Source organism: Eretmochelys imbricata, chromosome 1 (assembly GCF_965152235.1).
Source record: "Eretmochelys imbricata isolate rEreImb1 chromosome 1, rEreImb1.hap1, whole genome shotgun sequence".
Taxonomy (NCBI): Eukaryota; Metazoa; Chordata; order Testudines; family Cheloniidae; genus Eretmochelys; species Eretmochelys imbricata.
Window position 1 is genome coordinate 248334131 of NC_135572.1, and position 924101 is coordinate 249258231.

Sequence of the window (924101 nt, forward strand, 5' to 3'; positions counted from 1 at the left end):
GGGGAGAGAGGGAGGTCAGAGGGGGATCATGTGGGAGGACTAGTCCTTATTGCTAATCCCCAGTGTTCAAAAATCAGGAATCTTTCTTCAGAAGAAATCATGACTTTAACAAATCTGGGAAGCGAGGGAGAGTCTCTACTTTGCCTTCTGGGTGTTGAGCTTTTAGGGTGCATTTCAGTTCATGTTTTCAGGCTTTCTTTGCCACCAGAAAGGCTGTGGGTGAGCCATAGTTCTCGTCTAGTAAACCTAGATATGCCACCTAAATCCCCATGCCATCTTGCATCATTCTTTTGCTTCACTAATGTTGCCCTGTAAATAATGTAACCCCCCATTTTAACTAATTATCTTCAAGCTAGTGCTTGGGTGCATCAGCAGTATCTGAGAGACAAGTCTGACTTGGTACACTGGAGAAAAAAAAACATTTTCTAATATTTTAATATTAAGCAAAAGATAGGCCAGGTGGCAATTCAGTCTTTTCACCTTCCCAGTGCAATGAGCCACATCAAGGAGATTGCTTGCTCTCTCTGCTACTGGGTGAGCTTGAGCAAGTCACTTCACCTCTCTGCACCTCGGTTTTCCCCCTTTCTAAAATGGAAATAATTTTCTTGACCTCCTTTGTAAAGTGTTTTGAGACTTACTGATGAAAAGCACCATAAAACACCTAGATGTAATGGCTACCTGTTCTGAGGCCTAAGTTAAAAACAGTAGTTGCACCAGCTTAACTAAAGGGATGATGCATGCAATATATCAGTTTAAACCTGGTTTACATCAGTTTACAGTGCCAGGTTCAACAGATGTAAGCCACATAGTGTTGACACACACAGTTGCATGGATTTAAGCATCATAGTTTTAGTTGAACTGGTGCAATGACTGTGTTATACAAGCTCTTTGGCTGGCTTACCTTCCCCCCCCCCTTCCTACTCACACCTGGTTCTGGACATTTATAAAATTTCACTATCTCCCCTTTTCCTTTATTTTGTTCAGTTTCTTGTCTCTGACCTTGTCTTCCCCATGTACCTTACTGGATCTTGCCAATTCCTGTATTGTCTTTAACTGGCTGCTCCTTCTCCTCTTCCCTTCCCATTTCCCCTCCTCTTCTGGACTGCTGCCACTGGCTGTCATGGAATCTTTGGGTTCCAACTTTCCACCTCTCCTCTGCTACATATGGTGTTAACCAAAAGCTGCTGTTTGAATAGCAGCAGAGAGCAAGTGACTATCGCTGTACATGTACCTCCTCATGTTTGTATGGTCTAAAGTGCGTAAATGTGTGAGGGCGCATTAGAAATACCTAGGGTCAAAATGGAGAGGGAAAAGGTATTGGTATTCCTTCAAGTCTTACCTACTTCACACCAAAATAAGACAATGCTGTCAGTAGATTGTGCAGCAGATCAAAATATGACCACACATGTCTGTAGGCTCTTTGGGTTTGGCTTTGCTCCCCTTCAGTGGGGTTTAAATACACCCACTACCTCCATGGCATTCCTCAGGGTTGGCTTCCTCTTGGTGGCTCTCAGATATCCTGCTGGGTTCAGCACCTTGATTTGGGGAGGGAGGAGAAAGGGAGACTAGTGGCATCATTCAGTCAATGGTATCGTCATTGGCAAGTGAGATAAATAGGACAGTTCACACCTTACAGGCCTGCTATTTGAGACCCTCTGCAAACTCAAGCAGATGTCACCCTGTCATTTTGCATTCTGTTCAAGTTTTCAAGATTTTCTTTGCAACCATAATAGCTAGATACCTAATCTTTGTTTTACAATGAAAGCTGGGACGTTGGAGAAAAAGAAGGCAGCTTGAGAGATATGCTGGTACACTGTACCACTGCATATTTGGCCCAAGTGAAGCCTCAGAAATACCTTAGAGAAGACAGAGGCTGTTTAGTTCAGAGAGGAGGCAAATAAGGGGACATGGTAGAGCTGAGATTTTTAAACTGTGGAGTGCACCCCCCCATATGGAACATTGTGGGGAGGGGGGCAAGCAGAAACACCAGGCAGCTTGTGCCAATCCTGCATGATGGGGGCTGGGACAGCCCCCATGGGGGCCAGGGAAGGAGTGCTACCTCCATCCTCTGACTCACCGGCGTCAACATCTGCCATGGCCGTGCCGATTTCTGCTCCCGACAGCCTCTGTGCCTAGTGCTGGCTCCACCCCAAGAGACCATCGCACACTCCTTCCCCTACCCTGAAAACCCGATGTGGGAGGGGCAGGTATTGGCTCTGCCCTAATGGTGCAACCTTGCTGCAAAGTAGAAGCAGCCCATTGCTGTGGAAGCCTTGGCTGTGCCATTGGTAAGTATCTGTGTATTTGAAAGTAACAGGTGTAGGTAATTTCATTAAAGTTGTATTAAGGGTCTCTGTTAGGTTTATGTAAGCTATCAAGCATACTTTTACATGTGTGTTTTTCTCTGGGTGGGGGTGCAACCAGAATTGTAACGGGGGGGCAGGGGCTCAGCTCAAAAAGTTTGAAAACCTCTGTGGCAGAGCTGTATAAAATAATGAATGGTCTAGAGAAGGTAAACTGTGAGCTCCTGTTTATCCTTTTTCATACTAGATCATCAAGGAACATCCAATGAAACTGAAAGGTAGCAAATTTAAAATGACAAAAGGAAATAGTTTACACTATGCATAATTAACATATGGCATTTATTACCATAAGGTATCATTGGGGCAAAGAGATTAGTAGGATTTCAAAAAGGATTAGACATTTATATGGATATTGTGAACATTTATGGTTACTTTAGACAGGATAAAAATAAATTTTAGAAGGGATGTAAACCCTTAAGCTTCAGGGCATAAAATGACCACTAAACTAATGGTTGTGGATTAGGGAGAAAGGTCCCTCATGCAGGGTATTCTATAATTGTCCAGGGTTTCTTGCACCTCCCTTTGAAGGATCAGGTAGTGGCAACTGTCCAGAGAGGATACTGGATTAGAGGGACCACTGGTCTGATCTGGTATGCTAATTCCTATGTATTTATGTGGATAAGGGCTATGAATGTCACTACTGAAATGGGGCAGTGATGTGGATAAATGGTGTTACATGTTTTACAGTGTTACAAGAGCCAGCATCAGGCATTCCTCAGACACAGACCTCATTCTTATTTCTTGTAAATTTCACACCCGCTGCAGAGATTTCCCAGGCACTCTTTTGCTCCCTACCTTGCCAAGATGCCTGCCTAAATACATACTGTTTCTCCGTTTATTATTTACCTTTCTAAGTTACAGTCTTTGTTTATTCTCCCCAGAACTGTACATGAGTTACTTTAAAAAAAAACTGTCCTTAGACAGGCAATCTATTATTTACATGAGACTAAAATGTTGGCGGCAGGATCATTTCAGGCTCTTTCAAGAAGCAAGGACTCTGTACTGAGCAGGGAGGCTGCTGCTCTCTTGTGTATTGTATCTGCCTGTGCTGGATTAATCCAGCTCCAGCTATCCTAGGGTCAGTGCAGAGGGAGGAGGTTGCAGGCTTGCAGCCTAGCAAATAGCATTTTAACAACACACGAGCAGTGCAAAATACAATAACTTTGTGTGAGAAATTTCAGGGTAACAAGGCCTCTATGAACCCTGTAATATTATTTGTCTTCTAAATTAGGTCTGATTTCTTCTTAGAACTCTTTCGTGATCCTGTTGCCGCATAGGGTAGTTTATTTTGTATGTACATTTCCCTCTGTACTGACATTCCTCCTTGAATTCCTGTAGTGTCCGGCTGTGGCTTATCTCATTGTCGCATCTCCCCTTGTTCTTGACACTAGGTCAAACAGCTTTGTACCATCCCAGCTCTCTATCCCATTAAGAATTTTGTGAATCTTAATGAAGTCTCCTAATCTCTCCTTTTCAAAAGAGCTACAGTCCTAATTTCTCTTAACATTTTTGGATTAATTTGGCTCCCTCTATCGTCCCTGTTACTTATGATGAACCCATTCTGTTGCTATAATGTTATTTTTATATGAAGGTGCCTGGAACTGCCCACAGCAGTGTATGTACTGACAGACTCTCAAGCTGTTCTTGAATCACTTTTTTAAATGTGTTATATTTGACACACATGCCTGTGCTCTTGCAGATTTGATTTGCCTTTTTCCTGCTGTTGTGCACAGTGCAAAAACGGCAGTTCCTCTTTGTCCTTGTCTACCCCCTACGTGCGCACACACCTCATCTGTGTTTTCCTGCAAATATTCTGTGTTCCAATCTCACAAGAAAAGCATGTTATGCCCAATGTCTCTTCCTTACTACGTTCAACCATCTTCTCCTGCTTGTTGTTTTTCTGTGCCACCTCAAATGCACCACTTGCTCAGTGTTTTTTCTCCCCCTTGTCTTCTTTCTCCCCCTACACTTCTTCTGTTTATTGTTCCCACATACCCTTGCCCCCTACACCTTTTTTCTGCATACTCTTTCTTCCTACCCCAAATCCTCTAGCAGCTGAGTTGTTTGTACTATGTAAAACTGTATTGAGAGGGAACTCTGAGTTGATGGAACAAAGGAGACCCCCACATCTTTGCTCAAGATCAACACTCGGTTTCCAGATCTTGTTTCCTGAAGAAGTCTACCAAATTCCAAGTACCAATAATAAAACAAATGTTTCCAGGTGACTTAGGGACTGAAAAGTCCCAGCTCCTGTGCGAAGGAATCAATTGGCTAGAGGTGAGGGAAAGGGAGGAATATTTTCCTTTTCCCTGGAAAGGCTTGAGATATTTGGCATAAATTAAATGCAGCATTAGTTTAATGTCAGCTATGTCTTCTGCCTGTATCCTGCCCTTGGACAAGGATGGATTGTGACTGAACAGACCTGTTCCATCTCTAGCTACTGTGGTGCTATAATCAATAAGGGTCTCTAATTTTTATTGCTTCCTTCCCTTTACATCCAGGGTTTCTGGTTTTAGGTTAAACCCTACTGAACAAAATGTGAGAAGAGATTTTTTTAAATATCTATATAGAAATCCCTGCAGTCTGCCATATTTGGAGTGCTGTTTGCGCCGCAGAGGGGCCAGCCAAACCTGAAGTGCCCTGTTCTCGTGAGGGGCTCATTCCCAGGAGCATGGGGCTTAAGAGAGGTCCAATTTTTCATAGAAATCAAGGAAAACAATGTTTTAAACATAGACTAAAACCAGTTTATTCAAAACAGCCATAACTTGTCGAACTCTTAACACCCAAACCACTGTCTTACATTCTCCATGTGAATTGCTTCAGCTCACTACTCTAGCTACAGTTCTGAATTTTATTGCTCCCTGGTTTGTATTGAGTTCCCTCAATAGTTTATCGTCAGCAAACTTTGATACACGCTCCTTCGTTTAACTCACTGACACATAAAATAGAAGATCATTCCAATCTAGTCACGTTCCTACATCCCAAGATGCTTCTACTCTCTAGGGATCTGTCTCAGATGTCCCAACCAATTCCATATGTCCTCAAGTTTCTCATTCCCTCTCTCCTGCCTCCTGCGCGCATAGATTTGGTGGTGAACATGATGCTGTTCAAAAGCCTTCTTTAACACAGGACATCTTGTAGCTGAAAGCAGAGGACTTGGAGACAGGGTGCCTGAGTTCTGTTCCCTGGATCTGCCATAGACTTCTTTGTGACCTTGGTCAAGTTATCTGATCTGTCAATGCGTTGGTTTCCGTATCTGTAATGTGATGAGAATGATCATTTCTTAGAGGTGTGTTTTGAAGCTTAGGCATAAAACACTTATCCTTAGCTGACAGGTTTCAGAGTAGCAGCCATGTTAGTCTGTATTCGCAAAAAGAAAAGGAGTACTTGTGGCACCTTAGAGACTAACCAATTTATTTGAGGATAAGCTTTTGTGAGCTACAGCTTACTTCATCGGATGCATTATACATTATGCATCCGATGAAGTGAGCTGTAGCTCACGAAAGCTTATGCTCAAATAAATTGGTTAGTCTCTAAGGTGCCACAAGTACTCCTTTCCCTTAGCTGACAGACAGTATTAAAGTATTAGCTATTGTTTCTATTGTGGATGTGCCCAGAGGCCCCAATCTGGATGAGGCCCTTATAGTGCAAGGTACTGTAAAACATGTAGATAGAGTCCCTGCCTCAAAGTGTTTAGTATCTTGTCCAAAATGAAATTATAGTGTGTGAGACCAAAAAAAAAAAAGGTGGGAGGGAAGACAAGGTTAATGACAAGGTAATGTGGTTACACAAGTTAGAGCTGAGGTTTTCAAACTCTTTTATCGTGTGGACCACATTTTAGTAGATAATCTGAGGGGCCTCCTCTTGACTAGTCAGCTGGCTGCAGGCCCAGCACACTCTCTGCCAAACACAGTTTGGGAGCCACTAACTTACATACTGCATGTCTTCTTGACAGTTCCAAAACACATGAAATAAATTAAATCAGCTATACCTGACTCCCACACGAAGAAACAATCATTGGTTGGCTGATTTCTTGGAGGCATCACTGCAGAAGTGGTCATGAGGAGAGGGTAGTGGCTTTGCCAATTAATTTGGAAAGGATGCTCCGTCCATAAGAGATCAGAGCAGGGGGCTAAGGACAGAGTCCTGTGGGACACTCATGGAGAGTGGGTGTGGAGAGGAGGAAGATCCACCAAGAAAGATGCCAACAGAATGGCAGTGAGGTAGAAGGAGAACAAGGAGAGTATCACAAAAGGAGGAGAAGATTTCAAGAAGGGGAGAATATGACTGATAGTGTCAAAAGCAGCAAGCGGAGATGATGAAACTGGGGCAGAGGTTTGGAGAGATTGTCGGAGACCCTGGTGAGAGCAAATTCAGTGGCGTGAAGAGGGCTGAAGCTTGATTAGAGAAGGATAGAGCTAAAGGAAAGGAACATGAGGCAGCAGTTGTAGATATCCTGCTCTGTGAGTTAAAGGAGAAGGAGAAGAAGAAGAAGAAGCAGCTTGTGTGGAAGAGAGGGTGGCAATGACAGGAGGAGGATGTGAAAGGAGATGATTGGAGTCCCGGAAGAGGGACTTTACCTTTGTTTAGTAAAGACGAGGTCAAGCAGATGGCTATTTTGGGGAGCAGGAGAGTTAATGCAGCTCTTAGGGGGGTGGAACAAGTGGGTGAAATCAGGAAGATGTGAAATGAGAGGTTTGGACAGTAAATCAGTGTGAAAGTTGAGGTCATCAAGGATAAGGGTGGGAGAGTGTGGTGAAAGGGAGAGCCGGATGTTAGAGTCAAAGAAGGTGGGCAGGAAGGGCTGGGTGGACACAGATGATAACTATATGAAGGCAGAGAAGAGAACAGGGCTTGATCGAGTGTCACTGTAATAAGGAGTGGGGAAGAGGAGTTGGAAGCCAGAGTAGCATGAGAGGAGAAGTCTGACATCCCCACCCAGAACGCTTAGGGCCAGTCTACACTAGAAGCACTACAGATGCGGCTGCATGGCTGGTAAAAATGCTCTATGCTGACAGGAGAGAGCTCTCTCGTTGGCATAATAAAACCACCTCTGTGGGAGGTGGTAGCTGTGCTGGCGAGAGAAGCTCTCCCACCGACATAGTGCTGTACACACCAGCACTTAGGTTGGTGTAACTTACATCACTCAGGAGGTTATTCACACCCTGAGTGATGTAAGTTGTACCGACATAACCTGTAGTGTAGTCAAGCCCTTAGTTTGTAGCTGTGGGGCAGTCAACCAGAGGCACACCTTCTCTTGTTGAATGAGGGTATGTCTACGGTTACATCTTTAGCTATGTTTTTACATATGTATGATTGCAAATTCTGGCTTGGACAGGACACAAATCATTTGTTCCTAGTTGTATTTAACACTAGGATGCAGGAGATCATACACCAGTCCTGCAGCCTAGAGTTAAACGTGATTAGTACCAAACATTTGTATCCTATCCACATTAGAATTTGCAGTCATGTTAGCACATGTTCATCAACATGTTAAAACATGACTAAAAATTAAAATGTAGACATACCCTAATTGTTACACTTTTAAAAATCCAGTTGCAAAAGTGAAGTTCCATAGTTATTCTGCTTCCAAGATTTCTATATCCAATCTGCTCAGTTTATAAATTAAAATATGATTTGTCAATCACAAGACAGGGACTGTTGCTTCTACAAGTCTGACCTACTATCTGAAAGGCTATACCGATGCTCTTTCTGCCTCTTATGATGTCACAATATTTAAGATTTTGCAGTTAGAACTTAGCCGAAAATGTTGCTGATGCACTGCAAGGCAAACCACAGTATTCAGGAATAACTTTACCTGCTACTGAATTGCAGCCACCTCTGGGATGAAACAGCAGAAGCTTAACAGCACTTACATCCCTGCACTTTACGAGAGAAAGTTAGGAATACCATAGCCAATTTAAACTAAATGGGGCATTTTAGGCAGTCAGAAAGTAATTACCCAGTGGGAATGTGGCTAGGATAGATATGGTAAAGCCTCCTGTCCACTATAGCTCCTCCGCTGTGTGTTTTACTAAAGTACATATCAAGCTAGGAGATCTAAACCTTAGGTCTCAACAGATTTTCTGCTCCTAATCCACTGAGTCTGAAAACCACAGGTTGTAACTTGATGTTTTGTCCCCTGGAGAGCAATCATCAGGCTAACAAAAATCTGTGGCAATGGATTTTTAGCTCTGGAATCTGGATCTTTCAGGATTCTGGAAGATCAAAGAGCTGAACTAAAATGAGCCCAATGTGTTCTTTTGTGGTCAGCCATAGGCACAGCTGAGGCGGAGAGTGGCTGCTAAGCACTGATAGGTAGATCTGTCAGGGAAGTGAGAAACATGCTGGCTTGAACAGCCACAAACAACTGACAAGTCTCTCAGGTGCCACAAGTCCTCCTTTTTTTTTTGCGAATACAGACTAACACGGCTCCTGCTCTGAAACCTGACAAAAGATGGGAGCTAGCAGTCTGGTTTGAAATCCTCCACAAGAAGCAGAGTGGCGAGACATGCATATCCAAATGCTTTCAAGTCTCTCCAGGTCTGTTGTCGCCACTTCTACTGTCCTCTGCCATTCAACAGGCAGCACTGGCACAGCATAAATAGAGGCTTTAGTTGTTTCCAGTCCATTGGGCAGCTATTGTACAGGTTGCACTGATACAGAGGAATGGGGTACCACCCGCTTTGCTGCCAGGGTTCCTAGACAATGTCAGAACCCCAAGTGAAAGAGTCATGGGGGTTCACTGTTGGAACTTCAGTTTGTTCTGCTGTAAAGGTGTCAAGAGCTGCGGAGGCAAGACATTCAAAGCAATGAGAACAGCCTCAGAATGAACTGAAGAGGACATTTCTCAGTATGGAAGAACTCTGTGCACAGAGCAATACCCTGTCAGTCTCTATAGGGGGAATATAATATTTTCCTTAGGGGGAGTTAAAATAATGTTTTGATTGCAACCTATTAGGTTCTCAAATATAACACCCCCTTGGACAGGACTACTCTGATACCTTAATTCCCAACTGCATATAAGCTCCTCTTAGAACTCCCTTTGTTCTAACAATCCCTCCATAATTTTGATTTCCAAGACACAATGTGAGAGGGGTCTTGGGTTACCCCAGACCACTGATCGAATGGGGGCTACTGCAAGTTTTGCACAGCAACTTTCTGCTCTGGACAATAGGGTTCACATTCAAACCTGGTGTAAGCAGATGTGACCTCCATGGAAAACTCTGGGCCAGATTCAGTGTTGGTGTAAATGGTGGAGTAAGTTATGTTGGGTGTAATTAATAGAGCAGTGTGACATCCATTGATTTGACAGTAAGTGGGTGTGCAGATTTACACACCGAGAGGGCTAGAAAAGCAACTACTAGGAAGGTGTAAGATCAAACAGATTCTTTCTTCCCCACTTCATTTGACACCTGCCTGGTAGTTGCTTTTCCTGCTCCACTACTTCCTTACTTACAACTGCTGAGTGCCAAATTGGTGCAAGTTAAACTACTTTACCAACATGCATTGTTTACTCTACTTATATCCCTGTTTGTCTCTGCTGAATTTGGCTAAACAAATGTAGGATCCACCTCCAGCACAGCAGCCTATGTAGAATTTAAGAGTAGTCTATTTTTAAACCCTGCATAAAGCTATAAAACTGAGTGTATATTTAAAGAAGCAGAGAGGCTATGCAAGCCCACTCAGATCTCTGGGTAATTACCCAGACAGTTGGCCCATTCTGCTATGTCTTTGCTGTGATCAGTACCCCAGCTGGATAGACCAAAGATCTACAGATGGTGCAAATACGAACTGCATATGCAGTGTCACTATGGCCTTAGAAATGGGACGCTAGATCAGACTGGTGCATAGTCTGGAAAACAGACAGTACAGTATAGGGGAACGAGAATCCAGCTGGCAATCAAGTAGCCCAGAGTTCTAATCCCAGCTCTGCCACTGAATCATTGTGTGCCCTTGAGGAAGTCAATTCTCTATGCCTATTTCCCCAGCAATGAAATGGAATAGTCTTAACTACCTCAGGGAAGATGTGAGGCCTAATTAGCTAATGCTGGTTTCTAGCCAGGTGGTATAAAAGCCCACGCACCCAAATCACTGCAGTACCTGACTGTTCATTCATTGCTTTGAAATTGTAAAGTGCTATCTAAATGCTAAATATCATTATTATTCCAGGTGAAAGGAAGACACTTAATCCAGTTTCTCCATAAGCACCATACACAGGGGGGCTGACTATCCTGTCAATGACATTGGTCTAAGGCACCTTGCCCTGGTGTGTCATAAAGCTGATTAAGATGCTGATTTAAATCCCTAATACAGGATGCTCGTAAGCCAGTTTAAGTAGCATTTCTACTGGTTCAGCTTAATTCAATAAATGTAGTTAAGCTAAACCAGTGTAAACGCAATTTAAACTGGTTTAAATGCACATACATTAGGATTCGATACCAGTGTAATTAAATCAGTTTGAACAGCTTCCACCACTGTAACTAATATAGAAAAACCTAAATCAGGATGAGCTCCATTCAAGTCCTTTAAAGATTGTGTGGACATAAAGCTAGTATGAGAGGATGGAGTGTAGGTTGTTCTGGGCAGCATATTGCATGTTACAGCTGCCTGACTCATAGAGAGAGGGGATTTTAATTGGTACAGTGACAAAGGGAAAGGTGACTAATCCATTTAGTCATCTCCAGACTCTTCCCAGAATAGTCTCTTGTAACTAGTGAATTATAGGATGTCTGGGCCCTACTCAGCCAGCCTAGTAAAGATAATCTTGAAAATATGCAGGAGCCCATTTTTGAAATCAGTGGGCATTTCCATTAGTTTCTTTCAGTGGCATTGGATCAGACCCAAAATGCTGATAGCTTGTGGGCTGGGTGCCGGGAGCCTTTTCTCCACTCCTTTTCTCTACCCTCTCAAATACCTGTTCATGAAGCAGCTGTAGGACCAACAGTGCTCCATGGAGCTAGACTGTTTGGTCTGATGACATTCATCATGCCAAGGACAAACATCTCCAACATACATTTACGGGTGCTTGGAAGTAGGCTTGTATTTTGCATGTGTCAGCAAGGGGGCATGAGGATAGTCACTCGGTGCACTTTTTCAGGGTACCTGCCGCATATTTCAGGCACCTACTCCACGCAAGTACCATGTTCTGAGCATTACTGTGCAGGCCCTCATCCACTATACTCCAACTGTCACTCCCGGAATTTGACCCCTCGGTTTATTACACGGTACAGACATCATCACCACCTCACCTTCCCCTCTCCCCCCTCCCAGAGCTTTTGCTACACTTTTGATACTTTTTTTATTATTATTTTTGCAGTGCTGGTGAAAGGTGCTGGTTCTGACAGCCCTGGAGATGAAGTCCTCATTTTGAACAGGTACAACATGGGCAGCAGTAGTGCAAGCTTCCTCTATGCCGGCCCAGCAAAGTGCCTCTGCCTGGTTTTGGAGTGACCACACCTAGGCGTGCCTAATTGTAATCCTTGAGTTCTCTGCAGCAAACCTCTTTCAAGAGTGATCTCTGTCTACCACGGCCTGAACTGAGACCACCAAACTTATTGTACATAGGACATAAAACTGTCATTGAATGGTTACCAATTTTGGTCACTGGTCTGGTATAAACTGGCAGTATGTAGATGAAAGACTATGCTATCTGCTCTCCCAGGTTTTTCACTTTTCCTTCTGGTTCACCATGAAACTTGAAGCTAAGTCCCTTGCTTCCAACCCAATCAGATTTCGGTACAGTAGGCAAGTAAATGGGTGTGGTGAACTATAAATGTGCGAGCTGCAAGTACTCATTATAGCTAGGCATAGAGTGGGACAGTGAAAGGTTAGTTCACAAACTAAGCTCTACCTGTACATCTCAATCCTGATCTGAGAATCACCTGTTGTTCTAGTCCTTGGTCCCCAAGCAACTCTCTCAGTGCACTTCAAGCCTAACCTGAAGTCCTCTGTGCTAAATTTATGGTATCAGGTAAAGCATCCTGATAATAAAACTTATTAAGTTGTGGAATAGTCCAGTCACCCTAAGGATGTGGTGGATGGCCCATTGCCTGGGATATTTTTTAATTACTTGACAGAACATTAGTGAATATGCAATAGGGAAGAACCCTGCATTGGTAGGGTGATGAGTTACATGACATAATGTCTCCTCTGTTTCTAGTACGATTTCAAGTCATGAGCTTCCACTACAGCCTTCCCATTCACCCCAGTCTGACCTACAGCAAGGCCGGTTTTCCGGTCCTGGTCTCTCACACAGATCTGCTTCTGCACCTCAGCTTCTGATACACAGTACACCCCACTGTTCCAGACTGCTAGGCCAAGATTTTCAAAAGTAAGGGCCTGAAGCTAGGTTCCTAAGTCCATATTTAGGCACCTAAATAAGAAGCCTGATTTTCAAAAGTGCTCAGCACGCAGCAGCTCCTGCTGATTTTCCCAGTTACCCTCTTTCCCCTTCTTGTTCCTTTGTCAACTCTTTCATTCCAGCACAGGGGCTGCAGATCCTGATCTCAGTTACACTAGCATACAACCAGAGAAACTCCACTGATTTATCAGGGTAGCTCCACCTCTGTGCTGATGTCGGAGAGATTAGAATGTGCCCCCAAAGGAAGAGGCAAAGCTTTAATGCTATAGACCTAGGTATAGACATACACACAAATCTCTCGAGTGACCTTTCATTATATTCAAATAAAAATGTTGTGCATTGCAATTAGAGAGGGAGACAGGCTAGAGGGTTAAAATGTGAATTTGTCAAGCTATTAACCTTTTAATTTAGAAGCAATGGTCACTAAATTATGGAGCATGTCTCCTTCCTTCTCCTCTGAGGAATGGCCCTTTGAAGATGATACTAGAGCGTTATGTGGACAAGCAATAAAGCAAAATTAATCCTGCTCTGAAAATATGATCAAACACTGTCAGTGAGTCACAGCTCAGCCCGAGGGGGTTTAGAGACTTAAATCAGAGAGCTCGAGTGTCAGACAAACAGAAAATCCTAACCTCGCACTCTCTCACCCCCTACATAAAGCTAGGGCTTGTCTTTTCTGTCACATTAACCATGCCATCGTGAGATGGCACTCAGATACCATAGTGATGAGCATGGTATAAAAGCTTGGTTAGCTGTTATCTTGTTAGCTTTCATAAGATAGGCTGGGTCAATATGAGAGGCCTCCAAGGAAAACCCAAGATAGCACAGGACAGGAAGTGATTCAATAGACAGCAGTCTTCTCTCTGAATCAGTGCTGAGTCAATCTAACAGCACAATGCTAGGGCGTACTGTGCATCTAGAGGTCCCATCTTTCAGGTGAGATGTAATATCTGGGTCCTGACATTTGTGGTAGCTAAAAATCCCATGGAGAAGGGTGTAAGCCCCAGTTTCTGGCCAAATTGCAACCTGAGCAATTACATCCTGCTAGTCTAAAACACTTCTAGGCAGTTTCCGTGGGGGGAGTTATCCCTCCCTTTCTCTACTAAAAAGGTCTGAAGTTCCTATGTGCTACTGCACGGTTCCATCCCAGAGTTGGCTGAATTGATATGAGAAGGGGAAATACTACAATACCCAGAGAAAGCTGTCGGATTCTTGGATGAAAGGCATTGCATATATTAAAAGTATTGTTATCAGCCCATGTGGCTATACCTGAAGGAATTAGATGGGAGAAGAGTAAAGCCAACATGGACGTGAAGTAGAGAGCTGCAGCCTAGTCGGTGACAGCAGTAGCAGCAAATTGTTCTGCTGTTGCCTGAAATATTTGTAGTTGAAAGTGATTATGTGAAGTTTTCCAGCAACTGGACATAGCAGGAAAATGAGACTCCTCTGGGCAGAAAGTGCAGTTCACCATAACCATGGGATTAGCTCCAGAGTACTGAGCAGTGCTCATAAAAGATTTGGCAGGTGCACTGCCTCTGAAATATAAAATGAACACCATAACCCTAGCAGTAGCTGCAGATGGAAAGTGAAGAGGCCAGGGAAGAGAAACAAACCTGATCGCCTTTAAAATAATTATAATCTGCTGAGACATGTCCATGCAGTTCTAGATACATTTATTTTTATATCTACTGCTCCTTGATCTGGTAGGCTGAGGAGACAGGAGCTGAGGCGATGCTGGAAGGAGTTGGGGATTCCTTGCCAAGGCCCTTTAACTTTGGCCCCTCTTTTCTCCATTTCCCACTATTTCCTGCCAAGCACTTACTAGTCTTAGGGCTTGTCTACATTACTCGCAGGATCGACAGGCAGCGATCGATCCAGCGGGGATCGATTTATCACATCTAGTCTAGACGCGATAAATCGACCACTAGGCGCTCTCCCGTCGACTCTGGTACTCCACCGGAGCGAGAGGCACGGGCAGAGTCGAGGGGGGAGCATCAGCTGTCGACTCACCACAGTGAAGGCACCGCGGCGAGTAGATCAAAGTACGTCGACTTCAGCCAGGTTATTCACATAGTACTTTTGGACGCTTCGCTCTCCATGGCCTTCGAGAAGGGCTATGCCAGGGCCAGCACCTGTTCAGGTGTCTCACCGGTTGGAGATGCAGAGCTTAATTTACTATTGCCCTATGTCCATATCCTACACCAAGGAATTCCTCTAGCACAGGGATATCCCTGGATGGATCCTTGGAGTAAGGACATCTCTGGATTGCTGCTGTGCTTCTCTATTCTTGGATCCCAGAATGGTGAACAAGTACAACAGCCTCCAAGCCTCTCAAACTTATTGGGGGTGAAACAGGCCCCTGGATGACTCCTAACCATGGGGAGGCACAAATGTAGTGCCCTTTGGTGCCCCTTCCCCCCCCGCATTTCTGCATCAAGCATAGTTCAGCCAGAACAGAAGCTGTTGGGCTTCAGGTTCATAACATGTTAGTGTGGATTTAAGGGCAAGCTTCCTAAGAGTTTGAAATGTCCTACAGGCTGTGATCAGAATTCTAAAGTGTGTCCACTGGTTGCTTATTAGTTACCTGTGGTGGATTCTCCAAATTCTTAAGGTGCAAGTATCATGGAGGGTGAAAAAGTCAAATGATATTTTACTCACCTGTCCAAAACAAAACATCATAAAACCCATCACTTGTTGTCCCAGGCAAATGGGGAATAGAATTTTGTGTAGCTGGTCGAAGATCTTGTTGATATATGAAAGACTGTATATAATTTTGTAGGTCCTACAGTTGTCATTTTCTGGTTTAAGTTTACCCTTTCCTCAAAGGTTTTTAGGTTGAAGTAGCTTACCTAACCTCTCTTTCAGCTGTAAATAGCATTTCTAAACCACTATCATAATTGCACCCCACTAGGGAACCTTTTTCTCTGGAGTGAGTCCTGCTTTCAATTAATCTTCTGCACTGTGGGGGACAGACTAGCTACCGTTCTTTAAAGGGACAGGTGGTTTAGGCCCAAAATAAAATAAAACAAAATAGATTCTCCAAAGCATAATGATACAAATGCTTCAATGAAGTTAAAAATACAATGAAGTGACAGTTGTTCTTTGGTTTGGGTTGAAATATTTCCCTATTGTCTTAACAACCCAAACATTGCAGGAGTATGCTAGAGAATAAGAGCCAAAAAGTGAAATTGACTTTAAATACTAGGGAAAATTGCCACAGTACAAACGTAGAGAAATACAAAGAAGTAATCAAGCAGCATAAACAGTGAAAAGTAAGTGAGGTTTTTTAAATGCTCTCAGTTCTAGTGGTCAAAGGTGGTGTTAGTAACAGTGATCTTTGTATCTGTTTCCTTACCTGTAAAATGGAGATAATGCATAGCTATTGTTAGCGAGTTGTGCAGCTTAATTAATTGATGTTTGTTAAATGCTCTGAGATACTTGGATGAAAGGTGCTACAGAAATGCAAATGATTATAATTAACTGCCTGATGTGCCTGCTCCCTGCTGGATGGAATCAAAGCTGCATAACTATGTGTCACAATCTCTATACTGCTAACATCCAAGAGAGATTACCCTTTAGTTTAAGTGTCAGGTGCCTGTGCCATAAGACAGAAGATCTGAGTTCTATCCCTCCTCTCACCTTAAGGTTCTGTGTGATTAATGCATCCGATGAAGTGAGCTGTAGCTCACGAAAGCTTATACTTAAATAAATTTGTGAGGCTCTAAGGTGCCACAAGTCCTCCTTTTCTTTGTGTGATCATGGTGTGCAATAAAGTGGCAACTGCAAAGTCATAGGTGACCCTGGATTATTTTTTATTATGATTTATTTGAAGTTGTACAAATATACTTAACTAGACAGTGTTCTTTTAACCTTTCAGGTTAGCAAGTTGCATTGAAAATGCCAAACACCTGAACAGAGATGTCTCCACATGCCCAAAGGTCTTCATCTTAAATGCTGTGGGAAAGGCCAAGGTTTGTGAGGGGACTGTTTCAGCTGCTGCTAGAAGGCTGCCAAGTAAGGTTAGGACGGTTGCTTTCAATTTGCCAGCCCTCCCCTCTTTTCATCACAGCCTTTAGGATCAGGGCCGGAGCGGAGTCGGTGGCCAAAGGGAATGGTTGAGTGCTGCTTTGAGGGGCTTCCTTGGAATCTCAGGTTATTTGCTGTCTTGAAGGACTCTGCTCCAGTATTATCACCAATTTTTCACTTATCTTACCCTAGTGAACTGTATTGCCCTCCCTTACTCTGGCCCTGGCTTTTGGGGATGAATGGAGGGAGGGGCAGGATGTGAATGGGGTGCTTTTGGTGTATTTAGTATAATTCCTGGTCCTATAATGATTGCCTGTTGGCACAAATGGTCAGGTCCTAACCAGGACCCCATGGCCTCCCCTCTACCCTACATGAGGTCTATAAAAAGGTTTCAGACCCCCTATCTCCCCCAACTCACTAGCTGTGTTCAGGGGATGGGTGTGGTATGTCAGGAGTCCAGGACACGCCTGCACTCCCAATCTCCATCTAGCCTGCAGATATTATCAGGTTCACTGAATTTTTGAAACTCTCAGTCTTTGTTTTTCTTCTCTGCCATTGGCTGTTGTTTCTCTCCTGCCAGTGCTACTTCTTGGTAGCCAGGCACAGAGAGAGATTGAATAGCCATATTCCTAACACCCTTCCAGCTCCTGCTCCCATCAGTTTTCTCCATCTCCTGCATACCTGTCCTCTTCGACAGTCTCCTCCTTCCCAGCCATTCTCTTTCCAAGCTTTAGCCCCAATTTCCTTATAGATTAATATTTTTAAAATATACGATTTTAGTGATATGCTCAACTATGCAAGGATCTTGTTTACCCATCCCATATCCACTCTTTCTTGTTTTTTGATACTACCCTGGTGTGTCTTAGTCTTTACTTATAGATTGTAAGCTCCTTAGAGCAGAGATTGTGTCTTCTTATCTGTTTGCACAGCACGTAGTACAGTGGGGCCCTGATCTAGACTGAGACCCTGAGAGGCTACTACAATCCAAATAATCCCTTGAGAGAAACTGTGGTGTACTGGGAGAGAAGTTCTGGTGTGAGGGTATCAAGAAGAGCTTTGGTTCCCATTAACTCTGTGGGTGCCAACCTCTCTCTACTTGCCAAGTATCAGCGTTGGAGAAAACGTACCCAAGATTTTATAATGGGAGTAGGGGGGAATGGTGGGGTCCCTCAGAGAACTGGTGACATGGTTTTGTTTACTGTGTGAGACTGAAGTAGGAATAAGGACCTCTTTTAGTCATGCTGTTGCCACTTGGGTCCAGATCCACAAAGGGAGGGAGGTGCTGAAAACCTTTGAGGGTCTGGGCCTTGGTGCCTACCTGAGAGTACAGGCAACTGAGGGTAGTTCTCTTAGTCACCTATTTTTCTGGAGCCACATGGCCATTTGGGGGTTAATACTCTTCTTTCCAAGTAGCTGAGTGACTCAGGTGGGGCTAATGAGCACTGCCTTGCCTAGCTAATTAGAAGAGCCGAAAGCAGCAGTCTGCAGTTCTGGAGGTGGGGAGATTTTTGCAGAGGGAATAGAGAGAGCGTGGGTTTTATTTCCAGGATTTTTCATCAAATAAAACCTCGGGCAGGAGCAGTACAGTTCAGCTGGGGAAGGGCAATGAGATGAGGCTTCTCAGTTACCAGATCTGCCTTATTCTAGGGCTTCAACATGAAGTCCAGGGGGATGCAGGAGTGAGAGAGCAGGAAGTCTGGGCCATGTGCTCCCCGCCATATCTGGATTTGTAGTGTTTAAGGCAAATTGATGTGTAGAAAAACAAGGCTTATGGGATCCGACATAATTTCTCCACAACATTCACCCTGAGTTTATCCATTGTACAGCAAAATGCACTTTCCCTGTTGTATCAAGGTAGAGTGCTACAGATGCTGTATGCATCCGATGAAGTGAGCTGTAGCTCACGAAAGCTCATGCTCAAATAAATTGGTTAGTCTCTAAGGTGCCCCAAGTCCTCCTTTTCTTTTTGCGAATACAGACTAACGCGGCTGCTACTCTGAAACCAGTGTTACTATGGAAGGTCTGCATCAAAGCAGCACTCTGCATGGCTAAAGGTGGCACCTTCTGGTGCTCCTCCCCACAAACGCAAGTATTTGCCTGAGAAGGTTACTGCGGAACAACATGAAGTGTTCTTTCCACATAGGACCCTTATGGACTCCAGAGCGCTTCACGCTTTTACAGAGAAATAATGTCACCCAGCACTGAAGTGCAGCTACCTCTTAGTTGAATGTGGCAGCTGTTTAACAGTGCAGGACAAGAAGTAATAGCTAGTGGAAACTGGAAGAAATTTAGGAGGCCATAATATAACTGCCATTAGTGCTAGATGTAATGCTAAGAGCGCTAGCTGAGATTGGGAACCCATTGTACTGGGTGCTGTAGATGCAAAAGACAGCCCTTACCCCCAGAGAGTTCACAGCCTAAGTAGTCAAGACACAAAACGAGTGGGAAAACAGATACACAAGAGAGTGAAGTGACTGGCCTAAGGTCACACTGCAGGTCAGTAGTAGAGCCAGGGACAGACCGCAGGTCTCCTGAGTCCTAACCCAGTGCCTTCTCTCCTAGATCATGCTGCCTCTCTGCTAGTTCTTCTAGAATTGGAATATACTCAGGACACTGAAGTGAATACTCCCCATTTTAGGGGGAGAAAAGTGCTATTGGATCATAAGCAATTTCCTCTGAAAGAGCACACCTTCAGCAGCAAGCAGCTAGCATCACGCAGGAACATTGGTTCACACTTAGAGGAAAGACTGCCACCTACTGAGTATGTCTTCACTGCAGTTGACTTGAAGTATCACACTCAAGTTACTCCTCTTGAGTTAACCTAGCTCAAGTGAGAGCAGCTCCATTGCCAAATAACATTGAAGTTGCTGTGTCCGCACTAGCACTGCACTCACTTTTGTGTAGCTCTAAAACTTCTAGGGATGTATCTCATGGGTCTTTTCACTGCAGTAAGATGAGCCACTCTGTGAATTCTTTCCCAGCGGACTGTGGGAGAAAGTCCTGTCTCAGCACACAGGGCGGGGAAATTGTGGGAAGGCACTGGAGGACTATCAGCACTTGAGTGAAGCGAGCCCACTGTGTTCAGCAATCATTCTAGGCCCAAGGTGCTTGAAAAAGATCCTCTTCATTCAGTGACACAGTTTTGAATACCTCTGCATGCCAGAATATGGCCTTCTGCAGCACCCATAGCAACTGACGAGTTGTGCTAACTCACATATTTGCCTGTACGCCCTGGCAGGCCCTGAGCCAACTTGAGTCAAACGTGCCGTCACACTTGAGGTAAGAGTTGTATGTGGGCAAGACTTGAATTAGGGGCGACACTCAGATTGTAACTTGAGTTAATTTTGCAATGAAGACATATCCTGAATCACCAACACCACTTCTGACAGCCCTTGGTATGATGATATGATAGTGAACTTTAAGCATGGGAAGCAAGTGATGTCCAAAAGGGATCTGGATTTTATTAGACTATCATATTTATTGGAACAAAACCAAAGAACGCCATAACTATTTTTAACACCAGCCTCCTGTTAGATGTTTTTCAGCTCAGTGGCTTGGTCCTCAAAAAGTTGAGAATTCAAGCTTCTTTTTCTCTCCCTGCTTAGCCATCTCTTAAATCTGTAGTGTGTAGCCTTTCCTGGCATGCCTGCCTTGTTGGCCTTTTAAATACAAAACTAGAGACAAAACCCAGCAGTCATTTTGCTTCTGACTGTTGAAGGCTGCACTTCCCTTGCTTCTTGTTGCTGGTATTTAGTTCCTCTGATGATGTTTTTCCTTTGCTTTTTCTTTGTCTCATTCCTAAGGCTTTTCCTAGAGCGCTCCTGTCTTAGGTCATTACTTGGTTTGTGAGATCCAACAAGATCACTATTTGTACAGCCATAAGATCTATGAAAAAGCAGCTCATCAATTCAGAAAATCATCTGGGTGGTAACCCTACTGTCAGCCTATTTTCTTCCCTTCCACTTAGACATCAAACTGGCTGAAGAGGGCTCTGGGGAACAAGGCAGGCACCGAGAGCTGCTCCTCAGCAGACCCATCTGTGTCTTTCATCAGCTGAGCTCAGGGAATACCACTAACTGGTGAGGGAAAAATCTCTTCGGAGCTGATAGGCTAGCCATTTCCATTCTCCCATACTGAGGAGAGACAACCCAGTGGGGAGGTGATAATTTTAGAAGTGGCTAATGCAGTACATTGTTTTGCATTATATATGGGGTGGGGCAGAAGACATGACAAAATAAACAGTAAATAGGCATAGGTAAAGTAAATTCACATTAGTAAACAGGGAAGAGTTGCAAAAATAACTAATGATGGTTATGTGGTGGGGCAACTGGGAATAGTATCTCTGCATGTATAATATCACTTTCCCCTATTTTTTGTCTTTGTAGACTGGGCAAGGGTTGTGTCTTTCTATAAGTACTAAAGTACCTACCACATTTTAGATGTTACTATAATATTAATTAGATGTATAGATGCACTGAACTCTACACTGCAACTTCATGGTGCCAAAACCCCTAGAAGAACATCAGTCACATCTGAAAACCACTGTGTATTGTGCTGGTTATCTCTTTGGAGCCTGTGGGTATATACACACATGGCATCCTACACGTGGATTTGGCTGGCAGTCTGGAAAATGTCAGGGTTATAAAAGCTAAGCTCCCTTTGCTTTCCACAATTCTGGGTGATTTATTTGTCATTTTAAAGTATTGTTCAGTCTGAAAAGTGTGTCTGTAAAAACGGTGTCATAGGATTCTGTGTATGTCTCTCAGTTGTTCCAGGGCAAATTTCCTCAGTTTACTATAAAGAGAATATTTTTGTACTTTGCAGCCCTGCAAACTCAGCGTGAGATCTGAGGGTTCAGCGGGTTCTTTCCTCCTCATGCATCATCATTAATATATAAGATCCTGCAAGCTAAATTCTTCACTTGCTTTCATCTGTGCAACCTTATCGTCTTCATTAGGGTTGTACAGCACAACTGAGGACGGAATTTGCTCTGCAGTTAAAGCTTGGCCAACAATTCTGTGGAAGATGCAGAAACTACACTAGAAGACAGCTTCAGTTCCTATATCTGTACTTGCTCTGCAGGGGTATAAAACAATGAAAACTTATTCTTACCACTAGATGAAATAATTCTCATTTTGAATACACGCAGGGAGCAGAATTGTTCAGTAAAGCAGGGCCATTTTCCCCACAGTCACATTTGAATCAAACTGGACCTGTGCAATTTCCCCCCCTCAATTAGTTTGATAAAAGCATACAGAAATATTAGTGGTATAAAATAGATGGATCAGGAAGTTCTATTCACCCTATCTCATAGCATGAGAACAGAGGGACATTCAATGACATTGAAAGGTGACAAGTTCAGAACCAATACAAGGAAATACTTTCTCACACAATTCCCAATTAGCCAGTGGAACTTGCTGCCACAAGATATAATTGAGACCAAGAGTTTAGCTGGATTCAAAAAGGGTTAAAACAGTAAATCTTGCAAAATACGCAAGAATTGTGGGAACAATGTAAGGCCCCATACTTCAGGGCTAAATCCAACCTCTGATATTTGGGGTTATGGAGTAATTTTCCCAGGGACCAGGTTAAACCTATTCCTGTCTACTGTGAGATCTTACACCTTGCCTGAAGAATCTGGTGCTGGTTACTGTCAGTGACAGGATATTGGATCACTGGTCCGATCCTAACTTCCTAGGCAAAATGTCAAGTCATACTGTATGTGCCCAAACCTATCCCTCATTGCACTCCTGTGGGTGCTTCACACACACAGGAATTGCCAGGCTGGATCAGACCTGAGGTCCATCTAGTTCAGTATCTTGTCTCCACCACCTGGTGCTTCAGAAGAAGGAGTAAGAACCCTTCAGTAGGCAGATGTGGGACCATCTGCCCTGAACATGGGCCTCAGCCTGAGTTCTAGAAGTCAGCGATGGGCCCAAACCCTGAAGTAGGAGGTTTAACATTTTTGTTGTCATTCGTTATGATCACACTGGATTTCCAGGTACATGTTCAATCAGTTTGAAATCTTATTAAGTTCTTGGTCTCAATGACTTCCTGTGGCAGTGAGTTCCACAGTGTAATCACACATTGTGTGAAAAAGTATTTCCTTTTTTCAATTTCCCACCTTTTAATTTAATTGACTGTCCCCTTTTTCTGGTGGTATGAGACACAGAGAACAGAAGTTCCTTGTTTACCTTCTCTAGACCATTCATTATTTTATATACTTCACTCAATGCAACAGAATGATTTATCTGCCTCAGAAATAAGGAGGAAGCTGAAAGAGGCTGATGGGCATTGAGGATGGTTCATTCCATTATTTTAATTAATGTTTAGGAGCCTTTTATGGTAGTAATAATAATTAATACTTGCTACTTTTCAGCACTTTTCAGTGGACAGTCTCAAAGTGGTTTACAATATTGATTAAGGATTATTGTTCCCATTTTACAGACAGGGACTCTGAGGTACCACCCAGTTTACTATTGTGCCTGGCCTCCGTTTCCCTTGATCTTCCTTCCATGCTCACTATTTAACTTCTCCTGCCTTCTCTGCCCTGTTGCACAGGTGGAAGGGGAGTAGGGTGAGGCTGTTCAGAATCTGAATATGCTATGGCATTGCAAAGACAGAGGGTGGGATTTCTTGTCTGTCTTAGTTTGGATGAAGGCTAAATTGTTATTTCAAGGTGTCATTTTGTTTGCAATGAGAACAGACAGCTCTATCGCTTTCTTCACAATGTGTCCCTCCTTTAGCTAAAGGGGAGGGCATGCAGCAGCGGCTGCTGTGTTGCTGCAGGGGACTGCGCCTTAAGGGAGGAGAATACAACCACAGGAACAGACCTTTGGAGGAGGAGGTGGAGACATATCCGATTTAGAGGGGCGGGGTTGGAGGTGGGAGCAGGTGGCAAGTTGTTTATCTGCTCAGCTGTTGTGTGGCTTGAGAGAGACAGAAGCAGCTGGGAGAAGGAAGGAAGGAGCTCAAGGTCTATCAGTTTTTCTGCCTTACAGGTTTGTAACCGTTGCAAAACAACTAGAGAACAATTCACTTGGGACACAGGCCCCAGCCTTGGCAGTGCCCATTGAGGCATTCACCAGTATATTTTCCTGTAGGGGCCCTGGCAGAACCTTCCACCTCCCCCCCGCCCCCCGAGACATGTCTGTGCCCATGTAGGATCTGTGGTATATGTATAGGGGGGCAGTGGCACTTGAGTCAGGCACTGGTATATGACTGTGCAAGTCCCCTGGAAACATCCACTATGTGCCAGCAGGGGCCTTGGCAATGGTTTCTGGGGCATATATTGGTATCTCTTCATGCAAATACCCTGGAAATGTCTCCTGGAGTAGGACAGCTGGGCTCCTGGCAGTGTTTTTGACAGCATGCTTTATATGCCCATGTAAGTACCCTGGCATTATCTTTTGGGGCTTGCCAGCAGGGTCCCTTGTAGGTGCCTTCTTATTGGCTGAAGCCATGCCAATTGAAGCTTTCCAGCAGCAAAGCTTTCTTCTTCCAATAACAAAGAGCCAACGTGGGTATTATTATTGATCTGTGTCATGTCTTAATGCTTTTAACAGTGAAGAAAAATACCATTATGAGGCTTAATTTGTTCAAATGGTTTCAGACAGGGTTAATATAACTCATCAATAAATGCCAGTTTTTATTATGTTTTAATTACAATGTAATTTCAACAGGCTAGGCTTGTTCTGGCTGCTCGGTGTATCTAGTGGTTTGTTGTTTTCTTTTAAGTGTATTTCCTGGAGCTTCAGTGATTAACAGGCATAGCAACTGATATATTGCCAGAGAGCCTGATTGGCTCAGTGTACACAGGGATGTATCCCTGTTCCCTACAATCACTGTGCATAGCCATCAGGGGTTTACATCCGTGAAATAAATGGTAACTAATGCTAGGGTGGCTAAAACATGCCTTCAGGCCAAATTGCACTCACTGGAATTTCACTATGTTGTCCAAAGCTGCACTCTTCCTTCAGGAATTGGTGTGGCTCAGGGAGCCTGCAGTTTCCAACGTGCTATGGTCCAACTTCACCCAAGTAGCCTTGGGGCTGCTCTTGATTTGTTTTAGGCGAATTAGCTACACCCCTCATTTTCCTAGCAAGTTTCCAATGTGTCCCTCATTTGGGCAGAATCTGAATGTTCCTAGACTGAAGTCTTTGAACCTAATATGTCAGCCAGCTAGCTTGCCTGCTGCCCCTTATCAAAAAACCTTGAAAAATGTTCACCTTGATGCTGTGAAGGAGAAAAGGAGAGTCTAGCAAGGCTATTGGTGGATGTTAGTCATCTCTCCTGAGCAAGGAATCCCAAAGACTCCAACAATCATTGGTCACTTGATCCTCCTTGTCTTGTCACCCTTCAGCATCCACGAGTGAGGTCTGAATGTACTTTACAAGATGCTCCTAAGAGTTTGTTTCTGGTCCCTTTATGAACTTGCCCTGGCTACCCTAACTTTCCACATCACCTTTCATTGCTTCTTTCCAGCAGTGAATCTTCACAAAAGAAAGGAGGGAAAGCAGCAACAAACGGCTGTCTTTCTTTAACACCACAAAAAATCTCTCTCCTCCAGCTCCCTGCACCTATCTGCATCAAGCATCCAGCCTTTCTCTCTCCCAGAGGGTAAATAGTACAGAGGAGTGGGAGAACTAGTTTATAAACTTCAGGCAAAAACAGGTATAAGTTCTGAGGAGGAATTGCATCCAGCTGTTTAAGGTAGCTTTTGCTGTGGAATCAAATATAGGATGATAACAGACTGAAGAGAGAAGTCCCTGTGTAAAGTATAGCTACTGCCCTGTTGGCAGACCCAGTTATTTCTTGGTTGTGCCACAGTTGTTTTGGTGTTACCTTCAGCCCCAGCTATACAGTCTACTATGCCATACTGGTTATAACATAGGCTGGTCACACCTATGCAGCTGAAACCAAACACTTGTCTGCTTGGACTATTTTTCTTATCAGTGGTAGGAATTTTTATTGCCAGTGCTAGTGGTGGGAGCACTAGTGTGGGCCTGGGGTCCTAACTACTGTCATCTCTTCCTGTTTTGAGCAGGATTAGCCAATTCCACGATTTTAGTAGGAAATGGGGCAGATCTGAGTTGGGTTAGGTCCTGTCTACACAACAAGATGAAAGATCCACCAACATAGTTAATTTTATAGTATTGTTTGGACCTAAGTCTCTTCCTCTGTTCTCTGCCTCATGCCCAGGAGCAGGTTGCAGCTAATAGTAGGTAGAATTAAGGAAGAGAACTCTCCGACCTGTGCAGATATTTGGGGGGCAACAGTATGTCTAGCATAAGCTCTCGAGAGGATAAGTGGATGGGTTTTTTTGGGGTGTGTGTGAAGGTTAGACAGTGGGGGCAGGCACTGATGTGAAATGACTAATGGAAAAAATCCCCACATTGACAGAAGCTCACTGGGTTTTCTCCTTCCTCTAAAGTGAGAGAGTGAACCAGACGGGGATTCTTGGTAAGCCTGAGAGCAGGAGGTACAACATGCAGTCTGTTACCCAGTTTGCTTTCTTTTTTTACTGCCCAAGATTGGAGAGAGACGAGAGATTGGGAAGGGGGAAACAAATACTTGACTTGGGGCCCTGCTAATCTTTTCTAGGTGCCTTGCACAGAAACCTTGGAAACAGCCTGGAACCTGGTCCTGTGCGGTGCGGAGCCCCTACTCTGAAGGGTGACATCAATTCCTGACAATTGAGGGCACTCAGGACCTTGCAGCACTGGTCCTTAGTGACTTGGTGTTACCATACAAAGGTTTTCTTTGCTTTGTCCTTTCAGTAACTGTAGCTACAAGCCTGGGGTTATGGAAGCAAAGAACAGTTCTGGGGGGCTGGGGGGAGATGACACAGTTCTTACTTAGGGTTACTTGAAAATGAAACCTCAGCTCAGCAGCCACACAGTGACAGAGAGCAGGGTTATTCAGACTGCTGCTGGCTAGCACCACTGACTCCTCTTGCTGATAAGCGGCTGAGCTCACAGAGCTAAGAGACTTGCTCTGCGACTGATTTGAATTTTAGCAAGTGCACTGGGAATAGCCCAAAGCTCCTTGTCTCAGACGGTGGTCACAGGAATTCACAGCTATTATATTTGGGAGCCAGGCAATGATTACAAATCAGTGGCTTCATTCCTTGTGTGATTAATTGTTAACCTGGGAGTATAGCTTTTTCCCTGGCTCTGCATTACCAGATTCCAATTCTTGTAACTGGGATTCTCTTTTTAAATGTCATCAGGTGGGTGTAGACGCAGCTCAGGATGGATGAAAAGGCAGCCTGAGGGTGAGTTTATGTGCATAGATGGAGCAAGTTGTAGGTGAATTTGCTGGGTCACAGGCTCAGATGCTCAGCTGCAAGCACAGGCCACAGCAGACATGCCTCTTCCTCCCTGCAGATCTCCCACTAACCACCTCATTTGTCCAGCCAGACAAAAGTATAGGTTATTTATCAGGCCGGTGGGGATGTTTTAGTCATTCCAAGTGTTGTGAGACAGTCAGTCCTTAATAACTGATAATACTTACATCCTTTGCATGTTCTGTGTGCTTTACACACAGTAACTAATCTTAGATCATAAGTTTTTTGGGGCAGGGACTTTTTGTTTTGTGTCTGTATAGTGCCTACCACAATGGGGTCCTGGTCCATGACTGCAGCTGATAGGTACTATGGTTATACAAATAAATAATCCTCATTTTCACAGTGCCCTGGTGAAGCAGCTGGGGAAAGATCACCCCCATTTTACAGATAAGGAAACTGGAGCGGTCAGGTTAAGTAACTTGCCCAAGGTCACACAGCGTGTCAGTGGCAGAGCCAGAACTAAACACCAATCTTCCAACTCTCAAACCACTATTCAGGGAGCATCTTTCCACTTTCATTGTGGATTAGCAAAACTGCTTTTAAAAATGGGTTAGTAGGAACACGTTACACAGACACGATTTGTGATGCTTTGCCTTGATTTTCACATTGACCTGCAAACCATCAAAGTGTCCTAACATTTCTTTGGGGCTAGTGCAATTATATTGTGTTGCAACATTGTCATGCTGAGCTGTGGCACAATGGGTTGATCCTGAAAGCAGAAGCTGGAGAAGAAAGATGAACTTTGCAGAATGGATTAATAAAATGAAAACTGGCTCTGTTGGGTTGGTGTGTGGGAATGAAATTGCATGAAGGGTACTTCACTAAGAATACCTGCCTGCTGCTAAAAGAACTGAAAGCTTTGTAAAAGTCCTCTTTCTCACTGTGCAACAGTGCACAAATGTGCCTTTAAAGTTGTATTATGTAGCCACAAACCATGTTATCCACTGGTAATGTGGACTGGACTTTAGTTTTCTCCAGTGGGTCTTGGTTGAATGAGAGAAGTGAGGGAGTGGCAGAATTGGGGTTAGAGGTGGTTGTTTATGGAAAAGACCTCTTAGTTAATCTGTATTGATCCTCTGTATTGTACAAGTTTCCTTGTGTCATGCCTGGTTTTCCAAGGAGGCCTAAAATTAAGGCCCTGACATTAAAGAAACCATGATATTCAGAAGGATAGGGCTGTTAACTGTGGTGGCTGGCCAAATTCCAACTTCAGTCATTACATTTTACCTCACTAAATTCCCCTCTGCTTTCCATCTTGTTCATTGCTGTGGGCTTAAAATGGCTGTCATGTTTCTCTCCAGAGAGGGCTATGTTTTAGTAGCAAGTGGAGTGACTTCTATATGGATAGTTGGTACAGCTTGGTTAATAAAGTGCTTTGGGATCCTTTTACATATGATATAAATGCAATCTCATTGTCCTTATTCCTGCTGGTGCAGGACTCTCAAACTTTTTCATAGTATGGACCACATTTTAATAGAGAGGATTTTGATGAGCACCTGTCCTCCCATTTATGATCTCACAGATCACCTCCCCTGGCATTTACATACAGTCCTCGTGGCAACTACTGCAATTGCTTACCTAGAAAAGTCTTGTTAGGGAAGTGTTTTATGCATTTTTAGCTTAAATGAAATTTAGCAGATGGGATGTAAGGATGAGCAAATGCTGTGTGAGCAGTTGGCTGTCTGAGAACCACCAGTCAGTGCTCTGTGGACTACTGTTTCCCCGTACATGTGTCTTGTCTAATTCCTTAGCTATCTGCACTGATGATGTCTCAACACTCTTCTCTTGGAGTCTGTCTCTAGTGCCCTATTTTTCTGTAAAGACATTTTTCTTAATGCCTTACCTGAATTTGGTTTTATGGTTCTAGCTGTAGGCTGTTGCTCTCTGCTTTACTGCTTTCAGATAATTGGAGTAATTCCCTTCCTTCATCTATATTGTTCCCTTGAAGGTATTTATAGACAGAGCTCTTGTCCCTGCTGAACTTTCTTTTCTAGTCTACATGCATTTCTCTTCCCTCCCCTCTCTCCGCATACACTCTATGCTCTGATCCTTGTATTGTTTTTAGGGAACTAATAGTTGCTATGGAGCACTGTGTGTCTCTTGTATTCAGTGAAGGTGGTTATACTCTCCAGTCTCTTGAAACTGCCCCAGAGGAGAGACCATCTTAGTCTGTCCACACTAAAAAACATTCTTCCATGTTTAAGTTGGCCATCAAGCATGGATCCCTGATGCCCTCCATATATGCTCCCTCAGCTGGAGTTGAAAACAAAGGTCAGTCAAGGTTAACAGTTGTTGCAAGACAGTGCGGTAGATCCATGATAGAACTACAGATAGGCCACCCCTTCATACCGCATGTGTTGAACCTGTGCGCACCTATGAAAAACCATGTCACATTCGGCTGAGTGGAGTCAGAGAGGGAAGAGACAGGTCTGGCACCTGTTGTTGAATACAGTTGGAATTTTCAGAGGACGGCCACACTAATAGGGGTTTAAGCCCCAAGAACCTGATTCTGATCATGCTTAGTACCAATTAGTGCTGGCTGAAATCTTGCAATGTAAAGCATTATTAAAAAATGACATGTTTGGAGATTGTTTTTCATTTTCAAGAACTGTTGATTTTTTTTTCATTTTTGGTGACATTTGTAATTTAAATAATTATCTAGATTGTTATTCTTTTTATGTACTGAAAACAGTCTTTGATAAACACCATTTCTAACATTTTTTTATTTAAAATGTTTACCCCCCACCCCCGGGGTCCATTTTGAACCATGCGAAGTGGAAACACCCTCAAAATTACAGTAATTGTCATGATTTCTTGTTAGTGTGACCAGCTCTGATGCTAGTGTACCTCAGAGTTACTCCTGATTTACATCTAGTTTGAGAGCAGAATTGGCCCTGTGTGCCAAATTCAGCTCTAGTAAAAATGGAATTATCTCAGGGATGACTTTGGCCCAGTTTGCTTATAGTCAATGTTGATTGGACAAAAACCATTAAAAGTGTGTTTAAATATGACTAGCTGATTTCTTGTCAAAAAAAGGTCTTTTAAATGGTGTTCGCAATGTAGTTGTTCCTGGTCTTCAATAGCCAGGCAAAACTGTGTTTAAACTGGCTTACCCTGAACTGCATTACACATCTGCTGAGCTATTTTATTTCTGTGGCAGTTTGGGTGGGGCCTCACAGTAGGAAGCAGTGCAGTTTGTAAAATAGCCTGCACCCAAGCCTCTGCTGAGAGTACATTTGTCATCTATGTAAAGCTGTCAGATTATGAGTGGGTGGCAGTTACACAGAGATTACAATGACTGCTCACGTGAGGGCAGTGAAGAGGTTAAAATTTAGCAGATGGGACAGAAGGATGAGGAAATGCTATGTGACCAGCTGGCTATCTGAGAACCCCCAGAGGTTAAAATCCTAGAACACCCCTTTCCCCGACCATATCCTGTGTGGAGGATGTGTCGGAATGTTTCTGCTGCTCCCAGTCTCCATTTCCCATTCTCCATGCAGCTCTGGAATGTCCTCCTGCTAGCTCAGCCTGTTGTTACCTCAGCCCTCTTCACGTGGCTTTCTGCTCCTTACATTCCTTTAGTTTCTTTTTCTCATAACCTTTCCTGCCCCCCTTCCCTCCTTTTTTAAAAAAACATATTCACAAAGTCCCTCGACGAGCCACAAGAATAGAAGTGAAACTGAAACAAGGAATTGGAACTATCTGTGTTGGCTTGGTTGATTTGTTCCTTGTTTTAATAGCTGCTTTGCTTTGTACCTATTTGTCTGAAGGAGCGGTGACTAGGACCTGCTATCTCGGTTGCAGTTGGATGATCTCTGGACGCAAGGAAGAGAAAACTGACAGTAAGAATAAGTGGGTTTGTCTCACTGAGGCTGTTGTGTCTTTTTAAGATGCTTTTGCTATGCTGGGATCAGAACTGGCTGGCTCTAAAGCTGTATCTAACCCCTTCATTCCTGAGCTAAATTGTATAGGATATTCCATCTTGCTGCCAGCTATAGTGTGGGAGGGGAGTGTGATGGGGCAGCTGGCAGAAGGGGGGGAGTTGCAGCAATGCGGTAGCTGGGAAGAGAACTGACACAGGAAATGTGTATGGGGACATAGTTCCCTATGGTTCATGTATTATCTTGCAGCCCTGAGTCCTTCTCAAGCCTGGGTTGGTGTGATATGATAAGGGACCCTCCAGACTGGTGCCCATTGCTGGAAGATTGTATTCCAACAATGCTCTTTGGGGAGGGAGAGTCATTTTGCATGGGTCTGTCTTCTCTGACCTATGTGTTCCTATCACTCACCACGTTCTCTCCCCTCTCTCTTTCCTGCCAGTTCTTATGGTGCCAGTAGTTGTGGCACATGCTGTGGCCTATGGCATCCGGGCACTGGAGATGCCTGACTCCTGGTGTGAAGGGAGTGTTAGTGCACTGAGAGCTTGATGGGAAGTCCCCAGAACTATCCCTTTTAACAGCGAGAACGCATTTTGCTGTGGGATCAGCATGATCTCTCCTGGACTGTTGAGTAACAGAACCTGAATGGTTCTGAAGTTCAGCGTACTCTGTATGACAACAGACCTGTCTCCTTATCCCCCTCCGCCCACCCATACATACTCTGACCTACAGGCTGGTTCAGGAGCATGGTGCCCTGTCTTTGGTTGTCCCTTAGTCAGTCCATTAGGCATAGGGCTGGCTCAGAAGCATAATGTCCTGACCTCACACATCTCTGCTTCCAGGGCCAGTCCTTTGCCACAGACCCCCTTCCTATAGCACTGAGTAAGCTGGACAGTGTGATGTACTGTCATCCTGATCCAACAGTGATACACCCTCTCCTCGCAGGATCTTACTGCCTACTTGAATGGTTATGAGTTGAATGCGTTTCAAAACTGATTGATTCCTTTGAATACTTGGGAGTGAGGTATTTCTCCTGATTCATCTCAGATTCTCCTACCCCGTCTGCAAGGGCCATTCGCCAGGATGGCCTAGTATACATAATCCTGCCACTTTTTTGTTAAAGAGCCAATGCACCACCTTTGAGATGTCACCTTTTGACCTGCACTTACAGTTCTGATTGTTTTTTCCCCAGGTGTGTCCATGACATGAAGCCTCAGGCTGGTTGGCTTGTATTCCTTGTCCTAAGTCTGGTTCCTCTTTGCCTTCCCATCCCTTTGCGGGACTCCCTGATGGAGCAGGAGAATGTCCGCCGGACCGGCGGCAACCTGGTGCTGGGGAAGTGGGAAGAGCAGATCAATGAGTATCTAATAAGCCTCAAGGAGACGGAAGTGGCCGAGGCCCAGAAGACTGGATATTTCCCACCAAGCATGCACTTTTTCAGGGCCAAAGGCTTCATTGATCAAAGTGCAGTGTTCAGCATCTTGAAACGTATGCCAAAAGGTAGGGATTCTGGCCTGAGAGTTCTTGGTTGTCCCAATGCTTTCTGTGATAAAACAGGGACCAGGAAGGGAGCAAGAATCTGTCAGTGTGAAACCCCTGCTGCACCCAAACTAAAGGGACCTTATAACAGGTGCTGAGTAGAGCAACTTCAGATCCCAGAAGGAGCTCTATTCGGGCTGGCTCTTTTGGGCTGGGGGAAAGAAGGAATTACACTGGCCAGAGAGGATTTCCAAACATGTGGGTATCCTGTATAACTGTACAGCATGGACCCCCATTTACCTCACTTGGGAGGAGAAAGAAGACAAAATAAAATAATATGGGAAAAGACCCTGACCTCTGTGTAGCACACTCCAGCGCTAGGGGTGCTCATCCTTCTAATGTTTCCCAGGCCTGCGACTGACCTTGTATAACCAAACATGCTGCCGTGTGGTGGTGTTCACGTGTCCTTATACAAGTAGCTGTTTACAGCATAGATTTATTAATGCATTGGAGACTGTGTGTTTGTATGATCTATAGAATGTCTATATGAAAATAGAATTTCTGTTAGGGCCTTTCAGCTGAGACCTTAAAAACTGAGTTCTGATCCACACAGATGAGAAAGATTTCTGTTTGTAAGAGCAGGAATTTGCCCTATGGTCCTTGGCCGAAACTTCTCTTCCCTCCACTGTTGTGCAGCATGCTGTGTACAAGCTGGCTACTGCCTTTCACCTCAGAGGTGGCTGCATTACACCGTGTGGTGCATACATGGTGTGTAAAGTGCTTTGGGATGATTTAGGATGAAAGACACTACATGAGTGTATAATACATGCACAATGTCATCCTAAGCATTTGTTTTGCTAGCAGTCAGGAACATGTCAGCATTCTAAGAATTAGTCCTTAATAACTATAATATACTGAGTGGTTGGGAGAATATTTTTGACCATCTGAAATCTAAGCCATCCAGTCTAACCAGCAGGGAGTTAGCTATTGCTGACTCTCCGAATTGCTGTGACCTTGACAGTTCCATGTGGGAAGCAAGGAGTTAATGCATTTGTACATCTGAAGGCCTTGACTCTCAGCTGAGTGACTTCTCTCTACTGTTCCACTTCTCTCTCTGATTCAGTGAAAAGTATTTTAATTAGGCTTCCTTTTCTAGGTGAAGACAGAAGGCTTTCACTGTGAAACCTGAGAATACACGTCCCTCTTGTGCAATGCATTCTCCTTTCAGACTGGTCTGTTCTAGGTACCAGATCCCAGATTGGAACTTTCTTAGTCTGGCTATTGGGGTGAAAGGCAGAGCCTTGCTCTGGGGAAAATTTGTGGAGAGAACATTTATACAAAAAGTCAACTGCTTTGCTCCCACCATTCTGAATTGGTCTGTTTGTTTCTGTCTGAATAAGAGCTATCTCCCTAATCTGCTAGCTTGTCCCTGTGGTGATGTCAGACTCTGGGGTTTATGCCATCATGATTGGTTACCACAGAAATAACTGAGATGTCGAACTCACCATTATCCCTTCACTGCTGAATCAAATAGCAGGGAATTTGCGGTTTAAAAATATAAGTATCGTAGCTTTTTGAAAAAATGGTAAGGACAATGTTTAACTCTTTTTGCTTTTACATCCCTTCCTCCAAAGGATCTTAAATCACTTCCCAAGCATTAGTGAATCTCCTGTAGTTTCTTTACAGTATTTATAGTAAGTCCTTTGTGAAAGGGATTATTTCTCTATATTTGTACAGTGCCTAGCACACTGGGGCCCCAATCAAGAGTGGGGGGCCTCTGACCATTATGGTAATACAAATATTAAATTGTAATATTAACCCCAGACTGCGTATAGGAGACTGACGCACAGAAAGTGTCTAAATTTTGGGGACCCAACTTTAGATTGCTGAGGCCTGCTTTTTCAAAGGTGCTAATAGTTCTATTTAAGTCAGGAACTTTGGTTGCTCAGCACCTTGAAAGTCAGGCCATTTAAAATTGGACATGCAAAATCAGAGCGTGCTTTTGAAACTTTGGCCTTACGTGACTTGTCCAAAGTCACACACAAAAACATGTAGCAGAGCCTAGGATAGATCCCAGATCTCCTGACCTGCAGTCTCGCATTCTAACAACTAAGTCATGTTTTCTTTATGTCAAATACTCTAATAATGTAACTATTGTGTTTATAAAGTGCCTCTTGACATGCAAGGAGTTCATGGTAATCCACAGTCAATTAAACTGCTGTGATATGCAAATTAATATATCAAAAAAGTCCAGATCCCACAGCATCTTTTAAAAAAGGAGGTTTTACACAAGAGCTAACATTTTCAAAAATCTCGAGAAAAGGAGAGTTCTAGGATGATATTTGACAATGCAGAGGGATGGTCTGAACTGTGTGTGTGAGAAGAATGAGTTTCGCACTCCATGGACTGTCGCAGTAAAAGCTCTGTCAGCTGCCAATCTACTGCAGGATAGTGGTGCATCTCAAGGCAGGTGGTGATGGCCAGCAGCAGATAAGGTGTAAATTTTAGTCAGGGTAATTAGCCATTGGAACAATTTACTAAGGATCTTGGTGGATTTTCCATCACTGACCATCTTTAAATCAGGATTGAATGTTTTTCTAAAAGATCTGCTCTAGGAATTCGTTTTGGGGAAGTTCTATGGCCTGTGTTGTACAGGAGGTCAGACTAGATTATCACAGTGGTTGCTTCTGGCCTTGAAATCTATGAATACAAGACAGAAGTGTGTGTGTGTGTGTGTGTGTGTGTTTGATTAAGTAGTAGAGATGAATAGAGCTCTGTGTTCTGACCTCAGAATTCCCCAACATGTCAGTATCTGAGGTTTTGTTCTGGCCCACTGTAACAATAGGGGCTAGATGAAAAAAATCACATCTGGAGCCAAACTGCTTAGATCTAGGGATTTGGTTCAGGTCTGTCTGTTAAACAGTATGTGTTGTAAAGTGCTGCTTAGTGTGAAAGTTCCTCTTTAAATCAGTGGGGTGTGAGCCAGCTCTCTCATGGTGAAGTGTGTCTGAAAGACCTTTAATAACTCAGTGGATTTTCCATCCCAGTGGAGAAGTAGAGCGTAGAACTCCCTATTGATTCCCCCCTCCCCTCAAACTGAGCCATCATGCTCTGCTTGCCCTGTGTTTGATGTGGAATGTGCCATCTGTATCTCACATTGGGGGAGGCAGGGCAGGTTTGCAGTCTTGCTGCTGTGGGGGCTGCTCATGACTGTATCTATGAGACCCTCCAGGCATGCCTGCATGGATGGATTTAATTGTCGTCATGTTGACCTTCCTTCCCCTTCACTTCAGCAGCCCTTTCTTGTTATGTTTGCCCTTTCCCCCACAGGTGCTGTCTTACACCTGCATGACTATGCAATATTGAGCGTGGACTGGTTGGTGCACAATGCCACCTACCTACCTGACTGCTACATCTGCTTCACCCATGTGGGTACTGTTCAGTTTAGATTTTCCAAGCCTCACCCTCCCAGCCCAGTGCCGCCGGACTGCTCAGAGTGGGTGTTGCTAGAGACTTACCGGAAGCAGCTGCGCAACATCAGTGAGTTTGATAACAGGTGTGTGAGCAATGGTCTGAGGCACTCTGGAGTTTTATAGCACTATTATTCATTGCTTGCTGGTTATTTGCTAACAGGACACATGTCTTGCAAGGTCACTCTGGCCCATCGTCCTCGTGGGGTGGCTGCTCTGGAAACTGGACTCTCAATTTAAAATCGCATCACACACACACACACACTGTAACAAGCATGTTATGGTTGCAAAGTCAAACATGCACAAGTTAGGGAATGCACTGTCTATCCTACGTACTGAATGAGGCAGGTTTCCTGTGGAAAAAATAGTATGTGATCCTCTAATGAAAGACTTTCCCATAATGCATGTGCACAGGCAACCTTAATTCTGGCTTTTCCTAACTTTTGAGTGCTTGACTGTCCAATCTTAATGGTCTTTCAATGTAGGGTTTTTCAAAATGTAATATACACAAATATTTAAACAGAGACTGTTTGCTCCTTAGGGCACTGATCACTTATCAGCTGGAAGATACCTTGGAATGGAGCATTAATGATTTGCGAGACCGTTCAGATTGAGGAGCTACCAAGCATTGAAGTGCCAGTTAGTGCAGCTCCCCTTCCTTTGCTAAAAGCAGAGAGAGAGTTCTGCCTTCTGTTGGGCTGGAGAGTGCTGGTTCCCCAGAGCATTCCCCTCCTCCTCAGCGGGTGAGGTGAGAAGTCAGCAGCCTGAGGAAATCGGAAATGGGGTCAGAAGGAGAAGCTGGCGCCTGTGGCTGAGGAGTTTCTAGGGCTCCCAGCCTTGCTTGTCAGTAGGCTGAGAAGCAGCAGCACCTCATGGGAGAAGCAGATGTTTGCCGGCAGCAAGTCCCGTCTCCATCAGCTTCTTCTAGAGGAAAGACTGTTCCCCTGCTGGCTTCCCACCCCTTCCAAGGGAGAGTGGGGAAAAGGGAGACCATGACACCAGCTCCCTTCTGCCTCTCCAGAAGAGAGGGAGAGAAATAATAGATAAGAGGGATTTTGCATCAAATCTCCTTTTGAAATATCTCAACAAAGGCGGTTGCCCTGGATGTTTCAGGGTGTTCTGAGGAACATCCCTCAAGCCCCCCATTCTGTTTTATTTTACAGAATACAGCCTCTCCCTCCTGGCCTAATCAAGAGAACAAGGGAGAGAATAAGGGAATAAGGGTGGGAGAGCATGAGGGAAGCGTCTCTGCAGAGGACCCCACACCGCATGCTTGGCTGTGCTGGCTAGCGGCCTGCTTGAGACATGAACTTATTTCAGACACAGTTCTTATCACCATTCAGTGTCCCTTTATCTTTTATTTTACAGTAATACCTACAGGCCCGAACTGAGTTAAGGGACCCGTTGTGTTAGGTAATGTACAGACTCATAGCCCTGGTCTACACTAGGAATTTACATTGGTGTAGCTTCATCTCTCAGGGGTGGGAAAAATCCAGGCCCCTGAGAGATGTAGCCTTACTGACCTAATCCCTGGCGTAAACAGCACTGGGTCAACAGAAGAATTCTTCCATTGACCTAGCTACTGTCTCTCAGGGAGGTGGATTTCCTACTTGACAGGAGAACCCCTCCTGTCAGTGTAGGCAGTGTCTACACTGGAGCGCTGCAGCTGTAGTATTTTAAGTGTAGACAAGCCCATAATAAGAGACAGTCCCTGCCCCAAAGAAGCAATCTAAATACACAAGAGAAAAGGGGTTGAGGGGATGGAAACAGGCATAGGGAGGTGAGGTGACTTGTGCAGTTCTCCCAGCAGCAGAGGCAGGAATAGAAGCTGAAACTCAGCACCCAGGTTTATCCACTGGACTGTGTTGCCTCTCACTGCATTTAACGTGTCCATCACCACGAGATGATGTAATGCAATGTCCCCACATAAAGTCCAGGCACATGATCACAACCACCATACTGAGGAGCTCCTCCTCCTATTTTGATCTCTTCCCTGGGTGCTAATCTGGGGGTTGGGGAGGGGTTCTGGCAAGGGAGGAGTTGGTCTCTTGCCAGAAATGAGCCCTAATCTGCTATGCCTCTCAGTTTCTGGAAACACTCCCAGTCCCTTGAATATGTGCCCCACAAGTAACCTCCCTTCCTTCTGTTTGCCCCTGATCATCGACAGGCTGAGGGAAAGAAGATGTTGGGGTGGGTGGGAACTGATGGTTAGTTGGGTGCTTGCAAGTATGTGTCAAGGGCATCTGGCATCTGGGGAAGGTCCAGGCTCTCTTATGTACAGAATGGGGAGGATCAGCAAGCGTGAGGGGAAGGGTGAAAGTGTTTTCCAGGGGCTGTACCCGCTTCCACTAGTTTTCAATGTGGAAATGGAATGAAGGACTGGAAACAGACAAACCAAACAATCCCTACAATCAAACTGTTTATTTTCAAGTTTAAAAGAGGTGTGGGGAAGTTCGGTTACTACAACAGCCTTCCTTCCAAAAAATACAGTGTGGTTATGAAGATATGACCACTTCCTAAAGGTAGGGACATCATTTGCTATGGGAGAAGAAAGGCAGTTGTCCCCACACCAACTTTTCATAGGTGTACATCCTATACACCTCTCCCTCCACCATTACAGGATATGATATAGTCACATATAATGTTCTGTATGCTGACACACAACTTTGCCTCCCCCTCCAGACTATTTCTGAAATGATGCCCCTGCTTAAGAGTGATCTGCAAAGTAAAAGGGACCCGTCTTTATATTTTTTTGCTGCTTTATAATGTAGAGAGGCCCTGGAACAGTGTGTGTTATTTCCCGTCCCCCGTTCTTTTTTCTTTTTGTTTTTCATATTAGAAATTCAGGTCTTGTCTGACCTGACCCTAGAGTACTCTGTGGGGGCTGGAGAGCTAGTGAAGTGGTGATATGCAAGAGACTGAATGCCGAGCAGCAGAGGGGGGAAGAGATTCGTGGTCAAGGAGTTTAAAAACATTTTAAAAAATCCTCCGCTATTTAATTCCAATGATTAACACTTTGGAAGGACTTTTTTGTTAAATATTCAATACCTCTGACGCTGCGTGAGTGCTCACAATAAACATGCTCGGAGACACTCAAGAAAGCAAAGTTGACATTGCTGATATTCATAAGGTGAAAGAGCTCTGAGGCCAGAGCCCAGGATATCTAAAAGATTGGCTAAAGCTCCAAGATGTAGACTCCACTCTTTGAGCACAATGGAACTTTCTGCCATAAGGGTAAAGTTTATCAGTGTAGGAGATATAGCTTTCTTGGGTGCTCATCTCAGGCAATGGAACAAATTTCCATGGAATCAAGGACCATCACAAACCTCACCGCCTTCTGCTCCAGGTGCAGGGTGCACTTCTTCAGCCTACTTTCTTTAACAGAAGCTCAGAGCAGAGTGTATGTTACCAAACCAAAACTCCATTGCACTTGCAGTTCTCCCCTTAGAAAGAGGATGAGAGAGAAAATGAACCACATGTGATAGATGTCAGTCATGTTGCTTAATACATCACTGGAAGGTGCTCAGATACTATGGTGATGAATGCAGTGTAGGGACCCATATAGAATAGAAAACAAGCAAACAAACCTTTCAGGCCTTCATTCTATACCAAAAGAAGCAAAGTAGACTCCTGTAATTTTGCCCCCTTGTGCCTACCATTGCAATAGCTTTGTTCTGTACATGGTCACACACGATCCAAGCAGGGTCTTTCTAGCTCAATCCAACCACTGACTTGCGCTTTCTTCCCTAGAGAATCAGCAAACCCCAGATTTGTCTGTGTAGGTTATTCGTGGCAAAGAGTTTGATCCCTTAAAGGAGTAGCATGTTAACAAGGATGCATTGCTATATCCTCACAGTTATACATATGAATAATTAGTCTTAAGGGAAGGGGGATTTGTAAGAAATGTAGCAATTAATTTTTTTAGGAGGGGTATTGGTGGCTTATTACTAGTTCTAACACAAGAGCACAGGCTACGTAGACACAACAGGTTATATATAAAAGAATCTGTGTAAGGGGCCACTCTTTCTCCCCTATATACATGGGAAAAAGAGCACTACATATATTTATTGAAGAAGTCTTTGTACCAGGAAAATCTATGGAAAAATTACTTTGATAAATAACTGCTTATTGGTCCTTATCTAGAGGTAAACTATGCATGGTCACATGAATAGACTCACATGGTCCTTTGACCCATCCTGAGGTTCTCCTTCAGTGTTCTACACCTGATAGGGACAAACTCCAGGCTCACCCTCCAGGCAGGTGTTCTCAGCTGACCTTCTGCAGTTTGAGAATAACTTCCCTTGAGCCAGTATCTGGGGGAGTTTGCTTAAACTGGAACTCTGCATCAGTTTTCCTAGGGGCTTGCTATGCAGTCCAGGTTCTTCCCACACAAAATCTTTCCATCCTCCCCCGCTGAGCAGGAGCACGCCCTCTCTACTTAAGGCCAGTCTCCAGCTGAACTCAGTCAGATAAGCTTGTGAAAAGATCCCTCTGGTGCTTGCATTCCTGGTTTCTAGGGTGATGCTCCACTGTCACCACTCAGTGCTCCCCAGAACGTGGCTGACATGCGGAATGCCATTGCATGCAGTAATACGGAATATTTCCTATATTCCTCCCCGGTTAAGGTGCAGTTCCTTTCCATTTATTTTCTTGTTTTCTGAACAGGATCTTGTGTTTCCTGATGTTGTGTATTAATGGAACAAAGGCCCTGTTGTCCAAGAGGACAGAGCTAAAGTTGTTGTGGAAACCTTAACTCTGAATTTCCTGACTCTTGTGCATTTAAAATCTCATCCTTAAGGTGGCACGAATGTCACCTGTATATAATTTTACTTTAAAAAATAAAAACAACCCCCCACATGAATAAAAGTGAGGAAGAAGTGCAACCAGAACCACAAGAAGGGTGCTCCTTAAGTGACTAAAAAAGCAGCCAGTGAACAAGATGCCTGGTGAACAGATTCCACTTTATGGTCACCCCTTTGAAGTTTCCTGTTCCACCTTCTGACCAGGCCCAGCACTGCTTGTTTATGAGGTTAGACAAGATCACATCTTATAGCAATAGGACAGTAACTTTTAATTCTAGACACTGACGCCTCTTGGAACAAGATAATAAGAGCGTGAATCATATCTAACTCTTCTATATAACATAGCAGAGCACTATCGCTAAGCCACCAGGGAAGACATCATACATTAAATAGCATTAAAGAGCAGTCACAGTTATCAAAGAGAGGCAACAAGCCATGAAAGTATTCTCCGGTGATCTTCCATCCAAATACTAGCCAGGCTCAAACCTGTTTAGCTTCTAATATTAGATAAAATCAGACCTACTCAGACTGATAAGACTGTCAGCTTTTAAGCATCCAGCTATTTCCCCCTTGGTTGCAACTAACTGTAACTCCTACAATTTTTCCATCCCCAATGAACCTGTTCACCAGTTGTATTGCTATTTTGATTTTACACCTCCAGCTTGAACATTTGATACACTAATTTTCAGGTGGCAAGCTTGAAAAGTTAAGAGAGTTATTGCCATTGGAAAAGTGACCACCCTGAGTCCAGGATTGGAGCTGTTTAGAGGATAAATATTACCGCAGTGTAAATTCAAACAGAATTGCCTGCAGCTGCTCATGGTAATCGCAAGATAATCAAGTTCTTTCTATTTCCACCAAACTCCCCTTGTCACTACTACTTGGTGCCCTCTATGCTTTGGTGAGGAAATGTATGTTAAGGCAAGTTCTGTAAAGTTAACAGAATACCATCCCAGTAAGAAACATGCAGGAACTGAGTCATGCCAGTTGGTTCCCAGGTGGCAAATCTGAAAAATCGAATCCATTGCTGAAGTTGGCAAATTATGAGTTTTGGATTGGTATAATGGAGTAGCCAGATTGGTTCAGTAGAACTAAAGGTGTTTTTTTTTTTTTTTTTTTTTTTTTTGGATAGATAACCGTTTATTCAGTAGATTCCTTAATGTCAGAAAGGCACTAAAGTGTGACTTTTTGAAAGTAACCTGCTTAGTAAGGGTGTGATATTGAAACAATGCTGCCGCCTAGTGACTAGAGGGTGTTACCCTCTTGGAGGTGGTAAAGAGTCCCAGTCATTGTAATTAAGGTGATGGGGATGGTTACATTTGCAAGATTAGGTTGTTAACCCTATGTCAGCCACATTCTAATTTGGGAGGCAGAAGGCAATTACTTTAAAATAATCCCCTATGTAGTTTAAATTGGAAAGTATTTGTATTGTGATAATGCCTAGAGGCTCCAGTCAGGAAGTGGGCCCCCATTGGGTGAGACGCTATTCTTCATGTTCCTTCCTTTCCCTTCCCCTCCAGTATGTGACCTAAAACACACTAGGTAGTGCTGCTGATGCAGAAAAGCTCCCCCACTCCACCCCTGAGGTGGCTGTGGATGGCGGATCCCCATATGCATACAGCTTGGCCTTTGGTGGGAAGGCCCATATCTAAATAGAAGTGATTATATTGTTCTTCTGTCCCATATCTAAATAGAAGTGATTATATTGTTCTGTGACTCCTGGTTACAGAACTGCCAGCTCATCTTGTGTACACTCCGAAATCCAGCTGTCCTGTTTCTCTTTCTGTAGTTTGCTGAAGAACATGACCCTGGTGACTGACAACCCTGAGCTGACATACCCAACACAGGCTTTCATTTGGAGAAGATTTGAAAATGTCTTTTTCACTGCTTCTGGCCTTGTCTGCTATGCACCTGTGTTCAAGGCCTATTTCTATCAAGGGCTGTTGGAGCTCTATGAGGATAACATACAGTATGTCGAGATAAGAGCTATACTGCCACCGGTACGCACTTTATGGCTTCTCTGATATTATTTTAAAACCTTGTTTCTCTAACTTTTCTCCAGCCCTGTCGTGTATTTAGATTCAGACCCTTGCACAGCTGACCATATGGGGGTGGAAAAATCTGCTTCTATTTGAAAGCTCTTTGCTGGGAATTTGGTATGACAGTCTCCTCAGGGAACCCAGAACCGTAAACCACTGTGTCACCCTTTGGCTCAGTAAGTGAGACCTTGGCTGCTGCTAAAATGTGTGGTCAGCTCCCTGACACTCCAGTCTATTTGCTGTGCCAGCAAATTCCTTGAGACTCGCCAGTCAAAACGTTGCCTTGCAGGTAACAACCAATGAACCCCAGTTCCCGAGTTCCCCCAGAGACGTCTCTTTGCAGTGTCCAGTCTTTCTCCCTGGACACTCACAGAAGGTATTATGGTTGCTGCCTCCAAAGAGAGGGAGCACACACCCAGCCTGGTAGATTAGCAGAAGACTCATGATTTACTTCAATACAACAGCAAAAACGCAGTCTATAGTAAAACTAAGGATAAGTTTAGTAACAAAGATCAGAGATTTAAGTGGCACCAGGCAGAAGAAAAGAGATGGAAAAGGGTTACAAACAAAACAAAAATAACATGCTTTCTAGTGCCTAAAACTTAATTCTAACAAGCTATATCTTTGCCTAAAACAGTTCCTTGCTTACAGCTAGCCACCAGCAGCTCCTGCCTCCCTCACCAAGAGGATCCACCATTCACAGGCTCAGAGTTTGCTGTTCCCTATGTCTCCTAAGTGATAGATCACTAGAATGTCCCTTTTTGCTCCCTTTATAGCTCCCAAAGTCTATTGTCTTCATCTTAAGAACCACGAAGACTTCCTGGGGGTGCAGACTCTGTCCCCCGGTGTGTTTACTAAGCTGTTTCCTGTGCTGCTTGTTAGCTTGATTGCTTTATTTATCTTATATGTAAATGTACTTTAATGTCTATGGCTTACAAAGCTTGGCCCAGACAAGTAAATCCACATTCCTTTGTCTAAGGCAGGCTTGTTTATCAAGGCTATCCTCAAAATATATTTTAGGAACATTCTTTCCAGCATAGATACATAGCTCTTTGTACACCACCCCTGCAAACATCACACAATGATCTGACTAGTGTATAACCAGCTTTCATAAAAGACCTTACTCAATGCACTTTTATAGTACAATGAATCAACTGATTGTATATACTATTAATCACTTACTCTTTGAGGTTCAGACCCCTGTTCAGACCCTGGGGTATCTGGACTGTGATTGTCACACTTGGTTGTTCAGGGGAATGAAATGGATGATGCTCTGTGTATTCTGCAGTTGGAGGGCCATGGAATTTGCTGTGGTTTCCATCCCTTGCTGCAGAACTGTGCTCCAAAATCTGACCTGTTTGTTTTTTTGTTTCTAGTCTTCATTGCTGTGACGATAAGCTTAGGAACACAAACTGATGCAGTGTTCTCTCCAGAATGTATAGACAGCCTGAAACAATAGCTCTGAAAGTTGTGAACGTCTCCTTTCTTTTCAATTAACACTGGAACCTAAGGATAATAATGTTGATATTTAAACTATCATTTTTTTTCACTGATTATCACCTATAACCAGTGTAATTGTCCCATAATCCCAAACTGCCTTGGATGCCTTCCCAGGTGCCAAAAGCCCTGACTGCCCCCTGCTCAGCTGATGAAATCTTCAGCTTCACCTTGACAACTTTGCAGTGTGGCCACATGTTGTGAATACTGTAATCTGCACCACATTGAAAACATGGGAACATTGTGAAACAAATACAATTTAATATCGAAATAAATAACAGAAGCAACCATTCCTTGTCACATTTAATACAATAAAAACCTCCACTTAAAAAAGAAAAGTTAATGAAACTGCTGCGTAATTTCCAATTGGTCGCATCAGAAGGACAGAGAATCCAGGGGCCTTGCAACAGAATGTAGGCACAGCTTGCCCCTGAATACATAGAGCCTTGTGAATGGGCTAACCTTTTTTAGCATGTAGGTTTCTAGTCTCACTCCAGACTACATTGGCATTGACTATAAATCATTGCTATCTAATGGACTACATGAAATGGGTGGTGGTCTCAGTTCAGCTCGAACAGTAGGTGTCTGTATCACACACACCATGACTGCAATTGGTTTTAAGGAATGTCCTCAGTGGCATCTGCTTTAGTAGTGAGGCAGGTGCTGTTGTGAATACAGAGACTGAGCCACCTTCTCACTTGTCCCAGCTCAGCCACAGCATCCCCAGAGCGGACATTCTGGCACTTTCTGCCAGCACTAACATTTGAATGGGGGGGAAAATGGTGTTTCTTGCTTTGTGGAGGATGGTGATTGGCCAATTTTGCTTGACTTACCGGTCCCAAATGTCTGTTGTTGTGGCAGCTGGGAAGAGAAAACAGTTGCAATGTCAAAATGCTTTTGTCCTTTAGCCGTGTCAATGTTGAAATGGACCCAGTGAGCCAAGGTAGTCTAGCCAAAGATGTCTGGGATGCTAAAAGCCTTCATTTACCAGACAGCCAATGAGCCCAGATGGAAAATGTGTACTTGGGAGGAGAATGGAGGAAAGCTCTTTACTGGAAAGAGGCCAGCGTTTGTAGCATAGCTTTCTGGCCCATCTCTACCTATCATACCCAACTAAACTCTACAATAAAGGTGGACTGGGTGCAAAGGCACAGGCTGACACCTCTGTTGCAAGAGACTCATTTGTAGGACTTGGGCAACAGTGTTTGTAAAGCCAGACGTAGAAAATCTTGATTCCCTATGGTCGTGGAAAATGTCCTTTTGATAATCTGCAAAATCCCACTTGGCTGCTTGTGTCTGTGAAGGTGGTGATTACAATGCAAGAGGGTCCCAGAGTGGTTAGGAGCAGACGGGGGAGAACGAGATATAGTTAGGAGCAGACAGGGGAGAATGAGATGAATATAAGGGAGAGAGGGCAGGGGAATGAAGAGAAAGGTGAGTAGAGCCAAATTAGGGATGGAGGGGAAGAGGGGCAGGGAGATGAAGAGATGGAAGGAGAGCGAAGGAAAGGAGAAGGTGAGAGTGGGGGATGGAGCTGGTGATAAAATCCACCTGTGATAAAGTTTGGACAGTGCCCCTGCTGCTTATTATTATTAATATTATGGTACTGTCTACTGGGCCCAACCAAAACTGGGGTCCCATTGTGCAAGGCACTGTACGTAGTCCCTGTGCTGAAGAGCTTGCAAACTAAATAGATGAGACAAATGAAGCAATATTCTCCCCATTTTACAGATAGGGAGCTGGAGGTACAGAGAGATTAACTGACTTGCCCACAGTCACTGAGGAAATCTTTGGCAGAGATGAGAATTGAACCCCAATATCCTGAATTCCAGTCTAGTACCTTAACTGTAAAACCAACCCTTTCTTTATTCTTGCCATGCTCCTGCTATCGTTGACGGACATGGTATTTGTGAGCAACCAAACATGCAGATGCAGTGTCTCAGTAATTGAGGTGCTCTGTAGCAAGCTCTCGTGTTCTTTCCGAGACCCCCTGAACTCCAGGGCACTTGGTTACCATGTATGTGTGTTAAGAAGTCAGGTTATTGTATGATATACTGTGAAAGCAAAGTGTTCTCCGGTGCTTGCTGGTTAATCAGGCACCAAGAAAAGGTATCCCGAACAATTTAACTACTGAGTCTTTTTTTTCTTCCTGGCACTGGACACAGTTTGGATTTCTGGCCTTATACACCTGCCATTTTTAATTTGAGCCACAGACTACTTCAGAATTGTTCCATCTTTCCTTCAAAGTTTAGCAGTGTCACTTCTTTCTCCTCACTAATCACAGACCATCCTCTGCTCTTTCTTTTTTTTTTTTTTTTTTTTTGCATGTGTTTATTCTTTCCACAGGTGTATGAACTGGATGGGACCCAATACAATGAATCCTGGTCTGTGGCAACGTATCAGGAGGTGACGAGGCAGTTTGTTAAGGATCACCCTGATTTTATTGGAGCAAAAATTATATTTACAACACACAGGTAGAGGCTGCTTGCATGGGGCGAGTTTGGAAGTGTTCTATGTGTAAATGGTCATGTTGTCGTGCAGGCAGGATCAATTGAGTGGCACAAGTGGTTACAACAGCGAGACCCTGGAAGTGATCCAGATTGCATTGCTTCCAGTGTAGTGAGGCCTAGAGCATTAACTCCTGAAGTGCTTTCCAGCATATAAACATCTGCAGGTGGAAATGACTGAGGGTGAATGTGTGCAGTTGTTCATAGAAGTGAGAATGTGTACATGTAAGATGATTGGGGTTTGTTAGCAATGATGGTGTGTATGGAAAAGTGATTACTCTTGAGCTGAAAGGAGCGGCAATGAGTGAGCAGGAGGCTGTTTCTATGTGTGTGCACATGAGAAGTGAGTGTGTTTTCTCAAAGCCTTATGTGTTCTCTCTCTGAATCTTGATGCATCATCTATTTCTGTGGAAGCAGGAGCAACAGCAGAACAGCTGGAGGGTTGGTACTGTATATTTCAAAGCTCCTTCAGGGACCCTGCAAATGCTGCCTTCCCAGAAACCTTTATACACATTTGAATCCAACAGACTCCTATGGCCTCTAGTGGGTTAATTTTAAAACACAATTAAAATGCAAAAACTCCTGCAAAATAATACACAGAGCATGTTTAAAATATTACCTATACAGTTGTTCTGGTTCTGCCCCGTCATTGGCTTATTGATACAGGGGAGATTGGCCAATTAGTCCCAAACAGTGTGCATGATGCTGGTTAACTCTAGTCATTTGGGCTTTTCTTAGGCATTTATGCGTTTTTTTTTTTAAATTGGGTATTCCCTTAAGGCTCCTGATCATAATACAGTCAGAACCTGAGAAACTGGTTCCATGGAAATGAGCATCAGCACCTTTCTCTGTCTCTTGGTTTTCAGAAAGCAGAATGTTACTGAGATTAAAAAAGCTGTCTATAAGGCCATGGACCTCCGAGCCACGTTTCCGAACACTCTGGCGGGATTTGACCTGGTATCTTTGTATTATTTCTTACTTGGTTTTGTATTTAATATTACAAGGGCTGAGTTGTGATTATTGGTACAAAGAGATTTCAGAAGGGAAAAACAGCAAAGCAAGCTGTTGAAATGCTGCCCCATTGTCTTTCGTCCTGCAGGATCCCAAATAACTTTGTTTGCATAGGCATCAGCCACTACAGTGCAGCCACCTCTGGGGAGAAGTAGCTATAGAATGCCTCACAGCCATACTTTATAACTGCATTTGGGAAGTGAAGTAAAAAATAATTTATTTCATTTAAACTGCAGATGAAATTGAGGTGGGCAGGATGTAATTTGTGGAGTTGGAATTTGGCCAGGAAACTGCCAAATCTTGTAGAAAATGCAGTGGGATTTTCAGTGACCACAAGTGGTCCTGATCTCTGTTCTAATCAGCACTTCAGCACAGTGTCTCCTGAGATTCTGCAGGTATGTTACTAAGTCTTTACTCAGAGGAAAGAATGCCACCTACTTAGTCATGAGCAGCTGTTTCTACAGCACAAGACTTATGCTGGCCATTATAATTCAGGACTGAGACAGAGGAAGAGTACCTAATGAAACTACCGCAGGAAAATGGGATATAAGTTATCTTTCTTCTTGACACCAAACCCAGCGTCTAAAACCTGACTGTCTGTCAAGGGGAAAAGCAAGGGAGCAGCAACCAGTATCCCAGACTTTCTGCAAAGTCATTCTGAGGCTGCTTTTGTGTTAGTTGCTATCTCAAGAATAAGAGCTTTGGTGGGGATTGGGAATGTGTATGTGGGCGTGAGTGCGGAAATGTAGGGAATTCTGTTATTGGTGGAGATGCAATGGCAGCGACATGCACTAGCATCCTTACCAGCTGCACTATTCCCTTCTTAAAAACATGTGTATGACCTATCTTTTACAGAGAGGGCCTGTTCCTGGTTGTTGCAAACCAGGATAACTCTGTGGAAGTCAATGGAACTATGCTAGTTTTCACCCCTGGAGGAGCTCTTTAACAAAAAATAGGAATACAGTACTGGAATTTCAGATGGCAACGTAGGGCAGTTTCAAGCCAAAAGACTAATGATCACCAGGAGCGTGTTCAGAAACATCTTTATTCTTCTCCCCAGGTTGGGTATGAGGATGAAGGACACTCTCTGTGGAGCTTGAAGGATGCCCTGACCATTCCATACTCCCTAGGAGTCACTTTGCCTTACTTTTTCCATGCTGGTGAGACTGGTAAGCATGAGAACACAGGCCATGTGGGGGAGTGGATACTTGGATACTGAGAAGGAGAGCTGGTGGTTGTATCATGGGAAGTGGTTTGGTATAGTCTGTTTCCCACCATTCTTCTACGTCAGCAGAAGATCAGCTCACTGCCATAGCATACTGGATGGTTCCTCCCATTTTCAGGTTCCACATCCCCTACCTGCTCCCTACTTTCTCCCATTGTCTTCATGTCCCTCACCATCACCACCATCTCTGTCTGTGTCTGATACTCATTGTCACCTTCACCTGTCTTCTGCATTGAACACTCACATTTCCTCATCTTGGGCTGTTCCTGGGCCTGTTCTTCTGGAGTCAGGCAACAGGAGGTGTCACTGGTGTTGCATAGCTATCCCCTTACCAGAGCAGTGTGTTCAGTTGTCTCCTCTCCCACACTCACCAGCACCAGAGAGGGAATTTTTGAGGCCATCACCAGCCAGAGTCATGTTTTTAAGCCCATTTGCTAATGAATGTCACTGAGTCAGCTACATATCTTAGCTTAAATATGTTTGTTCAAATAATTAAATATACCCTTTGTCCTTTATTGCTGGAATAACATGTTTACATGCAATATATTATTCACCCACCAGATGACGTGCGGTGCTATAGAGAGTTTTAAGCTGGGTGTAGTCCTTGGTAGACAAAGGAGACAAGCCATGAGGAAGCCTATTAGTTTGTATTTGAGGCATTTATTTAAAAAAATAAAATTAATTAATTTCCTGTTTGAGAAGATCTGTTTCCAAAAACAGGGAAGTGATTTGGAACCATCTTTCTCTCCTCAGACTGGCAGGGCACCTCTGTAGACAACAATGTGCTCGATGCTTTGCTGTTCAATACCAGTCGGATTGGCCATGGATTCGCTCTCATTAAACATTTAGTAGCCAAGAATTTGTCCCTTAAGATGGATGTTCCTATAGAACTCTGCCCAATCTCCAACCAGGTAGGACCTACCTGAGTGACCTTAGGTCTCAAGTCAAGAGCTGGGACCAGAAATTTAGAATTTGATAAATGACCTGCAGCAGGGTGTTGCTCAACATATACTGGCCTTTGTGTAGATAACGGTTAAGGGTGTGGGGCAGGATGTATCTGTGGTTATCCTTTACCACTCTCCAGGTGCTCTTTGTCCTGCTCCATGACTCCCTCTCATGTCTCATTGGCCATAGAAGGTCATTCTGAGAGGGAGACATATTATGTAGAAGATATTTGCATTTTTGGAAGGTGAGTGAGAAACAGATGCATTTTTCTATGTGGGAGATTCTAAAGAACGATTTGTGGGGAGGGGGACAGAGGACTACTCTGGAGACTGAGTCCCTGTCCTTTAACTCAACCATTATGGAGACATTCTTTGCTTGGTTTAATTGCCACACTTATTGGAAATTACATATGGTCTCTTCTTTCTCTTTCACCTATTCCCTTGTTATGGTCTCTTTGCTGTTTTTTTCCCCTTCAGAGCATAACATTAGGAATATGTATACGAACTATTATAATGATTATTTACTTGTATCGTGATAGTGCCTAGAGGCCTGTAACAAGAAGCTGGTCCTTTGAGTATGTGTGCAGTCCAGCATGCCTGTTACAGGGAGGTAGCTCCTTTAAGACAAGAGTTTTGGGACTTTTAGATGAAGCACATGTCTAAGGGATCATGTGACCTGGGATCATGTGTCTGTCTATGAGAATATATAAAGCAAAACTCCTGGTTCACTCTGTGAAGCCTTCTCTAGATTAGGATTTGTAAGGTGTTAACAAACACCTAGTGTAGTGTAGTCTGGTGTAGACAATGCAATGCACATTTAACACGTGCCAAACAGAGTTAAAGCCTTGACTAGTTTAACACATGTTAAAGGCACACTGCTTTGTTTACACTAGGCTGTTAACATGTGATAGCTAATACCTTACAAATTCTACTCTACAGAAGGCTAGGGAGACTGGGGCGAGGAGAAGATAGCTCTCCATTGTGGAGGCTGGAGGCCTGAGACTAGAGACAAGGAGGGGCTTAGCCTGAAGAGGCCTGAAACAAGTGACTGTGAAGCCTCGAGGGAAGGGCCAGAAAGGAGTTGGAAAGCCTGGGTAATAAGGGTGCAGGGTGAGTTCTTTCTGTGTAGGGTAGATATTTTTTGTTTCATAGTATTAATTAACCAGACTCCACATCCGTTGTGTGGTGTGCAAGTACCCCAGAGGCGCAGTAGTAGGGAAAACTAAGATAGGAGGGTCTGGGGAAGGAAATGCTGTTACAGGCTCCAGTCCCACTGTGCTAGGTGCTGTACAAACATATGATAGAAAGACAATCTCTGCCCCAAAGAGCTTCCAAACAAAGTATAAATATATACTGCAAATAGCTGTAAGAATAACCCATCCTTGCTTCTTCCTCTTCCTCCCCCTCATCCCAAGGTCCTGCTGTTAGTATCGGATTTGAGGAACCATCCTGCTGCTGAGCTGATGGCAGAGGGACACCCCATGGTGATTAGTCCAGACGATCCATCTGTCTTTGGATCAAAGGGTGTGTCGTATGACTTCTATGAGGTGTTCATGGGCATCGGCGGGATGCACGCTGACCTGAGAACCTTAAAACAACTGGCCCTAAACTCTCTAAAGTAAGCACACACTCTCGCACTAGGAGTGACACTTGGGGAGATATATGCCTGCTCTGCAGATAGCCACCTTATTCTGTTTTCAGCCCCAGAGTCTCCTCTGTCACTCGGGCTGGGGTTCTGCTGACCCAAAGTCCTCCCCATGTCTCTCATACTGCAGGATTTGAGGGGCTTGTGCTATCCCAGAGTCTATGCTGTCCACTGTCAATACAGCATCTCTTGGTGTGTCTCTTTCCTCCCCTCCCCACCTCCAGTGCCAATTTACCTATGGAGCCTAGCCTTGGGCAGGAGAGAGAGAGATGATTTTTTTCAAATCACTTTTCATTTGTTTGAATTTTACTTAGTTGTATGTTTTGCAGAGACCCATTATGCATCCTCTGATGGCTTGGCCATTGTGCCCAAAGCATTCTGGCCTGCACCTGAATCTTTGTCTATTTTCTCAAAGCTGATGCCCAGGCCTATATCAATCCTAGGCATCCTTCAGCGGTTTGGAGGACAAATCTGTTACTTCCCGCCATTAGGAACAGGTGACAGACACAACATTTTTAATCTTTATCTGAGGCAACACAAAGGGTTAATCTTTCCCAGCTTCTTGCCTTTTCATTTTGGACTCAGATCCTGAAATAGTTTCCCCTCCCCAGCCATCCCAATCCCGTGTCTGATCCTTGCTCTCTTTCATCCCACAGATACAGCTCCTTGCTGCCAGAGGAGAAAGCCCATGCCAAACAGGTCTGGCAGAAAAAATGGGACCAGTTTATAGCTGACCTCTCCAATGCTTTTCGAAAGGAGCAGTAGTGGGGAGGAGGCTCCTCTCTGAGAGACTGTCTGTACGGCGGAGGGAACCGGGACTACTGCTAATACAGAGAGAATTCTTTTTCTATGTCACTTGAACAAACAGCGCTCAAGCTGTGGCCTGGAGCCAGGTGATTTTGGCCAATTATAGTTCATAGCAATCGCCCACACCTCTATACATTAAAGTCTTTGAGTGCAGGTGAAGCAGAGCAGTGAGCCTTTAAAACAGAAGCAAAAAGTGCTGCAAATGACCAAAGTAACTAAAGTCAAAATACCATTAAAATCCTGATGTGCTTACTCACTTTTTAACTATTGTGAATGGGAGTTTTCCCTGAACAAGGACTTCATGATTTTGCCTCACATCATTATAAAACAAATATCTCCTCGGGAAACGGCTAGTACAAACATCCCACCATCTGAGCCCATTGACTTTCAGGAGGGCAAGGATTGAAAGCAGTTGTTGTCTGAGATCTGTGACTGGTTATGTTTGACCCTGGGCCCGGTGCCAAAATAGTACTGCGAGACTGAGGAACCAGGTCTAAGCTTCTGACATCTCAAGATGTAAGGGCTAGAAACAAGCCGACGGACCTGTACAAATGCTTTTAAGACTTGTATACTTTGTAAAGCAGTGATCAAGAAAGAATGCAAGCGCTGATTGCTGAAAGATATGCACTTCACTCTGGAACCCACCATTGTAGGGATTCCAATACAATGAAAAGAACCCCTGATTTCAAGAGGTATCTCTCAGATCCATATTAAATAAAGCACCGATCCTGCACTGGAATCTACTAGTGCAGGCCTCTGCACCCATGTGAAGTCCTTTTGATTTCAATGGAATTCAACATGTACTGGCAGATCCCACTGCAGGATCTGGGCCCAGTACCTGAGTCCATAGCAATCAGATCTCCGATGTATCAAAGAATTAGTCCCTCAATGTGGCTTCAGTACAGTGCCAGTGTCATTCCCAGCTACTAGCTCTGCAGAAGAAAGACAAAGCAGCAACAGCACAATTGAAATAGTAACTAGTTAGAGTCCTTTGAAATAACCGTGACAAAAACTGCAGACAGAATTTCAGATGGCAACGTAGGGCAGTTTCAAGCCAAAAGGCTAATGATCACCAGAAGCATGTTCAGAAACATCTTTATTCTTCTCCCCAGGTTGGGTTTGAGGATGAAGGACACTCTCTGTGGAATTGTCTGTCTGTTCTTCTGCGGAGAGATGGACAGGGTAGCAGTTATGCTGTAAGAAGCTTGGGCCAGGTATGAAAAATCATCAGTATCATACCTAGAAACTACTCATTTAAAACCCCAGATATGTAAGTAGATCAGAAAATGTCTATGAAGATGCAATTAGGTTTATCCCTTTTATTTCATTATGGCTTGTGGGTTCCTCTGTGCTAACCCCAGATGCTTTTGTTTAGCTTGTAACCTTTAAGCTGGACCTCAAGAAAGCTATTATTGATGCTTAATCCTTGTAGTTGCTCTTTTAAAATCTGGCAATAGCCTGAGTTCCCACATGTATTTTCTTTCTTTCTTTTATTAATAAAGTTTACCTTTTCTAAGAACAGAATTGGATTTTTGTGTTTTAAGAAGTTTGTGCACATGTTGTTTAATTAGCTGGTGGCAACAGCTGATTTCCTTTTTTTCTTTCTTTCTCAGTTCTTCCCCGGGGGGGAAGGGGGAGTGAAAGGGCTTGAGGGTACCCCACAGGAAGGAATTCCCAAGTGCGCCTTCCTAGGCTCTCAGAGGGGTTCTGCACTTGGGTGGTGGCAGCATCTACCAATCCAAGGTCAGAGAAAAGCTGTAACCTTGGAAGTTTAATACAAGCCTGGAGTGGCCAGTGTTAATTTTTAGAATCCTTGCGGCCCCCCACCTTCTGCACTCCAAGTGCCAAAGTGAGGAATTAGCCTTGACATGGGGTGAAGATGATAATATTTCTATATAACTGTGAAAAGAGCAATGAGCTGTTTAACAGGCTCACCAGTATCCCCTCCATTTCCACCTCGGCAAAAAGCCTTTAGTAATGGCAATGGTGGCACACACACTCCATGCTTATCTTCTCCTGCAGGCTTGAATCTTTGATGGCCTTTAGGCCCGCAACATTGCTCTAGCCATCACCTGCAAGCATTCTCTGCAATGTCTGCTCTACTGTTGCCAGCTCTGGCAATCAATGTGCTCCCACCTTCCTATGAAGTATCCAGTCAAATGTCTGGCATGAGTCATGTTGTAAGTGTTCAGGGACTCTTATTTTTTGACAGTCAGTGTCGTGCAAGGCTCCCAGTGCCTGGAACCTTTCAGTGGATGGTACTCTTCATAACTATAGGAAGGTTTATACTGTGCAGATCTGATAGGATTTGAAATTATCCAGCTAGTTAACTCAAATAAATGGAGTGTTGCCCTAAATGGCTCATCTTTGGACCAGTGACCAGTCCAGCGATTGCCCTGCCAACTGAGGTATCCCAGTTTGGGTTAGGTCTGGTTGTAGACACTTCCCCATCACCATCCCAATCAGATTTTGTTTTTAACGTAGTAAGTCTGAATTGAATGGAGGGCCCTAACTTCTCTGTATGTGAATTTCCACTATGTTCCTCCTTGCATCTCTCTTTGAACAGGAGCTGTACTCCATTTCAAGACCAGGTCTTTCAGAGACCTTTATAGCATGAATTTCACCTCAAGAAGGTCCTACAGCCAGTTCTCTTGAGTGACAGAGGGAAGGGAGAATGGCCTGGACTGCCTCCCTGCTGGAGAACAGTTCTCTCCTTTAGTTTGCCTTATATTAGAGATGGGCCACAAAGTCTGGCTCTGGATCCAAACCTCCCCAACTCCAGGTGTGTTAACATCCAGGGATTTGGGTTGACTCCTTATAAAGAAAGAGTCAGGCATATTCAGGTTAGGATTCAAATGTCCTCAGAGTTTGGCAGCAGTTTGGATGTGGGGTTTGCTTTAGAGTGACCCATCATTTATTATTTGTTATACTGCCTAAAGAATCCTGACCCCCCCCATTATACTCAGGGCTCTACAGACATATAATAAATTTAATGAGTTTTTAAATCTGTTTCCATGGGTCTGTTTCTGTCTCTCACTCTTTAAAAAAAATCTTTTGACTTCAGACTTAATCCTGAGAGGTACAATAGGAGTTGAAGGTGCATAATGCTTTTCAAAATCATGCCCCTAAATCTCAATTTTGTTCAATGTGTGTGCCAAATCTCAGTACAGAGCTTGTCTCATGAACACCTCCTGTCCCATTCACAATTGTCGGGACCATCTCACCTCCCACATGTGATCACATAAGATTCCTGTGACAGCTACAGCAATTGCCTAAGTGGGAAAGTAAAAGGAATGATAGAATAACAATAATAATATTTAGCTCTTTTATACAGAGCTTCTTGTCAGTAGATCTCACAGCTCTTTACAAAGGAGTAAATGTTTCATCATTATATCTCTTACTCTGTATACATCAGTATTTTAATTATTATTATTAGCAGTATTTTTAGCTTCTTTTAACACAATTTAGCAGCTGGAATCAAAGTAAAGAGCAGGCACCATGTGACCAGCTCAGCAAGTTTGAGGACCTCTGCCCTAAGCAATAATGATCAATGGGGACAGCATTTCCTGTCAGCGAATGAAAAGCTGGAAGAACTGAGGGTCTGAGATGAATCCTCAGGAGGCGTTCAGATATTGTAGAATAGAAAACCCATGGGGCCTTAATCTGCCACTTCCTTCAAATGGGTTTTATTATGACTTCAGCAGGCCCTACACTTATTACCTTTCCCCATCACTCTCTCAATATTTTGTAATATTTTCCCTTTGGTTTATTTGTTTGAATGGTACGTGGGTAGCTCTTCATTATAAATGTATTGTATTGTGATCATATTTGTATGGCGTTGCACAGTGGCCTGAGGGCCTTGGCTACGAGGTACCCTAATAAATTAAATGTTTATGTCCTGATCACTAATAGCCAGGAAATGCCTGACACATTTGTGGTTGTTAGGCAGGCCATTCGTCTGGTTTTAACAAGCTGGACAGTCCTGGTTTTGTCTGGTTTGTCCCCGTCCAGTGCTGATGTAAAATCAGACATGGTTTTGTCCTGCAGCATGCACGGAGGAGGCCATTTTGTAGAGTACCCTGCTCCACCTCTGCCAGTAGGATTTCACATGCATGCTTTGTGTGAGGTCACGCTGGCAGTGGTGGGGTCATGCAGATGGGGACAGGGACAATGATGGTCCACGTCCTGTATTCTGGGCATGCATCATAGGGTGACCATCTTTGCAGGTTGGAAATAAGGGAAAACCACAAGGGAAAAATACTTTATTTTAAGGGACATTTTAGTGAAACACCATTTCCCTTAGCATATCATGTATTTTCTCTCAAGTGTGCATTTCTACTGTCCTCAAGTTTACAATGCAACTAAGTACCACTTTAAACATTAAATTAAAGTTTATCAGTTTTAATATGTTTCAATACATCTTAAATTAAGGGACAGGTGATCACCCTAAGGGACAAATCAATGAAATAAGGGATGGTCTCTGAAAATAAGGTACACATGGTCACCTTACCATTGATGTCACAAATCATGCAAATATAAACATTAAGAGAAGGGAAATAAAATAGCTGCTTTTTAAATGGTTGAAACTAGAGTTGAGCCCTTAAATCTAAACATCCTGTCAGCTACAATTTCAACAATGGTACTGAGTAAATTCCAGCTCCAAGTTTTTGTGACTGGCCTTTAGAGTACAGCCCCACCTCTAACCATCACACCTGAACTCATAATGCTATTGAGATGTGGCCCAATCAGCAACCACCACTCAGCCTGTCTCAATACATGAACAAACCTTTCTTGCCTTGGTCACTGTATCAGTTTCTCACTGCTAGGAAAAGACCAGTTTTTTGAAGAGAACCTCATAGTCATGTGAACAAGCAGCAAACAGGCCCTGTGATGTCTAATCAGGTAATTATTTCTCTCTCTCTCTCTCTCTCTCTTTTTTTTTTTTTAAAAAGAACTTTGTGTTTTCAGGGGTTACTGAAATACTGCAATACTGACAAGAGGGTCAAGCATCTTCTGTCTATTAAGACAATGGGTGTGGGCCCTCACCTATTCTGGCTGGTCACTAGTTTCTGGTAGTGCCCTCCCCATTGGTCATTACAGTATATGAAATACGTTTTAGTATATTTTTCTTTCCCTTTGACTTCCCATCACTAGATGAGCATGGTGCAGGCTGAGCAGCTATGCAGGGCTGTGCAGAGGAGGAGAGGCAGAAGGCAGCTGGCTGTCCTACCACTGGTAGGGACTCATGTCATTAGAGCCAGTGTGTGGGAGGAGACAATCAGGCTGTAAATGCTGGCTCTTCTGAAGCTGATGCCAGAAGGCTAACAGGGCACGGTGGTCACAGATGTAGATCTACAGGTGGGTATTACTATGCCTACTGCTTCTGCTATAGGACAATCACTTGGGTTGCAGACCCTACATAGCCCCAAAAATAGGGGTCCAAGCAACTGGTTGCTTTGTCTGTTGTTGAAGCCAGCCCTGGGAAGAGAAATCTGGGTTTAAACACTGGTGCTGAGAGTGAAGAAGGGAAAATGGGATCAGTGCGCTGGTGGCAATGTGGTGATGGGTGGAGCAGGAAGAGAAAGGTCTGGTGCTCCAGTGGGGTGGTGGAAGTGAGAGGACTCTGAAGGTAGCGGTGATGGGGTGCTATGGAGTGGGAGCTTGAATTTGGCAGCTGTATTGTGTGGGGAAGGAGGATAAAGGGCCAAAGTTGCCCTACAGGAAAAAAACCCCTCTCATTGGAGTTATGCTACCCTGTGAAGGGGAATTGATCCAGAAGGAATTTAGTGCAGAGATGAGAGAATCAAGGTATGGCAGTTGCTGGTGCTGGAATTATCAGGATTCAGCAGCCAATGGATGGAGTGTGTTGAGGGGCAGATGTTTGTTTGGCAGCCATGCTGTAGTAAATTATTGTGACTGGCATGCAAACTTCAGCCTGTTGGATAATCTTATTAATAAAAATAGGTAAAGTCTCCTTTCCCACCTTTACAGGAACGTTTGCTATAACTGGCTGGAGGGCAAACATTATTTGTGGGAGCCTGTCCAAATGCAATAACTCTGTAGTGAGCAATGCTTCTCCCCTCCACCCCCCCCATCACAGCCCCAACCCCATTGCACAAAAGGCTGATCTCTGCATTAGTCACATGGAGTAATGAGCATAAAGACATCTGCCCCTAGAACATGGTTCCAGCACTCGCCCTTCTGTGCTGAACATAAGGCCCTAGTTCACTTCAGCATTTAGAAGCTTCAAGAAAGTGTTACCCAATACCAGCCACTTTCACTGACCTGATTCCTGGGTCTAGAATATATGTACGCAATCAAATGTTTCTTTAACAAAATGGAAAATATTAATATATCTTGGGAGGAAATGGCCCTTTCAACCTGGGGTTACTGAACCTGTAACTTTATCGGGGACCATATCTGTCTCCAATAGAAAATTAAAGATTCTGAGGCCATCCTCTCGGCTGACTTGAAAAACTGACAGCAAGAAAATTTCAATTTTTGTTATAAACTATTAAAAATATATCCCTGTCTTAAATGTAAGCACTTTGGGCTTCTTTCTACTACCCCTTCCAGAGAGATGGCCTTTTGCTAAGATCACTTATATAAATTTAACATTCAGTATGTTCTGGTGACTTGCAGTGGGTATGGACTTAGTTAATGGGTGGGCATTTTCTGTTGTTTGTTGAGTGCCAACAGTATGCTAATTTCTCTAACTGTGATCTCCAACTTCTATTACCTTATTAATGCATCAGTGATTGTATTCTTGTGGTACAAAGTGACACCTGCTGGCCAGTTAAAATAACATTGTGTTTGAATTCCTGGCATGAATGAAATGCAGGGTGATCTCTGCAGGTGGTGGGGAGACATCTGGTGTGGGGTATCAGAACTCCTAACTGGCCTGCCCTTAGAACATGGTGTACAATGGGTCCCAAAATAAGCAGTGTTCTCAACCTGCTTTTTACCATGGATGTGCCGGGATCTGCAAAGCAACTTTTTATACTAGATTTTCAAAATTATCATGAAAAATTACCATCCCGGACACAATCTACTTGCTGCCCTTTGCCCTGGGCATGGTGATGGAGAATGAAATTATTCACTAGTTGAGGGTTGCACATTTTGTTGCCTCTGTCGGCTGAGCTTATTGCACATACCTGTGGTTACTTGCAGTATTCCTCACAAGCTCCCTGGGTGCCATCCTCCCACCCCTCTCAATTGCAGGGACTCCCTGCAACCCCCACTTCTTCCACAGGCTCTGTGTGCCCCCCACGTCCGCTCCCTCTCTGCCATGGGCTCTGTGTGCCCCCAGTTCCCGCTGCCTCCCCCGCTCCTCAGACTAGGCTCTCTCCCATTCTCCCCACCGCCTGCGGTTCTGTGTGCCCCCAATGCCAGGCGCTCAGGGCGCACCCCCAACACACCTTCCCCCCCCGTCATTGTCTGTGTTTCTATCTCGGCCAACAATGGTGACGAGGCTGCTCGGGGCGCCCTGACCACGGAGGTCCAGCCCGGATAGGCCAGCCCCGCCAGGCCGCGCTGCCCTGTGACGCCATGAGGGTCTGGGCCGGGGAGACGTCACCACACCGCATTGTGACGTAAGAGGCTTTGTGCCACCCACGCTGCGGGGGTGGGGCTCTTTAGCCTCTGCAGGCCTCGCAGCCGCCCCCAGGGCGCAGTCGCGAGAGCCAGCTGGGGGCAGCCGCGGGCGCGCGCCCCGCGCAGCCAGGCCAATGACCTCTGCGGCAGGCTCCAGCGCTGGTTTGAGGCGAAGCTATTGTACAAAAACTGCAGTACCCATCATGCCCCGGGACGGAAACCCCCTTTTCCGCAGGCGCTGAGCAGGAGCTTTGCATTCTGGGCGATGGAGTCCTGGAGCGCTTGGCCGGAGGTGGAAATAGAACGGCCACTTGCCGTGATACCTTGCGCCCGGAGCCAGCGAACCGGCGCCGCCTTCTGTGAGGCATGCTGGGAGCTGTAGTTTTCCCCCCCCCGACCTCCCGCGAGGGAGTCTGACTCCCTGACTGGGGCCCCCCGGTCTTCTGATTCGCGGCCGGGGGAGGGGGCGGGGAAGGGCTGCTCGCGGCGGCGGCGGGGGATGGGTCTGGGCAGCCTGCGCAGCGCGAGCACCGCTGCTGTGAGGCGATGGCGGCGCGGGGTCCCTTGGGCGCCGCCCCCGCGCCCCCGCAGGGGCCTGGGCGGGGTGGCCGCCGGGGTGAGTGAGGTAAGAGCCCCGCTGGGCGCGCGCTGGGGGTTGCAGCCTGCGGGGGCAGATAACGGAGCGGGGGGATACGGATCGTGCTGGCTCTGTCTGGTTCGAGGGCAAGAGCTGGGCTGGCTTCGTTGTTTGGTGGGGCTCGGCCGGTGGGTGAGGCCAAGGGGGTGAGGACCCCCCCCCAGGGATGGGGCGGGGGGTCCTAGTGGCCTGCGCAGGGAGTGGGACTCCTCGGCTGACTTCCTGACCGTGCCACACACACTCCCCATGTGTGTGCCTCGGCTTCTCTAGCTGTGTCACAGGGGCCTCCGAAACCTCCCCCGCTGGTGCAGGTTTGTGAAGTGCTTTACCGTGTGACCGGCTCCATACATACCGGTACAGTCTTTCCTACGAAGCCACCAGAAGCTCCAGTTATGGCAACGGGTAGGAGTAGAGCGCGAGATTTTTCTCTCCTGGTCCTGGGACGAGCAGAAATAGTTCATCGGTTTATTTGTATTTTTAAAATTGTCACAAAAGGCTCCTCTAATTGTTGACTAAAAAATACACTAGATGAATATGTCCACAAAAACATAAGAATGGCCATACCAAAGGTCCATCTAGCTCAGCGTCCTGCCTTCTGACAGTGGCCAATGCCAGGTGCCCCAGAGGGAATGAACAGGTAATCATCAAGTCAGGGGTCGGCAGCCTTTCAGAAGTGGTGTGCCAAGTCTTCATTTATTCACTTTCATTTAAGGTTTCGCGTGCCAGTAATACATTTTAACATGTTTCAGAAGGTCTCTCTCTATAAGTCTGTATATGATGTAGCAAACTATTGTGGTATGTAAAGTAAACAAGGTTTTCAAAATGTTTAAGAAGCTTCATTTAAATTAAATTAAAATGCTGATCTTACGCCGCCAGCTGGCTCAGCCCGCTGCCAGCCTGGGGTTCTGTTCACCCAGGCCGGCAGTGGGCTGAGCGGGACCGGTGGCCGGGACCCCAGGCCGGCAGTGGGCTGAGCGGCTCAGCCTGCTGCCACTCAGCCCGCTGCTGGTCTGGGGTTTCGTCTGCTGGCTCCTGCCAGCCAGGGTCCCGGCTGCTGGCCCTGCTCTGCCCACTGCCGGTCTGGGATCCCGGCCCTGCCCACATAGAGTGGGTGCCTACATTCTTTCTCCCTGGTTCTAGCCCATTCTCTTCCTCTCTCTCTGCACTGAGCTGAGGGTGGGAGTGCACTGAGCACAGGGCTGGAGGTGAAGGAGCAGGCTGGGGGTTGCGGTGTAGGGTCTGGCCAGGAGCTAGAATGAGGGAGGGGGCTCAGGGTTGGGGCAGGAGGTTTGGGTGTGGAGTGCTTACCTGGGCAGCTCCCATTTGGTGCGAGGGGTGCAGGTAGGAATGGGAGTGGTGGTGCAGGAGCTCCCATTTGGTGCTCAGGGTGGGGGTGAGAATGTGAGGGGTGCAAGAGTCAGGGCATGGGGTGTGGGGGGACTGGGTATGCGTGTGGGGGGGCTGGAGTCAAGGCTGGGGTCAATGGAGGTGCAGGGGTCAGGACAGAGGGCTGAGTGTGTGTGAGGGGGCTGCTGGGGTCAGGGCAGAGGGCTGGGGGTGTGTACTAGGGTTGTGGGGGTGCTCCCAGCACCCTGCCCAGAGTGGCTCATGGCAGGGGGCTGGAGGGGATATTCCCTGATTCCACCCATCTTCCCCAAGGCTCGGAAGCGCTCTACGGCTCTGCCCCTCCCTCACAAGGGTCATCAGCTGATCAGTGGCAGGGAGGGAGAGGAGGAGGGGCAGGAACCCAGCATGCTGGAGGAAGAGGTGGGGGAGGGGGGACCTTGCCTGCTGGACCAAGCTTCTTCACCCTGCCCCCGCTGGGGGTGGAGGGGTGGGGTGGAGAAGAGCTGGTCAGGGCGGGCAGGATTTTTAATGGCACGCTGCTGCCTGCTGGGGTCCCAGCCTGGTTCGGCAGTGGGCTGAGCGGGGTCGGCGGCTGGGACCCAGCAGGTAGCCGTGTGCCATTAAAAATCTGCTCGCTTGCCGTCTTTGGCATGTGTTCCATAGGTTGCCGATCCCTGCATCAAATGATCCATCCCGTTGCCCATTCCCAGCTTCTGGCAAACAGAGGCTAGGGACACCATCCCTGCCCAGCCTGGCTAATAGCCATTGATAGACCTATCCTCCATGAACTTTTCTACTTCTTTTTTGAACCCTGTTATGGTCTTGGCCTTCACAACATCTTCTGGCAAAGAGTTCCACAGGTTGACTGCATTTGTGTGAAGAAATATTTCCTTTTGTTTGTTTGACTCGTAGCTTGTGCCAGGAGGAGAGGGAGGCAGGTCACAAGTCATGGGGGGCAGTGGCTCCTGTCCTGATCCTGTTTTGTAGAGCAGAATTCTAACAGGAATGCTGGAACGCATTCACTCACTGTCTGCCCCTTAAGGAACATATAGATGTTAATGAAGGGCGCTCTTTAAAATGCCTCTCAGTGCTCTGCTGTGGTTGCTGGGCTGTTCTAATGCAATCTGATGGCTGCTTCTATGCAGCCCCTAGTGCAACCTGAACTGTGCACTAAATAGTGGATGGGCACTGGTGCCACTGTCATGTGTCATGCATTCAGACACATTAACAGCTGTGAACTGTCCATAGAACTGGGCTGAAGGTAACTGTAGCTCGCTCTGCTTTTATTTTCTCACCTTTCTGACCGAATCAATGCCCCATTGACAGAACTTATGCTGGATTGCAGGAAGCCCCAAATAGCCACCTACTTTGCATGTTCCTAAAGCTGGCTCTGGGCAAGATGCTCTGGGTGAGGGGCAGCCAGACTCCTGGGTAGTCAACTGGATATAGGGTAAACATGGCAGCTTGTTTTCTGAAGGAGCTTTTGATCTGGGACTGGCAAGTATAATGTAGTCATGCTTCTGGACCATTTCATCTCTATTCTCGTTGATTTCTGTAAGAGCAGAGCATGGTGCAATCCAAATCAGTTTGCATCACTCTGCCATAATAAGGAAAAGCCAGTGATGGGTTGGAACCACAGAGATGGGATCTATTCACTTAGCCCCTAATTGGGAGATATGGACCTGGTGGTGTTGGGGTGCAGACTCATTTCTGTTAATAACACATGCAACCCTTTATATAGGCTTCTCATCCACAGATCTCAAAGTGCTCACAAAGGTAAGTATCATTAGCCCTATTTGACAAATACGGAAGTTGAGGCACAGAGGTCAGATGATGGCCAGCCTCACACAGTAGATCAGTGGCAGAGTCAGGAATGAAGCCAGGACTCCTGACTTCCAGAAACTGGACTACGTTGCCTCCCTTTAATTACATGTGTTGGCATTCTCTTTCTAAAGGGGGGAGAGGGGTAGCCTGTTCTGGCATGTGAGATAGGTTGGGAATAATACTCCTTAGCCTTCATTTTTTTTTCCACCATTGGATTTTTTAGGAGCAGCTGGTCACTTTATTTAAAAAAAGAACAAAAAAACCCAAACCTTTGTTCTTCCTTTTTCTCTCTTTTTTTTTTTTTTTTTTTTCCCCAGTGCTGTGGTAATTGCTATAAATTTGTTTATGTTGCAGAGTCCTCCGACCTTTGGGTTCCTGTTTGACATTGATGGAGTGCTTGTTCGGGGCCGCTATGTGATTCCTGCTGCCCAGAAGGCCTTCCGGAAACTGATAGGCTCTAATGGACAGCTCCGGGTGCCAGTAGTCTTCGTGACAAATGCTGGGAATTGCTTACAGCATGTCAAGGCCCAGGAACTCTCCGATGCTCTGGGCTTGGAGGTAACAAGAGAATCAACCTCCTCTGTCCTGGGGTATTGGGTGGAGGCCTTGGGTTTTAAATTGAAATTACACAGGTAAAAAGACGCTGAGTACATGTGCGGGAGATTCTTCATTTGGACAGCAGAAATCCTGTGTCCCCCTAGCAGGAGCTCAGTGAGAATTCATTGTCATCAGTCATTCACTTTTATATAACGTTCTTCAGCACTATAGGATTGGAAAACCAAAGCTAAAGAAGAACCCAAGTTTAGTCAAAACTAAATGCTAAATTAGAAACTAAGCATTTAAATAGCAAGAGAGCCAGTTAGAGGCCCTGGGGAGATGAGTTCTTGTGCAATGTATAGCTGGTCACTTGAAACTAGTCTGAGATCACATTTCATACGCACTGGCAAACAGCCATCACCTGGGGACAGTGTGCTGACTAGTTGTCAAAAGACTTCGTGTCCCAACTTCACTTCCCTTAGCTGGCCAGTCACCTATCCCAGTGTCTGTAACTGAAAATATTCATGTCTGAGCTGGAGGAAGGGGATATTATACTGCTACAAAACAAGTCCAAATGGTATGTAGCTGCACAGCTGACATCAGCACTGCCCTGCTGCCAGTTCTGTCCTTACCATTGAGCTAATTCATCCACATGTTTTTTGTATAGGAGTAGCAGGTAAGACCCAGTGGAGCAAGGTAGCCAGGCATACTCTCCAACTTAGAATTCTGGCGCAATCGAATCAGCCCATTGAGTCCAAAGATTTAAAGGTGTTCAATCCAGACTAGTTCTCAAAGTTGTGTTTTAATTCACCAGGCTCAGAAGGATAGTGGCTGAATATTTAGACTAAGCGCCTCTGGGCAGGCCCTATGTGTTCAGTCCCTACACTGCCAAGCATCCCAGTGTTTCTATCTAAATGATGATGGTCCCTAGTTCATTAGACATCTGGGTCTGGTAAGAAGGCCATCAAAAGATGGTGCTGGATTGGTTCTAGGCCAGGATATTCAGTGGGATGGAACATGTGGCGGCCTTGCTCTCAGAGGTCTAGCTCCACTTCAGAATCTGCTCCTAGTGCTATGGTGAATAGCATACAGTGGAGAAGAGAGTATTATCTGTATGCATGTTGGTTTGGGTGGTGGTTGTGGATGCAGAGTTCTTCTCTGTGTTGGCTTAACCAGCTGGAACTTGGCCTGGGGCTGTGGGTTTCCCTGATCATCCACCTCAGTGTGGGCTGGTGTTTTCATTTTTTTCCTACAAATGAAATGAGGGGAAAGTGGGTGACAGCTGAATGCTGTGTGGAGAATGGAAAGAGCTTCCATCCTGTTGACCCTGTGGTCTCTTCTTCTTCCTGCAGGTGTCTCCAGAACAAGTGATCCTCTCCCACAGCCCCCTGCGTCTCTTCCGTCAGTTCCATGAGAAGTGTATGCTGGTGTCTGGGCAGGGTCCGGTGGAGGAGAATGCCAGGAAGTATCCTTTGCAGTTCTGAGGCTGTGGACCCTGCTTGTCCCATCAGAGCTTCACAACTGTGCTGTGCTGGCCGTTCCTGGGGAGCAGTGATATCTGGATACGTACTGGGATACTCGTGTGGCCATCCTGCGGGAGGTGGGGGAGCGGAAAAAGGTCTTTTGATTTATTCTGAGCATCTTATGGGGAGGGGACACTTTGGACTATGTTGCAGTCTGTCTTCTGGATGCACCCTTGTGGTCTGTTTTGCTTCTTGCATTGACTGGGTTAGTTACAGCCCATGCTTCGTGCCTCCCTTTTACTGTGATTGGTGCAAGACTCCTAGCTTCTGTAATCTTTTATAATGCAGTCCATGCCAGGCAGCAGTCGGGCATATTATAGGCAAGTGCTGTGCAATCTTTTCTTATGCAATTTTGTCAGTGTACTCTTCTCCTCTCTCCCTGGCTCCCCCAACTCTGCTGATGCGTCTGATCTCTAACGCCCTGTGCTGCTCCAAATCTAGAACCCACCCACAAAAGCTTGGCCAAAATATATCTGTTCTATTCTGACCAATAGCTACCAGTGCTGTTTAACAGGTCAGAGAATTTCCCTGTGTTATGCAGGGTCATACTAGATGATGACAATGGTTGCTGGTCTTAAAATCTATGAATCTATTCCACCTCTGCTGCACCTATCTGGTTACCAGAGACTATTGATGGGTAAGCTTCTTTCATAGATCCCAAGGTCGGAATGGATCATTGTGATATAGCCCAGGGAAGGGCAAACTTTTTGGCCTGAGGACCACGTCAGGTTTCAGAAATTGTGTGGCTGTGCCTCCCCAAAAAGCCAGGCATGGCCCAACCCTCCCTGTTCCCTGACTGCCCCATCCAACCCCTCCTCTCATTCCTGACTGCCCCCCCAGGACCCCTGCTTCATCCAACCACCCTTCTCCCTCCCCACCCCTGCCCCTGGGACCCCTACCCCCATTCAACCCGACCCCTATCCAAACCTCCCCGCCCTTACCGCGCTGCCTGGAGCACGGTGGCTGGCAGCGCAACAGCCGCGCCACCCGGCTGGAACCAGCCACGCCACTGCACAGCATAGAGCACCGGGTCAGGCCAGGCTCTGCAGCTGCACTGCGCCAGGAGCTCACAGCCCCGCCGCCCAGAGCTTTGCGCCGGCAGCGCGGTGAGTTGAGGCTGTGAGGAAGGGGGAACAGCAGGGGAAGGGCCGGGGCGAGCCTCCTGGGCCAGGAACTCAGGGGCTGGGCAGGACGGTCCCGCGGGCTGGATGTGGCCCGCAGGCCGTAGTTTGCCCACCTCTGATCTAGCCTGACCTGTATAACGCAGGCCATGGAACTTCCCCAAAATAATTCTTAGAACATTTTTTTTTTTTTTTTTTAAAGCAAAAGATCCAATCTTGATTTATAAATTGTCAGTGACGGAGACTCCTCCATGCGTTCTCTTGCACGAGTTTATCCACAGGCTTTTTCTTTTTAACCTTTAGACCTACTAGGCCACACTGCGTTGATGTAGGCACATGCTATTCCACTAAAGTCAGTGAATTTGCACCCACTTACCAGGTCTAAATCTGCAGCCCTCCTATTCTAGTGTTTCTGAGAGTCACTGTCCTGCTGTGCTTTGGAGACTTGAGACTTCCGAAGTTGCTGTGAATGGATTTGTTCTGAATTGTCATCTCTGGTGCTGTGGGATGGTCTTCCAGTAATGTCCTGAATCAATATTGGACTTCAAGCAGACTCTGTAGGGGAAGGAAATCACCCAGCTCTTATAGGGTAATGGGATTTCCAACTTTGGGGTGAGCTGTTCAAAATCATCTACATGACTTCGGAGCAGAAGTCCTACTGAAAGTCACTGAGACTTGTGCTTCTACATTCCTTTATGGGCTGATTTACAAAAGCACCTAATCTATAAAGAGCAGGCTTTATTTCCTTCCTTAACTGTCTGAAATAGTATGGGGTTCCGGAATGTGGTTACCATACAGGATGTGAGGAAGGCATTTCCCCTGCTGGACATGGTTGATCAAAGCCGTAGACCAAAGGAGCTGGTAAATATCAACCTGTCTGTGAGACTGAGTGACCTGGGATTATAGCATTTGTATGTTATGGCCTTTGATAGAATAGCTGCGAGATCATCTATTTACGCCATTCATTAGAGTGACTCTTGCTGGGGGAGGTTGGGATTGTTACTGAGCTCCCTGGAGGTCTGCATTCTCACACAGCTCTCTGCAATGGCCTCTGCTGGAAGAGGCTAGAGCTGCAGTAGCTTTGACATACCCACTTCCCCACAGTATTTCTTCACTGTTCCCTAGTGTTTACAACCAAGATTCATTTTTTTCAAGAATGATTAGTGATTTTTTTCTTTTGGTGGGGTGGATGTGGGGTGACCAATTTAAGACTTCTTAAAGGGGCCCGACTTTCAGCAAGTATTGAGCACCCATCTGAAAAATCAGACCCTTGAAGGCTTCTAAATGTGGGTTTCCAAAATGAGTAGTCATTCCGGAAATTCTTGGCTCTCATCTTTACTAACACATTATGTCAATGCCAAATGTGTTTAGTTTTGTATTATTAACCCAGCCTTGCTTGTTTTTTCTGGCAGCCTCCTCTGACCACTGACTTCCCTACCATAGAGGGTAAGTGCTATGCTTTCTCCATGTGTGTACTATTATCCTGCTTGCTGTTCAGCCAAGCCAGCTGGATAGCCGTTTAGTGACAGGACACCTGACGGAATGACTGATTCAGATGCTGTAGTACACACAGTTTATCTGTCCCCTTCCAGAAGAGGTATATTGTAGTGGACCGAGTGCTTTTTATTTTATTTTATTGAATGGGTGGCTGTTCTGAACTTCCATGTACAGTATCTCTTAAATGTTTCAGGGATAATTCTGTTTGGGGAGCCGGTCCGGTGGGAGACGAGCCTGCAGCTGATTATCGATGTCCTCTTGAGCAACGGGAACCCTGGGGCAGAGCTGGCAGCAGTGCCATATCCCCATATACCTGTCCTTGCCTGCAACATGGATCTTTTGTGGATGGCAGAAGCCAAGATGCCAAGGTGAAAAACATATTTGTTAAGGTCACTTTTTGCCTAGTTTATTTAGCTACCCTGTTGATGATCTCTGCTTGAGACCTAATCTACATCATCTCTGTAATGTGGCTAGGAGACCTTTTAGTGGGGTTACAGTATATATTTGTTTCTCTAATGTTGTCTGAAAGGGTGGCACTATTTGGAGAGACCTCGAAGTTACATTGGGAACTTGGCCCAATTTTGAAAATATTGGTCCTTTTTAAATTTAGTTGCTTAAGTCCGAGTAGATACTCGGGTACTGCTAAACCCAACCACCTTCATACTTAGCAAGGATGGCTTTCTGCATCAAGGACTATGATTACGGTGACTTCACAGTTCTGAAGGTCAACCGTTTTTGGGTTGTTGAGACAACAGAAAAATGTGCACTTTTTATTTAAGTGCAAAAAGCCTCTTCTCTTCTTTCCTTTTTGCATAAACTGGGCCATCTGGTTGAATTCATTTCACATCTTTCCAAAAGATCCACCACCCTGGAGTCAAGCCTAAGCACCAGACATCTCATCCCAAATGGAAAATTTAATAATAATAATAATAATAATAATAAAAGCAGAACTTGGCCCAGTATGCAACTTGGATACATGTCTGCAGCTGCTGGTGTCTCTAAGCCATTCATATGTCTGAGGGTAGATTTTTATTCCAATGTCTAGTAGTTAGTAAGATGGTCTCAAACAATGAGGAACACATGAGATAAGCATGAGAATCAACATGTCATGCACACTTTTTGGAGGGGCTTCTGTATTGGGGGGGGGGGGGGGGATGGGTAGGTTCTCTGCAAGTTTAATATCCAAGTAAATTAAAAAGAATGGATGTTTCACAGGTGTAAGGTTAAGGGAATGGCAAGGTGGGGACTTCTGTTCTTCTGTCTTCAAGTTGTTTGCATGTAGGTATGGATCAGGGTTTCATCTCTCTTGGGAGATAATCATAGCCGTAAGATGGATAATGGCTTCTGTGCAAATGCCAAAGGGCCAGGGGGCACTGACACTTTTTTCTGGGGCAGATTTGGCCATGGCACCTTTCTTGTCTGCTTGGAGAACATCTACAAAAAAGTGACTGGCAGGGAGCTGAAGTATGAGGCCCTGATCGGCAAACCCAGCATTGTCACTTACCAATACGCAGAGTATCTGATCAAACAGCAGGTGGAAAGACGAGGGTGGCCATCTTCCATCTGCAGGCTCTATGCTGTTGGGTAAGATACCTCTTCCTGTGTGTTTCCTTAGGGGCCTTCAGCCCTATTTTTTGTGGCAGAGTTCTATGAGGAATTACTTAAAAAACAAGGGAAGGGTTTTGTATGTCTCATTGGAGAGTTGCAAGTCAATTCTGGTCTGCACTGGGGTCTACAGTCATCACGGAGATGTGCCTACTGACCCACATGAGAGCGTGACGGAGACTGTGTTCCACGGGCACCGGGACTTCCACTTTGACCCTAGCCTAGTGGAAGCATCTTATGTGGTGGAGGATGTGAATGAAGCTGTGGAGCTAGTCTTTAAGAAGGAGAATTGGAGCCAGGAGTGAAATGGGAGTGGCAAAATTTAGTCATCAAGGTTCAGGAGGGGAGGGGAGGATTGGGATCTCCAAGCCTAACTTGTCCTAAAGTGGGGGAAAAAATTCCCAGTGCATTTTGGGGTCTGATGTTAAACGTCCCTTGTCTTAATATCAGTTGGTCAGTCTATTGTTGTTACTAGCAGGGTATCAATCTTAATCTGGCCAGGTCCATGTTTACACACTGCTGTTGCTCCTGTGCATTAAACTGTAATGGGGACAGGATGGTATAGATCATCCTTGTCACCTCTGCCCCCATGTTTTTGTGAAGCTCTGGTCAACTAGAATCCTTTTCTCTTTCAAACCCCCTCAGTGCTTGAGAGGCTTATCCCTGTTACACAGGGTGGGGGGAGGTGGAGGGAAGCATCACAGACCCATGCATCAGTTCTGTCCTATACAAACCTTTAAGTAGGATGTAAGTGGAGCCTGGCCTCTGTACTGACCCTCTGCCTGGGGTGAAATTGATAATGAAGGGTTAATGTCTCTTCCAAATGTGCTTTGATGCCCTGGCCTGCTAACTACCCCTGTTTGTCTGGGGATTGAGAGTGCACATAGTGTTGTCTTGATATAGCACCTGCGTTCTCACTGGCCTTGTGCTGGATCAGAAACTTTGCCTCTTGCATCCTCGCCTCTCTTTCGTGGCTCCCTAGCAACATAAGCTGTGGTAGTTTAGCTCATAGGAAAGCCTAGGCAGCCCTAGCAACTTGGTGCAGTGCCAAAGGTGGAATTAAAATCATCTCGTAACTTAAACACGTTCTCTGATTGCCAACAGCCCTCTCCCACTTCCTAAGGGGGAGCACAAGGAGCCTTGCTCCAAAGATGCCTAGGAATTAACCTGGGATTATAAACTACCAGAGGCAAGGAAGCAGCACTTTGCAGCAGCACTAAGTTGTGAAGCCCTAATAGGGTCAGTGGGGATACCAAAATGGACCCTTGCACCATCTATAAGAGTGATGAAACCTCCCCTACTGTGCCCCCCTCCCCCCTTGGCTCTGCTTCCAGGGAGCGTCCCTGGGAACTAGGTCAGTAGCTCAAGCCCGCCCTGCATTGCTGGATGCTGTGGTAGGTCACCCATTTACTTAGAGCTGTTAAATTGCCCTTTGGGAGAGGAGCCATAAACATCAGCCAAAGCTAGGGCCTCTGGCCATTCCTAGTTTTGGTCTCTGGGCTTTTTAAATGCAGAACTTTTTTTCCTAGATGTAGCTCCTCAGGGATGCCTGTAAACTCTAATTCTCTTTCCCTTTCCTTCCTCTCCCCAAATTGCAGAGAAGTGCTCTCCAAAGTTGTCACTGCTACTCCTGGATTGGCTAGCAGCTTAATGCTGCTGCTGCAGCAGTGCCTGACCCTGCTTTAACTTTGCTTCCAGTTTCTTAGCCCTTGTTATTATGGGAGAGTTTGAGGCCTGTCTGTTCATTAAAAATCCTTAAGAATATCTGTGAAAATTTCTCAAGATGAAACTCAATATGAATACTTAGTCCTGCCATGAGTGCAGGGGCCTGGACTAGATGACATTCTAGTCCTATGATTTTATGGAAGATGTCAGCTCAGAAACAGGTTAATTGTAATCCTTGAAAAAATTCATGTGATCCACCCTGGCACCACCACAAATGATTCTTGATATCAAGTGGAGAGGCCTGACTGATGTCTCTAGTTTTTGTGCACTTCTGTTGATATCACTGGAGTTACTGACTCACACCACTAAATGAGATCAGCATTCAGGGCCAGTGTCTGTTTGCAAACATACCCATTTTAAGCAGCCACTCCTGCAGAGCATAAGCTGTGATCTTTTTATAAGTATATTTTGTTCTCAATTAAAATATCGGAGTTCAGGTTTGTTGATTTCCTATGAGCACCTTTTTTTCCATAGCTCCTCTTTGGTAACACTGGATTAGCCTAGTAGGATTGTACAGGGTACCGGGCTCCTTCCTTCTACTTGAAACACTAATTTAGGGGGCTGTAGTCTCTGAAGCAAGCTGTGTATTCTGTCAGTGACCCTACAAAGAGGTAGTGTGTGTGTCTCTTCTTCCCTACTCCCCTTGGTTACTGTGATACTTTGGGGTATAATACAGACCAGTGAGGAGCTGTGTCACCACTTGACTAGTAACTTGGGGTGCCTCACAATGCTTTGCTGCTGTAGCTTCTCACCTGAGGTCCTCACAAACAGCATGCAGGTCACACCCTGAGTGCCCATGTATAGCCACAGCCCTGGTCCAGCAGCTCTGACCCCAGCAGCCTGCCAGCGACATCGGCTTCCACCAGCTTTAGTCACTACTTGTAGGGCGATCCCAACACACTCCCAGTCCTAGATTTCCCCCCAAAAAACATGTTCTGCACTGTCCAGCCCTCTCCTGGACAGTCCAAATATTTTATGTCAGTTACCCCTTTAAGGTGATCAACATCCAACAGTCTGCTACTTTCAATGAAGTTACCCAAACAATTCACAACACTGGATTAGTTTTAAAGAATAAAACAAGTTTACTTACAATGAGATTGAGTACAAGTAATGAGGCATTAAAGTTAGAAACGGTTACAAGAAAAAATAAAGATACAATGTTTTCTAAACTTCACCTTGAACCAACTCTGGTTTGTTAAATCCTTTCAGTACACTCTCACCAAACTCAGGCCAGGATCTGGTCACAGAAATCCAATGGCTGTATCTTTTGTTGTCTTAGGTGATGAAAGAGATGGATGTGTTACCCAAAATCAGACCTAAAGCACTGCTGTAATGGCCCGTCTTTATCAGTAAATAGTCAGTTTTGTCTGGTTTAGTAGATAACAGGAGATAGCCCAGAAATCGCCAGGATTTTACCAGGGGGCTTCTACTCAACCTGTGAGGAACTCCCCAGAACAGTCAGTTAACCTTTGGGAGGACACAGATACAGCCTTCTGCTTGAAGGATTGACACTTAAGCAGTAATTCTTCAAAAACAAAAAATCTTTATTTTAACACAATATTTCCTAATACAATAACTCTAAACACATAATGAAAACACAGCAGATCTAAAATATAGGTCAAAGAAATAAACCACCCCCTTTAACAAAGGCATAAAATTCTGTTAGCACAGATGCATATTGAAGTACCCAAAATTGCAATATCCTGCAAATGGAAAACACCTCTAAATGGTTATGTTCTATTTGTGATAGCCAAATGCTGACCGTGAGTTCTTGAACGTTAAAACTATACATATAACAATAAAACACATACACAATCATCCAGCTTTATTATTCTATACATACACCTTTATACATTACATAGAATATGTCCTTATGTTTACTTCTTTAATGTTTCTTCATTTCAACGGGTCTTTCTGCTCTATCAAAATAGCATTAATATTAATTAAAGGTACTTTTCTGTTGCTTGCTTCTTAGTAATTTAGCTCTTTTAGTAGTCTTCCTTCTTTCCTGGTTCTAGCTACTCCAATACCATCTTCCCACACACACACCAGTACCTTTTCTCTCACACAACAAGCTAAAGCCTGTCAGCTTAGCTCCCTGCCTTATATTACATATTTTGACCTGTTCTGATTGGTTGTTTCTTTAATCCCTATCATTATCAGCCAATCAGCTTCAAGCTCTTTCTCTGTCAATTAGACTGGACCTGTTTGAAGACCTGTGTTCTGCCTAACCCCTCCTCTCAGGTTTTGGAGCAACCTTTGTATCGCCTCAGCCTGCCTGTTTGCTATTAGTTGACCAGACCTCCATTTTGGATTTCTCTGACTGTGACTGCTTACAACACCATTTTGTTTTCCCTCTCTCTAACTGCTTAAAACCATCTTTATTAACCATTTACATTCTTATAACTATCAAACAAATTATATACTTATATGCACCTTAACATTATGTTTCACTGTCACCACTCCAATTTACTAATTCAAACAAGACCAAATCTCAATCGCTTCCAACTTCAGCTAATGGGTGACAGAAGTGGGATTGGGCTCCCAATATGTAGAAACCTTCACCTTGTAATAGTCAAGGAGCAGTTTGGGTCTGTTTCATCTATTCAACACCCTCCCACTCCTTCCACCAAAAGAGACTGTTCTATTCAGCATCTATGTGCAAAGCCCATGGGTCCTCTGGCAGCTGGCTCCCATTGAGCAAAAGAAGTATTGCTTCAGAATGTTGGGCAATCCTGATGGTTGATTGGCTGAGGTAGTCACATGCTTTTAAGCATAAACTGGCATCTTCTATCTGGCCTCCTTATTGAATGCTTAACCTAAGCATGAAGTTCATCTTTTTCCCCCTGGTAGTAGTGATCTAGGTTATGCTGTGGAAGCTGGTGGAAGTACTACTAGAAGTCACTACTGAAGCAATTAAATGACAGAAAACTGGATGCCTCAGAAGACTGACAATAATGGGATGCAGAATCTTTCAGCTCTAGCTGAATGGTTCAAATCAGCCTACGTCAGTGGTTCTCAAACTTTAACAACCCGCGAACCCCTTTCACGAAAATATCAACTCTCACGAAACCCCCTCCTAAAAATGAATATTTCCAGGGATTTTCTCCCTTACCTGAGCATAAATTATAGAAGCAGTGATCCTGGAAATAATTTGGGTTTTTCATGACAAGCTTATTACACACTATTATTATATTATTATTTATCATTACAGTATTAATTTTATTACATTATGAAAATGGCAACACTCTTCCAAGATTTCACTTTTGTTGCTCATATCACTTCAATTGAGCCTACATGTTTCATCAAGGAGTACCAGACATGAAACAGCATGAAGGTATTTAAGAAGCCAATTCAAATAAAGAGTTCCTCCCACAAGCATTTGGGTCTTGAGCTGTCCAAGCAAACAACACACAACTACAATAAAGCTTAAACTTGTTCTGCTAGTAAGTCATGGTCACGGGGCTCCGGCTGCCGGCCCCCACGCTCCGCAGGGCTCAGGCTGCCAGCGCCTGGGGTCCTCAGGAACAACTCTGTCCACCATTACAAAATTTTTTTCTGAGAACCCCCTGACACATGTTGTGAACCCCTAAGGGAACCACTGGCCTATATCGACAGTGACTGCAAGTGGTTAATTGCAGAAGCCTGTTCAATGGCCTTTATTAAATGAGTCTTGTCCTAGTGCACAAGAATATTATCACTAAAAACAACGTCTCTGCTGACAGTAAGCAACCTCCTGTGAGACCCGCAACAAAAAGAGCATGAACGTGAAGCCTGAACTTGTCTCTCATCCCTAGAAGCAGGCCTCCTGCGTCTGAGTTGAGGCACGTTGGCAAGGCAGTGGAGGAAACTTCCAGAAAGGGCAGCTGTAGTGCATCTGTTACATAGCTAAAGAGAGGACTTTAGTGTTATGCCCCTATCTTTCACAAGCAATACATTAATCTAATAAAACAAAGACTAGTAAGAGAAAAAAAAATTCCCGCTTGTTAACTAGAATAGATAAAATGAGATAGCTGGCCTTTTTAACTTTCATTTTTTTGCCTCGGCCTAGGCTCAATTCTAAAACATGCCAGGCTTGTTATGACCTGTTTTATTCATAAATAAGTGCACACACTAATTTAAAAAAAGTCTGGAGCATGATCATGGCATTTCACATTTTCATTAAAGGCCGTAATCATTTCAGTTTAACTTGGTAACAAATTGCTACATGTATGTACTGTCTATAGCAAAAATGACTGTACCCATGACTTTACAGTACAGAATGAGCACTTTGGTGACATATTTTCAGTGTTTGAAATAAATCAATTGAAATATCTCTGTATTTTATTACTGACCTGGTGAAAATTGTTATACCTAAGCCTATAGGCTTCCATCCTGCACATTTGAATTGATCAGATAACTACAGTGTCAAATGTGCATCACAGAATCATTGTTCAGTGTTCTCATCCCACGCTTGCTGCATTTTAAATGTGATTCCTCTAATTCAAACTCTCAGAATTCAGTGTAGCCTCTTCCATTTTTCCCTCCTCAAGCTCCCAATTTTTGAGAGCCCTTGAGAGACATAATTAGGATTTTAGTACCTCGTCTTTACTTTCTGCATGTTTTATCTCATTTCCCAGAAGTAAAACAGCTGGTTTGTTTCCTCTTGAATTTTGCCAGAAACAACTGCCCCTTGCTAAAGCCAGGCCCTCCCACTAAAGAGGGATGGGAGAGAGGGAGAGGGCTTTTGGGGCCCTTTGCTTCCTACTTCCTACATAATTGTGAAGCCTGAACATGGTAATTTTTAGGCAGTTGCAATATCTATTTTATTAAAACCTGCTTGCAGCTGTTGGCTTCCGTTGGGTTTGGTATCAGTTTTAATCAGACACCCTAGCCATAATTTGAAATTTGCTAAAAATGGAAGAGATAGGCATGGAGGTTATTTAAAATTTAGTCTATGTGCTTCATGCTACTGTTGCTTGCTGTTAAAGAACTGTTACCACCTCCATGTGCTGCACTAGGAATTTTGTGATATACTGGATCACCAGAGAAACAGTTAGCTTATTGTATTTCACCCTGCAGTGCTCAAGGATTAGACCACAGACGTATTTTGCTTTTTGAGATTGAGAATGTCATTTCTATTTTTCCCATGTATAAGCAGGGGATTTGTCCCACCATAGTAGAGGAATTTCTCTATGTACGCAGTACCCTGGATGAACTGAGTAACAGAAGGATCTGAGTCCCTGGCCCAATTCCCTTCACCCCGGTACCTGCACACCTTGACTTTCCCTCCTGGCCCCATGTGAACAGGACTCTGACCACATAGGGAGAACTGAGTCCAGGGGTTTCCTGGGCATTTACCTCAGTCCCTCTGTGGTCAAGGATGTGGACGACCCTAATCCAGGATACTTCTAACTCCCTTGTTACCTTTTCAACCTGCAGTCACTGCAGTTCATTTGAACAGACATACAATTGATTTACAGTTACACCAAAACTTTCTTTTGGGATTAAAGAGCATTTTGCAGCATCAGCACTGTGAGGAAATGGCCTGGGTAAGGGTCAGTGCAGCAGTCTCGAAAGTGCAATAAACTTTACAGTAACAACAGCGTGCAGTGTCTTCTTCCTGGACCTGAATGTGCTGCTGTGATGGCAGTGCCCCAGGATGAGTTTGGGCTCTATGTGACAGACCCCATTCTCCACCGTCGGTTCTGGCCTCCCGTCAGGCCACATCCAACTCTGGCTCTGCACTTAATGCTTTCTGACAGATGCTGGCAAAGGAGCCTATCTCCTCCTCTCTCCCTACACCAGTGCACCAGACCCTCTGAAAGTGCTGGAGACTCACCCCAATGCTGCTCTGACCCCGGCTGTTGCACTCTCCCTGGCTCCTCTGGCTCTGGGCTGTTGCACTTGCCCAGGCTGAGCTCTGGGCTGCTGCACCCATCTTGGCTCTACCTTGCCCTGCTAGGGAAGTCCCAGCTCACAGAAGGACAGGCCGTTGATTTCCTCATTGGCCTACCTGTAGTGTCAATCCTACTGACTAGGAGTGCTGTCTTCTCCCCATTGGCCCTGACTCGTCTTTGGCCCTGCCCTTTTCTGCTGGTATTGGGAGAGGACCAACCAAAACACCCCCTCGAAGTTTCAGTAAGGGGCCAACAGCCCCCTTGCACAAGGGATTTCACTAGGTCCCTTATTAGTACCACCTTTTTAGTCTTCCTGTTCGCTTACCCCCAGAATGGTAATTGGAGCGTTCCTCATCGTAGCCAAGTGTATGGGACAGATGCTCTGACCAATAGCAGACCACAAGTCCCAAAAGCTTTGGGAAACAAAACTCCAATCAAAAGGCAAAAACGATCCATCCACTGAAGGCAATACCTTCAGGGCAGCTAAATGAATATAGCCAACGCATGGTACCCATAGCACAGCTAAGTGCATTGCTAAGAACATCCAGATGCCTTTGGTGCAGCCATCAAGACAAAGCAATTATCTCAAGCAACACTAACGGTACATGGGGTAACCCTTCAATAAACTAGACTATTGCAAGGTGGGTGAGGACTGGTGGACTGAGCTTTTCAGAGTGGCAGCTGAATTCACAACCCATGCAACTGGTAGAACTAAAACACAGGTCTCACTGTTCAAAGTATAATAGCTAGCAACATTAAAAGCAATAGAGATTTACTGGGTCAAAAGCTCTCACTTTTCAATAGGGCCCAGTAGCCATCTGAAGAATCATCATCAAGCCTGTCAGCGAAACAAAAGTCAGGGTGTCAGCCTGACAAAATTCATGCTCAGGTGGGTACACTTACCCTAATCTGAAGACAAAGCGCCAGTATATTAGAAAGCGGTGCTAACATTATATCTAAGTTGTTTGAAAACAATGCTGCCAAGAATAGTTATAGTTAGTGACAAAACCTTGGCTCCATCCCGTCTGATCTGCAGGTCTCCTGAACTAACAGTATCGGAGGGAATGTACAGAGGATCTCCTGATTCCAGTCAAAGTACGCCACTCTGTCACGTTTGCTCTCAGAACTGGAGGCAATTGTGAGACCCAGGTGAGATTTATGCCTCTTACAGCACACATAATGCCCAACTGAGTGCTAACTAAGACATTTGTGTCATTGTACAAAACTCTGTTCAAAGAATCTGCCTGGACATTGTTCGCTAGCCTTTTCAAGGTTTGTGGACTCTGTAGAATAAACTAAGTGAACAGCCCAAGTCCACTATCTGGAAATATTACCTTAGATTTAAGGGAGGTGAGAAGGGAATTCCATGATAAGCACGTGTTACTTTTGCCTTTTACATCTTGAATGACCAGAACCATAAGTAGCTCATGTAAAGTAATATCATAATCAGGCTTATGGTGGCCACAGACACAACCTGACTAAAAGTTATTACCCAGTTACACTGTTATGGAATCTGTTTATGGACCAAAGTTCAGCTGCAACATGAATACAGCTACATGCATGACTATGCTAACAGTTGAGGTACAGGAGGTCAGGATAGCAGGATTTGCCCTCTTTTAAGTTGCTGCTAATAGATGGATCCTTGTAACTAGTTGGCCTGATATAACAGAGTTTGTCCCATTAACATAAGTGATTGAGGCCAATGTCACCTTATAGGCAGTAATTTTTCACCGGCTGAGGAAAAGCACTACCAGTAATCCCAGCTACTGATGTCCTTATCTCAGTTGAGAATCCCAAACATTCCGGGACTGAAAACCACTTTTACTGGTGCTGGACACTTCAGGCAAGTGATATACTGGTCACTAATGCCAAAAACCTTGTCATAAATATAAAGGGAAGGGTAAACCCCTTTAAAATCCCTCCTGGCCAGAGGAAAAATCCTCTCACCTGTAAAGGGTTAAGAAGCTAAAGGTAACCTCGCTGGCACCTGACCAAAATGACCAATGAGGAGACAAGATACTTTCAAAAGCTGGGAGGAGGGAGAGAAACAAAGGGTCTGTGTCTGTCTGTCTGTATGCTGCTTTTGCCGGGGACAGAACAGGAATGGAGTCTTAGAACTTTTAGTAAGTAATCTAGCTAGGTATGTGTTAAATTATGATTTCTTTAAATGGTCTTTAAATGGTTCTGAGAAAAGAACTGTGCTGAATAGAATGACTATTCCTGTCTGTGTACCTTTTTTGTAACTTAAGGTTTTGCCTAGAGGGATTCTCTATGTTTTGAATCTAATTACCCTGTAAGGTATCTATCATCCTGATTTTACAGAGGTGATTCCTTTACTTCTATTAAGTCTTCTTGTAAGAAAACTGAATGCTTTTTCATTGTTCTCAGATCCAAGGGTTTGGGTCTGTGGTCACCTATGCAAATTGGTGAGGATTTTTACCAAACCTTCCCCAGGAAGTGGGGTGCAAGGGTTGGGAGGATTTTGGGGGGAAAGACGTGTCCAAACTACGTTTCCCAGTAAACCCAGTTAAAGTTTGGTGGTGGCAGTGGAAATCCAGGGTCAAAGGATAAAATTAATTTGTACCTTGGGGAAGTTTTAACTTAGGCTGGTGAAAGTAAGCTTAGGAGGTTTTCATGCAGGTCCCCACATCTGTACCCTAGAGTTCAGAGTGGGGAAGGAACCTTGACATAGTGACAAAGTGGTGGGATTAACCTGAAATCATTTTGAGATCAATTTGAGATTTTTTTGGAACCAGAAAAACAGATTTTTAAAAAAGAAATATTTTTTTTTCCTTTGGGGCTGCTGGAAAGGAGGTCCAACTGAAAGCAGCTAATTTTTTTTCTGCTTTGGGGCCAGAGCAGGGACAAAAGGGGATTATCTTTGTGAATTGCAGGTTTTCTTTGCCTGGAGACAGGGTACTTAACCTCCTGCAGGGAAATTCAGTCTTTGCAAACCAGAAGCTTTTTTTTTCCCCTAAAAGTAAATAGGGGGGTGTTTTACCCATTTGCCTGGAGACAAAAGTGGCAGGGGTTTGTGGGGTTTTTTAAGGATTTTGATTTGTTTTTGTTTTTGTTTTACAAGGAGCACAGGTGTGAAAAGGAATTTTTTTCCTTTGGGCTGCTGGTAAGCCGGTTTCCAAGTAGTTGGAGGTTTTTTGCTTTGATTTGGGGCCAGAGCAGAGACAAAGGGAATTGTCTTTTTCTGTAGGCTGACAATCACTATCAGAGAATAGGTATCCTATTCCAGCACAGCAAAAATTTTACAGCCAAGTTTTGTTGGTTTATTTCTAAACCTCGGGTGTAAAGTTAGTTAAAAACAGAGCAGTTAGGATGACAGAATCCACGGCACAACAAAAGATGGAATTAGCCAGATTTCAGGCTGAAGAAAAACAAAAGGAACATGAAAGACAGATAGAACTCATGCAGCTAGAGAAGGAGGTACAGGAGGCTGCCCACAGGAGGGAAATGGAGGCAAGGAAGCATGTGGAGGAGGAGAAGGAAAAAGAGGAAGCATGCACTGGAGATGGAGAAGGTAAAGGCTCAGCAGAATATACCAACAAACCCTAGCAATCCTTCTCCAGGTACCATTCCCCATCCCAGAAAGTCCCCCACCTACAAGGCAGGCAATGATACTGAGGCCTTCTTAGAAAACTTTGAAAGGACCTGCCTTAGGTACAGCATCTCTACCGACCAATACATGGTAGAGCTGAGGCCACAGCTCAGTGGACCCTAAGCTGAGGTGGCGGCTGAAATGCCTAAAGAACACATGAACAAGTACGAACTGTTTAAATTCAAGGCAAGAGTCAGAATGGGGATAACACCTGAGCATTCTCGTCGGCGGTTCAGAGCCCTAAGGTGGAAACCAGACGTGTCATTTACCCGACATGCCTACCACATTGTGAAACATTGGGATGCCTGGATATCAGGAGCAAGTGTTGAATCTTCAGTAAATTTGCCCTTCCTAATGCAAATGGAACAATTCTTAGAGGGTGTTCCTGAGGAAATAAAAAGATACATCCTAGATGGGAAGCCCAAAACTGTAATTGAGGCAGGAGAGATTGGAGCCAGATGGGTGGAGGTGGCAGAGAAGAAGAAAACTGGTCGCAGTTGGAGCGGAGACCAGAAGGGACAACCCCAGACCACACCCTATTACTGGGGGCTGCCCAAAGCCCCACCTACCTCCCAAAGAACCCTCCAGACCCCTTATTGTCCCACCACCCCGTTCTCCAGCAACCCACCTCGCCCCAGTGACCCGTCAGCTGGACGATGTTTTAAATGTAACGAGCTGGGGCATGTAAAGGCCAACTGCCCCAAGAACCCCAACAGATTACAGTTCATTGCACTGGAATCACACCAGAGGTCCGCAGGCCCAGATACCCTTGGAGCGGAGGGAAACTGTGAGTGTGGGCGGGAAGAAGGTCACCGCGTGGAGGGACACCAGAGCACAAGTGTCAGCTATTCATGCTTCCTTAGTGGACCCCAATTTAATCAACCCAGAGATCCAAGTGACGATTCAACCCTTCAAGTCCAACTCTTTCGATTTGCCTACAGCCAAGTTGCCTGTTCAGTACGAGGGCTGGTCAGGAACATGGACTTTTGCAGTCTATGATGATTATCCCATCCCCATGCTGTTGGGGGAAGACTTGGCCAATCATGTGAAGAGGGCCAAGAGGGTGGGAATGGTCACCCGCAGCCAGGCTAAACAAGCTGTGAGGCCTAGCTCTGTTCTGGAAACTTCTATCAGGACCCGGTCAGAGGTGATGGACCCGGATCCCAGGCCAATGTCTGCAACAGCAGTAGTGGATCCAGTCCCGGAGACCCAGAACCGGAACCAGCGGAACAACCAGCACCAGACCCATTGCCAACACTGAATCCAGTATTTGCAACCTCAACACGAGAGGGCCCCACCGAACCTGAACCAGCAGCAGCCCATAACCCTACACAAGAGGCTCAGCCGGAGCCTGAACCCCAACATAGTGTCCCAGCGGAGAGTGGTTCACGGTCAACGGAAACAGCCCCATCCCCTACATCGTTTCCAGAGGGACCAAGCATAGGTCCACAATCCAATGAGGAACTGATGTCTCCAGCATCAAGGGAACAGTTCCAGACCGAACAGGAAGCAGATGAAAGCCTCCAGAGAGCTTGGATGGCGGCACGGAGCAACCCACCGCCTCTCAGCTCTTCTAATCGATCCAGGTTTGTTGTAGAAAGAGGACTTTTATACAAGGAAACTCTTTCTGGTGGACACCAGGAAGGCTGGCATCCTCAGAAACAGTTGGTAGTTCCAACTAAATACCGGGCCAAGCTCTTGAGCTTAGCCCACGATCACCTTAGTGGCCATGCTGGGGTGAACAGGACCAAAGACCGTTGGGGGGGGTCATTCCACTGGGAGGGAACGGGCAAGGATGTTTCTACCTATGTCTGATCTTGTGAAGTATGCCAAAGAGTGGGAAAACCCCAAGACCAGGTCAAAGCCCCTCTCCAGCCACGCCCCATCATTAAAGTTCCATTTCAGTTAGTAGCTGTGGATATTCTGGGTCCTTTTCTAAAAAAGACACCCAGAGGCAAGCAGTACATACTGACTTTAATGGATTTTGCCACCCGATGGCCGGAAGCAGTAGCTCTAAGCAACACCAGGGCTAAAAGTGTGTGCCAGGCACTAGCAGACATTTTTGTCAGGGTAGGTTGGCCCTCCGACATCCTCACAGATGCAGGAACTAATTTCCTGGCAGGAACTATGGAAAACCTCTGGGAAGCTCATGGGGTAAATCACTTGGTTGCCACTCCTTACCACCATCAAACAAATGGCATGGTGGAGAAGTTTAATGGAACTTTGGGGGCCATGATACGTAAATTCGTAAATGAGCACTCCAATGATTGGGACCTAGTATTGCAGCAGTTGCTCTTTGCCTACAGAGCTGTACCACATCCCAGTTTAGGGTTTTCCCCATGTGAACTTGTATATGGCTGTGAGGTTAAGGGGCCATTACAGTTGGTGAAGCAGCAATGGGAGGGATTTACACCTTCTCCAGGAACTAACATTCTGAACTTTGTAACCAACCTACAAAACACCCTCCGAACCTCTTTAGCCCTTGGTAAAGAAAATTTACAGGATGCTCAAAAAGAGCAAAAAGCCTGGTATGATAAACATGCCAGAGAGCGTTCCTTCAAAGTAGGGGACCAGGTCATGGTCTTAAAGGCGCTCCAGGCCCATAAAATGGAAGCATCGTGGGAAGGGCCATTCATGGTCCAGGAGCGCCTGGGAGCTGTTAATTATCTCATAGCATTCCCTACCTCCAACCGAAAGCCTAAGGTGTACCATATTAATTCTCTAAAGCCCTTTTATTCCAGAGAATTAAAGGTTTGTCAGTTTACAGCCCAGGGAGGTGAGGACGCTGAGTGGCCTGAAGGTGTCTACTACGAAGGGAAAAGTGCTGGTGGTGTGGAAGAGGTGAACCTCTCCATGACCCTTGGGTGTATGCAGCGACAGCAGATCAAGGAGCTGTGCACTAGGTACGCGCCAACGTTCTCAGCCACCTTAGGACTGACTGAACGGGCATACCACTCCATTGACACAGGTAATGCTCACCCAATTAAAGTCCAACCTTACCGGGTGTCTCCTCAAGCTAAAACTGCTATAGACCGGGAGATCCAGGATATGTTACAGATGGGTGTAATCCGCCCCTCTGGAAGTTAATGGGCATCTCCAGTGGTTCTAGTTCCCAAACCAGATGGGGAGATATGTTTTTGCGTGGACTACTGTAAGCTAAATGCTGTAACTCGTCCAGGCAACTATCCAATGCCACGCACAGATGAACTATTAGAGAAACTGGGACGAGCCCAGTTCATCTCTACCTTGGACTTAACCAAGGGGTACTGGCAGGTACCGCTAGATGAATCTGCCAAGGAAAAGTCAGCCTTCACCACACATCTCAGGCTGTATGAATTTAGTGTACTCCCTTTCGGGCTGTGAAATGCACCCGCCACCTTCCAAAGACTTGTTGATGGTCTCCTAGCAGGATTAGGAGAATATGCAGTCGCCTACCTTGATGATGTGGCCATATTTTCAGATTCCTGGGCAGAACACCTGGAACATCTAAAAAAAGTCCTTGTGCGCATAAGGGAGGGAGGACTAACTGTTAAGGATAAGAAGTGTCAAATAGGCCTAAACAGAGTGACTTACCTTGGACACGAGGTGGGTCAAGGAACTATCAGCGTACAGGCCAAAGTGGATGCTATCCAAAAGTGGCTTGTCCCAAAGTCAAAGAAACAGGTTCAATCCTTCTTAGGCTTGGCTGGTTATTACAGACTATTTGTACCGCAATACAGCCAAATCGCCGCCCCACCGACAGACCTAACCAAAAAGAAACAGCCAAATGCCGTTCAGTGGACCGAAACATGTCAGAAGGTCTTTAACAAGCTTAAAGCGACACTCATGTCTGATCCTGTACTAAGGGCCCCAGACTTTGACAAACCGTTCCTAGTAACCACAGATGCGTCCAAGCGTGGTGTGGGAGCAGTTTTAATGCAGAAAGGACCTGATCAAGAATTCCACCTTTCTCCGCAAAAAACTGTCTGAGGGAAAGCAATTGGTCAGTCAGTGAAAAAGAACGTTACGCCATTGTCTACGCCCTGGAAAAGCTACGCCCATATGTTTGGGGACGGTGTTTCCACCTGCAAACTGACCATGCAGCGCTACAGTGGCTTCATGCCGCCACGGGAAATAACAAAAAACTTCTTCAGTGGAGTTTAGCTCTCCAAGATTTTGATTTTGACATCCAACACATCTCAGGAGCTTCTAACAAAGTGGCTGATGCACTCTCCCGTGAAAGTTTCCCAGAATCAACTGGTTAAAATCGTCCTTGAGATGTGGAAAATATTGTTAGTCTTTATGTACTTGGTAGTATATTTAGAGGTGCATGTGTCTTATTAACTCTGTTTTCCTAAAGCTCCAGGAAGAAATCCCAGCCAGCGTTTCACCCTAGCTGAGATTTGGGGGGGGCGTGTCAGAAATATAAAGGGAAGGGTAAACCCCTTTAAAAATCCCTCCTGGTCAGAGGAAAAATCCTCTCACCTGTAAAGGGTTAAGAAGCTAAAGGTAACCTTGCTGGCACCTGACCAAAATGACCAATGAGGAGACAAGATACTTTCAAAAGCTGGGAGGAGGGAGAGAAACAAAGGGTCTGTGTCTGTCTATATGCTGCTTTTGCCAGGGACAGAACAGGAATGGAGTCTTAGAACTTTTAGTAAGTAATCTAGCTAGGTATGTGTTAGATTATGATTTCTTTAAATGGCTGAGAAAAGAACTGTGCTGAATAGAATGACTATTCCTGTCTGTGTACCTTTTTTGTAACTTAAGGTTTTGCCTAGAGGGATTCTCTGTGTTTTGAATCTAATTACCCTGTAAGGTATCTACCATCCTGATTTTACAGAGGTGATTCCTTTACTTCTATTAAGTCTTCTTGTAAGAAAACTGAATGCTTTTTCATTGTTCTCAGATCCAAGGGTTTGGGTCTGTGGTCACCTATGCAAATTGGTGAGGATTTTTACCAAACCTTCCCAGGAAGTGGGGTGCGAAGGTTGGGAGGATTTTTGGGGGGAAAGACATGTCTAAATTACATTTCCCAGTAAACCCAGTTAAAGTTTGGTGGTGGCAGTGGAAATCCAGGGTCAAAGGATAAAATTAATTTGTACCTTGGGGAAGTTTTAACTTAGGCTGGTGAAAGTAAGCTTAGGAGGTTTTCATGCAGGTCCCCACATCTGTACCCTAGAGTTCAGAATGGGGAAGGAACCCTGACAAACCTTGACTCAAAGTCCCCAGAACTATTTCAGTATGCTGTATATAATGGGCAGCAAACCACTTCATCAAGTGGTTCACCAGAGAGCATGGTGCCAGCTCTGGACTCAGGTTGGATGGATCTGGGGCCCTTAGTGACACTCATGGTGGGCACCGAATGACTTCACTAGAGTCAGAACCTTGGCACTAGCTTGGATAGAGCTGGATACTTTGCTGCCATGTCTTTGGTACAGGCACCTTGGCACCAAGCTACGATGGCTTAGAGGAATCTGGGGACCTTGGGGCTGTATTGACTGTGCCAGAATCTCAGTGCTAGGTTCAGTCAGCTGGATAAAATCCAGGGACCAGGCCACTGCTTAAACCAAGCACACAGCCACTTAAGCTAGTAGAGCTCTAAAGTCTATGCTAGACTTACACATTGCCAGAATTAGTTGAATGGGCCTGGGGAGCCTCCCTCAACCATTGCGGTTTGTGAGATGGTCCTCTTGCATCTGTGGGTCCAGATGAGTCTCATGCTGGCTAAGTAGCATTTCCTCTTTGTTCGTCTAGATAAAGACATTCGTAGTACTATACTTGCCAGTCTAACGGGACCAAAAATAGCCCTGCGAGGACAGACGAAAAGGAAGACAGAAAACTGATGAAGAGTATCAGCTCACTGCACCTTCAGAGGTTACAGAGAAACTGAGCGGTGCTTGGGGACACTCCCCACCCCCTTTACCCTGGGCAGCCTCGTGGAGGGGTGAGGGGCCCAATGACCACTGCAGGCCAGAAGATTCCACAGGAGGAGGCATCAATCCCCATAAGTGTGACTATGCAGTGACTACTCAAAGAAAATGCATACATTTTAGCCTAATCAGCTCAAAACAGAGCATGGTGGGAGGGGCAAAATGTGGTGTGCATGACCTGCTCACTTTCTGAGCAGAAAAAGTGAGTTTGGCCCTCATTTAAGGAAGCTTGAGCTGGGTGAAATCCTTTTATTGTGTGTCTTCAAACGAAATGTTGCAGCTGTCGTGTAGGGAGGAGAAACTAGGGTAACCCCACTACTTACTTGAGAAATAGGGCGTGTACTTGACTCACTTCTTTCTGTAACCACTACACCACTGCCTGGCAGCTCTAAGGTGCCCTCTTTTTCCCTTCACCTATGAGAAAAAGCTGCTGGAGTGGGTCCTTGCTCCGGACAGATTTCAATGTGCTTGTGGGCTATACAAGTAATTTAAGACAAGCTTGTCATGTGGTTGCCCTGACAGTTATACCAATATTTGCAGTGATATGTTCAAGGCGCCAATCCTTTGTACAGCAGAACAGGGCTGGGGACCAGGTCATATCCCTGCTTCAACCCAGCCCTAGTGTCAAACCTAAACCAAAGCTCAACAATTGGTTCAAGCTCTTTTACTGACATGGCTGATGTTGCGTTACCATCTTTGGTCACAACACAAATTATCTCAAAGCACTAGAAAGCTTCCAGCATAAGGCAGCTGCCCTTGGGCTAAGGGTTTCTTGGGCAAAAACAAAAATGCAGAATGTTGGTGCAAAAGTTGTGATCGAAAGCATCTGTGCTCCTAGAAAAACTGTGGCAATAGTAGATGGACTTCATCCATCGGACGTGAACTATCATCAAATGAGCACAGCTACCTTAAGGAGACTTGGTTTAACAGCCTCAGCCAGGAAGGATCTGCATTGGGTCTGGCACCAAAAGAAGGCGAAATGATTTACAAAAGCATAGATTTATCAATCCTGTGTACTTCCGACCCTCTTACATGGATCTGAAACATGGATGTTGCTTAAACAATATAGCAGGAGGTATTTCATATGCATTGCCAGCAGTGACTACTGGCTATAAGGTGGTTTGACTTTCTTTATCAGTAATAGGGATGTAGCATTGAGCACTGGCCTCGAGAGGCTTGAAGTCCTGCTTAGCCACCACCAGCTGGCCCTTTTTGGTCAGTTGCCCGCCTTGGACCAAGGGGAGAAATGTGCAGCGTTTGTGGTCCCAGCAAGCCCGGTGGGGGGGTTCCTCTCCCCGGGGGCTCAGGCACTGACCCTGGGCTCAGCACACACTTCTGGTCCGGGGGGCCGGGCCCAGGCTCCCGGCTGTACAGCCTCTCTCCGCACCAGCCCACCCCCCCGAGCTGCCGGAGAGGCTCAGTCTTGCTTCAGCTTCCCCGCCACTCACTCGGGGAGTCTCCTCGTTCCACCTCTCCCCGCCCCCCGCGTGCCCCCTGGCAGCTCCCCGCCTCTCTCGCGCGTGGAGCCGCCGCCGCCGCCGCCGCCGCGTTCTCCGGAGTCCGCTTCTCGCCCGTGGAGCCGCTCCGGGACTGCGGCGGATCCAGGCCGGGTCTCCGCTCTCGCTGTCCCCCGTCAGCCGCTGTCCCCAACCCTCGGTGCCGCCGGCCGGGGCTGGGCGCGGCCGGGGCCCGGGCCCCTAGCTCTGGGGCCGGGGAGGACAATGCACCGAGCTGTCTCCAACCAGCGCTCGGGTTCCTCCTCCTCCTCCTCCTCCGGCTCCTTCCAGCCGCCGCCGCCCCCTGCTCACCCCGCCGCCGACCTGCAGCCCCTCTTCCTGGGCGGCCGCAGCCGGCGCGTGTCGGGCTCCAGCTCGGGCTCTGCCCGGGCCCGCAGCAGCAGCAGCAGCAGCGGGGGCGAGGAGGAGGAGGAGAGCATCAGCAAACCCCTGGTGCCGGCCCCGGCCGCGCCGGCCCCCGCCGCCTCCTCCCCGGCCTCCAGCAGCAGCAGCTCGGGCTGCAGCATGACGGCGGGGGAGCTGTACGGGGGCGCGGGCCCGGCCGGGGGGGCGGCGGCGGCCACCGCCGGAGGGCTGCTGTGGCCGGGCGGGGGCTCCGGCGGGTCGCGCTGGGGCTACAAGGCGCTGTCCCTGGTGCTGCTGCTGGGGCAGGGCGCGCTGCTAGACCTTTACCTGATCGCCGTCACCGACCTCTACTGGTGCAGCTGGATCGCCACCGACCTGGTGCTGGCCGCCGGCTGGGGCATCTTCTTCTGCCGCAACAGCCGGGCCCGGCGCCGGGAGCGCCCCCCGCCGGGTCACCCTCCGCCCCCGCCGCTGCACCCGCTGCTGCTGCACCCCCCGCACGGCGGCCGGGGCGCGGGCCGGGCTGGGGGCCCCCTGCGGGGCGGGGACTTCGCCTACGCGCACCTGGCCTGGCTGATCTACTCCATCGCCTTCACCCCCAAGGCGGCGCTGATCCTGGGCACCTCCATCCTGGAGCTGATCGAGCTGCGCCTGCCGCTGGGCATCACCGGCTTCCGCGTCACCCTGGCGCTCTCCGCCCCGCTGCTCTACTGCCTGCTGCGGGCCATCGGCCCCGACGGCGCCGGCCAGCTGCTGCTGCCGGCCCAGCCCCCACCCCAGCACCGCGCCGCCGCCGCCTTCCTGGCCACCTGCCTCGACCTGCTGGACAGCTTCACCCTGCTGGAGCTGGTGCTGCAGCCCGGCCGCCCGGCCCCGCTGCCCGGCCCGCTGCGCTACCTGCTCATCGCCGTCTACTTCCTCTGCCTGGCCTCGCCCGTGCTCTGGCTCTACGAGCTCAGCGCCGCCCGGCCGCCCGGCGCCGCCCGCCTGGCCCTGCACCTGCTGCTGCCCGCCGGGCTGCTGGACGCGCCGCTGCTCGCCCTGCGCTGCCTCCTGCTGCTGCGCTACCAGCAGCCGCTCTCCGTCTTCATGCTCAAGAACCTCTTCTTCCTGGCCTGCCGCGGCCTCGAGGCCATGGAGACCTGCTGCCTGCTCCGCCCCGCCGCCGGGGGCGCCAAGTACAGCGCGGCCCCTGGCCCGGGGCCCGGCGTCGCCCAGCTCAGCCACTGCATCTCCGAGAACGACGTGGGGCCCCACGGCTACGTCAACACCCTGGCGGTCAGCGCCCAGAACTGAACCGGGGCGCGGGGCGGGGAGGCGGTATAGCCCTCCGACTCCTGCGCCGCCCCCGGCCAGGAACCCGGCCCCCTCTGCCCTCCCCGGCCAGGAACCCGGCCCCCTCCTCACCTGCCCCCAGTAGCCCTGCCCCTCCACTAGCCCCCCCCCCCCCCAGGAACCCTGCCCCCTCATCCCACCCCTCTATTCACCTGCCCCCTCCGACCCCACTTTGCCATCTACTCACACCTGACCCTAAGCAATAGGGATGGATAGAGGGCTTAATCTTACCAGACCATAACTCCATCCCTTGCCCTTCATACCCGTACCCCAAGCCCTCTCTTCTACATAACCAGCACTGACCTCTGCACTTACTACCAACCTCCTTGTTTCTGTACCAGTATTATGGGCTGGCCACATAGTGTTGCGGGGAAAGGTTCCCCCCATACCTATCCTTGCCCCCTAAACTCTACCCCTTTCCTAATCTTGGGAGCTCTTTGAGCATTGGCCTGCTAAACCCAGGGTTGTGAGGTCAATCCTTGAGGGGGCCATTTAGGGATCTGGGGCAAAAATTGGGGATTGGTCCTGCTTTGAGCAGGGGGTTGGACTAGATGACCTCCTGAGGTCCCTTCCAACCCTGATATTCTACGAAAGCTCGACTTTCCAGAATGGAGGAGAGAGGGAAATTACACAGCTAAACCTGCCCCCCTGGCTGCCCTCATGAATTCAACCTCCTTGCACAGACAAGGGAGATCCACACGCCTCTGCCTCCTCCCCAGCCTTGGGAGCTGATCTCTTTACTGTTCCCCTGTCTCTGCGAGGCCTCCTAACACCACTGCCTATGGGGACTGGGGAATAAAGAGGGGGATACCCACCTCCCAGAGATCACAGGGTAGAGGGAGGTTCCCCAACCATCCCCTGCCTTATCTACCTACTACTAAACTGGTCAGCTTTTCCGTACCAGTCCTTTGCTCCTGGCCGACAAAGCTGCTCCCCATGCAGCTGAGAGTCACCGAGCAATACTGCCATTACACTAGGGGAAGTTATTCATCTCCCTGGCAGAACTGCTCTGCCTGCTGCTCAGGGTCCCCATATCACTGACACTGCAATTAAGAGCAGGGGAGGGACACTGGTTTTTTTAGTTTAACACTCATTTCTCTTTCCCTTTTCCCTGAACAAATCCATCAGTGGAGTCTACCCAGAGATCATACTTCCTATCCCTGGGGAATAACGCAGAAGCTTTTCCCAGGAAACTACGCTTGTCCTTGCAAGCCTCTGCACCTTTTGTGGTGTCTATTTCCTCCTTTGTGTGCCATATCATGTTTGCATCATGTCCTTCAGTGGCAACGTGGGTTTCATTGTTTCTTCATTATTCCTCAGCACCTAAGCAATGGAGACCAGTGGATTGTTTTCACAGCTCCTGATGATCATGATGGGAGACTTTAGCAGAGACTAAGTGGTGATGACACCTCCTTGCATGCACGTGACCACAAAGAGGAGGTTTGCTTTTAAGCTTGTATCCTGCAAAGGTACCACCTCTGTTTTCCACCCACTGAGGTGAAATGAGGAAGAGACTTGGAACCCCCAATTGGGGGAGTTTCTCTGACTAGGGTGGTGACCAGCAAATTTCAAGGGGAGCCATCCTGGGAGCCACCCTTCCCCTTGTTGAAAATGTCTACCTCTGTGCTTGAATCTTGTTGCATCTTGTGCTGACTTTATGTGCTAAAGAGACAAGTGAGTCTGAAACGGACATGACTCAGGTCCTAAAGCCCCTCCAGATTGAGATGTTTATTTCCGGTGAGAACAGGGTCGCCTGCTTGTTCAAGCAGCATTTGTGTGTTGGGGGGTCTTGTTTTTCTGTGGATATGCATGTTTTAAGGATCAGTGTTTATTTCTTATGTGGACAGTAAGGGCTCCCTCCATTGAGATTAGACAGGCTGGGAAGACTAGCTGTAGGTACATGGACACTCTACCCCTAGAGCTGAGGATGAAGCCTGTGAACTGTTCCCCTCTACCCCAGCAGGGGAACCTCGGTGCTCCTTGGATTGGGCTAGGTGCTGCACTTCATTTAATGTCCAGACATGGAAAGTGAAGTGCTACAATGAGCCCCCTGTGAAAGGGTCCTAGGGTGTATCTCACACACTTTGGTGCAACCTACCATATCACAACAGTGTTCTCCATGTGTGCGAGGGTAGAGGGGTCAACTGTAAAGCACTTGGTCTTGTTGAAATGCAGCTGTCCTTAATTTTTAAAGTTCCATGAACCAGTTTGGCCCAGTTTAGGGCAAGACCTGTTACCTATCTGTAGCTGCCTTTGGAACCAGGGGAACTGAAGTAAGACCAGCCAGGGTTTGAAGGGTAACTTTTCCTCCTCAGAGCTGCTCTTTGATAGGACTGCACTCATGGAGGAAGGGTTAGAATTCCCTGTCCTGCCCAGTTAGAAGAGGGAACAACCACTATCCAAAGCCTATGCCAGACCTATACACCGCCCTTGGGACTTTCCCCATACGTGTACATACATTCCTCCCTTCGACCCTTGGGCTTCAGTGGAAGTCATGGCCCTAGCACCAGAACTTCTGCCAGTACCTCCCTGCTCTCAGAGCAGGGTGGATGTCCTGCTCGCTGAGGCACTGCTATTATACAATGTTTACAGGCTGAGGACTTTTCCCTTTGCTTCCCATGGGTGGAACTGTGTAGTTGCCATTAGGCTCTTCTGTCCCTAGCACCATGGCAGTCCCCAGCTCTGGCTCAGGAAGGGCAGGTCTAAAGTGCTCATCTGTTAGAGCTGCAGCTGCTAGGGGTAATTGGCTTGGGAAGAACAGACAATGGGAGATGTAGCTGCAAAGAACTAGGCTTAATTTTCCCACCAGTGCTTTATTTTTATCTGAGCCCTGAACAGAATGCTTGTTAAGGGCAATGGTGTTAATTCTGGCCCATAGCCTTCTCTTCAGTAACTTTTTATTTGTCTGGACAATCTTGGTGCTGTGAGTGACTGTGATTGTAAAACTAAGTACTGTGGACTTTTCCTCCGTGACCTGAGATATGTCAAGGGGATGCTAGCTTCCTGGCCAAAAGGAAGAATTGGCAGGTGTGCCTGCATGCATGTCGGGACTCCCCCAACAAAATAGGCAATATTAAACAGAAAACTAATATACGCAAAGAACAAACCAACATACCATTCAAACAATAATGAATCAGTACCCTAAACTAAGAGTACTCCACTCCCTGTTGTCAAACAGCCACGTTGTAGAGTAGGCCAACTTACCAAAAAGAGGTGGAGAGAAAAGCTGCCTTACCCAGAACTAAACCTTGCTGTTCTTAAACTTGCATACAAAACTCAAAGAATTTGGCCCCTCTGAGTCACTGGCACATATTCATTCAGCTCAGACAGTAGAAGTCACAGCAGAATTGTTAATATAACCCTGACTTTGATACTACTTCACCTTAGATATCAATTGCAATGGAACTGCTGTTTCAATAGCAAGTGCCTTCCCTCATCTAACAGACACTGGTGTGAAAATGGCATATGGGACATTTAACTAGTCAGTTGACAGGTTTTTTTAAATCTAGTATCAACATGACAAGATTTCATAAGCAGTGCATAACTCTTAAGGTTACATTTGTTCTCTGCTTCACAGTAGAGTTGAGCATACTGAAGAGGTCCAGAATATATATATTTTGCTATAGATGGCTCTGTAGAAGTTTTATTCTCTTTAGTATATGGAGTTGTTCATAGTACCTGCCATTGTGTCCTGATCTCCTCCCACCGCCAATCTAATTAGCAGCAGTTTGGCTAACATGCAGGTTTGGTAGTATATCTGACTTGACGGAAGCACCTTGAAGTCAAAATTGGCAGCTGTATTACCACTTATGAAACAAGACCTAAATATTAAAGCTCTTAAATTTCTTTTCTGTTTACAAGCCTGCCATAGCTTTCTGCAACTCCCCTCTTTTTAAATCCCCCCCACCTTGGTCTGCTGAATGGGTATATTCACAATTTGAAAATTATGCTCCCACCCCACCTTATATGCAGGCCCCCTTCTTTGCCCACATCTAGCCACCCTACTCTAAGTATTGGCTTAAGTGAATAATTTTGCTAAACCACAATCTGCCGTATGAAGATAAAGGCCTCTAAGCATCCACTCTGTCATACACTAGTGAGCAAATTACCCCTGCACCAGAATTCAGCTGGTTAGGAGAGGAGTTGTTCTGTCCAGGCCACTCATTTAAGAGGCTAGCAAACAGTAAGAGGTGACTTAAGAGGGGAAAATGAAAGTAGAGAAAACATATAGCCTGGGGCACTAGGAGGCTTGGCATCCCCACTAACATCAATCTGAGTTTGTATTTTTTAATAAATGAGATTGTTCTTAAAATAAAATTAGACATTTGTGACCAAGTGTGTGTGTTTCCCTTTGAGTTTCTTATCAGTGTAGTGATTTGGGTATTGCAGGGCACGTTCACAAACTAAATGCCAACAGTTTACATTAGAATGTTCAAACTATTTGCCCTCCCTGATTACTTAAAAGCAACAATGGATTTTCTTCAACCTTCACTTCCTCACTCAGAAACAAATAAGAAATTTCAAGCCAAAAGGACAACTACTTGAGAAGGGTATAAGCAAGTCAAGAACCCAGTTCAGGCAGCACTTCTATTCTGAGCTCAGCACATTAAGATATTACTTGAAAAGGACTTACCAAAACAAACAAAAACTAGACAGGTAATTGTGAAATCTTCACAGGCTTACAACGAAACAAAAGCATTAAAAAAGGCACCTCTGGCACCTTACTTTCCGCATCTCTAAGAGCGGTAACACTTATTTCCCCCTCAGTGGTCATAGGGATAAATGATCGTAGAGCATGTTGAGCTCAGTACTATTTATTTGTTTAGCCCCAACCCACACGTTTGGTCCTATACACAACATAAAATGAAGATCGCTCCTGGTCCTGAACATGGTTATTTGCAGGAATTTTTCTCTTTGCTGCTTTGTGGCTGTACAGGCACAGATGGACAGTATAGGATGCTGATGGTCCTACATTCAGCCAACCAAATCCCACAGACAGATTTTGACTGCTGCAGGCAAGTATTTTTGTGAGGAAGGCAACTTTCAAGGAGGGGTTTCCCTCCCTCTCCTTCCTCCCAGGTGGCACCCCTTTTCCTAAACATTTTAGCATTTCATGACTGGCTCAATTTCATACTTCAGTGCTTTGGTTTGAGTTCTAGGGGGAAGTGTCCTGCATAGGTGAAAATCAAATGAAGGGAGGACATTCTAGATCCTTTAATCATTTCAGTGTAAATCTTCTGAAAGTATATTATTCCTTTAATTAAAAAAGAAAATTAGAAAAAAACTAGATACAATCAGTTATAAAAATATATCGTCGCATTGGTTGCATAGTCAGAAGTGGCAATGTGGAGTAATAGCTACTCAAAACTTTCATTTGAAAAGCCAGTGTATAAAGCATATAAAAAGAAAATACTTGAAGTTGTTCAGATATAATAAGCATAGGCTGAAGAAAATCAGTTTGCCATCTCAGGAATGGAAAAATGCTTCACGTAGATGCAAGACCTAAGATTACATCTTGTTGTCCGACACATGTGCAATTAGCAAGGTGGAAAGGCAGCAGTCTTGTATGATCCCAAAAGGGGAGAGGAAAAAAGGCAGTTTGGGTTGGGGGCTTTTACTCCTCAAAAAGGCATTCCCTGGTTGCCTGAGTTAAACAAGCTGCCACAGTGCCTGGGGTAATCTCCAGCTTTATAAATTAGAAAAGTAAACCATCTAGCCCATCCCACAAGGGACAATGCTGGATTGTTCGCTGCACAGTGTTCTCCTAGTTGGTTAAAACCAGTTTTGAAATCTCTCAATTGAGGGAGTTTCCAGCACAACTTGTGGGAGATGACTCCGCAGTCTGCACTACTCGCAAATGTTTCCCAATGTTTAGACTGAATTTCCTTTGTTCAAATTTACGTTAATAGTAGTTACATCTCCAGGGATCATCTTACATTGGTTTCACTCCAGCATCCTTCACTTGTTGGTTATATTCCCCACCCTTGGGCAACGTATGGTCAAGCTATGCTTACTACCAGGGCTGTCAAGTGATTAAAAACATTAACTGAGATTAACTGCAGTTTAAAATCACACTATTAAACAATATCAGAATGCCATTTATGTAAATATTTTTGGGGTTTTAGTATATTTTCAAATATAGGATCAGGGCTGGGGGCTCTGGGCTTCTGTCCTGCTCGGTGCTTCAGCCCCCCTTGCATGGGCAGCACGTGTACCACTGGCTGGGCAAGACTAGCTCTCAGCCCCACCCCTTCTGCCTGAGGCCCCCCTGCCTTTTGCCCTCCTGCCGGAGCTGAGCATTACCCCCCACACCCCCCGCAGCCATCAGCCCAGTCCTGCCCCAGGCTAGCCCACCAGCGCGGGCGGCCACAGCCCCACCCCAGAGCGCCAGGAAGGCAGGTGGAGCATGGCCCCAGCCCACCCAGAGCCAGAGCACGGGTGGCCACACCTCCCTCCAGCCCCAGAGCGCGGGAAGGTGGGCGGCCCCAGCTGGAGCACTGGGGGCTGGAGCTGCATGCAGGGAGCAATGGTAAGCAGAGGGTAGGGCCATGCCTGGCTGTTTGGGGAGGCACAGCCTCCCCCCGCCTATGCAACCCACTGCCCATGCCCCCTCAGGGTGCAGGGCTCCAGCCCTCTTGCTGCCTGGGAAGCTGTGGGCTTGGATTTCTTCAACCCCTCCCCGACTGCCCAGGAAGCTGCAGTCTGGGACTTCTTTAATCCCTCCCCTGTTGCCCATGGAGCTGCAGGCTGACGCTTCTTCAGCTTCCCTGCTATGGGCTTAACGTGTTAATTTTGTTTTCAGTTAATCACAGGCATTACATGTGATTGACAGCCCTGTTTACTACCACATTTTTCTTCCAAACAGTCTTTCAGACCCTTAATTGTGTTTATTGCTTTTCTCACCATCTCTCCAATTTGAAAATCTTCCTGATATTGAGATGCCCAGAAACGAACACAATATCCTGGCTGGTACTATCAGTGCACCAGAAAAAACCCATTTCCTTCCGGATCTATGCGGTGAAGACCGTATGCAGCCCTAAACCCCATTCTTTTTCCTGCTGTAATTGTACTGCAAGCTCCTAGTCCATTTTCTGACCACCAAGCTTACGTTTCTTTTGGTGTCGCTGCTTTTCAAGTGCCTTCCACTCATCATGGGTTGAGGGGAAAGTACCAAAGAGATAAAACTACCCACTTAAAAACGTTCATCCCAATTACTGCTCAGCATCCTGCTACACTGCTTAATGGCCAGGCAGGTATGGCGATGCCAACGTGTGTAATACATTAGAAAATCCCAGCACCCAGGTGGGTCTACTGGGATCTGTCATCACTAGGACCCTATCAGTTTCACGTCTGTGAAAAACATGTCACGGACCGTGAAATCCGCCCTTCCCCGTGAAATCCGATGTTCCCTTGTTCCTAGGAGCGCCCCAGCAAAGGGGGCTCTTCGCTCCAGCTGGGCAGGGGAGGAACAGGACATGTCCATCTCCTCCTGCACAGCTGCTCTGGGGCGAGGGGATGGGAGGAGACTTGTGGAGTTATGTCCACAAGTCTCAGCTGGAGGAGGTTTATGGAGTTGTGTCCGATCTGCCGTGTGCTGTTGGGAGCACCCCAGCAAAGAAGGCTCCTACCTCTGACTGGGCAGAGGACGGACAGTCCAGCTCTGAAGGCAGCACAGAAGTGAGGGTGACAATCCCATGATCTCCCCTACTACAGGTTTGCAACACGGCCCCCTCCCCACTTCCCCCCAAGCCCCTTTTGGGTCGGGACCCCCACAGTTACAACACTGTGAAATTTCAGATTTAAACATCTGAAAATGTGAAATTTACCAATCTTCAAATCCTATGGCCGTGAAATTGACCATAATGGACAGTGAATTTGGTAGGGCCCTAGTCATCACTGGTTGTGATCTGAGGCATAAATTACTTACTACAGCATTTACAATAAAGCTTAGCTAATAAACTCCGATATCAGAATCAGAGTCTTTACCCTCTCCTCCATAACTGTGACTTTAGTCCTCTACAATAAGCTGGAATGATGGTGTGACAGGCATCCTGAGAGATGCAGCCTGATAGACCACAATAATTTGCCTGTAATTAGTTCACAGTGGATTCTACACACAGTAGATTTCTTATGGAGTAACAGATTTAGTACCAATTCCTCCACAGCACATGCAGGGGACTAACATTGCTGTCATCTTCCTCCAATCAGAGACAGATTGGGAGGTAACAGTTGTGCTCTAAGAGGTATAGGTAGGTGGACCATACTGTATGCACTTGGCAAGTCTGCCTCTGGGTAATATGCATCAGTGAGAGATTTCCTACTGATTAGAACCTATGACACTTGTTTTACAAGGATGAGGAGACTGCTTGAAGAAGAGTGCTGAAATTATACACACTACCACCCTGCAGCCCCATTTTTCAAATGGGATGGTCCTGGACAGAGAGTCTAAGAGTCCTCTGCAGAACGACGTGTGTCCATCTCACCCATGTGCTCCCAGACAGATTTCTGCTGAATTTCCTGGAAAAGCAGCTTTTGTTGGAGGCTCTTTAGACTGTCCAAGACCTCTGGAGAGAGATACTGAGGGGGCATCTTGTTTTCCTGTTCTTGGTCCTCCTCTTCCTCTTCCACCACCAGATCATCAGGAGGCAAAGGGGAACATCTGGAGATGTAGCCCTGGTCTGATTGCACTGACTGTCTCTGATCTTTGCATGGGTTATTGAAAACCACCTGCTGCTGCTGCTGCTCTTCAGCATCCTCTTGACAGAGAGATGGCTCAGAAGGAATGACACTTTGCTGGAAAAGAGAGAACATTAACCCCTCCAGCTGCTGCCTCACTTCATTTGGGAGGTGGTTTGCAGATCTCTGGTTGTCTGATGATGGGACATCAAAATCATCATGAAGGATGATGCTGTTCCTCATTGGGACACTAGTCTCCAGCAGAGGGATTCCTTCCATCCAATCCATGTTGGTCAGCACTTGATGACTAGTTGCATTTTTACCTCCTGTAACAGAAATTGGTTCCACTATCTGAACTGGAGGTGCCTCATCCACGGGAATCATCAGGGTCTGGAAAGTTGGATCCCCCTGGGGATTAAGCTGAGGCTGCAGTTTAAAACTTTCACCCTCATCTTCATTCACATGGAGGATAACTGTGCAACAGCCATTGGGATCAGGCTCTTGAACATGCAGCTGCTGTTTCATAATTACCTGTTCATTACCCAGCATTAATTCCTCTGGTATTTCCCTATCCAGAGACTGCAGGTCCTCCTCATCTTCTGAGCATGTGGTCTCTCTCTCAAACCAATCAGGGTGCTTTGTCTGCCATTCCTGGAATGTCTGTACTGCCTCCTTCAACTTCCAGCCATTGGAATTTTCAGCGTAGTTTTCAGCAGTGATCTCCCGGATTTGATGGATCCGCCCTGGTTCGAACTTCTCCATATCCTGGATCAGGAAATAAATGTCCTCAAACCTGTCCATCAGCTGGTACTTGGATGTGACATTGAATGGGTCAGGAATATCCTTATCCTCACTGATGCCCTCAAAATAGCAAACTATATACATGCCAAAACAAGCCGGCTTCTTGAAGTCTGGCAGGATCAAATTCAAGGCTGGCGTGAACATGTCTCCAGTAGGCTGCCATTGATCTTGCTTGAGACACACAGCTGTTCCCTCCTTCCCAAGCATAGCCTGCCATTTGGCCCGGGTGCCCCGAGAACACAAAATGATGATCTTTGAAGATAGTTCTTCCATTTCCTTTTTCTGTCGAGTAAGCCAGGGTAAGGCCCCAATCTCTGAAATCTGATGCTTTTCCAGCAAATCCAGGACTACCTCAGTACCACAGACTGTGATCAAGAACTGGGCAAACTTCAGCACCACATCTACATAGAGTGGGTGGTCAGCAGAGTACACAATCCAAACCTTCCGGGGCCTCAGGGATGGTGGAGTCAGCTGTGGAGGTAACAGCTCTGAAAAAAGGTGAAAAAGTACAATTGTTCATTCCAATAACATTTGCTGAAGCAGTAACAATACAACATGGCAAGATCCAACCTCCATAAAGCCAGAGAGATGGCCCTTTGACATGGCCCCTCCTCCCTCTCCAGATGTTCTACCACAAGCAAAAAAAAAAAAAAAAAAATCAAGCTTAGCTTTAGGACACACAGATGGACAAACGCAGTCACAGCCCATTCTCATTTCATGTGCAGATCCATAGTTTCTAAAGGATTTCATTAGATAAAGCAGCAGCCCCCTGGGGGAAGGCAAAAGCTTCACACCTGGGTTGTTCTCTGTCCAAGGCCACTAGTGCCCCATAAGTCCCTTTTGGTTAAAGAGAACAGCTTTATAGCTGCAGAGCAATATTTTGGTATCAAGAAACATCAATAGCAAATTAATCCTAGTATGGACTCCAAAGGGCAGTTAAGGCAGGTTCCTAGAACGTGCAGCATGAAGGGATTCTCCTACAGCAGGAGTAGGCAAGCTATGGCACGCGAGCTGATTTTCAGCGGCACTCACGCTGCCCGGGTCCTGCCCACTGGTCCAGGGGGCTCTACACTTTAAATGAAGCTTCTTAAACATTTTAAAAATCTTATTTACTTTACATACAATAGTTTAGTTATATATTATAGACTTACAGAAACAGGCCTTCTAAAAACGTTAAAATGTATTACTGGCACGCGAAACCTTAAATTAAAGTGAATAAATGAAGACTCAGCACACCACTTCTGAAAGGTTGCCAACCCCTGTCCTACAGCATTGAAAGTATCTCTTACCATGGCTGCTGTATTTCCTATGCTGGTGGCCTGAAAGAAAAAAAATACATGGTCAAATCTAAAGAAATTTAAATTATGTTTTTAGATTGTGCCCTTCAAAGACCAGAAAGCAAACACCTTACAGTGGGGGATCTCTGATAGCAAACCTAGTGAAAATCAGTGTGTGAAGATTAAGGACTCCACTCCCAAAGTCTCTTCGATAGCCAGCTACACAGTCTGCCTCACTGCATCTCTCCCCTAGAGAGGAGAGGGGCTGCACCTAAAGTCAATCCTCTTCTCCTCTCTGACCCATCAAATTCTCTGCCTAGAGAAGAACATATTTGCCAAACCAGCTCAGACAAAAATGATCATCACAGAGAGTTGTGTTATATCATTGTGACAATTGCCAGAAAACCTGGGTTCTAGTCCCAGCTCTGCCACTTGCTCAGTGTGTCACGTTGGACAAGTCACAATCTTTGTGCCTCACTCTCTCTTTGTAAACTACTCTGATGAAGTGCTACATAAATGCAAAATATTTCAGCAGAACTTGTTTCTACAGACACCTTGAGATCTAGTATCATCAGTAGTTTGGCTAAATAGGAAGTTTCTGTTCTGCAGGGCTCTCACATTTCACAGAACTGGAGAAGCAGATCTGTAGAAACTTAGCTTCAGTCCTATGGGAACACAGAAAATACACAGAATGGAACAGTGAAGCCCCATTTCTTTGGTGTTAGATTCGCCAAGAGTGGAACCCCAGGAGACATAAGAGACTTTCAGTTAACTGGGTGTCTGGAAAAAGTTTGCGTTGCTTTGCATTAGGATGCTGCATGAGCCCTGGAACCCAGGCTGAAGGAAAAGTTAATACTGGCAGTTCCCTGATGGCAGAGCATCACACAAGGATTCAGGGAAGTAAATGAAGAGAAATGAGAGAGCATCACAAGCGTGTCTGAGTCTCACTCCGCAGCTGACATCATCCTTACCTACTTTTCTTCGGGTCATGCAAATAGCACCGGCTATGACTGATCCCACCAGTAAAATGCAGATGCCAGTGATACACCAGTATAGCCACATAATCGGATCATCTGTGGCACAAGAAGAGCAGAATAAGACAAATTTACATGGCCAAGGAGGCTCACCCAGCAACAGAATGCTGCACTGAACACCAGAAGTCAGCTGAACAGCGGCATCCTGTCCCCAAGAGTACTGGGAAGTAGCAGGAAGCAGGAACCCATTAATTCCTCCTTGTAGCACCAAAGTAGCAACACAGCAGTTATGGCTGAGAACGCTTAAACTCCTGTTTTCAGATGCTTAACTTTCTCTCGCTCTTTTGTTTTTTTTTAAACTATTTTGGGATGAAATGTCTCGTGTTTGTTCAGCCCAGAGGCAAATTCTTTTGGAAATTTGGGAAAGATTCCGTTTAGCTGCTTGAGCTATCACTACCTGATAAGAGGGTTTTAAACACTAGAAAAAACAAGCCAAACTGTACACACATATATAAAAATATATGACAAGCTGTGACAGAATGTACCCATGTCCACACCCTACACATGACTAATAATTTTTGTACAAGGCATGTTTAGTAAGGTATCATGTGAAAATTCATAGTTTGCTGATCAGTATTGTCCTGATAAATCATATGTGGCAACAGTCTATGTGATTTTATAAGATTCCATTGTGTGGTGTTAACACCACATGCTCCAGGCAGAAGTTGGCAAATAGGTCTGTCTTGAACAAAGGAATGTGTGCTTTGCTTAATATGCATTTAAGCTGCAAACAGTCATCAAGCAGGAAGGGAAACAAAAGAATCTCCAGCAGGTGAGGAAAAAGCAGCATGAAAACATCCTTTCCCATACACCTTTTGTCTCCTGGTATCCAGCTGGAAATGTTTTTCAAGAGGGGGACTGAAACTATAAAAAGGAAGGACAAACATGTCTCCTGCCCATTCCCAGCACCTGAAGCAACAAAGGAAGCATTTACTAGATTCTGGAAGAAGAGGACCTGACCCAAGAAGTTTGGTCAGTAAGACTGCTGAATGCATGTAGTGAGAAAACTTTGCTTTGAATCTAACATAGTTTGTTAAATTAGGCATCAGTTGCATTTTGTCTTTATTTTTCTTGTAAACATTTTGACTTTTATGCCTCATTACTTGTGCTCATTTAAAATCTCTTCGTAGTGAATAAACTTGTTTTATTGTTTTATCTAATGCAGTGTGTTTTAATTGAATTGTCTGGAAAACTCCATTTGGGGTGGCAAGTTGTGTGCAAATTATTACTTTTAAAGAGATAAGGGACTTTAAATATAACTAATGTCCAGGAGAGGCCTGGGCTCTACAGGACATACATTTCTGGGGGGAAAACCTAAGACTGGGGTGTGTGCTGGGGTCACCATGCAGAATAACCAAGTCTAGTGAGAGGCAGAGTGTAACCCAAGTGTGGCTGGTAGGCTGCAGTTACACACAGACACTCAGTGTGGCTTGTGTGCTGGAAGACTGTGACCTACTTCATCAAGGCATTGTAAGGCACCCAGTGTTGCTGGTCAGGGATGACACAGCTGCTAACTAGTCTGCATTGTGCCCTCGTATGTCACACGCACCTTTTACTGTGTAAATTCAAACTGCCAAGCAAAACAGAAAGTCAGTCATGCTCCCCTGCCCACCCATTGCTTTTCTTTTAAGTGACACACTTCTAAACAAGTAGAAAAGATGCACAGTGTATATATCATATACGAGCTTTCTCTTTTAATACAAAATAAGGCAGCTCTGTTAGATTTCTGCATTCTGGAGTGAACATACCTAAAGCCTGTGTGAGGCAGGGTGACTACTTAGAATAATCCCACACCTTGCATGTACTGTCTCACATGCAAACAAAGTTAGTTTATTATCTGTATTACATATAGAGGAAAATAACCACAAAGGAAGATTTTAAGAGGAATGAGTTATTGTCTTACCTGCAGGATATGTAGCTGCAAAGGAATCAAACATAGATCAGAAAGTTAGATCAAGGCTCAGCTATCACCAATAAAATAATGTAAATCTAATGTAGAGGAAAGGAGTCCTCACTTGGAGCAACTGAGGGACACGGGATGACAGCAGAATGTCTCAGACAGTCAGTGCCACAAATGGTAAAGAATGGTTGAATCTGGAGTTGAAACAAATCAGGAAATCAGAAAACAGTACTGGATGTAACAATAACTTGCTTTACCCTGTCCCCCATTGCAAATTTCGAGACAAAGATTACAATCCAATTTTCTCTCCAAGATGTTAAAGGATTAAGGATTCTGGGACTACTCCATATACACAGACAGGAACTGGCCATTAGGGGTTCCTACAGCTATGTCAGTCCGAGTCTCTCTCAGGAGTGATTAGTATTGTGAAAATGATGTAAGGACGAACCACTGTCAATAGAGAATTCATTTATGTGTATGATATTCTTTCAGAAGTATACATAATTTTTCCTGGGGATTAGTCATGGACAGAGCTCCATGTTGTACAAACAACCGAATATTCAGAGATTGTTCACTGTTTCCCCTCTCCTCCCTTGAGTGAAAAGAATTGAGATCCTACCTGTATTTTGTATCTGCAACAGGCTTTTAAGTTTTTCTCGATTTTGACAGTGACATTCACACGGTTCTGCTGTCCACTCTGCAGAGACTAACAGACAAAAGGATTACAAGGGAAGGCAGAAGAAAATGGCATAAAGATCTGAAGAAGGGAGGGAAAATGAGGATGAGAACAGTGGGAGTATGTGGGTCACAAGAGCTTATGGTGATAGGCACAGGGAGAGTTTATAATAGACTTTAATAGGAGCTGATAGCAGCCCTACAGAATAATAATATAGTGAGGGTCCCACAGCAACAAGCAGTGGGACATACATGTTATAATTAAGGCTACGATTTAGTCACGGAGGTCACAGAATCTGTAACTTCCAAAGACCTCTGTGACTTCAGCACCGTCGGCTGGGAGCTGCAAGGTCCTGCAGCCTCCCACAGCAGCAGGGAGCTATGAGATACCCCTGCCACCTGAGGAAGTAGTGCCCCCAAGCTCCCAGCTGCTGTTGGCAGGGAGGGACCCCTGCAGCTCTCTGGCAGCAGGTGGGGTGGGGGCCGCTCTGGAATTCACAGCCACCTGGCGTCTGTCCAGCCCCTTCCCATTTTATCATGGATATTTTTAGCAGAAGTCAGGTACAGGTCATGGGGTTCCATGAATTTTTCTTTATTGCCCATAATATCTTTATTACTAAATATATCTGTGACAAAATCTTAGCCTTAGTTATAATACTCTCTTAATTGAATACATGTATTAAGTAGAGATGGGAAAACAGACATTTTGGTTTGCTGGCAATTCTGAAAAAAATGGTTTCAAGTCAAACAAAACATTCTATTTTGATTTGAGCATTTTTAATGTTTATTTTAAAATAAAATTAAAGGACGTTTTAAAATAAACTCATTTTGAACAAAAAACTTAAAGCATTTTGTTTAGAAAGCGTCAAAACAAAATGTTTTGATTTTTTGGACTTCTGTTTTTTTTTTAAACCTGAAACAATTCAAAATTGACACAAATTTGCAAAATGTTTTGGTATCTCCAAGTTCTCATTTTTTACTAAAATTTGTTTAGTCAAAAAGTTTTGCCAGCTCTGGTCTTAAGACTGCATGGTTAAGCACCTAAGTCAGAGACTTCCGAAGTGAAGGTCGTACTAAACAATCTTAATGTGTTTACTAAGGTTATTTAATAAGCAAAGATTAAACATTTAATGTGCAAACTTTTGTTTAGTTCAAACTCAATACAGTGGTCTTTGCACTGCTACTTGGGTCATCAGAACAGGCAAGTGATTGACATCTATGGACTACGGAATACAACTGATATCCTCGGGACAATATTCCTTATGACTAAGGCTAAGATTCAATCATAAAGTATTTTTAGTAGACGTCATGGACAGATCATGGGGCTGTGATTTTTTTTGTTTTTTGCTTGTGACCTGTCCCTGTCCATGACTTTTACTAAAAATACACTTGACTGAATCTTGGAGCAGGGGGCGCTCTGGGGGAAAAGCCAGGGACCTGCTATGGCCCTGGCCCCTGCCAAGGGGTAGAGAGCCCCTGGGGGCCTGCCGCCAGAATGGGAGGAAACTCCAGGGTCCACCACACTGGCAGCTGCTCAGGTGGTTCCCGGGCCCAGTTGCCTGGGGCTGCCAGAACAGCGGCTGGTGTGGCTGGCTGTGAGACCGCCCAAGGGGCTAGCTGCAGAGCCGTTCTAGCAGCAGCCGGTGTGGCTGTCCCCAGGGCTGCCTGAGCAGCTGGCTCTGGGCCCAGGTGGCTGGGCGGCCCGAGGGTCAGCTACACCGGCTGCTGCAGAAGTCATGGAGGTCACAGGAAGTCATGGAATCCGTGACTTCCGCGACCTCTGTGACAGACACGGAGCCCTACTTATGACAACTGGCAGGGCCTTTTTGTTTCTAAGTTGGGCCTTATACCTCTGCCAGTTATCTTTAGCTGTACATGCCACATTATTGATCCTAATATGCATCAATACACAGAGAGTAAGAAGGATGCTGGGAATGGAAGGAATGGGACAGATTGGCCCGTCTATTCATACACAATTGTTAGCTACATCCTTGCCATGGGGATGGGAAATAGTGTCAATTTTCAGGAGTTTTTTCCCCCCACAAGTTCTCCAGGATAGGCAGACCCCAACACTGATATTTGGGGTTCTTCTTTTGAGAGTCAAACTTCATAGATTATAAGGCCAGAAGGGTCTACTGATCATCTAGTCTCCCCTTCTGTGTAAAAGGCAACAGAACTTCTCTGAATTAATTCCAATTTGAACTAAAGCATATCTGTTAGAAAAAACATACAACCTTGATGTAAATAACTGCCAGTGATGGAGAATCCACCACAACCCTTGGTAAATTGTTCCAGTGGTTAATTACCCTCATTGTTAAAAGTGTGGAACTTATTTCTAGTTTGCATTTGTCTAGTCTCAACTTCCAACCATTGGATCTTTGTCTGCTAGACTGAAGAGCCCTGTTATTCTTTTATTCCCCATATTGGTACTTCTAGACCAGGGATCTCAAACTCAAATGACCACGAAGGACACATAAGGACTAGGACATTGGCCCAAGGGATACATCACTGACACCCCCCAACCGCTGCCCCTGCCCCCACCCCACCCCTTCCATGAGGCCCTGCCCCTGTTCTTCCAACCCCTTCCCCACCCCTATTCCAACCCCTTCCCCTAAGTCCCCACCCCAACTCCGCCCCCTCCCAGGCCCTATTTCAACCCCTTCCCCAAATCCCCGCCCCTGCCCTGCCTCTTCTCCGCCTCCTCCCCTGAGCATGTGGCTCCCCTGTAAAGCGCTAAGCGCTGCCAAACAGCTGTTTGGCAGTGGGAAGCACCTGGAGGTAGGTAGAGGAGTGGGGACACAGCGCGCTGGTGGGAGGGGGGGGCAGGTGAGGGGAGCTTGGCAGCTGCAGGAAATAACTCAGCGGGGGGGGCGCAGGGAGCTTGGTGGGCTGCAGCAAATAACTCCATGGGCCGCGTGTTTGAGACACCTGTTCTAGACTGATCAAATCACCCCGCAATCTCTTTTGCTAAACTGAACAGGTTGAGCTACTTGAGTCCCTCAATATAAGGCATATTTTCTAATCCTTTAATTTTTCTTGTAGCTCTTCTCTGAAACTTGATCCTTCACTCCCCAGACCCCTAGGAGTAAAATTCCCCAAGCAAATTCAAAATAAATTCACAAAAATAGCTCTTAGGAAATAACTGCTCAGTTGTATTCATGAACTCTCCCTGGATTGGGGTTCATGCTGATTGTTGAGCGAATGTGGAAAAGGGGTTTCAGTTTTGGTTTGTGTCAGCAGAAATGTGAGAGGAAAGATGGTTACCTCATAAATATCATGTGTGGTCTCCTTACATTGCTTTTCCTCATCTGGGAAACTGGTCACATGGATCCGGTATTGAGCTGACTCCATCCCTGGGTTAAAACTCACCAACAGAGAACTGTCATCTAGACTTTTGCCATCAATACTGGGCTCCCACAGGCTGCCTGGAAGTAGTATAAAATATCCCAGAATTACAAAAACTTTCAGAAGCACTCAAAACGGGCCACCTCTCAACTCCCACAGCTCTGACAGACTGAGACAGACCCGCTTTACCTGTCCGCATACATGGCATGGTTCTTTTCATCACAGGGTCCCTGCAATCTGCAGCAAAAAGACAGTCTGTTAGGTCTTTGCACAGAAATGTTACACTTAAATTCAGAATGTTGAATACACATTTTCTCATTAGAAGTCAGATAATTTTTAGTCTGCTTTAGAAAGGTGGAGCCCTTTGTTTCAGTGCAGCCATCACCAAAGTAATTAGTCACTAAACACAATAATTAAAAGCAGTACATCACTGCTGTCCAAGTGTGGACCATCTTCTCTACTCAGGTCATGCTTTTATGGACCATTCCAGGACAAAGCTTTCTAGTGGCAAAGGACTATTCTGTAGCCTTTGCTGAGGGAAGGTGAGTGCAAAGAGGGAGGTGTGTACTAAGCTCTAAAGAGGTGAGTTATGATTTCATACTGATCTCGGGAAGTAGAGAGGTTCACAGCCACAGATCCCTCCCCTCCACCAAAGATGTCCTGCCATCATCTCCAGTGAGTTCATCCTGGGGTTCCATTCGCTGGAATAGTCTTGTTGACTGATGTTCTTCTGCAGTTACCTTGTTTCTCTCTGAGCTTGACTTGGCAGTTTGGATTGTTGAGTTTGTAGAAGATCAACAAGCAGGCTGGCCCAGCCTCAAACATATACGAGCCAACTGACTATTTGGGCTCTACAACTCTCAACCCAGTCTCATCTTCTTCTGGAGGGGTGGGGGGAAGGAGAGGAAGGAAGAACTCACTGCCCACTCTATCCTTCAGCAGAGAGAAAGCTCCTTATAACCTGAACCTCTTGACTTTCATTTGCAGTTTGGGGTCCCACAAATCATAAGCCAAGCCCCAATCAACAGGGAGCTCTGCTGCTCAGTTCCACCTCAAAATAGAAGATTTATGGGAACAAAGGAGGACAGAAGTAGGAGGCACCATTTCCAACTGGTAAGAGTCCAGCATAAATCTGAAAACCTAGAGCCTACCCTGCTTTCCCAACTGCACACTCAGGGTCCTGTGAGTTTCGTGATTTCACACCTGCAGATTTGCTACCAAATTCATCCTTTGCAGCAGAACTGCGTTCAGAATTTAAACTCCTATTAAAATAAATTATGGGCAAATTTTCAAGCCTACGTGCCTAAATTAAGCTCCTAAATCAAATTTTAGGAGCCTAAATAAAGTGGCCAGTGTAGTCAGTGGAGTTCCTGTGAAAAATCTTTTTAGGGGGAAATTTTCAAAAGCACAAAGGGATGTTAGGTACCTAACTAACCCTACTGAGCCACCAGGAGTTGACTGCCTATCTCCAATTTTGCCTTTGACAATCTTCCCCTAAATATGACTTTAGAAGCCTAATTGTAGGCACTCTGGTTTGAAAACTTTGGCTTATGTTTTTAGCCCTCATGGTTATGAAGATAACTGACAAAGTGAAACGCATGCAGTGCTGTTTCTAGTTTGTAGAGAGCCTGAAAGATTAGCTCACAGGTGTGAACTGCCTCATTCACCTCAACAGGGGTCACTTCACTTATTTCACTGCTGAGCATTTTAGCAAAAACACCCAACAAATGCATTTACTCCAGAATCCACACTGTTGCCCAGATTGGCTACTGTATTGGCCATTATTTTTCATATTTAATTCTGAATCTCAATTTTTAAAACACTTTATCTGAAACTGCTTCAGAATTTCCAGTTTACCACACTGGAACCCTGCAGAATCCAGGAACCAGACCAAAGAATTTCAGCCCAGCTTTTCATGGAACACATAATGACTTGTGCACGTCTCCCTCCACAGCAGCCACTGTTATCTAGAGTGAAAGTTTATTCTCTGCACTCTACTCTCCAAGCAGAGCCTTATATTTCTGGGGTCTGCGACACTAACTATATAGGCTTCTGAAAGCCTGAATGTGAAGGGTATAGTGTGCTGCAGCACAGGACCTGGTGTACGTACTTTGTGGAGGAACCACAGTAGCACTGTGAAAGCATGGACTGAACGTTTACTTTTTGCAGTAGGAGAAGAGAGCAGGTCTGACAATTCTATCAGCAATCTGGCTCCCTAACTATGCTTGTTCATGAGTCATATTCCAGTTTGTTTGATCTGGTCTGGCCTGGAAATGAGCCTGTTCTCAGTACTGGCAAACCAATGTTTCCATCTGAAGGCTTAATAAAAGGCATTAGAGGACCCCCTACCAGGCACCGTGTAAGATGTGGATTTGCAGTTGTGGTCTCCACGGGTGCCCAGTTTGGGCAGATGATGGACAGTCACTTGGTACATCTGGCCAGGCTCCACCTCAAAGCGGTTGAAAGTGAAGTTCCACTGAAACAGACAATGAGGATAGGGTCTTTATCAGACAACTGATCTGTCAAGACACTGAAATTAATAACTGATCCTGTTCTGTCCCCCCATTCTTCATCTTTTTTGGCAACTAGGGTGAGAAATGGACTCCAACTAATTAAACCTGTCCAGAATTCCCCTGTCCCCATCTCCATGTGCCTGTTCAGAATGGGAAGGGTGTGGTTACTTTTGGGGAGGTCTAAGTCACTATATGGAAACTCTGGGCTGAAATGGGGGAATCACAACCCAGAAATCACTTAATTGTCTGGACAGATTTCAGTTATGTTCCAGGTTGAGGAGAGGTTAAGTAATAATGGGGAAGTTAAGGGAAAAAAGTATTTATACCCACCAATACAGTATGTATGAGTCAAATTGTGCAAACCAGAATAAATTCTGCAGTGCTCTGTAAGTGTACATATTCATATGGATAGCTAATTGCTTTGACTTGGTGTTTCTCACTTCTATATCATTACCCACAATGCTCTTTACATCAGTGAAGATGTCAAAATTCTAGGGAAAGTCACTATGCTCCTGTAGGCCAGAGTTTTTCTCCACAGTGTGCTTAGTGATCTTAAGAGGTACTGTGCACCTGCAAATACTATTATCCTCAGTAGAAATTGTGGGTACTCAGCTTCTCTCTGAATAAAGACCTTAATGAATGATAAGGGGTGGGGAAAGACTTTGATCCCTCTTATCCCAGTGCTTTCTTCCACGGTGTGGTAAAAAAGAAAAAAAAGAAAAAAGAGGATTTGGGGCATAAGGAAAGAGTGAATTAAAATTATGCTATAAATGCCATGACTACCATAGATGAAGCAATGATTGCTAAGATTATTTGTATTACAGTAGCATCCAGAAGCTCCACTCTGCTAGACAGTGTACACATACATAGGGCTTGTCTACACTGGCAATTTACAGCACTGTAACTTTCTCGCTCAGGGATGTGAAAAAACACTCCCCGAGCGCAGCAAGTTTCAGCGCTGTAAAGCACCAGTGTAGACAGTGCCCCAGTGCTGGGAGCCGCGCTGGGAGCTACGCCCCTCGTGCAGGTGGGATTTTTAGAGCGCCGGGAGAGCTCACTCCCAGCGCTGCACCGCGACCACACAAGGCAGTTAAAGGGCTGCCGCAGCAGCACTTTAGTATTGTATTACTAAGGGCTAGTCTGCACTGGCATAGTCCCAGTTGCCCAGGAGGGCAGGTATAATCCAAAGTACAGAAGTGTGGGAAAAGCGAGCACCGATATTGTCCCCATTTTACAGATAGGGAACTGAGGCACTGAATACATGATTTGCCCGAGGGCAGAGCTGGAAACTGAATCCAGGCTTCCCGAGTCCTAAGTTCACTGCCTTAATCACAAGGCCATCCTTCCTGTTTAAGCATTCTGTGCTATTCACAGGCAGCTTTGCTATTTGACTGAGTGGACAGGAAACAAAGCTGTGGGTTAGAAAACCATTTGTCGGAGCCCTCTTTACTCACCCGGCCTCCATCTGGACGGACCTGAAGTAACAGGCTGTTCTGAAAGTCAAACTGGGCACAGATTTGTCGATTATTATTCACTTGTAGCACAGCCAGCTCCACTCCCTGGAGATACTGAATGCTTGCTGGTGGGAAGGATAGTGAAGGGGAGAGGTTAAAGTCTTGTTCTAGCAATTCCAAATCTAAAGATTTTACCTCACCCCAGCCCCAGAGATTGCCAGCATGCCCGGGATAGGTCACAAGTCCACTCCCATTCATTCTATCCCATCTGATAAAGCAGATTTACTAAATCCTTTGCTGTCAGCTACCTTCACATGACAAGAGCAGCTCATAACTGCTGCGTCAGTTTGTGGGGCACTTAAATGAAGTGCCATGGGAACTGGCACGAAAGATTCTGGAGTGGGATCTTAAGGAGACTAGCTGCAAGTAGGTGAATGTGGGGTCATGATATCAGAGGCTGAGAAGTTCCGTTTTATTTATAATGCAAAATGCACTTGTGCTGCATGAACAGGGAGCAGAAAGTACGTCTAGTAGATAAATCCAACCCTCTAACTTCACCTCAGAGTATCTCAGTGCTATAATCAGCTCCCCCCTGTCCTCCAGCCTTGCATCTCAGGGTGGGTCTACACAGTTTTTGTACCATTATAACTATCATTTTAGAAATAAGCATAGTTAAAGCAGTATCACCCTCTAGTAGGGACACAGTTATAAAAGGTACTTGTATTAGAATAGCTTATTTCTGTAAATGTATAGAAATAAGTTATACTAATGTCAGCAGATTTATACCTGAATCCAAACTAAAACAGTACGACCCTCTAACTATATCTGTTTCTAAACTGATGTAAAAAAAGGCATTTGTTTTATTTTTGTGGCTACAGACTAACAGGGCTACCCCTATGATAAACTGATGTAGTTATAGTGGTACAAAAATGTGTTTGGACCAGTGCTCAGACAACTCTGGAGTGCACCACTTGACTCAGCAGACACCCAGTATTGTTCACCCTGACTCCAGCAACAGTCAGTTTAGGCTGACTAGTGTGTGCAAAGGGGATTTCCCAAGTCTGTGAAAATCAAATATGCTTGAAGAGTGAAGGGAGAAAGCTGGAGGGCAAAACCTGCAATGGTCCCACACACTAACCCTTATTGTCACTGGCATGAATTTCACAAGGTGCGCAGCTACAGAGCATCTGGTGAGAACCAAGACACACATACATGTAGGAAGTCTGGATTACAAGAACTGGATTTGATTTTCCAAATGGAAGAAACTTGCACTGGATTCAAGACAGCTGCACACAAGTGACTTATATTTATTCTGCCTGGACAGACTCCTAACCTGTACTATTCATAGTACAAGAAGGAATATAAAGCTATGAATACTACACGTTAGGAGTCTGTCCAGGCAGAGTAAATATAAGTCTACTCCTTCCCTCACTTCTCCTTCCCTCACTTCTCCTTTCCATTGGGCCTTCCCCAACTTCTGGTTTTGTAGACATGTCTTTTTACTATTATGAGCCCTTCAACCCTTAAACAATTCTCAGCTTCTAGTAAACAGAATGTTTTCTAGCTAGTTCCTCTTGCCATCAGTCTGTGCACATTTGTAAACCTAGTTTGTAAGATCCATCTGCACATTCAGGATCAGTTTGGAGTAAACCTCACTCAATACTGTAGTTGAGATTTTCAAAGTATCATCTATGAAATATAAACTTGATTAAAAAAACAGACTATCATGATCCCAGTTTAGGGCTTTGGACTGCAGGTCTTTATCAGACACCGACTGCACTGGGAGCCCACCCTCAGCTTGGTAAAATTAAGCACCACTGTTGTGCTTTATTTTTTCCACATTAACTGCTGCCCTTCCATTCTAACAACACCATTTGATCTCTGTTGAAGACTAAGTAATAAGGGAGGGAGAACTGCACTAACATTTACTCACTTCATGTCCTTTGACCCAGTAGACAAGCTGTCCAAAACCCATCTCAAAGCTCGACTTCCACAGCTGGACCAGTGAATGACCGCAAATACTACCATCCAATCACTCTCTTTCAGAGATTCCATAATTTCTCTAAGGACCTTCCCTTCCAGGTCTATGTTAAGTGATGGCTTACCATCAGTAGCCAGCTTCCACTCTATCCGCAGCACAGGAAGCCGTTTTCCCTCATCATGGAAAACATCAGAGTGGACATCAAGAACACTGGGAGCGGAGGGCGTCCACGTGGAAATCTGTAACCAGCTTTGGTCCATGCAGGTACCTGTCAGTCAAATCAAAGAGGTTTCTTAAGCTTATTTCCATTCCCTGTGGTAATGTATTAGAGTGGCTGGTGTTTATGTCCACCATGGCTCACTGCTGGATGACATAAGGCCTGCATAAGTGCATGCAACCATGCCCTCCACTAGTGCAGTGGTCCTCAAACTTTTTCATTTGCGGACCCCTAAAAAAATTCAAGTGGAGACATGGACCCCTTTGGAAACCTTAGTCTGTGGACCACCAGGGGTCCGTAGACCACAGGTTGAAAAATACTGTTCTATGGTAACAACAACCTTTCGCAGATCCCTTAGACAGTCTGCTGGTCCACAGACCACAGGCTGAAAACCAATAAACTCTGCTGGCAAGGTCACTGACATTTTCTTTCATAGTTCTTGTAGTGGAAAGCTGTTCTAAGAGCAGATAGACGCAGTCGTGCTGTGTGAACTATGAATATTATAATCTTGATGTGTCTTTTGGGGAAAATATTTTTCTTTGTAGATTTTTGAGGCAAAAAGGGAACATTATGATCATCTAGTCTGATCTCCTGGTCAAAACAGGCCATATTATTTTGCTCAGTAATTCCTGCATCAAGTCCATAACTTCTTGTTGAACTAGCTCATATCTTTTAAAAAGAAGTCTAATCTTGATTTAAAAACTTCATCTTGATGGAGATTCCATATCCCCATGGCAATTTGTTCCAATGGTTAATTACTCTAATTGTTAAAAAATTCTGCCTTATTTCTAGTCTGAGTATTACATCTTCAGCTTTCAGCCATTGGCTCTTATGTTTTGCTAAATTAATGAGCCTTCTGGATGGGAATATAATCAACGTGGCTTTATGGGAAAAGAGTCATGTCAAAACCTGATTTCATTTTATGATGAGATTACATGTTTGATTAATAAAGGTGACTGCATAGATGTTAAATACCTATTTACCACCACACAACATTCGGATTAAAAATAGCACTATACAGCATCAATAAGCTACACATTGAGTGACTTAAGTAGTGGCTGACTGGCAGATCTCAAAAAACAGTTCTCAATGGGGAATCATCATTGAAAGGGGGTGTTCCTAGTGGAGTTCTGCGGGGATCTGTGCTAGGCCCAATGCTCTTCAGTATTTTTATCAATGATCTGGAAGTAAATATAAAAACATTGCTGATAAAATTTGTGGATGACCGGCAGAGAGGTAAATAATGAAGCGTTCAGGACAGTCATACACAGAGACCTGAATCACTTTGTAAACTGGACCAATTCAGCAAAATAAATTTGAATACAAAATATTCAAACATAATGTCATATATCTAATATCAATGAATACACATCATATCTACAGAATGGGGGGCTGTATTCCAGAAAGCAGTGAGTCTGAAAAGGATTTAGGGGTTATAGTAGACAAACAAGAGCTCCCAATGTGATGCTATAGCAAAAAGGGCTAATGCAATCCCTGGACGTATAAACAGAGGGGGAATAAGCTGGGAGGTGATTTTATGTTTGTATGTGGCATTGCTAAGATTGATGTGGAAATATTGCAGCTAGTTCTGGTGTCCACATTTTAAAAAAGGGATGTTAAAAATTGGAGAGGGTGCAGACAAGATCCATAAAAATATCTGAGGGCAGGAAAAATGCCTTACAGTGAGCTCTATCTGTTTAGCATATCTATAAATAGATCAAGAAGTGACTTGATTATGGTGTATAAGTACCCTCACAGGAAGACACCACTAGGCACTTAACGGCTCTCTACTGTAGAAGACACAGGCATAACAAGAATAAATATCTGGAAGCTGAAGCCAGACAAATTCAAATTAGAAATAAGGCACACAATTTTATTAGTGTGGGTAATTAATTACTGGAACAAAATACCATGGGAAACAATAGATTCTCCATCTCATGAAGTCTTAAAATCAGGATTGGATTTCTCTCTGGAAGATATACTTTAATCTAACACAAATTATTTATCTTAATACAGAATAACTGGATTAAATTCCATGGCCTGTGTTATACAGGAGATCAGACTAGATGGTTTAATAGTGCCTTCTGGTCTTTAGAAACAAATAATTATGAACCTACCATCAGCAATGTTATTCCCATTTAGGTACTTCTACACTGCTCAGGTTCTCTTAACTTTCTCAGACAAAACCAAACAGATTGAGTTTATTTAGTCTTTCACGGTAAGGCAGGTTTTCCAGATGCTGACTCATTCTTGTGGCTCTTTTCTGAACCCTTCTGGTTTGTCAACATCCTTTCTGAAGTCCCAAAACAGTCTCACTGATGCTATATATACTGGTAATAACACCTCCCTATTTCTACTCAATATTCCCCATTTTATACAAACAACGATTTCATTTGCTCTTTTAGTCGCCCATTGCACTGGGAGCTCACATTAGTTGGTGACTTCTATTAGTATGTCATTTGCAAACTTTACAAGTAATGATTTTACATCTTCTTCCAGATCATTAATAAAAGTATTGAATAGCATTGGGCCAAGAATGATTCTTGTGAGAGCATACCAGAAACACACCCTGTGGATGATGATTCCCCATTTACAATTACTTTTGCAGATCTAACAGTTAGTTAATGGATTTAAAAATCTAGCTACGTATCATATCAATTACATATAATGCTAATTTTAAGTGCCATAAGGTATTAAGACAATGCTTTACATAAGTCTAAGTATATTACGTCAGTTACCTTTGTCAACCAAACTTGTAATGTCATCAAAAACAGTATCAAGTCTGACCAGACCTATTTTCCAGAAAACTATGCAAATTGGAATGAATTATACTACCAGCCTTTAATTCTTTACTTATTGCACCCCCCACCAGCCTTTCCATGCTTTTGCCCAGGACAGATGTTAAGCAAATTGGCCTATCCAGAGCATCCCTTTTAACCCCTTTTTAAATATTGGTTCATTAGCCTTTTTCTCTGGCACTTCCTCAATACTGTACTTCAAGATTGCTTAAACACTCAGTGAATTAAATATTCAGTTCACTTAATGGCTCATAGAGCTGCTTAGCCAATTCTTTAAAAACCTCTGAGGGTATGCTATCCATTCCTGCAGATTAAAAGATGTTTAACTTTGGAAGTTGTTTAATATCCTTCCTAGTTACCATTGGAATAGGAAGTATTTAATTTTCCATTGTAAGACACAAATACAACACCCAGTTTCTTTCCAAGTATAGAATATAGCTATTGAATACTTCTGCCTTTTCTGCATCATTCCTGATAATTTTAACATACATATCTAGTAATGGACCTATACCAATGCTAAGCTTTATTTTGTTTCCATTTTGTATCAATTTGCTGAAGATCATGCCTGCTAACTTACAGTCACTGCTATCAACTTTTTCATTGTTTTATTGTTTTTTTAGCAGCACTAAGTTTACATCTAATTTTACCTGCTGACTTAGTGAACATAGTGTGGGATGGATATGTATTACATACTACAAACTTACCCTAAAATCTCACCATAATTTTTTTTTTAATTGACTCAGTTTTGAACAGAAGTGAAAAAATTATGGATTTGCTCTTTTCAAGAACTCTGGCCTGAAAATAGGTCTGAAAAGAGACCTGAACTCCTATTTCCCTGTTGGAAAGAGCTGGTTTTGGATTAGGCAGGCAGATGATAGTTCATAATGCTGGTTAACAGGATAATGCTTAACTTTGCCACCTCTCAGTGGCTTAAACAGAGGCACTCACCATCTGACTTCAGTTACAAAAAAGTGAGAGGAGGGAATATACCAGAAAGAAGAAAAACTGACTTACTATTTCTTACGAGGCAGTTTAGATCCTGTGGAGAAAACAAGAAAGTTATTGAGAGAATAGAAGTTGTTTTCTCATTTATTCATCCTGATCTGGTGACAGAGGGGCACAGAGAAGAGCAACAAGTATGGCCTGGAAAAACTGACTTACCAGGAAATGGTAGCATATAGCTTGGCTAAATTACAGCTCAGGGGTAGGCATGATAAGTATCTACAAGTACTTGAATAGAGCATTTAGGGTGACATTATTGCTAGGAGTAATGGACAAAATTAAAAAGAAAATGTAGGTTGAATATCAGAAAAAGCTGCCTGAAATGAAGTCCAGTTAGATTGTAGAATAGTCTTGCAAGAAAGGTGGTGAAAGTCCCATAGCTCGAATCAGATAGGTCTGTCTTTGCCATGATGGCTACAAATTACTACCATCCAGCACTGGTCATGCTGGCAGTCACCTACAACTTCTCAGATCATTTTGACCTACACTGTGAACTCTCGGGGGCAGAGCCTGTCACTGTGGTATTTGTTCGTACAGTGCCTAGTACAATGAAGCCCTCTTCTGTATTTGAGGTCCTTAAGTGCTAGAACAGAATCGAACAGAAATAAATATGGTCACTTTACAAACTGGATTGGACAAATCACTGGAGAGAAACTGTAGAGAACAATCCTGCATTGCCTCAAGGGAGATGGACTGCATGAACTAATCGTTGTTTTCCACCTTTAATTTCTATGATGCTCTTCAGAACCAAGGCACAGAAAGTGGTTTAGCATCTTTAATAAGTACCAGTCCTCTAAAAGGAGAGTCTGTTTTTATCCTGTTGAGAACCACTTTTAAAGCTGAACTACAAAGAGGGAAAAAAATGAGTTACTGCCTTTTTATACTTTATGAAGAATCAAGATGGCCTGAAAAGAAATAAAAAGGCAGAGGGAACGTGATTCTACTTCTTTTTCCACGTCTGGTCTACCTTGGAAAACTATGGTCTTGTCTTCACTAGGAAACTGGTGCATTCTTAACCTGAGAGTCAGCAAACATGAGGTAAAAATCCTAGCGAAGACAAAGCCATTTGTAGTTTCCACATGATTTATAGACTCCTGCACAATTTCTGGCTTCACTATAAAAAAAAGCGTGCTTTAACAGAAAGAACTTCAAAAAAATCCTTCAGCAAACCATGGAAAACCAGATTTGACATTACAGATGTTTTTAAGGTAACAAAATAAAAATTAAAAGCCTCTTCCAGGCCCTTGTTACATACACCACAAAGCAGGGGTGGGGAAACCTTTTGGCCCAAGGGCCACATCTGGGTGGGGAAATTGTATGCAGGGCCATGAATGTAGGGCTGGGGCAGGAGATCGGGGTGCAGGAGGGAGTGTGGTGTGTGGGAGGGGATGTGGTGTGCAGGAAGGGGCTCAGGGCAAGGGCTTGGGGTGGAGGAGGGGATTGGGGGCTCAGGGCAGGGGTGCGGGAGGGGTACAGGGGCCAAGCTCCAGCCTGGTGCAGCTTACCTCGAGTGGCTCTAGGGTGGCAGTGGCATGCAGTGCGACTAAGGCAGGGTGCTCTGGCCCCGCGCTGCTCCCAGAAGTGGCCAGCATGTCCAGCAGTGGCTCCTAGCGATGGGGTGGGGCAGGCGGCTCCGCCGCATGCTGCCCTCACCTGCGGGTACCACCATCCTCCCTCAGGGGCCGCAGGAATGCAGTACCGGCCGCTTCCAGGAGTGGCACGGGGCCAGGGCAGGCAGAGAGTCTGTCTTAGCCCCACTGCCTTAGCCCCACAGGGCTGGCAAACCCGCGGGCCAGATTGAAAGCCTTGATGGTCCATATCTGGCCCCCGGGCCGTAGTTTGCCCTCCCCTGCCATAAAGTATAAAAGGGTACAAATCTAATTTTAACAATAGTACTTTTGCAGGTAAACATATCTGCATGTCTCGTAAGTAATGTCCACAGAAGTACTTGAGGAACAGGTACTCAATTCACTACAAAATTCAGGTCACATCAAAGGTCATCATGTCAGAGAACTTATTACAAATCTGGAAAATACTGTTCCAATGGCATGCAGCAGGCTGTTCAAGTTGTACCAATCCAAGAGGAGGTAAGGTCCGACTAATCTGGCCATTCTAAATTTGTGAATTATACAGAGACTTATGTAAGAATTTACCTGAGAACTAAAATAAACCTGGTGAAGAATGTTTTCATTTACAAGGGACATTGTCATGTAGCTTATGTTCAACATTTAGGTTTTGAAAAACAAAGAGTTTCACTAGAACTGGCAGTGCCTATACTCACTCCTATCCTCCAAACACAGAATTAGGGTTAAGGTAGGAAAACACTCTCTCAAATTCAGAGAGAAGCAGAACCTCCAGCTATTACTCAATAGGAGAGAAGAAACACCAAACCCCACAAAACCAGCAGCTCATCAGTGGGAATGACCACTGTGCCCACCTCACCTGGACCCCTTACTTCTAGTCCCCAAGTAACTTATTGGGTTGGAAACCAGACTTCCAGCCTCATTACTAGATTCTAGCACTAAGGCCCCTGATTCTGCAAGCACTTAAGCATGTGCCAAAGTCCCACTGAAATCAGTGTTTCATCTTCAGCTTTACTGAACTGGGGCCTAAGCACTGGCACCACTAGAAACTCTGATTAACTGTGCCCTCCAGTGGGTAGAAGGACCATCATGATCAGAGCAATACTGAGATTACACTTAGCTTCAAGTTTAATATTAATGGAAAAAATACTTGGCAGGCCAGGCCTCTGTCTTTAAAGCTCTTAACACACTAAAATTAGTCGGTCAGTCAACTAAAGTTGATATTTTGAACCATGGCACTCAAACTAATTTAAGAGTGCCTTTGCATCAATTAAGTTAAATTGATGCAACTTCTATGTTTAGACAATTCCTAAATTGGATTTTTACATTCTATCAGAGTTATTAAAGTGTCTGTAAACACAAGTGTGGACATTTTCTCACCACCTTTATATCTTCAAATGAGAACAGTTTGCTTGGATTGAAACATTCCCATGTAGCATCTGCAACCCAAACTCTGTTGTACTTTGCCAGTGAATGAGAAGTAGAAAGTGATTAGATATTGGGTAAACCAACGTGAAGTCAGCGAATCTATTTTTACTGTTCAAATGGAGAGAAATACAATTAAAGGAACATAATAAATGTTGAAAAATTTAATTATCACAATAGCGTAAGCGTTAGTAACAGAATTAAAGGACACATAAGGGTACGTTGTTTACTGAAAATGTCCCTTTAATCAATAAATTTAAAGAAAGTAATGGGCCCCAGATTATGAAAATTTGATTTAAAAAAAACAAAAACATTCAAGATACAAAAGGACAAGTCTGACAAACAATTACTTTCCTTTAGATAAAACCAATCACCTAAATTAAATCATTCCATATTTGGACAATTTTAGATTCCCAGTAAATTGTACTTCATTATAAAGTCTTTGCATAAACGGTGATAAGTTATTTACACAAAAGGCAAAGCCATCTGCTTTCATTTAAGTGTTGGTTTTTCTTATCAGCAGATAAGTCATGGGTGCCTGGAAGCACAGCTGTTGTTCCAACATTTCTTGGTTTGGCACCCACTGGGAAACATTTGACAACTGCAGGCCCAATGAGAGTATAGTCACACAAGAAGCGGGTTCTTGGGTGGAGAATTTGGAAGCAGCAGCCAGGAGTTCTGCCTTCGCAGAGAAGCAATGGTTACTCACCCTGTGCAGAAACTGTGGTTCTTTGAGATGTGTCCCCCTATGTGCGCTCCACTCTAGGTGCACTTGCACCCCCTATACCTTCAATTGGAGATTTCTCATAGCACAGGCCAAACGGGCACTGCATGTGTGTTACTCAGCCTCACGGCATTGTTATATAGCACTGCGTGGGCTAACCATCCTCAGTTCCTTCTCTACTGCAAAGCCTGCCCCATGACAGGGAACTCTGAAGCAGAGGGGAAGGAGGGCAGGTAGTGGAACAGTTATAGGGACACACATCTCAAAGAATCACAGTTACTGCACATGGTGAACAACCATTTATTCTTCTTCAAGTAGCATCTCCATGGGTGCTCTACTCTAGGTGACTACTGAGCAGTCCCCCTTTAAGGAGGAGTGAGCTTCAGTCCAGTGCAGAAGTGCAGCTGAGCCAAACACAGGATCAGAAGCAGAGTTACAAATTACTGCATAGAAGCCCAAGTTGTGGCTTTACATATTTCAATGATAGGAACTTTTCTTAAGAAAGACTGTGGAGATGGAAATGGATCTCAGCGTGAGCTCGTATGTCAGTGGGTGCTTCGAGATTATGAGACTAGTAGCAGCTACGAATACAGTCAGTTCTCCACCTAGAGAGCCTCTGTTTAGAGATTTTTAGCTCCTTTTGTTCTGTCGGTGATCAAGACAATCTGAAAGTCTGCTTGAAATGTTTAGTCCTATCAAGGTAGAAGGCCAAGGCTTCCCTGACATCAAGTGTGTGGAACAACACCTCCCCCTTATCCCAGTGAGGTTCAGAGTGGAAGATCGGGAGGTGAATAGGGTGATTAATATGGCAAAAACTTGAGGTACAGTCATGTGACCTTGTCTCTGAAAAATATTGTGAATGGGGGGGTATGCCATAAAAGCCCCTATTTCCCCCCCATACTCATCAAGCTGATGTGATAGCACCCAGAAATGTCGTTTTCATCAATTAATGGAGGAGTGCACAGGCAGCCTCAGGTTCAAACAGTGGTCTTGTAAATCATTTAAGAACCAAACTGATGTCCCAAACTGAAGTAGGGCATTTAACTGGCAGAAAAAGGTTGCAGAGGCCTTTGAGAAACCTCATTGTCATTGGGCAGGTAGAGTACCCCTCTACTGGAAAATGGAAGGCCCTGATGGCTGCCAGATGAACTCTAGTGGAGCTCAGCAATAGCCCTCAGCTCTTTAGTTCTAGAATGCAGGCCAGTATGTCTGGCAGCAAAGAAGTTGCTGGTTCAATGTGTTTGACATCATACCAGCATGCAAATCTTGTCCATTTTTGTAAGTGCAGTGTGCAGACTCTTTTCTGCTGTGTAGTAACGTTCTTTTTACTTGCTGTGAACAGGCCATTTCCATGCCTGAGAACCATTGACAAGCCATGCTTTAAGGTGAAGGATTCTGAGGTGGGGTGAAGGATCTTCCCACTCTCCTGGGAAAGGTGACGAGGAGTGGCATGGAGAGTGATCAGTGAGAACATGGCTAGCTGTATCAGGTAAGGAAACCATGTTTGTCTGGGCCATGTCAGAACAATAACACTGGCCCAGTCCTTTCTTAATTTGAGTAGAATTTTGGATATCAGAGGAGTTGCGGGGGGAACTCCTACAGAAGACCCATTGACAACTGGAGGTAAAAGGCATCCCCCAGGGATCAGTGACCGGCCGGGCTCTAGAGCAAAACTGGGTGCATTTCCTGTATATCATCTTGATCAAAAGGTCTATCTGAAAAGTGCCCCATTGTCAAAATATGTGGTGAAGTATGGTGGAATCTATCTCCCACTTGCGGTCTTGAGAGAAGTGTCTGCTGAGCATGTCCATGGTCATGTTCTGAACTCTGAGAAGGTAAACTGTAGTGATGACAATCTGATGGCGCATACTCCAATTTCAAACCTTATAGCCTCAGCATGTGGGGAGTGGGGGGAATCTTGCTCTCCCATGCTGGTTTATATGAAATATGCATAATATGTTGTATGATCTTTATGTGTTTGCCTCTGATTAGTGGCAGAAACTGGATACAGGTGTATCTGAATGATTTGAGTTCCAGGAAGTTGATGTGCAGAGTGGTTTCCTGGGGCATCCACCTGCCCTGAGCTGTATGGGTAGGGCCCTACCGAATTCTTAGTCCATTTTTGTAAATTTCATGGTCATAGCATTTTAAAAAAACTTGAATTTCATGGTTTCAGATATTTAAACCTTAAATTTCATGGTGTTGTAACAAACATGAATATGTATTTTTAAAACAGCAAAATATAAATATGTAAAGTCCTTAAGACTCAGTGTTTCTCAAACTGGGGGTCCAGACCAAAAAGAGTTTACAAAGCTATTGTAGCGGGGGGGGGGGGTGGGTTTGGTGGTAGAGTCTCAGTATTGCCACTCTTACTTCTGCACTGCCTTCAGAGCTGGGCAGCAAGAGAGTGGTGACTGCTGGCCAGCACCCAGCTCTGAAGACTTCCCCACCAGCAGCAGCGCAGAGGTAAGGGTAGCATATATAAGAGGTATAGTGGCAACAGTATTGCTACCCTTACCTCTGCGCTGCTGCTGGCGATAGCTCTGCCGTTAGAGCTGGGTGCCTGGCAAGCAGCCACTGCTCTCCAGCCGCCCAGCTCTGAAGCACAGGGTAAAAGTACACAAAAGACCAGATTTCACAGGGGGAGCCCAAATTTCACTGTGTGAGACGCTTTTTCATGGCCATGAATTTAGTAGGGCCCTATGTATCAGTGTCTAGATGCATGCGCTCCTAATCCCAACAGGGAAGCAACTGTTATTATGACAACCACTGAGGAAGGGTGAGTGAATGGGACTCCAGCACACACATTATGGGGTCTTTCCACCAATGAGACATTCCTTTACAGAAGACGGCATGGAAAGCAGTGTGTTTAAATTGTGTCTGGTCATCCTGCCCAACCTGGAAGGCATTGCATGAGCAGTTGGCATGGTCTAGAACGCAAGTGCCAGCCACCATATTCCCCCGTAGCTAAAGACAGTTCCTGATCAGGGTTTGAAGGCTGATCTGAATTGTATTAACTAAGTTGGATACAGACATAAATCTGTGCATTGGGAGGAAGACTTGCTACTAATGCATCAAGATAAGCCCTTTTGAATTCCAGCTTTTGAACAGGGGTCAAGGTGGACTTCTGAATGTTCAACTGCAGGCCTAGTTTGAGGAAGAGTTTTATGGGCTCGTACATTGCCTATAAAGTTACTTCCAAGGAGCGTCCTTTTAGAAGCCAATCATCTAGGCAAGGGAACACCAAAATTCCATTCCTGTGTAAGTGTGCTGCTACTACTGACATCTACTACTACTGAAAAGATCCTTGGGTGGATGATAGGCCAAAAGGGAGCACTCTGTACTGAGAATGGTCCTGGCGTACTGTAAAGCATAGGAATTGTTTGTGGGATGGGTGGATCGCAATGTGGATAGACGTGTCCTGAAGGTCAAGGGCCAAGAACCAATCCCCTTGGTCCAGTGATGAGATTATCGCTGCAAGTGTCACATTCTGAATTTTTGTGCCTTCACAAGGGTGTTGAGTAGTCTTAAATCTAGGATGGCTCTCAAACCACCGCTCTTTTGTTTGGAACCAGGAAATACCTGGAATAAAGCCCCTTCCCTCTGTGGGAACTGCTGCTATAGCATGTAGGTGCAGAAGAGTCTATTTTCTGCAACAGCAGGTTCTCGTAGAAGGTGTCCCTGAAGAGGGATGGGGAAGGAGGTTTGGGGGGATGGAAGCGAATTGAAGTAGATGAGTACCCTTGGAAATGATCTCCAAAATCCACTTGTCCATGGGCAATGAGCTCCCAAGCCTACCAGAAGTGGTAAAGGCAGTTATGAAAGGGAGGAAAGGCAGGTAAAACATTGCAGCTGGTAAGAAAGAGGATGGCAGCTCAGGACCTTGATCATCCCATCAAAAATTGATGCTTCGAGGTGGAAGGTTGTGAAGTTTGAAGGCCAGGAGTTGAGTAGTTTTCTCTGGAACCTCTGCCTCTTGTGGTGAGGTTCTGCCTCATCTGTGAGCTTAGGAACTGGGCAGAATAGGATCTCTGTACTACCTGAGACCTGCGAAATTGTCTCTTCTGGGCAGGTATGTAGATCCCCAGAGATTGTAAAGTGGCTCCGAAATCTTTTAATGTATGCAGAGATTCATCCATGTTGTCAGTGAATAACTTAGTGCGGTCAAAAGGAACGTGGTCTATTGTATTCTGGACCTCCTCAGGGAATCCTGAGCACTGAAGCCAGGATGTACTCCTCATAACTACTGCCACAGAAATTGAATGAGCAACAGAAATGTTGAGAGAAGTCTGCAGAGATGTCCTGGCAAGGAGCTGGTTTTTGGCAAGAATTGTCTGGAACCACTCTCTGTGTTCTGTTGACAGATGTTCAATAAAGGAGATCAGCTTGGTATAATTTGTGTGGTTGAACTTCGCCATTAAGGCCTGGTAGTTGGTGATTACAAACTGTAAAGTAGCTGAAGAATAATACTTATGATTTTTACTATAGGGCATAGATTTAGTGTGGTGTTGCCTTCCACATTCATTAACAGCCTAAACCATCACAGAGTTAGGAGATGGGTGAGAAAATAAAAATTCTGACTCCTTAGTGGGAACATAATATTTTTTGTCTGCCCTCTTGCACATGGGAGGAATTGAAGCCAGAGTATGCAAGATGAATTTTGCAGGATCCAGCAGTGCCTTGTTGACTAACCGAGCAATGCAGGAAGTGGAGGATGTATGCAGGACGTTGAGCAGCAGATGCTGTTCTTCAGTTTCCCCAAGGAGGATCTGTAAAGAATCCATGACCCTCTTGATGAGATGGTGAAACTGCTTAAAATAGTCAGCCAGGGATGGTAATGATGGCATGACAGCTTCATCCGGGGATGAAGAGGAAATGTTTGCAGTTGGAGAAACCTCCTCGTCAGCCCTGTCCTCCTGTTCCTCAGAGGTCTCTTCCTGAGGCTCCGGTCTCCTAGAAAGGGAGGGCGAGGAGGGTTGTTTATCTCTATGAAGGGCAGAGATTGAGGCCCTACAGAATTGATGGCAATAAGCTGCCCAGGGGTCCCAGAATGGCCAAGGGAGTGGCACATATTGCACGGGTGGCGGAGTCCATGAGTGCTTGTCCCAGTGGGATGGTAGTTGTGGATGTCTGTCACAAGTAAGCTCAGGCAACTCAGGACCTCAGGAAAAGAACCTTCACAGGGTTCATAGTGGAGAACCTTGCCCAGATATTTGGGAGGCTGAGGCAAAAATCTTCATCAGAATCCTCCTCCTCAAAGTCATTCAGTAATGGGGGGGCAACAGAAGAAGCTTGAGGTACCACTATTAGTACCAGAGGGGTGTCCGGAGAACTGGAAGTTCTCAGTACTGAGAAGACATTGGAGCTGAGCGATAGTGAATCAGGTGTCTCTGATATCGTGAGGTCTCAGGGAAGCCAGAATTCTTGCGGTACCAAGAGCGCTGTCCAGGGCTTGAGCTGAAGTAATGGTAGTGAAGGAGTTGATGGTACCACAAGTTTTGAATGCTCTGGAAGGAACCTGGACAGAGCCTGAATGGTCTTTTCCGGTACTGTGGTAGAGCTCTTCTTGCCACCCTGGTGTCCTGGAGCCTGATATTTTAGGGTCTCTTTGCTTAGTTGTGCTCTTGGTATCAGAGGAACCAGCAGCCTCAGGGTACCATGTCAGAGACCACTGGAATCTGGGGCAGCTGACAACTTCAAGATAAATCCTCTACCTGGAAACTCAGGGCAAGGTCTTTGGAAGACTTATGAAAATAATCTTGGGTCTTCCTCTTAGATGCCCTTGAGGAGTGTGGCTCAGATACAGAAGAGGCAGGCGACTTACTTGGAGACTGGCATATGCGGGAGGGGAGGCTCCTGGCCTGGGTCAAAGGCTGGATGCAGCAAGCTCTCCATCATAAGGAGTTGAAGTTTTATCTCCTTGTTCTTTCTGGCTCTAGATTTTAATGCCAGACAGAAGTTGCTCTTTTGGGAAATATGAGATTTCCTAAGGCAACAGAGGCCATGAGAGTGTCTATCACTGGGATTGCCTCCTGGGACAACAGGCAATGCTTGAATCCAGGAGAATCAGACATACCTTTGAAAGGGGCAAAACCTCACCAGGGTGGGGGGAAATCTATCTAAAAGCTATATGTGTGGAATCCTTTTTTTGGTTTTAAAAAAACTAACACAACTAACTATTACTAAGTACTAACTACTATAATACACTCACTACAAAAGCTAAGAGAACATAGTTGAGGAAAAACAATGTGGACAACTAGCTAAGGCTGTCTCTCAAGCTGGGGAAGTTGAAAAGGAACTGAGGATGGTTAGCCCATGCAGTACTATATAGCAACGGTATGGGCCACGAGGCTGAGTCACACGCATGCATGGGCCAAATGAACATTGTTGTGAGAAATCTCACATCAAAGGCGCAGGGGGCGCAAACGCAACTGGAGTGGAACACTCATAGGGACACTACTCAAAGAAGCAGCTGACTCAACATGGTAAGGAGATGCCAGTAGAGGCAGGAGGAGGAAGTGTTGCAACTAAGTTTCTCAATCTACATTACCACTTTAAAAACTGAACAACACAGTGCCGATTTAATCAGAGTCTCCTCCCCCAAAACCAAATGTTCTAGGCCAGTGTTTCTCAACCAAGGGTATACGTACCACTGAGGGCATGCAGAGGCCTTCTGGGGGTATGTAAACTCATCTAAATATTTGCCTAGGTTTACAACTGGCTACATAAAAAGCACTAGCAAAGTCAGTACAAACTAAAATTTCATACAGACAATGACTTGGTTAGAACGGCTCTATATACTACACACTGAAATGTAAGTATAATATTTATATTTCAATTGATTTATTTTATAATTATATGGTAAAAATGATAAAGTAAGCAATTTTTCCAGTAACAGCATGCTGTGACACTTTTGTATGTTTGTCTGATTTTGTAAACAAGTAGTTTTTAAGTGAGGTGAAACTTGGGGTATGTAAGACAAATCAGACTCCTGAAAGGGGTACAGTAATCTGGAAAGGCTGAGAGCCACTGTTCTAGGCAAAGCCATTTGGAGAGATTCTCCACTGACATCCCCCCTACACCATTCTTTTTTATGTCCATACAGAACGGGCAACAGTATTCAGGTTCATACAGAAACATTGATTGGTTGATGGGGATTGTGACAAAAGAAATGTGTTCCCACTGAAATTAAGATATTTGAGATTAACTCCGGTCCTGAGCACTCAGTAAGATTTCTGTTGGGCTTTCTGTCTTGCTGGACCCCTTCATTACATCTGGAATGTTTTTGTTTTTTTTTAATAGCAACCACATCTGTAGATTAAATGATCATCTATAGATACTCACAAGCCTCTGTAGTCCCCAGATAAAGAGGGTAATCCATCAATAATAGACAGTCTATTTATAATGCCAGGGTATACTAACTAGATCATGAACCAGACTGAAATCCTACAAGCAGAAGCAGCAGTAGATAGGCCTCCTACTTAATCAAGGTCCCCATTCCACCCTCCTCCAGACTCTCAACTGACTTGTTTCCCAACTTCTTCCTACCCCATACTGGCCTCTCCAACTATTGGGCAAAAAGCCTTTGTTCACACATATCTGGGCTCATTTAAAAATTAGAAGTTGTGTCTAGTCAGGCAAAAATTCAGGTTATTTACTAGTCAGGCTGAGATGCCTTCAGTACCTAAGCATCCTAAGGTCGTGTAAGGTATTTGCCTCCTTAAAGAAAAGTTTATGTGCCACAGAGTCCGAGAATTACTTCCTGTCTATAAGACAAGAGAGGAAAACACAGTACAAAACTGAATCATAAACCCAGGCAGGGAAATAAGAATTGGGGAGAAGATTTCTGGAAAGCTGGTTCCACAACTATACTGCCAAGGAAACTATAGCATATCTGTATCAGGCCTCCAGGAAAATACCAATGATTCTCTTCTCCTTTACTGCTCTCTAGACTAGACTTGACCAACTTAGATAGCTAAACATCTAACTACTCCTTGCTAGACCCCAATAATTGCCATAGACTACAGATCTGTATGACAAAAAAAGTGACACAACATCATGCCTCTCACATTATCACTAGCTACTACAGGTTCCCTCCCGCTCCTAGCTACATACAACCCCCTCCCAACACCGTAGAGGAAAAAGCATAATTCTCAGCAAAGAAAGGATTAAAATTTTAGCAAACAGGAATGCTCTGATCCCATTGCTTGGTCATTTAAACAAATAGCTACACATCACAGAACCAAGATGACTTTTTATATGATGTTGCTCATTACTGGTTTTTGGAAAACCTTGAATAGAATACTACATTAACATACATATTTGAATAACTATAGTATCTCCTTCACCCTCCCATCCCAGGATATATATCAAAGAGGGTACTGCCTCAATTCTCCAAAGTAGACAGAGCAACTAATTTCAATTCCAAGTGCAACAGCAGATTTTAAATCTAATGACATTTTGCATTGTAACTTCTATCTAAGCTCTCAGAATATAAAATCTTCAGGGGAAAGGACCATCTTTTTGTTGTGTGAACAAGATGCTAAAACAACAAGCCTCCGCTATGGGCCTCACAGTAGTACTGCAATACAAATACATTGTAAACACTGCAACAACTACCACCCCTCTAATACTGCATTTAAAAATCTAGAAAATAGAGGGACAGTGTTTAAGGCTCCCCATCATGTGTAAAATAAGCAGGGTTTGGACGGGAGGTTACCACCTTGAGGTGAAGGAGAACTGAAATTATATCCATTGGGCCAGTTGCTAACCTAGGTTCACAGAACTATTGCTGGTTTTCCAATCTGTTAAGAGGATTCCATTAATATTATCAGATGGTTTACACATTCTGCAGATTTGCATACATAAGTACGTTACAATTGCCTATCAACTAGAGCAGGGGTCTCAAACTCAATTTACCTTAGGGCCAGTGCCAGTCCCCAAATCCTCCCAGCGGGCCAATAATGTCACTGAAGATGGTGTTCAGAAAAGGAAACGTTTATATTGTATTTTTTATTTTGAATTTCTTTGAAATAATAAAACTGTCATACAACTTTATACAATTCTTCGCCTGCCAGACACCTGGCAATGCTTCAGTTCTGTCAGTTTGTTGATGTTTGGCCTCAGTGACTGAGCAGTTGAAACCTTCAGGATTGCAGCAAGGTGGGCATCAGATAGTTGTGTTCAGTATTTTGACTTGTTTATATTCTTTGTGGAAAAAAGTGATGCTGCCTCCATGGCTGACTCTGCCTGGCAACTAGTGATGGTATCTCTGTCCCTATACCCCAGCCAATGGGAGCTGCAGGGGGCGGCGCCCGCTGCAGACATTGCCAGCAGCATGGCTGCATGCGGCTCTCCTCCGCGGGCCACAGTGGGGAGGTTCTTGGGCCGCAGTTGGCCTGCGGGCCTGGACTTTGAGACCCCTGAACTAGAGGAAGAATTCTGCTGTATGACGTGCTCCAAGTTATGCTGATACCATGTGAAATTTTCATTTTACTTTTAACAATCTACATTTTCGGCACTCTTCCAAGCTGTTTGCAAAGTATGGATAAAGCTATTAGCTTATTGGGGGCCACAGTATTGTGTGTAGGATCATGATATGCGGTGAAGAACAGCCTGAAAGGTTGAAAAATTGACTAATTTGGGTAATGCAGCATTCTGGCATTCTTCAAATTATACAAAAGTTATCAATTAGACTAATTCCAACTGTTGGGATCTATTTAGATCAATGCTGGTACTCTTAAAGGAAGACTGTTATCTGGAACTGAAGAAAAATGCACATGTAAGGGCTCTGTGTAGTAGGGTGCAATACACAGGAGTGCTGGTAAGAGATTTGGCTTTATTCGTCAGTGCCAGACACTAGACACGGAACAGGTTTGCAAAGCTTAATGCCCTTCTCGCATTAGAGTGGTCAGTATCCACTGACTCCAGTAGCTACTATTACACTCTGGAGTTTGACAATTTTACTTAACCAAGAGGGTGTTCATGGAAGACAAACTACTTCGGTCATCAAGCATGACTCCTAACTTTTGTTCTGATCTACTTTCTGGATCCTCATTTCCAATGCAGCTATCCTGAAATATTTTAACCTTCAGTCAGAGCAGGAATTACAATTCAATCAGAAGACTACAACCAGCTGAAGCGGGGGAGGCAATAACTAAAGCAAACCTGACAGGCTACATCAGACTTTGACCTCCTAGAATTTCTTGCATAACAAAAGGGGACTATAATCAAATAAGCATACACAAGTACTGCTGTTTAGTTACAGAACTTCTCCTCTAAATGGCATACTTACAGTTTGCATACAAAAAGTCAGCTAAAAACCTAATGACATAAACAATGTGGGCATACTGAATAAGTCACACAACCACATATATGATAACAAGCAGTGATAAATCATCACTCTTGAATTATGTCACCTCTAATTTGTGCAAATAGTTTTTACCACACTGCATGTTCTCCCTCCCCCTGCCAACTTCTACTATTTCACAAACCATAGTATTGAGTATGTTTCAAACCATCTAAGGCTCTATCCAGAATCAGAAGCTGCAGCTCATTTGTCCTGCCAGGAGCACATGATACTAGCACACCAGATCCACACCGGCTACTTGCTAGGTACTAGGTAGAACACACGGTGTTGGTTTTGACTTAGAGAGTCCTAAATCACCTGGCAACTACTTAGCTGAAATACCACCTCCCTTCACAAGCCACATTGTCACAGTTGTGGTCAGCAGGAGTACCTAAGCTGAGGGTCGGCTCTAGGCACCAGCTAAGCAATCTGGTGCGCGGGGTGGTGCTGCTAAAGAGGCGGCACTCCTGCTGTTCTGGGGGCAGCAGCCCCGGCGGCAATTCGGCGTTAGCTCCTCTCCGTTGTTTCCCGCGGTGGCAATTCAGTGGCGACTCTTCCGGCTCAGGTCTCACTGTTGGTGGCAGCTCCCCCTGATGTACCTGTTCTCTCTGCCAGCGGCGTATTCGTCAGGTTTTTTGGTTTTTTTGCTGCTTGGGGCAGCAAAAAACGTAGAGCCGGATCTGCCTAAGCTGGATCCCTACTTGTGTAGGGAGAGACAGGTGGCTGGTGGGATGTTCTCTGGGAGAACCATTCATCTATAGGTGAGAGGTTTTTCGCAGGAGTGGGTGGGTGAGATTCTGTGGTCTGCGTTGTGAAGGAGGTTGGAATAGATGATCATAATGGTCCCTTCTGACCTTAGTATCTATGAATCTTAACAAGACAGAGTACCACTTATTTCCATAAAGCTAAAAATATGCAAGAGTTTCCATAGTAACAGACTGATGGAAGGTAGGGGTTAAGATGAGGAAATAATAAAGGGAACAGTTTAACATAAAAGCAGAAGACAGCTCACCACTTTAATGCCACACAGTAATGTTTGTAGGCATCATTACAGAGATAAGTTTAAGAAGGGATTTAAAAGATAAGGCAGAAACCTTATCAATTTTGATGGGAAATTTTTCCCATGCATAAAAAAGGCAACGTGGAAGACAACATGGAGGTGCCTGAAGCTACATCCAAGCAAATCATGGATTTTTAGGTTCACTGGCAATTTTGAAAAGTTAAAAACTGTTCCATGTTGACTTTCACTTTTTTTTAAATAAGTAATTAAATAGTCATTTGAGCAGCGACTTGCACTTGGGTCTCCCAAATGCTAGGTCAGTTCCCCAACCAGTAGGCTAGTGTCATTCCCACTCTCCTTCTCTGGCCCAATGACCATCCATTGTTGTTTATAGTGACAATTCAGTTATTCATGATGACAATGGATAGCCATTGGGCCAAAATGATAACAAGAATAACTACAACATGGTAGTTAGGGCACTCACCTGGGAAGTGGGAGACGCAAGTTTAAGTCCCTGTGGAATGTCTTCAAGAGGAGAGACTGAGAAAGCCCACACCAGATTATCCCAAAGCCCAGTGGCCAGGACACGCTCCTATAATGGAGGAGACCCAAGTTCAAATCCCTACTCTACATTATGCGGGGCGGGGGGATCGAATCGAGGTCTCCCACATCCCAGGTGAGTGCCTAACTACTGGACAAAAACTATTTATCCAAAAATTTTGCCAAGCTCTATTTGAGGCTAGCTTCAGTGGCAGAATGAAGATGTGGGTTAGTGGCTTTATAAATTAATGTTTATATCTGATTATTTATTAACCATATTTCCTTTCTGTATTTTTTATTCTTGTTGTTGATGCTTTAAAAAAAAAATCACAGTGCTGGGAAACATGGGAATGGGAAACGTCACAAATCTGGAAAATTGGATACTGGTCCATCAGCACTGAGTCATAATAGTTCAGTCATACAATTAATAGGAGGTCAACATTTCCCAGCAGGATTCTGTGGGAACCCAAAGGCACCTGCATTAGGCTGGGAAGGGCTCCCTGCTGTCCCTTAAAAGATGGCTGCAGCCAGATAGGAAGAGTTCCAAGCTTGCAGAGTTTACCTCTCATCTGAGCATGAGTACGTATAATGTTTTTGGTGAGCTGCCTCTCAAGTGCCTGGCTGCTGCAGCCCGACCTACTTATGATCTACTGCCACTTCCTTTTTCTGATCCCTTATCTTGCAAGAACAGATTAGTTAGGCTCTGTGTACACTATACAAATAACAATTCCTAAACAAATGTGTGTTTAGAACTGGTAAAAACAAAAGTCAATTTTCCGCAGGAAATTTTGAATTTTAATTGACAAAAACAAAATTTAATTTTTCTGCTTTCTAAAGCTGTTCAGTAAAAATGTTCTATTTTTTGAAAGCCCAAAACTTAAAAACGTAACTGAAAAATTCCAGTTTTTAGTTTATTTGTTAAAAAAAAATGTAAAATTTTGATCCATTTTGGTTAAAAAGACATTTTTTGATGAAAAGCATGTTGAGAATATTTTGACTAGCTGTAGTTGTGGATACTGTTTGTTCTGGCTAGCAGCAATAATCTACAGCCAAAAAAAAAAAAAAAGTTAGCAGAAAAGGGAAAAAAGGGAACACATACTGTGGCCCAGATAAAAATACATTTTCTCTAGTTCCTCTCTGCAGAGACTCCGTCTCCTATCCATCAGCATCACTTTCATGAAGTGTAAAAGTTTCTATGAGTGTTCCTTCTGTGAGGTCTTTTGTGGGTCCTTGTCCTTTTTCCAAGTTAAAACTGCTGATCTGAACTCAAACAGAGATCCAGGTTCTCAGCACATTCTGTATGTCTTTCCAACAATTTATTAAAATTGGCAGGGGCTATGAAACATTGTATCCCACCGGGCTTCAAAAAACAGGCCTTTTTATAAAACAGTTACAGAAGCAATGACAAAGGTGTTGGTCAAGAGCTGCAATCCAACTGGTTGAAGAGGCTTTTATCCTATGTGATTATGTTTAAATGAGCACATTTGGAGGATAGAACCTTGCCTCCAACCAGATTATACCACATTCAGACATCTCTTACTAAAAGGTTCTTGGTTTGCCACTGCAAAACGGGAGTACCAGTGATGAATCAGTCCCACAAAATTGAAATCTAAATGTATTTTTAAGAAATTACTCCTCATTTCCCTCTCCATCCCATGGAAACAGTTCAGCATTACCTTTGTGATCATCACAGGTATCTGTTGATATGGCACTTCATTCTCTGCCCCTTCTCCTGAATCGGAGCAACCAGATCAGGGCTTTCAAGAACATAAATTACTGCTGCTTGTCCCAACCTGCTCAAATTATCATCATTAGCAGAATTTTGATTAGGATTACAAAAGGGAAGTGCGTATCACCAACCTTGCTTAGCAACAGTTTCCTTTTTAAAAACCCACTACAGTGGCTGCTGCTGACTGGGAAGGGTGTTGATGGTATGCTCTCTGAAGTCAGGCTCAGACTAATGCTGCCCAGGGAAAAGGGAGATTTGGAGGCTTTTCAAATGCAAAAGTTTAAAATAGACAACTTTTGTGTATTTATATCTACAATTTTACAGGTATACCTAAAAGAGCACTTTTGTTATTTACTACTATTACTCCTCTTACATGTTTTAAAATATTATTAGATTTTCTTGGACAGATTATAAAACTTATATAAATTTATGGAACATTAAAGTTAGAAGAAAATTCAAAATCTAGTAAAGTAACAACATATGCACCTACTCCATAAATGCACATCCAGTGTATGTAGAGACATTTGACTGCATTTAGCCAATGCACATCTCATCATATTACTGCTCATTTACACTAAATTGCTATGCGGCTTGGTATGCATAAAAGACAACCAGAATCCAAGCAACTAATCGAAAGGTGTCCAGGGATTAGTATAAATTATTTTGCAGTGTTATTCTCAACAAACTGTACAAATAGGCTAACGGAGTTCTGATCTGTGTGGTTACATCAGACAACCAATCAGGCAATGTCCTTTTTCTTGGACAGATTTCATTGCATAGCGTATATTAAGCCTTTAGAAGTTGACTGTTCGCTTGGGGTATTTTTAATAAGAGCAGTTAAAAGTTATAGAACCTATTGAGCCCGTACAGGGAAAGTGATTCAGCTGTTATTGAATGTTCACAGGAATTAGGGAGGGAGACAGCAGTTTGCAGCTGGGACAAGGAGAGGGAAGAGGGAGGAGCCAGGTTGAGAAGAACAGAAGAGTAATAGAGACGAAGGCTGGGTCTCTTGAAAAGAAGGACAGAAGGGACTGGGAATTGACATATTTGCGTGCTCAGCACTTCAGTATTCTAAGGGTTAAATCAATCTGCATAAAGAAAGAGAATAATCTCCTGGCCACTTCATCTTGAGTAGGGAACTGCACTACTGAGTCTACTGGGGAAAGGTGTGCACTGGGGGAGTACGTGTTTTCAAAGGTTTCAGAAAATATCTTCCACTGTAAAGGTTCTTTTAGTTAACCCTAGATTAATGGTTTCCAAATTGTATTGATTCACATTCCTACCTTAAGAACATAAGAATGGCTATACTGGGTCAGACCAAAGGTCCATCTAGCTCAGTAGCCTATCTTCCAACAGTAGCCAGTACCAAATGCTTCAGAGGAAATGAACAGAACAGAGCAATTATTGAGTGATCCATTCTCTATCATCCACGTCCAGCTTCTGGCAGTTAATAGGCTTAGGGACACCCACAGCATGTGGTTGTGTCCAACCATCCTGGCTAATAGCCACTGATGGACCTATCATCCATGAATTTATCTATTCTTTTTTTAACCCAGTTACACTTTTGGCCTTCACAACATCCCTCCTCGTATGGCAGCTGTTCCATACCCCTAATCATTTTTGTTGCCCTTCTCTGTAATTTTTCAAATTTTAATTTTTTTTTAATGCTGATTCTCATCTCAACCCCGGCTTCTGTACTTGGACTCTGTCTCTGCATCCTAGCTTCAGTCTGGGACTCTGACTGTGGCTTTTGACCCCGGTTTTGGTACTGGTGCTCTGATTTCAGCTTTGACCCCGGCTTTGGAAATTGAACTCTGGCTCCGTTCCTGCCCCGTGGGATCAGTACGTGGACCCTGACCGCAGCCCCGAATTCAGGCTACTGCCCTTAGTCTCTGACCCTCATTCTGACCTCTGGACTCTGGCATCGACCCTGACCACCAGGCCTGACTGCCCAAGCCCTGGTAGTGACCCAGAGAGAAAGGGGACCCTAGACCCACGTTTGCAAAAATCCAAGAATGTATGCATTTGAAATTCTTACAAATATTCCAGCAGAAGAGCCACCTAATTTTCACCTCAGATTTCCAGCCTTGCTCTGCTCTGCAGAAGTAACAGAGTAAAAGTTTCAGAGTAGCAGCCGCGTTAGTCTGTATTCACAAAAAGAAAAGGAGTACTTGTGGCACCTTAGAGACTAACCAATTTATTTGAGCATAAGCTTTCGTGAGCTACAGCTCACTTCATCGGATGCATTCAGACAAGTTACCCAACCGGAGTAACTTGTCCAGCACATCCCCACATCCTGCCAGGAACTCCACGCAGCTTGGCAAATCTTAGCGCCAGCCAGGGCCCCTCACTCGTTTCAAACATGCCAGTGACACGCTTAATTCCAAACACCGGTCACCTGACCAGGCAAGTTCTGCAATATTTATATTTTAGCTTAACATTAAGATAAGTCGTTTTGTCAAGTGTAGATCACATCAATCACAGTCAGCTTCCAAAGCTACAGAAACACCCAAATACAAGCAATATTGTGTGACAAGTAGTGCATTTCCAGGCGATCCCATTATATCTTGGCAATGGGACTTTAACCACCATGGAAATACATAATCTGGATAGTGGTATGGCTGTTATATATAGAAAACAGAAAAATGCACTGAAGACCATTTACAATAGGGAATATGAAAAGGAGTACTTGTGGCACCTTAGAGACTAACAAATTTATTTGAGCATAAGCTTTCGTGAGCTACAGCTCACTTCATCGGATACATTCAATGGAAAATATGTTTCAAAGTATCCCTATGCAATTTCCATTAAAAGAGTGGTGCTCAAAACTGATCTGTGCAGCTCCTTCTGTCTCAATGAAGAATTCCAAATTTGAACAGAGTCACCTCCCACTAATTTAGTCCCAAACCAGGCTTCCCTTAGAGCTTCCAGAGGCTAACTAGCTAAATACAAGAAACCCTAGTTGCTTGCCATACTAAGAGTGGTTCTTCAAGAGGATTTGCAAGATGGGCAAGGAGTCTGGATTAGCGTGACCAGATGTCCTGATATTATTGGGACCATCCTGATATTAGGGGCTTTGTCTTATATATGTAGTATACCTCAAAAAAAAAAAAAAAGTGTTCCGATTTTTCGCACTTGCTATCTGGTCACCCTAGGGTTGATCCATATGAGTGAGTTATTCTTCTTCTCACAATGACTAATGTGAATCCTTCTTTTTAGCTGATTAACAAGCACTAGTGACCCTCCATAGCTGCTGTTTACTAGAGGTATCTGGGAGCATTCTTTTCTCAGAAAGGGGACAATTTCAAAGAAGAGCTCGTGTTTTCCAGCACACAAGAATGCTGATTCAAGATCACAAAATGACATGGAGAAATTAAAGTGGTTTGCAGGGAAAGTTTTGGTACTAATATACAGCTAGGGCTTCTCATAGCTTTCCCATGCAGTTAATTTTCACTACCACCCACAGAATTCTGTACAGGATCAGTGAAAATAACCAAAAATTTCCCAAGTTTCATTCTGCTGCTGCTTGGGAAAGTTATGAGCAGCAGTTGCCTGACATTTATATTTACAACGCTCCTTACAACTGTAAAGGCTAGAGACATTTTAAAATTAAACAGCAGACAGAAGGAAACCAGGCATCCTCACTTACAGAATTAAAGCAAGCTTATTTTGATCCTGTATCTTCAATAATGTCTTTATGTTACTTCTTCATGTAAAGAAACATTACGCAGTTGCTGCAGGGAATGGGAGGTGAGATATCTGGAAAGAGTCTGGGATTGGAAGTGTTTCCGAGAGGCCCTCTTTTAAGAGGTAGCCTACAATGCAGACATGTTTGAAAATCATTTAAAAACACCTGTAGCGGGCCCTTGGAAGATGGTTAAAAAAAGCCCCAAACCCCACTTTGTACACAGATCCAATTCTAATACAATAGGACTTTTCATCAACAGAGTCACAGGTCCTGACAAAAATTTCAAATATTATTCAACTTTCACAGATGGGATAACTGAGGCAGAATTTCAGACCAAAATTTTAAAGAGCGGTCAGTGGTTTTGGGTGCCTAAACCTGGGGGCACTTTATGCCTGATTTTCAGAGGCACTACAGTGAACGCTAGCAGCGCCCCAAAGGGGCAACTGGGGGGTGATCAACCCCTCTGAAAACCAGGGCCTGCAGGCATTAAAACCCCCCAAAACAAACAAAAACGGGGTGCCGGCGACAGTGACACAGCCCGGGCCTCGCCCCTCACGAGGGGCCCTTTCACCTCAGCGGCCGAGCCCCCAGCCCGTGTCCCCGCCCGCCGGGCCGCGCCGCCCAGGGCAGGCGGAGGGTGCGGGGCTCCCCACCGCGGCCCGGACTGACCCGCCCCGCCCTCCGCGGTCGCTGCCCCCCCCCCCCCGGCCCGGGCGGCTCTTACCGGCTGCGAGCAGTTGAAGGGCGGCGCGGCGCTGAGGAGTAGCCGCAGCCCCAGGGCCCGGGACCCCAGCAGCAGGAGGAGGAGGAGGAGACGGGGGAGCGCCGCGGCCACCCGCCCCATGGCCCCAGCGCAGCGCAGCGGCCGCCCAGCACCACGGACCGGCTCCGGCTTCCGGAGGGGGCGGGGCCGGCACTCACCTGAGGAGGAGCAGGGGGCGGGGCCTCGGGGCGAGAGGGGGGCAGCACCTAGTAGGGGCGGGGCACCCGAGAGGGGGCGGGGCCTCTTGGCGAGGGGCGGGGCCCGAATTGACGAGTGAGGCGCCCAGCGGGAGCTGTGCATAAGGAAGGGGAGGTGGCTTAGAGGAAAGCAGGGGGCGGGGCTTGTAGAGCTCGGGCTGTGACCGGCCCCTCTGGATGCCTGGGCTGCGCTGGGGGCCGGGCGGGGCACAGCGACTAGAAGTGTCTGTAGGGCCGTGCTGTGCCTGTCTCTCTGTGGGGGGGGGGGCCGTGCTGTGCCTGTCTCTCTGTGGGGGGGCCGTGCTGTGCCTGTCTCTGTGTGTGTGTGTGTGTGTGTGTGTGGGGGGGGGGGGGCTGTGCTGTGCCTGTCTCTGTGTGTGTGTGGGGGGGGCCGTGCTGTGCCTGTCTCTGTGGGTGTGTGGGGGGGGCTGTGCTGTGCCTGTCTGTGTGTGTGTGGGGGGGGGGGGGCTGTGCTGTGCCTGTCTCTCTGTGTGTGTGTGTGGGGGGGCCGTGCTGTGCCTGTCTCTGTGTGTGTGTGGGGGGGGAGCTGTGCTGTGCCTGTCTCTGTGTGTGTGTGTGTGGGGGGGGGGGGCCGTGCTGTGCCTGTCTCTGTGTGTGTGTGTGGGGGGCCGTGCTGTGCCTGTCTCTATGTGTGTGTGGGGCTCTGTGCTGTGCCTGTCTCTGTGTGTGTGTGGGGGGGGAGCTGTGCTGTGCCTGTCTCTGTGTGTGTGTGTGGGGGGGGAGCTGTGCTGTGCCTGTCTCTGTGTGTGTGTGTGGGGGGGGGGCTGTGCTGTGCCTGTCTCTGTGTGTGTGTGTGGGGGGGGCTGTGCTGTGCCTGTCTCTGTGTGTGGGGGGGCTGTGCTGTGCCTGTCTCTGTGTGTGTGTGTGGGGGGGGGGCTGTGCTGTGCCTGTCTCTGTGTGTGTGTGGGGGGGGAGCTGTGCTGTGCCTGTCTCTGTGTGTGTGTGTGGGGGGGGAGCTGTGCTGTGCCTGTCTCTGTGTGTGTGTGTGGGGGGGGAGCTGTGCTGTGCCTGTCTCTGTGTGTGTGTGTGGGGGGGGGGCTGTGCTGTGCCTGTCTCTGTGTGTGTGTGTGGGGGGGTGGCTGTGCTGTGCCTGTCTCTGTGTGTGTGTGGGGGGGGGGCTGTGCTGTGCCTGTCTCTGTGTGTGGGGGGGCTGTGCTGTGCCTGTCTCTGTGTGTGTGTGTGTGTGGGGGGGGCTGTGCTGTGCCTGTCTCTGTGTGTGTGTGGGGGGGGGCTGTGCTGTGCCTGTCTCTGTGTGTGTGTGGGGGGGCTGTGCTCTGCCTGTCTCTGTGGGGGGGGCGGTGCATTTGCGTGCCTCTCTGTCAGTGTGAGTCTAGGCGGGGGACGCAGAGCTGAAGGGGGGCACCGCGGCGACAGCTCCAGGGAGCTGCGGTGGGCGGGGAAGCGCAGTGGCTGGAGGCGATGGGGAAGGCGAGGCCTTTGCGGCACGCGCGCAGGGTTGACCGCTGCGGTTTGAAGAGCGCACCACGTGCCATCCAGCGCCGGCCTTGTCCTGTCAGGGACGTCGGAGCCGGCCCCTTCCCCACCATATCCCGGGCGGGGGCGGTGACGCCCTCACGCCATGTGCGCGGGGACTACGCATCGCGGGGGTGCGGCGGTCGCTGCAGGGGGGATCCGAAGGAGGGCGGGAGTCGCCGCGTGCTCGTCTCTACCCTCGATGCGCCCACACAGGAGCAGCCCGAATCGGTCTTGCCGGGGTCCCAGAGTCCGAGATCTGTTCCAGACTCGGAATTTGTTTCTGGGAAGGTGTCATTTTAAAACCTGTCACTGCCTCCACTGAGACAGGCTCCTCCCTGCTTTCTGCTCCTGGAACGGGCACTCTTCCTGACTCCCTCTCGCCCCCCAAAAACATGTTTGAGTAAGAAAGTGTTGGAGCCAGCATGTTTGGAAAATTACCTTGTGTTTCAGCAGCAATGTGGACTCCAATCAAAGTTTTCTGGTGTCTGAGCCTCCTGAGTATTCACTGACCATACACCTCTAACAGGTAAACAATGAGCTAGTGACCTGGTCTTGTTCCAACAGTTCATTATTGGTCTCTGGGGAAGGGCAAAATTCTGGAGGCCCTGACTGAGTCCTGTAAGATCCTAAAGGTAGGTTATGTTCAGTTGTACAGAGAAAAATACAAAGTAAACAATTTCCTTTGTGGGTTCATGGTGTATTGATGTGACGAAAGGAAACTTGGCTAATGAGTGGCAACCATTGCTGTCACAGTAAGCATAAAGATAGCCTTCAACCAAAATGCTGGATCGAACACTGCTGAACTTTGGGGATGACTAAAACCCAATTCTGACATCGGAGCCAAATTCTCCAAATAGCCCTCCTATTTATGAGCCAAATGAAAACCCCAGATTTGAACTCCTTAAACTCAATCCAGAGCTGAATTTAGGGCCTGATTCTCCATTGCACCCCGGGTAGTCAATTATACTTGTGCAAAGTTGGGTGTAAGATGCTACCATTTGGATTGTGTAGCATTTTAAACTTTGTGCAGATATAAGTGACCACACAAAATGAAAGGCAATGGAGAATAAAGCCTTTTACATCTTGAACCTACCCAAGCAAAGTATACACAAGCTGAAATTCTCACCAGCCAACTATTGTTTGGTCTGTATTGCCCACAGTCAAAATGAAACTTTTGTATTATTCAGTTTATTTATTAAAGTGAATTTATTGCTTGTGGTAAGTGCTGTCCTGACAGTGCTGGAGACTGACGTTCTCTAGCTACAAAGCATCAAAGAAAACTTTGCTACACTGAATTAATGTACATTAACTCTCACATGTGGTTGCGTGTGTGTGTTCTCTTTGTGTGCTGTCCCAGCTTTGCAGACAGTTGGCACAGCAGACCTCGAGCAAACTGCCCAATGACCACAAGATCCGTTAAGATATGAAGGCACCCAGCGAGGTTTGTTGTTGACGAAGCACAGTGATAGCACCTGGCAGACTCTATGAGGATACTAAGACATGTATGCCTTTGAAAATGGACGCAGCTCAGTCAGTGGCGGGACTTTCCACTGCCCGCTAGGCTGGCCAAAGATACTCCCTCTGAATACATCATTATACCCCTATATAAACAAGTTACGTACTGTCATTCTGACCTTATCTTTTAGGAGGGGTAAGTGTGTTTCTGTTATCCTTGGGGAATGTTTTTGTATCATCCTTGATATTAGGATGTGAGTGCTCTGTGCTTAGCACTTCTTAGGCATGTGTATTTCTGCAATATCAGCCCTGTTCTTGCCAGATTCTGTGAGCAGGTCCTGCCTCATACCAGGCCTCTGATACAAGGGCTTATGTCTCAGGCTCTCTTCCTACTACATTATGGAAGGGCCCACCTTAGGGGTGAGAACAAATTAATCTCTATTCATTTAGTCCTCGGCCTTTCTATGGCAGTTGCAAGTAAAAGTGCCAGTTTCTGGCTGTGTTGTAGATGCAACTTTGCTGAGACCACAATTCATAGAGTCATCAGATAGTAACCACTTCCTATCACTGCTGATCCAAGCCAACCTGAATTTAGAGATGAAAGGCTTTAGATCCCATTATAACTCCTTAGGCTTGTTGTGTTTCATTTACAGTGTTTATTATTTTCCCATTTTTATGTCTTCCCTTCATGCATGTTTGAAAACCCATTGTTTGTTGAGCAGATTTTAAAAAAAACAAAAGACCAACAAGTGTCCTGTAGTCAGTGCCTCTCAGAACTCTTGGCTTTGTTGTTTCCTTCGTAAATTGCCATTGAAACACAGACAGAAAGAGCAAGCCAGAGCACTTCCATGTTGTCAAAGGCTGGAGTGCTCAGGGGAAAGCTCCATTAACACACAGCGTTATGCAGACTTCAAATTGGCCATCCTGTGACAGGCTAGCCAGAGGTGGACTCTAGTTTTCACTTCTTACCTCAGCATTTGCTGTGAACTGTGAATTAGTTATATATTACATGCCCATTATTGCTAAAAGAAGGATAGTCTTGTGGCTAAATCATGGGGCTGAAAAGTCATAGAGCTGGTTTCTGTTCTTGGATTTGTCACTGACTTCAGGTGTATCCTGGGGAAGTCACAATCTCTGGGCCCATTTTCCCCATCAGTAAACTGGGGATATAACAACCTTCTTGAGGTGGTGTGAATTTTAATTAATAAACATTGGATTCAAGTGGTTTGAGGTCCTCAAGTGGAAGGTGTTATGAAAGTGCATAGTATTATATCTCCGTATGGTAGGGAGTAACTTTCAGTGCTTTTGGTTCACAAGAGCTTGTGCAGACCTTTTAGCTGATGTACATAGAGTTCCTCTTTCCACTACCACAGGTTTCACTTTGAGTTTCAGGTCTGAACACATCCTCAACCTGAAATTCAAATACATTCTAAACCTTGGAGTTTCATCTGATTTTGCGTTGGAACCACACACTCCACATGGTTTCAACACAAAACCATAACCTGGCTCACCTGATCCTGGAGTGGGTCGCAGATAAGTGAACTTTTCAACAAACCTGAGCTGAATGTTCAGGTTGTAATGGAATTTGAGACCAAGCCAGTTTCTCATGGTTTTGTGGTGAATGTTTCTAACTGAAGGCCAAATTTAGTCCTTGGATAAGAAAATGCCACTCCCTAGATTTCAATGACATTAGATCAGCTTATGCCAATGGTGAGTTTGGCTTGTGTCTGTTCCTCCTCATAGCCTCATGCTGCAATGAAAGGCTTCTGGTGATTATGGTCTGCACTGGAAGACACCCCCCCACCCCCCATTGCAACATTTCATTACCAAGCTCAGAGGCTATTTATAAACAGTTTAAGAAGAATCGCTGATTTTTTTTTTTTTTAAAGAAGAATTTTCTGAATCACTTTGCAATACAGTGGCTGTAAATACCTGTGGTTTATTATACTGTGTTGTGTTGTTCCACTGGAATTATAAAAGAAAATTGCAGGATAGTTATGCCACAAATTCATATAATCAGTAAGCTAAATAGGTGACTGAATTACTTATTAATGCCCTGTTAGTTTCATGCTTAAGGTATTAATTTAATTGTAATTATGCTGAAATTATACAGTTTGACATATATGTAGCACAAAATCCTATAGCCAGGAGGTTAACTGCATTGGTTACATTTTATAGTCAGACATTAGGGAGTAACTACAATGTAATTAGGGTAATTCTACTATAGAATGTAACTGAATTTTCTAGGGTGATATTTATCATGATAGTTTGTCAGTACCAGGGTCCCAGTTCTGCAAAGTCTTAAATCACATGAGTAATCCCATTAACTTCAGTGTGACTATTCAAGTGAATAAGGGTTTGCAGGCAGTTGGCTTGTTTTTAGACACTGTTGAGAGAAGGGGATGGATGTGTAAAAAGTTAGGATAAAATTTACAGATACTGAACCAATCTAGGCATTGTTTAGAAATTTATTAGCAATTTTTTAAAATAACATCATTCCTTAGATAAAAATGCAATCTTACAGGAATATACATTTGTCCCACACAGAGATGACCCTATCGCTCACTTGTGGGCCATTCGCTCTAACTTTTCGTCATTGATTTTTAAAACGTGCGAGAGGGCAAGCCGGACTCTGGCACCGATGACAGGCGTACACTTACAGTTACAAACTGTACAGCATTATTTACAAAAGCATTTCTGTGGTTTCATGAAACCTGGGTATAAAATTGTGGGATGTGGTAAAGAACTAGTATTGGGAAGGGCTTCAGTGAAGATGGTAGGGACATCTGGGGTGGAGAGAAATGTGGGAGAGGAGACTTACATCTGGGGTGGCATACACCTAGGACAGTTCATTTAACAGCACTGGGCAATTAAAATGAAGGCAAAACACTTCACATTTGTCAACATTTATAGCTGATGGTCTGAGCAGGAAATGATGAAGTGCTGAACCTGAGAGATGCTGAGCAACCAAATCTTCCGTGGAAGCAAATGGGAAATACATATGCTTAGCACCTTGCAGGATCAGTTCCCAAATTAATCAGATGCAGGCAAGAAAATACCCACCTCTGCCTTGTAAAGTCCTGATCTTGCAGTCTTTAATCAATGAAGTCAAGGGGAATGTATCCTGAGTAAGTACTACAGGATCAGGCCCTAAACTATGTTTTCACCTCTGGAACTGAGCTGGATTCCAGCCACTTCCAGCCAGATTTCACCCCCAAAATGGCTTTTCCCTTGTTGCCGTGTGTCACTCATTTGGAGGGAGTCTCCCTCCAACATTTTGAATTCATTTGTTAAGGCAGTTTTAAAAGCATCTCTCTTGAGTGATGAAGCAGTTTGTAATGTGATATTCAAAATCTCACTTTTAGTTATTTGAGATCTTCCCCCATTCAAATGGTCATAGCTGGACTGGACACCCCTGCATCTGTCAATTCCATGAGCGGTCATGGCATAAGAGGTTTTAAGGAGTACTGAAAACTAGTCTAACTGACTGAGCCAGGAGCAAACTGGCCCCGGATTCTCTCTGGGAAATAGATTACATTTTGCCTGGCTGGACAACAATTCAGGACATCCATCATATGGATGAGAAGACTAGTGGCAGGTAGGCTCTGTACTAAGTAGGGGAAGATGGTTGGGAAGGTTACTGCATAGGAAGGAGGTTGTTTGAAGGTTGGGGGAGCATCTGCTCTAGGAAGGAAGCATGTCTGTGTGTGTAGCATAGCATTTGGCCTATGACCCAGCCAGTTTGCTCCTGGACCAAGTGAAAGCAGTGATGTGATGTGTTGGACTTCAATGAAAGCAGGTTGTCTGAGTGAGATGGAATAAAGAAACAACAGTTTGAGAATGTGATGAGATTGTGAGCTATTGATTTTTGCCTCCTGTGAAGTCATTCATAATGCTGAAGTAGATAAATGCCTACAGCAGTTTGCTTATTGAAGATGCGTTTTTGGGGTAGCCCTTTAGACAGTACTGCTCACTTCTAAAGAGGGGCTGTTCTTTATGCTCGTCTTAAGCAAAGTCTCTACAAGGTGGGGAGAATAGGGGCTTTGAACAGGACGCTGATTTTAATATCAGGAGAGACTTTAATCCCAGTGTGATACCACAGACCTCTTTATATTAAGTTAGAGAACTGTCTGGTTTTAACGCTGCACCACGCACTTCATTGCTCTGCGGCCCTTCTCACCGGCCCCCATGTCAGGCCCGCTGGAGCAGGGAGGCCACATGGCTCTTACTGTGAGACCCTCAGAAACAAAGCAGCAGCAGAGGGTCTCTCTTGGGACTGAACTTCTGATAAGAACCGTTTTGATCCCTGGGCTGCTTAATTAAAAATGGGAATTAATTTATCTGACGAAGCCAACTAAAATCAGATATTAAAATAAAAATGAAAAATCTAGACAGCTCTGGTTTATGCAAAATTTATAGTCGGGCTCCTTCAGGGAAGAAAATAAAGGAAGGAAAAAATAAATTTTCTGGGCCTGATTCTGATTTCACACCGCGGTGATATCAGTATTGCCTCATTAGCTTCAAATGAATTATACTTGGTTTAGACTGGCATTAGTGAGAAGTGATTTAGATCTTTTGCCTGGACTTTCTTTATATTTTCTTTATATGCACTACAATCTTGATTATCTGAACCTATCAAAATGCACAACTATCTGAAGTAGATGCAGGTTCTCTGGTAGATGTTAATTACTTTAAAATCCCTTGATTTCCAAACTTCTTACTCAGTGTCCCACATGACACTTGGACAGTCAAGGCTGTATTGTGGATATATATTATATTATTCAGTTCTGTCCAAATGTGGCTGCTTCATTCATTCTGTGGTTTGCTGATTAGTTTTTTCATCTGTATGTAAGAAGCAAGAGGCCTCCAACTGCATGTAAAAAGCATGTTAGCAACCTGACTGGCTTGTGAGTCTATCACCTTGTGGGATTGTGTCTGTGTGCAAACATGCATACATTTCACACAGCAATCTGAAACTAGCAGTCAGAAAAGACACAGGAGCCTGGCTGAGACCCATTCAACTGTTATATTGGCATCAGTCTAAAGAAAGCAATGATACATTGCTTTGAAAATTATCAAGAAATGTAAAAAAAATGCATTTGCCCTTTTTTTGTTGTTGTTGTTGTAGTCATCGAGGGGGCAGGGTTTTGAGTCAGAAAACAAAGCAGAAATAGATGTGATTCTGTACATGGCGCTCCTTCAGCTGTCCCTCCAGACTGGGGTGCGGTCAGGCAGGGGAATCAAACAGTTGAACCCCTCACAGTAGCAGCAGCATCTACATCATCATCATCATTCATATGTCCAGCTGAAGAGGCAGATGATGCAGAAAAGGTCCGTGGATAAGGAAACTCCAGCTCTGGATCATCAGTCCCACTTTTTCCATCCTGTCAGCCACACAGAATAAGGAAGAAAAAAGAAATGCATCCAGTGTGACTGGCCTGGTGCTGCCTGGAGTAATGACCAGGGGTGATAAGAGAGCAGTTTTTTTGTTTTTTCAAGAAATGTCTTTAGTCTGCAGTGTACTGTTAACAAGCTGCAGATCAACCACACGCAAATGATGAAGACTATTTCCTCCTTTCTTTTTCCTTACACAAAACTCCTCAATCATTCACTTCTTCAGTGTTTCCACTCACAGTGCAGTGATTGTACCTGACACTAGCTCCAATACACAGGGAAAGGAAAGACACTCCAGGGAACTAAACCTGCTCTCTCCTCCTCACCATGGCCCAGACCCTGCTCCACTTGATGGAGGCAGTAGCTCTTTGCTCAGACCTATTGCACTCTGTATGTCAGAAAGTACCTAAATGAAATGCCATCTTCCAAAGAGAGTGAAATTAGCACAGCTGGCATCAGCAAGTTCTGATTTTAGTACCACTCTCCAATTATAAATATCATCTTCATCTGCATTGTCCTCTCTGTACAAGGATTTAAATCAGTAGGATGTAGAGGACTGTTCAGTAGAGAGATGGGGGTTTCTCCAGCCCTCTGCAGAATGTGATCACTGAGGGAATAGCAGTTTTCACAGAAGGATGTAGATGATGTAAGCTTCTTCCTCTAGCCTGAGGCCAAATCTGAAGAGGAAATGAGCACTTGCTGAGCACCCAGAGCTCCCACTGACTTCAGTAAAGACTACTACAGATTAGTAGCTTGTTTTTCAGAGGTGATGAGCACCAACAACTCGCACTAAATTTGCATCAAAGGAACTATTCAGTAAAAAAGAATGAGTTAGGGAGATGCTACCACCTGACTCCCTCTCAGAAATAGGTGACTAGAAGTGGGGATACTTCATTTTCAATAGCACTGAACCTATGCATCACAGCACTAAAAATGGAGAACCTTCAAAAGGTTTGGAGGTTTGATTTGGATCAGATAAGTAAAATCCCGAATCCACATGCAAGTCATAGGCAAAACTCCATGAGCGTTTGTCTCAGTAAAGAACCAGTAAAAATGCTCCGCACTGGGCTAATTGATGTCTATGCATAATTTTGCCTAGGTAAGTCTTGAGTAAGGATTTCAAGACTTTGACACCCCCCCCATGTGTAGCTAAACTGCTGCAAGCTTCTTTGGTTCAATAACTAGGCTGAAAATCTTGTGAGAAGAGGCTTTGTCTTGTAAAATATCCAGGACATATTGAAGTGCTGTTAGCCACTTTATAATACCACTGGGAATACAATACCACCAAATATATCCCTTTGTTATTTCTCCTTTAGGCCCCATTCAAAAGCAGGAAAGTACAGAGGTGCATGAAACTATAAACAATATACATAATAAACTTAACATTTTCAGATCTCAGAATAAGCTCAAGTTTTAGATGAAAGTTTGGTTCTGATTTTCCTGAGTCAGATCAGTCTTCTTTATTCAGTACTGATCTGCAACTCTGGGATCCATCTGGAAAATGGAGCAAACCTTGTGAGTTTTAGATAAAGACAGCCAAGATTCCAAATGAAGACTTCATTTCCAAGGAAAACCCAGCAAATTGCATAAGATCTACAATTCTCTTCTGGTTTGTCACTAGTAAGAGCCGAGTGCCAGGCAGAGGAGGGAGAAGAGGAAGTTCAGAGTGAATAAAAAGACTGGGCAGGAGACATAGTGCCATTGACTTCAGTGGAGTTATGCCAGATTTAAAGCAGTATGACTGAGGCCCAGAACCTGGCCCATAAACTCAGGTATGAAGAGAATGATGAGATTGCACACTGGAGTGCAAAATATGGGCTCATGTCACTAACCCTCAGTGTCTCCAGCTGAGAGCAGTACCAGAGCAATTCTCTTGAGTAACAACTCAGAACTCTTCACCTCACTTACCCTGGAATATCAGTTAAGGGCAGAGCTAGATTATTTTCCCTAGCTAATAACTGTGCCTCTCGCATTTGCCTGTCATGTACCCCAGGAAACTCTATTACTGATGAGAGTTAGAGATTCAGTGAAAGAAATATGAAATTACCTATTACAATTCCATCCCCCCAGAGTTGCTGGTGCCAGCTGAGTTCCTAGAAATCTTATCCGATCTGCTTGGCATATGGATTTTGCCACCCTAGTGAGAAGAAATATTGAGAGAATCTGAGCACAGGAAAGAGGATGAAGACTGGATAAAATGTCCTGGTTTCAGGAAGCAAGATACTCTATTCAGAAATTAATTGTGCATGTTTAAGGGAGTGAGGAAAAAGGAAAGTGAACACAAGATATGCAAAATCAGTAACGTTCAACCTGTCAGTGGATTGCAGACTAGTTACTTACACTAGGTACACTTTGTTCATTGTACAAATTAAAAAATGAAAAAAAATATTTAGTACCCATTTCCCCAACCACACGTAGAAAAGCACTTAAAAGTTCAAAGGTAAAGCTTGGCACACTCCAAATACGAAATGATTTACTTTACATGCAGCAAAATATACAAGAAGTGATCTTTTAAAACAAACTTAATTCAATTCATTATATTCGCTTGGCACAATTGCAATTCATTTTAAAAAAATATTTGAAAAATACTGAAACTGACCTGAATTCAAGTATTACGGTTTCTTCAACAGAAACATTATCAATGCAATAAAACATCACACGGAATATATCGAAGCATAACTCCTTCTCACTTTTGTTTGTTTTTCCCCTTAATTTTGTTTCTATACAGTTTTAATGCCAACACAACTCACAATTGTATTTTAAAATTAATATTATTGCATTGTTTTTGCATATCTTGTGGAACAGAAAATGCAAAGAGTTACTGATTCCCCTTTCAAAAGCAGAGACAGTGGTTTGTTTTCGCATTCAAATGGCCCCAGATACAGATCTCCTGAAGGTAAAACCAGGAAGTGGAGAACTGTATGCACTCATACGCACACACGCTCACTCAGGGCCGCTCACATACTCACAAAAATACCTAGCACTAAAAAGAATCCAAATCAATCACTCAAATGTGCAAGACTATATCAAGTGCATTGCCTACTATCTTTAAATTATAAAACAACAACAAAAAAAGGAGATTTCAATTACTATCAAATTAAATTACAAATTCTTGGTGTACATAATGGTTGATAAAACTCTTCTATCATTATAGCTTCTATCGAATTTCAATGGAGAAAAAATAGTTTAAATAATACAATGTAACCAAACCAATTTAACATTTGCAAAGGTGAAGACAAAACAAAACAAAAAGGGTGGTTACAAAACTTTGTAAACGCTCCTTTCTCCCCTCTCCCTCCAAAACAAAACAAAAATATTCAAAATAAAAATTGGAACATGCTTTCAAGAAAATATCAAACTGCAAAAATAAGGAGAGATCTACATAAGCCCATCACCACCTCACTTAGAAAAGGGCAGGTTGCCTCAGCTCTGCTTGACAGAGCTTGCTACCTGCTCTCTGACTGGTTGGCACAGCTGGCTGTCTGAGCTCTGATTGGTTGGCAGACATGGCTACCTGAGCTCTGATTGGTTGGCAGAGACCACTGCCTGGGAGTCTCTGCATTTTCTGTCAACAAGCCTTCCTGCAGTGTTGCCATTTGCCTCTCATGTCCCCTAAGGCTTCTTCTGCTTCCTCCTCCCCAACAAGGTACTGGAATCCACAGGAGAAGAAGTCCATCATTCTATTCCAAATCAAAAGGGCCTTGGTTTTATGGACGGTGAGGCTCATACAGAATATGTGCAAAATGATTTTACAAGCAAAGTTGAAAGACACCCGTTTGATGCAGGGTCCTTTTGGCGAGGGCCATCCACAGGAAGCTGAGGTTCTCCTTTGCATTCAGGAAGCAGCCGTCGTTCCTTGTGCAGCAACTGAGAACAAGCAGGGGCTGGCTCTCCTCTGCCACCTCTTCCTCCTCCTCATGGACACATGCTGGGGTTGTATTCGCTCCTGAAAAGCTCTCTTACACCACCCAACTCTGCGGCTCGTCCCAACAGAAATGAATGAAGAACGCTGTTCCGGTTACTCCAGGTCACGAGAACAGTGAGGCACTTCTGAAACAAACCCATTAGGAACATTGAAACAAATAAAAAACCAGCATCGCTTCAGCCCTGGCAACTACAGGCTGCTGACATAAATCCTGCTGTCCTGGAGCTCCTCCTGACTTTTTCTACAATCCGGGTTCTGCACCTCTTCCTCTTCCTCTCCTGCACTGTCCTGCCCTGGGTCCCTGCAGTTAACAAAAGGCAAGAGGTTGCCATTGGGGCTCTGCTTGCTGTTACCGTTGAGTATGTTGTCTGCTGCATTTTCCATCTCTTCTATTGTCATGTCACAGGCATCTGCTAGCTCTTGGGTTGTGACCTCAATGAACTTTGGATCTTGAGCAAACTGCATCAGTCCTTCTGAAATCAAGACCTTCAAAAGCAAGCGGGAAACCAGAGACAGAACACAAAGATAAAAATTAGCACTAGCATCATCAGTCCCATCACCCTTCCATCCACCATCCCAGCTCCTGTCTGGCCATTCCCTTTTCCCAACCAAACCTCTCTCTCCTCCTACTCACGCCACCAAGCACTGACTGGAAATGGCTACCAAAGCCCAGCACTGCTGTCTGCACTACTAATACCTATCCTCTTACAGCAGCCCTAAAGATGACTCATTTCTAGTTGCTGCTGCAGTCATTCCCAGGCCTCTGTGACTTTGTCGACTTACCGCTTCGACAAGGCTGCCAGCGCTGCCGTGGAACTGCCTGCTGCTCCCCCCAGTCTGGCTGGGGACGGTGAGGGAGACTGGCCTGGCTCTCCGAGGGCTTCTGCAGCTGGTGCTGTCAGAGTACCAGGAGCTGCAGTGTATTGATGGGAAGCTACTGTTGAGTTTCTCACCGGACTCCACTCCATCAAGCCGTAAAGTCGGGATGGTCTTCTGTGGCCAGCCACGGCTACAGGGCACGGCAGGGGGCGTGGCACACAACCGGGGGGAGAACGTTGTTGGGGAATGGCTTCTCTGGAGCAGGGGACTCAGCCCTGCCACTGCTAGTGCCTTCAGACAGAGAGAGAAAGAATGCAGTACTAGCCAGCTCTTAGAAGCATGACTCGAATGACTAGGCAGTGAGGGACGAGTACAAGGATGGCTTGAATGGGTTTATGCTAATTGGGAACTTAGATGGATTGACGTCTATGAAACACAGCTGTGGGTAATAAAACACTGTTCTGTTTTCTGCTGACCCATTTTGTAATTATTACCAAGATTCCGTTAAAAATGGCTTATTTTGTTCTGGTGAAATGTGCCAGATCAAAAGCTCTAAAGACTGACATCCTCTGTCCATGGAACAGGTACAATATAGCTAGCAGCAGTGCAAACTTCCCCCACGCAACCCTGCCAGAATGCCTTCATTCTTGTACCGGAGGGACCACCACTTCTGACGTAGGGTGACAGGGTAGTTCATTTTCCACATCCTTCAAATCTTTGACCCTTCTTCTGATGCCACTAACAACATCATGTACTGCTAATTGTGGTGATATGTTTTGGTGATATCTATTCTAGAAACTGGACTGAGACTATCAACTCATTTTATTTAGGTCTCCAGTGACACTAAGGCCATGTCTGGACTTACAAGCTTACAGTGGCACAGCGGTACCGATACAGCCGTGTTACTGTAAGAGCGCTCGTGTGGCCGCGTTATGCCGATGGGAGAGAGCTCTCCCATAATAAAACCAGCTCAATGAGCAGCGGTAGCTATGTTGGCGAGAGAGCGTCTCTCATCAGCATAGCACTGTGCACGTAAGTGCTTATACCGGCAACAATTATGTTGCTCGGGGTGGTGTGGGGTGTGTTTTTTCACACCTCTGAGCAGCAAAAGTTTTGCTGACATAAGTTCTAGTAAAGACCCAGCCTTAGTTGGTAATAACGTTCAGTTAGTACCAGCCTGCACTGGATTTTATGTAGTGATCTATTTGTGAAAAGATCAATATCCATTACTAGTCCCCTGAGCCACCCAGTCCCTCAAAAGAATTAAATACATAATTGATGAGTCATGTAGTACCTTTTAACTAAATAAGTGATTCAATGAAATCCCTCTTTCCATAGGGCCAGAGTCTGATACTTTTACTCACCTTGAATGGTACCTTATTCCACAAGTCAATAGGACAACTCATAGAGTAAGGTACTACTCCGTGTGAGTAAGGGAATCAGAAGCCAGCTGATAGAAAATAAAGGATTTTGTATTATCTGTAAGCAGAAAGTTCCCTCATTAACTTTCCAGCCCTCCTCCCATTGAAATCAATGGCAACTGACTTTAACACAAACAGGAATGGTTTCTAAATATGCCATGCTGATGATTTCAGACAAAGAAATGGGATAACAGAAGACTCTTCTATTAGTGCCATGGGTCAGTTACCCAAACATTTTTCATAAAGGGAGAGATTTTTAAAGGCACAAAAGGCAGCTCCTATTGCCCAGCTCCTATTAATTCTCAGTATAAAATGGGCACCTAACTGGCCTTTGGGCCTTTTGAATATCTCCCCCTAAAGGCCTGAACCTGCAGTCTCTGTCTCATAAGCAGCACCATTACATTGAACAGGCTGCAGGATGGGCCCTACATTGGTTAGAAGCACAACTGAACTGATTCTTCAGCCTGTTGTAGAAATATAATTAGGGATCATACACTGATATATGCAGCAAACTGTGTTTCCAACCAGTACAATACTGACAATGTTCCAGGAGTGTCTGAAGGGCCATAGCAAGTTAGATATTGATATGTGAAGGATATACACATATATGTGAGCCTTTCCTATGAATAACTCTTCAAGTATTCACAATGAGAAGACATCCTACACTGTTTAATATCTAAAGGGAAATTAACAGATTGTTTACAATGGACAGTGCAAATCTTAATTTCACCCACTGAAAGGGAGCAGCAATCAATATTACCAAACCCAGAAGACCATATTCTGATAGTGTAGTGGAGCTTTCTTGTAGTATTAACATTTTTTACACTAGAGGGAATGTTGATGGGGTGGAACACTGGACGGTTTTTCTGTCGCAGCACCATGAGTTCCTGACAGTGAAAGACATGAAGGACATGCTTCCCCAATACAGTCTTCCACAAGGCCTTCTTGCATTGAACTGTTGATCTGTGTACTGTATTGAGTGAATCAGACTGAAAGCTCCTTGAAGCAGGGACCTTACCCTCTTATGTGCTTTTTAAGAATCATGTATACTAATACCAATCTACAGATAATAAGAGCACCCCAGAAATGTGCAGTTAATTAAGGGAACATCAAGTGTTCCAAGGCTGGTAGTGCCATATGAAAACTGTTTCTGCAACAGTTTATAATATTATAGCAGGGGGCGGCAACCTTTGAGAAGTGGCATGCCAAGTCTTCATTAGTTTAAGGTTTCGTGTGCCAGTAATAAATTTTACATTTACAGGGCCCCCCCGACGGAACCCCAGACTGGCAGCGGGCTGAGCGGGCCGACAGCCAGGACCCTGGCTAGCAGGGGGCCGGGCGGTTGGAACCCCAGACCAATAGCGAGGTGAGAGGGGCTGGCGACTGGTATCCCAGGCTGGCAGCAGGCTCAGCGGGGCCGATGGCTGGGACCCCCGCTGGCAAGGGGCCGGCAGCCGGAACCCCAGACCGTCAGCAGGCTGAATGGGGTGGCGGACAGAACCACAGACCAGCAGCGGCTCACCTGCTGCCAGTCTGGGGTTCCGCCGGTTCCTGCCAGCCGGCCACCGGCCCCACTCAGCCCACTGCCGGCCTGGGGTTCCGTTCACCCAGGAAGGCAGTGGGCTGAGTGGGGCCGGTGGCCGGGACCCCAGTTGGCAGCAGCGTGCTAATAAAAATCGGCTTGCATGCCGCCTTTGGCATATGTGCCGCAGGTTGCCCCTGTATTATAGTGTCAGCCAAGGAAAGACAGTTTAGCATCAAACAAAGGACAGGTGTTCACTTCTGACTTGACAGCTGATTAATCATCCAGATATGTCCAAGTAGAAAGCACTAAGTTGATGTATGTCTCTGTCATGGTTTTTAAGAAACTGACTAGTTTCATGTAATCAGTTTACTTTTCAAAAATAATCAGCGTAACTGATTATTTTTGTACTAAAGTGGAGGTGGTCCCTCTCCATCTACTCATGTTAATAGTTCCATCAAAGTCAATGGAGTTACAGTAGGGATGGATTTGGCTAACTATTTGTACCATGAAATGTTAGCTAGGTTTTTGTTTTTTCCCCTTCGTGTAAGTCAGGTATTGATTGATATTGCCAACTTTGAAGAGCATATTCCTGCAGCTTTGTTCCGGGAGTTATGAAAATCCTGAAACTAGAAGCTGACAGGAGCAAAAAAACAATTTCTAACAACAGCATCTTTGATATTTGCAGAAAACAGTCCTAAATGGTCTCAGAAAGGTTGGCTAGTGGTGCCATTGGTAAGCACTGCAAACGTTAAATGTCCAGCTGGGTTGGTGGGCCGCAGCTTAGTAATTAAATCTTACCTGATGGTGTACCAGATGCAACGGCAGAACTGTCTTCTGTGTGACATCTACACCTTGGTTTTTCTGTCTCTTCAGACACTCTAAGTGAAAAGATGCTCTTCGACCTGCAATGCCAATGGCACAGAACTGTGATCATCATTTACACCACATTACAGAGACTCTCTGACCTGAGCTTGAGATCAGTGTAATACCTCTGGAGGTGTAGAGGAAAAATCCCCATTATAGGCCCTGTCCACTTTACCTTGATACCTTGCTAGAGCAACTGTATTTGAAAAATTTCAGAGTAACAGCCGTGTTAGTCTGTATTCGCAAAAAGAAAAGGAGTACTTGTGGCACCTTAGAGACTAACCAATTTATTTGAGCATGAGCTTTCGTGAGCTACAGCTCACTTCATCGGATGCATATGAAAAAGTTTGTCAAGCACCATAAAGTCTGACCAACAGCTGTGTTCCGAGACAGCTGAAAACTAGCATGTATTCTGGACAGGGATTATTTTTTTTAACAATAGTGCTAGTAGAAACTGTGCTACTGATGATCCTCCTAGGTATGCTAGAAGAAGATTTCTGAATGATGTGGCAAAATGAGTTGTAACGATGTTAGATGAGGAAATGAACCATGTTACAACAATGTAAAGATTCACTGATGTGAAGGGGCTGGTACCTCTGTGAAACTGCATGGTCAGAGGAGCGCTCTTGACTTTAGTCTGCAAATCCTAACACTTGAAAAGTTTCAATTAAAGCAGACACCAGATTCTCAGTGTATTTGCTTGTACTGAAATTCATCATTTTTTCTTTTGCAAGAGAGGAAAGAAGAACATTTTCTTTCTCCCTGTTCAATATTTAAAGAAAATACCACCACATACTAATTCACTCCATCTGCTGGCTCTATGAGGAGGTTCTTTTGGGCCCAAAGAGCTCTGATAAGTTCCTCTAGTTCACATGCAGACTTAATCAACCAGTTCACATAGATGCATGCCGTCCAGAGAACCATAGACTTATACACTGACTGAGCTGTATATAAGCAATGGAGATGCCTGCTGGTAAAACATGTGCATTGTCAAGATCTTATCCTGCACTCTGTGTCTCATGTTCTTCCTGGGAACCAAAGTGCACATCAAAACCTGAGGTCACACATGACAGGATTCTCCAGCAAGATGTGAGAAATCAGTCCAGGCATCAGAAAGCACAGCTTGTACATCCTGCTGGAATATTACCCAGTGACGAAGAGCGAAGAAATCCACTCTTTGGAGACAGCTTGGAGCCCTCCCCTTTGTTGTTTTCAGGTGGAGTCAGTTGTCTGTTTTCATCATCTTGGTATGACAGCCTGGAATGAAAAACAGAGAGGTTGGAGCCATCACTTGAGCAGGGTATCATGCTGGATGAGATATCCCTTCTACTAGGGAAAGGCCGCACTATTTGGCAGGAGATGAGGAAAAGGGGAAGAGGAAGGACACTCTGTTCACGAAGAAGGTATGTAGCTAACTTGTTAGTTTGCTAGATCTAAATGCTCCAGAGACAGCATCCAAGACTGGGACAGAGAAAGCTCAGGTGATAAAATCTGGGAACTTTAGACATTAGAAATGGATGGTGAAGGGGCCTGGAGGTAGCACTGCCAGTGGTACCACTGGGAGGAAAGGGACTTCAAGAAATCATAGAAAAAATTCCTTTCCCAATATTATTTGCCTGGGCTTAAGCACACTTTTTCATCCTTTGCTATCTGGATTGGCGCAGTGTTCCATCTGCGAACCTGTTTCTTCTTACTAGCCTTCCCCTAGTTCCATTCCCTCGGCTGAACTTATGAAGGGTCTTTAAAGAAAGATATCACACAGCACCCCAACCAGAAAACCCCAAACAGCTTGGCCACTGTATTGCAAAGCTCACATTTCAGTAGAGATCAGGCTTGGTTCGCTACAGTACTCTACGTCTTCATTCAAATTCTCATCATAAGTCTCATCCTGAGACACTTCTTCTTGGCAAACGATTGCCAGCTGGCTGTCTCTGGAACTGGAGCTAATGAGCAAAAAAGGCAAGTCAAAATTTGGATATGGTAAAGAAAAGCTGCTACCGAGACAAAAGTGACAGGGCTCCATCTGTCTGCGTTTATTGTTATGGCCCAGTGCCGAGCCATCACACAAAAATCGATGATCAAAGACAGAAGCACAGTTCATAAATACAAGTGACCTTTTGTTTTGTCCCCACTTACTTGGAGCTCCTTAATCAAAGCATGAAGAGTCAGTAGTGATGTACATACTATGAATGTAATTGATCATGCCTGCACTGCATGAGCATTCACAGGGCACTGACTAAATTCCTAAAGTCCTGTCCCATGGGGCTCAGTATAAAACCTGAGATGGATTCCCTGAGGGAGAGCGGGGTGGATTTTCTTCTATGGCTGTCACAAAGTACCGGTAAGGAATTTCAAAGGCTGCCTCCTTGACATTATACCACCCCTCTGGGCTGTGATGCTTATGGTCTCTTTTTCCTGTGTTCCACTCTCTGAGCCATTTCTCTCCCTCTGCTCTCTTTCATCGTCTCTCTCCCCTTGTCTTTCTCATCCTTGTTCCTTATTTTCTAATCACAGAATATGAGTAATTTCAATTGAGTTCAATGGGTGCTTTTCAAATTCTGTGGTAGGTGGAGCACCTTGAATTCCATCTCTACCTCCTCTTCCCTCCATTTCCTGTGCTGGGCTTCCTGGTATTAGGCTACAGTTTGATTGTGCAAGCAGCTGAACAGAACCTGGATCTCTGAAATGCCAGCATGGAGAGCTTCAGAAATCTGAAGTCCAGTCACTTTCACTCTGTTACCTGTGCTGTCAGCAGGGAGCAATGTGGCAGAGAAGCAACATGTGGGAATAGGAGGAGAAGTGGGGACACATGGTTGTTTGGTCACTGGTTCACACCACTTGGTGGAGTGGAGGGAAATGAGTATACTTATGCTGCTTTGCGTCAGTTGAAAAAAAAATCCAAGGAAGAGTGCTTGAGTGATCAGACAGGGGATGATTGGCAATCATCGCTGTATGGGTGAAGAAAAGGTCCTGAATAACAGTGTCATTCCCTCATCAGCCCACATGGCAAAGCTCTAGTCAAACCCTGCCCTATTTTGGTAAGAACAGGCTAAACCAGACTTTATTCTGCAATGATCAGAGAATGACAAGGGTCAGGTCTGAAATCATGTGGAGATTGAGGTGAAAATTCCACGAGTCCACCAGGTAATCCAGCTACCAGAGTCCACACAGTTGTCTGCATTATGGCTAGAGGAACCTAACTGGTGAATGTCTCCTGAAGATACCATACTACTATTACCATAGAACCTCAGAATTACGAACACCAGAGTTACAAACTGACCAGTCAACCACACACCTCATTTAGAACCCAAAGTACATAATCAAGCAGCAGCAGAGACACACACACACACACAAAAAGCAAACACAGTACAGTAGTGTGTTAAACGTAAATTACTACAAAAATAAAGGGAAAGCAGCATTCTTCTTTTGCATAGTAAAGGTTCAAAGCTGTATTAAGTCCATGTTCAGTTGTAAATTTTTGAAAGAACAACCATAACATTTTGTTCAGTTATGAACTTTTGAGAATTACAAACAACCTCCGTTCTCGAGGTGTTTGTAACTCTGAGGCTCTACTGTACTTCTTTTAACCCTCCTGACACTGAAAGGAAGGGCTTAAGTGAAACAATAATGGGGATTTGGACATTAACTTCAACAGGAGCAACTCTGGAGACCATTATAGCATGAGAGGAAACACCTACCGTCCCAATGTTTCATAGTAATGTGTCCTAGTTCACCAAGGAAGCAAGGGGGAAAAAGAAGACTATGTCAGGAACATAAACACAAGTAAGGAGGAGGAGGAGTATGGAAGTATGTGAAATGTCTATAGCTTCCAAAAGGAAGGCTGGGAAATGGAAAAGCTACGGGATTCTTTATTCAAGCAAACTCATACACCTCTGGCATCCTCGTCTTGTTAGTCTCTTCTCTTCTTCTCTAGAACATTTGGTCTCAACCTTTTCAGGCTGGCTATCCTTTATTTGAAGTCAGAAATATTCATGACCCTTTTACATTTATTATAACCAAGTAAAACATGTATGAAAGATAACAGTGATAAACCTATGATATAATTCATTCATGTGTGTTTTGACAGGTTAACAGTGAATACCTGACTTTGAAGGGTAAGGCTGTATGGAGGGATTGGGAAAATTTCCTTTGCTTTAGATTATAGTACATTTCTGAATGCCTCGCATCCCTCCTGATTGCATTTTATTAGCTCCCTGGGAGTTGTCACCTGCTGATTGAGAAATACTGGTCTAGAGTCTTTCCTCTAATGTTTTCAAGTATGAATTGCATTTCCCCATTCCTTCTCTATTTAATTTGCCTTAGGTAAAACACCTCCCTACAACCTAGGATGCAGCTCCCTTCAGATACCAATTTTATAGCCTGGGAGATGGAGGGTGTTGATCAGTGGTGGTGCTAAGCAGTCCTTCTTCCCAGAGGCTGAATGTGGTGCTTCTGCAGCATTGCTGGTCTAGGCAGCAAGTGATGAACCGGAGAGCTCACCTCAAATCCCATGCACGACAGCACCTTGTCCTGCCTCTAGCCTGTTGTAGCATGACTTTAACTAGGCAATATCATTTTTTAAAAATTGTACATATACGTTGGTTTCATTAGCCCATTGCTTCTTTGGAGCTTACCTTTTGGAAGTGAGTTTCCAAGGGGCCTCTTGCACTCGTATGGTGGGTGACAAGGGTGTGCCATGCCCCTCCACCGTGCTGACAGTACTTGGGTAGCTGGGTGGGCTGGGGAAGCGGGACAAGGCAGTATTGTTGGCATTATTGATGTTGGCATTGGAACCCGAAGACGAGTAGCTGCTGGGAGTGAAGGTGGAATCCACTAGCTTCTCGTGTGACGGGGACTCCGTATCTCCCTGGTTGTTGCCAGATTTATTGATGTGCAAAGGGCGCTGGGTGGTGAATGTCTGGGGAAATGAGCTCCTGCCATCACTTTGGTAGTAGCTGACATGGTTTCCGAACAGGCCACCAGCCCTCTGTCAGCAAAACAGAAAACATTTTCTCTTGGTGAGTGAGACTATGTGCAAATGAGGACACTAAACCTTAAAGCAATGTTTGGAGAAAGAAAATTTGGGGACCAATTTGGCATTGTGATATGGCCCTGTACAAGCAGAATGTCTCCCTACCAGGAAATAACCCTAGAATATGGGCATCTCTGTCAGAGGGGCTGTGATGGGACCGGGAGGGGTTCGTTATAGATGAGCTCTAATGTCGTGCTCTGATAGATGACAAGAGCCAGCTCCAGAATACAGAGACGCCTACAAGTGGTGAAGAGCCATCTTTGCACCTCCCCTCCATTCCTGTGTTGAGTGGAGTTTGGGTGGGATGGAGAATCTGGGCTATTGTGTTCAATTCTGCATACCACAGTAGCAGAAAGAGATCCACTCACTAGAAGGAATTCAGAGAACAGCAACAAAAATAATTAACCAGCAGGAGGGACTAGTGAGGAAAGGTTTAAAGAGCCTGTTACATAGAGCTTGACTAAGCCATAATGAAGGGGAGATAGAGTAACTTTCTGTAAGTATTTGAAGGGTAGAGGCACCAACGAGGGAGAGGGAATGTTGAGGGTTGCCCAAAGGGCGTAACTAAAGAAAAGAAAATTTAGGTTGATTATTCAGAAAAAAATTCTCCATGGTGAGATGTATGAGGGGTGGGACTGTCTCCCAGGGAAGTGCTGGAAGACCCATTGCTTGGGTTGCTTAAAAGTGGAGTAAACGAAGCACTAGAGAATGTAGTGGATCAGTAATGCGTAGGATGGAACATGGACGTGATGACCTGATTTGTTTTTTCAATTTCTGTGGGTCAAACCCTGACATTCTCACTCGGACCGTATTTAGTCTTTACTCAGGCAAAACTCCCACTGAGGAAAAATGGAGTGAAAACTACAGGCCATGAGGCCCTCAGGATTTGGCCATCTGATTCTATTTGACTTATAGCTTTATATTTTCCATTTCTGTTCTCTAAAACAGCCTGGGAAACTGAGAGAGAGAAACTGAAATGTATCATATAGCACTCCCCAATCTAATGTATTGGGCTCAGAATGTAGCCTCATTCAAGAGGCAAAGAAGGATTACAGCAGTAGCACCTACCCTGAAGATATCATCTTCAGAGGCAGCAGAAACAGCTTCTTTCATGGCCTTGTCTAGCTCCTCTTCGGCTGTCAGGTCTCCGGAGATTGCCCGTCGGATCTCTGGCCCAATGTCATGCAATGTGCGCAACCCGGCCTGGAAAACAGTACCATGTAACACTGTCTTCATGTAGTTAGGTGAGCAATAAAAACAGTATCACTTTACACTGCACATCATCTGTTGCCAAGCACTTTATGAACATTGATTAATTTAACCTCACCACCTCCCTGTAAGGTCAGCAGGTACTGTTACCCCATTCCCATTTTAGAGGTGGCGAGACCAACTCACAAAGAGGGTAAGTTGCTAAAGGCTGCATAGCAAATTTCTGGCAGAATTGGAAATAGAACCCAGGACTCTTCACTACCAGGTGCTTCTTTTAACAAGTACAGCACATGTGCATAAACATACAAGCCCAAATGAGCAAGCATGGGTGCTTTAGAGTTTGGCTCCTAAATCCATATTCAGGCACACAAATAAAAGAGCTGAACACCTACACTTCAGCTGAAGTCAATGGGAGTTCAGCATCTTTGAAAATCAGGCCAATTTTATTCAGGTACTTAAATATGGAATGGAGAGCTGAATTTTTGGCACCCAGATTTGGAAATTTTAGCCAGAAACTATATGCAGCATTTACCAAACCTTATTAATTGGAACGTGTCTCAATTAGTGTTGTTCTAGGAAACAGTTAAGGTGTCCTATGCTGATGCTGTGTACGTATCAGCCTATTTCTCACATGGCAGATTATTTGCTTGGAGTCCAGTATTATCTCTCTTTCTTACTGTAACAGTTTCAGTAGTCTATGGAGCTGGGGCTTGCCCTGAGTTCTGCAGCTGTAATCAATGCAAAATTCTTTTTTCAGAAATGCAGCGGAAGCTTCTGACATGCAATCTAGCAGTCCACATAGTGAATGAGTGGCAGAACTGAGACTAGATCCCAGGACTCATAGTCCCATGCCCTATCCACTGGACTATGATGCCTCTTGAATCCAGACATCTGCCTTGTTTTTTTTTAACTGCCAGATACCGTCCCTTACTTATCCATAATGACTCCCTCCTCAGAGGGGTTTAGGATGAAACATGACAACAGTAACAATCTTACATTTATTTAGTACCAGCTATCCAAATGGAACCCAAAGCACTTCCCAAACATTACCAATGGATTAATCAACTATAAACATAATTCACCCCAGCATCCTGCCAGCATAAGGAAGGGTGCATGGCCTTTGACAGATGTACGTCTATCTGGAGGGGTTGACGTGGCAGCTCAAGGTGCCTCCAATGTTCCCTCTAATGGGGTGTGGGGGCTGTCCGTTGCTCAATACAGTCCCCAAAGTGCATGGCACTTGCTGGGAAGGAGGCATGGCCAAGTCTCCTTGACTGTAACAAGGTTAAGGAGGTGTAAAAACATATTAAACCTCCAGCTCTATGTCCTTTTTTCATTCCTGTGTCACTCAGGCCCATATCTGCCCATGACTCACCTGCAAGGAGAGAGCATTCCGCTGTGAGGGTTTGCCCACGAGGCCTTGTTCTTTACGTTTCTTGAATTTCCGGAAATACTCTTGGATCAGGAAAGTGGCATAAAACTTCCCAACTGTCACCTCATCATCTGTATGGGGGATATTTCCAAAAGCAAGCAAGCAGCTGATTTTAAAGAGTGAATTCACCAGTACAAGCTGCAAAGCTTTGCCATTTACAGAAGAAATACCAGGAACCAAAGAAAGGCAAAGACATTTGTTTTGAGGGTACAAGTACAGCAGGTTAGAGGGCACATTTACTCCAGAGCTATAGCTGTTTGCAGAGGCTCTGTGGGGCTCAGAGATGGCTTACATCTATGGGCATAGGTTAGCTATACTGGTATAGAATGCCTCTAACTGCAGGGCCACCTGATGGGTACATTTGCTATACAGACATGGCTCCTGACCATTTCAGTCGCTTGTACTAATTTCCCAGATAAGACCTCAACGTCCTACTGTGAGTTAGTACCTGCTATAACCCAAAAGGGAACTTGGATTGCTTCAAACCAAGGGACAAATCCTGCAGTCCTTGCTCTCCCTTTACTCAGCCAAAACTCTCATTGATGTCAATGGGTCAAATCTAACTCAGTTTTTATTTAGGCAAAACTCACCTGGAGTCAATGGAAGTTTTGTGGGACATTGACTTCTGTGAGGACATGGACTGAGCAAAGACTTCAGGATCTGACCTTAACTATAGACGATCCCCAAGGTGCGATTCTGAGTGACAGCCTGAATGGGGGGTCAGGAATAATGCAGCGCTGCTGCGCCTCCCCAGCCCAGCATGAAGGCTCATTATTAAGGTACAAGAGGGGAGACCAGACACCCCGTATCTGGAAACCACCAGTGTCAATCATGCTCCTGCCTAGGATGAGCTGTCAGGAGATGGATGGACCAGAAAAGAAGGGGGTCATTGTTCTGATGCTGTGAGGGGGTCAGGAGTTGGGGGAGGATGGGCTAAGAGGAGGGGCTGTGGGAGAGTAAAGAGGGAGGGATAAAGGGGCTGTGGGAAAGAGAAAAATGGGACAGAGGGTGAGAGGGGAGAGTGAGACAGAAAGTAGGTAGCAGAAAAGGAAGGGAGGGGGAAGGGGACAGAAAGCATGCCTCAGATAAAATCCTGGTGCATACTCCCCAAATCTACCTCAATAACATACTGGGCCAGATGTGGATCTATTCCAATTTACACCAGCTGAGAATCTGGCCCCCTGTGTCCATATGGATCTGACAGGAGTACAAAGCACAGGCCTAGGAACCCAGGAGAAGAGGCCATAGCCTTAGCTCAAGATTGAAGGTTTATTTTTGACACACTGATAAAAGTGATGTTACTCTGCTCTTATATGCCCTGCCTACGGCTACTAAATGTTGCTTCTCTCCCTGGCATCAAATAGTTACTGACAAGGCAAACAAATAGAACACCCTGTACCAGGGATCACATTAGTGTTATGCAATACTGATAAGCATCTAGCCCTCCAGAGAAAGGCCATGGGCAATGTAAGGCAAAATCCTGTTGTCCTTGGCTCACTGGGAGTGTGTAGAGAACTGTAAACATCACTCCATTTAGATCTGGTGTATGCATCTGAGAATATTGTTTTCTCTCCCACCCTGACATCTCCACCTCCTCCCAAAAGTTGCCCATTTAGAGGGTTACATTGGTACAGGCATGATCTGCACTCAATCTGCTATAATGTCCAGTCTGACAGATACCATCCTGTAGAGGAAAGCATGCCTCCCATATCCTACCCAGAACCACAAAAGTGACAGGATTATGGAAAGACAAACAGCAGGTAGAGAAAGGGGTGACAAGACAGACAGACAAGGAAAGGCTAGTTTGCTCACCACCTGCCGGGGGCACAACCTGATCCAGCAGCTTCATGCTGGTGCGCTTCCAGATTTTCTTAATGATTGCTCGCAGCTCCTCATTGGCTTGCTCCAGGTTACCTGCCAGGGGAATCAGTGAACAGAGGAATTAAGCCAACTCCAGCAGAGGAGAAAATTTCACACCTATGCTCCGGCATCCCAAAAGGAAAAGAGTGGCTCAAAAGTCTGCCGAATGCACTCTCTTACAGCAGGAGAACACTTCAAGAGTAGCAGAGGGCAATTGGATGTGGGCAATGGGAATGTCTGACCATGGCTTACTCCCTCATGCTCACAGCAGGCAGTCTCATTCGGAAATGTGCAGAGAGTCAGGAACTGCTCACACCTCCCGTGGAGAGATGGAAAGGTGGGAGTGCACATTCTGATTCTGGGTGTGGTTGGACGTCTGCTCTGGATGGGCATTGCCTGAGCAGCCTGGCCGAGGGAGACAGAAAACTGTAGCACCGTTTTATGCTATAAATGACCACATGCATGATCTGATACAGCACTTCCCGCCTTTCCGGAGGTCCAGTGAAGTCAGAGCCGTGACAGGAAAGGGCCTGTGGAGGGGAAATATTTCCAAAGGAAGAACCATCTTGTAGTAACAGCACAGCTAGGAGTCAGGAGACCTGGATTCTACTCCCAGCTCTTCCCCGCTCTGTGCCACAATTTCCCCATCTGCAAAGCATAGATACTACCCACCTCACGGGGAAGTTGAGAGTCTGAATTTGGTGGTGTATGAAGTGCTACAGGGAAGGTACTAGAGACATGCAAAGCATTCTGATGAACTAATACAAAGGGTATTTTAAAGGTATTCTTGCTCATTTTATGAGGAAGGGCTTTGATAGCTTAATAGGTTCCACCTTGGAGGTACATAAGTATGGTACAAAAGTACTTGAGGGGACCATACCAGGGACTAGGATATTGCATATTGCATCCAAGGAACTCTAACCCCTTAACAGACATTACTGAATCAAGCAACACAACACCTCTGGGAGTGAGTAAATATTAGTATCTCCATTGTCTGTGATCCCCTTCCACCTTACAGCCCCTTTGGTTTATTTTTCTGACTCTCGTGTATGCCCCTTCTTCCATGCAGTCTCTTATGCATGGAATTCCCTTCCTTCTGGTGGATCAAACTACCACCCTCTCCTCCCCAAGTGCACTTGCCTCACGGAGTCTATCATTGTTACCCTAAGTGAACTCCCAGGCCCTTACAACCAGATCAATATTGCCTTCTGCACCCCTTGCAGGTTCCACCCCCATCTGGTGCTTTCCAAGCCCCTAATGTTCTGTCAGACTAATGAGGGGCCCAGTTTTGTAAGCCCCCTGTGGACTTACAGTAGGAGTCCCCTCCCACTCCTGCCACAGTGAGCTTGCAGGATTGGACCTAACACCAGAAGCTCCTTTGGGAACTCCCTCCTCCCCAATGTTCTGCACAGCACTGTGCACACCATCAGCTCTTAATGAATGATCACGTTAAGTGACTTGCTCAGGATTACACAGCAAGTCAGTGTCAAAGTCAGGAATTAGAACTCGTGCGTTCTGATTCCCAGTCTCCTGCTTTAACCACGAAGACCACACTTACCTCGTTTGAAGCCAAGGCCACGTCTACACCACAAACTTTGGTCGACGCAAGTTACATTGGCATAAAGCTACCGCAGTTAGTATATTCCTTGTGCAGGTGTGTGTACTTGGCTCCTTGCGCCAGCGCTGCGTGTACTCAGCAGGAGTGCTTGTATCGATGCCCAGTGTGGTGCACCATGGGTAGGTATCCCGGTATGCAACCTGCCACCATCCAGGGTCCACTGCCTTTTGGGAAGTTTGAGCAATGCACAGTGGAGCCAAAACGAATCACCCAGGGGTGACTGGGCGCAAGAGGTCAACTTCCCAGTTTTCAACTGTCTCCATCCCATATTGTTATCTATAGCCCATAATTTTTGCACTTTTTAAAAAAAATCCCACGAACCCACACTGCTGCCTCATTCTCCACCATCTCTGACAGAAGCACGGAGCCTGCACAGCTCTGCACTATTGTCATAAGCGTTGAAAGCACAGGACGGACTATCCTCTGATAACTGCAGAGCTGTAAAAAGACCCAAGTCAGTGGGAAACATGATGATTTCACGGAGGACAGACTGCAGTGGAACACAGTGAGAACCAATGCACAGTTGTCGGTGGCATTCACGGAGCATCTGCAGACAGCGGAGCGTCACTTTTGGGCCCGAGAAACGAGCATTGATGGATGGGACCGCATCGTAACGCACGAGTGGGACAATGAGCAGCAGCTGCAGAATTTTCAGACGGCTCAAGGACACGTTCCTGGATCTGCCTGCTGAGCTTGCCCCAGCCCTCCAGTGCAGGTCACCAGAATGAGAGCTGCATGGACAGCGGAGAAGTGAGTGGCGCTTGCACTGTGGAAACGTCAGTGGGAAACAATTTTGGAACGGGAAAATCCACTGCGGAGGCTACTGTCATACAGGGCCATCAGTCGTCCCCTGCTATGCAGTACTTTGACTCAGCAATGTGCAGGCCACAGTGGATGGATTTGCAGCAACGGGGTTCCCAAATTGTGATGAGGCAATAAATGGCACAAATATCTCTATTTTGGCCCCATCACACCTTGCCACAGAGTGCATCAACAGAAAGGGCAACTTTTCTATGGTTATGTAAGTGTTGGTGGATCACTGGGGACACTTCACTGATATCAGCCTTGGCTACTCAGGTTACGTGCATGACGCTCACATCTTTAAGTAAACACAGGACTGTTCAGAAAGCTGCAAGCAGAAACTTTCTTTCCTGACTAGAGGATTACCACTGGGGATGATGAGATGGTAACTGGAGGACCCAGCCTACCCCTTGCTCCCAAAGCCGTATATCTCGACCGCACCAAGGAAAGATTCAACTACCAGCTCAGCAGGTGCAGAATGACAGCTGACTGTGCTTTTGGTAGAGTGAAGGGAGGCTGGCATAGTTTACTGACAAGACAGGCGCTCAGTGGAAAAAAAATTATTACAGCTGCCTGCTGTGTTCTGCGTAACATCTGTGAGGCAAAGGGGGAAAAGCTGCCGCCAGGCTGGATGGCAGAGGTGGAGTGGCTTTCTGCTGAGTTTGAACAGCCCGACATAAGGGCTATAAGAAAAGGCCTTGTGTGGAGCTATCCGGCCCAGGAAGGCTTTGAAAGAGCACTTTTACAGCAAGCCGCAAGTAATGTGCTGTGGTGTTCTGTGCACTGCCTGTCTCTGCAGTTTTGCAGCCTGCTAGGAGTTATGTGAGGTTGGGGTACATCTATGAATATAACACTGTCAATGCACCTATTCGTTTTGTGTTGCTCGTGGTACATTGATGATTATTACATTGTGCCTGTCACTGGATCTATGAGTTGTGTCACACTGTACGATAACAAGTAAGAGGAGGTTACTCACCTGTGCAGTAACTGACGTTCTTCAAGATGAGTGTCCCTGTGGGTGCTCCACTCCAGGTGTTGCTGCACCCCGTGCCTTCGCTCGGAGATTTTTACAGCAGTACTTGCACGGGCCGCACACTTGTGGTGCCTCCCTCACGTGCCAAATGTGCCTCAATAATATGCGCACGTGGTCTGGGCCCTTCAGTTCCTTCTCTACACCAGAGACAGCTCCAAACTCCGAAGTAGAGGGGAGGAGGGTGGGTAGTGGAGCACCCACAGGGACACTCATCTCGAAGAATGTCAGTTACTGCACAGGTGAGTAACCTCCTCTTCGAGAGAGAGATGTCCCTGTGGTGCTCCACTCCAGGTGACTGAAAAGCAGTATCTCTTAAGGAGGTAGGGACTTCGGATTTGGTAAGAAAGCTGTAGACAGGACAGCTCGGCCCATTCGAATGTCGGTCGGGGTCCTGAGTAAGAGCATAATGTTTAGCAAAGGTATGCTCTGAAGCCCAGATGGCAGCGTTGGAAATATCTGTGGGGGGAACGTTACGTAAGAATGCCACAGACGTTGACACAGATCTGGTGGAGTGTGCTCTAACAGAAGTTGGAGGATTCATCTTCTTTAGTTGGTAGCATAGGCGGATGCAGTCTGCTATCCAACTGGATATTCTCTGGGTAGAGATGGATTTGCCTGTGGATCGTTCTGCGATTGAAATGAAAAGTTTAGGGGAAGCCCTAAAGGGCTTAGTCCTATCCAAATAAAAGGACAATACTCTGCACACATCGAGCATGTGCATTGCTGATTTGAAAGTGTTCACATGCGGTTTAGGAAAGAAGGTTGGTGGATGGATAGGTTCATTGAGGTGGAAGGAGGAATGCACCTTCGGAAGAAATTTAGGATGTGTTCAGAGCGTGACTTTGTCTTTAAAAAATATAGTGTACTGTGGGTCAACATAAGCGCTCCAAGTTCTCCTACACATCTGGAAGATGTAATGGCAACTAAAAACGCAGTTTTCATGGATAGATGTGGGAGTGAGCATGTTGCAAGTGGCTCAAATGGATGGCGCATCAAGCATGTGAGGACGAAGTGTAGGTCCCAGGGTTGAGTGGGTGGTCTAATGTCCGGGGATAGGGTCTGGAGGCCCTTGAGGAACCGCTTTGTGATGGGGGGGCGAAGATAGTAGCGTTTCCCGTCTTATTGTGGAAAGCCATAATTGCTGTTAAATGTACCTTTACGGAGCTAAAGGAGAGCCCAGATAGCTTAAGTTCTAAAAGAAAGTCTAGTATTAGTGAAAGAGGGGTGGAAGCAGGAGCGGTTTGCTTGGCGGAGCACCAGTGAGTGAACCTAGTTCATTTATGGAGATAGGTGGTATGTGTGAACTGTGTTCTGCTATGAAATAGTACTCTTTGTACCTGTTCAGAGCAATTTAGTTCCTCATTAGAGAACCATTGATGAGCCATGCTTTGACGTCCAGCCATTGTTATGTTGGCGTGATTTAGTTTACCCTTGCGTTGTGATAATAGGTTCAGAAGGGGGTGGGGAAGTGGAATCGGCGGGCAAACTGACATCCTCGTTAAAAATTAGTACCATGCTTGTCTGGGCCACGTAGGGGCTATTAGTATGACTCTGGCCCTCTCCTCTCGCATTTTTGTAACACCCTGTGAAGAAGTGGTATCGGGGGGAATGTGAATAGGAAATCATCACTCCATTTGATGATGAATGTGTCTCCCATCGAGTGCTTTCCTAGGCCCACTCTGGAACAGAATTTCGGGCATTTTTTTTTGGTCACGGTTGCAAAAAGATCCAGTCATGGATACCCCATATTTTGAATATGTTGTATAGGATGGTATTATTTATCTCCCATTTGTGATCTAGGGGAAAAGATCTGCTGAGCTTGTTCGCAGTGGTGTTTAGTGAACCAGCTAGGTAGGAGGCTGAAATTTGGATATTGTGTTGGAGGCACCAATTCTAAAGTTTCATAGGCTCCGTGCAGAACGAGTGGGATCAAGCTCCTCCTTGTCTCTTTATATAAAACATGCAGGTGATGTTGTCAGTCATGATCCTGATGTGTTGGTTCTGGATGTGTGGGAGAAATTGGAGGCAGGTGTTGCGGACCGCTCGAAGCTCTAAAAGATTTATGTGTAATGAAGCTTCTGTAGGGGACTATAGTCCCTGAATGGTATGGTGTGCCATGTGAGCCCCCCAAACTGTGAGGGGAGCATCTGTGGTAATTATAACAGAGGGGGACTCCTGCTCAAATGGGACTCTGAAGCAGAGGTTGTGTGGAAGAGTCCACCATGTGAGTGAGTCCTTGACTTTGGTAGATATGGATAGAAATCTGTTTAGGCCATGCACATTCGGTCTGTAGTCAGTGGTCATTCAACCCTTCAGGCATCACATGTAGAGGCGTGCATTCTTGACCAGAAAAGTGCAAGAGGCCCTATGGCCAAGAAGTTGCAGACAGTTCCGGACAGTGCCCTGCAGGCTGTTTTGCAACTTGGCGACAAGATTCTTTATGGTGTTGAGTCTGTCAGATGGGAGAGATGCAAGTCTGGTTATGGAATCAAGGTGAGCTCCTATGAACTCTAGTAATTGAGTAGGAGTTAATGTGGATTTGTTTTTGTTTATTTGTATGCCCAGACCCTGGAAGCAGTTGAGAGCTTGGATGGCCTCCCTGAGAGTCTGTGCATTGAGCAGGCAATCGTCCAGGTAGGGAAAAATTATGACTCCTTTTTTCGTAGGTGTGCCGTTGCCACCACGAGAATGCAGGGTGCTGTTGAGAGGCCAAAGTGCAGAACCTGTATCGGTAGTGGTTTGAGCCTGTAACAAATCTGAGAAAACGCCTGTGGGCAGGGTGTATAGATACATGAAAATAAGTATCCTGCAGGTCGAGGGCTGAAAACCAATCTTGCTGCTCCTGCACTGGAATTATGGCTGTGAGGGTAACCATTCTGAATTTTAGCTTTTTGACGAATTTGTTGAGTCTCCCGAGGTCAAGGATGGGTTCCCATCTCCCACTTTTATTTTCTGTCAAAAAGTAGTGGGAATAAAAACCCTTTCCCCTGTGCTGATTGGGCACTGTCTCGACTGCTCCTATTTGTAGAAGATGTTGCACCTCTTGTTGGAGCAAGTGGTCGTGAGAGAGGACCCTGAAGAGGGACGGGGGGCGCGGGGGCAGGTGAGGGTGTATGGACAGGAAAGGGATGGAATAGCCCAATCGGATGACCTCTAGGGCCCATCTATCCATAGTGATGGCTCCCCAGTTGTGGTAGAATGGGAGTAAATGGTGACCAAAAAGTTGGATGCAAAGTATAAGCGCTGGAGTAAGTGGGAGGTCTTGTATATCCTCAGCTAAGGCTTCAAATCTGCTTATGAGATGGAGGGGTTTGCAATGGTGCTGATGTGGTGGGGCGTCGTCGCTGATGCCTGGGTCTCTGGCAGTGTTGCTGCTGGTGGTCGTATGACCTCTGTTGTTGTGTGTAGGCCGGGTATCGTGGGCGTTGGTAAGGCTGATACCTGTATTGTCTTCTTCTAGGTGTTGGTGCCTAGGGATCCAAGCATCGCTCTGGAATCCTTCATTGTGTGCAGCACCTCATTGGTTTTTGCTGCAAATAACTTCTCGCTATCAAAGGGAAGATCCTCCATGGTGTTTTGAATCTCACGTGGGAAAGAAGAAGAGGTAAACCATGAAGCTCGATGCATCATTATGACCATCGTGGTGGACCTGGCAGCTGTGTCTGCAGCATCGAGGGCAGCCTGCAATGCCGTGTGGGAAATAATCTGCCCTTTAGAGACTATTGCTTTGAATTGTTGTCTCTTGTCCTCTGGGATGTCATTAATAAAGTCCATGAGTTTCCCGTAATTTCTGTGATCATATTTGGCCAGTAGGGCCACGTAGTTTGCCACTCTAAATTGTAGTGTGGATGATGCATAAACTTTGTGGCCGAGTAGGTCGATTCTTTTGCTGTCCCTGTCAGAGGGAGTGGACTGGAAATGCTGCTGTTTGTTCAATTGGTTAGCTGATTCTACTAACAGTGAATTTGTTGCTGGATGCGTGAAAAGGAATTCTGAGCCCCTGAAGCGGATATAGTATTTCCGGTCTGCCCTTTTGCAGGTAGGGGATATGGTGGCTGGGGTTTGCCAGATATTCTTGGCAGGGTCCATAATGGCTCCATTAATGGGTAGAGTGATCTTGGAGGAGATCAAAGGTTGTAATATGTCGGTCAGCTCATGCTGAGTTTCCGACACCTCCTCCAGAGTGATCTTGAGCTCATTGGCCACTCTTTTGAAGAGGTCCTGAAAATGAGTAAAATCATCTGCTGTTGTTGGGGGTGGGGGCATAATAGCCTCTTCCGATGAGGTGGATTAATTATTATTATTTTGGGAGGGTTCAGGGCCTCCTCATCTGCATGCACCGTTGCAGGAAGCTCCTGTCTGTCTGTCGCAGAACTGTGGATGGGTATAGAAGGAGATCTAATGTCACCTCTGCGTGGGCTATATCGGCTACCGTGATGCCTGCTGTAGGACCCCCATGGGTTCCAGTAATGCCATTGTCAGGGGAAGGGCATGGGTGCTCCCATCCACCAGTGTCCATACCAGGGTGGTAAGTCCCTGGGTCTTCTTGGTCCCATGCTAGTCGGGGTGTGAAGGGGGGAGGAATGGTATGGTGAAAAAACTCCCTCCACTTTGTCGTCCCCATTACTAGAAAAGTGAGAGGGAATAGGGGATAGCTGTCGGTGCTGTGCTGACGGTCCCGGTGAGAGATCGGTACCAAGTAATGGAGAATGTGGAGTTGGTGAGATTAGCAAATCGCTGGAATGAATAAATTGTGGTGCCATGGTAGAAGGATCCAGAATATATAGCGCTGAGTGTGGCGGGGGTGCCAAAGGGTCGGCCGGTGCCGATTGTTGCAGCACTGTATGCATAGTCATAAGTGGCTGAGATGTCGGTGCCGGGACAGCAACCATACTTGTGCGCATCACAGGCATGCTCAGCTGAGTAGGCACTGAGTCCTTTGCGGTATTGTGTGGTGCTGTATTAGAACAGGCAGGAAACTTTAAGCCCTGTTGCCTTGGCACCGGAGTGGTGTGTACCGGCAGCAGCTGGGGTACAGACAGTGCCGGAAGTGCCCAGAGCGTTGTATGTGTTGAGCCACAGAGCGGTCGGCACCGACGAGACAGACCTGTTCGGAGACCATTTGGATGCTGGCTGGTCTCTGTGAGGTGATGAAGCTGGCTGTTTTTCTGTTTTTTTCTTCTCCTTCGTGGACTTAGGAGGGCTCTGTCTCAAGTAGGACTCCTGACCTGGGTCAGAGGCAGGTCTGTGGGACTTCTCCATTAGGATTAACTTGAGTCTCTGTCCTTTTGTGCCCTACCCTTCAGTTTATTGCAGTGGACACATTTTTGCGGGACGTGGGATTCTCCCAAACAGCGAACACATTGAGAATTGCCATCAGAGATAGTGATGGCTTCTCTGCACGTCGTGCATCTCTTAAAACCTGGCAAGCCAGGCATAGTATAAACTGTCTCGCTGACAGAAAAAGAATGGGAAGGAAATTTTTTTTTTAAGAGAAGGGGGAAATGAAACTTATTTGACTAGAAAAGACTACATAAACTGTATAAACAACTAATAATCTATCTAAAGCAAGAACTAATTGAGCGAGATTGCTGAGCTTCGTCTCAGGCTGGGGATGATAGAAAAGGAACTGAGGAGCCCGGGCCGTGTGTGCGTGTTATTGAGGCACATTCAGCGCATGAGGCAGGCAGTGCACGTGTGAGTACTGGTGTAAAAATTTCCAAGCGAAGGCGCAAAGGCGCACCAACACCTGGAGTGGAGCACCCACAGGGACAGCTCTTGAAGAAGAAGTAGTGGTTTCAGAACTGCTATGGACTTTGCATCGTATGTTGTGAACTAGTAAAGATGAATTATTTTCCAAATAATAGAATTTTATTCAGTAACAAAAGCTGTGCAAAGAGAAATCTGTGCAATTTAAAAGCAAATATATTAAAAAATGAATACATGACTGGAATAGAACTTAACAAGGGATGTTCATTTTACCTACACATACAGCAACCGTGGCTTTCACAGCTCAGCATAGGTGAAGCTGTGGTTGTCTTTAATGTCCCTCACAGTGGAGTGGTAGGGGTAGGGATGCGGGCCTTGATGCTGCAGGGAATATTGAGGGAGCTGTAGGGAGATGTTGCTTGGAGTTACCCAGGAACTGCAAAGGGAGGTACCCCAGGATTGTTGAACCTGTAGGTCCACAAGAGAGTCTTCAGCATCTGTGTTTGCTACTGGAGAAGCCTCACTATGTCTGGTGCATCTCCCTCTCCACTTCCTGCTGGGAGTCCTGGGCCTTTCTCCTGTCTGCTCTTTCCTTCTCCAGGGTCTCTGCAACATTCACCCTTCAGGCTCTGTGCTCACAGTCTGATGCAACATTGACTTGCAGGATCTCACTGCACTTGTCATCCTGAGTCCTCTTCTTTCTCCTCCTTATCTGGCTCAGGCATGCCAGGTGTGTGTCGGGGGAGCCCCCTCAGGGCTGCAATGGCAGCAGCTGCAACAAATCATGGAGTTACCGCTGTCAGTACAGTCACAATGGAAAGTGAAGATTCAGAACTCCCTTCCCTGGCTCCCCATAAGATTTAAACAAGACATGCTTACTGTCACTTCCGCTTCGAAGTGCTTGTGCACCGTGCCACTCAAAGCACCAGTCACGCTGAGAGTGGCCTGCCTGGGTGACAGAAGTGAAAAGGGAATTTCTTGGCTGCATGAAACTATGAGTATAGGGCTATGGCACTGAATACTGGCACCACTGTCTACAGGCAGTGGTGATTTTAGGTGATATCTCCCTCCTGAGGGTATCAAGGGCACAGAGAGCACAGCTGTTGCTGGCATCCTGAAGTCGCTTTGGCCCATATGCTCCTAGCCTATGTACTGCAATGGTGCCAGCCTAAGTTATCGCTGACTGGTGTGGGAAAGCGTCCTATGGCAGAGGAAGAAATAAAACTGCCATCCCTAGAAACCTTTGGCAGGGGATTGCAGATACTGCCAGGAAAATTCCATTGAGATTTCTCAGGAGGATTCAAGGGACACCTCTGTGTTCCCAAACAAACCGCTCCACATGCTCTGCCTGCCTAACTCTCCAGGGGAATGAAAAGTAGATAAAAATGCTCTCTCTCTTTCATGTACCGCTACCTGTTCTAGCACAAGTCAATTAATGAAAAGTTGATAGCTACATCCTGTTGGATTGGGGGCCCCATCAGTACATCATTTCAATGGGAAATACAATTACACACTTACCCGAGCTTTCTTCCCCTGCATGGGCTCGCCTGTGCCTGACTGCTGGGACTGACTGGACTGCGGTGGAGACAAAAACAGGTCCTGGCTCACGGCATAGCAGGACCCCCGGTCAAATGTTCCTCTTCCTTCTCCTCCTCCTCCTTGCTGTTCATGCAAGGTGCTGGTGACTTAAGCTCCTTGGAGGTCTCTACAGTGGTCTGTGGGGTGGAGGTAGGCTCTCTCTCAAGTAAGGCATGCAGCTCTTTGTAAAAGCAGTAGGTCCGCAGCTCAGCAGCAGATTGACATTCTGATATTCTTGATGCCGTTCCTTCACTTTCATGCAGCACTGCCACTGATCCCTGCATACCCCTTCTCCTGTGTCCCCTGTGTAATCTGCTCAAAGATGTCCACATTTCTACAGCTGGTCCATATCTGTGCTTGCACAGCCTCTTCTCCCCATAAAACCAGGAGATCCAATATCTCCTGTCTACGCCAAGCTGGAGCACATCTGGAGTGGGTAGCTGGCATGGGCAGCTGGACAGTTGCACGCAACAATAGAGAGCTGCTAGGTGTGCTCGCCAAGCTGGACAGCCAGGAGAAGACATTTCAAAAATTCATAGTGCTTTAAAGGTAGGGTTGCCTTCTGGTCTCCACTGACCCCTGGGCAGTGGTGTTCACAATTGTGACCTGAGTGGTTCGTGTCGGGCACTGTGGGACAGCTGCTGAAGGACTGGTAGGGTCAACATAAGTAATGCAGTGTCTACACTCACACTTTGCCAACCTCAGTACATAGACCCTGGCGCAAAGCTGTTCTGGGAGGGGATGTTACTGCAACGCTGGAATGGGGCACGTACATTGGTGGGAGACAAATGTAAGTGTAGACACGTGCACAACTAGGTCAATGCAAGTGACTTATTTGCCAGTTAACCTGACATTGTAGTGTAGACCAAGCTTAAGGAAGCAAAGTAGCATTTTTCCCCAGGAGATGATTAACCCATAGAACAGTCCGCAGAACGAAACAGTACAAGGAGGAAGCACAAAAGAGTTTGAGGCTAGGACAGATGTGAACGTCAAATCCTGTTTTTGGTTCTATGTGCTCTAAAATGGGAGATGGATTAGGGGACCCGAAGGTTGGTTTTTACCTGAGAAATGCCTCTGTTTATGGCCAAGATCCTTGGTCAAGCTGTCTTAGCACAGGCTCCAAGGACTTAAAGCCACCTTTGTAGCTGATCCCCTGAGCCTGAGGGTAAGAAGGGGCTGACTCAGCCCCCAGCGTAATTTAGAACAGGATAGGTTACAGTTCTATTGGCCCAGGATTGCAAGGCACTCTCAGCCATGTCCTCTATTACCTCCGACAGCTAGGGAGGCCAGTACTGGGTGGTGCTTATATGGCCAGACCAACTCCATGCTACGTTTGGACTCCCTTACACAAGGGATCTCCTCAGCTGTCCTTTATGGCAGTTCTCCTCCTGCAAAGGTGACAGAGTGGGGGCTAAGGATCTAGCCCTCTGGACTGGCCAGTGATTGTTCTTTGGCAGCATCTTTTCTCGATCCTAGAGTGGTCAGTAATTTTAGGCTGCTACCCCAGAGCCTATTTGCTGCCCTCTGAAGGTGCAGATTTACAGCTTTGGCACATATGCCACATTTCCCCCTCTTTTCCTGACTGTTATCTGAGCATTCAGTAGGGCTGCAGCTTTAGTTGCAAGATCATCTAAGAGGGAATTCTAGGAAAATTACTAATAATCAGAAATGATACTACAAAGGTACCAGTTGCCTGGATGACGCTTAGCTAGAAACATTGTACTGTCACTCTGAGGTGTTATTCCTTTCTACACATTTACATTTGCTTCCCATGCCAAACACTCAAAGTGAATAGCTGGAATCATTTTATGCATGTGATCTCCATATGTCATTTTCAGACCTAGTAAATTTCAGCATAGGTGTCATCCATCTACACTCCCAGTCACATGCATGAAATAAAACCACATGCGTCGTACACATTTTTTGAGATTAGGAGGTGCAGCCTGAACAGGTTACCTTCAGTTTTGATCCTCAGTGCTGTTCTGACCAACGCAAAGAGGGTGGCATTAAACATGACAGTCCCATCACTGTTCAGTGGCATATTCATAGAGACTAGGCGCTAAGGGGTAGGGAGAAGAAACAGAACAATCATGCAGTCAACACACACTACTCAGCAACACGTTTTTTCTCATGCCCCCACACCACCCTCCTGACTTATCACCCCTCCCACCAATGCGGGCACAGTCCATGTGCTTGGTTACCCAGATAGGAAAGGATGCTTCATATCATCATAACAGTAGAATGTGTTTGCCCAGAGGCATATACTATAGTACCTTAATGTGGATAACCCTTTCTAGGCCAGGACATACTTCATCTCTCCACTTTCCCCAGAAGCAAGTGGGCATGTACCCACAATGCATCTACGCAGACTGGTATTTATTACAGTAAAAGCAACATTTTACATTTATATGGCATCTTTAATTCCTAATGACTGTGAAGTGCTTTGCAATCTATAAGGAATCACTTTGCCCACCACTGAAATGTAGCTACCTCTGGTGCAGAGCTGTTTAATAGATCACAGAAACTCTCCACCACCTTTTAGGACATGAAGTTAATACCATATCCTACTGCAACTGCATGGAGAATTTTAGTGAGGCAGACTATAGCTGTCTAAATCAGAATGTGGATGATAAACTCTAATTAACATCCTTCCCCTTGTGCCAGATGATCTATAATGACACAAAAGCCTTGATTTTACATTTTATCCTAAAGGTGGGACTTTCACAAACACTTTGCCCCCAACACCTCCACACTGGGCATGGTTCAGTGCTGACTTGGAGGGAAAAATGCCAGCTGCTGACTCCCCAGCTCCACTTTCTGCAGTTACTGGGTTTCAGTGATTCAACCAGACCCTGCTTAGCAAGAAAGATCTGGTAAAATAACAGGCTGAAGTGATCTGGTTGCAGCCACGAAAAGTAATGTATTTCTGCCCAAAGCTTTGTTATATTCTAAGACTGATAATAACCAGCTACAAGAGGAACATGTCAACTTTATAAGACTCTGAAGAAGGACAAATCTGTCCATAGATGAGAAAGGAAACACTAAGGCTAGAAACAGATCTGTCACAAGGGAAAATCCTTTCTGATGACTGGAAGCTTTTAACTAAGGAACTGAGGAGGAAATTTTCACACAAAGATTCTCCTCCTCTCCCATCTCCTCTTATTTCAATATGTAGGTAATACTGCTGTTTAGTCTGTAGACATTATTTAAGGAATGATAACTCATCCCAGGTGCATTATTAGGTACAAGGAAAAATCTAAAAGCTATTTCCCCTCCCCTGTTATTTCTGTCTATCCTTCAGAGACCATATATAGTGTATCTATTTATCTGTCTCTACTGCATGCATACATCATTGATATTTGAGGACTACAGTTATCCAAGAGCCTTATTAGTGATATGGCTAATGGATTCCCACCAGGGCACTGAATTCAACTAGAAACTGCCTGCCATCTCTCAGCAGAAGAGCCCTGGGGGAGGTTACTCCCATCTGAAACAGGCAGGAGATAGGATTACAGAATACTGGGTTATCGGAGTAAACACATACTATTCCTGGCTTCCCCATTAGGGGGCAGCAGACTTCCTCAGATGGGTCTTTATAGCCTACATGACTCTGTTTCCCCAGATAATATGTCTCTAGCATCTACCACTATGTATACCTGATCATTCCTGTGCCAGGGATTCTGCAAACTCTAGCAAGGAGTCTATAATGTAGGCTAACAAATGGCCTGACTAGAAGCTAAGACAGCAGCAAGCAGTGTTTACCAGATAATTCGCGAGAACCTACGCTCTAGATTATCAGTAAATGAAGCTGTAATTTGTTACATCTGTGCTTCCTCTGAGATGTTCTTCCCTCCTCCAACCTCCCCCCAACTGCACTGTCTTACTTTGCAAGCCACTCGATGAGGACAGAGCTTCCCAAAGCCCAGCGGAGGCTGAATCCGCCGGAGCAGCGTCACCACGTCCAGGTGTTTGATCCGTCCCCTGGGGAAGAAAATACAATATCAATGATATAAGGGCCTGCCAATCCATCTGGAGAGGGCCTGAGAGCAGATGCTGTTAGAAACATATATAGGAGGTCTCCATCCCAAGATTGCCAGAACCATTCTGTGTTAACGTGACATAGCAGGTGGCTTTATACGGTGCCTCTCATACTAAGTGTATCTCTCCAGGCTTGCACAGCCATGAGTTAGCTCCTACTAGTTTGACTGTGTAAGAAAACACAACAATCATTATACACTTAGGCCAATATTGCAAAATTGGCCATGGATTTCAGTGCCCCAGTTTCTATGTGCCCAACCTGACACTGTGGGCACCCAAAATATTGAATCAGCCAAAATCAGTGGTCACCTTTGAAAACATAGGCCTTAGTAAACAGCATTGCAGACAGGGCTGGCCTTGTGACCCATGCACGAGGTTTCTCTTTTCCTTGTGCTCTGTTTCAGACACAACCCTGATCCACCACCCCGTCAATTCTTGTTTATGCTCCTATCTGTCTCTGCGGCCAGCGGGCAATGCAAAGAATCCAGTCCCTTAATGCCTCCATACACCCATTTTGAAAGCTGCAATTTGGCTTTCCAAACTTTGTAAATGGGTCACCAAAAGTGAAAAACTCAAACGGGGAAGGGATGGGAGTTGCCACAACCAGAGTTGGAATCTCAGGCAGGCGGGGGTGGCATGGACATACTAATAGGATTGAGAAAAAGAGACCATTCACAGGTGGATCGTTACAGGTGATATTTGTCATATGACTCCAGCAACCTTATGGCTAACCCTGTTTACAAACATCCTGGGGTTGTTTACACATGAGAATTAATCTGGAATAAAGAAGGATGTGAATTTCAAATAGGTTAACTATTCCCGATTAACTCCATGTGTGGATGCTCTTATTCTGGAAATAAGAGTGCCTTATTCTGAATTATCTTAAACCAAGTGGATTAAGCTAATTTGGAATAAAGCATTCTTATTCAGGAATAAAACCATCCACACATGGGGTTAGTCAGGGATAGCGCCTCAGGAATGGCTATTCTGAAATAACTTCCCATGTCAACATGCCTTGGATATTAGGCCTGTTTTATTAACAAGTGGAATGTTTATTTCAGCACGGAGGTTATCCCTTATCTTTATCGAAAATTGCTCTGGACAGCCACCAGCGATGGCCAAAAGGGACCTCTGTTTAAATGTCACTTCCAACAATGTGACACAGCCCCAAATGCTGCACAGCCAGAATTAGCTATGAATCCAATGAGTCTTGAACTCATGATCTCTTTGCCAGAGCCAAGTAATTTACACCCACGTTAAGGCCGCTTTACAATGTCAGAGTGGCTTAAAGAGGTCTTGTGTAAATGAGCATCAGGCCCAAGAGTGTTTCCGACTGAGCCATATTGGTGCCTGTGGGTCAAATTCTCCTGTCAGTTGCACTTGTGCAAACTTATTAACGTCAGTGGAGTTGCAGGGGTGGAACAGAGGGGAGAATTTGGCCCTCCACATGCAATGCATATTTGCAGTGATGCAGGCTGTGGTGGGCACAACCACATAGCGGCTGGCTGGAATGACACATGGAAACACAAAGAATGAACGCTGCAGCTTTGGTGTGAGCTAAATATGGGATGCAGAGCAGAAGGCATAAAAGTTACAGAATCCAGGTCTTATAAGGGCTCAAAGACCTGTTTCTATGGCTACCCAAGAAGGGTCAGACTGGCCAGGTCTCAGGCCAGTACTACAGCAAGTGATCCAGTGTACCAATCCACTCAACAAGCCTCCTTCTTAATGCACATCCCCCACTGGCCTGTTTATTAATCTGATAAATGGCCTATATTTTTCCAAGCTGTGCACAATTTAAAATTACGTGCAGCTGGGAAAAAAATGCAGACCATTTACTAGACTTTCTACTGCTCACATATCCTGGAAGAGCTGCTTCTGTATCTGATTCACATGTGGAGAGATGGGGGAGGTTTCAGCTTCTGCTTCCCTTTTTGAGTTTTCACAGAGATATACATATACTGTATTCTTGCCGGATTTGCTTCCTGCCATGAGAAGGTGCCACCCTATTGCATTGGGTCTGGGATGCCAGACTTTTCAGAGAATAGAGACCGTGCATCAGAAGTTAGCATTTTCTAAAGTTCAGGTCCGGTCACTTACTTGGCTTCAGGGTCATACTCTGCCCAGATCCTTTTAAACTCGTCAAGGTGATGTGGCCCCAGAATGGACCAGTCCCGCGTCAAGTAGTCAAAGTTATCCATAATAACAGCTACAAAAAGATTGATAATCTGCAAAGACAGAGGTGATGTGAAGGAGGAGGCATGTAACATCAGACTTTCCTTGGCTTCCAGTTTGCGTCCAAAGGCTGGATTTTGAATTATACGGTCCTGTGTGGTTTGACTGTCTCTCTTCTCATGAGTGACACCATGTCAAGTGAGATAAGCAGAGGCTCTTGATTTAAATGGGAAGGTGTTGGAGGCAAGATGTTCTCAGCAAGGACCCCTCAAATCTTGCCCCCCACAACTGATTGATGAAGCCCATGTTTGCTGAGCTTTTGGGTATGCTGCAAGGCCTACCTATTTATATAGGCTTTTTCCTGGGAGGGGCCTGGTTTTTTTTCCCCTTGGGGGCAGAGTTGGAGTCATTTACTGGCATAGAGCCAAATGGTTTAAAAATATTGTAGACATCCTAGGAGGGTGTTTGGAGCTCTAATGGCCAGCTGCACAGTGTGTGCTGCAGTACTGCGTAATAGCAGGAGAACTGTACTGCCAGGACGGAACAGATGCCAGTGGGATATGCCGTTTTCACAGTAATAGCAACAGTGGATAAAAAACAGATTGAAGGTAGGAGGGAAGGTGGGAGTGAGGCACTGGTGGCCTCACTTCAGACCTCAGGCCACTAATGTGTTCTTCTGATGGGGGGTATCCTTGTTTATGTTGTGACTGGCTATTGAGCTTGCTCTAGAGGGAGGCGCCTGAGCATGAACTGTGGGGATCAATTATCACTGTCATGTGAGGCCATTGTGGATAATGTGTATCAGATTTTCCATGTATGAGTTCACTTTTCTGCTACACAGTGTCAGTGCCCAGGGAAGTCAGGGGTTACTGGGCAGTCACAGGCCAGTACCATTTGTGCTGCCAATGCCGACTCACCAAAAAGGCACAGAGCATGTAGAAGCTGATGAAATAAAAGATGGAAAAGCTGCTCCCACAGGAATGGTCGCCTTCAGTAGAGTTGGTTGGCTCTGACTCGGGATCGCACTTCTTGTCTGGCAGACACGCAAGCATGATGTCCTGCCAGCCTTCACCAGTGGCACACCTGGGGATAAAGGGATACTTGAGAATGGGGAAGTGAAGTCAACAGCGACCACTTCAAAAGGGAAGCAGCAGTTAGCACATGAAGAGCCTTCTCCTGCTCTCATTGAAGTCATGGCCTACGTATAATGGGTGATGGGACAGGTTTAACATGAACTGGCATGTCCCTCTCCTTCTACCTTTGTTGCTATCATAATGTTATCCATTACTGGAGCACCTGCTTTTGTATACTCTGGATACGGGGCTGCCATGTTCTGACCAGATGCTTGAGGAGATTTTTGTGGGGCTGGAAAGAGAGTGTACAGGGCTGGAAGGAGATCAGCATTTTGCTTCTCCCATTTTGCATTCCCTCATCCTTTTCTTCCCTGTCCTCTCCTGAGCTGCCCATTTCCCTTGTCCTCATTCCCTGTAAACCCGCAAGCAATGTAAGAGTGCTGTACCCCTGCAAACTCTTTCCTTCAGTACGTCCAGTCCTCAGCACTCGCTGCCCTGCCTGACACAGATAGTCGGAGCTGGGTGCCAAACACCAGTTAGGGGAGGGATGATGTGTCAAACTGAGCAAGGAACAGTGCCCTGACTGGTGTTTGGCATCCTGAGTACATACTCCAAAAGGGAGTGTCTCAGCTGGGGTGATCAGATTTGATGCTTCAGTGTGTAACTGGTCACCTCAGGGAGAAAGAAATAATTCCCCTCCCCCACACGTAGTCCACTGAACAACTGGATATATGAATTTGTGGGTGGGGGTATTGCCTTACTCTGATATGTCAAGTATTGGCCATTGCTGGAGGTACGAGATCAGGCCAGGCGGACCAATGGTCTTCCCCAAAATAGCAAATCCTAGGTTCTGGATTTGGGACATTGTATTTCTAATCAACTCATGATCAAGATATGGTAAAAATGGAGAAGACATGTCCAGATGCACCCTCACAGACGCACCTAGTCCAAAGCTCCGAGACACGCACCTGAAGAGTAGCAGCACTGCTTGAGGGAACGTCTGAAAGTTGTTGTTGCGGTTGATATCCGTGGTATCATTCAGAGCAATTTTACCAAACACCTAGCAGAAAGCAGAAGTCTTGTCAACTTAGCCATGTAGCCCCCAAAACACTCTTATCAGCTGTAATTCCTTGCATCTTAGTGATTATGAGCACTCAAGCCTGCCCCCTTCCTACAAGATGTTTCCTGCTGGTTTCCAATATTTGCTTCTGCTCCTCCTGTTTGTGCTATATCACTGGAAAAGCACCCACACAGAAACAAGAGGCACATTCTAATATACCATTAACATAACTATTCATTCATTATTGCATGTGCCATGAATAGGTGACATGGGGATCTCATTTCAATGTGCACTCACACTGGATGATTTCAGTGTAAAGAAAAATAATGAGAGAGGAGAGGCTGCAATTTTTCTTCCCTTCGCTGGCTTTCCAGAGGCTCGGTCTGCACTAGGAGGAAAAGCATTGCAATAGACCACTGTCTGGACTGCCGTAAGTTCCCAGTGTCTGTAAGATGCCTTGCATCTGTACACAACAGCTGTGCCCTAGTACAGTGGAGTGCCTCACATTTGGAATTTACCCCAAAGGTTTATAGTGACAGTGCTTGGTGCTAGGAGATAGGTGTTTCAGGAGTCCCAGAATGTACTGGTGCAACCATGTCAGCCAGGTGTCCTGGGTGTGGTTGCTTCAAAACAGTTCTGACCCAAACCAGCACTGCTGCATGGACACTGGAACAGGGGCAAGAATTAAAAAAAACTATGGGCTGAATCCTGCAGTCCTTACTTGGGGCTAAACTCCCACTGAAGTCAATGAGAAGTATGATTAAGGACAGCACAAGGACATACAGGACTTGGTGCTTGACCCTGATCAAAAATGAAGGCAATGGGAGTCTTTCCATTGATTTCAAGGAGTTCCGGATCAGACTTTTTCTGAGTAATACTTGCAGTGCTAGTGAATCCTGCAATGGCTAACCAGGAGTGCCTCAGGCAGTGAATAGGGAGAAAAGAAAGAGCAGAACTGCTATCCAGAGAGAGGGCAGGGGAAAGAGAGAGAGCATAGCATGTGAAGAGGGTGTGGCAGGATGAGGAAAAGGAGAAATCAGAAGACAAGGAGGGTGGGGGGAGGAGGAGAGGGCAAAGCATGCAGAGCAACAGTTACTGAGAGAGAAGACCTATCAGAAGTCTTGAAATTTCATTTAAAGCAGAGGTTCTTCAATTCTGATCTGTGGAGCTCAGCTGCTCCGTGAAGTTACTGCCATCCAAGAGGCGAAGCTTTCATCATTGAAACAATATGAGGTCCCAATAGGAAGTTTTAATGGCTTCTTTGGATGCCTGCCAGAACTCCCTTGTATGCATGTGTTTGGGCTGCTATACAGACAGGGAAACCTATTAACAAGTCTCTTTCTATGTGTGTTTTTGTTTGATTGGGACTTTTTGGGTGTAAAATTCAACTTAATCAAATCTGCTGACAACACTGAAGCCAGGGAGGAAGTAAACACAGAGAGGCAAACTGCAGAGCGACCTATAGAGATTCGAGTCAGGGCTGTAAGCAATGCAGACAAATGCAGCACTAGTAAGCACAAAGTCCTACATGTAAGGAGGAGAAATAAACAGCATAAGTATACAAGGGGGAAAGGTAACTAAGCAGCTAGCCCCATCATACCAAACTGACTTCATTTCTATCTTCTTTCCCAAACACATTACTGTCCTAATGGTACTTTTTAGGAATTCAGTCACTCTAGTTCCTGCAGGGAAGATGTGGGAGTAGGTTGAGGAAGGCAGGTGTCCACCAGAGAATTGCTGTCTTAAGGATCAAGTAGTGGTCTGTGATACAAGCACAGAAAGGTTTAAGAGCCACTGATTAAAAACTTGGAAAAAAACCAAAGGTGCATCCTCATTCACGTCAATGGAGTTAGATCAGGGATGAATCTGGGCACTAAGCAGCCCACTTATTAAAGGGCATCCTCCTCAGTGAATGCACCTGTACTTGAATTTTGGTATTTATCAGAGCTGAGGGAAACTCTGCAATTTTGCTTTGCTAGGGCTTGTGCAAACATTTTCTTCAGTTGCAGTCCATGTGGATTCATCCGCCCCTATCCCTTATGCTGCTTCGAGTTACAAAGGGAGCAGACTGGCTGTGGGTCAGCCTTAGGATTAAAGGAGACTGGCATTAGGTCCCCAAAACTGGAGGAGCATAAAGGTGGGTTAAAGCTATCTTGGATCCCCACCAACTCCACCAGTTTTGCACCAAGCTCAGCTTAGTCAGATCACAGAATCTAGCCCACAATCCTCAGCGAATCTTAGATGAGCAGGGTCTGAGTTTTGAGTTTGTAATGAAACCCAAAGGCAGGGGAGTTTCAGACGGTTTCAGGCTTCCTTGAAAGCATCTTGTACAGGTTTAGTTTTTATAGCCACCACTGCAAAGAGCTGAGGAAGCCTTGCCAGGCCAGAAAGTTCTCTTAGAACTTCATCTACTCAGGGCTCTTTATTCCCCATCTGACATCACCATGATGCCTATTTCATGGACAGAGTGTAGTAACCTCATAGCCAGAATGAACAGCAAGAACCGAGCGCCTCTGGAGGAACAAAGAGCCTCTTTGCATGCAAATATCCTCTGTAATTAAAAAATAAATAGAAGGAGAGAAGTACAGGGAGAATTACAGGAAAACAGTTCCATCTTAGAAGGGCCATCTTTAAATAGAATGCTCTTCAAGAGCCCTTTGGGCTTCTCCTGGTTCAGATCCCCCCTCTCTCTGGTGGGCATGACAGCCCCAGCTGCACTGAGGAGGCGCTGGGAGTAACTGTCGTGGGAGGACAGCTCAAATACTCAGAGGCAGCTTGAGTTGAGGCAGCCCATATTTTTCCTTTCAGCAGACAGTACATGAGGGAGTTTCCCTGTTGGAAGAGTCTGATTGTCCTTTTAACTACCCAGCTTCAACTCATACAAGGCACTGGCAGTGTTACTACAGGCTTGCTACACTACTCAGCGGTGAAACGGAGCATGAGGGAAGAGCTGCAAGTAGAAGAAGATACAGGAGGAGGTTCCTCCCTCTTGTCCTTTCTAGACAGTGCCTCTTGGGCTATCATCAGATTGGTAGCTTCATCCATCAGCATCAATTTGTATTTTTCCACTTGTGCATGTGAGGTAGTGAGGCTTGAATATTGTTACACTTCATGTCAGGGAGGTAGCTAAGATGAACTGATAGGTCTCCTTTATATAGGAAATTCTTATGTCATTGTCAAAGTATTGTCATGCTTATGACATTGTCATCTAGGCTTTCAAGTGAGCTGCTCAACAGTGAGATACTGAAGGCTTTCTTCAAGAACTCTGCTTAAACAGGCTCAAGACAGCACACAAACCGGGGGTCATAAGTGCGAACTAACTACCTGTAATTACATTATTGCCTTTGGCACTGTATAGGTCAACAAACATTATAACGGGTCTGAAGAATCTAAGTGATGAGGAACAATCAAAGACTTGGGCTTCTCACTGGAAAAGCAGAGACTAGAAGGTGACCTAGCAGAGATCTTTGGAATTTGGAAAGGGATCGACACAACTGATAGACATCTGGTTTTTCCACTCGTTAAAAACAGGAGATTTCTCACAAAAGATAATAGAATTATTGGATCATGCACCTAGATATTACAGTAACAGGCTCATTCGAGATACTATAGACAGATAGGCACACAGAGGTCATCATTAAATGGTAGTAGTAGCAGCTAGGTAAGTATAAGTAAGAAGTATTCCCAAATTGTTCCCTATACTATATAGGAAATACTAGGAAGATCTTGGTAACATTAGCTAGTTAGATTAATAAAGGCAAAACTGGAAAGTTTTAAAAGGTGACCACTCTAATTGGAGAGCTAAATAGACAGAGTTATTGAGGATCCAACAGAGACAGTCTAAATTAATTCAAGAGATAGCAAGCTTTGTTTCTTGAGAAAGAGGAGACTAGAGTAGAGAGTGAAAAGGTAATAAATTTGGATTATGATAAAAATAATTTAAAAAAATGAGACATAGCGAATCAGATGAATTTTGCCTAACCTTTCTTACGTTCTTTCTAACAATTTCTGGCTCCATTGTGAAGAATACGAACTGTGGGATGGTGAAAGACCTTTGGAAGTAATATACCATGCCTTTCTTTTTTTTGGTCTCTAACCTCTGATGGTCTGGTGGTTGATCTGAGACTTTTGATTAACTAAGAAATGGAAAGTAAAGCTTAGTATGAAAAACCATCACCAGTAAGTGAGGCAGGAATGCAACGTATAGCTGGGACAGTCACATACTATGCACACATCAATAGCTTTTTCCACTTGTCTCTATACAGTATAAGTCATTTGCATAGATTAATGCTCATGCTGGTTCCAAATTTGTTTTCGTAAGCGGAATACAATATAGTACTGATGCAGCTTCATGAGGAATTGACACAAGTAAAGAGTTGAGATGTTGGGTCTGAGCATATCTTTACTTACACCTGTGTAAATCACGAGTAACTCTGTTGAAGTCAATGGAGTTACGCCAGTGTGAAAGTGGGGTGAGAGAATAATCAGGCCCGATCACCACCATGACCAGGAGCCATTTGAACTGGTTGCTGTGTGAAAACGAGCAAGCCAGTAAACCACCTTTGATACGGCTGTAGGGATATTCCTTTGGGAGGTGCTGTGAGGTTCTTTTTAATGCTACACAGTGTTTTTGTTTGGTTTGGCTGATGTGGCTGTCAAGTCCTATTGGCAGCGTAAACCCAGTCAATGTTTTTTGAATTGACTCAGGTTTATTGTCTGAGCTCAACTTCATAAATGCCTGATTATATGGCTAGGAGAGGAGCTACGTGTAGGACCAGAAAATGATCTGGTGACTTCTTGTGCAACTATCCTCCCCAGAATTTCATGTGTGAAAGATAACATAGCTCTTGAGAATCACCTACCTGCATTCCAATCACTGCATAGATGAAGAATAACATCACTATTAAAAGAGCCACATAGGGGAGAGCCTGGAGGAAAAAAAATAACAGAACAGAACACATTGTATCAATTAATCAGATAACTTGGCATGCTGGAGCCAGGCTTATTTTACTGGGGCCCTGCTTTATCAAGATGGCCTGAGGAGAACAGTGCCAGTCCAGAATCAATTAAGGTCTGCAATTTATCCATTTGACCACTAGATGCCTCTAGTGATCCACATCTGATTTCACCAAGGTGCCTCAAATACAGCCATTGTATCACCCAAAACAAGATAGGCCCAATTATGCTTCCACTTACACTCCACAGACTTCAATGGAATCACTCTGTTGTACACCAATGAGAGTAAGACCAGAATTAGGTCCAATATCTGCTCGTCTTCCAAATGTAGAAATCTTATAATTAGCATCGCCCTGATATTAGCAGCAAGTGATGCTCTTTAGTGTGACATTCTGCAGCTACTTTGGTGAAATGAGAAGTGCGTAAAGTGCTAAGACCAAAGTTCAAGGCTTCTCCTGCTATGGCTGATGATATCACAAGCACCGAAAGCAGTATGAGCTATATTCCCTGCTCTGAGTTAGGTATCTATGATGGTTTTAGAGATGCGTTAGGTGTCTGTGATCAGCTGTTGAAAAGGAAAATGCAAAGTCCTGATAGCTGGTGCTGGCTTGTAAGTAGGAGATCTGCTCTGTGAGAGGCTGCGTGTCCTCAGCTTCCACTACCTTTAACAGGAATCCAGGGCACTCAGCACATCACAGGGTCCTGTCGTAACAAAATTTTGTTTGTATTTTGTATAATGTAAAATAAAAAATAATAATGTAGCATGTATTAAATGTATTAATGTATGATTTGAGCATATCCTGCCAGCCACCCTTTTTGAATAGCGAAAAGGAATGGCCTAATATGCCATTGGTAAAAATCCATCAGCCAGAATTTCTTTGTATCTGGACTGATTTCAAGGCAGTAACAGACCTTTGAGGGTCACCATTTTGTGGTAGGTTTAGCATTTTAAAATAAGTAAAAGAATGCCATGATTGTTTGCTTTTGCATTGCAGCTTGATGTTCCTGTTCAAAATGTTCTGTGTAAATTAATTCTGTTTTGTGTGTGAATGATGAATGTATGTATTAAAAAATAAGTGTGAAGGCCATCGCTAAACCAGACGGTCTAGGGAGGAACTGGAGACAAACCCAAGGGCGCCAGGAGGTTGCAACATGCCCCTATTAAAATGTCAAAAAAGGGCAAATTAACAACTCTAAAAATAAAACAGGCACCTATCAATAAAAACAAAATAGCTGTAATCAAAACCAGAATAAAATAATTCCCTAAAAAGCTTAATAAAAAACCAAAATAAAAAATAATAATAAAAAAAACAATAAAAAAACCAAGCACTCATCAAACAACAATTAATTACAGCATAATGGTGCAAAACTCATTAGTCCCAACAAAAAAAAATCACTATAGAAACAGGGTTCCTTGCCATAAAACTTTGGGCTTGTCCTGCCAAGACTTCTCCAGAGCATCGTGTCGTGACCAACAAAACCCGGCTCCTCCCTACCTGTGATCAACCTAGCTTGCCACTAGATTGATCCGGACTCTGGACTAGTAACTATAACATCGACTGGTGGAACAGTGCATGTGTGTATGTGTGTGATATGATTGAATGCATATGCTAATTGTTGTATCTTCAATAAAGGCGGAGTATTGCCTTTTCTCCTAAAAAAAATCCCGTGTGCTTATAAGCATAACAGTCCGGCTCTAAAAGAGAAACTGACTTTCCACCTTCTTGTTTTTTAAAGATATTTAGCAGAGATGGGCTCAAGCCACGGAATTCAGATCTCCATCCTGAGTCTGAACACCTCAAAGTTTGAGGGTGTTGCGATCTGAGATTTTGGTTTGGTCCATTTTACAGATCTTAGAGCCATCTGCAAAATTTGGATACTGACCCTGATTTGGGTGCTGAACACCTTCTCTTTTGGGAGTGTCTGGTCCAGAATTTTGTATTGTTATTTGAATTTCATTTGTAGATTTTAAGTTTACCCCTACGTTTCATTAGGGCCCAATCCTGCAGTCCTTATTCAGACAGAGCTGATTTCCATAAGTGTTTTGATAAAGTAAGGACTGTCGGATTTGTCCATGAGTGAACTAGAATCTTAAAACAGGATTTAAACCTTAGATCTATTGCATTTAACTTTAAACAATCCATTTAAATAATCAAAATGGAACACAAGGCAGGGAAATCTTCGGTGTTCTACTAATCCTAATGGGCAAATTAATCCCTGTGGTAATTCCAGGCTGCAGTAGAGGTAAACCAAACTGGAATTTGGGTCTGTAAATTTGGAGACAGCCCTTATGGGTCAAATCAAGGTTATGAACTTGGGGATAGCTGAGACCCCAAAAGTGGTCCAGGCAGCGTCCAGACAACGACCCAACAGGCCAAGCTCCTAGAAGCTCTTATAACTTTAGAAGAGGCACTAGAGGGCTGCCTTCCCTACCCTACTCTCTCAATCTGTTCTACTCCTCTCCTTTTGTTTTCCAACTTCATCCCCCTCTCTTGTTCTGTTTTCCTTTTCCTCTCTCCCTTATCCTCCAGGATTCCCTCACTTCCTTCTGGTCCCACTCTCCTGGGTTACTCCCCTTCAGCTCTGCCTCTGCTTGGTTTCACTGCTCTTTCCTCTTGGTTCTCACTCCCTTACTTTGCTCTCAACACCCCTATGATTTTCTTCTACCCAGATTATCCATTCTGGTCTGTGTTGATGCCTCACAATGTGGAAGCTTTGCTGACTCATTTCCCAGAAGACCACTCCTCTGATCAACATGCAGCTCCACCAGTAGAGCACTAATCACAGCAATGGCCGGGGCGGGGCAGATCTGAACTTCCACAACATGGGGCAGCTGATGAATATCAGGCTGTCCTGGATGAGTTAGGACATTTCTTGGGCATATTCTGAGACACAGAAAAATGCACAATCCCAGGGAAAAAAATCATCAAAATTCAGATTTGATAGTGGGACTGGCTGAACAGAGAGCTCTTAGCTATTTTTAGTCCTCGCACTCTGCCCTCTCCACTGACTTCCTCCCATCACCCTTCAGCCCTGCCTCACAGTGACTCTGCAGCCAAGAAGACCTCAGAGAGGCCACTCCCTTTCCCACCAGGGTATGTCTACACTGTAGCTGGAGGTGTGACTGCAGCTTGGTTAAATATGTTAGTTTTAATCTAGCTATCACAGCTAAAAATAGGTGAAGATGCGGAGGCCTGGGGTTCTGCGTGGGCTGTTCCAGACTGCCTGGGACCCCAGATACAGATGCATGTTGCTAGCCCATGCTGAAGCCTGTGCCGCTGCAATGTCACAGTTATTTTTAGCTGCGCTGACTAGATTAAAGCTAGTGTGGGTCTGGTTACCCATGCTGCAAACACATCTCCCTCATTCTCATCCCTTCTGGCCTGGGGAGGGGAGAGCTGATCTCAGAACTGAAAGGAGCTGTTCCTAAGCCGGTGTGGCAGCCAGAATTTGAAAACTTCATTGTGATTCCTGGGTTAGTGATGACTGGGCTGTGTCAATGAATCTGCTTCCTACCTATCTTGCCAAAATAGTTCCCACTGGAGCTGCTCACACAGCAAACCAAAGTTAGCGGTGATGGAAGTGGTGGGGTAGATTACGGGTATGAGTTGGTCAGAAAAATGGGTGAAAGCCACTTGTACCGATTTGGCATTCAGTGAGTGGACAAAATGAGTCATTTACACCAACTTGGCGGTGTTATTTTACAGTACCCAGGAGTTGTATTGTGAAGGGACCAAACTCAAATCCCTGATATAGGAAAGCGTTACTCCACTGAAGTCAATGGGCATTGTGGCCACTTACAGCAGGGCTTAATTCGGCCCCAGAAAAGGGGGAAGATGGTGCAGAGTAGGTTTAAAAGTGTGGACCAGCTCCCATTCCCATTTAAGTCAGTGGAAATTTTGTCATTGCCTTCACTGGGAGCAGAATTGGAGCCTGTGTGTGGGTTTAGGGAAATATGCTTTCTCTTTCAGCTTCTTGTGAATTGTTTGGCTTGTGTGTTACACTCATTTGCACACTCGCTGAATCACACATTGGTACATGCTACTTTTTTACCTACTTAGACTACATTGTCTGCCCACCTTACACTTGATATTTTATTTAGACCACCATTTACATCACTCCTATACTTGGCCCAGACTCTTTCTCAGAAGCTGAACCTGCTAGTATCAGGTTGTGTTGGCCCAATAAGTCCATGTCAAACACCTGTGAAATGCAGAAATATGCTGGGCTTCATTAGTAACTGTAACTTAGCTAACCTCAGCAACTCTTTGAAACCATTATTTCAAATGGGTGGATGTCTCCTTGTTTGTTACTCTCAGAGATGATCATTCTTATGCTTCATGGTCCCCCTCTCCTCACCCACTCTGTTTACTCCCATACCTTAGATTGCAGATCTGGCTAAGTTTGGAGTGTCTGCTTCACTTCCTGCTGTGGTGCAATAGGTTAATAACCATACCACCTTACCTTTATATCTCATCTCTCACTCTGAATTATCTCAAAGTGCTTTACAAACCCTAGACCACTTTTCCTCCCACTGAAATGCAGTTAGCTCTGGGGTGAAAAAGGCAGTTATTTAACAGGTTACAGCTACATTACACCCAGGGGGTGAAAGTAACTTAAAGTACTTACCGGTACGCAGGGTGGCTGGGCTCCTGGGCAAGGTGGGGGTGGGGTGGCTCTGGGCCCCCGGAAGGGTAGGGCCTCGGGCAGAAGGGGCAGGGCTGGGGCCAGACTCCCCCACCAACCCTTCAGCACTGCCCAGCCTGAACCGCCCAGGGCTCCAGCAGCGATTTAAAGGGCCTGGGGCTCTGGCGGTGATTTAAAGGGCCCGGGGCTCCAGTCACTGCCAGGAGCCCTGCACCCTTTTAAATTGCTGGGCCCCAGAGCAGCTGCCCCTCCCCCCCCACCCCGGTGTCAGCGGCCCTGCCAGTATGGTGCTTAAAGTGCTGCTAATGATTATAAAGCAACCAGGGCAGCGTTTTCATGTCTGAATTGCCTTTCACTTTGGTTTGAAGCAGAGACCAGCGTGTCCCATGAGATGCCAAGTGTGTATAGGACCCAAGGAGTTACCTAGGCTGTCTCGGTAGAACTCACCACTGTGCAGAAGGCCAACATGAGGCCTTTGCACCACTGAAGTCCCACTTAAACAATGTGCTGGCCTGCTGCATAGGAGAAAATTTTGCCCTTTGTGCGTAAGGCCCATCCTGCCAGCATGAAAATCTCTCTTTGAAAGGCAAAAAAGAGCATAAATACCTCTTTCCAGGCGTGTCTGCTTAGTGATAAGTGAAGGAATACCTGGAAGGATTTGATGAAGGTCCAAAGCAATGTCCGGATGCCCTCCCCACGGCTCAGGAGCTTCACGAGACGCATCACACGGAAGAGTCGGAAAAAGGTGATTGAGATGCGCGAGTTTTCCTCTGCATTCTGGAACCCATTGGCACAGAGGCAGTAGTTATAACAGCAGATGAGGAACAAAGATCCTGGGTCACAGACAACACTACGTAGGAAAAGCTCACTGCACTGTTCCCTTTCATTGTTAAAGCTCTCTGGCATTGCAGTAGCCCCAGCAGCTCAGATGGATTGATGCAGGTTTCTATCCCTGCATCTAACCTGCCTTCTATCCAAGGCTGTGGTGCCATCCTAAAAGTTCTCTGGATTTCAGTATTCCCCAGTGGAGCTGTGCAACCTCTCATCAAAACCTTCCTTTGGGTTTCTTACTGAGGGTGCCTGAACTCATGATTAGGGTCTTAAAGGTAATGGAATAGTTTTCCTGACAGTATCTTCTTAAGGAGCCCTCAGTTCCCCTCTGTAATTACAGTGGCCAAGAAGTCACAATTAGACAGTGGGGGAAAAAGACAGTTTTCTTTTGGAGTTGTCTCTGAAGCTACTACATAATGTGCATCATCCAGCTGTCCTGGTTAATCTGGCACTAAGTATCCATGACGCACTTAGCCTGCTCTGCCTGGGGAATTCGGGCAGGTCCCAAGTCTGCTTTGAAGCTTAGAGGTCCCACATGAGCATAGCATGTGCTGCCACTGAGCCAAGCTCTTAGCATTGCTTGAGCCTCGGAATCAGCCTTCCCATCTCCGCAGTGGCATGGCTGTGGTTTTTGAGCTCTGCACTGTGCACTCACAGTCCTGAGCTCTGGGCCCTTCGTCTTTCTCATGACCCCTCTGTATTTCCCACAGCCTATGCACTGCGCAGTATTATTTTTAATTTTGGCTTGACAGCTCGCGCTCAGGCCGGGAGCATTTTTAAATAGTCTCTCTCCTGGCCTCTGCTTTTCTTACTGCTTCAGCCTTGTCCCTAAGCATTTCCCCCAGGGCCTGCAACCAGCTTTGACATTCTTCATGCTTCACGTGTGCTTGGGCAATAGCTTCCCAAACAAAAAGGAGTCAGTTGCCTTGCCTTAGCTTGTGTAAGGAACCCTGCTGCCTAGCTCAAGGTGAGACAATCACTCTGCTTGGGGGAATTGTGCAGAACAGTTACAGGGTCCCCAGTTCATTTTGCCCCCTACTCCCCTGAAAATATTGTGCTAAATATATGTAGGCAGTAGTTTCCATCGGAAATGCTGTGGGAACATAACCCTGTGCTATATAGGGAGATAATCTTGTCATCCTCCTACTCACTCTGCCAGAGAAGCACATAGACACCACCTCCCTTCCCTGCTGCAAAGCCAAGAGCTTGATGCCAAGCACTGTAACATTCAGGACTCAGAAACAGTGCAGATCACCCCTTCTTAACTAGTCACCACTGTATAAACCAGGAGAGAACAGAGCTTTTGGATTTCCTATTATAGCTCAAAATAAGCAGCATCTGCTTGCATTTCTATTCCTCATGAAATCCAAGCTGTAGAAACTACTTGGATTTATATTTCTGAGATCACTAGAAAAAATTCTAGTTTCATTCAACCACTTCACAGCTGACCCTCTGTTCCAGCATGTGAGTTGCAATGGTGTGTGGCTACTTATACTTCAAGCTAGAATCACAGAAAAACATTGTGCCGTGTTTAGTAGATTAGAGCTGCGCTGGAGGTGCAGTTTTGCCTGATATACCAAGCATTTTAATCATCAGTGAAACCTCTGAGAGCAAGTGTCTTCCTCCAGCCTACAGTGTGGGATTCTGGGGACCAGTAAACCTGTGCCAATGCGAGGTAGGGGGTTCCCCATTTGTTGGCAAGGCACAGAATTCAACGTGAGGTTGTGTGGCCTCTTGCAGGCTGAGCACACTGATTAGTGAAGGAGAGATTGAGGGGACACACAACCTCCAGGAACAAACCTCAACAAGTATCCCCCCAATCTTAACATCTGCCTGCCCTCCTCCCACTTTAACACCACGAATAGTCTGTAAGCCAAATTCTCCTCTCATTTACATCAGCACAACTTCACTAAAGTCAATGGTGTGTAAATAAGAGAAGAATTTGGCTGTGAGCATTTAAATAGACATGACACTTGCCTGTCTACATCCAGGATTACTATTCAAGAAGACAACTACAAAGCTTGTGCACCACTCCCATCCCATGTAAGCCCTCTGGCTCAATTTCCTCTAATAAACTAAATTCAAAGGAGAGTTAAGGCCAATTATTTAAAATTTTACTCCCATATGGGTAGGGTGTAATTGCACCTACTATGGCGGTGCATAAATTAGGGAATTTTTGCTTACATCTTCCATATTTGTTATGTTTACTTGGGGAGCTGGACAGTATAAGATCAGGTGACAACTACTTGGCCAGTCTGAACAGATTCCTCCTTGCTTGCTATACTCTCATTTTCCAGCAGCTCTCTGATGTGCGTATCTCTGACAGAGCAAAGAAGTTCTGCATGGCTGCACACAGAGAATGGGTTTAATACACCCCTGATGGTATGATGTTTTAAAATGTAGCCCTCAAAGGTTGTGTAGTTTTTGATTATTATTGCTTATCCTCTTCTTACACAAAAGGTGAATTTAAACTTCACTATTCTATCCATCTCAGCTCATCTGAGATTCAGAGCCCAAACCTTTATAGTAAAATTGGATTTGAAATCACATTGCAAGTCAATCCAATGTCAAATTGATATGGAAAGTTAGCTGCTAACAAGAAATCTTAACAGTTCTTGTTCTCTCTTGGTAATTCATTAGAAAGTAGGCAACAATTAATTTGACCAAAGGAAAACTCAGGATGCATGAGAAATACACATATGTAGCATATTCAGAGCTCATGTGAACACCAGACTCACACAAATACACAACACAGCAGCTTCATGCAGAGATAACTAGGCTGGGCTTGGAGAAAAAACCCATGATCAGGGGAAGAGAGTAAAGGAGTGTGAGAGGATGACTGTCACAGAAGCTGTCAGGGCGGTCTGTATTTTTGGTCTTACCATAGAGGAAGAGCATTGGGTATGTTCAGCTGGCTTTAAAGAAAGGGAGACAGAAATAAGCTGTAATAAGTCTCCAGTAAGAGGCCCGGGCTAACACAGGAGCAACAAAATGGCAGAAGAGGGCAAAATATGCGGAAAAGAATGCAAAAGTAGACTGGGCTGATTCCCTAAGGATGCAGTGGACCAAATTCAGCCCTGGCAAACGTGGATGCAACTCCCGATGAGAACTGCACCCGCTGACAGTAGATCTGAATTTGGCCCAGTGTTTTCTGGGTTTCTAGGCATCCTGAACCCTCTAGGGAGTAGAGGACAGAATGCTGCTAATACATTTCTGCTATCCCAACCCTCCGACTCTAACTAGAACTCAGAAGGGCCAACATCTCCCAGTACAGCCACTAACTGAGCTCCCCATCTCAACTTTAGGCCACTTCTGCATAAGAAGCAGCCATCTCCTAATATTTCAGTCTGATCTGCAAACCCATTTAATCCACAATAGCCCAAATCTATGACATTTTCTATTTATATGTCCCCATGTCCTAGCATACAGTTCTCAGTGATTACATCGCGGTTATTAAAACAATAGGCTGAGATAATGTAATCACTCGCTTGGCAACCCTACAATAGCCATTGCCAGCTGTAGAAAGTGGGATGGTAAAGCTGTCAATTAGCCCTCTCCATGATCTATCCTCACCCACCCCCACAAGAAAAGAAACTCCAGGGAAGTGATGGATGAGCCAATGGAGTCTGGTAGCAGCCAAGTTCCAGCTACCCCTAGAAAAACCTAATCACTCGAACACTGTACATGACCCTCTTTCTTTATTAGTCTTTGAGGCCATTTTCAGTGTGGAGATTAGTTCTGAAAAACTAATGACAGTAGCTAGTGCTCCAGGTTGTACCAGAGAGTACAAGAGAATCCAAAAATGAATGAAAACTTTATGTAGGCTCCCTCAGCTTAATCTGTAGTGACCAGCCTACGGCACAGGCGGACTGATGGAAGCATCTCTGAAGCTATTCTCTGTGGCTGCACTAGTGAGGATGGAACTCGTGCACTGCTTCTTCCCTTGCAGATGACCTCGGCCACCATGAGACTTGGGACCCGAGCAAGATGCTTACGTGCATTCTGCCAATGGGAACACACTCAGGACATTGAACAAACCAAATTAGCTTTGTATTTTGTTTTTATGTAAAGTGAGGCTGTATTTTTAGATGCCCTGAACATCCAGTGACACGGGCAAATGAGGGCAATAAAAAACGAAAGCTATCCCGAGCTCCCTGGTGCTCTTTTTGGTTAACTCATTGCTTTTGCACTCTAGGGTCTCTTTGCTTTTACCCTCCTCTTTCAAGGGTCTTGCTCTTGTGTTTTCTTTTCAAGTATTAAACAAGGAAAATTTGGCTGGAATACTGAAGATGGAAATTTGCCCATACAGACATTTTTCTTACAGGCCAGATAAAGATTTTGTTTTAATGCTGCTCCGCAAATTCTTCCTTTCTGACAATGGATATTTTTTTTCTTTTGGTCTGTCTTGCAAAACATTATTTTGAACTTGAGTTTTTGCTCACAGGAGAGGCCCAATCCTACCAGGTGCTGAGCTCCTGCTAGGAGGTGCGGAGCCCCGCAGGTTCCATTGAAGTCAACAGGAATCCAGGGCATTCAACGCTTCTCAGGTTGCTGTGGGAATCTTTCAGGATTACCAATATGACCAGGCTGATAACATCAGAAATAGAGTTTTCCTGTGACTGGCTGTCTCAAGAAGCCTTGTAAGTGCTGTAAAGTTACTGTTCCTTACTCATAGTTCTGATATCATCAGTATTTGACCAGAATGCGAGGATAATAATAATGTAACAGTGAAAACAATTCTATATGAAAAGATATTTAAGAAGCTATGAATGCACCAAAATAGTTAGCATGTGGTCGCTAATACTGAGCAATCAGTAATCTGTTAGGTAACTATGAATCAGAGACTGTCTACTTGGTATGACTGAAGAAGCAAAGTGTATCTTGGGTAATCCCTCTCCCACTCCTTGAGTAGCTGGCCTGAATTTTCAGAAAGCATCAAATATAATTTAAATGTTGATATTTCCTACAAAAAGGGCTTATAACCCAATGGAAATATTTGTTAACATCAATAGATGTCCCACCTAGTAGTCTCTAGTTAATAAAGTCTTGCTCTCTTGAAATTGTGGACACATAGTTCTCTGTGTGTGTGTGGGTGGGTGGGTGGGTGGATGGGTGTGGGTATGAGATGAGGGGATGGTGAACTGAACCTTCTAAAAGTCTGGTCTTCCATGTTGCTTGCTGAAAATATTCTCCGATACTTCAAAAATGTTGTGAGAACTTCCATGTCCCACCATTTTTTCCACCACTGCTGGTGGATTGGTATGCAAGGACCTTGCCTTGTGAGTGTCAGTCCTTTACAGATCCATGAGTATCTGTTTCATCACGAGCATCCCTAGCTATGTGTGGAATGTGACCTTTTTAAACGAACTCTGTCAACTAGTGCTGGGAGGTGACTTTTTATTCCTGGCTAGTGGAATGTGGCAGTAAAACAGCAAAACTCTTTCTACTGTCACCATGAGGGACAGCCTCTAAACCAAGCAGCATGGAGCACACCCATGCCAACCGTCGCTGCTGCAGGCATGTCGTTCAAATGAGACTGCCTTTGGCTGCCGCCGCCATCTTGCTGTATAGATTTCAGTCCAACTGCAGTTTCTGGAGCAAGAATCTCACAAGCTGAAACCACAGACACTGCCAAAATGTTTTCCTAATTCCACTGAGGCAAGGCCCTGCGGACTGGAGCAGAGACATCTGAGGACATGCTGCTGGTGCATAAGAGTGAACACAGCTAACTATGTCACAGAGATAGCTATTTGTAGTTTCCCTGCCAGTCCTATGCATTGTGAAGCACCACTGGTTTTGGAGTGGGATTAGGAAAGATTCAGGGCATCTAGTACCCGAGCTGCTTGTCCTAGAAGAGTGGAGGAACACTGAAGTCACACAGGCTCACAGTGGTTTAAGCAGTGCCGGTAGGTACTTGGAAACGAAGTTTAAATATCAGTATATAAATTCCATATGAATGGACAATAAAGTTCCCTTAAAATAAACAGAGGCTCATTTATAAGAAGCCTAGGAACTATGTACAAAAGCAGATTCTTAAAGAAGAGTTTTGGGCATGTGTACCAATTTACCAATAAGACCTTGGCTTTACCATCTGTTATCTGCTGCCTCCCGTTCATGTGCACATACTCTAACCTGCTTTGGCTGCCCCAAACCAGGCTTGTCATCTCAAGACTGGGATCTGAGGCCAGGCAGGCTTTGGTGCAGAGTAATGTGCACATAACTGAATGACGGATGGGCAGCAGTGGCATTTTGGGGTCCACTCCAGAGGCTGTGCCCTGAGCCAACTAGTATTGTAGAGAGAAAGAACCTAGAGGATGTCACAGAAACCTGCACAGCCAGTCCTGAGACAGTTAAAAGTGGGTGGGAACCTCTGTGTTAAGTATTTATTAACTGATTGATCAGACACTATAAGTTGCACTTGCAACTACAAAGGAAGGAGACACCCAGGGCAGGCTTCTTGCATAAAGAAGAAGCCATACATTTGAAGAAGTGGGTCATAGCCCACGAAAGCTTATGCTCTAATAAATTTGTTTGTCTTTAAGGTGCCATAAGACTCCTCGTTGTTCTTGCATTACGACATTCATTAAGTCAAACATAATGTAAGTTGTAAATGATTGGCCTATATGTTGTTGTTGTTTTTTACATTACCGCATTTATAAGAGGTAGACAGACTGGGAGCAGGAGCAGAGGAGAAACAGAGGGCTCCTGTGGTGTTAGAGGCTGGAAAAGGACTCAGTAGAATGAAGGCTGAGGGAGAGCTGGAGCATACCTGGAAATGAATGGTTACTTACCTTACAGTAATTGTGGTTCTTCAAGATGATATTGTCTGTGGATCCCATTGTAGGTGTGCATGTACCCCATGTGTGGAAGATATGAATCTTTTGAATAGCAGGGTCTATCAAGGCCACCAATATGCCATGGTGTCTTTGTGCCCTGCCCCAAAGCACATGGTAGAGCAGTCACAACTGGCCCCCAATTCCCTTGCTAATATAGAATCCCAAATAAGGAGGACTCTGAAAAAGTGGGGATGGAAGGCGGGATGTGGAATCCATGCAGACGGCAACATCTCAAAGAACCACAGTTGCTATAAGGTAAGTAACTGTTCTCTTCTTCGAGTATGTGTCTGTGGGGATCACACTCTAGGTGACTGATAAGCAATGACCCATCTGGAAAGTAGGACTGATGAGCCCTGACTGTCACTAACTGAACAACAATTGTAACACTTTCCTACTGAATTGGGCATTTGATCTTGCAGCCAGGTCAAGGGCATCGTGTTTAACAAAAGTAAGACTATTACACCAGATAGCTGCCTTGCAAATTCTGGATTCAGGGATGTTCCTGATGCAAGCAGATAATGCGGCTGGTGCTCCACTGGAGTGAGTGTTAACATTTGGAGGGAGAGGCTTATCAGTCATATGATAGCAGCTTTATATACACTGCATAATCCATTTGAAAATTCTCTGAGAGGAGATAGCTTGATTCTTGGAAGCACCAGGGAAGACAATAAAAGGATCGGGAGACAGTCTGTTCTGTCAAGATAGTATCACAAGGCCCTTGAAACAAGGTGTGGCGTTTCTTATCTCCTGTCTGATTTTACACATCACGCTTGGAATCTAGGGAATCAAAGGAAATGCACTAGACATTGATCCCACAATATAAGGAAGGTGTCATGTAATGATCCCAGTCTCATGTCTCCCCTGGAACAAAAGGTTGGATGTTTCATGTGATCTTTTGTGGCAAAGAAGCCAATAATGGGATTTCCCCAGAGGTGAAATATTGGTTTGATGATGGAGCTCTTCAGAGACCACTTGTGATTGGTAGTGGATTGTCTGCTCAAGAAGCCTGCTAGGTTGTTGCTGACTCCTAGAAGATGAAGAGAAACTGTGATTAATGGTTATCCTGTATTGTTGAAACTATGTCCATTAACATGACAGCCTCCTAACATTGGGGTGATGATGGGGCACTTCCCTGCTTTATAGTACATTGTAGATGTGTCATCTGTGAGAATTTGCACCATGGAATTCTGTGGAACAGGCTGGAATGCTTTGCAAGATCATCTGATCACTCAGAATTCTAGGACATTAACATAAAGAGTCATATCCTTTTGAGACCAAGTCTTTTGTATCTGGAGGTGCTCCAGGTGTGCTCCCCAACCAGTTCTGATACATAAGTGATAAATATCTTTGTTGGAAGAGAAGTGGAGAAGGGAACTCTCTTCTGAACATTTTTTCGGCCTAACCACCAGTTCAGTGCTGACAGGATGTGTGCAGGGACCACAATTCAGATGCTCATTTGATGTCCTGTAGGGTAGATGATATACCAACATTAACCAGCCTTGTAATGGATACACATGAAGTCTGCGTAGTGGCATCATGTATACAAACTGTCATGTGGCCTAGGAGTTTGAGGCAGTTTCTTACTGTAGTTGGCTGATTTGATTTGATACTGGTGATTATCATTTGAAGGGAAAGAAATCTGTTACTGGGAAGATATGCTTTTGCTTATTTGGAGTCGATTAGGGCTCCTACAAATTCTGTCCTCTGTGCAGGAATGAGACACTATTTATCGTAATTCACCATGAAACCCAGTTGCCTGAATAGTTCACGGCTTTGGCAACTTCTTGATGAGATCTTCCTTTGATAATCCAATTGTCTCCATATTGATATATGCGAATACCTCATCTGCCACTACTGCTAGGCATTTTGTGAAGACCTTCTGGTACTGTGGAGATGGCAAATGGAAGCATTTTGTACTGATAATGACTGGGCCCCATTGCGAATTGCAGGTATGTCCTGTGGGGCTGGGTGGCTGGCAATAGGGAAGTATGAGTTTTGTGGGTCGAGAGCCTCAAACCGGTTTTGAGCCTGAAGGGAAGGGATGATGGAGGCAAGTATTACCATACTGAATGTGGAACAGTGAATCCATTTGTTCACTCTTCCCTGGGTGTAGGATAGAAAGAAAGCCCCTTTTTTCTTCAGGATAAGGAAATACTGAGGACAAAAGTCACTTCCCCTGTACTCCAGAGGCATTCCTCTATGACTCCTAGACAAAACAGGGAAGCTCTTTCTTCTTTCAGGTGATTTTCATGACAATGGTCCCTGAAGAGGGACAAGGAAGGGGATGAATGTGGTTAGTGGCTAAAAGTGGATGCGGTAGTCGTGGCTGATAACTTCCAGCACACATTTGTTTGTTGTTATCAGAAACAATGACGCTTGATGGAAGAAACCAAGTCAGCATTCAAGAGGAAGGTTATGGGATGGTTACTAGTGGTCTGAGTTGGCTCTTGACGCTTGTATCAAACGTGTTGCCTGGAAACTGAGGTAGAGTGACTAACAGTCGAGGAAGATGATGGTCTCCTCTAAGAAAATCTTGGCTTCCTCCTGGGTAGGTATTCAGAAGATCTGTGTTGGGGGTAGGTAGGTGTCTTCTGACACAATTGCTACTGGGTACCTAAAGAGCTTATAGTTTGGGGCTAAGGTGTAGATGCCCAAGGAACAGAACATGGCCCTGGAATCCTTGAGAGAGTGCAGTGCATTGTCCGAATGAGTGCCGAACAATTCTTTGCTTTCAAAGAGAAAATTCTCAGTTATGTGTTTCACTTTTTTTTACAAATGCCAGAGGCTTGCAGCCAGGACACTTTATGTGTGGTCACAGAAGTGGCCATGGCTCTAGCTGCTGTATCAGATGCATCCATGGCTGCCTGTAGTGGTGTTTTTGCTTCTAGCTGGCCCTCCACAAGAATGCTTTTTGACTCCTCTGTGGAATCTTGTGGAAGATACCCTACCCCAATGAGATAGCTGTTTTCCCACAAATAAGTCCCGATAATCAGCAATTCATAGCTGCAGTGATACTGATGAATAGACCTTTCTTCTACATAAGTCTAATTTTTTGTGTGTGGGGTCTTTGTCTTTAGGAATGCTATTAGTCTGCTTTGTTGTCTGTTCATTAACCTCAGAAACCATCAAGAAACTCAGAGTTGGATGTGTGTCAAACTGTTCAAACCCCTTTTGGGGAACCTGGGATCTTTTTTCTGCTGTCTTAGCCATAGGTGGTAGTACAGCTGCTGTCTGTCACAGGGTCTTGGCTAGGTCTCAGATGTCCTCTCATTGACAGGTAGAGCTATCCCACCAGGGGAACACAACTGCAAAATATGAGAACGTTTGGGAGCTTTTTCTTTAATGACAGATTTTGCGATATCAAGAGTTTCAGTAATGCACACAAGTAGCTCCTAAAATGCTTTAAAGTAATCAGGGGTCAGTACTGGAGCCAAAGAGACAGCTTTGTCTGGGGAGGATGATGATGAGTCTCTGGTGGATGAAGGGTGTTGTTCTGGGGGGTTCCAATGCCTTTTCCTCCTCTGCCAGTTGCTCTTGTTTTTCCCTCTCTGTAGACAGGGATCTGGTCATGGATGCAGAGGGAGAATGAGATCTATGCTTCCCAGACTGACAGAAGGGAGACCAGCTCCTGGATGCCCTGGGAAGTGGTCCCTAGTATTTGGCCAGGGTGGTGCACTGTATTGGTAAGGCTGGTTCAGATGGTGTTGACATGATCATTGTCATGCTGTAGGTGGATGAGTTGGAGCTCTACACTGAGATTCCTAGTCTGTAGAGAGAGACCATCTCATGGCTTGAGGGGAGGCAGCTTCCTAGTGGATGGAGAAGAAAAGGCATCTTTCAGTGATGGAGATGAAGAACAGACATCATCCAGAGGTGGTGCACCAACCTCTGAGGTGACTTCAATACCAAGATGCCAGAAATATGCACCTGTGCCAAGCATAGAGACACTGGTGCTGGGGACATTCTTACCTCCTCCGACAGAGACTCATTAGGTACCAGCAGGGATTCTGCTGATGGTACCAATGTTGATGTTGTTACTGGTGTCGAAGCTGGTGCTGCTTTCTGCCAGTTACAGGTATTTTCAGATATGGGCACTAAATGTGCCTTGTGCTTCTTTAATGATGAGCTGGTGACTGAAGGTTTGGGTTCCACCTTATGGAAAGAAAGGGACTGGTGTTGGGAATCATGCATATCCCAGTGTTCAGGTCTCCCTTGCCTCACTGAGGTGATGGGACTGGTCTTTGGTGCCAGGGTGGCAGTCTGAGCTTTGGTGATCTTCCACACTGGATCCTTGCCTGATGGTGCTGAGGGTCTTTTGCTGGTACTGACCTTGGGAGTTGTGTGCTGGCTGGCAGGAACACTGACAAAGATAAAGACTTGGAAAGATCAGATCCATCTTGGAAGTCAATCCTCTCTCTTTGGGAGTTTACATTCCCCCCCAGATGCTTTGAGGAGGTAAAACTTCAGATGGGTGGCCCCAAACTTTCTTGTTCTTGTTAAGACAACTGACGAATGCAGCAGTGATCTGACACATGGTTCTCATGAGACAGAAAGACAGTGGCTATGGCCATCAGTGTGTAACCATTTAGGACAGACACAGTTAGAGGTCTGAGGGCTTTGAATCCATCATTTTGGCACAGGTAAAGGTGTCAAACGAGAATTTTTTGTTGTTGGCTATGACTGGATAATAAAATAAAATAACAAAGGGGCATGAGGACATGCATTATGTAGGCATGGCTCCACAGACATTGTGATTCAAAGACTTTGAGCTCATGCATATGGGGTGCATGTGCATCTAGAGTGGGAGCCACATGGATGTATATTCAAAGAAAAATCAGAGGTTAACAGAATATATATAAAAGACATTGGAGCCAAATTATCACTTCTCCAATGGCTCTAATAAAACTACTAGATTTTCCGTTGCGTTTCTAGTCTGAACAGACTAAAGAGACATCACTGTCAGATGACGAGAACAGCACAAGTCCTCCAGAGGCAACTGGATGCCCAGAAGTCCAGAGCATTAAAACTATCTTAAGCCCTGGCAGTAATTACTCAGTCATTACTCTACGGGTTATCACAAAACCTGAGTAATCTGTCTGTCATTGCTCTGGGGGGTTTTTAATCACAAGACCTCTGGAGGTAATCCATTTGCCACTGATGTTTGTAAATGTAACAATACTCCAGGCAGAAATCAGTCTGCCATTCCTCTAAGAGATGAATTGAGGGAGTGCTATGGGATTATGGAGGAAATAATTCTCAACACATACAACCAGTGGTGAGCTGAAGCCGGTTCACTAGAACCGGTCGTTAAATTTAGAAGCCCTTTTAGAACCGGTTGTTCCACGAGAGACAACAGGTTCTAAAAGGGCTTCTAAATTTAACAACTGGCCAAAAGTGGCACCTTAGGCACCGACTCTGTGGGTGCTCCGGGGCTGGAGCACTCATAGGGAAAATTTGGTGGGTGCAGAGCACCCACCGGCAGCTCCCCGCCCTGCACCCGGCCCCAGCTCACCTCTGCTCCGTCTCTTCCCCTGAATGCGCCGCCCCGCTCTGCTTTCTCTGCCCCCTCACCCCCGGCTTCCCGCGAATCAGCTGTTCAAGCGGGAAGCCTGGGAGGGCTGAGAAGCAAGCGGTGGCTTCGCACTCAGGCCCAGGGAGACGGAGGCGGAGCAGAGGTTAGCTGGGGTGGGCGGGGGGGTGCGAGGAGGGCTGCCGGTGCCTCAGCAGGTAACCCTAGGGGCGCAGGGGAACCGCTCCCCGCTCCAGCTTGCCTCTGCCTCCCTGGGCCTGAGGGTGAAGCCGCCGCTTGCTTTTCAGCCCTCCCAGGCTTCCTGCGCGAACAGCTGATTCGTGGGAAGCTGGGGGCGGAGAAGCAGAGTGGGGCGGCGCATTCAAGGGAGGAGGCGGAGCGGAGGTGAGCTGGGGCTGGGCGCGGGGAGGGGCGGGGAGCTGCCGGTGGGGGCTCTGCACCCACCAAATTTTCCCTGTGGGTACTCCTGCTCCGGAGCACCCATGGAGTCAGTCCCTAAGGTGCCACTTTTGATGTGATCAGTGGGGGGAGTGGCTGCTCCCCCTGCTCCCCACCTAGCTATGCTCCCCCGCCCCTAGGAGCCAGAGGGACCTGCCGGATGCTTCCTGGGAGCCGCCCCAGGTAAGCAATGCCAGGATTCCCCACCTCGCCCCCCGGCAGGTCCCTCTAGCTCTTAGGGGCAGGGTGGGCACCCACTATGGTGGCCCATGAGATCCTCCTGCCCGGTTCTGGGGGCAGACAGGGGAGGGGGATGGATGGGGCAGGGGTTTCGGGGGGGGGGCGTCAAGGAACGCGGGGGGTTGGATGGGGCAGGAGTCCCGGTGGGCCACGACCCTCTCGTGGGATGAGAAGGGAACCGGTTGTTAAGATTTTGGCAGCTCATCACTGCATACCACCCTACAATGAAACGAATGGATTCACCAGCTATTACAAAAAGACAGTCATGTAGGCATTTAAGACTCCCTACTCTCCACTAGGAATCCAGTACCTTTGATTATTACTGGAAACATTTTGAGTGCAGTAGTTTTGATCACATCCATAAAACACAGATAATTTGCTTAGTTTGGGTTTAGTGGGTGCTTGAGAAGGGCACACCTGTTTCACATAGATGGTGAATCAAAGGACCTGATCCTATCTTCATGGAAGTAAATGGCAAAATTCCCACCAACTTCAATGGGAACAGCACGGTGCCTAAGTGGTTCCAGTGGGATCTATCTCAGGCTAAACTTCTGATTGCTGTACAGAGGCGACTAATATAATGTCATCTCTTTTAATGTAGAGACTGAGTTTCATCTGGTGCAAAATGGAGCTTCACACACCTATTGGGACAGGTGTTGTGATGCCTGAGATGATGTTTGTCATAACACTTATGTTATTCCCTGCTAATGTGGATCACTGTACCATTATAGTAAGTGTCAGCTCATACAAATTTAACATCCATGTTTCATATGCAGTCTATCCAACTTCAGATCTGCAAAAGGCATATTTATTTGCCTATCCACATATACAACTTAGTCCTATTTTCAATATGGTTCATGATGTTTAAAAGAAATATATATACCAAGTGAGGCTTAAAGTAGTCAATTCTATCTTCGTTTCCTATGAATTCTAGGATTTTTAAATTCAGGGAGCTGCACTACTAATTAGCTTCATGTGTATATGCAAATCATGCCAGTTTGAATAACTTATTAAATATCTGCCATATATGTCCATGAAGTTTTCAGAGACAGTAATCTTATGGTTCCAGGTGATTAAAGGTAAATATAAAGAAAGTCACTTGCTTTAATTTGGCTATGCAAATGACCCCAGATTGAAAGTCATTGGACAATTAAATGAAAGATTCACTTTCCATACAGCTGTGAGCTACTTTATTAAAAACTTGAGTTTCAGAGGAAAAGTACAACAACTGGGAAAACATGTACATGCAAATTATTCTTAATTTTCAGGATGTGTTAATAATGCTTCTAATTAAACCTGGGTAAATGATGAGTTCAAGCTTTATGATAATCAAGCCCCAGGGTTCCTGAGAAATAAGATATAGAGCACAGCTAGCATTATATAGTATCAGAGATGGTATTCATCTCCACAATGGTATAGCTGCTAGTTCTGGTCCTGACTAAGCAAAGCAGGTGAAAGTTCACCTGTGATTATATTCTTTGATTTCTGTGGAATGGGTACATGAAGAAAGTCCCATCCAGACAAGAAGAAACTGAAGAAAGACTGAGGCGGGGACACAGACATTGAAAGCTCAGCTGGAGCAGAGGGTGGTTATAGCATTTTTAGGACAGGCTCTCTGAATTGTGTGGAGTGTAATGAGGATTATGGAGGGTCATTCCCTAATATATGAACCTCATATTTAATGTCATTTTTAATATGACTGCAATCAAATGTCAGCCCTTACAAAGTGACTAGTATTAAGGTGCTAGTCCAGAAATGGAGAGTTTATTGCTTCAAGGAGGCCTGGCAATTTGGGACTTGTGACTAGAGTGAATACTGACCTGTGCCCCAATGCCAGAAACCAGGAGTCCCAGCAGGGGCTCCATGTAGGACTTGTCTCTTCACTGTTAGTTCTTGATTCTGCTGTTGGGCAGGGATCCTGAAGAAGGAAGTCCAGGCTCAGGAGCATGTCAGTAGAGACAGGCAAGGAATGATCCATGAGTCAGAGCAGGGCTGATTGGGATGGTGGTCAGGCAGGTGGAGAGAAGGAAGGAATTAGGCACCAGGTTCAGACTGGGGCACTGGGTAAGGGGTCAGATTTATTGTGTGGAGGTAGCTGAGGTGCCAAGGAACTGTGTCCTCAGCTTTCACTAGAAGACAGTAAGACTGAGCAGGACTTATGTAGTTCTCTGTTTTTTAAAGCACTGTACCAATATCAGCTAATTAACCTTCACAGCACCCTCATCCATTATTAATGTCACCCCCACTTTAAAAGGAAGAAAGTGAGACTCAAATAGCTGAGCAGGGACACAAAGTGAGTCAGAGGCAGAACCTGGGTCAGAACTCCAAGATCCAGGCTCCCAGTTTTCTTCTCAATTTACTAGGCCACATTCTTTGTCTGCTTCACTCCATGACCCTGGGATCCGAGACCCACACCCCTTGCTGGGTTTCAGAGCCCAGGCTCCAGCCCAAGTGGGAATGTCTACACTGCTAATTTTTGCCCCATAATGAAACTCTCGCAAGCCTGAGTCAGTTGACCTGGACTCAGACTCGCTGCCGCAGGATTTTTTTAAATTGCAGTTTAGACATACCCACAATCTTTCTCTTATTCCCATTAATAAGGCATCTATCACCATAACTTCTAAGTGCAGAACACAACAATAGGGCCAGCAATACAATCTAAAGGGTGATCATCTCTCTCCACCTCTTCAGGATTGAAGATTTTCATCCTTTCTTCGTCTCTCCTTTCTCTTCCCTCTTTCTCCATTTTCTTCTTAAGTTTCCTCATCCCTATGAGATAGGAGGGAATGATGCTTTGTGGGAAAAGTGGGGCTGGCATTTTGACCTGAGTGCAATCTGGCTGTGGCTCAGTCAGATTCCTATCAGCAGGGAGTTCCACAGCCAGGGATCTGTCTGTCATCAGGAAAGTCCTGCCTCCATCATTTTAATTTATTAGTTATGATGGGTATACCTGTGAAACCACAGTTGCCTTGGTGGGCAATAGATGAGGAGATGGTCTCTGAGATAGTCAGGTGTGAAGCAGTTAAGGTTCTTGTATGTTAAAATGGAGTCATGGGGTTCACTAACCAGAGTGACGCCCCCTGCTGCTAATATGGGGGATTAGCTCACTCAGCTGGCATGCCCTCTCCTGCTGGTGCCTCACCCGCTGTCATCACCACCTGCAGACCCTCCTCAGTTCAAGTACTGCAGTGCCCTCTTCATGACTTGGCCCTCCGGCTGCGTCACTCTTCACATTTCCCCCCTTCCAGAGTGGGGGTTGTATCTCCTTCTGTAGTCTAGTCACTTCCCCAGGGGTGAGTGGGGGGACCTGGGCCTGCCCAATACTCTGGGGCCCACCCTAGGGACCCTGTGTATTGCAGCCTCCTGCTGCGCCTCAAATTCCTCTCACTGCTGCTATGTCTTCCTGAGCCCCTTCCCCATGGCCCTAGCACCTTCTTCGCCCTTCCTCAGGACATGCAACTACCCAGTCCCAGCAGCCAGGTAGGAACTCCTCTTGCTCCCCTGGTCTCTGCCAGTGATTGCTTTGTCTAAGGTGCCGCAGGTCTCTCAGCCTACCACAGACACAGTCTTTACTCCTTGAGCTCCCAGCAGAAACTGACCCTGCTCTGCTCTGTGTCTCTTTTTATATGGGCCTCCTGGACCCTGATTAGCTGCTCTGTTCAGCCTCTCTCTGGTTGGCTGCTCCTTGCACAGCCTCCCTAGGCTGCTTTTAACCCCTTCCTTGCCAGTGTCGGGTGAATACCCCATCACAAATTGACCCTGAATTTGGTCCAGAAGTGAAAAGGGAGCCAGCCTTTGTTACTTACGAGACAGGCTGCTGTGTGCTGTACAAGTTGTAGCCCTCAAGAGGTATTCACTTTCAACCCCAAGTAGGATGACTGGCAGTAGTCTAATCTGGAAGTGACAAAATATGGATCAGGATGGCAAGGTCCTCCTCTGAGAGGAAAGGGCACTGTCTCCTAGGCAGTCACAGGCAGAAGAAGACTCCCTCTACTGCATTCCTAGTGTCCAGCAGTAGTGAAGAGCCAAGCTTCATCTCCAGGCTTAGTACTCCCTTGACAACAGATGATCAGATTGAAGGTGATGTCACAGTATCAGCAAGCAAGCTCCTTGAAGCATTTCCCTCTTTCTGTCATCATCACTTCTGTCCTCCCTGGGTTGAGAGTTTGAGCCATTTGCTCTTCATCCACGTGGTAACGGCTTACAGTCATTGGGACATCTTAGTGAGGCCTGGGTTTGCATAGGCTGAGAAGGAGACTGCAACTGGGTGCCATCCATGTGTTTGTAACACTGGAGTCTACGGTGTCTCTGGATCTGTCTGAGCAGTCTCACATATATATGTTAAAAAGGAGGGCTGAGAATATCAGACTCTGCAGGCCTCCATCCATGAGGAGTAGCAATAGCCCATTATGACGTTCCGGGATTTGACTGAGAGGAATGAGAGGATCCAGGACAGTGCCCTCAGCTACATACATGCAACTCCTATTGAACTGATGGGAAACGAGGGCAGAAACAGACCCATGATCTGCAGCCTGGCTATTTATGTGGCTTACAGATATAGGCTTCCTTGACCAGTTACCCACAGCTTAGTGCAGTGACTTCCCTGGGAGCTAACGGGTTTAGCATGAGTCTATATCAGAAGCAGATTTTTCCAGATAGCCAGATATGTACTGGGCCAGCCCAAAGATGCTGCAATGATGCTAGGATGATGCCTGTAGCCAGCCCAAAGGCAGCGTGAAGACACCTGGTGAGCAGTCTTAAATTTTGAAGGAGATGCTGGAAGACATTACTTATTTGGTTGAAGCCAGGAAAAAACTTTTATCTGAATGCAACTGGAATGTACAGCCCAACAGACTGTGAATGCAAGCAAATTAGCAGTCCCTGATGAGAATTATTCTAGCACATCAAGTCTCTGCCCAAGGGAGCCTGTCCAGACACATCAATAGCCCAAGGAGAGAGTTTGTTAAGGATCGTTTTCATTTGAAATCTGGAGCAATTAGTATTAATTCACAGGCTGTGTCTTTTCATTGCCTTTTTAATTAGGAGGCTGTTTAATGTAGAGGCTGACGTTTCTTTAAAAGGAAATGCTTATGGAGGTAGATTGGGCTGGTGAATATTAATATAGGATACAATAAAGTCTATGAGCCATATTGGGATTGGAAATGTTAATTATAGGCATTACTTGAGTGTGTTATGGAGACCATGGCCTGCTGTTGTAAAGCAATGCGCAACATGGTTTTGTTCCAGGGATATCGCCCTGAGAATAACTGGTGACTGCTTTGGTGAGTTCAGTAATGTAGTGGGATGGGATGTGTGAAACATAATGCTCATTGTTAACATGAGTTTGTAGGCGGAACTGGGCCCAGAGCAGACAATGAGCTTGGAATCAAAATCCCTAATTTTAGGAAGCTGAATTCGGCATATCCCAATATCTGTTTTTATGCTCTCAATTAGCAGATGTTTCTTTGGAGCAGAGGCACCTTGGCCATTATGTCAGTTCCGTTTAGGAAGTGATGTCATGTGTTACATGCAGCAAATTCTCTCCCACTCACTTGGATAAGCCAATGTGTAGGGCTAGCAGATTGCATACACAATTGATACATCTCGATTTAAAAGTGGGTGGATGAGGTGAAGATTGACGTGGGGCAGGGGCATATAACATGTTGTTCCCTGCCCTAGTCAAGTTTACATTTGGTTAAAGTCAGACCTGCATTTCCAGCTGTAAATCTGCAGAGCATCAGAACCAGTCCAAACCCTAGAGCCAGATCAGCTGGACTCAGGTGTGACTGTGCTCCATTTATCAGACTTTTAAGAAGATATGTGAGGCAGAAGCTGCTCTCAGCACTCTGTGTTCTTCTCAGCCAATCCCCATGAGAAGCAGCCCATCCAGGTTTACTGCAGGAAGGCAAGGCACAGTGACTTTGACAGCCCACATTCTATCTGGCCTTGGGAAGGAGCCACACAAGTGTGTCCTGCTGGTCCACTGGATTTATTTAATGGGAACATCAGGAGTCACATATAACAGGCAGAGGGGATCCACTGTCTGTCCATCTAGGTTTTTAAAATGGTGCCCATCACCATGATATCCTGATGTCTAGTGCACAGACCTGGTGAAGAAGGAATGCACAAAAGAGAAGAGGGGATTAATCTTCCCCATCTGCTGGTAGTCAGGCATTCAGGTGAAGAGAGAGGATGCACATCACTATGATATCATAGCACTACCTCAAAAGTTAGATGATAACAAAACCAGAAGGAAATTCAAATACTGATCAGAAAACCTAATGTATCTTTTTAAACATGCTTTTTATGCTATATGTGTGTCTCACTACTGAACAGATTCAGGGTCAAAGTTTGCATTGCTTACTCAATCAAAGCTTGCACTAATATTATTATTAATATAGCACCAACAATGGGGTATGCAATTTACAGGCAAGAATGAACACAAGGTTTTTGCTCTGAAGATCTTACAAATTAATGAAAATTTTGACTGAGTAAGGAGTGCAGAAATTGGCCATCAGTCAATCCAATACCTGCTGAAGTCATTGTGAATGTTTCCATGAATTTCAATGGGAGCTGGATAAGGCTCCAAGGGACCTGGAATGATGGTGTATTGTTGGGTCACAAAATTTGTGCTGTGGCAACATGATTTTGTGGAAATGTGATGCTCTGGAGAATGCTCTGAAGTGAAGGATACAAATCTGTAATGTACTGACCTGTCAATCTACCACTGTCCCACCATTTTAATCAGTGTCCGAAATGTTTTAATTTAGAACAGTGATACTCAGACCTCAGTGGTTCAGAAGCAAAATTAGCGACTGACATTATTCAAAAGAGTCACAGTAGTGTGAATTCATTGTTTCATTTACTCTATCTATCTATCCTCACAGCAAAATGACTGACCAAGTATGATTATTTTATCAACGAAATTGGTTAATAACATTGTAGAGGCATCGTGACCGGTTAATAATTTAGATTGGTTAATAATTAAATCACTCAGTGTTTTAATATCATGCTGCAAAGAGATCTCCAAAGAGAGGAGATACATTAAAGAACCACTCGTGGCTTGCGAGTCTCAGTCTGAGTATCACTGATTTAGAAGGATGCCAGATAAGAAAACCTGTGCGTTGGGTCCCTGAATCTACAGATGAGTTTATACCATCTTCTATACCACCATACTTCTTCCCTATGATTTCACTGCTGTTAACATCATATGGTTATATGGAAAATTTGTCACAGGCACTGTATTGTCTGTTTCTCAGATTATAATTGGTTTAACACACCCACAACTAGTGGTCAATGTATTTTTATCCTGCTTTTAAATCTCCTCTGCAATAAAATGTGTCCTGGATCTGGAGCAATGACTGAGTCCAAACATGCAGTTTTGTGGAAATCACATATTTCAGCATTTTCCATAAAACTGGGGAATACATGCTTTTTTGATGCATTTCCCCCTGCCCCCAGGCATCCCACGGTTTTCTGTTGTGGTGGTGAATTGCTATTAGCATTAGGTGCTGGCAATGGCTCAAGTGCCTGGGTGGATGTGGGGGGTTGAGGGGGAGGAGAGCAGGAGTCATTGGTATTCACTGCCTCCATTTCTGCAAAAAACATGTTCTTTTCTGACAGCCCACATTCCGTAAAGACTGTAAGTGTGAGCACTCCTCTGGAATGGGCAAGTTGTATGATGCAGTCTGGAAAATCTGAATACAAATATTTGTTAAGACAAAAACAAAAAAAGGCTCCGTCTACATTACAAAAACAACCCCATTCACACATGGGTATGGTCACACAGTTTTAGTACGTTCTTCTAGTTTTTGTGGGCAGAAAAATGTGCTACAAACTCATGTTTTAACAGTGGTAGATGGCTAAGTTAAAACAGGGTTATAACATGGTTTGGGTTTTTTTTTTGCTGTCCACAAAGAGAAGACTGCACCATGCTATCCCATGCTTTGCCACAGCCATGTTTCTACATGGGTATTATTGTAATGAAGGGGGGGCCACAGTGGTGCGTTAACTTCTTACTGTTACAGAAATAAAAACACCATGAATGATTTAAAAAAAATTCTAAACAAACCAACCCTCCCGTCATCGGTTTTATCAGCAGCTTTACAAAAATAAAATGAGTTCCGATATCTGCACGTGTACACACACGCACACACACATATATGTATGTATCAAACTATGCACAACTTTTAGGATGGCAACAAGAAGGGTGTCGACACAGGATGTCAAAAGAAGCTGCTGTGCTTCAACAGCCCTTTGCTACGTATTTTGGAAAACTCTGCTCCCCAAATGGCATTTGGAAGGCTGAGTGACATGTAAATACCACCCCTCCCTGAGACCCTTTGAGCAAGCGCTCAGAATTACGGAGATTTGTTTCGAATGTCGCCCGATGGCCAAAATCTGAGAGCAAAGGGCTTGGAAGCTGAGAGGACCAGCCAGGCACAGCTACAGAAAGAGAGAGACAGATGGACAGATGCAGCGACAGAGATGGATGCAAGTCCCAACTGAAGTGCAGGCTAGATGTGTGCCGTCCTTCCACCAATCCTTGCTCCCATTGCAGGGGTGAGGCTTATACAGAATTTAGTTGGATAGGGCCCAGTGCTGCAATTCTTACTCAGATAAAGTGCCTAGTGGGAGTTTTGCCTGAGTAAGGACTGCAGGATTTGAGCCACTGGTTCTCTGCCTTCAGACTCTTGATTGGGGGTGAAAATAATCTTGTGAGGTTTGGTCTGGCTGGAGACAAAGTAGAGGGGAGCAAGAGGGAAAGGAAGGGGCGGTGTAAATAGAGAGGGTTCAGGAGAGAAGGTAAGAGGGAGACTTGAGTATGTGCTGTTTCATAAATATTCCAGAGAATGGGAGCAGGAGTTCATGACAATCATATGAAATCTACTGGAGTCAAAAGCAGGATGATTCTAAAGGGAGGCTTTTTTACTTACTACCAAGGGACTAAAGAAGAAATCACTGCACTGGTCTCCAGATAACCCTAGAATCTGAAGGCTTGGGTGTCTCTGTCCATACTGTACCTGATCTCATAAATTCTTTAAAGCCAGAACCAACAAAGCTATATCCCTGATGAACCCCTACAAACTCCTCTATAACACCACCTACTTTTCAGACCCATATCAAGATGTAAATAAATTCAGCCTTCCTAAATATCAGGCAGAGAAACAAAGTGTTTGTGTGACTAGAGGAGGACTGGTGGTATTGTGTGTTGGATCTGGGTGAAATTTGCTTGTGGAAGGCATGTAATTGGCTGGCTTTCTCTATACTTCCTCATGCGATGTCATTTACCAGAGCTCTTTGGTCCAGAGGCCACCAGCTCTATAAACTGCAGAACTGGTTAGCAAGTGAAAACATACTTCACCATTCTCTCTTTCCTCTGCCCCTCCCAGTTAGAAAACATTTCCATCAGCTCTAGGACTCAACACACTGCTCACTCCTTGACAAAAATGGACTTCTACAAAGGGAGGGCAATCTACATGTGGAGATTTCCCTTTTTATTCACACAACCACTCAAATTGCTTACACCCCTCATCATCTTGTCTCGTACCCACAACATTTCAGGGGACGACTCGCTGAGCTCTTTATACCATGATCTTCTGGCTATTAGTCTCACTGCTGCTTAATAGTCTGTAGCTCCCATTCTGTACTACTTTCTTTGCGTGTGCTTCAGCATACAAAGACACACTCATACATGCTAATATTTTCATGGTCACTGATGGGCACAGGCAGGTGGATATAAACGCAGACACTCTTTCCCAGTAACAACTACACGCCCTCAGACACCATGTCACTTTGACATACACAGGAACAACCATACATTCCAACATGGCCTAGATCACTGACAAAGACTTGTGGCTGGACATAAATAAATATAAATCCACCCACCCTACACTCTTTCAAGGTACGCAGACACAGCCAAATATAATGATGGTCACAGATACCCACACCTGTCCATGATAAATGGATATACTCAAATCTGTGCATGCCAATGCAATGTATATGTGCAAACTGCCCAGTGTGTTCAAAGAATTGAACAAAGTCTTAGTTGGCTAAGGGCAGCAGCTCTGCCAGAGGAGCCCAGGCAGGTAAGCATGTCCTGCTGCGAGACTGGCTTCTGCAGCAAATGAAGATTCAGCTGCAACAGAAAGCTGTCTGACACTGAAGGGGAACAGAACAAAGGAAGAAGGACCCTAAGGACCAAAGATGTGTCAGCTGCTTTCTCTGAATAAAATCTGAGGGGGAGGACATTATGTGAGCAGCTTTCTCAGTGACTCAGGCCTGGCTGTCTTTTTCCATCACTCTGGGCACAGTAACACAGTGCACAAATCAAACTTGATTTCTCTCTCCAATACTACACAGTAACATGTAACGAGAAACTTCTTTCACCCAGGGAAGTGGCTAGCAGGTTGTCAGGAAGCTCCAGTAAGAACAAAAAGCAACGAATACTGTACAGTATCTGCTGATCTGGAAAGTAAGGACATCTAAAACTGTCCCTGTGACTGCTTCTTGGACAATGTATTCCAAAATCCCTGGCTTCTGTTCTGTTCTGTTCAACTCCTGTACCATTTCCTTTCCTATAATGCAGAGATTCATGACCTTATTATTATTATCAATATTCATCATTTTTACTTCCATAATGCTTTTCTTCTGAGATCGCAAGATGTTTTGTAAAAGGTAACTCACAGGACAGCACTCCTGTAAGTTAGGTAAATATTGCTATCTCTATTTTACAGATGGGGAAATTGAGGCATAGAGCCATTAAATCCAAGGTCACACAATAAGCCAGAGCAGGGAATAAAATCCACAAGTCCTGACTTCTAGCCCCAGCCATTAGAGCATCATGAATTCTATTCTCAGGAGCTAGGTCTTGGCGTTCACTGATGGCTGAAATTTGGCAGACCTGGCTTCTGCTTTGGAATTAATTTTTTAAATGCCAGAATTTAAAGGTAAGTAAGTAAATAAATAAATAAGTTTAGCTGCTTCTTAGGAGTGGCCAAAAATATACACTCAGCCATGAAAGGCAACTGAAATAATCAAATGCTTAGGGTTACATTTTTAAAGCATTTTGTGGGAGAGAATTTAGCTGTGCAACATTTGTTAAAATTGAGAGACAAAGTTTTGAAAATGTAGTTACACAATGGGCTTGAAAATAAGCCATGTAAAAGTGAATCTGGCAGAACTTGTGTCACTACCTGAGGTTTTCTCATATGCGAGATCTTAAACTAACTCTGTGTCTGCTGTGAGTGGTGTGAGACCTGTCACTGTATCTCTGAAAGGTACAGTTGAGAGAGTCGTTACTGAAATGCATTCTAAACCTCAACTTAGAAGTAGGCCCGAGCTTGGGGCAATGTGCACTAGTGGTGAATTCACTTCAATGCCACTGAGATGGCTTCATTGGGGGGTTGCCTGTGTAAGGACTGAGAAAAACTGAGGAGAACCTCAGGATCTGACCCATCTGCAAACCTTCTAATTAGAATGCTGAACACAGAGGCATGCGAACAAACATGCACACACGCTGAGATGTACATGCATGTGTACAGTCACCCAAAAGCATGCAGATAAACATGTCTATGTACTTATGCTCTCAGATATTTTCAGCCGCCCAAACGCACTCCAGCAGATGTGCAGGTTTAAGATATACACATACACTCAGATACCGTGTTCATATATTCAGCCATATACAAAACACCCACCCACACACCTACTCCAAGGCGCACACAACTCCATCAACAACTATGCATACCCATGTGTGCGCGTGACCACCTCCCTCTTGGCCGACACATCTGGGATTGAACCGGGGACCTCGAGAGCTAAAAGCATGAGCTACTACATCTTGAGAGAAAAAGCCAAGCCCCTCTAGCTGGGGGCTGTAACAAATCATATCCCGTAAGGACTGGCACTGAGGGAGACCTGTAACACACCCTCACCAATGGGTTACCTGTGCACACAAATACATACATGCATACACACTGATTCAGATCTAAAGAGATGCACACTCTCAGGTAGATCTGTAGCCCTACACATAGCTATCCAAACACATTCAGGAACATATACTACAACCAAAGGAATACACTCACAAAAGCCTCTGCCCCCCACATCCGAATGAAGTTTTTGATCTGGGAATTTCTCTTTTAACAATTTAAAAAACTTGTCACGGGGAAACCCAGTACATGCAGTATTGCACAAACAGATGTGAGCGTAAAGCTACACACAAACCGAGGCACCTATTGATCTATCTTAGGGTTTTCCATAGCACCTATTGCTGTAGTGCATAAGTGCTTCCCAGGTAATCTGATCTGCATGGGAAGGTCTCTGGTAGAATTCATGGAGTCTTCCTACATATCCACACATCTACAATTTCTTATGATAAAGGAAGCTGAGCCAGATAGGTTCACTTTCAAGAAATGATTACATGGAATGCTACCAGCACCTTCTGAGACCCTATCTCAAACTAAGCTTCGTCAATTGCTAATCAGGTGGGCAGAAGCACCTTAATTGATCCTGAGGGGTGTAAAGCTCTTCATCTAGTGGAGTGTGTGTGTGTGTGTGTTTTCTCGCTTTTTCAGACTCCAAGTCTTTTGGAACAAGACAAGACAGTATGCAGACAAACAAGGCAGGTTTGCTCAGACCCACAAACAGTGAGCAAGCAACAAGCTCCTTAAGAGAAGGGGAGGGATGCATCGATAAACTACATCACACTTATTGGGAAGATGACAACTGTCCGTTTGATGTGGGCTGCTATTTCCAATGCCCATCTGCTAAAGCTGTAGTATACCAAGTGCTGATAGCAGGAAGGGAATCTGAGAGGACACACCAACATACAACACATTCTCTTATTCAATAGTGTTATAAGTTCAAGGGGATTTCAAACATTTCAGAACAAACTCCATCCTTAGCTGCTGCTCATTTATCAGTGCATCAAAAGATTGCGTAACAATGATTCATTTTTTTAGTAACAAATGTTAGGAACTTAGAGCAAAGGACTTGCCTAGATAAAGAGAGAAGATTTAAACATGCCAGGTAACAAAAGACATGTGCAGAAATCTGTGGGAACTGTATAGTAGGAGGGAATTCTTTAGAGGGGACACAGGGACCATCACTAAGTGTCATTTGTACTTTCTATTCAGGGAATAGGGCTGCCCCTGCCTGCATTCTCAGCTGAGAAAGACAATTGTTTATTTGGACAGATATGGTCTTATAGAGGTATGCCATTTATCATACTTTTCTATGTATTTTGAAATACAAAGCTGACAGATTTAGGAGCTAGACTGAAAACAAATGCTTTTGAATTCAGACAGGGGTGGAAAAGAGAGGGGGCCGTGTTTGGTCTATTCTTCCCTTTTTTCATGTACAAATTCCATGGTAATGAAGCATATCATATTGACCGCCCTGAAGACTTCTGTTTATCCATACAGCAGGTACAGCATGAGCAGCAATAGCATGAGCTTCCCTACAACACCCTGACAAGGTGCCTCAAACCTTCTACATGGGAAGAAATCATGGGAATTACACTGAAAAGATGTTTCAGAGTAGCAGCCCCATGTTAGTCTGTATTCGCAAAAAGAAAAGGAGTACTTGTGGCACCTTAGAGACTAACCCATTTATTTGAGCATAAGCTTTCGTGAGCTACAGCTCACTTCATCGGATTCATTCAGTGGAAAATACAGTGGGGAGATGTTATGCTCAAATAAATTTGTTAGTCTCTAAGATGCCACAAGTCCTCCTTTTCTTTTTACTGAAAAGATGGACTCAGTTATCAAATGTGTCTCCCCACCAGAGCAGGGTTGTTCCCTATAGTATATATTCAGGCTTTAAATGTTCCTAATGAATGGACTTCCATCATTTTACTTGGAAGATTATTCCATAGATTAATCTCTCAGTCAGGAGAAATATTTAGCATAATTTGTACTTCATTACTTCTAATTATTATACCCCTTTCCTCACCCTATATGATGGGCACTGGAGGATTTTAAAAGTGGGAGGGCCAAGCCACCAAAATTGGCCAAATTTGAGTGGCACTGCAACCCTGTGCACCAGGTTGCAATGCTACTCATTCACATTTGGCCCATGGTGCAGGGGCAGCCATCATGAAAAAAGTGTGTGCAGGGAGGAATGGCCCTTTGGCTCCTGTCTCCCATGCCTATGCTATATGATGCCTCTCCATCTTTGAGGTTTGCACCCTTTCAGTGTTTGTAGACTATTTCAAGGCTGCCCTCTTAGGGCTTGTCTACATGGTGCTTTAGTGCAAACTAGCTGGGGAGCAAATTCTAATGCTCACCAGTATGTCGCGCACCAACTGAACTGTGTGGCCATTTGTGTGCACTAGAAGTTCCCTAATGTTTGAAACAGGACTACATTAACGAGCACTAGGGAACTTCTAGTGCTCACCAGTAGTGGCCACGCAGGGCAGTTAGCATGCTCCACACTGGGGTGCACCATGTAGACAAGTCCTTAGTTGTCTCTTCTACAAGCAATATATATGGAGAACTCTTCAGTTTTCCACAGACAAATCACTCTCCCCACTCCCTAAATCATTTTAACTGCCCTTCTTTGAACTCCCTCCAATTTGTCAATATCTTTCTGGTAATGGGGTGCCCAAAACCTAATGCAGCATCCCAGGTAAAGTTACAGCAGGGCACTATTACTTCTCTGCTACATGATATGATACCTTTACTGTACATATACAACTCAAAACTGCACTGGCCTTTTCTGCTGCCACATCACATTGCAAATTTATGTCTAATTTGCTATCCATTAACACCTTTTTGCAGTATTTCTACTTCTCAGGTTTCTCTAAACTAAATTTCTTTGTTACTTTATTGTCCATGTTTCTAAACTCTTTAAGTCCCTTTGTATTATATTTCTGTCCTGTTTTTTTTAACTCACTCTCATATAGTGTAGTTGCACATTTCATCAATGTATTACTCCCTCTTCCAGATCATTGATGAAGACATTAAATAAGGGTAAACCTGTGGTACGCTGAGAGCCCTCCTCCCAACTTCATACACCAGGCTATTTTTATGGTCTTTTAGCCAGATTTCAATCCCCATGATTGTGCTTCTGTCCAAGTCATTTTGATTTAAGTTTCCAAATATGATTTATTGAGATTCTTGTTCCACTGATGTCTATGGGAGTTTTGCACTGCTTTCAGTAAAAGATGGCCTAAAGTATCAAATGCTTAACTCAAATCTAAATGTAACGTACTATAGCTCCTATGTTTCCTTCATCCACTTATTCTGTAATTCTATCCTGTCCCATCAAAAAAACAATGACGTTTGCGGGTAAAATATATTCTTTATAAACCTTATGCTACTCACTTCAGTCTCCAGGGGCCATTCAATCCTTGGCCTGCCTGCTGAGATAACCAGAAGTGGTGCTAATTAGTGCCAATTGTGCTGGTGGATTTTGTGATGTGTAAATGTGTCCAGTGGGAAATCAAATGAGACATGGCCATGTACATTTTCTATGGATTTTTTTGGAGTGGTGGGGAACCAAGGCATAGGGGGGAAACTACCCTGTAAAATAATAGACTTTTTTTTTACCCAGTTTACCTGATCTCAAATGAAAATGGAAAAGTAGGGACAGGTTTCTCGGTGGCTACTGGGATGCTGGGATTTTTTTGGAGGAAGACCAAGGGGCATCTACACAAAAGATTCTAGGTTTGGTTCCCACAGTTCCACCTCGAAAGAGTTGCCTTTAGACCTCTGTGGAGTGGAAAGTATCACAATGCCATGGAGAGTCCTGGACTGGGACTACTCCTGCAACTTCCCATGGCACAAATCTCACTCTCACTTACACTCCACATTTCCCATTGATTTTCCTGCTATACAGTTTTACTCATGCCAGGCTGATTATGAGGGAAAGAAAATGATGCAACAGTCAAAAAGTTCTCTAAGTCGTTCCAAAAGTCAAAACAAAAGAAAACAAAAAATAAAAGAAATTTTCAAAACAACAAAATCAATCCTTAAAAGGAGGAGTGGGGGGAAGAAACAAAAAGAAAACCGGGAAAGACAAATGAATGTTAGAGCAGGCACGATCATGGACAGACGCCAGCTACTTACGTTCACCTCGGTGATTGCTATATCAACAATGCTACCCACAACAATCAAGGCGTCAAATGTATTCCATGCATCACAGAAATAGTGCTGCATGTGGCAGAGAAGCCGAGAAAAGAGAGAGAGAGAGAAAGAGAGAGAGAGAGAGAGAAAGAAAGGAAAAAAGGTAAAAAAATATTAAAACAAAAATAAAACAAAAACAAAAAAAAGCATGAAAGAGGGAGAGAAGAGAAAAAAATAAGAAAAGAAAGAGGTTACGTGGGCATATTAAATAGTCTCTTACCACTTTATAGTACTGGCTGCTCAAACCTCTGTAAAGTTTCACATGATGGAGGGTATCAACAAAAGCCTGGTTAGTCAGAAAGTTACACTCAAGCATGTCTACCCTTTGGAGGGAAAAAAAGCACACACACCCCAAACTCTGTGCGCTTTCACCAGTCACAGCCGGGGGTGTGCTATGACAAGTGAAAAAGAAGGAGGCGGTTCCCCCTCCTTTTTTTTTCCCTGGGAGAAGGAGAAGGACGACGGCAAGTTCAATAAAAGCATGACTAGAGGGGGGAAAAAAACCAGAAAAAAGAGAGAGAGAAGGAAACAGAGGAGGAGGAGGAGGAGGTGGTGGTGGTGGTGGTATCCTGGGGAGGGTAGAGTAATACTCACATTAGTTTCACTGAGAATGACGTCTATAATGCTGCCAATTACGATGAGGAAGTCAAAAACATTCCAAGGATCACTAAAGTAACCCTACATAAGGAAGGGGCAGGCAGGATGGGGATTAAAAAGGAATGTTAGACAGACAAAAACAGTTCAAAATTACCATTAGAATTATTGCCTTGATACCTCAAGCAGTTTTGCTCTTAAATCTGCGCACTGGTTTAGAGACCAAAGACCAGTTCTTGCATCTCTTATGCGAGCCGCCTTTTCTCCAGCCAATGTAAGCATTGAAGCCAGTTGGACTCCCTGCTTGAGTAAGGACTGCTCTGTGAGTAGGTGTTGCAGGACTGAGTCCTTCAGGTGTCAGAGCCACCTTTCTCCAAGTAACCTAACACCTTCCGCTATTCTGGTTTTCCTGGGTTGCGTAATTTTTGGGGGAGGGGTAAAGGAATGGTGACCCTTGGTTCTCGCCACTATTCACTCCCATGCTGCAAATGAGAAATGGCCACTGGGTCCACATTCAGGCTGTAATGGACTGTGCTGGGGCTATGAAAGACCAGGTGTCTCTTAAGAAAAGAGAAAGAGGGGCCTGATAAAATCAGGAGATGGGTTAGAAGGAGCTTTTACAACTCATTGGTTATCATGTTTGGTTCTCTGCCCAAACACCCTTTGTGGATTTGCAAGGCACCACGAGCTTCTACTGATTGTGCCTTAGCTCTTCTCTTCAAGGCATTGAGGCAGACTGGTGCTCTTAGCAAGAGAGATGCAAAATCATGCTCTTAAGTGTCCCGAGCGTCTGTTTGCCCAAAGCTGGGAATGGGTGATAGAGGATGGATCACTTGATGATTACCTGTTCTGTTCATTCCCTCTGGGGCACCTGGCATTGGCCACTGTTGGAAGACAGGATACTGGGCTAGATGGACCATTGGTCTGACCCAGTATGGCCGCTCTTATGGTCTTATGTTAGTGTTATACTCCAGGCTCTTTATGAGATCCTGCCTGTTGCCTCCCTACACCCAAGTGGAGGGTCCTCAGCTCTCGCTGCTTTAAGTCAAGTACATTATGATATTTTACCCACTCTGTGAATTGATGCTGAGGGCAACTTTATGTGTCCAATTTGCCTACCAACCTTCAGGTGGCACCAGCCTCCACTGCCTACCATCCACCCCAATGATCCTGGGCAGTAAGGGGAGCTAGGATCCAGCATCCTTTTCAGAAAGGCCTTATTCAGTCTGGCTGCTGAGCTTCTGGTTGTCTGTCTCTTTTTCACATTAATATCTTGAGCAAAGTTTTACAGTTACTCTTAAGAGAATTCATCAAGATTTGCAAAATACTTTGCCAAGAGCTCCCCTTTCGTATATGATCCCCCTTTTCTTCAATTTTAGGAACAAACAAACAGGAACTCCTGTACTCCTGTTACGTATTTTGGTTGCAGAAGGATGGACTAATCTGACTTCCCTGATTCCCAGCTGTGTCTTGTTTCCAGCGATATTGAACCTAAGTTGCACTACGCTTGCTATTCTTAGTGCTGGAAAGTCAGGTCATGGGTAAAGTGTGAGCCTGAGTTCCCAGACAGTATTGCAGAAAGAAAAGAGGGGAGAAAAAATAATCCCACCACTGGCACTGCAAAAGCCAGGCTTGGGAACCTGAGATTGTTGTGGGCACAACCAATATCTGGGTCAGACACTGGCTAGGAGTTCCCTTCTGAACTCTGGAAGACAGCCCAGATGGATTCTTCTGGACTAGAGAACTCTCACATTTATGGGCCACGCCTTGGGCAGAACAAACAAACATGCAAACCCCACTTTCTGACTGAGTACACACCGGACAGTTGCTGTGAGGGGAATTGTTAGAATGGATTTTGAAAAGAGAAACAAGAAAAGAAAACCCATTCTGAAAAACACAGCGGACATTTTTGTGTGCAAACATGAAACAGGTTTGTTCAAAACCTGAACTCCTAAAAAAAATTTGCCCAGTGAGTGCAAATTTCCCACTTCATATCCCATATTACACAGTCTGCTACTTGGGGAGAGGAAACAGGAGCAAAAGCAAATTTAGGGAATATTATTATTCAGCATCCAGCCTAGAAAATACACAGCAAACATTAGCATGAGCACAGCAGTGATCTCCAGCATTTCTAGCAACCAGATGGACCTGGAATAAAAGTGTAATTAGAGTTCACCAAGGGGAAGGGGAGGGAGAGAATGGCAGATTAAACTGTAAAGGCACTCACATTTTGAATAAATAAAGAACATATACAGATCACACGGAGCTCCAAGAACTTGCCTTTGTGACCTGACATGACCTCAGCCCTGAGGGCACTTGAAGAATCAAGAGAATAAAGCAGAAGACAGTGGGCCCAATCTCACAGCCTTTCTTCATGAGTACAGTCCCACTGAGGTAGTGGCAGAGCTCACATATTGAAGATCTGTAGGATCAGACCCAGTAACATGTCTACCTTCCATTTCCTTCTCTGTGTTCATCTACCAGTCCCATGAAGGATTTCAGTGGGATTCCAGACAGCTCTTGAAATAGGAACTCTGAGTTTGCTTTTATGCAGCAACAGGGGTAAAGTTCATACCTGTTTGGTTGTTTGGGACTGTGCCCACCAAAATGGTAGCTGTTTACTTTTAAATCCATGGATACTTTGTATGGTTTAAACAGCTTTTAAGCAAGCACGGGAGATGCCACCATCAGATTATACCAACTTTACAGCAGATCATAGTTTGGGCCTAACCAAGTTGGCCATTTGCTTTTAATGAATATCTGGACTCCCAGCCCAACAGCCAATTTTCACAATTGGTGTAACATCAGGGTGACCACTGGGGCCAAATTTTGTCTTCAGATGAACATGGAAGCCAGTGGATCCAATTCTGTCAGTTACAGTAACATAACATCACTGAAGTCAACCGCACTGCACTGACATAACCAAGCAGTATGTGGCCCAAAGGGAGCTGTGTATCTAGATCCCAAGGCAAAATCGGGCCCTCAGAGCAGAGGTTCCTTTTTTCATCAGAATTTAATAGGCATGATTCTGCTGTCAGTTACACCAAAAATAAATCTGGAGTCACTTCATTTACTTCCATGGAGTTACTGGGGTTTACAGTGGAATTACTGATGTCAGAAAATGGGCCCATGTTTTGAACCATGGCTTCCCTCAAATGGCAGCTCTGCTGATCCCAGTCAGCCATTGGCTCATTCTGAAAGTCATGAGTCATGGTCTTGTCACCTTAGTCTCCATAGGAGTCACACCCGGTAATGACCCACTGTTGCCCATGTGTGAGGTACACTCAAAGAAGTCTTCCTCACACACTGGGTTGTTTGATAAAGAGGAACCACTGATACTCTTCCAGTTTTATTCATCCCCACACCCAACAGTTCAATGTTTTAAGAACTGAATTCAAAAATATGATTTTAAAATCATTTCCCTACTCCTCTCCTGACCCCTCTCTACAGCAAAAAGGGGGGCTTGAATCAAGAATATATTATTCATAGTCATACAGTCTAAAGAAATCATAGAGCGCTGCTGCTTATAGTCTTCAAATAAGGTGCAAGGAATATTTTGTTTGGTGGAAATTAATTAAATCCTTTCTTAAAAGCCAATCCTTCTTAGAGACATCATCTGAAAACTGCCCATGTGATTGCTTGATTTTGGATTACAGTTTGTAATCTTGTCAAGAGTTACAAGCACATATTGAGAGTGAATTAGACCCCTTTGGGATTTGCTTGTTATGACCTCGAAGTACCTCTCAAAGCCAGATTCCTTGTTGGAGAGAATCAGGGTGGATGATGAAAGGCAAGCTGACTAAGGAAGGAGCTTTCAGTCAAATAAAGAGGTAGCAGTTCCAAACTATTTTTCCCACCAGAAAGTTTTGATTTTTTTCCCCCAGGGAAGGAGGGGGAAGTGAACTGAAGGCACTGTTTATTTTTGCAATAGAGGAATTTAGAGTGCAATACCATAATTTACCCTTAAAGGGAGACGCTCACCCTGTCTTCAGCCATAGAGTTACATACCACTGTGCTGAACTCTCCTGGGATTTACTGAGGAATTGCAGTCACCCCCTTGTGGGAATTTTTTGGAGTACATAGTATCTATGGAGCTTGTGTGGGGGGAGGCCAGATTGGTTACTCATGAGCATGAAGTACCCATCATTACAATAAAACACATACATTTTCTGCCCCTCTCTGCACTCCCCCCAAAAAGGAACTGATAGCAAATCACCCCAGGATCAATTAAGTAATGACAAGTTGATCATACATATGCAGTGACTGACTGGAGCGGAATCTCATTTGTGCAGGGGAGCAGACACTGTATCACTTCAGAATGAATATGCCAATCATCTTTAGATTTCTTGGCTGTTGAGTTCAGCTAACAAGATACTGCGGTTTGTTTCAATACTAATGGAGCCACTGTGATCTCTGCAGACCATGGCTTTTACATTCTGTGAAAATACTCCTAAGTACAGTAGTTGGGAAGTCTTGTTAACAGCAGAGAAATTTGCCCACGAGAGCCTGTCTGAAGGTCTGAGCTCATAGTCACTTGGCACTCAAAATAAGGAACTGTGCGGGACAGTTCTAGCACAAACCAGGCTATCCCATGCACAGAATTCCTGAGGGGAAAAGGGGGTGGGGTGCTGAATAGTGATCTCAGCTGGGTTAGGAGTACAGGGTCATCTCTGTGCTAACTGATGTGCAGATATTTCTTTGCTTAGCCACAGGTGCTCAATGCACTCTTACTACAAGGTTTGCAAAAATTAACTAGTCTCTTCCACTGTAAAACATATGTAGCTAAAGGGTGCAGCAAAGCCTCAGTGTTTCTATTGGGTGGGATCTGAATGTAGGTCGGATGGTCCCCAATGGAAGAAGCTGCTACAATACTGCAGAAAAATGGGAAAGATATAAAAAGGGAGGGGGAAAGAGAGAGAGAGAGAAGATGGGGGAACTAACAGGAAAGAATACTGACAGGATGACCTGGTCTCAGAGTACCTGAAATAAATCTGCACGTCTAGACAATGGAAAGAAACATTAGTCTTAAGCCAGGTGTCTGTTGGAAGAGGGAGTTTATGGGAGGGAGGGATAGGGGCTGGTTCAAGGATGACTTCCTGATAAGGAATGTGGTTTCTTAGGAGAGCAAAAGTTGTTTGATTGGAATGGACAGCAACTCAGACTTTGCTGATGATCTGCAAAGCCACAATCTGGTACTAGCACAGTACCTTCATGTTCAACATGGGAATACATTTTTGAAACTCTTGCAGGCCACTTGGAGTTGTGTGGTTCACCTCTGGGCTTTTACTGAAAGAGCCTTCTCTGGAAAGTGGCAAGGCAAGGGGGCATCTCTTTATGAAGAAATTTAAACTGAATCATATATTCCATCATTTGAATCTTGGCACACAGTCTCACCGGCATATCTGAGAGAATCACATGTATTCTGCAGAATATTACAAAGCTACAGTAACAACTGGAGATAATGCAAATTATGTTAAGATGCCATTTAGCCATAACAGCAATCATGGAAATTAGCAGTGCCTAGAAGAGAAGAAATAAACTGGAGGATGCAGCTGCTTGCAGATCATGACAGACTATAAGAAAACAGCACCTATTTGCATACTATCAGCTCTCACTCATTGATGGATTAATTTTGAGAGACAGAGTCATTGCAATTCACCTACTGCTTGTCGTAATGAGTCATTCCTGCAGGGAACCACACAAATCCTGTACTCCATCAAAGCTATAAACAGTCAAAGGAGACAAGTTCTTCAACTTCTGAGTCAGTTCCAAAAATCCAATTGTTTTTAAAGGAACATGGTGCTGTTCTTTGCTTATTTAACAAGAAAGCAGCCCCTTCATTTTAGGGTAGGACTCATTTTTAATAACCTGGATATCTTTATTTTACACTTCAGCCTCACTTCTGATTCATGAGCTCTCATATTTCCCACATTAGGAAGCTACCGAAAGCAGATGGGTGGTTTTCTCCTGGGATTTAATGGACTGCCCAGACATATTGTCCTTAGCATGTCAGAATCAAAGATGTTGCAGGGGCTGGATGGCTCTGTGATTGGTAATAGAACACAGATACGTTCATTTCTAGGTCTCTGGCTGAATCTGGCTCAGATTATCAGTGACCAAAAATTATTATCCTCTGATTACTGTTTGACAAGGTGCAGTATCTAAAATGGGTTACTGGTCTCTGTTTTGTTCCTAGTGGACAAGAGTCCCCATCTCTCTCTTATGCACACACATGGAAAATCTTCACCCCAACTGGCACTAACTGGCCTCCTGGCTGGCAGTCTTAGAAGAAAGAAAATACTTATAGAATCTGAACTACTCTTTTTCCTTAGAGGAGGTGTCTCCAGATCAGGAGTAAGGGCAATGTTGAGGATGCCTGCCCTGCAACAGTCTGTATTGTATATGTTTTGTGGCTAAAGGACTTCCATTTCCAGATCTTACACTCCAGTTCATATTGCCCAGCACTATGTTCGCTTGCAAATAATCAGATAGGTCCTTTCCCACCTGGATGATAGTGCAGTTGGTTTCATATCTTTAGTTTCTTCATTTTTCTAGGTAGCTGTCATTGTGGTATATAAGCACTCAGTCATGTGTGAGGTCTGAAATTCAATGTGTGACCTCAGGGTGCCTGTGCCATAGATCAGGTTAGAAGCACGGCAGAGGCGATTCCCTGTATCTCTGGAGGTGGCACCCAGCAGCGAAAGCGCCTCCTAGTAGAGGCAGGAATATCTTTCAGGCTGCACAGTGGGAAGGGATGGAAAATAATGACTCTGAAAAATGACTGTCACTAGATGAAACCCTCCTGGAAAACTGTTGTTGCTGTTGGCTTGGATTCTTCTTAGTTTTGTGGGAAAGGAGGATAAGGAATGGCAAGAGCCTGCACGCACCTATGTTTCAGGCCTCCCTGACATAAAAACATGAACACAAGAATAGGAATGGAATGCTCCCCTATCTCCATTGCTGGTACCCTGGAACAATGAAATCAGCTTCTTGACCTTCATTCAGGTGGAACCCTTTCGATCCAGTGAAGCTCTGTAAAGAGCCATGGGCTCTTTCCAAGAATAACATCATCATGAATACCCCGTGGTCATAGTAGGAGGATGTAACCCACAGGAAACCTTACACTCCAGTTAGAACACTGACTTGATGGAAAGACTGAAAAATGGCTGTGATGGCTAGCTATGCCTGAACATATCACATTCTGTATATTGATAACCATGTGCAATTTGCTATCATGTCGCATTAGGGAGAAAGTACAGGTTTCTACATTGGTGGACTCCCCAAAGGCTACAATTAACAGGTTCTGTCATGATCCGGCAAATAAGTATGAGAGAGAATGCACCAAGACACCAGCACAGGAGGAGGAAAGAACAAAAAGCTGGACTTTGCTATAAGAACATAAGAGAACATAAGAATGGCCATACTGGGTCAGACCACAGGTCCATCTAGCCCAGTATCCTGTCTTCCGACAGTGGCCAATGCCAGATGCCCCAGAGGGAATGAACAGAACAGGTAATCATCAAGTGATCCATCCCCTGTTGCCCATTCTCAGCTTCTGGCAAACAGAGGCTAGGGACACCATCCCTGCCCATCCTAGCAAAGAGCCATTGATGGACCTATCTTCCATGAATTTATCTAGTTCTTTTTTGAACCCTGTTATAGTCTTGGCCTTCACAACATCCTCTGGCAAAAGAGGATATAAAAGAAGTTCCCTCTTTTTAGGGAAGGGAGCATGACCCAAAGGAAGCTGTCCCCTGCAAAAAACAACTATGAGCAGATACATTTCTAGCAACAGGTAAGGACACAGCGACCAATCATTGACCTTTACAACTGATGCTTCCAGGACTCTAGTAGTCCAGCTTTCCATAGCCACTTGTACCTGACAACAGGAGCAAATGCTTTGCTTTAAAAAAAAAATCAGCTTCACTTCCCTCTTTCTGAAACAGATCCCATGTTCTTTAAATACAATGACAAGTGGGATGCAATGGTGGATTTGTGAGTGGAGGCTTCTGCCTGCACATCTCTGGAAATGAAGAATTTTTTATCCTTATTTTGGTGGAGGATGAATTAGGAAGTGGTAACAGACTGGAAAGCATCCAGAATCAGTGAGAGATGTCTTAGGAGGGGATACAGACTCTGTTCATGTAGGTGCCATGAGATGGAGCTGGACATCTTGTTTGGCATGGCTGGTACAGAGGTAAGGTGGCCCACTGGAACAACTCTACACTCAAGTGACAGTCCTGAGAGATACATCATATGTTTTTAGACTGTTTGGTTTACTGTAGTTTTCTCTCTGTATTTTTCAAAAAGGCCCTCATTTTACAGAGAGTATAGTTTTTCCATCTATAGAATAAGACCATCACCAATACTCGCTCTTATGCATCGATCTCAAAGTGTATTATAAAGGAGGGTCAGCATCACTATGCCCATTTTACACTTGGGGAAACTGAAAAGCACAGAGCAGTAAAGAATCTGCACAATCTGGCCAGTGGCGGAGTGGGGGATAGAAATCAGGTCTCTTGGCCATCAGGTCTCGTGCCTTATTCCTAGGCAACACAGCCTCTGACATATCATTTCCTAACGGGATATAAAGTACTGTAGATGGGGCCTTGCTTTACCCTGTTATTTGGCGTTGTTGCTAAATGAAGAGAACCTGTGAGAACTTTTGACCATTTTGTATGAGCCTGTCTGAGGTGACAGAAGTTTGGGATTTCCCTTCTGTGGGTGAGAACAAGTTACTTTTCCCTGATATTGTTCCTTTTCAGTGCAGCTGCTGTTGCTGCAGGCACCATTGTGAATGAGACCCCAGTGCACCATCCCACTGTGCTTTTAACACAGCGTTAATAATTTTCTATATTAATAAAGAGTAATAGCTAATACTGTGCTTCCCACACCGCTGCATTGTGTAGTTATATCATTATTTTTGATCACTCATAATGACATTAAAACCCTCAAGTGCCAGACTGGAAATAAATCTGTCATAATGTTGCAGAAATATGCAAATTCCCTGGGTACGTCTACTGTGAAGGAAAAGGTCCCTCCTTAACGAAGCTCCTATTCAGCATCTTTGTATTTATCTTGCCTACCAGATTACCTATCAGTCCTCCAGGAGGTTGGCTAATCACACTGCACAGCCCTTGCTGGAGAAAATTAGAACAGTTACATATGATTAATAATAAAGAGTACAGGATACATTTTGTGTTGTTGAAAGGTGTTGGACTGTCAATCCCAGAAGGAGGATGTCCTCTATCCTATAAGCACCGGGGCAGTGGCAGAGCAAACATCCTCCGTATCTCTCACCAGTGTGCTTCCACCATGACAAAGTGGGGAACACTTCTAAGGGCAAAGGGAGTTCATTCTCCATGTTCATTCAATTCTTGGTCTCTCCACTGGGACTGCCAACAAAGAGAGCAATTGGGACCAATTGTGCTGCTTTTTTATGTGACATGGACCCCATCCACTAGGAAAATAGCTCATTTCATACAGGATGTCGACTAGTGTTCAGAGTAAAGAATTTTGATCCCGGCTGACCAGGGCTCAATTGGAACCAATGACCTAGAAATCTGTGTAAGGCTTTGTGTCCTGTTATCAATCCAATTCCCTCTATTTCATTTATCCGATGAATACTTTTCACATTGCACAATTTGTTTGGCTGCGGTAGCTGCCTCCTATATCTGTGAAATGTAACTACATTGCCTGCTTTCCTCTCCTTTAAATTTCTGCTAATGATCAGTGTCCCACAACTGGTACAGTAGGTTCAACAACAAATGGGATTTATGGTTTGCAGATCATACAGTCATCTTTGACTTAAAAACTCATTGAAATCTAAAGGAAGCACCAATGAAGATTCCTTTGATGTTTGCATAAGGGACTAGATCCACTATTTGCTGTGTTGAGGCCTGTAGTCTGAAAGATGTTAGCAGAGCAATCCTGTTCCTGAGTCCCCTGCTGTGTAGTTTGTTACATTACTCTGTATTGGAGAGTTTGTTGTTCAGTGGGCTTTTGTCTATTTCAAATGTATTTTTCAACCTAATGAGCCTGCACTCTAAATAAAAGGAATGCGGTTTCCCTTTCTTCAGATGACCCCTTCATCTAATAGGCTTTATGGAACAGAGTCACAATGGTATCTGTCTGAGGGCCCATAATAAACAACAACAGCCACCTTGGTGCTTGTCCTGCAACAAACCCTTTCACATGTGCTCTGTGCATGAATGGCATTTAGCCACTGACTCATGTTTGGGGTGGGGTGGATCCACACCAACCTGGCGGAACTGTGGGGAATACTGTTATAGGAGGCACAATCCCTCCCTAATCCCATTTCTGCTTTCTTCCTCCACCTGGACTCCATCTTTCCAAGGCTCCCCAGGCATGCAGGGTGAAACCTGCTGCCCATCTAATCAACTTCTCAGGCCAGTGAGGAGGGGACATGGGCTCATGGCCTCTCCTCCCTGCCCTTCTATGCCCCTCCTCGCAGACGTGCATGGAGGAAGCAGTCCTAATGTTTTGCTAAGCACAGGAATGTTTAATTACCTTTGTCCCCTACCAGCCGGAGGCAGATGTAATTAATGACTACGTGTAGGGGGTGCAATGGACAGAGCAAGTCTATTGAAGGGCCCTCTACCCCATGTACCTGATTCTTTATATCTGATCCTTTATGTATAGATCTAATTATTAATTACTTACTTATTTACATTACGGTAGCAGCCCAGATGTGCTAGGTACTGTTCAGACATACAGGAAGACACACGTTAGTATTCAATTCTGCATAACTGAACTAGAAAAGAGGGTCATTCCCCCTGCCACACCAGTGGCTACATATTCAAATACCCTCACAACATCTCTGCATTGCACTTCTAATCCCTGGCAAACAGGTAATTGCAAATGCAAAGTCTATTGTAAAAGGGAAAGACAGTCTTATGGCTAAAGCCCAGGAATGGCTATTGGGAGATTCAGGTTTTTTGCTTGCCTTTGCCACAGATGTGCTATGTGACCTTGGGCTAATCACTTAGGCCTGATTCATCAAAGTACTTAAGCACATGCATAATTTTACACTCATGAAAAAGCCCATTGCTGTCAATGGGGTTAGGCATATATTTAAATTGCCCTTGTATTTAACCACCTTACTGACTTTGGCTTTAACCTCTCTGTGCCTCAGCTTCCCCTCTTTGCAATGAGGATAATGGTAATTTATCTATCACAGATTCACTCCTCTCACCCAGGGCCGACATGCCTATAGGCCTCCCACCTCCAAACTGCCCTCAAGCTGATGTGCAGGTCAGTTTTGTGGTGTGCAGGGGGTGTATGTGTCTCTTCTGTATGGCTCACATGGTGATGAGGATTTTGCATCAAACCCCTGCACCATGGGTGAGTTTCACCTCTAATCCTCACAAAAAGAGGTGAAATGCATCGAGTATTAATTATTCACCCAGTTCCAATCCCCACAGAACAGCACCTCAGGAGACTTTGTGAATGAGAAACCAATGCCCTTCTGACACAGGAGGTGCAACCCCTGCCAGGGAACTTCAGTAACATGTAGAAGCATAAATAAAATAGGATTTATTACCCTAAAAGTTATATGCCTCCTTCCTTGGTTTTTATTTCCATTTCCCTCTGTTTTTCTTTCCCTTCTTTATTTTTCTCTTTCCATCTCACTCTTTCATTCTACCCCACTCTGTACTTCTCTCTCTTTTCCTTTCCACTTTTCTGGTTAGTCGTCTCCTTGTCCATTTTGTTAATGTTTTCCTCTTTCTGTGTCTTGTATTTTCTCTTCCTTTAAAAATTCTCTCTCCTCGCCCCTGCCCATTGTTTATACACAGTATTTCCTCTCCAGCTTTTGTTTCTTTCCCTTTCCCTGAAACCCAATTCTCTGTTGTTATTCCTCTCCTTCCCCTCATACACGGTCTCTCTGTTCTCTCACTTTCTTTGGTCCTCACATCCCATTGTTTGGTCCTTCCTTGCTCTCCTCATGTTCCAGTGTCTCTTGTCCAACTTTCATCCTCAAAGGAAGTTCATTATCTTTTCCCTCTCCTTATGGCCCCTCATATCTTTTTTTTTCTTACCCCTCCTCCCTCTCTTTCCCTTTTCAGGCCCCTGCTCCCAATCACTAAGATATTAAAGGAAGGGGGCAGAATGCCCTTTCTGTTGCAGCTGAGTGGGTGAGCCAGTTAGCCAATACCTCTTTTAGCTCAGTGTCCTCTAGTTTGTTGTCTCCTGCACAGCAGAAAGGATGAAACAGAGGCTGATGAGAGGAATCAGCCTGATGTCTATCCTGGCTGCCTCAAGTCCAGTGCAGAAAGAAATCACAGCGTTTGAGCCTTTTAACAACCAGAACAGCCTAGGCAAAGTCTTTGGGTAGCCTGCACTCAGGAGTCTCATGGTATCTGGATGCTCTATTCCTGAATCTCACGGATAATCCAGCCCTGAGCTAATACCCCCTCTATGCTATAAATCCATGGCACTGCATCTCAAGGAACCTGGTTACAACAAATATATGGTTCCTAGTTATTGTGTGTGGGTTGGACCTTAACTGTGTTTAACAACTGGTTAAATCCTTGGACCACAGCTGAAATCCAGTCTACATTACAAATTGGAACAATATTTGTAACTGGGCTGGAGACAGCCTGGTTGCAGCCAGGTTTCCTGACATGGCTGCATTAGTGTAGAAAGGTCCTTAATCTGATCCTCCCACGTGTGCCAGAGTCCTTGATATGCCAGAGGGGCTCAAATCTTCTGGTGTTTGATGCCTGTTCAACAGCCTATGATAGATATTTCTAAGACGACAAGAATGCAGCAATACAAAGAATGATAGATTTCAAAAATTAAGAAACTGCATGAGAATGGTGCAATGGGATGGTGTAGCATGAACAAAGGCTGGAGCATGCTAAAATATGTCATAACCAAGGCACAACAGATTGTGATCTCTCTGAAAAAGTAGAATGCAAGGAATAAGAAGCAGCCAATGTGGCTTAGCAAAAGACACTCCAAAAAGCTGAGTGTAAAAAAAGGAATTGAAATGGAGTAGTCAGGAGGGAACCAAAACAGATGAGTCAGTTTGCAGGCGTGAAAGGAAATATAAGAGCATCAAATGTATGATTAATGCTAAGTGAAGGGCTTAAAGGTGGAATAAAGATAGCCAAATATACCCAGAGAAAAAGAGATACTAGAGAGAAAGTAGATCTATTAATAAATGTGGAAGCATGCATCAATTAGGGCTGAGAATGGGAGGGTTCTCTAGTGAATTGAGGGATGGACTGGTAGTCAGGACTCCTTTGTGTAGAGAAAGTCACAATCCTTCCTGGAACTGCCTGTGGAGTGGACATCCTGCACCGAATGCAAAACTCATTTACTGTAATGCATACAGTTCTGGACACCTCTATACCAAAAAGATGTCAACAAAGGGAGGGAACTCAGAGAAAAGCAGCAATGGGCCTGACATAATGACCTTAGAAGGAAAAAATTAGAATATCCAAATATGCCTGCCTTGGCTATATGAGGATTTATGGGGGACATGACAGTCACCTACTTGTAACCATCAAGGAGAGAGAAGTTTTGGCTGCTACACTGGACAGCAAGGGGAATGGACTGTATGATCATTTACATCTCTAATATCTATGATTCCTTGAGACAAATCCCCAGTATTCCCCTTCTTCACATGGGCCAAGATTCAGCAAGGTACTTAAACATATGCCTCGCTTTATTCATGTGAGTAGTTCCATTGAAGTACCACCTGATTTAGTGCCAGGAAGAGAGTGGTAGTAGAAATTCAGTTTTCTAGGATCCTATTTCTGACTCAACAAATGGTTCTGGGAGGGTATAATGAACATTTTCTGAGAAGACAAGCACAGTATGAAAGGCTCAGCAATTAAAGAAACCATTTCCCGATGGCTCTGAACAGTTACAGGATTCACGGGGGAAAATTCATCCCTGTATTCATTCCCTGAAATGCTAATGAAGCCAACAGAGTTAAAGCAGAGACTAATTTGACTCTTTATCCTTTTTCTCTACCTGTATGAGTTATAAAAAATGTGTTCTTTTCATGAAACAGGGAGAGAAGACAGCTCCAGTAAATGAACCTTCCTCTCTGGAAAGGAGAGTACTCCTGTTCTTGAGAGTCCAGTCTTAATGTTGAAACGCCAAAATAACAAACCGTCCACCAGTACCATTGTTTAGCAGTGATGATATCTTCTGGCATAAGGTTATGAAACAAGTAGGAGCTTCAACAATGAGGGTGATGTGCAGCTGATGCACCCCATGACTGTGGCTTAGGACATGAGTGTAGGGGAACATATGGATGTATGGATTTTTACTTCTCCAAGGGACAACATTTCTAACGAGTGGCAGATTTGTTTGGTTGTTTATCAGGCTTTTTACTCATACAATTCTACTGTAGACTAGAGACAGGTTAGAGCTGGAAAGTTTGTTTCCAGAGTCCCGTTTTCCCAAAGTTCATGAATATGTGCATGTTCGCATTCAGGCCTTCAGTTTTGCCCATTATAGAGCCAATGATCCATCTCTGAGTTTCTAGCTGGATCTGAACTGCCACAAAGCTTTGGGGTGTTTGCATTTGGGGATCTGACTCAAGCCCATCTCAGTTCTGGATTTCTCTAGCTAAAGACACCTATTGGGCTACTGATCATGGCTAATATCATTGGTGGCATAAGTAGGAAAAAGTCCACTGAAGTTACTACTAGTCTCTTTATAGAAGACAATGTGGCCTAGTGGTGGGAGCACGGACTAAAATTCAGGACACCTAGGTTCAATTCCCTGCTCTGCTTTTATCCTGCTGGATAACCTTGAGCCAGTCACTTCACCTCTCTGGGCCTCAGTTGCCCCATCTGTAAAATGGAGACCATGATACTGATCTCCTTTGTAAAGCACTTTGAGATCTACTGGTGTAAAGGGCGAAAGAACTAGTTTATGTCCCTGACTGCACTAGCAATTAAATTGTTCCCTTGTATTTCATGCCATGTCTGCCCAGGCAGATTATGGGTGTGTTGTGGGCAGGGGGCACAAATGTGTGTACAAATTTCAGACTGGACTCTGAGTTCTAAAGAGAAAACCCTGGAAGCACCATCACAAAAAGCTCAGCAGAGTGACTGGAGCTTTTTAAAAATTAGAAACACAAACACCAGAACCCCCTGTTTCCCAAGCCTCAAGAACATCTCTTTAAACTGCCTGCCTGTTCAGAGTAACTAATCTTGAATCAGTTTATGGGACTTGGCCATTACAAACACTCAAGGTCCATTTGGGAGTCTTATTTCAGAGCAGCAGGTTAATACTCTGCACGGAGATGCAAGGACCACAGTGGATGTGTTCCTTATCAGCAGCCCTAATCATCCCAAATCTCTTTCTGATTATTAGCAAATTCTTTACTTCTCATTCCCTCTCTATGCCTGGAGTAGGTTAGTTGCTGATGGGCTGTTTGCCTTACACTGATAAAACCTGAGAGATCTGTGCCTCTCCTCCAGAAAAACATTGCAAGCCTAAAGACATGGGCTTGAGACAGTATTGCTCCTACTAAGTGGTGTCAGCTAAAAGACTGCACTGTCCCCACCACTGGGCATAAATGACAGAGACTGCCCTGCCCTCACAGAGGCTAACTAAAGAGATAGCGCTGCTCACAGAAGGGCGACGTACAGATTCGCTGCAAAGGCCAAGCATTCCCAGTGCCAGGGCTGTGTTTAGTTATGAAACCTCTTGTTTTTCTACCACCTTCAAATACTGTTTACAGAGCATGGAATAGTACTCGGAGGAGGACCCAGATCCTGGACTAAATGTAGTTCCCCAGCCCAGAGAATAGCCTCTTGATTACTGAATCCTTACTCTAATGCAAGAAGTAGCTCCAGCACTGGATTATACAAGTAAATTCCCAATGCCAGGGTGAGCCTGTGCTCACAATTAGTGCTTATGGAACTGATTCCTTCTTGGGTTTTTTTCCTTTCCATTATGCTATCAAGAGAGCTGAATGAGCAGGGCACATTGCCTCAAGAAAACAGGGGCCAAGAGATAAATAATGCTAGAGGTCTGTGGACATAATGAAAAATACATACAGAATCAGAAAGAGCCATGATATGTCTTTCATTATTATTCACAGAAATGCCAGCGAGAAACAGCTGTGATAGGAGTAGCTGTAAACTCCCCTCAGCCAGCACTACTACCCCATTGCCTATGGTACTCATGCTGGGAGAGACTGGGATTGCATTAGCTCTATACTTCTCCATGGCCACTTGTGCACACTCCCTACAGTGACTCCTGCAGGGAGACGCTGGGACCACAGTGATGGTGAGCTCCCTGATGGCCACAGCACCTATCTCATTCTCTTCAGTTATTCTTTTGTGAAAAGGCATGAGCAGCTGTGTGATCCACACAGTAACTGCTCCTTCAACAGTTCCTGCTGGGACCCCTCCTGGGAGATACTGCGATTAGCTATAACTACTGGGAGATACTGGGGCCATTCCTTTCCAACTATCCTTTAGGGAGTGGCTGGGAGAGGAGTAGGTATGTGACAACTTCCCAACATCCAGCAGTAGTTACATTACCTATATGGTGCCTCTTGCTGGGTTCAGAAATACCAGCAGCTGTAGAAAGTGGTGTGCTCCCTAGAGCAAACTCCCTAGCTTTAGTTCTGTGACAGGCCTGCTGCTGCTTCTCTCACATTCACTTCTCCTGCATTGTCCTCTCCTAAAAGCCTTTCCTGTTGTTGCTCAGGTGAGAGCATGATACCTTCAGGTCCTCATCTACGTCTCCTGCTCCTCTGCAGTCAGTCATAAAGGAGTGACTGCTCCATCACTTTCAGAAACTCCTCAGCCTGAAAAGACTGGGCTTTAGGCATAACATCAAAACAGCTTAATCAAAGATTGGTTTGGGCTTTACTGCTCTGGAAACGGCAGCCAATTACATCTACAACAGAGACCCCATAAGCATTTAAGCTAGTCATTCATACTTGGGAAAACTTAATGGCACTTAAAATCCCCTCTTTAGCTTCTGCTGGGGAACTTGGGATGTTTCAGTGGGAGAGGCGGGTGACTGTATCTTAAAGCTCTCCATCTCTCAGATTGTTCAGATAACTTAGGGATAACTACCCATTTGCAGTCCATTTTTTATACCATTCATGGTAGTGGGTGCCCAGCCCCCACGTAGCTGAGGGCTGCACCACCATCTTTCTCACAGCTGGAAGTCTGTGCCCAATTTACATAGATAAAATAGAGCAGCACAGTATAGCTGTAATGCATGGCCCATAGAGATAGTGACTTCAGATCCCATCATGCAGTGGTCCACCTTGATCCAAGAGGCCTTCCAGAAGTAGGTGGTATCCTTCTTTGGCAGGCAGTTTGAATCAAGATGGAGCAGTGCATGATGGCACTTCTACATGCTTGAAGGTCACACCTTTGTGATAAGGAGGGCAACTGGGAGTTACATTGCAGAACACATTTGATGTTCCAAGATTTACAAAATCACTGCACTTGTACAGAATATAAATCAGCATTAATATGCTGCTTAAGGCAGGCTTTTAGCTGTATTAGCAATTTCCATAGATTCATTCTCCCCACCCTCATTTTTTGGGGACAAATGCCCTGTTTTACTGTTTTTTCCCCTTTGAAGATATTAGTTCATCGATTTCAAGGCCAGAAGGGACCACTGTGATTGTCTAGTCTGACCTCCTCTAAAATTAAATGAAGTGTTGGGGCTATTTTTGGCGCTCAGGCATTTTTAGTTTCTATCTTTAATATGGTGTATTCCTGTAGCTGGCTGTTCTTTCAGCATGGGTAGGGGCAGAGTTATGGTTGATGCTGGGACCTTAACTGAGAATGTCCTGGCTTTCAAGACTCTTTATTAAAACCCTGATGTTCTAGTATGTGTTAAAGAGTGTTAAAAAGATATGCCATATAGTCTCATCTTTAATTAGGTCACAGGGAAGTTTTAGTTCAGAAATATTCTCAGGTTATTTTTAAACTCACAGTGATCAGAGCCCATAGCAAAGCTTGAAGAGTGTAACAAAGCAGGATCTAAGCAGAAGAATGCTACTAAATGCATGATGTATGTTCCTACACATATAATATGTATATAAGGTTTTTACAAAGTGTTGGACTTAGAAGAATTTCTACGGTAGCATATGTGGCAAAGTCACAAACTTGTAAGCCTACTGCCTACTGAAAGTTACAAGCTCTGCTGGTACAGCCAGTGATGCTTGTAATTTTCACAAGCACTACATTTGAGATCTCTCAAAAGTACCAAGATTTTGAACATAACCCATGAAACTTGTGACCTTCATGAGTGCTACCTATAAGAGGATGATGGGAGAAGGGAGAGAGATTCTGGGCTGGCTGAGGGCAGAGACTGTGACTTTCCTCATTCCCTACCTTTTAAAAGGCCTTATAGAAAAAGGTAAGAGAGGGGCTAGAGGTGCTGGGGTAGGAAGGAGAAGAACCAACATAGAGATGATGCTGGAAAGAGATATTGGTTTGAGTGGAGTTTAAGCAGAAAGTTAGTGCACTGCTGAGGGGAAGAAGGATGACAGGTTGGTGAAAGGTGGTGCTTTAACTTTCAATATAATAGACAAGCTTGGTTGTTGGACATGGAGGAGACTGTCACCTTTGTTAATGCCATATTGAGACTTCATGAAATGTAGCTGAAGCTACACTAAAAAGATGAAGGCCTCAGTTAATTTAAGAGCTGTGTGTTGGGTTAGCTGGAAGAGCTTGTAAATTACAACTTTGTTTCTGGTATAATTATGTTAGTGGAATGTGTAGCTCCTGTGAACGTAATAATCCCTGGAGACAGGAACTGATGGGGTTTCCAACATTGACAATAAATTATTAAATTATCCAAACCAGCTCTGTGCTGTAATCCTCACAAAGCACTAGGGTACAAGCCCAATTTGCCAGCCATTTTGATGAGCAGACTGATAACTGACCTGTGAGTAGATCAATTAGAATATTTTTTCCAAAACCCAAAGAAAAATTTCCAAGTACCATAAATCAAAATGAATCATATTTGATTAACTTCACTTTTCTTTTGTGGCCTGGGGACTAATCAGGAGATGTTTCAGGCTATAAAATTTGTTTTGGGAAAGTTAGAGAGAGCATTAGACCAGCATTCAATATGGAAATCAGGCAGTAGCCTTAACTGTAGAGTAACTACCATGACTTCATAATAACGAAGGAGCAGGATCTTCCTCTCCTAAAAGACACTGCTCTTTTTACGTGTCTACTCTCTACCTGAGAAAAGCTCTTCCAAACACAGGGTGAGACTCCAATCCAGAGAGTAACTGCCCAGTTTAGCTACTGGGTGGTGACTGCGGGGGTGGGGTAGGGTTATTACATATTTTCTCTTCACTTCCACCACACACAGGAAGAGAAATTCCCAATCTACAACACCTACCTTGGGTTTGAAGGCAATTAGTTTCAGAACCATCTCGACGGTGAAGAGGCCCGTGAAGAGCATGTTGAGGATATTCATGGCTTGTTTGAAGGGACAGCTCTGACCATAGTGCTGAAAAAAAAGCATCCCAGAAGCATTGTGAAGAATGGGTTGTTTGGATATATAGGTTTTCATCCCCCACTTAAAGAGGACTGTCTATATTTTTACAGGTTTATGCCTCCTCTCTCCTTAAATTCATTCACAGCAATAACTTTCCTTCAGTCGAGGAAGACTGGATATGGATCTCTTTAGGATTAGTTCGTGTCTGTAACACAGGAATTGTCATACTAGACCAAACCAGCAGTCCATATGGTCTAGTAGTCTGTTCCTGACAATTGCCAATATGAGAAGCTTCACAGGAACTTGACAGAAATGGCATAATAGGCAATTATGAAAGAACCTGCTCATACAGGAAGGTTCTTCTTAACTCTGGTCCCAGTTCAACAAAATACTTATGCATGTACTTAAATGCTTTGCTGACTAGGGATGGATTTAAGGATATGTTCAAATGCTTTGCTAAATTGGGGCTCCACACGTTAATGATTGGCTTATGCTTTGAAGCATGAGGATTTAAATTCCTAATTTTTTAATTCCTATCTAATGTACTTATGGATACATATAAGCATCCGATCATTTTTTAACCTTACTTACCTCTTTGTTCCAATGACACCTTGTGAATTCCACAGGTAAATTATATGTTGGCTAAAAACAGTATTTCCTTTGATCAGTTTTAAATTTGTTGCATTTCGTTTCATTAAATGTGCCCTTGTTCTTGTATTCTGAGGAAGTGTAAATAGGAGCACCCAGTTTACCTTCTCAAGACCATTCATTATTGTGCACCCCTCTAGCATGTCCCCTCTCTATAGCAATCGGTCTCAATCGCAACAATCTGCCCTCACATGCAAGTATTTCTATACACCTAATAATTTCTGTCATCTGTCTCTGGACATCTTCTTTTTTGAGATGGGGGTTAGCAGAACTGAACACAGTATTCCAGTAGAGAATGCATTATTGATTTACATAAGGACATAATTACATTTGCAATATTATTTCCTACCCCAGTCTTTCCTAACATCTTGTTTACTTTTTTGACTGCTGCTGCATACTTCACAGCAGTTTCATTAAACTGTCCACAATGATGCCAAGTCTTGCTCCTGAGTAATTACCGTTAATTCAGAATCCAACAATCTACATAAGTAGTTCAAATTATTCTTTCCAATGTGCATTACCTTGCATTTGTCAACTATGAATTATATCTGAACTCATGTTGCCCATTCATTTAGCTTTATTAGGATCCTATGAAGTTACTCCCAGTCTTCTCTAGTCTTGAATAACCCACATAATGTGTCTACTGCAAAATTTTCCATCTCACTGTTCATCCTCTTTACCAGATCATTAAAGGTGGGGCTAGTCCTAAGTGGAGCACAGAATCTGGTCCAAGAGGTGAATATAGCTGGACTGCTTGGTAATAGTGACCATAATATAATTAAATTTAATATCCCTGTGGCAGGAAAAAGACCACAGAGGCCCAAAACTGTAGAATTTAATTTCAAAAAGGGGAACTACACAAAAATGAGGAGGTTAGTTAAACAGAAATTAAAGGATACGGTGCCAAAAGTGAAATCTCTGCAAGCTGCATGGAAACTTTTTAAAGACAACATAATAGAGGCTCAACTTAAATGTATACCCCAAATTTAAAAACATAGTAAGAGAACCAAAAAAGAGCCATTGTGGCTAAACAACGAAGTAAAAGAAGCAGTGAGAGGCAAAAAGGCATCCTTTAAAAAGTGGAAGTTAAATCCTAGTGAGGAAAATAGAAAGGAGCATAAACACTGGCAAATGAAATGTAAAAATACAGTTAGGAAGGCCAAAAAAGAATTTGAGGAACAGTTAGCCAAAGACTCAAAAAATAATGGCAATTTTTTTTTACAGTACATCACAAGCAGGAAGCCTGCTAAACAACCAGTGGGGCCACTGGACGATCGAGGTGCTAAAGGAGCACTCAAGGATGATAAAGCCATTGCGGAGAAACTAAATGAATTCTTTGCATCGGTCTTCATGGCTGAGGATGTGAAAGAGATTCCCAAACCTGAGCCATTCTTTTCAGGTGACGGATCTGAGGAACTGTCCCAGATTGAGGTATCATTAGAGGAGGTTTTGGAACAAATTGATAAATTAAACAGCAATAAGTCACCAGGACCAAATGGTATTTACCCAAGAGTTCTGATGGAACTCGAATGTGAAATTGCAGAACTGCTAACTGTAGTCTGTAACCTATCATTTAAAGCAGCTTCTGTACCAGATGACTGGAGGATAGTTAATGTGACGCCAATTTTTAAAAAGGGCTCCAGAGTTGATCCTGGCAATTACAGGCCTGTAAACCTGACTTCAGTACCTGGCAAACTGGTTGAAACTTTTATAAAGAAGGTTTCAGAGTAGCAATATTGTCAGACATATAGATGAACATAATTTGTTGAGGAAGAGTCAGCATGGTTTTAGTAAAGGGTATTATGCCTCACCCATCTACTAGAATTCTTTGAGGGGGTCAACAAGCATGCGGACTAAGGGGATCCAGTGGATCTAGTGCAATTAGATTTTCAGAAAGCCTTTGACAAGGTCCCTCACCAAAGGCTCTTATGCAAAGTAAGCTGCCATGGGATAAGAGAGAAGGTGCTCTCATGGATTGGTAACTGGTTAAAAGATAGGAAACAAAGGGTAGGTATAAATGGTCAGTTTTCAGAATGGAGAGAGGTAAATAGTGGTGTCCCCCAGGGGTCTGTTCTGGGATCAGTCCTATTCAACATATTAATAAATGATCTGGAAAAAGAGGTAAACAGTGAGGTGGCAAAATTTGCCGATGATACAAAATTACTAAAGATAGTTAAGACTCAGGCAGACTGCAAAGAGCTACAAAAAGATCTCTCAAAATTGGGTGACTGGGCAACAAAATGGCAGATGAAATTTAATGTTGATAAATGCAAAGTAATGCATATAGAAAAGCATAATCCCAACTATACATATAAAATGATGGGGTCTAAATTACCTGTTACCACTCAAGAAAGAGATCTTGCAGTCATTGTGGATAGTTCACTGAAAACATCCACTTAATGTGCAGCAGCAGTCAAAAAAGCAAACAGAATGCTGGGAAAAATTAAGAAAGGGATAGATAATCGGACAGAAAATATCATGTTACCTCTATATAAATCCATGGTATGCCCACATCTTGAATACTGTGTGCAGATGTGGTCGCCCCATCTCAAAAAAGATATATTGGAATAGGAAAAGGTTCAGAAAAGGGCAACAAAAATGATTAGGGGTATGGAACGGCTTCCGTATGAGCAGAGATTAATAAGACTGGGACTTTTTAGCTTGGAAAAAAAACAGCTAAGGGGAGATATGATTGAGGTCTATAAAATCATGACTGGTATAGAGAAAGTAGATAAGGAAGTGTTGTTTACTACTTCTTATAACACAAGAACTAGGGGTCACCAAATGAAATTAATAGGCAGCAGGGTTTAAAACAAATAAAAGGAAGTATTTCTTCACACAACCTGTGGAACTTCTTGCCAGAGGATGTTGTGAAGGCCAAGATCATAACAGGGTTCAAAAAATAACTAAATTCATGGAGGATAGGTTCATCAATGGCTACTAGCCAGGGTGGGTAGGAATGATGTCCCTAGCCTCTGTTTGCCAGAAGCTGGGAATAAGCGACAGGGGATGAATCACTTGATGATTACCTGTTCTGTTCATTCCCTCTGGGGCACCTGGCACTGGCCACTGTTGGAAGACAGGATACTGGGCTAGATGGATCTTTGGTCTGACCCAGTAGGACCATTCTTATGTTCTTAGTAGTGCTGCCTATTGTTAAGGTTGCTGACACGTCCCATTATAAGACCCTGTTTTCAGTTGCTTATAAGACTTGGCTAAACTTTAACCATTTGGGCTGAAACTTTCCACGCTGGGTATCTGGCTCAGGCTGAATTATTTGGAAATTTTTTAGTCCAAAACAGTTCAGCTCATCTGAGACCAAGACTAGAGAAAATATGCTGTTCTACCCATTAAAAAAAATACTGGTGACCTTTTATTTGAAAAGCTCTAGTATCTCTCCCTGCTTTGGGGAAGGGACTTGCAATTTTTGTGGGGGGAGGGGTGTCTGTGTGTGGCTTTCATCAAAGATGTGCCTTTTGGTGTCCCTGTGAAAATCTGCCCAAATTTGGCTAAGCTATAAGTCTTTGAAAAATTGCAGTTTGCACATGCTCAGCAGAGATTTCTTTGATTTTTAGCATCTAGAATGTCAAAGATTTCATCCTCAGTTAAGATGCTCCATCTCTTCGTCACCTAGTGCTGACCAGACTGTTCATGCACCATCCAAACAGAGCAACTAAACATGCTCCAACTCAGGGCTGGGGAGAGGGAGAGTGAAACTGGACTCTGGTTACGTCTACACAGCAAAGAAAAACCCATGGCTGGCCTGTGTCAGCCGACTTGGGTTCGTGCTGTGGGGCTGTTCCATTGCTCTGTAGACTTCTGGGCTTGGACTGCAGCCTTGAACTCTGGGACCCTCTCATCCCACAGTGTCCTAGAGCCCAGGCTCCAGCCCGAGCTCGGAAGTCTACACAGCAATACAACAGCTCCACAACCCGAACCCCCTGAGCCTGAATCGGCTGGCATGGGCCAGCCGTGGGAGTCTATTTGCTGTGTAGACATAACCTCTGTGTGACTGCTGATCCCAGCCCTTCTGGGCTGGGGTGGGGCTGTGCTGAGAGCAGGAAGTCTATCTATTCTGTGCTCTCAGTGATTCCCCTGCCGGCACCCAGGCAGCATGGAGGAGGAAACTGTCTGATTTGAATGCACACAGACGACAGATCAGAGGGGAGGAAAAGGAATAGATTGGGACAAGGAGTCTGGTGAGCCCGGGACTGGGGGCGAGAAGAGAAACTGGAACTGGTTGGATACGGAGAATGGGACTAGGAACAAATATGGGGGGTGGGAACAGTGCAGCAGGGAGAGAGATCTAACAAGGAGCTGTGGTGCAGGGGAGGAACTTGGACTGGCTAGGCAAAAGGACTGGGACAAGGAACTAGGGTCTAGGGAGAGGGAGACAGAGGCAGGCAACTGGGGAGAGGATGGGGAGACTGAGATTTGATGAGGGGACTGGGACATGGAGCCTGGGAGCCTGTGGAAAAAATCATATGTGATCATGTAATTAAATACTGTACCATAATTAAGGCAGCGAGTCTGTCACGGAGGTCACAGATTCCGTGACTTTCTGTGACCTCCGTGACTTCTACATCGGCAGCAGTTTGAATGTGTGGGAGGGGGCTCAGGGCTAGGGGCAAGGGACTGCGGGGGGGTGCTTACCTTGGGTTGTGGGGCTCCCCGGCTCCCCCTGGCATGGCCTTGCAGCTCCTAGGCGGAGGAGGGGGCAGGGGGCTCCGCCCCCACAGGCCCCACCCCCACAGCTCCCATTGGCTGTGGTTCCTGGCCAATGGGGGCTTTGCAGCCAGGGCTTGTGCTGGGAGCAGCGCATGGAGCCCCCTGACCCCTCCTAGGAGCTGCAGGGTAACGCGGAGCCGAGTAGGGAGCCCCTCCCAGCCCCCTCCCGCCCCCCAGCACCAGCAGGGTCCTGGGCCACATGCAGTTGCCTGCCCCCGCCCTCCTCCAGCACCCACGGTGCCCCCGGACTGTCCCCTGCAGAGCTCCCCAGCCCCCTGCCCAAGTTTTAGCTAGGGGTGTATAGTAAAAGTCATGGACAGGACTTCCCTGACTTTTATTAAAAATACCCGTGACTAAAATGTAGGCTTAATCATAATGCATACACACAAGGGGGCCCAATTACAGTTGAACAGACAACCTTAATTCTGCCACTTCCTAATACAGAGTGCTTGACTTTGCAACCTTAATAATGCTCTTTTAATGTAGATTTTGTGTGTGTGTAGTTGATGAACATATTAAGCAACAATGGTCCTAGTATGGAACCTGAGGGTATCATACTCATCTTGTCTACACTGGTGGCTGCATGTGTAGCTACACACTACAGTGAAAATGTGATATATCTTGATTTTAGTAAGGCTTTTGTCACTGTCCCACATGACATTCTCAGAGGCAAACTAGGATCTAGATGAAATCACTATAGGGTGGGTGCAAAACTGGTTGAAAAATAGTACTCAAAGAGTAGTTATCAATAGTTCGATCTCAAATTGGGAGGGTGTATCTAGTGGGGTTCCACAGGGGTCAGTCCTGGGTCTGCTACTAGTCAATATTTTCATTAATGACTTGGATAATGGAGTGGAGAGTATGTTTATAAAGTCTGGAGATGACACCAAGCTGGGAAGGGTTGCAACAGCTTTGGAGGATGGGATTAGAATTCAAAATGACCTTGACAATTTGGAGAATTGATCTGAAATCAACAAGATGAAATTCAATAAAGACAAGCGCAAAGTACCTCACTTAGGAAGGAAAAAGCAAAGGCACAACTATAAAATGGGGAATAACTGGGTAGGCAGTAGTATTTCTGAAAAAAATATGGGGCTTATAGTGGATTATACATTGAACGAGAGTCAACAATATGATGCAGTTGCAGAAAAGGTTAATATCATTCTGGGATGTATTAACAGGAGTGTTGTAGGTAAGACATGGGAGGTAATTATCCCACTCTACTTGGCACTGGTGGGGCCTCACTTCTGGGCACTACACTTTAGAACAGACGTGGACAAACTGGATAGAGTCCAGAGGAGAGCAACAAAAATGATGGAAGGTTTAGAAAACCTGACCTAGGAGGAAAGATGAAAAAACTGGGTATGTTTAGTTTTGAGAAAAGAAGACTGTGGGAGGTCCTGATAACAATCTTCAAATGTGTTTAGGGCTGTTATAAAAAGGACTGATCAGTTGTTCTCCGTGTCCACTGAAAGTAGGACAAGAAGTAATGGGCTTAATCTGCAGCAAGGGAGATTTAGGTTAGATATAAGAAAAAACTTTCTCACTGTAAGGGTAGTTAAGCTCTGGAATAGGCTTCCAAGCGGGATGGTGGAATCTTCATCATTGGAGATTTTTAAGAACAGATTGGACGAACATCTGTTAGGGGGATGGTCTAGGCTTACTTGGTCCTGCCTCGGTGCAGGGAGCTGGACTTGATGACTTTTCAAGGTTCTTTCCAGCCCAGCAATTCTATGATTCTATGAAAACTAGTCTGTATCCACACTATGGTGTGTAGCTACAGGTGGCAGTGAAAGGCTCTGGTAGCATGGAGGCAGCAGGGAAGGGCTCTGCCAACACTGCTAAAAATAGCAACATAGATGTGGGAGGCACTGCTTGGGGGGTGTCAAGAGCTGGGTAGGGTATGTATCCTAAGGTTCTGGCATGTCTTTACTCCACTCACCTAAGCAGTGCCTCACTGTCTACACTGTTATTTCTACCCATGCTAGGGAGGTGGCTGATGTATGTACTCTATACACAATTGACCATTTATTCCTGGTCTTTGTTTTCTGTCTCTTAGTTAGTTACTGATCCATGACAGTATTATATCTCTCACTACATCACTAATTAGTTTCCTTGTCTGGCATTGCTTCCAGAAGCTTTGCTTCTGAACACAGCAAGTCTCCAGGAAGGAAAGGAAGCAGTCCTAATAGGCTGCAGGTCTGCTACAACACTTCATTCTTTGAGACAAATTCAGCCCTTAATTGTATGTGCCTGACTCTCATTGCCATAAATACACATCAAAGGATAGAATTTGAACCTATTGGCTGAGTTTTCAAATGCATCCTCTGCAAATATAAGCACTTAATTACCTGACCTGCACGAACAAATGCAAGTTTGCACACAACGTGTAGTTGACAAAATGGGCAATAACTGAGTTGTGAAGTAGCATAGGTGCAAAACCTAAAACTGCACCCATGATGTAGAAGACTGGGATGAAGCTCCTTTGAATATGTGGCCATCAATGTAGTATTTGGTGTGTTCTCATGGTGAATTCAAATGACCTAGTCTTCATTCAGCAATATAAGAACAGATACAGAGTAAAGATGATACTAGCGATTTTTTCCCTTCCATTTCCACCCCTCTTTCTTTTCTTCCCCAGATATTTGTCCTCTCTTTCCAATCAGGAAAGGGGTGAGATGCAAAGTTCAGATCTTGGTGCTGGCCCTTCCTGGAGTTATAGGGGGTATTTATATCTGAGGTATTGGTTCAGGCCTACTTCTGCTTCTACTTTTGTCCATGGCTTGTGAATTCATTTGTTCTTTGGATTGCCATTTAATTGGACTGTGACTTCGCTGTGTTTTCTTTTTTAATTGAGGATAAACAGAATTAAGTTATTGGTGCTGTGACAAAGCTCTGTCCTTGTCTCCGTGGGTCCCGTGTTTCCTGGTGGATTTCGCTAGCCTCAGAGGCTCATTGTGACCCTCCACGTAGCCCTTCTCTCTCTAGAGGCAAGGGTCACAGCCTACTGAGCCACTTTCATCATAAGCCAGCAAGGGAGGTGAGGAGAAGCTACCCTCCCTTGCACAGTCTCTATTGTCTCCCAGTCTTAGTGATTAACTGAGGGGCAAAGGGTGGAGCCCAGGCCCACCCTCTACTCCGGGCTCCAGCTCAGGGACCCTAATAGTATCAGCTATGGTAGCTGACTTTTTAGAAACAGGACACGTACAATTCCCTGGGCCACTTCCCCACAGCAGCCCCCACTTCCTCAAGATCTACTTCACCCTTACCTCAGGGCCTCTTTCCTTGTGACTGATATGGTTTGTACTGGTCAGTCTCTCCAATAGCATGACTTCCTCCTACAGCTCCTGACATTTGCGCCCACCTGACTAACTGGGAGGCTTTTAACTAGTTTTGGCCTGATTGGCTTCAGGTGTCCCAATTAACCCAGCTGTCCTCCCTGCCTTCTGGAAAGATCTTAATTGGCCCCAGGTGTCTTAACTGACCTGGAGCAGCGGCCATTTGCTTATCCTGGTAACAGGGATTGTTTAGCCTGTGGCTAATGTATCTGTCTCCCATTACTTTACTATAGCCATCTGGCCTTCCCCCGTCACAGTGCCCTCTTGGAAAGAGGAGGAGAGCCAGATTCATGGTTTCAGTGTTTTTTCACCAGGAATGAATTTGGCCCAATGTCGTTAACAAACAAGAGAATCAGGTCTCTTCTTCTCACCCCAGAGGAGTTATAGGTTGGGGAGCAACTTAAAGCCCTGCCAGACTCCCACATCCTCCCAGCTGAAGGGCTGCCCACCCACACACCTATGGTGCTTTCTGATCTCTGACTTACCTGCATGGCCAGGCAGATGGTGTTCAGCAGGATGAGAACGAACATCAGGTACTCAAAATAGGTGGAATTCACCACATACCACACTTTGTATTGGTATTGGTTCTTAGGGATGTACCTCCGCAGGGGGCGGGCCTTCAGGGCATACTCAACACATTGGCGCTATTAAAGAGAAAGGAGAGATTAAAAAAATAAGCAAAAATAACAAGGAGTCCTTGTGGCACCTTAGAGACTAACAAATTTATTTGTGCATAAGCTTCCATGGGTTAGAATCCACTTCATCAGATGCATGGAGTGAAAATACAGGAGCAGGTATAAATACATGAAAGGATGGGGGTTGCTTTATCAAGTGTGAGGTCAGTCTAATGACCTAAATCAATTAACAGCAGGATACCAAGGGAGGAAAAATAACTTTTGAAGTGGTAAGTGAGTGGCCTATTACAGACAGTTGACAAGAAGGTGTGAGTAACAGTAGGGAGAAATTAGTATTGGGGAAATTAAGTTTATCAACTGTCTGTAATTGGCCACTCTCTTACCACTTCAGAAGTTACTTTCCCTCCCTTGGTATCCTGCTGTTAATTGATTTAGCTTGTTAGACTGACCTCACACTTAGTAAAGCAACCCCCATCCTTTCATGTATATATACCTGCTCCTGTATTTTCACTCCATGCATCTGATAGGTGGGTTGCCTCAGGTGTAAAACATTAACACATTTCAATGACAATTTTTTTTGGTATGGAATTTCTTTTAGATCACAATGTAAATAAATAAATTCTACTTACTGGAGCCTCCATCTGTACTTCCTGTGGGCCAAATTCTGCCCTCAATTAGACTCATGCAACCCCAATGAAGTCAGTGTAGTTGCACGGGTGTTACAGCAGAATTTGGCTCTATGTATGGGCCTTTAAGAAGAAATTCTTTTACCTGGTTCTTGAATGATGACAAATAGAGACAGCACAGTGCTTTATCCCTTTGATAGCCCTCATATGTTCCACTCTGGCCGTATTTTTAGCCCTTGAGTATTTCCTTTGGGTAGTATTTCATGCCTTTGGTTGCACTATGCAGCCATAAGTTACCTGGTTCTTGTCCAGCTCACAGTTCTTGTATTCCTGCTCTCCTTGTTCCTGAAACGTGACAATGACGAAACCAACGAAGATGTTCATCATGAAGAAAGCAATGATGATGATATAGATAATGAAGAAAATGGAGATCTCCACCCTGTGGTTATAGATGGGTCCCACGTCCTCCATGTGAGAATCAATGGATTTGTACAGTAGCCTAAAAGTGAAGAGAAACCCAATGCAGACACTTAGAAAAATTCCAGCATAATTGTCTCATAACACCCCATTGGGCTATGTAAGTAAGATGGTGGGAGTCTAAGTTTTAGCTATTTTCTTCTAATTTTATCAATATCGAAAAATGACTTAGTTTTATACAGGGACAAGACACACACTAAACCTCCTGATCTGACTCCCAAACTTTTGTGAAAGTTCAGATCTAGATCTTAATTTATCTGTTCAACTCCGCTGTGGGTTCAGGGCTTTCTGTACTTTAGTCCTTTAAAAGGTTAAAATAGAAGATCTGTCCCTTCATTTAATATAGTTCAGATAAAGAAGGAACAGTCCAATTTGTTGGGAACTTGGTCCTAGTTTGGGGCTGTTCACAGGAGTTCTGAAAGGAAGCATGATCTTGGCACTTTAAACTATTTGAAGTCATGCTGGCACCAACAAGAGGAAGCTCTTGAGCCTGGCTAGCATGGACAGGGTAAGGTCATGAGACAGCTCATGCCTGAGTCACCCTGATGGAATGGTACTGAGGGAGATGCCGGGCCCCCCTGGCACAGACAGGATGGCACTGTGAGACATCTCGTGTCTCACCAGCATGGACAGGCCTGTGCTGTTGCATTTCACACCAGCCTGGCAATGGTGGCATGGCCCTGTGAAAAAGCTCACCATTTTCCGTAACTATTGATAACGTGCCTCACATGCAGTTCACATCACAGATAAAGTATGGCATGGCCGGGAGCTATTATACACATAGTATTCTACAATACCAAGCATTTGGTACTGGACATCTAACTGGAACTGTCAAAATGGGAACAACTGCTTTCACTTGGTTGAAAGAATAATAATGTTAATATTAATCAGTAGTAATCAAAATATTAATATTGCTTCTACTACTCATCAGTATTTGCTGAAAACTGAAAGTGTGAAAGGGGCAATAGGCCTGGCACCAAGGAGCTTACAATCTTCATATACAGAAATACTAATGCTGCTACGACTTCTCCTCTGCACTTTTCTATCGCCTTCCTTTAAAGATACCAAAACACTTTACAAACACTAATTAAGCCTCATAACTCTGCTGAATGGATGATAAGGGATATTATAGAAATCACTTCACCCACCTCTGAAATGTAGCCACCTCTGGGCTGGGGTGTGGCAGCTGTTAAGCAACACTGCACGAAAATTTAGACGAGGGAAGATTAATGGTTAGATTTAGATTTTCCCTAAAAAGAAATGAATGGGGAAGTTGCACTGCTCCCCATCATCAAGCCTTTTGACCCCCTGATCAGCTGTGCACTCACTCTGGCCAGCCCTCAAAGGTTGAAACAGTGAAGAGTGCCATCATGGCAGTCAAGACGTTGTCAAAGTCAAACTTGCTGTTCTCCCAATTGCGGGGCTGGATCATTGGGTGTGTGACCTCTCCGTCTTTGTACGAAATGTAATGCCCCCTGTTGTTGGACGGCAGAAGGAAAACAAGAGAGATTTTCAGTTTCCAAGTTAGATCCAGTTAGAGCAGAGCTGAGAAATGCAGCTGCCTGGGAAAGGCCAGACTTACCTGCATTCTGCTTCTGTTTGCTTGGAGCTATCGCTGCAGCTATACAGTTTGCCCTAGGGGAGAATGAGAGAAGAAGAGTAAAGTCTCCCTTCATTATGGTTGATCGGTGTAGCAAGGAGACTGCACTTTCTCTTTGCTTAACTGACTATGAGTCTCCATGAAGAGCTGAGTAACAACTGGTGTCAGGAGGATGGAGTATAAAAGGAGAAACCATAGGGAGAGGACAGAAGGAACATTCAGCATTCATCTGGAGTACAAGACATGGATGTGGACATTCCCCGAGAAAAGCCGCACTGCTATTGATGTTATGCCACAAACTTATGGGAGAGGGTGGCAAAGTGCTGCTTCTGGTGCTTATGACCTGAGGTTTAATGAGTCACCTTTGTGACACGCCTGGTCTTGTGTCCTCGGAACTTGGCTAATGGGAGCCTGGGAGATTACTGCTTAACCCAGGCCTCCTATCTGACAGTACTGAGGATGGTTTCTGCTCCATTTCCCCTTCCCCTACACTGCTCCACGGTACTCCCCCCGCTGCCAGAGAAGATGATTCAGTGGGATGGATAAATGAATGGACTCAATGGTTTTACCTTGAACAACTGAACTCCAATGCAGGCAAACATGAACTGCAGCAAAGTGGTGACGATCACAATATTTCCGATGGTTCTGATGGCTACAAATACACACTGGACCACGTGCTGAAAAGGAAAGACAGGGGCAAGAGTAACTGGAGGGACCATCCCGAGCTGCTGTTGCTATGAGAGAAGCCCAAGGATTCAGCAAAAATATAAGAAACCCAGTTTACAAGCTTCATAAAGTGGTGTCTCAGGAAAGGAAGAAAAGACTCCCTGGACTGTGAGATGTAGTCTTGTGAGCAGGCAGAAAAGTGTAGAAAAGATCAGAACTCAGCTATATGAATACCCTTCCTGGTCAGGTGAAGGGACCTGGCTGATAGAGAGAAGGCAAGAAACACAGCCCACCTATCTGCAAACCAACCTAAAGCTAGTGCATTAGGCCCTCCAACCTTGTCAGTGATCCTTTAAACACTACTCGAGCAGTGTGAAAAGGCTGGTACTTCTTGACTGAAGTAACCTGGGTTTCTAGCCTTGAGAACAACAATGCTGGGGATCAGGATTTCTCTAACCTTTAGTCCCTTGGCTCTGTTGATGGCCCTCAGCGGTCTGAGCACTCGCAGGACACGTAAGATCTTCACTACATTGATGGCACTGGACCTGGAAGAGAGTAGTAGTACATTAGCTTTTACAGTAACAATAGGAAGTGACCTACCTGAGGGGACAGATGGATTCTGGAGTTTCACCAACAATTTCCCATTTGTAAATACTGTAAGAAATCCAGGGCCGCCGAAAACTTCAGAGTCATCCCTTTGCTGCATGCCATGCCACTGAAAGCATCAAGGTGGCAACAGGGGTAGAATTTGGTACCTTCTGCGTCAAAGGCATAGGCTACTTCAATTTTGGCTAAAGAAGAATCTCCATTAGCTGTTGGTAGCACAGGGTTCAGGACAGATTATCATAGTGTGATTTAGTATACTAGAGGGCAGTGGTGCACGTGCGCACACACACAAGCAAGTTCCTTACACATCATTTCATTTGAACCGCGTCCTTGCTTTGAATAAATATATAATTCAGAGACATCAAGAATGGTAGATACTCTCCTCAGAATACGTCTAGTTTTTTAAAATGTAACTTTAGCCACGTTTCAGAACTTTCTGGGAAAGGAAGGAGCTTTTAGGAGGCACTTCAGAAAGCACTGAGATAGGTTGGGAAGCTACCCTACTGATGGGCCCTGCCTCTTGATCAGAGTCCAAGGGTACATCCCACTAGCGTTAGCTATATCCATTGTATTCACAAAACGATCAGAACACAGGGAGGGCTCTCTCGAACAGGACAAGCTGCCAAATACACGACGGATGTGCAATGGAAAACGGTGCCAAGATGCAATCACCGCAAGACATTTTAAGATGAGGGCACAAAGAAGCACACCACTGAAATTCTAACAGAAGAAAGGAGCACATCAGTTAATTCCTGGTGTCTCATGAATTTAAAGGTTCCTCATCCAACCTGGGGCTCGACTTGGCAAGGTGCTGAGCATTTGGGTTCTGATCCAGCAAAACATTTAAGCATGAACTAACCTTTAAGCAGATGAATTGCCCCTTGAATTCAGTGGGACTACTCATGTGCTTAACTTTAAGCGTGTGGATGAGTGCTCTGCTACATCTAGGGCAGAGTGCTGAGTCAGCACCATGCAGGAGTGAGCTCCTCATGAAGAATCCCTCCTGCAGTTGTATGGTGTAAGGCCCCTGCCTACAGCTTTTGGGAACATTCTCCTTTTGCTAGCATATGAAGAGCCTGAACAAGCTCTTCAAGGGCTGCGGATAATCACCAAAATGAGCACTGCATAGTTATTAAGAAGCTGATAGAAAACCCACTGAAGTCAAAGGGAATGTTTCTGTCGACTTCAATGGGCTTTGGATCAGGCCCTAAGGAAGCTGTTATTCGCATAATAGGAACAAGGAAGAGTTGCTTCAGGATCAGCTGGGTTCTTGTTATATAGGAATTACCCTGGCTTCTAACAGAACCAAGTGGTTCCATACGCTTGGTAACGTTTATGGAAGGAGTGTTTGGGTAACAACAACAACTTTATAATTTTTTTGCAGGATTCTCCCTAGGCTCTCAAAGTGCCCAGCAAGCATTCCTTAAGGAAGAACACCTCTGTGAAGTAGATCTATATTACCCCATTTTACAGAAGGAGTCACTGAGTCACTGAGGGTGGTATATGTGAGAGCCCAAGAGTTTCATGACTCCCAGTTCCTTATCTTAACCACTGGATTACACTCTTCTCTTTCATTTGCTATCTCCGATATCTCCTGCTCCAGGTCATTACCGACAGACAGCATGACCCAATTCATATTGAGCCTTATATGTTAGTATACGCTACTTGCTGAATGAGTCTGGAAAACAATTCCGAGGCTTCAAGAAGACTGTAGTTGTTCAGGGGAGTGTAAAAAATAAAAAAATCTTGTACAGACAAGCCAACATAACCCATCTAGTACCTCCCCTCCCCCTCCCGCCCTCCCAACAGACCAGTAAAATATCTCAGTCAAGAATGGCTCACTCACTGGATCCCAAAGGAGATGAGAGACACGCTGACCACCAGCAAGTCTAGGATATTGAAGTAGTTCCTGCAGAAGGAGCCTTTGTGGAGGAAAGCTCCATATGCGGTCATCTGCGAGGAGGCACATGGAGACACAAACAAACTTTGCCATTAGCAGCTATTCGGGGACCATCTCTCAGACCAAGTCCAACTTGTGGTGCTCAAGGTGTATATATTAAGGAAGGGCAATATTTTTAATGCAGCAGTCATTTTACCTCTAAACCCCAGTGGACAGGTTGGGTCCCAGTGGAAAGAAAATGAAGTGGGAGACAGGGTAAAATAACTATCATGAGAATATATGAGGAAAAGTTTCAAGCCAGTGTCCAGCCCATCTGGGGAGCGAGTGCTCATTTGGGGCCATCAGTAATTCTTCCTTAGAATTAGAGCATACAGAGAACATAAAGTTCACTTAGAAATAGCAAAGCAACACAGTGAATATTTGCAAAAACAACTCTTTGCAACCAAATGCCTTCCCCTTTATCTTTAATAGCAAGGCACTTATGACTAAGATGCCTGCATTTTATAAAGGTTTCCAGGACTAGGCTGAATAAAAATATTACATAAAAAGGGACTGTTCTTGGGATATTTTCCCGGGCAATACCATCTGGAGTGGACAGCTGAGACCTCCTCCCTCTGAGTGAGAACAACAACTGAATCACTTGGGGATTTTATGATTTAGGCCAGGGCTGAAACAATAGGCAGAATTCCCTTTTTATTTGATTCATTCCCTAGATTCAGAAACTCAATCCCGTGTCCTCTCTACTTGCTTTCCTTCAAGTTCAGCCCCAGTTTGGTCCCTGTAATTTTGTTCAAGAAATGAAACATGTATATTTCCCCTCTCTTCCCTCTGTTCCTTTCTCACAAATCCTAAGGAAAGATTCCATGGGACAATGTGACTAAAGCTTCTGAAGTGGGAGAACAGTCAGCAGGAGCACCTTCCACTCTTGGAACATTAAAATTCCACTTCTGGTATGAGGGATTCCCTGCTCCAGAAGGTGTATTCTATTGAATAACAATGAGATTCTGAGAAAAAAAAGTTCCCTTTCTGTGGGACAGGTGGAATTTTCCAGCTTTGGAATTGTATTTATTGAGTGTAAATACAGATGGGTCTGAACAAAACTCCAGGCCTAAAAACCTCTGAACTTTGGGATGTCCAGAAGTTTTTAGACCTGGAGTTTTGGTTCAGACCCATCTCTCTCTATTTACATTGTCAATAAATAGTTCTGGAGCCTTAGAATTCCCTCTGTCCCACAGAAAGGGAGCATCCTTTTGGGAAAGTTCAGACCCTGATTTGAATTTTATGGGCAAGACCCATCTCAAAACACAACTAGATGAAACTAGCATTGCAGTTTCTGAAAGTGATTAGCTTTAACCAGGCTGCTCAAAGCAGGAGAAGAACAATCAGAGGCTAAGTCCAGTTGGATTGTGAAGGATACACAAACTTATATGGATTCTCTGGTTCCTGCTATTAGTCCAGATAGTGTACTTCCTGGCAGTTTCCAGCCCTGGCTATCCATGGCAATTCCAGTCAAAGGAGTGCTGAAGACAGCATGATATAGTGAATGACTTTATTTACCAAACATCCATGGCATTAGGAACTGCCTACCAATCAATCAGTCAGACAGAACTCAGAAGGGAAGGAAGTATAAACTCTGGCCTCAATTTAGAATTTATACTTATGGACACATTTGACTGGGGGAAGGGAGGGTTCTTGCCATGACAAAGGTGGTAAAGATGCCCTTTACTGCTTGTATTTTGTATGGCAATCTTGAAAGAAAGAAGACACCATTGAAATCAGGGTGGGACGCTCTGCTGGGTTTCAGTACTGTATGAACAGTGGTTCTTTACCGCCTGTTGGAAGATTTCACTATATTCAGGGAAGATACTTAAAGAGTGTATAATCCAGGGTCTGCTTTCCACCTGTAGCACTGACCAAAACAACTGCAATACCATTTTAAAGAAGAATTATAGTCTTTGCTTATACAGCACTTTATATGTTCAAAACATTGTACAGACATTAATTAATTAATGGTCATCACAACACTGTGAGGTAGGGAAGTGTTATCGGCCCCATATTACAAATTCTCCACTGTCTTGAGCTTTGTACGGTCATTTGTGCTTGTCCAGTCAAGGCAACTCTTTACACCTACTTGGTGCTCATGTAAAAGACTGTACAAGATGCAAGACAGTGGAGAAACAGGCCCTGAGAGATTAAGTGACTTGTCTTAAAGTCAAACTACGGGACACTAGCAGAGACAGGATTAGAACTCAGGATTTTCTAACTCCTAACCCTGTGCTCAGTCCCTGCTCGCCTATCAGTTACACCTGGAAAAAGCCCAGGGTTGAAATCCTGGTTCCACTGAATTTAACAAGAGTTTTGCCATTGACTTCAATGGAACCAGGATTGAATCCCAGAAATAGTTACTAGAAGGTTTACTCCTCCAGGGGAAAACAGACCACTCTGCTAGTTTTGTTAGATAAAACGTTGGGACTTGATCCCACTCCCACTGAAGTCAATTAAAGCTTTGCCATTCATATCAGTGGGAGCGGGACTGGGCCATTGGTGGTATACTACCATCAAGTCAAATGCTCTTCTACAGAGAGCTAAAGATTGGACTAAACTTATATTTAATGTTGCTGCTTTCCTTTTTAACATGTTATTTTTTGTGGGTGATAGATTTAATGGGCACACACACTGCATGCAGCAGCACAACAAAAAGTGTGAGCCTCTTTGGACAGCACTGTGGTTTTGGTGCTTTGAAGCCAAACAGACAAGCCCAGTTCCTAACATTCAGGGAGCATCCTGCCCTTCCAGTGTTCATTTGGATATTGTATTAGCTGTCTGAATTATGAGATCTCAGCAGCTCCAAGGAGAACGCTGCCATCCGCCAGCGCTTAAAACCAGTTCACTGAGTAAAAAGCAAGCTGCCAACTGAACCCTGCATCTAGAGAGCCAGGACATTGCTTGATTACTGTCATTTAAAATATTAGTTTTTGGGAAAATGAGAATTAAGACAGAGGCAACAGATTTTTATTTTCTTCATTGCCAAACTATTCTCCTGTTCCATTTCCTTGTGGCCAGGGTGTTCCCCTGAAAAATCAGAAGGGGGTATTGAGCCAGGCAGCTTCAGTCTCTGGATCAGAGATTTTCAACTACCAGTACCCGTCCCAGTTATGGGCCTTCATTCTTTAGTGACTGGTATTCTAAGCTCCTCCTCCAGACCTTAACAATGAGCTTCTCTGCTGGGCCCCTATGGAATTCTGTTGTTTGTCTCCCATTGAGCCACAAGGGACTTCTGGCTGCTACAAACTTCAGTCTCATGATGGTGTAGAATTCAGAGTTTCACTTTAGGTTTTGGCATGCCAAACTGTGTGAGGGAGGAAGGGCACTGGTTCACACAGTGCTGTTCTGCAGTGTGAGTTCCACATGTGAGAGGTTTGCATGCTCATGGTTCTTAGTATGGTACACATGTACTGTTGTCCTGAAAAGATTGGCAACTGCTGGGGTAAATTTTTGGCCTTTTTGCCCTTTTCTTGTCCCTGTCTAATATTTCCGGAGAGAATCATCCCTTCATATTGACTCCCCAATGCAGCATCATGCTGACACTGGCCTTAAATAACTAATGTCATTTGAATATCAAAATTGGACAAAAAATCTGTTTAGAAGCTTAGACAACTACTAATAAGCTAAAAAACAAAAGAAAATCCTGTCTGTGGAGATAACAACGGGATTTAAAGTGATACAAAGACAGAGAGAGCGAGAGAGAAAGAGAGAGAAGTGTATTGCTCAGATTGGTTACCTTAAGAATAATTTCTAATGTAAAGATACTAGTGAAGACATAGTCTGCATTGCCTAGGATCTGAAAAATAAGCACAATCGGGTTAGTGGTACTGAGCGTGACCCAATACAAACAGGCATGTGTGTTAGCAACAGATAGTGGCAGAGAACTAGTAGGCTTATAAGTGACAGATAATAATGGAAGAGAAGATGGGGACTTTACCTTCAGAGCAATTTCAATGGTGAAAATGACAGTAAAAACTATATCAAAATAAAAGAGAATCTGTAAAACAAAAGGGAATAGGGGTGGAGGGGTAGATCAGTGAGGGATCACTGGAATGAGAAATCACCATTCAGAATCAAAATGCACAAGTCTTTTAATAGGAGGGCAGGAAGGAATAGATGGGAAATGGTTTGGTGAGAACATCCTGTTGAATACAATGAAGTTCTTGGTACAGGATATAGGCAGCATATTAATGAAATCTTTGCTGTGAGTTACAATCCCATGTGGCTTCAGAGGCAAAATAATATTTTTTTAATTGAATTTAATTTTATAAAGAATTCAAGGGTTTCCCAAAGACATTTCCAAATGGAGAGTACAAGGATATCTGGTCTCTCTGTGGAAAACATGTGATTTCTTTTTATTAACTTCCATTCACGTTTTTCGGCATCCTTTACAATGGAGGGGGAAAAGGCTCCAAATTGCTGTTCGGGGCAGCTATTGCTCTTTTTTTTTTCTATGCTGATTTGTCACGAATTGGGGGAATAACAAACATATACATCTGCAAGTTAAATATAATCATAGCTTTTTGTCTAGAATGACACAAGAGAGATTGGCAGGTCCCGAGGTGTAAAGTGACACCCAAAGCAGGACCAGAATTTGACCCTATATATTTGAGTCGAAGGAGAATATCCATGTCAGAGTCAAATCTCCTGCACTCTCCCAACCCTTTTCTTTCAACTGCACTATTAGCCATGCAAATTGTGAATGTCTTCTCTTTGGCTTACTCTCTTGCTAGTTTGATTAAGCTTTACATTTAATAGTCTCCCAAGAGAAGTGGTAGAAGCCTTATCTCTTGGCAAGTGTAAAGCCGGACTGGACAAAGAAATAGTAAACATAATCTTTCAATGGCAGGGAGATGGACTGCATCGCACAGTAAATCTTTCCTGTTTCTAGATTTTATGGTCAAATCTAGACATGGTGTAAATGTAGCAGAATTTATGATGATTGGCTAGATTCCAGTTTATTATTGTACCATGTAACTATAGAGTAACTATTGCATCCAGTGGAGTCACACTGGATTATACAATGTAAATAAGACCAGAGTCCAGCCCATTCGTCAAACAGGGGCAAGTTACACTACCTAGCAACTTACACTCAGAATGTAATAATCCACTATGAGTCACAGCTGAATTTGAACCAGAGAATTCCACGGAAGTCAGGCTGGGTTTGACCATGTGTGTCTTGGTAACTTGAAAATGAAAAGGACCATTTCAAGAATGCTCAGGCCCCAAATACAACCTCCATTAATTTTGGTATATTATAACTGGAAATGTCCTCCTTATTCCAGTCTGCTGGGGTTTTGACAGTTGATTATTATATCAGTAGAATAATTTTATAATCAATGGGCCAGATTCACTGGTACCCTCTGGCTTCTTTGCATCACTCCGGTGCTACAAAGCAGATATAAACTTGATTAAACTGGTTGATTAAGCTGGGTTTGCAGATGTTTTGCCTCACCAGAGCTGTACAAGGCAGCTGGAGCACACTGGCAAATCTGGCCCAAAAGCAGCATCTAGCACAGGTTTCACATATAAACAAAGTTGTGCCTGAAGGAAGTAACTGCAGGTTACCTCTGTATGCAGCTTTTATTTACTGGCAGGTCTTATACCAGCTGGTGTGTTTATTATTATTTAAAGGTATTCTATCCAGGGACAAATTAAAGTCAAAACAATCCTGCTGGGCTGGAATGACTTCTCACTTCAAGTATATAATTATATAGGGCTCAATTGGGCCTTGAAGGCACAGGCTGGTTGGTGCTGGGGTTGGTGTGGAGGTGCAGCTCCTAGAGCAGAGGAGGGGCAAACAACGGCCCGCGGGCCACATCTGGTCCGCATGACCCTTCCCTCTGGCCCCCCGAGCTCCTGCCAGGGAGCGGGGTCAGGACAGGCTTGCAGAGAAGCCAGCCCAACTCCCCGGCAGCGTGGTGAGTGGGGCGGAGGATAGCCCCTGGCCCCTCCCCTTCTGCTACCCTCCCTTCCTCGCAGTCACAGTTCCCTTAGCACCTGGGCAGCATGGCTGTAGCTCCGGCCGGGAGGCATGGCTATAGCACGGCCAGACCTGGTCCTCCAGGGCGGCGCGGTCAGGGGGAGTTCCGGGGAGGAGGCGAGGAGTAGGGGGGGAGGGGAGTTTCAGGGGGGCGGTCAAGGGGACTGGGCCCTGCTGCCAGGGACAGGGGAAGAGCAACCCGGGGCCCCCTCCTCCATCTCCAGCATGCTTGGCCCCTGTCCCCAGCAGCCAAGCCCAGACAAGGAGTGAGCCCTGCCCGACTGCCAGGGAGAGCAGCCAAATGAGCAGGGGAAACACACAGGAAAAGGACTGAGCCCCCCTTTCCCCCACCCCACAGGTAACGTGGGGTGGGGAGAGCAGGGAGGGTTGGATAGGGGGCGGTCAGGGGGTGGGGAGCAGGGGAGATTGTATGGGGGTGGGGTCCCAGGGGTGGTCAGGGGGTGGGGAGCAGGGGGGATTGGATAGGGGACGGGTGTCCCGGTGGGATGGTCAGGGGGCAGAGAGCAGGGGTGTTTGGATAGGATGCAGGGGTCCTGGGGGGCAGTCAGGGGTGGGGAGCATGGGGGTTGGATGGGGATGGGAGTTCCGGGGGGCTGGAATGGGGGTGGGGGCCAGGTCATGCCTCGCTGTTTGGGGAAGCATAGCCTCCCCCAGCCTTCCCTACCCAGCCCTCCATACAATTTCTGTACCCGATGTGGCCCTAGGGCCAAAAAATTTGCCCACCCTGTCCTAGAGGCATGGGCCTGAATGCACAAAGGGAGTTAGGCGTTGTGACACTCAGCGTTGTGACATAATGCTTAACTTTTAGACGCTTATGAAATCACTGCAATTCACAAAGCCTGAGTCAGGCACCTACGTTCCTAAAATGAACAGGGAGAAGTTGGCACCTTTGCCTGTGATTCACAAAAGCCAGTATGCTAGGCAGGCCTCAGCTAGCCAATGGGAGATGCCGATGACAGGGGTGTGTCCATCCCTGTCTCAGAGATAGGAACATAAGTCCCGGCTGCAGGGAAGCACCTATCTCTGTTAACGATTCTCAGCTGTGAACCCTGTCTTGGCATTAGGTGCCTATGCTCTTTTACCAAGAAGCTGAGGATGTGTGTGTTGGGGGGAAAGGAGCTCTCTCATAATTATTTGGCCCAGTGGTTAGGGTTCTCACTTGGTATGTGGGAGATTCTTGGTTTAAGTTCCCCCTTAAGTTGCCTGAGGGGGAAAGGGATCTTAACAGGGATCTGTCACCTCTTAGGTGAGTGATCTAACTGTTGGGCTCTGGGATATTCTGATGTGGGGCTTCTCAGTCTCTCCTGTTGAACTCTGGGTAAATAATGAATCATTGGAGCTGGGGGACTGGATCCTGGGTCTCCCACGTGAGTGCTCTAACCTCTGGGCTATCAGGTCACTGTTGTGCTAGTATGTTCTCTGTCTGTCTCAAAGAGTCATATGAGGGAGGTCCTAGTCCTCCCCGCCTCCTGGCTGTTTTGTAGGAATTTACCAGAGGGGGATGCCTATTGGATTGGGCCCAGCCCATGACTTAGGCAGCTGAATGCCTGTCTTACCATTTGTGAATTGCTTTAGGGCTTAGGTGGGAGAAAGGCACCCAGATGCCTAGAGGGAGGCAGCAGTACGCATGCTCAGAAACAGAAATTTGGGTGTGTAGAGAAGTTTTACTGCAAAAACTTAGGTGCCGAGTGAGTTTAGGCACCTCCATGGTTCAGCAGGACTTCTGTGCATTGCAACGGTCCCAAAATTGGGAATTAGGCACCAAATTTCTTTTGTGCATTCAGGGCACAAGCCCTTGGGAACACAGGGAGAACACAGCAACTGCTCCACCCTAGGATGGCAAGTATGGTCCATTCCACTGGCCAGTGCAGAGACAGGGTCTCCCTACTCTCCTTCGCCCACTTTGGAGAGTTGCCAAGAGCGGCAATAGCCCTGCAGAGTTCTGGTGCACAGGATAGTGCATGGACCAGAATGTGTTGTCCCTGTGTGGATGCAGAAAGGGAGTTAGGCTGCTTGCAATTTCACCTTGTGCAGGGCAGGGTACAATCTTACTGTCATACTGTAAAGGCAGGTCACTTTCGCAACCCTAACATCTTGCCAGTGTCCCCTTATATGATGCATTTTAAAAACTTGTACCTGCAAAAATTAAGCAGAGATTTTCATACAACATTACTGGGTTCAAATACGCAAGACAAGATTTTGCCCCAAACCTCCAGCTCTTCATCCAGTAGTAACTGTTGGATTCCCTTTAGCTACAGCTCTCTGCTAGAGCTTCTGTGGAAATACTGCCCCAGGTATGTCAATTGCAGAGCCAACATATATTGACATGCATTTAGGCCTCCATAGTAAGTACATTCAGCAATGCACCAATGGGCAATCAATCACATAGGTCAGATTATATTTTTCAGTGCTCTCCTTAAAGGTGAAATGCAAAACTATGATAAAAGCTGAGATAAACCCAGGAACATGTACTATGCCTCCACTAACTAGACTTTGTGTTGTGCGTGTGTGTGTTTTTGAGGGACAGTTGAACATTCAGCATTAAATTAAGCTTTAACAAGCTTTACAAAACATTTAGCTACTGTCAAAGTCTTCCAAGCTCTTCCAGAACTAGACTAGAAAGGCTCCAAAATGCTGTCTCACATACAAAAGCTCCAAGAAGTTGTCTCACACACAACTGCTGACTTTTCTGGGTTCTGTGCCAACCCAGAATAATCGAGGCAAACTCAGGAAAGCAGTGAACGTCTATGAGGGCTAATAAGAGCTTTTAGAATGTTAGATTAGAATGCATTTCTGGGCTGAGTGACCCCCACAGCCCGGTCAGTAGAGGCATTTAACACACTTATGGGGGTTATCTCCAGTTTGATTTTAGCTTTACAGCCTGCACTCAAATGCCGATGGCCCGATTCTAATCTCAGTAGTCCTCAAAACAGTGTGACTGCACTGACCTGAAGATCATTACTTTTGATTTATGCCAGTATAAGCAAGGTCAGAATTAGGCCCAGAGTTTCTCAAGTGAAAGGCAGGTACATGGCAGGAGAGCTGAAGTTCCAAAAGGGCTTGAAAAATGAAGGATTATTTGAAATCCAACATATGCTTCTATATCCTAGTCTTATTGTAACCTGCCCTACCCAAAATCCCAATAGAAAACATTTTGTCTCCCTACGCTCTTGACCCCTTTCCCCAGCAGACGCTTGTGATATTGATCTGAGGCCAAATTCTGCCCTGGCTTGCCTTCTCTGCAAGCCCATTGATTTCCCTTGGCCTACTCAAGCCAGCCCCAGAAGTCTTCTATACAGCCCTCTCTGCACTGCCATTAGTTTATTCTGGCATGGGTTCATGATCTGGTTGAATCATACTCTTAACATGTTGTGAGGGAAGGAGGAAGGATGGGAGGCATACTTGGTTCCTAAAGGAGTAGTGTCGGACAGGGTCCTCAGCTGCCAGGGAGATGCTGCTGAGCAAGATGAAAAAGAGGATCAGGTTGGTGAAAATGTTATCATTAACGATTCGATGGCAGTGGAGACGAAACCTGCAAGAGAGAGGAAAGACACAACCTTATCCATCAGAACCAGCTGCAGAGAGAGCTAAGGGGTGGGACTCCTCCTCCTTTGCTGCTGGGTCTGTACCTGTAAGAGTATTCTGCATAAGCCCCTCTGACCCAGGAGTGGGGGAAAAAGCTAGGCCAGGCAATTGTACCTGATCCTGCAAGGTGCTGAGTGTCCTCAGCTCCCACTGAGCCATGCAGGGAGACATAGGACATGCGTAACACCTTGCAGGACTGAGCCCTTGGTGCTTCAATGAAGGAAAGAGAGGATGGCAGCCATTCTGTTTACATATGTTTGGGTCCCTATTCAGATTTAGTTGTGTTCTAAAATAAAGGACCTTCTGTTGGTTCACCCTGAAATTACACCACTTGCCTCAATTAAAGGGAACTAAACAAGATAGAAACGCAGTTAAGAGATTAGCTACTTCAGAGGTTCTTTTAGCTTCTTTTCCATACATGTTTTTCATTTACCACGGATCCAGAGATGGAACTGGAATTTCTCTGGAGAGGTGCTAGAGGAAATCCAGTCACTACCCTTGCCTCAGACAATAACAGGAAATCAGGCACAAGTTGGGGCTTCTAGGGGCATAATATCATGCCAGGCAGTGTCTCGTTGCTGAAGCTCAGCCTAATACAAAGCAATTCTTACCCTTAGCAGGAACCTAGCAGGCAAGAAATAAAACAGACTCCAGTCAAATGGAAAAGTGCCCTCCCCCAGTTTACTATGCACCTCTGTAGCTCCCTCTATGCAGAGATCTCAGAGCCCTTTACAAAGAATGAGGACTAAAGCATCATTATCTTATTTCGGTCCCTTTTTTGTTTATAACACCCCCAACGCCTAGTAGATCAACTTTCCAGAGAGGTGCAGAGGTTACATTACTTGCCCAAGAAATCACAGTGAGTCAGCAGCAGAGCTAGAATTAGAATCCAAGAGTCCTGACTGCTGTTAACCCACTGCCTGCTATATACACACACACACCTTTATGACACAGCCTCATGTTGGGACTGTGCTCCTACACAATGCCCCGGTGGAAGTTCTGGGAGGCCTTGTGCATCAGGCAAGCACGCTGAAGGACTCAGCATGCTTTCCCTTCTGTGACAGCCATGGTCTCCCACTCCCTTTGGAGAAGCTAATGCCACCAATGGCACTAGCCTCATATGGTACTATATTCAGGAGAGCACAAGGACCCCCTGCACTGGGGCACAAGAGAGATGAGGTTTCTTGTGCCCTTTCCCCTTTGCACTCCCATGCAGGGCTTGGCACAATCATGCCACATGTCTTTAGTTAGGTGTGTCTGACATAACTAAGCACCCCCACCCAAAGAAAGCACCACATGTACTCCTTGGTGCCAGATGGACCTGGTTTTTGCACCGATGTTATTTGTGCATCAATATGGTATATCAGGAAACCCATCTGTTAATTAGACTCCAAAGTCCTAGCACTGTCCCAGGGCGTGAGGATGATATTTTTTAACATAAATGGAAGAATACTGATGGATGCAATTACTGAAATTTCCAACCAAAGGGGAATAGGGCAGAGAAGAGAGGACTTGAGGGAACTGTTAACGATACAAGTAGCTTTTCCTAATTCACCAACTCAACACAGGAGGCCAAATCTTACTCTTACTGAAATCAGTGAGAATTTTGTCATTGACTTCAATGGGAGCCGGTCCCTAATGACTGGCAATCATTGGCATTTGATGGCTTTACAGCCATCTATATAAAATAGGTTTGTGGTAGTAGGAGCCTAATCTGATCATCAACTTATTCTACACATGACTGACCACCAAGCAGCTTTCAAATGGTAATGCCCTTCAGTGGCTGTTGATCACAAATGATCTGAACTGGTGACAAACAGATGTAAGGCTGTAGATGCTGTACCAATTCCTCAACCTTTCCGGACCCCCTATTTTATGTATTTTATTTCTAATGCCCAGGTTTCTTTTCAACTTTGGTGGAGGTCACCCCAGAGCCCCTGTGCTGATCAGACTGGTACTGATCTCCTGTGGGCTAGAATGTGGCTCAGAGCACCACAGCCCTATGTAGTAGGGGGCAGTGAGTACCCACACCTCCCCAGAATGGACACCAGTGAGATTGTGCTGGTGCTGAATGCTCCCCAACAGGCCAGCCCTGCTCTGTGGAGCCATGAGCACCCCTCCTCCATCCACTTTTCAGTATCCTGTTCCCTGTGGGGCAGGAAGTGGGCTGAACTTAGACTGACCCAGCTGGAGAGCCGGGGTCAGAGGACTAAACGACAGGCGAAGAGTCTCCAGGGGTCACTGCTCCATCCCAGAGTAGGAACCTTCACATGTAAGCTGGCCAACTAGGGTACTGAGATAGACTCTGTTGGTCAGACTGAGGACTGAGCCTGTGGAGGGCTGCAGAGATACAACTAACTGAGGGTACTGTGATGGGCCCTGTTGGACTGTCAAAGGACTGAGCTGGGAAGAGCTGCAGTACATTACTGAGTGCTTTGAGATAGGCCTGGTTGGAAAACCCACCTGATGAGCACAGCAGCTGACAGGGGGTACTGTGAGTGGAGGAAATGGAGAAAAACTGCACACACTCAACTGGGGGTGGCAGGGAGGGGGACTCGTAAGAGCAGGGTGACATCCCTTTACACAAAGTATTCATGACCTGCCTCTTCTACAAACTTTCTAGGTGCCCTGAACTCCCCTTAGGCAGCGATACTGGCATAGAGCTCCCTAGAGCAGAGTTTTCCAGCTGGGATTCCAAGCAGGGGGTTCTGCAGGACTGACTGGGTCACTGAAGCCAGGAAGCTCTGCACAGCGTGTTCTTGGGAGTCCAATACAAACGGGAGACCTGACCTGCCTTTCATGGTTGGAACGCTGCAGCACAGCAACTTATCAAGTACCTGTTGGTAGGGCTGAAGATGAAAAAAGCACTGGCATCCGGCATGGGCACAGCCTTCTCTTTGAGGTGCAGTTCAGACATTGGGCGTGGCCGAGGGCCGACAGGCATTTCAGGCTCCTCCTCCTCTTCCTCTGCTGGAAGGAACAGTTGGGTTTTTTAATGCTATGGAGTAGCAGTAACTGGTTCACTTGAGTGCAGAGAACTTTATGTACCCAGAAGTTTCAGTTACTTCTCTGGGTTGAACTACAGCTAGAAACTTCTTCTCTTGCATTATATGAGCCCTGCACAGAGCCAACACCTTGCCTGAGGTTGTGTCAAGATGAGTGAGTGTGCCACGGAGAAAACACTAGGGATGGGCACTTTGTCGAACACCAGTCAGAAGTTCTCAGAATTGTTATTTTTTAGAATTCAAGAGAGAGAAGAATCGAAAGGCTGGAGACAAAGGTAAAACTCTTGAACCAAGTTCCTACGAAGCAGAGCTGCAGGCAGTGCACAGATCAGTGACTAACCCACAAGGAAGAAATGCAGAGATGAGGCCTTGGGGCCTTATGGGGAAGGTTTGAAAGAGAACTTTTACCCTTTGAGGATTTCAAGTTCCTGCTGAAGTCAGACGTTGCTTTGTGCATGGTGCAATAGCATTTCCTTTCATTTAGTTAGTAAGATGGGTAGAAATGCTGAAAGATGGGAGGGATTACTGGCTACACACAATAACATTCATCTTCCGGACAACACCTATGAGGCACTTCTACTTTAATAAAATAGTTTCTTTGGCCCACACAAAATGAGATAAATTCTGGGTAGACTCTAGCACCACATCCTGCTTTCTTTCTCCTTCCCTTAGGGCCAGTCACTGTGCTTGGCTGGGCTTTCAACACATTAGAAAATGCAGATGAATCAGCTCATACCCTAATCTTGGTGCATAGCTACTGGGGATGGGAGAAAAGCAGCCGTTAGCAGGAATTCATCTCAGAGGGTTTTGGATAAATGTTTGCGTTCGGTACACAGAGCATGTACCTTTTTAAACAAGTTTATTTCTGTAACAGCTCATGTTTCTATTGTATTGTATCTTGTAATACACTGGAAGTTTATACTTTTCACAAGCTTTATGGGTTTAAGAAACATTCTTTCATGTGTGCTTTTCTGTACAGGAAAGGAAAGTAAGTGGTGAGGTTAATGACTGTAATAATACTGTAATTGTAACACTTGGCACGTTTTTGTGCTTTTCATCTGAGGATTTCAAAGTTATTGACAAATATTAATGAACTTACTCTCACAAATTTCCTATGAGGTAGATAAGTAGATGACCTTGTTTGAAAGATGGGGAAATTGAGGAAGAGGTTAAGCAACTTGACCAAGATCTCACAGGATGTCTGAGAGTTAGGATTTGAATTTTTTCTGTAGCTGAACGACATTGGAAAATTTGCACCATTTTACCTTGAAGAATCACTCATCATCATCATAATCTTTCTACTATATGTAAACTCATTGATTGTGCTGATCTGTTTTGGAGACTCAGCAGAGGAAGGGGGCAGAGTGGTGAGTTGCATAATAAGTGCTCTGAGGACCAGCGGTGATGAGGTTTGATGCTGGATTGTGTAGTAGATATTGTAAAAGGAAGTTAGTGGGAGTGAGGCAGGGGAAGCTGATGGACGATTGAGTGGGGAGGTTTTAAGAATAAAGGTACAGCTAGCAGGGAAACACATGGGATGACCATTTCAAATAATTTTCAGGCACTGGGTGAGCATGAGTGATTTTAGAGGCTGGGATGATGGAATCTGTGAGAGTATCACTGGAATTAAGAGATTAAGCCACGGATTGATAGTTGGTAGAAACAGCTGATTGCAGATGAGAAAAGATAACATCTAGGAAAATTGGAGTAATGCAGTCTAGGCACAGCTAAAGTACATCCACATGCAGGCAGTGGGCAAAAAGAGGTCTGAGATCCAGTGTTGTCTCAGATGGATAGGATATGGACACATGGCCCCTCATGTAGCACAACAGGCTTGGTTAGTTAAGAGGACGATAAGATTTAACTGGGAATTGGTCCTGCTTCGAGCAGGCGGTTGGACTAGATGACCTTCAGGGGTCCCTTCCAACCCTGATATTCTATGATTCTATTATTCTATGACGAGGAGCCCATAATGTCCAGTGGCACAAGGAAGCTGATAAATGGGAGAGAGAAATACAAGTGATTGGAATAAATATTTCCTAATAGGCAGGGGAAGCCCTGGACCAGAGTTTCTGAGAACCAATTGTCCTAGGCAGTTGCTGCATGGAGTGGCAGCACAAATGGGTTCTGTGGGGTCAGAGTTTCACACAACAGAATGAGAAAACCATATAGATTAGAATGTCATAGATTATTATATGCAGTGTTGTTGTAGCTATGTTGGTCCCAGGATAATAGAGAAACAAAGTGGGTGAGGTAACATCTTATTGGACCAACTTCTGTTGGTGAAAGAGACAAGCTAGCTTGTCTCTTTCATAAACAGAAATTGGTACAATAAAAGATATCACCTCACCAACTTTGTCTCTCTAATAGATTATGATAGTAAATTTGGTCTAATAATAGATAACAGATTCCTAAAAATATACCTGAACATATGAAAAATTTCAAATCACCCGACCTTTCTGATTTGCTTTTTGATTTGATGGACCCAAGAGAAGCAGCCAGGAAATTGCAGGGCTAATAGCTACCATTTTCACAAATCACTACAATCAGGAGTGGTACCAAGGACTGAAGAAGAGCAAATGTAATCTTCAAAAAGGGTGAGAAGAACAATTCTGGGAACTACCATACAATTCACTTCACTTCAATAAAGTGTACAATACAACAGCAAATAACCATGCACCTGATCTGTTAGCATTTCCCTGATAACACCACCAGCAACAATTGGCAGCATGAGTTTTTGGAAAACTGATCATGTCAGGAAAATCTGTATTCTTCACTCATATTTAGGGCTAGCTTTGCTGGCATACCAAAGAGTGTGAGGGGAGAAGTGTTTTTACTTCACTTTTTTTGCCCCCCCAATCCTGGGGGCTGCTGAGACCACATCAGCCATTGACACAAATTTGAGGTACCTCAGAACTTGGATAATTATATTAATAAAAATAATTTGAATCAATGTCATCAAACTGTTATTACTTTAGGAACTAGATCCTCTCCTTCATGGATCAGTGGTAAGGAAAAGGGGATGGGATGTACCTGGAGCTTCTGTAGTAGGATATGGGTTCTTCTCTTCATTTTCATTGGGCTGATAATCATCCACATTGATCTGACAAAAACAGAGGAGACAGAGACAAAGCCCTGGTCAGACAGTGCCCTGACTTTTTGTTCCCTCAGAAATCTGAACTGCTCATAGCACATTGGGTGGTAAGAGACCTTGGTAGTAGGTGGGGACTCTCCATCAGCAGTGATCGATTTCAGCTCAATTTTCTCCTCCTTTGTTTCCTCCTCCATAGCTGGTTTCTCAATCTCCTTTTTCTTTTCAGGACTAGCGGTCCTAACAATTCAACAGGATAAAAAGCAAACATTTACAAAGGGGAAAAGGGGTTTCCTTTTCAGAAATTTAGTGTAGTGCAGTACAAAACATGGCAATAATCAGCTGGCATCTCCATTCTGTATCCGGCATATATGCAAGCAGGCTCCTCCTTTCTATTGGCTGGAAAGGCAACATCAATGACAGTATCTGCAGAGCTTCTTAGTGATGTATATGTGTGTGTGTGTATGTACATTTGACCACAGGCCTAGGGATTTGACCACAGGCCTTCTCTTCACTCCCCCAACTCCCACCAATCACATATACTGTATGAATAGTTTTCAACCCCTAGGCTATGATCCTGAGTTATGCTGCCTGCAGATTTTCTTTAATATGGCTCCCAGCAGTTTGATGGTCTTTGCCGGTTATATGTGCTCTGCTTGCTATGCCTGCTCTTAGGCAGGGCAAATAGAGCCCTGACCATAGGAATACTCTGCCAGCTGCAAAGGTGTCCTGCAGAATGATCAGCTTATCAGAGCAGCTCCCCTCTCCAGGCAACCAGGAAGAAGATAGGGGAACAGGGAGAAGTAACAGGTGGTGACAGAACATCAAGCTTCCCTGCTGCCAACAGCCAGGAGGAAAGGAGAAAGTCTGAGTGAAGCTTCACCCTTACCAGGAGTCCTTAGAAGCACCACAGGAACTGGGAGGAGGAATGGGGGATGTGGCATCACAGGTGAAAAAGTGGCTGAATGTTTGGTCTTGGGAAGTAATGGCTGAGACTGTCCCTAATAAATATCAACCATTGAGGGTGGGGTGGGGATCAGAAAATATTAGGGTAGCTCAAATGGGGTCACTGTGTTGTTACCACTTCCTACTTCTTCTCCTCCTCCAACACCATGTTTACTGCACAAGCCCCATCGCCCTGCATGCCTCCTCTCTGGTTACACTGTCCCAGCCACAGGAGCTAGTGACCTGCTTTAAACTGTACGCCTCAGGGTATTAACGGGGCAGCCTCCTTCACTGAGCATCAGCTACACAATGCTCCCAGCCCAGGTAGTTCAAGGAATAGTGAGCTCAGGGTCCCCCTAATAGCTGGATTTCCCCACACAGCAATGCAGCACAGTAACGCTAAAGCCTTCCTTTTGCTCCCTCATTTCAACCACTTAAGTTTTGAAAATGATAGCTATAGATGGGTTTACCTAGCTAGTTTTTTCCTTTCTTTTTCCTCTTCCTCTTCTTTCTGAGCAGATGTCAAACTCTCTGCATCGGCAAGATTGTCCACAGCGATGGCCAAAAATACATTTAGCAGGATATCTGTTTGTGTATTTCCGTAAAGAAAATGGGCTTGGAAAACTGTAGACCAGGACAGCGAGAACCCTGATCACCTGAAATGCCAATTTGCTCCAATGAGCAAGCTGCAATCAGATCTCACACAAATGGTTAGGCCACACACACACATATACATACCCCTCTCCCTGCCCTCCCAAGGCTAACACAATACACTGTGTTTTCAAAACATTCAAACCGGCCTTCCTGAAGTTAGGCATCTAAATCCATATGTAGGCATCTAATTCAAAGTGGCCTGTTTTTCAAAAGAGCTGAGCAACCCCAAGTCCCACTGAAGATAATGGAAACTGCACACAGGTTCAACCTTTGAAAAAGCAGGCCACTTTTCTTTAAGAGCCTAAATACGTATTCAAGATCCTCGTAACATTAGGCACCTGCCTGTGAAAATTTTGGCCTATGTACTTGAAGTGAACAACCTCATTAAAGGTCTCCCCACAGACTTGATTGGCCATAATTGACATTACAGATAGCACTGTCATTAGCAGTGTATCTCTAAGGGGATCAAAGTGAAATTCATTATAGCTGAGTGCTGAGGGAATCATTTGGCAGCTCTGTCAAGTCCCAACGTAAGCCCATGCATGTAAGGTATTCAGTACAAAGCAATCACGCTCAAATAACTTGAGGGGCCTGGATGGACAAGCTAGGAAATTTGGAGCTGGAGTTGTAGCTCCATCCTTTCCCTTGTGTCTAGGTCAATCACTGTTCAGAGACCCCCTATACCACAAAGTTGAATTTGAGCTTCTCTTATGAATTCCTTTGTGTGGGTTCTTATTATAGCATAATCCTATTTAAGTAAATTCCAGTTAAAGGCTTGTATTGTAAATATACAGAACCCTCCTCCTGGACTCTCACTGTGCTGTGGGGTCAAGGGCCCAAAATGCAGCCTTCCAAAGCCAGCTGGCTTGCAAAGCTGGCTGATGTTTTCCTTTTCACTGTTTACAGTGGGACCTGAATTGCAACCTTTTCTAAGATGACAGACTGCCTCCCTCGACCTTCAGATAAATGGGATTGCACTATCTCACTTTGAAGAGAGGGCAGCACAGGGCAACAGAGATGTCAGACACCAGGGTCTGAGAGATCTAAATTATGAAGAAAGGTCAAAGGAGTTGGGCTGAGTCTACAAGGTGATCACGTAGAAGAATCAGCAGGAAAAATGTATCATCTCTGGGGAGGGGATCATCCATTAGGGGAACACAAACTAAACCAGAAGGAACTAGTAGCAGACAGGGATTTGGGACAGATCTACAGTCCTGTACTTCATGCAAACTCAAGTGGAAAGAACAGCTGTTTCATATACACAGGGCCCTCTGTGCAATGTGCTGAATAACTCCTGGAGTGTACACAGTGCCTTTAATCCCCCCTGAAGTCAATGGGTACTGAGGGTGCTCAGCACCAGCTCAGACCCATAGATAACAGGGTATACATTTTTTATATCTGTTATACAAGTAGACTGTAATAAATGAAAGGATCTCTCTATCATATTGATGTATAAATGAGTTAATGCAGGATCTCACATAAAATGTAATCTGTAAAACATGCTACTTTTATAGCATTTGTATACCATATACTGTAAACTATACATATATTTGTTCCACATGGCGTGTATAAAAATAATAATGGAATAAATTAAAGCAAAAAATACACTGCAATTTCAGTAAGTAGGTACATAGATTAGTTTCTGGACAAGGTAGGGACTAAGGTCTGGTGAACAAAAGGATGACGGAATTAAACCAAAATGATATTTGGCATAGTGGCTCAGCCTTATCCTCCTCTGACAACTGTTATATTTTAAAGCCTTAGTATCAGTTAAAATTCATTAGATGGCATTGATTTTTAGCTGTCAGAAGCCAAAATGCAGACCCAGGTAAACCATAAATGTGACACTCATGAAATTCATATTCCCCTGACACAATAAGGTAGTAAAACATGGTTTTAAATGCAGCCCTGCATGGAGAAAAGGTCGCATCAAAGGATACAGTTTCCGCAGATGAAGAGGATGATGAAGTAAATACAGACCAACATTCCTGGAAAAGAGGGGCCGCCATAAGCCATGATCCCATCATACATCACCGAATTCCAGTCCTCCCCAGTCAGGATCTAAATGACACATTCCCGCCAATAAGGGACACAGTGTTAGACCACACAGCAAACCCGAAAACCCCATGATAACAAAGAAACCCCACCCTCTCCTAGAGAAACTCCCTGGGGTACTCGGACTGGTGGATGTATCCAACAAAAAGGAGCTGAGAGGGCCTGTGCTCTGAATGTCCAGATGTCTCCATGAGGGCTGACCGCTAAAGCCAGGCAGCTATCCAAGCCAGCTCTGTTCAGGTTTCGTGGCCATTTCCATCTGATGCCATGGTGTGGCTGTCTGCATCAGTCAGACTGGTGAACTGAGTGCGGGAACAGAAAGCTCAGCACAGGAATGCAGCACAGCGGAGTAAGTCACCACTATGTATACCTCTGTATAGCAGGTGATTTTCACTTCCCCTCACCATGGACACAAGCTAGCTATACATCTGCTCTTATATGAACACTTGCAAAGCTGTACTCAGAATACAGATACTAGATTCCCATTCTGGTTTTCTTGTATCTCTTCCTCTCAGACCCAGCAGTACTTCACTAGGGCAGAGAACTAATGCAGGGCTCCCCAGCAATTTGCTAGCCTTTGACAGGGCAGTGCCTATCCTCTGGCCCCACCAAGTTAGGAACATGAAGCTTGTCCTCTGCTATAGACTGGAAATCAGCTCAGCTCCTAACCTTGGCCACCGTCTCAGCAGCTGCAGAACTTGCTGTCATTGATCACCTTCTGCAGCAGACTAATTTAATTTCCAGTCTCACTGAATACCAGTCTGCACAGGAATGATCCAGGACCATCTTACCCCAACAGGGGACACACACGAGCAGACTGTCAATTCCTTGCTGGAACTGTTGTGACCCGTACCTGAAACACAGTGAGGAGGGACTGGGGGAAGTTATCGAACGTGCTCCTCCTGGTTTGCATCTCATCAAAGTTAAACTTGCCCCCAAAGAGCTGCATTCCCAGGAGCGAGAAGATGATGATGAAGAGGAACAGAAGCAGCAAAAGGGAAGCGATGGAGCGGACTGAGTTCAGCAGTGAAGCCACTAGGTTACTCAAGGAGTTCCAATACCTAAGGGAGCCAAAGAGAGGCAGTTAAGATTCCTTTCCCAGGGCAGGTGCTCACGGACTGCATCAGATATTGTTTCAGGCTGCCTACTGCATATAAACAAGCATTTCCAAACACCCTGTTAAGCAGTGAATCATCCATGTGCTTCCCTGAGATAATGAGACCTGCTGCAGTAAATGAGTAATTTTACTACCACACGTGTACATACACAATTCCCCCCCGCCCCCTGCCACACACACAGACAGAAGATTACTGCAGTGCTCTCAGACTAAGGCGCTGCAAATCTCTCATCAATATACAGTGATTAGTTCTTGCTGCTTCAGTGAGTTACATTCTAACCAACCTCATTACAACACTCACAGCTGGTACAGCAGCCAGAATACCTGACTCCAGAGAGTGGCTCTGTAATAATGGACAAGAACAGATGGGGAAACTATTTGGATGCAAATACAGACTTGTCCAAAATCTGGTGTATGCATGTGTGTGCGCATATGCTTAATCTTGGATGGAGGCCGCTGAGCTTTCTGGTGTTTGGAAGACTGGGGTAGATATTCAGGGCCGTCTCCTCCTCTCACACTGGTTTTCAATGGTGTAACTCCATTGCCCTCAGTGGAGATACTTCGGACATGCATCGGTGTGATATCATATTCAGGCCCTCAGCAATCCCTTTCCTTTTTGCTTCCGCAAACTACACTGTTCTTTATGCATGAAACTCATTACATTGCCTCAGTACATCTTTAAAATGCTCCTAACTAGTTCCAGCTTGACATTTTCTAGTATCACCCTGGTACCTTGATGCCAGTTGGATCCCGATGTTAAAAATCAACAGGACATTTTTAAAGGTTTTGAGACTGGCATACATTTCATGGACATTACTAAGATGAAGCCCACTTATTGCAATTACTGACAGAAGAATAAACTGTTTGTGACAGTCTATGTTCCAAACCCTTTTATATAATGATATACAATGTTGACTGCAGCTATTAAAACAACTAGTGTTAAATCGATAGGATTGGTAACTCTCCTCCCCAACTGTATTCATATATCAGCGATGGGGTCAGAGTGAGGACGTTGCAAAGTGCCTTCTCATTGTGTGCCCATTCAGGAGAGCACCCAAACTGCCTGGGGTCTCACAGTGCTCCAAAGGGAACAGGGAGAAGACAGGCTGTGGCTGTACTTTGCATTCCCTCTGCACCAAACTACAGAACGGCACTGGTGTGAAAACAGGCTGCATTATGGGACACAAAGTGTCAGCTCTGAAGCAGCTTCAATGCTGCCCTCTTGGCTGCTGGACACCTCCCACTCCACTTCAAGCTCTGCGGTGGCCCCTTTTCCAATACCAGTGTCACCCCCACAGCACCAGTTATGGGTCTGACAGCAGAGCTGACCTGAAACCTGTTATCCTTTAATCACTCCCTCTAATCACACACACAGTTGGGTCTCAACAAGTTGCACATCCTCCATAGCGTCCAGTCATGATCTGTCAATTTGCCTTCCATCTACAGATCCTCATCCCTTGTTACTCTACTAATAAGTGACTCCCCCTCTGTATCCTTTCACCCAGAAGTTCAACTCTGGCCAATACTGTCCATTCCACAGAAGCTACTGTGGACTCAAGTCTCGTTCTGAATTTCCAGTCGTATCTTCTACATAGGGATAGATGGAAGGGGAGCAGGCATTAGCAGCTCTATATCTCCTGTCTTATGATGAGGGAGTCCATTCCTTCTGCTTATGCATGTGGCATCAGAAGAGCATTAATTCCCATGTGAGTGGCCTAGAACATTCTCTGAGCATGACTCTTTAGATTTTTAGGTCACTGTGCATCCCTTGGATGAGCTTTCATTTGAGCTTCTCTAACTGTAGGAGTGCACAGCAGAACAGTTCTGCATTGTTGGAATGCTAATTCTAACCACACACAAATAGAGAAATATTACATTCATTAGCCCCTCCCCTCAGCTTTAAAGCATTGAAAAAAGGTTTAAACCACACAAATGCCAACCATCTGTACTCAGGTGCCTACCATCTTGGTTGATGGTCCAGGGCACTCGGCTAGGAATTGATAGTCCTGAGTTCAATTGGCTGCTCTACTGCAGACTTTCAGTGTAACCTTGGGCAAGCTACTTAGTGTCTCTGCCTCAGTTCCTTTTCTGTAAAATGGGCATAACAGCACTTCCCTACCTCAGAGGGGCATTATGGGATAAATACAATAAAGACTCTGAGGCAACCAAGATACTATGGTAGCAGGGGGCGGGGGGCATTTAAGTACCTTAGGTAGACTGGGATGTAAGAACATATTAATCTCTGGTTTAACCCCACTGAATCCAATTGGAGTCATATGGTGAAAACCTCACGCACCTCTGAATTACACCTAAAAGGCACTAACAGGGAGGTTCTTCCAGTATCCACCTATCACTTGTTTCACATAAACATTCCAAGAAAGCAGGTGATATTTTCTATTTCTACATTAGTCAAGGAAGAAGGTGAGCTAACAGTTGTTTTTAATCTCTAAACTCTATACTTTAGTAAATTTCACATATGATCATTAACCGTGAAACTGACACCTATGTAGAGGGCCAGCACAAAGCCTGTACACCACTCAAGTCCCATTAACCACTTATCATAGGGTTTAAGTGGCATTTAAATGGTGCACAGACCTTGTGTTGGCCCTCTGCATAGGAATGACTTTCACCCCAAATGAACATGGTGCCTTCCCTTTAATTACATCAAACAGAGCGGAATCAGATGCCATTAACCAAGTGTTCGAAGAAAACAAGGCAAAAGGAGCTGCTTTCCTTTTTCATGGTAGAGGGAAAGCTTGGTGGTCAGGTCTGAAGGGGGATGTGGATCTTTCCTCTGAAGTTTAGCAACCAGCTCATCTCAAGGAGGCCAGGCTGCTTTAAAGTTTAACTGAAATTCGAAAGATGGGCAATGCAAAACTGAAGTAGTAAGGTAAATCTACTGAAGCTGTGGGCTCAACATCACCAGACTTCCTCAGTGGATGCGCAATTAACAGCTCTTCCCATCTCTGTTCACACTTACAGCTCACATACTTTTACGCTTTGGGAAGAAGAGCAAGTGAAATAAAAAGAGGCCAAAGTCACCCCTAGTGTAACTCCATTAACTTCAGTGGAGTTACACCAGAGATTAAGCAGTTCCAGAGTATCTCCCTGACATCAAACTCCTCCAGTTCGGATAATTTCAGCTAAGGCACAACTCCTTTAGTTCTCAATACAGCAAAGCCCCTAATGCATGTGTAACTTAAAGCATGTGAATAGTCTCATTGACTGGCTTAAAATTACACAGGTGCTTAAATGTATTGCTGGACCCGGGCCCAACTGCTTAGCCATTTATCTGGTCAACATTTCTTTATAATTCTTATAGCTGTGTCAGCACTCCAGATTCATTTTCTTATGGGACATTAAAACTCCAAAGTAATTAACTGAGATGATAGTGATGTCTTACCTGCACTCCTGTGAGGATTTAAACCCAAGTATGACATCAGCACAAAACTAAACCAGCCATTCAGAAAACAGGTTTGCATAGTGAGGGTTTGTCTTGACCAGGAGCAGGGTTCAAGTTTAAATTAGCCTTAGCTATTGTGTGCCAGCTAAACCTGACCTAAACTCAACCTTTTCCCTCGTGTACATCCAGAGTAACCCCTTATAGCTTGACTTTCGCTGGTTCAGGAACAAACCCAAACCATGAGGGTCAAAGCCATCCTTGGAGTAACTCAGCTAGCTCAGTGGAGTCACCCAGGAACGAATTTGGCCTGGAGTGTTCAAACATATTGCAATGGATTTTGAAAAAGGGCCCTCATCCCCCATTTTCTCTTCTTCTATCATCATACAGCAAAAAAAACCAAAAACCAAAAAAACCTATTCCTGTGACATCACAATCATTTTCATGGCAATGTCATACATACAAATATTTGAATTCCTTTCAGCAACAAGCAGCAGAAACTGAGCTGTAAAGGCGAAAACCATTGTTGCTCTCGCTATCAGGACTAAGAAATTAATTGTGACAGTTTGTACTTCTATAGCATCTCCCACTTGAGGATCTCAAAGCAGTTTATAGATGTTAATGAACTAAGCCTCGCAAAACCCCTGTGAGGTAGGCCAGTACTGTTATTATCCCCGGTTTTCAATTGGAGGAATTAAGGCACAGAGAGGTGGCTTGCCCAAGACCACACACAGAATCCACTGAAGAGCTTGGACTAAAATCAGGAGTCTGGATTCCCAGTATTGTGCTCTAAAAGTCCTAAGATTCTTCTTCCCTGTCTTTATACGCCTTCCACTATGGCTTTTGTGATACCTGCAGTCTCAAAGATACTGTTCTTAAAATGGTGGTAATGATGGTGGGCTGTTTACATAGTGCTTCCAACATTGTTCACCCAACACAGACACCTCCTTGGAGGTATAAGAACCCCCACTGACTTAATAGAAAAACAACCATGGACATCCAGTGGCAGGACTTAGCTTTAAAATATGAATCTAAGTTTATAGTTAGGAATAAATGGATTACTTTTCAGTTTATATAAAGGAATAAATATAGGGTTTTTTTAAGCCGTCTAGATTAGCTCATGAAGAGACAGTCATTTGACTTCTCTCAGCACAGGAAGATATTCTGCACAACACTGTAAAAATTAGAGAGGACAAAACAAATAGATTATACTGCTGCTTCTTAATTTATTTCATGAAATAATTCTGATGATTATTTATAATCTTCCAAGTAATGTTTGCTCTTGAAATTCTAACAGTGGTTCCCAAAACTATGGGATATTCATTCATCTGTGTTTTTATTTGCTCTATGATATTATGGAGTAGTAGTCATGCTTTTCATATATGTACATATTTTTGATGCACTGAGAGTTTGTCTACACTTGATATTTATCATGGAAAATTCACATAAATATATGAAGATTAATTTGTCTAAGATATACCTTTGCCGTCATATTTTCCATGATTTGTGCCTCCTTTTATCTTCTTGATTATCACTATTTCTATGTCCCATATGTCTGCATGTCAGTCAGAAATATATATTTGACATAAAGCATTACACTGTCATCTTTTCTGCTCTTCTGCCCTTTCTGGGATGGTATCTTACTTTATTATCATTCCATGCATGTGGCTTATTCCACCAGTGTCTATAATGGTAATGACACTAAATCATCACTGTGTTTAGAGCTGAGTGAAGAATGGGAAAACTGGCAGCTGTACTAGAAAGAACACTCACAAGAAGCAGGGTTTTGGCATATTTCAATCCAGGAAGTTTTTGGAAAGTGTAGGGGACAATTTTCTGGTTCAAGTGCTGGAGGAACCAACTATGGGTAGAGCTCTTCTTGACCTGCTGCTCGCAAACCAAGAAGAATTAGTAGGGGAAGCAAAAGCGGATGGGCACCTGGGAGGCAGTGACCATGAGATGGTCGAGTTTAGGATCCTGACACAAGGTAGAAAGGAGAGCAGCAGAATACGGACCCTGGACTTCAGAAAAGTGCACTTTGACTCCCTCAGGGAACTGATGGGCAGGATCCCCTGGGAGAATAACATGAAGGGGAAAGGAGTCCAGGAGAGCTGGCTGTATTTTAAAGAATCCTTATTGAGGTTGCAGGAACAAACCATCCCGATGTGTAGAAAGAATAGTAAACATGGCAGGCGACCAGCTTGGCTTAACAGTGAAATACTTGTTGATCTTAAACACAAAAAAGAAGCTTACAAGAAGTGGAAGATTGGACAAATGACCAGGGAGGAGTATAAAAATATTGTTCAGGCATGCAGGAGTGAAATCAGGAAGGCCAAATCACACTTGGAGTTGCAGCTAGCAAGAGATGTTAAGAATAACAAGAAGGGTTTCCTCAGGTATGTTAGCAACAAGAAGAAAGCCAAGGAAAGTGTGAGCCCCTTACTGAATGAGGGAGGCAACCTAGTGACAGAGGGTGTGGAAAAAGCTAATGTACTCAATGCTTTTTTTGCGTCTGTCTTCATGAACAAGGTCAGCTCCCAGACTGCTGCACTGGGCAGCACAGCATGGGGAGGAGGTGACCAGCCCTCTGTGGAGAAAGAAGTGGTTCGGGACTATTTAGAAAAGCTGGACGAGCACAAGACCATGGGACCAGATGTGCTGCATCTGAGGGTGATAAAGGAGTTGGCGGATGTGATTGCAGAGCCATTGGCCATTATTTTTGAAAACTCGTGGCGATCGGGGGAGGTCCCGGAAGACTGGAAAAAGGCTAATGTAGTGCCCATCTTTAAAAAACGGAAGAAGGAGGATCTGGGGAACTACAGGCCAGTCAGCCTCACCTCAGTCCCTTGAAAAATCATGGAGCAGGTCTTCAAGGAATCAATTCTGAAGCACTTAGAGGAGAGGAAAGTGATCAGGAACAGTCAGAATGGATTCACCCAGTTAGTATAATCATGCCTGATTATACTAACTGCCTTCTATGATGAGATAACTGGCTCTGTGGATGAGGGGAAAGCAGTGGATGTGTTATTCCTTGACTTTAGCAAAGCTTTTGATATGGTCTCCCAGAGTATTCTTGCCAGCAAGTTAAAGAAGTATGGGCTGGATGAATGGACTATAAGGTGGATAGAAAGCTGGCTAGATCGTCAGGCTCAACAGGTAGTGATCAATGGCTCCATGTCTAGTTGGCAGCCAGTATTAAGCGGAGTGCCCCACGGGTTGGTCCTGGCACTGGTTTTGTTCAATATCTTCATTAATGATCTGGAGGATGGTGTGGATTGCACCCTCAGCAAGTTTGCAGATGACACTAAACTGGGAGGAGTGGTAGATATGCTGGAGGGTAGGGATAGGATACAGAGGGACCTAGACAAATTAGAGGATTGGGCCAAAAGAAACCTGATGAGGTTAAACAAAGACAAGTGCAGAGTCCTGCACTTAGGACAGAAGAATCCCATGTACTGCTATGGGCTGGGGACCGACTGGCTAAGCTGCAGTTCGACAGAAAAGGACCTGGGGATTACAGTGGACGAGAAGCTGGATATGAGTCAACAGTGTGCCCTTGTTGCCAAGAAGGCTAACAACACATTGGGCTGCATTAATAGGAGCACTGCCAGCAGATCAAGGGAAGTGATCATTCCCCTCTGTTCAACACTGGTGAGGCCACATCTAGAGTACGGAGTCCAGTTTTGGACCCCCACTACAGAAAGGCTGTGGACAAATTGGAAAGAGTCCAGCGGAGGGCAACAAAAATGTTTAGGGGGCTGGAGCACATGACTTATGAGGAGAGCTACAGGGATTATTTAGTCTGCAGAAGAGAAGAATGAGGTGGGATTTGATAGCTGCTTTCAACTACCCGAAAGGGGTTCCAAAGAGGATGGATCTAGACTGTTCTCAGTGGTAGCAGATGACAGAACAAGGAGTAATGGTGCCAAGTTGCAGTGTGGGAGGTTTAGGTTGGATATTAGGAAAAAACTTTTTCACTAGGAGGGTGGTGAAGGACTGGAATGGGTTACCCAGGGAGGTGGTGGAATATCCATTCTTAGAGGTTTTCAAGGTCAGGCTTGACAAAGCCCTGGCTGGGATGATTTAGTTGGGGATTGGTCCTGCTTTGAGCAGGGGGTTGGACTAGATGACCTCCTGAGGTCCCTTCCAACCCTGATATTCTATGATTCAGTGTTTCTTTTTAATTTCCAGATGTAAGGGTCTCAGTTCCCTTAAACACTCTCTGGATTTCTAGGCAAAAGGTTCCACATCTATGCCCCTTTTCACAGAGAATTCTCCTAGCAGGATTGTAAACTGTTCTCTCTCTCTGCAGGAGCGGAGAAGAGTCCTGAACAAACAACTCTTCCTCTTCATCATGTGTTACTTCTTTTTCCGTAAAACCTACTGGTAGGATGGCCTTCCTGCATCCTATTAACTTAGGCCTGGGACAGACACCTTCCTTAGAAACTTGGCCCAGAGCTCGATGAGCCATATCTAATTAAATTTTATCACCCTTTGCCTTTAGTCCCAGGGATCCAGAAAGAAGACAAACTGCAGATCTGGGCTCTTCATTCCTCCCAGGAGGCTGAATCTAATAGTTTATTTTTGCTAATTCCTATTCCCTGTATCTTCAGCTGACTCTTCTAAATAGGCCACCTTCCTTTCGAATAGTCACAGCCTTGCCTTGGCCAATGTCTAAACTGTCTCTTTGGGTGTAAACCTCTTTTCAGCCCTTGACATCTGACCTTGAAAGCCATCCACCCTTAGCAGTAAGCTGAACTATAGAAACTTCATAGGTGTTTTTCATTTTTTGGATTCTATAATGGCTGTTAAATTCAGGGTAAAACCTTATAGTAATCTGGCATCCAAGTCAGTTGTTTTTGTCTGCAGCACAGCTCTGCCATCTTGAACGCCTTCCAGATCTGGTCTTGCTTTTCCTGTGCTCTGTGTTTTTATCTCAGTTTTCACAGAGCTCTCCCGGAAGTTTAAAATGATTGTAGGGCCATTTTCATATCCGAGTCTGCAGGAAAACCCATGGCTTCACCCCCACAACTGAGGCTTTTACAAAGTGCTAACTGGAAGCCCATATGGGTGAGCCCCAGACCCCTTTCTCCATCAAGCGACCACTTACAGGAATTTGTATGGAGATACTAAATCGGGATGAGTCGGAAGCTGACATTTCCTGTGACTTCACCTCAAGCTGGCTAAATCAGGTTTGTGTTTTGCAGTACCTGATTACAGGAGGGAACAGAATCACTGACTAGGAGGCACTGTGCCTTTGTGGAAAGGGAGGGAGAGAAAGAAGGGAATGAAAAAAAAAAGAGCTTGAAGAAGGTCTCAGTTGCTGCTGCCAGTGTGGGGCTCCCCTCCTCTGAGGGAGGAACTGGAATGGGAGGAGGAAGTGGGCAGAGTCCTCTCTATGTTGCTCCTAGGGCTGACACCATGCTTCTTCCCATAGGGACTTGTCGGGGAGGAAGCTGCCAGGGTCCGCTCCCTCGTCTGCCCATTGTTGTGGCTGCTGGGGTTGGCAATGGGCTTCTCGATCAAGTTTTTTCCCATTTAACACAGCCTTTCAGGCCTCCTTGAGTCACCATAAAGCAGCAAAAAAAAGGGAACATGCCAATTTCTTTTTGATTTGACAGGGACCCTTAAAAGACCAAGCTTGGTGGATAACATCTTCCCATATTTTAATATATTAACCAGCTTAGTTTAAAGTGCTTCCAACCAGACTTTCTAATCACCCAGGAGGATGGTTTCCCGTTTCTTCAAGTGATGCACCCATAGGTGCTGACTTTTTGGTTCCTGGGGGGTGCTTGACCCCCGCTCTGACCTGGGTCCCGCCCCTTTTCCACCCTTCCCCCAACCCCACCCTGCCTCTTCCCGCCCCCATTCCACCTCCTCCCCCCAGTGCCTCCTGCACACCGTGGAACAGCTGACCGCATCGGGTGGGAGGTGCTGGGAGGCAGGGGGAGGCGCGGATTGGCAGAGCCGTCTGTGAGTGGGAGGTGCTGGGGGTGGTGAGGGGGAGGCATTGACTGGGAGGGTGGGCTGCTGGTGGGTGCTCAGCACCCACCATTTTTTCCCTATAGGTGCTCCCAGCCCCGGAGCACCCACGAAGTCAGGGCCTATGGACACGCCTCCACTCTTTACAGCTCCCCAATCTGTACAGAAAGGGGACCAATTCTCAATGATCCCCTCACTCTGACTTATCCCATTTTTTCCCTATGAAAGAGCTGATGTCTCAATCCCAAGGACTTCCTTATCTGGCATAAGGCACATAGGCATCCTAAATCCCCTACCAACTGGCCAATCTCAAACGGCTCCACTTTGGTTATGGAGTTTCTGCTCAGCTGTTTCTTGCTCCCTTCCCTTCTCCCATCCCCCCAGAAAGGTGCCTTTAGTTCTCAGCTGCCCTGCAGAAACCACTGTACTGCCAAAGGTACACATCGCAGATGACTGAGCAGAAGCTGGGATGCCCTGTGGAGGAAGAAGAAGAAGTAGGTAGGATAGTGGAAGGAATGAAGCTGCAAGGAGATCAGTGATTTGGATACATGTGTGTGTGGAGCAGATATCAAGTACCATATTTGTCCATGATGCTAGTGCTCCTAGGCCTGTCCCTGCCTCATCCCCAAAGTTGGCCTCCATGGAAAACAGAAGTACCTTGTGATTTTAAATATTCTCAGGAGTCGGACGCATCTCAACACCGAGATGCCCAGCGGTGACATGATCTTGGTCTCCACCAGGATGGTCTCCAGGATTCCTCCACAAACAATAAAGCAGTCAAAGCGGTTGAAGAGAGATACAAAGTAGGCCTGGAGACCTAAGCTGTACATCTTCAGCAGCATCTCTGCCGTGAAAAGAGCTAGCAGCACCTTATTGGCAGTGTCTCATGAAAAAACGGATAAAGAATAATTATTATAATTTCACCCAAAACCACCACCACCACCACCATCACCAAAAATCCCACCCACTACTACCAGCAAACAGCGAGGTCAGAGTGAAAAGAGAGAGGACTCGGCTCAGCATGCAGCCAAGGAAGTGGGCCTATGTGCTGACAATCCATACATGAAAATGTTTTGCATAGAAGCTCTGGTTTCAATCACAATACTTCCCACATGCATGTATTATACAGCTGTATAACCTCCTTGACAGGAACTGTGCTTTCCAATGCACAACCTCCTGTCACACTTGTCATCTTCCGATGTACAGGTTACAACTATTGGCTGCCGTGTTATCTGCTCTTGTTTAATTCAGCCTTTCAGCTGCTCTCATTTCCACTGAGGATTCAGCTGTTTATTTCTTAGACTAAGGGGAACTTCATAAATCATTCCTCCCTCCTCACCTCCTTTGTAACCAGAATGTATCATAAATGCCATTCGAGTGACAAACTGGGGAACTCACAACCCCGAGAATCTACTCTTAAACTGACAGCCCAAGTGCTGCACACACAGACAGAAGTAAGCTCCAGCTATGTGACCTCACCTGGATCTAAAGGAACATTCTAGCTGATAGACAGCTGGGTACTAACAGCGTTCTCTGAGGCCTCTCATAATGCAATCATGTATTTGAGATACTGTCTAACATCCTCTGCAAACAGAGGATTGTATTTGTATTTGCTTGTAGTTCAAGGCTGGGACTTCAAATACTGGGTCATCAGATCTCTAACTCTTTCTTTCTCTTTCTCCTTCCCTGTAAGTTTGTTTATCCCTTAATGGTTACAAGGACAGCAAGCAAAACCACCTGCCTCATCTTACCTTGGACCTCTGTGAGCCAGTCTGGCTGGTTGTAATGTTCAGAGGCAATGGTAAGGGTGTTGAGAAACACAAGGAAGATCACCAGCCAGTAGAAAATATTGGACTTGACAGCGGCTCGGCACTTCCTCCTGCAGAACCTGTTCCACCGGCGCCAGTAGCGGCTTGAAACGGGAGAAAGAAAAAAGGGATGAAAAAATGGGGACGTGTAAGCCATTGCAAATCCCTCAGTTAAGACCTCCAGCTTTCATTCAGGTGAATTATGGAGTCTGAAGTGATGACAGTGAAAGGCTTTTAAATCCATGCTGGGAGAGAGTCTCCACGACTGCTCAGGGTGACCACAACCATCTGAACAAAACACGGTTCTAAACAAAGTACTAAGATTCTCGGGTGGACGAGCCCTTTCAGCCAGTTTGACTCGGTGAGAGGAGACATGTGCTGACCAGAAAGAAAAGGCCTCTAGAGATTTCTTGTTTTCCACAGAAATAGTAAGCTTTTCTTTATTGAATAACTGTGGGCCTGGTCATGGGTCAGATCCAGTGCCCACTGAAGTCAACTGAAAGTCTTTCGTTGCCTACAATGGGCCTGGAATCGAGGCCCCCAGAGAGGTGCCATGTGCCTGTGAATCTCAGCAAAGAATGGGAATTTCAAGTGCTCAGCACCTATCAGTATGAGGCCCAACAAGACAGCCAACTCTGTACTGAAAACAATGTCACAAAAGTCTATTTTCTTTGAGATCCCTGGGGGACCTCAAGATCTTCCCCTGTGCCTGTTGATAAGGATGCCATTTGCTAATAAACAGTACCCCTTTAAATTATGCCTTCCATGAACACAGCCCCTCATGAGTGTCACACTGATTTCTGAGGGTAATTACTAACCACAGAAGGTATTTAAAGCTAATTATACACCTCCTACTCTTCAGAATTTAACTTGCTTAGCAACCAGTTTCCAGGCAACTCTTGGCACTGTATAATACATCTAACAGTTTTTATTATATATGTATTACATGACAAAGTGGAATGGGAACTTTCCTTGGCTAGACCTGTCTCTCTCATTCCCTGTCCAGTGGTAAGCAGTGATCTCGGGCTAGGACGGAGTTCAGCACCAAGACACACTAAAGCCAGATGCAAATACTCCACCACTGCTTAAGAATCTTACAGCAAAATTTTATCAGGAACTCAACTGTAAATCTTTGTTAGCTAGGCAAAATCCTAAGAATTTTTCTACGAAACACAAGTAGTTTGTGTGCGCTCAAGTGGAAGCGAGTCTAGAAGTGTTATTTTTGAAAAGTGAGAAAATTATTGTAGTGTTTGGGTAATAGAGATACTCTGACATCATCAGGAATAAGTGCATGAGGATCAAATAGCATTAATGCTGTGGTCTTGTTTTCCAGCCTTCATCTAGTCCAAAATGTGTAAGCGTGTGCATGTATGTGTGTGCATGTGCACGCATTTGTGCTATACGTGCACCTATATGTATATAGGAATATTTATGCTTTCCTGTGTTTGTACATGTGTCAGCATGCATGTACTGTACGTGTGCATTCACACGTGCATGTATGTATGTGCATGGGTTAATACGACAATTCTACATTATTATTCACATCTCCTGTATGAGGAAGAAAACAGCAGCTTTCCTGTCCCAATTATGGAGGAAGCCAAAGCATTTCTTATAGCATTCTAGTGTTAGAAGTCTTGCTGGACTTAGAATTCAAAGCCATGAAGACAATATAGGTCACATACTGGAGAGGGAAATGGACTGGAAACCTTTTTCACAATGAGCAAGTATATATTTATAAGCATGATGGAGTAAATTCTGCCAGTGGAAGTATACGTCTGGTCAGCCCAGGCCCTCCACACATTTCTAAAAGCTGATAAATTATTAAGAATCAAACACCCAGTAGGGAAACTCTGTGGATCTTGCTACAAAAGGGTAAAATATTCCAGCTCTGTCCAGTGGTGGGATGAAGCCTAATTTAACATGGAAGCCCTATCTCTTGAGACATTTACAACTAAAGAGAACAGAACACTACCCAATGCTGTAGAAAACAAACACTTGGGTTGGCCTTTCAGTGGAATGAATATCAGCTGATGATCTAACTGGTCTATCTCTAGCTTCTATAATTTTATGACCCAATGTTACCAATGGGGAAGCTTGCAGGCCAACATGCCAGAAAATGTGAACTTCTGAGATAAGTGTCACCTCTAACTCATGGGCCTTATCTCAGTCTAATATTAAGTAAAAAGGTCACTGATTTTGGTGGATGATTGATTAAATTCTATCCACGTTGGGAATGGCTTAGAGTTATCCATGTGCCATGGTGACAGTGAAAGATAATTTTAAAAGGTAGGATAAAAAACCAGTTGAATGACAGAAAAATATACAACTATATTTTACTTACCTAAACTTAGATTTGGAGATCCGATGCCTGAAAGATAAGAGTTACTGTTAGTGCTTCTAAATGAACTGTACACTCTAGACCTCCATGAGAACAGCAATAGAAAGAAGTAAGAATAAGCACAACGGATTCCCAATGCATACTGTTTTCCTCTTTGAAAACTGTAACTCAATCCATGCCACTGGGGGTTGCCCTGGCAGAAGAAGAGTACAGTCTTGTTGGTAAGATGAAGGAGAGTGGTGCCATGTGAACCTGAAGATTCTGTCACCCACATCATCAATGAAACAGCCCTTCTGTTATCTAAGAGGTCATTCTGAAGCCAAGGGTTACCATAACCCTGTTACCAAATGTCTTATACAAATGTGACCATCTTCTTCTTTTTCCTTTTGTCATTGAAGAGTTACAATCCTCTGGATTTTACTTTTATATGAAATAAATGTATGCTAATATATAAATATTAACACTTTGACTTCATATAGCACCTTTCACCTGAGGCTCTCGAAGAACTTTACAAAGTGGTAAATAAATCATCTTCATTTTGCTGAAACCAAGGTATAAAGGGTTATGACCAACAACTTCAAATTTGGGTGCCTACAGTCACAAGTAGTCATGTAAATTAAAGTGGCCCAATTTACAAAGGCACTGAGTGCCCACAGTTTCCATTGGCTTCAGTGGGATTTGCGGGTGCTTAGCACCCTGGAAAATCAGACCACTTTCAACCTAAATATGTATTTCAATGTCTAATTTGAGGCACCCAAGTTTAATGACCTAGGTGACTTACTTAACATCATACAGCAAGTCACAGGCAAAGCCAAGAATAGATTCCCAATCCGTCACTGACAGACCAGACACCAATGGGTCAGTTTCTTTATGTGGAAGGGATTTTAGAGATAGAAACATATATTTCACCAGCAGATGGTCCAAATAAAGAAAAATCCTCTGCACTGAATACATCTCTCCTGCGGTGTCATATGCAAGCAACACTAGGCCACATACCAGCCTGCAGTGAATATAGACAACACCACAAAAAATATTTTTATAAGGAAGAAGAAATAACGTGTCTTCTAAATGTAATACATTGCTGTAAAAAACAATGGGAACTTAAAAGTGAATGAGGTAATGAGGTACCCACAGAGGGTATCCTTAATATTATGATGTTCCAAACACTATAATTTGGAAGAAGTTTTGTTTTGAAAAGTCATCCCTATAGATTGTACAATATGTAGATTTAATGAACGTTCAGACTTAAAGAATGGTTTAAAAGTATGACCTAAAACAAATCATAATTTGTGAACATGCAGTAGGAGAGAGATAGAGCTCAGTCAGAGCAAGGGACAAGTCACAGAGGATGGAAGGAAGAAGAAGTCAAAGGGTGTAAGAGAGAGAGAGAGAAGGAGAGAGAGAGACAGTGAAAGAGGCACAGAGAATGAGAGGAGAGGTCACTCCTGGAGAATGGTAGGGAGGAACAAGGGAGAGAGGTGGAGAGAGGAAGACGTCATGGGGGAGATGACCGATGGAAGGTGAAGGACAGAAGTTTAAAGCCTCTGGGGACCCCATGGGCTGAATCCAAGTGTCCCTCCTGCTTTACGAAAAAGGGATCTGTGTGGCATTTAAGGAACCTTTTCTTTAGGTAAGCAAAAAGTTATGGCAAGTGTTATATTCATCATGCATGTGATAATTACATCTCTGGTGCACAAGGAGCTGCAGCAAAGTGCCATCACTTCTCCGCCAGGCTAGCTAATAATCTTCCCACTGCTTCAGATGCCCTTCTGCTAAGGCAGAAGGTTTACCCCATGGGGGTGCTATATATATATATATATATATACATAGGTCAGGGAAGGAAGAAAATATTTTTATCTAGAGCCAGAATACAAGGGTGAAACATGAATTCTGAAAACATAAGTTGAATAATACGACTGATTCTACAAACATGGAAACATTATGTACAGTAGGCCAGCTAGTCTGTAACACTCCTCTCAGCTGACCCTTACTACCACAGGCCTCCTGCCTTTCAGAAGCACAGTCATTCTTCTCACACAAAAACATGCTGTTATATCTATGGATTCTGGCCCCTTGTTACAAACCCTTTGTGCCACTCCAAAATTACACCTGCCCCCTGAGGTTCAGGGTGTACAAGACTTAGTGCTGGACAAAGTGATGAGTTTAAGACCAATACTTCACAACCCTATTATGTTAGGAGCTTTACGTCACTGGAAAAGAAAGCTTCCCAGTTTTCCAATGAGACACAGCTTTTACTTCTAGCTCTGGAAGGTCTTCAGATATTGGACTTTACAATCCTGACATTTAAAATACAAGAAAGGTATTTTAGATCATTATTAGATGTTTTTAGAGCTCTCTCTGAGTAGAGCAGAGTTAGACTCATGATAGTTTAACTCATCTAAGTTTAAAGAAGGAAGGACACCAAAATAGTTCCCTGTTTGTTTTTTAATTCCCTAAAACTTTTCTAAAATTGTATCTCCATAAATCTGTAACATATAACAGATATGGGGTATAAAGGGTGGGGTATAAAGGGTTAATGAGTTCAGGGTAATCTGCATAAATCACAGGTGGTGCTATACCCCAGATTCTTACTGACAAAACCTTTACACAACACCATCACACATCAGACCATCAAGTATTCCATAGGAGACAGAAAGACATTTATGAAGAAGCGTGTGATATTCTGGTATGAAAGCTATACAGAAATAATATCTATTGCACTAAGACTGTGGAGGATTTAGGCACCAATATAACTGTACATCTACCAGAATAGCAATTCTGGGAACACCTTACAGGTCTCCAAGCATGTAATATCAATCATGATACTTCACAGATATTCTCACTGTACAGATTTTACCACAGTACTGTATAACCATGCAATTATTTGTCACCTTGGTCACAGCTACTACTATACTGTATAACCTCCCAAGTAATTATCTTCCTGATAACTTATAAACCCCCATGGACACAACTAAAAGCTCTCAGAACATCAGTAGCATAGAAATTCACTTACTGTAACTCTAGGAAATACACAACTTCATCATATCCAAGGAGCTGCATTGTTCAGACCTCACAGATTTTAACACTAATCCTAGTGTTGTGACACTGACTGCATGTTGACATGATACAGGTTAGTGGTGCAATTAGTGGTCAAACAGCCAAACAAAACTATCAGGGTAACATTCTTTCCTGGTTAATTTAAAGGTCCTAGAAAAATTCCTTGCTTGTTTCCACTCAGGACTTTGGAATGCCTGAAATAGTGACAACTACCAAAGATCCTATTTTAGACCTTTCATGGGAAAAATGCATGTGGTGACAGGACACTTTAGGAGGGTTAGTCAGTCTCAGGTATGTATCCAGCAATAAAGCTGGTAATATGTCACCTTAATAAATTGTTAGAGCTGAATTCTGCTCTCATATTTGCCTGTGTAATTCCTATGGCAGTCACTGAACTAAACTCTTCTTTCAGGTACATTTTGTGTAACCCCATTAACATCAGTGGAGATGCACAGGTGTAAGTGATGATAGTAACTGGCCCTTTGTGTATTAATTAAAGCCTTCCAGTAAACTGGGACACAGTACTGATGACAAAAGGACAGTTAACCTTGCTTTAATATGGGTTCAGATACTCCCACGACTCCACTGAGACTTGATGGGAAGATCTTTACTTGACAACTATACTCAGTCTCCTGACAGAATCAGTGAGCTGTAGCAGTGCCTGGAGACTGATGCCATTTCTCCTTTCTTTTCCCCTCACTACAGTATTGCTCTGACTCCGACCTGACTGGATGGGCACTGAATCGTACTGGATGGGCACTGAATCGCACTGAATCGTACTGGCAGCTGCTGGCCAGCAGTGGTAAGAGACAGCAGAGCATCTCCATAAAATCATAGAATCATAGAAGATTAGGGTTGGAAGAGACCTCAGGAGGTCATCTAGTTCAACCCCCTGCTCAAAGCAGGACCAATCCCCAAGTAAATCATCCCAGCCAGGGCTTTGTCAAGCCAGGCCTTAAAAACCTCTAAGAATGGAGATTCCACTGCCTCCCTAGGTAACTCATTCCCGTGCTTCACCATCCTCCTAGTAAAATAGTGTTTCCTAATATCCAGCCTAGACCTCCCCCACTGCAATTTGAGACCATTGCTCCTTGTTCTGTCATCTGCCACCACTGAGAACAGCCAAGCTCCATCCTCTTTGGAACCCCCCTTCAGGTAGTTGAAGGCTGCTATCAAATCCCCCCTCACTCTTCTCTTCTGCAGACTAAGTAAGCCCAGTTCCCTCAGCCTCTCCTCATAAGTCCAGCCCCCTAACCATTTTTTGTTGCCTTCTACTGGCATATTTTGTCCAATTTGTCCACAGCCTTTCTGTAGTGGGGGGCCCAAAACTGGACTCCATACTCTAGATGTGGCCTCACCAGTGTCGAATAGAGGGGAATAATCACTTCCCTTGATCTGCTGGCAATGCTCCTATTAATGCAGCCCAATATGTTGTTAGCCTTCTTGGCAACAAGGGCACACTGTTGACTCATATCCAGCTTCTCATCCACTGTAATCCCCAGGTCCTTTTCTGTCGAACTGCAGCTTAGCCAGTCGGTCCCCAGCCCGTAGCAGTACATGGGATTCTTCCGTCCTAAGTGCAGGACTCTGCATTTGTCCTTGTTGAACCCCATCAGATTTCTTTTGGCCCAAGCCTCCAATTTGTCTAGGTCACTCGGGACCCTATCCATACTCTTCAGCGTATCTACCTCTCCCCCCAGTTTAGTGTCATTTGCAAACTTGCTGGGGCTGCAATCAATCCCAAAATCCGTCCTGCTGAAATCTTAAGGTGATTTGCTAGTCAAGGAGTTACACCACAGGCTGGGAAACTAGGCTAGGGTTTTAGAGTCTAATGGAAACTCCAGCCCTGACTGTGAAGCAAGGGGTGAATGGGGGTGGGGGAGGTGGAGTCAGGCTAGTCACAGAGTTGGAAATGTGAAGGATCCTCCTCTATAAAGCCAACCTACTGTCCTCTATACACACATCTCATGAGGTACTGGGCTGGCCGTCAGTACCAATGGCCCAGGCTGTGATACTTGGGAGGGTTGTAGACAAGAAAGAGAAACAAGGGCCAAGCCTGTGCTTTTTCTGACTGAAATCAGCAGTGAATTTCTGGGCTTTTGGCAGACATCTGTTACCATGGCTCCTGATGTGGCGGGGACCAGAGATCTCGCAGCAGCAAAGAGATCAGCAGCAGTCTGTAGTGTCTTCAGACACTATTTGCTTATCAAGCCAGATCAGCAGCAGCCGTGGCAGACAACAAACCTGCATGTGATCAGCTCTTCCCCCTTCTCCACAGATGCCTATACTGACTGTTCTAAGAGCTGCAAAGGAATTATTCTGCCAGCCAGAAGAGCACAAGGAAAAGCACCAAGGGAAATACACTGATGGATCAGCTGATGCCAAGCGCTTTCATTATTTACAAAATTTTCAGGACATAGGATATTCAATTGAAAAGCCTGGGTAACTCATTTATTTTGTTTTATTCTGGCTTTTTTGTTTTAACCCCCCTGTGCAAAATGGTTGGACTATACCAGGACTGAAAGGAAATCCTGGCCAGGATGAAAATGCCAAACGGCTGATTGTTCCAATGAAAGCTGATCATTTGAAGCTGTTTCTTCCTTTGAGTTCAAATGCTTCAACCCTCTACTGTGGCCTCCTGGAACATGAGTCTCAACAAGGGTCTTTCTATAGATCAGCTACTCAAAAAAAAGGCAAGAGCTTCATGTCACCCTGCGTATTTCTGGTTGTATTGGAGGACCAGATTTCTTGGGTGCACCTAGTCCAAAATTCAGTTCCAACAAGGCTAATATTAAGCATGGGTCCTGCCTGACCTCAGGAATCTAAGCTACAACAACATGGGCTCCAAATTAAAGATATATCTGTAGGGAATTCATATGATCTATGGATAAAAATGCAGCATCTCAGATAAATTACTCACTGCTGGGAAGCCTTGTGAGTAAGGCTGCTCCTTAATCCAAAATCCATTGCTCCTAGGTGTAGGTTTAACACCAGTTTATTTGTTGCAGAGGATCATGGGAAACACATTTCAACGCACCTTGTTAAAATAGGTCAGTCACAGCTGTGGTGGGACAGAGGTAAGATTAGGGTTTCAAATTTTGTCTTTGGGATAAAACTGTTGTGTTACCATTCCAATGCAGATGTTATCACAATGTAAGGCAACATCATTGTATGAGTGATGTCATGTTGGCACTGCAGAAGTTTTGGGATGCTTGTAGATGGTTCTTGATAGTCCTATCAAATTCAGAACGGTCCCTAAAAACTGATATGTATTACAGCTACCCTAGGCATTGTGAGCCAAACCCATCCCTGATATAACTCCATTCATGTCCAAGGAATTACCCCAGGGATGAATTTGGCACAGATTTTTTGTTTTTGTTTTGATAAATTGGATGTAAAGCACATTAACGAAATCAAGAAATCCAAATTTAACTCTTCCTAGAACTCCTTCTGTTGGTTCTAAGGTTAGAATCACTCCAGACAGCTCTGCTGAAGAAGGCACTTAGGCTTAGGTACTATAGAAGATACAGGTTTCTTTGGAGTATGATGTACCAGGAAACTACTTCTGCTGGAGGGGTGCTCTCCTGATCTCACTGAGAACATATCTCCATGAAGTCAGGTAGTGCTGTCAGAAGAGATTTCCATTTCCAAAAGAGATGCTTGGAATTAGCTTCTTGTGCTGATATTTCTGCCATTCACAGACCTTTTTTTTTAAGGTTCTACTACTTCATATAAGAACAGAAAGAACATCCAGTAATTCTAAGTCATCTTTAATAACATTGCTTTTCCTTTCCTTCTCCCAAAGGCATGTCTTCCTCTTGTTATAAGTACATTCTGATGGCAAGAAGAAAAGGAGTACTAGTGGCACCTTAGAGACTAACCAATTTATTTGAGCATAAGCTTTCGTGAGCTACAGCTCACTTCATTGGATGCATTCAGTGGAAAATACAGTGAGGAGATTTATATACACATAGAACATGAGAAAATGGGTGTTCATCATGCACACTGTATGGAGAGTGATCACTTAAGATGAGCTACTACCAGCACGGGGTGGGGGGAGGGGAGAAGAAAACCTTTTGTAGTGATAATCAAGGTGAGCCATTTCCAGCAGTTAACAGGAACGTCTGAGGAACGGAGGGGGGGTATAAACATGGGGAAATAGTTTTACTTTAAATAGTTTTACTTTGTTTAATGACACATCCACTCCCAGTCTCTATTCAAGCCTAAGTTAATTGTATCCAGTTTACAAATTAATTCCAATTCAGCAGTCTCTCATTGGAGTCTGTTTTTGAAGTCTTTTTGTTGTAATATTGCGACCTTTAGGTCTGTAATCGAGTGACCAGAGAGATTGAAGTGTTCTCCGACTGGTTTATGAATGTTAAAATTCTTGACATCTGATTTGTGTCCATTTATTCTTTTACGCAGAGACTGTCCAATTTGACCAATGTACATGGCAGAGGGGCATTGCTGGCACATGATGGCATATGTCACATTGGTAGATGTGCAGGTGAACGAGCCTCTGATAGTGTGGCTGATGTGATTAGGCCCTGTGATGGTGTCCCCTGAATAGATATGTGGACACAGTTGGCAACGGGCTTTGTTGCAAGGATAGGTTCCTGGGTTAGTGGTTCTGTTGTGTGGTATGTGGTTGTTGGTGAGTATTTGCTTCAGGTTGGGGGGCTGTCTGTAAGCAACGACTGGCCTGTCTCCCAAGATTTGTGAGAGTGATGGGTCATCCTTCAGGATAGGTTGTAGATCCTTGATGATGCGTTGGAGAGGTTTTAGTTGGGGGCTGAAGGTGACGGCTACTGGCGTTCTGTTATTTTCTTTGTTGGGCCTGTCCTGTAGTAGGTGATTTCTGGGAACTCTTCTGGCTCTGTCAATTTGTTTCTTCACTTCAGCAGGTGGGTACTGTAGTTGTAAGAATGCTTGATAGAGATCTTGTAGGTGTTTGTCTCTGTCTGAGGGGTTGGAGCAAATGTGGTTGTATCGTAGAGCTTGGCTGTAGACGATGGATCGTGTGGTGTGGTCTGGGTGAAAGCTGGAAGCATGTAGGTAGGAATAGCGGTCAGGAGGTTTCTGGTATAGGGTGGTGTTTATGTGACCATCGCTTATTCGCACCATAGTGTCCAGGAAGTGGATCTCTTGTGTGGACTGGTCCCGGCTGAGGTTGATGGTGGGATGGAAATTGTTGAAATCATGGTGGAATTCCTCAAGGGCTTCTTTTCCATGGGTCCAGATGATGAAGATGTTATCAGTGTAGAGTAGGGGCATTAGGGGACAAGAGCTGAGGAAGTGTTGTTCTAAGTCAGCCATAAAAATGTTGGCATACTGTGGGGCCATGCGGGTACCCATAGCAGTGCCGCTGATTTGAAGGTATACATTGTCCCCAAATGTGAAATAGTTATGGGTGAGGACAAAGTCACAAAGTTCAGCCACCAGTTTGCCGTGACATTATCGGGGATACTCTTCCTGATGGCTTGTAGTCCATCTTTGTGTGGAATGTTGGTATAGAGGGCTTCTACATCCATAGTGGCCAAGATGGTGTTTTCAGGAAGATCACAGATGGATTGTAGTTTCCTCAGGAAGTCAGTGGTGTCTTGAAGATAGCTGGGAGTGCTGGTAGCGTAGGGCCTGAGGAGGGAGTCTACATAGCCAGACAATCCTGCTGTCAGGGTGCCAATGCCTGAGATGATTGGGCATCCAGGATTTCCAGGTTTATGGATCTTGGGTAGCAGACAGAATACCCCTGGTTGGGGTTCCAGGGGTGTGTCTGTGTGGATTTGTTCTTGTGCTTTTTCAGGGAGTTTCTTGAGCAAATGGTGTAGTTTCTTTTGGTAACCCTCAGTGGGATCAGAGGGTAATGGCTTGTAGAAAGTGGTGTTGGAGAGCTGCCGAGCAGCCTCTTGTTCATATTCCGACCTATTCATGATGACAACAGCACCTCCTTTGTCAGCCTTTTTGATTATGATGTCAGAGTTGTTTCTGAGGCTGTGGATGGCATTGTGTTCCGCACGGCTGAGGTTATGGGGCAAGTGATGCTGCTTTTCCACGATTTCAGCCCGTGCACGTTGGCGGAAGCACTCTATGTAGAAGTCCAGTCTGTTGTTTCGATCTTCAGGAGGTGTCCACCTAGAATCCTTCTTTCTGTAGTGTTGGTAGGGAGGTCTCTGTGGATTAGTATGTTGTTCAGAGGTATGTTGGAAATATTCCTTGAGTCGGAGACGTCAAAAATAGGATTCTAGGTCACCACAGAACTGTATCATGTTCGTGGGGTGGAGGGGCAGAAGGAGAGGTCCCGAGATAGGACAGATTCTTCTGCTGGGCTAAAAGTATAGTTGGATAGATTAACAATACTGCTGGGTGGGTTAAGGGAACCTTGTCAATCTATCCAACTATACTCTTAGCCCAGCAGAAGAATCTGTCATATCTCGGCCTCCCCCACCCCCCGCTCCCCTGCTGGTAATAGCTCATCTTAAGTGATCAGTCTCTTTACAGTGTGTATGATAACACCCATTTTTTCACATTCTATGTGTATATAAATCTCCTCACTGTATTTTCCACTGAATGCATCCGATGAAGTGAGCTGTAGCTCACGAAAGCTTATGCTCAAATAAATTGGTTAGTCTCTAAGGTGCCACTAGTACTCCTTTTCTTTTTGTGTATACAGACTAACACGGCTGCTACTCTGAAATCTGATGGCAAGGTTGACTTGCCAAACTAACAGAGTTAAATACCCTTCAGCCCGATGTCACTAAAAAAATCAACTTTGACTTGAAATCTCCCTATTGCTCCAACAAGACTAAAGGGACTCATTGCCCCTGAGATTTTACCAGATTTGTAGAAATGATAATTTGCCTAAAAGACAAATTGAAGCTTTACAAAGTTCATCTAGTTATTTCATTTTGCTTGCAAATTCCAGTGGAAAGATGAACTCACAAAGGTCTACTAAAAAGTACAGGTCAGATCTTCAGATGGAGTAAATGGGCATTGCTCAACTGAAGCCAAAGGAGCAAAAATAATAATAAATAATAATAATAATTTTAAAAAGCCTGTTACGAACTGAAGATATGGCCCTATAAACTTGTCTGAAAGATTCAGCATTCTTCATACAAGAATTCCCCCTGTATTTTAGAATTGAGCTAATCACTACTTCCCTATTATCAGGCCAAATCCTGAAGTCCTTACTCAGCCTCTCCTCAAGGAATACTCTCATTCAACTTAATAGGTCAAATTGTGAAATTCTTACATAATTTTTTACATGCTCCATGGGGTATTTTGGCTTACATGAGGATTGAACAAGGATTTAATAGGAACTTCAGGATTTGGTACACCCTAACAATCTGAATTTCAGACTTGTTGCTGCCTGAGAGGGAGACATGACAACTACAATAAACTAGAGATGGGCCCAAGCACCAAAGTTCAGATCCAGATCTGAACTTCCCTAAAGTTGGAGAGTTTCCAGATCCAGATTATTGGTTCAGGCCCATTATTAAGACAGGAACCATTGGCAAAATGTGGATCTCAGTCCAGATTTGGGTATGGATTTCAAACACACTGGTGTGGCCTCTTGTTATCCTGGTGGCAGGGAGCATCTTCCATTTCCCTGACGCTTGGAACAGTATCAATGGGGCCTAGAGGAACTTGCACCCAGTCTTCTTTTGGCCAAAGAAAAGTTTGCTGAGATTCTAGTCTTTTTTGGAGGAAGGAATGTGAAGCCCCTCCCCATAAAACTGTATTGGCTTCAATTTCCCACTACGTTTGAGTTGTTCTCAGATATAGTGGAGAATGGCAACTGCAGAAAGATGGCTGCATCTCCCTCCTTGATCCTCAGCTGTCCAACCCTGGTGGAACTTAAAACAGCAATGGGCCTATCTTAATTTCCACCACTGGTGTAAGTTTCACACCAGTTGAGGATCAGGTGTAAAAGAGCTTTGCTCCACCATGCACCTTCCTGTCCATGCCCAGCCCCTGGAATTCCCCTGACATGCCCTGTCCTTCCCCCTTACACTTTGGGTAGGCGGATAGCTGGAGCAGAAAGTAACAGAGTGGAATTTCCCACTGGTCATCTCTAGCTATTTTAGGCCTATTTTGCACCCCACAGAAACATATATTTGAAAACCTGATTACCTACAGAATTGAGTGTTAGCCTCAGTATCCTGGCCACTTTCTAATTAAGGTAATTCTACTCTAGCTGTCAAAATCCCCCCTGCAGTTTCAACATAGGACAAGTCATCCTTCATGTCTCCTAAACCCATGAATGTGTAGTGTCTCTTGGCACTTTCAGATAGCTGCCACTTTTTACCCTGAAGGTGATTGCACTTCAGTGCTGGAAAAGTGACCCCTACATACACAGACCATGAAGTGCTTTAGGATCCTTTGGGATGAAAAGCATGATATGAATGCACATTGTAATATTAAATTACAGGTGACTATATAGACACTATAATACATTTGCCATTTTTGTTATTATTTGTATTACGCTCATGCCTAAGGACCTCGCCGTGACAAACACTATACACACAAAGGAAAAAAGAGACAGTCCCTGCCATGAAGAGCTTACAAACTACAAAAGAGAACAGGTGAATGCAGCAGACAGATGGAGGAAGCACAAGGAAAAAGGATAAGTAATTTTTCATGAGGTCTGTGATCTGGGTGATGAAAACAAACTGCACTTGCAAATAACTTTGTGCACACCAGATAAGTAATTACAGATAGTGGCAACTGCTGACCAATATTATGGGGCCTAAATTACGCTTCTATAGTATAGGTCCCAGGGAGCTTGGGGTGGATTTTTGCCTCCTTGAGTTCTTCAGTTTGCAAGGGGACTGTGCAGGCTGCACCACAGGTGTGCTGAGGCTGTTCTGCAGGGCAGTTGAGGTCGTGAAGTCACTTATAATCCCACCTACCACTTCCTCCCTTTGGTGTGACATATGCTTCTGGGTACACACTGACGTAGCATTCTGCCTGCAGTTGTGACCAGCCCTTGTGAGAGCCATGCAAGAGGGTGAGAGAAGATGCTTTCCCCACTCTGCTATGCACTCACACAAGGGCCTGCCATAGTCCAGCACATAATATTTTAAATACCTTCCAGAAATACTGTCTCACATATTTTGCATATGTGCCTAATAGATTTTATGACCCATGGCATTTTTTCTGATTGAGGTACTTTTATGTCATCATTAACATTTTTATAATAAGAGGTACCATGCTATGTACAGTAATCAGAACTTGATGTGCAGTGCAAATCCCATTAGTCCTGATGAAAACGTTGTGCATTGATTTGAGAACATATCCAGAATTTTGGAATCTGGATCCATCACTTTTAAAGGGACACTTTTCAAAATAAAAATGCTGCAACTCTTGAGTGCTTGCAGGTTTGGGACCAGAGGTATATATTTAAATTATGTTACCTGTTCTATTAATAACACCTTAAGTAATTAAACCTGAAAGAATGCTGAGTATCAAAATGATTTTACATAATGTATGATGTTTGCTTGCTTTTTGCATGTCACTCATCTCATTAAATCAGACTAGTCAGTTTCACTCTTTGGTTCTCCTGTGCTAGCTAGACCAATGTCATTCTGTCTGGGTATCTATCAATACAGGAGAATGTTTAATTTAAAAGAAAATGGTTTTCATCAACTTTTTAAAAAGTACATTATAGGGCTTGTTTACATGGGTAATGATTCCAGAATAGCTATTACTGATTAACGTGCAGATGTTCATATTACTGATTAACGTGCAGACGTTCAAATTCCAGAATAAGAGTGCCTTATTCTGAATTAAGGCAATCTTATTCTGGAATAAGAGTGTCCTCAGATGAAATTAATCAAGAAATATTTAATCCATTCAAATTTACACCCTTCCTTATTATCCTTTAATTTTCATGTGTGGATAAGACCATAGAAACAGTTCTCTTTATAGTGCACCTGATTCTGGTCTAATTAACACATAAATCCCAAATCCCTCCACTGAGATCAAGAGTCACTCTGGATTTACCTGACTGAGATAAGAATGTGGCCTATTAGGTTTCATAACTTCCCACATACAATTTTCTTGTTTAAAAACTGTGGTAAATCCAGGACAAACAGCTACAAAAGGGGGGGGTAGTAATTAGTCCCAGGGGATTAAAAGGCCCCTCCCTATCCACTGAGGAGAGAGAACCATGGGGCAATAAGGTTCAGCTGGAAAAGGGGTTGCTAGGGAACCAATTAGGTTCAGCTGACTCCAACTACTTGGGACCTTTTTAAACCCTCCCCTGGGTGGTTGCGGGGGAGTGAGAGGAGTAGGGAAGCTGCTAGTATGCTGTTTGCAGCAAGATGCCAGACCCTCCCAGTAGGGAGGCTGCACTTGCTCCCCAGAAGGGAAGGAAAACAAGCACAAGGGACTGACTGAGGAGAGGAGTAGCAGGACCCTGTGCCACCTATAAGGATTCACCTTGCCCCAAACCTGAGTCTCCAAGGCTAAAAAGGACTGAGCCTACTGAGGTGAACAAGGTATTTTGCCACAAAACCCTTAAGTTTGCATTTAAAATACTTGGATTTAACCCTTTAAATCCATCTTGCCTGCAGCAGAAGCAACATTGATATCTTTATATATGTACTCACGCCAGCCTAGCACCGCAGTTTTCTCCTTCAATATCTGCTCCTGCCACATTGTCTGTGTTCACGGACTCAGTCTCACTTGTAGGCATGCTCACTGCAAAGTGAAGAAAAAGCAAAGAGTTGGTGATTAGATTGCAAAGCATCTGTTAGCAACCAATGACAATGGAGGGGACAGCTTAGCAAATAGACTCTGAGTAGCAATATCTGAGCCTTATGCATTGGGCCCTACCAAATTCATGGTCCATTTTTGTCAATTTCACAGTCAAAGGATATTTTCCTCCCTTGGTGTTCACACCTCAAGTGCTAGAAGAGGGCCTCATCCTCCCTGATTGAACTAACCTCGTTATCCCTAGCCTGATTCTTGCTTGCATAGTTATACCTGCCTCTGGAAACTTCCACTACATGCATCTGATGAAGTCGGTATTTACCCACAAAAGCTTATGCTCCAATATGTCTGTTAGTCTATAAGGTGTCACAGGACTCTTTGCCATTAATTTCATGGTTTTAGATATTTAAACCTGAAATTTTACTGTATTGTAAATGTGGGGGTCCTGACACAAAAGGGGGTTGTGGGGGTGTGGAGTTGTAAGGCTATTGTAGGGGGGTCATGGTGTTGCCATCTTTACTTCTGAAGGCAGCACTGCAGAGCTGGACTGCTAGAGGGTGGCTGCTGGCCAGGCACCCAGCTCTGAAGGCAGGGCCACTGCCAGCAGCAGCACAGAGGTGAGGGTCTCATGCTATGGGGAACGGGTTACCACTTTTTTGGGGGCAGCAGGGCCAGCCTTATGGGTAGGTGCCATATTCAAGGGGATGCCGTGGTCACCTCTCCCCAAACACAGCCAGCTGAAGGCGCCTTTAACCCTGAGCGCTGGGCCTGGAAGGGGCAGAGCTGGGGGTGCCCCAGCCAGGGGCTCCTACTATGTGCCAGACTCCAGCTGCTAGTCCTGGCTAGGCTGCTGCTGGTGGCAGCACTGCCTTCAGATCTGGGCTCCCATTCAGAAGCCGTTGAGCTTCCTGCAGCTGGGGGAGGTTCCTGGAGGTGGGTCTGACCTGGCCCCAGTCGTGGCTCCTGCAGAGAAAGAAGTAGTCCCATCCTGGCCAGAACTAGCAGCTGGAGCCCGGTGCAGGGTAGGAGCCTCTGGCTGGGGTGCCCCCAGCTCTGCCCCTCCTCTACAATAGCCAGATTTCATGGGGAGGCCAGATTTCACAGTCCGTGTTGCGTTTTCCAGGGTCGTAAATATAGTAGGGCCCTACTTATGCGGTTTGCTGAGCAAGTCTGTGGCCTTATTGCATAGGCCAAGCAGGTATAGCTTAAGTATATACTCAAGTTCCCCATCAGAAAAGAGTGGGACAAGAGCTGCTGCTCTGCTTCTTTCAGTGAATTAATCCCTTGAAAGTTTATAAATAGGATCAATGGAAACTGGAGGGAAAATCTGGCAAAACCACCAAAGAGATTAACAGTGGAACATTTAAAAAAACATTCCTTTATTTCTGCATGGTCTACATTTTTTAAAATAAATGATATATGTTCTGGTGAACTGATTGCTGATGAAAAGTACCAGAGTCACAGCTCTTGTGACTGAAGTCCTCTATTATCTGAAAAGCAGCTATAGCATTAGCAGCAGTGACGCTATCCTCCCCAAAACTGCCCACCGCTGTGCCTCAACCTTACACCTGGAGGAATGGGATCTCTAGGAATGAGAGAGTAGCTCAGTTTCTATGGCCCATTCAGTCTATGACCTGACTTTCTAGAATTTCCAACAAGGAAGCTAAAGAATACTGACTGTGGTGGAGTTTTTGTGTGAACGCCTGTCAATTAAGAACCAGGCTGAATATTGTAATCCACATCTACCTGATTGTTTTTGAATAGGGGACTGACTTCCTAGACCATTATCAATCCCCTAAATCTTTCATTCCACCAAGAGTTCATGGAAGAAGACAACTCCAACTGAGTAACTGCTTGTGTCCCTTGTTTGGAGAATTAAAATACCTCCTTAGCATATATCTGTCTGAGGTCATGTGGCACAAAGGACAGCACTTCTCCCTATGTGTCTTTCCTCCCTCCCTACTTTCCAAATACACAAAATGAATTAAAGACAAAGAAATGACTCTTCAAGCTGAATGGTATGATAGGCTGTCAGAACATGACCTATGTTAGCAGCTGTACAGATGTCGGTGGGACTTTAGAGCATGCTGTGTATTAGCGGCTGGAAAGATATTTAATGGGCTGTCAGAACATGTTGTGTATTACTAAGAACACAGCTATTGTTAGCAATAAGACAGACATCCAATGGGCTACCAGAGCAAGAGCTAAACTAACTCCAGGAGATAAACCTGATGGTCCTTTCAGGGTATGCTCTGCATTTGCAACTGGGCAGATGTCCAATGGGCTGTGAGACCAGGTCCTCTTCTAGAAGCTGGAGAGCGATCTGATGGCCCTTCCAAACATATCCTGTATTCTTGCTTCAGTGCAGAGTATTCCCTCTTTTTCAATCTAACAATCTCCAGCATTTCTACTTTGTCTCTTAGGGAGAGCTAAAATTCTTAGATTGTGTTTTTGAGCACTGAATGAAATATTTGACACTATGGCACTCCCTCCAACATGACCAAATGCATTGCTCCAAGTGTGTCCACACCTTTACATAATCTTATGAGCTGGCTGAAATCTTGTTATGGGTTGAGTTAAAACCCCATTGAGATTGAGAGGTGTGAAGGCACCATTCAATTAACATTACTGTAAGCATAAGCCCCCACTTAAAACAAGAAGAGTGTGTGAAATTTGCCCAGGAGCTTTTGGCTGAGTATTGTTTGGATAGGGGTGAGGGACGGAGGGGAGAGGAGACAACAGACTGAAAAAGACAAAAACAGAGAGGCAGATGCAAAATGCTAGAAAGCCTAGCAGTAGCCTGTAAGCACAGTGTGACCCTGGAAAAAGGGTAGTGGAGAGGGATTTTGGATCTGCTGGCTAGAGAGGCTTGGGGCTGTAAGCTAAGAAACTGCTCTTTTTGTTCTTGCTTCCTCCTGGGTTTGGAGAAGGAAGATTTTGTATATTTCTTGTAAATAAACAAGATTGCAACAAAGAAAATACCAGACTCCATCAATTTCTGCTTCCAACTGGAACATTTCTAGGGTCCTGAACTTTGACTAGCTGCTTAGGTCAAAAAGGGGCAACAGTAACGTATGTGCTCTTATTGTCTTATTTGCTTGGAGAAACAACCTAAGAAACCAGCGAGATTAATATTTTGACGCACAAGAAACTGCCAAGCAAACTGAAAAAGAAACCAACCCCCAAGGTTAACATTTGATCATACAGTCTGACCCCACCCCAGGAAAACAAAACAGAGTTATTTGGCCCGTAATCTTCTGATATGAAGTGAAGCACCTTCAAAACATATTTGAGCTTGATTGCAAATGGAAAACAGTTTTGAAGATATTAGAAAAAGGTTGCTTTGCAACACCTCAAACACATATACAGGACACTGCACAAGCAATAGAAGGAGTGAGGCACATACATGCATAAATATACTCACATACTATATATATATATATATACGTATACACACACATGTTATGGACACAGAGCACAGTGGAACATTACCATGGGTTTCTGTGGAGTGACTAAACCAAGCAAACTTCCCTTTCTTCTTATCAGGCAAGCCAGCAGGAGTGCTTCCTTTCACAGACAAGATGGTCAGTGTCAAGTACCAGGAACAAGACATCAATAGAGAGCATGCAGCCAGTGACAGGCAAAAGAAAAAAACAAGGAACTCAGCTTACACATATGACATCCACTTCTGTCTGAAAACTTCATAATGAATTAAAAATACAAAATGGAAAATAAAGGCATATGGAAGTATGAAATATTACAATATACACTGTCAGAGGAGTATCCTCCTCTTCTTTCTGATCTTAGTTACAAGCTGAATCCCGCAAGCATCAAGCCATTGAGTTAAAGTTGTGGGCCAAATCCTTGTCCCACTGACATGAATGGCAAAATTCCCAAAGAGTGACTAATCTAGCTATCTGTGCTTCATATGGTGATTGCCTTGCTTCTGGGAGTAGCAAAAATAAGGCAATCGCAATTTGTCCCCAAGTTTTATGGCTGCATTGTGGGCAATGGGGCCAGGATTTGGACTAGCCAATGTCTGAATACACACTTGTTGGATTTCCTCCGCTATGTTGGCAATGCTGCTACTTGAAAACTCTTGGTGGACTGCTGTGAATGCAATTCTCTGTTTTATGCTGATTTCCAGAGATTAATAACATCTACCAAGTTGGCCCAGAGGAGCTGAACTACAGAGTCATGCCCAGACTGGAATAAGACTGATGAGTCTTTTCCCCACACTATGTCTCTCCTGCTTTCCACCTGAAGTTACACTGAGCAGCCGCCCACTGACGTTCTGGTGTGTGGGTTTGTATGGCATTATAAAACACTGATCCACTCTTTATTACACACGAGGGGCCAGATCCTCCACTAATCTTGCTTCTGCTCTCTGCAGGCGGGTCTGCCTGTCCTAAATTTGAGTAGACCAGGTGGGCGAGGTAATATCCTTTATTGGACCAACTTCTGTTGGTGAGAGACAAGCTAATTAGAGTGCACTGAGCAGGCTGCACTGCAATGGCCACAAGGGCTGAAATCGCAGCCAAGGATCAGCATAGTACAGACGTGGCCAAACTGTGGCTTGTCCTCTTGCCCCCCAGAGCCCTGCACGCACCCCCCACCCATTTCCATCTACAGGACTGGGAAGGGGGGAGCTCGGGGCTTCTGCCATGCGGCGGGGTGATAGGATAAGGGGCTTCTGCCCTGCTGGGGGGAGGGGTCTAAGGGCTTTAGCTCAGTGGAAGGGCAGGGGGCATCAGGGCAGAAGGCCCATACCGTGGAAGGCACTGTCCCGCGGGGCAGATTGTGCATGTCTTGCAGCTCTCGAACTTCTGAAGATTATTGTATATAGCTTGTAGGGTCAGTATGTTTGGCCACTCCTGGCATAGCACATTGTCATGCACTTGGGCGTGGCTATGTTAAAGCAATTTTTACTTGTAAAACACAACATAGGTGGAAGATGTTCACAGCAATAAATGCTATAAATCCCTATGTGTATGCCAGAGGGACCATGGCCTAGAGGTTAATGTGCAGGACAGCCAGGAGAACTGGCCTCATATTCCCAGCTCTGCTACAGCCTCCCTAGGCAAATCACTTTAACCTTTCTGTGCCTCGTCTCCCCCATCAGGATGAAGGGGAGAGTCATACTCACGTCCCCCACAGGGGTGGTGCAAAGCTTCATTTGTTCATGTTTGTAAAGCATTTTTAGCTCCTCAGAATGGAAGGTGCTGCAGAAGAGCTAATTACTGTATCATTCATATATCTACATTATTGAAGAGAGCAAGCCTACACGGGGTTCAAATGCACAGGAGTCCAATGCTGAGCCAGTTCCTGTTAAACAGTCAGCTGACTTCCCATTACTCAGAAGCACTAGTTGCCAAAGATGAACAGAGCGCCAGCCTTGCTGCAGCGGAGGGACTTACTCTTCAATGTCAAAATGAAGGGGGCAGAGACGCACACAGACTGGGACAGGGTATGAAGCGAACCACAACAAAGATGGGGAGGGTCATTCTTATCTAACCCTATTCACAGGATGCAAAACTTGTTAAGGGCACCCAGCCTTTAGACTTGAAACAAGGTGCACCTTTTTAACAGTGAAGGTAATTAACCATTGGAATAATTTACCAGGGAATGCGGTGGAGAATTCATCACTGGACATTTTTAAAATCAAGATGGCATGTTTTTTCTAAATCAAGATGGCATGTTTTTTCTAAAAGATATGGTCTAGTTCAAACACAAATTAATTCCAGGAAGTCCTATGGCCTGTACTATACAGGAGGTCAGACCAGATGGTCACAATAGTTCCTGCTGGCTTTATAATCTATGGCTCTACTAATCAAAAATGGGAGTGGATTATCCTCAGTAGTTCTTGTGCCCTGTGCTCCTCTCCCCTGTGGTGCTTGGTGATGGGTGGATTCCCCCAACACAGGCTCCCCACCAGCCTCTAAAAAACTACTGCATGCATCCATGCAAGGAATCCCCACAGAGCTGGGCTCTGCATCGTGCAGAGAACACCACCTGTACTAGCTACCCAAACCCACCCCTAACTGCCTCAGAGGAGAATGGTGAAGCGTCCATTCCCCACACACTTCACGCTGCAGGTGTCTGATCATCCTGGCACCCCAGGCTAAAACAAAGATTGATCTCTCTTCACTGCATGCCTTGAATGACATGTCCACCAGCATGATGGAGGGCTATTTTGACTTATTTTCCAACTCCTATTTTTCACCACGTTTCCCCTTCCCCTGTCACCTCTGATCACTGCTAAAGGTAATGGGACACAAGGACAACCCGAGTAGAAGCAGTGTGGTCCAACAGACAGGGCAATGGATTTGAAACCAGATGGACCTGGATCTCATCTTTGTTCTGCCATGGGCTCGCTGTGTCATCATGGGCAAACCTCTCTATGCTTCTGTTTCTCCTTCTCTAACACAGGGATAGTAATTCTCCACTCACTTTTGTCAAGCTCTTTGAGATCTATGGATGAAAAACATTGTAATGAGAGCTAAGTATTATCATTATTATTGACACTAATGCTTTCCAGGTGGGACTCAGCAAGATCACGAAACAACTCTGAGGAGCAAAGGATTCTGTGAATTCTCCAGCTGGAACTTAAGATTTGTTTTTCCATCAGGCACAACAAAAACAAATTGCAGTCTTCAGTTTCCAAGCTGCCTCCTTAAACTGAGTTAGCATTGAGTGAATGACTTCATCTCCAAAAAGAACCCCATTTCCTACTGCGTCTCTCCTGTCCATCCATCCATGAATGAGTTTGTGGGCAACTGTCAGAATATCAAACAAGTCATGTTTTTTCTGTGGAGTGTCCTCAGTTTAATACATGAACACTGCCTAGCTTCCTCCTTTCATCACCTCTGTTTGTGGAAAGCCATACTCATTCATTTTACCAATTAATTTAAATGAGATACAGTTTTCATTCTGCTGTATGCATTTCTCCTGGGAACATATTCTTATATGCAAGTGTAACACTGACAGACCCCGGTCATCGGTGGGCAGGATCGAACCTGAGATCTCTGGAACTGAATGCATGAGCCTCTACTGCATGAGCGAAAAGCCACGTGGCCCTTAACTAAGGCTGTAGAACAGACTCTCCAAGTGGTCTCAGTGCCACTAGATGGGACAGAACACCACACCCAGGAGGTGTGTAGGTTATACCAGGAGCATGCAAAAAGTAAATTATTGGGTACATGGGGGTAAATGTTTGTGTATAGGAGAGCCCCTCTTGTGCATCTCAGATAGCAGGCAGGAAAAAACTAGCTATGAAATGGGAACCTCTTTTGGGGTTTCTGTCCTGCACAGTGACATTGTATTGTTGTGGATTGGGTTAAACCTTATCTAATCTACTCCGACCTCAACTGCTACAATGATCAACACCCCTCACAATGCTCCTTTCAAGATCCATGGATCCTACCCATGCCTATCACAACAACCTTATCCAGTGCACTAAATGCCTCAGTAAAAACTATGTGGATGAAATCAGACAATCACTATACTCTCGAATGAACTCGCACAGGAAAGTGATAAAAACATCATAGCTCCTGTGAGTGAACACTTTTCACTCTTTTCAGAGTGGTAGCCGTGTTAGTCTGTATCAGCAAAAAGAACGAGGAGGACTTGTGGCACCTTAGAGACTAACAAATTTATTTGAGCGTAAGCTTTCGTGGGCTAAACTCCACTTCATCAGATGCATACAGTAGGACGAGATATATATATATATATATATATATATATATATATATATATATATATATATATATATATATATATATATATATATATATATATATATATATACACACAGAGAACGTGAAAAAATGGGTGTTGCCATACCCACTATAACGAGAGTGATCAGTTAAGGTGAGCTATTATCAGCAGGAGGAAAAAAAACCTTTTGTAGTGATAATCAGAATGGCCCATATCCAACAGTTGACAAGGAGGTGTGAATAACAGTAGGGGGAAAAATAAGCATGGGGAAATAGTTTTACTTTGTGTAATGACCCCATCCACTCCCAGTCTTTATTAAAGCCTAATTTAATGGTGTCCAGTTTGCAAATTAATTCCAATTCAGCAGTGTCTCATTGGAGTCTGTTTTGAAATTTTTTTGTTGTAGTATTGCAACTTTTAGGTCTGTAATCGAGTGACCAGGGAGATTGAAGTGTTCTCTGACTGGTTTTTTAATGTTATAATTCTTGACATCTGATTTGTGTCCATTTATGTCCATTTATGAAGTGGGTTTTAGCCCACGAAAGCTTATACTCAAATAAATTTGTTAGTCTCTAAGGAGCCACAAGTATTCCTCATACTTTTCACTCTCTATCTGACCTATCAGTACTCATCAAAGGAAACCTGCATGACACTTTCAAAAGATGAGCCTGGGAACTTAAATTCATAACTTTGTTAGACACTAAAAATCATGGCCTTACTAAAAACACTGGATGTATGTCTTATTACAACAATCTGTAACCACTAACCCCCTTTTTAGTCCTGTCATTACAGGAGTGCCACTTCACCTTCAATGGCCCCTTAGAATATGTGCTAACTACTGACGCCAAACAATCTGTTCCACCTTGTAGTTAGCTTGACACACTTAGCCTGGTCTACACTTGGCGGGGGTGGGGAGGGCGGAATATTCAGTTGAATAGTATAGCTGAAGTCGGCGTATCTTAGGTCGATTTACCTGGCCGTGAGGACAGCGGCGAGTCAACCGCTGCTGCTCCCCCGTCGACTCCGCTTCCGCCTCTCGTGAGCTGGAGTTCTGGAGTTGATGGGGAGCATGTTTGGGGATCGATTTATCGCGTCTAGTCGAGACGCGATAAATCGATCCCCGATAGATGATCACTACCATCCGGTGGGTAGTGAAGACCTGCCCCTAGTGCCTTTCCCAAACCTGAAGAGCTCTGTGTAGCTTGAAAGCTTGAGTCTCTCACTTCACCCACCTTGTCTCTCTAATATCCTGAGACGAATACGGCTACAACACTGCAAACATGACCTCCACTCCTCATTTAAAATATCTGAGAGAAACAGCTAAGCAGTGCCACTTAAGAAAAAGGGGGCGTCTGAGCCTGCACAGGAATTTGGACTTTTTGGGAAGAGGGCTCCACAGGGTATCTTTGGGTAAGGGTGTGTGGGTGGGTGTGAGACAGAGGGACACAGCTCAAGCTGAAAGACCACAGAGAGAACCAGAAAGAAAGCCCGAACAAGCTGGCTGAAAGAGACTGCTGCTGTGATCAAGGCAGCTATGTGCTATTTTAAGGTTCTTCCTGTGTTTGGAGAAACAGCACTTTGTGAATAAACAGGATTGCATCATAAATACCAGACTCCATCATTAATGTCTCCTCCCAACTGGAGTAATCCACAGAGGCCCAAACTTTGACTAACTGCTTAAGTGAAAAGGGATAACAGTATTATTGGAGCCCCTTCAGGAGAAGATAAGATGGGAATTAGAATTATCAGTGGGATCTTGGTGGTTAGATACTTCCTGGATTATAAAGTTATCTGAGCAAGTGTCTTATGACTACCTGACCAAACGTCAATCGTATGGTCATGTGACCAGTGATTTATTGGCCTACAATGGGATAAAAATAATGTACATTTTAGAATGGAGGTCTGATTCAGTTAAACAGAGCAGACTCCTGTAGATAAGCTCCAACTTTAACTCTATCAACAAGTTCAGTACTGAGATGGAATTTAAGATCCATAGTAGTGGAAGGAAAATAAAACAAAACACCAGTGCTGATAATTAATTGTTTTTAATGTGGGGTATTGATACTTTCTTTACTCACTAAGCACATGCTCCCCAGAGACACTTCTTTTCATGACAGGATCTGAATTAAATGCATTCTTCAGTCTGTTCCTTCCTCCACCCCCTTTGAGAATTCTTTTATCACTTCTCAGGAGACTTTTGGCTGCTGCAGAGAGCACTTCTCCTTCTTTCCAAAAGAGAAACTGTTTTTGAATTAGTGAGTGTTCACAATGAAAGATGACCAGGGAACAGTGGAAAAAAAAGTGGCCCTGTTTCTTAGATGAGGAACCTACCTGAATGGCCTCTGGAGGTAAGGAAAAGGGACACATGATTTGCTGTTCACCTGAGAAGCTAAGTGAGAAACAGGATCGGTATATGAGGAGGACAGATGGTACATCAATGAGTCTATACAAAAAAGGTCCTTGAAGGACTGTAAAATCCTTGGAAACTACTAGTTGAGCGCCAGAAGGCCAGTGCCTGTCCAATTAGTACTGAGATCTGGTTTCCAAGAGGCCATCTTAGGTTATGTAAAAATATGGCTGAGGTGATTACATCAGTTAGAAAGAGAGGACCTGGTTCTCATTTATGACAAGGCCCCTTTAGACCACTGTGGTAATGTTAAAGGACCTTAAAGTGGTTATCATTTGCACTCATTTTAAGGCAACTTTATGCCACTACAGTGTAAGTAGAGTGGTGTAAAGGAGCCTTAACATAAATGCGAGTCAGGCCCAAAGTAAGCAAAAAAGATAAAGAGATGGAGAAGCTAGCATATACTAACGGAGCTACCTACAATGAAAAGATGAGGGTAGCTAGCACATTGGGTTGCATGACAGAAGATGAATACATGAAGGCAGAAGACAGTGGAATAGAGCTGAGCTAGGAAGTATTATGTGGTTTTTCAGAGTGGAAATGGCGATAAACTGATTATATACATATACCCACACTAACAAACTCACTCCACATATGTTGAGGTGACAGTCAGAGTCATGTGATAAATGTATATACACCACATACATGGAAATAATAACCATGTGATATATCAAGAGGCATGTGCCAAATTGCACAAGTATGTGATTGATACATTTGCCATATACTCATCCAGTTTATCACATACCTATAGCTGAACTGTCTGCCCATTAGTCCATCTCTCTGGGATCTAGTCTGACATTTCAAACCCCTCAGCTGCTCCAAACATCTGCCATTTTTTATTTTTAAAATCATCTCAACAGAGAGACATTGTGTTCCATAAACATCAGTTCATTATAGCTGGTGAATGGAACAAGCATTATGCAGAAGACCACATAATAGACAAAATCAAATCTAAGCCCCTTTCAAAGTGAGATGACCTTTTCAAGTCTCAAATGCATTCTGTTTTCCACTTCCAAGAAAGAACATGTACATCTATTCCCAGGAGTGCATTAACACTTCCCTGCACATAATGTTCAGGTTTTTTTTAAAACAACTGACACAGCTGTAATCTTTTGGATTTCTCATAAGCACAGTTTGCAGGAATCTCACTCTGAAACATATGTTCAAGAAAATGGCTCATTCCTGTGCTAGAAAAGGCAAATCAAGCATTCTCCAGTGGCAGCTAGTTGTACTGTCAACTGGGCATCCAAGTTCAAATCACTAGCTTGCTCATCACTCCTCAGGCTAACTGCGGTTGGAAGGGCTATAGAAGCAGCACTCTTAGCCTCTTGGGACTCAAGAAAGGATGCAGGAACAGATTGGTTAGGCCATAGGCTAAGAGAGTTTGCTACAAGAACAGGTAACAGAAGACATGCCTCCTGCCAGTGTGCATCCCTCTGAATGACATCAAACCAACCTTCAGAAACAGATTCTATACTGGCCTCTTCACTTTCCTGGTAAATGGCTTGTATTGTTTTCTTGGCTGGAAACAACTAAGGGCAAAAATACAACCATTTATGAGGCAGGTTGGGATGCATTTTGCATCCTAAGCATCCTGAGTCTGTCTGCTTCTCTTGGGAAACTCCTTCTGGCTGTAATGATGAGTTCTAGTTAAATTAAAACATTTCGAGTTGGGTCTTGCACTATTTAAACACTATTTACTGACTTTAAAAGATTATTTCCAAATAGTTCTAAGAATTTTCCTACATCCCTGCTGATGCTTCTAAGCGTCTTTTCAGCAAGGGAGGTAAGCCCCAGAGCAACACTACCCAATGTACAGAAGTCTGAGAAGTGCAGAGGGAAACTCCCCATCCACCCTGGCTCCTGTTGTTCCCTGGCTCCATGCAGGGGTTCTGTGTAAAAGAGAACCCCCCCCAGCCATTACTTTGGAAACAGCAGCAGCTCTGCTGCTTTGTAATTGGCAAACATGCCCTTATAGGGCCTGGGAAATGGCAGCACTGTGAGCTCTCCCTTGAGCAGTTGATATTGTGCTAGTGACACAGGAAGTGCAACTGACCATCAACATACCGGTGAAACTAACCATAGAAGAAGGGCTGTCAACTGCACATAATAAACAAACAGAAAAATAGAGACTATTATTTCCCCTCTAGTCTAGCAATTCTTGAAGTTCCAGGAATCTAGGTGTTACTTATCACAGTAATAGGCACACAAATTTCAGGCACAAATGTTTTTTTTCAAGTTGATGATGTCCTTTTAAACTGTGGCAAAGCCTGATATGAGGGATCAGTTCTGCAGCTGCCCTGCACATATAACAGCTGCAGAACTGCGCAGCAAATCAGTAACTCTGAAGATGGTCTCCACATCAGCAAGTGTCTTTGCTGTTTCAGTTCAAAGCTGTATGAATATGTCCCTCCTGCATGGCCTATGAGAAACAAGCAGTAGGGGGCCATTCCAATTGGCTATGTTCAGGCCACTGGAAAATCTCCTGGGACTGTTGCTGCAGGCCACCTAGATTTCTATGCTTGCAAAGGAACTGAGTCCAAGCAATTTTGTGACTTTCTCCCCCCAGTCATTTCCAAGTGGGCAATACCTGGAAATTGAGTGAGTGGTCTGAAGGTTGGGAGTTGGAGAAGGTGAGTGTATATGCCTGTGGTTAGTGGGCAAGCTTTGGCAGCTAGAAGGCAGACTAGGTGGCAGTATATGTTGGGAGGAGAGGGAATGAACCAACAACTGGGGGGTAAGAGGGGTCTGAAATCATGTCCAGGGGGAGTGTGACTTCCAGTAGCTGGGAGTCAGGTCCAGCTGGAAGTCTTTCCTGGGGAGCCATGGAAGTTGCTGCAACTGGGAAGCTGATTTGGTAAGGGATGTTATAGCAAACAGGTGACAACAGCTAGAAGGCAGGTCAGATTGCAGATTGTATCCAGTGGAGAGGAAAAAGCTTTCGGGGCAGGGAATCATTTTCTTTTTCGTTTGTACAGCACCCAGCACAACAGGGTCCTGGTCCATGACGGGAGCGCCTAGGAACTACAATAAGATAGATATAATAAATAATAATGATTAATAATAACCTTTGGGAGGCTGGTCAGGTGTTGATACATGTCAAGAAGAGAAATAGGGAACTGGCAGCTAGGAAGGAGAAGCTGGGCTGGGGCACGTTCAGAGGGTTGTAGACAGCTGGGCAGAGGTTGGGACCCTTGTGGGGGATATTAGTGGAAGGGATCAGCTAGTGCTGAGTAGTCTCCCCTGCAGTATCTCAGGCTACAGCTACCTTGCTCCTAGCGTTCAACACAACAAAGAGACATATAACAACAGAGTGAGCAGTGAGGCTTCCCCAGTCTGAGGGGGCCAGTTTTACAGGCAGCGATTGCCATGTTCAGATGCAGACTAACTCTCTGTGAGTACGGACATTTTTTAGTGTCAGTATTCACATGGAATCTTGGGTGGTGCTTTCCCAGTGGCAATCAACCCAATTTACCGATCAATATGCTCATTAGTTGTAGGTTGGTGCTGAGCTGGTGCAGGCCTTTGCGGTTGTATTAATGTATCATAACCGATTTTATTCAGTTCCCTGATCTGAGCTGGCAACCACTTCTCCCAGCTTGAAATGGGAATAAACATCTTCCCCTGTTTTCAGATAGTGGCCATTATATTACATTTCTGCTATATCTAGGAAATAATATGTTTGTAATTTTGAACACTGCTGTGCATGAGGTGTTATTTCAGACATTTCTGCTAACATAATGACTAGTCTGATACTAGACACTATTATAATATCTTATGAGTCAGAAAAATGAGACATGCTAGCAGGGCAAGCAGTATTACAGCTTGGAACCAGAAGTGTAAACAAGGATTTCAAGTTAAAGGGCTTTTCCCTTAAAGCTAGCTTGTAAAGCGTATAATTAACGCTCTTGTACCTCTGCAATAAGACACTGAAAATAGGTCAATTACTCCAAGCCGAAGAATAGGCATTGTCTAGTGGGCTTGAAATAGTAATTTTTAGTCTGTGAATACTTTCAACATTCCCAAAACTTAGGGACTGATAACACCAACTTGAGCTAAGCTTAGTGGGGGCAGGTGTTGTGCAAGCTTCCCTCATCCAGCTGTGTGAAAACAACTCATTCCTGGCCTTAAATATCCCCTGCTCTTCCATTCCTGGGTCCTCCAAAGTCTTTTAATTCACTTACATTCTGACCTGGAGTACCCTATGCAGCTCTGCCCGTGCCTTTCAATTCTGACCTTGACTTTCATTATTACTCCATTGGGAGGGGACATAACACAGCTGTGAACACAGCTCAAAACTGATCTGCAATAACCCGTGCTAGTCTAATCCTGGGCCCCCCAAAAAACTTTACTGATGCATCTCAGTTAAGACCTGGAAAACCACTTCCTATTCTAGTCCTCTCTTAAGCAGAGAGGATAAATGTGCTGTGGTGTTATGAATGGCTGAGAGCAGTACCAATAAAACCTCATGGGCCCTCAAGCAGAGTCTGAATCCAAGTCTCAAGAGGTGAAAGGCTAATTCACTAAATACTGACTCACCTCCACAACCCTGCTACCAAAGAACTGCTGTGGGAGTGAGGATTAGACAGTGTTGTGTGGCAGCTATTATGGGTTCAATTATCCCAGGGGGAAATTGTTTTTCTGTCTTTCTTTCAAAATTTGAAGCCCCAAGACATTTGGGGTGTGGGGACATGTATTTCCTCTCATGATCAGAGACAACAGGAGGTGGTTTAGGGTTTTTAGCCTATTATCACACAGTTGGATAGAGATAGCTGGAGTGGATGAGAGTTTTCTCCCCACTGAGCAGAAGTGGCCTCTTGTGAGATGGTCCGGTCACAGAGCAATAATCATTTCTTCTTGCTTGAGCCACATCTAGGTTCTTATTATAGGTTTCCTGTATCCTGTGTCCCATAACTGAATTCCCCTCAGCTGTGCCAGTGCTGTTTGTAACTGAATTCCTCTCAATTGTGCCAGAGATGGCAATTGATTCAGCTTCACATTTTCCAGTTCAACTGTGTAAGGTCACCCAGATTCCTTCTGTCTAAATTCTGCCTCAGGAAAAAGCAGCATCATAGACTGCCTGTTAGCTACAACTAATTGCATTGGTCTCTTGCAACAGCTCCAGAACCTGTGAGGTCAGCAGTTAGCTGTCTAAACTCCGCTTTTTATTCTTGCTTTTAAAATGCTTGTGTGCGAATGCTGGTGTTTCTGAAAGAGAGGGACAGGTGAAATTGGCGTTGAGTAAGAGGCAATACAGGCTCAGGCTATGAAACCTTCCCCAATGCTACTCTGCCAACGCACCTCTGTCCTCTAATGCAGCATTTCTGGCTACTGCAGCCAGTCCTCAGCCTGCACACCGCTCTGCCACAGTGGGTCAGTCTTGGCCTGCCTGTTTCCTTTAGTGCATGTAAAACCTCAAATAAAATATTTACAGTAGCGAGGAAGCAAAGGAGTAAATAAAATAAAAGATTAAAAAAAAGACACTCACAGACAACCTACTCTTACATTTGGAAAAAAGACACCAGAACAACTTCCCCAACGTCTAGTCTCACCACGTGTCTTGTACCATTCAAGAATAGTCTTGTGTTTCAGGCACTGGATCTGGACTTAGGAGACTTGGGTTCAATTTCTGGCTCTGCTACAGACTTCCTGTGTGCCCTTGGGCCAGTTGCTTTCTCTCTGTATTACACTTATCTGTAAAATGAGGTGCTCTAGTTCATGCACAGATATTGGACCTGAAGCAGGAATTAACACAGGGAAATCCTATGGCCTGTGTTGGCAGGAAGTCAGATCAGACAATCACAATGGTCTCTTCTGGCTTTAAAAATGGATGAATTTATGAAATAGGAATACTACTTCCTTTCTCATTCCGGTCTGCGTTCTCTATTTAGACTGATCATGTATGTAAAGCACACCAGGGCTCTGCTCTCAGGTGACGCTACTGTTTCATACAAATAATAATCCACAGTTCCACATCTCCAACAACATGCTCCATATCTCCCAGCTCTCATTGCCTAACACCACCGCCTCACTACTCAGAATTCTCAACACCATCTAAAAAGTCCTTTGGATTTCAGGCATGATTATTGCCATGTAACCAGGGGTGCTGGAACAATTTGTATAGTGGGGGTGCTGAAAGCCATTGAACCAAACTGTAAACTCTGTCTATAATGGAAACCACTTCAAGCCAGGGGGTGCTGCAGCATCCCCCGCATCCCTAGTTCCAGCACCTATGTGTGTAATCCTGCTCCATGGATATCCACCTGTGCTTTGAATGTACTGTTGGCCTTTTCTCAATGAAGGTGTCTCCTGACGTTATAACTGCAACAATAATTGATTTTTAAAAGTGTTGAGTGCTCAGTCGCTTTCACTGACTTCGGTACAAACTGCTGGATGCTCCATATTTTTGAAAATGACACCACTAATTTAAATGCCCAAATACAGATTTAGGAGCAGGACTTTAGGCATTCATTTTGAAAGTCTTGGCCTTGGTATTTACTTGGTCAGTTCTGCTTTTTCGTAGCACCTCTTATAAAAACTGCATCCCAGGTCTCTATGGAGATGCTAGTGGTGCACATGTTTTATGTCAGTTTGTTTAATCATTGGAGTTAAAGCATGGCGTTATATGGAAGGGCATGTGATTGACAACTTTGCCCACTGTAGCACAGTGGCCACTTACTGCCTCCCCAGCACCCCCTCCTGGCTAGGGTTGCCCCCTGTGGCTGGCCCGCCTCTACTTCCCTTTCATCTAGGTCTCCTCCAGAACTCACTGTTCTAAGGTAATTCAAACAATCCCCATTTATATAGCTACATATCAGCCCTCCAGGCCTCAACCCTAGTTCAGTCTCTCTCCCCCAGCAGTCCAAAATAACACAAAATCTTTGAAAACAGAATACAAACTCTCACAGTCTTTATCCCAGTTTTAGCTAGGCACAGCCACTTCTACTTGAGGGTCTGACTGTCCACTTCCCAGCATCCCCTGCCTGGAGTTTGTCCTTCCTCCGCAGGTTCTCAGCTAGTGACTTCCCCCCCACTGACTCAGAGCCCTGCAGGAGCCTTCTTACCACTCCCTGCAACATCTGCAGGGATAGCTGCAGTTTCCTAAGCCTTCCCAACTTACTGCCATGCTTCCAGCCCCAGATAGTTTCAGCTCCTCTCTCAACCATACCCTTCCCTCTAGCTTCCTGCTGCCTTTTTACATTGGAATCACCTGATTCCTCTCAAGTAGGGCACATGGGCAAGCCACTGACCCTGTTAAACCCAGATTGTTTCCCATACAAAGTCTTCTTCCAAGAAGAGGATTCAAGGTGCCATCAGATATGACTTGATAACTTCAGCCAATGCTTGCCTTTCCGATAGGGTAAATGGAGATTTATTCATCTGGAAAAGGTTCCTTCCAGGACCACATTTATTATCAGCCCCTTATCAGGGCTCACCTTCAGTGACGTTTTTGCATAGTGATCTTAGTGATATTAAACAGGATTCCCACACCATCATAAGTCTCCTTTCCAATAGGCCAGACAGAATGGCCTTCTCATCAATCATTCTTTGCCAGGGAAATAACCTTCATAGCGGAAAACCTTGTGCCCTGTAAACATTTTTGTCAGCTTTTATATGCTGTAGCTGGTCACACACCACTGCTCTAGCAGATTTCAACTGAATTTTGTTTGCAATCCAGGTTGCAAGAGTCAGGGAAGGGAGAAGCTGGAAAAAGTTGTGAGTACAGGTGCTGGAACTAGGGGTGCTGCTGCATCCCATTTCCTGGCTTGAAGTGGTTTCCATTATATACAGAGTTTACAGTTTTGTTCAATGGCTCTCAGCAACCCCACTATATAAACTGTTCCAGCGCCCTTGGCTGTAAGTTAGATCACTCGTGCCCAAACCTCTTACTTTTTAAACTTTCCCCCTTTTTTCAGTGAATAAAAGGGGAGGAAAGTAAAAAAAGTGAGACAAAGTGGAGTGGGTAGGAAACCCACTTTCCTTTTTACTTCTACTTGCCACTTTTTCTTCCAGTATAAAAATGTAAAAAGTAAGAGAAAGTGTGTGTGTGGGGGTGGTGGTGGTGGTGCGGAATCTATTCTCACTTTTAATTTTTTTTTCCAAAAAAAGTCAAAGGGTGAAATCCTGGTCCTATTGATGTTGATGGGAATTTTACCACTATTTCTACCAGTGGGGCCTGTATTTTACCCCAAATGTAAGCTTTCTGTTACTTTCACTCAAAGACAGAGAGAAAGTTAAAAATGGAGAGTCTTAATTTTACAAGTGTAAGTCAACCTTAGCATAGTCAACCTGTGGAACTCTTTACCAGAAGATCTTGTGAAGGCCAAGACTATAATAGGGTTCAAAAAAGAACTAGATAAATTCATGGAGGATAGGTCCGTCAATGGCTATTAGCCAGGATGGGCAGGGATGGTGTCCCTAGCCTGTTTGCCAGAAGCTGGGAATGGGTGACAAGGGATGGATCACTTGATGATTACCTGTTCATTCCCTCTGGGGCACCTGGCATTGGCCACTGTCAGAAGACAGGATACTGGGTTAGATGGACCTTTGATCTGACCCAGTATGGCCGTTCTTATGTTCTTAAGTGCTAGTGTCAATTTGCAGTGTTGTTGTAGTCATGTTAAAGTCCCAGAATATTAGAGAGACAACCAAGGTGGGTGAGGTAATATCTTTTATTGGACTAACTTCTGTTGGTCAAAAATACAAGCTTTCAAGCTACACAGAGCTGTTCTTCAGGTGATACTTTCTATCACTTTTCAACATTTCTCTCTCTTTCTTCTGGGACCAGAGGAAGGTGGGGTGGCCAGAAGGGGAAATAGGAAAAGCTTGATATAAAGTGGAATTTTCCTAACAACTTTGAAATTAAATATTCAAAAATACCAAACAATATTATTTTTTCTTGAGAATTTTTGTTTTGAAATTTGTTGAAAAATGGAATTGAAACTTCTTCACAAAAAATTCTTCTTCAATGAAAGGCCATTTTTCAACTCATTTTATCAGATTTAAATTGCCCTGCTTGCAACCCTCTAATGCCAGCCCTGGGTTTTATACGCAGAAAACCAGTTTTTGTGGCTCAGGTGGGCTGTGGAGTTTTTATAGCATGTTGGGTGGAGGCCTCAGAAGGAAAAAGGTTGAGAACCCTGTTCTAGCCCAATATGGGAAGCAATGTCCCAAAAGCTTTTTCCAGGCCACATGCTAAATACAGACTGCAGCAACACAAACCCAAGAAAGCTTGGAGCCTAAACTGATGTATCCTCCAGCAACGATGTGGTGCAGGATGTGGGGTTCGTCCCTAGAGAGAACCAATACAATTTGTGGACATTTGCACATTTTCCCCATAGCTCTGTCACTCAAGTCTACTGAGAATAGGTCCAGATGGGTTGCCTGTGTTCGTGTGGTGCATCATCAGACTGCCTTTCAGAATGCCTACACTGGTTGGAGTTTGTAGCTAATCTTTTCTTAGTTACCAGATGATTATTTTCCACATCAGTGGATAATGATAAAGGTAGATGCTGCCGTGCACTCTCCTTCTTTAGAGCCATTTTTGACAGATAATAAATCATTCTAGGACATGGGTTTTTATTTTCTGGTATTTATGCAAGGGGGGCAAAATGCAATCAGGTTGTAAGACACCATTCTTGAGCTGCTATTTGTTTAGCTAAGGAAACAAGTTGACAAAGACTTCATTTTCAACTTGTGTCTTGGCTCTTACAACTTTTACACAGACTTCTACTTCCTGAGTTTTTTACAGTGAGTGACAGCTTCCAAAACAGCAAACTGCACCATACTGTCCACCTACAGTTCTGCTTGCTTTGTCCCTGAATATTCATTTGAAATACAATGGGACAAATTTTGCTCAGAGATACGCTGGAGTAAATCAGGATTAACTGAATTGACTTCACTCCAGTTATTCCAAATTTATTCTGGTAAAACTAATAGCAGATGTTGGCCCAGTTTATTATTTTTTGGCTACATAATCAGATGATATGAGCCTAAAAGAGCAGTTAGGGTTGGGACTGGAGTCTGAAAAGTCCTTCTCTAAAACTAACATCTAGTTTTTCCATTTTGAAACCTGCGTCTATTATGTTCACATCAAGTTTGACCAGTTTATAAATCAAAACAAGACTTTTCCAAGTTCAGCCCTACCACCCGGTCTCTGGAAATCCAGCTATGTACTTTCTGCTTCACATGTGATTTCACAGCACTATGTTGGCTTTGCAGGGCTGACAATTTACCTATCAGTACACTCAGCATATATGATTCAGAGGGCACAGAGCTAGCTGATATGTGAAATTAACAACTCACTTGTCTTACTGTTCTGACTAGAATCAACATTAGAATTAGCCCTGGTCTACACTAGGACTTTAGGTCGAATTTAGCAGCATTAAATTGATGTAAACCTGCACCTGTCCACACGATGAAGCCCTTTATTTCGACTTAAAGGGCTCTTAAAATCGATTTCCTTACTCCACCCCTGACAAGTGGATTAGCGCTTAAATCGGCCTTGCCGGGTCGAATTTGGGGTACTATGGACAAAATTTGACGGTATTGGCCTCCGGGAGCTATCCCAGAGTGCTCCATTGTGACTGCTCTGGACAGCACTCTCAACTCAGATGCACGATTGTTTGCCGTTGCTCTGACTAGGGAGGGGCGACTGACGACACGGCTTACAGGGTTGGCTTACAGGGAGCTAAAATCAACAAAGGGGGTGGCTTTACATCAAGGAGTATTTCAGGCAGGACTTCACGGAGGGTTTCAGTCAGAAATGGTGCACCTAAGTTATTGTTCTTATTGGAACAAGGAGGTTAGTCTGGCCTCTGATTGATACATGGCTAGATTTACCTTGCTGCACCTTCTCTGTGAGTGACTGCAGTGTGACCTAGAGGAATGAGTCCCCTAGACGGGGGGCAGGTTGCAAATGAGTACAAAACAAATCTGGTCTATTTCTTGTTTTGATACACTCCATCTATCTTTTACATCTTTGGCTGGCAGCAGATGGTGCAGAAGGACTGCATGCCATCCACATTTCATGGCTGCTCAGCAGAAGATGGTACAATAGGACTGCTAGCCATCCTCATCTCTTGCCTGCCCAGCAGAAGATGATGCAATAGGACAGCTAGCAATCCGTATCACCTGCCTGCTCACCATAAGATGGTTCAATAGGACTGACTGCAGGATTAAAGAGAACGACTTGATCAAGTCACTCCAAATTTAGTCCCTGCGCCCATGTCTGCCCAGGCGCTCCTGATTGACCTCACACAGGCAACCAGGAGTACCTCAGACATGACGATGACGGCTACCAGTCCTATTGCACTGTCTGCTGCCACAAGGCAATGGGTTGCTGCTGCTGTGTAGCAATGCAGTACCACGTCTGCCAGCACCCAGGAGACATACGGTGATAGTGAGCTGAGCGGGCTCCATGCTTGCCGTGGTATGGCATCTGCACAGGTAACTCAGGAAAAAAGGTGTGAAACGATTGTCTGCCCTTGCTTTCACGGAGGGAGGGAAGGAACGGGGGCCTGACGATATGTACCCAGAACCACCCGTGACAATGTTTTAGCCCCATCAGGCATTGGGATCTCAACCCAGAATTCCAATGGGCAGCGGAGACTGCGGGATAGCTACCCACAGTGCAACGCTCCGGAAGTCGACTCTAGCCTCGGTACTGTGGAAGCACTCTGCCGAGTTAATGCACTTAATGCACTTAGAGCATTTTCTGTGGGGACACACACTCGAATATATAAAACCGATTTCTAAAAAACTGACTTCTATAAATTCGACCTAATTTCGTAGTGTAGACATACCCTTAGAATCAAAGCACACTAAACACATTCCAGAGCATACAGCCTCAAAATCTTATGTTTTAAAAGGGATGCACAGGATTTAGAGACAACTTTCATTAAAGTCAGTCAGACAAAGTCTGTGCAAATCCTACTGGAATCAATGGGGCTTGCACATGGTGTAAATCAGGGCAGAATTTGGCCTAAGGAGAGTAATTCAAGTCAATAGGAATTGTGTGGGTAAATCCTGAACAAAGTGAACACTAACAGAAAAGTGGTGGCCTCTATCATCATATTGTGCAAAGGAGTCAAATGATTTCATAGACCTTGCTAGTTATCCCAAGATAATGTGGTCAGGTTGTTATTCCTGGGGCTGCTATTTCTGGTGCCCTAAAATATTTCTCTCTTCACATCCTGTTCCACTGATTTTTGTATTCCCCTCACTTCTGGCCAGATTTTCAGAAGCACACAGCTCCCAGTTATGCACTTAAATGCAATAGCAGATTTTCAAGAGCTACAACTCAGCATCTAGCAGCTCCCCATTCCTTTTTAAAGTTTTACCTTTTCAGCTGAAAACTCTTCTTTCCTATTCTACTTTTCCCCCTACATGTTTCTTCTTAAAATGGTTGGCTTTTGACAAAATCCCTTGCACATCACAAATGAAAAACACTCTGCTGCCTCTGCTGAAATCACCAGACCACCACAACATACCACCATCCACAAGAAACACTGCATAAGACAAAATGAGGGACTGTAAGGCAAGACAAGCAGGTCTGATGTCAGTGGAAAAGTCTATTTATTGCTAGTTTATTGGAGAATTAGTGAGTTCTTCCTTGAGTAAAGATGACCCCAAAGGTCAAGCAGACCCTATAGTCATTTCTGTGAAGCCTGAGATTGTTTCTTTTCAAGCTATGTAGGATTTTAATTTTAGAATTTGAGCAATTTTCTCCTCTGGTTCACAACCTGCCTGTTGTTCTGGGCTCTCTCTCTGTGTCTTCATTTCGGCTTTCTCACATTCCTATTGTGAATCAGGCACAAATCTTGATGTGCAGCCAAAACCCCTTGTACTTGTCACCACCTAATGTACTCTCTTAGCCATTCCTACATAGTTTGGAGGGGCGATACACTGATTTCCACTGCTTTTCCTGCTAAACTACATGAGGATCTGACTTTCTCCAGGCATCAGTCCCATTACAATAAAGCTTTGGAATGTAATTAGACCTTAGTATCTTTGTCCCATTAGATGAGCTATCAGTTCTTGTTATAATTTACATTAAAGTCTTGGATATGATTTTAAATGGCAAAATGAGCAACCTCTAATCACAAAATGCTTTTGCTGTCAGACAATTAGCCAAAGTCTTTTTGTCAGTCACACCTGTGAACTTTAATGAAATCAGTGGGGTTACACCCCTACTGATAGCAGAACTTATACCAATCAGAACTGAAAGGGAGGGAGGGGGGAAATGTGAGTGGCAGGAGCCATGGATGGTAACAGTGAAGTCAATGGGAGTTTTGCCATTCCACTTCAACAAAGGGAGACTCTGGCCTTCGCTGAGGTTCCTGTTTCTACACACTGCAATGCATGAGCACCCCATCCCTTATAAAAGATAAAACATGGCAAACTCCCAGTTGCTGTACAACAGGAAGGGGAAATCTCTTTGCTATCATGTTCTGATATAATTTTGAAGCTCAGCATCTGTTTTGTGGCATGTCGTGCGTTTCTCTGCTGGATCAAATTAATGTTTTCTTCCTCTGTAAAAAAGCCCATCAGGAAAAGGGCAAAGATGAAAACCATCAACACAAACAGCCTCCAGATGCCTCTTCACCTCCTCCATTCCACATCTGCTGTAATTGTTAAATCATGTTTGCAAATAACGCTGCTGCATATCTCTAAGCCACTCCCTAAGACACAGCAGATGAATGCAGCCAGCTCTCTGGATGTCCCCTGAACAGATGTGAGAGACGAAAATCAATTAAACTGGTTCAGAAGAATGCCGAGGTCTCTTTTAGGGATATTATCAGTTGAAGTCTGTATAGAATATGTAGCTCTGGCTGCCTTCACTTGCTTACCCATCGTTTCTCTACTAAGTCCCTCAGTGTTGTGGCACTTGGATTTGTTGGCCTCCCATCTTAGGGCTGTTAACACTCATCACAGCTCAGAGCACAGTGTGGAGGCGTCAGAAGAGCGACAGCAGATAGAAATATGATTAATGACATATGGCCAAGATCAGCAACCCCCTTAGGAACAGACACAGGCAGCCAATCCAAAAACCAACAGGCTGCAAGTGAGACTTCTCTTTCCTATGCCTCGTCTTCTCAGTTTCACAGTAGGCAGATTCCCGGGCCGGAACAGACAGCCCTGTTTACAGAGCAGGAAGTCTCCCCACTGTACTCTAGGACTGAGAAGACACTGAGAGCATGTGATTTGGGCCTAGTTTAGGTAGACTACATGGGTCAGATTCCAGAGGATGTAAATTGGTGAATCTCTGAGCTTCACTGATTTATAGGAGCTGCAGCAGTGGACTAATAATCAAACAAGTTTGTTATTTGCTATTTAACTCTGCTTGAAGTCTACTGACTTTGTTCCCCATTGAAAAAAAAAACAGCCAAAAAAACCTGAGCAGACAAAAAGAACACCATAATAAGACAAATAGAGTAATAATAGTCACAGGATGATAACATCTTCTCTTCGAGTATCACACACAGCTTTGCAAACACTAATCAATTATGCCTAACCACACACCCATTTGACAGATGGGAAAACTGAGGCACAGAGAATCTAAGTGACTTGTCAAAGGTCATAGAGTGAGTCAATGTCAGAGATCACACTCGAGTCCGGGTGTTTTGATTCTTAGTCCTGTGCTGTATCTATGCTACCTCTCAAATTATGTGTTCAAATGTAATTGTCTGACTCTCATTAAAGATGAACTCTGCACAGCACGCTCCCTTGAAAATTTACAACCCCAAATTTTAAACGAGATGTTGCACTGTGAAAAGAATACTACACCTATGGGGAAAGTATCTTCACACCATCATAAAAGAATTCCCATGGAAATGGAGTTTTAAACAGCTCTGACCTTCCATCCAGATATAACTGCAGTTCAGCGGTAGGTGAAGTGATTTCTTTATGTAAGTGGGTTTAGAATCTTTTTGATGAGTGGTGTGATCATGAATAGGTATTAACCACATTAGTAACACTCAAATTAGGTTGGTACATGGGGGTCTGGCATACCAGCACTTCTGTCAAGCTGCCTTCTTATTCTTCAGAATCTCAGCTTTGATTAAAAAACTTAAATCCATAGCTGACATAGGTGACCCACGTGTAACTGATCCAGAGACACCCGTTGGAGTTTGCAGAGAGCCTGAAACAATAGCTCAGAAGACTGAACAGCCCCATCACCTCTGTGAAATATTAATTGAGATGCTCAATGCTGATCATTTAAATAACAATATTGTGTACTAATTCACTGCTCATCAAAGCATGTAAGAAAGGGGAACTGCGGCCACTGGGAGCTACGGGGGAGCCGTGCCTGTGGATGGTCAATGTAAACAAACTGTCTCATGGCCCGCCAGCGGATTACCCTGATGAACTGAGTACTGAAGGTTACTGATCCCTGCCCTAGCCTCTCATTCCTTAGACCACAATGCCTTGGGGCTGCTCTGCATTGCCATGTAGGAGACTGGTTTGTGGGGGATGGGATATGAAAGATGGGAAGTCTTCTATGTATAGACTTTAAATATACCAGGAGTTTCTTCTCATACACATGAAAGACAAATAGATATTCTAAACAATGATATGTATACTACTTATCGGTACAGGGCAATCAGAAGTGTTTTTCAAAATCAATTATTTGGCAGCACAATATAACTTGTGACATCAGTAAAGATTTAAACTCAGAACCATTACAAAATCACTGTAGTGTTTTTATAACTTGAGCTCTCTATTCGTACAACAGCAAATAAAACCACCAGATGCAAAAAAAAGTCTTATAGACATAGAGGGCCAGATTGTGAACCACTAGCTCGTATGGATGAGCAGTTACTCACCTGGGGAGTCTCATATATACCACTTGGACCTCTCATGCAATTAACTGCTCCCCAGTGGTACTAGGGGGTTCACAAACTGGTCTTAGGGGCCAAATCCTACCCTAATGGAGAAGGGGGCAACAGTGCTCAATCAAATGAAGGGGAGAGCGCCCAGCTACTGCACTGGTTAGTGCACCAAGACTACAAGAGGGTTTTGTTTGCCAGCCCTAGGGGCATGGCCAGGTCCCCCGTCAGCTAGTAAACATACTGCCATTTGCAGCATTACCTAACCTGGGCACATACAGCCTCTTTTCAGAAGAGTAGGAATGTGTGTTCCATATTGTGACTTGGCTGCCTGTCCTGTCCTATCCTGTCTGCATTGCCAGGGTGACTCATGTCACTAATGTGTAGCCAGCATCATTCTACTTCCCTCCTATACCTGTTGCTGTGGTGTCTATCTGTAGAAGCATGATTTCACCCTATAGCATTATTAGACAGTTCAGTCTTCTGTTCCGAAGCCTGGTCTTGTCATGGAAGAGAAACTGATTAAGTGACAAACAACATAGTGTCACAGAAAATGGTTACTCTTTAGAGTGGCAACTAGTTAACAGGTTTCAGAGTAACAGCCATGTTAGTCTGTGCACAGATAAAGACAGACATCATCTTCCTTTCCAAATGCAAACAGATGGACATCGTACCAAAAGGACTGAAGGTAAAAAATCCATTACAATCTACATACCACACAGACTATGCTGACAGCTTGTGCCACACGCTCTCAAAGAAACTGCGGAACCACCTGATCAAAATCCTCTACAGCAAACAGGGAAAGATAAAGAATGAGCTCTCAAAAATGGATACTCTCATAAAAAACCAACCTTCCACACAAACTTCGTCGTGGCTGGACTTTACTAAAACTAGACAAGCCATTTACAACACACACTTTGCTTCTCTACAAAAGAAAAAGGACACTAAACTTTCTAAACTACTGCATGCCACAAGGGGCCACAGCAATGGTTCCCTCAACCCACCCAGCAATATTGTTAACCTATCCAACTATACTCTTAGCCCAGCAGAAGCAGCTGTCCTATCTCGCGGCCTCTCCTTCTGCCCCTCCACTCCCACAAACATGATACAGTTCTGTGGTGACCTAGAATCCTATTTTCGACGTCTCCGACTCAAGGAATATTTCCAACATACCTCTGAACAACATACTAATCCAAAGAGACCTCCCTACCAACACTACAAAAAGAAGGATTCTAGGTGGACTCCTCCTGAAGGTCGAGACAGCAGACTGGACTTCTACATAGAGTGCTTCCGCTGATGTGCACGGGCTGAAATTGTGGAAAAGCAGCATCACTTGCCCCATAACCTCAGCCGTGCGGAACACAATGCCATCCACAGCCTCAGAAACAACTCTGACATCATAATCAAAAAGGCTGACAAAGGAGGTGCTGTTGTCATCATGAATAGGTCGGAATATGAACAAGAGGCTGCTCGGCAGCTCTCCAACACCACTTTCTACAAGCCATTACCCTCTGATCCCACTGAGAGTTACCAAAAGAAACTACAGGTTTCAGAGTAACAGCCGAGTTAGTCTGTATTCGCAAAAAGAAAAGGAGTACTTGTGGCACCTTAGAGACTAACCAATTTATTTGAGCATAAGCTTTCGTGAGCTACAGCTCACTTCATCGGATGCATACTGTGGAAAGTGTAGAAGATCTTTTTATATACACACAAAGCATGAAAAAATACCTCCTCCCACCCCACTCTCCTGCTGGTAATAGCTTATCTAAAGTGATCACTCTCCTTACAATGTGTATGATAATCATTGTAAGGAGAGTGATCACTTTAGATAAGCTATTACCAGCAGGAGAGTGGGGTGGGAGGAGGTATTTTTTCATGCTTTGTGTGTATATAAAAAAATCTTCTACACTTTCCACAGTATGCATCCGATGAAGTGAGCTGTAGCTCACGAAAGCTTATGCTCAAATAAATTGGTTAGTCTCTAAGGTGCCACAAGTACTCCTTTTCTTTTTGCAAAAGAAACTACAGAATTTGCTCAAGAAACTCCCTTAAAAAGCACAAGAACAAATCCGCACAGACACACCCCTGGAACCCCGACCTGGGATATTCTATCTACTACCCAAGATCCATAAACCTGGAAATCCTGGGCGCCCTATCATCTCAGCCATTGGCACCCTGACAGGAGGATTGTCTGGCGATGTAGACTCCTTCCTCAGGCCCTACGCTACCAGCACTCCCAGCTACCTTCGAGACACCACTGACTTCCTGAGGAAACTACAATCCATCGGTGATCTTCCTGATAACACCATCCTGGCCACTATGGATGTAGAAGCCCTCTACACCAACATTCCACACAAAGATGGACTACAAGTTGTCAAGAACACTATCCCCGATAATGTCACGGCTAACCTGGTGGCTGAACTTCGTGACTTTGTCCTTACCCATAATTATTTCACATTTGGGGACAATGTATACCTTCAAATCAGTGGCACTGCTATGGGTACCCGCATGGCCCCACAGTATGCCAACATTTTTATGGCTGACTTAGAACAACGCTTCCTCAGCTCTCGTCCCCTAACGCCCCTACTCTACTTGCGCTATATTGATGACATCTTCATCATCTGGACCCATGGAAAAGAAGCCCTTGAGGAATTCCACCATGATTTCAACAATTTCCATCCCACCATCAACCTCAGCCTGGTCCAGTCCACACAAGAGATCCACTTCCTGGACACTACAGTGCTAATAAACGATGGTCACATAAACACCACCCTATACTGGAAACCTACTGACCGCTATTCCTACCTACATGCCTCCAGCTTTCACCCTGCCCACACCACACGATCCATTGTCTACAGCCAAGCTCTGTGATACAACCGCATTTGCTCCAACCCCTCAGACAGAGACAAACACCTACAAGATCTCTATCAAGCATTCTTACAACTACAATACCCACCTGCGGAAGTGAAGAAACAGATTGATAGAGCCAGAAGAGTTCCCAGAAGTCACCTACTACAGGACAGGCCTAACAAAGAAAATAACAGAACGCCACTAGCCGTCACCTTCAGCCCCCAACTAAAACCCCTCCAACGCATTATTAAGGATCTACAACCTATCCTGAAGGATGACCCAACACTCTCACAAATCTTGGGAGACAGACCAGTCCTTGCCTACAGACAGCCCCCCAACCTGAAGCAAATACTCACCAGCAACCACATACCACACAACAGAACCACTAACCCAGGAACCTATCCTTGCAACAAAGCCCGTTGACAACTGTGTCCACATATCTATTCAGGGGACACCATCACAGGGCCTAATAACATTAGCCACACTATCAGAGGCTCGTTCACCTGCAAATCCACCAATGTGATATATGCCATCATGTGCCAGCAATACCCCTCTGCCATGTACATTGGTCAAGCTGGACAGTCTCTATGTAAAAGAATAAATGGACACAAATCAGATATCAAGAATTATAACATTCATAAACCAGTCGGAGAACACTTCAATCTCTCTGGTCATGCGATTACAGACATGAAAGTTGCGATATTACAATAAAAAAACTTCAAATCCAGACTCCAGCGAGAGACTGCTGAATTGGAATTAATTTGCAAATTGGATACAATTAACTTAGGCTTGAATAGAGACTGGGAGTGGCTAAGTCATTATGCAAGGTAACCTATTTCCCCTTGTTTTTTCCTACCCCCCCAGACGTTCTTGTTAAACCCTGGATTTGTGCTGGAAATGGCCCACCTTGATTATCACACACATTGTAAGGAGAGTGGTCACTTTAGATAAGCTATTACCAGCAGGAGAGTGGGTTTGTGTGGGGGGGAGGGGAGAAAACCTGGATTTGTGCTGGAAATGCCCCAACTTGATTATCATACACATGGTAAGGAGAGTGATCACTTTAGATAAGCTATTACCAGCAGGAGAGTGGGGTGGGGGAAGGTATTTTTTCATGCTTTGTGTGTATAAAAAGATGTTCTACACTTTCCACAGTATGCATCTGATGAAGTGAGCTGTAGCTCACGAAAGCTTATGCTCAAATAAATTGGTTAGTCTCTAAGGTGCCACAAGTACTCCTTTTCTTTTAACTAGTTAACAGTAGTTCCCCAAGTGGCCAGTATTGGAACCAATGCTATCTATGATGCTCTGTTCATTAATCATTTCAAAGAAGAAACAGACAGCAAGTTAGTAAACTTTGCTAATGACATTTCATTGCTTCATTCATGGACAACAGTGCCAACCTCCAGCGGGACTTACATACATTATGGGACAAACTGAGACAAGCACCTACAAAACTCATCCTTGTGTAGCTGAGCCAGCTAGAGACAATGAGACACAGAAAACTGAGTGCAGCCTGCGGATGTGTTAGCTTTTAGTTCTTAGCTTCCCCAGGGCATCACAGATTTGTTCCATGTAAATGGAGTTCATTAGCTCACATTTCAATTGCCTACCTTGGAATTAGCAAACTTAGTCAAGGGCTGAAGTCTGATTCATTCTGAAATTCTGGTAACAAAAAAGAGTTAATCTCATGCTCATAAAAACTGTAGAGGAGACGGCTATTCTCTGCTGACTCACAGAACAGATACAAAACAGAAAGCAGCAGTACAAGGGTTTCATCAAACTGCCTTGTTAATGTGCCTTAACCTTTTCCGGAAGGGACCACCTACAGGTAAGACTCTATGGACCAGGTCCAGTGCCTACTGAAGTCAATAGAAAGCCTTCTCTTACCTTAAGTGGGTTTTGCATCAAGCAGGTGTCAATTTAATCCTTGGTATTTTTGCTGAGACTTCATATAAAGGTGCTAATTGAATCACAGCATGATTTTTTTTTGAATGTGGACAACTTTGCACTGAGAATTACCGTTAGATCTCCAGACCCATTTCACATATTATAGGCCACTGAGCAGCCATCACCAACATTTGGTCATTAACAACCTGAGCCAGATTCTAACCTAAGGAGTTCTTGGGCCTAAATTCTCATATTTGAGAACAGACCCCATTTAGGTGTCTAAATAAAAGCTGTCTGATTTTTAGAGAGATGGAGCACCCAGAGCTCCTATTTGCTCCACCAGGTCTAGTTTGCTTACGTAAGGTGAACAGGATTTGGCCATTGGTGTTAATTAACAATGTGCACTTTTGTGAAATCAAGAGCTTTGGTGGTATAATTATCAGTGCTAGAGCTTGCCCTGGAGAAGCCCACTAGTCTCTGATACTAATCTTACATTGTTGCTCAAACAAATCATTTCAGTGTCAACATGTTGCCTGTATATGGTCCCAAAGGTGATTGTCATTTGGATTTTGCTTGTTTGGTCAGAGGGGGAATAGGCAAACCTTTTCCTCCTTGAGAGCTATTGATTTCATCAGCAATTTGGGCAATAATAAACCCCAATGGAAATATTTCACTGCCTCCCTTCCAAAATCAAGCAGTTGATAATGCACATTTTAGTAATAAATGCTAAGAACAATGCTAGTGTCCTTTAACTGTGTAACTGTCTGAAGAGTTCCAGCCCTGACATTTCCAGACTATGTGACTTGTAAAGATAGGTGTCTGAGAAGTGAATATGCATTCTGTGTTGATAAGAGGAGCGGGTGAGAAGATCTGAATAATGTAGGGATATAAAGGAAACTGCTGCTGTCATGTAACCATTCCTCTTTCAGCAGCTCTGATTAGTAGAGACATTTGGTAAATTCCCAGTTACTTTGCACAAAGATGTCCTGAACTCCAGAGAACAAAAATAACAGATAATTCCTTGAGAAAAAAAGTTAGGGCTTAATTTGACCCTGGCATAATCAGATGCAATATCACTGACTTCAAAGGAGTTACAGAATGTTATACAGAATACTGTATAACAGGGCTGATTTGGCCCTTATACCATACTGTAGCTCTGCTTTGGCTAGAAACCTTTGCTTTCGAAGTAATTAACCATATGTCAACAGCCTACAGTACTGAACTGCAATTAAATAAATGAACAGGAGACAGAGCTATATTTTAACATATATCCCTGTAGAGGACTCCCAACCACAAATATTAGTCTTTTTTCTTTTTAAGATCAGCATTTAATGTTAGTGTTACTGAAGATCTGTGGATCAATACCAATTATTTTATATGTATTTCATGCTCCCCCAACTTCCTACAAGTATATAACCATGGTAATGTATAAGAATGGTGGATGCCTCAGGATGGATCTGTTTTTCCTTGCAAGAAATCTCACTGCTACAAATTTTTGAAGCACTCCACCCTAGCTAAAAGCCCAGTGAGAGAGACAGAGGAAAGTTGCTTACTGTTTCGGGGCTTCTCCTCATCCATGCCTTCATCTTCATTTTCTGGATCAATGTCTTCTGCTTGAGTTATCCAATCCAGGTACCCCTTCAAGTCTTCCTCCAGCTGTTGTTTCTCCCGCAACTTCTGAAAGTCACCCCGAGCCTTTGCCTTCTCTCTTTCTTTGGAAAACTCCCTGGCAAGGAGGAGGGAGGGACAGGATGTGGGTGGGAGAGATTGAAAAACAATGGGATTAGATTGGTTTGCACTGGAAATATGACATCCCCTACCTTGGACCCTCAGCTGCCTCTATTCATTCAAAGTCACATTAATAATTAAATGGAGTGGTCCTTGTCAGAAATATAGCTATAACAGCTGTAGTGACTAGTCTCTGCAAATATGTTGGGAAGATGCCAACTCTCAGCATTTGGTTAAGAATGTAACTGAAACTTACATGTGTTTACGTAAAATGTCATTCTTCTTAGGTTATAATGCTTTGCTATATGCATCTTTCCACCAGTCATTTGTGAATATCTGTTATTTTTACACTAGCTTAATCCGATGATCCAAATTAAATGTTCAGCAATAATCTGACATCTGGAGAGAGACTGCAGTGCTGATTTTTAGCCAAGTCTCAACCTGATGTCCAGAATGGAAATGAAATTGCACCTGAATGGTGCAACTGTGGGTATAATTAAACGCACCCACAGGGTTCACACATTTAATCAAGGAGGAAAAACTGCAACCACAGCACAGGATGCTGTATTTGAAAATATAGGCTGGTGTGTTTTGCCAGAGGTTTCCAGCATTAGAGACTATTACCTGCTTCTCCCTGACCAGAAGGAAGGATTTGCAAATCCAAAGTTTGGGGGACAACCATTAGGAATAATGGCTATAGCCAGAGAATGGAGTTGGGGTGAGCATTTGGCAGCTTGATGACAAAACATTATATGGACTATGTGCTTAAACACAAGACACAGGAACAAGAATTCCATGTTGCTAATCCAAGCATTTTGGTGGTACATATGTGGGCTGTCCCCTGCTTCCACTGTGGACAGAGAATCCTATTCTGAATCAGCTTTGTCTGGAGGTCTCAGATAGGCCTCTGGTTAGATACTGGATGACTTCTTTCACTAGAGGAAATCAGATGAACCTGTGGTATGACTGCATTCAAGAAAGGAGGCTCTTTTTTGGGTGTTCTCAACTTCATGATTTCTTTGCAGCTTCTATTTTAACAATATTTGGGGAACCACTGATTTTCTTTTAAACTGAATGGAATCCAATTTTAATTGGATTAAACTTTCTCTTCCATAACTCTAAGCCAGTGAGATGCTTTTATTTTAAAAAGTGAGTTTAGTGGTGGTGAAACGTACTGGATTGACAGCCCTCAGGAATTCAGACCTTCATTTATCCGCAGAACAAGTAGCGCATGGGCTCAGCCACTGCAAGCTTCCTATGCTACCCTGCCAATGTGGATCAACCTTGATTTACAGGAACTGAGCTAAATTCTGCACTGTTTTGTTCCATGTGTAGTCATTTACTAGAGTGAGTGTAAAATGCAACTATTCTGAGTGGCAGCGTTTGACACTCACTTTGCATAGGATGTTAAAGACTACATGAGATACAGGCAGTGGAGAATCAATCCGTCCATCTCTAGGCATAAGATGTGAGTTCATTCTCTCTGACCAGTTAATCTGTAGCCTCTTTGGTGATACTGCCAACAAAGGATGGGGTTTTCAAATGCACTTAGCTTTGGTCTAACTGCCCCCATTGAAGTCTATGGGAGCTGTATCACTGAAGTCAAAGGGAGCAGTTAGACCAAAGCTAAACACTTTTGAAAGTCCCAAACATGTCAATCAGTGCCAACTGTGGTGTTCTCAGGTAACTCAGATGGAGCCGGGAGAAGAAGTGCTTCCCTTTCACCTAGGGTGTGATCCAAAGTCCACTAAAATCAGTGGAAAGACTCCCACTCACTTCTGTGGGCTTTGGATCAGGCCCTTTGTGAACATGGGCAGCAAGAGAATAAACACAGGAAAGGGTCTTCATGAATCAGACAAATATGCAGAATTACAGTGTGTGACAGAGTATGCCTGCACAGTCCTCTTCTCTGATGACTCTTCTCTGTCATCTTGCTTGGTTTTTGCCCTGCTTCATGGGATTGTGATAATGAAGACTTGAAAGTGGAGAGTAGCTGTGCTGGGCCCTCAGTTCTGAATATGGCTTCACAGTAAGTCCTGGGATAGAGCTTTGCCATATGTTAGAAGTGAAAAAATCAAGTGTTCTTACTCTGAGAACCACAACTGTGTTGTTTGGAAATGTAAAAAAGATGGATGTTGAAAAGATCAATCAATAATAATAATGCTTTTCACTTCTACAGCATCTCTCCTCTGAGACTCTCAAAGAGCTTTACTAACATTAATGAATTTAATGCTCAGAAAAAACATGAGCTAGGGAAGCATTATTAACCCTATTTTATAAATGGGTGAATTGAGGAAAAGCAAGATTAAGATCAAACATTTCAAACCTGAGTGCCTAAAGATAAGCACCTAAATCAGTGGCCTGATTATCAGAGGTGCTGAGCATTTGACACCAATGGAAAAACACTCTTTTAGGTGTCTAAAGATGAATTTAAGGGGCTAGATCTGGGCACACAAGTGTAAAAATGTTGATCTTTGGCATAAAGACTTGGCTCATGTCACACAAAATTACATCCTGTGCAAAGGGCCAGCAAAAAGCCTATGCACTACTTAAATCTCACTTAAAACCTATTAGGAACCACTTAAGTCCCAGTTACATTGAGTGTTAGCAGGACTTCAGTGGTCCCTAACAGGGCTTAAGTAGTACATAGGCCTTGGGCTGGCCCACAAGTGTCAGAATAGAATCCAGTAATCCCAATTCTTAGTCTACTGACCTAAATGAACAATATTGGCACAGACTCTTCCTTCACAGAACGTATGAGGGCTCCCATTTCAGAAAACCTTCTAAAGAACAGGACTTAATCAAATGTGCTTAATTTCTAAGATGTAGTAACATTAAAACTTGATGCTTGAGGGCTACTTGTGTCAGGGAACTGCTGATGAAATTCAGAACAATTCATATTTAGGAAGCCGGTTAGAATCCAGGCTAATCCTGTTCTTAATGACCAACCGTTGTAACTGACTGAAAACTATTTAGTATCCTATGTGAAATGAGCTGGTGATCTCAGTTTAGTTTCCAGGAGGCACATCACCTACACCACCATCATATTTGACACTAATTGTTTTTATTGGAAGTCTCAGCGGGGAGGCCCAGGACCAAAGGAGCCTGTTCATTCAACCACCACCTTAAACCTACAGGTGGTTTCCTTAGAACAACATTGAAATAGGATGGGAGAGTGGCATGGGGGGAGGCTTACAGGAGTAATGACCAGCCTGTCTCTTTTCAGTGGATAGATAACATCAATTGAGGGCTGCAAATCTGGCAGTTTTTACCAGCATTCAATTTACTTCACTTTCCCTTTTTTCCAACAAAAAACTAAGGAGAAATCTTCTCTTGGACAACCTCAACAAATGGAGTGTGTCTGGGAAGTGCCTTTCAGTGTGTATGAGAATGGGCTGAGTCTTTTGTCCTGTATGATTTAGGGGAAAGCTTTTCTTCCCTGCTCTGATAATGGGATGCAGAATTATTGTTCTATACCCCATTTTTTAAGATCTCTGGTACTCAGAGCAGTGATGGAAAGCAAGCAAAACAGTGAAGTTACAGCTGTTTAAAGATCTTCGTGATTACTTTAAATCCAGCATATGGATTTGAACCCTATTTACTCCGACAGGTACAGAATATCCTGTCAGCTTGCCATATTTTTTGAGTTAGTATTAGATATTGACTGAACCACAAACATGAATCTGAATACCACCATGGCTTATGGGTATGGAGGAAAGTAGAATCTGAATCTAAGAATCTCACAGCTAACCTATATCTCTAGTGGACTGAAACAAACCCACAGATGTAAACACCCCCAAATTTGGGGGAACTGAAATCTTGAGTCAAATTTGCTGCTGTAATTATTATGTGAAATTATCCCCCTGAACTGGTATGGTATTGTCTTTAGAAATATATCCATATTCCTTAATCCTCAGTCAAGCCTTTAGCAGGACTATAGAGATGTTCATGTATATGTATAGTATTTACTTTAGTATATAACTAGGTATAGTATATTGCTTGGCTTGTCAACAATGACTATATGGAATGAGATATCTAGGAATGACTGATTATGACTCTGATTTTTAGACAGAGCACAATTCAACCTCCAATTTTGCAATTGCAAAAAAGTAAGTGCAATTAAGGCATCTTAGTAGGCACAATTAATTGCACCCTAATTTAACTGTGAGCACATTATTGGGAAGCAATTTTTTTAAATTTAGGCCTATATGAGCAAGAATGTAACATCTCCCCTTTGAATGATGAAGTATAAGAAATAATTTTCTTCCTAAAAGACATGCTGGGTGTAAAATGAGATAAACAGAATGGGTTACCTGGAATGTACAGATCACCAGGAATATTGTTTGGTAACATCTATGCAGAATGGATCAACTGAAATAGGGAGTGCACGAGCAATATCTGAGTCGAAGGGGCGAAGACATTTCAGGACTCAGTACAATTCAGAACTGCATTTGAAAGTTAGCTGTTTGAACATTGTGTTATTTTTTTCTAAAGATTTTTTGGAAACTTCAACTCCTCATTTCAGTTTGCTAAGAACGAGGAGCCTTTCTCAGGGATGTTAACAGTGAATGGCTCCCAGTGTGGTCCTCCAGGTTGACTGTGAAGAGTACAGCAGAAATGGTGCAGCTATCACAGTACAGTCAACACAGGCAAGTAGATTCAGCTTAATGATGTAATTGCGGATGGACCTCACAGTTGATCCCAGCTGTCCCTAACAATTGCTTATGTGTAGTGTAGCTTCAGTGATTTCTGGCTGCAGTATCTTAGGTGCAGTCAGGGTGGGCACTGCCTACCCTTTCCCCACTAATCAGATAATATATATTCTTTAATTACTGCTATTGACTTTGCACCTTTACATGACAAAATCAATTTTGCTTGCCCACTTTCCTATGCCACCAGCCTTCACTGCTACTTTACATGGTTACCTGCTGATTTGAGTGACTAAGTGGGGCAATCTGACTCTGATATTGAGGAACTCGTGTTTGAAAACTGAACCCACAGTATCACTCTCCAGGTTTCCACACACAGACTATTGCCTCACTTTAATTTTTGGAGCCTCTTTTCCTCTCCATTTACTCACTTGAAGCTCCTGTCCTGGCAGCAGTTGTCATACCTGCATACGTTTCCCTCAGTGGGGGTGATGCAGAAAGTAATGAATCCTCCTCTAAACCCATAATCTCTCTGTAGGACAGCAGAGAAGGTTTTTCTTGTCTGGGCCTACTACTGCCTTCCTGTTCTGGTTGTCTCTGAGACCATGAACAACATTTCTGTGATGCACCTAACTCCCACTCCTGCTAAGAGAGTGTCACCCTCGATTTGTCAGGGCCCCCTCACCTCAAGAACACTATCAAAATTAGATGTGAGAGTTTAGAGTGGTCAGTACAGCTGACAGGTACAGACATTGAGCAAACTTCTCACCAGGCTCAGCAGAGTAAGTACTGGGGCCAACATTCTTTAAAAAATGTCTGCCTAAAGTTAGGCTTCTATGACTGTATTTACATACCTAAATAAAATAGCCTGATTTTAACAATCAGCGATGGTTAAATATGGAATTGGGAACCTAATCCTAGGCATTCATTTTTTGAAAGTCTTCTCAAGAATGTTTGTTGACTTGGATCTTCTAGTTATCTTGTTCACCAAAGCCAGCACAGTGTTTAACTCCTGGGTACATTAACAGCTGGTTTTATGTGAGGCGACTGCTTACTTGGCCTCAGCAATGATGCTTTGTAGCACAGGTTAAAATGAAGAATTAAGGAACAACTGCATCTCTTGGGGATGTTTTAACCCTCCCTACCAGATACCCTCCCCCATCTGACTTTCACGATTACCCTTATAAAACATCACAAGGAAATGACCACTCCCTGCATCATGCCTAACCCTGTAATGTGTACAGCAAAGATGTGCCCATTAAAGAAAAACATGTTAGTCCGTTCAAGGGGAAAATAATCCCCCCAATCAGCCTACGTTTCAAGAATATTAAACAAGAGAATCTCTCAGTTGAGAAGGAATAGTCTGGAAAGACTCCCATTTTACAAATGTTTAGGGATTTGCCATATATGCTGCTAGTCATCTTTCACTTCCACTGATTTTTCCAGGATTTTACCAACAATCCCTTCTTGGTGTGGTAAGTGATGTGCTTGTCCTTATTCAGGCAAATTCAGGACTTGTAGTTTCATGGCACCTGCTAAAGGTTATTTTAGGGAGAAGAGTATTTTAAAGGCAACATGTTGTCTTTTTTCATAAAGGGATTTACTCAAAGATTTCCCCCATTTCATGTGGGCCATCTGATGCCATGTTTTGGTATTTACACAACAAAGCTAGGGGCTTCTACTAAACGTTTCTGAGACTGACCCACCACTGCCCCATAATATCCATAACCAAAGAGAAGGAACAGAGATATAAATGAAAAATATAAACAATAATAAAACATTTTCCTGGTTCTGCTTACCCGCTAAGTACACCGAGAACCAAGTTAAGTACAAAAAATGACCCTATGATGATTAGTGTAACAAAATAGATCCAGGGCCAGTCCCTTCCTATGGCATCATTGACCTGGAAGAGTGGAATGATAATTAGTGAGACAGGCTCAGTTTCTGAGCACTGCAAGACTCCAGCCAAAGGGATCCCAAGTCACCAGCACCAGGGCTTTCAAAGTTTTCATTACTGCAGTATATGATTGAGACCAAGTTGTCTTCTCTCCAGTCTAGTTGGAGCTGGATATTTTGGTTGGACTGAGGTTGAATTTCCTCATTAGAGAGTAACATTTTGTTGTCACAGTTATTTTGGCTGAAAAACTTTGAAGTTATTTATTTCAAAACCAATGTAAAAACTTCCTTGGATTCAGACTTTTATTTTGGATGGAGGTGAGTCAGGAATGAAGGAAGGGATCCTGGTGACTGGAAAGAACCCTGATTATGGAGTCTTGCCCTGCAGCATCGGAAAAAGGACATCAAAAACTGGCAGCTTACCCGCTCAACACACCAAGAACCAGATTTAGAACGAAAAAGGATCCAAAGATGACCAGACTGACAAAATACACCCATGGTAACTCATAGCCCATAGCGTCCTGCATCTGGAAAGACGAAGGAAAGTTAGAAGACAGAGAGAGAAAGCAGAACTGATTAGGCGAAGGAACAGATGGAAAGGTTTGTAAACAGAGCCTCTGGTTATTCACACATAAATGTACCAGATGTTTCTTCTTTACGATATCATCACTTCTCTTTCTTCCCCTTTGATTCCTCTGTTCTCTACCTGTTTCCACATAGGTATGACCTTCTGTGGTCACCTTTATAGAATCAGCTTTTGCCAACACATACCACACATTGTGATCTCAGATAAGAAGTAATTTCTCATTCTAAGTAGAGTGAGAACTGTTGTACCTCAGATAGTAGTAAGTGGTAACTGTTGGCAAATGCTGACTTTTTAATGGCAACTTCCTGGTTATTCTCACACTGATTACCATAGTCATGGCAGTCTTTGTGTCCTTTAGGCCTTGTCTATACTACAGTGGCACAGCTGTAGCACTGAGGCTCAGATGCTTCACACATCAATGGAAAGGGTTTTCCATCAATGTACCTAATCCATCTCTCCAAGAGGCGGTAGCTAGGTTGATGGAAGAATTCTTCCATTGACCTAGCTGCATCTACATTGGGGGTTAGGTTGACATAACTGCAGTGCTCAGAGTGTGAAATTTTCACAGACCTAGCTACATCATTCTGGGCTATCTAATTTTTAAGTGTAGACCAGGCCTGAGAAGAAAGCCCTGCCAATGCCCACCATTTTCTGATGCTGTAAAGCACTTTCTAAACTTCCTTCTGTCTATAGAGGCCATCCATGCAACCTAGTGATTCCTGCACATGTCAGTCGGAGACCCTGCAACTGAATGGCATGAGTGCATTTCCACCTTTGACATGAATGCAGGTGACTTCAAATAGAGCAGCCTGTTTTAAGTATAATGTCATCTGAGCACAGAACCTGCACTATATGAAGAGCAGCCTGCATATCAATTCAGGTACATACAAATACTATGTTCAAGGGCTCACCCTTATCTTAAAAGTTTTGTTAGAAATTCATATTTTGGGATGTTCAAGTGAAGACATCTCATAGTTTGATGCATTAATCTAGCCTTCCCATTTCATAAACACTTATCTCCAAGGCAGAGATGGCACCATCAAAGAAATAGACTGTAGGCAAAATTTTCAAAAGTACCAAAGTGTTTTATCTGAGAGTCTAGGTTCCATATTCAAATGTGCCTACGTCATTTAGGAGCCTAAGTCCCACTGACCATGCTTTTGAAAATGTTATGCTGTATGGTATAGAAACTGCTCCTCCTACGGCAACTTAAGCATTTGTTTCCTTCAGATAATAAAATTCTTCAGCTCATGGGCATTCACACATTACCAACTTAGAAAAGACAACTAAGCCACATAACTACTCAGGAAAAGAATTCAAATCTTCAATAGGCCGAGGTAGGAAAGTAACACTTGTTGAGTGAGTTCTTTATAGAAAAAAAGTACCTCATCCATATCCCTCTCATTGTACAGTCTTTAAAGTCCCAAATTCATAACTTTCCAACTGTAATTTGATGACTTTCTTTGGCAATAGTCCACAGTCAATAGGGAAATCTATGTCTATGCAGGGATCCCTAAACTGCAGCATAACAGGAAAGAACTCATTAAAAATGAACTCAAAATCTGTCTCAGTGAAACTATCTCTTCCCAAGAGGATTTATAGGTTTTGTGCCTGGAAAAGAGCTCTTGAACTCTTCTCCTCCCTTCACAAGTGCAGGGCTTCCTCTTCCTACCTTCTCTAAGTTTTCTCTTGAATACATGTGTAGAATTGTTCCCTGTTATTACATTAGTTTATAAATAATAGAAATAATGTCTTCTATTTACCTAGTATCTTTCATCCCAATGGATTGGAAGGATTATGCAATAAAACAAACGATATAGACTTCCCTTCTCCCCGCACTGAAATACAGTCACTTCTGCAGTGAAACACAGCAACTATTTCAAGAGCACAGCAGCACTACCCAGCAGTTCAGGACAGGAAGAATAAGATATCCATTTGAAACCACAGAGGGAAATTTGGGTTGAATGTTATTGCCCAACCTGGAATTAGGCCAGAACATCCGAGTTAACACCCCTACTTATATGAAGAATGGCATGGGATTTTTAATTACGATAAATCATTTGGAAAAATGCCATAAAATTTACCAGCATAGGCACAAAAATGACTTGACAGCACTTAATCATGGTCGATGATAATGAAAAAAACTAACAGTACGTTACTTACCCATCAAAATGTTTTTACTCAGCCTAGAACACTGGTTGAGGAGAATTTTGCAAAGCTGATTTAAGTGTGTGCTAACTGCTATGGGCCAGATTCACTGGTGCATTCTTGGCCTTTGTACTGTTTTGGCATGGAGGAGATGTCAGCTCCAACCCCATCCTAGTGTAGGGAATGGAATGGCATGGCCAGAGCATGTTGTACTCCTAACATTCCTAACTAGTGTATGTCCCTTTGGTACTGTTGACCATGGGAGTCAGCACAGAATGACCCTGAGAATCAGGGAGCCACACATTGGCACTGTAGAACATCTGCGATTCTGATACTAAGTGATCAGGACCTCAATTTTTCATCTCCTTTACAATGTACAGTCTTATGTAGAATGAAAAAGCTGAGTGAAAGCAGCATTAATTTTATAATAATTCATTGGGTGTACAGAAATCACTGGTATTTGGTAAGGAGCTGATCATTATTTACTATGTTTCTTCCTGGGCTCTATCATAGAGCATCTTGCTAAATTATGAGTACCCTCAAGTCTCATTGGCTTCAAGTGGAGGGGAAAGTTTTCCAAACACTGTAGGATTGGGTTGTAAGGGACAGGCAAAAGAAGAAAGGAGGTGTTCAGTGACAATACAATAGTTTCTGTATTGCTAAGACTTGGTGCAATCGTTTAAAATGCTAAAAAGACAGGTTCACCTACTTTACCTGCCCATGAAGAATGTCTTCCGGGTTTGGGGGAGGGAAGAAGGGATAGGGTAGCGATTATGGACTGTTTGACAGACGGTGGAAAGAAAAATACATACACTTGCCCAAAACAACAGCACTAATGTACTATCACTCAGGAAGGCCTTATATCCTCAGCTAAGATTGCATGTCACCATGTATCTGGGAATTCTTCCTGTAAAGTGGAGCTGTCTTGAAAGTCTGGGATAGACTGTTCTCAACTGAACAATGTTACTCTACTTGTATCAAAAAGCACATTGAATCTGTGCCCAGTCCAAAATCTTTCTTGGCTATTTTTCAAAGCTTGGTGAACATTCAGACATTCATCTCAAACATACCCCTTGACAGCGGTTGGAGGCTGTCACTGCAGAACTTACTGGACTGGTACAGTTGGCTTTTGCTAATTATCCTGCTGAAGTGGAGAAGCTGCACAAGGTCACAGCAGGACTTGAAAGAGATTTACTGTCTATATGCCATTCAGTTTGGAGACTGAGACTCAGGATGGTTTACGTGGCTGCTGTCTAGTAAGAATAGGCATAGGCAATGCTAAAGGTTACATTTCCAGTTTCTGTTTTACAGCTGTCTGGGCCTCCTGGTTGCAGGGTAAATTTTCCCTTATCTTTCTCCAGGTAAACATTTATTATCAACCAGGAGCCTTAACAGGAAAGGCGGATCATCTACTAACTTTACAGTTTTGCAATGGGACTATTATACTATGTAGGCTAAGTGATTATGTAGTCTGATAGAGGGCATAGTGACTGCAAGCTTGCATGCGAAAGATTGCATGTGATAGTATTTCCACCTGACCTCATAACTAACAGCAGGTGAGACCCTACATATGATAGTTTGCAGAAATCATTCTGTTTCCCATGTCAAAATGCCTACCCTTTCTCAGCTGTCACATCCTCAGATGCATATATTTTACTACTCTCAGGAATCATAATAAGGTTAGTACATTATTGTACATTAGCTTTGATGTATCATTTGTTAAAAAAGATGGTCTTATGGGTAAGGCACAGAATTGGGGTAAGGAAACACAGAATCTATTCCCAGCTCTGCTGCATGCTCACTGGGTCACCTTGGGAAAGTCACTTCATCTCACCATTGCTTCCCAATCAGCAAAATAGGCTACTAACCTAACTCAAAGAGGTACTAAGAGATTAAATCAATGTTTGTAAAGAGCTATGGCAGTGCAAAGCACTACAGTGGAGTCGCATCTTACACGGGGGTTAGGTTCTAAAGTCAGCGCATACGGCGAAAATCGCGTATAGTCAAAATTACTCTTCAAAATCCCTTAAATCACCCATAAGTATAGTATACTGTATATGGTTTTGTGTATACAACCCTGTACAGTAATATGTATAAATGTATAATGTATACAGTAATGTACAGTATATAATAAAGAGTACATATGCAAAATATAATTTTACAGTACTGTATTTTTAATTACAGGGGGTAATTACAGGAGGGTCGTCAGGGCTTGATGTTGATCCAGGAGACAGAGAGTTTGGGTGATGGAGAGCGAGTCGTAGACAAAGTGGTTGGCTCTGGTTCAGTTCGAGAAGTTGATTGCGTAGGCTCATCTGCTGCTGGTTGTTTTCCTTGAAAAACATGGTGATCAGCAACTGTCACTGTTGTCTCTTGAGCTGCTCAAACATTTCTTGTTATGGTGTCAAATTGTTCGTAATACTATGTGTGATTTTGAGGCTTCGTTCCATAGAGGGATCATATTCAGAAATTAAATCATTCAAGTGTTTCGCTGCTTGGAACACTTCAGCAAATTTATGAAGATTCCAACTTGCTGGCTCTTCCTGTTCATTGTCATCACCTTCGTCTTCTATAGACGATTTTATCAGTTCCTCTAACTCTTCGTTAGTCAATGTTTCTCTATGGCTCTCAATTAATTCTTCAGTTTCTTCCTCAAGGATGTCGACTAAGCCATCACCACCCACTTGCCTGGCCACCTGAACAATGAGTTTCACTTCTTTGTCAATGGTCGGGAAACCCTTAAAATCATTCACACATTCTTTCCATAGATTTTGCCAACATGCATTGACTGTTTCAGGCTTGATTGCATCCACTTCCTGTTTAATATAAGTGATGCAATTGGCAATGTTGAAGGACTTCCAACACTCCATCACATTAAGATTGGGATCAGCATCCATGGTGCTACGTATCCGTGAGAACGTAAGCCTTGTGTACGTGGTCTTGAAACAATGAATCACACCTTGGTCAAGAGGTTGGAGAATGGAGGTGGTATTGGGGGGGAGAAAGACTATATCAACGTCGTTATGCGCAAACTGGAGTGCTGCAGGGCATCCAGGAGCATTGTCTACAATCAGCAACACTTTAAAGTCAAGTCCTTCCTCTTAGAGGTACCGCTTGACCTCCAGAATGAAACACTTGTGGAACCAATCCAGAAATAATGCTTCCGTCACCCAAGCCTTTTTATTTGATTGCCAGAACACAGGCAGGAGATTTTGTTCTTGCCTTTTAGGGCATGGAGATTTGCAGCCCTATAGAGCAAGCCCAGCTTTATTAAATGCCCAGCCGCATTGCCACAAAACAACACAGTCACACGGTCTTTAGCTGCTTTGAAGCCAGGGGCTTGTCTTTCTGATTTTGAAGTGTTAATGCAGTTGGGCATTTTTTTCCAGAAGAGCCCAGTCTCATCAGCATTAAAAACTTGTTCTGGAAGATAGCCCTTTTCTTCTATGCTTTTCTTTAATTGTTCGGGGTAGGCTTTTGCTGCCTCTTCATTGGCAGATGCAGCTTCATCAGTAGTCTGCACGTTTTTGAGGTTGAAGCGGTTCCTAAAACTGTTAAGCCAACTTTGGCTGGCTTTGAATTCCTTCTCATCAGAAGGCTGTCCCTCTTCGGTGGGAAGTTTGAACAGCACATAGAGGCCAAGAGCCTTTTCTTGCAACGTGTTGCCATCGATAGGCACACATTTACGGTTCATGTCTTCCAGCCATAAGTTTAATGTCTTTTCAGTCTTCACTAAAGTCTTATCACTCACCTGGCTTGTCACCTTAGCAGTTATTGGAGCACTTGATGCCACGGCTTGACGAATTTCTCTCTCTCGAATCTAAATGGCACGGATGCTAGATTCATTGCAGTCATATTTACGCGCCACAGTGGAGACCGACATACCGTGTCTCAATAAGTCCAACACAGCCAGTTTTTCCTCCAGCATTGGAACAGATCGCTGTTTCTTCGGTTGAGCACCAGATGAAGTAGTTGGCTTGCGTTTAGGGGCCATGTTGTATGAAAAATACATACAGTATCTTTAAACACTAGAATCACACTCAGCGCGGTGAGATGCTCACACTATAGAGGCACGTGGGAACTGAGACTGACTGAGGGAATAGCAGATTCATGTCTCCCATCTCATGCTCGCTCCGGGGCATACGCTCATTAAGTGGAATGGTGGGCGGAATCGCCAGCACTATTTACAGGTATCTTGTTATTTTTCTTTTTTTTTGCCAATCACGTAGAGTTGAATTCGCATAAGTTAAATGCGTGTATGATGCGACTCACCTGTATTGCTATTAGTGAGACTCTGTGGGAAGTTATACATGGGTTATCTTTTTGCAAAATCTGGAGAACAGCTGTACACTTTGGGAATAATTTTGACTATTTTGCATATCAGTCAACATATTATGCAAGTATTACAGAATTCCACACAATCCTGTATTCCAGATCGACGTTTCTTGCATAATTACCTTTCTGAGGTGAGGTAAGTCTCACATTCTACGGTGTGCAACACAAGTCCCTTGTTCTAAACAAACATCAGGTCATTCTTCCCCCCCAGGAGTGAAATAAACAACACTGTTTATGTTGGCAATATCGTTCAATACAGCTGTCATAAAAATAAAGGGAAGGGTAAACACCTGTAAATCCCTCCTGGCCAGAGGAAAAACCCTTTCACCTGTAAAGGGTTAAGAAGCTAAGACAACCTTGCTGGCACCTGACCAAAATGACCAGTGAGGAGATAAGATACTTTCAAAGCTGGAGTAGGGGGAAACAAAGGGTTCTCTGTGTGTGTTGTTTTTGCCGGGACCAGAGCAGGAATGCAGGTCAGAACTCCTGTAAAGAGTTAATAAGCAATCTAGTTAGATATGCGTTCGATTCTGTTTTGTTAAAATGGCTGACAGAATAAGTTGTGCTGGATGGAATGTATATTCCTGTTTTTGTGTCTTTTTGTAACTTAAGGTTTTGCCTAGAGGGATTCTCTATGTTTTGAATCTGATTACCCTATAAGGTATTTACCATGCTGATTTCACAGAGGCGATTCTTTTACTTTTTCTTCAATTAAAATTCTTCTTTTAAGAACCTGATTGCTTTTTCATTGTTCTTAAGATCCAAGGGTTTGGGTCTGTGTTCACCTATGCAAACTGGTGAGGATTTTTATCAAGCCTTCCCCAGGAAAGGGGTGTAGGGCTTGGAGGAATTTTGGCGGGAAAGACGTTTCCAAGTGGGCTCTTTCCTGGTTATATTTGTTAAACGCTTGGTGGTGGCAGCAATAAAGTCCAGGGACAAAAGGAAAAATAGTTTGTACCTTGGGGAAGTTTTAACCTAAGCTGCTAAAAATAAGCTTAGGGGGTTTTTCATGCAGGTCCCCACATCTGTACCCTAGAGTTCAGAGTGGGGAAGGAACCTTGACAACAGTACAGAAGAGATTATATGAATTTTGAAATCATTTTATTGACAATTCTGGGTTGTTGGTAGTTGAGGAGCCTATTCACACTGTCATGACTTCTGTTGCAGAGGTCAGACAGCTATTCTGCCAGCGTAGAACTGTTTTACACAGAGTTTTAGTCTGCAGAAGAGAAGAATGAGGGGGGATTTAATAGCTGCTTTCAACTACCTGAGAGGTGGTTCCAGAGAGGATGGTTCTAGACTATTCTCAGTGGTAGAAGAGGACAGGACAAGGAGTAATGGTCTCAAGTTGCAGTGGGGGAGGTTTAGGTTGGATATTAAGAAAAACTTTTTCACTAGGAGGGTGGTGAAACACTGGAATGCATTACCTAGGGAGGTGGTAGAATCTCCTTCCTTAGAAGTTTTTAAGGTCAGGCTTGACAAAGCCCTGGCTGGGATGATTTAATTGGGGATTGGTCCTGCTTTGAGCAGGGGGTTGGACTAGATGACCTCCTGAGGTCCCTTCCAACCCTGATATTCTATGATTCTATGATAACAGTTCCTTTCTTACAGTGCAGCCTTCGTTTGCTGTCATGGGTACGGCATCTCAGCTTTCAACTTCAGTTCAAGACTTTGATCCCAGTGACGCAGAAAATGTCTGTGAGCAGCAGCAACAGCTGGGACTTTTAATTGTAGAGTTTGCTAAACTACAACCACAACTGGCATTTTCAGCTGAAGCCAAGAGCTGAAAAGACATTGAGATGAATCTACCATCTGGCTGTTAGAGATGGTTTGGTGGTTCTTCCAGAACAGGGTTGAGGCATATTGGTGGGGTGGAGCATGGCATTTTGCACTACTGGCATCCTTTACCTGCTTAGAGGACTTCTGTTTCAAGGGTTGCTAATCTGGCACATTTTACAAGCATGAAATTCATATACTGACGTCTCTTGTCAGGTGCAGTGGGCTTATGGCAGAATGGCTATTATTCACCACCATATTGGAACGGGTAATTCTCCACCAGTAAGGCAGATGGCACATCAAATTTCCTCAGCTATGTAACAAGTAACAGCAACAGACATATACAGAATGTCTTTCATCCAGTCAGTGGCTGAGGTGGAAACAATCCACTAGACTATGGTGCCTCTAGGATACACAAACATGCAATTACATTTTGGGCCAATGCTTGTCTCAAAACAATTGACAAACTCTACAAAGCCAGGACAAACTAAATATACGGGAATCACTTCATCCATCAATGAAGTGCAACTGCCTCTGGAAAGGAAGGAAATAAAGCAGCAGCTCTTAAACTGAAACAATTCAAGAAAGCAAAAGAACACTGTATCCAGTGAAAAATAGAGGAGAGCTCTAGGTTGGCAGAATGTAACTTAAGTAGGACACCAGGGCTAACTTCCTATCTGCTGCAAAAAATGCTAATTGATTTTTAATAGCTGTGGAATGTTGTGATTGTATTTTTTAAAATATAAGTCAAGTGCTTCAAGTACTTCATAATAAGATGTACAGCCTTTTGCAGACTACCATTAATCAAGAATAATGGTCCACTCAGTGAAATAAAAGGCAGTAAATGTAGAACTCAAAAGTAAAAATGCTACTTTATGCAGCATATAGGCAACTGTGGAATTCATTGCCTCAGGAAGTGGTCAAGCCAAATTCTAGGGCTATGACCAACAACATCATCTGTAGCTGCAAGTATGGTATGCTTGCAATGATAAGGGAAAATAAAACATCATTTTTCCTGAAGTGGCCTATCTGTTGGGGGTTTAGAAAGAATCCCCATCCCTAGGGACAGCATTGCATAACTGGTCAAGTGTACTACAGTAGGGGGCAGGGGAAAATTTAACTTCCTGTGACATGAGCTCCCTGCCAGAAGCCCTGATTCAGGAAAACATCCCTATCTCTAGGAAAGGTGCTTAAACACATTCTTAATTTTAAGCATGTGTCACAGTGCTTTCCTCAACTGCGATCAGAGATAGGAGAGCAGATTAAATGAACTAATGGTCTTATCTGATATAGCCAAACTTTTGTTCCCATAGTGAATGACTGGCCATTTTGCAGCCATTGTTTGGTAATTTTGGGGTCTTAGGCATTAAAGGGCCACAGATTTATTAATTTGAGGTAATAATTTTATCAATTATAGATTATCAAGGCCACTTGCTGACTCCAGATGGTAGACTACTGAAAATAAGAAGGCCCAAATGTTTGGATTTAAAAAATGAATTTTCTTTGGCCATGCCCGTACTCCCACTTGTCTTCTCTTTCTATGAATATTTGAGTGACTGCATTTTATTCACAAGTATACTCATGGAAACATAATCTTAAGATTGCATGCTCGAGACTCAGCATTGGAAATGCTATATGTGAGATGAGACACTGCTCTGAACTACAAGGGGACAGGGTTCCCGAAGCCCCTTACAAGAGCCCTGGCACAGAAGCAATTCATTGAACTAGAAAAGAATCTAACTTTGCCTTAGCTGTGAAAAGTGATGCTGACAATGTGATGAGAAACACTAAATCTCAACTGCACCAAGCCAGTAAATCTTACAGTAGCCTATATTTCCTAGGGAAGATGCCTCAGGCAAGGCCCGTGTGACCAAGAGAAGAAAAGGTTTATCATTTTCAAGAATTCCTACTTATCTGTTCTCTCTCCTTATAACACAGCTTTTCCCTGAGATATTTAAAGCTCCAATGGCTTTGTCAAACCCTCTTCCTGACTACAACAGTTAGGCTCACCCAATCAGGGAATTAAAACAATATCTTGTGACTGCTGTGACCAATCAAATACAACCAACACACTTTGAATGTCAAATGTTTGAGTATTGGATACTTGCAGTGCATTATTTGTGATAGATCCACATAGTAAAACCCACCAGCACTTTGAAAAATATTCATTGGGGGGCCAGATTTTGACATCCTTCCTCACACTAGATAATATTTCACAAGTAGTCCCATCACATCAGGGGGCTAGCTGAGGAGTAAGGTATTGTATCATAATCTGGCCCTGAGACAATTCAAATAAAAACTAAATTGGGGAGGTCATGATCTTTATGTGAACATTCTGCAAACAGAAAAGAAGCTAAATTTTTGAGGAAATGATTTCCAGCAAATCAGTCACTCAGCGCTAGTGTTGACTATGCTGTTTTAGGGACTTCTCGACTTTTAAGAGTTTGTGGATTTTGCTAACAATCAACATAAGCAAAAGGCTTGCTATGAAAGGAAAGTTTGACTTTTCCCTTCCTCTCTAAGATTTTTTGTTCTTAAAAGTGTAATTACATCTGACAGTAAACCAGCTCCTTGGTGGTTCCTGTACAGTTCTTTGTTGACTCAAACTGTGATTATGTAATTTATTATATGAATAATCCAATGTCTAAATTTATAACTTTACTGGTTAAACTCTGGTGACAGATTTTGAATAGCATCTCTCTCACCATCCCTTAAACAGTACTATTTAGAATGTAACCTTTTTTTGTAGATGTCCTGATAAATGTAGTAACTATGCACCTTACAATATATCCCAAACCACATTGCTCTTAACTTGAGCTTGTTTCTTCTTCACAAAAGTATAGATGGTGAGAAACAATCCCCAGGCAGCTCATTATTGGAAAAAGTGAATGGGACATAGAACTTAAATCCATGACATTTCTTTCCCTGGCTCCATAAGTCTTTTTTTCAATCTAAGGACAAAGCCCGAGGCTGGTTGTATATCAGTAGAAACCCCCAACTCCTTAGCCTGCTTATGTCTTTGGAACAACTAAATGATGCATTTCTGGTGTGCTTGTGTCCAAAGTGGTAAAGAATGTACACAAAAGGGGGCAGGGGGAGGTTGTGTGTGGATGAAACTTCCATGGTGGATCTCCACCAGACCTGCAAAGAGATGTGACCAGTTGATCTGGGCATAACACACATGGCCCAAAAGTCATATAGGAGGGAACAAAGGACTACTTCTACTACTTCCCACCATACCCGTCAAGAGCTAGATTTGGCCTACTGACATGGTTGCCCCAAGGACCAGGATAAGGATTTCATCCTTCAGCTCCCACAGAGATTCACTATATACAATCCCATTAGGTGGTTTTCTCACTTGGTTCCTTATCCAACAAAGCACTTACATATGTGCATAACTGTAAGTACATGATTAATCCCATTGAAGTCAATGGTCAATGAGTTGTTACCAGTAGAATTGAAGCCAAAGGGACTATTCACATGCTTAAGGTTACACGTGTACTTAAGTGCTTTTCTTGATTGAGGCTTTGTTCAGGATTGAGGGTCATACATTATGGGGAGGTTATTTTCTGCCAGTTCCTTGGAAGGAGTCAAAAAAGAATGAGACAGATGAACCAAAAATCACTGTTATGTAACAGAGTATTAGACATTTCAGACCAGACAAGTGACATTTCAGTGCACCAAGAGAAGAATTTATCAAACTGAAATACACTTTTGGCATTCCAGAGTCTATAAGCTAGGTAATAAGACAGGGGAACTGCAGGTTTCACAGCTGAATCAAGGCAAAGGCAGGGAAAAAAGCAACAGAAGAAATAAGACTTATTTTTACAGATCCTAAAATGACTGGATGAAATTGCTGCTGAATACCTTAAAATACAGTAATAAATTGACTCTTTTGCTTCTTTTCTCAATAGGACATCTTTCTAAAAATAAAACTTCATTCCCGATTGTCTTAAAAGAATCAAGATAGTATTTCAACCTTACTACTTTTAAAAAATAATTTTGTACTCAGCAACATAGTAGAATTGCTGATGTGGAAAAGGAGGACTAGAGAGCTTAGCCCAAGACCTCACTCTGAGCCAATGACACTCAAAGGGAGAGAGCACTCGACTAGCTGCTGCTGCTGCTAAAAGTGGTTATTTGCTTTGCTCCTTAAATTCACTTTATTTCAAAGTACCAAGGTTAGGACAAGAAATCTTAAGTAATGCTCTCTTGCCTCCTTAGGTCTATCTAGTACTTACTTATATGGCCCCTTCTACCACTTTATCTGAGTATATGGATTCAAACATTTTACAAATAATCTTAATAAAAAAACATAAGACAGATACCTAGATCCTTTCTTAAAATATCTTCTGGGAAGGAAGGGCATGGGGAGGGAGAACGGGGAAGAAGAGCAGGGGCAGTGAGAAGCGAGAATAGGGAGTGATATGCTCTGGCTATCTCCATATGGTGTGTGATCACTGGGGGACCATAGCCCGCTGGTGTAAATTAGAGCAGCCATCAGGATTTTCTAACTTAGAATTAGTCAAGTATATCTATTTACACTAGTACTTAGCTACATTTTCATCATTGGTTACATCCCCTAAGGATGTGTCTGGTTTTCCAATCGAGTGATGCTGTACAAAGTCCAAAACACATATTAACAAACAACATCTTTTGACTATCTAGCCCTAAATTACTGATATTCTACCCTGTCACGGAGGCCTTCAGCTGTGCTTTTTAGTCCTCAGCGTCTAAACATTGGACTCTATGACATTGCTTTACTCTTTCGTCAGTTTCTGTTTTCATTTTCCAGGTGTGTTTGCTTCAGCTGAACATTCTGTTCTTATGTCAGTAAAAGCCCACATTATTGTGAGAATTATAAGGTCTTTGTATGTGTTATGTGTATGTGCAGGAAGAGAATTAAAATGTGTATTCAAAGGCCAGAAGGTCAAAATATCTGTGTACATACTGAGTCAGCTGAACTGGTTTTCACTGCAATATACTCATGCTGAAAATCCCTGCAGATCATATATTTTGATGGCATGTTAGTATGCTTTGCAGCAGGCTGTGATGGGAAAGAATACTGGTCCTTTACAAGGCTCAGGTGTGTTTAGTTCCTGTTTTAATTAAACCCATAATTTTGAAAGAGGTTCAGGAATGTAACAGTACAACATTCACTGATGTTAATAGATGTTGGCAGATAAATCCCCATATCCCCTTTTAAAAATATAAGCCTAAACATTTAGGAACTCTAGTGATCTGAAAGAACAGATGAGTGTACTGTTGTTCCCCCCAATAAAGTTAGAAGATTAAATGATACCAATAATACTACACTCAGACCTGGATTACCATGGGGCACAGACTATTTGAGAAGCACAGGGTACTTAGTTAGGCTTAGAGAACCAAAGCATTTTAATTTTAATTGATCAATGTATTAGTGGGCAATTTCTGTATTTCAGAGCATGGAGAGAGGAGAAACAATCAAAGCTGTCACAAATACATCACCCATCTCCTACACTTTATTGCACTATGTTGTAGGACCTTTACATCACTATACTCAGAAAAGAGGTGAGGATGCTGCCTTCCTGTGAGACCACAGCACAGTGCACTCCTACTGAAAATATTAGTTACACAGCTAATATTCTGTACACCTAATGCAGCCAAGTTCTGGATTACAATGAGACTTCCATCAGTCATACAGATCACATGTGATCACCTCTCCAGCTCATCCAGGGTTAATAAATTACAGAAAAAAATATTTTATTTTATTTTATGTCAGTACAGTGTAGCACGGAGTAATTGGCTGCTTCGCTTACAATTATCAGGACAAGTCCTCCACAGAAATTTAAGGAAGAAGTATTTGTGATATGATGGTAGATGTTATTTTATTATTGTCCACAGGTAGTTTAAAAAGATTATCAATGACCAAGTTTTGTTTTCTGTATTGTTTTTGAAATAGTCAGTAAAAAGATTATTTAGATACACCCCAGGTGTCCTCTTTGAGAGTTTGTGTGTTCTAAAACCACATGGCTGAGATTAGCCAGTGGGTGAATTAATCCTGGTACTGCAGGTCTGCAAAGAACTTTTTGTGACATCCGGGGTGTTAGCCTCCTTGCCCAGGCCAAATTTCAGTTCAGCTCAAGTCTTGCCTCTAGTTTCAACTGGATAAGTAATTCGTCATGTTCTCTCCTAAAAACCCTGTTATGCCATGTGGCAAGCACAGATGGTTCATGGAATTCTGCCTCAGAAGCGGCTGCATTTCAGGGGTGGGTCCCTGTAGAGAAGGTTGATTCAGATTTCACTTGCACTGGTAACTTCATTAAAGTCAGTGGAGTTACTCTGGATTTAAATCAGTGAGAGATCAGAATCAGGCCTGCAATCTGCAAAGTATGTTGGGAACCTTTGGGACAACGCAAGTTCTATAAATGAGACAAGCCAATGAAACAAATTAATAGAAGTGGAACGATCAGCTGAATTTAGTAATTCGATGACAATGCAAGGGGTGAATTAAGTGACCCAGAGGAGGTCGCTTCCAACTCAAATAATCCATAACATACAATGGGGCCATTATGCCACCTATTAAATCTGTTGAGCCTGATATCTTTTGGTAAGGTATACTTTTAAAACATCAACAGTGAATACAGAAAGCTTGAAATGATTCCAGTGCAGTTTAAAACTCTGTGCACTTACTGTCTAATGAATATAAAATACTTCTTGGACTGTCATTGATCCCTTCTTGAAAATAAGTGTGTTTTGGGCCTGATTTTCAAAAATGCATCTGCAAATACAGTACCCAATTTAGTGACACAAATGGACTGTCACAGACGCCATTGCAACTAACTGGCCATTTGCAAGTAAAAATTCCTACTTGTGGTAGGTTTCAGAGTAGCAGCCGTGTTAGTCTGTATCTGCAAAAAGCAAAGGAGGACTTGTGACACCTTAGAGACTAACAAATTTATTTGAGCATAAGCTTTCATGAGCTACAGCTCACTTCATCGGATGCAAGTTATTCACAGAAATTAGGCAAGCAATTCTGCACACATTTTTGCACACACAATAACACAGATACATTTTTGAAAAAGCAGTATCCTAGTATCTCATGTACAAACACTCTTCCCAACCATACAGCTTATAAAAGATTAGCTGGATTGTCCAAAGATGAAATTTTGATTTTCATGTTTTACAACATAAAAGTGACCTATGTTCTATGGGGTCCTGGATCACCTGCTCTCTGCTAAGGGATTGACTGTGACATATAGTCACAGCCCCATGTAGGGGAAGGTGAGCAGGTACTCTACTGAAGTGAGAGCTCCAGAAGATGTGCCTGGAGCAAGCAGAATGGCTCTGGGAGCTCCAATAAATACCGAGATAGTGTGGCTGTTATGCCACCCTTGAAGCCTTCCTCTACCCCTGGTCAGTTCTGATAGCTGCTCTGGAGGGCTGACAGGGCTATGACCATGTCCCCATCTTTTACCTCTGGAGAGGCTAACACCAACAGGAGCAGTAGTCTGCCTTATCACTAACTATTTTGCTTGACTCTTGAGCAGCGGGTATAGCTGGAGGACAGAATCTATGCAATCTGCTTCCTTTGTCCACCTGCACAAGGGCTAGGTATAATCTGGTGCTAACTGCATTTCAGAAATGGGGTGTGTGTGTGTGTGTGTGTGTGTAGTGGGGCAAACATCACCCTGATACAATGCACATCACTTGTAAAAGCACACCAATCCAGATCTTCAGCACTTGCTTCTTTTCCAGTCTTGCCTACAACATTTCTGCCAATGCACTTCAGTCCTCACCTGTACTTCTGTGGCACTAATTGATGCTAACTGCTTCCAAGGGTGCTCAAAGGGAGCTTAGGAAAAGACCTGAGCACTTCAGGATGGGCAGATAATCTAAAATGGTGGGAAAGGCCGATTCTTCTGGGGAAACATGATGATGATGTTCCCAAACAGGAAATCTCTTCCGCTGACAAGTAGCACTTTCTGGTGGGTTCCTTCCTGCTATTTTTAGGATAGCTTGAACTGCTACTGAACATGTCTGCTCTCGATTCGACGTCCACCCAAATACCAGGCTGTGAGGTGGAGAGCCTGTGGAGTGGGATGTCTGATCTCGCCCCTGTCCTGTGTCAAGAGGTTTGGGAAAGATTGGAGGCTGATGCGAGGACGGGGCTGACAGGTGGAGAAGGTTGGGAAACTAACACTGTCTCGGCCATCTGGGAGCAATGAGGATGATCACTGCCCTGTCCTTTTGAATCAGTAAGAAAGGAATTGAGGGGAAAAGGTGTACCCTAAGGGCCTCTCCCATTAGATTGGGAGGGCACCCCCTTTGTAGTCCTGACCCTGTGCACCTCTGGAGCAGTGTGTCTTGCATTTCCTGTTTTCTTGTGACACAAATAGGTCCCGAGATAGGAATCCTCATTGCCGGAATATAGTCTTTACTACAGAATCATGTAGATCCCATTTGTTGGTGACTGAAAGGTGTCTGTTGGGGCTGCCCACTAATCTACTGTGTATTCCTGGGAGGTGTACTGCTGGTAGGATGATTTGGTGACAAATACACCAGTTCCACAGATTGACCACCAGGCATAGGAGGGGAGGGATCTGTCTTCCCCTTGCTTGTTGATGTAGAACACTGTTGTCATGTTGCCTGACATCCACCCAAATACCAGGTTGTGAGGTGGAGAGCCTCTGGATTGGGATGTCTGATCTTGTCCCTGCCCTGTGTCAAGAGGTCTGGGTAAGATTGTGAGGATGGGGCTGACAGTCCCATAATAATCTGAATATGCTGGGATTGTCTGAGTGGTCAGAATTGCTTGCAGGCCTCATGGGCAGCTTTCAGCTCCAGGAGATTTATGTGCATCCTGGACTCTCGGAAACTCCATGTTCCTTGTGCTGTGTGTTTGTCCAGATGGGTGCCCTATCCTAGGAGGGAGTCATCTGTAATCAATATCTTCTGGAGTGGGGGAAGAATGAAGGGAACTTCTGCTCTCTGCTCTACCACCAAACAAAAGAGTCTCTCACTGTGAGAGGAGAGTGTGACTAGCTTGTTCATAGCATGTCTACTTCAGATGTATGCCATCTTGCAGACAGGCTTGCAGACAGTGAAGCCAGGCTTGCAGACAGTGAAGCTGAAGTCTTGTGAAGAGTATCAGGTATGTACAGGACACCATGTGACCTAGGAGGATAAGATATGCCCCAACTGATGGCTGAGGGCTCTGTCACAGTTAATTGATTAAACCTGTGCAGAAGTAGGTAAGCTCTGTTTCTGGCCAAGTCCAGAGTTGCTCCGATAAATTCCATGGTCCCTGATGAAACTAAAAGGGACTTCTGTGTGCTCATGCAGATTCCCAGTGACACTAGGAGATTGAAAGGAGATGTGATTGATGTCACTACTTCCCAAAGAGATCTCTCAGTCAATAGCCATCTTGGTAAGGAAAGACTAGCAAGCCATGGTGTCAGCAGTGTGCTGCCACTACAGAAAGCACCTTCGTAAACACTCTGGGTTTTGTTGCTTATCCAAAGGAGAACACCTTGTACTGATAATAATTTGGACCTATAGTGAATGGTTGTGGCAATGGTCTTCAGTTTAGAAGGCTGTCTATGATACTTCCTCTTTGATGCTGGTGCATACATACCCAGGGAGTGGAGGGTTGCTCTGGAGTCCTTCAATGACTGTAAAGGTCTTTTCACTAAATAAGTTATTCCCACTGAAGGGCAAATACTTTACAGTTGATTGAACTTCTCTGGGGAATCCCAAGGAGTACAGCTAGGATTAACAACACATAACAATAGCTGTTGCCATTGACCTAGAGGCTTTTTCAGCTGCATCAATTGCAACTTGTAGAGATGTTCTAGCACCAATCATCCTCAATAAGGGCCTGAAATTGTGCTCTGTCCTCTGGAGGGAGCTTGTCTCTGAATTCTGAAATTTTTGAATAGTTGACAAAAATCATACTTTGATAGCAAAGCCTGGAAACTGGCTCATCAGAATTGCAGGCTAGTGGATGTCAATACCTTTTTTTGTTTTTACACAAGGAAGATCATATGTTTGGCCTCTTTATCCGAGGGAGTGGACTTTGGGTGCTGTTGTCTACTCCTTTCAGTGGACACCTGAACCACTGACATGTTTGCGGGGAGGATGAATAAATAAAAACCCTGCTCCCCTGGCTGAGACACAGTGCCCGCTTTCTTCCCTCCTTGAAGCAGATGCCTGTGTTGCTGGAGTATGCCACATGATCTTGGCAGGCTCTAGGATGGCCTCATTAACGGGGAGCACCGCTCGACTAGCTTCTGAACTCTGTAACATGTCCAGAAACCCGTGAGGTCCTGAACTTCCTCCAGAGGAATCTGGAGCTCATCCACAACTCTCCTCACCAAAGCTTGAAACTGTTTATGGCCATCTGGATGAGACAGCAAGGCTGGGGCAGCCCCCTCCTCGGGTGATTCTAATAATACTCCTGTTGTGACTGATGGTACTGCTGTATCTGGTTCTGCCTCCTCCTCTTCCATGGGTTCCTGAGGGAGCACAGGCTGATCTCTGGGGGTGGGAGAAAGAGATGGTTTGATTCTTAATGAGACCGTACTGATTCTGGATATTGCACGTATGGGTCCCACGGTTCCTAATCAGGTCAGTGAGAGAGATCCAACATAGGCTGAGGAGGTTCCCAAGGCAAGGGGACCAGCAGTCCTGGGTGAGGGGATGCCCCATCTTATGAGGGTATGGCAGGGTCCAGGTGATTCTGGAACCTCTATCTGGGTTTTCATCTCTTGTGGAGATGAGGCTGGTCCTTCCTTCATGCCAGATTCCCCCAAAGAGGAAATGTGGGTGACTGTGATGCCCTCAGTAATGTCAATGTAGGGATGCCACAATTAATAGACATAATAGGGGATCAACATCTCTCATATTGTTTGTGGACTGATGGTGTTAGAATCTCCCTGGTAAGGATCAGGTCCAATAGAAGGAATGATTCTGGGTCTGGAAAGATGAAGATATCCTCCAGACTGGCGTATCTGTCAGTCATCATTTGGGGTGAAGAGTCTTCTTCTTGTGCACTTGTGAGCTGGTGTAGAAGTGCTCTTGGAAGCTTATGTTTTCTTATATGCCCTTGGCAGTACCTGCAATGCATGTGGCTTTTGGGACCCTTTGTTGGTACCTGTGGTTGACGTGGCCTTGGCTTATGTCTCTCTTTGCTCTGTGCTGATGATCCCACTCCTGTTGATGGTGCTGATGTGGAGGCACTCTTACTCTTCGGTGTCTGTGGGTTGGTACTGTGACCCATATGGGCTCTAGAGCCTGCTGGGACCAGGTGCAAAGAATCACCCAACTTAGAAGTTGGGGAAACAGCCATCTTCTTAAAGATGTTTCTGAAAGTGGATTTCTCTTTAGGCTTTGAGAAGGCTTTGCACCCTCATGGTGAGGTTGGGAAGAGGAGTCCTTAGCGCTACCTTTGTTCGCCCCTGAATCTGAGGTAGTGTTGCTGGCTGGCACACTCCTTGATGTCTCTGCCCAAAGTACAGGGGGATCTGCCAACCCTAGATCGGACTGGAAACTCATAGAATGCTCCATGAGAGGTTTCCTAAGTCTGAAGAGCCAGACACACCCTCTCAGCCTACTCAACAGGATCTATAGGATCCTGGCTTCTCCTTCATGATCCTTTTCATGATGACCTACTCTGTTGTTATTGTTTATTCCATGCTTACAGTATTTCTGGTGCTGTATAAAGAGACATTAAAAAGATCTGGGGCTAGTGGAGGATAATCAGCAAAACATGAGCTCCCAGTGTGATGCTGTGGCCAAAAGGTCTAATGCAATCCCGGGATGCATACCAGGGGAATCTTGAGTAGGAGTAAAGAGGTTATTTTGCTTCCGTATTTGGCACTGGTGCAACCACTGTTGGAATACTGTATCCAGTTCTAGTGGCAACAGTTCAAGAAGGATATTGAAAAATTGGAAAGTGTTCAGAGAAGAGCCACATAAACGATTAAAGGATTAGAAAACATGCCTTGTAGTGATCAACTTAAAGAGCTCCATCTCTTTAATTTAACAAAGAGAAGGTGAAGGAGCGACTTGATTACAATTTGTAAGTACCTTCATGGGGAACAAATATTTAATAATGGGCTCTTCAATCTAGCAGACAAAGGCATAACACAATTCAATGGCTGGAGGTTGAAGCTAGACAAATTCAGACCGGAAATAAGGCATACATTATTAATGGTGGGTACAGTAATTAACCATTGGAACAATTTACCAAGGGTTGTGGTCATTCTCCATCACTGATAATTTTTAAATCAAGATCAGACGTTTTGTTAAAAGATATGCTCTAGGAATTATTTTGGGGAAATTCTAGGGTCTGTGTTATACAGGAGGTCAGACTAGACGGTCACTTCTGGACTTGGAATCTATGAATCTCTGCATTTGCTGGGTTCTGCTGGGGAAGGAGTGGAAGATCCTGCACTTAGGAGAGAGATGAGATTATCCAAGGCAGCATAAGCACCGCTGATGGTTGTCGCTGACCAGGAGGGACTGGAGGGCAGGAGATGCAGTTCTTGAAGTCTGGAATCCTGGACATAATCTGAGTCCTGTACTGGGAGTGGGGCTGCCCCAGAGGGGGATCCCCAAAATCTAATTAAGTAACTAATACTTAATTAACAAAATTTTATTCTACAATATTTAGAGATTCAAAGGCAGAACAGCAGCTCCGTGGACATTAGAGGTTCTGTCTCGGACCATGTGGTAGTAGAAAGGAACTGGAGAGGTAGACGGCCTGCACCCCCTTATGGTCTCAGTCTGAAACGTGAGAAGAAGAGCACAGGTGTGGAATAATGGACAGTACTACCAAAATCTTTCATTCTGAGGACCATGGTGCATATGCATACCCACAGTGGAATACACATAGGGACCAGCACTCAAAGAAGAATCTTTCTATTCCATTTCTGTGCCCTGATTCTTGTCTCATTTACACCAGTGTAACTGAAAAGGAAATTCAGGCTGTTGGACTCTCAGCTCCACTCTGCCAAGACCAGGTCTTAATCCAGATAAATGTCACACGTTACTATTCCCATCCTCCCTATTACAGATTGCTGATTATGCCAAGATATTTGTGTGCAGTGGTGATTTTGTCATCTGCATATAGGCCTCTAGTGACCTCCAAAATTATTTTGACTTATGTGACTTCATAAAGATTTGAATTCAGATCTCCAGAGGCAAAAGACCTAATGCGTTAACCTGCCAGGTCACCTTGCTCCTAAGTGAGTGTGTGTTAAAAACATGTAAAGATCTCTGAAAAAAGGCCCAAAGAGTATTTACCCAGGGGGCTGATAGTTCTTTCATTACAGACACCATAGCACTTCCATCGCTCTCTGCTGCTTAAAAACCTTTTAATCTTTTAAAGGCTTTGGAAATTCACTCTGCAAAGATAAAGTGCTAATTTCAAGCATGAAAATATTCCTCAGGATAGCAGGCCTCCAGACCTACAGATTTTATTTCATTTCAAAATCCAGGGCTTTCCCTTCCTGTCTTTATTTTGTGTTTACATTTACACGGCTGATTATCCAGAAAGGGATTTGCTGCCCATTTCACTGTACTGCTGTTTTTTATCCTCTTCTATTTGTCTCAGTGCTTTTTCTACGTAGGCTGACACAAGATACTACCATAGGTATATCAGAACAGCGCTGATTGCTGCATGCACACAAATATCCAAGTACATGCTGTTAATTGATTTACATAGTCAATTAAGCTCTTAAAAATAAAGATAATGAGAAGCATTAAAATATAAGCTGTTAAAACTGCTGATAAACACTCACTTCACTAAATGGAGGCACGACAGTCAACTTTTCTAATTTCCATCTGATCAATATATCCCAGTTTCCTGTCAGAGCTAATTTTCAAGCCATGATATTCCCAACAAATGAACTGACTTCAGCCTTTCCATTTTAGACGATGAAGCCATATTCACATTTCATAAACACGGACCACCTTCTATTGATGACAGTTCACAAATTATTCTCACAGTTCACAAATATAACATACAATATCTAGACTTGTACTGATGAAAGCTAACTCACAGCTCATAACGTACAGGTACTACACATTTCACTGATTATCCTACTAACTCCTCATTAACATAATACAACTGCTAGACTTTTACTGAGGAAACCATAATCAGAGCTCTTGAATGCAATGCAACTGCTACAACATTTCCAGCAAAGCCACACTTAAACTTGTGATTGCAACCGCTATAGACAAGGCTGAATCTTCTGCTATGCTTGTGTGCATTATTAGCAACAAAAGGTACTAAAATACCCATCTGAAAGGAAAATCTCTGCAGTAAATGAAAGTCTGATTTCTATTATGGCCCTAATGGAAGAATCATTCATGTTATGAGTAACAGAACAATAGCTCTCAAAAGTTAACATCCCTGGGATGTCATTGTTTCATAATAACTTCTCACTCTATTGGGTCTTGAATTCCAATGGCGTCTCATTTCCTTTCTCATTTCCAGGCTCCTCCTGTCTTTATGTCAAGCCTGTCTCTGGGTCCCCATTACCAGTGGCTCAGTCACCCCAAAGTGTGCAGCTTTCTGCCACTCACTCATAAGAGAGTACAGAGGATTTCATCCTCACGTCTTCCTGCAGGCAGAACTCCCACTGAAATCAATGGACTTTGCCTCTATGAGAAATGCAGGAGCCAATCCTAAGGGATCAACTCTGTCGTTAGTGGATGAGTGAAGTTCCAATCAAACTCAATGAGATTGGCATACATGTAACTGAGACCAGAATCGGGCTCTAAGTCTTGAAAGCAACTCATTAAAACAAAATTAGACTGGAAACAAATCAAATAATTATATCATCTATTTCTAGAGCTTCAATTTCTGGGGACATCTGACAAACAACATATCTACCTCATAGTCATAGGGCTGGCGGATGGACCAAAGACAACATTTCCAAAAGTGACCATGACTTCAGGGGCTTCAATTTTTGGATGCTCAACTTGACTTGCCTGATTTTTCAAAAAGTATTGAGTATCTGTCTTCTGGAAATCTGGCCACTCTCAAGTTGGGAACCCACGAATTGTTGCACCCAAAATCTCTTGTAACTTTTGAAATATTTGTCCCACCAGGTAAGCTCTCAATTTTCCAGGTTTGGGAAGAAGCTGAGGGACAGGAAGGTCTCTACAGTAGAGAAAAAGCCATCATTAGGTGAGAGTTTGAGGAAGAGCGAAGGAAGAAAGAGGGGTAAAGAAGGGCAAGAGAAAAACAGGGCTATTAAAGAAGTCCTTCACAAGCAGGAGCATTGGGCAGAGGCACTCCATTAACACCAACCCATAAATATCCAAGAAAGAAGCTTATCCTAAACAGAGAGCCTCTTAACATATTCAGGAGGGGTGCCCAAAGTGAGGCTTGAGGGTCACATGAAACCTGGAGTCTTAAAGTGCACCCTCTTTGTATGGAGCCAGGTTTTTGCTGTAGGAGTAAAACAACAAGCCATTCCTATTAATCGCTCAAGGAAGACAAAAGTACAAGCAACTGTTATGGTTGCATATGCCTTTGTTTGTGAAAAACAGATTTATTGCTTGGGCCATAAATTGTAAGCTTGGCCATTACTCTTCTGACAAGTCAATGTTGTGGCCCCTCAGTGCCACAACATGTGGGCACCCCACTGTATGGCATTGTTACAGCAGATGAAAGTGGAATAACCTTTGTGATCAGTGAGACCGTTTGCTTGTGCTCTAATTTTTTTATTTATTTATTTTTTTGTTATTTTTCACCTCCGTGCCATATCCTGTCAACATGATCATAAAACCCCGCAATAAAAATCCAGCACTTTCTGGAAAAAATAAATGCTGTGGAGCAGAGAGAGGTATATTCTGAGAATCAGATCATTCCCTTGTGCGGAAAGCCTTACTAATTCAAGCCTGAACGCTGTAAGAATAAAGGGTTAGAAAGCACAACACAGCTGGTGAAAATTGGGGGTTGCAGTTTTGCATTTAACATTTTCCACTTTATGGCAATATCACTGTACTCCTCACCACATCTTCCTCATCGGGCTTCACCAGGCTGTGGAGGGATGAGAAAAGCTCACAAAGCACGTCAAGGCTGTCAGCAAAGTAAATTATATCGATTGCTTGGTTTCTTCCCCAATTTGATTTCCTGATAGGAGTTTCCAGGGTGACTGTGAGCTCTGGTTTCAAGCTCATTTACTGAATCATCTCAGAAGTATGATTTCATAGATTCATAGACACTGATGCTGGAAGGGGCCTGTTAAGACAGCACATCTAACCTGCTGCATCTAGCGCATGATACCCCGGGATGGGTCATCTAACTCACTTTTGAACATTTCCACTGATTCAAACTCATTGTGCTGTCTTGGTGGCTGTTCCATTGTATTACTGCTCTTAGAGTGTTTTCTTATTCTGTGTAGGGATTGGGCCAACCTATGAAGTTTGGTCCTCTTAAATTTGAGGGGGTTGAAATCCTCCATTCCAGATCAGGTCCCTCTTAGACAGATGGTCTGAAACACTGATCTTGCCTAAAGTCCAGGAGGGTTCAGATCGAGTGTTCTAGCTCATGTCCATCTCTAATTATATTCACGTGAAACCTGCCCTTCTTTACTTTACAACTATTACTTTATAGTCAGAGCCCCAGTGCAAACTGCCATTGCAATGTCATGTTTTCAGAGATTTTGGCCAAGAATTCAGAAATGTTGCATGAATTATGGGAAACAAAACAAATCCCTCTTCACTGAGGTAGGCTGAATGGCTCTTTTTAAAAGTGGTCATTCTGCTTGATCCTAGAATTCAAGCTGCAAGAACCAGACTGCATGCAGATCATCCCAGAGCCTGATTCCCCATTACTCTGCACCGTAAGTATTCATTGCACCACTGCAAAGTGGGTGCAATCATTCTGATTTGGTAGCATTTCACACCCACTCTGCACTCACTTTGGACTAGTGGATATGATACCTCTAGGTGCAGCATAATGGAGAGCTAGACTTCCAGAATTAAGATTATGTCTATACCACAGAGACTATGTCTGCATAGCCCCATAGTTTAGACACAGTCTACAGTGACAGAAGGGGGTTATTTTTCAGTGTAGGAACACCTGATTGAAGATAGGAAGCCCTCTTACATTGACCTAGCTATGTCTACACTGGGGGTTTTGTTGGCATAGCTACGTTGGTCAGGGATGTTTTTCTCACACCGCTGACCAACGTTGATGTAACTTTTCAGTGCAAACCAGGCCTAATGCTGCACATGGCAGTCTACATGCAGTGTGTCCCATAGCTCAAGCTGGAAGGGGCAGACCGTATACAAAGTTTAACACCAATTCTAGATATTAGCCTTAGTCTATAGCATATTAACTGGTAAGAGACACCTCCCCTAAAGGAGAGCAACAAAACTGCTAAAAATAATTAAAAGTAAGCCCTGTTAGGAGAATTGGATCTGTTCAGTCTGGAGAAAGATTGGGAGGAGACGTGATAAATGTCTACAAATACTTAAATGGGATGTTATAAAGTAGACAGAGATTAATTATTCCCATTAGTCAGAGTACAAGAAATAAAGAGCTACAGCAGAGATTTACTTTAAAAGAAAGACGGGTGCAATCTATAACATTTAGATCTCGTCTTCTTCTAAATGTTCCTAAAATTCAGTGGTGTTCTGAATGGGATTTGGTCAGACTTGCCCCTACTTTAAAACCTCATAAAATCAGTTTAGGCAATGGAATGAGCTGACGAGACTAGACACTCATCTGTTCAGAGGGGATATGGGAATGATAAGGTCAATCTTGTCCTGATAAACAGGAAATAGTATGACCATTAGCGATTCCTTCCAACTCAAGTCTATGATTCAGTGGCTGGGATACTTTCGGTGTCCAGAATGTTAATACATCTGAGACTCAAACTCCATAGTTCATAGGAAGAAGTTCTACAATGTAAACCAAAAAAATGAACAACCTCCATCTGGCTCAGCCAATGTAGGAGATGTACTACTGTAAGCTGGAGCTAAGCTAGAAATCACTGTGGCCCTGATTCAACAGTCTATCCCCATTCAACAAAGCACCTGATCACATGCTTAATTTGGGCACGTGCTTCAGACTTATTGGCTTCAATGGGACTTAAAATTAAACATGTGCTTAAGTCCTTAGCTAAATTGGGGCCTCTTTGCATATATTATGCTTAGTAATAATAATAAATAGTAGGGTGACCATATTTCCCATATGTCCCTGAATACAGGTACTCGTTTTTAAGCAAGTTCAATGGCAATCAGAACTATGCAGTACAAACATTCAAATTAACATCAAGTTGACTGAGTCCCTGTTAAAAAGAAATACTGCATAATTGGATTCTTTTTATTTACTTTCTTATCTTTAAGGTTTTAGGGTTCACACAGGGAGAGGTGACATACACACACACACACACACACACTCCCATACACCTCTCTCACGGGGCTGGGGGCGGGGGAGGGTTGACTGACTGACCCTTTCTGCTCACAAAGTGTCGAAAGGCAGCTAACACCTCCTGGCTGCTGCTGGCCAATGACATAACTCAGCCACATCCTGTCCCCTGGCTACAGCATGGGAAGGAAGGGCTTAAGCTCTAAGGATGCGTTGTGCACCAGGGCCCAGGGAACCTGACTGCAGGGGCTTCAGCCCCGTGCTCCCTGGGGGCAGGACCCAGGGAGGGGGGCGGGTGGCAGGTGAAGAGGGTGCTAAGCCGCCTGCCTGGGGTGCTGCTGTGGAGCCTGCAGGTTCAGGGCATGAACAGGCTGGAAATCGCTCTCCCCACCCCACTCCAGAGCTTAGCTGAGGGGTGGAGATGCTTCCCATGTCACCACTGTGCAGGGCTTTGGCACATGCAGGGCTTGGCTCCTCCTGGCCAACCCCCGGGGCGGGAGGGTCTTGGGCTTTCCTGGGGTGCTGGGCCAGCCAGAGGCAGTTGGGGAAGGAAGAAGCCTGCCAGCCAGACTGTTAGTGAGCTGAGTGCTCTGACCAGGGGCTGGTTCTCCACACAGCTCTGGGAGTGGGATGTGCCCTGCCAGGGGAGGGGAAATATGGAGGTGCAGCAGGGCTTGTGGGAAGGCAAAGGGGCAAAGCAGGGAGAGGACAGTGAGAGGGAGAGCATGTAAAGGGCCGATTGGTGGGCAGCAGAGGCAACATGTAACCAGCCCTCGCCTGGCACCTACCCACACTCACCAGCCACCGCAGCTCGCAGATCACAGCCAGTGCCAGCCGGAAACGGGACGGGGGCAGGGCCTTGCTGGCCGAGAGCTGGCATGCAGAGGGAGCTGCGCTGATGGACCAGCAGGGGGAGCGACCAGCCCTGCTACCAGCCTTACATACCCACCCCCATTGTCGGCCACTGGACCCCCCCACTCACCGTTGGTGGACAGGAGGCTGGCGAGCAGGGATCTGGCCAGCAGCAGGATCCACCAGTACGGATGGGGTGGGGGTGGGAGAGAGAGAGACAGAAAATACGAACAATTTGCCTGTTTTTAAGAAAAAGTCGGGACACCTGCAAGAGGGCTTAAATAAGGGACTGTCCCTTTAAAAATGGGATGTCTGGTCACCCTAACTTGAGTTAACCTCACAGTCAGAGTCTATTCTGAAAGGTGTTGAGTATTCACCACCCCCGTTGAAGTCAGAGGGAGCTGTGGGTTTTCAGTGCTTCTCTGGATTTGTATTATGAACTATTTATTTGGAATATTTAAATGATCAATTTCCTATGTGGTCTTATTTGTAATCATAAGGCCCCTTCAATGTCTCTCTTGCTAGGACAACTTCACCAAGTTCAGAAAGTCACAAGCAAACTCCACATGGAATGCTGTTTTCCAACAGAAGGCCTCAGCAATTCTACTTTTAAAGATAGGGGACTGTTAATATTAGGGCTTTAAATGTTATTTAAGGAGGCAGCAGAATTTTTGCTGGACATTGCCACCCAAGTGACAGTGCTGGGGTAGCATTTTCAATGCATGAAGGATGCAGAAGGTATTTGGTGCTTACTTGGCACAGTTCTGCTCAGATTTACAGCCTGTGCAACCTCACTGTCTTGCATGCAGAATTTGGACCACAGTAAATTAATAAAATAAAATAATAATAAAAAATAAATAACAACAATAATAATAGCAAATAAAGTAATGTTAAAACTAAGGAGGGGCATCATTTTTTTCTAAAAATTCAAAGGAAGCCAACCTATTTGCACACACTATCCACTGGGTGAGAGAGGAGCTTAGAAAGCTTATTGATTTTATTGACATTACTTTAAAAAAAACATGCTATGGAATGAAAGTTTGTTGATTTAAATGCCTCTGACACTTTTCATGGGCAGGCAGGTTATAGGCAGGGAAACAATCTTGTGAGCTGGAAGGGATAGGCTTCACTGAAGATGAGAAAAACAGCAAGTGTGAGAGAGGATGCAGGAGAGAATGAGGTTAAAATCTGCAATAAAGTGTCTTAGAAGTGTAAGTTTAATGAAAAGCCAATTGGACTTAAGCTCCTAGGTCACTTGTGAAAATTTTATCCTGACTGAACAGGAAATTGGCAAATTATTGCACTCTGGTACCAGGGTGTTGTTGGGTCTGTCATAAGACTCTAGACAGACAGACAGTCAGACTTCAAAAGTTTTCCTAAGTGGCTCGCTGTTCTTTCAGCACCTGATTCTGAGAGGTGTTTGAGCATCCTCAACTCCCATTGATTTTAATAAGAATTGTGTGTGCTCAGCACCTCTCAGAATCTGTCCTTAGTGGAGGGGAAGGGGGAAGCAAAACTGAATATTACAAGGCACTTAGCAATGTTCAGTCAAGGAAATTGCTCAATTGACTGAACATTTCCAACCAACTAATTCCGCTCAAAGGCTTCTGACTTGATCTACTGAGTTTAAGGACAGATACTTTCCTTTTCAGACTTGAAGGGAGAGCAAAGCAAATTCCCTACCTGTAATTCCTGTGCTCAGAAGATAGTTATTACAATAGATCCCATCCCCAAATACGCTCTTATGGGTCCAGGTCTTGTGCATGTGACTGCATGTGGAGCATTGAGAGATTAAGGCCAGGATTTTAAAAAGTGAGGGGGGAAAGTCCTAACACTATTGAAGTCAATGGGAATTCTTCCATTGACTTCAATAGAGCCAGGATTTCACTCTGAGTACTTAAATTGGCAAGACCTACCTATATCCTATGCCACTTCCTAAAATACTTCACTCATTCCAGAGGGTTGGAAATTTTGGAACCCTGTTAACGCTTTACTATTCAGAATGTTAAGTCTCCATGTTGCTGTAGGTATCTTAAAGACATTATACCTTGCTCTTCGGCTTTGTATACTCTACTGCATAAACCCGTGCATGTTTTTTAAGACATCTGCAGACACGGTTGAAATGTCAATGTTTATAGGGTTTCAACATGCCAACTATTATAGCTATAACACTTGTCATAGATGTGTACAGTAGTCAACATTGAAAGTTAGCTTTTGCTATACAAATACCACTCTTCTAAGTAGCGCAAAATAATCATGGCATCTCAGATACTACTATATGGCAACTGCTGACAAACACAGACTTTTTAATGGTGGCCAATGTATCTATATAACATGACAAAGTCAAACCGTGGTGTGGATACAAGGGCACAGTTAAGATTCTTTGAATCACCTTAGCCCTAAATGTCCATCATTTCTGGTGTCTTTTTCCTAGTGTTTTTTCTAAAGTGTAACCTGAACTTTGCATTACCTGGCTTTCAGAAGTTGATGGTGTGGATTATTTTTAGTTACCGAGATTTTACCCTTTTGTTATTGATACTATATTTACAACCTTAATTCCAGCTTGTGAGGGAGCAGAGAAACAGCCATCTGGCACAGCAGGGGTTAAAGAAAACCTTTGGGTGCAGCTAGCCCAGCTCCACTACACCTGCGGCCAATGCCAGACCTGGATGGGACGGGGGGTAGAGAAAAGAAGGGAGCCAGGCTCAGTTGGGGGCTGACTGGCGAGGAAGCAGGAGGTCTCTGCCTGCTCGAAGGGACAGCTCAGAAATCCGCCATCCAGAGCAGCTACTTGAGGCAAGTAAGGGCTCCCTGCCAAGGGGAGGCTGCAAATAAGCCCCAGCACTTGGGGCAACTGGACTAGCGGGGCCATGCCCCAAATTGAAGAGAATGGTAGGAAGTAGCCCGGGGAAGTGGGGCTTAACTCCCTGCTAGGATGAGAGACCCCATTACCCCTGTTTAGGGGTTGATCTATACAGGGCCCCGGGATGGGACCCAGTAGAGAGGGAGGGTCTGGGTCCCCCTACTACGGCCTCGGGCCTTACAGACTGAAAGACCACTGATCTAGCCACTAGGCTGCCCGGCCACAGAAGACCCTATCACCGAGCTTAATTAAGATTTTTTGTCTAGGAATAATTTAGAACTGAGAACAAGAAGAACATATTTTTTTCCTTCCAAAGCAAGTGTTCTATATATCCACACCCTGAAGACTAAGAGCTCCAGGGTTGTCCGGAAAAACTAATACTCAACAATTCATTATAATTTGAGGCCTCGATATACTGTACTGTATGAAAGGAAAAAAATAACTTCAGAAAGTAGCTCAAACCAAACCAAAATCCAACAGCCAAAAGCTAGGTTGCTCTAGGGAATCCATGAAAAATGAAGCAATCTGTAGCAATCACAGTAGAAGAGCATTTATCGGTGGCTATATGCTTTTGGCTCCTAATATTAGGTGAATAAGAACTGATGACTGTATCCCAAGTGTTTCATCCCTGTCATGTGAATGATGCAGGGACCCAAGAGCGTAGAGACGCGGGGAGGGTCTATTGTAAAACCTACCGTTAGAGAAAATAATGATAATTTGGGGGATTCATTTCATATGAATTAACAGTGTACACTGCCACAAGTGCATCCCTATTTATTACTGATTGTCTTATTCACCTTGCTTTGGATTCTCTCAACTGAACGGCCCGTAAGTCTCTCTCGAATACCCAGACATACAGCTCTCAGATACTATAGTGATGGATACTATTGAAATATGACAGACAGATATACTCTTTGTATCAAATACTGAGAAATTTTGCCTGGTTTCTTTTCTGGTTTTAGGTTTTTCTTCACGGTTTTTACTAATGTATACTCTTGTTTCAAGTAAATCTAATTTTCATTTCACAAGACCCAGATTGCTCTCAAATATTTTCATCTCTGCCTCTTATCTTAGTCACTAGGAGGGAACTGGCATCACAAGGTTAATCTAAATTTAAAAGGGTAAAAAGACCATCATTATCTGTGTGAGTCCCGTCCGTGTGCAATGGATATACTGTAGACACTCTAAATCTTCAAAGAGAAATATTTTAAACTCTAACCCAGTGGCAGGTGGAGTGCAGTTTCAGGATCAAGTTTAAAGGAGATGGGGGTGTTGATTAACAGCACAAGCTTACCCCAATCCAGATCTTTTCCCTATTTTCCTTAGAATATTCTTGTGTTAATTCTACTATGCACTGAGCCTCAGGTTCTATTTACACTGAAATTCCTATCATACTGGGGGAACCAGAAGTCTCTAAACATAGCTATAATCCAGACTCTAACAGTATAGTCAGGACTAAATCATGTTTTAAGCATGTTCCTGAACCATGCTGCAACCCTGCAGAAGTTCAAGGCAGTAGCATAGTTCAGGAGCCCAGGTAGGTCCAGTTTAAAATGAAAGATCAATCCTTATTTTGGACTACTATGCTTTTACCAGGTCCCCAAACATAACAGGAACTACACTATGGGACTAAAAAAGCCAAAAGAAGCTGAATGCAAGTCTCCAGGTTAGGACTACGGTGAGGATGATAGTTAATTTTAAGGTTAACATCAAGATTAAACATAGAATTTAGGTCATGATTAAGATAAAAATTCAGGTCATTATCTAGGTCAATATCAGAATTAGGATCAGGGTAAGAATTAGGGTCAGGATGACGTTCATAATTAGGATTAGAGTGCAGATCTAGAAGGATTTTCTGAACTTCCTGATGAAATCCATGGGTCTTTTCATTCTAGTGCCTTTGTTAACAGCAATGCCACTACATGGTTATCTTTACTCATTAGAAATATTGCTGCATTAGTAATTTGGATTGGTGTGAGATAGCTGACACATCGGGAGGGTCACTCAATGACACCCAGCTCAACAAAGGTACATTGCAGATTCTCAAACCAAAATGCCACCTGCCATCTTTTAACATTTTAATATAATAGAAAGTTCACATTTAAATTTTAAAAAATATGACAGCTAACAGCTTCCATGTCATCCCATTGACACACTAAATTAATTAAAGCCATATATTATTAACCCTCCCATTACCACACATAACCAGTGAGCAAAATAAAGACCAAGCCAGAGCCCCATATTCTCAGCATGGCAGGACAGCACTATTGGTCCCAGGGATTGGTCATTTTCGGATACGTACCCAGTAAAGGACATCTGTCCAGCCCTCCATAGTGATGCACTGAAACACAGTTAACATGGCAAAGGCAAAGTTGTCGAAATTGGTAATGCCATGCTTGGGCCCCTCCCATCCTGCTTTGCACACAGTGCCATTCTGACACTGCCGTCCATGCGCTGATTGAGGAGCACAAGGAGAGGGGTCCTCTTCTGCAGGTGTATCATAAATGATGGGAAAACAAGAATGAGAAAATTATTAAGTACTGCATGAGTCACTGGAAAGGCAAAAGAAGGATACTTGCTTTTGAGACCAGACTTTTGCAGTGCATTTGACACATTATTTGAAGGCACCACCAAAAATTGTATTGGTTTTAACCAGGCGCCGGTGCATTTTTTGGTTTGGCTTTTTATTTTGCAAAGGATAGACAAGTTACCAATTATGACAATCAAAATTGTCATTATGTTTTTCAATATACAACCTTCCAGAAACAAGAAAGAGTGCACTCATACATGAGGAGATGCTAGGTTACATCAGTTGCATTTCTTTGGTGTGCACACTGCAACTATGATTTTCCATTTCCATATTCACGGGCAGTCTGGGTTAACTTAAGGTCACTTATGTCCCCTAGCACTGAACTGACTGAAGCTCTCTTCCTGTGGAACACCTTACCTCAAAGGAACCAAGCTTCAAGCTTCAGTGCTATGGAGTTGCTAAGGGATGCTGGACTAATGTTAAACTGCTGTGATGCATTTCTGGAGCTCAGAAGCTTTGCAGAATGTTATCCACAGGTCCTGTGATGCTCAGAAGCTCTGCAGGACCATAACTTCTGATTAATCACCTGCCTATTCTATATAGGTTTGGGGTTTCTCCCAATTTGTAAAATTAAGAACCCAAGCTACACATCTGTTTCAACTCTCCGGTGCATTAAAAAAAAGCCCATGAAAAACATTTTAATACATACAAATAAACACAAATACTAATATTGGGACCATAGTAATATGTAATGAGAGTGATTGATCAGTAAGAGTACAGTCCTGCTGTCCTTATTCAGGCAAAGCTACCTTTGAAAGCAGTGGGAGCTTTGCCTGAATTAGGACTGCAAGATAAGGCCCTACATTTAAAATAGATATGTGGGAGTTTATTTTGTTTGTTTCTATCTATTTTATTTGTTGCTACTATCTTTTTCATGAGACAGCTTGTTCTTGTGAGATTTCCAAAAGTTCTGGTAGTGTTTACGCCAAAGTACATCAGGAATAGGAAGATCAGAATGAGGTGCCTCTTCAGTAGTTACCATAGAGAAAGATAATATATATATATATTAACAGAGCGTAAAAATCCATGGCAGGTCATTACAGTTCTAGTACATTTTCTAGCAATTGAAATTTGCTGACCTTATAAGAAGGTAGAAACTAAAGAACTCTTGTGGCAATTTCCCTCTGTATGATATTTTCTCGCTATATGATTGTGACTGAGATAGAGTCATTAGTACCCAGCATCTCACGGTGATCACTGATGCTCAGGTCAAATAAATCAAATGATAAACAGCAGATGCGTAGATGTGTAAGTGACAGTCTACTGGATTTTCTTAGGAGGTATTTCCTGATGGATTTTGTGTGCAGGATTCCTCCCACTAATTCATTTTTACTTTCAGAATAACTTCCTTTCTAACCACAGACACATCCTGAGAGAGAAAAGGGAAGGGCTGATCATAGATTAGAAACTCCTCTGCCATGATAGTAGTTATTAAAGTTTACAGTATTGTATATTTGGGGCCTGGAGTCGTTATAGAATAGGTGAGTTGTTCAACTCTATGTTGCTGACTCAAATCCAACTCAGTCTGCTGGTGAGAAAGTCATTACTGTCTTATTGCTTTAGTCAATGGGAAATGAACTGGAGGTCTCAGCCCAGCTGCAAATGGCAAACATCCACATGAAAAAGCACCACCATACTCATCAGGAATTGACAACTCTGCTGGAAGTCTCAACAGAAAGGCCAATGACTGGATGGGCTGTGGAGACTGAGCTAAACTCTCACCGTTATAGCTGGTTTCTCCATATCAAAGTTGAGTCCTGTTTATGGGGCAGAGTAGAAGGAGTTTCCATTTTTGCTCCCCATATTGTACGTGTTTTGTGGAGAGCTAGAGAACTCTATCTCCAGTGCTGGCACTCAGGCACCTTTCAACAGTGCTAAATTCATTTAAATGTTCTAATTCAGGGAAAGTTACATTATGTTGGGAAAGCCTCACTTGGAAAATATTCGCATGCAGGCTGCTGGTCCTTCCCTCTCACTTGTGTCTCTGTGCAGAGGGTGCTTTAATATTGCTGCCTGGTCACACTCTTGCAACTTGGTCCTCTGGAGGCAATCAGCCTACTCTCTCTCTCTCTCCCTCTCTCCTTCACAAGCAGAATGCCTCCAGCAATTGCTGTTGGTGCAGTGCTCCTTGACGCACACTCTAACACGACAAGCCAGTGATGGTGAAGCCCATAAAGATGCCCTAACAAGCATAGCTTCTGCTTCCACAAGGACTCTGAAGGATGAGGACTTAGAGAAGAGATGAGGCTTAAAGAGAATGACCAAGGAAACAACCCAATTCTGGTGATGAATCAACATGGAAAACAGAGAAGGAGAAAGGAACTGGCTCGCATAAGGAAAATACAAAGGGATGTTTCTGTTCAGTTCATTCCTTCATCTTCATTTGTTTTCCTTTGGCTGTATTCCTAATTACATTGTATGTTTATGGACAAATATCCCTCTGTTGAACTGTTTAAAGTGGGGGTGGGCAAACTTTTTGGCCCGAGGGCCACATCTGGGTACGAAAATTGTATGGCGGGCCATGAATGCTCACAAAATTGGGGGTTGGAGTGCAGGAGGGGTGAGGGCTCCAGCTGGGGGTGCGGGCTCTGGGGTGGGGCCAGAAATGAGTTCAGGGTGCGGGAGGGGGCTCCGTGCTGGGGTAGAGGGTTGGGGTGCGGGTGGGGGGGGTGAGGGCTGCAGCTGGCGGGGGGGCTCTGGGGTGCAGGAGAGTGGGACTGAGGAGTTCGGAGGGTGGGAGGGAGATCAGGGATGGGGCAGGGGTTTGGGGCACTGGAGAGGGTCAGGGGTCCAGACTCCAGACAACGCTTACCTCAAGCAGCTCCCAGAAGCAGCGGCATGTCTCCTCGCCGGCTCCTATGCAGAGTTGCAGCCAGGCAGCTCTGCGCACCTCCCCGTCCACAGACACTGCCCCTGCAGCTCCTATCGGCCTTGATTCTCAGCCAATGGGAGCTGCGGGGGTGATGCTTGGGGTGGGGACAGCGTGCGGAGCCCCCTGGCTGTCCCTACGCATGGAAGCCAGAGGGGGGACATGCTGCTGTTTCCGGGAGCTCTGCAGAGTGGGGAAAGCCCTAGACCACACTTCCCGGCAGGAGCTTGAGGGCCGGATTAAAACGTCTGAAGGGCTAGATGCGGCCCGAGGGCCATAGTTTGCCCACCCCTGGTTTAAAGGCGTCTGCAGATTTTTCTGATAAAGTAAACAGAAAAATTGTGCAAACTTAAATACCAAAGCCTTAAATGCCAAAGGCTACATGTTCTCTTCTTTGGGGACAGAAGTAGAGCTGGGCAAAATTTTTGGCCTGAAAGCTTTTTCCAGTAAAAAATGCAGATTTGTCAATACTGAAACTTTTCATGAATTTAGTCAGATTGCTTTGGTTAAAAAAAAACAAACAAAAAAAAACCTAAAAAAAAATTCTGAAAAAAATCAAAATATTTCCTTCCTATCAACATTCCTGAAATGAGATGCTTCAGTTTGAAATGACTTTTTGTTTTAAAATTTCCTTTAGTTTAATTTCAATTTTTATTAAAAGCTCAAAATCAAAATGAAGCTTTTGGTTGACCCAAAACATTTTTTTTTTAACTTTTTGATGTGTAAGAAATTTTGAAAAAAATTGTTTTTGGTTTGACCCAAAACTAATTTAAAAAAATTTTTTAACATGCCACTGAAGCAAAAAATCCATTGTTTTCGCAGCCATAGGCAGAAGCTTACAGACACATTTTCAGAATGGGCACTTCACACTTCCCTAATGCAGCCTCACAGGCATGGCCTACATCGGAAAAATGCATTGTGGCAGAAAACATGTTCACTAAAACATTTTAACTATAAGGGTGTTACCATCATTTTGCCCTCAGTTTGGACAAAGACAGTCATGTTTAAAAATGTCTTAGCTGGTGATGGTTGGCTTTAGATCCTTCTAAACCTGGAAAATCCCATTAAAACAATTGCAAAAATCAGAGTGTAGGAAACTCAAGTTTCCACTTAGCTCAGCAGTGAGTGGTGATATATAAATGTCTAAATTAGACAAATACCGTAGCAAACTGTTCTTTTTGATTCCAGAGCTGTCTATAGGGCCACTCACACCAGCATCACACAAACACACACACATCAATCACGAAATTCCCAAAATAGTGCAAAGGAAATTGTGAAACTGTCTAAACCCAGCACAGCATCTTGGAGCAAAACCTTAGAGTTTTTGCTTTCTTCTAGCTGGTAAATCAGCAGCACCCAAGTACCTCCCTGCACTATCAGGGCCAAATTCATCATTGCTCTACACCCTTTGTTGTCATATACACACCAGTGCACAGATACTGCCTGCTGGATGTTTAAACAGTACCAGATCATAATAGTAGCATTTGATACCCTCTCCATTCTGAAAACTGACCATTTATTCCCATCCTTTGTTAACTGGTTAAAAGATAGGAAACAAAGGATGGAATAAATGGTCAGTTTTCAGAATGGAGAGCTGTAAATAGTGGTGTCCCCCCAGGGTCTGTACCGGGACCAGTACTATTCAACATGTTCATAAATGATCTGGAAAAAGGGGTAAACGGTGAGGTGCCAAAATTTGCAGATGATACAAAACTACTCAAGATAGTTAAGTCCCAAGCAGACTGCGAAGAGCTACAAAAGGATCTCACAAAACTGGGTGACTGGGCAACAAAATGGCAGATGAAATTCAGTGTTGATAAATGCAAAGTAATGCACATTGGAAAACATAATCCCAATTATACATATAAAATGATGGGGTCTTAATTAGCTGTTACCATTCAAGAAAGAGATCTTGGAGTCATTGGGGATAGTTTTCTGAAAACATCCACTCAATGTGCAGTGGCAGTCAAAAAAGTGAACAGAATGTTGGGAATCATTTAAAAAGGGATAGCTATAAGACACAAAATGTCATATTGCCTCTATATAAATCCATGGTGCACCCACATCTTGAATACGGTGTGCAGATGTGGTCACCCATCTCAAAAAAGACACATTGGAATTGGAAAAGGTTCAGAAAAGGGCAAAAAAAATTATTAGGGGTCTGGAACGGTTACCATATGAGGAGAGATGGGACTTTTCAGCTTGCAAAAGAGATGCCTAAGGGGGGGGGATATGATAGAGGTCTATAAAATGACTGGTGTGGAAAATGTAAATAAGGAAGTGTTATTTACTCCTTCTCATAACACAAGAACTAGGGGGTCCCCAAATGAAATTAATAGGTATCAGGTTTAAAACAAACAACAGGAAGTATTTCTTCACAGAACGCACAGTGAACATGTGGAACTCTTTGCCAGAGGATGTTGTGAAGGCCAAGACTACAACAGGGTTCAAAAAAGAACTAGATAAATTCATGGAGGATAGGTCCATCAATGGCTATTAGCCAGGATGGGCAGGGATGGTGACCTAGCTTCTGTTTGCCAGAAGCTGCGAACGGGTGACAAGGGATGGATTACTTGATGATTACCTGTTCTGTTCATTCCCCCTGGGGCACCTGGCATTGGTCACTGATGGAAGACAGGATACTGGGGTAGGTGGACCTTTGGTCTGACCCAGTATGGCCGTTCTTATGTGCTTATGTTCTTTGCACTGGGGTAAATGTTACACAAGGTGCAGGGCAACAGTGAATCAAGCCTCCAACCCACTCCCCCACACGTAACACATCTCTTACCCGGTAATCCGCCTTGCACTAAGTAGCAGGTCTTGTGCATCTTCCCCATGAATAGCTCCAGTCCAATGATGGCATAGATAATTATGACAAACAGCACCAGCAGGGCAATGTGCAGCAAGGGGACCATAGCCTTGATAATGGAATTTAAAACCACTTGGAGACCTGCAGAGAGGGAAGAAGGCAACACTATCAATAAGAGAACAAGCCAAAACTAACACAGCCATCGAGGACTGTAAACTACAGACAAATGCTTCATTTTTATTGGGCATATAATACCAATCCCCGTCCCCCAGCATTTGCTAAACTGATAATAGTGACTTACATTTATACAGCACCTTTCATCCAGAGTGAGCCCAGAGTATTCTACAAACTTACCACAGCAAACCTGACTTACAAAGTAAACTACTGAAGGGATCGTTTCACCTACCACTGAACGCTACCACCTCTGGGATGGAACACAGCAGCTGTTTCTGAAGATTCCCAAAACTCTGTTATAAGGTGTTCCTCAGGGGATATATCAACTCCTCCTCCTCCCTCTCAGCGCCTCTTGTCCACCTCTGGAAGGGAGGGGGAGGAGTGGGGACGAGGCGCGCTTGGGGACAGGGAGCGGAAAGAGGCAAGGAAGAGGCGGGCAGGGACGGGAAGAGGCGGAGCGGGGGTGGGAAGAGGCGGAGCTGGGGTGGGGGTTTGGATGAAGGGGTGGAGTGGGGGCGGGGCCTGGGGGAAGTGCGGGTTGAGCACCCCCTGGGACAATTGGAAGCCAGTGCCTGTGGGTCTGGGAATCAAGAAATCTGGGTTCAGGGTTCTGGCTCTGCCACAGAGCATGACGGTGGGAAGTCACTTATGGGCTGATTTGCAGTGGGTGCTGAGCATCCATAACTCCATTTGAAAATGATGGGACCTGAAGGTTCTCAGCACCTTGGACTTCTCTGTGCCTCCGTTCCTGCACTTCTAAAACACGAATAATAATATCTACATCACAGGAACACTGTAAGGTTACTGGAAATTCACTAATGTTTACAAAGTTATAAATCCTCAGTTGGATGGTGAAAATACAATAAATAGCACAACATTATTATGCTATTAATGTTGAGAGCGAGGAGAAGGTTCCCAATGGATGTCTTAAGTATCTACTATCCTTCAGCTGAGAAACAGCCAGTTCACAATTATAAGCTCCTTAGGGTTTGCAATACCTGTTATCCTTGAATTAACCCATTCATGTCTCCTACAAATTCTGTCATCTTATCAAAGAAGTTGATATTAGCTGTGATTTCTGAAACATGTGACTTGAGTTGTAAATGTCTGCTGTACACCTACCAAGGGAGCTTGCGATAACCTTTAACTTTTCAAATCTATTGTCTAAGATCTAGGCATTTAAGTTTTTACTACTGTTTTAACAATTAATTTAAATGCATTCTAATGATGATAATACATTTTTTAATAAGCATGTTCACATTTATGTGCAAACCACTTCTCACTGACAGAGCAGACTGGGACTTCTAATTTGCTCACCTGATCATCCCAGCACCCAATATTATTATCGCTATATTGATTCCATTTTCAGAGAGCACTTCTTGAGTGGTTATAGTCACTTGGTTTACAGTTTTATGATTCACACCCCGTCCCAAGGTGTGCTGTATTCAGCATGGAATACCCTGCTTCTCATAAAGTAATCCGTAAATGAAATACAATATTGATGTTATCAGATGTTCACCTCACACTAGAGAAGGATGTTCTGCCAGCTCAGTTGTGGTATTCCCACTGGAGATTAGCTATGGATGGGTAGCCATGCTCAGGAGGAAAATATGGCTATGGCCACCTAGAAGATCAGTTATTTTCTGAGTCAGTCAGAGATGATTTTCCTTTCTCTAATTGCTCATTTTGTTCACCCCACCAGACTGAATTACCTGCACATACAGAAAATTAATTACAGTTCATGCCAGAAAATGGTGCTAATTTATTCCAGACAAAAATTTAATCCCAAATGTTTTTAGGAATCTCACAGTAAAATAAAAAACCACTTTCCCACTCCACAATGTAAAATCACTACATGGGAAACGGCAGAGAGAGGTCTGAACCAAACCCTGAATTTGTCTAATTCCAACAACTTTATGAAACTTCAGATCAGGATCCAAAATTTGCGGCTTTATAATATCCTACAAGTAAGCAAAGGAAGTTCTTAATTGTCAATGAGTTTTGACGCCTCACCAATTCTAAATGTAGTCAAGACTTGGAGGTCAAGTATTCTAAGACCCTAGTCTTATATTATTAATCATTAATTATTATTTTTATTAATTTATTTAACATTCATAAGAGGATTTCCCCAAAGCATTTGAGAGGAAAGATAACCATGATGATGCATAAAAAGTGATCTCTTTTTAAACATACAAAATGTATGTCTATCATCAACCTCTCCATTAAAGTGCTCAAGTATACTGCAGATATACTGGGTAGGCAATGTTAGTTCAAACCATTGCACCTTCTGTTAAAGTGGAGGTTGTAAAAAATCAAAAGCTTTCACCATAAACAGGAGACGGTAAGGAGTTCAGACAGCCCGGGAGAACTGGTATCACCAAGAGATTTATATGGGCTTCTACTTGGTTACTTAGAACAAGCTTCTCTACTATAATAAACCAACTTTGAAGAAAAGAAGAGAAAAGCTACTGAATAATGTTATCATGAATTAATGCAAGTGCTTTGCAGTATTCCATTAGGACAAACTGTTTTCAAATCCAAATGATTCCATTAATTAGCAAATTGTACACACATTACTGTTAAAGTATTCACAGAGGTTCTAGAAGTTGAAAACTGCTAACAACGTAGCAACTTTAGAGGTGTCAGCTCAAAAAAATAATGCCAGAAGCTACTTGCAGGAGAAAAAAAAATCACTCACAACATTTATCACCAGGTGTCCGGCATTGTTGACAAGTTATCACAGTATTATTTTTCTGAGCTCCTGCAGCCCTGCAACACAAACAGATCTCTTTGACTCACAAGGGGTGTCTGAGGACCCAGTCATGGAGTGGCAGAGGAAAGACAGAGGGATAGCAGAGAAAGAAGAATGGGAGTAGTCGAGGGAGGACAGTGGAAACAGCAGTACAAAGAGATTTTCTTTTTAAAATTAAAAAAAAAAAGCCATTGAAATGGTCTCAATCTTAAAGAGGCAAACTCTGAGGTCTGTGCCAGTCCTGAATAGGAGGGCTGCCACTGGTTAGATGTGTCTGTGCATTGGGGGAAGTTGGTACAAAGTTTCCACCGCAGGCCAGAGTCTATGACCGCCAGTGGCTAGAGGAGCCCCTGCAAACCCCTGGAGGAGGAGAGGATGGGAGAAACCACATCTAAACTGTTCCTCTGCCCCAAGCTCCATCTGTTCCCACTCTCCCCATGCTGCCATGCACAGAGCTCACCCAAACTGGGAACTCACAACATGCAAGGGAGTGAACCCACTCCACCACTCTATGCCTCATCCAGTCCCCATTCTCCTGTACAGCGAACCATTCAAGTTACAGTTTCCCCCTGCAGGCATGGAGAAGGTGCCAGGATATGCCACTAACAGAGAAAATGGGTAGTATTTACTCATAAATACATTTTAAAATTAAACTGGAACGGTTTGAAATCTGGCAAGACCAAACTCCAGATTCTGGATTTAAAAAAGAGGAATACCATCAACTGTCCCACTACGGCAGAGCGGAGAGCTGCATCTTTACACTCATAGGTGCTGGAACTAGGGATGCTGGAGGTGCTGCCGTGCCCTCTGGCTTGAAGTAGTAATAACAACCCAATCACATGGTTTCCACCATCAGCACCCCCACTATGTCTCCTGTACCACTGCTTACACTGCTTTATAGAGGTTAGTGATGCCATTCACTAATGCAGGAGAAGGAGAGAGTCCTTAGGTCTGGCAAGTGAATATGAAATGATGTTCAAATATTTGTTGTTTTTCAGTATATTTATTTGTGGAAACCCCCACAATGTGCTAGACACTCTTACACATTCATGAAGGGATGGTACCTATTCTGAAAAGCTCTCAGGGATGGATAAATAGACAGGTGGGTAGAGGCTAGGAAAGGGAAATCACAAAAATAAACTATTTGTAATTTTTCAGCCTACTCTTTTATTCTGGTAAGAATTTAAGATTTTAAACACCTTTTAGTGTTTATTTCCAAAGCACTTCTGTTTACCTTTAGCAGACTAGTGTGGCTGCATGCTGTTGCCTGAAATTGACTCCATAAATGTTTCAGCAAGCAAAACATGTTAGCGGCATTCTCTGGGCTCCCAGACTACAGTATTTATGTACACTGATAAAATGTAAAAAATATTTATTATATAGGAACAACATCACTTTTTTTTTTGCCAGATCAAGGTCCCTATGACCTTCTAGAGGAAAGCAAAGAAGCAAGATTTAGTGTACAAAACCACCCATATGCCTGTGGAAGGGAGGGATTGGGGTCAAATACAGCATGGTCCCTCTTCAAAGCTATGGACAGTCCTCTGTAGGTTTAGGATGCCAGAGCCGGGCTGGGAGGGGTGGATTCAGGGAGCAGTTGCTTGGTGCTGTATATTCCCCTCAGGACTATGGGATCAATCCTGTGAGGTGCACTCTAGCCCCAAAACAGTTAAGAACATTCTTAACTTTAAGCATGTGAGTAATTCCACTGAAGGCAACGGGGCTACTGACATGCTGTAAGTTAAGCACGTGCTTACGCGCTTTTTTGCACCTTGGGCAGAATGCTCAGCACCTTGCAGGACTGATCCCTACCTAGATTTCTGACTGGAAACCCGCACAGGAGCTAAGGCAGAATTATCTCACAGAATCAACCTCCCTGGCTTTTACTGCACTACTGTAGTGTGTAGAGGAGCACGCTGTAGAAGCTCGACTCCTGAAGACCTGCACTGTCAGGGGAGGGGGAGTCTGGGTCCTCTGTTCATCTCCTGCAGGAGCAGACACTGTGGCTCAAACGAGAACACTGGAGCCAACCATTAAAAATCCCTGGGCACTGCTGCTCTGTGAAACATATCCAGGGAAACTAGTAGAATGCTGGTCTCAGAAAAGGCAACTGGGCCTTTTAAAGAGGAGCTCTCTTTGGCAATTTCACCTACCTTTACTTTTGGACCAAACCTGGTTTACTGGGTGTGGTGTTTTCTTCTTTTAATCTTATTAATCATCCATTTTTTTCCTACAAAGCTTTCAGTCTGAACTAGCGCGCAGCACTCCCTGCCTCAGTTCCTTGTCACTTTATTCAGGGCTAGATTTTTATTCAGACTACATACCTGCCCAAGTGAGTAAGAGCTCCCATTGCACCTTGGCTTGGGACCAGGCACACAGAAAAAAATGGAGCTACTCACCACTTACTCCCTGGAGCAGGTGAATGGGAAATGGCTGTGGAATGGGTAGAGTCTTGGCTCTCCTCCTGCCCCTATCCTGGCCAAGCAGCTAAGCCAGTACCAGGAGGAAGAGGAAAGAAAGCAAGGGAGAGGGGTATGGGCAGTAGTAACTTGCTACTGGTATCGTCCAACAGAAAACTAACACCTGGGAACAAGGACGAAATGGAGGGAACTGAGACTAAAGAGGTGTTTGAGTCAGAATGGCTCTGGGGTCTACTCCTGGGGTGGTACAGTTTATGCACCATTCTTTAAGGTGCATCTCTGTGATGACCCACTTGAAGAAAGCCATTACAGTATCATTTCCAAAGCACGAGATGGATAATCGATAACACACCACAGGGTGGGGGTTCATCAGTGAATATACACAGGGCTCGGCTAAGAAATTGGGGAGTGCTTAACTGATATCTGTAAGAGCATAGCAGATTTGATCCAGATTTCAGAGGAAGATTGGAATGTGACACAAATAACTCCATTATTTTGTCAAAGTGTCAAGAGACAAATGCAGGTCATTTTAAATAAATACATTTCAGGAAATGTATTGAGGCTAGTTTCCAAGATTTTCCTCACAGACCATCTTAAATGAATACATTTAAAACGGTCTGCAAGGAAAATCTTGGAAACTTTCCTCATTATTGTGGCAAGGAAAACCTGGAACTGCACTGTTTAGTTCAGGATAGTCCTACAGCAAGGATTCAGGCAGGGGAGGTCAAGCTTAACTAACCCTCTGGAGTCTTGGACGATACTACTGCCATGATGGATAATGGAAATTCAATGGACATGGCATACTTTGCTTTTCAAAAGTTAGGGCTGTTAAGTGATTAAAAAAATTAATCGCGATTAATCACGTGATTAATCGTACTGTTAAAAAATAATAGAATACCATTTATTTAAATATTTTTGGATTATTTTTTACATTTTCAAATATATTAATTGCAGTCACAACACAGAATACAAAGTGTACAGTGCTCAATTTATATTTATTTTTGATTACAAATATTTGCACTGTAAAAACCAAAAGAAATAGTATATTTCAATTCACCTAATACAAGTACCGTAGTGCAATCTCTTTATAATGAAAGTTGAACTTACAAATGTAGAATTATGTACAAAAATAACTGCATTCAAAAATAAAACAATGTAAAACTTTAGAACCTACAAATTCCACTCAGTCCTTCTTCTTGGTCAGCCAATCACTCAGACAAAAAGTTTGGTTACAATTTGCAGGAGATAATGCTGCCCCCGTCTTGTTTACAATGTCACCTGAAAGTGAGAACAGGTGTTCACATGGCACTGTTGTAGATGGCCTTGCAAGATATTTATGTGCCAGATGTGCTAAAGATTCATATGTCCCTTCATGCCTAAACCACCATTCTAGAAGTTCTGATGATGGTTTCTGCTCGATAACGATCTAAAACAGAGCAGACCGACACATGTTCATTTTGATCATCTGAGTCAGATGCCACCAGCAGAAGGTTGATTTTCTTTTTTTGGTGGTTCGGGTTCTGTAGTTTCTGCATTGGAGTGCTGCTCTTTTAAGACACCTGAAAGCATTCTCCACACCTCATCCCTCTCAGATTTTGGAAGGCACTTCAGAGTCTTAAACCCTGAGTCAAGTGCTGTTTCTATCCTTAGAAATCTCACATTGGTACCTTTTTTGTGTTTTGTCAAATCTTCTGTGAAAATGTTATTAAAACGAACATGTGCTGGGTCATCATCCAAGACTGCTATAACATGAAATATATGCAGAATGAGGGTGAAACAGAACAGGAGACATACAATTCTCCCCCCAGGAGTTCAGTCACAAATTTAATCAACACATTATTTTTTAAATGAGCATCATCCGCATGGAAGCATGTCCTCTGGAATTGTAGCCAAAGCATGAAGGGGCATATGAATGTTTAGCATATCTGGCACGTAAATACCTTGCAATGCCGGCTACAAAAGTGCCATGCAAATGCCTGTTCTCACTTTCAGGTGACATTGTAAACAAGAAGCAGTCAGCAGTACCTCCTGTAAATGTAAACAAACTTGTTTGTCTTAGCAATTGGCTGAACAAGAAGTAGCACTGAGTAGACTTGTATGCTCTGAAGTTTTACATTGTTTTGTTTTTGAGTGCAGTTATGTAACCAAAAAAAAAAAAATCTACATTTGTAACTTGCAGTTTCACGATAAAGAGATTGCACTACAGTACTTGTATGAGGTGAATTGAAAAATACTATTTCTTTTGTTAATCATTTTTACAGTGCAAATATTTGTAATAAAAATAATAATATAAAGTGAGCCCTGTACATTTTGTATTCTGTGTTGTAATAGAAATCAATATATTTGAAAATGTAGAAAAACATCCAAAAATATTTAATAAATTTAAATTGGTATTCTATTGCTTAACCGTGCAATTAATCGTGATTAATTTTTTTAATCACAATTAATTTTTTTGAGTTAATCACGTGAGTTAACTGCCATTAATCGACAGACGTAGTATTTGGACAAGGTTTCACATCAGAGTTCAATGGTTAAGGTCATGGAGTAGGAGGCAAAATAGGGCACAGGACAGAAAATTGGCTTAAGGTGCAGAAGGCAAAGGAGAGGCAGTGGTGGACACTGTCAGGATGGAACACACTGGTTGTTGCAGGACTAGTAATGTAATTTCAGCATACACCATTTAAAAAGTCATGTGCGTTGGTAAAATGGGATACTCTTGATTCGTGTGCTTCCATGGTGTCATGTCTTCTTTATGGTTTCTAATTTTTTTAATTGATTTTCAAATTGAAATCTACCCAAAAAGAGAAGAATAGAAAACAAGGGTGTGTGTGTGTGTGTGTGTGTGTGTGTGTGTGTGTGTGTGTGTGTGTGTGTGTGTGAATACAATTATTTTATACTTATAGAGTCTTGTAACACAGTCGTCACCTCAATCCTTTTAAGCCAGGAAGGAATAGCAAAACAAAAACAAAACCCAGCTCTTTCTTCAGTCTGTTTTCTTCCTAGGAGGCACTTCATCTTTCATTGTTCCCTTTTTGTCAGGGCGACCTAACTGAAACAACCACACAATAAAAATTCCCCTCAGCAGGGTGGCCACGCAGTCCCAGTTTTACCCTGTGTAAGGAAAAAGAACGGACAAAGAAGAGGGCGTGCTATGATCCACTCCCTTAGGCTCCAGATCTCTCCTCTCAGTTTGGAAGAAAGCTCTACTCCCCTTTCTTGGGACCACCTTTCTACCCCACTGGAAGCTTTAGGGGTTTTGTGACTTCCTTGTGCATGAGGCTCAGCTGTCAGCTTCACGCATCAACTGCTTAAGGGCCAAAGCTTTCTGCCCCTCTCTCCAGGCCCACACCTAAGGCAGTCCCCCTATGGACTGAGCTATTCCAGTCCAGTGAAGGTTTAACCCCTTCATCATTCAACAAACAATGGGGTACCTATACCCCATCACAAGTCTTGTATATATAGTCTTTCATCCTAAAAGATTATGCTTTGCAAATAACATAGCATCAGTAAAATTCAGTCATGTCTGGGCTGCAATGTGGCAGCCAACTACACACAGCATATTGAAAACCGTTAGAAGAAGACTATTTTGGCCACGAACACAGGACAAATGCTGTAAGTTAACTAGAAGAATATCTTGAATCAAGCCTGGAGTGTGCCTTTAACATGCAGCTGGGCAGAAGGGATGCAGATATTTATTACCCTACCAGGGATTCTAAGAGTTGTGCTGTCACTGAGGTAGGTATAATGCGTGCAGAAGCTTTGGGAGCTTGCAGGTCAGCATGACTGTTGTCATACCCTTTCCCAAGATGTAGCATGGGCTTCCAGCTCTCAGTGTGGGGCCACGATTCCTCTGGGGACACTACTGTCACCGCTCTACTGGAGAAGTCTTGGTGCTCAGTACAAGCACTAGGGCTGTGGCTGGTCCCTGCACAGGTCCACCAATGGACAGGCTTTTTGTGCCCTCCCCTGGCACATCTACACAGATCCAAACAGTCTGGCCCCAAGGCTGAAAAATGACTCATTGAGATAATTCAGTGACACTTCTACTCTGATCCTGTTCTCACTCAATCACAGCTTTCTCAGAAAAGTACTTTAGAGGTTGGAACTCAAACATAGAAGCAAATTTTGGACCCAATTACTGAAACCAATGGGAGTTTTGCCATTGACTCCAATGGGAGCCATTTGTTTAGAAAGTTTGACATACAGCATTGCAGCCAGGCTTGAATTATGTGAGCATGAAAAAATATGGTTAAGAAATGTTTTGGTTGCTTTTTGTACTCAGATAATAATAAAACAGCTTATAAAACAACTTTTAGAACTGTAAATGCAGCATGTACATAACTCTGAAAAGGGACTGCATGCTTTGCCTTATTTGAAGAAAGAGGGTTTTGAAATAAAGAATAGTGGCAGTTTCAAGATTATGCTCTGAGCATTGGATAGTAATAGAGATAGGCTCCAGGCACAAGATATGGATCAGGATTTTGAATACATCAAAGTTTGAGTGGAGGGCTCGTGGAGTTTGGGTTACAAGCATCTTTCCCCAGTATGTCTGTTTCCTCAATTTTGGGGAGCACATCAAAATGTTATTTTTATATAGTTCTCACTTATACTCTTAGCCCGTTGAAGTGAAAGGATTTTAGCTCTTATGGTTTGCATTCAACAAGTTTATATGTCCTCTAAATACCACAGAATTTTTTAGTTGGGGTGAGCTCTGGGCACATTCTGGGCAGCATCCTGTTCCTGCAGCAATAATCCTCCTTAACTGCAACTTGTCATGTGCACAGAGGTTTGTAAAACGTAAAAGCTAATAGTATAACAAATTCAAACAATGATCTTGTAAATGTAAAAGTGCATTCTGGGATGTGTATATTACAGCAGTCTTTACTTCCTGGGAAGACTGCAGCATTTATTGGGGACATGTTTTAGTCAAATATAGAAAGATCTTTCTGGGGAACTGTTAGGATTCTACACTTGAAGTCTATCTCGACTACCATATCAGCCACTGCTGCATTTTCCTTTCTTGTGTAAGAAAATGGAGCAAAAATGTTGGCTAAACTCCAAAACATCATCTTTAGAGGACTAGTTGCACAGAACCTCAGTGTGATATTTGAGGGAAGAAAAATAATCTGACCTGGGAAAGCAACAAAAAACTCATTTTGCCACTTCATCTAGTATATCTACACTGGTCACATAGAAAAATTGAGACTACCATCCAAACACAGTGTAACAATTTCAAAAGCGCCTAAGGGGTAAGATAGCCAGATAATTAGGTACCTAGAGATGCAGATAGGCACCTAGAGGGATTTTCAGACATGCCTAAGCAGGTCAGGTCACACACACACACACACACACACACACACACACACACAAAACCTAAATGTGTTTGGGCCAAATTAGTACTTAGATGGATGAGTCTCTACCTCAAATAACTAACACTTTAGTATTATTCTGCTCGAAAATAGCAATGGCTGCTCCTTCTGTTTTATAAATCAGAGTACTCTGTCTGAAAACTTTACTTACAGGCCTCAAATAAATAAGACCATTATTGACACAATAAGTATATTCTCCTTTAGTGCTGTAGGTAGCCATACTACGTTTGGATAGAAAGATCCACGGTTAAATTTCTTCCTGGAAAGCATTTGTCACAGAGGAGCACTCTCTTGGTGGCTTTCCTATCTTCTGGACTCTTCACAAGAACGTTGTCCATTTTACATATTCTTATTGGAATGCATTTACACTGGCTGTTGCTATTTATTTTGAATTTTCCCTTACGCATTCGTAAACTGTCACGTGGGTGGACACATAGATGGAGATTTGTTGTTGCAGGACAGGAATGGTGAAAACTAGACAGCATGGGCTAAATTCTGTGCTGATTTCACTGGAGCCACATGGGATAAAAATCAGTACAGAATTTGGCCCCATGAAGAGTAAAACTTTTAAGTGGGATTAAAATTTCAACATCAAACTATTAAAAAACAGATATGTCTAAACCAAAAACCTGATTCCAAACTCCCTCCCCACAAACTTTGTGAGGTGGAGGTTGAAATTTGGTTCCAAATTTTCCAGTTGGGGACCATTTCTATTTAAAAAAAAAATCAAATTTCCCACCGTCCCTTCCTAATTTTTTAACTTATCACTTGTTCAAAGATCTATAAAGTGTAAAGCTAGTAGGATAACCAATGCAAATAACGATGAAAAGGATTTGTATCATTTAGGAGACTGACTGGTGGATGCTAAATACATTTTAAAGTAGAAAGACAAATGTAAGATAATTAGTCTGGGAGGAAGGTACCAAATTAGGAAACGTGTTAAATAAAATAATTGTTCAGCACATTGATCAGGAAAAGGAATTGGGGTTATTGTAGAGAAATCATTAAACCCATCAGCTCAATTCAAAGCAGAAAAATGTTAAACAGGCTACTAGATTACTTTGTTAAGAGTCAGACAGAAAAGAATACAAAACCACAGATATGAAAGCACTAGTTAGATCCCAGTTAAAATACTGTGTGCACTACTGGCCAGCATGCTACAGGAATGATATTGTTGCCTTACAGAGGGGGGGCAGGGTAGAGCATTAATGATACTAGATTAGAAGAATCTAAGGGTAAGTCTACACTACACAGTTAACCCAGACTCTTGTATTGCCTGTGTTTTAGACTTAACCTCCCTACTGTCCACACAAAAACCCTCTGACTTGGTTTTAAAGGTACTTTAAACCTGGGTTAGCTTACCTGGCTGAAGGTGAGGGTTAGAACTGTGGCTCTGCTATAACATGTGCTGGAACCTACCCACTTTGCAGTGAAGACACAGGCTAAAACACTAGAGTGCTGATAGTCTTTCCAAACCCTTCTCACAATTCCCCTTTAAGGACAGACAAGTTCTTCCACAACTGACAGGGAAAGAATCCTAGAGCTTCTCTGCATAAAGAATCATCTTGGGATATGCCCCTAGACAGGCAGACACATAGACAGATACAAGTGAATGCAGAAAGGGTGAGGACAGAGTAACATGGGCAGGGCTTTGCAGTGGGGACGCTGACACCCAGGTATCAAACACTCAGGTTCATTGTGCAGTCTAGCCATAGCCACTGTGTAAGGCAAAGTTGAAGGAGGTTTTGTTAGCTCTAGTCATTAAAAGATTTGTTCCTGTGAAAAATTTGGATCAAACAGAATTTTTTTCATGAAAATTTCCATTTAATCAAAAAGCCATTTTCCAAATGTTTTCAAAATTATGAATGGGATTAATGAGGTGGCAGGACAAACATTTTTCACCTTGGTGAGCTTATAAACTAGGAAAATATAGTCTAAAATTGAAGAAATGAGGGATAATTGGCAACTCAGGTAGAACTAGTGGAAGCAAAGGGTAACAAACATATTGGATACGTTATTGGGGAAAGAGTGTACATGAGTTAAAGAGGGACCTGGGTTTAATTCTGGGAAAAGAAGAAAGTGAGAATGTTTTTTAAAGCAGGAAGATAGGCTTTGGATAAACCACTAGCGGACTGGGTGTATTAGGTTGGCTGGACTTTCCCTGATGCTAACATTTTCCTTGTTCTAACCATGGGGAACTCTTCTCTCCACCAATAAGTAGGTAAATAAATACATAACTAAATAAAATATAAGCCAGCTGACACACCTGTGTCCCAGATAATCACAGCAATGTGTGAGCCATTGCTGAGCCAACACAGTACAGAATGTACTGCCTGATTTTGGCAGAGCGGGATTGGAAGGGATCCATTAAAGAGAGAAGGTCTCCGGTGGATTTAAAAAGCTGCTTACATCTTTACCATTTTCTCAAATTTTGTTTCCTCTTATTCTTATGTACTCGGTGGTTTCTCTTTCCTCCTGTGACACTTGTTCTGAATTTGCAGAGGCGCCATTTGGCCCCATTCCAGGTCGTTGTCAAAAATAATTTCTTTGGAGGCTGAACATGAGACTCAATTTTTTTTCCAGGTGTTGAGTGAATTACCTGATTGCTGCGCTGCCCTCTGCCTCGCTGACATTTTGGCAATACTCAGGAAAGTAGGGCACTTCAATGACAATCCATTTCTAATAATCTTTTAGGAAACTCAGATTAACAAAAAACTCCACATGTTAAATGATGCTAATGAGTCACTGAAACACCATTAGACTAAATCTGCATGTTTTTTAAAAAAAGTTCTTATGAACCCAGCAAGATCATCTTTCTTGTTTCCTAGCTCCAGTTCAAACCAGTTCTGCCTCTGCAAGCCATTGGGTTTTGGCCAAATTTTATAAGTAGGACAAAAAAGCCTCTGATTTGTCTTGCTGAAATTTCTTGGACTGTGTAACATTTGCAAACAGCGATTCACTTTAGAGAAACTGAACAAAGACTTCAAACCATGACACTAAATGAGTAAGTAGTGCAAAATTAGACATTCAGGACCAACAAAGGATCTGACACTTGATGATACGGTTGGGACTGCCATCAGAAGAAGAGGAGATGTCAACGGGGTGAGGATACAAGAAAAGGATGGAACAGATAATATACCTACTATTTTGATTGGATATGGCAGAGCCCTCCTTCCCCCATTGCTGGGGTAATGAAAGCCATTAATTATGAGTGGGCAGCTGGTAACCCACTGCTGGTGTCAATGGCTAGTTACAATCTGAGTATCTAGTGCTGTTCCATTATGGTCCAGACGATGAAGTACAGCTATGCAATTATGTCAACAATACTCAGAATAAGCCAGATGGTTATTCTGAGATATTACGCTCTTTGGGACAGTGACTGTGTTTATTTCTATGTTTGTAAAGCGCCACATAATGGAACCCCCCCCCCCATAATTGTGACCTCTGAGAACTACCACAACATTAAAAATAAACTGACAGTACTGGGTGCAAAGTTAGGCCCACACTGAAAACTTCTGAAAATCTCATACTGAGCAATGAGATTATTTTACACTCTTTCTCCATTTTGTTTTAACTGTTTTATGACCCTTTTTTTCCCAATAGGAAGTTTGAAATGATTGTCTAGGCCCTGACTTCCTTAGCCACAGTCTTGGTAATTTATTTTTCTTGTTCTCTCACAAAGGCTGTTTTAATAATCATGCAGGTGTGCACAGAAATTGGTAAGATAAATGATGACACTGTTATTCGATACATTCTTAGTTATTACTATTTTTAAAAGAGCTGCGTAGTGAAACTCAAATAATAAATATTTCCTTGTTTTCACTGGCATTCCTTCAATATGAGACAAATCTTTATTATGACAAGAAGTCTGTGTTTCTGTGAGCAATCCTCCTTGCTAAGATTAAATGCATATTATCATACTGAATTAACAGTTTCCACTGAAAATCACATCCTTCTATGAGCTTTCCCCTCAAAAATGTAGAATTTAGGTCCTGATCCTGCAAACCCTTACTCATGTGAGTGGCCTTTACTTCAGGGAGTAGCTCCCTTGAAATCAATGGCATCAATCTCACGAGTAAGGGTGCCTAATAGGAGTGAGGGTTTACAGGATTGGGCTTTTAATTTGGATACAGTTTTAAGCTTAAATACAATGAATAAGCCAAATCAGGACACTTGGTTCATGTTGTTCCCTCCCTCCTCCCCTTTTTCCTTTTGTAATGAAAGCAAAAAAAATTGGCCACTTGAGATTAAAACCAGCAAGGCAATTACTTGGGAAAGGTGACGTAGCTTGTCCTCACATGGTGTAGCGTATGCTACAGAGACAGGACAGATGGTTGAGAAGGTTTGCTCAGCAATGAGGCGGCAGCATGGAGGAAATCTGAATTACAGTGCAATGTACCCTGCAGTACGGGAGCCCACAAGACAGGAAAAAAGCTGGATTTTGTGGCTGCCACGCTAGTAAATGCATCAACAAAAGTCAGTTCAGCATTAAGGACTGGAAGCCAAATTTTGCCCTCAAATACACATGGCAACTGGCATCCATGTGTTGAACACATGGATTCGAAGGCAGACATTAGCCAAAGATATTGATTCCAACTATAGCTGAATCAACTCCTTTATGCAAATATACAAGGACATATTTTGCATCTTTGATCAAGCCATTCCTCAGATCACCTCCGTTGAAGGCAGCTCAGGATCTCCCCAGCATCCTTTATTTCTACCACATCATCAGGTACTTTATGGTGAGAAAACTCATCCCCTTGACCTACCAGTGACATTGTATGCATGCAAACAATGGGAAAGGTTATGCCAACTATGCACTGCCGGAGGAAAATATTTCTGAACAAAATGTGTGACCCTGACTGGTACTTATTATGAGATGAAACTTAATGCTTAATAAATGTATCCAACAAATAGAAAAAAAGTGGATTTCTCACATCCCTATGTAATGTACTGTATGTGTGCAGTGAGGACATTATAGCTTCTGCAGAAACCAGAATTTTTAATTTCCGGAGTCCTGTGCATTTAAAATCTCAGTTAATTAACACAGTGTTCTGCATTTAATTTCCTTGGCAATGGAAAAAAGAAAATACAAATAAAAATTTTGATTGCGCATTCAAATAACCCAATGTAGACATTTAGAATCAAAGAATTGCACTGAGTGTAATCAATGAAATAAATGCAGCTGTGTTTATTTCAATGGGTGGATGAGGGATAACAGAGGGGGTGACACAGACAGGGTAGGGATTACAGAAGGGGAGAGATTACTGCTGCATGTTAGGATAAGGAGAAGGGTAGATGCTTTGTGACATAGAAAGCACAGGTATAAATCCTCTGGGCCTCATCTGTACGCCACAGTAAGGTCAAATTTGCATTCCAGAATGGCACAAAGCTACTTTAAAGATGTTCTATATGGGCAGATAAGGATTCCCCCTGCACAGGGGAACACTGGTATAGCATAACATCACCCACCACTCCCTCCCTGCTTAGTATAGACAGTATATAAGGGTTTGAGAGGCAACAGCTAGAGGCAGAGCTTGAGCACACAGCACTATGTCTGATCCTCAGTTGGTGGAACAGCTGCCTGTGAACATAAATTAGAGCAGCCCTGAGGCTTCTCTAATTTAAAATAGGAGCTACATTGGCCTCTGGCCAGCCTCAGGATTACTGGTACAGAAAAGTGGTGTAACTCTACATCTACTCTCCCTCCCATCACCTGCAGCAATCCCAGTTCAGGTGCACCTCAGGGTTAAGCCCCGAATATAGTACCAGTACCTAACTCATTGCTCCAAAAGACATTTTGCATATGTCAGGTATGAAAGGAGCTGTAGAAACTCAAATTCCCTTCAGATAAGCAATGTAGGAGGGGACTTACCTAGAAACCAGACAAAAGAACAGAGCATTTGCTTATGTCGGGGAAAAATAATTGGTCTTCTCTTTGAGGGCCAACCTGTTGAGTTTCATGGTCCCCAGCTAGCCACTACTCTTGTTTTCCTAACGCCTAATGGCTGCTCTAATTTATGTTGGCACTGGCTGGGGATGGATGGAACACTAGGAGCTCTGGCTATACTTCTCCAAGGATCTGGCACTATTAGACAAATTCCTTAAAGAAAAGGAAAGTTATTCCCATTCTAGATATAGGATCACAGAAGTTATATCTGGAAAAAACAGATTAGATTCTAAACATGAGACAACATTTGCAAGCCTCTTCTCTTTGTTCCCTCAAAAATCTTGCCATACTTAGCAAGCAAGTGCAATATACCTAACTGAGCATTCCACTCGAGCAGAATCCAGAGACAGGAAAAAATCCAGTGCTGTAACCCCCTAAGATGCTTGCTGGTATGTCAACCCAGCATAAAGTACACAGCTGGGATTCAATTCTCTGCCCTGGAGTTTTTCAAAGGCATAAATTACTTTCCCCTTACACTGCAAATACTGTCTCTACCCTTAATCTTTATTAGAAGGCTCTGAGACTTTATAATCCCCCATATTTGTTGCAGCATGTGAGGAATGTGCTGTCATATGTAAAGAGTGCTGCAGACTGTCGAGCCGGCAGGACTAACATGACCACCCCTCACTGGTTTGAACAGTTTGGATGTAACAGCATATGGCAGATAAGGGGCAGGATATCCATGTGACATAGCATAAGGGAATTTCAAAGAAAGGAATAAGGAGAAAAGTTTCGCAAGGAATACGGGGAGGGAGCATTGAAAGAGTAAGAAGACAATTGTAGGAAGTTGTGGGAAAGTGTAATAGCTAAGAGGAGGGCATCATAGGGAGTAATGGAAGATTACTGTAGTGACATGGGGCAACATTTTCAAAAGGGAGTGTCTAAAATTTGACACCTACATTCATATGTAAGCACCTCATTGAAAGTAGCCTGATTTTCAGAGGGGATGTGCTCCAACTGACTTCAGTGGGAGCAGCAGGGTGCTCAGCTTCTTTGAAAAACAGGCTGCTTTTCATTAGATACCTAAATATGGATGTGTGTGCCTAACTTTAGGCCTTCATGTTTGAAAATGGTGGCCACAGATAATTTACATTAAAAAGATATTTGGTGAGTTGACTAGACTGACAGCCTAGCAGAAACATATGCTACCATGAAGAGGCTCTGATTTTGATTCCTGGGCTCATATTCTCTGTTTCCAGGCAATCAGGGGCTGCGGTGTTATAAATGCAGCGGGTTGTGCGGGTGTGGGGGAAGGGAGTGGTATAAGGGGGAGACTTGCATTGCTTTCGAGTAACCCTCTCTGACTAGAATTTAGAGGAGAACTAATGAGATCCTGAGGAAGCCACAGCCCTAGTTTTACTAAAAACAACGTTTGCAGTTCAGCTTTAAATTGTCTGATAAAATACCTACTGTATAACAACACTGAGGAGGGTATGCACGTCTTCCTTCACACACAAATCCCTATGGCTATTTGGGTACTCCACTGATTATCTTACTGATAATATGAACACAATGCATAACAGCAGCTAACTGAAGTATTTAAAATAGTGGCAGGTTTCAGAGTAGCAGCCATGTTAGTCTGTATCCGCAAAAAGAAAAAGGAGTACTTGTTAATCTCTAAGGTGCCACAAGTACTCCTTTTTTTAAAATAGTGGATTATTCTTAATGAAGTTTGGTGATCTACCTGGGATACTGTAGGGATATCCCTCAGGAAGCAGGTAAGAGAGGTGAAGGAGGAGGTGGGATAAAACTCATGCCTGGAATATTGGTATAGAGGGGTATAACTTGTTCAGGAAGGACAAAAAGAGAAGGAGTACTTGTGGCACCTTAGAGACTAACCAATTTATTTGAGCATGAGCTTTCGTGAGCTACGTAGCTCACGAAAGCTCATGCTCAAATAAATTGGTTAGTCTCTAAGGTGCCACAAGTACTCCTTTTCTTTTTGCGAATACAGACTAACACGGCTGTTACTCTGAAACCTGTCAGGAAGGACAGGCAGGGGAAAAAGGAAGGTGTTGCACTGTACATCAAGAATATATACTCTTGTTCTGATGTCTAGAAAGAGGTGAAAGGCAGACCAGTTATAAATCTCTGGGGCCTGGTCTACACTAGGTGGGGGGGATCAATTTAAGTTACACAACTTCAGCTCCATGAATAAAGTAGCTGAAGTTGACGTACTTAGATCTACTTAATGTGGTGTCTTCACTGCTGTAAATCGACTGCTGATGCTCCCCCATCGATTCCACCTGCACCTGTCGCTCTGGTGGAGTCCCAGAGTTGAGGGGACAGCACTCGGCAGTTGATTTATCCCATCTTCACTAGATGCGATAAATCGACCCCTGCTGGATCGATCACTCCGGAGGCAAGTGTAGACATGCCCTGATGAATGACGATAAAAGGGGGAAAATAGGGGTAACGTCTTGACAGGGGATTACTATACACCACCAAATCAGGAGGAGGAAGTGGATGATGCATTTCTAGGACATATAACAAATATCCAGAACACAAGTTCTGGTAGTATTGGGAGATTTTAACTGACCAGACGTCTGCTGGAAAAGTATTATGACAAAACACAAAATTGCCAGTAAGTTCCTGGAATGTGTTGAGGGCAACTTCTTGAAGAGAAAGTAACAGGGGTGGGGCAATCATTTCAGACTTGATTCTGACTAATAGGGAGGAAGTGGTTGCAAATCTGGAAACAGAAGACAATTTGGGTGAAAATGATCATGAAATGACAGATTTCATGATTCTAAGGAAAGGAAGGCAAGAGAGCTGCAGAATAAGGACAATGGACTTCCCAAAAGCAAACTATTAACAAACTCAGAGAACTGATAGGTAGGGTCCCCTAGGAAGAAAACCTAAGGGAAAAAGGAGTTCAGGAGACCTGGCAAAGACAGACTATATTTAAGGCACAACAACAGCAAACTGTCCCGATGCAAGGGAAAGATAGTTAGAAAAGTAAGAGGCCAATATGGCTGCAACAGGGGCAATTTAATGACCTGAAAATCAAAAAGGAATACTACAAAATGTGGAAACATAGACTAATTACTAAGGATGAGTACAGACGAATAATGCAAGTAAATAGGGACAAAATCAGAAACGCTAAGGCACAAAATGAGTTACACCTGTCAAGGGACATGAAAGGCAACAAAAAAAGGGTTTATAAATACATTAGGAGCAAGAGGAAGATGAAGGAAAGTGTAGGTTCACTACTTAGTGGGAAAGGAGAGCTAAGAACTGGTGACATCAAGAAGGCTAAGGTGTTTAAATGCCTATTTTGCTTCAAAGAGTCCTGTGGCACCTTATAGACTAACAGATGTATTGGAGCATAAGCTTTCGTGGGTGAATACCCATTTCGTCGGATGCATGTAGTGGAAATTTCCAGAGGCAGGTATAAACATGTAAGCAAGAATCAGGCTAGGGATAACAAGGTTAGTTCCATCAGGAAGGATGAGGCCCTCTTCTAGCTGTTGAGGTGTGAACACCAAGGGAGGAGAAACTGCTTTTGTCGTTGGCTAGCCAGGCACAGTCTTTGTTTAATCCTGAGCTGATGGTGTCAAATTTGCAAATGAACTGAAGCTCAGCAGTTTCTCTTTGAAGTCTGGTCCTGAAGTTTTTTTGCTGCAGGATGGCTACCTTTAAATCTGCTATTGTGTGTCCAGGGAGATTGAAGTGTTCTCCCTCGGGTTTCTGTATATTGCCATTCCTAATATCTGATTTGTGTCCATTTATCCTTTTACATAGGAACTGTCCAGTTTGGCCGCTGTACATAGCAGAGGGGCATTGCTGGCATATGATGGCGTATATTACGTTGGTGGACGTGCAGGTGAATGAACTGGTGATGGTGTGGCCGATCTGGTTAGGTCCTGTGATGGTGTCACTGGTATAGATATGTGGGCAGATTTGGCATCGAGGTTTGTTGCATGGATTGGTTCCTGAGTTAGAGTTACTTTGGTGCGGTGTTTAGTTGCTGGTGAGAATATGCTTCAGGTTGGCGGGATGTCTGTGGGCGAGGACTGGCCTGCCTCCCAAGCAGTTTCTCCTCCCTTGGTGTTCACACCTCAACTGCTAGAAGAGGGCCTCATCCTTCCTGATTGAGCTAACCTTGTTATCCCTAGCCTGACTCTTGCATATTTATATCTGCCTCTGGAAATTTCCACTACATGCATCCGACAAAGTGGGTATTCACCCACGAAACCTTATGCTCCAATACATCTGTTAGTCTATAAGGTGCCACAGGACTCTTTGCTGCTTTTACAGATCCAGACTAACACGGCTACCCCTCTGATATTTTGCTTTAGTGATAATAAAAAAGGTAACTGTAATCAGATGCTTAATTAATATTAACAACAAAGGGAAGGAACACAAGTCAGATTAGGGAAAGAACAGGGGAAATAATACTTAGATAAATTAGATATATTCAAGTCAGCAGGGCCTGACTACATTCATTCTAGGGTACTTAAGGAACTAGCTGAAGCAATCTTGGAACCATTAACAATTATCTTCAAGAACTCATGGGAGATGGCTGAGGTCCCGGAGGATTACAGAAGGGCAAATAAAGTACCTATATTTAAAAGGGGGCACTAAGAGGACCTGGGCAATTATAGACCAGTCAGCCTAACTTCGATATCTAAAAGGTACTGGAACAAATTATTAAACAATCAATTTCTAAGTCCTAGAGGATCATAGGGCAATAAGTAATAGCCAACATGGATTTGTCAAGAATAAATCATGCCAGAACAACCCAATTTCCCTTTTTGGCAGGGTTACTGGCCTAGTGGAGGGGGGAACGCAGTAGACATGAAATATCTTGATTTCAGTAAGGCTTTTGACATAGTCCCACATGACAGTCTCATAAAAAACTAAGGAAATGTGGTCTAGACGAAATTACTATAAGGTAGGTGCAAAACTGGTTGAAAGACTGTACTGCAAGAGTAGTTTTCAATGGTTTGCTGTCAAACTTGGGGAATGCATCTGTCCTGGGTTCAGTACTATTAATTATTTTCATTAATGACTTGGATAATGGAGCAGAGAGTATGCTTTTAAAATTTCTGGATGACACCAAACTGGAGGGGTTGCCAGCACTTTGGAGGACAGGATTAGAATTTAAAACCACCTTGACAAATTGGAGAATTGGTCTGTAATCAACCAGATGAAACTCAGTAAAGACAAGTGCAAAATACTATATTTAGGATGGCAAAATCAAACACACAAAATGGGAATAACTGGCTCGGCAGCAGTACTGCAGAAAAGGATCTGGGGGTTCTAGTGGATAACTTTAATATAAGTCAACAATGTGAAGGAATTGTGAAAAGGCTAATATTCTGGGGTGTATTAACGGGAGTGTTGTATGTAAGATGTGGAAGGTTATTGTCCTGCTCTACTCAGCACTAGTGAGGCCTTATGTGGAGTATTGTTCTGGGAGTCACACTTTAAGAAAGATATGGACAAATTGGATAGAGTCCAGAGGAGAGCTACAAAAATTATAAAAGGTTTAGAAAACTTGACCTATGAGGAAAGGTTAAAAAAAAACTAGGCATGTTTAGTCTTGACAAAAGAACACTGAAAAGACTGAGTGGGGACCTGACAGCAATCTTCAAATATGTTATAAAGAGAATTTTGATCACTTGTTCTCCATGTCCACTGAAGGTTGGAAAAGCATTAAGCAGCTCAATCTACAGCATGGGAGATTTAGGCTAGATATTAGAAAAGAAAGTCTAACTATAATGATAGTTAAGTACTGAAATAGGTTGCCATGAGAGCTGCGGAATCCCTGTCATTGTTGATTTTTAAGAACAGATTGGACAAAGACTTGTCAGGGATTATCTAGGTTTACCTGATCCTGCCTCAGCACAGGTAGTTGTACTACATGACCTCACAATATCTCTTCCAACCCTACATTTCTATGATTCTACATTGGATAGGCCACAAAGAGGGGATAGATTTATGTGAATAGGAAGGTGTGACAGATGTGACAATTTCCTGCAATATTTTTGGGAGCTCTTACTGTATTAAGTTTATGTATCATCATGGGCCAGGGACTGTATGCAATTCCATGGGGGAGGGTGACCGCAGCTCCTCCAAGAATTAAGAACAGTGGGAGATGTGACCAGATATTATCAACCTGTCACATCCTGAAAAAACCCCTATGGAATAAAGATAAACTTGAATACCCGGTTAGAAGGGAGAGAGAGAGACATGTCTCCACCTATGAGAGGCAACAGCTGTGAAGCTGAAAACCAAGAGTGGGTGCCCTTGCTGAACCACAGAGGGGAAATACAGGTGCAATTTTCCTGAACAGTGACAAAGGACAATTAGGCAAATTCACTCAGGCTGTAACACCTCCAGAAAAAAGTACCACTGCCTGGAGAGGTTCATACATACTAGCTCAAACTGGAGCCTCCAGAGACTGACAAGACTGGACTCTCAAGCATGGACTACAACTGCAAATCTTACAAGACGAAGGACCTCCCACAGTCCCTCCCAAGTCAAAACAACAATTCCCATCCCTATTGCTCCCATCCTCTGTCAGCCCCCACCACCTCTGCCAATCAGCCAGCCAGTTTACCAATGTCCCCGTTGATCTGCTTGTTTAGGGTTGTAAGCTAAATGAGCAGTCACATTTTGTATTAACTAAAGTTTCCGAGAGGTCTTCAAGAATGGCTGGATATAAAAAAACATTGCAGTAATCCTACCCAGCGGTGGCTAAGGCACTGATAACTGTTGTGAGGTGCACATCTGAGAGGAGAGGCGCAACCTTCTTCACTGAGCACATATTAAAAAAAGCACTCTTGGCTACTGCTTCTATCTGGGTATTCAAAAGCTGTGGCGGAGCTGGCAGGACTACTAGATTGCCAACTTTATTAAGAAGAGCTCTGTGGAGCTCGAACGCTAAATTGGTCCAATAAAAGATATTACCTTCATCCACCTTGTCTCTCTAATATCCTGGGACCAACATGGCTACAACAACACTGCACACAACTTTGTTAACAAAAGATGGGCCTGCCCCCGTAGTCCAGGGGGCAGATACCATCTCTCCCTTCTCTTGCAGGAAGCCCCTCTTTGGTCCTTCATCTCCTCAGTGTACAGAAATGCTATTCAACCATCCTTCCCACCCTACAATGGCCATTACAGCAGTCACATCTGCGTGCATGAGCAAGGATCTTCCGCAGTGTTGCCAACTCTTGCAATATTTATTGTTTTTTTTTAAAGCCCTAGCTCCTGGAGCTAAGAATCTTAACTTTCATTTGAAAAGTAAGTTTCTAGCCATCATAGTTGACCAGAAAAGCCTGAAAATATGACCCCACTGTAACCTAAGGGCTCAGAAACCAAGTCAAGTGAAAAGAACCCAAGTTTTATTTATTTCATTTCATTATTTTTAAGACAATCTAATGATATTTGGAGGGCCCAGCTCATGATTTTTGAATGACTGAGGTTGGCAATACTGAAATAAGCCCTCAACCTAGAAGTCTCCCCAAATAAAAGTATAGAAAGCCCCCTCTCCACAACCATTCTAGACCAAATGACCCAACCCCAAAAGTCTACTCCTTACATTATCCCCCCCCATTTCTGCCAACTAGATCAATCACCCCTATGGAACTGGATGGGCTCCTTCACCCTATCCCCCTACCCAAAAGACCAATCACTGGTTCATTCTCAAACAGAACTCTTGACTCAAAAGGTATAGCCCTGCCACACAACAATGCTCAAATGCCATTTCCACAATGGGACAAGTCAGCTTGTGGTCAGTCAAACCTTCCCTGGCGGTATGACAGAAGAAACTGGATGATCAGAAATTGCCTGGAGGCTTCCTCAGAGTCATCAACATTATTTAAATTAATATGATTCTCACTGAAATCATGATTATTTATTGTCCCACAGACAGTTTGTTCTGAATTACTCTGAACACTCTTGATCAGAGCAGCAGGTGGTGGACAGGTAGGAAGAATGGAGTTTTTATGAAACAGCCTCCCCATGAACAAGAGTGTTTATTCACTGTTCCATTAGGTCAGCCATTTGCAAGACTAATACCGTGACGTCAAAGCCAGAATCCCAGTTGTTTGATTCATTTGATTTATATTAGATTCATTATAGAGATTACAACTTCATTTACTTTTGTTTTAAATTGATTTGCAATTTCCACTATTTATAGAGGTTGTTTGATCATACACTGCAGACTTTATGTAACTGTGTAATAAATCTCTCTCTCACCCACACCCCCTCCTGCCCACCTACCCTCTCAGGTTTGACTCTTCCATCTTTTAATTTAATGTCATACTGACCACGTAGCCACATTAACATAAAACAGTCTCTCTCTTCCCAGTCCCCAAAACATCTGCTTCACATTACATCTTTCCACAGAAAAATAATTCCTGCCCCTGTGTTTATCCCACCACCCAAAAAAAAAAGTTTTAAAATGGGAAAATGATTGTTACTTACTAGGAACTCCAGATACCAGTCGTAAGGGGCGTAACACTCGGAAAGCCCGCAGTGCTTTAACATCAAATCCGGCACCTTTCCCTCCTATTGAATTCGCCCCATCTGCTTTGGTTGCTTGTTCTAAAATTGCACTAAAAAGCCTGCAAAAAGGAAAGAGGAAACAAGCTGTAGGCAGACAGCAAGGCTTAGGCTAAACAGAAAATTAATTAACATCATAATACCATTGAAACTACCTCATATTGCACAAACCCACCAGATGTATCACTTATCTGACTTGATAGTCATATGTAGTGGAGGAGAAAGAGACATTTCCCCTATACAATATCCTGTAGTCTTAGAATGGGAACTGAGATGTAAGGCAAGAGACATAAGTTCTAATATCAGTTCTTCCTTTGATTGCTATTAATACTTCTGTGCAGTCTGCAACCTTTATTAACTGATGCTCTACTGCAGAAGGGCAATTATTCAACCATTTCAGGGCCAGTGGAACCAGGGGTGGGGGAGGGGGCTAGCATCTCTACAATGGAAAAAGCGTGTGCCGGTCTATGCTTCTGCCTACCCAGCAATATCTGGAAGTGGACTCTGCTGCATTCACATAGAGGAAGATATGAGAGCAGGATCTGGAGGAGAGGCTGTAGCAGCTGCCAAGGCCACAAGATCAAGCTGACTCATGAGGAGCAGGTAGGACTCCCCAGCCCAGCCAGGTCCCACCTTCCCGCCACTGCAGGTCCTGGCAGAGACAGCCAGTCCCAAGGAAGGGCAGGAGTGTGTGCACCAGCCATCAGTGTGAGGTGGGGGATGGGACAGGGTATCAGCACCTGGATGGGAGGCAATGGCGCACAGGTGCCAGCTGCCAAGGAGGTGAGGGGAATACAGGGCACTAGGCACTACCCACAGGAACGGGAATAGGAACTACTAGGACATAACTTCCCAGCCTGGAGCCAGCTGCCCCCTCGAGTCTTTGTAACTTGCTCCCTCTTCTATCCATCTGGTCCCCCATTCATAGGGAGTTCAGTCCCCCAATCTATTTTACATCCAACTCAGGTTCCACAAGGTCACTGCAGGTGAAACTGGCAATAGAACTCAGGTCTCATTTACTGCCTTTCAGAAGAACCATGTCATATTATGTGCTTGTGTAATCCATGTTAACAAAGTGTGGCTCTTTGACCCCCTCTAAGGTTAGATCACATGCAGAAGTTTATGAGGCAGATAAAGATATGCTTTTAGATCCAGAGATTCGTTTCAAACCTTCATGAGGACCAAACAGCAGCATTCATTACATTTGGCAATGCTGTTTCCATTCACATTCTATTTCCAGAGCTAGGAATAGAAGCTATGAATCCTAAAATATTCCAGTGCTATTTCCACAATAGTTGTGTAACCCATGGCAAAGTATGCATCATGGCTCACTCTATGGGCTGGTCCTAATAGAAGATAACAGCATATTTCCCTACCAGTTACAAGTGTAGATGAAATGGAAGAGGTCTGTGATCTGAAAATCCTGGTTTCAAACCCTAATGGTGGCTTAAAGGGGGTAAAAGTGTAGGTGTAAGTTAGTGTGAAGACTCTGGAAAAATGCAATTGTTGACATGATGTCATGTCATATTACAAAACATTTTATTAAGAGGCAAATTTGAATTCTCATACTTGTTTTATTATGATATTTTTAGTGGTTTACTTGGGTTAATAGGAGCTGTCCCTTTAAAAACAGGGTGGGGCATTTAATTATAGTGTGTGTTTGAAGAAAGCAGAGCAGTGTGTGGGAGATGTTATTCATGTGCGTAGAAAGTGGAAGACCCAGCCTGTGAAAGGTCAGAACTTGATTTAATACACTTATCTTTCAACAAAGTAAACTTCATTCTTGAGGTGCAACATTAGCATTTATTCGGAGAGTGGATGTCTGAGGGAATTACTAAGGAGCCACAAAGCCTTTCACCTAGAGGGCAACAATCTGAATCCAGTTCAACTCAGTAGATATTAAAGAAGTTGTTCCCATCCAATGGTGCTGCTATATCAGGTAAGTTCGGTGGGTGCCAGTTCCAGTTACGATGCCACAAACTCATCATCATGCTTTGAACTAACTGGCAGACTCCGCAGAGAGGCCAAAAACTGCGTGGGCCAGTGAGAATGAAATAGCCCTGTTACCTCTAGAGAAAATCCCCACAGTTCAGGGTTGAGGCATGCTGGCAGGGCCATGTGTGCGGGAAGCTTGACCGGTAGATAAAAAGAAGGGAACATTCATTACAGCACTCAGGCCAGTACCTTTCACCAGCACTAATTTTCTTAAGCTGAAGTTGCTGGTTATATACACGTTAGTTGCAAATGTCCCAGCTGGAGCTACACAGAACCTGGCAGCTATGATGGGGGAGCTAGTTGACTCAATTCAAAGTCATAATTTAAAGTATTGCTGAAAAATTAACAACCATGTAGTGAGTGTGAGAGGAGGATGTTGCAAATTAATGAACAAGACCAAGACAACCTCTTGAAAAAACCTACAGTAGATACTGCAGAAGGTGGGGTGGTTGATTCAGTAGTTCCTGACATTTCCTTTCAGTAGGTGAACCAGCTGAAACAGTGCCCCAGCATGATGTGGGAGAGCACTATGCTGATGGAGGCATTTTCAAATGAGATGTAAAAGCAAGGTTCTACCCCCTTGTGGTTACTGAAGATCCCATAGCACCACTCCAAAGAGTATGAGAATCAACCCTATTTCATCTCAGATAAGCACATTCTGCAACCTAACTTCCCCTTCCAACTAGATGCAATATTTTCCACCACCTATTTTAAACTGTTGTGTAGTGTTCTTGAGCATTGATAAATGATTTCTGAATCTCTGCCTTGGAGTCACTACATCTAGTTTTGGTTCATTTCTTAAAAGATTAACTACAAAGTAAATAAAAGACTAATTGTTGACTTCTGCTTCTTCTCAATGGATGTATGAAGACATCCTTGTAATTTTCTTTTTTTTCCCCCCAATATTTTTCCTGCTTCCTTTTTTACGTCTGACCCGTAAGGTATTCTCTTTGCCAAAGACCCTTAGCCAGATCTTTGGAGGACCTCAACAGTGGCATGACAAGGCTGCTACCTGTACTACAGCTCTTTATTCCCCTGTTTTTGTGGATGGGATGCTGATTCTTATAGTCTAAGACAGTGGCTTTTAACCTGGGGTGCACACACCGGGGTGCGAGATGACCTTTCTGGGGGTGCGAGACATGCCAGATTTTTTTAGAAAGTAAATCATCAAAAACACAAATTAAGTGCAGGCACGTCAGTACAACTCCTTTGTTTAATCAAACCTATGTATTTAACAACATACATTTTTTAACAATTACTGTAATATACAAACAAAAATATATCTAGGTTTAAAGAACTGACCTACTTCAACAATTTTTGATAAGGGGTGCGAGAACATATTTTAAGAACCAAAGGGGTGCAGGCTGCAGTAAAGGTTAAGAAACACTGGTCTAAGAGAAGATCTTGTCAAGGGGCTCTTGCAAATAGAGGGAACTGAGGATCTGATATTTCCAATGCAAATAAGAAGGAGAGAAACACCTTTGAGAGAGAGTCTTTATAGAGCATAAAGAAAAAGTAAAGGCCAAAAGGTTTTTTGTTTTTGGCTTTACGGTTCACCTTTAAATATGGCTATTTTTTAACTCCAGGAAGGGTTTGTAAATGTGGAAGTGCTTGAGTCTGCCCTTTAGAAAATTCCCCACAGGCCTAAGGAAAGGCTCATTTCTACACCTAAGTTTTTGAATCTGTTCAGATTTTCAGACCCCTTGCAAATACCTTCAGTGCACAGTCTAAATAAAGTTGTTCTCTAAATTAAGATACCTTTCTCTTTGTAGAAACTGTGGGTCCTCAGAAAATATTGCTCTTAGGAAATGTATTACATGCTGTCTGGAAAGAAGAATATTCTTGTAACACAACACTTTCAAGTCATTTTTGTCAGGAAAGGAAATTTCCTTCTAAGTCATGATGAATTCCAAGGACAACACTCGCATCAGAAAACCCTTTATTTTCCAAAAGGAGAAAAAAAAAATCAAAGGAACTAGGAAACAATTTAACTAATGATTAGCAGTTGTGGGATATGCCTCATTAGACAGCTTGAGTGTGTGTTCTTTGTTCTTAACTAGCAATGTTCTAAAACACAGAACTTTATGATTGACACCTACGCAAAGAGATTTTTCTTCAAAGCAATATTTAATGGCTCTGCCACAGAAAGGTCATAGGCTATTTGAGAATAAGCTAGATCAAGCTTTAAAGGACTTAGCTGCTCAGAAAGCAGATCTACCAAACTGCAAGACAGATAAGTTGTTACAAGCCTGTAAGTTGAAAGTGCATCCTTTCTTCAGAAGGCATTCCCTTAAGTCTAGATATAGTCCTTGCTTTTAATGCTCTTCTCCTTTCCTGACATGGATTCATCTGACCATCCTAGAACTACACATTCAAAGTGAAGTCACATATCTTCAGGCGGCAGATGACCCAACTTTTGAAGACAGGGAGATAATTGGTACTATAAAGTGTAGCAGATAATGGGTACTATAAAGAATTCATGTAGGCTGCTTTCTAGAATGTTCATTCCCTATCTCCTTGTCTACCTGAAAATAATGAACAATATCAAAATAGTTTCTCCTTAATAGATCTTCCAGCTGCATGCACTGATGTGGTGGAAAAACATGGGAGTTAAGGTAGACTGAGGATCTAGACATTGTCCTTGATTGTGCTCCCTTTTGCCACAATAACACCTGAATTATTCTTTGTATGTAAGATTTTTCCATTTCCCATCCAGCCCTACTCTTTTTTCTATGGTGAGAACCATCAACATTTAAAGAAGAAGAAGATTCCAATGGCAGAATGAGTGCAAGATGACAGCTGTGATGAAAAAGTTTTTAAAATTTTAATGCTTTAGGTCAGTGGTTCTCAAACTATGGAGGCACAGGAATGTGTCAAGGGAGGTGCAAGCTGTGGGCTTTTTTTGCAGCGGGAGGGGGGGAGCGGGCAGGAAGAGCTCTGGCTGTCAGCCCTGGGTGTTTGGGGCTCATGCAGAAGAGCTGTGCACATCTGGGAGGCAGGGAAAAGGGGACAGCCAGAGCACGCTGGGGCTGACAGCCAGAGCCCAGCCACCTGGGCTTGGGCTCTCCTCCTGCACCTTCCCTCTATTCCTCACCAGAGGCAGCCCAGGCTCAGGCTCTTCTCCTGCCCCCCCTCGGTCCCATCCCCCAATCCCCATCTGTCAGCCCCGGGATGCAGCAGCAGTACAGAAGTAAGGGTGGCAATGGAACTAAATCTGCTGTGAAAAGTGATATTGACAAATCTCACTCTTCACATTGCCACCCTTACTTCTGTGCTGCTGCTGGTGCAGCGTGGCCTTCAGAGCGGGGCACCCAGCCAGCAGACGCTGCTGCTCTTCGCTCTGCCTTCAGAGTGGGGTGGTGGCTTATGTACTTGTGGTGGTGTGGGGCATAAACAACTAAAGACACAAAGTGGGGGGGCAATCAAATAAGATTGAGAACTACTGGTTTAGGTTACACTTTCTGAATATTACCAGGAAAGCACCTTCCTCTTTTGCCATCCCATGAACCTCTATGATCTTCTCTGGCCTCTGTTACAATACTACAACTATGTCCTTATCAGTCTGCCCCAAGAGAACAGTTGCCACAGGAAGGCAAGTTTTTCTTTATTCCCTGGAGAACAGTAACATTCAGAGGCCTCCAAATGCAAAGCAAGAAGCAGTTCCAGCCCACAAAGTCACAGGAGCATCCTTGAGCTGCATCCTTCTAAATTACCCAGGTCTTTAGTTTTAGCAACTGATATTAGTCAAGAGTTTAGGATAATACATTTCCTGGTTCTGTCTTGCTTAAGGAACATAAAAAGTTAATGAGCCCCAAACTCTGCCATTTCAGGTTAGGTTAAGTCAAAAGAGGTCAGTGGTCTACTTGCTTTCACTATTATGAAGAGGAGGATGTGGGAGATTTCTAACGAGTGCAGCAGTCTAAGGAAAATCATAAGCCTTTTTTTGTATTTTGTTTGCCTCCATTTTTGTTTGGCCTCTTCTGTGGTATTATGAGGTAGAACCCATGTATTCAGGACAGAGGTGGTAATAGCTGGGAAAGGAAATTTAGGTTTGCTACCTCTAAACTGGGTTTCTGAGCATCATATCCATCAGTCTAGAAGCCCTACTGAGCATGGCTAGGATTAGCAATCACATTTTTTTAGTTAGTGTCTCATTCTCTTCTGAAGTCTCATTAATGAGCCTGTGCTCAATGTTAAGGAAGCCTGGGCTGAGTTGGGAACACAGTAGACAGCATGTATTGCCACTGTCAGGTGAATGCTTCCTCTTGTTTTCCAGCCACTGCTTCAGGCTGGCACTGGAATCACTTCCAGCAGCACTGACTGACACCAGGGGAAGCCATGGCTGGCTCCCCTCAGATGGAAGAAAATGGTACGTCAATAAGGGGTCTTTGCAGGAAGCAGAATAAAAAAGAAAATGGAGAAATTTGGAAAACTTCCTGCCGCTCCAATAAAAATCAATTCAAGTTTAAATATGGTGTAACTACAGCCTGGGTTTACACTGCAATTTTCAGACAAACAGTAGGGAGCAAGCAGGGGAGAACAGGGGCAAACAGCATTGCCTCTCAGAATTTGCTGATAAGTAGGGTCTGCTAGGAGAGGAAGCAGCACACCACACTATGGCATGGTCCTGTATGAGCCAGTCTAAATAGATAAACATCAGAGAAACCCATCTAGCCTTGAAGTGGAATCTGCTGCTTGCAATTGTTACTCTTTAACTGGGACCTAGGAGTCTTTGCCATATTTATACATGTGTAATCTTTCCCCTGTTGCAGTTGCTGTCAGATTGTTTCCTCCAGCTACAGAGTAAGTGTTGCTGAACATGAGAGCAGACAGAATAGCACAGTGGAGAGCTGCTGTTTTTGTCACTGGCAAGGGAATTAATTTCAGCCTGAATATCATCTTGCTGATTAACAGGCCTAATAGGAAAACTCAAGTTAAACTGCATGTAATGCTGATCTAGCATTTCTGGAACCCTGTTCTTTTACATAGCAATAGGAAGGGGGTAAAATATTTGTCCTCTTTTTAAAAGTCTCCATAAACACCCACATAAAATGAAAACCATCATGTTCATAATTAAGCAGCAGTCCCTAGTCAGGTGACTGAGTGCTACATGAGTATACGTTGCAGAATCAGACTTATCTTGGGAAACCAGTTAATTCCTGGGTGGATGTCACTAATTTCCTGTGGGATTTTTTTACTCCTTTGGGGGTGCGGAGATGAGAGCACCAAAATAGCAGGGCGAAGAGTCTAGGCAGGACGTTGGGCTGTTTTGGGACTAAGAATAGATTCCAACTTGTCCCACCTCCTCCTAGATGGGAACTCCTCCCCCAACTTCCACCTGTCATTCTGGAAACAGCAGGGATCAAGTAGCGCAGCAGCGGCAAAGGTGAATGGTTAGGAGTTTTATAGCTTTCAGTTCCTCCATACAAGTAGACAAGTGGCCAGATGGTCAATGGATTTGGGCATCAAGCATAAGATGCTTTGGCTGCTAAAACTGCCCTTTTTTGGTACTCAGTGTGGGAATGGAGGCAAGGATTTCTATTGGAAAGGGAAGGACAGGGGAGGGCCTGGATGCTGGTGGGGCATGGAACTCACTCTGGAGATGAGGCTGGGATAGGAAGGGAAGATGCATTCAGGAGAAGAAGACCCAGCCTCATTGCCTTAAGGGTTAGTTCATCCCACCTTACACTTCCTTCATCTAACTGCCATTCAAACAGCTTGTCATGTTGCTTCCCAAGTTTCTAACCCTTAACTAATTCAACCCAATTTAATGCATCATTTTCCCTACATTAAACCTTTCACCTCATCCCATGACTTTTTCCGCTCTCAGTAGTGAGGCAGAGATACCTACTGGAGACCTGCCTACAAGTGTTGCAGATATTGCTCCACTCTTGTACTTCTAATCCCTACAGAAATTAAGAATTTAATTGCATATGGAGGCCCAGGAACTTCTCTGGGAAGAGGGTCAGGAAGCAGAAGCATGGCCACTCAGAAAAAGTATATAGAAGTTGAACAGTGTCCATGCTGTCCCCTTTCCTAAAGCTGACAACTCATCTCAGCTTCAGCAGCATTGCACAACTCACTGTGAGGTATCCAAAAAGGAAGAGCTTGCTGCCTGGCTGCTTTTCTCCAGGGCTTCACAATTCCTCTGGCTTCTCAGAGGTTCTGTTTTAGGAGGCTATAAGGGGATGACGAAGCTCAATTCCTAACTCACACACTCTTTTTAGAGGCTCCTCATGTCTCAGAGATATGCTGATACCACATGGAAAACTTTGAAAAACAGTCTATTAGAGAAAATGTGGGCCATACAACACATTCTCTGTATTTCTATTCCCCGCTTTTGTTTCAGGCTTTTTAAATAATTGGTAGGGCCATTTTAATCAAAATAAGCTCCTCATTCCTGAAAATGTCGCTCTCTGCCTGACCCTCACAGTGGTCAGGCCCAATAATGGACCAATGCGGGACATCTTTTAACATTTTATTTTCTGAAATATTTGTTGGACCTTAAGCTCTGGGGTTCACCCATTGTTACAAATAACAAGTTACAAGTACATCCCATGAACTATTCCCCCCACATTCATGGAGCTGTCAAGGGTTAATTTATCTGATTGTCTTCTATAAGGATTACATTGAGGAGTCTGAGACCCTGCTGTACATTGCCCAGTAGTCTTGTGTTGCTTTCTCTTTTTTCCTCCACAGATGTTAAAAAGTGGTTTACTTTCCACGCCTTAGAAATGGGTAAAGTCCCGGAACGGGGTCTAAAGAGCTGGAGGTACGCAATACCAGAAAAACCATGCCAAGATTAAACATTGTGGGCCAGTTCTTCAGCTGGTGTAAATCAGCGCTATTCCACTGAAGTCAACACAGCAACGCCAGTTGTACCAGCGGAGGATCTGACTCTGAATTCAGTACATTCTCTCTATGTTTGGTAAAGGAAGGGAGCCTGCAGGTGGGATGAGTTGGGGAGATGGGTGGTGGAGACGAGAGACACAGGATATGCTGTACAGTCAGTCAAACAAGCATCCATAAGAAGCCTATGCATTCCTCCTCTGTAATGTACCCATTTGGAATTCCTGATACCCCAAAATGAACTCTTTATGTTCCCATGTGTACAGTGTACTCAAAGACAATAGTACTCACCCTACCACCACAATTATAAAATCTAGTAAATTCCAGCCATTGCGGAGGTAAGCATTGGGGTGAAAGAGAAGTCCATATGCTATTACTTTTAAAAATGCTTCCACTGTAAAAATTATGAGGAAGAGATATTCCACTCGTTCCTGGAGAGAAGACAAAAGAAAAAAAGAAAGACAACCATTAGCTCAGTGCTGAAAAACAATGGGTAAAAATCTGTTTACCTTTTTAACATTTTATCTCTGCAGCCCTCTAGTCACTGGCCCACCAGAGCCACTTCAGAATGTCCAGTGCTAAACCCCATTACTTGCCAATGAGCTTTTCCTCTCCGTATTGTTATTTCTGTGGCTAGCTTGATAGGCTAGCAGCAGTGCAGTGTGTTTAGGATGCAAGTTTCATGTTCCTTGATTTGTCAGGAACTGTAAACTCTGCAGAGACAGAATGCTCAGCGCCAGTGTTGGGAGGCATCACTCTCTAGTATCTTGTTCTCAGGAGGATGTATTGAGAGGCACTGATAGGCTCCAGAGTGAGCTGTGTCCAACCCTCTTGGAGGGGGAAGGTGGCTGGATTTGAGGCTTTGTGGAGAGAAGGGGGAAGAAGAAGAGAAGCCCGCTGACTGACACCACCCCCCCCCCCAAGAAAAACTGTCATTCTTTTAACTTGTCTTGTGAGATTGCCTCCTACATTGTTAGGGAAAAAACTGATGTAGGAATGTGATAAATGATTTACTGTTCACATGGATTCATTAGCACTCAGTGCATAGTCACCATCATTTTAGTGATTTCATCAGAATATTCACATGTGCAACTTGTGAAATGCAATCCAGAGTTTCGCACATGCAAAGGAAGTCATCTACAGTGACAAGACACTCTGATTCAGCAGGGAAGCTTTAGGAGTCCAGATATGGGTTTAACCTCTCTCTTAACTTTGGATTTCCTATTCCCAGGATGGCGGCAGAGCAGCAGCACTGCTAAAGTGACAGGGATCCCAGTCCCCTGACCCACTTCCTAGCCAGTCACCGCAAAGGCACTGACAGCAGCCTTAGAAGATAATTAGCACTCAGCTGTCCCAGGATCAGAACAGTCATCTAGGTATCTACACTGAATCTGGGAGTGAGCCTGGGTCCACAGACTCATGCTAGCCTACTAAAGACAGCTGTGTGACAGTGCCTTGATGTTGCGGCTCAGGCTGGAGCTCAGATTCTGAAGCCCATCCCTCATCCTAGATTTCAGAGCCTAAGCTACAATGTCTACATAGCTACTTTTAGCGTGCTATTGTGAGCCCTGCCAACACAGGTCTGTGGGCCCAGGCTGGGAGGCTCGTTCTCAGATGCTGTGTTGACATGCCCCTGGACAAAAAGGGAAAGGATAGGTATAGTCCTCAGAGCTACCAAGATTATATCTACCAAGTCTCCCTCATTGGAGAGGGTCTTATTTTGGATTAATTTTAACTGAAGCCTCTCTATTCAGTAAGGAAAGGTGTTGCTGTGTGTGCTTCGAAGAAGAATTTACAAGCCTCATTCTCACAATCATTTGGAAATCTCATTCATTTAAATTATTACAGCTTGGACACATTGCAAAGTAGGCCCCTAACAATCCCCTGAACTGCTTGGTTGAGATGAAAGTCTGAGATGCATTGTTCAGCCTTGCAAAATTCTCTACAAAATTTACTAGCCCAGGTACAAAAACGACTCCTTCAATCCACCACTATGCTAATAAAAATATCAAATTATTTTTTACTTGCCTATGAAAAAAGTTAGTTACCCTTGAGAGACGGCAAGGATGCATGGCTGCAGTAAATGACTGAAGGTGACCAGGCCCTTGGACTACATATTTTGCTAGAGAGAGAGTCACATTTGAAAATTCAGGCTGTCTCTAGAACACCCTCTCTCGCATGCGGCCACCAGGGGGGTTCCCTGCGGCCACGGCCGTTTCCTGGGGGGAGCATCAGCCCCTCCAATTCGTCTCTATTGCTCCTTTCATGTGCCGCCTCTCCGGAGACGCAGGTGGGACACACAAGACTTAAGGAGCAAGGTGAGGCGGCGAGCGGCGAGGCGGGGGAGCGAGCGGCGAGCCGGCAGCAGGGTGAGGGGGCTGGCTGCGAGCGGGGGAGCGAGGCGGTGAGCAGGGGTGTGTGCGAAGAGGCGAGTGGGGAGGCGAGCGGGGTGGGCTCGGTGGAGGAGGAAGGAGGCGAGCGGCGGGGTGGGAGTCTGGCTGTGAGCGGGGCAGGAAGGAGGCGACAAGCGAGCGGGGGGGGGCCCTGGCGGAGGAGTGAGGAGGTGAGTGGCGAGCCAGCAGCAGGGTGAGGAGGCGGCGCGGTCTGGCTGCGAGCGGAGGAGGTGAGCGGTGAGCCACTAGCGAGCGGGAGGAGTTCTCCTGGCGGGCAGGGCGGTGTCTGGGGCAGGGGAGAGAAGAGGCGAGCGGTGGGTGCCTGGGCGGTGGGTGGAGCCCCCCCTTCTGCCCGCACTCCCCCCACCCCTGGGCAGCTGGAGCCACCACCCCGCCGGCCGGAGAAGCCCTGAGCGCCGCTAGAGGAGCCCCGGGCTGGCTGAAGCCCTGAGACCTGCCCCCCTCAAACCTGCCCGAAGGAGCTCGGGCCGGCCGAAGCCTCGAGCCCCCCCCGCCACGCGTTCCCTCCCCTCCCCAGACCCAAGCCACCCAGATATGTTTTTCATTATTACTTGGACTTCTATGTCAAAGCATTTTTAAATTTACTTCAGAATTGTTATACAGACAACCACTTTTACTAAAAAAGCAAAACAAACAATAATAATAATAAAAAAAGACAAGAACTTGCAAAGCACCTTATTTGTGTTTCTATTCTGTTAGGTCCAGTAAAGACTAGAGATAACTGTGGATGGTTTTTATTATTGAGTCTGCAAAAAACCCCAAAACCTTACATAAATAAATTACAATGATTTGGATGTAACTTTCGGAGAAATAAATAATTTTAGGAAAAAAGTGTCAGTGCAGTCACCGCCAAGAGTTGGTGGCCGCACTCTCAGGCCACCAAAAAATTTGTTGCGAGAACCCCTGCTCTAGAAAAATACAAATAAATAGACTAAACTTTTGGCTCAAGTAGATTCTGCAGTCTGCCCAGTGAAATGATTCAGTGAGTCACTACCTGATTTTGCATCTCTGTTTCAGAATATAATTTGCCAGTTCTCCCTGCCAGCTACTCTGGTGAATACACGCATCACTGCTTCTCTTTGGTGGATCACAGCATTAAAATAAGTCATTACAACATCTGACCCAGACACACTCCTGAACCTCTAAGATGAACGTTCAACTCTAGATCGTTAACAGTAACACAGTGGCTAGCAAAGCTCTTGATTCTCTAGTGGATGACCAAGAACCACATTATCCAGTTCATCTGCACATTTACATTAACACACTATTGTACATGCCCCAGAAATCTGTTTTACAGTAGCATACATGTCTTTGTGCTTAAAAAGGCTGTAGTTTTCCATTAGATAATGGTATCTCAGCGTTGCAGTATGTCCTGCACTTAATACAGGCGATAACTAGGGAAATTATGCACATATTAGGTTAATGTTACTTAGGCTGCGTCTACACTACGCACCTTTTAGTGACACTGCTGGGCCGCTACAGCCATGCCACTAAAAAGGTGCACAGTGTAGCTGCTCTTTGTTGGTGGGAGAGAGGTCTCCCGCCAACAAAATAAATGCACCCCCAACGAGAGGCGGTAGCTTTGTCAGCAGGAGAGCTCTTCTGATGACACGGGTCCTTTTCATTGGTAAAACTTTTGTTGTTCAGAAGGGGTGTTTTTTTTCACGCCCCTGGATGACAAAAGTTTTACCGATGAAAGTGCAGTGTAGACAAAGCCTAAGTTACCTGATGCAATTGTAAATTACAGTGGTCACCATTAACCTTCACACACAGATATATCCAAGATATTTCAGTTTACAGTTACAATACCAATCCTGGTAACTGTTTATAAATGTTGACTTTTTAATAAGGTGACCACTCTGCCTCCAACCTCACATTACTTATTGTTACTCAAATAAATTAGCATACAAGAGTAAATAGCCAACTGCCTGGCCACTGGCTTGGCAACAGATAAGAGCACTGAAATGGTAAAAGGCTTGCTGATTCCTGAAATAGGCTTATTAAATATCCCCCAATTCCCTGGAGCTGAGTGGCTACTTGCTGTGCAAACACTAGGAAAACAAATATTGACAGATAAGTTCCATGCGCACATTTGTAAAGTAAGTGTAAGCGGAGCTGTCAGAGGACCTCTAATAAAAATCAACATGTGATGGGAAGTCTTTATGCAGCGCCTTTTGATTACCACGCGCCTTTGTGCTACCACATGCCTTTATCAGCATGGCATGAGGCCAGGCTACATCCTGCTCAGCGGGCAGCTAGCCTGTGTTAACTCCACGGTGAGGAGACAATGCCCTAGCTAAGAAAGGACAAGAAAAAGTCTGTGGGAATACAAGAGGAACACAGAAATGGGCTCAGCTGGGGAACAATGTGCTGGGAATTAGGCATGGCAGTGCTGCAATTAGGACTCAACTGGCCTTGCTAGGGATGAAGAAACATCTTTAAAATGGAAAGGGAGAGATTTATCTTACTGTAACCCATTCCATTAAGGGCCTCTATACCTCATTGAAAGGGTTTCCAAAGCCATAAGCAAGCCCTGCATAGATGGATCAGCCCTTTTGTTCCACCCCTCACATCCCCAGGGATCACCAGTAGGGTTTGAGACCATAGTCCGCAGATTGCTTTCTGAGGGGCTCCATGTGCAAATGGAGCCCAGCTATTTTGGTGGTGTTATTCCTTGTGCTTGGGCTACCTCACAGGTGGATCTGTGGATTGAGGTGGTGGTGTATTCAGAACAGTTTTTAGTGGACTGGTGCCCATCTTACACAAACCAGTCCCAAAACGGACACCAGCTAACATGCTGGTTGGCAGTCTTAGTTGAGAGGGCAACATTTCAATGTACAGAGACTAAACTGCCTTTTCATTAGTAGAAGTCAAACTTGAAGCAGAGTGCCATGGCGATGTGTGGCAACATGGAGCCCATCCCAATGCCCACTGAATTCAGTGGAAAGACTCAATTTCAGTAGGCTCTGGGTCGACCTCCAGCGCTGCTGCTGCCAGCTTTGTCTGTTCTGACTGTGCCTAGAGAACTTCATTGACCAGAACCTTTCCCTGACATGAAAGGCATTTAAATAAAAACATTAAATAGTCCAGAAAACTCAGAGTAACACAGTACTTTTGGGAAATTCTGGAGCACGCTATCTTCCCCCCCCACACAACTCAGCTCCAGAGCCAAAATTTAAAGAACTAACAAATTACATTTGGTTGGGCTTAGGGCCCTCAGATCTTTTTGCCTCCTCAAGATGCTTATGGAATTATAAACTTATGTTCTGTTATTGTAATATGGCTGTTTGCTGAACGCTGTTGCTGAGTAATAATCTGCCAAGATATTATTATATGTGTGTGTTTGCATACACACACCATCAGTAAATTCTTTACAATGTTCTAGTTAAAGCTGAAAGATCCATAAAACACAAAACTGTAAAATCCTCTGCAATGAACATAAGATACCAAACACTGCTGAGCAGAACAGAGATTTTATTACCCTCTCCATTTAAACTCATGATTTTAGGAACCAAATCCAAAGGAAAAAAATATTGCCCTGTTTTAAATGTGCAGCTACTTTGAGACTATTTCAGGAGGCCACTTTTTATCCATAAGTTAGTTCTGCTTGGAACTGAGAAGGTTTTTTTTAAAAAATCAGTGATATATGTTCACTTCTTTTCGAAACGATAAACCTCAGCAGCTCTCCACTAAGAAGGCAGTGTGGTTTATTGGTTAGAAGACATATCTGGGATTCAGGATAGGGGGGCTCTAGTCCTGGCTCTGATGCTGACTTGCTGCATGAGTTTAGGGAAGGGGAGAATACCTACTGTACTTGACAATCATAGGATTGTTGTGGGGCTTAATTTGTAATGAAAGAGGTGCTGGGGCTCAAGCAATTTTTTTACTTCAAAACTGATGCAGCAATCCCAGAGGTACTGGGGCTATGAACTGCCAAGCCTAGAGGTGCTGGGGCTCAGCCCTGGCAAGCCCCAGCACCAATTAAGCACTGGGCTTAATCAACTCATGGTGATAAAAGTGCTTTGCAATAATTGGATGGATGAACCTTAGATAATTTTCAGCTTTAACTGCCATTACTGGGTGAGCAACCAAAGTGATGCTTATCTTTATTCTAACAGAGCTCAATAGTGTAATTTAGTGCCAGATTAACCCCTGAGGTTCCAGGGCCCAGAGGACTTAGCAGTGCAAGATACCCTGCATTTCCACTCTTTTGGAAAACCCACGATCAATTGGCGCCAGCCCACAGAAGTGACTCATTTCCTCTCCTGGGCAGTCTCTGTTGGCCGGGATCTTATGCAGCTCCAACCTAATTTTAAATATGTCCTCTCCCAGTAGAGTTCTAGGATACTGTTGCTGCCCTGGGGTTGAATGCCCTTTCCAGCCCAATGACCCTCTGGGCTGAAAGGGGGTGCAAACTGCATCCTCTTGTCACCTTCAGAGTTAATCCAGTCCAGAGTGATAAGACAAAACACAATGGCAGATTCAGAGCGAAGTTGGAGATACAATACGGTAAAGAAAAAAAGACAGAAGATACCATATGTTTTCAGCTGTCGTTGAGAAATGTATTCAGTGTCTATGAGGCTGGAATGCAGGATGCATGTTGCAGATGGAGGGAATTGCAGAGCAGAAGGCTTTTGCTTGGCTAGTGGCAAGGCTGTGGCACAACTCAGAAAAGGCCAGGCAAAATGTCTGGAGCGAGTGGGGAAGGGAATATAGAGAAAAACGTTGACTTGAGCTGGTTGGAATAAATCTCCAGATCACGTACAAATGTTCTGTGGCTGGTTTCAGTGCTGGTTATTACAGACACTGGACACAAGCATTAGCTAGAGTAGCTGACATTTTAGCCAAAGCTTCATTTCACCAGAGTTTACGTTACAGAGAAATAGATCACACATTTGCTTACTCTTAATAAAGACAAACGTTAACCTATTGCTAACACTAACATCTGTTTCAAAAGGATTAACACCAGAAACCTCTAATCCCATTTTTCATTGCTGAAGATGTCTGTGTTGTCTATAATTCCTACTGATGTCCTGGGGTAATGATGTGAGTTTGAAAACACTGAGTACATGCAAGCAACTCTGCGTGAACAGGCATGGCGTTCTGGGGCTTTTCCCCATCAGGAGTTAAGTTACCAACCCAGCACTACTTCTGAGGAGCTGACCAGAACTGTGCTACTTTCCCATCTCTTTCTTCCAACATCCTCCTTCCCATCTCACACATGCCATACAGCATTATTAGTTTTTAATATTTCTATTGCAGTAGATACTAAAGGCTTCAATCAGGACCAGGTCCTCACTGTGCTAGGTGCTGTACTGTCCCTGTCCCAAACGAACAGATAACAAGCTAAGAAATTTCAACATTACAAGTGTAACCCTTCTGCCAAGTGGAGTCAGCAGCACCTAGAAGTTACTCTTAAAAATACAAAACAGAACAGGCTCAAGTCCCCACCCAGTAATCTGGGAAAACCCTACCACCATCCCTAGAGGCAATACTCCCTGTCTTGCAAGCACTGAATCTGCGTATAACAAAAAAGAACTTTTAATAAAAGGGAGAGGGAACCAAGCATTAATTTGTGACACCACCACAACCACCTTCAGAAGCATGTGATCATAAGCAACCTGACCTCACAGTGCATTGCGCAGTGTCCTTTGCCTCAGTTTCCCACCTTGCAGTGTGAAATTTCAACGCATGTGCCTTTAATACATCACTTTCCTCTCCCTCTGCTGCACCCCACGCAGAGTTGGCAGTCTTTGGGTAGCAAAGACCCAGAATTCAGGGGTGTGTTCACAAGGTTCACCTCCCACCCTGAGGGCATCACGTAATGCCTCTGCTGCTGCCACCATTTGTCTGCTACCATTCTCTGCTGCCATCAGCCACCTCTGCTTGCTGCTCCTACAGCATCACATTCTGAGGTTCTGCCACTTAACTCAGCTCTTAGTGATTTCAGCAAGCAGTGGGGAACCTCACAGCTAGTGCAGTCTTTGTGTTGTCTTTCACCGTCCCCACACAAGGTCTAAGCCTTAGCTCCTAGACCTGCTCACCAGTGACATCAGTTCTGGGAATCATCAACCAGAAACAAGGACTATCTATTGAGTCTAATCAGCTCTTCGATTAAACACTGGAGAGGAGCTGGTCAAATAGCATCTAGGGCTCTTTGGGCACAGCCCACACCGCTGGATAGGGATAGGGACAGCCACTCATCTTCACTAGGATTTGGCATTCCTACCCCCTGCTTAGCAAGCAAGGTTTTATTTAGGTTGGATGACCCCTTCAACCAGCGCATGCTACGCACAGTTCTGCTGCCCTTTACTCATACAATAAGGATAACAACATTTCCTTACCACTGCATTTGAATACTAGAGTGATTTGTAACCCCAAACCAGCCAACATTAATCATTTTGGCAAAGCAGCTCCATCATGCTGCGCACCTAGGCAGAGTGGGCATGTCTATGCAAACAGGGTCTGGTCCTGTAGTCTTCCCCCAGCTCATCACTAGGTGTTAGGGGAGACCTCATTCAGACTCCACCTACACAAGGCTCTCTCAACTTTTCCCTCTCTCTCCAATACTCTAGTCCTCAACTATGGCATTTCAAAAACTATTTCTCATACAAGGGTTCTAAGTTATAAACAGGAGGTCCTGCCCAGGGATGGCCTTTAAAAACCTGCCACCTTAACCTTACAGATCCGTTTTTGTCAGTATCTGCATTATTTCCTTGCACTTCCTTAAACGTACAATAGGAAATACCTTGAATGCTGCAAATGTTTTGTTATGTAGGGCAGACAATAATGTTTGAAGGGCCACTGCTTTTATGGCACTAATTTATACACAGGTTCAGAAAGATGCAAGGCTGATACCACAGGTTCTGTGCACTAAGAGAAGCAGCCTTTTGCTGACCAGAAGTAAGGAAATAGAAATGTAACATTGGAAAAGGAGAACAAAGAAACTGAGTGAAAGGATCTGTGTTTCTGGATTATGGGTTATCATCAGATCCGAGATATGAATATCTGTTCTATGTGAATATGCTGGCCTAAAGCTGTAGTGAACAACTTTGACCTTTGATGCAACAGAACCACATGTGTGCACTTACAGGATCAACTCAATAAAATATACTATGTTGCTAAACAGACATTTTCAGTTAAGTATACATGAGTGTAGCAGACAAGCATGCAAGAGAATAAAACTATCAAAAAAACAAATAGATTTTTTCCTCATGTAGCATTATCACTGCAGAAAATGGTAACCCTTTTCTCTTTGTTTAGCAGAGAGGGAGGGCTCATAAAATACGCAGCTGTTGAGAATTACTCCATTCACTCTTTTTTTCTAGTTCTGAAACAGCACACACTGTACCTTCTTATACCAGTTCCCCAATCCAGAAAGATCTCAAAAACCCAGTGCTAGAACACTAGCTAATTTTATCCTGCATAACCTGACAGGGGCAAAATATACAAAGAGAAGGCAGTGGATGGACAGTATGCAACAAATCTTGAGTAATTGGAGCATTAAGTAGGAGAGGTCAGAATTGTTTAGCAAAGGTTTTTGAAGGTGCTCAGCATTGGCCTATCTCTACCCCTACTGAAATGGGTGTTTTACCACAGGCTTCACTGGGATCAGAAAGCTCAACACTGAGAGCTTTTGACATTCCCACTCTAAAGAATTAGGGCCTGATCCTGCAATTGACCGTTCCATGGAAATACTATAATCAGTGGGTACTTTAAAAATGCTTAGGATCAGAGATTAGTTTAGGTGCATCAGAGTAGATAGATGGACAAACAGATGTGTTCTGCATGTAGAATTCCCTTTGCCTTCAACATGGCGATTTCATATATCAGGTGCTTGGAGAGCCAACTTCAGTTATTTTAAATGATTAATATCCTGCCCTTGGGCCGCATGTGTACCTCCCACGGATATAGAAAGCAAGCAAGATATCAGTCATTGCAGCCAGTCTTATAAGTGCTCTGCACTCAGAACTCCCACTAAAGCCCTTGTGAGTTTTATACACAGAGGCCTGGCCCCTATCTATCTGATCCCAAGCCTTTTCTCTAGGGTGCTTTCTGAAGAAGCAGCCTAAGGGTTGGGAGGAGTTATTTTTGTGTTCACTAGGGATTGCATTTAGTGGCAGAATCTGATTGTAAATGCAAGGGCAATTTATAAGGCACATAAAGGGCCCGATTCTTCATTCCTTTGCATCTTGTGTAATAATTTGGGTTGATTTTCAGTGACACTTGTGCTCCTAATTCACTGAGGTAAATATGAAAATCCCACCTTTGAACCAAAATGTAAGTCATTATCATTCTGAGCTGGTAACATTTTTCACCCACTTTGCATTGGTGTAACAAGTACACAAGGTTCGGGGCAATGGAGAGACAGACCCAAGCAATTCAATAGGTTTTATAGAGGATTGTGAATTGAAGTTTTGAAAGGGGTGCCCAGGACATACTATTACCTGCATATTTTATAAATCTAAATGAATACATCAGTTTTTAGAGAGACATTATTAGGGGCACAAGAGAAAACTATCCCAATGTGTAGGAAAGATAGGAAGTATGGTAAATGACCACTCTGGTTTAACTAGGAGATTTTTAGTGACCTGAAACACAAAAAGAGAGAGTCAGACAAAAAGTGGAAAGTAGGTCAAAGGATGAAGGATGAAGATTAAAAAAAAACAAAACCAACACAAGCATGTAGGGACAAAATTAGAAAGGCCAAGGCACAAAACGAGATTGAACTAGTTAGGGACATTTTACAAATACATTAGAAGCAAAAGGAAGACCAAGGACAGGGTAGGCCCATTACTCAACGAGGAGGGAAAGACAACAACAGAATACAGCAATGGCTGAAGTGTTAAAGGCCTTTTTAGTTTCAGTTTTCACCAAAAAGTTTAGCAGTGATCAGACAACCAAAATAGTGAACATCTGTGCAAATGGGATCGGAATGTTAGTGTAAAGGGGGTGGGGGGCTAACAGAACAAAAAGGACAAGTTAAGAATTACTTAAGTTAGATGGCTTCAAGCCAGCAAGGCCTAATGAAATACACATAGAATATTTAAGGAACTGGCTGAAGAGATCTGAATCATTAGCGATTATCTTTGAAAACTCATGGAGGACAGGAGAAATCCCAGAGGACTGGAAAAGGGCAAACAGTACCTATCTATAAAAAGGGGAATAAGGACAACGCAGGAAATTATAGACCAGTCAGTTTAACTTCAGTACCAGGAAAGACAATGGAGCAAATAATCAATTTGTAAGCTCCTAGAAGATAATAAGGTGATAAGTAACGGTCAACATGGATTTGTCAAGAACAAAGTATGTCAAACCAACCTAATATCCTTCTTTGACAGGATAACAAGCCTTGTGGATGGGGGAAGCAGTAGATGTCATGTATCTCAACATTAGTAAAGCTTTGATAGTATCTCACATGACATTCTCATGAACAAATTAAGGAAATATAGCATAGGATGAACCTACTATAAGGTGGGTGCACAACTGGTTGGAAAACCATACTCAGAAAATAGTTACCAATGGTCCACAGTCAAGCTGGAAGGGCATATCAAGTGGGGTCCTGTTCTGGGTCCGGTTCTATTCAATCTCTTCATAAATAATTTGGATAATGACATCGAGAGTACACTTATACCATTTGAGAACAATACCAAGTTGAGAGGGGTTGCAAGTGCTTTGGAGGACAGGATTAGAATTCAAAATGATCTTGACAAACTGGAGAAACTGTCCGAAATAAACAGGATGAAATTCAATCAGGACAAATGCAAAGTACTATTCTTAGGAAGGAACAATCAATTGCATAAATACAAAATGGGAAATGACTGCTGAGGAAGGAGCACTCCGGAAAGTCTGGGGGGTGGGGTAGGGAGTCATAGTGGATCACAAATTAAATAGTTTTCCACACTGGGATGTTAGCTGGAGTGTTGTAAGCAAGCCATAAATAGTAAATTTTTCCACTCGACTCAGCACTGATAAGGCCTCAACTGGAGTACTGTGTCCAGCTCTGGGTACCATATTTCAGGAAAGATGTTGAAAAAAATTGGAGATAGTCCAGAGGAGAACAAAAAAAATGATTAAAGGTCTAGAAAACATGACCTATAAGGAAAGGTTGAAAAAACAGTTTGTTTAGTCTGGAGAAGAGAAGATTGAGGGGAGACATGATAGCAGTCTTCAAGAACGTAAAAGGTTGTTATGAAGAGAAGGGTGATAAAATGTTCTCCTTAACCACTGAAAACAGGACAAGAAGTAAAGGGCTTAAATTGCAGGAAGGGAGATTTAGGTTAGACATTAGGAAATTTGTCCTAACTGTAAGGGTACTGTAACAAGTTACCTAGGGATGTCACTGGAGATTTTTAAGAAAGGTTAGACAAACACCTGTCAGGGATGGTCTGGATAATACTTAGTTCTGCCTCAATGCAGGGGACTGGACTAGATGACCTCTGCAGGTCTCTTCCAGTCCTACATTTCTATGATTTAACAATTAATAGACTCTAAAGAGCCATCGTTTTTCTTTTAAATCACCCATCAAAGACGCTTCATTGTGGTGCCTAGTTCTTCTAACCAAGAATGGCTAGACACACTCTATTACCAAACAATACTATTGCTGAGTCATCCAAAGTAGGTCGCTTGTTGCACAAAAGTGACATCGGGAGCGCCTTTCCCACCCTTAATATCCCCAGAAGTTCAGGACCTGAATTCAAATGCATTCTCATTTAGACAGCTAGATGGCTTATTCTTTCATCACTTCAGATGGCCAATTTTACCACTTGCTCTCTGATCGCTGAGCTTAAAATCAAGATCTGGGGAAGTGTGGTACACTGGATAGGGAAGAGAACAGAAAGTCAGGCCTCACGTTCTGTTCCCAGCTCTGCCAGTGACTTACTGTGTGATCATATCACGACATCTTGCAGATTGAGCCATTGCTATCCTTGTTTCCTAAAAGAACTCATGTCTCAATGTGTGTGCCAATGATGTTAGTTCAATCACAGCTATGGTATAGTGCATTAATTATAGCATTCAACTTGGAGAATATAAAACTATTATATTTCAGTTCTATTTAGGTTCCTATACTACGCTCATCACTGAGGTATCTGAGCATCTAGGTACTATTTCAATATAGGTGGGACAAGCAGGCTGTGTTTGGGTCCTGATTCAGATTAGGTATGGGCTAGTGATGTGGTTTGGGTTGAGGGCCTAATCCGGTCTAGGTTCAAATTAGATAGTGCCTATATTGCATGAATTATTCTTCCCAAACTTCAGTCCCCAAAGTCGAAATCCTATAAGTTCAGCAGATCTTTCAAAATTTCTCCTATTTTGCACTAAAACTTGGAAATAATGGCTGTTCTCTTGATTCTGGCTATATATGAGCTAATGGCAGAAAACAGGTCCCTTCTGGGGTTTTTTGGACAGGCTGGGATCTGGAGATTCAAATCCAAACCTCTAAAATATGAAGAAATTCAGATTCTACTTTCAAGTTCATTATTTCAATTAAGCAAAAAGTAACTGTTACACTATATTCTTATCACACTGATCTGACTTTCCCCTCTTCCCACATTGTCCAAGTTGGAATTCCCCCTGTGCAGAGGGCCAGCCTTAGGCCTCTAATCATTTAAATCCTCAACATAAGGATTAAGCTGTTCATTGGCCTTGTGCTGTTTTTGCGACAAGGGGAGATTTCAAGTGTGGAATTTTTTGCAGGTTTCCCTTAGCTGGTTTCAGACACAGATGCAGTCCAGAAAATTCTCCCAAGGTTAGGACAGCCATTTGTGGTGCTATCCTCAATTGCCCAAGGCACCAACCAGTGATTAACGACAGAATACCAGAGGCATCCATTTAAATCAAAGTGGCTTCAGTATGACAGCTACATCTAATAGATCATCATGGAGCGCATCGTGTCTCATTTGGCTCCCTGAATTACTCATATGAATTGCACATTGGCTGCTCACCACACTCAGGTGTTTGGATTCACTCACAAGCTCAAATGAGATACAGGAATCCACAAGCCATAAAACATTTCAGAGCTCCATTTTATTAATACTTTATTATTATTTAAACAATCCCATGCAGCCTAAGCCTTTTGAACTTGAAAACATGTTGGTGTTAAATTGTCAAACGTTTCCCTGTCGAGGAAGAACAATGAATACACTATGCATGGGAGGGGAATTTTTGAATAACCCATAATGATAATGCCCCCTATAGAGGTTTCTGGCAGTGTTTCCTTGCTGCTGGCCATTTGTGCAGGATACAACACCACACTTGCTCTTGTACACAAGCTATCATGATCACAGTGTTGTCAAGTCTCATGATTTTATTTTCCCTCTCATGCTGGGATGTTTTTTAAAGCCCCAGTTCCTGGATGCATCTGGTTTTCATAATATTAAAAAAAATTGTAGCCTTTGTGTTTGCAGAGAAAAGCTTGAAAATGTGAACCCTAGAAGTTCCAACCGCAGAAATCAATCTCATGATTTTGGGGATCTGACTCATGATTTTTTAATGCTTGGGGTTGGCAATTCTGTGATCATAATATTCCCATCCTGTAGTTCTGTCCTGGTTCCCTATGAATAAGTGCATTGACTACGGAAGCCTCCTGCTTCTGTTTAAGGGTCATATTTTCAAAAGGGCTCAGATCCTCTTTAGGCATTATCAGCTGGGCTAAATCTTGCTCTGGGTCAGGTATGGCCACCACCTTCCATACAGACTAAACACAAAGACGACTTTGCAATCAGATAGCTGAAACAATAGTAGTTGCGCTCAAAAACAGACACATGGAAAACGTGAGTGGAAGTTGAATCACCTGACCCAAAGGGTTTCAAATGCAGGGCTAGGATTTGGATTGGTGGAACTGTTTTGTTCCATGTGTGTGAGAAAGAGAAAGACACAGCACAAAGCTGAAGTACCAGAGGACAAGGAACAGGAAAGACGACAAGGAGGCCCAGCCTGGAAGCAAGATGTGGGGCCTTGGGAGAAACCTAGATAGGCAGAATGCTGGCTGAAAGAGTTTGATGCTTTGAGCAAGGGAAGTGTTTCCTACCACTTGACTCCTACTGTGTTCAGAGAAACAGGACTTTGTGCATTCTTTTTAAATAATCAAAATTGCATCAAAGAAATACCTGACTATCATCAAGTTCTCCTCCAAACTGGAACCACCTACAAGGCCCAACATTTTTGGATAGCCACTTGGGTCAAAATGGCTAGCAGGCACCCTAATGTGTGCCCAGATTTCTCAAGGGCATGTTGGGTGTGGAGGTCTTTTGAAAATCTGGCACTAAATTCCTTAGTGGTGAGAAAAGCTGATAGGCAGTCTGAAAACAGACCTGACAAGTGTCTGGTCTTTCAGAACATCCCTTCTTAACAAGGTCACAATCCTGCAAGTTACTGAGTGATTCCAGAATGTTGCAGGCTGTGTTGAAATACCCTGCTGAAGCCAATGTGAGTTTTGCCACAATCTTCATGGGAAAAGGATCACCTTCTTATTGTGTTGACTAAAGGCTACATTCACTATCACGTGGTGTTCCCTTTGTGACACTTAAGTGTGTGCAAACCTCCTCTAAATCCCCTGATGGGTATACTACAGAATGGGGGAGTTCCCAGCAAGAATGGAGCCAGCAGATCCACATACGTACTATGCCTCTCTCCTAGCATCCCCTGGCACAGGGGATGTATTGGGAGCGAAAAGGGGCAGGCAGGGGAAATGTACAGAGCTCAAAGCATTCTGGCAATCCCCAGTTGGTATTTGATGCCTAAGGAATAACAGCCAACTAGCAAAGTTTAGAGCAGCCGTAAAATTGCTTGAAACTGCTCCAGGGTCAGAGCTGAGAATCAGGGAGCTGTAACCAACTCCCTGATGAGAATATGGCCCCGAGGAAGTGCTGTACTGGCCCAGTGAGCATAGAACTTTCTCCTTCTGTAACCTAGTACAGCCTATTTCTCCCCATTTCTAAAATACATCTTTCAGAGGCATTTTAATCTGATAATTTGTGTATTTTATGATGCTTTATGTTTTTAATCTGCTATGATTCTTTTATAATTGTTTATGCAGAGCAGTGAATGCCTCAGCAGGGAGTGCTTCATAAATAAATGGAGATATAAATAATCTAACTTCTCCCTCCTGAAATTTCTAAGCAAACAAGGTGGCCCTAAGGTCCCGTTCTTCCTGTTTTAAGGCTGTGTGTCATTTTCTTTCACTTGCTTTTTGTGTGCGTGTATGACCTTTCCTTTTCATGAGTAATAGAAGGGCATATTTCACATTCTGTTCACACTGCTCACAGCAGACAGGGAAAAACACAACTGGAGGGAAAGAAAAATGAGAGCCTTGTAGCTTCTTCATCTCCAACTGTCTTTCCTTTTACAGCGCAAAGAATTTGAGGTTCTGTTTATTACTCTGTAGTTTTATGTTATTTGTTTGCTGCTTGAATGGACAGGGCACATAAATGAGAGCGCCATAAGGATCTGACAACCAAACCAACCTCATTATATTATCTTAATGGAAAGCTAATTGGATGATTAAAAACTGATCTGCTTCATGGGGAAAAATTAGTGGGTGCTCTGCACCCACCAGCAGCCAAGCTCCTGTTCGGCAGCATAGCAAGCTCTAGGGGAGAGGAGCGCAAATGTGGCACGCTCAGGGGAGGAGGCAGAGAAGAGGTGGGGATTTGGGGAAGGGGTTGGAATGCAGGCGGGGGGGAGGGGGGTTTGAGCATCCTCTGGTGCAATCAGAAGTTGGTGCCTATGCTGTGAATAGAGATGAGTCTGAGGTTCTTGTTGACTAGACAGAACATAAAAGTCCTGCTGCAAAGTGACCAGCTTTTCTTTGGGAAAAGAGAAGTGAAAGATGCAGTAAGTTTTAGTAGTCACTGCTAATTTATTCTCCAAGAAGTTGAGGTTTTGGGCCTGATTTTCAAAGTTTTCTTCAGGTATGTAGAATGTACTGTATGTTTGTTCACCTTCCAGTCATTAGCACCTGTGAATGCAGGGGATGGATTCTAACAGCTGTGTGTGCACAGGTATTCAAATCTATCAAGTGCCCAGGTTGAAAAGTGCACTCACAGTTGACTTGGGGATGCTCCCACATGGAGACCAATTTGAAATGTCTTGAAAAAAAACAAAACACCCATACTTTGTCTTTAGAAAAAGACTCTTGCTACAGAAGTATACCACCACCAGTTAGGAAAGGAATATGAATACACTGGCCATAGTGAACACACCTTTGACACTTTTGCTTTAAAAATCCATGTATTTTCCTCTGAAGAAACATAAGCACATATAAAGGTTTCAGAGTAGCAGCTGTGTTAGTCTGTATTCGGAAAAAGAAAAAGGAGTACTTGGGGCACCTTAGAGGCTAACAAATTTGAACATAAGCTTTTGTGAGCTGTAGCTCACTTCATCGGATGTATTCAGTAGAAAATACAGTGGGGAGATTTATATACACAGAGAACATGAAACAATGGGTGTTAACATACACACTGTAATAAGAGTGATCACCTAAGATGAGCTAATACCAGTAGGAGAGCTGGGGGGGAGGGGGGTTAAACCTTTTTTAGTGATAAATCAAGGTGGGCCATTTCCAGCAGTTGACAAGAACATCTGAGGAACTGTGAGGGGGAGGGGAGGAATAAACATGGGGGAATAGTTTTACTTTGTATAATGACCCATCCACTCCCAGTCTCTATTCAAGCCTAAGTTAATTGTATCCAGTTTGCAAATTAACTCCAATTTAGCAGTCTCTCGTTGGAGTCTGTTTTTGAAGTATGTAGGTAGGAATGGCGGTCAGTAGGTTTCCGGTATAGGGTGGTGTTTATGTGACCATCACCTACCTACATGCCTCCAGCTTTCATCTAGACCACACCACACGATCCATTGTCTATAGCCAAGCTCTATGATACAACCGCATTTGCTCCAACCCCTCAGACAGAGAAACACCTACAAGATCTCTATCAAGCATTCTTACAACTACAATACCCACCAGCTGAAGTGAAGAAACAGATTGACAGAGCTAGAAGAGTATCCAGAAGTTACCTACTACAGGACAGGCCCAACAAAGAAAATAACAGAACGCCACTAGCCATCACCTTCAGCCCCCAACTAAAACGTCTCCAATGCATCATCAAGGATCTACAACCTATCCTGAAGGACGACCCATCACTCTCACAGATCTTGGGAGACAGGTCAGTCCTTGCTTACAGACAGCCCCCCAACCTGAAGCAAATGCTCACCAGCAACCACACACCACACAACAGAACCACTAACCCAGGAATCCTTGCAACAAAGCCTATTGCCAACTGTGTCCACATATCTATTCAGGGGACATCATAGGGCCTAATCACATCAGCCACACTATCAGAGGCTCGTTCACCTGCACATGCACCAATGTGATATATGCCATCATGTGCCAGCAATGCCCCTCTGCCATGTACATTGGTCAAACTGGATAGTCTCTACGTAAAAGAATAAATGGACACAAATCAGACGTAAAGAATTATAACACTCAAAAACCAGTCAGAGAACACTTCAATCTCTCTGGTCACTTGATTACAGACCTAAAAGTGGCAATTCTTCAAAGAAACTTTGAAAACAGACTCCAGTGAGAGACTGCTGAATTGGAATTAATTTGCAAACTGGATACAATTAACTTAGGCTTGAATAGAGGCTGGGAGTGGATGGGTCATTACACAAAGTAAAACTATTCCCCCATGTTTATTCTCCCCCCCCCCCGTTCCTCAGACCTTCTTGTCAGCTGCTGGAAATGGCCCACCTTGATTATCACTACAAAAGGTGTTCTGCCCCCAGCCCCCCGCTCTCCTGCTGGTATTAGCTCATCTTAAGTGATCACTCTCCTTACAGTGTGTATGGTAACACCCATTGTTTCATTTTCTCTGTGTATATAAATCTCCCCACTGTATTTTCCACTGAATGCATCCGGTGAAGTGAGCTGTAGCTCATGAAAGCTTATGCTCAAATAAATTTGTTAGTCTAAGGTGCCACAAGTACTCCTTTTCTATAAGCACATAGTTGTGTGTACATACACATAATATTTAGATTATAAATTCTTTGGGGTAGAAAGTGTTTATTAATATAAGGCACCTAGCATGCTTATGGATATTGAAAAAAGTAAAATGCATACACTTCTCATTTTGAAGAAAATTCTGCTCATTTTCCTCTGTAAAATTTCCAGTGAAGATAGGGAATGTTTTGAAACATCAAGGTGAACAGTATTTGGGCCCTTACAGTAAAAGGCACATTACGAGAAGCAGAGTAAGATGTTGCTGGTGAAAGAAAAATTACATCTAATTTAGACATGCTTCCTGGAAGCAAGTCTGGATTAATTGAAATAGTTCCGTTTGTTAATTTATATATACTTGAAGAGTTAATTTAAAGACTAAGCTGTAATTTTATTTTCTTTTAATCACATTTTTTAGAAGCATGGTTAGGCTTCTACAAACTGAATTGCACTGGAAACAAGCAGATGATGGATTACAGTGGTATAATTATAGCAATTTTAATTCTTTTATCTGATTTCCACTGTTTTAGAATTAATTTACATTTGTAGTTAGACTGTCATTCAATAGAAAGCCACCTCTTATTCTCCTCTAAGGACCATATTATGGCCTCACCCCTCTGCAGATGGCTCCCATTGACAGCCACTCATATGCACAAGGCTGAGGCCAGAATTTGGCCTGCAATGTCTGTAAGTCATTGTTTTCTCATGGCATTACAGGTGCCAGTCCTTAGGGTTCCTGAACAGTTCTGACATCAAGCTACTGACATTAGCCTATAGTTGTCTCCGGGTTAGGTGGTACCTCTGATTCCAGTAGTTAAACGCTAGAATTCTAGTGGTTCTATACTGAGCTTAAAAAAGTTTTGCCAAATAAACTAGAAAAAATTATAAAATGAAATTTAGAGATTTTGAAATTTCTTACTAAATGAAAAATTGATGTTCACATTTTTCCTTTCAGACAGTTTCAAATGGAAAACATTTTCAATTAGAAATTAAAGTTGAATTCATCCAAAATGTTAACATTTGCTCAAAGGGAGCAAGTCCAAGAGTGGCTATTCTTAGTTTATTTCTCAGTGTGTCAGTAGGCAAGGGAAGCCAAAGGGAGGGTGCATGGTCTTCAGTTTAACCCCAAGTCACAGCAAAACAAAGCAGAAATAATCCCCCAGTGCATTGTGTATGGGGGAGAAATAAGGAGCAGGTGGAACAGGAAAATTATGTGAAAAAAATGGCTGCACTTGCTTGGTAGCCTAGAGGCAGCAGAAGAAGAGGGTTGCCCTCCAACATCTGGAAACATTTCTTTGGTCGCAGGAAAGTCAGATTTGGCTTCCTGCAATCACTATAAGGAGGGGAGAGGGGTTCACATATTAGCAAGGAGCAAGAGTCAGAGGCCAGTGAAGCCACCTCTGGAGGAGGTGCCTAGAGTTCTTGGGAGGTATTTTGAGGACCACAAGCAGCAAGCCATGTCTGTTCCCCTCACCCCAACGCTGGCTCTGTTCCCATCCATTCTTCCATTCCTGGATGGAGTCCCAATCAGTGGTTTCTGGTCCACGCTCAGTGCAGGGACCAGGTACTGCTGTACCCAGGCTCCTTTTGGAAGAAATATATGGAACGGATTAGAACCATGGGGGGGGGGGGGGGAGGGAAGGTAAATTTCAGAGGAAAATGGGGCCCTGGAAGAGAAGAACTGCAGCGTCTAATGACAAAAACACCAGCTTCAAATCCCTATTCTCTCACGCCAAAGGTTTGGGGGTATGACAACAGCCTACAGGAAACCCCATTAGCACACAGCAAGGCCCACAATATGTAAGGTCTGCCCAGAACCCCCATGTATTGAAAAAACTCAGGCAAAGAGCTGCAGCTTGCAACGTTCAGTGAGACAAACAGCCCAAAATCTGTTCCCTCTTCCCAAAGACTGAGATAAAGGAGGTTTATGGCTCAGTAGCCCTATAGGGAACCCCATAAGACGACAGTAATTTAATGTACCTGGGCCTAGTGCCTAACCCCAATCCAAACAGAACAGCATTTCACCACCTGATTTGCTGCTCAACTGACCTGAACACATGCCCTCCCAGTATTTACAGGTACACTTATCCACTCATGCACCACCACACAGCAACATGTGACAAAACTCAGTCACCAATCACAAGTGAAAGAGTGGCAAAACAATTTCTGCAAAACTTAGTCATTTTCTTTAAAAAAAAAATTAACTGACTTTCTAATGGAATTTTCATCAAAAATGGGAAATTTTGAAGAAAACTAGGGCTGTCAGTTAACTCACATGATTGATTAATCACGATTAATCTTTGAGTTAGTTTTAATTGCGCTGTTAATAGAATACTAATTGAAGGTTAAATATTTTTGGATGTTTTTCTACATTTTCAAGTACACTGATTTCAATTATAACAGAATATAAAGTACACAGTGCTCACTTTATATTATTTTTACTACTATTTCTTGTTTGCCATTTTACAGTGCAAATAGTTGTATTTTTCAATTCACCACATACAAGTACTGTAGTGTAATCTCTATCGTACAAGTGCAACTTACAAATGTAGATTTTTGTTGTTACACAACTGCACTCAAAAACAGAACAATGCAAAACTGTAGTGCCTACAAGTCCACTCAGTCCTACTTCTTGGTCAGCCAATCACTAAGACAAACAAGATAGTTCACATTTATTGGAGATAATGCTGCCCTCTTCTTATTTACAATGTCACCCGAAAGTGAGAACAGGCGTTCGCATGGCACTTTTGTAACTGGCATTGCAAGGTATTTACGTGCCAGTTGTGCTAAACATTCATATGCCCCTTCATGCTTTGGCCACTATTCCAGAGGACATGCTTCCATGCTGATGATGCTTGTTAAAAAATAATGCATTAATTTGTGCCTGAACTCCTTGGGGGTCAACTGAATGTCTCCTACTGTTTTACCCGCATTCTGCCATATATTTCATGTTATAGCAGTCTCGGATGAAGACCCAGTACATGTTCATTTTAAGAGCACTTTCACTGCAGATTTGACAAAACACAAAAAAGGTACCAATGTGAGATTTCTAAAAATGCTACAACACTGGACCCAAAATTTAAGAATCTGAAGTGCCTTCCAAAATCTGCGAGAGATGAGGTGTAGAGCATGCTTTCAGAAGTCTTAAAAGAGCAACACTCCAATGCTGAAACTACAGAAACCGAACCACCAAACAACAACAACAAACCTGCTGGTGGCAACTGACTCAGATGATGAAAGTGAACATGCGGTGGTCTGCACTGCTTTAGATGGTTATCGAGCAGAACCCATTATCGGCATGGAAGCATGTCCTCTGGAATGGTGGTTGAAGCATGAAGGGACATGAATCTTTAGTGCACCTGGCACATAAATATCTTGTGACGCCAGCTACAACAGTGCCATGTGAACGACTATTCTCACTTTCAGGTGACATTGTAAACAAGCGGGCAGCATTATCTCCTGCAAATGTAAAAAAACTTGTTTGTCTGAGTAATTGGCTGAACAAGTAGTAAGACTGAGTGGATGTGTAGGGTCTAAAGTTTTACATTGTTTTATTTTTGAATGCAGTTATTTTGTACATAATTCTACATTTGTAAGTTCAACTTTCATGATAAAGGGATTGCACTACAGTACTTGTACTAGGTGAATTGAAAAATACTATTTTTTTTTTTACAGTAAAAATATTTGTAATCAAATATAAAGTGAGCACTGTACACTATTCTGTGTTGTAATTGAAATCAATATATTTGAAAATTTAGCAAATATCCAAAACTATTTAAAAATGGTATTAACAGTATGAGTAATCGTGAGTACTTTTTCTTTTTTTTTTTTTACTCGCTTGACCATCCTAAACAAAACAAACAAACAGGTTTTCAAGAAACACTTCCCCCTATTTCAGACAGTAACTAACAGGACTACATGGGGTGTATATCTTTTTTCCAGACAAATTCTATCCCTCACATCTCTATTCTCATCTATGGGATGTGCTTCCTGGCTAGACTACATCTCCCACATTACACTGCAATCTTCCCAGTGATTGAACTGGTGTTCTGCATCATACAACCAAATTGGATCATGGGGAATGTAGTCAGCCAGGTAGCTCAGTCCATAGAAGAGAATGGGGACATGAGACAGCTGAACTACAACTCCCATAAGACATAGCAGTTTAGAGGGAACACAAATTGGTGTAGAAATATTTTGATTCAGCTCAAAACACTGAAACAAAACAATTCCTTTCAATAAAAAAGAAGTGTCAAAACAGTGTTTGACATTTCCAAACTCAAAGTCTTTTGGAACTTCCCATTCTAAAACAAACATTTCAAATTGGGATGAAAATAATTTTTGGAATATCAGAATTTCCTATGGGATGGAAATTTGGATTTTAAAATAGCTCTACTACTAGGAGAGGAAATCTGTGAGATAGGCTGAAACGAGTCCAAGGAGAGTTTTAAAGACAAGGAGGATGATTTTGAACAGAATTTCAAAATGAATGAGGAATGAGTAGCGTTGTCATGCTGTATTTAACCATTTTTGTATCTGTGACATGTTGGTGTCCAGAAAGCTGAAGACTGGTGTGACCATTGAGAAGAAAATTGTAAAAGTTTGGGCAAGAGCACAGGATAACTTGGATGTGAGGATTTCACAATGGGTAAGGTTGTGGATAGGTATGTATATATTTTCCTAGTTATCCTAAACCTCTAAAATCATCTTCATGGTCACCAAGATTAAAAGTGAAATAATTGGAAAAAAACTGACAGTAGGTGGTCAGGAATTCTACTAGTCAGACAATTTAATAAATTACAGGACACTAAAGGAAATACAGTCAGCCTGATTAGCTTCCAGTTAGTTTGCAAAAGATTTCTCTCCATGCCCACTCCCTGAGATGTATTTTCTCCATATACTGTAGGCTATGGGAAATTCTGTTCAAAGTCAAAATTAGATTTCAGATGGCCTGTCCATGGATTCCAAATCCTAACCCTAACCAGAATCCCCTTTGTGACATTTCAAACAAATCCTTATTACGCTAATGGCTCAGGAGATCACCCCTGGGGAAACTGATCTCCAGGAACTCATCCAGATTTCCTCTATGTCAGACAGAGACTAGAGCTCTGGACTCTCACACTTTGCCAAATGGATTGAGATTTCAAAGGTTTTGTGTTCACTTGATGAAGATAAGAGGTCATGCTTTGCTTAGCACCTGAGGGCAGGCAGTGGAGGTGGGGACTGCACAGTTGAGGATGAGTAAGTGAAAATGCAAACAGGATTCATATTGTTCTGCCTGAAATTTTAATGCTGTAAATGGTATATGCTGCTGCACTGGATCCCTTTCAAGTTCTGTATCCTTACTTGTTGTTTCTGCTGATCTGTAATACACTAAACCCATCATTTTTTGCCATTCTGTTGGCTAAGTGCCGACTTGCATCCCAGAAATAAAAGGCTGCCGATACTCGTACTTGAACTCTCATTTTGGTGCATAAATGTTTTCTTGTGCTCAATATGTATCCCCTCAACCTTGCAGGCTCTGAGCATGGTCATCCTGTGACATTCTCTGGCTGTTTACCCCTCTGCTTCTTGTACAGTTTAGGTCATGCACATCAAAGCTGGGTTTATTTCTGCCAGTGCAAAAGTGGCAGGAGCGATGAACTCCTGAATGCTGTTGCAAGAGAAATATTCTCTTATCACGCTGTTATCTCCCAACCAAACATGCAATAATTATATTTTAGACTTCAAATCCCACATTAGAGTTAGAGATCATTCTAAAATACATATTGAAGGTTGCAAAAAAAATACTTTAGCTTAATCCCATTGGTATTACAGGTAAAGCTGTTTAAAGTTCCCTTGTAACATAATATAGTTTGAGAAACTGAAGCCAAGAACATCGATCCTGCAAGTGCTTTACAAAATGTGAACGGACCAAATTCTGAATGAACTCCTTAGTTGGACAAAACTCCCACTGACTTCAGTGAGAATTTTGTACACATAAGAACTGAATAAACGAGCAAGTGCATAAGGATGTGGCCCATTAATACCAGAAATATTCTTATACTGCCATTTAAAAAGAATAATTGTATTGATTTAGGTGGGTTTTGTTATTCACTTCATTGCCTCCAATCCCTCCAAATGCAGCAGTGTACTAATTCAGGAGAGTCGCAAAGTGAAACTGACTAGCAACACAAATTAAACAAAAAAATATAGTGTCAGAGCAGAACACAGGACAAAATAAATAAATAGCTAATGATGGGAAAACAAATTAGATTTTAATAATTCAGTGTTAGTGATCTAGGGTATTAGTAACATGTGGAAACAGTGTTTTAGAGGGGATGCGGGATGTACAGTTGCCCCCAACTTCACTTGGATTTGTGGGGGCACAACATTTACAGCTGCTCAAAATTATTTTGTTGAAACAGTTCAATAAAATATGGTCTTTTGATTGAATTTCTGCAAAAATTTTAGCTCTGGCTAAAGTTTTGTTTTTTGATGGGAAAATTTGTCAGTTTCAGGTTTCTATTTTTCCCCTCATTGTGATTAGTTCCATATTTGCCTCCATCACTTTCTGTAGAGAAGTGAAAGAAACCTTCCTCAGCTAACCTGTCAGAGTGCTGCATCAATACAATGCATCTAATTATCTCTCTTCTAGCAACAATATGATATTTATCTTTCTTTCACAATATCTGTCGCTCTCACATCCTTTGTTTCTCCCCCCTACCTTTCCCTCCCACTTTGTCTTGCTTTGCTTTATTTCAATCTCTGTTCTTGGCGACAAGAAGCTGATGCATGATAAACAAATTAGACAGTCATTCCACTGGCCTTCGACAACAGAATAGAGTAATCTAATGAGTTTCTTTAATTTTAATTAGTTTTCTTTCTGCAATCATTCCTTTAATGAAAAGTTCAATTACAAGTAATGGATGCCATTAGCCTTGTTGTACTAGAAGCTCAGCTCAACTATCATACAGCAAAGGAAAGCAGAGACAACGGCACAGAAGTATTTTACAGAAAAATTCAATGGGGCAAATTCATCCTAACATAAGTTCCCTAAAAATCAACAAACAAGTTCACTAGTGATAATTTTAAAGAGCTAAATTAATTGGACAAACTCATCTATAATATTGGTTCACCACAAGTTGCATCTGCTGTAGGGGAGGAGAGGAGATGTTTGGGTATTGAGTTTAGCCCATTTGAATGTAGGTAGTTGCCAGGTGTCTGGTGTTTGACCAGAATGCCTGGTTGAAGAGAGACCCTGTCGGCTCTGGTCAGCACTGCTGACAGGCTGTTAGAAGTCCAGTCAGTGGCGCAGCAGGGCTAAGGCAGGCTCCCTTCTTGCTGTGGATCTGCATAGCTCCTGGAAGCAGCAGCATATCCCCACTCTGGCACTTACATGTAGGAGCAGCCAGGGGGCTCCGTGCACTGCCCCAAGCACCAGCTCCGCTGCTCCTATTGACCAGGAACCAGGGCCAATGGGAGCTGTGGGGATACTGCAGCATGCAGACTGCGCCTCTGCATAGGAGCCAGAGATGGAACATGCCGCTGCTTTCAGAGGTAAACGCCGCCTGGAGCCTGCACCTCTGATCCCCTTCCATGTCCCAACCCCCTCCCCCAAGCCTGATCCCCCTCCTGCCTTCCAAACCCCTAAGCCCAGAGCCCCCTTCTATATCCCAAATCTCTCATCCCCACCCCACACCCCCAGGCAGAGCCCTCACCCCCCCAACCTGATCCCCCTCCTGCCCTCCAAACCCCTCAGTCCCAGCCCAGAACACCCTCCTGCACCTCAAGCCCCTCATCTCCAGCCCCAGCTCTGATCCCTCTCCTGCCCTCCAAACCCTTTGGTCCCAGCCTGGGGCACCCTCCTACACTCTAAACCCCTCATCCCCAGCCCCACCCCAGACCCTCCACTCCCAGCTGGAGCCCTCACCCACCCCCAACCCCCTGCACCAGCCTGGAGCCCCCTCCTCACCCTAAACTGCTCATTTCCAGCCCCAACCCCAGCCCTCACCCCCTCCTGCATCCCAACCCACTGCCTCAGGTCAGAGCCCCATCCCCCAGTCTGAACACCTCATTTCTGGCCCCACCCAGGAGCCTGCACCCACAGCTGGAGCCCTCACCCGCTCCCACACCCCAACTCCTTGAGCCAGCCCAGTGAAAATAAGCAAGTGAATGTGGGGAGAGTAAGTGACAGAAGGAGTGGGGGATGGAGTGAGTAGGGGCAAGGCCTTGAAGGGGGAGGGGTGCTTTTTTATTTTGCAAATAGGAAGTTGGCAACCCTATTTGAACTCAAACCCCTTCTTCCTGAGCTTCAGAGCTGGGGCTGAAGAAATGCAGGCCCCACCTCTATTTTGTTTCAGTACAAATGTCTAAAGAGCACTTAGCTTGCATCAAACTTGAAACATTTAAATTGTGGCAAGAACGGTCATCCATGGTTATTTCGGTGGCCTCAGGGTTTTGGGGTTTTTTTTGGCTGAATTTCTCATCCAGCCTTATGCTGCTGTTAAATGACCACTGTAGGGGAGAAAAATATATCAAATCCACGAAAGGGATACTGGAGGAAAAAAGGAAACAATCCTCTTGTGTACTGAAAGAGAATAGAAAAATTGCTTGCAGCCCTAAATGTGCCACCCCTTCTCCTGCTTTTGGATCAGATGATGGGGGAGTAGTTTAAGTAGTCAGTTTGTTCCCTCAGTCCCAGAACCAGCCGAGGACCAACCTGGCCCCCTACACTTTACAGCAGCAAAAATGCTGCTCGGTCTTCTGAGTTACCCTTAAAACAGTTAAAATAGCATCACCACCTTTCAGAATGCAACTCCCTGTTCTTTATGTATTTGTTCCAGAAGTACTCAGGTACTCACAGCTAAAAAGCCTCTCAATATTGTTTAAATTAAAATTGTTAAGTAAATCTACACATGAATTCTGTTAATAATTTGGGATCTTAAAGAATGTCCTCTACAGTATATATCTTTTAAAAATATTTCAGTTACTTTTTTGGGGGGTGGAATAGAGACTTCCACTCTTGGATGATCAGCTTTACTGTCACCACATGCAGTTGTACAGTCTCTCCCTATCACTAGGGTACTGTATTAAATAGCTTTTTCTACTTCTCTAGCATACCTCTGGGTTATTTTGTGACCTCTCTTCGGTTACCTTGTAAAGGCCAAAGTTAATCAGGGGGGATTTTCCCCCCTTTTTCCAGAGAATCTCAAGCACCGATTTGAATGACCCTCAGTTGGGTTGGCGATATTTAGGCTAGAAAGTTACTCTTCCTCATTGGACCTGCCCTCAGGAGGGCATTTAGGAACATGACCTGGTGAACGTTTATAGTCTTCTTTTGATCAGGCCCCTCAGAGCCCCTTTTGCAGAGGCACATAAGCTTCACTGAGCATATTTTTAATTAATCCTGGATTTAGAGAAATGTGGGGATTTGTGGATTGCTGAACTCCTTCTGTCTCTGGAGACATGTCAGAGTTTCCTTGATGCCAGTGGCCAAGGATATATTGACATTTAATTGAGACTTTGGCTTAGCCTCCTGGGGTTACTGATTTCTCTCAATTGGAGGAGCTTTCAAAACAACAATCCTACTACTTTGAAGTAGTAGAGCATCTTTCATCTCAGGCCTGCAAAAGTCTTTACAAATACTAGTGAATGAATTAAGCTACAGGTCATACTGCCACTGAGAAAGGGAGTTATCTCCCTTTAACAAATGGAGAAAACTGAACAGAGACATTAAGGCCAACACTTCCAAAGGGGTCCATTGATTTTGGCCCCCTCAGATGCTGACTGCCTGATGTGAGACAACCTGGACTTGATTTCAGAGATGCTAAGTATTCACAGGCACCCCTGACCTAAGTTGGAGTTTTGGGTGCTTAAAACCTCTAAAACGTAAGCCGTAAGAGTGAGGTAATAAAAAAACCAGAACACTGATCATACATTACTTATTCAGGGTCAGATTAACATTCAAAACCTGGATAAAGATAGAAGAGGAGGGCTCCCTTGTTAGCAAGACACTGAGTATGCTAAACAAGGTGGCCATCTTCTTTTTGGTGCTTCTCTTGTGTACATGCTTAGTGAGGCAGTTTTTCCATTACATGGACAGTCCATATTATACTATATCAGTTTCAGAGGAGAAAGTTGTCACTTTCTCCAATATTGTGCAATACCAAGTCTAGCTGCTAACAATTTTACCTTTCTGTTCAGAAAAGTAAATTCCTTATTAGAGCATCAAATATTAGATCCCTTGACCCGCTAGGAAGCTGGCGTTTTGTCATAAAATGAATCTCTTTAATAGTTTTCTCCCAAAGCCAACTACTTCCCAGACACAACCTCCGTATCTACAAGTAGGTTCCCCTTTCCCTACAAAGGTGCCAACAGAGCACCTCCCTAGTAGCAAAACTAGGATGGATCTTAACAGCATTTTTATAAATTATTATAGATATTTTACTCCAGTTACGAGCTACACGAATTGAAGACATATCCCATTTCCCATAAAGCGACCCACTCATCCAGATCAATTTCTCTGTCCAAGTTCCTTTCCCATCTGGGTTGTTTTCTTATCAAAGATATTTTTCAGTGAAAATTAAATTAAACCTTTGTTGCAGCTTGCGCCTGGGTCAATTCCTCAAATGTGGTTAAAGGTCTAGATAGAGCCTTGGGGTATCAAGATTTCACAAAACATTAGAGTTGTAAATATTAAAAATATAGGAGCATTATTGACATTACATATCTCTTGATATGATTTCAAATCAAGACCCAGGAACAGATGTTCCAATTGAGTAATCTCAGCTCTCACCCACAGCGAATAGTCAGTTGGATATTTCCTATGGATAAATTACCGATTAATTAAATTGACTATGGTAGAGAGCCTCAGCAACAGGCATTTAAAAATTTGTGCATAGCTGCTAACGTGGTCTGGATGAATGGATGATTTTTAGTTTTTGGTGACCTAAATTTCTTTAGCCCAACAATTACTATGAATAGCTATATTTGGTCTTCAGTCACGTTCGAATTTTATCCAGTGTTTGGATGGTCTATTGTTAGCCCAACTGATCACATCTTATTGTGATGCTTAATAAAAAATAATCTAATCCAAAATAAGGAATGCTAGTCCACCCCATTTTGTAGGACGATACAGGACTTTAGAACTCACCCTTTTTCTGTTATGTTTCCATATGAATTGTATGTATAGCCCTCAACATTCAGATTCATCTCCTGCCAGACATCCAACAGATCCTCATTTTCTAAGTGACTCAAATTTACACTTGCTCCTCCCAAATGCCCGCTGTGTACATTCAATGGATCCAAAGTGGGATTAAGCACCTTGTCAAGCCCCCCCCGCAAAGAAAATCCCCTTCCCTAAATCTTTCTAAATCCCTAAAAAACTGATAAAAAGAAATTTGCCCTTGATTGGCAGCATATACATTGCTTAAGGTGAGAAGTTTACCTTTCAAGGTCCCCTTAAAATATATCTGCCCTCCATATCTATGTATTGTACTGAAACAATAAAAAAGAGAAGTGTTTGGCAAAGAGCATGTCCAACCCTTTTCTATTAGATTGCCCTAGAGAGGCATATGGTAGTGGTGTCCAACAAGCATTCAGGTATTTATCATCATTTTTCTTCAAGCATATTGTGTAACTAGATACTAGGAAAATCCTTTGCAGTGAGCAGCATACCCTTTTTGTTAGATTGCTCATCCCCTTAACATTAAGCAGTCATGTCATTAATAAACTCCCCCATAAGTACCAAGCTTGCTCTTGTACAGTATATTACCCTTTGCCAAAAGGGGTAAGAATCCCCCCAGCCAGATCCCTATTACATTTGCTCTTCCTCTTTAAATAAGAGCTTTTAGATAGTTACCAACAAACACATAGCAATTTTAAAAAAAGGAAAAGCAATATATGTGGGAATTTTAAACATCTATATTGTTGTAACCTGATCCTGAGTAGGATTTACCACATTTTTAAATTGAGCCCTTTTTATTAATATAATCTTGATGATTAAAACATAATATTTAAATGCTGTTTCTTTTATGCTCTGTTTCCCTCCCTCCACATTGTCCCATTACCACTTGGTCCCCTCTAGCTGTGGAGCCCAGGCTCTTTACTTCCCCTATGCCTGTGTTAACCTCACTCCAGCAGGGGCCTTTCTTAAGAACAAAGCCATATCTAAACTTAAGATCTGTAGAACACTGGGTATTACAAATTATACCATTTCTGAATTCCTTATTCTTAATTTTCCACCATAGGTGACTGCAGCTGCACATCCTTACCTCTGGGGCATCTCTCTGCGCCCAGACATGGCATTATAGGGGACTTTACCTCCCACTCACTCTGGGGCCCACTTACTTGGTCTCAAGGTTAAATCCCAGCTGGTACCATCTTTAGACTCCCTTCCTGGATCTTCTGAGACTCAGCCCTTTGGTCAAGTCACACACAAGTCAGTCCCCTTCCTAGGTTAGGGAAGGTCCAACTCTAAATCAAATACTCAGAATTAATCTTTCAGCCCCAACAGTCTCCACAAAATCCTCTGTTTGTCCTCCAGCAAGATTCCCCCACTGCAGTCCTTCCCCAAAGATTCCAACAGCTTTCCTTATTCTCTACTGCAAAGCTTCTCCTGTAACCACTTACTCTTCTACCCCTCCTAGGCTTCTCTTCAGCCCTAGCTCAGGGCCCCTCACAGCACCCTAAGGGGCTCTCAGGCTCTTCTAGAAGAGCAAAGCTCCCCTTGTTATCCCTCCTCTCTACTGAGGTCTTAGCTCTATTTAAGGCCAAGCTCCGCCTCTTCCAACCAACAGGCAATTAATCAGTCAATTGTAGCCCAGGTACAGAGATTAGCTAATTGGGGTAATTTTCTAATTAAGCCCCATTACATCCAGTTGTGGTCTCTAACTAGCTTGGCAGCTAATGCCAGAGGCTGAGGGATAGCTGCTAAATCCTGGGCAAGGCTGAGCCCAGCATGCCTCAAAGGGCCAGCCAGCTCGGCCGCCCATGACCGTGGTGCTTCTCCAATTAATATACATTTTAGAATGTTTGTGAAAACTCTAAAATCAAACTTACTTCAATAGGGGGGATCTGGGTCTCCTGCTATTTTGTCATTAATGTTTATAATATAAATCACATTAAGTTAACTATAATTTTATAACCACATAGAGTAAAATATTCTGGGAGCTAGTCTATATTTCTTTATCATTTATATAATATCCGTTACTCATTGTAAAGTCTTAGTCCATATACTAAACTTGTTCTTCAGGTTCTGGACTTTTTCTTCTGCTTTCATGTTTTTTCCTCTTTTTTCAATTATTTCGATTCCTTCATCGAGATTAGTAATGCTGTTTGATTGCTTGTTTAACTCTGTTTCCACATCTGATATTTTCCCATTAATGTCACCAATGTCATATTTTTTAAATCTTTAATGTAATCCTAGAACTCTTTCCTCATCTCCATATTCCTCATTTTTTATTTCTAACAATAGTCCTGCAGGTCAGCCTTACTGACTGGATGCTTTTCCACCTGCCCCCATAGCTAGTTTGGTGGAGGGGAAGTTACTCCCTTTCATGCTTTGCTTTTTGGGGAGCAGGGAAGGTTGGGGGAAGATCTTTGTATTGGAGGATTTCTTTCCTTTCCCAAATATCTAGATCTTCTTGTCTTTACTTCTTGCTTGTTGGACCTCTCTCAAGATAGTTGCTGCTACATGTCCCCTGATCTGTCTGATCTTTCCAAAATGGCCATTGCCACACTTTCTTCCCCAGTCACAATACGGTAGAACCTCAGTGTTATGAACACCTCAAGAATGGAGTTTGTTCATAACTCTGAAATGTTTGTAACTCTGAACAAAATGTTATGGTTGTTCTTTCAAAGTTTACAACTGAGCATTGACTTAATACAACTTTGAAACTTTACTATGAAGAAGAAAAATGTTGTTTTTAACCATCTGAATTTAAATGAAACAAGCAGAGAAACAGTTTCCTCACCTTGTCAAACCTTTTTTTAAACTTTCCCTTTATTTTTTTTGTCATTTACATTCAATTCAGTACTGTACTGTATTGGCCTTTTTTTTTGGTCGCTGCTGCTGCCTGAGTGTGTACTTCCAGTTTCAAATGAGGTGTGTGGTTGACCAGTCACTTCATAACTCTGGTGCTCATAATGCTGGGTTCTAGTGTAGTACAATTTTAATTAATTTAAAAAAATCATTGTATTCATCCACTGTCTCTTTGCAGGACAATGAGGGTCTAGTTCAACATCTCCAAGCTCGCAGTCATTTTTGATATGTATGGCAGGCTGATGACAGTGGATACTGTTACTGTTTTCTCCCACAGAAGCTGTCTTTTGGGACTGGGTTCTGCCAGCTGTCTTCAGTCTTTGTTTTTTCTTTTCAAAAATCGCTCCATGAGTGGCTGTTCGTACTTAGAGCACAGATCTGGGGATTCAGGTTAGCTTGGTTCTTTTTATCTTCTTAAATTGCTTTAATTTATTTCCTCTTTACCGCAGAGAGCTGGATTAAACCACCATCTTGTTTGCTGGTTTAGCCACACATCCGTCTGTAGAAATTCTGATATGGGCACCCAAAAATGAGGGTGTCTAAAATTAGTGGACACTTTTGGGAATTTGGGCTTAACTAGCATTCCCAAGGTTGCATGGCAAGTAAATGGCAGAGTTGTGACTAAAATGCGAAGGATGAAATTTTCAAAGCAGGAAATTTAGGACTTTTAGTTTCAATGGTACATATGTGACTAAGTCCCCTAGTCAGCTGTGAAAAATCTAAGTCTCAGTCCTCTAACCACAAGGTAACACTACCTCCCACCCTTTAAATAAAAATGCTCACAGTAGGGCAATGTTTGAGGCATGCTGGAGAAGCTTTCCTATCTCATTGGGGTATTGGGTAGCTTACTTCACTGATGTTTGTAAAGTGCATTGAGATACTCTGATCTATGGTGCTAAAGCAATGCCTTTATTATGTGGTGACATTTGAATTCCAGTGTGACCAGAAGTGCCAAAACATCACAAGAAAAACTTGTTCTTATGAGATTCTCCATCCACTTTTGCAGCCCAAGGGCAATAATCTTTCTATGCAGTGAAACCATCAGACTAAGGTTCAAAATGCCTGGGTACAATTATTCTCTTCCTTAGAATCATAGAATATCAGGGTTGGAAGGGACCTCAGGAGGTCATCTAGTCCAACCCCCTGCTCAAAAGCAGGACCAATCCCCAATTAAATCATCCCAGCCAGGGCTTTGTCAAGCCTGACCTTAAAAACTTCTAAGGAAGGAGATTCCACCACCTCCTTAGGCAACGCATTCCAGTGTTTCACCACCCTCCTAGTGAAAAAGTTTTTCCTAATATCCAACCTAAACCTCCCCCACTGCAACTTGAGACCATTACTCCTTGTCCTGTCCTCTTCTACCACTGAGAATAGTCTAGAACCATCCTCTCTGGAACCACCTCGCAGGTAGTTGAAAGCAGCTATCAAATCCCCCCTCATTCTTCTCTTCTGCAGACTAAACAATCCCAGTTCCCTCATCCTCTGGCTCATATAACACTTGAGACTGGCAAGTGTTATATGAAAATGGAACTTGTCTGAAAGAGTGCCTGGCAGCCTCCTGTCACTATCCTGGTTAGAAGACAGTGAGAACTGGCAAAATATTAGACAGTATATTCCTAGATTTCCTACAGTAGGTATTTGTCTTCACTTGCTGAACATTTACTGTAGCCAGTATATAGTGAGTTCCATTTCATTAAAGTACTTGATGCCTTCAGTTTGCTCTGTGTGGCTGAGATATATTCCATTTGCACAGGGAGGGAGCTTGAGCATTTTGCTGTATAGTAGATACAGTACAAATGCTGCATTTTAAAACCTGACCTAGATCCAGGAAGAGCTAACAATCTTGCTGTATTCTCCACTACAAAGAGCCCCAATGCAGTTTAGAGCTGGCTTCATGTGTCAATCTGCAGCTCATCAAGTCCCTTGCTGTCTCCTTATTCTGACAAAGCGAAGCCTGCCTTGCAATTGGAATTGGAGACTACGGGTCAGTTTGACTCAAGCAGCATTAAACAGCACTAAGAGTCCATTATCATAACAGGAAGAAGCGGAAAGCAAAGTTTCTGCTCCTCTCCCAAACACAGAACAGAAAAAACAGAGCCCCCTGATGGTATAGTAAGTCTTACATCCAAAACATGAAATAGGCAGAATATAGGTCATTCATTGTTAACACAAAGCTACCACATCAGTTGACAGTCTTCGTAAATAAGGCCTGCAATGAGGTTGGAGTAGCATGCGTTGCTGAAAATCAACACTGAGGTTCTTTACAAGATTGGAAGTGTCGGGGTCTCTGAAAGTCAAGATTAGGGGCACTGGGAGAGTTGTGTTTGGAGTCCAGCATTGTTCCTTGTCCCAGTGTGTCAGGCCCCACCCTTATAGAAAGTCTTGTAGTATTCTAAAGTAATTCCTTGTGACGCTATTATACAATAGGGACACTACACTTCTGCTGGTAATAGCTCACCTTACTTGATCACTCTCGTTACAGTGTGTATGGTAACACCCAATGTTTCATGTTCTCTGTGTATATAATATCTCCCCACTGTATTTTCCACTGCATGCATCCGATGAAGTGAGCTGTAGCTCACGAAAGCTTATGCTCAAATAAATTTGTGAGTCTCTAAGGTGCCACAAGTCCTCCTTTTCTTTTTGCAGATACAGACTAACACGGCTGCTACTCTGAAACCTTTCAAATATTGTGGATTTATTTTAAATGAGAATAATCAGTCTGATCAATTTCTGTTTTTCCATTAACATTGAAATTCAACTCAATGTTACATAGAAAAATACTGTACAGTGCTCTCTCTCACACAAACATATGTTCATTAATAAATATATTTTTCTAACATTTATTCCCCCAATTTTTTCTAGCAGCATTTAACTTCTGAGCAGGGGCTAAAACATATTACTCCACACTGCTCTGAAATCTGGAATCTCAGGTCTTCTTGGGAAATATCCCTTTCTGAACAAAAAAAGAACGAGATGTGATTATTAACATACCATGGCACTTTTTACACAAGTAGGTGTGCTTGTCTCAGTACTCAAGCCAATTCCAGCTGGGTAAATACGCCCTGCCTATACCAGAAATTCTCCTGTATTGTATTTTCAGTTGGCTAAGGTACTCTTCACTTTCTTCCTGATCTTGTGTGTTCCTGTGCACTGTTTATAGGCTGTAGCTTCCCACCCAGAAGCCACTGCATTCCAGTGAAGAATGAAGCAATCCTCTCATATAATTTGTAATCTGTTTGTAAAGAATGCAGATCTTAGGATCTTTGAATGGCAGGTGATATAGCATTGTCATTTTTTATTAATTAAAATAATACCTTGTTTATTTAAAAAAAAATACCTCCAGTCACACTTTTGTTGTTGTTGCAATCAATAATATATAAACATCTGTAAATTGCCATGACATACAAGTCATGCAGGAACCAGGATACAGGACACAGTTGCTTAATCATGTTCTAATATTTAACTGTATACTTGTTAGTTGGGTAATAGGTTTGTACACGGTCTTTATATTGTGCTACATTAACTCAGGATGGTAATGTTACAAGGGGAAAATAAATGATATAGATAACTGGATTAAAAAATAAACAATAGGAAACAGAACTGGGGATTCAGAGATGAGAATTTGTCCTTCTCGTTGCTTTTCCTCCAGATTTTTGTCAGCTTGCAATCTATAGGGCTGATTCTAATCCCATTTACACCCATGTAAATCTCGAGTAATTGCCTTTTAATGGTGTCACTCTGGAAACACACTAGCATAACTGGGATCAGAATCTGACCCCATGTTCACACAACTCAGCAAAGACAACAGCTCTCCAACCTCATTAAAACTATTTTGGTTTGTGAGGACATAAGTCTATTCATCAGACCAGCCCTTCTCCCGGCAGACAGGAAAAATGTCCTGACTTTGGATCTAATGGCCTGAGAGAAGGGAAAGTATTTCTGAAAGGAAAGGGGCATCAAAAATCCGCCTTGCACTCCCACACTATTTTTGTGATTGTCTGTATATGGTTGTCCGTCTCTCTCCAACCTCTGTGATGTCAGTATATACCTATCAGCCAAGGGTAAACAATGAGCCAGCAGACACAGGGTTATTATGAGAGTTTAAAAGGGAGGGCCAAACTGTTCTGAGTTAAATTGGAGCAGTTCTGTTGAATTAAGTGGAGTTGCACGAATGTAACAGAGAGGAGAATTTAGCTTGAAGGTTCAACCCTAAAGAGTCACTAACTTTATGATTGGTAAACACAGCTTTACATGAGTCATCACAAAGGAAAACAGAACAAGGGAGCTTGGCTGTAAGACCTGCCTGAAAAAGACAAAGCTAGGGGGGTCAGGGGTGGGGGAGAAACCAGATGTGTGTAATAGTAGTGAAGGGTATTTGAACCTAGAATGACACTGAGTAAGCAACAGAGCCAAGGAATATTGGAAATCAGAGGAGAGCCACTAAGTGGCAAAAAGCATCTCAAATACTTAAAGCTGAAGATGGCTTCACAAAACACAAAGTAGTTTACTGATGAGAAGACTGACTCATGGTTGCTTTTCATCACCACGAGCACAAAGACATTATGCATGGCAAGTAAGATGGATAAAGTGCATGTAACGTTTACAGCCGGAAGGTTTACCACTCATGAGCAACTTGAAGAAGAGACAAGGCAATGGGGAACCAGCAAAGGCAGTCCCAGCACTAGAACCATGCTTAGATATACTTCCACAAATCACAGAGAAGGATGCCAGTTTATTTATTTAATTAATCACCCTGCCTCCTGTCCTTCTTCCCTGTAAGGCTTCCACTGTTGTCAAGCCCCGCTTCCTTCTTCCTACTTAAAATAAAGAAAATATTATTTATTTCTGCCATTCCCAGCCATAGTGCTTGGGTTGCTGCTAAAGTATTACAGACAAGCGGGAGACAGGTATGCTCACACTGTGCTCACACTCCCATGGACTAGCTTTGTTTACAGAATCTCCAAGATAGGAACAACTATATGTTCATGAAGAGGCAGAGGAAGGAGCAAGGAAGGAGAACAAAGAGTATAGATTGACTCATTCCACTAGAAGATGCCAGGCAGATACTAGGTACTAAATGAGACTGATAAGGTGAGCAACAAGCGACAGGTGCCCTAACTGCTGTCAAATGGTCAGGAACAGTGCAGTGCTCATTGCATCATGCTCCTGTCCCACAGCAAGGTAACAAGGCTTTGTCACCTTGCACTTCACCAAGCCCTGTCTTTGACACATCCCAACGAGGAGGAGTTCTTCTTTTACCACTGTCTCTTGTCTAATGATGGGTCATTGTGTTTGCATTGTTCTCTTTCACCCTCAACTTGTTATTTCATGTCAGTGGCCCGCTGCATAAAGAATGCATGCTAACAGGTAAGGATTAGCACTAGCAGCCACTTTAGACCTAGAACTTGGGAGAAAACACAAGGTCCAAATCACTGGGACCCTATGGCCCCTTTGCAACAGCACAAATGGACTGTAATGCTGGTGGAGCTGGCTACCTGGGTATTTTCTCCCCCAGAGAGGGAGTTGCTGCATGGTATAGAATCACTCCACCTATTGCAGACCCTGAAATAGGGGCTACATATAGAGCACAGTTATGTAAAAGGAAGCAACAATTCCCAGCTGCTGGGATGGTCCTTTGGGCCCATAGACAGCTGGGCTTCATGCAGTCCTAACCTGCATCATGGGCAAAACCAGTCCCTGACCATTCCCAGAAGAATGGAAGCACAAAGGTGGCACACAGACACCTTTTTCCCCGACACCTCAAGTCCTGTGATGAACACAGCTTGGGCACCAATAAATCAGACCTAGTATTTTCAAAAATAGCTGCCTAAAGGTAGGCTTCTATTATGGGTCTATTACAGGAGTGTGTGGGTAATGGTCTGTGGTCTGTGATGTGCAGAAGGTCAGACTAGATGATAATGATGGTCCCTTCTGGCCTTAAAGTCTATGAGTGTTCTAAATCTATATTTAGGCACCTGAATATATGGCTCGACTTTCAAATGTGCTGAGCCTCCAGTAGGTCCTATTGACTTCAGCAGGAACAGAGGCAGACTCACTGTTTGCAAGGGTCCACAAAGTTCTGCACACTGCACAAATGGCTTTAAAATAACTGCTTTTGCAGCAGATACATGAGTGATTCTTATAAGCCTTCACCCCTCTCAAATATAGTTTCCAGTGACAGTCCCAAACTGTTCCAACACGTTTTCAACTTTATTGGTCACACTATCTCCACAAACCCTTCCAATGTAAATTTCTCACTAACTGCTCACAAAATCACAAAGCATTCCATACGCAGCAGTGGATGTTTGCTCCCCATCGTGGGCTTTCATTTCCAATTTCTCTTTTTTCCCCTCTAGCCACCAAGCCTCCATTCCTTTTGCTAAATGTTTTCTAAATAGGGTGCATTTCCCTTTCCAATATTACAATATCTCAGACACAGAGCAGAGTAGCTAAAGCTGTCAGTGAGTAGGGTATCACTTTAACTTATTGATTAATTCAGGTTATCAAGGCTCACACACTCTGCAGTTTTCTCAGACAATGAAATCTGAAGGACCAACACTTCATTCCACATCTCAGCAAAGCTCGTCCAGAGATGCTACCATTTCAGTACATCACAAGTAATCATAAAAATGGCAGCAGTTCCAATATCAAAACACACAAATGCTTTATAAAAATTGGTTAAGCTTATAGAAGGAGAGACGGCTGATATCTGTGTACTCTGCTGCCTTACTACAGGGGAAAAAAGACTAGTTTAAAACAATGGAAAAGAATTCATCTGACTCGTACAACTACTGGGGTTCATTTGCCTCCATAATCCATTTGGACCATCTGTGTTTTCAGCCTATTGGAGAATATTTCCCTCTTTAGTTTTCCACAGATTGCTAGCAAAGAGCTAACATCTCCCTACGTTCTGCAGTCTCTCAATTGCTCTTCGAATGAATTATTTCTAATGAACACTAAGAAAATAGAAATAAACAATGATGTCTATCTGGGAGAGTCATTGAAGAAGAGGAAATCCATGCAGACCCCTGTGCTTCTTGGTGGGAGGGAGGCAGGGAAGGAAGAGAGAGAACATTGTAATCTTTTTGCTTATGGGAGGTGCTGAGGGTCACATAAGTACCTGAGATAGCCAGAAGAGAGATGAGAGGAAAGAGTCGACCTCCTCCTCAATATTTACTCTTTCTCCCCTCTCTTGTTTATTTCTCTTGCAGATAAGTCTCCACTGACTGATGTTCCTGATCTATAATCTCATGGAGTTATTTTTTCTTATTTGTATTACTGTAGTGCCTAGAAGCCCTAGTCATTGACAAAGCGCCATTCAAACACAGAACAAAAAGATGGTTGATGTGATCATGCTCCTAGTGCCTGATTCATGAATTTGTCAGTGTTTGAAATTAAATAATAGTTTTATTTTTATTTACTGAATGATCCATTTCCTAGGAAGTGCCTTGAGGTAAGCCTCCCATGACAAGCATTATATAGAAATATAAAGTAAATATATATGGGTTTTGAGCTAGCAAAGCTCCCCAGTTGAGGAGCAGGTATATTTATTTTAAATATGATGAGGATTTCTGATTGAGTTTATCCTTATAAATAAAATAAATGCTGGCAAATTTACAAAATATTGTATGTTGATTTGCTTGTGAATTAGAGTGGGCACCATTAAAAGCTTAACATTGACAATTCGAGATACAGTGGTCACCATGAATAAATCAGTATTTGCCATGCAGTTATCTGAGATACTACAGTAGTTTCCTAAGTAATGGGAGCTGTATGGTTAAAACCCTGTGCACCTCTCATAACTTACTTCATGATGTTTGTCCCTGTGTTTGCTTGCACAAACACTGAACTACTGCTATTCATCTATCCTCTGATAGCAGAACACTCAGTTTTGGGACTGTCATTGTGAGCAGCCCTTGTGCAGCCATGCAAAGCCCACTCACAGTCTGGGTACAAATGTGGAGTTTGATGTGCAACATTAGGCACCCTCATTTGAATATTTTGACCTATGGGACTTGTCCAAGCTGTACAGAGTGAGCCAGTATTAGTACCATGGACAAAATCTGGAACTCCCATCTCATTCCCAATTTCCATTGATTTCCATGGAAGTTAGGCACCTAAATACATTTGTGGATCTTTGCAAAGAAGACCAACCATTCCATCATAACATAGTCTTTGGGGGTTCTGAGAAACAGTTGAACATCTCATATGTGGTCTTCCATCACTTAGACAGACTGGTTGGTTTAACTGGAGACATTGTTAACTTAATTATTGCTGTGATTTTTCTTATTTTCAACTTATCGTCTCTCCTGTAACGATTCATTACCTTTCCTGAAGAAAGAAATGTGTGTGCTGATAATGTCTTCTCTTTTTTCCCTGCCTCTCTATCTCTCTTTTATATTGAATAATCATTTATATGGTGGCTTAATTAGTTAATTATGAATGTGTTTGGGTATTTTAAGGAGGAAGAATCACTCTGTTTACTTGCTAGTAATTAAGTGGCTTGCGTTTGATTTCTGTTTTGGGAAATTTCTGAGTATTTTATTTTTCTGGGTGGTGGAACTGAAATATTAAAACATAATTATTTACTTTATATCATGATGCACTGAAGGAAGAAATACATTTCACTGACTGCAGGCTGTGGGCTTGGAGTGGGTTATTATAGATGTCACTGATCTGAATGGATTTATTAGAATATAGCAAGAGCAGTAGATAAATGGACATTAATTGTAGGCAAGAGACCTCGTCCTCACCTTCAAGGCTCTGCAATACATCTCAGCTCATATCTCTGCTCTCACTGCTCCACAGATTTCTTCTTAAACTCCTCCTCCCTTCAACTGGCTATGCAAAAGCAGGCACCCAAATGCCCCCCGTCCCCTGGTGATCCTTGTGATCTGTAAAGAGTAGCTTTTCTAAAAATAAAATAAAATAAAATAAATAAATAAAATCTTTCACCAGGCCATGCCCAGGAGGGGCTGTACTGGAAGTCACTCATTGCCTCTCTTGCAGCTACACTGTAGTGCTGATTATCATCAGACCTGAACAGACAGGCTGGGGGAGGTTAATGTAAATTTGGTCAGTGGTGCCCAATTATTATTACTAGTCAGTATCTTCTTGGGAAAGGGGCAGGGCTGCTTCTGTTGCAATTCTGCTCTGCTACTACTAGCTGGATGTAGGATTTCAGCAGCCATCACAAGACATTTTAAAAGGCTTAAATACAAATTATTTTATCGCAATGATCAGAAGCTATGACCTACTCCACACAAAGTAAATGGGACTTTCGTTATCAACTTTTATGGGAGCAGAAGCAGGCCCTGTATGAGGCACTGGTGCCGTCTTTCTGAGGGGGCATTACACAGAACAAGATTGTTGGTGCAGAAGTAATGCTGTGTAAAGTCTCCGGATTTGGAAATTCCTCAGTATATACTTCATTTTCCAATGGAGGCACAGTGCCTCTCTGTTTAGGAAGGAAGCTCATGCTGTTCATTTCATCTAGTTTAAACAAACAAGGAAGGCTTTGAAATCTACGCCAGGCAACTTCAGAGAGGGCAGACAATGTCCTTTACCATGATAAATAGAGTCACCTCCTTCTTCAGCACCCTCCGGCTCATGCCAGGAGAAAAAACAATCTGCATTTAATCTGATCAATCACCAGCAGGGAAACTGCAGTATTAATGCTTGATAATGCAAAGCATAGAGCAAAATACTCAGTGCATTTTCTTTTGGAGAACAATTTTCCCGTGCTCTTGCCCAGGCTGCTTTCTGGGAGGGGCCAGGGAGAGGGGACTCCTCGGGGATACCTACAATTCAGTTCCCCCTCAAAGGCTGACTTCCATTTTTGAAGGGCTGGATGCAGCTTCTGCAAAGACCCACAGCTCTGCTTCTGGGTCTGTGTCAGGATGAGAAAAAAGATCATTTCTCTAGAACAGTGGTGGGCAACCTGTGGCCCATGGGCCGCAGGTTGCCCACCACTGCTCTAGAAAAACTCAAGAGTCTTCCTGCCCTGTTTCACTCCCAGGGAACTTTGGGGGGTATATATCACACCCCCACCCTCCTGATTTTTGATTATCCTGTTGATGTCCCATACACTGTTAATTATTTCTCCATACGCTTTTAGTTTATTTATTTGAACACCATACATATTATTGCCAACACCAAGCGTTCAGAAACCACAAGTGAGGTCCCAGAATCATGAGATATTTAAAAACAACACATTTTTGGTTTTTTCTCTTTGCCTTCTGGTTTCTCATCCTTTAGAGTACATTTTGTTCATATTTTCAAGCTTTTCTCTGAACCTATGAGGGTTTCTTTCTTTCTTTCTTTTAAACAAAAGCTGAGATTCTCACAGAATCACTTGCCTCCAAGCTGGGGCAGTAATAAAAACACCAAATATTGTGAGACTTGTAATATTGCAAGAGTTGGCAACCGTAGAAAACTGATCAAAGTGCTCCACAGCTAACCAAAATTAACTCTCATACATCCCCATCACCCCAAAGACCTTGGAAATTACATGTGTTTTGCAATGTTCATAACAGATGGGCTCTGCTGGACCACTAGGGGAGTGAGTTCTAAAGCCATGGGCCTCACCCGAAATATAACCTGTCATCAGCTCCATTTTGTTTTCACCTTGAGGCTATTAGTTAAACATTCCAGCTGATTTCAAGTGCCATGATATCACCTGAGGAGAGAGCTGCTTTCGGGTATTAATATTGTTGCAATCCACAGCTGCCTTTAGTTTATTAATGGTACATATGCAGTATAGTGATATCCAATGGGCCTCCGTTTCCGCTCACACCAGCTTCACAGTGTTGTAATACCATTGGCATCAGTGGAGTTATTCCTGATTGACTCCTTTACACCTGTGACACTGAGAGTAGAACCAGTCCCACTATCACAGAGTTAAGTATGCACTTGTTCCTACAAACATAGCACTTTATCACTAATTTTAAACACTTTTAAAATAAATTATATATGCATTTTCACAATCTGGCTGGCAATTTCTTTTTCCACTGACTCGTAAACATTCACATTCATTAATGAATAGTAAAGGTTACTATTTAGTATTATAGAAATGACAATTAACAACACTTGCTAGTTGTCAGGTACCAATAGAGTGCAGTGACATCAGCTAAAACATTGGTACAGTACAGAATGTTTCCTGTAACTTGCTGGCATTTTGTTTCAAAGGTTTGATTGGCGCTCCCAAACTATAAGAGATGGGCCCACGCTTCACAGTTGGGGTTTGGGCCCAGGTCTGGATCCAAACTCCTCTGAAGTTTGAGGTTATTTGGCTCCAGCAACTACACCGAGATACTTTGCTTTACAGATCCCACCATTCTAAGAGCTTGCTGCACTTTAAGATATGACACAATTTCTCTATTTGAAATTAAGTTCCTTTTGTAGCCGGGGAAGTGATTTTGAATTATCCTTTCTCAAGAGGCAGTTGGACAACACAGGCATCTGGCCAAGAGGCTGAGAGGAGACAGATAAACCTGATGACAAACATCTAAATGAAAAACTTCACCTTCATTAAGATGATTTCTCATTCTGCCTAATGAATATGGCCACAACGCCTCTAATGTTTCACTCTGGATGCTGCAGTCATTATGGCCAAGACTTGAGATTTGCAGATTTTCCCCAAACCTAATCTCTCACGTGTATTAACTCTGGCAGCTGCCCGAGTGACTGAGAGGGATTTCCCAAGCACCTTCTTCCCGTTCCTTGCCAGCCTGAAGCCACTCAAAAAACCCAAACAAACCTGCAACACTGGACACTGGGACCTATAGCCACTGCATACAGCAATTCCAGTCATGTTCCTGTGGAAAGATGGGAGAGCAAGAGGAGACAGGATTTCCTACAGAGGTGAACATCCAAAGATAAAGAGAGAATGCCTGTCCCTCTCTTCCTGGGCACCTTGCTTCTTCTCTCACTTGATTGATAATACCTCAGACATCTACACTGTTTGTTTTTTCCCCAGGAAAAAGTTACTAGCATCACAGAAATCACAGATAGAAAAGTTCGTCCAGTGGGGAGGTGGGATGCAAAACAGAATTGATCTCTACAGCATATTCTCCAGGGCTGCCCAATCTATTTTTAATGACCCTCCAATGAAGGCACTTTCACTATTTCTTTCCAACGCATACTCTACAATCTAAGAGGCCTCACCGTTAAAATGTTTGCTAATGTTTAGTCCAAATTTTCATTTGCTCAACTTCACCCCATTACTGCTGATATTTACCCCATTTCATTCCCTGAAATGAGTTTCCAAACCAAATGAGCCCCCCCCTTTAACCTTTTGGGAAAGAGGAGAGTAACCAATGCTTTCAAAAGCTCTAGCATTGTTCTGCACTAAGGAGCCAGACTCTTTTTTTATTCAGCAAACAAGAACTCGACTAAAATAGCATCACGGAGATTGTTTAAACCAGGAGTGAGGAAGAGAGGACAGATACATCCCCTGGAGTATGCAAAGCACAAATGAGATTGAAAAGTGAAATAGGCTCAGATAAAGTCACCTTGGCTCAATTACACAATCACATGTTGCAATAGCATTAGCATTGTGATATCAGTGCCCCTTAGTCTAACCAAATCTTATCATCACCCTACGAATACAGCTCCGTTCCCCACAGAACAAAACTATAACCAGCAATGGGCATTGGTGCCCCAAACGTTCCATCCAGAAGCTAGCATCCTTTCATGCAGCCTCCGCTCCACAGATCAACTGCAGACACATGGAAGGGCCAGCCCCAGCTGTCCTGGTTTATTAGGGGGTGGACAGAGAGGGTAGCTGGCCTCAGAGTGCTGGCTGGCAAAGGGACTGGGAGGAAATCCCACCCCTGACTTCCTGCTGCCATCCCACCTCTCACTGGAGAAGAAGAATGTTACCCCAAAGCAGGAATTCAGCCCTGCCCCAGTGGGAACAAGGGGCTGGCTGCAGGCCATCTGGATGGCTCAGCCGTCATGGGGCCGGGCTGGAGAGAGGACAGATAAGGCTGAGGCCTGAACATATGTGGCTTTGCTGCGGTTGCTGGGGGGGGGGGAACAGTCCAATTACAGCCTGAACCCGTGACTACAGGATCAGCCCAAGGGACAGACTAGAGGCACTGCGATGGCCAGGCTAAAAACGGTTTAGACTCAGCACAGGAGTCTTGACCAGTAGTGAAGGGAACCAAGGGGTTGGCCCTAATGGGAGGCAAAATTGGTCCTCTCAGCCACATGGCTTGAAATTTGGGATTTGCTTAATGAACCTGGCAAAAAGAAAAGGAGTACTTGTGGCACCTTAGAGACTAACCAATTTATTTGAGCATAAGCTTTCATGAGCTACAGCTCACTTCATCGGATGCACCTGGGGTATCCCTACTACACATCAAAACATTAAAGGATAACAAGCATCTGTTCACTAAAGTGGGCCCTGCCATTCATACTCTGGTGGTAGTAAACTGATCCTGAAGCCATCTCACTTGGGCCCTGTAAACTGAACTATTGGTGAAGGAAGGAGATTTCTGCAATAGTTGCTTCTGGAGTTCTCAGTCTAAAGACTGTCACCAAAGGGTACCTATTTTGCTGTGGACACCAATACATTTCACCTTGGACACTATCCAGCCATCAGATGACAACCTGCAGATCCTACTACCGTGGCCTAAATTTGAAGCAAGCAGTAAATCAGACATTAAAGGATCCTTATCCCATTACCAATCCCCTGAGACAGCCAGCCCCCCACTTGTCCTTTTAAAATGGATTTATTTGTCCTGTTTAAGTCTACACATGTATTGTGGTGGTTTGGGAATTCAAATACTTTTTATATTTGCAAAGTTTGATATAGTTTCCCTCTAACAAGGAATCCAAAACACACGTGTTTCCAATATAAGGGGATAAAGAAAAGGCTGACTTTACTGAGCTTGTCTCCAAACCAGAAGGGATGGGCACTCAGTCCTGGCAAGGAAGCAGGCACCTTGAGCTAATTTCACCCCTGGTGTAACTCCATTGACTTAAATGAGCTTATACCAGGGACGAATTTGGCCCATTGTGTCTGTCTCTCTAGTGATCCCTTCTGGCAGGGATCCCAGATGACACAGATCCTTTTTATGGGAGTAAAAGTGGAGTGGAGAAGATGATTGAGAGTGCTCTGTGCTCCAAAAGGGGCGCTTTCAGAGAAAGAAAATAAACTAGTGACATTTGGAGACGGACTGACTTCCTGTCACAAGTTAAGCTATGTCACAAACAAGCCTGTAACTGGGTTCTGCTTTGGGGTTAAACTCCACTTTGCTTTCAGATAAAACACTGCTCAGTTTTCAAAGGTTATGACAAGGCTGTTTGGAGTCCCTTATCCGAGGTTATCCTTAACCTAATGATTGGAGACTAGAAAATTGCTCGTCTCCCTCTCTGGGTGACATAGAGTTACAGAAAGGTCCACATTAATTGTCTCATTGACTTCAGCAGGAGGTTTTCATTGGTGAAATCTGAGATGGTGGGAAAAGAAGCCACTGGGCTGACTCCTTGGGCTTGTCAGATCAACTCAGCTCACATCCCAGGGTGGTCTGGCTGCATGCACAGGTTCATTCTCTTGCACTTGTGCACATGTACACACAGACATACACAAACACCTTATTAATAGGCAACTGACAGGCTGGCAGGTCATTCTTAATAATTTATCTTATTATCCTAACTAACGATAACATAAAACAATCCAAATGCAGGCCAGCACATTCATCTGTGACCTTTACCTAAATCAGCCTGGTGAAAGACAAAATAACACTGAGTGTTGAGCACTGAGTGTTGCCCTTCACTGAAAAGAAAAGAGGAATGCAATAAGCATGGTCACTAATTGCCACTCTAATGGGTGGTGTAGAGAGAGGGAGGGAGCTGAGGAGATCTTACCAAAGTAGTACAAAACAGAGGCAACCAGGACTCTGCTCTGGCTTATTACTCATGCAGGGAGTGCCAGCAATTTAATTCTGGGAATGCTCCAAACCAGGCCTCACAGCAAGAGATGCCAGACCCTAGCAGCTGCATTGGCAAGATACCCTGGCACATTGTTCTTTGCTGTCCCATTCTCCCAGGGTGGTTAGGTGAAAGTAGTTAATCTTTTAATATAGAGAATTTTCTCAGGACTGCTTCAAACAAATCTAGAGCACCTTGCAAGGCAACTCATTTGGACTCCTACTTGCCAGACCCAAGGTTTAATGTATGACCTTCTCTTTCACGATGCACCTCAAATGCTCTATCATGCCAGATGGGGGAAGGCTTCCGATCCACATAGTAAGGGGGGCATTCAGCCATTTGTTCCAAATGTATTTTTTCCCCATGGAGGCTCAAGTTGTCTCCCCAGGGTTCTGAGTCTCCACACTGTTGCTCTTACTCCAAACCAAGCAGCACTGGGCAAGGGGATGGGATGGAACCCTAATGAACTCGGGGTCTCCTCTGGCTGCAGCTGTGACATCACTGTCTGTACTGGCCCACTCTCACTTTACTCCCTCCATTTGTCTAGCAATGGCTTTTCCCCTGTCTTTCACATAATCTCATCACTGTCATTGCAAGATCCTTCTCCTCTGAAGCTTCTGCCAGGCCCAATTACTTTCCAGTATCTCTCTGCTTCATTGACTCTTCATCTCATTTCAAGTCTGAGCTGGAAGATGTAAGTGTGTGTGTGACAGAGAGGAAGATGTATGTATGAAAGAATGACTAAGGAACAGAGAGCTATTGGGGGAACCTTTTGCATGTGGAGATACAGGCATCTTTCTGTCTTCCAGCAGAAGAAATTTTGGGAAAGAATGGCTCCTTTCAGCACAAGCAGTTAAAGTTCAAGTGGGGTGAGAAAAACATCAAGTAGTATGTGCTGGATAACCCTCTTGAGATCATAGTAACAGTTGGAGCAACACAAAGACAGAGAGCAGAGATATGGTGGCAGGTGATACCTCACTCAGGAAACCACATGCAGGAAGAGAAAAGCATTATGAGAGTATCTTGCAAACGGGAGGCATTTTGGTTCGCAGCTGGGAGAGCCAAGAGAGCCTGAGAAGACAGACAACTCCCATTTGCTATCAAGCTACTAATGCTCACTTCTGATTGACCTGTGATGCCAGCCTTCACTAACCCCTTGTTAAATTTTCACCTTTATGTTTTCTCCCATGCTGCCCCACCTGGTTGGGAGATGCTCCCCATAAACATCTGCAAAGCTAGCTCATTGTCCATTTTCACAGTTTATCATGCTGACCAATAAAGTCTCATTACTTACGTGAACTCCCCCATCTATTTGTGGCCCTGTGTTGTCTCTTGTCTTATACTTAGATTGTTAGCCCCTTGGGGCAGGGATTGTCTTTTAGTTCTGTGTTTGTACAGCACCTAGCACAATGCGGTCCTGGTCTAAGTGCTACAGTAATACAAGTAAATGATAAGATTTCAGTCCCTTTCTCCTTTATTTTTCTAAAATGATTTGTGTATTATTATTAGGAGAGGACAAGGTGTGATGCTTTCTTGGGGCACCCAGAACTGTAAATCACCTTGTCACCCCTCTGCCTTAGCAAGAGAGAGAGAGAGATTTGCTGCTGCTAAATTGTGTCAGCTCCCTGACACTGCAGTCTGTCACCCGGTCCAACAAACTCAGGATTCTGAAACTTCATTCCATTCCTTGCAGGTGACCCTTGCTGCCCCCAATTACCAACCCCTCCCCACCACCCCTCTCCAGAAGGGTGTTCCTCTGCAGCATCCAGGCCTTAGTGCTGGGCACTTACAGAAATTACCCTGTCCGCTATCTCCAAAGAGGTAGAGATACAGCAGCCTGTTGGCTCAGCTGAGGACTCACATCTCACTTTAATATAACAGCACTGAGGTGAATTTATAACAAGAATAAACTGCTTAATAAAGATCAGAGATTTAGGTGATACTCAGTAGAGATAATAGAAACAGAAAATAGTTACAAATAAAACAAAAGGATAACCACACTTCCTAGTGACTTAACTCAACAGGCAGCAACCCTTGCCTAAGAGAAGTCTCTTACCTAAAGCAGCCATTCAGCATCACCCACCTACATAGAGGATCCACCATTCAAAGATACAGAGAGCACTGGCCTCCTCGTCCCCTAAGTGATGGCTAGGGGTTCTCTCCCTTTCTTATAGTCCAATAAACCTTATAAGTATATCCCTTGATAAAGTTCTTCTTCCCTGCTGTTTGCGCTCCAGCAAGCTGACACCATGCTGTTTCCTCATCCTCCTGGTAACTGGTGTTTACCTAAGGTACAAATGAACAGCTGATTGTATCTGGCTCACCCTGCTTAATTTACGTTCGAGATCCAGGCAATATTCATTTGTCTAAGACAAACTTGTTTTTCAACTCTGCCTCCAAGACATATTTTAAGATCATATTTCCAGCACACATACATAATTCTTTAAACACCATCCGTACATACATAGCACAATGCTATTAATGCCTGGTGTGTCACCAGCTTTCATTTGATATCTTACACAACATCCTGTCTAGATAAATATCATACCAGCAATGTGTTAGGTGTAGTGATTTTGTCACCTTTGATAGGAGTTGCTGTTATGTGGTAGTGAATTCTTTGCCAGTGGGTACTGAGTGGTTCTTAGGGCCACACAAGAATAAACTAGAAAACCGTTTATTACTGCCCAGACCCAGTTCCCAGGATTTGGCTACTTGAGACAAGATTCTCTGATTTATTTCACAAAATTTTCGCTGGATCAGTAACTTGGAGATTTTTTTCAAGATAAGAGGATTTAAAGAAACAAAGTTAACAATGATTTTCACTGAATATTGCTATGACTATCTTAACAAAACCCAAGGGAGACATCTTATTATACCCATTCTTGAAGGATGGACTTGCCTCTCAGATATTCACTGCTCACATTCACTGGGTAAAAAATTAATATAATAAATTCTGTAAAACTGAACAATTAGGAAAACAGGCACATATTTTGAGCAACTTTCATCTGAGAAACTCAAAGCAAATAACTTACTATCCCAAAGATAATTTTGAGAAGTCATAGGGAAAATAATGAAGAGCAAATATAGTACCAATTTTCCAAAAAAGGAAAAAAACAATCCCTGGCATTTATTAGCCGAGCAAAGTTCAAATAATGGCATTTCTGTCTGTCTGTAATGTGGCAACTCTAATAAATTCCACCATTGCAGAGAATGTGGTAGGCATCAATAGGCAGAAAAACCAAAAGGGGGAAATAGGACACACACAGAGCCCCTGGCAACTGATTAGACAAGCCAGCAGATTCAATCAGCTCCCTAATTGTCTATAGATCAAAGAACCAGCTGATGGCAGCCATTAACACCTTCCTGCATAACAATAATCCCCATTCTCTGTGTATATATAAAGTCTGCTGCAGTTTCCATGGTATGCATCCGATGAAGTGAGCTGTAGCTCACGAAAGCTCATGCTCAAATAAATTGGTTAGTCTCTAAGGTGCCACAAGTACTCCTTTTCTTTCATCTCACCTCTGCCCATCTTCCCAATTAATCTTACAATGCTGACACCCTCAAAGATTTCCCTCCCAGACAGAGAGAAATTAAATGAATATTGGTTGGGGACTCTAGCACAGGATTCAAGACAGGGAAGGCCAAAACCAGACTGACCAAAAAACATGTCCCTTTTAAGGCCTCCAAACTGACCCTGGCTGGCAGAGTTCCTAGTTCTTACTATTTTAGGAGGCAGACAGGCTGGTTTTCCCCTCCCCTTGGTATCTGTTTCATTTCAAACCAAAACTGAATCTTTTGTTGTTTCTCGCCCAAAAGAAACAAGGAAACGTTTTGTTCAGATCGATTCAGAATGCCACTATCTAAACAAAATGGATCAATCTGACTTAAAAAAAAAAATTCTCTAATTTTTTCAGCTGAAACTATTCACCGAATCTGACCCGAATTCAGGAAGAGTTTGTCACCCCAACACTGCATTTTCTGTCAAGATTACAATTCAGCAGAAAACCATCACCCAGCTCTGTACAGGGGGCAGTGTGCAGGAAGAGTGAACTCTACAGTAAGGAAGGGGATGGTTGATGTGATAGCCCTGTCTCCTCCCTACTCCCATGGGGGAAATGTATAACTCTGAGACTGTCTGAGTGGAGGGAGCAGTCCCTGTGCTCCATGATCACTGGAACTGCATTCACTCCAGGTAAGTGCTCTGGATATGGAAGGTGGTTGTGGTGATGGTGTGGAGCTCCTTGTGACCTCATTTCCCTTACTACACACCTGCACAAATGCCAGGGACAGCATCTACAATTTGTAAGTGGCCCATATCTTAATGCAAAGATTTGCCTGTGGACACCACTCATCCCATTCGCTACTGTGTGGATCACCTCACTTCCCAGTGCACAGACCACATTCCCTCCCATTTGTGATCACATAACATCACTGGAGCAACTCTAGCAATTGCCTACAAAGAAGGGCAATATTAGGCATGCATTTAATATGCTTTAGAGTGCTGTAATGAAATTTAGCCACTGGAAGCAAGAAAGGGGAGACAGCACCATTTGACCAGCCTGTTCTCTGTAGAACATACCAACCCTGCTCTGTGAAACATTTCTGGTTCAGAGACCACAGTCTAGGAAGCACTGATCTATAGAATAGGGGAATAAGTTAAAAGCTGCTCTCATTTAGAAAGACCAGATACTGCCAGAAAAACCTGATTATCTTTTTTACAGAATTATAAAATTAATGGATGAAGGGAAGGCAGTAGATGTAATGTATTTGGATTATAAGCAGTTGACAGAGCAGAGCACCTCATGAAATCTTATTCATGAAATTAATTCACTTCAGCTTGTTATGAACACAGCCATAGGGAATGAAAACTAACAATGTCAGTAACCAAAAATTAATGATATTTGCAATATATCAAGTTTGGGTGAGTGGTCTAGTGCGGTATCACAGGAATAGATGTTGACAGGTTAGGTCCATGCTTTAAGATCTTTATTACTGCTCTGAAAGAGGAGCGGCAGCTCATTAAGATTCACAGATGATACTAAAGTGAGAAAAGTTGCATACCTTGGTGACGGCAGAAAAATAACAGAAAAGAACCTGGGGAAACTGGAGGAAACGTAGTCAGAAAATAACAATGAAATTCAGCTTTGAAAATTGCCAGCTACTCCACTGGGAGAAAAGTAATCAGGCAGGGGAGAATCTGAGAACGTAATGGTGAAAGAAACCTGGGATAAGAGAGTGGACAGTAAATTAGACATGAGTTTTCAATAAGACGTGGTAGCAAAAGAAGCCACTATAATGTTGGGCTGCACAAAGAGGCATTGGGATCAATCCTGGGCGGAGGCTAATGCAGCACAGCTCGGGGTGGGGTGTAGAGGAGAGAGGTTCACTTTGTGTTTCCTTGATCCTGGGCTGTGCAGGAGCCGGACCACTTCCTGGAGTAAATTAGAGCATTCTTAGAGCTGTTCTAAGTTGTGCCAACTGACAATGGCCCTAAGGTCAACATGGCAGGGATTGCCATGTTCCAGGTCTGCGCCAGCTATGTTCCCTTTCCTCTGGTGATGTTCCCTGCACTGGCTGCAGAGAGGCAGGGTGTAAAAGCTGCGACAGTTCCTCTATTCCACCCCAGGATCTCCCTATGCAAGAGGAATTTTCTAGCCTTGAAGACTGGCTTTAGAGTTCCCTTGTGCTGGTAGAGCAGTGCAAAATGCCCCCAGCAGCTGAAGATTGGGGCTATCACATCACAGAAAGAGAGAAATAGTCCCTCTCTCTATCGCATGTATATGAACACACGTAAAATACTTAATTCAGTTCTGAGCAGCTCATCACCAGAAAGATATAGATGAATGAGAGGCAGAAGAGCAACAAGTATGACCAGGGACTGACTCAGAAGGGAAGTTTAACAAGCTATGCATAGCTTGACTATTATATATATGACTATGCATAGCTTGACTATTAAGAAGGGGATCATAACAGACTGCAAATATTACAAATATTTGAAGGCCATAAACACCAAGGAAGGAGAGGAATTTAAGGTTGTACAAGAAGATATAACTAGAAATAATGGCATAAACTTTAGAGAGGGTAAACTTACACTGAATATCTCATTTTCCTGAGACTGACTTCTGGTATACTATTGAACACTCTCCCAAAAGAAAGTATGGAAGACCCTGCTTGGGATGTTTAACACTAGACTGGAAAGAACACTGCAGACGTCCTGTAGGAAACAATTCTGCATAAGAAGCAAGAAAGACTGCACGATCTAATAAGTGTCTTCTACCTCTGACTTCTATGAGTCTAGCTTTCAGGGAACTTTTAAAATATTCATTGATTAACCTTCACAACAGCTTGTAGACTAGGAAATTATTTTATATCCATCCCTTTCTGGAAACGTATTACAGGGCTCAAAAGAAAATTATATCCTTCCTATATGTTATTTGAACTATCTTATAGAATTCCATGGAGGCATGAATATATCTTTGCGAAAGAATTTGACAGGATGGCTCAGAAAAAAAAAAGTTGGTTCCATTCCTGCTAAATTCAGCAAGACTCTTTAAAAACTGAGACACAAAGAGGTTAAGTGATTCCTCAGGGTCACAGAACTAGGTGATGGTGAATCCAGGGATGGATTCCAGGAGTCTTTCTTTCATGACTGGGCATTTTGGACCTAATTCAATCCTGGAAAAAGCAGCTACAACTCCCACTGAAATCCATGGGAGTTGTATCTGCTTGTGCCAGGACTGAATTTAGCCCACTCTCTCTAAAAGAACTGTATCCTAGATAGCTGAGGAGAAAGATACTGAATAGAACACTAAAAACAAAAGATGAAATATGTGTCCAGGTATATACGATCAGTTTTGGATGGAACATATAGAGGATTATATCCACGTTTTAATCATGCAATAATTAGGTGCCAGAACTGAAATAAAAACAAACATTTGTTAAAAAAAATTAGCATACTTTGAACTTGCAAACTTGGTCTTAAACTTAAATAGGCCAAATTTAAAGGAGTTGTACCTGCTTACCCTAAGTCAGAATTTGGCCCCAAAAGCAAAGCTTCACTCAGAAATTGAGACCATTTTGGAGATTACTGATGTGCTGGCATGTGAGACAGAGGTGCTTTCAATAGCACATAGGAAACTAAAAAAAAAAAAAAAGAGCATTAAAGAATTTACCTTAAAACAATAGGAACAGCAGGCCCAATTCAGCCATCAGTTAAAAGTGGAACAACTCATACTGATTTCAGTGAGACTTTTACCCATCTATCTGATGGTAGAATTGGATCCCCTTAGGAGAGGGGGTAGGACCAGTAAAGAGTCTTGGATTGTGTAACTTTAAGATAGCTGGGCTTGATTCTGATCTCACTTAGGGTATATCTACACTACGAAATTAGATTGAATTTATAGAAGTCGATTTTTAGGAAGCAATTTTATACAGTCGATTGTGTGTGTCCCCACTGAGTGCATTAAGTTGGTGGAGTGTGTTCACAGTACCATGGCTAGCGTTGACTTTCGGAGTGTTGCACTGTGGGTAGCTATCCCACAGTTCCCTCAGTCTCCACTGCCATTGGAATTCTGGGTTGAGCTCCCAATGCCTGATGGGGCAAAAACATTGTCGCGGGTGGTTTTGGGTACATGTCATCAGTCGCCTTTCCGTCCGTGAAAGCAATGGCAGACAATCGTTTCACGCTTTTTTTCCATGCAGATGCCATACTGCTGTCAGCAGACGGTGCAGTAGGACTGCTAACCATCGTCGTCATCCACCGTTTCCGCTGCAACTCTGCTCTCCTGGTGCCATGAATCCACCTCGCAGGTCCTCTCATCGTTCTGTGTAAATATCTATTCTCATGGTATCCATCGTCATCCACCACTTCCACTGCAACTCTGCTCTCCTGCTCTCCTAGTGCCATGAATCCACCTCGCAGGTCCTCTCATCGTTCTGTATAAATATCTATTCTCGTGGCATCTGTCGTCATCCACCGCTTCTACTGCAACTCTGCTCTCCTGCTTTCCTGCAGACGACATACCACAGGAAGCATGGAGCCCGCTCAGATCACCGCTGCTGTTGTGAGCATTGTAAACACCTCACGCATTATCCTGCAATATGTTCAGAACCTGAAAAAGAAGGCGAGGAGGCGACAACAGCGCGATCACGATAGTGATGAGGACATGGACACAGACTTCTCTAAAAGCATGGGCCCTGGCAATTTGGACATCATGGTGGTAATGGGGCAGGTTCCTGCCATGGAACGCCGATTCTGGACCCGGGAAACAAGCACAGACTGGTGGGACCACATAGTGTTGCAGGTCTGGGATGATTCCCAGTGGCTGCGAAACTTTCGCATGTGTAAGGGCATTTTCATGGAACTTTGTGACTTGCTTTCCCCTGCCCTGAAGCACAAAAATACCAAGATGAGAGCAACCCTCACAGTTGAGAAGCGAGTGGCGATAGCCCTCTGGAAGCTTGCAACGCCAGACAGCTACTGGTCAGTCGGGAATCAATTTGGAGTGGGTAAATCTACTGTGGGGGCTGCTGTGATCTAAGTAGCCAATGAAATCACTGAGCTGCTGCTATCAACTGTGGTGGGGTGAGAGATGGAACGCATATCCCTATCTTGGGACCGGACCACCTTGGCAGCCTGTACGTAAACCGGAAGGGGTAATTTTCAATGGTGCAGCAAGCACTGGTGGATCACAAGGGACGCTTCACCGACATCAACGTGGGATGGCCAGGAAAGGTGCATGACATTCGCATCTTCAGGAACTCTGGTCTGTTTGAACAGCTGCAGGAAGGAACATACTTCCCAGACCAGAAAATTACCATTGGGGATGTTGAAATGCCTATAGTTATCCTTGGGGACCTGGCCTACCCCTTAATGCCATGGCTGATGAAGCCGTACACAGGCACCCTGGACAGTAATAAGAAGCAGTTCAACTACAGGCTGAGCAAGTGCAGAATCATGGTAGAATGTGCATTTGGACGTTTAAAAGCTCGCTGGTGCAGTTTACTGACTAGGTTAGACCTCAGCGAAACCAATATTCCCATTGTTATTGCTGCTTGCTGTGTGCTCCACAATATCTGTGAGAGTAAGGGGGAGATGTTTATGGGGGGATGGGAGGTTGAGGAAAATCACCTGGTGGCCTATTACGCACAGCCAGACACCAGGGCGATTAGAAGAGCACAGCTGGGCACCCTGTACATCAGAGAAGCTTTGAAAACCAGTTTCATGACTGGCCAGGCTATGTTGTGACAGTGCTGTTTGTTTCTCCTTGATGAAAACCCGCCCCCCTGGTTGATTCTACTTCCCTGTAAGCCAACCGACCTTTCCCCTTTGATCACTGCTTTCAGAGGCAATAAAGGCATTATTGTTTCAAAATCATGCATTCTTTATTAATTCATCACACAAATAGGGGAAAAACTTGCAAGGTAGCCCAGGAGGGGTGGTTGAGGAGGGAAGCACAGGGTGGGGTGGTGGATGACGGGAGGAGGAAAAGTCAAGGCCACACTAAGGTTCAAAACTTATTGAATGCCAGCCTTCTGTTGCCTGGGCAAGCCTCTGGGATGGAGTGGCTGGGTACCCATAGCCTCCCGCCTTGCGTTCTTGGATGTCTGGGTGAGGAGGATATGGAACTTGGGGAGGAGGGCAGGCAGTTATACAGGGACTGCAGTGGTGGTCTGTGCTCCTGCTGCCTTCTCTGCAGCTCCACCAGATGCCTGAGCATGTCAGTTTGCTCCCCCATTAGGCTCAGCATTGCATCCTGCCTCCTCTCAACATGCTCCTCCCTCCTCTCATCACGTTTATTTAATGCTTTCCTGGACTCTGCCATTGTTTGCCTGCACTCATTCTGCTGAGCTCTTTCAGTGCAGGAGGACTGCATGAGCTATGGGAACATGTCATTGCGAGTGCATTTTTTTTGCCTTCTAATCTGCGCTAGCTTCTGGGACAGAGATGATGGGGGAGTGTGGAAACATTTGCAGCTGTGGGAGGAAAAGAAGGGAGAGTAGTATTTAAAAAGATACGTTTTAGAGAACAAAGGGAAGACTATTTCACACTGAATCAAGCGATTCACATTACACAGCACATGTGCTTCACCCCCACTGTGTGGCTAGTATCAGGCAAGATCCCTCTCAGCCAAACGCAAACAGCCCAGCATGAACAGGCCTCCCCCCTAACGCATGGCAAAGTCTTTTAGAGTATCTCCAGGAGATCTTCATGGAGATGTCCCTGGAGGATTTCAGCCTCATCCCCAGACACATTAACAGACTTTTCCAGTAGCTATACTGGCTGCAAATGCATCCCAAGTCTTCAGGGCAAATTAATATTAAACACGCTTGCTTTTAAACACTGTGTTATGTTTACAAAGGTACACTCACCAGAGGTGCCTTCTCTGGCTTTGTGGTCCGGGAGCCCGCCTTGGGAGGGTTGGAAGGGTATTGGCTCCAGGGTGATGAACAGTTCCTGGCTGCCAGGGAGAAGGGATTCTCCACTTGCCTACTGTGCGCTATCCTCAACCTCCTCCTCCACATCTTCCTCATCCACAAAATCCTCATCCCTGTTGCGTGAGACTCCCCCCTTGCAGGTATCCAGTGGTGGGGAAGTGGTAGGGGCTCCCCCTAGAATTGCATGCAGCTCATCGTAGAAGCGGCATGTATGGGGCTCTGACCTGGAGCGACTGTTTGCATCCTTTGTTTGTTGGTAGGCTTGCCTCAGCTCCTTAACTCTCACACGGCACTGCTGTTTGTCCCTGTTGTAGCCTCTGTCCATCATGCCCTTGGAGATACTGGCAAATATATTGGCATTTCATCTTTTGGAATGGAGTTCTGCCTGCACGGATTCTTCTACCATACAGCGATCAGATCCAGTACCTCCCGTTCGGTCCATGCTGGAGCTCTTTTGCGATTCTGGGACTCCATGGTTACCTGTGCTGATGAGCTCTGCATGGTCACCTGTGCTGATCAGCTTGCCATGCTAGCCAAACAGGAAATGAAATTCAAAAGGGCTTTTCCTGTCTACCGGGCCAGTGCATCTGAGTTGAGAGTGCTGTCCAGAGCAGTCACAATGGAGCACTCTGGGATAGCTCCCGGAGGCCAATACCGTCAAATTGTGTCCACACTACCCCAAATTCAACCCAGCAAGGTCAATTTTAGCCCTAAACCCCTTGCCGGGGAGGAGTACAGAAATCGATTTTAAGATCCCTTTAAGGCGACAAAACAGGCTTGGTCGTGTGGACGGGTGCAGGGTTAAATCGACCTAACGCTAAATTAACGCTGCTAAATTCTAATTAACGCTGCTAAATTCGACCTTAACTCGTAGTGTAGACCAGGGCTTATACTGGTTTTCTGCCTGTTTAACTCCATTGCCTTCACAGAATCATAGGACTGGAAGGGACCTCAAGAGGAGTTACTCTCAGTGGAGTTACTCCTTATTTACATCGGTAAAAGTGAGAGTAAATTCAACTAAAAGAGGTCACCACACCTTACCTTAGGCAAAGAATACTGTGACTGAAAGCATGGCTTGATGTCAAAACAGGCCCTCATTCTGCTATCTGTGTCAATGCTATTGGGTGGCAAAGGCTGTGGATAGTACAGAAAGCCATGCTGCTGTACTAGTGAGAGATCCACAACTTAGAAATCTTCTTACAAAACCTAATGATTAATTAGTTCTGTTCTTACAGTAGTAATACTGTCAGGGGTCATGGGTAGGCTGATGAGAAGAGCCCTATCTCCCTGAAATTAATTAAAGTCCTTTAAAAGGGATGAAGTAATTGCGTCACCAGTGGAAATAGGATGCATCGGCAGGAAACACTATGCAATGACTGCTTCTCTGGTGGAAATGAAGTGCAGCAGCTGCACCCCACTCTGCTCTGCTGTGCCTGCCGCGCTAGTGAAAATGATGCAATAGCTGGATCTCCAATGGAAATGAGACGCTGTGTGTACCTGAATCGCCGCTGGAAACTTGGTGCAGTGATGATGCCTCTCGTGGTAGCAAAAAAACCTGCAACTGGATCCCAATGAAAAGGAGGCCTACCGCATGTTCCTGGCAAACAGGGCACAATCACAGTGCCACCCTGGCAAACAAGGTACAGTCACTGCATCTTTAACAGAATCACGGCACAGCAATTATGTCACTGCTGAATACATGGCACAGTGACCATACTTCAGCAGGGATCTCAGTCCCCCAGTGACAGAATTGCTGCCATTGACCTTGAATTTTTTCAACTGACTAGACAATCTACTTATTCATTTTACTCTTTTAGGGGAGCTAAAAAAAAGTAGTTTTATTTACAAAAACCAAAACCAAAGGAGTGTGGTTAAGTTATTTGAGCCATTAAACGAGAAGGGTCTCAGGGTTGAAATCACTGGGCCACAGGCTGGTCAAACTGATTGCTTGTCTTCACTGCATGCTAACCTCATGTCCAACTCCGGTTATCCCCTTTACTATGGTACGCACTCACACACCCACATAGCGAAGCAGCCACCACACTCTGAGCTGCAGGGCAGACCATGAGGTAGTTTTTATCATATGTTGCTAACATGAGGTTCATGCAGCGAATACATGCAGCTCACAACAAGAGAGATATCATGGTCTTCCAATCCCCTCCTATAAGCCCTTGAAGCCCCATTCCTGTGTACTACCTCACCACCTACTTGTACTCTGACCCCTGACCAGAAGTGGTCTACCTTCATATTCATCTGCTCTGTCTGCATCAACAGTCCACCCTATCTGCAATTTCGGCAGGTTTGCCACCTCCAGCATGTGAAACAGCAGAACAATTCCCCTCCCCCTCCCATAAGCCCATGTATCAGCATGCTGTCACTTAGCTGTAAGAACACACTAGAATGTTAGTGTAGCTTTGGGCTGAAGTGAGCAAAATCCATTAATTTAACAGTAGAGAGAGGAACCTTATCGAAACTGCTGCTGGACGATCATGGGATCGAGTGGACTGGACAGGAGTGCAGAGAGAAGACAAAGTGGCTTGAGGTGAGCTACCAGAAAGCCAGGGATAAGAAATCTGGTGCCGCCCCAACAACTTGTTGGTTTTACAATGAATTGGGCTGTGTTCTGGGCAGCCATGTGAGCACAGAGCCCCATTTCTACAAGGACTCATCGGGGGAGTCAGGACACATGTGGCTTCAGAACATGGTTGTTTGTGAAGAGGTGACCCATCCCGGTCAGCCAGCAATGAGAGGGTGAGGCAAAAGAGGAAGACAAGCTCAACTCTGAGTCACGACACCCGTTCCCTTATGCATGCCAGGAAGAGCACAATCTGGTGGAAGTTTCACAAACCAAGGAAGCAGAGGAAGACTTGAGATGGTTAGATGGGGGCTCTCATATTTGTTGTTATTTAGAAGGAATTACAAAATAATTGAGCAGGTTCTTAGTTTATAATCCTAACTGCAGCTTCAGTGTGGGCAGATGCAATGCCATCGCTCCAGTCACCCCATGCCCTTTCTCCCCCCTTTCCAATTATGCTGCACAAAATGGTGGACAAGCAGAGAAAAAATGCAAAGCAGCATATTACAGCAGATGACTGCAAATGATTTTTTTAAAAGGAAAAGCTTTAATATAAAAGTGACCAAGTTTTTGATCTGATCTTGGCCAAAATGTAAATGGTCATAAACGCACATGCTACCATCCCAAACCACCTGCATGTTAAGACAGCATGAAGCTAGTGAAGCAGCTGGTTTAGTACTGCTATGATTTTTGTCCATTTCTGTAGACTAAACTAGAATTTTTCACACAGTACAAATTCCAGGCAGCACCCTCTATCCAGTGCAGCTTAACAAAGCCACTTCATTCAATCAGGGAAGTCATTTGTTGGCCTTGGAAATATCTGAGAACGGGAAGATTGCATTCACTATACATCTCTTCGTAGCTGTGTTTGACGCTGGCTCAAATTGAAACAGCAACATCTGAGCTGCTTTTTCCTTGGAAGAACATCTATCTGCGGCTATCCAAAGTCATAATGTAGGAAGTGACAGTACTGTACATACAGACTGAACACAGACATCATTCCGTTTCTGACCAATTTCATCTGAAAAGAAGATCCCCATATAAGGAGATCTCAGGCTTCTCCCTTTGGGGCTCAGGCAGTGGGTGGCTAGGGAAGGATTACAGTCTCTCACTCCTTTTGGAGACTTACTATATTTTAACTCGTTCCTGGGTGATGTGAAGTTGGAATGATTTCTCTGTTACAGTTTTACCCTGAGAAGAATTCTTTGGGATCTGGAGGAAGGGGCGGGGGCAGCTACAGGAAAGCCCTGCTGCAAAGTGTTAGAAGGAGCGCTTGAGTTCCAGGACTCAGCTGTCCTGAGCCTGCAGTCACCAGGGGTCAGAAGTGGATGAAATAATTTTCCCTACCCCAAGCGCAAGGGCTGAATGACATCACTACCCCACACTCCACCAGAGAAGGTCCATCTACTTGCCTTGCTAGTTATCCCCATCACTGTCATATCTGAATTATATCCTAAACAAAAGGCAGGAGAAGGAGAGAAGTACAATGATACATTTGATTCAATACAAACAGCTGTTATTGGAGGATGATTTCATTAGTGAATTATCCCAATTGCTGCTGAGCTGATGGGCATGTGATGAGGAGGCTTAATCCATCAGTTCAGGTTGAAGGTTTGTTTGGGTTTTTTTAATTTAATTCATAAGAATTTTTGGTCTCCCATGATTGCAGTTGTTTGATCATGTATTCATTGTTTTTACACATTTCATTTGTTTATTATGGCACACAGAATTCAGGTGGCTCACATTCTGAATGTTTTTCTCTGACTGAAAGATGGCAACTATGGAGAGAGACGGATGGGGGAGTGGAGGAGAACCAGATTACATTAATGTAGTGAGGTGTGGGGATGAACAAGAGGAGAGGATGAATAAGAAGGCAAGAAGCTGGTTGATAGGGAGAGAGAAAGTGAAAAGGAGGGTGATTAAGAGGGGGGAAAGAAAGGGAACAGATTAGCAGGGAAGAAAGGAGGTTACTAAGTAAGGAAGGAGGTTAGCAGGGAAGGAAATGAATGAGGGGAAAAGGGAGAAAAGGTTTAAAGGAGAGAATGAAAGGGAGATAGATATTAAAAAGGAAGGAAATAATGGGAGTTGGAGCCCAAAGTGCACAGGCAAGAGATACTGTATAAGCTAAAATTGTGCTCAGTAAAGACAAGACTATTGTAAAAACCCCAAATTGATAGTTACAGACATGTGCACAGACAATATGGGGAAGAAGGGAGGGAAGTACACCATGGCTGCAAAGGGTAGGGGGAGGCTAAAGTCACATCAGCCAGTAGCAATCTGGGAAGGCATAAACGATGGGTAACTAGACAGCCATTGCTATGTGGCAGGTGGCAGTCCCAGAACGGGTGGTCAAAGGGATCAGAATCCTTATCAATGGTCAGAAGAACATTCCCACATCAACAGAGACACAACTATCTACCAAGCAGACAGGGAGCATACAAAACTGTCAGCCTGAGACCTGAATAATCATGGTGTTGTAAATAAGGTTAATTGCAAAAGGAGCAGGTAGATGCAATATGTACTTGAGGACATTCATGGAGCTAAGGAGACGAAATGGGGAAGAACACCCAATTTACTCAAACTCAACTGGATAATGAACTCAATCTAATCCTCCTAATCTGCCTTTACTTAATTCACATAAACACATCAGGACATAGGGCAGGCAGGGTATCAGACCCAACAGAGCAAACACACACAAAGAACCCCTCTTGCACATGGGTACCAAAGTACCAGTTAGGATAATTCAAAGACAACATCAGAGGGTGATCTGAAGAAGTGGCCACTGGGATTCCCTAGGATTCTATCTTCAGTGGTCTGATCCCATCTATGAAATCAAAGATCATAATTAGTCGTACCCAGGATCTTACCTCCTTTGCCTTTGCAACACAGTTTAAAACAGACAGTGGCTGCTTTATTTTGAGGGCTACTGTAATGCAGTGGCTTTGCTTGTATGTATGTACAGTGATGCACACTAGGGGCTGACCCAAAGAGAGGGCAAGGAAGCAGCTAGCAGCCAAAGGAGATCTCCTTTAACTCAAGTAGTAAATGTCTTTTGGAGCTGTGGGAGGAACATTCTAGACCAGCTCCCTAGTGGGGTGTGCATGTGATTTATTTATTAATTGTGCCTGCTGTCTGCACTGATTATTTGCTGCCTGTGTTGTCCATGCATTTCTGGAGGAAACCGGCAGGGAAACCTGCGTTCTTGTTATCACACACACATTTTCATATTCCCAGCTGTACAAAGCTGTGTACAAACAGCAGTGCACCCTAGCTGTGAATGCATTTCACTTTGGGGTGGTGGGGGTGGTACTAGTGCTTTATTATTTCCATAAACCTTTTTGGGGGATGGTAGGTAGGAGGTATGTAGAATTTCCCAAGCTAGTATACGTGTGAGGCTAAGATGGGGCCCAGAGCCTTTAATGGGGAAAAAGGAAGGAATAGACTAAGGAAAGGAATTAAAAAAAAAAAAAGAGTGGAAAAGGAAATAGGAAAAGAGAGAGGACTGAAGGGGAACATGAGAAAAGAGAGAGAAGCAAAGAGAGGGCTGCTCATGTGATCAGTTTGGCTGGCATATTTTTAATTGGGTCGGTAGTACTGAAGAGAAAAAATGGCACTTTTTTCACACTGTGTTTTTGAACTAATGTAACCTTAGCATACTCCATTAGTACAATACACTTCACTGCTAATCACTTCCATCTGCAAAACAACCTCTTACCAAGGCAAATTATATTTAGCATGTCAGAGCTGAGGTAGCAGTCACTGATTTGAGAACTGAGCTTGAGTATTTGTGGGGTTGGTTTTTTCACTCTGAGAAAAGTGGAAACGGTTCTGTAACTAAAACTAAGTTGAATGTCTTCTTTTAAATTGTCAAGACCCATAGAGAGTTTTGTTGAATATCTTTTTCCTTTCAGAGTGTGGAGAATGGTAGTGGGGGTGTTGGAACTTCTTTAATGCCTAGAGGCAGATTCAAGAGTTTGGACAGACAGCTACATGTCTAGAGGCTATAGAATAAGACAGCAACATGTGAGTATGCATATGTGCGTGCGTACACACACACACAAAGAACAAGCTTAACTTGTTAAGGATAAATCTGTATATTTTTAGCAACCACCATCAGCAATATAATTCCACATCAAAACTCTCCTGGGGAACTGATTTTTTTAGCATTATATGCAAAAAAGCCCAACATTAATTGAATCAGTTTGAGATTTTTAACTGCACAAATGTCAGGACATTTGGACATTGCAAGTGTGATCCTACTGGCCTTTAATGGACCTAGTAGCCTCATATCCATGAGCATTATATATTCAAGGTCCTTGTCCAAAGGTAGGGGGAGGGTACCAGTGACTGAAACTATTAGTATACAACTGTTCAATTTCAAGCTTATTCTGTCTGAACAGTTGAAGTTTCTGTTGCAATTAAAACAACAGGGACAGTACCACAGGTGTTATTGCTACAGGGGTTCCTGTGTCCTATTCGTATAAATGCTTGTTCATAGTATTGCTTTTGAAAAACAGACTGGGACAGTTACAGGAAATGAACTTCTGGAAAGTAAAATGTGGCTCTAGGTAGGCATTTCAGACTGAAAAGTGCAAGTACAATTAGACAGCTCTGTGTTCTAAGGCAGTCTTTCTACACAGGTGGCTTACTTAGGGCTTGTTTACATGCAGCCATTGCACCGGTTTAACTTAAATCCATTTTAAAACAGATTTTGTTAAACAAGGGCAGCCCCACCTTTAGTTAAACCAGAACAACTTTGTGTATGAAAACTCTTAAATCAATTTAAAAGTGGCTTGTAGGAGGTTAGCTTACATTGGCTGTAGTAAGAGACCTCAAAGATTACAGGCAATGAATACAACATTAACTTGGCACACATTAAATGGCTCAAAAGCTGTCTAAAAGACAGGCCTCAAAATGTAACTATAAATGGAGAATAATCATCGAGCGCTTTTGTTTCTAGTGCGGCCCCACAGGGATTAGTTCTTGGCCCTATACTATAACGTTTTTATCAGTGATCTGGAAGAAGACATAAAATCATTACCGATAAAGCTTGCAGATGATACAGAGATTGGGCAAGTGGTAAATAACGAAGAGGAGAGGATACTGATAGAGTGATCTTGATTGCTTGGTAAGCTGGACACAAGCAAACAATATTCATTTTAATACAGCCAAATGCAACATTATTTATCTAGGAACAAAGAACATAGGCCATATTTATAGGATGGGGAAATCTATTCTGGGAAACTGACTGAAAAAGTCTTGGGGTCCATGATAGATAATCAGCTGAACATGAGCTCCCAGTGTAACTGTTTGGTCAAACAGGCTAATGAGATCTTTGGAAGTATAAACAGAATAAAATTGAGCAGGGAGGTGTGATAGGGTGAGCAGATTAAAAAGGGCCAATTAACCTTATAGTCTACACTGGAGGAGAGCCAGGGACTGATCAATCTAACTGAAGATGAAGCCCAGCTGGGCAGGGATAGGCTGGACTTGTATAAAGCTAGAACGTTGCGAGCAAGTGGCAGGCTGCAGGGAGGAGCTCTGCAGCCACTCCCTAGAGAGAAAGCATATTAGCTAGGGACAAGGAGGCTTTCTAGGGGCAGAGTAAGCACTGCGATCTTGCCCTGGACTGGGGAGTCTGGCAAGAATTGTGAAGTAGTCACAGAGAGCAGAGGTATCTCTGATGGTAAACCAGAAGTAGACCAGGAGAGAGAGAGATGGAGTAGGAAGGATCCCAGGGAAACAGCAACAGGATCTGAGACTAAGCAGCCCTGGATTACTAGTCATAGGGTCCCTGGGGTGGAACTTGGAATGGTGAGTGGGCCAAGGTTCCCTACGAGCCACTGGGAAAGTGGCACTGGACATGGACTTGGCCTGGAAGACTGCCTGTCATGGCATATGGACAGCATATCCAGTGGCCCTTTGACACCCCGGAAGGGGAGGACTAAAAAGTGATGGCCAGATGGCTGACTCATGAAAAGGGAGCACCCTGAGTCCCAGAGAGAGAGAGAGACACACATCAGACTGGGCAAGAGCTGATCCCCAGCCACAAGGAGGTGCCTCAGCTGTGAGTGAACCCCAACAGAAGATATTATATTATCTCTGTTTTGGCACTAATAAGACCCAGACAGACTGCAAAGAGCTAAAAAAGGATCTCTCAAAACTGGGTGACTGGGCAACAAAATGGCAGATGAAATTCAATGTTGATAAATTCAAAGTAATGCACATTGGAAAGCATAATCCCAACTATACATATAAAATGATGGGGTCTCAATTAGCTGTTACCACTCAAGAAAGAGATCTTAGAGTCATTGTGGACAGTTCTCTGAAAACATCCACTCAATGTGCAGCAGCAGTCAAAAAAGCGAACAGAATGCTGGGAATAATTAAGAAAGGGATAGATAATAGGACAGAAAATATCATGTTGCCTCTATATAAATCTATTGTACGCCCACATCTTGAATACTGTGTGCAGATGTGGTGGCCTCATCTCAAAAAAGATATATTGGAATTGGAAAAGGTTCAGAAAAGATCAACAAAAATGATTAGGGGTATGGAATGGCTTCCGTATGATGAGAGATTAATAAGACTGGGACTTTTTAGCTTGGAAAGGAGACGGCTAAGGGGAGATATGATTGAAGTCTATAAAATCATGACTGGTGTAGAGAAAATAGATAAGGAAGTGTTGTTTACGGCTTCTCATAACACAAGAACTAGGGGGTCCCAAATGAAATTAATAGGCAGCAGGTTTAAAACAAATAAAAGGAAGTATTTCTTCAGAAAATGCACAGTCAACCTCTGGAACTCCTTGCTAGAGGATGTTGTGAAGGCCAAGACCATAACAGAGTTCAAAAAAGAACTAGATAAATTCATGGAGGATAGGTCCATCAATGGCTATTAGCCAGGATGGGCAGGGATGGTGTCCCTAGCCTCTGTTTGCCAGAAGCTGGGAATGAGCGACAGGGGATGGATCACTTGATGATTACCTGTTCTGTTCATGCCCTCTGGGGCACCTGGCACTGGCCACTGTTGGAAGACAGGATACTGGGCTAGATGGACCTTTGGTCTGACCCGTATAGCCATTCTTATGCTTCTGGAATACTGTGTCCAGTTCTGGTGTCCACAATTCAAGAAGGATGTTGATAAATTGAAGAGGGTTCAGAGAACAGAATGATCTAAAGCAGAGGTGGGCAAACTACGGCCCATGGGACCGTCCTGCCGGCCCTTGAGCTCCTGGCCGGGGAGGCTCACCCCTGGCCCCTCCCCTGCTGTCCCTCCTCCCCCGCAGTTACGCCGCCCCGCAGGCAGCACAGCTGGCTCCGTCCAGGCAGCGGGGCTGCGAGCTCCTGCTGCTCTGAGTGGCATGATAAGGGGGCAGCAGAGGAAGCGCGTGTGCGTGGCAGCGAAGGGGGTTGGGTAGGGGATCCCAGGGGGCAATCAGGGGACAGGGAGCAGGGGAGGCTGTATGGGGGTAGGGTCCTGGGGGCGCAGTTGGGGCAGGGAGTGCGGGGGGGGGGGGGCAGTCAGGGGACAAGGAGCGGCGGGATGGGTCAGAGGTTCTGAGGGGGCAGCCAGGGGGCAGGAAGTGTGTGTGGGGGTGGATAGGGGTAGGGGCCAGGCTGTTTGGGGGGCACAGCCTTCCCTACCCGGCCTCCATATAGTTTCGCACCCCGATGTGGCCCTTGGGCCAAAAAGTTTGGCCACCCCGATCTAAAGGATTAGAAAACTTGCTTTATCATGACTGAGCTCCATGAGTCTATCTATTTAGTTCAACAAAGAGAAAGCTAAGGAGTGACTTGAGCACAGTTTATAAGTACCTATATGGGCAACAAAAAATTGACAATGGGCTCTTCAATCCAGCAGACAAACCTGTAACTTGATCCAATGGCTGAAAGTTAAGGTTAGACAAATTCAGACTGGAAATACAGCACAACTTTTTAACAATGAGGGTAATTAACCCCTGCAACAAGTTATGAAAGGTTGCTGTAGATTCTCCATCACTGGCCGTTTTAAAGCCAAATTGGATGTTTTTCTAAAACTTATGCTCTAGTTCAAAACAGTAATTAATTCAGAGAAGTTCTATGGCCTATGTTATGCAAGGGAACAGACTAGAGGATCACAGTCGTTTTTTCTGGCACTATAATCTGAGCTATCTGAGGGACACATTTTCAAATTGTCTCCAAAATTTGTTTCTAGTATGGAAATCCAATTTGTGCATTCAGAAACCCTAATTTGTTCGTGGAGATCTGGTAGCTGTAGGTAGGCAGCTACCCCCCTTGCATGTGCAATTGCACATCTGAATATATACATTAATAAAATGCTGAACAAACGTGTTCACTCACATATTGTGGGCACAGTCTTGAAACCCCCTTGAAAATTTGGCTTCAATGACAAAAATTGGAGATGGGCCTGGATTGCTTGGTCCATTAAAGGGAAAGGCGCCAGCTGTTAAATTTGGAGCCAGAGTTCCCCAAAGTTCAGGGCTGTCTGGAGCGAGAGGTTTGGTTGGGGCCCATGTCTACTGAAAGCTGCATGTTTATAATCCAAAATGACACATTCCTCCCCTCACAGAAAGGAGAATAAGACTTGCAAACAAATGTACTAGTGAAATAAGTCCCCCTGTGTTTAGTCTGCAAGCAGTGTGCTGTTCTGGAGAGCACATCCAGATCAACTCACTTGCTCACATGCTACCATTGTTTTAATTCTAACCTCTCAGGATTTAGAATTTATAGCCTCCAGCACTGCTTCTGTCAATACGTCCACATGCTCTTTCCAGGCACGGACATCCCAGTGTCTCCAAATCAACACAGACAGCAGCAGTAGCAACGTATTAGCTAAGGGCTTAGACCTGCAGGCAGACAGCAGGGCCAGAATGCATAGCCGTTCTTCAGCTCACAGCTGCCTGAATGTTTAAATATACATACAGTAAATCTATTGGAGTTAACACACCTGAACAACAGGGCTATGACAGCGCAGCTTAGAGACAGGGCTGTCTTGAACACACCCTTCAGAGTGGAAGTCTCACCTATGGGCTGTTTCAGCAGTCTCCAGGGCCAGTGAATTAAGGACATTGATTGTAGTAAGCCTTAAAATGTAAAGAGCTTTTAAAGGCCTTGTATGGTTAGTGAGAGTTGGATCATATTAAAGAAGTTGGATCATGTTGGATCATATTAAAGAAGTTCTGTATTAATATCACAAATTGTGTGTGATTCCCCATAGTTTAAAGTCCAGGGTATTACTAATTAAGAGGTCTCTTGGTTTTTGGTACTGTTTCTCTCCCTCTATGTGTGAAACTTGCAAGCTGCTGATTGTGTTAGTACATTCTAAGAGAGAGTCTGTTCTCAAAGCAATTCACACAGAGAGAGACTCAAAGCAATACTCTGTAACAACAGAAACAGCACCCAGAGACTCCCCGCCCTTTTGTTGTATTAACAATTGTGATTAAAATAGAGATAGAGGATGTATGTGGATGGATGCTTGGTGTGGATAATAACTGAATGATCAGGGAGGTGCCAGCCTAAGAATCCAGTGTCCATCGGCTGAAGAAGGCGTCAAGTGGAAATAACCAGAGGACCCCCAGAGGGCAGACTGGAATCCACCCAACAGCCTCAAGAATGGGAGAACCAAAGAACAAGATAACATCTAGCAGCACGGAACCATCAGGAATGTGCTATCTGCTGATTGATTCAGCAACAGCATGATGAAGCAATTCCCATAGACTGGCATAGGAAGAAAGTCCTATAAAAATGGACTCTAGAAAGTGAGAACTTTGGGGTCTGACTCTGCAAACCAACTTCCAGGAGCATCAGATGAGCATCTGACAAGGCCCTGCTCCCTCCTCATGTCCAGGCCACCTGGCCAGTGGCTTGGCACGAGCAACTCTAAGGCTGGTAACTATGATAACAACCTTGCAGAACCTGTGTGTGCGCATTTGTATGAAAGAATGTGTGAATAAATATGAGATAGAATGGAATGTCATAGCTATAACTAACTGCTTACTATGATTCTTTCTGTATTCACAATAAATGTGGTATTTTGCCTTTTCCTCTTTAATAAGATCCTGCTGGTTTTTATTTTATTGGTATAACAAGAGAAATGGAGATACACTAGAGCAGCTCCAACAGAAGGCAAGTCTTTAAGCCCAGCTATAGTTTTACACCAACAGACTAAAATAAGAGGGTAGAGAGGTTCTTCTGTTGATCTGCTCAGTTAGTAGATGTTGCAGCTCTGCAGAGAACTACTGGCTCACTGCAACAGGTGGGCTCATCAATTCTATCTGGGATATAAGGAAGTTGGACTGAAAATTCCTTAGGGAGGCACCCTAGAAGCATCCATGTCCAGGAAGAGGGCTTGGGTAGGAATTTATGTTTACTGTAATTAGCTTTGCCAATAAAATCAAACGCCAGGAAAGGGGTGAGTTGTGACTCTGTCCAGCATGTGTGGGCTGTTTGGAGGAAGGTGGGAAAGCCAGCTGTTCGCTAAGTGTCTTACATTTTTCTGCCTCATCTGCAGCCAGAGGTAGTGTTGGATACCCTGTAGCTGTGGCTTGGGGACATTTGCCCATTCACTTCTCCAACTCTCTGCTTTTAAAGAGGTGTAAATTGGCAAGCTCCCACCATGCTCCAAGAAGAAGCTGCACACACTTTTTGTATATGCTCAAAAGCTACCTCCTTCATGGGATCTGGCCTTTATTACCACAAATCACTTAGACTACACAGTAAACTCCAGCTGAAGATTTCTCCCCAGACTTGGCTGTTCAAGATTCAATCTCTCTCTAAAGCGCTGCTTCCACCTTCCTTATACTCTCAGAGGATGTCAACAAGACAAACCTACTTTGATGAGTCAGAGAAATTAATTTTCACCTCCTTTCAGGGTTCCAGTGCTTGCTTACAGGGTGGAGCAATTCTGCCACCCTATTACCTGCATTCTGAATTTCTCCTAAGCTAACAAAGTGGAGGCCCTAGCCCATCCCACAGCTGTTCTCCTGGCACTCACAAGGATAGGTGCAAAATAAGGTTAAAAAAAGCCATGCTCTCAAACCTACTCAGATTCTTTTGGAGGATGAGAATTTTTTTGCAACCAAATGCTTCTGATTTGGGAATCCCTGTGCAATTGCTGTGAGGACCAAGCAGCTGATCATTTCAGTCTGGTTTTAGGGCCCAATCTTTTCCCCATTGATGTCAAGCCCTCATTCCTTCAGTAAACATGGGAGATTGGAGGGATGTATATCACACCTTTTGCCTCAACTTCAAAGGAATTCAAGGCCAGAGTAAGCTATAACTGCACAGAAATTACTGACCTCCCACTGGGAAGTGCACTGGGAAGTGGAACTTCCAAAATGTCAATGGCGATTACGCATACCCAGTTAAGTGATTCCTATGCTGCACTGAGCACATCCCTGTAACTATACTCTGAGCCTCCACTTGGTGAGCCTGGCTCTGTTCTGTTACACTAGTGTAAACAAGGAGGAACTCCATTAAAAGGAATGGTTTACACTGGTGTAAGTGAGCTCAAAATCAGGCCCACCACGTTTGCATAGGTAGCATTTCACACTGCCTCAGGGACAGCCTAGCATTAATTAGAGCCTCATAGAGGTAACTATTATCCTCTTACATTTCCTCATTTTTCTCATGGATTTTAAGGTATTTCTTAAAGACAATCATGCTGTTTATGAAGAAACATGAATAAATCAGAGTGTCAGAACCCTGGATCTAAATGTGACTGCCAGGATGATTTGTCCATGTCTGTCTGCAGCTGTCTGCATGCAAATATGTGTGCAGCTCCATGTGTCTGATCTATTAAGCAATTCCTCCCTGCATTCCAGGTTTTGTGACCAGATACATTTTGCACTGACAGATCAAAAAAATAAATCACTTCATGGGTGTGTCTGGGAATAAACAATGGCAGCCTCACGTTGATCTTATTTACTTTCAAGCCACTGATCAAATTATGATTCTGTGAGTGCAATGAGGAAAACATGTTTCTAAAATATATTAATCTCAGTGGCCCCCCAGGCTTCAAGGCCACTGGATCCCTCACAAACAACTGACTAGAAATTAATCTTCAAACAAAGGCAAATAGTACTTACACATATAAACACCAAAGCTGGTACAGAATTGATACCAAGACCCATACTTCACCATTTCAACCCACTCCCAAATATAAAATGCATACTACTATAGCAATCAGCCATCCTTGGGGATAACCAAAGGAATTGGGTGGAGCAAAGAAGTGACTCCTGTGACAGTTAAGGGAGATGCTTCAGCAAAAAAAAAAGATTAGTGACTTCTTAAGAATGGGATGAGGTAGGAGTATTGCTACTGAAGAAGAGAAATAAGGTATATGAACAGATTTTGACCTCAGGCCTGAGCACTTTCATGACTTTCTAAATCCGCATTGTTCGTCCTGTATTTGTTCTAGACGTTTCATGTCCACAGAATCATAGTAACTTCCCGTATAGATGGAAAAGACTTTTGTTGTGGGTGTATCATCCAATCCCACTATCTGTCAATGTAGGGTTGTTCACTATACAGTGCATTTTCAGTATCTGCCATATTGTATGTTGGAAGTACTCACAAGATCTTTCAAGTGAAACTTCTCTTATTTTCCTTCCCTCTTGTATTTGCTCCAAAGTTCACCTGCCAAGGTGTGCCAGTTTTGGACCTATTTGTCATTCTTTCGACTTCTGTGGAGACTATCTAATCTAAACAGTCTATTGTTTTAGAAGTGATTCCAATGCTTTGTGAATCCAAGAACTTCATCTCTATAGTTTAGGCCAACATTTCCCAAACTGTGTTCTGCGGAACACTGGTGTTCTGCACGATGTGAATAGGTGTTCCGTGAAAGAATTGTAATTAAAAAAAGGGTCTTTAAATTTTTTTTAATTTTAAATTTGGCAAATTTGAAGCGTACTTTACAACTGTTTTTGAATGACTATAATTTAACATAAAACTCTTTTTCTGGTTATTGATATATCTCATATTGAATATCATGGCATAAAGAGAACGTGGCACAGAAGCCGTGTTGACATCTACCCCTTTTGGGCACATTTCAGTTAGTGACGTCATACCCCTTCTGCTCAAGGCTGCATGAACTGCCGCAGTATGCGTACACCATTCTCTTTACGCCATGTTGAATATAACATATTCACTCAACATGTTCAAACCGGTGGGTCTTTACCATATGTGCGATAAGCACAACTAAATTAGCTTCACTCAAAACAATATAAATATTTGTGACAAACAAAATTTGACAAAAATCAGTATTTCTAAATATTTTTACTAAACCTAATCACCAGGGGTTTGTGGCTAAAAAAAGGAACTTTGAAATGAAAAGCAAGTTCTTCTGGTACTCCAACTGTGGCCGAAACAAACGAGCAAAATATTGTGACACTTCAAAGTGAGGATGAACAATCGCAGTCTTTTGTTGCCGAAAAATCTGTTAGTACTAGTGAGTAATCCAAGGTGAAAGAATTTCCACCAAAGTATATAAAAAAACAAGAAGAAGCAGGTGTAAAAGGACCAAAACGAAAGTATGATGAAAGTTATTTGTCTTTCAGTTCTACATGTGTTGGAAATAAAGATGTTCCTGATGTGCAGTGCGTCGTGTGCAACAAAATACTAGCAAACAGCTCATTGGCTCCTGCTAAACTTCGTAGGCATTTGGAAACCAAGCATGCTGAATACAAAGACAAAGAAATAAGTTTTTTCAAGAGGCAGCATGACTCACTTGGAAATTGTAAACTTTCGATGATTAAAATTGCTAAAACAGACAATGAAAGTGCAACAGAGGCATCTTATTGAGTAAGTTACCTATAATGCTTGCCGGAGAAGCTCACAGTATTGGAGAAACGCTTATCAAACCTTGCGCGAAAGATATTGTAAGGTGCATATTGAGCGAGCAGTCCGGTAAAAAAATTGAAGCTGTATAGTTGTCAAATAATACTGTTGCACACCGTATTAAAGATCTTGCCGATAACATAGAAAAAGAGCTAGTTTGCTGACTGAAAATTTGCCATGAGTATTCATTGCCACTAGATGAGTCCACTGACGTTTTCAGACTTGCTGTCCTACTAGTATTTGTCCGATATAGATTTAATAGTATTATTGAAGAGGACCTGCTCTTATGTGAATCTCTGCAAAGCAACAAGACTGGAGAAGAAATATTCAACTGCATCAACAATTTTATCAGAAAGCATGAAATTAGTTGGGGAAAATGTATTGCTGTATGTACTGACGGTGCTCGGGCAATAATCAGGAAGATGAAGGGAGCTGCAATGTGAATCATAAGTGTGGCACCAGAAAACACTAAGAGCCATTGTGTTCTACACAGACAAGCACTTGCAGTTAAAAAAATACCAGCATATCTGAAAATTGTGCTTGATGAAGCAGTACAAATTATCAACTTTGTCAAATCTGGACCACTTCAATCCAGGTTATTTAAAATTTTGTGCGAGGAAATGGGTAGTCAGCACAAAATGCTTCTTTTACGTACAGAAGTGAGGTGGCTATCCCGTGGAAAAGTGCTTGTCAGGCTTTTTGAGCTTCATAGTGAACTACTGGTATTCTTCACTTCAGACAATTCAGGACGAAAATTTAATGACTGTCTGACAAATTCCTCATGGCTAATGAGACTTGCGTATCTTGCAGATATTTTTGCAAAATTAAATGAAATTAATCTGTCGCTGCAAGGAAAGAATGTGACCATTTTTACTACAATGGATAAAATTTCATCGTTAAAAAAGAAACTGGAATTCTGGGCATCTTCTGTAGAACAGAATAACTTCGACTGCTTCCCTACACTACATGAATTTCTGACTGAAATAAATTCTACAGTCCATGAAGTAGTTTCCAGCACCATTTTACAGCACTTACGTGACTTGCAGGCCTCTTTATTAGAATATTTTCCGACAACTACTGATGATAATGCTTGGGTTCGAAATCTGTTTGTAATTACAGCCAAACCAGTCAGCTTTACTGCGCACGATTATGAAAGCCTAATTGACTTAATTTCTGATTCTGATTTGAAACAATAGTTTAAGGATCTTCCGCTGAATAATTTTTGGAGCAGCCTAATAGAAGAGTACCCTAATGTGGCTAAACGTGCAGTTCAAGTGCTCCTTCCTTTTGCTACAACTTATTTGTGTGAGACAGGATTTTCGTATTATACTGCAACAAAAACCAAATATAGGAATAGACTTGATGCTGCGCCTGACATGAGGATTCAACTTTCCAGCATTATTCCTAATATTAAGCGAATTTGTGATAGACAAATGCAGAAACACCAATCCCATTAAATCTAAATTTGTATTTCTCTTTATAAAAATAGATTTTTCCTAGTAAAAATCTAATTTGTTTGGTGTTTGTGTATATATAAAACCAGTTTTTTTTAAGTAGAACACTGTTTTTAATTTTGACTCTTGCACTTGATTTTTGTACTACTTTATACGCGCTTTCCAGTTAGAAATTGTTAGTTCAAGTTATTTTAAATTTGCATTTTTGCTTTGTTTTACAAAATAAAATATATTTGAGCATAAATAACACATTCTTTTATTTGAAAAGCAAACGACTACAAAATAATATTATATGTGTTCCGTAATAGGCTAAAAAGGGTTTCCGTGGCCAAAAAAGTTTGGGAAACGCTGCTTTAGGCACATCCTTCAGTTTGTGTCCAGTATCTTTACCCAGAGGATTCCATGTTACTATGCAGTAGCCTGAGTGACTCTGGGCTACATTTAGCTGCTGGAGCTATGTGGGAACCAGATTTTCTGTTTCATCGGGAATTCTGTGATTTTTTAAAAAGAATTTTCTGAAAAGGAACAAAACCAAAGCAGTTTGAAATTTCACATGAAACAAAATTTTTAAAAATGCTTTGGGTTGCTCAAAATGTTTTATTCCAAATTTGACTTTTTAATATTCTAAACTGTGTTTTAAAATGGAGCCAAAAAGTCATTTCAAAGCAGAAAATCAAAATGTTTCATTCACTCTGTTCTGTTTTTTTAAAAATAAAATTTCACCAAAATCAACATTTATGCGGAACATTTCAGTTTCAAAACAAGAGCATTTTCTGATGCAAAAAGGTTCTGTTAGAAAATTTCTGACCAACTCTATGAGCTATCCCTGTTAGATGACTAGCATATGCTAGACTCTTGAATATTTGGGTTAAGATCCCCACTGAGGAACATTAAACCATGCACAGAGCGAGGACTCTAGTGGTAGTTACACATGTGGCTCAAAGTTAGTAGACATTGGTGTTGATTCAGTACAGCATGAGATTTAATTCTCAGCTGACGAGGGGAAAGCTGAATGCTCTACTAGAGTTCTTCCATCTCCAACCTTTGATTCTAATTCCTTTTAGGCAGCTCATAGGTTGCGTAGATCTATATCAGATTCCACAAGGGTATTTAGTATCTTGCCCTTTGCTTTCATTTCTGCATAAGAGTGGTTTTCGTTTAGATGTTAGCAGGGTATTGAATTGCTGAGCATACAACACAATCTATTTCTCACAGCACGTGAAATCAGCACAAAATAGAGAATTTTGGGGGAGGGAGAGGACTTTTTAGTTTCACAACAATCAGAATCTTCATCTGTTATTTACCCTATTGTCCTAATCATATAATGTCAATGCATCTATAAATCATTTTGTCAGAGCTGGACTGACTGCCAAAAGTGAGGAAAGCTGTCACTTAATCAAAAGGTCTAAATTAATTAAAAGAAGAAAAGAAAAGCAGTACCAGAACTGCCATTGCTGCTCTTTCCTGCTTCAACGGGGATGACAGACATGACTGCGGGGGATTTACATAGTTCACACACACACACACACACACACACACACACACACAAAGAAAATTATTGGGCACTGAAGCAGAAACAGGTTTTTAGGCTGTTGCAGAATCATCTTCTCCAATTCTGCTTACCTAAATCCCTCCTGCCATTTCAGCTGCATTTATATTCTTCCTCACTTCTTGTGGTAGTGATAGGGTTCTGCTCTGTTAAGCAACTGCAGCATTCCATCACAGACATGGCTTCATTTCAGGAGTGGACAAAATTATCTCTGCATATAGTTTGCAAAGTGGCTTGGGATTCTCCAGGCTGAAAGGTACTAGATAAATGACTGTATTTCTACCAGAATTATTCATTACTGCAGGCTGTTGACATGCTGCAGAAATGTGTTTGCATAAAAGAGTGACTCATCAGTTGTGATTAGAGGAATGAAACAAACATGGCTTTTATCAACAGTGAAGGTTTTACCATTTCTAATTCTTTAAGCCCCATTACAAAGGATAGGGCTAAATTTCCTTCTTTTGTAAAGGCATATAATTCCACTAAGGCCTGTGCTGAGCATGGTACATAATGTCTTCTCCTAAGGTTACCCTGGAGTATCTCTATAGCCTGACCTAACTCACTGAAGACCTAAACAGAGGAGAGGTCTCCTGTTTCACAACCTCTATTACCAGGGTTTCCGAAATAAAAAAAAAACAAACAAAACCCACAACCTCATTCTTTGCTGTACAAGTTACACTAGAACCCTGCTTGCTACTATGGTATTCCAGGGTTGCTTGTAATGGGAGGGGGCAGAGATCAGCAGCCCTAGGGCTCACATCCAGTTTATGTCTTATGTAGCTCAGGCTTCAGGGTTTCAGCCAGTTACCTGCAGAGGTCAGGAAGGGATTTCCCCCACCCCAATGTATTTCTGGTTTGTTTTTTTAATCTCCTTCCTCTGAAGCATCAGGGATGGCCCATGCTAGAGATGGAACAATGGAGGAGGAGGGCCAGGGTTCTGGGGTGGCAATGAGAATTCTCCCTCTCTCTCAGGTGCTTGTCTGGCTTGTTTCTGCTCACATGCTGAGGGTTTAACTGATAGCTTCACCGGTTAGGGTGAGGCTGTCTTGTTGGGATGGCTAGAGAAGCCTTTAAATGGGACAAGAACCCTTGAATGTGCAGAATATGTTAGCTCACCAGTATGCCCAACTCTTTTGAGGATAGTGAGGAGAGCCTTCTGAAGAGGGAGAGTACTGCTTCCTCTGCAGGTCACTTTCCAGGATTATTTGGGTATATCTCACTTAATCATTTCCCTGCCACTGCGGGGGCCTCAGGCACTGGTGCACCTTGGTCCCTTCTATTCGGTGTCTGTGGCACATAACAGTCTAGTCTCCTGTGCGCTGTAATACTTTGGTCTCATTTTGGTTGCTGGGTTTAGTGTGTAGGCGCCAGGTGATGTTGGTGACCTGTGATATATAAGAGGTCAGACAAGATGATCTGTTGGTCCTTTCTGGCCTTTAAAATCTATGACTCAATGATCCCAGAAAAACGAAGGGAAGTCAAAAAGCACTCACCAAGCAGGGTAAACCATCAAGTGACACAGCTGAGAGAGGGAATAGCTCTGCATTTTCTTCTGGCTGCAGAGAAAGAAGTACCCTCCCTCCTTAGAAGGCTCTCCTCACTAGCCTCAAAAACAGTTGGGCACACTGGTGAGCTAACATATTCTGCACATTCAAGGGTTCTTGTCCCAGACAGAGCCATCCCAGCAAAACAGCATCACCCTAGCCAGTTTCACATATCTTTCTGGAATCGCTCCTTCTTCGCCCAACTCCCAGCACAGGGTGACTAAATGTCTTGATATTAGGGGCTTTGTTTTAAACACCCCCACCCCAAAAACATGTCCCGATTTTTCACATTTGCGATCTCGTCGCCCTTTCCCAGTATTATTTCTGCATAGAGTGTCAGACAGGTACCATCTATTAAAGATGGCACAGCATTTTCTAGAAAGTGTTTGAATATCTGGCCTGACATTAGAGGGAGAAAATGTCTTACCATCACCATATGTATCATTACCTTAAGACACAAAGCTCTTGCCCTTTCAAAACCTTAGGCTGCCATTCCATACTCCTGTATGACTCTTCACTCAAGCAGAACCCGTGCCTGGTGTGTTTGTACACTTATTTCCCGTGAGTGTGGCTTCTTGAAGGAGGTGAAGGCAACTGTTCTTGTCGTCGCAGCAAATGGGAACGTTAGTGCTTTTGTGATTAAGCCCTTTCACGCAGGGTTCATGACTGATTAATATTTTCCATTATCAGAAATTTCAATGAGAATTTCAGTGGTCTTAGTCGACAAGTACAGCAGTGTGGGGTTGTGAAATATTAAAATACCGAAGGGGTATATTTTGCTACAATAATCACAAAAATTACTTATTCTAATAACTAAAATTGACTTTATTAAACCAACTTCATATTGCATACATCAGTAAAATAACAATAATAAAAGTAATGAAAAATCTCCAGGTCCAAGGAACAGTATGGGGCAATTCAAACCACCAGCGAGTATATGGAAACATATTGTACCTCCAAACCATTTAGTACTTTTCATTATAATCTTTAAGAATCCAAGAATACGCAATGATGAGAGAATCTCATATAATCTAGCCCGGAAAACCACCCCAAACCCCAGATTTTCGTTTACATATTCACACATATTTGCATGCTCTTAACTAATTTGTGCAAATTCTTGACGAGTCAGGAATTTTTGGGTGCATGTGGTCAGTTGTCTCTAAACACGCATGGGCTAGCTTCACAAAGAGGACGGAGGCGCAATGTTGCAATACCTAACTTTAAGTGCCACGCCACCCAACGGAATTCACAGCCCTGAATTAGACACCCAGGCTTCCTGTAAATGCATAAGGAGAGTTAGGCAACTAAGAAAGGGAATCACAGAAGCCAGAAAGCTGAGTGGGGAGCCACCTAAGCTAGCCAGTAGGACGTGCCAAGGAGAGGGGCAGGCCTAAACGGAACTTATGCGCCTAACTCTGGGCCAGAGGGAGGCGTGAATCTCTGCTTGAGATTCACAGCGGCAAACGCTCTCTTTAAGAGTCAAATCCCCATGCTGCCTTATTCGGAGAAGGGACTTGAACCCAGGTCTCCCATGTGAGTGCCCTAACCACTGGGTTATTGAGTGTTCTGGGGTTTTGCTCTTTTCATTGTCCGTGTTGAAGCTGTCCCACTTTTTATAAAATACATAAATATTCATTGTAACAGAGACAGGAACCTAGGTCTCCCAGGCATGTGCACTAACCACGAAGCTATAGAGTCAATCTCTCTTTCTCACTCTCTGGCCCAATGAATATTTAAGTATTTTATAAAAGTGCAACAGCTTCCACAGATGAGAAACCCATCCTAAAATATCCCAGAGCCCGCTGGTTAAAGTACTTACAGGACAGCATGGAACCTGGGTTCAAGCTGTTGGTGCAAATGGGGTAGAGTGAGCATTTGAGTATGGATCTCCCACTTCCCAGGTAAATGCTTTAACCACTGGCCTCTTGGGTATAATGGCACCTCCCCTACCACATTCTGAGCAGGGCCCAATCCAATAGAGGCACTAGCCTCCAGGCACGCCCATTGACTCAGGCCCTGCAGGCGAGATAGGCAGGGCAATGCCTAGTTTAAAGATACCACTGGGACTTAGGCATGAGCTACGGCAACGAGCAGCTCAGTAGTGTCAGGACTTAGGTACCTATGTTTCTGCTGGTGGGCAGAAATGTAGGTGTCACCTAGAGAATTTAAGTGCCTACAGGGTTAGACAGCAGCTGAGTAGGGATTTTGAAGATCTAAATTTTGGACTTAGGCACCTAAAATGACAGTTAGGTGCCTAAATCCCTTTGTGGATCTATCCCAAGGTGCAAACTTTAGCCAGTGTACGCGTGTGTGGTTATCAAGTATTTGCATGCATCACCTGGGCACAGGGAAAAGTATGTGTGGTGCTGTGCAAGCCTAACTTTGAAAATGTGGCTACACAACTTTAGATGCTACTCTGCATCTAACTGAAGTATCCAAGTGCCTTTGGTTTGAAATCCTGGTCTCCTGAAAACAGATTATTTCTAGCTTTTCCAGATTCTGTTTGGTACTACTTACTTACGGCCAGAGTGAAAAAACATGAGAAGTGCCATTTTCTCTCTCACCCATTTTTTTGTTGTTGGCATTTTGCCTTCCTGACCTGACCATAATCCATAAGTGCAAAAGTATAAATAGTTAAAAACAAATGAATCATTTTTTTTAAAATTAAAAAGAGGGCTTGCTTGAGTTGATCAGTTCAAGGCTCAAAGACAATTCCTATGCTGTTTGGCTCTATTTGTCAGTACTTAATGCATAGATTATGAAAGACAAGAAAAAAACCTTCAGGGCAAAATTCAGCCTTTCGATGAGCATGTGCTCCCTATTTTACTTGACTGAAGATGATGAAAACCATGCAAGTATAGCTAAGACCCTAAGAATCTGACCCTTCAATGGACAGTGTCTATTTAGTTACCCTCTAATCTGACCAACATTAAACATTTGTGATCCACTGGGGAATGATTTCCAGAGCCGAAATGTATATTGCTTGATTTATTTTATTGGCCTACAATTATACATTATTAAAATCAATTACCATATTGCTTGATTTTTATATCTACTCAGCATCTGAAAGCAAAAAAAACTCCAAAACAAACAAGTGCCACACATTTTGAGTGACATCCAAACTCATTATGTAGGTACTCCCTTTCCCTTCAACAAAAAAACTTCTGTTCTCTGAACCACACACATTCCTGATGACATGGTGAATGAAGATACTGGTACACAGAGGGAGAAGTTAAACACAGATGCCTGTTGCATTAAAAACATATCCCTTAGTCCAGACCACAGGGGTTATTTTTCCATAGTGATGTCCACAGGTACCTATTCACACACCAACTTCAGTAACTAATAAATATTTCCATATGTCTCTCAACTCTGCCTGAAGTACTATGTGTATTTCTCTCTGAACATATTGAGTAGTTGGTCTTGGGAATCAAGTTGCCTGGGTTTGCATTCTTTGTAACTTCTTGGAGATAGGAGATAGGTTTGGACATATCATCATTGCAAACCCAGGCAACTTGATTCCCAAGACCAACTGCTCAATATGTTCAGAGAGAAATTACAGGGAAATGAGGTCAGTTATTGTAGATTCAAATTTAATACAAAGCGATAAATAAATTCAAATCTAATTGTCTCGCCCCCATAAAGCATCACATTTTGCAATACTGTAACTCAGCTGTATATGTGCATGTGTGATTTTTTCCTGACCCCAACCTGGTGATCAATATATACCTTGAAACATGGAAATGTATGGGTCTTATAACTTAATCCTACCTAATATAACCACAAATGCAATTTTTATTTAAATAAATATCCAATCCTTTTTGTAACTTACTAAACTATTTGCCTCAGTAATATCATAATAGTAATATCTGTCATTAATTAAAGAGGCCCCAAACTTTCCATTTCCTCTGGCCTTTTTTCAGTCTAGTAAATTGCCACCCATATCTGTTCTCCTTGCTTTCATGCTCCATTCTCTGATAAATCAAGGCCAGAACCTCCTTTTGCCAGGCTTTCCTTACAGTTATTTGAATACCTGTTCTATGCCATCCCTGCCTCAGGCATTCTGCTCCGCTTCTAACTATATTAGAGACTCCCTCCAAACCCTGGTAGCATTTCTCGATGAGGCAATGGTAGTGTCACATAAAGAACGGTATTTGTCACTGATTATCAAATGATGGCTAGACAGACAACTAGTAGTCAGTGAGACTCTCCATATACCATCTGGATTACTGGGATTCCTATGCTTTCTTTGATGGACAGACAGATGGGAGGATGGACGTTTCAGCTACCATGTTTCTTTTCTGCTAGAGATGTCCTGCCAGCTGCTTCAGCAAAATCCTTTTGCAGTATCAATTTTGCCTTTCTGGGATGAGGCTTGTTAGCAGTATACAGATAAATGGTAGAGGTGGGAGAGGGGCAAGAGGGGGCAAGAGGAGGCAAGAAATGCCCTGATTGTAAAAACCGCTGGTATGTTCAGGCTTCTATTATGGTGGTGTTCTGTCCTGTCTGTTAGGATACTCCCTCATGTTGTGGAAGGGAACAATGGAATCTCTATTCACTTTAGGCACCATCTCCATCTGATTCCTGGGCAGCCAATAAACCAGCCCCAGGGACTCACCAAGTCTCCAAAGCTCTGCATTAGAGGTTAGTTCTGACAAGCAGCTGAGAAATTAAGAACTCCACCCAGATCTGCTCGCCATGCTCAAAAAGGCTTTTCTGGAATTGAAGGGCTTTATGGCAATTGCCCTTGGGTGGTTCCTAAGCCTATCCACCAGAACACGCCTGGGATGAGGATCTCATTACAGATAGCAGAAGCTGAAATCCAAAACTGCTGAAATCTTCTTCGTCAGAGAAAAATGGAGAGGTTTCAGATCCCTTGTCCTAAGGATTCAAAGATGTCTCCCAAAGTAGGTTCTCCAGTTATGAAGTCATTGAGGGCCTGATTTAGAACAGTCACTCTGACTGCAAAGAGCAAGCAAAGGCCTCACATCCAAGTAATGGATAATCTGCACAACACATTTTATGAATTACTTCATTATGTTACATGGAATATTCAATATGAAGTGCTCTAAGAAGACAAAGACAGTGCTAACAATCCCTCAGTGTTTGGCTACACTGGCTGAGCGGGACAGCTGTTAGCCTTATTACGTGGATTAAAGGTGACCTGGTAAAGAAAAACAACTTGAGCTTTTTTTTTGCTTCTTTATGATGGATAAAAAAACAACATGAAAACCTTCATTCAATCAAATTTTGTTTTCTGCTTGAAGAGAAGCAAGCTCTAGTGAATGCTGAGAACAGTCAAACTTGTTTGAGGAGCTCCTTTGCATTGCAAAGCAGATGGAAAAAAGGGGAGTTAAATCCAGGGCCAGCCTTAAGGAAAATGATTTAGATAATGTATAGAGAGTACACTTATAAAGTTTGCAGGTAATACCAAGTTGGGAGGGGTTGCAAGTGCTTTGGAGGATAGGATTAAAATTCAAAATGATCTGGACAAACGAGAAATGATCTGAAATAAATAGGATGAAATTCAATAAGGACAAGTGCAAAGTACTACAAAGGAACAATCAGTTGCACAGATACAAAATGGGAAATGACTGTTTAGGAAAGAGTACTGCAGAAAGGGATGTGCGGGTCATAGAATCATAGCATATCAGGGTTGGAAGGGACCTCAGGAGGTCAGCTAGTCCAACCCTCTGCTCAAAGCAGGACCGATCCCCAATTAAATCATCCCAGCCAGGGCTTTGTCAAGCCTGACCTTAAAAACTTCCAAGAAAGGAGATTCCACCACCTCCCTAGGTAACACATAGTGGACCATAAGCTAAATATGAGTCAACAGTGTGACGCTGTTGCAAAAAAAGTGAACATCATTCTGGGATGTATTAGCAGGAGTGTTGTAAGCAAGACATAAGAAGTAATTCTTCCACTCTACTCTGTGCTAATTAGGCCTCAGCTGGAGTACTGTGTCCAGTTCTGGGCACCACATTTCAGGAAAAATGTGGACAAATTGGAGAAAGTCCACAGAAGAGCAACAAAAATTATTAAAGGTCAAGAAAACATGACCTGTGAGGGAAGATTGAAAAAAATTGGGTTTGTTTACTCTGGAAAAGAGAAGACTGAGAGGGGACATGATAACAGTTTTCAAGTACATAGAAGGTTGTTACAAGGAGGAGGGAGAAAAATTGTTCTTCTTAACCTCTGAGGATAGGACAAGAAACAATGGACTTAAATTGTAGCGAGGGAGGTTTAGGTTGGACATTAGGAAAAACTTCCTAACTGCCAGGGTGGTTAAATACTGGAATAAGTTGCCTAGGGAGGTTGTGGAATCTCCATAATTGGAGGTTTTTAAGAGCAGGTTGGACAAACACCTGTCAGGAATGGTCTAGATAATATAGTCCTGCCATGAGCGCAGGGGACTAGGCTAGATGACCTCTTGAGGGCCCTTCCAGTCCTATGATTCTATGCAAATGGTGCCCTTGGCAAACTTGTATTTTGGTGCCACTGTTCCCTGCTGCCTCCCCAGGCTTCCCACCTCCCCACTGCCCTTAGCCTCTGGGCTCCCCACCCACCTGCTCATCCATCCCTCCGGCCCCACTGCCTCCTCGACCTCCCTATCCATCTCCCCATTGCCCCTGCTGCCTCCCCAGGCTCCCCACCCCTCCCGCTTGTCCCTCACTTTCTCCCCGGGATACCACCCCCCTCCATTGCCCCTGGCCCCACTGCATTTCTGGACTCACTTCCATCCCCCTGACTCCCATTGCCTCCTTGGGCTCCCCCTCCAATTGCCTCTTGATCCAACTGCCTCACCCCCACCCATTGCCCCAAGCTTCTTTCCATGGCCTCACACCAGGGCCACCCTGTTTCTTGCTTCTTGACCACAGCACACTCCACACACACCCCAAACATGTTGCACAGTTCGGTCGCCCATGTCACCTACCCATAAGGTCGGCCCCGGTTAAACCCCCAGGGGTCATCTGAACTAGCCCATGCTCCATACTAAACAATGAGAGGGATGAGACTTTGGGCTGAGGAGTTTCCCAGGTGAAAGTACAGGGAGCAGGCAGGACAGGAACAGACAATGTACTAAAACCAGAGAGATCAAAGGTCAGAGAGGGGGCTTTCTGACTACAGGCTGCACAAAGTGATTTCTTAGCTAGAGTTTCTGCAAGTGGAATTGTCAATATGCAGTTTTGTTGATGCTCTTCCCACCTCTGTTCAAAGTAATAGCACTTGTGAACATACTGTAAATAAAACAGACTAAGAGAAAAGTCCCATAATCTACTACCCCTTGGAAAAAGAGGTTGAATTAAAACCAGCCATTAAGACCCTTACCAAACAACCAGGTAATATCGGGTTCATGAGCTAATCCAGATGCAAAGATTTTCCCTCTAACATCTTCAAGTAAATTGTTAAGTAAATCACATGCATTTATTTAACAGGAATGGGAGTTGTGCATTTAGAGTAAATCCCCAACACACATCACACTGAAAATATGCCCCAAAGTATTTAATTTTGGCAACACACATGCAAATGGCTTTTCAATTAGTCAAAGTGCAAACATATTTTTGTCCAATAAATGTTGAGAAACCAGAGATTCTGGCAAAATATTTATGTTCATTTTCATGACAAGATTGATCAGAGAATAATTGTTAAAGGTTAACTGTTTTTCATTCAATTTTGATAATAATACACACACAAATACATTATAAAATATTTCTCTCTATTCAGGCTATGTATTGTAGTAAGGTCTGAATGCACATTCTTTCACCTTAGTGTAAGCAGGGGAATGGTCCCGCTACTGTGGGGAACTTTCCTGGCTTATACACTACCCCGGGTGAAGTGGGCTAGTGAAAGAATCTGAGTCCTCACTCCCTGTCTTTTGGTACTGGGAGCTAGCCAACCAAAACACCCCCACTGAGTTTTAATAAGGGGACAACAGTCCCCTTACATTAGCAAAGTTAGAAACACTGGGTATGATGCTGAGCTTAATTACCACAGTGCACATCAGAAGTAATTCTTGTGAAACTAGTAGAGTTACATCAGCATTACACTGGTATAAATGAGATCTGATTTAAATCCACTGTTTGTGTAAATTTCTCTTGAGAAACAAATATTGTACCAAGTATGAATATATACCTGTTTTGACCTACTATCGTCTATTTTAGATCTGCATCAATGTTTCATATTTTACACACACAATAACAAAGATTTCTAAGAAGTTGAGTGTTTGCCTGAAAACCCCACCCCCTTATTAGATGATAATCCTATTCGAAAATGTTAAGTGGATTTTGATGACTCACTGATGTAGAAGGGTCATTTCCTGGCCAGACGATGTAGAGGTGGTAGTGCCTCTCCAAAAGAGACCTAGAGGTGGGAAGAGCAGTCTTCAGGGAGAAACCTCATGAGAAGTCAAGCACTTGGGCTGGATTTTCTGTTAGTTGAATTTATTTTGCCAATAAAGCCAAACCAAATGAAAAGGATACATTCTCACAGACTTTAAGGACAGAAGGGATCATCATGATCATCCAGTCTGACCTCCTGCACATGGCAGGCCACAGAACCTCACAGACCCATTCCTGTAATAGACCCATAACCTCTGGCTGAGTTACTGAAGTTCTCAAATCATGATTTTAAGACTGCAAGTAACAGAGAATCCACCATTTACTCTAGTTTAAACCAGCAAGTGACCTGTGCCCCATGCTGCAGAGAAAGGCAACCTCCCCACCCCACCTCCGGGAGTCTCTGCCAATCTGACCTGGAGAAAAATTCCTTCCCGACCCCAAATATGGCAATCAGTTGAACCCTGAGAATGTGGGCAATGCCCACCAGCCAGACACCCGGGAAAGAATTCTCTGTAACTTAGAGCCCTCCCCATCTAATGCCCCATCTCTGGCCATTGGGGATTTTTGGTACTAGCAGTCGCAGATGGGTTTCATGCCAGTGTAGGCAATCTCACCATACCATCTTCTCCATAAATTTATCAAGCTCAGTCTTGAAGCCAGTTAGGTTTTTCGCCCCCACTGCTTTCCTTGAAAGGCTATTGCAGAACTTCACTCCTCTGATGGTTAGAAACTTTTGTCTAATTTCAAGCCTAAACTTGATGGCCAGTTTATATCCATTTGTTCCTGTGTCAACATTGGCACCTAAATAACTTCTCTCCCTCCCTGGTATTTATCCCTTTGATGTATTACCTCCCCTCAGCCTTCATTTGGTTAGGCTAAACAAGCCAAGCTCCTTGAATCTTCTCTTGTAAAGTAGGTCCTCCACTCCTCAGATCATCCTAGAAGCTCTTCTCTGCATCTGTTCCAGTTTGAATTCATCTTTCTTAAACATGGGAGACCAGAACTGCACACAGTATTCCAGGTGAGGTCTCACCAGTGCCTTGTACAATGCGCCCTGTATATGCTTGTGTTTTCCCTCTTGCTACCAGTGGTGGAACTGCACCAGAGCTAGTGCAACAGCAGGAGATTTTAAGAAAAATGCCAGTATAGACAAGGCCGAAGAGCTTTTCAGAACTCATACGAGCTCACTGATGAGATACACGCCATCAGTAAACTAAGGTAAGTTCTGAAAACTATGACACAGGTAAGCTAATATGAGCTTTTAAAAATGCACGTACCATTGTGCCTCAGGTTAGCTGATCTGAGAAATAAAGGTACACACCATGCCAGGGGTGAGCAAATTTTTTGGCCCGAGGGCCACATTGGGGTGCGAAACTGTATGGAGGGCCAGGAAGGGAAGGCTGTGCCCCCCAAACAACCTGGCCCCCTGCCCCCTCCCACTTCCCAGCCCCTGACTGCCCCCCTCAGGACTCCTGACCCACCCAACCCCCTGCTCCTTGTCCCCTGACCACCCCCTCCCAGGACCCTCTGCTCCAAACCGCGCCCCCCGGGACCCCACCCGCTATCCAACCCCTCCTGCTTCCTGTCCTCTGACCCCAATCCACACCCCCGCCCCCTGACAGGCCCCCGGGACTCTCACACCTATCCAAACCCACCTGTTCCCTGTCCCCTGACTGCCCCCCGCAGAACCTCCACCCCATCCAACCACCCCCTGCTCCCTCTCCCCTGACTGCCCCCCCTTGCCATGCTGCTCAGAGCAGCAGGAGCTCGCAGCCCCGCCGCCTGGACGGAGCCAGCTGCACTGCCTGCACGGTGGCGTAACTTCAGGGGAGGGTGGAAGGAGCCGGGGGTGAGCCTCCTCGGCCAGGAGCTCAAGAGCCGGGCAAGACAGTCCCATGGGCCGGATGTGGCCCGCGGGCCGTAGTTTGCCCACCCCTGCACCATGCCAATAGTCATGGAAATGCAGTCATTGGTTCCCACCGTGCCCCTGCCTCACCCCAAAAAAGATATTTGAGGGGGAGTAGGTTAAACCTGCAGAAATGAGATGTTCTATTAGTGATGAAATCTTTTCTGTAAAGCTCTTCTAGCAGATATATCCAACAGGACATGTGGAGGGCACTAATGGAGGCTTATTCTGAGCCACTATGGGTAACTGTTTCTTCATCAAATAATGGCTGCCAGAGTGTCTGCCTGGATCTGAATGAGTTGGTCCTTAAGGGCAGCAGTGGCGTTCCTCCCGTCTCCATGGCAGAGTAATCTTTTGAAGAGGATTTCTCACCTAAGGGTGCATTTTCTGCTCAGTTTGCGGTAATACACGCTGCTGTGAGATACTTAGCTTCAGGCCTTTGTTTCTCATTAGGATTCGCAGCCGTATGGAAAAGGTTTGAGCAGCAAAAGCTTCAGGCTCTGAGTATGTCACAATGGTTTCATGGCATGCTAAATTCAAGTGCAATCACAAAGTGAGACTTCTCTCAAAGTAATCGGGGGTTCCATTAACTGCAACGATTACTGAAAAGTGTCTGTGAACATTTCACTATCTTCTATTTCCTGGCCAAATGGTTAGTTTAATATGATGGACTCAAAACACCACGTGGTTTCAGTAGCTTGCAGAACAATTGTTTAAAAAGCTACTAAGGAAACTAGACATAAGAAAGAGGATATCTGGCTATTATTAAGAAATAACAGCAACACTTCTAGAGTGCCTTACAGCTGCAGCACTCAGAGCAATTTAGAAACCTTCATTAATTAGAACCCATAGCACACTGTGATAGAGGTAAGTATTTATTATTCCTGTTTTACAGACGTGCAAACTTTGGATCAGAGAGGTTGTATGCCCAAGTACACAGAATGAACCAACTGCAAAACTGGGGCTAAAACCCAGTTTCTCGGTCCAGTGATCTTGCAACTAGATAACTCAACCTCTGTAGGAAAATAAATGGGAAGTGACCCGTGAACTATGTGTAAATCTGCTGCTAACTTGGGTTCAGATTGTGAACACCTCATTCACCCCATACTCACATGAGTAATGCTATCGAAGTCAATGGAACAGCTTGCAAGTAACTGCTCACCAACCTGAGGCCCAGTCTGACCATTTTTAAAAGCAAGTGATTGTGGTTCCTGGCACAGGGTGCTCTGTGTGTGTGCATAATACAATTGTCTTTATCTGCCTGATTAACTATAGCTAAAGTATCGCAGATCCTTCTCCAACGGTCTTCCTCAATCATCTTCCATGGTATTTTTCTATTGACCAGAGCACTACTTTCTGATGACATCAGGATGACTTCTACTGGACCCCTCCCTGCTGCTGACATTAAACAACAGCTATGCCCCCTAAAGGAGAAAGAAGGCAAAGAGTAAAAAGCTACACCAACTGAACTATAACCATATTGCATTTTTCAGAGTAGCAGCCGTGTTAGTCTGTATTCGCCAAAAGAAAAGGAGTACTTGTAGCACCTTAGAGCCTAACAAATTTATTTGAGCATAAGCTTTCATGAGCTACAGCTCACTTCATCAGATGCATTCAATGGAAAATACAGTGGGGAGATATATATACACAGAGAACATGAAACAATGGGTGTTACCATACACACTGTAAGGAGAGTGATCACTTAAGATGAGCTAAGCTACCAGCAGGAAAGCGGGAGTGGGGGGGAGAGAGAAGAAAACCTTTTGTAGTGATAATCAAGGTGGGCCATTTCCAGCAGTTGACAAGAATGTCTGAGGAACAGTTGCGGGGGGGGGGGGAGATAAACATGGGGAAATAGTTTTAACTTTGTGTAATGACCCATCCACTCCCAGTCTCTATTCAAGCCTAAGTTAATTGTATCCAGTTTGCAAATTAATTCCAATTCGGCAGTCTCTCCTTAGAGTCTGTTTTTGAAGTCTTTTTGTTGTAATATTGCGACTTTTAGATCTGTAATCGAGTGACCAGAGAGATTGAAGTGTTCTCCGACTGGTTTATGAATATTATAATTCTTGACATCTGATTTGTGTCCATTTATTCTTTTATGTAGAGACTGTCCAGTTTGACCAGTGTACGTGGAAGAGGGGCATTGCTGGCACATGATGGCATATATCACATTGGTGGATGTGCAGGTGAACGAGCCTCTGATAGTGCGGCTGATGTGATTAGGCCCCATGATGGTGTCCCCTGAATAGATATGTGGACACAGTTGTCAACGGGCTTTGTTGCAAGGATAGGTTTCTGGGTTAGTGGTTCTGTTGTGTGGTATGTGGTTGCTGGTGGAATCAATCACCTAACCCATCAAAGTGTGTATGGATCCAAAATATGAATGCTGAAGAATCCCAATATCATAAAATTTGAAACTGTTTCATAATTGTATTTGTTGCTATTTGTGTCCATCCTTCTCTATGACTGATAGCTACCTCCGACCAACCACCTGGCCTCTTCCTAGGTTCCCTTACCTTTCTGAAGACTTAGGGCCATAATGACTGTTGCCCTGCACTTTTTTGTACTCATTTACACCATGCAAATTGAACGCAAAGTGGATATATAATGCTACCAGATGTCTGACATACACCTGTGCAAAGTGTAAGTGACTGTCCAGTGTTAGGATAACAGTGAATTGAGCCCATTGGTGTGAAGACCACAGGTTCAGTCTCTGCAAGGCTTTGGCCAACTGTTATGCTAAAATCATAAGTGTCTGGTCCTTCTTTAAAAGTGGCAAAGAGTCCTGTGGCACGTTATAGACTAACAGACGTATTGGAGCATAAGCTTTTGTGGGGTGAATACCCACTTCGTTGGATGCATATAGTGGAAATTTCCAGAGGCAGGTATAAATATGCAAGCAAGAATCAGGCTAGCCCACAACATGCCAACATTTTATGGCTGACCTGGAACAACACTTCCTCAGCTCTCGTCCATTCACACCCCTTCTCTACCTACGCTACATCGATGACATCTTCATCATCTGGACCCATGAGAAGGAAACCCTGGAAGAATTCCACCATGATTTCAACAGCTTCCACTCCACCATCAACCTCAGCCTGGACCAATCTACACAGGAGGTCCACTTCCTAGACACTACGGTGCAAATAAGTGACGGTCATGTTAACACCACCCTGTACCGAAAACCCACCGACCGCTATGCCTACCTTCATGCCTCCAGCTTCCATCCCGGACACACCACACAATTCATTGTCTACAGCCAAGCACTGAGGTACAACTGCATTTGCTCCAACCCCTCAGACAGAGACCAACTCCTACAAGATCTTCACCAAGCATTCTCCAAACTACGATTCCCGCATGAGGAAATAAGGAAACAGATCAACAGAGCCAGACGTGTACCCAGAAGCCTCCTGCTGCAAGACAAGCCCAAGAAAGAAACCAACAGAACTCCACTGGCCACCACATACAGTCCTCAGCTAAAACCTCTCCAACACATCATCAGTGATCTACAACCCATCCTGGACAACGATACCGCACTTTCACAGGCCTTGGGAGGCAGGCCAGTCCTTGCCCACAGACAACCCACCAACCTGAAGCATATGCTTACCAGCAACTACACACCGCACCATAGTAACTCTAACTCAGGAACCAATCCATGCAACAAACCTCGATGCCAAATCTGCCCACATATCTACACCAGCGACACCATCACAAGACCTAACCAGATCAGCCACACCATCACCAGTTCAATCACCTGCGCGTCCACCAATGTGATATATGCCATCATGTGCCAGCAATGCCCCTCTGCTATGTACATCGGCCAAACTGGACAGTCCCTACTTAAAAGGATAAACGGACACAAATCAGATATTAGGAATGGCAATATACAAAAACCTGTAGGAGAACACTTCATCCTCCCTGGACACACAATAGCAGATTTAAAGGTAGCCATTCTGCAGCAAAAAAAACTTCTGGACCAGACTTCAAAGAGAAACTGCTGAGCTTTAGTTCATTTGTAAATTTTACGCCATCAGCTCAGGATTAAACAAAGACTGTGCCTGGCTAGCCAACTACAAAAGCAGTTTCTTCTCCCTTGGTGTTCACACCTCAACGGCTAGAAGAGGGCCTCATCCTTCCTGATGGAACTAACCTTGTTATCCCTAGCCTGATTCTTGCTTGCATATTTATTCCTGCCTCTGGAAATTTCCACTACATCTGACGAAGTGGGTATTCACCCACGAAAGCTTATGTTCCAATACGTCTGCTAGTCTATAAGGTGTCACAGGACTCTTTGCTGCTTTTACAGATCCAGACTAACACGGCTACCCCTCTGATACTTGGTCCTTCTTTGTTAGTTGCACCCAGAATGCACTGAGCATCTGACAAAGAAGGCACATAAATGCATGTGCAATTGAACATATCAGCTAGTCTGGGTTGAACAGAAGCAGAGATCTACTGGGCATAGCACTTAAGTCTTCTTATACAAATGAGAATAAGTGGTAGTGTGGGGGTTGAAAGTGGGACATTGTGAAAATAGTGGAAGGGCAAATGGAGTGGCTGGTAAAGACATGGGTTTGGGAGATTAACCTGTTTTTCATCCCCCATGCTCTTTCTTAACAAATATGCAATACAGAATGTTTTATCTTAGAAATCTGATCTGTGCCATGATGGACCTGTGCTAATATATTGCCTTAATTTTGTTAACTAGATGCAAATGTATTGCGCTTGGAGGGGGGAACAATTATGCTAATAATCTTCCACCCCCTGTTTGGCATGGCCTTGGCAGCATGGAAATAGATCAATAGTAGCAGCCACTAAACACAGCTCTAAACAGAAATGTATAACAATAAATCTATAATAATTCTGTTTTATAGAACCTTCTGAAACTATAAACACAAAGATCTATCATCATTCATATAAAAGGGCTTCTGTAGGAAGGTCCCACTGCTCCCCTCACACATTTTAACAGCAGCTTTTCCGTATTCTATTTTGTTTTTAAATGGTGACATAAAATGGACAAAAAAATCAGCAAGAACGTATTGATTTTCCTATTAGGATTTACTATAATAAAAATCACAGTTGTCCCATAACTCTGAGCTCACTCATCACAAGAGACCAGGTAAAGGGTCGAGCAAGAGCAAGACTCTGTAATACCACAAAGTTATAACAAATGAATTGTATCATGGTGTTAAGACAAGAAAAGGAGTCAGGTGACTATAGCACAATTTACAGGGTGAGCAAGGGGCTTTGTGCAACATGCTTCTGTCCCAAGGGAGAGCTATTTCACACAGAGTTGCCACACCTTGAGTTTGATAGGCTGGTACATGCAATCGAATCACCGTGTGAAATCCTGACCCCAGTGAAGTCAATGAGAGTTTTGCCATTTATTTCAATGGAGTTGGGATTTCTTCAGCAGAATCTCTTATTAAATATCTAGCCCAACTCCTTGTCAGTGCAGGGTTTTTCCCTATAGTTTTCAGAGTAGCAGCCTTGTTAGTCTGTATTCGCAAAAAGAAAAGGAGTACTTGTGGCACCTAAAGACTAACAAATTTATCTGAGCATAAGCTTTTGTGAGCTACAGCTCACTTTATCGGATGCATTCAGTGGAAAATATAGTGGGGAGATTTATATACATAGAGAACATGAAACAATGGGTGTTACCATACACACTGTAACCAGAGCAATCACTTAAGATGAGCTATTACCAGCGGGAGAGCAGGGGGAGGGGGGGACTTTTGTAGTGATAATCAAGGTGGGCCATTTCCACAGTTGACAAGAGCGTCTGAGGAACGGGGGGGGGGAGGGGGAGGAGGGAACCAACATGGGGGAATAGTTTTACTTTGTGTAATGACCCATCCACTCCCAGTCTCTATTCAAGCCTAAGTTAATTGTATCCAGTTTGCAAATTAATTCCAATTCAGCAGTCTCTCATTGGAGTCTGTTTTTGAAGTTTTTTTGTTGAAGTATTGCCACTTTTAGGTCTGTAATTGAGTGACCAGAGAGATTGAAGTGTTCTCCAACTGGTTTTTGAATGTTATAATTCTTGACGTCTGCTTTGTGTCCATTTATTCTTTTACGTAGAGACTGTCCAGTTTGAACAGTGTACATGGCAGAGGGGCATTGCTGGCACATGATGGCATTATCACATTGGTAGATGTGCAGGTGAACGAGCCTCTGATAGTGTGGCTGATGTGATTAGGCCCTATGATGGTGCCCCTGAATAGATATGTGGACACAGTTGTCAATGGGCTTTGTTGCAACGATAGGTTCCTGGGTTAGTGGTTCTGTTGTGTGGTGTGTGGTTGCTGGTGAGTATTTGCTTCAGGTTGGGGGCCTGTCTGTAAGCAAGGACTGGCCTGTCTCCCAAGATCTGTGAGAGTGATGGGTCGTCCTTCAGGATAGGTTGTAGATCCTTGATGATGCGTTGGAGAGGTTTTAGTTGGGGGCTGAAGGTGATGGTAGTGGCGTTCTGTTATTTTCTTTGTTGGGCCTGTCCTGTAGTAGACTTCTGGGTACTCTTCTGGCTCTGTCAATCTGTTTCTTCACTTCAGCCGGTGGGTATTATAGTCGTAAGAATGCTTGATAGAGATCTTGTAGGTGTTTGTCTCTGTCTGAGGGGTTGGAGCAAATGTGGTTGTATCATAGAGTTTGGCTATAGACAATGGATCGTGTGGTGTGGTCTGGATGAAAGCTGGAGGCATGTAGGTAGGCAATGGTCACATAAACACCACCCTATACCGGAAACCTACTGACCACCATTCCTACCTACATACTTCAAAAACAGACTCCAACGAGAGACTGCTGAATTGGAATTAATTTGCAAACTGGATACAATTAACTTAGGCTTCAATAGAGACTGGGAGTGGATGGGTCATTACACAAAGTAAAACTATTTCCCCAAGTTTATCACCCCTGCACCCCCCACTGTTCCTCAGACGTTCTTGTCAACTGCTGGAAATGGCCCACCTTGATTATCACTACAAAAGGTCCCCCCACCCACCCCGCTCTCCCGCTGGTAATAGCTCACCTTAAGTGATTGCTCTGGTTACAGTGTGTATGGTAACACCCATTGTTTCATGTTCTCTATGTATATAAATCTCCCCACTGTATTTTCCACTGAATGCATTCGATAAAGTGAGCTGTAGCTCACGAAAGCTTATGCTCAAATAAATTTGTTAGTCTCTAAGGTGCCACAAGTCCTCCTTTTCTTTTTCCCTGTAGTTTATTCACCAGCCCTTTGTCCATTCTAGCTGTAAATGTCCCAAGGCATGATGCTTCCACCACCTATATTTGCATTCTTCCCATGCCAAGAGAGCCATTTTAAGAAGTACATTATATATATTGAAAAATAACTAAGGGCCCAATCCTGTAAGGTGCCAAGTAACAACTGCAATTAACTTGGATGGGAACTGAGAGCACTCAGCACCTCAGAGGGATTAAGTGCTATCTAAATAAAATTGGATATCATTCACTGACAAGCAGAATAAAAGACTGGATAGACAAATGACTTGATGTGAATTCATGTAAATCCCCATTTGAGGACTCAGATGTAACTTGAGAAATATATAGTTTGGATAGCGTTAAACAAAACTAGCTGTAGTATTTGCTGTACCCAGGTAGGTACGTTACTTCGAAAGAATCCTTCCTGCAAATATGCAGTCACAAATTTTTCTGACACTTATTTACTCCACAGACTAGGATGGCTCCTATGGATCTCCCACAGGAGCCTGGGAACTGTTAACGAGGTAACCGCACGCAATCTCTGTCCATAGCACTGCTGGGCACTTATGAAATGTGCATATGAAATATCTTTAGGGGAGAAAAGGTTGCTTTGCATGCATGACAGCTAATTATTGGAATGAAATGGCAACGATAACATAGTTGTAAAGAAGTAATTGTCAGATATACACAACCCTGCCAATTATTATTTTTAAAAAGCCCAGTCTCTATGATGGACTGATGACTGCAGCTAAATGTCATTTTTTAATTAAAGGAGGCCTGAGGCGCTTCTGAGGAAGCCATTTGCCACCTTCCTACAAGTAGCAGATTTACCATCAAAATAAGGCCATCACGAATTTAATTAAAGTTTTCAAATGTCAAACTTTTGGTTTTTTTAAAGTTTTCAGGTGCGTGAAACACCTTCCTCTATATAGTCCCATATCCAAGAGATGCCCAGCAAGAACGGTGCTGCTGATTGCAGTGCTGATGTTTGGTGAGTATACCGCAGGCCATCTTCCCCAAGGACGAGAAAGTCTGTCTTTTCTTCCCCATCATCACTGCATGATTTGTTAAAATGTAACAGCCTTACTTTATACCTTCCAGATAATATTATTGAATAGACACCAGTCCAATATTGGAAGGGAGTAGAACTCTTAAACCCACCTCCCACCCTGTCTCTAGACAGATCTTAGCTCCTGTATTAGTCAATGGCAAGTACAGGATGATATCTATAGCTGAGGGGGAACACTTTTCCTGTCCTGGGCAAAATTTTGAGCCTTTGAAAACTTTTCCCATCCCAAACTGGGAAGAAGTAAAATTTTCAAATTTTTTTGTGAACCAACTATCAGAAAACGTTTTTGGTTCTAGTCAATCAGAATGTTTTGATAATTTTGAAACATTTCATTGTGATTTCAATCTATTTTGAATTTGCTTTTTACATCAATTAGCTGACATTTCTAAGCAAAAAGTCATTTCCAACAGAAAAACTGAATTCTTCATTTTGAAAATGTCAAAAGGTGACATATTGATAATTGCAAAACTTTTCCAAATTTTTTTTCAAAATGAGAAATCAGTTGAAATCAGCTCTTTCACACAAACATTTTCAGTTTTGACAAATTGGAATTTTCCAACCAAAAAAGGTTCATCAAAAAAATCCTGTGCAACTCTAATGATGTCATCGTCAGTTCACTGCATGCTGGATGTGTCCTTGAACCAGAACTCTTTGGTCCTTGTGAGATAAACACATTTCATTGACTTGGAAATTAAAATGTTGCAGCTGTTCTTTAAATAACCTGGAAACTCTCCTGAAACTGGAATACTTGAATAGAAGAGAAGGGGGGCTGCCTTCCTATAACTTAAAGACCAGTAATGAGTGAGTCAGGAAAATAGAAACAATTACAAAACTGGGCTAACGTGGATGAGTAAATTCCCAGAGTGAGAACAAAGGAAAGCCAATACCCCAACATGCCTCACACAAAACATGGAGTCAAAACCCCAAAACAATAGCACTCAGCAAACATAACTGAATGCCAGTAAGAATGTTTTAAGTCTGGTTTTTGAAGGCTGGTACAGATGTGTGTCAGAGTTCATGGAGAAGGTAAAGCATTCCATAGGCATAGGTGGTGAAGGGAAAAGGAACCACGTCCTAACCTCTCAAGATTTTACAATGGGATGGTAAGCAGTTCCTGTCCTGCTAATATGTTCTACCATGAGGGAATATTCCACAGGGGAAAACCATGGTCACTTTGGTACAGCAGACTGGTCATAAATTATTTAGGACTTAAACAAGAAATTATAAATACTAATACTATTGGTTTAAAATAGAAAGAGCAAATTAAGTTTGTTTTTTAATATTTCCAACATAAGTTAATCATGCTGCACCTACGACCCTTCATAGCAAGTTTCACTTAGAAGCAAATTTGCAACAACTGCAGTTAGAAAACATTGAAAAAGGAAGTGTGGGGAGGGATTGTTCCAAGGACAACACCATCAGTCATTCAGAACAGGGCGTGGCCACTGTTCTGGGTGGCAATGGGTTTGCTCGAGGGGTAAGAAGGATGCTTAAGTGCAGGGTCAGAACAACGGGTTCCAAATTGCATGGGGTTTTTAAAGGGGTGAAAGGGACACTTCAGAACAGAGCCAGAACGTTGGTTTTTGGTGGCACAGGGTTGTTGCAGTGTTGATAGGAAAGACAGATCTCCTTTTCTAAGCATCTTGCAACATTCAATTAACCATATTCTATTGTGATGAATAAAGGCAGTCTGTCACTGCAAACAGAGCTGATTATTTATCTTTTCTTAAATTTCTTTTTAACATGTTTTAACAGGAAAACTCAAGGCTAAAAGCTTGTTGTTCCATTTATGATAAAATGTGGAATAAAAACTGACAAAGAGATAAGAACTGTTACTTAAGATGTCCTTAAAAGGCTGAGGAATCTAAATAAAGGGGTCTTGATTATTTAGCTCAGGACAGCCTATCATCACCATTACATGGACAAATTGTATTGCATGTCAGAGCACATTGAAGATGCACAATAATTTATTAGTCAGAACATAGAAAATTGTACAGTACATAGTGACTTTCCAGCTCCACAATGCGTGTCTTTGCAGATTATCTGTTTCTGGCTTAAAGAGACACTATCCTACAGTTTACAGCTACAGTGCAGTTGGAATCAGACTGGGACAGGATGGAGGGAATTAATACAAAATGTAATCAGAACAGAATAATATTGATAAAAGCATTTTTAAAATAAATTTGGAGACATTCAGATCTATCTAAGTACTTTTACTCTATTAATCACTGTAGTCTCTGATTGTGGAATTTAGTATGGGCCCATCTCTGCACAATACCACATTTCTGGCCTGACCAAAGCTGGGAACACCAGAAATCTGACATGAGCACCTGGTCTTGTGAGCTTTCCAGAACAGTGTACCAAAGCCAAGAGGATCAGACAAAACTCCTAGAGTATGTCTAGATTAGAGTTCATGGCTCTATTGTAAGTCAATTGAACTGATCACTTAACTTAAATTAGCTGACACCTGTGAAAATGTGTGATGGGGGCTTCCATTAATAGTAGTTGGCTTAGAATTGCCACCAAGAGACATCCAGGATGATCCCGAGCCCATAAAACTAGACAGCTGGCAGCATGTACTGAGTACCCTGTACAGATTTCCCAGGTCAGATACCTCAAAAGAGGGATGATCCTGGGAAAACCTGGGCAGGTGGAAACCTCACCCTAAGTTAGTTCCAAATTCCCATCCCTTGCCTTGGAGGTGGAAACCCCTTCTATAGACCTTGCAGAGGCAGGAATTCACCCATAAATCACCCCCAACACCTTTATCAGCAAACATGCAGTTCAACTGACCCACGAGCATTAGTCCCTCATGCACCAATTAGGGCGCCTCCTTCCCTTTTGGGTCTAGCTGATTTTGTACATGATGCAAGTGTAGGGTGTCCATTGACACATCCTCAGAATACCAGACATTGCAGTATGGTGCATGCAAGCTCACACCACACAGAAGACTCCATTTTGAAGACTATGCTGCCGCTCTCCCGGCAGCAGGACCTTCACTGCCAGTAGGAGCAGAGCAAATGCCTTGCTGTGTGTGTGATACTGCACAAAACTATGTTTGGTTTTATATCAGTACCAGATAGGTGCCAAACCAGCTGATCAGGGTTCTGCAGGCAGGACCTCATCAATATTAACTCTGATATACGTAGTGGGGGTGACACAAATGTTTTTCCAGGACACAAACATCAGTGGCTTAACCTAGGCTGAAGTTTGTGAAGTGTCTAGATTAGCATTTTAAAAAGTGTGAGCTAACTTGAGTGAATTGGCAATTAGCTTGAATTATAAAACTTGTGTAATTCACATCTCTAATGAATGCTGTTATGAACACATCCCTAATGTTTGAACATAAGAACATAAAAACAGCCATACAAGGTCTGACCAATGGTTCATCTAGCCCAGTACCCTGTCTCTGACAGTGGCCAGTGCCAAATGGTTCAGAGGGAATGAAAAGAGCAGGGCAATTTTTAGTGATCCATCTCCTGTCATCCAGTCTCAGCTTCTGGCAGTTGGAGGTTTAGGGACATGCAGAGGATAGGGTTGCATTCCTGATCATCTCAGCTAATAACCATTGATGGACCTATCCTCCAGGAAATTATCTAATTCTTTTTTTGAACTCAGTTATACTTTTGGCCTTCACAACATCCACTGGCAATGAGTTCCACAGGTTGACTGTGCATTTTGTGAAGAAGTGCTTCATTTTGTTTGTTTTAAACCTACTGCCTATTAATTTCACTGGGTGACCCTTGGTACCTGTGTTATGTCAAGGAGTAAATAACATGTCCATATTCACTTTCTCCACACCATTTATGGCCCTCTATCATATCCCCTCTTAGTTGTCTTTTTTCCAAGCTGAAAAGTCCCAGTCTTTTTCATCTCATATGGAAGCTGTTCCATACCCCTACTCATTTTTGTTGCCCTTCTCTGTACTTTTTCCAATTCCAATATATCTTTTTTTAGATGGATTGACCAGAACTGCATGCAAGGTGTGGTTGTACCATGGATTTATATAGCAGCATTATGATATTTTCTATCTTTATCCCTTTCCTAATGGTTCCTTATATTGTTAGCTTTTTTGACTGCTGTTGCACATTGAGTGGATGTTTTCAGAGAACTATCCACAATGACTCCAAGATCTCTTTCTTGAGTGGTAATAGCTAATTTAGACCCCCATCATTTTGAATGTATAGGTGGAATTATTTTTTCTAATGTGCGCTGCTTTTCATTTATCAACATTGAATTGCATCTGCCAATTTGTTGTCCAGTTACCCAATTTTATGAGATCTCTTTGTAACTCTTTGCCATCTGCTTTGGACTTAAGTATCTTGAATAATTTTCTATCATTTGCAAATTTTGCCACCTCATTGTTCACCCCCTTTTCCAGATAATGTATGACTATGTTGAACAGCACTTGTTCTAATACAGATCCTTGAGGCCCTGCTATTTACATCTCTCCATTGTGAAAACTGAACATTTATTCCTACCTTTTGTTTCCTATCTTGTAACCAGTTACTGATCCATGAGAGAACCTTCCGTCTTGTCTCATGACTGCTTAGAATGCTTGGGAGCCTTTGCTGAGGGATCTTGTCAAAGGCTTTCTGAAAGTCCAAGTACGCTATGCTGACTGGATCACCTTTGTCCACATGCTTGTTGATGCCCTTGAAGAATTCTAATAAATTGGTGAAGCATGATTTCCCTTTACAAAAACCATATTGTCTCTTTCCCAACATGTTGTATTTATGTGTCCGATAATTTTGTTCTTTATTATAGTTTCATCCAATTTGTCTGTAATTGCCAGGATCACATCTGGAGCCTTTTTTAAAAAATCGGCATTACAATAGCTAGTCATTTGGCACAGAGGTGGATTTAAGTGGTAGGTTACATACAACAGTTAATGGCTCTGCAATTTCATATTTGAGTCCCTTTAGAGTTCTTGGGTGAATACCATCTGCTCCTGGTGGCTTATTACTGTTTAATTTATCAATTTATTCCAATACCTCCTCTACTGATACCTCAATCTGGGCAGCTCCTCAGATTTGTCATCTAAGAAGAATGGCTCAGGTATGGAGATTTCCCCCATATCTTCTGCTATGAAGACCAAATCAAAGAATTCAGTTAGCTTCTCTGCAACAGCCTTGTCTTCCTTGAGTGCTCCTTTAGCACCTCACTAGTCCAGTGGCTCCACTGATTGTTTGGCAGGCTTCCTGCTTCTGATACACGTTTTTCCCCCTGTATCTGTAGCTAGTTGCTCTTCATATTAATTCTTGGTCTTCCTTATTATCCTTTTACACTTGACTTGGGAGAGTTTATGCTCCTTTCTATTTTCCTCAGTAGGGATTTCACTTCTGATCTTTAAAGGATACCTTTTTGCCTCTTCTACTCTGCTGTTTAGCCACAGTGTAATTTTTGGGTCCTCTTTACTGTTTATTTGTGTTTTTTATTTGATGTATACGTTTAGTTTGAGCCTCTATTTTGGTATTTTTAAATAGTTTCTATGCAGTCTGTGGGCATTTCACCCTTGTGACTGTTCTTTTTAACTTCTATTTAACAAGTTTCCTCATTTTTGTGTAGGTTGCCTTTTTGAAGTTAAATGTTACTGTCGTGGGTTTCTTTGGCATTTCCCCCCTTACAAGAATGTTAAATTTAATTACATTATAGTCACTATTACTGAGTGGTTCAGCTATATTCACTTCTTGGACCAGATACCCTGCTCCACATAGGACTAATTAAGAATTGCCTTTCCCCTTGTGAGTTCCAAGACCAGCTGCTCCAAGAAGTAGCCATTATGGTATCTAGAAATTTTATCTCTGCATCCATTTCTGAGATGACATATACCCAGCCAATATTGGGATAGCTGAAATCTCCCATTATTATTGTGTTTTCTACCTTTGTAGCCTCTCTAATCTCCCTAATCATTTCACAATCCCTGTCACCATCCAGTCCCACTGTTTCTGTATGACCCTTCCTACCAGATCCCTCGCCATATTCATTTGTCCCCTCCATTTCTGCAATGTTTAAACTCCTGATAGTCTGAATACCCTTTCAACACCCTAAAGAAGCAGAGAAGCAATATTTTCTCCAGAGAAACTGTGGCACAGCTGGAGATTTGGGTGGTTCAGAATCTGAGCCCAGCTCTGAATTTTGCAGCTGGCTCCTACCACTATAATAGGTGAAACCAAAACCACAGATCTGCATAATGTATTTCAGTCTTCAGGGGTGTTTGAAATTTGGATCCAAGTATTTCATTTCGGGCTCATCTCTAGTTTACTTAGAGCAATAAAAGTGGTCAGGCATTCAGGTTACTTCAGCGTTCACTGCAATAAAAGATAGAACACCGTAGTATAGTCTGCTTGTTCCTTCTACAGATATAATCCTGATGTGGGCAGGTAAGAGAGGGTATCAAGCCCTATGGCCACTCTAATGGTAGTGAAGAAGGTAAACAGTTTTAGATTTTGTGATGACAGAAATCAGTGATCTTTGTAGTAATGTTCATTACAAAGCAGAAATTCACATCAAAGTCACAACACTTGACAAGATATCTACAGTATAAGAACATAAGAACAGCCATACTGGGTCAAACCAAAGGTCCATCAAGCCCAGTATCCTGTCCTCTGACAGTGGCCAATGGCAGGTACCCCAAGGGGAATGAACAGACAGGTTATCATCAAGTGACCCATGCCCTGTCACCCAAACCCAGCTTCTGGCAAACAGAAGCTAGGGACACCATTCCTGCCCATCCTGGCTAAAAGCCATTAATGGACCTATCTTCTGTGAATCTATCTACTGCCTTTTGAACCCCGTTGTAGTATTGGCCTTCACAACACCCTCTGGCAAGGAGTTCCAGAGGTTGACAGTGCAATGCGTGAAAAATACTTTCTTGTGTTTGATTTAAACATGCTACCTATTAATTTCATTTGGTGGCCCCTTGTTCTTGTATTATGAGAAGGAGTAAATAACACTTCCTTATTTTACTTTCTCTATACCACTCTTGATTTTATAGACCTCTATCATATCCCCCCTTAGTTGCCTCTTTTCCAAACTGAAAAGTCCCAGTTTTATTAATCTCTCCTCATACGGAAGCCATTCCATACCCCTAATAATTTTTGTTGCCATTTTCTGAACCTTTTCCAATTCAAATATATCTTTTTTGAGATGGGTGACCACATCTGCACGCAGGATTCAAGGTGTGGGTGTACCATGGATTTAGATATCTTGATGATTCCCAATATTCTGTTCGCTTTTTTGACTGCCACTGCACATTGAGTGGATGACTTCAGAGAACTATCCACAATGACTCCAAGATCTCTTTCTTGAGTGGTAACAGCTAATTTAGACCCCATCATTGTATATGTATGGTTAGGATTATGTTTTCCAATGTGCATTAATTTGCATTTATCAACATTAAATTTCATCTGTCATTTTGTTGCCCAGTCACTCAGTTTTGTGAGATCCTTTTGTAGCTCTTCACAGTCTGCCTGGGACTTAACTATCTTGAGTAGTTTTGTATCATCTGCAAATTTTGCCACCTCACTGTTTACCCCTTTTTCCAGATTGTTTATGAATATGTTAAATAGGACTGGGCTTAGTACAGATCCCTGGGGGACACCACTATTTACCGCTCTCCATTCTGAAAATTGACCATTTATACCTACCCTTTGTTTCCTATCTTTTAACCAGTTACCAATCCATGAGAGCACCTTCTCTCTTATCCCGTGGCAGCTTACTTTGTGTAAGAGTCTTTGGTGAGGGACGTTGTCAAAGATTTTCTGAAAATCTAAATACGCTATATCCACTGGATCTCCTTTGTCCGCATGCTTATTGATCCCCTCAAAGAATTCTAGTAGATTGGTGAGGCATGATTTCCCTTTACAAAAATCATGTTGATTATTTCCTAACAAATTATGTTCATCTATATGTCTGACAATTTTGTTCTTTACGATAGTTTCAGCCAATTTGCCCGGTACTGAAGTGAGGCTCACTGGCCTGTAATTGCCAGGGTCACCTCATTTTTAAAAATTGGCATCACATTAGCTATCCTCCAGTCATTTGGTACAGAAGCTGATTTAAATGATAGGTTACAGATGACAGTTAGTAGTCCGCAATTTCGCATTTGAGTTCTTTCAGAAATCTTGGGTGAATACCATCAGGTCCTGGAGACTTATTACTGTTTAGTTTACCAATTTGTTCCAAAACCTCCTCTTATGACACCTCAATTTGGGACAATTCCTCAGATCTGTCACCCAAAAAGAATGGCTCAGGTTAGGGAATCTCCCTCACATCCTCAACAGTGAAGACCAATGCAAAGAATTAATTTAGTTTCTCTACAATGGCCTTATCGTCTTTGAGTGCTCCTTTAGCATCTCCATCGTCCAGTGGCCCCACTGGTTGTTTAGCAGGCTTCCTGCTTCTGATGTATTTAAAAAAAAATTGCTATTACTTTTGGAGTCTTTGGCTAGCTGTTCTTCATCCTTTTTTGGTCTTTCTAATTATATTTTTACACTTCATTTGCCAAAGTTTATGCTCTTTTCTATTTTCCTCATTAGGATTTATCTTCCACTTTTTAAAGGATGGCTTTTTGCCTCTCACTGCTTCTTTTACTTTGTTGTTTAACCACGGTGGCTCTTTTTTGATTCTCTTACTGTATTTTTTAAATTGGGGTATACATTTAAGTTGAGCCTCTATTATGGGTGTCTTTAAAAAAATTCCACACAGCTTGCAGGGATTTTACTTTTGGTACTGTACCTTTTAATTTCTGTTTCACTAACCTCCTCATTTTTGTGTAGTTACCCTTTCTGAAATTAAATGCTACAGTGTTGGGCCGCGGTGGAGTTTTTCCCACCACAGGGATGTTAAATTTAATTATATTATGGTCACTATTACCAAGCGGTCCAGCTATATTCACCTCTTGGACCTGATCCTGTGCTCCGCTTAGGATGAAATCAAGAATTGCCTCTCCTCTTGTAGGTTCCAGGACTAGCTGCTCCAAGAAGCAGTCATTTAAGGTGTCAAGAAACTTTATCTCAGCATCCCTTCCTGAGGTGATATGTACCCAGTCAATATGGGGATAGTTGAAATCCCACATTATTATTATTGAGTTTTATCATTTTCCATCCTCTCCTCCTTATTAGGACATAGGGAATCTCCCTTTAAAGATCCTCCCCTAAGGGATGTCCAAACCACATGCTCCTCCGCACCTGTCAGCTTTCCCCCAGCCCTTAGTTTAAAAACTGTTCTACGACCTTTTTAATTTTAAGTGCCAGCAGTCTGGTTCCGTTCTGGTTTAGGTGGAGTATACAGTGGCATAGCTAGGGGGGAGCGGGGCAGCGGCTGCTCTCCCACTGAGCACAAGTGGCGTCTTGTCAATGTCTCGGCACCTTTTAAATTTTCCCCTGTTGAGGGAACGGGGGAGCGATCCAAAAAAAAGGTGCCACCCACTGCGGGACCTTCACTCGCTCCGGGTCTGCGGCGGCACCTCAGCGGCGGGACCGTCAGTGCCACCGAAGACACCCAGAGAGAGTGAGGGCCTGCAGCTGGAGCGCCACTGGGTGAGTAAAAGCACCACAGTGGGTGGTGCCTTTTTTTTGGATCGCTCCCCCTGTTTCCTCCACCTGGCTACGCGACTGCCTGTATAGGCTCCCCCTCTCTCAAAAGCTTCCCCAGTTCCTAATAAATCTAAACTCCTCCTCCCTACACCATCGTTTCATCCACGCATTGAGACCATGCAGTCCTGCCTACCTAACTGGCTCTGCACACGGAACTGGAAGCATTTCAGAAAATGCTGCCATGGAGGTCCTGGTCTTCAATCTCTTATCCAGCAGCCTAAATTTGGCCTCCAGGACCTCTCTCCTATCCTTCCCCATGTCATTGGTACCTACATGTACCACGACCACTGGCTCCGCCCCAGCACTACACATAAGCCTATCTAGATGTCTCGAGAGATCCACAACTTTCGCACCAGGCAAGCAAGTCACCATACAGTTCTCTCGGTCATCACAAACCCAGCTATCTATGTTTCTAATGATTAAATCGCCGATTACTAATACCTGTCTCTTCCTAACAACTGGAGTTCCCTCCCACGGAGAAGTATCCTCAGTGCAAGAGGATACCACAATATCATCTGGGAGGAGGCTCCCAACTGTGTGATCGTTTCCCTGTGCTCCAGTTGGATGTTCTCCTTCCCTGAGGCTTTCATCCTCCTCAACAGCATAGAGGCTGTCAGACCAGAGGTGGGACCATTCTGCTGTGTCCCAGGAAGTCTCATCTATTTACCTCTCTGTCTCCCTTAGCCCCTCCAGCTCAGCCACCCTGGTCTCTAAAGTCCATACACGGTCTCTGAGGGCCAGGAGCTCCTTGCACCAAATGCATACATATGCCACCAGCCCATAGGGCAGGTAATCATACATGCTGCATTGGGTGCAATAAACTGGATAGCTCCCACTCTGTTGCTGGACTTCTGCCTACATTCTCTTTTTAATCCCAAAGCTTGTTCTCTTGTTGGAGCTTTGTTTTTATCAAGCGGTGTTTTGACCTTTAAGTGCAAAGAATATTAGGTGTACCTAGCCCCTGCTCACACTCCCCCTGTAAACTCCCTCACCAAACCCCCCTGTTAGGTGCTCCTGTTCGCTAGCTCCTCTGGTAGCTTAGGAGCAGGCTTTTTAAAGCCCTGCTCTGCCTGAGTAGCCCTGCCCCCTGGTTAAGGGTTGATTGGATGCCTCGTCAAAAAGCTCCTAGCTCTCAGCCTCTACAGTTCTTGGAGTTCCCTGGACCAACAAGTAATGGACTGTGGGGAAGAAGGGCCAGTGCCCCAAGTGCTGAGTGCCTCTGTGTTGTGCTGAGCACATTCACTGCCCTTTGAAGTCAATGGCAGTCAATGGCACACGGCACTATGCAAGAGGCACTCAGAATCTTTCAGGACTGGGTACTTGAAATAAGGAAGCCCTTCATGAAGAGTACTCCCCCTTTAAAATGATATGCCTTAGGCAGAGATGAGGAGAGATACTAGTCTGTATTTACAGAGTGCACATTCCGTATGGTGGAAAATGAAAATAACTAGAGCGACCATTTGTATTCTAAGGCATATCCCTTATTTGATGCTGAATGATGTCCTGCCAACCGTATCGAAAATGAAGATCATATCTGATATTTTTTCAAGCAATAATTATGCAAAGGGTTGACACAAGTGTTTAATTTTGTACCATAGATGAAGTAATTCATAGATTCCAAGGCCAGAAGGGAACATTGTGATCATCTAGCCTGATCTCCTGTACAACACAGGCCATAGAACTTCCCCAAAATAATTCCTAGATCAGATCTTTTAGAAAAAACATCAAAACATGGTTTAAAAATGGTCAGTGATGGAGAATCCACCACAACCATTGGTAAATCGTTCCTTTGGTTAATTACTCTCACAGTAAAAAATGTATTCCTTATTTCCAGTCTCAATTTGACTAGTTTCAACTTCCAGACATTGGATCAATTTATACCTTTTTCTGCTAGATTGAACAGCCCATTATTAAATACTTATTCCCCATGTAGATATTTTTTGACTGTAATCAAGTCACCCCTTAACTTTCTCTTTGTTAAGCTAAACAGATGGAGCTCTTTGAGTCTATCACCACAAGGCGAGTTATATAATCCTTTAGTCATTCTTGTGGCTCTTCTGTGGAACTGGACACAGTATTCCACCAGTGGTCGCACCAGTACCAAATACTGAAGTAAAATAACCTCTCTACTCCTACTCAAGATTCCCCTGTTTATGCATCCCAGGATCACTAGATCTTTTGAACGTGGCATCATACATTTTATTTCTGCTTTGGAAGTCATAAAAGCCTGGCCCTTTAATATCCCTCTTGTTTTGCAGGAGATTTTCTGCCCTGCAGGGTCTCTTCCACTGAATAAAGTTCTTGTGTAAAGAACTTCCCTTGTAAAGGACAGAGGGGATTTTCAAGGGCCAGGACTTACTTTAAAGATCTGGGCCTATTGTCTAACCCAGAGGTGGGCGAACTACTGCCCGCGGGACCGTCCTACCCGGCCCCTGACCTCCTGGCCCAGGAGCCTAGTCCCCGGCCCCTCCCCTACTGTCTCCCCTCCCCTGCAGCCATGCCACTGCGCAGCGCAATGCTCTGGGCAGCAGGACTGCAGAGCCCGGCCTGACCTGATGCTCTGCACTGCACAGCGCGGCTGCCTGTCCTGGTGCAGCTGCGCTGCCAGCCACTGGTGCTCCAGGCAGAGTGGTAAGGGGGCAGAGAGTGTGGGAGGGTTGGATAGAGGGCAGGGGTGTTCGGGGGGTGATCAGGGGCGTGGATAGGGGTCAGGGCGGTCAGAGGGTGGGGAACAGGGGGGTTGAATGGGGGCGGAGTCCCCGCCCCTGGTCTAACCTATATTGTTGTAATCTGCTACTCTGACTATTTCTGGCCTTCTAATGGCTCCCCTTCCTACACCCCACAAAAATAACCAGATTTTCAGACAGAAAACTTTTCTTTTATGTCCTCAGCTAATAGTGGAGTTAAAATGCTAACTGATGGCTCTAGTTACAGCCCATTTAATTTCCTCTTTTGTTGGTTTTGTCCCCGTTTCTCTACTCCCCCCGGCCTGCACTCCCCACCCCTTAACACCAAACCAGCTGTGAAGTTATGCCACCCCTACTTATTCCCAGTACTGCCGAAATGGAGGCTCCACTGTCACAGAGGATGGCAGCAGAGTGCAGAACATGACAACATCAGCAGCAGGTAGGCACAGCAGAAAAGGCCAGATTACTGTCTCGGTGATTACTGTCATCTATCTCAAGTCAGGCAGAAAACAGAGCATGCTCTGTCATTGCTTGCTCCCTCTCTCTGTTGCAGCATACCCATCCCTGAATACACTCTGTACAAAGATGTTATGTGCATGTAAAGTGCTCTTTTAACCATTTAAGGCCATCTCACTCAGAACAAGTAATTGTCCCTTAGAACAGTCACATCTTTCTCTCAAACATGTGTATTATGGTAAAGTATCGAAAAGGAAGCCTTCACCATTAGGGCTAGCTTTATAAAGCATTCTACTAAATGAAAAACTGTCACTTGTTACAGATTTATATATTTCTGTCTTTCACTATATCAGAGAAATGATTGAAATGTAAGCAAGAATTTTATCCTCATAACTCTTGCTTCTCTCTCACCATGCTGTGATGTTATCAGGGTAGCTGTCTGCCATAAAAGCAATGGTTAAGCTGCCATACTGCAATGCAGATTGACACAATGTATCATGTGCAGGAATAACTCAGTTTCTATGCTGGGCTCAATTTAGGACATTCATTAACCGGGGGTATCAAATCTCCTTCCCTTTCTTACTGGTGCTAAACAAACAGTGTTATGTCATGTAACATTTTCAGTTCTGCTTGTCTGAAGTCTAGTTGAATTCCATCTATTTAAAAGCACACACATTTCTAAAATACCATTTCTATATCTTAAAACAAACTTCCTAAACAATAAAGCCAGAAAACGTTCCCTATCACAAATATTGACTTCATAGTAACACAACTTTCTCCTTCAGAACTAGATCTAAACGTTGCCACATTGGCCCATCTCTATTCGTAGCAATCCAGGGTAAGGATAGAGGAATAAAATAAGAATCAACTATAACCTACCCCAATATTTTGAATAAGACATTAGTTTTTGAGGGTTGAGAAAATTCCATAACTTTCCTGTTTTTCATTCATCTGAACTTGCGTGCTTCTTAGTTCTAACTAGGACTAGAAGTACAATTGAGAAAAGGTGGTTTTTGTGAGATTTTCACTGCGACATTGAAGACAACAGAAACATGCATAGTACAAATAAGGTTCAGCTTCCCAACTAGATCTATGACCCTTTTGAAGTATGCCCATCACCAACCCAGATGTCAGAATAGGAACTGAAAAATACAAGGAATTCCATCTCCCTAAGAGGCAGCTGCATGAATCCAAGTGATAAGATATAAGAAATAGAGGTGTATTTTACATATATTATATGTCTTGTTCATAATCAGTTTGTTAAAATGTTCAGAGATTGCAGTTTCCACAGAAACTTGTTTATTTCTCATAAAATACTAATCTTGTTTGCTATTGTAGTCTACAATATGTTCTTTTAGAGTAACAGCCGTGTTAGTCTGTATTCGCAAAAAGAAAAGGAGTACTTGTGGCACCTTAGAGACTAACCAATTTATTTGAGCATGAGCTTTCGTGAGCTACAGCTCACTTCATCAGATACATACCGTGGAAACTGCAGCAGACTTTATATATACACAGAGAATATGAAACAATACCTCCTCCCACCCCACTGTCCTGCTGGTAATAGCTTATCTAAAGTAATCGTCAGGTTAGGCCATTTCCAGCACAAATCCAGGTTTTCTCACCCTCCACCCCCCCACACAAATTCACTCTCCTGCTGGTGATAGCCCATCCAAGGTGACAACTCTTTACACAATGTGCATGATAATGAAGTTAGGCCATTTCCTGCACAAATCCAGGTTCTCTCACTCCCTCACCCCCCTCCAAAAACCCACCCCCATACACACACAGACTCACTCTCCTGCTGGTAATAGCTCGTTCTGTTTAATAAAGAAGTGGCAAAAGAACCCTGAGTTGGACAGCCAGAATGAAGCACATGATAGACAAATTACCCATAAACGGGCACCAGCATGGGTTAAACACTGGCCATTTTTTGTCAGAAGTGTGCATCTAGTAGCCTCAGCCCACACCCAGAACGGTACACCTGCCATAACTCAAACTGAGCAGTACTCAGTGTATGCTGTGGTGCCCTTAGAGCAGACAGAAGGCTTATCGGAAACAGAAAAACATTTAAAACATTTTTACTGTTTGGGAAGCACAAAATATATCCCTCACTCCTGCCTTAGGATCTTGTCTCTCTCACTTATTCCCACTTCTGGCTTCAGACTCATCACAGAGAAAGAGCATGTGTGAAGGCTCATTTAGAAGAGGAGCTGAATGGAATAATATACTTTGAGTATCACACTTTTCGTCTAACAGTCCCAACAGCTGCTTCCATGGTTTGAAAAAATATCAATTTACCACCACTGTGAAAGTGGTAAGATTTTTCAGACCAGGTGTTCTGGGTGAGCAGGAGTATGTGCATGTGGTCTTTCAAGGTCTTCCTTTATTTACAGCCTTCCCAGTGCTCCTCCTGATTTGGTGTACTCTGCACTGCCACTTATTCAGGGCTATGGCTTAAAAGCCACATTCTAACCCTCACAGCTCAATGGGTGTAGCCCTCTTGCCTTTTGGGAACTCGAGAAAAGCAGCTTCCTGTAGGACAGAAGGAGAGAATAAAAGATGAAATGATTGGGCCAGGAGCCTTCTTGACATGCCAGAGTGACCAACTACAGGTCCCAGGGTTGGGACCCCCAGACATGCTTGCTGTCTAAGCATGGACAGAAACAGGATTCAGTGGAAGGGAGAGGCCTAAGGCATTGGTTTCCAGCAGCAAAAAGAGACACCGCTCCTCAATTGCTTTCTGCAGAGTAGGGGAGAGAATTCCATTTTGGCTCTCAGTCAGGAAGTCGACCTGACCCAAAACCCCCAGTTTCAAAGGGGGTGTCCTCCCTCAACCAGCTGTCACTGAAACAGCTAGTTACAGTAGAAAAGTCAGACCCCCTACCTAAGTGATCACCAGTTCTGAGCAGTGAGAGATGGAAGCCCCAGACTCATATGCAGAGGGAGAGGATCATCTGCCAGCCTCTCCTGTTTTGCTGCCCTTGCTCTGGAAGCTAAGGAAATCAAGGCTTTGAGCAACCTAGGGACTTGTTCCACCCAGTATGAGATCTCCCTTGCAGTGGGATGCCTCAACAGCGAGTACTGTTTGCTCTCTGAGCCTCGTTAGGTAGGTCAGGCCTCCTATGCAAAGAAAGTCTTGCTCAGTGGGTGCTCAGCCATGTCAAGGTACCCCTGGAGTTGAATGAGTGCAGTGGCATCACAATGCACACAAGCAACAGTTAGGCCTGCAATGTCTATTTGGTTATTTGACTGTACAAGCTTACCTTTATTCAGTCATCTCTATAGAGCTCCAACACAAAGAACCATGTGCACAGTGAGCAACCCGGTATCTATGGGCACACTTCAGGGTCATGCCCAAAGTGTGTGGGATTTTGATTACGTGTAATTATTAGTGAGGATATTTTTATTTGGTGAGGGCCTGATTATTGTTGTGAATTTTAAGTTATCTGTTCATTTGTCTGTTCCTCTTGATTCTCCAGCATTTTCCTTTTACCCCAGTTCCTAGCCTTGCTCCTCCTGTAATTTAACCCTGTCCTTTTCCCTAATAAAGTGTTTGGTCCTTCTTAATATTGGCTAGTCCTTGATTCCTGTGAATTCCTAATGCCCTAGAAGTCAGAGGGCTGTCTATTAACTTATTTACCAAGCCACCAGGTGGAGGCACTGCACACGGAGAATCCCATTTAGCTCCAATGACTAGCAAGTTAAGGGCTGACACCTGCCATCAGCCAAAGGAAAATTAAGAACCCAGTGCCCATTGGTCACTCAGGTGTGGCACAGAGCCACTCAGAAAGTAGGAGCAAGTATATTCTCCGAGTCTTGGGCATCAAGGTGCTCCAGCCAGGGAGCTATATTAGAATTTGATACAGCTCATGCCCAAATTGAATTTACTTAGAGTGGGAATGGAGAAAGAAGAAAGAAACTTCTGTAGCACTGTCCTGAAAGTACAGAGTGGTAAATCATGGCTCTACTTTTCATGGATGTACAGTGAGAGGGAAGAGAGTAAAGAATTTTCCTACCCCCACGCCTTGCGTAGCCCTGCATAAAGGGGACCATGAATTGTAGCCCGCATTCTTAGAGGAGTGCAGGGGCTCATACAGAGTTGCTAGAAAGGGGGCAGAAAGTAAGCAGAGCCATGGCTCTGCATCCCCATATGCCAGTCAGCTCTGCTGGCCAGACCCTGAGGTGAAGAAGGGGGAATATGTTGCTTCCCATAAAGTACTGTCTGATGAAGACTGTGCTCCCTCCAGTATAACTGGAGAGCTCGCGGTGGCATTCTGCCTCCTATGGCATAATGCTTCCTGCTGCTCCCTGAGTGTACTGCACCTCTGCGCCGACCCTCACTACAAGCTCCACACCATTAGCATGATTAGTACTAATTAAAAGATTGATTGAGACTCTCTGTTTAAAGTGGTTAGAAGAAAAATCTCTAGTATATGTATCTGCCTATCTCCCGATATTTATATTAACTCTAGATTAAACAAGCTGCTGCTTTCAGGCTGCATAAGATATAAGGTGCGATAAGTCGACCTGATGTTGCTATAGAGACCAAAATCTTTTGCAATGCCATGGTAACTGACTCCACTGTGTGCTATGAAAAGCCTACTGCACACCCCACGGTTGAGGTTTTTTGTATTTTTAAACCAATTAACTGAGAATCAGTTAAATTAGTCTCTGTTTAAATAGAGGCACTGTGAGAATGAAAAGATATTAAGTTGAGATATCTTTCTTTTTTTAACAAAAACAAACCATTGAGGACATTCACCAAGGTCCACCGACCCACACACGCACAGCTCCAAAACTGTGTTGGTCCTTGTCAAGGTTCCTTCCCCACTCTGAACTCTGGGGTACGGATGTAGGGACCTACACGCAAGATCCCCTAAGCTTATTCTTACCAGCTGAGGTTAAAAACTTTCCCAAGGCACAAATTTTTTGTCCTTGGAGGTTATGCTGCCACCACCAAGTGATTTAGACAAAGAATCAGGGAAAGGACCACTTGGCGTTCCTGTTCCCCCAAAATATCTCCCCAAGCCCTTACATCCCCTTTCCTGGGGAGGATTGAGAATAATATCCTAACCAATTGGTTACAAAGTGAACACAGACCGAAATCCCTGGATCTTTGGACACTGAAAAAAAAACCAATCAGTTCTTAAAAGAAAAATTTTATTTAAAAAGAAAAAAGAAAAGGTAAAAATCCCCTCTGTAAAATCAGGTTGGAAGATAACTTTACAGGGTAAAAAAAGATGCACAAAACACAGAGGAACCTCCTCTATCTTTAGTTTCAAAGCTACAACAAAACAGGGATAAACCTCCCACCAGCAACGGGAAAATTCACAAGTTGAGAAAACAAAGATAAACGAATACGCCTTGCCTGGCTGTACTTACAATTTCTGTAATATGAGAGACTGGTTCAGAATGGTTTGGAGGACATGGATTGATGTCCGGTACCTCTTAGTCCCAATAGCAAACGAACACAGAAACAAAGAACCCAAAACAAAGCCTCTCCCCTCCCCTAGATTTGAAAGTATCTTTTGTCCCCATTGGTTCCTTTGGTCAGGTGCCAACTAGGTTATTTGACCTTCTTAACCCCTTACAGGTAAGGAGGAATTTTAGGCTACCCTTATGGTTATGACAGTCCTTAAGGTCCACCTGAAAGTTTATGGAAGTTGAAGAAAAGTTCGGCTTCTTTAGGGCCCAATCCTGCATTTCTTGTTCATTCAAAATTCCCCTTGACTTCACTGGAAGTTTTAGATGCACAAGGAGTAGGATCAGGCCTAAAGGGGGAAGCAGAAAAGGTTGTACCAATACATTTTAATGACATATTTAAAATACTAGATCTGTAAGTGTAACTCACACACCTTCTGGATGTGGTGTTCTGTCCCATCTAGTGGCACCGAGACCACTTAGAGAGAGAGAGATTAATGAGTCTGCTAACAGCCATATGGCTTTTAGCTCATGCAGTAGAGGCTCATGCACTAAGCTCCAGAAGCCCCAGGTTCAACCCCGCAGACCGGGGTCTGTCTTACATAAAGTTATATGGCTGCACCCTTCAATCATGTGAGTAGCTCTGCTGACTTCAGTGGGATTGCTCGTGAGTAAGGATCACGGGACTGAGCCCTCAACATGCAGGGTGAACATTCAAACATTTACATTTGCACACAGAGTTTTTTCAAATTAACTCTTCTTTATGCATTGTCATAAATATAAAGGGAAGGGTAAACCCCTTTGAAATCCCTCCTGGCCAGGGGAAAGCTCCTCTCACCTGTAAAGGGTTAAGAAGCTAAAGGTAACCTCGCTGGCACCTGACCAAAATGACCAATGAGGGGACAAGATACTTTCAAAAGCTGGGAGGAGGGAGAGAAACAAAGGGTCTGTGTCTGTCTGTATGCTGTGCTTGGCCAGGGATAGACCAGGAATGGAGTCTTAGAACTTTTAGTAAGTAATCTAGCTAGGTATGTGTTAGATTATGATTTCTTTAAATGGCTGAGAAAAGAATTGTGCTGAATAGAATAACTATTTCTGTCTGTGTATCTTTTTGTAACTTAAGGTTTTGCCTAGAGGGGTTCTCTATGTTTTTGAATCTAATTACCCTGTAAGATATCTACCATCCTGATTTTACAGGGGGGATTTCTTCATTTCTATTTACTTCTATTTTCTATTAAAAGTCTTCTTGTAAAAAACTGAATGTTTTTTCATTGTTCTCAGATCCAAGGGTTTGGGTCTGTGGTCACCTATGCAAATTGGTGAGGCTTTTTATCCAACATTTCCCAGGAAAGGGGGGGGTGCAAGTGTTGGGAGGATTGTTCATTGTTCTTAAGATCCAAGGGTCTGGGTCTGTAGTCACCTAGGCAAATTGGTGAGGCTTTTTACCAAACCTTGTCCAGGAAGTGGGGTGCAGGGTTTTGGGAAGTATTTTGGGGGGAAAGACGCGTCCAAACAGCTCTTCCCCAGTAACCAGTATTAGTTTGGTGGTGGTAGCGGCCATTCCAAGGACCACGGGTGGAATACTTTGTACCTTGGGGAAGTTTTGACCTAAGCTGGTAAAGATAAGCTTAGGAGGTTTTTCATGCAGGTCCCCACATCTGTACCCTAGAGTTCAGAGTGGGGGAGGAACCTTGACATGGTGGCATAGTGGTGGGATTAACCTGAAATCATTTTGAGATCCAGTTGAGATTTTTTGAACTAGAAATACAGATTTTAAAAAGAAATTATTTTTTCCTTTGGAAAGGAAGTCCAGAAAGCAGTTGAAACTGAAAGCAGATTGTTTTTCTCTGCTTTGTGGCCAAGCAGAGACAAAAGGGGATTATCTTTGTGAATTGCAGGTTTTCTTTGCCTGGAGGCAGGGTACTTAACTCCTGCAGGGAAATTCACAGTCTTCCAACCCAGAGTTTTTTTTTTTTCTTTTCTTCCAAAAAGTAAATAGGGGGGGTGTGCTCTACCCATTTGCCTGGAGACAAAAGTGGCAGGGTGTTTTTTTTAGGATTTTGATTTTTTTTGTTTTACAAGGAGCACAGGTTTGAAAGGGAATTTTTTTTTCTTTGGGCTGGGTAAGCAGGTTTCCAAGTAGTTGGAGGTTTTTTGCTTTAATTTGGGCCCAGAGCAGAGACAAGGGAATTGTCTTTTTCTGTAGGCTGACAATCACTATCAGAGAATAGGTATTCTATTCCAGCACAGCAAAAGTTTACAGCCAAGTTTTGTTTGTTTATTTCTAAACCTCGGGTGTAAAGTTAGTTAAAAACAGAGAGGTTAGAATGGCAAAATCCGCGGCTCGACTACAGCTCGAATTAGCCAAATTTCAGGCTGAGGAAAGACAAAGGGAACATGAAAGACAGATAGAACTCATGCAGCTGAAGAAGGAACAAGAAAGGGAGGCAGAACAACACCAAGCGGCTGCTCACAGGAGAGCTATGGAAGCGAGGGACAAAGAACTGGAGGAGAAGGAAAAAGAGAGGAAGTATGTGGAGGAGATGGAGAAGATAAAGGCTCAGCAGAATATCCCAACAAACCCTAGTAATCCTTCTCCAAGTACCACTTCCCATCCCAGAAAGTTCCCCACCTACAAGGCAGGCGATGATACTGAGGCCTTCCTAGAAAACTTCGAAAGGGCCTGCCTTGGGTACAACATCTCTACTGACCAATACATGGTAGAGCTGAGGCCGCAGCTCAGTGGACCCTTAGCTGAGGTGGCAGCTGAAATGCCTAAAGAACACATGAACAAGTATGAACTGTTTAAATCCAAGGCGAGAGTCAGAATGGGGATAACACCCGAGCAGTCTCGTCGGAGGTTCAGAGCCCTAAGGTGGAAACCAGACATGTCATTTACCCGACATGCCTACCACATTGTGAAACATTGGGATGCCTGGATATCAGGAGCAAGTGTTGAATCTCCAGTAAATTTGCCCTTCCTAATGCAAATGGAACAATTCTTAGAGGGTGTTCCTGAGGAAATAGAAAGATACATCCTAGATGGGAAACCCAAAACTGTAATCGAGGCAGGAGAGATTGGAGCCAGATGGGTGGAGGTGGCAGAGAAGAAGAAAACTGGTCGCAGTTGGAGCGGAGACCAGAAGGGACCACCCCAGACCACATCCTATTACCGGGGGCCGCCCAAAGCCCCACCTACCTCCCAAAGAACCCTCCAGACCCCTTATCGTCCTGCCACCCCGTTCTCCAGCAACCCTCCTCGCCCCAGTGACCCGTCAGCTGGACGATGTTTTAAATGTAACGAGCTGGGGCATGTAAAGGCCAACTGCCCCAAGAACCCCAACAGATTACAGTTCATTGCACCGGAATCACACCAGAGGTCCACAGGCCCAGATACTTCCCAGATACCCTTGGAGCGGAGGGAAACTGTGAGTGTGGGCGGGAAGAAGGTCACCGCGTGGAGGGACACCGGAGCACAAGTGTCAGCTATCCATGCTTCCTTAGTGGACCCCAATTTAATCAACCCAGAGATCCAAGTGACGATTCAACCCTTCAAGTCCAACTCTTTCAATTTGCCTACAGCCAAGTTGCCTGTCCAGTACAAGGGCTGGTCAGGAATGTGGACTTTTGCAGTCTATGATGATTATCCCATTCCCATGCTGTTGGGGGAAGACTTGGCCAATCATGTGAAGCAGGCCAAGAGGGTGGGAATGGTCACCCGCAGCCAGGCTAAACAAGCCGTGAGGCCTAGCTCTGTTCCGGAAACTTCTATCAGGACCCAGTCAGAGGTGATGGACCCGGACCCCAGGCCAATGTCTGCAACAGCAGTAGTGGATCCAGTCCCAGAGACCCAGACGGAACCAGTCCCAGAACCGGAACCAGCCGAACAACCAACACCAGACCCAGTGTCAGCACTGAATCCAGTACTTGCAACCTCAACACCAGAGGGCCCCACCGACCCTGAACTGGCAGCAGCTGATAACCCAACACAAGAGGCTCAGCCGGAGCCTGAATCCCAACATAGCGCACCAGCGGAGAGCGGTGCACAGTCAACAGAAACAGCTCCATCCCCTATATCGCTTCCAGAGGGACCAAGCCTAGGTCCACAATCCAATGAGGAACTGATGTCCCCAGCATCAAGGGAACAGTTCCAGACCGAACAGGAAGCAGATGAAAGCCTCCAGAGAGCTTGGACGGCGGCACGGAGCAACCCACCGCCTCTCAGCTCTTCTAATCGATCCAGGTTTGTTGTAGAAAGAGGACTTTTATACAAGGAAACTCTTTCTGGTGGACACCAGGAAGACTGGCATCCTCAGAGACAGTTGGTAGTTCCAACTAAATACCGGGCCAAGCTCTTGAGCTTAGCCCACGATCACCCTAGTGGCCATGCTGGGGTGAACAGGACCAAAGACCGTTTGGGGGGGTCATTCCACTGGGAGGGAATGGGCAAGGATGTTTCTACCTATGTCCAGTCTTGTGAGGTGTGCCAAAGAGTGGGAAAACCCCAAGACCAGGTCAAAGCCCCTCTCCAGCCACTCCCCATCATTGAAGTTCCATTTCAGCGAGTAGCTGTGGATATTCTGGGTCCTTCTCCGAAAAAGACAGCCAGAGGAAAGCAGTACATACTGACTTTCATGGATTTTGCCACCCGATGGCCGGAAGCAGTAGCTCTAAGCAACACCAGGGCTAAAAGTGTATGCCAGGCACTCGCAGACATTTTTGCCAGGGTAGGTTGGCCCTCCGACATCCTCACAGATGCAGGGACTAATTTCCTGGCAGGAACTATGAAAAACCTTTGGGAAGCTCATGGGGTAAATCACTTGGTTGCCACTCCTTACCACCATCAAACAAATGGCATGGTGGAGAAGTTTAATGGAACTTTGGGGGCCATGATACGTAAATTCGTAAATGAGCACTCCAATGATTGGGACCTAGTGTTGCAGCAGTTGCTCTTTGCCTACAGAGCTGTACCACATCCCAGTTTAGGGTTTTCCCCATTTGAACTTGTATATGGCCGTGAGGTTAAGGGGCCATTGCAGTTGGTGAAGCAGCAATGGGAGGGATTTACACCTTCTCCAGGAACTAACATTCTGGACTTTGTAACCAACCTACAAAACACCCTCCGAACCTCTTTAGCCCTTGCTAGAGAAAACTTACAGGATGCTCAAAAAGAGCAAAAAGCCTGGTATGATAAACATGCCAGAGAGCGTTCCTTCAAAGTAGGAGACCAGGTCATGGTCTTAAGGGCGCTCCAGGCCCATAAAATGGAAGCATCGTGGGAAGGGCCATTCACGGTCCAGGAGCGCCTGGGAGCTGTTAATTATCTCATAGCATTCCCCACCTCCAACCGAAAGCCTAAGGTGTACCATATTAATTCTCTAAAGCCCTGTTATTCCAGAGAATTAAAGGTTGGTCAGTTTACAGCCCAGGGAGAAGATGATGCTGAGTGGCCTGAAGGTGTCTACTACGAAGGGAAATGTGCTGGTGGTGTGGAAGAGGTGAACCTCTCCATGACCCTTGGGCGTATGCAGCGACAGCAGATCCAGGAGCTGTGCACTAGCTACGCGCCAACGTTCTCAGCCACCCCAGGACTGACTGAACGGGCATACCACTCCATTGACACAGGTAATGCTCATCCGATTAGAGTCCAACCTTACCGGGTGTCTCCTCAAGCTAAAACTGCTATAGAACGGGAGATCCAGGATATGTTACAGATGGGTGTAATCCGCCCCTCTGAAAGTGCATGGGCATCTCCAGTGGTTCTAGTTCCCAAACCAGATGGGGAAATACGTTTTTGCGTGGACTACCGTAAGCTAAATGCTGTAACTCGCCCAGACAACTATCCAATGCCACACACAGATGAACGGTTAGAGAAACTGGGACGGGCCCAGTTCATCTCTACCTTGGACTTAACAAAGGGGTACTGGCAGGTACCGCTAGATGAATCTGCCAAGGAAAGGTCAGCCTTCATCACACATCTCGGGCTGTATGAATTTAATGTACTCCCTTTCGGGCTGCGAAATGCACCCGCCACTTTCCAAAGACTTGTAGATGGTCTCCTAGCGGGATTAGGAGAATATGCAGTCGCCTACCTTGACGATGTGGCCATATTTTCGGATTCCTGGGCAGACCACCTGGAACATCTACAAAAAGTCCTTGAGCGCATAAGGGAGGCAGGACTAACTGTTAAGGCTAAGAAGTGTCAAATAGGCCTAAACAGAGTGACTTACCTTGGACACCAGGTGGGTCAAGGAACTATCAGCCCCCTACAGGCCAAAGTGGATGCTATCCAAAAGTGGCCTGTCCCAAAGTCAAAGAAACAGGTTCAATCCTTCTTAGGCTTGGCCGGTTATTACAGACGATTTGTACCGCACTACAGCCAAATCGCTGCCCCACTGACAGACCTAACCAAAAAGAAACAGCCAAATGCTGTTCAGTGGACCGGAAAGTGTCAGAAGGCCTTTAACAAGCTTAAAGCGACACTCATGTCTGACCCTGTACTAAGGGCCCCAGACTTTGACAAACCGTTCCTAGTAACCACAGATGCATCCGAGCGTGGTGTGGGAGCAGTTTTAATGCAAAAAGGACCTGATCAAGAATTCCACCCTGTAGTGTTTCTCAGCAAAAAACTGTCTGAGAGGGAAAGCAACTGGTCAGTCACTGAAAAAGAATGTTATGCCATTGTCTACGCTCTGGAAAAGCTACGCCCATATGTTTGGGGACGGCGTTTCCACCTGCAAACCAACCATGCTGCACTGAAGTGGCTTCACACCGTCAAGGAAACTAACAAAAAACTTCTTCGGTGGAGTTTAGCTCTCCAAGATTTTGATTTCGACATCCAACACATCTCAGGAGCTTCTAACAAAGTGGCTGATGCACTCTCCCGTGAAAGTTTCCCAGAGTCAACTGGTTAAAATCGTCCTTGAGATGTGGAAAATATTGTTAGTCTTTATGTACTTGGTAGTATATTTAGAGATGCATGTGTCTTATTAACTCTGTTTTTCCTAGAGCTCCAGGAAGAAATCCCAGCCAGTGTTTCACCCTAGCTGAGATTTGGGGGGCGTGTCATAAATATAAAGGGAAGGGTAAACCCCTTTGAAATCCCTCCTGGCCAGGGGAAAGCTCCTCTCACCTGTAAAGGGTTAAGAAGCTAAAGGTAACCTCGCTGGCACCTGACCAAAATGACCAATGAGGGGACAAGATACTTTCAAAAGCTGGGAGGAGGGAGAGAAACAAAGGGTCTGTGTCTGTCTGTATGCTGTGCTTGGCCAGGGATAGACCAGGAATGGAGTCTTAGAACTTTTAGTAAGTAATCTAGCTAGGTATGTGTTAGATTATGATTTCTTTAAATGGCTGAGAAAAGAATTGTGCTGAATAGAATAACTATTTCTGTCTGTGTATCTTTTTGTAACTTAAGGTTTTGCCTAGAGGGGTTCTCTATGTTTTTGAATCTAATTACCCTGTAAGATATCTACCATCCTGATTTTACAGGGGGGATTTCTTCATTTCTATTTACTTCTATTTTCTATTAAAAGTCTTCTTGTAAAAAACTGAATGTTTTTTCATTGTTCTCAGATCCAAGGGTTTGGGTCTGTGGTCACCTATGCAAATTGGTGAGGCTTTTTATCCAACATTTCCCAGGAAAGGGGGGGGTGCAAGTGTTGGGAGGATTGTTCATTGTTCTTAAGATCCAAGGGTCTGGGTCTGTAGTCACCTAGGCAAATTGGTGAGGCTTTTTACCAAACCTTGTCCAGGAAGTGGGGTGCAGGGTTTTGGGAAGTATTTTGGGGGGAAAGACGCGTCCAAACAGCTCTTCCCCAGTAACCAGTATTAGTTTGGTGGTGGTAGCGGCCATTCCAAGGACCACGGGTGGAATACTTTGTACCTTGGGGAAGTTTTGACCTAAGCTGGTAAAGATAAGCTTAGGAGGTTTTTCATGCAGGTCCCCACATCTGTACCCTAGAGTTCAGAGTGGGGGAGGAACCTTGACATGCATAGTTTCATAACTCAGTTTTTTCCCAGTGAAGACAGGGCCTAAGAAATTTTGCCCATTGCTGAGAACAGAGTTAAGAGTTCTGTAGTGTCCAAACGACAGTTCTGCAGTACTATAGATAGAGGCATAGGCTGAAAGCCAGGGGAAGAAACATGATTTTCTAGAAGGACTCTGGAGAGTACTTCCGATAAGGATTGATGTTAATCTCTTCCTGGCTGGCTTCCCGCTAAAAGGGAAGATCTCATTGATTTAACTCAGTGGTGCATAACACCCTGCCTCAAATGTTCTACAGCAGTTCCATGTATCTAAGAATTTTATAGCCTCAAGGAGGACTTTTATGAAAGCCTGATACAGTGCGTCTAGCATGGGACTGGGAGGAGGAACATAGGGTTCTATTCATGCTATTAACCCGCTGGGCAGTTATTTCATGTCTTTGTGCCTCATTTTCACCAGCTGTATCAGGGGGTAGTGAACCTTCCCCTCCTTTATAACAGACTTTTAAATCTATGGGTTAAAAGCTCCATGAAATGTAAGTATTATTATTAGTTTTTTGAAACATTTTTTCTTGAGCAAACCTACTCTAATCTATCCTTTGAACACTTGAAGCCTGATCCAAAAGCAGAGAGCTTGCAGTAACTCCCACTGAGGAGCTGGAATTCCATGAAATCAGGTCCTTTTCTAGGACAACATCTTTAGGGCTTCCAGATACTGTGGTCTCTGATTACGAATCAGAGAATACAGCCAGGATTCATCTTCAGTGAACGCTCATGGAATAGGGCAAGTCAAGAAATGTAGGGGAAAGGTGAATGAAATCAACAATAACATCCTGTCTGGGGTAACACTGGAAAGGCTGATCAATGACAGGGAAGTATATTTCTGTGCTGTACGCAGCGCTTGCCACTTCTGTGTTTAAGTAACCTAAGGTGCAAAAGTGAGGAGGGCTCTTGCCACATTCAATCACATCCTTGTCTTCCCAGCCAGAGGGAGTGCATGCCTATTAGGGATAAATAAATTGGTTTAGAATAAAATAAGGATCATCTTGATTCTCAATCCTGAATTTCAGCCTAAACCTCAATTTTAAATTGAGCCCAATTCTAAAGAATACAGATAACTACCTCCACCTTCCCTGATCCCCAAAAAGTTTTCTTTCTTTGGTGAAAACTACCTTGGTGTCTCCATGGCTCTATAAATCTCATTTCTCTAGGCCAGGTTAATCCAGGTGCATTGTGAGGCACCTCTGATCTGGGGAAACCCTGTAATATAGCGAAGTTTCAATATAACAATTAGCTAAAGCATATTTAAGTGGATTGGTGAAAAGAAGCAGAGCATGTGCTAGGTCAGGGAGTTGGGAAGATCAGGGAAAGGGATTGATGAAGTTGGGGATGGATTTTGTTGTTGGATTTGAAGGAAGCAGGAGGAAGACTTGAGGGTGGAGAAGGGAGATCCTGCCAAGATTCAGACATATTTGGACAAGTATCCACATTTTGGGGGTTAACTGAACTAAATCTTGGGTCATTTTGAGGTTCACCCTTTCCTATCTTATATGTACTTGGAACTCATTTCCACCTAGCACAAGTTTCAGCATGAAATGGTGTAGGGAGCAGTACTGGTAAGTAGCTCACAGCCACTCTAGTTCTGTGCTCTCGCAGCAGGTGTCACTCTAGGGAACAGGGCAAGAATGCTGACTGTGGAAGTTCTTATACAAAAACATCATTGCCAATAAATACCCTGTGAAAACTAAGAGCATTTTTCTACAAGCTGAAATGAGCAAATCCAGGTTTCTTTATGAGGCACTTACTGCATCAGTTGAAGATGTACTGGGTAGCTCTAAAAAAAAAAAGCCACCCCAACAAACCCTGCAGCCTGTCTTTATTCAGAAGACAATTCCAATCTCATATAGTTTTCATTTTTCTGAGACAAAAAATCCCACTGCACTAAATAGACAGAAAGGCTATTTTGTCAAAATAAATTTAAGAAACAGCCCTCCAGTGCCACAGAAAGCTGGGCAAAGAGCTCTTATACAAGAAAAACTAAGACAGGTACTGTGATAAACATGATGCTATCACCTTGGCAACATAACCCAAAAGTTTTTGATGTGGGTTTAAATAGCAAGTCAAGAGTTTTAGGGGCAAGAGGTTTACAGCATAGCCCAGAATTCGTAGGTTTCCGCCCAAAAAAGGAAGAGGAAATACCTGATCTACCATAGAAATCAGATATATCAGTAAGAACAAAATAGGTAAATACAGTGTGGGGGGGTGGGAGCAGAAGGGAGGAGCAGATATAGAGAGAGATGAGATTTTGATGGTAACCACTGGAGAATGCAGCATCAGCAGCAGGAATCCATTTCAGAAATTTCAAGATATGCTAAAAATACTTACAAGAATATGAGATACCCAACCAGCTAGCTACTCAGAGAGAAGCAAGAACAAAAGAGGAAAAATCCCAACATGCTATACCGGAGCAGATAAAGGGTGAAGCAGAAGGAGAAAAGTGGCTAAATGAACTCTCATTTCCAGTTCATATTTTGTTCTGCATAGTTTTTTGCTTCACAATTTATTCAGGAATTTTTTTAAAACACTTCAGTGAAACTAATGAAACAGGCAGTTGGTGTTTGTGAAGTTCTGTAAAGATCCACTGTTTCTGATATGGACTTTAGAACAGCCAAAGTAAAAAGAGTCCACAATTTGGAAACCTGTGATCTAGACACATTGAGTGAAATTTAGTTATGATCTTATTGCACTGAGTTGTAAACAGTTACTCCAGGAATGACTCTGACCAATGATCTTTCTCTGTCTTTAGCTGCATCACCTATCTATAAAAAGAGAGCGAGATTTCATTCTGGGTGTCTTCCCTTTTATCTGCCTAGGATGCTAGTTAAGTTTGTCTTTAATCAAATTGCTAAACCAAATGATTAATAAGAGATTTAAGCACATGTCAGGCTGAAGGACAGACTGAAATATTGGCTAGCAGGATGGATCTGTGCTTTGCTAATGAACCTACAAAAATCAAGTCTTATTTTGTACTGTGGATAATACTTCTCAAGATACAAAATTAAATAACAGACGGAGATAGATGAAGTATTCCTGCCCCTGAAAATAGCTACCCATTTTTCTCTATCATATTATAAAGTCAAACATGCTCTTCTGAAAATATCTCTTGTGTGCCCAGTGCTGGCTAGGTGGGAATTGTCTATAATTTCTTTGTATACTGTAAATGTGCTAGAAATGGAAACTCTCCAGATGTGAGTAGGGTAAATGACCAAAAGGAGATTTTTTTAAAAAAAATTCACATCTCCATTTTCTCCTGTCCCGGTTAAATACAATGGTACAACTACAATCCAAGAACTAATTATGTTTGTTAGGCTATTTGTTCACTAATTGGTAATCAGGAACAGCTGGGGGAAAGAATTACTCACCTTGAAGATGTAGAAATCTCATTCTGAGGAGCTGTCATTTGGGAATAGGCATAGCCTTTTGGATTCAGTGAGAAATAATCTTATGCATGCATCTATGCCCCAAACTGAAAACCCATGTCTTCTTTGAGGTTCAAACAATTTAGTTAAGCTCCCCTGATCAGCCTAAAGCCCCAAGTTGTACACCTTTCATGTTTCTTCACTCCTGGCGTTTCCTAGAAACAGAAATGTCCAAGTACCACAGGGAATGCTATTTTCCAAGTATTTCAGACCTGGCCAAAACAGTACATTTTCCAAAATTTTACATAAAAGTATTCTCTTGTGAGATTTTTAATCCACTTTTCAGACACAGGACTTGATCCTAAGTAGTCCTGAGCTCCCACAATTAGGAGTACTTTTGAGATAGTACTGTTACTACTAATGCTATTTTACAAGAGATATAAGGACAAATTCTGCCCTCAGTTATGCCCTTGAAATCCCACTGACTTCAGTACCTTTGCACAGGTGTGACTGATGGCAGAACTTGGTGCATATTCTTTTGACAACTTACAATCTTGACTGCTGTTTTAGTTACTCCTGACATTTTACCCATTTTCTGTAAACGTACGTTAGGAGGCTAACTACCTATCAGCAAAAGGCTAACTGGAAGCCCTTCTGTTTCAAGAGCTGCAATCACTGTAATAATTTTAGCAAACATTTTCAGGCCAATATCAGCTAAATAAACTCAGTTTCTTTGCACTGTTTTGCTGTAGTAGAAAACCAAAGGAATGGCTTGTAAATGACATCACAGAATCTGCAGAAAAATCTCTTGCAAGTCCCCTCAGTAAAATATATATTGTTTGGATACACTACTAAGGAAAAAATACCACTTGAGGTGCTCCCTCCAGAGCTGACTGGAAATTAGTCATAAGCAAAACAAATTGTTTGAAGGTTCAGATGAGCATTTAAAAGTGCTGGTACTTATCCTAATTTCTTGAGTCTGCAAAATTGTTTGTATTGTGATTTCTTGATGCTTTTGCTTCTAGTCTGAGGCAAAACTGGGAAGCACAAAGATATGTAAAAATGAAAAATTAGTGCAAACGTTGACCTAATTTTTTGAACCTCCAAAAGGGTTCACTTTGAATTTGAGGTGAAGATTAAGGTCAGGTCTAATTTTATCTGAACCAGTTTACCTATCTCTGAGAGGTTGCATGACATGACTGTCTGGAACTCTCGTGATTGCATAAAAAAATCACATAGTTCATTCAGCAGATCCCCATTCTGACCTGGAAGAATGCTAAGGGAGATTTTCTTTTCTAGTGCAGAAGAATGAACAGTGAATACATATAAAGCTGATAGATTTGACTGGTTTAAAAAAAAAAGGTGAGAGAAAATCGTCTCAAGCAATTAATTAGCTAAATATTTCAGCTTAGATAAGAGGACATTGGAATACTAAGCATTGGAGCAAAGAATAAAGAAAGGAAATCAAAAGGTACTGCATCATTTGATTAAAAGAGAAATACAGGATAGTCTGAAAGATCCCTACAGCTTTCAGCTCAATGCATAGCTTTAGCAAAGAAACATGATATTGTATATAATAGATGGCATTATTACTACTTCATTCACTTGCTAGATCTCACCATTGGACTGTATTCAGAATATCACTCAAGCAAGGGAGACTTCATAGAACATAGGGTATGGGCAGATTTTGCAGAATTTTCCAAATTGTTCAAACAGAGCTACATAATAATGATCAAGAATCTGAGACTGTCAGTTCAAGAATTATTTGAAATTTGAGGGGGCAACAGAACATTTAAAATATGCAGAGATAATAAAGAAAAAAAATGTCCATACCATAAGAATTGATTTCCCAGTCAGAGCACATTGGAGACTTCTATAATATGGATAGGATTTTTAAAACCAGAGATGGTGGAAAGCTATGCATAATATCAGGGAACTAAAAGTGAAAAGGACAGAAAATGTGCTGTCATAACAGAAGATGACTTAAAGTAAAATGAAGTAAAAACCCGTGAGGGACTATTTCTGAAGAAGCACTCTATAAAGGAGAGAGCAGTTCTAAGATAGGATAGTATTTTGGACAGTTTTGACATATGGCTACATAGACATTTCATTCAGAAGATTTTTCCCCCCGAGTCACACGAAGAAGAAAAAGAATGCGCTTGTAAAACTCCTGTGCAATACAAAGAAAAGAGCGAAACAAGGAGGTGATACTGTTTAAATGTTCTAGACATAGTGGACTAGCTCTCTTCTCACGTTGCCTTGGCTGAATAGTAGTTCAACACAAGTCATTTGAGTTACACTGGTGTAAAACTGGGATCAAATCAAGCCCAATGTGAGTGATAGGACAAAGACACCCATCTCAGAGGTAAACATCTCTATTCAAGATGAAGTGATCTTCTGGAAAGTTGGAGCTCTCTAGTCTTTCCAACAGAGAACCACACAACAATGACCCTGAGACAGTCTGACTTCGAGTGTAACAAATGTTTGAGGGCTCTCAGAAGCTTGAATAATTAAGAGCCTGTAATGACCACATTTTTTTCAGGCACTCACGGTTCATTGAAATGAAACTCAAGAACTGGACAATTTTTGGGTACTGCAGAAGTCCCAAAGTACTGAACAACATGCAAATCAATATTTTCCCCACTGTTCCCTGACAATGTGCAGAGGCACAAAGACTGATTGCAGGATAGACCAAGTTGATGAGCAAATTCACAGAATCCATGCCTACAAGTCCTTGCATTCTCCATAATTCTGAAATGGTAAATTAGACGGCAGGATTTTTTATAGTCCTTTACAGGACAACAGCATATGAACGTCACTGCATCTTAGGATCAAGCAAGGGTTGCTCAGTCTGCATTTTCAAATAACTGTGCTAACCTGAAGCTTTGGGGAACTCTTAAGATCAGGTTATTTCACTCAAAAAATGGTAAGCTGGCTTGTCATTAGAGGATATTGATCTACACCACAGAAATATAATGCGAGTTCTGCCCCTCATCTACACAGATAGAATTTCTTTGAGCTCAATGTGGTTGTACAGAAATAACTGATGGCAAATATTGGCTCACAGGTTTTTAATTCCAGCTGTCTGCACACAAAGAGCATATTAAAATTAATCCAATCATAGTTCACAGCCATTCCTATTTTTGTTTTACATGAAGGCCAAAAATAAAAATAAAAATAAATTTTTTTTTGTTGTATTTGAAGTATGTAAAAACAGATGCCACAGACAGATGAGAAATGGCATACTCTTGCATTGCCTAGGAAAATGTAATTACAAACAACCTAAAGTTCCATATAAGCAGCACGTCTTGACTTTTAAAAGCAGAGTAAAGGAATAAATACACTCGCCCTGTTCCTTTCACGCTACAAACTTCCATATCTATAGTAATGTGATACTTTCTCATCAAGATCAGCATGGATCAAAACTTTTACAATTATGTTCACCTTATAAACCAAATAACTTTTCTCTGGCTCTCTTTTCAAGTTTGAATGTACAGAGTTATTGTCTTGATATTCTTCTCCCCGCACCCAACAGTACCACTGGTATGTTTTAAAAATAATTACATCTAATGGAGGCTCCCTTTCTTTCTTCAGCTGGAAGATAAAATTTATTAAAACTCTACAAAAAGTTACATAAAATAGTGGAGACATTGAGCACAGTTTGCTTTGTATCACTCTCTTGAAAAGGGACTGCATAAGTATAACCATAAGGCACTGGGGAAATGTAGTACTATGGAGCAGGAGGAGGTTTTCAAAGGTTTGTCTGATCAGCGGATCCTCCTATCCTGTGACATGGATTTTGCTGACTTGCAGACTTAAGGAAGGGCAGAAGCAATAAAAATAATCATATACTTTTGTCTTCCAGTTTTCATTCACAGTTAATTTTCCCTCTAATATTTGTATTCTTTCTCTTTTCTTTTTAAACTATTGACAGAAATTAACTATTTTTTCAGGGATGAGCTGGGAAGCCTACAACCACACCAGGAGATCTAGGATCAAGATAAGAGTTCCTTGCTTTCCAGACAGTTAAGGACTCTGGCGGCAGTGTGCTTAGCTGGGGGGGAAATTCAGTGACTCACATCACTCATGCGATCCCCTTCCTGCTGGAACAACAGGAGAGCTCTGTGGCCTGTGCTCTTGGTCCACTGACCTTCTTAGGGGTGGAATAAAGAAAATTCAGGGTGTTGTTGGAGGAAGCTGTACACATACAAGTCACAAAGAAGACCATGAGAACCAGTTGGAAGTCCATCCTGAGAATGATAGGGAAGGGAGAAGAGAATCCTAAATTTCACAGGTGGCAGAAAACAATTCTAATTTATGCCGGGGCCAAACCACTGGGGAAGCACAAAGGAAGCATACAGCTACCTTTGATTCCCTCCTGGACTCCTGGGTGCTGTCCCAAGTGCAGCTTGGCAGGATCCAAGGATTGGGCTCTCTCTGAATTGTTTGGAGGCAGATCAGGTGAGAGTTGTTTATGTATGCTATACATGCTTAGGGAGTTCTCCTAAACATATATTGTAACTCATTTACTTGTGTACAAATGCTGCTTCGTATGAAAAGTTACAAACCTTACGAAACAACTCATTAAGCTGAACAGGCAAGGTAAAACACAACAGAAAGTGTAATGTCTAAGGCTCCAAAATTATGAGTTATTACTATTTAAAAACTGCCCAGACATCAAGGCTTTGTAGAAAAGATAGGACAGAGGAGGTGAGAAAACAAAACTCAAAATCTACCATATAGGTTTCTTCAAACTTTCCAAACAGTCTGAGGAAGTTTCACAAGAGTGTACTGTTGGTGAACTGAAAAGACTTCCCTTTTTCCCTGTCTGTGAATGAATTAATTAAAACATAGATATCAAATATTAAACATAGATATCAAACATAGATAACTACACTATATTGCCAGATACAGTAGTGGGAAAAATAGGGAACCAGACTGAATTAACTATTGTGATTAAATACAATTATATGTGTAAAAGGGAAGTCAACTATAAGTGATACAGCTTTGGATAAAATATTGCAAACTTTAATGACAGGATTTAACTCAGGCAATCCTGATGAGGAAAAAAGAGGTTGCGTTCAGACTGATTTCTTTTAGTTTTAGTAATAAAATGAAGAAGTCAGGCTAATATTTGCAATCAACCATGCTTATGCTATCAGATTAGTGAAATACACCTGTGTTGAAAGAGGCAGTAAATAAACAGGCTGGAAACTAAAGGGTGCGTTATAAGGACACTTGATCACAGACTGGAATAATTAGAAGTGCAATGTTTGAGCAATATGGCCCAGACACAGCTCAGCCATACACATGAAGATTCCACCTATTTTTTTAAAACCAGGAGAACAGAATGGGACATTTACACAGCTATCCCAGCCTGCTGGAGAACAGCAGTTCTTGAAGTGACTTTGCCTTGTATAATAGACCGATAAAACAAGTTTAAGAGCATCAAAGAACATGGAGGGACTTTCTATATAGTCTATGTGAACTTTAAACAGGACTTTTCAGCATCTAGCAGAGTGTTGATTGAGAAACTGGAACTTGGACAAACATACTATGCAAAGTTGGCCAAGGGATAAACCACAGAGCAGCCCACAGAGAGCAACTTAGAAAGTCATGATCATAAGGGATTGTCAGATCATGTAGCCTAGCCTCCTGTACAGCACAGGCCACAACACCACCCAGCACCCACACATTAAACTCAATAACCAAAATTAGACCATAGTATTACAGCCTGCTGGACACTTGGCTATTATGTGCCACAGGCAGAGAATAGGACAGACCAGCATGCACCAGTGCGCAAGTCCCCTGCAATGGCAGAGAAATGATTATGTGTGATATACACTGATAATCCTGGCAAGTGACTCGTACTCACCTGCTGCAAAGGAAGCCAAAAAACCCCCGAGGTCACTGCCAACCTGACTTGGAGGGAATTCTTTCCTGCCCCACGTTTGGTGATCAGTTAGATCCTGAACACGTGAGAAAGAACCAGCCAGCAAAGCACCTGAGAAAGAGAATGCTTAGTGCCACCTCAGAGCCCTGGCCCTCCCCATCCAATGTTCCACCTCCAGTCATGGCCATCCCTGATGCTTTAGAGGAAGGAGATTAAAAGAACTCCAATTCCAGAATACATTGCGGGGAAGGGAATCCCTTCCTGAGCCTTGCAGGAGGCCGACTTAAACCCTGAAGCATGAGCTTTTAGGAACATAAGACATACATTAGAAGCTAGCCCTGCTCCATACCATCACAAGCAACCAAGTCACACAAACCACACTCATACATTTGTCCAGTTCTCTCTTAAAATTAATTCAGTTGTTTCCACCTAAAACTCTACTGCTCTAGAACCTCACTACTCTGATGGTTAGAAAACTTCCTTCTAATTTCTAGGTGGTGTTCAATGTATGTCCCAATACGGTGTCTTAACTTGTCTTACACAAGCTGATCTGACAAGATGTTTGCACAAAGAGCCTGGAAAAATTCCAGCTTCAGTTACAAGAACTCAAAGCTGATATGTCATTCCCTGATTGGATGGTCAGAAAGGACAACTCTCATTTTGGTTGAATGTTTTGAATCTTTGGCAGAATCTTTGGGTCACCATCTGATTGGTCCAGCATATCCAAGAAGAGAAACCAAGTTGGACGACCCAACAGAAATGGGATTAAATGGCTTCAGCACACTGCTTCCCGAAAGCCAAAGGCATCTAGCAGGAAGAAGACTAAGGTCCTGGGTTGACCTGGGAGTCTTCCTGATGATATCAAGTACCTAGCCTGGATAGGCACCTTTAACTGTCTATTTTCCAGCAGTTTGGCTTGCTCACTAGTGCGTCAACATAAGACTACAGGCATGTCCATCCTTCACTCCATCTGTGTTTGTAATGTCAACTCCTGCTGTAAACAGTAACTGAACTGAAAGCTGATGACTGAGCAAAGGTCTGGTGATGAGTAACACATAGACTTTCTCTTGGATGATGACTAAAATCAGTCAATTGACCTCTTCCTGAAACGGGGTACCTCATTAGTAAGGAAGCATACACACTTGTGTATTTGCTTTTAAGATTGTCACAGAGTTACAGTGTGTGTCCTTGTTGTAAAGTCACTTTGAAATTGAAAAGATTACTATTGTTAACTAAGATTGTGAAACCCTGTACATGTGTTTACTATAGTTAATGGTTTCATTCTGCCTTTCAAGATCCAGATGTATACAGACACAAAACGAGGCCAGATGTGCACGCCTCTTGAACTGCACTCAGTCTATACGGTTTGTCATAAATATAGGAGTTTGTGTTAGACAGTTAGGAGTGTTAATCAGATCCTGGAGTTAACATAATTTGTGAGGAAGTAGATTAAAAAGCTTGACTACTACAGATCCAGTGGGAAGGAGACGTTGGTGAATTACTATGTAAGTAATTGACCAGTTTATCTCATGCTTTAGCTGTGCATTGTTTCTCCTCTGTTGTGTTAGTAACAGTGGAGTTGACAATCAGCTGGCACAGGTGAGGCCCTATTCTGAGGGACGGTCAAAAATCTTAACAAAGTCACCTTCCCAGTATAGTGATTTAGTATAAGTGTTATTTGCTATCATCAGGTTGTGTTATTTGATTCTGAAAACCTGGATGGTAATCATACTGACCAATTTTTCTAGTTTAAGTTAACAGAATCATAGCCCAATACAAGTTTTATCTTCTTATAGTCTATATTATTAGTTGTTGCTATGCATTGTTAATAAAATATTTCTCCTTTTTCTTTAGTCATGCAACTAAAATTCAAAGAACCCTAAGAACGGTGGTATGGGTAATCACTTAAGCAATTTGCTTAACTAAGGTTTGTTCTATACCCTGTCATTCTTACAAAAGAGATTGCATCGCTACAGTAATGACTTGTACTATAAAGAATGCATGTCTATGAACTCAGAGGATACATAATGAAAACTCCTAGCTAGAAACCACTGTAACTTCCCCAGAACAGTGAGCATGCAGGATATGCAAAGTTGCTATAACAAATCAGCAGAATTTTAGCTCTCAGAGCCAGATTTTTCAAAGCTGTTAGGCTTCTAAAGTTGCAGACAGAGGCCAGTGAGATTTTCAAAAGGATCTAAGTATGATAAAGACCTAACCTGCAAGCACCTAACTTTTGTGACCCCCTGAGGGGTAGTGAACAGGTTTTAAGGGATCACAATCACCCTTAAATTCCACTTCTTTATGACAAAGGGTACTGACATTTTTTTCTCTTGTGACATAGGATCATAGTTTGGTGAATTGAGAACCACTGTATAAATGAAAATCCATCTAGTTAAAGGCCAACCTCAACTTCGAGAAATATGAAGAGCTTTTGGTCAGGACTGAGGGGGCACTGGAAGAACCGGGTCGGGTCCAGGAAGCTAGAATAGCAGAACGTGATGCAGATCATGAAAGCAATACTTTGGGTTAACTGTTGAAGGAAAGTTGCACCATACTATGCCTGCCTATCCAGCACTCTTAGTTTCCAATTGAAATGAGTTAAATATATTCAGAAATCTTATAAAATTGGGCTAACCTCACCTCAATGTAAATCTAGAACAACTCTATTAACTTCAGTGGAGCTATTCCAGATTTACATTCATGTCAATGAGATCAGAATCTGGCTCATTTGTATTAAGCAGGATCATTTTTCTCCCTTAAGAGTTCTATTGATCCGGTTTATCATAACAACAAGTCAGAATCCTCTGTGATATCAGAATAATTTTAAAACCAACTAATTATGAGGTCACAAACTTAAATGTGGAATAAGAAGAAAGAATGGGTGGATTCTTAAGAAATTAAAATCCTGTTTAATGAAAATACTCCTATTAGCAAAGAAAAAAAGGAAGAGAAGTACAGGGCCAAATCCCGAAGTAGTAAATAACTTTTGCCTTCAATGGAAGTTTTGCCTGAAAAAGGCTGAAGCAAAAACTTCAAGATCTGGCCCATAGAAAATATGCAACCAAGGTACAGAACTGTTTCCAAATACAGTATTTTTAAAAAATTCCAGGCAGCAACAATTTAGCTCAACGAAGATTTTGCCTGGTTAATATGTCAGATTTAATTCCAAGTGCTGCAGGGTCTAAAGCTGATACCCTATGGGGACTTGAGCATGCCCCCTGCATTTCCCTGGAAAGGTTTTACCATTTTTGATTAAATGTGGTCTGAGGTTGTTCATTTTAAACATCCTTTGAAATCTAAGTTAATCTTTTCCATATGGCACCGGTTCTCTTACAAATGTGGACTGAGGGGGTACGGGAATTTATGAGCAATGGATGCAGACTGTCAGGCCATTGCAGGGATGAATGAGTTTGTGCTTTGCTCACATAACTCCTCCCTGCTAATAGCACTGGATTCTGAAATAAACCTTGTAGGTAGGTAGTTCCCATATGGATGTTTTTTTAAAATATCACATGTCACTATGCTAGCTCTTATTCTAAGCTTTTTTATTAAAGCCCTCCCTAGAATTAATGTGGAAAGGACTTTTATCCTTCTGGAGTCAGAACAATTTGTCAAGTTATCCTAAACTGTTTGATGTGAAGCTATTTTAATATCCTCAACAGGGTTTAACAATAATATTTATGAAGGCTTACAGCAACAAAGTTTCACAGTTAAATTTGCATTATATTTATCTTTTTATGTTGAGAACTGAGGGAATCACAGTCAGATACAATCCTTCCGCTTGCTTCACAGTAGGGGTAGTTAAATCAATCTGTACAACAAGTACCAATTCAAGCCTCAGATTTATAAAATCTCATCCCTCTTCCACAGACACTCTCTCCCCAACCTCCAAGTTTAACTGTGCTGTTTATTTCCTCTCTATAGGTACAGAACTATAGGTATCACATCTCTTCTTGTTGCCTGCTACCTCCATTCTGATCTCTCCAGGTTGCTTAGAAGTTGAATAAATTTCAGTCATTGATTTATATTGTTTCTAGCAACATATCATCTGAGAGCATTTATAAAAATTAAAACAATCAAAACAACTACTGCCAAACCACGGGCAACAATCCAGATGCATCCCCACCATAACCATTTCCTGTCCACTGACAGGAGATACTTTCTTCGACTTCCTGCCCGATCACAAACAAAGTCCAAACTACATTTGTGTCCAGTCAGGAACGATTCTCTCTATTCCACCTGATTCAGATCTCATTTACATTGTGTTGCTCCTGATTTTCAGCAGTATAGATAAGGTGTGAATCAGGCCCATCATTTTTAAGATTTAACATCATTTACACCTAAAATAATTTGGGCTTGACTCTAATTTCAACTACATTGGGGGAAATGAGAAGCAACTCCCCAAGAAAATTACTACTTCTTGGCAGACAGAAAATGAGGAAACTCTAGCAGCAATTTCTTCCCTTTTCTAACAGAGTGAATGGTTTGGAAAAAGAAAAACAGAAATAAAGTTAGTGGGCAAAATGGTAAGATCTAAGATACTCCATCTCCTCCAGTATGGCAGTCAAACTAAACTTTATACTATGAAACCATGGAAAGCAGACACTGTTGTAATTATGACTATCATTACATCAATCAAAATATAATGAAACTTCCAGAAGATTTTTTCCTGAATCAGATTAGCCATCATAGCCTCTAAAGAAGACCAGCATAACACATCAAAAAGTGAAATATGATTCTTTAGAACAATTCCAACCTTTCGTAATCTGTCATTTCAAACCACCAATGTGTCGGCTAGGACTCGATGCTAAATGCTGTTGGGGAAAAAAAGGCCTAGAAATGTTGGCTTACATGGAAAACTACCCCACCTACAGAATCCTTTTAGATAGTTAAGATTAAACACAGTATGAGTTACAGGGTTAGTAATGTAATTTGAATAAAACTTAACAATTATCTCCAAGTTTCAGACTGTCAGAACGTATTGCTTGATGGACGGAAGGGAAGAAATGTAACAGATAATATTTAATAGGGAAGATTGTTCTCCTTGTCTAATATTTGAAAATAATCTATTAGCTAGTCTTCTCTTTAACAGACTTGTTGGGTCCCATTATCATCATTATTGCTATTCAGATGTATTCTGAGCAGGAAGCACTGGCTGAATCCAAATGGTTGCATGGCTGCCTTTTCCTGGGGGAATGGTCTGTCCGCTGGGATACTAATGGCTGGAAACAGTGGGATTTAACTGTCAAAGACAGGCTGGGACTCTCTGTGAAGAGCTTTGCTTTTATTAATTTGCTTTCAGGATCACAAGTGTAACGACCAGCAAAGCAAAGCCCATCTCAAGCCCCTAACCTACTTATCTTACCTGTACATTTTCTCCTTTCCCCAGCCCCACTATATGAGGGGTTCATGATGCTATCTTGTGCAATGCAGTGCACTGCTGTTCAAGCTTCTTTCACATAATTGGCAAAACATTTTCATCAGGATCTGCAGACCTGCTGCCCTTTGAGACAATAGTCCCAATCCACTTCTGCCAATACACTTTCATCTTACTATAGAATCATAGAAATGTAGGGCTGGAAGGGATGCTGAGAGGTCATCTAGTCCATCCCCCTGCATGGAGGCAGAATCAAATATATTTAGACCATCCAAGGTGTTTGTCTAACCAGTTCTTAAAAACCTCCAGTGTTGGGGATTCCAAAACCTCCCTATGTAACCTGTTCTGGAGCTTAACTATCCTAATAGTTAGTAAGATTTTCCTAATATTTAATCTAAATGCTCCTTGCTACAAATTAAGCTGGTTCCTTCTTGTCCTACCCTCAGTGGACATGGACACCAATTGATCACTGTCCTCTTTATAACAGCCTTCTATATATTTGAAGGCTGTTCTCTTTCACCCCCTCAGCTGTTTCTTTTTAGACTAATCCTGACAAATTCTTTCATCTTTTCCTCATGTCTTCCAAACCTTTCATCAATTTTGTTGCTGTCCTCTGCACTCTCTCCAGCTTGTCTATCTCTTTCTTAAAGTGTGGCACCCAAAACTTGACACAGTACTCCAACTAGGGATTACAGGGGACGAGAAGCTGGATATGAGTCAACAGTGTGCCCTTGTTGCCAAGAAGGCTAATGGCATTTTGGGCTGTATAAGTAGGAGCATTTCCAGCAGATCGAGGGACGTGATCATTCCCCTCTATTCGGCATTGGTGAAGCCTCATCCGGAGTACTATATCCAGTTTTAGGCCCCACACTATAAGAAGGATGTGGAAAAATTGGAAAGAGTCCAGCAGAGGAAACAAAAATGATTAGAGGGCTGGAGCACATGATTTATGAGGAGAGGCTGAGGGAACTGGGATTATCTAGTCTGCAGAAAAGAAGAATGAGGCGGGATTTGATAGCTGCTTTCTACTACCTGAAAGGGGGTTCCAAAGAGGATGGATCTAGATTGTTCTCAGTGGTAGCAGATGACAGAACAAGGAGTAATGGCCTCAAGTTGCAGTGGGGGAAGTTTAGGTTGGATATTAAGAAAAACTTTTTCACTAGGAGGGTGATGAAGCACTGGAATGGGTTACCTAGGGAGGTGGTGGAATCTCCTTCCTTAGATGTTTTTAAGGTCAGGCTTGACAAAGCCCTGGCTGGGACGATTTAGTTGGGGATTGGTCCTGCTTTGAGCAGGAGGTTGGACTAGATGATCTCCTGAGGTCCCTTCCAACCCTGATATTCTATGATTTTATTATTCTAACTGAGGCTTCACCAGTGCTGAGTAGAGTGGAATCATTATCTCCCATGTCTTACAGTCAACACTCCTGTTAACATGCTCCAGAATGATGTCTCATTCAGTCTGTGATCCATTATAACCACCAGATCCTTTTTTGCAGTGCCACTGCCTAGCCAGTTACTCTCCATTTGGTATTTGTGCACTTGATTTTTCCTTCCTAAGTGAAATACTTCACACTTTATTGAATTCCATCTTATTGATTTCAGACCAATTCTCCAATTTATTAAGATCATTCTGAATTCTAATCCTGTTTCCAAAGTGCTTGCATCCCCTCCCAACTTGGGCTCATCTGCAAATTTTATAAGCGTACTCTTTATTCCATCATCCATGTCATTAATGAAAATATTGTACAGTACTGGACCCAGGACAGACGCCTTTCAGATCCCACTTGATATGTAATCCCATTTCACAACACACTCTTATAACTATTCTTTTAGTGCAGTGTTTCAACAAGTTGTGTACCTGCCTTATAGAAATTTCATCTAGACTATATGTCCCCACTTTGCTTATGAGAATGTCATATGGAATTGTGCCAAAAGCCTTACTAAAGTCAAGCCTTCCTTATTGTTAATATGAATTGTGTTAAGCATCTGGTCACAACTGACTTTTTTATGAAGACTGAAGCAAAAAGACATTTAACACCTCAGCCTTCTCAGTGTCATCTGATATATAGTATTATTGTTTGTTCTGCAGTCTTGTCCAGATGTCTGAACCAGTATCCTTGTTAATCCAGTCCTGTACTGTCATACGGTTCTGCCAATGCACCGCAAACCTGGCCTGCAACATTCCTACTCTTCCAGTCCTGGTTCCACACAGCTTTGCAAATGCAGTTGAATCCTGATTAGTAATATTCCAGCTCTTTCAGTCCTGGGCATGTCTTGAGCAGAGACTGCCAATAAAGATTAATTATGTCAAATTGCTTGGTGTGTGTTTGTAAAGTGGATAAAGAGACCATCACACTAAGTCATTTGTGACTAAAGCACATAATCTGAATGCAAGTTCCCCAGACCAACTGAATAGCGCATTAATCTACTGCACCATTTAGCTCTCTAAAATAGCAATCGTCAGGTGTACATAGTTGTTAAATCATTTTTTAAAGTACTGCTGTGTCCCTAAAAGGCCTTCAATGACCATTGGCAAAGGGTTCAATGTCATGTAACAGCAACTCCTTTCAAGCCTGACAAACTCGATATTCCTAACAAAGAGTTGTCACGATATTTATCGCTAACAAATGTTGTATAAGATATCAAATGAAAGCCAGTGATACACTGGTCATTAATATCATTGTGAAGTGTACATATTAATGCAATATAAGGAATTATAGAGGTAAACAGGAGGAATAAATTAAGATTAGGATGTGAAATCAGCATGGGAAGACACTGGAGTTTGAACCCCAGGTGACAAACTTGACTTGGTGACAAACACAATAAACTTTGGGGAACATAGAGAAAAGCAAAAAGACCAACAAAGAGGTCAGAATATTATAAATTCATCTCAGTGTTCCTATATTAAAGTATAAGGTGTGCATCCTTAACTGAGCCAACAGGCTGATGTGTTTTCTGCCTCTTTGGAGGCTGCAGACTTCATCATTTCTATGGGTGTGCAGTGACAGGGGCGGGATGCAATCTGGAATGCTCTTCCAGGACGTTTGGGAACTGGGGGCTCCAAGTGTTATCTGCAAGGCAAAGGAAGGGCTGGTAGATCCTAAGGAGTTGTTTGGTTGGCTAACAGAGTAGTGTGGCAGGGAGCTGACACAATTTAGCATCAACAAATCCCTCTTTTGCTAAGGCAGAGCAATAACAGGTGATTTATAGTTCTGGACCTCCTGAGAAAGTGTCACAACTGTATACTCAGAAGGCACTTTGGAGAAGATGGACAGCTTATGATACAGTATATGTTAGAATAAAGAACCCTTTAGAGAACTTCCTTTCCTTGAGTTTCTGCTGTGGAGCAAGTATTGGTCCTCATTCAAAGCCTAGTGAAGTCAACGAAAGTGTTTCCATTGTGTTAAATGGGCCACAGCTCAGGCCTATTGTGTGTGTGTCTGTTCTTCTGTGTTCTCCTGGTGTGTCATCTGTAGCTGACTAAAAGCAAATGATGGACAAACCTCCGAAGATTTAGATGTTTGATTCCAATAAACAGCCAAAAGTCCTGATATTTACATGCAAATCTGTGAACATTCTGAGTCTCCCCTCTTTCATAGGCCTTGTGTGATCTGTGATTGCTTAGACAACCTGTGGCACAACCTCTCCATGGGTCCTGGGCCCCATACTTTCTCTTCCTGTTCCCTCCCTCCTGAGTCAGTGCCAAGGAGATGCTTGTCTACTTTCTCTATCTTCTAATGGTTTTGGAAAAGGTTCAGCATAATTCTTATTTTGCCCAAATTAGATAAAACATACCATACCAAAAATATTGTATATTGAAGGAGTCTTGGCATATGTTGCCATAAAATGTGAACAGATATCACGGAGAGGTGCAAGAAGCTCCTTTATTTAGGCAACACCCAATATAGGGGATAGACAATTCATTAATATGCAGTAATGTAGCTTTGAGGTACTCATATTTTACTGAAAATTGCAGCAAAGTCTATTTTGCTGTGCTGCAAATCTGCTGTAGTGGGTAGAATTATTACAGTCAATTTATTTAGGGAATTTAGCCCTTTTCTCTTGTTCATGAATTCTGTGAAAATCAATTACAATATTTACCTATTGGTTACTTGAAACTTTTTGAATAATTTATGCAAACAAATTTCAGCCTATGGACTGCTCATGAACTTTTTGTAGTGGGTATTCATTTGATTATTCAGTGAGGAATTCAATTTGGAAATCAAGCTGTCTGACTTGTCACCCAACTCATATAGTATTGTTTCTGTTCCCAGATCAGTTGGCCTAACATAAATAATATATATATTAGTAGATGAGTATTATTATTTCTGCTTCTGCCTGAAATTGTCAGTTTGATTCAATGAAACTTGGGTATATGTCCAAAATTAGTTTGTCCAAATGTTCTTCTGAACAAAACTTCACTTCCATGAATGTTCATGATTTTTTTTTTAAAGGAGGTGATGCAGATGCGAATATGGCCAAGTCAAAATGTAATTCAGAATTTGCAGAAATGTGTGTGAATACTTTGAGCCTGGTTATTGACATGGGCATTGCTCTGATTTAATTAACTTTGGCATCAGACTTACTTGACAGACATCCTGGAGAATATCAATAGGAAAACTACATGAAGGGAACAATTTTGAAATTGCACTTTTAGATACAAGATGTTTAAGTGTCAGATAAAACAGGAAGGTGACTGAGCTCAGTGTAAAAACCCAGGGGAACTTTTTATGTTCAGCTTATCAGTTACATTTCACTCTGATGGAATACAAAGTCAGAAGACACTTTTGTGGCAGGATGATAGACTGATGAACCACCAGTTGAAGAAATCTCCATTCAATGTGCAAAGCTAACTTGCTTTGATTAAACTCCTGATACTATAGATTGTTTAATCATAAGGAGACTGGAGTCTCTTGACTTTAAAAGCTACAGTGACTGCCACCAGAAAAGCATTTTTCATGTACCTGTACATGAGTTTGTATGAATCAAAATGCCCAAAACTGCCTCCTATCCATTTTTAGGGAATAAAATTGACATCTATCAATGACTACTATACAGTATGTGTTATTGGACCTAACATGCTTAGTATGATCCTGCTGAAAATACTAGTGCTAACTAATCTCTTTTTTCAGAAAAAACAAAGGCTATGCCTTTTTGAGTTTTTGTAGATGGGAAGAGGGAATTTCAGCTGAGCCATGGCCAACAAAGTCTGTGTCTGTGTTCTTACTGTAATATGGGAAATATAAGACTTGGATAATTCTGTCATGAGCCTTGATGCCTCAGTACTGCAAAGCCCTGATGTGCTTTAATTATTTTTTGCAATGCACTGTCCTTATATAGCCACACTTCCAGTTTGGACACACACGCAATGACTTAGTACTGCATGATATTTTGATTTAAAAACTAGAACAATACAAAATTAAGATGGCACACATTAAATTGATTAAAAACTGGTTAACTGATAGGTTTCAACATATAACTGTAAATGGGGAATCATCATCTAATGGGTGTGTTTCTAATGGGGTCCCACAACAATCAGTTCTTGGCTTTACACTGTTTAACATTGTTATTAATAACATGGAAGAACACATAAAATTATTATTGATAAAGTTTGCAGTGGACACAAAGATTTGTGAAGGGGTAAATAATGAGAAGAATTTGTGTAAAAGAGGTCACTGATACAGAGTCATCTGGATTGCTTGGTAAGATGGGCACAAGCAAACAGTATGTGTTTTAATACAGCCAAAAGTAAAGTTACACATCCAGAAACAAGGAAGATAGGCCATATTTACAGGATCAGGGATTCTACCCAGGGAATCAGGGACTCTGAAAAAGACTTGGGGATCATGGTAGATAATCAGTTGAACATGAGCTCCCAGTTTAACATTTTGGCTAAAAGAGTTAATGTGATCCTTGGATGTACAAACAGGGGAATTTTGAGTTGGAGTAGGGAGGTTATATTACCTCTGTATTTGGCACTGGTGCAAGCACCACTGGAATACGATGTCTATTTCTGGTGCTCACAATTCAAAAAGGATGCTGATAAACTGAAGAGGATTCAGAGAAGAGCCATGAGAATGATTAAAGGATTAGAATATATGCTTTATGATTAGAATATATGACAGACTCAAGGAGTTTCATCTATTTAGATTAACCAAGAGAAGGTTAAGGGGTGACCTGATCACAATTTGTAAGTACCTACATGGAGAACAAAAATTTGATAATGGGCTCTTCAGTCCAGCAGACAAAGGTGTAACACAAACCAATGGCTGTAAAATGAAGCTAGACAAATCCAGAATGGAAATAAAGCACACATTTTTAATAGAGAGGGTAATTAATCACTGAAGCAATTTATCATATACAATTTTTAAATCAAGATTGGGTGTTTTTCTAAAAGATATGCTCTAGATCAAACAGGACATAATTGAGGGGAGTTCTATGTCCTGTGGTATACAGGTGGTCAGATTAGATGATCAAAATGCTTTCTTGTTAGAATCTATGGATCTATGAAAATGGGCTAAATATGCTGCTATAATGGTGATCTTCTCTGATTAAAGTGGAGAAAAGGAGCTGATTATTAAAGACAGGTAAAGCACATTAAAACCAAAGAAGATTAGTTCCTGGAACAGATGATGTGGCCTCATTTGCAGTAAATTTCCAATAACACGAGATGGACACCAAACATTAGTGATGCACTGCATAAAGACCTCACAGATATTTACAGATGATATAAAACAAATTGTAAATTAATATTCTAGACTTAAACAAGAGGACGAATAAGAGTCCACTGCAACAATTATTTTGAAAGTGAAGGAGACAAGGTTTTGTCAACGGCCTAATTCAGCTCTGCTTTACAACCCAACATTTCACTAAATAGTAAATGTGAGTACTTGTATGGAACAACTAAGGCTAGCTGGTCCAAACCAGTGCATCAAGCTTACTTCACTTGGGCCAAATCTTAAGCAGTCCTAGCATGTGGAGCTGCCACTGAAATCAGTGGGAACTGGAAGGGCTCAGCACCTCTCAGTTTGACTTTAAATTTTTAAATTTTTTAAAACTATGTTTCTCTTACATTTTGTAGTGAACTTAGTGCTGATAAAAGTTTCTGGGTTGTCAGCCCAAGAGATTTCAGTCCTCTCTTTATTCACAGAGCAGGTAAGAGTGTGTTTCACTCTCCTTGGCCTATCTGGTCCTGGGATTCTCTCCTGAAGCTGCCAAAAAGAAAGCCAGTTACTGCCATTTGCATTTACAGTTTGTATGATGAAAACTGAGACTACCAATTCAGCTCACATAGGTCACTGAACAGTTATAATATAACAACTTTCTGACACTACTGACTTGGATGGCTTAGAACCAGTGACCTACAAGTGAGAGGATCCATGTTTCATTACCAATCTATTGAACTGCCAAGTCTCCCATGAACTGGTTTTCTATTACAAAGATCTGCTGTGTCTACGTGCAAAAAGAAAAGGAGTACTTGTGGCAACTTAGAGACTAACAAATTTATTATTATGTGTTTTATGTTAAACTTTTAAAACTCTGGTCTCCACAGCTCAAAAGCCACTAAATGGTCTAGTTAGATGGACATTTCTGCATGTCCCTGAGAAAGATTCAGCATCTTGGGATTGACCAAGAATTTGATTATCTGTATAATTCCTCCCAGCATTATATAGCCGGACTATTTGCAGCTCTGGGGCTACTAGCATTTTCCCTGTTTTTCACATATATAAATGGATGCCAGCAATGGATGTCTGTTGATGTCCATGGGTGCTGGGTGAAACTTCAAGAACACATAAGCTAATTTGTCCTTGCTCTTTTAATTGAATTTGCCCTTCCAAACAGCTGATGTCTGAGAATAAATTTAAATTGTTAGGAAATTCTCCTCCGTGACCCCCATCTCTTCTCCCTGATTCTTGTGTATTCTGTCTCTTACTGTGGGAATGGTTATGTCACAATGAGAGGATTACATGACCTAGAAATACATTAACTCACCAGCAGTAGATACGAAAAGAAAGAAATGGGTGACAAGCCGGCCCTTTTCGTATAAAAATAGAGGCAGTGTTGTATGTAACAATTTTGGGACAAGAGTTTCCTGCGAAAAGAATCCAATCTGAAGGGTAAAAGGATTTCTATTTATATATTATGTTTTCATTTGTATTGTTGACAAAGTATGAAAACTCCTCTCTAACTCTAAGTCTCTTGGTGTCTTGAAGAAGAACAGACTATTTTTGCCTGCCTGACTCATATATCTCTGGGCAATCAGACCTTCTGACTCACAGGATAGTCAAAGTCTCAGATTAACAATACTGCATGGCTGCTAAAAATAGGAGTTGTATACCCTGTACTGAAAATAGAATGGAATACACACAGTTTTCAGAATCTGTACCATCAGTAGAACATGTGAATAAAATTGGAATAATTATGCTTCTTTAGTTTTGCTACAAATCTCAGACTTCAAAATGTCTTTGCAGCAGTTGCACAGCATCGTGAAATCTCCAAACAACAATATTTGCATTTCTTTTATATATTTTGACCTGGTCATGTCATGTTTAGGAAACCTCCCCTGGCCTGAAGCTGAAGAGATACCATCAACCATCCTACCACGTGATGTTGCTTCACAATATCCTTTATGATTTGTTAGGGACACTCTTCCCCTACTAGAATATATTTAAATTATCTTTGCTCACTTCATTTTCTATTATGTTGTTGTGGGCTGGTAAATAAAAAGCTGCTTTTTATCCAAGACATAGATGCATTTCAGTTGTGATGATTTTGAAGATATATCATAAAAGAACACTGCTTATGTGTATACTCTGAGCCCAAGATCAGCAGGAACTCCCACAGCTCAAAGTTTTGAGCCATTGCTCCTGCATCATTAGCTTTTCTTTCATAACAGCTGCTGCATCCCTTAGTATTAATAGTTCATTCCCATTTAGTGAAATGCAAGCATCTATGATTTAAAAACTACCATTGCAAGTATCAAAAAAGTATTCTGTACTCTCAACTCTGGGAAAGACCACTAGTCAGTGGTGATCTGTTATGAGGTATATCTTCAGAAAGCAATTACAAGTAGATAATTATGGTGCTTCCTAAGAATCCCATCAAAAGAAATCACCACTCTTGGAGACCAAAGTTAAAGCAATGAAAAAAGATAAAAATGTAACATAATTCTGGAATAGGCAGTAGGAACTTTAACAGGCTTCCCTGTATTGTAAGAGTAATAATAAAACTTATGGAGGGATGAGATACCTCCCAACAATTTGCACTAAAGACTACTTTCATTTGGCAACTTCTGTCATAGGACACCAGTTCCAGATTCCAATATATTTCTTTTTACCTGTAAATAGAGACCATGTTCTATTACACAAACCATTTTTGCTGGTCTCTGGGATGGAAATTTGAAATGGGTTGAACTCCAAAAAAACAGGTCCATAATCCAGATGGCCAATCCTTGCCTCCTCTTTTGATTCCTGCTGAGTCTAAGCAATAATGCTTTGTAAAAGTGGGCTGAGAACTTCACGTAGCTGCCAAAAATGATCAGACATTGACTATAGAGGCTGAAATCCTTCATACTGAATATGCCATTGAACTGGCTCTTGGGAAATGCAACCAGACTTCTATTTAGACCTTCCTTTGGAGAGAGCAGAATTATTATATTTGTGTCAACAGAAAGAAAAATACTAGGTGAACTTCCTCAGGGTTTTGTCCACTCCAGTTGGAAATGTGAGGGCTTTTTCAGATCACGTTTGTGGAGAATGTTCCTGCTTGGACAGCCAGGAAGGCATGGGATACATGGTGGCAAAATGAATGACTGATTAAGATGTCACTCTACCATTATCTTCGAAAGGAATTTAGGGTGATACTACAGCACCACCTTACTCTTAAGGAATAAAATCTTGCACTTGAAGTGCACTCACTCTGCACAGCTCATGGGTAACATGTTCAGGGGTTAAGGAATCCAAGAGGACCTAAGGCATCAAAACTTTCTCAACCATTGAATTTGAGGATACTCAAAATTAAAACTGTAGTACTTTCTACAAAGAAGGGACTAAACTAAAGGAGGCACTGCTAGAAGTTACTGCTGGGTGTATGGAAGAAATTTCAACCAAATTTAATTAAGTGGACAGTAGCAAATGAAGTGATGGTGTTTTGAGGTACAATCAAGACCAATGGGGGGTTGAGTCACTGCCTGCCCTGTAACGTTAGGTGCCTCAAATGCTTTGCTACTGTAACTCCCTGCCTGGGATGTTCACAGTCAGCAATAATCATGCAGGTCACATCCTGAATGTCTGTGTATAACTGGAGCCCTGATCCAGCAACTCTGACCCCAGCAGCCTGCAGCAAAAACATAAGTCACGCTCCCTGGTCTCTCAACCAGCCTTGGTTACAACCAGCAAGGTGACCTCAGTGCATTACCAGACCACAGCTTCCCCAAAACTGTGTGCTCTGCAATGTCCAGCCCTCTCCTGGACAGTTCAGGGAGATAATATGGTCCGTTTGTTACTCTAGACCCAAGAGCACCTCATAACTTATTAACCTAACTGGGATAAATACACCCTTCCATTTAAACATATCACTGAGTTGGTTTACAGTAAAAGTGAAACAAATTTGTTAACAACAGGATAAAAGTTAAGTGATACCAAATAAAAGGAATAAAGTTAGATAGGGTTACAAGCAAAGACAAGTGAAAACATGCATCTAAAAGTCTAAAACTTAATCTAGCCAGGTACAGGCTTTATTCAAGATGGTTTCTCATCTAGATTCTGTTTCTAGAGACTTCAACTCCCCCCTTGGCTGAAAGACCCATCTTTCTCAGCTTGCAAGAGCTCTGTTCACTTGTGTCTGTCTAGTGATGAATGCCAAAGACGGCTTCTGTCTTTGCTTATGTCTTCCAGAGTTCAATGACTTTGTTTCTAGAGGCAAGATGACCACATGCTGTTCTTCCCTTCATGTGGGCTTCCCATCCCCCTGCATGTAATAGGCCTTCCATTGTTTTTATTCCACCATGCTTAATTTAAATAGGAAACCGGTAAATCGCTGTCTTCTCTCCTGTCTGAGAGGGAACCTGTTTTTCCCTATTTGGCCACAGACTTTGAAGAATAATGCTCAATAAGTATCCATGTGTCTTCATATAGTGTTAATACATACATTTCACAATAATATTGATCACCAGTGTGCCATTTTCTTTCAGAAAAGTCCTCACTCTACACATTTTAAAATACAGTAATATTGTATATAATCAGTTGACTCAATTGCTTATAACTTGAGTTCAGCCCCCCATCTTTATAGACTAGTGAACCTTTGAAATTGATTCTTCTGAGGCTTGCCCCTCAGATTAAAGTTTATTCAAGCTGTGAAGGTGGTGAGATGAAATCTGGTGATGAAGGAACTCCATGATTTTTCTTCCCCCACTTGTTAGCTTAATATCATTTTTTTAATTTAATATGAAAAAATGGACCTCCATTGTGTTTGCTTGAAGACTGGGCTGGTCAGAGAATCAAGTACACATTCCTTTGTCTAAGGCAGATCTGTTTACCAACTCCCACTGACACGCCTGGTTTAAACATACTTAAGTCATAAATCCAGCACATATTCATAACATTTTGTACACACCCTGTGCATACATCACACAAAAATATTACTGACCAGCAATTTATTAGATTTCAAATAATATATTACATGTCACCTTTTAAATAAACACCATGACACAATTGTGTGAGGCATAATGAGTACGTCAGGCCTGACATGAGCTGTGGACACAGAGTAGTGATCCACACATGGGCTGCTGTGTCACAGATGGCATAGCACTGCAAACGCAGCAGGGCAGCAACCCACAGGAACACATTCTCCAAACATGGTCAGAAAGGTAGTGATGATTGGAGGTACCAGGGAGCATCATAGCTGCTCTGTGGAGGTAGCTCATAATACACCTTACAGGAGTAGTGTTTCAGGACTCTTCAGCTGTTTACCCTTGTCCTATGCTTGAAGCATGGACCCAAGAGCTGCAATCTCTGGAGAATTTATTATTATAACTATATACGTTCAGTTTGTTGGTCTCAATTCAGTTCCTAGTGGGCAATTGCTCATACACTAAAAAACACCATCATCACAATTTGGCATCCTTGTTGGCAGTCTTACCAAAAAGAACTTTCCAGGTCTGCAGTGAGTCATGTTGTATGGGTTTGTGGAGAGGGAGATAGCATGAGGTACCTCCCCCTGGGCTAAATGTAAGTCTTCAATGTCCAGTGTTATCAGTTCTGCATCTAAACTATCTTTAAAAAGTTAAAAGAAATCTCAAAATCTATAAGAAAAATCCACTGAACAGATCAACCTGTTGAAGATTAATTAGTGCTTTAGCAACAAAAAACATCTTATATTTACCACTGGATTTGCAGTATCAATACTGAACTTCCAAACTATAACAGAAACAGGCTATTGTGAAGATAAGGTTTTTCACATAACCTTAATGCCAAAGAATCAAAACTAATGTAATTGTGCCAAATATACCATTACAAATAAAGATTCAATGTTACATTATGTTTGTGAAATTATTACCCTCTCCCTGAAAACCACGAACTCTTAGTTAAGGGGCTGGAAGTAACAGAACAAACAAGTTTTAATGATGAGAAAAATGATAAAACTACTAAAACTTAAAGAAAAGACAATTACGATAACAGCAAACAAAGCAAAAAATAAATTTTGCCCCTTCTGAATGGACATGAAAATATTCCAAAACATCACAGAAAACATGTTTTTAATGTTCATTCAACCTAAAGTTGGTCCAAGGAGCTCATTTGCATAGGACAAGTCTGAAATAGACATTGCTGTTAACTTTATTATAAAAAGAACTTTAGTTGATAATAAGCAAAACATCATCTAATGATAGTTGGCAGCAAAAAGATCACAGTTTAATCAAATTTGTCCATCTGTACTGAAGGGCAAATCCTGCCACTCTTCTCCAGGCCTGGAGGATCCCAGATGCCATGGAATCAGTACAGCTTCTTTGCACAATGGAGTGACAGAACTGTGGGAGCTCAAACAGGCTGCACATACAACCTGGGTACCAGGCAAACCTGGGTACCAGGCTGTAGAGAGACTTGTGGCAGGGTGGGAAAGATGGGAGGAAGAGAAAAAAGAGATTCACGCCAGAGAATTGGGGCAGTGCAGGAGAGAGCAGGAGTAGCTTTGCTGCCATGCTGCAATCAATAAGTTGAGGATTTTTTCCCTATGTCCTCTTGGAGGCAATGTCCAGACCAATTAGGTGGGATGCATTTCAGTTGCATGAGATGAGGCTCTGGAACTGAGAGAGTGAACAGAATTTACACTGTTGGGTTGACAGTGGCTTTCTTTCATCATTTTCTCATCCTAGTTTAAAAAAAACTTTCATTTCACTCAACATGTTTTGACATCAAACGTTCTTGTGAAATTATTTTTTCTCTAGAGAGGAACATTTAATCAGCAGCTGTATTAGGAATCTCCATTGTTTTTTCCAGTGGTATTTTATGCATCAATACATTTAGAACAAGCAGTGACTTTTTTAATGGCTTGAGCAGGATTCGCCAAATGCACCTTTCCATAGCTGCAGCCAACACTTATTAGTCTGTCTAGAAAGGAAGGATGTGACAAGCTGAGCAAAAGCAAGAGCGACTTCTGAAAAAGAGAAAGCAAAATGTGTAGATAAAAGAAAAATGTAAGTCTTCAGATGAGATTTAAAATGAAGATAGATTGGCTTGAAGAAACACCCTGGATCCAAGCACCCAAAGCACTGAGCAAGTTTGCATCCTAATCTGAACTTTGTGCTCAGCCCCATATTGAAAAATTAGATTTATATGCCTCAGTAGCCAACTTGGAGTCCCTGAGAGACTCTCCGCACCCTGAAGTCTTTAAACCATGATTTGAGGACTTCAATAGCTCAGACATAGGTTAGGGGTTTGTTACAGGAGTGGGTGGGTGAGATTCTGTGGCCTGCGTTGTGCAGGAGGTCAGACTAGACGATCATAATGGTCCCTTCTGACCTTAAATTCTATGAAAATTGGGCCCAAAGCTGCTATGGAACTGGAAATTCTCTTTTCTTGAACACCTAGGCAAATAATAGTATAGCTTCTCCCTCAAGCATTTAAAAAGAGCATTTGGAATACAATTATCACCACCAGTTCAGGGGTGATCAGATGTGGGGTTCTCGGTCAACACTATTGAATAAACAAACTAGTTACGGTTCATCTCTGAACTCTGGAAAAGTTTGGATTTGGATCTGACTGTCACAGTCCAAGCCAATTTTTATTATTCACTGTAATGTCCCATAGAGGGAAAGATCTATAAACTAAAAATCCAGCTTCTGAAATAAAAATGAGATTTCTTTAAGTTGGTATGTTCTAAAATTGCACTGGTCAACCACACTTTCCCTTTCCCTGGGAGATCTAAATTCATATGGCAGCTTTCTTATTGAGGAGTCCTAAAGTCCTTTGCAAGATGCAGCAAATACATCATGAAAGGCAACAAAGCAATGTATCCACTCTGAATACATGATTCTGAACTGAAAATAGAAAAGGAGTACTTGTGGCACCTTAGAGACTAACGAATTTATTTGAGCATGAGCTTTCGTGAGCTACAGCTCACTTCATCAGATGCATACCGTGGAAACTGCAGCAGACTTTATATATACACAGAGAATATGAAACAATACCTCCTCCCACCCCACTGTCCTGCTGGTATTAGCTTATCTAAAAGCCATTTCCAGCACAAATCCAGGTTTTCTCACCCTCCACCCCCCCACACAAATTCACTCTCCTGCTGGTGATAGCCCATCCAAAGTGACAACTCTTTACACAATGTGCATGATAATGAAGTTAGGCCTAACTTCATTATCATGCACATTGTGTAAAGAGTTGTCACTTTGGATGGGCTATCACCAGCAGGAGAGTGAATTTGTGTGGGGGGGTGGAGGGTGAGAAAACCTGGATTTGTGCTGGAAATGGCTTTTAGATAAGCTAATACCAGCAGGACAGTGGGGTGGGAGGAGGTATTGTTTCATATTCTCTGTGTATATATAAAGTCTGCTGCAGTTTCCACGGTATGCATCTGATGAAGTGAGCTGTAGCTCACGAAAGCTCATGCTCAAATAAATTCGTTAGTCTCTAAGGTGCCACAAGTACTCCTTTTCTTTTTGCGAATACAGACTAACACGGCTGTTACTCTGAAACCTGAACTGAAAATGTAAACTTACCTCTGAATTAAGGGACATATGTTTACTGTACTGATCTGAGCTCATGGAATTTCTCCAACTTGGATTCATGGTTCAAGAAAATGGAGAGCAATCACTAAAATAGCATTATTATTGATTATTATTATTACTACTACTATTATTATTAACAACAGCATAGTTTTGCCAGGAGCAAAAGAAATTGTGAGGATTACAACACAACTTCCATTTTATTCCTCTGTTTTCACAAGCTTATAACTTCTCAAGAAAAAGTGCATGCAGGCTGAAATTTTCAACACACAGGGTATGTTTATACTACCCGCCGGATCGGCAGGCAGCGATAGACCCAGCGAGGGTCGATTTTTGCCTCTAGTCTAGACGTGATAAATCGACCCTTGAGTGCTCTCCTGTAGACTCCTGTACTCCACTGCCACAAGAGGCACAGGCAGAGTCAATGGGGGAGCAGTGAAGACACCGCGATGAGTAGATCTAAGTACGTCGACTTCAGTATGTTATTCATGTAACTGAAGTTGCGTAACTTAGATTGGTACCCCCCCCAGTGTAGACCAGGCCACAGTCTCTGCCCACAGGTAATTGCATTAAGAGAGCTTGAGTTAAATTCAGCTATTTTCAAATTACACCACAGAGAAAAATATAAACTTTTTCTGGCTTTCCTGAGGGAAAATACTGAGACTAGTAATTGAAAAATGCTTTCAAATGTAATCATATGGGGCTAAATTCGTTGTAAGCAACAGCCATTGTGTACTTTCTTTTTCAAAAAAGCTTCTAAATATAAAATGATTGTTAAAGTATACAGTAGATAAAGCAGATATTGTGGGCCTATGCTGCTCCAGTGACACATAGTAGCCATTGGGCTGACTTAACAGCTCCCTCTGGATTCACTTTCTGTAAGGCGGTTCCCTGGGAAGTGTATACCTATGCTGGGTCTTCACCACCTCCTTCCTCGCCTCTGGCTCAGGGAGTCATGGCTAGCACTCTGCTATACCCCAGCAATCCCTGGCTGGCTGCACAATCAACTGGGCCCACAGGGCTTGGGTGTAACTTACAGCACTGAGGCTGCCTTTAAGTTACACTGTGATTCAGAACAGCTCCCAGTCCATCCCAGAACTGGGCAATATGAAGGTAGCTCAGAGACACATTTGCTAACCCTTTCCATATATTGCTTCCCATGGTACCAAGGAGCCACCTTCACCTCTGCATTTCTACAGTCATAGGTGCTGGAACTAGGGGTGCTCCACACGCCCTGCTTGACGGGGTTTCCATCATATATAGGGTTTACAGTTTGGTTCAATGTTTCTCAGCACCCCCACTATACAAATTTCTCCAGCGCACCTGGATACAGTGGTAAAACAGGAATAATGCCCATGAGTCCATACTCTGATACTCAGCAGTGGCACAGTTAGATTCCTCTTGTATGTATGGAATACTGTTGTTTACAGTACTCAACTGTGCAATTTCAAAGTACTAGAGCTGTGGGCCTCTATGTTTTTTATTTTTGTAGTTTTGTTGTTGTTGTTACTTTTGTTTTTTTACATTTTGTTCATTTTCCCTATGACAATTCAATGTTAATATTTCAATTCTATACACCCAAAAGTCAGGAAATGTAAAATGTATGGTAACCATAGTAAGAGTAACTTGCCTAATATGCATGTATTATACTTTGGATCACTGGTGACAAAGCTGAAGGTGTGATTTACTCTATACGACATGCAGTGCAACCAAGTTAATGCTAAATTGGGAACCTTAACTTCTGCATTTCCTCACCTTTGTGTGTTCAATTATGCAAACTTACAATAGGTTTTGTATTATATACATATTTTCTACCTCTCCCGCTCCATTCCCTGCTCTTCTTTTCCAACTCCCTGGCCTGTTCCCCTTTTTATCTTTCTCAAGAAGATGGAACAAATCAGTCTTTAGTTTATTTTTCTGAATAATGCCGCCACTTGCTCAACCAAGGCAGGCAGCCTTCTCTTGGCTTCTGTGAAAACTGGCTGTTCCTCTGCTTATCACACCGTTAATGTAGAGTTACGAAACACTGTAAATATGTGCTTATAGGCTGTAAAATCAGACCTTCCAATGCTTTAAATACCTGCTGGAGCCTTTTTATATTCCTAATGCCTCTTATCACATTAAGAGATTGTAGCTTACATCAGAACTGGGAACATTTCAATAACATTTTGGACAATTGCTGTCCGATTCTCGAAGCATTTCAGATCTGTCCTTTTTACACGTGGCAGGCACTCTGGGAAGTGACCACAGCATTCTTTTTTTCTCTGTATGTCTTTTTCCATGCATGCAAAAAGGAAATAGGGCGTTCCTAGGGAGGTTGGTCAAGTATCATTGTTGTGTGCATGCTTGTAAGTGTGACAATGTGCGAGGGTTGATAGTGACTAGTATACACACAATAAGTAATGGTGTGATTTATGCTATCTCCCCACTTCGATAGCAAAACATGGTAAGGATTCAGCTGTTCCATTTTGAGCTTTCTAGTCTCATTCTATTAGTAAAGTCAATTAATTCCACAGACATTAAACTGCAGGTTGCATGATTATCAGGGTAATCGCCTGTTACCACTGACTGAAACACATCCTTAATGAGCCAGTTTGAAGATCCCTGCAGAGATTTCAGATCTCCAAATAGAAACCAGAATGAGCACAGTGGCACAAGGATCACAGTGAGTGAAACACCCTCCTTATTGTACATGCCCATTAATGTATGGTAAATGTTAGTAAATGTTAAAAAGTACATATATCCTTCCTGATTGATGGGAAGAAGTGGTGTGCTGTAATCCTCTCTCATGACTGTTGTGGGTGGCTTGGGGGACTCTTCTGCTCTGCCTTATGGATTCTGGAAAGGAGTAGAGGCTTCCAACCCACTTCTCCTATCTGGTCAGAGTGAGGTGGGAGGGTTCCTCTCATCTCTTCCTGGTCAGTTATGGAGCAGAGGGGATTCTAATCACCTCACTCCTGGATGAAGGACGTGGCAGGTTTTTCATTTCTTCCTCCCCAACATAAGAGCTTTGAGAGCTACCTGAATAATAAACACTCTATATGGAGCTAAGAATTTTTATAATTATTATTACATGGTCTGGTGGGAAAAATATTTTGGGGGTTCTTCTCTCCTGCATCCTGCTTGGGGAAGGGAGAGCCAGGTAGCTTGACTGCTGCCAGGTCTTCAGGGGAGAGTGCAGAGTACTGATATCTCTTGGCTGAGAAGCACTCCATTGCGTTTTCCTCAGTGCAAATAGAGCAAACAGACCATTGCTCATCAGCAATATTTTCTTCCTGCATTTGACCAGTAGATACAACTGTTCCTCCAATACCAAGCCCCTCATTTGTAGAAGGCAGAGTCTTCAAGGCTCAATCCTCTCCCCAACATTATCCAGTAGCTGGATTAAACTGTGAGAAGAGCTGGCAAGAAAACAAAAGCTGAAGTGCCAGTAGTCTGTTAGTCAATACCCAGCTCTAAATAAACCTCCTTTATATAAAAAGTAAACAGCACCCTCTCTCAGCTTTCTCAATGCCTAGATGAAATCATCACCTGGATGAAGAGCAGTTGGCTGCAGCTGAACAACCCAGGCAAGACTGAGGTAACATTGTTAGGAACAGGAAGTATTTCTAAGAACTTAAGTCTGCCATAACTTTTTCCACTATCAAGGGCATTTGTCCTCAGATTAAGTCAGCCTGCAGGTTTGTGGTCATTTAGTTTGCTTGGGACTCCTCAGGGATATTGGAAAGCCAAACAGCTATGATGGCAAAAAAATATTTACTAATGCACGTCTGGCTAGATTAGATCTGATTCTATCTGACACAGATGGATATAGGATCCACACACTTTTGACCATTAAAACTCATATATTGTAATGAAACTGCACATCCTGAAAAAACTCCAATTGGAGCAAAACTCAACAGTCGGTGTACTTAAAAACACAGGTCATTCATCACCCCAGTAATCTGTTCCCTAAACTAACTTCTCACCGAATACAAAGTACAGTTCAAGATCTCTGTCTAATATTCAAAGTCTTTCATGGGATTGGCTTTGTCTATTTGAGAAACTGCCAGACCTCCTACAACAACTACATTCCGGTGGCACCATGAAACCATTGACCAATTATCAGAAACACAGGAGACAGAACTTTCACAGTAGCTATACTTAGTATTATTTCTTTGTATTACTGTAGCACCTAAGACCCTTAGTCATGGACTAGGGCTCCATTGAGCTGTAGAAACATGGGACAAAAAAGACAGTTCCTGCCCCAAAGAACTTAAAATCTAAAGAACCTACTCTATGGAACTCACTCCTGCAAGAGATAAGAATGACCATGGATCTCACTAATTTCAAAATTAACTGAAAAAAAAAAATCTTTTTTTTTCTTCTGAGCTTTCCCTCAGTAAATTTCTATACACCCAGAAGTATAAACAAGCATGCAAACAAAAAACCCTATAAATGAATCAAGTTATTTCTTCTATGATCTGAGAAGAAACAGAAATATCAGTAACAATCTCTGTCTACTTTTAAATATTTGTGAGGCTTTCAGATACTGGAGTGATGGGGCCCATATAAACACCTAGATCAGGGTTGGGCAAACTATGGTCAGCGGGCCACATCCGGCCTGCCAGCCATTTTAATCCGACCCTTGAGCTCCCACTGGGGAGCGGGGTCAAGGACTTGCCCTGCTATGGTACTCCAGCTGGGGAGCAGGTTCTGGTGGTTCCCGTGCTCCTGCACTCCAGCCAGGGAGCAGGGGCAGGGACCATGCATGTGCTGCGGCTCCACGCAGCTCCCAGAAGCAGTGGCATGTCACCCCTCTGGCTCCTACATGTAGGAGCAGCCAGGGGGCTCTGCTCCGCATGCTTCCCCTTCCCCAAACAACAACAGAAGGGAACTGCGGCCAATGGGAGTTGCAGGGGCAGCACCTGTGGATGGGGCAGCGTGCAGAGCCGCCTGGCCACGCCTCCATGTAGGATCCTGAGGGGGCACATGCCACTGCTTCCGGGAGCTGCTTGAGGTAAGCACCACCTGGAGCCTGCAACCCTGAGCCCCTCCTGCACCCCAGCCCCCTGCTCTAGCCCTGATAACCCCTCCCACCCTCTGAACCCCTCGATCCCAGCCCAGAGCACTCTCCTGCACCGCAAACCCCTCATCCCCAGCCCCACCCCGAGCCAACACCTCCATCTGGAGCCCTCACCCCCCCTCCACAGCACTCCAAACTCCTGTCCCAGCCTGGAGTCCCCTCCCACACCCTGAACTCCTTATTTCTGGCCCTGCCCCAAAGCCTGTACCCCCAGCCAGAGCCCTCACCCACTCCTGCACCCCAACCCCAATTGCATGAGCATTCATGGCCCTCTATACAATTTCCATACCTAGATGTGGCCCTCAGGCCAAAAAGTTTGCCCACCCCATATCTAGATAGTAGTTGTCAGATTATACTCTTAGTTATGCCTGCATAACCCCACAAAGTAATCTGTCCAAGTCCCAGTGCAACAGTCCCAGAGGAACTAGAGAAATCCTTTAATCCAAGAGAAATCAGTTTACAGTAACTAGGTTGGATTAGTGGCTAGGCAGCAGTGCAGAGATTACTCCTAGAGACCTTATGGAAAGCAAAGTTGTAAGTAGAGCCAATATTTGGGATTGACAGGTCTCGTGGGGCAGGAATCAGCAGGCTCTGTGTAGTGCTCTTAATCAGAGAGAATGCAAACTAGAAAAAGTGGGTCCCATCAAGGTTTCCTTTCATTACAATACTTAAGGATTGTGCAATTTCATGATATTCTGCTGAGATCACATTCATATTCATCATACTCATTCTGGGGATTAGAGTCAGTTGTTTTAATGTTCAAATTAATTAATTAAAATGATAAAATAAACTCTGCCACTGCCACAGCTGGGTGTGGCTAGCTATGTGGCTTGAATTACTGAAGTCATCCCCACCATCGCTGTGCTTTCCTTAGTACTGTAAGTAGAGTCAGGATGAGCTCCACCCTGACATCTGGTGGTGAGGTGTGGCAAGTTGTGGAAAAGAACTTCAGGGGCCGATCTCATTTGCATAGGCACACCCACCCCGCCTAGAATGAGACCATAGCTGCCCAAATGGTCACTTTGGCTGCTGTGGGATCCCCAGTGTCTCTGTTATTGGGGCAGGAAGAATAAATTGTTATTACCCTGATTATGGGAACTGTGCTTGGAACTGTACGTGGCCTTTTGTTATGATGGAGGGATTCACCATCAACTAAGTAGCACTCGCTAGGCAAAGGTCATGGGTTCCAAAACTGTGTGAATGAAGAGAGGCTGGGGACAAGTATTAATACTTGGTGGCATGGGCCCCTTGGTGAGGGCCTTACATGCTAATTGCACTTTCTCCACTGTGGAATATCAGAGCTAATTTTGATTTCATTAGAAGTCTAATTATAGGCTGCTGAGCTCACTTTGGGCTGACAGTGCACAAGCACTAGGGCTCCCCTACTACAAGCTGAATTCACCTAAGAGTTGAAATCACTGAGTGTTGTGTTAAGTAGTGGGGGAGCCTGAAGATATATTGTGGAGCAGTTTGCGGGACGGCTGGTGAAGCAGTTTGACGCGGAGCAGTGTGTGGATGGCAGGAGCTGCTTGTGGGTCGTGGAGCTGAGCGAAGGAGTTCGTGGGGCAGCTGGCGGAGCGGAGCGCAGCTGAGCGAAGGAGTTCGTGGGGCGGCTGGCGGAGCGGAGCGCAGCTGAGCGAAGGAGTTCGTGGGGCGGCTGGCGGAGCGGGGTGCCGCTATGGGGCGGTCAGCTTCAGATCATGTAAGGTGCCTCTTACCCCCGTCCCATTTCCACCCAGGTTGGGAGGTAAAGCTCCGCAGATAAACTTTCGAACTCTGGGGCTGCCCTGACCAGGGACAGAGACTTTTGGGGCATTGGACTTTTGGGACTTTGGGTGATTTGGGGTTGCTGGACTCAAGAACCAAAGGGAAAGGGGCATGCCCCAATTTGCCTGGGGTGGGTTTTTATGCTCATAGGTTGTGTTATGAATCCTGTTGGTGGTGTTTCCCCAACATAATGCCACATTGTTTCTCTCTGTTATTAAAAGGCTTTTGCTACACTCAGACTATGTGCTTGCGAGAGGGGAAGTATTGCCTCTTGGAGGCGCCCAGCGTGGGTGGTATATATTTGTCCCAGGTCACTGGGTGGGGGCTCGAGCCGGTTTGCATTGTGTTATTGGAATGGAACCCCTAGATATTGAACCCGGCCCTTGTTGCTGCCAACTCTGACGGGCAGAAGGGTTACAGTACCTAACTCTGGTTAATGGCAAAAGAGGTTCTTTTTAGGGTATTAACTTAAACCAGGAAGCAAAGGGGACTAAGAAGCAACTGAGCATGTGCAATGTTGGCATTTCCTGATGAGACCCACTGTGTGAAAGTGTTTTATTTATCACTGATTCATGGTTATTAAATAAAGCCTCCTGCTTTTCCCAAATTGGTCTTGTGAGAGGATTTTAATAATACACAGTGACCCCAATTGGGATAGGTTACAGTGCTACTAATACATCAGGACACAAACATTTTTCATGTAGCAATGGATACTGTGTACGTTTCACTCTGTGAAGTACCAGCTGGGTAACAATTTTAAAGAACTGATGAAGAAACACATCACTGTTCTGTAACTAACACAACATTCTTAAAACTCCCTTACTAATTTTCTCTCCTGTTTTTTTCTTTCAAGATAAAATTATTTGTACATTAAAGTAATTTTACGTAAATATTTGATGCTAGATTTCATTACAAATCTGGGTTTAGTAATGTACACAGAGACAGAACATTTCACGGGAAGCTTTTTCCAATACAAAATCATTTAAGCATCTGCCTGCTGTAAGAATAAACGTCTCTTCCAACTTGTCACAGCCTGTCAGCCCTATAATTATGTTATACAGAGTTAAAGCAACCAGTTTTGATTGTATGGGTATCAATTCCAAAAACAACAATACCAAATTGTAAAGTCTGCAAGTAATATGGACACAGTACGGTTCTTTAAATGTGTTTCATTTCCCCCACACAGGTCAGTTTGATTCCTGGTCCATTCCACTTGGGAGCCAATTGATGTGTGCTTTGTCTCTAATACCCATTCCTTGCATGGTTACTATACTGTCACTAAGGATGTATAAATGAAATTGCCCATGTTGCAGTGCTTGCAACAAGTCGATGCATTGCAATGGAGATTTCAATCTCCTCTGTTGTAGCAAATGCAGCGTCTCAACTTGTTTAAGCAGTTTTAGCAGCATTTGTCACCTGCAGTCAGACCCCCTTAGTGCTGTGATGGTGTGAGATCTCAAAGTAAGGAAGGTTATACTGGCTTATCTCTTTGGTAGGGTCACATCAGACATGTTCATGTTGTGACCCCTGTTAATTTCCCATTATAACTAACTGTGGTAGAGACCACACCTGACAATATCGACCAAAATAGAAGACAGACAAAGATGTCAACTCAAGTGGCTACTTTCAGGGCCTCAATCAAGGATGGCACTTTAAATAATCAGTGTGAAAGTGGAGGGATTCTTTGCAGCGAAGGCTTATGTTCTGTCTGGCAACAAAGCAGGCGTTAGGTGCTTACGAGAGACACACAGGAAGACAAGACCACCATGCTGCCATAGATGTTGCTTTTGATGTTTGCAGCAATATTCATGATACTTACAAGTGACAAAAGATTGGTGAAACACACTACTGTGAAACGTCAGGTACAATGGAACTTATCACGGTTGAACTCAATCAAACAGCAGTAGTTCCTGCTTACAAACCACCAGGTGACCAGTTTGCATGGCCAACTGACTTTTCTCTGCAAGAAAAACCATGTCTTGTCATAGGCGACTTTAACAGTCACGATACCGTCTTGGGATACCTCAACAATGGAGAAGTAGTAGAGAAGTGGGCAGCTCCACAACTTCAAGGACAAATGCACCTTCCAAAGTGCATGATGGAAAAAGGGGTAAAATCCTGACACAGCTCTTGTCGCCTCTGAAAATGTAGACAACTTCAGAAGGGAGGTCATGGCAGTGATCCCAAGATGACAGTACAGACCAGTGCAAGTGATAATAGAGGCTACAGTACAACCCAGGAAAACAAAATATCTGCCAAGATTCAGCTTCATAAAGGCTAACTGGGAAGGCTTTATCTTTGAATTCACTTATAATATTACTTTGACACATGAGCACTATGGAGAATTTAACTCCCTGGTGTGGAAGACTGCTCAAAAATACATCCCCAGGAGATGTCTGACATTATATGTTCCTGGGGTTTCAGAACAGATAAGCCAACAGTTTAAGAGATATTCAGACCTGTTTGACCTGGATCCTTTGATGAAGAAATCACTGGTCCTGGGACAATGCTTCTGAGATTGGAAAAGAACAGCACAACCACTGGTGGGACATGATTGAAACAACAAGCCAGTGCCACAATAGCAAAAAAGTATGGGTCACTACTCGCAAGCTGAACCCTGATGGACAACAACCAAAGCACATCGCTGTAGTCTCTCCCAATCAAGTCATACACCAACTCATCTTAAATGGTAAACCAGTCCACAAAGCAAAACGCAGAATGAGACAAGTCAAGCAGAAACTTCGCTCACTCCTGAGAGATAGCAAAGTCCACAATGAGCAGCTCAACACTGAGGAGTTAACAAGAGCCATGAAAACTTTGAAATGTGGAAAGGTAGCTGGACTCAATGGTATATCTAATTAACCATTACTACATTTCAGGAAGAGAGCACAGAAATGGCTACTGACTTCTTTAACTTTTGCATGGAGACAATGCATATACACAGGCTGTGGAGACAGGCCAAAACTGGCTGAACTACTCAAACCATATAAAACCCCTAACTCTGCAAAGTGTTCCTGTCCAGTGTTACTTATTCCACTCAACCTACAAGCTAGATGAGCAGATGATAATGGGTAGAATAGTGTAAATAGTGGAAGGACAGCTGATAGATCACCAATCCAGTTTCTGCCCAGGACATTCATGCTGTAGCCAAGTTATAAATCTAGCTCAATACATTGAAAATGGTTCAAAACCTCCAAAATTACAGTGGCTGTCTTTGTTGATCTGTCAGCTGCTTACAACACTGTGCACCATCATGCACATTTACTCCTCCCTGCTCAAAAATCAACATTTCTTTATTAAGATGGATGGTCTGAAAAGTCAATGGCATACTCAGTGGAATGGACTGCTCCAAGGTTCAGTGCTATCAACCTTGCTATTTAATGTCTACAGAAATAACCAGCCAGAATTCCCCAACATGCAAAGATTCATTTATGCAGATGATCTTTACATTGCCACCCAATCAAAGATTTGAGGACACTGAGCACACTTTAACTGGCTTCCTGAGTGTATTTGGAAACTACTGTCACACATGGTTTCTGAATGCCAATCCTAGCAAGACACAACTGTGCACCTTCCTCCTGAAACACCACCATGCCAAGCAAAAACTCCAGATATTGAGGGATGGTACAATCCTTGAGTACTATGAACATTTGGTGTGCCTTGGGGTCTCAAAGAGCACATCAAGAAGCTGAAAAAGAAAGCGTACTCCAGGAATTGTGTACTCCAGAAACTGGCCAACACAAAATAGAGAGCTGACCCCAAAACACCCCGAGCACCCAGTCTCATCCTGTGTTACTCAGCTATTACTCCCAGGATGGTCACACTTGACCCACACACATAAAATTTATACTGAATTCAATCAATCCTATAGGATCATTATGGAGAGTTTGAAACTGACTCGTCCATTGTTGCTATACTCCCTTGAGATGAGAAGCCTTCAGTAAAAAGGAGAGACAAAAACAGGTGCATGATCCAAGACCTCCACTGTATGGACACATTCCACCATCCACAAAGAGGAAGTCCAGAAGGAGCTTTGCCTCTGAAAATCCCTTACCCAAAATACCACTGTCAAAGGCTACAGAGTAACAAAATGGCAGGAAATGCCAATGATCTTGGAGAACCTGGTTCCTTTAGAACACAAAACCCAGGCACTGACCTTGAACGAAAACACTGGCATACTCTAAATTGAGCAAGAACTGGTGGCAAAGGCTGGGAACAATATGATCAAGTGGAAGCTAAAGAATGACCCCTAATATGAATGCAGAGAGCCTAGGCAAACACTTGAACGCTGCCTTATGTAGTACCCCCTTGTTAACACCCCTGTATTCCCAAGGAGCTATTTGAGATAAGCGATAATACCAGATCTTGGCTGTGGTTTTGGATCGATAAGGTATTACGCTGATCCATTTAATGGAAGATCTCCAGGGAACACCTACTTGCTGCAGGAAGAAGTTCTGGTGATTCAGAAGGTGATACTCTTCCCTCTGAGTCAGTACTGAACAATTGACACTTCTGCTGGAAGTGATGCCTTTCAGATTAGATGTCAAGCTACAGTCCTGTTCATAAAAAGATCTCATAGATCTCTTTGCGTCAGTGGGGTCTCAATTCCAACCCAGCTGATTAGAGGCTGCCTAATAAAATTTGCCCTAAAATTTCAACTAGAAATGGTATTATTTACTTCCTAAACAGTCCTAAACTGTTGGGTAATGCTATTGTTTGTTATTAACCCATATTCCCCCACAGGTGGTTATATTTCATTGGCGAGTGAAGTAATTTCTATGTATCCTTAACCTGCCTCCCTTTGGTGTTATGAGATTTCCTTCTTTAATGATTGTAAAGTGCTTTGAGATCCCAAGGTTAAAATGCTAGTGAAGAACACTTTATTTTATTTAATTTATTTATTTATTATTGGACTATCATATTCTTAACACTCTTTTCCCCTCTCCCTACCTTGTTTCATCACTGGGCGATGGCATGTGATCAACTCCTTGGTGCTTTTAATGTGTCTTATAACAGCAAAGGACTTGTTGTTATGTTTAAATTGGGGAGGGAAATCAATTGCTAGCTGTCTAACCCCACTCACACATTGAATGCAAACTTTCCGAATCAATGTTAAATATCCCTGCCCTATACCCCTACAGAAGAAGGTTTTAAAACACTTCCCCGCATATAGATATGTACAGTGGTTGCTACTAAAAACATTTGCTGTTTGTAAGTAATTAGCATTGCTGTGGTATTACAGATATAGCATAAGTATGTACTAGTTATACAGAAAACCTGTAAACCTGCAGTCACACTAATCACTTGCAAACAGTGTATATTTTTTTATGTTAACTCTTTGGAAAAATTATCAATTTCTAGATAAAAATATCAATTTTCATATAGCGCCCCCCCAAAACCACCCAGCATTTTTATTTCAAACATGATCCTCCCTAAACAACACCCTCCTGGGGAAAAAAAAATGCCACCACCCCAAAAAATCAGATGAATATTTATGAGAGATTGGTGGTGTTAGGATGAAATCAAAACCCTATTATTACAAGTCTCAAAGCTCCAATGTATCTTTCTTCAGATGGATGGTATTATGTCAGACAGCAGAGAAAGCGCAGGACGCTTCCTTCCCTCAAGCCCTTACCAAACATTATTAGATGAGAAAAGAAGAATTCCAGGCAGTCATCACACAGGAAAATCCTCCCTCTAAAAACACTGAAATCATTTGTGTCGCTATTTGTATCCAAACAAATCACTCCATTTTTACAGACACAATCTTTCTTTTTTTTTTAGGCCAATGCTCAGACAGTTATTCATTTTTTAAAGCTGCTGCCCTGTTAAGTTATTCACTTAGGGCCTAATCCAGCTCTCTCTGACGTTAATTGAAAGATTCCGATTGACCTCAATCAATCACAGTTGGAGTGAGATGAAGCCCTTAAATTCCAAGAATTGAGGGTCCTTGGTGCCCCTAAGGAGGTACTCAGCAGCTTACATGATTGTGTCCTTACAGTCCTAGCCCTTTAAGATTCCACCTGTGTTGCAGGAGACTTTCTACAGGCTGAACTCCATTATATAACACCAGCTTCCTGTGGCAGAGTCATTCCCTTCTTGCAGGACAGGAAACATATTAAACAATCAAAATGACAAGCTCAATCCCATCAAATGGAAAAAACTGTAAAAACAGCAGCACAGAACTTACCGGCTCACAGGGCAAGAAAAGGATGCATTTTCTTTCTTCTTTAATGCTTTGGTTTGTTGACTCTCCTTCAGTTTTGTCATAACAGAAATAACGTCCCTGGCATTGGACTTTCAGGTCTCTTTGGTGTTTAATCACCCACAAAAGTCTTTAATTGCCTCATATGCTCCTCCGCCAGAGCATTATCCTTTAACTACATTTTAAAAACTGCTACTGAAGACAAAAAAGACCAGTATACTTCAGAGATAAGATATGACTTCATGAGCTCCTGTATGAATTGCTGGTCAAGTTGGAAACCAATGAGCAGTTGGAGAGGAGACATTGTTTAACAGGAAAGAAACCTATGCCCATCATCTACAATAGTACCTTCACAGGATGGAAGAGTTTAATCAATCAGCTCAGCTGATTGCTGTGGTAATCCAGATGTCTCCAAACTGAGCCACAAGTCAAAGATCATTTCAATGGAAGCAACTCTTCTCTTTTATACAACAGCTGCCAGAGAGATGTGCATGGGCGAGGAGACTTGCAGTGTCTTTAAGTTGGGGAGTTTCAATATTTTTCATATAATGGACCACATGCTATTGGAAAGGTTGCCTCAAGGTCACCATTTGCAATCATACAGCCAACTCCCTTCCCAAAAGCAACTGCATATAATATCTTCCCTGTGGCAAATACAGCAATTGCACACAAGAAAAAGAACATCACACAGTGACCATCACGTGGCTCTCACAGCACACAGGGTTTTAGGGTTGTTTTATTTTAGGGTTGACATTATTCCTCTTTCTTTTCTTTTAAACAGCTATGTGAAACATGCATTCCATTTTCAGGGCTCAAAGATGGCGACTGAATTTTCAGTTTTTGGAAGGCAGGGCCACTACAAGTTCAGGAAACTTAACTGAGTAGTGGTTGGGATGAATATTGTGTTAAGACAGACTGAAAGCTAGCCCTTTCTTTTTGGTCAAGTGAGTCAGGCATATCTGATAGAGTGGGGATTTTGGTTTTTAGTTACTCAGTAGAAAATCAGTGAGTGCTGAAGCCTTGCCAGGGATAGCACTGTTGGTAGATTTTTTGTCTTTCTCAGTTTGTTTATTAGATGATTGCTCTATATGGGGACACAGTTCTGGAAGCTCAGGACTAAAACATTTTTAAAAGATCACCTCCTTTCTATTGATCTATTCTTTTGTTTTTTCTGGATGACTTCAATTGTGTTGTACCAACAGCATATAGGCTGGGGTCTCGTGAAGTTATATTTTAATGAGATTTGTTTGGAGATTTGTAATGCTACAGGATTAGAAACTGTATACCAGCATACACAAACTAGGGCAGTTGGGGAATTCACATTTATTAGAGGGGAATATTGCAGTCAGAGTGACAGAATATATGTAAAACATACCATGGAAATTGAGAATTTGGCAAACAGAAGTCTGAGACCATCCTTTACTGCAGGTACAGTTGTGTCCTCTGTATACTTTGCATTCTGGTCATGGAAACTGGAAACTAAATGTTATTCTGCTACTGAGTAAGATACTAATTAGAAAGGTGAAAGGGGTATTAGCCACTTGAGAGACAGCACAGGGGAACTATTTTTCTCAAAAAGAGTGATGGGAATTAACAAAGCAGGAGTTGGTGGCCTGATTCAAATCTTTTACTGGGTATTTGCATGCTGCTGAATATAAGGAGAATCTGACATGGAAAACTCAGCTGTGGGATTTTTGTGGGCAAATACAGATGGGAGAGGGGTGGGTATGACAGCAGTACTGAGTCTGAAAAAGATGATGTATTTCTGCAAGAAAAAATGAACAGCAGTAAATTTGGCAGAGATCACAGGGAAAGGTGGGGGAAGTCAGCTGGGCAGATGAATTTATTAAATGTTATATTTTAAGTATCAGGATCATGCCTTGACGAAGTGATTGACCAAAATGTATTATGGATGCTTTATTTTGTGAGAGGATGTTATTTTCTGCTCAGAGTATCAAGATCTGGTATAGCAGAATGGGGTACCACCCATTTCCCTCCCTCGTGCTAAGACTGCTGTGAGGAAACGTAGATTATGATTGGAGTGTTTGATGTTGTTGGGTTTGTTTGTTTATTGTTTTGTTTAAAAATATGGCTCTCAGTTGGGGGGTTGTGGCCTGCACAATAGAAAGACTAGAACTACATCAGAATTTCTATCTTGTGGGAAATTTTATTTTTTCAAAAAAAATTTTCATTCTTTTTCTCAGAATGGAGAGTTCCAGAAAATTTCAAGTTGGAACTGTCAAAACTTTGTTTTAACATTTTCAGTCAAAACTGAACATTTCAATATTCTCCAAATCCAAACATTTCATATTGGTATGGTCATGAGATTCCCACAATGCACCATGAAGGCTCAACCAGACATGAGACCACGACGCATCAAGGGAGATGTAGTCAAGCCAAGGAGTCTAGCTAATAGAGGAAAATGGACACCTGATCTACAACTCCCAGGAACCATGACTTAACATGTGAGCACAGATTAACATCAAACTGACCTGAAATGAAATGTTTTGATTTGGTTCAGCAAACAAAAGTGTTTCTATTCAGAACAACACAACCTGAAATGAAATAATTCATTTTAATTTTCCCAACAGAAAATCTTTTTTTGTGTGTGCAAAATTGAAATTTTCCCATGAAAGCACATTTCAATAGAAAATTCCTGACCAGCTCTAGGATACTTAGTTGGGTTTGTTTGTGTGTTTTGTCAAGATCTGAAGCATTAGAAATCAGAGTGGGCCACTCCTCCCTGCCCTTCCTTCTCTTGTCCTTAAGCTTTGGGAATTGAAGAACTTGTTGGGAGATGGAATGTGTGACTGGAATCTTCCTGGTAGGTGGGTGCTGTCTGTGATGCCTGCTCTAATGTTTGATGTATTCGTGTAAGTGCTGCTGCCTGGATTATTTTCTTTGAAATCATGTATCTTCAGATGGCAGTTAAATGATTTTGATGTATAAATGTTATAAGTACTATAAATGATGTATAAATATATAAATGTTACCTCATCAGACGTTTTGAGATTTTTCAGCCTTAGTCTGTCTTTTGGATTGCTTTTCTTTCTTGTGGAAACTCTGTATTTTGTTTCATTCTTACAACCTTCTATATACTGGGACATTATGGGTGCACCTAAGGCTCTTCCATCCTTAATATCTATGATTAGGAGTTTGTGAGCCACTCTCTTTTGTGAAATTAGAGCAGAGGTCGGTTTGCCCAGTTGCAGCCCTCCCAATTACTCTTAGTCCATTTTCATACAAACTTCCAGACCTAAGTTTAAACGTGTCTTGATTTATACTAGCAGAGAGACATTTTGGCATTTCAGATTTCCAGGCCAAGCATCTCAAAAACTATGATAATGAAGTAGTCAGAATGTGTTTATTTTGGGAGCCAAGAAATTATAAAATGAGGCTGCCATGACCCAACATAGCAAACAGCTGGTCTGCTTCGGATCATCAGTGGTTTCTCTTCCCTTGCAGGTTGAGGAGGAAAGTGATTAAACTATGTTTATATTTTTACCAGTTGATTTGCTTGGTGTTAATGTAAACAGTTAATTGCAGGCTTAAAAGCCTTGGAGAATACAGGGTGGCTCTAATTAATTCCAGTACATGCCCAGCAGTGTTTACATTCCAAATTACCTTCATGTCAAACATGTGCAACCCAGAGTACAGTTAAAATTATTAGAAGGTTTGGAAAGGAGGAAAGGGGAATTAACTCTTCTTTTTTTTTTTTTTTTTTAAATCAGCCATCACTCTTCACTAACTCCAAAGAACCAGGTAGGGAAACAGTTTGATGCCAGAGAATAGGACGTATGAATTTCAGTTATAAACCCAGAAAAAGAAGGCAGAGATAACTCCTTGTAGTGTAGCATGAACTGGACCTGGTGTTTGGGAGGTTTTTACAGTGCTCCTCAGTGCTCCTCCTTTAGGCCCACTTTGTTTTTGGAAAGGAAATCTGTTTAATTTGGCAGAGTGGGGAGGGATTTCTCTGAGATCTCTCTAATATGTTCCCCTTCCCTGTCTTATTTATTCTCCTCCTCCTCGAAAGCATTAAGTGAGGACAACTCTTCCATCTGAATAAAGGAAGCTGGATAACAGAGGACTGGTACAGAAGTGTTTGGTATCCCAGCCCTTTCTCCTACGGAAGATGACTGTGATTCTTGTTCTGCATTCTGCGTCCCTGCCACTCTTGTAGTGGACTGTGTTGCCCTCCAGACATGGTGTTGGTTATTCCACCAATAGTGGAATATTCCTCCAAGTTCTCCTTGCATTTGCCAGTGCATGAGCTGACTTTGTGCCTCCATAAACATTGCAGACCTCGCTGGTCCAAGAACTGAATGTGCTGCCTCCACTATGAGGCCCATCTCTAGCACTACAGGAGATGCCCATGCTGCATCCTCAGAGCTCCACATTCTTACTAGTTCTGAAGCTGGATGCACTACTTACATAACGCTTCCAATCTGGGAGCTGACTGCTCAGTGCTCCAGGCATCCTGTGGGAACTGAGTGCACTGCCTTCACAGTGTTCTAAGCCTCTGTGGCTTGGGAGCATAAGGCTCAGATGTAAGCCGTGGGCTTTCCCTGGTTCTCAGAGGACTCCCATTTGTATTGAGTTATTGCAGGTTAAGTAATAAAACAGATACTGGCTTTTTTGTCAACATGACCAGTGATATGTAGATTGAGGGTTTGTATTACTTTAAAATACCATACACCAATACTAAAGCAATGTAATACAGTCACAGATATTCAGACTACAAGGGACAGGCTAATCTTAGTTAAACTAGTGTAAATCAAGAGTAACTCCACTGAAAAGAAGACCAGAATCAGGCCCTCAGTGTCATGTCTCCCTGGATCAAAAACCTTGGCCTCTCCCATTCTGTGGCTCAGTCCTCAACAACTCACATAATCATTCATGTGACTTTAAGAAAAGACAGCCGTATGGCAAACTGAATAAAACATAACATACTTTTCTGAGTGCTTAGTAGTTTTTAGCGGCAAAGAGTCCTGTGGCACTTTATAGACTAACAGACGTATTGGAGCATAAGCTTTCATGGGTGAATACCCACTTCATCGGATGCATTAGGAGGTTAAGTACAGGAAGGCTAGGATGACAGACAGTGAAGTCCAAAAGAAATTAGAATTAGCCAGATTCAAAGCTGAAGAGAGACAAAAAGAACATGATAGACAGATGGCCTTAAGGCGCTTGGAGATGGAGGCAGAAAAAGCCAGGGTGGGGCAGAAGAAGCTGCCCACAAGAGGGCTATGGAGGCAGAGAAAGCCAAATAGGCTGCCCACAAGAGCGCTATGGAGGCAGAGAAAGCCAAAGAGGCTGCCCACAAGAATGCTATGGAGGCAGAAGAGGCTGCCCACAGGAGAGCTATGGAGGAGAAGGAAAAAGAGAGGCAGCATGAACTGGAGTTAGAGAGGGCAAGGGCTAAACAGAATATACCAGACAACCATAGCAACCCTTCTCCAGGTACCACTTCCCATCCCAGAAAGTTCCCCACCTACAAGGCAGGCGATGATACCAAGGCCTTCTTAGAAAACTTCGAAAGGGCCTGCCTTGGGTACAGCACACTGGTCAAGGACAAGGTGGAATTTGTGCCTTGGGAAAGTTTTTAACCTAAGCTGGTAAAAATAAGCTTAGGGGGTCTTGCATGCCGGTCCCCACATCTGTAGAGTTCAGATTCACCCACAAAAGCTTATGCTCCGATACGTCTGTTAGTCTATAAGGTGCCATAGGACTCTTTGCCGCTTTTACAGATCCAGATTAACATGGCTACCCCTCTGATAGTAGTTTTTAGGAAGCATGGAGAGGTATGTAAGGTTCATGTAGGAAAATAGATGGACATTTACATGAGCTTTATGCCAGTGGAGTTACTCCTGATTTACACTGCTGTAAGAGAGAAAAGTATCAGGTCTGTTGTCACTAAGAAAAGAGTTTCCTTGAAGGCTTAGGGAGAGAAAGTCTGTGTATGCTATAGCTACAGACACATAAGGGGACTCAGCTACACTGTGGTTATTCCTGCGTAGATGGTTACCTTAACTGTATCTCCAAACCATGTTAAAGTGCTGGACAGTCAAAGGCTTCAGCCTAGTTCAGTAGCATGGTTAAGCTCTCATCTGTATTACCTAATGGAGTTGTGCTGTAACCAGGTTCCCCAACGCAGCCATAGTTGTATCTTGTAGTAGAGAGAGAGAGAAACGCATTCAAGCATCAAGACGACATAAAGCCTATTTTTTAAAAAACAACATATCAAGCTGTGTGCTTCCTGGATTTAGTCTTCACTTCCCTGCAATGTCATTAATATATGATGTACCCTTACAAATCAGTGCAGGAACTTGACAAGCCCAAAACCAATCTAAATTCAGCAGGATCAAGTCACAAAGCTATTCTTCATGCAACTGCCATAGAAATACATACAAAAAAGCTCCCATAGCCTATTTTAGAAAGTGAAAGACGGAAACAAAATGGATGAAAATACCATTCCTTGACATGTTGGAATATTTACTAAATAATTTATTTATACTGAATGAATCTTATGTAAGAGTCAACATGTTCAAACCACTAAAAATAGGGCTGAATAAACTTTGGTAAGCAAACTCCCAGATTGTCTGTGGATTTGTATTTTTAACCCTTTAGAGACAGTGGACGTATGTTGTGTATACTTTCTGGAGCTTCTGCTTGGTATATCAGTCTGCAAAATGCCAACATTTTAAAGATTAAAGCAGGATCCTTAGCAGGTGTGAACTGGCATAGCTACTTTGGCTACATTTACACAAGCTGAGAATCTATCCCCAAGGATATGTCTGCACATTGCCTGGGAGGTGTATTCCCAGCTTTGGTAGATATATAAGCATCCTGGGTACATATTTGGCTGCTCCCTGAGGCTGGTAAGTTCCCACTACTATTTTTAGGTGTTAGCTTGAGCACAGCTAGCACAGATATGTGTACGTGAGCTGGGAATTACACCTCCTAGTAGCTATGTAGGTGTATCCTATGTGTCTGATCTAGCTCCCACTGAAGTCACTGGAAGTATTTCCACTGACTTCAAAATGGAGTTGGCTCAGGCCTCAAAAGGAGGTAATAGGCATGTTGAGGAGGCAAAGGCATGTGAGAAACCAGTATTCACTTAACATCCATCCCCTTTACTCTAATTAATGTATTAATAGAGCAACATTTGCTGCTCGTGTTTCTAGGCAGAAGTGTGCAAATAACTGACTTTTTGATTTGGCCACCAAACAAAAAAATTTTTGTTTTAATTTTCAGCAAAATGAAAAAGCAAAAAAAATTGATTTCAGGATGACCCTTTTGTTCAACCTAAAATGAAACGTTTTGTTTAGTTTTCAAGAGAGTTTTTTACCTTTTAAAAATGAAATAGAAGTAAAATCTGAAATGAAAAGGGGGTTTTAAAAAAGTTTTGGTTGACCTGAATATGCCCATTTTGATGAAAAATATTTTACTCTGAATAATTTCACTCAGCTGTAGTACTGGGAACAAACGTTCACCAATTCTCTTTGTGTACCCTCAAAGTTGAGCTCACTTGAAATCAAACATTACTCAATAAGAAGCAAGATGACGATTCATTTTCCACACTCTTTTCAGCAGTACTAAAAGACACTGCCTCACTTTTATAATCCATGTTAAAAGTTAAAAAAGAGAGAGAGAGAGAGACAGTTGGTGATATTCTCATTGCCTCGGTGCCCAAGAATAGACATTCCAAAACTTTCTGCTGGGGAGTAAACAGAACCACCCAATCCATTGCCTACCTCAGTCTAGGCAGACACAATTTTATCTGCATCTGAGCTAGCATATTTTACTTATGTCTATAATGGTCTGAATCTGAATGTGCCAACCTCTAGGAAATTTACGATTTCGATCCAGATTTGGAACCCCCAAATTCAGGAGTACTTGATTCTGCGGTTTTAATTCTATTCATTATAATGACAGGTTGTTTGGATCTGTGGTGTTGGTTCAGATCTCGCTCTCATTTTCAGCAAATGTATCAAAAAATAACATTGATTGCTAAATAAATACTAACTTAATATGCACTAAATTTAAATGAATGCCAAAGGCAAAAACTATGTTGTATGGTCACCTATTTAACTTGTTAATGACCCACTGGGCGTAAAAACTCTGATAACTCCTCTAAAATAACCCTTATACAATCTTAGAACATATAATTTGGTGTAAATTTAACAGTTCTTTAGGTTTCACCAAGTTACTAGAGTTTATTTCTCATCAGGCTTCATTGAGCTCTGATTGGGTCCTAAATCCATAAAACCTCTCTTTAGACAGGAATATCTTGGACTGCCACATCTAATTCTCTCTTCTCAACTCCTTATGCTTTAAGAAAAGGCTATCCCACTGTGATATCTCTTGAATCACACAGCTGCAGCAAACTGTTTTAAGAGAATTTTAGACATGTAACAATGATTATTTTTGCTCCTATGCACAGGGTCAAAGTGATTTCAAATCTCCAGTGAAAAAAAGAATTTTCACCAGTTGCACTCTAGATAAAACTTTCAAAGTCTAGTTCCATTCTACGTTGAATTTCATGTAAAACCTCGGTTTTAGTTGCGAGGGTCTCTCTCTATTTAGGTTACTACTGGTCAAGAAATTCAGAAGGATTCTTTGAAGCATGTGACAAATATACTTACAAGCAGGGATGCTTCTCATTCAGATGAAAAACTGACTTGTGGGGAACTGAACATATTATTTATTCTTTTAAATTTTTACAAATTATAAAAGAATGCCTATCCAGTGCCCTGAGAGCCCATTCCAATCTTTTCCCAATTCATTGGAATAAAATCAACTAACCCAGTGACAACATGCATTTTAGTACATCTAAATGCAAGGTCACAGATGTTGGAACCAATAATGTAAGTCACATTTACAGGACAAGGGACTGTAATTTGGATAGCAGTGACTTAAAAAAGTATGTTGGGTTCATGGCTAGATAATCAACTGAACATGAGCTGCCAGTGCAACATGGTGACTAAGAGAGCAAATGCTGACCTTGGATAGATAAGCAAGAGTATATTGAGTAGAAGGAAGAAGATGTTATTACCACTGTGTATGGCATTAGAGAGACTATTACTGGAATACGGTGTCCAGTTCTGGTGTCCAAACTCAAAAAAGATGTAGATGAATTTAGAAAGGGTTCAGAAAAGAGCCACAAGAGTGATTCATGGTCTGAAATACTTGCATTACAGCAAGAGATTAAAGATGCTCAATCTATTTTGCTTAATGAAGCTTATTAGTGATTTGATTGCTGTCTTTAAGTACCTACACAGGGGATAAAATTTTTGATAGTAGAAGTATCTTAGGAGTAATTTAGGAGACAAAACCGAACTAAATCTAATAGTTGGAAACTGAAGGTAGGCAAATTCAGACTCAAAGTAAGACTCAAAATTTTTTTACAGTAAAGCTCATTAACCATTGGAACAACTCACCAAGGCACATGGGTGGACTCTGCATTTCTCAGTCTTTAAATCACGACTGCATGTGCTCTAGCCCAACTAGATGTTTTCTAACTCAACCAGAAATTATGGGCTTGATGCATTTAATTAAATTCGGTGTCCCATGTTATACAGGAGGTCAAACTAGATTATTATAATGGTCCCTTTTGGCCTTAAAATCTATGACTCTAGGAACATAAATACATCAGAAATTAATCAACCTGCCCACACACCTCCCAAAGTTCCACAACTTCTCTGTCAGACCTACCCAACACCCATTTCATGGGCAATAGAGAAAAGGGGACTTGCACAGCACCCCAAAGGGTAGAAAACCCAGGCAGTTTTCAGATGTGGGGAGGAAGAGAATTCCAAATGCCCTGCCAGCTAACCCCTCTCTTTTACACTGATGGTATCTCAACTAAGGTGCCTCCACTGACCACAACTTTCTTCCAATAGAGGCCAGTGCCAGATGCTTCAGAGGGAATGAACCGAACAGGGCAATTTTCAAGTGATCCATCCCCTGTCATCCAGCCCCAGCTTCTGGAAGTCAAAGGTTTAGGGACACCCAGTGGATAGAGTTGTGTCCCTGACCATCTTGGCAAATAGCCACTGATGAACCTATCCTCCGTATACTCATCTAACTCTTTTTTGAACCCAGTTATACTTTTGGCCTTCACAACATCCAGTGGCAATAAGTTCCATAGGCTGACTGTGTGTTGTGTGAAGAAGTACTTTCTTATGTTTGTTTAAACCTGCTGCCTATTAATTTCATCAGGTGACCCTAGTTCTTGAGTGATGTGAAGTGGTAAATAACACTTCCGTCTTCACTTTCTCTACACCAGCGGTTCCCAAACTTGTTCTGCTGCTTGTGCAGGGAAAGCCCCCAGCGGGCTGGGCCGGTTCGTTTACCTGCCGCATCTGCAGGTTCGGCAGATCGTATCTCCCAGTGGCCACAGTTCACTGCTCCAGGCCAATGGGAGCTGCTGGAAGTGACACGGGCCAAGGGACGTACTGGCCACCACTTCCAGCAGCTCCCATTGGTCTGGAACAGCGAACCGCGGCCACTGGGAGCCACGATTGGCCCAACCTGCGGATGCGGCAGGTAAACAAACCGGCCCGGCCCACCAGGGGCTTTCCCTGCACAAGCAGCGGAACAAGTTTGGGAACCATTGATCTACACCATTCATGATTGTATAGACTTCTGTCATATTCCCCATTATTCATCTCTGGTCTAGGCTGAAAAATCCCAAGCTTTTTAATCTTTCCTTATATGGAAGCAGTTCCATACCCCTAATCATTTTTGTGGTTTTTCTCTACACCTTTTCCAATTCTAATACATTCTTTTTCAGATAAGGTGACCAGAACTGCACACAATATCCAAGGTGTGGGCGTACCATGGATTTGTATAGTGGTATTATGATATTTTCTACATTCTTATATGTCCCTTTCCTAATAGTGCCTAACATTCTGTTAGCTTTGTTGACTGCCACGGCACATTGTGTAGATGTTTTCAGAGAACTATCCACAGTGAGTACAAGATCTCTTTCTTGAGATATAACAGCTAATTTAGACCCCATCATTTTGTATGTATAGTTGGGATTACGTTTTCCAATGTGCATTACTTTGTATTTATCAGCATTGTGTTTCATTTGCTATTTTGTTGCTCGATCATCCAGTTTTGTGAATCCCTTTGTAACTCTTTACAGTCTGTTGCTTACTTATTTTGAGTAATTTTGTATCATCTGCAAACTGTGCAACCTTTCACAGATCATTTATGAATATGTTGAATATCATTGGTCCCAGGACAGATCAAATCCTTGGGGGACCCAGCTATTTACCTCTCTCTGCTGTGAGATTTATTTATTCATTCCTACCCTTTGTTTCCTAGCTTTTAATCCATTACTGATCCATGAGAGGACCTTTCCTCTTATTCCATGCTTGTGTAGTTTGCTTAAGAGTCTTTTGTGAGAGACCTTGTCAAAGACTTTCTGAAAGTCCAAGTACACTATTTTCACTGGACCATCCTTGTCCACACGTTTGCTGACATCCTCAAAGAATTTTAATAGATCGGTGAGACATGATTTCCCTTTACAAAAGCCACATCAATTCTCCCCCAACATATGGTGTTCATCTGTGTATCTGATAATATTTTATCATAGTTTCAACCAATTTGCCTGGTACTGAAGGTAAGTTTACTGTCCTGTAATTGCCAGGATTGCCTTTGAAGCCCTTTTTAAAAAAACAATCAAGAAACCAAAAGACAGTCAAGGCAGATTACAGAGCACTAATTCAATCATACTCACACAAACACTCCACACCCTCCTGATTAGTTCATTCCCCTGAAAGCCACAGCTGCCGGATCCTGCCCACACAGGCCCTGGCTCCAAGCCCTGGGGAGAGTGTCCTGAGGAAGGTGCTGACTGATAGCTCTCACTGAGTCCTGGGCTTGCTCCAGCCTCCCTGCCACCGTGACAGGGAGTGACACTGCCCCCCACCTCCAGTGAGTACCCCCGCTGCAGGTATCCCCTTCAGCACTGCCCCAGTTTCCTCCTCTCCACCCTCTAGCTCCTCCCTCTCTGGCAGTGTCCCCTTTTGGGGAACCTGAAATATGGTAAAACAAGCTGGGAAGAACAAGATGTACAGAATTTTACAAAAAGATCATGCATACTTGCAGACAAATATATTCTGTGCAGAATTATATTGCAGCAGTAGCCAGAAGTGAAAAATCGTAAGACGGGGAATCATGCTCACCCAGAAAATAGTAATCACATTCCATGAAAACTGTTGCAATATTATGCACAGACATAAGAGTAGGTAGCAGTTTTGAAATGAAGTATTAGCAAATACTCTTTCTTGATAATAATAGAATTTACTGTACTGTAAACAGCATCTTACATTTTGAAGATAAAGCACTTTACAAACCATACATATAGAAATCATTTCTTTCTCCACTGAAGTGCTTCTACCTCTGGGGTAGAATGTGGCAGTTGTTTAACAGCTGGGGCAGATCTAGAGCTGCTCTGTAATATCTTATGAATATTGCATCCTTGGACTGTTGTAAAGGAGGCTACTGTCTGTAACACCTATACAAGGGGTTAATTCAAGGTGGAGGAAGGAGGTGCAAACACCTGAGAAAATGCAAAAGCCTTGATCAGACTCAGCCACCTGGGGAGCTCACCAAACTGATTTTGGACTAGCAGGGCAAAAGGCCCAGGAAGAGAGAACAAAGAATAGGAGTACTTGTGGCACCTTAGAGACTAACCAATTTATTTGAGCATGAGCTTTTGTGAGCTACAGCCCTCCTCTGCCATGTCCGTTGGCCAAACTGGACAGTCTCTACGTAAAAGAATAAATGGACACAAATCAGATGTCAAGAATTATAACATTCATAAACCAGTCGGAGAACACTTCAATCTCTCTGGTCACGCAATCACAGACATGAAGGTCGCTATCTTACAACAAAAAAACTTCAAATCCAGACTCCAGCGAGAAACTGCTGAATTGGAATTCATTTGCAAATTGGATACTATTAATTTAGGCTTAAATAGAGACTGGGAGTGGCTAAGTCATTATGCAAGGTAGCCTATTTCCCCTTGTTTTTTTCTACCCCCCCCCCGATGTTCTGGTTAAACTTGGATTTATGCTGGAAATGGCCCAACTTGATTATCATGCACATTGTAAGGAGAGTGGTCAGTTTGGATGAGCTATTGCCAGCAGGAGAGTGAGTTTGTGTGTGTGTGTGCCCCAACTTGATGATCACTTTAGATAAGCTATTACCAGCAGGAGAGCGGGATGGGAGGAGGTATTGTTTCATGGTCTCTGTGTATATAATGTCTTCTGCAGTTTCCACAGTATGCATCCGATGAAGTGAGCTGTAGCTCACGAAAGCTTATGCTCAAATAAATTGGTTAGTCTCTAAGGTGCCACAAGTACTCCTTTTCTTTTTGCGAATACAGACTAACACGGCTGTTACTCTGAAACAGAACAAAGAATAGGATTAGATTTTTTAAAAGGACACACACTCTCTAGGGGAAGGGCAGTTACCAGGGAACCCATTCCCGGGAAACAAGCTATCACCCACAGACACTCACTTCCTTGGGGATCTTAAGAAATTAGGCCTTGCTAAGATTCCAGGAACTGGTAAGACTTGGGTAACAGATATGCTTGTTGACCTTTTTTTGGTTTTTAAAACCCTTTCCCTCTTAAATTGTGCTTTGTTCCTAATGTTAAGATTAAACTTCATTTTAAAAGCCTGTCTGGTCAATGTGTACACAACTGGTCAAAAGTTCCCATAGGGAACTACTTCAGATATTGAATCCAGTCAGACCGTCAGAGTAAGCATGGTGGAGACACAGACTTAGTTTAAGAGCAGGAGAATTGTGGGATTCCACCCTGAGAGGTAAAAGTGTGGGGCCAGTCTCCTGAGGTTCACTCAAAGAGACCAAAAGACGGCACAGAGATGTAACTAGCCTTAACCAGGACAACAGCACACAATAACACTATGCAGTAAGTTAGCAAGTCAGGAAGTGAATGGAATATCCAACTGAAATTTCAGGGAGAATATAGGTAAGCATAATTATTAGTTCCTGGATTAGAATGTAACCAATAGATAGTGGATCTGAGACCCCTACTTTAACTAAACGTTTCATGGAATCTTTAGTGACCAGATCTCAATTTTACACCTCAGTACCTCCAGCACCACAGCACCATACCCCCAACTTCATGCTGAGACACTGTTTTTTTTACTGATTCAAAGGTAAAAGTGTCATCTACTGAATCACTGACACCAGTGCACCCATTGTGAAATATGTAATATTTTACTTACTAGCCTCATAGTAAAAGAAGCTTAAAAGTCATATTTCTTCCCTGATCAATATTTTCCCATTCCATTGATAAATATTGATTGTCTACCTGTGTTCCTTATGATGCATAGACCAATGTGGCTCTGCCTTATCTACCTTCCTGATTTTTGTTAGCATTATCCATGACAGCCTTTGTACTGTCATGTCAATTCCTTGAGTGCATAGGGATTGCTAGTTAACCTGAGTACCATTTGTTGACTGAGTAGCTGTCTCTGTATCTAACTAAAATACTCAAACAATTATTTTGGGGTGGATGAGGATGGGATTTTTCACAAGTTATTTTGTTCAGCCCCCATTGTGGAACAGGTGATTTCTTCTACATTAAGATATAGTGGAATAAACATGCTCCCTAGAAGCATATTTTTAGCTGTTTTAGCTTCATGAGTTTCCCATTTGTTTCACACTTATCTCAGATTCTCACCCTCCTTTATATTCATATTTCTCAAACTAGTTTGGTCCCAGTTCTCCAAAATTTACAGTACATATTTAATTTTCTTACACCATTTTCAGAAGCAATCTCCTTTAATGATTCATTACTGTGATTGTCCTTCATTAGATATTTTCCTGTGTACTGTGTCGGTGCCGTTTTATACTAAGGGGGTCAGATTTGCACCCTTAGAGTGATGGGACTCCGAGTACAGCAGTAACCAGGCTATATAAGAGATATTTTAAACTTCCTACTCATACAAATGATGCCCCTATAAATACATTCCAGAACAGTTCTGGCATCTGGAAGGCAGCACAATGTCCTGTTCTTATTGTCTACGCTGTACATTGCTTGTACCCAGTTTCTTCACCACCAAGTCCACTCTGTAAATATTGCTTAATGATTCCTTCAGATTCTCTCATTAACTCTCTGTAAATCCTGCCCAGCACCTGGGCAAGCCCTTTCACTTGCCATTCATGCAATTTATAATCCCCCAGTAGCCACGTAAACTCATCTCCCATGGCTCCTTTGCATACCCTTATCACTTACATGAATATCGCAGGACCAGGTTAATATGTATGTAAAATACAAACACATACACACTTAGGAGTACAATGTTTACTGCTTTTAAGTCTCTTACAGGCTAAATCCCTCAAATAAAGCCCTCCTAAAGTTTGCCTCTCATGAAACCTGAATCCAGGTGTCATAAATATAAAGGGAAGGGTAAACCCTTTTGAAATCCCTCCTGGCCAGGGGAAAGCTCCTCTCACCAGTAAAGGGTTAAGAAGCTAAAGGTAACCTCGCTGGCACCTGACCAAAATGACCAGTGAGGAGACAAGATACTTTCAAAAGCTGGGAGGAGGGAGAGAAACAAAGGGTCTGTGTGTCTGTCTATATTCTGTCTTTGTCGGGGATAGACCAGGAATGGAGTCTTAGAACTTTTAGTAAGTAATCTAGCTAGGTACATGTTAGATTATGATTTCTTTAAATGGCTGAGAAAAGAACTGTGCTGAATAGAGTAACTATTTCTGTCTGTATATCTTTTTTGTAACTTAAGGTTTTGCCTAGAGGGGTTCTCTATGTTTTGAATCTAATTACCCTGTAAGGTATCTACCATCCTGATTTTACAGGGGGGATTTCTTTATTTCTATTTACTTCTATTTTTATTAAAAGTCTTCTTGTAAGAAAACTGAATGCTTTTTCATTGTTCTCAGATCCAAGGGTCTGGGTCTGTAGTCACCTAGGCAAATTGGTGAGGCTTTTTACCAAACCTTGTCCAGGAAGTGGGGAGCAAGGTTTTGGGAAGTATTTTGGGGGGAAAGACGCGTCCAAACAGCTCTTCCCCAGTAACCAGTATTAGTTTGGTGGTGGTAGCGGCCAATCCAAGGACAAAGGGTGGAATATTTTGTACCTTGGGGAAGTTTTGACCTAAGCTGGTAAAGATAAGTTTAGGAGGTTTTTCATGCAGGTCCCCACATCTGTACCCTAGCGTTCAGAGTGGGGGAGGAACCTTGACACCAGGACATTCTCCATTGGATTATAACAAATTTAAGATAAATCAAATCTGTGGGGTACCTGTACTACTTGACATCTGCTTTGAACAACTGCACTAGGTTCTGGAATTAAGCCCAGCAAGTAATGCAGGAGGATTATGTACAGACTTAAAAAGATGTCTCATATCTGTGTGATACTACACACATTGTTATAAAGCACGGAGCGAAAGTCTGTGCAGTGTTGGAGGACCACAATTTTTAGAGCCAGATTCACTGGTGCTTACACAGAAAATCGTAATTGACAGGAGGGAGGCTTCCTTAATCTAGGGGTAATTTATTCTAAGAGAGTGCAGGCACTGTTACTACCCATGTTTCTTCACCATGATAGGGGTTTCTATTAAGTGATGGGGACAGCTTTCGTTTAAAGTTACAAGCTCTGCAAGAAAGGTGTATTTGATCAGCATACCCCATGATTGCACTGGGCTTACATTCCCTTCCTGGCCAGAGCCACCCATTCCGGTGCTGTGCTGGGCCCTATGCCCTCCTCCAGTAGAGGAGAGAGGAGGTTTTGGCAGTAGAAAATGACTTCTCCTCCACCCATCATATAATCCATAAGTTGCCTGTGCAGCTTGGGCATTGCTCTCTCTAATGACCCTTGCAATAGGTAATAGTAATAAACCCCCTCCATAAATATATCCTCTACTGACAGCTTTCTGTTTATGCTGATGACTTTATATTTGTCAATCTCGATCTTGTGTGAAAGATTAATGTATCTCTTGTAAAGCACAGCCAACACAGTTGATAAAACAACCTTTAAATGCATGCTCCTTGTCAATAGTTCGGCTCACTGTGCTGACAGCTAGTGTATTTTTTCCCTTCTAGTAAATGACAATAGAAATTTAAACAACTGAACTAAACAGGTCACAATCAAGACAATCAATATTTGATTTGGTTACTTTATCAGTTTGTTTATTCAGTCTCCAGCCCCTCTGACACCTTTCCTTCCATTCCTATTCCTTTTCATTAGCTGAAAGATAAGATGCTGGGTCCCCCACCAAATGTTGGTGAATTGGAGACTTCAGGTTCCCCCCACTAAGCATTTGTGCAGTGAGATTTCAGGTCCCCTAGAGAGCATTGGTGTAGCCAAGATTTCAGGTCCTGCCCTAAGTATTGGCAGTTATGAGATTTCAGGTTCTCCTTTCTAAGCTTTGATGCAGCTGAGATTTTGGGGCTCCCTGTTAGTTTTTCTGCCAAAATTTTGGCATTCCTAACTATTAGTGAAGAATAGATTTCTGATACTCTAATGACTTTCCTTCAAATTTCTCTATCCATTTTTTCATCTTTAAGGTATACAACACAAGCCATCTGTTCTTATGACATCTAATAACTATTTTCATTTTTCCAGTCACTTTAGTAACTCTCTATCCACGCCTTCCCCCATGTATGTAGCTCAACATATCAACTGTGATGGAAGATGGTCACTCACACAAAAGAGCAGCACTGTAAAAAAGAAAGAAAGGATATTTTCCCATTACATTACCAAAAACTGGCCATTAACAATGCATTATCACAGTATGAAAAACTAACAGGTGAGCATGTTGGTGAATATGGCTCAACACCTAAGCAAAGGAAAAGTCCACAAGGTAAGATACAGTGGCTACTATTTTCAAAATTTTGGGTACTTCTTAGGTGTCCTAAATTGGGCACTCAAAACTGAAGCACCCAAAATGAGTGGCTACTTTTGAAAATTTTGGCAAATGCCTTTATTAACTCTGAGCCAAATCCTGAAATCTTTACTGTGTGCTTATTCAGATGAAACTCCCTGGAGTTCAATGGGAATTTTGCTGGAGTAAAAAATGAAGAAATGAATTTAAAAGACGACCATTTAACATGCCATTGTGAGCCAACTCCTTAGGAGTATTCACAGTAACATGTTAAATGGTTCCATTTTCCTTTAATCCATGGAAAAGTCTTCTCTTTTCAAAGGCTATCCCTTTGTCTGCATATATGCCAAACAATTCAGCTGTCTGGCACCCAACATGGAGGGCATTCCCAACCTCTAGGTATAAGTGTTCCTGAGTGACTTCTTCACCTCTTCTCCAAATAGCTGTCACGGTTTTCAGGGTGCCTCACAAATGTAACTTATTAGGACGCCTCACTTACAGAAAAGCATCAGTGCTATTGCCACTGAATAGACCGAAGCACAGCAAACAGTGAAGGAACACAGCCTCTATTTCTCTATCCAAAAGACTGGAGTATTTGGCTCTCCTAATCCATTTGTATTTGAGATATCTTAGATGTCTGTTTCAAAGAGGACTAGATTAAAGAGCATTAACCAATGATTAATGCAGGTCAGCAGGGTCCACATGGAGTTAGTCCACAGCAGGTTAGTGTGGGAGAGATTCACACCCCAGTTTGCCAAAAACTAATTGTTTTTATAGACAAGCCCTTAGATACCAAAGATAATTGCTGCCTCTAACACACACACACAGTTCCAGATCAGGGAAATATAATGCTATTTTTAGCATAAGAGACAAAGCAGCTCTGTTACACTTTTACTCATGCCAAACTTTTCTCTTCCTAACATAGCCAGTCCAGTGTTATCTCCACAGGATTATCTCCTCATTAAATGACGGAAGCTGTCATCAGCCACTTGTGCAGGTCAGTACAACTGATACAACATGGTCAGATAACCCTAAGGATTATTAGAGAATGCCTTTGTATAACAGAAATATATCTGCATATTTACCACTACCTCTTTGCACTTCTAAAGCACCCTACAGCCAAGGGCCCCAACACACTTTACAAATATTGCTATATTAATCTTCATAAAGTACATGCAGAATAGGTGAAGTCTGTAATTTAACAAATAAGCTAAAGCCAAAATTGTCCAAATGGTCATACATGTTGAGAGCCCAACTTGTGGTACATGTAAGTGTCTCAAGCTGAGTACACAGCAATGGAGATACCCAAAATAACTGGCCACTTTTGAAAATTGTGACCTAAGTGACTAGTCCAGAGACACAAAGGAAGTGCCTGGCATAGAAAGAACCCTGGCCTCCTGATTCCCAGGCCTGGGTTTTAAGCACAATCTTTCCTCTAAATCAGTGGTTCCCAAACTTGTTCCGCCACTTGTGCAGGGAAAGCCCCTGGCGGGCTGGCCGGTTTGTCCCTTGGCCCACGCCACTTCCAGCAGCCCTCATTGGCCTGGAGCAGCGAACCACGGCCACTAGGAGCCGCGATCAGCTGAACCTGCGGACGCGGCAGGTAAACAAACCGGCCCGGCCCGCCAGGGGCTTTCCCTGCACAAGCGGAGGAACAAGTTTGGGAACCACTGCTAAATGAACCAATTTTATCACTTCCTCCATTTGTTTCCTTTTTCTGCTATAAAAAAAAATACTTGTCAAGGTCAGCAGACATCACATTGTTCTATCTGCAAATTCCAAGTAATTATTCATTATAGTGTGTGTGTGTTTGCATGCATGCGTGTGCTTGCCTGCGGGGAGGAATAAGAAGGCAGAGATGTCCCCCCAACACATACACATGTTATATTATATATGTATATACACATATTAAGTTATATAACAAATATATTTCAACTGGTTGTCATAAGTAACCCTACAAAAACAAACCTGTATGTAGGTGCACAGTAAAAAAACATTTTGTAACTTGGTTTTGAGTTTTCAAGGGGGGTAATTATAAGAAAAAAAATATTATGACCATTAGGACTTTTAGAAAAAAACAGAGCCTCCTAAACTGGGAATCAGGCAACTTTGTTTCTGTTCCCAGACATTGATGTGCTATATGACTCAAGCAAGGTAATTTAATCTTATAGTTCTTCACTTTCCCTGTTTGTAAAATGGGGGTATTGCTATTTATCCAGCTGTGTAAAGCATCTGAAGATCTGCATTTAAGTACTAAGAATTATTAGTTTAGCTACCATGTTATTGTACACAGTACAAGATCAAACCCCATTGGGAGCTAGGCTCATACATAATGCTGACAGTGTGTCATTTTAACTGGGGGCAAAGGAAATGTATTCCAGACTTGGTAACTGTATTTGAAAGCATTTTTCAAACACAGTTTAACACAGTTTACATACATTCCTACTGAAATACATTTACAACTGTGAACAAAGACTCTGTTGCAGACTTGCTAGGGGAGTAGATTGTAGCCTGGTTTGTGTTAGCATGGCTGTTTAAGAAAGAGGTTATTTATCTTGTGCAGTAACTGAGGTTCTTCGAGAAGTGTGTCTCTCTGGGTGCTCCACTTCAGGTGGTTCTGCGCCCCTGGACAGAGAATTTGACAGCACTGCCCTGTTGGGCTGCATATGCACTGTCCCCCTCTCATACTGTCAGTAGCAGTTAACTAGTGCTGTGTGACCAACCCCCCATCAGTTCCTTCTCTACCGCAGAGGACGATTGTATATAGTGGGTATGCTATGAGGGCCCCAAGTTCTCCTACACATCCTGCAGATGTGATGGTGACAAGGAAGGCTACATTCATTGATAGATTTAATAGTGAACATGTAGCCAAGGGTTCAAACGGAGGTCTGGTAAGAGAACAAAGTACTAGGTTAAGATTCCATGGAGGCATTGGGACTCTGAGTTCAGGATAGAGGTTCTGGACACCTTGTAAGAATCATTTTGTAATTTGATGGGTGAAGACTGAAGAGTCATCTACTTTATGGTGGAAGGTTGTGATAGCTGCCACATGTACTTTAACTGAGCTCAGTGAAAGACCCAATTTTTTTAATACAAGAATATAGTTCAGGACTAGTGGTAGAGTGGAGGTGGTAGCTCTGATTTGTTTGTTCTGGCACCAGATGTGGAATCTCTTCCATTTCTGAAGGTAAGTAAAGTGTGTAGTCAACTGCCTACTGTTTATCAAGATATCCTTCACCACTTTTGAGCAGGTCATTTCACCTTGGAACTACGGAGGAGCCAGTACCTCAGATGGAATATCTCCAGGTCTGAGTGCAAGATCTGGCTTGCATCTTGTGACAGGAGATGTGGAAGAAGTGGGAGAATGTGCAGTGAACAGGCAAATATCTGCTGCAGGTATGGGAACCAAATTTGTCTGGGCCATGTGGGGGCTATCAAAATCACCCTGGATTGGTCGTCCTTGATCTTCTGTATGACCCTGGACAACAATGGGGTAGAAGGGAAAGCATAAAGGCGAGATGTGTCCATCACCCATGGATCCTGGCTCAAACCCCGCTCTAGAGCAAAATGTTGGACATTTGCTGTTCTGACTTTTGGCAAATAGATCTACGGTTGGGAAACCCTGTTGTAGGAATATATCCTGTATCACCGAGGTATTTATTTCCCACTCGTGATCGTGGGAGAACTTTCTGCTTAACGTGTCTTCTGCAGTGTTTTGATGGTCTGGGAGACAGAGGGCTAATATGGTGATGTTGTGATTGATGCACTGGTTCCAGAGCCTTAATGTCTCAGTGCAGAGGGAGCTCCTCCCTGTTTGTTTATATAGAACACGCAAATGACGGTGATCTCTTGCTCTCAGACCTTGACTGCGCTGATGACGTTGTTCTTCTAGTACAGAGCCCTGACAGGTTTCGCGAGGCACTCCAGCATATGGAGGAGGAGTTGGCTAAGATTGGCCTCCATGTTTCATAGTCAGAAACAAAACTGCAAAATCTAGGACCAAGTCCACCCACGATTCCAATCTCTTTGAATAACGAAACTGTCGAATCAGATTCCAGCTTTTGCTATTTGGGTTCTATACTCATCAGTTCCTCCAACTCTCACACGGACATTCTCCATTGGATTGGCATCACAGCATCTGCCATGGGTCGTTTACAACGAATATGGAACCAACATCATTTCAGCATGACAACCAACTTCAGGTTCTATTCGAGCTGTATCCTCCCTGTACTGCTATACGGCTGTGAATCAGGGACACGACGCTGCTCAGACTGGACAAAGCTGGAGGCTTTCCACAAAAAATGCCAACATCGTATATTGGACATAAAGTGGAATGACTTCATTTGTAATGCAGATGTTTATGGTCACTCCGGTCTACAGACTACTCGGGCCATTGTCTGCAAACGGCACCTTATGCTTTTCGGATATGTTGCAAGAATGCCACAAGGCATTCCAGCGAATGCCATTCTCTGGTGGCTTGTAACATCCGGGATAAAATTCCACCATCTGAGGGGTGGAGGCAGCCCAGAGGCAGACCCTCTATTACATGGGTTCATCAAATCTGTTCCAGTGTTGGACTCTCGGACCGGCAAACCCTTGCAGCTGCGCAGGAATGGACCAAATGGCAAATGATCGCTACAGCTGACTGGTTGGATAAGGATTGAAAAAGAAGAAGCGATGTTGTCTGTTAGGATCTGTATGGCTATGTTTCTGATCATGGAAAGAAAGTGTGAACATGTGTTGCGAGATGATCACAGTTCCAGTATGTTTGTGAACAGTGCTGACTCTGGAGGAAACCACCTGCCCAGTCCTATGCAGTTGTTCAGATGGGCACCCCAGCCCACTAAGGAGATATCCATTGTGAGTATCATTGCAGAAGGGGTCTGTAGAAAGGGAATTCCTGCAGACACATTGTGTGATTGGATCCACCATTGTAGCAAATCTTTGACCTTTTGTGGTATGTTGATGGGCTTTCTCAGACTGTGTTTGTGTGGGATGTACACTGTCCTGAGCCACCAATGGAGGCAGTGCATGTGTAGTCTGGCATGTTTTACAACGTAGGTGGTTGCTGCTATGTGGCCTAATAGTTGGAGACAAGTCCTGGCAGATGTCTGTGGGCTGATCACTGTAGTTGATCAGATTCACTAAGGCCACAAATCTGTGTGGTGATAGTGATGCTTTCACCTCCAATGAGTTTAGGTGAGCTCCAATGAATTCTAGTTCTTGTATTGGTGTCACTGTTGACTTTTGAATTGGAGTCCAAGAGTGACGTTGTCTTTTGTTCGGCATCTACGACCTCTTCCTGAGCGAGGCCTTGAGCAGAAAGTAATCTAAATAATGGTATATCATCACCCCTTGTTTGCTATAAGCTTGGAAAATACTCAGGGGGCTGTGGAGAGGCCAAATGACAGTACCTTGTAGAGATAGTGATCTTGTCCCAAAACAAATCGGAGGAACCACCTGTGTGATGGATGTATGGCAACCTGAAAGTATGCATCTTGCAGGTTGAGGGCTGAAAAACAGTCACCTCGTTCCAGTGCTAGGATTATTGTTGCTAAAGTAACCATCCTGAACCATTGTATTTTGACGAATTTGTTGAGGCTTCTCGAGTCAAGAGTGGGCCTCCAACCTCTGTTCTTTTTCTGGGTTAAGAAATAATGGAAATAAAAGCCCTTCCGTCTGTGTAGTATGGGTACTGATTCTACCACACCCAATTGCAGGATATGGTATACTTCCTATCTTAGAAGGTGCTCATGAGAAGGGTCCCTGAAGAGGAATGGGGATGGAGGTGAACTGGATGGAATAACCAGTGTTGATAATTTCCAGCACCATTTGTCTGATGTAATAATGCGCCATGCTGTATAGAATGGCGTCAAATGGTCCGTAAAGGGATGGATGGTACAAAGTGATTTCAGCACCTGGAACTGGGGGAGGTCTCTTGGACCCTTGACAAAACACTTAGATTTGGAGTTTTGAGCCAGGTTGTCATGACGTAGGAAGTTGAAATGGGAGTGGCCTACATCTTGTGGGTCTTTTGCCTCTGGGTGTCGTACTGCCTCTGTGACTGAGTGTAAGATGCCAGTCTTAACCACTGTGATGGGTAATATCTGCCTTGTTTTCAGTTTTGTGCAGGTGTGTAGATGCCTAAAGACTGAAGAGTCACTCTAGAGCAGTGGTGGGCAACCTGCGGCCTGGCCAATGGAGCTGTGGGACATGCTGGCTGCCACTTCCCCAGCTCCCATTGGCTGGGAATGGTGAACCACAGCCACTGGGAGCTGCGGGCGGCCGTGACTGCGGACAGTCAATGTAAACAAACTGTCTCGCAGCCCACAGGCGGATTACCCTGACAGATCATGTGCAGCCTGCGGGCTGCAGGTTGCACACCACTGCTCTAGACCTTTCAGCATGTGGAGGAACTCATCGGTCTTACTTGCAAATAGTTTTGGGCCTTCAAAGGGGAGATCTTCTACAGTAGATTGTACCTCCTTTGGTAACCCATACAAGCAAAACCAAGAGAAACATCGCATCACTATGGTGGTTGGGATGGAGCTGGCCAAGGTGTTTTCTGCATCTAAGGATGCCTGCAGAGCTGTCCTTGCCAGGAGATGTGCTTCAGAGATGACTGACTTAAAATGCTCTTTTTTGTCTTCAGGGATGAAGTCAATGCATTCAGACATTTTGGAGTAATTTGTGTGATTGTGTGATGCTTTGTAATGGGCTATTCTGAACTGCAAGGTCACTGATGAATAGGCCTTGTGTTGTGACCAAAAAGGTCCAATCTTTTCCATTCTTTATCATACAGTGTGGTCCTTGAGTGGTGATGTCTGCCCAATTCGTTGACCGCTTCTACCACCAATGAGTTTGGTTGGGGGTATGAAAATAGAAATTCTAGGCCCTTTGATGGGACGTAATATTTCTTATCTGTCCTTTTACAAGTAGAAGGAATTGTTACAGGAGTCTGCCAGACTGTCTTACCGGGATCCATGAGTGCCTCATTTATGGGAAGGACAATTCTGGATGAGACTGACATGTGTAATATGTCCAACAACTTGTGCTGGGACTCAGTAACCTCTTCCAGGGGTATTTGGAGCATGTCTGCAATTCTTTTAAACAGCTCCTGAAATTGTTTTAAATCACCTCCTGTTGTAGGTGATGGAGGCATGATGGCTCCATCTGGTAAGGAGGAGGTGTTGGTTGTTGGGGTGGCCTCCTGATCTAGAGCCTCCTCTGTTTCCTCAAAAGTCTCCTCAGGGGATTTGGAGGATTTGCCTCTGATGCTGATGGGGAGTGTCTCTGTTTTTCTCTGGAGGTGCTGGGAGGCTTGGAATAATGTTGCCCGTATACAGCCCACAAGTCCCAATATAGCCACTGTGATGGGAATGGCATTGGTGGTGGCATCCATGGATGTTCATACCACACCTGGCTATCAGCCCTGGAATGATGTCCTGGCTGTTCCTGTAGGTCTGGTCTGACAATTCCCTGGATGGTTGAAGAGTGGTGTGAGGAATAAATATCTCCTTCCTCATTGTCCTCTTCCTCTCTAGAAAAAGGAGGGGCACATCTGTTTATTGGCGAGTGGAATAACGATGCTGAATGTTCTGAAGCTATGTTGGTACTGAGAAGTGTACCAGTGCCATAGCAACTACTAGGGCCTTGAAAACTGCGGCGTTCCAGGAGATCTTGGTACCAAAGACAGCATCAGCGGTAATTGCTGTAGTACTGGGAACTGTTGCAGTGCCGAGAATATCGGTGTTGAGGATGACAGTGCTGAAGGAGGTAAAGCAGACTTCAGTGTCGATGTCTCTGCACTATGGGCTACTGAGCCAGAAGATGGCGCAATAAGCTGAGGAACTGCAGAGGTGCTCAGTACTATGTGTTTGGTTGCTGCAGTTGGTGCTGTAGTAGAAGGGGCAGTCTTGTCTCTGCTGTCCTTCTGTGAGCCTGCCCGCTCAGGGTCTTTGGCTTTAGCGGTACCGAAGGCTCTTACTGACTCATAGATACTTAGTCATGCCCTGGTGGGTACCAATGATGTGGAAAGCCTGAAAACGCCTTTTTTCCCCAAGGGGTTCCCTTTTGAGGAGACGTGGTAACTCTCTTCTTAGCCCATTTTTTGGGAGACTGGTCCCTCCCTTCCAGGGTCAATGAGAGAGTCTGTCAGAAGCTGAGGTAGGTGACCAGTGACCAGGAGGAATTTGCAGTCCCAGGTCAGAGGCTGGGTGGAGAGACTTCTCCATAAGAATTAGTTTTAGTGAAAATGTTTTCACTTTTCTGGCACAGGCCTTAATGTTGTGGCACTGAGAGCACTTCTGTGGCACGTGCACTTCCCTCAATCAGCAGACATATTGGGAATGTCAATCTGAGACTAGATCTGCCTCTCGGCAGGAGCGGCAACATTTAAAGCCCAGAGACCCGGGCAGTCTCAGGTGAAGTTGTCCCTGAGACGGGTGAAAGAAACATAGAATTAGAAATACTTTTTTATATGAGGGAGAAGAAAAAAAGAAAAGAGATAGGAAAATATCTAACTAACTAATCTATCTACCAAATTATACTGCTAATCCTATATCTAAAGGTAAGTCATGCAGAGACACGGCTGGAGCTCGGACTCAGACCAAGGGAGGTTGAGAAGGAACTGAGGGGGTGTTGGTCACACAGAACCAGTTAACTGCCACTGACGGCATGAGTCGAGGACAGCACAGGTGCAGCCCTACTGGGCACTGCTGTCAAAATTCTCTGACTAGAAGTGCAGGAGTACACAATCACCTAAAGCAGAGCACCCACAGGGACATCACTTGAAGAAGAAAAATAGGATCTCTTGTTCTCCCTGGACACAGAAACCAGGTAGGCCACAGCCATGTTCTCAAACAGTGGTCAGGCTTCAAAGCTTGAGAGTTACTTCAGAACACAACTATAGCGAGCATGGTTCCATTTCCGGTTAAAACAAGATCTTATAGTATATCTTTTGATGTCAAACCCTGTTTATTTTGCCCATCTGTAGTGGCTGCCCAGATGGAAGTTTCAAATCCTAGGGGACTTTTTCAAGCAAGCAGAGGATAACCTTCATGAGCTAGCCAAAATTTCCCTTGCTTTATAGAGCAGGTGCTAACGTGTTAGCAACAGTATGCCTGCACATACAACAGTCTTTATCTTTGCCTGCAAAGTCACTATATACTCCAACTTACCTCTAGGTAAGGCCATTTGAGACAGGTACAGTATGAAGGGCACTACAGAAAAACTTCTGTTGTCTCCTAAAGGTAATAAGCTATGAAAAAAAAATTTCTAAAAAAACACCTCTTCTTTAAAAAAAGCACTGGTTTTCTGTTTAACGGATTGTTTTGGGATTAAAGCACAGGACTATGTGAGTCAGGAGATCTGTATTTTATGCCTGACTCCACCACAGATTTCCTATGTAACCTTGAGCATGTCAACCTCTTAACCTTAAACTCTATGCACCTCAATTTCACCATCTGTAAGACAGGAATAATAATAATGCTGACCTATCTCACAGTGAGGTTGTATGAAACTAAACTGCACATATATAATAACACTTGCCAAGGATGGCAAATAAAGCAGTGATGAAAGATCACTCTATTGACTGAGCCTCCTAATTGAGGAGGGGGAGGGAAGGGGGAAGAGAGATGACAAGAAGAACAGAAGATTAAAAAACCTAGGATCCCATTGTAAAAAACCTGATTTGAATAAAATTCTAGTTATTTACTGGGGCTGCCAGCTAACTATGTTATTAATGATTAAAACAGAAAGAGACCTCAAGTATACAAAGCAATTACATTATGAGAATGGAATTGAAGGGAATAATATTTCAGCCAGACAATTGAAAGGAATTCAAAGAAAGTATATCAACTTCCATTTAGGAATTCAAAGGAATGAATAGCTCCCCATCTGAAAGAAATAGACATATTTCCAACGAATTATAAAAACTCTTTATACATCGATACCCTAGTGTTAGAAAAAATTACACATTATCTAAATAAATCAAATGTTGAGAGGTTTCCATTATTATACACAATGTAACCTCCATTTGGAGTTTGCCAGGTCCTGGAGTGCCTCACTGAACCTATTGGGGGTCCCACTCAATGGATGACAACAATAATGGCTATCAGAGCCCCCTGACACTATTTCCCAGCATGCTTGGAGTCAGGGATGGGGACAGAATGCATGAGAAACTTCTGCTGAGGCTAACAGGGAGGCTTCTGCAATAGGTGCTATAGACAAGTACTTTGCTGGGTCATGGATGAACCAAGGCTGCTCAGCCCCTCAGTGGGAGGGGATAGCCTGACTCAGAGACAAAGAGGCTAGGTTTAGTTTCAGTTTTGAGCTTTGTGCTTGGGAGGGAGCTGTGCTGACTGGAGCCAGCAGGGTCCCTTTTCAACGGGTTGTTCCGATCAAAAACTGGACACCTACCAACCCTATCTCAGCAGCAGTTCCTGGCTTGTACAGAGCTCCACAAAGCAATCTCCTGACACCTGACCAGGATCTCAGCTCCTCAGAAAAATGGAGCCCACTGCATGCTGCCTCTGCATCCAAAATAAGGCTGTCCTCACCTCTGGGAATGGAAGTCCCTTCCCCAAGGCATCATGGGAGTTGTAGTCTCCAAAGCACGACTACAGCACTCAGAATCTTCCCAACTGGAACAGCTTCAATTAAGTTTAGAGGCCACACTAGTAGAGGGTGCCTACATACTTTATTGTTTCTTGTGTACTGGGTGAATACTCCTTGCCAGCAGTGGTAGTATCATTCATTTTCCTAAGGGATAACATGCCTGGTGTCTTGGGAACAGTGATATGTCAACCTGGGTAGAAGCACCAGACTTCACAAAAAAGAACTTGGGACTCAACACATGCAAAAAATGAGAAGCCACTCCAAGTAGCAAGCCCAGAAAGGAGACTTGAACTACCCCTCAGGGGAAGGGCTACGTATACATGTGCTTGGTCATTCCATTACAGAGGATTAAGTCTCATCAAGCGCGAAGTGTATTAAAAATGGGAAGACTCCAGGCCCAGATGGGTTATACTGATTCTACATGATAAAACATTTAAAGCAAAATCAGTAGGCTCTCTCACAAATTTATTTAACGCAATACTGAAGGGAGAAAAAAATGACAGCCTCCATGCAAGATTGTACAATATTGTTATTCCTGAACCTAGAAAGGGCTTTAGGCATGTTTACCTCACATTTGTTTTTTGTCAAACTCAGGTGTAAAGATCTCCATCAGATATTATCAAACTGAAGCAGCATCTACCCAACTTGAATATTAAATAACTGGAATTGGGAGCAGGAGGGGAAGAGCTTTTAGGTGAAATCCTGGCCCCATTGACATCAATGGGAGTTTTGCCATAGACTTCAGTGGGGCCAGGATTTCATCCTTTGTGGTTTTGGATCACTGAGCAAGAAGTAGGCCATTGGAAAACATATTTAAAGAGACAGAGAAAGCAGAAATAAATTAGTATGTGGAGCTGGACTTTACAGAAAAGATTCAAATATATTAAACAGCTAGATATTGAATTGAATGTGACTAACACATTCCAAGGATGTGTTACCAAGGAGATAATGTTAAATGGAGAGGAAGGGAGAGAGTAGGAGGGAAGTTATATATGAATGCTTTTTGTATTTCTTGTCTATTGTTGTTCATATGTATGAAAGGATAAATAAGATGGGTTTTTTTTAAAAAGTGCAAAGTATAATTCTGTTGTTTTAAATATTGTCTCAAAAGAACCAGATCCTTAGTTCAGAGTAATGGGTTTTCAGACAAAACATCTCAGGAAGGAGTTCTCTTCTTTAAGGCATTTTACTTAAACAAAGAAGGGTGCAAACAGTCCAACAACGAGCAAATTTGGGTACAAACTGTGAGTACAAAGTAACCAGGCCATGACTGCTACTTCATCTCACCAAGGGCAAGTCATGCCTGACTAATCTAATTGCCTTCTATGATGAGATAACTGGTTCTGTGGATGAAGGGAAAGCAATGGATGTGTTATTCCTCAACTTTAGCAAAGCTTTTGACACGGTCTCCCACAGTATTCTTGTCAGCAAGTTAAAGAAGTATGGGCTGGATGGATGCACTACAAGGTGGGTAGAAAGTTGGCTAGATTGTCGGGCTCAACGGGTAGTGATCAATGGCTCCATGTCTAGTTGGCAGCCGGTATCTAGCGGAGTGCCCCAAGGTTCGGTCCTGGGGCCGGTTTTGTTCAATATCTTCATTAATGATCTGGAGGATGGTGTGGTTTGCACCCTCAGCAAGTTTGCGGATGACACTAAACTGGGAGGAGTGGTAGATACGCTGGAGGGTAGGGATAGGATACAGAAGGACCTAGACAAATTGGAGGATTGGGCCAAAAGAAATCTGATGAGGTTCAACAAGGACAAGTGCAGAGTCCTGCACTTAGGATGGAAGAATCCAATGCACCGCTACAGACTAGGGACCGAATGGCTAGGCAGCAGTTCTGCAGAGAAGGACCTAGGGGTGACAGTGGACGAGAAGCTGGATATGAGTCAACAGTGTGCCCTTGTTGCCAAGAAGGCCAATGGCATTTTGGGGTGTATAAGTAGGGGCATTGCCAGCAGATCGAGGGACGTGATCGTTCCCCTCTATTCGACATTGGTGAGGCCTCATCTGGAGTACTGTGTCCAGTTTTGGGCCCCACATTACAAGAAGGATGTGGAGAAATTGGAGAGAGTCCAACGAAGGGCAACAAAAATGATTAGGGGTCTGGAACACATGACTTATGAGGAGAGGCTGAGGGAACTGGGATTGTTTAGTCTACGGAAGAGAAGAATGAGGGGAGATTTGATAGCTGCTTTTAACTACCTGAAAGGTGGATCCAAAGGTGGATCTAGACTATTCTCAATGATAGCAGATGACAGAAAAAGGAGTAATGGTCTCAAGTCGCAGTGGGGGAGATTTAGGTTGGATATTAGGAAAAACTTTTTCACTAGGAGGGTGGTGAAACACTGGAATGTGTTACCTAGGGAGGTGGTGGAATCCCCTTCCTTGGAAGTTTTTAAATCAGGCTTGACAAAGCCCTGGCTGGGATGATTTAGTTGGGATTGGTCCTGCTCTGGGCAGGGGGTTGGACTAGATGGCCTCCAGAGGTCCCTTCCAACCCTGATAGTCTATGATTCTATGTCCATAAAGAGTGCTAGCTGTAGTATTAATGTGGATATTTCTAGGATTCTTGAAACCCTCAAGTGCATTAGGGTATTTCCACCATGAGAAACCACTCAGATACTGGAGTTCATCCCAATTTCTATCCCACTGAAACCTCATCTTTCTCAGTTCTGGTGACTAATTTTCACATTACCATAGTTACTCAAAAGACGGATTAAATGAAAGGTTCTATATAAAGCTGCCTATTTACAGACACTTCAACTTCACATAAATACTCTTCTTTTGTATACAAATTAGCAAAAAAAAAAAATGTGGAGCTTTACAGTCTAATAGTTGATGCTAGCAATTTCTCCAGTCACTTCAATACTTGGACAAGTAAAACAAATGTTCCTAGTCAAATACCAGTCTTGATGTCTTGTAAATATTAGGTTTCTAAACTGCATCTAAATATTTCACACTGAGGAGCAAATTATTGCTCACTTTCTTTCAGCGGAAATTGTCACTATAGTTTCTTTTACTATAGTTGTTTGCAACGTTGTTGTAGTTGTGTTGGTCCCATGATATTAGAGAGACAAGGTTGGTGAGGTCATACCTTCTATTGGAGCAACTTCTGACCTGAAGAAGGGCTCTTTGTAAGCTCGAAAGCTTGCCTCTTTCACAGCCTGAAGTTGATCCAATAAAAGACATTACCTCACCCACCTTGTCTCTCTTTCACTATAGACTTCCTTTAACATTTTCAGAAAATAAGAACAAACAGAGGGTTATATATCATCATATTTTATATATAATCCAATTGATCCCTATTCCGCATTTTAAATTTTGTGCTGCTGTGTTATATCTGAAATTCCACTGTTCAGATGTGTTTGACCATTTTGCTCACTACATTCCCTAATACCAAAGTTATATTTTGTATTTAAAGCCAAGCCTTTGCTTGAATAGGCTATTCTTAGAAGTTGTAAACTGTAGCCCTTCCTACATATATTTATTCACACCAATGGAAATATTAACTCTGATTTAGTAGAAATTATTTTTAAATATATAGTAGTTATAGCTAGTCAAAATTTTTCCAATGGAATTTTTTTCCAATTGAAAATGTCCACAGGAAAGTGTACATTTTGACCAAATTTTGTTATAAAGTATTGAAACATTTAGGAACAGAACATTTCTTTTTTTTGTTTAAAAATGACTTCATTTCAATATTTATTTTATATTATAATATAATAAATTACAAACTCAAAATAGAAACAAAACATTTAAATTTTATCAAAACAAAATGTTTCAATTGGCCTAACATGAGATGTTCCACACAAAATTGTTTTGCAGGAAATTTTGAAATTCTTCCAATTGAGAACAAAAACAAATTACAAAATTGCAGAATTTCCCACAAAACAGAAATTCCAGCTGTGAAGCTGCTTTAATAGAATCATAGAATCATAGAATAATAGTATATGGGGTCAGGTGCAAAACTTACATTCCTCAACATTCATATTGATTCAACTAGGTCTTCATATTTCTGAGGTTTCTTATCTCATCAACATCAATTTTACACTATGCAACTCCTTTGACTTTTATGACACTTCTTTCTGTGATCAGAGTTGGGTCCTAGATCTCTAAATATCCACATTAAGTAGCCAGCTCTCAGAACCTTGATTAGAAGACACATTACATATTAGTACATTTTCTGAAGTATCAAGTGAACTAACACCCATGCACAAGCAAGGATAAAGTATCATACAATGTACTTTGTTCATTTGGCAAATGTAGTTTAGTGTTAGTTATTTATGATAATACTTCATAATGTAATACTAAATGTTCTTTAGCATATTTCTAAAAATAATGAAGTCTTCGTAATACAAGACCTCACTGCACCATTCTGCTATTAAATCTTTGCTAAGAGGTAGAGTGAAATCGATGTTTTCTGTGTGCTAATTAGCAATGTGCACATTAGCGAGGTTCCTCATGTCTTTTAATAGCTCTTTGCATTTATATTGTGCTTGAGATTCAAGGAACATTAGCCTCACAACACATTTGTGAGGTAAGCAGGAGATATAAAGGGATTATTCCACCCATCACTGAAACACACCCGTATCTGGGGTGGAAAACAGGGTACGGACTAGAAATATTAGTGGACAGCAAATGAAGAAGAAGACCATGTCCAGTGGAAACTACTGATATAAGGTGGATTTAGGAAAGAGGAATATAATTAGCTAAGTTGGAATTTGTTTAGAACAATAGTTCTCAACCAGAGCACGGAGTGGGGCACGGCAAGCCTTCCAACTCATGCATTGGGTTGCAATGCCACTCACTCAGATCTGGCCCACATGCCCCTTGGAGGGGCTGGCAGGCAAAATTTCAGTGAGTGCCTTTGTGACCTGGCGCACAGACTCACAATGCCCACTAGCATTCTTCAATGCTGAAATTGAGAAATACTGCCCTGAAAACCATTGTGGATATTAAGGTATGTGCTTTAAAAAAAATTTCCTGACCTATGTACAGTTAGACAGCACAGTCAAGGACTGATTTATTTAAAGTAGAACCCCCTTAATTGGAATCAGTATGTTAATGGCCCCAGTTTCATCTAGACTACATTGGAAAATCCAGTTTTGTAAGGGCAGCCCTTCCAAGTTATTGAAATAAGATTGGGGGTGGGGGTGATTCCAAAAAGGTTGAGAACCCCTGGTTTACGGCACCATGATTAATATCCTTACTCTTGTGAAAAGTGCTGTGGAATCCTTAATGCCCATAGTAGTCAGGATCTTAGTTTTCTGCATTTCATCCATAAGATGGTATGTTCACCAGTACAATACCTAAAACATTATGTTATTCACTACTAGAACTGGGCGAAATTTTTCAACTAAACCTTTTTGGGGGCAAAAAAAATGCAGATACAGGTCAATGAAAACATTTCACAAATTCATGTCAAATTCACTAAACTGTTTGGGTCACAAAACAAACATAATTATGTTTTGACATTTTTGGAATGGAACACTTCAATTTTTTTTCAATTTGAAACTGACTTCATTTTGAAATTTCCTTCAATTTAATTTTCAAAAATTAAATCATACTAAGAAAACCTCAAAATCTAAACAAAATATTTTGTTCAATCAGAACTTAATTTTTACTTTTCAATTTATCAGAAGTCTTGAAAAAAAATAATTTTTGGGTTGGACCTAAACATATTTTTAATTTTTTTTCCAGAATTACCAGCAAATAAAAAATCAATTATTCACATAGCTTTACCCATAGGGAACAGGATCACATACTAAGTCTCCAACAGCACTTCCTGTCAACATGAATTTCAGAGGGAACGACACACATCTGCTTCAGGCCATCTTCCAGCAGCCCCCTGCTGTCCTACTCCTACTTGTGGGTTTCCAGTGTCATTGGTGATTCTCTCTGGGATTCAGCAAAAGGGATATGGTGGCTTAATGCCATCGGAAGCATGCTCCACCTCTCTTACAGCCAAGAGAAGAGACTCATGCAGAGAGCCCACACAGCTTGCAGATCCATAGAGCACAATCTGGCCATAAAATTTTACAAGGCTGCATGCTTTTGTAGATGATGCAGACTTACACTGTGACAGAAGTGGAGCTGTTAGGTAATCTGTAATGTTACGAATACAGAGATGTAACAATTTTATGAACACTGTATGTGCCTTTCCTGTGTGAATGCACTGTTCTAGCACGAGAGAGCTGTGGGAAGAACAAACAGGAAAGCAGCCCAGTGATTTCCCAGGTAAGAACATTTAGCTATACAGTTGGAAGACAATATGGCAGGTTGTTAGCTTCAGAGATCCAAATTCCTGTTGCAAACCCTATTTTGCTGGAGTTGGGAGTTGCCAGATTAAGGCCATGTCTACACTAGAGCGCTTTCAACTGCACAGCTGTACCAATGCAGCTGTACCACTGTAAAATCGTTCATGTAGCTGTTCTATGCCGACAGGAGAGAGCTCTCCCACTGTCATAATTAAATCACTCCCAACAAGCAGTGGTAGCTATGTCAACAGGAGATGCTCTCCCACCGACATAGCGCTGCCCGGTGCTTCTGTCAGTGTAATTTATGGTGCTCAGGTGTGTTTTTCACACCCTTGAGTGACATAAGTTATACCAACAAAAGTGCTAGTGTAGACATAGCCTAGAGAGTTGTACTGAACTCTATAAAAAGTTTAAGTGTATTGATTCCTGTAAAGGGGATGAAGTAAGGGCGTCCCAGGAGCTGCCCAAGCAGTGTCAGTGATTTCTGACAGAGAGATATGGTAATGCAGAAGTAGGGTCTCCAGAAGAGTCTATAGGGAGTTAGTCCTTCCAGGGTCCCTCTGTGGAAGATGGTTAGATAAGCATTAGATGGCAGACATGTATATAAGCTGTTCTATTGTTTTTAAGGTATGTTTTTTCTGAAATAGTTTTGTTCTAAATAAATGATACTTTGAAGAGAAAGAAGGGATAGATGGTTAGGATGCAAACCTGAGACTCAGGAGATCCAGCCTAAATTCTCTAATCTGACACATACTTCCTGTGTGACCTTGGGCAAGTCACTTTATCTCTCTAGGCCATCTAACCTCACAGGTGCACTGAAGGATAAATGTATTAAAAATTGTGAGGTGCTAAGATACTATGGTAATGTATCTGATGGTAATGTGAGACATAAAAGTGCAGAGAGATCCTGACTTTGGAAGCATAGGTATGTTTTAAGTTGCTGATGTGTTAATACCCCTTTCTACATATGCGTGAGACTTGGGTACATGGGGGTACTCAAGAAGGTTAGTTCCCTGCAGCTTAATTCTCCACTGTACCTCTGAATAAGAGCATCCACACAGGCCATCCCTAGCTATTCTGGGGTCCTCCGCAGCCCCCCTGTGGGGGGCGGGACTCAAACCTCCGTGGGGGGGCTGGCCCCAGGCCTCTGCAGGGGGGCATGGCTGGCTTGGGGGGCAGAGGGGAACTGCCCCCCAGCACTCACCGGTGGTGCAGCTTGGGCCGGGTCGCTGCACTTCTCACCGCTAGTGAGTGCAGGCCCAGCCCTGCTACAGTCCTCAGGGAAGTGGGGGCGGGGCTCGGGCAGAGCAGGTGCGGGAAGAGGTGGGGCTGGGCCGAGGAAGGGGTGGGATGGGGCAGGGCAGGGGTGGGAAGAGGCGGGGCTGGGGAGGAGCAGGGGCGGGGGCCATGGGGAAGAGGCGGGGCAGGGGCTGGATCAGCACGCAGCTGCACACGGCACCAGAGAATTTGGTGTCCCCACGCCCAGGAAGCCTTCCTGCCTCTTGAAACAGGCCAATGAACTTGGGGAAGATTTAAGCAAAAGCAAAAGGCCATTTTGTCATCCATAACTAAGGGGAAGATAGGGTATAACACCCTTAGAGCCTACGAAAGTTGGGTCACCTACTCTGCAGGACTAGGGATGCTGATAACTTGATGTAAGTAAGGTAACTGTTTAAAGATTGTAAGTTGCTAGAATTAAATTTTAGTTGCTAGAAAGCACATCTTGTTTGTAACCTTTCCTACCTCTTTCATTCTTATCTGTAATCATTTAAACCTGTCGTCTTTATTAATAAACTTAGGCCTTGTCTGCACTAAAGGGAAAAGTCGATCTAAGCTGCGCAATTAGAGTTACGTGAATAGTGTAACTCACATCGACGTAGCTTAGATCTAATTACTGCGGGGTCCACACTATGCGACATTGACGGGAGACGGTCTCCTGTCGACTCCCCTTACTCTTCTCGATCAGGTGAAGTACAGGAGTCGACGGGAGAGAGATCGGCGGTCGATTTAGCGGGTCTTCACTAGACCCGCTAAATTGACTGCTAATGCATCGATCGCTGCAGCGTCAATCCTCTGGTAAGTGTAGACAAGCCCTTATTCTTGTTTGCTTATAACACCATCTCAGAGCTGTTTATTAAACTGAAATTGGGTCTTCAGCCAAATCAACAGTCTGGTGTGTGCTGTCTCTTTGGAGGCAGTGAATTTGATAATTTCTATGAGAGTCCAGTGACAGGGACTGGACACGGCAGGGTAGATAGTTTGGGGGAGACCTGGGGCTGGAAGTGCCGTTGGTATCACCCTGCAAGGAGTAACCAGGCTGGGGGAAGCCAGGGTGAGGCCACTGTGCTGTGAGCATGCTCCTGGTGTCAGGGCTCTGAGCCAAAGCTGCTCAGCACAGAAGCACCCAAGGTTATAAGGCAGGTGGTAAACAGCCCCTTACTGGTCTGGGTAATCCCCAAGGCATCACAGGGGTTTAAAACTTTAATATAAATAGAAATATACCCTTAATATGTTTTTTATATAAGTGAAAACATTCTTTTTCCTAGTTCAATATCGCCCTGTAATGTTGGAAACCCAAACGCAATGGCAGTGACAAGGGACTATAAAAATAAATTGAAAGAACAGTTTCTTGAAATTGAAGTCAAAAGGAGTTTTGCCTGAGAGACGAATGAAAGATTTGGCCCATCATGTTTATCTGGACACTATCCTGTAATTAAAAAAAATGAAATGACAGCATGCTCAAATAAATTGGTTAGTCTCTAAGGTGCCACAAGTACTCCTTTTCTTTTTGTGAATACAGACTAACGCGGCTGTTACTCTGAAACCTGACCTTCCACTGTAAATTCTCTGCCATACTCTAGCCCCTGTCCAGGTTCTTGCACCTCTGAATGAGCAGCTTATGGAATAACTTCAACTACATTGCTGTGACCAGATACTCAGTAGTAGTTACAATATAACTAGAGTTACATTTGGAGGGTCCATATCAACAATAATAAGGCCAAATCCTGCAAATAGTTGGTGCTTAAATCAGGAGTAGCATAATGGGAATACTCACATGAGTAAGGTTACTCACCTGGGTAAATGTTTGCAGGACTGAGCCCATGGAATTGCACCAACATGTGACTTTAACAGATTTGGGAAATTTCCCCTCAAAATAAAAAAATAAAACAAAACCTGTCCAAAATCTGAAGCTTAATCAGTAATCTTAGGATATAAATCTACCCACAATTTAATTCAAATTCCAGAGACAAGATGATTGAGGGTGGAAAGAGACATACACACTAGGAAAAGCTACATCTCTATTCTCTGACAATGAAAGTCCATCTGAATCAGTCACCTAAAAATGTAGCTCCAAAAATATTGAAGAGCTGTGACTTACTGACAAGTCTTCTCACCCACTCCTTTATAGATGTACAGCATGATGGATAGAAAATGGAAAAACATTTTGGTAAATTATAATTAGGGCTCAGCACACAAATTAATAAGAGAAAAGTGAGGGAGTTCCTGCAATGCTACAGCACAGGTCTGAGCTGGGGAACAAAGTAGAGGGAGGAGATGAGAAAGCAGAAGGGGACTTCTGTAATGCAGGAGCCAAAGGGGAAGGGAATGCAGTGAGCAGACTCCCCTCCCTAATCCTGCAGTGCCATGAAAGCCAATTGGAAACCTGCAGCACTGATCTGAATTATGGGGAAAAGCACATTAGGAAGAAGGGAATGTAGGGACCCCTACACCCATATATATTGGAACTGGCTGTCCAAATCCCTTAAGCAGCTTTGGAAATCTCAGGCAGTTTCTGACTTGTTGTCTATTTCATTTTGTCTTGCTTTCTTGTTCAGCTGAAATCGTATTTTCTTAATTCAGAAGTGCTATTGATTCAGCTTTTGCTGCTGGTTAAAACAAGAGAGGCTTATCTCAACTCTCAGGAACTTCTGCTCATTCTGAACACTAATAGGACTGTACCATTCATGAAGGATCTTGTTTCTGAAATATATTGGAAGACCATTCCCTCAATCTCAATGTCTGAACTGAATCTAATCCTCATAAAGCACATACCACTGACCACATGGTTTCTACTGGCTGCTCATAGAAGGGTTACTTTGTTGGGCCATATCTTTTCTTCAGTTCTTTAGGGAGGCAGTAATCCCTCCATGTTTTCAAGATTATTTATCTGTAAAGGGACATGGTCCAGTAATTTTAGTCCCAAATTTTTGTTTTGTAGGCAACTTTACTGGAAAAGAAATGTGCTTGTGATTAAAAAATGAAATCAGTTCTGGTATGTTGGAGATTTAAACACATTCCAGTAATACTGGAAACTGCATCACAACAGCTTTTTGCAAGAGAACTGGAAAATTAAATTAACTTGTCTTGTTTCACTGGCCTCAGTGAGTCAAGTACAAAAAGTAGACAGATAGCGTATATTTCCTGACCTCGAAAGAAGAGGGCCAACTTAACCCAGACAAGCGAAATTTTAAAAACAGCAGCAAAATATATGTAGGAGGATGGGCAAACATGACATCGGTATATAAATGATGGAAGTAATAAGATGACATGAAAAACCATCACAATTGGGAGCATGTGTTTTAGGAATGAGAGTTGCATCCATTGCCATTTGGACACAGTAAATTATAGATTTGCTTGGGTTTCTTTTTTGGTGACTAGCTCAAAAGCTTCACATCTGCTCCAGCAACACTACTGGAGAGTTCAACGCTTCAGAGAATATAATTAATAAAAAATACAAGTAGTGGTGACAAAAGTATTGAGAAGTCCCAAGAGGGGCTAGTCATAAAACTCACCACAAAAATCAACACACTAACAGCCTCAAAAGCTGCAGCCTACCTCACAAGGCAATGGGACAAGGGAATTTGAATGGAGTTTGCATGCTTCTGATAACTCATCCAGTCTGCTTTGTATAGTTTAATACCAAACAGCCTAGCTAGATTCTGCTTGATTTTATTTTTTTCACTGCAGTCTAGTCAGAGTGGGAGGCAAACTCAGCTCAGACAATTTGTCACGTGGCATTAATAATGGTGACGTCTGTTAGGATATAGATATTCAGGCCTGTCTGCAAAGGCCTGTCCTTTAAGAATTTAGGGGTATTCTTATCACTTGGCTAGTTCTAGAGGTATAAAAGAAAGAATCAAAATCACTGTCTGCTGGTGTAAGAGCCTTCTCTTACTGTGACAGATTGAGGCCCTGTTCTTAGGCTAAGGCCTTTGGCTAAGCAGCAGAGGCAGCCATAAGCTAGGAAGCGACCGGTCACATCCTCACATTCCAAACTAGTCACATTGAAATAAGGTGCTATTGGGCTGTCAGGCACTATCAGGACAGGATTGTATTCCTATCACCTCCAGAGAAAGGGAAGTGCCTAGAAAATGTAAAAGGAAACTTAGTTTGATAGCATCCTCTCTGGCAAGAACTCACTTATCAATAGCTGGGATGTGAAATCCTCACTTCTGTATTGTTTTGTCATTATAGTTCCCACTTTGCTATTGTTTGTCTGTATAATCTCTGTCTGGTTCTGTGATTGTTTCTGTCTGCTGTATAATTAATTTTGCTGGGTGTAATCTAATTAAGGTGGTGGGATATAATTGGTTAGCTAATCATGTTACAATATGTTAGGATTGGTTAGTTAAATGTCAGTAGAACGATTGGTTAAGGTATAGCTAAGAATATTACTATATAAATTAGGGGCAAACAGGAAGTAAGTTGGGATTCGAAAATAAGGAAAAAGGAACTTGTATTTAAGCTTGCTGGAAGTTCATCCCAATAAACATCTAATTGTTTGCACCTTTGGACTTCGGGTATTGTTGCTCTCTGTTCATGCGAGAAGGACCAGGGAAGTGGGAGAGTGAAGGAATAAGCTCTCTAACAACGTCTTATCACTGAGACCTCTTATTTAGTTGAATCAAGGGATACACAAATCTCAGCATGTTCAATTTGGTTTGGATAAATATCTGGAAGTTCAGGTGTATATCAAAACTTGTTTGACCAGCAATATTGAGACCTGGGTTCATGTTTGGATTTCAAATAACTCTAAAGTTCAGAGGTGCTTGGATTCAGAGTTCCAAGTAGTCCATTACATAGATAATGCTTAACCAAGAAATTAGAATCTGCATTTTCATACCATCTTCTCTCACCAGAATATAAGGAGCAGGAGTTCAGTTTCATAATTCCAGTTCGGGGATATCTCTGAAGTCACTTCACTGAGCTACCTACCTATCCTAATTCAAATCCCTTCTTTGGATTTTCCAGTGTATTCTTTCTTTTTTGTTTTTTCTTTGGACTTCAATCTAATTCAGACAGTTCTTTACTTTTGTGATTTGTCCAGTGCTGAGCACATTGTTGGAGTGAAACAAAAATAAACAGAGGTGATCAAAAATTGGAATTCTTGTCCCTCGGGAAGTTCTGCTATCCAAACTATGTTTTTTCATTCAAATCAAGAACAAAATGTCAAAATATCGAAATTTTTCATGCAATAGAATGTTTTTAAAAAATTGATTCACAATCTATGATGAAACATCATACCACTGCCTAGACAACAGCCTAGACGAACCTACTATATGGTGGGTGCACAAATGGCTGGAAAACCATTCTCAGAGAGTAGTTATCAATGGCTCACAACTGAGGTGTAAGGGCCTATTAAGTGGGGTCCCATATGGATCTATCCTGGGCCCAGTTCTATTCCAAATCTTAATAAATTATTGGGGTAATGGGACAGAGTACACTTATACAGTTTGTGGCCAATACCAAGCTGGGAGGGGTTGCAAGCACTTTAGAGGACAGGATTAAAGTTCAAAATCATCTTGACAAACTGGAGAAATGGTCTGAAGTAAATAGGATGGAATTCCATAAGACTATTGCAAAGTACTACACTTACAAAGCAATAATCAAATGCACAAATATAAAATGGGAAATGACTCCCTAGGAAGGAGTACTGTGGAAAGGGATCTGAGGGTCACAGTGGATCACAAACTAAATAGTTTTCAACAATGTAACATTGTTGCAAGAAAAGCAAACATCATTCTGGGATGTATTAGCAGAAGTGTTGGAAGCAAGACACAAGAAGTTATTCTGCCACTACACTCAGAACTGATAAGGCCGCAACTGGAGTACTATGTCTAGTTCCAAGCACCACACTTCAAGAAAAATGTTGACAAATTGGAAAAAGTCCAGAGGAGAGCAACAAAAATGATTAAAGGTCTAGAAAAAATGACCTATAAGGAAACATTGAAAAAATTGGGTTTGTTTAGTCTGGGGAAGAGAAGACTGAGGGGGAACATGATAACAGTCTTCAAGTACATAAAAGGTTGTTACAAAGAAGAGGGTGATAGATTGTTTTCTTTAACCACTGAGGACAAGACAAGAAGTAATGGTCTTAAATTTCATCAAGAGAGATTTAGGTTAGACATTAGGAAAAACCTCTTAACCGTAAGGGTAGTTAAGCAGTAGAACAAATTACACAGGGATATTGTGGGATCTCTGTCATTGGAGGTTTTAAAGAACAGATTAGACAAACATTAGTCAGTGATGTTCTAGATAATAATTAATCCTGCTGTAGTGCAGGAACCTGGACTAGATGACCTATCAAGGTTCCTGCCAGTCCTACATTTCTATGATTCTATGGAACACAAGATGTCATCTCTGGTAACAGCTGTTAACAATAAACACCAAATGACAAAAATCAGAGAATATTCCAGAGTGCATGCCTAGAAACCATGTGCAGCATTGTGATACTAGCAGAAACAAATAGTGAAGTTTTCTTAAGGCTTTAAAAGCTAGTGTACTCACCACACTTCCCTTTGCTGCCCTCCATATATTACTGTCAGTTAAAGCCCCCATCCAATCTTTGACTTAATCTGAATTGATATAAAACCCCCAAACAAGCGCAACTGAACTGAAACTCTATTTTTCCTCAGTAAGTCCCGCAACTTTTGGAGTGTATATTGCATCTGTTTATTGGTTATGCATCCCTCCCTTTCCAGAATCAGAGGAGAAAGTCCAGTGTTGCTTTGAAAACAGCTCCCACTGAAAGATGCTCCTTGGAGCCATGAGAACATTTATGGCTGATTAAAGATTGCTTGAAAAGTTGTTTTTCTTGGTTTAAATTAAACTTGGATACCATCTCAGTTCCCATTCTGTAGGAATTACATTGCAGACCAGCCACTTAAGCACAGAAAGGTCCCAAATAAAGCTTGTTGGGAGTAGTCATCTCGTTAGTTCAGACATTTTGACTTTAGCACGCTCACAAAAACAAATTATCCCAGACGCCCTGGGTATAAACATTTCAAATTCTATCAGATCAAATCTTATGATAGGAGTTATAATAATATTTAAGTAACAACATTATGACCAGATTAAAGGTTGATTGTGCATCTAATTTTGTATTCACTAGGTCCCTTAGCTCTTCTCTCTTTCAGTGCTAAAGCAATATGATTGTTTTGGTAATTAAACGTTAATATCCTACAAAGGAGGAGCACTGCAAAAACAAATCCATTTTGGGATTTCACATAAATAGCTTTCGTTGAATACAATTAAAGTGTGAGAAATCTAAAACCAGCTCTAATGTGTTAACGAGGGATGTGGTAAGCCACAGAGAGAACTCCAGACACCACTGTAACCTGACCGCTGGACAGGCAAACCTAATTAGGAAATGAAAGGTCGGAGATCCAGAAGCAGAGCATCAGGCAATTTGATAGAGAATTACTTTATAGAGTAACTGCTTCACATTTAAAGAGGAATACTCTGGTGAAATGGTCTCTAATGCAGCATGGTTTAGTGAACTGAGCTCAGGACTGGGAGCCAGGAACTTCAGCTGTAGTCTTATTTCTGTCACTGAACCCCCTTATGGCATTGAGCAAGTCTTTTAACTTCTCTGCCTCAATTTCCCCATTTGAGATACAGGACTAAGAATATTGACTCGCCTATTTCATGGAAATGTTGTGACAATTGGTTAATATTAGTGTTTAATATTATTACTACAATAGCTTAAATAGCTCAATAAATATTTACTCAACCATGATAATATTTTTATTATTTATTGTTTGTAGTCCAGCAGCACCTAGAGGTCTTGATCAAGATTGGCGCTCCACTGGGCTAGGCACTGTATACATATCATAGGAGATAGTTTCTTTCCCAAAGAGCTTGCAATCTAATAAAGGTAAGATGCAACAAGTGGATGTGTCAAACAAGTGGAGCGTATAGGACAGTGAGGATCACGGTGATAGTGAAATGAACCCAGTTACAATTAGATGTTTGAGGCAGACTTTTTACATATTAGTATTAAAGTATTGCCATATTAATAATAATAATAATTAATATTTAACCATTTAAATAATACTGTTTATCTGAGGGTCTCAAAGTACTCTATGATAATAATTTAAGCCTCACAATGATCCCCTACAAAGCAGGGAAGCATTATTCTTCTCTAGGAAAAATATATAGATCTAATTTTTAAAAATGTAATAAACAGATTCAGAGGGAGATGTCCTGGCCATATTGAAATCAATGGGAGTATTGTCATTGTCTTTACTGGGGGCCAGGATTTTACTCATAGTTTTTAAGGCCAGAATGGAGCATTATAATTATCTAGTCTGATCTTGGGGTTGAACTAAAGTATTTCCTCCCCGCTCCCCAAAAGACATGGTGTGGTGCAGTATAAAGGTTTTATCAGCATGAATTTGGGATAATTATATTATTCACAAGTGACAAATAGTGTTTTTCTAGTATTATATGTTCCCTATTGTCATTTAGGTAGTCATTGTTATGGTAGATCTAGTTTATTTTCTGCCTCCTTTCCCTCTGCAGGAAATCCCACACTGGGACTAGGTTTCCCACAGAAGGGCACACACCTGTATCAGCCCGGCTTTCTAACCTTTGGTATTTCCTTGTCAGAAACCAAGTTGGAGGAATATTTCCTGCCTAGTTATTGTTCTGATCACTTAAGTAGTAACATCTCAAACACTGGAGCATTTCAAATATTCTAGCCGCAGCACAATTCACTGCAATTGTGCCAGTGGGCTGAGAAATCCAAGTTCATGTTCAAATACCGTTGAGCCAGCAAGGAGTTCTGTTGAGTACTCCTGGGCTGGTGGTACCAAGGAGGCAGTGGTGCATCAGCTCTTTGTGGAAGGGATCATCATGCCCACTAGCGACTGTCCAACTTCGAAGATACATCAGCAAAAAGCAGTGCTTACCCACAATCAAACGGGATCTTCCGTGGTTAGAATTAGAAACCATAAATACAGTTGTGTGCTACAATCAAATTTAACCAATGAAATAGCGTCTGACACGATATCCCTTGTGAAATGTCCACACAAAAAAACATTGAGAGCCCATATCTACACAGACAATGACATGCTCTACTGGAGAAAATGAAGAGGGGACGAGTGTGTTGAATCTCAGGAATCAGAGGACCCCTCAGGAAAACAGAAAATGTTTTGGATGTGCAAGCCTGTTCACACTGCAGATATAAAACCATATATGCTCTCAGGATACGGGGACATGATCTTACTAACACACACAAATAAAAATCTGTTTTATCAAAAGCTTTTTTTAAAAAAGTAGTAGTTTAGGGCTTTGTTTGAAGATTAGTAATTTTCCCAGGATGATGGCAATGACTTTTTTTCCCCTCAAAGATATGCTTCTAGCAACATGAATGTGATAAACTCTCGAGTCAGAAGTTACACATTTGATTTTCAAGATAATAACTAATACGTCTACTCTAGGGGGGGAAATCCCATCAAGGGAATTCACTCCAACTGAAATGTGCATTACAGAGTTTCATAAAATGGATGTGTTCAGAAATAGATCAAAATAGGAAGTTAAATGCGTTTCAACATTGGTTTCTTACCTTACTTTCCTAAAGAAATTATGGAGACTAGTTTTATCCTTCAGATTTAGGAGCTCTGAAAGCGCTAATATCCTCTTGGAGACAGGACAAAAAGTCAGGAGATTGGTCACTTACCAACTTTCAGATTCTAATCAATATTTTTTGTGATGATTCCCTATTTTCTAAACCTTTTAAATACCAAATGTTGTGACTATCTCTGGTACATCTATGTGACATTACGTTATGCATATAATTAATTCAGATCTGCTCACAATGCATTATACATTAATTTTAATGCCTTAATACTTTTTAATTTTGCTACTTAATTAATTAACTGCGTGCTCCACACTTAAGGGGGTTCATATGTCTTGTACTGTGGTCCATAAGAAAGCTCAGAATCTGCTTACGTGGATATTCACAGCGGTATATTCACAGTATCAGCTCTGCATTCAAGAAAATCAGGACATAAATATAGGTTCAGCTCAATAATTTGAAAAGGTTATAGGATAATGCGTCTAAGGGGTTTTTTGTTGCTCCATAGAAGATATCTCAGAACCACTGCACAAACCAGAATGGTTAGTATCTGTGCTATGATCTTTGCTTACATCAGATTACGAGGGTGGTCTCATCCTAGTCCCATGTATCCACTTTACAAAACCATCATTCTGGAGATGGGCCCAAACCGAAGTCCTTTATGTGAACTCCTCCATCTGGGAAAGAGTGCTTCTGCTTGCATACTTTGTACCTTAGGCCCAGCTGCACTATCATATTTGGCAGAATTTAGCACTATTGGCAGCCTCTGTTTGAGAAAGGCCCAGGAATCAAACAGTAAGGATGTTAAACAGGTCAAAATTAAAATACTTTAGCCAAACTATGCAAGAGGTTATAAATGGAACAGAAGAGGATGCTGGAGATCAGGAATGACATGTACTGGCAGGGCTGGATGCTGGTGGACCACACACATCTAGAATAGCAGAAATGAAGAGTTTGGAGATTAAGACATAGAGTGCATTCATAGAGCTGTGTACGAGTCACAAGACAGGAACAACAGGGTGTTACAGGCCATGACTGAGCTACCCTGGCAATTCTATATGATAGAAATTCATATTACAGCATAACACAAGTTAGTGCAAAAAATGAGCACTATAACATACCCACTGTAAAAAATGTCAAAGAAGAAAAATCTTACAAATGTTTATAGGTCTTATAGTCAGATGAAAATTACTAAACAGCTATAACAAATAATACTTACAGAATCTTCTGCAGTACATAATTTATAAGCACATCAAAATAAATCAAAACTAAAAATCATGTTCAACCCAACGCTAACTGGAAATGTGTTAAAATGTAATTAGATTATATTTCCTTCTCATTTCTCCTTCCTGAGCATCTCTTGTGCACTGGCAGTCACTGATACATGCATTGAGGCAACTGTGCAGTTCAGCCAAAAAGCTAAGACTACACCAGAACATTTAGCCGTTTCAATACCAAAATTTCCAGAGCAATAATAAATCAAACCTTTCTAGCCAGCCTCCTACTGGCAGAATGATACCAAGACCTAATCCCAAATATTAAATCAAATATTTTTCAGTATCCCATACTATTAGATTACAATACCATCATGATATAACATAGTGTAAACCCCCAAACAGAATGCTCCAAATAGGCTTCTAACAAGAGTCTGAATCTAAAGGAAATATAATCTCATTGGTGGAGCTCTCATGAATAAGGTTCTAAATTCTCTGTGATAAGATTATGACTTCTAACAAAAGAAAAGTCCGAAGCCTTCAGATCTTCACTGTAGATAGCAGTTGAAATATCCTGCTCTTTGCATTTGTAACATTTTAAATAGCACTGTGCATTAATAGACTGCCTTTCAACTGAGGCATTCAAAGCACTTTACGAATTAATCATGCCTCACAACACAGCTGTGAGCTGGGGAAGTGTGACACTTTGGGGTTCAACCCAGACCAGTAAGGCACTGTGTCACCACCTGTCCTGCACCTCTGGGTGCCTTAAATGCCATGCTGCTGTGGCTCACAGTGCTGTCACCAATTGCTAGCATACAAGTATGCAGGTCACATCCTGTCTTCCGCTACCCAGTTACTTTTTGCAGAGTGACCCCCAACAGCCCTCCAGTCCCAAATTCCCCCAAACTGTGTGCCTCTGTAGTGTCCAGCCCTTTCCTGGAACACTCACAGAAGTTATTAAGTTCATTGCTCCTTTAAAGAGTCAATACACAGCAGCTCTTTAATTTAACTGGTGTTTGACAAACACTCAATCACAGCATTGAACTGATTTATAGTAAAAACAAGTTTATTCAACAAAAAGTCATAGGCTTATGTGATACCAAATAAAAGGAGTAAGGACAGAAATGGTTACAAACAAACAAAAGTAAAACTGAAACTTAATTTATGCAAGTTACAATCTTTGCCTAAGCAGGTTTCTCACCTATATTGAGTTCCCAGCAACTTCAACCTCCTGGGTTGAAGGATCCACTTTTCTCAGATGTACAAGAGCCCTGCTCTCTTGTATCTGCCCAGTAATGGATAACTATGAGGTTCTCTCCCCTTTCTTTATATCCAGGGGTCGGCAACCTTTCAGAAGTGGTGTGCCGAGTCTTCATTTATTCACTCTAATTTAAGGTTTTGCATGCAATAATATATTTTAATGTTTTAGAAGGTCTCTTTCTATAAGTCTATAATATATAACTAAACTATTGTTGTATGTAAAGTAAATAAGGTTTTTTAAATGTTTAAGAAGCTTCATTTACAATTAAATTAAAATGCAGATCTTATCAGTTTAGTTTGATCCTTGCCCTTGCTTTTCCTTGCTGAGTTTTCCAATGTCTGGCATGTATTTGCATACTTTAAGCTGCACACAGGCATCTGAGTGATTAGTTGTTAAGCAGCTCCGAGAGGGACAGAGGACATATTTCATGTGTGAAAATACCTGTTCACACAGGTATGTGGATCCAAATGCTGAAAGCATTGCAAACTCAATTTTCTTCAAACAGTTAAATTTCACTGGCAGGGACATCCAGCAGGTCAGAAGAGAGGCTCCATGATCTCTCTCGGTAGCTTCAAGTGCACTCCGCAGATCTCCAAACTTTGATGCCCACAGTTCTGAGCTTTTTAACTGCATGAGCTGCATTTCAAAATCTTCAACACCTATCCACTGAAATACAGACAAATCCAAGTCGCTTTCATTGAACTTTTCAGGTTTAATTAGAAAAGAAAGCATTGAGGCAAATCGCTGGAAATCTTGGAATCTGTCAGAAAATTCTGCTTCCAGTTCTTGCATGTACATTCTAATCTCAACATCAAACACAGTGCGCTGTTCCACGTGGCATGATAGTGATGTAAGCAGCAAATCAGGACTTTAAAATATTCCAGTACAGTGGAGCTGGAACAATTTTTAAGGTGGGAGTGCTGAGCTGCGCCCCCGCTTGCCCCTGTCGGCACCCCTCACTGCCCCAGACTGAGGCCAGTGAGCCACGGCTGGGAGTGGCTGCAGAGCCCCAGGCTGGCCGCTGGGACCCCAGGCCGGCAGAAGAACCCTCCGGACCGGTGGCTGGGACCCAGTGGGCAGAACCCCAGCTGGCAGGGGGCCAGTGGTCGGTACCCCAGGCCAGCAGCAGAGCCCCCAGGACCGGTGGGCAGGAACCGGGCAGTGTAAGTGCCACTGAAAATCAGCTCATGTGCCATAGGTTGCCTACCCCATAGTCCACAAACCTTTAAAAGGTATTCTTTGAAAAGTAAGCCAAACAAAGCTCCTTTTCCCTGCTGGGTATTGATGGCATGCTGTCTGTTGCAGACTCTGTGCTGTCTTGTACCACACTGGTGATTTTTACAGTGCAAATGATCTCTTTCTGCAACTTCCAATACAAATGAATAGCCCATTGAATTTAGCCTCAGCTGGTTTGGGGTGTCAGCCTTTTTCCTTTGTTTGGTGAAAACCTGTTTATCAATTCCCCCTGACGTGCCTGATTTAAACATATTTTAGTCACATATTTCCAGGATATATCTATAAAGTTCTTTGTGGTTTTACCATAGATACATCACACAAGAATATTAATGATCGGTAAGTTACTAGTTTTCCAGTAATACATTATATACCACCTTTTTGGGTAACTATCATGACAACTTTCAGAGTAGCAGCCGTGTTAGTCTGTATTTGCAAAAAGAAAAGGAGTACTAGTGGCACCTTAGAGACACAGCTCATGAATGCTTATGCTCAAATAAATTGGTTAGTCTCTAAGGTGCCACTAGTACTCCTTTTCTTTTTATCATGACAACAGTATGCCAACAGGTATTGGGGTGCTTTTAGGGTCCCAGGAAGTACTGCCTTTTTCAAGGTGAGGCTGAAATAAAGGACTAGGTGAATGAACAGGTAAATCTCCAAATAATCAGTGTAAGATGACTTGCAGATTTACTTTTTCCTTCTGGCTTTTTTCCATGAAGTCAAGCAGGTGAAAGTGTGGGGAGCAAAAAGATGAGACGGCCAAGGACTGAGCCCTGCGAGATTGCTCTGAAGAGCATATAAAGGGAGGAGAAGGACCCACTAAAAGAGGCACTAAAGGAACTGCCAGAGATGTAGATGAAGAACCAGGGATGACACTAACATAAAAGCCAAGAGAACATCATTTCAAGAACTTAAATACACTGAAAGTATCAAATGCAGCAGAAAATTCAAGGGGAATGGGGATGGAGAAGAAACCATGAGATTTGCCCACAAAGAGGTTGCTGCACAACTTGGTGAGAGCAGTTTCAGTGGAGCAGAGTGGAAAGAAAAGAGATTGGAGTGGGTCAAGATTAACCCTAAATTTATCCTTTCATGTAGGTGTAACAGAAGAAGTGACAAAAGGAAGACAGGACTGTGGCCTACTGCACAGTTTCCAAAGGGCATCCCATGCATAGGGGACAGTGTAGATTAAGGTCTGAAGATTACTGAGGGAGAAGAGAACAAGTGGGCAGTCAAGGCTGGCATCACTGGTAGAGCTGAGGGTGGTGAGGGATGAGGTGAAGTAAAAAAAACAAACCCAAGAGTGGATAGTGACAGGTTTTACTAGGAATTCAGTCTAGAGACCTATGTCCAGCTCATTAATTTTTTCTTCATAAACCTACAAACTGGTCTTGATGTTATTTTAGAACCAAAGTGTGTATCTCCTCACCTCAGCGCACAAAGATAGATTGTATGGGCACATCTCCCATTAGTATTAATGAAAGATGGATAGGATAGTTAATGCCTTGCTCACTGAATTCTGACTATATCTTTAAGCATGTATGTAGGCAGTGAAATTGAAGCAGGTTTAGTCTAGTTGATTCCTTTTAGCCACACTATAAATCAAGCACTAATCCCTATTACTCTGTCTCTGAATTAGCGTTCCCTCAGTGCTCTGAATTTCTTCTGTGTATTGAAGTCATTTTGCTCATTGCTTACCCTCCAATGAGTTAATGGCTGAAGCATTTTGTAACTGTCAGTGTTTTGACAGCATATGAGCATTTAATTATATGCCATCTTTACCCTGTATAGTAAACTTCTTTCTAGCCTGTAGCACATCAGCCAAAGGCTCAGCAGGACAACACAAAGCAATGTATACCCCCAAGCTTTCTATTTGCTCTTTTACTGGGCAAAGAGGCACAGAAGCCCTTGTTCAAATTCAAAAAGACAATTCCATTTATTTATATTTTAAAGTAAATTTCAACTGGCAAAAGCGGACAGATTGACAACACTGGAGACTGAAATCTATTATTTATCTACAGAATAGAAACAGCATGGGCAATGGTAGTGCAAGCTTCCCACATGTTGCTTCAATGTGCCTCTCCCCTAACCTAGAGGAATCATCTTTAGGGGTTGCTCATTGAATCCTTTCCCTCTCTTCTGAGGCTGCCATCTAGAGTCCCTGTTAGTGCCATTTATTGTGATGTGGCTACCTTGTCACCAGACATGGGACTGAAACCACCAACTCATGTCACATAGAACACATAACAGATGTCAGATGAACACAAATTTTAGCCACTCCTGATTATAGCAGTGACCAAGACATGAAAGTTTCTGTATCTCATTTTTACTACTATGACACTAGTCTGACACGTGCTAATAATACTTAGTACTTCCATAGAGCTTTACATTCTGAATGCACTGTAAAAACACTAACCAATTAATTATTAAAACATATACACACAAAAGACACACATAAAGGAAACCGCTGTGTAAAAGAATTTTTTTTAAACAGAACATACTCAAAACTAAATTTCTTCAGAATGGAAGTCGATGAGTGAGATAAGCTGATATACAAAGCTACAGAGGTTTGTGCTTCTTGACTCATGAAAAAATGTGTTCAAATTTCAGCCTACATACTGATGTAAAAGGTCTTTTCAAAGATCCAATCAATGCTCAAAGAGACACCTCTATGGTCCTTACAGTTTTCTCATGATGTATCCTTGAAAGCACATGTATCTCTCCAGGGCACATGAAATAATTTTTGTTGTTGTCATCTCTGTATCGTGTTAAGAAAATTGTTAAGAATAAGTCAAGGTTCAATGAGGAGTGGAAGTAAACTGGTCCATTATGAAAAGCACACGCCGTACAATGCAGGCACAGGCATCATATGGTTTGTTATCCTAGGCGAGAATCAAAGGCAAAAACCAGTTCCTTACACAATGACCCTGCCCCCCTCAAAAAAAAACCCAACAACAACGAAACAACCAACAGCCCTCTTACATTTTACATTTAATTGATTCCAAATTGCTTCAAACATTGGTTTCACAAGATTAAAATGCAAGTCATTTAAACAATAGTTTACTCTGCAAGCAAATTCCTTCTATAGATTTCCCATTAATGACAAAAAAGCTTTCTCCCTCCAGATGTTACAAGTTAGCAATGTCTGAATGACTTTATCTACATTTGAGAGTTTATTAAACATTATTTTCTAAAATCATCATAATGTATTCTATTCAGATTTAGCAAACAGACTCTTAAAGCTATAGCAGGTAGCATGTTGAATGGGTAGAGCAGGTACCTGGTAGCATGGGCTCCTTGGTCATATTCCCAGCTGAGCCACTGATTTTGGCCAGTTCTGTTAATCTTTTGGTTTCTCAATTTTCCCTTCCGTAAAATGGATATAACAATACTTACCTGCCTCATGGGTTTGTTGTGAGGCTTGTTTTGTTAGTGTTTGTACAACAATGGGATCCTAAGATAAATAGCATTATAGAAAGGCAAAATATTATTATAATGAACCAGTGGTGATCATAGTTCTGAAAAGCTTCTGAATTCATATTCTAATGCTTTTACACTATTCCCAGCTTTTCATCTGATACTGCAAAACTATCCCAGATGTTAGTCTTTGATTACTGATCATACACATCTAGAGCTGGGTCTCATGTGTTGCTGGAATTATGCCAGAGCTGAGCTCTGGTAGTTCAGGATGGTGCAGTTACCACTTACAGGGGGAGATTGCACTATATGAAAGTCCAGTGCAGGGCTGGGGTGAAATCCTGACCCTACTGAAGTCACAAAACTCCTGTTGACTTCAACGGGGCCAAGATTTCATCCCTGGCCAATAAACTCCTAGTTCAATGAAGCTGCCCCTGGGGCAATGCTTTGGTGCTGCAGCATAGAAGTCCTGTATTCAGGGCTCTCACTCCCAAAGCTGATGGAAGTTTAAGGACTCATGGAAAATAAACCAGCTCTGGAAGTCTTGTCAGAGAGTTGAGCTGTCAGCCACATCTATAGCCTTGTTGGCTGCTCCACAGAACATCTGAGCCTCAGAGAATGTAATTTTGTTCTTTCACCATCAGACCACAGGTATTCCACCCTGGCCATCCACAGGAAAGAGAAATGGCGGACCCCATAAAAGATTTTGGCGAGGAAACTTTAACACTTGCTCAGGAGCAGCCTACAGTCAGTAATGAGGAATCCTTCTGTTGGTAAGGGAAGAGAGAACCCATTCTCAGATACCCAGAGGTAAGGAGAATAGATGCTCATGTATCTTTTTGGGAGGGAAAGTTTAGCCTATGCTTCTATGTGCAGTGGGAGGGGGAAGAGAAAAAACACACTTTTAGTGGGAGAAAACCCAGGTGTAGGTCTCTAGGAATGCAAACTGGAGAACCCAAGTATAGTTCTCTGCAAAGAGAGAGAGAATCTATACTCTGGAGAAGAGATGGAAAGAGAGAACTTGTGACTGGCTCACCACATGGGAGAAACAGACAGGGAGAGACAAAGCACTAGCACATATTCCAGGTAGGGGGAAGTGAATGTTACAAACCAAAAACACACCAGAAGTACTCACTATAGGTAATTAGTGCTTAAAGCCCCATAGTTATGCCGTAAATTGTCAGTGATTAGTGGGAACTAGCTACACAAATCCATGCTCTGGCTGATGAGAGCCCTTTTTATTTTCTATGAAAGGACTGCACTGGAAATGTTCCCCTATGTAATTTTTGGGAGTTTGTCTTCCTACAAATTTTCACTGCATATCAATCCATGTATTTCTTATAATAGGATTTCCACACAGCTCATTTTAAAGATCTTAATAGATTTACAGCACGTCAGGCAGAAGAACACTGTATTCCCAGCAGGCAGTGGCCTATCACAGTACACTCCTGTTCACAGAGATTGTGGGTCCTACAAAGCTGGACTTGGTCCTTTAGAATAACTTTCAGTGCAAGAAGAAATCTATATGTCTGACTGCCTATCCTCTCCCTTTCTTTTCTTTAGATATCAACATGTGGTTTTGGGTACCTAACTTCAGGCACCTAAGATTGAAAATTTTGGTCAGTATGGTTTACCCCAAAGTCTCAGAGTAAGTTGGTAGCAATCAGGAATAGAACCCAGGGTTCCCTGTCTCCCAGTCCTCTCCCACTGGACAACATTCTTCCCTATGGGACAAAATAAGTTTTCCAGCCCCTTTATTCAGTACTTTAATTCTCAAATGGAAAGCATACACTATTGATAAACATAGTGTATCAAAACTGACAGAAAAATTCTGTCACTTTTTGTTTTGTTAGCTCAAGTCAATCAACCACATAAGCCGTTTATCCTTTAATCTTCTTTTCATGGTAGTGGAACACTCAGAAAGGTATTATCCTGAATTTCTTTTAGCAAGTGTTCAGCAGCAGCAGGCTCCTATTAAAGCAGGCTACCTTTTCTTCATGCTGTAACTGTAGTTACACCAAGGGCAAGATGAGAGCCTCTGTGTTTTACTCCTGAGAGACCTTCCATAGCAGGAGTAGTAACAATTACTTGTTCCATCTATCAGCAGTACAACTAGGAGAATAGGTTAGCATTTTAGATGGAATTCAATTTAGTTTCCTAGTGGCAGCTAAGACCCTTTCTTTGCTTGCAAAGTCTGAGACAGGAAAGATTATAGTCCTATTAACAATCTTTACTGTGTTTTTTGGTGTGGTACTATATTTCAACTGTCAAGTGCTGTAATGGAATATAGTATAATGTGCCATTAGACCATGGAAGAAAAAAGGACTACCCCTCATAGTCATCCAAGGGAACAGTTCAGAGAGCTGTATGGAGTTACTGCATGTATCAGATTCATACTTTGAGCAACAAATTGCTCAGGCCTAGAAGTGTTTGTACCCATTATCTTTACATCAGGCTCGACCCAAGAGAAAAAGCACTCACCCAAAACAGGGGCCCCTCTGTGGTCATGTCAATGAACCAATTAAAACAAATGAAGAAAAACTGGTGGCAGGATGGGAAAAAGGTCCAAGGTTGCATGAACAAGAAGAAAGAAAAGGAGTACTTGTGGCAGCTTAGAGACTAACAAATTTATTTGAGCATAAGCTTTTGTAAGCTACAGCTCACCTAATTGGATGCTGCCACAAGTGCTCCTTTTCTTTTTGCGAATACAGACTAACACGGCTGCTACTCTGAAACCTGAACAAGAAGAGAGGTCAATACAGCAGATGTCCATGGTAGGACAAGAAGACACAGAGGAAAAAAACAATGAAGGATATAAAAAGACAATTCACCCAAAGAGGTCTCTAAAAGTCATTATAGAGGGAAAATTCTGGGAGCATTTAGAAGACAAAATGGTTGGACTTACTACATGTAAAGAGATACAAACAAGGAAGGACATGGACACACATTCATGAACACTGTGATGGTTCAGGTCTTTAGCCAAGCCCGGTACTGTGCCTTAAGCAGAATTAACAACATAGGCTGTATAACCCATACAATCTCACTTCTTGCCTCCAAGGAAGAGAAAGTAGCCTTTTTCTCAAACAGAGAGGGACAAACAATTGAATCTTGAGGTCAGTGAGAAAACATTATCCCTAATTTTTGGACAGCCTTGATTCTAGGTTAACATCCTGCACATCCTAGGATCATTGTACACTTTAATGTTCTGATTAGATCAGTCCACTTGTTATTTTACGCCCTACATAAAGAGAAGCTACCTTTTTTCTATAACTGACTGGACTGGGGCCCATTTTCTCCTCCAGTATGAAATAACTAACTCCCACTGAGGAGTTACTCAGATCCTAAGATAGGAGAATAGGGGGCCCATGGTTTTATTTTTTGTGAGGTTTCACTCACTGCTTCTCACCCTCACATCATAGATGTTCTTTTTCTCCCTGGGACTGAAAGAAACTAACAGATTCTTTCTTGGAGAACTCAAAATTTGTTTTCCCTTTTCATTTTCTGAAAATGGCATTGCTCATCTGAGGATATTTAGATAAAATTTCCAAGATTCATGTCTACAGTCCCAGGTTAGTGGCAGAGAGGAGACAGTCTTCTGAGGTGAAAAGCCACCCAACTGTTGCAGTCTCGTGGATAATCCAAATCATCCAGTGTAAATTAAGGGATACTTTTTTCCCCCTTATCAACTCTTGCAGCTTTTCCCTGACTGCGATCCAGCAATTCACTGGAGGGGGCAGTTTACAAACCTCTCAATTTATTTGCTCCAGGAAAGCCATAATATTTTCCATGGGCAATTCAACCCTTGGATTAATGGATTAACATATTGCAATAAAACCTGGAACTAATTTCCCTGGCTGAGTTTCCAAACTGATTTGTATTACTAGGAATTGATGATCACTCAGAAGAGACTTCTCTGCACAAAAAAAAAGTGTATCCACCATAAACTATTCCTACATGAAAATAGTTTGTGGTAGTTACCTGTATAGTCATTTGCTGATTTACTTTAAAGCATTGTATACATCAACAAGATAACCACAGCAGAGCTTTCATTAGCCCAAAGAAGGTCAGTTTAACCCCCAGTTCCTAAATGTAACAGCCAGTGGTCAAGAAACCCTGGTAACAAATTTTATGAGCTACTGGAAGTTTATATGTTACATTCTGACACGTTCACTTGATCTGCAGAGACAGCAGTTCAGATGATTAATTCCCTGATACTTACTTTCTGCCCACAGAGACACTGCAACAGAGAAATAGGCATCTCCTAAACCAACTTTTATTTCTTCTGGGTCTTAAAAAGCTATATGGCAATATCATGAAAGAGGCTATTGGAAGTACTGAATGCCAGATTATTTTCAAGTGAAATTCATCCCATGTCCAGTAGCCAAGCATGAGGCCTTTACACTTCTTAAACCCTATTTTTGAGGGTTTAATGTTGGATTTATGTGGTGTATGGGGTTTCTGCATAGAGGTGAAGAGATCTATCTGCTCATCTCCTCAAATGATCCACAGAGATGGTATAAAAACTGAATTTCAAAAGGGGCCAACTAAATGAATTTTTCAGAATTCAAGTTCAGTAAAAATTGGAATCCAAAATTAATCCTATATCTTCTGCTCACTCTCCTCAGCAGATAGACCATCATCAAGCTTACCAGGCAAACATTATGAGTGCTCTTCCAAATATTCAGAATATAACGGCTTGGAATCCATTATTCTAGAAACACCACACCCAACCCTCCACCTAACACCCTAAAATATCCCTCGAAAGAGAGGAAAAACACTAGGAAAAATGGGAGTACAGAGATATAATAGACTAAACAATACCTTTGTTCCAACTATGATTTCATTATTTTAAAAGTTATTTTTGTCTACACTGAATTATAATACCTACAATCCAAAAGATCTTAAAGCTCTTTAGAGACCAATTGATTTACCATCTATATATAAGAATCATGTAGTGAAATGCTAAGATTTAAAAACAATTTAAGAAACTCAAGTGCAGTTCAAAGGAGCAGACAGAAGTTGTAATGCAAATAGAATCTGAACAGAAGTGAAAAGTAGACTATAGAAAGAAAAAAGACCTTAGAAATCTGATCCAAGTGTACTGACGCATGACCTGACTTCCACTATATCAGATGAGAGAATGCAAAGACTGCTCTTAGTTCAGAAAGAAGAGTTAGAGGGGACAAAACTGAGGTGTACCCATCCCATTTAAGAAAGTCTTCCTCCTCTGGCCCCACTGCCTAAATACAAGAACAAGGAGAATTTTAAAATTCAAGACCAGACTTTAAAACAAACAAACAAGTATTTTTTTATTCTTTATATAGTAAATCTATGGAACTCACTTGTCACAAGAGGAAGTTAAAAACAAATAATAATGCAGCTGGATAACTTTGACTATCAATAATATCTGTTAAGAGTTAAGAGCTATGCAAATTAAGAGTATTAGTGTTCAAAATGCCTGATTCAGGCCATTACAACTACTCCATGCTTCAGCTCCCAGAGGTAAATGCACAACTGGCTATGTGCAATACAGGACTGTTCCAGCTTCCTCTGAAGCATCAAATAAGCCTCACTCCCTGAAGATGGATGTTGGACTTGATGGACCAACAGCCTGATCTGGTGTGGCAAGTCCAGCAATATGTTCTTATTCAGAAATGCCCAGAATGCTTCAGGTACAAGCAAAGGAAAATGCTCTGGGAAATTATGAGATAAGACACCTGAAAAAGATATACTGAGGAGGGTATCTGTACAGTTCCAGGCCACTGGGTCCTCTGTTGATCAGAAAACATTTTTCCTCATGTTGGCTAAAGATTTCCCTGATCAAGGAAAGCTTTCCAGTGGGAGCTCAAGGAAATGGAAAGCATTTGTCTGGCATAACTCCAGAGCACTCAGTAGACTTATGGAACATATATATGATATAGTCAGGGTCCTGTGGCTATCAAAGAAAATTTGTGCTGTGATGCTTTTCTTATTTTGGTACATTATTTATTCCAATCCCTGCTTTGCATTTTTGGGTTTTTTTAGAACAGACCAGGTGCACAATGGTTAAGTGGAAAGAGCTTCCAGACTGTATGCCAAAAGAACAGCTTGTTACATCTTTCATCTGACTGCTTTTATTGTTATTTGCGGTAATAGCTGAAGTGGGGGCAAAAGATCTATCTGGCTTTAAGATTAAACTCGATAAGTTTATGGAGGAGATGGTATGATGGGATAACATGGTTTTGGAAATTAAATATTCATGGTAAATAGGCCTAATGTCCTGTGAGGGGATGTTAGATGGGGTGGGATCTGAGTTACCCAGGAAAGAATTTTCTGTAGTATCTGGCTGGTGAATCTTGCCCATATGCTCAGGGTTTAGCTGATCGCCATATTTGGGGTCGGGAAGGAATTTTCCTTGAGGGCAGATTGGAAGAAGCCCTGGAGGTTTTTCGCCTTCCTCTGTAGCATGGGACAGGGTCACTTGCTGGAGGATTCTCTGCGACTTGAAGTCTTTAAACCACGATTTGAGGACTTCAATAGCTCAGACATAGGTGAGAGGTTTTTCTCAGGAGTGGGTGGGTGAAATTCTGTGCCCTGCGTTGTGCAGGAGGTCAGACTAGATGATCATAATGGTCCCATCTGACCTTAGTATCTATGAATCTATGAATCTATTAATAGAGGAAAAGTCTATGAAATGGCAGTATTTATTGCTAGGAGGTCCCTGTAAGTCTTAGATTCCCTCGGTGTTAAGGTGCTGTATGCATGTAGAAAGAGATAGGTCATTTACAAAACTCATTTGCTAACTATCCTGTGTAAATGGGCATGTGTGTATGTATGTGCATGCTACTTGGGAGAAATGGAAGGAGAAGGGATGTTTCCCTCTAGACTATGTGAAAGGGAATGGCTCTTCTTCTGTTTCTTTGCATTTCTCCCTCCTGACCACTAGAGGGGAACACTTCCTTTCTTCTGGATAATACAGGGGGTGGCAGGGAAGAAGCATTACCTCCCACCTAAGGTGCTCAAATGCTATGGTGGTGAGAGTATATAGGCACCTAAATAGAAAATAAATTTCCTCTTCATCAGGGCTCAGAGTCCCTCAATGAGCATAAGTCTACCTGAAGTTTCTCAGAATCCTCCATAGATAGTTTGTTAGGAACCAAACCTACTTAGAGTCATCATCCACAATTCACTGTTCATTTTTCCTCAAATCATTAAGATGTGAACTCTTTCTAATGTCACGAGGACAGGCTCTTGAACTCGTGACCAGGACTTCAGAATGACCAGAGAAGATTGTTTTCAGACCACCCATTCCAGGTTTTACTCTTAACCCACTATATTCTGTGTCAGGATTTTGGGAGTTTAATCAGTGCTGATTGGATATTTATGCAGCACAGATATCGCTATATACTTCACTATCAAGTCTCAATGCTTTGATTTTAGGAGTAACTAGTAACCGTGAATAACAACTGCCCTTCACACTGACCGACTGTCCCCCTGTAGAAATAACTTGGGGCTTTTATTTTAATAAATTACTTCACTTTTTCCTTTAATTAAAAACACCTTAATCACAAGCATGCAAGAAAAAATAAGCTGGCAGAGCATATATAACATGATACAATGGCTGGAGTTTGAAGCTAGACAACTTCAGACAGGAAATAAAGCATACATGTTTGACAGTGATGGTAATTAACCATTGGAACAATTTGCCAAGGTCGTACGGTGGATTCTCCATCACTGACTGTTTCAAAATCAAGATTGGATGTTTTTCTAAAAGATCTGCTCTAGGAATTATTTTGGGGAAGTTCTCTGGCCTATGTTATACAGGAGAGCAGACTAGAAGATGATCACAACGGTCCCTTTTGGACTTGGAATCTATGAATACATCTCAGCGATTTCCAGCATGAGGTGCAATTGCTTCACTCATCAAGAGAGGCAGATTGTCAAAACTGCAGCAGTCCACACACCCAGGTCTCAATGCCAAATTCTCCTGCTCATGTCAAATGTCACAAATGAGGTGGCAGCCAGACTCCGGCACTTGAGACATAAGATAAAAGGGGCCAAAGTATTTCATCCCTTGACAGGGAGAATAATCAGTGTTTGAAAGCCACAGTGTAAGAGAACAGGGCACAGTGACAGGGTGATGGTTAGCAAGCCAACAGCAAACAGCAACCCTGCCCATAATTATACTATAATTAATTGGCTAGTGTGTATGTTACACCATTGGTCTTTTATTGAATGGAATCAAAATTTCTCGCTTGCGTGCAATAGCCCTTATGCTGCGGCTAACACCTGACAATGACTCTTTTTTTTAGGTCCAGTGGTGAGAGCTTATAAAGCAGCAGATGCTTTTGGTGCAATCTGGTCAGAGCTCTATCCCTGCTGTTGCCGTAAAGCTCTGATAGGTGATGATGTGCAGCACAATGAAAGCAGCAAAGGTTCTTTATGGTGAAGGATTTGTTGCAATAACTTCAAACCTTTCATCGGTGCTAGTCCTTGGAGGCAGTTGCAACAGGAAGCTATAAAATATAGGCAGGACTGGTGGGGGTGAGGGGGCTAAAGAAGAGGAAGAAAATAGCAACAAGAAAATGGTGGGAGGGGAAAGAATTTTTGGAAAAACTCAGTACAAGTTATACTGTGGATCTTGTGTCCTAATTCAGATCTGCACAAGCATTTGTAGCAGTGAGCTCTTGGAACAGCTCAAAACTATTTACACTGACATTAAATTACCCCTAACATTCAAGGCTCATCTGCCTTGTCAATGCTACTTGCTTCAGATAAGTAACGTATTTAAGCGTTTAGAGAACCATATATACAATTTTTAGGTTTTCTCCCTCTCTTTGAGTGTCATTGAGACTCAAAGGTTTGGGTACAACAACAAGTTTGAGGATGTAATGTTGCTTTGGATGCAATCAAAGAACAAAGTCCTAATGTATAACCCAGGCTTTAGTTGTGGTTCATTTTTATTTTACATTGAATATTTACTCATTGAAGCCAAGCACTTATTAACACCGTTAAACACCAGATAATACATCAAATAAATAGTACTCTTTTGTCATAAATTCTAACTATCTGTAGCAAAACTTATAGCGAAGTTGCTGTACTGACTCAGTGTATTCAGGAAGGTTTAGACACTAACTGAAAAAATGCCTGAGTATACAGAGAGCAAATTGTTCTGTTTCATTCATTACATAGTACATCTGGGTGACACTTTCAACAAAAAGATTTTAATAAAGAAAATCTAATTTTGTATAAAATGATTTTTAGGAAGAAAAGTTTTCAATTACATTTTTTCCCCTTTTTATTGAAAAATTTTAAGACAAAATTTGTTTTAATTTTTTTGGCATTTATAAAAAAAATTGAAAGTTTTTACATAGCCACCCCTCCCCCACTACCCATTTTCATGTGGAAAAGAGAGGGAAAGATAAAAAGTAAGAGAAAGTGGAGGGAAAAATACTTTTTCATACTTTCTTTTTAACTTTACAGCTGGAAAAATGTGAAAAATTGAATAAAAGTGAGAGAAAGTATTGTTTTTCTCACTTTTTAAACTATTTTAAAAAAACTTTTTCCTCATATTTCTCCAGTGAAAACAGTGAGGGGAAAATCCCCAAAACTCTCGCTCTCTTTTCTACTCCCTCCCTTCCCCCGCCCCCAATTTCTAGAGGAAAAAAAAGGGGGAGAAAATAAATAAAGAAGAGGAAGAGGCAGAAGAATCCAAACAATAAATTTTCCCCATTTTTTGAAAAGGCAAATGCAATTAAAATTTCAATTTGAAACAAAAATAATTGTTTTATTTCATTTAGTCTTCTCGTAAACATTTTAAACAAAATGTTTTAATGTGAAATATTTTTGAGGAAAAAAATTGTGATTTTCTAATAAGTTCTAGAGTTAAGTAATCTAAAACAGAACGGTTTATATTACCCATTTGCAAATGACTGGGAGTCAAGTCTCCTTGTTGTCCTCGCTGCTGTCACAGACTTCCCGTGTGTCTTTTGCCAATCCCCTTAATCTCTATTTATCACAATTTTCTCATCCATAAAAAAAGAGGATACTACTATTGACTTACCTCACAGGAGCTACATTTCTTAACATTAGTTAAGTACTTTGAGCAGCTCATATAATTTGTTTTGCAATAGATAGACTGATTTGCAGAAATGGAAAGTATTACCGTATTATTTAAAAGGGGAGTCAGAAAGATGCCAATCTCCAGTTGGCACTGGAAACTAGTAGTGTGTGCAAATTTTAAAAATGGTAACTGTAGAGTATAGCTAAGATTTTAAAAATATAGGTGTCTAACATTAGGTGTCTAAATCAATATTTAGACACCGAGGTAATTGGCCTGATTTTGAAAAGTGCTGAGCTCCCAGCAGCTCCTACTGAATTTTTGAAAATATGGTCACTTATTTAGGTGCTTAAACATGGATTTAGGAGTCTAATTCTAAGTACACACATTTGAAAATCTGCACCTACATTTATTTCTACTTACCTAGGTTAAATTTTCCATTGACTAAGCATCTTAAATTTTTAGCTAAAAACAGAAATACTTAGGCAGATACGTATTCAAAAGACTTTTCTCTCTGTTAAAATTGTAGGTACTTGCAAGGATAATGCAGTGTTAGAAGTGTCTTCTTTTCACTGCATTCAGCTATTAGGGAATGTTGAGAGATCAAGGGCACAGCCAGAGCATAACTGGTAACTCTCGGACAGAGTAAGCCCTACATGTGGATAACAGATTTTGTGTGGTACAAGAAAACAGCTCTCACTCATCAGTTACAGTCACCACCTTTCCATTATGATCTTTTTCCTACCCAGGATGTCAACTACCAACATACATCACCTAACAGTTTCCATGGTACTAAGGACCCAACATCTCACTTGCACACAGAAGCTAAACATATAGAAAAGAGTACATGGAGTTAGAGCTCCAGCTTAATTACAATGGAAAAGAACATTTTCTTGCTCACTGGCCTTGCCATGAGGAAATGTTCCTTGGAAACAGATTAGAGAGATTCCATACATTCCACCACCGAGACTGGGTTTGTTCGTTCTTCAACATGTGACGGAGGTGGGGGGTAAGGGCCACAAACTAGATTTATTCTTTCTTATAAAGAAGACTGAAATATGGTGAGTGAAATGAGGGGAATGTGCAGTGTAAACAATACGTGAAGGAATGCAAAATGTGATGGATAATCATCCTGAAATGGAGAATCAGACTGAGTCATTTTAGGTGCCTATTGATTTCAAAATAGCTCAAGAGTGTAAAAATTCTAAAACTGAATCATCCCCGGGGAGACAGACTTGTAGGAGAGGAGCTTCCGTCAGTGAGGGATGCCCTGGCAAAACCTGAGCAGAGGAAAGCCCAAGGGCACAGCCATAGTTTTGAATGCTTAAGGATGCTCCTGTCTCCATAAGTTTCTCTTCTCCTTTTATTATTTTTTCCACTGAAATTAATTTTGTTTTTTCTCTCTGTTGCTTGAAAAGAGAAAAATCAAAAGAAAAGGGAAATGAAAGAGAAAGACAGACTTGGCTCTAAGATAAGTAACGAGCTCTCACTTTGGTCTGAGATGTATGCATATAGCTCAAAACAGAATCTGTAGCTAAATTATGAAACCTATGGCTTTAATTAATACTGTCTTGTGTCCCATTTTCAAACAGGAAGGAGAAAAATTGGAGAGTCTGTGTCTGACCACTCAGGTCACCAAACACTAGAGACAGTGTATGACAGCGCATGCAGCTCTGTATAACATTAATATGGCACACTGTTATACCACCTTCTATAGCAGTGGTGTCCAATCTTATCAGCCTGTGGGTTGAACATGCTTATTCAAAAAGGTCAAGGGGTCCCAACCAATATTTTGGGACAGATTCTGTGTCCTGAAACGTCCCTCAAGTTTACTGTTGAGAATTTCCCTTGGAATGGGAGACTTCCCAGCAGGCATTGAGCTGGCATAGCTGGTTCCTACATCTCCCTCACCACAGCCACTATGGCAGGAGACACTGGGGGAAGGGAAGGGAAATAGATGCAAGCTATCCCCAGCTATCATAGGATCCCTTAGGGATCATAGCCAGCTGATGCAAGTTAGAGCAGCCCTTCTAACCTGCATTAGAGCTGAGACAGAGAATCAAGAAGCCATAATTAATTGTTGGTTTTCAGCTCCTCCTTTTCCCCTATTCTGAGCTGCTCTGGGTGGTTGTGTGTGGGAGAATTGAGCCATACTTTGCCAGATGCTCCCCTAGCCTCTGGCAGAACCAGCTGAGTTCCTATGATGTTCTTCCTCTCCTCTCATAGCCTGGAAGGGAACCAGGCAATGGAGCAACTAAAACTGCTCTCAGCTAAAGATGGGCAAATTTTTTTGACAAAATTTATTTGCCAAAAAATGCAGTTTGGGGACAACCAAAACTTCACAAGTTCAGGTCAAATTTGGCAAGTAGGGGGGCTTTTGGGGGAGGGGAGAATTGTTTTAAAGTAAAAACGTTTTGATATTTTTAAAATGATGTTTTGTTTCGAAATATAAATAGATTTATCTTGAAAAACAAACAATTAAAAAGGCTAAAAAAACCCCAAAAATGATATAAAACAGAAACAAAAAACAAAAATTGTTTCAGGATGACCCCAGATGATTTTTTCCCAGGTTTTTCGGTTCGACCACCAAACCAACCAGCTCTACTTTTGTCTCCCTTTCCTGCAATACAGCAAGTGGCCAGCGGGGGAGCTGCTGAGCAGCTGTTATAGGAAAATGGCAGCAGGTACCCAGAGCACTTCCAGCTGATATCACAGTTGCTCCTGGAATGCTTGGGCAGTAGTGGGTAGGGGGCGGGGCGGGGATGGCAAAGGAGAGATAGTGACCCCTACCACCTCCTCATAATGATGGGGCTGACTGAAACATTTCAGTGAAAAAAGTCACAGGGCACACACAGCTCAGGGAACACAACTTCAATTCATAATCAAACTGAAATGTTCCTCTAAACACAGTCATCCACAGGTTGGACACCACTGATCCAAAGGGAGCCTTCCAAATCAAGCTCACAATGTTCGAGTTCGCTTTATAAGACCCAATCACAGCTGGTTCCGACAAATTCGGAAAAGTGTGGCAACAGGTTGAGTGGAAACTCCTCTGTTGCCATTGATCCCAGCTAGGCTTTTTAATGGGGGAGGTAGGCTTTTTAATGGGGTCAGGGAATTCTGCAGGGTAGAGCAGCTTGCAAGTTCATGTGGAAAAAGTGGAGCAGCTGGTCAATGGCTGTCCATCCAAACAGAAGTTCTGAATGGTACAAATAATTATTTAAATATCCCAGAAACTCAGTCTGGATTCAGACCAGATTTTTGTCTGGTTGGCCCAGACAATTTGAATCCAGCCTAAGAGACCTGGTATAACGATATGGAGTAAGTTATCTGTAGGGATGGACATGGATCAATCCCCCAGATCTGATCATCCATGTACTCAGAAAAATAGATCAGAATTTCATGGTTCTGGTCCACCTCTAGTTGCTATAAGAAGCATTTAAACTCAAACATATAATGAATACAAGAAATGTCCTGATTTGTTTTTGAAAAAAGAGGGGATTGAGGGACAGCATGAAAAAACAAGACGGTAGGATAAAAATCTAAATATAGATCTGCATGACCTTTTCCTATTCCTCATGTTTCTTACATTCTTATGTTCTCTGCTAGCCATTAGCCAATCTATGGCAGCTCAAAGCCTCTTTCAGGAGACCAAAAATCTCTTCAGGTAGGCATCAGCAGACAATGCATCTTTTAAGCAGCAGCAGCTTAGCAGCTATGAGTATAGGATCATATCAAGGTCATGAAGTGAAACTGCATGGGAGGCAAGACCATCTTGAGTTTAGTTTACTGGGAGCACTGTCATCTGACTAGGTGACAGATCTCAGCTGACTGAAGTGCCATTTTTGAAATTTGCAACAAGCATTCATTGTTTAAAAAATAACTTTTCTCTATCCAAAATTGTACGTGTGTCAGCGTGAAATTTAGACAGAAATTCTGAACGGTATTTAGACTCCCCTGCTTTCCCTGACCACAATTCTCACTTCTCTGATCCCTTCATGCTTCTCAACTCCAAGCAATGAGTCCTGTTACAGAAATAAGAGAAACTTCAAGACAGATTAAAAGATCTTAAAGACCAGCAATTTGAAAAGTCTGATTTTTCTCCTGTGAGAGAATACAAATCAGGCAGATTTTGAAGCAGGAAAATCCTGAATCCAACAGGTAAAACTAACTGAGAAATGTGAATTTTCTCCTCTTATTCTGTGTTGAAAAGCGGTTTTCATTTTATTTGTTTGTATTTATTTTTAAGACATCAGTTGCAGTATTTTTAGATTATGCTGCACTGGGGAGCAGAAAGGACAGTCAAAGACACAAAATCCTCTGTCACGTTTCTCCACAGATCTTTCTGCTTGTCATCAGCTGGCAGGAGAGGACAAAATCCCTATGCTTTTTATTCTCTTCTGAATGCTTCAAAAAGTTCTCTCTTTAGATTACGGACCTATTAATATGAATTAATTAATATGAATCCCATTAATATGAATGGAATAGTTCCCACTGACTTCAGTGGGATCAGGTGCAAGCCCAGTGAGGCAAAAATTATATATTTCTGTCAAAACTGGCAACAAGACTTTACTGAACAGCCACAAAAGAAATGCCCCCAAAAGGCCAGCTATTAGATCATATTTAAAAACCTAATAATTGGTCGGAGTGAGCCAATGCAGCCATACTCTCCTCATGCTCTTAGCTATTTATCTCTCAAACTAAATTGAGTAGGCTGGGTTGCTACTTAGGTGTGGACCATCTAGTGAAAAGCCTGCAAGAAGTGTTGTCAGTGATTTAATATTACACCAATGCTGGGCAGTGGCATTTTGTAGCTGGAAGTTCTGTTTTTTAAATTAAAAAAAAAAATAATGTTCTAATTCCTTGGGGCCTGATCCAAAGCCCAGTGAAGTCAATGGGGAGTCTTTCCATCAATATTGGTGGGCTTTGGATCAGACCTTTGTCTCACCCATGTTGTTCTGTAAATTCATGATTGTTAAATGTGGTGTCCTAGCCAACTTTCAACTTCAGTAATTCCTACCTAACTTGACATTCCCCCTGAGAATTTCTCCTCTTAAACTGTTGTATATTATTGCTGTGTGCTTTTAAACAGTTGCTGTGTTTCAGCCCAGGAGGTGGCTGCATCTGACTCACTGACAAACCAATTCCTTTATATCTAAATTTTTCAAATTAAGTTTAGGATCCATTTGGATAAAAAGTGCTAGATAAGTGCAAGATCATCTCCATATGATGCCATGAATTATGTGGAGCTGGATGTTACAAAATTCAAAAAGATCCCCAATATTTGCTGGCTTGAATGAATGCATTTGTATCGTGGTCACGCTGCTCTGTGTCCCCTCTGCAGCCTGTGACCTTTTGCCTTTGATGATAAGCATCTGTGGTACCATCGTGATTATAGAGCTTGGTGACTACTCACTTGAGGCATTGATGAGGAGCAGAAATGTTGAAAGGGCAGAGAAAGGAAAAAGCACTTTATAAATTTCTCAGCTGATGCGTCGGGCACGCAGGCAAACAGCCCAGAAAGGTTGTGTCAGAGCCATCAGCGTGAATACAAAACACGTTTACTTCAAAAGAAAAAAAAAAAGTGATGCAGCTGATTGCTCTACCCATGAAATTACATTAACGCTATGGCTTCAAAAGGTGCACTCCAGTCCTTTGCTGGCACCCACCCCTTTCATTCATTAATCTTCTTAATGCACTGAACAAATTTCAGAATTAGAAAATATGCAGTGGATTGTGTCATTCCTTTGACATGTTTTTTTTTCCAGACTTACTTCACACAATTCTCCCACTGCTCAAACATGTGCACACACCCAGACACACACTTAAATATCTTCAGACCTTCTAATGCTGCAGAAGAGGTCACCTTGATAGAGAAGTCATCTTGTACAAGCAGGGTGAGAAGTAGCAGGAAATCAAACAGTTTGGTAACACTTTTAGTTTCACTAGCAGAGTTTATTATTGGGACATGATAGGGAATATGCACCATATAGCAAAATCCTGCTAGTGTTATCGGCATATAAATTACTCCCAAAGACACTTCTAGGAGGAGGGAAAAGTAGGAAGGTCAAAAACACCTCTCAGCATCCCAAACCAACTCTCACATATGTAACCATACAGACCCTCTCTCTCACATACACACACTCATTCCCAACTACCCCAGCAAACAACTACTCACCCACATGTACTCTGTATCACCCATATATATACATATGTATGTACAGACTGTAGGTCTGACTGTCACTATGCCTCAGTCAGGACACATTGCTATTGCAATGGCTAAAAAGCAAAGACATGCTCTCTGAATCCTGCAGCCATCAGACCTCAGTCTAGCAGACTGCATATGGTTATTTGTGTTTGAAAGAGAATGGGTGCAATGAAGCAGCTCACAAGGTGCTACCATTCCTATCCATCCTGAGTGACTGCAACTTGATGAGTGCAGGACTACTGACAGTGTCCACACCTTTCATCCTCTGCATTAGTGTCAAACTTCCTTGGCTCTCTGTGCAGTGACAATGAGGCTACATCTATGGGAGACCCAAACAGCAAGTTCCTTTAATTTGTGACAGTGTTGTTGTTACGCAATATTAGAACAGGTTTCAGAGTAACAGCCGTGTTAGTCTGTATTCGCAAAAAGAAAAGGAGTACTTGTGGCACCTTAGAGACTAACCAGTTTATTTGAGCATGAGCTTTCGTGAGCTACAGCTCACTTCATCAGATACATACCGTGGAAACTGCAGCAGACTTTATATATACACAGAGAATATGAAACAATACCTCCTCCCACCCCACTGTCCTGCTGGTAATAGCTTATCTAAAGTAATCGTCAGGTTAGGCCATTTCCAGCACAAATCCAGGTTTTCTCACCCTCCATCCCCCCACACAAATTCACTCTCCTGCTGGTGATAGCCCATCCAAAGTGACAACTCTTTACACAATGTGCATGATAATGAAGTTAGGCCATTTCCTGCACAAATCCAGGTTCTCTCACTCCCTCACCCCCCTCCAAAAACCCACCCCCATACACACACAGACTCACTCTCCTGCTGGTAATAGCTCGTCCAAACTGACCACTCTCCAAGTTTAAATCCAAGTTAAACCAGAACATCTGGGGGGGGGGGGGGAGGAAAAAACAAGAGGAAATAGGCTACCTTGCATAATGACTTAGCCACTCCCAGTCTCTATTTAAGCCTAAATTAATAGTATCCAATTTGCAAATGAATTCCAATTCAGCAGTTTCTCGCTGGAGTCTGGATTTGAAGTTTTTTTGTTTTAAGATAGCGACCTTCATGTCTGTGATTGCGTGACCAGAGAGATTGAAGTGTTCTCCGACTGGTTTATGAATGTTATAATTCTTGACATCTGATTTGTGTCCATTTATTCTTTTACGTAGAGACTGTCCAGTTTGACCAATGTACATGGCAGAGGGGCATTGCTGGCACATGATGGCATAAATCACATTGGTGGATGTGCAGGTGAACGAGCCTCTGATAGTGTGGCTGATGTTATTAGGCCCTGTGATGGTGTCCCCTGAATAGATATGTGGGCACAATTGGCAACGGGCTTTGTTGCAAGGATAAGTTCCTGGGTTAGTGGTTCTGTTGTGTGGTATGTGGTTGTTGGTGAGTATTTGCTTCAGGTTGCGGGGCTGTCTGTAGGCAAGGACTGGCCTGTCTCCCAAGATTTGTGAGAGTGTTGGGTCATCCTTTAGGATAGGTTGTAGATCCTTAATAATGCGTTGGAGGGGTTTTAGTTGGGGGCTGAAGGTGACGGCTAGTGGCGTTCTGTTATTTTCTTTGTTAGGCCTGTCCTGTAGTAGGTAACTTCTGGGAACTCTTCTGGCTCTATCAATCTGTTTCTTTACTTCCGCAGGTGGGTATTGTAGTTGTAAGAAAGCTTGACAGAGATCTTGTAGGTGTTTGTCTCTGTCTGAAACTTCAAATCCAGACTCCAGCGAGAAACTGCTGAATTGGAATTCATTTGCAAATTGGATAGATGTTCTGGTTTAACTTGGATTTAAACTTGGAGAGTGGTCAGTTTGGACGAGCTATTACCAGCAGGAGAGTGAGTCTGTGTGTGTATGGGGGTGGGTTTTTGGAGGGGGGTGAGGGAGTGAGAGAACCTGGATTTGTGCAGGAAATGGCCTAACTTCATTATCATGCACATTGTGTAAAGAGTTGTCACTTTGGATGGGCTATCACCAGCAGGAGAGTGAATTTGTGTGGGGGGATGGAGGGTGAGAAAACCTGGATTTGTGCTGGAAATGGCCTAACCTGACGATTACTTTAGATAAGCTATTACCAGCAGGACAGTGGGGTGGGAGGAGGTATTGTTTCATATTCTCTGTGTATATATAAAGTCTGCTGCAGTTTCCACGGTATGTATCTGATGAAGTGAGCTGTAGCTCACGAAAGCTCATGCTCAAATAAACTGGTTAGTCTCTAAGGTGCCACAAGTACTCCTTTTCTTTTTGCGAATATTAGAACAATCTGTATTAAAAGCTTTCCATTGCATCCCATCTTCTTTGAACCACAGCATTAAAGAGAGTCATGACAGCGTTCTTTGAAATGGAGAAAACTTAAAAACATTCTATCATACCAGGAGCCAAACAATGCACTTAGCTGCACCTGTGAAAGCCCTATGAAGTTGGCTCAAGGGCAAGAAAAGGGATGATCTCTAAGATACACAGAAAGAAAAGGAGTACTTGTGGCACCTTAGAGACTAACGAATTTATTTGAGCATGAGCTTTCGTGAGCTACAGCTCACTTCATCAGATGCATACCGTGGAAACTGCAGCAGACTCTATATATACACAGAGAATATGAAACAATACCTCCTCCCACCCCACTGTCCTGCTGGTAATAGCTTATCTAAAAGCCATTTCCAGCACAAATCCAGGTTTTCTCACCCTCCACCCCCCCACACAAATTCACTCTCCTGCTGGTGATAGCCCATCCAAAGTGACAACTCTTTACACAATGTGCATGATAATGAAGTTAGGCCATTTCCTGCACAAATCCAGGTTCTCTCACTCCCTCACCCCCCTCCAAAAACCCACCCCCATACACACACAAACTCACTCTCCTGCTGGTAATAGCTCATCCAAACTGGCCACTCTCCAAGTTTAAATCCAAGTTAAACCAGAACATCGGGGGGGGGGGGGGGGGGGTAGGAAAAAACAAGAGGAAATAGGCTACCTTGCATAATGACTTAGCCACTCCCAGTCTCTATTTAAGCCTAAATTAATAGTATCCAATTTGCAAATGAATTCCAATTCAGCAGTTTCTCGCTGGAGTCTGGATTTGAAGTTTTTTTGTTTTAAGATAGCGACCTTCATGTCTGTGATTGCGTGACCAGAGAGATTGAAGTGTTCTCCGACTGGTTTATGAATGTTATAATTCTTGACATCTGATTTGTGTCCATTTATTCTTTTACGTAGAGACTGTCCAGTTTGACCAATGTACATGGCAGAGGGGCATTGCTGGCACATGATGGCATAAATCACATTGGTGGATGTGCAGGTGAACGAGCCTCTGATAGTGTGGCTGATGTTATTAGGCCCTGTGATGGTGTCCCCTGAATAGATATGTGGGCACAATTGGCAACGGGCTTTGTTGCAAGGATAAGTTCCTGGGTTAGTGGTTCTGTTGTGTGGTATACTAACCCAGGAACTTATCCTTGCAACAAAGCCCGTTGCCAATTGTGCCCACATATCTATTCAGGGGACACCATCACAGGGCCTAATAACATCAGCCACACTATCAGAGGCTCGTTCACCTGCACATCCACCAATGTGATTTATGCCATCATGTGCCAGCAATGCCCCTCTGCCATGTACATTGGTCAAACTGGACAGTCTCTACGTAAAAGAATAAATGGACACAAATCAGATGTCAAGAATTATAACATTCATAAACCAGTCGGAGAACACTTCAATCTCTCTGGTCACGCAATCACAGACATGAAGGTCGCTATCTTAAAACAAAAAAACTTCAAATCCAGACTCCAGCGAGAAACTGCTGAATTGGAATTCATTTGCAAATTGGATACTATTAATTTAGGCTTAAATAGAGACTGGGAGTGGCTAAGTCATTATGCAAGGTAGCCTATTTCCTCTTGTTTTTTCCTACCCCCCCCCCCCGATGTTCTGGTTTAACTTGGATTTAAACTTGGAGAGTGGCCAGTTTGGATGAGCTATTACCAGCAGGAGAGTGAGTTTGTGTGTGTATGGGGGTGGGTTTTTGGAGGGGGGTGAGGGAGTGAGAGAACCTGGATTTGTGCAGGAAATGGCCTAACTTCATTATCATGCACATTGTGTAAAGAGTTGTCACTTTGGATGGGCTATCACCAGCAGGAGAGTGAATTTGTGTGGGGGGGTGGAGGGTGAGAAAACCTGGATTTGTGCTGGAAATGGCTTTTAGATAAGCTATTACCAGCAGGACAGTGGGGTGGGAGGAGGTATTGTTTCATATTCTCTGTGTATATATAGAGTCTGCTGCAGTTTCCACGGTATGCATCTGATGAAGTGAGCTGTAGCTCACGAAAGCTCATGCTCAAATAAATTCGTTAGTCTCTAAGGTGCCACAAGTACTCCTTTTCTTTCTGCGAATACAGACTAACACGGCTGTTACTCTGAAACCTCTAAGATACAACCACTGTCAGGTCAGTTCAGGTATTTTAAGTGCTAGATAGGAGAAAAGGTTTAAAACCAAAATGCCACTAATTATACTGATAATATTGAGAAGATATGACATCTATAAGCGGAACAATCAAGCACTGCAATTGTTGGTGTAATGTCTTCTTTGTAGACTATAGATCAAACAGAGCAACGAGTTTTCATCCTAAGCTATTTGTGTTTCATGTAATAATGCCCTAATGATTCAATTAGTATTGATTCTTCAGCTGCAACAATATTTTCTGACTGATCCAGTAATTTACCTCTCTCTGTTGATTGATACAATTCCTATGAGTAATAGAGCAGTTTGAAATAAATTTAATAATTCACAAATCACTTTGAAGAAGATTTTTATTGCCTCTGCCACTAGTAATCCCTGAGATATCTGAAACTACAATATCCCATTTAATGATGTGGCATTTGTGCTGGTGGCTGTTCCTCTTAAGAGGCCCCTTTTTCCTATCTGGCATTTATTTAACAGCCACTTCTCAGATTGCTTACAATTTTGGCTAGAGGAAGAAGAGAAGAAAAACAGCTAATATTTTTTCTGGAGACAGGTCAAGAAAAGATACTCATAGTATACAAGATGCAGTCCCTGTGGAAACAATATAGGCAGCCTGCACTGAGCCAGTAGCTTGATAAAACCTGCTTTGGTATCTCAGCCAAAAATCACACTAGATAATAGGGAATATGTTTCAATATTAGGAGTGATCAGAGTTTAGAGTCAACTCTAGGGAGGCAGTCAAGGTACTGCCACCAGAAGTGATCAAAAATAGACACTATGGTGAATAACAAGGGAAATGTCCTGCAAAATGCACATTACAGGAGATGGCCTGAGAAACTTTTGTACCTGTGTGAAAGTGGTTCTAAGACATCATATTCTGATTCTATTTCAGCATGATAACTCTTCCATGTATAGTATTGTGACAGCAGACATAACCACAAACCTTTCTATGATTAAATGGGTTTCATGGTGTAGCAATCAAAAGAGAAAAATGTATGGATTGAAAACTGCAGCTGCCTTTCAAAACTCCCCGCATAGCATAGTCCCTGACGTCTGTATTTGCCCATGCTCTATATAGTACATGTAGCCTATTTCCTCTTGTTTTTTCCTACCCCCCCTCCCCCCAGATGTTCTGGTTTAACTTGGATTTAAACTTGGAGAGTGGTCAGTTTGGACGAGCTATTACCAGCAGGAGAGTGAGTCTGTGTGTGTATGGGGGTGGTTTTTGGAGGGGGGTGAGGGAGTGAGAGAACCTGGATTTGTGCAGGAAATGGCCTAACTTCATTATCATGCACATTGTGTAAAGAGTTGTCACTTTGGATGGGCTATCACCAGCAGGAGAGTGAATTTGTGTGGGGGGGTGGAGGGTGAGAAAACCTGGATTTGTGCTGGAAATGGCCTAACCTGATGCTCACTTTAGATAAAAAGAAAAGGAGTACTTGTGGCACCTTAGAGACTAACCAATTTATTTTAGCATGAGCTTTCGTGAGCTACAGCTCACTTCATCAGATACATGTAAATTGGTTAGTCTCTAAGATGCCACAAGTACTCCTTTTCTTTTTGCGAATACAGACTAACACGGCTGTTACTCTGAAACCTGTCACTTTAGATAAGCTATTACCAGCAGGACAGTGGGGTGGGAGGAGGTATTGTTTCATATTCTCTGTGTATATATAAAGTCTGCTGCAGTTTCCACGGTATGCATCTGATGAAGTGAGCTGTAGCTCACGAAAGCTTATGCTCAAATAAATTGGTTAGTCTCTAAGGTGCCACAAGTACTCCTTTTCTTTTTGCGAATACAGACTAACACGGCTGTTACTCTGAAACCTGCCACAACAACGTATCAGATCCAATCCAAATGAGATTCTCTTTTGATGAGTTTTTGTTTGAGTGTGTGTGTCTGTGTGTGTGCGCACACATTTCTTATTCCATGATAATTCCTTGTGCCAAATTCATTCATTCTGTACTATATTTGATTAGAATTTTCTCAGCAAAGCAGACAGTTTTGATGTATATGACTTTTTATAGAAAGAAAATTTTGGAAAATTATTGTTAATTCTCTGGAATGCAGTCTAACAAACAAGGCAGAGGTGAGGAAATGACATTTAGCAAACAAAAAATAAATCAATGAAACCTGCGTGAAGCTCTGAGTGCAATTAGCACTCACTAGAATACTTAAGTTTGCCTGCTGATTTCAGTCATTTAGGGAGAAAGGATGGTTTTGTGTTTAAAGCATAGTACTGAGAGACCAGAGACACCAGAGATATCACACATTGCGTGACCTTGAACAACTCAGTTATGGCCTAATTTTCAGTTTGAAATTGCGCATGTGTTACACACTTACTTTGCAAGCACAATACAATGTATGTTGGGGATTTGCACACATGCATAGTTAGACAGGTGTCTCTCTAACCTGTATGGTAGTGCTCTCACAATTTTGGGTTGAAATTCACACCCTTCATAACTCTATGCCTCAATTTCCTCCTGTATAAAAAGGAGATCATTATTCTTACCTACAAGTACCTCCCAGGGGTGTTGTGAGGTTTACTTCAGTAATACAGTATTTGTAAGGTGCTTTGGGGTCCTCTAACAGAAGGCACTACAGAATTGCAAAGTGTTATTATGTAAAGATGAAAAATTGAAACTTGGTATTTTGGATATAAATGAGAGCAAAGATTTAGTGGTTTTGGTTGGCAAACTGAGTTTTCCCCTCTCAGCCACCGTAGTATATGACCATGAATGCAGCAAGGATTTCTCCGAACTACAATGCTGAAGAAAAGATGTTATTATGAGGGCCTCAGCAGCAGCAGCTCTGTCAAAGACAAAAGAACAGATCATAATTATGTTACCAAAAAAGAGGGGCAAAAACCCACAACCTAGAATCCCTTGTAGATTTGCCTGCTCCTGTCTTCCTATCAGCTAACCAGAAACTCCAGAGAGGAATTCACAAGCAGAATTAGATTTTCCCCTTTACTTTTAATTGTTACTGTTAATATATTTAGGTCACTTAATAAGAAGATCTCTAGGGCAGGCAATTACATTATGAACAGGAGGCGACAGAGGGAATTAGCTGCTACACACTTGCTTTCACACATTTTTAAAGTTTCTGTAAGTCCAGAATAATATAACTGATAAAACTCTTCTCTGCTCACCTCAGCCAGTTCTTACCTCTACCATTTCCCACATCCCATTTTACCAGTCAGCGCCATTCCCCCTCATTTCTGTCCAGTCCAGTCTGTTCCCCTCTCAGCTCAGAACCCCAAACATACACACACTTCTCCAGCTCTCTCTGATCGAAACCTCACCTGTTCAGAACCACACCCCAACCTGAACTTCCTCCCTACATCTGAGGCTGAGCTCCCCTTTCCCTAACATTGTCACAGTTCAGAACTACCCTCTGAATCCTTTCCCACCCAATACCACCAGGCTAAGAACTCTTCCCCATTCTAAGTGATGCCCACTACTACTGGGCTCAGAAACTCCCCTCCCTACTTGTTGCTGGGCCTAATAAAGCAGAAGCAAAAGCGTTAGAGAGCATGGGCAGCCAGCCCTGTACTCTGCCTCAGTGGGTTTAGTGCCACAGAAGCCTCTATTCCCTGCCTTGTGCCTTCTTCTCACCACTGCCCACAGGTTACGTGCCACAGCATCAGAAATCCCTGGCTAGCAGCTCAGGGTACTGTAGCCTCCAAGGGCTAGAGCAGCCCCTCCAGGAGTCTTCTATGACAGCAGTTTGTATTGCACCCTTGCAATGCATTAGCCACACTAGACAGCTGTGACATTACTAATGGGGCTTCTGCCCCTTAGCCTATAATGACCAGACACACAATATAATGTATTTGTGCAAGAGGCTTAACATGTTTAATAATATAATGTAGATATTCTGAATGGACTGACATATTTAGCTCCTAAGATTATCAGGAGCTGAAGGTTATACCATACTATGTCACACAAAGGTAATTTCCCTTAATTTGAAATAAAGTTTTCAAATATAATCTATGATTTCTCAGGCCTGACCTGAACTCATCCTTGACTATTTTAGTTGAAGCTCATGCCATTTGTTTTTAGAAAACTGGCAAGTTTTTAGTGAGTTTCTCTAAGGTTGTGTGTAGCCCTTCTGTTTTGAACTGTCTGCTCTTGGATTTTTCCTGTGATCTATAACATTCAGACTTGAACACTTCATAGACTACAATACTGAGGACAGAGGACGGTTGGATGGTGAGATAGGACAAGGAGAAAAGGGAGGGTTGGATCGCAGCAGGAATTGTATGTTTAAAAATGATGGGGGATTGAGGGTCAGGTGCAGGAACAGGTGAGGACAGGGAGCTGGCAAGGAGGCACTTTGCAGGGAAAGAAATTTTAGTGAGTTGAGGTGTATATATTGGGAAGCAATATTTTGTAACAAGACACTTGAATAAAAACTAAACAATGGTGTGACCATATTTCTGTAACCTTTTACCCTATTTAATATTATTGTAACTTTCACTTGTTAAATCATGTCTGCCATTAGAATGCAAGCTCTTTAGTGCTGGGACTGTATCTTACTTTATATCTGTACAGCAACTGGAACATTTTGTATGCCAATCATTTATAAATAATATATAATAATGATGAGATAAAGATTATACGTACTGTAGATTGCAAAGCATTTGTGGATCCTCCAAGTTGAAAGGCACTACCAAATGTAAATTATTATTGTATATCATTTAAAAGATACTTTTCCCTATATTTACAATAAGGTCTCATACTTGACCTACAAATTCAGTGTAAAGCCCAGGAGCAAATTAATAATTCTGTGTTCAGAGCTGGGTTAGCGTGGTGTGCAGTAAATAAGGTCTGGGGCCATTGAACACTGAGGAAAAATAAAAATATTGAATAGCTGCTCATTAAGCGAGCACTGAACAAAGTAGGTGTCCTGTGGGAAAAAAATGATATATGATCATGTAATTAAAGACTGTATCATATGCATATGATGTGAGGGCCAAATTAACATAGCACTGGCAAATTTAATTCTGGCATTTCCTAACTTTTGAGTGCTTGCCTTTGAAACCTTAATATGTTCTTTTAACAGAGCTTATTGTATGTAATATATAATTAACTCTCTTAAAACTTTCCTCCTCAGTCCCTCGAGCCAAACCCAATAACAAAAGCCATATTTTCCAGACAGCCACCAATTGCTTTCATCAGCACTGATTACATTTCTCTGCTCCAGCTGTCTGTAGCATTCCCTAATGGCCTGTCCCACAGGGTGCTGATTGTCTTCAATTTCCACTGAAATCAGTGGATGTTGAGGGTGCTCAGCGCTATGCAGGAGGCTCTTAGCCACTAACTGTACCAGGCACTTATAGATTAGTAACAAATTGAAAACATCACCAGGAGTGGACACTTCCAAAGATTAAAGGGGTACTTTTTAAAACAATGCCTTATTATTAATGCAAGTGAGACCTGGAGCATTCAAAGCACACTATTAACTGTAGTGATATGGTCAAACAGCTAAGGTCTTGGGGGAAAAAAGAAAAAGAGGAAAAGATTGATATACAGTATGTACTTTCCATATTGTTCTCCATGAGCCTATATACAATAGACAGAAAAGACCCCTCCATCTATGCCTAAATAATTGCTGTGCAAATCAGCAGCCATAGACATGGCGGTGTTGAAAAAGGCAAGTCTTACATACAGTACAAAGCAATAGAAATACCTTGAAATGCTATGTGGTGAAATGTAGCTATGGGATCCATCAAGTCCAACTCATGGTTCAAGTCCGTTTTTATTTTACTTGAAGCAATTTGCCCCTCCTTAGTACTGCATACACCTTGCACAGCAAGGTGTCATTATGCCGCTGTCATTATCTGATCCTCCACTCAAGTAACTTTTCCATAGCTCCAGAGCTTGGGTGAGCTATTCAGTAAGTCAGCTGAGATGAATGAATGTATATCATAGAATCATAGAATATCAGGGTTGGAAGACCTCAGGAGGTCATCTAGTCCAACCCCCTGCTCAAAGCAAGACCAAACCCCAACTAAAATCATCCCAGCCAGGGCTTTGTCAAGCCTGACCTTAAAAACTTCTAAGGAAGGAGATTTCACCACCTCCCTGGGTAACCCATTCTAGTCCTTCACCACCCTCCTAGTGCATTTTTTTTCCTAATATCTAACCTAAACCTCCCCCACTGCAACTTGAGACCATTACTCCTTGTTCTTTCATCTGGTACCACTGAGAACAGTCTAGATCCATCCTCCTTGGAACCCCCTTTCAGGTAGTTGAAAGCAGCTGTCAAAGCCTCCCTCATTCTTCTCTTCTGAAGACTAAATAGAGTTCCCTCAACCTCTTCTCATAAGTCATGTGCTCCAGACCCCTAATCATTTTTGTTGCCCTCCACTGGACTCTTCCAATTTTTCCACATCCTTCTTGTAGTGTGGGGCTCAAAACTGGATACAGTACTCCAGATGAGGCCTCACCAATGCCGAATAGAGGGGAATGATCACGTCCCTCGATCTGCTGGAAATGCTCCTACTTATACAGCCCAAAATGCCGTTACCCTTCTTGGCAACAGAGGCACACTGTTGACTCATATCCAGCTTCTCATCCACTGTAACCCCTAGTCCTTTTCTGCAGAACTGCTGCCTAGCCACTCGGTCCCTAGTCTGTAACAGTGCATGGAATTCTTCAGTCCTAAATGCAGGACTCTGCACTTGTCTTTGTTGAACCTCATCAGATTTCTTTTGGCCCAGTCCTCTACTTTGTCTAGATCCATCTGTATCCTATCCCTACCCTCCAGCGTATCTATCACTCCTCCCAGTTTAGTGTCATCTGCAAACTTGCTGAGGGTGCAATCCACACCATCCTCCAGATCATTAATGAAGATATTGAACAAAACCGGCCCCAGGACCGACCCTTGGGGCACTCCGCTTGATACCAGCTGCCAACTAGACATTGATCGCTACCCGTTGAGCCCAACGATCTAGCCAGCTTTCTGTCCACCTTATAGTCCGTTCATCCAGCCCATACTTCTTTAACTTGCTGGCAAGAATACTGTGGGAGACTGTATCAAAAGCTTTGCTGAAGTCAAGGAATAACATGTCCACTGCTTTCCCCTCATCCACAGAGCCAGTTATCTCGTCATAGAAGACAATCAAGTTAGTCAGGCATGACTTGCCCTTATTGAATCCATGCTGACTGTTCCTGATCACCTTCCTCTCCTCTATATATACAGGATTTTTAACCAAACCATCAGGGAGATAGTTCATTGGGAGTTCAAATTGCTGGAGAACAATTTCGCTGTAGCTGTATATATCAAAGTCTGTATCAGATTTATAAAGTGAGATCCTGTGTCAAACTGAGTAGACTATTTTGATCCACAGTAGCTGCCCAGGGCCAGATGCCATGGAGCTGAAATTGATTATGCAGAAACTCTCCAATCAGATACACAGTACTAAATGTAGATGTTTTTGGTAAAAAGAGAACCTTTGGGAAATCCTAGTTCCACCTGATTCTGTTCCTGCAGGTAAAAATAAATATGTCCTAATTTACAGAACAATTTAGAGAAATGAGATTCTTGAAAATTATGCTGATGGGATCTGTGTTTTTAGGGACTTGTACAAAGACAAGTCAAACACGTTCAGGAATAATCTGGGGAGTGAGCTGTAGCACCTCCAATCATTAATGTAATCTACCTACAGTACATCAATACTGTGAGCCTGATTCTGATCTGTGGTGAGGGTTCCCAACTCCCACTGAAATCGTCTGAAACTAGGGGTGCACCACGTTTTCCAGGATTAGGCCTTTTTTGTTCTTTTATTTGTTACCATCCTGGCTTTGTCACAGAAACTAAACATGCATAGTATCAGAGGGGTAGCCATGTTAGTCTGGATCTGTAAAAGTGGTAAAAACATGCATAAAAATTACAAAAGCACTGACACATAATAGTACATCCACCTATGAGGAACAAGAAAGTATCTCTGTGATAATAACCAAACTTTTAGATTACAACACGACTCCCTTGCCACACATGTCTCATGATCTCATGTAATTCTCACTTACATATCTGTATGCTTCATTATAAAAGATACAAAATCCTCCCACAGCAAATAAAACTCTCAAAATGCATCACTGACCTTACAAATGAAGTGAGATGCTCTTATGATGCATTTCTATTCTAGAAGATACACTACAAATAAATTAGTTTTAAAAGGTGTAAAATGAATGGTGGGTGTTTGATTCACACCACCTCTGACCAAGGAATGTTAGCAGGAAGTTTCTCATGCCACTGAACACAGACCACCAGGATAAAAGAGACTGCTATAAGACCAGTTTAGTCCTTTGGTTCAAGTGGTACACAGCTCTAGAACCATGAACTTCTGGCTTTCCTGGTTGTAAAAGGCTATGGCCAGAATGTTAGTCATTGCCCATCTACATAGAATTTGGATTCTTTAGGCCCTGATTCAGCAAGATACTTAAACGTGCCTAATTTTATGCACACAATTAAGCATCTTGTTGAACTGGGGCCTTACAATGCAACACAGACTTGCTGGCATATTTCTGATTCTAGAGCTATCTACATCTGGGAACTTGAACCTATAAGTGGTCCTATAGCAGTCTCCTTCTTTCCTGGTGTGTCTATGTCCAATGGCAAGAGAAATTCTCCTCTCTTTTCTCTAGCCTTCTGTACATGGACAGAGACCATTAAACTAACAGAATCCCTTCTGTGAAAAGAAAGATCGAGATCTTAATGTTTATATATATAAACTTTCTTAAGAAAATGAAGGTCCTAATTCTGTGAGGTGGTGGGACCCTCAATTCTCCCTGCAGTAAGTGGAGGGCATTCAGCACCTTGCAGGATCTGGCCCACGAAGTCTCTAAACATTCCTCACTTTCTCCTCCTCCAACCTACCACTTAGATAACTTCACCTAATATGGCAGAAGGTTATTCGTATTTGGTTATTTACAACAGCACCCACTATGTGCTCGGCACTTTCTGAACACTCAAGGAGCTCACAAGGAATGTGCTTCCTAGAGATAGTTTGCCAGAAAAGCATCCCAATTAACTAGGGCTGTCAAGCGATTAAAAAAATTAATAGTGATTGATCACACAATTTATGTCAGTCCTGCCCAGTGTTCTTTGCATTGGTACCTTCTACAGAGTGACACCTTGATTTTAAATTGACCTTGTTAATTTTCAAAACAGAAACTGGTAAAGGCTCTGGGTAATGTGGAAATCCACACTGACTTTAGGCTTGGTTTCTGCACTGTGACATCACCCATCTTTCAAGGATTCCATCCTTGCCCTTTATAGTGGCAGGCGATCGCACCTTTACCTCAGTGGCTCCTTGGGAATGGGAGCCATTTCCCTGGGGTATCTCGTTCAGCAATCCTCTCCCCACTTTTATAAGCACCTCAAGCACTGTTTAATGGCAAAGTGTTTTAGTTTATGATGATTGTTGGCCCTGTATTTATTAATAATGTATCTTCCCAAACATCCCTTCTGTATCTGTGTGTTTGAGAATGTAGGAATTCCTTCTTCATTTTTAATCTGTTTCACTGTTAAGAGCATGTTATTTATTTGGTTTTATTGTACTGTTCTGTTTGTGTAAACAATTCACTTTGTTTAAACAAACAACATAAAGCAAGAGGTGGGGGTTGTTTTATAAATAAAAGTATTCTTATTATAGCTCTGTTACAAACAGCTGACATCCCGAGCAGAGCTCTCTCCATACTGGGTGTGTGCAGGGCACTGAGTCCTACCTAATCACATTGCTCATTCTTGTTTGCTTTCATTTTTGAACCAGAGCTGTGCTAGTGACACTGGAACCTTACTCACTTAGGTCCTGATCCAGCAAAGCATTTAGCACATATTTAACTTCAAGTACACAGTTAGTCCAACTGAAGTCAGTGGATTATGCACGTGTTAAAGATAAGGATGTGTTTAAATGCTTTCCTAGATTAGAGTCTTGGTTTCAGATATATCAAAGATATAAAGGGAAAATAAAAATTGTACCTGAGTGACAAATCAGAACCAGCACAGGAAGTGAAGGGCCTTCTTGGAAATGTGGAGCTACACCCATCAGTGGCCCTGCTCCTGCATTGTATCCCTGAGAAATCGTGCTCAAGTTAGTGGGACTCTACACAAGTGCAGGTGTTCATATTAGTTGATTTCAGTACAGGATCACGACCAATGTTTTTTAGTTATGAATTATTTCATGCATCCCTATGTGCCTTTTCACTTTTATTCACTCTGATTGCACTGCTATTCAAAGGTTAATGGATTTTAAGGCCAGAAAGGACCATTATGATCATCTTCTCTGACCTCCTGCAAAATACAGGGAAAGAACCTCTATTATTAATATCTGCACCAAGCTCGTAACTTTAGTATTGCATATGTGTGGTAAAGCGTCATTTACATCCTTGCATCCCATTGCTAGTCTCTGTACTCATCAACTATTTATAAATAGGATTTCTTAGGGTTTTTGTGTACAGTAAATAGTTATCTCCCTGGGCTCCATTTTGTTTTAAGAACAAGAGCATACTTTGTTACTGTACTGGTTATGCAGTTGAACCCTGGTCTGAGATGTAGAGGTGCTGAAATAATTTTTATAATGGGGGGTGCTGAACGAGGAAAACATGTATTTGGTTGTTATTACTATTTCAAGCCATGGGGTGCTGCCACACCCCTAGCACCACTAGGTCCAGCACCCCTGCTGAGATGTTACCTCAGTTGAGGGCTGAGGAGACTTCATAACTGGTGATGGCCAAGGGTTACATGTTCACCCTCATTTCCGATATCACCTTGAAGATATTCATCTGCATCCTCATCTTAGTTATCACTACAGGTAAGGGTGCAAAAAAGTTTCCCAAATATACTGCGTCCCACTTTTAATACTTGAAGGAGACGTCATGGCATGAGTCCATGGTTAGAAATTGGTTCATCTCTTCCTTCCGTTTTGTCTGTCTATTCAGAAGTGAGATTATCCAAAGAAGCAGGGAAGAATAAAACACTACGCGGGTTGTATGAAGACAATGGCCCTGGATTTCTACCGCCCTGCACTTTGGGAAGTCATTTATACCTGTGCACAGGAAGTGCAAATACTACCAAAATCAGAATGGTTGCATTTGGCATACAAACAAAATAAAAACTATAGAAAACTGGGAACTTGAAACAAAAACAAGAAAAGGCAACAATAACAAAATATAAAGGAAAACAACAATGTGTTAAAAAGATAAAAATAGTCAGGGACTGTGTTTTCCAATGTGTTTTGGCATTACCATTCTTTAGTAGAATTATAAAATAACAATAATAATAATGATGCTTGTAGCCCCAAGTCTGTGAGGCAAAATCAAATTGTCTCCACTACGTGCTGAGTGATGTGTACAGTGGCTTGGTCCAGATCTATGAAGTAACCCTGCAGGAGGAATGCAAGTGTTGCCCTGGAATCTAAGGGTTATTCTCCTAAGGACAAGTGTTGAACTGGCTAAAGAACTGCATTTCCAGAGAGGAAAAGGGAAAGCAAGCGGTGTGAATTTTAGCAACTTGGGGGGAAATGGGAAAAACTGTCTGCTGAGAAACCAGCATTCCCAAGATCAAATGGATAGGTGAACAAAAGGGGAACGGAGAGGGCAGCAGCTCTGTACTTCTTTATAACCTCATGTTTTGCACTGAGCTGCATATATGCATGGTAGTATATTGCCCCTTCCTATGGGTAGTTATTTTCAACAATGAGACAGCTGTGTGGTATGAGTGGATTCCAAGAATTGAGATACTGTATATGCAAACAGTTTCAAAACCAGAATTATCCATTTCCTATCCTATTATGACCTGGAGAGCATTTTGAACACATTTCTGGTCATTCTTTAGGGAAAGGGTAAGGGTTATCTCTTAGGCTGATTAATGTGAATTCATTAAAAGGGAATTTATAGTACAATAGGATGTTTTTCAAGAGTACCCTTCATATTCAACAAAGCACTTCAGATCCTTACTGCAAACAAACACCACAAGTATTCTGGAAATGGAGGAAACTCCCGTATAAGTTAAATCATTTGTAATTATTTAAAAGATGGTTAAAAATAGAGGAAACACAGCCCAAAACAAGAACACCATGAACCCTGCCTGTACTGTGCTGAATGTAGAGAGATTCAGATTCACCATCAGATGGAGGTTGGTAATATTGAAGTCACATTTAAATGGGCAGAGGTGCTGTGCACTAGTTTCCCAAGGCTGGCACAACATCTCTCCTTAGTCATATATTTGATAAATATAGCAGAACAATAGTCAGACATACTCAGAGATGTACATGGGTTTCTCAAAATCTTCAGAAATGCAGACAACATAAAAATAGCCTATTAATACCAAGTGTATGTGTCATTATAATAGATTGTCCAGTGAAATATGATTATGAAAAAGAATCACAAAATGCCTCTGTGAACAACCTTCGATTGTATATTTTAAAAAGTGTGAGGTTATTCTGCCTCTGTTCTTTTCCCTTAATAAAAAGAAATGATACCTTCTTTTTATAATGTTTATATACATATATATAGTGACAAAGCTCTATCCTTGCTTCCGTGGGTCCCACGTTTTCTGGCAGATTTTGCTAGCCTCAGAGGCTCACTGTGACCCTCCACGTAACCCTTCTCTCTCTGGAGACAAGGGTCACAGTCTACTGAGCCATTTTCATCATAAGCCAGCGAGGGAGGTGAGGAGAAGTTATCCTTCCTTGAACAGTCTCTGAGGAGAAGTTATCCTTCCTTGCACAGTCTCTGTTGTCTCCCAGTCTCAGTGATTAATCAGGGGGCAAAGAGGGGGGGGAGCCTGGGCCCACCCTCTACTCCGGGCTCCAGCCCAGGGACCCTAATAGTATCAGCTATGGTAGCTGATCTTTTAGAAACATGACATGTACAATTCCCTGGGCTACTTCCCCCACAGCAGCCCTCATTTCCTCAAGCTCCACTTCACTCTTACCTCAGGGCCTCCTTCCTTGTGCCTGATATGGTGTGTACTATTCAGTCTCTCCAACAGCGCAACTTCCTCCCACAGCTCCTGACATGCACACTCACCTGACTAACTGGGAGGCTTTTAACTAGTTTCAGCCAGCCCCGATGGGCTTCAGGTGTCCCAATCAACCTAGCATTCTCCCTGCCTTCTGGAAAGTTCTTAATTGGCCCCAGGTGTCTTAATTGACCTGGAGCAGCTGCCATTTCACTTATCCTGGTACCAGGGATTTGTTTAGCCTGGAGCTAATATATCTATCTCCCACTACTTTTCTATAGCCATCTGGCCTTGCCCCGTCACAATATATATAAAATAGTTTTTTACCTTACAAGTTTTTAGTACAGTGTATAGAATTTGCTCCTCCTCTGTTCTTCACTCACCCTGTTTTTTATATTCTTTGTATCTGTATCTAGATATAGATATAATCTGCCAGTACATAGACAGAGTTCAGAAGTGTTAGGTTGATGTTCCAGCCGTGAGAGCTCAACATGCAGTGTCTCACCTATTTAATGCTACCACCATACTACCGGCTACACATAGTACATCTGTATCTGTAGGCAGATATGTAGGTCTATATATTTTAACGGGAGAGTACGGAGCTGGAGAGTGCCGTTGAGAACCATTTACACACTAGCTATTACTAAAATAATTTTGGTAAGTCACGTTTGAAAACTGTAATGTACTGATGATGACCATCCCTCCACGACATGATGTATGTACAACAGATAGACAGACAGAATACACCTATGCACATACATACATGTATCGGTTTCAGGAAACTGATATTCTTCATTCAAGCTCTGTGCTGCTACCTGCCACTGCAGAAGAGTTAAGCCTAGCATTGATTTAAAGGGATGCCACATATATCTGTTTAGCAGACACTGACTAACTGCACTGTTGGCGGACTTTGGCAGCATGCCAACAACCAGACCTTATGTGCAACACACTGTTTCATCAATTGATTTGCTTTTCTTGTGTGGACTTTAAATATCCAGATAAGCCTGCAAAACTGCAAGAAGATCACATCAATATATTTATCTTACAGGCTTTGCTCTCCCTTGCTGTCACTCTGTTACGTGTCTGCCAAAGGTCTGTTGTGAAACAATCCCCCAAGTCCTGTTGTACTGTAGCTTTACAAATGTCAGCTGCGGTTCTCTTGGTTAGAGAACCACATAGGGTTGCCAACTGTCTAATTATACAAACTCAAACACTCTTGCCCTGCCCCCTGCTCTGACCCTTCTCTGAGGTCCCACCCCCACTCACTCCATCCCCCCTCCCTCTGTCGCTCGCTCTTCCCTACCCTCGCTCACTTTCACCATGCTGGGGCAGGGAGTTGCAGTGTAGGAGGGGGTGCAGGCTCTGGGGTGGGGTCGAGGGGTTCAGAGTGTGGAAGGGCTGAGTCTGGGGCAGGGGGTTGGGGTGCGGGCTCTGGGAGTGAGTTTGGGTGCAGGAGGGGGCTCAGGGGTGGGGCAAGGTGTTGGAGTGCAGGAGAGGACGAGGGGTATGGTGCTTACCCCAGGCAGCTCCCAGAAGCAACCAGAATGTCCAGCTCCTAGTCTTAGGGGCAGCCAGAAGGCTCTGCATGCTGCCCCTGCCCTGCAGGCACCACCTGCACAGCTCCTATTGTCCATGGTTCCTGGCCAATGGGAGCTGAGGAGTCGGCGCTCAGGGCAGGACATAGGAGCAGCGCGTGGAGACCCTGTGGCCACCCCTGCACCTAGGAGCCGGACATGCTGGCCACTTTTAGGAGATGCGTGGAGCCAGGGCAGGCAGGGAGCCTGCCTTAGCCATGCTGCGCCACAGACCAGACTTTTGGCCTATTAAAATCTCCCAGATTGCTTTTAATAGTCACCGGGAGATTGAGGGCAATTCCAGTAGACTCCTGGCCAATCTGTGGGGGCAGGGGGGTTGGCAACCCTAGAACCACCAGAATCTCAGAGTATTCACTCTTTTCTCTCTCACATACTTTCCATTTGCCAGTGTAGCTATTCAAAATGGCATCTAGGGTTTTCTTTTTAAGACCTCACTACTAAATTATTCCTGAATTAAGTTATTATTTTTAAGAAGTTGTATTTTGGCAAAACAACTATTGTTGTGACAAATGCAAGGTTAACACAGTTGTCCTGTGGTTAAGTGTTTTCAGCTACCATACTAGAGACTCTGGTCCGGGCAGCCCAATTTCCAGGTCTCATTTCCAAGAAACGTTCACCACTGGATGAGAATATTTAGCACTTTTTCTTTTCAAATAACTTTAGAAACATATTACCCTCATATTACAGGGAGGGAAACAGCCACAGAGAGGTAAAGGGCCTTGCCCAAATTCACAAAACAAGCCAATGTTTTAGAACCAGGAGTCAAGGAGGGAGCACTAGCTCCAGTTGCCAAGGGTGAGGCTTGTTTCAAACAGTGATAACTATCAGTGAAATCAGGATCATTATCAGATGATATCAACAGAGCTCCCACGAATGCTCACTTAGCTTTTGTGGTTGAAGAATAGTTGTGTTGAGATAAAACTCTATGTTTTGGGGAGTTTATTAAGAGGGAAAGATGAAGTAAATCTGACTTCATTCTTCCCCTAACTGCCTTGGCGTCAGATCAGCACCATAAAACAGATTCCACCTCTCCATCTGGGGAGTGGGGGAACGATTTGTACAATAGTGGGGTAAACCTTGTGAGACAGTGGTTATTTGGGATTGAGGGAATCTAATGCTGCACTGAATAATCCATATAAGTGTGCTTTAATTTTATGCTAATATGCATGTACTGTACTGAAAATTGTAGGCTTAAACTTATCGGAATCTATTTTTAAATTATCAAGTAATAAATTCATTGTTAAGATTCTTTTTCTTGATCTGTTATCTCATAAAATACAGTACTTAAGGGGATGTCTTTAAGTATAGTTTTATTTGTCTTAGCTGCTGTTTTATTTTTCTCTCTCTTATTTGTTATTTTCTAAGTTGCAAGGGGGCATTACATTCCTTTTTTTCCTACTGTGTATGGATGAACCAGTTTGGTTAGAATAAAGAGCAAACCAAGCCTTCTTCTGTCTCTTGAACCAACCCCATTTTTTTCAGGATTGAAAAGATTTGGAAATGGAAGCTATCTTATCTCTCTAGGAGAGGGAAGGGATGGAGATGTCCCAACATGAGCTCTTCTACCTTCCTGTGACAGTGCTAATAAAGCACTGCTCACAGCTCTCCAACAGGGCTCTGTTGTTCTCCCCTCCTTCCTGATAAGGAGTTGCAAGTCTACCAGTAACCTTCAAAGACAACCCCATCAGCCTCCTGGTGACTTTACGAATAGGATCACAAGTGTCTCCCATTCCTCACAGCCCTTTAAGAGGGCCCCACTTTAACAGCCCTCCAATAATGTCCCAACAATTTCCCACTCCCAGAGACCTTTTATGGATTCAGTTCCTCAGCTTCCTCCGTCCAGAATGACCAACCCTGTTCATATGGCTTGGCCTAGTATGAGCTCACTTGAAAAGCATAATTTTAGTTTCTTTGGGTTTATTTATTATTATTATTAACTCAAAAAAATTAATCACGATTGAAAAAAATTTATCATGATTAATCGCATGTATAACAATAGACTACCAATTGAAATTTATTAAATATTTTTGGATGTTTTTCTATATTTTCAATATTGATTTCAATTATAACACAGAATACAAAGAGCACAGTGCTCACTTTATATTATCAATTTTTATTACAAATATATGCACTGTAAAAATGATAAACAAAAGGAATAGTATTTTTCAATTCACCTCATACAAGTACTGAAGTGCGATCACTTTATCATGAAAGTGTAACTTACAATCACAGATTTTTTTGGTTTGCATAACTGCACTCAAAAACAAAACAATGTAAAACTTTAGAGCCTACAAGTCCACTCAGTCCTACTTCTTATTCTTCCAATCGCTAAGACAAACAAGTTTGTTTCCATTGATGGGAAATACTGCTGCCTGCTTCTTATTTACAATGTCACCTGAAAGTCAGAACAGGTGTTCACGTGGCACTTCTGTAGCTGGCATTGCAAGGTATTTACATGAGAGATATGCTAAACATTCATATGCCCCTTCCATGCTTTGGCCACCATTCCAGAGAACATGCTTCCATGCTGATGATGCTCGTTAAAAAAACAATGAGTCAATTAAATTTGTGACTGTACTCCTTGGGGGGAGAATTGTATGTCTCCTGCTCTGTTTTACCCGCATTCTGCATATATTTCATGTTATAGCAGTCTCAGATGATAACCCAGCACATGTTCATTTTAAGAACACTTTCACAGAAGATTTGACAAAACACAAAGAAGATACCGATATGAGATTTTTAAAAACAGCACTTGACCCAAAGCTTAAGAATCTGAAATGTCATCCAAAATCTGAGAGGGACGAGGTGTGGAGCATGCTTTTAGAAGTCTTAAAAGAGCAACACTCTGATGCAGAAACTACAGAACCCAAACCACCAAAAAAGAAAATCAGCCTTCTGCTGGTGGCATCTGACTCAGATGATGAAAATGAACATGCATCAGTCCACACTGCTTTGATCATTATCAAGCAGAACCCATGGTTGAAACATGAAGGGACATATGAATTTTTAGTGCATCTGGCATGTAAATATCTTGCCACGCCAGCTATAGCACTGCCATGAGAACACCTGTTCTCACTTTCAGGAGACATTGTAAACAAGAAGCAGGCAGCATTATCTCCTGCAAATTGTAACCAAGCTTGTTTGTCTGAGTGATTGGCTGACCAAGTAGTAGGACTGCGTGGACTTGTAGGCTCTAAAGTTTTACATTGTTTTATTTTTTAATGCTGGGGTTTTTTTTTACATAATTCTACATTTGTAAGTTCAACTTTCATGATAAAGAGATTGCACTACAGTACTTGTATGACATGAATTGAAAAATACAATTTTTTTGGTTTTTACAGTACAAATATTTGTAATAAAAAATAAATATAAATTGAGCACTGTATACTTTGTATTCTGTGTTGTAACTGAAATTAATATATTTTAAAATGTAGTAAACATCCAAAAATATTTAAAATCTATTGTTTAATAGTGCAATTAATCACAATTCATTTTTTTAATCGCTTGACAGCCCTATTATTAACTCTATAGAAGATTAATCTGGTGAGACTGTGTGGAGAATGGGAAAAACAGAGGGAAGGTTTAAATTTGGTCGTTGCTAATAGTCAATGGTAGCAAAAAGTGCTATTTATCAGTTCAGGGGCAATAGTTATTAATATCCTAGAAGACAAACATTCACCACTACATTATAGCAATTTCAAAAAGCCTGGTTTTGGCCTAAAACTAATTACAGGATACCATTAAATCTTATTTCCTACTGGTCTGTTCAACAGGTTCCATCGCTGTACCTATTAAAATAACCAAAAGTGGTTACAGTTCAGATCTTGATTCCTGAGATCCATAAAACACATCATCTCTGTTAAATGGCTATAACCCTCACTGGTCCTCATTTCCACTGGATGTATTCTCCACACATCCTTTGTGAATTCATTTCCAATAGGTTTATGTAATAGTGCAGTTCAGCAATATATCAAAGAGACTCCACAGAAGATATCCCTGCCGCTGATGAGATGGCATTTCTTTTCAGTTTTCCATGAATGAGAAAGCACTTCTAATCCCAGATGCTATCAGTTTGCTAAGTATAATCTAATCTTTATGTAAAATCAGGTTGTTCTCCTGTTTCAATGCGTGACTATTAATGCTTATCTGACTACAGACAAAATTATTTGTTTTACAAATCTGGAGAGTACCTCAGGCATATTGCGCGTGTGCACACACACAGAAGTGATATCCATTTGATAAATTGTGATAAACGAATTTATCATCCGTCTTTGATTGCATCACCTGCCTTCTGCACACCAATCCATTTTTGCAGAATTTATTCTAACATTTCAAACTCTTTAAGTTTTATTTACACTACACAAGGAAGTTGGATGACAACACTGATCAGATTATAACAATCAGTAGATCAGGACAAATCATGTTGAACATCATATCAGCTAACCCTGATTAAACCATGATCCCATCATGTGGTTGGGTCCTATAACAACTTGCCTTCAAGTGGATAACAAGACTCAATTTCTATTGATTATTTAATCTTAATAAAAATCATGGTCTACCAGCAAAGATGAAAAATTCCTCTACTTAACCACAGGCCAAACACAGTTCAATTTATCTACAGTGCACAGTTCCCTGCGTAGCCTCAGAAACCTCCACCCTAATCAGGAGTAACTCCTTGCAGGAAGTTTTGTTAATTCATTTCCTCACTTTTCTTTTGCCAAGTTTCGAGAAATGTGGGAGATAAATGGACTTTTTCAGAGGTTAATAAAGAAAATAATTAGATTGCACGGCTGGGATTCTCTTCTTTTACTGACAGACATGCCAACTATCTCTGTATGCAAAGTAGAAGCCAGTGAGGAGATTATTCAGTTCAATGTTACAATACATTTTAATGAGATTTATCCTCAGTGCGGTTTTCTTGGTGGGACCAGTGTTTGTCAATTATTCTGCTTTGCCTGTCCTTTTGGCTCTTATTTCTCCAAATACATTGCCACATGATTTGCCATGTAACAAGCATAATCAAGACTGATAACACTTTACATTTTAATAGTTGTTTTGCATTCTAAAGAATCTCATAGCAATAAAAGTACAACTTATACCCCTTTTTAGCAAAGCACTAAAGCACATGTTTAACTTTAATCCTGTGCTTCAGTCCTATTGCAATCAAGGGAGCTGAAGCACATCCTTAAATGCTTTGTTGAAGCCTTATTTTGTATAGCACTTTTCATACCATCTGTACCCAAAAATGCTTTGTATTTTAATTTGTATTATGGTATCAACTAGCGGCCTCAACCATGTTCCGGGCCGCACTGTGCTGGGCGCTGTAAAGACACATAATAAGAGACAGTCCCTGGCCCAGAGATGTTACAGTCTAAATAGACTAGACAAACAAAGTTAGGAGAAATGAAGCAAATAATTACTGAAGGCAATAAAATACTTAAGTAATAGCCAAAGGAAAGAAAACTTAAGAAATGTAGACAAGGGAAAAGTCACATCGTATATCTTCAGATGAAAACAGAGAAAGTGGGGTTGAAGGCTGGTTGAGAGAGAGAAAGGGGCCCAATTTCCTCCCTGACATAACTCCATTAACTTCAAACAACATATACCAGGGATGAGTTTAAACCAAAATCTGTGTTCCTACCTCAGTTCCTGTTCGCTAGGGAGTTCAGAATGTTAATCTCTAATACTGAAGTACTAACATTACTTTTTGGAGACCAGAATGAACAGTACCTCCATGGTATAGTATTGTGAAATTGTCTAGTTGTATTAATGAGAGGCATGGAAATTTCACATTTGTTGAGGCACCCAGCGTCACCCATGATTATCCTTACCATGGTAAGGATAATTGACTAGATGATTAGTGTGTTCCAGTGTGGAAATTCCTGTGACATTAAAGACTGAAATAGTGAGTAAATAAAAACCCACATAGGCAGAGGTATTGAATTAATCAAAGATACAGTGCACAAATATTGAGCAACTCTAAAACACAGATTGGGGTTATCAGGACAATCAAAAATCCCTCATTTGGAGGTCTAACAAAAGCCAAAAGGTGAAGCCACCCAGTCAAGCAAAATACCACCTGTGGACCATTCCAGACATCCAAAAGCACTGATGTCTGCCCCATTGTATTTTGGAAAGAGTCAGTCTTGGATGCTGATTTGTACAATGATTGCAAATTTGCATAATGAAAAACAGTCATAGCAAAATCCAAATGATTGTTACTCCACAAAAATCTCATTATGATCAGCCTGATTTTGCTAAAAAGAAATTTCATGAAGGCAGGAAGCATGGTCCGATGATTTGACTGGGACAAAGGAGATATGAAATCTGTTCCCAGCTCTGCCACTGCCTCATTAAAATTTCACATGAAGGAGCATGAGGAGGCAACTCCCAAAGTTCTTATTCAGTCCTTCCTCAGGCAATGCTCTCAGTGAAGTCTGTGGGAGTTTTGCCTGAGTAAAGACCAAGTAAAAATTGAGTAAAAACAGACTTCGCCCAAATACGAGCAATGTTTTCACACTCACATCTTGAGGGGAAAAAAGTTCTAACATTTTTCAGAGATCATGTTTGCCATTATACAACAATGAAAGAATTCTGTAGATTTTGATCATTGTTGGTTAAATAAATCTTTATCTACAGCACACAAGGTGCCCTCAGGCTGTCAGTTTACTTGTTTACTCAAATGGAATTGAAAATGGCTGAGATAATTAACCCTGTAAATGAATTTTCTGAAGGAAACACTTAACAACCCTTAACTCTAGTGGCGTCAGCAGGCCTTTTTATACAGTATGATAAAAATCAAAATTAGCACATTCCTGAGTTCAAAATGCACCTGCCTACACTGTATTTCGTTTGAACATCTCTTCTTAAACGTATTCCATTTATTCCTCTTGTCTGAACACCCAGATCTGATCCAAAGCCCATAGTCTTTCCATTGACTTAATTGGTCTTTAGATCAGGTCCTAAATATGTCCCAAAGTGAAATGAAATTCAGCCTTTTATTTGGAATAGGCAATCTTGACTCAGTTTTCTTTTGCACTGTTTCAACATAGAGACCTTCTCTTGGCAGCTCAAAGAGCTAGCAGCTTTCTTCTGTGTATAAATTTACCATGTACCTAATAATCACCTAGCTTTCCTGTCTCAGTTCAAACAGTCTAGAAGTCATGGAGAGGCAGCTTGCATTCAAGCTTTATACTTCGTGCACTGGAGAGTGGTGGGAAACCAAACTATAAATTGCAGAGGAGCCTCTTAAAGTCATTCAGCGCAGCACTTGTGCAGCTGGAAACAGGACTTTTAAGAAATTGCAGATCTCTATACTGCAGAGAATTCTCCTTTTCATGAACAGGGCTGATTTCAGGAGCTGACTAAAAGGGCAAATTGGTACTTTCCTGGAATAAAAACATTTTTGCAAAAGTTGCTTCAGAAAGGGATAGCCTCAACCCTCAAGGCTATTTCATGCAGGCTATGATACTTGTGGTGGCATGAGGTGCCCAGATTGGCCCATCTGCAGCTAGAATTATGCAGTCTCCTCCAAACCACTTAAAACAAAGTGATCACATTGTGCTGCACACAGCCTCCCAGAGACTGGAGAGATTCTTCAATCCCTCAAGCCGTCTTGTGCACTGTTCGGACATGCCTACTGTGCCTCCTTCTTAGACTCTTTGAGGAGACACTTGACAGGAAGTTCTTCTCTCTTGCTTTACTTGCTGCTCCCAGCATTGGAAAAGCATCCAGGAACTCCCAAATTCAGTAGCCTGAATGCTGGCTGCTCTCCCTAGCTACGATTGTCTCCAGCATCTCCATGCCACTACTGTCTGCACCTTGTCCACTCCCTCCAACTGGGGCATGCCCCAGAGTCAGCAATTACCAACCACTGCTCATTTGAATGCCATCTTGTTAATCCCCTATCTACTGCCTTAGTCTGTTTCTGCCCCTTGCCCCCTAAGTGGGAAAGGAAATAAATGATTTCATGGAGGAATGCAACTGAATGAGGTCACTGGATGTACTTGGACAGGGCACCTAGGAACACATCTCTCTCATTAGACTGAGATACCAAAATTAACTTTTCAGGGATATAATTGTCTTACTAGTTTGTGATGAGACGACTATACACCTTTTCCCACACCACCCCTAGAGATGCACTATTTTCACTGTAGTAGCTGTGTTAGTCTGTAACAGCAAAAAGAACGAGGAGTACTTGTGGCACCTCAGAGACTAACACATTTATTTGAGCATAAGCTTTTTTAGCCCACGAAAGCTTATGCTCAAATAAATTTGTTCGTCTCTAAGGTGCCACGAGTACTCCTCGTTCTTTTTACTATTTTCACTGATCCTCTCTGCTGCACAGTCTCACTCTTCTCTTCACATCCCTCCAGGCACACATCTTTCAGTCCTTGACCTCAGCTTTTGTTCTGAACACCACCCAAAAACCTAAAATATTAAATTGATTTCTTTTTTAAAATTCCAGAGAGAACCCATAAAAATGTGTGTGTTACAATAAGCACATCTTAAGATCTTTCACTGGTATAACCCTTGTTCTCAAATATCCCCTCCTAGCTTCCTCTGGTTACTGTCTTATTTCTAATCCCCTTACTGTCTTATGTCTAATTTTGATTTTAAGAGCCTCACTGCCAGGGCCTATCATTTATTTGTCTGTACAGTGCCATAAACAACTATGACTCTGTAAAAATAATAAAATATATAAGAATAAGAGTACTGACGCCTTCTATTTGGAATGGTTCTCATTTCTGTTATCCATTAGCTCACTGAAGTCAACATGGAAGTCTGTTATAAACAAAGTAATCTTTTGTCATAAAAGAGGCACAGACTTACTGCAGAACAATCCAATTGTGTCTCCCTCTTCTGCTGATTTGCCACATGGCTTAGATATCTCACTCTGCTTTTTCAAGTGGTTAACGACATTATCTAAAGCAAGCCTTGATTGTCAAAGGCTCGAGCCCATATTCTTCTCTGTTTTATTTGAAGGTAATGTAATTTAGGATAATTGATTATTTCAGCTGATGGGAAGAGGGAATGACAGTGCTCTGTATAATGCAGTGAAAGGATCTGAGCAGTAATGTCTTAATATGCAGTAATGAACATTGAGAAAATCTCTTTTCATCTTGTGAAAGGGGACATTTTCAATTGTGAGATTGGATTTGTGATAGCAACAAAACACTGCATCGTACATTCTATCGCGCCTGATGGTGCTGTACAGAGCACACAGGGGAGATGCTACAATAACTCAAAGCAACTTTGGTTTTTATTCTATATATAAATGTGTCCCTTGATTCTGAGTGAGATGTTTGAGGAAAGTGCAAGGGCTACGGTTTCAAGATATGTGTACACCCTTCACAGTTGAAAAAAGGATTCAGGCTCTCCTCCATAGTTTTCAATTACAGCAACAGGAGTTGCACAGGCACAGTCCCCTGTAGGAATGCTCAATTTATTTAATATTTTCAGCATTATAAAGAGTTGGGTCCCACTGGCTAAATCTAGCTCTCCTTGTTCAGTCTAAACTCTCATGGACTTCAATGGAAACTTTACCTGAGTGTAAGATCAGGCCCAGTGTCTCCTTGTTGCCTGCTCTCACTACCTAAAATATGACTAGCCTGAAGTTAAAATGAAAAGGCACAGGCACACTTCTCTGGAATTTACTGCTGGAAATCAGAAGATTTGGATTCTGTTTCTCTCATTGTGCTTTATCATCCCCTGTTTTTCACCTTCCTCCATTCTGCTGGCAGTATGGAAACGCTGCACACCTGCAATCTGCTAACCTAGTTCTCTTTGCTAATCAGTCCAATCGACAGCACTCCCTGCTCTGCTTAACACACATGGCCAGAGCAGGGAACTGAACACAAATCATGGGAATTAAAAAAAAAACAACAAACACTCCTCTGATCAATGTCTACATCCCAGTTATGGCCAGATGTTTCAGAAGTCAGTGAGACAAAACCAAAATGGCCTGAACAGGTATTGGGATACAAGGGAAACTGGCAGGAGATTTGAGGAGGCTGGCAGAGGAAACTCCCAAAGGTGAGACAATCCTTCTTCAAACAGGAGTCTGCAGAATGAAATGAAACAGATAGAAGTCTTTCCCCTAATACTAAACATTTAGGTTTTGGTTTTGGTTTTTTAAATGAGAACAATAACTTTTTGGCTCACCTACAATTTTAGACATGTTTCCAAAATCCCAGCTCTGGATGGACTACCATCTCCCCCCGATCCTCTCCCCCTTCCCGCAGCTTTCTGATAACAGGAATGGTATTTCATCTTCTTTCTGCACAATCTAAAGTATTTATTCTTAAAGGAATAATGGAGTACAAGAAACCACACGAAACAATAATGTGTAATGCTTCTATTGCAAAAACAGCTGTAGCTTGAACATTTCCTAGTGCTTCTTCCTTCCTGCCAGCCACATGTGGACAGAACATGTTGTCAAAAGAGTAAAGTGTTTATTATGTCACCAATGTAATTCCATCAGGCAAAAATGTATGTATATTTGACATTGACCTGTCTTCAAAACTGGGTTGTGCAGTGAAATAATGCACTGCGGCTGCATGAGCTGTCTAGCCTATTAATGACACTTCAGAAGCAAAGTTCACAATTATCTAGCCTTTCTCCTCCATCCCTGAATTGTGACAGTCATCTTCCCTTCTGCCCTGTTTATCACAAGTGCAACAAAGCTCATGTGTTGACTTCTTATTCTGGAAGGACATTTAAATATTTTCCATGGATTTTACTGATTTAATTAAGGAACTTTTTAAATTGTGTTTGTTTATTTATTTTTGAGAGAGACAAGGTGGGTGAGGTAATATCTTTTATTGGACCAATTTCTGTTGGTGAGAGAGACAAGCTTTCAAGCTACACAGAGCTCTTCTTCAGATCTGGGAGAGGTACTGAGAAAGTGTCACAGAAATACAAGATGAACAGATAGTTTAGTGTAAGTAGTTAGCAGACATTCTAAGGGACCATTCAAGGTGAAGTGGCCTAAAACCCTGTAGTTATAGGACAAAAAGGAGGGTTAGGGGTTACAAATTGTTGTAATAAGCCATAAATCCAGTATCTTTGTTAAGACCATGATTTTTAGTTCCTAGCAAACTTATGAATTTAAGCTCCCAGGCTCATCTTTTGAAAGTGTCATTATAACAGGTATAGGGATAATATTACATTATAAAGGAACAGATAAGTGAAAACAATACAAGTAACAGTCTGCTAATTTTCATGAAGTTTAAACACCTTAATACACTCTTACATTTACACTCATTTTGATCTATACTAATACACAAGTGAATTGACCTGATTTCCCTCTAGCATGACCTGGTCTGCCAACGTCACAGCAGCTATGCCATCACTGTGAGGGATATTGGTGTATAATGAAGTAACATCATGGTGGCAAAGATGGTGTTCTGAGGGAGATTGTTAATGGTGCAAAGTTTGTGAAGGAAGTTGGTTGTGTCCTGTTGGAAGCTGGGCCTTTGTGTGGTGAGTAGGTTGAGCATGGTTTCTATGAATCCCAATATTCTTTCAGTAAGAGTGCCATGGCCAGATATGATGAATCTGCCTGGGTTCCCTTGTCTGTGTATCTTGGGAAGCATGCAGAAGACCCCTGGGAACAGGTTCATGGGGGATGAGTTTGCAGAGTTTCTCTTACAGCTGTTTGGGGAAGGATTTGATTATATTATATATACCCTTAAATTTCTGGGTAAATTATGGTGTGAGGTCTTCTTTGAGTTCTTTAAAGTTGGTGGTGTCAGAGAGTTGGCCTCGTTCAAGTAGTCATCACAGTTGAGGACTACAATGGCATCCCCTTTGTCTACTGGTTTGATCACTATCTAGTGGCTAGATTACAGGGACTCTATAGCTGCCCTATTGGCAGTGGAGAGACTGTAGTGGATGTAATGTTTGTTAAGGATTTCACAGTCAATCTTGTTCCTGAAGCAATCGATGTAATGGCCAAGAGTATGGTTTCATCCATTCTGTGGTGTCCAGTCAGATGATTCTTTGAGGCAGGGTCGGCTGAAGAATTCTTCTTGTACTACACACATTAGTACAGACAGTATCAAGTTCTGTGGTGTTATTTCTGAAGTCTGTCTTTCCTTTTGTTTAGGTTTTTTTTTAATGTATATTTTTTTCCTTTACAAAGTTTGGTTAGCGCTTCCAGTGATCTAAACATTAACCTTCAGAGCTTCCAATAAGACTTCTGGTGTTCCCAATGACCATCAGAGCCCTGAAACTATAATATTAAGAACCCAGGACCCCTACCATGACCCACAGTCTGTCCAAACTCTAATATTATAATGATTCTTAGGAGATATCTAATGACTGAAATGTGCCTAAACCACAAAACAACCTCCAACACCTCCAGTTATCTGTGTGGTATCCACAAACCAAAGAATTACTACCAGGGCTTGTAAAGACTCCCAAGTGTCTGCCAATTCTAACACCACTTTCAGGTAAAAGAATGGTGGGGTCTCTTTATAGACATTTCCTTTAGGTCTGCCTTACAAACTCCATTTTCTAGTAAGATTTTTAAGTTGTCTGTTTATTATGAGACTCCCTTATAACCCTTCATCGAAATCTTGACAATCTGCCAATGAAGTCTAGACTCAATGGAGAAGAATAAATAATATCTGATGCAATAAGACTGTGGGGTGAATGATGGCGCACACAGCCAAGGGATGTCTCCATGTGTTCATGAGTCTTCATTAGAAAATCCGAATTGTTTGCTTTCTTGACATAGCAAAAATATTTTACTTGCAGGGTGTCTAACAAAGCAAAGGCCACAGAAATAAGGACCTGGTCTTGCTCCCATTGATGTCAGAAGCAAAACTCCCATTCAGTGAGTGCAGGACAGAACTCTGCAGATATATCTAAATCAAACCAACTATTTAAAACCAATCCTAATTAATACATGTAATTAAATAGACTCTCAGATGCACCGTTTCATGTAGTTGTATCACCTTATCTAGTACATTTCAGTCATGCACTAAAAGTAACAAAAATAAAATCAAATGGCAAAACCAGTATATTTCACTATATTTCTTGAGCCATATATATACACACAATATTACACAAATTGTTCAAAGTTTCACAAGAAAAACGTCATTATGAGATAAAGCTAAAATTATCTAAATTAGTACACTCATTCTACAAATCCAATACTTCCCTTGTTCACTATTCATGTATGACCCAGGAATCTCACTGCCAAGCCAAGATACAGCTTGTGGTATTTTATCATAGCTAAAATGTGTACTATGCGACAGACTGTACCAAATATTAGACAGGTCAGGTCACTGAATACTCTATTCCATTGTCATATATGAGCACTAAGACATGTCAGTCAGTAGATTTCTGGGCAATTATAGGCTGTTGTTAAGAGGCATGACAGATAGCACTTCTGGGTAATTCCAGCACACCTTGCTGTGCTGTTAGGAGAAATAAAAAACAGCAAGCTTCCAGATGATTAAAACATATCTAGTGGTATTAAGAAACATGAAAGAACTGCTATTTGGAAGTATAATAATTATTATTAGATGGAATTTAAGACATACAAATATCAAGCTACAGTAATCAAGCCAATTTAAAATAGTGAAAACATATTCTAGGTCATGTTGATCTTTGTACTTCACGGCTCACCCCAGAGCTGAGTGATGCAGTGATATCTAACAGTGCCACCACCAACTGTCATGATATATTGCTTTATGGTCACTTTGGTTACACTAACATTCACCATTCACCAATGTTTAACTATGAAGAAGACATTTTATTTTAACTAGAGGTGATCAGAAAACTCTCACCCTCTTTCTCCCCCACCAAAAAAAAAAATTTCTGGGGAAAATCACTTTTAGAAAATTTTGACCAAAAAAGGTCAGATTATCCATGGGATTTTTCAGTTAGTGTTGACTTAAAATGCTGGTTTGGTTTGGTTTTTGGAAACTACAAAATTAGTTTTGTATTTTCCATGTTGAGATTTTCTGCTTTTCCCCCCCACACACACATTTCTCTCTCTCTTTTTAAAATTTGCTTGCATTTTTCCCACTGGAATGCAGGGAGGAAAACACTAAAAAGAGTGGGAAAGTAAGGGAAATGTTTTTATTCTGAATGAAACTTTTCTTTTTTAATTTTCTAGTTGGAAAATCTAAAACTTTAACTGAAATTTTTATTTCAATAAAACCACATTTTCCAATGGAAAATTTTGACCTGCTCTAATTTTAATCTTTCTTGTCCAGAAGATTGAATAACTATCCTTAACAAAGGGAGGTCAAAATCTGGCATCTTGGGCTAGCCAAGAGATAGAGGAAAGTGAAGAATGTGCTTTGCCCTGTGCGGGAAGGGAAGGATACACTCTTCAGGCCAACATCTGGAGCCCCATAGTCAGCATTCAAGCATAGGCCTCAGTGGTTGGACAGTTGCTAAGAAGTCAGTGAGGGGGTGACAGGGTAAATGTACATGGGAGCAAGAAATCTCATCTCTGGACTGATATCAATCTATGTTATTGATGAATATTTTTTACAAAATATAAATTATTTAAAGAAATAGAAGGCTCAAATCTTCTTTTAACCCCTACTTTAGCCCCAGTAAATTAAATGGCCCAAATACTGCCCTAACTTAAAACCTATACAACCCCACATTAAAGCCACAGGATGAAATCCTGGTCTCCTTGAAGTCAACGTCAAAACTCCCACTGAAGATGTCACCCAGAGTACATAAATCAGGGCATAAATTGCCTGAGCTGGCCTGGTGGGATTGGACTCCTGTGGACAAGACAAGACCCTCGCCACAGTAATTAATGACACACTTTGTGTAAGCATATGAGGGATGCACACATAAATAGCAACACAGTTGTAACTGTGAAATGTAACAAGGATAAAAAGGCAAGTAGGAAGACTATAATAATGACTTTAAATAGAACACTTTGGTACCCTAGTATTTCTAAGCAAAAATATGAATCCTAAAAATAGCAACAAGTCCCTTCCTTCCTCTTCCCCTTTTTTCTCCACCTCATCCACATGGTCCCTGGTGAAACCATACAGTCTCCAATGAGCAAGAAATCTGTTTGTGGCCTGTGATGGCTATACAGATGCTGCAGCTTTGTATCTATCAGAGAGAGCCAGATAAAACAGACACACTGAGAGCTTCACTCATTAACATTGGTGTTGCCATGACAATAAGCTGTTGCCAGGTAGCCGGGAACTAGGAGAAGAGTGAGAATTAGCAAAGCCTAAAAATAAAGCCGTTAGGTTTTTTCACCCCATGTAGATGTCCATGTGTACCAGACAAAATAATAAAAAAGACCACTCAAGAGCCCTTCAGTAAAGGCACATTTGTAGCCCATATGCTTTGATTTCCTTTTAAAATGTGCACTGCCCTTCCAAAAAGCAAAACAATGGCAGTCAGACTATTTTCCAAACTGATAAAAACAGGAAATTAAAGACTAGAAAAGGAATTGTTCTGAACACCAAAAGTAACCGGTATGTGGAAAAAAGTCAAATATCCTAAGTCTCTGCATCAGTAGAGAAGGGATGTGAAAGCTCCAAAGGTGTATATTATAGTCTACATAGCAATGGTTTTGTGGTTAAGGGGTGAGACAAGGGCATCAGAACAACTGGATTCTAGTCTCAACTCTAAAGCCTGATTATTTTGGGTATTAGGCCTCTCTGCGCCTCAATTTTCCTCAGCTGCAAAACAAAGATAATTGTAACTTACATAGTATTGTGAAGCTTAATGCATTAAGAGCTTTGAAATCCTCAGGTGGAAGATGCTACAGAAGTGGAAAGTATTATATGGCTAATGTACACAGAGTTAAAGAAAACAAATAGTATGGAAGGATCATCAGAAAAGATAGGCTGTTGCACTAAAAAATCCTTCATCAAGAATTCATAAAAGTTACAGCAGTGAAACTATTAAAGTTATCGTTTAATGTTTTTATGGAGAGGTCAAGGTTACCACACGGACACATGTATACACATGCACACGCAGCGCTGAGAGAAAATGAAGTCACGCACACAGACAAAGCAACAGTAGCTTTACTACAAGGAATAAACATTTTAAAAGGATGAGGTCCCTATAACTGTTACTGTAAATACCAAATTAAATTTGATCCTAACCAGTAATGTTTTATTGTTATTGATTCAATGGTCTATGTGGTTTGGTGCTGCCGAATTCCCATGAACTGCTCCTCATAACTGTCAGGGAAATGAATCAGCTGCAGAAACAGTTGATAAAGGGGTGAACTGCTGCTGTAAGCTTCCTTCTTTCACAGCCCGCAGCCAGTGTGATCTCCATACAGTTCAATGTGTCACTCATGACAATTTTATCACTGCTTATATTCCAAATTGGTGCCAGTAGTTAAGGTGGCATGGCCCTTCCTCAGTGGTATTACAATACAAATGTTTCTCTCTCCTGTACAGCGCCTATATGTACAGTATTTCAGCAAACAGTGCATCTTCTACAGAGCATTTTAGGGAGCAATGAAAGATGCATGCATTAGAAAGGCAAATGTTATGGTAAGGGCTTTAGAGATTTGAAAGCTAGGAATAATGCCGTTGTGTCCAAAGGCCTCCTAAACAGCAACACCAATAGACAGGCAGTGGATCTGTGTTTAGAACATTATTCAGAGTATTTTGAGACTTGTTAATAAAAAAAATCCACTAGATAAAAATAAATCAAAGTAAACTCAAGATTACTTTTAAAAAACAAGAGAGAACTTTTTTTTTTTACTTTGTACCTGCTGTTCTAAGAAACTGCTTAAAAGTAAAATGTAAGACTCTCCTTGTGAGCAAGATCATTCTCTCCCCCTCTCTCTGGCATATGTCACTGAATTTTATACAGCTTGACTTGCTGAGTATCAGATAAGAGTAATTTGTATAAACATAACCAGGCACGCACGTTTAAAGCAAACAGCACTTAAAATAACAGGATTTTAAACCTTCTGATTTCAGCCTAGAATTTGATTTTGGTCTGGATGGATCTCAGCTTCTGAGGAAAAAAAAGCAGTTACAAATACAAAGATAACCTTTAAGGAAGGCACAGACTCAAACAGTGAAAAATCTGACTTGCTTTCTTCCCTTGTTGGCTGCCCTTGGGAAGCACAGATATCTTTCTGTGGATGGTTTCCAGAGACACAATTTTTCGAAGTTCAAGAGAGTTACTTTAGACTGTAGTTTCTAAACTGTATTTCTAAAATATAATTAGGGATTCTTCAGCCTTAGCCAAGCAACTGCATATATGGAGGTACCAGTTAGCAACCTCCATAAAGATGAGCACAACATAAAATGGAATGACTTTACAAAGACATTCTGCTCTGATTCCATTTGTCTTCATAAAGCCTGAACAATAAGAAGGAAAGGTTTCTTCCTGATGAATTTCTATGATAAATTCTTCATCACCAGCCAGACGGAGGGATTTACCCCCATGGTATGGTGTCCAAAGACCAGGGATGAATGTGCCCCGTATTATGTCATTGATGTACAGTTTCAAGGTGTCAGAACCAATGACTTATGACCCTCTCAGGCAAGAGCTAAGTTTTAGCCCTAATAGCAGTAGCCACCTTGGATACTGTCAAATAAAAAATGTCCTTAGTTTTTAGTTATCATCTCTCACATATTAACTTTAAAATACCATTTTACTACAAACAATACAGAGCACACTCTCCTTGTTGCCCCAAGGACTATTTTAAATATAGTATTCATATTCCTTTCTGTCATTTTTATGTGCAAATTATGTTGTATGTCTAAAGCATCAGAAGTTCAAGGCAATATGTCCAAAAGGCAGCACTACAGATTCAATTAACCCCAGTGAAGAGGGCCAGCACAAGGTCCTCTGCCAGAGCCAGCCACAGACCAAATGGTGCCCCTCCCCCCTCCATTTATTAAACTTTTGAATATCTTATTTTTATTGTAGTTGTAGCCCATTTCACAACTTTAATGCACAATTTGCATGCAAGGTTTATCCCTGTCATATAAGATGATAAATTTGCACACTAGGATCTGTAAATCTGTATGTATTCATGCCACGGATAAGCAAATATAAAAAATTTGTTTAGTCTAAGCTTATAGAAACTTTTTAACTTTAAGAATAACTGAAATGTACTGACACCAAGAAATTGAACTGTGCACTAGCCTTGGGTGGGCCAATATTAAATACTGTTACAGTAGGTGACAGCCTTAGAAGGCTAACCCTAGTCCCTTAGTTCAAAAGGTCGCTTTTCTCGCCTTTGCCCTCAAAAGCTGAAGCACAGCAGCATCAGAAAGATCCAAAGACTGGCCAATGGCATTTGCAAAGTGATAAAATAGCAAGCACTCATCAGTCTCTCAACAGCCATCGTTGACTGAAGATATGTTTTAATGAATCTGAGCTTCAAGAAGCTGCACTCACCGCTCATGACTGTGACTAGCAGCATGAACAGAATTCTCAAAGCTATCCACACATTCAGAAAAATGTCCTTCAGCTCTGCACCATGAATAACTGGAGAACTTGGAGTGGGGAGTGTTTCCTGTGTTGCAAAATGTGACAGGTGCTGTCCAATTCAATGTAGAAGTTTTTATCATGGACATCCAAACATTTCCCAAGTGTCAGTGTCTGGTGAAGGTCTGTACAATAGTTCAAGAGCATTTTCCTGTCCAGCAGCAGCTTTCTAAGGTCATACAAAGCCCACCTCCCCAGGTCTTTTCACAGTGCTTCATTTGTCCAAACCTTTCTTGATGGACGCTCGAGTAGTGTCAACAAGTGAGCAAAAAAGCTGCCTCTTGAATTTTCATTCCGAGCTTCCCATCACCTCATCTCTGCCCTCATAACCAAACTGTCTCTTCTTCCGATGAATATGAGTTTCCTTAAAGACAGGCTCAACTCCTACGTTTTCCACCATTTCTTTGGCAGCAGTGATGGCATCTTCAAATCCATTGTCTCCATAGGCCACAAAATTGCTAACAACAAAAAAGAGCACCCCGAGCCCGGCTCCCCCCAACCCAGCACCCCAGGCGGTTGCCTCGGTTGCCTGCCTCTAAATCCGGCCCTGTTTTCTGCCCTACCCAAACCCTACATCAAAGTTACAAGGGGAAAAGAGGGTGTCTGCCTGCTGAGCAATCACTCAAGGATGCCTGCACCGTGCTGGAAGCATCTCCATGCTGGCACCAAAGGCAGACGGTAACACTGGTAGCAAGTCAGGGGAAAGACTGCTGATCAACCTTCCAGCCAGAAGAAAGGGGCCGCATTACAGTCTCTCAGTTTGGCCCTAGGTGGGGACACACATTTCTCATCCTACTTGGACTTTAAGAAGGTGGAGAGAAGAATTACACCCTAAGTACACAGTAAGTTTAAATATTACCAAAACCAAAGACTTTTGTCTTAAATATGCTGTAGTATTTTAATTACGCTGTGCATAGATTTCTGTTTTCAGTCACACAGTGATTTGATTATGTCTTAGCCAAAGTTAGCTAAACAATCCATTTAGGTGCTACAGACACCTTTAAACTAGTAAGGAGGGGAATAGTACAAAACTGCTATGGTTTGCTATAATTAATACAGTATACTGTACAAACTACACCAATGAGAGAAGACAGAGCTTGTCTACATAGGGAAATTATTCCAGAAGAAGGTAGTGTTTGAATTTAAAGTGCAATAGATATTCCAGAAGAGTTCCCTGTGAAGACACTTATACCAGAATAAGTATACCATTTTGTGGTTTAGCTTGGTCCACTTCTCGATATTACAGCTGTATTACTCAGCTATGAATGATCCAGTAAGTCACACATGGTACTTTTGCCATTCCTTGATTGAATGAGTATACAAGGCTTCTGACACATACATGTATGTCTAAAATTCTGTTTCCATAAATTTTGCAAATGCATATTTGAAATTCGTTCTCCACAAAAATTCATACCTGTTAAACTCAAATTAACCTGAAACTCAAAGCAAAATTCCCACAAGACCACTGATCTTCAGCAAATTTCAACAAGCAACCAAAGGCTGGCTTAGGATCTTTTAAAACCAGACTTAAGTATGTTTGAAAGGTTCACAAACCTTAAAGTACAGTTTTCCTCTGAAAAGTGACCATATAAAAATGGTCTTACTCAACTGATCTTCACTCTGTGTAACACAATTGTAACTGCTTGTTTTAGAGACACAAATATGATTTTACTACTTTTTGTTCTTCTTAGCCCTGCAGAACTAATACAGATATGGGAATGTGAGCTGTATTCTGTTCTGGCTTGTATATAATCAATTACTAATTAATTATTCATTAAGTTTCAACTGTGGGGACAAATTCTCTCTGCCATGACACTTTAAAATCCCACTGAAAGCACTGGTGTAAAACAAGTGTCACTGAGGACAGAATTTGTCCTGCAGAATATTACCCAGTGGTGATATTTAAGAAGGAAAGAACCAGGCTGGCAGTTAAGAAAATATATTGTTTTTACTTGTAAACCGAACATATTTAATCTGAAGTCAGAGAAACAAGCATAGAATCCTACAATACACTTTTCAAAGAAGACCAGTATTTTAAGGAAACCTTCTAGTATGAGCTCTGAGTTTGTTATGAAAGCAGAAACCAGGCATAGTGAACATGCACAGCTCTAGGAGAAATAGTTAGTTTCAAGCCAACAGAGAAATCTATTTCATGTGTGGTCTCAGAAGGATGGCCTTCCTTCACATGGGTGTAGGAAGGGAGCAAAACTTTTGCTTTAAGCAACCATCATCATTACCGGGGGAAACTCTGAAAGCCATTCTATTTAGAAACCATTTTGATGACGCACTGCAGCAGTTCTACAACTTATCCGTTGTGCCAACCACTTTACAAGACAGAGATCTTCTCATGAACCCACCTTCCTTCCCCCCTCACTCCAATTCCTTCCATATCACTTCTCCTCCCAACCCCCATAATGTTTGGTTCTAAAAGTGACCCATTCTGACCATCAGAAAAGGGAAAGGCTCCCCAGACCATAGTGTTATGTCCTATATTTTCATTTATAATTGTTTGTATGTATTTAAAATGTGCCTACCTAATGCTCCAAATGCAACATTTACAAACCACATACATATACAGAATTTGGGCATTTAAAACTCTTCTGCATCCATTCCAAATGACCCACTCAATCTCTTCTGCTACACATGAGAAAAAGACTGAGAGAGACTACATGGACTTTACAAGTTCCCTGAAGCTCAGCAAAGTTAAGCTTTAACAGACCAAGGGAAGGAACTGAATTTAAGAGTCAAGGATCCCTGACTGAAAAGTCCAGCTCTTCACCTTTAAACCTAAGGGCTGCTAGCTCAGATACCTCAGCTCATTTCCATTGCTGCAGTAGCACATTGGGAGAGAGATGATCTCTAAGACAGCCAGGACCCAAACCTCTTGGAGACTTATATTTATTATTGTTTTAATTCCTTCTTTGTATTACTAAGGAAATCTGAATGGAAACAAGATTATCATCTCCACAGCAACTACTGTGTTGTCACAGAAGGTTATGACTAGGGCCTGCCAAAAAACAATTCCATTTTGCCAAACATTTTGAAGTTTTGAGATTAGTTTTTGCTCCAATAAAGAATGAAAACAAGACCTTTCAAAAATTTTCACAAAAGACTGAGATCCACCCAGAATAACCAGTAGGGTTAAAGCACTCACCTGGGGTCTGGGAGAGCTAGTTTCAAGTCCCTGCTCTGCCAAAGCCAGAGCATAGGCAAAGCCTGCCCTAACCACCGGGCTATAACTCTCTCTCCTGTTGGAGCTGTTCCATTTTGTATAAATAATTAAATATTCATTAGAGAGATAGACTGTGATGTGGGAGAGTCTCTGCTCTAAATCACTGCTCCGAGGTGGATCTCTCTCGTATATACTGGACCTTCAAAACCAATGTGTTTTGACAAAATGGCATTTTTCAGTGGAAAAAAGTTTCATCAAAATCTTTTGAACCAGCTCTAATTATAAATTCAGGTAAGAAATGGGAAGCAGAGACAGATGAACTTAGCAGTTGCTTCCAGGAAGTCTCTAGTAATAAAAACAAAGGACAAAAAAAAAGGCAAAAAATATAGGGTATCACAGCTGATTTTTTTCTAAATTAGAGTTAGGCCCAAAGTAAGGGCATGTCTACACTTGCCATTTAAAGCGGAAAACGTCCCTTTTTTGCGCAAAAAACATGGGAGCGTCTACACTTGCCAATGACTTTCAATGGACTGGTAATTTTAAACACGTCAATTAATGGTTAACTTCGAAATAGACAATCAAGAATGATGGTCATTTTTTTTTAAACCAAAACTTCCTCCAGTGTGTTCTAAAAAGTAGCAACACATTTATTTATTTTGTTCTACATGCTATGAACTCCTATTACAAGAGACTGAATAACATCCTGTTGATTAAGTTACTCTGCATCTGAAGATCTCAAAGACAGCCCCACAAGAGGGGTTCAATATTTCATTTCCTTTTGCAAAGCAGCCTGTAAAGAAGCTTTTAACTTTCTGATCGTATATATGTCAAGCCCAAGAGAGACATACTGCAACAGATGAAAATCTTGAATAGTTCAGTAACATCACTGATCTCAGAAGGTTTATTTTGTGCCATAAATCCCCCAATTTACATTGCTATCAGGGCTTTGGAAGAGTATGTCATTTTAATGGCATTTGTCACAAATTTACACTGTTTCATTTCAGATTCTTTTATTTCAAGTAAATTGTTGTGATCTGGCCAGCCCACCTTTTCTGTTTCACTGATTCTCCGGGTGCAGCACCAGTAAGTTGTCTCCTTAAAGGAGGTAAAAAAGAATGATACCAATAAAACAGTGGTTCTCAAACTGTGTTCTACGGACCACTGAGAAGAATTTCCATTACACAGTCCCTGTCCCAGTAGTGAAGCATCTTTTAGTCTTCAAATAGCAACATTTCATGGTAATTGTCCAATCCTGTTTCAGGGACTTTTTTTTACAAACTAGAGTCCAAAAAAACCCCACAAGCATTTCTCAGCACTTCATGAAATTTAGTCTTCCTTGAGCGTTACCTTAACCATGAATATATTTGCTGACAAAATTGGAGGGATAACAAACACCAAGGAGGACAGAAGCAAAGTGACCTGAAGATATTAGAGAAGTGGAAGCTACTAGCAATGAGGGGAGATTTGGCTTAATAAATGTAAAGCCCTACATTCAGGGAGGGGAAATAAAGCTCAGAGCTACAAAATGCAAGATTCAAACAAGCAGCCATACCCATATCCCATTTAAGTGAGTTTATTTTCCATCTTGCCTCTTAATTCTTTTTTACTTTTTCACGTAATCAAGCAACACAACTGTCACAAGAAATATAGGGGAGGTGTCATGAGAAGCCTACTACACCTCTAGAAATTATATGAAAACATTTGAAAATCACTGCCACAGGACAAGGGGAAGCCAGCCTGTCCTGTCTGCATGCTGCTGCAGAGCCAGACCAATACTCCTGCCTCTGAATAGGAATCTTAATCCTGTTAAAAAGAAAGTTTTGACAATGCGTTCTGGGAGAGTCACTCCTCTTCCTTTGAAAACATTCAAGAATTCTTTTGAAATATTCAAGGCTTGTCTTGCATTTGAGAAAATCTATAGATGGAAAGCATCCATGATAGACACTCACTTTAATGGGTTAATACTATTGCCAGCATTCAATTTATTCCAGTACCTGAGAAACCTGGCAGTAAAACCACCTTCAAATCCTACTGTAAGACTCAGTAAGCTATTTAACCTGGCAATTTTGGACTGTGAAGTCTGTCAGGCCTGAAAAACTAAGCAAGGGTCAGGCTGGTTCACGGTATTTCACTGAATCACTTAAGCAAAACTCAGAGTGTGAGATTTTATGCTGTTCTGCTATGTCATTTTTGCACCCCCTCCTGACTTTAGGCTGCTGTAGGGGCCAGTGTGGCCTCTGGTATAATTTAGACAGCCTTGGGATATATCTAAGTTACATAAGTCTGTTCCCAGCTTCATATGAGTGGCTGTTCATCCCTATACCGCCATGCACTGTAGCCCTGCCTTCTCCCCTTCTCAGCATACCTTTCCTGTCCCCAGCCTTGCCCCCAATATGCCCCCTATGTGGGGCTTGTAGCCCAGCCCTCATGGGGTAGCATAACTTGCCTTGCTCAAAGCTTGCATCAGGGACATTCTACCCCTAGCTGGATCTGGGGCTCTATTAGCCATTTTACATCACCTCAGCAACGTACAAAGAAGCAGCAGAAGGAAGAATCTCTCCCAGAGTGTTGCAGAAAGTCATGTTTGTGATTCAGCAAGTGGCTCTCTCCCCTAGGAGTCAGTATGGATAAATTAATAATGGAATCAGTGAGCTCACATAGAGAGCTACTGTGCTGCTGCAGATACTGTCTTATGGTTGAGCCATAAAGGCAAGGTTCCTGAACGTTTATGGGCATTAAAAAGATTCCAATGAACTTTACACAGGTAGCATGTTAAGTTTGGTATTCATAGCCTAATCCCAATTTGAATTACCTACCCTCTCTGCTGTGAAATGGTGACTGGCTATATTTGACTGGTGAATGAACTCCTGTATAGATTATATATCCTCATACACTTTTAGGACTCAGTCTTGCAACATACTGAGGTACCTCCTGAAAATTGGTAAGCACCCTTCAGTTCCCTGTTATTTCATAGGGAGTTGAGAGTGCTCAGCAATTTGCAGAAGTGAATCCTAAGTGTTCTGGCATTCTTCAGGATGAAAAGCACTATTTATAATATATGATAACAAATAAGAATTAATAAACATAGAACAAAAGGGGAGGATTAAAGGGGAAAATGTAAAAAACAAACTCAAAAAAAGAAAAAATACAATAAAAGTTCTGTCATTTGGGATCTTATTATTTCTTTCCCCTGGAAACTCACCTCAGATTCAGCATATCTTTTTAGTGAGATTCCTAGCTTTTTAAAAATAATAGGTTTTCCAGAGCTCCAGACTCAATGAAATGGAGATCAAGGAGTTTTTGCCCAGGGTAACAAAACAGGTCAGTGGCTCAGGCAGTAGTATAATTCATGGACCTCGGGATGGCCCTTTGCTTTAACCACTGGAAAACACAACTACTATCAGAGGCAGTGAAAGTAAGTGGGAAAGATCACTATCATACAAAGATACCCTGTATTTGAGTCTCTCAAAGAATTTACTATCCACGCCTATGGTTTTATGCTCCTATCATAATCTTTTCACATAATATTCACTGTCACATATCTAGACTTGCATTACGATCCCAAGTAGAACTCCCCCTCAAAACTTATAATCATGTTACAACTTCAACTGTAGTTTTGTTAGCCTCAAGACAATATGAAGTTCCCTTGCACTAGTAAAGGCTGCAGGAACACACCATCCTTGTATATGTCTTAACCTCCAACGAGAATTCTCTTCATGCAAAAATGTATCTTGAATCACTGTGCCAAGAATCATTAATCACAACCATATTCTTTACTTGCCACAGGAACATTTCCTAATTGAAATGAAAACTAGCATGCAACCTAGGTAAAATATCTATTGTTCGTTTTCTCAGTACAACCCAAACTGATCTTGTAAGTTTAGGACTGACTATAAATATATCCGCTTGCTTACTGCAATCATCCTCAAAGTGAAAGCTCTTTGCTTTACCACTTAGTGTAGCGACAGCCTGGCTACACATCCTGTCTGTGTAATGTGAGCTTACTGGACCTACCACATATCTCATAGACACAGTCCTGTAGCCAGCATATTAAATCCTACACTGCTTGATGCTGGTGCAAACCATTAAAGGCTACAAGCCGAGATACAATGTGTACTATCAATTCCAAAGGAAACATTTCTCCTGCTAGCTCTCTGAATAAAAATATGTTTAGGTGTAAAATCTGTAATGGATTTATAAATTTCACATAAAGATGAGACATTTCCACTAAAGAATCTCTAATTTGGAAAGCACATTACATAAAAAGAGCTGGGGATACAATGAACAGTTTCCAGGATGAAACTGATCTGTGCAAGGCAAGTAGAGCATTACAAACCAGGCAATTATGTTAGAGTCCCACAGGAAGAGAACACCAACTGATACCTGCATCTCGGAAATTATTTTCTGGCTTTTTTTCAGCATGAAAAAAAGTTCTCTAGCAAAATTTCAGACCCCAAAAGAAGATAAAGTTTAAACTTCTACCTCATATTTTTTAAAACACTGCCTGCACTTTCTTCACCACACTACCTGAGATGGAAGATCTGGGGAAAAGATCACATGTATAAGGTGTGGAACATCAGAAAAGTGTCAAGTCTTCCATCCACGAAGTATTCAAAATCATAGGCCAATAGTTTCCTGCCACATCTTTAGATAGCGAGGTATTCTGAACTTCAGAACTACTAACACGCCAACGATCTTTTCTTTTTCTTCAGACTTAGACCAAGCATGCAGCTTTTCCACTTGTCCAGTGCCTGTCTAAAAGAAAGGCTTGGATGAGACTGAACTGGCTGAAGGAGGTGATAGTGCTGGCATCTCAAATGTGCTATAAGGATTGTGTCTACCCCTTTGTGGAGACTATATGCCCACCTCTTGTCCATGATAAAGACTGGGGGATACTTCAGTCTGCTCCGATAGCAACAGTGTCCAAAAGCAGGCTCTACTGTCTGTGCTTAACTAAGAGTTTATATATGGCTTGTCATTATTGTGGTTCTTGTCACAGTTATCCATCCTTTAGTCACCTCCAGGTTGGACTATTGCAATGTACTCTTCTCAGAATTTCCCTTAAAAATGCCACAGAAGCTTCAGCTGGTGGAGAATACAGTAGCACTACTTGATGTCATAAGCTGTATTGAGCAAATTTTAAATCTGATCGATAGACTGCACTAACTTCTTATTTGCTTCCCAGTGTAATTTAAGATGTTAGTTTTAAAGGGGGCCATACATCAGCATTCAAGTCACACTCCCTGTTAGTATCCGACCCAGGCCAGAGAGCTAGTGATCCAACCAGCAGACCAAATTTGGGGATGGATTCTGGTCACATGCCACCTGATGCACATTGTGCATATGCTAAGAAGAAGACAATTTTAAAATGTTATGGGCTCCAACTAATCTAAGAGTGTACCTCTATCCTTATGCATCATCTCAATATTGAGATCAGCAGAGGTGTTTCTGCTGAAAATCTCTAAATTTGAATTTTGTAGGAGCAGAGGCAGTGCATTCTCAATGGTGGCTTCTAAACTCTGGAATTCACTCCCTCTACCGGAGTTTGTTCATCTATAGGGCAAGATCTTTATAAGAAGAGAGATTTTTGTTTTAGTGAATACTTCTGCATGAAAGTGTTGTCTGTGAATGTATTTATTGTAGCCAATGGAGCTAAAAAAACAATCCATTCCAGGAGTCTAGCGACAGTTTCACTACTTGTGGGATGCTCATGAGATGATCACAGCTTCCTTGCTTTTATGCATTTTTTTAAATTTTTCAACAACTATTTTGAAAATTTGATTTACTCCTTGGATTGGTCACAGTTTGTTTTGATTATTCTTAGATGTTAAGCTCTTTGGGGCATGTCCTTCTCTGAGTTTGTAAAAAGTAACAAAATGGGGCCCCAATCCTGATTGAGATCTTTGGATTCTACCACAGTAGAAATAGAAAATAAAATAAAGAATATAGTAATAAAATAAATAAATATCCAATATCTGAGATTCAAGATGTGTATGTTAGTGTGACTAATCACACACTAATCAGTGGGACCACTTTTGGAGTAAAGCTACTCAATATGAGTAAATGTGGTATTAGTGAGGGAAGCTTGCACTACCTCTAACCATGCTCCAACCCCCTCTGCAGAGCAAGCACATCAGTCTCCGTGGGTGTAAATTTCACCTTTTTTCAGTTTTAAGTTAACATGAAAATTCTACTTTTTAGTTATTTTCTATAAACTTCAGAATCCCATCACTTTGTCTGAAAAAACTATGGAACTGGCTGTTTACAGGGGTCATTTACATAACAAAAATAAACCTTGCTTATTACATGGTGGCTGACAATTTATGAGAGAGTGGAATTAGCATTTCTCTCGTCTCCTCTTTCCTCAACTGGACCTCTTTTGGCCACGGCCCCACTTTTATTGCACATAACATTTCACATTTCATAGCCTACTTTCCCCAATTCAAATGTCACTCAGACATCATAGCAATCTCCCCTCCAGCAAATAAGGGCCACTCAGCCAGCTAGCAACTCACATCATCCCACTCTAAGGAAAAAGAAGAGAAAGTTTGCAAGTTTACTCAGAAAGGGACCCAGAGACATTCAGGTGGCTAGCCTGGCAACTAGCCAAAAAACGTGGGGACAGTGAGCTAGGAAGAATGCTTATCAGGAAGGTCTGGGTGCTTGGTTCAATGAAGAAGGGGAGTGATGAACCAAATAGCAAGTCTGAAGACTTAACAGGATACCGTGCTGAGGTCAGACTAGGAGGTCTAGAAGATCCAAGGTCAAACTGGAGGATAGGTGTATAGTGAGGCCTTGGTTGGGGAGGGACAGTTGCATGGTCAGAACAATCTCAGGAATGGGGCAAAAATAAGAGAAAAATCAGTTTCTCACCATTACAAAACATGGCAGTGTCCACTAAATAAAATTAAAAGCCATCCAAGTCCACAGAAATATTGAAGCTTCCTCTGGTAATTCTTAACTAACATCTGTTTTTGAATTATGACGACATGTTTTTATAACATACTTATCTAGCTAGCTAGCCAATGTCTGATATAAAAACACGAATGTTACTTCAAGGGAAAAAGTACATATTTGGTTTCCAGTGCTTCACTGCCCATATGAGGGATTTAACATACAAATATCTCGTTCCTGGCACCTTGAAAAGGTCTTTAGATACTGATTCCCTCTATATATAGGCTTTGCTGCTGCTGCAGAGAACAGTGTGATTTTCACAGGTATATGATAGCATAAAATATTAAATGCTCTAAGTGATTTGTATTTTGTTAATCTTTTCAGTGCATTTTATAATCACATGACCTGATACCTCCACAATAACTGTATATAAATAAAAAAGGAACCAAGTTATATTGGAAGAATTAAGAGTTTCCACCTGGATATTCCAAAGCGAACACAGTTATTGAGGTCAGAGCATCAAAGTAAAAGCAACCGTCCTCTGTATCTAAAGGACTAATACAACATCTCATTTGCATTTTCTTTTTAACATTATGCACCTGAAAATACTTCCAGGTAAAAGTATCTCCTGTACATTTGCCCATCTGACTCACCACAAAAATCAGAATGGGGAGTGGAATTGGGAAAGGAGTCTTCATTAAAGCAGAGATTTGGCCCATTAGAATACATTGCAAACACATTCAGACTGCACATAAACTCTCTCTCTCTCTTTCTCTCTCTCTTGCGGGTGGATATAATTCAAAACAGATTTTACTTGTACAGGAAAATCACATTACAGCATTTTCCATGTCAAACTTTTTAGGCTGAACACACAAGCACCTTGCAAATTTCATGAGGCAGTGCTGACTGGTACTGCAACTCTGCCACAATGCTGTTTCATTGACCTCTAAACTCTAACCTTCAGCTAGGCTGATCCTCAAAGCACATCTTCACAAATCATGTGGTAACTCCTTACTAGACAATAATCATCCAGGATTCCACAACATTCTGAAACTCTCTTATTTTTCCTTAAAGTAGTCATCATTCCATGTAGCTCAGAGTATACTGGGGGACCGGGATTCTTATAGGCTGATAAGAAAATTGCATTTCCCCAAGGAAGGACCATTGCATTACAGCAGGGGAGTGCTCTTTTTATAATGGGCCATACTTCACTGACTTACATGACGCTACACCAAATTTATACCAGTATAAATGATAGCAGAATTTGTAATTATACACACAGTGTGGGCATTCTGAACTCCTCCTAGTATCTTGACTATCATGCCATCCCTCACTTGAAACAAATGCTTGAGATCTATATGTAGGTCTCAGTGTCATGAAGTATTAATAATCTACACCCAAATTATATACAAACAAAAGTACTAGTTGCTGTAGATTTGCTAGAATTTTATTTTTTATTTTGGGAGATGAAGATCATGCTCTTAGTCACTAGAAAGGAAATTCTCCTTGAACTTAGGTCAAATCTGGGACTTTTTTAGATGAATTTGATACCACAAGATTTTAATAATCTCTTTTACAGATAATATATTTTTTAAAAAATGAGTATTCTCAAAAAGTATTAATTTCTAAAGATAAACCTAATTAGGAGATCTCATTTATTGTAACAAAATATACTCATGCCTGTGATTGGGAGCTCTGGAGTAGGCCACCTATTCCAATCAGGAGAAGTCTAACAAGCTCCTCCAGTTCCTACCAAACAAACACACCTGCAGAGCTTGCTCCAGTTGGAGGAAGCAAGTTTCAAAAGGAAAGCTGATCACAGGAAGAAGTGGTAATCAGAAGGAAAGGTGCTGTGCCTTGGAAGGAACTGACTCTTGATACAGAGTAGCCGAGAGGGAGACAGTTGACAACCTTCCCCAACCCACAAAGACCTACCAAAACCCAAAAGGGGCAAAGGGCTCTGAAGTCACATGAACGTGACCGCTGAGAAAGGCCCTACCTGTCACAAGTATATACATGTCTATAAGCAAAACAACTTAGAATGAGTTACAAATTCATTCTGTCAGTAGTGGTTTCTTATACCTACTAACTGCCTTGCTTCCATTTTTTCCCCTATCACCTATAGAATCATAGGACTGGAAGGGACCTCAAGAGGTCATCTAGTCCAGTTCCCTGCATATATATGGAACCCCTTGCCACTGTTATAAGGCTAGCTACACATCTGTCCCCTTTGTGATCCCTCTAAGTACATTCCTCCAGCTGTCAGGCCTTTACCTCTCCCGGGGTGGAATTCCACAATTCTTCCATGCTTAGAGCAGGCTGTGGGCTACAGTACCCTGTATATCAACTATGTTTACCCAGTAGGTCCCAGCTGAGTTCTGACATCTGCAGTTCTTCCCTTTGGGAGTCTGTGAACAGTGATATATGTTAACAAACTCGCCTCCTAAAACGAAGTATTGTTTATTTTGCAATAAGAACTAAGCATTTAGAGCAAAAGGATTTTAAATAACAAACAGCCTACAGTCATGGCTATCTTATCTAAAGGCTAACCATCCCCTGATGGTAACCTAGACAGGCCTAACTCCTTCAGTTACCCCCAGGAGGAGTCCATCTCTCAGTCTGGTTTCCCCAAACAACTCCCACCTCTCTTGAGAGACTATTCCTTTTTAAATCTGCCCCAGTTCTTTTGATCTCCTGTGTTTGTAGGCCTTTTCCTATTCTGGCATTATCTCTGAACAGCTCTTATGTGTTTGCTGAGGGGTGGCTTATTATGAGCCATTTTTTTTCCTTCCTGCTTGTTTTTCCCAATAGTTCTTTTCCACCTAAACCAATATATTCATACAATAAACATTCCAATAACCAGGTTAACATACAGTATTCATAAATTATTACAGAGCAGCTCCAAATCCATCACACCACTCACAAGTCTTATTCCACAAAAGGGTCTCTCTAATCACACCAAGAGCATAGAGGCATAAAATAGTATGTAAGCAGAAAATCCGCATGATTCTATCCAATCCCTTTCTAGTGACGCATTCTGCAGTTCTCTTCTCCCCAGTGACTTGCTCTTTTGGTCTGCTTTCATCTGCTGAAAAGGGCTACACAAAAACAGCCAGCATCTGAGACCCTATGGACCCCCAACTGCTGCTTTCTCTGTACAGCTCATGAATTGCTGATGCTCATTAATTAATGTTTCCAAAAAAGAATTCTCATTTCAAAAGTTAATATTATGCTTCCCTAGGCAACCCACATTTTATGAACCTACTATGATGTAGGAGAGAGGAGACGCTGCCTTTCGAGTTAAGCTCTGTGTGTGTGTGTCTGTGTCCACACATGTGAATGGATGTGCTCTTGCTTTTACTAGCACTGTTGAAGTGACAGCTTCTGCATTATTTAGTTATCACTCTGCAATACACTTCTCTTTGATTTCTGTTGACCTTTAAGGGCTCTGTCTGCTAATATTTGTATTCTCATGGCAGAAGCACACTAGGACAGGGACTGGCTTTCATGGGTGTGTGAGGTGAGGAAAGCATGTTTAACTTGGAACAGTAATGGGTGAACCACAAGAGGTTTGAGGTTCAGTTAAGCATACATAATATTACCCAATACTTTCCTCCCAGTTAGCAGGCCAAAGATGTTTGGTAAAGTCTTGCAAGTGTGCAGTGTTTTATGTGGGGAGGTTTCTGGCACTCCGTTTCTGATCTGGCTAGAGCACCCTCTCTCACACAATTCAGTTTTTGCACTTCTGGTCTTGACTGGATCAAGGAAGTGTAGAGATGTATGAAAATGAATTTTAAAAAGTTAACTTTTAGGAGCTTCACAAAATTCAAAGATTTGGGTCCTGATCCAAGCACTCTGACTGAAATCAGTGAGAGTTTTGCCATTCAAAGTTAGTATGGTCTGGTTTCTGTTCCAAGGGCTGGGTAAAGAGTTGAGTCAATTCTAAATTTCTCTGAACCAATGTTCCCATCTGTAACCAGTGCTCATTGCTCAGATAATACAGTGATGGGGATCATATAAGTTCCTACACAGATAGATAGATGTGAGATGCTAGGATCTTGAAGCACTCTTTGTCCAATATATACTGGCAGTCAGATCAGATGGATCTTATTTATCAGAAGAATAAATGTTGGCGGTTCCTTGAGGTAAGGAATGGGCTAGTGGGTGGGACAGGAGGTCATCCAGGAAAAGATGTTACAAATAGCCAGCTCAGAAGGAAGCTTAGGCTCTGGGTTATGCTTATTGTTTTTAAGTTAAAGAAAATTGCAGGAATTGGACAACAAGGGGAGTTTTCGGACATGAATATGTGACTGTTTTGTGAAGACATAAAGTGGGGACTCTTCCCATTTAGACCATCCATAATTGTGAGGGGCTTAAAGAGAAGCTGCACACGGAATCTTACAAACAACGGCAATTTAACAGATTTTCTGTACAGATTTACAAACCAATGGCTTTCCTTTCTGTCTCCACTTTGTTTTTTTAAGTGCAATTTAGTGTTGATAAACAATGCCAGATTTTGACAGAACTGGAAACTGAGGTTTATCCAAAGAACATGTACCTGGACACTCAGCATTTTCAAAAAAATCTCATAATGCACCTTGCCAAAATGTTTCAACTTTAGCACAGAGAACCACCTTTAAGGGAGTTGTGGCAATCCTGCGTAACTATGGCCAGTCAGACTCAGGCCTCTCTGCTGAGACAGCCAATTGGTATCAGAAGTAGTGGTGAGTTTTGTGATATGGGCAGCATCAATGATTTATATCATTGTAGCAGCTAAGCATTTATTAGGAACTGGACTGGGGCCACCAACTCATTTCACACAGGCCATCAAAGCGGTAAAATGCTCCATTGTCTCATTACTACCTCAGAGCAAAGTTACCCAGTTCCTTTAAAATCAATGTTTCTCATTAGCCTGCTTTGGGATTCAAAAAGGCTGCTTGCAATTTTAGTGACTATTACTATGGCTTTTAAGCACTCAGTTTAGCGTGGTTCAATTAATTAAATAAAGGTTAAAGTAACTGAAACATTGAAAGAATTCTGTGTAATGTACATGTTCCCTCCTCTAAAACGTCTCCTGCTACAATATATTTAAGATGCTACAAAACAGAGCGGGTAATTCTAGTAATGCAAGCTGCAGTTCCTAGCATTATTGCCACCCAAATGGGGGCTTGCTGATGGGAACCATCTACAAGGAAGTTGAAATACAGCTGCAAAAACTTCATCCAACTGAGCGTCATACTGGCAACTTATAGGAGCTAGAAGCTTGCAACTAATTTTCATAAAATGGAGCAGCAGGGGTGAAAGTAAGTCTAGGGACTTACCGGTACGGGGCTGGGCTGGGGCCGGCTCCGGTCCCCGGAAGGGGTGGGGCCTTGGGCAGAAGGGGTGAGGCTGGGGGAGGTCAGAGCCAGCCCCGGCCCACCCTGTACCGGCAAGTGCCTCCTTCTCCCTCCCTGGGGTAACAGCAGCAGCCGGGGGATCTGGCAGTGGTTTAAAGGGCCCTGGGCAGTAGCGGCAGCCGGAGCCCTGGGCCCTTTAAATCATCCCCGGAACCCCGCCACCGCTTCCCCAGGGCTCCGGCAGCAGGGCTCCGGGGACAGGGCTCCCGCCGCCACTACCGCCCCGGGCCCTTTAAATCGTCCCCGGAGCCTGCCGGAGCCCTTGGGAAGTGGCAGCGGGGCTCCGGGGACGATTTAAAGGGCCTAGGGCTCGGCCGCTGCTACCGCCCCAGGCCCTTTAAATCGCCCCCCAGCCCCGCCGCCGCTACCCCAGGGCTCCTGCAGCGGGGCTCTGGCAGCAATTTAAAGGGCCGGGGGCTCCAGGCACTACTGGGAGCTGCAGGCCCTTTAAATTGCGCCTGGGGAAGCCGATCCACCCCGTACGGCGCACCGGCTCTTGCCAGTATGCCATACCGGGGCGTACCGGCATACTTTCACCTCTGAGCAGAGCGCAGCCACCCTTTATCTGTAACACTATGAGACTCAGATTACAGGGATCATCATGTAAAGCTCAACCTATGTCAGAATTACTGGGTGGCTGGCTGAGGCAGGAGCAAATGCAGGCTAAAGCAGGAGTTGTCTACATGGAAACAGGAATGGGTTGTAGCAGGAACAGGAGAAAGAGCCAGCTGGAGAAGGACCAGTGGCATTCTGTCAGAACAATTAAGCAAAGGGAGCATTCCCAGCCAGACAGTGATATTGCAGAGAAGAGAAAGACTGCTTCCCTTTGGAAACAGTGTATACCTGCCTTGGGATCACCTGGGTGTGTCCTTGCCTGTGGATTGGCTGATCACTGTTTGAATGGCATGGGGCCTATCACTAGACCTGCAGCTGTAGGTAATTGCCTCTGATGACTCATCACAGTCTCTGGCTCAGGCTTAAGCAGGTTTAGAGGTAACTCAGGGATAACTCATCAGGGTTAAACAGGCTCAGGGTCAGAGGTAACTCAGGCTTAAGGAATCTCAGACTCAGAAGTAAATTAGGGATGATTCATCCCCATTTAGAACCAAACACCCATACTGATCATGATGTTGGAACCCTGATATCTGCAGTCTGGACCTCCTTAAAGGACCTTATTAAGGTCTTGCTGCCATTGGCTATCTCATGGCTCTGGGCTCTTGGCCTCACAAGTAGGGCCTCCAGCGGTAAAACCTCACTCTTGTGCCCCAGTTCTTCCATTCCTGTATGGACCCACAGCAACAGCTATGTCACTGCTCCAGCTGTGAGGCCTTCACAAAAATGAGTGAAGTGGTGTCTTCTCCACTTCTCTGAAAATGACACGAACTTATGGCTCCCTTCCTGAACAAGAGACACATGCTGGTCCTGCTCCCTTTCTCCTCCGGTCAATGTAGACAAACTGTCTTGCAGCCCGCCAGCAGATTACCCTGATGGGCCACAGGTTGCCCACCACTGTGTTAGGAGGTCAAAGGCAACAGTACCAAAGAGTGCCCATAACCCACTAGGCTCTCTCCCCATCCTTCAATTGTTCCCTTTTCTTTCCCTCACAGCTAAAACCAAAACATTACTCCACATGCCCAAACCAAACTGTTTTAGAGTAATTCCAGTAAAGTCCAGGAATCAGCAGCAATGTTATGTACTTTCTCAGAAATAGCATTAGTTTTTAATGTGTTCCTAAAAAAGCATAAGTGCCTAGAGAGCTTCATAGGAATAGTAATAAATGGAAATAAATAAATACACAAATATCTCATCTGCCCAGTTAGTGTCATGTACATGTGCTTAATGTTTTGCAGTTTTGTCTGGGATCTGGCTGCCATGCCTATAAGTACCAAATAAATTTACTACTAAATAAATACTGGTAATACAGTGACCGTGTATGTAGACATGCCAACCATGGGCTCAGCAACAGCTGATAAAACACTTCCTCCCCACTTGTGCACATATCCAGGGATAAACCAGAATCTGACCCATTAACAATTAGTCTTACATTTACAAGCATGAAACGTGATAAAACTTACCACGAAATCCAATCCCAGTTCAGAACATAATATAGGTCCTCCCTTCAGCAAAGCAATGCAGTCAGACAATACAAAATCAAACCTCATTAGGCAAGGTTCGGTCGCAGTTTGAAAGAATATCCACAAATATCTCTCATAACCCTTCAGAGCACTTTGCATGACTTAGGTAACATACCTTTGATTTATTCTTTGACTGCATCAACCAGTCTGAAGAGAGTTCCCTGAAATGTACTGTAACTGCACAAATAGATTCTGTTTTATGGTGTGACTGTCAGGAAGAGAGAAGACTATGTAGGTGGGGAACTACAGGAGAGAACTGAAATAAAGAAAGGCCAGAACAGGAACAGCTTATGAAGGATTTGGGGGATTTGGGGGGGAAGGGGATGGTAAACCAGATTTTCAGATGGTGTAAATTAGCTCAGTTCCACTGAAGTCAATGGAACTATGCCACTTCACACTAGCTGAACTTGGAGCTGGAGCTGGCTCCAAGACATTTTAATTTAAATAATTTCATATTTGCAAATTATCCATCTACATAAAATAGCCTCATATGGAGAGGAAAGACACAATCTCCCTATCTGTCTATGAATTGTAATACAATGACTCAGAATAGATGTTCAGAAACTCCACTCTACTTTTGACTGTGATTTCATTAGAACTAGGTTAGCCAAAGTGTGTGCACTGGCCAAATTAAGTGTGAGCAGTCCTTTAACGTGCTTTAATATGAAGCAGAGCCTGCAGGGACTACAAGTCCCAGAATCCAATGCCATTTGACATAACACCCAAACAAAAGTAAATGCCACAGCAAGAAATATAGTTGATCAGTTTAAAAACTGTTTTTAGTCAAAGGGAAGTGACAAACACAAATGAATTTTGCTTCCATTCCTCTAGGGACAAAGGAGATACTGATGATAAGCCACAATCAGGGTCAGTCATATATACAATAGGCAAATGGTGCCTTAAGAGATGCACAAAACTCTCACTGGTTGCAAAAAAGGGCAACTGAATAACATACCTCCCAACTAAAGTATGGTAGAGAAGGTGAGTAGTTTACAAATGAAAACTACTCACTAGGCTATGCAGTTTTGCTTCAATGGCTGCCTCAAGAATAGTCTTATCTTTAATGCCCATTAAGTTATTAATATTGAGAAAACAGGATTATCATCTGAACACCATGGAGACAAAAAACCCTGTTTGTGTCTGCAAACTGCCAGCTTATTTAGAAAACATTCAAGGTTTTTTTTTTTCATAACCTGTTTAAAGTGCAGTTTGGAGGCAAGAAACCCTTTATTTTTTGGCCTATTTCTCTTCTTTCCCATCGTCCCCTCCAAATAACCTATAATTTGTGCATAAGTGATTTACAACACAAATTCTTCCGTTTTGCTACCAGGTTCCCAAGAGATTAAATTCAAGGATTTGAAATCATAATATTAGAATAATAAAGAATGGTTTTAAGGGCTTCCTACCAGGACAAACTTATCCTGTAGAATATAAAAATCAGCCATCATTTGTGTGGTGGTGAGTGTTGCTCAAGCTGTTTTTATTTCAAATACATGCTAGGAGAAGCTGAAAAACACTCAAAATGAAGGTAGCATGAAAATACTGGACCTGATCACTGTTGCTAGGCATTGAGTGATGCACAGAGGCCTGTGACAAGCCAAGCTTCAGGCATACGGAGACATTTGTCCTAATGAACATAGAATATCATTAAAAAACATAAAATGGTTTGAACCATTCAACTGTTTTGAACTGTCAGACAGTTTTGCCCAAACTGCTCAAAAAACTAAGGGAAATTGAGAGAATGTTCATTTTGCCTACATTTTGCAAGCGTCTGGAATCCCTCTTTAAGGTGACCTGCTGCCATTTAGGAACACATAGCTCGCCATTCTTCATTCTAAGAGAAGTTTGTGCAAATCAGCATAAATAGGTAGATTAGATATTAAACCAGACCATTTGTTCACCTACTCTGAAATCCAGTCTCTGTGATATCCAATAACCCTTTCAGAAGAAATTAAAAGACCTATAATGCACCTACCAAATTTTGAAATAGTATATACAGGATGGTGGAAATTCCTTCTGGATCCCCAAAGATGAATAACTGATTTCCTGAAACATGACATATGATTGTCTAGTTTTTGAAGCATTATCTGAGCATCAAATGTTATGAATTGTCAAAACTACCAGCTACTTTTGCATAATACACAGTGGGATGTATCTTCCTTTTATAACCAATGCTAGAATTGCCCTAATCATTTTAATCATTCCATACACTTTGAACTGGGCAAAAAGAATAAGGAACAGAACTGTGAGTGAAAGATGTAGATTCTACTCTCTGCTCTTGCCACAGACTTCCTGTCTGACCTTGGACATGCAACTTAACCTTTTTGTGACTGAGTTTTCACAACTGTAAAAGGGCAAAAGTTAAATTTAGCTACCTCACAGGTATGTTGTGAAGCTTAATATTTGCAAAGCACTCTGAGATATCCAGATCAAGGTTGAAAAAAAAGTACACGTTTATTATTGTATGTCCCCATTAAGCCCTCTAACTCACATTATAACATCCTTTCTTTGTGGGAGCTGCACTTCCTGTTCCTTCTTTTGCCCTCAACAAAAAACATGCATTGCACTTCCAGTTCTGCAGTTGCATTCAACTATCTTACATCAAATGTCTTCAAAGGATTTCAAAAGTATTTATTTGGCCTTCCTATCTTTTTGCACATTGTATTTCTAATCTACATCATATCTTGCATCATTTGTGCTCCAATCTGCTAATTGTATTTGGACGGGAGTTCCATTTTTTAAAGAACGATTTTTAAGCTCTAATTAATTAGTTTTCTTCACTGATTAATTGTGCCAAACTTACAGCCTCTATTTTGTTATATAAACCATTTTCTCCTCTATCAGAGTGTTCTTAAATAGCATCTTCCAGGATAATTCTATGGTTTAATTTTTTTAATTTTCCTCCTATCTTTCAGCCTGATTTTAACCATTTCCCTCAAAGCTTCACAGTCCTGAAACCTGACTGTGTAGTAGCCACTATTATAAAAATGGAGCTCCCCTTCTCAATACCTGAATTAACTCTTGCCTGTTACATAGGACTATGTTGCAAGTCCTCTCCCCTCTTTACAAGTCCCAAAACCAGCTGATTAAAATGTTGTCATTTACAATATCAAGAAAAATATGTAATCAAATCATGCCCTGATGAGTTATTCAACCTCTTAATGTTAGGGTAATTAAAATAACCCTTATTGTTTTCACAGTGGATTTTAGTCACTTATCACACAGCCTTCTTTGTTACTGTGATCTGGGGAGCTATAGTCTGCTCCTGCTATTATGGCTGTATTCTTGTTAACTGAGATTTGTGACCCAGGCCCAGGTTTTCTAAAGTGAGTGCCTAAAGTTAGGTTCCTAAGTTCATAAGAGCAGTCTGATTTTCCAAAGTGCTGAGCATCAAGCAGCTCCAAACTGTCTAAGATTCTGGGTGATGAAATGCAGCTCATTCTGAGATTGGGAAGAATTTTTAGGAATTCTGTTATTCTAACATTTATTTGGCATGCTCTGTTTCATGTTTGTGCTTTTAATTTTTGTCATATAGTTAGAGAATTTGATAGCTGTAAATGAAAAGTCTGAATAAAAAATAAAAAAATAAAGGTTTATACCAACCATGGAATTCATTACTACAGGAAATGATGGAGTCCAAAATTTTAGTGGGATTTTAAATAGGATACACATGAACGACATTTATATAAATACCTAGGGCTAGGAAGTTAGGAGGGGAAAAAACATATTTCAGAGCTAAGCTGATCAGCAACTGCTATCAGAAAGGAATTTTTCCCTCTCAAATAAGCTTGCACTTTAGCGAGGATTTTCACCTTTCCTTGAAACATCATCAGCCTTTGCCAAAGGCAGGATATTGAACAAGAAAGCCCATTGGTCTCTTCCAGGATACCAATTGCAATGTTTCCATAAAATATCCTAACTCCATAGAACTACATTCAACAACCTATGCTCCCAACTGAAAGTTATTAATTCCCACTAGATTACATCACATCAGGATGACCAGATAGCAAGTATGAAAAATTGGGATGGGGTGAGGGATAATAGGCACCTATATAAGACAAAGTCCCAAATATCAGAACTGTGCCTATAAAATCAGGATATCAGTTCACCCTATAATCTGAGCATAACAAAATAACTGTTCTCTTTCCTTTGCAATTAATATAAAATTTACAGCCAACCATTTCCGAAGAATATAGCTTTTTTAGACTACTGTACTAGTTACAGTATTACTGGGTGAAAGTTCTGTTGCCTGTAGCATGCAGGAAGCCAGACAAGATTATCATAATGGCCCCTCCTGACCTTAAAAATCTATGAATCTGTTCCATTATCCTGTGTTCAGCAGTGGCCAGTATCTGACACTTCAGAGGAAGGCACAAAACCTACATAATGTACATAGCCACAGTACAAATCTGCACAAGGGTGTAAAAGAGAGAAGCTTCCAAGTCATCACAGGTGATCATCTTGTGTCATGAATAAGAGATCTAATTAGCTTAACTTGAATTGTTACTGTTATCAACAGTCATTAAATTATTGTTCCGTTTAAAGTCCAACCACCATTTTTGTTTTAATTGTTTTCTTGTAGCAGAAAATCCCACAGTTTATCCTTTCTATGAACAATGTTTCACTCATATTGTAAAGAAAAAATGCTTCTACTGTCAACAATTATGTTTATCTTTAATATAATTAAATGCTTTTCTATTCATCTCAACATTTCCAGTGTATGGAAGATGCACAGCAGTTAAATAATGCTGAAGGTGTTCCCTCATATATTGGCATCAGCTACAAGCTGTCTTTCTTGAATCATTTAATTTCATCTAACATAGCCGGAAGTGTGCCAGTTCTTCCAAGGAGAAAGATGTGCTCATGTCTCTTCTCTGCCAGCTGAACAGCTCTTCCAAATGACTTGTTATGCATGAAGAAAAGATGGAGGACTCTCTCTGCTATGATCCACCACTCTGTCAGAACACAAAGTCTTCAGGACAGTGACCCATTGCAATGACGTGAGTTGAATTATTATATTTTTGATCTACTTTGAATCCCTTCTCTGTCTGTTGGAGACTTCCTATCTCTGCCCCGCTCTATTCTTACATCATCAATTTACTTAATGTAAATTAAGTAATGACATAACGAATCTCTCTCTCTTTCAAGCTTTAAGTTTCAATGTTCTTGCTTCTAGAATGTGGTGCCTACCTAAGGAAATGTTCCAGGTACTGTGTCTGAAGGACAGAGGGAGGGGGGAAGAAAACAGGATTACAGGGAGCCATACAAATATGGATGGAGTTTTCTTTAACAATTTGTCCAACATACTATGTGTGGAAGTTGGTTTTTCTTAAAGTCAGGCATGCAGTTCTTCTTTGCTGCTGCTTCTTTTTTTTTTTTTTTTTTTGGTTCAACAAAGTTGTCGTAACCATAGCTCAGAAAATCCTGTTCTTCATTCAAGTTGGACTTATTTTCCATCTGTACAGTATCTCTGGGCAATGACATAGTGACGAAGTCTGTCTTAAGAACCATTGTACCTTCTCCCTACCCAGACCACTTTCCCAGTTCTTAATTCCAGCAACACAAGATTGAAAGTTTGGGGGAAATTAAAAATAGTGGCATCAGCATGCACACACAGTCTCAAAGCAGTTGCACAACTATTTCCCATCAATCTAAAAACTGATGTGAAGTACGTGAAATGCTTGCAGCCTAACCACTTCAAGCTGCTGTGTAGTCAGACCACAAACATAAAGCAGGTTTGGACCTGGTGAGGACTTGGATGGGAAATCTATACGGAAATCCATTGTGCTACAGAAAGTGGTATTGGTAATTCAGTAGAGGACAATCTTCCTTTGAGTCAACATTGAACCAATATGGTACTAAGGAGTACAGAGTTGCTGAAGTTGTCATCTTTCAGACATGACACAAAGCTGCTCTTCTGAGCACCTGTAGGCAATATAACATATGTGGTCTTGTGTCATTGTTTGCAATAGAATGGATGTTAACACCAGTATCCTGGCAAAATTCCACTTTAGGTATTTCTGCCTACTTAAATTATCTCCTGCAATTTAAATTATATACAATATTCTACTCCGGTGGAGAGCTCTGTCATTGCACATTAGAATTTATGCTGTTCTGTTCAAACATACCTTCAGCCAAAGCCCACCCAAAGCCCACTTGGGGAGCGGGGGATGACACATAATTTAAGCCTTTCAGAAGAGCTATCACATAGCTTAGAAAATTAAAGGTCATGAAAAAGATATATACACAAATAAAAGAATAGGACCCCTATAAGGAACCAAGTAGTTCTTGGATAATTTGGCGTCACCCATATAAACCAACATCCCTTTAAAGCATTCACCAGCTTGGTATGAAATAATGGTTTTTCTCACACTGAAAGATAAAGCAAAAACAGAGGGACAATGCATTGTGCACTGCTGAAGTTGGAATCTCAGAAATAAACAGTTTACAATGGCATGTAAGCAATACCATTCTTATGATATCTCATACTTCTGCCCTTCACTTAAACCTGACGCGCAATAAATGTGGGACAGGACCAATTAATTGAGGGGCAGCAGACACCATAGCACTGAAAGACTCATCTTCCAGTGAGCAAAAGCAGATAAAAACATGTCAGACTATAAACCCAAGATGAGCTACAGCATGAACTTCCCCTCACAAACAAGGAGAATGTGCCCTCAAATCATTGTCCATAAATTCTGGGGACATTTTAAAAGCATCAGAGTAAAGTTTATATGTGCTTTTTTGTATTAATGGTTTCTCTCATCTTAGGTTTCTGTTGATTGTTGTTTGTATGTTTTTTTTAAATCACATGCATATGAAGGAGTAGCTGTCATAATTCACTGATGGTTTTGTAAGGCACAAGAAATCAAAGAGTTTTTTAGATTTTCTTGTCAATCCATGTGTGTAGTTTTAAGACCAAATTATTGAATCTACTCCTAAAATCCTAGTGCCACCAGACATGTGTTCACCTACTTGCATAATTTAAAAAACAATAAATGAAAATCAACACTGGTGTATAGAATTTACATATTTGTTATTAGAAACTATAAATCTCTTGCAAGGTTTAACACAATTCTGAACCACCGAAAAGTCTGTTAGTGCAAACCACCTGTAAGTCTGGGCAATAGTATTAACAGGTTTGGTGCCAATATTAAAGCTGCAATGTCACTGGTATATAAGGAAAGTGAAATCAGTATGCCAACTCTGACAATCTTAAAAATACACAAATAAAACTGTCTTTACTTGTGATGAGTGTCCCTGTACTTCGCAAGACAGACACTGATGCTCACATAAGCACACACACACACATTCTCACACGTACACTCCCTGTTCACTTACAGGTACGTGAACCCAACACCCACAAAAGATACACACACAATCTTTTTTTTTTAAAAAAAAAAAGTTCACGAGAAAAAAAACAAAACAATCATTTTGTTTCATTTAAATCTAACGAACACCACAGATCGAGATTTTCAAAGCTGACTAAGGAATTAGGCCATGCAACACGCATTGAAATTAATGGAAGCTGTGGGGCTAAATCCCCTAATCAGCTTTGAAAATGTCAGCCTTCGATTTCTTGTACCCATGGTGCTTGTGGATATATGTAGTGAGTCTAAAAGGTTTTAACTATCAATTTTCCAGAATTCAGCAGACAGGTGGGACAGCAGAATGCTGATGGATGTAGAAAACCTCTTTTAATATGCCTTCATGCTTAGTCGTTTGTGGTCATTAAAAAAATACAGAGTATTTTCAGTATATGTTTCAAGGTCTTTTTTTCAGTTCACTCACTCATCTATTAAAGCACCTTTTTTTCCTTTTTAAATTTTCCTACCATAATCTCCAGATGAGTGCTTTTCCTGCGATTCGAGGTCTTGTATTATAAGAAAGTTTTGTATTCGAGATCTTGTATTATAAGAACAAGTTTATATGGATGTAACTTCACTCACTTCCATGGAGTTATTTTTGCTTGACTTCAGTGTAAGTGACAGCAGAGTCAGGTCCAATGATTCTACTTATTTTGATTCTGAAGCTATGTCACAGATTAGCCACTTAGCAATAGTGGTATTCTCTCTCTCTCCCCCCCCAATTTTCAGTTCCTCTGAAACATCTGAGTCAAAACAGAGAAAAAGCCATGGAACCTGAGACTGCCTGCCCAAAGTGGCATCACTTATCCTGCTGTCTATATCAGTTAAGGAAATGGTCCTCTTGAGGTGGAGGGTTGTTTTTTTTAATTCCTTTCTACATTCCTCCCAAAATGGAGAAATCATTTATACAGGAGGAACACTAGTAAAGTCCACCATTAGCTAAGAGCCCCTGGCTACAACTTTGCCCTTGGGCAGTCTAACTCAGCATGATGGTTCTGCAGGAGACTACAGCTCCCATAAGCCCCCTCCCCACTGCACTTCTTTTTCCCCTGGCCAGGTAAGGGGAATCCCAAAGTGGCTGGGCTCTGTTGAAGGCAGTGGCCACATGGCTAGCTACAAAGAAGCTGGATGCAGAGGTTGCATGGCTAGCCAGGAGCTGCAGAAAAGATTCCCCAGAAATCGTATGCAGAATTGCATGTGGAAAAAGACTTTGACTGCCGGACATTATAGCTGGGTGCAAGTCTGTGTAGGACTTATGGGGGAGCAGCAGCTGGGCAGGAAGCCAGTGCAACAGGGCTTTAATGAGAGAGACTAACTGAGCTGGGTTTGGAAATGCACAAGCTCCTATTTTCTTGCACAGACTGGACTGGAGAGGCACCCCAGGCACTAGGCCTGAAGAATCCTGACTCTTCACCGAACCATCCCTGAGACCCAAACATTTTCTGCTATTGCTTGCTTTGAAGAGTAACTTTTTAAACCTCTATACCTAGGCTATTTGCAACCTTTTCCTTTCCTGGCAACCCTAGTACAGTAACCTTTCACTTAGCCATGTTTCAGAGTGATTATTGGGACCCATCAGGGCTAGTGCTTACAAGGCCTAGCTGCTGAAGCACCTACAGTACTTGCCTCTGAGTCATGGTACATCAGGCATGCTACTGGTACCTTAGGGGTTTCGTGGTCTCTGTTACAGAGCAGCCTCAATATTTACAACAGTCTTTGCTCTGAAAGGAAGCATAATTTTTACTGGATTTTGCCCAAGCCACAGGATAGAGCTTTACTTAGTTGTTGGAGTGGGAAAAACAACTTTACCTTTTTTAATCTACTTTAAGAAATATTTCTTAGTGGTAGTTTCTGGTGCTGTCAGGCTTAAATCCAGAGCTTTAGTGACGAGCCTAAAAAAGGAACCAATAAAGCTGAGATTAAAATGATACTTTGGGGAAGAGTCCTCTAATGCAGAGGCAGAAAATCCTCTGTGAGCGCTTGCCTTTCCAAACCTGGTCTAAAACAAAGTCCACACACTGTTTATAGCAGTGGTGGGCAACCTGCAGCCCGTTGGGATAATCCACTGGCGGGCCACTAGACAGTTTGTTTACACTGACAGTTCACCGTTCCCGGCCAATGGGAGCTGTGGGAAGCGGCGGCCAGCATGTCCCTGACCTTGAGGAGGTGATTTCAGTAACCTCAAGCATTAGACATATGAGTCAGACCACGCCACCCCCACCCCCAATCATGAGATATATCTTATCTTTAAGCCAAAGAAATAATAAATGTGGGGCTGTTTTTATTTGCCTTCTGGTTTTTGAGCCTTTAGGTTTCATGTTTTCAAGCTTTTCTTTGGAATCACAAGGGCTAGAAAAAAAATTAATTAATGAAAGGTAAGATTCTCATACCAGAAACTGTCGCTTCAAGAAAATCACTAAATACTGCAAGATTTGCAATAAAATTATGAGAGTTGATGCAACAGTCTTTGGTATTCTTCACACTAACAGACATCCTTGATTTAGTGTCTGAGGAGATATTCCCTGGGAGAGCAGGTTCCTTTGTATTGAGAGGTGGGGTAGATAGATGTAAGCCTTGTATGGAAGTGATTATTACTGCCACCTATTCCAATAAACCCTTGCTTATATAATGGTAATATTTCAGGAGAAATCTCTTGAGCGGTAATGAGGAGATGTAGGAGAGGGGAGGAACAGAGAGACTGAGTCATTTCTCTCTCCTGACTGTTCTGTTGTCCATAAAGCAGCAGTTCTCAACTGTGGTCCACCGTTTGTTCAGGGAAAGCCCCTGGTGCGCCGGGCCGGTTTGTTTACCTGCCGCGTCCGCAGGTTCGGCCGATTGCGGCTCCCACTGGCCACGGTTCACCGCTCCAGGACAATGGGGGCTGCAGAAAGGGCGGCCAGCACATCCCTTGTCCCGCGCTTCTTCCCACACCCCCCATTGGCCTGGAGCAGCGAACCGCAGCCAGTGGGAGCTGCAATCGACCGAACCTGCGGACATGGCAGGTAAACAAACCGGCCTGGCATGCCAGGGGCTTTCCCTGAACAAACGGTGGACCACAGTTGAGAACCACTGCCATAAAGCCTTTCTTGCAAGGCTTTCTTTTGGTGTTACGAAAAGACAGAGAGCAAAAACTCCTGGGACAAAGCAGTCAGTCCAATCCCAGAGCAAAATAGTTGACTTCAATAAGCAGCCAAGTAGAACCATATTAGAAGGGCATAAATGGCTTCCACATGTTGAACATCTTCCAACTTTGAAGTGTCCTGACTTTCCTGTAATTTACTCAGGTACCTCAAAAACTGCTGGAAACGAGATTTGACCACTAGAGAAAACTACTATGGGAGGCTCTTTAGGTGGGGAAAAATTCTGTCTAGGGCTTAGTCCATCTGTTTATCAATGGCCACATCCTGCTTATCTTACCCAGGCTAGTCTCACTGAGGTCATATGAGTGAGGCGGCTTTAGTGCCAAAAGATTCATAAATTTTAAGGCCAGAAAGGATCAGTATGATCATCTAGTGTATAACACAGGCCAGAGAATTTCAGATGATGTTGTAAATCAATTTTTTCCTGAGAAGAATGAGGCAATGAATAGGTTTTTTTTTCACTGAAGTGTCCCTCTAAGGATATGCCACTTCAACTTCTGTTTCTTTCTCCATTCCATCCCCCTTTGTTTTGGCACACATTATGGAGGCAAAGACAAGTATAAATCACTTTATGCCATCAATGTGGAATTGTCCCTGAGAGTCTGGCATCATGCCCAGGTTTTATACTGACTCCCTGACATGTGGTGTTCTCTTTGTCTAGGATTTATCTAGCCTCTTGGATAGATACCTCAAGCATGGTCATTTGACAGATGTGATGCGCCTAGATTCCAAAATATACAAGTCTTTTATACAGCACTTCATGATTATAAAGCAAATTGCAGAGTCCTAAAACAGGGACTATATTTATTTCTGACATTAAAAGCCTTCCCATTTCAAACCATCTCAATAAGACTCTGCAGCTTTTGAAATTCCTTACACAGTCTGGGTTTTTCCACATTATTTCATCAGCCACCTTCTCTCAGTTTTCTCTCCTACCTAAAGAGTAGAACCATCACTGTTTCTTCCCATCTTTGTTTGATGAGGTAATGTGTTCTAAACAGGGGCCTGGGAATCAAGATTCCTGGGTTTGCTATTCACGTACTATATGAACTTGGTCGCGTTATTCAACCTCTGTGTGTCTCAATTCTCCCATCTGTAAAATGGAACCAATAATACTGTGATGACAATTTCCACCAGATAGCATGGTTACACATAGTCTTCCAAAAACTCTTCTTTTTCTTAGCATGTCAATCTTTGTAGAATGTCTGTATTGTTGTTTGTTTAGTTGCAAATTCTGTGTAGCAGAAGCTGTTGCAAGCAATAAGAAGGTTTCCTCTCTGGTAGAATTAGTTCTTGGTACAGAATTGCTTCCTGGGAACTGGGCATTGTTGTATGGGTGAGATTTCTGGAAGAGGGGATTGCTTACATGTTGTTTGTGACTGCCTCAGTTCCAGGACTAATGTGTGTAAATAAAACAAGTTACAATTAGAATATACCCAGACTTCACTGATTTTTCCTCCACTTGTAAACTAACCTACAGGGCCTAAGAATTCTGTTATCGCTTGATAGAGAAGTGACACTGGTTTTAGAAGCAGGGCCCTGGTGACAGAAGAAGGCACAATACCTACCTACCTACCTCATGGAGGTTTCATGAAGTTTAATTCATTAGTATTTGTAAAGCATTTATAGAACCTTAGATGAAGGGCACTACATAAATGCAAATGATCATACTCCTAAAGGCTTGTGTGTACTGTAGTTATGTTGTAGCACCTGCTGGAAATGCAAACAGCCCTCGAACAGAAAACAGAAGTAGTTACACAATTCACTGTAGAGCATAATCTTGTGTGTCCATTAGTTACACTTTCTTAGAAATGTCACATGTGGGCACACAAATAGTTGCCACACCCAGGAGAGTGGCCAGGTAATAGTAAGGAGTAAACCAGGGAGAAGAACAAAGCATTTCCTTGTATAGATGAAGATATACCAATGAGGATAAGCAAAGTTCAAGAAAGAAAGAAAGAAATTAACCTTTATATGTGTAGAAGAAAATAGAAAAATAAACAAAAAACAGTGCTCTAGTCCTCTCCTGCTCCAATGAACTCACTTGAAAACTAGGTCACGTGCATCAGATTTGGGTACTATTTGACAAGGTGATTGAGTCTAGCAGTTTAGGAAGTTCCAAAGTTGCTCATAAAAAGCTGGCTCCAAAAAGATTTAGGATGACTGAAACAGGTACAACCTCAAGTTCTTCTTAGAGCTCATGGATCGGCAGGAATTACATTCTGGGGGTTCTTTTGGGTGATTTGTTTGATCAGGAAAGCCCGCACAGGTGCCACTTGCTGATTTTCTGCAAGTTACCTGCTTGCTACTCAATCCAATGGTTAGAGCCTTCAATCACTGCAATTCAGACGAGGACAGACCTATAGTTTATGAGCCACTAGGCAAAGTAAAAATGTGGATGCCAGGGGGAGTTTTTGGTAATCAATACACTGTATATGAGGTGTTGAGATGATAGACATATCAGGCTTATAGACATTAATGGGGGTTGGAGAAAGAGGATTTTGGTATCTGCTAAGTGATATGGATCAGGGAACTTGTCTTTTTAGGCCCATGGGGTGCTCCTCATGGATGTCCCCAAGTTAATCTTTCAAGATGTGTGTTAGGTTTGGAAGAATTACAGCAGAAGAAGAGGTTCTACCAAAAGTACATAGTCGGGCACCAGAAGATTTAGAACCCTTTGAAGTCACACATATGTAAAATGCCTAGGGTCAGCCTTGATTCAGGCAGGCTTTAAAAGGGAAGGAACCCAAATTTCTACTTTCAATGTCTGAGTTTGTCTGCACTAGAAATACGCTCAGACCTGGGTTAGTTTGGGTCTGACTTTGCACCTTGACTCTCTCTGTTGGCATGTCTACATACCAGCTGGGAGGTGTGATTTCCAGCTCAGGTACACATATGTGCACTAGCTCTGCTCGAGCTAGCACAACAAAAATAGCAGTGTGGCCATAGTTCTGTGTCCAGCAGCTCAGAGTAGCCACCCAAATACCTGCAAGAGTCAAGTGGGATTGTACTCAGGCAGCTAGCCTGAGCTACCACCCACGCTACTGCAGCCACAGGGCTGTTTTTAGCATGCTAACTCAAGCACAGCCAGTTCATACACATCTACCTGAGATGGGAATCACACTTCCCAGTTGCTATATAGATATGCCCTGTAATGAGATAAATCTGAATACTCCAAAGTTTGGAAAAATTCCGAAGTTTGGGGGTGTTCCAATGCAGGGCCACAGATCTGTGTATTGGAGAGTCGGGAGGCGTGGAACAACATGTGTTCTAACACAGCCAAATACAAAGTCTAACTTCTACGTACAAAGAATATAAGTAACACCTATAGGATGGGGAACTGTACCCTGGAAAGCACCGACTCTGAAAAGGACTTGGAAGTCATGGTGAATAACCAACTGAATGTGAGCTTCCAATGGCTAAGAAGGGCAACGCAATTCTTGGATTCATAAGCAGGGGAATATTGAGCAGCAATAGAGAAGTGGTATTACCTCAGTATATGGCATTGGCAAGACCATTATTAGAATATTGTGACCAGTTCTGATCTCCACACTTGAAAGAGGATGTTGATCATTTGGAAAGAGTTCAGAAAAGGGCTATGAAAATGATTCAGAGTCTGGAAAACCTGTCTTACAATGAAAGAATAAAGAAGTTCAATCAAAGTTTATCCAAGAGAAAATTAGGGGGTGGCTGTGGAGAAGATTTCTAATAATAGAGGGCTCCTCAACCTAGCAGATAATGGCATAAGAAGCTCCATTGGCTTGAAATTGAAATTATACAATGTGAGACTGGAAATAAGGAGCAAATGTTTAACACTGAAGGTAATTAACTATTGGAACAATGTACCAAGGGATGTGATGCATTCTCCATCACTAGAAGCTTTTAAATCACAATTGACTGTCTGTCCAAAAACAATATGGACTTGATACAAGAATTACTAAATGAAATTCTACAACCAGTGTTGTACCGGAGGTGAGACTAGATGATTGTAATAATCCCTTCTGGCCTTAAACATCTCTCCTCAGGCCCTACGCTACCAGCACTCCCAGCTATCTTCGAGACACCACTGACTTCTTGAGGAAACTACAATCCATCGGTGATCTTCCTGGCCACTATAGATGTAGAAGCCCTCTACACCAACATTCCACACAAAGATGGACTACAAACTATCAAGAACAGTATTCCTGATAATGTCACAGCAAACCTGGTGGCTGACCTTTGTGACTTTGTCCTCACCCACAACTATTTCACATTTGGGGACAATATATACCTTCAAGTCAGCAGCACTGCTATGGGTACCCACATGGCCCCACAGTATGCTAACATTTTTATGGCTGACCTAGAACAACGCTTCCTTAAGTCTCATCCCTTAACACCCCTACTCTACTTGCACTACATTGATGACATCTTCATCATCTGGACCCATGGAAAAGAAGCCCTTGAGGAAGTCCACCATGATTTCAACAATTTCCATCCCACCATCAACCTCAGCCTAGACCAATCCACATAAGCGGTCCATTTCCTGGACACTACGGTGCTAATAAGCGATGGTCACATAAACACCACCCTATACCGGAAACCTACTGACCGCTGTACTTACCTACATGCCTCCAGCTTCCATCCAGGACACACCACACGATCCATTGTCTACAGCCAAGCTCTAAGATACAACCGCATTTGCGCCAATCCCTCAGACAGAGACAAACACCTACAAGATCTCGATCAAGCGTTCTTACAACTACGATACCCACCTGCTGAAGTGAAAAAACAGATTGACAGAGCCAGAAGAGTACCCAGAAGTCATCTGCTACAGGACAGGCCCAACAAAGAAAATAACAGAACACCACTAGCTGTCACCTTCAGCCCCCAACTAAAACTTGTCCAGCGCATCATCAAAGATTTACAACCTATCCTGAAAAATGATCCCTCACTCTCACAGATCTTGGGAGACAGACCAGTCCTGGCTTATAGACAGCCCCCCAACCTGAAGCAAATACTCTCCAGCAACCACACAACAAAAACACCAACCCAGGAACCTATCCTTGCAACAAAGCCCAATGCCAACTCTTTCCACATATTTATTCAAGTGACACCATCATAGGACCTAATCACATTAGCCATGCCATCAGGGGCTTGTTCACCTGCACATCTATCAATGTGATATATGCCATCATGTGCCAGCAATGCCCCTCTGCCATGTACATTGGCCAAACCGGACAGTCTCTACGCAAAAGAATAAATGGACACAAATCTGACATCAGGAATCATAATATTCAAAAACATGTAGGAGAACACTCCAGCCTCTCTGGCCACTCAGTAAAAGATTTAAGGGTGGCAATTTTGCAACAGAAAAGCTTCAAAAACAGACTCCAAGGAGAAACTGCTGAGCTTGAATTAATATGCAAACTAAATACCATTAACTTGGGTTTGAATAGAGACTGGGAGTGGCTAGGTCATTACACATATTGAATCTTTTTCCCTAAGTTAAGTATCCTCACACCTTCTTGTCAACTGTCTCAATGGGCCATCCTGATTATCACTACAAAAGTTTTTTTCTCCTGCTACTAATAGCTTATCTTAACTAATTAGCCTCTTACAGTTTGTATGGAAACTTCCAACTTCTCTGTATGTATATATCTATATCTTCTTACTATATGTTCCATTCTATGCAGCCGATCAAGTGGTCTGTAGCCCATGAAAGCTTATGCTCTAATAAATTTGTTAGTCTCTAAGGTGCCACAAGTACTCCTGTTCTTTTTGCGGATACAGACTAACACAGCTGCTACTCTGAAACCTATTAATCTATGGAGTTTGGATCCAGGGTTTCAGTTTCTGCTTATCTCTAGGGCCTCGAAGGTGGCCCTATCTCAGGTTGCCTTTCCTCATCCTCATGAGGACAGACTCAGCTCTCAAGAGGTCATGTGCCCTTTTATTTTTAGCGAAATTACATTAAAAGGGAATAGTCTACGACATCTGTGTTTTGGTGGTGGTGGTGGTGTGTTTTTTGCTATGCATGTAGTAAATGATGTTCAGTTATGTTCCAATACACTAGGGCAAAATAAAGCAAAGAGGTACTATAAGGTCAATGACAATGTCCCTGCCTGGAATAATCGCTCCTTTAAGAAAAGAAAGATGGACAAGCTGTTACAGTTTATCATTCAACAAAGCCTCTCTTTGTATTCTACTGAGTGTCAGCTACAATAACAGTCACAGAGACTGACTGCCACGTTATGCCAGGTCAGTGTGGTGGGGAAAGAACCACAAAAAACACTGACTGTTTGAAACACACCTTTGTAAATTCACACAGGAGTCTGACAATGTTTCCCCACCTGGCACTGAAAATGGCTTGAGTAACTGAGATGAATAGAGCAGAGACGCACATGAGTAATCTTTGAGCAGCATCTGAATACAAGCTGTGATTTTTCTCTCCCTGTGAGCAGGATCAATAACTCTGTGGTATCCCTTTTCAATATAGTATTTTCATGTGAAAGCAAAGGTAAACTGTTCCAAAAGGAAAGGAGTACTTGTGGCACCTTAGAGACTAACAAATTTATTTGAGCATAAGCTTTCATGAGCTACAGCTCACTTCATCGGATGCATTCAGTGGAAAATACAGTGGGGAGATTTATATACATAGAGAACATGAAACAATGGGTGTTACCATACACACTGTAACGAGAGTGATCACTTAAGGTGAGCTATTACCAGCGGGAGAGCGGGGGTGGTGGGTGGGGAGAACCTTTTGTAGTGATAATCAAGGTGGACCATTTCCAGCAGTTGACAAGAACGTCTGAGGATCAGTGGGGGGTGGGGAATAAACATGGGGAAATAGTTTTACTTTGTGTAATGACCCATGCTCACGAAAGCTTATGCTCAAATAAATTTGCTAGTCTCTAAGGTGCCACAAGTACTCCTTTTCTTTTTGCGTTCCAAAAGGAACCATCAGCTACCAGACTATTTATTTCAGCAGACACTTCTCAGAAATATTTTCACAGTTGTGTCACTAGTTAATTATTAAATATTGTATGACTATTTTACCCAAATTTATACCTCCTTCTTATACCCTTTACCTCTCCACCTCCCTAGATAGATAGATAGATAGATAGATAGATAGATAGATAGATAGATGTTGAGATCAGTGGGAATGAGTATGCTCAGAACTTGACAGAATTGGGCCCTATGTGAGGTATAAATATTTTTCAAAAGGTTGTGTTTTTCTGTCTGTCTTTTCAGCCCAGTGAGACTTTCAGGATGGAAAGACCATCTAAATGACTCAAACACATTCTCATATTTCATAGCCTCTGTAAGTCTTAAGGCACTTAACTCTCTGTCTCATCTGCTCCTTCACTCTACCCCTGCTCCCTTGGGCTGTCAAACACTTGCACTCAACAACCTAATGCTTGAAAGATGAAAACAAAGAAGCAGCAGTTGCTGATTCTATCATAGGGACAGTGTAAAATGGAAAGAAAATTGGTTTGGACATTATTATTTATGAACAATATAAAGTAAAAATGTGATGCTGAAACTAGAATGTAATTTTGTAAAGGTCATTGTAAAACTGTGTTCGACATTTAATTTCAATAAATAAAAAGTAATGCTAGATGGTAGGATGGCTATAACTAGAACTTGTTTATTTCAGAATGAAACAGTCACACAATCTATGCTCCTTTGAGATTGATAAAAAATTATGACTGTGAAATGAGAATGAACAACGTGAGAATGTTAAATAAGACCAGATCTATTTAAAAAAACCAGTGATTCACCACTGAGCTTGATTTACAGTTTGACAATGGAAAAACATTGTTAATGATTTATAAAAATGCAGTCAAACTGATTGGATAGAAAGTAGCAGACGTTAAACCAGTTTCCTAGCAGGTATAAATCAATGTAACTGAGCTACATCAATTTATACCAGCTGCAGATCTGATCCATCATATTTACACACATATGCATAATCCTGTTGTATATTTTATGACTACTACTATACTTACAAAGTCTCATTTTCAGAAGATTTAGGATGAGAAAATTGTTCCTGTGTAAATCCAATTATTTCAATCATGCATTTCCAATATTTGCATAAGCAAATACCTAGTTAGTCCTCTAGAAAGCAGTTAAGACTTTTGGAACTAGAGAGGAGTTGAATCTCCGCTTTCCCTTTTGTCAAGGGCAATGGTGACTTTCAATAGGAGAGAAAACTGAATTTCTTCTTCCCACTCCTGCAAACTTTAATAATTAGATACCCAGTAAAACCCAACCCAGTATCTGCTACATTAGTTTCATGCATCTGCTTAATCAATCAGCAGTGACATTGTGAATGTTGACAGTTAAATGGTCATAATTATATTTCAGTGTTAACCAACTGGGATGAATGGGAGCATGATGTATTTTTTCATACTGTCTGCAGACTCAGGCAAGTATTCATGAAACAATGTACATCCAGTTCCAATTTTTAAGGTTATCTTTGTGACCATAAGGAAAAGAGACCTTTTAAAATATAAGCTTAGGTTCTGAAATATAATTATGCAGCAATTTTAAAAAAATCTGCAACTATGTGGTCATTTGTTTGGCTATATTATCTCAATTAAACAGGGTTCAGATTTTACACTGTAGGCATACTATGTTGTATGGTTGAGAAAGGGTCTTTCTGTAGTCTTTTGACCAACTTAATTTTACTGTTTTTAAATGCTGTAAAGTCCCCACATCACTTGGAAATTTTTTAACAAGTTAAATGACAAATCAGGGCACATTAGAGAATACAGCAGTAAAAGGCACTAAGATAATTACGCACTATAAGTGATTTTAAATTAATAGCAACAATAATAATAATACAGAATGCACTGCCTATTTCTGGATAGAGGTACCTGGCATATCAGTGGTTTAATATTCAATGTACATATTTAAAAATATACTTTTTAAAGTGTCACTGCATAAGCATGTATCTCTGAATATTATTTTAGGTCTGGAAATAACTGTAGTTACTTGTTAGTTTTAACAAGCTTAGCAAAGCTATGGCTAAATAGAATTATATTCTAATAGACCAGATGAAGACTATCATGTGTAGATGATCACTGCATCCAATCCTAACATACTGCTGTAGGCAAGCCTTATGGCCAATGAGCTAACAACAGGCCAGTAAAACAGGAAACATTTCAAAATCCCAACACTCTCTATTAGTGCAAGTTTAACAGGGAAGCTTGAAAAGTAGTTGCATAGCTGCCAACACAAACATCTGGGGAACCTTCTAAATGCTGCAGTTGGAAAGCATGTACTGTAGGGAACTGGGCATCTGGATCCTGCCACTGCCCAGTTTAGTCCATGTGGTTTAAGGTGCTGACACCACAGCTGGAGGGAACCCAAACCACCTATCATAGGTAGTAACATCAGCAAGTGCAGGAGGTAACACAGACACAGTCTTCAAGCCATACATATGCTGTGTAGGTCAGGATCTACTGACTTAGAATCCAAGTTCTGCATGGATAAGCTCACCGGGAGTGTTTGGATATGAATTTACAGCATGAATTTATGACAGTTTGCAAATATAATTAATTTCTAATGGCTCAGCCAAACAAAATACATATTCCTTAAAGGTACACACACACACATACACAAAAATACACTGAAGGCTGTTGAGGCCATAGCTAAAGGTTACTAAAATATGAAATTTCAAAGACAGCTCCGGTGTCCAAGTGCAATGGGACGTGTTGATGAGGTGCTAAGGAAATATGCTGCAGCACATTGGAAATTAAGGCAGCACTCCAATACCCAGCTGAAATGGAATATGTTAAGGAGATGTTAATTAAGATTTCCTGCTATGTGCTGGAAGTCTCCCCCAACTGGTGAACTTCCAATATTTTGTTTCTCACTAGAACAGCATCAGTGATAGGCCCAGTCTCCTGGTGGTTAATACTCTGCTATGCAGAAACGATAGCTTTTGTTCCAGTCTCCTTCCCCTCAAATCGGCCTGGGCTGTAAATCAGGCTCAATCTTAAAAAATCCTTGCATTTCTCAACGGTAACTCCTTTTTACAAATTCAAGAGGAGCAGCTGCAGGCTTTGAAGGGCATTCAGTCCAAATGTTGGTGATTTACAAGAAAACTATCCAGAGTAGGCGAATACAGAGTGTCCATAAGGAACTCATGAAAAAAGAGATATTCTCACTTGCAGTTTGTAGTGGCTGACAGACGTGAGTACCACCCACTAGCCATTACCAATGATTGAGGACTTACTAACCAACTGATCCATGGCAAAAGTGTTCACTGTGTTGCATTGTCAAGAATGGGTTCTGGCACATTGAGCTGGATAAGCCATTCAGCCACCTGACTGCCCCGCCACATGTTTTGGCAGGTACCACTGGGTATAAATGACTATGGGTATCAGTCCAGTCCCAGAAGTATTCCAGTGTAGACCAACCAGGTACTAGAGGGACTCCCAGGCATCAAGATGGTAGCTGACGACATTTATTGTAGGAGAAGGAGATGTCACAGAAGAAGCAATCCAGGACCGTGATATCAAGGTGTGATAACTTCTGAACAGGTGCTGGGAATATTAGGCTAAATGCAGACAAACTCAAGTGAAGAGAACTAAAGTCCTCTACATCAGAGATGCAAAGGACTCCTACCCTTGTGATGATTTTGTCCTTCCTTTGCCAAACACCTTTTTTTGTTCTTTTTTGTTTCTAAAGGAGTTGTAAATTAAGATGATTTTTCCTTTTTAATTTTTTGTGACGATACAAGGGGTCAGTGTTTTGTCTTTAAACCCAAAGGTTTTGGAGATAACAGCAGGGCCTGGGGTTACAGCAACTGTTTGTCACAAGTATGCAGTACATTAGTAGCAATGGGTCAAATTATGGGTTCCTTAATCAACCAAAGTTCCCACTAAAGTCAATGGGAGTTTTGCCTCATTACTGACTATAGAATTTGCAACAATGTGAATTACATATAAAGAAATCTAAATGGGTCTTTTACATAAAGCTGTCTACTTCACCTTTAACTCTTTTTATCATTAACGGGATTTTTATGTACTGATTAGCGGGAGACTAGACCCTGAAGATGTAGGAAGATAAGTAAATTTTCAGCAAAACCATTAGTGCAAACAGCACCTGCAGTTTTCTCTTGACTTTATTTTGAACATTTCCAGGGCTTCAAGGTTTTATTATTTTTACAGAGATAAGGAATAAAGTATACCGACGAACCCAGTACTATAAACTTCTCCCTGCATCTCCCTTCATTTGTGCTCTTTTCCGTGAACACAAATGTACGGAACATCCAATGCACCTACAGTGATTTTCAGGATTTACAAATAGCTACTAGGGTTGTCAATTAATCGCAGTTAACTCATGCGATTAACTCAAAAAAATTAATCGCACTTATAACAATAGAATACCAATTGAAAATTATTAAATATTTTAGATGTTTTTCTATATTTTCAATATTGATTTCAATTACAACACAGAATACAAAGTGCTCAGTGCTCACTTTATATTATTTTTTATTACAAATATATGCACTGTAAAAATGATAAACAAAAGAAATAGTATTTTTCAATTCACCTCATACAAGTACTGAAGTGCAATCACTTTATCATGAAAGTGTAACTTACAAATGCAGATTTTTTTTTGGTTACATAACTGCACTCAAAAACAAAACAGAGTAAAACTTTACAGCCAACAAGTCCACTCTGTCCCACTTCTTATTCTGCCAATTGCTAAGACAAACAAGTTTGTTTACATTGACGGGAGATACTGCTGCCTGCTTCTTATTTACAATGTCACCTGAAAGTAAGAACAGGCGTTCACATGGCACTTTTGTAGCCGGCATTACAATGTATTTACATGCCAGATATACTTAACATTCATATGCCCCTTCATGCTTCAGCCACCATTCTAGAGAACATGCTTCCATTCTGTTGATGCTCATTACAAAAATAATGCATCAATTAAATTTGTGACTTTACTCTCTGGGGGAGAATTGTATGTCTTCTGTTCTGTTTTACCCACATTTTGCATATATTTCATGTTATAGCAGTCTTGGATGATGACCCAGCACTTGTTCATTTTAAGAACACTTTCATAGCAGATCTGACAAAACGCAAAGAAGGTACCGACCTGAGATTTCTAAAGGGACATCATTATAATATGATCACTCAGAAATTTAAACAGTTTAAAACTAAAGGGGAAAATGGTTGGGGAAGTAGCATTTGTGTTGAAGTATGGACCTTCCATAAGCAAAATATACAATTTGAATATAATCTAAAGATAGTACCACCATTCTGAAGATACCTCCAGAGGCTCCACATCTATTTCAGAATCCAGGTCAAAATTGCCCTTTTTGATTTTAAAAGCTCCTACGTACTTATTTCAGTTTACCACACAGAATTTCTTTCTCCCCACATCTCTTCCTGAGCCCTCTTCTAGGCTAGCACATCTATCTATTCTAACAAGCTCTGTTGCTGTTGGTACAAGAGGCTTCTCATCTGCAGCTCCTGCTACCTGGAACAGACTTCCCAGATAATATCTCTCTCTGCCACAGAAGTTATGTATTTCTTTTTCAAATGTCATATGAAAATCAACATCCCCCACCCCAGTCTGTACCTCTCCCTCTACTATGCCTGGTCTACATTACAAAGTTTTACCAGCAAAACTTGCCTTCTGTCCACATAGCCTTGCCCACGTCCACACACAATTTTGAGTGCTGCCAACAAAACCCTGAAGTTTTGCTGGTGAATTTAAACCAGTTCCCTGAACAACATACGTCCTCTACTGGCACAGTTCTACCGGCACAATGGCTGTGTGAATGCAGAAGTACCTGTACTGGTACAACCAGTCTTCCAGCAACAAGCCCAGAATGCACCTGTCCCTATGGCAGTGACCGCTCTGGTCGAATATTTAACTCTGCTGCCAGGGGTCCCAGTGACTGGAAGCCTCTTTTCCTGCTAGCTCACCTTTGCAGGCATGCCTGTACAGGTATGGCTCCAGGTAAAACTCCAGCTTAACCTCATGCTGCTGTCTGGTCCAGGAAAGAGGTCCTGGATTTCCTTAGTCTGGGGGGGGGGGGAAGGAGCTGTGCTGGTAGGATTATGGAATTCCTGCAGGAATAAAGATGTACATTCCAATATTTCAAAGGCAATGCAGAAGGTGGGGTACGACAAGTATGAGTGCCACTGCCAGGAAAAGAAGAAGGAGCTGCAGGACATTTACCAGAGGACAAAGGCAGGCAACAAAATCTTGTGCTGCCCCCAAAAGGTGCCACTATTGTGTAGAGCTCAATGCCATACTGCGCAGGGATCCCTCACCTAACCCATCATGGGCAGTGGATACCTCACAAGCTCCAGAGGTGGGGAGGGCCCAGAACTGCAGAATGAGGAGGAGCTCACTGAGAAAGGGGAAGTAAATGATGCAGGTCTGAGTGAGAACCAGGAGAAATTTAAAAGTAGCGGAAAATATAATAGGATGGACCAGAGGGAACTGCGTGGATTTTTAAAAATGGTGCAAAAACAAGTAGATTTTGGCTAAAACAGCAGGAACTGTGGGAATTTGACCTCAGATTCCCACAGTTCCCTGAAAGGAGTGCTATTATCTGACAACACAGTGCAAAAATATCCCACAAAATAATGTGCCAGAGGGTGGCATGGGGTGGACACAGATGCTTGCCCAGTGCTACACATCTTTTACAATGTAACCTGATGCTGCGAGGATACACTGTATCAGCAAAGGCAGCTAAATGTATACATACTCTGTTGAAAAAGCTATGTTGATAGCAGTATGCCAACAGAACGTTGCCTGTAAAACTTTCCAGTGTAGACAAGTCCCTATTCTCTAACTGCATTACAAATTGCATAATATAATTATACTTAATACAGTTATAGCATTATATATCATCTATTATTTAATTCTGTAACTATTATATGATTTTCATTATATTATTCATTCTGTAAACCATTTTGTTATACATTCATATCGACAATTTTATTACAGGCAGTGCTGTTTTTAAAGTTGCCCAGTGCTTCACGTTATTGCGAACCTGTTTTCAGCTGTTCATAGTGACATGGTACACCACATAAGGCTTTCTGGAAATATGCTTATGAATGTATATATGACATAACTAGAATATGTTTTATGCTACATATGCCATGTAACATATTTCTGTAAAGGTTATGATAACTGAATCTATTAATCCTATTTGTGTGCATGTATCATTTTTGTAGTCAAAGTTATGAATATTGGCTGTGTACTGGCTTGATTTTTAAGTAACCTTTGTAAAACATTTGGTCAGCTTCTTGAGAAAGGAATGTGCAAATCAAGAAGCACTTAAGGGACAAAAGATCTTGGAATGCTCCAATCCACATAAGAAGTCTACTTGAGAACATTCAAGGTAGCATGTGACCCATGGCTGCTACCTGTAAAAAACTGAGTCATGCATGGACATGTGACTTGCCCATGTGACTCTAAAACTCCATCTTGGAGCTGGACTTTGCATAGGAGAGAGGAGGGGGTCTCCAACCACAAGAGAAAGTCTATTTAAACCCCTGGGAGACCTCTCCATTTTGTCTTCAGCTGGCTAAGGAGATAGCCTCTCCACCCCCAGGGATACCTGAAAGAAACTGGAACAAAGGACAGTAATTACAAGGGATGTGAGGTTTCAGAGTAGCAGCCGTGTTAGTCTGTATTCGCAAAAAGAAAAGGAGTACTCATGGAACCTTAGAGACTAACAAATTGTGAGGTGATGTGATGTGCTTGCTGGACCCAGACTAGAAGGAGGCTAGTCTGTAAAAGAGGCTTATTGGAACATCTCTGAGGTGAGATTTTATCTGTATTCAGCTTCTTACTGTATCAGCATGGATTTGGGGGGGTTATTTTGTTTTGCTTGGTAATTCACTTTGTTCTGTCTGTTACTACTTGGAACCACTTAAATCTTACTTGCTGTATTTAATAAAATCACTTTTTACTTATCAATTAACCCAAAGTATGTATTAATACCTGGGGGGGGGGGCAAACAGCTGTGCATATCTCTCTATCAGTGTTATAGAGGGCGAACAATTTGTAACAGATTTATTTGGGGTTTGGACCCCATTGGGAGTTGGGTATCTGAGAGTTAAAGACAGGCACACTTCTGTAAGCTGCTCTCAGTTAAGCTTGCAGTTTGTGGGACGTGGTTCAGACCTGGGTCTGTGTTTGTGGCCAGCAAGCGTGTCTGGCACAGCCAGGCAGGGTTCTGGAGTCCCATGCTGGCAAGGAAGGCAGGGGCAGAAGTAGTCTTGGCACATCAGGTGGCAGCCCTAAGCGGGTTTCTGTGATCCAACCCATCACACATAGCTTTGCCAAATTTTAACCATTTGGGCTGAAATTTTCCATTTTGGATGGCTGACTCAAGCTGAGTATTTTTAAAATATTTTAGCCAAATCAGTTCAGATGTTTCTAAGAATGAAGGTAAGAAAAATATATTTTGCCCATGTTCAACATTCTGAAGACCTTTTTCTTTGAAATGCGCTAGCACCCTCATGCTTTGGAGCAGGGACTTGAAATTTGGCAAGGGGTGGCCTGGGTGTCAGAGATTTGCCTTCTGCTGACCCCATGAAAATTAACCCAAATTTGGCCAAATTATAAGCCTTTGAAAAATTGCAGTTAACATACTCAATAGACACTTGCTAGAGCTAAACAGCTACAGTCTCCAAAGATGCCATCCTAATGGAGCATAGTTGAGCCTGTCACAGTTCCTAGTGCTGAGGAGATTGCACATGCTCCAACCCCACATAGTGACTGAACGTGCTCAGAGCCAAGCTATTTGGGCTCAGAAGTCTTTCCCTGTAATTTCTGCTCCCAGCTGCTCCTGGCTGGGGTGGGACTGGGCACTGGAACTAAAAACCGGGAACCTGTCTCTTTGCACACCCAGTGACCTCCCTTTGGCATCCAGGCAATGTGGAGGAGAAGCTGTCTGATTTCAGTGCAGAAGGGACAAAAACTGGAACAGGGGAAGGGGGCCAGAGCCAGTGGAGGAAAAAGTGGAGTCATCTGGGAGAGAAATGGGACCATCTGACCAAGGAATCTAGTGAGACTGGGACTGGAGATTGGAGGGAATAGGAAGTCTGACTGGCAGTAGGCGGGGAGAGCAGAGAAAGCCAGTAAAGGAAGTGGGGGCAGGGACTGGAAGCCCATTGGCTGGGAGGGGAGGGGGCACAGGTTGGAGGAGGAGCAGGAAGTGACTTGAACTGGCTGGACAAAGAGACAGTGACAGCCAAGGACAGGCCTGGACAGGGAGAGAGATTAGATAAGGAACCCAGTACCGGAGCCAGGTTCTAGCAGTGGCAGAGCTGGGAGAGACGGGGGCGGTCAATGGATCATTGGTGGTGCCACCTTCAGTTATACCTATTGCCATGAAAAGGCACCACACATACCCCTGAAAGCTGCTGGGGAGACAGTCTCGCCCCCCTGCCATTTTGCTCAGCCACTGGAATCCAGGGAGGGAAACTGGGAGCCAGTAGAGTGGGGAAGGAAGACACAAATCAGATGAGGAGTTGCCTGGGAGGGGATAGGATGAGAAGCCTGAGAAGTGAAGACCAGGTCTGGGTAGGCAAGGAGAATGGGACTGAGACACGGAGCTAAAAGTAGGGAGGAGACAGGACTGGGACAGGGACAGGTTGGTGAGGATGGGGTCAAGCTTGGGGAAGACAGGAAGAAGTGTCTGTGCTCACTAGATCACACTCCCCTCCAGAATGTAGAATGATACCCATGATTCCTGAGTCTCACCATTCCTTTGCTGTCAGCAAATATCTGTGAACCACTCTGGTGAAGTGCTTGTCTCAACCCCCCTCTTGTGCTGGTTCACATAGAGGATAACAATCTATTACTGCTATCCATTACCATTAGCTCACGTGGCAGAGGTCTGTGTGATTGATTCAAAGGTTCCAGTATTGCTGATGAACCATGGTGGTGTTAATATGATGCCATATAATTGAATTTGTTTTTTAGTTTGCTTTTTAGAACCTAGGAAATTACATTTTTTTTAAAAAAACTATGTTAAAAGAGCATGAAGGTTGCCAAGTAAAGTACTTTCGAGTTCTTGACTTTGCAATCTTAATAATAACATTGTTTTAATATATACAGTAGAATCCCATTTAACCGAGCCTCCATTATCCGGCTCTCCTTACTAACCAAACCACTGGCCACCTGGGTTTGACAGTGGTGGGGCTCAGGCTTTGAGCCCCACACGGCTGGGGCTTTGGCTGTGAGCCTTGGCCAGCTGGCACACTACTGTCAGCCCTGGACAGCTCAGGCTCCTTCTGTCAGTGCAACAGCCCAAGGCCCGGCCACCTCAGGCTCACAGCTCAAGGCCGACCACCCATTCTCCGGTTTATCCAGATTTTTGGTTATCCGATCTGGCCCTGGTCCCAGTTAGATCGAATAATCGGGGTTCCACTGTATGCACATTCAGAAATTACATTAAAAATGTTACTTAGGTTACAAAGTCAAGCACATGAAACTTAGGAAATCCCACAGTTTAAGTTACTCTTTGAACTTTAATTTGCCACCCTTGTGCACATGCCTTATTCTGCAGTTTTTAATTACATGATCACATAGGATTTTTCCCACCCCCCACCCCCGACGTTCAGTGCACAGGGTGGATGGTGCCCAGGGAGTGAGGTAGCTGTCAGGGTGGATAAAAATCAATTATTTTAAGAAAAAAATTAAAAATCGGATTTTTTTTATTTAAATCGGATTTTTGATAGAATGCTTTTTGAGGAAAAAACCTATCTAAAGATAGTTTTAATTAAGATACATTATAGCTGAAATATATCTTATCATGGAATAGGGATTATAAATTCTAATTCTATAGTATGAGACAATATATTCATGGAATGTTTAAGAAAAGTTTTGTAAATGAGTTCCAATAGTTCATGGATTAGGGACCCAATTTTATGGGGTTCCAGGGGCTAATCTTTCTATCTACCCAATGGGACTCAGTGCTCAGTCTAGAAGATACCACCAGAAATGCTTAGTTTTGCCGTTCTCAAACTGTGAATTTGTGTCTCCAGAGATAACATGCTTGTTAACAGCAAAAATGTTTGTAAATAAATAAAATAAATAATATATAAAGGTGAGAAATAACACACTTCAACCTTATTGTCCCTCTGCAAATTTGTGTACACAGAGTCAATTCCTTACCTCTCTCTAAAAGTGCAAAGTTTCAAAATGTTCAATAATAGAAGATTGTTGGGGGCGGAATAGATCTGGTCAAGAAGTCTGTAGATAAATGTGAGAAGGGAGGGACAGGCAGTAGAAACAAAAGTGAAACTGTTTGAGCAGCATATTCCAAAAGTCTTGAGGTCTTTCTGAGTGTAGCCTTCATTGATTTGAGAACTACTATAGCATTCTCTCACTAGAAGGGAAAACCTATAATGGCAGCAGACTGTAAAAGAGACCCAGTTTGGGAATAAGAACCATTCAAGAAATATATGTTTGCTGATGATGTTTTAAAGAAAGTCACACCAGTGAACTGGTGGATGTCACTTAAGCACTTGGATTCAGAGAGTGTTGAAGTGATAATCTCCCTTTTAACAGCAGTAACTTCTTCTGCTGGTGTAGAAAGAATATTTTCTTCCTTTGGACTAATTCATTCCAAACCGAGAAATCGTTTGGGACCTGAAAAAGCAGGAAAGCTTGTTTTTCTTTTCCAGATTATGAACAAACAGGAAAATGAAGGTGAAGATGACTGAGTTAGCTGCAGAAGCCAATATTTTAAGATTCTCATGCTGACCTGGCTGACGTAGTGGATTTAATTTTTTTTTAATATTTCATTTAACTATTTTAGTTAAAAACAATTTTAACAAAAACAAACCTGATTTTAAAAAACTTGAATGTTTAACTAAATTCAAAAATTCATGTGCTTGTTTTGTTAAAATATTATATGTTTGCTGCTGAATAAAAAAATCCAGAATACATAATGTTGTTGTTGTTGTTTTAGTTAAATAAAACAATTTAAATGTCTGTCTGGTGATGTTCTCCTCCTAATACAGCATGGCAAGAAAATCCTCCAAATATTAATGATTAACCTGTTGAATTAGAGATAGTTCACCTCCCAATGACTTCATAAATATCTGCTTCAATTACCTTTGGTAAATGAAATAACCAAACAACCATTCATTTTCTGATATAGCTGTAACACTAATCTGAAAAGTTTTTAAAGTGATTCATTTTGAATATGTATAGTGTGTACCTTCTAAAAATGAAACCTACATCTATCTCTGAGTTGTGAAGAATATGTATTAAAGTTATAACAACCAACAAGAATGCACTTTTATGTAGAAATCCATGATCAAATCGAGTCTTCCTGACTAGTGATTTAAATCATGATTTAAATCAAATCCACCCTGGTAGCTGTTCACTATTTTTATCCTGATCACTCAGTCACGGGCCACCGGCATACTTATTTCACACTATGGGATGAATACACAATTATTCTTTTCTTGATGGGCTTTTCTAGGGCACTTATCACCATAGTATCAGTGTGCCTCATAAACTTAAACGAATTTATCTCCTCCTAGACTTAAATGAATGAGAGCAGCAGCATCCTATTTTACAGCTGGGAAAGGTGAGACAGAGACTTGCCTGAGGCCACAGTGACTTAATGACAAAGCCAGGATAAGGATTTGAACTGCCTGACTCCACACCCAGACCATGCTGCATTTCTGCCAGTGATGCTGAACATTCACAGCACCTACTGACTTCTGTTGAAGCTGTGGGTGCTCAGAAGTTTGGAATATCAGATCCAAGGTGTCTCAAGCTGGCAACTCAAACAGTGAGAAACACTACATTTTATTTAAAATCTTATTTGTAAATTTACTTCTGACTTTGTACAATGGAAGGGACCATATGATTGCAAGAATGCCACTTTAGTATCTGACCTTCAGAATTCTGTGATGAGCAAACTGATTAGGCTTCTTTTTACCAGTATCTAGATTTACAATATATCAAGCCACAGTATTATATACCCATTCATTGTGCGTCTAATACAAAATGCAGAAAGATTAAACATACTTTTTTCTTTTTTGTACAGACATCATACATACAATTGGATACAAACGTAATTGCCAGGCAGCAAACTAGACATATATTTGTACTCTATCTTACAGGCAAGCCCACTTTCCCCAGGCAGGCACACTCACAAGCAGACTGGCTGGCACAATCTCTGACAGGCATGTACAAATCCCATCTTTCTTGCTCCAAGGGGCACATTTTAGTTGTAAGAAGTTAATCAAAAGGTAACATCCAACTGCAAACACACTCAAAAATGAGTGTAGATAAATAATTTTTAGTTTAACTATTGTAGCACAGGATTTCCTTGCTATAAAAAGTTCAAGAAAGGGAAAGCAGGGCCATCAAAACACCACAACGAATTTTCTCCTATTTATCCAAAAGCATAAACAGTCAAGTGAGCTGTGTTACATGGAATGTGTTGCAAATCTTGGTCTTAACCTAGTTATGTTATCACCATGCTGTGACACTGACCAGGTGTGCCATTTTACAATTGCCAGTAAAATGACAGAAGCATTTTCCTCTCAGCTTCCTATCTTAGGCAGCCTATAGTTTTATTCCAAAGGTACATTATCTCTGTTTTTATGCATAATTGCCAGGAATAACAAGCACAAAGACTTCATATCAACTACAGCCACACAACAGGCTAACTTTAATTCCCCTCAAACTAGCTTCATTTTTCCTGACTACACTGAGAGAATACACAGCCCTGTTCTATGTGTGAGCTTTTTTCATTTGAAAATTTAAACAAAACCTTAGTTGAGTTCCTTAGTTCCAAAATGATTTTGCATTTAATACTTTTGTATGTGTAATAAGTTTTTCGTGAACACAAAGTGGGTGGGGAGGAGAAGTAAATATGAAAACTGTAGAAGCTACATGCATATTTCTATTATTACAGGACTTCAACAGCCTGATATCACGCTCATTGAAGTCAGTGGCAGCTCAGACCCTAAATTTATAAACACAGATGTCTGCTGTTTTAAAAAGTGGCCATTCATATGTACTGTACTTTTACATTAAAAAACTAAACAAAACATTTGCATTGCATGGACACACATACAAAAGGAAGAAATGAAAAATCAAACATATGCATGATGCCCAGAAGCTATTCAAGAACCAATAAAAGTCTATGGGTGAATGTAGTCAAAGATTTTTATTTGGAAAAAGAGTTTTAAAACACTAAACTAAACAATGCGCCACAGTTAGTCCATTGACTGGGACTGCACAGTGTGTAAATCACTGGTGAATATGGCCCAGTATTCCTTACACCAGGCAAATTGTACCATGAAATGTTATAAAAAGTTCTGGTCATTCCACTGTACACCTCAGTATCCTTTTGAGTGTCTTTATGACCACTGCATGCCTGCCTGGTAAATACAGAAATACTCTGGAGTATTAAAAATGTATACATGATTTGATTATTTGTTATGGGGAGACTTGGCCTTTCTCTGGAACAGGTACAGCGCTAGCCACTGTTGAAGGAAAAACACTGAATTAGAGGCAGTACTTGACTGGAAGGTGCCAGGTGGCCACAGCAATATTCATCCTATGCTCCCCCACAATCTGTTCTCCTCGTCTCCACCCCCATTCAGTCCAGTTGTATGCACATTCACTAACCAACAGTTAATCAGTTTTGCATGCCCCTTCCCAAGCAGTTCTTACCCAGTCTCCCCACCCCAGACAATTCAATTCTGTCTTTTCCTTCCCCAGTTCATCTGCTGTAGCTCCCTCTCAGTCATGTAATCAGTTCTGTCCTTAGCCAATCAATTAATCAGTTGTGTGTCCATCATTCCTTAAGCTCTTGAATTCTGCTCTCCTTTTCATGTCATCAGTGCTCATACATTCCATCTCTTTTTCCTCTCTCCCCCCGTCCCCTGTTGGTTTCAACAATATTTGTCTTGGAGACCTGGCTACTCACCCCAAATTCCCCTTATTTGGGTTTGAATTAAGGGGAAGTGGAAAACTCCTGGACTGGCTGAGTAAGGATGCAGCCTAGGTTTCATGCCACTGTTTTTTTGGGGCCTGACTGGTGATGGGCTGGGAGAGGTTTCAATGACCCCTGACTCACTCTCTTCTTTCTCTGTTACTTGATTGAGAAAGAAGGGCAGCTATACACTGACTCTTTTCCTGACTCCTTGCTTGGCTGCAGGAATCTCTCATCGTCAAGGCAGAAACAGAGTGAGCCATCTAACAGCCGGGCTAATGGAACTTGTGGGACCCCGTCTGCATGGTGCATCAGCACCATTAGGTGATAATACTGTGCATCACTCACAGTCTAACAACAAATGTGACAGCAGCCTGTAGGAGCCACTCCCAAAAAACACATTTATAACCATGCAGAGCGCTGAGGAAGGGGGCTTCCAATCAGCACCAGGAACCTAACACATTTATGGGCAACTCTCCACAACCCAGTCTACATCACTACACCCAGTTAAAATGGCTTGATTGTGTAATCCAGGATAGCAAGTCCTATATTAATATTTTAATGAACTGGTTAGTGTATATACGTAGAAGTGCCCGTCACGGATGGAACCAGAGCTTTTCATCTGTGTGTCCTTGATCCTATATTAACATCTTAACATGTTACGAAGATTCTCTTTCAGTTCAGATGGTAAGGGCCTGTGCTATTTGAACTGCGTATAAGACTTATGTATGTTCCTAACTTCTGATTTAGTGCAGAGTAGGTATCGTACCTAATGGCAAAGGTGATAAAAAGAGGGAGGTGAATGTGTGACAGTGGATATTATCCATGTGGAGTGAGGTGTATGTACTTCTGAGCAAGACTCTTATGGAGAGTACAAATATGTCCTGTTTGACTTTTGATTAATCTCATACCCTCACAGGTAGAATTTCCCCAGATCATAATTATTCAGTGAATCCACATTAGCCACCATTTTGCTCAGCTTCACACAAAAAGAAAAGCACTTGTGGAAGTTCACACAGTCCACAACTCCCTCTTCTCCCAACAACCACCCAACAACCTTGCCATTAACTTTTTTTAAAAATTGTTTTAATTCTCCCCCATCTCAAAAGAAAAAGTTGCTTTAAAAGTGACAATGAGATATTAGAAAAGTAGCATTCACAGCCTGAGAAAAGTGTGCCAGTTTATTGGAAAACAGTTGTTTTTCTCTGTCGAACCTTGTAAAAAACAAAAGAAGAAGAAGAATTGTTACACATCACATACTGGGTAATATGTCTCTTGAAGAAGGTTCTCCACGTCTCAGAAAATCAAGGATGGAAGAATTGTTATGGTAATGCTCCATCTTCCCCCTCCCACCCCAAATGAAATTGCAAAGTGAATGTGAAGCAAGACTTGTTACCTAAGTGAAGATTTTTCCTGGGCAGCTGGACACATTCTGCTTCCTTTCAGTCAGACTGACTCTTTAAAAAAGAAAGGGATAACACAGTATATGCCCACCTGCACACAATATTAACATACCCACAGTGAAATAGGACACACCCTTTCTATTGCAGAAATAATCCTTTGAGGTTCTCGACTCCTAAACTAGAGAATAAAATAAACTGACAGCTGAGTGTTTGCATCAAGCAAAAGTAGTCCACAAAATACATTTGGGTTTAGAACAGGAGTATGTTTGGTTTATAATCCTTCTCTCTGCACTTAAAGCCCTTCTTTCTCTGTCCCTTCCACACAATTTGGCTATTTCAGTGCAAGAGCCCTGCACTTCGCAGTTGATGAGCTCTGGAACAATTTTCTTCTACCTCTGTGCCCCATCAACACTCCATCTCATTCCAAATCTCTGCAGAACACATCTTTTCACCCTTATCTAAACCTCTTAGCTCTGCTCTCCCTTAGCTATTGCTTAATATTTAACTAATTATATTCCACATTTCTGTGAAGCATTTTGGAATGCACTGTGTGTGAAATAGGTTATACAATGTATTTTTTTTAATTCCAGGGTACAAATATTAAAACCTGTGCATATCACCTTTTGGGAGAAAACAAAATGTTAACAGGTAGAACTCTGTACTGAATGAAATACAACTTGAAAGCTTAATTCAGCAAAGGGGAGGTTTCCCTTAGGATGAACCAACCAGGTTATGTCCTGACATTCTATTGATTTTAACGGAATGCCCCTTTTACAAGGGGCAGGACAAGAGGCCATTCAGCAGTCAGTGCTCCAGGGCTCAGCACATAATGCAAAGTAAAGCCTTACTGCCACTGAATGAAACCACACTTCACTGCCATTGGACATCTGACCTACTATGTGAGCCTTTGCTGACATTTTAAATTGTTATTCCACTGAGATCAAAAAACAACAACAGGATATAGGGAAACAGTTAATTTTTTTTCTTTCCCCCTTTTTTTCTAACTCCCTAGACCAGCTGCCCAAATACATGAATTATTTCTACCCAGCCCCAAGCAAAGTGGACACCTTTTACTAACCTATCCCTAGGAATTCTTGTATTTTATATTATATCACCCACAAATAAGGGGAGGTGTTTTGATAGGACGGTCATGGGATGAGGTGAGATATTAAACAGAGGTACCATATGTGTGCATGGCAGCTGCTCAACTTAATTTTAACCATAATGCCAGACAGCCCAACTTCAGTCTACCTGATCCTATTACCAAAGTTTATCTGAAATGTTACTCAGTTGCCATTATCCAGTAGTTTCATGATGCTGAAATAAGACAAGTAACCTCAGCCCAATTTAACTTAGCTCTGGAATAGGATGAAATTGAAGTCCTCCAAGCTTCAAATCTGCTTCATTTGTATCTTTTAATGTTATAAATCAAAATGTATAGTAGACAAGAAGACAGTATTCTGTTTATTATAATGGCCATTAAGGGAAATTCCTGTTTGTATAAGACACAGAAACTGTTGTTTGACTTTTATTACAAGATGTCCATTGCTGAAAAGGGACGTGTTTTACTGTTAAAGTAAATTATCCGCACACCCACACAACCCATCATCATCATCATCCAGCACTCTGTTTCCAACGGTTCAATCAGAAAGCAGGACAAACGGCAATAGGTCATGATACCAACTCACAAACATCCTTGTTGAAAACCCAATATGAGTTTGAAGCTAAGTGGAAAATGGCTGAAAACATATGAACAGGCACACACTTCTTCCCTGTTTTTAACTTTTTAAAGACGTTTCAAAGCAAGAAGGTTGTTTGCAGAACCGGTGCTAGGCAGAAGCAGACTAAGCAATTGTTTAGGGCCCCGAACAGATCAAAGGGGGCCCCCTATTCCCTTTATTATAAGAACTTGCCTGTTTTAGTACTGGGGGTGGGCAAAAATATTCCTGCTTAGGTCCCCCAATGGGCGAGCATCAGCTAAAGAGACAAGGTGGGTCAGCTAATATTCTTCTTGGTCAAATAAAAGGTATTATCTCACCTGCCTTTTCTCTCAAAGCAAAAGAGTAAGTTTAAGATGTTACCCAGGATCTGTGTTCCAGGAAAGATCTAAAGTCTTTATTTTTACTGCAATTTGTTTTAGACAACTTCAAGAGAATATTTAATCAAAACGACCAGTTCCCCAGAGAATAGCATGACATTTTTAACAGGTTATACATGCCAGCTGTCTCTGTTTAGGAGAAATGGCCCTTATTTCCCCCACTCTATCCATCCAAAAGGTCTCTCATGTGACAGAGTTTCAACTGGGGTAAGAGAACAATATCTCAAGTCTCACCCTCCCAGAGTAAGACTTCATGCTGTCCCAATCAGATCATTAGATTTATTCACATAATATTTTCAGAGGGAGGGCTAAATTTTATTCTGTTCTGTGGATTGCATTCCAGACCTCTGTTTTGTGTTGTGCTCTGCCTTAACAGAGTTCTTTGCTATGACTTCACACTAAGCCAAAAGTAAACACTCCTTCCTTTTTCCATGGACAACCTATCCCAAAATAGTGGCATTTGCATCAATGGAAATAGGAACAGCAATCTTCCCAGGCATGAGAAAAAAAGTCCTTCAAACACACACAAGTCCCAACGAGCTTCCTAGAAATTAGACACCAAGCTGCACTGCTGTACACCGCCTGAGAAAAGGACCTTATCAATTACACAAAGGCACTTAATGAAACAAAGGCATAGCAATCAATAATTAAAGATATTCTGAAAACACCTGTAGTTTAAATTTACCAAACACTTCTACAGCACACACAGATTTACTAACCAAAACACCACATACAGGATTCTCACCGTTTTTTGGAATATTCTTTCCTACAACAGGCCTTGATGAGACAGGTGCTAATATGAATAAAGAGCAATACAGCATTCAAAACTAAAATCCACAGTTCTGTTGTATGGAGTTGATGCATGCCTTATTTTCTCCTTAGCTCCTCACAGACTCTCCAGTCAGTTTTAAACAAGGTCTACAAAAGAGTAAAATTGGACATCTGTGAGGACTTACCAGATTGGAATTGGTGGCATTGGAATCATCTTCTGGAAAGGGGATATAGATAGCTAAGGCCACACAATTGGCAAAAATAGTCAGTAAAATAATTATTTCAAATGGTCTGAGGAATGGAGTTAAGGAAGTTATTCTGAAATGCGTGCACACAAGTAAAAAAAAAAAAAAAAGATTTATAAGAATTCTGTTTAAAGAAAACATTCCAAGACCCTTATATTCTGAAAAGAAACATATGCCTTTTTAAGTGCTTTTAGGAGGTCCCAGCCAAGATTCTTCCTAATATGTCAAAAGCAGTGTAGGCCAGTCGCGTGCCAGAGTAAACACAGATTTCTTAAATGTTTTTTCTTCTTTTATTTAGATTGAATTTTACTTTATTTTCCCCTCATGTATAGTTGTGCTATTTTTAATAGAAATGCCTATTCAGACTGGACCTCTCTTTCCTTTTGTGATACAGTTTCTCTTGTCCATATACAGCTGTCATTTAGGACTATATATTTTAAATATTTTTGACAGCAGTTTAGCATTTCTTAACCCTGTTCCCTCACATTTCAAAGAGACATTCAATGAAGCACTAGGATCTGTAACAAATAGCTTGTGATATATTTTTAACACAGCATCTCTTTCCTCAGTCTTGATCTCAAAAGGAATTAAGAGTGTGTGCGTGTGTTTAACCAGAGGTTGTTTAAAAGGCATGATCAAGGTTGTTAAGGTAAAAAGTGGCCCATCTTAAAGTTTTCATACTGCACCACCTTATCTGAAGGATTCAAGCCAGGGATTTTTTTTTTTTTAATCATCTATTTGCTGGAATAGGATTTTTTTTAATTGTATTTTTGTGTACATTGGCTTCACATGCAAAACAAATGACAGCCTAGCCAATATGTCAGGGATACTCTTCAGCCAAGCACACACTATGCCAGGAAACCTATGCAGGGGCATTTCAGCTCCAAGGTGTGCGCGCACACACACTTTTTAAAAATTTACTTTTGGGGCGCACAATAAGGCCCAAATCCTGCACAACCACTTATACATATAGAGCCCTATCCAATGTCCATTGACACCAATGTGAGTCTTTCCACTGAGTTCAGCAGAAATTGGATGGGAGCCACACTTAACTTTATGCACACATGGACTCATTGATCTTAACAGGACCACTCAGGTGCATAGAGTTACATACACAAGTGTGCAATATGAGGCCTAGAGCTGTGAAAATAACCAATTTTTTGGTTCACTGGCCAAACTGAAAAATCTAACAAAAAATCAAAATTGTTTTAGATTGACCCAAAATGTAAATTGTTCAGTTTTCTCAGAAAAACAAACAGAAAACAAAACAAAACAAAACAATGAAAAAATAATTTATTTCAGGTTGATCAAAACATGATATTTCAATTTCAGGCATTTACCAAGCGGAGAAGCAGGTGGGAATATTTTTTACCCTTTTTACCCAATAGCCAAGTGTACGCACCCAGGATGTGGGGGACCCAGGTTCAAGTCCCTCCTCTGCCTGATGTGGAGCATGGATTTGAACTTGAGTCTCCCACATTGCAGGTGAATGCCCTACTCAGTGGGTGGGTCTCAATCTCTCCTGCTGAACCTTTTCCACTTTATATAAATAGTCACTAGAGCAGGGGTGGGCAAACTACACCCTGCGGGACAAATCCGGCCTGCAAGCCGTTTTAAGCTGGCCTGCGAGCCAGACCACACGGCTCAGCCCCGCTCCAGCCAGGGTACTAGGTTGGGGCCGCACCACACGGGTCAGCCCCGCTCTGGCCGGGGTGCTGGGTCGAGGGCTGGACCACACAGCTCAGTCCGGGGGCCACACCATGCAGCTCCCAGAAGCCATGGCATGGCCACGCTCTGGCTCCTATGAGCTCCAGTGGGAGCTGCAGGGTCGGTGCCTGTGGATGGGGCAGTGTGCAGAGCTGCCTGGCCATGCCCCCGCATAGGAGCAGGAGAAGGGACATGCCACTGCTTCTGGGAGCCACTTGAGGTAAGCACCACTCAGAGCCTGAACTCCCTGAACCTCTCCCCATGCCCCAACCCCCTGCCTCAGCCCTGATCCCCTTCCCACTCTCCAAACCCCTCAATCCCAGCCCAGAGCACCCTCCTGTACCCCAAACCTCTCATCCCCAACCCCACCCCAGAGCCCACACCCCAACCCCAATTTTATGAGCATTCATGGCCCACCATACAATTTCTATTCCCCGATGTGGCCCTCGGGCCAAAAAGTTTTACCCCCCTGCACTACAGCCTGGACATGAACCCAGGTGTTCCCCTCTCTGAGGTGAGTGCCCTACCCACCAAACTGTAGTCTCACTCTCTGGCTCTGGCCCAATGAATTTACAAAAAGTGGTACAGCTTCAACAGGAGACATTGAGAGAGACCCACATCAGGATACCCTATAGTCCAGTGGTTAGGGAACTCACATTCAATGCAGGAAACTCAAGTTCATATCCCTGCTCCATCTCAGGCAGAAGAGGGGCTTGAGCCCAAGTCTCCTATATCCTGAGTGAATGCTCTTGGCTTGGGTAAAAGGGGAATATGGGCACCACCTCCAGTTTTGTGAGTGGCACCTAAATCCCCATGTCACTCTAGCCTAAAAATTGTTGGGGGGGGGGGCAAAGGGGGCTGAAACTATTCAGTGAATTCAACACACGTTTGTGAATAATTTCTGGTTAACCAAAACTTCATTTTTTGGTGGTGAAATTTTTCTGATGAACTAGTTTATTCCAGCTCTAATCAGCACCCAAATTCTTGTTGGCTGCTGCTTTTTAAGGTCTTTTTCTGAAAGGAACAGTGTCAGTTTAGAAATTAAATACTGGAAACAAACATTTATTTAACTATTGTATGCTACTAATAAGACCGTAGATTATGGAAAGTGAATGAATTTTTAAAATCCAGTTTGTCACCCTTTATGGCCTTTGTTTACTTTTTCTCTCTCTCTTTGGACAATCAGTTCTGATCCCAGTTCTGCAAAGACATGGATATGATTCCCAGTGTTTAAAGTTAAATACATGCCCAAGCCTTTGAAGAATCAAGACCAAAGTTGGTTTAACTTTTATTTATAGCCAGTTTTATTTCTGTGATCTTAATGCTGTAGTGTTTGGGTTTCAAGCACTGTAGACAAATGTTTATTTTGTCTAAAAACCATTTCACTGGAATTTCTTTTTTTAATTGTGGAACATTTATATTGGTGTTAGGTTTTATAAAAGTTTAATATTTCCAAATTTAATTTTTGAGCCAAATGTAAATTGACAGTGTCTAAATGTTGCACTAGAGCAAGGATTGGTGTAAAATCCTGGCCTTCTGAAGACACTGGGAGCACCACTGACTGGGAGCACGCCCACTGAATTTCAATAGGGTCAGGATTTTATCAGATATATAAAAAGTGCACAGTTGGGAACCTTAAGGTACAATAGAATACAACTTTCCAGGTACTCACAGGCCAAGTTTTAGTCCTAACAACCTTGATAGCACCCCTTTAATAACTGTTACTATATCTATTACAGTGGGAGCCCTTGTATATATGTGACCAGACACATCTCAGAAGTAAGGCTTTGCAGGTTTGGACTTTTTTTTTTTGTGGGAAGCTGCAAATCACAGCATAGGAAAATAAAAAGGCCATTAATGACATCTGATATTTATTTAACATCCTGTGTGCTTTGACTTTAAGTGTTCAGAACATTAAGCCCAGCCCTTCTAAATAATTTTAAATAATTGGGAATAATCAGAGTGCTGAATAAGATGAAATCTCATCATAACCCTTTGATGATATTGAAATATTTTGTGGTTGTAAACACTAGACTTTCAGGGACAGTTTTTGATAGGAAAAAAATCTTCTATTTACTAGCTTTAAAAAAATAAAATAAACAAAAATCGAGCACCAGCATGTTCAAATTGATTTGATTGCATTGCTTGATCCTCTCCAAAGCTCATCAGTGCTCCATCCTGTTTTACAACACAAGTCCCTTCATCCAACACTGATCTTATTCATTTATCAAACTTCAATTCATGCTGTCTACCTGAAGACATGTGGTTACTGAGGTGCCAGTAAATAAACCAATATTCAGTTTAGACCCCTAAGTCATCCATCCATCATTTTATGCTAAAAGCATTAGTGTTGGGTCAGAAGGGATAACAAGTAGCAAAACCAATCAAAGGGATTAAGAACTAGCATCCCAAAAAGGAAGGAACAGACTGGTAGATGCTTAAGGACATCTATGAACCCTTATTGACAGGGCCATTTTTAACACATTCTCCATCTGAAAAAGAAGATTTTGTTTCAGCAAGGTCTAAACAGGCTTATAGTGCTGGGTTCTTTCCCATCTTTACATTTTGCCCTCCAAACCTCATTGGGAGCAACATCTAAATAAGCACATCAAATCTTAAAAACCATCAGTCAATTTCCATCATCCTACATGCTGTTGAGTTCTGAACTATCTTCATCAGAAAGGCTGATCCGAGCCCTGTTTCCCCTCCTACCCCTAACCCTCTTGTCCTGTCCCTGGGATTTATTGAAGATCCCTGCCTACCTAGTGATTTTCTAACAATCATCATTTCTGACTAGTTTTGATTTATGTTGTTTTGAAAGTTTTTCTTTGTATTTTAATGTGTATTTCACTCCAGTGGGATTTGGGATACAGTTTGACAGACACTGTACAAAATAAAACTATATTATAAATTAGGTTCTGCTCCTTTTGATGTAAATGGCCAAACTCTCATTGACTTTAAGGGGAGCAGGACTGGGCCCTTGAATTCTACTGTTCTGTCACACTGGTAATAGATATTATCTGACTGTCTGCCCCTTGCTCATAATGCTAGATCCAGACACCCACTCTCTAACTTTTACTGGATTGTTTATACTATAAGTCACACACTCATCCCCTAGTCTCTCTCTCTTGCCCAGTTCCAGTTAACAGGCAAAATCTTGCTCACTTTACTCATGCGAATAGTCCTAGTGATTTCAGTGGAATTACTCCCATGAGTAAGGTGAACAGGATTTGGCCCAATCACAGAAAACACTTTATCATGTTTCACTCTTCCATGCCAATGCCATTCCCTTTTCTTTCCAGGATGCATACTGTATTATATTTAGTGTGCCACCACGATTTACACAGCTCTTGAATTTTGAATTACATACCATCAAATTCTCTAAGGGTATGTTTGCACTGCAATTCAAAACCTGTGGCTGACCCTGCTGACTCAGGCTCACAGGGCTCAGGATGCAGGGCTGTTTCATTGCTATGTAGACTTCCAGGCTTGGGCTGGAACCTGGGCTCTAGGACCCTGTGAAATAGGAGGATCCCAGAGCTTGGGCTGCAGCACAAGACCAGAAGTCAACACTGCAATTAAACAGCCCTGCAGCTCGAGCCCAGTGAGCCCAAGTCAGCTGGTTTGGGCCTGCTGCAGGTTTTTTATTGCAGTGTAGATGTACCCTAAGTTACACAATAGGCAAAGCATGAGTAACTAAAAAAGCATGTGATCCATTGCTATCATTCATATAATATGGGTCCAATTCTGCCCTCAGAGATCCTTGCACAGCTCCAACTGATTTCAGCATAAGTTGTACATGCTTTTGTAAGGGCAAAATTTGACACTAACTCCATCAGGCAAAACTTTTACGGGCTTCTGATATGCTGCAGTACAGTCAAGACTCTAGCCTAGTACAGTTGCCTAAACTTTTTGAGCACAACTGTTCTCAATGAACTCATCAGAGACTACTCATCGACTTTAGATTCCCAGAGGTGCCCATCAGCCTAATGTATTTATTTATTCATATTTATGCACTGTGCCTAATGCACAATAACAACTTGCTGGTTTCTATGTGACTAAATCGAAAAGGATATTTCCATTCGACGATGCTGATGCATGCCCTCCGGATGGGATTTTTCAGCGTTAAACACAGCAATGCCCGGGGAGGACGTGTAGCTGTGGTTGTACCCTGTTTTTTCTGTTTCCCATACTGCTGTCGTTTCCTCTGCGTGGAGCTAGCTGTGGATATTGTTGCATTGCCAGCACTACCCATCAATTTGGCCTGCCTGGCAGCATCGATAGCAGCCTGCCATGACAGAGCTGCCCCTGGAGTAGGGATATGCTCTGGGGCAAGCCCTGCAGCTGCGTTGGCATTCATGTTGGCATGAGCTGGACGGGGACTCCCATAGTTGGAACCTAGGAATGAAAAACAAAGAAATATATTAAGCTATATTAGCAGGAGAAGGAAACATTACTTTGAAAGAGCTTAAGCTTCAGTAAAATAAAGATTTCAGGTTAAGTAAGCGTAGGGTAAAGTTAACAAAAGTTAACAAAAGTACTTCCCTTCAGTTCAACTTCTTCATTTTATGGGAATACTACTCTGCAGTGTCAATCGCCTTGAAATACTCTCACATGAAAATCCATGGACATGGAGTTGTTTACAACCTTCAATCAATACAATCACTAGGCACTCAATGTTAAAAGAAAATGTCCACCTTTCCCATCTTCTCCCACTCATTTAGCCAAGATCAGTAGTTTGAAAGTTCATAAAGGTCAGGATAGATCTCACTCCTTCAGGACTAAATAGACTAATGTCATACATGTAAATGTGTAGAATGACCCCAAATGAGGCGCATGCATACACAAAAAGAGAGGGAGTTTGACCTGACATGTGTGCATAGGGGTAAAGGGGTCTTCTATTCTTTTCAACAGCATAGGGGACTGACATCATAGCTAATTTAAAAAAAAAACACTCCCAGGAGCTTAACAAAAACCCAGGAAAAGCGAAAATGTAAAGAAAGAAACCAAAAATAAAAACATAGCTTTAAAACTCCTTTTATGAATTCATTCCTGAGAGTATGTTGTGTTGGTGTCATGAACTGGTGACTTTTAAACATTATTTCTGCTGCTTGTATTTTAAAGAGACTGTCACATTTGAACAAACTAAAAAAAATCCCACCAAAATGTTACCATTCAAAGACATTATCTCAGCCAATAAATTTTTAAGTACTCTTTCCCATCATTTAAGACATTTGTGTTTTACTAAAAGTTTTCAGACACCTTCTCCTTGATCATGTACTGAAATAATGCAAACTCTAATTCATATATTCAGACCCAAATTACTATGTCTATGACATCTGTTTGCTATCATTAAAATCCTGATGCTCCAAATCTTTAGCAAGATGACCTCACTGTAAGGTGAAATGGCACATGAGCTTTTGTTTAGCCACACCCTTTTGTGATATGTAAACAATGAGCCACATTCTGGCTGTGAACTACACATTTGCATATGCTCAAAAGGAAAGCCTCGAAATTCTATTATATATTTTTATCTGTGAACTAGGCAGTAGCTCATGTTTTGGGATATTAGTAATTATATTAGGAAGCTGGAATGTCCTGTAGCAGTATAAATTTGAACCAATTACAATTACTCCTTCACAGCACATAAATAAATTATTCAACTTGTGAGAACACCAGCTATCCTTGAGAGACAGCAGTTCCTTCACCTCTGATCAGGTGCTGCTGCTCTTCAGAAAGGCATACTCGCAAAGGGGAGCAGAAGGGGAGAAACCAGAGGAAGGAGTTAGATCATCTTACATAGCAGAGCTAGCTCATTACCTAACATTGACTGTGTTCTGCTTTAAGGAGGATTAATAAAGAAATCCAGTGATATTTAAGCAGGCAGACCAATTGAGTTCCCGTACAAGGGAAACAAAAGGGACCAGAAGAAGGCAACCTAGTGCCTCCTATCCGTAGAATACATTCTGAGAGATGATTAAAAGTGGGGGAGGGAAGTTAGCAAGTTGCTTGGAAATCTTTTTTTTTTTAAATCTTCTGTAATTGTTGCTTTCAAATTGTCTATATAGTGTCAAGATACCACAGCAATAGCTGCATTATAAATGCATTAGAGTGAACAGAAAGATACAATTAATCTGTTGCAGTCTTCTGCTCTAATCTATGCCCCTAAGTAAAAAGCACATAAGATTTTAAAATACATCTCTCACTGAAAGAAGAGACAGAAAATTATTAGGTCAGCTGATGTTTTATTTCAGGTTTCAGAGTAGCAGCCATGTTAGTCTTAGCGAGAAGGTGCCACAAGTAGTCTGTTCTTTCTGCTGATGTTTTATGTCAGCCATCTCCACGAGATTATCAGGCTGTTCTAGTTTTCTTCTCATAGCAGGAAAATTTTGAGCTTGTCTCCTGCTCTCTCTGTTATTTGAAGACCACACATCCACCCACCCCAAGTTCATTGCAATATGAGAATCCTTCGGGAGTCCCACCATATTCGAGGGAATAAAGATCTTCCAATACATGAAGACCAAAATAACATACTGAGATTCCGACTCAAATTCTTTTTAGATTGCAATGCAAGATTTTAAAGACTTGGGATTTCTCCAAGGATCAGTGGCAAGCAAGGTGGATGTCAAACTCAATGACCCAAACACACAATTCATCATGGACCCAATCAAAGATCCCAGCAGCTTGTCACTCTCATAGAATATAGGGTCCATTCTGAACTGTAACCACATCTGATGGCAGATGTACCTACATCCTCCATAAGACATAATCCTATTTGTGACTGCAAAAACAAACTTCGAACTATGGAATGCCTTGTCAACCAATGTCCTCAGTGATCATATGCTGGTGATACCTCTGCCATTCACTTCATGTCACCTGAGGCAATCAACTGGACCACCAACCTAGATTTGGACATCTCACACATTACTCGTTTTTATGCCATACGAAAGAAGAAGACAACTGAAGACCACGTGGCCAGGCACCATGGGTTAAAGCTGATTAATAACGAGGGTGCAGTATGTTACAAAGAAAACAGAAGTGGACTGGAGCCAGAAATGTGGTGCTTCACACCCATACAAAACAGTCAGAGTGCAGAAAAATAGATTTTAGGGCAGAGTACATAGGTTGCCTAGATCTTTTCTAGATTAAACAGTTGGTAACATGGCAGACAAAACACACTTTACATTTTCTATGCCTTGGTGAATTGGTGCACTATTAGTGTGGGACAACAAGTCTCCAGTTCTTATCAATTATACTCTGGGTTGCACATTTATTTTCAGACTGTTTGCATATGCAGTGTTTTCCTTTATCTTCCCTTTCCATCTCTCTAACCTAAAGCTGCTCTTTAATACACACTTTTTGGAGAGGATAGGAAAAGATCTGTGTTTTACAGAAGAAGCAAACTTACTGACCCATTACCACTGTGTTCTGACCATGCTGGCTGGATCCCACTGTCATGAAAGTAAACAGCCGCTGCATTCTAACAAAGGCTTCTCTACAATTCGGGAATTTCTCTGTTAGTACTGCTTATTAGTTAGGTTCAACATAAGAACTCAAGTCTACGCATTTTGACTGATGTATTGGTCTGGTTAAGAATGCAATCTTCTAGTGGCTTCACTATCTTTTGTTTCTACTGCGGTGATGAGGCCCATAATAAGTCCTTTGGCACAAATTAATTTTAAATGACTAGTCAATGACAGTTTAATATTAACAAATATTGAAAATATTGATTACTGATAAAGGTCTGTCTGTTTAATGAGTTTCTGAGATTGCAGACACTATCTGTGCTCCACAACTAAAGGCAGTGACAAATGACTTGATCTACAGGCACTTTAGAGAAATGGTTTAAATTTAAAAAAAAAAAAAAAAAATCACACAAAGCTCACACAGTTCCATACAAAATGGAATAAACCACTGATATCACCAGGCAAAATAGTACCAAAGGCACCATAGCCAAAACTTGCAAAGTATTCTGTTATAGGGCAAAATTCACTCTTCTCCTTCAGAGGGTCGGTACTAAACCCTAAGTGTTCAATGGTGCAGAGGTCTCATGTTGGACAGCTGAAGAGCAGGAGTGAATTTTACTGAGAGCAAAGTCGTTTTTCATGACACTGTAGCAGAGTGGCCACCAACCGCCTCTAATTCTCTTTCATCAGGGCCCTTTAATAACTCACTATTTAAAAAGAAAAGGAGGACTTGTGGCACCTTAGAGACTAACAAATTTATCTTAGCATAAACTTTCGTGAGCTACAGCTCACTTCATTGAATGCATCCGATGAAGTGAGCTGTAGCTCACGAAAGCTTATGCTCAAATAAATTTGTTAGTCTCTAAGGTGCCACAAGTCCTCCTTTTCTTTTTGCAGATACAGACTAACATGGCTGCTACTCTGAACCCTGTCACTATTTAAAGATAATTCAAACAATTCCCACAAGGGGTTCCATTTATTTAGTCTTCTGGTACACAGCAGCCCTCCAGGCCTCAACCCTAGTTCAGTCTCTCTCACTCTGTAGTCCAAAATAACACAAAGTCTTTGAAAACAGAACACAAGCTCTCACAGTCCCAGTTTCAGCAGAGCACAGTCTGCCTCCTAGCATGCCCAGCCTGGAATTTGTGCTTCTCCACAGGTTCTCTCATGTGGTGCCTTCCCCTACTGACTAAGAACTCCGCAGAAGCCTTCTGACTACTCCCTGCAGTGTCTACACGATACAGTTTCCTAGGCTTTATCCAACAGGCGGGGCGGGGCGGGGCGGGGCGGGCCGGGCCGGGCCGGGCCGGGCTCGGCTCCCCTCTCACCCCCACCCCTGGCTGCAACTGCCTTCTGCCTTTTACTTTGGAATCCCCTGATTCCCCTCAGGTGGGGCTCAGCCTGTAATCAGGGCTAACTTAGCCACAAGCTATCCTGTCCACAGGTAACCCACCCATGCATTTTAATAAATTATTAAATATCAATCAAGGTTGTAAATTTAAAATGAAGTCAAAATGTTGAAGTTAAGATTGGTCTACCAGTGGGAATTAACCATGCTGCACATCCTAAACATTACACTACACATTTTACAGCAAAATCACCCAAAATAATGTATTGTGATCACCATTAAAATACTTACAATTGCTGTTTGCAAGTAATTCATGGTGTATGTGTCATACCAATGCCAACAATTTAATGATTTAAATGGTGAACACTGTATATTCAATGTGGCCAAGTTAATTTTAACATGAGAACCGTAATTTTTGCATTTCCTGACTTAATTTTATTATTTGCAACATTAATGTTGTATAGATGTAGAAAATTAAATGTGGCTGCAGCACTATGGAGTTGTGTAATTGTTCTTTTTGCCTACAGCTCTGTAAACTGTAGCACTCTACAGTTGATGCAGCTGCACAGATATGCAAAAGCCCATTCCCTGGAACAACAGAATTGTATAATTGTGTTCTCTCACAATTCCATGGATTTTAAACTTCAGTCTGTAGCTACAGGAAAAACTTTGCTTCACCAATTCTGCACACTGAGAACTAGCTACATACAAAGTTCAAAATCTCAAAGTTAACTCATTGGATTCATTTGTGTGCAAAAGCATGGCCTTATCCTGCCATCTTTACTCAGACTAAAGTCTCAGTTGACATCATTGGGGAGTTTTGCCCAAGGACTGTAGGACTTGATACAAAGTAGTCTTCATATTTAAAATAGATAAGTAAGTAAAATAGATTCCCCTCTCCCCCCGCCCCCACACTTACTTGCTTACTATAATAAATAATAAAAATAAATGAAGACAGTTAGCTCAAACATTCTTATAATTAACCTTTTGGCTGACACAAAGCATTGTAAAGTTTCCTCCCAAAAGGAGAATTTCTGCAAAATTCGTAAGTGAAAACAAGGGGTTTTAATGAAACCTGAATGGCAATCTGAAATTTAGTTTTTGCTACAGCAAGAGTTATACTATACACCTGCCCTTTTAAACATCACATCAGGCTGAAACTCAGGATGCAAGTTGCCAGCCCAGGTAGTAGATTCAAATAATTTTTTGCTATAAATTGGTTTTGAACACCAGATCACACAAAAAAAATAGATTATTTGAGATGGTTCTCTGCCAAATCTGAGACTAAACATTTTTCTTGTAAATTAAACACACACAAAATCTTATTCAAGTTGTTTTTTACTTGGGAATAGATACATTTGCTTTTTTTCTCTTCAACAGAGCCTCTTTATGCTGCACATCATTAATGGAAAGAACAGAGTCCAGTAAGAAGCAAAAGAGGCTGCAACCATGAAAATATTAAAAGGAAGTCAGTGTAGGTTGCGGGATCTGCCTGGGCTGTATGTAACTGAGTCAGATCTTTAAGTTTGAAAATTACATATTGACTGTTCATGGCAAATTTTCATAATTTTGTTAACACTACTTAGGTTGTAAGCTCTTTGGAGCAGGGAGTGTCTTTTTGTTCTGTATTTGTACAGCACCTAGCACAATGGGATCCTGATCCATGACAGGGGCTCCTAAGCGCTACGGTAACTAAAACAACAACATTACCCATCATCATTCTAATGAACCTTGGGAGGGATCTTCCCCTTAGAATCACTGCATAAAACATGCTCTGTGCATAGATTTCCTGCCTCCCAGATGTGTGTTGGGATCTACTGTGTCCACAGCACCATGTTTCCTCTCAACCCTTAAACCCCTGCAGGGCTTTGATCCAAGGATCTAGGGATGGAGAGAGGGAGAACCAGAGGACATTCCCAAAATTCCTCTAGGCTCCTTAAGCCCTGTGGAGTATCAACTCACAAAAAAGATAAACAAGTATTCCTTTCTACACAGAACCCTCCACACATGGGGAGTCCTGTGGCAACCATGAATGCAGGACTCCATGAAACTATGACTCCACTGGAGAAAGGGGGCCGATGAGCTGATGCAGCTGCACAGTGCCTCAATGCAGTTGTCTCTGTCTCACAGCAAATACCCCAAAATCTGAGCAAGATTTGATGGTTAACCCCCATGCTTCTTCCAAAGGAGACAACTCTGCAGCCACATGAAAGAATTGGAGGATATGAATGGAGGTATTGCAGAACTGAGTTGGACCCTTATGGTCAAACATATACTCAACAAAAATAGGGAATCATAAGTTGATGATGCTGAAATAGCTTTATCTCTTTGTATTCTAGTATTTAGCGTCTTCTAGTTGGGGCAGGAGTAAGAGGTCACAGAACAATGAGTGATCCAACGTACAAGATATGCTCTAAGATGTAGTCACAATAACTTAAACTACTTTTATGGAATTATGTCTGACCCACAAAAGTCTATTTTGCCAGGATATTTTGTTTGTATCCAATTATTAGACACTGATCTCTCCTTTTAAATAGGTAAGCAAAGATTAGCATCATTGAAGTGCTTCTGCACATATACGAACTTAAACAGCATGAATATCTGACATTACATTCACAGTCTCGCTCAGTCAATATATTCTATTTCAAAATTGAGCTTCAAAACAAAAACAATTGAACAGTGTCGGAAAGAGCTACAATAGACCTCAGACGTTTCTGTTGTCTGTTTCAGGTAATATGGCCTTTAAAGATTACATTTCTCTTTATAAGCATGTTTTTGAATTAACACAATTCAGATTAATTATTTACTAAGGGCATAATCCTGTATTTACAATAAAGGCATTATAGTCTCACTGACCAGCTAATTTACTTTCTGTGGTTAAATCTGCTATAGTGCAGACTCTGGATTCCTCTTCTCACCCTCTTCAATTGGCAGGATGATGATGACCAATCACCATCAAGGATTTTCCCACTCTGTATGGTTTCTTCCTCTGCTTCTCCGGTTTGACGAATTCCATTCTGAAAATCTGGTAACCTACTCGCCTCTCTCTTGCTCACCAAATAGGTGAGTATCTTATCAAAGCTTAGTTTGAAAAGCCCAGTAGGGTGGGAATCAACACTGCCTCGATAGGCCCACAAAAAGCAAATTAGCTTGTAATTTGCCTTTCTGTGGCTCAGTTGTGACAATGCACTAACTGGCCTCAGTATACCAGTACCCTATTTAAAAAACAACAAACAACAACTCGTGTAGGAGAACAAGGAACACCAGCCTTAACTAGGAAAGGAAGTCTGAGAATTATGCAGCAGGAGGAGGGGAAGAACATTTCCCAATAAGCCTGCTGAACACTATGTCTGCTAAATGCAACTACCTGCTAGATTTTTTTTTTTAAAGTGAGACCGTTCCCCAGGTACAAGGCCTGATGAAATACATCCTAGAATATTCAAGGAGTTGACTGAGGATATATCTGAGCCATTAGCGACTGTCTTCAAAAAGTCCTGGAAGATGGGAGAGATTCCAGAGGACTAGAAAAGAGAAAATAGAGTGCCCATCTATAAAAAGGGAATAAGGACGACCCAGGGAATTACAGACCAGTCAGCTTAACTTCAATACCCTGAAAGATAATGGAGCAAATAATTAAGCAACCAATTTGCAAACACTTACAAGAAAATAAAGTTATAAGTAACAGTTGGCATGGATTTGTCAAGAACAAATCATGTCAAAGCAACCTAATAGCTTTTTTTGACAAAGAAACAAGTCTTGTGGAGAGCGGAGAGGGGAGAAGTGGTAGATGTGATATATCTTTACTTTAGAAAGGCTTTTGATATGTCTCGCATTACTTTCTCATAAACAAACTAGGGAAATATAACCTTGATGGAGCTACTATAAGGTGGGTACATAAATGGTTGAAAAACCATTCCCAGAGAGTAGTTAACAGTGGTTCAGTCAAGCTGGAAAGGCATATCGAGTGGGGTCCTGCAGTGATCAGTTCTGGGTCCGGTTCTGTTCAATATTTTCATCAATGATTTAGACAATGACAGAAAGAGTATACTTATAAAGTGTGCAGATGGGAGGGGTTCCAAGTGGTTTGGAGGATAAGATTAAAATTCAAAATGATTTGGACAAACTGGAGAAATGGTCTGAAGTAAATAGGATGAAATTCAATACGGACAAATGCAAAGTACTCCACTTAGGAAGAAACAATCAGTTGCACACATATAAAATGGGGAAATGAATACCTAGGGAAGGAGTACTGCAGAAAGGGATCTGGGGGTCATACTGGATCAAAAGCTAAATATGAGTCAACAGTCTAAAACTGTTGAAAAAAAACCCAAAAACAACAATCATCATTCTGGGGTGTATTAGCAGGAGTGTTGTAACAAAGACACAAGAAGTAATTCTTCCGTTCTACTCCACGCTGATTAGGCCTTAACTGGAGTATTGTGGCGCTCAGAATTGGACACATTTCATGAAAAATGTGGACAAATTGGAGAAAGTCCAGAGGCGAGCAACAAAAATGATTAAAGGCCTAGAAAACATGACCTATGAGGGAAGATTGAAAAAACTGGGTTTGTTTAGTCTGGAGAAGAGAAGACTGAGAGGGGACATAACAGTTTTCAAGTACGTAAAAGGTTGTTATAAGGAGGAAGGAGAAAAATTGTTCTCCTTAACTTCTGAAAATAGGACAAGAAGCAATGGGCTTACATTGCAGCAAGGGCAGTTTAGGTTGGACATTAGAAAAAACATCCTGTCAGGGTGGTTAAGCACTGAAATAACTTGCCTAGGGAGGTTGTGGAATCTCCATCATTAGAGTTTTTAAGAGCAGGTTAGACAAACACCTGTCAGGGATGGTCTAGATAATACTTAGCCATGAGTGCAGGGGACTGGACTAGATTACCTCTTGAGGTCCCTTCCCGTCCTACGATTCTATGATTCTATAATCTGCCAGACTGAGCTGCACTGAGAAGAAATTTTTCTAGGTTATCCTGTCCTAGGAAATAATGAGCTCCAATTTCTCCTGAAGGACCTCCATTTTCCTGGCCAACAGAAAGAAAACCAAAACCCCCCACTTCAACAAGCATTTCCAGGCCTCTTGAAGGAGGCTCCTGGTGGCGACTGGGGTCAGCTCTCTACTTCCAAGCTGGAGAACACATTTCCCTTCTTTGAACCATGGCCCACTACAGCAGCTGTGAAAATTCAGCTGCCACAGCAACCTAAAGATCCTATTACTAAGAAGAATATTTGCATTCATCCCAAGTAAGCCTCTGGAAGTAGTGGAAGAAATGTGAGAGAACCAATTGAGGGAATAACTAGCAGCAGCTTTCAAATAAAACAACAGTTCTGCTGGAATAAATGCAGTCTTCCAAAGAACACACTGGATCAAATAGGCATTTCTAATACAAATTGGTACCAGTTATTCATGTAATGCTACATTAAACCAGTATCTGTTGCTTTTAAGCATTTCTAGTGTGCCTATCACCATGGTATCTATGCATTAATATGTGCTGTAGCTGAACCACACGTCATGAACACAGTGTATTCCATGTACTTGCTGGTACAAACTCCAAGCACAAATACTAGTATGTAGACTAACAGAGAGCTTTCTTGCTTACATGCACTTTTTCACATCTATCAGCTAAATCAAATATGCAAATTCAGGAGTCAGCACTCAGGGACATCGACCTAATACCTCTCTGGTATAACTCCTTTGATTTCAATGGAGACCAGAGGGGACAGTTGGAGGGGAGTGTGTCAATGCTGATGCAAAACAAATGCCTCTGATCTCTGATGAATTTCAGAATCGGAACTCAAATTTTGCAGCAAAAGCTAGTTATTAGAATGGGTTGAACAAAACTTTGGATCCAAACAACTTCTCCAATTTTTTGGGAGTAGGTGGGTGGGAAGGGAAGTGATAGGAAGTCTGAATCTGGAGCAGACATTTTGCCTCAGGGCTATCTCGAGATCCTCAAAGAAGTCAGGACTACTGTGCTCCTATTGCTCAGTAGAACATCTAGTTAGATACACAAGTCCAGGCACAAAGGCAGGGTAGGCAAAGGTGACAGTAATTCCACCACAGTGTGCTGTTTTGCAGTAATTCTCTTTGTCTCAGGGTCTTTACTTCTCACAGTGTTGTATGTCCTATAAGCTTTACTTCCCATAAATTGCACAGTGTCTCATGAAGCTGCTTTGTGCTGCCCTTCTCTTCCCCCCTCCCTGTCCCGCCCCCGCCAGTCAGCCTCCCAAGCTAAAAATGCATGCAATTAGGCATCCTTCCATCATGTTGTCTATGGGCATTCTTAAACATAGGAAACTTCTGCAGATATAATACTCCATCAGAGAAGGGGGTGCGGGAAGAAGTTCCCTTCCCTCATTAAATTAGAATATTATTTCCAATAATCCATCTTCCTAAATCTACATTCCTACATACATGCTGGACACCCCTGCTCAGGAAGATATTTGTTTAGCAGAATTTTCATTTTTGTTGTCCTCTGTCCTTGAATTGATACTATCTGACAGACCTCGGGTCCACAAACTAGTGAATGGATTATATTCATCTGCATGTATTTTTTTCATCCGTGATTTTGTAATATGGATAATATTCTTCATTTAGTAAGTAATCAAAATATAATTTATTACCAGCTGTGAATGGAAGTTCAAAATAGTCCTCACTTTATTAAATGGTCTCAGAATACCACTTATGAAAGAACACAAGATTGAAATAGATTATACAAAATGAAAGACAACATGTGCCTGTGTGTACATGTGCACACACGTGTGCATGGTAAAACAGCAGCTTTTTCTAGCCAGCCTCTGGAAGCAAAAGCCACATCAGAACTTGTTTTTTCAACTGAGGCATGTCACACATGAAAGGCCACCTTGTGACATTCCTTTTCCTTCACAGAAAGCCATGCCACAAAATCCTGCAACCCTAACTACAACACTGCATAATAAATATTGGTTGAGTTTTTCTGATATGGAAATTTTGCATATCCCTGTCACAAAGAGACTATCAGACACAGGGACAAATGATTATTTACAGGTGATATATATTCTCTAAATAATTTAGAGCCTGCAAATTTGCTGATTTTTACATCCGACAATGCTATTTACAGTTACTATGATGCCTATACCGTACTCAATCAAGAAATGGATTGGAAGCCTGTTTTCAGCGGCATCATGCAAACAGTGAATAAATAACATAAAATAGAGATTGTTGCATGGGCCAAGGTGTGTATTAAACATGGCATGTATTTAGACTCATACACTGTAAGGTAAGCAGGAACCATCATGATCATCTAGTCTGACCTCTTGCACATTGCAGGCCACAGAACCTTGTCCACTCATTCCTGTAATATACCCCTAACCTCTGGCTGAGTTACTGAAGTCCTCAAATCACAATTCAAAGACTTCAAGATACAGAGAATCCACCATTTACACTAGTTTAAACCTGCAAGTGACCTGGACCCCATGCTGCAGAGGAATGTGAAAAAACCCCAGGGTCTCTGCCAATCTGACCTGGGAGAAAATTTCTTCCCATTCGCAAATATGGCAATCAGTTAGACCCTGAGCATATGGGCAAGACCCAGAAGCTAGAAACCTGGGAAAGAATTCTCTGTAGTAACTCAGAGCCCTCCCCATCTAGTGTCCCATCTCCAACTATTGGATATATTTGCTGATAGCAGTCACAGATCAGCTACATGTCATTGTAGGCAGTCTCATCATACCATCCTCTCCATAAACTTATCAGGCTCAGTCTGGAAGCCAGTTAGGATTTTTGCCCCCACTGCTCCCCTTCAAAGGCTGTTCCAGAACTTCACTCCTCTGATGGTTAGAAACCTTTGTCTAATTTCAAGCCTAAACTTGTTGATGGCCAGTTTATAGCCATTTGTTCTTTTGTCAACATTGGCATTTAACTTAAATAACTTCTCTCCCTCCCTGGTATTTATCCCTCTGATGTATTTATAGAAAGCAATCATATCTCCTCTCAGCCTTCTTCTGGTTAGGCTAAACAAGCCAAGCTCTTTGAGTCTCGTCTCCTCTCAAAAGATAGGCTTTCCATTCCTCGAATCATCCGCGTAACCCTTCTCTGCACCTGTTCCAGTTTGAATTCATCTTTTTTAAACATGGAAGACCAGACCTGCACACAGCATTCCAGATGAGGTTTCACCAGTGCCTTGTATAACGATACTAACATTTCTCTGTCTCTACTGGAAATACCTTGCCTGATGCATCCTAGGACTGCATTAGCCTTTTTCAAGGCCCCATCACACTGGCAGCTCATAGTCATGCTGTGATCAACCAATACACTTAGGTCTTTCTCCTCTTCCAACTGACATGTCCCCACCTTATAGCAAAAATTCTTGTTGTTAGTCCCAAAGTGCATGACCTTGCACTTTAGACTATTAAATTTCATCCCATTTCTATTACTCTGTTTTTCAAGATAGTCCAGATCTTCTTGTATGATATTCCAGTTCTCCTCCCTATTGACAATACCTCCCAATTTTGTGTCATCCACAAATTTTATTGCCACACTCCCACTTTTTGTGCCAAGGTCATTAATAAACAAGTTAAATAAGATGGATCCCAAGACCGATCCCTGAGGGATTCCACTAGTAACCTCCCTCAAGCCTGACAGTTCATCTTTCAGTATGACCCACTGTAGTCGTACCTTTAACCAGCTCCTTATCCACCTTTCAGTTCTCATATTAATCCCCGTTTTCTCCAATTTAACTACTAACTTCCCATGTGGAAGGACATCAAATGCCCTACTGAAATCCAGATAGATTAGATCTACTGTATTTCCTTTATCTAAAAAGTCAGTTTTCTTCTCAAAGAAGGAGATGAGGTTGGTCTTGCACAATCTATCTTTTGTAATTTTATCCCAATTACCGTTTACCTCTATGTCCTTAATTATTTCTCTTTCAAAATTTGTTCCAAGACCTTGCATACCATTGAGGTCAACTAGCAAACCTGTAGTTTCCTGGATCACTTTTTCCCTTTCTTATAAATAGGAACTATATTAACAATTTTCCAGTCATAGGGTACTACCCCTGAGTTTACAGATTCATTCAAAATCCTTGCTATCGGCTTGCAATTTCATGTGCCAGTCCCTTTAATATTCTTGGATGTAGATTAGCCAAGCCACCCAATTTAGTTCCATTAAGCTGTTTGAATTTGACTTCCACCTCGGCTGTGGTAACTTCTACTTCCGTATCCTTGTTCCCATTAGCCACCCTGCCACTACCTCTAAGCTCTTCGCTACCCTTATTAAAAACTGAGGCAAAGTATTCGTTTAGGTGTTGGACCATGCCTAGATTATCTTTAATCTCCACCCCATCCTCAAATACTTAGGGGTCCCACTTCTTTCCTTGTTTTCTTCTTATTTATATGGCCATGGAACCTTTTACTATTGTTTTTAATTCCCTTTGCAAGGTCCAATTCTGCTTGGCTTTTGGCACGTCTCACTTTATCCCTACACTTTCTGACCTCCAAGAGGTAGGTTACCTTGCTGATTCCCATCTTCCATTCCTTGTAGGCGCTCTGCTTTCTCTTAATCACCTGTCTGAGATGCTTGATCATCCAGCTTCATTTACAAGTCTTCCCTACAAATTTTTTCCCCTTCCTTGAGATGCAGGCATCAGATAGTTTCTGTAACTTTGACAAAGCATTCCAAGCCTCCTCCACATTCAGACTCTTGAGTTCTTCAGTCCAGTTCACTTCTATTACTAATTCCCTTAATTTTTTTAGTTTGCCCTTTTGAAATCAAGAACCCTAGTTGCAGATCTATTTTTGTTTATCCTTCCATTTAGTTTAAACTGAATTAGCTCATGATCACTAGAACCAAAGCTGTCCCCTACAACCAGTTTTTCTATGAGGTCCTCACTTTCCAGAGATCTGGAAACCCCAGCAGAAGTCAGCTGTACACAGAGATTTTCCCTGACCAACTAAACAATGAACGGTACAAGTTATTTTGACTTCAAGATTGTGAGATTGTGCCTTTAAACTGCTGCTTCCAGGGCCTCTGTGTACTTGCACATATCCAGTCAGTAGCTTTCAGAGGCATTATGCTTAAAGCAGGCATAATGTGTCTGGAAGGGCTGGACAAGTGCATAAAGTATCATCAACTTCTATTCCACTTAACGTGTGCAACATGTACTCCCTCTGTGTCTGCCCACATCTGATAGGTATGGTGCAAAGCCATCATTTCCTTATCCCCTTTGAGATTTCTAGCACCATTGTTTGCACTTGAATTTCCCAGTCCTTGTGTCTGGGAGCACATAGACTGAGATTGTACCTGGCCCCTAAGCAAGGTTGCAAAGGGTGAAGGGAAAGCTCATGCAGGAACTCTCCATACCTAAGTATCTCTGCACCTCATTCCCATAGGGCAGATGTAGATCCCTTGGGATCCCAGAATTCCCAGGATCAGTCACTCTAGCATTGAGCCTATTTAACCAGTAATTTGGGGCTTATACACACTTTCCAACCACATAAACAGTGCTCAGAATTTGGCCCTAACAGAAAATATGGGTAGACTTAAGTTACAGCTACATTTTCTCCCAAATATTTGAAAATGTCTTTTCATTTTACTTATGTTAGCAGCTGAGTTCAGAGCTTTAAGCTTCCCTCATAATAGTTGATGACATTATTAACACCTAAAGCAGAGCTTGCTGCATTGTCTTAAGTATTAGGATATACCAACTCCTGTAGGAGAACCCAGGTAAAATAAGTCAGACCTACATTTTCAGAAAGGACTAGTATTCTGAAGGCCCCAATTTTTGGGTGCAAAACATTTGACACCTTAAAGGGGCCTGATACTCATAGGCAGGTGCTCAGCACTTTCTGAAAAGCAGACCTCTTTAAGGTGTCAAGCTGGGCCCCAAAAAGTGCAAACACCTGAAAATTTAGACCTCAGAATTTACTTATAAATAATATTTTTGTAATGTTAAGATTACATATCTAATATCCTAATGAATTAAGGGGGCACTATATACTTGAAATATAGTCAGTATAAAAGGAAAGTAAGTTAAATAAAATAAGTACTAAAATACTAAACCAGACCTTAAGTTTCTCTGTTAATCTTTTTGTTTTTACAGTCACATTTTCTTGTTTTTAAAGTATTTTTCTCTCCTCTGTTGCTGTGGAAAAGACCCTCACAACAGGAAAAACTAACTGTACAGGGAAAATAATGAAACTGACTATACACAAAGTTCTGTTAAATGCACAAAGTTAACTAAATGATAAAAGACAAATCTTTTTTCTAACCCCATTCAGTTATTATTATTATTTTTAATTAATATTATAGAAGGTAAAAATATTCAGACAGATGGGTGCTTTTTAACTTGACAGAGTTCCCTTAAGGTCTTAGAGAGCAAAAGGAAAAACACTTGAAACACTTTTCCACACAGGAAAAGCAGCTCCTGAATTAGAAGAAAGAAGGGGGACGGATGTTGCCCCAGTGGCATCATCCCACTTTCCCTCAACTCACAACAACACCTGCACCACTACCTGTATGGGATTTGACCTTTACAGGTTGGGAGGGGGCAGAGGAAATCCAATCTCCCTGGAATTGCCCCTTCACTGAACCTGCAGAAATGTAATGAGTGAATTAATGTTGACTGATACATGAGAATGAAAAAACTCAGCTTGAGTCTTAGATTTCAGCAGATAGAAAAAACATCTTTTTTACTTGTAAACTGAGCATATTTGATCTGGAATCACTGAGACAACTGTATTTTTACAGGGGCACTTTTTACAGTAGAACTGCACTTTATTAAATCATTTGGGTATTTTTTAAAGCATTTAAGTTTATCTTTAACATGCCCACATTTCTCTGACATACTTTTGTATTTTCTGATATCCTCTTGGAATGTGTTCAAAGTCTGAAAATTGAGCATGTGTGATATCCAGATGCAAAAACAGACACTGACACTTTTCTGCAAATTTCTGCCCTAAATTAGGCACTGAATCAGAAGGTTACATCTGCAGTAAAGAAAAAAAATGTACAGGCTGAACTATCTGCTAGCATGAAGCATGTCCAATGATAATAAAAGGTGGGAGATGTTACAAAAGGAGGATCCCTCACAAGCAATGTTATGAGTAAAAAACACAATGTCTGGCTTGCATCTTAGGTTGAGAGCTGTAATGCATAACCCTGAAATAGTTCCTATGTCACTAGCTGTCTATACAAACATTGTTAACCAACCACTCTGACCTTTTCTGCAGTGGGTGCAGACAAATGCACAAGACAGTCTCTATAGATTCTTTCTAAAAATATAAATTCCTGTTTATACAAAAGCAGATCCATTGATCATTACTGAATACACACACACACACACAAAATCCCTGATCAACAGAAAAACATGGCAACAGTAGCTACAAACCAGGATTGTAGAACTCTCAATTAAAAGTTGGTGGGTAATTACTATGTGAATGCTATTTAGTCAGTATTGCTAATCATTGATCAAGTTCTATGACTTTCTAATAGGCCTCAGCTCCTACTGAAGTCAATAGAAGTTGAAGCTTCTCAGCACCTGTAGATATAGTAGGGCGGGAAGGACCCTGAAGAGGTCATCCAGTGAGTCCAGCCCCTTCCACTGAGGCAGGACCAAGTATACCTAGACCATTCTTGACAAGTGTTTGTCTAATCTATTCTTAAAAACCTCCAACGATGGGGATTCCACAACCTCCCTTGGAAGCCTATTCTAGAGCTTAACTATCCTTCTAGTTAGAAAGTTTTTCCTAATATCTAATCTAAATCTCCCATGCTGCAAACTAAGCCATTTACTTCGTGTACTATCCTCAGTGGACATGGAGAACAATGGATCACCAAACTCTTTATGTCAGCCTTTTACATATTTGAAGACTATTTTACATATTTGAAAACTCAATCATCTCTTCTCTAAACTAAACATTCTCATTACTTTCATCATAGGTCACATTTTCTAAACCTCTTATTTTTATTGCTCTCCTCTGGACTCTCCAGTTTGTTCACATCTTTCTTGAAGTGTGGTGCCCAAAACAGGACACAGTACTCCAACAGAGGCCACAACAGTGCCATGTAGAGTGGAACAATTACTTCCTATGTTTTACATACAATGCTCCTGTTAATATACCCCAGAATATTTGCCTTTTTTTCAGCTGCATCGTATTCTTGGCTCATTAAATTTGCGATCCTCTATAATCCCCAATCCTTTTCTGTAGTATTGCTGCCTAGCCAGTTATTCCCCATTTTGTATTTGTGAATTTCCTTCCTAAGTGCTGTGTTTTGCACTTTATTGAATTTTCTTATTGATTCAGACCGATTCTCCAACTTATCAAGATCATGTTGAATTCTAATCCTGTCTTCCAAAGTGCTTGAAACTTCTCCCAGCCTGATGATATTCACAAATTTTGTAAGTGTATTCTCCACTACACCATCAAAGTTATTAATTAAAATACTGAATAGTACCAGACCCAAGACGAAGCTCTGTGGGACCCTACTTGATACGTCCTCCCAGTTTGACAGAAAACCATTGATAACTATTCTTTGAATATGATCTTTCAACCGGTTGTGCACCCATCTTCTAGTCATTTCATCTAGACCACAATTTCCCTAGTTTGCTTATGAGGATGTCATGTGTTACTGTGTTAGAAGCCTTACTAATGTCCACATATATGACCTCTGCTGCTTACTCAAAAAGAAATTATGGGTTTGATGTAGAAATTATTAGGTGAGACTCTTTGCCCTGTGCTATGCAGGTGTCATACCAGATGATCATAATGGTCCCTTCTGGCCCTAAAATCTATTAGTTATTCACGGACAGTTTGAGAACAGCAGAAGACTCTATGAAGTTATGTTGCGATTTAAAGTAAATTACTTCCAAATAAATCTCTCAAATGTCCCCTTTTATGATATATCTGGGCTTATAAGAAGAAACATCCAACATCCGCTCACACAGATCCTGGTCTCTATTGTCGTCATTATTCCAAGTTATTTGCAGCGCAACTGTTTAATCAGGAAATTGGTGTTATAAAGAACAGTTATGTTACTTTAAATAAATCAACCACAGTTAATTCTAAACATTTCCTGCATTCTCTCATCTCATGTTTTGTGTCATTCTACCACATCTCGGCATTTGCAGGTGGAGAGCATTCAGGATTAAATGAAGAGGGAAAGCATTATGGGTAAGTGGATGCAAAATTACAGTGATGCATCCTGAAAAGGAATATATGTTTGCAATTTCTGCAATAGCTCTACACTATAAGCTACTGGATGTGATAGCATGTTATTTCTTCAGTTTTTTTAAAAGATTTTCCTACTTTTGAACCTCAAATCATTCAATAAACACTGTACAAATGAGGTGAAACCTACAGACTGGACTGCAGCCACCATTTTGAGCCAGTCCACAATTTTTGTGACCGGATTTTCTTGCTGATGGTTTTCTTGAAGTGAAACTAATAAGACTCAACAGAAGTAATTTCACATAAGTGGAGTAGGCCACAGCAGACTACCACATCTCAGAGGAAGGCAAGTGTTTCACCTCTGTCATCACATTGCCTCTGCAAAAACCACAAACTCAGAATTGCATTTATAAAACAGAAGTTATAGGCTGTGGAAAAAGAGGTTTTGAAGAGATGATATGTAAAAATTTGAAGAATACACTGTGCCCCTATTTGGTAGAGCTTCCAAAAGATATAGTGTGTATGACTGAATGTGGGTTTTATAACGCTATAAAGAATATATTACTTGCCCTGACAAAGTGATATGATCTCTTCTGAAATAAAAAGAATATTTTGCCATTTGTAATGTCAACTGTTGCACATTTCACTAACAAATTTAGGAATAAAGACACCTAAGATTTACCTTAGATGGAACACACTTTATGAGAATGACAGAATTCAGAGGCAACTATATTATTTCTCTCATTCTTCTAAGATTTTGTTTCATTATCTATTTATGGAAAAGCCATGACCAAAACTTGTTCTAAATAAAACTGACTCCAGCAAAAAATTGAAATGTCTTTTTAGGTAATTTTATGTTATATGTAACACACACAGATACAACTAAAAGTTAGTCCACCAACTCTAAGGATTGTATATTTAGCACAATTAAAAAGTATTTCATCTAAGGAATCCATTAACAGAAGTCATGTGGCTAAATCTCCATGCAGAACAATTACCTTTAAAGGGCTCATACAACATCTGCACCTACTGGCGAATCTCGCTAAAAAAAAAAAGTCTTAATAATTGAAAAATATTTTGCTCTAAATTCTTTTAATATGTATCTTTAGAATAGAGTTTAATAATTTGGGCACTGTAGTTAGAAAGCATGGGTCATACAGGACATTAGCACATTTCTCTCTTATTGCATGTTTTCCTATCCCTTTCAAAACTCAATATAATATAACTAGATCAGTGCCATTCAGTCATTTATTTATTCTGGTCCATTGAATGAATAATACCTCTGCCTACATACACAGAGCACACCAATACATATGTCCAAGACATTAGAATGGCTCCAAAAAAGGGGTATTCCAGTTTCTTAAGTACATAATATGCATTTTCATAAGAATATTTTTAAAGGAATAAAAGAAATTTAGAACCCTGTGACAGTTTCGCTGAAGAGATGACAGATAGCTAGAACTAAACAAATCTGTACTGACAGGTTTCTGTTCAAGTCACAATGGAGACTACAGTTTGCAGCACCAACTACCACCTTTTCAAATACCTAGCTGAGATGAACACATGGATCAAAAGCAGCTGGCTGAAGCTGAACCAAGATAATATGGAGCTGATTCTAGTAGGAACAGTGAGGAACAAAAGAACTCACCTCCTCCCTAACTACAAATCCATTGAGAGCTTCTGCACACAGATTGTTAAAATAGTTCTCAGCTGTGAGGTTCTCTTTTGCTCCTCAATGCTACTGGAGGCACGTAGACACAGCAGCAAGGATGTCCATTTCTATCGGCAGCTGATCAGAAGATTGTTCCCCTTCCTGTCAGACTCAGCCTGGGCACGCTGACCCCTGCATTCATGAGACCCAAGCTTAATTACTACAACACACATCTAGGAATGAAACCACATATCCTGAATAGGCTGCACCTGGTTCAAAACTACATAGAGTTCAATTTGAGGACTTTCTCCTGATATTCAAACCCCTCCAGAGGATTTTTCCCAGCTAGCGGAAAGACTCTCTCTCTCTCTCTCCATGACCTTAGAGTAGATGACCTCTTGAGTCCCTTCCAGCCCTACATTCTGATGCTTCTATGACAGTTACATTCCACTGGAATCATGAAGCTGTTGACCAGTGGAGAAGGCTTATAAGTTCTCAAGACAGAATCATCACAGAAGCTGGACCTAGTCTATGGAACTCCCTCTCACAAGAGAAAAGAATGCCCAGAGGTCTCACCATACTGAACCAGGTAAAACCTTCATGGAAATATGAAAGAGCTTCTGATAATGCAGATAATAAAATGGGAGCAAATGAAACTCTGTCCTGATCCTCCAAATCTTTATATTCCATAGTTCCTTTTCTCCAGGAGAGTAAGGTACTTGCTGGATATTAGCCTCTTCATTTCTCCGCAAAATAACTCCTGCTGACCTATTAAGTATATCTGCTGTCTTGCTTGTAGTTGGACCATCTGGTGTCTGCCCCCTGTGCAGTCATTATAAGGGTATTTAGTTTTATTAAACAGGGCTTTAAGATCCATGCTACCACACACAATTTGAGGTCTATCAATGCAACCCTATATTTAAATAATGTTAGAGTTCTGGGGTAGATAGGCAGAAGTAACACAATTCAAAATTCAAGTTGTAGACTCATCCTTATGGCCAACCTTATCCCTTTTTGAAAAAAAAAATCACTCTGGTGTGTTATAGGAGCAACACATTTGATTTGTGCCCTTTGATATTTGTGAATCTGTCTCTGGATGGGGTTTCCTTAGCTATGCTTCTGGCAAATAAGGAACGGCAAGGTCCTATAGGGTGCATGCCAAAAAGTGTAGCAACTTACTACAAAAACAACCTCTAAATCCTATGCACTAGCCAAAATCTCCTCATTGGCACACTGCCACTACTTGCAGCATAAATGTTCCCATGCAGAAGATCTGAAAAATAAATGCATGTTCAAACAAAAACAACAACAACAGCCAAAGTATTCTGAGGAAATGTTGACAGAATCAAGGCAAAGCCAAGGTATCATATATGCTTCCTTGGAGAAACAAAGTGAGATAGTAGATACTACAGAAAACTGATAGCAAATTCCCTTTCATGTCAGTGCAAGTTCTGTTTAAAGTCAATGGCATGATATGGCCCATGCATTTTAACTTTCTATTGGTCGAAATATGTGCCCTAGTTTGGCACAATATAAGCATAAGCTAATGTCTAAGCATAAGTGTCACTAGGATATGGTGGGAGTGGGCTTCATCTCAGACTACAAAAGTCTTCCGAACATTTTACTGAACTGTTCACTTTCTGAAAATCAGGCCTCTTTTTAAGACATCTCAAGCTATATGTATACTGCGGTCCCTTATTTTATATACTGCCATGTGTTTGTAAAAGTTCTAGGCTCAAATCTTCTGCCACATTGTATCCAGTTTTGCTTTGTTTTTTAGTTGCTTCAGTGGGCATTTCTAGCAACACCCACTTGCATTTACCTCAAATCATTTTCCCACATGAGTGCATAACATGGGTACATATTCGCTTATATTAATACAGATTAGCTAAGGTACATTCTCTCATTCTGTCTGACTTTTTCCATAATATCCTATTATGCAAAGAATACACTCCTCATCCCAATGCACCAAAACACCACCTCTCTGTTTTCAATGTCCCCCCTTAATCCTCACTCTCCCCTCCCCCATACCCACAAGAGGTAAATCCAACAAGCAAACAACATATTTAACTTCAAATTAATCTTTCTTCCAAGTTTCCAAGAAGACCAAGCCTTCTCCATTTCTGACTTTTAGATGGTAAACTCTTCAGAACGGGACTGTCTAAATTATGTGTCCTATTTAGTGCTAAGCACATACTTGGCACTTAACAGATAAATAATTATTTGTTCTGATCCATTTTAAATAAATTTGTTTCAGATTTTAGGACCCAATCCTGCAGGGCCTCCATTCACCAAGCCTCCATTAACTGCAGTTAGAGTTCCACACGGAGAGGCCTTGTAGGATTGAGCTCACAGCCAGTGCCTGACCCCTATCTCTCTTCATAGGAGCCAATATTTTTAAAAGTGGCTAATGAAGTGGCACTTTTCAGATGCTTAATTTATGATCCCCTTAAAAGGGGCCTGATTTTCAGAAACTGGTAAGCACCTCCAGGTCCCTTTAGGGTATTAAATGGGTACCCAAAAATTGAGACATCCAAAATAACTAGTCCGTTCAGAAAACCTTGGTCTTAGCATCTATGATTTACCTATTTCCTTCTGTTCAAACTAACGTGAGTTTCCAACTTCTTTTTTGTTGTAGGGGTTTTTCTGTTTGTTTTGTTTTTTAAACAGGCATAACAGGAATTATGCTGGCTTATGCATTTTCAATATATGAACAATAATCTTCAGCTGCAACTACAGGGTCCATATAGTTTAAGCAACATATTATGAGCAGGTAATACGTATATCCAATCTGTTCCCCATTCTTGTATCTTATTTGTGTCTGTTACAATCAACCTAAACAGGGCCCAGCAAGACAACTACCTGATCAGTAAGTACTGCAACATTTTGTTTATACAATTTATATCCTCTTGTTTTTTAGCACATGGTGTTCTTTGAATAGCTAAAAGTAAACAGCACCCATTTTGTGAAGCTCAATAGTGTAAAAGCTTGATAAGCAGTATTTTTGCTCACCATGAATAGTCTAGGAGTTTGATTAGATATATTTTAAAACTTGAATCTGGAGATTAAAAATTGATTTTCAAGTGTATTTCACAGCTTATTCATTCTGAAAAAGTGCTCTCTATCTTTTAGACTTTCATTGGGGGTGAGTAAAATATATTGTTTACCTCTAAATAACTTGGAGCCTATTGGTCCATCAATTTTTAAGTTGAACTGCCCATTTAAATCCATGAGCAGGTCTGCTTCACAACTCATGGGACAATATGGCCCAGGAAAAATATTGGAGCAAGATTTTATCTTGACAGACAAGAAAATATTAGATTTGTGTTATTTTAATCCATTCATTGTTTTATGGAGTCAAAGACGTTCCTGGAATGTCTCAAATCTAAATGATGACCCAGAGTCCTAGATTTTGCACCTAGAATTCTAATTTAGTTTAAGTGGTCTAAAATTACATATTGTTTACACTATTGACAATATATCTGAGTCGGCTCAGCAGTACAAATTATTCCACTTAAGGTTAGCATAAGTTACATTCAGATCAACTCTATATCCATCTGTTTCAATTGTCAATATACGAATACCTCTTGCTTCTTACTACAGGCACCAATTTAAAATCAAACCACAAAGATTCTGAAATCACAAATGCGGACTTTGGTGAGCCACACTTCTGCGACAGGTAGTATACTGGTGGATCCTCAGTTAACCAGAGAGGCTATCAGACCCTTAGACACTTAACTAAATCCAAATTCTAGATATTTGAATGCAGATCTGAAGGGAGAATCTGGTCTTTTGAGTACTCTGCCATGTCTGCATATTACAGACATTTTCAATGCTGCATGACGTAGACACAGCAAAGTGCATTATAGATGACATGACGTATCAGTCCTAACTTTCAACCTCCTGACATTTGTCTGTGTCACACCTTAACCTTACTTTAGGTTAAATATATTTTGGAGTATATTCAATTGCAAGAATGTTTTTTATCATCATCTTCAATTGACACCATTATTAACCTCCTGAATTTACTTAAACTCCATCACGTATCATATGGATCATTGCAATGCTTCTATATCTAAAATGCATTAAATCTACTACTAACAACTAGATAATATAAGACACATTCCAAATTCAGAATTATTATTATTATTATTGTCAAGAATGCATGAACCAGAGAAAATATAGCCTATATCTGACAGAGCTGGGATAGACTGACTTACAGGGAGACTCAGATACTCTTTTTGTGAACTTAAGAGAGTATGTCTGACAAATGTGACATAAAATTTGTAATAGGGACATCACGTGGGCAAAGGAAAAGTATCACTTTTTAAAAGGGAGGATTCTTTAAAACTATTACATCCCTCTGGCCAAGCCGACAAATGGAGAAAACTTTTTTTTCCCTTCTGCTTTTGGAATAAAGGATCTGAAATCTGATAACATGAATGTTCTTCCCTGTAATGCCTGTAAGGAAGAAATGTTGACTTAATTACTCAGTTAGGCCATATTTACTTTATAATTATAGTGTCATGTTCAGTCATTTTAAATTGTTTTTTCCAAAATATCCAAAGGCAGGCATCCACATCATGGACTGAAAAGTTGAAAAACTTCAGTTAAAAAAACAAAGCCATTTATAGAAGCATATTTTAAAAAGGAAAGATTCTGTATCCTTTGGGATTTCAATGTACAGATGGTCACCAATTTGTATTTTCATGGAAACAATTAACTGAGTTTTCACACAGGATAAAGAGAGCTCCCTCAGGGATAGTCATATTCTTCATCTCATCTTTGGATTTGGTCTGAAAATTTACGTCCACAGGTCATCCACATGGGGGATTTAGCTGTCATCTTGCAGGTTTCAGAATAGTAGCCAAATATGTCCCCCAACTCTGTACTAACCCACATCTATTTGTATCCAGCTCAGGAGACTGATGAGTCCTTGGGTTTTTTCAGTTTCCTTACTGGTGCTGAGGCATATTGGACTTCACTTTCTAAACAAGGTGTCAATAAACTCATTGATAACTAATCCCATTGTTTAGAGGAGACAACTCCCTGGCTCCCTTTGTTGCATTCTGGTTGTTTCTTTTGCCCAGACATCACTGGGGTTTAATGAGGATACCTGGGACAGAATGCAGATGGGTCATATGGTAGATAGAAGATGGCAGGGAAAGGCACCTGGAATCCATTCATCTTCTGTACAAAGGACTTTATGGGGGTATACAAAAGAGCATTAATCAAGCACAAGAGATTTTGTGTGTCTCCAGCCAACTACATTTTAAGAAACTACCCAGCTGAGCTCTATCTAGTAGCACTGCATTTGATTAATCCAAATTTGCCCCCAACAGTAGTCACTTCAAATGAAAGTTTGTAACAGAGGAACAGAATTCTTCTGTTGACCTGCTCTGTTCACAGGTAGTGCAATCCTGCACGGAATTGCTCATAGATTTCTGCTGGCTCATGGCTGCAGGAGAGTGTTGTTGACTTCAGCCTGGTTATAATGGTGGTGAAAATGGTTTTCTGAGCAGAGTGTATGCAGGGTCTCAGCTGAAGAATCCTTGAGGAGAAAGCATAGAAGCAGACAAACCTACGAAGGCAGCTTGGACTTGAATTTTTATCTTTTATTTTTATTACCTACTGTTAAGTAAAGCATAAATTCAAACCCCAGAGAGGGAATTTTTGACCTTTTACAGTACGTAGGGACTACGTTTTCGCACAAGGTAGGAAAACCACCTGCTTACACTGCTGTGACAAGCTTAGTATATTTGTTGAAAAGACTGGCTCCAGGTTTGTCTCACCATGCCTTTAAATTATGAGAATCTCAGGCTTCCAGGGTACTGTCTACCCTGTCTATTGACTTAGTTCAGTGTGGTTTCTGGTGAAGATGTCCGTGGTATGTGGGTTCCCTGAAACCCACCATCTGTGGTTCCAACAATTGATGATGCTGGCTGATTAAACCCAGTAGCATGGCTGTAATTAAGCTATTGGCTGGCACATCTAAGTTAACATTCTGTCCTTAAATTTGGAGTAGCCCAGCCCCCCTCTTAGGAATCCATCTCTTGGCACAAAGTATGTGCCTTTCCCTTTTTTGGGAAAGAGGATCGTGCCCAGCTATGGGCAGCTCAGCTTTCCTGACTGTAGAGTATTGTCATTTGACCTCACAGCTGGAGCTCTCAGCATCTGTTGATAGCCTGACTGTGGATTGTTGCTATGGCAACCAAAGAACACTACTGGAATGATTGGAAATGGCTCCAGTAGTTCTAGTCATACCTGGAAGATAAGAATTTATTATTGGCAGTGGACAACCATGTGTGGTCAACAAGGGATCTGGAATGCAGCATTACTCAAGCTTTAACTTCTTTTCTATATTCTTTGCTACATACAGTATGTGCCCTCTTGAGACATCATTTTTAGACATGAATAAAATATCATTAGTTTGAGGAGGACAGGCAATAATACATTCCTTGCCCTATGGACCCTGTTAGCTTCTGTCCTGGAAGGGTACTTAGATAATACTGCCAGCTAGATTGTTCAAGGATGATTCATTCTTAACCCAGGAAAGACAGAAGTCTTTCTGGTAGATAGGGACATGAGTATGTACGGGCTCTCTCTTCTTTCATGGTCCCACTTTATTGAGGGGTTATATTTGAAAGTACTTAATCATGTTAAGAATTATGGCACTTATCTCAACCATACTATGACAGACCAATGAGAGCACGAAAGAATTCTATACGCCTACGTGATATTTAAACACCCTAGTAGTGGGTTTTATTATAAAGCAGAAAACTAAATGTAAAGCAACCCCTGCCTTTTAAAAACACAGATACAATAGGACTTTTCCAAGCAAAGTTCACAGTTAAGATGTAAAGTGTGACTCAATTCAGCCAAGTGCCAGAGAGGGAGAGGTACCTCTCTCACTTCATATTCTCCTCTCATCTACAGTCCTCTCCTAAAAAGAATGGCTCAGGTATGAGGATCTCTCCCATATCCTGCGCAGCAAAGACCGATACAAGAATTCATTGAGCTGCTCCACAATGGCCTTGTCTTCCTTCAGTGCTCCTTCTGCAACTTCGTCGTCCAGCGGCCCCACCGCTTGTTAGGCAGGCTTCCTGCTTCTGATGTACTTAAAAAAAAATTGCTGATATAAAAATTGTCTTAACTAGTTGCTTTTCAGAGTCTTTCTTGGCCTGCTTAATTATACCTTTACACATGACTTACCAGCGTTCATGCACCTTTCTATTTTCCTCACTAGGATTTTACTTCCAATTTTTAAAGGTGCCTTTTTGCCTCTAACTACCTCTTTTATTCTGCCATTTAGCCATGGTAGCATTCTTTGGTCCTCTTACTATTTTGTTTAGTTTAATGTTTTTTTGTTTGCTTGCTTTGTTTGGGGTATATATTTATTTTGAAAACTTAGGGCACACACGTGTGAACATTTCTCAGTGAAGTATATAGAAGAGATAGAAGCTTATTTGGGGGCTACAGTATAATCAAGACCTCCTCACTGAACCCTCTTCTGGCTGGATCTATGCTCTGACATCAACCACCTTTTTGGGTTCGCATCTCCACACCTTCTGTCAGCAGATGTAGTAACCCTTCATAAGCAGAACTCTTTCTCTGTCTAGGCATTCACTTCAGCCTATCGCTCCTCCCCTTAGAAAAAAAAACTGCCTGAAAACACTTCTCTTTAGAGTGTGTTCAGCATAGCTACACTCTTGCCTGGCCAGTGAAACAGGGTTTCTCCCCAACTCCAGAATATATGCTGCCATACTCATTTTCTTAACAGAAGCCAGTAGAAAAACAGTCTTAACTCAGTCCTTACTTTCAGGTTTCTGCTCCATCCCTCTCAGGGCCTCTGGCAGGGTCCAAGTTCTGACCAGCCCTGCTCCTTCTCTGGGGCAGCAGCCTCATGGCTATTGCCCTGAGCACCTAACCCCTTGCTTCAGGACACCTACCACAGGTATTAGCTCCACTCCAGCATACCTTCTCCTCCCCAGAAAATAGCCCATCTCAAGCAATTCCTCCTCTAGTTGCCTACTGGCAGCCTTTTATAGGCTCATGTGTAGCCCAGCCCTCTTTAATTGGCTGGATTGGACTCACTTGCTCCAGTCCCAGGGAGCTGGGCTTAGTCTATCAACAGGAACCACCTATCTTTTGATACATGTATTCTATGAAGCTTTAGCTAATATCTTAACTATTTTATTTAATATTGCAACAGTACTTTAATTGGTTGTTCAATGTGTTGACTACTTTGAGGAGGAAGATAGTGCTTCGTAAATAACTTTATTTATTTCCCAGTCACCAGGGCTAGGAGTTTCAGAACTGCACTTCAAAACAGCGCTTCAAGGGTTTTTTTCTGCCAAAATCTGAAACTGAAATATGATGTGATACCATGGGCAGCAGTATCAAAAGAGAGAATTTTTATATCCCACAAAACAGGTTTTCTAATGTTTCTACTGACAGACCTTTTACAGAAAAATTAAAGGACAAAAAAAATTAATGTTACCAGAAAATTAATAAACAGGTTGCTAATTTGCTTTTTTAAATTATGGCAGGAGAGCAGTTTCTCATACATGTAGGAGCAACTCTCCAAAAGTATAGAAAGTAAAATTAGCATGCTGAAAATACAGCAGAAAATTAGAGCAGCCATCCAATATTTTCCATCTTACATCTTCAATGGTTTTGTGTTGTAACATAGCATGAGACAGATTCCAACCCATAAAATGAAATCTATGCATTTTTACCTGTAAAGTAAAGGAAAATACCCTTCACCCTTAAGATGATGTATTATTTCTGCCGAAGTACACATCACATGACCCAAACTTCAGGTCAGAAAATATCTTATGATTACATTAGGGGCTTGACCCTCTTATTATCAATATGTCCCTGGTAAATTGAGGAACTAATTAATATAGCCTTTATTTAAGAAGATACAAACTTATTTTGAAGAGAAAAATATCAAGAACAAAATACGTGCAGCCTAGAAAGGAAGGAGGCTACAGTAAGACCTAATTATGGTTTTAAAATACCTGAGGGAGTCCCACAATGAGCAGTCGGAATCTGTTCAGACTATGCAACAAGGACAAAACCCAAAGGCATAATCTGAGACTGAATGAAAGAGCAGTTTAAACCTGATATCAGAAATGGATTTTCACTCAGAGGATCATTACTATGCGGAATAGATGACCTAGCAGGGGTCTGTAGTACTAATTAATTTAATTATAGGATGGATACATATCTAACTATCAATGCTATATAAGGACTTTATTTCTGAAAAGCAAATATTTGTTTGGCTGAGAGCCAAAGGATGGACTGGTTGGACCTGGAATTCTTTCCTGCCAAATATTTCTCTATTTCTTTTATGGCTTCTTGACTCCATAGCCCTGTAGTGCCACCTCCTGGACGAGGCAGTACTTAAACAGCCCAAGTTCTCCCAGGTCCACCTTGATAAACTGCAGCAGCTGAACTACTCTTTTTTTTAATAAACAAACAACCACTGCCGCCAGTTTTATTTCCCTTCCTCTTTGGCCAACAAATCTCACCAAAGAAAGACTCCCTGGCTCCCAATGCCAAAAGCACAAGCACTGAAATGTAACTAGACTCAAACCAGGAGCACCAAAGGGCTCACTGTGTTCCCCGTGCATTTTAAAGGAGTGCAAAAAATCTTTTTGCAGAATGATTTTCCATTTTATTTTATGACTAAAAAATTTTAAATACTATGATGGGATACAGTAAAGAGGCCCATTTAAGAATACTCCGGGTCCTATAAGTGTATTTGATATGATGTAGCTAGTTGTAAATGCTTTTTCTTGTGCCTGTTTTTTATTTTTTCCCTTAAATAAACATATGCTCTATGGTTACAATGAATAATTAATTGTCATTGAAATATATTCCATTGTGTAGAATAATTAAACACTGAAAAGTACCTAGTGCATCAAGAAGTAACAGTGCTACTAGCTAAACCAACCCCATTACCCTTTTCTATGTGCAGTACAAGAGCGTGATGGAAAATATATCAGACCAATATCTTTCATCTCCAAAAACTGGGAAAATTATGACTTCAAGGTGAAAATATACCAGCACTTTCTAAGCAGCACGAGTAAAGTTAATACAAGTGTGTTATAAACCTACACGTATTAATACGTAAGAAAATAGTGTATTCATAACAAAAATGCCTTTGTAATCATATGATCTTCTCTACCTGACCAAAGGCCTTTGTTATTTTTTAAGTAAAGAATAATAATTTGGCTCATTTGTTATCCCGACTCCAGAATGTGAGACCATTAGGGTAGTCAGGTAAGTGGTTGACTGGATTTTGATATAAGCAAAGAGCATCTATGACAAGAAGAGGCCTAGTCATGCCACTCAAACTTCTAATACAGACATAAAGATATGTCTTTTACCGGCAGTACCCAGAATACCCTCCTTGCTGTCAACAGCTGGGGAATGTAAAGCTAAGACATTCTAGTGTCCTAAACCAAATGTTTTCAGATATATTGAGAAGAGCAGCTCAGTATCACAGCCCTGGCTTTCCTTTGCACTCATCTTTTTAATTTCTGCCTTTCATTTTAGAATCGCTGTTTGCTCTAATTACTCCATTATGTCCTGGGATTAGTTTGCTCTGAGCTCCGATCTTCTTTGCCACCCCATTTTCTTGGCTACAAATCCATTTTTACCTCACAAGCTTCCTCCACTTACAAAAATTAAAATAGGTATGAATAAATGCAGCCCTCAGGGAAACTAACTTCCTTCCACATTTGGATGGTTTTCTGTTTGTTTTAGAAGTTGTTCTTTCACCTGAGAGCACTGAGAATCAGCATCCAAAGATAGATGCAGAACTGCTCCTCCAATTATATAATCACTGCAGTTGATAACTAGAAAGCTGGATTCAGGTTGCCATAGTGTTGGCATATTGCTATGAAGTCTGAGCTCTTCGTCCACTTTACCCACTCTGGCACTGAAGGAGAAATCCACTTCTGCCTGCCGAATGCATGTGCAAAGCACTAAGGCTCACACAAAAAGAACACACTTTAGATCAGGGGCTGATTCCTTGCTCCGCCTACCTGATTTTGGGAGAGTACTTGGAGGAGGAGGGGAAGAGGGGCTGTTTGTTTTTCTTCTTCATCTGTATTTAATTGGGGATTTGATCGTTGAAATCGACCTATTCCTCCTCCACTAAGGCTACTACAGCCCAGATGCAATGTGGGTGTTTCCTCCAGAGCTAAAGAGCGCTAAATAGGAACAGAAAAATCTGGCCTCAAACTGCCCTCCTAGCCCCAGATTGAGTGGCTCACCAAATGACTGGAGGCGCTTTTGGCAAATCGAGTTGTTTAATTACGGTCTTCAAGGGAAAATCCCCCTCCAGCAACAGTAGGAGTAGGGAGGAAAGGGGGCAGCATTTACACACAGACAAGTTAGCCTCTGACACCAGAGGTGTAAGTACGCACCACAAAAACAGAGAGGTTTCCTTATCAGGCAATGCGGTGAGATTTAGTGGAGATGAAAAAGACGCTGGTCACAAATGGGGTTATATAGACACCTCGATACATTACTACCCACCAAGGACCGCTCCCTCCCTCCCTCTCTTCAGGGGAAGAAAATGGCTCTGTTTGTTCTGCAATCACAATTTGTGCGTTAAATGCTGCTCGGGGAGGAGAATGGAAGGAGGTTGACAACATGCAGGTTACAGGATAAAAATAACATCAAGTATAACAGCTGCCAATTGGGGGGGGGTGAGGGGAAACTTCTAGAGTTGGACCAACAAAGTTTTAATATAGTGGGTAGCTGGTTACACTTCTTAATTATAAAGAGAACTAACGGTGTCTTAAAGTCCATAATGTGGACAAATCAGAACAAGAGCTATTTGAGAATTCGCTACAAAAAGTAAACCCTTTGATTTAAACATAACACAGAGCTACATCATCTTTCTATCATTATATATCTCCGACATATTACATATATGTGTATTTGTGTGTACACAGATAACTCCTCATCCTCTCCCTTTTGATGTTAGATTAGAAACAGCCAAAGGAGACGGAGAGGGCTCCCCTCCCAGCATCTTGGGAAACTGTATTGAGATTTGGGTTTGGAGGAATTGGTGTGATATTAACTAGTGAAAACCCCTAAACCAGGCTTACTGGAAGTAATCTTCCTCTGACACGTAACAGCCAAGCTGCACCGCAAAATCACTTAGCCTTCTTCCAAACTGTCCGTTGGGCGTCCCTTTTCCACTCTTCTGGGGGTTTTTTTGGTTTTTTTTTTAAAGCACTTGGACAACTTTTCCTTCCGTGGTATTTCTTATGAAACACATGCTCCCATGGGGATTTTTCAGCGGATAATCTAACTAGATCACTGCAACAAATCCGTCTAATGTTATCAGTATGATCTGAATGGAAATTGGTGTCATAGCTTGCTTTCTCTCGCTATTCCCCCTCCTATCGTTGACTTTAGCAGCAGCAGAAGAAATTGACATTATAGAGACGATGGACAGAATAGAAAATAATTGCTAGATCTTTTGAGGTAAACCTCAATCTTACCTTGATGGTTTTCTTCTGGAATGTACATCCTCTTGTTTTCATTGACCATTTAAAATGAGTCCAGATTAATCCCTCCAAATATCGGCTTGGTAAAATTCAAGGAAGAATGGAGCTGCAGTATTTCCCCTTTTATTATTACCTGATTCCCATTATTGCATCAAACACCAAAAACTGATCCTTTCCACTACTGCCTCCTTTAGTGAAATTGCAATGCATCCTCAGTACATCCGGGCCCCTTCCAAGAATTTAGCACAGCACCTCTGGCTGCTAAACCATTTAAAAAAAAAAAGAGCAAGAAGGGGGGAAACGAAAAAAAGCATCCAGGACAAATCTCAAAGGGTTAAATGTCTTTTTTTAAAATCCATCAGTTACAAGAGTAAGAAAAAGAGGCGGGGGCGGGGGGAGATATTCAAAGGTTGCTGCTCTTCTTCAAAGCCATTCTGAGCGCGTTCTGTTGGCAGAGAGCTGTTTCTGCAGAGGAAGAGGGAGAGAGAGCATAGTCCCAGCCCCTCACTCCCTCCCCTCCCTCAGCACACTCACTTCCCTCTCGCGCGCGCTCTCACAGACAGACAGACACACTGAACACTTCCAGATGTTCCAGCTGTGGCAGCAGCAAGAGCACACAGACCCCCGTGCACAGCTTTAGGAGCCGGCTGACTTGATCTGAAAGTTTAACATGCTCTCTCCCCTCACTGCGCCTGCTGAAACCTTTCTACAGACATGACGTCAAGAAAGCAAGCTAGATCTGGCTGCCTGGAAAAGTGGGGGGAAGAGGGGAGGAATCAATAGACAGACTGACAGACAGAGCTTGGTGGAACTGAGCTCTATAGTAGTCATTGCAGATCGCTCCAAGAATTCCACTGCAATTAGAACAGCTTTCCACTACCCCCTCCTCAATCTTATTTCTCAATATTGTGGGCTCTTCCCTGCGGTTCCACTACGGAATGCATCTGTGATCTGAATTTAAAGGAGGACAATATCATTTGCTGAAATATTAACGTCTGCTTCATATAACGGCGTTTAACAAAACATCGGAATGAGCTGTGATTATATTTGATCAATTACAGTCAGGATGCTGTATAACTGAAATACAAACACAATACACGGAGAAGGATGAAAGGAATACGGAGGGATAAGTTGCAAAGACAAGAGGATGCACAGATGTTTAAACAGATTAATCAAGCTAGGATTTTCAAAATCCTGGGTGGAAGCACAAAAGTGTTCTGTTGGGGTATCCCACCTCTCTTCTTAATTATCACTGTCATTTGTCCCACTATACTAGGAGCCTCCACAGAGCAGAAATGACATTCAAACAAAATGTGAACTGAATACAATACACGTTAAATGTATCTGGGCTCTCAGAGCTGCCATGTTAAAACAAGAAATGCAGAGTTCCAAAATACCCCTCTCCGGAATGAGGTTAGAAATTGTGCTGATTGGGGAAGCTAAAATAGTTGGAGTTGCATTTTGGGGAATGTCTGGAACATTATGTCCTACCTGTAAAACAACAAACTCAATATTTTAATTGTCATATCAACTTATAAGCATCATGCATGCAACATGATTCATTGTGATTAACATACATGTAGCTCTTCATTCCTTTCTAATGTACCTTCAATTAAGCTAGAATGGTAGGATTTTCCTGTTCATATATTTTGAGATTGTTACAGAATGTAGTCGGGATTTAAATGATAATGGCCTTTATCACCTTTCCTCCAAATGGATCCCTATGCACTTTACAAAACATCTATCTCTTAGGAATCTTTCATCCACCACTAAACTGTGGGTATCTCTGGGGTGAAACTCAGAGCATAACAGCACACAGCAACATGTACACAACAGATCTGTTGAGGAAAGGAAGATAATACCATAGCCACTTGAAACCACAAGGGAAACTGAGCTGGACATAACCCAACTACCAAAGTTGAAATTTGGCCAGCACACTCACCTGTCATAAAAAAAGATCCCCTGGTTTTCTAATTACCACAGGACTTCTGTTTTAGGTGGCATTGAAAAGACAAATTCTTCAGAAGCACATTGCCCCATAACACCATGCTGAGGCACTGAGTTAGTATTGACTCAAAAGAGAGAGTGCCTCCAGCTGAATCAAAAATACTACTTCCTCCGGCACCTAGACTTTATCTCATAGCGTCCCATCCAAACACTTACCCTCTTTAATTCATGAAAGCAGATGAGATCATAGTTTGAGATGGAATGATTGTATATTACATTAATTTATTATCATTTCTAGTTGGCTTTTTGTCTGTGAAAAATAACTTCTCCCTCAAAAAATATATTTAATAAACCCTTGGCATTGAAAAGGAACTGAACAATGGCTCCAGTTTCTTACTTTTAAATGTAAATAAGTATGCTCTATTGTTCTCTTCATAAACCCAAATTCTTACCATCTTGGATTGTGTTCATTCCATTTTTTAAAGTATGAGTCAACCAAGATTTGCATGATTCACCCAGAAAACCATCACTTGCATGGACACAGTCACTTAGGAAGCATTTAGGAGAATGCTGATCACTGCTGCACAGAAGCCAAATACTCCTTGGGGCATTTGTAAACAACTCATTTGCCCTTACTGGTTCACATGCTCAACAAGCAGAAAATGTATATACAGCATTAGTCAAATGTCAGCCACCAACCACCATACTGTTGCTTTCTGCCAAATCACATACATCTGCAGGCACATACACAAGCTGTCCCTACCACCTACAGATCTTTCTCTAGTCTTTATCCATCTAAGCTTCCAACATAGGACACAATTTGGGCCAATTACCAAAAACAAGGTTCAGAAGAAATTAGTGCAAGAATCTAGAATATTAGCCTGCATTAATTTGTTAGCATAAATAAGTTTTACTATAACCAGCAGTTTCCTGATTCAACATCTATGACACTAACAACTTACTATGTAAAAGGTGGAAGTGAATGTAAATTTAAGATAAAATCATCCTGGTAATGAAAGACAGTCAAGAGGTAGGACAGTGACCATCAAACACTCATCTCAAAAAAAATCTTATTTTAAATGCTAAGAAAAGTTTGTGAAAATCAGTTTGTTAAAAAGTTGCATTTAAAGTAAAGGTAGTTATACCACATTTCCCTAACACTGCAATAACCTAAGTACACTGTTTTACCATGGGACTTAAGGGGTATGATGTGCCTCACACTGGCTATCTGTACCAGGAAGTATTTCATCCAGACAGCTTAAATATAAAATAGCAATTGGGGAATGCAAATGTAATGATCCTCAGTACAAGACAGTAGGGTTTGAACCTGAGGCTTTCAGCACCAAAACACAGACTGCTTGAGTTAAAGGAGACCCTTCACCATTTGATAGGAGGAGGAGGCTATCTTCTAACACAGGGGAGAGCAAACTACAGCCCACGGGCTGGATCCGGCCCGTCAGGGCTTTCAATCCAACCACAGGATTGCCAGCCCCATGGCACAGTGGAGATAAGGCAGGCTCCCGGCCTACCCTGGCCACGCGCTGTTCCTGGAAGTGGCCGGCACCATGTGGCCCCTGGGGAAGGGGGGAGGAGGGAGAGAGGGCTCTGTGCGCTGCCCTCACCTGCAGGCACTGCCCCCTGCAGCTCACATTGGCCAGGAATGGGGAACCGCGGCCAATGGGAGTTTCAGGGTGGTACCCACAGGCGAGGGCTACGCACGGCAGAGCTGCCTGCCCCACTCCACCTCCAGGGGCCGCAGGGATGTGGTGCTGGCTGCTTCCAGGAGCAGCGCAGGGCCACGGCAGATAGGGAGCCTCTACTGAAATCCGGATCCGGCCCGCGGACTGTAGTTTGCCCTCCCCTGTGTTAGAGGAGGGAGGTGCTCAGATACCATAGTGATGAGGGCCATATAAATAGTCAGATGGGTACTTATTTCTGAGAAACTGCTTCTGTATTAAGGTATTAAGGTATGAAGTGGCAGAGATTATTTGAGCAGTAGATCATGTATCATAAGTTTATTTGTTCTGCCAAACAGTGCAGTATTCCATTTCCCTTCCCAAATCTACAGAGTATATTAGACACATAAAAACCAACATCAGTTCTTAGCACATAAGTTAGAGCTACCTGCATGGCTTCTGTGGCTGGTATCCAGCCCTTTTATACTAAAGGAAGGGCTACTGTGATGCCAGTTTTTGATGGCAGAGCTGGGAGAGAAACGGAGTAAAAACTGAGAGATCCTTGAAGAATATTAAATAAGAATATTAGCAACTACTTTTAAAGAAATATGATGACAACCTTTTAAGGACTCTCCTTATGCCTCAAACAGACTAGTCCTCTCCCTCCCCTTATTAATGTAATATGGCTATTGCATAAATTATCTAGCTGGTCCTATTTTCAGTAGATTAACTTCACACCATTATTGATAGTTATTCTTTTTACTATAAAACCACAAGGGAATAAATTCTTCAAAAGAAGAAAAACATATTTATCTTCAGAAATTGTATGAAAGCTCATCATACAAAAATGATTTTTACAGGGACAGTTCAGAAACCCTGTTGCAGATCTCTGTACTACTACGCTAAAAGTAAAATTTTATTCAGATTTAGATTTTTTTGCACCTCAATCAGGCTGGGAGTAGAGGCAGCACATAACAGTCTGCTCCCGCTCACACTGAAGACAACGGGAATTTTTGCCATTGATTTCAATAAAAAGAAATGGGACCTAACTACAATTCAAATTTTGCACATGGATCTCAGTCTTCCATTTTTGAAAACTTGGCCTTTAATGGTTTCAGTTGTTATATAGTGTCTATCTTCTTCAATATGGGGTAACTAAATCTGAGGGCAATGACCTAAGTAGTGATGAGTACAGCAAAAGAAGAATCTTCCTTGGATAACACGTGATTCTCTTAACACAGCTCAGCATAACGTTTGTTTTTCGTGACAGCATTTCATTGTGGATTTATATGCAATGTATCATCTACTATAACCCTCAGGGTTTTCTCTTTGCTACTACTTCCTAACCAGTATTTCCTTGGTCTATATTGGTGCATATTAGTATTCTTTCCGGCATGACCACATTGCATTTACTTTACATCAATCACATTTTATTGACTTCAGACCATTTTTCTAATCTATCAAGATTGTTCATTTTTAATCCTATCCTCCAAACTATTTATCATTCCTCCCAGCTTTACATCTCCTACAAATTTGATTGCCACACTCTCCACACCATCTTTCTACCTGTTAATGAAGGGATCTTCCATATACCTAAAATAAACACTGGGTTTTTTAAATGTTTTGTATTTAATGGGCATGAATGTAGGCAATTCAGACTGCAGCCAGGTGCACAAGCTTTCAGCTCTACCACTTACATAAAACACAGGGATTGTTTTTTCCCAGAAAAAAAAAAATCCAGTGACATTTTTCAGATTATCAGGATTTCTGTGTTTCATTTTTTTAGAATTTGGTACTGTGAGATATTTACTAGAATATGACATATACTTAAATTTTTTACAAAACCAAAACACTGAGATTTTCAAAGCGAACTAGAGAATTTAGCCACACAACTCCCATTGAAATTAATAGGACTTTTATTACTAAATGCCCTACTTGGCTTGAAAATCTCAGTTATTAGGTTCTAATTTCAACATACCAATAAAAACTAACAATTCTAACAAATTAAAAGGAAAACTATGAGAGTATCCACATTATTAGGCTTTCTAAGTCTATTAGGAAATGGTAAGAAAGTCACAACTGTCAAGAATTTTCGAGAAGAAGGTAAATGAGTGAAACCATTGAAGATTGGACAAGGGAGTGGCTACTGAGTAGAATCAACTGTTATTCTATATTGAAGAAATAGAAGTGGATGGAACTGTGAAACGTTAAGTAGGGTGTGGTTTGCTAGAATATCGAAACTTCTGGAAGGAAGGTTTGGCATCTGAAAATGCTGTTTTATATAAAGCTGTTTAGCTCATCTTAATTTTTCAGTCTGCAATCTTCAGAGTTAATTTGGTTTTGATTCCAGTTGGAGTAAATGTGAGAGCTACTGATCAATACTGCAAACAGATAATTAATGTTTAGTGATTACTAAACATCATTGTATGAATTTACCTGACATGCCTAAAGGTAAAGGAAGAAGTAGGAAACAAGTGCTTGAGTAGACTGAGGTAATAAAGACATAATTACCCTAAGTAAAATGTAAACATTGTGAAGAGCTGTTAAGTAGCAATATAGAAAAGATTTCTGCCCATGTCAAAAAGTGCAAAACATCCATTTCTTAGGATTCTTCAAGACCAAATGTGTCATTGAATGAAAATGAAGTTGAAGAGATCATAGGTAAGTTTTCGTGATCCGGTGAGATATTTTCAAAAACATTTTCATTATCAACACATGGACACAATGCTAATTTACTACGTTGCACCAGGCCTTTTAACAGAACTTCATTATCTTCATTCCTGAGCAGTCCCTGTTCCTCACAAAATTACAAAGAATAGTTGATGACTGTGCCATAAAAACTGAACTGAAAACACTTGAACTTGGAAAAAAAAAGTTGCACTTTCTTTTGTTCTAACTGAAAAATTATTGGAGTACTTAGAATTGCATACACTGCTAGAAACAGATTGATCCATTACTGGATGCTGCAAGTAAAGGGAAAGAAAAATTAAAGAACTAAAAGCATCATCATTGACATTAATGCAAGATAGTTGGTCAAACATGAAATATGACCTGATGAAGTCTACAAGCAGATTTACAATGAAAAATGAATTATACTTTACTAGTACTTATGTTTTGTCTAAAAAGAAAAACTATAGAATATTATGTTCAAGTTGCTAATGATGCCATCTAAAAATGCAAAGAATAGTATGACAGTGAGGTCTTTGTCATTTGCTCACGACATGAATAAAATGAAGTGTAACTAAACTTCTGCCATATGGCTGTTCTGCACACTATTAAAATCACCTAACAATCCAAAATCATATTGTGGAAGTTCAAATATTCTTCACAATCACCTGATGGTTAGTTGACTGAAAGAGAAGGACACTCCCTAATGATACTTGGTGGAGCTCTCAGAAATTTTGTATCTATAAATCCATTTGTAAATAGCTACCATAAGTTAGTTTAAATTTACAGAGAGCATGAGGGAGGACTATGTCAAAAAAAGTCACATGCATTTTTAAAAATGGACTCTACAAAGACTAAAGTTACAAAAGCCAAAGAAGAAGGTTTCAAAGGGACTTGACAGATTACAGTCTGTTGGTGCTACTGTTTGCCATCTCACTGGAAATCTGGCTTGATCTAATTAACAAACAAATGGAGCCGCACAACAATAAAATCAAAAAGCAATTCAAAGATGATATGGAACTTTTCTACTAGTTAGCCAGTATGACTGCTTCCAAATAAAAAGGTCATAAGTTGAGCTCGAAACAGGAAGAGGCAGATGAAACATGACTGATGGAACATAATTTAATGCTTTTAGCATTTAAAATTGAAGATCCAGATTTCTGCTCCAGATCTGTTTTGTGAACAAGGTTATGTCACAGTTCTTTGCAACAAAATGGTAGAAAATTGTAGAAGTAAAATCATGGAACACAGGACAGTTGAGAATTTTGTTAATTTTTAGAAGATCAATGCATATTAGTAATAGGCTATATGCTAAAAAAGCAAATTATCTGCTTTAGTTATCAGTTGCAAGGAAGGGTAGGACTAACTAGTTAATAGACTGAGGACTTAGTTATTGTGTTACTGGTTTTACATACAGAATTTCAAGCTTTTCATTTTGGACAATGTTTCCTTTTATGCTGGAGAACTAAACATGCTTATGAAATGAATCACATAATTTGGGACTAGTGTTTTACTTCATAAAATCTTTCATGGGATTCTTTTGGTTTTTTTAATCAATTATTTTTTCTGGCTGGAGAAAAATCACAACACCCTAGGAACCAGCGTACGTCAGTCCTGAACTGCAATACTTTTAGCTATTGCAGTCCTGGAATCTTCATGATAATTCACTGCTCTACCAACACCCCCTGCTACAGTGACTGGTAATGGTGTTAAACTAAATGGGGATTTTGTGATGTGGGCAAAGAAAGGGACACTAGATTAAAGAATTATTTTCATAGGCAGCAATATTAGATTTGAATCCAGATTTCCAGAGATGGAAGGCTATCGTCTATAGGTAATAGAAGGGTACATCTCAGCACACCTAGCCCAGCATTTAGGTGATCTATTGGAAAGCAACTTTTCCAACAATTCAATAAAATAAAATTAGTTCCAACAGATTGCTCAAAAGAGCTCTTTGTTTCCATAAAAATATTCATCAAAACACCACAAGTAAATGCTGCACAGACCTTAACTGGATTGGTTAAATCATCAACTTTAAATCTGAACATTTTATTATGTTTCCATCTTGACTAACTCTTCTCTAAGCATATCCCAAAGCTCATTTACTGGGACATTATTAAAGTGTTAGAGAAGTTGTAGAAGCATGAAACAAAGTGTTATTTTGTTGGAGAGATATTAAAGACATCCCGGAAAATTTTTAAAATACTGTATATATTATATCATCTCCAGATGCATGGATTTGGGCTGGCATACAAAAGTTATCCAAATGGCTTCAATTAAAAAGGTACTTATGTTGGTATCATTGTTTGTAAACTTCATTTAAACCCCATGACTTCTACAGAATATTCCATATACCTCTGGAATATTTTAGTAATATTCATAGTAAGAGAACCAAAAAAGTGCCACCATGGCTAAACAACAAAGTAAAAGAAGCAGTGAGAGGCAAAAAGGCTTCCTTTTCAAAGTGGAAGGTAAATCCTAGTGAGGAAAATTAGATAGGAGCATAAACTCTGGCAAATGAAATGTAAAAATATAATTAGGAAGGTCAAAAAAGAATTTGAAGAACAGCTAGCCTAAGACCCAAAAAATAATAGCAAAAAAAATTTTAAGTACATCAGAAGCAGGAAGCCTCCTAAACAATCAGTGGGGCCACTGGACAATTGAGATGCTAAAGGAGCACTCAAGGACAATAAGGCCATTGAGAAGAAACTAAATGAATTCTTTGCATCAGTCTTCCCAGCTGAGGATGTGAGGGAGATTCCTAAACCTGAGACATTCTTTTTAGGTGGCAAATCTGAGGAACTGTCCCAGATTGAGGTGTCATTAGAGAAGGTTTTGGAACAAACTGATAAACTAAACGGTAATATGTCACCAGGACCAGATGGTATTCACCCACGAGTGCTGAAGGAACTCAAATGTGAAAATAGAGAACTACCAACTGTAGTTTGTAATCTATCATTTAAATCAGCTTCTGGACCAAACGACTGGAGTATAGCTAATGTGACGCCAATTTTTAAAAAGGGCTCCAGGGGTGATCCCAGCAATTACAGGCTGGTAAGCCTGGCTTCAGTACCAGGCAAACTGGTTGAAACTATAGTAAAGAACAAACTTGTCAGACACAGATGAACATAATTTGTTGGTGAAGAGTCAACATGGTTTTTGTAAAGGGAAATCATGCCTCACCAATCAAGTAGAATCTTTGAGGGGGTCAACAAGTATGTGGACAAGGGGGATCCAGTGGATCCAGTGTACTTAGATTTTCAGAAAGCCTTTGACAAGGTCCCTCACCAAACACTTTTAAGCAAAGTAAGCTGTCACGGGATAAGAGAGACGGTCCTCTCATGGATTAGTAACTGGATAAAAGATAGGAAACAAAGGGTAGGTATAAATGGTCAGTTTTCAGAATGGAGAGAGGTAAATAGTGGTGTCCCCCAGGGGTCTGTACTGGGACCAGTCCTATTCAACATATTCATAAATGATCTGGAAAGGGGGTAAACAGTGAGATGGCAAAATTTGCAGATGATACAAAACTACTCAAGATAGTTAAATCCCAGGCAAACTGTGAAGAGCTACAAAAGGATCTCTCAAAACTGGGTGACTGGGCAACAAAATGGCAGATGAAATTCAATGTTGAAAAATACAAAGTAATGCACTTTGGAAAACATAATCCCAACTATACATATAAAATGATGGGGTCTAAATTGGCCGTTACCACTCAAGAAAGAGATCTTGGAGTCATTGTGGATAGTTCTCTGAAAACATCCACTCAGTGTGCAGTCAAAAAAGCTAATGGAATGTTGGGAATCATTAAGAAAGGGATAGATAATAAGACAGAAAATATCATATTGCCTCTACAAAAATCCATGGTACGCCCACATCTTGAATACTGTGTGCAGATGTGGTCGCCCATCTCAAAAGAGATATATTGGAATTGGAAAAGGTTCAGAAAAGGGCAACAAAAATTATTAGGGGTATGAAACGGCTTCCATATGAGGAGAGATTAATAAAACTGGGACTTTTCAGCTTGGAAAAGAGACGACTATGAGGGGATATGATTGAGGTATATAAGTTTGTGACTAGGGTGGAGGAAGTAAATAAGGGAGTGTTATTTACTCCTTCTCATAACACAAGAACTAGGGTCACCAAATGAAATTAATAGGCAGAAGGTTTAACACAAATAAAAGGAAGTATTTCTTCACACAACATACAGTCAACCTGTGGAACTCTTTGCCAGATGATGTTGTGAAGGCCAAGACTATAACAGGGTTCAAAAAAGAAGTAGATAAATTCATTGAGGGTAGGTCCATCAATAGCTATTAGCCAGGATGGGCAGGGATGGTGTCCCTAGCCTCCATTTGCCAGAAGCTGGGAATGAGCGACAGGGAATGGATCACTTGATGATTACCTGTTCAATACCTCTGGGGCACCTGGCATTTGCCACTGTCAGAAGACAGGATACTGAGCTAGATGGACCTTTGGTCTGATTCAGTACGGCTGTTCTTATGTTCTTAATATGCACCAGCTGGGCTACTGAACACATACACATTGCACCATTGATTTCATTGGAATATTAATAAAATTCCAGCAGTACGCTAGGTGCCATGAACAGCAGCAAAATGTTTAGAGGGTCACCTACAATTACAAGCTTTGAACCAACTCACTGTAAAAAGACCTTTATAAGTTTATTGTTTCCAGCAACATCTTCTCTAGAAAGTCTTTATATTTTGAAACTAGAAAAAATGGTGATGTACTATATTTAAACTATCCTTACAGCACTCAACCAAAACTGTTTATTTGTATTTTCCCCATTTTCATTTCTTACCATTTTAGCTCAAAAAACAGTTTCTCCACCACGAAATTAAGAAGACTTTTTTATTCATCCATCCAACCTATTCTGGAAGAAACAACTAAAAAGTTAATAGTAGGGCTGTCAATTAATCGCAGTTAACTCATGCGATTAACTCAAAAAAATTAATCATGATTAATGGCACTGTTAAACAATAGAATACCAATTGAAATTTATTAAATATTTGTGTACAGTGCTCACTTTATATTATTTTTGATTGCAAATATTTGCACTGTAAAAATGATAAAAAGAAATAGTATTTTTAAATTCACCTCATACAAGTACTGTTGTGCATCTCTTTATCATAAAAGTGCAACTTAGAAATGTAGATTTTTTTTTGTTACATAACTGCACTCAAAAACAAAACAATGTAAAACTATAGAGCCTACAAGTCCACTCAGTCCTAATTCTTGTGCAGCCAATCACTACGAGAAACAAGTTTGTTTACATTTATGGGAGGTAATGCTCCCCACTTCTTATTTACAATGTCACCTGAAAGTGAGAACAGGCGTTCACATGACACTGTTGTAGCTGGCATCGCAAGATATTTACGTGCCAGATATGCTAAACATTCATATGCCCCTTCATGCTTTGGCCACCATTCCAGAGGACATGCTTCCATGCTGATGATGCTCATTAAAAAAATAATGTGTTGATTAAATTTGTGACTGAACTCCTTGTGGGAGAACTGTATGTCTCCTGCTCTGTTTTACCCTCATTTTGCCATATATTTCATGTTGTAGCAGTCTCGGATGATGACCCAGCACATGTTCATTTTAAGAACACTTTCACTGCAAATTTGATAAAATGGAAAAAAAAGATACCAATGTGAAATTTCTAAAGATAGCTACAGCACTCAACCCAAGCTTTAAGAATCTGAAGTGCCTTCCCAAATCTGAGAGGGATGCGGTGTTGAGCATGCTTTCAGAAGTCTTAAAAGAGCAACACTCAGATGCAGAAACTACAGAACCCTAACCACCAAAAAAGAAAATCAAGCTTCTGCTGGTGGCATCTGATTCAGATTATGAAAACGAACATGTGTCTGTCCGCACAGCTTTGAATCATTATAGAGCAGAACCCATCATCAGCAAGGACACATATCCTCTGGAATGGTAGTTGAAGCGTTGAGGGACATAATCTTTAGTGCATCTGGCATGTAAATATCTTGCAGCACCAGCTACTACAGTGCCATGCAAACATCTGTTCTCACTTTCAGCTGACGTAAACAAGAAGCAGGCAGCATTATCTTCTAGAAATGTAAACAAACCTGTTTGTCTGAGCAATTGGCTGAAAAAGTAGGACTGATTGGACTTGTAGGCTCTAAAGTTTGACTTTGAAGAAAATGTAGAAAACATCCAAAAATATTTAAATAAATGGTATTCTACTATTGTTTAACAGCGTGATTAATCATGATTAATTTTTTTAATCACTTGACAGCCCTAGTTAATAGCTTACTTACTATCAAAAGTACATATTAGTTTATGAATGTCCTCTCATTAACAGTGTGAGTGCAAAGCTGAACAAGTTAAGCTCCCAACACAAACTAAATGACACTTATCTCTCAATGAATGCATTCCCCATGGGGCGGAGGAGTTTTCACGGGGGTTTTAGGTTTTTCAATTTTTTCCATGTTTGGTTTGATTTGTTCTTTAATTGGGAGGACAGTAGGAGTGAACCACAAGGAGAGCACCTCCAGGTTGAATTTATAGCAGTGGCAGAACTTTCCACCAAAAGAAAAATGTCTCATCTCTTCACCAGCTAATCAGCATCCTTCACTATTCAGAAATGCACAGGTAACCTGACTAGAAAAATAAGTGAGCTTCAGAATGGAGGGGCATCATGGACTCTAACTGGCTGCAAAAAAGGGTAGGGGTGTCTTTCTGAAGAGTCTCACAGAATTTTTCAGCATTTATTTGATTATAACTAAATGTTTTTCTTTAAACTACGAGAGACAGGAGTTGAAACAAATTTTGAAAAGAAAAAAGAAATACAAAGGAACAGAAGACAGATATTTGGTACATATAATTAGCCTATGTAACTGTGTGATCTTATTCTTACTCTCATTCTGCCTCCCCACTTCCCTCCTACTGTATGTTATCCTCACTTGTTGCACTGTTTTCTTAAATTATACTAAGATTTGCTAGGCAGGGACTATGTCTTCTTATGTGTTTGCACTCAGCATAATGGAGCCCTGATCCTGACTGGGGCCTCTGGGCATTAAAGCAATACAAATAATAAAATATAATAATGATTATACTGATCTTGCAGATTAAGAAACAGAGAATAAATTATTTGTCCAAAGTAACGTAAGGAACGAGGAACTGAGTTTTGAAGAGAACAGAAGTCTTGATTTCCTGTTCTTCTGAGCTCTAAATAACTGCCTCCTTTTTAAGATATGTCCTTTGCATTAGGTTACTTGCGTCATCACCTATGATGTTGATGAGGCAAAATGAAGGTCCCCTACTTCAGAACAGGGTTGGGAGCAATTAACATAAGTTGAATATTTCAGATTTGCCTTCTGCATAACCAAGTCCCTGAGGCTGTCTCCCTTAACCACGGTTCATCAGACTCTGTTCTAGGCTTCTAGAGCAAGACTGGACACCTTAATTTTTAGGAGGATAGATGCTGGTGTTTCTTTTATCATGGTCTGTTTGAAGATCCTGTTGGTAGCTTATGATTCTGAACCAGGAACAGGTGAAGTAGAAAATTGTTTACTCACCTCCAACTGTGCTTTGTTGACATGCTCTATTCTTAAGGGCCTCTCTCTTGCCTCTAAGGAACTGGGCAAGAGAAAGCCCAAAATCTCATTCACCTCTGTCTGCATCATAGTAGTCCAGGAAGCAGAAGATGAGTCTGACCATTGCATCTGTAATGTTTAATTGAACCACTGCTGAATGGTCTCCCAAATTAAGTTCTCCCTCTTCAGTCTCATTGGTGGATCTTTGATTTTTGCAACTGCTGTATCCTCTTGCTGTGTACCCTACAGAAGCTAAGCATGAACTCTGGGGCGAGTAAGAGACCAAAGCAGAGGAAGGCACCAAAATTCTGAAGCTTTTATTGAATGTTGCTTCCTGTCAATCCAAAAGGAAAAGTACAACCTATCTGTTCCAGGTTGGTGAAGCTTAAGGGTGCTGAAAATGAATGATTTCTAAATAATAGCCACTACTATGCTCCTCAAATCCTGATTACTTGCCACTTAAGTTGGCAATGCTCTTGGCAATTGTTATCATGCACAACGGGTGCTATTGGTTTTCTCTGTGGCCTGGGGAAGGAACATTTATCAGCAAGCACAACAATGGAATTTCTGTAGTATATAACAGAACAAATATACAGTGAATGGAATGCAAGAGAAGTACCTGGCTTCACAAATAAGACATGTGACTATTGTTCTAACATGAATAGGCACAGACTTGTGCCCAAGGGACAGACTGACAGGATGCCAGATATAACATCTGTATTTAGCGGTATGGGACCGTAGTGCTGCTTTGCAGCCTTACCAATGTCTAGAATTGAAAGACAGGTTAATATAAGAAAGAAGAAACCAAGTCTGTTCCTATAATAACAGAAGAATGTAAAGGAAAAAAAAAAACATATCATCCTCTATATCCCTGATAAGAATGCTCTATGCAAAGCTATTCAGTGAAACCCACATGATGCCAGTAAGATCAACTCCAGCTGTCTCCAGAAATAGCTCTATATCTATGCTTAAATAATTTTTCTTTTTTATGCTACTCTATGTTATCAGATAGTTCCAGTTTACCAGAAATAACTCTACAGAAATAGCTTTATAGCCATATATAAACAATTCTTCCTTCTGTGTGCCTTTAGTTTATCAAAAATCCTTCTAAAATCCAATGTTTATTTTTAAACTAGAAATTTGTAGACTAACTGACCTAAAGTATCAAAGCAATATACATAAGAACAAAATTACAAAGACAGAAGATTGAGTATGCAGTGGAAGAATGGTATATGGCAGTGGTTCTCAAACTTTTGTACTGGTGACCCCTTTCACATAGCAAGCCTCTGAGTGTGACCCCCCCCCCTTATAAATTAAAAACACTTTTTTATATATTTAACACCATTATAAATGCTGGATGCAAAGGGGGTTTGGAGTGGAGGCTGACAACTCGCAACCCCCCATGTAATAACCTCGCGACCCCCTGAAAGGTCCCAACCCCCAGTTTGAGAACCCCGGCATATGGTGTTATTGCCCAAAATGGAAGTGGGCTGGTGGTCAAAACTGATCCTTAGCTCAAAGCCACAGCATGCATGAACTTACTTCCAGAAAGTGCATATGGTGTAAATATGTTTAATTAAATTACTGTATAAATCTTTTATTGGGAAATTCTAATCATTTTCCACATTTACTCCGCATGTCTGGCAATCTGTATAACTTCTAAATGGAATTTTTAAAAACAAGAATATATCTGTTTGTAAGGGCCCAACCTTGCTTCCACTAGTGTTATCAGGCCTGATTCTGATCTCACGCAAGCATTATATAATTTATACTGGTACAAGGAGATCAGAATTAGAGACTTCAGTGGGAACAGGATCGGACCTTAGAAATGCACCTACATCATAATATTCAGCAATCTGGAACTGATGAATTCCACTCTTGCCACATGGCAAAGCAACAGCAACTGGAACCTGATGTTTTTCCACCATCCATCTCCATGCTCCGAGTTCTTCAGTCCCCTATGATGAAGTTTCCATAGCATGCAATGACATCTACAGAATAATGATATAATCATCTTATATGTATGTAGTTCTCTGTATCCCAAAAGGTGTCAAAGCATCCCAAAACCTATTACAGGAATCATTTCTCCTTTCACTGACATACAGCTGCCTTTTGTAATTAAAGGGCAGCAACTGTTTAACAGAACACAAAACATCAGAGAACAGTTTTCAATAGGAAGTAAGGAACGCCATACCAAACTATAGCTACTCTAAGAATTTAGGCAGAATGTAATTACCTGCTCTGGAATTTGGCCAGGTTTAGCATTAGCATCCCTACTACAGTAAAAAGTCCTAAGTCTATGATGACCACAAATTGATACCACAGCCAAAAAATAATACAGCAGCACAATGCAATCCAACAGTATACTGGGTCATTGGTTCAGAGGGAAGACTGCCATCTATTCAGGTGTCTTCACCATTTCCTTCATCATCCTAAACACTCCTTTAAAGTTTTGTCAAATTAATAACTAGAACTGATTTTGATTATTTTCCAAGAGCTCAAGCCAAAATAGTATGGTAAACCAAGCAATTACTAGAACTACAGCGAGGAAAACCAAGAGTCAGCCAATGAGTAAAAGGTAACTAACAATTGTACCTCAAATTGTTTACTGTTACCCATCAGTCATGTGAAAAGAGTACAGCCCATCATTTCCAGGCTGGTGGAACCAGAGAGTCTGATGTGACATTTCCTATATTAATGGATGCACACTGCCTTCTCTTGACTGATCAAGTGTGCTGCCTTACACATTCTTTGGGTGAGAGAACTGCAAAGTCAATCAGATTTGTCATTCTGGGGAAACTTGAGGCAGCAATATGGATTAGTTCAGAAAAGCGACAGTATCCACATATGTTCAGATTAACACTGTTTCCCAAACTCTATCTATGAAAGATATCTTAACATTTAAAAAACTTCCAAATATTTGGAAAAAAGGGGCTTAGTCCCCCTTCTTAAAACATAAATACAGTCAATTATGCAAAACTGTGCTTTGATTTGTGATGAGGACATACAGATAGTGTCCTCCAGGCACTATTTTTTTTCCGTGTGTGCTCTAAGCCCGAATTTGAACTAACATCTCTGACAGTGAAAGGGTACTGCACTAACACACCAAAATCACCTGCTCTCCCCCCCACAAGCTATCATTTTTAAAAGAACACACAGGATGATTCTTTCAATTAACCACTGTGGCATGTTTGTTTCTGTGTAGTGAAGAAGCTTCCCCATACTACATCACCAATTTATCTTAAAAGAACACCACAAGACATTCCCTTTTCCCCACAAGCCCACCAGTGGCCAGATGCTTTAACAGCACAGGGAAGGAGTATGATACTGAGTTCAGTATGCAGACTTGGCTACAGCTTATGCTATAGAGACACAGTAAATATATTGATTACACTACACCAATAATGATATGCTACAGGAAAGGAAAAGAAGAACCTCCTTACCATAACAGCCCACTTCCACCTTAATTGAATTGGCTTGTTAGCACTGATCCCCCCACTTGGTAAGGCAATTCCCATCTTTTCATGTGCTGTGTATTTATATCTACCTCTGTATTTTCCACTCCATGCATTTGATGAAGTGGGGTTTAGCCCACAAAAGCTTATGCCCAGATAAATTTGATAGTCTCTAAGATGCCACAAGGACTCCTCGTTTTTTCTCTTGACTTTCACTTTCATAGTTCATCCTCTAGATATAATTCACAAACAAAAAACTTGGTTTTAGGTTAGTTATGGTTGCTCTCGTCAAAATACACCATAAAAATAAATACAGAGTTAAGGATTAAATATGATTAAAAGTTTGCAAAATCAAGAACTCGGAATTTAGGACATGCCAGAATGAATGTTTTCTTATGCAACTTTAATTCAGCCTACTTATAAATATGCATTGCGATACAGTCTTTAATTACTGCTATCCTGGGAACTTGGAGTCCATCCCTACCTCAGCCTCCAAGTTCCTTTGTGATGCTGGAAAAGTCACTTAAATCAAACTTTTCATAGGTGATAATTTTTGGGTGTAATTAAAGACTGTATCATAATGCATACACACATGGGAGCCAAATTAAAGTTGAATGAGCAATGTTCATTTTTGTATTTCTTAATTTGAGAGTACTTGACTTTGTTTCCTTTTAATCTTTTTTAATCTTTAACTTTGTATTTCCTATATTTTTTATGGTTTAGTTTATTGATGACAGCAACCTTAACTAACATTAAACCAAGTTCATTTGAGAATTTCCTTAGTTTTTTTAATAGAAATAAAATCTTATACATATATGCCATAAAACTATATTGTACAGCAATGATTATGTTTTAAATGACATTGTTAATTAAATTGCAGCAGTATTGTTCATAGAATGTTGATGTATCATATAAACAAGACAGCATGAATTCAGTGAATCTCTCTGTGTTTGGGAGGGGGTGGAAGTTTTAATGTCATGTCAAGCTCCACAGTATTGAAAAAAAAGATAAATTTTGCAGCAACTTTTAAATGACTTTTTAAAATTGTCTAAGAAAATGGAGTAGGGTCCCATATCTATAATTTCCTACTTTTTAAGAAAAGGTAAATATTTAGAGAGCCAGAGTCCCCAATTTATAAGAAGCACATAAACACACATGAAAAAGGAGCTCGAATTTTGTATCTTATTTTCATGGAACCCTTTTTGAGGAAACAACAAACAATTAGCCTTTAAAAATAAATAGTGTAACTTAACACTGTGCAAACCCAAAGGCGCACAGCAGCAGTTTATCCTGTGTGCTCTGATTACAGTTCCTCCTGTGACTTTCTTTACAATAATGTTATGGTAGCCTCACATAAATCGGTTATCAAAGGCAGCTGTTGCCATGAAAACCAGGAAAACAGTGGCTCTCTAGAACGGGAGGGACTGAGTGATGAGTGGCTGATTTTACCTCTAATCACAGAATCATAGACTTTAAGGTCAGAAGGGACCATTATGATCGTCTAGTCTGCCCTCCTGCACAATGCAGGCCACAGAATCTCACCCACCCACTCCTGTAACAAACCTCTAACCTACGACTGAGCTACTGAGGTCCTCAAATCGTGATTTAAAGTCTTTGAGGTGCAGAGAATCCACCAGCAAGTGACCTGTGCCCCACGCTGCAGAGGAAGCTGAAAAGTCCCCAGGGCCTCTGCCAATCTGCCCTGGAGGAAAATTCCTTCCCAACCCCAAATATGGTGATCAGCTAAACCCTGAGCATGTGGGCAAGACTCACCAGCCAGACACCCAGAAAAGAATTCTCTGTAGTAACTCAGATCCCACCCCATCTAACATCCCATCACAGGCCATTGGGCATATCTACCGCTAATAGTTGAAGATCAATTAATTGCCAGAATTAGGCTATTCCATCATATCATCCCTTTTCATAAACTTTTCAAGCTTAGTCTTGAAGCCAGATATGTCTTTTGCCCCCACTGCTTCCCTTGGAAGGCCGTTCCAGAGCTTCACTCCTCTGATGGTTAGAAACCTTCGTCTAATTTTGAGTCTAAGCTTCCTGATGGCCAGTTTATATCCATTTGTTCTCGTGTACACACTGGTACTGAGCTTAAATACTTCTTCTCCCTCCTTGGTATTTATCCATCTGATATATTTATAGAGAACAATCATATCTCCCCTCAGCCTTCTTTTGGTTAGGCTAAACAAGCCAAGCTCTTTGAGTCTGCTTTCATAAGACAGGTTTTCCATTCCTCGGATCATCCTAGTAGCCCTTCTCTGTACCTGTTCCAGTTTGAATTCATCTTTCTTAAACATGGGAGATCAGAACTGCTCACAATATTCCAGATGAGGTCTCACCAGTACCTTGTATAACGGTACTAACACCTCCTTATCTCTACTGATGCATCCCAAGACCGCCTGATGCATCCCAAGACCGCATTAGCTTTTTTCACGGCCATATCACATTGGCGGCTCATAGTCATCCTGTCATCAACCAATACTCTGAGGTTCTTCTCCTCTTCTGTTACTTCCAAGTAATGCGCCCCCAGTTTATAACAAAAATTCTTGTTATTAATCCCTAAATGCATGACCTTGCACTTTTCACTATTAAATTTCATCCTATTACTATTACTCCAGTTTACAAGGTCATCCAGATCTTCCTGTATGATATCCCGGTCCTTCTCTGTATTGGCAATACCTCCCAGATTTGTGTCATCCACAAACTTTATTAGCACATTCCCACTTTTTGTGCCAAGGTCAGTAATAAAAAGATTAAATAAGAGTGGTCCCAAAACCAATCCCTGAGGAACTCCACTAGTAACCTCCTTCCAGCCTGACAGTTCACTTTTCAGTGTGACCCATTGTAGTCTCCCCTTTAACCAGTTCCTTATCCACCTTTCAATTTTCATATTGATCCTTTTCCAATTTAGCTAATAATTCCCCATGTGGAACCGTATTAAATGCCTTACTGAAATCAAGGTAAATTAGATCCACTGCGTTTCCTTTGTCTAAAAAATCTGTTACCTTCTCAAAGAAGGAGATCAGGTTGGTCTGACACGATCTACCTTTTGTAAAATCATGTTGTATTTTGTCCCAATTACCATTGACCTCAAAGTCCTTAACTACTTTCTCCTTCAAAAATTTTTCCAAGACCTTGTATACTACAGATGTCAAACTAACAGGCCTGTAGTTACCCAGATCACGTTTTCCCCCTTCTTAAAAATAGAAACTATGTTAGCAATTCTCCAGTCATATGTTACAACTCCGGAGTTTACAGATTCATTAAAATTTTTGATAATGGGCTTGCAATTTCATGTGCCAGCTCCTTTAATATTCTTGGATGAAGATTATCTAGACCCTTCCCCCCCCCCCCATTTAGTCACATTAAGCTGTTCAAGTTTGGCTTCTACCTCAGATGTGGTAATATTTACCTCCAGATCCTCCTTCCCTACCATTACCCCTCAGCTCCTCATTGAAGACTGAGGCAAAGTATTTGTTTAGATATTGGGCCATGCCTAGATTATCCCAGCCCTGCTCCACCTCAGGTATTCTGGTATGCTCCCCAGCAGCCAGGCCCACCGTCTCCCTCCACAGCTAGAGGAGACTGTCTGCTCCTGGCCCACTGCCCTCTTATAAGGGCTAGCTGAGTCCTGACTGGGGCGTGGCTACAGCTGAACCTGCTTCCCCCAGTCAGTCTGGGAACTGCTTGCTCCCAGCCACAGCCCTCTCCTAGGCTGTTTTAAGCCCTTTAAGGCCGGAGCGGGTGACCACCCCACCATAGGTCTCTATCCATATCCGGATCTGATCCTGGCGGTCTATAGCACACCCCAACACAATGTTACTGCTCAAGCAGTGGGGAGCAAAGGTGCACCCAGGCTTATCTGGTGTTACATTTTCCCCACATTTCCTAAAAAACGACATGCAAACTCAAAAACACATATTGGAAATTATTCCACTCCCATATTAATTAGTGGCTAAAATTTGGTTCAAATTTTCCATGGTATGTTTACAAAAAAGGGTTCCAAAAAAAAGGTGAGACCGTGTAAAACAGAAAATACTGATGCAACCTTAATTAGGATCTCGCGAGTGTGAGATCATAATACTTAATACATTATGAGTCAAATCCTGTTCACCTTATTTGCATAACTGTTCTAATAAAAGTCAACTGGACTATTCCCGGATGATCAAGATTTGGCCCTATATTTTCACAGTATTAGCATTAATAGCTACCTACATCTCAAAACAGTCATGGGCTAAATACTGCATAGCTTAATACTTATTCTGCTAAAACTCCCATTAACTCCAGTGGAAATTTTGTCTGAATAAGGACTGTAGCATTTGGTTGTATGCTAGATTTTGCAATAGCAGTGAGGGATTTTGAAGTCCCTTACATGCTTCTATTTTAGGTTACTGTGGAAACTTTTAAACCCTAAAGAAGTAAGATTTAAGTTTTGCTCTGTAACTAGTGTATGCCTTGTTCATAATTTACAACACTTTGTTGCTGGTAGAGGCTGAACCTCACCTCCTTATATTGATCAAACTGCTAATGCTAACATCACATGCCTGTCGTTTTGTCTGAAAGCTCTGTTTTATCAGAGACGCTTTTCCTTTTATTTGCTGTTGGCCCCGTATATCTCTCCCTTTTACAAAAATAAAAAATGATCACATTGCTTGGCTTTATAATATTTAGAAAAAAAAGATAAAAAATCAAATATTTTGTTATGACCTATTTTGTGATGTTTTAAAAATCATAAAGTATTATACTTTAATGAGGCAGCACCCTAAATGCCAAACTAGGGGGAAATACTTTTTAAATAATATTATATTATCAAATTTCATGCAGTTGCTAATAATAAAATCCACTAAAATCTGGTTTTGTTTTTCATATTGAAGTAGCACATCTGATCTTCTCAGGCACAAATGCTATTTTTAAAATCAAAAACTGCTTCTATAAATATTTCAGCTTTAATCACCCATAATTCAGTTTCCCTCTTTTCAAATCTAAAACTGTAGAAGGGCCTTGGAGAGGTTAAATAACTACAAAAAAATCTGAACACCCACATCATGACTGTTAGTAGCATTTCCCCATGTTCAAAGCAGACTGCCCATAATTCAGAGGACAAGACAAGGTCACTAATAAACATCAGTGAACTGTGTCTGCTTTTGCAAGTTCTGCATAAAAATAGTGCATCCCTAGGAACAGAAAAAAGACATAATGGATTGGTTTAATTCACATCAGAACACACATAAACACAACAAACTCATCAGTTTTTTTTATTGCAACAGTCTCTGACTCAACTATTTTGTAATGCCAGTAGCCCCTAATTTTGCCTTGGGTAAAACAAGTTTGGTAACTTGAAACAGTAAAAATTTCTAGATCATTTTCATAGCATGCTCTAATACCAAGAGCGCCAAATTCAGCGCTGTTTTAACTGAGCTTAACTATTTTGGCCCATAACACCTTCATTATACAATAATGGAACTGGATAGTAGGGTATATAAAACACAACATGAGTGACTCTCAGGCCAAATTCTGTCAGGGTTCTCTATGTCAGCTCCCATCAGAAAACATGCATGCAGTGGGGTGGGAATTAGTCACATACTGTATTTTCCATCCCAACCTACCACCTTACCACCAAAACCACAGAGGCAGCTGGACAAGAACATGTGGAGGGTATTCTTGTCATTAAGCTTAGGAGACAAGGACATCATCTATCTGCACATTTGTGCTTGTGCCACACACACCTCCTGACAAAATACTTCTGCACCTCTATCCTTAAATAGATTTATCCTTCTCTGTGAAAGAATAATCTGCACATAAATTGAGTCACAAACCAGAATACGCTTGGATGGTCATTTATGCATTGGGTCAAAACACGGCCCCTAATTCATTAGGGCCCACAAAGAAAGAGGAAGGAGCTACTGAATCATCTACTGTTGTATCAACTGTGATAATGAGAAAGGAGGTAAAAAACAGGTGGCCATCCTGAATACTCAAGCGACAAGCATCTTCTTAATTCCATGAAGGATCAAGGACCATAAGATCTTAACACTTTTGGACATCGCAGACTACACATCCTCCTAATCACCTAAGTTTGGAAATTGCAGGAGTCCCAAGGGTTAAGTCACAGAATACCTTTAAGTACACTGTATTTGAATAACTGGTATGCAACAGCTGTAAAAAGAAAAACAAGAAAAAGAAAAAAGGAGCAAGATATTTTATTTATCCTGTGCTTTCTCAACACTTATCACTATCTAAGGTACCATAATCTAATGAATTACATCTACACATACTGTATTTTATTCTTGCTTAGCTTTCCCAGTGTCAAGTCAATGTTAAAGTACCTTAAAAAAGGAAGGACAATTTTTCCCTTGGAAGTTGGCTTTTAAGATCTGTCTTCACTTATCCAAAATGTTGGGTTTTCACCCTTGACTTCCCAGCCAGCAGACACAGTAAATAAGTATGTTTGCACTGACATGCCTAGATGTCTTTCCCCTCCACTTGTGAGACACTGTGGAGGCTGATAGATTCCCAGCCGGGGGGTGGCGGAATGTGGTTCATAAGTGCAGGGTGATTTATTATTGAAACATGCATAAATTAACAGAGGAAATTACAGTTGAAGCTTCACACAAAACATTAGGTACTTTTCTAACCTCCATCTTTGTCTCTACATAGATTCTTACACCATGTCCATCACCAAGATATTTAAGTATCTCAGAAAATTATGAAGTATATACAGATTTCTCTTTCTCTGCTCTGCGTTCTTCTTTGGCTCCCCAAAGAATCTGGCCCCATAAAGGAGATTGCAGAGCATTGGAGTAATGGGCTCTCAGTGGCTTGTGTTGCAGAGCAAACCAACTACTATGTTTTGAAATAACTATAGCTTTTCTTTTTACGATGGTGATTTTGTACACAGTTACATAGATCTACAGTAATGGAGCCTGAAGATCACATATGTGTGGATCACTATAACTAAGTTTGAATCTGGCAGGGAGAGATGCAGGCTTCTTGCCAGCCAGAGGTGGAAAAGGTCATTTTTTGCAGCCGTGGCTATCTGGACATATTAAAGAGCGTACGAGAACACCAAGAGTGAAGACCCTCTTAATTTTAGTGCAGGTGCCCTCAAGGCAGAGTGATGAGATGGAAGTGGTAAATTCTTCAAATCGGGGTGGATAAAAATAAAAAAAAAATTGGATTTTTTTATTTAAATCGGATTTTTTTGATAAAATGCTTTTTGAGGAAAAAACCTATCTAAAAATAGTTTTAATTAAGATACATTATAGCTCAAAGATATCTCATCATGGAATAGGGATTATAAATTCTAATTCTATAGTATGAGACAATATATTCATGGAATGTTTAAGAAAAGATTTGTAAATGAGTTCCAATAGTTCATGGATTAGGGACCCAATCTTATGGGGTTCCAGGAGCTTTTGTATAGATTATTTAGGTTAATCTTTCTATCTACCCAATGGGACTCAGTGTTCAGTCTAGAAGATACCATCAGAAATGCTTAGTTTTGCAGTTCTCAAACTGTGGATTTGTGTCTCCAGAGATAACATGCTCGTTAACAGCAAAAATGTTTTTAAATAAATAACATATGGAGGTGAGAAATAACAGACCTTAACCTTATTGTCCCTCTGCAAATTTGTGTACACTGAGTCAATCCCTTACCTCTTTCTAAAAGTGCAAAGTTTCAGAAAGTTCAATGAATAGAAGATTGTTGGGGGCAGAATAGATCTGGACAAGGAGAAGAAGTCTGGAGAGAAATGTGAGAAGGGAGGGTCAGGCAGTAGAAACAAAGGTGAAACTGTTTGAGCAGCATACTCCAGAAGTCTTGAGATCTTTCAGAGTGTAGCCTTCATTGATTTGAGATCCACCATACCATTCTCTCACAAGAAGGGAAAACCTATACTGGCAGCAGGCTATAAAAGAGACCCAGTTTGGGAATATTTTAGTGAATTTCCTCTACCTGTGGGTAAGACTGGCATGCGTGCAAAATGCAAATGGTGCAACAAAGAAATGCAAGGCCTGGTTGCCCAAATGAAACAACATCATGAGAAGTGTTCCTTCTCAAGAGGAAGCTACGTTGAAGATGATGAAAGGAACATGTCTGAACATGCAGGATCTTCACGTTGGTAAACTTCTTTATTTCCGACTTCTTTCTTAAGGACTGCCTGTTTTCCTTCTGGACTATTCTTGAATTTTCATGTTTGAGCAAAAAATATAGTTGTTACTCTATGGTACTATCATTTTAGATGCAGTTGTGATAAAAAATAAATAGCTGAAATAGGCAGATCATGATTTAAATCAAATCCATCCTGTTTCAAATTGCTTCTCTCTTCCCAACAGCATCACCTCAGTTTCTCTCAAACTGTGCTTCAGCCAAGCTACTCTTAATCTATTTGCTGATCTGAGCCAGATGTTTGGATAACTATGAAATGGTAGGGTGGGTGAAAGCTACATAAGAGTAGGCCTCAGTTCCCAGGATTAGAGAGGCAATGTCTGCCAGTAAATAGATTTCCAATGTCATACAGTTAGAGAATTTAAGACCAGAAGGGACCACTAGATCATCTAGACTGATCTCCTGGGCAGCACAGGCTACCAACACCACCCAGCACCCACATACATACCCAACAATCAAAATGAGACCAAAGTACTACAACCCACAGGAGACTAGACTGTTATGTGTCACAGGCAGAGAATAGGAGGGACCAAGAAGTACCGGTGCCTAAATCCCTTGCAATGGCAGGGAAATGGTTAAATGAGATATACCCAGATAATTCTGACAACTGACTTGCACCTGCATGATAAAGAGGAAGGCAAAAAAATCCCAAGGCCACTGCCAATCTGACCTTGAGGGAAATTCCTTCCTGATCCCCATATGGCAATCAGTTAGATCCTGAGCATGTGAGCAAAAACCAACCAGCCATGCACCTCAGAGAGAGAATTCTTAGTGCCACCCCAGAGCCCTGACCCCTCCCTAATGTCCCATCTCCAGCTATGGCCATCTCCTAATGCTCAAGTGGAAAGAGAGAAAAACCTCTCCCAGAATACATTGGGGGGGGATCCCTTCCTGACCCCTGCCTGTGACCAGCTGAAACCCTGAAGCATGAGGTTTAGGAACATAGGACATAAACTTAAAGTGAGCCCCAAGGCTGTTGAGCCCTGCCCACTACCACCACAAACAACCGTGTAATACAATTGCACTCATAAATTTGTCCAGCTCTCTCTTAAAACTAATTAACTTATTTGCCCCCACAACTCCTATTGGGAGGCTGTTCCAGAACCACACCCCTGTTTAGAAACCATCTTCTAATTTCCCACTGGTATTTGTTTATTGCCAATTTATATCCATTTATTATTGTGTCAACATTGTCCTTTAGCTTAAATAGCTCTTCACTCTTCCTGATATTTCCCCCCATAACGTATTTATGGAGAGCAAGCAGATCCCTCTCCCCCCATCATCTTACTTTTTGATCAGCTAAACAAGCCAAATTCTTCTAATCTCCTCTCCAGGATAAACCCTCCATTCCCCTGATCATCCTAGTAGCTCTTCTCTGCACCTATTCCAGTTTAAATCCATCTTTCTTGAACATAGATTACCAGAATTGTACACAGTAGTCCAAATGAGGTCTTACCAGTGCCTTGTACAATAAGATTAATATTTCTCTGTCTTTCTGTGTGATGCTGGGCAAGTCACTAAATCCAGACTTTTAATAGATAGCCATCAACTGTGTGTTCTTCATTTTCTGAGTGCCCAAGTTGAGGCAACTAGGATCTGATTTGCAGAAGTGTTGTGCACTCAGAGCTGCAACTGAAGTCAATGAGAGCTGTGCTGTGAACCAATACCATTGCCTGAAAAATCAGGCCATAAGCATCTCAAATTAGGCACCCAAAATTAAAATACACTTTTGACACTAATGCTTTTATTTCTCAGCTTCCCATCTCTAAAATGGGCATAACAATACTCCTTGATCTCATGGGGTGTTGTGAAGATAAATTCACTAATGTTTGTGAAGCACTTAGAAGCTACAGTGATGAACAGCATAGAAAAGCCCATGAGGTTATCAATAATTCAGTATTTAAAAGCAGAGTTCATCCTTCCTGTGCACAGAATGAGGCAGGAGTCCTGAGGAAAATATAGTATGTGATCACGTAATTAAAGACTAAATCATAATGCATATTACTCCTGGGGGAATTCTGTGCCACTGTGCATTTGCCTAATTAATGAGCTATGCATATTTTTGATTTTTTGCACAGAAACAAAGCATCTGCTGGAAAAGTTGCTGCAGTTCCGCTTTTTGCCCACCTGAGGGCATGGTGCTAGAACAGAGCAGCCTCAGCAGAAAATAACTTTGTCTGGAAAGTTGCTGCAGTTCTGCCTTTTGCCCATCAGAGGGCACTGTGGCAATAGAACAGAGCAGTAGCTAGAGAAGAAAAAGAGCCTGCCTTCCTCACAGTGCCTGTTAGGCCAGGTCAGGAGACAGGGGCTACAGGGAGATAGTATGGGGCTGCTGGGGGGGGGTCAGACAGGGGCTCATAAGGGCTAGTGGGGGAGGACAGACTGGGTTAGGGGCTGAATGGGAGTGGAGGCGCAAGGCTACAGGGGGAGGAAGATGCAGGGCCACATGGGGATGGGGGATGGGGTGCAGGACCACATAGGGACAGGGGGTCGCTGAGTGGGGGCACAGAGACAGAAAGGGACAGGGGGGTGCAGAGCCACATAGGGACAGGGGGTGGCTCAATGGGGGCACTGAGACACATGGGGACAGGGGAACGGGTGCAGGGCCAGATGGGGACAGGGGCAGATGTGCCTGACTGAATGGGAGAGGCTAGGGGTCAGCCAGGGTCTGCATGCGGGAAGCTCCTTAACAATCCCTCCCCAGCCTCCCAAAAAATCCTGTTACATACTTTTCCCACCCATACCCAACGACCCTCCTAGTTCATACCCAGGCTTCTTCACAGCAATTACTTCCCTCTCCCTCAGCTCCTCCTTTACCCCTGACTCTCCTAAGCCTTTGCACTGCTTCTGGGATATACAGTTCTGTATTGTAGTTTAAATGAATTATTACTCTGAGTTATGTATTAATATGCCTAGTAAAGAATCTATTTGTCAATAAACATTTCCTGGATCTTTTTTGTTGTCTGTATTGTTACAGACATACTTGCTGACAGGTATTTTGAAATAAATAACTGAAAATCATTGAAACTGGTGTGATTATATCATGTTATTTTGACAAATAAAATATGCAGAATTTTGCAGAATTTGAAAATATTGTGCGCAGAATTGGGTGGGGGGGTTTGGTGCAGAAGTCCCTCAGGAGTAGCATATGCATAAGGGAGCCAAATTAAGGTTGCCTGGACAGCCTTAGTTCTTGCATTTTCTAACCTTTGTGTGCTTGTTTTGCAACATGAATGTTCTTTTAATGTAGTTTTTTGTATGTGATTATAATAGAAGGCATGCAGTCAGCAAGACAGTTTGAAATTCCAGCTCATCTCTAGAACCCTAATGGAAAATTAGATTGATAGATTAAGCATGTGAGATAATAGGATCTTCTTGTTTGATTAGTGGTGACTGGGATGCCTTACTTTTTTGATGATTTATTCTCAGTATTTTTGGAATAGAAAGGTTGAGCAGAAAGGCCAAATTAACAATAAAGAGTCTGATCTGGAAACAAATCCAGACACACAGATCCCTACTCTGAATCCAAGTGAAATCACTGGAATTCCATTCTAAGGATCCATACCCAAACATCAGTTTGCAAAATCAGGCCGTTATAGAGTGATCTTAAATCTGACATGATCACTCGGATACAGCCAGCACAACTTGGCAGTTCCTAATCAAAATGTATCCTTCTGTTCCTTGTTTACTTAAGTAAAGCCCAGCTTTGGCTACCAATAGAGGGCATGGCAAAATTGCCCACTTCAATGGGAGAAAGATTGCCCTGGTGTTTATAATATTAGTTTATAAAAACCAATCCATTATTTTAAAGTAGTTAAATAAATTTGAATGCTTTCACTTCTGTTGTTGTATCCTATTTGATACCAGTTATAACACCAGCAGATCCAGTTTCCTGCTTTTGAAAGGAGCTACCATCGACCAATGCATTAAAAATAAAAAGTAGGATTTGTAGTTTGGGAGATAAACTATTCTGAAATGAAAATCGAAAGGTTTTAAATATTTCTGAAGATGTAAACTATCAGCTGTAAAAGATCAGAAGCTTTGCTGGGAGACCAAACACCTGTATGCATCTGAATTCCTCCTTTGGGTGAATCAATTATTTAACTTTATTTTTCAGCAAGCCACTGTTTTCTTCTGTCCTTTAACAGGATGATCAAATGTTCTGCTTTTCAACAGTGCTATTATGCAATGTCTTACCTTGAAAAAGTAACATACTGCCCATTAGAAAAGCAGGAAATGTTCCCCACCATGTATTTGTACAGGTGGATAGTACACAGTGAGAATACTGAGAATTTTGTTTTTCACCAGTTTATATCCTGTTACTGTTTGATGTTTTTGACATTGCAAGGAGTATGTATGAATCATTTATAAGGCTGAAAACTTTAAATCAATTTAATATTTAGTGCAAGAAATAATGTTAATAGATTGTTATGGCTGAGAATTTAAATGTACAAAGTTCAAGAAACTCAAAAGTTACTTTTGCTGCAGCAACTGTAACTGAGCACTCTTGTGCACGTGCAATAGTTTGTATAACTCTATATTCTGAATTTGTCTGTATAGACGATATGTGTGTATGTTTGCATGCATGTAGTTGAGATATTATTTCAAGCACCCTGACTTTTGTGAATTTAAACGGTCAAATCTAATGTTCCAAGAGCATACATTTTTACATTCAGAATCTTTTTCTTTGTTTGTTTTTTTAGACAAATAGAAGGGGTGAGAGAAGTTAATTGATCAAACATTGAAGTAATGCTTATTTCACTATATTTCACAAACACAAGTATGGATCTTCAGATATTTGCATAACAGCTTGCACATATCTGGAGTACCAAACCTGTCTTAAAAATATAGCATAATGAAATAAATACACTAATGTGTGTGTGTGCATGTGTGTGTGTGTGTGTACCACCTTGCCTCTTATTTTCCTTTCCTAAACAGCTTTTCTAGCCTACTCCACACTCTTGTTGGCTCCTTTCAACCTTATCGCTATGATCACACCCACTGATGTGTGGCTTATGCTTAAATATGCAGAAGCCTCTCCACATTGGGCAACTCCACAGTGGACTTTCTCAGTGGCAGATTTAACAGCCAGCAAAATCAGCAAATGCTAACAGGCCCCCCAACACCGCCCCCCATCTCCTTCTCCCATCTGCTGGTGATAGAGGAACAAAATAATGGGCCCTGGTGCAAGTTTTTATTGTGGTCCCCCACATGACATGACATGTCCCACATTCAAATAAACTCTCACTTCCCCCACCTCCCATACTCATCCCTGCCTCTCTACCCATGCTGTGCTGTCCGCTTTCCCTGTCCGGGGCCCTGCACCAGTGCTGCTACCATTAGAGTCCTCACCACTGCTTCCACCAAAGCCAGAACTGCTGTCATTGGAGCCAGAGTCACAAATTACCACTGCTGCTGCCACCAAAGTTACCGTCAGAGCCTCTACGAAGAACTGGAAGCCAGTTCCTGCTGTCCCATATGAATTTGCCCTGCCAATGGGAGGGAAGGCTCTGTCATTGGCAGTCCCACTAACCAGAATTCATGGAAGATCCACCATTTTGGAGGCCCACTTCCCAGGCAAATTCTAATGTGGGCAGTGGACCAATGCACTGCTCACCCTAGAGGTTCTAGCAGGCCACAGACAATGGCAGTAGCCTGCACCAGGCATATATTGTGTGGCTGAGCAGCCCTCAGTTTGCAGGGGCCCTCTCAGCGCATACGCCCCTGAGCAGCTGCACCAGCTATTTCTCTGCCACTGCCATCTCCTCCCTGCCCCCTCACTCAATTTTGGGGCCCTATCCTCACAAGTAACTGAGTCAGTCACCATGGCAAGAGGACCTTTCGCTGCCTGCACGCTGATGCAATTGCATGGGTTGCATGTGTCTAACACTGTCATTGGTCCCCAGCCACCATTTTTATAGGGGTCACAGGGGACCCACACTCACAGTCCTGCAATGCCTTTGCAAAGTCCCACAGCATTTGAGCATGCACAGCAGTGGCTGGTAGTAATAGAAGTTTCCTACCCATCCTACAGCAGTCATAGCCATTGGGAATTCTCCGGTGCTGAAGAGGCTACTGTTGGGAAATGTAGTTTGTTTCCAAAGGTCCTGTAGATGAACTTGAAAGGAACAAAACCAAAGGCCCTGTCCATGAGCAGGTCAACAATGAAGCGAATCAAAGCAGTCTTCCCGCTGGAATGGGTTTGACATTCCCATATGATAAAAGTCACTTTCAGGATTCAATTTTATCACATGAGCAACTGTGTATGCTTGTACAGCTTGGTCCCTGGCAGCTCTGAAAGTGATAGGCCAAATGGACTGTTTCCTTTTTCTACAAACTTTCATTTTTCATCTTCATTTTACAGAATGGAAAATGTACCACATGAAGATTTGCATGTCAAGTGGCTTAGCATACTCATATCTTTCAGTTTATGCATACTGTCACATTTGTTGACTGTTCGGGGATACAGAAACTCGAAAATCAACATGGTTAAGAGTGATTGGAAGATTATGCTAAAGTCAACATCTGTTCATAGAAGGCGCAAACAACATGTGCAGCCACATGTGGCAGCTCTACAATTTGCAAAGAGCCATAGTATCAACGTATGTTTTGATAAACAAGCATTTGAAAATATTAGGAAATGGCAAGAAATCTTACAAATATTGTTTGACACAGTCAAAACTTTAGCTAGTTTAGGTCTCCCCTTCCATGGCCACCATGAAGTTCTGGAGACCAACCATTATGGTATTTGCTTGAGCATCAGTAAGCTACTTGCCAGATATAATACAACATTTGCTCAACATATTGGTGACACCAAGAGAATCAAATACTTGAGCAAGACAATTACTGATGAACTTATAAATCTTTTAGCATCAGAAACCAGGAGGGGCATTAATAGCTGCACAGCAACTAAGTTTTTTACTGTAATTGAAGATGCAATTATGGATATTAGCCATGTTGATCAAATGGCAATTTTCACTTTGTTAATATGCATCATATAAAAGGAAAAGTAGATATAAAATAGCATTTTGTAAGCTTTGGGCAGTAATTGAGGCAGATGCTGTATTCCTGTGTGACAAGTTAACTAACGTTTTATCCTGCAATTATGGATTGACCCCAAATTCATGTCTGGACAGGGATATGATGGGGCCAGTGTTATGGCTGGAACTCATGAAGGACTGTAACTAAAAATGACAGAATATCATTCAGGCATGGGAGACAAAGTGTATGCACCCTATACATCCATTGCCCAGCACATCAAATTAACCTAATTTTGGTGCATGCTGCTGAAAATAAGGTCAGTTCAGACCTGATGGTTTTCTTCAGTGCTTTGCAGGAAATACATAAATATTTCACAGACTCTAACCATCAATGGGAAAAACTAATGATTATGTCCAAAGATGATCTTTATCTTCAAACTCTTTCTCAAGAGAGTACAGTTTTGCAAAGGGAAGAGGAACTTGATGATGTACTTCAAGGCCTTGAAGAAGTTGACAGGATTGATGCAGCGGGTGAAATTGAACAGGCTTCTGAAGAACGAAGAAGACCTTTACATCTAAAGGTATGCTTCAAGACTAGATGGTAGGGTTGCCCACTCTGATTTACACTATTCTGGGAGATTTTTTTTCCAACATGATGTAATGTCATTTTCTTAAAATATACTATTAAAATTTTCCGGATTGCTTTCAATAGTCACTGGGAGATTGATGCCAATTCTGGGAGACTCCAGGCCAATCCTGGAGGGTTGGCAATCCTATTAGATGGGCAGCTTGAATGAAAGCCACTGAGGGAACAATAGTAAATTTTCAGAGTATATTTGAATGCCTAGAAGATGAAACTGCAGCTGAATGCAGGAGTAATGAGGACATACATAGAGTAAAAAGCAACCTGTCCTTGATGGCTTAGATGTTTTACCTTAATCTGGTATGGTGGCATAGGATCTTAGTTATCATGGCTGCAGCCTATGGAATCCTTCAGTCAAAGAAAAGTGACCTGTTCCAAGGCCTCTGGACACTTGAGAGCATAGTGAATGAGTTCAGCAAACTTAGATCTGAAGAAAAATATGAGGAAATTATAAAAGCATCTGAGAACAGGTTGGAAACAATGGGTTTTGAAAATGCAATCTATCCAAGCCACATGAAGAGATGTATATGCTGCATGGATGATGAATTTCCACATGATTCTATGTTAGAAACAAAAGATAATTATCAAAGGAAATATTTTGAAGTCTTAAACAATATGATTGAGGAACTAAAATCTCAGTGTGAGGGATTTCAAGAGCTAGCTACTCTTTCTGGTTTCCTCCATCCCAGGCGATTTCAACATATATATTTAGAAGAGTCAAAGGAGGAAGTTCTTAAACCCATGGTAAAATACTTATATTTTTGTTTATATTTGGGGTTCACAAGATTATGTCTTTCAATAAGTATATTATTTTACAAAGGAAACAGAGGTGTTCATTTTGTCACTTGATTTTGTCACTTGATTTTGTCCAGAGCTATTTGAATTTCAGAGTGTCAAGTTCTCTTCATGATTTTTTAACAGAAATGGAAATGTTGTGCTGACTTTTCTCACCATACCAACTAGAGTGGCTAGTGCCGAGTGAACAATGAGCATACTAAGGTGTGTCAAAAACTACATGCATTCAACGCTCTCACAAACATAGCTGAGTGACCTTGCTCTGCTTGCAATTGAGAAAGATGAGACAGCAATGTTGGAACTGGACATCATCATAGGACAATTTGCCAAGGAAAAGTGTCACTGTAGTGAGAGGCTCCAATAATTGGAAATACACAATTGGGTAAGATTCCACTTTTGTTTAGGCCTATAATTTTTTTTTTTTTTTATTTTTTTTTTTTTAAAAAGCCTCCGGTGATGTGACTATCGGGCCCCATGCTAGGGTGACCAGATGTCCCAATTTTAGAGACAGTCCCAATATTTGAGGCTTTCTTATAGGCTCCTATTACCCCCCACTCCCACCCCCTGCCCCGATTTTTCATGCTTACTGTCTGGTCACCCTACCCCATGCTGCGTATTTGCTGACCATGCGCCAACCCTTAAATCGGCCTCTGCTTTCTATTGTAAGGTAAGTACAATTTGACAGACAGCATACAATGAGACCCAGTCTTATTATCCCTGGTAGCTCCTGGAAATCTTTATGTAATGCTATATTAGTAGTAAGTCTTTACTGAATTTGAAAACAAGAGGGAAGATAAATCAATATAAATGTACTTTTGCTGATATTTGTTTTTCCCCCATAGTCAGCATGGGAATATCATAGCTACTGGTAGTAAAAAGTGTGGGAGAACCTTAAAGGTTTGGTTTGAATAATTATCCAGAAGTTTGGATGCTTATCCAAACTCTTTTAGTCTATAGTTTTGAACTGGAAATCTCATGAAAATAAACCCCTGCCATGAGATGCCATGTGAATAGTCTTTCTGTAATATCCTGGAAGTAGGAAATGCAGAGGTGCATAAAAAAGGAAAAGGCTCGTCTTAAAAAAAAACTTAAAGGTTCACTTTATGTTTGTTTCTACATAGGGTGACCAGATGTCCCGATTTTATAGGGACAGTCCCGATTTTGGGGGCCTTTTCTTATATAGGCATCTATTACCCCCCACCCCCATGTCCTGATTTTTTACACATATTATCTGGTCACCCTACTTCTACTGAATAAACAAATGTTTGTCAGCTTTTCTATTATCCTAACTAGCTCACCCATCTCCATTTGCTGAATAATGACGACTCCTCAGTACCTTAGGGCAACTATGAACCAGCAAAAGTGCAGATTTGGCTGGGCCAAGGCTCTCTTTCTTCTAACAAAGCAAAAGGATTTGCCAAATGCAAGGCTAAATCTATTCAGAAAATCATTGTATTCCTTTAAAATGGAATCAAAATGGAATTACAAGATAACAATGCAGTTAACAACATTCCAGAAGATATCAGACCACATAAAAGACTTATTGCTTGAACATTTTAATTTATAAAAATATATATTGAATTTTTTTCCCCTTAGAGCTGGTTTCAAAACATTTTAACAATCTAAAACACCACCTAAATAGCTCACTTAGTATATATTATTTCTGGTAATGATAATTTCCCAGATAGGTTATTAAATATAGTTTCTTACATTTACATGCACCTATCATCTCTAAGGATACTGCAGCACCTTACAAACACCACCCAGTACTGGAATGCAGCCATCTTTGGGGTGGAATGTGGCTGTTGTTCATCAGCTAATATTAACAATACTAAGGTGACCGGTATTTTAAAATGCAAAATTGGATTGTCTGTCATGGAGTTGTGCATGGACAGTGGGGCTAAACATCCACCAACAGATGTTAAGCTACAGGCTTTCAGCCTCCCTTCTTTCAATTGTGCCTCTTCAGTTGTCCTTACTCTTTCTTTTTCTTTAGATACTCAGCCACTTCTGCAACCACTTAAGCCTTCCCCTTTCTAAGGAAAGTTTATAGACTTCTTTTCATTCTCCCTCTCCCAAAGTCAGCAATTCTACCTCTCCCTCCCCAGACAGCTAAGCTATCCACACCCTCTGATGGTCTGCTTAAAGAACCTTGGAGCCCAATTTCCACTGCTCGGATTGGCTGCCTGTGCTACAACAGCAACAGCTTTTCTCTTGGCTCTCCTCGGACAGGCTGGACTCTGTGGCCACTTCCCGTGAGCTGGTTCTATCACAACCTCTTCTGACACGTGATCACACAATGGACTGTGGGACCTATAAGTAACCTGTCCTCCTTTTGGATTCAGAACCCAATTCTACAGGCCCTTAAACAAAATTCCTATTGACTTGAATAAAAAGGATGGCAGGAGTGAGTACTGAAAATGGGCATTCTTCTGATCACATAAGTAGTTATTAATTAATTGAACTCTGAGAAGAAAGCCACACCCTGTTTATGAGAAGCTTTTTTAAAGCTGACTAGTAAGACAATAGCAGGCATCAGGAGAGTCTAACAAGAAGTCTTAAGCTGTCTGCTTTTTTCTGTTGGTTGGTTGGTTAAAGAGCACAGATGCTTCTTTGGAGTTCAGGGAAAAGGGTTACACAGGATCCAGTGAAGGTTAGTTTTATAAGATTGAATTGAGGTAATAATGAAATTAATAGATTTGTGCAAACATCACTCAGCCAAAAGAAAAATGAGAAACCTCATACACTGCTCATGGAAGTTTCTCCTCAGGAAATCCTTGTAGCTCACTGTTCCCATCTAGCAAGTTAATGTGCCTGTAAATTTCATCTGACAGACAACACATTATAGCATCGGCATCACCAGAAAATGAAGAAATCAGACTGTGGAAAGTAACTACCAAACACCTTCAGAGTACTCAAAGTGTACCAAGGGAAACAGATTCACACAAGTATAATAAACCTAGACTTTGCTATCAGCTACCCACTGGAGTTTGTGGTGTTAATACCCTTGGTTTTCAGTCCAGAATCTCATTAAAAGTGCTTAAATCTGCTATTGGCTGCCCACAGGAGGCCCCTGTGGACCAGTCATCTCTAGTGTAAAATCAGGGATACATTTTGCTCACGATTTCCCAGAGCATCACTGGCAGAGCTACAAAAATGTTAGGTCTTTGACTGCCCAAATGCTTCTCCCAGTGTCCATAAGCCCTAGTGAAATACAAATAACAAAGGTAATAATTTAAAGCAATATCAATCTAACAACAAAATGCAGTATTTCAAACTTTCAGTATAAGGCTGTAATTGCATTACATTGTGCAGTCACTTGTGGATCATTATTGCAACATTCCATGTAAAGAAGATTCCAGGGCCATCCTTAGGCATAAGCAGCATACCTAGCTGTTTAGCAAAAAGAAAAGGAGTACTTGTGGCACCTTAGAGACTAACCAATTTATTTGAGCATAAGCTTTCGTGAGCTACAGCTCACTTCATCGGATGCATGAAGTGAGCTGTAGCTCACGAAAGCTTATGCTCAAATAAATTGGTTAGTCTCTAAGGTGCCACAAGTACTCCTTTTTTTTTTTTTTTTTTTTTGCGAATACAGACTAACACGGCTGTTACACTGAAACCTAGCTGTTTAGGGCATCCGAAAATTTGGGGCACCCCTGGGTCTTAGTGTCCACCCTCCCCACATCTTCCTATCCCTGTTCTGACCCTTCCTACAGGCTCCCACAGCTAGCTGCTGCAGCCTGGTGAGTCTTCCTCTGGAGGGGATCTAGTACCTTAAAAGTGAAAAAGTCTTCCAGCCTGCCAGACCTATTAGCACAACATTTAAACTGTTAAAAGAATCATTCAGTGGTAATGAAGCCATTTAACAGGCATTTGCCAACCCCCAGGTATATACTGTCAGAATCTGAATTTACTGACAAAAACAGTTGTGCATTACTGTAATATTTACTCAGAACATGTTAATCTACAGGACCTTAGTTTAAAATTTGCTTTAAAAATATTTCATTAGTGTGTTGCTGAAGATTATAAAATCACATCTCTAAAAAATCCTTGCATAGATTTTTAGATGCACAAGCTGAGCATTCATCTTTAGCCTTAAATGCTTGGATCTTCAGACACATAGTTTTTTAAATAAATCCTTCAAAAGACCACCCTTATCTAAAATACACATTTTAATTTTAATGACTTTAGTCCAAAAAACTTGCTTCCAAAGTCTTTCTGTCCATCCCTTTCTCCCTTCATGCCCCTGTTGAAGAGAGCCCTTAAAGGGACAACACCCCTTTCCTGCCAGATCGCTGGACAAATGAGTTTCCCTTTCTTTACTTCTGACTATTTGATGAACTAGTTTTAAGAGCACCCTCCAGCAAAATCAGTACCTTAGTAAGATATAGAATCCTTCGTTATGCCTAAAATCTTTAGAAACATATTTTTTAAAGTTGGCAAAATTTTATAAACCTGTCTATTGTTATTGAGATCACACAAAGTAAATTAGTGTTCCCTTTTTCTAAAAGCAATGAACATTGATATGAACACACTAAACCTCTGTGACTGATTAATTTAAAATAATGTCTTTGTTTCAGTGAGTTAAATATGTAGTAATCTGGAATGATTACTTTATGAAGGCTGAGTACATTTAAAATATAAAATCAGCTTAGAAATACTGATTAAGAAAATGTAAAATAGAGAAGAGCTGCATCATGTATTCCATAATATTTAATGTTGTATTCAGCAGGACAGCTGACTTGCCCTTACTAACAAGTTTTTGCAAATAAATCTCTGACAAACTTCAGGGTATATAAAAAAACCTGTGACTGACATTTTTTATTCCCAAATGTAGTGCTTTTAATTAGGTACCTCCTGCATGTCCAGTCTTCACCATCTGGCATGCAGTGGAAAACATGCTCCATTTTCTTTCAAATGAAATTGCAGAAGAGTGTTTTTTTCAAATGTCATTTACTTCATTTGGGTTCAGGGATTTAGCTGGAAGGGGGTGAGCAGAGAAGGGGAGGGAAGAGAGGAGGGAGACAGTGGGGAGAGGGCAGAACCTGGGCAGAGTGGCGGGGCGGGGCCTCGGGCGGGGCAGGGGTGAAGTATGGGCAGGGCCACAGGCAGAAGAGGTCGGCTGGGGAGCTAGCCTCCCCAAGCGGCAGCTTCACCCACCACCCATGACAGCAGGTAAGAGAAGGTTGGCTCCCGCACACCCAGCTTGCGCTGCTGTCTCCTTAGGCAGGGGCTGTATTCACAGAGCCGAATACGCTGGTGCTGCACATTCTGCGTGAGGGAGAGGGTACGGGCGTCTCTGTGGGGAAGTGTGACTCTCCGCTGCCACGATTGCCTGCTTAAATACTAGTATGGCAATAAATGAGTAGCTATAGTAAGTATCCTAAAGCAATATTCTATTAAATGAGTACAAGTTTGGTGCTCTCATGGTAACAATATTACTTTACTGGTTGTGTAATTCAAATACTTGCCCTTTATTATAAAGGACTCAAGATGGTTGCCTCATCAGAATATAATCTTGTGTTAGACTAGGGATTATAATTCAAACAAAATGGCAAACAAACAAACTTCAAAGTTAAAGCTCCTAGAAGTGTTGTTGAGTAATGTAGGAAGTTCAGAGATTTCTAATTTATTTCATGCTTACAGAACTTGGGGGGGGAAAGCCACTGATGTTTGACATCGTTGTTTCTGGATATAGAGAAAGAAGCAGCATTGGAGGTTTATAACACCTTCATTTTTGGGAAGAGGATGGGAGAAATAATCAGAGTGTTGTTTTTCAGAAATCTGATGAATTGTGTATCCCAAAAACAAATATATAAAAGGGATCAGTTTTATCACTTGTATCTAATTAAAGGTGAGGCAATAAATTACTATTTAACTTAGCTTAAATTTTAAATTAAATTTAGGATTTCAGAGAACTGACAGATTCTCTTATAAAGACCAGACTGCGTTGTGGCATTAATCTCAGGAAGGTATCATACCTGCAGAGTAAAACTAAAATTTCTGAAAAAAATAGAAGGAATAAAAAAAGAAGTGAGCAGCAAACTAAGGCCTTGTTTATATGGGAACATTTTTCAATATAACATAAGGTTTGAATTTAAATCGATACATCAGTATAACCTCTAATGCAGACACACTTATTCCAGTATTAGACTAAGAGTGACTTTTTCAGTTCAGTTTATGTTACTTGGCAAAAGGCTTAAACTAAACCAAAAAAAGCCACACTTATACTGAAATAAGAGTGTCCACACCGGAGGTGAGGAGTTATACAGGTATAACTATATTAGTATAACTGGTAAAACTTTCCCACATAGATGAGCCCTTAGGCATGTGTTAAATGTACAGTGTCTGAAATAATTGTTCACCGCACGATAACACTTAGAATTACGGCAACAGAACATTTGCAAAAATGTGCAAAGCAATAAATATGATCTCGATCAAACAACATGCCCTCATTTCCTGAAAGAATTCCTCAGAAATCCATGACAACTTGTGGTTATTGTAGTTAATCACACACAATACCTACAGCATCAGAGTTCTCAAAATCAATAGCACCAAAGTACAGAATCTTATTTTTCAGTTAGTTAAAACAGAATTTCTCAACAGATAGTGAAGTGGGCTGCTTTTGCATCAAAAAGCTCTGCCAAATTCCACCAGGGGTAGTATTACACATACACTGATGCTAACAACTTACTGTGATGTTATATATCTTTTCTTTGAAATTTTTTCTAGTTTGAGAAAGAAATTGACTGGATCTAGTTTGATTCTGGGAGTTAAATTTTTAAATAACTATCCCAGATGGAATTAACTGGGCTGAGCACAGTTTTCTCCATGGGCCATTTGGTTCAAGGCGGATCTCTTGAGGCACCTAGATAGACGTATGAGTAGTGCTGGGCAGGAGCCAGTGGTTGTGGTACATGTAGGTACCAGTGACATAGGGAAGGGTAGGAGAGACGTCCTGGAGACCAAATTTAGGCTGCTAGGAAAGAGACTGAAATCCAGGATCTCTATGGTGGCATTCTCAGAAATGCTTCCAGTTCCACGCGCAGGGCCAGGTAGGCAGGCAGAGCTTCAGAGTCTCAATGCGTGGAAGAGACAATGGTGTAGAGAGGAGGAGTTTAGATTTATTAGGAACTGAGGAAACTTTTGGGATAGGGGGAGCTTATACAGGAAGGATGGCCTCCACCTAAACCAAAGTGGATCCAGACTGCTGGCACTTAACATTAAAAAGGTTGCAGAGCAGTTTTTAAACTAAGAGATGGGGGAAAGTTGATTGCTGCAGAGGCGCACATGGATCGGACAGAGATTTCTCTTAGAGGAGAGTCTATTGATAGAAATTCTCTAGGTTTTAGTCAGGAGGAGAGGATGGAAGAGGATAAAAAATGGGCCAGATCAGACGAGAAACATTCATATAAAGAATTTGACACAAATTAGGGCAGACAAATAAACAGTTACAAGTTTTTAAAGTGCTTGTACACAAATGCTAGAAGTCTAAATAATAAGATGGGTGAACTAGAGTGCCTCGTGTTAAAGGGGGATATTGATATAATAGGCATCACAGAAACCTGGTGGAGTGAGGACAATCAATGGGACACAATCATTCTGGGGTACAAAATATATCGGAAGGACAGAACAGGTTGTGCGGGAGGGGTGTGACACAATAAGTAAAAGAAAATGTAGAATCAAATGAAATAAAAATCTTAAATGAATCCACATGTTCCATAGAATCTCTATGGATAGTAATTCCATGCTCTAATAAGAATATAACAGTAGGGATCTATTATCAACCACCTGACCAGGACAGTGATAGTGACGATGAAATGCTAAGGGAGATTAGAGAGGCTATGAAAATAAAGAACTCAATAATAGTGGGGAATTTCAATTATTCCCACATTGACTGGATACACGTCACTTCAGGACGAAATGCAGAGACAAAATTTCTCAATACTTTAAATGACTGCTTCTTGGAGCAGCTGATACAGGAATCCACAAGGGGAGAGGCAACTCTCGATCTAGTCCTGAGTGGAGCGCAGGATCTGGTCCAAGAGGTAACTATAACAGGACCGCTTGGAAATAGTGACCATAATATAATAACATTTAGCATTGCTGGGGTGGGAAGAACACCTCAACAGCCCAGTGCTGTGGCATTTAATTTCAGAAAGGAATACTATGCAAAAATGAGGCGGTTAGTTAAACAGAAATTAAAAGGCACAGTGACTAGAGTGAAATCCCTGCAAGCTGCACGGACACTTTTCAAAGACACCATAATAAAGGCTCAACATAAATGTATACCCCAAATTAAAAAACACAGTAAAAGAACTAAAAAAGAGCCACTGTGGCATAACAACCATGTAAAAGAAGCAGTGAGAGATAAAAAGGCATCTTTTAAAAAGTGGAAGTCAAATCCTAGTGAGGTAAGTAGGAAGGACCATAAACACTGTCAAATTAAATGTAAAAATGTAATAAGAAAAGCCAAAAAGTAGTTTGAAGAACAGCTAGCCAAAAACTCAACATGTAATAACAAAATGTTTTTTAAGTACATCAGAAGCAGGAAGCCTGCTAAACAACTAGTGGGGCCCCTGGACAATCGAGCTACAAAAGAAACACTTAAAGACGATAAAGTCATCGCAGAGAAACTAAATGAATTCTTTGCTTCAGTCTTCACGGCTGAGGATGTTAGGGAGATTCCCAAACCTGAGCCGTTTTTTGTAGGCGACAAATCTGAGGAATTGTCACAGATTGAAGTGTCACTAGAGGAGGCTTTGGAATTAATTGAGAAACTTAACAGTAACAAGTCACCGTGACCAGATGGCATTCACCCAAGAATTCTGAAAGAACTCAAATGTGAAATTGTGGAACTATTACCTATGGTTTGTAACCTGTCCTTTAAATCAGCTATTGTACCCAAGGACTGGAAGATAGCTAATGTACTGCCAATATTTAAGAGCGGCTCTAGAGGTGATCCTGGCAATTACAGACAGGTAAGTCTAACGTCAGTAGCGCACAAATTAGTTGAAACAATAGTAAAGAATAAAATTGTCAGACACATAGAAGAACATAAATTGTTGTGCAAAAGTCAACATGGTTTCTGTAAAGGGAGATCATGTCTTACTAATCTATTAGAGTTCTTTGCAGGGGTCAACAAACATGTGGACATAGTATACTTAGATTTCCAGAAAGCCTATGACAAGGTCCCTCACCAAAGGCTCTTAAGTAAATTAAGTTGCCATGGAATAAGAGGGAAGATCCTTTCATGGATTGAGAACTGGTTAAAAGACAGGGAACAAAGGGTAGGAATAAATGGTAAATTTTCAGAGTGGAGAGGAGTAACTAGTGGTGTTCCCCAAGGGTCAGTCCTAGGACCAGTCCTATTCAACTTATTCATAAATGATCTGGAAAAAGGGGTAAACAGTGAGGTGGCAAAGTTTGCAGATGATACTAAACTGCTCAAGATAGTTAAGACCAAAGCAGACTGTGAAGAACTTCAAAGCGATCTCACAAAACTAAGTGATTGGGCAACAAAATGGCAAAAAAAATTTAATGTGGATAAATGTAAAGTAATGCACATTGGAAAAAATAACCCCAACTATACATACAATATGATGGGGACGAATTTAGCTACCACTAATCAGGAGAAAGATCTTGGAGTCATCATGGATAGTTCTCTGAAGACGTCCATGCAGTGTGCAGCGGCAGTCAAAAAAGCAAACGGGATGTTAGGAATCATTAAAAAAGAGATAGAGAATAAGACAGAGAATATCTTATTGCCCTTATATAAATCCATGGTATGCCCACATCTTGAATACTGCATACAGATGTAGTCCCCTCATCTCAAAAAAGATATACTGGCATTAGAAAAGGTTCAGAAAAGGGCAACGAAAATGATTAGGGGTTTGGAACGGGTCTCATACGAGGAGAGATCAAAGAGGCTAGGATTTTTCATCTTGGAAAAGAGGAGACTAAGGGAGGATATGATAGAGCAGGCGTCTCAAACACGCGGCCCGCAGGGTTATTTTCTGCGGCCCGCCAGCTCCCTGCGGCCCCCCCTCACCCCCCCAGCATTTACCTAGAGCGGCTTCGGCCCAGTGCGCACTGAGAGCAGGGCAAGCTCCTTCCCTGCCTACCTGCCTGCCCTGCCCCCGCGCCACTCCGGGAAGCAGCTAGGACCTGGGGCGGGAGGGGGTGCCACAGGGGTCTGTGTGTTGCCCTGGCTGCTCCTCCAGGTACCTCCCCCGAAGCTCCCATTGGCCGCGGTTCCCCACTTCGGGGGAGGTACCTAGAGGAGCGGCCAGGGCAACACACAGACCCCTGTGGCCTCCCACCCCCGCAGGTCCCGGCCGCTTCACGGAGCGGCACGGCAGCAGGGCAGGCAGACAGGGAGCCTGATCTGCCCCTGGTGCGCGCTGGGCCAGACCCACCACCCAAACCCCTCCTGCAGCCAAACCCCCTGCCCTGAGCCCCTTGCTGCACCCCACACTCCTCCTGCACCCCGAACCCCTGCTGCAACCTCCTGCACCCCAACCCCCTGCCCTGAGCCCCCTGACGCACCCCACACCCCTCCTGCACCCCGACCCCCTGCCCTAAGCCCCCTGCTGCACCCTCCTGCACCCCAACCCCCTGCCCTGAGCCCCCTGACGCACCCCACACCCCTCCTGCACCCCGACCCCCTGCCCTGAGCCATCTGCTTCACCCTGCACCCTGACCCCCTGCTCTGAGCCCCCTGATGTACCCTGCACCCCTCCTGCACCCTCTGGGGGCAGGGAGGGGGCAGAGTTGGGGTGGGGATTTCAAGGAAGGGGTTGGAATGGGGGCAGAGAAGGGGTGGGAAGAGGTGGGGCAGGGGCGGGGCCTTACGGAAAGGGTGGAGTGGTGGCGGGGCAGCAGCTGGGTGGTCAGTGGTGCGGCCCTCGGGCCAGTGTACTAGTCCTTATGTGGCCCTTGTGGTCATTTGAGTTTGAGACCCCTGTGATAGAGGTATATAAAATCATGAGTGGTGTGGAGAAAGTGAATAAGGAAAAGTTATGTACGTGTTCCCATAATATAAGAACTAGGGGCCACCAAATGAAATTAATAGGTAGCAGGTTTAAAACAAATAAAAGGAAATTCTTCTTCACTCAGCGCACAGTCAACCTGTGGAACTCCTTGCTCGAGGAGGTTGTGAAGGCTAGGACTATAACAGGGTTTAAAAGAGAACTGGATAAATTCATGGAGGTTAAGTCAATTAATGGCTATTAGCCAGGATGGGTAAGGAATGGTGTCCCTAGCCTCTGTTTGTCAGAAGGTAGAGCTGGATGGCAGGAGAGAGATCATTTGATCATTACCTGTTAGGTTCACTCCCTCTGGGGCACCTGGCATTGGCCACTGTCGGTAGACAGGATACTGGGCTGGATGGACCTTTGGTCTGACACAGTATGGCCATTCCTATGTTCTTATGTTCTTAGATACTGAGTCTAAATGACCTGCTCTTTGAGGTGGGGGCTTGCTTAACTCCACCCAAGATATAAGGGGGGCTGGAGTAACTCACTACACAGAGGCACTTTGAATCTGAGACAGAGAGAACTGAGGTGTGGACTAAGCAACCCGGAAGGAGAAACGTTAGAAGCAGTCACACCTAGGGAGAAAGCTTAGGTTGAACGCTGTTATTAGCTAAATTTCAAAATGAAAGGCCATTGCTAAACAAAAAGTTGAAACATTTTGTTCATTTCATTTGTTTCAAAATGTTTTCTTTCTGAAATGTTGAAATGAAACGTGGTACCATTTCCAATTTTTTTGTTTGTTTGTTTTCGGCCAAAACTATGCACTGAATTCTACCCAAATTTGCAAATAGTTTTGTTTCCTCAGTAAAGGTATTTTCTGTGAATTTACTATTTGCCAAAAAGAATTCACCCAGCTCTACATAAGAGTAGCTGCTATTGTATCTGGTTGAGGGAGGTTGTGGAATTCCTGTCACCGGAGATTTTTAAAGATAGTCTAAACAAACATGTGTCAGGGATGGTTGGATATATGTGGTCCAGCCCCACTCAGTGCAGGGGGCTGGATTAGATAATCTCTTGAGGTCTCTTCAAGCCCTACATTTCTATGATTCTATATTTCACAATTATGTGCTTTATAAAATTATGAAATTTTCAAAGCTAAAAAAACACTTTGCTTCATAAACAAATTCCAGTAAAATCAAGCTAACTTGATTTGGGAGAGCAGTTATAGATTGTTCACTTAGTGAATTAGTAAGTGAGCAAACAAGCACATTTAAAGAATTAAAGATTTTTGTTATGAAATCTTTGCTGAGAAGTGCTTAGTATTTTTTGTAGAGAATTGAGAATTCACAAAGTTCTGTACCTACAAGATTTTTTTTTAAACACAGGCCAGGTCCACCCCATAGACCTATATTGGTATAACTACGTCACTTAGGGGTGTGAAAAATCCACACCCCTGAGCAACATACTTATATTGACCTCATCCACTGTGTAGATAGCTCTATGTTGCCCAGAGAGCTTTCCTGCCGACATAGCTACTACCTTTCGGGGAGGTGGATTAACTAGGCTAACAGAAAAAGGTATCCCATTAGTGTAGTAGTGTCTTCACTAAAGAACTACAGCAGCACAAGACAAGCCCATAGTGTTATGTTGTAAGATGTTAATGGCTGCCATCAAGCAGGCCTTTGTTCTCTAGAGGTCACAAAACTGGTCAAAACTGGTGGGTGTGTACTTTTGTTTCAGGCTAAATAGCAGGAGCAATTAATCCCCTTAATGTAGTGAGATAGTTGTAAATAATAGAAGATATTGCCCAAGGTAATGGATCATGTGGCAAGGCCTCATCCAACGCCAAGATGTGTGGGCTCAGGGGTTCCCTGATTGCAGACACCAGGAGTAAGGGATTGTTTGGCAAGCTATGTGTGTAAAAGAGGCAAGAAGCCAGGAGAAAACCCATAGAAAGCAAAAAGAAAACCACCAGAAAGGAAAAAAAGCAGTTGTGAACGTGGTCCTGACAGGGAGCAGAGAGACACAGCTCCTTGGACATGGAATGCACTGGAAAGGCAGGCTTGGGGATTTTTGAGCAAGGAAACTGCCTGCAGTTGTTTGTTTCCTCTGGGTGCGGGAAAGCAGGACTCTGTAGATTCTTTGTAAATAAACAGGATTGCATCAAGGAATATACCTGACTCCTATAATCAATTTCTCCTCCTAATGGAAACAAACCTGGAATGCTCTAAATATTGATTAGCCACTCAGTCAGACCAAATGGGCAATAACAGAAACAATCTTACCAACTTCTGCTTTTATTCATTCCCAGAATTCAAAAGGTATATAAACAATAATTTATATTAAACAGTAACTGTGATTAAAATGTTGTACAATAACAGACTCAGACCTACACTGGAATGCCAAATTGTAACCATGAGTGAATGTTTACAATCTGAAAGAACAATCCTTTTCAAACCAATTTCTACATTATATTCTGTCTCTTTTGGAGTTAGGTTGACTAGATTTTTGCAATACAAAATAGGAAAACCTTTTTCAATATTATCAGTAGTATGGGTACCAAAAGGGCTGGGCAGCTACAGAAGTCAGGTTGAGAGAGCTTAATTCTCCCAGGCCTCAGTGACAAATTGGGGGCCTTGTCAGTGTGGGACATCTGCAGCAGGTGCTAGATGTATTTGCCACTAATGGCCATAAGAAGGATTGGCACACCAGAGGGGATTCAGTGAGGGGAGGGGGGGTCTTGTTACTAGGGACTCCAGGAGGGTTTAAACAGCAGAAAGAATTGAGTACATCTGCTTGTCACTTGGGCAGCAAGGAATGCCTAACTGTCACCCTTCCTACTCACTGGTTTTCTTCCCATCTTCCTCCTGAAGTTTCAAGACCACAGCATTTCTTTCCCTAGTCTATGAAACACTATACCTTACTTACTTTGGACTGATGTTAGGGCACTGGACTGCTTACCTTTGGAGGAAAATATATTGTCCAGCTGTTTCTAATCATGGTGCCTCACCACTGATGAGCTTCACTTGTGTTATTTCATAGCTGATTCAGATGAGTAAGTAGGTCCATAGATGTATGCTGGCAAATATGAGCACACATAGCCATGGGTGTATACCCACCCATGTGTGTATGTCCAAACATATATATACATGCCCATTCAAATGTGTATGTGTGTCTATGCTACAGACATGTATGGCTTCGTATGCTCTCTCATGGGTACTTTTGTGTGTTGATGCTTTGGTGTGTCTGTATACTCAGAGGTATGAGTGTACATGCCCATATACATCTATGCCTATGTGTGCCCTAGGGCATGCGTGTATTTCTGTGCATATGTGTGTCTGTATCTATATATGTTATGGGCACTGCCTATGTTTCTAACTCCGGATTGCCCAGTCTCAACATTTCATTAAAACAACTAGGAGTCTGGTGGCACCTTAAAGACTAACAGATTTATTTGGGCATAAGCTTTTCGTGGGTAAAAACCCCACTTCGTCAGATGCCTGGCGTGAGCATTACAGAAACAGGCATAAACATATTTTGGCACATGAAGAGAAGGGAATTACCTTACAAGTGGAGAACCAATGTTGAAGGCCAATTAGGTCAGGGTGGATGTGATCCACTCCCAATAATTGATGAGGAGGGTCAATATCAAGAGAGGGAAAATTGCTTTTTGGGTGAGCCAACCACTCCCAGTCCCTATTCAAGCCTAAATTGATGGTGTTAAGTTTGCAAATGAATTATCAATGCTTTTCTTGAATCCCCAGCAGCTGGAATCAAGTGATTTTTCAGAGACTCTCAACTTGCATTTAAAAAAACAAAACAAAAACCCTAAGTCTGTAGTCCTCCAGGTTATGGAGTAAATCTGTTAAACGTGAACCCTAAAGACTCCACCACCAGAAAACAAATAAAAATAATCTAAAAATTATTATTGTTGAGCCATTTTTATGATTTTGGGAGGCCTGGCTAATGGTTTGGGGACAATGGAGGTTGGCAATACCAGTCTCTGTACACTGCTGGGCACATGTGCTAGTGCCTGCATGTACATGCCCTCCCAGGGTGCCCCTCAGAAGAGTCTGGATTTCGCGCGGGGCTGTGCGAGGCCGGTCGTTACAGGGTCAGGTCCCTGCAGGCCCCGCCCTCTGGGTTACGCACAGAGAGCCCGGCCAGGCCCTTGGGGAGTTTATCTTGTTGCTCATGGCAACAATCCTGAGCAATGTGAACTCGGCGCGCGACTACCGCGTCTGGGTCCAGCACCCTGGCCCCGGTTTGTTTCTGTCGAAGGGCTCGATCTTGTTCTCGGCTTTAGATTAATCATGCCCAGCCAGCGCGCCGTGAGTGTTGTTGTTGGAGGCAAAATGGCGGCGGCGGTGGCCGGGGCCGCCCTTCTGGGCAAGGGGCTGGACATCAGCCTGGCGGCGCTGCAGCGGCACGACCCCTACATCAGCAGCATCGTGGACGTGGCCAGCCAGGTGGCGCTCTACACCTTCGGGCACCGCGCCAACGAGTGGGTGCGTGAGATGAGACCCTCCCCCCGCCCAGGGCCGGGAGCCCCCCATGCCCGGGGGTAGGGCAGGCAGCGGGGAGACCCACTGACTCTCTCTCTCTCACACACACGGGGGGGGCTAGGGGTGGGGAGGGAGCTGGGAGACCCCTCCCCCACACATATACAGGTTCGGGGAGGGTAGGCAGTGGGGACACACACACCCCGACATGGGGAGGGCACGAAGCGGGAAGACACCCCCCACAGATACACACTTGGGGAGTGAGGGAGCTGGGAGGGAAAGGAGAGGGATCGTGGCTGAAAGTCTTGGGGGTGTATTTCTCTTCTTTAATTTATAAAATATGCTCAGTTATAAAGGCCCACGTCCACTGTGAAACCCGAAAGGGAAAAATAACCGTTTCTGGTTCTCACCTGCACAAATTCTGAAACTAAGCACCAGTCAAAAGCTGGTGAGAGGATCGTTGGGAGAAAGAAGAGGTGGTCGTCCCCCTCCCCCCCCTCGATGCTGGCTTGATGAACTTTAAATTCATAGGGGTGCCTATTAAACAATGTGTGCTAAAGCACGTAACAAGTCCTTGCCTTGAAGAGCATATAGTCTATATGTATATAGTGTATGAATACAATACAGTGTTCTATGGAAAGTGCATTGTAGCTGGAACACTCTATGGAATGGTGTGTGTGTGTTACCAATAATGGGGTACCAATGGTCAAGAAGCAGCAAATACAACAAATCTTCATGATAAGAATACTGTTTATAGAAGCCCTGATCTAGTAAAGGATTTAAGTATGTGCTTAACATGCTGAAGTTTGTGGGACTTCTCATGCAATTAAAGTTAAGTACATACTTAAAATCTTGTCTGCACGTGGGGTAGTGTGCTCTATGGGGGTGTTGTGTGAGTTCTAAAGCTCACGAATGTGTTGAGTGTTTCTTGGTTCATGTAGACCCTCTGCGCACTAAAGATTCCCTAGTGCACTTTGACATTGTGCTGTTTCACACCAACAGGGCCTACATGGACCAAGTAATTAGGGTGACCAGATAGCAAGGGTGAAAAATCAGGAGAGGAGGTGGGGGGGGGAGGGGTAATAGGAGCCTACATAAGAAAAAACCTCAAATATTGGGACTGTCCCTATAAAATTGGGACATTTGGTCACCTTACAAGTAATGCACAACACGTTAGTGGGCTTTAGAACTCAGACCCCCTTAAAGCACATGAGCTACAGCATAGACAAGCCTTAAGTTATTTGATAGATCAGGGCCACAGCAAGGAACCATACACATTGAACCAACTTCCTTTCTCTCCTGAGTCTCTTCCAGTTCATTGCACTGTCTAGTGGATTCATTTGAAAGCAAATACAATATAGTTTCAATTGTTATCCTCTCATTTTCATATGCTAAAACTTCATAAAATTCTCCATTTGTTTAAAAATTTCCACAATTGGTCTCTTCCCAAAAGTTATTTATTTGGGGAAAATTGACAGAAATCTTGTCAGCTGTTTTTGGAAGTTGTATGCAATGAAAAAATACAGCCTAAGCCTCTGTGTGTTTATAATTTAGAAAAAAAAAAGGCCAGATTTGTTTTTGGAGAAGAAACTCAAATATGGCTGAACTTTGAAACTTGGCATCAAGCTAATCTTTGGTGAGGAGAATGTCCATGATAAAATTTTAAAAAAAGTAGCTGGAAATTTCAACCTTTAATCTAAAAATTCTGAACATTTGAAAATTGCACTGTGGACGTGTCTAATACAAAATGGACACTCATAGAGAGATGGACCATTAATAAGGGCTTTTCCTCCTCAGAAAAGCACTCATTTCAATGCACGTAATAGCTACTGATTGGTGCCTCCTAGTTAACCCAGTGCACACTCTGTTAAAGAACTGGACTGGTGTATGTCGTTGACAAGCTGAAATGAACAAGCTTTCTCTGCATTTCTTTTCTTTCTCCTTTCCTTCCTCTATCTTAAATTTTGTCTATTTTCTTCATTCATATATTAAGGACTTTTAGCCAAAAGAAAGCAGATACTACCTAAACCATTTAAGAAAGAGAAAATTAAATAAATAGTTAATGCAGCATTAAGGTTATCTAGTCAGAAATGATAAAAAGACAGTAAATGCAAAAGTTAAACGATTTCCAGAAAAACTAACTCAGCTGCATTGCACATATGTAGTGTTTTGTAGTCCTGCTTTTCTTTTAAAATCTGTTCCTTAAAATATTATACACACATAAAACATATAAGATATATAACTGGGAATCTTAACTCGTGCATTTCCTGTCTCTTTGTTGTTTTAATTGTGCAACCTTAACATTATACGCTGTAGTGCTTTATGTCTAAACTCTGATCCCGCAATCTCCTCTGTTTAAGTATGCCTGTACAGGCTTCTGTTGTCTTCAGTGGCACTCTGCAGTGGTGATTGAATGGGCAGACCCTGATAACAATCAGATTATAGGACTGGAATCTTATTTAAATAGACAATTTTGAGTAAGTCACCCCTCAAACATAAATGTTATGGATATATTTTTTTTTTTTAGAAAGTCCTTCGAAACCTAATAGCAGTTTAATTCAGTATTACCCTGCGGTGTGAGAGAGAGAGAGGAAAGGGAAAAAACCCACAAATGCAATGTGCTGATACATGAGGATAAGAAAGTTAAATTGATACTAGGAGGAGGTGAAGCTTACCAATCCATTTTCAAAGTCCACACTGAGTTACGGGCAAAAAATAAATATTGACAATTATATCCGATTTTAAGAAATATAAGACATTAGTAATACAGATGATATTTTAAAAAAAAAGATTATCTTGAGTGACCCGTTAATATTTTGTCAGACTGAATATGCTTGGGTCAAAGTGTGATAATGATTTTCATCTAACCCCTGTGCATACAACAAATAGAGCTGTGTATGAAAAACTTATTTAAAGTTTTTTCCCCAAATCCATTTTTAACACTCCTGATTGGCTAATGCTGATGGGGTTAAACAGTGATCAAAACTGGTTTAGGGGAACTATGTTTAGGCATGATTTTCAAATGTAACTCTATCTTTGTGTGGACAGATTTTATGCAGTATCTTTCATCTAGAAGGATCCCAAAGAGCTTGTCTCCAAAATTTTTGTCCCTGGACCAGAAAAACTTACGTATTTAAGCAAGTGGGATATTATGTGTCAAATGGAATGCAGATGCATAAATGTACTGGCGCTTTCTGACATCCAGTAGATCAGGTAGAGACACTGACGTTTCTTTATTAAAATGACAACTCATCAACTATCTTGGCTGACAGGATATCAGGAGAAAAAATTAGATAAGAAGACAACTGTGAGTTTTTTTTCTTTTAAAAAAAAATGGAACTAAAAAGAAAAAAATACAGAGCTGATGGTTTTCGTGTCTTACCGTAAGACCTGATTCAGCTGAAGGATGAAGGGGAACTATGGTAATTGTAATCTCTTACTAGCAAATCCCTGAAACTTGGTTTAATTATTTCCTCATTTCAGTCAGAGATATGTAACTGTGATGGTCTTTGGTAAAAGGAAGATAGTGGTGGCTTATTTATGGTTAACAAAATAATAGTTCCTGTGCTTCCTATTGCTTCATCAGCAATGGACTATGACTATGGCAGTAAATCCACTTTTCTCCTCTTCATAAGGATAATCCCTTTTTACTGCTGTCTTTGTTGTATTAATGATCCAGTATGTTAAATTCGCTATACCAGTGTGTGTCTTATACCTGCTGCTGATACTATGTGATTGTTTTGTGGAAAACATTGGTTTTCGTTCACCTTATGAATTTTTATTTGAATTACTTGAATGTTTCTTTTATTTTAGGAGAAAACTGATGTGGAAGGAACACTCTTTGTTTACACAAGGTGAGAATGTTATATTTTAATGTCTGAACATAAAATCTATGGAAGTAGAAAAGCCTGCTAAAAAGAATCCTTAAGTAACCACTCTAAATCCTGTCTTATTACATGGTGAAAAAGAATAACTTAAGTTAGTTTGAAATCGTCAGAGACAATGCAGGGAAGGGATCATTGAAAAGGAGAACGTCACTTTGTACGTGTTCATGTGGATAAGGTTTGGAAATGTAATTTAGATCTCAGTACTGATGAATCTGATAAATCTTGACAATATTCTATTTAAAGTAGGATGTAACATTTGTCTTTTAGAAGGTTTCAGAACAAAAAAGCCAAATGGCAGAGTAAATAATAGTACTCATCAAGGTTAAGGAAATGGGAGGACTTGATACAATTGTAATTGGTTCCTGGCTTAGGGGAAAGTTCATGCATTTTCCTTACATTTCGCTCGGTATCAAATTACTTACAGTGTGGTTATCATGCATGTTTCACCCCAGGTGTTTAAGATATTCTCAGTGGCTCTCTTTTCTAACGGCTCTGGATGTTTGTTTTAATTTCATGGTTCAGTTTTATATTACATTTGTTGTTTTCTAGCTCTTCACCTCTTAATTGAAGGCAGGGTTGTTTGGGGAGGTGGGGAATAATTTAATGGATTTTAAGGCCAGAAGGGACCATTAGATCATCTAGTCTCATCTTTTGTATCACACAGGTATGTTGCAAAGCCTTCTCTATCATCTGGGTGCTGGGCTTCCAGGGGGTTGCATCATGATTTGCCTGCTGTTGATGTGACGAGCAGAAGATCAGGCAGCTAGCAGACATAGGGTTGCAGCTGTTAGGCTTGAGTAGTCAAACAGGTAAGTGGATTTCCTCCCTCTGTTTTTTTTCTCTTGAGGATCCAGCTAAGAGAATGACGGGGACTGAGGAGGCAGGAGGCCCCCCTGATTGAGTCAGGAAGAGAGGGATATGGAGGTGACAAACAGCATGTGAGGCCAGGTGTACAGTGGACCCAATCTTCTACTAGGGAGTATGGGAGCTTACGTTGATCTCTAGGCTCCTTCCTACCCAGCAGTAGAAGTCAGTACCAGCACCTCCCCACACCCACTCTTCTATTCATCTGTGTAGAGAAGAACAAGAATGGATGAAGTAAGAGATGCTGTTGTATCTGCCACAGCTGGAGGAAGGAACTGGCTCCTGCTTCTGCTGCTTATGGCAGAGTCTGGCAGATCAAAGGTGCCTTGCCCACTCTGAATCAGGAATATGATTTTCTTGTACACTGGACCTGAATTTTGGAGCTGTCTGCAACTAGCCTCCTGCTTCTAGTCTCTCCACCACTCCAGTTCCTTTTCTGGGTCCTGAGAAGAAGGAAGTTGAGGAAGGATATTCACTTACCTGTTGCAGTGTCTCAGTCTAGTAGCTGCAGTCTTTTCTGCTCAGTTCCCCCTATATTCTTAATCACAGCACTAAGAGTTAACCCTTTCCCAGCCCTTGCCTTTAAGTAGGAAATAAAGGCACAGGCTGGAAAGTAGAATGAAGACATTCAATTACATAATTAAACTGAAAAATACACGGTTAAAAAAAGAGTTTAATAAAATAAAGAGCTTTACAAAAATGAAAAGCGATAGACTAAAACTATAATCTTTATTTTGAAAGACTACTTCGAGGAAATGTTTCTACCCTAAGGGCTGGTCTTCACTACCGGGAGATGGATGCTGCTGCAATTGATGCAGCAAGGGTCAATTTAGTGGGTCCAGTGAAGACGGCAGAGCGCTTTCCAGTCGACCCTGGTACTCCAGCACTCCAAGAAGAGTAAGGGAAGTCGACCGGAGAGCGTCTCCTGTAGACGCAGATCAGTGAAGGCATCAGGATAAGTCGACCTAAGCTACATCAACTCCAGCTACGTTATTCACACAGCTGAAGTAGCATGACTTAGGTCAACTTACCCCAGTAGTGAAGACAAGCCCTAAGTGTCAAATATCTGCTTCCTGCTGGGGATGATGCTAAAACACTCAGAGATATACAAGTCTGGCTATTACCATGAAGTATTCTTTCTGTCACTCCCTTCCCTAGTTTCCTTCTCTTTGATAAGAGAATACATGATTTTATTTTCAATGGATCCTTGGCTTTTAGCAGTTCTGAGCAGAAAATGCCAAGTACACCAGCATACACAGCACAATTTAATGTGGTTTGGCATTGTCCAGTCTCATACCCCTATCTAATTATGTTCTCTAGTTTTACTCATTTAGAGCATTGTTTTCCCGGGTAATAATATTTGGCTCTTCTACATAGGGCTTCTTCTTTTTAGATCACTTTACAAACAATAACTAAATAGTCCCCTTCACATTTTAGTGTCAGTTGATGTTGAAAAGGCTTATAAAGTTTAGGTCTTAGCACAATAAAAATCATCTGTTCATATCTGTCGGAAACTGGGGTGGGTACAACTGAGGAATTCCTTTCTGCAAATGATGTAGTAACAAATCCATTCTCACCGTTATTTTGGAAATGTGAAAATGTCTAGCATTACAGTTAAATAAACTGGTTTATTTATCACCTGCTCCTCTTTGTGAACTGTGAAAAATATCTTTACACTAAGTGTCAAACATGAGACCTGCTAGGGATAACATTAAAAGACTCAGAGAAATACAATTCTGGCTATTACCATCAAGTATTCTTTCTATCACTTCCACCCTTTGTTTCATTTTCTGTTGCCTCCCTTCCTGTAATGCAGGTTCCTGTGCTTTGGAGTTAATGAAGACACCCGCTGGTGATTACTGTACTTGGCACTTATCCCAAACATTTAGTCAGTGTCTTGTCCATCACTGTCGAACTCAGTTCCAAAGTAACATCTCCTATTAGCATTGGAAATAGTGTGGGATTTCTGCTCTTATGTCACTTAGGGAGTTTTGAAAATCTGGAGTGACTTGAATAATTCATTATCTTTGTGTATTAAAGAAAAAAGTAAAAATTTTAATTAATTTTGTCCCACAACTGTCTCTCCAATATCCATTTTCTGCTGCAGTGGGAAGGTGTAGACCAGTTCTGATTCTTGGATACTATAACACCAATGCTCTGAGGACAATTTTACGTTAGTAAGTTATCGCCGGCTCCTAAAGTTGTAGGCCTTAGAACTTGCTGAAACTTGCATGCACAAATAGTTAGGATTATGACTAGAGGCTTTGAGACTCAAACTATAGCACCTCAGATGCTGCAGACTGTTTAAAAAAACAATCATTGTGGCCACAGTTATCTATGTCATTTTTCATACAGAGCTTAGGGGTTTGAAGAAAGCAAAAGGATTCCACAAAGGAACCAAAAATTCTGTCAGGCTCCAAGACTGTTGTTCAGTTTCCTCCCTGGCAACATAGTTAGATTTTATATAACTGCTTCTATTGAAATAATAATTTTGGAGCACTGTCTGACAAAGAAGGGGTACTCATATTTTTCCTTGACTTGCTATGATTTCTGCTTGGTAATTTACAGATCAGCTTCTCCCAGGCATGGCTTCACCATTATGAACAGGCTGAGCATGGAAAATCGCACAGAACCCATCACTAAAGACCTAGATTTCCAGCTGCAGGACCCTTTTCTGCTTTACAGAAATGCCAGATGTGAGTCTCTTTCTTCTATCCATTGGGTAAAGTGTTTGAGAAATAAACTCTTCCTTACAAAATTTGCCTCTTTAAAGCATTCCAATGACTGCTAGTGCATTTAGTCTATGGCTTTCGAGCTGACATTGACTTGTTCAGGAATTGCAACCCGGAGAGGCAAATTTCGATATTTGACATGCCAAATCAAGGGAGGATTAGCTCTTTGTATCAAAGTGCCTTTCTTCTTGAGAAAGTAGTTAAACATAGTTAAGCCATTAATTTGTCTCTTAGCTGACAAATGGTAGGCTTTATGTGCTAAAATACAGTGTAATATAGATATATGTAGAAATCTTGTTATGCAGTATGTTTTTTTGAGTATGTCTGACTTGGTGTTTGGAAGACTTCCTTTAAGGGGAAGCCACTCAAGATGGGGTGGTATAGCTGATCTCTGATTTCATTGTGTGTGCCGCACAACACTGGAAAAACACTGCCAATTCAAAACCCTGCCTTCTGGTTTGGCTACAGCTCCCTACCCTTTTAGCAAACTAGTGGGTGTTATTGACTGTTGCTTGAAGGAAGGAAGGAAGGTTTGTCCATCTGTTTTTGGTTGACCGGCTCATTCCACACCTAGGATTTGCAGATATTAGCAGTATATAAGGTTCAGTCTTTCCTGGGGTTATAGGAGCCATTTGACTGTCACAGACAAGGGCCAAGAGCTCCCTGAAGCTCTCAGGAGCTAGTTTGCCCAAGAGGCCATTTCAAACTGTAGCAAAGCAAAGCTTGCCTGCAAGAGCCCGTGGTTCAGAAAATGAAGGCTTATGTCTCTGCACTCATGCAGGAGATCTGTACCCTGGCACAGGCTTGTCTTCAGATCCTAAACTTGAAAACAGTTTGTATGGAATCCTCTGAACCTGCCTTTGTGACCATCTGAAATCTAGAAGTGTTCCAGTTGGATGTGATAGAACTGGAAGATATGTCATAGTATATCTCACCTGCAGCACATTGGGGTATATGCATCATAGAGACTATCTATTCCCAAATATGATCTGAAGCAGGAAAATGCAGCAAGAAAGAATTCAGTGGCTCTGACTCACTGTGTGGTAGAAATGATTGTGGAAAAGTGAGAACATCATGAATAGTCAATAAATCCTCTACCTTTTGAAAGTATCTGAAAAGCTGAAAAAGAGGTGAATGGTGGTACTTGAAATTTCCTAGAGAAACTGAAAGTAAATCCAGAGGACATCATCAGGCTGCCCCACACCTCTACTTGTAGCCATTGGTAAGATTTTAGATCGGTAAGTAAGGTAAGGACTAGTTATCAGTCCAGTTGGTGGATTTTTAAGTTTCTTACCTATATACATGCAAAGTATTTTCCTACGTTATGTATATATATATAACTTTGTAAAAATTCCCAGTGGGGTTTTTTGTGTGTATATGCTTAAAACTTACTTTTTGTTGTTAGATTTAAAAATTGAGAATAAGATCTAGCCATTTGTACTAACCTTGTGTCTCTTTACAGCAGTGAGAAACAATAATTAAGGATAGTGAGAAACAGTCTATTGTAATGGTGTAAAACACACTAACATAGAGGGAACAAGAAGACAGCCCTGAGCACTGTATTATAGACAAAATGGGGATTATTTGATGGTAGCATAATTCATTAAATTTTCTTCTCAAAACGTAAACTATATATTCCCCGCAAGATGTGCCAGAATTTTAGAACTTCAAGATCATAATAGCACCTCCTCCAACTCTGGCTGTTGAAGCACACTTCTTACAGTTGGGTCAGTGCTCAAGCTATTTGTGTCTATTTCTAGACCTGAAGTAAGTCTCCCTTCTAGATTCCCCTGCCTAGCTCATTGGTCTGTCTAGTTGGGATTCTTGTTTTGGCCACAAGGCAGCTCTGGGCTGCTGATCTTTGTGATGGATTTTTTATTGGTTTCGTTTGTTTGTGTGTTTTCATGAAAAAACAGACAGTGAAAAGTACAAAAAAGTAAATGACTTAACTTGTATATGTTTCCAAATACCACACATTTCATGAGATCTCCGTTAGAATTCTGGAATTATTCAGTTTTACAACTTGTCAAACATCCAGTACAAATCCAGACAATGCTATATAGTTATAACATATTACTGTGGGAGTAACAGTAATAAAATAGGAGAAGACATAAATGAATAAGGAAAGGAGGGGACTGGGGTGGGAGGCGGGGAAAAAGAGAAGGGATTAGGTGGAATGAAGGTCTAGCATTCTATGACTATTGGAAAAACACCTTACTAACTAACCTCCAGAAAATAAGTGCAGTCTGCAGTGCTTTCCTGCATTTCAGTGCAGCCTGAAGGGCAATGCACCGAATGCAGACAAAAAGTGTTCCTATAATCGCTTGTGTCATGTACTGGGGAATGCGGGAAAAGAGGCATAGCAGCAGACTCTCCCAGACCCATATGTGGTTAGAAAGAAACCTTATCTCCTTCTCAGCTATATACACATAGATGGGAAACTAGACTGCAGGATACACAGGATGGATTCCAACGCGAATCATCTGAGGAATAACAGCTGTTGGGAAGCATAGTATTATAGTTACTTATTTATATTATTTATAGTACCGTAGCACCTAGAGGCTCCATTGTACTAGTAGTTGTACAGGTGTACAGTAGGAAACAGTACCTGACATAAAGAGTTTACAATCTAAATTTAAAGATCAGATGCAACATGTATGTTTAACAAACATGTTAAGGGGATGGGAGAGAAAGGACAGGGAAGCAGTGACACAAATGTGTTTTTTCATAAATTAGCTATGCTCATGAATTGGCAATATATGGTTACCCAGAGGAAAATGAAGATCCCAAAATTCTTCTTTCCAATTAGGGATCCCTTACCCATGAGAGCCAATGCCTTCTGGCAACCATAGCACTTCGTCTTAGCTTATGCTTCCCTCTGGTGAGGGTAAGATAGAGAAAGCATCAAGATCCTCATCCAGTGTACTTCTGGTATTGTAAAAGTTCCTTCCACCTTCCCTTCTGGGGAGACTTATTTTCTCAAGGCCAGCTACTCCACCAGAACCTGAAATCACCTATGTCGGTCACTTGGCTTGAGTGGTTGACTGCATAAAAGGAGTCATAGGTTTACTGTGTTGTAAGTCCATAAGCAGGCTACTTCCAATGCTTATTACTGTCAAATATGTTCCAGGGGCAGGGATATTTGAGTCCTGGTTGTTCTATTGCTCTTTCCCCCCAACCCCCTCCAAAATAGTCTAGTAAAAGTTTGAGCACTCACTCTGAGTGCAAACTGCAACTCTTCGTGCTTTATTGGGGGCAAAATAATTCCTCTGTTGGACTCCCCTAGAAACAGTCACAACCTTAAGATAGTGGACAAATTCAAGCCCTCTGCGATCTGAGCTCCTTAGCTTTCTGGGACCTAAGGCTAGTTGTGAACATCCCATGGATTTTCACCTGTCCTCCCCACAGTATCAGGCCTCTGAGGCCAGTGTCCATGTGACTTCTCGCCCTTAAGACTTATCTTCCTAGTGTCCATTTGCTCAATTAGGAGTGTTATGGAACTTCGTGTAGGTAATTTAGTCTTTTACCAAGCCAAAGAGATGATCAAACAAGTCCCTCCTTTCCTGAGGTTTTGTCCTTTGTGAAACTTGCTCATGTTGTGTTACTTACTTCCCTTAGACCCTTTTTAAAGGATGAATACTAGAAGCCGCCACGTATTGTAGATGTGAGAGGCCTTTTGGGTCTACTTAAAAGAGTATGGGAAATCAGTAGTCAGACCATTTATTTGTCTATGGAGAGAGGTAATAAAACTTAAAAGCCTTTCTCATGTGTCAGAGGCCCATGTGACCAATAAGGTTCCTTTCTAGGAGTTGAAGCCCACTCTGTTAGGGCAGAAAAAGGTGTGTGCCTCTTCTCTGGAGTTCTGCAGAGATATGACCTGAACATCTCTTCACCTTTTTGTAAACATCTCACTGTTGTGGCAGTAATCTGGAAATGCCTTCTTGACAGGTGGTGTTGCTTGCCTAGGTCTGATGGGTCAATGTATCTCAGTCCTCTCATCATATGTCTTGCCTTTGAAGTGACCAGTTGACTGAACTAACTTACAGAGCATAGGAGAAATGCAATTTACTTGCTAATTTGACTATTCCTACTCTTCTTTAGGTCCAGACAGAGTCTACCCTGAGATTGCTTGACTAAAGTGTGAGGAACTCTGGTCCTTTTCTTCCTTATCTGTTTTAGATACTTTGTTTTTTAAAAATATATTGATTGTAGCAATCTTAAAAATATTTTTTCACTAGTTAACTCATCCTCACAACATTACTATGGATTTCCAGCTCAAGCAGTACTGTAGATCTTTTTCATCACATATTTTTTTGTTTCCAGTATTTTCACTAAGTTGAGGTTTTGGGGTGTCCCCTACGAACTGGAATTTTCAATCAGAACTAGCTCCTTTTTAGGGATTAGTATTATATTTTTTTTTATTTATTTCCTGTCTCCATCTGTTTGGTAGAGGGACATGCAATAATAGCTACTTGCCCACTGAGGGCTGGGAGCAAAATTAGTGGATACTTTAAGTAAATTACCTTTATTCTAGCCTTTCATTAAATTGTCTTAGTCTTTAATTATTTGCTGTATTTATCTTCCTGTTATATATGATTTAAATCATACATTTTCCTCTACATTTAACAGTTCAGCAGTATGATTGCTTTTCTTTATAAGAAAACTAGCAGTTGATATTTGTAAAAGTTTATTCTGAGTGTAAATTTCAGAAATAGCTGAAAGCGAACAGTATGATTGAGAGACTGAATAAATCCTGTCAGATTGCAGCATTCTGTTGGATGATCACTGAAAACCAGTTTGATTTCAATGCAGATGAATATCTGTAGCTCAGTGTATCATGTAATCTGAAATGAATGCACTCAGCAGCAAGGGATTGTATTACTGTGCTGGATAAGTCTAACATACTTGTTGCATTATATTTATCCTTTAGAAGGACTGTACTTGTAGCCAATATACAATAACAATAGAAAAAGTTTTCAAAAATTATATTCAATGATGCTAAAGTTTATGAAGATTTACAGTATAATTAAAATGTTTCTTTCTTATTGTAGTTTGGCAGTTTTCATATTGTTTTGTATCCTTTTGTTTTGCCTTTGTAACATGAAGTTGAGATAGTGCCTAAAAGCATTGATGCAAACACCTACAATCCAATCCTAAGGCTCTTCAGGCGGCCTTTGGGTGCCAAGGCAATGAACATTTGCACTAATCCACTGTTTCTCTGAAAAGTTTGTATGTGTCTATTAAAGCCAGGTTGGAACTAGGGCTGTTAATTTAGATGCCAGGAGTGGAGGTAGAAGCTCAACAAATCCAGTCATTATGGATATTGCCAGTAGAAGTTTCTCTGTCTTGATACCTCATGACACAGGGATTGGGATGCCACAATCAGTATTTTCAGCATTGTTGAAATTGTGTACACTTGCTGCAATTGTTTCAAAAACTCCCTTTGCTTTTGTAACAGCAAAATAGCCACATCCGCCAGGTCAGTCCGGGCGCCCCCTGGAGTCACGCCTTCATGGTGCTCAATATAGAGCCCTGCCAACCTGCCATCCCCTCATTTCCTTCTTACCATCAGTGATGGTAGGCTGAAACTTCCTGTAGCTCTTGCTTTAGCAAGCGTGTTCAACTCCAGTTGTTTGTATATAGTTAGTTTATCTTAGTAGTTAGTAGTTACTAGTCAGTATTTAGTGATTAGAGTTGTTTGGGGTCTTTATCCCCCCTTTCGGCTCCCTGGAGCCATGGTCTGCCATGGTCCCCAGGGTTTAAAAACTGTGTGGTCTGCACAGAGTGCGTGCCAAAGAGCGATCCACACTCCTCGTATTTACGGTGCCTATGGGAGGTTCACCAAAAGGATCGCTGTAAGATCTGCTGCTAGTTCTGCCCTAGAAAGGGAGCAGTGGCTTAAAATGATCCTCATGGAGGCAGCTCTATGTCCCCATTTGGACCCGGTTCCTAACACTTCCTCGTCTACGCGGAGCGCCCTGGCGTTGTCATCAAGTTCGGTGCCGAGAAAGGACTCATCCCGGGACTCTTAGCATGACACCTCCTGAGGCCCAGCAGAGAGCAGGTACTGGTCTCACTTGTCGGTGCCTCAGAAGAAAAAGAAGCCAGACAGTCAGTCACCTCTGGCTAAATCTTAGGAAGCGAGACCCCAGGCGGGCCAGAGCTCGGAATCCTCCATTAGGGCCTCATCGACTCCTGCCCAGACGAGGCAGTTGAGTCGGAGCCCCCCCACATTCACTGGTAACTTTCGATGTTGCTTGGGATCTGCTGCACCTTACAGTGCCATTCTTGCACCCTAGGAGGGAGGAACCTCCGGCACTGGCGATCCCACCCACCCCCAGGTGCAGTCAGGAGGGAAACCAGCAGTGATGTCCAGGCATTCCCTCACGCCATGTCCTTCGGCACTGGCCCACTCAGACAGAGGGCCTAGTCGCTCCCCAAGCTCTCGACGCTTGAGGCACCGAAGCTCGGCTCTTCCGTGGTCTTCGGTTTCGGAGACCTCGGAGTCAGAGTCTGACTCCTACCGCTGTACATTGGAGGAGCCAACGATCAAGGTCAAGGCGAGACACGCGAGAGCCCCAGCTATGGCCACCACAGTGGCTATTCTAGACCCCCTGGGCCTTTCACCAAAGCCAGGGAGGGATCCAAGGGCACTACTCCTCAGCGTCTTCGGTGGCCTCAGTCACATTTGTCCCGCTGTCAACCATGCAGCTCACTTCGGCGCTTGCCCACATGCCAGTGCCATTGGCTGTGGCATAATCACTTGCACCAGCCTCAGCCACGGCGACTCTTTCAACCTCGGTGGCGACAGCAACCTCAGCACCACCTGCTGCGCCAGCGCCAACAGCGTTTTTGGCATCGATGATGACTTCGGCACCAACAGCGGCACAGACAATGGCCCCACCACCTTCATTGGCTCAGGCAGCTGGTTCGGCACTGGCTCCACCGGTGGTACCATCAGTGCCCATACCAACGCCAAGTTCAGCATTGACAGCCCCAGTGCTGACATTCCACAGAGAGTCTCAGGGCCCCTTTGGAGTTGATGACAGGGAGCATCTGCTGTTTATAGGGGCTTCCTCCTAGTCATCTCCGGATGAGGCATTGGCAGGCACAGCCATAGCCCTGGTGCTTGAGGGCAGCAGGGTGCTACAACAGTTGCTGCAAAGGGCTCAGGGTCTGGGCATTAAGGCTGAGGTGGTGGTCGAGGAGGCTGATCCCATGGTGGATATCCTCGCCCCCTCAGGACCTTCTCGTGTTGCCCTACCACTTATTAAGACTATTGTGGATACCACCAAGCCCTGTGGCAGACCCCAGGTTCCTTGCCACCCACTGCCAAGCACAACGAGAGGCGTTATTTCATACCTTCCAAGGAGTACGAACATTTGTACTCCCACCCACCTCCCGACTCTCTTGTCATGGAGGCTGCTAATCAGCGTGAGCCGCAGAGTTTCCAGGGGCCCTACCCTAGAAACAGGGAGGCTAAACGACTCGACCTTGTTGGGAGAAAGGTCTACTCTACAGGGGGTCTTCAGCTCCATATTTCGAACCAGCAGGCCATCATCAGCAGGTGCTCTTATAATACCTGTGCGGCAATGGCCAAATTTGCAGAGCTCCTCCCTTCAGACTTCTGACCCGAATTCTTGGCCTTGGTGGAGGAGGGCAAGCTCATCTCTCAGGCTTCCCTCCAGGCTGCTTTGGACGGTGCTGATGCCGCCTCTAGGGTCATGGTTACTGGGGTGGCCATGAAAAGGGGCTCCTGACTCCAAGTCTCGGGGCTCCCTTATGAGGTCCAACAGACCATTCAGGACTTCCCATTTGAGGGTGTGACTCTTTTTTTTTTTTTTCTCTGATAAGACAGACAAGAGGCTGCATAGCCTGAAAGACTCACGAGCCACCCTCAGGTCTTTGGGCCTACACACTCCTGCCACACAGTGAAAACACTTTAGGCCACAACGTCCTCAGAGGTTCTGTCAGCAGAACCTGCCAGGACGGTTCTCTGAGGAGGAGCAGGAAAAGACAACACCCATCCTCAGGCCAGGGCTCTGGCCAACCCAAACCACCTTCCGGCCCCAAACTGGCCTTTTGAAGCTGTGGTCGAGGACGGCGCACCAGAACAAAAAAACTGGATCTACCTCGCCTTACCTTTTCCTCCCGACTGTCCCCTTTCTACTGTGTATGGTCCCGTATCACTTTGGACCACTGGGTGCACCTCACAGTAGAGAGGGGATACTCCATCCAATTCTGTGCTCTTCCACCCTCCCTCTTCAGGGACCCTTCTCATGAGCAGCTCCTTATTGAGGAGGTGCAGTAGCTCTTGTCTCTAGGGGCAGTGGAGGAGGTTCCTCAGGAGCACTGGGATGAGGGCTTTTATTCCCGGTATTTCCTAATGCCGAAAGCCAAAAGCGGCCTCAGGCCTATCTTGGACCTGTGAGAACTCAACAAGTTTGTGAAGAAATTCAGGTTCTGCATGGTCTCCTTGGCCTCCATCATCCCCTCACTGGATCCAGCAGACTACTATGCCGCCCACGACTTGAAGGACACATATTTTCATATAGCAATCACTCAGCCCCACAGGAAGTACCTCAGGTTTGTGGTCACCAGTACCCACTACCAATTTACCGTCCTTCCGTTCAGCCTGCCAGCAGCACCTTGAGTCTTTACCAAATGCATGCAGTCGTTGCCGCGATCTTGCGCAGGCACCAGGTACAGGTGTTTCCGTACCTCGACGACTGGCTGATCGGGGCTGCTCCAGGACCCAAGTGGAAGCTCAGGTCAGATTCACCTTCGACAACCTGGGTCTCCTTCTAAATGAAGCAAAATTGACTCTGTCCCCGGTCCAGAGGATAGAGTTTATAGGGACAGTACTGGACTTGACTGAAGCCGGGGCATACCTGCCAGAAGCAAGGTTTCAGGCCCTAACCAATATCATTCGAGGTCTCAGACAGTTTCCCACCACCACAGCAGGAAACTGCCTGAATCTTCTCAGACACATGGCTGCCTGTACCTTCGTGGTACAGTATGTCAGACTCAGGCTTCGACCTCTTCAGCCGTGGCTCATGTCCATGTATCGCCCAGCCTGGGACAGCTTGGACCAGGATCGTGACCCTGCCTCGCCTGGTGCTCGACTCCCTCCTGTGGTGACTTGACACCCAGGAGGTATGATCGGGGTCCCCTTCACCACTCCACAGCCATCTCTTTCGCCAGTGACGGACGCATCAGACTTGGGCTGGGGAGCATATCTGGGAGACCGCAGGACTCAGGGCTCTGGTCTCAGGTGGACTTGGTCTCCACACCAATGTCAGAGAGCTCAGACCGGTGTGCCTACCATGCCAGACCTTCCGGCCATACTTAATGGGACAAATGTGTATCAGTCATGACAGACAATACAACAGCAATGTTCTATATCAACAAACAGAGGGATGTACTTTCCTCTCCCCTGTGCCAGGAAGCCCTCATGGTGTGGGACTTGAACATTTAATACACCTGCAAGCGTTGTATCTCCCTGGGGTACAGAACAAGTTGGCGGACCACCTCAGCAGGTTGTTTCACAGCCACGAGTGGTCCCTTTGCCCGGATGTCTCAATTTCAATCTTCCAGAGGTGGGACTTCCCCAGATAGACCTATTCACCACGCGACACAACAGGAAGTGCCAGCAGTTCTGCTCCTTCCAAAATCACAGCCTGGGCTCCAGAGCGGACGCGTTCCTCCTACATTGGAGAGGTTGTCTCCTATACGCCTTTCTGCCCATACCACTCATTCACAAGGTACTCCTCAAGATCCGGCAAGAACGAGCTCAGGTCATATTGATAGCACCAGCCTGGTCCCATCAGTGCTGGTACACATCTCTCCTAGACATGTCCATGGAAGCCCCGATCACCCTGTCGTTCTTCCTGGACCTTCTGACACAAGATCGCAGTCGTCTTCAACATCCGAACCTCAAGTTGCTTCACCTGATGGCGTTGAAGCTCCATGGTTGAACTCGTTGGAGCTTTGCTGTTCAGATCATGTTAGACAGGTCCTCCTTGGCAGCAGAAAACCCTCTACGAGAGCCACATACCTTGCCAAGTGGGAGAGATTTTCAGTGTGGTTGGCACAGTCCCATTTGTCCCTGACGCTAGCCTCAGTGCCGTTTATTCTGTACTGCTTCCTTCATCTGAAGCAGGAGGAGCTCTCGTTGTCATCAATAAGAGTGCACTTAGCCGCCATATCAGCCTTCCATCTGGGCACAGAGGGCCGCTCTGTGCTTCCTATCCCTATGGTCAGCCGGTTTTTAAAAGGGCTCGACAGGCTATACCCTAACGTCCGTCACCCTATCTCTGCCTGGGACCTCAACCTTGTCCTTTCTAGGCTCATGGGACCATCCCCTTTGAATCATTAGCGACATGCTCCCTGCTCTACCTCTCTTACAAGGTGGCATTCCTGGTAGCGATAACCTCGGCCAGGAAGGTGTCTGAGCTCAGGGCCCTACCATCAGAGCCTCCCTACACCGTGTTCTATAAGGACAAGATTCAGCTCAGGCCTCATCCTGCTTTCCTCCCGAAGGTTGTGTTGCAGTTTCACACCAGCCAGGACATTTTTCTCCAGGTGTTCTACCCTAAGCCACATTCCAGCAGCAGTGGGCAGAGGCTCCACTCTCTGGATGTCCACAGGCGCTAACCTTTTACATCAAGAGAACAAAACCGTTCAGAAAATGGGTCCAGTTATTCATGTCAGTGGCGGACAGAATGAAAGGTCAGCCTGTGTCATCCCAACACATCTCGTCATGGATAGCGTCCTGTATCCATGAGTGCTACAACCTGGCATGTGTTCCTGCACCTCCAATCACTACACACTCCACCAGGACGCAGGCTTCATCAACAGCGTTCCTGGCTCAGGTTCCCACTCAGGAAATCTTCAGGGCAGCGATGTGGTCCTCCATCCATACTTCCGCTTCGCACTAAGCGATTACCCAGCAGGCCAGACACGATGCGGCCTTCAGATGAGCAGTGCTCCAATCAGTGGAAGACTCCGATCCTACCACCTATACTTGGGCTTGTGATTGGAATCAACATGAACAAGCACTCGAAGAAGAAAAAACGGTTACTCAAACTGTTGTTCTTCGAGATGTGTTATTCATGTCCATTCCAATACCCCCCCTCCTTCCCCTCTGTCGAAGTAGCAGGCAAGAAGGAACGGAGGCAGGGGTGGGTCTGTAGGGCTCTATATTGAGCGCCATGAATGCGCGACTCCAGGGGGCACCTGGACTGACCCGACAGATGCGGTTATCGGGAAAATCTTCCGGCTACCATGCACATGCACGCGCGCGCACACCTGATTGGAGTGGACATGAACAACACATCTCAAAGAATAACAGTTACGACAATGTGAGTAACCTTTCCTTGTTGGGTTTTTTTTGTGGGGTTTGTTTTTTTTTGATAGGTGGATTTCAAAAGGTTTATTTGGTCACTGTACCTGAACTGACAATTTAGTAGTGATCTTAGCAGCTCTTGTGATGTCTTTCTCATCTTTCATCATCCTTAAATTTCAAAACTTCTTAGCTTTCCTGAATGAATGGTCATTTTAGCATTGGGACTTAATCACTGGCTTCATTTAGGTAAGTGTTAAGCTGAGACTCCTGTTTTCAGGCTAAGCTTTGTTCTGTTGTTACCTCATCCTCCCAGTATCCTAAATTCTGTTTCTCTGCCTCATATCGCTTGTGTCCATCCTGTAACCTAGGCTGTCAGCTTCCTGGGATGTGGACAGTTTTCTTTGTTTCTTCAGTGAATATGTAACTATTGTCTTGGTTGTGTCATCTGTAGGGACTGAACCTGGGACTTATAGATCTGCAAGCATGAGTGTGTACTGCAGATCTCCTTAGATCTGGGGCAGTGGCAGACTCATAAACGTGGTACAGCCAATAGAAAGGGAGAAAGACCCAAACTCTGCTAGCACGAATTATGTTTAATATGGTGGGGCACTGACCAGTGTTTCCCTCTAACTTTTCCCACCCACGTGCGGAATGAATTTTGTTATGTGCACCAATATGGAGGTGATGTGTGAGAGGTTTGGAGTGTGGGAGGGGGCTCAGGATTGGGGTGTAGGCTCTGGGGCGGGGCCAGGGATGGGGGGTTCAGTGCTGGGGCAGAGGGTTGGGGTGCAGTCTCTGGGGTGGAGTCGGGGATGAGGGGCTCAGGGTTGGGTGCAGGGGATGAGGGTTCCAGCTGGGGGTGTGGGCTCTGGGATGGGGCCGGGGATGAGGGGTTTGGGGTGCAGGAGGGTGCTCTGGGGCTACAGTAGGGAGAGAGGACTCCCTCCAGCTCTCTCTCTCCACAGCAGCACCTGGGCTGGAGGGGGAGAGGCACCTCTCCCTGCCACAGCAACTCCGGGGCTGGGGCCACAGGATAGGAGCCCCTCCTGGAGCAGGTTCAGGCTGGGGGAGGGGCTCCATGGCAGGGCCAGGGCTGGGTTTGGGCCGGGTAGGGGTGCCCCAGCTGTAGCAGATCTGGGTGCCCCGGGCTGTGGCAGAATTGGGGCCAGGGGAGGGGCACCACAGCAGGTGCGGGCCGGGCTTGTGTTCGGAGCGCCCCTCCCTGAGCCGCGGCAGGGTGGGGGCCGGGCTAGGTCGGGGGAGGGGCTCCCCTCCCCCTGGCTATGGCAGGTCCCTGGGCAGGTTCCCTGTGTATCTGTGCAACACTAAATAGGCTGCTGCACAGCCGCAGAGCTTACAGGGAACTTAGGCACTGACCCTAATTAGGATTCCTAGGTGCAACTATAATATAAATAATTATAAATGGCTTTACAGACCCTGACAGATCATCTTTTAAACAGTACGGTAAATACCTCTTGCAACTAAATTTCATTTGCAATTACAGGTAGTTCAACTCAGAACTGAGGAACTTGTCGTCCTGCCTGTCCTCAAATTTTGCAGATTTACACTCAGTTGATGTTTTGGCAGATGTCCAAAGAAGTAACCTAAAATGGCTTTACTTTTTTAGTCTTCATTCTTTGCCTCAGGAAGGGAGCTTTCTCAAAGGCCATACTCAGTGGGCAAGTGATTGCAGGGTCTTTGGACAAGATTATACTTCTTGTTAAATTAGATTTTACTATGCTTGTGCCTGGATGACCTTAAGCTAGAACCCATCTCTGTTGGGAGAACTCATTTTAGAGTCTGCTAGAATGGAGTTCATTTCAGTGCACCTTTCTAATTTAATGGTATTCTGGTTAACAATAATTTACTCAATTGTTTTCATTGTGAGAGAGATTTAATTGGGAATCGGTCCTGCTTTGAGCAGGGGATTGGACTAGATGACCTCCTGAGGTCCCTTCCAACCCTGATATTCTATGATTCTATGATCTATGAAATTGACATTTTTAGACCTTCTGCCCTTGACCTATTGAGGCTGAATTCCTTTTGTAGAAGTATCAGTGTTAAAGTGGAGAGGAGTATCAGCACAATTGTCGGTCCTGGGAAAGTTCTCCTGGTTATGTTACTGGACTAAATAAGCCTTTCTGAAGTATACATTTAACTAGTAGGGACGGGTGTGGATTTTTGATGTAACTACATTACACATAAAATCTCACATTTTGAATTTGTAGTTTGTTTAAATGAAAAATGGGTCCATGTTCAATCAGAAAACTTCTAATTTTTAAAAAATCTGTTTTTTAGGCACAGAAGCAACATTTTCTTTGTATCCCTGTAACTTAAAAGGAAGACAATTTGTTGTGGGGATAGTTTGGATTTTAAAAGTATTCTGACCCAATGTGCTGTCTGTGTAGTTCCATCAAAGAAGACACCTTTATGGCTGCAAACCCCTTTTAAAATATTCATAAATATTTTGTGTGTATGCAATAATATTGTTCTAAAGTGAGAATGGTGAAACTATGTCAGTTCAGGTCACTGAACACAGAGGGCTTGCCCACACTAGTGGACTTTTTAATGTCGATTGATTCCCAGTTAACTCAAGATAGATAATGTGTTTGTAAAGTCACTCCACAATAGCTTGTTCCAGAATACAAATGTTTGCAGTTGAACCTAAGCTGTGTCCGAGAGAGACGTCTTTGCTACAAAAACAGTTTCAAATTCCACCTATCTAGAGGATCTGCAATTTATTCTTCATTCTACAATATACTGTCTTTTTTTAAAAAATGCTTGTTTTCCATTGTTAAAATACAGCAATCACAGCTTGTACGCCAATGATAATCTTGCCTCCCATTAAACAAGAACAGCAGCAGAGGCAGATATTGACCCCCTCCTTCACTTCAAGCTATTGACCCTCCTTCCTTCACTTCACAGCTTATCTAAGACCATTTAAATGCTATGATTACTAAGCATAGACATTTTCTTCTTTTTATTTTTTGTTAAAAAGGGAAAATAAATTAAATGGGAAGAAAATAGTTTGGTAATAATAAGATTGCACTGTTAAAAGCAGGTAAGGATTAGGTTAAAGTCTCTCTCTCGATCAGAATTTGATTCCCTAAATTGGCTAAAAAAAGCAATCGCTATTAATGCTCTATTCCCCCATCCTCCTTCCCCTCTTGTATTCTACGCCCCTTAATGGATGAATCAAGTGTAAGAGACAGGAAAAAAACCACTTGAGTAAGATCAAATAGGAGAATAAGTAAGGATAGAAATGGGTGGGGGGTAATTAAGTTATATTTTATTAGAGTTCTGTGAAACTCACCCCTATTTATTTTTTTTAAGATAGCAAAAATCCCAAATGCTTACCTGTAATTGTTATACCAGGAGTTTTATGGCTAGTTGGAACTGTAGGACTCTGTCTGGCGATTAATTGTGAACAGATGCATTGCTGTGCAAGCTCTTCAAGACAAATATGCAGGATCAGGCCTTTATTAGGAAATAGGAATAGCTCACTACCTACTGTCTCAGTCAGGTTGCATTATATAGAATATGAATGTAAGACACAATCCCTCTCTCTTTGAAGTCTATAGCAAAAATGTAACTGATTTCAGTGGGAGTAGAATCCCACTGTGAAATGTCAGGTCCGAAGAGCACAGGATCATTCACTGCCAGGAAAATAAGCATGTGGTATATACATCAGTAACGATAATTTAATGAGTAAATAAGGAAAAAGCGGAGTGGGAAAGCATTCATAGTTGGTCATATTTTCCCCCTTCCCCATAGAGGGCATTGAACAGACCTGTTCTGTTAAACTCTGTTTTAAAGTATTTTGGATTTTGGTTTTAATTAATGTGGGTAGGAAATGTAATTTCAGAATTGTAGGATCTAAATCACAAAGGAGATGAATCTTTAAAAAACAGACCAAAGAGCAGCAGCACACACATGCTTTACTCAGGTTTCAGAGTAGCAGCCGTGTTAGTCTGTATTCGCAAAAAGAAAAAGGAGTACTTGCGGCACCTTAGAGACTAACAAATTTATTTGAGCATAAGCTTTCGTGAGCTACAGCTCACTTCATCGGATGCATTCAGTGAAAGCTTATGCTCAAATAAATTTGTTAGTCTGTAAGGTGCCAGAGATACTCCTTTTCTTTATGCTTTACTCAGTGTTTTCAGAAGTGATTTTTCCAATTGGTTGTAACTTTATTTTTGTTGTTAATGGTTCCCTTAAATCAAAGTGTATGCTCAATGAGGGCTGTATATATGCCAATTCTTGTAGCCCTGTTTGAAAACAGGTTAAAAAATTACAACGGGGAAAAAATATTTTCCCCCATGATTCAACACAATTACAGGGATTTTGTTCAAACTCTTTTAAAAAAAAAAACCTTTCTGCACAGTCTGATCTGAGCATGAAAATCTTCAACTGAAAAGGTGAACGTTTTATGAAGTCCTGTAGATGTGAAAATGGATTTGTTATGGTAACAGTTTTGCAACCTTACCTATAGTGGGTAAAGCTGTCATTTTCAAGTATCCCTATTGCCTGATAAAGATGGTAATCCACAAGAAAAAGAAATGCCTCTCTGCTAATGTGAATTTTCAACTATGTGGAATAATGGACTTGATTTGAAAGTCAGTGAAATTGTATGTCATGTGAGAAGAAACAGACTGAAGCTAAAGATAGCAATGCTATGTAGACTTTCAGTGGCTGATGGTGATTTTGTATTCTGTGGGATTGTATCCCTGTTTAGCCAGGAAGACTGTTGCAGAAAGTGCATGAAGGAGAATAAAGGCATATTTAGAGCACTCTGAAGATGTGGGTGAGATTCTTAATGAGGTGGAAAGAGGAATAATTCAGTGTATTTCTGCTGAACACAGCCTTAGTTTCCCATTTATGGATGTCAGTACATAGGCAATATGCTAGCCGCACTGAACATTTACTGCTGAGTGTACTGCCAACACTGGGAATTCCGGACATCTTTTCAAGATAAGATAGGCATATGATGCAGAAAAGCACAATAGTTAAAGATGGAATGGATTTTTTTTAAAGAGGGTAACTTTTCATGTGACACTTTTCCCTCCTCTCTTACCTCCTCATATAGGATAAAATGGAAAGCAGTCTGTGTTGTTTTCAGGACAGTGAATATGTAAGTAGTACTTTTGGAAATTGGCCAGCAGAAAACAAGAATCTCAGACAATTAATTCCCCTTTAGAAATCAGTCTTACCAGCCCCTTTTTAAAAAAAAACACATTTAATATTTTGTCTTCAAATGTTGTTTACATACTCTTTACTCTAAAATGAAACTCCATTCTTCCCATCTACTCCGACCCAAGCCCATGCCCACACTTTGCCTGTGACTACATTTTATACTCTGGAATCAAATATTTTTGCTAAAATCCTGTCTCTTCCTTTTCTAGATGGAAATGGGGACTGGAATTAATTAGATGCTTAAAAGTCAGTACATTACCCAGTGAAGTGCTTCTCTACTTAGCTGTAGAGATCTGAGAATTTCCAGAGCACACTGTATCCTGTGGCAGTGCATTTATACACACACAATTTCAAAATATATTACCAACGGTTATTAGAATGCTTTGTTCATCGAAGCTCTTTCAGATACAAAATTGACTGGTCTGTTTCAATAGGAATGGAATACATAACAATAGATTTCAGGATATCATTACTTACATCATAGTATAATGGGGTCTTACCTCCAGGTTGGATGTAGAAGCAGTTAAGCTGAGTTTCGTGCACCAACTTGCCCTTATACCTCACCTCAGGTTCACCAGGCAGAAGACTGGGTAGTGGGTGATATGCTGAAGTGGCTTGCCGAACAAAGGCTTGAAACATTTTATATTTCCAAAGGTAGCTTTGCACAGCTGAATCTAAATATTCTGTATGTAGCAAAAGTAGATTCCTGATAGTCAGTGGTTTCCTACTTGAGTATCATTTAAACCTAATAGCCACAAAACTTGCCCAGATGTTAAACCCCTGTCTTTGTTCTTGTGACCAAAACTACAGAAACTATTGTCCAGCTATTTGAAACTTGAGCAACGTCTCTTGCACTATCTTTTCTTCCGTAGCTCTTTACTCCTAATCCTTTTCTTGTCCTGTGTGCCTGATGCTTGGTTAAAGCCCTCACTTCCCCCAATGGTTTTACAGGAAAACTTGGATTGAGAAGTGAAGATAATGGGCTCCATCCGCCTGTCAGCTCATCACCTCACTGAGTCATGGTGATCTCTGGTTTTTGTAAATCACCACTAACTTGTCTGATATCTTCTTGTGTTTGAAGAAAGATAGGTTTTGTCTAGGGGTGAGTGGACCTCAGGCCTGACATAGCCAGAAAACTTCTCCTGGAATGTGAGCTTTGTTTTTTTACATAGAAACTTATAGTTGTAACCATTTCTCAAAACAAGATAAATAGGGAAGAGAGTGTACCATATGATGCATATACAGAATAATTCATGTGTGTAGTTGATGTAGTATAAGATGCTTGATGCTCAACAAATCTGCCTTTGTCAGAGCAAACCTGAAAATCAACATTAAACCATATTTTCCATTAAAAACATGAAACCCAAGTACAGGATGGCATACCCTGTAAAGGACAAGGAATGTGTTCTATAATAAAATTCAGTTCAACTGTTCCAGTGTCATTCTATAAAGTTTGCAAATGTGTTTTTAAAAACCTGAAAAACAGTAACTTAGTGTTGGGGCTCAATCATCCCGGTCTAGGATTATAAATACTATTAATGACTGGCATGGTTTATATTATTATAATTTCTCTGCAATTCAGAGTTTGTGTTAATCGGCAAATGAAAGTAATCCTAAAACATTACATCTGGTTAACTTCCTTCTAGCCAGGATATTGCCATCCTAGAAATGTGCATTCCTGTTCTAAAATCTACAGCTGTTATTTGCTGATATATTGCTTAAAATTATAATAAGAAATCCTCTCTCCACCCATTGTTGTCATTATTTTACATATGTATGCTCTCCTATGCCTTTCTGAGCTTGTGTTTCAGTGATACTGGGGTTATTTTTATATGAATAACAACCAGAGCCATTAGCCAGGGTAGAAATTTGTAAAGGATGTAAGCCTCGTGCTTCAGGCCAGAAGTCAACCACAAACTGCCGAGGGTTAGGAATGAACTTCCTCTATTTTTAAGCTCATCCATAATGGTCTGTTGTAGAATTTCTTGAATCTTTTTCTGAAACATCTGGTAGTTTTCACTGTTTGAGACAAGATATTGGATTAGCTGGACATGCTATGGCAATTCATTTGCCCCTGCGTCAAACTTTGCAGAAAGTCAGCGTTCACATTCTTTGCTTAACAGGCTGTGTTGTCTGCATATACTCTACACAATAACTTATATCTCAACACAACATCTTTCAATGTGCGGGGGAGGGACTTGGGGGTAAAATGAAAATTTAGAACATACAAAGCCATCAGGGCTTGTAGTTTCACGTGAGTAGGTCGAGGTGTTATGTAATGTTTTAATTAGGTTCTTTTCTCTCTCTCTCTCTTTGGTTGTCTCCTCTCTTTTTCTTTTTTGGTTTCTATCACATGAACATTTTGTACATCTCATCACACAGAAAATAAAAAGCTTCCATAATGCCCTAGAAGAGCTTCTTGTCACTGAAAGATGCGGTGCTGGGATTTAAGTTCCTATAGGCCAAGAGTTGAGGCATTTTTGTATTTTGAATTCATGCCTTTCAGAAGTTGGGGTTCAAGTTTGTAATCAGCATATGATTTCCTTAAAATAGGTTCAGCAGACATTACGTTGTCAGTGGTTCAGCCAGTTTTGTTTCCTTGCTTGAGAGAGCTGAAAGGTCTAAGTGCAAGATTATAGGAGGCAAAGTAGAAAACCAAATGTAGGAAGTAATAGTTCTTGATCAAGAGACAGCCACACATGGAGATTCTTGAGAAATCAAATTAGTTAATCTGAAACTATCTTTGAGGAAATTTTCAGTTTGTGCAGAGTTGATGGAAGTATAACACCAGGAGGTGGGGGTGGATGAGAGAAAGGAAGATGAAGGATGTTGAAGTGTTTCTTTCCCAAGAAATTGTTTGCAGTGAAAAAGCATGTTTGTTTTCCCAATATAATTGAAAAGGCACATTTGTTTTCTGGGAGAACCTGTTTTTCCATGCCTCTGCAGATTTTGTGAAATATGAACCTCCTGATTTGCAGATCCAAGTTCTTATTTAACACACAACTCTATTCTATTTTCGGGGGTCAAAAATCCCATTTTCAACTGGGTTGCCTTCCTGCCTTCCTTCAGCATTTAAAAAGTGTCTGGCTATTACACCAACAGGAAATTGATGAGCCTATATGTTCTGCTGAACTAACCTGTTAACCTGAAGGTTTGAAACAGAGAATTTGCTGCATATTTCTTTTTTAAATTACATTGGTGAAAAACTTGATTCCAAAACTAAAGGCATAGTGTGTAGCCATACAGACTACTCCACTCAACAATTATCTTATTTGAAAAGTCAATCAATCTGCCCGTTTTACAGTAATCTGAACCTTAATTTAAAACACAGTTAAACCAAAATTGATAAAATAGGATATATAAATACCCTAAAACCAAAAAAACCCTAATCAATTAACAAAGGGAAAACACAACATCATTCAAAGTATAATCACACTTACCTAAAATTCAGGAATTATAGAAAGGGGGAATTTTAATACCCTGTAGATTTTCCAGCATTTGAAAATGTATTAGCCATACATATGTGAAAAGGGGATGAAGCTGCAACAAGATGTCAAAGCTTTTCTTGTAAACACAGTGTGAACTTATCTATGACTAGAATAAACCAAATCCTGTTTACTCTTTTTTTTTTTTTCCTGAGGGAGGCATGCCTGCTTTTTGTGCCCAAGAAATTTTGCCTGCTAAAATCATATTTCTCATTTTCCTCTGGAAACTCTGTCTGTGTGCAGATGTCTGCATTATTGGAGATAAATAATAGTGAAGTATGGCAGAAGAGAGGACTGCAGAGGATTCAGTAGAAAATTTATTTTTTCATGTATTACAAAATTTTAAAAGGCCAAGACAAATTGATAAAAGCACAGTCAAAGGGTGTGATGTAAAGATGAACTGCAAAGCTAAAGTGAAAATTGACTTAAAGGGACACTGCCAACCTGAAATTGCACAATTGCAAAAAGAGTTTAAAGTAGTTTCAGATACTACATCAGCTTATGAGTCTCCAGCCAATTTTTATGGCTTTATAATGATATCTTCCTATTTTTTAAAATGTTTTTCTTACTGCAGTTAGTAAATGAAAGATCCATCAAAACACAGGAAACTGAAGAAACAATGAAATTGACCATGCACAAAGTGTCAAATACAGAGTGTCAAGGTTCCTCCCCCACTCTGAACTCTAGGGTACAGATATGGGGACCTGCATGAAAAACCTCCTAAGCTTATCTTTACCAGCTTAGGTCAAAACTTCCCCAAGGTACAAAATATTCCACCCGTCGTCCTTGGATTGGCTGCTACCACCACCAAACTAATACTGGTTACTGGGGAAGAGCTGTTTGGACGCATCTTTCCCCCCAAAATACTTCCCAAAACCTTGCACCCCACTTCCTGGACAAGGTTTGGTAAAAAGCCTCACCAATTTGCTTAGGTGACTACAGACCCAGACCCTTGGATCTGAGAACAATGAAAAAGCATTCAGTTTTCTTACAAGAAGACTTTTAATAAAAATAGAAGTAAATAGAAATAAAGAAATCCCCCCTGTAAAATCAGGATGGTAGATATCTTACAGGGTAATTAGATTCAAAAACATAGAGAACCCCTCTAGGCAAAACCTTAAGTTACAAAAAAGATACACAGATAGAAATAGTTATTCTATTCAGCACGATTCTTTTCTCAGCCATTTAAAGAAATCATGATCTAACACATATCTAGCTAGATTACTTACTAAAAGTTCTAAGACTCCATTCCTGGTCTATCCCCGACAAAGACCAGCATATAGACAGACACACAGACCCTTTGTTTCTCTCCCTCCTCCCAGCTTTTGAAAGTATCTTGTCTCCTCATTGGTCATTTTGGTCAGGTGCCAGCGAGGTTACCTTTAGCTTCGTAAACCTTTACAGGTGAGAGGAGCTTTCCCCTGGCCAGGAGGGATTTCAAAGGGGTTTACCCTTCCCTTTATATTTATGACACAGAGAGTAAACAAATTGAAAAAATACAGGGGAAAAAGTTACAGTAATCTGTACACGTTACTCATAATAATAGGTACAAGTTTGAGAAAAGTTGGATTTTTGTGCTTGATGGTGTCCCTTTAAGCCCAGAACTACAAATGCATTTCCATTAACTAAGGTCTAGAAGCATTCAGCTCAGAAATAAGCTAAAATTGATCATTAGCTGGAAGCAGCATCTATAGTTACGGTTGCTTAACACTTTCCATTATAAGCCCTTCTTTTCAAATGCTTATAATTTTTCCGAACTTTTAACCATTTGGGCTGAAAGCTTCCATGCTTCCTCACAACCTCAGGCTCGTTTTGTTTGCTTGTTTGTTTTGTTTAATTTCAGCAAAAATGGTTCATCTATTTCTGAGAATGAGGTTGGGGAAAATAGGTAGTTTTACAAATGTTAAATTATTTTTGTTTCTTTGAAGATCTCTAGCACCTCTGGAGTTTGGAGCAGGAACTTAACGCTTAGCAGGAGGGTAGCAGGATCGAAGAGGTGCTTTTTGAGGGCCCCAGAAATATACACCCAGATTTGGCTGTGTTATAAACCTCTGAAAAGTGCTACAACAGATCTTGATAGAGGCTTTTGGGGAGACATTGTAGGAGCAGCTGCCATTTCTTTAGCTTAGGGAAAGGTAGAGTGGAAATAATGAGGGCGCTAGGGGGAAGGGGAAGTGCTGCTCTCATTCCTTCTCTCTAAAAGCAACATGAGCGCTCCCTCTCATCTGGCCAGTTTGGGGGAGCAATGCTCCTGCATGCTTTCCCTCTTCCTTGACTGCTACTGCAGTGAGTTCCTCTTTCTGTTTGTCTACTTTTACCACTGTGATAAGGTGGGCTGAGAGCCAGAAAAAGACCATGTGTTCTAGTTTCATCTCTTCCACTGGCTGGTGTTAATAATCATCTGCACTTTATAGCCCTTTTAATTGAGCAAGGCCTCCTACTCCTACCTTAGAATTCAAATATCACTCCCCATTTTACAGATTTTGTAACTGAGATAGTAATAGTGAATTATGGCACAGCAGGGAATAGAACCCAGGGGCCAGATGATGTGCTGTGCCTGTAGCTCAGGATGAGGAGGAAAAAGTGACTTTAAGCCCCCTTTTTGCCTCCCAGAGTCTGTGGTACCTATTGACTATTTTACTGCCCAGATTTTTGTGGCGATAGATTTCTACTCTACGGTCAGATCATTTGTTGTAGATGAGGGCCTTGCCTCCCATCTTTTGTTTTGATAGTGCGCCCTAAGAAGTTGATGGAGACAATTGCATTCCAGATCTTTGAGGAATCATGCAGATTACCTTTGAAGCCCTCTACTGATGGAATATTATGAGAGGAAGGACAGTCTTGTAGTTGAGACTCAGAAGATCAGGGGGGAGGGGACAGGAAGGAGGAGGCAGAATCTTCCCACATGTCTTTTGTATTGTGTAAAGATAACTCTGAAAATGATTTTATTTTCCTTCAATAAAATATTTTCCCTGCTTGTTTTTTCACCTTTGAAATAATGAAAATATCAAGTCTTCCTATCCCTGTTTATGTTGACAGTGGATTGGGAGTTTTATCAGCCTTTTAATTGAAGGAGAGAATTCTTCAATCTTTAATAGAGAGCTTTTTTCCCAGCTGCTTGTTAGTTGTTTGAGTTACAGTAGTGTTAGCAAAAGCAGAGAGTTTTAGTCTTAATAAAAATCACTTTCCTGCTCAGCTAATCGGATTTTACTTCCTTGATAGTTGTGGTGTCACAAACATGTTAATTCTTGAGTTCTCCAGAGAGTTTTCCAGGAAAATGACAGATCTGACCTGAATTTATATCATAAAAAGCAAAAGGAGACAAAACAAAACGAAACAACTTCTCAGGCCTTCTTTGCCTCAGCTATACATCATAGAGAAAACAAAAGGGTACAATCCCCCTCCACCCCCAATTTACAGGTGATCTTTAAATGTGGGCTTAGCAAGAAGCTGATATTTTATTTATGATTGACTGTTAGTGACTGACAACAACAAAATAGTTGAGAGAGGGACAGCTTTTATGGGAATACAGACTTTATATAAAATGTTATATTTCATGGGGAGTTAATATTGATAGGCTTTAAAGTTACTTTTCTTTATCAAGATGAAGATTCCAGAAAAATAGTTGTTTCTCATGCAGCTAAGGCCCTGCGTTTTGGGGTTTTATTTCATTTAAAATTTCCCAGGAATTTAATCAGTATTAAAAAAACTTTTTTTTTTTAAAGGATGATTGATAAAAACCAAACATGAAGGCTCCGGGGCTGGGGGGCAGAAGGCAGTCCAGTATTCATGGGGAAGGCGCCAGCCTTCCATTCCCTGGAGGCGTGTTGCTGCAGAAATCATGCAGTCTTGGCTACCAGGGCACAGCTCCCTCCGTGTCTCACTTGCCTACTGTGCAAGGGAAGCACTTGGAGCCATTCTGAAGGGCCGGAGTCAGGAGGAGGCTCTGTCTGGCAGAGAAAACAGTCCAGAGTTATTGCCTATGTCCCTACTTGTCTCATTCCCCTACTGCACAGGGAGTCGGGTGATAAGGGGACGAGATGTGCAGGGAGCCCCACTTGGCTGCCAGGATGTGGCTCCCTGCCTGTCTTGCTACTGCTCAGCATAGCAGCAGGTGCCGAGTGGCAGTTGACTTCTGTGGAGGCGCACTGTGCCTTTTGGCAGGGGCACTGCAAGGGCAGAGCCAGATCGAGGGCATTCCTGCATTTGCAAAATACAGGTTAAAATTGATAAAATCCAAATTCTTGTTTGTTTCAAAACCCATGAATTTTGGGAGTCAATTTGATAAAAAAACAAAAATTTACTTATAGCCCTGTTCCAGAAGAGCAATTACTGTAAATTCCTTAGAGAGACAAGGTGGGTGAGGTCATATCTTTGATTGGACCAACTTCTGTTGGTGAAAGAGAGTAACTTACGAGCAACACAGAGCTCTTTTTCAGGGACCAGCATGGCTACAACTACATTGTAAAGGCCTTGGTTTTTGAGGGAACTGGAGATGATGAAATGGATAACTGATCATAGGTTTGTTCAAACTTATTTTTAGTTTTGCTGATGGGTGAATGTTGAGTGACTGTTGCCAGGATTCTTTTCTAATCAGTTATTTTTATGCTGAACATTCCAGAAACTTATGATACAGAATAATTTCAAAACTTTTTTTCACCTGGATAAGTACATGCCAGCTTCCTCAAAAGTGGTCTAATGTTACTGGACTTTTGACATTTTGAGAAGGAATTGCAGATTTACAGTGTCTAGTATGTTAACCAGCAAATATTTTAAAATTTCTGATTTAAGTAGAGCTTTTCCAAGTTGATGCTTAATAAAAGATGATCTAATCTGACCTCGATTGGCCCAAGTTGTGTGGCTTCAAGGTGTGCTTTGCACCTGATTTGTCAGAAGACCTTGGGGGGCGGTGCTACGTGGCTGAGTAAATGAAATTTTCAAACTGTTGGAACTAAGGATAAGGCTGAAAACATTACCTTTTTGAGTCAGTACGCCACCTGAGGGAAAACTGACATTCCAGAATCTCCAAGATCAACTCAAGTCTCTACTATAGTATCTCTGGACAGCGCGGGGGGGCGCTAGCCACCAAATAAGACTAAAATTCTAAGGAGGAAGCTTTATAATTGGCTTTGATGTTGTGATTTAAACATATTTAATAATTTAGTTTCCATAGTAAGCCATTGACTGGCTTTAAATCATTGATTTGATTCACGTTGGTAAAATTCTTTAGTTAGGACTTAGAACCAGACAGCCACTTTCTTAGAATCCTGTTTAGAATGTATAAGGATTGACTATTTTTAATATTAATCCTATGATTTAACTAGTTAGACTGGAATTAAATCATCAAACTCGATTATTTGATATTTATTTTGATCTGATAGTTGTAATGCTTTATTTCTAGTTTAGTTTAATATTATTAATAATAGTTTAGTTTTGGTGATATGTTTTCTTAATTTTGTTTTTCTTTGAGTCTTAATAAAATTTATAAGATTGATACTGAGTCACATTTCTTTCAGTAAGCAGTATGGGTCCTGACCAGCTCCCCCTAATTAATCTTTGGTTCTTACAGAGTCCATGTGGTTTTGTTAGCTCTATCAGCATCTTCTGATATCATTGTCCATTATGTGTTTGTTTTGCTAACACCCTGTAAAGCCTTCCAGGAATGGATAAAAGAGGCCTTTCAGTAGATTTCTTTCTCTCTCTGGAAGAGATCTCAAAGGATGAGGAGTATCCTTTTCGTCCTTTGCTAAATGTGTAAGTATAGTGTGGGAGAAGCAGAGACACATTTTGCCTGTGAGATTACCACTTGGCAGATGATACTCAGATCTAATTTTTTGTTTGTTTTTTGCCAAACACTGCCTGATAGAGTTAGGGGAACGGATAGGAGCAATCTGGTTTAGACACAATCTAGGTGAGACAAACTATTGTAATAAGTACTAGAGTGCTTCTAGAGAATTTGGTGGTGTGTGAGTTCACCTTTTATTACAGGGATATGCCAGGCCCCTGCCATTACAGTTTTTGGAGTCTGGTATCATTTTAGATTTATTGATGCTCCTGGATTCTTAGGTACTAGCTATAGTATGTATTGCCTTTTCTGTCTATCTATCGCTCTATCAGGAGCGTGTGGCTGTTCCACTCTTAACACAGACTTTGCCCCAATAATCCATGCCTTAGTCATCTAAGGGCTAGTCTACGCTTGCAACGCTAAAGTGCTACCGCTGCAGTGCTTTAATGCGCCTTGTGTGATTATTGTGTTCCGTTGTCTTGTAATTGATTTTAGCGATGTAAATCTCCCAGGTGTCAAATATAAATTTCTTAAAAAAACAAATCAAAACCCTAAAACTCAGTCACACAAACACCTGATTTAGCAGTTTATGATAATACCAGCAATAGGAGGCGGAATAAAGATTTTTGACTAAAGATATGGCAGGCAACTATGGTCTTACACTATGACCAGTCCCATACTAGGGACCCATTTAAGGACGGAGCACCTTGGCACAATTGAAATACAAGTTGGACATGACTGGGTAGATGGGACTTTGCAGAGCATTTAAAATGGTTTGTTAAAACTCTTTAAAACAGTGTTCAGTTTTAACTGTATTTTAATCACGTCTTTCCTCTACTGTATTGTATTGGAGGATTCAGTTATTGTACTGTTCGTAGTGTAAACAGGACCTAACAGAACAATGAATTTTTCAAATATTTGGTATAAAAAAGGATGTTTAGTTTTTGAGTTTATGCATACTCTGTTAGTAATTAGGGATCCTAAAAATAGATCCCATGTTTAGTTTTAAAGATTTGCAGTTTAACATTCCTGACATTTAGTGGTTTGTGTTATAAACTCAGTGTTTTTAAATGTAGGTTTTAAAGTTTAATTTTCTTTTCTGTAGAGGATGTTCATTATTGGCACAATTCACACCAACAGCTCTGTTACATATTTATACATGAGTTTTGGAACCATCACAGCCTCTGGTATAAAATGTCTTATTTAGACAAGTAATAAAATCATCATGACTCTACTCTGAAAATTAATGATGATATGCACCATATATAGTTTTAAAATGTGCAGTTCATTGCCTATTTATTTTGTGTCCTCCTCCCCCCACACTGCCAGAGCATTGTGATTAAAGCATATTTAAATATAATCTTTTGGAAAATTTAACTTCAGTCCTTTTTTAGTTATACAAGTGACTTGCAAATAACAAATGGCTGAAAATTTGAGGGGAAATAGGATGGAGGGCTCATTGCACTTCTGTTCCTTACAAACAGCTGTAAACTAATTTTCTTTTCAAATGTTAACAAAGGCCTTTCCAGCTTAAACCTCCTATGCCAAGTTTTCATTCCACAATTAAGCTGTGGAAATAGATGTGTAGAATAGAAGGAGTGATCGCGCTGGGTCACCATAATACAGAGAGAGTTACAGGACACATGACAATGAGTTTAATTAACAGTCTGAATGTGTTAAAATGCTGTCTTCTATTTTCATTTCCATCCCTTTCAAATAAGGCCCTGTCCCAACTGTGCTGACCATGGCAGCAATAACTATATTGTAATAAGGTTACAGTTAGCACAGTTTCCCTGATCTGCCTGGACAGGAGCTCCTTTCTGAGACTCTTGACAGCCAAACATTGTTACAGCTGTACCCCACTAGGTACATTCAGTTATGTAGCATGTTTCTGATTGGAAAACTTCTTGTTTTGCACTGAACAAGAAAGTCGTGCTAGCTACAACTCTGTTTATTGCAGTCATTGTGGTTTCATTACTGCTGTGGACAGGGCATAAGCCTGGATGTTTTGAGAATTTTTTATTATCAGTACATTTAAATCGGCTGCTAGGAAAGGCTGCAGGAAGTTATGTTTGTGGACTAGACTGTATTTTCCAGTCCTGGGGTTGGTTGCATCTTCTAGTATATAATTTGCTACTTTTTGGGGAGAGGGAGGAGTGGTAATGGGCAACATTAAAGGTGACCTGCAAAGGGGGAAAATTGGGGTTATGCTTTTCCTTTGTATAGTATGTAAGAAGAGTCTGCAAAGTTGTTCTTGTTTTTTAAACATTTTTTTCGCTTGTTTGTTGCATTACTAATTCAGGTTCTGTCTACCTGTAATACACTGATAAGTGAGATCTAGTAAAATAATGACATGACAAAAGCTAAACAAATGAAAGTCAAGTAATTTGAGAAGAGAAGAAGAATTTGTTTTTTATTGAGAACTGTTTAACTCCAATAACTAACATTGTGGAGAAAAGGATTCCACACTCCCACGCCCTCAGTGCAGGCTTGAGAGCTAGCAATGTACAGTCTCTGAGATATCCAATAAATCCTCCGGCAAAATCAGGGAAGACCAGAGTTGACATATCTGTAATCAGGAAAAAAAAATCTTTTAAAATGTTTCTTTAAAAAAAAAAAAAAAATCCTTTGCAAGTCACCTTTAACTATACACTCCAAAGAGAGTTGCTGTCAGGTGGAATACTATGTATGAGAAGGTGCTCATAGTTTGTGTTTGATGTGCATTTACAGTGTCCATTTATGGAATTTGGTTTTATGATAAGGAAGAATGCCAAAGAATTGCAGAGCTCATGAAAAAGTAAGTGATGATGAGTAAACAAGATTTTTGTGCTCTTTATGTGTATGTACGTCTGTATATACATGCACATTATATTGCTTGGATGGTATTACTCCTTTGAATATTAACCCCATTTATACTGGACTTGTTGAAAATAAGCTTGTGTCACACATCACAGAATATGTATTTAAAAATAAATGTGTACACAGAATACAATACCTTTACATAATTCAGTATCTCTCAAACTATATCAGAATGTAATGGGTCATCTGATTTATTCTCTAAAACCTAACAGATCTATTTCGGAGAGTGGCTCAATGAAAAAGTACTACATTAGGGTTAGAATGGATAATTTCCCCCCTCTTTTTGGGGACCTATAGTTTTAAAAGGAATTACCGTTACAGGTGTGCAAGAAAGGGGGTTAAGTGGGGGGAGGGGGCATTCATAAAGGATGCCTGCAGTTTTTTTCTGTATTTTTAAATGTCCTTTCCATGTTAACCTTGAACTCCTTCTGTTTCTCCCTTTTTTAACAAAATGTGGAAGATTAAGTTCTTTGTCATTTTTCTGAAACGTAAGGCAAGGTCTTAATTAGCTCTGACTTCAATATATTTATTTGCTTAATAAAACAATTTTCAGTGTTTATACAATCAAATCAGAGATCAAACACCTCACATAAAGCCATATATATTCTGTGCAACATTTCGTTTCTGATAGTATTACTGATGTCCACTCACCTAGCTTTTTCACTGCTTTCTTTAAGAGTCCAGTGCTGGCAGAGCCCATCCCTTCTCTGCTTACTGCTCTATATCTAATGGCTGGCTCCTTTACTCTGCTATATGCCTGCTTTTTGGCAACATTTGTTTGTTTGTTTTTTTTTGATGGGGAAGGGGTTGGAGGTGCTTAATTTTTGATAAAATGTTGTAATCAAAGTTTTTGAGGTCTTAGGGTATGTCTACACTGCAGCACTAGTAGACATACTAGAGCAAGAAATACAGAGGTTTATAAGACAGCAAAAAAAGATCATCACTGCATTTCCTACCGCACTGAAGTGGCTAAATTGTGACCCAAGAAATAGTTGATAGAAAAACAATTTACGGAAATAAGCAATGATCCCTAGGAAACCTGGGCTTTTAACAACTAATGTTAGTTAACTAGCTCAAGTTGCAGTTGATGGTAATTAGGTACTCTCAAACTGGTAATTTACTACAATAAAGACTAGTTTTCAGAGGATTCATGCTATTGGAAACCATTTGTAGTGGTTTATAATAACAGCATTTCATATAGATTAAAAAATACCCTGTAGCTCAGCCAAGGGGCTGTGTGCTAGAACTCTCAGCATTCTGCTACAATTATAAAACAGCTGGGGCAGGAAATTGGTCATTTACTACAAGTTAATGACTGAATTGTGTCTGTTCCCCACCTCCCACCACCAGCCAGAACTAAATAACACAATAAATTCCCTGTACCTTCTGACTGTGGAACCTGTGATTGAGTTTCAGAAATTCAAGTCTTTATGCACAGAATTTGGAGGAAACTTCATCTTGTCCCCAGTCAAGCCATCCTTTTATATAGACTGCAAAAATATATAAACTTCTAGAGTTTTGTTTAATGATTAAAAATAATTGTGATTGAACTTGATATTTTCATTTATTTCTGCCTTATGGATTCCCACTTTACTCCTCACTTCCAGTCTAACTCAGCAGGAGCAATTCAAAGCGCAGCAGGGGGCTGGAGCAGGAGCCTCTCCAATGATCCAGAGCTCTGGTGATAGCAAGGAAGTGGATATCTTACGGATGCTTACCAAGGCCAAAGATGAATATACCAAGGTGAGGTTTCTTCTGTGTAAAATTTCCTTTGGGCCATGATAACATGACTCCACCTCTTGTCATTTTGTCTTCTAATGGATTTATGTTCTTTTTGCAAAATTACTTTGCAAACACCAAATAATTGCAGGGTGTTGGAGCAGTATGCCCGATGTGGTTTTCCCTGACAAAACATGCAAAACAATTTCATGTTTGTGAATCAGTATCTTCCAAGGAAAATAATACATATAGGGATTTTTGGTTTTCTGTGGGGGTATTATTAAGTGATCACAGAATCATAGGACTGGAGGCAGGGGTGAAAGTAACTGAGGCCACTTACTGGTATGGGGCGGGGCCTCGGGTGGAAGGGGCGGGGCTGGGGGGTTAGCATCCCCCAGCCAGCCTTTCCAGTCTGGCTGGCCTGCGCTGCCCAGGGCTTCCGTGTTGATTTAAAGGGCCTGGGGCTCCGGATGCCGCTGCTGCCATAGGAGTAGCAGCGTCCGGAGCCCCGGGCCCTTTTAAATCGCTGGCCCCTGGGCAGCTGCTCCCTTTGGCCCCCCCACTCCCCCTGTTGGCGGCCGGGGGGGCCAAAAGGGGCAGGAACGTTAAAACGCTTCTGGGTCCTTTGCTGCAGCAGCGCTTTAACATTGCCGCCCCTTCCCCCCCACCCTCCGTCAGTGGCCCTGCTGGTATGGACCCTACCAGCAGGGCCGCCGACAGGGGAGGCAAAAGGGGCAGGGACATTAAAACGCTGCCGCGGCAGCACTTTAATGTGGGCTGGGTATGGGCCGGTGCGGGTTCTTACCGGTACACAGTACTGGCCATACCAGCTCACTTTCACCCCTGACTGGAGGGGACCTTGAGAGGTCATCTAGTCTAGTCCTCTGCACTTACAGCAGAATTAAGTATTATCTAAGTCATGTGAGCTTATGGGATACATTTTAGTGACTTTGATTTTGACACATGAATCTCACATTCTCCTTGCATATTCATTGGTGCCTAAGAGCTGTAACTTCTTTGGTGTGGATGACATGGTGGCTTCTAGCTGCTGGGAAGTTATTCTCAGTCTCTTTGACAACTATCTAATGTCTTTTGCTCACGTTAGTTTTGGCTGAGAAGACCTCTAGCATGTAAGTAACTGTTTTTAAATGTAGTTGGTGAGATGTAGTTTAGTCATTGATGGATGGAAATGAAAAGATTTGAAACCTAGCATAATTCGATCCCACATGCTTCCTCTGTGTTCTGGAGTTTCTAAGACACCTAAGTAACTAATGGATTAATTAATTTTCTTCTTTTTATTACTGAGCAGCCCAGAATGTTTTACCTTTCAGAATAAAAGTCTAATCATTTCAATTATTTATATCAATGGTGTAAACTATTTCAGAGCCTCCATTGGATCCTGCTGCTGTTTCCTATCTTTCATATGCAGCACCGTTGAATAATGAGCTCATAACATATAAGAGTTTTGGGTCTGGGAATATATATATTTTTTTAACACAAGCAATTTAAAGAAAGGTGATTTTATTTCTTTTGTGAAATGTGGTTACTAATAAGATTTTAAGCAGGGCTGTAGTGAATTTTCTCAGCTCCCATGAAGTGTAGGCTTTGTTTCTTGTGGCACAGCTGCTTTTGAAGCCAGCATCTTGAGACCTGTTCTGTGTAAGAGGTGGGTTTAATGCTTTAAACAGACAACAAAAAGAAGACTTGTTGGTATAATTTAATCCTGAATTGGTACCTAGGCTTGGATCAAAACTTTTTTGCTTCATATACAATAAAGTGTTTACAACTAATTTGAATAGCCACTATTGAAAGAACTATAATGGTACCTTCTGGAAAATCTAGAAAAACATGAGGCTTGTGCTCAGATACCTTGGTGATGAATACATGATAGAGGTAATTCTCTCCCTCTCCCTTTATACATATAAATGTATGTAGTAGGATATAGAGGAAGAGAAATACAAAAATATTTTGTTCAGAGATATGTGTGCAAACAAAATCTTGGAATATTTTGTAAATTTGCTGCTGCTTCTTATGCCCCACATAATCCTATGTTTGTGGCATCATAATTGGTTGCCAAGGAAATATTCTGCAACAGAGCACTTTGCCTTCAGCTGGGGCATACGCAGCAGGAATAGCTGACCTGGTACAGACTAGAGATCATGTTTTCATGACAGTGTCCTTAGTAACATAAAATTAGGAAAAGAGGAGCGGGACAAATTGTGACACACAGATTTATTTTTACATTAAATCAGGGGTATCGTTTCAGAAAATTTCAGGAGGAGGGGTCAAAGTTGCATCAGCATCCACAACATTGTTATAGGATATATTATATCCTGCAGAGTTCAGGGAAGGGGCAAAAAGTGAAAGACATAATGGAGCATATAGACCTATGAAAAGTCAGAGGAGGAAGGCAAACCAAGGTCTGGGGGAGGCAGCTATCCCCCTTGCCTCATAGCAAATGACACCCAGGCCTCAAGGCCACTATACTTCACAACTACCGTGATTTTTGGCCACTTCATGACTATTACGCTTTCTTTCCAGCTTATGTCTCAAGCCAATGATTGTGCTGAAATCAGCTTGTCAAGTCTGCTTATTAAGCCTTCTGCATCATCTGTGATTCGGAAGGATAATGGAAGCCTCGTGAGCCATAGAGTAGGAACAGAAAAGATAAACAAGCAGGTTTCAGTGCATTCAAGAGGTCTGTTTTCTTTCATTTAAGTCCAGTGGTAAAATTCTCCAAAGAGCCGAAGTGACGTAGGACTTAAGACCATGTCTACATTGCCAGGCAGCTCAGACTAAGGGGGTGAGAATAGCAGTGTGCATCAAAGTGCTGCGCTGTAACTCCCCGTGTGGATGCTGCATGCACAAATCTAAAGGTGAAGGAACTCCAGAGGGATCTAACAAAGCTAGGTGAATAAACAACACAGTGACATATGCTGTTTGGTGTTGGTTAATGCAAAGGAAACTTTTCTTAACACAAATACCTATTTTAATGTTATTGGCACACACTTCCCTCTTCCATACTGGATCTTCAAATTGTTGTTCTGATGTTGTCTTTCTAAGCCATCCATATGTAACTGGTTTTAAAGGGCAACTGCAAAGCAAGAGTGAAACTTCAGTTAAGCCCAGATTTCTGCCCTGGCACTAAAGGTTCCTGACACTACTTCCCACCAGGACAGAAGGTTCCATTAACCAGGCCTTGGGGCATTGAGCGTGGAAATCAATATAAACTAATTTTTTAAGAAGTTTCTCTTGCCCTCTGCAAAATCCTCTTGGTACTTCCTAGTTCATTTGAAGAGCTCCTAAAATTCACCATTATGTGCCATCAAATATCACTGTATTTGGATTGACAAGACTTCTGACATTTGAGATACCCCAGACATCTTCAGTGAACTAGTGTATACTAACAGGTTTTCACAACGAGGGGAAAAAACTGTAGCAGGTTAGCTTATGTAGCTCTCTGTGCTGAATGCTGCCCATCCAGCCTAGCCAGAGGGCATTCAGTACAGCATTTTATGGTTAACTCAAGTTCCATTTTTGCTTTGCAGTTCTCCTTTCAGGGCAAAGTTTACTTTTTGGTTGTCATAGTTTCCCAGTTCTGTTGCTTGAAGCAGTTGCTGACCTTATGCCAGATGGGCACAGCATGAAGGAAGATTCAAGAACTGAAATAACGTTTTCCACTTCGCTGCTAGCAACCCTTTTGGCATGTCTGTGTTTGTGCCTCCAAAAACCAGTGCTGAAGGCAGCATCTGAGCCAGAGGTTGAAGCAAAACAGCAGGAGCCCAGGTGTATGAATTGAACTTTGGTTCTCCTTCATGACATTTCCTCCCCTGAGCACCATTTTAGGAGTTACATGCCTGGCCACACAGCCACTAAACTATTTTTGAGAAGTAGTTGGCAGTTATGGCAGTTCCCTCAAGCATAGCATTCCATAGAACCAGGACATAAATATGCTGCCTTCTCTAACGGCCCTCAAGATCTTCTTTATTGGCCTCCTCATGCAGTCATTGAACCAATCTGTCCCTCTCTTTCTCATTAGTTTTCCCGTGTTGATAGGTGTATTAGAAATGGATGCACTGGATAGTTTTCAGTCCACTCTACCTTGTATATCTCTCAAGTTTATTTTTAACTGTTTGGTAGCTATTCTGGCTTATGATCAGTCCTTTGAATCCTGCCAGGTTTACGTCTGCTACCAAGACCACCCAGTCATTTCTTTAGTAGTACCATAGTACCTAGGAGCCCTTGCCATGTCCAGGACCCCACAGTGCGAGGCACTGGATAGACACAGAATGAAAAGATGGTCCCCACCCTAAGGAGCTTACATTCTAAGACAAGAGCCAGTACATGGATATAGACACATGGGGGAGTACAACGAAACAGTAAGACTTGGGTCAGCATGATAGGCAATGGTCTCTGAACACCAAAGGCCTAAGAGCCCAATTGTTGTAGTAATTACATAGGAATTGCCATACTGTATCAGACTTGTTGTCCATCTGTTCCAGTATTCTATTTCCAGCAATGCATAGAACCAGATGCCTCAGAGGAAGGTGCAAAAGCCGAAAGTGAACAATTAAAGAATGACCTGGACATAAGGAAAGCTTTTTCCTAACATTCATCAGTTAGAGTTTGGTTTATGTTCTGAAGCTTGAGGATTTATAGCTCCTCCGCATTTTTGTTTGTTGTGTCTAATTAACTTGTTCTTGTTATTAGTACAAATATTTAATCCTTCTGTGAATCCTGCTTATCTGTTGGTCGCAGTAGTATCTTGTATCAGAGTTCCACGGGCTAATACTTCTTTCTTTAGACAGTGCATAATTTCCTTTTATCAAATTTCTATTTGTTGTTAGTCAATTATGAGAGGGTAAAGAAAAGCATTTGATTTACTTTTTCTGTACTATTCATTATTTTGTATACCTCCAGCATGTTTCCTCTTCTTTGCGCCTTCACTAAACTAAATATTCCCAGTTTCTCTTCATATTTTAGTCTTTCCATACTGCTAATCATTTTTGTCAAGCATCTCTGAATCCTCCTCTGCTTCTGCCCTATCCTTTTTGAGATAAGAATACCAGTTAACATATCAGTATTTAACAAGTGAACATATTGACTCTCAAATGCTAACCAATCAAATACTTTAATTTTTTTCCTTAAGATTTTAAGTGTGTATAAACTATACTGTTATCTGACTGTCAATGGCATGAGACCGTTATCTAGAGGAGATCAGCAAGTATAACCCTCAACCCTAGAAAAAAAGATTTAAAATATCGTCCTCCCTTACAACCCTGTTTTTTAAAAAAACAGAAACTTGTAAAAATAGTAAACAAAGTGATTTATTGTATGGCCAAAATAAACATTATTTTTATAGGCCATCTCTAAACTTTGTTCCATGTAATTTTCAGTGGAAAAACCATAGGATACCAACTTTCAAACTGACACGCTCGTGTGCTCTAATCTTCTCTCCAATTCCTTTTCTTCTTTTTCCTCTTCCTTTTTTAAAACCAGCAGTAATCCACACAGGAGCATTAGAGAAAAAGAAATACGTGTTGAATTGCAAGGCTTATGCTTTTTTGAGGGTGGCAATTGTCTCTCAATAGAGCTATATATGCCAGGCAAGTTGAAATTATGACGTTATGAAAGTACTAATGTAAAATATGTAAGAGGTGCCTGTTGATAGCCTATAAATATATATGCATATAAATCCTTCAGGTACCTAAACTACTTACAAGCCATAACAGAACTATCTGTTTACTGACAGAAAACCTGTAGCTGTGGTCTGGTCTCTAAGGTGCCAGGTTGGTTTTGCCTTAAGTACAGGAAAAGGAAAAGATGAGGAAGGGAATTGGGATTTTTTTCTTTTTTAAAGGCTCACATACAAAGCATTGTGGTCTTGAGTCTGTAAACTTACATATGCTAACGTTTCTAGCCAATGAGATTGACTTCTATTCAGTATCCTCATTTATCACAATCAGTTGTCAGTCTTGCAAATGGTGGTATTTCTTGAAGATTTAACCAGTTTGGGATTTTATGATTCAAAGTTAGGGGAGAACATCCCTTAAGAAAATGGTAGTTTCTTTCATTCCAAAATATGTTTTATTTCTGTTGCAGTGTAAGACCTGTTCAGAGCCAAAACAAATGACCAGTTCCTCTGCTATCTATGACAACCCCAACCTGATCAAACCAATACCAGTGAAGCCCAGTGAAACTCAGCACCAACAAATACCTCAGCAAGGCAAGGTACACTTTAATTTGCACTCTGACTAGTGCTGCCATAACATATCAGGCACGGGAGGATGCTTGCGTTGATCAAATAGTACAATAATGTGAAGTGGAATTAGGGTAAATGGGATGGTCTTAATGCAAAATTAATATCTCTTTACAAAAAATAGCTTTTCTGTATAAAATTAGGTTATTTAAAACATAGATGTTGTATGCTGATTTAAGCAAAAACAATTGATCTCTCAATTCAGGAATGTTGTTGTGGTTGCAGGCAGACCCCCAACTAGCCAGTGGAACAGGGCTTATTTTATTATTCATTTATTAATTTAAATGTGTACAATTGCCTTTCCATACATGATAGATGCCTTTCATACAACTTAAAAATACATCACAATGCAAAGTCCAGCAAGCTACATCCATTCTGCCATGGTAAGGAGAGAGACAGAAAGTGACACTACTTCCCACAAGGACAGAAGGTTCCTTTCTTCCCCTTCATGACCTTTTTGAGCTTTTCTAATATTTTATTAGTGACCGTAAGAGGAGACCCTTCACTCTAGGCATTGAAAGTGAAGTAGGTACCTTTTTTCTGGAGGTAGCATTTTTCTCCCAGACGAGGAGTTTCAAGGCTGTTTAAAAATCCTTTCCTCCCACATGACAGAATCATTAAATAATCCTCTTGAGAGGAGGAAGTATGGGTCAATTGTCTTGGCTGTTTCTTAGATACTGCAAGGTAACACTTCAGACAGTTAATGTAGCTTCTAGTGCAGACAAACTATGTTCACTTATTCTCTTTTTCCTCGCAGAACATGGACTCCGAACCACAACACTTATCTTTGACAGCACTGTTTGGAAAACAAGAAAATCCTACCATTTACCAAGATCTCCCAGAACAGTCACAGAAAAAGCACCAACTTAATCTTTCTGTCAGGCAGAGGGTAGTGCGTTCGCTGTCCTATGAGGAACCTAGCAGACATTCACCCTCAGCAGAGAAGCAGCTTTGCCCAGCTATTCAAAAACTTATGGTGCGTGGGACAGACCTTCATCCACTCTCTGAGCTTCCTGAGAATCGACTGTGTGAAAACGGCAATGTCCGCTCCATAGGAGAGGTTTTCACTGGACTCTTCCAGCCTGTGACTTCTCATGGTATTGTAGCATCTCATCCAGCCCAGGACACAGCTGGCACTCAAAGCTTGTTACAGAAACTGCAGGGACAGTCAGGATCAGTGACCAAAATGGACCCAAGTGCAACAGGTACTGTAAGTTCAACAGCTTCAATCTTCAGCAGGACTTCTGCTGCTACAGCATCAGCAGCACAGATAAATAACATGACCCAGCCACATCTGGTATATTTCAATGGCTCTCTTCCAACCCAGACTTTAGGGCCTCAGACCATTGGTAAAGAACAGTCCAAAGTTCCTAGACAGCCACTTTCCCTCTCTGGCAACCAATCAACCAATTCTGGAGTGATTTCACCCCAAGAGTTACTGAAAAAACTCCAGATAGTGCAACAGGAGCAACAGTTACATGTGTCCAGCAGACCTACCTTGGCAGCTAAGTTTCCTGTAGTTACTCAGAACACCAACACTCTAAAACCTTTGGACTCCTGGATAGACAAGACATCAGGTGCACAAAAGCAGAGCCCTCTCTTTCAGGTAAACGTGATTTAAGGAACTAATGCTTGTGGGGAAGGTATCTAGGAATCTTTTGAGCTGCAGTGCAACAGAATTCAGTTTTATAAGACGGTTCTCTAATTCCCATTATTTCTCCCCTACCCCAACAAATCTCAGGCCATCAGACTCATTTTCATTTTATTTTGCTCTTGTACTGCTGGGGTCTGTGAGCCATATCCAAGTTAGTCTCAACAGAAGCAATGCTCCTATGCCAACATTAAGAAGTCCTGATTTCCCTAGCTTTAGTAATGTAAATACTGACGGGTCTGATCTTTCCAGATCACTAATAACCATAGATGCTTCAGGCATAGATTTTTCTTACGCACTTAAGATATATACCTAATTACTGGCTTTGTGTCATTGTTTTCAAGTTCTAGTCAGATGAGTGTCTCCTACATGTGATTCAGAATCAAAATGAGTCAGCATTCCCCGTGCCCAAAGTGCCCCTTGTACATGAATTTAAACAATGTATGGAAGCGTTTCTTCACGTTCATATAGGAGCTAAAGCCAGAACAGATCAAAACATAAAAAGCTTTAGAACAGGACCAGTGAATCCCACCAATGTGATGTGACAATGAAGAAGTTGGTTACTGCCTCTGTAGGGGACCTGGTAGGACTAATCACTGGTTCTTGTATTTAACATTGTAATTTTGATTTTCTTTTCTTTCTGAACATCTTCAAATAATACTCTATCTAGGTCTGTGTTCCATCAGCATGATTTCTCTGATTCCCTTAATTAAGTAACAGTCCATTCTTTTTTAGCCACTAAGGATGAGGCAGTTCCCTACATTGCTAATCTGATTTTCTTGTGCCATAACAGCTACTTGTAGTCATTCAACAATTTTCTACTTTTTATATCAGTGTTTTTATTGAAAAATATTTCTAGTGTCTCTTTTTATCTTTCAAAAAACTAAACCTGAATGTTGGTGATTGTGCTTCATGGAACTGTCTGGCTTTGGTGCCTTAGAAAATTCAAGAAACTTGAGGAACTGTACTATTCCTATGGTGTTTCAAGAACCACCACAAGTGTGGTTACAAAATGTCACATTATAGTTGACTATTACTGCTATCCTTGTTGCCGGAGCAGAACCACAGCTAGTTTAGCTTCGTTGTAATGGCTTCCACGCTCAAATGTCCTCACAAAAAGTCCAGTTCCAGGGTGAGCATCTAAAGACCCTCTTGGCTTCTTTGTTAACTGATAGTCTGGAAGGCCTTTAATTGTGCTGGAACCTAGCAGCCCCACTGGAAAGCTGATTGCTTTACAGTTCTGGTGAATGAAGTCCAGAAGCTGTGAGTAAGGATGTTACTTTGAAGAGCCAGAAAACTCTTCAGAAATGCTCCAAATTTGTGAATACTGAGAAGAAAAAAGTTACTAACTTTATTTTCCCAACTCACTCAAATATGGGCACACTCTTCTTGACTTTCCTCACTTTACCAGACTAGCCATAACCATCCCTTTTTACTTTAGAGAGTCTTGCTACTCGGAGAAGTCTGAAACAAAATTCTTTAATCAACTTTAATCAAGTTGATCAAAATTCTTTAATCAACTAGCCAGCAATCTGAAGCCACATTTGTCACTAAACCCACTGGTAAGAGCTGAAAATTTCCAAACTTTGGGATTCATTTGGGTAATTCTTTGTATGGTCATGTTTTCTGTGGGTTAGTCAGTGAAATTTTGCAGAAACAATTGCTTACAAAGGTGAATTTTGACTTAGCCACCAGTGGAGATTACTATTTGCGGTGACATAACTAAGGGCTTGTCTTCACATACAGCGCTACAGCAGCGGAGCTGTACCAGTGCAGCTGGCCTGCTGTAGCACTTTAGTGAAGAAGGTACTACACCAATAGGAGAGCTTCTCCTGTCAGCATAGTTAATCCACCTCCTTGAGAAGTGGTAGCTATGGCGATGTGAGAAGATCTCTTGTTGATATAGCACTGTATACACTGGAAGGTTAGGTTGATATAACTGCATTGCTCAGGGGTGTTGATTTTTCACACCCCTGAGTGACTTAGTTATACTGATACAAGTCTGTAGTGTTGACTTGGCCTCAGTCCTAATGAATAAAAACAGAACATAAGAATGGCCATATTGGGCCAGACCAGTGGTCCATCTAGCCCAGGATCCTGTCTTTCAACAATAGCCAATGCCAGGTTCTTCAGGGGGAACAAACAGAACAGACAGTCGTTAAGTGATCCATCTCCTGTTGTCCACTCCCAGCTTTGGGCAGTCAGAGGCTAGGGACAGCCAGAGTATGGGGTTGCATTCTTGACCATCTTGGCTAATAGCCATTGATGGACCTATCCTTTATGAACAGATCTAATCTTTTTTTAAACCCCATTATAGTTTTGACCTTCACAACATCCCCTGGCAACAAGTTCCACAGGCTGATTATGCATTGTGTGAAGAAGTACCTCCTTTTGTTTGTTTTAAACCTGCTGCCTATTAACTTCATTGGGTGACCCCAGTTCTTGTGTTATATGAAGAAGTAAAGAACACTTCTTCGCTTTTTACACACCATTTGTGATTTTATAGACTTCTATCAGATCTCCCCCCTTAGTCATCTCTTTTACAAGGTGAAAAGTCCCAGTCTTATTAATCTCTCCTTATAAGGAATCTGTTCCATACCATTAATAATTTTTGTTGCCCTTCTCTGTACCTTTTCCAATTCTAATATATTATTTTTGAGATGGGGAGACCAGAACTGTACACAGTATTCAAGGTGTGGCCATATCATGGGATTATATAGTGGCGTTATGGTATTATCTCTTATTATCTATCCATTTCCTAATTGGTTACCTTTTTGTTAGTAACTAAGTCACAGTAACTGCTTTTGTTTTCACTGGGTGAGGGAAATTGCATGCTATAAGTGTGAGAAGTTGTCTCACTATGAAATGTGTACACAGCATGGCAAAAACGAGCTATTCCAACCTAGAAAATAGTCAAGGGTCAAGCTAAACATTATAAACCAGTTTGTACTAATAGGAAATAGCAAAAATATAAGACATCTCAGAAAAAGAGATTGATATTGATAAGAGTGATAGTGACCTCATTTTGCATGTGTTTGAAAAGGGCAAAAAAGCAGTAATTATATCTGGGTAAAACCTGAGTTGGAAAGGACAACCGTTCAGAATGGAACTTGATACTGGGTTCATAATCTTAGTAATTTTACTAGAAGAATTCAAAGAGAAACAATAGCTGAGAGCAAAAATATGTACAGGGGAAAGTCATTCCAGAGATTACAACTGTAAATGTGCATAAAATGCAACAACAATTATTATAATTCCAATCGCACCTTGCTTGGCAGAGCATTACTCAAGAAGATTCATATTGACTGACAGGAGATGGCTTTATTGGCTGAGACACCAACAACCACTAGTGTACTACCTTTGAAACATTCAGCGTTGTTGAAAAGACCTATTACAGACTATAAACATGATTAAGATCTGATTAATCATTAGTACCACTAACAACCTAGATTCTGTAAGGCATGACCTATTCCATTCCATTGGGTCAGAGAGTAGACATAAACTTAGAAAGGCTAGTTAGAACAGGATTTCCTATAGAATTCAGTGACTTGGCCAAGCCAGTTATACCTATTATTGAAAAAGATGGGAAGGTAAAAATCTGTAGAGACTTTAAAATCAGGGTCAATCCCTCTCAATGTGTCTCAGTATTCTTTACTATAGACCAGTGGTTCCCATACTGGGGTTCGTGAAATGTTACAGGGGGTTCTCGGGGAAAAAAATTCCTAATGGCGGACGGAGCTGTCCCTAGGAACCCCAGGCAGCACGGGGCCAGCAGCCCAGAGCCCGTGGACTTCCAAGGGCTAAGCAGATCAAAGCAAGCATATCTATCACAGAGAAGAGATTTAAACTTCAAGACTCCTTATAAGAAATAGAAAGGGAGGTGGATATTTTTGGCTGTTTTTTAATTTAAATAGGCAGCTAGTATTGTTTTTAAAATTATTATGAAGAACAAGTTTAAGCTTGTTGTAATGTGCGTTGTTTGCCTGGACAGCTCAAGACCTGAATGCTTGTGTAGGAGGAACTCTTTGAGTTGGCTTCTTAAATACCTTCATGCTGTTTCATATCTGATACTCCTTGGTGAAACATAGGAGCATTGTCTTTATAACAGGCTTATTCAAAGTGATACAAGCCATGAAAGTGAGATCTTGGAAGAGTGTTGCCGTTTTCATAATGTAATAAAAATACTGTAATGATAAATAATTAATAATAAATAGTGTGTAATAAGCATGTCATAAAAACAAATTTTATATTTCCAAGATCACTGCTTTTATAGTTTATACTCAGGTAAAGGAGAAAATCCCTGGAAATATTCATTTTTAGGAGGGGGTTCGCAGGACTTGACATTTTAGTGAAAGGGGTTCACAGGTTGTTAAAGTTTGGGAACCACTGCTGTAGACTGAAGACTTGTTTGCCACCTGTCCAGCGAATAAACATTTCAATGAAATAGGTTTGGCACAAATACATTTTACATGCTGATGCAAGATTAGTCAAAGCAGATCCTGACAATAAATGCACCGAAAAGTCTGTTCCTTATAATTGTTTATCATTTGGTATGGTATCTGCTCCTACTACAGATCAAAGGACAGTAAAGCAAATTTTATGATGTCTGCCAGGAATAGAATGCTGTCTCAACAATATCTTCATTATTGGGAAAAAAAGACAAAGGGTATTTAAGGAACAGATAAGATTCTTCAATGATGAGGAGAGACTATAGCTTGCATTTTCTCAACAGTCCTGACACATTACAAACCCAGTTTTAAATTGGCTTGTGATGTATCTCCATATGACATAAGAACTTTCAACTCCCATATGGAAAGGAAAGACTAGTTGCCGGGAAAAATAGTAGAAGCTGAACAGAGTTATGCCCAAGTCTACAAAGGATGCACTCAGCCTAGTGCTAGACTGATTCAGGAAAGTATCCATATTAAAGGCAACAAGTAAGCATGTTTAATTCCCAATGGGAAAGCATTGATCCCTAATGGAATTTAAGAATCTGTTCTGAACAGGGATGGTCTTAAATACATGCTTAAGTGTTTTCATGAATTTATGCCACGATCATAAGAATACCTACCGTAGCCTTGACATTATACAAATAATGTATTCTATTTACAATAGATCACTTACCCCACTTCTTAGACCAGCCGTAAATCAGTTACACACTTTCAATATAGGGCGTTATTTCTATCTGCATAAATGTGGTATTTTGCAGTGGTGGTTGTACTCAGTGGTGGTACAACTGGTATATTTTATTTGTCACAAATAAAACATTTAATACATTTGAAAAATACCATAATTTCTGAATTAAACTTGGAAAGACACTTTTTTAAGGTATGACAGGCCAGTTCATGAAAATGCCTAGAAACATTTACCTCATAGTGGAATGAACTTTCCAGTCACAAAAGATTCTTTCATACCAGATGAGGTACTTGGGTAATAATTAACCTGCAATCACAAATATTTAAGAAAGGGAGTTTCTGAACAGCAATAATAACTAGGCTGCAGATAAATTTGGCATCCAGGGTTTGAATTTCAGATGTAATCAACAGCAGAAGAGTGCACCAGTTGTCTAGAAGAGCATGGCAACAAAACCATGTTTGTTACCCTGGTTTTAACCAACAAAATCTTGGCAACAGCTACATCTGGAATTTGCGGAGACATTTTTATGTGAAATGTTTTTAGCCCTAAGTGATACTTGCTAAAAATGTCCAGAAGTCCATAACACGTACTCTAACTACTAATGGTCTAAGAGACTCATTTGATACATATATGGAATTCTAAGCAGCTAATGTGTGATAGTAGGCCCCAATTTACATTACAAGAATTCCAGTACATTTCTCAGCTCAAAAAATATAACAAAAATTCACCAAGTGCCATGTTATCCAGCTGCTAACAGCATTGCTGAATACTAAACAGAGACATTTAAGTAAATACTTTGTTTCAAAGCAGCATATTTTTTCTTGTTGTCCTATTGCAGTGCTATACAACTGACAAACTAAACTCCTGTTGTGCTGATGGTGAGTCAGAGACTTAAGTCTTGATGTGGTGAAGCTAGAGATAAATCAGTGCATGTTGAATGAACAAGCAACTCAGGTTAAATTCAGAAAAAAAGTCGTTAGCAACATTTTTAGGAAGGTGATTTGTGTCCTTATGAGGAATTATTCAAAGATAAGAGAAATGGCTGACTGGCAAAGTAGTGTCAAAATAGACTGAGCGCTGGTCTACACTACTGCGGTAAATCGATCTGACTTACGCAACTTCAGTTATGTGAATAACGTAAATGAAGTTGACGTAGTTAGATCCATTTCTGTGGTGGCTACACTGTGCTGTGTCGATGGGAGAGCTTCTCCCGTTGACTTCTCTTATGCTTCTCGGGGAAGTGCTCTTCCATCGGTTTAGCATGTCTTCACCAGAACCGCTAAATCAACACTCACTGCATCAATTGCAGTGGTGTCGATTTACTAGTAAGTGTAGACATGCCCTGAGTGTCCTACATTGGCAATGTTGAATTTGGCACCTACACACCTGCTAGCTTAAGAGATCATCTCAAAGGTGTTTTATCTGAAATTACTCTATTACCAAAGATTCTTTAGTACCTTCAAGCCATAGTAATCACACTCAAAGAAAGTTGCAGGAGGTACTACAGAGATTACAATAATAGTACTAGAATTAACCTCTGACATTTCCAATGGAAGTTCAGAAGCCATTGGATAAATTTTATCACTTGGGTAACTGAAAATGTCTGAGCTAAATAGCTAAACTGAAAAAAGTCTCCTTTGTGTTGAAGGAGACTGTCCTCCGCGTGTGAGGAAGCTACTTAAATGCTAGAATTTATGAACATGTAGAATCTCATTTGTTAACAACAAATTTTTAAATGTGTTACACAGAAAATTTAAGACTTCATTTACAAGAAATAGGTACATATATTTTCTATTCTTATCCTGAGACAAATATTTTAGGTGTGAGGATCACTTAGGTATTGCATTAGCCAAATATTAGCTTGCTCAGTCACCAGTACATGGCAGGGTTGCTTACACACTGAGCCTCTGTTTTACGTATACTAGTGAAAAGCAGTTCCTCTCCATGAAAAACAAATAATTCTTAAGTAATGCCTACTAAACTACATTGTATATTTGCTTATGACTAGAATAAGTCCATGCTATTAAAAGCACAACATACTACCTCTAAACTTCTGTTACAGATTCTTATTCCTCAGATTGTATACAGCAAAGTGGTATCTTGGATTTTTTAAGAACCTGACACTGAATCCAAATTCTGTAGAAGCATATTACTTTTATTTTAGCTAGAAACATCCCTGCCAGCATTAGTCATTTTGTTAGAACAGAACCACTAATAAGTAACACTAGGGGCCACCAGTGTTCCAAGCACAGACATGAATGTACCACCTTCCCTGTTGGCTGTCAGCAGCCACACAATGAGTTTGGGGAGACCTGCCATTACCATGCAGGGAACACAGACTTGCTTCTTCTGTTATGATTGTGGGGGAATAGCAATTGCAGGTAAATAGTTTTTTTTAAAAGCTATCTGGCTTTGAAAAGCAGAGAAACAACAGTGCAGTTAGTGAGAGGCATTGGCACAGTATACATTTTGCATGCTTTTTCATATCCACAGATCCTTTTAGAAAGTTTTTCTGCTCCTGTAAATTTACCATCACAAAGTAGCTTGAGAACTTAGTCCTTTTCTCTCTCTCTCACTCTTTTGAGTGACTGCCTACTATGGTAAATAGTGCCCAAATAGTTTAGATAAAATAACAGTAAATATTTGTTTTGTTGTTATCATGTTGGTCCCAGGATATTCGAGACACAATGTGAGTGAGGTAATATCTTTTACTGGACCTACTTCTGTTGTTGAGAGATACAAACTTTCAAGATTACATAGAGCTTTAGAAGATGCTACTATGGATGTTTGTCCATATAAAAAAAAAAAAAAAAACAATCATGACAATATTGCTCCCCCCCTGGGGAGCCTCTCAAATAACGCCAGATACTTGAGCAGTGAGGAAAGCTACAGATTAGAATTAAGGTCCATTACTACAGCTTTGTGGCAAACATTTAGAGAGCACTTGTCACATTATCTAATTCCTACCAGCATCGTGGGGTGCTCCACATTTAATAGTTCTAAATATACCCCAAAATTAAAAGGATAAAACTCTGCAGGCTCACAATCTACTTTCAAATCAGTATGTGCCTCCCTACTTAGACTAAAATTAAGGGAACACTGACAGAATCATATTAGCATCTAGGTTTCTGGTAAAGATGTTCTCTTTTTCTTTAAAGGTTTTTTTAGTCTAGTGCATTGAGCCTGGGCCAGGAAGTCAAAACTAGATTCTGTTCCTGACTCTGCCAACAACTCATTATGGAACTTTGGGCAAGTCACATAACCTTCTGTTCCTGTTTTCCTATCTGTAAAATGAGGATGCATACCCCGCAAAGTATTTTGAGAGCTATAGATGAAAAGTACTATACAGCACTATTAAGTTCAAAATATTTATTAAAGTACACTCTCATATTAGCAAGCATATTCTCAAAACCCAAACTGGAGGACATGTAAGGACCATCCTTATAAGAAGGACATCAAATGTTGCAGTTTGTCATTCTTCTACAGTGCTAGTATTTATAATAGTTTAACTTTTATAATAAGATGATTTTATATTTAAGTAATTTGCTGCTTATATAGACTTATTACACTTGAGATTCAGTACTGTGATCTTGAATTGGATGGGTGGTTTTGGGCCCCAGATACTCTTTTTCCTCCGTGTATCCCTGCGCATCTGCTCTTGTGAATCTCTTTCAGCCTGGAGTCCTCTTACCCCTGTATTCTTAGTGAATATACACATTGCTTAAATGCTTCCATTTTTTATTAATCTGTGTATGGGCAGGTCATCTCACCTCAGCGCATTCCTGCTACTGTGACTCCTGCACTGCTGATGTCCCCCATGCTGTTCACACAGTCCACACTTGCTCCACCAAAGGCAAGTGAAAGTGGGTGCTTACCACCAGCAAATCAAGAATCTGCTGCCAATTCAGCTAGCCTTCTCCTTCCTATGCAGAATCCAGAGTCATCTTGCGTAAACAGCAACTCATTGACCAAGATGCAGCTGCAGGAAACTCTTTTACACCTGATCCAGGTAAAGAATCAGAAACATTCCCCCTTTGCTTGTATCCCTCCTTTCCATTTTGATTTAAATACCTCTGATGGATAAGTGGTGCCATCCACCAGTCTGAATGATAGATTAGTAAACTAAAATGTCCACTGTGAGTTGTACTATTTCTGGCTGTATAGTAAAGAAGCACTAAATCATTGGCTAAGGAGATAACAGTCCCTCTTGCTACAGTTTTGGTTTAACGGTGTTTTGATTAATGTATGCAGTTCAGGGTGCAACAGTTCAAGAATGATAATAAATTTGAGGGGATTCAGGGGAGAGAACAAGGATGTTAAGGGCTTACAGGAATTGGTTTAAAGGTGAAAACTACTTACATGTATGTAGTTTAGCTAAAAGATGAGCATCTCAGTGGCAATACTTTGGAAATCCTTAAAAGATATCCATGTTGAGGACAGGAGAAGTTCAAGTAGGAATAAGGAATAATGGGATGAAGATGAGCAAGTAAAAACGAAGGATAAATATCCAGAAAATATTTTAACAAGGTCCGTTAAGTGTAGTTTTCCAGCTTGAGTTACTCAGATATAGGCTTGACAAAACACGCAGGAATATTATGTAGAAAACAATCCTGTATTTGTCACAGGGTAGAATGAGTACTCTTTGGGGATCCTTCCTATCTTCAAATTCTATGGATACTAGAAAGAGTGGTTTTAAAGGGGATGTGGTAAATGCCAAAGGTAAATATACATAATTTATAAGGAATAAAGAGGGACAGGTCTTGGGTTCCAATTTCTAAGCCCAGGCTACTTGCCTACATAAGTGTAGACCCTCTACTTAGCAGGGAAGAACAACAAGGGTTATTTGTGGCACCTTAGAGACTAACAAATTTATTTGGGCATAAGCTTTCATGGGCTAAAACCCACTTCATCAGATGCATGGAGTGGAAAATACAGTAGGAAGAGATAGATAGATATACAGAGTACACAAAAAGATGGGGGTTGCCTTACCAATTCTAACGAGACAATTCAATTAAAGTGGGCTATTATCAGCAGGAGGAAAAATCACAGCTAATAATAGCCCACTTTAATTGAATTGTCTCATTAGAATTGGTAAGGCAACTCTCATCTTTTCGTGTGTGTGTGTTCATGTTCCTACTGTATTTTCCACTCCATGCATCTGATGAAGTGGGTTTTAGCCCACAAAAGCTTATGCTCAAATAAAATTTTAGTCTCTAAGGTGCCACAAGTACTTCTTTTTGTTTTTGCTGATTCAGACTAACACGGCTACCACTCTGAAACTTAGCAGGGAAGGTGAGCTAATAACTGATGACCTCAAGAAGGCTGAGGTGTTTAATGAGTATTTTGCTTCAGTCATCTCTAAAAATGTTAGAGGATCAGATACTCAAAACAATTAACATTAACAAGGAGGAAGGAATGCAAAATAGGAAAAGAATATTTAGATAAGTTACATGTATTGAAGCTTGTAGGGCCTAATGGTTCTCATCCTAGGGTATTTAAGGAACTAGCTAAAGCAATCTGAGAACCGTTAGCAATTATCTTCAAGAACTCATGGAGGACAGGTGAAGTCCAGAGGGCTGGAGAAGGGCAAATATAATACTTATCTCTAAAAAGGGAAACAAAGAGAACCTGGAGAATTATAGGATCAGTCCACCTAATTTGTATAATGGAATGCAGAGTGTGTTTATAAATAAGGTTAAGGTTTTGTCATGGTTATTTTTAGTAAAAATCACGGACGGGTTGTGAGCAATAAACAGGTTGCGTGATCTGTTTGTGACTTTTACTAAAAATAACCAGGGGGGATGACAGCCCAAGCCCCATAAAAGTCAGAAATTATTACAACAAAAATAAAGAGAAAACACAACTGGTGCCTAACTTAACAAACTACGTTAGATTCAAAGTTTCCTCAGCACATGCTTTCAGCAGTCTTACTGACCAAACTCTTTAGGACAAAACCCCTCCCCCAGAGTCCCCAGTTGTTTCCTTTGTCTCTTCAGGTGCAATGAATATGATGGGCAGGGGGAGTGAGGGAGGTATCTTGTGGTATCTGCCCCTGCTTTTTATATTTTCAGTCCCCCACTTGAAAAACATTTCCAGGTGGGAGCAAGGGGACAGGCAATCTTTGTGGAAGGAAACTCCATGATGTTCTTTTGCTAACATGTAGATTTTTGCCTCTGCCCACTTTCCTGCCAAAGAATGGCCACTTAGCAGGTAATGGTCCATCAGCCTTGTTTACACCTGGCTGAGGCATCAGCTTGCCCTTTGTCTCTGAGGAACTGGTTTGGCCACTCCTCAGACTTATCTGGAAAACATACTTTTAGTCATGATTTCAGCTTATGTTTATAACTTCACATATAACGTTGCTACATGCATTTTACCATACTATATTATATATCAGCAAATTGAGTTTTCAAATGATACCTTTCAAGGGATACTTCGTACAAAGATTATTGCAATCATATGTAGAGTGTGAACACAGTTATGTTCTGTCCCAAGTATCATGCATTTTACTCTTTGAAGCTTTGTCTGCAAAATGTACACATGGGCAGGTTCTTCCCAGTGTCTATAAAAATTAATTGGGTTGCTTGGAAATTATTTGCTGTTTAAAACACTCTGCATTTGATACTGGATGGCAGCTTCATACCCGTTGTCTCCTGATTTGCATCATCAATTTCATATGCTTCTGACTTTCCCCAAGGAATGTCCTAATTTTAGTTATCCTCCTATGCTCGTGCATGGGTTGGTTCATTCCCTCGTAATTTGAGTTCTGTTCCTCCACTCTGCCAGGCTGTCAGGTTTGGAAGCAGTAGTTCTGAAATTGTAGTGTGCAAAATCCTGGTGGTCTGCAAAATGAACCATTTTGAGAACCAGTCAGTGTGGCATATTGCAGTTTTGGGAAGGGAGATGGTCCATGGAAAAATATTTTAGTGCAAAATGGTCTGCAGAGTGGAAAAAGTTTGAGAACTACTATCCTAAAGAGTCATAGAGTTCAAAGCCAAAAGGGACCACCAGATCATCTAGTCTGACCGCCTGTATATCACAGGTCACCAACACCACCCAGCATCTGCTAAACTAGCAACTGAAATTAGAACAAAGCCTACAGCCTTTTGGAGACTAAATTATTATGTGCTACAGGCAGACAACAGGAGGGACCAAGTTGCACCAGTGACTGAGACCCTTGCAGTGGCTGGGAATTGATTGATAGAGATACCCGGATGATCCCAGCAAATGACCCATATCCCATGATGCAGAGGAAGGCTCAAACCCCCAAGATCACTGACAGTCTGACTTGAGGGAAAATTCCTTCCCAACTCCACATATGAGGATCAGTTAGACCCTAAGCAGGTGATCAAGAATCAGCCAGCTATTTAAGAGTGCATGGGTGGAGGAACCAGTGCAGATTAAGACCATTAAGGCCAATGGCATTCAGTGCAGGTGCAGCAATTTGACTGCATGGAATTTAGTGTAGGAACAGGAAGACTTTCACCCAGCCAACGCTATCATGAATTTACAAAATTTCCTGTTTTCCGTGTCTTCAACTCTTCTAAAAGAGATAAGAGAATTCCCCCTTTTCTTATGCTGCCAATGTGTGCAAAAATGTTGTTAAAGCTTTTAGCTGGAGGTAACAACGTGTTTGGGTTTTGTGTTCTGTTTTTGTGTGTTTGATGATGAAAACTCCCTGCTAGTGCCAATTTTGACTGGGATGTTATGGTTGAAAATTAATTAGACCTTGAAATGTAAAGAATTCAGAATCTTTTAGCTTGAGAACTGTGATCTTCCAGTAACAAGTCTTATTTATTTTGTTTTTCAGAATGATGACAACTTCTTAAACATTATCTATGAAGCTTATCTCTTCAGTGTGAAAAAGGCATCAATCAAAAAGTCTATGTAAAAGAGAATTTTAAAATTAAATTTCTATGACTTCCTGAACTCCAGGAAGAAAAATTCTCTCATGCCATAGTGTTACATTGTTTAAAAGCTTCTGCCGTTAAAAACAATAAAATGAAATAAATGGTCCTAGACTTTTTAGATACACTTAAATATTGCTTGTTGGCAAGTACATGCTGTACTGAAAAATGTGTGGGTGAAAACTGCTTTCCTGGGGGCAAGGGTAACAACACTGCTAAAGACTTAATCACAAAATTTCTTAAATTATTTTTCTTACATGGGCCTGTTGCTAGATGAATTATATTTCCTTCATAAAGACTCTGTTTTCAGAGTTCATTTTTCTTTTTATTTATGGCTGTGGTTATTCATGGACTAGATATTTAACGTGTTTTTTTCTCGGATAGATGTTATCACTTCCATTACTCAACACTATTTCACAATGAACAGTGCCCATTCCTGGCCACCATGTGGCAGTGTTGGACTGTTTTTAAGTATATGAAGATATTGGTGAAATTTTGGAAGAGGAATGATCTTTTGAATCAGGGGTGGTTCCGTCACCTTTTCTAACCAAAAGAAAAAAATTGTTTCAAAGAAAGTGGTAACATTTTTCCTCAAATTTTTTTTTTTATGAAAATCAGTTTCTGTTTTGTCTTCAAAATATTTATAGCCAGCTGTAGAAATGGAACTCTGAGCAGTTCTTTAAAATTATAGGGTGGCCCTTTTGTTTGTGACTGTTCTTGCTGTTAACGTAGATCTGATGTGGCATTAGCGTCATTTTTCTGTGCTTCTGGAAACAATCTGCATAATCATAAGCAATATGTAAACCGGTCAAGAAAACAGTTACTTGGTTTATAAGTCCTTTTTTAGTATGTTCCAAGAGCAGAAAATAAAATGGATTAGCCAGAGTGTGCAGTGGATTAATTTTACTACCACATGGACTAAGTATTTAATTCTGAAAGGTCAGTTGTCAAGTTTAAGCTCTGAATTTAGTATACTTCCAAACTTGTATAGGAATGAAGTAGATTACAGTGAGCAATGTGCTCCACATTAACACATTTTTAAATCAATCAGACTAAACAAACAAACGTGGTGTTTTTAGTTCTTACATGCTTCAATGGCAGATGGTATGTGTAAAGCCATGGTTTGTTCATAGTCCTCATCGAAGAAAAAAATCAGTCCAAATTTTTTTCTACTCTGTAATGCTACAGTATAAAAATTCTTTTTATTCACCAGAACTGTTTCCTTTGTGGTTTCAGAGCCAGATCTGTTGATTGTAATGACAAAAGTATGTTTTTACTGCTTTACTCCCAGTACTGTTGAGGCAAATCAGCAAAGGCCTTGTCTACATGGGCATATGTGTTCAGTATTATATACGGTGTGAATTTAAACTGATATAATTCTTCGGTTATATAGCACACACACACACACACCTATGTGAACACTCTAATTCTGGTATAAGAGTGGCTTTTTTCCGTTTAATTTATGTTGTTTGGGAATGAGTTTAAACTAAACTGAAAATAGCCAGAATTAGTATGTCCACATAGGGGTTATACCTATGTAACTATGTAGAACCGGTAAAACTTTCCCATGTAGGCAAGCCCTAAGAAAACAAGGTGGATTCTATTTCTTTTTGGTAATCAACAAAATGCTTTAGTAAGTTTCAGTCACTTATAACTATACAAACCCACTGAAGGCAACAGGTTGCACAGGTATCATGTAGGGCATACTTTGAAGAGAAGGGGCCTGATTCTGATCTCACATCCATTATACAGAGGTGTGATTCTATTGATTTAATTGAAGTCACTCTTGATTCACAAAGGTGTAATTAAATTGGAATCAAGACCAGTGGGTTTGCATGAGTGTAATCAAGGGCCTGATGTAATTTGAGGATGATAGACATGTATAGCTAAAGTCTTAATTTGGCCTGTAGAAGCTTTATTACTAATAATGTGCTAAAAGGAATGATCTTAGTTTGACGGTGATACATCCCAAATTGAGTTTTTTGCAAGCCTGTCACAGGTGAAGCATTCTTACTTATAAAATAAGCACATTTGATATAGACATAATTGAGATCAAATTATGCCATTTTTGCATTTGCTTTTTGGAGTAGAACAGCATTTCAAGAAATTCTGAATTTAAAAAAATTACTTTAAACCTTGACTTTTTCAGCAGCCTCTTGGTATGCATCAAAAACAGTGGTACTGGCTCTCTTTCAAATTGATAATATACTTGACCTCAAAAAACAAACAAACTTTGAAACAAACATTGTCTGGTAGGAGCAGACAATGTGGTATCACAGAAGCAAACTGTGAAGTATCTTTTTCCATTTTTCTGATCACATATGCACAATGTAACGTTTCAGAATTGTTCTTCATACACCCATGCCTCACTGCCTGAGGGAGAGAATACCCAGGATTTCTTAGGAGGCAATATTCATCTCCTGAGGGAGAGTTAGGATGAGAAGAGGTGAGATGGGCCGATTCTCTTGGCTGACTTGTGTGCTTACCTAGAGGAGCAGAGGGAAAAAAGATAGAATGAGGCTCAGAAAGAAATCCCAGATTCTTAGCTGCGGGAAAAGAAGGTGCACAAGTCCATGGGGCCGGACGAGTTGCATCCGAGAGTGCTGAAGGAATTGGCGGCTGTGATTGCAGAGCCATTGGCCATTATCTTTGAAAACTCGTGGCGAACCGGGGAAGTCCCGGATGACTGGAAAAAGGCTAATGTAGTGCCAATCTTTAAAAAAGGGAAGAAGGAGGATCCTGGGAACTACAGGCCAGTCAGCCTCACCTCAGTCCCCAGAAAAATCATGGAGCAGGTCCTCAAAGAATCAATCCTGAAGTACTTGCATGAGAGGAAAGTGATCAGGAACAGCCAGCATGGATTCACCAAGGGAAGGTCATGCCTGACTAATCTAATTGCCTTTTATGATGAGATTACTGGTTCTGTGGATGAAGGGAAAGCAGTGGATGTATTGTTTCTTGACTTTAGCAAAGCTTTTGACACGGTCTCCCACAGTATTCTTGTCAGCAAGTTAAGGAAGTATGGGCTGGATGAATGCACTATAAGGTGGGTAGAAAGCTGGCTAGATTGTCGGGCTCAACGGGTAGTGATCAATGGCTCCATGTCTAGTTGGCAGCCGGTGTCAAGTGGAGTGCCCCAAGGGTCGGTCCTGGGGCCGGTTTTGTTCAATATCTTCATAAATGATCTGGAGGATGGTGTGGATTGCACTCTCAGCAAATTTGCGGACGATACTAAACTGGGAGGAGTGGTAGATACGCTGGAGGGGAGGGATAGGATACAGAAGGACCTAGACAAATTGGAGGATTGGGCCAAAAGAAATCTGATGAGGTTCAATAAGGATAAGTGCAGGGTCCTGCACTTAGGACGGAAGAATCCAATGCACCGCTACAGACTAGGGACCGAATGGCTAGGCAGCAGTTCTGCGGAAAAGGATCTAGGGGTGAGAGTGGACGAGAAGCTGGATATGAGTCAGCCGTGTGCCCTTGTTGCCAAGAAGGCCAATGGCATTTTGGGATATATAAGTAGGGGCATAGCGAGCAGATCGAGGGACGTGATCGTCCCCCTCTATTCGACATTGGTGAGGCCTCATCTGGAGTACTGTGTCCAGTTTTGGGCCCCACACTACAAGAAGGATGTGGATAAATTGGAGAGAGTCCAGCGAAGGGCAACAAAAATGATTAGGGGTCTAGAACACATGACTTATGAGGAGAGGCTGAGGGAGCTGGGATTGTTTAGCCTGCAGAAGAGAAGAATGAGGGGGGATTTGATAGCTGCTTTCAACTACCTGAAAGGGGGTTCCAAAGAGGATGGCTCTAGACTGTTCTCAATGGTAGCAGATGACAGAACGAGGAGTAATGGTCTCAAGTTGCAGTGGGGGAGGTTTAGATTGGATATTAGGAAAAACCTTTTCACTAAGAGGGTGGTGAAACACTGGAATGCGTTGCCTAGGGAGGTGGTGGAATCTCCTTCCTTGGAAGTTTTTAAGGTCAGGCTTGACAAAGCCCTGGCTGGGATGATTTAACTGGGAATTGGTCCTGCTTCGAGCAGGGGGTTGGACTAGATGACCTTCAGGGGTCCCTTCCAACCCTGATATTCTATGATTCTATGATTCTATGATGCTGAGATCCACCACAAGGGTGAAGTCAAGTTGCATGGTAGCTGAATGTAGAGAGACTTGGGTTGGGGGGGAGTGACTGGAATATTATCTGGTAGATGTGGTTAAGAGAAGGAAGGAAGGAGCACGAGAGAATGAGCAAATTTGAAGTATCTTTGTGTCAGAATATGGCCCCTATAGTCAGAGCCATCCACAACTATAGAAAAGCTGGAACTTCTCCAGACATTTCTTAACTAGCAGCTGAGATCTTTAATGCTATGTTCTGTTTAATAATATGTTTGTTTTTAAAGCATAAAACCAAATACCTGGTCATTTTCCTTTACACAGCCCATGTCTGCATGTATGTCAGAACCCTTTCTGTTAGGTTTTGTAGGTCACCTCAAAGCTAAAGTGGTTTAGAACAGTTGGGGTCTCTGAACTGCTTTGGTATTAAGGCACTCTTAAGGGCTCCTTAACAGCTGAAGGCCACCTCAGTTAAGGCAGCATTGCTGAAGTGATAGCAGTGCTTTTCTCTACCCGGCTTTCATCTCTTCTAAAAAAGAAAGAGGCAAGCATTCAGGTCAGGAAATATGAAAGGATCAAGTGAACATGCTGTAGAAATGTCCATGTTGCACATCTGTCATATATTTTATTCCTCTTTAGCCATGATTCTCTTTAATATGCTACTGTGAGGTTCAGCTGGCTCTGTTAACACTTCTGTAGAGAATGTAACTTTCTGGGATTTCCTTTTTTATATGCTGTACTTCTCAGTCTTACCATTTCATTTGTATTAATTTTCAATTTAATTTCACTTTTTGACTGCCTACAAAACTTCTTTTACATAAAACTCACCAGGAAGATGGTAAATAGCAGAAACCCAGTGAAGTGCTGGAGCATGATCTCTGATTAATCCTGTCTCTGTCAGTGTTATAATTATAATGGAAATATATTATACTCAGTGAAAGCATCCACACCTGTCCCCAGGCTCCTCTCATAGAAAATTCAAATTTTTAATCTGATTTTATGCATTAATTTCTTATTGCTTTTCTTTTTCCTTTCTTTTTTTATTGTTGCAAAGGGAATAATTACAATTCTACATTAAAATAAGACTTTCAAGGAGAGTAATGTAGCTAAGTAGCAGGTACTAGGTCTGAAGTGAAAATCTGTTTCAATTGTGATGAGCTCTAGGTTTCAGTTGCAAGTGCAATGAGTTTCCTGGCTTTATCTTTGTCCCTGTGAGGCTTTAAACCCACAACATGCAGATTGGCAAAATCAGCAGCCTTTGCTGAGGAAAAGCCTAAGACTAGATTAAATAGAGGTTTTGCGGTACAGCAGTTTAGGATCAAAGATAAAAGACATAATAAGAGGACATCTCTTCCCAGGTGGGTTCTTCAGTTGTATACATACAAAAAGGTAGGATTCTGCTATCTTGGAATGAATATTGAACTGAACCATAAATACTCAGACAAACTATCATAAATTCTACTAATCTTGGTAGGTAGAGTAAAAACTTTTAAGATGAATGTCCCTTAAGACTTCTGCTCCTTTTCCAAACTGCTACCACTGATATTCCTAGCGAACTTGTTCTGATCTCTGGACACATTTCTATGTTCAGCTGGGAAAGGGGAGAAAAGAAGGGAATCAAATATAAGTTTCATGTTGACAAGCCAGGGGACACGACTTCCCCATTGAAATTAGTCCTCTAAAGATACCATACAGATTAAAGTACAAATCCAGTCTCGAGTCTTTTAATATATGCATCAACCACTTTAGCTATCTGGAAGTGCATAAAGATATTTGCTGTTAAGACTTTCTTGACAACACATACTGAACCCCTCGCGTGTCCCGGAAGACCACGGTTAGATAGAAAAAAACCTAAACTAAGATCTACACTTTTAGTGTCATTCAAAAAATACAGCCATGAAAGGTCAGATTTTTATTTTAAAAGGTTGATATTCCTATCACTCTGGAATAGATTAGATAGATACAGAAATCCATGTCTGAGTATGAAAATAAATCATGTGTAACTCAGAATAGCACTGAATAGACAAGGTGCAGCATATAAAAGAAAGAAGCAAAATTTCAGATTGCTGTACAATCATTTTGGGAGATATATCCCTGAGATACATAACTGCCACCACCTCCTAATCATCCTGGAGAGGCTTCCAATAGGAAATAATCAGGTGAATCCATGTAGAGGATGCAAAGCAAAGAGAGCTGTTTATTCAGTATATTTGTATTCATAACACCAATATAGCATGGCTCAGAGAAAACACTGCCAGTAACATGTGACTAAACAGAACACAAGATATAGAACAGATCACTGCTCAGTGAGCTACTTGGAAAGTACAAGAAAAAAAGATGTGGACAATGACAAAGTGCTAAAATTACTGTTGTATACCAAGAAAGATGTTAATCTCCCATTTAGACACTGAATAAATAAATAACGCTGGACTTATTCTGTACCAAATTCTCATGTACTGTTTACAAAAATTGCACACATACTTGTGGACTGCAGAGTGTATCAAATAGCTGTGTGTGGTTGCATTACTACATCAAGTACTTGAAGTCTACTCCTGAAGAGCACTACATATAAGCTAGGTATTATTCCACACACAACTTGCAGACCTATGTAGGTATTTTACCTCTGTACTTGCCTGTAAATATTGCTGTAAAAGAGAAATAAAATAAAGTGATGAGAGGAACAGTTAGGTTCTTGGTAACACTCCCAGCCTAGGACCACTCAGGCTGAAACAAGGTCTTCTGCTCATTTGTACAGCTGGCTGGCAGCCTGACTGTTCAACTGTCTTCCTCTGCTTAAGATGATAGCCCCAACCCCCTCAGCTAGCAAGTTCTCTACTTCTGCCTATCACATCACTCCACAAACAGTCGTTTTTCTTGTCTACTTCCCCATTCTGGTTCCTTAGTGAGAGAGAGATGAGAATCCAGTTTCCTGAGACTGTACACAAGCATCATTAGCTGGGATGCTGCTGCCTTTGAGCACTGTTCTGTACCATGGTCATCAAGTAGGCTCTTGTCTGTTTCCTTAAATACTATCTTAAAAGAAAAACAAAACAGTTTAAAGTTTTGAAAAGCAGGATATTATATGGCTGTAGAGAAGAACTATAACAGGACTCCATCTTGATCTGTCGCACAGATTCTGTTAGCAGCAGCCTGAAGTTTGTACGAGAGACTTAATCATGTTGGTGTTCCAATGCCTACTGATCTGTGGACATTTTCTGAACCCTACACAATTAATTGTCCACTGAGAGTGGTTTGTGTGCTTTTATTGGGTTCTTTTTAAGTTCCCCCTGAGGAAAAGAGCAGGCACAAGTTTAGATGGTTTTAGCTAAACTCAAAAAAATCCAGGTATGTTTTCATTTGGAACTGGCTTGAGTACTACAACCTGAGCACCAAGCAATCTATACAAATCATATCTGTATGTGAAGCAGCCTGGGACCTTAAGAATCCAGTGGGGCTCAGGGTGGGAAGCTGAACGTAAACTGTGGCTGGGAGCTCTGTGAAATGAAGGGGAATCAGGGCAGTCATATGAGTGAGTGTAAGTCAGGGAACAGAGCTAAGCCTTGCATGGAATCCAGATCTTTGCAGACTGGCAAATAGCAGAGTGCCTGAGGAAGAGAAAATAGTGCAAAGCCTGAGGGGTTATTAAAAGTGAGTGAAAACAGTAGACAAGAAACTTCATCCATGGGGAATTTGTCAAAAGAGACTGAGGCTGTAACAAAGGGGAAAAGAATAAAGTAGGAAAGAGCAGACACCAGAGTAGAGGAGGAGATTTTAGCTTTGAAGGTGGCAGGGAACAGAGGTGAATTATGATCCAGGAATGATTAGCAATCAGGAGAGCCACACGTTGTCTAATGGTAACTCAAGTTCTGAAAGATGAACATAAATTTGTAATCCACAAAGGCATTTTATTTAGAAGACTACCTCAGGGCTGACCTTCCATCACTAAGTCTGGGATGACTTACTCTGCCACAGGTATAAGCTTGTTACCATTTCAGGGGAGAAGGTTGATGGACTCATAGGCTACCTAAAGAGAAGACAAGACAACAGGAAATCAGTGAGACAGCTGAAACACAAGGACAAGAAAAATTGTCCATGGAGATTAAAAAGGAAGGAACTCTCAAGTATAAAGCAGAGAGAACTCAACAGAGTCTGAACATGGATAATGAACTGAAAGTGGCATGGGAGTGGGCCAGAAGGGGAGTATGTGAGATGGGTCGGTACAAAGACCCCAGAGAGAAGGAAACAAGGGGTCTGGTGACAGATTTCATACTGAAAGTTATTAACCAAATGTTCCTGCGTGGGGAGAAATTCAGAAGGTGTGGCCTCTCAGGAATACGAACCTACAACGTGTTCATAGATTCACCTAGTCACAGAGACTAGGTGAGATTATTAAAGCAGGCAGCTAGAACCCTTTCAGCATACTGCACACTGGAACCAGCCAGAAGGCCAAAGCAAGAGATCCAGACAACTGAGAATGACTGCCGAGACATGAGCTGGGAGCTAAAGGAGAGCAAGCTGTGCAGGTGATACTGTACTTACGCTGCGAGAGTCATTGGAGATTGTTCTTGCTACACCAAGAACAGGTGGCCAGGGAGATATTCTCCTCAGCTCCACCATAATTAATGTGGTATAGGATATATTAAGAGCTTGCTTGGGAAAGATAAAAAGATTAAGGCACAGGATGGAGAGCCAGGGCAAAGGTTTGGTCAATCTTTTAGTCTGAACTGATCTGCTCATTCTTATTTGATGTACCATAAGGTATCTGATTGCCTGCTCCATTTGAGTTTCTTTGGATTATCACCTCCTAACTTGCTCTAACTGCAGCAGTGTGGAAAACAGCAGGGACTGTCTGCTTCTTATATATACTTTGTATTTCTTCAGCACTATTTAGCCATGGATCTAAAAAATGCCATATATACAAATAAGCTTCATGACTTCATGACAAGCTTCCATGACTTTTAGCTATAACCTATCCACTTCCCACAGCCCTCCATAGCCTCCCAGAGCAGCACTTCTCACAGAGCCAAGCGCTGTGTGGGCAGGAAGGGTGGGAGGCACTTACACTGAGGCTTTGTCTACACTGCTGCGGTAAGTCGACCTAAGTTACGCTGCTCTAGGTACATGAATAATGTACCCGGAGTTGACGTAGCTTCGGTTGACTTTCTGCAGTGTCTTCACTGTGCTGCGTCGATGAGAGATGCTCTCCCCTTGACTTACCTTACTCTTCTCGTTCCGGTGGAATACCGGAGTCGACGGGAAAGTGCTCTGCGGTTGATTTAATGGGTCTCCACTAGTGTCACAGAGTCACCGGGCGATGCTCTGGAACTACTCCCTACGAAGCCAGTCAGGACTCTGGAGGAGCCTCCTCTCTGTGAGCAGACTGTCTCCAGGACAAAAAGCTCACACAGCTTCCACCTTCCTGGGTCTGACCTCGGAGTACTCAGCATCCCCTTCCACACTGTGCACTTCCCACAGCAAGTCCTCACAGGCGGGGATCCTGGGAAAGCCAGAGGGTCCTGCACCCCAATTCCACAGTCAGCTGTGACTCTCAGCCAGCCAGTAAAACAGAAGGTATATTAGATGACAGGAACATGGTCTAAAACAGAGCTTGAGAGTACAGAGACCAGGACCCCTCAGTCAGGTCCATCTTTGGGGGCAGGGAAGCCAGAGGCCCATCTGGCCCTCCCTCCATTTCCCCAGCCAGCTCCAAAACTGAAACTGTCTCCAGCAGTCTCCCCCCAGCTCCTCTTCCAGCCTTTGTCTCTTTCCCAGGCCAGCAGGTCACCTGATCTCTTTGTTCTCCAACACGTTCAGTTGGCACCTTTGCAGAGGAGAGGGGCCCAAGCCATCAGTTGCCAGGAGACAGGGTGTCGGCCATTCTCTGTCCAGCCCCTCTAGGGCTCTGCAACAATCACACACCCTTATCCCACCACCTAGATACTTAAGAACTGCATAGGGGAAACTGAGGCACCCACACAATATTCAGAGAAACCATTAAGAACTTTCCCGCTTTATCACAACTAGACCCGCTAAATTGACCCCTAGTGCATCGATCGCAGCAGCATCGCTCCCCGGCAAGTGTAGACATGCTCCATTCCCTCCCAATCTTAGGGCAAACACGGGGTCATAGAGGCAGCAGAAGAGCAAGGAGGGAGCAAACTGCTTCCTTCCTTTCCTATCCCAGCTCCCCCACTGGGTCTTTGCAAACAAAGAATTTTTGATCTTTTTTTTTCTCTTTAGTCAGTGGGGTGTGACCTAGCAGGAGCCCCCTCGCAATCCCCCTCCTGGTTATGACCCACTGGCTGAGAAGTCTTGCACTTGAGAAAACTGTATCCCTTGTGCTGCAGAGAGAGGAAGAACAGGAGAATCAATAAAGTTAGCAGGGCACACTTAACAAGGACACTATTTTCGTATGCAATTCCTGTATCAGTCAGAAAAATTACCTTCAGTGTGAAATGTGCCATCTCCAGATGTATAACAGAGCAAGCTAGAGAAGCCAAATCGATGCAACTTGCCCAGTATCTTCCCCCATCCTATTAGCATCTGCTCTTTCTTCTTTGAGTGCTAGCTCATGTCAATTCCATACTAGGCGTGCACATGCCACATACACAATTGCTGGAGATTTTTCCCTTAGTGGTATCCATAAGATCAGCCCTAGCGCCCCTTGGAGTCCCATGTACACGCGCCTGCATAAGGGGCACTGCCAGATCCGCACCCTCTGTTTCTTCTTACCGCCCTTGATGGTTGCTTGGAATGACCTTCTTGCTCTCACAAGGCTTTCCTAACAGTGGTTTGGACTCTGACCTGTTGTTAAGGCTGCAAGTTTGTCACGGAGGTTACAGAAAGTCACAGATTCTATGACTTTCCGGGACCTACATGACTTCTGCAGCGGCCGGTGTGGCTGGTCCGGGGGCCACCCGAGCAGCTTGGGCAGCCCCTGGGCCAACAGCACCAGCCGTTGCTGGGTAGTCTCGGGCCACCTCCGCCCCAAACAGCAGCAGGAGTTTAGGTTTGGGAGGGGGCTCAGAGCTGGGGGTTGGGGTGCAGGAAGGGGTGAGGTTTCCCAGTCAATGGGAGCTATGGAGCCAGCTTGGAGTGAGGGCAGCAGGTGGAGCCAGGAGCTGAGGGAAGGACATGTAGCCACTTCAGGGAAGCCGCAAGGAGTGGGGTAGGGAGCCTAACAGCCCCACCAACCCCCCGCCCTCAGCACCAGCAGGAGTCCCAGGTGGCTGCCCCCCCCGAGCACCCACAGCATTCTTGGGCCGCCCCCTCCCATGAGCACCCCTGGGTCCCCCCAAGATTTAGTCAGGGACATATAATACAAGTCATGGACAGGTCACAGGCTGTGAATTTTTGTTTACTGCCTGTGACCTGTCCATGACTTTTACTAAAATTACCCATGACTAAAACATAGCCTTACCTATTGTCTATAGTTTTTGTAGTCAGCAAATTTAGGTTCCAGTTAGTCTTAGTGTACATAGTATAGATAGTTGTCTCAGTCATAGAGGGATGTTGTCCCAGGGTCTGGGCATGCCCCGGTCTCTGGTCTTCAAGCCGTGCTCCTCCTGCAACAAGCCTATGCTTATGAGCAGCCTGCATTTGGCCTGTCTAGAGTGCCTCGGGGAAGCTCACATTAAAGAGAAGTGTATGATCTGCAGGGGCTTCACACCAAGGACTCAGAAAGACAGAGACATTCATCTGAAGGCTCTGCTAATGCAGGCAGCCCTCTGACCATCCTCTAAGCCGTCCCTCTCCGAATCGGCACTGAGTACTTCGTCCTCCACCGGCACCGTGCTCTTCCTGGCACCATTCTCCATTCCCGGTGCCAAGGAAGAAGCACAAGAAACAGTGCACCTGAGTCATACCTGAGATGTCAAGGCATGCAAATCTACCCAGATCTTGACAATTGGCTGATCAAAGGCTGCTCACAAGCTCAGATTCAGCACGGCATTGGCATAGTGTGGGCCACCAGTCGGGCGCTGAGCCTGTTAATAAACGAACAGAAATCGACACTAGTCCCAGTGCAGAGAATAGAGTTCACAGGGGCAATACTTAATTCCACTCAGGCCAAGGCTTACCTGCCAGAGGCCCAGTTCTGAACTATGTCAGATCTAATCTCCCACATCACAGCTCAGCCACTTACAACCGCCCAGATGTGCCTCAAGCCGCTAGGTCCCATGGCAGCGTATACTTACATGATGCAGTACACATGGCTACGCCTCAGATCCCTACAGATGTGGCTGGCGTCAGTCTACTTCCCAGGCAGACACCACTTGGATTCGGTTCTTGCAATTCTGTCAAATGTCTTAGAATCTCTGTTTTGGTGGATAGACCCATGTTCGGTGATGAAAGCCTTTTGCTGCCCTCTGCCCTGTACCGATCAGTAACCTTGGTTTTGGATGCATCAGACCTGAGGTGGGGAGCCCACCTTGCAGACTCAGAACCCAGGGTCTCTGGTCCCAGGAAGAACTCTCCCTGCACATAAACGTCAGGGAACTCAGGGCAATATGCTTGGCCTGCCAGGTGATTCTTCCCCAGCTCTCTGGCAAGGTCATGCAGGTCTTGATGGACAATATGGCCTCAATGTTTTATATCAACAAGCAAGGGGGAGCTTGTTCCTCAGCCCTGTGTCAAGAGGCCCTCCGACTGTGGGACTTCTGTGTGAACCACGCTTGAGGTGGCACACCTCCTGGGAGATGGGAATCACCTCAGCAGGTCCTTTTCTTCTTGTTACAAGTGGTCTCTTCACCCAAAGGTAGTCAGTGCTATCTTCCAGAAGTGGGGGACTCCCTAGGTGGAGCTTTTCACCACAAGACAGAACAGGAAATGCCACCAATTCTGTTCAAATCATGGGCTCAGCGGGCTTCCTGTCTGATGCCTTCCTGCTCTTGTGGGCGGGCAGACTGCTGTATGCCATTTCACTGATCTTCTTGGTTCACAAGGTTCTCTGAAAGATCAAGAGGGAAAAGGTGAAGGATATCATGATAGCTCCATTGTGATCATGCCAGCACTGGTTTGGTACGCTTCTGGACCTCTCAGTAGCAACTCCACTAGAGCTCCTACCTCTTGATTTCGCAAGACCAAGGCCAGTTACTTCTCCCAAACCTTGCCTCCCTACACTTGACGACATGGCTTCTATGTGGCTAAACCCTGAGGAGTGGGCCAGCTCGGATCAGGTCCAGCAAGTCTTGCTAGGTAACAGAAAACCTTCCACCAGGGCTACCTACTTGGCTAAGTGGAAATGTTTCAGTTGTTGGGCCTCTGAACGGAATATTTCTCCATCTCGGTCTTCCCTGCAGTCCATCTCGGACTATTTGCTCCACCTGAAGCACCAGGGGCTGGCTGTGTTGTTGGTCAAGGTTTACTTTGTAGCGATCTTTGCCTTCCATCATCCAGTACAGGGCAGATCAGCCTTTTCCCACAAGATGACGATTAGGTTCCTCCAGGGTTTGGAAAGACTCTACCTGCAGGTTCGCGACCTGATTCCACCATGGGACTTAAATGAGGCCCTCTCTTTGAGACCTTGGCATCTTGTTCACTACTGCCCCTCTTGTGGAATGTTGTCTTCCTAGTGGCAACTACGTCAGCCAGAAGGGTTTCCGAAATCAAAGCCCTGACTTCAGAACCCCTTTATCCAGTGTTCTTCAAAGACAAGGTCCAGTTGCATCCCCACCCAGCCTTCCTACCAAAGGTGGTGTTGCAGTTCCGTAACAACCAGGACATTTTTCTGCCTGTCTTCTTTCCAAAGCCTCACAGCACCGATGGGGAAAGTCGGCTACATACTTTAGACTGTAGACAGGCCCTGGCCTTTTATATCAAAAGGACTAAGTTCTTCCACAAGTCTATGCAGCTTTTTGTAGCTGTGGCGGACAGGATGAAAGACTACCGGTGTCATCCCAAAAAAATCTTCTCCTGGATAACCACCTGCATCCAAGCTTGCTATGAGCAGGCGAAAGTTCAGCCTCTGGCCTTCGTGACCGCTCATTCCACAAGAGCCCAGGCTTCATCAGTAGCGTTCCTCATGCAGATACTAATCCAGGACATCTGCAGGGCCACAACATGGCTGTTTATTCATACCTTCGTGTCCCGCTATATGCCATCACCCAGCAGGCCCATGACAATGCCAGTGTTGGTAGAGCACTATTGCAATCAGCATGTCCATGAACTCTGAGCCCACCTCCAGGGATACAGCTTGTGAGTCACCTAGCATGGAATCGTCATGAGCAAACACTCAAAGAAGTAAAAACGGTTACTAACCTTTCATAACTGTTGGTCTTCGAGATGTGTTTTTCATGACCTTTCCATGACTCGTCCTCCTACCCCTCTGTTGGAGTTATTGGTAAGAAGGAACTGAGAGGGTGCAGAGTCGGTGGCAGCCCTTATACTGGCACATGTGCCCAGGGCTCCAGAGGGCACTAGGGTCTGCCCTACGATACCACTAAGGGAAAAAGCTCCGGCAACTGTGCACGTGGCACATGCAAACCTAGCATGGAATGGACATGAGCAACACATCTTAAAAGCAACAGTTACAGAAGGTTAGTAACCATTTTCTCCTCCAATTTCTCAGGGTCCCTAATATGATTCCTGCTGCTGATAGAGCTGCTATGGCACTTAGTCCTTATAAATAGGGCCCTACTGAATTCACGATCCATTTTGGTCAATTTCATGGTCACAGGATTTTTAAAATATTGGATTTCACTGTTTCAGATATTTAAATCTGAAATTTCACGGGATTTTAACCCTGAGGGTCCAGCCCAGAATGGAGTTGTGGGGGAGGGAGGTCGCAAGGCTAGTGTAGGGAGGTCACGGTGTTGCCACCCTTACTTCTGCACTGCTGCTGGTGGTGCTGCTTCAGAGCTGCACTCCCAGCTAGTAGCAGCGGAGCTTCCTGCAGCCGAGGTTGGTTCCCAGAGATGGATCTGGCCCAGCCTCAGGTGCAGCCCGTGCAAACGAAGAGGAAGGTCTGTCCCACCCCAGCCCATCTGGGACTAGCAGCCGGAGCCTGGCACACAGTAGAAGCCCCCAGCTGGGGCACCCTCAGCCTTGCCCCTCCTCAGCTCCAGACCCAGCGCTTGGTAGTTAAAGGGCCCTTGGGCTCGCTGTGTGTATGGATGTAGTTGACCACAGCACCCCTTGGACCGTGGGTCCCTGGCAGTCACCCACTTGCCCACCTGTAAGGCCAGCCCTGCCCCCCCCCGCAAAAAAAATTGATGATCCTACCCTATACCATGCCATCCTCACTTCTGCACTGCTGCTGACAGTAACACTGCCTTCAGAGCTGGGCTTCCAACCAGCAGCCACTGCTCTCCAGCTGCCCAACTCTGTGAAATCTGGTCTCCCCTACAATAGCCAGATTTCATGGGAGAGAGCACAGTCTGTAACCAGTGTTCCCTCTAATTTTTCCCACACATTTGTGGAATGAATTTTGTTATGTGCACCAATTTTGTTATGTGCTGGGGATGAGGGGTTTGGGGTGCAGGCTGCCCAGGGGCTACTACACAGAGAGAGGACTCCCCCCAGCTCTCTCTCCCTGCAGCAGCACCTGGGCTGCAGGGGAGAGGCGCCTCTCCCTGCCCACTGCAGCTCCGGGGCTGGGGCTGTGGGATAGGCGCCTCTTCCCCATCCATGGCAGGTCTGGGGCTGGGCTGGGTTGGGGCCGGGGGAGTGGCACCTCTCCCCACCACGGCAGGTCAGGGACTGGGGAAGAAGCATCTCTCCTCACCGCAGCCCTGAGTGCCTGCACAGCGCTTAATAGTCTGCTGTGCGGTTGTGCAGCTGAGAGAGAACTTAGTCCGTGATGCGTTTTTCACAGCTATGAATTTGGTAGGGCCCTATGGTTTTTTTTTCCTGCGAGGTGACTGCAGCAACTCTATGGGAGTTTTGGAGGCTTTGTGATGGGTCTATCCATAGATGAGTGATTGTTACAGGCATTTCAGACAAGAGCAAGTGAAAATTTGTATGGAAAAGGGAAGAATCTGTATATAAAAACATAAGTTTGCCATAGTGGGTCAGACCAGTGGTCCATCAAGTCCAGTATCCCTCCTCTGTCAGTTCCCAATAATTGCAGTTTCAGAGAAACCCCATAGCCCAGAATAATAGTGATTATTAGCCAATCGTGGATGGCTGCATATGGATGCTAACATGTCTTCCTGGTCCCCTGAGATGACAATCTTATGCTCTAAAACCTGAGAATGAATTACACCAAGTTTGTATATGTTACAAAATTATCCAGGCCTTTTAAAAATCCAGTTGCCATGTGTGACGCAATGGCTTCCTGCTGCAGTGAATTCTACATGTTGACTATGTGTGTATACCATATTTTATTGTTGTGATAATCTCATATAGAAGGAAAGTGAGGAGCAGAAAGTAGTTGTGATCCTATAAACTGGACTAGCTACACTTGCCACCTGGCCATTGGTTGCATTTTAAATGTCTTCATTGGTGTGCTAAGGTTTTCTCAATGCATGCGAATAACAATTCATAGATTCCAAGGCCAGCAGGGACCACTGTAATCATCTAGTCTGATCTCCAGTACAGCACAGGCCAAAGAACTTCCCCAAAATATATCCTAGAGCAGATCTTTTAGAAAAACGTCCAGTCTTGATTGAAAAATTGTTACTGATGGAAAATCCACCCTTAGTAAATTGTTCCAATTTTTTACCCTCCCTGTTAAAAATTTACACCTTATTTCCAGTATGAATTTGTTTAGCTTTAACCTGCAGCCATTGGATCATGTGTATATAAATAACACTGTTATGCATTATGTGTGCCAGTAGAGGCTGCCACACACCTCCTTAACAGTGAGGGATATCAATTAAAGATGTTAATTTAGGCCCCCAGGGAGAGCTGGGGGTTGAGGGCTCTCTGTATAACCTGCATATTGCCAGCATTCCCAAGGCAGGAGCTCTCTGTTGAATGGCTTTGCTCACTCTCCATCCATCACAATCTCTTAGATGTGTTCATTGTTTCTTGCAAAGTAAGACATTGAAAATGAACAGATAACACAGTTTAATAGCTGATGTAATCATTCAGAGAAGTAGTGTTCCATCAACATTTTTTGTGTATAATCTAAACAGCACACACATTTTGCTATTGCCTAGTATGATAGCTAGACTCCTATGCAGACATAAAGTAGCTTAGTAACTGTCAGAATGTAATACTGTACATTAAAATACAGGTACTGCTTTTCTTTCTAGTGGATTTACAGACCTAGAGAACAGAGTGGAGCCTATCTTAAGTAGTAGCTAGAAGAGAGAATCATTCCATACTGGAAATGCCAATTAACTGCAACATCAGTGGAGTGAGAGTTACGCTACGGTCATAGCTACAGCAAACAACCATTGCTAATGAGATTTCAGTGCCAGGCTGCCTGCTTTGTGCATGTCAGATTTCATATGAATTCGCCTGAGGCCACAACTGTTTGGCTTCTCTCAAAAACTTTAGGAGCCTCTGGCTCGGAAAGATGTTAACTTCAATCTTGACGCTGTGCTTACCAGAAGGCAGGCAGTTGGAATGTGTGTTTTTAACCAACAGCAAATGATTTTGGACAGAGGGCATGACTGGGAATAAATTTTTATATAATTATTTATTTTTAGCTCAAGTCAAACTGAATTCCCAATTCCATATTGGGAATGGAATGCATTTCCTCAATTTCTTTGAAGGGGGCTGTAGGCTGCTCCATCCCTGATCAAGTAGAGTGGTTTTCTGAGCTGTCACTCTCTTTTTTATTCACTGTCATACACACTACACAAATGTTGACAACAGCAGAAGAGAACACAATATAAGTCAGGTTGCTATAAATTGATTTTTAAGATGTACACTGTGATATAGTCTAGTAATATGAGAGTTGATTTGTGCTCACTCTTCCTTGGTGGCTAGAATAATTCTTGTCAATCTATAAACTGGAACACAGATTGTCTCCTACATGTATACCTATAATGTCTAGAACAATGGGGCTCCAGTCTCAGTTGGGCCCGAGTCCTGGTACCCTTCCCACCTCATAGGGTCCTAGAATCCAGACTCCACCCCGAGCCTGGAAGTGTACATAACAGTGAAACAGCCCCACAGCCCGAGCCCCGCAAGCTTGAGTCACCTGGCACAGGCCAGCTGCCGATGTCTAGTTGCTGTGTAGACATACCCTGGATGCTACAAAGATAATACGAGCTGCTTGCAAGAAATATGCTGGTTTGATCTCTAACCTCCCTGGGCTCTTTTTGGGAAGGAAATCCAAGTAGGTGCTTCATGATTCTTCAGTACAGAACATGATTTCTATCTTAATCCTTTTAGGGCAGAGTTACAGCACTAAAACAGGCAATGGAAGGACGATCTCTGTGAAAAGCAAGAGACTCTGTCAGATGCTGAAGGAAGGAGAGAGTGTCCATTATGAAAGCTAGCAGGTGACCTTACTAATTACAGATTTGGAAGTGGCTAGGTGAGAAGGGGAGTGACTTGTATTGTAATTAGAGATCAAGAAAAGATGCTACAACACAATCTTTCCCAAATGTATTTTTGGTCCTGAGTTAAGGTCCATTCACAAGCTACCAGCTTCATTGTCATTGGTCAGGGAAACACTTCCAGTGCTTTGTTGAAAGAACAGGAGTACTTGTGGCACCTTAGAGACTAACAAATTTATTTGAGCATAAGCTAAGGTGCCACAAGTCCTCCTTTTCTTTTTGCGGATACAGACTAACACGGCTGCTACTCTGAAAACAGTGCTTTGTTGAGTAATTTGGGAGCAAAATATGAGACTCGAAAAACTGTTCTAATTTGATGTGGAATGTCTTTTGGAATCTTTCTTGCTCCTCCCATTCTTTTCAAACCCATCACAATATCTTTAGAGATAACTAATGGCTGGCAAAAATAAAAAACGTTTTCATAAATATTAATGAAAAAATGATTGACTATTTCATTCCAGACTTTACCAGGGCTCAGAAGTTCTCTTTTTGTGACATTTTATAAAAGGCTAGTTTTATCTCAAAACACGTTCAAATCGATCATCAGCCAGTTAAAATGTTTGAAATGTAAAAGGTTTTCTGTGGAAAAAAAAAGGTCAGTCCTGTTTTCAAGAAAAAAATCATGAAATGTCGCAGATCATGACTTTGAGACTACTGGCAAAATTGGAGCATTTTGTGAATTCCAAATTAAATGTAAAAATATCAGATGCAGCAGTTTTGAATTGCATTTTGCATCACTATGGCTTTTGCGTTTGAAGTCCTCCATGCGCTTTATAAATATCAAGGCCAAAATGTTCGAAACTAGCCAATGATGTTGAGTGCCCTAGCTGAGACACCTAGGGTCTGATTATCAGAGGTGCTGAGTACTCACCACTCCAGCTACAGGCAGTGGAAGAAGCACCTCTAGCCATGGGGCTCACGTGGTCTCAGGATGGACACTCAAAATCTGAGGAACTCCAGATTAGAAGCCCCTTAGCCAGGCTCCCCATTCAACTGATCCTCTCCCCTCTTCCACCACAGGCTTCTTGTCAAATCTCTACTTCCTATTCCATCCTTTCCCCCTCACCCTTCCCAAGCAATTCTCTGGTCTCCAATTCGTCCTCTGACCACCCCTCCCACACACATTCTATCCATCCTTTTCTTCCACCAACTATCCCCTCTGAGTCCACCCTGTACAACCCCTCCCACCTACTCAGTGCTGTGACTATCCCCAGCCAGCTGATGCTCTGTTCTCTTCCTCCCAGATCATTCACACTCTACCTCTGCAGCCCCCTTCAGCAAAATGATCTTCTTCCCACCACCCCAATCTCAGGAAAAGTGATTCTTCCTTTAGCCCCTGGACCAGCAATTTTTATCTCCCTCTAACCCCCTCCAGTTTGATCATTTAGCTTTTTTGGCCCACTCCCCCCAGCACACTGATCCTCCCCACTGCCCTCACAGCAAATGGATCTTTTCCCCCCAGTGGCCACTCCACCAAATGAACCCCTCCCTATTGCTCACCCAGCAATTTAATCCTTCTCTGAAGCCCTAGACTGATCCACAAGCCTTTTCTCCCATTGCTAGGGACGAGGGTTCCTATGGATGCTCTTTAGTGAAGGGAACTGTCCTGTGCTAGGCTAACGCAGCGCCTGGGGTGAGACCCTCCCGCAAGATCTGTGGAGTTCTTATTGCCCAGCCAGGATGCAGTCATAGCAGCACTCTCACTCTCAGACTGTAATATGGTGGTTGTGGAGAACCGTACTTGGCAAGAGCTCGCCAGAACCGTTGGTTGTGCAGAGGCTCATGTTGGGCAATGCTGATCAGTTAGAACTCAGGCCCTGAAAGAAGCAGATGTCTGTCAGACTTCTTGCCTCTCAGTAAGACTAAAGAGCTCATCTTCCAATTTTGGGGAGCTAACTGAGGGTATTTCTATACTGCAGTGTAAGCCCAGGGTTCGAATTCAGTCTCAAGGCTAACGCCCACCCTTCCATCTACACACAAATCATGCTAACTCAGGGCTCAGATACAGGGTCCCAGGACCCCACAGAGGTGGAAGGTCTGACCCTGAGTCAAGCTGGGACCCAGGGTCCAAGCCCTATTGTTTTGCAGTGTAGGCACAGCCCCACTGGACTCATGCTCTGGTAGTCTGCCAAAAGTATCCCACAATCCCACAGGCCAACTTTCTTTGTCCTCTGGAGAGACAAGGTTGGTGGACAGTCAACTTTTCACACACTGTACCATGGGCTAGACCAGCCACATTTTGGGAGAGCGCTAGGAAGTCTGGGATATGGGTGGTTGGATTTGGGCACACATAACGAGTGTAAAATGCTGGAGCCCCAAGCTGGGACCCAGGGTTCTACAATTCCGAATCTGGACTTTCAAATCAGTGTAGATGCTCAAGTCCTAGGTTAACAAATCAAGGGTCTGCTGACTTGAGTTCTACTTACCCTGGGTTTACATGCAGTGTAGACATACCTGGAACAGAAACCCAGGTCTCCTGACTCTCAGGCCAGCACCTTGCCCACTAGACTGCACCACCTTCCTTAGCAATAATACTTAGAATTTATATGTTCAAAGCTCCGTACAGACATTAACTATTGAATCCTCACAAGTAGGGGGTGAGTAAACTGAGACTGAAAGGGGAAGTGACTTTGTACTTCCAGGACCCGCAACCAACATATGGCCCCACTTTACGCAAGAGCATCAGGGGAGCTGAGGTTTGTGTGCTCTTTCCTCCTATTCGTGCATCCCTGCTGGAGCAGTCTGAATTTGGTCTAGCTCCCTCTGTTCTTATAACCTGGTGAAATCTTGACTGGAGCCTCAAGAGGTAGTTAACACACTGAGTAGGAAGAGGAGATATTTGTAGCATATCCTCAGAACAAGGTCATTGCATCATGCATTTAATATGCAACAGGATTTGGCCATGCAATTTACATTGAGCAATATGCACTCAGTAAAGTGTCTTCGTGGCCTTCGAGATCAACAGAATAAGCAGCATCCTTTATTTAGTCACTTTGTGCAGTGCAGTTCTAATGCCTCTCCGTGCGGCCACAATCTTGCATCATTTACCAGGCAGCACAACCCCCCTTGAAAGAACTGTTCTAGAGCAGCCACCTCCATGTGGGAGACTTTAATCCCTCTTAAAATTCTGTTTTCCTTCCTACTGATCAAGTTCCTTTGGGTCATGAAGTAGAAAAGATTATGTTTAGCTCCTGGGGGATGGTTAGATAAAGACACTGTCTGGTTTCTTTTCGGGTCTCTTTCTTAGAGCAGGTAGGAAAGCTGCCATTTGCCCAGATTTCTCTAAAAAATCAAATATCTGCTTTCACTATTTCTTTTATTCTATTACATAAACAGTGGGCAAATGCTTCTCTGCTCCTTAGTCTCTGTGCATTCTGCTCTCCCTTGATATCTCCCACTCTGGTTGCCCTGGGTTTCCTGCTGCTGCTGTTGCTGCTGAGAACAATGATGAATGCTGTGTGTTTGAAATGCTCTGAGCAAGAAAATGCCTGTTTTATCCCAGAATATTTAGACAAATCTAAATTTAGAGTAGAGTTTATTTTAAAAAAAAAAGCACCAGCCACAAGCATTAATTAATACAACTTTTATATGACTGTTTCTATAAACAGTTGTAAAATCATGCAGTTTGCAGAAGAATAGATCTGGAGCCAGATACTAACTGAGAGAGAGGGTGGAATTTAGAGGTTGAAATGGACATGTTAGGCCAAATTCAGCCTTGATTAACTCCAGTGATGTTTTATGGTCCAGCTATTCACATTATTCTTTATTACATAGTTTCTTTGACTTTCTTCTGAAGCATCCAGTACTGACTAATGTCATTACCAGGACACTGGGCTAGATGGGCCACTGCTCTGAGTTAGTATGGCAATTCCTTTGTTCCAGTAGTTACACAGGGATGAATTTGTTCTGCTGAAAGATCAATAATGGGAGGCTCTTTAGCGGTATTCCCCATGTTAAATGAACTTTTGTGACATGGTAAAGAGTTATATAGACGTATACTGTCATATCACAGTCTTTCTCTGAGCGTTATCTCTTAGGCCCTGTCTCTATTGGCTATAGAAACTGTGTTTTAATAGTACAATTTCAGATTTCTATAGCACCATCAAATCCAAGTCTCTCAAAATGCTGTATAAACATTAGCTCGTATAACCTCACAACACACCTGTGAGTTGGGGGAATATTATCCTCCCTGGCTTTATAGTGGGAAACTGAGGCACAAAGAGAATAATATCACAGGGGGAAACTGAGGAACAGAGGCTAAGGTCTCACAGTCACTCAATGGCAGAGCCAAGAATAGAATCCAGATTTCCTGGGCCCTGTTCCTGGGTGGTAACAATTAGCACCGTAAAACAGCAATACCCAGCAAAGCCATGGCTGCACTGGCTGGAGCTAAGCTGCTGTTTTAGACAGGGCTCTGGAATTTTTAACCACCATGTCACGAGACCCTGCTCGGAAGATTTGCCTGACAAAATGGTCAAAATACCTCTCTGTGTCTAACAGGAGCCCACTCAAGGTATCCTTAGCATAGCTGCACTGTTGCTGGCAGCTGCTGTAATATGGATGCTCATTTTTCTCATGTGGGCAAGGCCCTGCGAGACTGCTTGCCCAATCAGTATATGGAAGTTAGGCCTTTCGAGACAGGACAGAGGCACTGTACTAGTATGGCTCTTACAAGTATCATTTCTGAAGACTGTTTGCTGGGCTGATCCTATAGCACTGTCCTGGAGCAGGGCTTTAAAGGGACACTGCCCAGGAGCTTTCACACCCAAATATTCACCTGATTAGTTCTGCTGTGAGATAGCATGAATGATAGAGACTTGATGATGATCTCAAAAGCAATCCAATGTATCAGCTGTGACCTACCCCCAAGACTGTTTCCTCTGCTGGTAGTTCCCATGCTTCCTTTAGGGTGGAAAACAGTCTCTCCAAAGTAGAATGAACTAAAATTAAATATTTCAGATTTTTATTCAAAGCCTGAATGTTTCATCCAAAACTAGAATAAAAGTGTCTTATTAATCACAGACAACACACTATCTTACATGGATGTTCATGGTTATTCAGCATTCCCAGTCAGATGACAGGATCCTAATGCATCCAGAAAGGACAATGGACATCTCCACACCCCTTGACCCTGGTATCTACAAAAGAGTGGGACTCGGACAGTCACCCTTATGAGCCCCTCCAAAGGCCTGCAGTGTTCAGTGCTACCATGCAAAAAATCAGCATTATCCTATATTTTAGTAATTGGGTCGCATCTTACAGGACACCAGAAGTCCTGGTTAGATTTTAAAATCACAGGCTTGATTCACCCCCCAAGCCCTGAGTTGTGTGCTGTCAAGTGAGCATACAACAACCTTCCCAAGGAAGAGCTGAAAGACCTATTTCCTGGAACACTTAAAACTAGGTTGGACACAATGCTAGAAGTATATTGTAGTGAACAGCCCTGCATTGGCAGGGAGATGGATTGGATGATCTAATGGTCTTTTCCATTTCTAACTTTATCATCCCATCCAACTTTAACTCCTTAACTCGTCTTCTTAACAACACGGCCTCTCATCTCCTCTCCACCCCCATTCCTTTCCACCCTTGCTTATTTCCTCCCTTTCTTTTATCCTCAAACTCTCATTGAGTTTCTCTCCTTCAGCCTTCAAGCACACTATCATATCCTCTATCCCACCTGACTCACCAGCTAGTAGAGAGGAGAGACCCCAATACTAGAAAATGTAGCATAAAGGCCAATTGTGCACTGGCCAAGTGAGTGACTGGGGGGCGATCCCATGGCCAAGCAGAGCTCACACTCAAGAAAGTTTTCCTGATATTCAGCCTAACATTTCCCTTCCTTAATTTCATTCCATTCTCCTTATTTATATCCCACTGTAACACAACATAATTCTCCATTCAGATGTAAACTATGACCATGTCATCCCAGAGCCATCACTTAGCCAAGCAATGCGTATTTAGCTCCTTTAATAATCTTCTCTTGTATATCAGTTACTCCAACCCTCTGATAATACCTGTTGCTTTTCTTTGACCGCCTTCTAATTTGTCAATATCTTTCTGATAATAAGGTGCCTAGAACTGAACTCTGTTTCTCAGTGCCTGGCACTATGTCCCAACTCCAATCATACCAGAGCTACATTGAGAGGGGATATTTCTTCTCTGCTCCTTGCTGTGATGCCTCTGTGAATGCAGCTTAGAATTGCATTGGCCTTGTTTGCTGTCGTGGTGCATTGCTAACTTAGCTCTAATTTGCTGTCCACTCTCATTGCTAGGTCTCTTACATCCTCCCAGGTTTCTCCAGTCCATTTTGTATATTTTCTTTGGATTGTTTTTCACCAGTGGTTCAGAATTCAATTTCATTTTTTGCACCTTGTTGAATCTGTTTTTAGTTATTGCCTCCTTGTGTTTCAGAGGTGCTCAGAGACTGTAGTGACTGAGCCCTGTAGAAATAACTATACATACAGTTGTCAAATTAAACCTTTTCCAAGTCCCTTTGTATTACTGGTCAGGTCCCAATAGTACTTTCAGTTCATCTTTCTATTGCATTCTTTTGCTGCTTACTCCCTCTTCTAGCTTTGGGAGCTAACACAGATCATCAGCAGAATCATCTTCCCAACTGCTGTTTCTCATCAGCGTTTGTTTCAGTCCTTCGGATAGTTTTCAAAGCACATGGCAGTTCTCTTAGCTAAACCAACTTGGATTAAATTGGGTCCAGATTATCGTGGCAGTACATAGATGAAGGTGTGGGGAAAAGGAGTCCCCCACTTTGCACAGCTGTGCAGGAGCCACACACAGTAACAGTCCCAATGCTTCCTGCACTAAAGTCTTTGCAAAGAGAGTGAGGAAATGTCTCCCCAAAAAAAGGCAACTTTTTTCTGTGAGTTTTTTTTTTAGTCATCAAAATATGAAAAATTCAGCCAGTTCTATAGATGGTCAGATAACTGGGGGAGGTTCAAGAAAAAATCATCAATATTTTTTCCAATTTTTTCAATCTTTCAAAATGTTGATGTTTTTGCGCCAGCTCTGCCCTGTGCTACTGCTCACTCCTGCAGGATACAGAAATCAGGGTCAGGAAGAGGTTGGGATCTGGCCCCTCTTTCTGCCTCCCTCCCTCCCTCCCCAATAAGCCCGAGTGGGGCCAGTATGTTGGGTCCAATCTGCTCCATTCTAATGCATGCAGTTCATTGCACCTCCGACCTTCCATACATAAGAAGCAGCCCTGGAGAGAGTGTATTTCTCTGAGACATTATCATCCCTGTGCTCCTCTTAGGGCAGTTGGGCTCTGCATTGCCCCCTGCTCAGAGCTGGAACATTCATACCACAGTTTAGCCCTTTGAGAAGCACAGCATCAAATCCTTGACGAAAATCCAGATCTGATTTATCTACTGCTTTCTCTGCATCCACTATATTTATAATTTCATCATAAAAGCAATCAAGTTTGGCAAGATTTATTCTTTATAGACTCATAGACTTTAAGGTCAGACAGGACCATCGTGATCATCTAGTCTGACCTCCTGTACATTGCAGGCCACAGAACCTCAACCACTCACTCCTGAAATAGACCCACCAGCCAGACACCTGGGAAAGAATTCTTTGTAGTAACTCAGAGCCCTCCCCATCTAGTGTCCCATCACTGGCAGTTGGAGATATTTTGACTAGCAGTCACCCATCTGTAGGCAGTCTCATCATTACCATCTCCTCCATAAACTTATCAAGCTCAGTCTTGAAGCCAATTAGGTTTTTTTGCCCCCACTGCTCCCCTTGGGAGGCTGCTCCAGAACTTCACTCCTTTGATGGTCAGAAACCTTCATCTAATTTCAAGCTTAGGTCAGTAATAAAAATGTTAAATAAGATTGGTCACAAGACCGATCCCTAAGGAACTCCACTAGTAACCTCCCTCCAGCCTGTACAACCTTTCTGTATGACCTGTTGTAGTCACCCCTTTAACCAATTCTTGCACACAATTAAAGTCAAACGAATAGGCCTGTAGTTTCAATTAAGGCACACAATTAAGGTCAAGCTAACAGGCCTGTAGTTTCTTGGATCACGTTTTTTCCCTTTCTTAAAAATAGGAACTATATTAGCAATTCTTCAGTCATAGGGTATGACCCCCGAGTTTACAGATTCATTAAAAATCCTTGCTCTTAGGCTTGCAATTTCTTGTGCCAGTCCCTTTAATATTCTAGGATGGAGATTATCCAGGCCCCCCCCCCCCCCGATTTAGTCCCATTAAGCTGTTTGAGTTTGACTTCCACCTCAGCTGTGGTAATTTCTACCTCCATATTCTTGTTCCCATTAGCCACCCTGCCACTACCCCTACACTCTTCACTAGCCTCATTAAAAACAGAGGCAAACTATTTGTTTAGGTGTTGGGCCATATCTAGATTATCTTTAATCTCCACCCCATCCTCAATGTTTAGCAGTCCCACTTCTTTCCTTGTTTTCTTATTTATATGGCTATAGAACCTTTTACTATTGGTTTTAATTCCCTTTGCAAGGTCCAATTCTGCTTGGCTTTATCCAGTTCTCACTTTATCCCTACACTTTCTGACCTCCAAGGGGGAAAGCAAAGTAGTCTGAAACATCATATGTCAGTGTGTCCCATAACAGTGTTACATGAAACTGAGTAGAAGAAGGTTGTAAGTGGCTGTCATGGGGAAGGATCAGCAAGGTAACCCATCTTCATTCCTTCTAGGCTCTCTGCTTTCTCTTAATCACCTGTTTGAGATCCTTGATCATCCAGCTTGGTCTGCAACTCTTCCCTACAAATCTATAAATCCATTCTGCTTCCGTCTGAAATTGTGAATAATTTCCTTGCTTCATTTATAGTGGATATTGTATTTGTTACCTTGAAGGTGATCTTGTCTTGTCTGTCACCAAGTAGGTGATCTTGTCTGCCTGAGATTTGGCTTTTCTAAAATTCATAGATTCATAAATTTTAATGTGAGAAGTGACCCTTCTGACCATTTAGTCTGACCTCCTGCATAACACAGACCAAAAAACCTCACCCAGTAATTCCTGTATCATGTCCATAGTCTGTGGTTGAGTGTGATGGGGCGACTGCCCCACACTAGCCCATAAAGGGTTAAGAGAACCCTAGAGAGGCTGCGCGACAGGCCGTCAATTGTAGAGGACCCTAGGGAGGCTGTGCAGGAAACAGCCAGTTGGAGACAGGCCGCGAGGAACAGTCAGTCAGGGCCAGGCAGGCCCATATAAGAAGAGCTGCAGCGCAGAGCAGGTCAGTCACTCCCTGGAGCTTGGGGAGGAAGGAGGACTGGCTGCCTTGCAGGCAGAGGGCAGCTAGCACCTTGGACAGAGTAGTGTTAAGTAGGATCAGGGGAGCAAGAGCGAGCTCCTGGCTGACTGCTGGCATGCTAAGGCCCTGAGACAAGGGTGGAGAAGGTGCTGGGGCTGTGGGGAAGTGGTCCAGGGAAGAAGACTG

The 924101-nt window shown here is 42.6% G+C and overlaps 6 protein-coding genes across 11 annotated transcripts; 4 read left to right on the top strand and 2 right to left on the bottom strand.

Annotated features, from left to right (window-relative positions):
- The first annotated feature begins 30526 nt into the window (after positions 1 to 30526).
- ADA2 (adenosine deaminase 2) lies at positions 30527 to 53906 on the top strand. 2 transcript variants are annotated; one of them, XM_077827192.1, is made up of 10 exons: positions 30527 to 30952; positions 32171 to 32478; positions 35788 to 36013; positions 42519 to 42729; positions 46612 to 46739; positions 47639 to 47729; positions 48844 to 48952; positions 49762 to 49919; positions 51368 to 51570; positions 52254 to 53906. In XM_077827192.1, exons 1-10 carry the CDS (start codon positions 30909 to 30911, stop codon positions 52360 to 52362), a joined length of 1587 nt encoding a protein of 528 aa, XP_077683318.1. In that variant the 5' UTR covers positions 30527 to 30908; the 3' UTR covers positions 52363 to 53906. The 2 variants fall into 2 exon arrangements, with proteins under 2 accessions (XP_077683318.1, XP_077683326.1); XM_077827200.1 differs by having other exon boundaries at positions 30528 to 30942.
- Positions 53907 to 60495: 6589 nt separating this feature from the next.
- HDHD5 (haloacid dehalogenase like hydrolase domain containing 5) lies at positions 60496 to 92011 on the top strand. 2 transcript variants are annotated; one of them, XM_077827221.1, is made up of 8 exons: positions 60496 to 60622; positions 64160 to 64363; positions 65695 to 65807; positions 67754 to 67847; positions 68399 to 68432; positions 68677 to 68851; positions 69879 to 70067; positions 91732 to 92011. In XM_077827221.1, the coding sequence occupies exons 1-8, from the start codon at positions 60497 to 60499 to the stop codon at positions 91736 to 91738; spliced, it is 942 nt and encodes a 313-aa protein (XP_077683347.1). In that variant the 5' UTR covers position 60496; the 3' UTR covers positions 91739 to 92011. The 2 variants fall into 2 exon arrangements, with proteins under 2 accessions (XP_077683347.1, XP_077683337.1); XM_077827211.1 differs by lacking the exon at positions 91732 to 92011 and adding an exon at positions 78729 to 78853.
- TMEM121B (transmembrane protein 121B) lies at positions 87388 to 90372 on the top strand. The gene is made up of 2 exons (XM_077806845.1): positions 87388 to 87416; positions 88716 to 90372. Exons 1-2 carry the CDS (start codon positions 87388 to 87390, stop codon positions 90370 to 90372), a joined length of 1686 nt encoding a protein of 561 aa, XP_077662971.1.
- Positions 92012 to 95644: 3633 nt separating the features above from the next.
- Positions 95645 to 139979, bottom strand: IL17RA (interleukin 17 receptor A). Its single transcript, XM_077827274.1, has 13 exons — positions 139846 to 139979; positions 118097 to 118121; positions 114192 to 114335; positions 112087 to 112211; positions 110469 to 110595; positions 108309 to 108356; positions 108039 to 108199; positions 104719 to 104805; positions 104215 to 104293; positions 104103 to 104117; positions 102137 to 102238; positions 101178 to 101207; positions 95645 to 100376 (listed from the first exon to the last, which is right to left on the bottom strand). Exons 1-13 carry the CDS (start codon positions 139963 to 139965, stop codon positions 98857 to 98859), a joined length of 2583 nt encoding a protein of 860 aa, XP_077683400.1. The 5' UTR covers positions 139966 to 139979; the 3' UTR covers positions 95645 to 98856.
- A 12562-nt stretch (positions 139980 to 152541) lies between these two features.
- CACNA1C (calcium voltage-gated channel subunit alpha1 C) lies at positions 152542 to 861926 on the bottom strand. Of its 2 annotated transcripts, none has more exons than XM_077827237.1 (47): positions 861788 to 861926; positions 754775 to 755098; positions 748934 to 749037; positions 420779 to 420918; positions 411566 to 411705; positions 386452 to 386602; positions 380496 to 380700; positions 347684 to 347787; positions 340541 to 340713; positions 308192 to 308282; positions 294528 to 294554; positions 292130 to 292290; positions 291036 to 291261; positions 280733 to 280940; positions 279765 to 279885; positions 277641 to 277755; positions 276345 to 276465; positions 276168 to 276237; positions 272967 to 273099; positions 269947 to 270076; positions 264277 to 264336; positions 260442 to 260548; positions 258447 to 258534; positions 257893 to 258000; positions 257306 to 257358; positions 257052 to 257198; positions 255544 to 255745; positions 254471 to 254629; positions 245173 to 245283; positions 225142 to 225225; positions 198916 to 198948; positions 195851 to 195979; positions 190462 to 190527; positions 185508 to 185599; positions 184384 to 184549; positions 183392 to 183519; positions 181138 to 181234; positions 179210 to 179312; positions 166467 to 166568; positions 164598 to 164725; positions 163082 to 163216; positions 161616 to 161968; positions 158796 to 158924; positions 158129 to 158238; positions 156916 to 157019; positions 153136 to 153462; positions 152542 to 152838 (listed from the first exon to the last, which is right to left on the bottom strand). In XM_077827237.1, exons 1-47 carry the CDS (start codon positions 861924 to 861926, stop codon positions 152542 to 152544), a joined length of 6501 nt encoding a protein of 2166 aa, XP_077683363.1. The 2 variants fall into 2 exon arrangements, with proteins under 2 accessions (XP_077683363.1, XP_077683356.1); XM_077827230.1 differs by lacking the exons at positions 225142 to 225225; positions 264277 to 264336 and adding exons at positions 225793 to 225876; positions 264478 to 264537.
- On the top strand, positions 837112 to 896973 carry DCP1B (decapping mRNA 1B). 3 transcript variants are annotated; one of them, XM_077827244.1, is made up of 9 exons: positions 837112 to 837270; positions 841078 to 841118; positions 844584 to 844711; positions 873288 to 873354; positions 875024 to 875159; positions 881238 to 881366; positions 882152 to 883000; positions 891942 to 892190; positions 895992 to 896973. In XM_077827244.1, exons 1-9 carry the CDS (start codon positions 837118 to 837120, stop codon positions 896070 to 896072), a joined length of 1833 nt encoding a protein of 610 aa, XP_077683370.1. In that variant the 5' UTR covers positions 837112 to 837117; the 3' UTR covers positions 896073 to 896973. The 3 variants fall into 3 exon arrangements, with proteins under 3 accessions (XP_077683370.1, XP_077683378.1, XP_077683387.1); XM_077827252.1 differs by lacking the exon at positions 837112 to 837270 and adding an exon at positions 841816 to 841960 and having other exon boundaries at positions 841097 to 841118; XM_077827261.1 differs by lacking the exons at positions 837112 to 837270; positions 841078 to 841118; positions 844584 to 844711 and adding an exon at positions 870074 to 870526.
- The last annotated feature ends 27128 nt before the right edge of the window (positions 896974 to 924101 follow it).

Bases quoted from the DNA above. Each gene is read 5' to 3' on its own strand.
- ADA2 (XM_077827192.1), top strand. From the start codon at position 30,909: ATGATCTCTGGACGCAAGGAAGAGAAAACTGACAGTAAGAATAA. The intron at 32,479-35,787 runs GTAGGGATTCTG...TTTCCCCCACAG, and splicing joins CTTGAAACGTATGCCAAAAG to GTGCTGTCTTACACCTGCAT. The intron at 36,014-42,518 runs GTGTGTGAGCAA...CTCTTTCTGTAG, and splicing joins ATCAGTGAGTTTGATAACAG to TTTGCTGAAGAACATGACCC.
- HDHD5 (XM_077827211.1), top strand. From the start codon at position 60,497: ATGGGTCTGGGCAGCCTGCGCAGCGCGAGCACCGCTGCTGTGAGGCGA. The intron at 65,808-67,753 runs GTATCCTTTGCA...TGTCTGAAATAG, and splicing joins GTGGAGGAGAATGCCAGGAA to TATGGGGTTCCGGAATGTGG. The intron at 68,852-69,878 runs GTGAAAAACATA...TTTCTGGGGCAG, and splicing joins GCAGAAGCCAAGATGCCAAG to ATTTGGCCATGGCACCTTTC.
- TMEM121B (XM_077806845.1), top strand. From the start codon at position 87,388: ATGACCTGCTCACTTTCTGAGCAGAAAAA. The intron at 87,417-88,715 runs GTGAGTTTGGCC...GCCCCCTGGCAG, and splicing joins TCACTTTCTGAGCAGAAAAA to CTCCCCGCCTCTCTCGCGCG.
- IL17RA (XM_077827274.1), bottom strand. From the start codon at position 139,965: ATGGGGCGGGTGGCCGCGGCGCTCCCCCGTCTCCTCCTCCTCCTCCTG. The intron at 108,357-110,468 runs GTAGGGGGTCCT...TTTTTGCTGCAG, and splicing joins CACATCTTACACGGTGCCTG to ATTGCAGGGACCCTGTGATG. The intron at 108,200-108,308 runs GTAAAGCGGGTC...TACTACTTCCAG, and splicing joins CATGCCATGTATGCGGACAG to GCAGCCTGTGGGAGCCCAGT.
- DCP1B (XM_077827244.1), top strand. From the start codon at position 837,118: ATGGCGGCGGCGGTGGCCGGGGCCGCCCTTCTGGGCAAGGGGCTGGAC. The intron at 837,271-841,077 runs GTGCGTGAGATG...CTTTTATTTTAG, and splicing joins GGCACCGCGCCAACGAGTGG to GAGAAAACTGATGTGGAAGG. The intron at 892,191-895,991 runs GTAAAGAATCAG...TTTGTTTTTCAG, and splicing joins CTCTTTTACACCTGATCCAG to AATGATGACAACTTCTTAAA.
- CACNA1C (XM_077827237.1), bottom strand. From the start codon at position 861,926: ATGTTTCAAGCCTTTGTTCGGCAAGCCACTTCAGCATATCACCCACTA. The intron at 277,756-279,764 runs GTATCCTTTGAT...ATACACAAACAG, and splicing joins CCTCTTCATCTGCGGAAACT to ATATCCTGCTAAATGTATTT. The intron at 245,284-254,470 runs GTAAGTCAGAGA...CTTTTTTTTCAG, and splicing joins CCATCTGCCTGGCCATGCAG to CACTATGGTCAGAGCTGTCC.